Consider the following 1,153,433-nt stretch of genomic DNA (forward strand, 5'->3'; position numbering starts at 1 on the left):
CTCCTCCTCAAAAAACTACACTCCCTCGGCCTCAGAGATTCTGCTCTCTCCTGGCTCTCATCCTACCTGTCACAACGCTCTTTCAGCGTTACCTATAATGCCACCACCTCCCTCTCACTCCCCCTCTCTGTTGGGGTCCCTCAAGGCTCTGTCCTCGGGCCCCTTCTCTTCTCCATCTACACCTCCTCCCTTGGCCGACTCATACACTCTCACGGCTTCAACTACCACCTCTATGCCGACGACACACAAATCTATCTCTCAACCCCCCACCTCACCCCCTCGGTCTCCGCCCGAATCACACACCTGTTGAGCGACATATCAGACTGGATGTCGCTCCACTTCCTTAAACTGAACCTCTCCAAAACCGAGTTTCTTGTCTTCCCTCCAGCCCGGACACCACCCCCCATTGACTTCTCCATCATGTCCAACAACGCCACCATCAAACCCGCCCCGCAGGCCAGAGTACTTGGTGTCATTTTGGACTCCAACTTATCCTTCCAGCCCCAAGTCCACTCTTTAACAAACTCGTGCAGACTCCACCTCCGCAACATCGCCAAAATCCGCACGTTCCTAACTCCAGAAACCACTAAACAGCTCATCCACTCCCTTATCATATCGCGACTCGACTACTGCAACTCCCTCCTCACTGGCCTGCCTCGCCGCTGGCTATCCCCGCTTCAGTCCATCCTGAATACGGCTGCCAGACTCATTCACCTTTCCAACCGCTCCGTTTCCGCCACCCCCCTCTGCCAATCCCTCCACTGGCTTCCGATTGCGCAACGGATCAAATTCAAAATCCTAACGCTGACGTACAAAGCTGTCCACCATACTGCCCCGAACTACATCACTGACCTAATATCCAAGTACCGCCCAGCACGCACACTCCGCTCCTCACAAGACCTCCTTCTCTCTAGTTCCCTGGTCTCCTCCTCCCATGCCCGCCTCCAGGACTTCTCCAGGGTGTCACCCATCCTCTGGAACTCCCTGCCCCAACCCATCAGATTATCACCTACTCTCCTCTCCTTTAGGCGCACCCTGAAAACCCATCTCTTCAGGGAAGCCTACCCCGCCCCCTGCTAACTTGCCGACCTCCTCCACTCTTCCTACCACTCCATCCCCCACAGCTATCTCCTCCTGTGCCACCATCCCCTCCCTCCTAGATTGTAAGCTTGAAAGAGCAGGGCCCTCGATCCCCTCATGTTTTGCATTGTATTGGTATTGTTCTGTCACATGTTCTGTCCCCCTTTGTAATGTACAGCGCTGAGCGAACTATTGGCGCTTTATAAATACTGTATAATAATAATAATATAATAATGAGTACACCCAGCCAGCATACATCCCACTCCTGACACTGTTGTAGGCTTCCTACCATTCTCATCTAAAAATGGGGCAATTGTTGCTGTTCTTTGCAAAATCAACTTTAATGTGGTAACCCGTTTTTTTTTCCAACTGATTCACAGCTGAAAATGCTGTGAATTTTGTTTAAAAGGATCTATGCTTTGAGCACAACTAATATCCAGAACTTCAGTTGCACATACATTTTGTGCTCTGCATGAATTTAAAAAATTTGGGCCTATAAAATGTGCTTTGAAATATGAGCAGACAATTCCACAAAACATGTTTCTCATTTGTAGTGATGGGATGAACGGCCCCCTGTTTGATTGGCAGTCGAACATTCAAACCTAACATAAGTTCAACTGCAAACTTCGAACCTAATGGGACTTGAACTTGTAAATGCCCATTTTGAAGACATATATGCAAGTTATTGGCCATAAAAGGGGTATGAGGACTTGGGTACTGTCCTTAGGGACATGAATCAGTGAAAGTAAAAATTTTCAAAAAAGTACCATTTTTAAAGGGCCAGTAATTTTTCATTGCTTAAAGTAAAAAAACAATACTTTAAATATCATGTCTGGGGGGGTCCCCTTACACTACTTGCAAAGTCACACATTTGTATAATGTATAGAACCTGCTGCAGCAGGACTGACATTTTTTTAAATTACATTTTAAATAAAAACACAAAAAGCTTAAAAAGTGCATGGGGTTCCACCTAAAGCCATACCCTTTAGACCTGGTCCTTTAAGGGGAACCCCACCTCCCAAAAATGGGGAGAAAAGTGCGTGGGGTTCCCCCTAAAAGCCATACCAGGCCCTTTAGGCCTCTGGCTGGCGATAGCGAGTAGCCGAGTCTCCTCCTCTTCGTCCTTGTACTCAGCCACCTTCCTTCGCTTGACGCTGCTTCCACTTCCGCCGATCCTCGCTGCTCCTCCTCTTGACCTGGGAATGTTCCTTCTCTCTCCGGTGGCAGATGATGCTGAAGCCACTGTTTCTGTGGGATCTGGTCAAGATTTATTCCTCTTTGCCGGCTTCTTTTAGGTGAGTCTCCCGGTTTGATCCCATCATCTTCTACGTCTTGACCTCAGCGATCTTCTTCCTCAGCCATATCCAAGCAGCTCTGAAGCTGTTATGTACCGCCTAGTGGTATCTCTAGTGAACCACAGAACAGGATTCCCAAGGGCGCAGAGTCTAAGCCCCAGTCTGCTTATTCACCAGAGCCCCTGATGATGGGGATGGACTTGGAGCAGAACTGAGACCAGGTCGCGGCCCCTGGGTACGCCCAACTGAGGTAGAGAGGACCATCGGAGGTATGTACAGGAGAAGAGCCTGATGTGAAGAGCCTGGAAGACCCTCGACAGTGGCGACTGGATCCAAGCGGGATGGATGGATGGATGCCAGTATAGAGTATAGCGGAGTCAGACAGGCCAGGTCGATAACAGCAAAGGCAGAACCGTACAAGGCAGTAGGCAGAGAGTAACCCGGTCACGAGCAAAAGGTTCAGCAGCAGGAGGTCAAATAATTCAGGAGCAGGCAAAAGAGTAGTTAGGGACGAGCCAGGGATCAGAGCAGGAGACGGTCAATGGATCAGGGTCAGGCAGGGTTGGCAACCAGTAATCACTCAGGAACTCAGGACACAGGAACAACAGGAAAGACCATACGGCAACTTGAGTATTGCCAAAGCCTGTTTAAATTGTGCGCCCTGTGCACTCATTGCTGCCACTTGATGCATCAACTGCGAGGCTCTTTATGTCCATACATCATACATCAGCATCAGAGGTTGGTCATCAGCTCTGAGGAAGGGGATTCATCCCCGAAACGTGTCAGCCATTTAACCGCACTGACAGTGAGAACACCTTGCCCGCCGTTGTGGCCATTGTCATTTTTCTATGCTTTTTAGATACATGCTTCGTCTGTGAGTATGTTTTTATTATTTCATTCCTACAATAAACCTTGGATAATGCACTAGATGTGTGCGCCACCTGTTTTCTCTCTATCCAGTGGCTGATTACCCCGTCTGAGGAGGGCTACACCCCTGGAACATTTCCTTTGGTTGTCGCTGTCCTGGTACTCTTGGCTTCCCTTTTGGCTGTGCATATCCTGAGGCGCTGGAGAGTACATACGATATCCAGTTCACTCATTGGTGCCAGGCGCGCGTCCGTGAGAGCGAGTGTGCATGTGCATGACGCTGTCATCCAGGTCCTAGCGCCCACACGCTAGTGCACCTAGATGGACCGCACATGCACTGAGCCGCTCACCGCGGAAACTCTAGGAGTCCATGACAGAAGCCATTCGTCCCTTCCGCTGCTTCCCGCCCACTCCAGGACTCAGCGCATCATCGTCTTCATGGTTAGTGAGCTCAGCGAAGTATTATAGCTCAGTAGAGCTCGCTGAGCAGCACTGACCAACTGGCGCAATTCCTCCTCAGGCAGTTCCTTATATAATAAGCCCCTAATTCTAGAACTTTCCGTGGGTTTCGTGGGGTACTTTTCTTCCCGCTCAAACTCCTGCAGTTTCTTAAAGGGACACTAACCTAAAATTTACGTTTCCATGAGGTGATTAATTAAACCTATTAACAACCCTGTAACCAAATAGAAGGAGAGGCGGCCACATGTCCATGTAAGTGGGCACATATTTTGGGCCCCCTTTTAACATTCTATGTAGTTATCTACCTGTGGTACAAACAGACAGTCTAGCTGTGGTGCAAACCTGTATGCTTTTTCCTGCAACAGTGTTCGAATAAAGATAAATAAAGACAATTTTGTTTTGCCTCCTGTGTGCACTCAAATTAATCCACCTCTAGTGTATAAACCAATGGAAAAAAAATAAAACTGTGTGTCTTCATATATATGATAATCTTCCTTCCACTGATTATATGGTGAACCACTTCCACCTTTGGTGTCTTCACAAAGGACCACATAACATATAGTGACTCCCACCACCTTTTCACCTTTATTTAGTGACCTGTAAAATACTAGGTCAAAATTAAATTTCCCATTCTGGGGGTTAATCCTAGGCTCTGTGATGTTTAGGGTTATTCGGTAAAACATCTCCTAGATGTTTAACAGATTTCAGGATAGGCTAATGTTTTTTTAAAACAATTTACAACATTTTTTTTTATAATCCAATACTACAGCTATGTCATATTTATTTTCTTTCTTTATGTTTTTTTCTTTAATTAATTCATTTCCTTGCATGTTTTTTACTTCTTGTACTTGTTCTTGTATGAATCCTTCTTTATATCCTTTGTGTAAACATGTGTTTAGCTCTTTCTCTTGTTCCAAAAAATCTTCTTTGGTACAGTTCCTTTTCAGCCTCATAAATTGTCCTTTCAGAATATTTAGTAGGCATGTGAAGACAGCTGTGTTGTGTAATATAACTGTTTCGGTCTGGTTTTTTTAAAGGAAATTTTGGTTGTTATGACAGATTTCATCTTCATTCAATATCCAAGTTACATTGGTGCTCTTGTTGTTCTAGTTCAGATGTAAGATGGACTCTGCCAAACCTTTTCTCTTTCCCATATCAGTATAATGTCATATATGCATCTCCTGTACAGCCTAATTGTCTTGGTTACCTACAATATATCTTCTCTTCTTCCCATTGGGCCATAAAAAGGTTTGTAACACTAGGTGCAAACTTGGCCCCCATAGCTGTCTGTAATTTGCTTGTAGTAAGTCTGATTGTACCAGAAATAATTGTGTTCTAGTGCATATTCTAGACATTCTATGAGGAACGTTCTCTGGCCTCTATTTAAATTTCCATATCTTTTCACTGCCCATTCAGTTGCTTTCTTCGCATCCTCATGTTTGAGAATTGTATGCAGCTAACCTACATCTGCTGTAGTAAATATAGACTATTTCATGTCCTTACCATTTCTATTCTGTAGAAACTGTAAAAGATGCTTGTGATCCTTCAAATAAGTTTCAGTTTTACTAATGACTGGTTGGAGGAATGTCAATATAATGGCCCATCCTGCTTCCCATTACGTAGGATAAATTCTTGAGGTCTTATTTTGTTTTTATAGTCAAAAATATTAAGTTTTATTCAGTTTTTATATGATGCATTTGGTTTCAACATTACAAGGATCGGGAGGTTACCATGATGATTGTAAACAACTATGTAATATAAACCTCTGTTAGAGTGCCTGGTTCCCTGCCCCTGAGGGAGTCACATGACTGTGATGACACACATAGGGTGGAGCTGGGTGACATAACTTGAGATGTAAGATGCAACCGGAAATGACATGGGAACTGCAGCCCCGCTATTTGTATATGTGTAAAGCTATCTTCTTTTAAACTATTGTAAGTGTAAATCTTTTTAATAAATTAATTTATTATACTTACTACACCATGAGGAGTCTCTTTGTTATATGAGCTGATCCGGAGAACCAGGACACCTGATCTCTTAAAGACCTAAAAGTGGCACTGTAAGGAGGAGAAGGAAAGGAGCAACAACAGCACAGAGCCTGAGATTAACCCCCAGAATGGGGAAATAATTTTGACCTAGTATTTTACAGGTCACTAAATAAAGGTGAACACATTTTTGGAAAGGTGGTGGGAGTCATTTTGTTATGTGATGCTTTGTGAAGACACCAAAGGTGGAACTGGTTCACCATATAATCATGTGGAAGGAAGATTATCATGTATAGAGCCTATTTGATTGATTTTATTTATACAATTAAATTGCTGTAAAAGTTGAAAGAGGGTGACATAACACTATTATTGGTATATTTATCCACAGATTTGGTTTATATTAGATGCACTATAGAGATTATTATTAATATTTATGTGCATTTATTTATATGAAGATACATTGTTTTATTTATTTTCCTTTAGTTTATACACTAGAGGTGGATTAATTTGAGTGCACACAGGAGGCGTACCAAAATTCTCTTTATCTTTATAGGTTTTGTGGGAACACAAATATTTGTATGCGGCCTTCATTTAAGGTTTTTTATTTTCAGAACATTAATTTGAGTAGAGCAGGATAGCCTTTCCATTTATTTGTAGTGTTCAATAAAGACAATGTTTATTCATTTTTTTAGTGATGCTAAATGCCTGCTCAAGCTCTAAGAAAATGTGGCCAGTTCAAAAATGCTTTCTAGCTGTGGGGCATCTTTAGTATAATATTTACTACACTGGTATCCTAAAAAAGACCTTCATTTAATTTTTTTCAGATGATAAGTGTCTGCTCAATCTCTCAGAAACTGAGTCCTGTCCTTACAGGCATTTTACCTGTTGTGAAAACCTGTACTGTCTTTCCCCCAGCCTGGTCCTCCCCACGCTCCTTTAGACACTGGTCCTCAGCCAATCTCCTCCGCACCCACCACTTTTTCACTAGTGCGGCTTCAAATCTTTTCCCTCACTTCACATGCTAAATGCTATCTCAACCTCACAGAAATTCCAGTATGTTCAAAGAGACTTTCTATCTGTGGTGCAAACCTGTATGCTATTTTCATCATTAGTGTTTAAAAATACACTTTTCTATAAATGCTAAATGCCTGTTCAATTGATCATAAATTGCAGCCTGTCCATACAAGCTTAATAACTGTGCTGCAAAAGTGTCACATTTTTTCCATCTTTAGTCCTCCAAAGAAGAGACAAACTTTAGATTTCAATCAGTCAGATGTGCAATTTGATTTCTCTCTCCCATTCCTAAAATTGCAGCCTACATGATCAAGATTTAATAAGTGTCCTTCAAAAATTTTTTTACATGTAATCTGCCTGCTTACTCTCTCTGGAGTGGAATAGCAAAAAGGCTTTTAAGAAGTCTTCTTTAATATTTACAATTATTTAGGTATATGGTCTTAAAAAATGTTCTGATTTGTTTTTCCTAATCCTGGATGGTCTTTCTCTGACATAGAATCTTAGTAAAAAAGAAGGGTATACTATCCAACTGCTCATAAGTTCATTTTGTTGGCTTATTGCTTTAAAAAACACTTTCGAAATTATAATTTAGGAAGAATAAACCTGCTTAGTGTCTCCATCTTGATTTTTGGCCTTAAACACTTACATGGTGTGTTGGGTGTCCAATGAAATTTCTGGCATTGGACTGTGACATAATACATTGATTTATTTTTCATCTAAGTAAAAGATGCCGCATGTCTGTACAATATTTAGGGCTACCGTCTGTAATATCATACCCTAATTGTTTTTCTTGAAAAAAAAAAAGATTCATCTTTATCTCTTATATTGCTGCTCTGGGCCCTAATAAACTGCCTGCATGCTCTCCAGCTACTGTGAGAAAATGTTTCCTTTAGTCTGTGTAACATGATTATTTGTTTGGCATAACAACTGCCTCACCTCTGCAATGTGGGTTTATGGAATGTGATTTATGGAATGTGATTGTTACATAATACATTGTGTTACTGAATAGAAGATTGTAGCATGGTATGCTTTTGTGACTAGCTTTGTTCCTTTTTGGCAATTTATATGACATTAATAGCTTTAGTTTTTTGTTGTTTTTTTTTTTCAAGTGTATACTTTGAACATGTTTGGCTGTATTGCATCTTCTGCTTCCAATACTATATTATTTTTACACAGAATTTATTTTTTGGCAAAAACTACCTACCCAATATATTTGGGGTGGAAAGTAATCATATTGGGTTGCTGCTATATTTAAGCCAAGCAATTAGTAAAGTAAAATTAGTGAAAGTAAAGTCAATTAATACATTTATGTAATGCCAGAATATGATGTTGCTGTTACTGTCTCCAAGACTCAGAATGTTCTGTAATACCACATACAGTTTTTAAGATATCTCCAAGCATGTTATTTGAAAAAAAAATTATAATTTTTATGTTTCACTTTATGCTGCTGAAAAATTGCCTCTCCTATTAAACAATGCTTCTTATTGTTTTTTTTTCCCTTTAGTACATACTATCCAGGTCCGGACCTTGACAGCAGGAGGGAAATGCTGCTTTATACTCTAACCACCTCCCACCCGGACTATTGTAATAATACGGCTGGGTGGGTGCACTGCTATCCTAGGTGGATGTCATATGGGGGTTTATTTACTAAAGCTGGAGAGTCCAAAATCAGACTCCCTTCTGCATAGAAACCAATCAGCTTCTAACCTCAGCTTGTTCAATGAAGCTTTGGCAATGAAACCTGGAAGCTGATTGGTTTCTATGCAGAAGGGAGTCTGATTTTGGACTCTCCAGCTTTAGTAAATAAACCCCATGATGTCCTCACAAGCCTTGTGTGCACTCTAGGGGCTGTGCAGAAATATGATCTGTGGTTTCAAGAAATGAGATAGGCCGTCAGTACATCAGGATTGATCAATTTTAAAATATATATATCATCACTGAACATTACAGCTCTTCAGTCTGCGGTCATAGCGCTCAATCAAGAACTGATTCGATCTATCCCAACTGAGCTCTTGGAATCCGAGTGTATTCATAGGACACTTGTGTAAAAACTCACATCTGGACCCCAAGAAAAACTTTATAGTCAAATTTCTCTACTTTTGCATTAAATAATCTATTTTACAAGTAGCAAGGTACAAACCTACTTTATCTTTTCAAGGATTTGAATAGCAAGTGTTTTCCTTGCTTCCTTGGCTTCCTTCAGCATAGCTAAATGATATATGATGTAACCTGTCCTGCAGATATTACAGCTACATGAAATTGCCTATAGGTGAGGTTTCCCTTTCTGACTTGTCTTCACTTACCAGAGTTGTCCCTATGTGGGCTCTATACTTCCAGAGGTACAGCAGTATATTGATAAATTATACTTGTTGCAGTTTTCCACCAGATCATCACCATGAGGAACTAGCAATAGACATGGCTCCCCAAGGGCACCAGAGTATCTGGCTACTTTGCAAGCCTCTCATATGGCTGCAACTCCATCAGAGGTTTTTCCTGATCAAAAGCTTGGCTCATAACTTAGCACGATTGGCTGACAGCTAACAAGGGATGTTCCACCACTCTCCAGTTTGGAGCCGAAAAGTTCCTTATCTGGCTTTGAGCACTTGAGACCCCTCACTGCCCACTGCTGAAACGCAGACGACTTTTTTGTTTATTTTCAATCATTTTGTTTTGAATAATTTCCTCGGGTTCTGGTCCTCCCTGTTTTACTGACACAATTCTTGCAGGTGGAAAGCCACACGCATTTACAACACACTGGAACACTCCTGAAGTTTCTCAGGAGTCCCTGGGTGTGCTCCTTTCATGGATTTAAGCTTTATTAAATTCTAGTTCTGTTATACATTCTTACTACTGGACACTGCTGTTGCCAGTTGGGCCTATGCTCTCATTCCCAGCTGATGGCACACCTAGACAATGTCCCTGACCTAGGGCAATACAGTTTGTCATCTTAAGTTCTAGTTTAGATGTTTTTTTCTGTTGTCATGTTGTATTGCTCTTGCACCTCGCTATAGTGCTGGAGCACTTGCACAGTCTGTCTAGTACCGCTAGTCTTCCCCTCTATCTTTTTTTGCAGTCTGACCTCTATTCTATTGTTGCCAGTTTTCAAAGAGTATGATCTAGTCTTGGATCTTCATGCAAGATTAGTTGTAGTTTTCTTTCCTGACAGTGTAGATCATCCATAAGAAATGTTTTCCCTATAAATCAACAACTAAATAGCGTGTTGTTTTAACTTTTTGCTGTCAATTCCTGTATATCCTTATTCTTGACCTTTGTTTTACTATGACCAGGACTGTTTTGATTGATGACATAGACCACTGCTCCTTGAGCCCTGGTCTATTACTGTCCCTGAAGGTCCACTTGTACACCGTCGCCAACATTTTTCATTGTAAACAGTCACCTTAAAAGTTTATAACTGTTGACTTATATGCTGGGTATACGGAGCTGTATGTGCCTTTTGTCCCTGCTACAAGATACCTGCACCACCCACCTCCCATTGCCAACCCTCCTTGCTCTATTCATGGTGTATTGTCATGTCTATGTGTTTCTTTGGTCACTGGGCATCTGAGGAGGGCACCTATTGTTGGTGCAGATGCATCATAAGGTTTTGCGTCTCCTGTTTTTCAAACATTATTTCTAGTCTATTTCTAGTGAGGTAGTTCCTTGCTGATCTAATATTGTTTTTCATAAACCTCATCTCACAAATACCCTAGTACCTGGTATCCCCAAATATTCCAAGCCAAAGCCCAAACAAAAAAGAGGGGCAGTTTAATTGGTTTTTATAAGTTCTCTCAATTTACCTGCTTAAAAGCAATCAAAGATCCAGCAGGTCGCTATGTCCTTCTAATGGGGCAACTCTATGACAAGGAGATAACTAGTGTGACAAATTGTGCTCCAAATGCCTGTAAATTTTTAGACACTTGCTGCTGTTATCCTCTGCAGAGACTCAAACTTGGCCCCCTTCCCCCTCTTAGATGAGTTGGACTTTCCCTTAACACTCCCTAGGCAGTCAATTCCATTACACACTGTTCTCATTCAATATGCTCTAATTGACTTTTTGAGAAAATTCCACCCAACTACTAGAGCTTACACCTTTTACTCACACCCACACAACTAATTTTCTCACATTGATCATCTTCCTGTTACATGCCATGCTTGGCTCAGTGGTGGAGGCACGTATACAACCCATCCCATTGTTTGACGCTTCTGCGGCTCTCTTTATTACTAGCAGCCTATGCAGACCCGGCATTCAGGGAATTAATCCCTTTTCTCTGATACTCCTTGACAAACCTTCATTTGCTCCCATATTCTAGAATACATTCCATGTCTAATACGGCAAAAATAAAAAATGCTCAACTTTAAGAGAGTTAATATTCCAAAGTTTGAGAACTGCTCCCCAAAACTTAGACTGGGAGGGAATATTGGCATTCATGAACACAACACAGATATGGGAGTTTTCAAAAATACTGTATGTGAACACACTGCAAAATATATTCCTATGGGCAACAAGTTTAAAAGGCTAAAAATCAAACCTATGTGGCTTATGGCCAAAATTAAAAAAGCTATAAATAATAAGAAAAGAGCTTTTATTAAATATAAAAATGAAGGAACGCTATCATAGTTTACATATTACAAAGAATATAACAGAATATGCAATAATGAAATAAAGGCCACATCAATGCCAGCATATGGGGAAATTTGATCTGAAATGGTCTGGTTTGACAGGAAGGTTTATGCTCCACAATATGATTATATGATTATACAGTATTGCATATCATATTGTTTCCTTGGCTGAATCTGTGCTCTAGTCTCATCTCTTTCTATCCATTTCTTCCTTTATTCCTTTGCTTTTCCCTCCTTGCTTCTTTTGTTTTATCCATATCTATAATAAGCACTATATATGCACTATATGCCTTAAGGGTCACTTAGTCTGCTGGTAACTTGTATGGCAAACATTGACCTATTCTAATATATATGCATTTGTAGGCCAATGGGCCATTATATAATTGTTTTTCCAGATCTAAGAGCGCATTAGCGCCATGGTGCTAAGAAAAATTTAAGCATATTTTCTACCCTGAACTATCTATGCTATTGTAATCGTTTTAGGAAAAATTCAATAAAAAATATTTGAAAAGAAATAAAGGCCACAAAAATTGAAAACGAATGACAGATTGCAAACGATAAAAAAATTCTTAAAATATATTAATAGTTAAAAGATCAGGTCCGAGCATGTAGGCCTTTTACAAAATAATCTAAAGTGGGTTACTGGGGACAAAGAGAAGACAAATTTATTAAATACCTTCTTCAACTCTGTGTATACAAAGGAGCATGGGGGAGCTCTTGTACATAATGGGCATATTATTGGCACAGCTCCAGATGATCCACATTGGCTCACAATTGATATGATCCAGAAATATTTAGACTAGATTTTAAAGATGCTGGACTGGATGGCATACACCCATGGGTCCTTAAAGAATTGAGCTCTGTCATTTCAAAGCCATTGTTTCTCATTTTTAGGGACTCTTTAACGACTGGCATAGTACTAGTGGATTGGTATAAGGCGAATGTGGTGCCTATATTTAATAAGGGTTCAAAATCTTTACCAAGTAATTATAGGCCTGTTAGTTTAACATCTATAGTTGGGAGAGTTTAATAAAAGACCACATAGATGAGTTCTTGCTGTAAAAAAATATTTTAAGCAACAGACTGGATTCATGAAAGACAGCAGTTGTCAAACAAATCTGATTTCTTTTCATGAGGAGGTGAGGAAAACCTTAGACCAGGGGTGGCTAACCTGTGGCTCTCCAGCTGTTGTGGAACTACATTTCCCATGAGGCATTGCAAAGATGGGAAGTTACTGACTTGCAGAGGCATGATGGAACTTGTAGTCCTGCAGCAGCTGGAGAGCCGCAGGTTGGCCACCCCTGCCTTAGACAGAGGGGTGGCTGTGGATGTAGCTTACTTGGATTTTGCTAAAGCTTTGACACAGTTCCCCACACACAGCTAATGTGTAAGGTATATTCTAAAGGCTTGGAAAAAACAGTGTGTAAATGGATAGAAAACTGGCTAAAAGATCGTATTCAGAGTGTAGTGGTTCATGATTCATATTCTGAATGGTCTAGGGTGGTTAGTGGTCTACCCCAAGGTTCAGTGTTGGGACCCTTACTTTTTAATGTATTTATAAATGATATAAGGTCTAGGATTAAAAATACCATTTCAGTCTTTGAAGATGACACCAAGCTGTGCAGTGGAATAACGTCCTTTCAGGATGTTTACAACTTACAAGCCGACCTCAATGCACTGTTTCATTGTTCAACTATGTGGCAAATGAGGTTTAATGTTGATAAATGTAAAGTTATGCACTTGGGGGTTAAGAATATGCATGCATCATACATACTAGGGGGAGTACAACTAGGGGAATCAATGGCAAAGGATCTGGGAGATCTGGTAGATCATAAGCTTAATAATGGCATGCAATGCCAAGCTGTGGTTTCTAAAGTGAGTAAAATCTTCTCTTGTATTAAAAGAGGTATAGACTTCAGAGAGAGAAATAAAATTTTACCCCTGTACAAATCATTAGTAAGACCTCACCTGAAATATGCAGTTCAGTTTTGGGCACCAATTCACAAAAATAACATTGGAGTACTGGAGAAAGTACAGAGAAGGGCAACCAAACTGTTAAGAGACATGGATGAGTGCAGCTATTAGGAAAGATTAGAGGAACTGAATGTATTCTCTCTTGATAAGAGGAGGTTAAGAGGGGATATGATCAACCTATATAAATACATCAGTGGTTCATATAGTGAACTCGGTATAGAGTTATTCACCTTGAGGTCATCACAGAGGACAAGGGGGGCACTCTTTACATCTGGCGGACAAGAAATTTAATCTCCAAATACGGAAAGATTTCTTCACAGTAAGAGCTGTGAAAATGTGGAATAGACTCCCTCAAGAGTTGGTTTTGGCCAGCTCAGTGGATTGCTTCAAAAAAGGCCTGGATTCTTTCTTGGATACACAGAATATAACTGGTTACTAACATTTATAGGTAAAGTTGATCCAGGGAATATCCAATTGCCTCTCGGGGGATCAGGAAGGACTTTTTTCCCCTGCAGGAGAAAATTGGATCATGCTTTGCTGTTTTTTTTTTTTGCCTTCCTCTGGATGAACTGTGGGTATAGGATTATAATTATTTTTTTCCTATGGTTGAACTGGATGGACTTTTGTCTTTTTTCAGCCAGACTAACTATGTCTCAGCCCTCAATTTGTGGAAGGCTTACAAAGCTGTCATAAGGGGTCACTGTAAACAGTTGGCTTCCTCCTTCAAAAAATAATGTGAAGCTCTACTTTTCCTCTTGGAGCTTGATTACCTTGATAAAGACTGTCTTTCAAACTGACCCTTCTAGAAAAAGGAGTTGAGGTGAAATGCAACCTGAACCTACTTCTTGTAGACCAGGTGGAAAAAAATGATTTGGCGCACAAAACACACCTCTTATCTCAAAGCTAATAAACAGGATTCCTTGCTGGCATCATTGACGTGTAAGCCCTACCACCTCGTCTCAGGAAACATAGGTACAAGAACAGCCAACCCAAAATTAAGTGGATCTCTATCTATAAATACTGTTACTGCAACATCAGCAAATGACTACTTCTCTAATATAACACTTCCTTGCACGCCAGCAGCTCTGAAAAGGACTTTCCTATTTCAGATGAAGAGGTTACACTTGCTGTCAAATCACTGAAATTTCACAGAAGACCAGGAGCATATTGCTTTTTAGCCTCCTATTACACGTTTCTCAGACATTTTGGTGCCTCTCTTGTGACACACCTTTAACAATATTCACAACTAACATTCTTTCCATAGAGAATCTTTCCTGGCTGCCATCTCCATGGTACACAAACCTAACTCAGCTGATACAAATTAGTCTAATTTCTGACCAATCTCTCTCCTGAATGTCAAAATTAAACTTCTCATCAAAATCCTAACCACCAGGTTGAATCAGGGCATGTGAGGCCTGATCCATCATATCCATCAAAATCAAGTTGGCTTTATGCCTACCTAAAAAGCTAGCGATAATATACGCAAATTTGGTCTCCTAGTTGAGGTCTCCAAGAGACAAAAAATAGCAATCATGCTTTTCTAACTTGACATATGGAAAGCCTTTGATACTGTACCTTGGCCCTACCTATTTTATATTCTGGAGAAGTGGGGCTTCAGCCCTGAATTTCTTCTTTGGATTTTGTCACCTATACAACTTCCTTTGGCATATGTGAAGTATGCAGGCTTTAAATCTTTATATAGTGCAATCTCAACCACAGAATTTCCAAACATGTAATATTTCAGATTAGACCAAAGGGGTAGCTGGGTGTCCCAGATTTCTTGGGATATTACCATGCTGCACAGATCGCTCAACCTACTAAATACCATGCTAGTCAGGAAACTCTGCTTTGGGTTGAGTTGGAAGCTACTGATTACACTCCCCTATCCATCCACAACCTGCTGTAGCTGTAACCTTGAGATAGGAAAGTACTCCTGAACCCTGTCACACAGCATTTCTTGGGATAGTCTCAAGTACTCAGGAGGCTTCCTCCCCCACATATACCTCAACTATCCATAATTCACAACCCTTCTTTCCCTCCAAGTTCTGAGTTTTCTGAGACCTTTAAATATTGAATTGGTTTCAAGGGAACCTAATTCCGCTCCCTGTTGATTCCAAGGTGACTCAAATTCTTTTGCCGACCTCCAAAAATCATGCTATTCGCCTCCCTCCAAGCTATTTTAATATTTAAGTCAAGCATTATGTTCTGTCAACCCTGTACCTCAAAGGGGGCACTCTAACACTCAAACCTTTTAAATCTAAATGCAAAAATGACTCACACTCAGGGAGACTGGTTTCCCTACTATACAACACTTTAACCTCCAAACAAACACCAACACCTTTAAATTATGTCCACAAATGGGAACAGGATATACAGATATCTATGAACCATGAACATTGGGACCAGATCTGGGCTACCAAAAAATGTTGCTCTCCTAATGCATCTAAAAAAGTTTGGTGCATATTAACCCTCATTCTCCTGCACGCTATTTCTATGGTTGCCTGAATAGTGGCTCCTTTGTTCATAACTGGTGGACCTGGCCAGTGGCTCCAAGTTTTTGGCATCAAGTGTATTGCATTTTGCACACCCCTTTCCGGACAGCACTCACACAGAATCCATATGAAGCTCTCCTCAAATGAAAACCCAAGGGGTTGTTGAAATTAAAATTTATTCTTATAACTCATGTCCTTACCACCATGAAGCAAGCAATAACGAAGGCCTGGCTATCTAAACATAGCTCTGTAACTGAGGTTAATCCACTGGACTATGTTTAATGAGAAACTGACAGCTCGGCGCTGCCTCTTAGAACAGTAATGACTTCTTTCCTAGCCATAGCTTCTTCCTTAGAATATTTTAAGCCCCTCCAACCAACTCTCTCCTAGTCCCTCATCCCTACCTTTTCCCCTCCCCCTCATCTCTTTTCTCTTCTTGCATGCTCCTACCCACTACTCTTTCATTTTATGAATTTAAAGTCTTATGTCCAATTTGACTGGAGAATTACTACTTTTGTTGACAGTCCTAATACGACATACACCAGCTGAATTTGTATTGGAATATACATTGTTTTATTTGTTCACACATGACTTTTCATGTGTGTAAACATCAGATCTACAGCTGGCTTTATGGCGAAACATTTCATGTACTCCATTGTGCGTATCAACTTTTCTCATCTTCAATTTAAAAATATTGAACAAGAAAAAATAAAAAAATTGTTACCACATTGTTCTTTTCCATTTTAAAATTTTTTTGACTTTTATATAGATTATATCACATTGTTTGTATCAGTCTTTTGACCCTACTTGAGTACACTGCCATGATTCAGAGTTATTTTGCATACATGCTGTTAAACAAGTATGGCCTAAAAGTCATTTTGTAAATAGAAACCACACGGTGTCTTTTCCTAACTCCTAAATTTGTTGCCAAAAATTCTTTGCATTTTAGCAGTTAATTTATAATTTTTTTTCTCATTTTGCCACAGAAGGAAAAACATGTTTTATTTTTTAAATAAAGATGGAGCCTGCTGCTCTCACTTCCTTTGCGATTGCCTCATATGGAGGCTATATCTAGCAATACAGATCATTGTAATTTGCCAGCAGGGCTGATGGGAGTGCAGGAGTCATTCTCCCATCCACCTTGAGTGTGTAGGTGGGGGAATCAGCACTTTTTTTCATTCAACTCGCTGGTTGAACAATTATAAAATTTATAATATATGGCCTGCCATACAGTATAGCAGCCTGTGGTGCTAATCTGTTAACATGTGCCTCCTTTATTCATTCTTGGAAAATAAAAGAAAATAGTTTTTTTTCTAGGTGCAATCTACTTGCATTTCTACTAGGAGAAAGCAGCCTGCCTTAAAAGGATTACGAGTTTAGCAGCAAATCTGTCAATTTGTTTTAATTCAGTCTGTGAAAAAACCAAGCCAATGTTTTGCTTGTGAACTACCTACTCTTTCCCTCAGAAATTGTGGCATAGTCCAATGAAAGCTTGGAAAGTGTGGTGCAATCCTGTTAAATGTAATGTTTATGTTTTCAATTATATGAGGGTCAGTCAAGTCAAACCAGAACCTTTTGAGTTTACATAATAAAAGAACAAATTTATTTTTCAACATACTCTCCTGCTACATTTATGCACTTATCCCAGCAGTTAACTAATGCCTGGAAAGTTTCGGCATAGAAAGATTTGTCAGTATGCCTGAACCATCCTAGGACAGCCTGCTTAACCTTGCCATCAGTGCTGAAAAGCTGACCACAGAAAGATTCATCTCATTTTCACAACAGGTGATTGATTATCCAGAAGCAGCTATTCCATACACTGAATGTTCATAGCAATGTCTGCTGTGGGCTGGGAACCACCATCATCACTGAGACATGTATGGCCATCTTTGAAATGTTTACACCATTCAAATGTCTTACCGCAGCTGAGCATCTCATCACCCTACTGTGCTTGAAGTCTTCTGTAGATATCCACGGGTTTTACACCTTTGTTCACAAGAAACCTCATCACCACACACTGTTCCATGCATGCAACTCTGTTGTCTGTCATCTTGATTAACGGTCTCTGTACTGACCCGCAACATGTGCACTGCCTGTCGGTAATAGGAAACACTTACCACTTACTACTGCGTGTAGTATCCCCACGTTAGCATCCCTTTTCATATCTGTAAAATTAAAAGTCCCAGTTTGACTTGATTGCCCCTTGTACATATAGACAACATATTTTTGTTCCAAATGCAGTATTCACATTAAATCACTCAGAAATTGCATCTGTCATGAAAATATGGTATAGAAAAATATGGAAAAACATTGGTATCTGTGACAAAAATATGTAATCTTTTTCAGTCTTCAGAACAAGACACTATTTTTTTTATTCCACATGCAATGTCCTTGCTCTCCCTTAGGCTTCAAAGGTTTTAAATTTGAAACAAATAGACAGTATTATTTTTGTTCCTGATGCAGAATGCCTTCTTAACACTTAAGAAATTGCAGCTTATCCAGAAGTTAATTGAGACACTAGTATTTTTTTTTGCAGATGCAATATGAAATATGTCAGCTCAGTCATTCTGAAATTGCAATCTGTCCATATATATAAAAATAGTTTCCAGATGCAATTTGCTTGCTCTCACCCTCAGAAATTGCAACCTATCTGAGATAGGAGTAAAAGAGTGCTGCAAATATATGATTTTTTAACTGAAACAAATAGTAATATATTTTTTCCAAGTGCAATATGCCTCCTTAATACCTAAGCTATTGCAGCCTGTACAAAAAGACTTCATAGCTGTGGTGTTAAACTGCAAAGTGTTTCTCTCTTCAGTCTCCTAATCAAGACACCCATTTATTTCCAGATGCCATATGCCCACTGAGAAATATTATCACCCTCTAAATCAAGACATGTTTTTTTATTTTCAGATGTAATATGATTGATCAAATGCTCTGAAATTGATGCCTCTGCATATAGGCCTAATATCTGTGATAAAAATCTGTAATATTTTTTACATGCTCAGTCTGCTAAATTATGCATTTGTTTTTTATTTTTAGAAGCAATGTGCCCTCAAAAACTGCAGCCTGTCCAAGAAAGGCTTACAGGCATGCTGTAAATCTGTAAATTTTTTGGTCTTCAATCCCATGAAATAAATGTTATTTTTTTTATTTTTTGGACATGAAATCTGTCTGCTCTCTCTGAGAAAGCAGACCAACAAACAAGGCTTCAAAACTGTGCTGTGAATATATACTAATACTATTTACCAAAATGTGCCACGTTTCACTTAAAAGTTTTCACTTTTTAATTGTAAATATATACTAGTTTTCAGTATTCAGTCTAAAGAATATACACTGACATATCTCCCTCTGACATATCATATTGGCTAACAAAAAGTACATACTAAACAGTTCTGTTTTCCTTACTTGTGGCTCTGGAAAATGAATTACATACAACATCTGCTTTCTCTTTTAGTGTGGTCTAATAAAAACACTCGCATGGTGTGTAGCATGTCCGAGAAATATTTCTGGCTCTTGACTGTGACATAATAAAAAGAGGTTTTTTTCCAGAATGCCTCATCTCTTCTTTTAACATAATGGCCATGTTTTATGAAATTACATACACATTTAAGGCTTTCACTAGGCATGTAATTTGACTAAGTAAATAATTTTCAATGTTGCCCTTTTAAGCCTCTTGGGTCATCTCACTACTGAATTTTATATATTTTTTTTCATTGGTACTTCTCCCAGATCACTGCCCAACTTCATGCCCTTTGTTTGGCAATCCCTTTCTAATTATCCCAGAAAATGGTCTTTACTGATATCTGAGATTTGGCTCATGTTGACTTCAATAGCTCATCACTATAGGTGGTGGATAGTTCCATCTTCTTGAAGTGCCATCTGCCCAAATACCCTATACTGCAAGCCTTGAAGGCTTCTAACCTCACATCACTGTCTGAACTATTCCCTATAAACTCTTGTCATCCTGGCAGGTGGCTATTTGCAGCATATCATCTGTACCCTGTATAATATGTTATTAACCAATGCCTTCATGATATGGTATGGTACACCATGGATAGGCACAGGAATTGGGACATCCTATTCAGATACAGGCTGGAAGAAAATCTTCCTCCTGAGTTTTCAAATAAGCTTAGCTAGCCATGTGCAAAAGAATAATAAGAATTATATTGACTAGGTGGTACTGATGTCTCACTACACTCTATTACATTTTCCCTTTCATACCTAACCCGTCATGGAAATGTGGGGAAGAGGAGGGTACCATGTTTTCACATCTAGTCAATGCTGCCATATTAAATCCTTCTAGAAAGCTATTTTTTATCTTAATGCATGTATCACAAATTTGTAATTCACAGAAAACCCAGAAGTATCCCTTCTCTCTACTCATAGAATCCATCATTCTGCAAGTAGAGCACTGATCCCTAGTCACTGAAGGTCCACATCTGTGCCCAGTATAGGAGAATGACCTGCTGAAATAAACCCTAATGAACCTTAATACGAGAATGGAAAAATTAATTGCTAATCTTTAGGACCAGTAGATGAGTTTCACTGAAACAAGGAGCACCTGGATTGAATCTCCAATATTACTGTCTGAACACCAGTGTAAATTAACATTGGGTACACATTTTCAGACTTGCACAGGCTGAACCCCTCTTCCCACCCACTATCTGTACATCACACCCTCTGTCCACGTGTAGTGTGAGAGTACTGATCCCTCTGTGGACACTATACATCACAACAGTTTAGTTCACATTGAATTCATGATACATATCAATAAACTTTATATTTACATGTATTTTATATGCAATATGAGTCTCATAGAATGAGCTGTAAACCCTTAAAGGACAGACTCCCACCCATGTATATTTTCTTTTTATCTGTATTGAACACTATATACTTTGTATTGAGTCACTTTATACTTCAAGGGCTATGTTAGTATTGTACATTTTAAGAAGTTTTTTTTGTAAAACAAGTTATGAATTGTGCATGCAAGTATATACACTATTCTGAATTGATTCCTTTTTTGTTTTACTTCTTACTTTTCTTGCCATTATCCACTTTTTGAATGTACAGTGCATTGCATTGTGTGCATTGTTTGTTATTGAGTTATAAAGAAATGGGAATGCGCTTGGTAATTTCTGTAGGCCAGGAACAACTTTACTAAAGCTATAATTTTCAAGCCAAACCATGATTAAAATGTGGGTAGACAGATTAGCAGCTAAATGCACAGTTGAAATACATGTTTAATATACAGACAACCCTTGGTTTACCCACATCTACCATACAGCAAAGCCAGAAAGATGACACATGTAATTCTTGATTATGCAATTAATCTTCCGGGTTCAGTAATTCACCTTCCTCTGCTCTCTTTAAGCCCCCAGCCCATTCATTGGATGATGAATTAGTATCATTTCTGTCCAAATGACACAGAAAACAGTAATGCTAAAGCAGAAAATGGTAGTGTGATCATAATGAGTAGCTTACATGTCTGTATCGCAAAAATGACTGAGCAAAAGTTACAAATACTTTGGTATGAAATATAGTAGACATACAAGGCCAGATAAACTAAGATTGGAGGTTGTTGAAGAATGCAAATTGTCACATTTGACATGTTTTATTGGGGCATCATATGTGTTAACAGTCTTGCGCCATCATCCTCTTAGAGCATTACTGCACACCTCTATTGCACTAAATATTGACCTCTATTGTGCAAAAAGTCACATTTGTGATTTTTTTTACAATTACTGCACTAGTTGTTTCTTTCATTTTAAACTCTTCACATTGAACTATCAAAATGTAGTAGGTTTCCATGAACCAAATATTTCAAGCAACTGGCAATGTTTTTTTCTAGTCCACAGTATCTGCATGTCAGCAATTTATTTAGCTGTTTATCTGGAGTTCTGTTTTAACCACCTCACTAGCAGCATATTTCTTCATTTCCAAAATATTGTGGCAAACAATTAGATCACTTTGAGGTGTCTACTTGCCAGAAAGAGGTAATTTTGGGGGTGTTTGCATTGCCCTGGCATTTTTATTTTAACAGAAAACAAGGGAAACTTGTAAAACATAAAAACCAATGGTTAGTAAATACCTCCAAAAGAAGGCCCTATCTGTCTCAAAAAGTATACACAATTAATTTGGGTACAATTTTGCATGTCTAAATAATTGTCAGTCACATTATCATTGACCTGGTAATAAAGAGCTAATACTTGAGCTAGTACTCAAGTGGTTAAACATGGGAACAAAAAGAGCTTAATTTTGAATACACTGGCTTAGTTGGAAACCCTGACCTGTATTCTTTTATAGCAAGGGGAGAAACCAGAGGACAAATATTTCACTTCAGGTATTTTCCACATAGGTAGAAAACATTTTTTTTAGTATTGCAGGTTCCCTTTAAAATGTTCTAAAGCCATTTAATTGTAATTTTAAATTCAATAGTCAACTTTATTAAACTGTCAAATAATTAAATATGTTCTTTATTATTCTGTACATCCCTTATTTTTTTGTATCTCTGGTCAGAAGTTTCATAGATGGTAACAAACTGTACTGTGTAGACTTAAATGTATTTTTACGCTTTTACTTTTCCAGATACGACACTGCATGAAAGAGTAAAATGTTACCTGTGTACTGTAGGATTGTGTTAAAAGAAAAAAAAAGCTGCAAAAGTTCACTGGTTAATACATTTTCTGAAAACAACTTTGAATTACAGGGCTCCGAAATTAAATATATATACTTTGTCTAATCAATGGTTGTGTGATGTGTGCTGGCGTTTCTAGCAAAAATGTATTTGGCTATTTCTACACGGCTACAAGTCTAGTTAAGATGACAAAAGTGCCCTGAAATGTCATTAAGGGAAAACATAAGTCTTATAGATTAAAGTGGAAGTAAAGTCTATGTTTTTATGTTTTACCTATGTTTTACCTGTTGGTACTGTAAATATCTCCCAAATGTGCACCGTTTAGGAGATATTTACTTTAGCAGCGCCGGAGATGTCACCAGCGTATGTGCACTGCACTTGAAAGGACGGTGTGCCGTCCATTGCGGGAGCCCTGCCACAGTCGAGATTCCTGAGATGTGCACGGGAGTGATGTCACAGCGGCTTGGCTAGTCAAACAGTCGCAGCCAGTGAACTCGGAAGGAAGACTAGGTGAAGATGAAAGCCTCAAGGAGCTATGACAGTGCTTTGCTGGAGGGCTTTGTTTTCAGGTAAGTCTTTCATAACGTGCCAGTTTGCATTGCATACTAGCACATTATGTTCTTCACTTGCAGGTTTGCTACCACTTTACGTGAAATCACAAACGACGAGTCTTGTAAAGATTGTAGGAATATACAGTAAACCGTGAACTTTTCTCATTTGCTCCCTTTTGTTTTGTTAAATATACAATTGAAAATGTTTTGTTTGATTCCAAAAGTGCAAAAAAATACCTGCTGACAATGTCAGAAACTTAGTGAGTTTGAAACTTCCCGAGATTTGTATCAGCTAAAAAAAGTTCCAAAGCATTTTGTCTCCTTGATAATTACTGATACTAAACAGGAATATGCATACACATTACAGAATCAAATGCTATGTGTTTTCTGAATTCTAATAAAGATCACTGTTACTAGGTATTAAAGAAAAAAACACTTGAATTTGACATTATTTTCCCCAAGTATTGACTTGGCCAATGTAGAAAAGCAATATAAATCATTTTAATATGCATATATATATTACATTGTATAACTCTCAAAATATTTGTTGTTGTTTTATAGAAATAGCAATCACTGCTAGACAATTTGTATACAAATACAATGAGGTTATTCATACTGTATTTGCAGTACTGGCTCACATGTGATCTTGAATAATGTTTTTCCATCCTTATCACACTGATTGTCATAAATAGTCATTGTGCTTTCGCATAATGCCCACTCTTGATCTAACAGCAGTTCAAATACAAACCCTGGACAGTAAAGTTAAGCATGCTGGAGGACACAGGCAACTATACAACCATGCAAGAAATATAGGTTGAAAAATATACAGTAACATCAACATGCTCTATGTATATAACACTTTTCCTGGGAAGCCAGGATATAATTGTACAGTTCTTGTGATTTCTTTTGAAAAAATTTTCTTCAGGTTTGAAAAAGAGCCAAGTGCAAAAATAGAGAAAGGCACATTGTGCCCCATTTTGCTGTTTTCAATAAATTTTACAGCATGCATTCTGGTCTTTCTCAAGAAGCAGGACTCTAGATTTTCATATGCTTTAAAGAACAGTCCACAGTTTATTGTTTCAATGTTCTTCGTAACCACTGAAAGAGTTCTTCCCTGTACAGTCGCTGCCATCGTACATTAGCATCTACAGTTTCCAACGCCCTAGACAAAGGAGCTACAGCTGATCCTACTTTATGGAGTTGTATAAAGTTTTTTAGCTGAAAAACAAGATAAAAATAATGACTATTAATTACAACTGCATTCATTGTAGATAGCATACAAAACCATTCCAACAATCTGACATTTTTATGTTAAAATGTACATAAAGCCAACATATTTTTAATGGTCACCAGAGATACAAACAGGAATACAAAACTGACAATGGGTTCTAATCCCTCACCACAAAAAAGAAGTGGTTTTTCATTGATATATGTTAATTTATAATTATTTTTATTTATTTTTTCATTCACTTTACTTAAATACATATTTTGGGATGCACAAACGGAATTTAAATGCAAGTGTGTATGGTTTTATACTTTGGTCCTATTGCCCTTTTGGTATTGATTTTTAGATATGTGCAGTAATCCAGCCTGAAATCGTTTCTGCATTCTTTCCTCAGTGCAGCAGTTTCCTGTAATAAGGACTGGTTAAAGTTAATATCTCTCCTTGAGGAGAGTAATTGGTCTTCCAGCTGCCTCCTGTAGTTTCCACAAAGCTAAATGCGGTGGTTTGACTCTGCAGGCATGTATGGAAAGCATGGAATCACTGGTCAGTCATGTCCATATACAGTATGCCCAACATTTTTTTTTTCCTCTTCTAAAAATATTTTATTTACAATTTTTGGTAATACAATAAGAACTCATATTCATTTGTAATGCACTTGAATGAAATAAACATTGAACAGAACAACAATACAATTCAGAACAGTTATGTCAAAGGAAAAATACAATAAGGAATAGATAAAAAAGGAGGTTGAATAAAGGAGGGAGGATACAGTAACAAAATAGGGGCAACCAGAGCATGCAGGAGCTCCACATTCATCATCACAGTAAGCTATAAGGGTAGAATCCTGAGACACCAAGTTATGAATGTCTGTATAACAAACAAAATAATGTTGCGCTGTACCTTTAAAACATAATTTTCAAGATTTTCAACTTGTGCAAAAAAGTGAATCCATTGAATCATATACAATCACCAAAGTGCATATAAACAATCATAAATTACACAAGTCCTTTTATTCCACCCAAAATGTGATCAGGTAACAGTCAAATTCTTTCATGTAGTTTTCCTCCACTGAAGCAAATGCCAAGAGCTTACCAGAAGGATAGTCCCCCCCCCCCACCCTATAAGAGATCTAGTGCGCTTAACAGAAAAACAGGAAGCCGTAGGATTGATAATATATAATTACCCGGAAACCACCAGGGTAGCCTTCAGGATATGAGTGTGACTGTCCGCTCTGCAAAGCATCGCACAACCGTCAGGCATAAAATAAACACAGAAGCTCCATAGTGTAAAGCTGCTAAGTCACTTAATGAACATAAAAGAAAAACACACACATTTCAAATGTAAAAATAGAAACAAATCAGCCAGAATCTGGGCACCACTACTCCTAGTTAGCACGATGATGTAAGCACAAGGCTCTGATCTGACGTGCTTCATCATAGAAGATTGTCCCAACGGGGCCAGTTGACAGTGCTGTCTTTAGTACAGTTGCCGCTCCAATGCCAAATTAAAAAACATTGAAAATTATCCAGTTTCCAGTAATTACTGCCTATATTAAAAAAATAGCTAAAAAGGATAGTTAATAAAAAAAATTAAATTACTGATTATGGTCAAACCCAATCCATCTTTAATAGCCAGTACCATACTAGCAATATCTAGTAGAAAAAATTGAAATTCACATCTCAATGCCCATCCAAAAACAATCATCAAGGGAGTGGAATTTTTCTAAATACTAAAGACACTAAAATCCATAAAAACCTTAGACAAAAATTAACTTGTTAAAGCCAAAGTTCATATTTTAACTATAGTTAAAAAACAATTCAATTTGAGAGGGGTATATGAATTAAGTGCAAAAATTAATTGAGTTTGTGAAATGTCCCTTATCATACTGCTTCCATACAAATGTGATACAAACCTATATATACCAATTATATTTAAGCTTAAGGAGTCCTTGGCATGATGAGTGGAATGAGACTGTTTCCGCAAAGGCACCTCCTAACATTAGTCACATGCTCTTTAGACCTCACCTGTAGAGCCTCAATGTTCCTGGCAACATATTACAGGCCATACGGGCACTGCAGGAGGTAACCCACATGAGTGGTAGAGCAGATACTAAATTGTGTAATGTTATATACAATTTTTGTTATTCGAGAAGAGAAGAGCTTGGTCCTCACTATATTACAGCCCCCCCAATACATACTAAATATTTTTTACACAGGAAAAAATAATTTAAACCTGCAAACATACTAACCAATTGAGGCTGCTCAACTACATTAGTAGCAATTAGATTTCTGAGGCTAGGAGCTTTCCTAAAATCAATAGAAATATTATCAGGTAATTCATATGCCAGAGTTCTGTCATTCATTAAAATATTCCAATGCATGTTCAGTAATTTTCTAATGACACATTGGGGTTGATTTACTAACACTGTAGAGTATAAACTATGGTGCAGCTGTGCATAGTAGTCATTCAACTTCTAACTTCAGCTTGTTCAATAAAGAAAAAAAAATTGGAAGTTCAGTGGTGTCTATGCAGAGCTGCACCGAATTTTGCACTCTTCAGTGTTACAAAATCAACTATAATTTTGACTAGAGAATGTGGTGAAGAATGACCGCTCAAATTTATTGTCACTTTGTTTATCTTGCCTACCTTGCAACAAAGCCTCATGATCACACACAAACAAGTTCTCATTCATCATAAACTTTGGCTAAGAACCTACTTTTCAACATTTTTGCTTGGGTGGTAAACTCAGTCATATTAGAGCAGTTTTGCCCAATATTTAATTGCCCCCGCAAACCACTGAAATGGAAAATTAGTCCTACATTGCATGGCTACCTCATCTGTAAGTGAAATATTAAGGACACATGGTTTAGAGAAGTTGATTTTGAAATTAGACATGTCCTGGAAGAGTTTGAGGTCCTGCAAAAGGTTGGAAATTGTTGCCAGACAATAACAAAAAATGTCATCTGCAAAAGCCGCAAGTTTACATTCTCTTCCTCACACTAGAATGTCCCTGATATCACTATTGGTGCACTGGTGGCCATTAACTTTGACTCTGGCTTGTAGTATGGAGTCAGAATTCTCACCAAAATCATTTTTCAGAGATCAATGGATCTCAAAACTGCCTTCAAGTAGTCCCAGGCCACTCTGTTGAACACCTTTTCTGTATCCATAGACAAAAAGAACCCCCTAATTTGTAAGACTTCATTTAATGATGAAGGTTAAGAGCCTTGATTGCATTATCCCTCACTTCATTTTCAAGCACAAACCCCACTTGGTCCAGTGAGACTAACTCAAGAATAAAGGGAAGCAAGCGATTTGCCAAAATCTTAGCATACATCTAAGTATAGATACTGGGAGGTAGTTCCTCTTTTTGGGCAGGACAGTGATGTGAGCCTCCAACATATGGGGCACATGAGATATATGCTCAACCAGCACAATGAAGGTCTTATTAAATCTTAAAGCTAAGAAGTCCTTGAAAACTCTTATAATACTGCACCAAGAGACCATCCAGACTAGAACTCTTCTTTGGCTAATTTGTCTCAGGGTCCAAGTGAACTCTTTCTTGGTTATGGGGCCTTCCAAGGCATGGGTGTCTGCTGAGGATATCTTTTTAACCATGTACTGGTCCAAGAATTTGTAATCAATTGAGAATGGGCTAAAGTGGTCTGGGACCTAATGGAAGAGGGTGCTAGGTTGTAGAGTTGAGCATAATAATCACAGATCTGTTGAGCATAGTTCAGGGCATTCCTATATTTACACCTGCTTTGTCATGAATAGCATGTACTGTCATATTAGAAAGTGACTGCTACAGGGAATGAGTTAAGAGTTTCCCAGATTTGCTGCCCTGTTCATAAAACAGTTTGTGTTTTAGCAAAAAATTCCTTCTGCTCTTCAAGCCCAAGCCTTCATAACATGGGCTCATGTGAGTTAAGCCAAAGTGTTTGAAGTCAAAGACTGCTTGTGAGAGCAGATCCAGTCCATCAATTTGCACATGTACTGTGCTTTTGATGCACTCATTTCAGTTTAGCTGAAAACACTACAAATTCCCTGCCAATCACTCATTTAAGGGTTTAACACTGCAGATGTGTCAGCCATGTCATTTTCACAAAAAAAATTTGTGTAAGGGATTCTAGAAAGTTTGGAGGTTCACTGGATCACTAAGTAGAGTGGGGTTCAAATGCCACATTTTGGGTTCATATTCCTTTTCTGAGAAGATCATTGTGAGGGTAATTGGCTGGGGGTCCAACAAGAACATTGGATAGATGGATACAACCTTTATATATGACAGATCCACTTGGGAAAGAAATAGATGTTTCTATAGTTGATCCTCCAGTGCTTACCATGAAGAGCAGAAAAAAATGGTAAAATCTTTGACGCTGGGTTAGAGAGTACACCAAGAATCAGGAACATACAATGATGTCAACTGTAGTTTAATCTGGCAGAGGATTTGATTGGTAAGAAAGGAGGTACCAGAGGAAGAATCCAACAAAGGATTAAGGGGGAGATTCAGGTCACCTCCAAAGATGAGAAGCCCTGAATAAATTCCAAGAATGAAGAGAAAACATGTCTGAAGAAATATTTGTCAAAGTGATCAGTCTATTGCCTAGATTGCTGTTCAGGGAAAAAATATTGGCTTTCCTTGTCTGCACACCAGTTCAGCAGTGTGAATAAAACTTGTTTGGATAAAAGAGTAAAGACCATCTTAGTTTTAGAGGAGGCATTTGCTTCATGATGCACCTCAGAAAATCTGTGGTCTGAGTTTCTGGAATGTTTGTGTAGCTCAGAAAGCAATTGTGAAAGTTTATAGGGAGTATTAAGCCCTTTTGCATTCAGGGTCAGGACATTTAGGGTCATGCTGTCGAGTAAAGCATAACATAATATATACAGAACAGAAGACAATATGGATAGAGGTTTCTAAGTGAATTTTCCTCTAATCTTTCTCTCTTTATTCTCTCACTTAAACATAGACTCAGGTCATAAATCAGGTCTATAAAATACATTTTGGAATATTGAGAAATTTTTTACGTCATCTTCTTATTATTTTGGTTATTGCTTGGCATACAGTGCAGTCACAATGCCTCATTTTAAATGTATGAAGAAATTAAAGAATGTTAGCAATGGTACAAAAGAGGCCAGCATGTCCCTAATGCAGTAGAAGTGGTACCCAGTATTGAAGGACCTATGGACTGGCATTATAATATCTGAAAGCTGCATATACTGTTCACCCAGCCAAGTGGATTCCAGATTATATGCCTGGTATGTCCTTTTGGTTTGGTACCAATGCCTTTATTCATTTTGTAAAAATTAGTAAAATAAAACAACGATCTTGTAGCATGATCTGTTTGTTACTGATATTTTACATGCCTTTAAAGTAGCAAACATCTAAAGTGATGGCAACTTATCGCTACTTAAAGTAGCATTAACCCCTCAGTTTTTTTAACGAAACACATCAAGCACAATAAAATAAACATTCCCCAATAAATGATTTGTTAACATTCTTACTCCAGCACTTTACAAGTTTAAAACTTTCAATGCTGCTGGTTCCTGTACTTTCAGTTTTGCTTCCCTGAACTTCCAGTCTTCACAAGAAAGAGTTAATGGGACAGTGCATTCATAAACCAGTCTGTCAATCTGGGAGAGGGGAGAAGTTGGTGCTTACAGTGTAGTGAGACACAGCTGTATTCCCTGCACACAAGGGTGACTACATAAGATGCTGCAAGAGAAAGGAGCCACCCTGAAAGGAATCCTGGGGAAGTGGCCATGGAACCAGCTTAAACAGGACCATAGACAAGGATTCAAAGATGAAGAAGCTGCATACTTAGTGATTAAATTATCTGTTGAAAGTGCTTAAAAATGGAGTATTTAAACCCTTTCCTCCAACCATATGTATATATGCAGCCTTACGGAAGTGGGCATTTATCTGTGGGGCTGCCTATATGTGTACCTCTCTTTGTGCTGGGACACACAGGGCACTCCCTTACTAAAATGAATTTTCAACATGCCCCCTTTTAGTACTGTTTTAAATGTTTTTTTAACTGATTTTTCATCTTATGGTTACTCTTGTTATGTACACTTTGCAGGTGTTGTGTCATAAAAACTACCAAATTATAAAATTCTGTATACTTCTTTCTTTACATAATCTTTTTAACCAAACTGTTTAACATATGAGACATCAGATTGTACTTCATGAAAGTAAAACTTTCACCCAATCTTCTTTGCTTTCACCCACCTTGCTGCTTAGGCACCAGTGAGGAAGTCAGTGCCTACCTACAGCCTTATAGAAAAGCTACATCACCAGAGTCTGGAAATCTAATACTAAATTCCAGATAGATCTCACAAGATTGTACATGCAAATACTGTGTAAACATATGTAAGCATCATATGCATGAATAATTATTTCAAATAAATATAAAAAAAAATACATTCTGCAGTTTTAGTTTTGATTACCTTTACATGGCTTTCACGAAAAAGATTAACGGTGAAACACAAAGAAAATTCTAATGGATACAGCCCAGTGTAACTGGAGCAGTTATTGCTACTTAGGAATGACTGGAGCATAAGTGAAACCCTTCCATGAATTAACATGCAATAAGTGCTTTCGCTATTATTTTCTGCTCTAATCTGAATGTATGTCTTGCAATCAACTGTTCGGGCCTAATTAATAGTATATGCTTAACCATACACAGATGTTCTACACAAAAATACGATAAAGGAAGAAAATAACTTGACTAGCAATTTAGAAGAAATATAAAACATTCATATTCATTTTAAACTATTTGTCAGTTTGACAGTATGAATTGAGAGAGTCTATTTGGAGACAGTGTTTCATGGAAAACATAAAGCATAAGCAAAATGAAAAAACTGGTAGCTTGGTAAAGAAAAAAAGCAGCAACATAGTGGTTATACAAAAAGTTATTCTGTGTAATAAGATTTGATGCATATTATATTATTACATTTTAATTTTATATATATATATATAATATATATATATATAGAGAGAGAGAGAGAGAGAGAGAGAGAGAGAGAGAGAGAGAGAGCGCGCAAATGTATGTTAGAAAAAGTGATCCTGTTCTGTTCAAGGGTAATTGGTGATATTAAATTACCTAGTGATTTAAATTAAGCCCAAGAGTTCTGCCTACACATTGAACAATTATGTCATCAAGGATTAGGAAACACTGATGTAGGTAAAGTTTGCTTCTACACAATAGAATCAGACTTACAGGGGTTTATTTACTAAACCTGGTTGACTCAGAATCTTGTCCACTTCTGCATAAAAACCAATCAGCTTCCAGGTTTTATTGCTGAAGCTTAACTGAACATGCTGAGGTTAGAAGCTGATTGGCTACCATGCACAGGTGCCCAAGATTCTGAGTCAACCAGGTTTAGTAAATCAACCCCACAATGTCTTCTAGATTTATTAGCAACTATCTAGGTTCACATATCTAATAGTGTTGAACAAATCAAGCAGTTTGCTGAACAGATGAAAAAAAAATCACAAAGCCTGAACATATGGCATAGGGTATGTGTCCTGGTATGGTTCAGAAGAAGGGGTGCAGGATTACTGCCTCTCCCATTCTGGTCTGACCAGGCTGCATATTTGGATATTTTTAGGGGGACAGCACACCTTTTTTTGCTTTGTATGGGATTTGCCTTAAAAGCTACACAAGACCTTTTCCGTGACAATTGCCTGCTTTGGATTTTCAGGATGACTCCACATTTTTTTCTGTTTTTTATTTTTTCCTTTAGGAAATGGCCTGGTATAGTTCAGGAGTTGGGAGGGTGCACGCACATCCCCTTTCCTGGCCACCCAGTCAGCATGCCTGGTATGGATTTTAAGGAGGACTCCATGCAAAAAAAAAGGGTAGCCCCTAATTACATGCCAGACCATTATCCTTGTTGTTGGTCTGGTATAGATTTTAAGGGTAGATCCAATCCAAAACAATAAAAGTGTAACACCACATGCCAAAATCCATAACATGTCTTTATCTGAGCATGCATCCTGGCTGGCTAGGAAAGGACAGGGTAAAATGCATGCAACCCTCCCTCCTAAGCCATAGCAGGCCACATGCCCTCAAATAAAGCCCTGATGAACGGGGCAATCTTGGGCACAATGGCTACATTTTTGGTTCCATCCCTAACTTTCATCGGAATAAAGTTGTATATTGACCGCTTAGCAATGGTGTGAAGCCTTAATATCAGCGTTTTTTACACAACACTACAAGCTAAGGAAACTGTGGAGACTCTCTGGGGTGTTGAAGCATCCTGACCAGGAACCAGATCAGTTACATCAACATCAACATCAATACTTTAAAATAACAGCACAGGTGTGATAACCCTATGCGTCCAGCGCTATCTTTCCACGTTCCTCATCAATAGATGGGGAGTTCTATGGGGTCTGGGATCTGGAAACCCATTACAAAATACGGGGCCCCAGATACTTGCTCTCTTATGTGAACAAGTAAGGGGTACTTAGTACTGTGTTCTCATTCAACAACAATGTACATGGTACATAAACACACACACACAAACACTGCACATAAAGTCCTTTATTGAAAATAAGGAATTCCCATGCTGTACAACCATCAACAAACACGTTATACAGCAATGTAGATCCATTTTCAACCACAATGAACAAAGAACTGATGTCCCACCAAAACAAGACAACCCACACAAAATGATCCTACACTTATGATGGGCTCTCACTGCAACTGACAAGCTGGCCTGTGATTCTGTCTGACATAATTGACTAAATATTGTCATGACGATATTTGGTCAATGATGTGACTCAGGATATCCACTGGCTTGTTTATTATATGAAAAAAGCAAGCAGGTGGTCCGGATAGTCATTCCTTTTTTAGCAGTAATAATGACAATAAATGAATAACTTCTGGTTGCAGTAGCAGCCCTAAATGTGCTGTAAGCAAATAGACCAAATATAGTCATTTAGTTCACCTGTTTGGTGAACCTCAAACTTTTAGAGTTTGAGTCTATCCTTCCATCATACTAAATCAAAAGTTCACCTCTACTGACTAAAAATGAAGGGTCCATCTGCAGCCCCTGAGGAGAATTCAGATGCTGGAATGAGCAACTGACCATCTCATTTTTTATTTGAAAATATATTGCAAGGCTTAAGAGGATGGGGATGGATTGAGTTACACTGGGACACTTAGGCTAGAGAGTGCTTGAGGCAATACCAACCCTGGTTAAATGGAAAAAGTGCTATTTGACCTAAACTTTTGTAGGTCAAATATTGGAGGTGAGAGTATATATGTATGTTGGTGGAGGAAATACGCTGTTGTGATGCTTAGAGCACTGGTTGAATTCAAGAATTATATAATTTATTGATTAATGGAAGGATAATCATGTATAAATAAGGACACTTCTATGCAGCCATTCACAAATATATTGTGTTTATTTAAAGGAGTCACTATTATTTAATGTATTTTTGATATTTTTTTCCGATTTTTTTTCGTTTAATCTATATATGTACTGCACATATCATTAGCACAAATAATTATTTATGACACATGCAGTATGCTATTGGTGGGGATATATGATATGGTGATATGTGGGAACACCTGTGGGAGAGTACAACATGGTGATGCATAATTGAGCTGAAGTATATTTAGTCTATATTAAAAGGAGTGTTTAGGTAAGCTTTCACACTATACAGTTGCTGGCAAATAAGACTGTAATATATACGTATGTGGCCAGTATAATAATAAACACACCTTACTACATTGTTTGACTTTGGAATCACAACAGCTTGCAGTATGAGATAGCTGTAGGCCACTAGACCCTGATGAGGATAGGATTAAACCTGAGACTGTGTTTCTTTAACTCATCATCTGGTAATAAACAATATTGCTTTTAATTATTCTTCATTGTGTGTCACTATTTACTAGTTCCCTATGGCACCTAAAGGCTTAAATTAAACTTGTGTGGGATACTTGCATTCATTATTACTATCCATGCAGTGTATCTATATGTATAAACTCCTTTGACAGATCTTTATATATAGCAAATATGCCCTCCCATTATAGGCTTCAAAAATACTTTTACCTCATTTAATTCTTCCTCTGTATTTAGAAATTCTGTAACTCCACTGATAAGTTTGGAATTCATAAATAAGGCTTCTCCATACCTTAGGAGAAAGTAGATAGCATTACTTGGGTTATTACACATATAACAACAACATTATCCATGTACTTTATTGAGTCAAAGCAAAGAAGATGGTCATTTAAATTTCTTTATGAAATTTGTATTACTAGTTAGCTACTGAGGTTAATAATGAAAAACATTGTTTTAACCCCTTCCTGCCACCACCTCCTGGCCCTTTAACAGGATTTAAATGGCGGGAGGTGGAAGCGGACATTCCCATCATGTGACCACTATGATTGGCATATTTATATGTCAATATTACCATCGCACATGTTCCTGGAACAGGCTCAAATGTAGCAGGTGCTACAACAACATCCAGCTGGAAACTGGAACAATTATAGATCAACGTTGATATTTGCCAGCACACCACAGATCACCAATGTCATCCAGAAAGCTATTTTTATTGAAGAATGATCACATCACAAAAGGAAAGGTGCAACGTTTTGAAGCCGAAAAAGGACCTCTTTGTCAGGCACGTGATAACGTGCATATAGTGACAAAGATATATATAATGCTATCCACAGATCAAACACAAGAAAAAGGGTGATACACCCTCTGACATCACTACCCCACCAGAAACAGCATAACAACCATAGTCAGCAAACAATGTCTACATTCTTCATGCCTATTAACATTAGTGGCAGGGCTAATCCCCCTGTAAAAACTGCCAGCATGAGTGGCACATCAAGAGAAACAATCGGGCACTGTTACCAGATGTGTCCAATCTCAGTCTGCAGCTAGCGGGGTCCAGCATCACCATTGCTAGGCGACTAAACCTCCCACCAATCACATACAGTCCTGCCAGCTGCACATGCCCAGCACGGTCGGCTCCTGCTAGGCAACAAGAGGATGCTGGTCAATGGGAGCCGCCAACACCATGGCAACCAATGATGTCAGGAGCCCCCGTTGCACCAGCTGTAAACAGATAATATAGCGTATGTTCTGATACTGATGACAGAAACAGACAACTTCAGAAAATGTACCAAAAAATCTTAGAACAAGGATAACCGGCCAAGGTGCTAGATAGAGCCATAAAGTGGAACTGCACTGCATCTGAGCACCACAAATCAAAAATGATATTTATTTATTTGTTAATATTCAAAGCAAACTCTCCCAACCATCCATGTCCCCATGCTTTATTTTGCTGAGAATTCATTTTGAAAACCACCTCCGGTATTTCTACTAGTGGTCATCTTGAGTAAGGGCAGATGATTTATGTAGCATTTACTTCCTGGAGTCAAGCTGCCCTTATCTCAGGCATTGGCTGAGCTTAGACCCCTCCCTCGCCTTAGGAAAACTCCTGGGATGTATGACATCATTTGCCTAAGCATGGAAACCAGGAAAAAACTGAAGAAATGTAACAAATGATTAAACAAGTAAATATGATATATGATCCTATCTATTTACTAATGCTAACAGCATAAGGATTAAAAATAGTTAATGTTGGTTGAGAATGTGACATTCCGCTTTAACCAGAACCCTAACTGTTTGTCCCTTAGCTATTGGCTTGATCGATCACCCGGTATGTTACACTTTTAATTGTGAGTATGAGATGATTAAATTGGCCATAAAGCACAACCTCAATATTTTACAGGTGAATTTCTCCCTAGCAACTGGCCTCAGCGTGATGCCCTTGGTCGCACACAAACGCAACAAGATTTTACGAGACCATCTTGTACAGGCTGATCTTAGAAACAAATACTCTAAGGTCCAGTCCAGAATCTCTTCTAAGATGGGATGTTACAAGTGTTATAACTGCAATGTATGTCATTTACTAAAACTAAAACAATAAATAACCCTCGCTTGTGTGACAAATCATAAACTCAAATAATTAATGCTGCTGCTCATAAGGTAAAAACACCATAACACATGAATACAATCAATAACACAGCGCAAAAATAAAAAATATACAAAATATTTTTTATATAGTGATAAAGTCCACTGTCCCCAAAAAACGGTGATTAAGTGCTCCAATCAAAAAAATCTGTGCCAAAACGAAATCTGTTCCTTAAATGATATCACCACACAGTGCTCCGTGATCACCTTCCAGTACAATCCACACTCACCAGATTTGATGGACTCTTAGCTTGTAAGGCTTAAGAGTCAACAAGGCTTTTACTGGTGAAGTGTGTTCTCAGAAATAACCAGGATTCAGAATGGGAATACTTGCTCAATACTGTCCAACAATGCTCAAGCAGGCAGAAGAGATGCAAAAACAAGAGGGACACTAATAGTGTAATACTGTAACACTTCTTTATTAAATGAAACCAAAGTACATATTGCACTCACATGTTATAAAAAATATATAGGCCTTAAAATGGCATATGCTCTGTGACTTCCCACATCAATGCAGTGCTTAATAGTCAACAATAGCTTCGGAGCACCATTCGTAGCGTGCTCTCCACTCACTGGAAGTGCCGTCACAAAGCCCTAGCCGGAACCGGAAATTACATCAATGCATTTCACCCCTCCTCCAGAGCGTTCTCACAGAAAACAATCTCCAGTTCCTGCATGTAAGATATACCCGGCAACCACTCCTCCCACCTTCATGACTCACTTCCTATTAGGTGTACCGGCTTCAAATCAATAACCCAAAGCACCACTTCCTGGCGTTCTCGGTACAGCTAATACAAGGAAAACATCATACTCATAATATATATTATATTAAACTAATATAAAATCAAAAAATTCTTATAATACCCAATGAATAATAAAAATTAAACTAAAATTGAAAATAAATAAATAATCTTAATAACATAAAATCATATATATATTACCGAGGAATGAACAATCAAATGAAACCAAATCCTAAACAATCTTAACATATTGCTATTGTATTGCTAAAAATTTAGTATACATCACCGAGAAATCAATGACATAAAATAATAATATAATAATATCAAATGGGACCAAATTCTGAACAATATGGACACTTTGCTATTACTTCTCCCCAGTCCCAAGATGCATAATATTTTAAATTACCAATTTGAAAGAAAACAGTTCAAATCTATATCTACATTTAACCCCTTGGGCTAAAGTATCCAAACTAAGGATCCACCTAGTTTCATTCTGTGAGATTGCTTTCCTTAAATCTCCTCCTCGCCAATGAGATACAATCTTATCTATCCCACAGAATCTCAAAAGAGATGGATCCCTATTATGGAAATTCCTGAAATGATGAGAAAGGCTATGGTGTTTAAAACCTTTTTTGATAGTTCTAATATTTTCACTAAGATGTACAGCAAGCTTCCTAGTGGTTCTCCCTACATACTGTAATTTGCAAGGACATTCTAAAAGATAGGTGACATGAGTACTTGCACATGAAATACATTTATTTAATTTTGAAGGCTTCTCCCTTAACATGAGATTAAAAATGTACTGTTTTTTTTGTTTTTGCTCCTTATTGTCTTACACACTAGACATCTGCCACAACTTAAAAAAAGCTACTTGATCTAAAAAAATATTTTTTTTTATGGGGAGGATCAGGAACATTTCTAAAAAGCTTATTTCTAAGAGTGGGTGGTTTTGTATAAATGATTAGTATGTCATCCTGCAAAAGAATCGGCCAATATTTCCTAATATGTTTTAACTAACTTATGTTGTTTGGAAACTCCTGTGATGAATGCTACCCCATATTCATCTCCTTTCTTCTTTTTCACCTATTCATTCCCATTTCCTTCCTTTCCATTCCTTCAAAAGATTCCTGAGTTCCCTCCCAATTAATACAGATATCATCAATAAATCTTTTATAGAGCCTCAACTCTGGTCTCTTATTCACATATAAATCAATTAATGTTCCTATTTACTCACAAAAAGATTAGCTACTGAGGGAGCATACGTTGCTCCCATTGCAACTCCTGTCTTTTGTCTGTAGAATTTACCATTAGGCCAGGAAAAATTAGGACCCGTAGCTAGATCTAAACTGTGTATCAAAAAATCTTTTTGTCTATCCCTCAATTGGGTGTTTTTCTGCAAGGACCACGCCACTGCTTCCAAAGCATCATCATGTCTAATATTCGTATATAAAGAGTTTACATCTACACTTGCCATGACACATTTATGCTCAGTATTCACCGCCCTCAGTATACTTAGAAGATCTTTACTATCCTTAAGATAAGCCTAAAGTTCCTGGACAAGGGGTTGGATAAATTTGTCCAAGTATTCACGCATCCTTGCAAACAAAGAGTCAACACCACTCATTTTAGGTCCTCCTGGTGGTTTTCTTTGGTTCTTATGAATGTTTGGTAATTGATAAATCACTGGAACAAAGGTTTTAAACACCATAGCCTTTCTCATCATTTCAGGAATTTCCATAATAGGGATCCATCTCTTTTGAGATTCTGTGGGATAGATAAGATTGCATCTCATTGGCGAGGAGGGGATTTAAGGAAAGCAATCTCACAGAATGAAACTAGGTGGATCCTTAGATTGGATACTTTAGCCCCTAAGGGGTTAAATGTAGAAATAGATTTGAACTGTTTTTTTTTCAAATTGGTAATTTAAAATATTATGCATCTTGGGACTGGGGAGAAGTAATAGCAAAGTGTCCATATTGTTCAGAATTTGGTCCCATTTGATATTATTATATTATTATTTTATGTTATTGATTTCTCAGTGATGTATACTAAATTTTTAGCAATACAATAGCAATATGTTAAGATTGTTTAGGATTTGGTTTCATTTGATTGTTCATTCTTCGGTAATATATATATATGATTCTATGTTAAGATAATTTTTTTTTTCAATTTTAGTTTAATTTTTACTATTCATTGGGTATTATAAGAATTTTTTGATTTTATATTAGTTTAATATAATAATATATTTCTTATGAGTATGATGTTTCCCTTGTATTAGCTGTACAGGGAACGCCAGGAAGTGGTGATTTGGGTTATTGATTTGAAGCCGGTACACCTAATAGGAAGTGAGTCAATATGTACTTTGGTTTCATTTAATAAAGAAGTGTTACAGTATTACACTTTTAGTGTCCCTCTTGTTTTTGCATCTCTTCTGCCTGCTTGGGGATTGTTGGACAGTATTGAGCAAGTATTCCCATTCTGAATCCTGGTTATTTCTGAGAACACACTTCACCAGTAAAAGCCTTGTTGACTCTTAAGCCCTACAAGCTAAAAGTCCATCAAATCTGGTGAGTGTGGATTATTATTATTATTATTATTAATATACAGTATTTATAAAGCGCCGATAGTTCGCTCAGCACTGTACTTACAAAGGGGGACAGAACATGTGACAGAACAATAACAATACAATGCAAAACATGAGGGGAATGAGGGCCCTGCTCTTTCGAGCTTACAATCTAGGAGGGAGGGGATGGTGGCACAGGAGGAGATAGCTGTGGGGGATGGAGTAGTAGGAAGAGTGGAGGAGGTCGGCAGGTTAGCAGGGGGTGGGGTAGGCTTCCCTGAAGAGATGGGTTTTAAGGGTGCGCCTAAAGGAGAGGAGAGTAGGTGATAATCTGATGGGTTGGGGCAGTGAGTTCCAAAGGATGGGTGACACCCTGGAGAAGTCCTGGAGGCGGGCATGGGAGGAGGAGACCAGGGAACTAGAGAGAAGGAGGTCTTGTGAGGAGCGGAGTGTGCGTGCTGGGTGGTACTTGGATATTAGGTCAGTGATGTAGTTTGGGGCAGTGTGGTGGACGGCTTTGTACGTCAGTGTTAGGATTTTGAATTTGATCTGTTGCGCAATCGGAAGCCAGTGGAGGGATTGGCAGAGGGGGGTGGCGGAGATGGAGCGGCTGGAAAGGTGAATGAGTCTGGCTGACGTATTCAGGATCAACTGAAGCTGGGATAGCCAGCGGCGAGGCAGGCCAGTAAGGAGGGAGTTGCAGTAATCGAGTCATGATATGATGAGGGAGTGGATGAGCAGTTTAGTGGTTTCTGGGGTTAGGAACGTGCGAATTTTGGCGATGTTGCGGAGGTGGAGTCTGCACGAGCTTGTTAAAGATTGGACTTGGGGCTGGAAGGATAGGCTGGAGTCCAGAATGACACCAAGTACTCTGGCCTGCGGGGCGGGTTTGATGGTGGCGTTGTTTGACATGATGGAGAAGTCAATGGGGGGTGGTGTTCGGGCTGGGGAAGACAAGAAACTCGGTCTTGGAGAGGTTCAGTTTAAGGAAGTGGAGCGACATCCAGTCAGATATGTCGCTCAGTAGGTGTGTGATTCGGGCGGAGACTGAGGGGGTGAGGTGGGGGGTTGAGAGATAGATTTGTGTGTCATCGGCATATAGGTGGTAGTTGAAGCCGTGAGAGTGTATGAGTTGGCCAAGGGAGGAGGTGTAGATGGAGAAGAGAAGGGGCCCGAGGACGGAGCCTTGAGGGACCCCAACAGAGAGGGGGAGTGAGGGGGAGGTGGTAGCATTATAGGTAATGCTGAAAGAGCATTGTGACAGGTAGGAAGAGAGCCAGGAGAGAGCAGAATCTTTGAGGCCGAGGGAGTGTAGTTTTTTGAGGAGGAGGGGGTGGTCGACTGTGTCGAAGGCCGCAGAGAGGTCAAGGAGTAAGAGCACTGAATAGTGGCCATTAGCTTTGGCGGTTAGCAGGTCGTTGGAGAGTTTGAGTAAGGCAGTTTCGGTGGAGTGTAGGGGGCGGAAGCCGGACTGTAGGGGGTCGAGGAGGTTGTTGTCATTGAGGTGAGAGCATAGGTGGGTGTAGACTAGGCGCTCGAGGAGTTTGGATGTAAATGGGAGCAGAGAGATGGGTCTGAGGTTGTTTGGGTCATTGGGGTCCAGGGAGGGCTTTTTAAGTATGGGGGTGATGTGTGCATGTTTCAGAGGGGAGGGGAAAGTGCTGGAGGAGAGGGAGAGATTAAAGATGTGGGTGAGGGAGCATAGGATGGAGGGGGAGGGAGGCTGTAGGAGTTGTGAGGGGATAGGGTCGAGGGGGAAGGTGGTGAGGTGGGCATCAGAGAGGATCTTGGAGACTTCCTCGATGGTAGTAAGGTCAAAGGTGTGAAGTGTTGGGGGGGCTTCAGTATGAGGAATGAAGGGTGGGGTGGAAGTGGAGGTCAGAGCAGTGGTGGGGCCGTAGGAGAGGGGTGATGAGGGGGTAGCTGAGGGAGGGGGAACGGGGTTGGAGGGAGTTTGAGCAGCGACAAAGTTCCTGCGGGTTATGTAGAGGGAGAGGGGGGATGAAGGGGTAGCTGTGTGAGAGGGGACAGGTTGAGAGGGCGTGTGAGTTGCGATGATGTCCTTGCGAATTGTGTCAATCTTGTTTTTGAAGTGATTGGCAATCTCAAGGGCAGTGAGTGAGGTGCTGGGTGGAGGTGGGGGTGGTGAGAGTAGAGAGTTGAAGGTGGAAAAGAGTCAGCGAGGATTGGAGGAGAGGGCCTTGATGAGGGTCAGGAAGTAGGCTTGTTTAGCTGAGTGGAGGGAGGAGGTGTAAGTGTGGAAGGCAGATTTGTAGCGGGTGAAGGCTTGTTGGGATTTGGTTTTGCGCCATAGTCGCTCCAGGGCACGACTGTGTCATTTGAGGGTTTTGGTGTGATCAGTCTGCCAGGGCTGGAGCGGTCGGGGTCTGATGTTGCGTGTGGTTAAAGACGCTAGTGAGTCAAGGGCTGTTGACAGCGCGTTGTTGTAGGCAGTCATAGCCAAGTCGGGGCAGGACAGGGGGAGGATGCTGTCGTGGGGTTGATCAGCTGCAGAGAGGAGGTAGGCAGGGTTAAGGTTGCGGAGGTTAAGGCTGGTAGTAGTGTGACATTTGGAGGGGTAGGCGTTGGAGGACAAGGAGATAGAGAAGGTAATCAGTTTATGGTCAGAGAGAGGGAGGGGGTGTTAGTGAGGTTGTGGGGAGCGCAGCGGTTGGAGAAGACGAGATCAAGGATATTACCGTCAGACTGGGTGGTGGATTGTATGCACTGTGCAAGTGCAAAGAAGGAGGTTAAGTGGAGGAGATGGGATGTGGCCGGGTTGTCGGGGTTGACAGGGATGTTGAAATCCCCAAGGATGATGGTGGGTAGCTTAGAGGAGAGGAAGAAGGGTAGCCAGGAGGAAAAGTCATCCAAGAAGCGGGATATGGATCCAGGAGGCCGGTATATCACAGCAATCTTCAGGGGGGTTGGGGAGAATAGTCGGACGCAGTGGGCCTCGAAGGAGGAGAAGGATAGAGAGGGGGGGTTTGGGAGGACTCGGAAGGTGCTCTGCGGTGACAGGAGAAGACCAACCCCACCACCTTTACGACCGTTGGGCCTGGGTGAGTGGGTCCAGGTGAGACCTGTGTAGGAGAGTGCAGCAGGGGAGGTAGAGTCAGTGAGCTGGATCTAGGTTTCCGTAATCGCTAGGAGGTTGAGGGAGCGGGAAATAAAGAGGTCGTGGATGGCAGTAAGCTTGTTGCACACCGATCGGGCGTTCAGGAGTGCACATGAAAATGGGGGGGGAGATTTTAGGGAGCAGGGGGACAGATACTAAGCTGCGGGGGTTGCGTCAGGACAAGGAGGTGGGAGGGTATTGTGTGGGTGAGGGAGGTGGTGGAGGGCCAGGATTCGGGGAGATGTCCCCTGTGGTTAGGAGGAGGAGAAGGGTGAGAAAGGTGGCATGGGAGCGGGATGTGCAGGAGCGTGAGAAACTACTAGTGGAGGTGTTCGGGTCAGTGGGAGAGTGGAGTAATAGGAGGAGGTGGTGGGTGCCGTGGAGGGGTGAAGGAAGCAGTGAGGACACAATATACAATTGTTTGGGAGGAGCAGAGGGATATAGTGAATGGATTTTGGGAACGGAGGAGAGGAAAATGAGAAGGAGGAGTGGAAGAGGCATTTTAGGGAGGTGCCCAGGATTGTACTGGAAGGTAATCACGGAGCACTGTGTGGTGATATCATTTAAGGAACACATTTCATTTTGATTGGAGCACTTAATCACTGTTTTTTTGTGGACAGTGGACTTTATCACTATATAAAAAATCTTTTGTATATTTTTTATTTTTGCGCTGTCTTATTGATTATATTCATATGTAATTTACTATCTGAAACTGACACTGACTTTTGTGTTTATGTCTTAAAATGTTCATGTGCACTGAGCAAGAAAATAGGACCATTTAAAAGATGATTCCAGAAACATCAGAAGTGATATTAGGATGGCCCTAATAAAAACAGAGAGGGGTGAACAAATAGATTTCAGTAAGCCAGTAGCAGTGTACTTTGTTGCATGAAGACATCAAGTCCATGAAATAAGAGGTATGGTAATTGAACACATCAAATAACCTGCGAGGGCCAGAGACCATGATTGCCTTCTTTTGTGTCATGAGGCCTACTGGATTTACAATTTGGTGACAATACAACCAGGTGGTCTTAATACCAATTTATTATTAACATTTTTTCTTGGAGACAGATGATGTGTTGTTCTTGGGTCATAAACTATTGGCTTGGAGCATGTTGGGATAATTGGTTCTCATCGCTCTCTGCTGCACTATTGACCATTGTCTTTTTTGGGCAGCTCTGTGGAGCTCTGTTGTAACTTTGGGTCAATTGTCTCACTGGGAACCCCAGATATTAAGGTCTCGGGCCCCAACCCTTTATCCATGTATTTTTTATTTTGGCATGGTCATGGCTGCAGTTACAAGGATTCCTTTGGGACTGTTCTGCCCCCCTTTTGTACATCATATTGTATATCGCTTCCTTTCACTTCTCTCTCCATTTTCTATCTTCTTTTATTCTATATATATTTTCTATTACTTATGTCTTCATTTTCTTTCCCTCCTTTTCATTATTTTCATATATAAATATATATATATTTATATATATATTTTGCTTTTTTGTTTTTGTTATTTCCTTTCTAGGCCCCTTTAAGTCTCTGTCCCCATCTGTATCTTCTTTTCCCCACACTGCACATCTCCTCCCTCTCCCATCTGCCCATCTGTTTACAGCTGGTGTGTTGGGGGGCTAGGTCCTGATGTCATTGGTTGAAATGGTATCAGTAGCTCTCACTGACCAGCATCCTCTTGTTGCCTAGCAAGAACTGACCATTCTGGGCATGCACGGCCGGCAGGACTGTAGCTGATTGGTGGAGATCTAGTCCCCTAGCAATGATGACGCTGGACCCCACTAGCTGCAGACTGAAATTAGGCACATCTGGTAACAGTTCCTGATTGGTTCTCTTGATGTGCCACCTTTGCTGGCAGTTTTTACAGGGGATTAGCCTCGCCACTAATGTTGACAGTCATGAAGGATGTAGATCTTGTGAGGGGCACTTCTTGTTATATGTTTTGACATAGTTTTCTGACTATGGTTATACTGTTTTTGGTGAGATTGTAACTTCATATGACATCAGAAGGTGGGGAGTGTCACCCTTTTTCTTGTGTTTGATAGGTGGATAGTACTATATATATATATCTTTGTGTAACTATATACACATGCCTGATGAAGGGATGCTGTGTGGCTCTGAAACATTGCAGCTTTCCTTTTGTGATGTGATCATTCTTTAATAAAAATAGCTTTCAGACAACATTGGTGATCCATGGTGTGCTGGCAAACATGAACGCCGTTTACTACGACTGGCAGTCACAGCGGTCACATGATGGGAGAACACCTGATCACAAGTATGCATTGGGAGCTTTCCGATACCCACTGGTTACTGTGCTGAGAGCACACAAGGAGCACGCTCTCAGCACAGTAAAGTGTTAACCTAGGGAGGCTTATACACGCTAAAGCTCACCTGTAGAGAGGCCACATAAATGCGTACGGCTGCCGAGAAGTGGTTATATAAGTCTTACTGGTGTGTTAAAGTATTTGTCCAGCCAAAACCATTTTTTTGTTTCAAATAGAGTCAGCATGAATTAGAACCACTGTAAGGTTTTGCTGCTATCTTGAGCTCTTGAGATTACATTCCCTGTGACAACAGGTTTACCAAAAAGAAAAGTCTCCAAATGCATCACAAACAGAAATAAAAATACATTTTTACTAGAGTAGGGGACAGTTACAACCCCAGTAATCTATTATTGTTGTCTGTGTCCCTGTCACAGAATTCCTAACTGGTAAAACTGGAGCAGTAGATTCAGGAAGATCTATGTAATGCAGTTTCAAATAGCAGTAAAATCTGGCAAAGGTTTTAATCATTACCCACTCTATTCAAAACAAATAAAAAAAACAGTGCTGTTGCACTTTAAATGGCAATTGCACGATTATGCAACACTGTACACATATTAATTTTTATAATTTGTTTTCACACAAATAGAGATCTCTTTGTGGGTATTTAATCACCACTGTGTTTTTTTATGTTTTGTGCTATAAACAAAAAAAGAACAAACATTTTGAAAACAAATTGCGTTTTTCTTTGTTTCTGTTATAACATCTTACAAATAAATAATCTTTCTACACAAATTTAGGCCAATATGTATTCTGCTACATGTCTTTGGTGAAAATAACCCACATCAGTGTTTATTATTTAGTTGGTAGGAAAGTTATAGAGTGCACAAACTATGGTATATATCTAAAAATTGGTAAATCTTGATGTCCTGACTGCTGATCTCATTTCTTGAGCCCCAAAAACACCAGAACAGTACAAATACCTCCAAAATGACAGATTTTCAGAAAGTAGACAGTCAGAGGTACTTAGTAATAGGCATGGCGAGTTTTTTGAAGTTGTCAGTTTTTGTCATAATTTTGTGGAATATGAAGATATTGAAAACATTTTTTTTACTTTTTTCCATACTGTCACCAAGGCAGTACGTCATCATCATATAACTGGAGTGGAGGTGATCAGGGACACTGACTAGCGACAATATGTAATTAAAAAATAAATAATTTTGATTTTTTTTTTAATTTTTATTAATTTTTATTTCTATTCCTGTGACCAGAGCAATACAATGTTACCATAATAATGTTGTACTACTCTGGGCAAGTGATAAGGATTTTTGTTTTTTTTACAGATTATAATTGCTTATACCAACAAATTACATTATTATTATTATTATACAGGATTTATATAGCGCCAACAGTTTGCTCAGCACTTTACCATATAAAGGGAGACAATACAGCAACGATACAGTTCAGTACAAAAGTGTTAGGAGGGTCCTGCTCCTTGGAGCTTACAATCTAAGAGGAAAGGGCTAGCGGTGAAAAAGGTAAAAACTGATAGGAGAAATAGAAGATTCAGTTATTAGCTGAATGCAGGATAGGCTTCCCTGAACAGATAGAGTTTCAGAGATCGCCTAAAAGTGGGCAAAGTAGGCAATAGTCTGACAGACTGGGGTAGAGAGTTCCAGAAGATGGGGGAAGCTCTGTAGAAGTCCTGGAGACAAGCAAGGAAGGAGGAGACAAGGGAGCTAGAGAGCAGGAGGTTGCGAGAGGAGCTGGTGATGTAATTGGGGGCAGTTGTAAATAGCTTTATATGTTATTGTTAATATGTTGAATTTAATTGGTTAGGCAATGGAAAGCCAGTGGAGGAATTAGCAGAGAGGGATGGCAGACATGGAATGGTTGGTAAGGTGGACGACTTTGGTGGAACCATTCACGATAGATGGAAAAGGGGATAGCCTGTGATTAGGTAGGCCATTGAGGAGGGAGTTACAATAGTCAAGGCGAGAGATAACAAGGGAGTGAATAAGTTGCTTAGTGGTGTCGGTGGTTAAAAACAAGCGTATCTTGGAGCTGTTACGGAGGTGAAGTCTACAAGATTTGGACAGTGATTGGATTTGGGGCTGAAAGGCCAGATGGGAGTCCAGGATTACACATAGTACCCTGGCATGAGGGGAGGGGCTGATGGTTGTATTATTGATCTTGATGGAGAAGTCAGGGGAGGGGGCATGGGCTGGAGGGAATATTATGAGCTCAGTTTTAGAAAGAGCTGAGTTTGAGGAAGTGGTGTGACATCCATGCTGATATGTCAGTTAGTAGGTTAGTAATGTGGGAGGAGACTGAAGAGGTGAGATGAGGAGTAGAAAGATAGATTTTTATGTCATCAGCACAGAGATGGTACTTGAATCCATGGGAGTTTTTTAAATGACCAAGGGAGGAGGTGTAGATAAAGAAGAGAAGGGGTCCAAAGACAAAACCTTGAGGGACCCCTAGAGAAAGAAGAAGTGGAGAGGAGGAGACAGAGTTATAGATAACACTGAAGGAGCACTGTGATAGGTAGGAGGAGAACCAGGGTAGAGAAGAGTCTTGGAGGCCAAGAGAGTGGAGTTTTTTGAGGAGGAGGGGGTGGTCGACAGTATCAAAAGCTGCAGAGAGGTCAAGTAGTAAGAGTATGGAATAGTGGCCATTGCTTTTAATTGTTAGTGAGTTTTAGTAGGGCAATTTCAGTGGAGTGTAGAGAGCAAAAGCCAGTCTGTAAAGGGTCAATAAGATTGTTGTCAGTGAGGTAGAAGCTGAAACAATTGTAGACTAGACATTCTAAGAGTTTAAAGGTAAATGGAAGCGGGGAGATGGGTCTCAAGTTGTTCAGGTTGGTGGGGTCCAATGAGGGCTTTTTAAGTATGGGAGTGATCTGTGTGTACTTTAGAGGGGGGGGTGCCAGTAGAGAGCAAGGTCAAAAGAGGAAAGTGTTGAGGGAGGTTTAGTATAAGATATGCTAAGTGGGATAGATTTCTCTGCAGTGGAGATGCCCTCACGAATTGCATCAATCTTGTTTTTGAAATGATTGGCAATCTCATAAGCAGTAAGTGAGTTACTGGTTGGAGGTGGCGGTTGGAGTTAAAAGTAGAGAAGAGATGATGGCAAGGTATTAATAAGAGTGACAAAGTAGGCTTGTTTGGCAACATGGAGGGAGGAATTGTATTTTAAGAAAGCAGATTTATACAGGTTGAATGATTTGGTTTTACACTGCAGTCACTCCAGTGCACGGCTATGTCTCTTAATGTTTCTTGTGTCGTCGGTCGGGTCCTAATACTTTGTGTAGTTAGAGGAGCAAGTGACTCTAGTGTGGATGAAAGTGAACTGTTTTAGACAGAAATGGCCAGCTCATGGCAGGACAGGGGAGAGATTCTGTCATAGAGGTGGTCAGTTGCAGAGTAGAAACTAGAAGAGTTAAAAATGTGAAGGTTTCTGCGGGTAATTGTTTGCTGCTTGGAAGGATAGGTGTTTGAAGACGAGGACACTTTGAAGGTGATGAGAATGTGATCAGAGAGAGGAAAGGGGGTATTGGTGAGGTTGCAGGGAATGCAAAGTTTGCAGAAAATGGGTATTCCCATCAGTGATTGGAGGACTGTGTCCATTGTGTTAGGTCAAAAGATGAGGTTAGGTTGAAGAGTTAGGATGTAGCTAGGTTATTAACATTAATGGGGATGTTAAAATCATCAAGAATGATAGTGGGTATTTCAGAGAAGAGAAAGTAGGGTAGCCAGGCAGAGAAGTCATCAAGAAAGTGCGACACCGGTCCAAGAGGCTGATAGATCACTGCAATCCTCAGAGAAATGGGAAAAAACAGCTGAATACAGTGAGTCTCAAAGGAAGAGAAGGATAGAGAAGGAGGGGTAGGGAAGAGTTGAAAGGTGCTCAGTGGTGAAAGAAGAAAATCAACTCCACCTCCTTTCTGACCACTGGGTCTGGGCGAGTAAGTTCAATAGAGGCCTCCATGGGAAAGTACTGCGGGAGAAGCAAAATCTGCTGCTTGAAGCCAGGTTTCTGTAATTGCTAGTAGGTTAATGGAGTGGGAGACAAGCATTTTTGCTGAATGAAACTGATCCATTCAGTAGTTTTTGTTGTGATCATCTATGATTGGCCATAGCTGATCACATGCCACAGATGGGCTGTGAATGGCCCAGTCTGTACATGTGATCATCGTGACCAATCACAAATCACAGCACAGTTGTAAGCAGTGAATGGCATGTAAGGAAGCCATTCATTGTGTACAACTGTCATGTGATCTGCTGTGATTGGTCACAGTGCTCACATAACACTGGCAGTGGACTGGTGTAGTGATCTTTCATCGACCACGGCCCGTGACAGATTGTGCCGAAACACAGCCAATGGGGCACGTGCAAGGGGTGATCCTTAGAGGATGTCATATGATGTCCTCCCAGAATAATAGGGTACCCGCTCGGCTGTCATTGTACAACAGGCCGGGCGGGAAGGGGTTAAAATTAACTCCTGAATGCAAACTATAGAAAATCTAAATGACAGAGTAAAAAAATAATAGTAATATAATAATTGTAATGAAGCACACAACAAACCTTGCATTCAGAATTTTCCATTTATCCCTGAAGAATTTCCATGCTGAATCTCTTCCATGTGGATTTCTTGCTACATGAATTATAACATCAATAGCATCTTGATCCAATACCACTTCTGAATTCAGTGACAAGTTGAGAAGCCTTAAAAGCAATTATATTATAAAGAATATTTATTGTACTGGCGACATAAATGCTTATGCAATAGTTTTTCTATATTTTTCTATATCAATATAGACAAAAAAAGTTTGTTTTCTTTCTTCAGGGCATACAAATGTTTAAACTGCTCTGGAGAGTTGTTATTATCTCTGGTACACTTTAAAATGATCTTTCAAAAGAATTTCTGACTTACAGTTTGCTTTGATAAAATAAAACAATACTAACCACTGTCAAATGGAAGAATTGGACTTTAATATGTTTAACCCTTTTGCTGTTGGTGACTAAACTTTTACTGTGGCATGTGAGTAAACCCCCAGCTGCTATAGTTTTGTATACATTTTCAATCCTGCTGTCAGTTAGAAGTGGTTCAAGCAGCTGTCAAGCCACCTTATCACTTCTACATGTAAAATAAGGTACCAACCTTCGCCTGATCAACCCCCCATCATGTGTACCAGACTCAATGATTAAACAAAGTTCACTTTAAAAAATTACATTTTTTTAAAGCCCCCTCTCCCATGACCATGCATATACAATCCTAACCACAGCATGTACCAATGCACATGCAATAGAAACAATATTTTCAGGGCCATCTTTACCTCTAAACTGATGTTATGTAAAGGCTTCAAAGCATCACCTATGGAGAATGTGGGGTGCCATAGTTTTTTTGCCATATCAGGGGCACACAATTTTCAGGCTTGACACATTTATTATATAATTTATTCTCATCTTATATATTATATTTAGAGATGAGCGAATCGAACTTGGCGAAGTGGAATTCGTTTCGAAGATTAGGAAAAATTCGCCGAATCCGAAAATTAGCAGACTTCGGATGCGCGAATCGAAATTTTCCAAAAATGGCGGCGACATGTGTGGCGACGGAGCGGGGATCTCTGGGAAGGCGCGCAGACAAGGCGCGCTGACCCATAATGCATTCATTCATGACATGTGATCGCATTAGCCAATCAGCAGCCAGCCAGCCAGCACTGTGTAATGGTCGAGCTATAAATTGCGGCCATCTTTGAATTCTCCATTAGCCTCCGGTCATTCAAGAGTATTAGGGACAGAGTTAGGGCCAAAGAGACTTTAGGGCCACAGAATCGTTACTCAGGGACACAGAATTCTTACTCAGGGACACAGAATTCTTACTCAGGGACACAGAATTGTTACTCAGGGACAGACACAGAATTGTTACTGAGGGACACAGAATTGTTACTGAGGGACACAGAATTGTTACTGAGGGACACAGAATTGTTACTCAGGGACACAGAACTGTTACTCAGGGACACAGAATTGTTACTCAAGGACACAGAACTGTTACTCAGGGACACAGAATTGTTACTCAAAGACAGACACAGAATTGTTACTGAGGGACACAGAATTGTTACTGAGGGACACAGAATTGTTACTCAGGGACAGACACAGAATTGTTACTGAGGGACACAGAATTGTTACTCAGGGACACAGAATTGTTACTCAGGGAAACAGAATTGTTACTCAGGGACACAGAATTGTTACTCAGGGACACAGAACTGTTACTCAGGGACACAGAACTGTTACTCAGGGACACAGAATTGTTACTCAGGGACAGACACAGAATTGTTACTGAGGGACACAGAATTGTTACTGAGGGACACAGAATTGTTACTGAGGGACACAGAATTGTTACTCAGGGACAGACACAGAATTGTTACTGAGGGACACAGAATTGTTACTCAGGGACACAGAATTGTTACTGAGGGACACAGAATTGTTACTCAGGGACACAGAATTGTTACTCAGGGACACAGAACTGTTACTCAGGGACACAGAATTGTTACTCAGGGACACAGAACTGTTACTCAGGGACACAGAATTGTTACTCAGGGACAGACACAGAATTGTTACTGAGGGACACAGAATTGTTACTGAGGGACACAGAATTGTTACTGAGGGACACAGAATTGTTACTCAGGGACAGACACAGAATTTTTACTGAGGGACACAGAATTGTTACTGAGGGACACAGAATTGTTACTCAGGGACAGACACAGAATTGTTACTCAGGGACAGACACAGAATTGTTACTGAGGGACACAGAATTGTTACTGAGGGACACAGAATTGTTACTCAGGGACACAGAACTGTTACTCAGGGACACAGAATTGTTACTCAGGGACACAGAACTGTTACTCAGGGACACAGAATTGTTACTGAGGGACAGACAGAATTGTTACTGAGGGACACAGAATTGTTACTGAGGGACACCGAATTGTTACTCAGGGACACAGAATTGTTACTCAGGGACACAGATCTGTTACTCAGGGACACAGAATTGTTACTGAGGGACACAGAATTGTTACTGAGGGACACAGAATTGTTACTGAGGGACACAGAATTGTTACTCAGGGACACACACAGAATTGTTACTGAGGGACACAGAATTGTTACTCGGGGACACAGAATTGTTACTCAGGGACACAGAACTGTTACTCAGGGACACAGAATTGTTACTCAGGGACAGACACAGAATTGTTACTGAGGGACACAGAAATGTTACTGAGGGACACAGAATTGTTACTCAGGGACACAGAATTGTTACTGAGGGACACAGAATTGTTACTCAGGGACACAGAATTGTTACTCAGGGACACAGAATTGTTACTCAGGGACACCGAACTGTTACTCAGGGACACAGAATTGTTACTCAGGGACAGACACATAATTGTTACTGAGGGACACAGAATTGTTACTGAGGGACACAGAATTGTTACTCAGGGCCACAGAATTGTTACTCAGGGACACAGAACTGTTACTCAGGGACACAGAATTGTTACTCAGGGACACAGAACTGTTACTCAGGGACACAGAATTGTTACTGAGGGACAGACAGAATTGTTACTGAGGGACACAGAATTGTTACTGAGGGACACCGAATTGTTACTCAGGGACACAGAATTGTTACTCAGGGACACAGATCTGTTACTCAGGGACACAGAATTGTTACTGAGGGACACAGAATTGTTACTGAGGGACACAGAATTGTTACTGAGGGACACAGAATTGTTACTGAGGGACACACACAGAATTGTTACTGAGGGACACAGAATTGTTACTCAGGGACACAGAATTGTTACTCAGGGACACAGAACTGTTACTCAGGGACACAGAATTGTTACTCAGGGACAGACACAGAATTGTTACTGAGGGACACAGAATTGTTACTGAGGGACACAGAATTGTTACTGAGGGACACACACAGAATTGTTACTGAGGGACACACACAGAATTGTTACTGAGGGACACAGAATTGTTACTCAGGGACACAGAATTGTTACTCAGGGACACAGAACTGTTACTCAGGGACACAGAATTGTTACTCAGGGACAGACACAGAATTGTTACTGAGGGACACAGAATTGTTACTGAGGGACACAGAATTGTTACTGAGGGACACAGAATTGTTACTCAGGGACACAGAATTGTTACTGAGGGACACAGAATTGTTACTCAGGGACACAGAATTGTTACTCAGGGACACCGAACTGTTACTCAGGGACACAGAATTGTTACTCAGGGACAGACACATAATTGTTACTGAGGGACACAGAATTGTTACTCAGGGACACAGAATTGTTACTCAGGGACACAGAACTGTTACTCAGGGACACAGAATTGTTACTCAGGGACACAGAACTGTTACTCAGGGACACAGAATTGTTAATCAGGGACAGACACAGAATTGTTACTGAGGGACACAGAATTGTTACTGAGGGACACAGAATTGTTACTCAGGGAAACAGAATTGTTACTCAGGGACACAGAATTGTTACTCAGGGAAACAGAATTGTTACTCAGGGACACAGAACTGTTACTCAGGGACACAGAATTGTTACTCAGGGACACAGAACTGTTACTCAGGGACACAGAATTGTTACTGAGGGACAGACACAGAATTGTTACTGAGGGACACAGAATTTTTACTGAGGGACACAGAATTGTTACTGAGGGACACAGAATTGTTACTCAGGGACACAGAATTGTTACTCAGGGACACAGAACTGTTACTCAGGGACACAGAATTGTTACTCAGGGACACAGAACTGTTACTCAGGGACACAGAATTGTTACTCAGGGACAGACACAGAATTGTTACTGAGGGACACAGAATTGTTACTGAGGGACACAGAATTGTTACTGAGGGACACAGAATTGTTACTCAGGGACAGACACAGAATTGTTACTGAGGGACACAGAATTGTTACTCAGGGACAGACACAGAATTGTTACTCAGGGACACAGAATCGTTACTCAGGGACACAGAATCGTTGAATTAAAGAGTATGTCAGACAACACGCAGAGGAGTGGCAGAGGAGGCAATGTTTCAGGAGCGAGCAGACGTGGCAGCAGAGGAAGGGGTCGAGGCAGCACTAGTCGCAGCCAGAGGCCAGTGCTCCCGGTGTCATCCAGCGGTTGTGTCTCCACCGACAACCCTGCCGCCATCGATTGGTTGGCTCGGTCGTCTTCCTCTTCCCAGGTCACCTCTGACACCTACAGCCAACGGTCGGTGGGTACGTCAGACACAACCGTTAGTTGGCATGGCCCGGGAGCAAGCCCACTGAAATCACGTGTCCTCTACCTGCCCCTGTCCTTTGGTGTTCCCTCACCAAGCGAAGTATCGCATGCTGTGGGCTCAGCTCCACTGTACAGTGAGGAAGAGCTAACAGAGGGCGGTCAGGAAAGGGGGGAGACATCCGCCTCTTCAGCAGCCAGGCGAAGAAGTACTGGCGAGGAGAGTGGCTCGGTAGCCGGTCTAGAGACAGGTCTGTCTCCTGACCCACACGCAGCCGAGGGGGCTAGTAGTGAGGCGGAGACCCTAATTGATGATGATGAGGCTGATCGCACTTGGCAGCCTCGTCGTCATCAGGCTATTGCTTCCGCATCATCAGGAGAAGAGGGTGCCAGCTTGGCAGCGAGCAAAACAGTCGGTGGGTTGCCCAGGAGGCAGCAGGGTCGCAGCAGTGTCAGTGGAGGCAAACGGCCACGGAGTAGAGCACCAGCTCCACTGCAGCCTACCACCATGGCCAGTAGTGGTGCCGGTGTGCATGGAGGAAGTAGCAGTCAGCCAGTGAGGGGTAGCGGGGGCAAAGTTTCCTACTCGGCGGTGTGGCAATTTTTCGTCAAGCCGCCCGAGGAAGTAAACGTAGCCGTATGTCGACTATGTGGCCAGAAAGTCAAGCGTGGCCAGGGGGCCCATGTTGGGACTACAGCGTTGCGTCAGCATATGCAGCGTCGCCATTCGGTGGCCTGGGAAAACCGTGATAAAGATACGGCGGTTCTGCCTGCCCCAGCCCCCGCTCCATCACCCGCTCCGTTACTTGCTCCGTCACCCGACGTCAATCGCCCTCTATCAGCCAGTCAAGGCTCCAACACCTCTGCTGAGGGGAGTTGTCGCTCGTTGGCATCTTCCGCTCGTTCAGATGCTCCTTCTCCTGCTACTCCTCTTCACGGATTCCGTCAGCAGTCTTTCTTGGAATCCGTTTTCAAGAGACAACAGTTTGCGAGCACGCACCCGACGGTGCAAAAGCTGAACGTCCTCCTGTCCAAGTTGCTGGTGCTGCAGTCCCTCCCTTTCCAAGTGGTGGACTCAGCACCTTTCCGAGAAATGATGGCTTGTGCCGCGCCGCGTTGGAGAGTGCCAAGCCGGCATTTCTTCGCCAAAAAGGCAGTGCCAGCCCTGCATTCACATGTAGAAGAGATGGTGGGCCAGTCTTTGAGCATGTCGGTCTCTGCCAAAGTGCACGGCAGCGCCGACGTGTGGAGCTGTAACTACGGTCAGGGACAGTACATGTCATTTACGGCCCATTGGGTGAACATGGTGCCGGCACAGCCGCACCAGCAACTTGGACAGGTCACGCCGCTTTTGCCTCCACGTTTGCACGTCCTTGGTCCAGAAAAGATGTCCGCCTCTACCACCTCTTCTTCCGCCGTGTCCTCAGCCGCCACCCCCGTGCCAAGTCCCATTACCCGACCGGCATATCACATGTGCAGGGCGCAACGGTGTCACGCTGTGCTGCACCTGGTATGCCTTGGCGAACGTAGTCACACAGGGGAGGAACTTCTGAGTGTAATGAACAGAGAAATAGACAGATGGCTGTCTCCGCGCAAACTGAAAATCGGAACCATGTTGACCGACAACGGAAAGAACATGGTGTCTGCTCTGCGTCAAGGAAGGTTGTGCCATGCGCCATGCATGGCTCACGTGTTCAATCTGGTTGTCAAGCGGTTCCTAAAATCCACCATCCCACTGCAAGACATCCTTAAAATGTCACGTAAACTTTGCATGCATTTCAGCCATTCCTACACCGCAAAGCACACCCTCCTTGAGCTGCAGCGGCAGAACGGAATTCCACAGCATCGCCTGATCTGCGACATTGCAACAAGGTGGAATTCAACCCTACATATGTTAGACCGCCTTTACGAACAGCGAAAGGCCATCACCGATTTCCTGATGTTACAAGCGGATAAAGGTACTCCCCTGTGTAACTTAGATGTCAGCCATTGGCAGCTCATGCGTGACACCTGCCGCTTGCTCAGGCCCTTTGAGGAGGCCACGCTATTCGTGAGTCGGCAGGACTATGGGATGAACGACGTCATTCCTCTGTTGCATGTCCTGGAACAAATGCTGTTAACAATGGCTGGTCAGGTTGCGGTAGATGTGGCGCACAGATCTCAACGCCACATGACCCCTGTGGGGGCAGGACAGGAAGAAGAGGAGGAGGTAGAGGAGGACATTGGTGCTCAGGAATTATTGAGTGAAATGGGTGGTTTTTCCACTCAGCGGACAGGAGTGGAGGAGCAGGAGCATCTGGTAGAGGAGGAGGAGACAGAGGACCCAGACGCCCCGTGGCAGTATGCTGTGGAGATGGAGGCAGGGAGTCCCTCGCATTCCTTGGCACAAATGGCCCATAGCATGCTCGGTTGCTTGCGTAGCGACAACCGAATAATAACCATCAGACAGAGGGATGACTTTTGGCTGTCCACCTTGTTGGACCCTCGCTACCGTTCAAAAATGGTGGCCTTTTTCACACCTGCTGAGAGGGAGGCCAAAATAAAGTACTATAAAAACCACCTATGTAGTCAGTTGGTCTCTGCCTTTCTGCGCCAACGTCCATCCTCAGACACTGTGGGCCCTGTGCGCTCGCGTTCCGCTGCCATGGCAGCAGGGGAGGGGTGGGGTGGTAGGAGCAGTGGCAGCTCCACCAGCAGCGGCTGCCTCAGTCTGCAGTCGATGATGAGTAGCTTTCTTCACCAGCGCAGTGAGGAAACTACTAACCAGCCGCAGCAGCAGCAGCATCAGGTGGACCTGGAGCAGGACCTCAAACAACAGGCTTGGGCCTACTTGGACAGCACCCTGCCAACCGAGGTAGACAATCCCCTTGACTACTGGGCAACGAAACTTGACCTTTGGCCCCAACTAGCTGAATTTGCCCTTGAAAGGCTGTCATGCCCGGCCAGTAGCGTGGCATCGGAGTGCGTGTTTAGTGCGGCAGGAGGTATTGTAACTCCGCGGAGGACACGACTGTCCACCCAAAGTGTGGAGAGACTCACGTTTGTGAAAATGAATCAGGTGTGGATTAGTCTGGATTTCAAACCACCAGTTCCTGACACAACTGACTAAATCCGCCATGAATCATGCCCCAAACATCTTATTATTTTTAACATAGGCCTCTGTATGGCCTTCAATTTAAGCTGCTTACGCTTCACCACTCTGCCATGGGCCCCTGTACCACCTCCTCTTGCTGCTGCCAGGTCCAGAGTGTCTCATGAGTCCCTGTACAGCCTCCCATTGCTGCTGTCTCCATCGCCACACTCTGCCATGTGCCACTTTCAGGTCTCCTCACACTGCTGGTGGGTTCCATTTTGTCATAGGGTGCTGGCAGATTACGGGCCTCCCATTGCTGCTGCCAGGCCCGTAATCTGCCATGGGCCCCCGTACCGCCTCCTCATGCTGCTGCCAGGTCCAGAGTGTCTCATGGGTCCCTGTACGGCCTCCCATTGCTGCTGTCTCCATCGCCACACTCTGCCATGTGCCACTTTCAGGTCTCCTCACACTGCTGGTGGGTTCCATTTTGTCATAGGGTGCTGGCAGATTACGGGCCTCCCATTGCTGCTGCCAGGCCCTTAATCTGCCATGGGCCCCCGTACCGCCTCCTCATGCTGCTGCCAGGTCCAGAGTGTCTCATGGGTCCCTGTACGGCCTCCCATTGCTGCTGTCTCCATCGCCACACTCTGCCATGTGCCACTTTCAGGTCTCCTCACACTGCTGGTGGGTTCCATTTTGTCATAGAGTGCTGGCAGATTACGGGCCTCCCATTGCTGCTGCCAGGCCCATAATCTGTCATGGGCCCCTGTACCGCCTCCTCATGCTGCTGCCAGGCCCGTAATCTGTCATGGGTCCCTGTACGGCCTCCCATTGCTGCTGTCTCCATCGCCACACTCTGCCATGTGCCACTTTCAGGTCTCCTCACACTGCTGGTGGGTTCCATTTTATCATAGGGTGCTGGCAGATTACGGGCCTCCCATTGCTGCTGCCAGGCCCGTAATCTGCCATGGGCCCCTGTACCGCCTCCTCATGCTGCTGCCAGGTCCAGAGTGTGTCATGGGTACCTGTACGGCCCCCCATTGCTGCTGTCTCCATCGCCACACTCTGCCATGTGCCACTTTCAGGTCTCCTCACACTGCTGGTGGGTTCCATTTTGTCATAGGGTGCTGGCAGATTACAGGCCTCCCATTGCTGCTGCCAGGCCCGTAATCTGTCATGGGCCCCTGTACCGCCTCCTCATGCTGCTGCCAGGCCCGTAATCTGTCATGGGTCCCTGTACGGCCTCCCATTGCTGCTGTCTCCATCGCCACACTCTGCCATGTGCCACTTTCAGGTCTCCTCACACTGCTGGTGGGTTCCATTTTGTCATAGGGTGCTGGCAGATTACGGGCCTCCCATTGCTGCTGCCAGGCCCGTAATTGCCATGGGCCCCCGTACCGACTCCTCATGCTGCTGCCAGGCCCGTAATCTGTCATGGGCCCCTGTACCGCCTCCTCATGCTGCTGCCAGGTCCAGAGTCTCTCATGGGTCCCTGTACGGCCTCCCATTGCTGCTGTCTCCATCGCCACACTCTGCCATGTGCCACTTTCAGGTCTCCTCACACTGCTGGTGGGTTCCATTTTGTCATAGGGTGCTGGCAGATTAGGGGCCTCCCATTGCTGCTGCCAGGCCCGTAATCTGCCATGGGCCCCCGTACCGACTCCTCATGCTGCTGCCAGGCCTGTAATCTGTCATGGGCCCCTGTACCGCCTCCTCATGCTGCTGCCAGGTCCAGAGTGTCTCATGGGTCTCTGTACGGCCTCCCATTGCTGCTGTCTCCATCGCCACACTCTGCCATGTGCCACTTTCAGGTCTCCTCACACTGCTGGTGGGTTCCATTTTGTCATAGGGTGCTGGCAGATTACGGGCCTCCCATTGCTGCTGCCAGGCCCGTAATCTGCCACGGGCCCCCGTACCGACTCCTCATGCTGCTGCCAGGCCCGTAATCTGTCATGGGCCCCTGTACCGCCTCCTCATGCTGCTGCCAGGTCCAGAGTCTCTCATGGGTCCCTGTACGGCCTCCCATTGCTGCTGTCTCCATCGCCACACTCTGCCATGTGCCACTTTCAGGTCTCCCCACACTGCTGGTGGGTTCCATTTTGTCATAGGGTGCTGGCAGATTAGGGGCCTCCCATTGCTGCTGCCAGGCCCGTAATCTGCCATGGGCCCCTGTACCGACTCCTCATGCTGCTGCCAGGCCCGTAATCTGTCATGGGCCCCTGTACCGCCTCCTCATGCTGCTGCCAGGTCCAGAGTGTCTCATGTGTCCCTGTACGGCCTCCCATTGCTGCTGTCTCCATCACCACACTCTGCCATGTGCCACTTTCAGGTCTCCTCACACTGCTGGTGGGTTCCATTTTGTCATAGGGTGCTGGCAGATTACGGGCCTCCCATTGCTGCTGCCAGGCCCGTAATCTGCCATGGGCCCCCGTACCGCCTCCTCGTGCTGCTGCCAGGTCCAGAGTGTCTCATGGGTCCCTGTACGGCCTCCCATTGCTGCTGTCTCCATCGCCACACTCTGCCATGTGCCACTTTCAGGTCTCCTCACACTGCTGGTGGGTTCCATTTTGTCATAGGGTGCTGGCAGATTACGGGCCTCCCATTGCTGCTGCCAGGCCCGTAATCTGTCATCGGCCCCTGTACCGCCTCCTCATGCTGCTGCCAGGCCCGTAATCTGTCATGGGTCCCTGTACGGCCTCCCATTGCTGCTGTCTCCATCGCCACACTCTGCCATGTGCCACTTTCAGGTCTCCTCACACTGCTGGTGGGTTCCATTTTGTCATAGGGTGCTGGCAGATTACGGGCCTCCCATTGCTGCTGCCAGGCCCGTAATCTGCCATGGGCCCCCGTACCGACTCCTCATGCTGTGACGTTCCAACAAGGTGGAATTCATCCCTACATATGTTAACCGCCTTTACGAACAGCGAAAGGCCATCACCGATTTCCTGATGTTACAAGCGGATAAAGGTACTCCCCTGTGTAACTTAGATGTCAGCCATTGGCAGCTCATGCGTTACACCTGCCGCTTGCTCAGGCCCTTTGAGGAGGCCACGCTATTCGTGAGTCGGCAGGACTATGGGATGAACGACGTCATTCCTCTGTTGCACGTCCTGGAACAAATGCTGTTAACAATGGCTGGTCAGGGTGCGGTAGACGTGGCGCACAGATCTCAACGCCACATGACCCCTGTGGGGGCAGGACAGGAAGAAGAGGAGGAGGTAGAGGAGGACATTGGTGCTCAGGAATTATTGAGTGAAATGGGTGGTTTTTCCACTCAGCGGACAGGAGTGGAGGAGCAGGAGCATCTGGTAGAGGAGGAGGAGGAGACAGAGGACCCAGACGCACCGTGGCAGTATGCTGTGGAGATGGAGGCAGGGAGTCCCTCGCATTCCTTGGCACAAATGGCCCATAGCATGCTCGGTTGCTTGCGTAGCGACAACCGAATAATAACCATCAGACAGAGGGATGACTTTTGGCTGTCCACCTTGTTGGACCCTCGCTACCGTTCAAAAATGGTGGCCTTTTTCACACCTGCTGAGAGGGAGGCCAAAATAAAGTACTATAAAAACCACCTATGTAGTCAGTTGGTCTCTGCCTGTCTGCGCCAACGTCCATCCTCAGACACTGTGGGCCCTGTGCGCTCGCGTTCCGCTGCCATGGCAGCAGGGGAGGGGTGGGGTGGTAGGAGCAGTGGCAGCTCCACCAGCAGCGGCTGCCTCAGTCTGCAGTCGATGATGAGTAGCTTTCTTCACCAGCGCAGTGAGGAAACTACTAACCAGCCGCAGCAGCAGCAGCATCAGGTGGACCTGGAGCAGGACCTCAAACAACAGGCTTGGGCCTACTTGGACAGCACCCTGCCAACCGAGGTAGACAATCCCCTTGACTACTGGGCAACGAAACTTGACCTTTGGCCCCAACTAGTTGAATTTGCCCTTGAAAGGCTGTCATGCCCGGCCAGTAGCGTGGCATCGGAGCGCGTGTTTAGTGCGGCAGGAGGTATTGTAACTCCGCGGAGGACACGACTGTCCACCCAAAGTGTGGAGAGACTCACGTTTGTGAAAATGAATCAGGCGTGGATTAGTCTGGATTTCAAACCACCAGTTCCTGACACAACTGACTAAATCCGCCATGAATCATGCCCCAAACATCTTATTATTTTTAACATAGGCCTCTGTATGGCCTTCAATTTAAGCTGCTTACGCTTCGCCACTCTGCCATGGGCCCCTGTACCGCCTCCTCTTGCTGCTGCCAGGTCCGGAGTGTGTCATGGGTCCCTGTACGGCCTCCCATTGCTGCTGTCTCCATCGCCACACTCTGCCATGTGCCACTTTCAGGTCTCCACACACTGCTGGTGGGTTCCATTTTGTCATACGGTGCTGGCAGATTACGGGCCTCCCATTGCTGCTGCCAGGCCCGTAATCTGCCATGGGCCCCCGTACCGACTCCTCATGCTGCTGCCAGGCCCGTAATCTGTCATGGGCCCCTGTACCGCCTCCTCATGCTGCTGCCAGGTCCAGAGTGTGTCATGGGTCCCTGTACGGCCTCCCATTGCTGCTGTCTCCATCGCCACACTCTGCCATGTGCCACTTTCAGGTCTCCTCACACTGCTGGTGGGTTCCATTTTGTCATAGGGTGCTGGCAGATTAGGGGCCTCCCATTGCTGCTGCCAGGCCCGTAATCTGCCATGGGCCCCTGTACCGCCTCCTCATGCTGCTGCCAGGTCCAGAGTGTCTCATGGGTCCCTGTACGGCCTCCCATTGCTGCTGTCTCCATCGCCACACTCTGCCATGTGCCACTTTCAGGTCTCCTCACACTGCTGGTGGGTTCCATTTTGTCATAGGGTGCTGTATGGCCTCCCATTGCTGCTGCCTCCACCGCCACACTGTGGCTCCACACTCTGGTTTTGGCCCCGTGCCTGCTCAAATGAGTGAAGTGTGCGGTGATTCTAAGATCGACGGCACTCATCTGCATGTCATACTGACTGACAGTATTATTTCTCTTCCCCAGCAGACTCCAAGGGCATTTAAATTAAAGGTACAGTGTTCTGCACTAATATAAAGGCTCTCTGAAGCCTAGAAACACCCTTTTTATAAGTTAAATTCGCAGCGAATATATTCGACTCGAATCGAATTTATTCCTCGAATTCGCCGAATCAGCCGAATCGAATTTTTGAATACTTCGTCATCTGTAATTATATTATATATCTTATATATTATATTTCATTATATAAAATGAAATATGTCCTTTGCTGTGCAGGCACCTGTTTCCTAGAGAAATCTCCACTGAAGCAATGCCTGTCCTCTTCCTATCTCTGAATGGTGCTGCAACGGTTAACAGTTTCATGTCTTTAGGCAGAAAAGCAATACAGAGGGTTTGATGGGGACCTGCCCCTCCTTCCTCCTCCTCCTCCATTGATAAAAATTATTTAATTGATTACACTGCTTGTAACACCATCTGTGAATGAGGGTCACTGATCAGACTCTTCCCCATTTACAGATGGTGTTACAAGCATTGTAATCAGTGAAATAACTTTTCTCAATGGAGTAGGAGGAGGAAGGAGGGGACCATCTGTACTGATGTTCTGCCTAAAAACCCCAAACTGTTAACCATTGCAGGCAGTTTAGAGACAGAAAGAGGACAAGGTATCCCTACAATGAAGATTTTCACAGGAAGAAGAACATGGAACATACTTAATTACAGGTAAGTGACTAAAGCTAACTAAACTTCAGCTTAGAACATTTAAAGCAACTAGAGGGAGAAGTTACATGATCTTCCTTAAATTGTATCTGTACCCAAAAACAAAAATGTAATATATTGCAGCTTATCAGTATTTGATAGATGTAATGGCTGCATTCGTTTTTTGGTCTTTTCCCCCTTTATTTTCATCTGTTAGTCCTACAAATATAGGATACAATCAGATTTGAAATCTGGAAACACAGAAAGGAAAAAAAATGTTTTAATGAATAAAGTTAAAAACAACAAATCACACATACAGTAGATGTGTAAAACATTGGGGCCCCAGTAATTTCAAAAATGGAGCCTAAATTCACAATAATATTATATCAAACTATAGGCATATTTTTCTTATACCCCTAGCATTAAAGGTGCCATATGTAAGTATTTAAAGTGAAACGTCAATACTTTCCATAACTAGTGTTACATTGGTGATATATGATATGAACTTTTATTCTAGACTATTTTTTTTTTCAACTTAGAATGAAACTTTATATTCTATACAGCATATGCAATATCAGTTGATACAATATTGCATTAGTAATCCAATATTATTGTGAATTTAGGCTACTTTTTTTAATTGCTTATTTTTTTTCACATTATTTTATAATTAGCTGTTTTAACTTTGATTTTTTTCCAGAATCTCAAATCTGTAACCTTAAATCTGAAGTTTCCAATTTGGCTAGGTGGTATATGCTTAGACCTTTTAGTAATCCTAAAAATAACAGGTTTCCTTTCCTGTACCTATATAGGAAGCAATGGCTGTGACACAGGCTGGACTTCAAACATGCCTGCCTTTATTCATGTCCATTTCAAGGCAGTAAAAGGCATTAGTAGCTTTTACAAGTGTGATTACATTGTTTTTTTGCTGTCTTTTTTAGGTCACAAGATGAGACAATGACATTGCATTTCTGGCAAGATCAACTGGGTTATTGTGTACTTGCTGAAAATTTTTTTAGCCTGAAAAAAAAAATAATGCAGCTACCACATTTAACAAATGGTAAGCTGTAATATATAACATTTGTGTTTTTGGGTTTACATAAACTTTAATCATTGATTAAATAAACACCACAAAGGAAGTACATTGTGAAATGAAGAATTAAAGCATGAACACTGTGCAGGGCTGCAACACAGGATACAGAGCCAGAATATATAATGAACACTGGGGAAAGTCAAAGATTACTTTCAGAAACAACAAAAGAAAACAAGATATTTAAACTGTAAACAGATGTATGGGGTCTAAACCCTGATACAATTTTGCAAAGTTAATTATGAATGCTAAATTAGTGAAAGAGTAGTTGATATCATGGGTGTTTTTGTTGTATGATCTTCCCCACTATTCTACACAACCAAAAACTGAGCAACATAGTTGCTTGAAAAAGCACCCATGTATCTAAAAAAACTGTAATTTTGCTCTCACCTATTCAGTAGGTTCCTATTATCACTGCAGGTCAGTGCTTCCAGCAATATTTTCTTTTCTGAAACAGCTGTTGTAGAATGAAATTTCATCCAGATAAACTCCCATACATCTTCATCCATTAAGGAAACTCCTGTGCAATAAACAATGTCCCGGACATTGGGTGGAATTCTAAAGAATCAATTATATACAGAACGTTATCTGTTTCTGAAACATTTGCTATTAGGTACACACATAAACCTTCATAGGAAATTTTAAAACAAGAAAAAAAAAGTTGGTATCTTTGCCTGAATAGGGACAAAATGCACATCAACACATTTAAATCCAACACAGTCCATACAGGGATTTAGAGATGTTGGGTTTGTGATGAATGTGATAACATGCAAATAATAAGTAATGCAAGGAAGTACATAAACCGGTGCACGTTATCTGTTTTGTTTCCATTTCCTCTACAAATAATGACATTTAAAGGCAATGGCAATTTCCATAAAAAGAAAATTCCTATGCATGTTCGAGCAATATCCTCAGTGATACACCGATGTAGACAAGTTTGTATGTTATTGAACATAAAACAAGGTATCACTTCAATCACAAATCAATCCATGTTTTTTTTTAACAATAAGCATTAGAGTTGTTTTTTTTTTTTCTTTAATATGTCCAAATGGGTAAGGAATCCAACAGACTCTTACCAGTTTACCAATAAAATATAGCTGCTTTATCCCACGGGGTTTAGGAAAGCATTAAGCATTAAATCACTATATATTCTTGGATTTTTCTCTGCTGCAGAAGAGCCTGCTGGCCATCCACACTTTGCTGAAATTTTGAGATTACATTTAGGTGTAACACTTGAGCACCTGCCAAAAGTCCAAAGGCACATAGACTGGTAACAGCATAGTACAAGTTCATTATGCTTCCGGCATATCGACATAGCAATGGGAATGCTAGAATGCATCTCTGCTGTGCTGGATGAAGATTTAATCATATTAGATTGATGGGACTTAAATTTTGAATTTTATTTGTTGAGCAAGCAGAAGCCAGTCTAGAAATGGACAGAGAGAGGTGAGTGTTTCAAAAGAAGGATGGGTATTTTGCAACAGCATTCATAATAGATTGACAAGGGATAGTCAGTGTAGACGTAAGCTAAAGCTCATAGAAGGCATGAGCTTTATATGAGCACACATGCACCAGAGTCCTAGAGTTTATGTCAGAATGTGGGTTCATTATTAGATAAGAGAAGGCAAGCGTGATAGTGAGATATATGAACTGTAGGGTGGAGGTGTAATGTAATGGCAATTTGAAGAAAGGGGGCAGTATTGTGAGAAGCAAAGGTAAAGGGAGCATATTACAAAGTGGAGAGTACAGCAATCAGAATATGAAACCAACTGGATAGAAAAATGTAGGTTCCCAGTCTGTCAGGGTTGGAGCACAGTTGTCTGCTGCTTCTTTTTAATGTCTGCTTTGTTGAACTTCCATGGAAAATTGCATGCCACTTTTTTAGAATGGCACAATGTCAGATGGAAACTGTCTATGCCACCCCTCATGTAGTGCTCTAAATTTATAGGGAGAAGGGGTGAATGATTGATTATCAATTATCTATTAGGAGTTGGTGAGAGATACTTCAAGGAAAGAGGAAACTCTCACAGCAAGACTTTACATGCACAGGCTTCAATCATAAAGATGATAGGCTATCTGATCAAGCCAGACAGTAGGAGGTTTTCTATAAAAAAATATAGACAAGTTGGTTGAGAGCAGTAACCAAAAAGCATTTGTCAGTGAGATGTCAGTTCATTCATACACAGAGTACAGATGGTTTATCAGCTGCTGTTACCAGGAAGCATTTGCTAGTGAGATGTCAGTTCATTCATACACAGCATGGATCTGGTTAATATGGATGTTTAAATCAGCTGCAGTTAGTTGAAGTATATAAAGATTTTTAGCCATGCATTTATTTTAATAACTGTCTCAAGTTTTTATATATTTATTGTCATAACAAGGTACATTTTTATATTGTATATTAAAAGGCCATTGTATGATCTCTTTTATGTACAGCTAATATGACTCAATGAAAAAAAAAACTAATGTAACTAGAGCCTGAATAGCTACATCTCATTATTTTCATACATTTTAATCAATCTAATATAGCAAGAGGTAAAAATCAGTGAAATAAAAAATATTTAAACTATAAAGTTATAAGATTCAAATAGTTGGCCGTCAATCAACTACTGATTCTTCTTTCAAAACAAGATAATTTGCATAATTTATTTTACAGAAACGATGGCAGTGAAGAAACGGACAAACAATAAGATGCAAATGCAGTGATCTGTTTATTCAAAGCTCTTCAAATGATCATCCTTGGCCTGCTATCATCAACACTGATGATATGTTTTCATTAAGCATTATCTTCTTTATTAGCTTCCTGGCATTTTGTCTTAGCTGTGCATTTTAGGGCAATTATCTTTATTTATTTTAAAATATTTGTTGACAGAATTACCATGTATAATTATGGGAAGTAGTAGACAATTATTTTATCTCTAACAACATGCAATCAAGTTATGGAATTACGCATGATAGCTCATAAGAGATAAGGACTGTTTAAGCTTTGAAAGAATACACTAACGCTAAAGTCATTTTTGTCTGGGTTATATTGTCTCACTACTTCCAAACGGGCAGCTCCAGACATTTTTTTGGTGGGTGCTGTGCTTGTTCTCAAAGCATATGTGGGGAGCAAAATACCCACCCCTGAATCCCATGTTATAATAAAAGCAGACATAAAAATGAAAGTCGTTTAGTCAGAAAATGAAGGACCCAATGTTATAAGTAGGCCATTTACAGTGTAATAAAACACAGTCTGCAGCACATTAACCACTTGCCATCCTGAGGATTTACCCCCTTAATGACCAGGCCTCTTTTTAAAGGGTGATCACAAGGGTGATTTTTTTCAGTTATTATGATTTTGTTAATCATTTTTACACTGTCTATTTAATTTTTTTAATCACTTTTAATGCTATCGCAGGGAATGGAAATATCACCTATAACTCCAATTGGCATTGTCATATATTCTTTTTTGAGAAATCTGGGGTCTATCAGACTCCAGATATCTCCTCTGCCCTTACATTATCTAATATCACCAAGATTGGTGTGATCAGATGCTTTCCCAATTTACAAATGGTACTGTTTATATCCTGCGAAACTGAAGCGATGAAATGCTCGTAGCTTTCAATTTCTTAGACTATAGAAATCCTTGCCACCATTCTGGTCACCAATCAGCTCTATGGTCAGCTGGCAGAAACACCGGCTAAATTCTCAGGTGTCCCGAAAGCACAGGACTGCCCGAGAAGGCCGTGGAAGGCAGTGGAGGATGGGGGCATCATCTCTTGTAAAAGCAATCTTGCAGCTAATTAGCCACTAGAATTGCTTTTACATGAAAGTCGATCGCCGGCTGAAAAAAAAATACCAGTATGATGCCTGCAGCTGTAGGCATCATCCTGGTATAACCATTCAAAGTCCAGTGATGTACCAGTACGCCGCTGGTCCTTGTTGAGTATATACGCTATGTTCTTTTTTTTTTCGTATGCAGCCTGTGGGCTGAATGAAAAAAAGAGAGGAAATCTCTGCCATAAAAAGTGTGTGGTATGCCCACCATTAGAATATACTGCCTTGCATCCACCCACTTCTAATGGTGGGCACACATTAGGTCGCACAGTGCCACGTGCATCAATTCCAAGATTGTACAAATGTCTAAATAGTGGCAAACTTGAATAAAAATTGTCCACGTATAAGTGGTACCCCATATGGAAAAAGGATGACACCAAGTCTCAAAATATCTTGCCACTACTCCCCATGTAGTTTGGGCATCCGGGGCCGGGGGGCTCCACATGACTATCTTTTCCCTCATAAATCCGAAACTTATATGTATTGCCTGTTGCCCTCTCATACGTCTTAAACACCTTGACCCCATATCTGGCACACTTGCTGGGGAGAAATTGTTTGAATGCAAGGCGGCCAGAAATATGAATGAGGAACTCATCAACATAGATTTTTTGCTGAGGAGTATAGGCATCTGCAAATTTTTGGTTAAGGTGATTTTGAGGGGCCAAATATTTTGGAGCCGGTCAAATTCCTCCCGAGGACAACAGAGTGTGTTGTCGTTGAAATGCATAACACACATTATACTCTCATATCTATGCCTGGCCATGGCAGCAGAGAACATGGGCATATGATGAATCAGGTCTGTGGACCAACACAACCGCAATTCATTTTTTTAGTAATTCCCATGTTGAGGGCTAGGTCCCAAAAAATTTTAAATTTAAATTTTAATTTAAGGTTTGAATTTGGGTTGGCAGTGATAAATTGTTGTTCATATAAATTGCTTTGATCCACAATCAATGCATACAGATCTTCCATGAAAAACAGCTTAAAAAATCAAGGGGAGTAGATAAATTTGCTGTTTCCACCTGAATTCCGGGTTGGGCAGTGAATGGGGGAATTGCAGGTGCTGCAGAATTTGTAGGCTGCCAATCGGAATTTGCAAGCACATCCAGAAGGATACTAGGGGCTCTACAGGCCTGTGTGCGAATTCTTGGTGGTTGCGGGACAATACTTACCACCACACCAGCTTGTACTGCACTTATGGGACTCGCCACATCACCAAGTGATACTGCAGTGCTGGTATGTGAAAGACCAGTATGTACTAGGCCGCTGGTGCTCTCCAGTTCACCAAAGGGTAGAACGGCACTAGTACTGGCACTCTGCTGCATATGAGAGCCATCAAAATTTACCGGCAAGTGCTAGAAGAGATCAGGTTTTGTGTGCAATGTATCAAGTGACAGTGACCTACTGACACTGCACTTGCTGGGGGAGAAGGGGGGTAAATGTAGGGGCTAAACGCAGGTGCTGGCAGGTGCGGGTGCTGATCACGCTAATGCTGTGTTTTTGGGGACCCTATACTAATGTGAATGCTGGTATAGTGCTGATCTGATCAAAGATATTGATCCGTTCAGACACTATACTAGCAATGGAGGTTTATTGTATATGAGCGTGTTCCTGGCAATCAAGGGGTTAAATGTGATTATTGGTGTACTGATATGCAATCTGACACTATCTGGGAGGGGCATGAAAACCACCGGAACGCAAATCACGTATATAAATCACCTCTTCAGGGAAGCCTACCCCGCCCCCTGCTAACTGCCGATCTCCTCCTCTCTTCCCACCACTCCATCCCCCACAGCTTTTCCTCCCGTACCACTATCCCCTCCCTCCTAGATTGTAAGCTCCAAGGAGCAAGGCCCTCGAACCCCTCGTGTATCACACTGTATTGTCATTGTACTGTCTCATGTATTGTCTCCCATTGTAATGTACAGCGCTGAACGAACTATTGGCGCTAAATAAATACCGTATTTGCCGGCGTATAAGACGACTGGGCGTATAAGACGACCCCCCTACTTTTCCTGCTAAAATGTAGTGTTTGGGCTATACTCGCCGTATAAGACTACCCCTCTTCCAATGCACACCAGTGGGAGGAATAGTGCCCCATCATTGATGTCACTGGGAGGAATAGTGCCCCATCATTGATGTCAGTGGGAGGAATAGTGCCCCATCATTGGTATCAGTGGCAGGAATGGTGCCCCATCATTGGCATCAGTGGGAGGAATAGTGCCCCATCATTGGTATCAGTGGGGGGAATAGGTGCCCCATCATTGGTATCAGTGGGGGGAATAGGTGCCCCATCATTGGTATCAGTGGCAGGAATAGTGCCCCATCATTGGTATCAGTGGCAGGAATAGTGCCCCATCATTGGTGTCAGTGGGAGGAATGGTGTCCCATCATTGGTGTCAGTGAGGGGTGGAATAGTGCCCCATCATTGGTGTCAGTGGGGGAGGAATAGTGCCCCATCGTTGGTGTCAGTGGGGGGGGGGGAATAGTGCCCCATCGTTGGTGTCAGTGGAAGGGGAGGAATAGTGCCCCATCGTTGGTGTCAGTGGGAGGAATAGTGCCCCATCATTGGTATCAGTGACACCAATGATGGGGCACTATTCCTCCCACTGAGACTTGCTGACCCTGTTCTCATATGGTGCTGCTGCAGCCAGCATATGTGGTTGCAGCAGCACCTCTACACAGAGCACTTACCTGCTGCTCCGGCACTCAATTTTCGCGGGGCCGCTCGGCTCCGCCCCCTCGCCGGTGATTGGCCGCCTGTGTGCCTTTCCTGAGCTACAGTTCTGGCGGCCAATCACCGGTGAGGAGGCGGAGCCGCGCAGCCGCACAAACATCCAGTGGCCGAACTGAAGGAGACGCCGCGCTTACTGGACCGGATCGTCGTGGGACTGGATCCAGGTAAGAGACGTCAGCCCCTGCACTTAATGCCGCAGCCCCCCCTAACATGTGTACCGGCGTATAAGACGACCCCCGACTTTTGAGAAGATTTTCAAGGGTCAAAAAGTCGTCTTATACGCCGGCAAATACGGTACTGTATAATAATAATATACGTGATTTTGCACACCCATGCCGCCCTGTAGCAGTATTTCTGCTACAGGGCGGTCAGGAAGCAGTTAAAGAAGCGGTTTGCAGTACGGCGCTGCAATACTTTAACTGACAATTGCGCGGTCATGCAGCGCTGCACCCAAATTAAATTTACGTCCTTTTTTCCCACAAATTGAGCTTTCTTTTGGTGGTATTTGATCACCTTTGCATTTTTTATTTTTTGCGCTATAAAAAAAATGTGAGAAATTTTGAGAAAAAAACAATATTTTGGACTTTTTGCTATTAAACATGTCCAGTAAAAAAAATAAAAAATCAAATTTCATCATAAATTTAGGCCAAAATGTATTCTGTGACATGTCTTTGCTAAAAAAAAATCCCAATACGTTTAAATTAATTGGTTTACGTGAAAGTTATAGCATTTACAAATGGCAGTGCAAATACTGGATTTTTTTTAATACTAATAATGGAAGCAATCAGTGACTTATGGCGACGATTAGCAACTTATGGTGGCAATCAGCGACTTATTGACTGCGGGGGGTATTCTGAGACTGGGGGAACTGACTTGGTGTCACTGACATCCCCAGTGACACCAATACAGTGAAAAAAAGCACTGACACTGTACTAATGACACTGGGCAGGAAGGGATTAACATTTGGGGGCGATCAAAAGGTTAACTGTGTGATAGGAGTGTTTTACTAGGGGGCCGGGGTGTGCTCTTTACTGTAAAACACACCGAACGGGATGGCTGTGCTCAACCATCCCGAGTGTGCCCAAACTGAGAGGGAGGAGGGCTGTTGGTAAATAATGCAGCCCTCCTCCCTGTCGGTGATCACCGGTAATCACCAGGTGCCGGCGAGTAATCACCGTCCGGGACCGGGTGATTGATATCTGGGGCCGCAATCGGCTGTGCGGGTAGGGCGGTCGCACGCCTGGCACGAACCCCCTACCTGGAAATGCGAAATCACGTATATATACATGTGATTTTGTGCACAGGGCCCACCCTGCAGCAGTAAATATACTGTGGGCAGGCCTTAAGCGGTTAAAGCATACAGAGTGAGGTAGCCAGAAGTATGTAAAAAATGTGGTCAGCAATTACAAAGATCAGTTATATAATTGGTGTTAAGGGCATAACAATAAGCCATAGTTGGCAACAGTTGAAAAGGATTAGGTGTAACAGGAAGGAATTGAGAAGAAAAATGTGGTGCTTTATGTGGGCTGCTTTATGCCCACTTTAAATGGATCAAGAAGAAAAATATGTCACACATTGTGCACTGCCTGCCACGCACTTTTGCATGTGCCCAGAAAAGTGGGCATGGCCAATAAACACTGAAGAGATTGTATGAGTAAAATAGCCCCAATTGTAGGTGTGACCGATAGCAATGACAACCCCCAGCATTTGTCAGGGCCAGCAATAACCTCCATCAAATGTCAAGGCCAGCAATGATAACCCCCGAGCAATAACGCTCAACATGTATCAGGCCAGCAAGGATAACCAACAGCAACAATCCCAGCAAATGTTAGGATAAGCAATCCCCTCAACACAATAATAACTCTCAGCAACTGCATAGGTGAGCAATAACACCCTGCATAGTAATAGCCCCCAACACAATAAAAGGCACAAGTGTCTGGGCAAGCAATACCCCCCAGCACAATATGAACGACAAGCAAGTGCAAGGGTAAGCAATAACCCCCAGCACAATAAGAGAGAAGATATGGAGAAAGAGAAAGAGAAGGAGAGCAAGTGGAAGGTAAAAGAGAAAGAACAGAGAGAGGAGAGAAAGCATAGAGAGGTGGAAGAGATAAGAGGAGTCAAGTTCAGTTCCCATGTGGATGTTCAGTGGATGTTTTTCATATTTTGACATAATATATATGTTCGTTATATATATACTGTATATATATATATATATATATATATATATATATATATATATACACACACACACAAACTATATTGCCAAAAGTATTGGGACGCCAGCCTTAATTTATTTATGGGCATGGACAGGCTGTGACAGCCTCAGCAAGTCTAAGTCTGCTTCAGAGGTGCAAAGTTATATTTAGAGATTTGTTAAAAAGGAACTTCACAACTTCACCACCCCATTTATTTTCTTTAATTTCCTCAGCTAATGATGTGTTATGCTCAGTATGTGTTATCCTGGAATATGTGATATTTATACCATGAGGCATCAAGAACACAACAAGTAATTCTTGACTGGGTGAGAATGAAATATGGGGTGTGGGTCAGAATGTGAATAATTAAAAAAAAATTATTAAACAACCAAAAGAAATTATGGTCATTTTCATGTTGTGGAGGTAGGAGGGTTTGAGAGGATTAAAGTTACTTCTGTGATGAAGGTGTAGGATGTACAAGCAAGCAGATATTCTGACAGGAAGCTTCAATAAACTACCACGGCGCTCTGCAGCACCATGGTAGTTCATTGAAAACTACAAGCAGGCAGCCGGTAAAGCTGCCAGGACTTGTAGGCAGTCATTCACAGAACTCTGTGAATGAGTGACGTGGCCGCATCTGACAGAAAGCACAGGGAAACTTCTCCCCATACTATTTGTCAGAGGGAGGGGTGGTGGCGGGCAAGGCTGCAGCTATGGGAACATGTCACATATTCCACTCTAAAAATGGGTGGAACATGTAACATGTTCCCAAAGGTGAACTTATCCTTTAAAACTTTTTTCTTGTGAATGAGAAAGGGTGCTATATAAAGGATAGATCTCATGAAGCTGCACATCTATGCAGACTGGCTGGTATCCTCATGATTAGGCTCTGAGGGGAAGAGTGAAACGCATTGGGGGCATGGCCTGGCAGGAGCCCAGGCTGAGACTGCCATTCATTTCATAATACCAGCAGGTCTGTATAGATATGTGGCTTCATGGGATCCATCCTTTGGTTAACAGTTGTTTGGAGCTGAGACAAGCTCTTTCCCTGGTCTGCACTCACAGTGGTGGATATGGGATTGCTTTCTCTTGTAGCCTTAGTGGCACACATTTTCCATTATCGGTTCACAAGGGGTACTATGTACCCATACTCATTCACATGGGGAAAGCAGTATCTGGGGCCCCCAAAGGACATGTTCACATAGGCGTACTTAGGAAAAAACCTGAGGGCCATGTTTGCCTGCATGGGATGCACAGGAGTCCAGTGCATTTGCATGTGGCAGTCCCAGTCATATCTATTGGGAGCAGAAGCTGCATGGATACAGCTGCTGCTTCCAATTTGACATCCATGTGAGTTTGGGTGTGTGCTTGCAACCATATACTGTAGATGTCAAATTGGGAGCAACGGGTATGTCAATGCAGATGCTGTGTTTCAAAAGACAAAAATGGGACTGTCTGCACATAGATGCAGAGAACACCTGTGCATCCCCTTTGGGCAAACAGGGCCCACCCATGGGTGTACACTTACGTACACCTGTGTGAAGGAGGCCTTATAATTAAAGGGGGCTTTTAAAATTCAATAAGCTCTGTACTCACAGACCCCTATAACCACTCGATAAGGGTTATGGGGATATGGCTTTTGTCCTCATCAACACTGTGCCAAAATGCTTTGCTGCTCTCCCCCCAGAAAGTCATCCCCCCTCATGTTGAGGGCATGTGGCCTGGTATGTTTGAGAGAGGGGTGCACATTTGTCCCCCCCTTTCCTAGGAAGCCAGGCTGCATGCTTGAATTAAGGGTCTGAAATAGATTTTTAGGGGACCTCATGCATTTGTTTTGTGTTGGGTCCCCTTAACATCCGTACCACACCCTAAGCATCTGTTATGGATTTCCTGGGAGACCCCATGATTTTTTTCTGAGTGAAGTACCGCCCTTAAAATCCATACCACACTCAAAGGGTCTGGTATGAATTCTGGAGGAAATATGTGCAATTTTTTTCATATTTTAGAAACAGATACAGTTTAAATTGCTGGCAAATGTTATTCATTGCCAGCTTTAACAATCCCTCCAAAGGTCCAAAATACAGTGCAGCTCTTTCTCTACATTTTTATTTAATGTTTTACTTTAAGCAAAAACCACTGCTCCTGGCCAAACTTAATTTTTCCCCCCATTATTACATGTTCCTTAGTCCAGTGTCTACCCCCATCCTGATTCTATTTTTAGACACCCTCTTGACTATTAGCGAAATCTGTCTTCATTTGACAGATCCAGCTCCCACTGATTTCATTGAAGTTCGCCAAACTCAGTCGAACCAAATCCAGGTCAGTTCGTCTCAACTCTAATAGTTGTCTGTCTTGCCACAAGGCCTAAACAGTTTTCCATTTAAATGTACAGAATATATGTATGTATACATGCATTCAATTGTATCTGACTCTTGATTCTATGGGCCGGCATTCTGTCAGAAGTGAGTTTGCTTTATTACCTAAGGAGTAAAATTGTGATTTAGTTTTTTGAAGATTGAGGTCATATTTGTGTAGTAAGAGGGTTCAGAGCTGGTTTCTGTCTGAGGTGAGGGATGCAGATGTGGAGGCGTTGGGGTTTTGTTTGTTAAGTTCTTCGTTTAGTTTTATGGAAGTTAGAAGTTGGTCGATTTGTTTAGATCTCTGTTTGTTAATTCATAAATTGAGTTGTATGAGAATACCTCGCATATAAGCTTTGTAAGCAGGTCATAGTGTGGTTATAGAGATATCAGGTGTATTATTTAGGTCAAAAAATAAGTTATGAGCTTCTAATAAATGTTTTTGATTCTCTGGATTCTTCAATATGGTAGAATTCAGTCTCCATATGGGGGGAAGTGCTGAGTGTTGAGAGTCGCCCAGGAGTATATTGATTGGAGCGTGGTCTGACCACGTAATGGTGCCAGTGTTGGATGGCGTTACGTGTTGTAAAGTCCATTTATCTGTAACGAAAAAATCGATTCTGGACTAGGACATGTGGGAAGGGGAGTAGTAGGTGTAGTCTTTTTCAGTGCTGTGTTGACATCTCCAGATGTCATAGAGGTCGTGGTCGTGTAGGAAACGATTGAAGTTCTGTTTTGGGGATCTGTTCTTGGAGGACGAGTCTAGGAGTGGGTTGCCGATGACATTGAAGTCTCCGCCAATGATGAGTCTGCCTTGTTTTTTGGAAGAAATAATGGTGTAGAGTTTACGATGAAATTGGGTCTGATTGTTATTTGGACCGTAAACATTCACTAGAGTGTAGAGAGTGTCATTAAGTTTACAGATCAGGATGTGATAGCGACCTTGAGGGTCAGCTATTTCTGAAACATGACTGAATTGTATAGTGTCCTTTATAGCTGTAAGAACGCCATTACGTTTCTTGGGATTGGTGGCCATATAAATGTGGGAGAATCGATGTAGTTGTAGTTTGGGGGTCTTGGATGCTGCGAAATGTGTTTCTTGTATGAAAAGAATGTCCGCATGGGATGTCCGAATTTCCTTTTGGAGCATCGATCTTTTGAATGGGGAGTTTAGGCCACATACATTTAGAGATGTTATGTTAATCATAATGTGGATCTTCTGTACGGTGTATGGGGTGGTTGAGTTGGCATTTAAAGCATTGATCGTGTTGATCCAGGTTGGATGGACACATTTGTGAGGAGGGGAATTTTATGGTCTGGGTAGTGCGGAAATGGCTCGTGCGGGGATTCAGAAGCCTTGTTCCGAGTTCATTTGGAAGAGTTAGTGGAACTGGTGAGTTGTCCGGTTGACTGGTGATGCAGGAAGGGAGGGATGCGGAAAGGGGTAAAAAAGGCTTGCAAAAAATGCAAGAAACATGGGTAGCTTGGTATGCTACTTCAAAACTGGGGGGTGTGAACAAGCATTGACCATATAGAAGGTCATGCCAAACAGTGTTCTGTAACAAGAGAATTTTTCTGATCGGGCCGATCGCCAGGATCTGATCGGTGGAGGTTGAATGTTGGGGGTCCGCGGGTATTATGTTCCATGTCTTCAGCAGTTCTATGCCCGCTTCTAGGTTCCTGATTGTGTAGATTCTTCCCTGGTGTCTGACCGTTATTTTTGTGGGGAATCCCCATTGGTAAGCCATGCCATTATTCCGTAAGGCTTTGGTGATGGTAACCAATTTTTTTACGGTTAAGGAGCGTAGCTTTTGAGAGGTCTGCGTATAATGTGATAGCTGAGTGTGATGGTGGGAGTGGAGGAGTATTTCTGGCTGCTGTCATTATCTTCTCCTTTATGTAGTAGAAGTGGATCCACGCCAGAACATCTCTAGGGATTGATGCTGACAGGAAAGACGGTTTGGGTATTCTATGAGCGCGGTCAATGGCGAGCTCTACATCTGAGAGAGACGGATCATATATTGTTGGATGTAGGGTAATAGTGCCTCATTGGTGATGTTTTCAGGAATACCCCTAAATTTGATGTTGTTGCGTCTGGAACGATCCTCCAGGTCCGCTAGTTTCAAATTAATTTGTTCGATGTCAGAAGTGTGGTCAGCATGTGCGTCAATCAAATCATTGTGGGCTGTAATTATTTCCCCCATCTTTGTCTCAATATGGCATAGTCTGTGATCCTGTTTTTGAATCACGGTAGTGATTTGGGCAAGTGATGATGTCAAGTCGCTGAGTAGCGTCTGCCTGAGCGAAAGGAGCATGTTTTTCATGCAGATTTCCGAGATAGGTTGGTCAGACACCGGGAACGACTCTATCACCGGGAGATCATTGGCATGCTGAGGGGATGGATGGATGAGGGTTTGGCAGGTGGCTGTAGTGTCTGCGTCCAGACATGGCCTGGACTTAGCTGGGCTGCTTGTTGTGGGGGATCGTGGAGGAGAAGACTCACCAGGGTCCCCTGGGTAAAGCAAGTACTGCAGCCTGGGATCTGTGTGGTGGGTCCTGTCATCCTCCTCTTGTCTGTCTGCTCCATTCTGACAGCCGGCGCCATCTTGGATTCCTGCTTGAACAGCAGGGAAGAAGAGTGTGAGTTTTCCGAGCTGTACCAGGGTTTTTTCGACGGCGGGGCATTGCTAGGGAGGGTTGCGCACCTCTGCCCTTGCTTAATGCGGGGTTGGAATCCCTCGGGGCCGGTGTGTGCCGCGTCGGGTCTGGCTTATGGACGGAGCGTTCTCACTCCATGTCCATACTGGAGCCGGCCGCGCATGCGCCCCCCTGGGCCGGCATTCTGGACACCATTTCTAATATGCTTGAAAGCATTTTTCCAGAGAATTTTCTTGGTGAATTGTTTTACTTTTGGTGACTTTTAGGTAAGCCACCAGGTCTTTTCTCAACTGTTCCAATTGCTCACCTTGAGGCAGAATTTGTTAACACATGTGCAAAGCCAATTTTTACACACATACTCAATTTATAGAGCAGCCACCAGCATGTCTTTGGAGCATGGGAGGAAACCAAAGTACTTGGGTGAAACCCAGTTAACAAAGAGAAACTATTCAAACTCCATGCAGTGTCCTGACAAAGATTAAAACCAAGGATTCAAGTGCTGCAATGTATAAACGCTAACAACTATGTCACTGTTCAACCTGCCATTAAAAATACATCACCGCAGTTGACAGCAGATGCTGCAGCTATGTTTAGGTATTGAGGGTTGTAAATTGTATAACATAATTAAACATATTTAAGTATTAATTTATCAAACATAGGTAAGTACTAGGAGATTTAAATATTTCAATAAGATTGACATGAAGCTAAAAATCTTAGTACCATCTTCAAAACTTTATTCTATGTTAGCAGCTAACACTGGCAGTCTGCTTACAGCAACATGGACAGTCACGATTGATTTTCCACCTATTTACAATCTCACTGACCAAAGGGCTTACCCACATGAGCTAGGAAACGTTATAAACCAGGGTGCATATATATTGCTTATTTCACAAATGTATTGCACTGTAAGCAAACTATGTGCGCCAACTTGCAACATTTCCTAAAATGTATTTCATACACTCAGATGGCCAAAGCTTATATTTATTAACCACTTGCTCTCCAGAGGATTTACCCCCCTTTCTGACCATTTTTTGCGATACGGCGCAGCATTACTTTAACTAACAATAGCACGGTAATGCAATGCTGTACATAAATTAAATGTATGTCCATTTTTACCACAAATAGAGCTTTCTTTTGGTGGTATTTGATCACCTCTGCGTTTCTTATTTTTTGCGCTATAAACAAAAAAGACAATTTTGTAAAAAAAAAAAAATATTTTTTGCTATAAAACCTATCCAATAAAAAAATGTTAAAAATCAAATGTCATCATAAATTTAGGCCAAACTGTATTCTGCTACATGTGTTTGCAAAAAACAAATCCCAACATGTGTAAATTAATTGGTTTACGTGAAAGTTATAGCGTTTACAAATGGCATTATAGATACTGGATTTTTTTTATACTAAAAACGATGGCGATGATCAGCGACTTATAGTGGGGCTGTTGTGGGCATTCTGACACTGGGGGGGGAGACTGACTAACTGCCACTGATATCCCCAGTGACACTAATACAGTGATCAGTGCTAATAAAAAGCACTGATACTGTACTAATGACACTGGGCAGGAAGGGGTCAACTTTTGGACGATCAAAGGATTAACTGTGCTTTGTGTGTTTATTACTGTGTGTGCTGTTTTACTACAGAGACATGCTGCTATGCATTTATCTGCTGTGCAGAGAAATAGAAAGCAGCATGTCCTTGCTAGCAGGAGAGAGACCTTCACAGTCAGTTCTACATGGCGAAAGCTGGGTGCCAATGGCAGCACGGGTAGGGCGACGTGTGCACGTTTCCTAGCCGGAAGTGCAAATCACATAAATATACGTGATTAACGCAGCCCTGCCGCCCTGTAGCAGTAGTTCTACTATAGGGCGGCGGGCAAGCGGTTAAGGTGGAAGTGCCACAGCATCAATTTTACTCTGATTTTCATGTTTTTTTGTTACTAAGACTCCTTAAATTGTATCTGCAAATTACAACAGGATCAGAAATAATTAAGTTTACCAAGCAAACAATTCATGTTTTGCAGAAACTGAAAGTCTTTACTATTAGGAATTTGTGATAATCTTGGCAGATGTGTTTTTCTGCCCTTGAACTTACAAATATGCCATACAGATAAAGAGTGGACATTGTAAATATATCTGTTGTTACATGTCAATTATGAGTATACGTAAAATTTATTTTATTGTCTTACTGTATACATCAAACTCGGTATACCGTTTTTTATTTTACTAGCTGTTCAATTTATATTTCCAGTAACAGCCTGACTGAACAGATGTGGGAACAACCCTGTAGCAAACCTGACTTCACTGGCTTTCTTGCCAATCTTCTTATCTACCCCAGATTATATAATCTCCTTCCTGTATGTCATATATTTTAAATGTTCAAAGAAGTCCTATTAAGAATTCTGGGGTTTGCAATGTGTTACATAACATATACACTGCAACCCAAACTAAACTGATGCTCAAGGCTCCACTGGGTCCCCTTATGTAGCAACTGCTTGGAGTGTAGGCAAGGGCAGAGCTCATCCCAGCTCTAGACATCTAATGGAAAAGAGAGAAGTCCTGGAAGTCGCACATCTCTGCAAAACCACATAAGAAGATGTATGACAGTCTCAGCTCAGGCACCAACCAGGCCATGCCCTCAATGCATTTCACACCAGCCATGGGGCTCAGTCATGGGCAGGGGCGGCCTGACCATTCGAGGTACTCGGGCACTGCCCGAAGGCTCGGGGTCAGTAGGGGGCCCCATGAAATGCCCCTGGTATCTTTTTTATAGGCTTTTTTGGGTGATTTGAGTGTGGGCAAGGACACAGGGGCCCCATGATCCCCTATTGCCCGGGGGCCCCATGAGTTGTCAGTCCACCCCTGGTCAGATGTGCGACTTCCAGGACTTCTCCCTGTTCCACTACATAATGTATACAGTGCAGCATGTAGAAAGGATTTCTTGAAATCTGTGGTAATGACACTCAAATTTGTCATCCTCCTAAACTGTGCTTTGTATGTAAAATTACATTCAAATCTTCAGTATCGTTTTGGGACTTTCTATGGCTACATTGTGCTATATGTTTTAATTACCACACTATCTGTAGTTCATTCATTAGTATGCTTGCACAGTACGTGTCCTTTATTAACCTCCCTTGCGGTCTGATTATGTCCATATTTCTGTGCTCAAAGCAGTAAATTTTTTTGCATGGAAATATGTATTTTTTTTATTGTAGGCCTGTAATTTTTAGGAATAACTCACTGAAATCTGTCCGAACAAGAGTCTAGTAAACATCCTGGGTATGTTAAAATTTGAAACACGAAATCATAAATTATAATTTAATAAATAATCATAAAAAATAATAATAATTTTAATTCAATAATATAATCAAACCAAAAACACTGAAATTTGAAATATAGCGCCAAGTTCGCACATCACTGAGCAAAGTTGCAAAATCGTTTTCAGTGTCTGATGACGAATTTCCCCACGAATCATTACCACTCAATTCTGCAAGTAGTTCTAATTTACTATCGCTGTTCTCTAGCTGGTCTAAAACAGATTTTGACCTAAAGGGACGCTTTTTGGACGCCATGGATGTTTCTCAGTTTCCAGGCAGAAAGAACAGTAAAAATGCAGGCAGGGCACAGGACAAAGCAGTAGGGACAAAATGTGAAATGGTTTGATACAGTAATGTTTTACTATGTTATTTTAGTGAATTTAGTGAATGTCACTTTTTGTCATTTTCAAATTTCCCGCCGTTCCGTCCCCGTACGTCCCGACGTCGCAGGGGACGGAACCCAGAAGACAGATGCCGGCATCCGCCGGAGGACATTACAGGGGAAACTGCAGGAGGGACATCGCGGGAGCACAGGACAAGGTAAGAGAAGAACAGATCCCAGAGCAGTGCCGCATGGTAAGCCCGAGTGTAGCTCGGGGTTACCGCTTGTGGTACTGAAACTTTACCCCGAGCTACACTCGGGAATACCACCAGGGAGGCTACAGATGTTACTTATTGGATGGCACCAGCACCCCTTCTGCATCCAATTTACATGGTTCACAGGGGAGATTCTGTCTTTCTGGACATGGATGACCCATCCTGGCCACATCTGCCACAGGAGGCACCCCCTTTTGCAGCTAAAAACTTTGCAGTGCAGGGTCAGGATGATTCTCACAATCACACAGCAGCAGAGCCTGAAACTCCCATAGAACCTACCCAAGCAATCAGGGACAGGAAAGCATCTTTCACTGCACAGATCGAGAGAGTTTATTACCTTTCATTTCTGAAACATGATGTACAGAACCTGAGAAAAAGAATTATTGCCACAGAAATGCATTTTAGCTACTTAAAGGATAAGTTCACCTTTGTAACATGTTACACGTTACACCCATATTTAGGGTGTAGCATGTAACATGATCCGACCCCCACTCCTCGCTTTGACAGCTAGCGGGGGATCTTCTCCCCCTCTGCTAGATGTCAAATTAAAAAAAGGCTCTACCTGCCTGGCCATGTTACTCATTCATGTGAATGAGAGTCTACAAGCCCGACAGCCTTAGTGGCTGTCAGGTTGTAGTCCTCAATAAACTACCAATTCTTTACATGAATTAGATGAACTGATTTTTAGGACTTATGTCTGGGAATAGAGTATTGTTGTATACTAAGCGCTTAATTGACAAAAATCTAGTTATTGAGTAGCAGACATTCATATGTAAACAGATTCATTTCAAAATGTTATAACATAATAATAATAATAATAAAAAACATATTTTTTAATGTAATATTGTTTGATTAATTTTGAAGAAGTGTTACCATATAACACTTCTGATGAAAACTTGATATAGATAACTTTAGATAACTGTAGGCAGCAGTCTTGCTACCTTCACCCTGATACAAAAGCCATTTCTCTTAAAGCATATTCAAATATCTATAATTAACTGTTAATATTCAATTATATTTCCATTATGTATTCCATTATACAGTTAATACAACAGAAGATTAGGCCTGGTCAGAAACTAACTTCAAGTGTCAGCCAAATTTTTATAAAAAACCTCAAAGTCTCCTGGCTAAACAAAGATCTCCATCAGAAGTTCTCTCATGTAGCTTCTCTTAATCAGGCCAATAAGGAAAATGCATGTAATTAAAGAAGCCAGCAGGACAGTATGGCCTTAAACTGAAAAATTATGAACTGAAAGCTTAAAATGATTTTCACTGCAATTAGTCACTAAAAGTTTATATTCTCATCTTGACCTGCAAACCTCTAGTCTTCATCCTCTCACACAGCTTAGATGGTAGCAACTTCAACATGACTTTCAGATCAATTCACAGAGATTTTTACACAGGTTATGACTCCTCACATATTACCTGCTGCCAGCTGGCACTAATGGTGAATTTGTATAAGGTATCTATTAGAGCAGGAAAAAAGGCCCATATGAAGTGTAGATAACATACTAATATTTGAGAAATAAAGCCTTTCAATAGCTAATTGTCTATTCCATACAAAAATAAAATAATAGGATTCCACACCAATGTGATATTTGTTTGCTGAATAAACATTTTTATGGGAATATTGCTGATAGGACAGATGGCAAATGTAGTTAAAATATCTCCTTTCCAATACAAGCACAATCTATTGGTTTTAGGTATCCAAAATATAAAAATAAACTAAAAATTAAAAAGAAGCATTGCATTTTTATTTCTGTGGCTACTGAATTACTTGATTATGTTTTTGAGGTATACTGAATTACTTGGTTGTGTTTTTTAGATATTTTGGAAACTATCATAAATGTGTATAAGAATGCAATATATTTCTTCATGTACGTCTTTTTATAATATTCTGTTTTATATAATTTGTATTATAGAAAAGTTTTGCAATACTCCAGTTATCTCCAGTAGAAACAAATGTCCCTACCTAAAGAACATACAAATTTTGAATAATTAGCATATTTTTAATTTCAGCAAAGTTACAATAAAATGATATACATTCGTAAAATAGAAGATATAATTACTTATCTTCTGGGCAAATTGTGTTCTAATTTCATAAAATGTAATTGAATGCATTTTATACTATTCTTTAATTAAGTGGAAAATTGAAATTCCACTTAGAACTGCAACTTTTTAAAACAAAAATCTAATCTTTGAACCATTCTTTAACTAGTCAGTTCTAAGAATTATGAATACCAACTCATTAATATGTGCAAAATTCTGAACAGAAAGTAGTGCAATAAAAATGAATAGAAATGCAGTCTGCTTATTAAAGATGGACTATTTATCATGTTTTTACTTAAAAAAAATGAATCTCCATCTCAACACTGTTTTAAACAGCATGTAATTGTTATGTGCCAACAGCTTCTTAATTATTTAACTGATGGTAGTAGTTGTATTTATTTTTAATGAAAAATAATTTTTTGCTTTGAAGTGAAGAGCTCACCCATCACAAAAGAGGGTCAAAAAAGTCAGCAATGTAAATTAAGTCTGTTACAGAGAATCTTCAAGCAGAGAATGAAAAATATTATATATATATATATATATATATATATACACACACACACACACTATATTTACACTATATTGCCAAAGTATTGCCTGCGTTTACACGCACATGAACTTTAATTGCATTCCAGTCTTATTTCACAGGCTTCAATATTGAGTTGGCTCACCCTTAGCAGCTATAACAACTTCAACTATTCTGGGAAGGCTGTCCACAAGTTTAAGGAGTGTGTTTATGGGAAAGTTTGACCATTCTTCCAGAAGTGCATTTGTGATGTCAGGCACTGATGTTGGACGAGAAGGCCTGGCTCACAGTCTCCATTCTAATTAATCCCAAAGGTGTTCTAATAGGTTGAGGTGCAGGCCAGTCAAGTTCCTCACACTCGCTCATTCGTGTCTTTATGGACCTTGCTTTGAGAACTGGTGTGTGGTCATGTTGGAAAAGGAAGGGGCCATGCCTAAACTGTTCCCACAAAGTTGGGAGCATGGAATTGTCCAAAATGTTTTGGTATGCTGACGCCTTAAGAAGTCCCTTCACTGGACACAATGCAGTTAGGCAAGTACTGTTCTCCTGGCAACCATCAAAACCAAACAAGTCAGACAGAGAAGCATGATTCATCACTCCAGAGAACACATCTCTACTGCTCTAGTCCAGTAGCAGCGTGCTTTACACCACTGCATCCAACGCTTTGCATTGTTCTTGATGATGTAGAGCTTGGATGCAGCTGCTCGGCCATAGAATCCCATTCCATGAAGCTCACTATGCACTGTTGTGCTAATCTGAAAGCCACATGAAGTTTGGAGGTCTTTAGCTATTGACTCTGCAGACAGTTTGCGACTTCTGCACACTGTGCGCTTCAGCATGAGCTGACCCTGCTCTGTCATTTTGTTGTTTTCAGTTGCACTTCCACTTTGTTATAATACCAATAACTAGTTGACCGTGGAATATTTAGTAGCAAGGAAATTTCATGGATGGACTTATTGCACAGGTGATAACCTATCACGGTACCACGCTTGAATTCACTGAGCTCCCGGAGGGGTGTCCCAATATAGTGTATATATATATATATATATATTACACACTGCTTAATCAGAGTATAGCATCACGTTAATTAAACTCCTGGGATATTGATCTGGTCAGTTAAGTAGCAGAGAAGGTTGTTAATCAGTTTCAGCTGATTTGGTGTTAATGAAATTAACAAAAGGTGCACTAGATGGGCAACAATGAGACAAACCCCAAAACAGGAATGGTTTTGCGCGTGGAAGCCACTGATAATTTTTTCCCTACTCATCATTTCTGACTGTTTTTTCGCTAGTTTTGCATTTGGCTAGGGTCAATGTCACTACTGGTAGCATGAGACAATACCCTGGACCCGACAGAGGATGCAGTCCAACTTCTTCAGGATGGCACATCAATATGTGCCATTGCCAGAAGGTTTGCTGTGTCTCTCAGCACAGTCTCAAGAGCATCCAGGAGGCAGGTAGTTAATCTAGGAGAGATGGACAGGGCTGTAGAAGATTCTTAACCCATCAGCAGGACCGGCATTGTGCAAGGAAGAACAGGATGAGCACTGCCAGAGCCCTACAAAATGACCTCCAGCAGACCACTGGTGTGAATGTCTCTGACCAAACAATCAGAAAACAGACTTCATGAGGGTGGCCTGAGGACCTGACGTCCTCTAGTGGGTCCTGTGCTCACTTCCCGGAACTATAGAGCTCGATTGGCATGTTCCATTGAACACCAGAATTGGCAGGTCCACCACTGGCGCCCTGTGCTTTTTACAGATAGGAACAGGTGCACCCTGAGCGTATGTGACAGATGTGAAACGGTCTGGAGAAGCTGAGGGCAACGTTATGCTGCCTGTAACATCGTTCAGCATGACCGTTTTGGTACTGGGTCAGTGATGGTCTGGGGAGGCATATCCATGGAGGGACGCACAGACCTCTACAGGCTAGACAAAGGCACCCTGACTGTCATTAGGAATCGGGATGAAATCTTTGGACCCATTGTCAGATCCTACGCTGGTGCAGTGGTTCCTGGGGTCCTCCTGGTGCACGACAATGCCCAGCCTCATGTGGCGAGAGTATGCAGGCAGTTCCTGGAGGATGAAGGAATTGATACCATTGAATGGCCCCCACGCTCGCCAGACCTAAATCCAATAGAACACCTCTGGGATATCATGTTATCATGTTTTGGTCCATCCAATGCCGCCAGGCAGCACCTCAGACTGTCAAGGAGCTCAGTGATGCCCTAGTTCAGATCTGGGAGGAAATACCCGAGGACACCATCTGTCCTCTCATTAGGAGCATGCCCCAACCTTGTCAGGTATGCATACAAGCACGTGGGGGCCATACAATATACTGAGTACCATTTTGAGTTGCTTCAATGAAATTTCAGCAAAATCGACTAGCCTGCTGCATCAATTTTTCACTTTGATCTTCATTGTCTTTGAATTCAGTCCTCTGTAGGTTGATAATTTTAATTTCCATCAAACGATGGGGCATCCTTATGTTCCTAACACATTACCCAGTCCATATCAGTGTAGATATCCAGCATGATATTTTTCCCTATTGAGATCTGATGTGTTTTCAAAGTGTTCCTTACATTTTTTTGAGCAGTATATATATATATATATATATATATATATATATATACACACACACACACTGCTAAAAAAATTATATATATATATATATATATATATATATATATATATATATATATATATATATATATAAAGCTCCATCACTGCTGCTCGTCTCATTCCAACATGGATTTGGTTGGGATACATTCTCCCTGTATGTCTGTCCACCTGCAAGATGATTGATGTGGCCAGTCTCTAAGTTGAGACTAAACCTGATTTAAGCCAGCCAAGCCTGCAGTCTCATGCTTGTGGATAACATTTGTAACACATGCTCAAGCTCCTGTTTGTCTGCCCTGCTGCTTAGATATCCCTTGGCTATGACCTCGGATTGAATATCAACTATTCTCTGAACTATGCCTGCCTTTTGACTATGGATTTGGCCCTGACTATTTTGTACTTTGCCTGCTGTGTACCTGGACTGTTATTGAACCCCTTTGCCTGTCTCCCAACTGTGAGTACCTGTTTACTCAGTTTGAGTCTGCCCTGTCGTGGTAGTCAGGCACTATAGCATTGTGTATAAGTCCTGGGGGCAACTGAGTACCGGTAGGTCTGTTTGCCTTATGGGAAAGGGGGCTGCAATAGGTGAAGAACACAGAAGCTAGCTATAATGTCTGACCATCTGCATTAGGGGTAAGAGTGCCATGTCCTCAGCAAAACCTTAACCCATAGTGAACATAGAAAGGATTGTCAAATCATTTTGCTGGTGGATGATCAGCTTTTTGCAAACCACATCCACATCCAGAAGCTTAAAGAATATTTACTGTGTTTTTTTTTTTGTTTTATTTGACAAAACTTGACAATAATAATAGTAACTAACCTTAACAATATTTCCCTTTGTTTTGTTGATCAGGTAATTATGAAGCATTGCATATGCACATATCCAATCAGGAGGTGAAGCTTTAGGCTCCTTTCCCATGTTTATCTAATTACCACTTGATAAAAAGCCAGTTGTTTACATTATTCAAATTCTCCTCAAATTATGCTCTTTGGATAACCTATATCTCTTCTGGAGATACAGTATAGGTTATAGGTTGGGTACCATGTGTAACTTCCGCTCAGGTTATGGATTTTTTTTTTGCTGGACAGGGATTTGTAACAGAAACCTGGCTTTTTTTGGGCTCTGGAGCCTGTCAAGAAGACTGTGGGTAAGTTCCCTGGCCACCATTTCTTTACAATTTTTCCATCTGGTTCTGGAATAAAACAAGGTGGGTTGTCATAGAGACTGATGGTATTTAAGCATTGAAGCAAAGGTAGAAAGCTATCCAGGAGGGTAAAAAGTTTCCAGGAAGTCAATAAGAGATAAAAATGACAGTCCTGGAACATGCAAGATGACAGTCCTGGAACAAGTGGTAGAACCCATATTTATATTTTGATAGATTTAAAGATAGCAAAGCCACAGGTTCTGCCCACACTGTACTTGTTTTTCCTTTTTCTGGTCACTGCCAGAGCTCCTTGAGATGTCTGTGTATATTCTGACTTTCCCCTCTCTGACCCCATATTCTTGGCTGAAGGACAGGCCACTAGTGCACTGTTGCATTATGGGGAAACAAGAGGAGTATCACTTATGCTACCATACTTGGACGTATTTGGTTTGCTCTAGCAGCTGATCAAAACAGGAGGATTATGCATGAATGAAAATATAGCTAAATGTATGCAAATGCATGTAAAATGTACCTAAAACATGTTTAAAATATGTCGTGCTGAAACTGCACTTTGTGAGAGAGCCAAAGGTGTATATTTAACTTAAGGAGCAACTATATTTCCATTTATTTTTATTGTGCTACATTCAGTTTGTATCATTGTACATATTAATGAGTTCTTCTAAGTCACAGCAGGATGTAAGAATTTGTGACACCTGCAACCTATTCATATGTCAAAGAATCCTGCAGTTAACATACAACAGATAATTTGTTACCTTTCAAAACAGAGAGGAAAGGGCAAACATTTAATATGCAGCCACAATAAATGCAAGAAAATGCTCTGCACTATAATTTTCTTGAGTATTATCAATATTATATCTTAGCTATTACTATTTATTCTGCAATGGTTTGTCTTCCGTAGAATATGTAGCCTTGTAATTAATCATATATACAGTTATAACTTCAAGGGTAACTCCATTTTCAAGGGAAAAATGAGCAAATTAAAAAAAATAATATAGAGATGGAGGTTAGCTTAAAAAAGTTTTGAGAATTATGGAGAAGGGGCTGGGGAGATTTATTTCCAAACTGTAACTGTCCTTAAAGAAGTACAGCCAAAGCTCGTTTGGCTGTATTTATTCCTGAGGATTACAGGAGTGAAGTTCGTTTAGCACTCCTGGGACCCATTTTCAGCTGAGGGCTAAAGTCACTCAGCCAGTCCAGGCTGGGTAAAGATCCTGACTTAAAATTTGGGATCCACCCAGATATCTGGACCAGAACGTGGCTCAGCCTTTTAGTGATCTGCTGAGAGTCTGAGCCAGGCACTCCCATTGCCTCCACAGCACAGCACTCCAGCGCTGCCAGTCACCAGCTCTTTTCTCATGGAGCTCTGAGAACTGAGTAATCAGTGGTGCTTGATGACTCAGTTTTCAGTCTTAGAGCTAGCGGGGGACAGATGCAGCATCGGTCCAATGCTACATCCACCTAGGTAAGTATTATTTCTGAACAAAAAAAAACAAACTTAATCTTCTCTTTTAAGTGCCTAAAGCAAAAATTAGATCTTCATACTCCAAATGCTTATTTCCTTTGCCTTTATGCATTTTTATATGGAATCAGTTTTAGGTTGCATTAGAATGTAGTAATGTAAAAAGAAACCCATGCAGGGTTATGGGGTTCAGAAAAGAAAATTGATTATAATCGATTATAGTAATGTAAAAAGAAACCCATGCATGGTTATGGGGTTCAGAAAAGAAAATCAGTTATTGGCATTTTCTTCACCTTAAGCCCTGGTTCACACTGGTGTGACTTGTCATGTAACAGCTGACAGTTTCAAACTGCATGACAATTCACACCCTATTGTCCGCAATGGAACTGTTCAAATCCGTGTCGCACTAATTTTGAGAGTAGTTCCTGCACTACTTTTTTTTATTTCAAGTGTGACTTGCATAGGCATCTGTGCATGAAGTCGCACTGATATCTTCCAAGTCGCACCTGAAGTTGCACTGTCGTGCAATTTCAAGTGAAGTCACACAATTTCAAAGTTGGATCCAGTGTGAACCAGGACTTAGACTGAAAAGATCATTATTCTTGGTTGCAGTATATTACATCTGCACTAATTAACTGTGTATATGTAAGCTCAATACCACCATAACTTTTTGTTGTGCATTAAGGGGAGTTGGAAGCTTTCACTTGCAAACTGAAAATGCCTATGTAAAGTGAGCAGCCCATTAGCTTTTTAGTAAATCAATCCTTTAGTCACCTCTTCACTTTGTCCAAAACTGTTTTGGCTGAAGCGAATTTCAAAAAATAAACTTAATTATACATCAATTCTTGCTAATTACCATAACATGAATCATGTTTACATTTTGTCTCACTGTTATTAATTTACTTGTCTCATTTGAATTTATTGTGTATTACCAAAGGAGAATTGTATTATTTTGATTTATTTTAAAAGTATAGGTTTCAAATAAATGGTAATTATTATATGTTCAAGAGAGACTGTAGTTATTAGTATTATTATTAATAGTAATAATAATATCTATATTAATATGTTAATAGTCGTACTGAAATGGATACATGAAGAACACAAGAGGTCTGAAATACTTTGCTTTCTTTGGAAAAAGCATAGAGTTTGTATCCCATGATCTCTGTTGAAGGAGAGGAGCAACAGTATAAATTACATAACCAGATGCCTGGGCTTTTGGTTATGTGATGAGCACTGGAGAGATCTCCATCCATTTTAACAAGACTTTCAACATGGGTTTAACATTCGAATCAGCATTAATGTGTTGAAAAACTATACATTTTAAAAGATATTTTCAAACTTTTTTTTAGTATTTTGGTCTTTGAAAGTATATATAATTCCAGAATTATACTAATTATAGAAGCTGAAAATTCTAACAAGATTATAGATTTGTTGTAATAAACTGATTGGTACACATTGATTTAACTGCTTTGTGGCCACACATGTAATTTGTTACTAGCATAGGCCATGACCTCTATTTGATACAACATGCCTTGGGGGTTATGTAATAAATTACACTACATCTAAAATTCCCAAATGACCATGATAGATTACTGTGACTCTGTACTCTGGAAAGCGCTGTCACAAATAGTTTTGGGTTTCCGTTTAAGAATCATCAGTTGGAATAGAAGTTACTTGAATTGTGCACAATAAAAAGAATTAAAACAGCTATAGAAGCTTATATTCTTACTCTCAAATACATAAACAAAATAAAAAGGTAAGTTTTCCAGTCATCTCTAATCAGCACTAAGGCTGTATCATAAAAATGAACCTTAAATACCTTAACTGTCTAATTACATTTTATATACCCTTTGCATGCCTTACCTCTACATTTATATATATCCCATACTCTTGAGAAAAAAGCGTGTTTTGGCTTTTTCCTTTTGCAATCAATTTCTAAATGAGTGATGTTACTCATATTGTATTGGTGTGTCCTATTTCTGCACGTGTTGCAGTTGAAGAGCAAATGGAAAACACATATACAACACATTATAAAATACTGAGTTACATAAACAGTAACAAAAAAAAAATAAAACAAGTAACTATAAACTAACAAAAATTGACTATTCTAAAAGAAACTTTTTTTACATTGTGAAAACATTAATTCAATAAAGTGCACTCCAATCCACTTTTTGCCAAGAGCTTCAGACATAGATCTGACAGCCTAATGGCATTAATTAGGCAAACAATTCTCCAATGTAGCAAAAGTTGTCCATAGAGAGGGCTTATGTACCTAAAAGGTACAAGGGTTAGGCAAAAAAATGGAAACACTACATTATTTGCAGGTGTGAAAATGACCACATGTGGAAATGATGTAACATTCTTTTGCTTCCACTGTGTGATGAGACAAGTAGCTAACAGGTGGGAAGCCTGACTTTATCATTCACTGCGTGTGCTGCTACTAATACGGGGTCATGTTCTGAGCTTTAAAGAGGGCAAGTTGTTGGTGCCATTTAGCTCCTGCCTCTGTGACTGAAGTTGCCAATTTATCTGCCCTGTCAGGTACAGTATCAAAGGTTATGGTAGCATATACAGTTTCCGGGAGAACACCGTCTGAAAGGACATTGCGCAGGATTGTGACTGAGAATAAGAAACAACTGCTGCAAAAGTGACTGCAGAGCTGAATCTCAGTTCCGTGAAGACCAGTTATAGGTTGGGGTGGTTGCCAATTTTTAATACAGTTTGATGAATAATTGGGTGCAGGGACACACTGGGTGCCTTCACTGCCATTATGCTGACAGGGGAGAGATCTGTGTTGTTTATACACAGGTCTCTCCCCCATCGGTAATACTCAGCCATCGCCAGGTGCCGGCGGGGAATCACTGGCCGGGACACGGTGATTGACAGCCGAGGCAGAGAATGGTGACATAGGTAGGGTGCGCATGTGCCCCCTACCTGGTACTGTAAAATCATGTATATAAACATGATTTTGCACAGCCGTGGTGCCCTGTAGCAGTATTTCTGCTATAGGGCAGCACACACGTGGTTAGTCTATCCATTCTTTTATGTGCTCCTACTATGGAGGCTCTGGAAATTTAGAGTTAGGATCACAGTATATACAGAGGTCCATTGATGTGGGCACTGCGGCATATGCATATATTTGCAAATGTGTGCAAACAAAACCCTCTGCTTTTGTAGGCTGGTTGGTAAGTGAGCTGGGAAATTCTTTGTTTGTTAATGATGAAAGTGAGGCTTCCCACCTGTGAATTGTCTGAGCGGATTACACAGCAGAAGCAAAGAAATTCAACATCACTTCTGCTTTCAATGTAAAACATGTTGTCACTAACACCTGCAAATCACATACTGCTTTAATGTTTTTGATAACCCCTCTATGTCCATGTAACTATTTATTAAATGAAAAGCAGGCAGCAACAAGTTAAAGTGCATAACCTTTCAAAAAAACATTATATTTTTATGCATTTTTGTATGAAGGATTGTGCACTTTAACTTGTTGATGCCTTTGCAATTTAATAGTTATTGGGACAGAATATTCTGGCATATAAATCCTCACTGGGGACCCAATCATTTCTAAAGTATTTTTTAAAGTATTAATGTATTTTTAAAAGTCTAATACAAGTATCAATATGCATATAAAAAAATCAAGAAAGCAATAATGTACTGGATTTTTAAAGGAATGTTGAAAAATTACAGAAGAAATGTAGACTGGGCATTGTGAGAAAAGCAATACACATACATTTTGTATCAATGTTCTAACCCCTCATATTTTGTTAAAAAATACATCTAGAAGAAAATCTTAAAAAAAATAATTTTCTGTGACTTAAAGCTGAACTCTTGGTAATTCAGGCTATGTGAACCCTGACCAGACTGCAGACAACCTAAGCAGGAAATAAACTTTTTTTCCTTTCCAGTGACTTTGTTTAAATGATTACATTGTGCCAGATATTGTTCTATACATTACACTCTAAATGCCCTCATTCTAATTAATGTTTAGTACAGTAAAGCTTACTAGAATAGATGGCATTCACATGTCTCATTCTATCACTTTTCCCAAAAATAAAAAGATTACTCTTTATTTCAGGACAGTAGGTAGAACAATAAAAATCACTGCTTCATGCCCCATAGACCAGATGCACATCCAGAACCACTGTGTGTAGTGCATGTATTCCAAACTGTATAGAGCTATTTCAGGTGTGAGGAATTATTCTCTAATTTTTAGTATATATCATGGAATGAAACATGTGAATACCCACTGCTAAGAGGGCTTTACTGAGCTATGCGTTTAGATTTTTTAAGTCTCTTCTGACCATAGCTTTTATAGTTTTACTGTCTCTTTGGGTCAAAACCCTTAGTCAACAGAAGTCATGATATCCATACACTGTGCATATGATAGCCAAATAGCCTGAAAAAACTCTATGAAGTTTGGGATAAATTTCTATATAATATTAGGCTATATTTGCACTACACACCAGCAATTCTGGATGTGTAACTGGCCAACGGCGTGTAAAACAATTATACTAATTGCTACTCCCATTGTCCTCAAATGAGGAATAATTCTTCTATTTTGGGGTATGTAATGAGATGAGATATGTAATTAAGAACAAGTAGAAATTAGAGCTAAATTCAAATTATCCATGTAATAAGGCACAGTGGGGGTTATTTACTAAAATTGGAGAGTGCAAAATCTGGTGCAACACTGTATAGAAACCAATCAGCTTCCAGGTTGTATTGCCAAAACTTAACTGAACAAGCTGCATTTAGAAACTGATTGGTTTCCATGCAAAACTGCGCCAGATTCTGAGTGCCCCAGTGGTTCAGGTGATGCAGCCCTTAGCACAAATGAAGTGTCCCTTAAACATGGGGACTAACTTTGAAGATTCACAAATTCAATGAGAGCACCAAACAATATGACACACACATTTTGGGGGCTGCATCATGGTTCATTTAAAACTGGTGTGTATCAAATTCTATATGATAGATATATTTCTAAATACAAATGTAATAACAAGGTTGATATGAACGTATTTACAGATATAAGACTCATAAAGTACGCCTTTAAACAGAAATGAATGTTCAGTTGTAACCTATAATACTTTTGATCATAATAAAATGTTTTTCACATATATCCATGATAATATCATAAAATGCATCATGAATAGATTAAGAACAAAATGAATTACAAATACAAGCAAACTACACTATACAGTCACTATAGCAGTCACTATGTAAGCTCCACAGGACAACAATGGGCAGCTGAGAAATAACAAAGTATCCTAGACTGTAGCTTGTGAAGTAAAAACAGCAACCAACAGTAAAACACAAATACCCACTTACAAACCTATGCATCAATGTGTATTATAGGTGGATAGCTAAAATCAATGAAACTGCTGCCATTCTAAATTCAGAAAGTTTAAGTGACTAAAAGGGCACAAGAACAATAGTAGAGGAGAATCAAAATTTGAAAGGAGAGTTTGGGAGGGGTTAATGACTCAAATTAAATTTGTAAAAGTTTACACACATAGTGGTCTATTGATAAAACGTTTGCTGTGTGAAAGTCTCAGCATTTGTGCAAAAGGCACAAATAAAACCCATGTGAAATGTAAGTTGTCTTTGCAGGGTGATTGTAACATATCCTAACTTTCAATCCTAAGAAAAGAGCGCATTCAGCCAAAAAAGTTCAAGAACACTTGACCAATAGAGATAATAGCCTAACACTAAAGGATAAAAACATCTGGCCAGAAGAGGAAATAATATAAGGGAGACCTTGGCACAGCATTCAAAGTGTATGGAGATTCCTACTATAAAGCAACAGATAACCTAAGGTAAACTATTTTCTAATGCATTTTATTTATTTTAACTATATTCTTCCAAAAGGATTAGAAAAGGCACTCACAGCAGTAGCAGATCATTAATGAACCACAGACAAAACAGCTGCAAAGGGGCTGGGACTTTTAAGGTGTCAATAATGTACTACAATATAAAATAAAACAATCATAATTTTTATTGATCCATATCAATTATAAAAATACTCAGTATATCCATAAAAATAATAAAAACACTTTCCATATACAGACATTCTGTTTGGAATATTCACAGCATATTTTTACTGTAGATTCTGATGGTGTAGTGATTCCAACATGCTTCGCCCATTAAGGACTCTTCAGGAGATATAGAATACCACACCAATCAAAGGAAACATAGTTGAAAACAGAGTCACAACCATCCCAAGATGCTAGCAAAATCCAAAAGCGCCACAGGAGGAGCAATCAGTACCCCACAACTCACATGGAGAGTTGGAGACCATAAAGCTCCACCAAACTTGGGGCTGAAGACGACACCCAAAGCAATCTCTTACCCAGGCTAACAGCTCACAGTGATCAACAATTGCAAATCAGCACATGGCACTATGCACAGCACAGCTATCCAAAGCAGTGAGCTTACAGTGAGGCACACAGACACCACCCCATAGTAAAACACAGCCAGCACACAGTTAACCCTTTGATCACCCCTCATGTTAACCCCTTCCTGCCCAGTGCCATTAGTACAGCGTCAGTGCTTTTTTTTTAGCACTGATTATTGTACTGATGTCCCTGGGGATGTCAGTGACACCAAGTCAGTTCCCCCCAGTGTCAGAATGTCCACCGCAGTCCTGCAGTCCCGCTATAAGTTGCTGATTGCCACCATTACTAGAGAAAAATTAAAATAAAATATATATATACCGCCATTTGTAATAGCAAAAAAAGTAAAAAATATTGTTTTTCCTAAAAAAATGCACTGAAGTCAAATGCCACTGAAAGAAAGTTCAATTCGTGGGAAAAAAAGAACGTAAATTTAATTTGGGTGCAGCGTTGTATAACCGCACAATTGTCAGTTAAAGTAACGCAGCGAGGTAACATAAAAAAATGGCCTGGTCAGGAAAGGGGGTAAATCCTCAGGAGGGCCAGTGGTTAACATGTATAAATTGCAGCCCTTGAAAATCAAAATCATTTAAAATGTTTTCAAATTGTATATATCTGTGTATAGATGCTATTAAATATAGTAACCCAGCCACAACAATTTACTGAAATGTAAAAACTAGAAGAAAAATGCAAGAATCCTTTTTACTGTAACATTGTATTTAGTATGCATAGTAATGACTTAGATTAATCAAAACATGACAAGACATGCTTTTCTGATTTGGTAATGAATTTAAGAGTTGCTGTTAAACTGTAGAATCCTATTAAAATTAATTTGATGTTTTAACCTTGACTCTCCATTCTATTTTAAATAAATGTTATAAAGTTGTAAATGTTTAAGTTTATAATGAAAAAAAAAATTTTGCAATCCTAGTAGAACAAAAAACAAATAGTAATACTATAGGAAAGCAAAGATCAACATAATGATATATTTAATAAATCACATAATAATAAAAAAAAGCAATTTCATTTAACCACTTTGCAGCTGGAACAATGTTTAATTTTTTTGCACATGTTAAATCTTATTAAAAATATGTTAAAATCTGCATTTTTTGCTAGAAAAATACTGAAAAACCCCAAGGGCACAATATTTGTGCAATTATTAATGAAATCTATATTTTCAGGAAAAAGTATTTACCAAAATTTAAAAGATGAAGATGCATTAAGTAAATAGATAATATATGTCAAACCTTAAAATTTCACATGCCCATGAAATGGCTAAAACCCTAGTACCCAAATTTAGCCATAGGTGACACTTTAAAAGGGTGTACATATTACAGGTTTTTAAGTTAAGAGCAAATCATGGCCCTGAAATTATTTCTCCCACTATGACATTTGCAGCAAAAATTTATACAGTATATGTGGTACAATTGCTGTATACATATACGTACACACTATCTATGCATGTACTTGCATTTGTAAGTGTGCATGGGGTGACAGGGTTGTTTTAATTTGTTTTTATATGTTAATTTACATTTTGAAAGTTTGTTTTTGTTTTTTTTAACATTTAGCTTTCCTTCTATCATAAGGGGACAAACACCCCCTATGTGAAAGCATCAGTAGGCCAAATGTTTTCTTTATGGAGACATTAGGAATCTTTTGGACTCCTAATATCTCCCCTGCCCTCCACTCAAGCTGACCAAGCACAGTTCTACTGGCCTTTTCTCCAGCATTTCCGCTGGGATTCTTACACCTCCAAACCTGTAAATGCTCAGAGCTAAGCACTTCCAAAAGTGATCTGCCCGTAAAGCCACATGGATCACTTTTACTTGATAGCTAGAAGCCAGGTAAACAAAGTGCTACCAGCTACTGGTGCAGCTGTGAGCTTGTTTTAACCTCTTTCGTACCAGGAGGTTCATAAACATGTACGTTCAAAAAATATTGTCTTCCCATAGAGAAGAAACAACATGAGGGTCCTAAACATGTTACATACTAATGTGTAATTTCTCAAAGAATAATCTGCTCTGCCAGAGATTTACCAGCTTTGTTTCTACAACTCAATTAGCTGGGTTCGGGATGGAAAATATAGGAGGCATTTGTCCACATTTCTGTTCTTAAACCCTCTCTTTAGATGGAATGGCTGCTTTAGTTTTTTCAGGCTTTTTTACCTTTATGTTTGCCAGGTGATCCTACCAATAGCTTACATCATGTTTAAGCTAACAAAGCTTACACACTGTGCTGTATCTACAGTATATTAAGCACCATTGTTACCTTAGGCTACTCACATCTGGTTTAGACTACAAGACACCTCCCATTCTCTACACCTTTATTATATGAGAGGGTGTTCTGTTGTTCACAAAAGGAACCTGGGAGGGCTGATGAGGCTCTGTAGGATGTCAGAGCACTGAAGGCAGGATCAAGAGGTATATTTTTGCACTCATTGAACAGATATGACTAAACACATTCAGAAGTAAAGCAAATAAGAGACGTTTATGGTTAGAGTTTACATATACTCAAGTTTTAGAGAAATTTTCTCAGACATACTAAATATCCCTGTCTCTCTAAGTATCCCTAGCACTTAGAGCAATACCAGCCCTTACCAGTTTATCAATGGGGATTAAATATAGAAAAAAAAACAGACACTAGCTTGATGGCTTTAAAAAAAGATTTACCTATATATATATATATATATATATACACATAAGTCTACTGATAGTACATGCCTATATATTTATAATTATGGTGGGAGGTTCAGCTTAATGGTAGCACTTTACATAAACTTCAGTCTAGCCACTGGAATTTTTTTTGCAGGCTTGCTAGTCCCACTTTTATCACTTTTATTTAAATGTAACTATTCCTTACTGCAGGATTCACACACCGGCATTCAGCCTCACATGAAAAATTCAAAAACACAGCCTCCTGGCTATATAACCCAATATTTCAGTTCATAACCCGACAATGTTCACACACTGCTCTTGCAGAAACTATAACTACAAGTGTTGACTTGGTCCTTTTAATGTTGATTTGAGGATGACAATAGAAAAATGCCAATCCTTGAAATTACTTGCTTGGGAAATGATTATTATTATTATTATACAGTATTTATATAGCGCCAGAAAGGTTTGCTCAGCGCTGTACATTATAGTGGGGGACAGAGCATGAGACAATACAGTAACAAAACAATACACAAGGGGTTCGAGGGCGCTGCTCTTTCGCATTTAAACTGTATGTGGTGTAATGGCATAGCACATATGCATTACATATCCTGGACATGTAATTGTTTTTTTTTTTTTAAGTATTGCTTGACTTAAATATGGCAAGAGTACCCTAAGCTGGTTCATTACAACTTTACAAAAAAGCTTTTTTTAATAGGTTTGGCTGTGATACCTGACTTTTATCCAGCAGTAATAGGTCTGAACTGAATAGTGGAAGTAGAAGCCACAACATATTTATTGCTATAGGAAAGTTTACTCTTCAAAAAGTGGGCTAAAGCCCTTAACGTCATACAAATTGGCCATGACACAACAGTGTAAACATATAGTTTGTGAGCTTTCTATGCAGTGTTTTAATAAAAGTTGATTAAAATGTCAAAACAGAGTGCACTAAAATACATCAAAACTACAACCTTGCATTCTCCTAACCCCCTCCCCTCTTCATATCCCCATTAGTCATCAAAAAACTCTAAATATTGACTTCAGTATGTGTTTGGTAGAAATTGGCGAGCACCAGGACAGTACGGGACAGTACAGGACATACTTGAATAGGCAGCAAACAGAAAGAGCTCTGCAATGTGGGCATTTTTTAATGTATCTACTGTGTCTGTTGTTGTCCACATGCATGAGGGAACACATGCTCTGAACCACATCATTGGGAGCAGCACCTCATGGAGACAGGTCAGTAGCAAATGGCTCTTTCTCAAGGGCACATGCCAGCCACTTTCTTTTATAATGCGGCTATTGTACCATTTTCCTCCCCAAGACCATGTAGCAGCTATATTTATGTTTAGGACTACTAGCATGCTCTTTTCCTCTTCCATTTCAAGTTTACATAACAGCCAGTTTATTTTGAGGATTGCTAATTCACCCATTTCCTCCTCCTCTCTCTCAGAGGCACATAGCAGGGCACATAACAGCAATTTTTTTTTTACTGCTTCCTGATACACCATTTTTGGAAGTGAGCGGGTTATTTTCTTCCGCTCTCTGTCACAATTTAAGGTAAAAACAGCCATAAAGGGCTCTGCTTGCCTGGCCGTGTCATTCATTCACAGAGTTATGTGACTGTGAAAACTAAAAATACCAACAGCCTTTTCAGCTGCTGGCTTGTAGTTAATTTTTTACCAGCAAAAACATGCACATTTTTTTTTTTACAAAGGTGAACATATCCTTTAATTTATTCTCTATGGTGTCTGTTTAAAAAAAATATATAATGTTCGGGGGGTTTATGTAATCTTCAATTCCAAAATATTTTTTTAAACATGCGTGCAACAAATAAAAAAGCAAAAACATCTTTGGCAACAAAAGGGTTAAAGGAAGGCATAATTGCTAGTTGGTGTGGCAGCAAAAGGCTGCATTAATTAGCCTTTTCCCTGTGAATGGGTTGGATTCACCTTGAATCCATGCGTGACCTGGACCCAAACATTATACGTATCCATGCATATATAGAGCACGTTCATTTACACATATAAAGTCTATATATAACTTCAAATAAACATTCAGCAGAAACATCTGAAACAAATAAAAGTGGCAAAATGCTCAAATGTATGAAGGTTATGTGTTTACTGACCACTGAGCATATATCACATTTTTTAGCATTTCAAGAGTTCAAAGGATTCGCCAAACAGAATGCCACAAGATGGTTATTTCATATGTCTTTAAGGACATTAGTTCCTCTCAGTGGATATAATAATGCTCAACTGACCTCATGCAACTGTAAGTCAGTTTTCAATTGGTAAGAGTTGTCTTTATTTCTTGCAGTATATTTCAGAACTCAATAAAATTACAGTTACAGACTTACACTTTTACAGACTTACAATCCTGAAATCACCAATACACTTGGGCATCAAACTTTTACTTTTTCCAAGCTGAAGAATTAGTATTTTTTATGAAAGTAATTGAATATGCTATAGTATTTTAAAGAAATAAACTGTCATATAACACATTTTAGGTGCATACCGATCAAAGTTTTTTGTGTATACAAAGGAGTTGATTTACTAAACCAGAGAGTACAAATTCTGATGCAGCTGTGCATGGTAGGCAATAACTTTCCAACTTCAGCTTGTTTGGTTAATGGTTAAAAAAAAAAAAAACCTGCAAAGTAATTGGTTTCTATGCAGAACTTCATCAGATTTTACACTTCCCAGTTTTAGTAAACCAAGCCCAAAGTGTCCCCTTATAATAAATACACATATTTATGCACAAGTTTATTCAAGCTGAGAGTTGCGATTAAAATAGCAAGTTTCAAGTGATGTGTATGGGTGCTTAAATCTGGCAAGGTTCAATTTGCCAATGGTTCAGCAAACACATATAAAAATTTGTGAACTGCAAATTCTGCTCTGAACCTACATTGAAGTCAATGGAAAACAAATTCTGAGGACGAATTCTGCCTTCCCCTGAGTTTGATTGGAAATGTATCGCCAAACAAATGGCATGGAAACTTAGGCACAAAAAAAAGGTACAGCAGAGGGAGGGTTTTTTTTATGTTGCTTTGAGTCACATGAAAAATGCACAAATCATTTAATTTACAGTTTTATGTGATGCAATGCAAAGATGTACGTGGTCATATCAGTTAAAAGGTTTTTTAGTAGTTTATGCAGTAACAAATTTATTTTCATCAAGCAGCACTAAGTTTACTTTGATCCGTGGATGTACAGGAGATTGGTAAAAATTTTCCACAGTATGTTTTACAAACATATACTTGTTTTATTTACTTGATCACATGATTATAATATTGTTATGACACCTTGATATGCTATATTGTATGTTGGAGAGATGCCCTGGGCAGTATTTTTCAAAGTATCAATATATAACAAGTATGATACTAGTTAGAACATTTCCAAATAAGTATCAGAAATAGTGACTGAGTAAAAGCAAGGGGGGTGGGATGCTGTAAGGAAAAACATCAAGAAAAGGAGCCAATAGTTTTAGAATATGGGCTTTGGACTACATAAGGCATTAGATCACTCCTAGACTGGAAGTTTTGCTTTAGGCTAATTAAGCCACATGCTCCACTAGCAGTGCAATCCAATCTGAGTGTTCTATCTATACATTATCATTCTTTCATACTGGCTTTCGAATACCAGTATTACTTCAGAGATTGTAGGGGGCATTGGTTGATTTCTATATGCTGGCAATTGTTATTCCAGATGCAAAAACACACAAAAAGTATGTCATTATAGTTATATAGATAAGTAGGTAGACATCAGTTCCATCATAGCTACATTAGTTGCAATGTAGGGGTAACACTTTTTTACAATATTTCTGTTAGAAGTAAAAAAATTGAGTATCAAAAGTTTCTGACACTCTTGCACTTCCAATATGTACAGTATATGTAAGATTAAAAATTGTTTAAGTAGCTCTCACACTTTTTATAAAGGTACAGCGGTACTCTCACAAATTGGAGTACCTGCCTTATAGCATAAAACACAGTGTGATTGACTATCATCACATAACGGCACTTACATGGAAATATATTATTTTGCCACAATAGACCACGCTTTGCTATAATAAAAGCACATAAGGTACCTGCCTTTCAGCATGACAATTTGTCCCCAGGTGGGAGCATTGTGTATACAGTGAGTATTTGATCAGAATGTGCCACACTTTACAACCGCAGTCCAGCCAGCATAAATAGTTTAAACAGACTTACATCATCTGCCTCTGAACTATATAAACAAACACTCAGCAGTAGTAACAAGACCTCAGCATAATCTAATTTATAGTGGTTACATTCTTTTTTAAGGTGTACATTAGATGAGATTTTTAAATGATTACCAAAAATCTTGAACAGAAAACAGAAAAGGTTGGTCTGCACATTAGATCAGGCAAAAGCAAAGCTTTGAAGATAAACCAATAGATACACTTGTAATTGATAATTGAACACCAGATCATTAAATACATTGAAGACTTAAGCTACCTTAGAAGTGTTTAATTGCAATGCAATGGAGGTTTGGAGAAAGATGTGCAGTGCATGACTAGCAAGGCAGCAGGCATATTACAGGGTTTATGTCAAATCTGGTCTACACATTCTCTTACTGTGACCATGAAGGTGTGCCTATATGCTATGATCATTATTCCAACTGCCCTATACACCAGCGAAAAAAAGCTGACAAATGGATACTATAACTGGTCGGAAATACCCTGCCACTAACAGGCCGCCACCTAAAACAAAGCAATAACAAGGAAAACTGCCAATAATCTAACATTCCACCTTTAAAACAAACCTGAAAGCCATTGATGTTCCATGGGATGACACTAAATTATCTGCAGCTGACAGAACTTGATAGAGAGCACTTACTGCCCAATGCACCAAATTGCCCAGGAGGAACTAAATCTGAGTAAGTACAGTGATAAACTGTTGCTGCCTCCATTTCTAATCCCTTTCACTGACATGAATTAATTTGAGACATCCAAATTAAAGTCTCAGACAGAATGAAAGTCTTAGAATATTACTGGATGCCCTTTTTGGATATTTTTGTTTTCACTGTTTTTTTTAGGAAAGTAATTTGCATCAGGTTAGTAGTGTAAATAATTTCAAATGTGTAGATAACATTATTAATCTCACAGATTAAAATGACGTACCTTCCGCCAAGGTCAGTGGTAACAGTTTGAAGAGTTAAAGACAATAGGGATGGTTTACTAAAACTGGAGAGTGTAAAATCTGGTTCAGCTCTGCATAAAAACCAATTAGCTTCCATTTTTTTCCATTGGGTTTCTCCAATCTTTGTTATCTGCATCTGTATTTTCTTTTAGTGTTGTGTAATGCTTCAGTGAGGGGCAACATCTCTTTCCTGGCCTGAAGCTTTGTCTTTGATAGGTCAGCATAGAGGGAAATTTCTGAGCATGGGTCGGGCAATGGAGATATGTTTCTCAAAATTTCCATGAGTTTCTCCTTAAAGTGGAGTTCTGTTATGGGATATTGTTTTTTATTTATTGATCTCTAAATACCTTTTTTTGCTGTCAGTATCCTGCACTTCCGGTCCGGCCACCTAGGCGATTTCGAAATTAGGCAATTCCCTAGGACTCTGGGAAATCACCATTGGTTTTCCCAGGTGTCTTTGGTAAGCCTAATAGTGAAGTCTCCCAGTATTTCTTGACCGGAAGTGACGTTATCGGGAGGAATGATTGACAGGTTGCCATAACAATGTGGCGGGATCTTCCGTCGCCGCTTCCATTGTTATTGCAACCTAGAAACAACAGTGTGCCGTCCTGTGTCCTTACAGCTCAAGTGCAAGGAGGTTCATGCTGAGTAGCCAGCCGCACCAAATCCAGAAAAAAGTAGGAGCTGGCTTCAGATGCCCACATTAGCAACGGACGCTGCCTGCCTGCCGGGATCCTGCTGAGGAATGTCACATTAACAAGTAAACAAAGGACATACACTTAGAACACTGTCCTAATTATATACTGCAACTGAAGAGAATCACGGAGGTGCTTTTTGTAGAAAAGTGCCGAGGAGACTGGAGCTCCACTTTACTATGGAAGACATGTACATTATGAATACAATATTCACATGGGAGTACATCTGGTAAATGCAATAATTTTGATAACCAATGAGCTCTGTCTATGATCATCTCATATGGTAAGATTTAGGATAGTAATCTGAGCTAATTTGTTGATGGTATTGTCAGAGCTCACCAGGAAGGATTTGCTGATACCTCCGAATTTAACATTATTTTGATGAGATCTATCCTCGAGATCCACCAGTTTAGAGTTTACCTTGTGTGGGTTCTCTGGGAGATCTGTAAGTGAATTTACCAGGTCATTATGAGCTTCAGCATACTCCCCCACCTTGTTTCTATGTGACTTACTTTTTCACCTATGTCTTGTTCCTTCATGTCCTTAAGAAGAAAGCTAAGCAGTAAAACCAACAAGTCCTGTAAGGTGATGTTAAAAAGACGCTGATCAGAGGTGGGGTAGTTCTCTATTGAATCAGCTATTTTTCTAGTGTCCTCTACAGATAAATCATTTCCCCTTACATCTGTTGTTGCAATTTTCCTCCTTAGATCTGGGATTTAAATTTGCTGGGCTCCCTGTAGCAGGCACTGGTTTACTAAAACTGGTGCACACAGAATCTGGTGCAGCTGTGCATAGTAACCAATCAGCTTCTAACTTCAGCTTGTTCAATTAAGCTTTGACAATAAAACCTAGAAGCTGATTGGTTACTCTGCACAGCTGCATCAGATTCTGTGTGGATCAGTTTTTTAAAATCTCCACCAGAGTTTTGACGAGTAGGATCGCCATACTGTATAGGAGACTCAGGGCAGGATGAATCAGTAGAGTGTTGTGAGGTGCTGAGGTGAGAAGAGACTGCAGGAGTTGCTCCTAATGTGTGTAAAATATAAATGAGTTTCTGTGGCCCCTCTAAAAACAGCCCCTCTCTTTTTCTCTTTTTACCTATCAGTATAGTTAGTCTCCAAGTTGCCAGCTTAACCACTTCAAGTCCGGACACTTTTACCCCCTTCCTGTCCAGGCCAATTTTCAGCTTTCAGTGCTATCAAACTTTGAATGACAATTGCGAGGTCATGCAACACTGTACCCATATGAATGTTTTAGCATTTTTATGAGACAGATAAAGCTTTATTTTGGTGGTATTTATTCACCACTGGAATTTTTTTTTTTTGCTATGTAAATGAAAATGTCCAAAAATTTTGAAAAAAGGTGTTTCTCTTATAAAATTTTGCAAATAAGTAACCTTTCTTCATAAATCTTGGCCCAAATTTATTCCGTTATCTTTTTAGTGAAAAAAAATAGTTGTGAATAGCCTTGTACCATGTGACCTCTGTGATCATTCACAGATTTCACACGTAGTAAGCAATGATGTCAGAAGTGACATCTTGCTTACTACTCTGCATGTGATCACTGATTGGCCAATCAGTGATCACATGATCGGGACCTCGCACAGAGGACACAGCGGGCACCGAATCGTGGTGCTGCGCGCTCCCAGGGAGCGAGCTCAAGCAGGGGGCAGGGAGGCTGTTTATAAACGGCCACCTGACCCTGCACTGCCACTGTCCGGCCGTTTATATACAACGGACGGATGGGAGGTGGTTAAGTGATGTAGTGCTGCAGGTGTGTCTGTTTCTACTGAAGTAAAGACGTAGACTTGTTCAAGAACAAGAGGTCACCTAACATATGGCAATCAGCTTCAGCCACACACCAGTAACAGAATAGTTTTAAATGAAGGAAAACAGGCTCAAATGCAGAACTGCCCCCTCTGCTTGCTGTGGTTGGATTGGTCAGCCACTTTTAATATGTTCTTACCACTGCTTTGTCTGCCAGGACCTGTTCACTCCCTGCAGCCTCAATGCTCACACCTTTGTTTCCCATTTTAGGTGTGTCTGTCATTGTTGTTTAGTTGTGGGTGACTGCCTAGGTTTCATGTGAACTTGATTCTAATACAGTAAAAGGTTATACTAATAAATCAGTGAACACAGGGTGAAACACAAGACAATGTAGCCTACCCCTCCAATCCAATGCATAGAATAGCACAGTTTGGTATAATATGACTAGTCTGAGCCTCTGTCTTTTAAAGTGAGGGGCTGGGGATGACTTATCCAAATCCCCCCATTATTGACCCTTCTAAGCCTGCTGATCATATCCAAAGGCCATGAAGTGCATTATGATTTAAAAAAAAAAAAATTTATCCCAGTTAAATTGCACATAAAATCACAAATGCATGTGGATCAGAACCAGCCAGATTTGCAGCAAAACCATGACTGCCGTGAATCTGCACCTCATTCAGTGTGATGTGCATGTGTTATTTTAGAATCCCTGATTAATACTAGCTGAATTACAAGACATATTTTGTTTGTTGTCTCTAAATACCTTAAAAAAAAGACTTGCAAAGTTCTGATCACATGACCAGAAGGTCTTCCCTCCATGTATACCAATGTTCACATAAATAAATGAAAGAAGATAGGTGCATACAAAAAAGTGGATTGTAGGCAACCACCAAAGAATACCAAATCAAATGCAACTAAGGAGATGATGCTGAAGTTTTGGTTTAAACAGGATGGATTTTTAATAAACAGAATTGTGCATTTACACAAACATACCCAATTCCCCTTTATTTATTTATGTTAATGAATTGATGTGATTTTTTTAGTTCTAATGTTTTATCTATTCCTGATGTCCTTATTTAATTATATAATTAAATCACATCTACAAACACATTTTTTGACCCCCAACAGTACCAAAAAAACAAATGCAGCACAGTCTGTAATACTCACCTTCAGTCTGGAGTTGAGGACATACTGTGTATTTAGGAAATCATGGGCCCTGCATTCATTGTATTTTAGCAGAGAGCAACAAAGACTCTTTGCAATGCCAGTGACCACCCACTTGTATGACCAGGAGAAGAAGGTGATTCAGCATATCATGAGACTGACCAATATACATTACAAAAAGGTAAGTACCTTATATTAAAAGAAAAGCATAACATATCATTGGAAGAGGAGGGCAAAGACCAGAACTGAGCTTCAACCCCTTGCCACCAGCTCACTGGACATCTGCTGTGGTTGGGAAGCACAGCCAGGCGAGGAGATGTACCTGTACATCGCCAAGCACATGCGCCCACCACTGTGATTGACTGCAGTATCATGTGATCGCCAAGATCAATCACAGCGATCACATGATATTATGTAAGCGAACTGTCAAGAATAGCTTCCATTCATTATCAATTTTCTTACTGTTGTGATGCATATGATTCACAGCATCACATTAATAAGCAAGCTGTAACGAATGTAAAAAAAAAAAAGAAATACGTTTTTAAAAATTTTATAAAAATGTATATATTTATTTATTGTTACATACTGTCACCAGTCAGTATCTCTGATCACTGCCACCACAGTTATATGATGATGCTGTACTGCACTGATCACAGCATGTAAAACAAATTGATAAAAAAAAAATTGTATTTATTTATTTATTCTACAAAAAATTGTGGCAAAAAAATTACAACTTCAAAAAACTTGCCATGATTCTTACTAAATAATTTGGACTGTCTACTTTCCAAAAAGGGCACACCTGGGGGGTACTTGTACTGTCTTGCCATTTTAGGGCCTCATGAAATGAGAGGTCATCAGTACATCAAGATTGATCAGTTTTCGTAGATTCTTTAAGTTTCACACCGACACTATACACTGATTTGGGTTATTTTAACCAAACAAATGCAGCAGACTGCATTTTGGCCTAAATATAAAGAAATATTATTTGTTTGGAACATTTTATAACAGAAACAAATTTTTGGTATTTTATTCCATTTATTTAGCAAACAATAAAAAACCTTCTGGAGATCAAGTGGTTAAATATCATTAAATAATAAAATGTTAAATAGTGAATTTGATATGCTCTCATCTAGTTTTCGTAGATTCTTTAAGTTTCACACAGACACTATACACTGATTTGGGTTATTTTAACCAAACAAATGCAGCAGACTGCATTTTGGCCTAAATATAAAGAAATATTATTTGTTTGGAACATTTTATAACAGAAACAAATTTTTGGTATTTTATTCCATTTATTTAGCAAACAATAAAAAACCTTCTGGAGATCAAGTGGTTAAATATCATTAAATAATAAAATGTTAAATAGTGAATTTGATATGCTCTCATCTAGTTTTTGCATTCACAATGTATTTCAGCTGTCAGCATCATTGGCTATGTATTTTGTCTTACTGTAATCTTTTCTTATTCTTTCTAGTATTTATAATCTAGAACTACATTACCATCAATTAATGAATTAAATAATTAATTAATGTGAATATTTCTGCTGTGTATTTCATGAATACTGTACAACATATCTAAAAATGATACAGGAATAAGACTTCCCACCTACATATTGTAAAGGTAATAGTGCAAGGGCTGAGTGCAGAGCCTGGTGTATAGAGAATTATTCAAGTTATTTTGGGAGTAGTATATAAACCCAAAGCAAAGAAAAGCTTAAAATATATTTGTTATTACTTTACCTTTTATTTTAACTAGATAGGCAAGTGAACATGCATCCAAATCTATGGCTCACCAGTAAATATAATGCATAGTTAATGTATAGACATTAATAGTGTTAAAGGTTTTCATAACTATTTACTATCAAATTATATTTAAAACCAACTTAAAGAATGACAGATTCTACCTACAGGAACATTTTGTCGTCAAGCTGAGGGTATCAGAGTCGGAGCCAGGCTGTTAATTAAAGTCCCCTGAAAAAGAATTACGGGGATTAAAAAATTAACATGTGATCACATGACCACCAAATGCTTGGTTCTAGGTCTTCGATGAGCAGAGAACTCTAACTTTTATCTCAGTCACCAGCTTTCTGCCATGTCCCACCAGTGCTCACTAGAGCACCACACTGCAGAGGGGGCAGGAGTGGCTGGCTTGGTCACTCAGCGGCACGCTGAGAGACTTAGCCAGCTGCCAGCCAGGATCCTGACATAAGAGTCAGGATCTTTTCAGAGTATGGACAAACTTAGTGATGTCAGCAGACAGCAGGCTTTACCTTGCTGTCTTTGAATACGGGTCACAGGCACTGCTATTTATGCACATACTGCATATGAAACAGAATGATTAGGTAATACAAGTCTATTTACCGGTTTCTGTTGCTTGAAATCCAGTCAGAGATCATTGTTGCTGCTTCCTGATGACACTGCTTATTCCCAAAACTGCAAGCCAGCATAATAACTTCTCTACGTAGCTCTCTAGAATAGAATGGTATGTATGAAAACCAAGGGTACATATATTCCTATCAAAAAACTTGTGCCAAGGCTATTACACATTTAATGCAAAATTACAAAAAAATAAAATTACTATTTAGGTAAGGACTGTTTGCCATGTGTCTGACTTCCAGTTTAATTTGCCAAAGAAATCACATTTATTTCTTCTGTCTGTCATTGCTAAAAACATGCGGTTGTGGTTTTATTTCTCATCTCGGACTTTTTCTCAATTAACAGCTAAGCAATGAACTGTTACAATTTTCATTAATATATTTATCTCCTGATATTACTTTGTTTTTATGAACCTTACAGGTAAAATGTTCAAATTACAGTTTACTGCTTTATAAGGCTGTTATTCTAATTTTAATTACCCTCTTTTATTGTTTAAATCTGCAGTTTGCCAGACAACAGCTTAGAAAACAAAGCATTTACAGATTATGACTATTCCATGAGGATGTAAATAAAGCCTTAAAAATTTCCATTTTAACCTACTGTAAAGTGTTAAAAGCAATAATACTTTTAAAAGCATTAGCAGTCAAAGATGGCAGCTCTTCAACAATGAACTTTACATACACAAATCACGACTCATAAAAGCCTGAAATAAATTCTGACATTTTAAGGCGACTGATTCACTTATATCAAAAGACTTTCACTTAAAGGCATGTTTAGAACTTTTGTCACTGCACAAACCTGACATTAATTTTACAAGCAATAGGGGAGCAATCAGAAAACAAGAAAAATGTGCTAGTTCAATTTATTTTAGATCAACACGTTTCTAAGTGAAATCTCACATTCAGTGAGGAAACTCAAGTGCAAAAAACTGGAACCAAACAGAAGCAGATCAGCTAGTGACTTTAAAGTCTTGTCATGAAAGAAATATGAAGGCTGCCATTGTTGTATTTTATACATATGATAGTTCGCACCAATGCTTTGTGTTTCACAAACATGATACGCGCATGCAGATCAATAGTTAAACTTCACCATGACTTCACTTGCTGCATGACTTTTACAGAACAACAAGGAAGGGCAACCATACTATTAGCATTTTGAGAAGGTCAGTAGTGGCAACCCCCCACATTCCTAGCATAATTTGCTTCCTATATCCATTAGTCATAATTGTTCAAGAGAATAATGCTGATTCTGATCTGGATGTTATTAGTGAACTCTTTTCCCAAAGGGAAGCTAGAGATTCAAAGGATTTTATTTACCGCACATTGACATACAGCAGGAGAAAGACACAGTTCACACTACAAAAACAGTGTATATAAAGAATAAGTGTATCTGAAGTAATGATGTTAAGGAAAGTGACATTTGGTGCATGTGCAAACATTCTGGTACCCAGAGATAAGCATAAGTTCAAATCTCAACATCACTTTGAGGTTGTAACTCAAGAGATAAGCAGAACATTGTTTGCTTTAAAAATGTCATGCAGGAGAATATAAATCTCAAAGATGCTGGGCCTCAGAGAAATGAAATATCAAACGAGAAAGACAGGAAAAAGGTGCATCATGCTGCTACAGTCACACTGTGCAACACTAATGGAGCTTTCTTCTTTTGAAGCGGCATTGTATGACTTAGTATAAAAGATAAACTCCCTTAGGATTCATAGGAGTAACTACAGCAGAAAATGCGTGAAAGGAAGAAAAACACAGGAAGAGACAAATAACAGAAAGCTGTGGACTAATCCTTGTCAAAATATTTTCTGAACCTGTGCATTTAAATCATACATAACTAGAGAAGAATAATTCCACTGTCTTGCAATTTAACAGAAAAACTCGTCATTGAAAACACATGAAGCTGAAAAGGTGTAGTTTCTCATTTAGAATTTTACAAGCAATATGGTGTGATATTTACAAATTTTTTTTTTCCTGAATGATTGTGATGCTGTGGTATGGATTAAAAAGAATGCTGTCATACTCAGTCTGATAGGATGTCTGGATTATTGATCCATTGTGTCCATTAGCTGGCCATCCAAGGCGGAAATACATGGTTGCCACTTGCTTTAGTACATATTCCTGAAAGGAATTAAAGAGGATGTATTAATTATTTAGATATGTTTATATGCTCGTCTCAGATCAAACACTGAAAAAATAAAACAATGACAATCTATAAATTGTTAAATATCACATGCCAAATAAATATTATGTATGTATTGAAGGAAAGCATACTGACAATTTGTAAGCAGACATTTGCTGAAGTTTATAAAATAAATGAAGCTTCTGAGCATTTGAATATTAGTTTAAAATTCAGAATACTAATATATTCAGAAAGCCGTGGCCTTTTTCTGAATAATGGATACGTGTGTAATTTGGAAAAAACAGAGAATGGTAGCCATTCAAATCAATTTCTAACTTGCAGAAAAAGATAACTGGCAAAGGTTTTAATGCATGCATACTGTTAGATTTTAACTTCAGTAATTTCATATATATATATATTGTATTTAAAGTAAAGTTGTTAAACTTGTAATGCAAGCAAAAAAAGAGAGTGTCATTGTTGTCCTTGTTTAGAAAATGCTATTTGTCTGGTTGCCATGCTGATGCTTAGACTTCAGTCACTAACATGGAACAAATATGTAAGCCAGGGTTATGACATCACACTTCTATTTTATTCAGATGTTTGTTTCAGGCCAGTGACTCAGAAACTAATAAAACCAGCGACAGCCAAAACAGTAACATTTTGAAAAAAAGGGGTCAACAATTGCAGCCTCCAAATATCTCTCAGTCAGGGGCGGACTGACAACTCATGGGGCCCCTGGGCAATAGGGGATCATGGTGCCCCTGTGTCCTTGCCCAAACTCAAAAAAGCCTATGAAAAAGGTACCAGGGGCATCTCATGGGGGCCCCCTACTGACCCCGGGCCCTCCGGCAGTGCCCAAGTTTCCAAATGGTCAGTCCGCCCCTGCTCTCAGTGCGTATTTTTTTAAAGTAAAAGCAATACTAAATAGTATTGTTTTAAAACCATGTGTTTTGATTACTTTTAATATTTTAACTAGAGTTTTCAAATAGGTGCTAAAAGGCAATAAATGCACAAAACATCCCCATATCAGGTCTTGTTATTGCTCCTGCATAAAATTACTTTGTCATATAAACACAATGACTGTAGACATGTATGACCCAAATGGAATCACTACGTTGCTGTCCTCTGTCTCCTTAGTTGCATTATGGAAAATAACATTTCAACAATGTGCTTAGTAAAGCAGTTATAGCAACAAAAAAGACATCCCCATAACACTGTTTTGAACACATACATCCCTACACCATAATATTTCATATAATAATAGAATCACACATGAATCATGTATCACACTACCAACATGCCAGCCGGATGTAAATAGTAAATGGCGAGATGTCTGACTCATATGTCTGGCTATCTAACTGAATATTTCCGCTGGTGATATTAAATGTGTCTATTCATCTGGTTTAAAACAATGACAGATTTAAAATTCCCCAAGCATTATATCAAATTGACAGTATTTAACACTTTTTGTCAACCAGGAATAAGGCTGATTTACTAAATGTAAATGTTTACACAATATATTCTTGGAAGATTCACTTAATTTATTCAATTATGTGAAAAGAAAATCCCTGTTTATTTATTTTGCCTGCACATTACTGGATAATTAAAATTAATCTTTACACAGTTTTTTTGTGTGATCATTTACAAATCCATTAGTAAATCAGCCTCCTTATGGGATTTTTTTTATACTATGTAATGTAAAAAAAACATAAGAGAACTGCTGCCTATTAAAAAAAAACAAAACAAAATATAGCTGATTATTGACTATAACATATTAATTACTGTAGATGTTTCCATTAAACAAAAGAAAAAAACGGTCATTGCAACTGCAAAAAAGTTAGTTTACAACCCATTGTTTCTCCAATGACAACAAGATCTGGGTGCCTGGCTACCTGTATATGAAAAAGGTGAACGAGATTTATGGGTCCTCCTATTAGACACAGTTTAATCCAGCTAATGTTATTATCCTCTTATTTGGTTATTAGTGATAATGTTTACACTTCTTCCAGCAATGCAGCCATGGATCACATGCTGAAATAATTTCAGTACACATGATAAATCAGCACGTCAACAACCTGATTTACAGTGTCCTGGCATTGCATTTGTATTTCTAAATACCTAGCTGCCTGGTTGGTGCAAGCACAGAATCTCTTGGGTGCAGTAAGTCGCTTATGTTGCTATTTTCAAAATTAGGAACAACAAAAACCTGTGTTTTTTAATAATAGATTAAATCTATGTAAATAGGTTGTTTTTTTAAGGTTAGTAGCACTGAGTATTGGGCGATACTGTACCCCTGTCGTTGAAAACAGGGGTACAGTATGAAAGAAGCACCACTTGCAGCAAACATACAGGTGGTGGTTGCAACAAAGTGCTACAGTTCCCAAATGTGTTGTAACAAATTTATAGCAGAGCAAATAATCCCTGTCAAGTGGCAGACATGTTCAGCTGAAAGGCTTCTTAATATTAGCAATCTTAAAATGTTGTGAAATCAGAGATCTTGAGGGAGGATGCCCACTTAATCTTCATACTTCTTCTCATCTAGTGGAAGCATTCAGGCTCCTCTTCTGAGCGCAAGTTTTTCTTCCTTTAGTCTTTTCTATCTTCTTTTTAGTCTCAAAAAGTGTATTTCAAAACTATGTGTTCATGTTTCTTCAAAATCTAGGTCTTTAGGTGTAAAAGATGTGGCAGCCAAAAGTACTTTGCATTCACGTCATAATGGCAAGGAGAAGACATCAGAGAATGTTGATGATGTCTGGTAATAAACCCCTGCAGTATACCAATTTTTACTAATTAAGAGTGAATGCTACTTCCATAGTGACTGTGAAACATTTTGTGAGCTGAGATGTAAGCCCACAAATAAGAAGTTATAACTCAATAAACACATGTGCAGTCGACATATGCAAAGAATTGTTTGAGTACTTGCACATTGTTGATAATTCAGGTAGATGATAGATGAGCACGCAGTGGTGTCCGAAGGCGACATAGTGATCATATTAGGTTACCGCATCATTATGTTCAGTCCTGAATTCAGTAACCAATGATTGAGTAAACCAACAGAACAGCATGAAGCAGTCTTTTCACATTTTCACCATCTTCATCATTTCTCACAGAAATTTTACAGGTATGGGCCAATTGTGTCTATTCCTCTCCATCTTCACCCCCTACTTGGGCTTGCTGGTGAGCATTAACCACAATTTGAAGCAATCCTGTTATATTCTCAACTCTTCATCTTTGAATCCGAACATGTTTTCAGTGATGAAACAATCTTTTATCCACTGGGTGCATGAACAGTCTATCAACAAGAATGTTCAGACATTTTGAAACACTTTTAGTTTGCATTGAGAATATTTAAAAAAATTGTAACCAAATACTACCTGAAATTTTCCTTTTCTGATTAACTCCATGGCATCATACAACTGGTAGACTCTACCCTTGCTCCTACCTCTTAGGACCCCCTCCCATGAAGTTTTAGGCTAATCGAGTCCACAAGTTCTGTAACTAGATTACTCAACTGCTGAGAGGGAGCCTATGCTGCCATGGAGTTAACCAGAAAAGGAAAATTGTGGTAAGTATTTAATAACAATGCTCTGCTTTCCCTGACTAACTCAATGGCAGCATACAATGGAAAATAACTATATACAAAGAAGGGTGGAATGTTTTAGCCAAACCTTTAACACCAACAAAATTAGGATAAGGATGCTAGCTGGCCTCCAAAGTGAGCCATAAAGATATTAGGACAAAGATATGGCTTATATCTCTAATAAAGCCAAAGCATGTGAGTAAGCCTGGAGTAGCCTGATGTCCTGTGAATGGAAATGGTCATTCTAAGTAGCTCTACTTGCAGGGAGAACAATACCCGAACCAGACAGAACACCAAAAAGGGTCCCTTGTAGTTTAAGTTCTTCATCTGTGCAAGTCTCATGGCAAGAGGTGATAAGGAATAAGGAGGCTGTCTTCATGGATCATTGTTTCTTTAACTGGACCGAATATGAACTCATCTGGCAGTAGCAAGAAGCCTACAGCAAGTGGCAGAACCCTCTATGAGAGTCTTGGAGTCAAAGATGCAGCATAACATTAAGGTATAGAATGAGCAGGGGGTAATTTGCTCAAGAGACACTGGAGAAGACCTAACTCTGGAATCTTGTGCAGAGACAGAAACCACTTGAACTAGATACCACTTGTTATCCAATAGGTACATGGAACATGGAGTCCTCCTGGAAGTTCTGAATCCTTATTGTAGATTGCTAAAATGTGGTAGGGATTTCTCTCAGTCTGGGTCAACTCTACCTCTCCGAAGAATAAAGCTACAGTTTCTGGCCTGCGTCTTGATGCAGTACAGCACAGTCATGTTTTTCAGCCTCACTAAGACTGAAGAGCCTACTGCCAGGTGACAAAAGGCAAACATAAAGCTGGCTGGAAATCTGGAATATTTACAATGACTCCATGAATAGAGAAAGTGCTATTGACTTTTGGAACACTGTCTGGCATCTAAGATTTTCTACCAGGTCCACCACCAAGGCTTCTTATCACTGTCTGTAAGATATGAAATGTTTGGTGCATATCCACTGGTGGAGGAAAAAAATCTCTTTTAGAGGCACTTAAAATACTGCCACTGTTTTGCTTCAATCTTAAGGCATATCACCAGTCTTACAAAGGGAGGGATCAAAAACCTTGACAAAGGCCATCCTTATCTACATCTTCTTCTTTGGAAGAGTGTGAAGAGAGTTGGTTTGCCAGAAAAGACTTTTAGACCAATTTACTGGTTTTAGCAAGAAAACTGGACACTGCCAGAATAGATGGCCCTTGCACAAGGAGAGTTCAAACAACACCTTTAGAATGTGTTGACCGCATGCTTAATGAATTGTGACAACTAGATCAACATCACCTTAATCACAGATTGCTTAACTGCTTTGTGACTGCCTCCTTTAGCAGTACAGAGGCAGAGCTGCTCTCCTCTGTCGAACCACATATCTAGTAAACGATCTGGCTCTACCAGGTAGGACACACTCCACCGGTATGCCGGATGTGTTGTGATTAGCCACAGAGCAAACTGATCAGCGAGTGCTGGCCAATGATTGACCACCAGCACCCTCTGAACGGTGAGGAGGAAGACAGGACAGGGCTCTGTCAATGTAAACAATACAGAGCTCTGTCCTGTCAGTGGGGATGTAAAAGTTTTTGTTTCCCTGCACAGCACCTCACAGTACACATATAAACACTGGTTAGGCACACATTTAACCCATTGATCACCTTAGATGGTTAACCCCTTCCCAGCCAGTGTCATTAGTACAGTGACAACGTATATTTTTATCACTGATCACTGTATTAATGTTGCTGGTTCCCACAAAGTGTCATAAGTGTCAGTTAGTGTCAAATTGCTCACCATGCTATGGAAGTCCAATTATAAGTCGCTGATTGCTGCCATTATTAGTATAAAAAAATAAATACATAAAACTTCTAGTATATGTCACAAATTTTGAAGATGTTATAACTTTTGCACAAACCAATCAATATACAGTTATTGGGATTTTTACCAAAAATATGTAGCAGAATACATTTCAGTCAACATTTATGAAGAAATTTGATTTTTAAAATTTTTTTATTGGATATGTTTTATAGCAGAAAGTAAAAATTTTTTTTTAATTTTCGGTATTTTTTAATTTAGAGGGCAAAGAAAAAAAACCCAGTGGTGATCAAAAACCACCAAAAGGAAGCTCTATTTGTGTGAAAAAATAATATAAATTTAATTTGTGTACAGCATTGCATGATTGCTCAATTGTCAGGTAAAGTAAGACTTTGCCAAAAAGCAAAAAATGGCCTTGTCATGAAGCCTGGTAAATCTTCCGGAGGTCAAGTGGTTAAATTATGCAGGATCCATGCAGTCATACTCATCTGCATATTCTCTGACGAGGGTTGATCTGCCTTGCCTTGATCACAGTCTGATGAGGGTTGATCTGCCTTGGAAGGCTCTGATACTGGTTTTGTAAGGAAAACTGGATGCTGCCAGAATAGATAACCCCTGCACAGGTTGGGTGGAGACAACTCCTCGTCATCTTAATCAGTAGCTGATTAAACAAAGCAGGATTCATATGCAGTCATGTTCCTCCACATCTTCCTCCTTGGAAAGGTTTAAAGACAGTAGTGTTGACTGAGAAGGCTATTAAATCGCTCATTACAAGAATATATAACCCCTTCACACGGTGAGAGGAATCCACTTTTTTTACAGTGTATTGACCATGTGTTTACTGAATGTGACAAGCTGTTAGGTGTTGTCATCTTAATCTCTGGCTGCTTGGACAAAGCAGGATTTATATAGTCTTGTTCATTAGCATCTTCCTTTTGGAAGAGACTGAAGAGAATTGTTTTGCCTGGGATGGCTGTGAGACTGCCAACCCCTTCACAGAGTGGAACTAAATTCCCTTAGAATGTATTGCCCACATGAATGTGACAGTCTGTTAGTTGCTGTCATCTTTATCTCTGGCTGTTTTAATATAGAAGAATTCAGAATTCCCATACAGCTGAAAGAAAGCTCTTACCTTCTTTTCAGCAACTGGCTACCAGGATGACGTGACAACCCTTGACTTAGGATAGTAAGAAAATGACTTTGCAGCAACTTGGCAGCAAGAAATGCAATGAGGTAAACAGCACACAGCAGGCTCCCAAAAGGTCTGACAACCTGCCCTCCCACCCAAAAAAAAATGGAAGCGGAAGAAGAAGAAAGGAATGCACTGGCATCTGCCAGCTACTGACCTGCATAGACCAGTCACAGCATAGAGGGATCAGATTGCAGGCTGCAAAAGCCTGTTTTAGTAAAAATCAGATCCCTGACAAACAGGGATACTGAGCAAGTCTAAAGAAGAACTCCACATTTTTAAGATTAATATAACATGTACAATTGCTACTCAGGCATTCTGGTAATTTAAAGATATTAAAAAAATACCCGTCTACATCAAACTGTTCAATAAAGCAGTTCAAAAACAAATTCAATGTAATAAGAATTAGCTTCTTTGGTAATAAACCCCTAATGGGTTAATTACTACCAAAGGGTGGCTGATACTGCAGCTTCCCTCACCAGGGCCCTGAGAATTAACCAGGTGGTTAATGAACCAAACCTTGCCATGCAGACAGCAGGGCATGATGAAAATGTTCAAACAGAAACAAAAAGGTAGGAATCTGCAACAGATTTGCAATAATATTCTGTAATGTACTGTACACAGATCAAACAAGTAAATTGTCAACATCAAAATAATTTTTTTTCTTTAACAATGTGGAGTTACATTTCAAAAAGCCCACATGTGTCCAGGAAGGTGCCTTCATGCCAACCCAAGCCTCTGTGGAATTCAGAAAGTGTTCCAGCTGCCATAAGGGGAAACATTAGATCTAGAGACACATCACTCAGGGAAAAACTACATACCAGACAGTTGCACAGCCATGGTATCATCCTTAGGAACAGACCTGCATCTAGCAAGGCAACAAGCCAGCCCCAACATCCAACGCAAAAAGCATCCAAAGAGAAAAGTCTGGGACTGTTGCACTCCTCATATGCTTTTATTGATGAAAATGCACTCTGCACATCACCTCATTTGGTAGAAAATCAAGATGATTAAGTGTTAGCTAGAGCATAAAACATGTTATCTCTTGCTTCTCTCTCCCCTGTGATGTGATGTGTCCATGGCATTTTCTTCATTAAGAGCATATGAAGAGTGTGTTGTCCTGGATATTTCTGTTTGGATGATTAACAGCTAACCAGCTGAGCAGGCACTCTCAGATTGAATTAACAGAGCAGTGGATAGAGTATATGTGAAATCCACCTGGAGAGGTATGTGTTTTGTTTGTCTACCTATGCAAAGAGGCTATTTTATGGTCCATAAAGTGGGGTCTATAGCTGGGGAGTTTATTGCATCCAGGTAAGGGGAGCTGCTTGCACAACTTCTTTTGTCCTATAAGGTGAAGAAGACAAAAAAGGAACACGTGGACTGGATCAGCCTCAAAATTCATGAGAGAGGGGTCCTATGAGGTAGGAGCAAGGGTGGAGTCTTCCAATTGTATTCTGCCATGGAGTTAGTCAGGGAAATACAAGATACAGCCAATATGTGTCTTGCAAAGCTAACATATTTTTATCATACTGTACCTTTTGATAACTAAAATGGTGTTGTAGATTTCAAGTCAGATTAGCAAAGTAAGTGCAAATCTTATATTTTTGTCATTTTGGTCTAAGAGCCAATTCATTTATATCTGTTTACTTTGGTTCTTCCATAGCAACTATTCTGCCTTCAGCAGACAAATCCGTATTCCTAGTCATTAAAAATCAATTATATTTGGTTTTAAATGACTTCACTGATTTCTGAAAGACTGGTGCGCTGTGAATACAAGATATAGATGCCCACACAAACAATCATAGGTTTATTAATTTGAACACATCAATTATGTTTGAATTCATAGTAATAACAATCACATTTGAATAAAATATAGAGATTCTAAATACTATTTTAAAATGTAGATAAATCTACATAATATTTACATGTATATTGATATGCTGTGCTCACATTTGCAGATTTTAATCAGTGTACATTTTAGTGAACTAAGCAATTGTTATAGCAAAAGCATGCATTTAAAATCAGTGAGTGGTATGAATATACAGTATGGTGATACATGGTTCATATAAATAATAAGCACATGCTTTTAAATCCAAATTCTATGATATTTAAACAAAAGGTAAATATATACGAAAATAAAAAAATGTAACAACACAAACATTTTCCTGAATGCAATATATATTGGATAAACAACTAAGCAGACATTTTGCCTGAGGCTTACATTTTTAGTACTGCCACTATGATGCTCCCTCTGCTAAAACAAAATAGCTGTTCATCTCGCACAGAGAATGCAGAACACACAGCAGTACTCCATGAGTTGCAGGTCATTGGCTAAGTTGTATTCAGGGTTGACACTATCCCTGGCTTGTACAAAGTTGTGGAGGTTGCAAGCTGCTTCAATATCAAGGGTGGAATTCTCCAAAATCATTTTCATTTTATAATGCAGAACACACCAAAATTCACTGAAAATGCAAAAGACATACTCAGTCGTTCGTACTGCATGGCACTGTAGATGATCAAAGATCCTTTTGCTTGCTATTTGGCTTCATTAAAAAAGTGGATGCTTAAGAAAGGTGCTTTTCAACTGCAAATGCCAACTTACAGGAAAATAAGTTAGGATATTTATCCGTGAGTTTTAGGCCACATTGATGAAGCCATAAAAACATGATGAAGTATGATGAAGTATTTCTTGACTCAAAAAATATGTTTCAGCTTCTTTGTTATTCACTAAGTTATGTATGCTTTCCACTGACAGCACAAATGCAGGAGGTTTGGCCCAGAGCAGAGAAGCAATGTTCATCTACTATTTCTTTGTAGGGACTTGCATCACTTCATTTTTCAGCCTCCTACAAAGTGCCCAATAGGTGTCTTTGACAATGAGGCTAATAATTATTTGGTTACTCAAAATTCATAGTAATAAAGATTATGATTTCCATTTTCCAAGAAACCTGGAATGAAAAACACATTTCTTTTTTAGTATTTAGCAAAATATACACGCATACATATACAGTCATGTATTGGAAGGCCATGAAGGATAATTTGCATTGCAAATGACATTAAATTACATGAATTAGTGGTTGATTCCTCAGACCATGTAGTTTACTGCCATTTACAAGAACTAATATTCTTGGAGTGATAGATGGAATAATGGTGTAAGTCTCCATTTAAAATCTTGAAAGTGGATCAACACTGTATTTTCTAAATACATTTTGATACTTTCCTAGTAATGACAGTAACTTTAGTGAGGAGGAGGAAGAGGAGGATAAGGTGAAAAAAACTTTCCTTCCCCACAAGATTTCTAATAAGATTTTCTTTGTCTAGCATTCTTACATTCTGATTAACTCTGAAACTGTTGTTACAAAGATTGTATAAAATTTTATGCATTTTATCCTGGGAAAAAATAGTGGAAATCCCTAAAAAAGACACACGATTATATAAAGCACAGCACTTAAAATTTTCAAAAATGTAACATAGTTTATTCAATCAAGTAAAAAAACAAAACAAAGACGAAAAATAAATAGAGTAATGCAAGGGAATTTTCACTTAGTTTAGTGAATAAGGTAAAGCTGTGCTGACTTCAACCAAATATGTGCAAGTAAAAATCACATTTTTACATTTTCTTTGCAAGCGATAGGTATTTTTTGCAAAGTTGATGTTTGCTCTACTCCATTAATAATTCAGCCACAATAATCCAGAACAACTATGCAACATGTGAAATTGGAGAGACTGCAAAAGTATAAAGAGCATCAGAATGAATCAGAATGATAGCCAAGCATTTTGAGATGAGGTCTGCAGTGACCACCCATGTATTTACCTGGTTTATTAAGATTTGATTGTACAACTTTTTTGTATTTACAAAAATTATGTACAGCACAGTCCTACCTAAACTAACAGTAAATATAAATTACATAGAATGAGCTCATCAAATCTATAAAAAATAAATATATAGAGAATCAATAGTAAAATGTTTAACTTACTTATTGGTATTCTGGTATACTCTTGATCCTTGAGTGAAGCCACAAATCCTCATTTAACGGCCAAAATTATGCAGGAATTGAATGCTCCAATACTTCCTTCTCTCATAGTTACACTTTTTAGGGATGATGTACATAGGTTTATGAGGTCAGATAAAGTAAGTTTGAGATTAATTTGTGGTTTGTTTTTTTCTGTCATACAGTGTAATGTGAATGTGTGAGAAATGCATGTCAAGTGCATGGCATAGGCATGACAAATGAATGCAAGTGCATATCAAAAGCTACCCAAATACCCATGTTCACTAGCTCTTAAAAATACATTTTAAATGAGCAAAAGAACAGACACCAAAATATCCTATACAAGCCACTAGTCATGGATCAAAAATATGGAAGGCAACAAATTGCACAAAAAACAAACAAAAATAAAACAACTAAAAGGTCAGTTCTTCTCCCACAAACATTTTTAGTTCAATGTTCAATGATGGCTTTAATATTTTTATAGGAGCTTTCATAAAAAATATGAACAACACATGGTATTTACTTGACAACAACAATGCAGTAATTCTTCTGCTATTCATGCACAAATGAGTGTTATTGATTGTGTCTTTTTTAAATTGATACATGGAAAATAATATGTTTTATTGTGGTCTAATGCTTGTAAAAAAAAACATTTCAATAAACTAGAGTTGATATTTGTTCAAAACAGCAGTATTGGGTTTTCAAAGAATCAATTTTAAAGTGTAAAGGAAAACCCACTTCAACGTGAGGGATTCCCAGGGTGTTACCAGGGTCATCAGAACTAGTGTTCCCATTGCAAGATGTCTCCTCTATTATTGGTCTGATGTCAACCTAATATTGGAATTTTTCTTTTACTTTCGTTGATAACAGAAAATAGGACGAATAGAGAGGGTGAATCATCCTAACAAGAGTACAGACAGCACTAAAAACCTGGCAGGTTTTCTATTCACCCTGTACTCTATCCAAAACAAAAAATAGTTTTGCCTTTAGTTACACTTTAAGGAAACATGGCTTCTAGGCACATTTGAAGCACCTAAACCATGACCAGGTAAATATTAATGATCCATCTTCTTGATCTTTGTTCGTATTACCTATAATTTCCCTTTTACCTAATATTTTGGTAGACGTGGGCCACTGGAAGTGAGGAGACTTGAAACAAATAAGTAATGTCAACCAGTGTGAAATAATAAAGCCAGTGTGTACTGCATTGCAATAATGAGTGAAAAAAGGACAACAACCATTAGTGGTGGTTGCTGTACAATTATACAATGGCATTGTACCTAGGATAATTTAGTTACATATAGTTACGTAGTTGGTAAGATTGAAAAAAAGACACCAGTCCATCCAGGATAATGATAACTAAGCTAAAGAAACAATGTTACTAGTGGTGGTGAAGGATCTAAGCAATTTAGCTTTAGTACATTGTTAATGTACAGAGAGTAATGTTGAATAAAAAATAAAACACCATGCAACTAGTTCAGCTTATGTACTGATTTGTGATGATTATGATACGCAAGACTAAAAATTAATGTTACTACAGCTGAGTATCAAGAAGCACTACAAATGTTTTAAGGTCCATGTTCACAGAGAAATGAATTAACATGCAGTGCTTTTATATGGGGAAGCTTGCTAAATATCACCATAGTACAGTTTTGGCACAAATGACTGATAAACTGCAAATACCCATCTCAAATGTACAGGCACAAAGCAGTTGAACCCTTAAGCCAAGCAAATCAATGTATTCATTCATAGTAATAAGCAAATAAAGCTTCCCCATGTGTATTACATATGTACCTACTATACAAAGAGGCAAGATGTTCAATAACACACATTGGTAAGGCTATTAACACCACCAGCAGACTATCACCTCCATATGTAACTTTTCAAAATGTTAAAACCTAGTTCCGCTTTAACCCGCGCTCTCTGAGCATATGCACATATGTGGCCTCACTGAAGTAGACCTTCTAGAGAGGCACTATTTACAAACCTGTGTTTGTGCTGGGAGTTCAACACACAGCCCTCTCCCAGCCCTCTCCCAGCATAGAAGCTGAGCTGTCGCTGACAGCTCCAGGTCTTGTACTATTGATCAGAAGGTGGGAAGACCAGCTCTCACTGCGATAGCCTGTGACTGACTATTACTGTGATTAGAGATGAGCAAATTATTCAAAAATTTGATTCGGCTGATTCGCCGAATTTGCGGGAGAAATTTGATTCGATGCGAATTTATTCGCCGCGAATTTAACTTATTTAAAGGGTTTCTAGGCTTCAGAGAGCCTTTATATTAGTGCAGAACACTGTACCTTTAATTTAAATGCCCTTGGAGTCTGCTGGGGAAGAGAAATAATACTGTCAGTCAGTATGACATGCAGATGAGTGCCGTCGATCTTAGAATCACCGCACACTTCACTCATTTGGGCAGTCACGGGGCACGACGAAGAAGAAGAAGAAGAATGAAAAGAAGAATGAAAAGAAGAAGAAGAATGAAAAGAAGAAGAAGAAGAATGAAAAGAAGAAGAAGAATGAAAAGAAGAAGAAGAATGAAAAGAAGAATGAAAAGAAGAAGAAGAAGAATGAAAAGAAGAAGAAGAAGAATGAAAAGAAGAATGAAAAGAAGAAGAATGAAAAGAAGAAGAAGAAGAATGAAAAGAAGAATGAAAAGAAGAAGAAGAAGAATGAAAAGAAGAAGAAGAAGAATGAAAAGAAGAATGAAAAGAAGAAGAAGAATAATGAAAAGAAGAACAAGAAGAATGAAAAGAAGAATGAAAAGAAGAAGAAGAAGAATGAAAAGAAGAATGAAAAGAAGAAGAAGAAGAATGAAAAGAAGAAGAAGTAGAATGAAAAGAAGAAGAATGAAAAGAAGAAGAATGAAAAGAAGAATGAAAAGAAGAAGAAGAAGAATGAAAAGAAGAATGAAAAGAAGAAGAAGAAGAATGAAAAGAAGAAGAAGAAGAATGAAAAGAAGAATGAAAAGAAGAAGAAGAAGAATGAAAAGAAGAAGAAGAATGAAAAGAAGAATGAAAAGAAGAAGAAGAAGAATGAAAAGAAGAAGAATGAAAAGAAGAATGAAAAGAAGAAGAAGAAGAATGAAAAGACGAAGAAGAATGAGAAGAAGAAGAATGAAAAGAAGAAGAAGAATGAAAAGAAGAATGAAAAGAAGAAGAAGAATGAAAAGAAGAAGAAGAAGAATGAAAAGAAGAATGAAAAGAAGAAGAAGAAGAATGAAAAGAAGAAGAAGAAGAATGAAAAGAAGAAGAAGAAGAAGAATGAAAAGAAGAAGAAGAATGAAAAGAAGAAGTATTCCAGTACAGCAAAAAGTGTATCTGCAGAGAGCTCCGCTATTTCTGACAGTTCTCTGACAGTTCCTTCACATTTACAGCGGTTGAAACATTGTATCTATTTATTTCCGAATAAAAACATCTGTATCCTAAATGGAAACAAATAGATACAATGTTTCAACCGCTGTAAATGAACTGTCAGAACTGTCAGAAATAGCGGAGCTCTCTGCAGTGACACTTTTGCCGGCTGATCGGGAAAAATTCGATTCGTGCACCCGAAGTTGGCTAAAATTCGGATTCGATGCGAATCGAATTTTTCCCGATATTCGAAACGAATTCCACTTCGCCTGGTTCGATTCGCTCATCTCTAACTGTGATCAGTCACTTTACAGTCAACCTTTGTACACTGTACATTTTTCTCCTTACTAGAGGAGAAGATTGTAAAAAAAACGTTTAAAAAAATAAATAGATGAGATAAAAATGCGATAGATAACACTGTTTCAATGGTCATGGTCTGTGTGGGATAAACAAAGCAAAATGGACACTATTGTTTCTGGGCCCTACTATGGGAATAAATAGCAAATAACATACACATATATATGTGCCATCACTGTAATCAGCAGAAGAACTTGTTTTGGGCTGTTCTTTGGTTGTAGATCATGATAATGGGAAAAAATATACAGCTGATTTTTTTTTTTTTAAGTTTTTTTTTTACTATTTTTGACTAGTTTTCCTTTGGTAATATAAAATAATTGTGAGATATTAATTACCATATACCACCAAATGAAGTCCCAATTTCCCTAAAAAACAAGGTATAATTCACCTGGATAAGTAGTTGTGATGATATATGCAGTTTTACAAACGTTATTAATACATTTCTGAAATTCAAACTTGGACAAAGTACCGTGAAGATAGCCCCAGTGTACCCTATCAAATGCCTTTTCAGCGCCTAAGGCCAAGAATACTGTGGGGGATTTACGGAGTTCTGCTATTTTCAAAAGGTTAAACATTCGTCTACTCCCATCTGGTGCTTGTGTACCTTTAACAAATCCCACTTGTTCAGCTCTGATTAATTCAGGAGATAATCTGTTGGCAATCACCTTAGCATAAATTTTTAAGTTGGTATTAAGCAATGATATTGGGTAAAAATTTTGAAGGGAATCTAGAGATTTACCTGGCTTAGGAAGAGTGATTATTACAGCCCTGAGCATTTCTTGGGGGAGAGAAGCAGAGGTCATTGCAAAGTTAAGGATTTTATTTAAGTGTAGAAGTAAAATGTCAGAAAGTTCAACTGTAAATGATAATATTTAACTGAAAAGCCATCAGCTCCTGGAGATTTGCCTTTCGGCACTGCTTTAATTGCTGAGATAATTTCTGTGTCTGTAATAAGGTTTAATGTTCGGAGCTGATGAGGTGTTAAAATGGGAAAGTTGAAGCCTTCGATAAAAGTGTTTGATAGATTATTCAGTAGGTTGGGGTGTCTATGGGGCATTTTTTTGGTTGTATAACTGTGAGTAGTAATCCTTAAACGCGTTAAAACGTACTTAAAAGCTATTTCAATGGGGTTGTAAACCTTAGATCTGGATATAGGGTTTTGAATAGAGGATAGTTTTGTTTTAGCTTGCCTAGTGTTGAGGTAGTTATCTAGTAGACAACCAGCTTTATTGCCTTGAACATAGTATGTAGCTTTAAACCTTTTCAAAGATTTTTCATGCTGTAATAGAAAATGTTGTCTTAATTCATATCTACGTTTGTGCAATTCGTTCAGTATTCTAGATGAAAGGGTTTGTTTGTGATGAGTTTTAGGAGTTGAAATTTTATGGATGAGGGCAATTAAAGCATGCTACCTTCGCTTTTTCTCCCTTGCTGCTAATTGAATCATTAATCCTCTACAAAATGCCTTATGAGAGCACCATACAGTAAACGTGTCACTGTCAGAAAGAGCGTTCAGCTGAAAGAACTCCCTGAGCTGATGTTGAAGTCGCTGTCTATGTTTGGTGCAAGTATACAATGAGGTATCATTATGCCAAAGAAACACTAGGGAGAATGATGATTTCTCTTCTTTGGATAAAGATATCGGAGCATGATCCGACCACGTAATGGAAGACATGTCTGCCCTAGTGGCTCGTTGAATAAGAGACAGATCTGTGATAAATAATTCCATCCTTGAGTGAGACTTATGAGGCACTAAGAAGTAGGTGAAGTCTATTTCTGATGCAAGGAGACATCTGTAGGGATCATATAAATTGAACATTTTTGTAAATAATGATAAGGTACATCTATGGAGAGAAGGTTGACTAGAAGAATCCAAGTGAGGGTCCATAATATTATTAAAGTCTCCGCATAGAACTAGGAAACGCTTGTTCACTTTGTCGACTTTTTTCATCAAGGAATTTAGGAAGGAAATTTGGCCCATATTGGGCGCATAAACATTCACCAAGGTGCAATCCACATTATTATGTTGCATATTAGAATCAGGTATCTTCCATTATGATCCAAAACTTGAATATGAAGAAGAAAAGATATAGAATTTTTGATAGCAGTTAGGACACCTTGTTTTTTAACTGTGTTCGCTGTATAAATATGAAAAAAGCTGAGAAAAGAGCTTATGGGAGCACTTTGGAGCTTTCTACTGATGAAAATGAGTCTCTTGGACACAGATCACATCTCCTTGCAAACTCTTTGCTTCTCTCTCAGGTGCACCTGGTAACAGGGTGGCTATCATTTGGTGCACATATCTGCAAAGATCAGAGGCTGGGATCGTTTCTGCTACTCTGCGAAATTTAATGTTATTTCTACGAGACGATCTTCAAGGTCAGCCAATTTTAATTTAAATATTTGTAATTCATCATCAGCATAATTATGGACATCTACTAGCTCATTGTGAGTGCTTGCAAATTCCCCCGTTTTAGTTTCAAGATGCTCAATTCTTTCTCCAATGGCTTCAATGTCTGCTTTTACTTGTGACATAAAGTCCTCTAGGTGTTCTATTAATTCTCTAGTAGACTCGTGAGAGAGAGGATTGTTGTCATGCTCACCAGAATACCTGCTATCTTCAGAGAAGTGCTGCCTGGACTTCTGTGGACTACAGAAGGGTGAGTACTTGGGGGATGAGCTGTTGTCCTTGAAGTGAGAGCGTCTCTGCTTCTGCAGTGCAGACTGCTGCCCGCCATGCGGATCTCTGGTATGTGTGGGAGATGAGCCAACTGACTCTATGCCATCTTGGGGGGAGGAGGAGGCACCCACCAAAGTAAAGAACTCCATAAGCTTGCAGGGCCCCTCTTTGATCTTCTACTTCCCCATTAGGATCCAGGGGTTCCCCACAGTTAGGGCAAGGTACTGGGGATGGTGTTTGCTGTCCCTTATCACTTTGGTGTAGCAGAGATCTCTCATGGAGCTCCTGTTTCATGCAGCCATCTTCCCAGTCGTCAGCCAAGCTTTAGCGCAGCTTTACTAACAATGGCAATTTGCAAAACTGGTTTCAGACATTAAGATATGTTTTACTTTTATCATGAAGGGTTTAATACAATTTTGAAATCCTTTATATGGCAAAGTGTTTATGTGAAAAATACTTTACTATATATTTAAAAAGTCTGAATTAATGTTTCAATTTTATGATCATAAACATGTGCTATAAACCAGTTTCACTTCAAACAATTATATATTTTTTGAGAAACTAATATGCCTCAAAGTTATGAATTTATTTAAGCATTTCACAGTAAGATATTTCATTCTTGCACTTTGTAACTTAGAAATAATATATGTGATGAGTTAATAATTGCTTTGTTCACACACATTCAAACATTTTGACTGTGTGCAAAAGCAATTTATCCTTGTTTTTTTGCCATACTCTGCATTCACTACTAAAAGATTGTATACACACAAAAAAAATAATAAATTATGTATGTTTCCATGAGAGCAAAACCAAGGTCTTAACTTTACAGTAGAAAATAGTTTATCTTTTACACTGAATATACTGTAGTCCTCTGTTCGGTCCAGCAATTTATCTAGAGGATAAAGAGCTCGGCTTGCAGCATGCCAGGGAAGAAAATCCTTTTCTTCAGAAAGGTATCGGATAATCTCCAGGGGAATATTTTGTGTCAAATATCCAGCTCTGAAAAATTAGAGAAAAGAATGTTAAATTTGATTTACAATAGTTTGAAGTTATTTCTCAAACAGGGTAACAGACACATTCTTTGATTATGAATTAAACGTGGGAACCAGTAAATACATGTATTAATCATTTTGTGTTAAAAGGATAGTATTAGTTCACTCATATATACATTTCTCTTTTAAACAATAAGAAATATGTCCCTTATTCTTTCTTGTATGGTAATTTTCTGCATTTACATTTGTTCTCTTCTGGTTTTTAGACTTGTACTGAATGTTTGATCTTCATCAAAAGGAACATCAAATAAAATGTCCATATAATACCACCCAACAGAGATTTGGCTCTGTACTTTCCTAAGAAGTCGGTATACATGGTTAGTATCAGGTGTGTCCTTAGCACTTTGTAAATGAAATATTGTCCTTCATGTGTCATCTCAAGCCTTACACCTTAAATAATTATTAGAGCAGCCATAGACATTGCATTTCCACATCTGTTTAAAGGAAAATTGTCTTTGTAGTACTGGAAGGTTTAATGGAGAGCACATTTGTAATGCAGGAAGTAGCTAGAAAAAAAAGACACAGCATGGGTATATCTTTCTTTTATGCCCAGTCATTGCAGGAGCTACTGTGGGTCCTTTAATATTACCTATTATAGATTTTAAATCAGAATTTTTTAGTCTGCAAACTAAATTTACCTTCAATTCCTTTTTTCACATATATTGCATAGATGTACTTATTCCCCTGTTACCTATGCTACTGATCCTCATTTACTCATGTTATATACAGCCAGCTATTTAAGGCATATTTTATTTTCAATGCAAATAGTGCTTTCATGTGTTACAAACTGAAACATAATTACACCATACTTGTAAAATTTACAATTATCCATGACAGAAGTAAAATGCATTTGTTTCTTTAAAGCCCGGAGGCCACATCTTAATTCTTTCCCAGTGGTAGCTGCTGTAATGCCTGTCTGACCAGTGGTTAATGGAAAAAGCAAAACCAGCTTGAGACAGGATAAATGCAGGTCAACCACAGCTCAAATATACCTGTAATTAATTCTTAATCATCTCAACAATGTTTCCAATTTATATTAAGAGCATGCTGTATCTTCCTATTTAAGCTCATGAAGTCAAGCCCTCATTGTATCTGTCACCTTTCTAAAATGGGTTAGAAAAGCAGGAAGATTTACACTGGGATCTTAGGGTTATCCTATTAGTATAGGTGGTATACTTGGTATTAAGGTGGTATCTGGACAAGATTTTGCACTCTTGACTGGCAGTGATTCCATGGCAATGGATTTACATAGTTCCCCTGGCTTGTGCCTGAATGGATCTGACCAAATCAGGATTTAATTGTCAAGGTATATATTTATTCTAATATACTGTCAATTGGAAAAAAGAACAGAGCCAACACATTTTGGGATCCTCAAAGATGTTCCCTTCATCAGGACTTAAAGATGCAAAATTATTTTCCCTGAACAAATCAGCAGAAGTAACTTGGACAGGATGGGTGAATTGTCTGTCAACAGCTGGCTTAGCTTTTTCATTTAACTTAGCTTAAATACATCAGCAGCACCCAAATCTGATTTAATTTAACATGAAACAAATACTTTTTTTATCCTGATAGGACTTCTGAAGTTTTTTTATTTCTACCCTAATGTTTTTTAGAGGTAGAGATAAGAGCACAGTCAGCCCAGACTGCTCTGATTCCAGAGAGCAACTTATCTTTGAAATGAATTAGCTGATAAATAAATCTTTTGAAAACTGAAATAGGAAGAAGTACTCATAGATGTAAGAAACGTATCATTGCAACTGTTTATTTAGTCCCTTTCTCCAAAACAGGGACATTGCTATGCAGGCTTTTTTCCAGCGGAGTGATCTCCTTCTGAATGATACCTGTATAGTTCAAGCAACAACAGTTGGCCAAGAGCTTGACATGAATCTTTTTGGCTAAGTAAGCACTGATGACAATGCTCAGCCATTCCTCATCACAATGAAATTATTGCTGGAAAATTGGTACGCCATATAACCATAAGGGGAATTCTTCCTGCCACGTTCATTTATATAAGTGGCAGACTTTCTCCCACTTACTACCAAGGTAAGCAAGTCATTTTCCTCACACTGCACACCAATTTTAAGAGAGAGTACAGTGCATACCCCTAAACCAGCCTCTTGCATCTTTTCCCTTGCTCTTCAAGAGGAGCCAGATCATGAGGTATTAGATTGTAATTTGGTTGAACTATATAAGCTCATCATGCTTTTAATGGGTTACCTGAGCTCAAGTTCAACTCATAAAAAGCATCAGGTTGTTTGTACCCTTGTACATTTCTATAAAAGCCCCTGCTCCATAATATTTTATAGTATATGTAAATGTTTTTCTCAAATATGCAACAGCCTAATGGCTGTCTAGGTAGCTGTTTAAGAAGCTTATATAACATCTGAGGTTATTAACCATCAAATTTTTCTATGTAGATGAAAAAGCAAAAGGCTTGTTTATTACATCTACAGTATATGCTGTTAGAAGAACTTGATATTTACAAAATGTTGAGCGTTTGATGTGTTAATAAGTTATTTGTTAGGATTTGTGGATATCAGTTAGTCATCTATTAGGCTGTTTGTCTAGTCATCTCTAGGGAAGGGTAAATCTGCTTAAAAATGACAATCTATTGTTGAAAAGATCATACAAGAAATTAAACCAGTGCACTTACTGCCATATAAAATATTATCTCTAAAATATTCATATATTAAATATTAATGTTGTTAAATAGGATATTAATTTACATTAGCTTGATGTCTCCTTTATGATTGGGTATGACACTGCTTCATAATAGATATTATAAAATGTTCAAAGTGTTGTTTTGCATAAGTCATATCTAACACTTGACTCATATAAAAGAGAAGCGTTACATCGTGAATTTTACTTTCAATTCAGGAAAAGTTCCTAAACATTACAACCATCATTGCAATGACACACAATAGCTAAAATACAATTCAGAATTATTTTAACAATAAAGATATGCATTATGGAGTATTTTAGGTGGCTACAGTTTGCTACCCTTAGGGGAATGCATTTTAATGCCATAGCTATATGTCTTGCTATTATATATTTCTTTGTTTTTTTTCTATGCTCCATGCCAAGGGTATGAAAAAAAAAAAAAAAATTCAGTACCTCTTTCTTCTTCAAGTGAAATGTTTATTAACATAGTTAGTGTGGCTGAAAAAAGACAAAAGTCCATCCAGTTCAACCATAAAAAAAAAGTTAGAATCCTATACCCACAGTTGATCCAGAGGAAGGCAAAAAAACCCCCAGCAAAGCCTGATCCAATTTGCTCCTGCAGGGGAAAAAATTCCTTCCTGATCCCCCAAGAGGCAATCGGAGATACCCTGTATCAACTTTACCTATAAATGTTAGTATCCAGTTATATTCTGTGTATCTAAGAAAGAATCCAGGCCTTTTTTGAAGCAATCCACTGAGTTGGCCAAAACCAACTCTTGAGGGAGTCTATTCCACATTTTCACGGCTCTCACTGTGAAGAAACATTTCCATGTTTGGAGATTAAATGTCTTTTCCTCCAGATGTAAAGAGTGCCCCCTTGTCCTCTGTGATGACCTCAGGGTGAATAGCTCTACACTATATGAACCACTGATGTATTTATACATGTTGATCATATCCCCCCTTAATCTCCTCTTCTCAAGAGAGAATAAATTCAGTTCCTCTAATCTTTCCTCATAGCTGATCTCCTCCATGCCTCGTATCAGTCTGGTGGCCCTTCTCTGTACTTTCTCCAGTTCCCCAATGTTCTTTTTGTGAATTGGTGCCCAAAACTGAACTGAATATTCCAGATGAGGTCTTACTAATGATTTGTATAGGGGTAATATGATATCTATCTCACTGGAGTCTATACCTCTTTTAATACAAGAGAGGATTTTGCTCACTTTAGAAACTGCAGCTTGGCATTGCATGCCATTATTAAGCTTGTGATCTACCAGAACTCCCAGATCCTTCTCCACCATTGATTACTCCAGTTGTATCCCCCCCTAGTATGTATGATGCATGCATATTCTTAGCCCCCAAGTGCATAACCTTACATTTATCAACATTAAACCTCATTTGCCACATAGTTGCCCAATTAAACAGTGTATTGAGGTCGGCTTGTAAGTTGAAGACATCCTGTAAGGACATTATCCCACTGCACAGCTTGGTGTCATCTGCAAAGACTGACATAGGATTTTCAATCCCATACCCTATATTGTTTACAAATATATTAAAAAGTAAGGGTCCCAACACTGAACCTTGGGGTACACCACTGACGACCCTAGACCAGTGGTCGGCAAGCCGCGGCTCACGAGCCACATGCGGCTCTTTCCACACTTTAATGCGGCTCTTCTGTGTGCCGGGCGCCCGCTCCCCTCCCTCCTCTCGGGCGGCCGCCCCAAAAGTCAGTGGCAAACATTGGCTGTCAGGATGTAGGCGGGGCAGCGTGACGAACTCCTCTCCTCTCACAGTCCGCCCTGAAGACCGGAACGGCGCGGGAACACGGCGAGAGGAACGCGCGGAGCAAAGGTAAGTGAATTGACACAATATGGGGAATGAATTACTATAGGGGGGATGAATTACTATAGGGGGGATGAATTACTATAGGGGGGATGAATTACTGTATGGGGGATGAATTACTATATGGGGGATTAATTACTGTATGGGGGATTAAATACTATATGGGGGATGAATTACTATATGGGGATGAATTACTATGGGGGGGATGAATTACTATATGGGGGATGAATTACTATGGGGGGGATGAATTACTATATGGGGGATGAATTACTATAGGGGGGATGAATTACTATATGGGGGATGAATTACTATAGGGGGGATGAATTACTATAGGGGGGATGAATTACTATATGGGGGATGAATTACTATGGGGGGGATGAATTACTATGGGGGATGAATTACTATAGGGGGGATGAATTACTATGAGGGATGAATTACTATATGGGGGATGAATTACTATGGGGGATGAATTACTATATGGGGGATGAATTACTATGGAGGATGAATTACTATGGGGGATGAATTACTATATGGGGGTTGTATTTTCAGTTTTAAAAATGTGGCTCTCAAAATAAATTTTAATCGTGGTTTTGGCGAGATTTGGCTCAGTTGAAAAAAAAGGTTGCCCACCACTGCCCTAGACCATTCAGAGTATGAATCATTAACCACTACTCTTTGAATACGATCTTTTAGCCAGTTTTCTATCCATTTACATACTGATTTTTCCAAGCCTATAGACTTTACCTTACACATTAGCCATGTGTGGGGAACTGTATCAAACGCTTTTGCAAAAGCCAAGTATACTACGTCCACCACCACCCCTCTGTCCAAGGTTTTGCTCACCTCCTCATAAAAAGAAATCAGATTTGTTTGACAACTTCTGTTGCTTAAAATATTTTCTTCCAGCAAGAACTCATCTATGTGGTCTTTTATTAAACTCTCCAGTATCTTCCCAACCATAGAAATTAAACTAACAGGTCTAAAATTACTTGGTAAAGATTTTGACCCCTTTTTAACCACTTGCCTACCGGGCACCTCTACCCCCTTCCTTACCAGGATAATTTTCAGCTTTCAGCGCTGTCGCACTTTGAATGACAATTGCGCGGTCATGCAACATTATACCCATATGAAATGTTTATCATTTTTTTCTCACAAATAGAGCTTTCTTTTTGGTGGTATTTACTTGCTGCTGGGTGTTTTATTTTTTGCACTACAAACAAAAAAAGAGCAAACATTTTTTTAAAAAAAGTTTCTTTATTTCTATTATAAAATTTTGCAAACAGGTAATTTTTCTCCTTCACTGATGTGCGTTGATGAGGCTGCACTGATAGGCAGCACTGATGGGCAGTGATAGGCAGCGCTGATGGGCACTGATAGGCAGCACTGATAGGCGGCACTGATTGGCAGCACTAATGAGGTGGCAAGGATAGGTAGCACTGATAGGCGGCACTGATGAGCTGGCACTGATGATGGGTACTGATAGTCTGCACTGATAGGCGGCACTGACTGGTGGCACTGCTGGGCAATGACTGGCGCAACTGCTGGGCTGCACTGCTGGGCACAGGTGGGTGGCACTGCTGGGCAGAGGTGGATGTCACTGCTGGCCACAGGTGGGTAGAACTGGTGCGTAGCACTGCTGGGCACCAATCATCAGGGCACTGATCATCAGTGCCCTGATGATCGGTGACGATCCCTGCTCTGACAACTGCCGGTTCTATGCAGTACTTTCCTCATGCTCTGACAGGATGAGGAAAGTGCAACAGAGAACTGGCAACTGCATTTCCCAGTGATCAGCGCATCATTGGACATGGCTGATCATGTGGATTGGCCTTTTACCACATCACATGATCAGCTGTGTCCGTAGGACACAGCTTTCACGGAGATCGCTGGATGCACATCCCCGGGGGCGCGCAGGAGAGCACGTTCTGGGATGACTTCATATGACACCCTCCCTGCACTGGCCAGCAGCACTGCAGCCATCATTTGGCTCTCTGCGGTCGGCAACTAGTTAAATATCGGCACCACATTGGCCTTATGCCTGTCAGGGATTGCGGCGGCAAGTGACTCCGCGCATGCGCGGAGCACCGATCCATACGATCTGATGGACTCTGAGACCTGTACGGCGGCAGCCGCGCATGCGCACTCACGATCGCGGCTGCACCAATAGCAGGGCAGGGCGCACTATTTAAACCTGCCCTGCACTGACACCCATTGCTGTATGGTCTTTTCACCTGTGTTCCTGTGATCCTAGATTTGCTGCTGACCCTGCCTGAACCTGACCTCTGCTGACTTCTCCTGCTCTGATCCCCTGGTTAGTCTGACCTCTCTTCTGCACATTCCCATACCTGATCTGAACTCCTGTTGCCGACCCCTGCGAGTGACCTGACTATTCTTCTGCCTGCCGCCTTGTACTACGCTGATCCCACTGTTACTGACCCAGCTCGTTGACCACGCTTACTACTCTGCCATCCATCCATCCTGCTCGGATCCAGTCTGCCACCTCTTCACGTCAGGCTCTCTACCTGCATATACCTATGGCGGGTCCCTCTACCACGGACAGGGGTACTCAGGGGTTGCGACCTGGTCCTTGTCTGCTCCAAGCCCATCCCCACCATCAGGGGCCCTGGTGAACAAGCAGACTGGGGCTTAGACTCCGCGCTCTGGGGAATCCTGTCCTGTGGACTGCTAGAGGCCCCGCTAGGTGGTTCATAACAACGCCAATCCAGTGGTACTATGCCAGTCATTAAAGAGTCCCTAAAAATTTGAAACAATGGCTTTGAAATGACAGAGCTCAATTTTTTAAGGACCCACGGGTGTATGCCATCCAGTCCAGGTGCTTTATTCACCTTTATACTGTCTAAATATTTCTGTATCATATACATTGTGAGCCAATGTGGATCATCTGGAGCTGTGTCAATACCATGTCCATTATGGACAAGAGCTCCCGTATGCTCCTTTGTATACACAGAGCTGAAGACGGTATTAAATAAATTTGCCGTCTCTTTGTCCCCAGTCACCCACTCTAGATTATTTTGTAAAGTGCCTACATGCTCGAACCGGACATTTTTACTATTAATGTATTTGAAGAATTTTTTGGGGTTGGTCTTGCTATCTTTTGCAATCTGTCATTCATTTTCAATGTTTGCGGCCTTCATTTCCTTTTTGAATATTCTGTTATATTCTTTGTAATGTTTAAACGATGATTGTTTATTTAATAAAAGCTCTTTTCTTATTATCTATAGCTTTTTTAACTTTGGCCTTAAGCTACATAAGTTTGATTTTTAGCCTTTTAAACTTGTTGCCCATGGGAATATATTTTGCAGTGTGTTCACATACAGTCTTTTTGAAGAACTCCCATTTCTGTGTTGTGCTCATCGATGCCAATATTCCCTCCCAGTCTAAGTCTGAGCAGCTCTCAGCCTTGGAAAATTAGCTCTCTTGAAATTGAGCGTTTTTATTTTTCCCATATGTGCTTGCTGTTTACAGCTAACAATAAATGAAATCATGTTATGGTCACTGTTACCCAGATGTTCTTTTATATGGACATTCGTAATAAGCTCTGCATAGTTTGAGATTACCAGGTCCAGCAGAGCATCATTCCTAGCAGGGGCTTCTATAAACTGTACCATAAAACTGTCCTGTAGTAGGTTTCAAAATGTTTGCCCTTTAACAGTTCACGCAGTACCATTACTCCAGTCAATTTCCGGGTAGTTAAAATGCCCCATTATTATCACTGTTCCAGTCCTTGCAGCCCTTTCAATCTGTGCAAGCAGCTGAGTTCCCACCTCCTCTTTAACACTGGGAGGCCTATAACAAACTCCAATGATTACCTTTGTAGTACGCACCCCCATGTGCAGCTCCACCCATAATACTTCAGCCTCATCACTCTCTCCATCAACTAGGTCCTCTTTCACACTCGCTCTGAGATCACTTCTCACATAGAGACAGACACCACCACCTTTCCTATTTACTCTCTCTCCGAAAGAGAACATAGCCAGGAATATTAATGGCCCAGTCATGTGAAGAATGAAGCCAAGATTCAGCAATACCAATGAAATCATAGTTTTCTTAATGTACCAAAGCTTCCAACTGACCTATTTTGCTTGGCAGACTTCTGGCATTGGTGAACAAACACTTTAATCCATTGATACCTTGTTCACACGCATTTTGAATATTTTTTATTTTCATATGAATGGTACCAATTCCACTGGTTGTTTGTAACATGGAAAACATCTTATCATCTGCCATAGTCTTCCCCCCATCTTTCCCCATTCCACCCACCAATAAGTACTGACCCCTGTCTGATCTGTCTACCCCGTTATAATCTAATTCTCCCTTCCCCCACAATCCTAGTTTAAATACTCCTCCAGCTTTCCCATAAACCTCTCCCCTAGCACAGCAGACCCCCTTTCATTTAGGTGCAGACCATCTCTAGCATATAGCTTGCACCCCAATTAAAAGTCAGCCCAGTGCTCTAGAAACCCAAATTCTTCCCTCTTACACCAGATCTTCAGCCATGCATTGAGTTCTCTAATCTTCCACTGTCTTTCCTGAGTTGCACATGGCACAGGTAATATTTCAGAGAATATCACCTTGGAGATCCTTCCCTTCAACTTGCAGCCTAGCTCTTTAAATTGATTCTTAAGGAGCCTCCACCTTCCATGTACTCTCTCATTGGTTCCAACAAGAACCAAGACAGCTGGGTCATGCCCAGCCCCTCCCAGTAATTTATCAACTCGGTCCACACATGCTGAACCCTGTCACCAGGGAGACAGCAAACTATTTGGTTGAAGTGATCCTGGCGAAAAATTATTCTATCAGTCCTTCTGATTATAGAATCCCCTACTACAACCAGCTGACTAGGCCTTCCTGCACTACCCTCACCACCCCTCCCAGATGGTCTGCCCTCTCGGCTGTTAGGGATAGCAGTGACATCCAGGGCTGCCACTCCTGAGCTTGCCACCCCCACATCTACACTCAACTTGGCAAATCTGTTTGGGTGCTCAAACTCAGGGCCGGTCTTCCTTTTGTGTGAGCCCCTACCACTTCCTCTCATTACAGTAATCTTCCTACTTGATAATCCTGATTAGTCCCTCCGCCCTCCACATCAATCACATTAGCTACCTGCTCAGAGAGCAGAAGACCCCTTTCAAGGTTGTTGGTTCTGCCCAGTGTTGCAACCTGCTCCTCCAGATCTCTAACGTGAGTTTCCAGAAGGGCAGGCCGCTCACCTCTGTCGCAGCGGTATCAATCCTGGAGCTGTTGCTCCATTGCTGCATACATGCGGCACACTGTGCATTGCACAAAACCTTCAACCCTGCTAGCACACATATTCCAGTTACAATATTAACAGGAAATATCAGTTGTCACTTACAGGTTAGTAGACTCCTGTTATAATCTCCTGTTTTCAGCTCCGATTTTTTAACTACACTTATCAAATGTCCACTTAATCAAAGGTTCGGCAAGCAAAATACAGGCAAGTTCAAAAGGAGCAAGCTCAGAGTGAGCTCTACAGCAAGTTATATAGGACCTGTATCACCTGTGACCAATTAACCCCTTCCCTTAATTAGCAGACTGAAGGAAGACAAGGAAAGGAAGAAAAAAAAATGCTATTTAAAAACTGACAGAAAAAGGGATTTAAAAAAATAAAAGCTTTTTAGCAAGACCCAAAGAAGAAAATAAAACAACTACAAGCACCAACAATCACCAGCAGTCAAAAGTAAAAATTTTTCAAATTTCCCACTCTTTAGCTATCAGCCAGAAAAAAAAATGCCACATGATTATAATGTTGTCATTGTCTTTTCTTTGCTTTTTCTATAATGCACTTCAATATCTGAGAAAAGCCACTGACTTCTCTACAGTAAGAAAAATAGGTAATTCCACTAAGAATAATGGAATATTTAAATTTTTTCTGTATTTTTAATTAAAAGAGGGAAATTGTGCATTAACCACTTTATATACTATGGCCAGATGGATGCAGCGCCAATGTAGGTAGATGTACTCGTATGTCCTCCCCACATCCTCCAGTTGGTCACATGGACATTAGTAAACAATATTTCCTAAAAAATATAATATAAGTGAGTCAGTTATCCTGGATTGGGAAAGGTTAATAAAAATGTGAGAAGTAGTAAATGTTCCACCATTCATGGCAAAGTAACAGTTGAAGAATTCAGGCTGCACTTGTTACATGTTAGATAATGAGTTTATGTGAAATCTCCATTAAACACTGTAAATAATGTTGTAATTATGAATATATTTCAGTTAGAGCTGAATCAGTGTGGGTGTGCAATATGTCTTCCCATAAATTCCTGTTCTATATATACTATAGTTGCCAAAGGGAATATTCTATTAATTACACCTTCTTTACTGTATAACAGAAGTCTTTGCTGAGAATCCTCTTTCATACAGTTCAATGCCAGAGTTAGTTTATCTAACAATGGGACAAAACCTGTTGGCTTCACAAATATGCACTTCAAAGGCTATCTCATTTAGATATGCAATGAAGGTGGCCGTTCATGAATACTTAGTTTCCCTGGAAGAGGTCATGACCTGGCATACTTAAATTCCATAAAGGGTGTGGCAAGATTTGCCTTAAAGGGGGTCATTGTATGTTAAATACAGAGGATTTGAAGTTAGCCAATTATGAAAGGGAATAGATTGGCGAACGAATCAGAGATACTCCATAAAAATTAGAGGAGAAGAGGCCTATAACTATGGACACTAAAGAGAGAGAGGCTCTTTTTTGGAACACCAGGGAACTTGTACATCCAGTTTTATGGTAATTATGGAATATATCCCTTGCTCTTATATCCAAATGTTTGTCTTATGTCTTTTCTGTCTCACTGTTTGTATTCTGTAATATGTTTGAGCTTTCTTAATAATGTTTCTTTTATGTAACTAGATAGATTTTTGGTTTAGACCTCCATCCTATTCACCAATAAATTTTGGTTGTTGTGTTAAATCTTTCACTTCTGGGTAAGAATTCTTCATTTACCAAATCATATCAGAGAAATATTATATTTCATAATCTATAGATTTGGTCAACACACAGTACAATAAAGGCTCTGTGGTGTGAGCTCTCCTTCATCCAGGGAAACATATTGGCGGCCAGAAGCTTGAATGCTGAGGATATAGTCTGGGATATGCAACATCAGCTATAATACATGCAACTGTATTGTAGCCCTCTGGTGAGTGCATATGGGTGAAGGATTGCACATTGTTGTGACAAAGTGGAGAGCTCTTTTTCTACACTTGGGGACTTTTTGTACTTCTGATCTGATGTACCTTTCATTTGGATATTTACAATATCGTTTGGACACTTATATGTGCACATCACTTTTTGATTGATTTGTTTAGGTGGTTACTGCATGGTATAGTATATTAACCCTGTATACTCCGATTTATGCTTAATTGGGGTATTTACTTTCATGATACTGACTGGATATACTGTAATTTTAATATACTGGCACAGTTTATGTTTGTTACAGTAACCAGTAATTGGATGCTCTGCACTATGTTTTGTTTATTAATCAATATTTCCATGTGCACTACTGTGCGATCTCTGTGATTGGTCACAGATATCACATGGCACAGGTGGCTAATCACAGATATCACAGTATTTCTCAATGGTTGCAGGAATGCAGCTGGACAGATTGAGAAATTATTGCTTTTACGGCAGTGTAAAAAAATAAATAAAAAAATGTAAAAATAAAAAAAAAAAATTGTATTTTTTTTATTTTAACTCGCTGTCACCAGTAAGTGTCCCTAATCTCTGCCACCCATTCAAAGTGTCCGTAATCACTGCCACACCGGTTACAGTGTCCCTAATCACAGCCACCGCAGTCACAGTGTCCCTGATCACCACCACACCAGTTACAGTGCCCTTGATCACCACCACACCAGTCTCGGTACTGTACACTGCTCCTTATTATAAAAAAAATATACAAATAAAAAGAAGTCTACAATAAAATGGTGCTTATAGTCACACGATCAGTAACAAAATGCATAGGAGTTGGACCTAATAAATGATGCTGGGAGAAAAATCAGAGGTGAGATTTATACAGATTTTGATCAGGGGCGGACTGACCATTTAGGCACTCGGGCACTGCCCGAGGGCCCAGGGTCAATAGGGGGCTCCATGAGATGCTTTTGGTAAATTTCATAGGCTTTTTTGGGTGTGGTTTGAGTGTGGGCGAGGACACAGGGGCCCCATGATTTCCTATTGCCCAGGGGCCCCATGAGTTGTCACTCCGCCCCTGATTGTGATAGATAAGTAAAAACAGCATTGTTCAACAGCATTTTTGGAATGTTTTGGGAGGGACATGTCTAACAACACATGTTTAAAGATGCATATGTGAGTTTTAAATTAGTACTAGATTAATAAAGTGTTTTTAAAGGATAAAGCACTATTGTGCTTTTTCGGATCTTTTCATGGGGCTGAGAGAGAATGGGAGAGAGGACTGGAAGCTTTCCAGAGGAAAGGATATCTGATTGTACACTGGCTGTGTATCTTAATGCTAAGGTGAGGGGACACCTGAAGGAGAGGAAATAATTTCAAGCAGAAACACCTTACTATGCAATAACATTGCATACTTTTCTTTATGTTTGTGAGTAGTGATTTGCATATGTATAAGAATTGATTGAAACCAAGGATATAGCACTATGTGTATAATTTTTTCCCTGCATGTGGAATGAGCAAATGGAATAGAGAGAGAGAAAGATTTAAAGGGAAAAAAACATTTTTTTCCAGCTAAGGGAAGAAGCATCGAAACTGAAAGAAGATCCATCTTAGCTGACCTATAAACCTGATATATTAAAAAGATCAGGTAGGAGCACATTTGGTGAAGGTGGCACATTGGTTGTACACAATCCATGCACGGTGCATTTTCACCTATACGAGTAGCACTTATCTGAAGTATTATGTTTCTATAAGGATAAGGCACTAGATAGTTTTATTTTTTCACTTGTAACACTGAATATAAAGGAGAATGTAGGGAATTGGTGGAAGCACACAGGACACTTGAGCCTACACACCATTTATGCTGGCTATTTGAGGATGTACATGATTTAAGGAAAAATTGACAATACTTGAATGCAAGGTCAAAAATACCAAGTGAGAGCACAACCTAACTGCTGATTAACATGGGAGGAAGAAAAGTACAGATCACAGAACATAGACTTTATTGTATGAACCGTTACATTAGAAGGATAGCAGATTTGGTTTATACAGTATTATACAAGTGGGAGTAGCGCTGCACCGATATTAGAACCACAGAAATATGCCAACTCACTAAGTCAGTCAAAGGAAGCTGCTTTCCCAGGACACGTGGTGTAACAAAAACAACGATGTTGAATTAAGTAAATACAAAATATCTTTATAAATGTTAAATATTGAATGAAAATAGTATAAAAAAACCCCACACATATATATCCTTTTTCCCTTAATAAAAAATATTTCTTTTTTTATTGGTGGAAGAAGTGTATTTATATATGTGTGTGATTTTGTTTATACTATTTTCATTCAGTATTTGACATTTCTAAAGTTATTTTGCATTTAAAGTATAATTAAGGGAAAACTTTTTTTAGTATTGGATGGAGTGCAGAGGCATTAGACTACCTATTAGATTTTTATTGCTGTCTGTGTGCCCGTTAGGGAGAGCCACCCTCTCCATTCTGTCCTGTTTACCATTATCATTGAAAGAAGAAAATCCTAAATTTTGGTTTGTCCCCAGAAAAGTAATAGTGGGGAAATCTTCCAATGGGGATATTAGTTTTGGTGACCTGGGGGACCCCAAGGGATTCCCTTAGTTTGCAAGGATTTTCTTTTATTTCCCATTTTGGCAATGGGACAGGAAGTGAAGGGAAATATTCCCAATGGGACACAGATGGCAAAAAAATCTGATAATGGATCTAACCCCCAGTACTCTATCCAAAATGAAGCAGAAAGCTTTGCCTTTAGTTACACTTTAAAGCAGCATTTCTTAACCTTTTCTACACAGAGGAACCCCTGAAATAAGTTTCTAGTCTCAGGAAACCCCTACAAAAAATTACTAGTGTGATGGTCAGTGGGAGGAATGCTCCTTACACGTGTGGTCATTGGGAAGAATTACCCCCCTATAGACAGCTAAAAGGATCAACGGCGTTAGTGGGTACTTATTTTGGAGGTAGAATTGCTCATTGCTCGAGGAACCCTAAAGTTTCATGGAGCCCTGGTTGAGAAACCTGTCATTTTTGCTGTGATATTTTGGCAAAGTAATTTCTATATCTTTGGACAGGTCTGTTTTTATCTTGTTAGAAAACAGCCATTGTTTTAAAAGTGTTACTTTGGTATCCATCTGTCAAACCTTCAAATTCATGACACCCCTCTCCTAACAGCTCAAGTTCCACACCTATGTAAGAATATTTGCCCATTCCTAATCCAATTCTATCTTGTGCATATTTGAGCCAAAGATATCTCTAAAAATAATTGTGAAAAGCAAGTATCCCCGGTACATATGACATATGTTCTTACAAGGGATTAGACTAATGTGATATGCATGTACATTGTATTATGTTTGGAATGGTTGCAAGGTTTTTGTAGCAAATTATGTATATGCTTGTATATACACAAAAAAGTCTCTAAAAATCTGTCAAAATGACAGGTGAAATAGATATATTTTACTACATTTAATGGGGTGGATTTAATAAAGGCACATAGATTGAGCACTCTGCAATTGCAGTTGCTCCAGAGTTTAGTAAATGAGTGGAAGGTCTGCTGACTTCCATCATTCAATCATGTGCAAGCAAAAATGCATTTTTCAAAAATGTCCTTGCATGTGACAAAGTATCATTTGTAAAGTGAAGTTTTACCTCATTTACCAAGCTCTGGAGCAACTTGCAAAGTGCACAATCCATTTGCTTTAAAGTAAAACTATAGGCACAACTTTTTTCATTTTGGATAGTGTAAGGGAGGGTTATAACTGTCAGTTTTTTTGCCATTTGTGATCCATTGGGGAGATTTACCTTCACTTCCTGTCCCGTAGCCAAAAGAGGAAGTGAGAGGAAATCCCTAAAAATTAAAGGAATACCTTGAGACCCCCATGTCAGCAGAACCAGTATCATTGGATGATATCCCCTCTATTACTTTTCTAGGAACAACCCAAAATTTGGGATTTTCTTTTACTTTTAATCTCGCTGGTAATGATAAACAGGGCAAATAGAGAGGGTGAATCTCCCTAATGGGGACACAGACAGCAACAAAAACCTGACAGGTGTTCTAATCCATTTCCATGCTCTCCAAAACTAAAAACAAAAAACTTTTGCCTTTAGTTATACTTTAAGTAAATCAAACCCAATGATTCTGTGTTTTTCCATATTTAGGTTTCTATACATTAATGTTAACAGAAGTAAACTAGTGGTTGAGGGATTAAAGCGGATGGAAAACATGGGGTGGTCACAGATATAAATAGGAGTGAAAGGATATAGTGCACTTGGAAAGTTGAATAATAAACAAGTAAATGGAATCTTTGGGAAAATTGGGAGAATCTCTCAAATAAAGGGTGTATTTAAATAATAGGAAAATCACTTAATATTTATTTGTTGCATATAATTTAGTTCAAGACACTTGCATATATTGCAAAGTTTTGCAGTCTCTGTACTATGTCCACAGTCTCTAGTCATCTCCTTTACTATGTCCGCAGTCTCTGGTCATCTCCTATCCTGTACCATGTCCGCAGTCTCTGGTTATCTCCTCTCCTGTACTATGTCCGCAGTCTCTGGTCATCTCCTGTACTATGTCCGCAGTCTTTGGCCATCTTCTGTAGTACGTCCACAGTCTCTTGGTTATCTCCTGTACTATGTCTGCAGTCTCTGGTTATCTCATGTACTATGTCTGCAGTCTCTGGTCATCTCATGTACTATGTCCGAAGTCTCTGGTCATCTCCTGTACTTTGTCCGCAGTCTCTGGTCATCTCCTGTACTATGTCCGCAGTCTCTGGTCATCTCCAGTAGTATGTCCACAGTCTCTGGTCATCTCCTGTAGTATGTCCGCAGTCTCTGGTCATCTCCTGTACTATGTCCGCAGTCTCTGGTCAACTCCTGGTCTATGTTTGCAGTCTCTGGTCATCTCCTGTACTATGTCTGCAGTCTCTGGTCATCTGTAGTATGTCCGCAGTCTCTGGTCATCTCCTGTACTATGTCTGCAGTATCTGGTCATCCCCTGTACTGTGTCCACAGTCTCTGGTAATTTCCTGTAATATGTCTGCAGTCCATTGGTTCAGAATAATTTTTTCTTGTTTTCCTCCTCTAAAATCTAGGTGCGTCTTATGGAGCAAAAAATATGGTAATTGTTCTTCATAAATTTAGGGCAAGATGTATTCTGCTACATTTCTTTGGTGTAAATAACCAAAATCAGTGTTTATTATTTAGTCTGTAGGAAAGTTATAGAGTTCACAAACTATGGTATCTATCTGAAAATTGATCAATCCTGAAGTAATAAAGGCCAATCTAATTTCTTGAGGCCCAAAAATGTCAGAACAGATATTCCCCAAATGACCCCTTTTTGCAAAATACAGTCCAACGTATTTCATAAGAGGCATTTGTCATTTTTTTTAGAAAATGAAGAAATTATTTTCACAATTTTTTTTTTTTACATCCTGTCACCAGTGCAGTACAGCATCATCATATAACTGGTGTGGTGGTGATCATGGACACTGACTGGTGACAGTACGAAAAAGAAAAATTATAATTTTTTTTTCTTTTTTTATAATTTTTTATTTTTTCTCTTTTTTTAAGCGCTTTTTTTCATATTACACTATGACCAAAGTAGTATAATGTTACTACAGTAACATTGTACTACTTTGGAGAAGTGATCAGCATTTTTTTTTTTTTACACAATTTGATTGCTTATAGCAAAGAATTTCTTTGCTATAAGCAAGCATTTAACTGAATGAAATCACTACAGCCACGGCTAATCACATGACACAGATGGGCTGTGATTGGCCCGGCCTGTGCATGTGATCAGTGTGACCATTCACACCTAGACACACTTGTATACAATGGATGGCATGAAAGAAAGCCATCCATTGTATACAACAGTCATGTGACCTGCTGCGATTGGTCACAGCAGGTCACATGGTATACTGTAACTCCAAAGGAATCCATTAGGCTCACAGATTTTCCTACCCAGATACAGTCATGGCAAAAAATATTGCCACTCCTGCTTTTCTGTCAGAAAATTGTTGCATTTAAAAATGTTTAGGCATTCTCATGTTTATTTGTTTTGTTTGTATTGGTATGACACAAACAAGTGGAGAAACAAAAAGCCACATTTGACACAGTCCACACAAAACCCCAAAACTGGACAAAATTACTGGCACCTTCTCAAAATTGTAAGAAATAATTGCATTCCAAGTGTGTGATGCTCCTGTAATTTGTAATTAAAATCACCTGTATCAGTTAACAGATCTTAACATTCCTGCGTCCACTGTGCGCAACATTGCCAAGAAGTTTACAGCCCATGGCACTGTAGCTAATCTCTCTGGATGTGGACAAAATAGAAAAACTTGATCAAAGATTGCAACAAAGGATTGACTGAATGGTCGATAAAGAACCTCAATCAACTTCTAGACAAATTCAAGCTGACCTTCAGGCACAGGGTACAACTGTGTCAGCTTGCAATATACGTTGCAATCTGAATGAAAAGGGACGCTATGGTAGGAGACCCAGGAGGACCCCACTGCTGACACAGAAACATAAAAAAGGCATATTGGAGTTTGCCAAAACATACCTGAGGAACCCAAATTCCTTTTGGGAAAATGTGCTGTGGACAGACAGTACAAAATGACTGCTTTTTAATAAAGCTTATCATTCTACTGTTTTCAGAAAAAGAAATGAGGCCTCTAAAGAAAAGAATACAGTCCCTACAGTCAAACATGATGGAAGTTCACTGATGTTTTGGGGTTGCTTTGCTGCTTCAGGCACTGGATGTCTTGACCGTGTGCATGAAATTATGAAATCTGATGACTACCAAAGAATTATGGTGTGCAATTTGTCAGAAAGTTGGGTTTCCGTCAAAGGTCTTGGGCATTACAGCAGGAGAATGACTCAAAGCACACATCAAAAAGCACCCAGAAAAGGTTTAAGATTAAGCACTGGAGAGTACTGAAATGGCCAGCAAGGAGTGCAGATCTCAATCCCATAGAGCACCTGTGGAGAAATCTCAAAACAGTAGTTGGGTAAAGGAACCCTTCCAATCTGAGAGACCTGGAGCAGTTGGCGAAAGTCCAAAATTCCAGTACAGAGGTGTAAAAAAGTAATTGATGGTTACATGAAGCAATTGATTGCAGTTACTTTTTCCAAGGAGTGTGCTACCAAATATTAAATTGAGGGTGCCAATAATTTTCTCCAGGACATTTTTGTGGTTTTGCATGGAATGTGTCAATAAAAACAAAAGAAATAAACATGAGAATACCTAAACATTTGTAATTGCAACAATTTTCTGGACGAAGAGGTGACAATATTTTTGGCCATTACTGTATGTTAAAGCCCGCTTACTAGCGTAGATATTTTCTCTTCCCAAAACTACAGAACACCACACATTTGTGTGTAAACTGAAAACAGGTCCTTCGTGAGTCCATAAGAGGAAAGCCCAAATAGAACTGTCCATTTTCTTAAGATTGTCAGACTGGATGAAGCTCAGACTTCTCTTACATGATCCTTATTATTGCAGACTGCAAAAGACAGCAAAAGTTCTTGTGCATTCTCTAAGTTAGGTGTATACCTGCAGTCTGCTTAGCCAATGAAGGTTCTATTGTTTTTCCATTGTCTCAGGTTTATTCCATTGTCCCAAGACTTTCACTCCAAAGACTATTCCAAAATGTTACTTATCTTATTTACATTTCCTGACCCAATCTATTATGTGCATAGCTAACCCCCTGAAAGACTTTTTATTCGATTTTATTTAATTGGATATGTTAGCAAACAATACAGAGAGTACAAAAATATCCATAGTTGAACTGTCAGTCTGAATGTATCTTATTAGTTCAATCAACACTAGTCATCTCAAGGATAGTACAGTGGGCCATGAACCAAAACAAATACAAACAAACCCCAAAAATGAACTAAGTCTGAAAATACAGACATAACAAAGTGCCTTACCCTCACTGTTCACTGAGATGTTGAAAACTGAGTAATGAACATAACTATTTATTATTATGGTTACTTCCTGTATATAGTGCCAGCAATTTACATAGAGCTTTACCTATACTGTAAATTCCTATCAGTCCCTAACCCTCAAGGAGCAAACAGACTAAAGTCCCTAACTCACATGCATACATACACATACTAGGACCAATTTAGACAGGAGTCAATTAACCTACCAGCATGTCTTTGGAGTGCGGGAAGAAACCGAAGTACACGGAGGAACCCGTGCAGGCACAGGGAGAACATAGAACCTCCACACTGGTAGTGCCATAGTTGGGATTCAAACAAATGGCCAGAATGCTGCTAGGTGGATGTGCTAACCACTTAGCCATGGTGCTACTTGAAAACTTATCTAGGCATCAAAGTGTATCTAATTATTAGATGTTCCTAGGCTCAAATGTAATCAGCCAGGATTCCCACTTTGTTCTTAAACTTGAACCTCTATAGCTAGAAAGGGCGAACAAAAAAAATATTAAAATGAGCATTTTAGGTGGATTCTGTATATGTCTTCCGGTAAATTAGGTATGAAGTCTTCTTTCCATTTGTTCATGACTGTAAGTCGAGCTGCGATCAAAATATCCATAAGTACTTTTCAGAATTGTTTATGGAATTGTTCTATTGACATTCTCAGCAGGGCTAAGTAGGGAGTTGGAGGCATGAGAATACCAGTAATAGATGATATCAGTACCAATACAGACATTCAAAAACTCACAATGGAGTTACAATGCCACAGTATATGGAATATATTGCCCTTATGGTCACAATTCTGGCAGCATTAGCTGAAAGATGAGGATACATTTTCAATAACCTGCAAGGGTTAAGGTACCATCTGAGAAACACAATGAGTCACCACTTATGAATGTTTAAAGGCCTGACACCATGCCCACTCTGAAAATGACTGACTTATTTCATCTTCCCACTTTATCAGAGAAGGAGATTTTACAGACTGTGCATGAAGTTGTAGGTGAGAGTAAAACCAGGAAATCCCACCCTTCATAACAGATATGATAGTAATTCAAAACTATGTAATCTATATGGACACATTTGTTTGAGAGTGTCTGTTGAAGATGTTTGATTTGCATTTCTGGGATGCTCCCTGTCTTGCATTTCCGCAGGGACTTCAGCAGAGACTTCAGCTAAGGTAGAATGACCTCTGTTCAACCAAGTTTTAACAGAGACGGATGGGATTCTGAATTTGTAGACCTGTAGAGGTAATTCAACCAAAAGTATGGAAAGGGAGATGCTTTGTTTTTGTAATAAATATGACCATACTGCTAAAGTGGCCAAAATAGAAGGATGATCTGGAACATGTAATGGTTACTGGGTAGCGATAGCTAGTAGTAGTGACTTTAGATCCCTGTTGGAAAATATTGCTTGTTCAAAAAGTACCCACTGCTTCTTCAGGGAAGGATCAGACCATGCCTTTAAGTGGTCCAACAGTGTTGCCCTATATTAATCCTGAAGCACTTGTTGCCCCATTCCCCCCAGAGATTTGTTTGGTAAGGACTGAGAACGAAACCCTCGTTCTTTGACCTTTCCAGACATATTGCCAAATAGCAGCATTAAGGGCAATAAAGAAATGAGCTGTAAGCAGTATTTGAGCTGTTCTAAAAAAAAAATTATTTAGGCAACAGCAGCATTTTAAAATCAGCAATACACTCTAGAGGATGCAGTTTCATTAAATACATCAAATAATGAGGGAGTAAAGTGTCTGTAACACTGTAGGGAATCCATCAGTTCCAGGAGATTTATTCAATACTAGGGGCAAAATTACTTTCCCAATTTCTTCTTCAGTAAAAGAAGGGTTAATGCGGTCTAGAACTAAAGGGTCTATATCAGAAAGATTGAAGGATTCCAAAAAATTAGCTATGACCTCTGTAGTGGGTTGTGGGGTGCTGAATCAGAGTTCAAATTATAAAAGGTCTTATAATATTCCATAAAGCCTCCCTTTGGCCTGCTTGAAAATGGAGAGCCAGTAACTTCCCCGATTTATTGCCATGTGAGTAAAATGTGGCTTCTAATTGCCTTTTTTATGGTCCTATATTAGGAGTTGTTTAAGGTAATTCCTACATTTCCACAGTTCTGCAACTAACGCAGGTGTGGCATTGTGTTTATTTGTAAATTTAGCTGTTTAATTCGAGTAACAAATGCTTGGGTAGCTTGTATCCTCTGTTTCTTTTCCCTTGATGCCATCTGTAATAAGAGGTCTCTGAGGTCTTAGGTCTTGTGGGTGCACCAAATTGTGGAGGGTTTATATTCTGAAGTAGCATTGAGATGGTAAAACTCCTTAAGTTGGGACTGTAATCTCTCTGTGGTGTCTGTGCGCATAAAGGAGCGTACTGTTGTGCCATAAGAAGGAAGGACAAACATTATATTTTTCTCGGATCTTTAACCTGACTGGGGCTGGTCTGGCCATGTTATAGTATGAATTGGCACCTGAGTGACTTTATAGGGTAACTGGAAGTCCAAAAGTATAAGGTCAATCCTGGAATATGTGTTCTGTGGATATGAGAAAAAAGTGTAATCTTTCTCTAATGGGTGATGGCAATGCAAAACATCATAAAGAAACTCATTGTGCAAAGAGGTTTTCAAGGTACAGGCATACCTCGGTTTACAAATTTAATTTGTTCTGCAGGACTTTTCGTATAGCGAAAAATTTGTAAACCGAAATGCTGTTTCCCATAGGAATGCACTGAAAACCAATTAATCAATTCTGGAGGTCATACAAAAGTAAATGCTACTAAAATACTGCATGAGTTATTTTATCAAGTCATGCAGTATTTTAGTAGTGACAACCATGTGTTAATGTTTCATCTGTCAGCGGTGTTCCCCACTGACAGCTGAATGTAAAAGAAAGAATTGCCGGCAATGAAAAAAATAATTTAAAAGATGGCCCGTCCATACCAAGCCCTTGGATTTTGAGGGGAACTCCCACGCCAAAATGTAAAAAAAAATGGCGTGGGGGTCCCCCCAAAATCCATACCAGATCTTTATCCAAGCATGCAGCCCGGCAGGTCAGGATGGGGGGGTGTGGAGACGAGTGCCCCCCCTCCTGCACCATACCAGGCCACATGCCCTCAACATAGGGGGGTGCTTTGGGGCAAGGAGGGCTTCCCCCAAAGCACCTTGTCCCCATTTTGATGGGGACAAGGGCTTCTTCCCAAAAACCCTATTAGGTGGTTGTGGGGGTCTGCGGGCAGGGGGCTTATCAGAATCTGGAAGCCACCTTTAACAAGTGGGCCCCCAGATCCCAGCCCCCTCCCTATGTGAATGAGTATGGGGTACATGGTCCCTACTCATTCACAAAAAATAAAAGTGTAGTATGAAAAAAGACAGGACACTGTCTTTAACAAGTCCTTTATTAAAAGAAAAAACTAAAAGAATGTCCCCCACAGTAGATCAATCGCAAATCATGATGTCCGCTTCCGCTGACCCGAAAAAAGAATTTAAAAAAGCCTCCACTCCCGATGATGGCTCCTAGCCGTCTGGCTTGACAGTTCCTAAATATGTAAGGGGCGGGACCACCCAGTGACATCACGTGTGTGGCCCCACCTCCTTGTGACATCATTGATCCAGCATGCCCTGGTTGATGATGCCACAAGGAGGTGGTGCAGTGACGTCACTGCCCCTCCCCACACATCATCCCCCAGATGAAGCTACGCAGTCCCTGTGGCGCAACGCGTTGAGGAGGGGCAGTGACGTCACCGCACATCTGATACGGTGAGTACTGACGGCGTGGGGTACACACCCTCTGGCCAGACCTTCACCACAGGCAGCGGTTGTTTGCTATACAAAAAGCGCTATTGATGTTTTTAACATGTTAGTGTAATGTGAAAGTGAATTAAAATCTGAATTTGTCTCTGGGATAAGGCACCATATATTCTTTTCTCTTTGCATGCATTTGGCTGTTACAACAAGGAGTGGATCAAAGGAGGGATCATCCCTCACAGGCATACAAGCTACTTGCAAGGCTGCAGGATTGAAGCACATATTAGAAGGCGAGAGTGGATCAAAGGAGGGATCATCCCTCACAGACACACAGGCTAATTATAAAGCTGCAGGATTGAAGCAAACCATATGTTGGAAGGAGAGTATGATTTGATTTGATTTGACTTGAACACTATAGCACTTTCTTTTTGCACTTGGGACTTTTTATTTATACCTTTTGGATTTTTTGGACTTTATATTATTTTTATCATGAATTATTATTTGATTTATTAATTGGCACATATATAGGAGTATTTACAATTTTTTAAAGGTATCATCAATTGTTGATTTATTTATATTATTTTTCAAGCACTGAGCACTTTTTTAATTAGTATTAGAGCACGGTAATTATTGAATTAATTGGGGCAGAACTAGTTTCGGAACTCTGCAAAATTAATGTTATTATATATGGCCCTGTCTTCACGTCTTCCAATCTTGGTATAGCTTTTTGCAGATCGGACTGTTGATCTGTACAAGCATCAACAAGGCTGTTAAGGGGCAATGAAGATATTACCCATTTAATGCTCAATATGCAATACCCTTTGCTAAAGGTCTTGCACAGAAGCTAACTTTAGCCAGCATGTTCATCATGTCAAGATGCACAGAATCGCTAGGGGAGATCAGCCTATCTTTGAGACACTGGCTAGGTAGACACAGGATATTGTTATAAAGGAGTCTTCAGCATATCTGACAGTCCACACAAACAGCAACACCGCCTCAAGTAAGGACACATAACCCCATATGCGATCCACAGACAGAGGTGACCACCTGGCTCACCTCCAAGATCCAGACAATAGAAATGGGATGGCTGCACACTCCCCTGGAATCGCAAATACTTTATTGAAGTGTCAAGTAAAGATGAAAACATCACAGAACTGGAGCACTGACAGATCAGAAGCGAGGCGCATTTCACACACAGCAGCGCTTATTCAATACCAATAATCACTGCTGTGCATGAAATGCATCTACCTTCCTACCTGTCAGTGCTCCAATGCTGTGATGTTTTGATCTGTATTTGGTACTTCAATAAAGTATTCCCTCTTCCAGGAGAGTGTGCAGCCATTACATTTCTTAGTCTTCAGTAAATGGAGGGGATTGGAATCAGCAAGCAGGTCTCCTTGCTTTGCCTTAGCAGGACTGTGGGTGGAGGGGGCTGTCAGGGGGAGAGAACTGACCATGCTAAGCAGAAGGAAGGCAGATCACTGTGCATATGGAGGAGGCAGAGGTGCTGGTGTTAGTGGGAAAGTCCTTATGAATGGAGATGCACATGGCTAGGTCTACGCCATCTTATGTATCCCGCTCCAAGGCAGGAGAGAAAAAATCCTGCAGAGCTGATCACTGATTACCGCACTTCAGCATTCCTGTATGTGTGGGCAGGTGGAGCGGGCACAGGAGAGCTAAAGGGAGGCACTATATTCGCTGGGGACTGTATAGGCTGTGGGACTGGAGCTCCCTTAGAAAGCAGCTGTCTCAGAAGCTGGCAAGACATGCCCCTCCCTGAAAGACTTTTGACACAGTTCACTGGATAGCTCAACAAAAACTACAAAATGAAGCAAAAGAAGAAGTAGCTTTCCAGTACAGCAAACAAATGCCATATTAATTGAGGGAACCACACCTCTACATACAGTATGTATTGCCCAGTTTTTGTTCAATGTACTATTATATACAGTATATTACCATTTAATACTCATATTACTTACTCATATCAACCTTTACAATTTAAGTTTCTTGAAGTTACTCTGACTCAATAATGTTACTGCTGCATGTGTTTTTATAAGTCCTTCAACTTAAGTCTTTCAAATTTAAGCATCTGTTTTTCCTACATAACTATACTGTAATTATTTATTATTTAGTATTGTATTTGTGGGCACTCTCCTTCCAAACCTACCCTGTCATTTTAATGACCTGGTTTGTTTCACATTTTCTGAATTTATGGTGGATACAGTTCTCATCTCAGTGATAATTTTCCCTTGGCAATTATACTACCATTTGGCACTATGTCCCTAGAGGGAAAATGAATGCACTAGGATATATCCTTGAGTTCAGCAGCTTGTTTTAAAGAACAAAGCAAGGTCAAAATGCTGTAGAATATATTGAGGCTTAATTCTGTCTCTGTCTGTCTCATTAGCAGCTCGTGCGGTTTCAAAATAGAATGTTAAGAGGTCAAGTATTTCTAGAGAAAGCAACTCAGAAGGGATTGTATTTATAACATTCTTTATACATAAGGAGTGCTATGTCTTTTATACCTTTTGGTCTCTAGGGGAATATATTACTAGAATATATTGCTCCTGTGTGTTCATGCGAATGATAAAATGAGCATGCTGGTGTAGAAGAAGGATATGTAATCATGGAATACCACCATTTCACTATATCTGTTGGTCTTTTCCAGGTCCTATTGTGTGCAGTGAATAATGGCTATATTATCTTCCATAATTATGGCTAGCTATGTGCAATATTTGCAATATTTGACAAATATTTTGTTTGGTGTGTTGCACAGTTCATATACCTTTTCCATTTCTCTAGGCAAGTTCCTTTGTGTCCATGTTAAAATATAGGCAAGTGCCTTTGTGTCCACGTTAAATATAGATGCAGAATATTAGATGGAGATGGCTATATAAAATACTCTATCCCTCCAAGTCATTAGATTTAGGTGTTCCAATCACCTCCATGGCCACAGGCGTATAAAATCAAGCACCAAGGCATGCAGACTGCTTCTACAAACATTTGTGAAAGAATGAGTTGCTCTCAGGAGCTCAGTGAATTCAAGTGTGGTACCATGATAGGTTGCCATCTGTGCAATAAGTCTATCTGTGAAATTTCCGTGCTACTAAATATTCCACGGTCAACAATTAGTGGTATAATACCAAAGTGGAAGCAACTGTGAACAACAGCAACTCAGAAACTAAGTGGTAGGCCACGTTAAATGACAGAGCGCAGTCAGCTTAATTGCACAGTGTGCAGAAGTCGCAAACTGCGGAGTCAATAGCTAAAGACCTCCAAATTTCGTGTGGCCTTCAGATTAGCACAACAACAGTGCATAGAGCAGGGCTAACAATTTCAACTCCTGAGCTATTAGCCAGGACTTATTACTCACCACCAGTTGCCCTACCCAACCCCTACCCTGCCTCGCCCTTAATTCCACCCCTAAACACACACTCATAAATTATCTCATGAAATGGCATTATTAAATGTTTTATGCAGAAGGAAGGAAGAAAGAAAATGGAAGGGAGGGAGGGGTAGAAGGAAGGGAGAAAGGGGTAGAAGGAATTTAGGGAGGGGTGGAAGGGAGGGGTGGAAGGAAGGGAGGGAAGGTGGAAGGAAAGGTGGGAGGGGTGGAAGGGAGGGGGAAAGAAAGGGAGGGGCACAAAGGGAGGGAGGGGTGGAAGGAAGGGAGGGAGGGGTGGAGGGAAGGGAAGGAGGGGTGGAGGGAAGGGAAGGAGGGGTGGAGGGAAGGGAAGGAGGGGTGGAAAGAAGGAAGGGAGGTCGGACTCACATGACTCTGAAGCTGCACGTACTGGAGTGTGGGCGGGCACAGGGCGAGACAGAGCAGATCCAGCCTCTCTCCCCTCTTCTCCTATTGGTGTGGAGGATAGGGGGAGGGACTGGGCACACATCGAGGTGGGCCCAGAAAGAAGACAGAACGTTTGGGGATGATTGGTGCAGTGGAGGGACAGTGACAAGTAGTGATCTCCTGTATGACTTTCAATGAAGCAGCTGGAAGCTGCTTCTCCTCTTCTCCCTCCTGTGGCTTTCAGCTGCTTCATTGAAAGCCTTACAGGGGATCACTGCTTGTCACTACCCCCACCACCACCACTCCCACACACCCCTAGTCCCAGAGATGCTCGCCCCTACCTTATTCCCACTCACCCAATGCGAGCGTGTGAGTGGAAATTTTGAGGGCTGGTATAGGGAGCTTCATAGAATTAATTTCCATGGCCAAGCAGCTGCATCCAAGCCTTACATGATCAAGTGCAATGAAAAGCATAGGATGCAGTGGTGTAAAGCACACTGCAACTGGACTCTAGAGCAGCAGAGACATGCTCTTTGGAGTCACGTTTCTCTGTCTGGCAATCCAATGGATGTGTCTCGGTTTGGTGGTTGCCAGGAGAATGGTACTTGCCTGACTGTATTGTGCCAAGTGTAAAGTTTGGTGTAGGGGGATTATGGTGTGGGATTGTTTTTCAGCTGTTGGGCTTGGACCCTAGTTCCAGTGAAGGGAACTCTTAAGGTGTCAGCATGCCAACACATTTTAGACAATTTCATGCTCCCAACTATGTGTGAACAGTCCTGACCTCAACTCGATAGAACACCTTTGGGATGAATTACAGCGGAGATTGTGAGCCAGGCCTTCTCGTCCAACATCAGTGCCTGAACTCACAAATACGCTTCTGGAAGAATGGTCAAAAATTCCCATAGACACACTCCTAAACCTTGTGGACAGCCTTCCCAGAAGACTTGAAGCTGTTATAGCTGCAAAGGGTAGGTCAACTAATTATTGAACCCTACGGACTAAGACTGGGATGCCATTAAAGTTCATGTGCATGTAAAGGCAGGCGTCCCAATACTTTTGCCAATATAGTGTACATTTCACTTGACCACAATACATCCAAATAATTATAGTTTGTTTATAAACTGTGAAAGTTGATGTATCTCCTCCCAGTTGTGCTATTATATTTTAAGAAATAAGTCTGTGGTATAAATAACTAAAACAAAACCCATACTTGTTTATTATGAAGCCCGATGTTTGCTTATTCTATTCATAAGCAGACCATTTGAATTACATTTGAATTACATTTCCATTTGAACTTTAGACATTGTGAACAGTACATGAAATTAAGATGTGTATCCCACTTATCTCCAAGTTAAGAAAAACCCTTGAACCCTTGAACAAATCGTATGTAATATAAATAAATATAGAATGTTCTTGTGAATGTGCTAAACACATCAGGGAGTGCTTATGCCACCCATAAGAAAGTTACCGGTAATTCAGGTTAAGGGTTATGAGACCTATAATATTTTCACTTACTTTCACAAGTCCGTTTTCCTGTCAGACACTTGAAAAGTGCACAAGTACTTTGGTGTAATTTTACCTATCAACTTTCTACAATAGTTGGTTTTGCTTTTCTTTAAGTACAATCAGTGTTTCAAAAACTAGGCGATATGGATAAACAATAAATATCAGGTTGTACGGCTTGTAGGAGAAATTATGCATCAACATGATTCTCAGCATTTACATAAAAGTGCCTGCTGGAGTGCTTGAGATCCCAAAAGCTTTAGGAGCAACAGACAGCAATTCATTGCCCTATGAATTCAGGATGACTTTCATAAAGTACCTCAGAAAGTGCCAAAAGCAGAAAAATTAGATTTTGCACTGCATGGGTAGAACAGTTTACCAGATGACCATATTATTCTTTCTGGATCTGCTTAAAATTTTAATGCATTTTTTTAGAGGATTCAAAATATTGTGCACAATGCCACAGCTTTTAATTGGTTGCCTTTTGTATTATTCAAATATGCTTTGTTTACAGACAGTTTTATTTATAAATGCTTAAATACCAATTTACAAAAACATCCATATCTGAAAAGTGTGCGATACTGAACCTATCTATAAAGGGGACATTTCTATTTGCTGCTAGGATTAATTCATTAGCATAATTTTGTCTTTGTTTGGTCTAGTAGTAAAAGTTAGCAATAATTCTCAGCATCAATTTATTCGGTCGGCCAGGAAAAAAGGTGAGGAAATAAGCATAAGACCTGCTTCACTAGGGGAGTCTGTGACCTAAAGGCATAACAGCTAGCAAGGTTTGGTGTAACAAAGGTCTGAGAATGACCATTGGCTCCCGCTGCTGTCAATCAAAGCCTGTGAGGAGGGAGCAGGGGCAGTCCAAGGCCAGCACTGCTGAGTCTTATGGTAACAGAGAGTGGGGCTCAGGAATGAGCATGTACCAGTGCCCTCATGGCAAGTGGCTTGCTATAGGGGCACTGCTCAGAGGGGAGGAGCCAGAATCATCAGCGGGGGACCCAAGAAGGATTATAATTATAATGCAGAAATGCTTCCCTCATAGAGACTGCTGTTCTACTATGAGGGAAGGGCTACAAACTTTCCAAGATAAAAAAGCCTGCACCAAAACTGAAAGGAGAACTCTACCATAGAACAACATTAAAACTACACTACGAGAGAGATGGTTAAAATCAAGAATCCATTTTTCAGTGACTGCCTAACACCTGAAGTCCTGATTGCTATCGAAATTGTGGACCGGTTTATAGAGACAGTAAGTTATGTTAGTGTATCCCAACTGCATTCTGATTGCTGTCACTCTTTATATCTTGTATTGTTTTTCTGTTTAGTAAAATGCATTATTATAATACTGGGTTGGTTTCCTTGGGTTTACTGCAAGAATTAGAGAAACATAAAAAAAAAAAAAAGCTACATGCCAGCAAAGTGCAGGCAGTGGCATGCAATAAAGACACTGGCAGTAAGGCTGCTGGATGGACCTCCTATTAAACAAACAGAGGGCTGGCAGTGGCATGACATACGGTTATTGAAGTGATAGCGAGGCTCCTGCTAGGAACTCCTGTAAATCAAGGAGGTCCAGGCTGGGAAGGCGGTGGCAGCCACACTGAACACTGAACTACAGACATGACAAGCATGATGTCCTGTAGCACAGATTAAAAGCTGAATAATGCAAATTGACCATGTAAGCATGGATCAATTTCTGTGCTTGACATGGTCAATTTGAAACAGTTTCCAGGGGTAACAGGGGAACTATCAAGATCACCAGGTATTTACTGTAGCAGTGATGTACAAAATAAAAATATTAAGGCCTACATTTGCTAAGAACTATATGAATAGCCGAATGTGTATATGAAATTTTTTTTTGGCATAACATACACTTTAATTTTGCTTTTTATTTAATCTCATTTTATTGACATACTGTGTTTGACATAAGAATAATGTTTTTTATGAGTTGCTAAACTAGACCTACTATTAAGGTTTGCTTTGCTTTCTAAAGATTGGTAAATCAGCCAGTATTGGCTGGTTCAACCGAAACCAGGTGACATCCGTGGCCGAGTGTACAGCAGGCTGTCTGACAGAAGAAGGTCTAATGACTGGGTTTTATCGAACGGGCGTACTGAAAAAACAGCATCCGATCAGCGCTTGCAGCCAATGGCTGTAAGTGCTGATCAGTGTTTTCTGGCAGGGGGGACGGTCCGCTGTCAGAGCACAAACCTCAGCAGGGGATATGGCTGCACTAACATCACATAGTACGGCAACCTCTCAGTTGTTTTTTGTTCAGCTTGCTGAGATGAACAAAAAAAACTCCTTATTTGTACCTTGCATAAGATACACTCTTTATTAACTGCCTGGCTTGCCATTATCTTCCTTTCTTTGTAAAATCACTTATTTTATGACACTACTGTGTGCTTTAATATAGAACTGCTTTGTATTTAGCAAAATAGCACTTAACAGTTATTAACAATACTGGACTTAAGGCTAGTACACAGGGGCTGAATTTCGGCTGGCATCGGCTGGTTCAACAGAAACCAGACAACATTTGGTGAGTGTGTACAGCAGTCTGTCTGACAGAAGCAGGTCTAATGACTGGCTTTTATCGAATGGGCATGCTGGAAAACTAGCAACCGATCAGCACTTGCAGCCAATGGTTGAGAGGGCTGATCAGTGTGTTCTGGTGGGGGAGAAGTCCCCCTGTCAGAATACAAAAGCACAGCGGGGGAGATGCCCGCCCTAATTTCACTTAGTTAAAATGGCGACCTCTGAGTTTTTGGGGTTTTTTTTCTTCCTGCTAGGTTGAACCGAAAAATACTCCCCATGTGTACCTAGCAAACAAAAGAAACCCCACTTTTTTCTACCCTGGGCTTCATTTTGTCTAAAACCAGTCCTATTTAGAAGCTCATGTAGTGAGCTTCAAGCTGAGCTGCAAGATTTCTTTTGAGCAGTTCTTCTAGCTCTGGAATTCTTTATTCTTACTAAATAGAGCCTCCTTTAAAATATTTAGGATAACATCATTTTGTACAGATTACCTCCAACCAACACCATTAGCATAACCTAATTTATCAAAACAGGCCCCTTTTTACTCCTCTGTTCTAGTATTTTATATATTATGTTTGTATTCTTTATGGTCCCTGCACTTATTTGATTGTACGCCTTAAATTATATGTTGACATGTTATAAATAAAAGCTGATACTATAAATGGAAAGCCATAACTGGACTCGTAACTGGAAAGCCCATAACAGATACCTGGACTCGTAACTGGAAGGCCAATGTTTACCCATTAAAGGACAGTTTTGCATTCCTGTAAACTAAAATTTGACAAAAGATTGATGTATTTTAGTTGGCCTGCATTAAAGGGACTTTTTTCTTTAATAAATCTACGTCATCAGTGCAAACATAACTGTTTTTACAGAACCTATTTTATTTTGTCATTTTAAACATAAAAACTAAGTAGCACTTAGATATTCAAAGTGTAAGTAGATTTGCCTGTCAATCAAATCTTCTGCTGACAGTAAGCTAATGAGGATAAGAAGATTGAGAGCAGAAGTGAAAATGGAATTCTCCAACCATATATTAAGCAATGACGACATCTGAGAAACACATTTACAAATATATGCTAAGCTACAGAAATTTTTACCTTTCATCATCCAATTCATACTTTCTAGTTGCAGCATTAAACAAATTACTAGACTGTTTTACTTAACCCCTTCACGCCGACCATACGCAAATATGCAGCCCCACTGGACTGGTCTTTTTCCTGTGGGGCCACAATCTGCGTACCTGTCTTTGTGCTGGGAGCATGGTAATGATCAGGACCCAGAACTCCAGATTTAGGGTCGCCTGATCACTGTGTTAGCCTTTGATTGGCTACCGCAACGATCAGCCACCGTGAAGCCCGCCCCCCCATGTTTTCTCTCTCTGAATGGAGGAGAAAGATAAATTGTATCTCTCTCTGTCCTTTCAGAGAGAAAAAAAAAGTGTGTGTAAAAAAAATAAAAAAAAAAAATAATGAAAAATAATAATTAAAAAAACATATCTGAAACAAAGTTTGATTTAGGTCAGTGCCAGGGTTAGTGTTTGGGTCAAGGTCAGGGTCAGTATTTTATTGTATTGGCCAGGATTTTTTTCTTTTGTTTTTAATTTTTAAATTAGTATCTGTGTCAGTGTATTTTAGGAAGGATAAAAAAAACCAAAATGTTCACTATTGTTTCTGGGCCATACTATTGGTACAAAGAACAACTAACATACACATATGTGGTATTGCTGCGATCATCAGGAGCAGCAGAATTTATTTTAGGTTGTTCTTTGGTGTAAGGTTTTGGTAGTAGCAAGAAATATACAGCTAAATTAAAAAAAGAATTTTTATTTTTACTATTTTGGGCTATTTTCCCTTTGATAATAAAAAAAATCAGGAGATATCCATTACCATTTATCATGAAATTAAAGCCCAATTTGTCCTGAAAAAAAAAACCAAGGTATAATCTACCAGGATGCACAAAGTAGTTGTGATGATATGTATGGATTTATTAACACATGTCAAAGTTGCAATATTGTGTTTAGGAGTTAAGATTTGTTTTACCCTTAGGCATGAAGGGGTTCATATAGATATATTGCATGCATATACAGATTACTACAATAAGAATTTGTTTTTGAAATTGCAATTATTTTTAGATACTTTGTTGCTTATGTACTCAATGAAACCCTTTTTTAGTGAACTTTACGTCTGCTGAACGCCAGATGCAATGTTTTATAAATAAACCCCCGAGTGACGAGCAAAGGTGGGGACACCTAAAACTGTTGTTCAGTACTGAATATACACCGTCATTCATCAAGGTAATAGGTGTGTGGTGACTCACTAACTCCAGCCTTCGGATGTAAGGGAGACATGCTGACCTTGGTGGTGGTAAACCATGCAAGCACTTTTATTCAGTAAGGCAGATAAGAAACATTTTAATACAGGAAGGATGTGTAGTGCCATTATATAAATATATATATACTGTATATATATATATATATATATATATATATATATATATATATATATAGTACATTGTTCGGGATACAAAAAATATATTAGAAATTGTTTCGGATACAAAGAAAACCCCATGGGTAACCTCAGGAGAAATATAGGCTACTTTGGAGAAAGACAGTGTGTTTTTTATTAAGGAGCACAATACGACAATACTTGAACAAAAATTAGCTGCATAGTCGAGTTTCAAAAAAGAAGACTTTACTGAGCCATTGGCACAAAAAAGCCCGGTTGCAATATGCCCAACAACACCTTGACATGCCTCACCAGGCTTTTCTGTGGCAAACTTTTGATCAGGGATATTTGATTTCTGTTATCATTATGATTTAAAAAGGATACAAACAACTATGTGATAATAAATGACTTCATATGATCACTATCCTTATGAAGCATGATTATTCATATTTTCAATATAAATGCCAACATTTCATGATTTCTGCCTGGGGATCCATTCCACGAAGCTCTCTGCACTGTTGTTGTGCTAATCTGAAGGCCACATGAAGTTTAGAGGTCTTTAGCTATTGACTCTGCAGACAGTTGGGGACTTCTGCATACTGTGCGCTTCAGTATGTGCTGACCCCATGGCCTACCACTTCATGGCTGAGTTGCTGTTGTTCCCAGTTGCTTCCACTATGTTATAATACCACTAACAGTTGACCATGGAATATTTAGTAACAAGGAAATTTCACTGATGGACTTGTTGCACAGATGGCAACCTATCATTGTACCACAATCGAATTCACTGAGAGCAACCTATTCTTTCACAAATGTTTGTAGAAGCAGTCTGCATCCCTAGGTGCTTGATTTTATACACCCGTGGCCATGGAGGTGATTGGAATACTTGAATCCAATGATTTGGAGGGGTGTTTCAATACTTTTGGAAGTATAGTGTATATCTGTCTTTAGATGTTATACTAAAAAGCACTGGTCATGTACGGAGCTGACAAAGTAAAAATGTAAGTATCAGCAGTGTTTATGTAAATTAGCATGAAATATAAGGTTGAAGGAAATATATATTTTTTGAGGGGTTGGCTAGTGTACCTTCACTAATATTTAGTGTGAGTATAGAAGGAGATTCAATTTTATGTGATTGATTTACTAAAGACAAATAGACTGAGCACTTTGCAAAGTGCAGTCGCACTCTACAAAAGCAGCTGCTCCAGAGCTTTGTAAATGAACAGAAGCTCTGCTGACTTCCATTATCCAAATATGTACATGCAAAAATGTTTTTATTTTATTTTATTTTACTTGCACATGACTGGGTATGCTTTGCAAAGTAAACTTTACCCCATTTACTAAGCTGTGGAGCAACTGCACTTGCAGAGTACAACTGCACTTTGCAAACTGCACAGTCTATTTGTCTTTAATATATCAAACCTTATATTTTCTGTATTTATTTAGTGAAACAAACAGAAACAGCATAAGCAGCAAATGAGACTAGAAGTTGCCCAGAATAAAGAGATATATATTAAAGTGAAACTTTAGTCAGAAACTTAAGTCCTGCTTGATCGCTTCAGGCTGCCCCCCTTTTGCAGGAATAGCTACTGTATATACAAAATTAAAAATAAGTGTCTATACTGTTTAAAATCCAGTACTGCTTTCTGCTCTGCACATGCTCAGTTGCTCTCAATTTTTCAAAAAAGAGATTACCCTTTTTCAAAATGATTCAGTTCTGGATATATGACAATTTAGCTAAGAACATACATTCCACATTAATAACTATGCTACCAAAATTAGTGTATGCTGTAAATTGCTTCTGGCATTGTTCCTGTTTCTTCTTGCTGAAGGCTGCCATTTTGCTGAAGCCCGGAGTCCCTGAGCAGCAGTAAATCTTTAGGCTGTCAGATCGGCCTCTAGATTTTGAGGAGTGCCCAAAAATAGAGACCAACTGAGCATGTTCAGAGCAGGGTGATACAGTGTATTACTAAATTTAAAACAGCATAGGCACTTATTGTTTAATGTTTTACACAGCTATACCTGCAAAAGGGGCCAGCCTGAAGTGATCTAGAAGGACTTTAAAAGTCTTATGAGTATGGCAACATTCAATCCAAGCAAAACAATTCTGTACATATATTCCCAAAGTACATTGCCCAAACAGGGAATGGTCCATGCCTCTGTACAGACTGCCTTGGCTCTCCATGACTATTCTTCAAACTTATACAAAATAAGTATATGGAAGAATATGGAATTCCCTGCCACTACGGTTGCCACTCAGCTCCAGATTACATTAAATGTACAGTGCTCTCTTGGTTAGATGCATAAAAAGCATAAAGTCTCTTAGATCCCTTCTCTACTGAAAAGAAAGTCCTGTCAGGTAAGAGCCCTGGGCTGATGGCTTCTTGGGTGCTTTTTACAAACAATTTAGAGATCCCTTAGCTTATTAAATAGAACCTTTAATGCAATTTCAAACATGTGTCCCTTTGCTAGACAATCTTAGGAGACTCACAAAAGGCCTTGGCCAGTTCTCAAGTTGACTGCTCAACTACAATCCTTTATTCTAGGCCCTAATAGATTTGGACCAAGTCAACTTTGCAATGCATTGTGAAGCCCGAGATCACATGATTAAAACCATCTCCCTCATGCACCTTAAATATAAGCTCCCATTATGTCTACTTTCTTTGGACAAGGAAAAGGCTTTTGACCACATCTACTGGTGGTTCCTTGGATCTATTCTTGAGCAAATAGGTCTACCTATGGTTTTCATATAAAAAGAAATTACGCCCTTACGCACCATACCCACAGCTAGAATTAGGATCAATAGACTCTTGTCTGATCCGGAGACCATATACAGTACAACAGGATGCGACAATGCTGTGCACTTTCACCCTGTCTGTACATATTAGTGATGAAGCACCTGACTACTCCTTTGCACTAAAGATGCTTTCATACAGAGCATACTAGTTGGAGAAACCTCTCACAAATTGAGTCTCTTTGCGAACAACTTTCTTTTATATGTGACTAATCTGAGGGATTGCTTTTCCTTCTATATTACTTGAACTGGACCTGTTTGTTCACTATAGTAATTTCAAAGTAAATGCTGCAAGATCAGCCTCTCAATATAACTTTACCTCAGAGTGAATAGATTGCTTTTTACTACTTACTACTAGTGGAAAGCTACACTTCTAGCAAAGCTTCAGGAGTGGTGTGCTACTTATCCACACAAACAAGGGATACATCTGGGACAAGATTAAACACCCTTCCCCCTGTGGGGTCTTCCCTGAATTTTAGACAAAATGCCTGCAGAGATCAGGCATCATATGTTGATAAGCTCTACATGCTTGGTTCTACATAAACTCTTTCAATCTCCTACATGCTCTTCAAATCCATTGCCTATATTTCCCATCATGGAATCCACAGCCTTTGAACTGAACTATGATACCCAATTTCTGAATCTAGCTAGACTGAGCTCCTTTAGTGTCCTACACTCAGGGCTAAATTTTGTATGTTAGTTGATGACTGGGGGTTACCCCAGTTCTTGCATCATCTTCACTCCATACTGAAACATAAACTTCTTTTTTGTCCAATCATCTCTTTCAAGAAACTGTGCGTGGAATCTTTTACGTATACTCACATGTTCTCTTTTGCACATGCTCTTCTGCTACAAATGGATAACAAATCTTCCCCACCGTCTCTCATAGAAAGGATCATAAACTGGATGCTATCACAGAACGAAGCTAGCAGAATCCTCTTCTTAGCCCATAAATCATCTGTGGTTGTACAGTGGTAGGGTGGTACATGACCCCAGACCACTTACACAAGGTAAACTTTCAGTATTTTTAAGTTTGTTGGAGATGTAGGACACACAGAGACACACTCCCACACTTATTTTGGGACTGTCTTCTTCTTTTCAGGACTTGGTAATGCACATTTGTCACAAAAAGATAGATGTACAGCTGAGAAAAGATTCCCTTTGCACTATTGTTAAACGATTTTAAAAACGCTGGTAGCATTAGCTGTATAAAGTCACATTAAAAATGTGAGTTTTTCCACATTTTTAGCATTTTTGCAATAGCATTTAGCCGAGTTTTTCTGCATTGGCGTTTTTAGCATTTTTTACATACAAAAAAATAAATAAAACATTTTGCTGAAAAAAAAATGCACAAAAACGCTGGTTTGCCGCATTTTACCAATGTCAGAGCATTTTTACAACTAAAAAAACTCCTCTGGAAACCCACTAGTTCTAGGGTTTTTTCCAGCCAAAAAACTCCCCTGCCAAAATATAGCTGATTAAAGCCTATAACACTGACCTACAGCCTACTGGTTGTAGAAAAAAATGCCAAAAGCCAAAAACAGTAGCTGTAAATCTCCGAGTGCCAACCATGAATCACTTGCCAGGACCTGGTGGCTGAAATCTACAGTAGCCAGTGACGGCAAGGGTAGGATGGTGCATGTGTCCTACATGGAAATGCAGAATCACATATATACAGTATATATGATTCTACGCAGAGCATAATTATTAACAAAGTAACTAGTTATGGGTCTGTAGCCTGATAAGCTTTAATGTTGCTTACACTGAATGACTGCATGCTGTACTCTAGTTTTCAAGCAGTACGCTTCTCTGTGCATTCATATTAGTGCTTAACAATACCTACTATTGCATTGCTCTTGTATACCTTGTACTTATTGTAAATGTTAGCTCACCTCTGTATTTGTACTGACAGTAACAATTTACAATAAAACCTCATCTCTGCGAACCTCTTTTTATAACAATAATTTAAAAATATATAGTTTACTTAGGCCTCTGAACTGTGGAACTCTTGATATAATCAGTAAAAAAAGTACAGAAATGAAATATTTAAATTGTGATGTGTTTGGCCAAATTAAATGTAAATTCATCAAATATATACAAAGACAGTAATAAATAAAGAAAGAGCTGTTTGGTACTGTGCATGTAAATTTTGCAATTGTTTTAGACATTCACAGTAGTTCTCTTATTTTTATTTGAAGATGCACACACATATCAGATTAGCATAAAACAAACTAATTATTGCCTAGGGAAAGAGAAATGTTATTCAGTCCATTTTGTATATGCATAGACACCACAATATGTGATTGTTATTAGCTTTTGCTAGCTTTTGTGAGGAACTGTCCATTTTGTTATACATGCTACAAAGATTGTAACACTTATTTACAATATTACTGATTAATAAAATATACCACTTTGAAAATATTTCATGACGCTTTCAGAAACTTGTAATACACAGAGGGTTGGTTGTCATACAAGAGTCCACAGCACAAATTGTCAAGAAAAAAATGTAACTGTATGTTCTTTTTTAGACCTAAAAAGTAGGAATAGTTGTACTCTTAGTCCTCATGCACACTGGGCATTTTAAAAACACAGGTAGCATTAGCTGTATAAAGTCACATTAAAAACGTGAGTTTTTCCACATTTTTAGCATTTTTGCCATAGCATTTAGACGTGTTTTTCTGCATTGGTGTTTTTAGCATTTTTTACACACAAAAAAATACATAAAAAATTTGCTGAAAAAAAAATGCACAAAAACGCTGGTTTGCCGCATTTTGCCAATGTCAGAGCATTTTTGCAACTAAAAAAAACTCCTCTAGAAACCCACTAGTTCTGGGGGTTTTTTCCAGCCAAAAAACGCCCCTGCCAAAAAATAGCTGATTAAAGCCTATAACACTGATTTACAGCCTACTGGTTGTAGAAAAAAATGCCAAAAGCCAAAAACAGCAGCTGTAAAAAAAGTCCAGTGTGCATGAGAACTTATGAACGCTGATTTATCTATGGGCTATTTTGTGAAAAATAATCAATTAAGCCACATGTATGCTGGGCATAACAAATGCTGCTTATACAGGCTTTTGTCATTTTTTTTTTCTTCAGCTTGTATAAGCAACTCTATGTTAGCCTATTTGTTCATGCACATTTGGGAGTTTACATGCATATTTTGCAGAAGAGCATTTTCAGGCTGAAAAAGAAATCACAAGTGCATTTTTGAAAAGTGCTTTCAGGTAGAAAAAAACACTTGCGAAGCATCGACATGCCTAAACACTCATAAACGCGCTGTTTAGGAGTGTTCACGTTTTCAAATGTACATTGATTATATTGAAAAATGAGCAGAGGGAAATATTTTGGAAAAAATAGCTTATAAAAGCAAATGCCCATAAACTTGTATAAACTGTTGAGCAATACAAGCCACTAGGAGCATTTTTATGCTGCTTTTTCTGCCAGAGGTTCTTGAATTTTTTCAGCCATCTAATGTTCATGGACCCTTAGAAGAATAACAAATCTTGCTTCTAAAAGCAGTGAGGCAAAAACTAGATAAAATGCCATAGCTGTCAATGTCCCTATTAAGGCCCCATGGACACTGGGCATTTAGCATGGGGCTTTGGCATTTAGGTGTGGTCAGAATGCACAAGTGCACCATCAAGGCCCATTGCTGGCAGCTTCTAAATCTTCATGATAAGCAAAACATTGCTGTGGATGTATGGGGCTGGATGGTGTTGGAAAGTGCAACCACTGGTACTAAAGTTTAGGGCAGTATGCACCAAGGTATGAAGGCTTGGAAGAAGCCTGCATTTTGAGCATTTGTGCCTGGACACATACTGCTCTAAACATTAGCAGCACTCCAGGCCCCATCCAGCTAGAGCAGCTTTCATAGAGTTTCACAGGTGCATCTGGGCCTTCTGCTGGCACCTAAATGCCAGGACCTCATGTACCAGGGCTGATTGCCCAGTGTTCATGGGCCTGATGCATATCCAAAGCCAAAATGTTTACTTTTTTGTCATTTTTTTATAAAGTAGGGAAGGGTAAAAACTAGGAGTGAGCTCCAGGTTTGGTCCGAACCCATGATCAGATCAAAGTTTTCTTGTTCAGTGGTAGGGCAAAAGGTCAAACTAAATAGGTGTTTGGCCAAATCAAACCTCTGGCTGCACTGGGAAGTGACAGTATTATTACTTTATGTTGCTACATGTAACAACTTCCAGTTCAGGCTGGTTGTTAGGGAGCCAGTGGCTGGTGGCATCCTAACAACCTCTGGTGTATCCCCACCCTGCCCAATTCAGCTGTCAACTGAATTTGTGCATGTCCTAAACAATGGGGGGTACCTTGCAAGGAAGGTCCCATGTTGTTGAGGATAAGGGCCTCCTCCCCACAACCCTGATCGAGTGGTTGTGGGGGTCTCTAACTGGTGGAATTTTCAGAATCTGGAAACTCATTTAAAAAGATAAAAAAATGTATCTGGTAATCTCTGAAGGAGTAAGGGCTATGCATTAAAAAAAGTAATTAGAAAACAAACACACAGACACAATTTTCAAGTCTTTTATTGAAAAAAAAGTCCCATGATGTAAAATCATTGTTAATCATTTCATTCAGTAAAGCAGATCTGTGTCAATCACAATAAAAGATGCCTTCCGACCTGCTGAAAGAAATAACATGCCAATCCTAATGGCTGCTTGCTGTGATTGACAGCTCCTAGTCTCCACAGTGAAATGTAAAAAAAGGTCATATCCATAATATATCTATAATTGTCTATAAATGCCATATCCATATACAGTATATTTAGTCAATGACACCACTGGGTAAAATCCACAACTTTATTTACATCTGGCTATCAGCTAGGGAGCTGTCATTCCTGGGGACAGTTGTTGAGAATGGATCATGTTGGCAGTTGCCATGTTTTTTTCCTTCAACGTGTCAGCATTCATCGTTACTGACCTAGATCTATATCACTGGATGATGTGACTGATTATGGATTTACATTATGGGACCTCCTCTTTTTAAAGTACTTGTAAAAAGAATATGTTAACTTACTTTACATTTTTATGCAAGCATGTAGCCTAATCATGGCAGCCATGAAAACAAGTCCTGTACCTACTAAATTAAACTGGGCTAACCGGGTAGGGACTAAATACCAGCAGTACAATATTTTATTGGTTATCAATGCTAAGACATGTTACAAACAAAACTTAGCAGCCTTCCAATCTTGGAACCATTGTTCCTGTTCAATAGTGATATTGAGGTCTTTTGCCCTCATAAGGGTAATGAGTACAAAGCAATATTCATTATTTTAACAACAGATGGTCATTTAAATATGACATCATTGCCATCATCTAGATGTGTATAAAGAAGCATGTACGTGCCTATGGCACTGAGGAAAGTATTGTAGTCCCCACCTATAGTTAAAATGATAATAAGGGCAGTACAAAAGCAACAGCAACTACAAAAAAGTATGTTTAAAAACTTGATTCATCCCAGATTGTCATAAAAGACAAGCTAGTTTTCAATATAGCCCAATTTTAAGGTATGCTGGCTGGTATTAATGCAATTCTACAAACTCAAAGCCCTCCTGCATTGGCATATCGGTGGATATTGTCATTTATCTGCAACCTACAAATAACTGGCCAATTCTAGGTCAAAGCTTAAACCAAGAAGATTGGTTCACTCAGTTCTAGCTAGACCAAGTTTAAGGTGGACATTACAAGAGCTGATAAAAAATATTATATTTTTTTTTGCTCGGTTTTTCCTTTACTAACACATAAATGTAAAAAAAGCACATTCAAATATTATACCAAAAAAGCCTTATTTGGGCCGAAATCATGTAAAAATGTACATGGACAGTATACACGGTATGAAAGATATTAACATTAATTTTTGCAGCATGCATACAAACCATAGACATTGCAGTCAGTATTAAAGGAAACCTGTAACACTATTGTTCTACAAATCTTCCCTGCTTCAGCTGAGATATCACTTTTTATCAGCTTACAACTCTTTATCTGATAGCTCACAGTTTTTGGGTAGACTCCTTAGGAGCTCATATTACTGTACGAAACCAAGAGGGTAAAGACCCTCCAGCTACTGCCCCATCTCCCTCCTTAACAAAGCTTAATTGGTTATGAAAATCCTAGCCAACCAGTTCCTTCCCCATACACCTAGTTATCTAGCTTAGTCCACGTAGGCTTTGTCCCTACCTGGGAAGCTAGAAATAACATCATGAAAGTCTTGAACCTGGGTCACTCTGCTAATGCTACTTTAATCCCATGCCACATACTAGGATGCAGAAAAAGCATTCAGCTGTGTCAGATCTCTCTTGCAATATGTTCACCTGGAGAACTATATGTTTAATTGGTTCAGGTGCATATATAAAGCATACCACACAGGTGAAGGTTAATGGCATGTTCTCAGAGCCCTTTGATATTTCCAATGGCATGTGTCAGGATTGCCAACTCTATCTGATCCCCTCACTCACATTTTTTGTGGTATCCATGTCATATTACTGAGTACAAGATCTCTGTATATGCAAATGATATGCTTTTCTCTTTCTCCAGCCTTGATGTAGCCCTTCCCATATTTCTAATTGAATTTCAAATCTATGGGGACTCATCCTACCTGAAAATTAAAGTGATTTCAAAGGTCTGGCTTGAAAATAAAATAACAAACATGTCATACTTACCTACTCTGTGCAGTGATTTTGCACAGGGAAGCCCCAATCCTCTTCTTCTTGGATCGTCCAGTGCTCCATGGCTCCTCTCCTTTGACCAGTGCCCCCAACATCAAGCCCCTTGCTATGGGGGCACTGGTATGTGCTCGGTCCCGAGCCTGGCTTTAGGACACATAGAGCTGCGGTTTGGCCCCACCCTCCACTCTCTTCGGCTCAGGCACAGTAAGATTAGGCTCAGGTACAGTACGTATTAGGAGCAGCAGCACACAAAGTTTTTACCATCATGCATAGAATGCATGAAGGTAAAAACCTTCAGCCTTTACAACCACTTTAACTTTCAGAAATGTAAAGTTTTAAATATTGGTATTCCGTCTGCCCCATTACAAAGGTTATGCTCTAACTTCAAGTTTAAATGGGCACGTATATCGCTTACATATCTGAATACTTTAACCACTTGCCATGCAGGCCAATTGTAACATTTCCTCTATATATGTAAAAATCAGCATTTTTTTTTATAGAAAATTACTGAGAGTTACACAGGAGGCTGGATGTTTAGAGTACAGCAAGGGAGCTGGAATTCTACATAAAAGATTTCTGACAACAGAAATATCTTTGGTAAATATAACCTATCATAATGGTGTTTTAGAGGCTTCAGGGACAAGCAAAAATTCTAAATATTAGAATTATAAGTAAAATTGCAGTTATACGGCAATCCTATATATTAATTGAAAGTGCGGTTATAGGGCAAATAAAACAGCTAAATATATTTGTGATTGAGTAGTATCACTTACAGAAGATGGTTTTAGTTAGATTTTAACATGGTTTAGTTATTGGCAACATTTAAATCAATATTTCCAAATTATTCCTATAACTTTCATACAACATTAGCAGATTACTTAATGTAAATACAAGATAGTAACTGATTTCAGATCACTGACATTCTAGCATTTTTAATCGGGCATATAAAAGAAATATGGTTAACATGTAACAGAACTGGAGACTAATACACAAAATGGTAGATTATATTTTCTTCTCTGTATTTTTATCTTTTTTTTAGGGCAGGTTTTCTGTTTTTACCTATAACAAATACAGGATGATATGCCATATACTGTATGTTTATTCCTAATCTAACAAGCATTTTAAAATGCACATGAGTACAGATTACCTGCACAGCCAATTTATTACATATCTTCAAAATATTTTTGTTCACACTGTCCCTAATATATATTGTAAGTTGTTAAGAGGGCTACAAGGATTACTCCATTTTTATTTTGCATTTAGCATAAGATGTATTTTTCATGTTATGTGCAAACATACTAAGTTATGTGTAATTTTCCTTTTTCCTTGATAGCCTGTCGTCATCTTTGTTCAGGCGCTATTCAGGGGCATCATCTACTTTTTTGGACTAAAGGATGAGTTCACCTTTGTTCACTTTTTTTTCTAAATTCCAGCTCCCCTATGTACCAATATAGTATTAGTGTACTACTTTTGTAGAAATTCAAAAGCTTTCCATTTTTTCTACCTACCTTTATGTCAGTGTCCGGTTGGTTGTCCAAAAAAGCTTCACAATTACTTCTGCCTTACTTCCTGCAGAGATTTTAGGTCATGACACAGGAAGGAGTTGACCAGCTGACCTCCTTAGGACACATCCTGCATCATCTACCCTCCTACCTCCCACCCACTTCCAGGTGCACATATATTAAAGGAAAGCAATCAATCAGTGGTCACTGTTCTCACTAAATACACAGACATTTTTTTTTTCTATCTTAACTTTCCTTTGCATAGATCATTTAATTGGCATAGTGTGCTTAATCAACAGATAACAGCCTATGTGGATAGAGCTGTAATATTGAAAACAGAATTGTGTTCTGGGTTTTGTAAAGTTCACATACACTATACAATCTGATTGTACAATCTCCTTTAGATCTACCATCAACTATGTAGTGCAAGGGCCTGCCTGATTGGATACAGTGTAATTGGGTAGATAGGTGGGTCCTCCTATTCCATGGAATAGAAGTATGGAGTATGGCCACTTTAATACACCTAAAATTAACTAGTTGCCCTTTTGGTGCCATTAATTGTTAAGAGCACACCAAACACAGAAGCAAACACAATTTTTTTCATTTGAAAAATGAGTGGCAATCGCAGCAAAATGCATAGTAAAAATCTCGCAACCCACATCACGTGGATGACACAGCTGAGTGTCACCATCCACTCTCTCCTATGTACTTGTATAAATATGGCCATACACTATACAATTTGATTGTACAATCTCTGTACAATCAGGCAGAAGTAATGGAGAAGCTTTTTTTTACAGACATCTGGGCACTTACATAAAGGTGGGTAGAAAAAATGGAAAGCTTTTGAATGTCTGCACAATACGTACATTAATGCTATATTGGTACATAGGGGAGCTGGAATTTAGAAGAAAAAAAAAAAGGTAAAAAAAGGTGAACTTATCCTTTAACCCCTTCCCGTCCACCCTATAGCAGAAATACTGAGGGTGATGTGATTTTGCATGTCTGGGTAGGAGGTGCACGTGAGCCACATGCGTGCCCTACCCGTGCCGCCTTTCGCAATTGTCAATCACCGGGTCCCGGCCAGTAATTACTCGCCAACGCCTGGTAATTTCCGACGATCACCAACAAATGGCTGTGCATAGCACAGTCATCTAGAGCAGTGTGCTTACAGTGAAGAACCAACACACCGCCCCTAGTAAAACACACCCTGCACATAGTTAACCCTTTGCTCATCCAGTGCCATTAGTACAGTGTCAGTGCTTATTTTTCAGCAGTGCTCACTGTATTGGTGTTACTTGGGATGTCAGTGACACCAAGTCAGTTCCCCCCAGTGTCAGAATGTCCCCCCGCAGTCCCGCTATAAGTCACTGATCGCTGCCAATTACTAGTAGAAAAAAAAATTCCAGTATCTATACTGCCATTTGTAAACGCTATAACTTTCATGTAAACCAATTCATTTACACGTGTTGGGATTTTTTTTTTAAGCAAAGACATGTAGCAGAATACATTTTGGCCTAAATTTATGCCGAAATTTGATTTTTAAAATTTTTTTACTGGACATGTTTAATAGCAAAAAGTCAAAAAATATAGTGTTTTTTCTCAAAATTGTCAGTCTTCTTTTTATAGCGCAAAAAAACTGCACAGGCGATCAAATGCCACCAAAAGAAAGCTCAATTCATGGGAAAAAAGGAAGTAAATTTAATTTGGGTGCAGCAGCGCATGACTGCACAATTGTCAGTTAAAGTAGCGCAGCCCCGTAACGCAAAAAATTGCCAGGTCAGGAAGGGGAGAAAATCCTCAGAAGGGCAAATGGTTAAACACACAATCATGTAATATACAGGGGAAAATATTGCATTTTGCCACAAGATGGTGCTAAATATCATAGATATCAATAAATATCAATTTTTTTTATGATACTTAGGGGTTGCTTTACTAAAGGCAAAAAGGCAAGTGGAGTTGCTTCAGAACCTAGTAAATGAGCAGGTGCTCTTCTGCCTTCCATCATCCAATCATGTGCAAGCAAAAAAGCTGTTTTTTTTTTTATTTTCCTTACATGTGATTGGATATTTGTTGCAAAGCGAAGCTTTACCTCATTTATTAAGCTCTGGAGCAACTGCACTTGCAGAGAGCAACTGTACTTTGCCAAGTGTACAGTCTATTTGCCTTTAGTAAATAAACCCCTTAGTGTCATCTAGTGCCCAAACGTATTTTCAATCAATGAAAAACATTATCATCATCATTAAGCACATGAAATAACAAAATAAAACCCAAAAATCTCACAACTCAGCATTAAATAAAATATAAATGGCAAGCTGCCAACATAAATACCCACATACAGATTTTATTAATAATCTAAAACCATACATGTAAAGCTCTATCCTCAGGGTTCACAAACACAGGTACAGTAATGTCTCTTTAAATCTACAATACACCATATGCAATTGATTTTTGAAATAAAGTCCCCAAAAAAAGTCATTTTTATATTCAGAATAATAAAGTGGTAAAAAAATCTACAAAATTGCTTCTGTGGTGTATTGCAGACTTAAAGGGACATTACCTACAGTAGGTTTGATGTTTGTGAACACTGAGGATAACGCTTTACATGTATGGTTTTGGAGGCACGGGAAATAACATAACATTTGATTTGTGTCCTATTTGTAGAGAATAAATGCAAGTGCCCTTTCACTGGGCAAATTAATGTGCACCATTTTTGTAAATACATACCTTAGTGTTAAAGTAGAAAACATGCTGATGTATGATGTGACCTGTCCCTTTTATAAACTACAAATACTGTATGTTTCCTGGTGCCTCCATGGCAGCATACCAGTGACTTAGCTGCACCTATGACTCCTCTCTCAGGGCTGGTGAACAGCATACAAAGCCTCAAGCGTTCTCCTTTTTTTTCCTCATACCTCATGGTTGGCAAACAGAAGCATTATGTCTGTTCCTCTGCCTTGTGCAACATCTATCCGAGTTCAGCTTCTCCCAGGTGCAGGCCCAGTCTTTGGACTGCTAAAGGTTCTAACAAAGCTGGGAGCCCCTTCTGAGGGTCTTTTAGGGCAGTGGAGTGTCTTTACTTGGAATGTATCATGCAGAATGATCATAAGGTGTTTGTTTGGCAAAGTAGAGAGTGAGGAGAGCACCAAAGTAAACCTTTCACTTTTTTGCTGTCGTTCCACTTAGTTTGTTTTTTTTGTCTAATTTTTTTCCACAGGTTGTATGTTGGGCTTCTTACCTCAGTCTTTCCATATTTTTTCTCTCTTGCTCTCCCATTTCTTCATTTTGGTACTAGAACTGTGCTCTCTTATCTCGCTATTTTACAGGCTTGATGGTGGACTGGGGCAGCTGGCATGCAATGCATGTGTAGCCAGCTCAAAAGAGAAATTACCGCCATCTTAGTTGTGAGATTTAAGCTCTCAACATTGCTATGCATGGCGTGTGCTTTCTGGAGGTGAGAGGACATCTTGGAAGGGGATGGTTTTCCCTATTGAGGCGGAAGATGCAAGGGGTGGATCAGGCAATCTCATTTCCACCCCAGTTGTATTTGAAGAGTTTGGTGCCATGAAAATTCTCCTTCTCTCTCTCTTCCCCTTAAGGCCTCTGAGGAGATTCTATACATGGTCTGCTGCAATACCTTGGTAAGTCTTCCGGGACTGGTTACTGGGGTTATTTGCACATTATCTCTATATCCCTCTCAGCTACCCTCCTCACTGCTCCTCTGCCATGAGTCACTCTCCACCAATGCAAGACCCTCACATGTCCTCTAGGTAAGGGGTTAACTGTATGTTAAGTCTCTAGCTTAAAAAAAAGAGCACACCTAACTCTGGATACCTCTCTAGTTCCAGCCATGTACTTCCCAAGACGTCCATGATGATGATTCCTGGGTGAAAAGTCCAGAGATCCTCATCTCCTGATTGGTCCACAAGAAAAGCATGTTGGGCCTGAGGAGCCCCCTATGGCAGGCAAATTAGTCTGCAAAAACTACCTAGCAGAGATTGCTATGTACAGAGATCAGGAAAACCAACCAATGGCTTACTACCTCAAACAAGTTTTAAAGATCTCTTTCTCAGAGTTAGCTGTTGCCCTTACAACACAAATATTTGCTCATATTCCCCAGATAAACACTAGCCTTCCTATCTAGTTAAATTTGTCTACTAGTAGGTCTCCTCACACGTCACGATATTTAAAACTTGTTTGAGGTAGTAAGTCATTGGTTGCTTTTCCTGATCTCTGTACATAGCAATCTCTGCTCGGTAGTTTTTGCAGACTAATTTGCCCGCACCATCACCTGCACAACACCTGGAGGAGTTCAGAGTCTTCAGGCTTCAGCTTTTTGCTGGTTTAGTTATATATCCAAGTGGTAAAACAAGCCAGTCGTAAGATAACATAGAAATGTTTCCCATTTCTAAAGAATTTTCAATCCCTTTTTCCTAAATGGGTGAAATCAAAGAACTCATAGAAGATGAACGGTAGCATACAGAGTAAAGATTTTCCCTGAACCGTCTTAATAAATGATATCCTCTGACAGAGACTGATGCTACCTCGCTTGATATACCACTAATGGATGCAGTGGTTGTGTGTCTGGTGAAGATCATAACATTGCTGATGAAGTATTCAGCATCCTTTAAAGACCCACTTGACAGGAGTATCGACTAAGAAATCAGGAGAGGCATGCAAGCCTACTATAGCCCTCACTATGGTTTAGAATGCAATCATGGTATGGACACAAAATAATGAGATGGTAATCAGTGTGATGGATCGCCTGGCACCCTGCCTGGGTGCTTCTGTGAGAGAGTTGCTTCCTCACCACTTGAACACAGGAACAAGGTATTATAGCTGGGCATTCCACCCAATTTGTTTTTAAAGTCCCACGGTGTAGTGAACACACTCACAAAACTAGCACCCAGTGCTTCTTTCTCAGCCTGACCCTCGGCCAGACCAGTGCAGCCCCATCCCTATCAGAAAGGCATGAGAACTTAGAAAGCTTAGGAAGAGCTTTGCCTACAAACGGGGACAAGCCTGATGCACCAGACCAGAATCAACCTGGGAGGAAAAAAGTTCCCCCACCACTCTCACCATTCCCACCTAATTACATCTGGGATTACTAACTGACTCCCCAATTGGCGAAGGGAGTCGGAGTTCTATCCTAGACAACTGATAAGAATAGATGCTACACTTGATCTTAGCCAAAAGGCTGAGAAGCAAGGGAGTTTGAAACTCTAGGCTCCTTGGCTGGAGTCATTTCAACACTGCTAAAGGCAACAAAATCATCCACAAACTATGTGTATAAGGGATACATTTGTCTCATTCACTGCTGGAAAAGATTTTGACCCCACCTCACCTTCAGTCTTTCACCTTCTAGAATTCCTTCAAACTGGTCTGAAACTAGGCTTGAGTCTCTGCTCTCTTAAAGTTCAAATATCTGAAATCTCAGCAGTAACAAATACATAATGGTGGAATAACCCACTGGTGGTACAGTTCCTCAGCGGTGTACTAAAGATTTGGTCCTCCAAGAAGTGCCCTGATGGTGGTAATGGAGGTCCTAGCAAAACATCCTGTTGTTCTAGTAGAACAATTTTCACTGTGAGATATAACATTCAAAACAACCTTCTGTTAGCCATAATATCAGGCAGAAGAATGTCAGAGCTGTAGGTCCTTGGTTCAGGAAAAGAATAGTGTGGAATTGCGCCCCATGAGGGCCTTGTTCCAAAAGTGACATTGTATTTCTGCTTAACAAACACATGGGCTTTACCAACCTTTTTGGATCCTCAAACTGTCTCTCAGCCTGAGTTCAATAAATCTAAAGTTCTCAAGGCCTACCTGGCAGGCACAGCATCCTTCACAGCATCAGATTGTTTGTCATTCCCTGGGGCAAGAACAAGGTAAAGGAAGCCTCCTCCAGGACCCTAGCTTCCTGGATTGTGAAAACCATGCATAAAGCTTATGGGCTGGAGGGTATGGAGCCTCCTTCAATGGTGAGGGTTCATTTCACCACAGCAGTGATGCCATCTTGAGCAGCCTAGTCCATGGTCTCCATTGAAACCATTTGTAGAGCAGCTACCAGATCACTTTCCTGAAACACTACATTGTTCATCCAGGCACCTTGACAACAGCAAATTTTGAAAGACAGGCTGTTTAGTCAGCATTGTATTTTCCTAATTAAAGCTTTTCTATTGAGCATCAACCCACCCATGTCAGTCTTGGTGCCTATTCGTGGCAGCATATGCTCCTACCCTTGGTATTATACAGTATATTTACAGAGAATTCTGGGGGTGTCGTCATCTTTTCTTTTTATGTTATTCACTTGAGGGAGGATTCACAGGTAGAGATATGTCATAGGCATACTACCATACATAGGCACCAAGAAAGGAAAATTACTGTAAATATTTAGCATGATTTTCCATTTTCAGGTACAAAGCATAGTGAAGCTATGTGCAAAAAAAAAGTTTTTTAAGTTGTGTATTTTGTAAATACAATTCAAACAAATCAAACTGCCAAATAAAAAAAGAAAAGACAAGAATAACGATAATATATTAGGCAAATACCTAGCTATGGAGAAAAGAGGGCTAAATTAGGTTTATATAATAGGGAAAAAAACGTTTTTTGGTGGTATGCTGAAGAAGTTTCAAATGTAGTTTTTTTTTTTTTGTGCTCAACTAACGGGTTGATTGAAAAAAAAAACTGACAGATCCCTGCATCAACACAAGCAATGTTGGTGCAGGGATTTCTCCTGCTGTTCTCTGTTTTCTGACAGGGAGGACTCCAGCAGCTGATCAAATGCTGGCTTTTTGACATGACTGTTTGCTGGTCATTAAACAGAGAGAGGTACTTACTGAAAATGTTTTCAATAAGTGTGTACCAGGCTTTACAGCTATGTCTGCATACGTTTATTTACAGTATGCAACTTTGCATAATCAAACTCCTATAACCTGTTATCTCCTACCTTTGGAGCTGCCATCACACACCCAGCTCATTGTGGATATAGCTTTGCTTAAATTCAACTTGTCTACAGTCTGCACTCTTAACTGCAGACCAATACTGAGAACAAGAAAGGCAAATACTAGTCAAGCCTGTCTGGTTCCATGTCTTCAGAGACAATTTTCTGCAAAAAGCCAGTACCTTTGTAAGCTTATTTAATCACTGTCCACCCCTTTATTACATCTGATTGTAGAGAACCAATTGTGCATATCAAGTTGCTTAGTGTTCATGGTTATGTTAAAAAGGAATAAAATATGGTTATCCTTTAAATGATTACAATACTCTAATAACATCTTGTCAGATACTATATGCTTGTATGAACATTTTGAAACCATGTGCCACAGGAAACCTCATCATATAACTATCTGTTTTGGTGACTGAAACAATAACTCTTGAGAACTTCTGTTATATATGAAAACAACACAAGAACTGATGCACGAAGGTGCTTCCTTTGAAAAATGTAATATAGCATCCTGGTCATTTCTAAATCTGTTCATTAGCAAAAGAAAAAGATGATATTCATTAATCTCAAGCATAAACCTGCTGAAAAATTGATCAAGCCTTTGCAACTACGGAAATGCCCTGAAGCTGCTATTGATCAGTAATGTGGTGAGCACTACAGATGGCAGAAGGATAGTGACGTGAGAAACAAAAGAAGCGTTATGCATGATAAGCTGAATGAAAAACCATGCCTCTTCAAGTGTGAAACCTATCCACATAAATTGAACGCTAAAGAGGTGCAGCCCCATTCTCCACTGAAGCTTTCAAACAATAGTTGACAGGATTGCTCATTAAGTTGGACATCTGTAAGAAAACATACCTTGCCAGATTGAAAGCATCATCGATCAGTCCTGCTCGATTACTGACAGAAATGACCTATGAGAAAAATGGAACCATTTAGGATGATAATGCCAGTAGGGAGTTTTAGATCAAAACAAATCCCTGCAAAACAAACTTAACGAGAACTTACAGTACCTCACAGTCCCTCATTAGCTGGTCGATCAGTAATCTCCAGTTCTTGACATCGTAGTTAACCCTAAAGTAGCCAATTTGATCAATGTTGCCCAGCACCCAGTTGTTTTCATCCAACGTGGCAATTCGGTGGTATTCTAAAGAAAAAGAAAGCTGCAAATTATTTAATGTACTTAAAACTGTGCTATTTTCTAAACAATTAGCAAAAACATGTTACATTAAAAACAAAAAAGGGATAATAAACTGTATTTTATGCTTATTAAGTTTACTAATTGTCTGAAGTAATTAGTTAGTCATTACAGATGAAATTTTCTCAGTCTAAATAACAGTGTTTTTGAAATTATTTACACAGCAGCTGTTCCCATGATCAGCACAAACTACAACTACAACACTATAGGGCAAAAAACCTAATTCTCAGCATATGCATGCCCTAACCTTTATCTAAAAAAATACTTTATGTCTTTGTTTATTAATAAAATTGTTTTTTAAACTATTCATACAAATATGTGTATAAATTCAATCAGTAATAATGTTATCCTATCAAACATGCATCTTTTATTTGAGTGGATGTTCGTTCACTAGATACACTCGACATGTTTGCATTCCTTCTTCATCCCCATTTTTTATTCTCTTATTTTCAGCCCAGTCCCCCTCCTTGTTGCCATTTTCTCCTAGGTGTCTCCCCCACTCTGAAAATATGCATATGACATATACCAGTATGGTTCAGGTTCTATACAGTGGCCAGAGGAGGGCAGACCCGGTGTATCATTATTAGGCAGCTGTCTGCCAGAACAGGAGGGAACAACTGGCTACCGATGATGTCAAAAATGAAGATGGCAGCCTGGGATCTGGTGTGTGGCAACAGCAAGGTAGATCATAACAGATCAATGCTGGATTCACTGGAAGGGTGAGTATGTGAATTTTTCATAACACCAGTGAATAGAATAAAAGGGGGAAAAACACATGGAGGTTAAAGTTCTTCTTTTACGTATGTAGATGGACATCAAACTAAGTAGTAAGGTAGTGTAGGGATCTACCGCCCTCTGTATTTGTAAATAGCTGTGCTGCTTATCACACAATTAATTATGTATAGCATTTCCTGTCTCTGGGTGGCTGTCTCCCCACTGGAAGGAAGTAGAGAGAGAGAGAGAGAGAGAGTGAGAGAGTCTAAGGCCAGATGTCCTGTTCATGGAAGAAATGCTGCTGAATCTAGACTAGAATCCAGGATTATTTAAGGATACGTTCAACATTTTAAACAAATGTATTTTATTAGTTGCCTATAAATCATTGCACCCATGATCAGCAGATTGAGGGTGCAATATTAGGCTCATCAGCCCCCTGGTAGCTCATTGAGAAGTACAAGGCATCAGCTGCAATGGATGAGAGTAGTTGTAGTTCTTTCATTCACAGCGCTCTGTGAATGAATGATGCAGAGCTCTGTGAACGAATGATGCAGCCGGGTGGGCGGAACCCCGCATGGCCACTTTTTTAAAATCATACCAGTGGGTGCAAGAGAAAATCCCCAGCTTACTAAAACAACAGGGACTCCGGATGGGGGAGGAAGGGAAGTGGGGGCTGCTCAGTTAGTAATATGTTGCATGTTACACCACCTTAAATATGGGCCTAACATGTTAATAAAGGTGAACTTCTCATTTAAGCAGGTGCTCTATGTTTAATAGTTTATTATTGTTGCCTATAGCTTTTAGGTATACATAATATCTAGTCATAATAGAACTATATCTGTCCCCTTGTTGTTATCGCATATGCACTTAATCAAGTCTGTGATGCAGTGTGCATGTGTAGCGGTCACCTTGTTCCATGTCAGAAGGTGAACCTGTCCATTGCAATACAGCTCCTGTTGTTTTCTGGTTTGGGATTCTATAGCTAGTTTTAGCTCAAGGCTCAATAACCAGCATAGACTAGAGCCAAGGTAAGCATTGTCCCAAAGGTAGTTAGATGTCCAGCTGAATGGTGAATTAGAAGATACTAGGGACCAAGATGCAAAGGCTGACTTTTGAGTTCCAGTGCCACACCACAGTTTCTGCTGGTGAGAAGCTGCAATCCAGGCAGGTTGTACAATGGTTCAGGGGGTCTCCCCATTGTCACTGACTTTGTCTTCAGGTCTCTGACACGAATCACAATCATCCTCAGAGACCCCTGCAAGTGAACTTTGCTGCAAAAGTCATCTGGAGGTATCTTTATTAATAACTAAATATACCTGGATATATGTGCACCATTCCACCAGGACTCTTGCTGGGCACTTAGCTGATAACACCTGTTTGTACATTGGATGTATGTACTATTATTAATCGCTATATACCTATGGCTAATGTTATATGCTGGCTGCAGTAGTTAATCTGAGTACTTTTCTGAGAAAGGCAATTCCCTCTGCTCATAGAGGCCCTTTCCTCGGTAGAGGCACTGCAAACTATATGATCAAATCCATGCTTCCACTTAGCCAAAGTCTTGGTTCTCTTATTTACCTACAGGTTAGTGCAATATCCTGTTTTTTAAGGGCCATTTGTCATAGCCTTCCAAAAAAGGGCTACACTAGTTATAAACAAGAATGACTATATATATTATCAGCAGCACGTATTGTTCTCCGCTATTACATTATGTAATGTTACATACCTTCCATGTGTAATTTTGATGCAACATCAAAAATAACATTTTGTTTTGGTGATCATTGTCACTGAAACATGGAATGAAGGAAATTCTTTTCAATGGAAACATCAACAAAAATCCTGAAAGAAGTTCTAACATCAGTTTACCAAAACAAATGTATGAGGTTTCACAATGTTTGCCCCTCGCAATAATTCAAACTGTGAGTAATACATTTTTGTAGCTACAGGAAGCTTATTTCCTTACCTAAGAGCATACTCCCATGCAAATTGGATAACCATCATGATAATAGATTTCGAATGAGCTATCAGACTTGTCTGAAAATAGTTTTGGCCTGAGCTTTGCTTGTTTGGGATTTTGTCTGAACACCAGATGTTTAGCCAGTACAGCCAGAGCCAAACTTCATATATAATGGCAGGTTTTTCCCCTACTCCTATATAAGACCCTGCTCCCGCTGTCAATTGTTATTATTATACAGGATTTTTATATCACCAATAGTTTGCACAGCACTTTATAAATCAGAGGAAGACAGTAGTTACAAAACAATTCAATGCAAGAGGAATCACAGGGCTCGTTAGAGCTTACAATATTAAATATTATATTAAGGAAGCAGTGTGCATGCTGGTACTTGCTGCATCCTTAGCAACCAGCTACATTACTGTCCTCAGTCATTTACTGGCTGGGAATCCCCCCATAATTCATACAAGGCCTTTCAGGTCTGGTATGAACTTTAAAAAGTACCCCCCAAAAAAAAATTATATACTAGACTCTCCAGGCCACATGCCCTTAACATGGGGGGGGGATAGTACACCATGTTGTTGAGAATAAAGGCCTCTACCCCCTCAACAATGGCCCAGTGTTTTTTGGAGTTAGTAGGAAGCTTATCAAAATTTGGAAGCCCCACTTAACAATATGGGGGCATCCAGATACAAACATTGGCCTGCCAATGTGAATGAGTAAGGTGTACATAGTACCCCTATTCATTCACAAAAAAGTAAACAGTAAAGAAAAACACACACAGTTTTGAAAAAATAAGTCCACCAATGTACATCCATCATCAATCATGTCATCCAGTAATGCAGATCCATATCATAAAAATTAATGCCCACCTAAAGCAAAACTCCACCAACACGTCTGATCCCAATAATGAATGACAGATGCGATGGATGACAGCTGATATAAACAAAGGGACAAGACCTACTGAGTGATGTCATTGACCAAATATGGACATAAACATATTTGGTCAATGATGTCATAGAGATTATTGCTAAATTCTCTTAAACATTTTAAATGGTAAAAGTGATCAAAGTAATAATGCAAATGATTTTTCATTTTATAGTATGCCGCTTGGACTAACAAGTAACTAATGTTACAGAAAGACCCATATACAATATTTCTAATCTAATGGAAGGAAAAAAAATCCTTAAAGCCTCACTCTCGGCTAAAACTACTTTTTTACCACTCCTCCCTCCCAACTACCTCTAATCCATCCTACTAAGCTTTTTCCTCCTCACCTTGTCAAGTCAGATATATTTAGCTAAGTACTCCCTCCAGGTCCCTTGCCGAAGCTGTTTTCTGGGTGTGGGGGACCATGAATCCAGCACTGCAACAGTGCACAGAGAATGGCAGTCCCCTTTACTCTCCTCTGCCAATGTTGGTTCTCTTGTCTCTATTGAGAGGACCCTGGTCGCTGGACATCCAAAAAGAAATGTCCATGACATGCAGGCAGTGACCTGAACACCCAAAGAAGGACCCAAGCAGGAAGTAAAGAGAAAAGGTGAGGTGAAGTACTGAGGCTGGCTTAACATAAGTGAAAAGGGACATTTAGAAAGGATTTTTTTGTATTCAGTATTCAGTTAAAAGGGGGCAGGAGGGAGAGGTGTATGGTGGTGACATTTATCCTGGAGAGAAGCTTTAAAGCCTAACTCTATAAAATGTCTTTGTTATGTTTGGTTTAATTGGTGAAGGGTATTTATTTCTGTTTGTGACCTCACTGGGGATCATTTTCCCACTTCCTTCCCCTGTGATGTCCTTTAAAGACCAAGGCAGGGTGGCACAGACCCAACTTTAATAAAATGTGGTTTTATCCTTCTATATTTCCTTGATGGAGAGATCTCCCATGACTTCCTGTCCTGACAGACAGCAATAGCAATCCCCCACAGGGGAACATTGGCAATAAAAACCTGACAGAGCAACTAACCCTTCCCTGCTGTATCCAAAACAATTTTAAAAAATCTACTAAAGTTGCACTCTTGTTTTAGACTAATAATGAACCACAATCAAAATCACAAGTATAGTTGGGGTCAGCGTTTTAATCTGCTTAGGTCTAATACAAATTTCAACTTAACCAATCCATGTATTATAATATAACATTGTTCAAATTTAATGAATACATTGAATCCTATGTGAGCCCATGAATTTAGTAGTTGCACATAGGTGACATCATGAGAATAATGTACTTGCTGGCAGGCAGATTAATGACTACAATCATTTCATGTTTTTACTAATATATTATATTGATTTGTTTAGTAGATGTGAGACTAATCTAAATTTACAACCTCAGGCAGCAAAATGTAATAGAACACAAAAGCAGAAAAAGGAAACTTAAAACAGTAGGTACACATAAATGCATAGGTATTTTTTATAATCCTAAAATTACACCTTTCATAGAGCATCTTTATTCCCAGTTAAAATGTTTATTTCTGCAATGCATCTTTTTAATATTATTATTTTTTTGCTTACTATTTGCTACATCTAGGGTAAAATACCTTGTGATTGTAGCACACAACACAGGAGAGCTGGATCACTGTTTAACACTGAGCACTGTATTTGGAATCTTCAACAGTCCAACAAGTTCTTTGAAGAGTACTCCAATCAACTGGTAAAGGATCATAAGAGCTGTTGACTGAAGCACTGTTCAGGGTGCACGTCTTAAGAACCTTCTCTACACTCTTTTTTTGTATTAAATTATTTTTATTGAAAAAGATTTTAATTTACACCTACATACAGTACATATATTCTGTACATACAAATAACATAACATAACATACATTGGTCTATTACTCTCTTACCCATATTTTTAAGCTAAACATAATATTCATCTATTTCTTTTTTCCACGTTTTAAAATTATTCTAACACTTTATTCACCACTCACTCTTTAGAGGTCAGTTCCATAGTACCCATCCACGGTCCCCATATTTGCTCAGATTTCTTAAGACATCTCCTTTTCATGTAGACAAGCTTTTCACTTCTTACAATACTTTTACCCATTCTATACTTGTAGGGTGCGATGCCAGCCATCTCTGTGCAATAAGCTTCTGAGCCTGAAATAAACACCTAAGCAATGCAATTTGTGTATTATTTGACAAGGTCCCCTCATCCATATAGCCTGATATACATAACGTAGGATCCAGTCCCAGGGACTTATAATTTATGCTATTAAGAATATCTAACCAATGCCTATTCAGTTTGGGGCACCTCCAGACCATATGGATGAGGCCACCAGTCAGATCTCCACATCCTGGGCATGCAGCATATGCAGTTATATGTAATAAAAATAAATGTGAAATCCTCTGTAAGGGGGACAATGGTACAGCTTCCAATAAATATACAGTATATTCCAATATATATTTCCACTCCTCTTCTGCAATACTGTCTATATCCTCCACCCATCAACTTCTACATGGAAGATCGACATTTCCCTCTAATGCAACAATACTGAATGTATCACAGCATAAATATCAGATATCATTCCCTTAGAAGATGATGTAAATATTATCTTACATAACAGTGGTATCCCACTCCACTCTAATATCTTTCCTTTAAACTGCTCCTTCAGAGCATACCTAACCTGCAGATATCTGAAGAAATATTGATGCTGGATAACAAACTCCTCTTTTAATTCTTGAAATAATTTCAATGAATCAGACATATACAACTGGGCCAGATGTACTATCCCAGTTTTCCCATTCCTTTATTCTTCCTATACTAAACAGCTCCTGCGGGTTTTTATTATCCCAAATTGGGGAGAATTCTATGAATCCCCAATACTTCATTAGTACCATAACTACCTCCCTCAATTTTACTAACAATGACAGCAGCATAGGACACTAAACAAAAGACTCCACCTCTAAAACATCTACCACTGTATTGTGCCCTTTGCAGGTCATCCCCATATCTCTACAAGCATCCTGCCTTTTGTTAATCCACTCTTCCTTAACTGCTGTAACTGTGAAGCCAAAAAATAACTCCAGGGGTGAAGCAAAGCTAATACCCCCATATCTTTTGGCAATTCTAACGTAAGCAAGCGTGTCCTCGACAGCCCCTTTTTCTAAATTAGTTTTCTAAAGATAGTATCCAATCTTTGAAACCATTATTTAGGAATCCATATCAGGGAGTTATGTAACACATACAAAAGTTGTGGTAACCAGATCTTAATTAGGTTGCAGCGTCCCGCCACAGATAATGGAAGTGTGCTCCACAACCCACTTTTTCTCTTAAAACTAACTATTAATGGGGCTAGATTATAAATAATATAGTGCTTAGGATCTCCTGTTATATATTCCCCTAGATACCTAATTTTATTAGTTATCTCCATCTGAGGAAGGCTGGCTGGTAAAGATTCCTCTAATGGATCCACAGGTGAAAATACTGATTTATCCCAATTAATGGTCAGGCCAGAGAAATGCCCGAAGTCACCAATTATACCCCTTACATTAATCAATGAGGACTGAGTGTCCCCCAGGAGCAAGAGATCATCACCCTCATATAAAGCTATTTTCTCCTCCCCAGATGTCCCCTTGAACCCTCCAACATTCGGCAATGATCTAATGGCTATTGCCAATGGTTCCATTGCTAGGGCGAAGAGGAGGGGCGACAAAGGGCACCCCTGCCTCGTCCCCAGAGCTAAGGGAAATGTCTTAGAACATTCATTATTAACTCGTACTTTCACTATAGGAACCTTTTAAAGCAACCTAGACCAATTAATGAAGGAGGAACCAAACTGAAAAGCCTCCAACACATGCCAAAGATAATATCACTTCAGCCTATCAAAAGCCTTGGCTGCGTGAAGAGCCAGTAGAGCTCTCGATCCCATCGGGATCTGTAAGGAAAACTCATCTTATATTCACAGTAATTGATCTATTAGGTATAAACCCAGACTGGTTCTGGTGTATAAGTACCTAAATGACCTTACTGAGCCAATTGGCTAAAACCCTCGCCAAAAGTTTCACATCTGTGTCCAACAGGGATATTGGCCTATATGAAGGTGGTGGTTTAAGCAGATTTTTTCATTCTTTTGGGCAAAACAATAATAGTAGCCTCCATCATAGACTTTGGTAGCAATACATCCCCATAATATTTATATAGTATATTTCTGCCGGCAGGCCATCTGGCCCTGGACATTTCTGATTTCTGATTCACTATTACCGCAGCCTGCTACTCTTCTAAAGTGATAAGAGCATCAAGCATCTCTCTGTTTTCCCTAGAAAGGCTTGGAATCCTCAAATCTTTAAAAAAATATCCAAAATCTCTCCTTCCAAATCTACACAGTGGGAACTATATAAGTTTTCATAACAGCTTATATTCTACCTGTTTATTCGATCAATCAAGAAGCGCACCATAAGCCATATCACCCACATATTGTCTTTCCGCCAATGTCACCTTTTCCATAAAAGATCATTCTCATTCTTTAGTGAGTCTCTTGAGCCCCGAAATTTGCATTAATACTTCACAAAGAAAGGCCTTGAGAGCATTCCACATTAAACCTGGGGTCACAAACCCCACAAACACCCTTAACATCAACACTAATTCTGGCTTCCCTATTAACTCAAACCAAAAGGGATTTTTTTTCCATTCTGCTGAAGGATGACTTCAACAGGATTAGGGGAGAGTGATCAGAAAGGCCTCTGGGCATGTAATTTGCAGTAGATATAAAACCCAGGGCATTATCAATTCCCAGGGCAATGTCAATCCCTGAGAGTGTAAAATGAGTACAGGAAAAGCAGAAATATTTAAAACTAGCTGGATTTCGCAACCTCCACACATCATATAATCCTGCTTGTTTAATAAGTTGAGCAAATATATTGTTAACACTACCATCTGCCGATACCCCGGGGCGGGAGCCTATCCATCTAGAGTATGCTGTATAAATGCAATGATACTGCATACTAAAAAGTGTACGCTTTAACTGATCAATAGTATCCTTGACCAGGTGTGTCTCCTATAAGCAAAGTACTGAAGCATTTTATGCTTTCGCTGCAGAAAAAAACTGACATTCTCTTTACAGGATCCCTCAACCCCTGGACATTCCAGGAGCATATAATTATGGTTTTACCTAACATAAATATTTTTATATTTCAATATATTTATTAAGGATTCTTAGAAACATTATACAGAAAGACAGGAAACGTAACCCACCAACATGACGAGTTGTAGAACATCAAGCAATGAAATTCAAGTACAATGTGTAACAACACAACAACAAAATCGACCAATAAAGCGTAATGAGGAATACACTGGTAGCACATGCAGAATTTGATCGATTATGAGCAAATTGTGCCATAAACAAAGTGGTACAAATAATATCATTAAAGTAGTAGACAAAAGTAGCGAGAACGAAAAATGAGGAAAGAACTGAAGAAGAAAAATAAAGAATAAAACCCTGCAAAGAAATAAGAGAGAGGGCCAGCCAAGAGTCAGTTAAATAGCAGAAATATACCGAATCCATGGATCCCAAGTGATCTCAAATTTAGAAGTATTGTTATTAAGTATATTAGTAAGTTTATCATTAATCATAATCTAATTAAGTTTCTGTTTGACTAAGTCCAGCGAGAGTGCTGACTGTTTCCAGTGTTTGGCTATCGTAATTTTCGCAGCCAACAGGATATAAAGAATCAATTTAACCAATTTCTTAGGAATATCAGTGGGCAATAAATGAAATAGAGCTATTTCAGGGGATCTATGAATATTAACCCCTGTTACAGAGTAAAGGAAATTAAATAAACCGATCCAAAACCTAGTCACCCCAGGGCATTTACACCATATCTGGAGCATAGTACCCTCCTGTCCACAATGTCGAAAACAGCTGGGTGACACAGAAGGGTACATTTTAGCAAGACGTGTAGGGACCAAATACCACTGAAGAAGCGTTTTGTAGTTAGATTCAATGATTGTAGTGTTAATCGAGATTTTAGATAAAGCATTAGCTGTATTCCGCCAAGTGTCCAACTCCAGAGAAATATTTAAATCCCTTTCCCAGTACACCATATAAGAGAGCTTAATGTTTGGATCAACAAGGGAAGCATATATATTAGATAGCTGACCTTTCACTGTCCCCATAGCCCCACAGGAGACCTCCAGAGGGGTTTGCGTACAGGGTTCTGTTAGTAATTTAAGCTTGCTAGTGATAAAAGACATGATTTGATGATAGCGAAACAGTTCGCTAGAAGGCAGGTGACACTTTGTCTGAAAATATTGGAAAGAATATGGACAAAGTCCTTCCAAACAAATCCCAGATACCTAACATACATACTTTAAAAAAATGCAGATATTTGATAATCTACACTTTAGGTACCTGGTCAAGAGAAAGAACATCTTAGAAAATTCCCTCCTTCCCAAATGCAGTCTTCCCATGGAAATCAAGTTACTAGGCAAGTCTGTTTCGGTAGAGAATATGGAAGAAAACACTTAATGGGGTATGCTGCATGGACTAAAAATGTGGAGGATGCATTTGGAAACTGTTGTGTGGACTGCTTAGTATAGCTAACAACGGTGGTTGTAGCTGATTTATATAAACATTGATTTTTGGCTCTGGAAACTTGCTGCTTTTTTATAATTTCTGCCATACCCTTCACAATAATTGCAACTACATAATTAACACAAGCAAAACTGATAATTACAATATATGTACTCTAAATTTCACTACTTATGTACTGTATGTAAAGAGTGCATGGAGTGCTATATAAAGTTTACATACTGTATGCTGCACATGCCTCAGTTGATTAAAGTTCTAAGCAATATAATACTGTTCAAAGAAATCAACAGAAAATAATGGATTTATATGCTCATTACTTTTATAATATATAGTTGCTGTCTTTGTCATACTCTGTGTGTTCCTGAGCATGACATAAACAGCCTCCCACATAATCTTGCTATGGAAACTATTTTCCATGTAAAGTAGCTGTCAATGAGAGAGAAACTCATCTAAAAATAAAAAAAATCAAGGTAAGCTAAAGTAAAGAAGTTTATATCAGTAAAAGTGCCTATTTATAAGGCAAAAGAAAACAATATACAGTATTTTACTAACAGTGTGTGCAGCTTTTTATACTCTGCATATTACATTTATATTAGTTCATTTTTATAATTGTATTTTTTAATTACTATAATTTATTCAATTAATTAATAGTAATTCTAATATGACCTTCATTCTAGTATGACCTTAATTTTTTTAGGTTAAAAATTATAATAGATAGGTATATAGAAGGTACTAAATATGTACATGCAGTATTTTATTAAGACTTTCATTGGCATGTGAAATATTTCTGCCTATACCCAAAAGTAAGCCATAGATGATAGCCATAGATGAATCGTTTGATTCCCCCATCAACACAGTCAGTGTTAATGGGAGAATCCCTCTGGCAGCACTAATGTGTTCTGCTGGTAAGGAACCTTCCAAGACAGCAATTAATGCTAGCGACTATAGCCACTGGCAGTAATCGTATGTAAAAAAATTGACAGGCTGGTTGTACCCAAATCAATTGATGGATCAACTTGGGTACAACCAGTTTTCCCACAGATGAACCGAATCTCTGCCAGTCCCTGTTGAACTGGCTGAGATTCGATCCTTCTATGGTTGTCTTTAGGATATCACATAGCCAAGCTCAGATAATACATACCAATGCTGGCTCTTCCTGCGAAGTATTTTTTTTGAGGTCTATTGACACACACACAAGTCAAAAGTATTGCTCTGTTGCAGTACACAAGGTAAATTTAATAAGAGATGCTGTAAATGGGGGCCAGCAAGAAAATGGTGGCCCCAACCCAAAATTTGCCATGTTGCTCCAATTTATTTTGTTTGCTACTGCCATGCTGTATGGGTATGTCTACAATTATTAGATGTTTCTTTGATATGTGTTATCTATCAAGACCAGTGAAGATGGTGTTGTGGAGAATGTAGAAACAGAAAGTGGCATCTTGCATTTTCTTAAATCTTAAAGACTGGTTACAGCTCATAATGCTGCAGTGTCCTCTTTACTTTAAAAAAATATAGTATCAATTTGCACACTTTGACTGGCTTAAACAGAATATCTATTTTCTTTACTAAGGTGTATGTGATTACAAGTATGCTGCTGGCATACAATGTTTGATATACCAAAAAACTAAAATCAATACAATTATACAACACCCAAAAATCCAGTGATTGCAAAATAGTGCATCATAAATATATAAATAAAAGTGCTTTATAAAATGTGCCACAATTAAAGTATATTATAAAATAGGAGTCCCAAAGACATTCAAGTGACGAGATCTTCCATCAATCCAATAGATCCTCTCCATATATAAAAGTCGCCAGGTGCCACCACCTTTACCAAAATGAACATTCACCAGACCATAAGCTGATTTTTAATTATTGTCTTGCACTGTGCAATATTACATTTAAGTAAAATACAGCAGTCACATCATGTATCATAAGCATAGGTTCTCTCAGGGTAAATGTACACCAATCACTGAATGGCTTCCCTTTAACATCACCATAGTCAAGTTACTGCTATGTTAAATGAAACTCACCAGGGAGCCAATAGGGGCTGATAATATTGTAGTATTTTTGTGACTTCTATATATGGAGAGGATCTGTTGGATTGGTGGAAGATCTCTTCATGTTAATGTCTTTGGGACTCTTATTTTATAGACTTTATTTGTGGCACATTTCATAAAGCTATTTGTTTTATATGTTTATGAAGCAATTTTTTGAGATCGCTGGATTATTTTGATACTACATAACTTTATTTTATTTAACTTCAAGCATTCTCCATTTTCAATATGTTTAGTTGCCAGATTTGAGATGAATGTTCAATGAAAAAAAGGAATCTGGGCAGCTTCCACACCCACCAGTTGTTCCTGTTTGGATTTTTTTTTTCATGTTGTGTTGTAAATGTTATTAAATCCATACAAATTATTTTTGAGTGACCTTAAAGAATATCTTCACCCTAGAAAGGAAAAAAAAATCAGCAGCTACAAATACTGTAGCTTCTAACTTTTAATAAAAGGACACTTACCAGTACAGGGATCTAGCTCTGTCATCACCCAGGTGGATTCTTCAAGTCCCCAGTGCCAGAATATTTACTCTGGGAACCTGGCTGTTACTCTAGGTGGCTTCACAGCCAGCTTCGACTGTGCTTGCGTGAGGAACACTGCAGTTTGTGATAGGTCACAGAAAGCTGACGTGTCACAGGGGGCTACAAGCAAAGAGAGGGGGGCTGAACTTCTGCTTAAATCAACTTGGTGGTCCGAGCAGACGTGGGAGTGGGTGCCTATCAAAACTATGTACCCACCGCAAGAAATAATACATTAAATCTAAAATGTTTAATTTACCCTAACATTCCATTTCACTGACAGTGAGCACCTTGGCAAATAAAAGGACAATCTCCACAGTGGTAAGCAATTTAAATTTGCCTTTGCATATACTTCAACTGGTTAAATACAATATATCAACCTCAATCAAGTGTATGAGAATATGTAAGTAACATTTTCAGGAGGACTTATAGGAACCAATTTTAAATGAGTGTCTTAATCTAATTAATTGTAGTTCTTTTGCTTTGCTGTGTTCATTTATGAAATAGTAAAAGGTCAATATAAACTGTTATTGGTGAAGTACACTATAATTACATTGATATTAATGCAAAGAGAAATAATTGGAAGTGTATTCATGGTCAAGGACATAGACAGTAAATTAATATGCAGATTGCATTCATTATGTTCAAAAGGTACTGTATATTCTCACCCAACCTTAACAATTTATGTACCCCTAAACCTTTTTTCAGCTACTATAAAAGTGTTGACAATTAATATATATTTTAATGTTGAAATTTTCCTCTCCTTGAAAGAATATTACTGATAGGATGTGAAGGTTGTCAAGCATTCATGGATATATATTTTCATTCAAAATGACTATCTATAAATTACGTCTCTGTCATTCTCACAGTGTTATCAATGTGATAAAAATCTGCAACTATTCTTTTGATAGCTGCAGCCATAAATCTTTAAAAGATAACATCCACAAGAAAGTAAATGAAAATATAACACAATATTTTATCAAAAATGTTTTTAATGAAGCTAATATTGTGGTATGGGTGAAGCTGAGAATGTCTATGAAAATGTTTTATTTTGTAGAACTTAAATTCTCATTAAATTTAAAATGTAGTTTTCAGTTTTGCTAGTTATTCAGCAGGGTGGGTAATAATCTGAAGTTGGCCATACATGGCTTGGTTTTTCTTCAGCCAATTTCCCCATCCACATATTCAAGGTGGATGGAAGGGGGAATCCTCCTCCCTGTCTCATTGAACTCTGATAGAGGGACTCCCTGGCTGTTAGGATACACCAATCACCACAGAAGTTTATTGGCTGCACTGAACAAGTGAAAATATACCAACAGGCACGTTCATAAAAAACAAAAAAAACAATGAATAGATAGACTTCTCATGAACAGGAACAGCCATGCATAGATCAAATTTTGTCCAGTTCCTCCTGAACAGAATGAATATTGATCCATGTATCATCAGCTTTAATATTGTTTTTTGGTATAGATGAAATCTGTGTTCAGGATCCCATATCACTTAGCTGACACAGTAGAAAAAAAAACATTGAAGAGTTCATATTTGTTCCAGGACTTTTACTCTATTTTACACTAATCATAAAACAGCAAAAAGACAGAGACTTTGTGACCAAAGAGACAAATAAATTTTGTTAAAACCATCTGCAATATATGGATCATATACTGTATATACAGAATGATATATATATAAATCATTATTATTTATTTATTTTTAAGTGCAACAGTTGACAATTGTAGTTTCTTTGCAATCATTGTAATGTTCAGCAAGCAGAAGACTAGTTAGCATTTTACCACATACTGTATTATAAGTCATAAATATACATCATGAAAATACAATAGTCTGCAGTCACCAGACAAGAAAACTCACAGACATTATCTCAGAAGAGCAAATGCCGGATGCTTTTTTGTGCCACAAAGAAGTGAAAAGGAAGCTACCTGTCAACTGCAACCTTGAACTAGTCTCATGTAATTTCTATTGATTGATTTCTCTTCATACGGTAACTTAACTGCAAAGCATTTTACACGATAGCCATCTTCAGCAAAATAATTGCTAGGATCAGAAGGTTAAAGGGTAATCCCATTATCAAAGCCATAAAAACGATACTCTTTCAAGTTAAGGAATTCTACAGAATAAAAATTCAGTTTCATGAGCTTATGATGCTATGTTTTTGTTTTTTTAAACATACATCCAGTTAATGTCATTTGTTGAAACTTTTATGTATACAAAAATAATTGTTTTTTCAGTCATAATTTTCTAAACTCAGTGGCAGTGCGGCAGCAAAGTAAAGCCTTTGTTAAGTGCAGACACCAACAGAAACATTCAGCTCCAAATGTACTTATACCAGGCAGTACCAAAATTTAATGATAAAATCCAAGCAAACAGCTAAATACAACCAGTCCTGGGATTTACATACAGTAGCTTTGCTACTCTGCACTACCCTCTCTGGCTGGACAGAAGGCTACAGTCAAAGTGTATGTAAACCAAACAGGAAGTAGTTATGCAAGGTTTTTTATTAGATGTGAGTAAACATGCCATTGTATTCTCTCTCTCCCTCAGACCTTTTTCTACAGCCTTTAAAAACGTTTTTTGAAAGAATGGGTCGCTCTCAGGAGCTCAGTGAATTCAAGTGTGGTACCATGATAGGTTGCCACCTGTGCAATAAGTCTATCCATGAAATTTCCTTGCTACTAAATATTCCACGGTCAACTGTTAGTGGTATAACAACAAAGTGGAAGCAACCTGGAAAAACAGCAACTCAGCCACCAAGTGGTAGGCCACATAAAATGATAGGGGCGGGTCAGCCAATGCTGAACCACACAGTGCACAGAAGTCACCAACTGTCTGCAGAGTCACTAGCTGAAGACCTCCAAACTTCATTTGGCCTTCAGATTAGCAAAACAGTGCGTAGAGATCTTCATGGAAAGGGTTTCTATGGCCGAGCAGCTGAATCCAAGCCTTACATCACCATGTGCAATGCAAAGCGTCGGACGTGTCTGGGTTTGGCAGTTGCCAGGAGCATGGTACTTACCTGACTGCATTTTGCCAAGTGTAAAGTTTGGTGGAGGGGGGATTATGGTGTGTGGTTGTTTTTCAGGCTTTGGGCTTGACCCCTTAGATTAAGTGAAGAGAACTCCTAAGGCATCAGCATACCAAGACATTTTGGACAATTTCATGCTCCCAACTTTGTGGAAACAGTTTGGGGATGGCCCCTTTCTGTTCCAACATGACTGCACACCAGTGCACCAAACAAGGTCCATAAAGACATGGATGATCAAGTTTGGGGTGGAGGAACTTGACTGGCCTGCACAGAGTCCTGACATCAACCCAATAGAATATCTTTGGGATAAATTAGAGTGGAAACTGAGAGCCAAGCCTCCTCTGACATCATTGCCTGACCTCACAAATGTGCTTCTGAAAGAATGGTCAAACATTCCCATAGACAGACTCCTATACCTTGTGGACAGCCTTCCCAGAAGAGTTGAAGCTTTTATAACTGCAAAGGGTGGGCCAACTCAATATTGAACCCTACAGACTAAGACTAGGATGCCATTAAAGTTCATGTGCGTGTAACAGCAGACATGCCAATACTTTTGGCAATATGGTGTATGTCCAGATATTATAAATAGTAAAGTGCTGCACAAAACTGCTGGCGCTATATAAATCCTATATAAATAATGATTATAGTTGTAGTAGTGCTATCTAGCTCAAAAAGTCAAGAAAAGTCAAGAAAGGAGTCTTTGACCCCTTTGAATTTTTTGCTGAATTTTCAAAACTGCCTCTTTCCAGTATTGCGAAAAACAAAAGTTCAGTAAAAATGTATCCAAGGACAAAACTTTTTTTAAGTAAAAATAAAGTTTCCAAGAAATTAAGAAATCCATTCTTAGATAGTTACCATCTGGAATGTGGACGTGTTCACAATACAAGACTTCCCTTTCCCTGTTGTTTATTTGACAACTAAAAGGCTAGGTTCCCACTAGTGTGGGTGGACCTGCACTTCGCTGCAACCACCCACACACAAAACACAGGATGCGTGGATAGATACCATTAATCCTAATGGCACACCGCCTACACTGGAATTTGCACCTGCACTGGGAACTACACTGTAGTGCGGTTCCCAGTGCAGGCTACAATTTCTGGAAAGGTGTAGGGACCTTTTCCCTGCATTTTGTGAGGCAATGCTGCTTTGCCATAGCCCGCAAAACCACACAAATGTGAACCAAGGCTAAAAATTTGGTTTCCCCATCATTCCCTGTCTTGGTGACAATGAACACCTGAACATACGGTATACGAGAATGAAATCTTCTCAGCAAGAACACAGACAACAATAAAAACCTGATAGCTATTCTAATTCTATCCTGTTTTAAAAAAGAATGTATATTTATAATTTAAATATCATAAAAAAAGTATTAAAACCAGGGCTGCACAGCAAAGTGTGATATTTTACAACACATAGTTGATTTTGTATCCAATAATCAAACACAATGTAATTTTTTCTAGCTAGCAAAGAGTGAAAGGCTGTACAGAAAATTTTCATTAATATCAACTACATTAAACCATGTATAGGTGCAGGTAATTCTACATACACATTACAAAATTAATAGCTGCTCATTTTAGTGGCAGGTAGATTGGTCATTTAACTGCTTTTTGTAACTTTGCTAAACTGACAATTTTTAATTAGCTTAATGGCGCACTTTAAAGAAACACAAGTTCTAAATAATTATACTTCTCTTATGATGGGCAACATAATATTAATATCCCTGAAAACAAAAAGGAAGCATTGATTCAGGTTTTTCTTCTATCAGCATTTGCCATGTTCTCACCTGATTTGTTTGTTACCCATATAATTGTCTGTGGAGAGATGTGGCTTGTATTTCCTACTGCAATAGTTAATGGAATCTGCCAAAGATAGCTGCAAAACAAAGACAAACAGAAAAGGTTATTCATGCAAAGCAATAAAACAAGCCAAACAAATAAAAAAATAAAATAAAAACAAAGTTGTACTCCAAATTGTTTAAATTTGTGAGTTTTAAATTAAGCACAGAACAGTTTTGAGACACCAAATAATCTCACAAGAAATGCTAATGAAATAAAAATGCCATTCTAAAACTCAGACTCCCAGTGAAGTGCTCTGAATAACTTAGCAACAGAAAAATAAAGAGGCCTATCAAGACATACTACTGGAATTAATATAAGAAAAAGAAAATTAAACATTAGTAGAATGCCTGAGGCAGTACTTGATGACAGTGTATGTCACTAAAGAAATCAGAACTTTACACATGCCCTAAAAGCAAGACTTTTTTTCTGTTTTCCTTTGACTGATATTCAGTATTGGGATTTATGTGAAATTTTCTCTTGTAATGTAGCTCTCAATATTCAAGCTACCATTTGCATAGAAAGCAGCAAATTAGTCTACTGAAATGGCCACATTTAGCTTATCGAACAAAGACTTTTTCTAAGAATGTACTGTATACAATTCTCTTCAATGTGCACAGCCCTGTTGAATGTCAGACAGATGAATATTTCAGAAATGTTCCATACGTGGTCTGATTTTATCTAGCAATTTAACAGCCATGAACATCCTGGTGACATTTAGGTCATGTAGGGCTAGGCCGTAGTTGCTCATACAGTTTCTATTCAGAAAACGACTAAAAGGATGTCATTGGCGGACTGTGTCAGCACCTTCCTGTCCCACTTTTTAATAAGATGCCAATGAAGTGATCAGACTTCTACTGTGACAATGATTTCAATGCTTTGAGCTTTTTCAGCAATTCATATTAATTGTATCAGACTCAAAAAGAGGTACAATTGAAAAACATCAACTTTTGGCTGATGTTTCTAACATTTACGACACTTTAAAACTGTCACCTCTGGGGGTTATTACTAAGACAGGAAGATTTCCCGTTGATATAATTTGTCAACTTTCATAAGCAGCATGAGTGTCAGTCAATGATGGCTATGATAAATATGCTGGTCTTGCCATGTCTACTGAATAATGTCCTGTAAATTGTATCTTGGCCGTCAAAATGTGTGACAGAAGGAGCATCTTGAATTAAACCGATAATATACTGAATGATGGATAAAGGGAAAATAACAGAATTCCAATCTAAAATAAAACTTTTACTTGTTCATTAACAGAGTATCGTTTATTATGTACACATTCTGGGCCTGCAGCAAATGGTAATATTTTTTGATCAAATATTCTTTTGTTTGGACAGATAAGTCATTGTATTTGTCTTCATGCACCTTACTTTGAGCGATCGACAGTCGAGTCCCCTATGTCCACCCCCTAGACAGGATTTTACTGATTGCTGCCACTTTAGTAGGTAAGCCCATTCATTTTCTTAATATTATATGTATATGTTCATATTATTATGTTATACGTAATTGATTATATTGATTATATATATAAATATATTTTGTTTTTTATACATAGTAGTACTATCTCCCTTTACAAAGACGTTTCGGTCCTGAAGAAGCCATATGCATAGGTGAAACGCTTTGACCGTTCTTAATTGTACAGTAATATTTTGACAGTAGTATTTCATTATATGGCGATGTGTACTACATATTATGTAAAGGGTGAAACCAGGAATTATCTCCCTTTTTGATAGGGTATCCTGGATATTATCCTATTTTTTATCTTGTTTGTTATAGTCTTTGTACAAATAAAGTTGTAATTGTTAATATGGTAGTTTGGTCTCTCCATGTAATTGTAAAGAAGGGTTGGTGCATGATGCCTCACTCCTTGCTCTGTTACAAACCTCACATGAAGTTACACACATGAGTAGCTGTCAGCAATATCCGTAAACCAAATCACAGAAAAGTTAATATAAATTATAATGGGACCTGTGTTTCACACTACATCACTATATACATGGTTTGCTGTCTCATTTGATCCACTGCCCCCTTTAGCTGTTTCTGCTTAAAATGTGTGCTGAAAGCAAAGGAACACTATTTACCAGCATCACATAACATCCCTCAGGGGCAGTAGTAGCCTTTACAAGTCTGCAAGGTGACATTTCTGTCATCTCACAGTATACAGTAATGCTATCATCTCTTACAAAATATCTACCTTTAATCATCAAATGAGGACTTTCAACCTTCTGAGCCCCCCCCCCATCACTCCAATTAAAAATGTGTGTACATACACAGTGTGCATATATATATATATATATAGAGAGAGAGAGAGGGAGGGAGGGAGAGAGAGAGAGAGAGAGAGAGAGAGATATACACAGACATCTTGCATTGACATCGACTGGTCCTTCATCTTCCCCATTGGACGGGAGAGGTCCTTAATCCTGCAGTGAACAGTGCTCAGGTAATGATGTGTAAGTGATGTTCAGTGCAGTAGTATTCGGAGCCCAGGTTGGGCAATGACCCATCACCAGGAGCTGGGCCATGACAGCCTGGGCTCCAGTCCAGCATGTTTCCCTAAGCTAAGATAATGTTATCAGTCTGCTGCAGGTAAGAGGAAGAAATTCCGCAGTCTCCTATTCCCCATTGATCAAACTGTAACACTGTACGTTTATAGCAAGTTAGAAGGTGAGAAGCTGCAGGGTGGGGCTGATCTGTGTCAGATATTTGTGAACACAGTCAGCAACATCGCAGACACCAAGACATACATGACAGTTTATTTAAAGAGCCAGCATTTCAGTCCAGAAAGCAGCTGCTGATCTAACATCTGCGTCTCCCTATAGCAAAAATACTGCTACAGGGCAACACGGGTACGCAAAATCACGCATATATACATGGTTTTTCAGTTCCGGGTAGGGGGGCGTGTGCTCCCTACCCGCACCGCCATTCGCGGCCTCGACTGTCAATCACTGGGTCCCGGCCAGTGATTTCTCGCCGTCACTCAGTGATCGCCGAGTATCTCCGACGGGGGAGAGACCTGTGTATAAACAACACAGATATCTCCCTTGTCAACTCCTGCTCACTGCTTTGTATGGCTCTGCATAGCGGAGGCATACAAAGCAGTGCACTTACAGTGAAACACAACACACAGCCTCATAGTAAAACAGCACACAGTTAACCCTTTAATCGCCCAGTGCCATTAGTACAGTGTCAGTGCTCTTTATTAGCACTGATCACTGTATTGATGTCACTGGGTATGTGAGTGACACCAAGTCAGTTCCCCCCAGTGTCAGAATGCTTGCCGCAGTCCCGCTATAAGTCGCCGATCGCCACCATTACTAGTAAAATAAAAAAAATCCCAGTATATATACCACCATTTGACGTATTGGAATTTTTTTTTAGCAGAATACATATTGGCCTAAATTTATGACGAAATTTTATTTTTTTAAATTTTTTTACTGGACCTGTTTAACCACTTGCCTACTGGGCACTTATATTCCTTTCCTGCCCAGGCCAATTTTCAGCTTTCAGCACCGCTGCACTTTGAATGACACTTGCACAGTCATGCAACACTGTACCCATATGAAATTTTTAGAATTTTTTTCACACAAATAGAGCTTTCTTTTGGTGGCATTTAATTGCCACTGGGTGTTTTATTTTTGTGTGCTATAAACAAAAAAAGAGCAAAAAATCTGAAAAAAAAAGTTTTCCTTTGTTTCTATTATAACATTTTAAAAACAGGTAATTTTTCTCCTTCACTGATGTGCATTGATGAGGCTACACTGATAGGCAGCACTGATGCGCACTGATAGGCAGCACTGATGGGCACTGATAGGTAGCACTGATAGGCGGCACTAATGAGCTGACACTGATGATGCTGCACTGATATGAAGCAATGATGGGCACTGATAGGTGGCACTGATGGGTGTCACTGACTGGTGGGCACTGCTGGGGATTGATTGGTGGCACTGCTGGGCACTGATGGGTTGCACTGATGGGTACTGCTTGGCACAGGTTGGGGACACTGCTTGGCACATGTGGGTGGCACTGCTGGGCAAAGGTGGGTGGCACTGCTGGGCACTGATCATCAGTGCCCTGATCATCAGTGCTGATCTGTTTTCTGACAATTGCCAGTTATCGGCAGTACTTTCCTTACGCTGTGAAAGCGTGAGCAAAGTGCAGCCAGCAACTGGCAACTGCATTTACTCAGCGATCTGCTGTGTCATTGGACACGGCTGATCACGTGGTAAAAGGCCGCTGTGATTGTCCTTTTACCACATCACGTGATCAGCTGTGTCCATAGAACACAGCGATCAGGGAGAGTGCTGGGTGCACGCTGCTGGGGGTGCTTGGTAGGTCGCGTTATGGGAGGACATCATATGACACCCTCTCAGAACTGGACAACCACACTGTAGCCGTCATTTGGCTATAGCCCGGTTGTCAAGTGGTTATTAGCAAAATGTCAAAAATATAGTTTTTTTTCTCAAAATTGTTTTTTTTGTTTATAGTGCAAAAAATAAAAATGTACAGGCGATCAAATACCACCAAAAGAAAGCTCTATTTGTGGGAAAAAAAGGACATAAATATCATTTGGGTGCAGCATTGCATAACCGCACAATTGTTAAAGTAACGCGGTGACATATTGCAAAAAATGGACTGGTCACTAAGGAGGGCAAATCCTCTGGAGGGCAAGTAGTTAAATGAACAAAGATTTCATAATGCTATAGGAAAGAAAGAAGATAACAGTATTGTCAGGGAAGTTCTGTGATCAGAGAGAGAGAGGTAATAAATACCTGTATGCATTGTATGTGTTACAATTAAACATTACATATCATGGATGCATTTAACATTTACCATTTCTGATGCTGGGCCCACTTTAAGGCTTTATTCACACTATAACATGATAAAAAGACTGAATGTTACTGTGCATTTTTTACAGTATGTTTTGCTGCTCTTTTCTGCAATTTACTGCATGCTTCAAGAACATTATAGCTCATTTTACTTGGACTAAAAGGCAATAAAACTCTACATTTAAAGTTGTGGGAAACCCGTACATATACCCACTGAAGTGACAGGCCTCAGGTGATGCATAGAGATTAAACAAATCCTCCTACATAAGTTTTACATGTTTATCTGCTGCCCTCCCCTCTCTACAGCCTTCTAAAACATGCAGATCAAAGCTATTTCTCAGCTCTAGAAAGCAGGGTGTGGGGATCTGATCTGTCTGAGAGGAGAGCTGAGTGTAAGTTGAGAACTGAGTGAAGGGAAAAAATACATACCCCCTCTATGCAGTCTTATAAGTAAACATGAACTTTTGTGTGCAGGATAGAGCGCTGGACTGTATGATGTCCGGTTAACTTGTCAGAAATAAAGAGAGAGAAGAAAGAATTGACACTCCCCGCTTTGGACTGAAGCTAGTACGTCCTATTAAGGGGTATGCTCTATTAATTTTTCATTTTAGAGGTTTACAACCACTTTAAAACACACACTAGAATTCAGCTTTTTATAATACAATAGCATGAATCCAGTCACATTCATCAAGTGCACATATACTGTATCAAAGAAAATCACAACCAAAACAAAGGTTAAGCAAAAATGGAGTAGAATATTGGGGAAAATATACAATTCAACATGCATAGTATAAAAACACTAGAATTATTTTCAGTAAGGCAGAAAATGTGAAAAGGCAAAAGGTACACACAAATTAGAAGCAAAGCTTTATTCGTAAACCTAAAAGGTAATATACTGTACCTATTATTCCGTAGCTCGAGGTCTCTTGTATTAGCATCTATATTGTATAGGAAGTGCTCCTGAGTGATTGTTATTCCATCCTCTACTGTTTCATTTCTTAGTATCGTTATTACAGGATATCCCATTTGAAGTGTCCACTGATCCATCACTTCTTGAATGTTCACAGCTTTGCCTTCATTTTTCAAAACCTTAGAAAAAAAAGTTATAGCACTTATTGCAGACTTCCATAAATACCATTTGCTAGTACAGCCTTGTTATCATGAATAGGAAGCCTGCAACCATTAGCACATTTTAGCCTGCAATATAGAGCAAGAAAAACCTTTTTTTCTCAGTTCAAACAAATTAGCATATATTGCACTGCACTGGGCTGATTGAACTAAGCTACCAATGCATGTTGTAATATAACAATAACCCATTAATGGGCATCTTGCTTTTCTTAGAATTATATACAGCCTCTTAGACGCATCTTAAGTACAGCACTTAGTTGAAGGAAGACTACAAATAGGCTTTTTGGTTTTTTTTTACCTGTATAAGGGAAATATTTAAATGTACCTTTGAAAGTGTATTCCACAGATCCTTTCTTGCAGCATTACCAAACTTATGGGTTGTTAGGAAGTCCTAGGAACAAACATATGCAAACAGAATATTATAAGAGGTATAGAACAATATATTTTTTACTATTAAAAATAATAATGTTCATTACTGAACCACATAAAAGGTAAGCTCAGCAAAAATGATTATATGATTATTTAACTATATTAATCCTTTTATCCATTTAAATTGTTTTCAATGAGTTCATTCATGGGGCCATATTTTTAAAGTCAGTGCAAGTTTAAAGCAGGGCTATTTCATTATCGTGCATGTATTTTTTCAAAGACTAATTTTAATTTGTAACAAACAGTTTTGCTGATTTAAGCAAAAAACATAAAATTGTTATATTTGCACTGCCTACTGTTTAGCCTTTTAACCTTTAAAAAGGAGGATTACTTCCAAAACATCTGATTAAAGGACCCTTCATTTTTACAGTAAAAAAAAAATCTTGAAGTGCAATGTTATCCCTGGCATTCCTTCCTCAAATCTGAAGTTAATAAAGTAGCACTGGCTTAAAGAATGTATAGTTACACAAACATCTTGTGTTCAACCTGGTATTTGGATGCATTGACACGACATTTTATCAACATATTTTTAGTTAATCATGCCCACTGTGTAGCCATGCTAAAAGATAGAATCCAAACCTGACATTACTCGTACGAAAATGTCATTTTAGGTATTGACATGGCAACATAAAGCTTTCATAAATTCATTACTAATTTTGCTACTGCATTAAGCTTCCAAAAATGTAAGTAGATGTAAACCAGGTATGCTCAACCAATGGCCCGCGACCTCAAACCTATGGCAACCCACACAGCTTTCTTTGGGTGCACGCTGCTTTACTGAAAGATTGCTGGTCCTACATAATCCCGGCAACTGTCATACACAAGTAACTTTTGCGGCCTTCTCCACGATCTTCTCTTTCCTTCCTTACACACAGACATGGGGAGAGGAGCCTTTAGCTGAGTGGATTACATCTAGTGTTATCATTACAGGGGTTCTGAAGGTGGATTGTTGCAGTTGTGTTATGAGTGTCAATCCAGGAGCATGTGAGTGCATTATATGTAATTTTATCTTTGCTTAAAGAAGTTTATTTTTCTACTAGGGCATGTGCTTCCTTGGTCTGTTGGGGTTTTTGTTTAGATTGCCCACTGTCCCTGTTTTGGCAAGTGTTGGCTGCAAAGACCATGATATAGTGAAGGCTGCAACACTGTTTTGGAAATTTTTTTTTTAGAACTCACCTGAGCGTGAGAGTGGGATTAATAGTGGTCTGGTTAGTAAAAAATATGGTTTTTGTGATTGTTATTAAACAGTGGGTAAACAGCCAATGGGGATTGGTCCCACCAAACATTATGATCCTGATTGTTGTTTAAAATCTTCATTATGCTGTTCAAAATTAAAAATTCTATATTCTGAATCATTTTATTTCATTGTGGCCTGCAACCAGGTACCAAATCCCTTAAAGTGGACCTTTAGTCAGAAACTTATGGCTTGTTACATCGCTTCAGGCTGGCCCTTGTGCAGGTATAGCTATGTAAAACATTAAAAATAAGTGTATATACTGTTTAAAATTCAGTAAATACATTGTCTCACTCTGCTCTGCACAAGTTCAGTTCATGTTATATTTTTAGACAATGACGAATTTCTAGACGCCAATCTGCTGACCAACTTAAAGCAGAATTAAACCCTCCTATTCTTTACAGTCAAGCAAGCTGCTTCTGTTTCATCTGAAACTGCCATGGTGCTGCACATGTGATCAGTTATAACACCAGCTATTTGGTGGTTTGACAGTTTAGTTGAGGACACAAGCAAATGTGACACAAAGCAATCCCAGCATTCCAGTAATGTAACTGTTTTTGTGAAACTGTTAAATCGTGGGTTTAGTTCCGCTTTATGATTTACTGCTGCTCAGGTGCTCTGGGCTTCAGCAAAATGGCAGCCTCCAGCAAGAAGAGAGAGGTACAATGCTGAAGACAATTTACATAACACACTAAGTTTGGTGGCATAATTATTAATGTGGAATGTATGTTCCTTGCTGGAGAACATTATGTTTTATCAAGTTGTTATGGGTAAAGTTCTGCTTCAAGTGGCCCTCACCATTCAAAAGGTTCAACACCCCTGGTTTTAACTCTAAAAATGCAGCTACTCTGATCAGTTTGAAACTAGCTAAATACGAGAAAGATAAATATGGGAAGGGCTGTAAAAAAATCAAATCTGACTTCCCATCTATGGGGCGTATTTAGCAATGCAAAAATCAAGACCCAGCACTATTTTCTTTTTTTGTGAATTCCAGACATTGCACAAGGCAACTGAAGTGTCCTGTGTGTGCCTGAACCAATCCTCACCTGTCCTCAAATGACTCTAACGCAGTGCAGATTGCACTGCATTAGATTCTTCCCAGCCGTATAGGCTGGGGTAAGTGAAAAGGGGACTTGGAAGTGGCATTTTACACATTGCTTCTGGGTCAGCATGAAGGAGGGAGGTAGAGCGGATACATGTCTACTCGGCTCCCTCTCATCTACCTGGTGGCACCAGCCATTCTGGATTTGGATGCCTACAGCCTGGGATACATGGTGGGCCATGCGCTGGAGAACGATCATTACTGGGAGGTGTTTGGAAGAAATCATGTGGCTGCCCTGTCCCAAATTTAGGTAGGTTGGCCCAACATTTATTCTACAGCATTACAATGACCCCAAACATACAGCCAATGTCTATAAGAATCTACAGCATAAAAAAAAACAAGCCCTCGAAGTGATGATTTAGCCCCCACAGAGCCCTGATCTCGACATCAGCGAGTCTGTCTGTTTCGGATTACATAAAAAGACAAGTATATGAGGCAGCCTACTTCCACAGAAGATCTGTGGTTAGTTCTCCAAGATGTTTGGAAAAACCTCCCAGCTGAGTTCTTTCAAAAACTGCATGCATGTGTACCTAGAAGAATTGATGTTGTTTTGAAGGTAAAGAGACTTGATTTGATTCTCGCTTCTGTTCATTTATTTTTACACATTTGTTTACTGACAAAAATAAACTAATAACACTTCTATTTCTGAAAGCTTTCTAAATTTACAGCATTTTTGCACACCTGCCTAAAACCTTTGTACAGTACTGTATTTTCCAATGTTTGTGCTGAAAGCACATTTTCAGCACTTAGACCAGGCTATTGGTGACAGCCCTGGGTCTGCTACTAATGGAGGAGGAATTGGATTCTGATCCATGATCGCTGTGATAGTCTCTGTAGCCCATCCCTGTGTTGTTTCTACTTTGCGAAGATATGAAACAACAGACTTTACCTCTAGCTAGTGTCAGTGTTGGGTAGTGTCAGTTAGTGGCAATGTAAATGTCAGTTAGTGTTAGTGTCAGTTAATGTCAATGGCAGTGATTGTGTCAGTTAGTGTTAGGGTCAGTGTGTTTTAGGTAAGAAAAACCTAAGCTTCAGTGCTTCAGTGCAAGTGTTAGTGTCAGTGTGTTTACACCGTGTTCCAAATTATTATGCAAATTCTATTTAAGTGTCATAAAGATTAAATATTTTGTTTTTCAGTTTAACACATGGATGGCATTGTGTGTCAGGGCTCTTTTGATCACTGAAAACAATCTCGGACACCTGTGATAATTAGATTGGCCAGTCAGCCCAATTTAAGGAAAAACTACTAAAGGAGGGTGTTCCACATTATTAAGCAGAGCACCATTTTCAAGCAATATGGGGAAGAAAAAGGATCTCTCTGCTGCCGAAAAGAGTGAAATAGTTCAATGCCTTGGACGAGGTATGAAAACATTAGATATTTCACAAAAACTTAAGCATGATCATCGCACTATTAAGAGATATGTGGCTGATTCAGAGCACAGAGGGGTTCGTGCAGATAAAGGCACATTGTTGAAGATTTCTGCCAGATCCATGCATCGGATCAATTTAGGTAAATGAGAAAAATATAATTTGCATAATAATTTGGAACAGGGTGTAGGTAAGACAAACATAAAAACAAGAAAAATATATGCACACCACTGTTTCTTTGGTCTACTACCACTACATAGGACAAAAATACAAACATATAGTATGTGGTATTGCCGTGATCTTCAGGAGTAGGAGCATTTATTTTGCAGGGTTTTTTGGTGTTACGTGGTAATGGCATAACTACATATATCAAAAGTTCAAAAAACTATTTTTTTAGTATTTTTGGTCAGTTTTCTTTACATAATCAAACAAAATCAGGAAATATCCATTATCCACTTCTGCAATGTACTGCAGAAGGGTGGCCTGTGCAGGCAAAGCAAAGTACTGCATGTTTCCAGGTTTCAGCACATGCCCCCCTATGCTTGCTGTAATTATACACAGTGGAAATCTGTCAGCAGGTCCTGGCCAATGATTCATGGGCGGCACCTGCAGATCGTATAACACATATAACCCCTTGATCGCCCTAGATGTTAACCCCTTCCCAGTCAGTGTCATTAGTACAGTGACAGTGTATATTACTATCACTGATCATTGTATTAGTGTCACTGGAGATGTCAGTGACAGTTAGTCAATTCCTCTCAGCATCAGTTCATGCCAGATCTCCTGCTACACTATCGCAGTCCCTTTATAAGTCACTGATCACTGCATTATTAGCGTAAATAAATAGATAAATAAATAATAATTCCAATACTGTATATCCCATAGTTTGTACATACTATAACTTTCACACAAACCAATCAATATACCCTTTTGGGGTTTTTTTTTATTAAAAACACGTAGCAGAACACATTTTGGTCACAATTTATGAAGAAATTAATTTTCTTAATTTCTTATTGAATATGTTTTATAGCAAAAAGTAAATTTATATAAATATATATATAATTTCTTTTTTTCCTTGTAATTTTCAGCCTTTCTTCATTTATCTCACAAGAAATAAAAACCCAGTGGTGAATAAAAGCCACCAAAAGAAATCTATACTTTTTTAAAAAAATTATATAAATTTCATTTAGGTACAACATTGCATGACTGTTAAATTACCAGTTAAATAGTACAGCGCTAAATAGGGAAAAATGGCATGGCCATGAAGAGGGCAAAATCGTCCAGAGCTCTAGTGGTTACCATTTAATACCAAATGAAAGCCCAACCTCTCCAACAAAAAAAAAGTTATAGTCCACCTGTGAAGATATGTAGAGTTATATTTCCACATGTAAAAGTTGCAAAACTTATATACTGTGTACACATGATATGTTATTGATTGTTTTATATATACCGTATAGTATGTGTGGTCTGCACAATTTTATTTAAACAAATCACAGAATCGTCACCACAAATTAAATATATTTAGTGTTAATGTGCTCTTGAAACTTGTGCATCAATGTAATTTAAATTGTTTTTATTTATTTTTTTGTTGAGGCTTGAATTTTAAGTTAGTGACTTAACACAAAGTTGAAATACATATTTCATCACTGTGCAATTAGCAGTGAGGTGATCCAGAAAGAAGTAAAATTGAACAATCAAAGCTTCCTCGCTGTGCAGTGTGGCAGCTGTAAATCAGAAGACTGACTGTACAAAATGAAAAATCCTTTGGATTGTAAAATAGCAAACATGTATTTTGGACATGTTCAACTTAAACTTACTCTGCCAGCTAACTATACAATGGCACAACACAATAAATTATATCATCTTTATATTTTTGTCCCCAAACCCCCCCCCCCCTTCCCCATATGACAGATGTGCAATGCAAAAAAAAAATCCTTAACTTGCTCATACTCTTAGCCATTTCTGTTTATGTTCTGATATGCATTGGATTTGGGGAACATAATATGACATTTTAGATATATACAGTATTTAGCTGCTAAAAAAAATGTAGAATGTGCAAAAGTTTTAGTAAAAACGTTAGTACAGAACATAATTTATTTTATATGTGACATATTATCAGTAAGCTGAACCTTTACATTAGGCTTTGAAATGACAGGTTTTCCTTTCTCTGGTATTGTAAAAGTGCATACAAAGCAGATATTAGCAATCATGAGTTTAATAAATGTTTAGCATTAAAGCAGACCTATTGTGCAGCATTGAAAAACCTTCCATAAATGCTAAAACTAAAACACCCTTACCAACTTAAATATATAGTTAGCATGTTATATACTTTTCAAGAGTTGTAAACTTAAGTATATATAAAAACCCAATCACTAAAAAATAAGCTCTATCATATTGATGTAGTTTCAAGACATTTTCAGTTTTTTCAGGACAGCAGTTTTCAGTAAAATAATTCCTAGTAAACCTATCATTCAAGTCCATTTTTAGACACTTCCTGCTATCTGGTGACAACAATTGGCTATTTTAATGGTATCTTTAGGGGTAACTGCACTATGGATAGTGTATATGCACCCAAAGCATAGAGTGGTGTAGCATAGAGTCTTGAGGAAGTGACTTATGATCTTGCACACAGGCCCATTATATTTAGTAAACACCCTTAGCCTGTACATATAGCCTATAAACAGAGAAAAGTCAGATGCTTCTCTCACTATCAGTTAGTGTCCTATGAAGCTCAGTGTAAGGACAATTTAGAATTCTTATACAAGGGACAAGGAACTCTACAGTGACAGCCATCACAAAACAAACAATGAACTAGAGTATGGATATCGAATGTTAGCGCACCAAAGTGTGAATGTCACAATCCCTTAGCAGCTGAAAACCTCCACCACCCCAGTGAGGTGTAAGATATATGCTAAAAACAGCGCTTAAAAGGTTCAAAAAATCCTCCAAGTGTTACCTTCTTGTCCACATAAAGCACATTTCTTCAATCACCGATTTCATTAAACTCACAATAAAAGTCTCTCTTCCAAATATTCAGTCTCAAAAATAAACTATATAGTGTAATACAATTTTATTTCATAAAAATTTGTGCAAACATAAAAACATATGTGTAGACTTTTAAAATACCACTCCAAGCTCTTCATCTGCAATGCAATATCCTTTCCGGGGGGATTCCTCACACCTTATTCCAGGTGGGTATCCGGAACCCCAAAAAGCAAATCAGAGGCAATAATGCAACCCAATAATGCATAATAAAATAAATAAATAATATACTCTACTATTCACATCAAGTAAGCTTTCAACATGCCTGTCCCTTTAAGACCCTTATGGTATTCCACCACATGAAATATGCTGAAAGCAATCACTCCACACACCTTACCGAATCCTCCAATCACATGGGCTCATCTAATGACTCCTCTGAACATCAATTTCCATTTTACTTCCAATATATACTGTATATAAACACACACACATATATATATATATATATATATATATATATATATATATATATACACACACACAGTTAGTTCCATGTATATTTGGACACAGGCACAATTTTAGATTTTGTTCAGGTAATTACCAAAACATATTCAAGCTATAGTTATATAATGGATATGGGCTGAAAGTGCACACTCCCAGGTATAATTTGAGAGTATGTAGCATTTCACTTGCTGAAGGCAAAACTAAAGGCAGAAAGACCCACAAAGAACAACTGAAGACAGCTGCAGTTAGAGCCTGGAAAAGCATCAGAAATGAGGAAACCCAGTCTTTAGTAATGTCTATGGCTTCCAGACTTCAGGCAGCCATTGCCAGTAAAGGATTCTCTACAAAATATTAAAACTTAACATTTTATTTATAATTATTTTAATTTGTCCAATTACAGTCAGGTCCATAAATATTGGGACATCGACACAATTCTAACATTTTTGGCTCTATACACCACCACAATGGATTTGAAATGAAACAAACAAGATGTGCTTTAACTGCAGACTGTCAGCTTTAATTTGAGGGTATTTACATCCAAATCAGGTGAACAGTGTAGAAATTACAACAGTTTGCATATGTGCCTCCCACTTGTTAGGGGACCAAAAGTAATGGGACAATTGGCTTCTCAGCTGTTCCATGGCCAGGTGTGTTATTCCCTCATTATCCCAATTACAATGAGCAGATAAAAAGTCCAAAGTTCATTTCAAGTGTGCTATTTGCATTTGGAATCTGTTGCTGTCAACTCTCAAGATGAGATCCAAAGAGCTGTCACTATCAGTGAAGCAAGCCATCATTAGGCTGAAAAAAACCACACCCATCAGAGAGATAGCAAAAACATTAGGCGTGGCCAAAACAACTGTTTGGAACATTCTTAAAAAGAAGGAAAGCACCGGTGAGCTCAGCAACACCAAAAGACCCAGAAGACCATGGAAAACAACTGTGGTGGATGACCGAAGAACACCCTTCACAACAGTCGGCCAAATCAAGAACACTCTCCAGGAGGTAGGTGTATGTGTGTCAAAGTCAACAATCAAGAGAAGACTTCACCAGAGTGAATACAGAGGGTTCACCACAAGATGTAAACCATTGGTGAGCCTCAAAAACAGGAAGACCAGATTAGAGTTTGCCAAACGACATCTAAAAAAGCCTTCACAGTTCTGGAACAACATCCTATGGACAGATGAGACCAAGATCAACTTGTACCAGAGTGATGGGAAGAGAAGAGTATGGAGAAGGAAAGGAACTGCTCATGATCCTAAGCATACCATCTCATCAGTGAAGCATGGTGGTGGTAGTGTCATGGCGTGGGCGTGTATGGCTGCCAATGGAACTGGTTCTCTTGTATTTATTGATGATGTGACTGCTGACAAAAGCAGCAGGATGAATTCTGAAGTGTTTCGGGCAATATTATCTGCTCATATTCAGCCAAATGCTTCAGAACTCATTGGACGCCGCTTCACAGTGCAGATGGACAATGACCCAAAGCATACTGCAAAAGCAACCAAAGAGTATTTTAAGGGAAAGAAATGGAATGTTATGCAATGGCCAAGTCAATCACCTGACCTGAATCCGATTGAGCATGTATTTCACTTGCTGAAGACAAAACTGAAGGGAAAATGCCCCAAGAACAAGCAGGAACTGAAGACAGTTGCAGTAGAGGCCTGGCAGAGCATCACCAGGGATGAAACCCAGCGTCTGCTAATGTCTATGCGTTCCAGACTTCAGGCTGTAATTGACTGCAAAGGATTTGCAACCAAGTATTAAAAAGTGAAAGTTTGATTTATGATTATTATTCTGTCCCATTACTTTTGGTCCCTTAACAAGTGGGAGGCATATATGCAAACTGTTGTAATTCCTACACCGTTCACCTGATTTGGATGTAAATACCCTCAAATTAAAGCTGACAGTCTGCAGTTAAAGCACATCTTGTTCATTTTATTTCAAATCCATTGTGGTGGTGTATAGAGCCAAAAATGTTAGAATTGTGTCGATGTCCCAATATTTATGGACCTGACTGTACATTTGAGCCCCTGAAAATGGAGGGACTGTGTATAAAACTGGTTGCAGTTCCTAAAATTTGTACTTCATATTTATGTTCAATGCCTTGAATTAAAGCTTAAAGTCTGCACTTCAAATTCATTTGGATTGTTTCAGTTTAATTTATTCTGGTGGCATATAGAGCCAAAAGTATGAAAATTGTGCCCAAATATATATGGACCTAACTGTATATACACTATATTGCCAAAAGTATTAGTGGGGGCATTGATGCTTAATATTTCATAGAACAGTCTTCCAGGGGTGGATTTCATGCCTCCCAAAATCCAGGAGTAGTACTTCGCTATGGGGTGGCAGCTCAGACAATGTACACCCCAGAAATAGTACTTTTCTGTGTGGTGGCAGCTCAGGACAATGTTGTCCTTGGTGACACGGAGAACTTAGACGTCTCCTCTTCCAGTAATTTGTAGTGCATGGGCTACCTTATGCTCCAAAGCCTGCAAAGGGACCCCAGCATTTGTGGCATCAAGGAGAGGGACCATTACTGGTTGGCAACTCTTGATTCCTTCTGTTCTGCAGAAGGAGCAGAGGTTGAAACATCTGGAGGATGCGCAACAGAGGAACCTGTGTAACTAATTTCCAGACCGCTGTCAGGATACCGTCCCATGAACTAGGTATTTCTGAGCATCCCATCGGTGAAAGGAGGAGCAGTAGTGGTGCACCTATTGGCAGTGACTGATCACATGGTGGCTGATTATCTAGGAGCAAAATCATACTGAGGAGAAGGGGGGGGGGGAGACTATGCTATCCTGGTCACCAAGGTACAGGATACAAAGTAGCATCCTTGTAGTCTTGAGATGCCAGCATATATTGTATCTGAGCTGTCTGTCGCAACTGTACATAGTTACATAGTTGGTAAGGTTGAATAAAGACAATAGTCCATCCAGTTCAACCTATGTGGCTGTGTATGTGTACAGTTTTGTAACAACACACATCACCAAAGATTGGTGTTCTCCCAATGTTACCTTCAACATTGCATATCAAGAGGACCATTTTCCTGAAGAACACTACTTTTTAATACTTCTTTTGCACTGTCCACTCAGCAGTGCCCAGGTACCCATGCCCTTTGTTTGACAATTCTTTGCCTATTAGCCTTGAAAATGGTCTACATTTTTACTTTAACAGGGTATGAAAAGAAGTTTGCAATTTCCAATGAGTTCAGTCAACAGCTCACAAATTGAATCCAAGCACACTCACTCATCACTAGTATAAATATTCCCTGTAGATTCTGGGGGCTCTATTCTAAAATCGCCTTTCAGATGCATATATGTTTCCCCCCACATGCTCTTGAGACTGGAAATGTGGATGAGGGTCTCGTTCTCTAAATATGGGGAAAAAGTGGCATAAGATGGTTGTCTTGCAGGGAGCTCATTTCTGCTAGTAAATCTTGAGAGAGAATGTGGAACAAATACGGTTAGGAGAAGGCTTTGTCACACATGGTTTGTTTGATGGTTAGCTCTAATTTCTGAGGTATGTTCATATACCTTCTAAGTTTGATTCTACATGGTGTGCCTGGTGATATGGGAGGTTGTAAAGAGTTGCATAGTAATTCTTGAAGGTATCCGCAATGTCATTAAGGAGTACTTTCCTATCCCCCATTTTGGAGGTATATTATAAAGGTTCATAGCATTTTGGTCTTAAAGGCTAAGTTCACCTTTTGTTTAGTTTTTTTTTCTAAAATCCAGCTCCCCTATGTGCCGATATACCATTAATGTACCTTGGTTGCAGAAAAATAAAAGATTTCTTTGATTTTAAAACAAGGCCTTACCTTAGCCATTGCCATATTTCTTAAAAAGCTATGTGTGTCATTGAAAAAATGAGCCAAAGAACATGCGATCCCACTACTCTAGATGTGAATGGGGCTTGAAAGTGAAATTGGTTTGTTTACACCCCAACAATGAAGTTCCATTCACATCTGTGTGTTTCTTAATGCATGGCAAACTGCACAGAAAATGCATGCTTTGCCAGGTGTCTCAGAAACACGCTGCAAATGTGCATCATATTTTTTTTTCATTACATGTTAAAGGCACCCCAAGTGTGGCAAATGCACCAAAAACTGTGGTAACACACCATGTTCTGCAAAAAAAGTACTGGAGCTTTTGTTGCGTGTAGGGCAGCCCATTCAAGTGAATGGGCAGCCCTATGCGTGACAGGTGAAAACGCTCCAAAACACCCAAAACAGATGCATGTGGGAATGTGAGATTCCGCTACATGGAGATGTGAATGGTGCCTGAGGAGTGCCTGCATCCTCCTATGTACTTGTATAAAGATGGCCATACACTATGCAATCTGATTGTACAATCACTGTACAATCTCGTTCAGATTTACCAGAACTATGGAATAGGAGAACACACCTGAACAATCTATTCAATTTGTATCAAGTTAGACAGGCCCTTGTACTACATAGCTGATAGGAGATCTAAAGGAGATTGTACAATCAGATTGTATAGAAAATGGGTGGAAGGTAGTATTGTAATGAAGGAGGTGTGGTCCAGAGTGGTGAACATACCCCATCACACCCTCTTCTGTGGTGTAACAAGGAAGTGAAGGCTTCTGGGGAATGGTCTACAGGAAGTGAATGCTGAGAGATTATCTATAGGAAGTAATGGAATCTGAAAATCATTTCAAAAATTCAAATAAACAGACAGTGCATAAGGTAAGTGAGAGGAAAGCACAATGGGATGGCTGGGACAAAAATGCCATTGGAAAACGCTTCTATTTATTATGAAAAGTGAAATTCTGCCCGAAAAGATTTATCCTTTAACCCCTTCGTGCCTAAGGGTAAAACAAATCTTAAAGACTAAGCACAATTTTGCAACTTTGACATGTGTTAGCAAAACTGTACATATCATCACAACTGTTTTGTGCATCCAGATACCTTGTTTTTTCAGGACAAATTGGGCTTTCATTTGGTGGTAAATAGTCATGGATATCTTCTGATTCTTTTTTTTACTATCAAAGGAAAACTGACCCGAAATAGTAAAAAAAATATATATATATTTTTAAATTTAGTTGTATATTTCTTGCTACTACCATAACCAACCACCAAAGAACAACCCAAAATAATTTCTCCTGCTCCTGATGATTGCAGCGATACAACATACTGTATGTGTATGTTAGTTGTTGTTTGTACCTGTAGTATGGCCCAGAAACAATAGAGCAAGAGCACATTTAGCTTTTTTTATCCTGCCACTAACTGACACTGATACTAATTTACAAATTAAAAAAAAAAAAAAAATCCTGACCCTTACCTTGACCCAAACACTAACCCTGGCACTGACCTAGATCAAAACTTGATCTAGGTATTTTTATTTATTTATTTATATTATTATTATATGTGTTTATTTATTATTTTGTTTATTAGAGTATCTCTCTCCTCCATTCAGAGAGGGAAAAGAAGAGGGGCGGGCTTCACAGTGACTGATCACTGTGATATCCAGTCAGAAGCTTTCACAGTGATCATGTGACCTGGAATCATGAGTTCCGGGTCCCGATAGTAAGAACGGGACTTGGGGCTTTCACTGAAACTCTGAATTTTGAGCTTGAAGCACGCTGTGCGGCACGTTCCCAGCACAATGACAGGTATGCAAATTAGTGGCCTCACAGAAAAAAGCCCAGTCCAGTGAGGCCGCTAATTTGCAGCATACACTTGGCGTAAGGGGTTAAGGCACTAGCAAGAGATCTACTGCATTGGGTGCCATAAAAATAGAAGTGACTTTTATTTTGAGTAAGGTTGACTTTTGCTTTGGTAAGGCAGAGTTCAACCAGGTGGGACAATTTAGTTGCCAGGTCTCTAGTCTTTCTTATTCAGAGAGTTTTAGTGCTTCGATTTGAGACAGGAAATCTGTAATTTATTTAAGTCTAGGCCATTGGAATTTGTTAAGCTGCTTAATGAAATTTTCTCTGATTAAAATTTAATGGACACCCCAGATCATAAATGGTGAGAGTCCAGGGAAATAACTGATGTCAAAACAGGCTTTACGTTGCTTTCTAGTCCTGTAGCAACGCCAACATCCCGTAAGTGATTCATTAGGCTGCCAATGCCTCGGTCTTGGTACAGGGTTGAAAAGGGTAAACAAGATGTATATGGGAGCATAATCTGTAAGAGAAATGCTGCCTATCTCCATATGAGTACAGAAGAAAGATAACTGTGGTGTAATAATAATTAATCAATAGAGGTATACATTTAATGAATAGGGGAGAAATATGAATAATCCTATGTAATGGGTTGGTGAATCTGTTCGAGCTTGATCAATTGTCTCACATTTCTTGAGCCTTTTAAGGGCCATGAATGAAAGATGTAAAGTGGACTTGAATGCGTTCAATCAAAGATCTGAGAGTAAGCCCAGGATTCCAAGGACCTCTTGGAAGTCATCCAAAATGTTGAAGATAAATTCCAGAAATTGTATTTTGTTGTGGTTTGGGGAGTATTCATTGAATAATGTTATCATTTGGGTGCCGATTGTTCCTTTTATGAACAAGGCATCTATTGGCAACAGTCTATTGCATGCAATGGGTATGGGTAGAAACACCAACTATCTCATGAAGAGGCCAATACAGGCAGAAAGGCCATAGTATCCTCCCTGTTGCAATGCTTCATAGGGCTAGAGACAAACTTAGGTTTTATGCCAATCATTTCTATGAATATGGAAACAAGTGTGCCCACCTATTGGCTATGATGCTGAAAAAACAACAAGCCTTGCGTCATGCTCATGGCCTTGTGGTTAATGGTAGATCCAATTGATACCTTATCCATCTCGTCGGCATTCCAGAAGTTTTACTCTTCCTTTTACAACATTCCATCTCCCTTTTCCTCTCCTGGAGCACCATTTCATGCTGAAAGGGTGCAGGACTATTTAAAATCCTCCGTTTTCCCTAGCCTAGGATAATTAAGGAGTTGGAGTGTTCTACAACAGTAGCAGAATTAGGCAATGTGGTGTCCCTTTAAGTAAAAGCTCTGGGTCAGACAACTTTACTAATTTATATTATAAAAAACTATTCTCTATTTTAGCTGATCGGCTTTGCCGTTATTTTAATATTATCACTAATCATTCAACACCAGAGGGGCCCTTGGCCCCATGTTACAGTGCTTCCCAAAACTGGGAAGGGCCCTCAACACTGTGTTAATTAGAGGATGATTTCTTTGTTAAATTCAGACAGCAAAATCTTGGATAAATTACTGGCTGTTCGTCTTCAGGACCATGTAGTGGCCCTTGTTCAACAAGCCCAAACTGGCTTCATGATGGGCCATGAGGCTAGAGATAATACAATATGAGCCCAGCATATTGTACACTGGGCCGAGCATGGTCCTGTAGTGCTGTTGATGGATGCTGAAAAGATCTTAACCAGGGTCAACTGGACGTACATGATGGAACTGCTCCGGGGGATGGGACTGGGAGAGCGAATGTTTGACTGGATTTTAGCTTTCTATTGCAAACTCCAAGCCCGAGTGAAAGTGAATAGGATATTGTCTGAATCTTTCCATATACGGAATGGGACACAACAGGGTTGCCCGCTATCCTCTTTATTGCTCGCTTTGGTGCTGGAACCCTTTCTCAGAACAATTTGAAACAATAATGACATCACCAAGATTCGTATAGGTCCAATGGAACATAAATTAACAGCATATGGTGACGAACTCCTCTTTTACTTAACACAACCAGAAATTTCTTTGCCAGTGCTTATGGAGGAGATGCATCAGTTCAGCCTATTATCAAATTTTAAAACTAAAAACGTTTGCCTATTCATGTTCTGTTGGCCATGTCAGTGTCCTTGAGACAGTCATTCCACCTCATTTGGAGAGAGGGATAACTTCCATACTTGGGAACCCATATCTCACCAAACCCCAAACTATTGTACAATCTTAATTATGGCACCCTACTAGGTGGCATTTTGTGTGACTTGAAGCAATGGCAGGGCTTCCCTTTAACATGGTTTGGGAGGATTAATGTGCTCCAAATGACCATTTTACCACGCATTGTTTATCTGCTGTCTACTGTTCTCATTGCCCTACCATGTTCCTTTATTAAACAATTTAGATGGGTGTTTTTGACTTTTGTATGGCAGGGGAAAAGATCACGTCTGTCCTTCGACATTTTAGGTAGATGTAAATTGGACAGAGGAATGGGCTTTCCTGCTATAGTGCTTTATTACAAGGCCATGGCCCTGGTGCGGATTTTGAACTGGTGACACAATGTCATGACTAAACATTGGGTCCCACTGGAAAAAATTATAGCTGGTAGAAACTTTTCGGGGGCACTATGTATCCCATCAGCCAGCAAAGGACTTCTAGACTGGATAGCTCCTTTGACTTGTAATAAGCTTGCTGTGCTGGACTGATTGAATGGGGAGGCCCAATTTGCAACCTCACCACCCCCCTTTGGGAATATGTGGGAGGATTTCCCTGGTTTCTGTCTGGTGAAGATGTCCATTTTTCCACTCTTGGGGACTTTACGGTGATACCATCTGTGCTAAATTTGCCCCTAATGGTAAATTATTACCTCTTGATGTCCTACAGTCCCTTTATGGAAGATTCCCACTAGCAAAATTGAGATACCACCAGCTGGGGGGTTTTATTACTAAACAAGGGTGGGCTCTGAGAGTGCAAGACTCTCTTTCTCCTTCTGAATCACTGTGAGTGAAGCTCCCAGATTCTGGAAATCTCCTTTCCCACATGTACAAGCTTGTATTGAGTGTCCACTTCCTATTATATTAGAGAGTGGGAGAGGGAACTGGGCTTGGAGTTTACTCCTCCACAAAATTCAGAAAATGATTCAACTGACACAAACTGCCTCCATTAATACTCACATTCAACAATCCTCTTACAAATGTATTACTAGATGGTATAGAACCCCTTCCCATCTGGCACTGATGTTTCCTGAAGTTGACCATCAATGTTGGTGCGGTTGCAACCAGAAGGGCACGTTCTTATATTTTTGGTGGTCATGGTCCAAGATTAAGACCTTTTGGGAAGAAATGACTCCATAGATTCAAAAACTGACCCTTAGACCTATAGCAAGTACTCTCTTGCAATTTCTATTGCACGACACACCCTCATCTATTAAATTCTACAATAAAAGTGTTATTCCCCACTTGCTTAATGCAGCAAAATATCTTAGTCTACACTTTCGGAAATTAGCCACCTGTCCCTCTTTACTAGATTGGAAGAGAGAAAAAAATAAGATCATGGAAGCAGAACGCTGGGTGCACTCGGTCAAAAATCAGCAGGATAAATTTAAGGGTATTTGAGCAGGTTGGATGTACTACTCCACTGAGATACTCGTATATAAATGTTTATTTGATAGGGCACAACCCCACACTTAGTAGCCCCCAGGACCATTATTGCAGATTACTTGAAAGACCCACCCCCCAGATTTCTTATTAGTGTAGGTTTTAAGTTAAGTCCCTTTTGTTGTTTTTCTTTTCATCTGGGTGTCACAATACCTTTGAAAAACCTTTCTACTGTCATTACATTGGCTGTCTTGATGATTGTGTTCCACTGAATTATTTGGTTTTTCTATTGCAACGTAATTTACCTGGCGTAGTCTATACTGTATGACCTTTCCTTTTAGGTCATGTACTTTCTACTTCTCATGGATGTGACTTCTATGGTGTTTTTTTTCCTGTCTTTTCTCTTTTTTGTATTGTAAAACCTTAATAACACTTGACGATAGAAAAAAAAGGAAGACCATAGTATAGTGATGGTTGTGTGTAGAAAACTTTGTGGACCTGGAACAAGGATAAGAAAATCTCAAGAGCTATGCTGAGTAAATGATATAGGGAGATGGTGTTACCAAATCTACAATTCTCACCAGACATTTTTGTAACAAATATATCTGTTGCACGAATAGACTAATGTGTGCAAAACTAAGACACATAAATATTATACATATATCAATAAATGTTTTTATCAACATAAACGAAAAAGAAAAAATATCAAATGTCAAACAAAATGTGAGTCAAAATGTGAGCCCACCTTATATAGCAAAGTCCATGTAAACCAAATAAATCTCCATGTATGAAAGATGCTAAATGATCCCACACCAATATCTCCAAGGAGACTCCAAGGTTATCCCACCACCAAAGATAAGTATGCGCTTACATATACTGTGCCAAAATGCTTAAGAAGAAGCTAAATGCAGACATTACAACGCACTAGGAAGCTTTTGATTCTGTATGCCGACCCTGATTATTTTTATATGCTATCTATGTATGTACAGTATATGTAAGTGCAATAAAGTGGCTTTTAATTAAGATTTACACCATGTGGAGCATATTTTTTTCCTTTGAGCATTCCTGGCAGGGAAGAGGTAGATCATATTAACGCACTGTGGGATCCTTTCCCATCTGGTGAGTTCACCTATGAGGTTTAAAGGAGGCTTTTGTGGAGTCCATGGTGCACATATGCTTTTTTGGTTTCTTTGGTTAGAGGGTCAAAATGATTTGGTAAGCACATACTTATCCTTGGTGGTGGGATCACCTCAGTGTCTCCTTGGAGTTATTGATGTTGGATCATTTAGTGTCTTTCATCCACTGAGATTTATTTGGTTTACATGGACTTTGCTATATAAAGTGGACTCATATTTTGACTCACATTTTGTTGGACATTTGCTTCATTTTCTTTTTCATTTTTGTTTATAAAAACATTTATGGATATATGTATAATTTTTTATGTGTATTTGATTCATGGTTTTGTACACATTAGTTTATTACAGAAACAGATATGTTTATGTTATTTTTTAACTGTGATGCATATCTCATGGTACTGTTGCTGCTCATAAACACTTTCACTTTTTATTTTTATCTTTCTTACACACTTAAATGCAGTATTAAGGTTTTGTATTTTGGGTAAGTTTAAAAATAGAGCAAGTTTGTCCAATGGAAAGTCCATGCTGTGAGTACTGGATCGCAGGAGCTGGTGACAGCCATGGAGAGGAAAGGCAGGTAACTGTATTGAGCTGGATATGGTCCTTAGGGTTCTGTGTATGCAAGGTTCAGTGCTGCTGGAGTTTGAAGAGTGCCATTGTCCCAAGGGACATCCTGGTCTTTGATGTTGTGGGTCTCCCTTTGAGACACAACAGAACCAATTTTCAAGCATTACACAAACCCAGTACATCAGTAAGGTGGTGGACAAACTATGAGACAGATTACTTGTGCTCAATGAGTTGGAGGGTATATCCCTACTCGTAAATGGTCTGAACAGCCAGATTTTGTCCAGTAAAGAGTGTATGAGTAAGTGCCCACATTTAGAATGTGTGTGTATACCAGTTCATTATGATTTGCAGGGTGGCTCTGTCAAATTTATTCTGTAATTTCTGCCAAGCTTTCTGGGGGCTTTTTTCTTTTAAAATTACATTTTCACAGACGCTTCCTCTAGCAATGAGAAAACATAGGCAATAGAGTTCTAAAACAAAGGAAAGTTCTAAAACTAGTGATCACTGTGATTGGCCCTCACAATAATCATATGATTGGTCCTGCTGACTCCTAATCACTACTCTAAGACTGGGAGCTGTGGGTGACAGTGGGGTCATAGAATTGGGAGAGCATCATTGAGTGCACTCCCACAACAAAAAAAGCTGCATATATGCAGCTCTTTAGAAGAAAGCCCAAGTCTGTCTCACCACATATATGTTTGACTGAATTTCTTAATGAAATAATAATTAGGTCAGCATCAAACATTTAATAATATAGAATGTTGATTTTTAGTATGTTGATTTTTAATATCAGGCAGAAATATGTAGCTTTCACCGAGGCTATATCCTTATTTAACAGTAGAAAATAAAAATATATTTATAACCACACTTTGTATACATACTTTTTTAATTTATTTCCTTTTCTTTCCACCTTCATTTACTATTCAAAATTTTCCAAGGTACTGGAATCAGTTACATAATAGGACTTGAACATTTATTATTCTTTCATCCAAAACAGTGAAAACATAATCAATCAGTTCTGCTTATTATCACCTGAGATATCCCCCATACACTACTCTTAGCTTTCATATGTTATAGTTTGTTTCACAGTAGACTTTAAAAATATTATATATGATAAACTGTTGCAGGTTTGTAAAGCTCAGAACGTGGCAATATTTTAAAGCTAATTCTTTTTGCTTCTTTTTATGGGACACAGATGTAGGTATGAGCAATCTTACAAGGAAAAAAACAAACAAACATAAAGCTCACGTACATAATACAAATAAAAGCAAGTAGGACAAAAATAACTGTCTTATTCTATGATCTACCTTAATAACTAAGGACATGTGGAATAACACGAGCATTGATTTGTCTTGCTGCAATTGTAATAGTGTCTGAACCTTTCATCATCCTGGGGCTGATTTGCAGAGGCTGGTGTCTCCAGAGAGATGGAACACTGAAAAACAATTCAGTCTCAACAGCAGTAGTTTAGCACCTCTGTAAATGGCAAACTAGTTGACCATCACAGAAAACAACACAGATTGTAACTATGTGGGAGGTGTTACATGTGGACTACCAAAGCACTAAATAAAATCCAATATTATTAATACACTATTCTCTGGGCCAATTTAAGTCCCCATGGCACAGAGAACAGAATTTATTTAATTAAGATAACTATCCCCAGGAGGCTACAAGCTTGTATATCTGCTGAAGAAGGCACAAATTACATTTGGATTCTAATACCACGCTAAATCTTTCACAACAACAGTTTTCCGAATAAAAACAAACAAAACTCTGAAAATGTAAAACACAATAGGGTTGATTTACTAAAAGTGGAGAGTGCAAAATCTGGTGCATTTGAGTATTGTAGCCAATCAGCTTCTTACTTCAGCTTGTTCAATTAAGCTTTGACAAAAAATACTGGAAGAGGATTGGTTTCTATGTAGAGCTGCACCAGATTACGCACTCTCCAGTTTTACTAAATGAACCCCAATACTTGCATATGTAGCACTACCCCATTATGGATTGCTGATGAATTTGGGTCCCCCTATATTCCCACATAGCCAGTCAGTTAGCATTTTCCACACAGCTTTCATCCATTGGCAGAAATCAGGCCTTGAGCGTTGGTTTTGTTATTTTATTGAAGGGATTAAACTTGGATGGGGTAAGGGGTGTATAGAATGCCAAAGGGAACCAAAATCTGAGGACAACTACCTAGGACAACTATTCACAGCTTCTTTTCTCTTACACAGTCTCTATTGGAGTGCTAGCCATCAGCTCCAGTTGTACTACCCCAGACCCTAGATGAGCTCCTCTTCCCCCAGCAATCTGGGGACTGTCTTCCTGAACATTGGATCTGGCTCCTATTCCTTTAAGTAAGGTATACAGTCACTAGCAGACGTTTAATCTGGTTTGCCACCAGAGTGCTTCTTCCCCTATCCAGGGGTGCAGGTGTACTCACTTAGATCCTCTCCTGTACCACTTTTGGAATGGCTGCTGCTACCAGGCCTATCAGCTGGGCTGCTCCTTTCCTGCCATACAGGTGGTCCTCTCTCAGGGGAGCAGCGAGTCCTAAGTATTCCTTTCCAGCTCCAGGCTCACAGGCAGGCCCCATCCCAGCCCAGGCCTCCTGGCAGCTTTCCTCCTCCACCTCACATCTTCCTATCTCCTTCTTCCACCCCACTCTCCTGCTACTGAGCAGGCTCCAACACTTTTAAGGGAGTCCAGCCACTTGCCAAGCCTTCTGTTCTGGGGATTGGCTACGCTCCCTCAAAAAAGCAGCCAGACACTCCTCAGATCCACCCACTGCCTCCAAGGCCCTTCTCCAGAAGCCTCAGAGCAGGGAGAAATTCCAGAGGGGCTTGCCTGCAGAGTCTCTCAGTCCTAACCAGAACTTGACCCCTCTGACTAGCTCACCTGAGCTGCTAATTAGCTCCTCTCTAGATATAAAGGTCTAGCTCATCATAGCAAAACTAGGAGGGTGCTACACATATATTAAATCTAAAAGCTAAATGCTTATTTAAAAATACATATACATTTACTATTTTACCAACTAAAGGATTTATATTTTTGGTAAGCCAGGCTTGTGATTAAGTACCATTGTTATCACAATAAACAGCTATGCAGAAGGTACAGTATACTTATTTACTTGTTCAGCAATACAAACTCCTGTATCACCTCTCCTTTTCCAACCTACATACTGGGCAATGAATCGGTATTATCCCCTTCCGGTCAAAGAGCATGGAGCTGAGGAAGAAAGCAGTAAACTGAAACCAAGAAATAGCAAAGTAATGCTGATGCTAGAGATATGTATGTGTATATACATCAAATAGCTTGCCAAAATTACAAATCATTTAGCAGTAAAAACAGTAACCATATTTGAATTGTGTATTTAGCTGTTTTTCTGGAGTTCCACTTTAAAGAATAAGTTCACCTTTATGAAAAAATTAATGAATGCACATTTTTTGCAGGTAAAAAAAAGCATTTTTTTTTGTTAGGAACCTATAAAACATTGCACCCACGATCAGCAGACTGTCTGTGTTGCTTTCTGCCTGTACCTTTGATATGGGCAGGCAGTTACACAATGACAGGAAGCTCAATGAACTGCTTATAGAGCTCAACAATGCTCTGGTAGTTCATTGAGAACTACAAGCCAACAGCCGCAAAGGTTGTCAGCAGCCCCTAGATGCAGCAAGCCGGAGGACACTAACCTAACTACTAATGTAGTACCAAGCAGGAAACTTGTGACATTTTTAATTTTTTTTGGAAGATATTGCATTGGATGGGGAATTGAATTAAAGGAGCTTGCATCTGCATCAGAGCACAGTGAGTAAATGGTAACATTGCTACATACAGTAATACTTCGGTTTCCGTACGCCTTGGTTAACGGAACGTTCGGTTTACAAATCAAAACCCATTGATAATAATGCCTCGGTTTTAGAATTTTTACCGCAATACGAAGCAAGTTTCCCCAGGATGCATTGCACCTGGAAGGTTTATATCCCCGTGCATGCTGGAGTATGTGTTGCGCCTGGGAGGTTTACACAGTAGCACTCTGCATGCTGGAGTCAGTGTTGCGCCTGGGAGGTTTAGCACCATGCATGCTGGAGTCTGTGGAAAGGTAGGGAGGTGAGCTTTGTCGTTTGCATGTCTTTTACTGTGTGTTCTGCATTGTGGGGTGGTTTTCATGCCAGCTCATGTGTTGTGCATGCCTGCTACTGTGTGTTTGGCATTGTGGGGTGGTTTCCATGCCAGCTCATGTGCTGTGCATGCCTGCTACTTTGTGTTTTGCATTGTGTGGTGGTTTCCATGCCAGCCCATGTGCTGTGCATGCCTACTACTGTGTGTTTTGCATTGTGGGGTGGTTTCTGTGACGGGCACGGCATCAGACCCCAGCCCTTCTCACCAAACTCGTGACCGAAGGACTAGACAATCTAAAACCGCAATGTCACGGGCGTAACAATGCCACACCCAGCTGCACCCTGCACAACGATTTTCCAGCTAATTGGACTACAATCGATGTACCGGCAGCCTGACTGATTGTTACTGGGTCAGGTTAAATACGCAATTAACCCTTCACACTGCCACCACCTCCTTTTTTTACAGAGAAAGAGGAAACTCGGCAATATCAGCTAAAACACTATAATGGTTGAGATAATCGTCTGCATAATATGGTCACCGCAGGCCGATTATGCAGAGAGTTAAACAAACACAGTAGCGTTCTCTTTAGAGGCAGGAATTCGTAAATTGCAATAAAGCACTATAGAAAAAGTTCAACACTTTCAGAAGGAAAGACTTATTACTAAAAGGTCAAACGGTGCAATAAAAATATTTACAGAAAAAGATGTAACTAAGATATATATATATAAATATACGGAGCATAACAGCACAGCAAACAGATAACAAAAAGGAGTTTAAAGGGTTAAAGTACTTGCCAGTCAGCCTTGGTTTTAAGCAGCTTCAAGTCTCATGACCAAAAGGATGCTTTGATCTCCCACTGTTAGTTTTGACATTAAGGCAGGGAGATCTTTTCTCTTTCTCTGCGAGATGTTGCACGCAGAAAGTCCTCACTTCTCTGATTACACCCAAAACATATCAGCTTCTTTTTCTACACAAAAGCAACTGGTATCTTCCTACCACGGACAAGCCAATACCTTATTTGGCAAGAGCATTGTTTAAAGGCAGGGACTAGCAAGGTACGCTGAACGCATTCCTGAGGGAGGGGGGAAATCGGAGGAGGGAGACTGATTTGGGAGTTTAAGAGAAATACCAAAATGTAGTTGTTTGGAGCAGAATGGATGACCGCGCCCATCTGTGTGTGCATGATTGTGACAGTTTCCATGTCAGCTCATGTGCTGTGCATGCCTGCTACTGTTTTGCATTTTGGGGTGGTTTCCATGCCAGCTCATGTGCTATGCATGACTGCTACTGTGTGTTTTGCATTGTGGGGTGGTTTCCATGTCAGGCCATGTGCTGTGCATGCCTGCTACTGTGTTTTGCATTGTGGGGTGGTCTCCATGCCAGCTTATGTGCTATGCCTGCTACTGATAGACTTGGGGCTCTTGGACTGGGTGTGGGTGTACAGTAAAGCATTTTTTTTATTTTCTGCTCACTTAGTGACTGTGGTGTCATGGCACCCAAGAAAGCAGTGGAAGCTGGGAAGAGGAAGAAGGAAATGATTCTGCTTGAGGTCAAGAAAGAAATCGTCAGGAAGCATGAAGGAGGACTGCAATTGACTGACCTCGCCAAAGAGTATGGAAAGAGTGCATCCACAATCGGTACCATCCTAAAGATGAAAGAGAAGATAACTGGGAGAGATGCAGCCAAGGGAGTCACCAGGGTCTCCAAGCAACGGCCTCCTGTTCTGGAGGAGGTCGAAAAGTTGCTCCTGCTCTGGATTGAAGAGAAGCAGCGTGCAGGGGACACAGTGACTGAGGCGATCATCTGTGAAAAAGCCAAGGCCTTGCACACTGACCTCCTCGACCAACAGCTAGGAATGTCAGCCGATGCAGAAGGCTTCAAGGCGAGCAGGGGGTGGTTTGAAAGGTTCAAGACCAGATCTGTTATCCACAGCGTAGTCAGGCATGGAGAGGCCGCAAGTTCTGATGTTGCTGCAGCTGAAGAATTTGCTACAGAGTTCCTGGAGGTCATGATTTCAGAGGGCTACCTTCCTCAGCAGGTCTTCAACTGCGATGAGACTGGGCTCTTCTGGAAGAGGATGCCAAAGCGTACCTTCATCACGGAAGAGGAGACCTCATTGCCTGGCCAAAAGCCAATGAAGGACCGTCTCACCCTTTTGTTCTGCGCCAATGCCAGTGGGCACCTTAAGATCAAGCCCCTGCTCATCTACTACTCAGAGAACCCACGGGCCTTCAAGAAACACAAGGTGAAGAATGAGCAGTTGGGCATTTTGTGGCGGTCCAACCCAAAGGCTTGGGTCACACACCTCTTGTTTGTGCAGTGGGTCAATCTTGTTTTTGGTCCTGCTGTCAAGCAGCACCTTGTCGACAATAACCTGCTGCTCAAGGCCGTGCTGCTCATGGACAATGCTCCTCCTCATCCTCCAGGCCTCGAGGAAGACTTGCTGGAGGACTTTAACTTCATCATAGTCATGTTCCTTCCGCCTAACACCAACCCACTACTCCAGCCAATGGACCAGCAGGTCATCTCCAATTTTAAACAACTCTACACAAGGGAGCTTTTCCAGCGATGCTTTGAGATGACAGATCAATCAAGCCTCACCCTCCATTAATTTTGGAGAGACCATTTTGTCATCGTGAGCTGTCTGCAGATTATCACCATTTCCTGGGCCGGGGTCAGCCATAGAATCCTAAATTCAGCTTGTGGCCAGACTGTGTTGTGACACCTGATTCCAGCGCTTCTGCACCTGCACCAGAGTCAACAGTGTTGAAGGAGATTGTTTCCTTGGGGAGGACCATGGGGCTGGAGGTGACTGAGGAAGATGTCTGCGAGCTGGTGGAGGAGGGACACAACCGTGAGCTAACCACTGAGGATCTGGTGGAACTGCAGAAGGAGGCGATGGAGGAGCGGGTCTCATTTGAGGAGGAAACAAGTGAGGAACAGCTCTCTTCCAGGGAACTCAAGGAAGCATGCCAACTGTGGGTAAACCTACAGGCTTTTGTACAGCAGCACCACCCAGATAAGGCTCTAGCCCAGAGACTTGTGAACAGTTTTGACACCGACGTCATGTCCCCTTTCCGAGGGATGCTGAAAAGGCGCCGGAGGCAGCAGACAATGGAAAGGTTCCTACTAAAACAGCCTAGACATGAAGAAGAACCTGCTTGTGTTAGTGCTGTCCAGTTGCTCTGCTCCTCCTCCAGAGAGTGTTGAAATTGTTTGAAAAGTTTGCCATGTTTTAAAAGATGATGTGTGCTTTAAAATTTGAAGTTGGATGTTTAACATGATACAGCTTGAGTAATCCTGTCACTCTACAGTATTAATGCCTTTAAAAAGTGCACTTTATAAAGAGTTTTGAACAGATAAAAGACTTGTTTTTGACTTTTTTCTGACCTCAGGAATGGATTAATTGGCTTTCAATGCATTCCTATGGGAAACGGTGTTTCGGTTTACGAATTTTCCGCTATACGAAAATTCCCTCAGATTGAATGTTTTTCATATTTTAATATGTTTTTCATATTTTAATATAGTTCTATAGTACAACATAACAATATTGTTTTTTCAGTATAGTGATTTCATGTAAGCTAGTAACAGACTATACTGCAACTTCATTTATGATAATGTTCATGATTACCTTAATTAATTAAACATTTTCTGGTCAGATAAACACATTGGTAAAACCCTTCATACAAACTACAGAAAGCAGATCTTGATGATGTGGCATATCCAGAGCAATTAAACTATAAGTGCAGTAGCTCACTTACATAACTAATTAAGTAGTAAGTTCATAAATAATTTGAACCACAGTCCTTAGTAAAGTAAGAGAATCAATAGTGCAGTCTAAAGCAGTATTTGTTTTGTGTTGATGATAATGATAATATTAATAATAGTAATAATGATGATGTTTATCTGAATATTTTCAGATTGTAACACGTAATGTGCCATATTTTCTATATTTCATATATATATTTGTAGGTGCACTCCCTTAAAGATATCTACACTTTACCGCTACTCTCTCAGACAGCCAAATTAGTTCAGGACATGCCAAGCTCTAGCCATTAAAAGTTTGCAATTTTAATTCAGCATAGATAGAAGGTCTGTGGCTCTGAAGTAGGCATTGGCTCACCAATAAGACAACGTAACTATATTTTGCAATGAGGAAGTAACTAGTTTTGGCAAAAAGCATGCTTATCAAGTGTATTTTATCACACAGTAGATGTCATATAATCAAACCTCCTTATTAGTTTTTCCATTTTCATAATACTTTCTAAGGTCACACAATTAATCTTAGTTTTAACTGGTTAAGAATGTACTGTGCTTTCCCCTTTTGGTATATAAATAGAATCACCATAATTTTTTCAGCCTCACTATGAGATTGCTGTACCTACTATATGAGCCTGTGGTCATTAGACTAACTGAAGCATGATTTCTTCTGCAGCCAATATACAGTTGTGTTCAAAATAATAGCAGTCAGACATCACTAACCTGATCAATCACTGTTTTTGGTAGAAATGATATTTCTACATGGCAAATAATTTACTAGCAGGTGTAGTAGAATAATAGAAATCCAACAGACCCAACAGTCATGACATGCATGCTGCTGATTCTGTGTAATTGAATCACTAATTGAAAGGGGCATGTTCAAAATAATAGCAGTGTGGAGTTCTATTAGTGAGGTCATTCATTCTTTGAAAAACAGGTGGCAATTATTGCCCTGATTTAAGGAAGGAAGGCAGCAAATGTTGTACATGCTGGTTACAGTGCATTTCTCTCTGAAATTCTGAGGAAAATGGGTTGTTCCAGACATTGTTCAGAAGAACAGCGTACCTTTATTAAAAAGTTGGAGAGGGGAAAACATATAAAGAAGTGCACAAAATGATAGGCTGCTCAGCTAAAATGATCACAAATATTTTAAAATGGCAACCAAAACCTGAAAGACGTGGAAGAAAGCGAAAAACTACCATTCGAATGGATAGAAGAATAGCCAAAATGGCAAGGACTCAGCCAACAATCAGCTCCAGGAAGATTAAAGAAGGTCTAAAGTTACCTGTGAGTACTGATACAATTAGAAGACACCTATGTGAAGCCAAGCTATCTGCAAGAAGCCTCCGCAAAGTCCCACTGTTGAAAAAAAGATGTGTTGAAGAGGTTACAATTTGCCAAAGAGCACATTGACTGGCCTAAAGAGAAATGGCGCAACATTTGTGGACTGATGAAAGTAAGATTGTTGTTTTTGGGTCTAGTGGCCGGAGACAGTTTGTCAGATGACCCCCAAACACTGAATTCAAGCCACAGTACACTGTGAAGACAGTGAAGCATGGTTGCGCAAGCATCATGATATGGGGATGTTTCTCATAATACGGTGTTGGGCCTATTTATCGCATACCAGGGATCATTGATCAGTTTGAATACATCAGAATACTTGAAGAGGTCATGCTGCCCTATGTTGAAGAGGAAATGCCCTTGAAATGGGTGTTCCAACAAGACAACGACCCCAAAAACACCAGTAAACGTGCAACATCTTGGTTCCAGACCAACAAGATTGACGTTATGGAGTGGCCAGCCCAATCCCCGGATCTTAATCCAATAGAAAACTTGTGGGGTGACATCAAAAATGCAGTTTCTGAGCCAAAACCAAGAAATAGAGAAGAACTGTGGAATGTAGTCCAATCATCCTGGGCTGGAATACCTGTTCACAGGTGCCAGAAGTTGGTTGACTGCATGCAACACAGATTTACAGCAGTTCTCAGAAACAGTGGTTATACAACTAAATATTAATTAAGTGATTCAAGGGAAAGCAAAATCTTCAAACATTTTTCAGTTTATATAGTGAATGTTTGAGTTTGTAAAGAAGAATACAAACACTGCTATTTTTTTGAACAGTCTAATATTTACTTTTCTTCAATTTTTTTAGAGGAACAACACAAATTTGATATATTTTTCTTCATGTTTTGATTTGGAATAGAATGTGTAGTGTTCCCAATGCATTTGTGTGTATGGAAATAAAAGCTATCAGAAGGATTTTGAGCTTTCTTCACTTTTTTCAACGCACTGCTATTATTTTGAACACAACTGTATATATATATATATACCTATACCATTGTGATAATAATGAGTGTAAGTCTTTTGACTACTCAGAGATAGTTGCTCCTACTTATAACAGTAGTGTGCAGAAGGATATTTTTAAACATACAGTACAAAAAGACTTGAAATGATGCCCTACAGCAGCAACAGGCCACATCAGGTTCCACTTCTATCAGCCAACAAGTAAAAGAGGCTACAGTGGACATGGCATTACCAAAACAAGATCAGTGAAGACTGGAAAAAAATGCCTGATCTGATAAACCTTGTTTTGTGCTATGTGTATAAAGGTAGGGCCAATAAGTATATAGCACGATTCCATGGATCTGCAATCTCTTGAAACATAATAGACACCCTGATACCATACTTTAGAAACCACAATGTACCTGACTTAAGTTAATAAAGATGCAGGCTTTTAGCAGCTGTTAGGTCCCTTCTTTAGGCTTTATACAATTTGAAAAATTGTTCTGAAGCCCACATATATACATAAAGGGTTACAAGAAGGAGCAATGGAATACAATTATTAAGAAAATAAAACTTTTGTTTCTTGACACACTTAAATATTAATGGCTATTGCAAAGGTTAGGTTACATGAGACTCAGCTACTAATATATATAACCAGAAGTTACAAAACATATTGCATATTTTAGTCAAAGGCACTACCATACAGCATATTTTATTATGACTGATATAAATGTATATCTTTATGCATGTATTTATTCGTAAAAAAAATAGATTTTAGTGCTGCTATTTTTTCTTTGTGCTTTGTTAAAAAGTCATTTAGATAAGCTATTTTCCGGCAAGCAAAAACTTTAAATAATTTTCTGTGAATGCATTTTATGAATAGTATGCAGCACGTTCCACCTAATCACAGTTTACCAAAGAACAGATACTCGGTAGCTGTCAGAGGTTGTTTTGAATGATAATTATAAAAGCTTTTATTTGGTTGTTTCTATTGTAATATATGTTATCGGATAAAGTCTCTATTATAATAGGAGTGGATAGCTAAAGGCTATTTTAAAACAACTGATATGCTTAAAGAATCGTAACTAGAAAGAAGATTCTATTTAGACTAGTTTGCTAAAAAAGAATATATTTCTTCAGGTAATACTACACAAAAAAAAGCAAAAATGGAATTAAAGGAGAACAACAACAAACTGCGAGCATGCAGGCTATTTATTGCAGAAGAGACACGATATGCCTCTTCTGCAACAAAACAAACTCACCCACCTGTTCACAGTCTTCTATAAAATGCACACTAAGCAGTCCCTGAGTGCAGGGATGAATGAACTCCTGTGCATGTGAAGGCATTATATCCTCCCATGCTGGCCAATAAAGATAGCTCAAGATCTGGAACTGCTAAGAAGCTGGGGAGAAGATGCTGCCACAAGCGAGGGATCTTACAAATAATAAATATAAAGTGTTTGTAAAATATGGTTGACAATAGTGTTCTATGTCACTAATTATATTGTTAAATTATAAACCTTAAAGTGATACTAAAGATTCATTTGGAAAAAAAAAAATCATACTTACCTGCTCTGTGCAATGGTTTTGCACAGAGCAGCCCCAATCCTCTTCTTGATTCTTCTGCCAGTGCTTCTAGCCCTACCCCTTTCTGCCTCCTCACTGGCTGTGATTGACACCAGCAGGAGCCAATGGCTCCCACTGCTGGGTCTCAGCCAATGAGGAAGGAGAGACCCAGTAGAGCTGCTGCTCTTGTGCACATTCCTGGATCGAGATCAGGCTCAGGTAAGTATTAGGGAGTGCTGAGGGGGGAACTGCAAACTGAAGATTTTTTACCTTCATTTATAGAAAGCATGAAGCCACTTGCCTACCAGGCCAATTCTGACATTCTTTTCCTACATGTGAAAATCTGCTTTTTTGTTTTTCTTGAAAATTACTTACGGGTGAAACTCGAAAAATTAGAATATCGTGTAAAACTTCATTTATTTCAGTAATGCAACTTAAAAGGTGAAACTAATAGATGAGATAGACTCATTACATCCAAAGCAAGAAAGTTCAAGCTGTGATTTGTCATACTTGTGATGATTATGGCTTACAGCTCATGAAAACCCCAAATCCACAATCTCAGAAAATTAGAATATTGTGAAAAGGTGCAATATTCTAGGCTCAAAGTGTCCTACTCTAATCAGCTAATTAAGCAATAACACCTGCAAAGGGTTCCTGAGCCTTTAAATGGTCTCTCAGTCTGGTTCAGTAGGAATCACAATCATGGGAAAGACTGCTGACCTGTCAGTTGTGCAGAAAACAATCATTGACACCCTCCATAAGGAGTGAAAACCTCAAAAGGTAAATTCAAAAGAAGCTGGATGTTCCCAAAGTGCTGTATCAAAGCACATTAATAGAAAGTTATGTGGAAGGGAAAAGTGTAGAAGAAAAAGGTGCACAAGCAACAGGGATGACCGCAGCCTGGAGAGGATTGTCAGGAAAAGGCCATTCAAAAGTGTTGGGGACTGGGAAGGCAGGGACACTTTAATTTTTTGATCACTTTTATTGCTATCACAAGGGATGTATTAGCATGGGCAGTAACAGGTACTCTTTACTGAAATGTCTGGGTCTGTTAGACCCCAGATCTCTACTCTGACTTTGACAGCAATCCACTGAGAGCCTGAGAAAGCCACTCCCTCCCCCTCCACAGCCCAGCACTCCAGTGAACTCGGGAAGGTGGGGGGCAGAGCAGAGTGGCTGTGAGAACTCAGTGGTCAGCAATCATGTGGTTGCTCAGTTCTCACACTAAAGCCAGTGGGGAAAAGATGCAGCATTGGACCGATGCTGCATCCTCCTAGGTAAGTATAACTGAGAAAAAAAAGAAACCCCTACTTCTTTTTAAACAATGTAAGAGAGACTCAACAGTAAACACATCACATCCTAATAAACAGATTTCAGCATCAGGTTGTTTTGAGCTGCTTAAATTAACAGTGACTTATAGTCTCTGAGTCTAGGAGGGTTGAAGCAGTCAATGCTGGTTTGGGCACAGAGATCCAAACTTTGTATCCTGGTCCCCCAGTTCTCAGAGTCTGTGTGTTTTGGGGAGACATGGCCTTCAAAGTAAATCTGAAGTAAAACTGCTCCAAAAGGTCCCCCAGGCACATAACTCCCGAAGAAGAGAGGCGCCTCCAAAATCAGGGCCCATAGTCAGTAGGAAAGAGGCTAGCCTGCAGTCTCCTCCAAAAGACCCTGTCCTGGTTGAGCCTGTCACATTTCTCCCCCTCAAAAGTAGACTAACCAGGTCCCAGATCTCCACCTGGTCTGGACATGTGTTAGTCGAGCAGAGTGAACCCACATAGTCAGTCTGCACAATCTCCATTCTTGGTAGCAGGGAAGAGTTGTCATTGGTAAGTTGTCATTAGTAGTTCTGGAGGAGAGGTTGTAAACCCTCTGTCCAGCTGCCAGCATTCAACGGGGTGGTCTTCACCATTCTGGGCTCGGTCTGTTGCTGGGGAGAGAAGAGAGCGACCCCACATCCTCCACTCTGGCTGACTGTTAAGGGGGAGGAGGGCCACGTCCTCTCTTGGACTGTGGACTTGCAACTAGGAAGGGAGGATGACCACCTCTTTCAGACTGTGGATCTGCCATTGGGGTGGGAGGACAACTAACTCCTCCCCCAGACTGTGGAACTTCCACTGGGGAGATGAAAGGCTGACTACTTCTCCCTGTGGTTCCCGTGTCAATGTAGGTGTTGGGCAGAGGTACTAGATACTCTGTCTTGCTGTCTTTGCTTCAGCAGGGGTTAGGAGTTCCACTGTATCAGCCTGCTGCTGAGCAGAAGGGTTGCCCATCCTGGCTCCCTGGAGCTCCAGAAGTGCTGTGGGTGCTCGGAAAAGGTCAGTGGTGCTCTTCCCTGATGCCAGCTCTTTTGCTGGGAAGCAAAATGAAAATTTGGTGGCCTCACACAAATCCTCCAGTGCCACTGATTATTGTAGGCAGAGGTCAGCAGTGCTCTACCTTTCCGCCTTGATGCCAGCTCTTCTTCTGGAGGCTTACTGGGTTGTTCCTACTCAGCAGAAAAGTCTATTACATCTCCAGTCTCTGAAGCTGGTGGCTGAAGATTGTCTCACTATCTCCTTTCCCTGGAACCCAGGAGATGTTACCAGTTGGCTTGCAGAGCTCTGCCCTGTTGCCAGCACTTCTGTTGGAAGTTCAGTAAATGTTACATCCTCTAATGAAAAGTCAATTAAATCAATACTTTCTGGGATCTGTGGCTGGGGAGTGAGGACAGATTCCTTCTCTCCTTGAACTGCCACTGGGGAGGTGAGCTGGTTGCTTCGTCTCCCATACCCTCATCTGGCTGCTGGAAAGATGCATTCCTCCATCAAAGCTCATCTTGTCCAGAAACAGGTTTGTCAAGGTGAGTCAACATGTGCTGCATCCGCCATAAAAGCTCCACTTCCATAGCTGTGGATGGAGGTGAGCAAATCACACTGTTACTCTACCCCACTGCCGACACTTCAGCCTGGATTTCAGAGCTGTTGTTTGGTACTTTCTGATAGTCCCAGGCAAAAGGAGCCTAAGTAGTGTCTAGCAGCCATCTGTAGGTGATCACCAGCTCTGATTCCTGAATGGCTAGAAACTCCAAATCTTCCTGTGCCCAGAGCTCTTCTGAAATGTTCAGTATCTGGTCTTTGTAATCCATGATTTCTTCCAAATGCCACTCCAGATCACACCTAAAGTCAGGGTCCTGTGACAGCCTCCTGTATAACAGCCCCAAGCCACCGTAGCCAAAGCCTTTTGTTAGACTGTCCACCGCTGTCCAAGGGCACACTTGGGCTACATACCAGCGAAGCTCTGTAGCTCTCATCCAGCCGCACCTCTGCCCGGATCAGCCTGCATAACTCAGCTGTCCCCTCCTTGCGCAGTTGTTCCCAAACTAACAGCACTTCATACTGTGACCAGTACCTTTCCTGGATGGAGGAGAGAATTTTTCTCTGGCGTTGCTTATGGCTAGCACTTCATTCCAGAGTTGACAGCAGACAGAATCACACCATCCCAGCAGGACTTGCTCTAGCACTGGTCCCCTGTGCTGCATCTGCATCTCTTGAAGCCTCCTGCCAAATTCTTCTTTCATGGCAGCTTATATCTGTACCTCTCCTCTTCTGATACAAGAATCTCAAATCCTGATTGCAGTCTGGATGTCCCAGACTGCAGAAAGCATCCCATAATTGTAACAGACTGCCTGGAACCCCACCTGGTTACTTCCGTCAGAGAACTGCTTCCTTGCCACTGTGACACAGGTCCAAGGTATTATAGCTGGGCATTGTACCCAAGGACTAGATGACATTAGCTTAGGTGCAACTGGAGCTCTTTATTGAACAGAAATACAGGTGTTTATACACTTCAGAAACAGGGGAAGTCCCCACATGAACAATAAAAGCAGATATTACGATAAACATCCCACACTGATTATGTTAACGAGGTGAAGTTGATATCAGACTAATCCCATCATGTAGGAACCTCCAGGAGGACTAACCAACAGACAGAAACAATAGGTGACACAATTAAATAAACAGAGACTTCAGTGTCAGGTTGTTTTGATCTGATTATATTAACATCTGCTTAGAGTCTCTGAGTCTAGGATGGGGTTTGAAGCAGTCAATGCTAGGTCTGTCAAAGCAGCTATTTAGCCGCTTGGATTGCTTTTACTTTATTCAGAGTTGCCAGATGGAAAAAGGATACTGGGCTCATGAATGCAGCTGCAGCTATGGCCCCTGTACAACTACTGAAATTCAAGGACGTACGCATACATCCTATGGGCGGGAAGTGGTTAAATCTATCGGGGCAAAAAAAACTGTTAATAAAATAATGATATCTCAGTTTATATTGAGACCATGGGGAGCAACAAATATAGTTCAAATATTCACTTGATCTCCAGCCCTGAAATCTCTTTTATTGTTAGAATATCTCCAATTTGGTATATTGGTATATATTGATTGTCCATGCCCATAAATTTAGTACCACATGGATTCTTTTTGTTGCATAATGCATAATGTATTGGCACACTATGGGGTTGATTTACTCAAGGCATATAGGCTGTTCACTTTGCAAGGGAATTTTCCCCAGAGGGAAGTGAATGTGGTGAAGTTTCACTTTGCAAAGTATACCCAATCACATGCAAGGAAACCTACAAAAAATGGGTTTTGCTTGCACATGATTGGATGATGGAAGTCAGCAAAGCTTTACTTCATTCACTAAGCTCTGGTGCAAATTCTTTTGCAAAGTGCAACTTCCATAGAAAGAATGGGTTGGAATTTAAGCATTTTCATCCACAGCTTAAGGGAAGGCTGTAGGAATTCACACAATTAAAATTTCTATTACTCCTTTGTAGCCCCCCTTTGTAGACCAACTTGTTTATTTCACTGTCATGGACAATAGCAGTATATAAATATCACATATATTGTGTTTTTCTTTTCTGTGTATAAAGCAAGTACAATGTTGTCTGATTTTAGGAAGAATTTAACATAACTGTATGGCATATATTCATGTATGTTTTATAATATATATGATCTTATGGTATGGTATATTGTAAAGTCATTTAAAATGGACAATAAAGAGACATTTTCCAAAAATATTTGCTGAATTATTTTTTACATTGAAATCCCAAAGTAAGCATATATTTGTATGACATTTTCCAAAGACCCTGACAGTTTTAGGGGTACAAAATACTTTGTTATTATCTAGACTATAAATAAGACATGCAATCAAGAATGGCCTGCAGTGCCTTGAAAAAGCTGTCATAGTGAAACACATGATGGGTACAAGAATTGGTCTGTACTGTAGAGAATCAATCAAACAACCCAGTGCACAGCAGCATTCATCAAGCTAACTGACACAATCTGAAGTTAAAAACAAATACTTGGAACAGCTCCCACTGATAAATACACAGAAATCTGTGAAATCTCCTCAGAGATGCATGGGAAGATTCCTACTATCATTATTATAAAATAGTTCTTTGTTTTCACAGAATGCTAAGCTGCTATCTTCAGAGCATACTTTTTTAAAATATACTGTACATAGTTAATTTTAACTGTTCAGCTTGTAAATCACATTTAAGTCATATGAGCCTTTGCTAGCAGAAAAGGGTAGAGTGATGTGATTTGAAGATCAAAGCTGAAAGAAACCGTGGTGTTAACTAAAGATGTAAAAGGGACAAATTTCCATAGCTACAGGACCTCTGAATTAATATTTTTCTTCATTTTCAGAGCTGACCAAAGATATACACCAGAATTTAACCACTTGCCTACTGGGCACTTTGACTCCCCTTCGTGCCCAGGCCAATTTTAAGCTTTCAGTGCTGTTGCACTCTGACTAACAATTGCGCAGTCATGCAACACTGTACTTATATGAAATTTGTATAATTTATTTCACACACATAGAGCTTTTTTATGGTTGTATTTAATCGCCACTGGGGTTTTTATTTTTTGCACTATAAACAAAAGAAAAAGCAAAAAATTTGAAAAAAATGTTTCTTTGTTTCTATTATAAAATTTAGCAAACAGGTAATTGTTCGCCTGCACTGATGTGCATTGATGAGGCTGCAATGATAGGTGGCACTGATTGGAACTGATAGGCTGCACTGATGAGGTGGCACTCATGGGGCGGCACTGGTGGGCATTGATGAGAAGGCACTAATGATGCTGCACTGATGTGCAGCAATGATGGGCACTGATAGACGGCACTGATAGGCATCACTGATGGGCAGCACTGACTGGTGGCACTGCTGGGCACAACTGCTGAGCAGCACTGCTGGGAAGCGCTGATGGGTAACACTGCTGGGCACTGGTGGGTGGCACTGATAGGTGGCACTGCTGGACACTGGTGGGTGGCACTGATTGGCACTGATGATAAGGGCACTGATCATCCGTGCCCTGATAATCAGTGCAGATTTGCTCCGTGACATTTGCTGGATAACTGTATTTACTTTGTGATCTGCTGTGTCATTGGACACAGCTGATCATGTAGTAAAAAGCCACTGTGATTGGCCTTTTACCTAGTCATGTGATCAGCTGTGTCCGTAGGACACAGCGATCACTAACAGCACTAGGTACGCGACGGTGGGGGCATGCGGGAGCGCATTCTGGGAGGATGTCATATGACGCCTTCCCAGAACTGGACAACCTTGCTGTAGCCGTCATTCAGCTGTAACATGGTCGTAAAGTGGTTATACTGAATTGTATGCTGCCTTCAGTAACAGCCATGATGTATGACTGCTGAGGAGCAAAGGCTTGAATCCCAACTGATAATCCTTAACCTTGCCCATATAAGAAAACACACGTTGAATAATTTAGTTGGAAAAGGCTTTATTTAAGTTCAAACACAGACCATTTTCAAAGAAAATCAGTCACAGTTATACTGTGAGCACATTTTAACATTAGGTTAAACAAGTCTAAAGAGGCCTGTTCTTACCATAGGTGCTGGACAGACATTAGAAAATTCCAACTTCCAATCAAGGGCATAGCCCATTTTACCTCAGAACATCCTTATAAGTGAGTTCAGGCCCCACCCCCCTCACCCCATACCATCTGACCAATATTCTTTGGCCAATTTACATATCTTGTGTAACCACGCCCAACTCCCAGCCATGCCCCCATAAGTCAAGGCTCCCTTTCCCTATAAGGTCACGGAGCCCTCATTTAGAGCTCTTCTCATTCAGTCCCATAATATTATGATCATTGCTGCAGTGCATTTAGTAACTGCCAGTACAGAAACACCTATGCAAGGAATCCTAAACCTTTGCCAGTGTTAAAGATCAGGTATTGGTGTTTCACAGATCTCTAGGGTATACCTACATTGTAATCACCTTTTTATATAAAACTAAATTAAACAGGCCTCTTATGTATAACTTTTGATTTCAAGTTTGCTGTTGTGGTTGCAGTCTTGTTGCAGTGACATTCTTCTCCAATCAGGCCATGCATGGGCACAAATAAAAAAAAAAACAAAACAAAAACTGTCTAAACACAATACAATTTTTTCGACAACAACTTTAGACAGAAATCGGCAGCCAATTATATTTCTTTTTATAGTTACTAGTATATCATATACTGGAGTTGATCATTTGGGAGTAGATCACTTTGTAAAATTAATTTTCACTTAGTGAATTAGGTGAAGCCATGCTTACTTTAATTGCCTCCCACCCGCCATATAAGGTGATGATGGGCACAAGGCGGTTCTCTCGTTCTGGGAGGACGTCACATGACGTCCTCCCATTCTAACCGCGCATGCGGACACAGCGGATCACCGATCAACGGAAAGAGCCAAAGATGTCGGCTCAGTCGCGATCAGCTGTGTCCAATTGTATCACCCATGTACCCACACAAAAAATATCTGTCCCAACTTTCCACCAAAAAGAGTCATGGAAAATGTTGAAGACTATAGATTTCTTTTTATATTACTTTCAAAATTGTCGGTTTTGGCTGTGAGTTTCACTTTAGCTTACCTGTTTTGACAGTAAAATTATAATATATAGATAATAAAGGATTAAGGTATTGTGTTTAACAATACAGTTTGTAATGACGCCATTAGTATGACATAAGTTACACTGAAACTTAATGGACCAGATCTATAGTCTTTAACATGGCTGTGGGGTAATTGTCTAATTCTGTAAAAAAGAGTGAGAGAGTCAAGAACTACCACCACAAAAAAAACAAAAAAACTGAGTTACTACAGTCTGTACAGTATATCTATTCACAGGGGTTAATCCAACAATGTTTTTGAGCATAGCAGATTTCAGACGTTCTCTAATTTTTAGTTATGAACAGCCTGCATTTCACTTTAGAGCCAATTGATAAAAGGTTAAAATTCATACGTAGAAAAGATAAAAGCATGCATATTCCAGTGCATTGTGGTTTGCTGTTTTCCACGTTATATGCTTACTAGGGATGAGCCTGTTTGCAGTTTGGTGAACTGGCAAATTGTAGAATTTTGCAAATTTACCAGCATGAATCCCCAGCTCTTGTTTATAAACAACCTGGTCAGGATCTCTCATTTATCAGTGGTAGCAGATCATTGGATGACAAGGTCATCATGGCTGCAAGTCACAGTTACTGATGCTGTATCTACATCTCTGGATGATGTGATTGACATTGGATATGTACCATGGGCTATTGTTTGATATTTAATTAGTAGTGTGGGTGTCTTTAATTTTTAACGTTTTTAAATAATTAATAAGACATGCTAATTTTCATAGATGGGAGAAACAAATCTACCCCCCAATATAAAGAGGGCTTATAGATTTTGATTGGCCCCCACAGAAATCCTGCATTCTTTTGGGAACCTGATTTGGGATATGGCCCTTGTCCCCTCAATATAAGGACATGGTGATTTTCAAGAGGGGGAGGTTTTGCAACTGGAGAAAAAATGGTGTGTGGTTCTTCTTATAAATTATACTGGATCGTATGCTGGTATGCAGCCTTAGAGGCCAGTAAAGCAAATTCAACAAGAATGTGGCCCCATGCATTCCTGCGCCATACCAAGGCACATGCCTTTCAACATTGGGAGGACACCTTACAAAGGGGAGAGATGGCTAAGCCTCCCAAATTGAAAAACATTCTGCCCCCATGTTGAAAGGGAAAGAGCTTTATTTCTATACCCTGTCCCCCCCCCCCCCAAGTAGCATGTTGAGATTTACGGGGGGCTTACCAGAATTTGGAAGCTCCATTTATAATCAGGGGTCCCCAGATATCTGTCCCCCCTTTCCTAGAGCAATGAATATGGGTAACACAGATGCCCCTTTTTTTTACTTATTCCTCCCAAAAATTAGGAATGTAAAAAAACATGCACACTGTAAAAAAAGCCTTTGTTAATACTTGCATTGAAAAAGTTAACAATGTTCCTTAATATAAATCTATGGTAAATCATATCGTCCAGTGCAGTAGACACAAAGCTGTTTAAAGGTTTATTTCTATTATTAGAGACTAAATTATTCAACGTATTTAAGAGCAGAATCTGCAAATAGTTAAACAATGGATGTAATTAAATACTTAATTCACATCTAATACAAATTCGTCATGTTAGCACAAATTTACTCACAGCTGCATGTTGACTGTTAAATTCAACACTAAATGCAATGCTAATGTAACAAACATTCACAGCCATTTTAAACCTTTCAAACTTTAAAATTTCAACCCATCATGCCCACCCCTGCCTAATTATTTGAACAAATCAATTTCTGAAGAACACAGCAAAGCACATCTTTAATAATATAGAAGGGTATAAATCCCAAAACAAATATTTTGTATAACGCAGTTTATCATTTCTTCGTTGTGATGACTGCATCAATCACACTGGCAGTGTCCAACCTGTGTTTATGTGCATTTAGAGGACATTTCTAAATGCATAAATGCATGTAATTATTTTTGAATTGTGCCATTCACAATGTTCATTTAGCTGCATTTACAGTAAGTGTGGTCAGTTTAGCTGTGTTTAATTAATATAGAATTGTTTTCAATCAGGATCTAATTAGACCCTCTAAACCTCTCAACACATCTTAATGCGGCTAAACCTGCTTTAAAGCAGGAACATCTGCATGCAGGTAAAAGTGATTTGGGAGGAAAAAAATTTATTTATATTTCCCAGATGACTGGTGCTCCAGTATAAATGAGGTCTGTTATTTTTTTCAACTTCCTTGAACAGATCAAGTTGTCTAGCAAAATAAGTAGGTAGTGTTGAGATAAAGAATTAACTACTGACAGAGATGCTGAGAATGGTCAACTTTTATTCATTTATGCAAAACCCTTACCCCCAAAGGGAGAAAAAACTGTTGCTTTAGAACCTTAAAAAGTTTTAGCTGATCACACCCTCATGTGGCCTCCACATATGTTGACCACCTCCTATACTTGAAGGAGCCCTTTCCACCCCCATTCACCTGATTGTTGTTCTACTCAGTGGTCTCCATTCTAACCAAAGGTAGCATGCCTCATGAGGATTCTGCTGGTGGTAGCATGGTTAATTGCTAAGTCTCTTTGACACTACCTCACCACAACAATAATCTAGCATTCTGCCATGTATAGAAGGTACTGGTATACAATGTCCTACTGTTACCTCTATTGCTCTCGACTGTAAGTTTGTACACTTTGTTGTTTTCATACTCTGTATTTAATAAAATACTTGAAAAGCAAAGAAAAAAAAAAGTTTTAGCTGGAGTTTGGCTTTAATGTGTTAATCAAATCCATCTAAATTTGCTAGTGCATCTAACACTAACCTCTCCCCAGATTGCCAAAGCTCCTATAATAAGGTGTCTCCACTGCTTTTCCAGTGCAGTGAAGGGCCAGTTCACACTAAATGCATTTCAGTAGCTTTTTTTCTGCATCTAAAATGCACAGAAAGTAGGTTATATGGTTGTCAATGTCATAGTTCACATCAGTGCTTGCAGTTCCAGTGCATTCCAGTTGCAGAAAAAAAAGTAGAACAGGCTACCTTTTTTCTGCACAAAAGTGTACTAGAACGTGGTAAAACGCATCAAAACCGCACCAGAACACACCAAAAACGCACTGGAATGCACATGTCCCTATTTCAATTGAAGAAAAAGAGAGGAGAAAAAATTAACTGGAATGCATAAAAACCGCACTGGAACACGTCAAAAAAGCATCAAAAATGAACCAGAACGCGCCACAACGCGGCAAAAACACGCATGCAGAAATGCATCCGGAACACATCTGGACTACATTTCTATAATGTGAACTGGCCCTTAAGGATTGTTAAGCTGCAATATATTACATTTTTTGTTTTAATGTTTAATACAGTTAGCTAATAAAGAATATAATTTTAAGTCTAAACTTTCTGCAATATTCACTGGCTAACATGTTACACTACTCCTACTACTAGGAACAAATCTAGTAATCCATCACTTGCACACTCTCCTCCAATCAGGTCTACAAAATAAAAAATGCTTGCAAGTTAGAAACAAAACTAGCAGCCCTGTGAAAGTTTCAGAAAACTATGAAAAACTGTTATACCTCTTAATATATATATATATATATATATATATATCATAAGAGGCCCTTGTATTTGTGCTCACCAAAATCATAGGAATCTGATATATATATATACAGTATATCACATGCCTTTGATTTTGGTGAACACAAGGGCAAAATGTTCTTACAGTCTTCAATATACTGAAAGCATATGCCAAAAAGCAGTGTAACAAGCATATTAGTACATATGGTTTGGGTCAAAATAGGAATCTTTTTCAACTACTGTTTGTGGGAATTTTGCACTAGATCTGAAGTTTTCCATAGGTGAAGAGAGGGGTAAATCATCACATAAGGTTGCTTTTGCTTTTTGATTGTGGTAGGGAGATTGGATTTGTAAGCTTCCTTGGGGTAAGACTAATAAGAATAAAGCCCTCTGTAAAGCTCTAAACAATAAAAGTAAGCTCAGTGAGCAAATGATTAAAAATATAACATTCCAATGCAGGATAAACTTTCTTTCAATGGCAATTTCAACAAACTGTTCTGACTGCAAAAGAATAACAACTCACGGTAGTTCATCCACCAGAACAGGAGCATTCTCCTGGGACTTTACAAAAGTGATTATTATGGAAGGATGATCTTGTTGCAGCACTTCCAAACAGGTTTTTATATATCTGAAAATACTTAGTCTGTAAAATAGATAGTTTACCAACTTCCATTACTCTTACTCACAAGCAATTAATGTCAGTGATTAATTTTAGAAGTTAATTGGCTAATTAGAACCAATTATGCAATGTTATTGATTGGATCGAATCAGGCTGTGCACCATATAATTTAAATTGGGCAAAGTTTGCTTTAATAATTTAAGATGTTTTCTCATTGATTAGAAGAGTTAACAGTGACCTTAGGCAGCTTGACACAACAGGATTTATACACGTTTGTCTTTTCAGAAGCACATTTACTTTAACTAAACCACAGTGAGTAATTTTTAGGTGTCCTTTATTCCTCCTGATACAAGGTGGTGTTTTGATGAGAACTTCTTGTGTCCAAAATTGTCACTTGTACTTAATTTAATAAAATGCTTAAAACTGATTCATTTGTACCACTGTTAATTCTTATGTAATTATACTAGTTAATGTGGGTTGAGACTTGCCTTTACTTATGGAAATTGCTTCATCATTACAAATTGGCAATTAAATCATTTAGAAGAGTTTAAAATATGGCTACCAAACAGCCATGAGTGTATTAGATATATTGCGTCTGGGCCTTGATGCAGAGCGGCCGCACATTTGCTTGCAATTAAGAAAAACATATGTGCTGACAGCATGCGCCCTGACATCAACAAGGCATTTTCAGTCACACAACTGCCACTCACTGGATACTTTCTCTTTTTTGGGTCACTCTCTGTAAACACTAGAGATGATTGTGCATGAAAATCCCAGTAGATCAGCAGTTTTTTAAAATACTCAGACCAGCCCATCTGACACCAACAACCATGCCACGTTCAAAATCAATTAAATCTCCTTTCTTCTTCATTCTGATGCTCGGTTTGAACTTCAACAAGTCATCTTCACCATGTCTACATGCCTAAATGAAATGAGTTGCTGACATGTGATTGGCTGATTAGCAATTTGTGTAACCAAGCAATTAAACAGGTGTACCTAATAAAGCGGCTGGTGACTGTATATAATCCCCCTCCTTACCTGTGTCACCTATAGGCAATTACCTACAATGCCTAATATTACATCTGGCCCTACTTGCATATCCTTTTTCACACTATATATGTTATTACCATACTAATTCCATAACTTGAAAAGGGGCTTTCCCTTCAAAAAAGGTTGCACTTTACTTTCTGAGGTACTGGAAGGCAAAAAAACCCCAAAACTGTTTTTACAATTTTACATCTTTGTTCGACTTCTTGCAGCACCCATGGTAATGATTGTTTCTGGCAAGGTTGCTTTCATTCTGTACCTTCAAACCCAAAGCAATAACCATTTTTGATGTTTTATTTGTCAGTGATATGAACAAATTATAACAATCATGATTTAGTTAATCAGTGTTTGTAATTAAACTGCTCAATTTTCTTCTGTATGCAAATCAAATCTCTGGTGTTACACAAAATTACCTACTGCATATCATTAGACAGTGATGTCAAAACCTAAATTGTAAACTGCTGGTGCCCTAGAATACACTACAATGGGCAGTGCTGCTAAAGAAAATGCTAGTAGTAACATGGAAAGAATATCTTGGAAACCAGACAATATATAAAATGTATATATAATACACTACACTCTCTATAAAGCACATCCTCTCCAGAATAGTTACATGATTAGTGACAAAGAAAAAACCTTTCTTAGACATTTTCCTGAAAACTGAGATTTTTCTCCAGATCTAATAGTCTAATCTAGTTATCACATTTATGACCCTAGACATTGTGCAATCACACTTTTAGATGAATTTTAAATCAATTCCTTGAATCCAAAGAAAGCCATTTCACAGAACAGGAAGGAGATGGTGCTTCGCTATGCTTGCTGCTAACAATGCTTTGTATATGCTGATCATCCTTCCTACTTTGAAAATATCCTTAGCAACTGGCACCAGAGAGGGCAATGTATTTATGATACATAAACCAGTTTACACTAGCCAATATCATATATCTTGATTGATTTCTTCCAAGGTTTTGTGAACTAATTTAATTTTCTATCTATTTAATTAATGTAATAACCAACTACATTTCCCATCTTTCATCCAATAGCAATCTAACATCTATGCTTGTAATATATCATGTTACAGCTTGCTTTAGTGTCTCAATTACTGCTTGCTGTGAAGTTTGTAGCAAATCTCTTTTAAATGCTTGAGCCTTTGTCTCCCTAAATCCAATGGAGTCTCAAAGCTGTTTTTTTTGTTTGTTTGTTAGTTTGGCAATGTCTCGGTTCCACACATTATACCTTTAAACGTTTGTAGTCTACACTTTTTTTTTTTTTCAAAACAGATAGGGCTATGATATGGCAGCAAATTTAGATACATAATGTATAGTTTTATTTGCTTTGTTTTTCTTGGGCATGAAAAAAAAATGCATTTTCCTGTAACTTTTTCCAATGTGATATTTACATACGGTATATTGAGCATCCCACATAGTTCCTGAAAAATATTAGCAACAAAGTCTCCAAATTAAAACAATATAATGGTAGTGTGACTTTTAAGTAACAGAGGGGAATGGTAAAGCAAAAACTTTATATATTATATTGCCTAAAGTATTGGGACACCCCATCAAATCATTGGATACAGGTGTTCCAATCACCTCCATGGCTACAGGTGTATAAAATCAAGCACCTAGGCATGCAGACTGCTTCTACAAACATTTGTCAAAGAATGGGTCGCTCTCATGAGCTCAGTGAATTCAAGCATGGTACCATGATAGGTTGCCTCCTGTGCATCCGTGAAATTTCCTTGCTACTAAATATTCCATGGTCAACTGTTAGTGGTATTCTGACAAAGTTTAAGCACCTGGGAACAACAGCAACTGAGACACAAAGTGGTAGGCCACGTAAAATGACAAAACGGGGTCAGCGCATGCTGAAGCGCAGAATGGGCAGAAGTCACCAACTGTCTGCAGAGTCAATAAATAAAGACCTCCAAACTTCATGTGGCCTTCAGTTTACCACAACAGTGCATATAGAGCTTCATGGAATGGGTTTCCATGGCTAAGCAGCTACATCCAAACCTTACATCAGTGCAATGCAATGCAGTGGAGTAAAGCACACGCCACTGGACTCTAGAGCTGTGGAAACATGTTCTCTGGAGTCATGAATCATGCTTCTGTCTGGCAATCCGATGGATGTGTCTGGGTTTGGTGGTTGCCAGGAGAATAGCACTTGCCCAGATGCATTGTGCCAAGTGTAAAGTTTGGTGGAGGGGGGATTAGGGTGTGGGGTTGTTCTTCTGGGGTTTGGCTTGGCCCTTTAGTTCCAGTGAAGGGAACTCTTAAGGCGACAGAATACCAAGACATTTAGAACAATTTCATTCTCCCAACTTTGTGGGAACAGTTTGGGGATGCCCCCTTCCTGTTTCAACATGACTGTGCACCAGTGCACAAAGCAAGGCCCATAAAGAAATGGATGAGCGAGTTTGGGGTGGAGGAACTTGACTGGCCTGCACAGCTTCCTGACCTCAACCCGATAGAACACCTTTGGAATGAATTAGAGCAGAGACTGTGAGCCTTCTCGTCCGACATCAGTGCCTGACCTCACAAATGCTCTTCTGTAAGAATGGTCAAATATTTCCATAGACACACTCCTAAACCTTGTGGACAGCCCTCCCAGAGGAGTTGACACTGTTATAGCAGCAAAGGGTGGGTCAACTCAATATTGAGCCCTATAGACTAACACTAGGATGCCATTAAAGTTCATGTGCTTGTAAAGGCAGGCGTCCCAATACTTTTGGCAATATACTGTATCTGTGTTTTACTTTCAACACTATATTGTTTGTATAAATTGATAGCAAAACATTAGGGTTGACAAGGGCACAGATTATCATGATGGTGACATTTTTACATGTTTGCATTCACTAAAAATTCAAATGACATATTGTTCACGTTATTGAGAATTTAATGATTGTGCAGTAAATATAGATGTCATCCAGAGCTTTTGGCATAGCTCTGCCCAAGCCATTGTACTAGATGGAAGTTCTGTGATGTCACTCATGACACCCCATCCCTTCCAGTGTAAACACAATTCAGAAGCATTATGTTTACGGTGATCTGTTACAGGCTTTCCTATGAAGTGCTGTGTAGCATAACTGCAAGCCAAGGCACTAATCATTTTAACTCTTTGGCTTAGCACTGGGCCCTGGCTGTCACTGAGAGGCAGTGGTTCCAGTGCTAGTGGTGAAAGGGGGCCCACAGGAGTGGTTGAGTCTGGGTGCTGTTTTATAACACTGGGACAAACAGCTGCTGTCCCTGTGTCATTTTAAAATGGTGTCTGAAACTCAAGTGGTTAAGGAATCATTACAATTCCTTCTGAAAAACAAAATAAAACAGGTAATAAACATAACCATGGATTTTCACTGAACAATGAAAATATTTAGCAATTTAAATATTTGCTTTAGAGTGCATTCACACCTGCAAATGCACCTGCAATCTGATTAGATGTGGGAGGTAGCCCCATTGAAAGCAATGGGAGGCTGTCGGTTCCTGCTGCTAAACACATGCATATAATGTCTCATGCATCTACAAACATTTACATGAAAAATTAAACCTCTTACAAACAAAGATAACAAAGGTAATGACTGCACTGTTTACTGAAATAATGGAAAATTTGGAAAGCAGCACTGCATGACGAAAATTCTCAACTGCAGTTTTTATAGTCACATGAGAGTTGGCAGCAAAGAGTGTTAAGTTGAATTTCAGATATGTGTCAACATTGATTGAGAACACTTTAGTTAAACAGCATGGAGTACATAGATAAAATAAAGGAATGGCTGTCCAGAAAAGGATAAGTAGTGATGGGTATTCTTATAACTGTGTTTTAACTGCTGTTTTTCTGATATTTAACTGCTTGGGATTATTAAAGCTGAACTCCAGGGAAAAAAAAAAATTTGCCCCTGCAGTGGGCACCTCTTCCCATTGCAGGGGTTACCTGCTCATTCTACCTAAAGGATGATAAACAATGTGATTTACTTACCTTATTTCTCACTCTCACAGGTTTCTTTTTGTATCCATCCAGCAGCAGCACTCTGATGCCATCCAGTACAATGCAGAACCATCAGTCCTGCATTGTACATGAGAACACTGAGGGCCTGCCCACAGCCCAGGAGCATCAGACAGATGATAAGAGCACTGGATGCTGGGAAATGATGAATAAGTTAAGTATATCACTTTATTTATCATACATTATGCAAAACTCACAGTGGGACCCACTGTGAGGGTAAAGGGAAATCTTCCCTGGAGTTCAGCTTTAACTTAGTTCATGGGCTACACTTATTGACAATTATTGACTAAAATACCAAGTATATAAGGGGTTAGCTAAAAAACACTACATGATTTGCAGATGTGAAAGTGAAAACATGTTTTGCTTTGAAATCAGAAGTGATCTAACATTCTTTTGCTTTTGCTGTGAGATGAGACACCTAGCTAACAGACGGGAAGCCTCACTTTCATCATTCACTGCTCCTAGTAATATGGAGTCATGTCAGAGCCTACTGAGCTTCAAAGAGGGCAAATTGTTGGTGCCAGCTTAGCTGGTGCCTCTGCGACTGAAGTGACTGAGACTGAGCTCTACAATTACTTTTGCAGCAGTTGTTTTCTTAGTCTGGGTCACAATCCTGCACAATGTCCTTTTACCCCTTTTGATCAGTTGACCATGTCAATCGTGCTTATGCTTATAAAAGTTTTCCTGGAGACTGTATATGCTGTCATAACCTTTAATACTGTACCTCGCAATACGGCAAATAAATTGGCAACTTCAGTCACAGAGGCACCAGCTAAGCTGCCACCAACGATTTGCCCTCTTTGAAACTCAGTAAGCTCTGACACGACTCTGTATTACTAGCAGCGCACACAGTGAATGATGAAAGTGAGGCTTCCCACCTGTTAGCTACAGTAGGTGTCTCATCACACAGGGGAAGCAAAAGAGTGTTACCTTACTTTTGCTTTCAACACTTTCGTTACTTTCATACCTGCAAATTATGTGGTGTTTCCATTTTTTTTAAATCTAACCCCTGTACCCTGGTGCTTGTATTTTACTTAGAAATTTAAACAAATTATAAGAAAATATAATCAAATTTCTGACATGCTATAAGAACCATGCAATAGGAATAAAGGCTGAACATAAATATATTTTAGAATTATGACACTTATGGACTTACGAAAATTAAAGTACCTTACATTTCATAAACGTCTGATCTTACTTGTAATAATATTGTAAAACTGATGGAAATTTGACAGTGCCTGACATAAAAATTCATAAAGAGGTAAAGCGCTTACTTTTTGACTTTGCGATGAAATGATGATAGCTATATTTTACTATAAGATATATGAATTCTTATAAAAAAAACTCTGAATACCTTAGGTTCTTATTACATTTAAATAAAAAAGAAGGTTATCTTATATTCTAAGCCTATATTTTTTTAGTTTTGTAGAGATTGGTGTTAGAACCTCTCTCTTGCTTTCTGAGCTCCTACTGGAAGCACTTGATCTCTTTATTTGTCCTGGTGAACACTGACATCAGACAGAAACTGAGGAAAAAATCCCAAATTTTGTATTGTACCCACAACAGCAGTAGAGAGGACAGTATACATCCTTCCTTGTGGGGGAGAAGAGGATCAAACAGGGAAGGATGTATACTGGTTTAATATTTGCATGCTAGGTGATCTGATATGGCTTAGGGCTCGTTCACACTTGACTGTTTTTCCAACTCTTGCCAAACGCCCCTATAGAGTTGGTTTTTAACGCTTCGCAAATGCCACATGCGCGGTTTAGCGGTGGTTGCTAGGCATTTGCCAAGTGTTAAAAACGCCCCACAAATGCCTATAATGAAGTTTGAATGGTGTTAAAGCTCCGCAAATGCCCCGCAACTGAGTCACAACTGCACCGCAAACGCCGGCCGGGCGTTTGTGGAGCGGCATCATAGACTTGAATAGGAGGCTTCAACTCCTCCTGACTCGACCAGAGGCGTCCGTTTTGCGTCCATCCGCAATGCAACGCTAACGCTCACATTTGAACAGCACCATGTGCTGCAATGTGCAGAATGTTCCCAGACGCCTGTCGCCGCTTGCTAACAAGACTAGTGTGAACGTAACCTAAGTGTTGCATCTCAAGCGTAGATCCTGCAGAAGCAAATGCATTGAAACACGTTGATCCTATATGCTTATTGTTTGTTCATCACAACTTACAATACTTTATGATGGTGCTAGACAGCGATATTCATTGTTTTTATGTAAAAGGTCTATTTTAATTGCATGGATTAATAAATATTACATATTTTTATAATTTGTGTTGTATATTTATCCAATTGTGAGGTACAAAGTAGGTATAAAGTTCTTTTTTCAGTGCAAGATAGTTCCACATTTATGCTTAGGTGTGGTTACTTATGCTTGCTCTTTGTTTCTGCTTTGATTGAAAGTTTGGGATGGTGCCACAATATGGATTCTTCAAACTTGGCTCCTAAACACACATTGCCTCATTCTTGCTAATGTGTAACAGGTAACATAGTTGCACAGTGGTTGTTACCACTGTATTCCTACATTGTGCTTTTGTTGGGTGTATTCCACATGCTCCAGATTTCTCCATGATTAAAAAATATTTTGGACAAATTGATTTCACAGCATGTTGGTAGCTTGATTGACATTTGCATATAATTGTTTCTAATTTAAGACCTGTCATAAAGTAAGACATATTGGCAGGTTAAAAGCGGGCGGCAATTTCAGGCGTGTACCACTGTCTGGGGCAAGGAATGGTACTTTTTCTTTTTGTTAACTGCTGCAAGATATGTAGGCATTATTTGAAAAAAAGTTAATAATAAGAATGTTTTATCACTTTATAGTGGCATAGACAATGACATCAGAATATATTGATTTATATTGGGTATGGAAAGGTCATTATTCATATTTGTGAAAACTAAACTCTACCATTTTTTTGTTTTGTTTTTACCGAGAACTCCCTATATTTCAAGTTTTAAATCTATAATAAAAGAAGAAAAACAATACATGTTTTGGAAGAAAGTATACTTATATATATATATATATATATATATATATATATATATATATATAGTAAAATAAATGGTAGCAGTTTTTTTCAAAACCCATTCTGTCCACATATATTTTCCAAATAATTACAAAATAATGAAACGTTTCAGTTCCTGATGCACGTAAGGGACTCTTGACTAGTGCCAGTTGCAGACAGCTGATTTATTGGAAATGCAGAGTCTCCCTCTGGTCAATACCATACTTAGTCTCAGAGAAGCATTGCTGGTCTCATTTATTTAAATCAATAGTAGATGTTAATGCAAAATGAGGGAAGTGAGAAGAGGAACAGGTACAAGGAAATTCATCATGTGGAAGCTGTCTATAGTAAACACCCTCAAAATGTTGTCCTCTCTAACTTCAATTAGGTTTTCATTTCCATGCTAAAGACTTGGTGTTGTTCCTTTAAATTCCCCTATTATGGCAAATTCACTTGGGTTATTTTCAGAGCCAAATTAGCACATGAAATCCCAGCAGATTCAGGATGAACAAATGAAGTACACAAAAAAAAATCACAAGGACAAGAATAAACACATATGGAACAGATCAGCTTTAAGGTCATTGCCACTTAAAGGGATGCAGCATTTTAGGCTTGTTGTTTTTCCTGTGTGGTTTTCTGTAAAAATAAAAGGAAAATATAACTTTCCACTTTCATCCCCCACAGCTATCGTTATGCTTGTATCACATGGGCATCAGCTTGTATAAGCTTTTATGAAACTTTCAGCAAGCTTTGGCAAAGCATTTAACAAGCTTCAAGCAGGTTTCTATAAGTCTTTAAAGCACCCTTCAGCTCTTGTTTGGAAATATTATACACAGATCTTAATGTGAATGCTGATTGTCTCTTTAAACAAGCTGCTACCAGGCTTCAGAAGGTGGTGAAGCAGCAGTTTGTTTAAAGTGACAATAAGCACTTCCATTAACCACTTCACTCCGATGCCTCCCGCTTTAACAAAGCTTGCTCAAAGCTCTGCAAATGCTTTGTAAAAGCTTGTTGTTAACACTGCTCTTATACAAGCTGAAGCCTGTGTGAAACTTAGTCATTATTTATACTTGTGATTGAAGGACTGTAAAACACTACTGTCCCTCAATTGCTCTACCTGTTGCTGCTGAGGCAGCAGCCAGGGGTGTAAACATGCAGTGGTCATGGCAGGAATTATACTCTCTGTTGTGTTTTGTGGACAGTACCACCCGCCAAGCATGACCCATTCAAATGAATAGTGCCATGCTGCAACCAACACACAACTGTGCACTATGCACAATGTCGTCTGGCAGGGGCTTAACCTCTTGGTGCCGGCCGCACAAAAATGTGCGGCCTCCCAGTGTCTGGGCCTTGACGCTGAGCGGCCGCACATTTGCGCGCAATTAAGAAAAACATACTTGCTGAGAGCGCGCACCCTGTGCACTCCCAGCACACATGTTCCAGTACTCACGGAAAGGTCCCGATCTCCTCTTGTGATTGGGACCTTTCCCGATCATGTGACCACTGTGACAGCAAATCACATAACCCTAAAACCCCGCCCCCCTCCCACCTTCTGAAACCCTTAAAGGGCTGAGAGGAGCTGGCGCCAAGGAGTTAAAACAGATAGTGAGGAAATGATACAATGCCTCCCCACCTCCTCTCTATTGCTCTCTGAAACATGTTTTGAATGTAGATCTCGCTTCAGCAAAGCAAAGCAAGTCTAAGCAAGACCTCAAAGAATAACTCATGCTGATATGTGCAGATATTAGGGAGGTACAGGGGCGGACTGACCATTTGGAAACTCGGGCACTGCCCGGGGTCAGTAGGGGGCCCCATGAGATGCCCCTGGTACCTTTTTCATAGGCTTTTTTGAGTTTGGGCAAGGACACAGGGGCCCCATGATCCCCTATTACCCGGGGGCCCCATGAGTTGTCAGTCGACCCCTGGGGAGGTAAGATAAATTGTACTTACCTCTGTGACATCCTTTACTAGATTTGTTAAGCTGAACTCTAGGCACATACTGTATAAAGGGTACCAATGAAAGCAGCTTTGTAATCATTAACATTTAATTAACTGCTAGTTATATAAGTACCAGAATTTGACTTGACATCAGCCTCTTGCAATCTACAGCACTGTCTGTACATTGTACAGTGTAGTTTTGGGGAGGGTGAGTAGAAGCAGCACAAGGAGCCAATCGGGTGTGTTTTCAGTGCAAGGAGCATGCTGATAGGAGGAGAAAAAGCAGAGGGCAAGAGAAATAAGCTCATCTGTTTGCTGCTTTTCTCTTTATTGTCCTGTCATAGGGTTGGAGTAGGTAGAGAACATATAATTGAAATTTAAGACTGATATACAAGCTCCCCCTACCCCTCTTCTCCACTCCCCCTTCCCTCACTACTTCTAACTTATCTAACTAAAACTGTGGTCAAATGACACTCTAACTTTAGCTGTCTGTCTGATGCTTAGCTTTAATTGTAAATGTGTGCCCTGCTTTTTTTGTGTTTCTGGTTTATGCACACTACTCTGAGTAGTTCCTATGGAAGTAAGTACCTATAGCATTTGCATACCTACCAACTGTCACAGATTTTGTAGGACAGTCCCACTTTTTATTCAGTTGTCTTGCAATGCCCGTGTTCCAGGATCACAGCATAATTACAGCATATCTGTCAATACTTTTGCCAAGCAACTCTTCCCTGTTATTTTGTGGCCTCAGCTCATTCATATGCACATCCTGTAATTCATATGTATGCAAATCATATAGGTCCTATAGGTCATATGTAAATAGCACATGTGTGGCAGGGGGCAAGACAGCATCTCCTTAAGTGAAAACAGATCCTGGACTAGAGCTGGAGCAGAACTAAGAAGAGGAAGCAGTGAAAGAGCTGAAGAGAAGAAGAGAGCAGAAGTGCTTCTTAGCCACACTATAAATATATAAAGAAACCGTGGCTATATTACGAACATATCAATATATAGGAGTGAAACAATATAATGCACTTGCATTAGTGATAAACGTAAGTCCAAATTTAATCCAAATGCAGTCCATGTCACAGTCCACAAATTCTTCCACATCTGTGCTCTGTGACCTTAAATAATAAAACCAGATTTTCATGACCCTCTTTTCCTAAGTGATTCATGAAATGCTTTATGCAGTTAATATGGCCACATCCAGGTCCCACCAAGGCTTTCACTTCATGCACAGTCCTCTCACATGTAAGTGATTAAAGCCCTTTCAACATCTCTCCTCTCTCTTCCGGTCATAACAATCATCAATCCTTGGTTCCTCCACTAACCACCATAAGAACAGAGCCTCAAAACAAAAACACTTCCCTAGTGTAGTACTGTAACTATAAGCATTTTTATTTAAAGTAATATACTCACATTTAGATAGTAAAACAATAGCCCCAATCCTGCAGTTAAAAAAAATCCCGGGTGACTCCTGCATCTGATGTCACTTTCACTCTACGCATTTTATCATCAAAGGTTTCCTCAGGCAAAGAAGAACTAAATTAACCCCTAAACTGTGCTACCAAAATGATGGAAGTAAAAATTGTAAATAAGAAAATGAACATGTAGTCTATACATAATGTAATTCTATAATGCCATGGTACTGTACCAATCCTCAATAAATTCACAGTGCTTTGCAAACAGTTTATTGAATTGTAATTTGAGGATAAAACATTTTTGCATCTTCAGATTTGTAAAGGTGCTTCAAAAGGGAATATATGTGGTATTGCATATTTCCCTTGTTTATCCTGTTCAGAAAAAAATATGTTTTTGAGAAATATTTTCTTTCAAATAAATATGAAATGTATTATTTCATATTTTCATCTATAGCCAGCAGTTGAAGCCCCTGGATTCTTTGTATATGTTTTCCATGCATTTCCAACTTTACCAAGAAATCTTTTTGAGTTCAACCTCAATGAGTAAAATGAGTGACTCATCCCATCCTGACTCTGTTGCTGTGTCCTGACAGTAGATACAGACTTTCTATCACAGAGAATAAGTCAGAAAGTGAACAGTTCCCAATGTGCTCACTCTTTAGGAAACCTATAATGCACTATAAATCATGGATGCATCCTACACTACATGTGAATTTGTGAAAAACATACTGTGTACAAAAATAGAAAAAGTGTATTTAAAACTATAAAGTTTCTTTTCAAGATGCCTAACATACTTAATGAACCACCATCAAAGAGAAAATGTTAAATACCAACAAAATGTTATTTTAGAACACTAAACCTATTACTGCACTGTACATAAAAAAAATGCTTGAAAATTTAGCTAGTTATATAGCAGTGGATAGCTTGGGGTAGCTTAGGTTTGTTCACCAGACATACAGTACACTTACTAGCACAAACTGTGTCCTTGAATGGAAAAAAAAAAATCTTTACTTTATCTTTACTAAGTTTATTTATCTGGTACCCCTACTAAAACAAGCTACCAGCCAAATGAAATAGACACATTCATTTATCCAGCCATTGTTTGTTCTAATACCAAAACAGTTACTACCTAAAGTCTTCTGCACCATGTTTAACATTTCAAACCTTATTGCATTTCCAAAGAAACTTTGCATTTCCAAAGAAACTTTTCACGTGACATATGAATATCAAGTATGTCAAATGTAATCATGTTTTATGTCATTGATCCTTTACCTAACAATGTCAAAATTAAATGAGTTCAGCACACTTTATGATTAACTCAAACAATTCTGAAATTATCCTCCTGAACCTGGGCACACTCTCTTAAATATCACTTCCCATTTAAGTGGCAACTTCATTTCCTGAAATATTTGAGCATCTAATTTACTGACTCCTATAGAATGCTCTTTTCTAAAAATAAAGTGGAGTGGAGACTTGCCCAATTACTTATTTCTTCCCAACAATTAAACCTAGTAAAAGACCTATGGAGTTTCTTACTACCTTTGAAACCCTCTGTGTATGGGAGTCATGCACTGGGGACCTCCTCTTACTCTTACAAACCTATTTTACACGATGAACTAAGTGAAGTATTCTTTGCTGAATGGGAATGGGAATTGGGCATGTGTTCACCAAAACCAAAGGGAAAAGATCATCATACTTAAGCTGGACATATATTAATCATTTTATTGTTCTACCAGTAGGTTTCAGGAAAACAATTACCCAATTCCCCCATTCCCATATTTGAGGTGGATGGGGGAATCACTCCTGTTGAGCTATTGAGTTCTGACAGCAATGGGCCTTCATCACTGTCAGAACACACTGATTAGTGTTCACGACTACAGCCAGCACCACTGATCATTCAGGAAAAGCCCAACATGCTGTTTTTACAGATGTTTATTGGCATATTTCTTCTGAACAACCAGCCTGCCCATACATAGATTGCAATGCAGCTAGTCCCAGCTGAACTGGCCAAATTTTGATCTGTGTATGGCCAGCTTTATACATGCCTCCTCAATCAACTTTAAGACATGAGTATTGCCATAATCTACTCATTAGGTTGTACCACAATCCAATGAAATTGACCCATATTTCTAATGATGCCATCTACCTGCTGTAGGGGATGTAGGAAACTAGGCTAGGTCTATCATATATGATAGGATTTCCCTAAGGGCCTGTTCCTTATGTCCGCTTTTCATCTGTCCATTTACGGGTGAAAAATGGACACCCGTGTATTTCTATGGACTAGCGGATGTAGACGGATGATCATCTGTTTACATCCATTAATGTCCGCATCCGTTAACATCTGTTTTTACGAATGGAAGAAAACCCTATTTTTCTTCCGTAAAAAAAAACCGAACGGATGAAAAACGTATGTAAATGGCCAAAAAATGAATGTAAACGGATGAAAACAGATGTACACAGATGAAAAACAGATGTAAACGGACAAAAATGAATGTAAACTGATGAAAAACAGATGAAAAACTGATGTAAACTGATGAAAAACTTGGAAAAAACGTGACTGAACTGATGGAAAAAACGGAACACCTGTGTGAAAGGGGCCTAACTTGCTCTTTAATTAGGAACATCACTGGTGATATCTTATCAGATATCAGATCCCCTACCTTTTTTTCATCACTCCACCCACTCTTCATCAAAGTCTGCAAAATCAGTGTATTCCATCACCTGCTTAATGGCACTAGGAAACCGATCCCCACATTATTGGAAACAAGAATAAACACCATTGCTCTCAGACTGAATTATTAAACTGAATGATATTATGAAAGCAGTGAAGGATGGCCATTTGTGTAAGGATACATATGATACATGTATAATATATGGACTATGTGGCTACATTTTGCCTCTAGCAGAAGTTCTGTACCCTCAACTTATAGGCTTTACATTCATAATTAACCCCCTTTTTTTTTTTTTACAAAAAGCTCTTCCTCAATTTGCCAACAAACAACCACTATAAACATGTCAATTTATCTTCTTGTCTACCTTTTTCTGCTTGTACTTCGATCTGAAAATGAATACCACCTACTTCCACCACTCTACTTTTACAGGTCCCTTGGCCTCTCCCTATCTCCCTCTCCCTTGTATACTGTTCATTATACTTTATTTTTATTTTAAATGTTTTGGAAGGATGCTTTTACCACTGTAATTTGTTATTATTGTATTTCAGAGAAACAAATAATACCACAGGCAAGATTGTTATGATAGAACTATTTATTTCACATGCTGATCCAAGACTTTCTGATATTGTACTGTACTGTTTGATTCATGTCCTGTCTATAAAATTGAAATAAAAAAATTGTGCATAAAGATGCAGACGTATAAAAAATTACTACCTAATGTCCAATAATAGATATCATTGTACACTATTAATTTGGCCTTATTGACTTAACTGTCCTGGTTTTAACTTTGATGGGGATACAGGTTTTAGAGCTGATGTTAACTACATTAAGATTAGGAATAGAAACCAAAATTGCTAAGTTCAGTTATAACCCAGAGCAGCCTATCCAAATATAATGAAATATATAACACACTGCAGCCTGTCTCACTGGTTATATGGCCATACATTAATAGATTTCTTTCATTCAGCCTGAACAAAAAAAGTCTAACAGATATCTCCATCCACACAAATAGCATGGATGGAAGAATCCCCCCTGCCAGCTATTGTATACTGACAGCCACTAGCCCTACCTGAACAGCGCCTGCAACAAATTGGTTGCAGATGCTGTTCAGATGACAATTTTAAACCTTGACTCCTTCAACAAAAGTCAGTTTAGCAATTGACCTTTGTTGAGCAGGCAGGTTACCCACTGTTAAAAGTTTGGGCAACTCTTATTAATAACAATGTATGGCCAACTTTAAGCCTGAGGCAGATAACAATTAGAAATGATTACTAACAAATTTCCAAAACACAAGGTCAAGTTTAAATTGATTTTAAAGGTTAGGGATAGCAAAGACCAGATGTCAATACTCTTCAACCATATAATCATGTTTACACTGGTAATAACAGAATGCTGATTGCAATAAGTTAAACTTTATGTTTTATATAGCATGGCATCAAAAGAGTGTATTTTTTTATTATGCATTTGTGTTTCTAATCCTCTTATAAGGAACTTGCTTGGCAAACAATAGACCTTCTCTTGTTATTTTCCTTACTAAAATAAGCTTGTGCATAAAATTGGATTTCCATATTGCTTAAAACTGGCTTTATGATCAAACAAGAAACAAACAACTGCAGTCAGCACTTAGATGTGGTACTTGAACCAGAGAGGAGACACAATTAAAGTAGTCATAAGTTTTCTTTGCCATTCTATAAATAATAAAATGAGCTGAAGGAATCATCCTAACACACATTCACATACTGTGATTGGTAAAAGTAACATTTATAAACAGCAGCCAATAATGACAAAACAGTATATACTCTTTGAGCTGTACAGCTAGTAATTAATTCTGAAGGAATGTAGTCATTTTATAAAGTTTTTTTTTTTTAATCAGTTAGTGAGCATTAACCAGCTTAGTGGCATGCTGACTGGTTGTCTCTAAGCATAGAGTGAATTGTCTCAGTCACATACTATGTTGAGCTTGCTCAAGTAGCATGTGCTAGAGGTTACATTTTATGTCAAAGATATTTCATACCTGGCCATTCAGTAGGCTTGGGGGGCTGCTGTGCATTCTGAGAAAGATATTACATTTATGCTGCACTTTCTGGCACAGGACCTTCCATCCAGGGTTTCACTCTAAGGATGCTGCTGTAATATCAGTCTTGCTGTTAGGCTTTGGGTACTAAGGGCAGGGGTGCTGCATGAATGTCACTTCCTTTCTGTGGCATGAACGTCACTTCTCTGAAAATATTGACTGCAATGATGCGCTATAAGGGCCTACAGGAAGCAAGCTGCAGAGGTTCCCCATAAGGAGCTGGTGAGATACTTTAAAAATGCAGTCAACATACAGTAGCTCAGTAACAGTGAGACCCACAAAGCTAAAAAGACAAGCAAGAAGATCAAAAGCTGCATTTTGAGAGCAAATAGTAGTGTATTCTGTGTTCCCTTCACCCTCATCCCCAGGCAGGGGCGGACTGACAACTCATGGGGCACCTGGGCAATAGGGGATCATGGGGCCCTTGTGTCCTTGCCCAAACTCAAAAAAGCCTATGAAAAAGGTACCAGGGGCATCTCATGGGGCCCCCTACTGACCCCGGCCCTCGGCAGTGCCCGTGTTTCCAAATGGTCAGTCCGCCCCTGTCCCCAGGTCTTCATGCACATGTGCAATAAACCTTCAAAATCCTAAGCAAGGAAATTGGAACCCATCATTCTAACCAACCTGAGGACAAGAACTTCACCCTGAAAGGAATGTGCCTGGGAAATTTATCACAAAGTAAGTGGATCTGTGGCATTTGTAATGTGGCTATTGGTTTTATGAGGAGTCCAATTACTTTACAATATGTCTGCCTACGTCATTGTAGGTGTACAATTCTTTATATTGTAAAGCATATATGAAGCTGAGCAATGAACTTCTCTTTTCTGCTCCCTCAGTTTAAAAATCCTAAAATAATAAAAATGAATACAGCCACCACATCTAAGGATACAAATACTGCAATACATTCTATTTTTTCTTCTTCAGTTTGAATATACTTTATTGTTTTCTTATGATACAATGGAATACATATGTTACAAAAACACTGCATCTGTCTTTGTGAAATGCTTAACTCTAGTCAGGGGTGGACAGCTTGAAACATTAGCAAGCTTCCCAACAGCCCCCTGGTTTAATTTTATTTCCTAAAATTATCAACTACTATATACGTTTCATTGGAACAGCACCACACAAAAGTTCCAGCATCATCCACCTGTCCAATGCAGATTGTTGATTCATCACTGAATATCACTTTTATCAAGTCATCCACAGTCCATGATTGCTTTTCTTTAGCCCACTGTAACCTTGTTTTTTTTCTGTTTAGGTGTTAATGATGATTTTCGTTTGGCTTTTCTGTATGTAAATCACATTTCCTTTAGGCGGTGTCTTACAGTTCGGTCACAGACATTGACTCCAGTTACTGCCCATTTGTTCCTCGTTTGTTTTGTTCTGCATTTCTGTTTTCAAGGCATATTGCTTTAAGTTTTCTATCTTGACGTTTTGATGTCTTCCTTGGCTTATCAGTATGCTTCCCTTTTACAACCTTCCCATTTGATTTGTATTTGGTCCAGATTTTAGACACAACTGACTGGGAACAACCAACATCTTTTGCAACATTCCATGATGATTTACCTCCTTGAAGTTTTATAATCCTCCCCTTTGTTTCAGCTGACATCTCCCATGTTGGAGCCATGATTCATGTCAATCAGCTTTGTGCAACAGCTCACCAAGGGGTGCAAGCACTCTTTTTTTACCTTCAGACTAATTAGCAAATGTAATCTGATGCAGATGTTTGTTTTAGAACTGCAAAGTACATGGTGATTCCATAATATTTTCCTCAGAACTAAGTGATTCCTTCCCCCCCTCCGTTTGTTCTGCAAAAACTATTGCAATTGATTACAGTTTAATTTCTTTTTTATTTTTGTAAGTGTTTCTTAAAGCCAGAGGGTTGGAATGTTAAGTGCAAATAGTTTTGATGCATGTCTGTGATTTTTTTTTCTACACAATATACAATTTCATGAACATTTTCCAAAAGTGGTGATTCCATACTTTTTGCCAGGGGTTGTATTTATTCCTAAGAATGTAATCCTATTATCAGAATTGTTACTTTCCTCAAATCTGACCTTTAGAAGAGTAAGGATGCCCATAGAGAAGTCTTTTTTTTTGGGGGGGGGTTGAATGAAAAAAACTGACTTGATTCCCCCATCCATGCATTCAATGTGGATAAGGGAATCCTCCACACCTTCAGAACACAAAGGCACATTGGGTGGCTTCACAGGAGCTGAATGGTTTTTCCAGAAGATGTGTTTGCCTTTGGCACAATGGAACTGTGGAGTTGTGTCCAAAGAGCAGAGCAGACAGCCATCCATGTGCAGAAAATGTATATTGTACATATGTGTTATGTATATAGTATATGTATAAACTGTAATTAGAAAACATTCTAGCCTTACGTAAATTAGTCAAATGGACAATTGTTTACTGTCCTAGGAAACAAGAGTTGTAAACACTGCAGTTGGCTTTACTTGGTATTTTCAGTAACTGCCAGTAGGGTCTTTTCATCTTGGCTAACAAGAAAGATCAAAAATGTTTGATCAACCAATCAGCTTCCTAAACATTTTAGGAAAAAAATATATATCAAGGGAAGATTTGATTGTTTGGAAAGTATGAAGGAAGGGATGGCCTAGGACAGAGGGCACATGAATGTATGTACATGCATAAAACACACTTACATGCATAGTCATGGCCAAAAATATTGGCACCCTGACATGTCTGTCAGATAATGCACCAATTTGATCAGAAAATTCTTGCAATTACAAATGTTTCAGCATTCTCATGTTTATTTATTTTGTTTGTGTTGGTTTGACGCAAAAAAGGCTAATCACAGTGGCCTTTTACCATGTGATCAGCTGTGTCCAATCACAGCTGACCACAATGTAAATACACTTGCCGCTTAGCAGCAGTACTTTCCTCACAATGACACAGCATGAGAAAAGTACTGCCGATAACCGGCAACTGTCAAAGGAGACATCTGCACTGATAATCAGTGCACTTATTATCAGTGTCCTGATTATCAATGCATCCCCAAATGTGCCCATCAGTGCTCAGAAATGCTGCCCATCAGTGTCCAACAGTGCTGCCCAGCAGTACCCAACAGTGATACCCAGGGGTGCTGCCAATCTGTGCCCGTCTGTGCCACTTATCAGTGGCACCAGTCAGTGCTGTCAGTCAGTGCCTTTCAGTGCTACCTATTACTGCCCATCAGTGCTGCCTACCAGTGCCCATCATTGTCATCTACCAGTGCCACACATCAGTACAGCATCATCATTGCCTCCTCATCAATGCCCACCAGTGCCGCCTCATCAGTGCCATCTCATCAGTGCAGTCTGTGCCCATCAGTGCTGCCTCATAAGTGCCCATCAGTGCTGCTTATTAGTGCCCATCAGTGCTGCCTATTAGTGCATTCTCATCAATGGACATCAGTGAAGGAGAAAAATTACCTGTTTGCAAAAGTTCATAATTAAAACAAACAACTTTTTTTCAAAATTTTTGCTCTTTTTTTGTTTATAGTGCAAAAAATAAAAACCCCAGTGGTGATTAAATACCACCAAAACAAAGCTGTATTTCTGTTTAAAAAATTAATAAAAACATATAGTGTTGCATGACTGCGCAATTGTCATTCAAAATGTAACAGTACTGAAAGCTGAATATTGGCCTGGGCAGGAAGGCGGTAAAAGTGCCCAGTAGGCAAGTGGTTAAAAATAAGTGGTTACTGAACATAAATAGTACAGCTTTTATTCTGTAATTTGTCCTATTTTTAAATGACACTAAAATTATGGTTCCAGTACAAAGCATTGCAGCTATTTACAAATGAAATAAAGTTTATTTTTTTTCCAATTTTGCGCTTTTTTTTAAATGTAGAATTTGTAAATACATACTGTATATGTTAAAGGTGTAAAACTATTTTGTAAAATATTTTTTTAAAGTTTAAATATTATTAGTTAATAAGAAACTAGAAACTAACAACATAAATCAGCAGGAAAATAATAATGGAAAAAGAGAATAAGGAGTTAATTAGGGCAGATTAGAGTAAACTGGGGTCAATAAGGGGTAAACAGAGGAATGTTTAATTAAAAAAACAAAAGCAACATATTTTTTTTACTTGTCAGGTTGCTTTAACTTACTTCATCTGCAGATCGAAGTTCATCCCTTTGATCTGTAGATGAATAAACATATACAAAATTAAACATTGTTTCTTTTGAGCAATGTTGTTGATAAACATTGCCAGACTGCTTTTCTTTGACAGCTCCTGCTGTCAGACCTTTCTTCTCTGTGTACTTAGCAATACCGATTTGATACACTTGCCCTCCAGAGGATTTACCCCCTTCCTGACCAGGCCATTTTTTGCAATAGGACGCTGCGTTACTTTAGCTGACAATTGCACGGTCATGCAACGCTGTACATAAATGAAATTGATGTCCTTTTTTCCCCACAAATAGAGTTTTCTTTTGGTATTTGATCACCTCTGCAGTTTTTATTTTTTGTGCTATAAACAATTTTGAAAAAAAAACAATAGTTTCGACTTTTTGCTATAAAGCATATCTAGTACAAAATGTTTTTTTAAAAAAAATTCATCATAAATTTAAGCCAAAATGTATTCTGCTACATGTCTTTGCTAAAAAAAAAATCCCAATACATGTAAATTAATTGGTTTATGTGAAAGTTATAGCCTTTACAAATGGCGGAATATACACTGGAATTTTTTTTTGTTTGTTTTATACTAGTAATGGTAGTGATCAGCGACTTATAGCGGGACTGGCAGGCATTCTCACACTGGGTGGGAACCAGGGGCGGACTGACAACTCATGGGGCCCCCGGGCAATAGGGAATCATGGGGCCCCTGTGTCCTTGCCCAAACTCAAAAAAGCCTATGAAAAAGGTACCAGGGGCATCTCATGGGGCCCCCTACTAACCTCGGGCCCTCGGGCAGTGCCTGAGAATCCAAATGGTCAATCCACCCCTGGTGGGAACTGACTAACTGCCACTGACATCTCAATGACACTAATACAGTTGATCAGTGCTAATAAAACATTGTACATTGACATTGTACTAATGAAACTGGGCAGGAAGGGGTTAACATCTGGGGCGATCAAAGGGTTAACTGTGTGCTGTTTTATTAGGGAAACATACTGCTGTGTATTTATTTGAAATACACAGCAGCATGTTCTTGCTGGCGCACAGGCTTTTCTCCTGTCAGTGTTACCTGGAGATCGCCGGGTGGCGGAATGACATCCGTAGCCCCCAATGGCAGTGCAAGTAGCGCTGCACGCCCCTTACCCGGAAATGCAAATCACATATATATACACATGATTTTGCGTAGCCCTAGAAATAGTTCTACTATAGGGTGGTGGGCAAGCAGTTAATCAGAGATGAATTGCTAAGTACTGTGATTACACATGCCCTGTGTACAATGATAATTTTTTTTGGGGAGTGTCTAAAATATCCATAGTCTTCAACTGGTTAATAATTATGCTACCAAAATTAGTGTGTGCTGCAAATTGCCATCCTGTTCCTGCACCAATATCCCTGCTTCTTCTTGCCGGAGGCTGCCAGTTTGCTGAAGCCCAGAGCGCATAAGCAGCAGTAAATCTTCAGGCTGTCAACAGATTGGCCTATACATTTTCAGCACAGTGCCAAAATATAGAGAGTAACTGAGCATGTGCAGAGCAGGGTGAAACAGTGTATTACTGAATTTTATAGGCACTTATTTTCAATGTTTTACAAAGCCATACCTGCAAAAGGGGCCAGCATAAAGTGATCTAGCTGTATTTAATTTTCTGACAAAAGTTTCACTTGAAACAACTTGCTTGGGGGATGCCCTAAGCCTGCCAGTGAAGTGGCACACCTGTTCAGTGTATAAAATGTACTGCAACAAAAGTGACATTTACAGACAAATCCCAGTTTAACCACATCCTTACCGTGCTGTAGCCTAATAACGACTACAGCATGGTTGTCCAGTTCTGGGAGGGCGTCATATGATGTCCTCCCAGAAAGCATCCTCCTGCGTGCCCCCAGCGCACCTAGTGGTCTCCGTGATCTCTGTGTCCTATGGACACAGCTGATCACATGATGAGGTAAAAGGCCAATCACAGCAGCCTTTTACCACATGATCAGCTGTATCCAATGACACTGAAGATCACCAAGTAAATACAGTTGCCAATTATCAGCAGCACTTTCCTCACATTGTCACAGCATGAGGAAAGTACTTTCAATAACTGGCAGCTGTCACAGAACAGATTGGCACTGATGATCAGTGCCCTGCAGTGCTGCCCAGCAGTGCCATCCGTCAGTACCCCCCATCAGTGCCCAGCAGTTGTGCCCATCAGTGTCACCCATCAGTGCCCATCAGTTCCCCCCAGCAGTGCCGTCAATCAGTGCCGTCAGTCAATGTCATCACTCAGTGCCACCCATCAGTGCTGCCTATCACTGCCCATCAGTGCCACCTATCAGTGCCCATGATTGCTGTATATCAGTGCAGCATCATCAGTGCCTCCTCATCAATGCCCACCAGTGCTGCTTCATCAGTGCCACCTCATCAGTGCAGCCTATCAGTGCCCATCAGTGCTGCCTATCCATGCCACCTCATCAGTGCTCATAGGTGTCCATCAGTGCTGACTATCAGTGCCCATCACTGCAGCCCCATCAACGCACATCAGTGCAGGAAAAAAATTACCTGTTTGCAAAATTTTATAATAGAAACAAATAAAAACTTTTTTTTCAAATTGGCGATTAAATTGCACAAAAAAACCTCTATTTGTGTGAAAAAATGAAACAAATTTCATATGGGTACAGTGTTGCATGACCGCGCAGTTGTTATTCAAAATTTTCCCACAGCTGAAAATTGCCATTGGCATGAACAGGGTAGAAGTGCCCGGTAAGCAAGTGGTTAAATTTTAGTTAAAAACATTTCCTTGCCAGCTTGGTTTCTTTGTAAAAATGGCATGGGGACTCCCCCCAGATTACACACCAGACCCTTAAGGGTTTAGTATGTATTTTGTGGGACCTTTGGGGCCACCATGACATATTTACAAAAAAGAAAAAAGCAGGAAAGTGTAAATTACTGGCACTATTTTATTTTCTTAACAAGAAGCTTGGCAAGAATGACAAAAAATTGTTGGGGGTCCCCCCAGATTTTATGCCAGAACCCTTATCCGTAATGATAATGCATAATGGATTTTAAGATAGCACTCAAGGCAAAAAAAAAGGAATTCATGTGGGGTTCACCTAAAGGGTGTGGTATAGATTTTAGAGACATAGCCCATGCAAAAGCAAAAAAAAAAGAAAAAAGAATGCAGTCTAACTAGCCAGGAAAGGGATAGAAGGGATGCCCTCCTGCAAACCATACCAGGCCAGATACCCTCTACATGGGGATGGAATCCCCTGGCAAAGTACATTGTCAACATGTTAGCGAGCCTCTACCCCAACTCTGGCATGGCAGCTGTGGGGCTGTATAGAGGGAGCTTATTGCAATATGGAAGCCCCATTTAAAAATAAGGGGTCCCTCAGATATCACCCTGCCTACCCTGCAAAATCAAAATTAAGCCTGCAAGACCATACCCCCCTGGCCCAATTTTGAGCCATCCTGATCAAGCTTTTTCTGTCTCACCTGCAAAACATGTACGCAAGCCTTTTTGAGCCAACACACTGGCCAATATGAAGGTTGAGAGATACAAAAAAGGTCATATGTTCTGCTTTTTCTTTCTGAATAAAAGCCAATTGTTTAAGAAAAAAAAAAGAAATAGGTAGCCACATTTTGAGAATAGCGGAGGTATAGAAGATTTGCTAGTTAGAATAGCTCAGGATTAAGCAGTAGTGGCAAGGATTTGGAGGTTGCAGAGGGTGTATGCAGACACCCCTAGGTACAATATTAGCATATATTAGCTTTATTATTTTCTTTAAAAAAAGCACATCTGATTAATTGGTTTCATCATCAGCTGTCATAACTTTTCCGCCAGTGTTTATATGCATTTTCCCGAATACTGAAACAGATAGCCCCCTAGCAGGTATGGCAAAAGGAAAATTATTTAGAGGAAATCTGGGACACAGGTCCATACAGTAAAAAAAAAAATGCTGCACCACCGTAATTTAAATAATACAAAATCACTTTTTACCAACTTCCCCCCACCCCCCAGAAAATAGAAAATAAAGCACATATAGTCTTTACCCATAAAACACTTAAAATGTACCACTTACAGCTAAGGACACCCTCATTTCAAAAGGGGATAATTGCTACATGGCAGATAAGAAATACTGTTTCTAATCAAGCACATGATCAATATAGATCCTACTGCTCATTAAAGATGAAATTTCAGTCGAAAAATGAAGTTCTGCTAGATCACTTCAGGCTGGTCCCTTTTCTTTTGCAGGTATAGCTATGTAAAACATTTAAAAATAAGTGCCTATACTGTTTAAAATCCATAATAAACTGCACATGCTCAGTTGCTCTCTAATTTTAGGCACTGTGCCAAATTTGTAGAGACCAATCTGCTGACAGCCTAAAGATTTAATGATGTTCTTGGGCTCTGAACTTCAGCAAAATGGAAGCCTCCAGCAAGAAGAAGCTGGAGCAATGCTGGAGGCAATTTACAGCACACACTAATTTTGGTAGCATAATGTGGAATGTATGTTTCTTGCTAAAGAACATTAATTTTACCACGTTGTTATAGGTAAAGTTCAACTTTAAGCAGTGTTTATTTCTGATTAATAAATTATTTAGTACTACTTACATGATAATGCTTTAGCTTTTTCTGTAGGGACTAGACTTTTTTAATTAATAATGTTCACATTTGGGTTCCAGTGAATGTGGGGTACACCTTTTCTGTTTTATATAAATTATGTACCTTTTGACAGTAAGAAAGAAGACTAAAAAATCAAAGAAAACTACACAGGATTAGTAGCAGCAATGACTAATAAAATGCATACATATTAAAGAAATGCAACTACTTTAAAAGTGATTATTTAAAATATACTTATAACAAGTTATTCATGTTTCTTGCCATATATTTGTACAACTGTCTCACTTTTTTCAAATTTCAAATTGTATTTATCACTCAGTTTTAGATAAATGTAACTTCTGTGGGTAACAGTGAAGATTTTGTTTCATAACATTAACCCCTTTATGATGAAGGTAAAACAAATCTTAATGCAGTTTTGCAACTTTCACATATGTTAGTATAACTACATTGTGCCCCGAGGCTAATTATGCTTTGTTTTTATTCAGGACAAATTCTAAATAAATGGTAAATAGTAGTGGATATCTCCTTATTTTTTTATTATTAAAAGACAATTTGCACAAATCAGTAAAACAATCAAACATTTTAATTTTTTTCTGGCCCCTTTTTACTCAACCTTTGACCCTGATATTTGACCATGACCTTTAGCACAACTCTAACCCTGTCACTGGCCTAGATCAAACCCTGATCTAGCCATGTTATCATTGTTTATTTCTTGGGGTTTTTTGGCTTACATTTTTCTCCTCTAGCAAGGAGAAAAAAGATACAATGTATCTTTTCCTCTATTCAAGAGGAGAAAACAACAGGCAGTGACTGATTGCTGTGACAGCCAACCAGAGGCTCCCAGCTCCCATTCATTAGTACAAGCTCTCAGTGAAAGCTCAGTCTCTGTGCTGGGAGAGCACTGTACAGTGCTCTATCAGCACAAACACAGCAGCACATATATATAGCCCAGGGGTGGGCTGACCATTTGGAAACTCGGGCACTGCCCGAGGGCCCGGGGTCAGTAGCGGGCCCAATGAGATGACCCTGGTACCTTTTTCATAGGCTTTTTTGAGTTTGGGCAAGGACACAGGGGCCCCATGATCCCCTATTGCCCGGGGGCCCCATGAGTTGTCAGTCCGCCCCTGATATAGCCCCACGGATAAGGACTCATAAGGACTCTTTGTACGCTCAGAGGAAAGGGGTTAACTATGTTTTTTTACTACATTTATTGTAAATGACCAAAAAAAAAATTTGTTATAACATTAATCATAGGTTGATACGTTTGCTTTTTTTGACACTTGAATTATGAAAATATTTATACTTTAATTGTGGCCATACATTTTACGATTTTATGCACAATTGTATTTAAAATATAATGTAAATTAAATGTAAATCAAATTGGAAGATTGAAAAGATCATTTGATGTGCCATACACTTAATGATCATATCAAATTATCTACTATCTGATTTTTTTTCATCAAGACTGATCAGAATAATTTTGAATAAATTGATCAGTTTTGTATGATATCAGCTTTCCAACCACCCACCCGCAATGTACAGGTACGTTGCTCTAACTGTACTAACACAGGGGGGCGCCCCCCACCCACGACCGCTGTGTCTACAAGACACATCATAATGAAGAAATTGGTGAATGGGACCTGGTGATCATGTGATCACTATGCGATCACATGATCACAATGTTAGAACAGTTGTTATGAATCAATCTGATTCATAACAGTTCCGTTTATCTTTCAGATGAGCTGTGATTGGCCCACAGCTCTCACATGATACATGGGTTCAATCACAGCACCCTGTACCATGTAACCAGCTCTAGCCAATCACAGATCACTATTATTTTGGACTGTCATGAACTTAACCAATTCATGACAGTTAAAACAAATAAAAAAGTTAAAAAAATTAAATAAAAAAATATTGTATTGTGATTCAAAAAAAAATGTAAAGAGTTCTTCCTTAACTACTTGCTGACTGCCTGCCTGTGCAGGCAAGTGGCAGCTCTGGCCAAAGCAACATACCTTTACGTCACTTTCTATTTCAGGGTGAGAACGTGCTCGCCCCCACTGACCCCCCCGTCGGTCCAGGGAGAGAAGAGAGAACACAGCACTGTGAGTAAAAGCACTACATTTTACACACACACACACACGTTAGATTAGCACATTTAACCATACGATTGCCCCTATTAACCCTTTGATCACATCGTCACCCAGCCAGTGCCATTTGTACAGTGTCAGTATATAGAATTTTTCACTGATCAATGTATTCCTGCCACTAGTGACATCCAATAGCAATTTGCATGGAAACCTATCATGGTTTCTAAATGTAAAACTTTTTTGGGCCTGACGCTCAATATGGGCATTTCAAAAAAGAATGAATTGTGGTCATATTGGTCCACAGGCCCAATTCATCATATGTCCATATTCTCTGCTGTTACATATACAGTATCTCACAGAAGTGAGTACACCCTCACATTTTTGTACATATTTTATGATATCTTTTCATGTGACAACACTGAAGAAATGACACTTTGCTACATTGTAAAGTAGTGAGTGTACAGCTTGTACAACAGTGTAAATTTACTGTCCCCTCAAAAAAAATCAACACAGAGCCATTAATGCCTAAACTGCTGGCAACAAAAGTGAGTACACCCCTAAGTAAAAATTACCAAATTGGGCCCAATTAGCCATTTTCCCTCCCCGGTGTCATGTGACTCGTTAGTGTTACAAGGTCTCAGGTGTGAATGAAGAGCAGGTGTGTTAAATTTGGTGTTATCGCTCTCACTCTCTCATACTGATCACTGGAAGTTCAACATGGCACCTCACTCTCTGAGGATCTGAAAAAAAGAATTCTTGCTCTACATAAAGATGGCCTAGGCTATAGGAAGATTGCCAAGACCCTGAAAATGAACTGCAGCACGGTGGCCAAGACCATTCTGCGGTTTAACAGGACAGGTTCCACTCACAACAGACCTCACCATGGTCAACCAAATAAGTTGAGTGCACATGCTCAGCATCATATCCAGAGGTTGTCTTTGGGAAATAGACATATGAGTGCTGCCAGCATTGCTGCAGAGGTTGAAGTGGTGGGGGTCAGCTTGTCAGTGCTCAGACCATACGCCGCACACTGCAACAAATTGGTCTGCATGGCTGTCATCCCAGAAGGAAGCTGTTCTAAAGATGATGCACAGGAAAGCATGCAAACAGTATGCTGAAGACAAGTAGACTAAGGACATGGACTGATGAGACCAAGATAAACTTATTGGTTCAGATGGTGTCAAGCATGTATGGTGGCAACCAGGTGAGGAGTACAAAGACAAGTATGTCTTGCCTACAGTCAAGCATGGTGGTGGGAGTGTCATGGTCTAGGGCTGCATGAGTTCTGCCGGCACTGGGGAGCTACAGTTCATTGAGGGAACCATGAATGCCAACATGTCCTGTGAGATACTGAAGCAGAGCAGAGCATGATCCCCTCCCTTCGGAGACTGGGCTGCAGGGCAGTATTCCAACATAATAACGACCCCAAACACACCTTCAAGATGACCACTGCCTTGCTAAAGAAGCTGAGGGTAAAGGTGATGGACTGGCCAAACATGTCTCCAGACCTAAACCCTATTGAGTATCTGTGGGGCATCCTCAAACAGAAGGTGGAGGAGCACAAGGTCTCTAACATCCACCATCCTTGATGTCATCATGGAGGAGTGGAAGAGGACTTTTGTGGCAATCTGTGAAGCTCTGGTGAACTCCATGGCCAAGAGCGTTAAGGCAGTGCTTGAAAATAATTGTGGCCACACAAAATATTGACACTTTGGGCCCAATTTGGACATTTTCACTTAGGGGTGTACTCACTTTTGTTGCCAGTGGTTTAGACATTAATGGCTGTGTGTTGAGTTATTTTGAGGGGACAGCAAATTTACACAAGCTGTACACTCACTACTTTACATTGTAGCAAAGTGTCTTTTCTTCAGTGTTGTCACATGAAAAGATATAATAAAATATTTACAAAAATGTGAGGTGTACTCACTTCTATGAGATACTGTATGTCCAACAAGGACCAGCAAAATACTGGTACATCGCTGGACTTTTAGTGGTTATACCAGGATGTTTTATACAGTTACAGGCATCATCCTGGTATTGTTATTTTTTAGCTGGTGGTTGGCTTTCATGTAAAAGCAATCCTAGTGGCTTATTAGCTGCAGGATCATTTTTACAAGCAGAGGAAAGGGGCGCCCACCCTTCCCCCTGCCTTCCACAGTTTTCTTGGGCTCTACCGTTCCACAGGGGAACCCAAAATGCAGCCAGCAGTTCCACTGACTGACAATAGAGCTGACCAGAATAACTCCAATCATCTCTATGGTCTAAGAAACCGGAAGCTACAAGGATTTAATCATTTCCATTTTGGAATATTAACAGTGCCATTTTTAAATTTGGAAAGCATCTGATCACACCGATCTTAGTGTGATCAGATGCTTTAAGGGTAGAGGAAAGATCTAGAGTCTAGTAGACCATAGATTTCTCAGAAAAGAGTACCTGTCATTGCCTATTGCTATCACAGGGGATATTTACATTCCCTGTGATAACAATAAAAGTAAACAAATCAAAATAAGAATTAGAAAAAAAATATCAGGGCCCCCCCCTCAACTGTCCATGCTTGTGCACAAAGGCAAATGCAAGTGTTGGGCGCGTGTCAGTATGTAAACAGAGATTGCACCATGCATGTTATCACCACAAACATCAGATTGCGGGCAGTAATTCTAGCACAAGATCTCCTGTAAAAATATAAAGTGGTGACCTGTAAAGGCTTTTAAAATATCACTTATCAATATAAAAAATGTATGTAGTTTGTCGCAGTTGCACGGGCATGCACAATTTTAAAGAATGTCATGCTTGGTATCTCTTCACTCGGCGTAACATCATCTTTATATTTTATCAATTTGGTAATATATTGTGTTCTTGTACATTAAGATTTTTTTCCCATAAAATTAGTGTGTTTTAAAAATTGCTGTGCAAATACTGTGTGAAAAAAACAATTTCAAAACCCACCATTTTATTCTCTAGAGCTATTGCTTTAACCACCTCCCACTCGCCATATAGTAATATGACGGATTCAAGGTGGTTCTCTCGTTCTGGGAGGACGTCATATGACGTCCTCCCATTCTTACCGCGCATGCGCTGCTCGGGAATCACCGATCACGGAAAGAGCCGAAGATGTCCAATCACAGCTGATCACATGTAAACAGGGAAATGCCGGTTATCAGAGGAGAGCCGGTAATCAGCTTTCCGCGGAGGGGGCATGTACACTGATCATCAGGGCACTGATGATCAGTGTAGCCCCAGCAGTGCCACCTGTCAGTGTCCATCACTGCCTTGTGTCAGTGCTCATCAGTGCCTTGTGCCAGTGCCCATCAGTGCCACATCAATGCCACATATCAGTGCCTACCAGTGCACATCAATGCCACATATCAGTGCCCATCTGAGCTGCCTTTCAGTGTCACCCATCAGTGCCAGTCAGTGCCGCCTATCAATGCCAATCAGTGCCACCCATCAGTGCTGCCAATCATTGCCACCTATCAGTGCCAGTCAGTGACGCCTAACAGTGCCATATATCAGTGTTGCCTTTCAGTGCCCAACAGTGATGTCTATCAATGCCCATCAGTGCCACCTCTCAGGGCCTCCTCATCAGTGCCCATCAGTGACACCTATCAGTGTCCCTCAGTGCAGCCTATCAGTGTCCATCACTGCAGCCTCATTAGCACACATCAGTGAAGGAGAAAAATCACTTATTTACAAAATTTTATAACAAAAACTAAGAAAAATTTTTTTTTTCAAAATTTTAAGTGGTTTTTAGATTGTTTAAGAAAAAATAAGAAAACCAGAGGTGATTAAATACCAACAAAATAAAGCTCTATCTGTCACACAAAAAATTATAAAAATGTCATATGGGTACAGTGTTGCATGACCGTGCAATTGTCACTCAAAGTGCGACAGCGCTGAAAGCTGGAAATTGGCCTGGGCAGGAAGGGGGTATGAGTGCCCTGTAGGCTTGTGGTTAATAAAAAAATAATGTTTGGGGGTTCAAAAAGTAATTTTCTAGCAAAAAAATGTTTTTCATGTAAACAAAAAATATCAGAAAAGGCTTGGTTTCGAAGTGGTTAGAAGAGATGTGTGGCATAAGCTTTTAATGTTGGCCTTGAAATACCAGGATAGTAGAAGCACCCCCTAAATGACCCCTTTTTGGAATGCAGGCACTCCAAGGTATTTGATAAGGGGCATGATGAGTATTTTTCAGGTCTCATTTCTTTCCACAAGGTTTTGTAAAATGAAGAAAGAAAACGAAAATGTATTTTTTCTTTTCGTTATTGAATTTTCAAAACCCCATGACAAAAATGATATCTGCAAAATACTCAGCATGCCTCTTATCAAATTCCTTGGGGTGTCTACTTTCCAAAAAGGGGTCATTTGGGGGGGGGGGTTGTACTATCCCTGCATTTTTGGGCCTCTGCAACTGTGATAGGTAGTGAGGAAGTGATATGAGGAAATATGCCCTTTGAAAGCCAGAAGTTGGTCATTGGATTTTGGGGGCCTGTATGGGACTAGGCTGACAAGAATTCTATTGTGGTATCCCCATACTCAGAAGACGTATAAGAATGTGTTTTGGGGTGTTATTCCACATATAGCCATGGCATATGTAAGCAATATATCATTTAAGTGATAAAAAAGTGTAATTTTCCAAAACATTTGTGTAAAAAAAATTTTTTCCCATGAACTACACTTGCCTCTCAGCAAAGTCATTGGGGTATATACTTTACAAAGAGGGGTCATCTGGGGGGTTGTACTGCCCTGGCATTTTAGCACCTCAAGAAATGTGATAGGCAGTCAGAAAGTAAAAGCTGTGTGAAAGCTACTATAGCTTTCACACAAACCAAATACACTTATTGGAATTTTTTTTACCAAAGATATATAGCAGAATACATTTTGGCCAAAATTTATGACTAACTTCGAATTTATCGGATATTTTTTATAACAGAAAGTAGGAAATACCACTTTTTTTCCAAATTTTTGGTCTTTTTTCATTTATATCAATAAAATAAAAAACCCAGTGGTGATAAAATATCACCAAAAGAAAACTCTATTTGTGTGAAAAAAAGGACATACATTTTGATTGGGTACAGCATTGCATGACCGCGCAGTTACTGGTTGTAAAAGCACAGTGCTGAATAGCAAAAAATGTCCTGGTCAGGAAGGGGGGTAAATCTTCCTGAGGGCAAGTGGATATTGATCGATGAAACAGTATGTGTCTTTTGGAGAATTCATAGATCTGATCATATTATCTGATTCTGTGTAGAACACACAAAAGGTGGAGTTAGCCTGTAAGGTGAACCGTTGAGGATGCTCTAATGAGCTCCATTTATCCCCATTGTGACTATATATTTGCCAGTCATATATCAAGATCATAAAGGATAGTGAATAGAGGCCAAGTAAGTGACTGATGGCTAAAATAACTACACAGTTTTATCCTCCTCTGTAATCAGTAGAGATGATATTTATTACAGAGTGCTTTTATTCAGTATTACAAAGCAGTCCAAAGGAACAGCAAATCTTAACAAATATTCCTTATACAGCAACTATTTTTCTGTTGCCCAACTGTTCTCCTATTTCATTGCAACAAAAGATATAGGAGCCCATGGAAAGCCCTGAACAATACTTCTTTTGTGAGACTCCCTTTTAAGTGCAGTAGAATGCTTAACCCTTCCCAACCTCATCCACATGTGCATTCTTACTTTCTAACGTAAAAATATTTCTGTAAAAAAAAAACACATTAAAAACAGTTTTGTAGCATTTAGTGTTAACTTTGTATTCAGTTGCACTCATAAGTAATAACTTGGTGTATTACTGAAATTACCGTTCAGTCCAATGTCACGGTGCTAACTTGAAAAAAAAGCCACCACTTGTTTACCACTTGGTCTTGGGTTTTTAGGTTCTATGTGGTTGCTTTACTAAAGGCAGATAGGCTACAAAGGAAGTTGCACTATGTAAGGGATTAGTGAATGTGTTTAATTTCGCTTTGCCAAGAATACCCAATAGAGGGCAAGGTCAATATAATAAAACAGCACTTTTGTTTGCACATGATTGGGTGATGGAAGTCGGCACAGCTTCACTGTATTCACTAAGTTCTGGGGAAAATTCCCATGCAAAGTGAACAGTCTATTTGCCTTTAATAAATCAAACCCTAGGCCAACAAGGTCTTAAATTTAGGTTACAAATTAAGGACACTGTGCCTTTAGAGGATCACTTTTTGAAACCCTGCTCCACAAATTTAACCCACTTTAAAACCAAAACATATAAACATCTTGTGTGTATTGGCAGCTATAGTTTCTATATATAGATAATTTAACAAGGAATGTATTTAGTTTTTTCTTCTACACTTCCCTATGACAACACTTTCCAATTCTATGCTGCTTATGGCCAATGTTCAGAGAATATTTAGTAAATTGTGAAAGCATCAGAATGAGTTGGTAAATATGTTTGATATTATAATAACTGTTCAACACATGGTTGGTTATTCCTGGTACTCCAAATACAGTATATCTGGATTAAATCTTTTGCCTGGCATGACATAGAAGGGTTGATTTACTAAAACTGGACAGTGCAAAATCTGGTGCAGCTCTGCATAGAAACCACTAATCCCCCCATTTGTTTAGTCAAAGCTTAATTGAACAGCTGAAGTAAAAAACTGATTGGCTACCATGCACCAGGTTTTTCACTCTCTAGTTTTAGTAAATCAACCCCACAATATAAATCTTTGGTTGGTTAGTGTTTGGCATCAAAACCCTTTTATCAGTATGGAAAAATTACATTTAAAATGGCAGACCTTACATATATTTAGAAGTATATTTTAAATGCTTAAATCAATGTATGTGAAGTATGTTGCAAAGTGCTAATTGCTCTTTACCAATAAACTGGTAATATAACATAACCCCAATGCAAATTTGAAAAGATGTTCAAGCCCTTCTGGGAGGGAAATCCTGTCTGTGGAGTCCCCATATACATGTGGAAGAACTTAAACAAATAAGAGTTGTATATGGTAACTTGACATCCTCTGTATGTACTGCTGCTGCAAAAGGTGTGGAGGGTAGGCACAACATAGCTCTTGATGTCTTCCAACAACCTTAACCAATTCAATACCGGGCAATTTTACACCTTCCTGCCCAGGCCAGTTTTCAGGTTTCAGCGCTCTCACACTTTGAATGACAATTGCGCGGTCATACAACATTGTACCCAAACTAAAATTTTATCATTTTCTTCACACAACTAGAGCTTTCTTTTGGTGGTATTTAATCACCACCGGGGTTTTTATTTTTTGCTAAATTAACAAAAAAAGACCGAAAATTTTGAAAAAAAAACACGTTTTCTTTGTTTCTGTTATAAACGTTTACAAATAAATAATTGTTCTTCATAAATTTAGGCCAAGATGTATTCTACTACATGTCTTTGGTGAAAATAACCCAAATTAGGATGTATTATTTAGTTTGTAGGAAAGTTATAGAGTTCATAAACTATGGTGTAGATCTGAATATTGATCAATCCTGAAGTACTGACCACCAATCTAATTTCTTGAGGTCCAAGAATGTCAGAACAGTACAGATATCCCCCAAATGACCCCTTTTTGTAAAGTAGACAGTCCGACGTACTTCATAAGAGGCATGGCGAGTTTTTTGAAGTTGTATTTTTTTTGTCATAATTTTTCGGAAAATCAAAAAAATTATTTTCACTATTTTTTTTTTTTTACATACTGTCACCAGTGCAGTACAGCGTCATCATATAACTGGCATGGCGGTGAACAGGGACACTGACTGGTGACAGTATGAAAAAAAAAAATATTTTTTTTTATTATTTTTTATTACATTTTTTTAAATTTTTTTTAAGATCTTTTTTTCATATTTTACTATGACCAAAGTAGTACAATGTTACCATAGTAACATTGTACTACTTTGGGGAAGTGATCAGTATTTTTTTTTTTTTACACAATTTGCTTGTAGCAAAGAATTACTTTGCTATAAGCAAGCATTTACCTGAATGAAATCGATTCATTCAGGTTTTTTTTTTTTTTTTTTTGTGCTTAGCTGTGATTTGGCCACAGCTAATCACATGACATGTGCATGTGATTAGCTGTGACCATTCACAGCTAGAAATTAGTATACAATGGATGGCATGAATGAAACCATCCATTGTATACAACTGTCATGTGACCTGCTGTGATTGGTCACAGCAGGTCATATGGTACCAGCAACAGGGTCGGTACTCAGATCTGTCATCGGCCGTGTCCGAGGTATACGGCCGGAGACAGATCGCGCCGCTGCGCAGCTCTGCAACCGCGCGAACTGCGCATGTGCGGTAGGACGCCAAATGGCATACACCCCGGAAAGGTAATGCATTTTTGCGGCCGCCAAACGGCTATAGGCCGGGCGGCAAATGGTTAAAGCACAGAAGTCAATTGGTTCAGTGTTTGCTTTAGGCTGAATTCACACTGACTTGTGATAAAATGTAGAACAAATGGATGTACATTTCCATCCATTTTATGCACTTTTTAAAATTGATCTGAGTTTTAGTGAACTTATAAAATGCAGGTCAACACATAAAAAACAAGCCAGTTGTTTTTTATTAGTCCTGTTCACACTACAACACTATGCTGCCCTGTGTTGTGTTAAAATGCAGCAAGTATGCATTTTAATGCAATGCAATGCAATACAGGTCAACACAGCATTGTAGTGTGAACAGGACACATAAAAAAATAATTGGTTTTAATGTGTCTATGCATTGACCTTCATTTTACAAGTGAGCTAAAGTGCAGATCAAAGCAAGTCAACGTGCGTTAAAATGTGCATAAAATGGATGGAAATGTACTTCCATTTTCCCTGCATTTTATCACAAATCAATGTGAATTCAGCCTTGCGATGTCAACGCATTTTAATATTTGCAGTGAACCTCCAGTTTAAAAATATAACTGGTAAAACATGTCAGGAGATCTTAATAGATCTACAAATAACATCTATAGAAAATCTAGCTTAAATGTTAAGTTCACCTTTTAGTAAAAAATATTAAGTGCACATGTTTTTGCAGGAAAGAAAAATGTGCATTTATTACTTTTTCCATAAGTATTGCACCCATGATCAGCTAATCAGGAATACAATGTTAGGCTCCTGCAGACAAGATCTGCAGCTTTCAGCCCGTAACTCTATACAGGCTGACTGTTTACAAGCTGCAGGGCTTGTGAATGACATTGCCATGTGAGCTGAGCCCAACATGACCACACTGTTTTTGAATTGTGACAGAGGGTGCTGTCACAATGAAAGTGGGATCAGAGTGAGTGGCGGCAGGAGTAGGAGCATGTTACATGTTCCATCCTAAATACGGGTGGAACATGTAACATGTTCCAAAAGATGTACTAGAGCCCATTGATGACAATCAAGCTCAAACCGCAGTCAATGTTACTGAATTATGTCAGTATTTCTATGGAAATTGAAAGTCTATATAGCCAGTCACAGAGCTACTGAGCTTGTCAGGAGTCATGAACCAAGTGGAGACAGAAAGTGCAGTTAAAATTACACCTTAAATGAAATAGCAAATATAACATAGATCAGGAACATAGTCAAAACAGAAACCTGGGTTTGAATGCCAGAGCAGGTTATCAGACAAGCCAGAGTCAGGAAACAAGAAGTAAGCATAGTCAGCCAGACCGAGCTGTACACAGGAACACAGGCAGGAACACACTGGATAACATAGACCATGCAAGGGCAAGGAGGAAACAACCTAAGCTGCTAAAATAGCAAAGAGGACTGGCTGTAGGCTGGAATAATGAGGCAGGTAATGGTATCCAGGTGAGTCATTGCAGAGACAATGAGTAATTAACCAACAGCTGATCAGCTTCTGAAAACTGAAAGAAAAGAGCTGCTCGTTAAGTAGCAGGAGACAAGCCCTGACAGTACCCCCCCCTTACATCCCCTCCCCCTTTGGGGGGCACGAGGCTTGAGAGGAAAATGTAAATGGAAAGCACAGAGGAGGGAAGGAGCATGTACATTTGAGGATGAGATCCAAAAGCATTCCTCCAGACCGTAACCCTTCCAGTGAACTAGATATTGTACGTGTCCATGAAACCTACGGGAGTCAATGATAGATTGTATCTCATATTCCTTGTGGTTGTCAACCCGAACCAGGAAAGGGTGTGGTACTGAGGTGGTATAGCTGTTACACACCAAAGGTTTTAATAAGGAAACATGGAATACTTTGGAAATACATATGTTGGAAGGAAGCTCTAATGAGTATGCCACTGGGTTAACCCTACATAGTATGCGGAAAGGCCCAATAAACCAGTTTTAGTGAGGGAACATAGAGTCCCAGGTTAAGGGAAGACAGCCAGACCCTCTCCACAACTTGATAGGAGGGTGCAAATAGGACTCAGAAGTCAGCATGGAGTTTTTACCTCTCTCTGGAGCGTAGCAAGAATTCTTGGATCTGCACCCAAGTGGAATGAAGTATTCAAGGGTGGTCCTTGAACACAGGAATTCTCTGCAGAATGAATGTATTAAGCAACATGGATGGCTGGAAACCATAGTTTGTAATAAACAGAGATAATAGGGAGGTGGCATTGATGGCGTTATTAAAGAGCATCTTTTCCAACTTGCAATACAGGTTGTTCTCTCTCAACCTCTGTAGCACATGGCAGATGTCTGTGTGGTGGTTCTCTAGGGATTTTGAATATATGAGAATATCACCACGGGAAACCACCACACATTGCTGCAGTATATCTTGGAGGACATCATTAATAAATTCCTGGAAAACTGCAGGAGGGTTGCAGAGACCAAAGGGCATTACGAGGTATTTGTAGTGTCTTCTCCTAGTATTAAATGCAGTTTACCATTTGTCGCCCTCTTTAATCCTCACAAGATTGTATGCCCCTCTCAAAATGATTGTATGCCCCTCACAGCAATGAAGACCGCTGCTCCCTTGAGGTGATCAAATAATTCCATTATCAATGGGATTGGATAAGCATTTTTAATAGTAATGCAATTTAAACCCCTATAATCAATACAGGGTCTCAGTTCACCACTCTTCTTTTTCACATTCAAACCCCAGTATTGACAGGATAAGTGGACTGACGGATGAACTCTTGAGATAGTGAATCCGCAACATACTCCTCCATAGCCTTATCCTGAATAGAATTCACAGAAAAGAAAATTCACAGAAAATTGCAAGATTTTGATCAAGCTCCCTCCTCATCCCATTCTGGGCAATCACTCACGCTGTCCCATTGCAAAATCAGCCCAGTGCATTGTAGGCCAAATTAATGTACTGGATGATAAAGCTGTTCTGGGCAATTGGCACAGGGGCAATATCACTTGAGGGGTTGATCCCATGATATGATGTCACAAGACCAACCAAAAATGATATATGAAGAAACATTTCCATAGTGGCCTTGTAGTTTCTATGTTCAGTTCTGCCACAGAGAATCATGTGCATCCATTATTTCTGCATTATGGTATGTACAAAGAAGAACATGGCATAAGAACAGACTCAGAGAGGGGTCTCATTGCAGCAGCAACCACAGTTCCTATTCCACTTCATATAGCAGTAAACAAACTTTGAAATAAGTTTTTCCCAAAGTAAAAATGATATATCGTTTCTTTTTTTCTGTCATTCTATCAGTTGATTGTTTTATTCAGCTTTTAGACATTAGCCCTTATGCAGTATCATTTCTATCATCACATTTTTCTGTTTCAAACAAGAAGTGACAGATCACATTAAATACATTATTCACTGGTAAAAAGGATACTCAATACATGAATAACTGACAGTCTGCTAAACGTTATTGTTCTTGCAGCTTTAGATCATTTAAAAATACAAATCATCATGTACAGTGTACAAGCTGTTATTCAATCAGAAGCTGAAGCTGTTAAACTTAACCCAACTCAAGTTTTCATTTACTCATGCAGTACATCCATGGTTTATACCTGCACAACCCATTTAATGACAGTCTAGAAAAGGTACCATTTTCACAGCTTTTCCCCGTCTAGCAAATGCAACACAAATTGTGCACCACAATCAAATTAATCATTGTAAGAAAAGCTTTTCAATTGTAGTTTTAACCTTTCATAGCATGGGAGACAAATATACTCCATGGGACTTAGTGTAACATTACAATAGAAGTTAGCTACTTGGTGTCTATAAAAGCTTTAATTAGGCTTAGCTTATCAGAGATTCTTATTGCTACTGCCCCCTTTGGGATATATCTAATAAGCAGATTTATACAGCAATCACTACAATGTATTCTAGGGGATTACCACTAGCAGTTCAAAAACAGCTATGGCAAATCATATTAAAATTATATTATCAAGCCAGTCAGCTTTGATTCTGAGCTGGCCTTATCCATGATTAATATAACTATGACTTTCTTTTGTTTATTTTTACATTTCAGTGCATTTAAGGGCTAAAGCAGGGGTGCTAAAATGTGACCTGATCTCGAATGTAGTTTATTTAAAATTCAAAATGAAAAGCTAACGGAGAACAGATAAGATTGATTGCTCTCTCTATCTTAGCATAATTGTATTTCAGGTGAACATCAATTTACTTTAAGGGACATTTCTAAGTAGCGTGCCGCATTATAAATAATTCATCATCCATGGCTGCCTCTAAAATGATTTCCCCAAAACAGATTTCAAGAGAATAAATGACTTTCATTGTTTTTGTTTATTTTAATGTTCTCTCTGTTTGTCTTTAAATTGGTTAAGGTGGATTTGTTAGGTATGAAAAATTGTCACATAACCATCACAAGAAACGTATTTTACTTCTGTTGTTCACTGAATGAATTACAGAGCAACATTGCCCTTGTATATGATATTAGCAGGAATAATATTAATATAACCACAAACAAGTGTAATATTTTCTATGCTGGGATTATGTTTAAAAAATATTTTAACTGCAAAATACACTGGCGTGTAAAGGGCAAATATTACACTTAAAGAAAAATCATGTCGTATTTTTATTACCCTAATTCGATTTTTGACATGACTTTTAGATTCTTACTTGCTGTTGAACAGTTTCATTATAGTATTACATATGCCAGTTTTAAAATGTTTCCTTTAGTAGTCAACTCTGTATCAGTGAATTTGGCTACCATCCCCGTTTAAGGGTTACTGAGATAAGCTCAGTTACACTATTAGAGAGGCTATTGATTTAATTCAAGTAAACTTGAATTGACAAAAAGGGAGCAGTGAAGCACAGTGATTTACAAATTACATACAGAAATAAACACTCATCAATACGCTTTTTCCATTATGCTAATCACACTAACATTTATATCTAAAACCTATACAATGAATATAATTTCTTTTGAAATAAACTATAAAGCAGAGAACATTAATATCAATACATAGTGCAATAAGCGGTGAGATACAGTGACCCAGAGCAACAAGATCTCAGCTGGAGTTGCATTTTAAGGCTTATAGATGCAGAAGCTGCTGTAACTCAAGTTAAGCATATGGCTGCTTTTTAAAGAATATCCAAAACTTTGCACGCCCTTTGTTTTAGAATGTATTTAGCTGATTTAACATATAATTAGGCATTTAGGACCTGAACAAACATATCTTCATATCTTAAATTCTACTATATTATGCAAAGGGCAGAGATTTTTGACGTTGCTCGATTATTCTATAATAGGAGAAAGTAGTTATGCACTCTGTGCTGTAACCCACTTTAATTTTGTGCATGTTGTTTATTTTGGTGTTTAGGGGGTCATACATGGCTACATGCACAGGCTACGATCTTCACCTGCTTGTGCTGTCCACCCTTTCCAGTTTTCTGTTGTCTCCCATCCCATGAATGCCCATAACTGGAATTTGTGCTGTAGCTCACTCCAGCCCACTATGGGGCTGATTTACTAAAACTGAAGAGTGCAAAATCTGGTGACCTGTGCATGATAGCCAATCAGTATCTAACTTCAGCTTGTTCAAATAAGCTTTGACAAAATAAAATGGAAGCTGATTGCCTTCTATGTGGAGCTGTATCATATTTTGCACTCTCCAGTTTTAGTAAATTCAACTCTATTTGCCCACACTCTTAAAAGGATGCTATTTAGCAAGTAAGAATTTGGGAATCTGCAAAGAAGATTAGAGGGTGGCCAGAAAGGGATCACTTTGATGTAGTTGGGCAGCTAGAGCATGTTTTGCAATATATTTTATTTAAATTTATTTTGGTGTTGTTGGTACAACTTCTGGCTATGTGTATAGATTACTATCTTATTGGTGCTGTCCATCCTCTCAAAGTTTATAAATACAGTATATCTATATAAAATATTTTATTGCAGTCATATTTTTGTAAGGTTTGCAAATATTGTAATACGAAAGAGTGTATGTTCTTTTAATAAAGTTCGTCTTCTATAAGTAATTACAAAACATTTTGATTAAAACTTTTTAAATATGTTAAGTCTCTGGAATTCACATTAAAAAGTTCTGTTAATTTTTTTAGGTTTTTGAAGTGCATAAATCAGCATTATTATAATTCATATTGTAGGTCATTTTAATTTTGAAAGTTTTCAAATACTGTACCTTGAAGTCTGCATTTTAAGTTAACCAAAATCCAAAAATTTATTATAACCACTGCTGTTATGCAGACCAATGGCACACAATACATTTAGGTAAGTTACTTACTTGCAAGCCTCGCTGAAATACTTTATGGCCCATAAAGTTTGCCAACATCCGAATTAAGGCCGCCCCCTGTAGGGAAAATATATTCATTAGTATTTGAACAAAATAATTGTCTTATGAAAATGGGAACATAGATCCTTTGAATTAAAATGCTGTTTTCAGTAAATTGGTATGAATGCTCTACACCACAATTAAAATAAAATCTTTACAGAGTAATACTTTGGATTACATGCATATGGCTTTTATTTTAAATTGTTCTTAGTTTTTATATTGTTTAAACAAATTTAACATTAAGGCAAGTTTACTGTTAGTTACATATAGAAGCATATTTAAAAAGCAGCGAAAGTGACATTCTTCAGACATTCACTGCAGGTGTCATTTAAAACATATGCAGAAGGAAGACATGGCACACCCCTTTTGACAACATACGTTGATATGAAACGCTTTAAGAAGGAGCCTGCATGCCGTGACGTCATGCCGCCGGGTCACGGAGGTCCGGCGGCCATCTTGATACACCAGCTGGTCAGTCATCAAGTAGCTTTAAGCTGCATGCATTACCTATATTACCTGTTTCACATTGGAATACTTTATGGCATTTTAACCTTATCATAATAAAACCTGGCATTTAAATTACTACTCTATAGGCAATATCCCTTTCTGCTCTGCACCGAGTATTTAATTCCCCAGAAACCTTGGTGACCACCCCAGTATCCAGAAGAGGGCAATCCACCACGCTACAGTTTATCCATAAAGGTGACCTCTGGCAGACTACCTATCATCCTAACTCCAGAGGAGGGCTATCCATCCGGGGCTGCATTCCATCCAACCATAGAAGGATCTCTGGCTGATTACCACTTATTTACATATTGCGCTTTTAAAATGCGCATCTGGTGAGTGTGCATTTTATCTATACCCCGCACTTCACCGGAATATCTGATTATACATGGCTGGGATTACAAGAGTCACCATTATTTAAACCATTGATGCTTATTTGACCTTTGATACTTTTTACTTGGACGTTTATAACTATTTATTTATTTATTATCTTGATGATTCACCAACATATTTTATTCCATTCCGGATTATGAATATTAATTGGCACTTTATTTATTTATCTTGAGAGAATATAGTCATTAGCGCTGCACATTTTCGTATTTATCAGAAGGAAAACACACAGTAAATGTTTTGTAAGTGTCCAATTCACTCCTTTATAATTATAACCCTATATGGACACCTAGTTAAAAAATGTATATAGGGGTTGATTTACTAAAGGAATAAAGACTAGGAAAGTGAATGCTCACTTTAGAAAGGGAATTTACTTTACAAAGTAAATGTTAGTGAATAAAATAAAGCCGTGCACACTTTGAATAACCAAAAGTGCCAGTAAAAAATCCTGTGTTTCTTCACACATAATTAGGTATGCAAAGTCAACACAGCTTTGCCTTATTACCTAACATTTACTTTGCAAGTGAAAATACACTTTCTAACATTACATTAACTATACTAAGTGAACAGTCTTCATTTTTTAGTAAATCACACTACCCTGTTTTTAATGAAACAATGCTGCTAAAAATCCTCACAAGAGGAAAAGTCCTATACTCACCCTTACTGGTGACCCATTTCTTTGACCTTTCCTGCCTTCCAGGGCTGCAATCTTAATCAGTCTCTTCAGCATTCAACATTTCAGTCTCTCTGCCTGTCCTCCACTATGCATTATAAAATAATGCTCATTTCCCTAAATGAGATTATTATGACTTTAGAGCCAAATATTTAATACTGAACTTACAAATGCTCTAGTATCCTATTGCTGACTGACATTTTTGCAAGGAAATAAAGAGCACATGTATCTTACAATGGAACCTGGTAATGGATACTAGGCTGGACCATATCAACCCTTTCATCAGCTTTTCTTCCCTACTATGAGTCCTTTCCATGCAGGGCACATACTTCCTTGGCACCACAACCTATATATAAGTCTTGAGTCAAGCAAGTCTATAGTTATGGAGATAATCATACTTCCAGCAAGAGGAAATGCAGTGATTGAATCACACAGAGTTCGTATGGTAATGGAAATGGTGGACAGAAACTGAAGATCTACTTGGGAACTGTATAAATGCTGTTCAGATACTTCCATATAAGTAGTGAGAAATTTAATTCTTAATCTGCTGGATGTATTCCTTTGAATCCTCTCTTATTTTAGAAAGCATATTTCTTTAAAGTAAATGTAAACCGAATAACTAATATTATCATCATCCTAAGGATCCTGCCATTAAGGTCCTTGTTCAGGCCCTTCATGTTATGGAGTCATAACTGTTTTCCAAAGCTGGCCATAGATTGATCAATATTTGACCAGTTCATCAGGGACTGACTGAATTTCAATCCATGTGCGGCTGACCTGCTTGACAGAGACAGAAGTTGATCATTAGATTGACGTCTGTCAAATGGGAATGTTGGAAAACTTTTCTCAATCAGTAACTGCAGTCTGATCAGTGTATTCTGACAGCAGAGGGTCTTGCTTTCAGAATACAATATTCCAACAAGAGGGTTCCTCCATCAATCTTGTTAGTGTGGATAAAGGAAGCCATTCATTTATTTTCAGCTGTGTTGTCACTTTTTCATACCTCAATCTGTACGGAAACTCCAAAATTCATGGGTCATCATTGTTGGGCAGCAGGTTGTCATGTTTACTTTAACTGGCATCTTAGGAATGTAACCAAAAATAAGTTTGTAAAGTGAGCATAGAAAAATGCATTTTATTTTATGTTTAAAAGGTGTTTATTTGAGACCTCATATAAAAATCGGTTTGGGATGTTTTTAATATGCCTAAGAAAGATTTGTATAACACAAATGCACATTTGTCATTTAAATATTAAATATTTTAGGACTTAAATTTTCTTCACCATGGAGAACTATATAGTAGACTCTTATCACTCCATTTTTTTCAGCTGACTGACAAACAAGTGTAGCACATCCTTAACAAGCTTTAATCCCCAGAGAGAAATCTATTTGCTAGAGATAAGTTTAGTATTACCAAGATTCTCCCTTTGCCAGCATGTTTGCAGGCAGAGCTGTGAACCGCAGTTAATCATAACAAGTAATGAAGCTACAGACTTACCTACAAGACTGTGCATTATAGAGTGTAGATCATTTTATTTTTCCTGTGCTATTGATTTGGGACATTGTTTCAGATGGGTAGTGAAAGTTTTCCTCAATAAAATAATTGTTGCTATTTTTCATTTATGTTTCCTCAAATATTGATCATGTTTTATGCCCTATTGATATATGTGGTGCATTGTACAATTTAGACAGAATATTTTTTCCAAACAATTCAGTGAAACATGGTAAGTTTTATTTGAAATGACTTATCAGAAGGGTAAAATATATCCATTATTTCACAAACAGGAGATAATTCCTGAGCAAAGGCTAGATTCTGCAAATGAAAATCCCTTAAAAGAGAGAGAATTTTGACATGTTTGATTCCACCAATGCATTTTTGTACATGTGAAACCAGGCATGTGTTATATAAATATACTGTATGTACAGATTTGCTTTTAAGCTTCATAAATAAAGCTACCATTTTGGTGTTTTTTTAATTGTTTAAAATGTCAACATATGTATTGGGATGAGATAATTAAATGTGGAGGTTCCACTTTCAACATTTGCTTAGGGAACTGCAGCATTTTGTCACAGTGTGCCAGTTGATAAGGGAGGTACTTGGAAAACAACTTTGTATACAGTTGTTTGGTCTGAATACAAAATTACAGAAACATTTAATCACAAACACTGCCCACTAGTGAAAAGAGCTTACCTTAGAACTACTGTAAGTGAATAGCAATGTGACATCTTTTGAACTACTACCCAACGAAACCCCTCTATACAGCCAGCAATCATATTTAAAAAAATGCAACATACACTATATTGCTGAAAGTATTGGGACACCTCTCCAAATCATTGGATTCAGGTGTTCAAATCACATCCATGGCCACAGGTGTATAAAATCAAGCATCAAGGCATGCAGACTGCTCCTACAAATATTTGTGAAAGAATGGGCCGCTCTGAGGAGCTCAGTGAATTCAAGCATGGTACCATGATAGGTTGCCACTTGTGCAATAAGTCCATCCATGAAAATTCCTTGCTATTAAATATTCCACAGTCAACTGTTAGTGGTATTATAACAAAGTGGAAGCCACTGGGAACAACAGCAGGTCAGCCATGAAGTGGTAGGCCACGTAAAATGTCAGAGCGGGGGCATCGCATGCTGAAGCACCTAATGTGGCCTTCAAATTAGCACAACAAGAGTGCGTAGAGAACTTCATGGAATGGGTTTCCATGGCCAAACAGCTACATCCAAGCCTTACACCAAGTGCAATGCAAAGCGTCGGATTGCAGTGGCGTAAAGCACACCACTACTGGGCTCTAGAGCAGTGGAGATGTGTTCTCTGGAGTGAATTATCACGCTCCTCTGTCTGGCAATCTGATGGATGTGTCTGGGTTTGGCAGTTGCCAGGAAAACGGTAATTGCCTGACTGCATTGTGCCATGTGTAAAGTTTGGTAGCGGGGGGCGATTATGGTGTGGGGTCGTTTTTCAAGGGTTGGGCTTGGCCCCTTAGTTCCAGTGAAGGGAACTCTTAAGGCATCAACATACCAATACATTTTGGACAATTTCATACTCCCAACTTTTTGGGAAGTTTTGGGATGGCCCCTTCCTGTTCCAACATGACTGAAAAAGCAAAGTCTATAAAGAGTCCTGACCAGGGGTGGACTGACAACTCATGGGGCCCCCGGGCAATAGGGGATCGTGGGGCCCCTGTGTCCTTTCCCTAACTCAAAAAAGCCTATGAAAAAGGTACCAGGGGCATCTCATGGGGCCCCCTACTGACCCCGGGCCCTCAGGCAGTGCCCGAGTTTCCAAATGGTCAGTCCACCCCTGGTCCTGACCTCAACCCAATAGAACACATTTGGGATGAATTAGAGCGGAGACTGCGAGCCAAGCCTTCTCATCTGACATCAGTACCTGACCCCATAAATGTGCTTCCGGAAAAATGGTCAAACATTCCCATAGACATAATCCTAAACCTTGTGGGTAGCCTTCCCAGAAGAGCTGAACTGCAAAGGGTGGGCCAACTCAATATTGAACCCTACGGATTAACACTGGGATGCCATTAAAGTTCATGTGCATGTAAAGGCAGGCGTCCCCATTCTTTTGGCAATAAAGTGTATATTTTAAGAAAAGATATGCACCTTACTCTTATCTAGTGCAACACCAGCTCCAAAAACGACATACAGTATATACATCTATGTCATGTATCCATAATTACATGTCACTATAAAACCAGTACATAGAGCTTAATCCTCATCTCAGAGCTATCAGTGTAACAGCAAAAATAAAGTGTCTGCAAGACTCAAAGTCTAAAACAAAGATAAAAGTAGCCATAAATGCCAGTGTCCACTTTGCGTTCACAATGCAAGTAAAGATCACGTTAGAAGAATCAATACTTTGGAGTTTGGTCACTGTGTGGACACTTATTATGATCACTGGATTACGGATACTATATGGATTGTGAACACAGAGTGGACACTAATGTTTATGTCTCTAATTATCGTTATTTTAGGCTTTGAGTCTTGTGGACACTGTTTTTTATTTTGTGCTGTTACACTGATAGGTCTGAGACAAGGTTTATTCTCTGGGCACTGTATTAGATAGATAGATAGATAGATAGATAGATAGATAGATAGATAGATAGATAGATAGATAGATTATAGTTTTTGGGTTTGGCGCTGCTGCCCTCCAGTCCTATCTTGGGCTCAGTACAAATAGTTTCTACAAGTGACAACAGCCGCTAAACAGACTATAGCAAAGGCTTGGAAGTCTAACTTTTTTAACATAATGAAGGCTAAGAACAGGGTCATCCAGGCTATGATTCATGCCAAGCTATTCTTCAAGACAGGGTCACAAAGTTAACAAAATTGTAGCACTATTTTTTACCCCCACGCTTTGATGACTCTCTGTTACCCCTAAAAACCCACCCATGACCTCTCTTGACCATCCCCAGTTCTCTCTGGGTGGTTATAATCCTTGTATGTTAGCACTTTTCTTTAATCCAACTACTGCATATCAGCATGCTGATGTCCTTTTTTACAGCCCGGACAGAGTTAATGGTCTAACGTTTTGTTCCTATTGCGATGCTTATTAATTTGATTGATCAATACTAGATAGTCACAAATATTGCTATCTTAATCTATTGCCCTTGAGCAGGTTCTTTCAAAGTAGTTCCACATGACTTTCTGTACTCTGAATGCCTTAACCTTCTTTAAAACCAATAAAGATATTGAACAAGAATTGGAAACAATCAGATTTTACCATTTTGTTTACAGTATTTCTCATCCAGCTGTCTACTTTATTATTTTTTTAATTTAAAAGAGTAGAGTTTTTTTAAGTATTCGAATAGGCATAAAGTAACAATATCAATACTGATAAAGACAAGTGCCTACATTGTGCATGTTCAGTAAAGGAATAGATAAGGCAAGGTCTCTATAATTGAGTATGCACAGAAGGAATATGTTACAACTGGCAAGTTATCAAGTTGCTGAAGACAAATTAAATGAGAGACCTAATCATAGAATGTTGTCAGGAATAAGTGCAAAATAATATAGCAAAGCCCATATAAATATGGTATATTTGGTTAGGAAACTATGAAAACCTAAGCCAGACCTAAACATATAAATTGTTAAAAAAAAGGAGGAGCTGTCAGACAGCAAGTAGAATATCCTGTCTGCCTCATACAGTAAATTTTCTGATATTTTTTTCAAGTAACCTCTGTTGTCTTAGATATGTTTCTTCTGAGCCTGTTATTAATTTTTTTCTTTCCATTGCTTTTGGGTGGGCACCCCAGCTTGGCTCCACACCTTAGCTATCAGCTCCTTGGCAGTAAACAATGCCACATGAAAAATGGCGTGCAGATAAATGTTTAATACCAAAGACTCAGGAGGACAAAGCAGGCATAGCTAAAGATCTAGTTGTACTCGAGAACTCATGCCATAGTGTAAAATGTTTATTTGCTTCAAGTAAGCCTACGTCTGTGGGCAAGATAAAACAGATGTATGGTGCAATGAAAAGTGTGGGTTCAGTGGCAGTATAGTGAGATAGTCCATAAAGTCCAATTGGAACATCCTGGGTAACATCTTGCTGGCCTCAAGACACTTGATGTGGCACCTTTAGGAGACCAAAGTATCTCTGAGTGAACAGGTAAGGAGAAAAGAAGGGTGTGATATGAGTGTAGTAAGTTACATATTTATTGTGGTGAAAGACAATTGGCAGCTCACATGTGACAGTTGAAAACCATTGTTCATCAACTAGTGGAGCCTCTGGTGGAGAAATGAAACACAACAGTGGACCACAGTCCAGGCAGAAGCACACTGGGTTTGTCAGCTGGATATACCTGTAGGACTGAGGAGACACAAGAGGGTACCAAACTAAGTGCAGCAGTAGACTGTGATAGTAAGTGCATGTAAATTGGCAACTCACCTAGACAAGAAGAAAGGGCACTTTTAATAATGTTCTAATTTGTGATTACCTTGTGCTTAGGAAATTTGGAATCCCATCCAAAAACATGCAGCCTTGGCAATCCAAAATCTATTCAAAAACTTCAGGGGCATGTATCAATGCAGAAAATTAAAATATCTCACATGCAAGCATGTAAAATATGGCCAAAAAAAACTTTGTAGCCAATGGAAAAACCTATCCCATCAATACTTTCCACAGCTTCTGGTCCCAGTTCGAAGTGTATTGCCTTACATGTCCATGTGGTCTTATTTATGTAGCAAGAACCATTTGAACATCACGTACCAGATTTGGGGAACACAGAAGGATTGCGGAGGAGAGAAACCCAAAACACAGTGTATCTTGCCATTTTGCTACACACCATAACATATCATCTGCAGGTTTACAAGCCTGGTTTTGTGAGATGGAAACCTACTGGATATCACACTTATTATATTTTGTGTATGTTCCAGGGTTCTCCCTCACACATCTGTCATCTTATCTACTACTTTATACAGATCTCCCACCATATACGCACCATCCTGTTGTGCTCCCTCTGTCCATCCTCCCAGATTTGGCATCATGACATTCTCCCCCCTGATATAGCATCATGAGCACCTAAAGCATGTATTTGCTAATAGCCAGTGTATATACTGCATGATTACCCATCATCTTATTAAATCCACTGTGCCTTTTGGTTCCTCAAATGGGTTACACTACATTATTGCGTCCAGTAGCTTTCCATCCCATCCACATATCAAATGAAATGTCCTTTATTGTATTATCAAACTTGACCCATGGTTTAACATTTTGCAACCAGTTACTTTTAAGTCCTGCAGTGCCTTGTTGTTCCCCCACTGTATAAATACATTGGCATTAGGCAAAGGGGCTTGGCCTGAAAAAGAGGCTGGGAGGCCACAAAATGTGTCGGCCCACATCCACTCTGCACTCCATGGAATCCTCCACCATTTTCCTGCTTTCATTATTCGGCCAGTCCCTGTACCAACATCTGGATCACCAAGGCTATAAGTTTTTGGATGAGACTTCAAATCACCTTTGCGTAAGTTAACTGCAAACTGGAACTTTATTCAAAGTGCCATTTCTTCTTGTCTAGCTGAGTTGTCAATTTACATGCATTTACTATCACTGTCTACTGCTACACTTATTTTGGTGCCCTCTGGTGTCCCCTTGGTCCTACAGGTTTATCTAGCTGACAAGCCCCATGTGCTTCTATCTGAACTGTGGTACCATGCTCTGCTGCATTTCTCCACCAGAGGCCCCAATATGTTGATGAGCAAGTGTTTTTAACTGTCACATGTGAGTTGCCAATTGTCTTACCACAATAAATATGTAATTTACTACTTTCATACTTTTCTCCTTACCTGCATCTGTGGGCAGGACCAGAGCAGGTGAAAAAAGAAGCCAGGTTGAATAATGTAAATCTCTGTGGAATTTCATCATCCAATCATTTGCAGGACGTTTTTTCATTTTTTTTTATACTCCTTGCCTCTAATTGGGTATTCTTTGCAAAGTAAATTTCATCACATTTACTAAGCTCTGGGGAAAATTCCCTTGCTTACTGCAACCTACATTGCAAAGTAAGGTAGGTTGAACTCTGGCAGTGCCAGGCTTCCCAAATCCTTAGGGTGTTTCAGAGTCGACCAGCTCAGTTTATGTCTGCTGGAAAAGGCAAACAAATCAGAGACTGCCAAATATTATAAAGGATTTTGATTTTAGAATCACTTTAACAAGGTTAATAAGCCCTATTTCACCAATCAGGAGCTTAGCCCATATGCAATTTTAGTTTTACCAGTATAAGCAAATATTAATCATATCTAATTATTCTATGCATAATGGAGATGAGGCCTGATTGCTAGTAACAGGAAAATAATTGATAGGCAAAATTTTTAATTTTTACTAATTATTGGTCAGACCAATTGCCAATATTATTACAAATCATGAGGCCAGTATTAAGTGAAAGTTCTGAGTCCTCTAAATTTAAAATCATATACTGTAGCTGCTATGCAATCCATGTTTTTAATGTTAATATCAGCATATGCATACAGCTTGCAACACGTGTCCAAAAAGAGTCAAGCTGTGACCCAAATGTCCCTCAGGGTGAGAGTTGGTCCTACCTAAACTAGGGTTTAATACCACATTAAAATCTTCCAGCCAAGTCACTTCACCTCTGGGTTAAGAGAACATAAGGGCCACGCACTGCTGCACAAATGATGTATTAAAATGGGGATAGCCATAGAAAGCCAATATCAACAGTGGGAGCCCCAAAAATATACCATACAGGAAAACATATAATCCCTGACACTATAACCCAACATTATGTAACAAACTGAACAAATTTAACTATAAGGATGGAAACCCCCAGGAGGAGGATGTATTGGTTTCATAATAATCCAAGCCCATCCATGATCACCTTAGAGAGTATTGGGTCATATCAGTCAAGTGGGTTTCCAATAAGGCATCCCTTTTTAAGGAAAGCAAGAACTGAGAAGTGTTTAACTTTGTGACCCATACCATAATATTCCACCCAATCAATTTAAGGGATCCCATGTCAAATTAGAATGTAAACTAATAGGACAGGCGGGTAAACACAATTTAAATTAGCATAATGAGTAATATGGCTCAACAGTATGGAGCATTTGTATAAGGGTACACCTAAGTTTTATAAGTTGTATAAGCATACACCTAAGTACTACTAATATAGTCAAGTTTGAAACTTTAGAAACGAAGCACCACCATATAACCCATTCCTACTCTACGACTCATGTCGACCAATTTCCTTAAGCATAATTCCCAGAGCTGTGAAGGAAAAAGAACACTGACAAGGAGAAGAGGGTATTGCACTTAACATGGAATAGAACAAGGTGAAAAATATTGCATGTGTACACCGTAGAAAAATATTGCCATACAAAGATGAACAACTAAGGAGGTGAAAATCGCTGTAAGACAGCAGGGAGTGAAGCAGCTGTCTCACCTCGACAGAAAGTGCATGCATTAGTACCAACAAACAGTCTCTCTATGCAATTCCTGCACCTTAACATGCGGCATTTAAAACAAAAGTAGGAACAAAGGATCAAAAATCTGTACAATAGCACGTAACACTGCATATTCCAGATCAAGAAGTGTGAGGGGAAGATCAGCATTTCCAACCCGACCACACCAATTATGGGTCTACAAAAGTTTATAGGTCCAATGATACTGGGCAATGAGAAGAAATGTTAACCAATTGGGAGAGAAAATCCTTAGGAATACATTTATGCAAGTCATGAGTTCAGGATTAGCAAATAACAACCATTAAATGGCAGCCCATGCACAAGTATAAATGAGGTACAGGTTAAAAGGAGAGAAGAGCTCATATTTACGCTTGTGTCATCTTCCTGTAGTATAAGCATAACTCACTCAGGAGCCCTCCTACTGAAATCCCATTGCTTGAGCCAGTTAAACACTTCCTCAGGGTGGTTAAAATAAAGTGTCTGGTCACCAACAATGACCTGCAGCTGAGTAATGTACAGCTGTGCATATCTCCAAGGGTCCTATAAAACAGAGGTTAATTCTGCATAATCTATTTTCAATATACTCATGTTTTTGCTGCAAAGCCTGTAGCTGGAGTCGATGTCGGAGGGGATAAATGCTGTAGAGGATCTAACTAAACTGAGTTTCTGTAAGTCTTCTTGAATCAAAGAAATATACGTATATCCTAACTTTTTTATATTAGTGGTCAACTTATTCTGGAAAGTAGAAATAACCTGAAGTGCTTTTAATGTTTCAGATAGATATGGATTGCATCTCTGAGTCTCAGGAATCTTCTCTTCTAGAATGATTTCAGCACCATCTTTGACAGTACTGGTCCAGCTAGCCAGAGACAACAGAGGCAAGCTTTGGAGGGAACATGATGGCTCATAAAGGAGGAGGATCACTCAGATAATACTGCATTTTGAGCAGGATGAAAACAACTGTATTTTGCAGATATTTGTAGCTAGACATGCCATGCTGTGACAAGCCACGCCTCCTTGTAAATCTAGTGGTAACATCATCACTGTGCTGCACATAGCCTGTGAAAACAGAACTTTGCCTTTCACCAATTTGAAACCTAAAATTATAATGTTTATATAATTCTGGTGAAGTTTAGTGTAAAACTAGGATTAAAGGACCAGATCTGGATTGGCGACATGTACCCCTCCCCTCCACCCCACCCTTCCTTTCCCTGCCTTTTTCAAATTACCCCATTTTCCCTTACCTCCCCTAAACTTCAGTTTTTTGCCTTTTTCTCTTTCTTTTTTTCTTTGATTGCCCTTGGAATTAAGGGCTTTTCCTTTCTACGAGTGCTAAAAACCTGAAGCATTCTCTTTAAATATTCCACAAATAATGTCCATTTATTGGTGTCATGACTGTATTAACATAGCCTCTCATCTAGATCTTTGGTATGTATACATTCCAAATGTATTTCTTTTTGCAATGTGATCTCCATATTATTGAATGATACATTCACAAAAAACAGGATGAATTACAGTTAAAAAAAATAGGCAACAATTTTGCTGATCTTTATAGACAGGTCATTTCTGTGAGCGCTCTAAAATGTTTAATGCAATTTATAAGTAGGCCAAAGAAGGATCAAAGAGAAGAACTAGAACACACTAGAATATTTTACACTCAATTCTCTAATTAAATTACATCATAAGACAGAAGCATGTAGAGCTCAGAATACTTTGGTTGTAACTCTTTACTTATACCCAGTGAAGATGAAAAGATGAAACAAACCCTCCTACATAAGTTTTACCTGTTTATTTGCAGCCATTTGTCCTGTACATCTCTGCAAAACTCAGAGATAAAAATGATTTTTCACAGACTCACAAAGTGGGGGAGGGGCAGGGAGTTGCAGTTACACACTGTAAAAGAGCTCTGAGAGGTGATTGGAGTGAAGGAACACCCCCCCCCCCTTCACACAGCACATAGGAACATAGCTGAGGCTTTAAATCATAATCTGTGTGCTGGAGATCCCTCACTTGTCACCTTTTTAGCTCTTGGTGTTAGGAAAACTTGTCAGAAATTACCTATAGCAGAGGAACTAGAAAGCAAACTGAAAAGACACTTAGTGCTTTGGAGAGAGGCAAGCAAACACTACAGAAATATGTGCTTTGTTCAGATTTCATGCTTGGTTTATAACCACTTTCATGCATTTCACATCTACATTATAGTAATACAGGAATACCAATGAGTAATCAATGTATGCATCACAAGTGACAGGGAAGGTGGCTAGTTCTTTCCAAGGTGGAATTTGGTGGGAAGTAGTGGTTTGCTTCACAAGTGAACAATGTATCTTTAAATAAACTTGCGAGCCAGAAGAAAGGACAGCCTCCATTCCTTTAAAGGGCAGGGAACCAATTTGGGGCCTGCTGCCATTCTGATTTATAGCGAACTGCCATGCAGTCAATTTATTTAATTGTTTATCTCTAAACACCAACCATTTATTGTTTTGCAGAACATATAACATAATAACTAGCTTAGTACCAATATACAGTCCATGTTGCTTTACATTGCTCTAGTACTGTATACGGTTACCTCATTCCAGAGAAATCATTAAATGAAGCAAACTGCATAAAATACTCTAGAATTCGCTGCACTGTGACTAGATGAATCAATAAAGAAATGAGGAGTGACATGATTTCTGTGTGTGGTAATTCTTCTTAACTCCCAGATAGTGAGCTAAGCGGTTAAATCTATCTTTGAATTGGGTCAAAAACTTTGCATCCTAGCAGCTTGGTAACATTCCTGAAGAAGTCACGTGATTTAGCGTGACATAACGCATAGGTACGTAGGGGGTGAACTTCCGGTACGCGGTGACATCACTTCCGGCGTGGGCGCCATCTTGGTGCACCCTATACCCATGCAGTACACCCATAGTGTGGTGTAAAGGCAAATACTGATCTACCTAAATGTGAGTGGGCAATTTTTACTTCTGTGTGTTTGGCTTCATTAAAAGAGGTATTATACTATGGAGGATGTTTTTTGTTTCATCACTGGGAGGATGCTTGGAAGATACTAAGTGTTGCTGAAATCAGTGGCTGGAGGAGAGTTTTAAGGAGAGGAGTGAGTGCCACCATTGATGACCACAAGTGAGGTATTGACCCACGAAGAGTAAAGCGAGCTGGCCCTGTGGGGTCTTTGTAAGAAGGTGAGGGGGCATTTTGGCCATCTCAGGATTTGCACTTATGACCACAATCACACAAGTATCACCTGCATGTGTTTGGCGACCATTTGGAGCAGGATTTGATTTGTTTGTGGACTTTATTTATCATAGTATTCATATGTGGGGGATTTTGATGTGTATTTGCGGTTATTGTTGACTTTTTAGTGTGGTTCACAGTTCACATTTCTAGTCATTTCATCCCTGAGTAGGGATGCACACATTTGCACTTTTTATACAATGATCCCACAGATGACAAATAGAGGGGGATCTTAATATATTATATATATAAATATTGTTTGGCATTTATGCCTGGGCTAATGTTATACACATGTTCATCACTGTAGCATGTTTATATTGTTTTTCACTGTGTGAGGGAATGTATGTATAGCGCTGCACAACTTTATATTTCATTTTGCAACATATTACACCTTGGGGTGAGGTATTTCAGTGCCAGCAGCTTAGAGTTAGGGATTACCCATATAAGCGCAGGAGGATATTCTAGTATTAATGTACATTTGTTCTAGTCAAGCTCAATTTTTGTGATTGCTCAACATCTGACAGTAGCTGTGCATTGCCACAGGATAGGTTGGCTATTATGAGTGGCCAACTATAAACACTGCTGTAATATGAAGACACAATAAAATATATGCCGTATGCACAATACTTTTTCACAAAACAGCAATATTTTTTCCCTGCTCTGTGAACCCACCTCCTGACTGTTACCAATGTTGAAATCTCGCCTTTGGAACCACCATATATCCATAGTTTCTTTAAACTTCAATTTTGCTTGGTGTTGTTTATTTCAATGTTGGATAATACCTTTACTTGCACAATGTATTCATTATTTTACCACTGTGTTGTGTATGAGTGTTTCGGCACGTCTTTGTCTTTGATTACTTCAAGATCTTTACATAAGCAATAACTTGTGACTCAATGTCTATTGTAAAAATATGAGTGCAATATACTAAAAATGTGTATAATATAAATATATTGTATTACTCTGGTGGTGAATAAATGCTAAAGCAGTAAATTAAAATTAAAAAATAAGAAAGCTACCTCCCTTAAAGTGTAAAAATACACTTAATACAATGGGTAAACAAAGCAATATGGGGGCGCTAAACTCTAAATAGCACAAATACCACTGATAACAAACATATCCATATATAAATCATTTCATAAATCCCCAGCAGATGTCTCTATAAATAAATCATAGAATTAGTCCACTGTGTCCATAATCAAATTAATCAAACATAAGTTTGTTTCTTCAGTGCTCTTCTCTAATTCACCTCCACCGTAAAGCAAAAAAAGCAAATTTACTGATACAAAAGGTCACTAAGCACTTTTACTTCCTCCACAGCTTCCATAACGCTGTACTTCTGTGAGTTTTTTATCCTCCACTCAACCATAGAAACCAAAAGGAAAACTAATATAGTGTAGTAAATGTATTTAACATTCGTTTTACAACCATAAAAACTGCTCACTTGGTCCTCTGTCCATAAAACAGTCTGTCAGATCACGGCATTGCCTATGGATTTTATCCCGTCTTAATATCGATTACATCACTCCACTCTCCCCAGAAAAGAATATTTCAAATCCCTTGCTATGCACATGGTGAATGCGGCTAGAATGTGCATACCAACTCACTGGCGCTCACAGACTATCCCAACGATTAGAGAATAGTTTTCAAGAATTAACAAAACTGCAGAAATGGAAGAGCTTATTCATGTTTCACATGAAAGTATACAGAAATTTCATGCTACTTGGTCTAACTGGATTCACTTTAAGTCCACTGATGATTACCTGAGATCTACCTAAGCGATTTAACTGGAAAGGGTTTTTCCAGATTTCTGATTTTCAGACAGACCCTTCAGGAGTATTTGTCCTAGATATCCCCCCTGGATATCAGTAGGAGAAGATCTAGCTTCTTAAATTTAGGAGGCTCTCACAAATGGAAGAGGAGGACTAAAACATGCTTTTTTTCTTCCCCTTTATCCCTTTTTTTCTCTCTCTATTTCTCTCTCTCTCTCTCTCTCTAAGCCCTATTATGTGTGCATGTTCTGCAAAACAACTAAATATTGAAGGAGTGGGAGATGGGGAGAAAGTGACTCTCCCTGACTTTGTAACCTCGGTTTTTGCTGATTTCAGTACCTGCAGTGAGATGAAAGAGAGGTATGGGAGTGCAGGCAAGGTGAGTATAAGTAGAGCAGGGGCTTCTTTTCAGCTTTGCAGGGACCTTGTTACTTTTGCTTGCATAAAAAAAAAAATCTCAGTGAACTAGAACCACTGAGAGTGCACATTTACAGACTTTATAATTGCATACAAACACAAAAGCAACACAACTCTACAAACACGTAATCTGTACCATTACAGGAAGTAAGACGAAAGTAAAAATACCTTACAGTATTACAATACCAATATAAAAAAATGCATCACATGACTAATATACCAACAAAGTCATAAAGATGACAACCCACATTCCAGCTCTCTTGTACAAAACATAATACAATACAAATTCAATAAAAAAATTCAAAAATCTCCCCAATAATCACAAAATAGTGCTAACTTCCAGTTCTCAATAACCCTGTGCAGGGTCAGGTAACAGAGATACTCAAGTGGAGCCATGCACTTGTATGACCCAAACTGAATACTATGCCAGAATGTAATATGAACATATAACCTACCTCTCTAGATATGCACTGTGAGCTATGCTATAGTCAATAATAGTGGAAGATAGATGGAGGTTGATACATCAATAAATCTGTCCAAGAAAGATGGTGCAACCCACAGGCCAGTCGGTGTAGTGCAAAAATAGAGGCAGGACTGGTGCAACAACACTTTATGTTTTTCGTATCCACTGCCGCTTCTTCAGGAGATGACAGTGACAGTGTCTCTTTAAGCAATATTTTTGGGCATTAAAAGATAACTACATATTTCTGCCTCTACTGAGGCAGACATCATAACATCATTTAGTATTTTCCTGTACTTTGTTTGCTATAGACTATGACGATGTTAAACAGTCTTGATCTATTGAATGTCTTTCTAACCTTCTGGCTCTTCTTTCACAAGGCTACACTGGCTGGACTCTTAAAATGAATTATTAGTTTTACATCTGAGGTTCAAATAGAATTTTAGTTGAAAGTTCAAAGCAGGAAAGCAATGGAAAGATTACTGTGTAGTTTATTAACCACATCCACGTGGGGGCAACTACAGACTGCTTCCTCTGGACCCAACAGAAACACTTCAGCCAGCACATTCACAAGAGGGAATATCCTTGCAGCTTCCCTCATCTGGTATAGAGAAATGGCTTTCTCTGTGCCAGAAGGGTATGGCAGTATAGTAGGGGTCATGGAACTCTGGCATCCTTCCAGCGGATGATGGACCATGCTCCTAAGCCCCATTAGAACCTTACAACAACGTATTTAGACTGAGGGAGTCACTTGCCTAAAGTATAGGCTGTTGTTAATGCCCTCTGGGATGCTGGATTGATGGTCAATCCAAAATAAATTGCAATTGAAAAAGAGAAAAAGGTACATCATTGTGCGGGGGCAGTGTTAAGTTGGTATTATTGGAGGTCTTGCATCTATGGCAGCTCTACTCACAGGTCTTATTAGAGGAATCTCACAGTGCTGTTTCAAGTTTTAGTAGGAACACCTTATAGTCTTCCTCAGTAAAAAAAACTGACCCCTAGGGAACACAAATATGCTATTGTGGAGTGTCTGGCCATCAAGTGGGCCCTGATATTATTTGATAAAATGGAAGTCCATGGTTATTATAGAACATGCCTCTCTCATGGATGGCCCAGAATAAAAAAGGAAATACAAGAGTTACCTGATGGTTCTTGGCATTGCAAACTTTCAGGTTTGTAGTAGAGTGTAGACCAAGCAACCCACAAAGTAATGCTGATTGTTCAGTCTCCAGCAGGGAAATTCAGCCTGCAATATTACATTCGGCCACTAGATGGAGCCCATAATAAATATACCAGTTTACAGAAACTAGAGAGCTAAGAGTTAAAAAAAATTCCAATCATTCTGAGAAAAACAGACAGATGCATTCTGGGAGCTCAGACTCCATCTTAGAAACTGAGAGGAAGGAACCAGCCATTTGAGCACATGTTGACTAAACCTACATCCCCTACAGGCAGCATTGCAGGTGAGCATGGACTTATTGCCATCTACATCTTAATTATTTCATTGTGGTTTATATATTTAATATATGTACTTCATGTCTGTTTTTCCTAATAGTTTCACCCACCCTATTTTGTTAATAAAGCATCAAGATTACAATCAGTCTGGTGTGTTGCAGAATAGGAGGGTTTAGCTGCCAATAGAGTTACACGCAGGGAAATGTGTAGCAAGGACAGAACACTGATGCTCTGTCCACAGTTAACAGTGTGTGTGAGGAGGTAGATTTGAGTTGGGGGGGGGGGGAGGTATGTAAAATTGTGTCTTTAAATCTTTCTAGGTTGGCAAGAGAAGTGTGTGATGGAAGATAGATCCTTCAATAGTTTCTTAAATACCTGCTTCAGAGCAAAATCAGGAAAGACTTGAGGTAAATGAATATACAGGTAGTTCTTTACCTTGTCTTATTTTACAAAACGTATATTAGGGCTGGTTTTACTGGGTCAGATAGAGTTTCTGGAGAGGCAGACTCCAATTCTGTGGACCACATTTTAGCTGTTGCTAGACTGGCCCTAAATAAAGACAGCCAGATTGTTGGATCTAATGCTGACTACACTCCATCAATTCTTTTTTGCTCAACCCAGCAGCTGAATGAAAAAAAAAACTGAAGAGCTCGAGAGGAGCTTGCTTTACTAATGAGCCCTGTGGAGCTATTGCGTTCCTACAGGGGGACCGCCCCTACCCCCTGCCAAAACACAGAGATCAGTGCCCGCAGCCATTGCCTGCCAGCTATGATCAGATGCAGATTGGATGCTGGTTTTCCAGCATGCCCGATCGACAGAAGTCGGACGTTTGGCCGGCTTCTGTCGGACAGGCGGGTGCACACATGGGCCGAATGTCCCGCGGTTTCTATTGAACCGGCTGATACCAGATGATATTTGACCTGTGTGTATGGGGCTTTAATCGGTCAGGGTAACAGGAATCCATGAACTGATTGCTGCTGTTCTCAGAGAGGAACACTATTGTAGACAAGAATTAATGTACTGCATGGACTAAGTAAGGCAAATTTGAGCAGCCCTTTTTGTTTGATGAACTTTGTTTATGACTGGATGCTTTTGCCATTTAGGTTATCTTTAGATGGAATAAACAGCTTTTTTTTTTTTTAGAAATTGGACATCTCCCCTCTGCCTAGAATCTAATGCTCCTCATTATAAACAAAAAGCTCTCAGTCAGTTCAGTTTTTATGATTATTGAAATGCAAAGTTATTGTAATAATATTATGTAAAACAATTACAAGAAAGAGACGAAAATAGGAGCTACAGAGAGTGCAACATTCTCACAGAATATACAAGACCTCTTATGCATAGTACTGATGTTTGAGCATCAGCATTTCTGGATGTAATTTCAGGCATTTGTTTTGCGCATATTTGCACATATTTATGTGTGTATGCGCATTCAGCCATTCCTAGGCCAAATCCATTAATATGTATTCTCATATGTACGTATTTGCATGCATATGTGTAATGGCACAAAATACTGACCAGAAATGTTAATTTTTCTATTTTTTTAATTCAAGAATATGCAGGGATTGTTTATGGCTGCATTTTAGATAATTAAAAACAAAAAAATGCTGTACTGAGCTTTTCCAAGCTACAGTGTGCAAGAGACATAACATTCAGTAGTTTGTAGCAGAATAGAAGTTCCCTGGTTTACAATATTGTAAGCTCTACTGATTGTATGGAGTGGTAAAATAAAGATAATGATCAAAACAAAACAAATATAAAGTTTAAAGTGGAATTACACTCTTATTGTTATATAAGCTCCTAGGAGATGTAACACCCCGGTCACACCAAACCCAACTTTGAAATCGTGCAACTTACAGTGCAATCGCACAATTTCAAAGTCTGATGACATGCCGATTTCAAGTGCGATTTACAAGGCATTTGACACAGATGTCTATGCAAATCATACCAAAAGTAGTGCATCTACTACTTTAAAAATTTGTGCTGCTCTGACCAAGTCGGAACTGCACTGATATGACCGCTGTAATTGCGTACAATAGGGTGCAACTTGGCATGCAATTTGTATGTCGCATGGAATGGAAATCACATGCCAATTTGCATCCAGTGTGACCGGGGACTAGTATGCACCACATAACAGATTTGCCTGTCAAATGACCCTCTTCAGCGCTGCATTCTCAGCACTCCCACTGGGAACAGACACGTCCATCTTTTTCTGGTCTTCCTAAAGTTCAGACTGTTCAGCCACTTGATTGGCTGGGCTGCAAAGATGCCACTCCCATGCATGCACATGGGGGTTAACTCATCATGGCACAGAGCCCTGCCATAAATGTACTGCACATGCATAGCTCAGTGCACATTATTGTTAACAGACAGGGAGAAGCACTATGGTCTTTTCTGTCATAAACAAACTACCTGTCAGCGTTCTTTTTTTAGGTTTAATTTCACTTTAACCACTTGGCAACCGTGCTATAGCTGAATGATGGCTACAGCACGGTTGTCCAGTCCTGGGAGGGCGTCATATGACATCCTCCCAGAACACGACCTCCCACACGCCCCCAGCAATCTCCATGATTGATGTGTCCTACGGACAGAGCTGATCATGTGATGTGGTAAAAGGTCAATCACAGCGGCCTTTTACCACATGATCAGCTGTGTCCAATGACACAACAGATCACCAGGTAAATACAGTTGCTGGTTATCAGTTGCACTTTCCTTACGCTGTCAGTCTCATCAATGCATATCAGTAAAGGAGAAAAATTACATATTTGCAAAATTTTATAATAGAAACAAACAAAAAAATTTTTTTCACAGTTTTTGCTCTTTTTTTGTTTATAGTGCAAAAAATAAACCACCCAGCAGCGAATAAATACCACCAAAAGAAAGCTGTATTTGTGAGAAAAAAAATTATATAAATTTCATATGGGTACAGTGTTGCATGACCACGCAATTGTCATTCAAAGTGCGACAGTGCTGAAAGCTGAAAATTGGCCTGGGCACGAAGGGGGTATAAGTGCCCTGTAGGAAAGTGGTTAAGCAAAGCTGGAGGTGAAGCAAAAAAAAATAAAAAAATAAACAGCATTTGATGTGCTAAAACAGTTCCACAAAAGGTAGAACATAACCTAGCCTTGACTGATCATTTCCTAGCCAGCAACAATAGAAAATCATCTGTCATTGTAAAAAAAAACTAGATATACAGTATATACCACACATGGAACATGCAGCAAACTAGTCCTGAATCAAATTACCATTTCTACAATTTCCATTTTTGCCTGCTAAAATTAGGCTAAAACAGCTAAAACAGCTATTTTTCAGGTTAGCTGATCCCTGTGCTGGATTAAGTCTTCAGGCTAAACAAAGTCTATCAGAATTAAAGAGTGGAGGAAAAGGAAGTTGTAGACCCCTGGAGGAGAGCAGGGAGAAATCCATCCATCCTAATCCAGCACAGGTATCAGCTAACCTGAGAGACCCCAGGTGGAAAAACAGAAATATTACAATTTACAACTCAGTAAACCTGGAAGGATATCCACCACTGGAAAAGATCTCATCTGTCCATTCAAGGACAAAAAGCTGTTTTAGCCTAATTTTCAGTTAGGCTTAAAGTGAGGTGAGCGCATAAGAAAATCATATCAAGTCCATTTGATTTTGTTGATGTTTTTCAGAGTGTTTTCATGAAGCAGACACAGTTTTGGATTTATTATTTCACTTTAATATTTTTTCTGAATTTTGGATATTTTTGGTTGACTATATTATATATATATATTAATATTTAATTATCACATTTTCACAAGCTGATATATATTTCACTTTATAATATATATATATATATATATATTTATTAGTTTGGTTTTTGGATCACATGTTTTTATTTAACAACTGGCATATTATCATATTGATTGATTTAGTGGAGTGCTGCACATATTCATTATTTTATGATTTGTGTAACTCATACATGCCCAGGCATGCACTAAGGGCAAATTGCACAACATTTGTGAAACTATGTTTCTATGTATTTTTATGCAATTGTTGCAGAGCATAGCATTGTCTATGCACATGTAATTTGCAAAACAAGTTAGTTATAGGAAAAATTAATAATAGCGCCTATGGTCAAAATTATATAACTTACTAATAGTGTACCAGCTGCAAAAAATCACCATATATAAAGTGTACCAATAAATAAATAATTTGCGCTAGTAAATGTGTATAAAAAGAAATCATCAAATCATAAGTCCAGAAAAAAATATATCCAGAAAAAAATATATATATGCCAATACCACAAAAAATACGTTTGAAGGTGGTCCTTTATCTATTGGAGAAGTGGATTTTCGATTAACTACAAAGTTTTTCATCCTGTTATTTCGATCGATGAGGATCGGTGTGTTGCAGAGTTTCCGTTTCTGAAGATATATTTATGGATGATCTGCCATTATATTATCAAGGTTTTTTGGTGAAAATTTTTTTCATATTTAGACACTTTTTTTGCACAAAAGTTTTTTGCACTTAAAAGTTAGTTATAGACTTGCTATGGGATGATTGATGACAGCAGAAATGTCTCTCCTATGTCGGAACATCATTATATGTTCTGTTTAATTTGTTACAAATACACGCTTAAGCTTCAAAGGCTCACTATGACTAGACTTGTTAACTGTAGGTATGAACTGTTTTTAGATGTAAAATTGGTGATCAAGACAAAACTTGGGCTCATCACATTTGTTGCGAAAGATGTGCTGTCAGTCTTACAGCTTGTTTCAGAGGAACTCGGAAGTCAATGCACTTTGCTGACCTGATGGTATGGAGAGAAGAAAACGATCATGTGCCAGACTGTTACTTCTGTCGGAATAATATTGCTGGTTTCTCTTAAAAATAGGAAACAGGCGAACTGACCATTTGGAAACTTGGGCACATCCCGAGGGCCCGGGGTCAGAAGGGGGCCCCATGAGATGCCCCTGGTACCTTTTTCATAGGCTTTTTTGAGCTTGGGCAAGGATACAGGGTCCTCATGATCCCCTATTGCCCAGCGGCCCCATGAGTTGTCAGTCCGCCCCTGATAGGAAATCAATTGAAGACTCTAATCTGCCTTCAGCCATGACACTAATGTCACATGATGACAATCTAGCAGTACTGAAGCCACCAGAGATAGGAGCTAAGACAAACCAGACAAAGATGTTGCAATGCAACAGCCAGGCATGAACAGTGAAAATAATCAGAATTTTGATCTGTGTATGTCTGGTGAGCCTCCTCTCATAGCACAATCAAAATTAAACAACCTGGCAAGGGACTTAGTCAACATCAAAAGCAGAATTGCTGGGTTCAAGACAGCAAGGATCGAGTTTTTTATCCCCAGGTACAAAAATGACCATCTTTCAAAACTGCCAAGATGATTTAACAAATTTCTTTGTACATGCTGACACACTTGTTATTGATGGTTTGTTCATAGCTCTGTTGATTGGAATGCAGCTCAGATATACCAAGTACTGTTTTTAAATAAGTAAATGGGACAGCCATGTAAGATAGTCACATTACTTTAAAAAGAAATGGCAATTCCAAAAGAATTTGGTCCAAGGACAGAAAAATATTACACATGACCCACTTGCTCATCCAACAAAGATATTTTAGCCTCTGGTTCACATATAACTCGGGCTGATGAAACATTTCATGGAAGCGATGAACAAGGAAAGAAAACTTGATGCCAAGATTAGGGAAGGGTTTTTTGTTGGTCCTCGGATCAGATACATCATCAATGACAAGCTGTTCAAAGATTTGTACGTAGGGCCAGGGAAATTAACCTGGTAAGCATGCAAGGATGTGAACCTTAAATGCTTTCCAGTGCATCAAACTTCATTCAACTGAATGAAAAACCTCTTTCAGCATACAAAAACCCTTTAAATGATAGCATACCAAGACCATTCAGACCATAAAGTGCTACATGCCACTGAAGATTCATTTTCTGCATTCATACTCGGACTTCTTTCCTGAAAACCTAGGTGTAGTCAGTGATGAATATGGTAAAAAGGTTTCACCAATACATTGCCACAATAAAAAAAATGGTATCATGGCAAATGGACTCCATTAATACTGGCTGACTGTTGTTGTGCACTGTAACAGGATGCAATGGAAACTAGTATGAATGAAAATAGCCAGAAACCACTTTTAGCTACACTGAACTCATGCAATGTGTCAGAAACATTATGCAATTAAATACATTATAGTCATTAAAAGTTAATTTTATATTTCTCAAGATTCTTTTGTAATACAGTCATTATGAAATTATATTTGTGTTCAGATTAAAGGGGTATCATAAATGCTATAACTCAGGAAGCAAAAAGTTTGAAACATTTTTCCCAGTGTAATGACAGCATTATGGCAATAAAAAAAAATAAAACTTTGCTTTGGCAATAAAACCTGGAATCTGATTTTGCACTCTCCAGCTTTAGCAAATAAACCCCACTGTGTTTGTTCAGGAAAGGAAGGGGCTGGTAAATGTGACATATTTACCGGACCCTTCTTTCACGCTTCATCCTGAAGGATCCTATTATGTGCTTGTAGCTGGAAGTGGGAAGAAGAGGAGGGAAGCCGGCAACACTGTGGGGGTTGGGACATGCAGGGTGGCTTGGGCAGCAGGGGGAAACATATGGTGCACAAGGTGGGAGATGGGTGCAGCGGAGGGGCAATTACTAGAACCGATCCTTTGTATGGCTCTCTCTACAGCAGCTGAAAGCCAGTGGGAGGGAGAGGAGATGGAGCCAGCATTAAGCTGCTGCAGAAAGACCATAAAAGGGATTGGTTCCAGTAATTGCCCCCCCCCCCATGCTGTGCTGATCACCCTTCCTGCCCACAACTGATTCACCTAGTTGCCTGGGCCCCCCTGCTGGTCTGGGACCCATACAAGAGGACTGGTGTGACCTCCTTATATACGTCCCTTCTGGCAGCTAGCAAACACATTGGGATTGACCTGCTATAGGCTCTGAAAATGCACCTGTTCCAGAGCTTAGTAAATGAGGGAAAGCTCTGATGACTTCCATCATCCAGTCATGTGCAAAAAAAAAATTTTTTTTCCTTGCATGTGATTAGGTATTCTTTGTAATGTAAAGCTCTTTTTTTGTTTTTGTGTTTGTTTTGTTAACTTTTTGTTTGTCTGAGTATAGATCTATGTTTGTCCCAAGCATGTTTGAAGCTACTTACGGTTGACTGACTCACTACCTCTGCTGGAGGTCTATTCCAAGCATCAATTACCCTTCAGTAAAATAATGTTTTGTAAGATTAGTTTTAAACTTTCCTCCTGTTAGTTACAGGTTATGCCCCCATGTTCTTGATCTTGGTTTCATATTGAAAATCCTGCCCCCTTGAACATTATTCACCCCCTTTATGTATTTAAAGGTTTCAGTCATGTCTTCCTTTCTTTCCTCTAGATTGTACATATTAAGTTCCTGATGTTGCTCCTGATATGTTTTATCCCCCATACCTTTCAACGATTTTGTTACCCATCTCTGGGCTCATCTTATCAATATGTTTTGTAAGTGAGGTCTCCAGAACTGGACACAGTATTCTAAATGAGGTCTAACTAAAGCACTATAGAGGGAATCAGGACCTTCTTCCTCCTGTTGGTGACCCCTCTAGTGATGCATTCTAGAATTCTATTCACTTGTCCCATTGTCTGGTTACACTGTTTGCTAATTTTGAAATCATCTGAGATAAGTGCTCCCAAATTTGTTTCCTTTGTAGCAAGACTGTACTCCCAAGGCTGTACTCTGCCCAGGGATTCTTTTACCTAATGTGCATTAGTTTACATTTAAAAGCATTGAACTGCACTTTCAAAGTGCACAGTCTATTTGCCTTTATTAAATACACCCCATTGAATATTACTGTGATGATCAATCCTTAATCCCTAACAGACCCCCATACTGACCTTCTCTAAAAAATGCTTCCCTGTGTGAATCACTGTGAAAATAACCTTATGCTGCCTATGTGAAATTTTAATAATCAGGGTAATAAAGACAATAGAGCTACTGAAAACTAGCAATAAACACTGCAATATAGCAACTGTTGTATATGAAAATGTGGACTTTACCACTCTCTTCATTGTTCCTCTGCCTGATGACAGGACTAAGCAAGCATAAGTGCATTTATAAAAAATAACCATTATGGTCCTCTAATACTTCCATTACGGGGGGTACATCAGACGTGCTGTCTGATGTAACCCCCATAATGGAGGTATTAGAGGACCTCCATGGTTACTGTATATGATAGGCTATGCAAGCTATTGTATATGATTGACTATGCAAGATTGTAGGGAAGTTCAGTTAAGGATGGGCAGGTATGCATGGCAGCCTAAGGGATCCTGGTGAAAGTAACTGTAACTGAAACATTTTTTGGATCCATCCAGATTTTAAAGATAATATAATAGAGTATATTATCACCATCTACATCAAATCATGGTTCAGGTGTATCAATTTGTTCACTTCTAGCAATATACACAGTTGGCAATTCCAGACTCCTAAACATAAAGAAATAGGAAATGCATAAACATGCATTTAGATATGCTGCGGGATATACATACAGGACATTGTAGACTATAATGCTGTTTTCAAGAGATCTCTCTTTAATTCCAGAGCACAGCAATTCTGCACACCAAATTTGCCAGTTTATAAAAGAACGCTATTAATATTTGTAAAAGTTTGTTAGGAGTTTACAGAAAAGTCTGAGTGACCTTACCAAACTGAGCAAAGCCTATTTAATAACAGAGACCAATTTAGCCATACAAGTCCAAGTGTTATATCATAAAAGTAGCATCTTTTAAAGAAAGAAAACAATTCCCTGAATTGGTTTGATATCTTACTGTAGCTGCCAACATACAATAGTATCTTCAACAAACACAAAAGAATCAAAGGTTTTACTTCAACCTTAAGTTGATTGCCACCTTATTTTTTATAACAATATATTTTTTTCTACAATGAATGATGGTTATTGTATTCTTTAAAAAGCAAAATGGAAAAGTTCATCTAAAGAAATAGTTTAAAGATGTTTTTTTTTGTGTGTGTGTCTTCAAAATACTTCAGACATTTCAGATGTATTGTATTTGCATTTGAAAAGATGCATTTCATAAGCTGAACTCTAATCAGGTTTGTCACTGCTACGTATTGCTGTTACTGACCATTTTAATCTGTACAGAGGGATATGGCAAGCTGTTTTTAGACAGCAACAGAAGGAGATATTTAAAATTAATGATGATGCAGAGTGAGCCTGATGTGGTTTCTGGCCAGTTGGCGAAAACACCAAACTCACTGTAACAGTCACCTTGACACCTTTTGAACCAAATCTATTTGTTATGTTGCATATAAAAACATAGGGGACATATTTGTATAAATGCCAGTTATAATAGAGACACTTGTCACAAATTATGCCACAAACATTATTCTTTCACTTTTAACAAAGCATGTAAAATTTCTCTAAAACTACTATGCTCTGCCAAAATAGCATAATTTCACACACAAATACAACAAGGAATATATTTTATAGCCATATGAACTAAACCAAAGATTTTAAGTAGACCCTTATATAATAAAAATGTGCATAAAAGTATACATTATAATATGCATATAAAGATGAGCATCTGAAATTATATAAAAGGGATAAAACAGCTCTAAATCATTTTCCTGAAGAAGACAATTAACTTCTACTCTCTGTGAATACCTTTCCTTTTTCCATGGTATGTGTCCTTTAGATGCTTGTCTAAACTAGTTTTTGGCCTAAACAGAAAATACAATACAGATTCTTTTCTGCAAATAGGACGTTTTTACTAGTTTTTAGAACCTGTGTCATAATTAGAGATGAGCGAATTATTCAAAAATTCGATTCGGCTGATTTGCCGAATTTGCGGGAGAAATTCGATTCGATGCGAATTTATTTGCTGCGAATTTAACTAATTAAAAGGGTTTCTAGGCTTCAGAGAGCCTTTATATTAGTGCAGAACACTGTACCTTTAATTTAAATGCCCTTGGAGTCTGCTGGGGAAGAGAAATAATACTGTCAGTCAGTATGACATGCAAATGAGTGCCGTCGATCTTAGAATCACCGCACACTTCACTCATTTGGGCAGTCACGGGGCACGACGAAGAAGAAGAAGAAGAATGAAAAGAAGAAGAAGAAGAATGAAAAGAAGAAGAAGAATGAAAAGAAGAAGAAGAATGAAAAGAAGAATGAAAAAAAGAAGAAGAATGAAAAGAAGAAGAAGAAGAATGAAAAGAAGAATGAAAAGAAGAAGAAGAAGAATGAAAAGAAGAAGAATGAAAAGAAGAATGAAAAGAAGAATGAGAAGAATGAAAAGAAGAAGAAGAAGAATGAAAAGAAGAATGAAAAGAAGAAGAATGAAAAGAAGAAGAAGAAGAATGAAAAGAAGAATGAGAAGAATGAAAAGAAGAATGAAAAGAAGAAGAAGAATGAAAAGAAGAATGAGAAGAAGAATGAAAAGAAGAATGAGAAGAAGAATGAGAAGAATGAAAAGAAGAATGAGAAGAATGAAAAGAAGAATGAAAAGAAGAAGAAGAATGAAAAGAAGAAGAAGAATGAAAAGAAGAAGAATGAAAAGAAGAAGAAGAAGAAGAATGACAAGAAGAATGAAAAGAAGAAGAAGAATGACAAGAAGAATGAAAAGAAGAAGAAGAATGAAAAGAAGAATGAAAAGAAGAAGAAGAATGAAAAGAAGAATGAGAAGAATGAAAAGAAGAAGAAGAATGAAAAGAAGAATGAAAAGAAGAAGAATGAAAAGAAGAAGAAGAAGAATGAAAAGAAGAATGAGAAGAATGAAAAGAAGAAGAAGAAGAATGAAAAGAAGAATGAAAAGAAGAAGAAGAATTAAAAGAAGAAGAAGAAGAATGAAAAGAAGAATGAAAAGAAGAATGAAAAGAAGAAGAAGAATGAAAAGAAGAATGAGAAGAAGAATGAAAAGAAGAATGAGAAGAAGAATGAGAAGAATGAAAAGAAGAATGAGAAGAATGAAAAGAAGAATGAAAAGAAGAAGAAGAAGAAGAATGAAAAGAAGAAGAAGAAGAATGAAAAGAAGAATGAAAAGAAGAAGAAGAATGAAAAGAAGAAGAAGAATGAAAAGAAGAATGAAAAGAAGAAGAAGAAGAATGAAAAGAAGAATGAAAAGAAGAAGAAGAATGAAAAGAAGAATGAAAAGAAGAATGAAAAGAAGAAGAAGAATGAAAAGAAGAATGAGAAGAAGAATGAAAAGAAGAATGAGAAGAAGAATGAGAAGAATGAAAAGAAGAATGAGAAGAATGAAAAGAAGAATGAAAAGAAGAAGAAGAATGAAAAGAAGAAGAATGAAAAGAATGAAAAGAAGAAGAGGAAGAATGAAAAGAAGAAGAAGAAGAATGAAAAGAAGAATGAAAAGAAGAAGAAGAATGAAAAGAAGAATGAAAAGAAGAAGAAGAATGAAAAGAAGAATGAGAAGAATGAAAAGAAGAAGAAGAAGAATGAAAAGAAGAATGAAAAGAAGAAGAATGAAAAGAAGAAGAAGAAGAATGAAAAGAAGAATGAAAAGCACCTGGGGTCAGTAGGGGGCCCCATGAGATGCCCCTGGTACCTTTTCATAGGCTTTTTTGAGTTTGGGCAAGGACACAGGGGCCCCATGATCCCCTATTGCCCGGGGACCCCATGAGTTGTCAGTCCGCCCCTAACCCAGAGTGTATTCTCACTGAATCCCAGTCTATGCCCGTGCATGCTCATTGCACTGTGTGTTGTTCTCACCTCGTCTCTGAGACAAATGTGTGCATTACGCTCCAAAATTCTGGAGAAACGTAACAACTCAGAAGTCCAAAAAGCAGAAACCAGCGCCAAGTATGTGAACAAATCTTCAAGTTCAGACCCAGACGAGATAAGCTGCTGGAACTTCTGATATTGCAATAATATAGACAGTCCTGTACTCAGAACTCCAGTCCCTGAAAGGATCAGTCCACCCAAAACTACTATATCAGTCTCTAATGGATGCTGGAGAGTTAAACCCCCTAACACCTGCTGTGCCCATTATGAGGGGTTCCCACCATCCCTGTGCTGAGGTTCCAGGTCTGCACACCTGCTGCGCCCATTATGAGAAGTTCCCACCATCCCTGTGCTGAGTTCCTGGGTCTGTACACCTGCTCTGCCCATTAGGAGGAGTTCCCACCATCCCTGTGCTAAATTCCTGGGTCTGTACACCTGCTGTTCCCATTATGAGGGGTTTCTACCATCCCTGTGCTGAGGTCCCAGGTCTGCACACCTGCTGCGCCCATTACTAGGGGTTCCCACCATCCCTGTGCTGAGGTTCTGGGTATGCACACCTGCTGTGCCCATTATGAGGGGTTCCTACCATCCATGTGCTGAGATTCCGGGTCTGCCCACCTGCTTTACCCATTATTAGGGGTTCCCACTGTCCCTGTGTTGAATTCCTGGGTCTGTATGTACACCTGCTGTGTCCATTGTGAGGGATTCCCACCATTCCTGCACTGAGTACCTGAGTCTGTACACCTGCCAAAAGAAAGTTTCAGGATTTTGAAGGAGCAAAATACAGTAATACTGGAACAAAAATGAGCTGCGTGGTGGAGTCGCCAGAAGAAGAAGAAGAAGAAGAAAAGAAGAAGAAGAAGAATGAAAAGAAGAAGAAGAAGAAGGAAAAGAAGAAGAAGAAGAATGAAAAGAAGAATAAGAAGAATGAAAAGAAGAAGAAGAAGAAGAAGAATGAAAAGAAGAATGAAAAGAAGAAGAAGAATGAAAAGAAGAAGAAGAATGAAAAGAAGAATGAAAAGAAGAATGAGAAGAATGAAAAGAAGAATGAAAAGAAGAAGAATGAAAAGAAGAATGAGAAGAAGAATGAAAAGAAGAATGAGAAGAATGAAAAGAAGAATGAAAAGAAGAATGAAAAGAAGAAGAAGAAGAATGAAAAGAAGAAGAAGAATGAAAAGAAGAATGAAAAGAAGAAGAAGAAGAATGAAAAGAAGAAGAAGAAGAATGAAAAGAAGAAGAAGAAGAATGAAAAGAAGAATGAAAAGAAGAAGAAGAATGAAAAGAAGAAGAAGAAGAATGAAAAGAAGAATGAAAAGAAGAAGAAGAAGAATGAAAAGAAGAAGAATGAAAAGAAGAAGAAGAATGAAAAGAAGAAGAATGAAAAGAAGAAGAAGAAGAATGAAAAGAAGAATGAGAAGAATGAAAAGAAGAAGAAGAAGAATGAAAAGAAGAAGAAGAAGAAGAATGAAAAGAAGAATGAGAAGAATGAAAAGAAGAAGAAGAAGAATGAAAAGAAGAATGAAAAGAAGAAGAAGAATGAAAAGAAGAAGAAGAAGAATGAAAAGAAGAATGAAAAGAGGAAGAAGAAGAATGAAAAGAAGAAGAATGAAAAGAAGAATGAAAAGAAGAATGAGAAGAATGAAAAGAAGAATGAAAAGAAGAAGAAGAAGAATGAAAAGAAGAATGAGAAGAAGAATGAAAAGAAGAATGAGAAGAATGAAAAGAAGAATGAAAAGAAGAAGTATTCCACTACAGCAAAAAGTGTATCTGCAGAGAGCTCCGCTATTTCTGACAGTTCTCTGACAGTTCCTTCACATTTACAGCGGTTGAAACATTGTATCTGTTTCCAAATAAAAACATCTGTATCCTAAATGGAAACAAATAGATACAATGTTTCAACCGCTGTAAATGTGAAGGAACTGTCAGAGAACTGTCAGAAATAGCGGAGCTCTCTGCAGGGACACTTTTTGCCGGCTGATCGGGAAAAATCCGATTCGTGCACCCGAAGTTGGCTAATATTCGGATTCGGCACGAATTGAATTTTTCCTGAAATTCGAAACGAATTCCACTTCGCCTGGTTCGATTCGCTCATCTCTAGTCATAATCCTAAGCACAACCACTCAAGTGTGTGTACACTGTTCCCAATAAAGAAAAAAAATGACATACATAAACCCTTACCCATAACAATGTATGACTTAAAACAATACAAAAATCTGTAAAAAATATATGTGAAACACATATATATATATCTGGTGAAGCACCTACAACCCTTGGCAAAAAGTATGGAATCACCACTCTTGGAAAATGTTCATTCATTTGTTTAATTGTGTAGAAGAAAAACTAATCATAGACCTGCCTCGAAACAATTTTCATTTAACATTCCAACCTTCTAGCTTTAAGAAATACTTAAATATAGATAAAAAAGAAAGAAAACAGTAGTCAGTTGTAACTGTTTTTACAGATCAAGTAGAGGAAAAAAATCTGGATTCACTCAATTCTGAGGAAAATATTATGGAATCACCATGTACTTTGCAGTTCTAAAACAAACATCTGCATCAGATTACATCTGCTAATTAGTCTGCAGTGAAAAAAGAGTGCTTGCACACCTTGGTGAGCTGTTGCATATATATATATATATATATTTTTTTTTTTTTTTATTATTATTATACAGGATTTTTATAGCGCCAACAGTTTGCGGGGCGCTTTACAATATAAGAGAGACAGTACAATTACAATACATTTCAGTACAGAAGGAATAGGAGGGCCCTGCTCATGGAGCTTACATTTTAAAGGAAGGGGGAGGTGGTACAAAAGGTGATAGCTGTAGGCGATGTTCTGATGGAGTTTTTAAATATTGCCTAAAGGCCAACAGGCTAGGGGTTGACCAGACATACTGTGGTAGGGAGTTCCAGAGGATGGGAGAGGCTCTAGAAAAGTCCTGGAGGTGAGTGTGGGAGGAGGTGATGAGGGAGCTACAGAGAAAGATGTCTTGGGAGGAGCGGAGTGGACGATTTGGACAATATCTGCGGATAAGTTTGGTGATGTAGCTAGGGGCAGTGTTGTGGGTGGCTTTTTATGCTGTGGTTAGTATTTTGAATTTTATACGTTGGTAGAGTGCAAGCCAATGAAGGGATTGGCAGAGAGGGGCAGCAGTGGCTTATTGGTTGCTAAGGTGTATGAGTCTAGCAGCAGAATTCATAATAGATTGAAGAACCTGTGTAACGGTAGACCAGTGAGGAGGGAGTTGCAAAAATCAAGGCAGGATAAAACCAAGGCATGGATAAGTTGTTTTGTGGTGTCATTTGGTCAGAATGGGGCGGATTTTGGAAATGTTCTGGAAGTTGAGGCGGCAGGATTTAGCCAGTGATTGGATCTGGGGCCCAAAGGAGAGGTCAGAGTCTAGGATTACACCTAGCACTCTGGCATGAGAAGGACCAATAGTTGTGCTGTTGATCTTAATGGTAAAGTCATGAGTGGGGGATCGGGGAGGATGGAATATTACAAGTTTGGTTTTAGAAAGATTGAGTTTAAGGTAATGGTGTGATATCCATGCTGATATGTTGCTGATAGTAGGTTTGTGATATGTGAGGAGATTGAGGGGGTGAGCTGGGGAGTGGAGAGATGGATCTGGGTGTCATCAGCATATAGGTGGTATTGGAAGCCATGGGAGGTTATCAATTGGCCCAGGGAGGAGGTGTAGAGAGAGAAAAGGAGGGGCCCAAGGACAGAGCCTTGGGGTACCCCAACGGAAAGAGGAAGAGGAGTGGAGGAGGAGTTGTTGTATGTGACACTGAAAGTGCGCTGAGAAAGGTAAGAGGAGAACCAGGAAAGAGCAGAGTCATGGAGACCAATGGAGTAGAGTTTACTGAGGAGGAGTGGGTGGTCGACTGTGTCAAAGGCAGAGGAAAGGTCTAGGAGTATGAGTATGGAGCAAAGAAAATTGTTTTAGTAGTTAGTAGGTTGTTAGTGAGTTTAGTAGGACAGTTTCAGTAGGCGGAAGCCAGACTGTAGGGGATCAAGAAGGTTGTTGTCGGTGAGATAGCATATGGTTGTGAACAAGGCACTCGAGAAGCTTGGAGGCAAACGGGAGCAGGGAGATGGGTCTTAAGTTATTCAAACATGTGGGGTCCAGCAAAGGTTTTTTTAAGTATGGGGGTAACCAGTGCATGTTTGAGCGGGGAGGGAAAGGTGCCTGTGAAAAGTGAGAAGTTGAAGATGTGGGTTAGAGAGTTTAGAATAGAGCAGGAAGGAGGCTGCAATAATCGTGAGGGGACAGGTTCCAGGGGACAGGTGGTGAAGTGAGCTTTGGAAAGGAGTTCAGTAACTTCCTCGGTGGTAACAGGGTCAAAGGAGGAGAGTGTAGGGCATGGTGTTGGGCCTGGTATGTTGGTTGGAGGAGGAAGCTTGGCACTGGAGATCTCATCGTTAATTGTGTTGATCTTGTTCTTGAAATGACTGGCAATCTCCTGTGCAGCAAGTTGGTGGATGGAGGCAGTGGGGGGAGGAGTAAGGAATTAAGGGTAGAAAAGAGTTGATGAGGATTGGATGAGAGGGTTTTGATGAGAGTGTTGTAGTAGGTTTGTTTACCAGCATGGAGGCCAGAGTTGTATTTGAGAAGGGCAGATTTGGAAAGGGCAAAGTCATTCAGGGATTTAGTTTTACGCCATGCTCACTCAAGAGCACGGCTGTGTCTCTTGAGACTTCTGGTGTCATCTGTTTGTCAGGGTTGTGACAGGTGAGGCCTGGTTCTGCATGTGGAGAGTGGAGCAAGTACGTCCAGAGAGGATTATAGATGGTTGTTGTAGGCAGATGCACCCAGATCTGGGCAGAACAGGGGTGCAATTTTATCATAAAGGCACTCAGTAGCAGAGTGAAGAAGGTCAGGGCTGAGGTGGTGGAGGTTTCTAAAGGTAACGGTTTGCTGGTTGGAGGCATAGGAGGTAGGAGACAGGGAGAGTGTAAAGCTGATAAAGTTGTGACCAGAGAGAGGAAAAGCGGTGTTAGAGAGGTTACAGGGAGTGCATAGATTGTAGAATACAAGGTCGAGGGTGTTGCCGTTAGAGCGGGTGGTGGAGTGTGTCCATTAGGCTAGGTTAAAAAAGAAAGTTAGGTTAGGTTAAGTGTGAAACTGGGCCAGGAGGCCGGAAGATGACTGCAATCCTCAGACAAACAGGAGAAAAGTGACAAATACAATGCACTTAAAAAAGAGCAGAGGGACAGAGAGGGTGGTGTAAGAAGAACCTGGAACATTGCTTTGTGGGGAAAGAAGAAGTCCAACTCCACCCCCTTTCTGTCCACTGGATCTGGGCGAGTGCGTCCAGAGGAGGCCACAATGGGAGAGTGCAGCTGAGTCGGAATCCTGGAGCCAGGTGTCAGTAATAGCAAGTGGGTTGAGAAAGTGGAAGAGGTCAGTGATAGTAGAAAGTTTGTTAGAGACTGAGTGGGCATTCCAGAGGGTACATAAGAGGGAAGGGGCCGGCATGTGGAAGCAGGGGAATTGAGATAAGAGAGTGAGGGTTGCGGCTGAAGCCAGAGAATGGAGGCTGCTGCTTCAGTGGGTTGGAGTTTGATGAAGGAGGGACAGGGATTGGGGCGATGTCACTAATGTTTGAACTTGCCTTAGTCAAAGTGCCGTGTTCAAAGTGCCATGCACTTAGCGCCAGAATGGCATTTTGTGCAAGAAATGGCCAGCCTGTCCTCTTTCAAGCCATCTCAAGGACTGTACTGAATTTATACTTGCATGAACTGGGTGAGGTTAGGCAATTGTTCAATTAATAGCTAATAAATGACACATGGTGGAGGTGTTCTGCCCTTACAAATTGCAAGCAGAAAGGAAACAAGATAAGGCAAGGTGTTTGATCTCAGCGAAGGCACTATGAGTTAACTTAATAAAGGCAAGTATAGACAGCAGTTCCAAAAAAAACTAGCAAAGCAGAGAATTACAGTCATGCAAAATTGCTTAGCGATTGAGAGAGCAGTGGAATCAGTGGTTACCGAGGGCAACAGAAGGCAGATGTCAATTGCAGGCAGAGTAGGAGGTTTGGGAGAGTAGTGGAATCAGTGGTTACCGAGGGCAACAGAAGGCAGATGTCAATTGCAGGCAGGCAGGCAGAGTAGGAGGTTTGGGAGAGCAGTGGAATCAGTGGTTACCTGGAAGAGCAGAGGAGAAATTATGAGAGGATGATGAGATGTTCCCTTGCTGCCGTGTTCAAAGTGCCATGCACTTAGCACCAGAATGGCACTTTTTGCAAGGAATGGCCAGCCTCTCCCCTCAAGCACTATTTGTACTATCCTTTTTTGAGATTATTGTACACTTTTATTGGGAGATTCAGGAGGATGGGGACGTTTTGAGAGTGGCTGTGGGAAGTGAAGGAGAGCATTATTCCTGGCACAGTGAACCTGGCTTAAAGGAAAAAGCACATTGGAGCTAATGAATATTGGGTCTACCTATAAGGTAAGAGTTTTGGCATAGTGGTGATGGAGATAGCACATTAATAAGTGGAGATATGCACATATATATTTAAAAGAAGATTGCAACATTTTTTAAGCACAAATGAATGGGAAATAATAATGGACATGCATTGTTATTATTGAGAGACTTTATTTTTGGGATACACATGATTGTGGACTATTATCACTGCTTTACATTTTTTCACACATATTTTGGAAATAAGAAATTTATGTTTAATAATTGCATACTGGATTTGGAGAGATTATTGGTTTATATTTTAATATTATATTGCGGGGCACTGTGGAACATTACATTATTTATTGACACCACAGGTTCTGACACTGATCTGCTTTCTAGAGTCCATCATTTGTGTTCTACCTGTCCCAAACATTGCTGGCACTCAAATCTGATTTTTATTGCTATTAGATTCAAGCTTTACCTCTGCTATGATTTTGTCCCAACCATTGCTTGTTTTAAAGATTTCACCTCAAGCTTTAGTTAAATACTTTGCTCTGGTTTCCTGTGGACAGTAAGGATGAGCTGAACCTACCTGGGTTCAGTTTGTGGGAGGTTTGATGAACCGTGCTGAAGAGAATAAGTTTAATGTTTATTGTCATTCCCATAATGGAGGTCCACTATCCCCGTTATTCGCTTTGTTGCCCTTCTCTGGACTCTCTCCAGTTAAAGAACATCCTGCCTGAGGATTGGGGACCACAACTGGACTGCATACTCAAGATATGCTTTGGACTAGTCTGTCATCTATTTGGACCCCCAGATCCTTATCCACCCTAGATTCTTCTAGAGGTTCTCCCCCCAGCGTGTAATTTGCATGCATATTTTCAGCTTCCAAGTGCATACATTTTTCTACTTTAAACCTCATCCACCATATAGCTGCCCACCCCTGTATTTTAACTAGCTCTTCTTGTAAAGTTCAGAGGGAGAGAGGAAACACAGTGGTACCACTCTAAGGCTCAGTTCACGCTACCTTTGAAAGGAAGCATTTGAAAGGTGTTTTTAATGCTCCTTGAACGCCTATGGAAATGATACTATGTGCAGCACATTAGCAAAACATGAAGTGTTAGCGTCGCATCAAACTTGAAGCCTCATGTCGAGTAAGGAGGAGTTGAAGCCTTTCAATGCATCCCAAGTCTATGGAGATGCTCCTCAAATGCCTCGCTGGCATTTGCGGGGCATTAATACCATTAGAGTTTATTATAGATGTTTGTATTGCAGTTTTAACGCTTGTAAAATGCCTATAAAATGTCACAAAACCATGCATATGGCATTTGGGGAGCATTTTTAAGGCTTGTAGAACGCCCATACTAAAGATCATTAAACGCCTGTCTAACGCTATAGGGGCATTTTGGGAGTGTTAGAATTTTAGCCAAGTGTGAAAAAGCCCTTAATGTAGATGTTTCATAAAACCAAAAGTTTATTAAGTAAATAAATCACAAACATATGGTGTAAGATTGCATGTCATAATAGGATATGTCCTGGCGGCACAGAGGCTGAGTCCTGTGTGGTCCTCCTCGTCCCAGCCACACTGGTGGTGTCCAGGGCTCTAGGAGTAGCAGAGAAGTGCAAGAAGGCTTGCAGCTGGTGACATCACCTTCTGGTTTCAGGTGACGTCACCAGCTGCCAGCCTCCGCACCGCAGGGACATTGTCATGAATGGACTTGCCAATAGTGGTGGGACTCACCTGCCTTGTGGGCTGCAGTACCAGGGCTGGCCAGCGGGTGCTCTCAACAACCAGAGGTTCACTTCAGCAATTAGCCATCACCTGGGGCTGATTGCAGGTGGTATATTTAAGGGATGGCCAGACCTGCAGTCTGTGCCTTGGTGTGTGTTTTTCCATGGGCCCCTGTATCTTGTAACCTGCATTCCTGTTCCTGTTGCTGTTCCTGTTTCTGCCTGACTTGTTGCCGACCCTGCCTGATCCTGACCTCTGCTGACTTCTCCTGTTTGATCCCTGGCTTGTGACCCTGACCATTCTCTCCACCTGCTCCTCCTGTACCTACCTGCCCGATAGTTATCGACCCGGCCTGCCTGACTACGTTGTGCTCTATATGTGTATGTACCTGTGTATCTATATCAGTTTAGGTTTGGGTTTGTTTCACCTTGTTGTATGTATTTGTGTTAGCTTGGGGTTTGGTGCACTGCGTTTATATTTGTATTGTTAGTCTCAATAAATTATATTATTTACTATATCTGAAGCCTGCGTTTCCCTGTGTCAGTCTACACACTTCTGGTCACACCCGCATCCCTGACAGACATATCCTACTATGACATGCGATCTTACACCATATGTTTGTGAGTTATTTTCCTATTAAACTTTTGGTTTTATGAATCATCTACACTTAGAGTGGTGTGGCTGTGTATGATCTCTCCCTTTGTGCATTGGAGTTGCTTCTTGCTGTGATTGCTGGTCGCCTTCTGCTCCAAGATCTACATTCATTAGGAGATATTACTCACTTTTTGACTCATACCTACTAGTACATTATTGGATTACACACATCCGCTAGTTTTTACCTACATGTATTTATTCCAATTTATATATATATATATATATATATATATATATATATATATGATCATTTTTGGATTATTCATCTGGAATTGTCTCCTAGCACTCCCCACCTTTTTCCTCTTTATCTTCTTGTAAAGTTGACATATCTTATTCTGAAGCTATTGCCTTGCTTAGTTTTGTATCACCAGCCAGCAAACACTGAGGTTGATCTATTTATTCCAACCTCTATATCATTCATGAACAAGTTAAACAGCTCAAGATATATGTGGCAGGGAGGGGGGAGGTGGTATCTTCTGGTGCCTGTGGAAGTGATCAGATTGCTTTACAGTCTTACGCACAGAATTCCTATTACACCTTAAAATCTGATTTTTTTTTGGTAACAGAATCTCTCCCGAATTTTGAAAATTGGTCTGTGGTGTGGAACACTTTTGGTTATTAATGGTTAATAAATCTGGAAATATGGCTGCATTTAAAATTTGTCTCTTGGAAAGAGAATTTGTGTTTTATGCTATCAATTGTCAGCAGCATTGATGTTACCAGGATTGACTTAGGAGGCTTAAGATGCCTAAAGGAGAAGTGGGGATAAAAAAATGGTCTCCCTACACACAATGACAGTAGGTTTAGATCTTAGCCAGGATACAGGCTGAGGTTTCCTAATGCCTATATGTAGTGTATGTTGCATACATGCAAGCAAACTACTGAACTACATAAAGTGAAAATAACTGAACTACATAAAGTGAGTTAGTTTAGGTTCATCAACATGGTAACAGACCAGTGGTCCTGGGTATATATGAAACAACTGGTAAATCTGTTTCTATATAGTGATGTCTGGTTTCATATATGAAGTCTTCAGAGGATTAGTATCATGAAAGCAGGACACTTTGCTTAGAATTAAGGCAAAGCTCCTAGACATCTCATCAGGGATTGCAGTTAGTTAAGAAAAATGGTATTGGCATTACAACTATTCTGAATAACCTTTGGCCCATAACCAGCCATGAACACAAGCCAAATTAACAAGAGCCATGTTCATTACATGAATGCTATGGCTAAGCTGCCACATAAATGTGTTTCTATACAGTTGTATAGCACTGTAGGTAGATGTAGCGTTGAGTGCACATGTTTTAAGCAGAAACAAAGTTATCTAAGTAGCAGGGTCCAATGCCCAGCTGAAGACATAAGTCTTTGTTACCAAGTTTAATTACTAAGGGATTAGAACAAAGACTACAAAGGTATGGATGAATAAAAAGTTTGTCAGGCAGTGAGGACCTCAGTTGCATATCATGAATATAATGTGTGAAGTCATAATGCTCTGAAAACATACCAAATAATAAAGCATTGTGTCAAACATAGTTAGGTGGGATAATCAAATACCGCCTGGCTAAGTTTGGGTTCATTGGCATTCTATGAATGTATTCTATATAGTTGCTTCTGCAACCCATCTGTCCAATAGACATGAAATTAAGGTTTGTACACAATGCCTTAAAAGACTGTAATAAAGCTGTCAAATAAGCATTAAAGCATAGCCAGGAACCATAATGTGAGTTTTCAGATCACGCATGAGAGATTCCCTACTTCTTGGAAGTCACAATGCTTGTGTCCTTTTGAGCTCTAACTCAGGTCCACACAGCAACTTGTATGCTATAACCTGAAACACTATTAAGCAAGGTATAGCCCATGAGAGTTGTGGGAGTGGAAGACAGACTCCCAGAAACTGAGCCTGTACAATATTTTTCAATTCAAGGTAATGCTACAAAACAACCAGTATTGCTTTAAATGAGTATAAAGTACAAAAAATAATAAAAAAAGGCATTCCTGTCAGCAGGTTGGAGATCCAGTCATCTTACTCATTTGAAAGCAGGTTTATGATAGATGTACTTGGCATTGGGATATTTGCTGTTGGTTTTAAATTCACTGTATCAGTCAGGCAATGCAATCCTTTCCAATTGGAGGTTAGTACAAAATTAAAAAAAAAGATTTGCCAGTGGGTGAAAGCTGTAGATTTTTCTTATAAATGTGGCACATAACCAGAAGAAAAACCACCTTTTTTTGAGATGCTCTTCCCTCTTAGCTGTGTTGGGGGGTAATATGATAGGAATCTTAAAAAATCAAAATTGCAGTGCCATTACCATGACCAGCTCATTCTACCTTGCCTTGCTAAGGATCTCCTCTTTTAGCAGGAAACCCAAGAGGCAACATATCACATCTCTAGGTGCACCATCCAGAAAGGCTCTGGGATTAAGGGCTATATGGATTCTATATCCACTGATGATTCTGTCGGTGGTCCAATAGTTAGTTAAATATAATTCAGATGACTGGTTTAAATTGATCCTATGTAAGATATTTTGGAGGGCCTTGTAGCCTGATATCTCTCCTGCTTTAGTTGCTTAGATCTGAGGGTAATCAATATCAAGTGGGAGCAGTGAATATCTTTGAATTTTTGGAGGTTTTGGATATGGTCTCTCTTTTGCTGCTTTGACCACATTGCCTTGTCAGGTTAATTTCATATGGATATCCCTTTGAAGCTCTGTGATGACCACTGAGACCATAGATATAATATCAGATGCTATAAGCATCATGGTGAGATTTTCCTCTGAAATGGGAGTGTTGCAAAAAAGACTGTCCCTATCATTCGTGTCTGATGCAGGCTGCAGTCCAATCTTACAGGGTTCATGGTAGGCAGTCTCGTATCTGCAAGAACTTAAGATTACAGGGATTTTCTGGTTAGCAGGTCCCTAGGGGTCTTCAGTTTGGAAGTTTGCTTTGCATTCTTTCCCATATGTCAGGAACATGCTGGTGAGAAGGGACAAAATCTCCCTTTTGTTGCAAAGCTTGGCATTAAACATACACCATGCTCGCTGACCTAGCCATGCCCCCAGAAGGCATGGTTTTATGAGGGCATGTTTAGGGAAGTTCAGTTGATTCCAATTAGTACTCTGATTGTGTTCTTTTTTTTTTTTACTGTTACTTTCCTTTTAATTTTTTTACCCTTCAATGGCGGTATTTTTCTTAGTAATGACACTAAAAAAAAGCCATTTTTTGGGGCAAAAGAACAAGTCCTAGAAAGGAGCTTTCCTAACCCACAGGAGCCATTTAAAGACCATGACACCAATGCAAACTACTAAAAACCTCTATAATTTTACCTTCGCAATTGCCTTTTTTTTTTTTTTTTGCGGAGAATGCAAAATTCCTCCAAACTCTCAATTTCCCTCATTCCCAGCTCTAATGCTTCACTATTCAATACAAAAAAATGGTTTGAAATACACTTTAGGGATATGTAAACTTAACTCCCACATATAATATTTAATTAAATGTTTTTTGACTGCTTATACAGTATTTTATATGATTTTTTTGTGTGTTTTAGCTAAGACTCCACTGTAAATACTATACTTTGCATATTAAAACAAAAAATATGTGTTTATAAAATCCAGATAGAGATGGTATATCAGTCTTTTACAGTCCTATAGAGCTCCAGATTTTATTGCATAGTAGTCTTCCCTTTTTAAGTCAATCTGTAAGATTTTTTTTTTTTTAATGTTCTACTCCTCTCTTTATTTTGCCTCTTGTAAACCAACGGCCGTTGGTATACATCAGTCCCAAATCAATCCATCTGTTATATTTTCCCTAATTCATTATGCTATATTACACAAATCGCCTCACCATCTGCAAGATGTAGGTCACCATGATAATTTGCAAAGCTCTACTGGTTAGATTTATAAAATATTTTTCAATTTAATAGATTTGTATAGCCTTTTATTTATGCATAACCTTGTTGTTATATTTTACTCAATTACTGCAGGTAAATGCTAGATGTTAAGCATATTAAGAGTGCTATTTTTCTTTGACCTTGACTGTCTGCTACAAGAATGCTGCCAGGATAATTAGAGACAAAATGAAATAATGCACTATAAAAGTTAAAAGATGTTACCCAGTTTTGGTAAAACTGACAGAAACAGCAAATCTTAATTGCAATTTAAAACAAAATATTTTAGTAAGAAATAAACAGCAAGACATTAACTGTTATTTTCTGAGCTCATATCAACATAAATCAAGTAAACAGAAAATGCAACTTTCGATTAATGATAGATACATTGTAACTGCCTTATTTAGTTATGTTCTTAGGCTGTCAATCAATGTGACCAGAACCAATTAAATGTTCCAATTGTTCATTAAGAAAGAAGTAAAACCTTTAAAGGTCACTAGCATTAAAGTAGACCTCTTCTCAATTCCAGTGTAACATTATCTAAGGAACTGTGCCTCTGACTGCTAGTTACATGAAACCTGAAGTGAGTTTGGCAATGCCACTGCTGTTCTCACAGTTCTTAGGAGATCCACTGAAGAGGAAGTTGTACCTGAAAACCTGTAACACATGCATTTCCCTACTCCTACTTTATTGATTCTTAAGATCTGTGATTCCTGCTTCTTTATCATTACCCAGCTATTAATCAGATCACTAGTCATCAGAGGGTCAGCTCTGACATGAGAAATCAAAGCATTGGTTCTCTATTTAGATATCCATTTCCACTCAGAGAAATATTGTGCAACAAGACATGATGGGTCAGCTGTGAGGAAAATATCAGCTGAAGATAGTCTACAGGCAATATTGGTGACCAGCCTTTTGCCTTCCACTTCCTTTTTTACCAGCTTTAAAAGTACAAGTCCTCTTACATTCCTTAGAATGGTCACCTCATGTTCTTAGTTCTTTTATTGTCAACAACCACTGAATACCAGCTCTTCCCTACTAATGTCTATGGGCTCAACTGTGGTACTGTGGCATTGAAGATAAATTATTTAGCAAACCATTGTTTTATTGCACGGCATCTTGATAATTACCATTCACCTTCTTTCCAACAGAACTGAGAAACCTTGTGCAAACAAATGCAATGCACCTTTACCTTCAATTGTGTCCTGTGCTGCTCTCTGGCAGCCAGCGGCACCTTAGATCTCTTCCTCCTTTGTGGATTTTTCCCAGTTGATTTGCACCTGTAAATGTAGAAGTGACAGAGTAGAGGAGGTAGGCACCCTATAAAAGAGGAGCACCATTCCTGCCTGTAGGTTTTACAGCAGGCAATGGGACTGAAGTTAAGGCTGTTGCAGCTGTAAATCAATTTGCACATGTAAGGGGTGATGGATCCAAAACAACAGGCGCATTCCATGATCACTTGTGGCAGTGTTTCTTCCACAGAGGCAGGAGTCTGTGCAAGTGTGTTAGAAATGTCTGGTGGGTTATGTGCTTGTAAAGATGGTATGCACTATTATAGGTGATTGATTGCATGTTAAACATTTAATTTTCAGTGCTATGGAAGATTGCTGTCAATTCTTATTTACGCAAAGTGACTTTTAACGTCAACATGTTGTAAATCAGCTTAATTTCAATCATACATTCACCTTTTAGCTTCTTACACTGTATGATTTTGTTCTGAAAATTATATATATATATACACACAGTATATGAAACAATGGATTACATGAAACAACAATGAATACAAAGTGCAGTGCCGCAAACAACTATAACATCTTACAAAAATGCATGCAATTTAATAGTGTTAAATATTACGTTTTAAATACTATATAATGCATGTGGTAGTGGCATCAGTTATAGTATATATTAGAAGACAGACACATGTTAACTGTAAATAGCTTGATAGCTAGAAGTTGAATACCAGAAATTGCTTTGTTTTGGCTAAAGTGGGACAGGGCACAGCTCCCACAAAAGATAATCACCCAACCCATCAAGTAATAGACAGGGTATAAGCTGTTGACCAAGCTGGTTATATAGTCACCTGAGTGCATGGCATAATGGTGCTAAAAAGGACAGCTGTAAAGACCAAAATATAAACAAACATGTTGATTTTATCCTGACTAGTTTAAAACAGGGGCCACTCCTCACAGTTCCACTTGCCACCTCTAAAGTTAAGCTCAGATTTAGTAAAACACATCAAAGAGGGCAGTTTAGCAGGAAGTGAGCAGCCATTGTGGAAAATAAACATATTTGTGTATGTGTGGCATACAGAATCCCAGTTTTTTGCTCATGATGTAATTTTATGTGGACTTACAAGCTATTCCTGATATATATTACAAATAAATAAAGGGTCTATAATTGTTTGATCATAGGTGTACTTTAAATGATAGTGACAGAATATCACACAAAAATCCAGAGAAAATAGTATGATACAAATGTTATAAACTGAGTTGCAGTTGAGTGAGTAAAATAAGTATTTGATCCCCAAGCAAAACATGACGTAGTACTTGGTGGAGAAACTCTTGTTGGCAAGCACAGAGGTAAGACGTTTGGTCCACTCTACAGATCTTTTCTAAATCCTTAAGGTTTCTTGACTGTCACTTGGCAACTCGAAGTTTCAGCTTCCTCCATAATTTTCTATAGTATTAAGGTCTGGAGACCGGCTCGGCCACTCCATGACCTTAATGTGCTTCTTCTTCAGCCACTCTTTTGTTGCTTTGACAGTATGTTTTGAGTCATTGTCATGCTGGAAGACCCATCCATGGCCCATTTTCAGTGTTCTGGCTGAGGGAAGAAGGTTCTAATCTAAGAATTTACAATACATGGCCCCATTCATTGGCCCTTCAATGCGAAAAAGTTGGCCTGTACCTTTAGCAGAGAAACAGCCCCAAATCATAATGTTTCCACAGCAGTGCTTGACTGCAGGGGTGGTGTTCTTAGGGTCATAGTCAGCATTTTTCTTCCTCCAAACACGACAAGTCGAGTTAATGTCAAAGAGCTTAATTTTGGTCTCATCTGACCACAGCACTTTCTCCCAATCCTTCTCTGAATCATTTAGATGTTCATTAGCAAACTTCAGATGGGCCTTCTTGAGGAGGTGGTCCTTGGGGGAGCTGCAGGATTTCAATCCAAGGTGGTGTATTGTGTTACCAATGGTTTGTTTGGTGACTGTGGTCCCAACTGCCTTAAGATCATTCACAAGCTCCCCCAATGTAGTTCTGGGCTTATCCCTCACTTTTCTCATGATCATCCTTACCCCATGAGGAAAATTGTTACATGGAGCTCCAGACCGAGGGCGATTGATGGTTATTTTGTAATTCTTCCATTTGCGAATAATTGCTCCAATTGTTGTCTCCTTCTCATCAAGCTTCTTGCTGATGGTATTGTAGCCCATTCCAGCCTTGTGCAGGTCTACAATCTTGTCCCTGATGTCGTATGACAGCTCTTTGGTCTTGTCCATGATGGTGAGAAAGAAGGAGATTCTGTGGATAGGTGTCTTTTATACACATTACGAGTTGTCGTTAGGAGCACCTTCTTAAATTGACAGGACTAATCTGTGTACCACATGAGCACATTAGCACAGCCAGTCTGTGGGAGCCAGAATTATTGTTGGTTGGTAGGGGATCAAATACTTATTTTACTCACTGAAGTGCAACTTAATTTATAACATTTGTATCGTAGTTTTTCTGGTTGATATTCTGTCTCTATCATTTAAAATACACCTATGATAAAAATTATAGACCCTTAATTTCTTCGTAAGTCGGCAAACGTATAAAATCTGCAGGGGATCAAATAATTATTTTACCAACAATACATAGACCTTTCCAAGAAAAAACAGTTGTGGCTAAAGTTTTGGATCTCTGTCTGTCCAATTAATTCAAATGATTTCATATATGAATATGTACATATCTATATGCTGAAAGTGCAAGTTCAGCCAGTTTTCTAATCTTGAAACATACTGAGGATGTTAAAAAAAATGAGTCCCCTAGCAGAATGAAAGATATTTTCATGCATATCAACTGTATCCTACAAGCATTCACAGCTAGGACTAAAAATGACAAGGCTGGAAGTGAAATTACTATAACCCTTCAGCACCAACTCAAGCAGTTTGCCATTTATTTTATCAGTAATGTTAGTGATTGCTGTTTGCACAAGGAGAATTGTCTGAAATATGAAATAACATACTGGACAGTCCTTTATTACCAAGCTAATACAAAAGGGCCAAGTGATGTTAAATCAGCATTTTTTAAACGCTATTCAAGCATTCGTGATATGCATTAACCCTTAATATTACAGCCACAGGCTACCAAGCCAAACATCAGCAGAGCTTGCAAAGAAACATAGGACAATCTGACTTCCATGCAATTATGTTTCCATAATGTATTGTTGTATTTTGTTACTGCATTGTATTTAATATGTTTTACCTTTAAAATGTAAGTTAAACAGTCTATTTTTAAAATCCATGCAACCAACAGTTTGTCCACTTACTTTCATGGTCTACTTTGGGAGTTAACACTCCCTCAAAAGACTAACAGTCAACATTCTCTCAAATAAAACCAAACCTGAACATCAGGCAAATGGGCTGTTATAAAGGGTTAACTACCCCTGAAAGAAGGCTGTGACCTGTGACCTTGTAGACACTGGCCATTCTGAGAGGGTTCAGCATTGTCAGCACTCATAGTCAGATAGTCAGTACTTTTAGAGGACCCCAAAACATCAGTATAGTAGTGGTACAGTCTTCTAAAACCAGTTCAGGAACAGGGAGGCGTTAACATGCAATGCACCAACTTTGAGCAATCATTCCTGCAGTGACAATATTCATTGACTGAATATATAGGTTGTATAAAATATAGAAGTTGATTGGGCTGCAAAGATTCCAGAATAGTGGGAGCAGAGCATTCAGATGTTATATTTGCTAGGAAGTGGGGGGCTCTGCACCTAATGCTAGGGCTGTTCAGCAGTGCTTCCCAACTTTCAGAAAAACATCTTTCTGCATATTTTGCCCTATTTCAGTATTGTAAAATATAGTTATAATTTTGCATTTGATAAACTAGGTAAAAATGATCACACTTCTGTTTTGCACATTTAATTAGGCATTTTAAACGTGGAAAAAAAACATACAACAATAAGACGTAAACCCAAAATCTATCTTTCAGTATATCATTAGTCACCATATACACTTTTGTTCAGAAAATTGTTATTTATTTTTTTGACCAGATGTTGCAAAGTCTCTTACCTGGGAAATTTTGCCACTAACAGCATTGTTAAAGAGTGGCAATGTTAGGCCAATGTCTAACAGAAGCAAGGCTAGTCTGTTGTGAGTGCATCTTAAGTTGGATGTAGGGATGTATATCAAGTCCATGTTTGTCTCCCACAGGCTCGACAGCCAGCCGAACTGTCAATGAAAGCTGTCAATGCTGTTAATTGTGAGGAAGAGGCTTAGCCAGGGGCGGACTGACCATTTGGAAACTCGGGCACTGCCTGAGGGCCCGGGGTCAGTAGGGGGCCCCATGAGATGCCCCTGGTACCTTTTTCATAGGCTTTTTTGAGTTTGGGCAAGGACACAGGGGCCCCATGATCCCCTATTGCCCGGGGGCCCCATGAGTTGCCAGTTCGCCCCTGGGCTTAGCGTGATCATTCTGCATCAGAGAGTGTGGTTACTGGCAGAATCCTAAGGTAAGAAACTTTGCTTTTGCTTTGCCTTTTTCTTTTTGTTTACAGACGTAAAGATTATGGCAAAAACTCCAGCAAATAGGCTTAATAAAGTAATCTCAACAATTATTTATTCAGATCAAACTGGATCCATGCTCAACCTCCCTACAGCCACCAATATACTATGGACCTTTTTAGACATCCAAGCTCTGACTGATAATTCATATTACTAGGCCCTGTCTGCTTTAGATGTGATTAAGGCCTTCAACAGTGTGAAATGGAGTTACCTGTGTGCTGTTCTGGACAAATTTCAAATTGGGGAAAACTTGGGGGAAAAAGATAAAACAAAGATGTCCGCTTTCCCCACTTTTTTTTTGTGATGGCAACAGAACCTCTTGCATGTCTGCTACAATGCTCTCCCAGCATGTCTGGGTTTCACAGACGTGCACACAGATAAAGAATTGTGCCATATGCTAATTATATACTCCCATTCCTCTCTGATACTCACATGTTGATTTCCTCCTTAAAGTGGCTGTAAAGGCTCAAGGTTTATTACCTTTATGCATTCTATGAATAAATGTAAACCTTCTGTGTGCAGCAGCCCCATCCCCCCAGCTCCCCCAATACCTACACAAGCCCTATCTCTATCCAGTGATGTGCGTGAGAGCCTTGGCTGTCACAGGTCTCTCCCTCCTCATTGGCTAAGACAGCAGCGGGAGTTATTGGCTCCCGCTACTGTTGATCACGGTCAATGAGGAGAGAGCAGGGCTGCTCAGAGCACACAGAGAAGTGGCTTAGGAGTGAGCCTATTCAGGTGCCCCATAGCAAACTACTTGCTGTTGGGGCATTTGACAGGAGGGAGGGGCAGGGAACACCGATGGGGGTGAGGAGTATGGGGGCTGCTCTGTGCAAAACCATTGCACAGAGCAGGTAATCATGGCATGTTTGTTATACAAAAAATCTGCCTTTACATCACTTTAATTCCAATTAATAAAGAGTTATTTTTCTGGTCTCTATTAATGGGAAGAAGTCTATGATGTTGCCTCCTTGACCCATTCCCTTCCCGGTTACCACTAACTTTGGCACATTTGAAAGTAGTTACCTCTTTGAAATATCTTGGAATTACTATAACTTGTTCTGCATTGGTTTATTTTTCATTAAATATCTTTCCTTTTTGACCAGGTTCCAAGTTCAAAGTAAATCTTGGTGTAAATTGCCTTTATCTGTAGTGGATCAAATCAGCTTGTTAAAAATGATATGAATGCAGCAGCTTGATTTGTGGATGGCACCCACTACTTATATTGAAGACATCCCTATATACTAAATTGAATCCTTTTTTGTTACTCCTCTTTTGTTGGGTAAATCCTTGGCCACTGCTAAAAGACTATTAGGTATTAATAGTCTTACTAGATGTACCCCTATCTGGAATAATAAATCTTTTCCAGAACGCTTTACATTGCAAGGTTTCAGAACATGGAAAATGTGAGTATCCTGACTTCCTCACACATTTTTTAGGATGGCTATATCAAGTCACACTCTCAACTTTCTTCTGAAGATATTTTAAACTCAAAATGGTTTAATAAATATCTTCAACTAAGACATGCCATATACTCATAGTCAGGCCTAGCCTCCAACTCCTTCCCATCCATCCTGCTTTTCAATACTTTGGTGCAGGCTACCAAGGCCAAGACAGATTTCAATTGAAGCTTCCTATAAAAAGCAGGATGAAATGGGTGGTGGCTTTTACAGACAAAGCTTGGGAAAAATATTTTTAAATCTGCAAAGATTGTCTCTTTATCCCCCTCGCATAAGATTACTCAAATGGGTATTATTCACACAGTTTATCATACTTCTTTATTTTTACATAAGATTGGAATAAGGGCTGTCTCTTTCTGTCAAAGATGTGGGCATCTGCATGGATCATTTATACATCTTTTATGGCACTCCCCTAAATCAAAGAGATACTGGGGCAGGGGAGTTTGCAGTTTAAATGGTCTCTTTGCTACCAATCTGTCCAAATAACCACTTACTTGTCATTTAGGTTTTTTGATACATCTTCTATGGACACACATTTAAAAAAATACTCTTTCTAAAGCACTATTTGTTGCTCACAGGATGATTGTTTGAAGTGGACCTCATTTCATCCACCGTCTCTTTCAGAATGGATTACTGAGCTTATTAAATATATTTCTTTTGAAAAGCATACCTGCTATTTGCACAATTCCATGTCTAACTTTGAAGCTATTTGGTCTCACTATACAGATTGTATGACTTCAGTTATTACTTGATTAAGGAACCACTGGTATTTATTTCATGTCAAATAACCTAATAATGTTAACTATTGTTAGTATTTCTTACTAATATGTATTTCAACCTGAAAAATTGAATGGGAAAGTTTTTAAGCCATTTCTGTCCACTCATCCTAGCCCTTTAACTGGATCAAATTGCTGGGAGGCAGAGGCAGGAATTCTGATCATGTGACCGCTGTTATTGGCTGTCACAGTGGTCACATGATTGGAAAGCTCCCAATCGCAAGCATGCATTGGGAGCTTTATGTTAAATGTTAGTTAATGTGCTAGGAGCATGCAGTGAGAACACTTTCAGCACAATAAATTGTTTACAAATTAATGCATATATGTGGCTGCTCGGCATTAAAGCCCACCCGCTGAAAGGCCACATATATGCGTGATATCAGTGAGAACAAGTTAATGTACTATTCTTTAGGGTTTTTGTTATTTGTTTTTTTTTTTTGTGGTTATGCCATAGTTTCTGACAACTATCTCTTTCATTGTTGTGAAAATATGTAAAAACCTTTTCTAAACAATATCTGATATAAAAGAAACGCTGCTTCAGATTTATCAGAATGCATTTGCTTAACAAAACCACAGCTTGACATGATAGCAAACATGGTGAAAAACAGATTTTGGGCTTACATACACTTTAAAACACCTTGCTGTTTTGAATTAAAAAAAACACATTTTAATATGTAAGATGTATTAAAGTAAAAATGAATATTAAAGTGACATGAGATAACAGAAAAACATATTCCATGAACAACTGTAGATTTTTATATTTGTGAGCCATGTTTCCACATGAACTGTAAGTATAAATAGAGAATATGAAAGGGAATGATAATGAGATTTAGTGAAATTGCAATTTTTCTACATGAACAGTTAAGAATGAAGTAGATGCTCTGAATGCTGCTTATTACATAAACCATTTTTCTCTTAGAAGGCTGATTAAGTTTAATAGGGATGATATTTTGGTTCTATTTTGACTGATGATTGATACATTTATATAAATCAAGACAAAAAAGTAATATTATACATGCTAAGTACATAAAAGAAAGGGACAGGTCATGAAGATGATATGAATAGGACACTGTTCAAATGCTTATTTCAAAATGTATCCTACTGTACTTAAAAGGAAAGTATAGTTTATTTTCATGTACTGGTTATTACCAGTGTTTACCTGATTTTTATTTTTTGTGACCATCATATTTTTATATACTTGTTCTTTCATACAATTGCAGATTGGACATGAGAGAGAGATCTGTATTTCGGTGCAATCACTGCCCTCTAAACAGTTTTTAATTTACATTAGACTTGTGGCAAAGAACATTAAGGACCCATGTACACGGGACACTTCTGAATGATGGAAACTGACTGCTGGAAAACGTAGGTTAAAAAACGTCTGTTTAGCCACGTTTGCATAAGGTATTTATAAGCGTTTTTTAAAGATAAGCACAGGATAACCTCCCAAATGCCCAGAATGCACTGAAAAGTGGTAAATTATTAACTATTTCAGACTGTTTCAGAGAAATACAGAGAGTAGAAGCAGAGACAGCAGTATGTGTATAGATTAGCTTAGGTGTGAGTTTCTCATTAACATTTCTTTTGTTTCCAAAGGTGGGAAAGGTGTCTGGTGGAGTGAGTCATTAAGGCCACCTGGCAGGGGGTCTTCATGAGGAATTTGAGGTGTGAATGACCATTAACATATCTTTTGTTTCCAAGGGTGGGAGAGGTCTAAGGTGTGAATTGGTCATTCCAATGTGTGACAAGCTTGGTAGGAACATCCTGTATTCAGTGTTTTGTCCACCTGAGTACCTTGAAAACGCTTTGCATGCATTTTTCATGATGAAAAAAGGCTCTGGACAGCATCGGGAACTGGAAGAGTTAAAAGATATTTTCGAACGCAAACTCTTATAAAAGTGATTTGCTGCGTTTAGCCATGTTTATAAGCGGTGTGCGTTTGAAATGCTGATAAAATCAACTGCTGAACGCAATTTTTCTGCGTTAAAAAAAATGACTGTAAACTCAAATGCCTGTAAACGACTGTAAACGAAGATGTGTACATGTACACATAGGAAAATATTAGGGTGAGTTCAGGGGCTGCTGAAAAAAACGCTGAACAGCTCCTAAGTTTATCAGCTGCAATGTACATGAGCCCTAAAGCAGAGCTAAAATGTAACAATGAGAAGCAGGAAGCAAAGCCAACATCCTAAATGCACTAGAAAACAACCATATAACCTGCACTTAGGTATACCATTATTTTGTGACTGTGTGCACCAAACAGTATTAAAATAGCTCAATAAGTGACTAAAAATAAACCAAGCAAACATCAATAAAATAAAATACACAAATAAATAAAAAAAAGGCTGCTGCTACTACATAGGGTGTTGACCCTCCTAAAGTTAGACAATAAGGCTCCATGCACACTGGGAGTTTTAATAACGCTGGTAGCGTTAGCTGTGTAAAGTCACATTAAAAATGAGAGTTTTTCAGCATTGTTTAGTGTTTTTGCATTAGCGTTTAGCCGTGTTTTTCCACGTTTGCGTTTTTTTTCTCAAAAAAATCCAAAAATGCTGGTTTGCCACGTTTTACCACCTTTTGCCATGTTTTCCAGCATTAGAGCATTTTTACAGCAAAAAAACTATTCTAGAAATCCACTAGTTCTGGGGGGGGGGGTTTAGCTAAAAAATGCCCCTGCCAAAAAACATTGATTACAGCCTATGTGTGCATGGACACATAGGATAACATTCTGGGGAGTTTACTGGGTGTAGAAAAAAATGCCTAAAGCCAAAAACAGCAGCTTTAAAAACGTCCCGTGTGCATGAGGACTTAAAGAGGACTTATAGTGGTTAAGCGCTGCTTAATCATAATTTCACAAACATATACATAGTGTCTTATTATACAATAACTCTTCTCAAAGTCCATACACGGTGCATAACCATGCAATCTATAAAACGTGTCTGTGCTGTATTCTTCTTAAAACTGCTACTAAACACACTGTGCTCCCCATCAGTGATCCCCCTCACTCACCGACTTATGTGGTTTAGATAAGAGTTTAATGCGCTTAGTGGGAAGATCCAGAACCAAACCAATTGTTAATGTAATTTATTTTTAACCTATGTTTAGTTTTATTTTGGTATTTAGCACTTGAGGTAAGTTTTGTATAAAAAGTAGGAATAACCCTAATGTACAGTAATACCTCGGTTTACAAACACCTCGGTAAACGTAATGTTCGGTTTACGAATGAAAATCCATTGAAAATAATGCCTCGGTTTACACCTGCTCCGGTGGTTTGACAGTTCTTAGATATGTAAGGGGTGGGGCCACCCGGGGACATCACCCGAGTGACCCTTCCCCATGTGACATCACTTGCAGAATTGAGTGATAATGATTCGTGGGTAAATTCATCATCAGACACTGAAAACGATTTAGCGACTTTGCTCAGTGATGTGCGAAGTTGGTGCTCTATTTCAAATTTCAGTGTTTTTGGTTTGATTACATTATTGAACTAAATTTATTATTATTATATTATTTTTTTATGATTATTTATTATATTATAATTTATGATTTTGTTTTTCAAATTTTATCATACCCGGGATGTTTATTAGACTCTTGTTCGGACAGATTTCAGTGAGTTATTCCTAAGAATTACAGGCCTACAATAAAAAAAATACATATTTCCATGCAAAAAAATGTACCGCTTTGAGCACAGAAATACTGACATAATTAGACCACTAGGGAGGTTAATTATGAAAGTTTTTTCTAAATATTAAAACCTGATCGTTCCCTCCCCCCCACCCAACACACAAACAAACACACCAAGCTCTTCAAAAATGTCTTGTTCATTTTTAAAACAAATGTTATACTCTTGAGTTCACCACACAGATTATGATCTGATGGTGCAATCTCATCTGGATCTACCAACAAGGGCGTGCCTGACTGGGTAAATATCAATTGGTTAGATTAGGTAGGTCCTATTTTTCATCATTTTGATAAGTATAAAATGAATTGCTTGAAGATTTACAGTCGTATTGTAACAGGTATGGTGACCCTCATACGATTCTTGATCCACAGTCCTGCAACAGTCTTTTGCCCTTTAGTGCTTTAATTTGGATGGGTACGCCTATCAGAGACCATACACCATGCTAATGTCATGGGCCCACTTTTGGTTACAATGTAGGTGTGGTGATATTACAAATAGTAGACCAGTCGGAAACCAGCATGCACAGCAACTTCAATTGCATGGTTTTCCGTGAGTCATATCAACTATTAGGTGCTTTAATGTTCAAAATTATAAAGGCATTACTTAGAAGTTAGAGTTGTTATTAATATGGGTTAATCATTTATTTTAAGCCCTTGACACCGACGTCACACAAATATGCGACCTCACGGAACTGGGCTTTTTTTCGTCGGGCCGCATATTAGCATACCTGTCTTTTTGCCGCACTGTGCGCTCCCAACACAAAGACCGCGGTGTCACTGAGAGCCACGGGTCCTGTTCTAATGATCGGAACCCAGGACTCCCGATTTCGGGTCACATGATCGCTGTGATAGCCTCTGATTGGCTATCACAGTGATCAGTCACTGTGCAGCCCAGCCCCCTTGTTTTTTTCTCTCTCTATGAATGGAGAAGAGAGATACATTGTATCTCTCTAACTCCTGGCATGGAGAGAGAAAAAAAAATGTTTGTAAAAAAAAAAAAAATAAATAAATATTAAAAAATAAAATAAAAAATAAAGAAAATATGCCTAGATCAAGGTTTGATCTAGTTCAGTGCCAAGGTTATTGTTTGGGTCAAGGTCAGGGTCAAAGGTCAAGTTCAAAAGGTCAGGGTCAGAGGTCAGGATTTTAAAAAAAAATTTGATGTCAGTTAGGCCCTGATTCACTAAGATGTGAGTGTAATAGCAGAGACTGACCATTCAGGCAGACTCCGGTCAATCAATCAGTCGTCTGACCAGCGTCTAGCAAGCTCATTGACGAGCGTCTATTGACTACTTTGCTATCACTGGCACATTTTTAGGTGCAATACCGGATATGTTCGCTAGATGGCGCACAAGCGCGGGCTTTATTTACATTGGCGTTTTCATGATGGCAAAAGAATTCTTAGAATGTTATAAATACACCTGTACACCTGTATTAGAATTTTCTATTTTCTTCTATTTATTTTCTTGCTGTGTCTCCAAAATGATCAGGAAACTAATGCATTTACTAATGAATGTCATACATTCTGTACTCAAATGTTAAACATTTACACACTTATATCTCAAATAATTTATATACTTCTAATTTCCCAATATAATTATATATCTTCATTCTCTTTAATCACATAACTATTCTATGGTAAAGACAAGTGCAGCGCTATAAATGCATGTGATCAATAATGAACGCATGTAAAAACCAAAAAGTGCAAAGAATTGCAACAATGATGTAATATTGTAAATGGTGCTAAAATAAGTTCATAGAATCATTCCTGAATAATGGAATGTCCTTCGTGTGAGAGTACCAACTCAGAGAGTGCCTATGAATGGCACGTGTGGTCTCTCCGTGACGGACAGTAGTGCATGAACTCGTGAAAGGTAAACCACCCTTGGGACTGGTCTACACTCACCAGAACAAAAGTATTAATGTGTATGGGTTATACACTCCACACATCTGGGGGTGCAGCGGTATGCTGGCAGTTATGGGTTAGTCATCCAGCTCCATCCATCCATCAGGGTGGGTGCCCAAATGGTCCTGGGGAGGAATTAGCTCAGCCACAGGAGCCAGAAAGGTGCTCAATAGTGTAGTACACTGTCACAGGGGTGGATGACCTTTCACGAGTTCATGCACTACTGTTCGTGGTTATATTTATCTTGTGTAATACCATTTTAGTAGTCTATATAATTTGACCAGCGCTCGCTTTATCATTTTCAAACAATGGAACTATTCTACATTATAGTTCAAACTGTGTCTCCCACAGTGGTTTAGTGGTTAGAGCTCAGAACTTACAGCACTTGGGTCATGGGTTCTAATCCCGGTCATGGCTACATCCTAAAAAATGGAGATCAATTTTCTGGGTTGTGTCAGTGCCAGGAATATTGATCAAACAATTATGATTTTGCCTAATGACTAGAAAGTGGATGAATGTACTCTTCTGCCAATTAGGAAATGTGCCATTTTCATGCCGTGTATATTTCATTGTAACATTTTTCTCTTTTAAATCTGTCTCCTTATACAACTTGACCCCCTCCCCCACCCCGCCATCACCTGTCCCATATGCAAATCTATGGATCACCGCCCCACTCTTTAACTATCTATTTACTGATCAAGTGAATGTGTCTCATTTTCTATCAGCTACAGCTCAGATCTCACATTATTATACAATTGCTGATTGTATCTCACCACTAGTCTGATTGAATTCACAATTCCTGGTCAGTCCCGTTCCCTGACCTCTAATAAACTTTAGGGCCAGTTCACACTACATGTGTTTCAGTTGCTTTTTCGGCATCACAAACGCACAGAAAGAAGGTTATATGGTTGTCAATGTCATAGTTCACATCAGCGCTTGCATTTTCAGTGCATTGCAGGTGCTGTAAACAAAGTTGACCACGCTGCATTGTTTCTGCACAGAACTGTACTGGAACACATTGAAACGTCCTTGAATGTACTAAAACGCACATGTCCCTAACTACATTGAATACAAAGAAAATAGAAAAAAATAAGTGGAAGGGATATAAAAATGCAATGTAAACATGTCCAAAACGCATTCAAAATGTACTGGAACACACTAAACATGCATGCCAAAAGGGCATGAAAAAAACCCATCAGGAACACATCTAGACTGTTTCTATAGTGTGAACCAGCCCTTAGGACTTGTTCACACCATTGGTGGTGCAGAAACGCATGCAAGAACACACATTTTCCAGCACAGCAAAGAAATGCAATGCCCTATGTAGATGTGCGCAGGTACCATGATGAAAACGTTGTTGCACCTACACACGTCTATTAAAAACAGCCCCATTCACAGCCACAAATACGCATGGCACCACACTACTGTGCGGTTAGGTGCGACACACTTGGAAAATAACATAAAAATAAGCCAACATGGCTAAAACATATCTTGAAAATATGGGGACTCTGATATCCGGCGACAGTCCGTTCACGAACGAGAAGCAATTCTGCACCCTAAAACCAACATAGAGGAAAGGGATGGTCAAATTGCTGTGCTGCTTCCAAACCACCTCTGGCATGCCAGGGTCATTATGCAGGTCCTCGATGCCAGTTCTTGCCTGCAGCCACAAAATATCCACTGGCCACGAGTGAAGGTGAGTGGAGGACGTGAAGGTGGATTTCTACCAGCTTCAACCGCAAGCAGTACCACTCCTGAAAAATGAGAGCAAATAATCATTGACACGTCATCATGACAGTCAATTCTCAGTGCAGGCTATCTAGAGTGTCTTTCCTTTTTAACCATTTCAAGAGTTCAAGGAAACATTCTTGGAGCATCTACTGTGTTTGGAAAGGCCAAAGGTCCCCCCCCTCCCCCAGGCACACTAATGCTTATGCAGACCATAGACGGGGAGAAAAACGGCCGATTTTTCTTTTAAAAAATGAAAAATTGGTTGTTCAAGCGGCCGACGTTGCCAGCAATGGTAAAAAAAAAATCGGCCGATTTTCATCCCGTCTACAGCCGGCAAAAAGTGTCTCTGCAGAGAGCTCCGCTATTTCTTTGACAGTTCCTTGACATTTACAGCGGTTGCAACAATGTATCTATTTGTATCCATTTAGGATACAGATGTTTTTATTCGGAAACAAATAGATACAATGTTGCAACTGCTGTAAATGTCAAGGAACTGTCAAAGAAATAGCGGAGCTCTCTGCAGGGACACTTTTTGCCATACTGGAATTCCTCTCATTTTTCATCCTTCTTCTTCATCATCATCCTCTTCTTCTTTTTCATCATCATCCTCTTCTTCTTTTTCATCATCATCCTCTTCTTCTTCATCCTCTTCTTCTTCATCCTCTTCTTCTTCATCATCTTGATCATCATCATCCTCTTCTTCTTCTTCTTCTTCTTCATCATCATCCTCTTATTCTTCTTCATCATCATCCTCCTCTTCATCATCATCTTCTTCTTCTTCTTCTTCATCATCATCCTCTTCTTCTTCATCATCATCCTCTTCATCATCATCATCATCATCCTCTTCTTCTTCTTCTTCATCATCCTCTTCTTCTTCTTCTTCTTCTTCTTCTTCATCATCATCATCCTCTTCTTCTTCATCATCATCATCATCCTCTTCTTCTTCATCTTCTTCATCATCATCATCCTCTTCATCATCATCCTCTTCTTCATCTTCTTCTTCATCATCATCATCATCATCCTCTTCTTCTTCTTCTTCTTCATCATCATCATCCTCTTCTTCTTCATCATCATCATCATCATCCTCTTCTTCTTCTTCTTCATCATCATCCTCTTCTTCTTCTTCTTCATCCTCTTCTTCTTCTTCATCATCATCATCCTCTTCTTCATCATCATCCTCTTCTTCATCCTCTTCTTCTTTTTCTTCTTTTTGTCTTCCTCTTGCAGGTCACTGCTCATGTGCAGATTTTTTATCAGTAAAAAATCGGCCAATTTGCCCATCATTGCCGCGAAAATCGGCCGATCGGCAAATTCGGCCGTTTTTTTTTCCAACTTTACCGAAAAAAAAAATCTGCCAAAATACCGAAAAACGGCCGAACAAATAGCCCACTAACGATCCGAAAATCGGCCGATTTTATTTTCGGACGAAAAATCGGCCAATTTTTGACCCATCTATGGCCTGCATAAGATATGGTGTGGCCCTAGGGTCAATGTGTGTTTAGAATACTTCCAAAATGCACATACAAAAACACTCCATCCAAATGCATGTTGCATTTCTATAGCATGTTAAACAGAAAAAAAATGCACTTACATAATGTTAACATGCGCAAGTAAAAGTAGACAAAATCCACATCCTTTTATTCTGGCTTCACATACATGCATTGTGGTCTAACACCGCACTCCTGGGCAAATCACATGCAATTTGTGTGCGTTGCAATTAGAGACAAACATTTTGCACACCTCAAATTGCACCGCATCCGGGCCAAAAATGTGCAGGACCCTTTTTCAGGGTATGCACATGTATTGTACTGTCCAAGGCATTGCACACTAACGCATTGCACACTAAAAATGTCAAATACGTTAGTGTGTACAGTGCATGAGTGTAAAATGCGTTAGTGTGTACAGTGCATGAGTGTAAAATGCTTTAGTGTGTACAGTGCATGAGTGTAAAATGCTTTAGTGCACACTGCAGTGTACAACGCATTGCACACTGTAATACACTGTAATACCGTGTACACCCACACATTGTAGACTGTAATGCACTGTACACTATCATGCAGGATGGAGCAACGCATTGCACACTGTGATACCGTGTACACCCACACATTGTAGACTGTAATGCACTGTACACTGTCATGCAGGATGGAGCTACGCATTGCACACTGTGATACGCTGTCCACTGTCATGCAGAATCCAGCAACGCATTGCACACTGTAATACCATGTACACCAACACATTGTAGAATGTAATGCATTATACGCAGTATACATGTCCAGATATTCAAAGATTAGCCATGAAGGCCTAGCTGGTTACCTATTGGGCGACCGCAGATAGCCGAATAACGCTACACTGCATCCAGGCAGCTCTGGGAGGGTGTCATATGACATCCTGGCAGAACGCGCTCTCCGTGATTGCTGTGTCCTAAGGACACAGCTGATCACGTGATGTGGTAAAGGCCAATCACAGCGGCTTTTTACCATGTGATCAGCCATGTCCAATGACACGCTGATCACCGGGAAATGCATTTGCCGGGTCTTGGCTGCACTTTCATCACGCTATCAGAATGTGTGGAAAGTACTGCCAAGAACCAGCAGTTATCAAAGCAGGGGTCGGCCCCGATGATCAGTGCCCACCAGTGCCACCCAACAGTTACGCCCACCTGTGGCCAGCAGTGCCACCCACCAGTGCTGCCTCATCAACGCACATCAGTGTTGCTAAATTACCAGTTTACCAAATGTTATAATATAAACAGACTTTTATTCATTATGAGCTATTTTGTGGTTTATCGAGCAAAAAGTAAAACACACAGCAGCAAGTCAATACCACCCAAAGAAAGCTCTATTTGTCTGAAAAAACTGATATAAATTTAAGATGGGTACAATGTGGCATGACCGCACAATTGTCATTCAAAGGGTAACAGTGCAGAAAGATGAAAATTGGCCAGGACAGGAAGGGGGTAGGAGTACCCAGTAGGCAAGTGGTTAATATCATTGACCCATCAATACCCAGGAGCTAATGTACAGATAAGTAGCATGTGCACCAAGTGAGATTCTGCTAGGCCCCACCCACAAAATTGCAATTACCTGTCCCTCACATGTTATAAACATGTTTGCAATGGCCACACTTACTGTACATATAAGGATCATCTCCTCAGTTGATAACTGTGCTCTCGCCATGTCCAAATGCCAATAAGGTTATCAAAATTTTCAACCAACACAAAACCTCCAACCACTTCTCATCCACTTACACTCCCCACAACCACTTCCGGGTGCGCGCGCACGTGATGACGGACTTCCAGGATAGCCGTTCATGCGCCATGCGGACACCTGTTTGGTGCTTATTTGTTTGCAATCGCGCATTTTTATGTGCGGCTATGATAGCTTTCGCAAATGTGTGTTTCTTATTGATTTGTTTTTTTTAACCTTGGCTAATATTTGTTGCCAAAGGCCAAAAATCAACAAAGTGTGGACTATTTTATTACTGTAAATCGAATTGTAGAAAACCTGTAGCTGGCTGCACAGTAAATGTGACATTCATTAGTAAATATTGTGGTGCAAGTGGGTTTTTTTTTTTGGTTTTGAAAAAGCCAGTTTGCACACACTTGCATATTCACGCTCTTACAAGCTACATTGGAGCAGATTATATAAGTATACAAAGTAACTATTAAGGTTGTTCATATATTGAACATAAAATAAACACAAAAACATCGGTCAAATATTTATTGATCAAATATATCGTCATTTATTTGGTCAGCAGGAACAAGTAGGTACAGTCAATATCTTGGTGAGTCACAAAAATAGGATTGATGTGGCAAAAATAAGACACTCCTGCTCATAAGAGCTTACAATCTAAAGATACTTCTAGTGAACTGTGTGTGCACAGGTTATAGCAGGAAACAAAGGGGAAGATGAATCAAGTAACATTTTCATGCACATAGGATTTACTTACACAATCACGTAGTATAAAGATCCATTCAAAAAAAAAAGTCTTCAGATCAAAATATCAAGAAAACAAAGCATGTGAAAAAAAACCCTCCCACCTCTACAAATCCCCTCCCACCTCTACAAATCCCCTACACATACATTTGTCAGCAGGTTTGTCAGAAAAATGCATTGGAGTCTAAATAAGCAAGCAAAATTAAAACAAGAGCAGATTTTAAACAAAACGATTGACATGTGTGAGGCTTTCAATGCAAAGAGAAAAAACACAATCATTGTGCAATAACACACAAACACTTTACAAGGCCAAAAATATGCAAACATTTCCAGCCCACTTCCAAACACAGCCTGAGTGGTGTCTGGGGCAATTCAGCACAAAATCTCTTCCTCCCCCAAACCACTACAAGCAAGGACTTAGTCACAAACCACCCGGCCTAGTAACAGGCCAAATCACTCCCTACTGCACATCTTTATATAAGCTAGGTTGTATTTGGAGTGTGCCAAACAAGGCCCCACACCCAATGAAGCCACACCCACCACTGACCTTAGTTTGGTCAGTGAAAGTGTTTTCACCTGATGAATCCGCTTCCTACCTGCATTAACCCTTGGTATACAGGCCCCACAAATCAGAAAGAAATATACAGTGAAATGTACGTGTGCAGCATACAACAGAACATTGAGCAGGGATGTGAAAGGGAACCCCAATTGGAACCGTTATTGCTACTATGGTCACAATTCCCTCCAGATTCTCGCATGAGTTAAGACAGTCACATGACCACATCTTGTATGCAATACTGAAAATGACAAATCGATTTGACTAGTATGGTGAATTTCCCATCAATTGGCAAAACACTCCAGAAATCAAACATCACCAAACATTACACTCTGGGCAAAGCTGATTTACAAATCCTGCGACTTACAGTAAAGTTGACCATTTTAATGCAATTTTCAAGACATCTGACACAGATCTCTATGCAAATTGCCACTAAAGTAGTACATGTACTACTATAGAAATCAGTGTTTGAAACGCACCCATGTGGTCACTCTAATAGCAGACAATAGGGTGCGACTTTGCAGACGATTTACAACTTGCATGTTGTGCAAATCACATGCCAAGTCCCACTCAATGTGCACGCTATTGGAGCGTTCATATTGTTGTGGTTCAAACTTGGTTGGAGCCGCAAGTAATAATAGAGTAATGAATACACTACTTTTCATGCAATTTGCTGAGAGATCGGTGTCGATTGTCTTGCAAATTGCACTTGAAATCACCATGTACCCTAACTTTGAAATCATGCAACTTCTATGCAAGTCACATGATGTGACTGTGGTGTCAATAACACCACTTAGAAATCTGCTTTAATGTGACCGGGTAGCCCCCAGTAACATTGTTTGCGATTGCCATGCAATTGGCATTACAGGCGACTTGCAAATCGTAGACCAAGTCGCACCCTATTGGCCACTGTAGGCTCTGTTCACATCCAATTGGATTGTGAACTCGTGCAACTTCACTGTAAGTTGGGCAATTGCCGCATCGGATTAGATGTGACAGTGGTGTTAGCCCCCAGTAACATTGTGTGCAATTTGCCATGCAAAGGGCAAGTTGCTGGCCATGCCAATCGCATGACAAGTCGCATCCAGGGTGTGCAATTTCAGGTGCGATTTGTGAATTGACATGGTACCTGATATTGGATATAATGAATGTGAATGTGAGTGTATTAACGTACGCCATTTGTTGCAGTGAGAGTTCAAAGGTATTTGAAGATTTTGGCCATTTATTAGCAATTTAACATCTAGACTCAAATAGAAATCGCAATGCTACACACAATTGAAAACACAACTAGTTAGTAATTCTCTAGAAAACACAGTAAAATTGGCAACTTAAACAGTAATTTTCATTTGCATATAGTGTGAACGAAGCAGGAGAATTAACAAAGGAAATAAATCTTTGAAGGCGTGCGGTCTGCTTTGCATTTGGTGGAAAAATCCATAGCAGTATTTGTGACAAGTTTGATGTGTGGATTCACCAACCAAGTCTTTTCTCTCTCGCTCACTCTTCTTTGTCTCACTGGCTCGCTCTTCTCTCTCGCTCACTCTTCTGTATGTCTCTCTTTATCACTCTTCAGTATGTTTTTCTCGCTCACTCTTCTTCATCTCACTGGCTCGCTCTTCTCTCTCTCTGTCAGCTCTTTGCTTGCCAAATCCTTCACAAAAGTGGGTTGAGTGTAAACCATCATTATCAAATCTATTAGTGCTCCAGGCTCTTATCTTACCCCATTGTATGACATTCACATAAGGTGCAGCTTTGAAGGTGTTTCAACAGACAAGGCCTCATTCTAATTCACATTTTAGGGATCACTTAGACAGAAAGCAAAGATGTTGCCAGAACATCTATTTGAAGACAGCCACACACGGAGATCATACTACTTCCTTGCCGTGGTTGGGATTCAAACCGACAACCCTAGAGTTGTGAGGCAGTAGTGCTAACCACTAATCCACGGAGCTACATTGCTAATCCAGCCTGTATTTCTGTGCTGTGAATCAATCTTAGGTCCCTGGGCAAGTTCAGTGTAACTACCAGATATCTCCAATGTGACACAAATGTTGTGCTATGTTGCCAATTCACATGTATGATGGTTCTATGTATCCCAATACAAAGGATTGCAATACTAATACAGGCGTACCTCGGTTTACCAATGCCTCAGGGAACGTCATATTTGGGGTACAAATGCCAAACCATTTCAGTTAATTGGTCTGTTTACAAATGTTTGAATAATTTGGTATGGGCATGTGGCCTGGTATGGTTCAGGAGGGGGGGAGGCGCTCGCTTGTCCCCCCCCCCCCTTTCCTGACCTGCTGGGCTGCATGCTCAGATAAGTATCTGTTATGGGTTTTGGGGGGTACCCCATGCTGTTTTTTATTTAATTTCAGCGTGGAGTTACCCCTTAACATCCATACGAGACCCGAAGGGCTTAGTATGGATGGGAGGGGGGACCCCACGCCGGGTTTTTTACAAATTGTTTATAATTCCCTGCAATACTTTTACATCAACTGTCAGTGGGGAACTCCGCCGACAGCTGAAACATGAGCGCTGCATTGGTTTTCGCTACTAAAATGCTGCATGAGTTGATAACATAACTCATGCGGGATTGTAGGAGCGACAGCCATGTGTTAATGTTTCAACTGTCAGCGGGGTTCCCCACTGACAGCTGAATGTAAAAAAAAAAAAAAAAAGCGTGGGGTCCCCCCTCCCATCCATACCAAGCCCTTCGGATCTGGTATGGATATTAAGGGGGAACTCCACGCTGAAATAAAAAAAAACAGCTTGGGGATCCCCCCAAAATCCATACCAGACCCTTATCCGAGCATGCAGCCCGGCAGGTCAGGAAAGGGGGGGGGACGAGCGAGCGCCCCCCCTCCTGAACTATACCAGGCCACCTGCCCTCAACATGGGGGGGTGCTTTGGGGAAGGGGGGCTCCCCCCCAAAGCACCTTGTCCCCATGTTAATGGGGACAAGGGCCTCTTCCGTTATTGGGATAATTGGTCAGCCATTTTTTGGGATTTTAGCATATTTTGTTTACCAGTAAAGTTGAAAATTTTTTGTTCCAAATTTACTGATAAAAAAAATGTGCCAAAATCCCGAAAAACAGCTGACCAATTAACCCACTAACGGCCCGAAAATCGTTCGATTTTCTTTTCGGCAGAAAAATCGGCCAATTTTAGACCCATCTATGGCCTGCTTTACATGGGTCTAAAATCGTCCACAAAAAAAATCGGCTGATTTTCAGCCCGTTAGTGGGTTAATTGGTCAGCCATTTTTGGGGATTTTGCAACTTTTTTTAATTGGTAAATTTGGATAAAAATTGGCCGATTTTGCAGATCGGCCGATTTTAGCTGCAATGATCGGCAAATTGACTGATCTTTTAACAGATAAATAATCTGCACATGAGCCATGACCTGCAAGAAAAAGAATAAAAAAAAAGAATAAGAAAAAGAAAAATGCAGGCCTTAGATGGGGCGAAAACTGACCGTTTTAAAAAAAAAAAATCGGTTGTTCAATGGGCCGACGTTACCACCAATGGCAAAAAAATTGTTCGATTTTCGCCCCATCTACGGCCTGCAAATATAATAGCGAAGTAATTACTTCTGTCCCTGCAGAGAGCTGCGCTATTATATTTGACATTAAAAAGTATAAAGGTTGCAACATTGTATCTATTTGTATCCGAATAAAAACATCTATATCCGGAATGGATACAAATGGATACAATGTTGCAGTCTCTATACTTTTTAATGTCAAATATAATAGCGGAGCTCTCTGCAGGGACAGAAGGAATGTTTCAGCTGTCATCGGGGTTTCCCACTGACAGCTGAATTTTAAATTATTTCCGTGAATTAAATAAATAATAAAAAAAACAGCGTGGGTCCCCCCTCTCATCCATACCAAGCCCTTCAGGTCTGGTATGGGTATTAAGGGGGAACTCCACGCTGAAATTTAAAAAAAAAACAGCGTGGGTCCCCCTCAATATCCATACCAGACCCTTATCCGAGCATGCAGCCCGGCAGGTCAGGAAAGGGGGGGGACGAGCGAGCGCCCCCCCCCCTCCTGAACCATACCAGGCCACATGCCCTCAACATGGGGGGGTGCTTTGAGGCAGGGGGGGCTCCCCCCCCAAAGCACCTTGTCCCCATGTTGATGAGGACAAGGGCCTCTTCCCCACAACCCTGGCCGGTGGTTGTGGGGGTCTGCGGGCGGGGGGCTTATCAGAATCTGGAAGCCCCCTTTAACAAGGGGGCCCCCAGATCCCGCCCCCCCCCCTACGTGAACGAGTCTGCGGTACATGGTCCCGCAGACTCCTTCACAAAAAAACTAAGTGTGGTGTAAAAAAAACACAGTACAGGGTCTTTGACAAGTCCTTTATTAAAACAATGTCCCCCGAAGTAGATCCAACGTCAATCACGGCGGCGGCGGCAGGGACCCGAAAAAAGAAAAAAAAAAAAGGTTCCGCTCCCGTCGGAGGCTTCCAGCCTTGTGAAGAAGAGGCTAGCTGACAGTTCTTATATAGGTATGGGGCGGGGCCAGCCGGGCACATCATCCCCGCCCCTTACCTATTTGAGAAATGTCACCCTGTCTCTCCGCTGAGGCTAACTAGCTGAATGCAGGAGACAGTCTGACATTTCTTATATAGCTATGGGGCGGGGCCAGCCGGGAACAGCAAGCATGTGACATGGGGCGGGTCACTCGGATGATGTCCCCGGCTGGCCCCGCCCCATAGCTATATAAGAAATGTCAGACTGTCTCCTGCATTCAGCTAGTTAGCCTCAGCGGAGAGACAGGGTGACATTTCTCAAATAGGTAAGGGGCGGGGATGATGTGCCCGGCTGGCCCCGCCCCATACCTATATAAGAACTGTCAGCTAGCCTCTTCTTCACATGGCTGGAAGCCTCCGACGGGAGCGGAACCTTTTTTTTTTTTTCTTTTTTCGGGTCCCTGCCGCCGCCGCCGTGATTGACGTTGGATCTACTTCGGGGGACATTGTTTTAATAAAGGACTTGTCAAAGACCCTGTACTGTGTTTTTTTTACACCACACTTTTTTTTTTTGTGAAGGAGTCTGCGGGAGCATCTACCGCAGACTCGTTCACGTAGGGGGGGGGCCGGGATCTGGGGGCCCCCTTGTTAAAGGGGGCTTCCAGATTCTGATAAGCCCCCCGCCCGCAGACCCCCACAACCACCGGCCAGGGTTGTGGGGAAGAGGCCCTTGTCCTCATCAACATGGGGACAAGGTGCTTTGGGGGGGGGAGCCCCCCTGCCTCAAAGCACCCCCCCATGTTGAGGGCATGTGGCCTGGTATGGTTCAGGAGGGGGGGGGGGCGCTCGCTCGTCCCCCCCCTTTCCTGACCTGCCGGGCTGCATGCTCGGATAAGGGTCTGGTATGGATATTGAGGGGGACCCACGCTGTTTTTTTTTTTAAATTTCAGCGTGGAGTTCCCCCTTAATATCCATACCAGACCTGAAGGGCTTGGTATGGATGAGAGGGGGGACCCACGCTGTTTTGTTTTTTTTTTTTTTTATTGTGGACCTTTATTTTTACATTCAGCTGTCAAAATAAATATTATCTAGACCTTTGAAATAAGTAAAATCATTACAGAAATAATTATAAAGGATAAGAAACAAAAATAGAATCACTAGAACTAAGGAAATCTAGTTAGATTACATGAAGATATGCCGAGTGCTGTTTATTAAACACAATAGTCGCGAGCGAGTGCTGGCTCTCAGAGGAATCCACAATCAGATTCACTATTAGTCAGTGGCTAAAAAGCAAACGCCCATGGCAGAAGTCTAAAATGTGTTCTGCACATGCTCAGTTGTATCTGCCAAAGACACTGCACGGGCTTCTAGATTTTTACTGTGTCGATTTCCTTGAAAAAAACGATTTTTAACACATTTTTAATTTTTTTGGAAATAGCAGATATTGTTTAAAGTGAAGTCCTGATATTTGGCAAAGCAAATTTCTAAGTGAACATGTCTCTGCAGTGATTTTTCATGGTTTTAGACTTGCTTCTTAGCAAGTCTGTTTTGTGAGTCTGATTTCGGGCGTGTGTCTTTTTGTGAATTAGATTGGGCATCTGCTTATGGGCTCTGCTCAATAGTGAATTAGGTTGCAGGGTAAAAAATGAGAGACGCCCATGAAAATTGGGCTTAAGCCCATAAATATGCGCCCACGCCCAATAGTGAATCAGGGCCTTAGTGTCAATGTCAGTGTCAGTGTATTTTAGGTTAAAAAAAAAAAGACAAAAACAAAATGTGCACTATTGTTTCTGGGCTGTACTACAGGTACAAACAACAAATAACATACACATATACGGTATTGCTGCAATCGTCAAGAGCTGGGGAATTGATTTTGGGTTGTTCTTTGGTGGTAGGTTATGGTAATAACAAGAAACACACAGCTAAATAAAAAAACAATGATTTTTTTTTTACTATTTTAGGCTAGTTTTCCTTTGATAATAAAAAAAAATCAGGAGATATCCATTACCATTTACCACCAAATGAAAGCCCAATTTGTCCTGAAAAAACAGGGTATAATTCACCTGGATGTACAAAGTAGTTGTGATGATATGTACGGTTTTACTAACACATGTCAATGTTGCAAAATTGTGCTTAGGCATTTGGATTTGCTTTACCCTTAGGCATGAAGGGGTTAAGCGCTGATAAAAGTATATACCATAAATCGTTTGCTGTTCAAATACTGCACAGGGCTTTTAAATAAATATTTTCGGCATACAGAATAAACCAGGTAAGCTGCTTCTAACCCAGATGTTATGAATATAGACAAAACTGTCTTTATTTCACCTCTTCACTACTCTCCGTTTGACTTCAGAGTTTGCTTTCAACAGGAAAAAGTTGTGATAAAGTATAGTGATGGGCTGAACACCCACCTGTTTGGTTCTCGACTGAACATTCGAACCTACCAAAAGTTTGACCACAAACTTCCAACAGGGACAATTTACTGAGCGATATCTTACTGCATCTGAGTATGCGGTAGGATACCGCTCAGTTACTAAAATACCACGAGTTATATTATGAAGTCATGCGGTATTTTAGTAGGGAAGCATTCATTCATGATTGAGCTGTCAGCGGGGTTCCCCGCTGATAGCTGAATGTCAAAAGAATTGTTGACATTGCCCATTAAATTAAAAATAATTTTCTAAAAACAGCGTGGGGTCCCTTCTCCCATCCATACCAAGCCCTTAGAGTCTGGTATGGATTTTGAGAGGAACCCCCCACACCAAAATTAAAAAAAAACGGTGTGGGGGTCCCCCCCAGAATACATACCAGATCCTTATCCAATCATGCAGCCTGGCAAGTCAGGAAAGGGGGGGGGGTGAGCAAGCGTCCCCCTCCTGAACCCTATCAGGCCACATGCCCTCAACATGGGGGGGGCTTTGCCATGTTGATGGGCCTCTTCCCCACAATCCTGGCCACTGGTTGTGGGGGCCTGCGGGCGGAGGGCTTAACCAAATACATGAATGGCCCATGTTTAAGTCGAACTTATGTTTGACTTGAATATGCAAGCCATCATTATATATAAAGTACAATTCACTGGTTAGAATAGATTGCCTATGGCAAGCATTGCTGAGTTTACAGTTTTGCTCTCCTGCAGGACTGTTCTGCCTATTATTTGTATGCAGAAATTTAATTTCAAAATGGTGTTGGGGGCATGGGGGCAGGAGGTGAATTTGCCTTTTGGATGGTTGGAAATGACCATGGAATGCGCCAGTTTGTTGCCAATGGAAACCAGTTCAACTCTGCATATAAATGTGGAATGCTACCCAAAAATCAGGTAAGATGTGCTCCATTGAGGATTAAAGAAAATGTAAATCCAACATTTCATATTCCTGATATGTGCCTGCTGTACCATGTACTTGTATGAAAAAGTATGCTATTTTCTTTGTATTGTTTGTTGTGTGAAATATCTGGTGTCCCTGCCAGTCCCTCAGTTTCCTATTAAAAACTGAATACACTAGGCATGAGAGCACACTGTGGTCAGTTCTCTAGCTGTGCTGGAATCTCAGTCTGCTCTCCTCCAATGATCAGACTTCTGCTGACACACCCCCACTGCACAGCCTTCCACTGGGAAGATCAGTGTGCTGCTGTTTCTCCTCACAAAGCTCTTGTGAAGCTGAGAACAGAGGGTATGCAATCACTTCTAAAAAAAGGGGAAAAAATAATAGGGGATAAAAAAATGTGTATATAATGTTTGTGTATCTATACACAAATGTGTTGCCTTTCATTTGTATTTTACATTGAATGGGTTGTTTTACAAGGTGAGGGTTTACAATCGCTTTAACTATTAATCCTGAACTCCAGGCAGATACAAAAGGCCAATGCAATTCTGTAATCATTAATATACAGTATCAGTAAATGCATTTTTATGCAAGAAGTGTATCTGAATTGACTTGTTATGAGCCCTTATGCAGTCCACTGTACAATCTGTAAAGCAAAGATTAGATATAGGGAGGTGAAGCAGCACAAGGAGTCAGTCAACTATGATGATGTTCAAGAACCCATGATGAGAGAAAAAAGAGTGACAGAGAGATGAGCTCATCTGTGTGCTATTTCTGCTTTCACTGTCCAGTCTCAGGATTGGGTAAGTAAGGGGACCTATAAGTGAAAGTGAAACTGAACCAGGGAAAGATCTGACCCACTGCCTTGCTAGACAACAATGTGCTGTGTGGCACAGTTGTGTAAATATCAGGAATAGATAAACAGAAATGCAATTCCTTTGCCAGGTAAAATAGCTCTTATACAGTATATGTATTTCACCTATGTATTTAACTGTTTGACTGGAGTTCAGCTTTAAAGCTTTACTGGACCCAAATGCAAAAATTAAAGGTATTGCAGCTTACTAATTCTTTAGTGTGGTGGCTGCATTTGTTTAACTGTTAGATTTTTTTCCCTGTATTTTCACCTGTTGGTCCAGCCAATAAATTATTTTTCAACGTACTGTAACAGACTAAGCTGTCTGGCAAAAGTGGCAGTTAGAGAGTGGAGACAAACCATTTACCATTAACAGGAATGTTTGCAATGGTTATCTTTTATTCATTTATTAAAATCCTTTATCCCAAAAGAAAAAACATTGCTATTACTGCCTAAATACTGCCAACTGGTGTTCAGTTTTAACCGCTTCCCAACCACCCTACAGCAGAAATACTGCTACAGGGCAACAGGGCTGTGCAAAATCATGTATGTATATGTGATTTTGCATTTCCGGGTAGGGGGTGCGCACGTGCCGCCCTACCTGCCCCACCATTGGTGGCTGCAGCTGACGATCAACAGGTCCCAGATGGAGATTCCCTGCTGGCACCTGGCGATCAGCGAAGAACATTGACAGGGGAGAGGTCTGTATGTATACAACACAGATCTCTCCCCTGTCAACACCAGCATGCTACTTTGTATTGCTCTGCATAGCAGAGCAATACAAAGCAGCAAGCTTACACAGTACAACACACACAGCACAGTTAGTAAAACACCCCTTCCTGCCCAGTGTCATTAGTATAGTGTCAGTGCTTTTTATTAGCACTGATCACTGTATTAGTGTCACTGAGGATGTCACAGGCAGTTAGTCAGTCCCCCCCCCAGTGTCAGAATATCCGCCAAAGTCCCGTAGTTCCACTATAAATCACTGATCGCTGCCATTACTAGTATTGAAAAAAAAATTCTATATATTTACCACCATTGTAGACTCTTTAACTTTCTCGTAAGCCAATTGATTTACATGTATTAGGATTTTTTTTAGCAAAGACATGTAGCAAAATACATTTTGGCCTAAATTTATGACGAAATTTGATTTTTTAAATTTTTTTCTCCTCATTGTTGGGTATATAGACAACATTAATAACTAGATAGTAGTTATAACCCTTATGCACTCTTTCCATTTGTAATAAATAAATAAACAAATAAATAAATAATTAAATACATTTGTCTCTAGTAGGTTAAGATGCAGAGAGATTCCACAGGTGAATTCTGAAAAGCTATCAGCATCAGTATAATATCCTAATAGCCATAATGTTTGATATGGAACTTTAACCCTTTACACATAAAATAAGGTACTCATTTTATGTACTAGATGCAGTATTAGTAATTACTGTAGTAGAGGTCAGGATAGGGCCATGTTTGTGATTTCTACTCTTGACATTAAGCCTCAGATCTCATATAAAGTCTATAGACCTTTACATATGAGCAAAGAAGTTAATCTGTACAAATCATTAGTAAAGCCTCATCTGGAATATGCAGTTCTGTTTTGGGCACCAATTCACAAAAAGAACATTGGGGAACTGGAGAAAGTACAGAGAAGGGAAACCAAACTGATAAGAGGCATGGAGGAGCTCAGCTATGAGGAAAGATTTGAGGAAGTGAATGTATTCTCTCTTGAAAAGAGGAGTTTAAGGGGGGATATGATCAACATGTATAAATACATCAGCGGTTCATATAGTGACATCGGTGTAGAGCTATTCACCCTGAGGTCATCACAGAGGACAAGGGGGCACTCTTTACGTCTGGAGGAAAATAAATTTAATCTCCAAACACGGAAAGGTTTCTTCACAGTGAGATTGTTTTTAAAAAAGGTCTGGATTCTTTCTTAGATACAAAGAATATAACTGGATACTAACATTTATAGGTAAAGTTTATCCAGGGAATATCCAATTGCCTTTTGCGGGATCCAGAAGGAGTTTTTTTCCCTGCAGGAGCAAATGGGATCATGCTTTGCTGGGTTTTTTTGCCTTCCTCTGGATCAACTGTGGGTATAGGATTATAACTTTTTTTTTTTTAATGGTTGAACTGGATGGACTTTTGTCTTTTTTCAGCCAGACTAACTATGTAAATATCTGAAAGCCAAGCACTGTAGCCCAACTACTAGCACCTGCATACTATATGCATGTATCATTGTAATAAACTTGGGCATTAATGCACAGGAAGCATGAGTAAGCATCTACAGTAAAGCTGTAGTGAAGCATAGTGGAGCTGCATGTCTAATCATCAACAGCAAAGCAAACCCTTTTATATTTTAAGTTCAGTTAGTTTTTGCTCCCCAACACAACAGTGATACCAGAGCAGTCTGCTGAGTATACTGAGTTGCATGAGTAAAATATTTTATTTATTTATTCAAAATCTATGCCAGGAAAAAGAAACATTATGAAATATATAGAATTGATTCATGTACTCAATTAATTGACGAGTCAACCCATAATAGTTCACACTTTGATTTTTTTTTTTTACAAACAAAACATGTTTCAATTAGTAGTTGTTGAAATTAGATCTCATTATAAAGCAATAATTACAATGTTAATTTTATACTTTAATGAAGGACTAAGAAAAGAAAAAATGCAAAATATGTAGAAGAAATGATCTTATTACCATTTCATGGAATTCATAGGATATATTGGACAATCAGTCACTATTGCATCTGTGGCCAAAAAACTAAACATACATTTCAGTATGGTTGTAATGATCCACCTACACCTGCACATCACTTTCACCTCTCCCACGTTACATCAGCATCCTTTCATTAAATTTGTTGTAAAAAATAAAACTGTTGTATCTAGACATGCACCACCATCTGCAGGAAGAAAATTAGTACTGTGGCATAATCACGCTGTAGCCACATACCTGGACAACTGTCTACATCTAGTTCATACATGAGTACCTGCTACTACCTAACATTAGTTATATGCTAGAGATTTTTCACATTCTGCCTGTCACCTGCTCTGACATTGTTCCTAGATTAGGCTTACCTGTTGCCAGCCCCCAGTCTGTATCGACTTCATCTATATTTTATTATTTATTACTGTGTTGTTATTTTGTCTGATCTGTCAGCTGTCACTATTTAGGTAATCCTGAAAGCCACACTCTAGTCCTGTCTACAAGACAAAATCTACACTCAGCAGCCCTGGAAAAGACCAGACATGGAAAAAGCCTACATCTTGGTGAGAACCTTCTGCCATCCGCTGGTTGTACAGAGGATCTACTTCAATATATGAAACAAGGTTAGTACTCTCTAGCAGCATGCCATTCAGCACATCATGGATTATTGTACTTGGAACAGAAGTAAACTGCATGATGCTGACCCTGTTGAAACTGAGGATTTACCATTATGGGAAGATTTTTAGAACTATAGGGATGAAAATTAAATTTCTGTCCAATTTCTCTCCAGGCCACAATTGTGTTTCTGAACAGGGAGTTAGTTTAAGCTGGAGAGGAAGTTTGGATATCCTGATGTGGAAAAGAGCTGTCAGTGACCATGATTCTGCACACCACCTCCTCAAGAGTAGTGTTGGCATAGTGTGATTCCACATTTAACTAATTAATAGTGTAGCGCATGAGGCAGGCTGTTTTATTGCCTGATGTTGTTGATATTGAGGACCCCTTCAACGTTTGGTGCCATCAACTTTAGATAGATAGATAGATAGATAGATAGATAGATAGATAGATAGATAGATAGTATTTAATATTTTTTTTATATGGCTACAACCATCTCATGCACATTTAATGCTATCAACAACATATGGACTGGTGTGTGAATAGCATCAATTTGAAAAAAAAAATGCCCATGTCAGCTAGGCGAATTCCATTTTTGCTGTTCAGGATTGAAAATGAAACAAAGATTCTTGTCAGTTGTATAAATTTTATGTTAGAAATCTTTTTAAATATCAGCCCATCAGTGTATATCTAAAAATAATGTTTATGACTGTCTCTTTTTGATTTTCCCATCACTTTTTGTGTCACCAACGACGGTCACCAGAACAAAGAGAGGGTAAATCTCCCTAGCAAATACAGTACACAAACAACAATGAAAATAAGTTTTACACGCGATACAAAACAAACACATATATACTTATGAATTATATTTATAAAAATATTTGTGTGCACGTTTGTACAGATAAATTACATGGAAAGACAGATTGTAGGAAAGGACAGCTCATTATACATATACATATTTGCAGCCAGTGCAGTGCATTTCTCCATTTTACAACTAACATAACATAACATAAAATAAACAGCACTAATCAAGATGAATCTTCTTTAAAATTCAGTCGTTACTAAATCTATATATGGAGATACTAAACACACCTATGATTTTAAGACTTATATGTCCCTATCAGAGATTAACTGAACGTACTTGGGTTCAGTTTAAAGCAGATTCACAAAACTTGAGTAAAGTTCATGTGCCAAATTTGTGCCCTATTGAAGTCAATGGGAGCTGAATGCTGGACATTTTCTAGGCTAATAGGCATAGGATTGCCAAACAAATGGCATAAGGGGTTCCGCACTACCCTGATGGACATATTCCAAAGAACAAATGTGTTTTAAAAATTCTGTTTGGCTGGAGCAGCAATTATAATAATGCTTTAAGGGTAGCTTTAAAAATTATGCAAAAATTACCTTAACCATTAACCGCCCGGCCAATGGCCGTTTGGCAGCTTCAGAAGTGTCTCTGCACTCCGGGTGCACGCCATTTGGCGTGCTCCCGCACATGCGCAGTTTGCGCTAATGCAGAGCGGCGCAGCAGTGCAATCTGTCACCGGCCGTGCACCTCGGACACGGCCGATGACAGATCCGAGTACCGCCTCCCGTTGCTGGTACCATGTGACCTGCTGTGACCAATCACAGCAGGTCACATGACAGTTGTATACAATGGATGGCTTCATTCATGATGCCATCCATTGTATACTAGTGCCTAGCTGTGAATGGTCACAGCTAATCACATGCACATGTCATGTAATTACCTGTGACCAAATCACAGCTAAGCACAAAAAAAAAAAAAACTGAATGAATCGATTTCATTCAGGTAAATGCTTGCTTATAGCAAAGTAATTCTTTGCTATAAGCAAATTGTGTAAAAAAAAAAAAAAAAAAATACTGATCACTTCCCCAAATTAGTACAATGTTACTATGGTAACATTGTACTACTTTGGTCATAGTAAAATATGAAAAAAAATCTTAAAAATAAAAAAAATGTAATAAAAAATTAAATATAATAATAAAAAAAAAAAAAATACATATTTTTTTTTCATACTGTCACCAGTCAGTGTCCCTGTTCACAGCCATGCCAGTTATATGATGACGCTGTACTGCACTGGTGATGGTATGTAAAAAAAAAAATAGTGAACATTTTTTAAATTTTTTCATTTTCCGAAAAATTATGACAAAAAAATACAACTTCAAAAAACTCGCCATGCCTCTTATGAAATACGTCGGACTGTCTACTCTGCAAAAAGGGGTCATTTGGGGATATCTGTACTATTCTGACATTCTTGGACCTCAAGAAATTAGATTGGCTGTCAATTTTTTTTTCAAAATTTTTGGTCTTTTTTTGTTAATTTAGCAAAAAATAAAAACCCCAGCGGTGATTAAATACCACCAAAAGAAAGCTCTAGTTGTGTGAAGAAAATGATAAAATTTTAGTTTGGGTACAGTGTTGTATGACCACGCAATTGTCATTCAAAGTGTGAGAGCACTGAAACCTGAAAAATGGCCTGGGCAGGAAGGGGTAAAAGTGCACGGTATTGAAATGGTTAAATAACATGACTGCAAGATGCTCTTAACCTGCCTTTGATATGGTGCATTTGCATGATGTACACAACTTATTACAGCAAAACTGCCATTTACAAACATAAAAAAAAATGCTGTAAATTGCCGGCAAATGAAAGCTTTAGCCTCTTTACTTCTGTCTATAAACAAACAGACAGGGATTCCCTTCATCTATACCAGACCCCTATATATGAGAAAACACAGTGTGGAGTTTCCCCTAAAAATCCATACCACACCCTTATCCTTGATAAGGGTGTGGTATGGATGTCAAGGGGAACCCCATGAAAAAAAAAGTGGCACCCCAGATGCTCTCCCTCCCATGTGAATGAGTAATGCACTGCTTCTTTAACAACCATTGACAGCAAGGAAGCTGTCATGTGTTGTAGCAATATGACTACTGCTACTATATATGACATTCAACTCCTACCAAATGAGAGAAAGGCCTGTTGTTCAGAAAAATGCCTGTACAGCCAAGGTTCTCTCTGAACTTGTTTATGAACCAAACTTTTGAGCTCATTCCTAGTACTTAATCACAGCATGCTTAAGCAAAAAGTTACACACTCCCTAACATACCCTGTACTTCAAGATAACCAAATATACACAAACTTGTTTAGATGTGTAACTCAAGTAGTGATATAAGGATATGAATATCATCCCTGATGCTTGCACTTTTAAAAACAAGTTGGAATTTAAGCTCCTATGTTATCCTGACATTTAAAGCATCATCGACTATTGGAAAAGACACGGAAAAAAAGATCGAAAGTAGCTACAAATATTCTAATTCTAGATACAATTTAGAGATGCAGACATTGCAAACAAATTAACACAATATGAAAAAATAAATAAATAAATATATATATATATGTATATATATATATATATATATTGTATATATTAATATAATGTTAAAATTATTACAATTGTAATGTCATTAGATATATTTTCGACAATAACTCTAAGGCAATTTTAATTTGTAAACAATATAATTTGCCATTGGAACACCTTCTATATAAAACTGCTTTATTTTTTATTCATTAAGGTTGCTCATTTTATAAAGAGTAACATTTAATATATATATATATATATTGTAGATAGATATAATTTTGCAATTATTTTCCTCATATCAAAAATAGTGTACAGCTGTAACTTTTGTGATCTAATCCTGTTTAGCCTACCCATTTTATAGATAGGACTGAAACCCATTTTGATGACATTCTTTTTCTGTAACTGTATAAAGTCAATCTCTAATCATCTTAGGTAGTCTACATTGATTGCCGAAGTTCAGAAATCTACAGTTCTGATTACTGAACAATAGGCATTCACTCCGAGTATAATTTGTTATAGTCTTTGCATGTACAATCTCTGGATTTCAGTTCTATTTTAACTTTACATACAAAGTCCACTGAATACTATGCTCTATTTAAAAATAAATCTTACATGATTTTCTATGTATTTATTAAAAAAATCTAATAATTTAGGTCATATTATTTGTTTACAATAAAGTACAAAGCCATAAAGGAAAAAAGACAAACAGGCTATAAATGTTTACCCTATTACTATTTTCTGAAATGTAGTTGCTGCAATTAACATTTCATTTGTTCCTCCCAGTTCAAGCCTTACCAATGATCTTCTGTATTTAATAGGTTAAATCAGTGTTTCACAACCTTATTGCTATCACAGCATTCAGTATGTCGCTGAATTATGAGTGGTTATACGAGGATGATGCCTGCTGCAGGCATCATCTTGCTATCATGTTTTTTGAGCTGGTGGTTGATTTTCTTGTAAAAGCAATCCTAGGGGCTAATTAGCCATTAGATTGCTTTTACAAGCGGCAGGAGGGGGCGTCTCCCCCCCCCCAACAACGCCACCTTCCTGAGTTCTCTGTCCCACCAGGAGCCTAAGTGTGCAGCCAGAAGTTCCACTGGCTGACCATAGAGCTGATCGGGGACCAGAATGGCCCAGATCAGCTGTATGGTCTAAGAAAAGGGGAGCAATAAGCATTTCATTGGTTGTAAACAAACCATTAGTGGTTTGAAAAAAGCATCAGATCATACTAATCTTGGTATGATTCAAAGCTTTTAAGCTCTCAGTAAAGAGGACCTGTCACTGCATATTGCTATCACAGGGGATATTTACATTCTCTGTGAGAACAATGAAAGTAATACAAAAATAAACTACTAAAGATACTGTGCAAAAAATCCATAATAAAAAAAATAAAGTGTCCCCGTCCCTCTATGATCACAAACAAAGGTGATCGCACACGTTGGTCCCACAAACAGCATTGGTCACGTAAACAGCAATCCCACCACACATGTGAGATATCACCACGAACGTCATATTGAGAGCAATAAATCTAGCACCAGACTGCCTTTGTAAATCTAAAGTGGTAATCTGTACAGGCTTTTAAAGCATCGCCTATGGATAATAAAATGTACACAGTTTGTTGCAGTTGCACAGGTGTGAAATCATATTTTATATTTTACCAAACAATTGGGTATTATATTGTGGTTTTGTGCATTAAAATTCATTAAAGCATATTTTTTCCCCAAAAAATTGCATTTTAAAAACTGCTTCACAAATACAGTGTGACATAAAAAAATTGAAACACAGACCATGGTATTTTCTAGGGCCTCTGCTTTAAAGAATATATGTAATATGTGGGGTTCTAAGTAATTTTCTAGCAAAAAATACTGATTTTCCAATGTAAAAGTGTCAGAAAAGGCCCCTGATGTAAATGCCCCTGATGTAAATGCCCCTGATGTAAATGTTACTACCATCGATGCAAAACTTGAGTCTGGGATGATGCACACAACTGCTTTCATGAAATTAACATCAAAAGAAATCACTAACATCAGTGCTCTCCCCATCATATCAGAATCCCTCCTCCAACATGTTAGAGTCATTCATCATATTAGAGTCTCCCTATCATATCAGAAGCCCCACCATTCCCATCCCATACATCAGAGTACCCACTATACACCCCCATCACAGTGTCCCCTCTTCCCATCAAAGCCCTACCTTACTATAGCAGCAAGGCAGAGGGTAGGATATATAACATATGTGGGCAGAGGTGCACACCATCCTCTCATGAACGGTAGGAGTTACTCTGTCTGCTGTGAATCAGTGTCCCACATTTCAATGGTGTGGGTGGGACACTGTGCGTTCTGGCTCTAGAGCTGCAATGGTTGTTAAGGTGCTGGTGGCTGACCCAGCTTTTCACCATGGCCATGTCTGATGTTGATCCAGAGCACACTGTGTCCCATGTTTGCTGTACCCCAGGAGTACACAAATGGCAACCCAGGTTACCACAGCAACCCATTTGAGAAATTCTGATCTAAATTGACAAGTCATGTCTCCACTGTATGCTGGAGAATGAGATTAGGGACTCAAAGATCATTTCTACTGAATGCCGCTGTGCATCTGCACGAAAATCCATGCAGCCACACCACCCGCACAGAGAAATGTGAACCCGTTCTAATGTTCTAATGGCTTGCCGCCTGCACTGGAAAATGCAACTCCAAATTGGGAACTGAGGTTCAAATGCGGGCTGCATTTTCAGAAGAAGACTTCTTCCCTGTGTGTCACGGGGCACGGGAGTCCATTCAAATGAATGGGTTCTCTTGCCCTCTCAAAACGTGGCCTGCACCGCCGCATATATGTGAACCGGGCTTAAATGTAAAACAAGCTTGTAGTTCCTGTTTCAGCTGTGAACTTGTTTTAATCCCTTGATTGATGTGATGTATTCCATATGTCATTGGCTGCCCAGAAAAGATGCATACACGATTTATGAAACACATCATTGGCAGTCAATGGGTATAAGCTAAATTTTAGGCAAATTTAGAATCTAAGTTATGTATTCTTCCTGTGTAGCCCCCTTCACAGTTGAACATACACAGGGAGATGGAGAGTTAGCATTCAATTAGAGATCCATTGCTTCAGAGACTGACATGATTAAACAGTTGAAGCATGCTTACATGAGAAGTGAACAAACTGATAATCTCACTATGTACTGCTTTATCTTTATTTTAATATCACCTACTGTGCAGACTGGTGAAAAAGTTGTAGATAAAAGTGAGGTCATCCTTTACGATCTCCTTACAAATATACAGACCATATAGGGTTGAATGAATATAACACACATATGGATACTGCTGTATTTGATATGCAATAGATTTTGTAACAGTTGATAGGATAAATATTTATTTTATGTTCACTGTATTTACATTATTTATATTGTAAAGCGCTGAGCAAACTGTTGGCGCTATATAAATCCTGTATAATAATAATAATATAATAATTTACACCTCTTTTACTACTAGTACAAAATATACATGTTTATACATATATATATATATATATATATATATATATATATATGTATATATATATATGAGACATATCTGAATATATACAATACAAATATTCTTTTGTACTGTGCAATAACAATAAATTCCTACCTTAAAAGTGAGGTCATCACCCTGGCTAACCTGTCTGGCAGGGGTGGGTTCTTGGATCACAGGATGGCTTAACATACTCAAAAAACTAGGCAGCAATGCATATGTATTGTATTTCAACTGTGCACGTAATTGTTTCTTACAATTATATTACATTAATTTGCTAATTAGGTATATATAAATCTCATTATGTTATTATTATATTAAAATCTCAAAGAAGCTTTACCATGTTATTGTAGATTCAAAATGTTTATATCTCCAACTTTCATTAAAATAATACCTGCGATCCTATAATCTTCCTACAATGTTACAAAGTTCTAGTGTACTTGCAATTTGTGCACTTTGAGTGTTTTAATGAGGAAAGTTGCTATTTCTGCATCCTTTTAGAAGTGAGGGACTATCTTACTCCTTATTTTACCAAAAATTTAATTCTTATTGCAGGGGGAGAGCTTAAATTTTACTTGTATCTTAGTGCAAATGTTTGAGAAAATCAGTGAGCCAATCACACAAACAGGAAATTACAATTCTGAGTTCGTCCCAGACACCAGAGGTGCACAAGTTGACATACTGAATTGAACGGTTTAGAATAGTGCAGTGACTTGAAATAGAAAGGTAACTTTTAATAATATTAAATTACAAAACAGCTTGTGTATTCATTTTATATGCTATATTAATTTGTTTTACAGAAGTTGGGTTCTCCTTTAAACAACCTGAATATACTTCAACTATTCACTTAACTTTAAAGATTTCCAAGTTTCTGTATTTTCTGAATTAACTTTTTTTCTTACTATGTATATACATTTTTGTATAAACATATTTAATACTACCATGACACAGTTGTCAGAAAACTATGACCTGTATTGCCTATGGAATTCTTCCTAAAGACAAGACTGTGCTTTCTAGACTTCCAGACATTTCAGAGGTCATGTAGTTTTATATAAGGCAGGCCATAGACGGGGCGAAAACTGGCGGACATTACCACCATTGGTAGAAAAAAATTTCGCTGATTTTCGGCCCGTCTACGGCCGGCCAATATAATAGCGGTGTCCCTGCAGAGAGCTCCGCTATTATATTTGACATTTAAAAGTATAGCAAAGATGCAACATTGTATCTATTTGTATCCAATTCGGATACAAATAGATACAATGTTGCAACCGCAATACTTCTAAATGTCACATATAATAGCAGAGTTCTCTGCAGGGACACTCTGTTATTATTTTTGACATTTAAAAGTATTGCGGTTAAAACATTGTATCTATTTGTATTCGAATAGAAACATCTGTATCTGAAATGGATACAAATAGATACAGATGTTCTTCTTTTTCTTTCTCTTCATCTTCCTCTTCTTTTTCTTCTTTTCCTTCTTCCTGCAGGTCATGGCTCATGCACATTTTTTTTAATCGGTAAAAAGATCGGCCGATTTGCCAATCATTGCTGTAAAAATCGGCCAATCGACAAAATCGGACATTTTTTTTCCAACATGATTGATTAAAAAAATGTGCCAAAATCACGATAAATGGCCGACAAATTCACCTACTAATGATCCGAAAATCAGCCGATTATTCTTTTGGACAAATTTTCGGCCAATTTTCGACCCATCTATGGCTTGCCTAAGTTTGTTTTTCTAATGACTTCTTTATCTACAACTACCATATACACCCGTTACACCAACTTGTAAGCACTAAAACTAACACACTCACAACAAAATTGCTTTTGCTTTGTAAAACTAGAAAAAACACAAAGAAATATGCTGGAAGTAACTTCCAATGTATCTCATTGCTAAAACCATTGTGTTTATTTGTATTTTTAAAATCAGTTAGAGCCTAATAGCAAGTGTTTGCTGTTTATAATGAATTTAGGTACTTTATTTAAATACTTTTGTACAAATGATGAATTTTATTATGACTTGGACCAATATAGGAGTTCATATGTTCACAACTATTTTTAAATCTGTTTTATAGCCATAACAAAGGGGGGGATCTCTCTAGGCCCCTATAAATCCTTGGCATGTTATGTTTTCTTGTTATGGAATACAGCCAATAATAAAATATCTTGGACGCAGACTTTTGGTATGTAAAGCTCTGGGTCCTTTTTTAGAGGAGTACCTTGTTTTTATTGAGCTCAGCCTCTCTGTATGAATCTGACTTACCTTCTTCAATCATGAACTGCAGATTGGTGGAAACCAGTGCCTCATTTATACTTTTTATGAACCTAGCAGTAACTGCTTTCTATGCTAGCCCTGTTGCTATAACACTGAGACTAAATATTACATAATACAATATATCCTTTATTAAAGAAAAAACATGTTTACTTGGAGAATGTAATTTAATTAAATATTAACTTGATCTTCTGCTGCTGAGCTGTCAACTCCCTGTTATAGCCTACCAAGCCCCTGGTATCCCCACCGTACTCCTTCTCCTTCCTAGAACCCCTCCTCCTTGCTATCCTTCCCTTTCCTCTTTTCCTTTTCCATGTTTCTTTCTACTGTTATTACTTGTTTGATACAATGGGGTAGATTTACTAAAACTGGTGCCCTCAGAATCTGGTACAGCTGTCCATTGTAGCCAATCAGCTTCTAACTGCAGCTTGCTCATTTAAGCTTTGGCAATAAAACTCGGAAGCTGATTGGTTTTTATGCAGAGATGCATCCGATATTTTACTCTCCAGTTTTAGTAAATAACCCCCCTGTTGATCATCTCTGACCGACGTCAATGCATGCTCTGGCTTATCATACTTGACCTTTTCAAGTTATAGAATCCGCTCTTCGTTGCTTAGGTCAGTTGCAAATGCCACTATGCTTAGGCTTGCTTTTGATAATTCCCATAATGGTTTGTATACATTAGCACTGTAATGAGAACTTTTTTGGGGTGTGCTGTGTGTACCTTGCTAAGCTCCATGAACCTATAATTATTGTGTTAGAGTTTTGGCTCTTGTAAAATGCTTGAAACCCAATAAAAACATTGAACAAAAAATAAATACTGTAAATAAATACCTTGAAGGTGTTGATTTACTTATGGCAAAGAGGCTGTTAACTTTGCAAGAGAATTTTTATTTTGCAAGAGAGTTTTCTCTTAGCTTAGTGAATGAAATAAAGCTCTGCTGAATCTAAATTCTGTAATAACTGGTAAGCAATATTTATAGAGAAACAGGTTTCCTGCATACTTCAAAAGACTGTGTAGGGTTAGAAATTTAAACTTTCATGAATTTTTCTCTTCCTACCTTTTTGTACGCAATCCAGTCAAACACTCGATCTATATCTGTAGCCTTTAGCACCTCTTGAGAAACTGGGTGTGAACTGGCCAAGCCATCCAGCAGCATCACCTCATGTAAGACGTCTGTAAGAAACCGTTGCTTTTCCTGAAAAAGTTAAACATTACATTCACTTTAGCACTGAAAATACACAATTCTATTTTTTCTCTGTAAGAAGCTCCAGGTAGCATTCCTTCTGGACACATTTACTACTCAAAGTGTATTTTATGCCTACTTTTTGTCATTTTTTAATTTTTCAGTAGAGTAGGGAATGTTTAAAATACCAGTTTTTCCTTCATTATTTCTGTTCCACTGGGAATATCTTCCTTTGTTTCATGCCACAGGGGCAAAACAGGAAACGAGAGGGATTTTCCCCAAAGTTAACTTGAACATGTGCGCCTCATTTTGCGTCAGCTTTAAAATGTTGAATTTTGCCACAATGACAATGGTCTCCAAGACAAATAGAGAGAGTGAATCTCTCCAGTGGAGATACAATAAATGAATACTAACAAAGGTTCTCCCCATTCCTGATAGATAGATAGATAGATAGATAGATAGATAGATAGATAGATAGATAGATAGATAGATAATCATTTTCATTTGCATTGCACATTCACATTATGTTGAAAATATTTATGAACATATTTTGTGTAGGGAACTGTTATTTTATACACTAGTTGTGGCTTGTTTACATCCATATACAGCCACTAACATAGAGGTCCCATTACAGACAAGTCCCTAGGTGTGCTTCCTGCCCCTACAAGGAGGTCAAGAAACCCCAGGATGTTATATAGTTTTGTTTTCCAGGAAGTATCAGGCAGAGGGTGCCAACCTGCCATGTGCTGTGTATCTGGGGGGAACTGTATGGTGATTCTGTGAGTAATGATCCAGATTAACAAGGCTGCTATCTATGTAGTTGTTACCGAAGCACACCTAGGGACTTGTCTGTAATGGGACCTCTATGGTAGTGGCTGTATATGGATGTAAACAAACCACAACTAGTGTATAAAATAACAGTTCCCTAGATTCATATACAAATCATAAACAAAAAAATCAGGTTAACCGGGAAAATTGGGGATGGTGTAGCTGTTTATCAAAGTTGTTTGGTAAATTTGAAGTTTAAAAATGAAGCAGCAATGCCCATATATCGTCCTATAACATACTCTTCTGTTTTTCTTATTTTACAACCCTCACATCCAGTGGTTTATTTTGGTTTTGTGCTGCCCTAGGCAAGACTAAAATCTATATTTGTACCACTCCTTCCTGTTTAAGATCCTCCCATCCATCTTTTAACTCCGCCCTTCCTCTTTAGGCTCTACCTCTTCCTATTAGAGCTCCACCTCTTATTTTATTCCATTATTGGTGTCATTTGGAGGAATAGTGCCCCATCATTGGTGTCCGTGGGAGAAATAGTGCCCCATCATTGGTGTCAGTGGGAGGAATAGTGCCCTATCAATGGGGTCAGTGGGAGGAATAGTTTTCCATCATTAGGGTCAGTGGGAGGAATAGTGCCCCATCATTGGTGTCAGTGGGAGGAATAGTGCCCCATCACTGGTGTCAGTGGGAGGAATAGTGCCCCATCATTGGTGTCTGTGGGAGGAATAATGTGCCATCATTGGTGTCAGTGTGGGAGGAATAGTGCCCCATCATTGGTGTCAGTAGGAGCAATAGTTCCCCTTCATTGGTGTCAGTGGGAGGAAGAGTGCCCCATCATTGGACTCAGTGGGAGGAAGAGTGCCCCATCATTGGACTCAGTGGGAGGAAAAGTGCCCCATCATTATTGTCCGTGTGGGAGGAATAGTGCCCCATCATTGGTGTCAGTGGGAGGAATAGTGCCCCATCATTGGTGTCAGTGGGAGGAATAGTGCCCCATCATTGGTGTCAGTGGGAGGAATAGTGCCCCATCATTGGTGTCTGTGAGAGGAACAGTGCACCATCATTGGTGTCAGTGGGAGGAATAGTGCCCCATCATTGGTGTCAGTGGGAGGAAAAGTGCCCCATCATTGGTGTCAGTGGGAGGAACAGTGTCCCATCATTGGAGCCAGTGGGAGGAACAATGTCCCATCATTGGTGTCATTGGGAGAAATAGTGCCCCATCATTGGTGTCAGTGGGAGGAATAGTGCCCCATCATTGATGTCAGTGGGAGGAAAAGTGCCCCATCATTGGTGTCAGTAAGAGGAACAGTGTCCCATCATTGGAGTCAGTGGGAGGAATAATGTCCCATCATTGGTGTCAGTGGTAGAAACAGTGCCCCATCATTGGTGTCAGTCACCGGACTGGGCAACCTCTCGACCCCTCCTCCAGCAGTGCCTCGTGGACTGGATCGAAGTGGGTCATGGAGTCACGGACACAGGTAAGACACAGCAGCCCCTACCCTAAGTGTCCCTTCCATTGGAAAGGGGGAGGGCAGTGCCGCTGCCGCCCCCCTGAAAAGTGCCTCGCGGCAAAAACAGAAGGTGGGAGTCACAGCTCTACTTCAACTATACTCAGATAAAACCTTAAAATCCAACTTCATTTAGAATTTTACTTAGATCAAAAATGGTTCTATTAATTTTTGCAACTGCACCACATACTCCCCTGGGGAGGAATGTCAGTGCTGACGTCATGCCGCTGTAAGATCACGGGTAGTCAGCAGCTTTCTCATTGAGTTTCTACTGTGTTTTTTTTTGCTTTCACTTTGTTTTAAAGGGATGCCTGACTCTGTTCTACAATAAGCCTTTATTTAACCACTTGTTGACCAGGTTATAGCTGAATGATGGCTACCTCATGGTCGTCCAGTTATAGGAGTTTACAGTTTACATACAGGTCTCTCGGTAATACTCGGAGATTGCCGGGTGCCGGCAGGGAATCACCAGCCAGGACCTGATGATTGACAGATGAGGCCCCCTACCTGTAAATGCAAATTCATGTATATATACGTGATTTTTCACACCCGTGCCATCCTGTAGCAGTATTTCTGCTATAGGGTGGCGCGGAAGTGGGTACATTCTCAGGGCAAGCAAGAACAACTGTATAGCAAATTTAAAACATATCAGTGCATCAATACAATGCAAATAGAAAGTTCCAAAACTATAGACACAATATATCAAAATTCTTCCACCACAGTGAGAACTTCATTCATTAATTTTTCCTTCTGGTAAACGGTTTTCTTTTTTTTCACCCAACACACATGTACACCTCAAAACCATAAAACAATCAGTGTTGTGAGCTGCTACGTGAACAACAATAACAACTGCCCCTGTAAAAAATTCAAAAAGCTGCCAAGCACTAAATGCAAATCTCACATACCTCTGCAATGACAAAAAATGTTTACATCAATGTGCAGAGCTATAAAGTGTAATCATTAATACTGTATGTCCAAACCAAAAATAAAGAAATAATTAAATATTGTTATCTTAATGCATAAAATAAATTAAATACCCATATATTTTAAATATTGTGAACTGAAAGTAGAAAAAACTTTCTATGCAGAAGGATCGAGCACAAAAGGTGGCATGGTTCACTAGAAGGATTGAATTGGTGTTTATCAATGACTGTATTTTCATAATCACAGCACTTTCATATGAGGAATTTAGATTTTATTATATGAAATCAGTACATGATTTTATTTTACTGTGTGTTTTTATTTCATTATGATTTAGCAATTTTTTTTAGTTCAGAATATATGAAATATATGGGTATTTATTTGTTTTATGCATTAATATAACACTATTTAATTGTTTATTTTTGGTTTGGACATATTATTAATTACACTTTATAGCGCTGCACATTGATTTAAACACATGTACACTTCCACCCACTCACTCACCCTTCTCCTTTGGCTCTCACTTTCAAGATAGGCAATTGCACTTTTCATTGTCAAATCTAGTTGTTTCCTAGTTTGATAGGTTAATTTCCAGCAACATGTGATCACCTAAGACAGGTTCCTCCAATATCACATAGCCACCATATATCAAGAAAGCAGAAAAGGATTGCACATAGTCTAAAACTGTTTATCAAATTTGAAATGCGCTCATATAACATTAATACACGTTAGCATTATAAGTGCAGAGTATTGAGCTGATCCTCAGCATGGAGTAGGGGATCAAGCAAACACAGAGGCAAGCTGAAAGGCACTGATGGTAAGGGGAATTTGACCTCCTTGATGGGAATGCTGTTTCTTATAGTTTCTATGTGTACTTTGTAAGTGCTTTTTTATCTTTCCTATTCAATTTGTTTAACTGTTGCTGGAATTTAACCTACCAAACTAAAAAAAAACTACAGGTTTGCAGGAACATGCTAAACAAACTAGGAAGATCCTGTTCTTATTTAAGTAGGTGGATTATCCAGAAAGAAGATGAAAATAGGACAGGTTAAAAAGGTGGTAGTAGACATAATACAAAATGGAGAGGAGTGCGGTTAAAATGTATAGATTACAGTAGTCTCACATTGCACAGAGGGTGTATTGACCAAGGGTGCCATGCAATGCCATCCAAACTTTAAGTCTATTTAGGATTTTAATATGAAAAGGTCATATTTATCTCCTTTAAAAAAGAATAGACTTGTGAACACTAAATAATGATTTATGGATACATACTTCTGAGCAGTAGACTTTAAATCATATACAGAATGAAAATCATATAATTTATAATTAATACAGGCTTGTGTGGAAAAAAAAAAAACAAGAATCTAACCTAATTTGTCCTTGTTGAACTTAAGTCCTCAAGCACACTGGACGTTTTTACAGCTGATGTTTTTGGCTTTTGACGTTTTATTCTACAGCCAGTAAACTCCCCAGCACTTTTTCCTATGTGTTCATGCACACATAGACTGTAATCAACATTTTTGGGCAGGGGCGTTTTTTGGCTGGAAAAAACCTCCAGAACTAGTCGGTTTCTAGAGGAGCTTTTTAGCTGTAAAAACGCTCTAATGCTGAAAAATGCACGAAAATGATGTAAATCACAGTAAATCGTGGCAAACCAGTGTTTTTGGATGTTTTTTTGACAAACCAATTTTTGGGGGGATAAAAAAAAAACACTAAAAAAACAAACACGATCAAATTCCGCTAAACGGTAATACAAAAACACTAAAAAATGCCAAAAACCGTAACGTGACTTTACACAGCTAGTGTTACAAGCATTATTAACACTAGAGATGAGCGAAGTATTCAAAAATTCGATTCGGCTGATTCGGCGAATTCGTGGAATAAATTCGATTCGAGTCGAAAATATTCGCTGCGAATTTAACTTATAAAAAGGGTGTTTCTAGGCTTCAGAGAGCCTTTATATTAGTGCAGAACACTGTACCTTTAATTTAAATGCCCTTGGAGTCTGCTGGGGAAGAGAAATAATACTGTCAGTCAGTATGACATGCAGATGAGTGCCGTCGATCTTAGAATCACCGCACACTTCACTCATTTGGGCAGTCACGGGGCCAAAACCAGAGTGTGGAGCCACAGTGTGGCGGTGGAGGCAGCAGCAATGGGAGGCCATACAGCACCCTATGACAAAATGGAACCCACCAGCAGTGTGAGGAGACCTGAAAGTGGCACATGGCAGAGTGTGGCGATGGAGACAGCAGCAATGGGAGGCCGTACAGGGACCCATGAGACACTCTGGACCTGGCAGCAGCATGAGGAGGCGGTACGGGGGCCCATGGCAGATTACGGGCCTGGCAGCAGCAATGGGAGGCCCGTAATCTGCCAGCACCCTATGACAAAATGGAACCCACCAGCAGTGTGAGGAGACCTGAAAGTGGCACATGGCAGAGTGTGGCGATGGAGACAGCAGCAATGGGAGGCCGTACAGGGACCCATGACACACTCTGGACCTGGCAGCAGCATGAGGAGGCGGTACGGGGGCCCATGGCAGATTACGGGCCTGGCAGCAGCAATGGGAGGCCCGTAATCTGCCAGCACCCTATGACAAAATGGAACCCACCAGCAGTGTGAGGAGACCTGAAAGTGGCACATGGCAGAGTGTGGCGATGGAGACAGCAGCAATGGGAGGCCGTACAGGGACCCATGAGACACTCTGGACCTGGCAGCAGCATGAGGAGGCGGTACGGGGGCCCATGGCAGATTATGGGCCTGGCAGCAGCAATGGGAGGCCCGTAATCTGCCAGCACCCTATGACAAAATGGAACCCACCAGCAGTGTGAGGAGACCTGAAAGTGGCACATGGCAGAGTGTGGCGATGGAGACAGCAGCAATGGGAGGCCGTACAGGGACCCATGAGACACTCTGGACCTGGCAGCAGCATGAGGAGGCGGTACCGGGGCCCATGGCAGATTACGGGCCTGGCAGCAGCAATGGGAGGCCCGTAATCTGCCAGCACCCTATGACAAAATGGAACCCACCAGCAGTGTGAGGAGACCTGAAAGTGGCACATGGCAGAGTGTGGCGATGGAGACAGCAGCAATGGGAGGCCGTACAGGGACCCATGAGACACTCTGGACCTGGCAGCAGCATGAGGAGGCGGTACGGGGGCCCATGGCAGATTACGGGCCTGGCAGCAGCAATGGGAGGCCCGTAATCTGCCAGCACCCTATGACAAAATGGAACCCACCAGCAGTGTGAGGAGACCTGAAAGTGGCACATGGCACAGTGTGGCGATGGAGACAGCAGCATTGGGAGGCCGTACAGGGACCCATGAGACACTCTGGACCTGGCAGCAGCAAGAGGAGGCGGTACAGGGGCCCATGGCAGAGTGGCGAAGCGTAAGCAGCTTAAATTGAAGGCCATAAGGAGGCCTATGTTAAAAATAATAACATGTTTGGGACATGATTCATGGCGGATTTAGTCAGTTGTGTCAGGAACTGGTGGTTTGAAATCCAGACTAATCCACGCCTGATTCATTTTCACAAACGTGAGTCTCTCCACACTTTGGGTGGACAGTCGTGTCCTCCGCGGAGTTACAATACCTCCTGCCGCACTAAACACGCGCTCCGATGCCACGCTACTGGCCGGGCATGACAGCCTTTCAAGGGCAAATTCAGCAAGTTGGGGCCAAAGGTCAAGTTTCGTTGCCCAGTAGTCAAGGGGATTGTCTACCTCGGTTGGCAGGGTGCTGTCCAAGTAGGCCCAAGCCTGTTGTTTGAGGTCCTGCTCCAGGTCCACCTGATGCTGCTGCTGCTGTGGCTGGTTAGTAATTTCCTCACTGCGCTGGTGAAGAAAGCTACTCATCATCGACTGCAGACTGAGGCAGCCGCTGCTGGTGGAGCTGCCACTGCTCCTACCACCCCACCCCTCCCCTGCTGCCATGGCAGCGGAACGCGAGCGCACAGGGCCCACAGTGTCTGAGGATGGACGTTGGCGCACAAAGGCAGAGACCAACTGACTACATAGGTGGTTTTTATAGTACGTTATTTTGGCCTCCCTCTCAGCAGGTGTGAAAAAGGCCACCATTTTTGAACGGTAGCGAGGGTCCAACAAGGTGGACAGCCAAAAGTCATCCCTCTGTCTGATGGTTATTATTCGGCTGTCGCTACGCAAGCAACCGAGCATGCTATGGGCCATTTGTGCCAAGGAATGCGAGGGACTCCCTGCCTCCATCTCCACAGCATACTGCCACGGTGCGTCTGGGTCCTCTGTCTCCTCCTCCTCCTCCTCTACCAGATGCTCCTGCTCCTCCACTCCTGTCCGCTGAGTGGAAAAACCACCCATTTCACTCAATAATTCCTGAGCACCAATGTCCTCCTCTACCTCCTCCTCTTCTTCCTGTCCTGCCCCCACAGGGGTCATGTGGCGTTGAGATCTGTGCGCCACGTCTACCGCACCCTGACCAGCCATTGTTAACAGCATTTGTTCCAGGACGTGCAACAGAGGAATGACGTCGTTCATCCCATAGTCCTGCCGACTCACGAATAGCGTGGCCTCCTCAAAGGGCTTGAGCAAGCGGCAGGTGTCACGCATGAGCTGCCAATGGCTGACATCTAAGTTACACAGGGGAGTACCTTTATCCGCATGTAACATCAGGAAATCGGTGATGGCCTTTCGCTGTTCGTAAAGGCGGTCTAACATATGTAGGGTTGAATTCCACCTTGTTGCAACGTCACAGCATGAGGAGTCGGTACGGGGGCCCATGGCAGATTACGGGCCTGGCAGCAGCAATGGGAGGCCCGTAATCTGCCAGCACACTATGACAAAATGGAACCCACCAGCAGTGTGAGGAGACCTGAAAGTGGCACATGGCAGAGTGTGGCGATGGAGACAGCAGCAATGGGAGGCCGTACAGGAACCCATGACAGATTACGGGCCTGGCAGCAGCATGAGGAGGCGGTACAGGGGCCCATGACAGATTACGGGCCTGGCAGCAGCATGAGGAGGCGGTACAGGGGCCCATGGCAGATTACGGGCCTGGCAGCAGCAATAGGAGGCCCGTAATCTGCCAGCACCCTATGACAAAATGGAACCCACCAGCAGTGTGAGGAGACCTGAAAGTGGCACATGGCAGAGTGTGGCGATGGAGACAGCAGCAATGGGAGGCCGTACAGGAACCCATGACAGATTACGGGCCTGTCAGCAGCATGAGGAGGCGGTACAGGGGCCCATGGCAGATTACGGGCCTGGCAGCAGCAATGGGAGGCCCGTAATCTGCCAGCACCCTATGACAAAATGGAACCCACCAGCAGTGTGAGGAGACCTGAAAGTGGCACATGGCAGAGTGTGGCGATGGAGACAGCAGCAATGGGAGGCCGTACAGGGACCCATGACACACTCTGGACCTGGCAGCAGCATGAGGAGGCGGTACGGGGGCCCATGGCAGATTACGGGCCTGGCAGCAGCAATGGGAGGCCCGTAATCTGCCAGCACCCTATGACAAAATGGAACCCACCAGCAGTGTGAGGAGACCGGAAAGTGGCACATGGCAGAGTGTGGCGATGGAGACAGCAGCAATGGGAGGCCGTACAGGGGCCCATGACAGATTACGGGCCTGGCAGCAGCATGAAGAGTCAGTACGGGGGCCCATGGCAGATTACGGGCCTGGCAGCAGCAATGGGAGGCCCATAATCTGCCAGCACCCTATGACTAAATGGAACCCACCAGCAGTGTGAGGAGACCTGAAAGTGGCACATGGCAGAGTGTGGCGATGGAGACAGCAGCAATGGGAGGCCGTACAGGGACCCATGAGACACTCTGGACCTGGCAGCAGCATGAGGAGGCAGTACGGGGGCCCATGGCAGATTACGGGCCTGGCAGCAGCAATGGGAGGCCCGTAATCTGCCAGCACCCTATGACAAAATGGAACCCACCAGCAGTGTGAGGAGACCTGAAAGTGGCACATGGCAGAGTGTGGCGATGGAGACAGCAGCAATGGGAGGCCGTACAGGGACCCATGACAGATTACGGGCCTGGCAGCAGCATGAGGAGGCGGTACAGGGGCCCATGACAGATTACGGGCCTGGCACCAGCAATGGGAGGCCCGTAATCTGCCAGCACCCTATGACAAAATGGAACCCACCAGCAGTGTGAGGAGACCAGAAAGTGGCACATGGCAGAGTGTGGAGATGGAGACAGCAGCAATGGGAGGCCGTACAGGGACCCATGACACTCTGGACCTGGCAGCAGCATGAGGAGGCGGTACGGGGGCCCATGGCAGATTACGGGCCTGGCAGCAGCAATGGGAGGCCCGTAATCTGCCAGCACCCTATGACAAAATGGAACCCACCAGCAGTGTGAGGAGACCGGAAAGTGGCACATGGCAGAGTGTGGCGATGGAGACAGCAGCAATGGGAGGCCGTACAGGGGCCCATGACAGATTACGGGCCTGGCAGCAGCATGAGGAGTCGGTACGGGGGCCCATGGCAGATTACGGGCCTGGCAGCAGCAATGGGAGGCCCATAATCTGCCAGCACCCTATGACAAAATGGAACCCACCAGCAGTGTGAGGAGACCTGAAAGTGGCACATGGCAGAGTGTGGCGATGGAGACAGCAGCAATGGGAGGCCGTACAGGGACCCATGAGACACTCTGGACCTGGCAGCAGCATGAGGAGGCAGTACGGGGGCCCATGGCAGATTACGGGCCTGGCAGCAGCAATGGGAGGCCCGTAATCTGCCAGCACCCTATGACAAAATGGAACCCACCAGCAGTGTGAGGAGACCTGAAAGTGGCACATGGCAGAGTGTGGCGATGGAGACAGCAGCAATGGAAGGCCGTACAGGGACCCATGACACACTCTGGACCTGGCAGCAGCATGAGGAGGCGGTACGGGGGCCCATGGCAGATTACGGGCCTGGCAGCAGCAATGGGAGGCCCGTAATCTGCCAGCACCCTATGACAAAATGGAACCCACCAGCAGTGTGAGGAGACCTGAAAGTGGCACATGGCAGAGTGTGGCGATGGAGACAGCAGCAATGGGAGGCCGTACAGGGACCCATGAGACACTCTGGACCTGGCAGCAGCATGAGGAGGCGGTACAGGGGCCCATGACAGATTACGGGCCTGGCAGCAGCATGAGGAGGCGGTACGGGGGCCCATTACAGATTACGGGCCTGGCAGCAGCAATGGGAGGCCCGTAATCTGCCAGCACCCTATGACAAAATGGAACCCACCAGCAGTGTGAGGAGACCTGAAAGTGGCACATGGCAGAGTGTGGCGATGGAGACAGCAGCAATGGGAGGCCGTACAGGGACCCATGAGACACTCTGGACCTGGCAGCAGCATGAGGAGGCGGTACAGGGGCCCATGACAGATTACGGACCTGGCAGCAGCATGAGGAGGCGGTACGGGGGCCCATGGCAGATTACAGGCCTGGCAGATGACGACGAGGCTGCCAAGTGCGATCAGCCTCATCATCATCAATTAGGGTCTCCGCCTCACTACTAGCCCCCTCGGCTGCGTGTGGGTCAGGAGACAGACCTGTCTCTAGACCGGCTACCGAGCCACTCTCCTCACCACTACTTCTTCGCCTGGCTGCTGAAGAGGCGGATGTCTCCCCCCGTTCCTGACCGCCCTCTGTTAGCTCTTCCTCAATGTACAGTGGGGCTGAGCCCACAGCATGCGATACTTCGCTTGGTGAGGGAACACCAAAGGACAGGGGCAGGTAGAGGACATGTGATTTCAGTGGGCTTGCTCCCGGGCCATGCCAACTAACGGTTGTGTCTGACGTACCCACCGACCGTTGGCTGTAGGTGTCAGAGGTGACCTGGGAAGAGGAAGACGACCAAGCCAACCAATCGATGACGGCAGGGTTGTCGGTGGAGACACGACCGCTGGATGACACCGGGAGCACTGGCCTCTGGCTGCGACTAGTGCTGCCTCGACCCCTTCCTCTGCTGCCACGTCTGCTCGCTCCTGAAACATTGCCTCCTCTGCCACTCCTCTGCGTGTTGTCTGACATACTCTTTAATTCAACGATTCTGTGTCCCTGAGTAACAATTCTGTGTCCCTGAGTAACAATTCTGTGTCCCTCAGTAACGATTCTGTGTCCCTCAGTAACAATTCTGTGTCCCTCAGTAACAATTCTGTGTCCCTGAGTAACAATTCTGTGTCCCTGAGTAACGATTCTGTGTCCCTCAGTAACGATTCTGTGTCCCTGAGTAACAATTCTGTGTCCCTGAGTAACAATTCTGTGTCTGTCCCTGAGTAACAATTCTGTGTCCCTGAGTAACAATTCTGTGTCCCTCAGTAACAATTCTGTGTCCCCGAGTAACAATTCTGTGTCCCTGAGTAACAATTCTGTGTCCCTGAGTAACAATTCTGTGTCCCTGAGTAACAATTCTGTGTCCCTGAGTAACAATTCTGTGTCTGTCCCTGAGTAACAATTCTGTGTCTGTCCCTGAGTAACAATTCTGTGTCCCTCAGTAACAATTCTGTGTCTGTCCCTGAGTAACAATTCTGTGTCCCTGAGTAACAATTCTGTGTCCCTGAGTAACAATTCTGTGTCCCTCAGTAACGATTCTGTGTCCCTCAGTAACGATTCTGTGTCCCTGAGTAACGATTCTGTGTCCCTGAGTAACAATTCTGTGTCTGTCCCTGAGTAACAATTCTGTGTCCCTGAGTAACAATTCTGTGTCCCTGAGTAATAATTATGTGTCAGTAACAATTCTGTGTCCCTGAGTAACAATTCTGTGTCCCTGAGTAACAATTCTGTGTCTGTCCCTGAGCAACAATTCTGTGTCTGTCCCTGAGTAACAATTCTGTGTCCCTCAGTAACAATTCTGTGTCCCTGAGTAACAATTCTGTGTCCCTGAGTAACAATTCTGTGTCTGTCCCTGAGTAACAATTCTGTGTCCCTGAGTAACAATTCTGTGTCCCTGAGTAACAATTCTGTGTCCCTCAGTAACAATCCTGTGTCCCTCAGTAACAATTCTGTGTCTGTCCCTGAGTAACAATTCTGTGTCCCTGAGTAACAATTCTGTGTCCCTCAGTAACAATTCTGTGTCCCTCAGTAACAATTCTGTGTCTGTCCCTGAGTAACAATTCTGTGTCCCTCAGTAACAATTCTGTGTCCCTCAGTAACAATTCTGTGTCCCTCAGTAACAATTCTGTGTCCCTCAGTAACAATTCTGTGTCTGTCCCTGAGTAACAATTCTGTGTCCCTGAGTAACAATTCTGTGTCCCTCAGTAACAATTCTGTGTCCCTCAGTAACAATTATGTGTCCCTCAGTAACAATTCTGTGTCTGTCCCTGAGTAACAATTCTGTGTCCCTGAGTAACAATTCTGTGTCCCTCAGTAACAATTCTGTATCCCTCAGTAACAATTCTGTGTCCCTCAGTAACAATTCTGTGTCTGTCCCCGAGTAACAATTCTGTGTCCCTGAGTAACAATTCTGTGTCCCTGAGTAACAATTCTGTGTCCCTGAGTAACAATTCTGTGTCCCTCAGTAACAATTCTGTGTCTGTCCCTGAGTAACAATTCTGTGTCCCTGATTAACAATTCTGTGCCCCTGAGTAACGATTCTGTGTCCCTAAGTAACGATTCTGTGTCCCTAAGTAACGATTCTGTGGCCCTAAAGTCTCTCTGGTCCTAACTCTGTCCCTAATACAGACAGGTCTGTCTCTCTTGAATGACCGCAGGCTAATGGAGAATTGTAAGATGGCCGCAATTTATAGCTCCACCATTACGCAGTGCTGGCTGGCTGGCTGCTGATTGGCTAATGCGATCACATGACATGAATGAATGCATTATGGGTCAGCGCGCCTTGTCTGCGCGCCTTCCCAGAGATCCCCGCTCCGTCGCCACACATGTCGCCGCCATTTTTGGGAAAATTCGATTCTTGCATCCGAAGTTGGCTAATTTTCGGATTCGGCGCGAATCGAATATTTCCCAATATTCGAAACGAATTCCACTTCGCCATGTTCGATTCGCTCATCTCTAATTAACACGTCCAGTGTGCATGGAGCCTAATGATTAAGAGTGTTGGGAAAACATGAAATTAAAATAAAAAAGCTGCCTTCTACTCGACAGAATATAAAAGCCATAAAAATGGCAATTATATAATGGAGAATTATGTTTTCCTGTGTCTCCAAATGAGTGGGTACATATACTGTACTAATAACTGTTCGGTGTCAAGGGCCATGTAGAAAGACTTATATTTTACAAATCATCCACTTAAAGTGGATCTTTAGTTAGAAAATTCAGTCCTGCTAGATCACTTCAGGTTGGCCCCTTTGCATGTATAGCTATGTAAAACATTAAAAATAAGTGCCTATACTGTTTAAAATTCAGTAATACACTATCTCACTCAGCTCTGCACATGCTCAGTTGCTCTCCATTTTTAGGCACTGTGCCGAACTTGCAGAAGCCAGTCTGCTGACAACCTAAACATTAAAACCTGCTAAGGGTTTTAGCAACATGGCAGCCTCCAGCAAAACAGGAACAATGCTGGAACAATTTACAGCACACACTAATTTTGGTAGCATAATTATCAATGTAGAATGTATGTTTTTTTGCTAAATAACATTATTATTTATCAACTTGCTATGGGTAAAGTTCCACTTTAATCTGAAATATCCAAGATTTACTTTTCTTCCTCAACAGTTGTGCAATATGCTTATGGATGTTGAACTTCTTAAAGAAGCAAAGATAATTTATATTGAAGGAAGAAATTATTTATCTATCATCTGGATGGAGAATTTCCCAAGATAGAAAAAAAATATATGGTGATTTAAATGTTTCTTGTTGGGATGAAGTAGTTAAAATGTTTACAGATAAATCTACTTCCTTTAACAGTGAATATTATCTGACACACTGAATTTTGTGCTTGCTTATATTAATGCATTTTGTGATCAGTGTTATTTTTTAACTTTATTGGAAAATCAAAAGAATGGTCAGAGACATTTCTTATTTAGATAATAAATTACAATTAGAGAAATGTGTTAGATAAATGAACTTTTCCATATTGTGCATTGAGGGAGAATTGTAAGTGGATATATATATATTATTTTATATTAAATAATTCAAGTCTGAGACACTGTATATAACTTTGAATGAAATTTCTACAGAAGCAATTTTGTGGCTTGTATCTTGTCCTTGCATATGTATGTCTGAAAGTCATGGCTTGTGTAACTATCTTGTGTACATGCAGTTTTTAAAGGTCAGCTTCTCATATTTAGCCTATATCGATGACTTATACATCCAGATCCAGTTTTTATGACATTATTATGGAGGAGTGCTGCAACAGCAATGCATCATTCTTTAACTATAGAATGTATACCATAATGAGGGGAACGGGGAGGTTCTTTTATAATTTAGATCTCGCACTGTTGACCATGATAAGAACTGTATGATCACATGATTTTTCATACATGTATTAGAATTGTACATTGTGCTTTCCGGAGAAATGCTGTGCTCTGGAAGTGGATCCTTTTGCCATTTCATCTCTCTCCTTCTAAATTCATGATGTACTTTGTATCCTGCTATGCTGAATAACTATATCTTCTGAAACTGCCAACCTCAAGTTTCTATTTTAGAGTATTGTGATTGATGTTAATAGGTGTGTAGTTGAGCATGCTCTTGAGTCACTCTAGGAAGTGAGGTATGCATGCAGGGACACATTTTAAGATACAACTGAATGACAGTAGCTGGAAAATTGCTTAGACCCCCTCAAACATTGTACACATTTTTAAGCAGAGGCCCTAGAGAACAAAATGGTGGTTGTTGCAAATTTTTATGTCACACAGTATTTGCGCAGCTGTTTTTCAAACGGAATTTTTTTAGGGTTAAAAAATGTACAAAAACACAATATAATACCCAATTGTTTGGTAACATAATTAGAGATGAGCGAATTATTCAAAAATTCGATTCGACTGATTCGGCGAATTCGTGAAAAAATTTCGATTCGAGTTGAATATATTCGCTGCGAATTTAACTTATAAAAGGGTGTTTCTAGGCTTCAGAGAGCCTTTATATTAGTGCAGAACACTGTACCTTTTATTTAAATGCCCTTGGAGTCTGCTGGGGAAGAGAAATAATACTGTCAGTCAGTATGACATGCAGATGAGTGCCGTCGATCTTAGAATCACCGCACACTTCACTCATTTGGGCAGTCACGGGGCCAAAACCAGAGTGTGGAGCCACAGTGTGGCGGTGGAGGCAGCAGCAATGGGAGGCGATACAGCACCCTATGACAAAATGGAACCCACTAGCAGTGTGAGGAGACCTGAAAGTGGCACATGGCAGAGTGTGGCGATGGAGACAGCAGCAATGGGAGGCCGTACAGGGACCCATGACACACTCTGGACCTGGCAGCAGCATGAGGAGGCGGTACAGGGGCCCATGACAGATTACGGGCCTGGCAGCAGCATGAGGAGTCGGTACGGGGGCCCATGACACACTCTGGACCTGGCAGCAGCATGAGGAGGCGGTACAGGGGCGCATGACAGATTACGAGCCTGGCAGGAGCAACTTGGACAGGAGGACGTTCAGCTTCTGCACCGTCGGGTGCGTGCTCGCAAACTGTTGTCTCTTGGAAACGGATTCCAAGAAAGACTGCTGACGGAATCCGTGAAGAGGAGTAGCAGGAGAAGGAGCATCTGAACGAGCGGAATATGCCAACAAGCGACAACAGGGGCCCATGACAGATTAAGGGCCTGGCAGCAGCATGAGGAGTCGGTACGGGGGCCCATGGCAGATTACGGGCCTGGCAGCAGCAATGGGAGGCCCGTAATCTGCCAGCACCCTATGACAAAAAATGGAACCCACCAGCAGTGTGAGGAAACCTGAAAGTGGCACATGGCAGAGTGTGGCGATGGAGAAAGCAGCAATGGGAGGCCGTACAGGGACCCATGAGACACTGTGGACCTGGCAGCAGCATGAGGAGGCGGTACAGGGGCCCATGGCAGATTAGGGGCCTGGCAGCAGCTATGGGAGGCCCGTAATCTGCCAGCACCCTATGACAAAAAATGGAACAAACCAGCAGTGTGAGGAGACCTGAAAGTGGCACATGGCATGAGACACTGTGGACCTGGCAGCAGCATGAGGAGGCAGTACAGGGGCCCATGGCAGATTAGGGGCCTGGCAGCAGCAATGGGAGGCCCGTAATCTGCCAGCACCCTATGACAAAAAATGGAACACACCAGCAGTGTGTGAGGAGACCTGAAAGTGGCACATGGCAGAGTGTGGCGATGGAGACAGCAGCAATGGGAGGCCGTACAGGGACCCATTGGACACTGTGGACCTGGCAGCAGCATGAGGAGGCGGTACAGGGGCCCATGGCAGATTAGGGGCCTGGCAGCAGCTATGGGAGGCCCGTAATCTGCCAGCACCCTATGACAAAAAATGGAACACACCAGCAGTGTGAGGAGACCTGAAAGTGGCACATGGCAGAGTGTGGCGATGGAGACAGCAGCAATGGGAGGCCGTACAGGGACCCATGAGACACTGTGGACCTGGCAGCAGCATGAGGAGGCGGTACAGGGGCCCATGGCAGATTAGGGGCCTGGCAGCAGCATGAGGAGTCGGTACGGGGGCCCATGACACACTCTGGACCTGGCAGCAGCATGAGGAGGCGGTACAGGGGCGCATGACAGATTACGAGCCTGGCAGGAGCAACTTGGACAGGAGGACGTTCAGCTTCTGCACCGTCGGGTGCGTGCTCGCAAACTGTTGTCTCTTGGAAACGGATTCCCTATGACAAAAAATGGAACACACCAGCAGTGTGAGGAGACCTGAAAGTGGCACATGGCATGGGACACTGTGGACCTGGCAGCAGCATGAGGAGGCGGTACAGGGGCCCATGGCAGATTAGGGGCCTGGCAGCAGCAATGGGAGGCCTGTAATCTGCCAGCACCCTATGACAAAAAATGGAACACACCAGCAGTGTGAGGAGACCTGAAAGTGGCACATGGCATGAGACACTGTGGACCTGGCAGCAGCATGAGGAGGCGGTACAGGGGACCATGGCAGATTAGGGGCCTGGCAGCAGCAATGAGAGGCCCGTAATCTGCCAGCACCCTATGACAAAAAATGGAACACACCAGCAGTGTGTGAGGAGACCTGAAAGTGGCACATGGCAGAGTGTGGCGATGGAGACAGCAGCAATGGGAGGCCGTACAGGGACCCATGAGACACTGTGGACCTGGCAGCAGCATGAGGAGGCGGTACAGGGGCCCATGGAAGATTAGGGGCCTGGCAGCAGCTATGGGAGGCCCGTAATCTGCCAGCACCCTATGACAAAAAATGGAACACACCAGCAGTGTGAGGAGACCTGAAAGTGGCACATGGCATGAGACACTGTGGACCTGGCAGCAGCATGAGGAGGCGGTACAGGGGCCCATGGCAGATTAGGGGCCTGGCAGCAGCAATGGGAGGCCCATAATCTGCCAGCACCCTATGACAAAAAATGGAACACACCAGCAGTGTGTGAGGAGACCTGAAAGTGGCACATGGCAGAGTGTGGCGATGGAGACAGCAGCAATGGGAGGCTGTACAGGGACCCATGAGACACTGTGGACCTGGCAGCAGCATGAGGAGGCGGTAGAGGGGCCCATGGCAGATTAGGGGCCTGGCAGCAGCTATGGGAGGCCCATAATCTGCCAGCACCCTATGACAAAAAATGGAACACACCAGCAGTGTGAGGAGACCTGAAAGTGGCACATGGCATGATACACTGTGGACCTGGCAGCAGCATGAGGAGGCGGTACAGGGGCCCATGGCAGATTAGGGGCCTGGCAGCAGCTATGGGAGGCCCGTAATCTGCCAGCACCCTATGACAAAAAATGGAACACACCAGCAGTGTGAGGAGACCTGAAAGTGGCACATGTTTGGGGCATGATTCATGGCGGATTTAGTCAGTTGTGTCAGGAACTGGTGGTTTGAAATCCAGACTAATCCACACCTGATTCATTTTCACAAACGTGAGTCTCTCCACACTTTGGGTGGACAGTCGTGTCCTCCGTGGAGTTACAATACCTCCTGCCGCACTAAACATGCGCTCCGATGCCACACTACTGGCCGGGCATGACAGCCTTTCAAGGGCAAATTCAGCTAGTTGGGGCCAAAGGTCAAGTTTCGTTGCCCAGTAGTCAAGGGGATTGTCTACCTCGGTTGGCAGGGTGCTGTCCAAGTAGGCCCAAGCCTGTTGTTTGAGGTCCTGCTCCAGGTCCACCTGATGCTGCTGCTGCTGCGGCTGGTTAGTAGTTTCCTCACTGCGCTGGTGAAGAAAGCTACTCATCATCGACTGCAGACTGAGGCAGCCGCTGCTGGTGGAGCTGCCACTGCTCCTACCACCCCACCCCTCCCCTGCTGCCATGGCAGCGGAACGCGAGCGCACAGGGCCCACAGTGTCTGAGGATGGACGTTGGCGCACAAAGGCAGAGACCAACTGACTACATAGGTGGTTTTTATAGTACGTTATTTTGGCCTCCCTCTCAGCAGGTGTGAAAAAGGCCACCATTTTTGAACGGTAGCGAGGGTCCAACAAGGTGGACAGCCAAAAGTCATCCCTCTGTCTGATGGTTATTATTTGGCTGTCGCTACGCAAGCAACCGAGCATGCTATGGGCCATTTGTGCCAAGGAATGCGAGGGACTCCCTGCCTCCATCTCCACAGCATACTGCCACGGTGCGTCTGGGTCCTCTGTCTCCTCCTCCTCCTCCTCTACCAGATGCTCCTGCTCCTCCACTCCTGTCCGCTGAGTGGAAAAACCACCCATTTCACTCAATAATTCCTGAGCACAAATGTCCTCCTCTACCTCCTCCTCTTCTTCCTGTCCTGCCCCCACAGGGGTCATGTGGCGTTGAGATCTGTGCGCCACGTCTACCGCACCCTGACCAGCCATTGTTAACAGCATTTGTTCCAGGACGTGCAACAGAGGAATGACGTCGTTCATCCCATAGTCCTGCCGACTCACGAATAGCGTGGCCTCCTCAAAGGGCCTGAGCAAGCGGCAGGTGTCACGCATGAGCTGCCAATGGCTGACATCTAAGTTACACAGGGGAGTACCTTTATCCGCTTGTAACATCAGGAAATCGGTGATGGCCTTTCGCTGTTCGTAAAGGCGGTCTAACATATGTAGGGTTGAATTCCACCTTGTTGCAACGTCGCAGATCAGGCGATGCTGTGGAATTCCGTTCTGCCGCTGCAGCTCAAGGAGGGTGTGCTTTGCGGTGTAGGAATGGCTGAAATGCATGCAAAGTTTACGTGACATTTTAAGGATGTCTTGCAGTGGGATGGTGGATTTTAGGAACCGCTTGACAACCAGATTGAACACGTGAGCCATGCATGGCGCATGGCACAACCTTCCTTGACGCAGAGCAGACACCATGTTCTTTCCGTTGTCGGTCAACATGGTTCCGATTTTCAGTTTGCGCGGAGACAGCCATCTGTCGATTTCTCTGTTCATTACACTGAGAAGTTCCTCCCCTGTGTCACTACGTTCGCCAAGGCATACCAGGTGCAGCACAGCGTGACACCGTTGCGCCCTGCACATGTGATATGCCGGTCGGGTAATGGGACTTGGCACGGGGGTGGCGGCTGAGGACACGAAAGGAAGAAGAGGTGGTAGAGGCGGACATCTTTTGTGGACCAAGGACGTGCAAACGTGGAGGCAAAAGCGGCGTGACCTGTCCAAGTTGCTGGTGCGGCTGTGACGGCACCACGTTCACCCAGTGGGCCGTAAATGACATGTACTGTCCCTGACCGTAGTTACAGCTCCACACGTCGGCGCTGCCGTGCACTTTGGCAGAGACCGACATGCTCAAAGACTGGCCCACCATCTCTTCTACATGTGAATGCAGGGCTGGCACTGCCTTTTTGGCGAAGAAATGACGGCTTGGCACTCTCCACCGCGGCGCGGCACAAGCCTTCATTTCTCGGAAAGGTGCTGAGTCCACCACTTGGAAAGGGAGGGACTGCAGCACCAGCAACTTGGACAGGAGGACGTTCAGCTTTTGCACCGTCGGGTGCGTGCTCGCAAACTGTTGTCTCTTGGAAACGGATTCCAAGAAAGACTGCTGACGGAATCCGTGAAGAGGAGTAGCAGGAGAAGGAGCATCTGAACGAGCGGAAGATGCCAACGAGCGACAACTCCCCTCAGCAGAGGTGTTGGAGCTTTGACTGGCTGATAGAGGGCGATTGACGTCGGGTGACGGAGCAAGTAACGGAGCGGGTGATGGAGCGGGGGCTGGGGCAGGCAGAACCGCCGTATCTTTATCACGGTTTTCCCAGGCCACCAAATGGCGACGCTGCATATGCTGCCGCAACGCTGTAGTCCCAACATGGGCCCCCTGGCCACGCTTGACTTTCTGGCCACATAGTCGACATACGGCTACGTTTACTTCCTCGGGCGGCTTGACGAAAAATTGCCACACCGCCGAGTAGGAAACTTTGCCCCCGATACTCCTCACTGGCTGACTGCTACTTCCTCCGTGCACACCGGCACCACTACTGGCCGTGGTGGTAGGCTGCAGTGGAGCTGGTGCTCTACTCCATGGCCGTTTGCCTCCACTGACACTGCTGCGACCCTGCTGCCTCCTGGGCAACCCACCGACTGTTTTGCTCGCTGCCAAGCTGCCACCCTCTTCTCCTGATGATGCGCAAGCAATAGCCTGATGACGACGAGGCTGCCAAGTGCGATCAGCCTCATCATCAATTAGGGTCTCCGCCTCACTACTAGCCCCCTCGGCTGCGTGTGGGTCAGGAGACAGACCTGTCTCTAGACCGGCTACCGAGCCACTCTCCTCGCCACTACTTCTTCGCCTGGCTGCTGAAGAGGCGGATGTCTCCCCCCGTTCCTGACCGCCCTCTGTTAGCTCTTCCTCACTGTACAGTGGGGCTGAGCCCACAGCATGCGATACTTCGCTTGGTGAGGGAACACCAAAGGACAGGGGCAGGTCGAGGACACGTGATTTCAGTGGGCTTGCTCCCGGGCCATGCCAACTAACGGTTGTGTCTGACGTACCCACCGACCGTTGGCTGTAGGTGTCAGAGGTGACCTGGGAAGAGGAAGACGACCGAGCCAACCAATCGATGACGGCAGGGTTGTCGGTGGAGACACGACCGCTGGATGACACCGGGAGCAATGGCCTCTGGCTGCGACTAGTGCTGCCTCGACCCCTTCCTCTGCTGCCACGTCTGCTCGCTCCTAAAACATTGCCTCCTCTGCCACTCCTCTGCATGTTGTCTGACATACTCTTTAATTAAACGATTCTGTGTCCCCGAGTAACAATTCTGTGTCCCCGAGTAACAATTCTGTGTCCCTGAGTAACAATTCTGTGTCTGTCCCTGAGTAACAATTCTGTGTCCCTCAGTAACAATTCTGTGTCCCTCAGTAACAATTCTGTGTCTGTCCCTGAGTAACAATTCTGTGTCCCTCAGTAACAATTCTGTGTCTGTCCCCGAGTAACAATTCTGTGTCCCTGAGTAACAATTCTGTGTCCCTCAGTAACAATTCTGTGTCTGTCCCTGAGTAACAATTCTGTGTCTGTCCCTGAGTAACAATTCTGTGTCCCTCAGTAACAATTCTGTGTCCCTCAGTAACAATTCTGTGTCTGTCCCTGAGTAACAATTCTGTGTCTGTCCCTGAGTAACAATTCTGTGTCCCTCAGTAACAATTCTGTGTCCCTCAGTAACAATTCTGTGTCCCTGAGTAACAATTCTGTGTCCCTCAGTAACAATTCTGTGTCCCTGAGTAACAATTCTGTGTCCCTCAGTAACAATTCTGTGTCTGTCCCTGAGTAACAATTCTGTGTCTGTCCCTGAGTAACAATTCTGTGTCCCTCAGTAACAATTCTGTGTCCCTGAGTAACAATTCTGTGTCCCTGAGTAACAATTCTGTGTCCCTCAGTAACAATTCTGTGTCCCTCAGTAACAATTCTGTGTCTGTCCCTGAGTAACAATTCTGTGTCTGTCCCTGAGTAACAATTCTGTGTCCCTCAGTAACAATTCTGTGTCCCTCAGTAACAATTCTGTGTCCCTCAGTAACAATTCTGTGTCTGTCCCTGAGTAACAATTCTGTGTCTGTCCCTGAGTAACAATTCTGTGTCCCTCAGTAACAATTCTGTGTCCCTCAGTAACAATTCTGTGTCCCTGAGTAACAATTCTGTGTCCCTCAGTAACAATTCTGTGTCCCTGAGTAACAATTCTGTGTCCCTGAGTAACAATTCTGTGTCCCTCAGTAACAATTCTGTGTCTGTCCCTGAGTAACAATTCTGTGTCCCTAAGTAACGTTTCTGTGGCCCTAAGTAACGGTTCTGTGTCCCTGAGTAACAATTCTGTGTCTGTCCCTGAGTAACAATTCTGTGTCTGTCCCTGAGTAACAATTCTGTGTCTGTCCCTGAGTAACAATTCTGTGTCCCTCAGTAACAATTCTGTGTCTGTCCCTGAGTAACAATTCTGTGTCCCTAAGTAACGTTTCTGTGGCCCTAAGTAACGGTTCTGTGTCCCTCAGTAACAATTCTGTGTCCCTCAGTAACAATTCTGTGTCTGTCCCTGAGTAACAATTCTGTGTCCCTAAGTAACGTTTCTGTGGCCCTAAGTAACGGTTCTGTGGCCCTAAGTAACGTTTCTGTGGCCCTAAGTAACGTTTCTGTGGCCCTAAGTAACGGTTCTGTGTCCCTCAGTAACAATTCTGTGTCCCTCAGTAACAATTCTGTGTCTGTCCCTAAGTAACAATTCTGTGGCCCTAAGTAACGTTTCTGTGGCCCTAAGTAACGTTTCTGTGGCCCTAAATAACGATTCTGTGGCCCTAAGTAACGTTTCTGTAGCCCTAAGTAACGTTTCTGTGGCCCTAAGTAACGTTTCTGTGGCCCTAAGTAACGGTTCTGTGTCCCTCAGTAACAATTCTGTGTCTGTCCCTGAGTAACAATTCTGTGTCCCTAAGTAACGTTTCTGTGGCCCTAAGTAACGGTTCTGTGTCCCTCAGTAACAATTCTGTGTCCCTCAGTAACAATTCTGTGTCTGTCCCTGAGTAACAATTCTGTGTCCCTAAGTAACGTTTCTGTGGCCCTAAGTAACGGTTCTGTGTCCCTCAGTAACAATTCTGTGTCCCTCAGTAACAATTCTGTGTCTGTCCCTAAGTAACGTTTCTGTGGCCCTAAGTAACGGTTCTGTGGCCCTAAGTAACGGTTCTGTGGCCCTAAGTAACGGTTCTGTGGCCCTCAGTAACAATTCTGTGTCCCTCAGTAACAATTCTGTGTCTGTCCCTAAGTAACAATTCTGTGACCCTAAGTAACGTTTCTGTGGCCCTAAGTAACGTTTCTGTGGCCCTAAGTAACGATTCTGTGGCCCTAAGTAACGTTTCTGTGGCCCTAAGTAACGTTTCTGTGGCCCTAAGTAACGATTCTGTGGCCCTAAGTAACGTTTCTGTGGCCCTAAGTAACGTTTCTGTGGCCCTAAGTAACGATTCTGTGGCCCTAAGTAACGATTCTGTGGCCCTAAGTAACGTTTCTGTGGCCCTAAGTAACGTTTCTTTGTCCCTAAGTAACATTTCTGTGTCCCTAAGTAACGTTTCTGTGGCCCTAAGTAACGTTTCTGTGGCCCTAAGTAACGTTTCTGTGTCCCTAACTAACGTTTCTGTGTCCCTAAATAACGTTTCTGTGTCCCTAACTCTCTCCCTCAATACAGCCAGGTCTGCCTCTGTTGAATGACTGGAGGCAAATGGAGAATTCTAAAATGGCCGCCATTTATAGCTCGACCATTACACAGTGCTGGCTGGCTGGCTGCTGATTGGCTAATGCGATCACATGTCATGAATGAATGCATTATGGGTCAGCGCGCCTTGTCTGCGCGCCTTCCCAGACATCCCCGCTCCGTCGCCGCACATGTCGCCGCCATTTTAGGAAAAATTTTGATTCGCGCATCCGAAGTATGCTAATTTTCGGATTCGTCGCGAATCGAAATTTTCCTAATATTCGAAACGAATTCCACTTCGCCTAGTTCGATTCGCTCATCTCTAAACATAATATATGATATTACACTGAGTAAATAGATACCTAACATTTCATGCTTGAAAATTGCACAAGCTCGTGGAATGGCAACAAGCTATGGTACTTAAAAATCTTCATAGGCAACACTTTAAAAGCTTTTACAGGTTACCAGTTTAGAGTTACACAGGAGGTCTACTGCTAGAATTACTGCTCTTGGTATAATATTTGAAGTGATACCTTATGCTTGATGCAAACACTGTTTACATAGTTACATAGTTAGTCTGGCAAAAGTCCATCCAGTTCAACCATAGAAAAAAAAAAGGTATAATCCTACACCCACAGTTGACCCAGAGGAAGGCAAAAAAAAACTCAGCAAAGCATGATCCAATTTGCTCCTGCTGGGAAAAAAATTCCTTCCTGATCCCCTGAGAGGCAATTGGATATTCCCTGGATCAACTTTACCTATAAATGTTAGTATCCAGTTATATTCTGTGTATCTAAGAAAGAATCCAGGCCTTTTTGAAGCAATCCACTGAGCTGGCCAGAACCAACTCTTGAGGGAGTCTATTCCACATTTTCACAGCTCTCACTGTTTAATTAGGCGTGCGCGACCTATGTATGCATTTGCCTTTGAGCGCAAGCACGGAGGGAAGAAGCACGTTAATTTTTTTCCATTTTATTTTATTTATATGTTTTTACACTGTCTTTTTAATTTGTTTATTGCTATCACAAGGTCTGAACACTTGTGATAGCATGGGCTGTGACAGGTCCTCTGCCCTCTAAAGCAGCGGATCAGACACAGATCGCTCTGATCGGCTGCTTCACTGGCTGGTAAGTAGTCAGTAAACACAAAGCTGAAACCAAAAGTGACAAAATACTTGTTGCTTCTGGTCTCTTAGACCATAGAGATGATCAGGGATTTCCAGTCCTCCATCATCTCCATGATCATCCAGCAGAACTGCTGGCTGCTGTCTCGGGCTCCCCACTGGGATGGAAGAGCACAGGAATGCAGTGGGAGGGGGAGAACCCCCTTCCACCACCTGTAAAAGCAATCCATTGGCTATTTAGCTACTTGGATTGCTTTTACAATATTTAACATTGCCAGCTGTAAACACTGATTCAGTGGCTGCAGGTGCACAAGTACATTGTATAGCAGGAGTGCTCAGATGTATGATCTGATTTATATTTACACTGGGCTACTGGAATTTGCTGTGAATTCTTCCTCTCGATGTAGTCTTAAGCCTCCCCTTAAGAGATGCTGAGGTCACTTCTGGGCATGTTTTTTTCCTTTATATTCTTTTAACACTCCCCATGAGCACAGTTTGGAGTCCTGTACTATAACTACTGGCAGTGTGGTTGAATTTTCCCCTCTGGTTTTGTTTTGTTACCAGTTTGATTTCCCTTACTCATTTTACATGAATGTCTATAGCGTTTAGAATAATCCTTTACCTCTTGGCTTTATGCATACAATGTGTATGACTATTCTCTCATGGCACTCTGTGACTCGATGTTTCATTTGATACTCTAATGTTGAACACTGAGTCACTAAGTTCTTGTGCTGTATGTTATGAAAATTTGATAAAAATTTACCTACGAAAAAAAAGTTGTAGTCTAATAAATTATATTACTACTACATACTGTATGTATGCATACTCATTTGAAAAAAAACACAAACCGTTAAAGAGTATTTACCAATCTCAGCACATGGTAAAATTCATAAATGTTAACATCTATTGTAAGCTAGCAATAATGCAGCTTGCCATATTTGCCAAGTTATTTGACTATTGGATAATTAATTACATATTCATTCCTAAATTCTAATTCTTCCACATCTTTTCTTAATCCCATATCACTACCTTCTATTTGGTATATATGTAGTAATTGATTCTGTTCTCATTCATTATATGTTCATATCATAAAATATATCAGACATAAAGATAATTAGTGCACACACACACTCACACTATATAATTATGCCACAATTAGAGCTGTCAAATTCAATTTTTTGTTTTCACCAGAATGAATTAGCAAGGATTACTACAATAAATTAGCAAAATTTATTTGTTTTGATTTTGAGGCCTGAGAATCAAAACAAATACGTTTTGCTAATTCATTGCAGTAACTTACTTCTATTGGAGACTGGGAATTGACAGCTATAATGTAGGTATTGATTCACTATTTTAATACGCATATGGTTTCATTTTGTATGATATTTTGTCATTGCTGTCAGAATACTTTGGTTGCTTGTCCTTTTTAAAGTTTGTTGTTAAAAACTGTATTTTTTTAGGCAATTATTTATTTAGAAGATAGAGAATTCAAAGCTAGCCTATTAAGTGTTCACACAATATCTCAGTGTATATTTTGTTAGAACTACAAGTTTATGAAGATCATCCAAATGACATATCAACAGATGAGAAAATGCAACACATAAAAGTACCCCTGTGAAATCAGTTCCTTTTCATTCATATTCCAAATCTTTCATGACTTTTGTGGAAGTTACCACTTTTGTTTTTTGCATTTTGTGCTCTTTTTACTTATGAGCATTTCTTTAGGGAAAAGCTGGATTTACTGGACATACAAATAAGACAGCCATACAACTTTGGCCACAAAGTAATCTGTGAAGTGTACACAGCCTTAAAAAAAATGTAATATTTTACTGAAGAAACACTTTTCTCAGTGTGGATTTTAGAAATAAATTACATTTTTATATCTACTTTCCAAATTCCCCCAAATTTCTTTTTGGTGTGTAATTTACGGAAGTGTTTTAAATGGTAATGTTTAAGGAAATGTGTATTTTTAAATATTTTCACTTGTACTTCTTCTAGAAAAAACCTACGTATTAAAAATGAGGTTGATTTATTTCAGGATTTATAGGTCTGTTCTGTCAAGTTGATGCACCCAGGGAGGTTAAAGGTAATTTAAAAAACAAATCTTATAACCTGAGGTGGATGTTTATAGCAATAAAGGTTTACTGGGCTGACAAATGTTCAGTACATCACTTATATATCACATGGCTTAAAAAAGTAAAAAAAGAAAGTAGGTCTCATTAAAGTAAATCTTTCAAGAAAACAAAAATGTTTTTTTTAAGTGACTTTTACTTTAACTCTTTTTATTGCAAAAAAGATACATTGACAGCAACATCGGAATGTCAGATCAAAATGAGCAAAATAATGCACAACCATCACATGTATTCAAAAGATGACGTACAATTGTGTAACACGATCGGATAACAATAAAAGCAGCATGATATGCAGAAAACAACAATGCCTTCTGAAATCATTTAATTCACCATAATACTGTACATATGGGAAGGGAGCACCTTAAATGCTAGAGAGCATAGTAAGAGTGGAGGAACACCAAACATTACAGACTTTATTATATTTCTGAGGACAGCCTCTGTGTTTATAGATGATTTTTTTTTCATAAGGCAAACACTGATTAACAGCGTGTATCATGTGACATATAGAAGGCGGAGTGGGCTGAATCTATATAAGTGTGATTAATTTACGGGCCAAAAATAGCATCTCCTGTAACAAAATTCTAGTATATCTCAGCCACTGCTCTGCATTTAAAATACCCAGTAAACATATCTCAGGTGTAAAAGGAACAGGAACAGACAATATTGATGACAGGAGATCTAAAATTTGCTTTCAACATCTGGAGCTCAATGGACATAACCATATGACATGAACAAAGTCTGCCCCAGGGCTATCACATCTACAATAGTAGAGTTGGAGGTAGGAAGTCTAACTGGAGTCAGATAAGACTGATTTAGCATGTAAAGTTATATCAACTTGTTATTTACAGCAGGAGACACTGGCAGGTGGGAGAAGCAAGCATCTTCCCAATTCTCGTCAAGAGAAGCCTAATAAGAATCTGACATTGAGAATGAACCTCTAATGGAATTTTGTTGAGAGTAGTGTATAATACGTAAGAATAAACTTCAGAGATCTAGCCCATGGGTTTCTGGGACCCCAAAATACCTATAATTGGGAAGTTAGAAAAATGTAGTGCTTGGGTACCAAATTTAATGTGCAAAGCATGTCTTAACTGTAGGTATCTATAAAAGGTTGCATTAGGCAAGTCATATTTTTTTTTAAGGTCTGCATGAAAATGCAATGTGTTATTTCATTGATATCAGCTAATGTGAGGAGGCCTTTACGTTTCCAAAAACAGGAGTCTGCGAACTGAAATAAATGAGCAAACATAGGGTTATGCCAGAATGGTAACTCCAAATTTATATCAGCAAAAAAATCCAGCCATTTTGGCTCCGCCACACTGTAAAGACCAACATGAGAATGGGCAACAAACACACCGCACAATAAAGATCTAGAGGCCTCTAATGACCTCTTAAAATGTGGTCAAGTTTCAGCACATAAAATGTGACTCCACCATTTCAGTTGTCGTGGGTATCACCCAATCCATTAGGTGTTGTAGTTATTTACTGTAAAATACAGTAAATACAAATGTTTTTAGCCACTGCAGTACAGAAATTTTCCATTTCAAATAAAGGTAGTAAATAGTAAATTAGAAGATATTAAATAATGCAGTGAATAAAAAAAAAACAGTTGCTCATAGTGTGCACAATTCTCACATAGTAGAAGCTGCAGGGGCACCTCAACCCGTAAATTACAAATTGTTTGCTGCAACAGATGTATTGCCTAACGTGGAATACCCAACCATACTTCCTAACAAATGTTTTTTGCTATGTATTAGGAACTGGCAAGCCTTACATTTTTTCAACTTGCACTTGTATGATCCTTGTACGTTTAAGAAGGTGGGTATATTTTTCACCCTACTAGGTCCATTATGGAGGCGACTAAGAGCAATAATACTCTTGACACTGGTAGCTTTCCTAAAGACAACTTTGGGAGCACCCAGAAGCACTTTCCCTAAAGCCAGATTATGGGTTTATCTAGTGGGCAAGCCAGGTATTTGTGCACCTTTGGTATATGGTAGAAATAGTGGCTTCACCAGGAGTGATTGAAGACCGAGGCTGCTCTGCAGCACCCACGGGCATCTCATCCACAGACTGCAAACATGATCAGCCAGGAAATGCAGTGAGGAACATTTTGATGTGCCTTTTTCACTCTACAAAATGGAACTGCATTGGATGAAGTTTTAATTGTCTATATAATAAAATGGTTTTACACTATGGCGATTGTGCACTCTACTTTGTTTTTTCTTTGTTCCTGAAAATGTTCCTGTCACCTGGAGGAATCATTGAGATCTGCAGTGGTCAAGTGTGTTGTTGAACTGTAAAGCACGTTTGGACTGTGTATACCAGTTATGATGACAAAGGAAGATCAGCGCACCTGATAGCGTTTTTCAAGTGTTTATTGTTCATCATAAGTTGTTGCGGATCCAACTACAGGAGCAGTAAAAGAAAAGAGAAAAGTCTCTGTGGGATGACTGATGCGTGACATCCAGCAAAAACACATAAATTGGGCTTAAGTAAAGTTCAAAGTATCACAAGTGAAAAGCAAATAACTTTCAGTGGGGTTGTGGAAACTGGAGTGAAAAGACAGAGAGATATTACGGTGGGCGCCCTTTGGTGCCCAGCCAATCTTGCGCTGCCTCAGATGTATAGAAATTTACAACCATCTGCCACCCACAGAAGGGCTGGATAGGCCATAGAGTAGATGACTCCATGCTCAAAATGGATGAAGCCTTTCTGGTATGCCTTTGCTTAGAATCAAGTCTCTTTCCTTGCAATTTAGAAGCCAGGCAAGTAGAAGCCTAGGAGGAGCTACAGGGCTCGCTCCACAGCAAAGGCAGCCAATAAGGTAGCATGAGGGAGCCTAGCTTTCAGCTTTGATTCCACAAAATCCCCAGGGTTCTGCCTCTTTGCTTTCTCTGGCAAGCCCATGATTCTGATATTGTTTTGAGCACGTGGTTTTCTAGATCATCTGCCTTTTGATACCAGAAATAAATCTGCTTTTTGGCTGCTGCTATCCAACTAGGAAAGAGCAAAAAATCATTCTCCAAGGTAGAAAGTCTATTTTCCATTTCAGCCTCCCTGATGTTCTGCATATCCTGCCTTGATAGCCTGATGTCTACCTTAATCTCATCCATCTTACTGGTCAGAAATATGTTATAGGTTGTAATGGCAGAAAGGAGTTGTGAATTCTCCAGCTCCAGCATCAGCTTGGTCAGTCTGTCTGCAGGGGTGCTGGTTCTCTAAGCCTTTAGAAGCAGAGGAGAGCTTATGTGTGGAGGGCTGCAGGCACCATTTTGCTTGTTGGAGTGGGCAAATTCTTTCAGGTGCTGTGGAAGGTAATTATCTGCTCATATTGGGAGCATTGTGGCAGTCATGAGAGCCGGGAAGGAGAGAGGGAGCCATGGATTAGTTGCAGGATTATGTCTGATGCTAAAGGTGGCGAGCGCTCTTCAGACACATCCAGCCATCTTGGCTGAAGCAAAGACCCTTTAGTGGAAACGGTGTAAACATATGCTGGTAAATTATTGTGCTGCCCAACTTAACCTCCCTGGCAGTATTCCCAAGTGTAGCTCGGGGTAAAGTTTCAGTACCTAAAGCAGTAACCCCGAGCTACACTCGGGCTTACCATGCGGCGTTGCTCCGGGATCCCTGCAGAGCTTACCTTGTCCTTCGCTCCCGCAATGCATCCCCTGCCGCGTCCCCGGCCATCTCCTCTGGCTGATGCCGGCATCCAGCTTCCGTGTTCCAGTCCCTGCGAGCGTCGGGACGTACGGGGGCCGGAACGGTGGCAAATTTAAAAATTTTTTGAAACTGTCATTTTCTTAGAAATGAATTTGACATAGTAAAACATTACTGTATCAAACCATTTCACTTACATTTTGTCCCGAGTGCTTTGTCCTGTGCCCTGGCTGAATTTTGACTGTTCTTTCTGCCTGGAAACTGAGAAATGTCCATGGCATTCAAAAAGCGTCCCTTTTGGTCAAAAGTGGTTTTAGACCAGCTAGAGAACAGCGATAGTAAATCAGAACCACTTGCAGAATTGAGTGATAATGATTTGTGGGGAAATTCATCATCAGACACTGAAAACAATTTTGCGACTTTGCTCAGCGATGTGCTAACTTGGCGCTATATTTCAAATTTCAGTGTTTTTGGTTTGATTATATTATTACATTAAATTTATTATTATTATATTATTATTTTTATGATTATTTATTCAATTATAATTTATGATTTTGTGTTTCAAATTTTATCCTACCCGAAATGTTTACTAGACTCTTGTTTGGACAGATTTCAGTGAGTTATTCCTAAAAATTACAGGCCAACAATAAAAAATATACATATTTCCATGAAAAAAAAGTACCGCTTTCAGAACAGAAATATGGACATAATCATAGCGCTAGGGAGGTTAATCAGCTGCTGTATGTTTCTGATTATAAGGAAACAGACATGGAGGAACTCCCATTAAATATACTTGTCAGGTGTCTGCCAATGTATTTTTTTTTATAAGGAAAATAACAAAAATTTAATGAAACAGCTTTGTGTTTAGATGTTTGGCAATGCAGTTTACACAGAGCAAGTTTCAAGAGCAAAATCAGGCACAGAAGACAGCAAAAACAAATTCACAGAAGTGGGAGTGCTTGGAGGTATTTAGTCAGACAAAGGAAGACTCAAAAGAGCAACTTCTGCTTTTGCTATCTCTTTAGTCAACACACAGTGCTTTGAGAATCATTGTCACATATTAAACGTTCTTTTGTAAAACTATAATTGTATACATACACTAAAGAAACAGGCACAAACATTCAGTCTAAAAATGTATATTCCTACAACAAATTAAAACAAAATTGTCCTAAAAAGCCTAAAGGTTTTCCTTTAACTCTTAGGTTGGACATAATCATCTCAAGAAAAGCCAGTGAGGTGCCCAACTTTGAGCTTTGCAAAGAATACCCAATTACAGCAGTTTGCTTGCACATAATTGGATGATGGAAGTCAGTAGAACTTCACCTCATTTACTAAGCTTTGGGGAAAATTACCTTGCAAAGTGAACAGTCTATTTCCTTTTAGTAAATTAACCCCAGTATGTGTATGCATACATGTGAAGTTAGGACCTTAGATTGTAAGCTCCTTGAGTATAGGGACTGTTGTAAATGTTCACTATAGTGTATGTTTATTAAATGGAGATAAGCCGCAATAATGATTATCACAACTTATCTCCTATGGAGAGGTTTCTGAAGTTTTGATAAGAAGTGTAGTGAGAAGTGGGCATGCAAGTAAATACTAATGACAAGTTTAAAAAGGTGAAATAAAATTACCTGACTGGCTAGTGGTTTAAAATTTCTTCTCCCCTACACTTCACTACTTCACTAGGTAATAGTAGGGAGAGATGAAAGAATAGAGAAACAACCTTAGGGGAGAAAAGAGAGAAACAGTAGTGATGTGAAGAGGAAGTAAAGCAATGCTTCCTCTGTTACTGCTTTCAGACCCAGTACTATATATATATATATATATATATATATATATATATATATATATATATAAAATGGCCTTGGTGTAGCAGGGTAGACTTGCATAGCACAATTGTCCCATGCAAATTCACTGTGTGCATTAATCTGTCTTTACACTGAAAGATTTATCTTATTCAGCCTTGTGGACTGAATTAGGGAAATCCATAGATTCTCCCATCCACTCTAAACAGGGTGGATGAAGGAAACTCCCCTGCCAGCTTTTGCATCCACAGGTGCTGCCAGAATACTAGAACACTGACTGCATCTGCTTGGATGCAGTCTCTGTTCCACCATCTTCATTCCAACTTGGATTTGTTAATTGAAGCAGATAGAGACAGGTGATGTTGGCAGGGTCACCCGAGCCTTCAAATTTAGCCTAGTTGGCCATATTTTATATATATATATATATATATATATATATATATATATATATATATATATTGTGCATGTTGCTGTTTATAGTAGGTTTCGTTTTTCCCATTTTTTTTCATGGGGAACTGGATGAAAAAGAGTTGTGATCTTACTAGGTTACATTCCTTCTCCTTACTTCTCTGCACATCATAACCATTCACCACATATATTATTCATTGGAGAAGTACAGTTGTGAATAAACATGCTATCCTCTGAGAAGTTTATATGTGGTGAATACCCTCAATATGATAAGACACATTAGATTGTGCCTTAATAAATGTACACCTATATGTAAAGTGCTGTGTAAATTGTCAGTGCTATATAATTATCTATAATAAATAACTAAAATGTCCACAAATATACTAAAATCTAGGACAATGTTTGTAACAAAACATATACTACTTAGTATGCACTACCAAAAGTAGGATATACTTAGGATATGCCAGTGGGGAAATAAGCATTTTTTTATAATTATAATAGTAAATAGGTACTAACTGTAATGTTATATTTAAAAATTAAACTTCTTGAGCACACATTACTAAATGACATTCAAAAGCTTTCCACAATTATACAGTTATATTTTATTCATAAGTGGAAGAATTACATTGTAATTCAAAATTTGTTCTCAAGAAAGATGAACAAGAGTAATATTTAAACTTTGGTAAATTAGGAAGGTTAACCTGGGATATGTGCTGAAGCCATCTAATATTGAATTGTTCTACCCTTTCTTCTTAATTCTAATTATAAATCATTGATAAATTGAAAAAGAAAAAAAAGTCATAAACCAGGTAAAAAAATCAATCTTCATAGAAAACTGCTATGACACAGAGGTTCAGATGTTCATTTACTCAAGGTTGTATAACATAATTTATACTCATCTTTGTCTATTACATTTGTTCTATTTTGCACTGTAATTTTAATCTGATTTTTACTTGACACGGTAAAGTTAAATTAGCTGTGAAACATTGAAATATATGTTATTACTATTGTTAATAAAACTGGAGAAAACCACAAATGTAAATATTATAGATAATGTTGCATTTATATTTTGTCAGTGCAAGTGACTTTATATGTACTGTGGCAGGGCAACTTCTACAGGCACCGCAATGTACCTGTACATTGCTGCCTGTCTCCGGGTTTCGGGTGTGATTGCCTCTGCCCACCTGTTCTCCTGTGATTTGATACAGTTTGGCAGGAGGTCCCGACCAATGATTCATAGCCTGGACCTGCTGATCGGCTGTGTCCAATCACAGCCCGGAGCCTTTTGTTGACAAACACAAGGCTCTATTTAGAGGGAATGGTCACTTTGTTTCTTCTCCCTACAAATTGAACTCTAGTAAAAAGAAGCATACATTACACACTCTTAGGCACAGAGGTAACCCCTTGATTGTTCTTGGATGTTAACCCCTTCCCAGCCAGTGTCATTAGTACAGTGACAGTGTATGTTATTAGCACTGATCACTGTATTAGTGTCACTGGAGATGTTAGTGGAATTTAGTCAGTTCCCACAAAGTGTCAATTAGTGTCAGGTTGTCTGCCTATACACTTATTGGGATTTTTTTTTACTAAAGACAAGTAGTAGAATACATTTTAGCCTAAATTTATAAAGATTTTTTTTTATTGAATATATTTTATAGCAGAAAGTAAAAAATATGTTTTTTTCCCAAAATGTTCGGTCTTTTTTCATTGATATAATAAAAAAAAACAAAACAGTTTTAATCAAATACCACCAAAAGAAAATTCTATTTGTGTGAAAAAATGATGTAAATTCCATTTGCTTACAGTGTTGCATGACCACGCAAATGGCAGTTGAAGTAGCCCAGTGTTATGGTCTGGTCTGGGCAAATGGTCTGGTCATGAACGGGGTTAAATCTTCCAAAGCTTAAGTGGATAAACTACATACAGTTGTATGGAGTCTGTCTGCTCTAGTGGAACTGGTTGGAACCTGAACATTCAAAAGGTGGATGTCTACCACGCTTCACTGATGTGAATAGCCATTAAGCAAATTTAAAAATATTAAGCAAAATAAATATTTCCTAACAGCTTCTGTGATATATACGACAGCTTACATGTTATACTGTATATAAGGAATGTCTGTAAGCAGATGTGGGACATGGTATGTACTCGCAGGCCCACTGCTTCATTTGACCTGGATTTAGTAACATGTTTGCATGTTGTTAATCTATTTGAATTTAGAGATTTCTATGAGAGACATGTCATCTTTATCTGCTGTCTGATTAGAGCATGTAAGACGTCAGTGTGGCTATATGACCAAATCTTTTGAGTACTATAGTAAATACCCCTATTAGTTGTTAAGTGTATTGTCTTGATAACTACGGTATTATGAATTATTATTTTAGTCAAAGCTCTTGATATTTTGTTAACACTATCAAAAAATGAGCAACTCAAAAACAGTTTATGCATTTGGACAGATGCATGCATTTTAATGCATGTCCTTTCTAGCAATCATGTATAAAAGTTTAAAGAAATTATCATTTTTGTCTTTAAGAAGTTTTTGGTTTTCTTTGGGGCAGATATTTTTTAAATAAGGAGTAAAGATTTGTATGTGTTTACTTATGAGGCTACAACCACAACACAAATCAACAAATTTTGGAATCCTGTATGGATTTCTACATGAATGGATCCTAAAAGTGAATGGTCATTCAGATAAGTGCGTTGCTCAGCCATTCAGAGGAAGCTTTGTATTTTATTAATGAATACATAGCTTCCTCTGAATGGCTAAGGTGGAGATTGTAAAATCATCCATCTGCGTCTTCACCTACCCAATCAGAGGAAGCTTTGTATCCGAGCATAGAAAATAGTTCAGTTTGGTTCAGCTTGGCCTATACAAACTATTTAAAGTCATGGTAAACCTAGAGTTAAGTTTTAATAATAAGAATCTGGTTTATTGCCGCAGGCTAAAATTCACAGTAGGGTAATTTCTTCACGGGATGATGCAGGTAACATATGGGGTGAGGTGTTGGGAATCTTTTCTTCTTCTTTCGCAATCACTTATCCACCTCATTAACCATTCTGTATCCACCTCCCCTCTCTGCCAATCCCTCCCTGGCTCCCAGTTGCCCAACGGATAAAATTCAAAACTAGAACAATCACAGGTAAAGCCATCCACAACACTGCCCCAATTTACATAACCGATCTTATCTCTAAATATGACCCAAACCGCACACTCCGCTCCTCACAAGACCTATTACTCTCTAGCTCATTTATCACCTCCTCCCATGCTCATCTCCAAGATTTCTCCAGGGCGTCACCCAGCCTCTGGAACTCCCTACCCCAATCTATCAGACTATCACCTACTTTACTTGCCTCTAGACAATCACTGAAAACCTTTCTCTTCAGGGAAGTCTATCCCGCCCTCTGCTAATTCTGGAATCCTCTACTCATCCAACCACTTCATCCCCCGCAGTGACTACCTACTCTACCACTCACCCCTCCCTCCTAGACTATAAGCTCCAAGGAGCAGGGTCCTCAAATCTCTCTTGTATTGAACTGTATTGTCTCCCACTATAATGTAAAGCGCTGAGCAAACCGTTGGCGCTATATAAATCCTGTATAATAATAATAATCACAATAGGCTTTTCTACAGTGATGCACAACCAGTTTGCAGGTAAAGATAGAGGGACAAACACTAAAATCAAACACAGAATTATTTTAGCTAACATTCAAGCAGACACACAAACACTGTCAGCACCCAAAATGAAAATGAACATAGAGACATACCTCAAAGACCAATGCGAATAGAACCAAATTACAGTTCTTTTCAGGTTTTTGTAGGTTTTTTCCATTCATAGAGATGTACATGATAAGGCCAAGTATGGAGAAGTTGAATTAACCATAATGAACTTATCCACACACAAAATAACTGAGGATGAGACATCACTTTTACTGCATAGCCTCAATTGTTGCCCAGAACGTAATGTGGATAAATTTGAGGCAATTAAAGATATACCTCTTTTTATTGAAAGTTATTATTGAAGAAGAAACTCTGTGCAAAAACACAGAATAGGGATCAGTTGTGTCAGAATGATGGGGAGTCCAATGTCCTGCAAGACCTTATATTATTGTGGTAGGAGAATTAATTAGTGAAACTAATTGTCCAAGTTGATCTGGAAAAAGCATTAGAGAGGGTTGATAAAACCTTTTGTTTGCATTTCTGATGCAATCTGATGCATTTCCATCCCTCAGTCTTCAGTCCCAACTTAAAGGTATTTTGAAACTCACCAGGAACACTTGCCATTTAACCCTAAGATAAAGGAGGGAATATTGTGGTGATGAACAACAAAAAATACAAGAATATGTGTTACTGCATCCTCAATTTGAAATGATATAGTTCCATCCCCTAAAGCTTTGTGTGTAAATTCAGTGCAGAATTCTACCTCATGGTTGATAAGGCATTCCATAAAGGTATAATACCCGATTCCCTGTTGAAATTTATCAGGACACATTTTCTGAAAACATCTACCTTTTATGTCCTCCCTAAGGCGCATAAAGATGTTAATAACCCACCTGGCGGACCAAATATAAAAGGTTCACTAACTGAAAATCACAGTCATGTTTTTGACAGACATCTGAGACCACACATTCTCAGTCTTCCTATACACATCAAAGACACCATACATTTCCTGCAAATACTCAGTAGCCTCCATGTTTCCAAAGACGTTCTTTTGGTGACGGTTGATGTGGAGGCATTTCCTAGCTTGATCCTGCATGCCAAAGGGATATTGGTAATTAAACGTACTTTAACACTCTTAAAGTACACATTCTTACCCATAACATTTTCACATTTGGTATTTCCCACTTCTTCCAGGTGCAGGACGCAGATATGGGGGCTTGGTGTACCCCATCATATGCCAATCTGTACCTGGGGGAGTGGGAGCACCAATTTCTGGTTCATGATGAAACATCAGTGTACACGGACCACATCGCTACGTGGTACTGGTACACCGATGATATCTTCATTATTTGGAACAGCCCCAGTGACCGACTTCATCATTGCTTATCACGCAAGAATTCTAACAAATTCAATATCAGATTTACTATGACATATGATAAGGCACACAGATGAGGCACACATTACGTTTTTGGATGTACAAGTACACAAACAAGCAGATGGCAGTTTATCTAATGGACTTTACTGTAAATCAACAGCTAGAGACCTATTTCAATAAGGAGACATTCAGGAGGGAGGCTTTCAATTTGAGACTGAGACTAAAGGCAAAAAGATATACAAACTCCTGTCTTAAAGGCTTTTAACAAAGCTAGCATTAAATATAGACCAGATTTACTATATACACCCCAAAAAATGCAAAGTAGATGACCAAATTAGGATTGTCACCAGGTTTTCAAAACATGTCCAAGTGAGATATCCCAAAAAGATATTGGCATCTACACTCACCAGCCACTTTATTAGGTAGACCTTGCTTGTACTGGGTTGGACCCCCTTCTGCCTTTAGAACTGCCTTAATTTTTCATGGCATGAATTCCAAAAGGTGTTGGAAACATTCCTCAGAGATTTTGGTCCATACTGACATGATAGCACCACGCAGTTGCTGCAGATTTGTCAGCTGCACATCCATGATGCAATCTCCTGTTCCACCACATCCCAAAGGTGCTCTATTGGATTGAGATCTGGTGACTGGGGAGGTCATTAGAGTACAGTGAACTCATTGTCATGTTCAAGAAACCAGTTTGAGATGATCTGAGCTTTGTGCATTATCCTGCTGGAAGTACCCATCAGAATATGGGCACACTATAGTCATAAAGGGATGGATATGGTCAGCAACAATGCTCAGGTAGGCCATGGCATTTAAACAATGCTCAATTTGTACTAAATGGCCCAAAGCGTGCCAAGAAAATAATATCCTCCACACCATTACACCACCATCACCAGCCTGAGCCGTTAATACAAGGCAGGATAGATCCATGCTTTCATGTTGTTTACTCCAAATTCTGACCCTACCATCTGAATGTCGAGCTGAAATAGAGACTCATCAGACCAGGCAACAATTCTCATCTGTTGTCCAATTTTGATGAGCCTGTGCAAATTGTAGCCTCCCTTTCCTGTTCTTAGCTGACAGGAGTGGCACCTGGTGTGGTCTTCTGCTGCTGTAACCCATCTGCTTCAAGGTTCAATGTGTTGTGCATTCAGAGATAGTATTGTGCATACCTTGGTTGTAATGAGTGGTTATCAAAGTCTGCTCATTTTCCTCTGACATAATTTTTTGGCAGGCATTTTTGGCCACACAACTGGAGTTTCTGGAGGATGAAGGAATTGATACCATTGAATGGCCCCCATGCTCGCCTGACCTAAATCCAATAGAACACCTCTGGGATATCTTGCTTTGGTCATCCAATAACATCAGGTTGCACCTCAGACTGTCCAGGAGCTCAGTGATTCCCTGGTCCAGATCTGGGAGGAAATACCTCAGGACACCATCCGTCGTCTCATTAGGAGCATGTCCTGATGTTGTCAGGCATGCATACAAGCACATGGGGGCCATACAAACTACTGAGGACCATTGTAAGTTGCTGCAATGACATTTCAGCATAATGGACTAGCCTGCTGCATCATTTTTGCACTTTGACTTTGGGGGTGTCTTTGAATTCAGTCCTCTGTAGGTTGATAATTTTTATGTCCAACAAAGGATGGGGCATTCTTACATTCCAAACACATTACCCAGTCCATATCAGTATAGATATCTAGCATATTTTTCTCCATTGATATCTGATGTGTTTTGAAAGTGTTCCTTTAATTTTTTTAAGTGTAGATTGTAGTGCAAGCTTTCCTAGCAAGCTGGCCTCTTCTTCAGGCAAATAACCTGAAGAAGAGGCCAGCATACTTGGAGGACAGCTATTAGTGCTGGGCCAATAATCCGTGGGCAGGGAATTCCCCACTCCACAGCTACACGTACACAAGGTGCAAGGGATGCTCATGACATCATTGACCTAATATCGCAATATGCAGAAAACATCTTCATCTTCTAACCTCAGCTTGGTTAGATTAAGCTTTGGCAATAAAACCTGGAAGCTGATTGGTTTCTATGCAGCAGTGAGCCTGACTCTGCAGTACAGGACTTGGTGTTAATAATTTCGCTGTGAAAAGAACATCAAGGCTATCACTTCACCTATCACTCAGGGGGTTTGGGAGGAGTAAAATGTCCCTATGTTAGCTTGCCTTATTTCCTTCTACTAATTGCCAGCACCCATCCCCTCCTTCCCATACTTCTCCTTTGCTTCCTGCTGCCTCTGCCTCCTGTCCTGCTTATCCTTCTCTTGCTGTGCCTCCATTGCCCTATCTATCACACCACATAGCTTGCACTAGAGAGATTGTGTTGCTAATCCCTGCCTCGTTGCAGCTCACGATTCTGATCTTCTTTTCAAATGGTGACAAGATGCATGCATCCATAACCAGAAGCCACTGATGTGGTGAAAAAAAAAAAACATATTCCCAAAGCCTATCCCAATCCCATACTTGCACACATACTTGTTGATGGCCTGTTGCTGCTGGGTGTATTTCATGTCAGGTTGTGGACAGGAAGCTTATGTTGCTGCTGCATTTTGATCGGTTGAACACTTAACACAGGTTATGACCTTATAAACAAGCCATACATTCTTTTGGCCTGCCACATGATATCTTGGAAGCCAACGTACCTAAACAGAAACCACTACACCACCAAGTTTAGAACATGTAACAGGCAAAGTATGTGTGAGGATTTTTCTTACTGAAGGGTGGCCAGCAGATTTCTTCCATTGTGAAACATGACCTTGTCTGGCACAAGATGGTGTGAGGCATCCACCTTGTAGCCTGCTCCTGAACAGCTACCAGAATTTCTGGCTCAATGTGTCTTCTGTCCCTCAGGCATACCAGCTGCAAAACAGTATGGCAGCCTTTCACCTAGGCTGTTGCATAGGCTCTGAGGCACTTAGGGAGACTAGAGGAATCAGAAGAGATGGCCAGTGAGAGGGAGGAAATAGAAATGAATGTTCTGTCATCTAAACCAATGTGAAATAAAGAGAAGCCACGAGCTCCATAAATTTTACCTGGTGTGTTGTGAGATGTAACATCCCTGCTAATGCTTGCAGGACTATGTGTCTGTTGTCATGTTTACAATGCCACTGTCAGCATGGTCCAGAAACAGAAATATTACTATGCCCATGCTTATACACAGGGGGCATTCTGGGTAAAAACATGATGGCTGGGTAACTACCACTGTGGTGTCGCACAGGCCATAAACTTGCAGAAGGGGGCCAACTTCATCAGCTGTGATGAGAACAGCTGTAAAGCCAGCAGTTTTGCCAGACTGGGCATAGGGTAAATTAAAGGATTTTTTTTCTTCCACTTCAGCAACTGTTGAAGAGACACTTTTCTGGTCAAGGGTAGGCTGGAGACTAAAGGCAAGGTTCAAGCCTATGCTTGACCCTACACAGTTTGGCCCCATGCTGACACTCTTCCATGTTAGATCTTTCCTTTAAGACTACCCTCCCTATAAATTGAAGTTGCTAATGTTGCAGTTGATGTAGAAATGGGAGAGGTGGAAAATTTGGAATTAGGAAGAGTGTGGGCTTTCCCCTGCTAATGATTGAGATGATGCTGGCACTGAGCTTTGTGTTGTAAAGTCATGTGTTTCCTCAGGCATGTACTACCCAAATGATTGGTAAGTAGACCAAAGCTGATAAATTGGTGCTGTTGGCAGCAAATGTTTGATAAAAGGCCCAATCTCCAGAGGTCTGTGGATTAGTCTTGGGGATTGCAGTGGCCTGTATCTGTGAGACAGTGCCATCCAATGTTTTGCAAGCTGCCTCTGCCCCTGAATGAAATCCTTCCTTGCTGCTATTCTGCCTCTCCTTGATTTTCCTCCTCTCTACACTCCACTGATCTGCCATCTTGTTGCTTTCATGCTCCTCATCAACAAAGTCCATTTGAAAGTAAACTGTAACTGCAGAACATCACTTCCTCTTGATGCCCCCTTCCCAATGTCCCCTCCTTCTATGATCCTAGTATGTTCTTCCTCATTCTCAAAATCTAATGTGATGAATTATTGTGCACCCTCCTGCAGCAAGTGACTGGTGTTGTGCTGAAATAACTCCATGACTCCTCCATGCAAGTTTGTGGGGCTGTGGCAGGAATAGCAGAGGCGGTGAAGGAAGATTAAATATTTGCAGTCATGGCAGACAACTGACTGCTTCACACCTAGGCAATAAAAAAGATGCTATGGACATTCCGAGCACTGTTATAAGTATTATACAAGATAGGCATTATCCTTTATTATATTTCAGTCTAACTCTTGGTTTCTTCTTTCCTTATTTAGTAATATGTAGTCTTGCTTAAGTTACATCATGTTGATAAGAACCTTTTTGAGCCAAGAATACATAGTTTTGAGTGGTCGACACCCAAAAAAAGCTAATAAGCATTATTAATGATCATGGAAATAAATATTGGCTGCTTTTCATAATGAATTCAGAAACTGCAATACATGCTCTCTTATGTCCATGTCAGTTTCTCTAGCATGTTGCTATATTTAGGTGTACATTAATCAGTATCAAGTTCAAACTTATGTACAACAAAGATTAGGAAGGCTTTGTCAGCCACTCAACTACCTTCTTCTGTGTGCTCTAGCTGCATAGTAAAGCCACACCTTTAAAGAAAAGGCATATGTGTCCTGCCTTTTAACGTCTTGCCGACCAGCCACTGTAGAAATACGGTAGCAGGGCGGCACGGCTGCGCAAAACCACGTTTTAAAACATGCTTTTGCAAAACCACGTTTTAAAACGTGCTTTTGCAAAACAGGTAGGGGGACAAAACTTTTTTTTTTTTTTTTTTTTTACACAAAGTTGTCATTTAAATGATTTATTTCTCACACATGCCATGGGTATATGTGGAATTACTCCCCAAATTACATTCTGCTACTTCTCCCGAGTATGGGGGTACCACATGTGAGAGACGTTTTGGCAGTCTAGCCAAGCACAGGACCCCAAAATCCAATAAGCATCTTCAGGCTTTTAAAGGGCTTTATTTCCTCATTACACTTCCAGACTACCTATCACAGTTTCGGAGGCCCTGAAATGCCAGGATAGCACCTAACTCCCCCAAATGACCCCTTTTTGGAAAGTAGACACCCCAAGGAATTTGATAAAAAGCATGGTAAGTATTTTTCACATCTCATTTGTTGCCACAAGTTTTTGGAAAATGAAGAAAAAAAAATAAAAACATATTTTTTCTATTCTTTTTTTATATTTCAAAACCTTGTGGGAAAAAATTAGATCTGCAAAATACTCACCATTCCTCTTTTTAAATTCCTTGGGGTGTCTACTTTCTGGAAAGGGGTCATTTGGGGGGGTTTGGTACTATCCTGGCATAAATCATTTAAATGACAACTTTGTGTAAAAAAAAAAAATGTTTTGTCATTTTCCAGAAACTTGTGGAAAACAAATAAATCTTCCATGGACTCAATATGCCTCTCAGCAGATAACTTAGGGTGTCTACTTTCCGAAAAGGGGTCATTTGAGGGTGTTTGTACTATCCTGGTATTTTAGCACCTCAAGAAATGTGATAAGCAGTCAGAAAGTAAAAGCTGTGTAAATTCCATTATCTATACCATATTTTGTAGATGCTATAACTTTCACACAAAGCAATCAATATACACTTATTGAGAATTTTTTTAACCAAAAACATGTAGCAGAATACATTTTGGCCTAAATTTATGACAAAATTTTAGTTTTTTGGGATATTTTTTATGACCAAAATTAGAAAATATTGTTTTTTTCAATAATTTTTTTTTTCTTCAAAACTTTTTCTCGTTATAGCGCCCAAAATAAAAAGTGCACAAGTGATCAAATACCACCAAAAGAAAGCTCTATTTTTGTGATTAGCATGACCGCTCAATTGTCCGTTAAACTAGCGCACCGCTGTATAGCAAAAAAAATGGCGTAAATCTGCAGTATCTATACCATAGTTTGTAGACGCTATAACTTTCACACAAAGCAATCAATATACACTTATTGGGATTTTTTCTACCAAAAACATGTAGCAGAATACATTTTGGCCTAAATTTATAACTATCTTTGAGTTTACTATATATTTTTTATAGCTGAAAAAATATATAATTTTTCTTCAAAATTTTTGGTCTTTTTTTGTTTATAGCGTGAAAAATAAAAAGCACACAGGTGATCAAATACCACCGAAAGAAAGTTCTATTGGTGTGAAAAAAGGACGTAAATTTTGTTTGGGTGCAGCATTGCATGACCGCGCAATTATCAGTTGAATTAGTGCAGCGCCGAGGAGCAAAAAGAGTTCTGGTCAGGAAGGGGGGTAAATCCTCAGGAGGGCAAGTGGTTAATATTGCATTCCATCAAACATTTTTTCCCACAGGCCCTGCTCACTCCTACTACTCCCACCTGCAGAACCTCTGCCATTCCCTTTAGACCTGTCTACTTTTTTAATACAGAAGAGTGCCTAAATTCAATGCCAGCTATGGCAATAGGATAAATAATGGTGTGGTGCTTTGGTGCACTGAAGATGTGGTGATTAGATACACAAAATTTTACCACATAAACATGCAGTGAAATAAGAAAAAGAGCCTTAGCAAAATAAAAATAAAATATAGCTCATCCAAAATGAAGACCTAAAATAATGACTTCTTCAGACTGAAGACTTCTGAAGAAGTGACATGATTAGTGATGCAATGTATCAGGTGGAGCCGTGTAACGCCACTTCCGCGTGACTCTTTTAAATTATGTGTGATCATTATTAATAAATAAAAGCTGTGTGGTAAATTTAATACACTATTGGCGATCTTCCTGTGTTTGTTGGAATTACCCTCAGCTGCTGCAAGCTTTGCTCAATTCCTTAAAAGGACCTGAAGACCTACTCCATGGGCTCAGAAAGTTTCCCCTGTGCAGGATACACCTTAGTTTATGGATAAACCGCTTGAGACCTGTATCCTATATTGGCCATGATTTAAGGTGAGAATCCAATTTTTATGGTAAAGAGATAACACATGAATATGATCAGACACTGGCTGGATGCTTTAAGGACTTATTATTTGCTGGTGTGACAAAATGATATTACATTGCTCAGAAAAATGAAAGGAACACTTTGAAAACACATCAGATCTCAATGGAGAAATATATCATGCTGGATATACTGATATGAACTGGGTAATGTGTTAGAAATGTAAGGATGCCCCATCTTTTGATGGAAATGAAAATTATCAACCTACAGAGAACTGAATTCAAAGACACCCTGTGAATCAAAGTGAAAACAATGATGCAGCAGTCTAGTCCATTTTACTGAAATTTATTTGCAGAAACTCACAATGGTACTCAGTAGTTTGTATGGCCCCCACATGCTTGTATGCATGCCTGACAACTTCGCGGCATGCTCATAATGAGACAACGAATGGTGTCCTGGGGTATTTCCTCCCAGATCTGGACCAGGGTATCACTGAGCTTCTGGACAGTCTGAGGTGCAAGCTGGACCGAAACATGATATCCCAGAGGTGTTCTATTGGATTTAGGTCAGGCGAGCGTGGAGGCCATTCAATGGTATCAATTCCTTCATTCTCCAGGAACTGCATGCATACTCTTATCACATGAGGCTGGGCATTGTCGTGCACTAGGAGGAACCCAGGACCCACTGCACCAGTGTAGGGTCTGACAATGGGTCCAAGGATTTCATCCCGATACCTAATGGCAGTCAGTGTGCCATTGTCTAGCCTATAGAGGTCTGTGCACCCTCCATGGATATGCCTCCCCAGACCATCACTGACCCACCACCAAAATAGTCATGCTGAACGATGTTACAGGCAGCATAACGTTATTCACGGCTTCTCCAAACCCTTTCATGTCTGTCACGTGCTCAGGGTGAACCTGCTCTCATCTGTGAAAAGCACAGAGCACCACAATATTCTTATTTATTTACCAGTAGCTATATTGTGTTTTACATCACTGTTTGGAGTTAATATTTATTGCAGTGATATTTCACTAATGGCTATATACTTATATATTCCTGAGCAGAGACTGATATATTTATTTAGAGCAGCACAACACTTTTCTTTTATTTTAATGGTATCAGATAATAACATCAATTTGATTACCCATTTGATCATCATATCATGTCTTTTCATTTATACCAAATTAAAAAAATCAAATATTATGAGGTTTCCATTCTTCCATTGTGGAGATATATATAAAATGAGGAAGCATGTAGCATCACATACAGATGGCTGGCTGCCAAAATTTAAATAATATTACTTAAGGGAAACCTCTAAAATATAAATTGCATATTTTCTTAATTACTGAACCCAAACAGGCATGCAGCCGCTGAAGTCAGGACTCCTTATCACTATACTTTTTCTAGGTCAGTGACTCAGAAAGCATTGAAGCCACTGGATCAGCATGAAAATCAGTCAACTATTGATTTCAAAAGGAAAGGTCAGCCATGGCAACCTACATATTTCTCTAGGAACAGATCTCCTTTATAAAATGCAATCTGTACATTTCCATGGATTTGCTTTCTTCATGCTAGACTTTAACTATGCTACCTTTTCAAATATATAACACTCCTTCTTTGAAAAACATTTGCATTCAAGGTAAAAGGAGAAGTGCATTAAAACTGGGTCAATATAGCAGTTAGACCAGCTATAAACTTGGCGATTAGTGAAGTTGTTGTAGTAAGCTTCATATTTAGCAAATTTAAGTGCACTTTGTCTGTGAGTATTACAGAATTGTTAACTTTGATCAAAATAAATGTGTATTATCTCTTCCAGATTATGTTATTCATGATGTTTCCTCAGGAGAGGAAGAGAAACGTGCAAACAGCTGGTGTTTGTCATTTTAGACTAATGATGTTGAAGACCTGGAAACGTTCATGTGCCATTAATGCAAACAGATCTTATGTACAAAATTCATTCTGCTTTAATTTTCTCCCATCAATGTCAGGGGCTTATTCCAGAATGAACTGAAGCTTCTCACACAGGTAAAACCAATTTTTACTAAGTGGATATAAAGGAAAGTATTTGCATATGGTGTGATGAAATCAGAATATAACATTTTAGATAACCTATTTTATGATGAATACATTCATAAAAACCTCAATAATTTTGCATTTCTCCAAAGAAACAGATTTATAAATATAAACAGATATATCAGAGAGATGCTGAAGTACTGTATATTCTATATAACCTGTGAGATCAAGAATGACAAGGGGAATCACAAAGGCTTTTAAAGCTTGTTGTTAAATTAACCATAAAATGTATCAGATGTATGGTATTTTACTAATTCTTATCTCCTATTGAAACCAAAATACATTCAATTAGCTATTTTCTATAACTTTTAAAGCTTGTTGTTAAATTAACCATAAAATGTATCAGATGTATGGTATTTTACTAATTCTTATCTCCTATTGAAACCAAAATACATTCAATTAGCTATTTTCTATAACAATGATACTAAGACTACAGTAGGTGGTCTTCTATGACAATCCACGCTATCACATTACAATGTCCATAAATTTGGTTTCCAGACACTGTATATTTTACTAGGAAGACTAGAAAGAAGCATAGCCATCTACAGCAACAAATAGTAGCAAATAACCTCCTTTCCTGATTTTCAAACACATGCACTAGCGATGTCCTTGTCATGTCTAATGTGTAATCTTAGTATCAAACTTCAGATTTGGATAAATCCACCTATTTCTACATGCAAATAATCTAATTTAATTGTGTCAGGACCTAAAATATATAGTTTCAGCAATCTGCTTTATACTTTATATTTTATTTTTAAAAATAAAACTGCTCCACAGCACCGTGGTAGTTCATTGAAAACTACAATCTGTCGGGACTTGCAGTTCATTCATTCACGGAAGTCCCATAAAGCAATCTGCTTTATACTTTATATTTTATTTTTAAAAATAAAACTGCTCCACAGCACCGTGGTAGTTCATTGAAAACTACAATCTGTCGGGACTTGCAGTTCATTCATTCACGGAAGTCCCATATTATCTCTTGGGGGGGGGGGGGGGGGTTGCAGCAGGCAGCTATGGGAACATGTTACATGTTCCATCCTAAAAACTGCTGGAACATGCAACATGTTCCCAAAGGTGAACTTATCCTTTAAAACTGACATGGTGCTTACAATGATGAGCCTTTATTTATGAAAAACCTTTATCCCAAAAGAAGAAACGGTTTGCTGTAACTGCTTATAGTGTGTTAGCTGGAATTTGGCTCCAATTTGTCAGTGTATATAATATAAATGAGGTAATTGCAAGCGCAGGTAAACGTACAAGCAGCTAGCATATAAAGGCAAACCTCCACACCTCAAGTAGACAATAAAAAATAAAAATATTCATTATTTTTATTGTCAGTGTTTATAAATCTGCTAGTGCATCTAACACTCTCCTCTCCTCAGATTAACAATGCTGCTGTCCAAAGATGTCCCCGTGCTCCTTCATCCAGAATGGAGGCACTCTAATACAGGAGGTGTGTTACTGGCCAGATCACCAGGTGAAAACAGAGGGAAAAAGGCATGGAAAACAAAACTAAGGCAGTCACCACATCTATTATCGGGTGTGACGGGCGCGGCGTCTGACCCCCAGCCCCTCTCACCAAACTCGTGACCAAAGGACTAGCCAATCTAAAACCGCGATGTCACTTGCGTACCAATGCCACACCCAGCTGCACCATGCACACCAATTTTCTGGCTAATTGGACCACAATCGGCAGCCTGAATGCAATTGTTACTGGGTCAGGTTAATTACACAATTAACCCTTCACACTGCCACCACCTCCTTTTTATACAGAGAAAGAAGAAACTCAGAAATACACTAGGATGATTGGTTAACTGTCAGTATCCCGCTATCTCTACAGACCGGTTATACAGAGGGTTAAACACTCATAGTAGCGCTCTTCAGCGGCAGAGATTCGTAAGTCACATTAAAGAACTATAGAAACAGTTCAATGCTTTCAGAAAGTAAGATTTATTACTAAAAGGTCAAAAGGGTGCAGTAGAAATATTTACAGAAAGAAGATGTAACCAATATATATATTGTCCTGCATGCTATTAACTAGAGATGAGCGAATCGAAGTATCCGAAGTGGAATTCGAGTCGAATATCGGAAAAATTTCGATTCGTGCCGAATCCGAAAAACAGCCTAATTCGGACGCGCGAATCGAAATTTTTCCGAAAATGGCGGCTGACATGTGCGGCGACGGAGCGGGGATGTCGGGGAAGGCGCGCAGACAAGGCGCGCTGCCCCATAATGCATTCCTCAACGACATGTGATCGCATCAGCCAATCAGCAGCCAGCCAGCCAGCACTGTGTAATGGTCGAGGTATATATAGCGGCCATTTTGGAAATCTTCATTTGCCTGCAGTCATTGAACAGAGGCAGACCGCTCTGTACTAGGGACAGGGACAGAGTTAGGGCCACAGAAACGAGAATTGGGGACAGAGAGAAGTTACTTAGGGACAGAGAACCATTACTCAGGGACACAGACTTGTTAATGAGGGCCACAGAATCGTTATTTAGGGACAAAGAAACGCTAGTTAGGGCCACAGAATTCATACTCAGGGACAGACAGAATTGTTACTCAGTGCCAGAGAATTGTTACTTAGGGCCACAGAAACGTTATTAGGGCCACAGAATTTTTACTCAGGGACAGACAGAATTGTTACTGAGTGCCAGAGAATTGTTACTCAGGGACAGACAGAATTGTTACTGAGTGCCAGAGAATTCTTACTCAGGGCCACAGAATTCATTCTCAGGGACAGACAGAATTGTTACTCAGGGACAGACAGAATTGTTACTGAGTGCCAGAGAATTGTTACTCAGGGACAGACAGAATTGTTACTGAGTGCCAGAGAATTGTTACTCAGGGACAGACAGAATTGTTACTGAGTGCCAGAGAATTGTTACTCAGGGACAGACAGAATTGTTACTGAGTGCCAGAGAATTGTTACTCAGGGACAGACAGAATTGTTACTGAGTGCCAGAGAATTGTTACTCAGGGACAGACAGAATTGTTACTGAGTGCCAGAGAATTGTTACTCAGGGACAGACAGAATTGTTACTGAGTGCCAGAGAATTGTTACTCAGGGACAGACAGAATTGTTACTGAGTGCCAGAGAATTGTTACTCGCACAGACACAAAATTGTTACTTGCACAGACACAGAATTGTTACTCGCGCAGACACAGAATTGTTACTCAGGGCCACAGAATTCATACTCAGGGACAGACAGAATTGTTACTGAGTGCCAGAGAATTGTTACTCAGGGACAGACAGAATTGTTACTGAGTGCCAGAGAATTGTTACTCAGGGACAGACAGAATTGTTACTGAGTGCCAGAGAATTGTTACTCGCACAGACACAAAATTGTTACTTGCACAGACACAGAATTGTTACTCGCACAGACACAGAATTGTTACTCAGGGCCACAGAATTCATACTCAGGGACAGACAGAATTGTTACTGAGCGCCAGAGAATTGTTACTCAGGGACAGACAGAATTGTTACTGAGTGCCAGAGAATTGTTACTCAGGGACAGACAGAATTGTTACTGAGTGCCAGAGAATTGTTACTCAGGGACAGACAGAATTGTTACTGAGTGCCAGAGAATTGTTACTCAGGGACAGACAGAATTGTTACTGAGTGCCAGAGAATTGTTACTCGCACAGACACAAAATTGTTACTTGCACAGACACAGAATTGTTACTCGCACAGACACAGAATTGTTACTCAGGGCCACAGAATTCATACTCAGGGACAGACAGAATTGTTACTGAGTGCCAGAGAATTGTTACTCAGGGACAGACAGAATTGTTACTGAGTGCCAGAGAATTGTTACTCAGGGACAGACAGAATTGTTACTGAGTGCCAGAGAATTGTTACTCGCACAGACACAAAATTGTTACTTGCACAGACACAGAATTGTTACTCGCACAGACACAGAATTGTTACTCAGGGCCACAGAATTCATACTCAGGGACAGACAGAATTGTTACTGAGTGCCAGAGAATTGTTACTCAGGGACAGACAGAATTGTTACTGAGTGCCAGAGAATTGTTACTCAGGGACAGACAGAATTGTTACTGAGTGCCAGAGAATTGTTACTCGCACAGACACAAAATTGTTACTTGCACAGACACAGAATTGTTACTCGCACAGACACAGAATTGTTACTCAGGGCCACAGAATTCATACTCAGGGACAGACAGAATTGTTACTGAGTGCCAGAGAATTGTTACTCAGGGACAGACAGAATTGTTACTGAGTGCCAGAGAATTGTTACTCAGGGACAGACAGAATTGTTACTGAGTGCCAGAGAATTGTTACTCGCACAGACACAAAATTGTTACTTGCACAGACACAGAATTGTTACTCGCACAGACACAGAATTGTTACTCAGGGCCACAGAATTCATACTCAGGGATAGACAGAATTGTTACTGAGTGCCAGAGAATTGTTACTCAGGGACAGACAGAATTGTTACTGAGTGCCAGAGAATTGTTACTCAGGGACAGACAGAATTGTTACTGAGTGCCAGAGAATTGTTACTCAGGGACAGACAGAATTGTTACTGAGTGCCAGAGAATTGTTACTCAGGGACAGACAGAATTGTTACTGAGTGCCAGAGAATTGTTACTCAGGGACAGACAGAATTGTTACTGAGTGCCAGAGAATTGTTACTCAGGGACAGACAGAATTGTTACTGAGTGCCAGAGAATTGTTACTCGCACAGACACAAAATTGTTACTTGCACAGACACAGAATTGTTACTCGCGCAGACACAGAATTGTTACTCAGGGCCACAGAATTCATACTCAGGGACAGACAGAATTGTTACTGAGTGCCAGAGAATTGTTACTCAGGGACAGACAGAATTGTTACTGAGTGCCAGAGAATTGTTACTCAGGGACAGACAGAATTGTTACTGAGTGCCAGAGAATTGTTACTCGCACAGACACAAAATTGTTACTTGCACAGACACAGAATTGTTACTCGCGCAGACACAGAATTGTTACTCAGGGCCACAGAATTCATACTCAGGGACAGACAGAATTGTTACTGAGTGCCAGAGAATTGTTACTCAGGGACAGACAGAATTGTTACTGAGTGCCAGAGAATTGTTACTCAGGGACAGACAGAATTGTTACTGAGTGCCAGAGAATTGTTACTCAGGGACAGACAGAATTGTTACTGAGTGCCAGAGAATTGTTACTCGCACAGACACAAAATTGTTACTTGCACAGACACAGAATTGTTACTCGCACAGACACAGAATTGTTACTCAGGGCCACAGAATTCATACTCAGGGACAGACAGAATTGTTACTGAGCGCCAGAGAATTGTTACTCAGGGACAGACAGAATTGTTACTGAGTGCCAGAGAATTGTTACTCAGGGACAGACAGAATTGTTACTGAGTGCCAGAGAATTGTTACTCAGGGACAGACAGAATTGTTACTGAGTGCCAGAGAATTGTTACTCAGGGACAGACAGAATTGTTACTGAGTGCCAGAGAATTGTTACTCGCACAGACACAAAATTGTTACTTGCACAGACACAGAATTGTTACTCGCGCAGACACAGAATTGTTACTCAGGGCCACAGAATTCATACTCAGGGACAGACAGAATTGTTACTGAGTGCCAGAGAATTGTTACTCAGGGACAGACAGAATTGTTACTGAGTGCCAGAGAATTGTTACTCAGGGACAGACAGAATTGTTACTGAGTGCCAGAGAATTGTTACTCAGGGACAGACAGAATTGTTTCTGAGTGCCAGAGAATTGTTACTCGCACAGACACAAAATTGTTACTTGCACAGACACAGAATTGTTACTCGCACAGACACAGAATTGTTACTCAGGGCCACAGAATTCATACTCAGGGACAGACAGAATTGTTACTGAGCGCCAGAGAATTGTTACTCAGGGACAGACAGAATTGTTACTGAGTGCCAGAGAATTGTTACTCAGGGACAGACAGAATTGTTACTGAGTGCCAGAGAATTGTTACTCAGGGACAGACAGAATTGTTACTGAGTGCCAGAGAATTGTTACTCAGGGACAGACAGAATTGTTACTGAGTGCCAGAGAATTGTTACTCGCACAGACACAAAATTGTTACTTGCACAGACACAGAATTGTTACTCGCGCAGACACAGAATTGTTACTCAGGGCCACAGAATTCATACTCAGGGACAGACAGAATTGTTACTGAGTGCCAGAGAATTGTTACTCAGGGACAGACAGAATTGTTACTGAGTGCCAGAGAATTGTTACTCAGGGACAGACAGAATTGTTACTGAGTGCCAGATAATTGTTACTTAGGGCCACAGAAACGTTATTAGGGCCACAGAATTGTTACTCAGGGACAGACAGAATTGTTACTGAGTGCCAGAGAATTGTTACTTAGGGCCACAGAAACTTTAGTTAGGGCCACAGAATTGTTACTCAGGGACAGACACAGAATTGTTACTGAGGGCCACAGAACTGTTACTTAGGGCCACAGAATTGTTACTCGCACAGACACAGAATTGTTACTCAGGGACACAGAATTGTTACTCAGGGACACATAATCGTTGAATTAAATAGTATGTCAGACAACATGCAGAGGAGTGGCAGAGGAGGCAATGTTTTAGGAGCGAGCAGACGTGGCAGCAGAGGAAGGGGTCGAGGCAGCACTATTCGCAGCCAGAGGCCAGTGCTCCCGGTGTCATCCAGCGGTCGTGTCTCCACCGACAACCCTGCCGTTATCGATTGGTTGGCTCGGTCGTCTTCCTCTTTCCAGGTCACCTCTGACACCTACAGCCAACGGTCGGTGGGTACGTCAGACACAAACGTTAGTTGGCATGGCCCGGGACCTAGCCCACTGAAATCACGTGTCCTCTACCTGCCCCTGTCCTTTGGTGTTCCCTCACCAAGCGAAGTATCGCATGCTGTGGGCTCAGCCCCACTGTACAGTGAGGAAGAGCTAACAGAGGGCGGTCAGGAACGGGGGGAGACATCCGCCTTTTCAGCAGCTAGGCGAAGAAGTAGTGGCGAGGAGAGTGGCCCGGTAGCCGGTCTGGAGACAGGTCTGTCTCCTGACCCAGACGCAGCCGAGGGGGCTAGTAGTGAGGCGGAGACCCTACTTGATGATGAGGAGGTTGATCGCACTTGGCAGCCTCGTCGTCATCAGGCAATTTCTTCCGCATCATCAGGAGAAGAGGGTGGCAGCTTGGCAGTGAGCGAAACAGTCGGTGGGTTGCCCAGGAGACAGCAGCAGGGTCGCAGCAGTGTCAGTGGAAGCAGTGTCAGTGGAGCCAAACGGCCACGGAGTAGAGCACCAGCTCCACTGCAGCCTACCACCACGGCCAGTAGTGGTGCCGGTGTGCACGGAGGAAGCAGCAGTCAGCCAGTGAGGAGTATCGGGGGCAAAGTTTCCTACTCGGCGGTGTGGCAATATTTCGTCAAGCCGCCCGAGGAAGTAAACGTAGCCGTATGTCGACTATGTGGCCAGAAAGTCAAGCGTGGCCAGGGGGCCCATGTTGGGACTATTTGGGCCATGTTGGGACAATGGGAGACCTCCCATTGCTGCTGTCTCCATCGCCACACTCTGCCATGTGCCACTTTCAGGTCTCCTCACACACTGCTGGTGTGTTCAGTTTTTTGACATAGGGTGCTGGCAGATTACGGGCCTCCCATAGCTGCTGCCAGGCCCCTAATCTGCCATGGGCCCCTATATACCGCCTCCTCATGCTGCTGCCAGGTCCACAGTGTCTCATGCCATGTGCCACTTTCAGGTCTCCTCACACTGCTGGTGTGTTGAATTTTTTGACATAGGGTGCTGGCAGATTATGGGCCTCCTATAGCTGCTGCCAGGCCCCTAATCTGCCATAGGCCCCTATATACCGCCTCCTCATGCTGCTGCCAGGTCCAGAGTCTCTCATGGGTCCCTGTACGGCCTCCCATTGCTGCTGTCTCCATCGCCACACTCTGCCATGTGCCACTTTCAGGTCTCCTCACACACTGCTGGTGTGTTCAGTTTTTTGACATAGGGTGCTGGCAGATTACGGGCCTCCCATAGCTGCTGCCAGGCCCCTAATCTGCCATAGGCCCCTATATACCGCCTCCTCATGCTGCTGCCAGGTCCAGAGTCTCTCATGGGTCCCTGTACGGCCTCCCATTGCTGCTGTCTCCATCGCCACACTCTGCCATGTGCCACTTTCAGGTCTCCTCACACACTACTGGTGTGTTCAGTTTTTTGACATAGGGTGCTGGCAGATTACGGGCCCCTAATCTGCCATAGGCCCCTATATACCGCCTCCTCATGCTGCTGCCAGGTCCAGAGTCTGTCATGGGTCCCTGTACGGCCTCCCATTGCTGCTGTCTCCATCGCCACACTCTGCCATGTGCCACTTTCAGGTCTCCTCACACTGCTGGTGTGTTGAATTTTTTGACATAGGGTGCTGGCAGATTACGGGCCTCCCATAGCTGCTGCCAGGCCCCTAATCTGCCATAGGCCCCTATATACCGCCTCCTCATGCTGCTGCCAGTGCCAGAGTCTCTCATGGGTCCCTGTACGGCCTCCCATTGCTGCTGTCTCCATCGCCACACTCTGCCATGTGCCACTTTCAGGTCTCCTCACACACTGCTGGTGTGTTCAGTTTTTTGACATAGGGTGCTGGCAGATTACGGGCCTCCCATAGCTGCTGCCAGGCCCCTAATCTGCCATAGGCCCCTATATACCGCCTCCTCATGCTGCTGCCAGGTCCAGAGTCTCTCATGGGTCCCTGTACGGCCTCCCATTGCTGCTGTCTCCATCGCCACACTCTGCCATGTGCCACTTTCAGGTCTCCTCACACACTACTGGTGTGTTCAGTTTTTTGACATAGGGTGCTGGCAGATTACGGGCCCCTAATCTGCCATAGGCCCCTATATACCGCCTCCTCATGCTGCTGCCAGGTCCAGAGTCTGTCATGGGTCCCTGTACGGCCTCCCATTGCTGCTGTCTCCATCGCCACACTCTGCCATGTGCCACTTTCAGGTCTCCTCACACTGCTGGTGTGTTCAGTTTTTTGACATAGGGTGCTGGCAGATTACGGGCCTCCCATAGCTGCTGCCAGGCCCCTAATCTGCCATAGGCCCCTATATACCGCCTCCTCATGCTGCTGCCAGTGCCAGAGTCTCTCATGGGTCCCTGTACGGCCTCCCATTGCTGCTGTCTCCATCGCCACACTCTGCCATGTGCCACTTTCAGGTCTCCTCACACACTGCTGGTGTGTTAAATTTTTTGACATAGGGTGCAGGCAGATTACGGGCCTCACATAGCTGCTGCCAGGCCCCTAATCTGCCATGGGCCCCTATATACCGCCTCCTCATGCTGCTGCCAAGTCTAGAGTCTCTCATGGGTCCCTGTAAGGCCTCCCATTGCTGCTGTCTCCATCGCCACACTCTGCTGCCATGTGCCACTTTCAGGTCTCTTCACACTGCTGGTGTGTTAAATTTTTTGACATAGGGTGCAGGCAGATTACGGGCCTCACATAGCTGCTGCCAGGCCCCTAATCTGCCATGGGCCCCTATATACCGCCTCCTCATGCTGCTGCCAAGTCTAGAGTCTCTCATGGGTCCCTGTACGGCCTCCCATTGCTGCTGTCTCCATCGCCACACTCTGCTGCCATGTGCCACTTTCAGGTCTCTTCACACTGCTGGTGTGTTAAATTTTTTGACATAGGGTGCAGGCAGATTACGGGCCTCACATAGCTGCTGCCAGGCCCCTAATCTGCCATGGGCCCCTATATACCGCCTCCTCATGCTGCTGCCAAGTCCAGAGTCTGTCATGGTCCCTGTACGGCCTCCCATTGCTGCTGTCTCCATCGCCACACTCTGCTGCCATGTGCCACTTTCAGGTCTCTTCACACTGCTGGTGTGTTTAATTTTTTGACATAGGGTGCAGGCAGATTACGGGCCTCACATAGCTGCTGCCAGGCCCCTAATCTGCCATGGGCCCCTATATACCGCCTCCTCATGCTGCTGCCAAGTCCAGAGTCTGTCATGGTCCCTGTACGGCCTCCCATTGCTGCTGTCTCCATCGCCACACTCTGCTGCCATGTGCCACTTTCAGGTCTCTTCACACTGCTGGTGTGTTAAATTTTTTGACATAGGGTGCAGGCAGATTACGGGCCTCACATAGCTGCTGCCAGGCCCCTAATCTGCCATGGGCCCCTATATACCGCCTCCTCATGCTGCTGCCAAGTCCAGAGTCTGTCATGGTCCCTGTACGGCCTCCCATTGCTGCTGTCTCCATCGCCACACTCTGCTGCCATGTGCCACTTTCAGGTCTCTTCACACTGCTGGTGTGTTTAATTTTTTGACATAGGGTGCAGGCAGATTACGGGCCTCACATAGCTGCTGCCAGGCCCCTAATCTGCCATGGGCCCCTATATACCGCCTCCTCATGCTGCTGCCAAGTCTAGAGTCTCTCATGGGTCCCTGTACGGCCTCCCATTGCTGCTGTCTCCATCGCCACACTCTGCTGCCATGTGCCACTTTCAGGTCTCTTCACACTGCTGGTGTGTTAAATTTTTTGACATAGGGTGCAGGCAGATTACGGGCCTCACATAGCTGCTGCCAGGCCCCTAATCTGCCATGGGCCCCTATATACCGCCTCCTCATGCTGCTGCCAAGTCCAGAGTCTGTCATGGTCCCTGTACGGCCTCCCATTGCTGCTGTCTCCATCGCCACACTCTGCTGCCATGTGCCACTTTCAGGTCTCTTCACACTGCTGGTGTGTTTAATTTTTTGACATAGGGTGCAGGCAGATTACGGGCCTCACATAGCTGCTGCCAGGCCCCTAATCTGCCATGGGCCCCTATATACCGCCTCCTCATGCTGCTGCCAAGTCCAGAGTCTGTCATGGTCCCTGTACGGCCTCCCATTGCTGCTGTCTCCATCGCCACACTCTGCTGCCATGTGCCACTTTCAGGTCTCTTCACACTGCTGGTGTGTTAAATTTTTTGACATAGGGTGCAGGCAGATTACGGGCCTCACATAGCTGCTGCCAGGCCCCTAATCTGCCATGGGCCCCTATATACCGCCTCCTCATGCTGCTGCCAAGTCCAGAGTCTGTCATGGTCCCTGTACGGCCTCCCATTGCTGCTGTCTCCATCGCCACACTCTGCTGCCATGTGCCACTTTCAGGTCTCTTCACACTGCTGGTGTGTTTAATTTTTTGACATAGGGTGCAGGCAGATTACGGGCCTCACATAGCTGCTGCCAGGCCCCTAATCTGCCATGGGCCCCTATATACCGCCTCCTCATGCTGCTGCCAAGTCCAGAGTCTGTCATGGTCCCTGTACGGCCTCCCATTGCTGCTGTCTCCATCGCCACACTCTGCTGCCATGTGCCACTTTCAGGTCTCTTCACACTGCTGGTGTGTTAAATTTTTTGACATAGGGTGCAGGCAGATTACGGGCCTCACATAGCTGCTGCCAGGCCCCTAATCTGCCATGGGCCCCTATATACCGCCTCCTCATGCTGCTGCCAAGTCCAGAGTCTGTCATGGTCCCTGTACGGCCTCCCATTGCTGCTGTCTCCATCGCCACACTCTGCTGCCATGTGCCACTTTCAGGTCTCTTCACACTGCTGGTGTGTTTAATTTTTTGACATAGGGTGCAGGCAGATTACGGGCCTCACATAGCTGCTGCCAGGCCCCTAATCTGCCATGGGCCCCTATATACCGCCTCCTCATGCTGCTGCCAAGTCTAGAGTCTCTCATGGGTCCCTGTACGGCCTCCCATTGCTGCTGTCTCCATCGCCACACTCTGCTGCCATGTGCCACTTTCAGGTCTCTTCACACTGCTGGTGTGTTTAATTTTTTGACATAGGGTGCAGGCAGATTACGGGCCTCACATAGCTGCTGCCAGGCCCCTAATCTGCCATGGGCCCCTATATACCGCCTCCTCATGCTGCTGCCAAGTCTAGAGTCTCTCATGGGTCCCTGTACGGCCTCCCATTGCTGCTGTCTCCATCGCCACACTCTGCTGCCATGTGCCACTTTCAGGTCTCTTCACACTGCTGGTGTGTTAAATTTTTTGACATAGGGTGCAGGCAGATTACGGGCCTCACATAGCTGCTGCCAGGCCCCTAATCTGCCATGGGCCCCTATATACCGCCTCCTCATGCTGCTGCCAAGTCCAGAGTCTGTCATGGTCCCTGTACGGCCTCCCATTGCTGCTGTCTCCATCGCCACAGTCTGCTGCCATGTGCCACTTTCAGGTCTCTTCACACTGCTGGTGTGTTAAATTTTTTGACATAGGGTGCAGGCAGATTACGGGCCTCACATAGCTGCTGCCAGGCCCCTAATCTGCCATGGGCCCCTATATACCGCCTCCTCATGCTGCTGCCAAGTTCAGAGTCTGTCATGGGTCCCTGTACGGCCTCCCATTGCTGCTGTCTCCATCGCCACACTCTGCCATGTGCCACTTTCAGGTCTCCTCACACTGCTGGTGTGTTGAATTTTTTGACATAGGGTGCTGGCAGATTACGGGCCTCCTATAGCTGCTGCCAGGCCCCTAATCTGCCATGGGCCCCTATATACCGCCTCCTCATGCTGCTGCCAAGTCCAGAGTCTGTCATGGGTCCCTGTACGGCCTCCCATTGCTGCTGTCTCCATCGCCACACTCTGCTGCCATGTGCCACTTTCAGGTCTCTTCACACTGCTGGTGTGTTAAATTTTTTGACATAGGGTGCAGGCAGATTACGGGCCTCACATAGCTGCTGGCAGGCCCCTAATCTGCCATGGGCCCCTATATACCGCCTCCTCATGCTGCTGCCAAGTCCAGAGTCTGTCATGGTCCCTGTACGGCCTCCCATTGCTGCTGTCTCCATCGCCACAGTCTGCTGCCATGTGCCACTTTCAGGTCTCTTCACACTGCTGGTGTGTTAAATTTTTTGACATAGGGTGCAGGCAGATTACGGGCCTCACATAGCTGCTGCCAGGCCCCTAATCTGCCATGGGCCCCTATATACCGCCTCCTCATGCTGCTGCCAAGTCCAGAGTCTGTCATGGTCCCTGTACGGCCTCCCATTGCTGCTGTCTCCATCGCCACACTCTGCTGCCATGTGCCACTTTCAGGTCTCTTCACACTGCTGGTGTGTTAAATTTTTTGACATAGGGTGCAGGCAGATTACGGGCCTCACATAGCTGCTGCCAGGCCCCTAATCTGCCATGGGCCCCTATATACCGCCTCCTCATGCTGCTGCCAAGTCCAGAGTCTGTCATGGTCCCTGTACGGCCTCCCATTGCTGCTGTCTCCATCGCCACAGTCTGCTGCCATGTGCCACTTTCAGGTCTCTTCACACTGCTGGTGTGTTAAATTTTTTGACATAGGGTGCAGGCAGATTACGGGCCTCACATAGCTGCTGCCAGGCCCCTAATCTGCCATGGGCCCCTATATACCGCCTCCTCATGCTGCTGCCAAGTCCAGAGTCTCTCATGGGTCCCTGTACGGCCTCCCATTGCTGCTGTCTCCATCGCCACACTCTGCTGCCATGTGCCACTTTCAGGTCTCTTCACACTGCTGGTGTGTTAAATTTTTTGACATAGGGTGCAGGCAGATTACGGGCCTCACATAGCTGCTGCCAGGCCCCTAATCTGCCATGGGCCCCTATATACCGCCTCCTCATGCTGCTGCCAAGTCCAGAGTCTGTCATGGTCCCTGTACGGCCTCCCATTGCTGCTGTCTCCATCGCCACACTCTGCCATGTGCCACTTTCAGGTCTCTTCACACTGCTGGTGTGTTAAATTTTTTGACATAGGGTGCAGGCAGATTACGGGCCTCCCATAGCTGCTGCCAGGCCCCTAATCTGCCATGGGCCCCTATATACCGCCTCCTCATGCTGCTGCCAAGTCCAGAGTCTGTCATGGGTCCCTGTACGGCCTCCCATTGCTGCTGTCTCCATCGCCACACTCTGCCATGTGCCACTTTCAGGTCTCCTCACACACTGCTGGTGTGTAGAATTTTTTGACATAGGGTGCTGGCAGATTACGGGCCTCCCATAGCTGCTGCCAGGCCCCTAATCTGCCATGGGCCCCTATATACCGCCTCCTCATGCTGCTGCCAAGTTCAGAGTCTGTCATGGGTCCCTGTACGGCCTCCCATTGCTGCTGTCTCCATCGCCACACTCTGCCATGTGCCACTTTCAGGTCTCCTCACACTGCTGGTGTGTTGAATTTTTTGACATAGGGTGCTGGCAGATTACGGGCCTCCTATAGCTGCTGCCAGGCCCCTAATCTGCCATGGGCCCCTATATACCGCCTCCTCATGCTGCTGCCAAGTCCAGAGTCTGTCATGGGTCCCTGTACGGCCTCCCATTGCTGCTGTCTCCATCGCCACACTCTGCCATGTGCCACTTTCATTTCTCCTCACACACTGCTGGTGTGTTGAATTTTTTGACATAGGGTGCTGGCAGATTACGGGCCTCCTATAGCTGCTGCCAGGCCCCTAATCTGCCATGGGCCCCTATATACCGCCTCCTCATGCTGCTGCCAAGTCCAGAGTCTGTCATGGGTCCCTGTACGGCCTCCCATTGCTGCTGTCTCCATCGCCACACTCTGCTGCCATGTGCCACTTTCAGGTCTCTTCACACTGCTGGTGTGTTAAATTTTTTGACATAGGGTGCAGGCAGATTACGGGCCTCACATAGCTGCTGGCAGGCCCCTAATCTGCCATGGGCCCCTATATACCGCCTCCTCATGCTGCTGCCAAGTCCAGAGTCTGTCATGGTCCCTGTACGGCCTCCCATTGCTGCTGTCTCCATCGCCACAGTCTGCTGCCATGTGCCACTTTCAGGTCTCTTCACACTGCTGGTGTGTTAAATTTTTTGACATAGGGTGCAGGCAGATTACGGGCCTCACATAGCTGCTGCCAGGCCCCTAATCTGCCATGGGCCCCTATATACCGCCTCCTCATGCTGCTGCCAAGTTCAGAGTCTGTCATGGGTCCCTGTACGGCCTCCCATTGCTGCTGTCTCCATCGCCACACTCTGCCATGTGCCACTTTCAGGTCTCCTCACACTGCTGGTGTGTTGAATTTTTTGACATAGGGTGCTGGCAGATTACGGGCCTCCTATAGCTGCTGCCAGGCCCCTAATCTGCCATGGGCCCCTATATACCGCCTCCTCATGCTGCTGCCAAGTCCAGAGTCTGTCATGGGTCCCTGTACGGCCTCCCATTGCTGCTGTCTCCATCGCCACACTCTGCTGCCATGTGCCACTTTCAGGTCTCTTCACACTGCTGGTGTGTTAAATTTTTTGACATAGGGTGCAGGCAGATTACGGGCCTCACATAGCTGCTGCCAGGCCCCTAATCTGCCATGGGCCCCTATATACCGCCTCCTCATGCTGCTGCCAAGTCCAGAGTCTGTCATGGTCCCTGTACGGCCTCCCATTGCTGCTGTCTCCATCGCCACACTCTGCTGCCATGTGCCACTTTCAGGTCTCTTCACACTGCTGGTGTGTTAAATTTTTTGACATAGGGTGCAGGCAGATTACGGGCCTCACATAGCTGCTGCCAGGCCCCTAATCTGCCATGGGCCCCTATATACCGCCTCCTCATGCTGCTGCCAAGTCCAGAGTCTGTCATGGTCCCTGTACGGCCTCCCATTGCTGCTGTCTCCATCGCCACAGTCTGCTGCCATGTGCCACTTTCAGGTCTCTTCACACTGCTGGTGTGTTAAATTTTTTGACATAGGGTGCAGGCAGATTACGGGCCTCACATAGCTGCTGGCAGGCCCCTAATCTGCCATGGGCCCCTATATACCGCCTCCTCATGCTGCTGCCAAGTCCAGAGTCTGTCATGGTCCCTGTACGGCCTCCCATTGCTGCTGTCTCCATCGCCACAGTCTGCTGCCATGTGCCACTTTCAGGTCTCTTCACACTGCTGGTGTGTTAAATTTTTTGACATAGGGTGCAGGCAGATTACGGGCCTCACATAGCTGCTGCCAGGCCCCTAATCTGCCATGGGCCCCTATATACCGCCTCCTCATGCTGCTGCCAAGTCCAGAGTCTGTCATGGTCCCTGTACGGCCTCCCATTGCTGCTGTCTCCATCGCCACACTCTGCTGCCATGTGCCACTTTCAGGTCTCTTCACACTGCTGGTGTGTTAAATTTTTTGACATAGGGTGCTGGCAGATTACGGGCCTCCTATCGCTGCTGCCAGGCCCCTAATCTGCCATGGGCCCCTATATACCGCCTCCTCATGCTGCTGCCAAGTTCAGAGTCTGTCATGGGTCCCTGTACGGCCTCCCATTGCTGCTGTCTCCATCGCCACACTCTGCTGCCATGTGCCACTTTCATTTCTCCTCACACACTGCTGGTGTGTTGAATTTTTTGACATAGGGTGCTGGCAGATTACGGGCCTCCTATAGCTGCTGCCAGGCCCCTAATCTGCCATGGGCCCCTATATACCGCCTCCTCATGCTGCTGCCAAGTTCAGAGTCTGTCATGGGTCCCTGTACGGCCTCCCATTGCTGCTGTCTCCATCGCCACACTCTGCTGCCATGTGCCACTTTCAGGTCTCCTCACACTGCTGGTGTGTTGAATTTTTTGACATAGGGTGCTGGCAGATTACGGGCCTCCTATAGCTGCTGCCAGGCCCCTAATCTGCCATAAGCCCCTATATACCGCCTCCTCATGCTGCTGCCAAGTCCAGAGTCTGTCATGGGTCCCTGTACGGCCTCCCATTGCTGCTGTCTCCATCGCCACACTCTGCCATGTGCCACTTTCAGGTCTCCTCACACACTGCTGGTGTGTTGAATTTTTTGACATAGGGTGCTGGCAGATTACGGGCCTCCTATAGCTGCTGCCAGGCCCCTAATCTGCCGTAGGCCCCTATATACCGCCTCCTCATGCTGCTGCCAGGTCCAGAGTCTCTCATGGGTCCCTGTACGGCCTCCCATTGCTGCTGTCTCCATCGCCACACTCTGCCATGTGCCACTTTCAGGTCTCCTCACACTGCTGGTGTGTTCCATTTTTTGTCATAGGGTGCTGGCAGATTATGGGCCTCCCATAACTGCTGCCAGGCCCCTAATCTGCCATGGGCCCCTATACCGACTCCTCATGCTGTGACGTTGCAACAACGTGGAATTCAACCCTACATATGTTAGACCGCCTTTACGAACAGCAAAAGGCCATCACAGATTTCCTGATGTTAAAAGCAGATAAAGGTACTCCCTGTGTAACTTAGATGTCAGCCATTGGCAGCTCATGCGTGACACCTGCGCTTGCTCAGGCCCTTTGAGGAGGCCACGCTATTCGTGAGTCGGCAGGACTATGGGATGAACGACGTCATTCCTCTGTTGCACGTCCTGGAACAAATGCTGTTAACAATGGCTGGTCAGGGTGCGGTAGACGTGGCGCACAGATCTCAACGCCACATGGCCCCTGTGGGGGCAGGACTGGAAGAAGAGGAGGAGGTAGAGGAGGACATTGGTGCTCAGGAATTATTGAGTGAAATGGGTGGTTTTTCCACTCAGCGGACAGGAGTGGAGGAGCAGGAGCATCTGGTAGAGGAGGAGGAAGAGGAGACAGAGGACCTAGACGCACCGTGGCAGTATGCTGTGGAGATGGAGGCAGGGAGTCCCTCGCATTCCTTGGCACAAATGGCCCATAGCATGCTCGGTTGCTTGCGTAGCGACAGCCGAATAATAACCATCAGACAGAGGGATGACTTTTGGCTGTCCACCTTGTTGGACCCTCGCTACCGTTCAAAAATGGTGGCCTTTTTCACACCTGCTGAGAGGGAGGCCAAAATAACGTACTATAAAAAACACCTATGTAGTCAGCTGGTCTCTGCCTGTCTGCGCCAACGTCCATCCTCAGACACTGTGGGCCCTGTGCGCTCGTGTTCCGCTGCCATGGCAGCAGGGGAGGGGTGGGGTGGTAGGAGCAGTGGCAGCTCCACCAGCAGCGGCTGCCTCAGTCTGCAGTCGATGATGAGTAGCTTTCTTCACCAGCGCAGTGAGGAAACTACTAACCAGCCGCAGCAGCAGCAGCAGCATCAGGTGGACCTGGAGCAGGACCTCAAACAACAGGCTTAGGCCTACTTGGACAGCACCCTGCCAACCGAGGTAGACAATCCCCTTGACTACTGGGCAACGAAACTTGACCTTTGGCCCCAACTAGCTGAATTTGCCCTTGAAAGGCTGTCATGCCCGGCCAGTAGCGTGGCATCGGAGCGCGTGTTTAGTGCGGCAGGAGGTATTGCAACTCCGCGGAGGACACGACTGTCCACCCAAAGTGTGGAGAGACTCACGTTTGTGAAAATGAATCAGGCGTGGATTAGTCTGGATTTCAAACCACCAGTTCCTGACACAACTGACTAAATCCGCCATGAATCATGCCCCAAACATGTGCCACTTTCAGGTCTCCTCACACTGCTGGTGTGTTCCATTTTTTGTCATAGGGTGCTGGCAGATTACGGGCCTCCCATAGCTGCTGCCAGGCCCCTAATCTGCCATGGGCCCCTATACCGCCTCCTCATGCTGCTGCCAAGTCCAGAGTCTCTCATGGGTCCCTGTACGGCCTCCCATTGCTGCTGCCTCCATCGCCACACTCTGCCATGTGCCACTTTCAGGTCTCCTCACACTGCTGGTGTGTTCCATTTTTTGTCATAGGGTGCTGGCAGATTACGGGCCTCCCATAGCTGCTGCCAGGCCCCTAATCTGCCATGGGCCCCTATACCGCCTCCTCATGCTGCTGCCAGGTCCAGAGTCTCTCATGGGTCCCTGTACGGCCTCCCATTGCTGCTGTCTCCATCGCCACACTCTGCTGCCATGTGCCACTTTCAGGTCTCCTCACACTGCTGGTGGGTTCCATTTTTTGTCATAGGGTGCTGGCAGATTACGGGCCTCCCATAGCTGCTGCCAGGCCCGTAATCTGCCATGGGCCCCCGTACCGACTCCTCATGCTGCTGCCAGGCCCGTAATCTGTCATGGGCCCCTGTTGTCGCTTGTTGGCATATTCCGCTCGTTCAGATGCTCCTTCTCCTGCTACTCATCTTCACGGATTCCGTCAGCAGTCTTTCTTGGAATCCGTTTCCAAGAGACAACAGTTTGCGAGCACGCACCCGACGGTGCAGAAGCTGAACGTCCTCCTGTCCAAGTTGCTGCTGCCAGGCTCGTAATCTGTCATGCGCCCCTGTACCGCCTCCTCATGCTGCTGCCAGGTCCAGAGTGTGTCATGGGCCCCCGTACCGACTCCTCATGCTGCTGCCAGGCCCGTAATCTGTCATGGGCCCCTGTACCGCCTCCCCATGCTGCTGCCAGGTCCAGAGTGTGTCATGGGTCCCTGTACGGCCTCCCATTGCTGCTGCCAGGCCCGTAATCTGCCATGGGCCCCTGTACCGACTCCTCATGCTGCTGCCAGGCCCGTAATCTGTCATGGGCCCCTGTACCGCCTCCTCATGCTGCTGCCAGGTCCAGAGTGTGTCATGGGTCCCTGTACGGCCTCCCATTGCTGCTGTCTCTATCGCCACACTCTGCCATGTGCCACTTTCAGGTCTCCTCACACTGCTGGTGGTTTCCATTTTTGTCATAGGGTGCTGTATGGCCTCCCATTGCTGCTGCCTCCACCGCCACACTGTGGCTCCACACTCTGGTTTTGGCCCCGTGACTGCCCAAATGAGTGAAGTGTGCGGTGATTCTAAGATCGACGGCACTCATCTGCATGTCATACTGACTGACAGTATTATTTCTCTTCCCCAGCAGACTCCAAGGGCATTTAAATTAAAGGTACAGTGTTCTGCACTAATATTAAGTCTCTCTGAAGCCTAGAAACACCCTTTTTTAAGTTAAATTCACAGCGAATTTATTCGACTCGAATCGAATATTGTCCACGAATTCGCCGAATCAGTCGAATCGAATTTTTCATTTCTTCGCTCATCTCTACTATTAACCATTGTGCACTGGTCTACATTCTACTGATCCCTGTATACTGCCCTGCATACTAATGGCCTCTGTACACTCTCCTTCATACTACTGACTCCTGTACACTGCCCTATAAACTACTGATCACTGTGCACTGCTCCATATACTAATGAACCCTGTATAGTGCCCCACATACTACTGATTTCTGTACCCTGCCCTACATACTATTGACCTTTGTACACTGCTCTACATACTGATGACCTCTGTACACTGCCCTCATACTAATGACCAGCGCACACTACCTTACATACTAATGACCTCTGTTCACTCCTCTATATATTAAAGTCCCCTGTACACTGACCTAAATACTACTGTCCTGTATACACTACCTTATTAACTACTGACCCTTGTACACAGCCCTATATACTTATAACCCTTGTACACTGCCTTACATACTACTGTCCCCTTTACACTGCCTTAAAAACTACTGACCACTGTACACAGTCTTACCAACTACTGTACCCTGTACACTGCCTGCCATACTAATAAAGCCTGTCCTAAACTACTGACCACTGTACATTGTTCAACATACTAATGAGCCATGTACACTGCCCTACAGACTAATGACCCTTATATATTGGCCTAAATAATAATGGCCCTTGTACATTGCCCTACATACTAATGGCCCCTGTATACTGTCCAAAATCCTAGTGACCTTTGTACACAGCCCTACATACTACTGACCTTTGTACACTGCCCTACTTACCCCATACACCACAGTTGAGTTTGAGAAAGTAATGGAAGTTAGTGTGAGGCAAAGATTTATTTAAGAGAATAGCTATTTTAATATCTAAACAAGGACCACAGCCATCAACCCAGTGATAAGAATATTTTGTTTGATTAGTAGAGTCTGCGGTTCCTAGATTAAAAAAAGTGATTTTGTAATATTAAATTTATAATAACAGACCTTGATGGATTCCAATAATGCATTCTGGGTTTCCTAAAGGGAAACTAGTGAACTGGAGAGCTATAGTATGTGCCTCCTCTCTTATCTTTTCCCCATGAATATTTGGATGAGTGTTAATGTTTTCAGACAATTGCTCCATCATGAGTACAAATATGGTGTGATGAGAGAGAGCACTTTTGCCTCATTCCATTGAAAATTGGAAATGAATGGGAGAGATACCCCAAAGTATACACCTTCATGCTTGGTACAGAATAAATAGTACACATTGCACCTTCTCCACATCTAAAGCCACAAACAGAGAAGGCAGTAAGGTTATTTCTACATTCTGCACCAAGCTCAGAAAATTACAGCTGCTGTTTGGGGCCTGTCTATTACATACAGATTCCACCTGTTCCTCTTCAATCAATGTCAAGTCAGCAATAAAGTGTAAAGTGTAAATATGCAATGGTTGAAGGTGCAGCTACACCACATCACAAAGGTGGTAGATATGTGGACACTTCCTGATTTCCAATGACAGGGATTATACATATTACTCATTAGTCCACGCAACATACTTTTGGATTGATTTCTATTTTTTACTTTTTTGTCTTCCAAACATCTATCCAGGGTGTGATCCTTCTTTCAGATCATGCTCCCATACACATGATGATGGTCTTTTCCATTACCATGCATAAGATGTCATCTAGGAGACTGAATGAGGCTTTGTTTCAAGACCAATCTACCATGATTGAAGTATCCCAATCTTCGCAGTCCTACTTGTGGCTCAATTACTTACCTAAGATGAAGTCACTCATTCTATGGGAGGCACATAAATGCTCTATTCGGGCATTTTTATGAAACATGGGGCCAGGTTGAATCAGAAATGTGTTGCCCAGTGTAGTTCCCTATATGCACAGATTATACAATTGGAAGGCATACATAAAAAGACCCTGGTCATCTCTACACAAAAATAATTATGCTCTTTAAGGGAAAGATTAGATCAGCTGATGTTCCATGCAGTTTAAAGCAAACTGCTGAAAGGTAGATGCACCTTTTATGAATCTATCGTATTCAAACATTGCCCATAAAGATGCCCTAGTTTTTTTCTGGAAACCTGCAGTGTATGTTGATATCTTTTACATGGAATATAAAACCAGCTAGGATGCAACTATGCCTTTCCTAAACTTCCTAAATGGTGCAGGGGTATAGGTCTACCTAATATAATGCAGTATTACAAAATCCTGCATTTGTTTTTGGTTGTAACACAGTGCTCAAAACCAAGTACTAAAATGTGGGCACAGGTTGAACAACAATCCTCCCCATTAGCACTGTCTGCTCTTCCCTGGTTACATCAAGCATATGACTATCCAACACATCTGACTATTGGTTCTACCACTGGGGTTATTCATCAAACCTTTTCATGGACATGGGTGTCACCCCACCCCTCGCCTCTTACACTGGTGCTATACAATACTGAGTTCCCTCCTGGAATTGATAACAACCAACTTCTACACCTTGCTCAATCTAGCACATCTCGGTGTGTACATTTTGTAACCCAGGATGGTTGGCTGAGAAAACAAATTTATGCAACCTGTTGCAGCCACCCCTTGATCCTTGGGCAACTTACCAACTGTAAAATTACTTGTAGTGGATTCTGGATTACACTCTGTATACCAGATCTTTGACCCCATTTGAAAAATTGTTTGATGATTGTCCACCAAATGTTGTCAACATTTACAAGCTTCTTAATGCCCCTATGGAGCGTGATGTACCTCTGTATATAGGAAAGTGGGAAACTGATTTACAGGTGACCCTATCAAGGACACAGATTGACATTGCCTTCAATTGCCAATCTATTCCAGGAACAGGGCAAAACAATTACTTTTGTGGTGGTATCTGGTGCCAGTGTTGCTCAACAAAATCTATTCACAGGTTTCGAAAATGTAACTACAAAGCAAAAAAAGAACCTGGCACTTTCTTACATTTTTTTGGGAATGCCCCTGCTTCTGGTCATTCTGGACAGGTGTTAAACACTTGATACATCAATTAACATCTGTGAACCTTGGTACAGATCCTATTGGCTAATCAGATTACAATGAAACATTATGAGACATCGTTGACAGTACACATGCTGAATTGCTGAATGCAGCACAAGCTAGTATCCAGCCAGGATAAGTAGAAACAAACTTCCTTCCCTTCATTGAGACATTGGCTTGCCAAACTAAACAAAATCAGAACCATGGAGGTAGCATTGTTTGCTACTTTATACTTTAGATAGGACAAATTTAGAGACAACTGGCTTCTGTGGAAGGCCTTTACTTGTATGGCACAATACACTGACATGCTAAACCCACCAAAAACAGGTGTGCACTGGTACCTGATACCTACAACAAAATTTGGTCCATCTATGGACAGGCTGGTTGTACTGAAGTTGATCCAGCAATTGACTTCAGTACAATTAGCCTGTTGTATTTTGTGCAGGCAATCACTGCCAGCAGATCACAATAGCCCTGCAGGAGGGAGGAAGCAAATAAAATTGCTTGATTCCCCCATCAACACAATCAGTGTTGATGGGGGAATCAAGCTATTTTATTTCCTTCCACCCATGGTGGAAAGAAAGAAAATTGTATAATCCATGGCTTGCCTTAGTTTAAGTTTCCTCAGTAATTCATCAAATCGATAAGACAATACTTGAGCAAATTAATGCTGTAAAATTCTTATTTGTGTAGCAGCTTTTGTAGTAGTTTGTGACTTATTCGTGTGTTCTAATGCTCTAACTTGCTGTGCAATGTCTTGGATTGCTCTAAGACATTGATTCTTTTCAAAAGAAGCAAATGTTATTAAAGTCCCCCTCATGCAGGCTTCATGCATGTTCTAAATCACAAAATCAATTACCTCAGGAGTCTCATTATTTTGAAAAAACTTCCCTAGTTCCATTTTAATTTGAGAGGTAAGGGAGGGATCATATAATATAGATTTGTTCAGTCTTCAAAACCCAGGAGATATGAACATATTTGAGGCCTGTATCTCTAAAGTCACAGGGGCATGATCTGACCGTGTAATTATGCTGATAGAAGATCATATCACATGCAGCTTTCTGTATAGGGGGGTGCCCTTCATGGTCACCAGGTCCATAACTGTTCCATTTATTTCTCAGGGGATAGCATTAAGTGAGAATAGCTTTTGTAAATAATTTAGCAGTAAATTCCCATCTGTAAGGATGTGATGCTCTTCTAGAAATTTGGTGACCGCACTAAAGTTTTCCCTCATTTCTGCACTGGCAGCTGAGATGTAATCAAGGACAGACACTGAGGCATAGGGATCAGGGAGCAATCCTGCTTTACTATCTGTGGCTATAAGCCTTTTCTTGATGTGGTAAAAGTGTATTCTTGTCAAAATGAAATAGTGAAATATTGGATTAACTTTGCTTGTGTGACTGACTCAGGAACCCCATATATTTTTATTTCTGTGAGATCTGCTCTCCAAATCCACAAGCTTTTTTTTCTGTTCTTTAGGGGTCTTCACCAATTTGTCACTGGCTGTTGCAAATTATCCCATTTTCTTTCTCATGGTCTGCACATTTCTCCAGCTAATCAGTTTGCTCTTGGATATGTGATTAGTGATAACTGGTTGTAGTGAGGAATTTAAAGAAAGCAACATGTTGTTCAAAACACTCCCTGTGGCTGGTATGTCAGAAGCAGAATAATTAAACAGATGTCAGATTGTGCAGCCTGCTACAAGTTTAGCCTGACTTTCATTTTATGTGCATGGCATTTAACCACTTCCTGTCCGGACACTTTTACCCCCTTTCTGTCCAGGGCAATTTTCAGCTTTCAGCGCTATCACACTTTGAATGACAACTGCGCGGTCATGCAACACTGTACCCTTATAAATTTTTTACCATTTTTTTGAGACAGATAAAGCTTTATTTTGGTGGTATTTATTCACCACTGGGATTTTAATTTTTTTTGCTATATAAATGAAAAAGTCCAAACATTTTGAAAAAAGTGTTTTTCTTATAAAATTTTGCAAATAAATAATATTTAATCAAAAATCTTGGCCAAAATTTATTCCGTTATCTTTTTAGTAAAAGAAAAAAATACGCCAAAATAGTTATAACCAAAAATTATAATTTTTAAACATTTTTTTTTACATTTTATTTTATTTTATTTTTTTTATATTATTATTAATGTTTTTTTTGTTTTTTTTTACATACCGTTACCCTAGCAGTACAGTGTCACCTTGGTGACACTGTACTACTTGTGGGGGGTGATGAAGATTTTTTTTTTTTTTACAGTGATTGCTTTTACACCCATATAGGATGTAAAAGCAATCATTTCTCTTTCTCTCTGTCTGCATTCTTGCAGCCATTGAGAAATACTGTGTGAGCTGTGATTGGTCACAGCTTGTCACATGGTACAAGGCTGTTGTGAATAGCCTTGTACCATGTGACCTCTGTGATCATTCACAGATTTCACACATAGTAGTAAGCAATGATGTCACAAGTGACATCTTGCTTACTACTTTGCATGTGATCACTGATTGGACATTCAGTGATCACATGATCGGGACCTCGTACAGAGGTCCCGTCCGACGATCGGTGTTTCACTGTGTCCGGAGGACACAGCGGGCACCAGATCGCGGTGCTGCGTGCTCCCAGGGAGCACGCACAACTAGAAATAGCGGTGCCGTTTATGAACGGCAACCCGCCCCTGGAGTGCCACCGCCCTGCCGTTTAAAAACAGCAGGCGGACGGCAAGTGGTTAAAAGCTAAAGATGCCAAGGGGAATGTTAATCCTGGTCTGAATCCTGGACAGTTAGGAACTATCCCGAAATTTTGATCAGTGATTTGCCCCTATGTTAGGGAACTGTTCCTTGGAGCGAGGAGAAACTGGGCAGCTGCAGCTGCTGAATGGACTACAGCCATTTTGGGAACGCTGCTGCAAATAAGACAATCAGCTTGTGGGGCTTCACCTTGTGGGATATTCACCAGTACATCCTCTGGATCTTGCAAGGTGTAGAGAGCTAATGCAGGGTATAAAATACTGCTGCTGAAAGTCACTATGGGAGTTTAGGTGAGCTGGAACTAAAAGATCAAGTGAGCCCCTGTAAGAGCTTCCAAGACACACCCCTTGAAATGCTATACTTTATCTTATGCTTGTTAAGTAGGTGTCAGGGATCTCCTCGATCCCTGCCGCGATGGTCCTGGCGCAGGTGCAGTGCACCGCCCTGTGCAGGGACACGGGCACTAGGTCCGGGCCGGCCGCGGCGTTCGAGTTCGCGCATGCGCAGTAGAAGCCGCGGCCGCCCGCTGGGCACCAATGGCAGCGCAGGGCGGGATATTTAAATGGCCCTGAGCTGTCATTCAGTGCCTTCTGGTCTTCCCTGCATCCTGTGAACCTGTGAACCTGTACCTTGTAAGTTTTGACCCGGATTGTACCTGACCTTGCTGCTTTCTCCTATTCTGACCCTTGCTTTGCCTGACCTCTCTCTTGAATGCCCCTGATTGGATTTGACCTGCTGTTGCTGACCTGGCGTGTGACCCGACCATTCTATGCCCGCTGCCTTGTACCTTGCCGTCCTCTCTGTTACCGACCCGGCCCGTCTGACCTTGCTCATCCATCCATCCATCCCTTGCAGTGGGGTCTTCTGACCTCCTCACATCAGACTCTTCCCCGTGGGAGCCCTTGGCGCATACCACTACCACTGACGGACGCACCCAGTAGCCACGACCTGGTCTCGGGGGGCTCCAAGTCCATCCCCACCATCAGGAGCCCTGGTGAACAAGCACCCTGGGACTTAGATTCCGTGCGCTGGGGATGCCTATTCAGTGGAGTGCTAGTGGTACCGCCAGGCGGTCCCTTACAGTACCAGCAGGCCATGACTGAGTCTAGAGGAGGGCCCTCGCCGCTTGAGGAGATCTGCAGGCACCTGTCTAATTTGACACAGGCCGTATCGGCCCTGCAGGATAGATGTCAGCAGATTGAAACCCAATTCCAGACCTGCACTATATCCGTTCTTGCCCCACAGGCCGCGGTCCCCGCACCCCCAGCCGTTGCAGTCCCTGTGCTGGTGTCTGGGGCATCCGCACCACTCCCGGCGGCCGAACCCCGAGTACCCTTACCGGAACGTTTCCACGGGGACCGCACACGCTTCAGATCATTCCGCGAGTCCTGTCTTCTCTATTTTGAATTACAACCCCAGACCTTCGTGACTGAATCCATGAAGGTGGGGTTCGTCATCTTCCTCCTGCAGGGTGAACCCCAAGACTGGGCCCACCGATTACGGGGAAAAAATGACCCTCACCTTAGTTCGGTCAACAATTTTTTTGATGCAATGGCCATCCTTTATGATGACCCACAGCGGGCAGCTTCTGCTGAAGCTACTTTGTACACGCTCCGGCAAGGCCGCCGAGCGGCGGAGGAGTACGCGTCTGAGTTTAGGCGCTGGATGGGGGACACACGCATCAGTTCCGTATAGGCCTATCAGAAGACCTGAAAGATGAGCTCGCCCGGGTGGAGGTACCTGAGACTTTAGAGGACTTAATAGCACTGACCATTAAAATTGACCGTAGACTGCGGGAACGCAGGTTTGAGAGGTCCGGCCAGGGTCATGGAAATCCCTGGGGGTCATTTCAAGGTCCCAGTCAAGCACCTAGGCCAAACATCCAGAACTGGCCACCTGGAGATATCCCTGAACCCGTGCAACTCAGCCTGGCACGGCCTAAACTATCTCCAGAGGAACATCAGCGCAGACGATCCCAGAACCTGTGCCTCTACTGTGGTGAAGCTGGTCATATGGTACGATCCTGCCCGCAGAAACTGAGTAAGTGCACCTCTTCTTCCTTATCCATTGGCAATGTTGGTCCACCCCAATACTTAGTGGTACCCCTTTCCTTTCAGCTTCCAGAAAGGACCGTGGAAGTATCGGCCATAATTGATTCGGGGGCATGCAGCTGCTTCTTGGACATTAATTTTGCTCACCAGCAGGGTATTCCTCTCCAATTTAAACAGAAGGGGTTCAATATTTATTTGGCCGACGGTTCCCAAATAAAATCGGGGGTAGTGAACCAGGAAACCCCCTCCATCACCACTGTCATTGCCGGCCAGCACCAGGAACTCCTCCGCCTGGATGCTATAGCTTCACCCCTCTTCCCAGTCATTCTGGGGCTCCCATGGTTACGGGCCCATAACCCCCAAATTGACTGGGAGACCGGAGTAATCTCATTCCCTTCCCCATACTGTCGGGTATACTGCCGCACTTCGGGCCCGGGGGTCCCCCAAATCCTCCTGTGCTCTGAGGGGGAAGCTGAATTAAAACAAGTAATCCCTGCAGTCTACCATGAGTTTCTAGATGTGTTCAGCAAATGGGGAGCCGATACTCTACCCCCCCACCGCCCTTATGACTGTCCCGTTGACCTGTTACCCGGCTCAGAAATTCCTTTTGGGCGAATCTTCCCCCTTTCAGAGCTCGAATTGGGGGCCCTAAAGGAATATATTGAGGACAGCCTCCAGAAGGGGTTCATCCGCCCCTCCACTTCACCGGCGGGGGCGGGAATTTTCTTTGTTGAAAAGAAAGACAAAACCTTAAGGCCGTGTATCGATTACAGGGAATTGAACAGGGTCACGATAAAGAACCGTTACCCACTGCCGTTAGTACCAGAGTTGTTCCAAAGTTTAAAGACAGCAGTGGTTTTTACAAAGCTGGATCTGAGGGGGGCGTACAACTTGATTCGCATAAGGGAGGGGGACGAGTGGAAGACGGCCTTCCGCACCCGCTTCGGCCATTTTGAATATCTGGGCATGCCGTTCGGGCTGTGTAATGCTCCGGCCACGTTTCAACACTTTGTGAATGATATTTTTAGGGACTTTCTGGATGTCTTTGTTATCGTTTATTTAGACGACATTCTGATTTTTCTCCCTGTCTTTGGGGGAACACAGAATACATGTAGCAAAGGTATTGGGGCGATTGCGGCAGCATGGGTTGTACGCCAAGGCAGAGAAATGTTGTTTTGAACAATCCAGCATTGCCTTCTTGGGCCTGATTATCTCCACCGCGGGGGTCGCGATGGATCCCCAGAAAGTCGCTGTAATACTGGATTGGCCTGAACCCACAGACAGGAAAGGCGTCCAACGATTCATCGGTTTTGCAAATTTTTACCGGAAGTTCATCAAGAACTTCTCGGGTCTGGACTCCCCCATTACTCAGCTAACCAAGCTGGGAACCCGGTTCAGATGGACACCAGAGGCGCAGGAAGCTTTTGAAGCCTTGAAGAAGCTGTTCACCTCGGCACCCATTTTGGGTCACCCAGACGCCGCCCTGCCCTATATCTTGGAAGTAGATGCATCGGAGAATGCGGTAGGTTCCATCCTCTCCCAGCGGAAAGGCACCAAGGAACTGCTCCATCCTGTAGCATTCTTCTCACGGAAGCTTACCCCAGCGGAGAAGAATTATGATATCGGTGATCGAGAGCTACTGGCGATCAAAACGGCGTTAGAGGAATGGAGGTACCTGCTGGAAGGTGCGGTGCACCCCATCTTAATATTTACTGACCACAAGAACTTAGAATATCTGAGAACCGCCAAGCGTCTACGCCCGCGACAGGCGAGATGGGCACTATTCTTTTCAAGATTCAACTTCCACATTACGTACCAGCCTGGATCAAAGAACACTAAGCCGGATGTGTTATCACGTATGTACGAGGACGCCAAGGAGATCCCAGTACCCGACAACATCCTGTCCTCGGGTAACTTCTTGGCCCTTCAGTCGGACCTTCGTTCCAAGCTAATGGAGGCATCCACAACCTTCTCTACCCCAGGCGGAGGGCTGCTCCAGAACAAGGGGGGACTCCTATGGAGGGAAGATCAAATTGTGGTGCCGGAGGAAGCCCGAACCCTGGTCTTGGGGCATTGCCATGACCACCCGATGGCGGGGCACTTTGGCCCAGAAAAGACCCTGGAACTTCTCCGACGCTCATTCTGGTGGCCAGACATGGCTAAAGATTGTAAGGGCTATGTAACCTCCTGTATCACCTGCCAGAAGAACAAGCCAGCAAGAAACAAAGTTTGGGGTCTGCTGCGACCCTTACCTATTCCTGAACGGCCTTGGCAAAAGATCTCATTAGATTTTATAGTCGAGCTTCCGCCATCCCTAGACCACACGGCAATCCTGGTGGTCGTGGACCGCTTGTCCAAGATGGCCCACTTCATCCCGTTGAAGAAAACCCCCTCGGCGGCCGAGACCGCGCGAGTCTTCATTCGTGAGGTAGTAAGGCTGCATGGGGTCCCCGAAGACATTGTCTCGGACCGGGGGGTCCAGTTCATGTCAAGATTTTGGAGAGCACTGTGCAAAGCCCTGGACATCAATTTGTCTCTCTCCTCTGCGTTCCACCCTCAAACTAACGGTCAAACCGTAAGGACCAATCAGACCCTAGAGCAATACTTAAGATGCTATACTTCGTTTACTCAAGATGACTGGATGCCACTTCTACCTCTAGCGGAATTTGCGTACAACAACGCCCGCCACTCAGCGACGGGACAGTCCCCGTTCTTTGCCAACTATGGCTTTCACCCAGTCTTCCTCCCGGATTTGGTCTCGGAATGCCCAGTACCAGCAACGCAAGATGTGGTAACGTTTTTCTCCGCGAACAATAAGAAGCTTCAAGAGGCCATCAGTCGGGCCCAGGAAGACTACAGGAAGGCATTCAACAGGAAACGGAGAGGAGATCTGGTGTTGCGGCCTGGGGAGAAGGTTTGGCTAGCGACATCCAATTTAAAGATGCTTTGCCCGTCAAAGAAATTGGGACCCAAATTTATAGGCCCCTTCTGCATTAAACGGATGGTTAACGAAGTGGCCTACGAACTCGTCCTCCCTGACACGCTCAAGATCCACCCAGTCTTCCATGTGTCCCTGCTGAAGCCAGTGGTCCCAGATGCCTTCCCTGACCGGGAATCTAGACCCCCGGAAGCCATAACGGTCGAGGGAGAAGAAGAATTTGAGGTTGGAACAATCCTGAAGTGTTGAAGGAGGGGAGGCCAGACCCAATTCCTTATCAAATGGAAGGGCTATGGCCCTGAGGACAATTCTTGGGAACCAGCCCATAATGTCCATGCACCCAGACTTGTCCGGAGGTTTTTTCGCGATCACCCGTGGTGGAGAGATCGGGTGGACATCCGGAGGCTGCCCGTAGGGGGGGGCAATGTCAGGGATCTCCTCGATCCCTGCCGCGATGGTCCCGGTGCAGGAGCAGTACACCGCCCTGTGCAGGGACACGGGCACTAGGTCCGGGCCGGCCGCGGCATTCGAGTTCGCGCATGCGCAGTAGAAGCCGCGGCCGCCCGCTGGGCACCAATGGCAACGCTGGGCGGGATATTTAAATGGCCCTGAGCTGTCATTCAGTGCCTTCTGGTCTTCCCTGCATCCTGTGAACCTGTGAACCTGTACCTTGTAAGTTTTGACCCGGATTGTACCTGACCTTGCTGCTTTCTCCTATTCTGACCCTTGCTTTGCCTGACCTCTCTCTTGAATGCCCCTGATTGGATTTGACCTGCTGTTGCTGACCTGGCGTGTGACCCGACCATTCTATGCCCGCTGCCTTGTACCTTGCCGTCCTCTCTGTTACCGACCCGGCCCGTCTGACCTTGCTCATCCATCCATCCCTTGCAGTGGGGTCTTCTGACCTCCTCACATCAGACTCTTCCCCGTGGGAGCCCTTGGCGCATACCACTACCACTGACGGACGCACCCAGTAGCCACGACCTGGTCTCGGGGGGCTCCAAGTCCATCCCCACCATCAGGGGCCCTGGTGAACAAGCACCCTGGGACTTAGATTCCGTGCACTGGGGACGCCTATTCAGTGGAGTGCTAGTGGTACCGCCAGGCGGTCCCTTACAGTAGGTATAAAATTATCCATGATGGATATGTAAAGGATTTTAAAGCAGAGGCCTCTACTGAATACAATTTCTGCAGAATGAGCTGGTTCAAAATGTCTTTCAACTTCAGTTGTTTACGATTTGAAGTATTAAATCATTAGATATAAAATCAAACTTACCATATTCCACCCTGGATAGAGGTAGTCTGTTCCAACAAATTCAAAATAATGAGCAAGCCCTTCCTTCAACCACACATCTTCCCACCATACCGGTGTTACCAGATCTCCAAACCACTGCAAAGAAAGTGTGATAAGTGACATTAGTACTTACTGTTAGAATAATATTACAATGGTATTTGAGCAACAATTGGTACTTTGCAGTTTTGTTTATTTAAGATGTGACTTGTAAAGTAGATTTTCAAAAGGAAAAACATATAGCCAAAGACAAAAAGATGGAATGTTTAAAAAAATATGAATCTATTTTCAAGCAATGTTACAAGTACACTTGGATAGAATAAGAATAATTACATACTTAGATGCATTTTAAAATCAGCTTTGATGTAAATTTTACACCACGTTTTAACTAAGTTAATAAGCATTTGAAATATTTGTTTATGGATGTCCATACATGAACAGTAGTATTCTAACAAACATTTTGCTATATTAATCTAAATTCAAAGTAGCAAAAACACTATTTTGTGATACAAAATGAAATACGTAATTAACCAAAACCTTAACAGAAAGTGTAAAATAATAATATTTATATTTAACCATTTCAAATCATTTATTACAGAAGTATTAGATTACACCAATATTAATAACTATGTTTTCACTTTTAGTTGTATGTTTATACACCCCAGTTTGAGTGAAGCTTGGAAATATAGAGGTACTTTTTAAAAAATACCAATCTAATTTCAACTGAATTAAAACATTCAAGGATTTTAATAGGAGGATAGAAATGAGTGCAAATGTGTTAACTTACAGCAATTAATTAACAGTAATACACAGTGGAGAATAAGAATAAAGTGGTTAATAAAGAAAGATGTGATATCAAAGGGTAAATACAACAATTTTCTGCTGTGTACACTGTACTGTCTGGTATTTATTGTTAGGGAGAGCGGAAAATAAAAATATTTTTTTACTCAACTATTTTTGGCCAGATAATATCCTGTGTTTTGCATGACTTTTGCATTGTACGATTAGGTTATCACAACACTAACACCCCAGAGTTTCTCCACAACTTTTTCCCAGTTGCAAAGAATTTTGGGTCAAGTAGCATCCTGTGCTTTTCAGAAATATTTTGCCAGCTTAAGGTGTTTTAGCACCATTACCTACCAGACACAATTTTGTTTCTGATTTCTGTTTCACGGTTGCAGAAAATTAGAGTTTTCTTGGCCAGGTAACATCCTGTGCTCTGCGTGAATATTCCTTTAGGAGTATGTTGTTTTAGCATCTCTAATAGCCCAAACCAAATTTTTCCACAGCTTTTTCACAGTTGCAAATGTTAGATAATGAGTTTACATGAAATCTCCATTAACCACTGTATCAGTTAGAGCTACATCAGTGTGGGTGTGTAATATGTCTTCTCAAAAATCCCTCTTCTACAGATAGTTGGGGATGGTTTAATTTGCCAGAAGAAATATTCTATTTATTACAAACTGTTTACTGTGTACCAGAAGTCTCAACACTTTTCTGATGAGAATCCTCTTTCAGATGGTTCGGTGCCAGAGTTAGCTTGTCTAACAATGGGACCCAAACCTGTTAGCTTCACAAATATCCACTTTAAAGGATCCCTCATTTAGATATGCAATGAAGGTAGCCAGCCTTTCATGAATACTTAATTTCCTAGGAAAAGGTCATGAACTGGCATACTTAATTTCCAAAAAGGGTGTGCTAAGATTCAACTTAAAGGGGTATGGTGTATACTAAATGTGTATACTAAACACAAGGGATTTGGAATTAGCCAAGTATGAAAGAATATAGATTTGCCCACAAATAAGAGCTACTCCATGAAAACTAATGGAGGCGAGGCCTATAACAATACACACTAGATGGAGAAGGAGGGATGTCTTTTCTGTCTCACTGTTTGTATTTTGTAATATGATAGAGCTCATCAAGATCTCGTGCTCTGCAAGACTATTTCTATAGAATAACAATAATTAAGCACCAAGCCCATTTTGCCTGCAGCGGTTTCACCACTGCAAAGAACTTACATTTTTGGTTAGGTAATATCCTGTAACATATGTGCTTTATGGTGTGCTGGCACCAATAAAACTCAAAACCTAATGTTTTGGCAGCTGTTTCCAAAGATAAAATGTTTACATATTAGCTGTGGACCCCAAGTGACTTCTTAGAGCCCTTTGGCTAGGCTATCACTCACCAAGCTCTTTCTTAGCCACTGTCAATGCTACATCTCAACTTGGAAATCCCTCTATCAATCCACCAGAGGTCAACATTTCTAGACGTTCCAACAACTTCCCCTGATGTTGCTCCAATTACTATCAGTTGACCTCCCACTTCATCAATGGTCAACAGCTGGCATTCACAACCTTCTCCCAAGGACTCCTCACCTTTCAACAAATCTCATCAAAATATCCCCTGCTCAATAAAAACTTTTATCCCTACCTGCACATCAGGGACATCCTATCTAAAATACCTACTACTCTTGCCATTATGACCAGAGATTTGTTAGTACTCTACAACTCAATGAAACCTAAAGCTCACAGAATTTCTTTCATATATAACCTACTTGCATGACCGGATCCCAATCTTAAGTCTTCCTCTATGATCTTCTGGGAAAACTCCCTAAAAATCAATGTGCACTCTCTTCTTTGGAATCAAGCATTACGTACACCCTCTACATTCTCTAGAAATATAACCCACTTAGAGTCCAGTGATGAAAATATACCACCGGTAGTATTACACCTTGCAAATATACAGTACATCCCAATCACTCACCAAATTGTTGGAGGAACTATAGACTTGAAGGAAAGCTTCTCCACATCTGGTGATACTGCCCACATATGCACCTATTTTGGAATAAAGTTTCTACCCTTATACATGGGATATATAATGTTACTGTTGATCTGACTTTGCAGATGGCTCTCTTTGGGCTTGGTCTTGAGAACGCCCGATGGGAGGGGCGAAACGCGTTGACGCATTTCCGGTCCATACTCCATACGTCTGACATCAGTTCCGGTGAGTGGAACGCATGCCGAGCGGTGCGTTCCAGCGGCCATCTTGTGGGATTTATGCTGGTTCTCTGCTGTTCCCCTGTTCCATCTGGCTACATTGGTTGTGAGAATCCTGGAATATGTGGCTGTGAGCTGGTTCTTATCATCAGGCTGGTATTGGCTTAATAAATGTGCCCTTTACAAGCTGATAAAATGTGAGTGGCCTGGATTTTGTCTTTTGTCTCAATATTAATCTGGCAATATTACACTATATAAGTATTTTTCTTTGGTGATACGGTGGAGCAAATTAGAAAGCTGCGGTGAGAACCTGAAAGAAGATCTGAACATGGTGGTGTAGGCTACCATAGAGCTGATGAAAAGAGGGTTTAGGATTCCCCAATGTCCTTAAAGGCTTCTCATTCACCAATATCTGGTGAGTGCATTTGATGTTGGTGTGCACGGGTGATAGGTGAAAGTTTTCTTTGATCCTAAGATTATTTGGAATCCCCAGTCCTCATCACAAGTGGTCCTGTGGTGTTTTTCTTGAAGATTTTTGATATAAGATATTCACTAATGAACATGGGACATTTATGTTTTGTGATTTACTAATATTTGTATGTAGGTCTATTTTGCGCTGTTTAATTTATAAATATCACTCTTTGGGCTGGGGCTACACCATTGGCCGAGTCTTTATCACCATCTTGTGTCACACATCTTAATAGCAGCACGTCTATCCCTAGCCCGTGCCTGGAAAAGCCCCAATACCCCCACATTACAAGCTGTCATTTCAATTCTCAACGATCACTGCCTAATATCTTTTTGCTAAGGCTCATGTAACCATAACTAAATTTCTCAAGCATTGGCACTATTGGTTAATATATTCTAGAACCCCTAACTTCAGTAATTCCACACCAATCCTAGAGATATCTTTATCCCACCACCATTTATGTTCCTTAATTCCCTGACCCCTGGCCTTTACGATAGCCATCTGCAGAGTTTATACTGCCTCTTACTTACTGCATAGAGCCTTCTTACCTCTTTTACTAATCCTCTTCCCTTTTCTCATCTTTCAAACCATCAATCTATCAGATTCACTAAAAGCTCTAAATCTCCATTACTACAAAATGGACCTGATCACCGTAGGCCCCGTTATACTTCCCTATTATATTATTCTCTTCTGTTATTTACACTGCTTTATAATAATTTGGTTAATTGTACACATTAGTGCAAATTTGGTTCATTATCAATGTCAAACCAACATTGCAACCTCCTAGTGATATATATTCTTCTTTGACATTCTTTTTTTGCCTTTTTCAAAGATGGCTGTATTAAAAAAAAAACTACTGTGTTGGTTATTAATGTTTGCATTTTTTATTATGGTGCATATTCATTAAAATGGACAACACTTTGTTTTTATATAAATTTTCTTCAGTTTTGTTTGTGGCTTTCATGCAGGCTATATCATGCTGTTTCTATCTATCTTTGGACCCTGCATCCGTACACTGTTACAATTTGTGGTCAAAAAATATAATCTACATTTTGGCAGCTAATTTCTTCTTTTGCCACAGGGGGAATATAATTTTTAATATATAAAACAGTGTCGTGCTCCCATATATTAATAAAAATGATGCTGTATATCACATATATCACTCTATACAAATATATTACTGTGCTAATTATCCCTTGTGAAAACAAAAAACCATATCGATATATCCAAGTCCATATTTAAAATTAATATAAATATAAATAAGATAATAAGTGTGCACAAAGTCCTCTTCCAATTAGTTCAGCATAAAAAGTGCCACTCCCAAAATCCACGTGCGGTGTGTACTTAGTATGCGCTCACCTTGTGTTTTGCCTAAGATGATAGGCAAAAAACGCTTGTTGTCCTCATAGGACTGATGTAACCATATTCCTCCTTTTGTAAAAATTCCTCCAGATATAAAATGGACCGTTGTAATAATATATTATTCCACCTGGGGTCTCTCCACTCTATCAGTATACTGTTGTCAGGGCTCCGGGGTGTGACCAGAGGTATGTGACTGACGCAGGGAAACGCAGGCTTCAGATAAGTTATAAACAATATAATTTATCAAAGACTAACAATACAAACATAAACGCAGTGCAATACTAAAACATAACACAGTGCAAACAAACCAAACCACCCACAGATAACAGTACATATAATGCAAGCGTCGTCAGGCAGGCCGGGTCAATAACAATCGGGCAGGTAGGTACAGGGGGTCAGGCAAAGAATGGTCGGGGTCACAAGCCAGGGACAAAACAGGAGAAGTCAGCAGAGGTCCGGATCAGGCAGGGTCAGCAACGAATCAGACAGAGACAGGAACAGGGATGCAGGAACAAGATACAGGGCCCAGGAAAAACACACACCAAGGCAGAGACTGCAGGTCTGGCCATCCCTTAAATACACCTGCATGATCAACTTCAGGTGTTTGGCTGGCTGCAGGGTTGAGTCTCTGATTGCCGGGAGCACCCGCTGGCCAGCCCTGGTACTGCAGCCCACAAGGCAGGTGGGTCCCACCATTACTGGCAAGTCCATTCCTGACAACTGTATAGAGGAAATGGATGGATGGATCTCTCCCTTTTCCCTCCAGGGGTCTCCCTCCACCTTTAAATAGCCTCTGTTCGACGTATCTCAGATGGGTATCATAGGAGAAAAACAGAAACCATGGTGCCTTATCCTTTTTAAATGGTAATTTATTAGTGATCAGATTTGCCACTCACATGATTACACTTTTCCATGAGCTAGTGAGAGCATTGCTTGTGGTATCTGCTATACTTGCCGTACTGATCCGAGACAACGTCGTGACGTCATGGCCCCTCCCCTACGCGTTACGTCACCAATCATATCCCCCTGAGGAAGTCACGTGACCTTGTGATGTAACGCATAGGGGAGGGGCTCTGACGTCACGACCATTTAAAAAGGATAAGGCACCATAGTTTCTGTTTTTCTCCTATGATACCCATCTGAGATACATCGAACAGAGGCTATTTAAAGGTGGAGGGAGACCCCTGGAGGGAAAAGGGAGAGATCCATCCATCCATTTCCTCTATACAGTATACTGATAGAGTGGAGAGACCCCAGGTGGAATAATATATTATTACAACGGTCCATTTTATATCTGGAGGAATTTTTACAAAAGGAGGAATATGGTTACATCAGTCCTATGAGGACAACAAGCGTTTTTTGCCTATCATCTTAGGCAAAACACAAGGTGAGCGCATACTAAGTACACACCGCACGTGGATTTTGGGAGTGGCACTTTTTATGCTGAACTAATTGGAAGAGGACTTTGTGCACACTTATTATCTTATTTATATTAATTTTAAATATGGACTTGGATATATCAATATGGTTTTTTGTTTTCACAAAGGATAATTCGCACAGTAATATATTTGTATAGAGTGATATGTGTGATATACAGCATTATTTTTATTAATATATGGGAGCGTTACACTGTTTTATATATTAATTTTAGTTACATAGCACTATTTGATGAGTTAGTGTGAGTGTCAGCGAACCACAGGTGGGTTTATTTATTCATTAAATTGATTAATTTAATCACGATTTACCATAGTAGCTCACAAGTAATCACATTTTTCAATTTTAGAATACCGTTTTTACTTTTTTAAAACAAAGACGAGTCGGCCTATTCTCTCCCTCTTTCATTTCCTCCTATGGAAAATATTTTGATCTTGTGCAGCTGATCTGTATAATTTATAAACGATATATCCAAAAAAATATACAATTTAATATATTCAGCTGAAAAATGACATCCCTCTACTTTCAAAATGTGATCCTATTTTAAAGAATGATATTCTGTGCATGAAATCTTTAAAATTTTTAACTTGTATCTAAAAACATATTACTGTGCAATTTTATTGTTATGGGTGAATTAGAAATACTCTCTCCCCTTAAAAAAGAAGATATTCGGTGCACATCAGTGCCATTGTATTATAGCAGGGTTGAAAAATTACAGTCTCATTGCTCAAAGTATTTCTGCCTGAAATATTACTTTCCCCTGCATCTGAAGTATTTTAAATTAAATACGATGTGCTTACATGCCTTAAATATGTTCAATTTTAAGCTTGATAAATGCCTACTCACTTTCCTCCTATTAAAAAGGATGAAATCATGTGTCTCAAATGTGTGGAAAAAAATGCTGCTAATTTTATATTTATTAATTAAATCTGCCTGCTCTCCATCACAAGGGTATCCATATCCAAAAGGATATAACAGTTGTTCTATAATTAACATTGTTTCTTTCTTCTGTCTGGGAAAAAATAACCCCATTTTGGAAGGTTGTATGGCCAACATATAGCAACCTGTTCAAATTGGCTTCAAGGCTGTGGTCCAAATCTGTTAACATGAACCACTGTGATTCATTCTTGCAGAGAAAAATAAATGAATTGCTTATTTCTAGGTGAAACCTACTTGCTCTCTCCCATAATATAGGTGGACTGCCTGAAAAGGGATCAAAGCTTAGAAGCAATCTTTAAATTTTTTCTTTGTTCAGTTTGTGAAAAAGGAAGCCAATTTTCTGCTTGTGGATGCAAATTGCTTACTTATGGCTTATTCCAATGAAGACTTGAAGAGTATACTCGCAATTCAGTTAAATGTTTACATTTCAATTGTACACAAAATGAACCTTCTTTTTTGATCAAGATACAATATGCCTGCTCAATAGCTCATAAATTGCATACAGACTTGATATCTGTGAAGCAAATCTCTAACCTTTTCCCAACTTCAGTCTCTGAAACAAGACACTATTTTTTTACTTCCATATGCAATGTACTTGTGCTCTTCCTCAGAAAGTGTAGCCTATCCAATAAAGGCTTGAAAGATGTGATGCAAACTGGTTTATGTTTATACTGTATTTTTAATTTAACACAAAAATACGCATTTGTTTTTAATTTTCAGATGTAATATGCCTGCTCATTTGCTCAGCAATTACAGCCTGACCATACAGGCTTAATATCTGCAGTGCAAAACTGTATCTTTTTCCATTATTAGTCCCTGAAACAAGACACTATTTTTTAATTCTACATGCAATGTGCTTGCACTCTCCCTAAGAATGTGTAGCCTATCCAAAAAAAGGCTTAAAGTGAATGTAAACTCTCTTTTTTTAATTTAAAAAAAAACAAAACAGATTTATGGAGTTGCATAGAACGGCAAGCTTGGGAAACTTCTCTTATCAGATCCCCTGCACATGCTCCTAGTTCCTTCTCTTCTTGGTGTGCCATTATAGCAGCGGTTCTCAACCTGGGGGTCGCGACCCCTTTGGGGGTCGAACGACCATTTCCCAGGGGTCGCCTAAGACCATCGGAAAACACATATTTCCGATGGTCTTAGGAACCGAGACACCGCTGCTCTGTCTCGCGATCTGTGGGCGGGATGATATGCTGCCCCTGTAACCTGGCCACACCTCCGGGATCACTCAACAGCTCCGCCTCCTCGCCACTGATTGGCCACCGGAACTGTAGCTCAGGAGAGGCACACAGGCGGCCAATCACCGGCGAGGAGGTGGAGCTTGCAGAGGAGGAGCCGAGCGGCAGAGCGCGCAGATCGAAGAAGATCGAGGGAGCTGCAGGGCCGAGTGAAGAGGAGAGAGGCCAGAGAAGGAAGACAGCTGACAGGTAAGTGCAAATTTTGCTTCTGCAGGCTGTAGATGGGAGAGGGAGAGAGCGAGCCCAGGCTGGAGCAGGGGTCAGCAAGGTAAGTATCATTGGTGTCAGTGGGAGGAATAGTGCCCCATCATTTGTGTCACTAATACCAACGATGGGGCACTATTCCTCCCCCCACTGACACCAACGATGGGGCACTATTCCTCCCCCCACTGACACCAATGATAGGCACTATTCCTCCCCCCACTGACACCAACGATGGGGCACTATTCCTCCCACTGACACCAACGATGGGGCACTATTCCTCCCACTGACACCAACGATGGGGCACTATTCCTCCCACTGACACCAACAATGGGGCACTATTCCTCCCACTGACACCAACGATGGGGCACTATTGCTCCCCCCACTGACACCAACGATGGGGCACTATTCCTCCCCCCACTGACACCAACGATGGGGCACTATTCCTCCCCCCACTGACACCAACGATGGGGCACTATTCCTCCCCCCACTGACACCAACGATGGGGCACTATTCCTCCCCCCACTGACACCAACGATGGGGCACTATTGCTCCCCCCACTGACACCAACGATGGGGCACTATTCCTCCCCCCACTGACACCAACGATGGGGCACTATTCCTCCCCCCACTGACACCAACGATGGGGCACTATTCCTCCCCCCACTGACACCAACGATGGGGCACTATTCCTCCCCCCACTGACACCAACGATGGGGCACTATTCCTCCCACTGGCACCAATGATAGGCACTATTCCTCCCCTACTGACACCAATGATAGGCACTATTCCTCCCCCCACTGACACCAACGATAGGCACTATTCCTCCCCCCACTGACACCAACGATAGGCACTATTCCTCCACCTACTGACACCAACGATGGGGCACTATTCCTCCACCTACTGACACCAACGATGGGGCACTATTCCTCCCCCCACTGACACCAACGATGGGGCACTATTCCTCCCCCCACTGACACCAACGATGGGGCACTATTCCTCCCCCCACTGACACCAACGATGGGGCACTATTCCTCCCCCCACTGACACCAACGATGGGGCACTATTCCTCCCCCCACTGACACCAATGATAGGCACTATTCCTCCCCCCACTGACACCAATGATAGGCACTATTCCTCCCCCCACTGACACCAACGATGGGGCACTATTCCTCCCCCCACTGACACCAATGATGGGGCACTATTCCTCCCACTGATACCAATGATGGGGCACTATTCCTCCCACTGACACCAATGATGGGGCACTATTCCTCCCACTGACACCAATGATGGGGCACTATTCCTCCCACTGATACCAATGATGGGGCACTATTCCTCCCACTGACACCAATGATGGGGCACTATTCCTCCCACTGACACCAATGATGGGGCACTATTCCTCCCACTGACACCAATGATGGGGCACTATTCCTCCCACTGACACCAATGATGGGGCACTATTCCTCCCACTGACACCAATGATGGGGCACTATTCCTCCCACTGACACCAATGATGGGGCACTATTCCTCCCACTGACACCAATGATGGGACACTATTCCTCCCACTGATACCAATGATGGGGCACTATTCCTCCCACTGACACCAATGATGGGACACTATTCCTCCCACTGACACCAATGATGGAGCACTATTCCCCCCACTGACACCAATGATGGGGCACTATTCCTCCCACTGACACCAATGATGGGGCACTATTCCTCCCACTGATACCAATGATGGGGCACTATTCCTCCCACTGACACCAACGATGGGGCGCTATTCCTCCCACTGATACCAACGATGGGACGCTATTCCTCCCACTGACATCAGTGATGGGGCGCTAGTCCTCCCACTGATACCAATGATGGGGCACTATTCCTCCCACTGATACCAATGATGGGGCACTATTCCTCCCACTGACACCAATGGCGGGACACTATTCCTCCCACTGATACCAACGATGGGACACTATTCCTCCCACTGACATCAGTGATGGGGCACTATTCCTCCCACTGATACCAACGATGGAACACTATTCCTCCCACTGATACCAATGATGGGGCGCTAGTCCTCCCACTGATACCAATGATGGGGCACTATTCCTCCCACTGCAAAATTACAGTTCTGAAGTAGCAACGAAAATAATTTTATGGTTGGGGGTCACCACAACATGAGGAACTGTATTAAGGGGTCGCGGCGTTAGAAAGGTTGAGAACCACTACATTATAGGAAGCCACATCCTGCCATGGCAAACCTGCAGGCTAAACCACAAACCACGCTTCCCGTGTCTAAAACAAACAACATGCTTGGCCAAGCTCCTGCTCACGCATCACAGAATTTGACTGATAGCAGTGGGAGTCAACAGCTCCCACTGTTGTCAGCCAAGCCTGTGAGATAAGGGAGAAGGAAGAGAGCCTCTACAGACGGCTACAGCACTGGACTGAGTGAGGTCTCAGGGGGTAATAAAAAATACACTTTAAATAATTTTTATGTACAAAAACAATTTAACATCCAATTGTTTGGTAAGATATAAAAGATGATGTTACGTCAAGTAAATAGATACCTAACAAGTCACGCTTTAAAATGGTGCGCACTCGTGGATTGGCGTCAAACTACGATACCTAAAAATCTCCATAGACGAGGCTTTAAAAGCCTTACAGGTTACCAGTTTAGAGTGACAGAGTTTGAACAACATCCCTTGTTATATCATTGGCCATGACAGGTCATTATTGGGAGATCTGGGGTCTATTAGACCCAAGATGTCTCCTCTGGCCTCCAAAGCAGCTGAACAGACACAGATTGGTGTGATCAGATGCTTCACTGGCTGGTAACTGGACAGTAAGCACAAAGTGAAAACTAGAAGTGACAAAATACTTGTCACCTTCGGGTTTCTTAAGCGATAGAGATGATTGAGGACATTATGGTCCTCAACATCTCTATGGTCAGCCAATGGAATTGCTGGCTGCAGTCTCAGGCTTCCCAGTGGGACAGGAGTGCCTGGGAAGGTGGCAGAAGGTTAATAAGCATCTAGGATTGCTTTTGCAAAAAAGAGCATCTCCAGCAAAAAAACAAACAAACAAAAAAAGATACTGGGATGATGCCTGTAGCTGCAGGCATCATCCCGGTATAACCACTTGAACTCAAGGGCATACAGGGACGTCCTTAGGTGGCAAGTGGTTAAAGTATAATAAAGGCAAAACTTTTATGTTTTATCTTGGGTGGATGAGGAGGGGTTGCAATCCCTGTCAGGTTTTTTTTTGCCACCTGTGTTCCACAGAGAACATTTCCCTTCATGTCCTATCCCATAGCAACAATGGGTAATGAGAGGAAATCCCTCCAAAATTAAGGCATTCTGGGTCCTTATCTGGGTCACCAGGATTAGTATCCCCATCAGAAGTTTTTGGTTTTTTTTCATACTTTCACTTTTGATAATAATGGTAAACAGGCCCTATATTGTCCATGCTACGCCCAACAATCAGCTTTGGTCTAATATTGCAACACCAAAAAATCAATGTGTTAAAAAAAAAAACACGAAATAAAATCACTTTTATTTGGAAATCAATCATATTGGGAGGATGTTTGCTCATTAAGCCACATGAAAAGACCCCCTTCCTGCTAAATAATAAATGTAGTTTGGAAATCCCTTGTCTATTAGCCCAGAAAATGGCCATTACCGATTTCTAAGATTCATCTCCCATTGACTTAAATGGGGTTGGGATTTGAGATTCGAACTTCATTCATATTTGTTGAACCTGTGTCAAACTGAAGTTATTCAGCTCATTCCTACTCAGGGGTGGACTGACCATTTGGAAACTCGGGCACTGCCCGAGGGCCCAGGGTCAGTAGGGGGCCCCATGAGATGCCCCTGGTACCTTTTTCATAGGCTTTTTTGAGTTTTGGCAAGGACACAGGGGCCCCATGATCCACTATTGCGCGGGGGCCCCATGAGTTGTCAGTCCGCCCCTGTTCCTACTCCTAATTTATCATGTATCTGGCCTCATTTACACAGGTGCTGACACCCCGTAATTCATGAACGAACACTTTGTTTATGAAGCTTTGTCCACCTGATGCTGCATGCTGGCAGTCCATTAATTGTTATAGGGATGCAGCACCTGCAAGGACACAGCTGCTGATTGCAATTTGATAGTTGTGTAGGTGCAGGTGAGTGGTCCTGAATACAACCATGTGGCTGTATCCATGCAGTCACTGCATCCCGATAGAAATGTAAGGGCTGAATGCATGCAGTATCAGGTGGCTGAAGACACATAAACAAGGAGTTCATTCACAGGCTTCTAGTGTCAGTGCCTGTCTGAATGAGGCATTACTGTGATTGTGAATACTTCACCCTTTAGTGATTGTGCAAGCTATTAGAGTAAACTGAAGTCACTAACATATTGGTGGAGTCTGACATTATGGCAAATGAGTGAAATTGCATTATCCTGCTAAAATTAGCTGGAAAACAGGCAGACTATGGCTGCATAGAGGTACACACAACTATCACTTGGTAGTATGAGTCTTATATGTGCCTTGTCTACTGCTTGGGTGTCTTATAGGCCCAAAGGTAACATCAATATGTAGATTTTCAGGTTTAACATTTTAGTAGTTTCTGATATTATCTTACCTTTGCATTTAAAATTAACCTCTAAAATAAACCACAGAGAAAAATAGACATCTCAAGGTATTCAGTGAGTGTACTGTAAAACTGGTATTTTTCTGCTTTTTATGAAAGAAGATCAATAAAAAAAAGAACAAAATAATACAATTAATAATTGACCTTTAAAATAACAAGACAAGGTATGGTACTCCAACTAAACAAATTAACAGATCAAGCAATATATAAGATCAAACTACACATCTCCCTTTATAAGAGATAATAAGAAGCAGTGCTTTATATTATATAATTAGAAGCTAATCAATATAATCTTTAAGCCTAAAATTGCCTTATTCATTTAGAAGCCTAATGCAGGCCATAGATGGGGAGAAAACCGGCCGATTTTTCTTTAAAAAAACGAAAAATCGGTCGTTCAAGCGGCCGACGTTACCAGGAAAGGTAAAAAAAAAACGGCTGAAGAAGATGAAGAAGAGGATGAAGAAGAAGAAGAGGAAGAAGAAGAAGAGGATGAAGAAGAAGAGGAATTCCAGTCCGGCTAAAAGTGTCCCTGCAGGGAGCTCCGCTATTTCTTTGACAGTTCTTTGACATTTATAGCGGTTGCAACAATGTATCTATTTGTATCCATTTAGGATACAGATGTTTTTTATTCTGAAACAAATAGATACATTGTTGCAACCGCTATAAATGTCAAGGAACTGTCAAAGAAATAGCGGAGCTCTCTGCAGGGACACTTTTTGCCGGACTGGAATTCCTCTTCTTCTTCATCCTCTTCTTCTTCTTCCTCTTCTTCTTCCTCTTCTTCTTCTTCATCCTCTTCTTCATCTTCTTCATCCTCTTCTTCATCCTCTTCTTCATCCTCTTCTTCTTCATCCTCTTCTTCTTCTTCTTCATTCTCTTCTTCTTCTTCTTCTTCTTCCTCTTCTTCATCCTCTTCTTCTTCCTCTTCTTCTTCCTCTTCCTCTTCCTCTTCATCCTCTTCTTCTTCCTCTTCCTCTTCTTCTTCCTCTTCCTCTTCTTCATCCTCCTTTTTTCTTCTTTTTGTCTTCCTCTTGCAGGTCACTGCTCATGTGCAGATTTTTTTTATCGGTAAAAAGTTCGGCCGATTTGGCCATAATTGCCACGAAAATCGGCCAAACTGCAAAATCGGCCGGTTTTTTTCCAACTTTACCGATGAAAAAAAATCTGCCAAAATACTGAAAAACGGCCGAACAATTAGCCCACTAACGATCCGAAAATCGGCCGATTTTATTTTCGGCCGAAAAATCGGCCGCTTTTCGACCCATCTATGGCCTGCATAAGTCATTGATTATGATTATCTGGTAATGACTGGGTCATATGTGTAATTAGGACTTCTGACTGACAGATGTTTATTTTATCACAGCTAGAGATTTCACACCTTGACAAGGAATCTCTGGTCATATGCCTAATACAGTGTGCATATGCTGCATTTACCTGTTTGCCTAATAAGAAGGAAAACCAAAATGGGCTTTAAATTGCAAAAGTTAAGAATGGGTCGATGTCTACCTGTTCTTTTAAATTAAACATTTAGCAAGCTATGACTGCCCTAATGGGGACCAGGGAGTAGACACATATTTTTGTCACACTGTCGGTGCACATGTTACATTATGTTTCTTTTTTTTTTTTAACAATTGCATTTATTGAATCGAACAAAAGTAGAAACACACCAAGGTACATGAGAACAATCAAGCATGTGGTATACAGTAGAAATATCATACACATAAACTTCCAATGCTGTAAACCATACAAGTTCAACCCGTCATCCTGAGCAAAGTGAGTAAAAAACGTATGTTACAATGCAGGTAGCCATAACCTACCAGTGAGGAGTGGAGAAAAGGATCTCAGGGTGTGAACTGGAGCGTAAAAAGAAAAGAACAGAGAGAGCCAGATAGTGAATGGGGGGAGGGGGGGGAGGGAGAAAGAAGGGGGGGAAGAAAGGGGGGGGGGTAATGCAAATTACAAAACATTCGGCAGGCAGACAGTGCAAACTTAACACACCTGCAAGTAAGTTCACCAATTATTATACTGTAAGGCCCTGAACCTCCACCCACCCAACCCATATTCTATCAAATTTAGCTGGACAGTTACAGCTCATATAAGTTAAGTTTATACAGAGGAAGTGCACCATTAATTGCTGACTTTCAACCCAAGATCGTTGGCGGGGTAGACAGTTTCCATTTCTTACAAAATTTCTCTTCTAGCATAATAGAGAGAATAGAAGACAAACAATTTAGTATGCTTAGATGCCTCCACGAAGTCCAGGAGACCCAACAACACAATCAGCGGGTCCATGGGAATAGACAGTTTACCAACAACATTAATAGTAGCCATTACTCCAGCCCAAAAGGGATGTAGCTTTGTGCATTTCCAAAACATGTGGTGAAATGTGCCCACCTCCATATCCAAGAGGACACACTGCCGGTCTATCAGGATATATCATCAGCCAGTCACTGCAGGGTGTAATATACCCTATGGATACATTTAAGTTGTATGAATTGGTCCCTGGCTGAGATCATGGTCAGGAGGCATTGTAACAGACAATCCTCCCAGTCATTCTCCGACAGGGGTGGGTGGGACGGGTGCCATTTATCGTAAAGCAACTGCATTCTAGGAGAGGATAGAGGTAGTAACAGGGAATGAAGAGAGGATAGTGGTTTAGGCAAGTTCTCTGGTAACAAGTTTTCCAAAGGGTCAGTCTGGATGGTAGGGAGGAAGGAAACTGAGTGGCCATTGCATGTTGCAATTGTAAAAACCAGAAGAACATCCAGTTAGGTAGGCCATGATTGCCTTTGAGTTCATCAAAGGAGAGCAGGGCGCCATCAGGCATAATATGATGCAGGGTTTTAATGCCATACTGAGCCCGCACTACAGGATCCGGTATCATGTGCAGACGGTGAAGGGTCGGATTGCCCCAAAGCGGTGTATGAGGGGAGTAGGAGTTATTTACACAAAATTGAACTCTAGACTGTCTCCACACCCTCAGCATGGGCAGAGCAGTGGCCGAGTTGTATTTCAGACCTCTATGAACTAAGTTATGTAGTGCTGTGTACGTGCCCAATATTGCTGCCTCCAGGATCACTGCTGCGTTATCCCAAGGCTGGGAGAGCCATCAGTGTACCATGACTAAGACAGCAACCCAATAATATAGAAGCAGGTTAGGAAGTACCAAGCCGCTGTGATTAATGGATAAGTGCAGAGTAGAGCAGGAAAGTCTAGGGGGTCCTTCCCGCCCAAAAAAACCCAGAGACAACCCCATCCATTCTACGAAGAAAGGACTGCAGGATTTGTACCGGCGCTTGTCAAAAAAAATAGATGAACTTGGGTAGAAATACCATTTTAAAAAGATTAACCCGGCCTATGGTGCTTATAGGAAGGGAAGACCGAAGTCTGTAACTGTTGTAGGAGGGGATAAAGGTTGTCCACTAGGTATTTTGACAAGTCCCACTGCTCCCAAGTATTTAAATTGAGAGACCAATCTAATAGGGGCAAAGGAAATGTTAGGCAAGGGTCCCAGCGCAAGAGAAAACAAGATGGACTTCTCCCAATTTATGCGTATCCCAGAGTATCTACAAAAGTTATCAATAAGGCTCAGCGCCATTCTAAGAGTCAAATTACAGTCTTTCAAATATAAAAGAGTGTTGTCCACATACAGGGAAACTCTATCCTCCCAATCACCCACCGGTAGCCCATGCAAGGATTTGGAGGAATGGATCAAGCAAGCCAAAGGCTCGATCACCCTGCTGAGTACCCCTATGGAGAGCAAAAGGGGGGGAAAGAATATGATTACCACGTACTCTCGCAAGTGGCAGACTGTACAGGCATTTAATCCATGAGATCAAATTGGGGCCAAATCCGAAGTGTTGTAGAGTCTCCCATAGATATTCCCACTGGACTGAGTGAACAGTCTCCGCATGTTAATGTCAGTGCCCTTACCTGGCAAAAAACCAGTCTGGTCATGGTGTACTACTATAGAGATGACCGAGCATAGTCTCTTAGCAAGCACTTTAGTGAGTATTTTCACATCGGTATTCAACAGGGAGATCGGCCGATAGTAGGGGCAGTTGGTCATGTCCTTCCCTGGCTTCAAGATCACCACTATCACTGCCTGGAGCATATCAGATGGCAAGGTGCCTGTCTCAAGTAGTGCATAGAAGAGTGTTTGAAAGTGGGAAGCCAATTGTTCAATGTATATATTATAGAATTCAATTGAAAAGCCACCCTGACCTGGCGTTTTGCCAGATTTGAGAGCGCCAATTGCCTGCTGGATCTCCTCCAAGGAAATCGCCGCTTCCAACTGCCCCTTCTGGTCCAGGGAGAGAGACAGCAGGTCAACGCTATCCAAGTAACAGGACAAATCATGTGGCGTGTAGGCAGCCTTGGAGGAATATAAACACGCAAAATAGTCAGCAATGGTTAATTGAGATTAGGTCAAGGATCCCAAAACTGTCCTCAGCCTGTACAAGGACAATATTGGACATTGCAGATTGTTTCCTAGCCAACCAAGCGAACAGGCAGCCTGCTTTGTCTGGAGATTATCTCGGAACTGGATTACTGATCCTGATGTTGAACCCACTATAGGGAAGGCATTGGAGCAATATTGGGAATTTAATGAGGATACTGCAGTGCCTCATACTACTTGGGAGGCTTGTAAGGCTACCCTTAGGGGACATTATCGGACCCTGATTGGGGGGTTGCAGGTCACCCAGCGGGCGGATGTGGATTTGGTTGACCAGAGGGTGCAGGAAACTGAGTCTATTTATGTGCTCAACCTGGATTCTATTACACACCACAACTTGCAGCTAGCTACTAGGGAGGCTTTGTTACATGTGGAAACCTCAAGGAAGGCAATGCTCCATCAAAAGCAGTGTATTTTTGAGCAGGGAGACAAAGTATTATAATTTTGGAAAGTGCTGCTTCCTTGCAGTCTGCTCAGCTGCTGTCTCATCCGCAGCCTTAGCATTGGTTGCCAGGCAACTGGCCCTGCCCAGGTGGCAACACCTCCTCTAATCCTATTGGCTTGTAGTGTCACTCCCCTTGAACTGATTTCCTTGTTGCTAGGCAGCTGGTAGGCTCTGTCTGCTTAGCCTCCTCTACTTAAATTTGGTCCATAGTGCTGTATTGAATGTCACAAGCCCATGTTTCTGAGCATGTGATAGTCCTCTTGGCTCTGTACTCTATTACTTTGAATTGCAATTCTTAGTCCTAGCTTTGCCTGCCCTGACTTCAGCCTGTCCATGGATTAATCTCTAGTCTGCAACCTGCCCTGACCTCTGGCTGCCCCTGTGTGAAAGATACCAGCAGCATGAATGGCCAGACCTAAGTCTAGGAACCTGAAACCAGACTATATATATTAAACAAAGTTTACTAATAGTAAAACAAAAGACATTCAAACACCAACAAATGGGAAACACCGCAAATGTGAAGATACAAGTGAACTATCAATTAAGAGACAAAAATACTTAACAAGTAGCCTAACTAAAATATAATACATACAGAATATGAAAGACAGATACACAAGGTAATACCAGAGGTGCAAGGTAAGGGGGGACCAAGACTAGGGGCAGCAGATACAAGGCAGCAGGGTATGGGATGCAGGGTAAGAGCAAGAGCAAGATCAAGAGCAGGGTCAATAAAAATTAGCAAGCAGTATCTGGTTAGCAGGGCAAAAAACTGAATTACCAGGGAAGAGTAGTGGAGGGACCAAAATCAGGTGAAGTTTGATTACTGGTATCTGCTGCCTGCTGGGAGACACCCCCTGGCAGTCACCTGAACTACAGCCTTTTGCTTTGAAAACCACAGTGCCATCAGCAGGTGATCTAGGTCCTGACACCCTGAACTACACTTAAAGCTTCACAGCGGGCAGGGTGATGCAACAAGGCTGACCCCTTTACCCTGTTCTATTTGCACTTGATTTTGACGTTTCAGGTTATTTAACTACCTATTGCCAATCTATTTCTTTACCAAATTTATTGAAGGTGCTAACCAAATTTGCCACTTTATTGTGTCTTTCAGTGAATCTCTCCAAGTCTATGGTCATGCCTGTTAACCGCTTCCCACCTGGCCACTGCACATAAACGGCCAGGTGGGAGCTTCGCCGTTCTGAGTGGACGTTCAGGAACGTCCTTCAGAACATGCGCACAAGCGTGGCCACGCAGCTGCGCACTTTTGGTGTGCCTGTGTCCCTTGGACACAGCGCAACACTGCTCAGCAGAAGAGCCTTCTGATTGGCCCTTCTGATCACATGATGGCTGTGTCCAATCACAATCATCATGTGATGTCAACAAAGCTGCCATTCAGTTGAATGGCTCTGCCTCTCCTCACACAGAGCCCATGAGTGAGAAGAAGCAGAGACGATCAGCGAGTACACACAAGCACATCGCCCACACATCCCTCTGTCACAGTACCAGTGATCCACATCTGTCACAGTGCCAGTAATCCAAATCTATCACAGTGCCAGTGATCCACATCTGTCACAGTGCCAGTGATTCACATCTGTCACAGTGCCCATGATCCACATCTGTTACAGTGCCAGTGATCCACATCTGTCATAGTACCAGTGATCCACATCTGTCACCATACCCGTGATCCACATCTGTCACCATACCCGTGATCCACATCTGTCACAGTGCCAATGATCTACATCTGTGACAGTAAACATGATCCACATTTGTCACAGTACCCATGATCCCCATCTGTCACCGTACCTGTGATCCACATCTGTCACAGTACCTGTGATCCCCATCTGTCACCGTACCCGTGATCCACATGTGATCCACATCTGTCACAGTGCCAGTGATCCACAGCTGTCATAGTACCAGTGATCCACATCTGTCACAGTGCCAGTGATCAACATCTGTCACACAGTATCAGTGATCCACATCCATCACGGTGTACCAGTGCTCATCCACATATATACCAGTGGTCATCCACATCTGTACCAGTGATCCACATCTGTACCAGTGTACCAGTGTAAAATTCACATCTGTACCCGTGATCCATATCTGTCACAGTGTATCAGTGCTCATCCACTGCTGTACCAGTGATCAACATCTGTCATGGCCAACCAGGGTCAAATCCACATCTGTCACAATTTACCAATGCTCAATATCTGTCACAGTGTACCAGTGTCAAATCAACATCTGCACCAGTGATAAACATATGTACCAGTTAACATCATGAAACAAATGTCTAAAAAATTATACACCAGTGAGGAGGCTTGCCAGATACTGAGTATGACGGACGAGAGTAGCATGGGAACTCTCTTTGTCAGACTCAGATTCTGAGTATGAGCCAACTGAAATCAGTCGGTCAGCAACAGATTCTGAGGAGGAGAGAGTTCAGACAAAGAGGTTAAGGAGATCTGAGGAGGAGCAGGCATCCACTAGTAGCGCAGTGGCGAGTACAAGCAACGCTGCACTCCCAGAAGATAGGCAGGCATCCAAGGGTAATTCCATTGCCCTGTTGCTCCAGGGCCTTCAAAATTGTGATATACAGCTGAGATTGTTGTTCTGCTGGTAATTTAATTGCTGATGACCTTCTAGAACAGTGTTTCTCAACCTTTTTTCAGTCAAGACACGCTTTATGGACAGTCTCGAGACACCCCATTCTAAAATGTAAAAAACTATTCTAATAGTTTTTTTACGTTAAAAAAATATATATAAAACGTATAATTCAATTTGCTCCACAAAGGGAAGCAATTCCTTTGTGGTCCTCTAATTCTCAAAGGCGATTGGATATTCGTTGGCTAAACAATCTTTGTTTTTGGGGGTTTTTAAATTCATGGAATAAGATTGCATATAGCACATTCAAAGTAGAAAAAGAACCCTTTTATAAGAAATAAGTGTAATCACGTATTCCCAGCACATCCAAACAGCAACTTACAACTTTAAAATTCAGCCAGTTGTTCCATACTTTTTTCATTTAGGGAGGGCAACCCTTATGTTGGTAGATAACACACTCAAGGATTAAGGTATTATCCCTATGGTTATATACAGCACTTTTACTCACATTAGCCCTAAATCTCACCTTAGCTGCTGTGGTAAATCACCAATCCTGTGACCTTCAACAGCATTTATGTATATATAAAATGCCAAAATCAAATTCATACATTTGTATAAAGTGCATAAGTGAAACAAGTGCACAATGTCAAATGTCCCCCAATAAAGTACTTCTAATGTAAGTCTTGGGTTTCACATTAAATTTCCTCCACACCTTTTCAACTGAACTCCACATGAATGACCTTCACCTTCACATGGTTACATAATTAGTTTGGCTGAAAAAAAAAAAACACTAAAGTCCATCCAGTTCAACCATAAAAAAAAGTTATAATCCTATACCCACAGTTGATCTAGGCAAAAACCCCAGCAAAGCATGATCCAATTTGTTCCTGCAGGGGAAGAAATTCCTTCCTGATCCCCTGAGAAACAATTGGATATTCCATGGATCAACTTTACCTATGAATGTTAGTAACCAGTTATATTCTGTGTATCCAAGAAAGAATCCAGGCCTTTTTTAAAGCAATCCACTGAGCTGGCCAGAACCAACTCTTAAGGGAGTCTATTCCACATTTTCACAGCTCTTACTGTGAAGAAACCTTTCCATATTTGTAGATTAAATCTCTTTTCCTCAAGACCTAAAGAGTGCCCCCTTGTCCTCTGTGATGACCTCAGGGTGAATAATGCTACACCGAGTTCACTATATGAACCACTGATGCATTTATACATGTTGATCATATCCCCCTTTAATCTCCTCTTCTCAAGAGAAAATAAATTTAGTTTCTCTAATCTTTCCTCATAGCTGAGCTCCTCCATGCTTCTTATCAGTTTGGTTGCCCTTCTCTGTACTTTTTCCAGTTCCCCAATGTTCTTTTTGTGAATTGGTGCCCAAAACAGAACTGCATATTCCAGATGAGGTCTTACTAATGATTTCTACAGAGGTAAAATGATATCTCTCCCTGGAGTCTATGCCTCTCTCTCTGGAGTCTATACCAGAGAGGATTTTGCTTGCTTTAGAAACTGCAGTTTGGCATTGCATGCCATTATTACGTTTATGATCTACCAGAACTCATAGATCCTTCTCCACCATTGATTCCCCCAGTTGTACCCCCCCTAGTATACATGATGCATGCATATTCTTAGCCCCCAGGTGTATAATCTTACATTTATCAACATTAAACCTCATAGTTGCCCAATTAAACATTGCATCGAGGTCCACTTGTAAGTTGGAGACATCCTGTAAGGATGTTATTCAACTGCAAAGCTTGGTGTCATCTGCAAAGACTGAAATGGTATTTTTAAATCCAGACCCTATATCGTTTATAAATATATTAAAAAGTAAGGGTCCCAACACTGAACTTCGGGATACACCACTAACAACCCTAGACCATTCAGAGTATGAATCATTAACCACTACTCTCTGAATACGATCTTTTAGCCAGTTTTCTATCTATTTACATACTGATTTACTTATACATTAGCCATGTGTGGGGAACTGTGTCAAACACTTCTGAAAAATCCAGGTAAACCACATCCACAGCCACCCCTCTGTCCATCTCACTCACCAGATCAAATGGGTACTACTTACACTCAAAAACAGGGGGTTTCCACCACTTCTCCCTTCAATGTCCACCAGGGGTCTCCACCACTCCTACCAGTGTACAAAATACCTCAAGGTTTCCATATTGCATTACTTTTTACATAAAATTACAGCATAGCAGATTGATAAAAGAAAGGTGTAACCTGACATAAGACTTGTCCTAAGACGGATATATTTAACGAGTGAATTAGTGGTGGAATCCCCCGGTGGAAACTGAGAGGTGAAGGAGTGGTGGAAACCTCACATCTCATTCATTGCTTCCCCCAGTTGTACTTTACCTACAATGTATGATTCATGTATGTTTTAGCCCACATGTATAACTTTATATTTGTCAAAATTAAACTTAATTTATTACATAGTTGACAAATAAAACAGTGCATTTAGGTCTGACAGTAATTTGAAGCGATCCTGTAAGGACTTTATTGTACATTTAAAGATTCTTGTATAAATAAGAAGTAGGTATGTTTATATCTTTATTGTTGCAGCCTTTTCTCACTATTCTTCTACTTGTGCTTATATGTATAGATACTTTTTAGAATTTGGGTTTACATTAATTTGTACTTTTGTTTGTCTGACTGTTGTTTTGTTTGTTTTGTTGTTTGATGTTACTACTAACATTTGATGTTAACTTCATGTGAAAGAGGGAAGAGAGATAGCATATTAACACATTACAAGGAAAGATGGCACCTGCCACTGTGCCTGTTGATGAAATATAACAGATTTTTACAACAGTCTGTATATTTTCCATTTAGTCCCTTACATAATTTTTTCATGCTTTTAAAAGATACTAATGCAGTTTTATGGGAGATGACAGGTCTGCTTTAGGATGCCTAAATTAAAATGCTTTTAAAACACACTAATGCAGTTTTATGGGATATGACAGGTCTACTTTAAGATGCCTAAATGAAAATGATTATGGATCCAAAAGAAAAAAAAAACACTTATTGCCATACTTTGTCAGTGGACATACTGTAACATCTTCACTGAGGAATGTTGTCTGCACACAATAAGCCAAGCTATGTTTTATTGCTCATTTAATGGAAAATAAACCCTGCTTATAAATTGGGCCTCCTTTTTTTACTATAACTGTCTTGCCTCTAAAGTGGTTTTCAATACACTGCTCTGCATAGTTCTACAAAGCCTGAGAATAATATATGACTGCACTCTGTTTAAAAAGAACTATACTGCCTGACATCTATTTTATCAGGTTAAACAACAACTACTATTTAATAGAGCACCGATTTTTTTAGGATATATTTATATGGGCACAAATATATAAACTATCAAAAAGGAATCACTGTTAAAAGGTTCCAACTTCTACTTGCCACCTACTATTAGGGCTATCTTTAAATGTTATTTTTATATATAAAATGTTATAATAACTTGTAGTTGTACTTTTCAAATTGTTCTGTGTACAGGAAATGATGGAAAACATGCTGACTGCACAGTGGGGTTCAATTCTTTTTTAGGTCTTGAAACTTATGTTTATAGTTGTCACCCACTAAGAAAAGAATGCCTTCTGTACCTCTAGCAACCTTCCATTGTAACACCATGTTTAACTAGAAACTGCTAAATGAAATAAAGAAAGAGAACAAGACTTAAGTATGTCATAAAACTACCTAAACAAAGTTTAGAGAATTCCTGCATACTGTCAAAAGTAGAACATACTGTGTACTGTGGTGTCCATCAATTATTGATAGAGGGTAGAGAGAAAATGTAATGCAGTGACATAAATCTGTTCTTTGAGTTGTCGAGGGCGGGTTAATGTCAAGCTAATTTCAGCCAAAACAAAGTTTGACATGTACATGAAACTTGGCCGGCACACTCTGATGTTGTAATAAATCATTTTTCAAGTCTGATGTATCTCAAACGCAAACAAAGTAATTGGAAAAAGTTAGAGAAGCATTGATTAAAGTCCAAAGGGACTTGCACATGCTAATTCAATTTCATTCTCATCTTAACATAGACAATTTATGTCTCTTTGGAGCTATTTGTCAGTATAATTATTGAAATGAATTGCAACTTAGGTTCTCACGTTCTTGCTTGATTTCTAAAAAGTAATTCTATATTTATGTTAATAATTACATACATTTTTTTCAAATAAGTTTTTTTCAAATACTACTTAATAGAGCACCAGTTTTTTGGAGATATATTTATCTGGACACAAATATATAAACTATCAAAAAGGGATCACTGTTAAAAGGTTCTACCTTCTACATGCCACCTACTATTAGGGCTATCTTTAAATGTTCTTTTTATAAGTGTTTTTTACTATTATTATTGTTATTATGCACTAGGACCAAACCCTTTTTATAATAATAAAAGATACTACATCCTCATGAGGATGTTCTTTGCCCCCAGGTGCATAACCTTACATTAATCAACATTAAACCTCATATGTCCACCAATTGCCCAATTAAACAGTGCATTGAGGTTGGCTTGTAAGTTGGAGACATCCTGTAAGGACGTTATTCCACTGCAGGTTTCCACCACTCTTTCGTTTCTCACTTTCCACCCGGTGTAGAGAGTTTATAATATACAATATGTGGATAGGTGTGGCTTATAACGTATAAAACCAACAGGAGGATGAAGATGAGGATGTTCTTAGCCCCCAGGTGCATGAGGGCCAAGTTTATTATTTTTTACTTACTTGTAACATACTTAACTTGGAGTACATTACAGGACAAATGATGTTAGTCTTAGATGACTGAGTTATGTGGCTACCTTCAGATTGGAAACTGGGAAAAAATGCTGTAAGAACAGCATAGTCCTTCCCTCTCACAGCAAGCCGTAGTTTATTAACAAGCAATAATTAGTGGATCAAAATAACAGATATCCTGCATCCTGTAATGTCCTCCAAGAAAAGGATTTGACAGTAATTTAAAAATCCTAGTTTCTTAATCATACATTAAAAGACACAGAATCTTAGTTTTAGATGATTGGTGCGTCCAAAAGCAATGTGGCTGATGGGGGATGGGCAAAACAGCAGCATAAGCTAACAGGCCCTTAAAAAAATTGGGCAAATAGAGGGCTTGAAAACTAAGCCTGAGTAGCCTGCAACACCTTGTGCGAACAGAAAAGGGCATGAACATCTACCTGGAAAAATGTGTGAACATAACAGATAATTAAATCTGTGAAACAGATGTCTGATGTTAAAAAGTCTTTGAAACACAAATCATTCTGGTAGAGTGTACCTTGACATGAAATGGAGGAACTGTATCCTACACACTGTAGGCTCAGATTGTGACCTTTCTAATACACCTGGCAATGGTGGAATGAGAGGCAGGATGTCCCCTTTGGGGACCCTCAGGAATGATTAAAAAAAAAAATCTGATTCTTTAAAAGAAGCCATCATTATTTTTAAACAAGCCCAGAATAAACAACATCCAGACAGTGGAGACAAATCTGCATGGAAAATTTCAGAGCAGGACATAAGAAAAGAAGCACAATTTCCTGGGAGAAGAAGAAAACATTTGGGAGGAGAAGAAAACCTAGGTCGCAAGATAACTTTATCCTCGTGTAACAGTGGAAAGAGTTCCTTCCAGGCTGTTAACTCTGAGAAGCTTCTCACAAAGGTGACTGTCACAAGAAAAGCAACCTTGTAAGTTGTCAGAAGACAGTGGGATATCCCTGATAGGTCCAAAGAAAAGAAGACTTGATAAAACCAAGCTGAGGTCCTACAGAGTCACTGATTAGCATGCAAGGGGAACACTGTGAGTGATACCATGCACAATGGCTTTCCCAATCAGTGAACAGTAAGCAGTCTTTGAAAAATAATGGATTTGATATTTGTACTTAAGGTCTATTGCTGATCCAGGCCAGGCTAGAGGAAAGGCAAGGTTTGTCCCACAGAGCACTTTCTGGAGAGGAACTTTTTAAGCTTCACACCACACAAAGTAGGCCTTCCAAGTGTGATGGAAGACTTCATAGCCTTTAGTAGCAAAGGGAGCTCTGCTGCATTCCCTGCAATCTGAGGCCTGTAACAAGTAAACTTCCCATAAAATCAAAGGGCGGGGGTGTATCAATGGGAGCTAAAGAGATCTCTGAGGAGGGTAGCAACTCAAACTGGGGGAAGTGGTCATGACTATCAGAATCATGACCATTGGGGAGATGTTGCAGATCACCTCCCCGAGCTATGATCCATTGTAGTGAGTGAAAAACCCAAAGAGTTACTAATGTACTAATGACCAGTAAGAGAGCATACCTTTTCTGACCAGTCAAAATGGTGGGTGCCTGCATAATGAGCCCTATGGGACCAAGGCTGCACAGGCGCAGAGGCATCCCCTGACCAACAAAGGAGCATGGGAGTAGGCTGCAGCTTAACACAGGGCAGGCCACTGCGAAATGTAGGTGGCATTAACTTTCACAGTGCCAAGTAAACTTGGGCAGTGGCTGTGACTTCTGCCACAGGCTTCATCTGGAAGGAAGGCTCAGCCCCAGCGCCCCATAGTAAACCCCCAAGGGACTGCGGCAGCAGCACCCTGGGTTCCCTAGATAGGGACATAGGCCTGCCATACTATGTTTCTCTTTACCAGGCTAACTTGACCCATAACACATTTTGGAAACATTGACATATTTTATCTGAAAATGATTAAGTAAAACATTGGTGAAGAGGACATTAAAATGCAATATATCTTTATGCAATTACTTAGTGTCATTTCTTCTACATATTTAATAATTCCCATCATCTGTTGCCTCATGGTACTTTAAAAGTGGCCATACACACTAAAATCTAAATGCACAATTCCTGTACAATGTCATTTAAATTTACCTAAACTATGTAAATAGTTTTAGGACAAACATACATAATCCAGTTTCTATCCAATCAAGCAGACCCTTACATTATATAGTTGCTGGTAGATATAAAGGATGATTAGCTTTTATAGTGTATGACCACCTTTAGATGTGGCTCCTGTTCTTATTGTCAATTTAAATTTACTCACAAACAAGGTATTTGGGAAAAAAAACAATAAGAAACATGGTATGCAACATTTTGTAAATGGAGTAAAGTATCCCCAAGATGCAACTGGGGATCTTTTACATTAGCAAAACCTATCGACCACGATGGAAACATATCTATGAACCTGTCTATGCTATACTGAATGGGACTCTAAGAACTCTTGTAGGGTAGGCATTTTGCCAAAAAACCATAAGTAATAAACAGATGTTTTTTCTTTTATTGCACTTTGTAGAATTCATCCACATTCGCATTCATGAGGAAGTGATGTTGAACTAAGTATACTGCAAACCGAATTGCAAAGTGGATTTATTATTTGAAAATTACAATTAAAACAATAAAAAGTAAATGGTGCACAAGGGGTAAGGCACCACTCAGTCATCAACTATATCAGTATTACTGGAACAATATACAGAAAGCAAGTACAGAGTCTAAACATAATGAAGACAATGTCTAAATAGAATTTGCTGTAGTATACAGCAAACAATTTCCATTACACTTCAGGCAGCTCATCCTAGAGATAGAAGCAGTCTGTTAGGGCATAACAAAATGAGAAGGAGGCTTCAGCTAAGTGTAGCATAAAAAGACTTCTGTTTATTAACCGCTTCCCGTCCGCCCTAGAGCAGAAATACTGCTACAGGGCAGCATGGGCGCGCAAAATCACGTATATATACGTGATTTTGTATTCCCAGATAGAGGGCGCGCGTGCCCTACCCACGCTTCCATTCGCATCCGCGGCTGTCAATCACCAGGTCCTAGCAGGTGATTGCCAAGGATCTCCGACGGGAAGAACTGTTTGTAAACAAAACAGTTCTCCCTGTCAGCTCGTGCACACTGCTTTGCATGGTGGTGCACAGCACAGTCATACAAAGCAGTGTGCTAACAGTGAAGCACAAACACACGACCCCATAGTAAAACACACTCAGCACACAGTTAACCCTTTGATTGCCCTCATGTTAACCCCTTCCTGCCCAGTGCCATTACTACAGTGTCAGTGGGGTTTTTGTTTGCACTGATCACTGTATTGGTGTCACTGGGGATGTCAGTGACACCAAGTCAGTTCCCCCCATTGTCAGAATGCCCGCTGCAGTCCCGCTATAACTGGGTTTTTTTTCTTTCTTTTCTGTGTGGTTTCATATTTTTGTATTAAGAGTTTTCTTGTAAGAATACTGTCAGAGCAATATTCTTTTTAGAAATCCTGTATTTAACATTACAATGGAAATGTGTATGTAATAAAGTTGATAATCTTTTTTAACCAAATGTCTTTTTCAATATATGTATGATCCTATTGCTGCATTAAAGTCCCACTGGGGGTTCTTTGGGTACATACTGATATAAACTTATAACTAATATGAATTTTTAATGAGATGTGCAAAATAACCTTCTGCCGAGGTTATAATAACCTTCTCCACAGGTGTGCAGGTTTGAAGAGTAAAGAAACAATGGGTTATAGCCGTACTCAAACAAACCTGGATAAGAGTAACACACTTTAAAGTGGTTGCAAAGGATCAAGGTTTTTTACCTCCATGCATTCTATGCATGAAGGTAAAAAACCTCCTGTGTGCAGTGGCCCCCCCATCCCCCCCAATTCTTACCTGAGCCCCCTACATTGCAGTAACGTTCTCAACAGTCTCTGCTGTCTGGGGACTCTGCCTTCTCATTAGCTTAGACAGCAGCGGGAGCCCACTGGCTCCCACTCCAGTCAATCACAGCCAATGAATCAATGAGGAAAGAGAAGGGGGTGGGGCTAATGGAAAGCAGCAGCTTTCCCTGGGGGCAATGATTGAGAAGGAGCCAGGAGAGCTGACGGGGACCAAAAAAAAAAGAGGATCAGGGCTGCTCTGTGAAAAATCACTGCACAGAGCAGGTAAGTATAGATATGTTTGTTATTAAAAAAAAACAAACACACAAAAAAATGAAGCTTTAGTGTCACTTTAAACATGAATTTCAGGAAGCCAGCAAGTTTTTAAAAAGTCAAGGCACTCTATGAGTTAAACCCAACAAGGCTCCTGCCACCTCCTGGGCTTATTTCTATTATTTATATGTGACAGGTTTATTGTGCTCCAGCAGCATAGCTTCTTCAGCTCTAATGCTGGTCTCAGCCCCTTCAAGTATAGAGTCAGTGCAGCTACTATGTCTCTCTTCCCCTTCCTCCTGCCCAATCACAAAAGCCTTTGTATTGTGTGAACTCATTCACAAAATATAAAAGCTTCTGTGAATGGGCAGCAGAGAGGAGGGGTGGGCATAGCTGTGCTTCTCTGTTAGAGACTCGAGTGTGGAGTGTATTCTCCGCCAGTGCCACAGACCTGTTGGATATAAATAATAGAGATAATCCCACAATGTGGCTGGCAGCTGTTGGGACTTAACTTATGATGTGGCTATACTTTTTACAAAGTTGTTGAATTCTTGGAATTCAGCTATGAATTAAAATTACTTTTCTTTGTTTACAATGCCTTCAGAAACCAACAAGTGTTACTACTTTGAAGAGGCAGATGGCTCCATTCACTAAAGCAGATCGCATGTGGTATTTAGGTCTTCAGACACATTTTCCCTAAATATCATGTGATCCAGAAATTGTCAATTCACTAGGCCATTTTCAAGTATTTACTGCAAAACGCTCAAAATGCGTGGTAAATACCACATAAAAGGGGATAAAGTCAATTCACAAAAGGAAATAACTAATTAAATGTAAAAATATAATAGCTAATTTGGAGTAGCCTTTTTGGATCGGTTCTCTATACAGTCATACATAAAAACCTAAATATGAAAATATAGAAATCATTGGGGTTGATTTACTTAAAGTTTAACTACAGGACATTTTTTTTTAGTTTTGGATACAGTGGCGGTAGATTAGAACACCTTTCATCTATTTATTGTTTGTTTGTGCCCCCCATTATGGAGTTTCACCCTCTCTATTTGTCCTGTTTACCATTATTATTGAAAGAGAAAGTAAAAGAAAATTATTATTATTATACAGGAGTTATATAGCGCCAACAGTTTGTGCAGCGCTTTACAATATAAGGGAGAAAGTACAATTACAATACATTACAGTACAGAAGGAATGTGAGGGCCTTGCTCGTGTAGCTTACAATCTAAATCCCAAATTCTGTCCCCAGAACAGTAATAGAGGGGAAATTTTCCAAAGGGTACCCATCTGCAGTATACATCTGAAAAAATCTGGCAGAATGTTGACTATGGATCCCTCTCTGGCCATGCTACCATTTTCACGGGATTTGCACAGACTGGCTGCATTAGTTTATGAAGGGTTATGTGTACTCTGCCCAACTCTATAGCAATTATAACTGGCTGATGTGGATAGGTATTCCATATCTCGGTGACTCTACAACAATTCCTCTGGCAAGTTCAGATTCCAGAAAATTCTTGATGTAGTATGTAAAGCTTCTGAATTAACAACTTTCATATTTCTCCTAAGAACTTTCTCCAAGGGTTCTAGACTGCCATCAATGTTCTGTTTAGTTGGTCAGAATTACAAGATTGCCCTGAGCTCTCTCCCATTTAGCATGTCAGAAAATGTCCCTGTGTTCAGTGTGATTGCCAAAGGGGTTTCCGAGTGTACCTGTGTGTTGTTGAAGTATTGGACATGCAGATCCTCATCAGAAGAGTAGCTGGCGAGGCTCTTGTCTTCCACATTGGTTGTTGTCAGCTGCAGGTCCTGTATGAGAGGATGGGCTTTCATTGTGCCATTATAAAACAAGAGTGATGCACCAACTGGGATCTGTGCTGGCTAGTGATAAATTGAATGTCCTGGATTCAGATTGGGAGTAGGTTCCCTGTACATAGTTGAAGTTTGGATGCTGAATTCAAACCTTATAGAAGGCAATGACAGCTGGATCAATTTGGTACATTTTCAAGGCTATTAGGCAATACATTTTCAAAAAGGGCATATGTTACTGGGAACTACCCTGGGGGACATGTACTAATGCAAAAAAAAGTAAAAAAAAAATACCATTCATCATGGATCAACATTTATACAAATCCTTAAAGTAGTTATAAACCCTTACATATACCCAGTGAAGGGACTGGCCTCAGGTGATACACAGAGGTGAAGCAAATCCTCCACCTGGAGTAAAACCTCTACAAGTTGTACCAGTCTTTCTGCAGTCTTCCCCTCTCTACGTCCATTCAAAGTGCTGACTTTTAAAGCTTGTCTGGGAGTTAAAAAAAAAAAATAGGGTGGAGAGGTGAAGTTGCACTCTGCACAGCTCAGTGAGGAGAGCTCTGAGAACTGATTGGAGGGAAGAGACACACCCCCTTCCACACAGCACACAGGAACAGAGCTATGGCTGTCAATCAGCTGGAGATCCCTCCCATTCACCATTTTTCTCTTGATGTCAGGAAAACTTGTTAGAAGTGATACATGCTGATAGCAGAGGAACAAGGCAACAGACAGACACTTTGTGCTCTTAATTGATTCAAGTACACACTGTAGAGGGATATGCTTTGTTCATATTGCATGTTTGAGGTTTACAACCGCTTTAACGTGGAACATTAAAACTGTAAAATTCTTTTAAATAACATGTCTGAGGGCGGGCAGGGATGCTATAATCCTGTCTGTGCAGGGGCAGAGCTGTATGACATGTAGAAGATACTGAAGCAAAAATGAAATTTAGAAAGAAAAAAGTAATCAGAGAAGCCTATCCCACTTTCACCTAAGAACTGTACTTGAGTCACCTCCATCAGATCATCCCCTGCAGCTCTTTTTTTTATCACCTCCCCCTCCCTTTAGATTATAAGCATCATGGGCAGGGCACTTCTATTCCTGTTGTATTGAACTGTATTGTAATTGTACTGTCCCCCTTTATATTATAAAGCGCAGCATAAACTGTTGGTGCAATATAAATCCTGTTTTTTATTAATACTAAAAATAATGATAAATAATTTGACATTTTGCTGCTGTCTTCATTTTTGCTTGGTGTGTGTTTCAGGGAGTTCCCATGCCATTTTTTACAAAAGAAAAAAGGTCAGCACAGATGGGCACTGATAGGCAGCACTGATGTGCACTGATAGACGGCACTGACTGGCACTGATAGGCAGCACTGATATGCAGCACTGACTGGCACTGATAGGCAGCACTGACTGGCGGCACTGACTGGCACTGATAGGTGACACTGAAAGGAAGCTCAGATGGGCACTGATATGTGCCATTGATGTGCACTGGCAGGTGGCATGGATGAGCACTGACAGCTGGCACTGATGGACATTGACAGGTGGCACTGCTGGGGCTACACTGATCATCAGGGCACACTGATCATCAGTGCCCTGATGATCAGTGCACATGTACCCTCTGAAGGATGCCAATTACCAGCTCTCCTCTCAAGCAGTCAGCATGACAGCCCAGGAGGAGAGAAATGCCGATAACCAGCATTTCCCTATTTACATGCAATCAGATGTGATTGGACACAGCTGATCACATGACCGAGCTTACATCTTCGGCTCTTTCCACTGATTGGTGAACTGCTGTGTCCGAGGGACACAGTGCACCACTGATCGCCATGCTGCGCGCTCCCGGATCCGGGCATGTGCGGTTAGAATGGGAGGACGTCATATGACGTCCTCCCAGAACGAATGAACCGCCATGTGCCTGTTATTACCTTATATGGCAGGCGGGAGGCGGTTAAAGGACTTTTTCTTTCTAAATACCACTACTGCTGCAAAACAATAAAAAAGAGACAAAAAGAAAATGATGTGGGCTTGCCTCAAAGTCCATAACCAGACCCTCCAGTTCAGGGGACACATGCCCCCACCAAAAATAAAGCATGTGGTCCCCCCAAAATGCATAACCAGACTGTTAATCTGAGAATGCAGCCTGGAGGGCAAGGAAAATGAGGGGCAATGGAATGCTCTCCTTCCTTAACCATACCAAGCCACATGCCCTCAACATTGGGAGCATACCTTTAGCTGGCCCTGGACAAACTCATCCTAGCACTGGTGAAAATTGGAACAGATACCAAAAGGCTTTGTGAGTGCGAACCACTCCACTTTACAGGCATGAGATAGGAGTTGGTGTTGGGCACTGGACCAGATCTAAAACGCAGTGTAGGCAATGGTGATAAGCCCCAAAAGAACGTATCCTTATTCCACAATTGTAAAGCCAAGCCCCAGACTTACAGTTGTGTCCAAAATTATTCAACCCCCAATGCTGTAAAGGGGTTTAGGGACTATAGTGTACATTTGGAATTGTATTCAGAATCAAATCCTACAAGGACGTTGTAACTACCCAAATGCAACTAAAATGACATCAATTGTTTATGTAATACAGTAGTAAATGGTTCTTATGTGGTTTCTTCATTGCCACAATTATTCAACCCCTTAAAGACTACCACTCTGAAGAACAGAGGTTCATACAGGTGCTTTCCATCAGGTATTGAAAACACCTGTGGATGTCACCGAGCAGCAATCAAGCATAATAAGCACCAATTAGGCAGCTTTAAAATGACTGTGATACTCAGCTCCTTCTAGACATTTACTGGTGTGGTTACAAACATGGTGAAGGCAAGAGAATGGTCCAGGAAGACAAGAGAAGAGGTGATTTCTCTTCACAGGAAGGGCAATGGCTATAAGAAGATTGCAAAGATGTTAAACATACCAAGAGACACCTTAGGAAGCATCATTCGCAAATTCAAGGCAAAGGGCACTGTTGAAACGCTACCTGGTCGTGGCAGAAAGAAGATGCTGACTTCAACTGCTGTGCGCTACCTGAAGCGTAGAGTGGAGAGAAGTCCCCGTGTGACTGCTGAGGAACTGAGAAAAGATTTGTCAGATGTGGGTACAGAAGTTTCAGCCCAGACAATAAGACGCACACTGCGTAATGAAGGCCTCCGTGCCAGAACTCCCAGGCGTACCCCCTTGCTGTCTCCAAAGAATAAGAAGAGTCGACTGCAGTATGCCAAAAGCCATGTGGACAAACCACAAAAGTTGTGGGATAGTGTTCTGTGGACTGATGAAACAAAATTAGAACTGTTTGGGCCCATGGATCAACGCTATGTTTGGAGGAGGAAGAACAAGGCCTATGATGAAAAGAACACCTTGCCTACTGTGAAGCATGGTGGAGGGTCAATCATGCTTTGGGGCTGTTTTGCTTCTGCAGGTACAGGGAAGCTTCAGCGTGTGCAAGGTACCATGAATTCTCTTCAGTACCAGGAGATATTGGATGGAAACGTGATGCAGTCCGTCACACACCTGAGGCTTGGGAGACGTTGGACCTTTCAACAGGACAATGATCCCAAGCATACCTCCAAGTCCACTAGAGCATGGTTGCAGAGGAAAGGCTGGAACATTTTGGAGTGGCCATCGCAGTCACCAGACTTAAATCCGATTGAGAACCTCTGGTGGGACTTAAAGAAAGCAGTTGCAGTGCGCAAGCCTAAGAATGTGACTGAACTGGAGGCCTTTGCCCATGAAGAATGGGCGAAGATACCCGTAGATCGCTGCAAGACACTTGTGTCAAGCTATGCTTCACGTTTAAAAGCTGTTATAACTGTAAAAGGATGCTGTACTAAGTACTAAGATTGAATGTCACTTGGGGGTTGAATAAAACTGATAATGCTGTGAGCACAGAAAAGACATTTGTGGTTATTTCATTATAACTGTTATGTTATATTTGTCTGACCTACAAGTGCCTCTTTAATGTAAATGTAAGCAAGATGACTGAATGATCAAAAGCAATGTCAAACTAGCCAAAACACTCAATTTCAGTGGGGGTTGAATAATTTTGGACACAACTGTATATTCTCGATTCTTTATCACTCAAAGGTTTAAATACTATTATATTATAGTGAAGCAGTAGTTGAGTTTTTATGGACCTGGAAATGTGTAGTGTAGGTTTCAATAGGAAGCATGAAAGGGTCATGTATCATAGCCAGGTATTTATTTAGGTTAAATATGGGTAGTAGCATTGTTGCAAATTTAATGTACCTCTGTAAGAGGATAACTAGTGGCAGTAATCATATCCCTGGACAAAGGCCTTTGGGTATGAAATACATCGGGTGTAAGGGTTTAAACATGCAGAAGAAAATCCCCATCACCTGAGAAGAACACTAAAGGCAAATGCAGAGCCCTTAAGAAAGTGTCTGAGATGCCTAGCAGCAGTATTATACTAGTGTAAAGAATCTCTCCTTTTAATGTGCTGATTTCACAACGTTTTGTGCATAGTGCCATTGAAGGTGAGTTCATTGTTTTATCTGTGGTTAAGTAAAAGGTTTTAAAATAATAGGTCCACTATTGAGAGATTCTTATTTGTTTTTATTGCCAAAGGGAGAACTGTAGAGACATGAGTACTGCCAGAAATGGATAATAAAAATTTAAGTGCTATAGACCTTAATTTCTAATACATCGATAACCTCTGGTGAGTTTTGTGAGCATGGGATGTAGCACAGCACTGAGTTTACAGTGTTCTCTGCAATGCAGTGGTTTGAATATTTGAGTATACAGAATACACACCATTTATTCACTGAGAGACCGTAAGACCTTTTGGTTACAATTTGCTTTCTGCACTATAGGAGTTTGAAGATGTAGGTATATAGAAGACACAACGCTTTACTAAGATACTTTATTTGGACTTTTTGCATACCTTTTTAATGAATTTTCCATAAATTGTATACAGCTGATATTTTGAGGAGATTTGAGTGTATAGTATAGTATTGTATAGACAACAGATGAGCTTGACTTTGGTTTATGATTACTGATATAGGTGTTTATACCCATATATAAAGAAAGCTGCATCTATTGTTTTGTTATGGAAGTCACTGATGTACAGACAGCACAAAATATTCACAATATATTAATGTGTGGAACAACGTTGAGGAGGAGATGAAAGATTTAATTATCTTTTTATGATCCATGAAAAATTATTTTGTAATAGTTATTTCACTATATGTAATTGATTTTGTCTACTGAAAAATACTTTAAAGTTCAAATGTTTACTGTACATCATAATTTCACATTACCTACCTGATGGCAAATTTCATGCACAATGACCATGGTGACATCAAGTAAATAGGAAATTGAAGAGATACTTTGATCAAGCAGAATTCGTTGCTCCACAAATACACTCAATCCCCAGTTTTCCATAGCAGCATAAGGATGTTTAGGCACAGCTAATAAATCTAGAACAGTCAAACAGAAATAAACATTGTAAGGTTCCAGGACATTATTTTATTCAAATACTGTACTTCTAGATTACTGCAACAATGAAGAACTGCAACAAATGTCAATCTAAAAAAACTGGGGCACTATATAAAATAATTGCCATTCAAATGCATTTAAGAAAACTATAATAAAGTTGATTTAGCATTTCAAAAGTTTACGTACCCATGTTGCAATTGCAAATAAAAAGAAAAACAAAATACAGTAAATCCTAAATAATTTAACAACGTAGTTATTGCAGCACTCTATAATCTTTTAACAATGTCTGGCAATAAGATTTGAGAGTAGTTACAAATTATTAAAAAAGAAAAATCAATGTCAAACTGATTTTTCACTGCTGATATGGTGTTTTGTTTTTGTTTAGTTTTTTTTTTTTTGGGGGGGGTGACAATTTAATTTATCAAAGTCAATACAAAATGTAGCACTAAATGGTACCACTAGTACAAGTTAAAACATAAGTTGTGAGCATCAACCAGAAACTGTATAGTACCAAATATAAAATAATAAGGTGGGGAAGAATAAGATCTACAGTCATGAAAGATATGTAGGGACTGTCTTAAAACAAGAGTGAGAAAGAGCAAATAGAAAGACAGGAAAAGCTAGGGGAAAAAGTGGGGATGACAAGGAAGTAAAGATTGTATTGAAATGAAATAGGATTCAGAGGGGTATGGAGGGCTCATAGTTAATCAAATTATAAAATTATGAAAGCCAAAAATGTAATTCAAAGCTAAGGCACTAAGGGATTGGGAGGACCAATACATACATTATATATTTTAAGTAAAAGAATAAATGTCAAAATTCAACAGTGTTACAATTATCAGTATGCCAACATGCCCGGTTTTTTTTTTAATTTGAGTCCCACACCTTGTATCTAAGCGAACATTTTTTCAAAGGTAGTATGAGTATTCAGAAGCTCTATAATGGAAGACAACACTGAAGAATCTTTTTTTTTTTCAAAGATCTCATATCAAGACACATCTGGCAGCAATCAAAACATGTGTAATAAGGGAGAGCAACTGTCCAGGTCAATTACAAAGAGAGCTAAGGCTGGATTCGGAGACTGATCTGTTTGTGTGGTTGATGAAATAAAGTGGAATATGCCTCTCCAGAATGATAATAGTTGTGGGCATTGCCACCAGATATAGATAAGAGATCCTACATGGCAATCATTTTTCCATCACATCAGAGATTGATGAAGAGGAAAACAGTAAGCAAGTACTTGGGGTGTAAAGTACCATCTATGTAATAGTTTTTGAATGATTTTTTAATGAGAAAGGCATTGATAAGCTCTCTTGGGCCATTGAAGGACAAAATACAATTGATGGGTTGGTATTCCCATTTCATGTTCCCATTTAAGCTTCACGGACATTTTCTCAGGTAATGCTTTTTTGAAGAGGGAAGTATAAATAAATTAAACTCCCCTTTGCAGAAGTATAGAAGGAGTAAAGGGAGCATAGAAATGAATCATTTCTTAAAGGCATAGAGGATAATAAGTATCATATCTGCAGCATAAAGAAATCTTTAATAGTGATGGCATTGGCGGAAGATATTTTTCAACAGAACGTAAAGATTGTGAGTAGAGCTGAGATATTAGGTGAATCCTTGATTTCTTCCAAGAGGAAATAACTAAATATGGAATGAGTGATAAAGACAACAAAGGAATAGTTATGACAATCATGGGGCGTCCACCTGAAGATTATTTGTGAAGAGATAGCCAGGTGTGTAGTGTAGCATTGATTGTGTCCAAGCAGAATCTACTGATTTTATAAGTCAGTGTCATACCACGCAATAAGGATTGCAGGTCCACTGAAACAGCTTGTTTTTCTATTTGGAGCCATACTTTGTCTGATGAGGGGGGCCACCAATATTTAATTTGCTCTAAAATTGAGGCTTTAATGGATTACACTGTTCAATAAATTTTTATTTTTTGCCAGTTTTGGAAACAAAAGGATCCATTTCTTAATGAATTTCACATTCTGAGTTCAAATATAACAATGAAATTTGTCAATTGGCTCTAGTTTTTCTGTAAACGGAAAGTTTTCTGCTATAGGCGTAATGACTACATAATGCACAATAATTATATAGATAGATGTCTTTCCACAAATATAAAGCAAGTGATATTGACTACATAACAAAGCCTAAATGGCATAATATATTGCATAGGATTACCAAGAAAAATTATAGCCATAAGCTAAGTTGAATCATTTTAATACTTAGGATTCTCACTAGTTTTGTCTTCAGTTTGTGTCGGTTTTGCTTCTCTTGGCTTTTCTCTTGTATTCGAGGAAAGGGCTATCTCTTACAACTGCACGTGACTACACGCTTCAGGTTCTTCCTCACTTGACTCAACCACAAAGGATTCTGGTGCTTTAGGAATTGGTAGCCCCTCTCCATGAGGAACTGGACGTATTGCCGGTGGAATATTTGGATAGTGCACAGATAACTTTTTCTTCTTATTTAGCCCTTTTACAATTGGAGGCACCATACAAAAGTAACAATTACTAACATGATCTGTTGGCTCTCTCCAAATCATTGGCACAGCGAAAGGCATAGATGCCTTTTTTCCATTCAACCATTGCTCCGGTGCCGTCCCACAAGAATTGCAGCATATATGTGGTGCCCAGCTCTTGTCCTGGTCTCCTATCTTGCAGCCAAAATACAAGTTGTAGGCTTTCTTAATCATTCCTGTTATCCTCCTTTTTTGTGAGATAAAAGTTATTTCACCGCAGATATAGCAGAAATTATCTGCTTTATTCACACAAGTTCGAGGCATTACTGAGTAGCCTATATAAGCATAAAACGAAATGTAAAGACGCTGTCGAACTACAATCAGCTACAGATACTGCAGCTTTTATGCAGTGAAGTGATGCAATTAAAGGCTAATATTGCATCATCTCAGTATACATGCAATTTTCTATTGGTCACCAGTATCAATTGCGCAATATGCATCTGAAGTTGCATCATAATTTTGAATGGCTTACGTCATTAGATGGGTGAATATATCATGGAAACTAGAGCCAATCAACATTTTTTAGGGTCATTTTCGTTTTCAGCACCCCAAAATTATGTAAGATTAGCTAATTTTATGCCCAAAACTTTTTACCTGTTGAACAGTGCACTGTTCAACAAATTTTTATTTTTTGCCAGTTTTGGAAACAAAAGGATCCATTTCTTAATGAATTTCACATTCTGAGTTCAAATATAACAATGAAATTTGTCAATTGGCTCTAGTTTTTCTGTAAACGGAAAGTTTTCTGCTATAGGCGTAATGACTACATAATGCACAATAATTATATAGATAGATGTCTTTCCACAAATATAAAGCAAGTGATATTGACTACATAACAAAGCCTAAATGGCATAATATATTGCATAGGATTACCAAGAAGAATTATAGCCATAAGCTAAGTCACCTCACCAAACTGCAATGAATACTGAACTCTTTCATTTGGGAACACAAACAACCGTGGCTGCACCACTCAATCATATATCTGGCGACTAAATCAGGAGGAATGGGAGCACCAGACCTCAAAGCATACTATAAAGCTGCTATACTCAATCAAGCAAACTTCTGGTGGAATCTCCTTGTTTTTACTGACTGCAAACAAATTGAATGTACTGCATTATCAATAGACTCACACCTACTTCTAAGCGCCTTATGGCTTCACTATCATCCTCCTCATTTTCTACTAGACACAGTTAAAGCAACGATAAGAGTGTGGTGTTCCATTCCACAAATAACTAAGGGCATTTCCCCTCAAACTCTGGAATATCTCCCACTTGCCTCGCTGGAACTTTTATATCCTAATCTACCCTTACATCAACGGACTACAGCAGGTGTCCAAAACCTCAACCAGCTATACAAACCTCAGGGACTCACCACCTTTTCATCGTCTATCCAACTCCTTTAATATACCAAATCGGGACTTCTACCTATCACCAATCGAGTGGTCCTCCAACCAAATGACCAGCGCCCTTCTCAAATTCTACACTTCTCAGAAGCCCCGCATGAAAGGGCTCTCCCTAATATAAGCATTTCTTACCACCCCACATACAGTGGCCAAATCTATAGCTATGCATTACTGGGAGCATACACTACATTTCACCACATCAACAGCATTATCATGGCACCAGGCCCTTAACACTCCAAGCTCTTTCTCCAGAAACATCTCTCATTGGGAATGAGTTATGAAGATCTTTCACCGATGGTATTACACCCCCACCAAACTAGCAGCGATTTACTTCTCTATCTCTCCTAAATGCTGGAGGAACTTTGCTTTATATACATCTATAACTCACATATGGTGGTCTTGCCCAGCACTTCGACAGCTGTGGAATGATGTGTGTCATCTCATCTGTTCAATTTTGGGTAGTAGTGTTACTTTACCACAGATGACTCTTTTGGGGATAGGGTTAACTGAATGGCCTCCCTCAACACACTCCCTGGTCACACACATCCTCATAGCTGCTAGACAGTCCACAGCTCACAACTGGAAGAGACCTGCATCATCTACTAATCAAACAGTGGTCTCCCTCCTCAATAACCAATATTTATGGTTATTTATGGAATTTATGTTTCCCAAAGCACACTTGATGACCCCAAAATTTTACAAATACTTGTAAAAGTTTTATAAAATTGTGGCTTAAGGACACAAGAAGTCCCCCAATACCTTAAGCACACCACAGTTTTACCTATACTGCTAGCCCTTTGGTATATCACCACTGCCCACTACTCATCCTGCCCACAATTGAGCCATCTAGTGCTTTTTCTATGGAGAGAATCAGATTTACTTTTATGTTCCTCTCATGTTCTTTCTCATTTTCTTAGTTGCACTCTTCTAGTATGATCACTGGGTCCAGCAAGGGTGACATACTATCTGTCTTCTTATCCTTCGCTTATATATATGGCTATGGGCATTAGTCACATTGTAGCCCCATACTGACCTACTTCTGAAGTGCAACCCTACAATTCCAATGTCTCACATCACAAACAATCCAGATAGTCTTAATCAACATTATTGGTGTTATTTGTTTGTTTTTTTCCTTCAATCTGTATGGTACATTGTCAGTCTTTTTTCTTCTTAGTTATGCTGTACTTCTTATATTTGAGAATCCTGTGCAATTCACATTGTAAAGGATCTAATCCTTACCCCATATGTTATATTGATTCTAAATTTGGAAAATGTTAATAAATTCAAGTGAAAAATAATGCAAGATTTCTTTAAATAACATGTTTGTGACGTTGGACATCTGTATGATGTATGCAACCTGCTACAATAAATCAAACTAGTCTGAAATGGGCACACCACAGATCTTCAGATAGAGTCCACTTTTATACTGAAGAGAGATCACACAAAATCCATACCGGACCCTTATCTGAGCATGCAGCCTGGAAAGTCAGGAAAAAGGTGGAAGACAAGTTATGTGTGTGCCCCCACCTTCTGAAGCATTCCTGGCTACATGCCCTTAACTTGTCCTTAAGCCAGTGTTGTGGAGTCCAGAGGAGGGCTTATCAGAATCTGGAAATCCCCTTTAAAAAGGGGGACCTTGATACAGATTTCCACTATGTGAGTAAGGTATACATAGTACCCCTACTAATTAACAAAAAAACAGACATGAGATGGGGAGAGGGGCTCTCTTTGGAACACCAGTTAAGAGAATAGAACCCATATGTGCAGTTCCATGGTAAATATGAAATATATCCCTTGCACGTATATCTAAATGTTTGTCTTATGTCTTTTCTGTCTCACTGTTTGTATTTTGTAACATGTTAGAGCTTTTTTAATAATGTTTCTTTTATGAAACTAGATATATTGTTTGTGTTAGTTTAGACCTCAAGACTTATTCACCAATACATTTTGGTTGTTGTGTTAAACCTTTCACTTCTGGGTAAGAACTCTTAATTTACCAAATCATATCAGAGAAATATTATATTTCATAATCCATAGATTTGGTCAACACTACCCCTGCCAGATGGGACCATTATCAGCTCCTGCACCATCTGCTGAACTGCCAGCATTACCAGCTTCTGCCACTTCTGCTGGACTTCCAGCGTTACCAACTTCTTTCACTTCTGTTGGACTGTCAGCATTACCAGCTTCTGCCACCTTTGGTAGATTAACACTATTACCAGCAACTGCAACTTATTCTGGCCAGCTCCTGCCACCTCCTCTGGTCTGCCATTACTACTAGCACCTACATTTTCTGCTGGACTACCAACATTTACAGCTTTTGCCACCTCACCTGACCTGTTGATATCTCCATGACTAGTTCCTGCCACTTATGCTGAACTGTCACTATTACCAGCTTTTCCACCTTTGCTGAACTGCCACTGCCACTATTACCAGTTTCTTCCACTCCTGGCCTGTCACCATTATCAACTCCTTCCACCACTAGACTGCTGGACAGCTACTATTACCATCTTCAGCCACCTCTGCTAGACTGCTACCAATACCAGCTCCTGTGAAACTAATGTAAAACTAAAACAATTTAATACACATACAAAATATACAATATTAGAAGCTCCCAAGTATGTAATTGAAATGATGTTAATGTTGCCCTAGAAACTGTATTAAAAGGAGGACCATCAACAAAGTGTATGATATTTTGTTTCGCATTGGTACATGTTCCCAATGCCAAGGCACATTGGCTGTCCACTCTGCAAGGGAATTTGCACTTTGCAAGTGAACACAACTTGGTAAATGTGGTTAAGTTTCACTTTGCAAAGAATACGCAATCATGTGCAAGAAGAATAGAAAAACTGCATTTTTGCTTACACATGTTTGGATAATTGAATTAAGCAGAGCTTCATCTCATTCACTGAGCTCTGGGGAAAATTACCCTGCAAAGTGAAACTTCCTTTTCACAAAGTGAACACCCTTTTTTCTTTTAAGAAATCAACCCATTTACTAATTTTAATATCCTGCATTCCAGCAGATACCCTCACTCTCAGCAGTAACAGTTTAATTTGCTTCTGTATGCTCAGTCGTCACCCTCCTTCCTGCCTCAGCACTCCACTCTGGTACAGAATAATGTCCCTCCTGTGTTTTCAAACTAATCAACATATTAACAATTTATAGTCAATGCATCAATTTTATTTAGACGCTGATACTTTTTTACTTTATAGGGAACTAAATACAGACTTGAGTATGGCACTACGGAACCATTTTCACTTAAAAACATTTCAGTTACAGGCTTATGACCTTTTGCAGCAACCGTTGCTTCATTTTAGTGGTATTATATTGCAAGAGTTTTATTATTTTCTCTATTTTAAAGGTAAAAAAATTTAAAGATTTAGGAAAATTGCATTTCTTCTAGGGTGGCAAGTGATAATTTCAACAAAAAGTTGAATGTTTATTTCAGTTGTAAAACAAGTGTTAAAACTACTTTAATGTAGTTATTTCATTATGTGATTTGCTCTATTTATTTATATAGTATACACAGTTTATCGAATTCTTCTGGAGTAAGAGGTACTTCCAATTTTTGCACCATCATTGGGGAAAGCGGTTTCGGACCGTACTGCCAGCGAAAATCATTGATAAGGGAATCATGTGAGACCTCAGCTTGAGACAAGGTGGTGGATGGCAAAAGGTTGTACAAATCCTTACAGAACTGTTCAAACTGCTCAATGTGGCAATCAACTCATTAGACAAATGCAGCACACCTTTGGGGTCCACAGGTGGTGGATCAACCAGGAGGACTTCTTTGCTTGCACTGCTCTAGCTAAGAGTCTCCCACATGTGTTGCCATATTCATAGAACAATTTACTACATAGGAGAAACTGTTGTTTAGTTTTTTTTCCCCAGTTCCTTGAGAAGCTGAGCTCTCACTTGTAATAGGTCCTGATGTGTGGCGATGCTCTAGTCTGCTTATGGAGGGTTTCCAGAGAGCAAATTCAGGACATCAAGGAGGATATTCTTTTTCCTTTTGTGGACAAGGTGGATTCCCCCAGATTACGCACTTATGTGCTTCCCATTGTGTAAGAGAGGAAGTATCTGGGGTGTCATTTTGTGTAAAGAAGACTTGGATGCAAGAGGTGAAGAGTTTTGCATCTGTAGAGTCTTTAAGGAGAGCGGCGTGAAGTCTCTACAGCTTAGATCTAGTATATGTCTCAAGAAATATTAGAGTAAGAGTGATCGGGCTGTGGCCAGATAAAACCATGGGTTCAATCGTAGCCTCCTTTAGGAAAGAGCCTCCTGCTCGAGAGAGAAAAAAGTAGTAAATTCTAGAATACGTTTGGTGAAGTGCGAAAAAATAAGTGTAGTCTTTCTCTTGTGGGTGCAAGGTGCACCATGTATCAAGCAATTGTAGGCCGATAAGCTGTAGCTTAATTTGCTGGAGAGCTCAAGATAAGAAGTCTGAAGGTGAAAGCCAAAAGGAGGTCTCCGATGTGGCAGAAAAATGGCACTTATTTCATATTCGGGGCATGAACATTTGTCATCGTGACTGGTCATGTTTCAAGTAGGCCCTTGAGAAACAAGTAACGGCATCAGGATCTCCTAGTTTGTCTAGTAGTCAAAAGGGTGTCTGTTATACAGAATAGAGACATCCTTCGTTTTTGAAATTGCATTAGAAGCACGGCAGGCTAGGGTAAAAAAGTTGTCCAACAGCTTAGGAATGGAACCAGTCTTAAAATGTTTCTCTTGCAGTAGGACAATATGTGCTTTTGAGCAGCGGAACTCTCGTAGAATTCAAATTCTCTTTTCTGGAATATTTAAACCTTTGGCATTTAAAGATAGCAATTTAACAATGAGGAGGAATGTGATCCATGAGAAGGCATGTTTAGAGAAGACAGATGGGATCCTGAGATAGTGAATATAATATACCCCAAAGGGGTTATGGACCCGTGCAGGGGGTAGGAGAAGGGGGGGCCAAGAAAAGGGAGGAAAGGAACAAGAAGAGGGGTAGAAGAGGTAGGTGTGAGAAGAGGGTAAGGGAAAGTAGAAGGGGGATCAGTACCAGTGAGAGAAAGAGTAAAAAAGAAGCAAGAAAATCTGGAGGTGGTGCTGGATAACCAGGCCACCTAGTACAACAGGAAGAAAGCCGGAAAGGTCAGCGGGCTCAGGAAGCATCTGCTGTGTGGGTGCAAGGAGGAAGATGACCAAGGGAGAGGGGGCCTGCCAACCAGAGGTAGTAGCGCATGGGAGAAGAAGAGATTACGGAGGAGGGGAGAAGAAAGAAAAAAAAAAGGGGGAGAACAGAAAGGGAAAGGGCGAGGGAGAAGGGGACATGGGGAGGTTTGTATGATGGCCAGGAGACAGAAGGTGCTGTGGGCGATAGGAGAAGGAAGAGCTAATGGAATAGAGGCCCACCCATATGTTGTTGACAGGAAATCCTTGGGTGAGAACTGAGGAAACCAGGACAAGTACATCGATAGGAGGACAAGGATATGGTTTTAGGCCCTATAGTTTATGGACAATAAAACAGATCTTACTCAAGCAAAGTCCCAAGGACATATACAGGAGGAAATAAGAAAAGTCACAACAATATCATATATACATACAGGCAATAAACACGAGCATCGGGTGTAGAACACCATGAGAAATAGCATGGCAAACCACACGCACACTCGCTGCAATATTAAACTCTTACGGCAAATAAGTACAACAAGCAGGGAGAATTGAGCCTTCCGGGCAAGGAGGGGTAAGTCCCAGTGGGAGCTGTATTACGTGGACCAAAATGTGTCAGGCATAAAGAGGGCGGAGCTTGGCCAACAGTGAGAGTGAGTTCAGGGGACAGGGAGAGTGTGAAGTAGAGACATCTACTCAGTGGGTCAGCCAGGTCAAAGGGGAGAAAACTGAGGTGAGAATTGGGTAGCATCATATTCTCAAGTGGGTATCTGGCCCAGCAAAGCTCAATAACTCCAGCCCCAGGGGTACTACTGCCAACCTGGAGGAATTATGCATGCATATACCAATTAAATATAGGCTATTGAGGAGAGGGAATAGATGACGTAAGGGATAGCAGGAAGGGAAGGGGGGAGGGAGGGGAAAGGTAACAGGGATGGGGGAACGGGTTCATGGGATGAGGACACATAGCACTACAGAGGGGGTGAGTCAGCATACAACCGGGAGTATACAGCAAGCCCAGGATCTAATGCTAGCAGGATGAGGAACAGCTCAGAAAAGCTAGGCAGCTGTAAGTCCCCAGTTTATGATAGAACATTTGTAGTGCTGATATGGTTAGTAAGTAGATAATAATATAGAAAACAAGATGAGCAAAAATATAAATCAGGAAGGCAACAAAATCATATTGTTGGGGGGAGTTTAGTTGCATTGAATGAAGTTTCAGGACACAGACATCTGGGATGGGAGGGTGTGTTTATGAGACCCTGGGGAGTCTTGCAAGGGAGAAATATAAAAAAGAGGAGTTAGCAGGAGCCAGAGTTAAGAGGGACAATGACAGGGTCCGCCATCCCCAAGGTTGTATGTGGTGAGGAATAGGAGAACAAAAGGAAAGAGGATGAAAGAAAAGGAAAGACACTGGAAGAAGCCCAGATGTCTGTCTGCTTAAATAAGGAACTTGACAATCCAAACTCAGAGCCACATTGCTGAGTCAGCATAATCATTTCAAAGCAGGTGGTAACTTACATCCCCCGGCATTGGTGTCTCAGAAGAAACAAACAGGTACAAGAGAATCAGATAGTAGGCAACCAAAGATTCAGTCACAGAGGTTCCGAGTGGAATCAAGCCAATGAGGACCCTGGTCATCATGGTAATCGGGGGGGGGGGGGGGCGATGCCATCTCCCAGAGCAGATCCTAGAACAACTTCTAAAAGTTCCTGGTTGAATGCAAGAGGGGTATCAAGAAGGGGAAGTGTAGAGGGAACATCACAAGGCAATCAGCAGGCTGTAGATATGTATGGTAAGTAGGTCCAGTGTTGAGCTGGTCAGAAAAAAGTTCAGGCAAAAGAGTGAGATATCAGTTTGAGGCCTATACGGCATCCGAAAGGTCATAGAAAGGTCAGTGGTGTGTTCAATCACTGTGGTGGGCTCTCCAGGGCGCGGGAGACGTTGCTGGACTGGTTCCATTTGGATTCCTACGGGAGTCCGCTGACAGAAAGCCAAAGGGGAGAGAGCAAGACATATGCAGTTCATTTCATTCCGAATTAAAACTCAGACAAATTTTCTGTTATTCAGAGATTCAGATGTATCCGAATTCCAAATTACAATAGTAACAAATTTAAACGAATCTGAAATAACTAAATTAAATTTGGCCGAAATTTTAATCGATTCGAAATTTGAAAACACATTTGAAAACAAATTCAAATGTGAAAACAAGAATAGAATACAATAGAACAGAAAATAAAGAAAGAAAATAATAGAATAGACAATAAAACAATATAATAGAAAAGAATAGAGGAAAAAAGATTAGAATAGAAAATAAAAGAATAAAACAGAATACAGTAAAAAAATAATAGAGTAAAACGGAACAAAATTGAATAGAAAAAAAAGGAATAGAAAATAATAGAATGCATTAGCATAGAATAGAAAATATTAGATTAGAAAATCAAAGAATAGAATAGAAAATAATATAAAAGATCAGAACAGAAAATCAAAGAATAGAATAGAAAAGAATAGAATAGAATCAATAAAAAAAAAAAAGATTAGACTAGAAAGTCAAAGAATAGAACAGAAAATAATAGAGTAAAACAAAGCAAAATAGAACAGAATATAAAGGATTAGAATAGAATCAATTAGAATAGAACAGAACAGAATACAAAAGATCAGAATAGAAAATCAAAGAATAGTATAGAAAAGATAGAAAAGATTAGAATGGAGAATCAAAGAATATAATAGTATAGAAAAACAACCGAATAGAATAAAATAGAAAGAATATAACTGCCTTCCAAAATTCGAATTTTTAATAAAATGTATTTGATTAATAAAACGGAATACATTTGAATAGAATATAAAAGAAAAGAAAATAATAGAATAGATTAGAAAAGACTAAAATACAAAAAGTTGTGAGCTTTTGATTTTGTTAAAATTATTTTTGAATCCATTCAAAATTTCTAATTCAGTCAAATTCGAATAAACAAAACTAATTTCCAAAAATGAATTAAATGAACTTAACTAATCGAGCAAAACAAAATTACTCAAATTAAATTGCTCAAATAACGAAACAAAACAAATGTTTTCATTTTGCACATGTCTAGAGAGAACGCTGATTGTGGGCTTGCAGGTTAGGGTTGGGAGATCCCATTTGCGGCGTATAGTCAAAGGCAGGTAGCCAGAAAGTGTGGTACCAATTAGGTAGTTCAGGCATCGGTATGTCTAGACTTTCACAAAATTGTGGTAGGTGTTCAGGGACACGCAGCAGTGCAGTGCGGCCCATGGCGGTAGCCAACAATCAGAAGAGAAATTTCCAGCGGTAGATTGTCCGCCAGGCTCGCAGAAGATCAAGTAGTGGCCATAGATCTCACCTGTGTTGTAATGTAAATTTGGAGAGGTCTTGAAAGTGTTGTAGCTCAACCCTGTTGTACACAATGTAACGTCTTTCCCTGGCTTTGCACAGAATTTCTTCCTTCAGGGAAAAGTTTACTAAACAACATAAAATGTCTCTCAGGGAATCAGTGTCTGAGGGCCATAGCATGGATATCCTGGCGTAGTTTTTTAATCGCCAGTTATAGGGTGTTTTTTATGTCAGTGGCGATTTTATGCAGGTCAGATAGGCTAGGAGATTGGTTGGCTGTAGAAGCGCTGGACTGATGCTGGCCATGGTGGCTACGACTCAGACTAGCTGGTGGCGCAGGAAGCATGTAAGGAGGCCTGGGAGCCAGGTGCAGCCTGTTGCTGGGTACGGAATATCTCCAGCTAAACTGCGTCCCCCGGATCCCTGCAAGAGTGGGACTGCAAGGAGGACCCGCTACAGTTGTATTTCCCAATGCTAGAAGTGGGAATTCTCAAGTGTAGCTGATATTAGTCCTCCGGTGGCGGGAGCTCGTGGATTAAGTGACCATTGCGGTCAAGGTCACACTACCTCCCCCACTCAAGAGTTTTTTGTCCTCTTTATAACATCTTTAATTTCTTGAAAAGGTAAAACCAGCAATTTAAAAAAAAAAGCAGACATTAAACTGCCTCATCATTTGCACTACTGTAATAAATCCAGAAGCCATACAGAACAGTAGCTAAAATGTTTCTAGATGCATCATTACCCAAAACACTTAGGCTTAACCTATAAAAGAAATGTTATTGTATATATGGGTAACATTTCAGAAAGTAGCATATATATTTTCTTGGACATTTTCCATATTTCACTTGGCTCAGTTTAGCCTTGTAGTCTGCAACCATAATGATACGTGCAACAGAACAGTATAAAGAACATCACTTGGGTGGCATAAATATGCAGTATGAAACTGTTTAGCATGTAGGGTCATTTTATCAACATTGTTAATGTACAGCATCCTTTCATTTGGTATGTAACATTCTTAATTTAATACATCCATTGTGATGTACTAGAGCACATAATATTGTCAACCAAGTTTTATCTATGTAAAACACCAACCAAGCCCAGTACTCTATTATTTCAAGTGAAATTTTGTGTTGCACATCGAGAAGACATATTAGTGACACAAAGGAGGTTATCAATGCATTTTATTGTTCCTTATTACAGAAGAAACGAATTACATAACATTAAAAGACATAAACAATGGATTGATTTCCCAGAGCTTTTGATATAAACAGCAGCGCTGTATGCATTGTAAATTTTAAAGGTCCCATGAGAAATGCAGAAAGTGGGGAAAAGCCATTAGGATAGAAAATAACAGTGAATAGTCTAGAAATGAGCATCAAAGTACATTTGTAATTTTTTCCTTACAATGAGTATTTGGCAAATACACATATCCATGGGACAATACATGCCGGACGAGCTCCACATAGGCCATCATGCATGGCACCAGCTTATCTCAGCTAAAGCACAAGAATAAGCTACAAAGGTTTTTAAATATTACAGAGTATCTGAATGTAGATGATTTTCTATTTTTTTTTTTATCTACACGGTTGGTCAAACTGTATCATGACTGCATCTCAATTATTCATGCTTTTGCCATGTCGTGGCTACCTGTTCTGAGACTCATTGTAAAGCATAGCATATTCTGCACTCCTTTTAATATTTGACCCTTGTAGCAAGTAGGCACTTGAAATAACAGCAACAGATGTTGCTGTGCAAAGCCAATATAGAAAGACAAGGGGTCACCAGAACTCCAGCAATGTTCTTGCACATTTAGTAATGACACATCCCATTTGTCAGATACAGATGACATTTTATGGCCTCACGTGGTTCCATCTTTGAGGCAACATAATGACCATCAAAACCTGAAAAAAATCAGCTGTATCTGACAAATGTGATGTGTTATTAATTTGCAAGAACATTGCTTGAGTGTTAAATGAATCAGAGTAACTTGCGAGCCACAGGTGTGATAATTACTAGAGGATCGCAAACACGAAACACATAACTACAACTGTGTTGGAAATATCTACAAATATATTTTGCGCTCCTAAATACCTCTCAATAAATAACAATCAAATTATTACCATTAAATCAATTCAAACCATGATACAAACAACCAATAAAAGTGCATAAACACCAAAAAATATTTAAATAGATTGTTTCAACTAAATCAATCTCCTCCAAATAAATATCAAAATAGTTCCACATGAAATACTCCTCTAAAAAAATTAATCAAGTGCTCATAAATCATCTATTAGTGACATGATGTACTTACTAATACCCTCAATTTCATTTAAATTCATAATACCCTCATTTAATATAATAAAAATTGTAAACCAACTAATAACCCTCAACTAAAACGCATTTAGATGATTCCCCATAAATAAAAATAACCAAATGCTCAGAAATAGCTATCACAACCCCCTGATGAAGCCACGTGACTGGTGGCGTAACGCGTAGGGGAGGGGCTACGTCATCACTCAGAGAGGAGCCGCACAACACGATAGACAGGCAGGTGTATGACTCAGAGGCCAGCAGAGGATTTCCAATGGGATATTGTGTTATTTAAACCTGTGCAATGTGAGTTTAATACTTGGATGGTGGGAATAAAAAGTTTTAAAAGGTAAAGCACTATGTCTTCAATTTCTTCTTGCATGCGGAGTAACACAAGGAGAGGATAATTAGGAGGTCTGGGATAACAAAAGGAGTGTGTAATCCCTGAGGGGATAATCAGTCACCAGAGGATACATCCATCACTCCTAAAGGAAGGATCTCCCTATTTTACCAGCAAAAGTATATGTCTAGCAGGTTCCAGGGAAAGTGAACCGAAAGCGTGTATAGCCTAATTGCAGGCATCAAAGGAGGTGAGCGCACATCTTCACTATTTGAAGGATTCGCGAAAGTCACAAATTGAAGAACAACAAGCACCAAGTCACTATATATAAAAAAATTGTTTATTCAATGGGACTATTATTTTGATGATATTTGGATTCATATTAATCACTAAATAATTATTTTTGAGCATTTGGTTATTTTTATTTATGGGGAATCATCTAAATGCGTTTTAGTTGAGGGTTATTAGTTGGTTTACAATTTTTATTATATTAAATGAGGGTATTATGAATTTAAATGAAATTGAGGGTATTAGTAAGTACATCATGTCACTAATAGATGATTTATGAGCACTTGATTAATTTTTTTAGAGGAGTATTTCATGTGGAATTATTTTGATATTTATTTGGAGGAGATTGATTAGTTGAAACAATCTATTTAAATATTTTTTGGTGTTTATGCACTTTTATTGGTTGTTTGTATCATGGTTTGAATTGATTTAATGGTAATAATTTGATTGTTATTTATTGAGAGGTATTTAGGAGCGCAACATATATTTGTAGATTGCTTGAGTGTTAACGACATCTTTAGGTTGAGTTACTAAAGCTAAATAGGCTCACTTTGCAAGGGAAGTTGTAATTTTCCCCAGAGTGTTGTGAATGTGGTGAATTTTCACTGCAAAAAATCCCATCAGAAATTCCAAAAGAGGGGAATTATGTGCAAGGATAATACAAAATGCATTTTTTCTTGCATATTTTTGGATACTTTACCTCATTCACCAAGCTGTGGGGAAATTTTCCTTGTAAGATGTATCTTCCCTTGCAAAATGATCAGTCTGAAGATTTCAATGACACCTGTTACCATGAACCTATATTCACAGGACGTGTTAGAAATTCTTGAGAGTAGATGTCCATTTAAACTTCCATTTGTTCCATGTGCAGCTTCAGACCCTGGTGAAGAGGACACCAGTTATGGTTAGGAGAAACCATTTCCAGACTCACAATATATTTGTCTTTAGTAAATCAACCCCATGGTGTCCATCTTCCAGTATGCATTATAGATCTCTGTCATGGAAGCTTTGTAGCCAGTATTACAGTAGTCACGTAGGCCCAGGCTTGAGCCAAACTGCTTCAACTAGCCATCATCCTAGCCTACTTAACAGCAGTCTATACTCTAACCTTTTCACTGAATGGGTTAGTGCCTCCAGACCAACAAAGGACATGAACAGTGATGTTCCTGGTCCTTCTAATTTCAAAAAGCTTTGAAGACTGAGGGAATTCAACTGCTGATCTGTTTATTCTTATTACAACACATAGATTGGTTAGATTTTTTGTTATTACATAGGCAGCCTTTTTTTTCAACAAGCCCATTTGTGAGAAGTTGATCATTAGATCAACTTTTCACACACAGCAAAATCTGTAGATGGTTCAAAATGTGGCCAGCCCCTGCTGAACCAGCTGAATTTAAATCCATCTATGGCTATAGAAATAGGCGTTATGAGCCAGGGCATGCAGCATGTCCGGAAACAGGTTGGGGAGACAAATAGATGGATGTCTACTTTGGAAGATGATTACTCCTCTTTCCTAGCCGGGTTTGTTCAGCTGAAAAACAAATATAAATCTGGTATCAAAAAGCAGATGACCTTGAAAACTGCTTCTTTAGGAGCGCAACATATATTTGTAGATTGCTTGAGTGTTAACGACATCTTTAGGTTGAGTTACTAAAGCTAAATAGGCTCACTTTGCAAGGGAAGTTGTAATTTTCCCCAGAGTGTTGTGAATGTGGTGAATATTCACTGCAAAAAATCCCATCAGAAATTCCAAAAGAGGGGAATTATGTGCAAGGATAATACAAAATGCATTTTTTCTTGCATATTTTTGGATACTTTACCTCATTCACCAAGCTGTGGGGAAATTTTCCTTGTAAGATGTATCTTCCCTTGCAAAATGATCAGTCTGAAGATTTCAATGACACCTGTTACCATGAACCTATATTCACAGGACGTGTTAGAAATTCTTGAGAGTAGATGTCCATTTAGACTTCCATTTGTTCCATGTGCAGCTTCAGACCCTGGTGAAGAGGACACCAGTTATGGTTAGGAGAAACCATTTGGATTCATACGAATCTATGAAGATGAATAACCTTTAGTCTTGATTATGAATGTCATATTAGATTATGCCTGTAGACTTTTGCATGTCTGTGAACCGAAATGTTTGTTCAACTTTCTGCACAACTGTTTGTTGTTCAGGAGCAGCTTGACAAGAGGAATACGACATTTGAAGCCCATGTCCAGAATCCGTCTGTGTGTGGTGGCTCTTGATGCACTGACTCCAGCCTCAGTCCACTCCTTGTGAAAGTCCCTAACACTTTTGAATGTCCTTTTCCTGACAATCTTCTCCAGGCTGCGGTCATCCCTGCTGCTTGTGCACCTTTTTCTTCCACACTTTTCCCTTCCACATAACTTTCTATTAATGTGCTTTGATACAGCACTTTGGGAACATCCAACTTCTTTTGCAATTACCTTTTGAGGCTTTCCCTCCTTATGGAGGGTGTCAATGATGGTTTTCTGCACAACTGTCAGGTCAGCAATCTTTCCCATGATTGTGATTCCTACTGAACCAGACGGAAAGACCATTTAAAGGCTCAGGAACCCTTTGCAGGTGTTATGGCCTAATTAGCTGATTAGAGTGGGACACTTTGAGCCTAGAATATTGCACCTTTTCACAATATTCTAATTTTCTGAGATTGTGGATTTGGGGTTTTCATGAGCTGTAAGCCATAATCATCACAATTTTGACAAACCACGGCTTGAACTATCTTGCTTTGCATGTAATGAGTCTATCTCATATATTAGTTTCACCTTTTAAGTTGCATTACTGAAATAAATGAACTTTTGCACGATATTCTAATTTTTCGAGTTTCACCTGTAGATGAGTCCAGAGAGATTGCCTTGGAAATTCCACTGTGGTGAAATCCAATATTTCCACATTTGAAACACCTTACTGAAAGCTTCTTTAGGGTTTTCATGGGTATTACTGTATTAGAAGATACAGTATATTGTATAAACAAATAATGTTTTGGATTCCTTTGAGGAATTACAATGAAAATATGACCTTCAACATACTGACTTCTATAAGTATTTACAGTTTAGACATGCTCTACATACACAGTTTGGCGCTACTACGAGATTTGCTACCTACCCATTGAAAAGAATATTACAATCTCAAGGGCCTAAAGGTCTGATCTCTGAAGTGTATTCCCATTTGCAGTATGCTGTGCTGAATAAAACCCCATTGGTTATACATTTAAAATATGAAACAACTTATCCTTGATCTCTCAGATGAGGACTGGGAAGAAGCATGCTCTTCTCACACACATGTCCCCAGCTATTAATAATATGTTAATACAGCTAAATATTTTACATCAAGCCTACTTAACACTGATCAGACATAATGCTATGCACCAAATACCTGCTCTGAAGTGCACTACATGTGATTGTCCATGGGCAGATTTCTCCCATGTTATATGGTCATACCCTGTTATATATGCAAATTATGTGGGAAACATTATTTCTGGCCCGCAAGGCTATGGCACTCAAATGGATTTAGTCTACTCCCCACTCTATGCACAAATGGATGAAATTGGTGAATCAGATACTGCCATATGAATAGCTTATTTCTGAACACAGGGGTTGCCCCAAGAAATAGAACAAAGTGTGGAATGTTTGGTGCTTATCCACCCTCACTGTAACCAATTATATAAGATATAATATTTATATGGTTGGGTCTTGAACCTGGGAAAACGCAGTCTTAATTAGCATGTTAAACTTATTTATTTGGATTCATATGAATCTATGAAGATGAATAACCTTTAGTCTTGATTATGAATGTCATATTAAATTATGCCTATAGACTTTTGCACTTGCTTTCATGTCTGTGAACCGAAATGTTTGTTCAACTCGCTTATGTTGAGTGTTAAGTTTACTGTATTAATGTCTGACATCTATGTCAATAAAAAGAGTTTTAAAGTACTTATATAGTATACAAATCCTATGGCCTGGCTGCATTTCTTTTCCCAGAGGTTTTGTTAAGAGGTAATTATCTATGATAAGATATGCCATAAGACATGAGAAGAACCTCATACAGCATGTAACCATGTCATAATAGCTAACTGGTCTGAAACTACACTTCAAATACTCAAAAACTCAAAGGTTCTACTCGAATGTCAGGCTAATGGAGAATAACCAAACATTGCTTTATATAAATACCATGTTCTTTGCTTCAAGAAAAGAATCTGTATTGCTAGAATCTTGACCTATCATGTCCATCCAGAGCACTGTTCTAAATGTGGAAGAGGAGTTTTAGCTGTATTTTTGTGAAGAATGACAAATTCCATAACCTATCAATCCATTGCAAATGGGAATGGGCGTTAGTGGCTAATCTTTATGTCTAATTTAGTGTATTTGTCCTTTATTTTTGCACCTTTTAGTGTCAGGGGTTTACAAAAATAATGCAAAATCTCCTGAATTCTAAACAGCATTTTTGTTGAGTTACCATCTAAATTATCCACTGCTTCTAAAATTCTTCCACTTCAATATATGCCTTTCCATTTGCCAGGCTTTTACAAATATTGCTTCACAAGCTATACTGTGTAGTATATCTTCAGCCATTCTATTTATTTGCCTATTCTACCACAGCTGTGCTATCTCTAATATGCCTTACACATTTGTGTTTTGCTGAATGGTCTGGCGTTGATGTTGTTCTGTCTAATCAATTGTTCTTTTTGTTCTACTTCCCTGATACTTTCAAAGATTAGATTCTGATTTGGTGCTTTCCATAGGAACAAGCAACAATTCCCATAATTCACACATGGAAGAATACATGGGGACAAATAAAAAATTGATCTGTATAGTGTAATATAGCCTTGAAATAGCAACTATTTCCTCTTTATAATTTGTCTATGCTGCTATCCTGGAAATCACCAGTACATGAAACTCACTTTCTCTAGCAATTCTCCCTAAAAGAACATCAAATACATTTGTTTATTTCTAGAAAGCTCACTTTAGGTTCTGAAGCTCCTCATATAGTGAGGGTTTTTTTTTAAAGATTTTGGGGGGTTGATTTACTAAAGGCAAATAGTCTGGTCACTGAAAGGGAATTTTCAATATGCAAGGGTATGTTCCTTAGCTTAGTAAATGTGGTAAGAATACCCAAACACTTGCAAGGGAAAACAGTATTTTTTCTTGTACATGATCGAATGATGTAAGTAACCAAAGCTTTATCTCCTTTATCACTAAGAGAAATTTCCCTTGCAAAGTGAAAAATCTCTTGCAAAGTGAATAGCCTACTTGTCCTTAGTAAATACACTACTTTGTGTACTGAGTGTTAAGTGGCTCAAATGCCTTTTCTAGGTCTAAGAAACAAACTTTCTTTTACCAGGATTTATCAAGGTGAAGATGAGTCTCTGAGCACCTCACCCTAACAATGAATGATGGTACTCTCTTAGGTTTTGTTCTTTCTTTCCCTGAAGTCTGTTTTCCTGAAACACTAAGAAGTGAAATGCAACAAGGTTTTTACATTTTATAATCTCCCAGACTGGGTAACTTAATATTCGGGGTTGTTCCATGTAAGTCTCAAAACCTAACAGTCATTTTCTGATGTTTTTTTTCTCCAATGATCACAAAATTCAATACCTCATTTATATAACAATCAATTATTGAAAAGCAGCCTGTTTATGCTTGATGCATTCTTAATGCTTTCATTAGCTTATAAAACGTGTTCTTTCTTTTTATTGTTGTGTAAAACATTTTCACCCAAATTTCTTGTTACTTTTACTGTTATATCAAAAGATAATGCTTACTAAATGTAATATATACCATAGTTTACTATACTTTTTTGGCTTATCAAGTCAATTATTAAATAAACATAAAAAGACACATAAAAATATTTTTCATAAAGAGATTTCCGCATGCACCTGGAAATACCAACATTCATTCATGTTGTTTCCTTATTCTTTGTTGTATTTTTTATGTTAATATATAATTTTATGTGTGTTTTAAGTGTTACTTTTCTTTTTTTTTTTAAGTTAAAATTAAAAAAAAAATGTAAAATAACAATGCTAGTTAACTCATATGCACAAAATGTACATGTAAATCATTAGAAAAGGCAGTCTCTTAATAACCAGCCAGCACTAACATATTCAAACCATGCCAGCTTTCTCTGAGTTTTTATTAGAGGTAGAACATTCATTTTACACACTTCCTGCACTTCTACATCTGTACGCATTGACTTAAGTAATTATTTAAAGAAATAATAATACAGATAGAGATTTCTTGAATAAGTAATACCATGGTTTGGCTTTGACTACCAATAAATGAGCTTTTAAGAACTGCGAGGCTGAGGTAGTTGAACACAGGTGTCTTCATTTGTATTAAATTTTAAAATCTGACTTTATAATTTCTCTTTGTTACTAAATGTCATCCTATGTTTTATTTATCTCTCTAATTTGTAAAACATTGGTCACTATTGACTCTGATACAGCACATTGAAGAAAAGCTGTTTAATGTTCAAAGGTCCATTACGTAAACAACAGGTTACAGCAAGGGCTCAATAATTAATTTGGACAACAAGACAGAGTTCTGTGACCTTTCAGCCAATCTCCCAAGAGTCTTGGCTTCCCCAAACAGTCATGATTTTTGCTATTTAAATTATTAAGTATTGCACAATCCTAATTTCCAATATGTTGGACTCTTGCACACCTATATTTATAGTGGTAATAAAGCAAAGATGCTATAATTGCTTTGTGTTTTTTTTTTACATCTGGAAGTAAAAGTGGTTTTGTTATGTCTAAAGAAAGAAAAATATGCCAGTAAGGCATTCTGCATTCTAGGTTTTCATACAAGACAATGATAAATGCTGTTCAATGCCAAATTAAATTTTTATAAACACTTTGTAAAGTGTAGATATGAGCAAACTGACATGCCAAATTTAACAAGAATGAAACTGATCTGCTTTACTTTAAAATTGTAAGCTATGGGCAAAGCTTGCAGTGTTTTATGCCAGCCAATACTTTTTGAAATTCTGAATTATGCATTATAAAGCACTCCTTTACATTTAGGTATAATTAAAATTCAATCTCTCAAGCCAGACTTCTCATTCTGCTTCCTTTCTTTTAAATGTCCGATGCCATTGAAAGCCTACCATCCCACTACATGTGCTTCTGTACCACAGGGGTGGACTGACAACTCATGGGGCCCCTTGGCAATAGGGGATCATGGGGCCCCTGTGTCCTCACCCACACCCAAAAAAGATCATGAAAAAGCCAATGAAAAGGTACCAGGGGCATCTCATGGGGCCCTCTACTGACCTCGGGCAGTGCCCGAGTGCTCGAATGTTCAGTCCGCCCCTGCTGTACCATTAAAATTTTTAAAGGCACATACACTGTACCTACTAAACTTTAAAACAATCTAAAAAAAAAAAAAACTATTTGGCGTTGTTTACTAGAAAATACCACCAAGGCTGCTGTTCCCAATTTTTGTTACTACATGAAGTAAAACGTTTTTTTCTATTCCACACCTATTGAGCTATCAGACAGGATGTCTTGTTTGTATTTGTCAAAGAGATGATACATCTGAAATTGTGACTTTAGGGTTGATTTCCTAGAGGAGTAGTTTTATATTTAAAATGTAGAAGAGGTAAGAGCGAGATTGTAGCTTACCAATGGTAGCCAGACCTGAGTGCTAGAACTAGAGCAAGGGACAAGCGCATACTCATTAAACACTCAACAACTAACTTCAATCCAAATCAAAATAACATTTTGCAACATAATGATGTTGAGAGTGAAACAATTTACTTGAAATTATTCAGCAGGTTCTCCATGTCCTTAATATGCCATTGCTGGTGGCAACTAGCATCTTGAAATGCAAGGTTTGGTCAGGTACACATGAGCTAACTAATTTTATGGCACACAACTTGAAAGTGGTGCAAATGTCCCTTACAAACAAGGTTGTTACTTCACTGGCATGCATGGATACAACCTGCAGCTGGGAAGCTGATGCAAGTGTGCCAGAGAGAAATCTGTAGTGTGGAAGGAAGTGAAGCCCAGAAAATGCATCAGAGGAAACCTGAGCTTATGAAACCAAGTAAGCTGCTGAGCTTATGAAACCAAGAAACCAAGTGACTGCCAAAGTGGATATGCAGACAGCAAGTTATTTCCTAACATGTAGTTTAGAGGAAACTTATCATCAAATAAAATACTTGTGTGAGAATCCACATATAAAATTTGCCATCATCTGATTCCAGGGCTGAGTATGACTTCAGGAGCTCCGACATCCCAGACAGTAAAGCTGTAAAGTATGTTCAGTTTTACTGTCTTGGATCTATACCATATCATAAGTCACCATGAAGGGAATAGAGCTATCTTTAAAAAGGGCAGACATGTTGGAACTATTTACAACACAAGAAAAGTGTTTAGAATCTGTGTTTGCTATACAATCTTACATTGCAACATACATTTATACATATTTAACTATATTATACATTGCACATTTACTATATATTCTCAATTTTGCCATGATTTCTCAGATAGTAGGATTATTAGCTGTCCTCAGTTGTTTTCTTAATATATACATTTGGAAGAATATTATTTATGGTTTTTTTTTTTAACATTTTTAATCTATGTAGCAGATACCCTGTGCACGGTACTTAAACCAGCAGAAATAAACATAGTAAATTGATGTTATAAATAATTTAACTGCTAACAGTGAAAATGTATCCTTCAGGTTAATTGATTTTTTGTCTCCTACAAATTTAGCAAAATGGGTTAATTATGTTTTGATTGAATGTCACTTCAAGGATTTTGGGTTTGGTGTTCAATTATTTAATGAATTTCAGTATTTGTCACAGATACCAATGACTATAGTATTATACTATGTCCTTTAAAAGAAGTATCAGGTTAAAGGAAGGGGGGAAATCTTTTTTTTGATATTTGATAAATAGCATTCACTTAAAAGGAACCAATCGGAAAATAGTATTAAAATCTGGGGGGTTTATTTTAGATTAACTTAAATTAAGCTAAATTTAAATTAAAGATAAGTTCCAGCCCCCCTCCCAAAAATTAAAAGTCAGCAGCTACAAATACTGTAGCTGCTGACTGGTTTTATTAGGGCACTTACCTGGCCAGTGATCCAGCAGTATCCTAACCTTGAGCCGATACTTCAATCGGCTGTTGGGTGCTGGTGCCGCTGTCTTGACTAAGGCAAACCAGCAGTGAAGCCTTGCAGCTCTACAGCTGGTTTCCTACTGCGCATGTGTGAATCGAGCTGCACTTTGTGAATGGGCCGTAGTCCTCTGGGGACTGTGAAATGTCCCAGAGGGCTGCGGGGGAAAGGAAGGGGCCAAACTTCCAGCTCAGTTTGCCGTAGTGAACTGAACCAGAAACAGGAGCGGGAACCTGTCAAAACCAGGTACCCACTCCCCTCCAAAAGGTGCTAAATGTGACAACAGAGGGGGGGGGGAGGCTGATAAGAAGAGCTTCCACGTTTGGGTGGAACTCCACTTTAAGTTTACATTCCCCAGTAAACTATACAATTAATAACACTTTTATCCCAGCACTTGCCGTTTACAACTTTCAATTGCTAGCACGCTGCATTTACAAACTGAATCCTTCAACACAGGCCCTTAGACAAATTAAGATATAATATTCAGACAAATATGGTAACAACATAGTATAAATTCAGCTATAAACAATAGCATATAATATCCCTAAATGATGTTTGTCTATACTGCTAAAAAATAAGACAGATCTTTAAGTTGTATTAAATTACTTCAAGGAACTGGTTTGGGATTCTTTCCAAGTATTGATTGGATGTCACAAAAAGTAATTTCTGATTGCAAATGGTTTTAATCTGCCATGTTATTAAGCACTTAAAACTGCCAAGTTTTAAGAAATAGATGCTGGGATATACAGTATGTAGTTTAGGCCTGCTATAACATTAAAGTAGATATAAACCTTCAGACTGCACTTTTTAGATTAGGAAAAGTAGTTTTTAAAGCAGTATAGCTGCTATGCTTACCAACAGGAAAGTGCTGCCTTTTTATATTATAAAAACTGAAACCAAAATGCTGCAGTGATTTTCAGTTGGCTTCTGGCATTTGCATTTTGGCATATGCTTTTCAGCTTGTGTGTACATGCCACTTTTCTGTGATGGCATGGCAGCTGCTTGAATAATTGGTGTATAACATCAGCAAGTATGCCTTAGCTTAGATATTGACACAACAATTTTACTTATTTTGCTTTCAAGATGCATTGACAATGAAACACAGGGAGAGCAATAAATAGCAATTAGACTATAATGTGCCAATAATGCTTCTGACTGCATGTCCCCTGCAGCCCAGCAAAGGTTTGCATCTGGGAGGAGGACATCAATGGTAGAAATGTAAGTTGTGATGTTTGAGTGTTGATTGCTGAAAAAGAAAGTGCATTTGTGGCAGGATCAATAAGTATGTTAGGGGAGAAGTCTGGCCTTAGATGGAAATGATAATGCCTCCAGATCTTCTACTCTGCTTCAACTGGTACCATAGTTTAACACTTTGTAAATATTACCAAGCACTAACTGTACCAGAACTGTACTTATTAAATGTCCTAATTGAGAATGTTCAAACCAGGTAAAGTTCAATTTGCTGCACGTTCAACAATCCAGTAGGTAGTTTGTGAACCCCAATGAAGTCTATGAGAGATTTGGGAGAATCTAATTTTTTCTGGCCTTTCTCATTTACAACTGTTTACAACCTATGTGAGATGTGATAAGGAAAGACAATGGAAGTAGAAAACTATTTACAGTATTGGGGAATCTAGGACTCATTTGATGCTGAAACACACTCAATGTTTTAAATATATTTACATCTAACTAAAATATATTTTTAATTACAATATTAGGTACCTCTGTGGATGGAGATTTCACATAAACTCATTATGTAACAATTTTTTCACAAGAGTAAAAATATGAATAATTGAGCATTTTTGTAGGTTCGTGGCTAAGTAAAAAATGAAGCTTCTTTTGCTAATGTTTAACCAGCTCTCACACATTTCTGCTACGGACCTGTTTATTGGTAGCAATTTTGCAATTACTTATAATAACAAAATAATACATAATGTATACCGTGTGTGTGTGTATATATATATATATATATATATATATATATATATATATATATATACACACACACACACACAGAGGGGTTAGACAAATAATGGAAACACTACATGATTTGCAGGTGTGAAAGTGCTGGCATGTTTTGTGTTGGGAGTGGAATTGATATAACATCCTTTTACTTCTGCTGTGTGATGAGACACCTAGTTAACAGGTGGGAAGGCTCACTTTCGTCATCCACTGCATGCGTTGCCAGCAATATGGAGTTATGTCAGAGCTTACTGAGCTTCTAAGAGGGCAAATTGTTGGTGCCTGCGAACACTTTTGCATTAGTTGTTTTCTTATTCCAGGTCACAATTCTGCACAATATTCTTTTGTTTCTTTTGGTCAGTTGACCATGTGGACCGCACTTATACATATCAGACGTTTTCCTGGAAACTGTATATGCCATCATAACCTTGGATACTGTACCTCGCGACACAGCAAATAAATTGGCAACTTCAGTCACAAAGGGACCAGCAATTTGCCCTTTTTGAAGCTCGGTGAGCTCTGACATGACTCCGTTTTACAAGCAGCACATGCAAAAATGACAAAAGTGAGGCTTCCCACCTGTTAGCTAGGTGTCTCATCACACAGTGGAAGTATGTTACATCACTTCTGCTTTCAACGTGTAAATGTCTTTTCACATCTGCAAATCATATATATATATATATATATATATATATATATTTTTTTTTTTTTATTTTTTTTTTTGAGGAGGGCAAATAAGGTTTTTTTCATGTGATCTTGTGATCATTCTTCTCCCCTGCAGCAGCTGTTACTTTGAAATGCATGGCTCCGCTCATTCACAGAGATCTGCCACTGTGGCACATGGGCTTGTAGTTCCCAACAGAATGTAAGTGCGGTAATCAGCACACTTGTATTTCATTGACATATCCTCTAGCTCTCCAACTGAAAGTCCAGAGTCTGCAGGAGCCTGACAGTGGACCCTTAGATCCCGATTGTGAGTGTGATGCTATGCAGGCTCCTGTGAAAAAAATAATAGATGCACATTTTTTATCCCTGAAAAACATGCATTTATTATTTATGTTAAATGTGAACTTAGCTTTTAAAGTATATCTTCTGTATGCTTATAATAAAGTGAAAAAAATAATCCAAAATTTAAATTTAAAACAACTTAGTTTTGTGTGCTTGGCCCAAATGTTCAGATAGCAAAAATAACAAACAGAAATGATAACTCTTAATACAGTGGAAATATTTAACTGTTCTCAGTAGTTTCTGGTAGGAAAGACTGGATGAAGAGGGACTCTAATGAAATAAAAACAAAAACTTAAGCAAGTGAACTTCTCCAACACACTGTGAATTATCCAACGGGGTTGTTGGTTATGGATCTTAAAACATCTGTGTAAACATCCAAAAAAGCAAAGCCAATTGTGAAGCCATGGAGGGGATTTGTATCTGTATGCAGAAAATCAGACAAAACATCAAGGAACCGCATGAGGTTTTTGCGTATTCATTAAATGCAGCTGTGTAGCTGCATATGTAAAAGAATCAAAATTAAGATCAAATAATATGTTGCTTGTGAGCTTTCTGGCCTTATGTAGGTCATATGGAAATTACACTTGAGGGCTCGCAAGTAAATTATTTTTTCATAGGAAACATCACAATTCAGATTTAATTTACCTGAAATTTTGGGCAGCTCAAGTGAACAGAATTCTTATTTGTAAACAGCAGGATAGTGATTATTATACTATCAACTGATCTTATGTTGGAATAACAAGTGAGTAAGCAATCTCAGGAGACAGATGTAACTCTGCATGATTGAAACAAACCAAATAGTAAAATTTTACTAAAGTTGTAAGCATTTGTTAAATAGTCTCTTACCATTTATAGTTGTAAAAAAGGTTTTCTTGAAGAGTTTGATGCTAATTTGCAAAGTATTTTTCTACTAAGCATTACAAAAAATATTATATACTGGTGATGGTAAATATAAAAATTTTATTCAACCCTTTATATGAGGGAAAATATTAGGGCTGCAAATAAAGTGCTATTGATTCATTCAAATAATAAATACAATTGACATTACATGGTGTATAATTTTGAGACAATACGGTTTGCACTTATAATACATATGACATTTGAGATGTCATATTCTAGAAGTTTTAGATCATTTGTCTATAAATAAACATCAATATACAAGCAAGGTCCCATCTGTGCTCTCTGTTTACGAAAATGTCTGCCAAATCCTCTACTTCATTCCTGCCACTGTCTGAAGCATCTTTGAAAGACAGCATTAAAATATGTAATAGAGCCTTATTTCATTCCGCTATTCTAATTTCTGAAATGTAGGGATTAAAAAATATCTACACAAAACAAAAAAGTAACATTTTACAGTTTACCAGACATTAGGTGATGTAAACTGCATTAGTTTCCTTTTGCATGCTTTTTCCTTTATTTTCACATTGATCCTGCAAATAACACCGCCCCTTGTTGGCTACACTCACTCACTCCACTGTCTTTATGGAGGAAGCTACAGTTATCACCTGGACAGGTTTTCAAAGTTGCAGGCTGAAAAAAAAGTCCATCTAGTTCAACCAGCAAAAACAGAATAAATAGAAAACATCCATATACAAGTCCTATACCCAATGATAATCCAAAGGAAGGCACAAAAAAAAACTATAAAGCAAAGTCCAATTTGCTCCAGCAAGGAAATACTTTCATTCCTGACCCCAGAATGCAATCAGATATTCCCTGGATCAGAAATAGCTGGTGTTATTACCTATAATTGTTAATATCCAGGTATATATTGTGTTTTTAGGAATGCATTTAAGAATGCATCCAGCATTTTGCTTTCTTTTAAAACAACCTGCTGAGCTGCACAAAAGTTCTTGAGGGAGTCTATTTTACATTTTTACAGCTCTTAGGCTCGGTTCACACTACTGCGACCTGAAAGTTCCGTGACTTACGGTGTGACTTTTTCAATAAACTTCCTGGTGATTTACTGGTGACTTGAGTATGACATTGATGCGACTTGATGCATGACTTTCATGCCATGTGACTTTGCCTGGGTAATCTTCCTGTAATGTCAGATCCAAATCACATCAATATAGATGAAGATCCGACTTAGAGTCGACATCCATTAAAGTCTATGGGCACAAGTTGGATAGAAGTCGCCTTGAAGTAGTACAGGAACCTTTTCTAAAGTTGGAGCGACTTCAGTAGTGGTAAGTAAGACATATTCGCGGCCGCAGTTGTCAATCACCAGGTCCCAGCTGGTTATTACTCGCCGGTGCCCAGTGGTTGCTGAGGATCTCCGACGGGGAGGAGAATTGTTTGTAAACAAAACAGTTCTCCTCCTTGCCAGCTCATGCACACTGCTTTGTGTGGCTGTGCAGAGCACAGCCATACAATGCAATGTGCTTACAGCGAAGCACAAACACATGGCCCCATAGTAGAACACACCCAGCACACAGTTAACCCTTTTGATCGCCCCTCTTGTTAACCCCTCCCTGCCCAACGCCATTAGTACAGTGTCAGTGTTTCATTGTAGCACTGATCACTCTATTGGTGTCACTGGGGATGTCAGTGACAGCAAGTCAGTTCCCCTCAATGTCAGAATGCCCGCCGCAATCCCACTATAAGTCGCTGATCGCCACCATTACTAGTAAAAAAAAAAATTCCAGTATATATAGAGCCATTTGTAAACACTATAACTTTCACGTAAACCAACTAATTTATACGTATTAGGATTTTTTTTTAGCAAAGATGTGTAGCAGAATATATTTTGGCATAACTTTGTGACAAAATTAGATTTTTACATTTTTTTTACTGGACATGTTTAATAGCAAAATAAGTCAATTTGTGGGGAAAAAAAGGATGTAAATTTCATTTGGGGGCAGCGCTGCATGACCGCGCAATTGTCAGTTAAAGTACCGCACCATAACGCAAAAAATGGTCTGGTCAGGAAGGGTGGTAAATCCTCAGGAGGGCAAGTGATTAAAGACAGTCCACAGAAAGATAGATTTCAGGTAACTATAGTAGCAATTATTAAAAATAAATTGAATGAATCTGAATTTTACCTAATTGAATTAAATTAGTTTAATTTTGGTTAAACACAACAACATAGTAAATTCAGTTTATTTTATCAGAGTTACCGCTTTAATACTGTTGAGGTTGGCAAAACACAAACTCCCCATCTATAGCAATCAGATTAATTTTCTTGATCTTCATTACACTGATGAATACTACTGATTATAGATTAAAATAATAAAGGAAGGACTCTAATCAGCATTTATAATCACTCATATTGTTGGCCACCACTATCTATTTTGGAAAAAAATCCAAAGAGTTAAGATTGGCTTGTTTTTATTTCTAGCTTGTTTTTCCCCTATAACATATACGGACAAATTGTAAACTACAGGAGTCCATTGGTTTAATCTTATAGCCATTCTGTACATTTTCAGAATAAAGAAACATGGGACTCCCCAACAGTCTTCTTAAAAAGTACCAGTTTAATTTTTTGTTGAAGATTGTCCACCCAAAATCTACCCCCCAATCATACGGGTTTATATATGTATATATATATATTGTGACAGGATGAACGGCGAGGTGATAGAGGGACGCTATGTGTCACCTCGCATATGCTCATACCTGACCGTTTAGGTGGAGTCCACTCCGGGTTTTCGGGGCCACAGTTAAGCAGGTGGGTCCGGACCAGAGTTTGGGCTCCACTGATGACCACCAACAGGTGGTATAAATAAGGCAGGGCTGGAGCAAGGAGTTGCTCGTGGCCTGGGACTCAGAGAGGTGTTCTGAGAGAGCTGTGTGTATGGACTATACCTGCAAGAAAAGGTTTGCTGTTACTTTGTTTTGGTGACAGGGAGAAGCCCTTCACCTCTGAGAGAGGAATCATCTGCCGTTTAGTTAGTGCCTGGATGGCAAGGGTTTATTTTGATGTTTTGTTTATTTTGATATTTCTTGCAAACCTTTTTAATAAAACTGACATCCAGTCAGATTTTGACGAAAGCCTGCTGTGCGGTCTACCTTTGTCCCAGGGAAGGAGATCCCCCACCTGAGCTAACCCCACAATATGTATATATATATATATATATATATATATATATATATATATATACATACACACAGGGCTCGACAAATCTCAGGCACCAGGTTGCCATGGTGACTAGAAATTGCATCCTGTCATCTGGGCTCACACACTGCCTCCTTTTGACTTCAATGGGAAAACGCGCCCCATAAACTTCAACAGGAAATCGTGTCCTATAGACTTCAATGGCAAATCACACCCCATGGACTTCAATAGGAAACTGTGCCCCATAGACTTCAATGGAACATTGTACCCCATAGACTTTTATGGGGAAAAGCCCCATAGACATCAATTGGAAATCACAGCCCACAGACTTCATTAGGAAACTGTGCCCCATAGACTTCAATGGAACATTGTACCCCATAGACTTCAATGGAAAATCATGCCCCAAAGACTTTAATGGGAAATCGTGCCCTATAGACCTCAATGGGAAATTGTGCCCTATCGACTTCAATGGGAAATTGCACCCCATAGACTTCAATGGGAAATTGCGCCCCATAGACTTCGATGTGAAATTGAGCTCCATTGACTTGAATGGGAAATCGCACTCCATAGACTTCAATGAGAAATCAAGCCCCATAGACTTCAATGGGAAAATGCCTCCCATAGACTTCAATAGGAAACCGCCTACCATCGACTTCAATTGGAAAACGCCTTCCATAGACTTCAATGCAAAAACCCCTGTTGATAGAAATCCTATGTGAACACTTATCTCCACATGCCACTCTATCACTTGCCAGTTTATAATGCACCGCTACAAACTCACACAGTACCCTTATCATAATGGCAATAAATAATGGCCATTACAGTACCTTCGCTTTTTCCTGACACAACCACTGGAGGGTCAACTTGACCTTATGTTTTGTATCATTGTCATTTTGGATAGTCCAAGTGCAACCCTTACGGTGCTTCCGGGCTGACGAATTAAAATATTCCTCCAATATTTTCTTATAATATTCTGCATTTACAATGCCTTGTCATAAATTTTAACTAAATTTCCTGAGACCCAAATAACACAGATCAATCTCCATGCTTCACAGTAGAGATAGTATGCCTTGCCAATGCATTGCCTTTCTAAATATGAAAATAATATTTGTTACCATAAAGTTTCATTTTGGGTGCATCACTCCAAAATATTTGCTCCAGAAGGGCTTCTCTTGATGCTGTTTCACTTATTGTATACTTAACCCTATACCTGCTTCTTTTAAATGTACCAGTGCAGTGGAGCCTCCCTTGCACAAAAGCTTGTGGGAACAAAGCATAAAACAAGTATTTGTACGTATTATTTTTTCCCTTCACTGCGTAGGTACATTTAAAAGTCTGGAGTCTGGAGTTGGGATTAAATGTGTAACTCCATTTTTGTTGGGGAAAAAAATTGGATGATCTATGTACATTGCAAAGGATTTAACAAACTTTGTTGCAGATTCCTACCTTTTCCTGTTCTAATTAAATAGTTTTTGGTTTCAGCTACTAATTAAAAGTGCTTTACGTTTTGAAGCAAACAACTTGTTGACTTCTGAAAGGGTTGGTCAGCTTTATTATAATCCTCTTAGAATATCTCAGTCTTTCAATGAGAAAAGCTGTATTGTCCTTTTAGTAAACAAGTCTTAGGGAATATCTCATCACAAATGAACTTCCTATTATAGGGGATGCTAATAATGTTGCATCTTAAAGTGTTACTAAAACCACAACAATAAAATCAGTCTGTATATGCAGTAAAGCATGATTGTTATACTCACTGTGAAACCTAAGGGGTTAATTGTCCACATGTGTAAAAAGGCTGTTTGACCCTGTCTTCTCTGATCCTCCCCTTCTTCTACTGTCCCCAATCCACCCGCTTATAGTACAGAGCTCAGGATAATGTGTATGGCTATATTTGTTTTTCTTTGGGAGAGTGCATGCGATCAGCACTGTCCAGATAGAGGGTTAGGGGTTATGCTGCCTCATTGAACAGTCAGAGCAGAATGAAAACTCTTCCTACAAGCTTTAACCAGGACTGCTATATACTGCTGATGAGAAAAGGTATTTAGCAGTTTATATTTACTAAAATAATTGCATTTCCATGTTGTATGTACTGTGGGAGACCAGATATAGTGAATGCATGGATTTAGTAATACATTAATGGTCGGAAAAGAGGTGAGCCAATCACATAAGCAGGAAATTGTATTTCTGAAAACATTCTACGCATTAAGTGTGTACAGAATGCCTCCAGGTTGCCATATTGCTTCTGTAGCAATTTTATATCTTATATTCGTTATTATTTTTTTTCTTTTCAAAAGTGGAGTTTTCCTTTAATTAAAAGCTTAATTTTCGGTTCTAATTGGACCATTCAACTCTAACATCACCAACTAAGATATAAACATCTTTACTTTATAAATATTCAAACTAAAATTACCAACTACTCCACTATGTTCTAATAATGTAATTCTCTATGTTTCAGATCTGGCTAAGAATGGCCAACATCCTAGTTCTGTTTTTCTTTAGAGCAATTGTTTTTTTCACAGAGCTACTTATGTTCTACTTGCCTATACATAAGAGAGAGTTATTATTTCAGAACTGTAAAAAAACAAACATAAGATAAACCAAATGGACAGTCCAAAAAAGCAGCCTATAGTAAAGTCTTTTTTTTTTTTACCCAGTAGGTTGAACAAAAAGAAAACTGACCCAATTCCCTCATCCATACATTCGAGTTGGTTGGGGAAATCCTCCCTGCTGAGTCATTGTAAGTGTCCTCTCTATCAGAATACACTTAAAAGCACTGCTGGCTACAGCCTGTGGAGATGATAGAGCGTAAAAATACCAACATGCTGGTTGTACAGAGGTCAATCAGTAGATCGATTTCTGTACAACCTGCCTGCCCATACATGGTTAGAAATTAGGCTGGTCCCTGCTGAACCAGCTGAATTTTCAATCCATGGCCGAATTAAGTGATCAAACCACGAAGCAAGGTGAAACCAAGGGGAACCAATGAAGGTAGTAAATGCGATTCAGTAGCACCACAATTAGTAAGGTTTTATTCAGCTTGCAATGTAAATCCCAATATACCTCTAGGTAAACATAATCAATCAAAATTTGGAAACCGTGTCTGCCTGCCTAGGTACATTTTGTAGATCCATTTATACCAAGATGCAAAGGATATGAGTCACAAGCCAGACCTCAATGTGTTTCATCCATAACCACACATAATTTTACAAGTTGCTGCAGTTTATGCATCTCTCTATTTGCAAAAACTGTTGCTAATTGCTATTTTCTTCTGTTGTCTTATAGGCGAGACTGTGTAAACTGTCATACTTTATATTGTTGTTTCACCAAGCCTGCTCTACTTTGTTTTTATGTACCGGATGCATTTGAAAAGGATGACCACTCAGTGGATTATAGGACACCAATCACATTTAGCACTGTGACTTTTCTCAAATTCAGCATTTGATGTCCTCCAGCCTATGTAGTACAAAGCCAGTAAACTGACTGTAGATGGAACGCACTAGCTATTCTTGTTTTTGTGGGTGTTGTGATGCAAATCCATTTCAGTAATACTTTAGTCTGATACAATCATCTCAGGGTGAGATCAATGTATGCATAAGAGTGTGACTAAGAGTGTAGGAGAAAACATTTTTTGCAGGGTTGTGCATGTTTATTTTTGTATAAGTTATACTAAAGTACATTTGTATATAAGCTTTCCATTTGACCTTTTCAGTCTGTTTATGTGGGAGGGGGGAATCCCTCACTTAAAGACCACTAATGCAAAAGGGCAATGTCCCATTGACCATCAACTGATCATGTCAGCAATGACCACAAAATGTCTGCAGACACCACAATTTTATTGACTGTGTTTCTTTTCTGTTATAAGTATTCAATTAAAGAAGAACTCCGGGCAAAATTTTTATTTTGCCATGCAGTGTGGATGTGCCCACACTGCATGGATTAACTGCTCATTTTTGTCTAGGGGTGAGGAGAGTGAAGACATAGTTACCTAATCGCTCCTGCCCCCCGCACATGCTAGTGGTCTTGTAAATGAACTGTTCCTGACGTCATCATGCCCATAGACCGGCTCTGGCTATGAGGATGGTAGGAACAGTCGACCGATGGATGCGAGGGAGCACTGTTTTCTGGTGGATTGAAGTATCGGGTAAGTATAGCCTTTCCTTGCATCCCTGGACAATATGAGCAGTTAACCCATGCAGTGCAGCCCCACTGCAAGGGAAAAAAATTTTTTTGCCTGGAGTTCTTAATTCTTTAATTTCATTACTAACAATAATGTAGTTGTATAGAACATGGTCTGCCTTGGATGATAAATACTATAGGTATAACTTTTTTTTAAGTTTCTCTGTAGGTATGATCATTTTTATCAGTGCTTCTATATAGCCTGAAAATTATTTCAAGTGTTATTCTAGAAGAAAAAAAGTTGAGAAAGGTTGCCCTATGACAATTGGATACTCCCTGAATGAACACCCTACAGTGCCATTAATTATTAATAGACAGTTGTACTTTATTTAGAAACGCATCCAGACTTATTTTGAAACAATCTTGACTAGACCTAGCTCCTGTGGAAAGGTTGTAGCAAAGTGTCTATTTTCTTAACACTACAGATGAAGGCAACAGACATTCTGCACTGGATTATTTAGTGTATGCCTATTGCATGTGCTCCTCTGAATGTTTGGGTGGAGATGGTGTTTCAAAAGAAAACAGAGCTCGTTGTTGAAAGCTGTAAACCAATGATCAAACCAGCCTCTTCTTTGATAGCTGGCAATCCACTCTTACAGGCAACTGCTTGGCAGAACTTAAAGGTTCTGGAACTAGATAGCACACGCATAACACCTTCACAGCATCAAGGGAGAACACTAAACAAAATTTGCTTTTGAGGAATTTGTAGAGGCTCATTAATCCACCGAGTTTCAATGGCCACCTGTAAAATTCAGCACAGTTCCTTTCAGTAGATCATTTGCACTGCTATAGCAAAATAAGTGAAGCCAGCCAGCCTGGGGTTTTCTGCAACTTGTGCTGCCTGAACGTAGGCAAGACTAGTTTTAAAACCTTTCAGATTTACTTCAAGTCTGAATCAGATACTATGCAGCAACATTATTATTATTATACAGGACTTATATAGCACCGACAGTTTGCTCAGCGCTTTACATTATGGAGGGAGACTGTACAGTAACAATACAGATCAATACAAGAGGGATTAGAGGGCCCTTCTCCTTGGAGCTTACAATCTAGGAGGGAGGGGATTTTGGTACAAGAGGTAATTAGCTGTGGGGGATGGAGTGGTTGGGGGAGTAGGGGATTCCAGTAGTCAGCCGGGGTCGGGGTGGGCTTCCCTGAAGAGATGAGTTTTCAGAGTGCACCTAAAAGTGAGCAGAGTAGGCGATAGCCTGATATCTTGGGGTAGGGAGTTCCAGAGGATGGGTGAAGCCCATGAGAAATCCTGGAGACGAGCATGGAAGGAGGAGACAAGGGAGCTAGAGAGTAGGAGGTCTTGCGAGGAGCAGAGAGTACGGTTTGGGTGGTATTTAGAGACAAGGTCGGTGATGTAGTTAGGGGCAGTCTTATGAACGGCTTTATACGTCAGTGTTAATGTTTTGAATGTTATCCGCTGGGCAATTAAAAGCCAGTGGAGGGATTGGCAGAGAGGGGTGGCAGATAGAGAGCGGTTAGTAAGGTGAATGAGTCTGGCAGCCTGTGATGAGGTAGGACAGTGAGGAGGGAGTTACAGTAGTCAAGGTGTGATATAATAAGGGAGTGAATGAGTTGCTTAGTGGTTTCCGAGGTTAGGAACGGTCATATCTTGGAGATGTTGCGGAGGTGAAGTCTACATGAGTTTGTCAGTGATTGGACCTGGGGCTGAAAAGACAGATTGGAGTCTAGGATTACACCTAGTACCCTGGTGTGAGGGGTGGGACTGATGGTGGTGTTGTTGATCTTGATGGAGAAGTCGGGGGGGGGGGGGGGGGCACGGGCTGGGGGGAATACTAGAAGCTCAGTTTTGGAAAGGTTGAGTTTGAGGAAGTGGAGTGACATCCACTCCGATATGTCACTTAGTAGGCTGGTGATGTGATTGGAGACTGAGGGGGTAAGGTGAGGGGTAGAGAGATAGATTTGTGTGTTGTTGGCATAGAGATGGTAGTTGAAGCCGTGGGAGTTTATCAATTGGCCAAGGGAGGAGGTGTAGATGGAGAAGAGGAGGGGTCCGAGGACAGAGCCTTGGGGGACCCCGACAGAGAGAGGGAGTGAAGGGGAGGAAGCAGCGTTATAGGTAACACTGAAGGAGTGCTGCGATAAATAGGAGGAGAACCAGGAGAGAGTGAAGTCTCTGAGGCCAAGAGAGTGCAGTGTTTTGAGGAAGAGTGGGTGGTCAACCGTGTCAAAAGCCGCAGAGAGGTCAAGTAGTAGGAGTATAGTATAGTGGCCGTTGGTTTTGGTGGTTAGTAGGTCATTGGTGAGTTTGAGTAGGGCAGTTTCAGTGGAGTGTAGGGGGCGGAAGCCGGACTGTAAAGAGTTGAGAAGGTTGTTGTCGGTGAGATGGTAGCTCAGGCGATTGTAGACTAAGCATTCTAGGAGTTTAGAGGTAAATGGCAGTAGGGAGATGGGTCTTAGGTTGTTCAGGTCGGAGGGGTCCAGGGAGGGTTTCTTAAGTATGGGAGTGATGTGCGCGTGCTTTAGAGGGGAGGGGAAGGTACCGGTGGAGAGGGAACGATTGAAGATGTGAGTGAGGGAGCATAGGATGGAAGAGGAGGGGGACCGCAGGAGTTGTGTGTGTATATACAGTTGCAAGAAAAAGTATGTGAACCCCTTGGGATTACGTGGAGTTTTGCATGAATTGGGCATAAAATGTGCTCTGAACGTCATCTAAGTCACAACAATAGAAGAACACAGTCTGCTGAACATAATACTACACAAACATTAGATGTTGCCATGGTTTAATTGCACATAACATGTAAACATTCACAGTGCAGGGAGGAAAAAGTATGTGAGGCCCTAGCTTAATGACTTCTCCCAGAGCTAATTGGAGCCAGGAGTGAGCCAACCTTGACTCCAATCAGTGTGATGATATTGGATGTGTTGCTGACAGCTGTCCTGCCCTTAAAAAACACACACCTGTTTTCGGTTTACTGGTTTCAAGAAGCACTGTCTGATGTGAACCATGCCTCGCAGAAAAGAGCTCTCAGAAGACCTACGATCAAGAATTGTTGACTTGCATGAAGCTGGAAAGGGTTACAAAAGTATCTCCAAAAGCCTTGATGTTCATGTGTCCACGGTAAGACAGACTGTCTACAAATGGAGAAAGTTTAGCACTGTTGCTACTCTCCCTAGGCGCGGTCGTCCTGTAAAAATGACTGCAAGAGCACAGCGCAGAATGCTGCATGAGGTAAAGAAGAATCCCAGAGTGTCAGCTAAAGACCTACAGAAATCTCTGGCACATGCTAACATTTTTGTTGACACATCTACAATAAGGAAAACATGAAACAAGAATGGAGTACATGGGAGGACACCACGGAGGAAGCCATTGCTGTCCAAAAAGAAGATTGCAGCATGCTTGAAGTTTGCAAAAGAGCACCTGGATGTTCCACAGCACTACTGGCAAAATATACTGTGGACAGATGAAACCAAGATTGAGTTGTTTGGGAAGAACACACAACACTATGTGTGGAGAAAAAAAGGCACAGCACACCAACATCAAAACCTCATCCCCACTGTAAAACATGGCGGAGGGAGCATCATGGTTTGGGGCTGCTTTGCTGCCTCAGGGCCTGGATGGATTGTTGTCATTGATGGGAAAATGAATTCCAGAGTTTATCAAGACATTTTGCAGGAAAACGTACGACCATCTGTCCGCCAACTGAAGCTCCGCAGAGGATGGGTGTTGCAACAGGACAATGACCCAAAGCATACAAGTCATTCAACAAAACAATGGCTGCAACAGCACAGAATACGCCTTCTGGAGTGGCCCAGTCAGAGTCCTGACCTCAACCCGACTGAAATGCTGTGGCATGACTTTGAGAGCGATTCACACCAGACATCCCAAGAATATTGCTACACTGAAACAGTTTTGTGAAGAGGAGTGGTCCAAAATGACCCCAGATCGTTGTGCAGGTCTGATCTGCAACTACAGGAAACGTTTGGTTGAGGTTATTGCTGCCAAAGGAGGGTCAACCAGTTATTAAGTCCAAAGGTTCACATACTTTTTCCTCCCTGCACTGTGAATGTTTACATGTTATGTGCAATTAAACCATGGCAACATCTAACTTTGTGTATTATTATGTTCAGCAGACTGTGTTCTTCTATTGTTGTGACTTAGATGACGTTCAGAGCACATTTTATGCCCAATTCATGCAAAACTCCACGTAATCCCAAGGGGTTCACATACTTTTTCTTGCAACTGTATATATATATATATACACACATATATATATATAAGATGAGAGAGGCCTGTAATTGGCATCATAGGTAGACCTCAACTATGAGAGACAAAATGAGAAAAAAAATCCAGACAATCACATTGGTTGATTTGGAAAGAATTTATTTGCAAATTATGGTGGAAAATAAGTATTTGGTCACCTACAAACAAGCAAGATTTCTGGTTCTCACAGACCTGTACCTTCTTCTTTAAGAGGCTCCTCTGTCCTGCACTCATTACCTGTATCAATGGCACCTGTTTGAACTTGTTATCAGTATAAAAGACACCTGTCCACAACCTCAAACAGTCACACTCCAAACTCCACTATGGTGAAGACCAAAGAGCTGTCGAAGGACACCAAAAACAAAATTGTAGACCTGCACCAGGCTGGGAAGACTGAATTTGCAATAGGCAAGCAGCTTGGTGTGAACTGTGGGAGCAATAATTAGAAAATGGAAGACATACAAGACCACTGATAATCTCCCTCGATCTGGGGCTCCACGCAAGATCTCACCCCGTGGGGTCAAAATGATCACAAGAACGGTGAGCAAAAATCCCAGGACCACATGGGGGGACCTAGTGAATGACCTGCAGAGAGCTGGGACCAACGTAACAAAGGCTACCATCAATAACACACTATGCCACCAGGGACTCAGATCCTGCAGTGCCAGATGTGTCCCCCTGCTTAAGCCAGTACATGCCCGGGCCCGTCTGAAGTTTGCTAGAGAGCGTTTGGATGATCCAGAAGAGGATTGGGAGAATGTCATATGGTCAGATGAAACCAAAATAGAACTGTTTGGTAGAAACACAACTCGTCGTGTTTGGAGGAGAGAGAATGCTGAGTTGCATCCAAAGAACACCATACTTACTGTGAAGCATGGGGGTGGCAACATCATGCTTTGGGACTGTTTCTCTTCAAAGGGACCAGGACGACTGATCCATGTACAGGACAGAATGAATGGGGCCATGTATCATGAGATTTTGAGTGCAAACCTCGTTCCATCAGCAAGGGCATTGAAGATCAAACGTGGCTGGGTCTTCCAACATGACAATGATCCCAAACATACCGCCCGGGCAACGAAGGAGTGGCTTCGTAAGAAGCATTTCAAGGTCCTGGAGTGGCCTAGCCAGTCTCCAGATCTCAACCCCATAGAAAACCTTTGGAGGGAGTTGAAAGTCAGTGTTGCCCAGCGACAGCCCCAAAACATCACTGCTCTACAGGAGATCTGCATTGAGGAATGGGCCAACATACCAGCAACAGTGTGTGCCAACCTTGTGAAGACTTACAGGAAACGTTTGACCTCTGTCATTGCCAACAAAGGATATATAACAAAGTATTGAGATGAACTTTTGATATTGACCAAATACTTATTTTCCACCATAATTTGTAAATAAATTCTTTCCAAATCAGCCAATGTGATTCTCTGGATTTTTTTTCTCATTTTGTCTCTCATAGTTGAGGTCAACCTATGATGCCAATTACAGGCCTCTCTCATCTTTTTAAGTGGGAGAACTTGCACAATTGGTGGCTGACTAAATACTTTTTTGCCCCACTGTGTATATATATATATATATATATATATATATATATATATACACACACATGTATACAGTTGCAAGAAAAAGTATGTGAACCCCTTGGGATTACGTGGAGTTTTGCATGAATTGGGCATAAAATGTGCTCTGAACGTCATCTAAGTCACAACAATAGAAGAACACAGTCTGCTGAACATAATACTATACAAACATTAGATGTTGCCATGGTTTAATTGCACATAACATGTAAACATTCACAGTGCAGGGAGGAAAAAGTATGTGAACCTTTGGACTTAATAACTGGTTGACCCTCCTTTTGGCAGCAATAACCTCAACCAAACATTTCCTGTAGTTGCAAATCAGACCTGCACAACGATCTGGAGTAATTTTGGACCACTCCTCTTCACAAAACTGTTTCAGTGTAGCAATATTCTTGGGATGTCTGGTGTGAATCACTCTCTTAAGGTCATGCCACAGCATTTCAATCGGGTTGAGGTCAGGACTCTGACTGGGCTACTCCAGAAGGCGTATTCTGTGCTGTTGCAGTCATTGTTTTGTTGAATTACTTGTATGCTTTGGGTCATTGTCCTGTTGCATCACCCATCCTCTGCGGAGCTTCAGTTGGCGGACAGATGGTCGTACGTTTTCCTGCAAAATGTCTTGATAAACTCTGGAATTCATTTTCCCATCAATGACAACAATCCGTCCAGGCCCTGAGGCAGCAAAGCAGCCCCAAACCATGATGCTCCCTCCGCCATGTTTTACAGTGGGGATGAGGTTTTGATGTTGGTGTGCTGTGCCTTTTTTTCTCCACACATAGTGTTGTGTGTTCTTCCCAAACAACTCAATCTTGGTTTCATCTGTCCACAGTATAGTTTGCCAGTAGTGCTGTGGAACATCCAGGTGCTCTTTTGCAAACTTCAAACGTACTGCAATATTCTTTTTGGACAGCAATGGCTTCCTCCGTGGTGTCCTCCCATGTACTCCATTCTTGTTTAATGTTTTCCTTATTGTAGATGTGTCAACAAAAATGTTAGCATGTGCCAGAGATTTCTGTAGGTCTTTAGCTGACACTCTGGGATTCTTCTTTACCTCATGCAGCATTCTGCGCTGTGCTCTTGCAGTCATTTTTACAGGATGACCACGCCTAGGGAGAGTAACAACGGTGCTAAACTTTCTCCATTTGTAGACAGTCTGTCTTACCGTGGACACATGAACATCAAGGCTTTTGGAGATACTTTTGTAACCCTTTCCAGCTTCATGCAAGTCAACAATTCTTGATTGTAGATCATCTGAGAGCTTTTTTCTGCGAGGCATGGTTCACATCAGACAGTGCTTCTTGAAACCAGTAAACCCAAAACAGGTGTGTGTTTTTTAAGGGCAGGACAGCTGTCAGCAACACATCCAATATCATCACACTGATTGGAGTCAAGGTTGGCACACTCCTGGCTCCAATTAGTTCTGGGAGAAGTCATTAAGCTAGGGCCTCACATACTTTTTCCTCCCTGCACTGTGAATGTTTACATGTTATGTGCAATTAAACCATGGCAACATCTAATGTTTGTGTAGTATTATGTTCAGCAGACTGTGTTCTTCTATTGTTGTGATTTAGATGACGTTCAGAGCACATTTTATGCCCAATTCATGCAAAACTCCACGTAATCCCAAGGGGTTCACATACTTTTTCTTGCAACTGTATATATATTAAAAAAAAAATTATATATATATATATATATATATACGCACGTATATATATATATCACCATAAACTTACTGATTTACAATGTTTGTACGTGGTCCCTGGCGTATTCGAGATCCTGATAACCAAAAATAAAAGCAGTCTTCATAAGGAAAACCATTAGACTACATTAGACTAGGCTGGTGGAAGCTGTAGCAGCAGGAATTTTCGGATTCCTGCTGTGGCTCTGAGCGGCTAGGTGCAGGCTAAAGGAAAACCATTAAACTATATTCACCCCAGCGAATTAGGTTGGTGCAAATTGTAGCAGCAGGAATCTTCTAATTGAGTGGCTAGGTGCAGCTGCCAGCCTCGTTCACTATAAGGATAGATCTTTGTGTGCGCCAGCAGCGATCGCAACAAGTAAACGCTGGCTGTGCAGAGAATTGGAGATATCGCGGCAGCTGGGGGCCTATATTTATAGTGCCAGTGACTGTACTTAGAAGCTCAGAACCGCAAGAAGAATCAAAAGAGTCATACCGCTACAAATTGCACCAGTCTAAATTGATTGTGTGACTGTAGCCTAAAATTGTTGACAAATAAGTATTTCTAAAAAGTAACAATTTGCTGAACAATTTTGAAACACAACTGGTAAATATCTGTGCATATGTTATTTCATGTTGTTTTCATTTAACCGCCCTAGGCGTTTGATCATGTCAGTATTTCTGTGCTCAAAGCGGTACATTGTGTTCAATGGAAATATGTTGTTTTTTTATTGTAGGCCTGTAATTCTTAGGAATAACTCACTGAAATCTGTCCGAACAAGAGTCTAGTAAACATCCTGGGTATGATAAAATTTGAAACACAAAATCATAAATTATAATATAATAAATAATCATAAAAAATAATATAATAATAATACATTTAATTCAATAATTTAAACACTGAAATTTGAAATACAGTGCCATGTTCGCACATCATTGAGCTTAGTCGCAATCGTTTTCAGTGTGTGATGATGAATTTCCCCACAAATCATTATCACTCAATTCTGCAAGTGGTTCTGATTTACTATCGCTGTTCTCTAGCTGGTCTAAAACCTCTTTTGACCTAAAAGGGACACTTTTTGGATGCCATGGACGTTTCTTAGTTTCTAGGCAGAAAGAACAGTAAAAATGCAGGCAGGGCACAGGACAAAGCACTAGGGACAAAATGTATGTGAAATGGTTTGATACAGTAATGTAATACTATCAGATTTTAGTGTATTGAGTGAATGTCACATTTTTACATTTTTGAATTTCCCACTGGTTCTGTCCCCGTACATCCCGTACATCCTGAGAACATGGCTGGGGACTCTGCAGGAGGGACATCGCGGGACCGCAGGACAAGGTAAGTGCTGAAGGGATCCCAGAGCAACGCTGCAGTGTATTCCCGAGAGTAGCTTGGGGTTACCGCTTCTAGTACTGAAAGTTACCCCCAAGCTACACTCGGCAATACCGCCGGGGGGGGGGGGGTTAATATGGTTCCCTATTTTATACATGCCAGCATGCCACTTAAAAAAAGAACTGTGCAAAGGACAATAAGTGTGTTTTGTGTATTTCTCCTACATTTTTGCAGTAATCCAGTGTAAAGCCTTGCCTCTGTGCAGGAGGTTCCTGTAATAAAGCACAGTCACTGCTGGTCTTTCTCCTTGTGCAGGGTGACTGGTCTTATATCTGTCCCCTTCTGTAGTTTTCTGCAGGCAGCCAGTGGTGGGTGGACCTGCTCTCTGCACATGCTAAGTGCAGCACAGTGATGATGTCACCACTGCGTTTAAAATGTAATAACGTAGTTTGCAAGGGCATTTGGTGCACGGAAAGTAGATTTACTACTTTGTGGCGCTTGAGGAATGTTTTGATTGAAAGTTTCTGTGCTCAGAGTTCAGCTTTAAATTAATAAGCCTTTATATAACTAGGTGCATCATGATTTAAAATATTAAAATGAGTGTAAGCATGGATAAAAATTGAACCTTGTGAATTGAAAAGGTCCTCCTCTGACATAATGAAGCTATTCCACTCTCAACTAGTTATATTACATTTTCTCAAAAGTCTGATTACTTTATTAATATATATGACTTTGCTCAAGTAAAGTGCTGTTGAAAAAAAAAACCCAAGTAGTTTAAAAATGCAGCAATCATAAAAATGAATAACTTTTAACGGAATGAAATCATCAAAAAGGTATACATGAATAGTACAAATATGTGTAGCATATAATTTGCTATTTCCAAGTGAACAAGTAATAAGATGTCAAAATGTTAAAGTTGTAAGGAAATACTGAAATTCTCAGACAAGCACTGAAAAAGCTATAACTTTTTTTTCACTATCCTTAATAAGTGGTAAATATGCAATCAGGGCATTAAGGCACAGGTGTCAAACACAAGGCCCAGGGGCCAAATTTGGCCCTCCAGGCCATTTCATGTGGCCCTTGCACCTCTCCTGCAGTTACGGTACCCCCTTGTCTCTGCCCCCACCTTTGTCTCAGCAATCAGCAGCAAAGTCAGTGCAGTTGAAGCCCCCCTCATCTTTGCCTCCCCTGGTTTCAGCATTCAGCAGGGCTCTGGTAACTGACTCCACTCCTCTTCTGGTCCTCCTCCAGACCCTGCACTTTCTGCTTTCCAGCTCTGCCCCCAAAGGGGGTGCACGGTAATGTGGGTGTGGGATTCTTGACATCTGATGTAATGTGGGGCGGGGTGCTCTGGACATCTAGTCTTACAGATACAACTGACCCTTTGAGGGCAACCATAATGCTGATACGGCCCGTGATGAAATGGAGTTTGACACCCCTGCATTAAGGGGTATACTCATAAAGCAGTGAATGTGATTATTAAGAAAACATTCATTGCAGATGTACTGTATCTCCCTAGTGTATGATTTTTACATTACAGTGAGTGATTCACCCGCAGTGAATATTTTTTGAATGTCACATTCATTATAAATATGTCTAATATACAGTAAATAGGTCATACAGTAGATTGTTTTTTTCAAAGGGGACAAGGAATTATAAAAGGGATATAATCTGTACAACACAAGTAAACTATATATATAGTATGAAGTTGTTATGTTGTTGTCATAAGCAGATCAGCAGGATGACAAAGGATGACAATAGAGCAGAAAAAAGCTGATTGGTTTCTATGCAGAGCTGCACCTGTTTCTGCGCTCTCCAGTTTTAGTAAATCAACCGCAATTAATCAATGTATTTCATATTTACCATTTCATTCATCTGTAGATCAAAATGTGTGACCCCATTTAACCACTTATTAACTATTAGTTAATCCTGATAGGCCCTATTTAACTCATCCTTCCCGTTCTCACTTTACATATTTTTGCTGCCTTTTTTATTTCTACCTTCTTCCGTATTACATAACAAGAACAAAAAAACACCCTTTTTTATTTTCATATGCTATGCTTTGTACTAAAAACATAATTTTAGTGCCTTCTTAAATTGACAAGTTGTAGAATAAAAAGGTATGCTTTTTATTTTCAGCAAAACTTATATTTAACATTAATACTGGTCAAAACAGAAAAAAAACACATATTTCATGTTTACATATTTTTGTCTATAGATTCTACAAAAAAATAAAAAAAAAGTTTTGCAAGATAATATTGTCAAAACCTTCCTAAGAAACGATATACTGTATGTAGGGCTTTGTCATCTTAAATAATGATACATTTATCACCAAATAAAAAGGCCCATAGTGGAAATGTAAAAATTGCTCTGGTCTATAAGGGGTATGAGAGCTGAAGTGATTAATATATATTCTTCCCATTTGACATTACAATCTAAGTTCATCTTTAGAACATGTTACATGATCCACCCATATTTCAACATCAAGCAAGACAAAGAGGAAACCAGTCTAAAAAGAAACTGTGACTTACATGTAGACCCTTACAGCCCTGATTATATTCAAGGTAGAACAATTTCCTTGTTATGTTTTGGGGCAGGACAGAGGGAAGAAAGAACAATGTCATCATTGAGGTGGAAAGAAGAGATAAGCTTTTGATGTCAAATCTACTCTATCCTTGTGTAAAATAAGAAAGGACTTTTTACAGGAAAAAGCTGCCAACAGATACAAGGCAACATTACAAGTATGTCTTCCAACTGAATATCTCTAATTGGTTTAAAAGGAGATCTCAGGAGTTTACAAGAAGACACGGGAGACTGAATTGGGGGATTTATATAAGTAACTCCCTAAAGAAAAGTCTTGATGAAGGATTGTGAGGCAAGAGGTTTCTGGAATAAAATTGATAAGGCAAAAACCTGTCTCTTGAGGGTATTCAGGATCAGACAAAGGTAAAGACCAGATTAAAGAAAAGTCAAAACATGATTGGCAGACTATTTCCTGGAATTTTGCTTCCTGTCCTCAGACCAGGCAAAGTAAGTCTTCCACATGTGATGGCAAATCTTATGGGAATTGGATTTTTTTGCACTGAGTGGGAATATAACAGTCGGAAATACGCGGATCCTTTGGGAATAGAGTTTCAACAGCCATGTTGTTAAAGCCAGTGATTGAGAAGCAGAATGGAAAAGGGAACCTTGGGACAGCAATCTTTTTTGATTGGAAAAGGCTAAGGCTCATCTGACAGAAAAATGAACATGTCTGTGTACCGCATACTTCTGGGTCAATTTGGTGATGAGAATCAGTGAAAACTTTCCTCCTCTTCTTCAGCAGTTGATAAGGATCTTCATCACAAGGAAGGCATACTGTAAATCAGCTTGAATTGAGCCCAAGAAATCATCAGAGCATGAACTGTGAAGGCTACATATTTATTAAGCTTTTTGTTGAATCTGGAGGCAAGGATACCTGCATCTGGGTTTAACCACCTCTGTCAGAGACTTTTAAAGATCTCTTTGTGCAGAGACCACTGTCTAAGAATTGGTGGCTAAGAAAGTCTTTCTGCCAACTGTACACTCCAGGGATGTGGACAGCTACTGAAAGGATCTAGATAACTTCCATTTTGTATTATGTACGCCATTTTAAGTATTAAGTTAGCTTTTTGCAGATATATTAGAAGTTTAATGAAACTGTTTTTGGTTGTTCAAGGATGTATCAACAGAAGCTAACATGACCCTGACAATGTCTTTGTCTGGCTGTTTTTCAGAAAGTTAGCCAAAATAATTTGTACCAAGAAATGTATATGTCATGTTTCATGTAGTCAGCTCATGATGGAAATTTACAAGTTACAGTTTTGAAACTCGCTCCCCCCTCCCTTATTTTATCTGTAGTCTATATAATCTTATTAATGCCTAATAAACTTTGAACATCTCTGAACATAAGCTGTTATTCCCGTGTTCAAGGGGTGTTCCCAGAATTCTGCTGATAAACCAGGGATCTCTCCACAGACCCTGGGTCTCTGAGGGGAAAAGAAAATCATTCCTTTCAGCTACGAATGTGAAAGCTGAAATGGGAGTTTCCATCCAGGAGAGTTTTAGCTTTTTTTCTCTTAGAACAGCCTGACGTCTGGTGTCCTCTGATGGCTTACATAGGCCACTGCTGTGTCATTGACTGACTGTACCTGGACTGGGTGACCTTGAAAAAGGAAACAGTAAACTCTGCCCCAGCCTATATGGCTAGCATCTGTTGGCACCACCTTCCAAGGCATGTGGAAGAATGATTTTCCTAATTTTAGGGCAGGATTGGAGATCCACCATGTGAGGGAGAACTTTGGCTGGATTGAAGCATTAATCAATCCAAGGATTGGATTGGCTTGTTTAATATTGTGAGTATGTTGGATTAAAGAGGTCTGAAGTGAAAATTGGCAAAGAAACTGCCTCACAAAAGGTGTCTATTAAGCCCAGAAAACTCACACAGAAGCAGCCAGAGGGGAACTTTGGATAGGTTTGAATAGAAACCTTGATCTTGTTCTTCTATAGGAACTGGTGTGACCACCCCTTGTGCCTGAAGTTGGTGCTATGTAATCATTAAATTTACCTTCCTTTGGTTTGTGACAAGGTGGGATAGATAAAAATTTTACTTTGGACCCCTTCAAAATGATAGACTCGACCCAGAGGTAAAGCCATCTATATCCAGAATGGTGCAAACAACAGATGCCCCCCCACTCCTAAGAGTGGGATCACCTCTTCATTGTGAGGTTTGCATAGGTATGGTGGACCTAGGAGTGTAGGGCTTGTGACAAAATGAGGTGTTAAGCCTTGGTTTAGAAGTAGACACCTGGGGAGAGTGTAAATAACTATTTTACTGAAAGAAATTAGTAGCCATAGGAGAATTAGGCTTATGCTTCGAAATTTGAGGTAAAAGTACCTTTCCCCCCATTGACGTCCTTGATTAATTTATTATGGGATTCCCCAAATGAGTGTTTGCCATTAAAAGTCATGCAAAGAAGATGCTTTTTAAAAGTAAGTTCAGCAAGCTTTTAACAAAAAATCCTGTGCATATGAACAGAGATAGGGGACATTCTAGAGTCAATAGCAGGCTACAGGGCAGGACCTAAAAGGGCATTTTTTTTAAAGAAGGTTTACAGACGCCTATCAGCAGAAACCTTAAAATAGGGAACATCCTAAATAGGAAACGTAAGGTTGTTATTGAGAACTGAAATGGTAGAATCCACCACCAGAATAGTCCATTTGTTTTAAAATCATTTTCCATAGGATAACTCACAGCAAAAAAATTGGGAGCTAATGTCCTTTCAGGATTGGCCCAGTCCTCAGAAAGTGCACAATCTATCTGTATGTACATGTATTGGAAAAGTCTTTTGAACATTATGGTTTGAATATTATCTACCTGATGAGCCTGAAAATTTCTTAAGCTTAAGTTACCTGCAAAATCCCACATTTTGCATGTTTCATAATTTGGGAGGATATTGACAATTCATTTTCTTTTGTGACTCTTCAAGATTAAATTTAAAAGTAAAATGCAAGGATTTTGAAGTTGTTCAGAGTAAACCTGATTGATCCTCATCCCTTAAAATAATGACAGCATTTATGTTCAATATTTCCTATTCAATTCAAAAAGAAATGACAGGTCCAACAAAGAGTACAGTTGTAATACAAAAATTCACCACTGTTAACAATCATGATTCAAACGGTACATACACTTCTTTACCTTGAAAAACATGAGATCCTACATACGTAGTATCAATTGGTATTGGGGATATCAAACAAAGTATATCAAATACAGTAAGATCCAAAAGAGAACATACAACATATTATTCCTATGTCACATTCCTCGTAGGTTCACCAATAAGATTTCATTGTCATTATACCTATAGGGAACATAATTAAGTGTCTACATTTCCAAAGAACAAAAAAAGAATAAAAAACACCAAACACATCTCTGAGCAAACTCATGCTGAAACAATGGGTAAGCAAGGCCACAGTATTAAAATGCCATGTCAAGAAGGCATTACCTGTAAAACGTCACTTGACTCTTTGTTGTAAAGAGTAGTTCAAGTCTATAGAGAACATGAGGAATAGACAGACAAAATAAAAAAAGACAACCCCCCCAAAAAAAAAAAAACAGGAAACAGATAAGGAAAGATCCAAGAAAACAAAAATCCCGTAAGCATCCTGGAGCTATTTTGCTATCCACCTACAGTGAAATAAATAAGTATTTGATCCCCTGCTGATTTTGAATGTTTGCCCACTCACAAAGAAATGGTCAGTCTAAAAATGGTAGGTGTATTGTAACACAGAGAGACAGAATAGCAACAAAAAATAAAAAAGAAATACATGTCTAACAAATTATGCATTGATTTGCATGTTCATGAGGGAATTAAGTATCTGATCCCCTTCACAAAACAAGACTTAGTACTTGGTGACAAATCCCTTGTTGGCAATCACAGAGGTCAGACATTTCCTGTAGTTGGCCACCAGGTTTGCACTCATCTCAGGAGGAATTTTGGCCCACTCCTCCTGACAGATCCTCTCCAAGTCATTAAGGTTTGGTGGCTGACATTTGGCAACTCGAACTTTCAGCTCTCTCCACAGATTTTCAATTGGATTAAGGTCTGGAGACTGGCTAGGACACTCCAGGACCTTAATGTGTTTCTTCTTGAGCCACTCCTTTGTTGCCTTGGCCGTGTGTTTTGGGTCATGGTCATGCTGGAACACCCATCCACGACCCATTTTCAATGTCCTGGCTGAGGGAAGAAGGTTCTCACCCAAGATTTGACGGTACATTGCCCCGTCCATCGTCCCTTTGATGCGGTGCAGTTGTCCTGTCCCCTTAGCAGAAAAACACCCCCAAAGCAGAATGTTTCCACCACCATGTTTGACAGTTGGGATGGTGTTCTTGGTATCATAGGCAGCATTCCTCCTCTTCCAAACACGGTGAGTTGAGTTGATGCCAAAGAGCTCGATTTTGGTCTCATCTGACCACAACACTTTCAACCAATCCTCCTCTGCATCATTCAGATGTTCAGTGGGAAATTTCAGACGGGCCTGGAAATGTGTTTTCTTGAGTAGAGGGACCTTGCGGGCACTGCATGATTTCAATCCTTGTCAGCGTAGTATGTTACCAATTGTTTTCTTGATGACTGTGGTCCCAGCTGCCTGGAGATCATTGACAAGATCCTCATGTGTAGTTCTGGGATGATTCCTCACTGTTCTCATGATCATTGACACTCCACGAGGTGAGATCTTGCATGGTGCACCAGACCTAGGGAGACTGACAGTTGTTTTGTGTTTCTTCCATTTGTGAATGATTGCACCAACTGTTTTCACCTTCTCACCAAGCTGCTTGGCAATAGTTTTGGTAGCACAGTCCAGCTTTGTGTAGGTCTACAATCTTGTCCCTGACATCCTTTGACAGCTCTTTGGGCTTTGCCATGGTGGAGAGTTTGGAATCTGATTGTTTGATTTCTCCTGTAGACAGGTGTCTTTTATACAGGTAACAAAATGACACCCTGTAGCCAGAAATCCTGCATAATGATAGGGGATCAAATACTAATTTCCCTCATGAACATGCAAATCAGTACATAATTTGTTAGACATGCATTTATTTAGAATTTTTTGTTGCTATTCTGTTTCTCAGTGTTACAATACACCTACCATTCAATTTTTAGAATGATTTCTTTGTGAGTGGGCAAACATTAAAAATCAGCAGCGGATCAAATACCTATTTCCTTAACTGTAGATATCCAGTCACATTGGTGTATATAATAGATTTAAATTTACCAAAGGTCTTCATATAAATCACTGAAGCCCTAGGGTGCTATATACTAACAACTTTTCATATTGGAGTGTTAAAGCAGCTAATGACAATGGAAAGGTTTGGTGACAATTACAGCATTTACAAAAAACACCTACACCCACCTCATTGTTGTTCCCAAAGAAAGCAGTGGGCAGTACACAATAACATTTACTGCTCCTATTGCTGCCATCAATTCAACTATAATCATTCAATTAATATTTGGTATATACACAAAAGATCTGTTCATTTAATTCTATAGTGTGAATTTAGAAAATTCATATTGCACAAATGTAGAATTGAACATAAATTGTACAAAAATGTTTTTGGCCTTTTTATTTTTGTGTCAGTTCTTCTTGGCATTTATTTTTGCTTTTGGGGCGTTTTACTTAACTTATTTTTTTAGACAATAGGGAACAAGGGAAAGTCCAAATAGAAACTTGACATTTTTAAAGAGACAGTAACACAATAATTCACCTAACAAAATAACTGCAAACTACTGTCTGGAATTTCACTGACATTTCAGCAAAGTGAAAATAAACGATTTTGCTCATGCCTAATATCTAAAGACATAAAAGACCATTTGGCTGTCTGGCTACACACTGATTCATACAAGTAACAATAGAAGTTGGAAAATATATTTTGGTAAAATAAATATTCATGTAGGTCGAGAAACTTTACATGATTATTATAAAGGAATTAGTTATTTGTATCACTAATTAAATTGTTTTTCATTAAGAAATAGAGGGACATAGGGGCCACTTTTTTATGCTTTGAGTTTGCATCACACATTGTAACGGTACTGGAGGCTACTCACCATAATAAAGAACTAGCAAAGTGACTTAAGGGCTTTTGAGCTGGCCCTAAGCATGACTTTTGCATAATAGGTAAAATTATGAAAATAAATACAGCAGTCTATAAGTTTTTACTGAAAAATGTCTGTCCTGTCGTTGCTACGTTTCTCCGTGTCTATAATGCCATTCACTACATGAATCTAAACCCTCCTGTGATGAATGCGGATGTCAGACCCCTGCCCTTCTCACCAACTTTTTATAAAGGACTGGCCAATCTCACACTGTGCTGTCACTTACAACAACAATGCCACTGTAAGCTGTACCCTGCACAAAGTGTTTCCAGCTCCTGGGACCACAATCTAGGTGCCAGCAGCCTGAGAGTGACTGTCACTGGGTTAAGTTAACTAAGCAAGTAACTCTTTAAGCTACCACCACCACCTTTTTTACTCAGAAGGAGGAAACTCATAATCTTAGCAATAACAACTATGATTTTAGGACAAATGTCTGTAACAGACACTGTCACCACATACAGGTATATTCAAAGGATTACACTACAGTAGCACTCTTCAATAGACAGGGATTCTTTTAGGTTGCATTAGCGCATTTAGAGACAATTTCAACACTTTTTTTTCAAAATAGGGTTTATTAATGAAAAGGTTAAAATGGTGCAAATAAAATATTTACAAAAAACAAAGATATTGCAAAGTACCAAAAAAACAAGCCAGAGCAAAACAAGGAGGTGAAAAAAGGTAAATACTTGCAAAGTGAACAAGAGAAAAAACAGAAGGTGCAGCCATCTAAGTGTATCAGTTTAATAAACCATGAGATAAAACAAAGGGTTAAAATACACTTGCAAAGGAAGGTGAATGACATGCACATCAGAAAGTCCCTTGGTCGCTTGCGAGGCTTGATGGAGAGGACCGCCAGGAGGCTGGTGGACTGGCACTTCTATGTGGCTATGCAGGATACAGATGAGGAAAGGTGCAGAGCCTGGTATACAGGGGTAGAATCCACAGGTCCAGTTCCGTAACCATGCTGGATTGCAAGCCTGCACTGGAACTGAAAGTGACATTGGATGTCGTGACGTCAACGGCAAGTGGGTGGTAACATGTTTTGGAGCTATAGACTACTCCTTTGTCAAACCAGATGGTTTGATTCTAAATATACTACATTTAATTATGGATCAGAAAGTTATTGGACTCTTTTCAGATGTATGATTGCAGTTAGAGATGAGCGAATCGAAGTAGGTGAAGTGGAATTCGTTTCGAATATTGGAAAATTTTCGATTCGCGCCGAATCCGAAAAAAAGCCTACTTCGGACGCGCGAATCGAAATTTTTCCTAAAATGGCGGCGGACATGTGCGGCGACGGAGCGGGGATGTCTGGGAAGGCGCGCAGACAAGGCGCGCTGACCCATAATGCATTCCTTAATGACATGTGATCGCATTAGCCAATCAGCAGCCAGCCAGCCAGCACTGTGTAATGGTCGAGCTATAAATGGCGGCCATTTTATAATTCTTCATTTGCCTCCAGTCATTCAAGAGAGGCAGACCGCTCTGTATTAGGGACAGAGTTAGGGCCACAGAAACGTTACTTGGGGACAGAGAAACGTTACTTAGGGATAGAGAAACGTTACTCAGGGACACAGAATTGTTAGTGAGGGCCACAGAATCGTTACTTAGGGCCACAGAAACGCTAGTTAGGGCCACAGAATTGTTACTCAGGGACAGACAGAATTGTTACTGAGGGCCACAGAATTGTTACTTAGGGCCACAGAAACGTTACTCAGGGCCACAGAATTGTTACTGAGGGCCACAGAACTGTTACTTAGGGCCACAGAATTGTTACTCAGGGACACAGAATTGTTACTGAGGGCCACAGAACCGTTACTTAGGGCCACAGAATTGTTACTCAGGGACAGACACAGAATTGTTACTGAGGGACACAGAATTGTTACTGAGGGACACAGAACCGTTACTTAGGGCCACAGAATTGTTACTCAGGGACAGACACAGAATTGTTACTCAGGGACACAGAATTGTTACTGAGGGACACAGAATTGTTACTGAGGGACACAGAATTGTTACTGAGGGCCACAGAACTGTTACTTAGGGCCACAGAATTGTTACTCAGGGACACAGAATTGTTACTGAGGGCCACAGAACCGTTACTTAGGGCCACAGAATTGTTACTCAGGGACAGACACAGAATTGTTACTGAGGGACACAGAATTGTTACTGAGGGACACAGAACCGTTACTTAGGGCCACAGAATTGTTACTCAGGGACAGACACAGAATTGTTACTCAGGGACACAGAATTGTTACTGAGGGACACAGAATTGTTACTGAGGGACACAGAATTGTTACTGAGGGCCACAGAACTGTTACTTAGGGCCACAGAACTGTTACTTAGGGCCACAGAAACGTTACTCAGGGACACAGAATTGTTACTGAGGGCCACAGAACCGTTACTTAGGGCCACAGAATTGTTACTCAGGGACAGACACAGAATTGTTACTGAGGGACACAGAATTGTTACTGAGGGCCACAGAACCGTTACTGAGGGCCACAGAATTGTTACTCAGGGACAGACACAGAATTGTTACTGAGGGCCACAGAATTGTTACTTAGGCCCACAGAAATGTTACTCAGGGACACAGAATTGTTACTGAGGGCCACAGAACCGTTACTCAGGGCCACAGAATTGTTACTCAGGGACAGACACAGAATTGTTACTGAGGGCCACAGAATTGTTACTTAGGGCCACAGAACAGTTACTCAGGGAAACAGAATTGTTACTGAGGGCCACAGAACCGTTACTTAGAGCCACAGAATTGTTACTCAGGGACAGACACAGAATTGTTACTGAGGGACACAGAATTGTTACTGAGGGACACAGAACCGTTACTTAGGGCCACAGAATTGTTACTCAGGGACAGACACAGAATTGTTACTCAGGGACACAGAATTGTTACTGAGGGACACAGAATTGTTACTGAGGGACACAGAATTGTTACTGAGGGCCACAGAACTGTTACTTAGGGACACAGAACTGTTACTTAGGGCCACAGAAACGTTACTCAGGGACACAGAATTGTTACTGAGGGCCACAGAACCGTTACTTAGGGCCACAGAATTGTTACTCAGGGACAGACACAGAATTGTTACTGAGGGACACAGAATTGTTACTGAGGGCCACAGAACCGTTACTGAGGGCCACAGAATTGTTACTCAGGGACAGACACAGAATTGTTACTGAGGGCCACAGAATTGTTACTTAGGCCCACAGAAATGTTACTCAGGGACACAGAATTGTTACTGAGGGCCACAGAACCGTTACATAGGGCCACAGAATTGTTACTCAGGGACAGACACAGAATTGTTACTGAGGGCCACAGAATTGTTACTTAGGGCCACAGAAAAGTTACTCAGGGCCACAGAATTGTTACTCAGGGACAGACACAGAATTGTTACTCAGGGACACAGAATTGTTACTGAGGGCCACAGAACCGTTACTTAGGGCCACAGAAACGTTACTCAGGGACACAGAATTGTTACTGAGGGCCACAGAACCGTTACTTAGGGCCACAGAATTGTTACTCAGGGACAGACACAGAATTGTTACTCAGGGACACAGAATTGTTACTGAGGGCCACAGAACCGTTACTTAGGGCCACAGAAACGTTACTCAGGGACAGACACAGAATTGTTACTCAGGGACAGACAGAATTGTTACTGAGGGCCACAGAAATGTTACTTAGGGCCACAGAAACATTACTCAGGGACACAGAATTGTTACTCAGGGACACAGAATTGTTACTCAGGGACAGACACAGAATTGTTACTGAGGGACACAGAATTGTTACTGAGGGACACAGAATTATTACTGAGGGACACAGAATTGTTACTGAGGGCCACAGAACTGTTACTTAGGGCCACAGAACTGTTACTTAGGGCCACAGAACTGTTACTCAGGGACACAGAATTGTTACTGAGGGCCACAGAACCGTTACTTAGGGCCACAGAATTGTTACTCAGGGACAGACACAGAATTGTTACTGAGGGCCACAGAATTGTTACTTAGGGCCACAGAAACGTTACTCAGGGACACAGAATTGTTACTGAGGGCCACAGAACCGTTACTTAGGGCCACAGAATTGTTACTCAGGGACAGACACAGAATTGTTACTGAGGGACACAGAATTGTTACTGAGGGCCACAGAACCGTTACTTAGGGCCACAGAATTGTTACTCAGGGACAGACACAGAATTGTTACTCAGGGACACAGAATTGTTACTGAGGGCCACAGAACCGTTACTTAGGGCCACAGAAACGTTACTCAGGGACACAGAATTGTTACTGAGGGCCACAGAACCGTTACTTAGGGCCACAGAAACGTTACTCAGGGACACAGAATTGTTACTGAGGGCCACAGAACCGTTACTTAGGGCCACAGAATTGTTACTCAGGGAAAGACACAGAATTGTTACTGAGGGACACAGAATTGTTACTTAGGGCCACAGAAACGTTACTCAGGGACACAGAATTGTTACTGAGGGCCACAGAACCGATACTTAGGGCCACAGAATTGTTACTCAGGGACAGACACAGAATTGTTACTGAGGGCCACAGAATTGTTACTTAGGGCCACAGAAACGTTACTCAGGGACACAGAATTGTTACTGAGGGCCACAGAACCGTTAGTTAGGGCCACAGAATTGTTACTCAGGGACAGACACAGAATTGTTACTGAGGGACACAGAATTGTTACTGAGGGCCACAGAACCGTTACTTAGGGCCACAGAATTGTTACTCAGGGACAGACACAGAATTGTTACTAAGGGACACAGAATTGTTACTGAGGGCCACAGAACCGTTACTTAGGGCCACAGAAACGTTACTCAGGGACACAGAATTGTTACTGAGGGCTACAGAACCGTTACTTAGGGCCACAGAATTGTTACTCAGGGACAGACACAGAATTGTTACTCAGGGACAGACACAGAATTGTTACTCAGGGACATAGAATTGTTACTGAGGGACACAGAATTGTTACTCAGGGACACAGAATTGTTACTGAGGGACACAGAATTGTTACTGAGGGACACAGAATTTTTACTGAGGGACACAGAATTGTTACTGAGGGACACAGAATTGTTACTGAGGGCCACAGAATTGTTACTCAGGGACAGACACAGAATTGTTACTCAGGGACAGACACAGAATTGTTACTGAGGGCCACAGAAATGTTACTTAGGGCCACAGAAACGTTACTCAGGGACACAGAATTGTTACTCAGGGACAGACACAGAATTGTTACTCAGGGACAGACACAGAATTGTTACTGAGGGACACAGAATTGTTACTGAGGGACACAGAATTGTTACTGAGGGACACAGAATTGTTACTGAGGGACACAGAATTGTTACTGAGGGCCACAGAACTGTTACTTAGGGCCACAGAACTGTTACTTAGGGACACAGAATTGTTACTCAGGGACACAGAATCGTTTAATTAAAGAGTATGTCAGACAACATGCAGAGGAGTGGCAGAGGAGGCAATGTTTTAGGAGCGAGCAGACGTGGCAGCAGAGGAAGGGGTCAAGGCAGCACTATTCGCAGCCAGAGGCTAGTGCTCCCGGTGTCATCCAGTACAGTGAGGAAGAGCTAACAGAGGGCGGTCAGGAACGGGGGGAGACATCCGCCTCTTCAGCAGCCAGGCGAAGAAGTAGTGGCGAGGAGAGTGGCTCGGTAGCCGGTCTAGAGACAGGTCTGTCTCCTGACCCACACGCAGCCGAGGGGGCTAGTAGTGAGACGGAGACCCTAATTGATGATGATGAGGCTGATCGCACTTGGCAGCCTCGTCGTCATCAGGCTATTGCTTCCGCATCATCAGGAGAAGAGGGTGGCAGCTTGGCAGTGAGCAAAACAGTCGGTGGGTTGTCTCCATCGCCACACTCTGCCATGTGCCACTTTCAGGTCTCCTCACACACTGCTGGTGTGTTGAATTTTTTGACATAGGGTGCTGGCAGATTACGGGCCTCCCATAGCTGCTGCCAGGCCCCTAATCTGCCATGGGCCCCTGTACCGCCTCCTCATGCTGCTGCCAGGTCCACAGTCAATCATGCCATGTGCCACTTTCAGGTCTCCTCACACTGCTGGTGTGTTGAATTTTTTGACATAGGGTGCTGGCAGATTACGGGCCTCCCATAGCTGCTGCCAGGCCCCTAATCTGCCATGGGCCCCTATATACCGCCTCCTCATGCTGCTGCCAAGTCCAGAGTCTGTCATGGGTCCCTGTACGGCCTCCCATTGCTGCTGTCTCCATCGCCACACTCTGCCATGTGCCACTTTCAGGTCTCCTCACACACTGCTGGTGTGTTGAATTTTTTGACATAGGGTGCTGGCAGATTACGGGCCTCCCATAGCTGCTGCCTGGCCCCTAATCTGCCATGGGCCCCTATATACCGCCTCCTCATGCTGCTACCAGGTCCAGAGTCTGTCATGGGTCCCTGTACGGCCTCCCATTGCTGCTGTCTCCATCGCCACACTCTGCCATGTGCCACTTTCAGGTCTCCTCACACACTGCTGGTGTGTTGAATTTTTTGACATAGGGTGCTGGCAGATTACGGGCCTCCCATAGCTGCTGCCAGGCCCCTAATCTGCCATGGGCCCCTATATACCGCCTCCACATGCTGCTGCCAGGTCCAGAGTCTGTCATGGGTCCCTGTACGGCCTCCCATTGCTGCTGTCTCCATCGCCACACTCTGCCATGTGCCACTTTCAGGTCTCCTCACACACTGCTGGTGTGTTGAATTTTTTGACATAGGGTGCTGGCAGATTACGGGCCTCCCATAGCTGCTGCCAGGCCCCTACTCTGCCATGGGCCCCTATATACCGCCTCCTCATGCTGCTGCCAGGTCCAGAGTCTGTCATGGGTCCCTGTACGGCCTCCCATTGCTGCTGTCTCCATCGCCACACTCTGCCATGTGCCACTTTCAGGTCTCCTCACACACTGCTGGTGTGTTGAATTTTTTGACATAGGGTGCTGGCAGATTACGGGCCTCCCATAGCTGCTGCCAGGCCCCTAATCTGCCATGGGCCCCTATATACCGCCTCCTCATGCTGCTGCCAGGTCCAGAGTCTCTCATGGGTCCCTGTGCGGCCTCCCATTGCTGCTGTCTCCATCGCCACACTCTGCCATGTGCCACTTTCAGGTCTCCTCACACACTGCTGGTGTGTTGAATTTTTTGTCATAGGGTGCTGGCAGATTACGGGCCTCCTATAGCTGCTGCCAGGCCCCTAATCTGCCATGAGCCCCTATACCGCCTCCTCATGCTGCTGCCAGGTCCACAGTCTCTCATGGGTCCCTGTACGGCCTCCCATTGCTGCTGTCTCCATCGCCACACTCTGCCATGTGCCACTTTCAGGTCTCCTCACACACTGCTGGTGTGTTCCATTTTTTGTCATAGGGTGCTGGCAGATTACGGGCCTCCCATTGCTGCTGCCAGGCCTGTAATCTGCCATGGGCCCCCGTACCGCCTGGTCACGCTGCTGCTGGGTCCACAGTGTGACATGGGTCCCTGTACCGCCTCCCATTGCTCCCACTCTGCCATGTGCCACTTTCAGGTCTCCTCACACTCCTGCTGGTTTCCATTTTGTCATAGGTTGCTGGCAGATTACAGGCCTCCCATAGGTGCTGCCAGGCCCCAAATCTGCCATGGGCCCCCGTACCGCCTCGTCACGCTGCTGCTGGGTCCACAGTGTGACATGGTTCCCTGTACCGCCTCCCATTGCTCCCACTCTGCCATGTGCCACTTTGAGGTCTCCTCACACTCCTGCTGGTTTCCATTTTGTCATAGGTTGCTGTATGGCCTCACATTGCTGCTGCCTCCACCGCCACACTGTGGCTCCAAACACTGGTTTTGGCCCCGTGACTGGCCAAATGAGTGAAGTGTGCGGTGATTCTAAGATCGACGGCACTCATCTGCATGTCATACTGACTGACAGTATTATTTCTCTTCCCCAGCAGACTCCAAGGGCATTTAAATTAAAGGTACAGTGTTCTGCACTAATATTAAGTCTCTCTGAAGCCTAGAAACACCCTTTTTTAAGTTAAATTCACAGCGAATATATTCGACTCGAATCGAATATTGTCCACGAATTCGCCGAATCAGTCGAATCGAATTTTTGAATACTTCGCTCATCTCTAATTGCAGTAGTGTCCAAGCAATTAATTGTAAATTCCAATAGTTTGTTAATTTTAAATTCAACTAAATGCATTTTGGAATTATCCACATCAACAATTCTAGGGATTATTCATCTTCCTAGGGTATCAGAAGCAGCAATATCAACTAGTGTTGAACATTTATTGTCATATAAAGGTTAACTCAAGCAAGGTTTGAATAGAGTGTGGAGAAATTAAAGTTTCTGTCAAATCTTTATTTCTGTCTATAATGCCATTGGTGAGATTTACCCTTACTCTCTGCCCCTTTAAGGGCACTGACAAGGAATGTGGGGAGAAGTTGTCCTGGGCACAGAAAGCAACACAAACATATATTACTAATGCGAATAAGGTGTTCAAAGGGCATAGTGTGTCCGGGCAATATTTTTCAGTTCAAAAGAAAAACCCCACTGGTTTAAAAGTAATTGGGATTGACAGGTACATTCCCCATTGGTGGGGCTGTAACAGTAGGAGAGAGATATCTAGGTTGAAAATGAAATGGATATGGAACCTATTGTCTGTATGATGCTGTGTCCATCTGAGAAGCAGACTCCTGCCTGTCAGCTGGTAGCACTCTGGTGACTGCACTGCCACCCAATTGCTTCCACACACCCCCAGTAATGTGCACCCCCGCTATTTATCCCGGGCTCCACTTGCCCATCTACTGGTGCCACTGGGTAGATGGGAGAAAGCAGAGCAGACACAGGTCCTTTCTCCTCCCCTTCTTCTTTCTGACCCAAAAGTGACATGTGCAACATCACTACTGGGTCCCCATATCAGTGTCCCCAGCCAGTATGGCCAAGAGAGAATCTAATGCAGTGTTATCTGCACTGCATTAGATTCAATGGAACACAAGGGAGACATCCAGGGTCTTTTAGAAAAAAAAATTAAGTAAACATTTTTTTTAATTGTAAAAAAAGTTACACCCAAGCACATAAAATCCCCCAAATTTTTAAAGCCCCTCCACCATATATACACATATGAACGTAAACACGTTTCAGGGAAATCTACACGTGATTGGGATACACGTGTTACATATCACCGCGCAGACGTCAGAGTGAAAGAAATATTTTTTGCACCTGACCTCTTCTGTAACGCCAAATGGATCACCTATAAGGGGCTTTTAAAGAGTCTCCTATGGAGATATACTGAAGTTTGTCATCATTTCATGTGCACATGCAAACTTAAGGTTTGAGTATCTATTTACTCAGTACAACCTCATCTTTTATACTTTTATATATTACCTAAACATTGGGTAATTTATTGCTTTTGTGTGCCCTAAAATTAACGTGTGTTTTCTTTACTGAAATGTTGCTTTTCCCAGACTTTTGCGGTAATATTGTGTGACATTAAAAATTCCAACTACAATTATTTTATTCTCTAGGGTGTCTGGTTTTAGGAAATAAACGTTTGGTGGTTTATGCAACCTACAGGCCTAAAATGATTTTTTTAAGCATCGGTGAAAAAAATTCTAAATCAGCTCTGGCAGCAAAAAGGTTAAATCTCAGTTGAGAGCTGACATGAGCACATTGGCAAATGTAACAGACAACACCAGAGGCTCACATTAAAAATAGCTTGCACTGCACAAGCAACTAGTAGGCATAATTTAAATGAATACAGCATTGGTATGTTTGAATAAAGATATAAGAACATTTATTAAACATTTCTAACTTGAGCTTTTTTGGAAACTGTTAAGACAGTGGGTTTAGATCTGCTTTCCCTCCTTTCCCTCTTGTATTGAACTGTATTGTTGCTGTATTGTCTCCCGTTATATTGTAAAGCGCTGAGCAAACTGTTGGCGCCATATAAATCCTGTATAATAATAATAATAAGTACACTTTGGCTAACATTAAAAACAGACTAAAAATAGTTTTTATGCTAAACTTGCCCTAGTATGTGTATGTATGAATGTGAGTTAAGAACCTTATATTGGAGGCTGCTTTAGGGCTAGGGACTGATCTGAATGTATATATATGTAAAGCACTGCGTAAATTGGCAGCGCTATATAAATACCTGTAATAAATAACTTAAAAATAAATATAATTAATAGACATGCTATCCACATTTGTATTCCAAAATCTAAGTCATGCTTTAATGAATTGTTACTCTTCATGCTGTATTTTCATTATCTTTTCAAGGCTGTAAATGGTTTTCTGTTCGGAAATTCACAAGATGCTTATTTATAAGTTTTGCTGGATGGCTTGTAGTTATTCAATTGAGTCTATTTAACTCCTGAATTTAGCTGTTGAAATATGTATTCTTCTGAAACAAAGCAAAATCAATGTGTTGCAGCAATGCATTTTTGCGCAAATATATGCCTTACAAAAACTAAGTAGATACATAAATCCTGGCTATCAGCACTGACCAGTTTGTTCCCTAAGAAGGCAGCTTCATTTCATGTTGGCAGCAGGCAGCTTAGAACAAAAAATGAAACTTTGAAGCTTAATATAGATGACATTGATAGGGAAGGGGCAAGGAAGGGTAGGAACTGTGATATTCTTCTACTCTTGCTTGCACCAAACAAACTTTGCACTGAAATACAAAGGTACCATATATGGAACACTCAGTCTAAGCTAGTAATATTTTGGTAAGGTCAAAAATGCTTACATTAGCAATGACAACAGATTTAAACCTGGTTAACAGGTTGTATATACTACTGTCTGCTACAAAAAAGCATATAATAAAGTATAGAACAGAGTAATAATAGCACAGGTAATAATATAATCTAATCCATCAAAGAGAATATTCTCATGCACTATTAACTCCTGAAATGTACTTTAAAATCTAGTATTATACTGTATGGCATTGCTAAAAATCCTCTACCCCTCTTCATATAATAAGCTCACATCTCATACATACCTGCAAACGGCCCCATGGCTGGTGGCCTTTCAAGCTTGTCATGTTTTTTACCATACAGATAACAGCCTGCATTCCTTTAGAAATAAGTGTTACATACCAAATATAGTGTTAAACGGGAACTACATGTGTTTACAAAATTGCCAACAGGTAGAAGAGATTTTTTTTAGGTCTGCTAGTAAATGTTTGGTATCTATACACTAACTGGGGGTACATGTACACTGCAATGTGCAGTCTCTGTCGCTTCCTGACATCTCTAAGAAGCTGAAAATGGAGCTGAGTGCTGGGATAATGTTACTGTAGTGTACACATTACACCTGATGGCTAAAACAAGAAGGCAGATTGGGAAGAAGATGACAATGGCAGCAATCGAGTGGACATGGGGACTTTGGAACACCATTAGAGGAAGACACACTCAAAGGTAAGTGTGGCATAATATGCAAGAATACTGTGCACTTTATGGCAAATTCTTCCTGGCCAGCTACCTCACTCTTTACGTTTAACACCCCAGTCGCACTGGGTGCGACGCCATGCGACTTGCAAATTGTATGCCAAGTCGCACCCTATTGTCCGCAATTACAGCGGTCAAATCGGTGCGGTTCCGACTTGGTCAGAGCTGCACCGATTTCTATGTGCGATTTGTATAGACATCTGTGGCAGATGTCTAGTAAATCGCACCTGAAATCGGCATATCCCCAGACTTTGAAATTGTGCGACTTCACTATAATTGAAAAAATGCACTTTATTTTACGTCAACTGTTAAGTGAGGAAAACATAGTTGCTCTTTAATACCACAGCACAAATAAGAAAAAGAGATAGCTTGCATAAATGTGAAAGTCATATACAAAAAAAAAAAACTACAAGAGTGCTCTCCAGCGTCCTCAGTTTATTGAGAAATACAAGCCATCATCCTCAATGGCTGACAGTACTTGTAGCCTAATTCATTCACAGAAAACTGCCCTGCATGGCTGCGCTGTTTTCAAAATGTGACAGCAGGCACAGAGAGAAGATCTGCTGCCTGCTGTCACAAAGCTGGATGTGCTGGCAGCGGGAGGTGGCTGCATAGGAGCATGTTACATGTTACACCCTAAATATGGGTGTATCATGTAACATGCTTCTAAAAGTGAATTTAGCATTTAAAATCAATAGTAAGAAACTGTATCCTATTCCCTATGCTCAATGTGGATACTGTGTATTAGTGGTACATTTAGCAGTCGAAAGGGAAGTACAATGTATATTTATTACTTGCATATTTTGTGTTATTTTTGAAGTGCTTACCTTAAAGTTTAGTTTTTTTTGTACATGACTTTCACATTTATGCAAGCTATCTCTTTTTCTTATTTGTGCTATAGTATTAAAGAGCAACTATGTTTTACTCACTTAGCAGTGGACGTAAAATAAAGTGCATTTTTTAAATTCAAACATATTTATAAAATAAATTTGATAATATTTATATAATGCCAATCTCTTGCACATGTTTATCTTAAAAAGTTCTTCCTGCCATTTAGTAACTGCCTGCCTGTATCGGAGGTACAGGCAGATAGCTTACTCAGTGTCTGCAGGATCCATTCGACCTGCGATCTGCTTATTGCTTTAATATTGCACTGCTTTAAAGGCTGCAATGTCAAAAAGTAATAGATGCATATTTTTTTCACCTATACTGATATCACCTATATCTAGCGGTACTCAGTTCCGGGACAAAGGTCATCTAGAGCCCAGGGTGAACATGTCAAAGTGCGCTCTCCCAAGATGGGTATTATGTGTCAGCAAAAATCCCCCCCCTAAAAAAAAATGGAGCACTAATCTGCATGCTTGCTAAGCATAAATTACCCTTCCTCCAAGTACAAATCCACCCCCTACTGAAATCCCCCCTTCCCAGAACAAATCTTTGTTCCCCATCCCCCCAGCTCAAATCCCCCCTTTCCCCATATGCCCCCAGCACAAATCCCCCCCACGAAAAATTTTGCCCTCCTAGTACAAATCCTCTACCCCTAAAATTCTCTCCTTCCGAACACAAATCCTCTCCCCCCACTTCAAGCCAACCCCTCTCAGGACAAATTCCCCTCACCTAATCCCCCATCCTTGTACAAATCCCCCCCACGTCCCACTCTTTGTACAAATACCCCCCAATCATCCCTACTAGCACAAATCTCACCCCCAAAGAAAGTTCCCGTACTAGCACAAATCCCTTCCCATCTGTACCATATCACTTTTTGTAGCACAAACCTCCCCAAATTCCTACTCCTAGCACAAATCCTCTTCTCCTCTCCCAAAACAAATCCCTCAAATCACCACTCCTAGCACACCTCCCCAAATTGCTTCTCATAGAACCATTCTTACCCTTTGCCGCCCCTCAAAATTCATCCTCCGAACAAAAATCTCCTCCCCCAATTTTGTGGTGCCCCCCCACCTCACATGATACCACAGTGACCAGGGCAGCCACCCCTCCTGCCCACCCATTGTCCCAGCCCTGGCAGTACTGTCTTAAAATAGGAGATAATTGTAGTGTGGCTTTAGCAAGGAAGATCTGCAAATGATTGGCCAGCCATACATTTACTAAAAAGCAACCCAATGTACAGAATATCCAACTTAACAAACTGTAGTGTATTAGGCCTTGTGACAGACTCTCATTGGAACTATTTCACGCTGAAAACTCCAAATAAACCTGGTAATAAACACTGGTGCTATGTCAAATCAAGGTTATTTCTCGGCTTTTGGTATAATTTACTCCAGGATGTATTTGGCCACTGATTACCCTCTGTATACTGTGTTACAGATTGTCCAGTCCCCCAATTGATGTTGCACCTAGTGGCCCTATGTAATCCCCTATCCCAAGATGTGGTCACTAGGCTTATGCTTTATAAGCCTTTAAGTTTCCGGACACACTGAGTACTTGATTATGCATTTAAAGCATTCCAGATAATTGACTGCTTAAGATGAAGAGCAATGAAATAGCAGCTATTAAGCCACAGCTTACAGCCCGCAGATATGAAATATAGATACACACACACCTTTTTAAATCATTGGATTCAGGTGTTCCAATTACCTCTATGGCCACAGGTGTAGAACATGCAGACTGCTTCTACAAACATTTGTGATAGAATGGTCACTCTCAGGAGCTCAGTGAATTCAAGCGTGGTACTGTGATCGGTTGCTGCCTGTGCAATAAGTCCATTCGTGAAATTTCTTTGATACTAAATATTCCATGGTCAACTATTAGTAGCATTAAAACAAAGTGGAAGCAACTGGGAACAACAGCAACTCAGCCACGAAGTGGTAGGCCATGTAAAATGACAGAGTGGGGTCAGCGCATGCTGAAGCGCACAGTGCGCAGAAGTTGCCAACTGTCTGCAGAGTCTATGACGAATCACGCTTCTCTGTCTGTCAATCCAATGGACGTGTCTGGGTTTGGTGGTTGCTAGGAGAACGGTACTTGCCTGACTGCATTGTGCCAAGTGTAAAGTTTGGAGGAGGGGGAATTATGGTGTTGGGTTGTTTTTCAGTGGTTGGGCTTGGCCCCTTAGTTCCAGTGAAGGGAGCTCTTAAGGCGTCAGCATATCAAGACATTTTGGACAATTTCATGCTCCCAACTTTGGAACAGGAAGGGGCCATCCCCAAACTGTTCCCACAATGTGACTGCGCACCAGTGCACAAAGCAAGGTCCATAAAGACATGGATGAGTGAGTTTGGGGAGGAGGAACTTGACTGGCCTGCACAGAGTCCTGACCTCAACCAGACAGAACACATTTGGGATGAATTAGAGTAGAGATTGAGCCAGGCCTTCTCATCCGACATCAGTGCCTGACCTCACAATGCTCTTCTGGAAGAATGGTCAAACATTCCCATAGACACACTCCTAAATCTTGCGGACAGCCTTCCCAGAATAGTTGAAGCTGTTGTAGCTGCAAAGGGTGGGCCAACTCAATATTGTATTGAACCCTATAGACTAAGACTGGGATGCCATTAAAGTTCATGTGCGTGTAAAGGCAGGCGTCCCAAAACTTTTGGCAATATAGTATATATATATATATATATATATATATATATATATATATATATATAAATTGATACCCCTGCCATCACATGCAATATCAATGTACTTTTTCACACTCTTTCATGGACATCTGTAGATTAGTGAAGAAAAAAAACAAAATAAACAGGAGACTGGAACCTTACTTACAGAAAACACAGGGGGATCACATACATTACTCCTAGTTAAATAATACTTTCAAACACCAAACTGTACTGTATTTAATTTCTTATTAGTATTTATGTTAAATAATCCTACATGCCAAAGTATGCTTTCATTTTGTCCACCAAAGAATCAAGCTTACAAACACAATATTTATTAGCTGCTCATTTTATTACCATAAATATAGCTTTGTATTGATTATTCTTATTATATACAACAGTTAATGAAAATCTCTAGTTTTATGTGGAGTGAGAAAATACTGTTCCTTTCTGGTGCATATTCCAACTATAATCTTCTTCTGAACAAATGCAATCAATAACTTTGTACATAAATAGGCTTGGTGAGATAAAGAGGTAATAAACACCTTAACGGCATAATAGAACAGATAGCTTTTCCCCTGGAGTTAATAAAGAGGTTGCATCTGATTTATATGAAAATGAGATGGACATATACACTAAAGCAGAAAAGTATTTAAATAACAACACTAAAAACACACTTTTGCATTAAATACTTTTGCAAATAAAAATACATAAGCAAAAGAACATAATCAAAATAGAACATTTGGAAAAAGCATAAATATGCTATATAAAAAGGTGAACTCTTTATGCAATTATAATTTATCATGTTATAATGGTTTAGGTAACAAAATAAATAAATAAATAGTATATGTTAAACAGAAGCTACGTTAAGAGTAAAAGAACCTTTGTTAGGCTAGAGTAGTCAGATTAAAGTTCATATTGAAGCTAGCAAAAAGAAGGTATTTCACAAAAGAATAAACCTGCTTCACCAAACTGTCATTGGTGTTTAAATGCATTTGCAGTCAGGTCCATAAATATTGGGACATCGACACAATTCTAACATTTTTGGCTCTATACGCCACCACAATGGATTTGAAATGAAATGAACATATTGTGCTTTAACTGCAGACTGTCAGCTTTAATTTGAGTGTATTTACAACCAAATCAGGTGAACGGTATAGGAATTACAACAGTTGGATATGTGCCTCCCACTTGTTAAGAGACCAAAAGTAATGGGACAATTGGCTTCTCAACTGTTCCATGGCCAGGTGTGTGTTATTCCCTCATTATCCCAATCACAATGAGCAGATAAAAGGTCCAGAGTTCATTTCAAGTGTGCTATTTGCATTTGGAATCTGTTGCTGTCAACTCTCAAGATAAGATCCAAAGAGCTGTCACTATCAGTGAAGCAAGCCATCATTAGGCTGAAAAAACAAAACAAACCCATCAGAGAGATAGCAAAAACATTAGGTGTGGCCAAAACAACTGTTTGGAACATTCTTAAAAAGAAGGAACGCTTTGGTGAGCTCAGCAACACCAAAAGACCCGAAAGACCACGGAAAACAACTGTGGTGGATGACTGAAGAATTCTTTCCCTGGTGAAGAAAACACCCTTCACAACAGTTGGCCGGATCAAGAACACTCTCCAGGAGGTAGGTGTATGTGTGTCAAAGTCAACAATCAAGAGAAGACTTCACCAGAGTGAATACAGAGGGTTCACCACAAGATGTAAACCATTGGTGAGCCTCAAAAACAGGAAGGCCAGATCAGAGTTTGCCAAACGACATCTAAAAAAGCCTTCACAGTTCTGGAACAACATCCTATGGACAGATGAGACCAAGATCAACTTGTACCAGAGTCATGAGAAGAGAAGAGTATGGAGAAGGAAAGGAACTGCTCATGATCCTAAGCATACCACCTCATCAGTGAAGCATGGTGGTGGTAGTGTCATGGCGTGGGCATGTATGGCTGCCAATGGAACTGGTTCTCTTGTATTTATTGATGATGTGACTGCTGACAAAAGCAGCAGGATGAATTCTGAAGTGTTTCAGGCAATATTATCTGCTCATATTCAACCAAATGCTTCAGAACTCATTGGACGCCGCTTCACAGTGCAGATGGACAATGACCCAAAGCATACTGCAAAAGCAACCAAAGAGTTTTTTAAGGGAAATAAGTGGAATGTTATGCAATGGCCAAGTCAATCACCTGACCTAAATCCGATTGAGCATGCATTTCACTTGCTGAAGACAAAACTGAAGGGAAAATTACCCAAGAACAAGCAGGAACTGAAGAGAGTTGCAGTAAAGGCCTGGCAGAGCATCATCAGGAATGAAACCCAGCGTCTGGTGATGTCTATGCGTTCCAGACTTCAGGCTGTAAATGACTGCAAAAGATTTGCAACCAAGTATTAAAAAGTGAAAGTTTGATTTATAATTATTCTGTCCCATTACTTTTGGTCCCTGAACAAGTGGGAGGCACATATGCAAATTCCTACACCGTTCACCTGATTTGGATGTAAATACCCTCAAATTAAAGCTGACAGTCTGCAGTTAAAGCACATCTTGTTTGTTTCATTTCAAATCCATTGTGGTGGTGTATAGAGCCAAAAATGTTAGAATTGTGTCGATGTCCCAATATTTATGGACCTGACTGTACATTGTGTGTCATCACTATTCAGTAGTTTATTTACTTTTTAAGATAAAGGAATTGAATTTCACTACTTTCATGCTTTTTGGATGTCATCCAAAGTTACCACCTCCCTCTCCAAGTGTCCACTAATGCTGCTCAAATCTCCCAACATCCTGACCAAGTCAGAGTTTCTCAAAAAGGGTTTCATGGAACCTCAGGGTTTCTCCAGAGGTTGCTAGGGGTTCTGTTGACAATGATCAATTTCTGCTTCTCATATAAGTTACCACTGACATCATGGATATTTTTAGGTATCTGTAAGGGGTTGGTTCTTCCCAATGTTCACAAGTGTAAGGAGCATTCCTCCCACTGTCCATCATACTAACGTATCATGAGTTGTAGATATGGTCATTTTTAACAGGGGTTCCCTGAGAACAGAAAGTTATTTCAAGGATTCTTCTGTGTTGAAAAGTTTCAGAAAGGCTGATCAAAGTCTTTAGAGCAAGCTATTAATCTATGCTGCAAAAGAAAAACTAAACTGACACAACCAGCTTCTGCACTTATTACACAATAACCATGCAGTTGGCTGAAAGGACAATTGCAAGCCATTAGGAAGATCTTTTCTGGGCCCTTCAGTACTTTTCCTCTTCTCTCCCTAATCCTAACAGCTGTTACCCTGAGATGGAAGGTGAGCCCATATAATGATCCTTGGTTGTTGCTTCTGGACCACAGGTTGGGAAACATTTGATATTAATTCACAACAACAGTTGCATCATGCTGTAGGGGTGTTTAACAGCAGCAGGGACTGGGAGACTGGTCAGGGTTAAAATAAAGCTAAATAGAGTAAAGCACATAGATATCCTCAATAATAACCTGTTCCACAGTGCTCAGGATCTCAGACTGGGCTGAAGGTTCACCTTCCAACATGACAACGATCCTAAGCACACAGCCAAGACAACACAGGAGTGGCTTAGCTATGACTCTGTGAATGTCCTACAGTGGTCCAGCCAGAGCCCTGAATTGAACATCATAGGATGTGAGGAAGTCGACTGGTGATGAAATGCGTCAGAATGATGTCAGACACAAACCAGTGGCAGCTATTTTGGTCTTTGTGTCTGTTTTTTATGTAAGCACAATTTTAAGGTAAATAAAGCACTTTTATGTACTGCTGCGCAATGGTCCCTATGTTTTAACTGTATATACCTGGAGTTTGCGGTGAGGAGGAAAACAAAGGCGTTTGGAAACACAAAGTAACAAAGAGCCTTTTGTAGCCATTTCAGATGTGTGGTTATAACCAGAGTCTGGTAAGGTGCATAGTCTGAAGGGTGAGGTGCAGAGCACAGGTGGTGAATGGAATATACACGTGTGGTGATATAGTCACTCATTTCTTGTGAGTTTCACTCTATTGTGGATGATTTATGGCATACTACACTAGTTTTTTTTCTTTTTTTGGAGTAAATCTTTAATGAAAAGGGTATCTAGGAGAAGAGCTTTGGAGGACACACATATATACTATATATTGATGAATAACATAGTTTCTTTATTGAGGGTAAGAGTAAATATTAAGGAAGGTGGATGGTTATCGTTATCACGTGATAAAGAGATTTTGGCACTTTTTTCACTTGCGAAGTGAGCACAATAATTTATTATACATTTATATATTTTGGGACATAGTACACTATATGCAATTTTTTTTTATTTTTCATGTCACTTGGGAGTATGTGCAGCATAGGGAACAGAGATAAAGAGGAGGAGAAGAAAATGTGTTAATATACAAGGTTTTATTTCATCATTTGTCTGGTGAGAGCACAAGGAGAATATTATTATTTGCATATGGACTCTTAAAGGACTGGGGAGAATTTCTTGAGCCCTGGTTTACTGCATAAATAGTTTACCTGCCCGGGGGGGCAGGATTATATTCAGATGCTGGATATTTTATACTTTTTGGTGCTGTTGAGTACTCTATACTGAATATTTGAGTACTTGTGATATTTCAGTTTTTTCATTTTTAATAAATTCAGACATTGAGAAAAAAAATGAATTTAAACAATTGTAGTATAAGGCAACAACATAACAGAATTGAAAAAGTAAAGGGGGTCTGAATACTGTATGAATGCACTGTATTTTTGTTTAAAAACCTAAAGCATGTAAAGGTTTCCTGCTAAAAAAAAATTCATGGCATTTCTACAAGCCTATTCACATCATTATAGTTTTTATTTTACAGTTTTGTCCCATATGGAATGGCAAGAGGAATACAGAGGTTGACACATTCCCATTCCACAAGCTTCAGTGTGTCAACCATCTCATTCAACCCTTTTATCAATCACCTCCTTCAAAACTGTTGTCAGAATGTTGCCTGGAGAAGGGAGTGAGGGCACGATGGTACTCATAACTAGGTTTAGAAAGCACCTAGAAACATAAGACAAAGTACTACATGTACTTCACCTTAAAAAGGTATGCTAACATGCAATAGTGTGTTCCAAATAATAAAGATCCACAATTCAATGCTCATTTGTAGTAAATGGCACTGGTTGGTATCGTCCCAGAGTTAGTATATTCAATCAAAATATAAACAGGAAAAACTGGACTTTTGAGATGCCTAATCAGTGATCAGATGACAGCCTCAAAACATCACAATGCATGAAAACAAACAAGTTTATTTATACGTTATTTACGTTATTAGTTGCTCACATTGCATGGTCAGATTGCGTTAATAGAGGGAGAAGCTTAAAAGGGCATAGCTAAATTGCACCCACCACCCCCTACTTAACAGACATACAGTATGTTACAGTCCTTTACCCACAAAATATGCTTTATTGACTGTGCCAAAAGTGAGAGAGTAACAGACATGTACAAACCTCAGCAGTGTCATTTTAATAACATAAAACAGTTCCATTACAGTTTTGACCAATTCCCCATATAGTGCAGGAGTCAGGAATGCATAACACACAGGACACTTTACAACCAAAATTACCCCATCTTCTCAGTACAAATCATCCCCAACCCATAACTCCCACAATATAGACCTTCCCTTACATCCTTAAATAACCCTTCCCAACCTACCCCCTCTGTACAGACCGGCATAAACCTCAGTACAGACTCCCTTTCTAACACAGGCTGATCCCCCAGTACAGACCCCTCAGTACAGATCGATATAGGATATTCTGTATATATAAAGGTTGTATATACTGTATATCCTACCACTGACTCCCCAGCAAGCACCCCTCAGCACACACTAACCCCCCAGCAGAATCCTTAGTACAGACTGACCCCCTCAACACAGACTCCTCAGCCCAGACTGATCCCCCCCAGCACAGACCTCGCAGTACAGTTTCTGCCCTAGTACAGACACCTCAGTACAGACACGCCCCATTCCCTGCCCTCCAGTGCAGACCGCTCAGTAGATGAAACCCACTTTCCCCCAGTACAGACCCCTCAGTACAGACAACCCCCTCTCCAATACAGACCTCTCAGTACAGACACCTTCCAGGCTCCAGTACAGACCCCTCAGTAGTAGAAACTCCCCTTCACCCCAGTACCGACTCAGTACAGTACAGTGAAGATAAAAAGTATGTTGTTGCTAAAAGGCATACTGAGAAAACTTTTTTACATGGTATACATGTAACACACTGCTAATATAGATTTTGCCCAGAGTGGGCATTTGATTCTGAAAATTGCTTTGTAGTTAGTCACATTCAACTGGAGTTGTGCTGTAATGTAGAAATAGTTTTGTATATTTTCCAAACCACTTTGTCAATTCCAATAAGTGTCAGGATTCAACATTACATAACAACTCCAATTGAATGTGACTAACTACAACCAGCTAGTATATTAAGTAATTTATATCTATTTAAACACAAAGTGAGGCAGGGAATTCCAATTTGTCTTTAAGAAAGGCAAATGATAATTTGCTTTCAGAACATCTAACATCGGTGACATTATCAAAATAAATGGAAAAGGGAGCTTTTACTTTTTTTATAACCCCTACATTATTTTGCACTGTTAGCTGACATCGTGGAGAATGAAAATCTTACCAACCTATGGGAATATAGAGCAAACAGACTGATATAGAATGAAAAGTTGTTTTTCAGAGAAATCTACTTTCTAAACAACAAACTGCAATCAAGACAAGGGGGATTTGGTATATGAATGTAGACAGTTGAAAAAGTTATATGAAACAAAGCAAAAAAACCTATAGGTAGTAGCAACTGTTGAGAATTTTTTGTGGAACAGTGTTGCCCCTTGGCAGTTTGACAGTGACTAAGGTATTTAGCTTTGGATTTAGCTTCCACAGACTCTATGATTAAATGTGATCTTTCACTGCTTTTCTGTGGGGAAAAATTAAATTCCTTTCTGAAAGGTGATATCAGTCATGGACCATAGAGGGAGGGCACTGTAATTTAAACAAGTAAGCGCTCTTACCATGGAGAAAATAATAGGAAATGCCATGCACAAGGTGTAGACACAACATATAATATAGTAGCAGCATATTATCCAGAAAAAGCTTATTGCATCACAAAAGGACAGCTTATTATTACTCAGTAAATGCATAGTATGAGATCAAGCAGCAGCATGTTTAGCATATGAAAGCAGAATATTATCATTCAACTTTCAACAGCATATTATAACAGCCAATAATATATACCTAAGCTTCTGTGCTGAACATTTAATTGATTAATATATCATAGCAGCTACAAATTATTACAAAACTGCATACAAATAAAAATAAAGTGAGCACTGACTAATTATAACTCCCTATACATATACAGTATAATGTCACGGTAGTCATGGACCCATGGTAGCCATGTGTCACCAAGTAATAATAGAGCCGAAGCACAAAGTCTAAGGAGTGGTCTGGTATTCATCAGCACACCCTCAAGGAATGAAGGACTTTTCTGTGAAAAGGCTCCTGGCTTGCAGCGATCAGATACATCTGGGCTAGCAAGAGTGGACAGATGGCAGGAATGAGATGAAGTACAGAATGGAAAGGCAAAATTATGGTCAAAGACAAGCAAAAGGTCAAGGCAAGTGACAGACAGGAATCATAATAAAGAAAGCACTCTGCTGGCATCAGCAATCAGAACCTGGAGAGCAGAAACAAGGACTTGGGAACTAGAGTCTGGGAACAGAGGCACAGAGTGAGGAGTTTGCTCAGGAAATTACAAATTACACTGAACAACTTTAAATAGGTTTCTGAGACATGTGAGCAGAAAAAGTGCACAGCGTAATTTCTTACTACAAACCAGAAGACAGAGCATGTAAACACATGAGCAGAATATGATCAGGCAGATACTGTATATTCAAGTACTGTATATTCATCTGAAATACAAGTATCAGTATCAAAGATTGCAAATATCATAACAATAGAGGTACAAAAGTATTGTAATCATAGTATATAATTTATCAATCAGTCAACACACTGACCACAGGTTTAATAACACCTTAATTAAATTGCATACATTAGGAGGGGGTGCGGCCAGTGAGCTCCGAGTAAGGCAGCACTGATCTGAAGCTCTGCAGAGGGGACACCTGCCAGAGCACTCTACAGCATTCCTGGGCACCCAGAAGCTGTGGTTTTGGCCTCAGCACCTCTGGGCAACTACCCAGAACATGTCCAGAAAGCGAAAGGACCACGGGAAACAAGGTCGGATGACCGACTTCTTCTACCCACCACTTAGACACAGCAGCCAAGATGGTGTTGGCTGCTCCTCAGCGTCTCCACACAGCCATGTACAGGGGAGAACAGGGGTAAATCCAGGCAATAAAGGATCACCTTCCAAACATGCCCCTTGCCATAACCCAGCCTCTCATGCCTCATCCAGCTCCACAGCAGGTCACATGACAGTTATATACAATGGATGGCTTCCTTTCATGCCATCCATTGTATACAAGTGTGTCTAGCTGTGAATGGTCACAGCAATCACATGCACAAGCTGGGCCAATCACAGCCCAGCTGTGTCATGTGATTAGCCATGGCCAAATCACAGCTAAGCACAAAAAAAACCCCTTAATGAATCGATGTCATTCAGGTAAATGCTTGCTTATAGCAATGGTAACATTATAGTACCTTGGTCATAGTGAAATATGAAAAAAAAAAATCTTAAAAAAAAAAGAGAGAAAAAAGTAATAAAAAATTAAAACTAATAAAACAATTTAAAAAAATGTATCAATTTTTTTTTTTTCGTACTGTCACCAGTCAGTGTCCCTGATCACCGCCATGCCAGTTATATGATGACGTTGTACTGCACTGGTGATAGTATGTAAAAAAAAAATAGTGAAAATCATTTTTTTTATTTTTTCATTTTCCGAAAAATTATGGCAAATAAATTACTTCAAAAAACTCACCATGCCTCTTATGAAATATGTCAGACTGCATTCTTTTCAAAAAGGGGTCATTTGGGGGATATCTGTACTGTTCTGACATTCTTGGACCTCAAGAAATTAGATTGGCTGTCAGTACTTCAGGATTGATCAATTTTTAGATATATACCATAGTTTGTGAACTCTATAACTTTCCTACAAACTAAATAATACATCCTAATTTGGGTTATTTTCACCAAAGAAATGTAGTAGAATACATCTTGGCCTAAATTTATGATGAACAATTATTCATTTGCAAACTTTTATAACAGAAACAAAGAAAAATGTGGGGTTTTTTTTTCAACATTGTTGATTAAATACCACCAAAAGGAAACTCTAGTAGTTTGGGTACAGTGTTGTATGACCGCGCAATTGTCATTCAAAGTGTGAGAGCGCTGAAACCTGAAAAATGCCCTGGGCAGGAAGGGGGTAAAAGTGCCCTGTATGGAAGCGGTTAAAATAAGTACAATCTACCTATCTACTGATTACTTTCTGTATTTTTAAAGGTGCTGGAGTCCAGATTTAGCATTTGTCATTTTTACAGGTACCATATCGCAACGCCCAAGGAAACCATTGCTGCTCATCTCACCACAACTGTGGAATCATCAATAATCAAGGCTCAGTAAAAGAACTGTTTTCTTATTTTTCTCCCTTCATCTCCACATCATAGATCTGTGCTTCACTATCCCTAACAAACATGCAATTCAAAATTGCATCAATGAATGTCAGAGGCCTCAATAGTCCAGCAAAAAGGAATGCAACTTGGACTAAGACCAGGAGATTAAAATGTGATATCCTAAGCTTACAAGAAACTCATTTTAGCTCTCAGAAGCCTCCATCTTTTACAAATAGACATTTTTCTTTCATATATTGTTCCAACGCTCCTTCAAATAAAAGAGGTGTACTTGGACACAATCTTATCTCTCCAAACTCCAATATGATCAGGGCTGATACCTCTTGCTGATATGTGAGAGAACTGCTGTAGTGTAAACTATCATCAATCTCTATCTTCCCAACGAATGCTCACTAACATACTTTAGAAAAATGTGGAAAAAGCTAAATCTAAATCATGCCAAGGCCATACTATTGTATGTGGTGACTTCAATTCCAGACTGAAACCTGGATATTTCTACTTCAAACAAGACTTGCTCCGATAGAGCAACTTTATCAAATTTAATCTCCTCCCAACTTTTTGATGTATGGAGATGCTGGCACTCAAATGAGAAAGATTATACATTTTTTTTCTAATGCTCACTTATCTTACTCACACATTGATCTTTTATTGGTGGACAAGTTCCTGTTGCAAAAAATAACTAGATCTGATGGTCAGAATATGCCCCTGTATCTATCACAGTGGGAGGGGGTCGTATGGAGACTAGAGCCAACAGATGGAGAAATGGAACAGATGGAGAAACGGTGTGTTCCTGATGTCTCACCCTGACAATAAATGTACCATAGCTCAACGTATCAAAGAATTCATAAGCTTAAATCAAAAGTCTGCCTCTTCCTTCTGTTGAATGCACATAAGACATGTATCCAGGGTGTTCTTTTGAAGATGAGCATTGTGGCCAAAAAGCAGAGAACATGGCTGCTGGATAAACTCCTCCTTAAAATACAAAAACATGAACAAACCAACAAACATCAACCCTCTAATTACAATAGCTGATTACTATCTCAAGCCAGACATGACCTTTGCCAATTATTAATCACCCAACATGACGGGCATTTGAGCGCTTGAAAAACAAATCACTATTACCATGGCAATAGAGCTGGGAATTTTTAGTGAATTAAATCAAAGAAAAAGTAGCTAAACAAAAAACATCCTTTTTGAAACATCCTACTACAGGAGCAAAGGTTCAGAATCCACAAGAAATTGTAGACACATTCAGCAATTATGGCAGCTTATATAATCTGTCTGACGATAATTTTACTTCTCAATCTACCCCTGAAGGCATTGCTGCAATCTTAGCATCTATTTCTCTGCCTCAATTGCCATCTGAAGACTTACATAACTATACCTAAACTAAATCAACCATTTACAATACCTGAAACATCAAAGTAATCATATCATACCCAATAAATCTCCAGGGCCTGATGGTTATCCCTCTGAATACTATCAACTTTTCTCTGACCTACAAACTCTGCATTTAGTGGACGTATACAATGCAGCCATTTCCTCTGCTTCCTTCCCTTCTGAAATGCTGACAGCAACAATAGTGACGATCCCCAAACCAGGGGAAGAACCAGTAATGCGACAAAACTTTAGGCTAATATCGCTACTAAATGACCTTAAAATATATGCCAAACTTATAGCAAATATAATAATACATTTGTTATCATCCCTAATTAAACAAGACCAAGTCGGCTTCATTTCTGGCCATCAGGCACCTGACGTTACCAGGCAAATATTGAACCTTCTCTATCACATGGAAGTTACTGGCGGACCTTCTCTGCTCCTTACTTTAGATGCAGAGAAGGCTTTCGACAGGATCCATTGGGGCTATTTGTCACAGGTCCTCCACAATTTGGTTTTATTGGAGATATTCATAGGGCGATCTCCACACTATACACTACGCCATCGGCCTTTGTATTCTCAGATAGCTTATTCTCTAAAAGCTTCAACATTACAAATGGAACTAGGCAGGGATGTCCACTGTCTTCTTTAATTTTTGTGCTACTAATGGAGCCCTTGGCAAAGAAACTCTGTACACACCCATTAATTTAAAGTATAAAAGTAGGAGATGAGCAACATACTATAATCCTATCTCTTATATCAAATCCATCTCTTTCATTGCCCAAGGCCTGTGAAATCCTACAGAAATTTAATAAAATATAATTTTATAAAATGAATGATAATATATCTAATCTCCTTGGCATCCATGTTTCACCGGACGTAAAGTCTACTATGCAAACACAATGTCCCTTCCCGTGGACACATGGATCATTGCAATATCTGGGAATCACTATAATATTTCTCTTCTCAAATGTATTTAAAGCTAACTTTGTTCCTTTAATGACCTTGGTGAACCGAGAAACGGAACGCCTGAAAAACTTTTACCTGTCTTGGTCAGGTTGACTGGCGGCATTTAAAATGTTCATCCCAAAGACCTTATACTACTTTAGGACACTTGTAAACAGGAGAGAAGGTGCTGCTACCTATCCAATGCTCATCTCAAGAGCTAGGCAAGTGTGTGATCCACAGTTGCTCATCTGTTTGAGCATGGAATGAATGAAATTGATCCACACTACCGCCACTGCTCTAAAAATCTTCATTTTTATTCAATCGACCACTGTAAAAACATCACAGGTACAGAAGGTTGATGTGTTTTGGCTTAATAAGCCTTCGTCATAACTTTAGGTTAGGTTATGACTAAGGCTTGTTAAACTGAAATGCATCAACCTTCTGTACCTGATGTTTTTACTGTGGTCGATTGAATAAAAATGATGATTTTAGGGCAGAGGCGGCAGTGCGCATCAGTTTCATTCATTCACTTTAGGACACTGCCTATAATCATCCCTAGCTCCTTTTACCAATCTTTACAATCTATGGTTTCTAAATTTCTTTGGCAACACAAATGAGAAAGATGTCCCCTTGCTATTTCAGCTAAACACAGAAGTGCAGGAGGCATGAGTATCCCAATCTTTAAAGATTACCATATGGCCACCATTCTAGAACAAATGAAACACTGGGTTAACCCAACATACTTCACATTATGGAGTCAAATAGAATAGGTAAAATCCTCATTGGGAAGCCTAAAATCTTTTATGTTGATCTCCTCATTTTGCAATACATCCTTAGTAACCTCTCATTCACTCCTTGAAGCTTCTTTGAAAGCTTGGGAGTACTACCTTAAGATAGGATATAAAACACCCCAGAGGGTTCATGTACCTATTCCACTACAAGCCCTGCAATTCTTATTAAAAGACTATCTAATATCTTAGTGGACTGAAAAAGGGATCTATAATGTGTCAGACCTGAAAGAAAAGGAAAAGTTTATTTTGTTCCCTGAACTTATCTCCAGACACTCTATTTCACAAAATGATTTTTTGGTATATGTCAAATCAATAGCGTGCATACGCAAATACTCTATCATTGATTTGACTGTCCCAAAACTCACCTGGAAATTTTGGACTGCCCTTCCCCTTACGAAAAAGGATATTTCCCTCTTTTATAATTCCAAACAACCCAAGACAACTTTTCTTAAAACTGCCCCTTTACTTAAATGAGAAGATGATCTTAATCTCTCCTTTACCGATGAAAAATGGCAAAAAACTATTCAATATAATTACCTATATTCTAAATGCATAAACCACTGAGAGACAGCCCAAAAGATTCAGCTACGTTGGTACCTCACCCCTTATACTAAAACTAAGTTCACCAAAATGGGTGATAGTCTATGGGCTGTGGAAATGTTGGAACCTTGAAACACATGCTGTGGTCCTGTCCAAGTTTCAAAAGCTACTGGAATTCTGTTTTCAAGCTTATTTCCTCAGTAACTGGTGTTATAACTAAACTCAGTGGCCCATATCCTTTTAGCCAAAAAGTGGAGCTTCAAAAGGTCAAACAACATATGGATACTACTCTCTGCTATGAGCAAATAATGGCCTATAAAAATGGCTCATTTGCTAAATTTCATTATAACTTGTCTCCTTGGCAAAAATCTAGACTGAAATTCATGTGAATCCTGATTTATTTAATTTTTACCTATAATGGTCTCATCCCTTATGGTGCATCTTGTTTTTTCTTTCAAGATCTCTTTTTCAATTATGTTACAACGTGACAGTATTACTTTCTATGACGACTGCATACAAAAAATCTAACTGACCCTATTGGTACTATAGGTAAACTACTTCTCTTTTGATACCAGAAGTGTTTACTATATGTATCCAAAATACAGGCTATATAGTTTTACAACCTTCCCCGGCTAGGGCAGTCATTTTTTTTCATATTTTGTAAAGTGATTCAATATGCTATTTGTTACTTTATATTTGCTTTTCTAAACCCAATAAAATCTTAATTTAATAAACTGCATACATTATGCCTGAGGTAATTTATCTGTAGCATTTATTTTCAGTGCAGACTGACCAATTGTTTGGGCATTGCGAAGGTATTGGAAAAAGAAGGCCTCAACTTACATATAAACAGGCTTATCCTGTTTAGTGAAACCAGGGGTCTGCCTTATGCCTAGTACACAAGATGAGAAAACTGGATTTCAGAGCTATCGTCCGATAATCTGACCATTAGTACACAGCTTTTGAGAGTCAATCATGACAGTTCATGTAAAATTATCCAAAAGGGACAACCACAAAAATGTTTATCGTGCAATACCAGAATGAAAGATTTTCGTTTACTCAATACAGTATTCATCCGAAAAAAAATTGAGCGACCAAGACAGTGCAACCTATTTTTGATATTTGAGACAATATGCAAAAAAAATGGACATCCAATATTCTTAGCATGTGTACGAAGCTAAGGATAATAAGGGAAGGGAAGAAAAGATAGGAAAGAGAGAAGAAATGTGAATAGGAGTAGCAGTAGTTAAGAGAAAAGAAGAATAAGTGAAAGAAAAGGGATCACTCCTCTTTGGCCTCATTACTGATGTGAGGAGCAATGGATCAATGGGTCCCACATTTTGTCCAATTTTTTGGGGGAATTATGTAGCAAACTTGCCAGTTTCTCATAGATGATTATGATTCAGTTGAGTTTCTGTTAATCAAATTCACACTGACACTAAGGGGTTTATTTACTAAAGCTGGAGAGTTCAAAATCAGACTCCCTTCTGCATAGAAACCAATCAGTTTCCAGGTTTCATTGCCAAAGCTTCATTGAACAAGCTGAGGTTAGAAGCTGATTGGTTTCTATGCAGAAGGGAGTCTGATTTTGGACTCTCCAGCTTTAGTAAATAAACCCCTAAGGGTTTTTTCACTAAAACTGCATGGTGCAAAATTGGGTACAGATATACATTGAAACCAATTAGCTTCCAGATTTTATTGTAAAAGCCTAATTGGACAAGTTGACGTTAGAAAACTGATTAGCTACTATGCACAACTGAATCATATTCTGAGTCCACCAGTTTTAGTAAATCTCCTCCTAGGTGTTGCATTGGCAGATACCAATGTTAAAAAACCTGCTATTCCTGCCATTCTTGGAGTTCTATATTCTTTCCAAAGCCCTTCTCCCACTGAAAAATATAGGATAGTTTGTGAATAGGTTTTTTAAGCATAGTGTATATAGTGGAAATTGCCCTTTTCAGTGCAGCTTTAACCACACAAGTCAGAGTCCAAGTGAAAAACAGACTGTTGCTGCAGAAAACAAGCTATAAAAAATAGCAGCCACCCCAATTATTAACTAATTATTAAAGGCCTAACAATTTGCATTAAAGCAGAGGTTTATATAGAGTCTCTACATTGTAATATATATATATACAGTATAGCAATTGATAAATTATGGGCAGATATGTCTGGAGGCAGCCTGTTCTTCCTTAAAGATGCAGGGACACATTAGAAGCCCAGGAAGGGCACAATGGCACCTGAAGGTCTCCAGTGTGGCTTAATGCCAATTACAGTAATGGCAACCACCCCAATATTTAACAAATTTTTAAAGTAAGGTGTACATGAAAAGGTTTTGCACAGCACAATTGAATGACTTTGTGTTGAACAGTTCATGAGAAAAATATGTTTAAGTAAATATTATATATGGAGTATAAACCCCTAACAGATATTTTTCAATGCACTAGCTTTAAAGCTAAATCTAAATTTCCATCTTCATTATATATTGAAGGTGAGTACAGATTTCTAACAAAGTATAAAGTATATACATATCGTATGAGGATTAGGAAACCTAGCGGTTCTAAATTAAATACTTTATAGATGAAAGCTATTAAGAATCTACAGAATGCTCCAAATACTGATCTTTGGGTTGCTGACACCAAAGAGAGATTGTTGAATCCTAATCACTACTTGGTGACTGTGCCACATATAAACAATTTCCCAAGGATTCCTCCAGTATTGGTAAGCTAAGGTGTTTATTGACAAAATGCTATTTGAAAGGTATCCTCACTAAACTCTGGTTTGATTTTCTGTTGAGCTCCCTAAGTTACAATTTTTTATAATTTACCGAAGATCTATAAGAGTCTCACCTTCCCTCTGGCTCATCCTATTACTGCATATCAGGAATCAAACCCCTTACATTCAATTTATCACAATCTTCTGACTTTTTTCTTGCAACAATGCAGGGTGTACAATCCTGCTTACCAAATATTCTATAGGATATTAAAAATTTATTACATTTGTTGACCGTAACTGGTTAGCAACAATGATGGAATACTGTGTATAGGTGAATGCATTTGCCTATACACAATTATTGATATTTTGGCTAGGTTTACAGCAGTATTATATAAAAAACTTTTTTAAAACTATTGGCCTTTTGACACCTACACAGGTTCAATTTATTCTGGACACATTTAATGTTTTGTTTTATTTCAGAATTACTTCTTCCACTTTTTTCTCAATGTGTTGAATATCTGCTCCCCTGCTTTGCTCTGTTTTCTGGTTTCTTAAAGGGTTAATTCACTTTTACCAAAAAACTGCCTAAGCAGATAAGGAGCATCTATAGATAAAAAACTGTACAGCTCTGACTAAAGTTGAATAATGCCCCTGCTATAGGTGTTCCCAAAGCCTGACTGGAATACTTGCAGGATGTTGCTAGGATGTTGCTAAGTGAGGCCTAGTCATTACTGCTCACCTCCTCCATCACAGGGGTGAACTCGCAAATGCTGAGGTTATAGCTACTGAATCAGGGGAGAGAAAGAGCATGTGGAGGGGTTTGAGTCAGGTAAAAAGCTTGCTCCTGTGGTAGAGGTGAGCAGTAATGATTAGACCTCACTTAGTAATGTTCCTGCACAATGGCTGCCACATAAGCGGTTACACAGCTACGGATTTTATTGGATTTATGGACTTTCTGTACATTTATTCTATATACCAACTTAATACGAGCTACTAGTGCGCTGAGAGTTTTTCCCAGTAATGTCCCAGCAGCATCCTGGGAGTAATCCAGTACAGCTTTGAGAGGTATGTAATTGGCTACAAAGGCATTTTTCAACTTTAGTCAGAGATGAACAGTTTGTTTTTATCCACAAACACCCCTTACCTGTGAAGGCAATTTTTTTTTGTAAAGGTGAAATAACCCTTTAAAGTGCCTACTGTGTTCCCGGGAAGTCAGTTCTATTCTGGGCATGCCAACAAATAGCCTTATAAACAAATAAGATAATAACAAATAAGATTTACATGTACGTGTTCTGTATAGTGTACATAGGAAAATTAAAATTGTGAGTTTTTTTTCTGCTAAAGAACTGTAACTCAATTTTTGTTGCAATACTTTATTTCCCCTTAACTGTACTGTAGAAAAGTGGAACATTTAATCTTGTTTAAACCCCTGACATTTCAATTAAGAATTGGTACACCAGTGGGTGTAATGTAATTGATAATTAACAACAAAAGATGAAGTAGAGGATAAGAATGTTTGCTTAGATATTTTATACTTAAAGCCATGTGTTCTCAAATGTATAAAATGAATCAAGAAGAAAACAGTACTGTAATCATTAAACCTAGGATAATCAACAGCTAGTCATGCAAAAACACTCTGCAAGACTTCTTACCCTTAATAACTTAACCAACCAGAATACTGAGCCAATCCCTTTTTTAGACAAAGCTTCAGACTGAGCTTGTGTATCAGGTACAACTGGGGTAGAACAAATTCAATTTGATTAATAACAACCTAGTAAGATATAGTTTTCAATTAAACGCAGAGCTTCAGATTGCGCTCAAGTAGTAGGTACAACAGAGGCAAAGCACTGCAATTTGTTTAACGACAACTTGGTAGGATATAGCGTTCGATCAACGCGATGTGCTGTGACACAAAATTAATAAATCAACTGTTCATGTTCATTAATTTCTAACAGCTATAATTAAGCAAACTTTACAAATCTCCTGATAAAAATTGAAAAACAATCATCAGGAGTGACAATACCGGCACAATAAAATAAAAGATTAACACTGTCAAAAGTGCATTAAATAATTAGAATATTCCCAGCTCTGTCACTGACAGGGTCATTAGTGATGTAGTTTTTAATAAGAATTAGAAAGGCTTCCCGGGTATATCACAACAGGTAGATAATACTTGTATAGACGCAAACATATAGTCCATCCAAATAAGATATTAATTTTTCCTGGGAAAGTCAGCGTTCAGGTGAAAGTGTCAGGGAGTTGCCCCAAGGTTTTTAGAATGATCACCCATAGACAAGTCCATGCCAGAAATTTTTGTTTCGTTTTGGATGCATTCATTCATTGAAGAATTTTGTTTCGTCATATTCATTTTGTTGAACTGATTCATTTTTGGGATTTGTTTCATATCTTTGGCATCTTTTTGTTATATATTCATTGATCTGGGTGGATTTAAAAAAATGTTGCATTTTTTGGGGGAATTTGGAAGATTGTTATATATTAGTTTTTGGTTTTGATATTTTGAGTGGATTTGTTTTTCACATATCTAAGCTATTTGATATTTTTATACTCAATGGAATAAATAATGCAAAATTTGGTGGCCTCGAATTGTTCAAACCCAAGAATTGCTTTAGATTGTTAAAATTAACTGACTGACTGTGACAATTACAAATTGAATTTATATCGCACATTTACTTGAATCCAAATTATTGAACAAATTTGAAAATTTAATTCAAAGCCCCATGAGTGCGAACTACTATCTCTTCATGTGAAGTTGTCCAAATGAAACAAATGCGTTTGTCGCTTTTGTTTTACCTTTTTTTTTCATTGACATTTGTTCCTATCTCCATTCGGAAGTCCATCCGAAAATCATTTCATTACAAAATGAAATGCATTTGTCTTATCACCTATTGAATTCTTGCTGCTGACAACTTAGACTATAGTGAATCCACAACCAGCACCTTGATCTTGAAGTCAACACATTGGATATTCAAGACAAACCAGGTGATTTGAAAGAGTATTACACTGTACTCTGTACTTATTGCCGGTGTACCATGAGATGGCACTTGAGAGGCCACAAGGTTGGGAATGGAAATGGGATGTTGATAATTCATGCACGCTGGAGAATAGTACAGCACTGTAAGCCACATGAGATCCTGTTTATCCTGATCTGCAGAAGCTACAGTACATAGGTGTGGTCTCACTAGTAACTATCATCAGTAGACTATTGCAAAACATCAGAGAGAACAGTGTGGAGTTTTTGAATATCTCTTGAATATTTACATTTTAGCAATGGCAAATTCTGCTTGGATAGTTTGCAGGAAATGGTTACTTAACATGCAAGAGAAGTATTATACTCATTCTGTATTGACTTACTGCACTGTTGTTCGTGAAGCAATTGTTCTTCATAGTAATATATGCTGATAACGGCATATACTTTCCAATGTCTTTCAGCAGTTCAGTTCAGGTGTGCTTCATTTACCATTTTTATTCTTAGAGCACATTGCTCACAGCCAGCCTTTCACTCTGGCAGGATAACTGATTTGCACATGGATTACACATGGATTACTAATATATTGGATTTCATGCATCACAACTGATATACAGGAACAGGATGGGGTTCCACAGTGACTCTGAGTGTTTTTGAATAGATCATCCATATTTATATCATTATCCAGATCGACAGTTGTGCAGTCATGTGTGCACACTCATAACCATTATATAACTATTTATAAATGCATACTGTTACAATTTATGATTTATATTTTGTTTATACATGGTACTTTTTAAGTGATTATATATGGTATGAGAAGAAAAATATTCAACAACAGACATATACCATTGTAGGTTCTATGTGATCAGTGGTTTTATTTTATTTTAGTAACTTTAGATTGCAAAATAACTTCTTTGCTTTTATGTTCACAAGCTGAAGGTCACTTTTTACATTTGTTACTGATACTACTATATTGTGTGTATGGCTACAGGACATAGTCTGTTTTTTTTTTTTTTTGTGTTTGAAGTTAAGTCAATCTTATGTACTCTCCTATAATTGCATGCTGAGCACCTTAAAATATAATTTTCAGAATATGTGAACAGAGCACCAGGAGGCAACCTTGCAAATGTGGAAAACAGTTGCTAGGTGCTAAAAATCTGTTGAGAAGCACTCAATCTGTTAGAGGTCACCTTGACAGAAACGGGCCAAATAAAGGTACAATGAGAAGCTGGTACAACCTTACACAGACCATTCAGAAAAACAAAAAGGGAATCAATCTTTCTGAGAGACGTAGTGGCTGAGAGATAGACCATCACATCCAAACTATGGAGGGAAATTTGTTTTGTCAACTGGTGCCTGAGAGACAGAAAAATTATGGCTAAGGTGAGAGGGAGATACTTCCTTAGGCAAGAAGGAGGTCCTATGCCTTAGCACCACCTTGTCCCTAAGCAAAACCAAGAAGGGTTTCTATACAAACTATATCCAACAGTTCAGACAGTAGCCTTGTAGACCTGATAGCTACAAGAAACACCATCTTATTGGTGACAGTAGAAAGCCCAAGGAAGTCTGCCTGCCAATTGTTTGAACCTGGGATGTAAATGGCAAACAAGTCTGAAACATGACGTTCTGTCCAAGTACCACATGATGGTATTCTGTGAAACGGGCTATACCAGATATGTATGGACCTTCACAGAGACCACCAGGCTCAAACACTGCATAAAAGTAACATGGTTTTATTAAAAATACAACACAAATGACAAAAACAACCATAAATACAAACATTCAGTATACCAAAGATTACAAAACTCAGTGAATCTAAACAAAATGAATCTAATAAGTAAAAGAACAATAACGTAAAGCTACCTAAACTAACTAAACTGAAACATGTACAAATGGCAGAGTAAAGAGGACAAAGCAGGATTAGACTGGGAAGCAAGAAATAGGCCAAAATGGGGAGAAGGTACACAGGAGCAGGCACAACCAGGCAGGGTCAAAATCATGATCAAGATCAGGTCCAAAGTCACCGCTGACAGGGAGAAAAGTACATGGGGCACACAGGCAGAACTCTGAGGCATTATATAAAAGTAGATGGGGGACTAAATACCCTCCCAGCAGCAGGGAGCAGGAGAAGACTAATTGCTGGAATCTGTGGGGAGACACTGGTTCATAGATACAGGGACTACACTCTTCAGGTCTGGGAACCACAGTGCCACCAGCAGGCAATCCATTCCTGACACCAAGAATGTGTCATGTACCTTTGTTTACATAGTAGTATTTCTGGTTCCCCCGATGATTGATGTATGCCACTGCAGTGGCACTGTCCAACTGAATCCAGATTGAATGACTCTCCAAGAGGCTGGTCCAACATGGCAGACATAGCCAAATCACCTGAATCTGCAGGATGTCCCCTGCACAAATAGGGTGCTCATGACTCTTCCCAAGACATCCAAGATGTGTTGTCTGGACAGTCATATCATGTGCTGGAAATATGGGGACATGCAGGTACATGCACTTGGTGTCCACAGAAGCCAGCAAGTTTTCCCAGTGAAGGGAGACAATGATAGGCCTGTTAGATTTCATGAAAAATTTCGGAGCACCAATAAAGACAATGAGAGCCTTGAGCCTTGAGATCAAAAATGGGGTGGCTGCCCCCTTTGGGTTAAGGAACTGTGAACAGATTGGAGTAAAAACACCTAAAATTGTTCTGCCACAGGAATGTGGGCAGTGACACTTTGGTCCAGATGACCTGAAAGTGCTAGATGGAGGTCGTCTAATCTGTATGGTAACACGGGAAAATTTGGAAGCCAAGGAGGGGGATATGAGTGAAACTCTAGTTTTCAGTATCTCATAACAACATCCTACACCCAAGAATCTGAGAATCTGCACCTTCATGCAGTGGAAGGTTTGATATCAAGTTTGGCAGACTTTGAGCCCAAGACCTTGCAGGTAAACAGTGAGCCAGGTTTCAATGGTTTTGATGTAGATGTGTGAGTGGTGAAATGAAAATTACTTCTCCTAAAAAGCAGCAAGAGATGAGCTGTCTCATCTCATTATACATGTGGCTTAAGTTTCTTCTGTTAAGGAAAATGGATGTTTGCCAAAAGAAGCACCCTTAATAAAAGTATCCAGAGCAGATCCAAAGAGACATTGTTTCTTGAAGAGCATGCAGACCAGATTTTTTTTTCAGATGCAGTTTCTGCTGTCTATTACTTTAATTAAAATAGCATGTGAAGTTTGGTTAGCCAGAGGTGACCATGGTCACTGTATGCAGGCAGCAAGAATGAACCAAATATCTGAGTTCCAAGTGGTTCTTTGCAATTAGGAGCAGCCATGGGTAGATGCTTCCTTGAAGCTGAATTTGTGGGAAAGAGAGCATGTATTGCATACAACACTCTACCTAGTGGATTATGTAAGTGCTCAGTCCCTATTGTTAACACCTTCCATGATGGAAGTTGTGGAAATCAGGAATTTTAAAGGCACTCAGAGACCAAAGTAAATTAGTAGTTCCCATTGCTCAGCCCAATTAGTTTACTCACAGAGTCCTTAGAAGCACAAACACTGTGGCAATGCCAATGGCTCAGGGACTGGAAAGCACTCCATGGCTAACTTGTTACCAGAACGGAGTCTTGCCCTGCAATATCCAGTACAGTGGGGTCCTGGTGTAGCACTCTAAAAGCCAGGCTGAGAATGGCAACACTGGATAGCAGCAAATTGAAGAGATAAGCTCTAGCAGAGATGTAGCGAGGAATCTTAATTGAAGAAAAAATGGTGCTAGCAAAAATAGGTTTGTTTTTTACACAACAGAGATAAAGAAAAGTTCCTATCCTTCTAGGACATAAGTAAAAAACGTAGGCATGTTAGGAGTAGCAGGGGTTTTTCTGGCTTTGCCTACTGATTTTTAGTTTGACAGTGTCCAATTCTCCTGTGATTGGCAATACAACTCGAGGTTGAATGACTTTATGAGTACCTCAATATTTGAGAATGAAATAGTTTCATCATGCAGGGTTGATTACCATTAAGAGAATAGTTTCTTGATCTTTCATTTTAACTGACCGAACACTTGTCTATATGCAAACACCTTACTGTAGCTACAGACGAAATGGCACCTATACTACAGAACATGATATTCACATCCTGCAAAAGTCTAAATTGAACACCATGTTAACCTTTATTCTTTTTTTTCAGTTACTTGAAATATCCCAACATTTTATAGCTACACTAATCGTACATCTGTCACACGCACAGATTCCTCACCCAGTACTTAGCCATGATGCATTCACTGTAATGAACCCTCTATCCTGCTGGCACAGTTAATAACTATAAAGGAAATAGCATTTGATATCTGCTTGCTTTGTGAGGAAAGAGAATGAAGCATTTCATTTAATGGTAATGTCCATAGACCATCTGCATAAAGATAAAAAATATATCAACAAGTTGTGTCAAAATAAAACAAAATAAGGAAGACTTTAAAGGTTTTAACAAAGACATTAAACAATGCCCTATGCAGGTTAACAGATGGAAACAATACCTGCCCAGCATAATCTGCCATGATGTTCAGGTCTGTGCTGAACGTTGCCTGCTGAGAGTACAGACCACAACTTGATGCAGGCTTTATCAAAACAATGGGGTAGTTTTACTAAAGGAGTAGATCATGTTCACTTTACAAAGGAATGTATTCTTAGGTTTGTGAATGTGGTGAATATTTACTTTGCAAATAATACCAGTAACAAGAAAAATAAAACAACAAGATTTTTGCTTGAGAACCACTGAGGAGCTTCTGGTACCGCACGAGGCTGTATGTAAATGATAATCACCCTGTTGGCAGAGAAAAAGAGAGGAAGCAATGTCTCCAGAGACTTGGTGTCGTAAGTAGGGGTGAACGCTGCTCAAACCGATCCCCAGGAGTCATAAAACAACACTGTGTATGATGGATAGCCTCAGCTGTTGCTCCGGCCACACCCTCTGATGTGTCTCGCCCTGCCCATAGGGGCTTGGTCAGGGAGGATATTTGCTTGCACATGATTGCATGATTGAAATCAGCACAGTTTTACCCCATTTGCTAAGCTAAGGAAAATCCCCTACATTTCTGTCAAGATCAACCCATATTTACTGTATTTCTGTATTTGCTGAATATTTTTTTTAGCCTGAAAAAAGAAAAATAATGCAGTAAATCACATCTCATGAGTGGTAAGCTACAATAAATAACATTTTTGTTTTTGTGTTTAGATACACGTTCATTAGCAGATTATGGTGTCAGGCAGATAGCAGCAATCAGGCTCCTGGACACAACCTGAGTATTACTTTGTCTAGTGAGTGACCTAACTCAAGGTAATAAACCTAATTATGCAAAAGTGTGATGCCTAAATATAGATTTTAAAATAAATATGGTTGTTTAGATCACTGAACCCAGTATTATATTGGTATAATTGAGCTGTAACAATATTTATTTGCACCGTACAGAAATTTTATTTCCAAAACTTCCAACAATTGCATTCAGTTAAGTTCATTAAAATGAATATGTTTGCTTACTTTGACAGTAATGAACACAATGATGCATGGCTTGTATAGGATTAAAGCTGCTCATGTTTGCTTGACAATTTGCAAATGTGAACACAAATTGCATTTATTTCCAATAAAAATTATGAAAATGCATTAAAAATATGTACTGAACATAATTTAAGATTTGACTATTTACTGAGAATATTATGTAATTTTTCTTGGTACAAAAATTATAGTTATTGTTGCTGAGGGAAACAGCAAATAAAACATGGCATTTTGTAGTGTTTATTACATCAAGGGTAAATCCTTGGTAACATGGTTGAATTGAATAGTGTGTTTTCATTCTAATGCCAAGTGCACATTTGAAAAGGCTTAAGTTCTCTTTCACACCGCAACGCATATAAAAAAAAAAGCACAGAAAATGAATGTGTGTTGATGTACAATGGCATGAACTTTAAATGCATAGGGCTTGTGTTTTACTGAATGTTGAACTGAGTTTTTTAATACTGTTTTCTGTATAGTACACATCAAAGGTCAAAATACTAACTTTTTTCGTATTTTGATAGATACATTGTGCTGCTGCATTTTTTTTTGTAATGCACACCAGCACATTTGTTTGGTGCGAACACGGCATATAGAAAACAACTGTTTTTTCAGTGTCCTTGCACTAGCCTGCACAGATCAATGCAGATTAATGCAGCTCAATGCATCTAATGTGAACGAGCCCTTAAAAGTAAATATAGAACATATAAAAAACACACGCATAAAAACTCACACTTTCCTTTTTTTTCTCAATCAGTCTTTTTCTTCTGTCAGTTTCTCTTTCACAGTGTGAATCCCTAGTGTAACATTTATGCATGTTTTATTTTTTAAATCAAGTATACTCACAGATCTAAAAAAAGAAAAACATGATTTTCTTTGTGGTTACTTGGTAGATTGAGCAGATTATATTTCAGATGCAATGTCAATTTGTATTATTTATTATGCCTGCGTCTAACAGATGTATGAGAGTGCATATATGTCAGTCAATCCCATTGCTGCAGTATTTGAATAATGAAGCCAAGCAGACAGGAAACATTCAGAGAATCTATGAATCATAGAAATGGCTCTGTATTAACCAATGTCTCATATTCAAGTTTACTGTCATTGCATTGGATGATGCTAATATAAGGTGGCATGTAGGTCCCACAACAAGGAACGAATGCATGACAAATAAGGAAAACTATTGTAAAAATAAACACAACATAAAATGCTTGGATAATTATTCTATTTCTTAAAGCATCCTCATTTTAAAGCATTCTTGTTTCTTCTTAACCACATAAGTTACATTGTATACCCTATTAAGGTGTTATCTTAATTCATTGTGTTACTGCTGCTTATGCATCTTGTACAGAATTTGTAAGTGTGGCCATTTATTAGATAAGCACATAAAATCTGAGCATGTGTCTAGCTAAGAAGAGTAGTGTACAGACACCATTGTCATGTAGATAACACAAACATTCACTCATTTGAATTAGTACATCCTTCTGCTACACAAAAAAACAGTGCTGGGGAAAAAAAAACACTCCAGAACTTAAAATATAAAACTGGATTAAAACATTACTTTCACAAATTCTAACTGCAATATAAGAGTCCATCTGTAAAAGAAAATGTCTCCATTGATAACTCAAACCATCACAAGGGTGCTGAACGGGAGATCGCTGTAAGATCTCCCAAACCCAGGCTCCTCCAGCATCTTGCTAAACAAGCTTTTATGGAAGAAGGGGGAAGGAGGAGGGTGACTTTCCTGCTGCCGTGTCCCGCGGGTGAGCTCTGGCGTCCGGCCTGACGCCCGCAGATCCTCGTTGAGCTGGGAGGTATGTATGTTGAGGATAGCCCAATCCGAGGGACGAGGAGATCCGGGGAATCTAAGGAGAGAGACGCAGGCTGGCATACGGCACAAAGAGGACATGTAGCACTGGGCTCCCCTTTCTGCCTTATCTCCCTCTCTCCCCTGTCTCCTGCACCTCCTTAGCTTGATCTCTTTCTGGGAGCTGGAGTGCAGGGAAAATTTTAAATATTGGGAATTCAGGCCAGCAATGCTCCAATACTGATACATAGGCTCAGCTCCCAGTGCTAGCAATGAAAAGCAGTTTCCTATGTGGCATGGACTGACTGTACAAAAGTATAGATGTAGAAGTGATATACCCTGGAAAGCCTGCTGAATTGGAGGGACCCTCTTTTGCAACCCCTCTGCCGACAAGACTGACCGACGCCCCCCCCTTCCCCCAGAAGCGAAGAAGTGAGAGCTAAAAGGGTGAGTGAGAGTGGCAGAAGAGAATGGACGTTGCTATATGTTAAGTGTTAAATTGAAGATTGAAGTAAATATGGATGGTTAAAGGAGCAGGGGCTGCACTAAAGGGACATTACGGAGAGGGTCTTGTATTTAAAATATATCTAAATTGTGGACAGGAAGGAAGGACAGAAGAGAAAAAAGGAAGAAGTAAAGGAGAGAAAGCTAGCTCCTGTTGGGGGTTAATGAGGGAGATAGGAGGAAAGAAGAAAGGGAATACTTAAAAGGAGGAGTGGATTATTGATCTCGTCAGATATTGGACACTGGAAGTATATTAAAATGAACAACAAAGCAACAAAAGGAGGTGGGTCAAAGGCCCCCATATCAAGCTCAATTAAGAAATATATCCCCTGGCAGGATAAACAGACCCCTGAGAGGCAGAGTGGGATGGAGAACAACAGTGGTGAGAGCCGCAGAATATCCCTGGGAATGTCTAATATTAGCCAAAACCTGGAAGAAGCAGATATTGAGAAAATGAATATTCCGTAGAATTTGGAAGATCAAGATGTACAGTTGCCGACTAAATCAGAAATAGCAGAAATGTTTAAAGGTCTGGAAACAACTATAAAAAAAGAGATGATAAAGTTACATAAAGAACTGGGGCAGGTTCTTTCTAGAGTGGAAGAAATGGAAGAAAAAACAAACACGCACACTCAAGAGATACAGACCTTAGAAAACAAAATGGTGGAAATGAAAAAAGAACAAAGAAATCTGTTATATAAATTGGAAGACCAAGAAAATAGGAACAGAAGATGCAATTAATGGATTTCAAAAAAGGTAGTTTGATTGTGGCAGGAGATTTCAATCTTTGTATGGATCCACAGATGGATGCGACCTCTCTGGTGCATAGAGAGGGTAGTAGGTTTTTGAAAAATCTGAAAAAAATGTTATATCAATGTCAACTAATAGATATATGGAGAATCAAGCATGTGAAGGAAACTATACCTTTTATTCTCATGCACACGAGATGTACTCAAGACTGGATTACATACTGTTGGACCATCGACTCATTGGGGTTTATTTACTAAAGCTGGAGAGTCCAAAATCAGACTCCCTTCTGCATAGAAACCAATCAGCTTCTAACCTCAGCTTGTTCAATGAAGCTTTGGCAATGAAACCTGGAAGCTGATTGGTTTCTATGCAGAAGTGAGTCTGATTTTGGACTCTCCAGCTTTAGTAAATAAACCCCATTGAGTCTTTGGTTAAAGTAAACATAGAAACCATGTTGATTTCTGACCATGCTCCTGTCACAATGCAATTACTATGGGGAAATGAGCAGAGTGGAGGAAAATCATGGAGGTTAAATGAGACCCTTCTTCAGGATCAAGAGACGGATCAGAAAGTTAAGAAATAGAGCAAATTTTCAAGGAAAATGATTCTGAGGAAGTGTTCATAGCCACGGTGTGGGAAGCTCATAAGGCCTATATCAGAGGAATTGTAATATCGATAGGAGCAAAGAAGAAGAGGGAAAGAAGGGAAAAAATAAATATACTTTTTAGTAAATTCTGTAATTTTGAGCAGATACATAAAAATAAAGTAACAAAAAAGGGGTTGCAAAAGATAATAAATAAAAGAGAAGAATTAAATAATTTCCTGGAAGAGGATAAGAGGAGAGTTTTTAATAAAATGCTAAGTGAAAGATATAGATGGGGAGATAGACCAGGAAAATATTTTATGAGGGCCCAGAGAAAAAAAAATCTAGGAATTATATAGAGAAAATAAGTGATGATAAAGGAGAATTAGTGTACTCAACTAAAGATATGGAAAAAGTGTTTAAAGAATATTATAATAAGTTATACAATATTAAGCCCCATGGTATCATAGGGGAAGACGAAGTAAGAAAAACAGAAAGAGGACAGACCTACAGTTGCAAGAAAAAGTATGTGAACCCCTTGGGATTACGTGGAGTTTTGCATGAATTGGGCATAAAATGTGCTCTGAACGTCATCTAAGTCACAACAATAGAAGAACACAGTCTGCTGAACATAATACTACACAAACATTAGATGTTGCCATGGTTTAATTGCACATAACATGTAAACATTCACAGTGCAGGGAGGAAAAAGTATGTGAGGCCCTAGCTTAATGACTTCTCCCAGAGCTAATTGGAGCCAGGAGTGAGCCAACCTTAACTCCAGTCAGTGTGATGATATTGGATGTGCTGCTGACAGCTGTCCTGCCCTTAAAAAACACACACCTGTTTTGGGTTTACTGGTTTCAAGAAGCACTGTCTGATGTGAACCATGCCTCGCAGAAAAGAGCTCTCAGAAGACCTACGATCAAGAATTGTTGACTTGCATGAAGCTGGAAAGGGTTACAAAAGTATCTCCAAAAGCCTTGATGCTCATGTGTCCACGGTAAGACAGACTGTCTACAAATGGAGAAAGTTTAGCACTGTTGCTACTCTCCCTAGGCGTGGTCGTCCTGTAAAAATGACTGCAAGAGCACAGCGCAGAATGCTGCATGAGGTAAAGAAGAATCCCAGAGTGTCAGCTAAAGACCTACAGAAATCTCTGGCACATGCTAACATTTTTGTTGACACATCTACAATAAGGAAAACATTAAACAAGAATGGAGTACATGGGAGGACACCACGGTGGAAGCCATTGCTGTCCAAAAAGAATATTGCAGCACGTTTGAAGTTTGCAAAAGAGCACCTGGATGTTCCACAGCACTACTGGCAAAATATACTGTGGACAGATGAAACCAAGATTGAGTTGTTTGGGAAGAACACACAACACTATGTGTGGAGAAAAAAAGGCACAGCACACCAACATCAAAACCTCATCCCCATTGTGAAACATGGCGGAGGGAGCATCATGGTTTGGGGCTGCTTTGCTGCCTCAGGGCCTGGACAGATTGTTGTCATTGATAGGAAAATGAATTCCAGAGTTTATCAAGACATTTTGCAGGAAAACGTACGACCATCTGTCCGCCAACTGAAGCTCCACAGAGGATGGGTGATGCGACAGGACAATGACCCAAAGCATACTAGTAATTCAACAAAACAATGGCTGCAACAGCACAGAATACGCCTTCTGGAGTGGCCCAGTCAGAGTCCTGACCTCAACCCGATTGAAATGCTGTGGCATGACCTTAAGAGAGCGATTCACACCAGACATCCCAAGAATATTGCTACACTGAAATGGTTTTGTGAAGAGGAGTGGTCCAAAATTACTCCAGATCATTGTGCAGGTCTGATCTGCAACTACACGAAACATTTGGTTGAGGTTATTGCTGCCAAAGGAGGGTCAACCAGTTATTAAGTCCAAAGGTTCACATACTTCTTCCTCTCTGCACTGTGCATGTTTACATGTTATGTGCAATTAAACCATGGCAACATCTAATGTTTGTGTAGTATTATGTTCAGCAGACTGTGTTCTTCTATTGTTGTGACTTAGATGACGTTCAGAGCACATTTTATGTCCAATTCATGCAAAACTTCACGTAATCCCAAGGGGTTCACATACTTTTTCTTGCAACTGTATATAAAAAAAAGGCGGGATTACCAAAATTAAACGAAGAACAATTAAAACCCTTGGAAATAGCAATAACACAGGAAGAAATACATATAGCATTAAAAAATAAGGTAGCTGGGAAAAGTCCAGGTCCCGATGGGTATACAGCGAGATACTATAAAAAATATGACAAAATATTACTACCAAAACTGAGGATATATATGAACGCTTTAGGAGGAGAAATGGAAATGAGGAGGGAATCCCTGTAAGCTCATGTTGTTCTCATAAGTAAGGAAGGCAAAGATGACACCTTGTTCAAGTTATAGATTGATTTCTCTATTAAATACAGATATTAAATTATATGCAAAAGTACTCGCAAACAGGCTGAAAGATTTAATGCCGAAATGGATACATATAGACCAAGTAGGGTTCATCCCAGGGAGAGAGGGTAGAGACAACGGATTAGGATCCCAGTTTCTCATACAAAAAAGTAGGAAGGAGAAAACTCCTGCGTTGGCACTCTCGAAAGATACTGAGAAGGCATTTGACTGAGTAAACTGTGGATATATATTAGACACTTTGGATGTTTTGGGAATTGGACCTAGAATGAGAGAATGGATAAGGAAATTATATAGTCAACCTTTGGCTGCAATCATGGTTAATGGGGAATTGTCAGAATATATTGAGATGCAGAATGGAACTAGACAGGGATGCCCTCTTTCTCCATTGTTATATGTTTTATCTCTGGAATATCTCTTGGCTACCATCAGGAATATAGATATAAAAAAATGTGGGTAGGAGACATAGAGCATAAGGTGGCAGCTTATGCAGATGACATGCTATTCTATGTAGGAAATCCAAGGATAACACTGCCAAATGTAATGACATCTTTACAAGAATATGGTGAGATGTCAAATTTAAAAATGAATCCAACTAAAACAGAGATTTTAAATATAAACCTTTTAAACAGAGAGAAAAAAATCTTACAGGAGGAATTCCCCTTCGTCTGAAGAGAAAGAGAATTAAAATATCTTGGTATAAAATTGACTATATCTATAAAAAAAACTTATATGGAATAAATTATATTCCACTATTGAATGAGATTAAAGATAAAATAAAGAAACTAGGATGGGGATCTCAGTCATGGATTGGACAGATAAACTTGATAAAAATGGTGATTGTTCCAAAAATCTTATATAAATTCCAAATTGTACCAATTAAACTACCTGAGGCATACTTTAGAATAATTCAAAAAATCCTGACAGATTTATCTGGAGGAATAAGAAGCCTAGAATTAGCTATGATATCCTAAGTAGAGACAAAGAGAAATGCGGTTTGGGAGTACCAGACATAAAAAGATACTATAACTCAGTAATATTGGTGAGAATTTTTGACTGGACATATAATGCACAGGGGAAAAGCTGGGTAAAAATAGAAAATACACTAAGTCATACGAATTTAAGTAGAAATATTTGGTTACCTCCTCAATACCGTGAATTAGCAGATAACACAAGTTTGTTTACACATAATTTTTTTTAGAGTTTGGGATGCCTTACACAATTAAATGGATTGAGAATTTAATTCACTGTTAATGCCTCTAGGGTACACAGTTTTTCCCTCCAGGTAAAGAAAGCATCACAGGGAAGTGGATAAGGAAGAAAAATGTACAATTAAGAGATATAATGAAGGGAGATGAAATATGCTCACTTAATGAATTGGAAAGTAAGAGGGAAATATTCACGAGAATGGATGAATGGCATTATTTTCATTTGAAACATTTTATAGGGAACCTCCCAAAGCCACTAAGAAAAAAAGAGGATTGGAATCCCTTTGAGCGCTTATTAGAAACACGAGGGGATAGGAAGCATGGGACTTCTAAAATATATAAGATTCTCACAGGTTTAATTAATCTTATAAGGCCACCATTTATAGAGAAATGGGAAAGGGAATTAGGAGTAATAATTGATGAGAAAAAAACAAAAGAAAATGTATAGTTTAATTCTCAGGAATGTAAATATGAAGGAGGTAGAAATGAATTACAAATGTTTGGCAAGATGGTATCTCACATCAAGTATAGTACACAGTATAACTGGAGATAACTCACCTTTATGTTGGCGTGGATGTGGAGATAGAGGCACAATGTTTCACTTGTGGTGGGAGTGTTATAAAATACAAGAGTATTGGGGAGGTATAGTACACTTAATACAGGAAATAACAGAGGTTAATATCCCAAAGGATCCAGAGATTTGTCTTTTCTATGACTCTGAGTGTAGCAATCTTGCACTCAGATATGGACGCCGTGCCACCATTTTGTCAAGGCACATCCAATTTGATAAGAGCATACATTTCTCCCTCAATCCTTCATTCCCTACCCCCTCCCTTCCTGAGAGGGACGGGACAGATGTGTGTTAAAAGTTGCTGGCAGGCTAGAACAGCAAGGGGCCCAGCGCTACAAAAGCCCCCCATGAAGCCAGAGCCTGGTTGTCCCCAGGCCTGTGAAAACTCACCCCTCCTAATCAAGATAAGATAGTTTTTCCCCTGGACTTGTAAAGAAGTTGGAACCTCATAAAACCGACCAGCCAGGTGACAGGAGTTAGTTGAACATTCCTCAGGTCAGCTGTCACCTATGTTTCATATCATGGATTATGAAGCTGTTAGTTTTAATTGAGAGTCCGGTGACAGCCCGCCCAAAACAGGGTATGGGTAAACTCAGAGCCACCCCCCTTTTGCAGAGGGATTTTTAAAAAGACAGGCTGACAAGCCTAAGGAAAAGTAAAACACATCTCCTAATTATAACATCCTAACAGAGGAGATCAAAGACCCTTTCTGCTCTGCAACTTGGATCTGCTTACAAACCAAGGCTTATTGGCAAGTAACTTAATCCTTTAACTTCCTTCCTATTATCTCTTTGCTGTGTTGTGGGTCTTTATATGCATATATATATATATATATATATATATATATATATCTTAGTTACATCTTTTTGTAAATATTTTATTGCACCTGTTTGACTCTTTTAGTAATAAATCTTTCTTTCTGAAAGTGTTAAACTGTTTCTAAGCGCTTACTTGCAATTCACAAATTCCTGCCTTTGAAGAGACACTACTGTTTGTTATAATCTCTGTAGAACAGGCCTGCGGACCGTGTTATATAGATCATTATTTCAATCATTATAGTGTATATTTGATAACGGGAGTTTCCCAGTCTCCGACAAAAGTGGTGGTGGCAGTAGAGGGTTATCTGCGTAATTAACCCGACCCAGTAACAAGAGTATTCAGGGTGCAGGCACCGATTGTAGCCCATTAGCTGGACAATCGCTGTGCAGGGTGCAGCTGGGTGTGGCCTTGTTACGCGCGTCACACCACGGTTTTAGATCGGCCGGTCCTTCGGTCACGAGTTTGGGTCTGGGGTCTGACGCCGCAGGCGTGACGTATTATTGTTGGTCGCGGTCGTGCGATTGTTGCATGTTGGTGGCGGCGATCGTGCGATTGGGACACTGAGCTCTCAGTAAAAAAATATTAAAAAATCGGATTAGTGTACTACTTGAATGCAGCGAAGGGCCTGATACCCAAATTTTGGAGGCAACAACAGGCACCGAGAGTAAAGGATTGGATAGATAGGGTGGAGAGGATTTATAGATTGGAGGAACCTTACCATATGGATGAAGATAGAATGGAGATTTTCCGTATAAGATGGAAAAAGTGGGAGGAATTTAAAAAGTCAAACTCATACCTAGAACATATGTAACAGAGAAAATAAGTCATGGAGGATAATTGTAATATTAAACTAAAATGGTATTATTCTTTGAATAGGATCAATAGAACAAGTAGGAAAGAGCATAACCAAAGGCCTTGTAGGAAGGGTTGGGGGGTTGGGTAGGTATGGGGTAGGTGGGGAGGGAGGGGCATGGGTGGGGGAAAAAAAGATACCAAGAGCAATGTTAACATTTTGATATAATGTCAGATAAATATGAGTATCCTACTCTGTTTGTTTTATTAGTTTTTGTATATGTAAAATGGTAATTTGAAAATCTATAATAAAATATTTAAATAATAAAAAACACATCACAATACCAAGTTTTTCATATCAATATTGGCAGATAAAAGAGAAAAACACTTTTTAAAATTAAGTTTAAAGTGGTTCTAAAGTCTTGAGGTGTTTTTATACCTTAATGCAGGGTGAAACACATCAATGGGGTGTGGCCTAGGGTGGGGACTGTGATGGAGGCCAGCTATATTTTTTAAACTCTACAGTTTGACTATTATGGAGTGCAGCTTTTTTCTTCTATTTTCCAATGTATGCAATCCTAACCAGTTGTAGACACTGGGCATGCTACACACACTATAAAATACCTAAAAACCTAATGAAAGTAGAGAGGGCATATGTACTAAGCCCTGTCCTTCTGCCTCTCTGCTGTCCCTCCCATCCCCAACGTACACACACTTGTTGGCAGTTTCCAGCTTTCAAAATAACAGCTGCTATAATAAACCGTGTATATAATCACTGCTCAGACATGAGATAGAGAGATACAAAGTAACATTCTTACATTCATATTTACAGTGTGCAGATTAAAGGGATGAGCTTCAATCTCTATATGATGTAATTTAAAACAACCAAACAAGTAAAACAACATTTTTTATTTAACACCATATTACCCTTTAGTTTAGCCTTTTCATTGCTAATTCTAATGCGCGATCATCGCCATTAGTAGTATAGTGTCATAGCTGAATAAATTCCAGTATATATATCATAGTTTGTAGAGGTTATATGTTTCGCAAAAAACAATTGATGTAGACTTATTAGGATTTTTCTTTTACTAAAAATATATATCAGAATACATTTTGGCTTAAATGTATGAAGATTTTTTTTTGTTTATTGGATATGTTTTATAACAGAAAGCAGAAAAAGTTTTTTTCAGAATGTTTGGTCTTTTTTCAGTTATATTGCAAGAAAAAAAAAATACAGTGGTGATCGAATAAGACCAAAGAGTGTGGAAAAAAATTATTAAAGAATGTAATTTGCGTACAGTGTTGTATGACCGCACAATTGCCACTTAAAGTAGCACGATGCTGAAAAGCAAAAATGCTATGGTCATGAAGGAGGTAAAACGTTCCAGAGCTCAAGTAGATAATGAATGATTGAGAAAAGGCTTGTATAGTCATCTACCTTTATTCTTTAAAACATCATATAGCTTTATTAATTATTAAAATAACCACTTTCTGAGAAAAGTCTCATAAATAAAACTGAAAGTATAATATATATATATATATATATATATATATATATGTATATATATAACTACTTTACAATCAGCTTGCTGGGATTTGTGCCTCAGTTGTTTTTCTACACTGTCTTTTGCAAAATTAACTTGCTAGAATGCAGGGCACAGCAATGGGCATGACTTGTGCCCCAAACATATGTGAATCATATGTGAATCTGTATCTGTGGGAGGTGTAAATGTGATTTGTTTACCCAGGAGCATCTCCTGGGTAATGTTTTATCATGGCACAGGTACATCAAAACCATCCTGTTTTTTTGGACAGGCTCTGTAAAAGAATTTAAACTTTATTGTAGATCAATTCAATGACAACCAGTTGAATTTAAATTTCATTTGGCCTGGAATATGGACTCACTTTTTTTTCTTGATATTAACATTAATAAGAAGTAGATGTAAAATTAAGTACATGCCTATTCTGCAAAGCAAAAGCAGGAAACACAATCCTGCATGCAAGAAGTAGCCATCTGAAATCCCTCCTTCAAAATATACCATCGGTACTTGCACAATTGTATATTGGATGTGGATTTCAAAAAGGGAGTAAACAGAATCTGTATAAGACTGAATTCAGTAGGCTATAAATATAGAATTGTTATATGAAAGACATACTTAAGAGTTCTACAAAATAGAGCAGATAGTTTGAATCCACCAAATAGAAGCAGTCAGATAAGAATTCTCCATGTTTTATTTACATAGTTTTTTTCTCACCCTATAACATGACAACAAAGGTTCTATCTTGAAAATATACTGAAAAACTCCCAAAATTGCACCATTTTGAACAGAAAAGAGAAAAATGTAAAATGGAATTATGGGATTAAAGTACGTTATACTACTGCTTCTATACATGAGAACTCCACATAAGTCTTAATCCCTCGGTGGAAACATGACAGGGACCAGAATCAAGGGAGCGCACTCTGGATATCAATGCCTGGAAACTTACATGTCCGTTTTTTGACACTGTATTGCATTTACAATGGCTCAGGAGTGACAGGACACCAGAAACTAGCCAAAAATTACTCTACTTAGAAAAGTAGACCAATAGCAAAAAATATAACTAGGACTTTGAATTCCAATTTTTTAGAATGACTACAAAATTAGGAAAAAAATGAACTACAAAATTTTAAAAAGAAGAGTAAATTCAGTGATGGGTTTCACAAACCCAATGATGGCATAGCAAAATCTGCATCCAACAATATGTTCAGCTATCTCTCCCCTGCATAAGGTTGCCATATATGTCTGCTTAAAGTCAGCCAGAGATGGATCGAATTTCAGCCAGTTCAGCATGAAGCATCAAAGATTTGATCCATCTGTTCGCAGGCTGGTTTTACTGAATTCAATCCATTGATCAACTTCAGTACAATCAGCCTGTCAGAGTTTTTGCATGCGATTACTGCCAGTGTTAATAGAGACCAGCAGTAATCATTGTGTTCTGCTGGCAGACTCCAATGGTACTATGGGAGGGATTCCCCCATCAACACTAACTGTGGTGGGGGAATTGAGAGATGATTGCAGGAAAGAAAATTATATAATCTATGGCTTGCTTTAGTCACTTGGCAAGAACAAGGCAGAGCCCAGAAGGTAGAGCGCATTCTGCCTGTCAATGCCTGAAAACCGCAATGTCATTTTTTTGGTACCACATTGCTTTTAGAGTGTTGGCCCTCTATTTTTGATTTTTCAGTACCAAAAATTATATCTTTTAGGTTTTTTAGTCTACTCTTAATTATTATTCATTTTTTTCAGAACAGATAGGGTTTTAATTTGGTGGCAAATTTGGATTTATTTATTTTTATTTTCCTGGCTTTATTGAGAACAAATACTAAAAAAAAAGTAGAAAAAAATTGCATTTTTATATAATGTTTAAATATAATTTCCCATTGCAATATTTTTTAGGTACCCTCATAAATTTGCCCCAAATATAATAAAAAAAGAGTGCTGATTAAAATATCACATTAGTGCAACGTTTATGTATTATAGTTGAATGGAATGAACCTCCAATGGTAGGTTGCCAGGTGTGCACCAGAGTAAGACAGGAAGCTGGGATGGGAGACAGGAACAATGTCATAGGAATAACCTGGGTCATCAATGGGTGGACAGCAAGGTACCAAATCATAAGCAAGCAAAAGTCAGGAGCAGAGCCGAGGTCAGGAACAACTATCCAGCAGGAGAGTAATCAGAGTCAGGTCGGGAACAAGCCGGGTCAGCAACAAGGAAGTCAAACAGGAACGAGCAGGAAACGGGGAACAGCTGAAGACCAGTCAGCACTCAGCACAGGCAGAAGCACCTTTTAAATCGTCCCTCTGGCGCCAATTTTTGCCGTGCATGTGCACGTGCACGATTGCTCATTTCTGTGCGCATGCGCACGTCTATTCGCCAGCCGTCTCACAGGAATTCCCTTACAGTATTGCACTTGGTGATGTAAGGCTTGGATGCAGTTGCTCGGCCATGGAAACCCATTTCATAAAGCTCTCTATGCACTGTTGTTGTGCTAATCTGAAGGCCCAATGAAGTTTGGAAGTCTTTAGCTATTGACTTTGCAGACATTTGGCGACTTCTGTGAACTGTGTGCTTCTGCATGTGCTGATCCTGCTCTGTCATTTTGTGTGGCCTACCACTTTGTGGCTGAGTTGCTGTTGCTCCCAGTTGCTTCCACTTAGTTATAATACCACTAAGAGTTGACCGTGGAATATTTGGTAGCAAGAAAATGTCACGAATTGACGGTACCACGCTTAAATTCACTGAGCTTCTGAGAGCAGCCCATTCTTTCACAGATGTTTGTAGAAGCAGTCTGAATGCCTAGGGTTTTTTTATACACTTGTGGCCAGGAAGGTAATTGGAACACCTCAATCCAATGATTTGGAGGAGTGTCCCAATACTTTTAATACTAATAATAAAAAAAAAACTAATATTAGATTTTAAGACGTAACTTGTATTCTTGCTGATCATTCGACAAATAGAATGTGAAATGTTCCTGTCTGCCTTTGTTCAGTCTATATTTTGTTTTCAATGTTCTATCACAAATGTCAGCAGTCAGAGCTGTGTTAAGTTGATGTATTGTCATTGTTTTAGAGATATCAGCCTAACAACAACCTAAATCTGATTTCCCATTTTTCAACCTAGAAATATTCTATCACATTTGCAAATCAGATTAACTTGTTGACTCGCTGTATGATTTCTCATATTATTATCTAAAGTGCCTCCTTCATTTCAGCTGTGAAAAAAAAATTTTTTTTCATAATACAGGTCTATCAGGAATGTTAGTTTATGTTCAATACATCACTTTGCTTTCCTGGGAGTAAATAAGCAGTGACGATTACTAATGAGTGTTCAGACATACATTTTGTGTTGATTAAGTATGCTGGAAGGGATATAGAATTTCATTGTTCAGCCATAACAATTATGATCTAAGGACATAAAAAATATACTTGTGTCATACACAGTACATCTCTTTTGACTAGGTTTGAATTTTTGAAGTTTTATTTTACACATTTTATCTTCAAGTGAAATATCAATGTTTAGTCTTGTAATAAATACTTCCAATGGTCATCTATCAGAGCAAAATTCATGGATGAAAGACTGGCTAACAGTTAATTAAATACAGCTATTTCTATGCAGAGAGTTGTGTGTCCAAGCTGTTTGTTGTTTAAATGAGATCATAAAGTTGCAACTAATTGTTTTAATACAAATAATTTAGAAACTGTTAATGAACCAGGAATATTGTTCTCCTATTGAACAGCTTATCCTCTAGTGTACTTTTTAGTGAACCAATACAATTCCTCAACAAATGGAAGGGAAATATTGTTTTCGTTTTGCAATTACAGGGATTTTTGTTTAGATAATTTTCCACTGCATTGCTTTTTGCATGTTCAGGGTCTTCTATTCCACTTTGATAGCTGTTGTAATTTAAGTGTAATTAACTTAAATTCATTTATTCTTACAATACCCTCTCTTCAGGAGTGGAGCTCGATGCATTTCTATTGTATTAGCTTAACGGTGACTATTAGCTTCATGATTGGATTACATAATTGTTTGGCCACAAATGAAGGAATTCTACTGATCTAAGCAATATTTATAATTGTAAATCAAGCATGGCGGATTATGGATTGACTGCAAATATTATCCATAAACATATTATTGGAAATATCAGGTCAGAAAGAATTTAATATTAAAGTATATATGCATACTCTTTCAAATTGATTCAAGAGTATATAATTACCCCTTTAAGACTGTGCTATTTGAGATGACGTGTATTTTAATGACTTCAGTCCCCATCTTAAAGTGGCACTGGGACAGAGGCAGTTTGTACCAGTGCCTTTTTTAAAACAGCAGTGGAGTTTGCCAGCTCCCACAGGTCCCAGTGGGGGTAGGCGCCGGAACCGCTGGATGCCTGTGACAGTCGATATCCAACACTAATCCCAGGATCTGAAAGGTTCAGGTCCAGGGTTTCTGATGCTTTTAGAGAATGTTACATAAGAGCATTTTGTTAAAGACAGCACTTGTTTGTCATGGGTTATGTCACTGCACAGCTATTCACTACTGTGGGTCAGGCAGAGCTATCAAAGCTCTGCCCAGCCTTCCATACAGCAGCCAATCAGTGCTATAGTGAGTAATTGAAGCCAGAAATAGATGACTGATACCAGTAATTTGCTGCTGCAAATCTTCTATATATCTATCTCTATATCTATCTATATACACACACACACACACACAAAACATGAAATTTGTGTGTGCAAATGTGCGTGGGTGTACTTCAGTACTCACAAAGGCAAGCATATAGCATATGGGCATATGTCCATACACTATAGCCTCTCATTTCTAAGGGTATACACCCATATGCTATACGTTGGTTTACTTGAGTATAAGTATATACTGTATACTATACACAGCTATTCACTTACATAGGCAGCTGTATGCAACACCTGTACTTTTTAGGTTTGGAAAAACTCCCAGGTTTTAGTTTGTATAGACAAAATCTACCATGTGCATAAAGCCAAATAACAATTTCCCCTCCACAGAATAAATCTAAGTTCCAACAATAGCGGATGATCTGGATGACGTTTGTGTTCATTGTGCAAGCATCAAATGCTCACGTAAGTGAGCACAAGGTCATTCTTATCTTCAGTGATTGCATACTTTTGGACAAGTCACCAACATGCTAATTTGTGCACTCATCAACCCATCTTAACTAAAACGTAATGTTACACTAACAATTTATGCTTATCATTTTTTTTCCCTTTTGTATGTTGCAATGTAGCAAAGCTCTTCTAAGGAAAAATGCATACTTTCACTTTGAGCTTCACCATTCATCAGTCTTCCAAAGTCTCCAACTGCAAGAACTGCAAACAACATCTGCTGGCGCTCTTGTTCCCCTGGTCCCTGAACACCCTCTGTTCCACTTCCAGTGGGGTCAGGGCTAGTGACACAAGTGAAGCAGACCTCGTCATTTCAGTCTCCAATCAGGTACGTGACTAATACAAAGCATCATATGCAGTGGTATAAAGCACACCACCACTGGATTCTAGAGCAGTGGAGACGTGTTCTTTGGAGTGATGAATCTTGCTTCTATGGCAATCCGATTGACGTGTCTGGGTTTGGCGGTTGCCAGGAGAACGTCTAACTTCATTGTGCCAAGTGTAAATTTTGGTGGAGGGGGGATTATGGTGTTGGGTTGTTTTTCAGGGGTTGGGCTTGGCCCCTTAGTTCCAGTAAAGGGAACTCCTAAGGCATCAGCATTCTAAGACATTTTAGACAATTTCATGCTCCCAACTTTGTGGGAACAGTTTTGGGATGGCCCCTTCCTGTTCCAACATGACTGAGCACCAGTGCACAAAGCAAGGTCCATAAAGACATGGATGAGTGAGTTTGGGGTGGAGGAACTTGACTGGCCTGCCCATACCTTATCCCAACAGAACACCTTTGGGGTGAATTAGAGAAGAGACTGTGAGCCAGGCTTTCTCATCTGATATCAATGCCTGACCTCACAAATGCGGTTTTGGAAGATTGGTCAAACATTCCCATAGACACACTCCTAAACCTTGTGGACAGCCTTCCCAAAAGAGTTGAAGCTTTTATTGCTGCAAAGGGTGGGCCAACTCATTATTGAACCCTACAGACTAAGACTGGGATGCCATTAAAGTTCATGTGCGTGTAAAGGCAGGCGTCCCAATACTTTTGGCAATATAGTGTATATCATTATGATGTGGCACGTCTATAAGACTTGTCATGTGGTTCTATTGGCCTCCTCACTCTCCAACCACAAAGAATGGACATGTACTTGTTTTCCAAAGAGGAACACAAGTGAAAGGGAGAGACACTGTGCACTTTGAACACAGAAGGAAACTGGTAAGGGGTCTTTAAACCCATGGATTGCATCTCCGAACTGTCCATGGTTGGCATCTCCGACCATCAGCAGCTTCTCTTCAGCTTCTTCCGGCTGCCTGTTAACATAATTTCTGGCACATCACTGGTGCGGGCGATACCGACCCAGAAAATTACACTCTTGCCAGTTAGGCTATTGATACAGCTCCAGCTCCATACTAGTTGGCACAAGAGTTTTTCCTGCATTGCCGCTACATGGGTAAACTGTTTGCTTGTCTGAGTTACATGCAATTTTATTGACTATACTTAATTTCAGCACGTGAACTTATGGAACATCTGTTATTGATCTTATGACTTTTAATAAATGCTGTTTTGAGAATTTTTAAAATGACTATTTCACAACATATTATTTTGCCCTGGAGTGATCACTTGGTCATTCAAAACTGGACAAATGGCAGTTAGTCCTAAGCACTGTTTTGTTTCAGTATTAGACTGTGCAGAGTGTGAAAATTCAGACTCCATCAGTGGAAAGGAAAAAAACTAAAATGCCCAGCGCTCTCTATCTTTCTCTGCCTTCAGAAACTGAAAGTTCTCAATGGCTTCTTGGTTGATTTTGAAGCTATCATCTCCTTCTTCTCATCATGAGTTGGATCCCATGTCCTGTTCCCACTAAATCATTGCTAGCACCACCTGAATCAAAGTCATCCTAAAATTATAAGTAAAATGGCATTACTAGTAGATGAGAATAAGATTTCTTGCCCATTCTCATCTATTCCACCTTAAGAATTGTACAATCACCATAACAACCATTAACTCCACTGCCACCAATGAACTATTTAAATCTAAAAGCTCTGAGTAATATTACAGAGGGTAAGAGTTTTCATGTTTTTTTTTTTTGGATTAATAGAAGCATCTCAAAAAGGAGCTCATTGCAAATGAGACCTGAGTAGCATGAATTAGCCTGCTGATACTTTTTTTTACATTGGGGCACAGCAGCAGCATTTTCTTGCTACTGATGTGCTTCTATGTCTGTTGCTTTTTTTCACTACTGTCATCAACTTCTTAATCGTGGCCAATTGGCACTAAAAGGTTGATTTTCTGTGCTACCACTTCCACTGTAAATCTGATTTTTAAAAGAAAAGAAATGGTTGCCCAACCCCCCCCCCCCCCTTCCCCTATGACCACCAGTTTCAGACACTTTGAAACCTGTAAAATCCATTTAGAAAAACATTCCATGCCAGCTAAATGTTGCTTTGTTCTCTTACTTTTATTATACTACTGTGCTATAGCAATTTTGAAATAAGTAGTAATACAAAGGATAGAATAAAAGGTTTCATTTTCCCAGGAAAAAAACAGTGATGCATACATAGCACATTTGGTCTTTTTATTAGTACTGGTTGCTAACTTGTGTTTAAATATGTTGGGACACTGTATGAAAAATAATTTCTACTGTGCACCCTAAACACCACTCATGAAATAAAAAGCTTTATTTGTGCACAAACTTAGGTGAGTCTTCAAAAACAAAGTAATATAGTTTAATCATTGGCTTTCACTAGTAGTTGAGAAATGTACTTTGCTTTCATATTGCACTTAGAAAAAGTACCTTAGTTTGTTCAGGCTAAAGATTTGAAAAACACAAAGCCCTTTTCCCTGCCCAGCTACAACTAATATAGAAAAACTTTCCAGCAGATTTTGAGAATGTGGGTTTTGACCAGGGGTGGACTGACAACTCATGGGGCCCCCGGGCAATAGGAGATAATGGGGCCCCCTGTGTCCCCGCACCACACTCAAGCCACATCCACACAATGCTCTGCTGCATAGGGGGTATTTAAATATCTATCGCAGCATAGCCTGCGAGTACAGTAAAGATGTCTGATGACTGACAGGTTAATTGCCTTGTGTGGCTGTCCAGCTCCCACTCAGCCTCTTTCCTGACAGGGGAGCCAACCCCCATAATCCTTTTTTTCCCTGACAGACCATGGAAAATCTGACAGTGCATTTTTTACTGAAATATGACAGAAATTCCTGTTAGAACCTAAGAGGGGAAGAGGGGGTAGTGAGATAGAGACAGAAGAGGGGAGGGAGAGAGAGATGGAAAAGTAGGAGAGAGATGTAGGAAGGGGGGAGATTGGGGGGGTGAGGAAGGTGAGAGACAGGGGGTGAGATAGAGAGGCAGTGAGAGAGTAAGAGAGAGGGAGAGAGGGGGGGTGAAAGAGAGAGAGAGAGAGAGGGGGGGGGTGAGGGTGAAATGGAGAGGATGAGGGAGAGGGTGAGAGAGAGGGAGAGGGTGAGAGAGAGGGAGTGAAAGAGAGAGGGAGGTTGTGAGAGAGAGGGAGTGAAATAGAGAGGGAGGTTGTGAGAGAGAGGGAGTGAAGGAGAGAGGGAGGTTGTGAGAGAGAGGGTGTGAAAAAGAGAGGGAGAGGGTGAGAGAGAAGGAGGGAGAGAGAGAAATGGCGAGAGAGAGAGAGGGAGAGAGAGAGGGTGAGAGAGGGGTAGAGAAGGAGATAGAGGGAGAGAGGGGATCAGAGGGTGAGAGAGAGGGGTGGCAGAGAGAGTGAGGGAGAGAGAGAAGGTGAGAGGGGGGTTTGAGAGAGAGGGAGAGGGTGAGAGAGGGAGGGGGTGGGAGAGGGAGGGGATAGAGAGACATGGTGAGAAAGGGATAGAGAAAGGGTGAGAGGGAGGGAGAGAGGGTGAGAGAGATAGAGAGAGGGCGAGAAAGAGAGAGGGGGCAGAGAGGGAGAGAGGCTATGAGAGAGGGTGAGAGAGGGAGAGAGAGGAAGGGAGAGAGGGTGAGAGAGAGGGGGGGAGAGAGGGGGGAGAGAGGGGGGAGAGAGGGTGAGAGAGAGGGAGAGGATGAGAGAGAGGGAGTGAAAGAGAGAGGGGGGTTGTGAGAGAGAGGGAGTGAAGGAGAGAGGGAGGTTGTGAGAGGGAGTGAAAGGGAGAGGGTGAGAGAGAAGGAGGGAGAGAGAGAAAGGGTGAGAGAGAGAGGGACGGAGAGAGGGTGAGAGAGGGGTAGAGAAGGAGATAGAGGGAGAGAGGGGGTCAGAGGGGGAGAGAGAGGGGTGGCAGAGAGAGTGAGGGAGAGAGAGAAGGTGAGAGAGAGAGGGGGTTTGAGAGAGAGAGGGAGAGGGTGAAAGAGGGAGGGGGTGGGAGAGGGAGGGGATAGAGAGACATGGTGAGAAAGGGATAGAGAAAGGGTGAGAGAGGGAGAGAGAGAGGGTGAGAGAGAGAAAGAGAGAGGGGGACAGAGAGGGAGAGAGGGTATGAGAGAGGATGAGAGAGGGAGAGAGAGGAAGGGAGAGAGGGTGAGAGAGAGAGGGGGGAGAGGGGGAGAGAGAGGGGGAGAGAGGGAGAGACTCAGTGGAGGAGTCAGTGTGTATTCGCCTAATATGAACTACTTCCTGGATCGTGGGCTTCAGCTGCTGCCATCTCCTCCATGGCTCTTCTCACCATCACTGACAGTCCCGGCTCTTTATCTGCTCCCATCTCTGACTTCCCGCGATGAGCCACATTCCTGTATGAATAACATGTCCTGGTTCAGGCGGACACATTATTCAGACAGACATAAAGATACTGCCACTGTGTGAAATGTGTGGAGCCTTTCATGGGGCCCCTACTGACCGAATGGCCAGTCTGCCCCTGGTTTTGACCCTTAATAACTAATAGACACTAAATATGATAGTAAACTATCACACAAAACATGTCAAAACAATGAGCACTACCAGTTTATTACTAAAGGGAAGTGCTGCTGTCAGTTTCTATACAAAAAAGAAGGGAAAGGAGACGGAAAGGCTTGCTTTCAATTAACTCCATTCAATCAGTTACACCATACCAGTATATCAATATGAGTAAAATGGAAAAAAAGATGTTCTTATAGAATAATAAGAGGCACTCTTACTCCTTCCCCCTTGCAAGCCAAAGCTAGGCCAGGAGGATAGGAGGAGCTGAAGCACATTCCTGTTGGAACATATGGCATCACAGATGATGCTGGACTGGGCGGAAGAAGGCAGAGCCAGACAGGAGGGGGGGCAAAGACAGGCAGGACAGGGATGGAGCTGGGTGAGATGGGGTGGAACAGGGCAGGGGTGAGGCTGTGCTGCTTACACAACCACTGAGACCAATTTCAGGACGTGCCTGTCAGCAGCCACATTCAGCTGCACAGGCACACTGTAGTCGGTAAAGCTCAGGAGGATTGCGGATTTTCAAGATCAGAATATTGTTCCTAATCAGACAATCAGCAATTGCAATAATACATAATATAAAACTTTTTGTATTTTTACATACTAACCAAGGGAAGATTTTCATTTTTAGCTGGAATTCCACTTTAAGGAAATACTATGTGCTAGGTTCTAAAGGGGATGGTGCAAGGTTCCAATCTGGGCTTCGTCCCCACCTGTGATGACACAAGTACATCTCTCTGCATTAAATATTTAGTGAATCAGGTCACCTACCTTTACTGTTCCCCAAGATTCTACCTGTTAATGTGGTATTGTGAGTCCTTATCTGTGTTACTGAAATTGGCTGGTCTACTGACTTTAGTTAAATATAACATTTCTTCAGTATTTGATTTTCTTCATAGCCAAACGTATTTAAATTGTAAACCCATTACCCAAATATAAATTTTATCTTAAAGGGGAATTTTAGTCTATTCTATCTGCTTTCTTTATAGATATACATGTAAAATATTTAAATTTTATGTAACCAAACTTATACAGTTTGTTGTATCCCATTACAGGTACACATGTGGATTCCAAATATACAGTATTTAATAATACATCATATAACAAAAGAACATGCAGTACTATATAGTGTAAAAGTTCGTCAATTGTATACAAAAGTCCGTGCTCAAATAAACTTCTTAAGTGAGTGAAACCAAACCACTAAAAGGGATGGAGAATCCCACATTCAATGAATTAAAAAAGGAGGGAGATGACACCTCTCAGATCATGGCAAAAACGACAGACATACAGTTGTGTTCAAAATAATAGCAGTGTGTTGAAAAAAGTGAATAAAGCTGAAAATCCTTCTAATAGCTTTTATTTCCATACACACAAATGCATTGGGAACACTACACATTCTATTCCAAAACATGAAGAAAAATACCGTATTTTCCGGCGTATAAGATGACTTTCAACCCATGAAAATCTTCTGAAAAGTCGGGGGTCGTCTTATACGCCAGTATACGGCGAGCCGGTGTCAGGGCGGCACTTTTTCGAGGGGCGGCGCCACCTCCCCTCCTCCTCCAACGGACACTGAGTACAGGGGTGGGCAGAGGGGCTGCTGTACCTTACCTGGCTCCGGTCCCATGACGATCCAGTCCAGGAAGCGCGGCTGCTCCTTCTTTCAGTTCGGCCGCTCGATGGTCGCTCGGCTCCGCGTCCTCACCGGTAATTGGGAGCCAGCACTGGAAAGGCACACAGGCGACCAATCACCGGCGAGGAGGTGGAGCCGAGCGGCCCGGCGAAAATCGAGCGGCCGAACTAAAAGAAGGAGCAGCCGCTCCTCTCCCCCACTGACACTAACGATGGGGCACTATTCCTCCTCCACACTGACACCAACGATGAGGCACTGTTCCTCCCCCACTGACACCAACAATGGGGCACTATTCCTCCTCCACACTGACACCAACGATGAGGCACTGTTCCTCCCCCACTGACACCAACAATGGGGCACTATTCCTCCTCCCCACTGACACCAATGATGGGGCACTATTCTCCCCACTGATACCAATGATGGGGCACTATTCCTCCCACTGACACCAATGATGGGGCGCAATTCCTGCCACTGATAACAATGATGGGGCGCTATTCCTCCCACTGACACCAATGATGGGGCGCAATACCTGCCACTGATACCAATGATGGGGCGCTATTCCTTCCACTGACACCAATGATGGGGCGCAATTCCTGCCACTGATACCAATGATGGGGCGCTATTCCTCACACACTGACACTAATGATGGGGCACCATCATTGGTGTCAGTGGGAGGAATAGTGTCCCATCATTGGTATCAGTGGGAGGAATAGTGCCCCATCATTGGTGTCAGTGGATGAAATAGTGCCCCATCATTGGTGTCAGTGGGAGGAATAGTGTCCCATCATTGGTGTCAGTGGGAGGAATAGTGCCCCATCATTGGTGTCAGTGGGAGGAATAGTGTCCCATCATTGGTGTTAGTGGGAGGAATAGTGTCCCATCATTGGAATACCATACTGAAATAGCATACCATATTGAAATCAAATCTGATGTTTTTTTATTTGGTGTGCGTTGGAAGAGAGGTAGTCTTATACGGCGAGTATAGCTCAAACCCTATATTTTAACAGGAAAAGTAGGGGGTCGTCTTATACGCCCAGTTGTCTTATACGCCGGAAAATACGGTATATCAAATTTGTGGTGTTCCTCTAAAAAAAATTGAAGAAAAGTGAATATTAGACTGTTCAAAAAAATAGCAGTGTTTGTATTCTTCTTTACAAACTCAAACATTCACTATATAAACTGAAAAATGTTTGAAGATTTTGCTTTCCTTTGAATCACTTAATGAATATTTAGTTGTATAACCACTGTTTCTGAGAACTGTTGTACATCAGGGAGTCAATCAACTTCTGGCACCTGTGAACAGGTATTCCAGCCCAGAATGATTGGACTACATTCCACAGTTCTTCTCTATTTCTTGGCTTTGCCTCAGAAACTGCATTTCTGATGTCACCCCACAAGTTTTCTATTGGATTAAGATCCGGGGATTGGGCTGGCCACTCCATAACGTCAATCTTGTTGGTCTGGAACCAAGATGTTGCATGTTTACTGGTGTATTTGGGGTTGTTGTCTTGTTGGAACACCCATTTCAAGGGTATTTCCTCTTCAGTATGACCTCTTCAAGTATTCTGATGTATTCAAACTGATCCATGATCCCTGGTATGCGATAAATAGGCCCAACACCGTAGTATGAGAAACATCCCCATATCATGATGCTTGCGCAACCATGCTTCACTGTCTTCACAGTGTACTGTGGCTTGAATTCAGTGTTTGGGGGTCGTCTGAAAAACTGTCTCCGGCCACTAGACCCAAAAAGAACAATCTTACTTTCATCAGTCCACAAAATGTTGCGCCATTTCTCTTTAGGCCAGTCAATGTGCTCTTTGGCAAATTGTAACCTCTTCAGCACGTCTTTTTTTCAACAGTGGGACTTTGCGGGGGCTTCTTGCAGATAGCTTGGCTTCACATAGGCGTCTTCTAATTGTAACAGTACTCACAGGTAACTTTAGACCTTCTTTGATCTTCCTGGAGCTGATTGTTGGCTGAGTCCTTGCCATTTTGGCTATTCTTCTATCCATTCGAATGGTAGTTTTTCGCTTTCTTCCACATCTTTCAGGTTTTGGTTGCCATTTTAAAGCATTTGCGATCATTTTAGCTGAGCAGCATATCATTTTCTGCACCTCTTTATATGTTTTCCCCTCTCCAATCAACTTTTTAATCAAGGTACGCTGTTCTTCTGAACAATGTCTGGAATGACCCATTTTCCTCAGAATTTCAGAGAGAAATGCACTGTAATCAGCATGTACAACATTTGCTGCCTTCTTTCCTTAAATAAGGGCAATAATTGCCACCTGTTTTTCAAAGAATGAATGACCTCACTAATAGAACTCCACACTGCTATTATTTTGAACATGCCCCTTTCAATTAGTGATTCAATTACACAGAATCAGCAGCATGCATGTCATGACTGTTGGGTCTGTTGGATTTCTATTACTCTACTACACCTGCTAGTAAATTATTTGCCATGTAGAAATATCATTTCTACCAAAAACAGTGATTGATCAGGTTAGTGATGTCTTACTGCTATTATTTTGAACACAACTGTATATAAGAGCTCTTACCAGAGCTATTGGGCTTTTGTATTAAAAAGCCAACAGCGCTTTAGGGGTTAAACGCAAACAATTCCCCAGTGTGTAGTGCAGAGAAGGTTCTGCCTGTGGCTCTGCTCCAATTCTGTATTTCCACCGGTAAATCATGCAAGGAATAAACACTGATAATGGAGTATGCCCGAAACGTTAAAATTTATTAGGAATAAATGAATGCACTTACAGTATCCATATACTCCAAGGAAGAGATAGAGTGAACTATACAGATAGAGAGGGAGAGCATGCCTTCAATGAGAGAGAGAGAAAGAGTAGCAAAAGGAGCAGGACTGTAAAGGCTTGGAATATTAACGAAGAGAACAGAAATCAAAACAAATTGGTGAGAGAATTAATGCCTCAAAAAACATGTCTTCAAGTATGGTCTGTGCTAATCTAGATGATCTATACCAGTGGGGGAATATTTAGCAAATTTTAAGTAATTTCACCTTGTGTTTTCCTCATATCTCTTAAAAGATACAACACATAAGAATTTCAGGTTTGAAAGGGCATCTCAAGATCTCCCATAAATGCATCTAGCACAGTAAAAAGACCAATGGCTATCCATTGAATTTATCTATAATGAGTTAGGGAGCTGCACAACTGGAGGCACAATTAACATTTTTCAATCTCTGAGATATGCTAGCAAGCAAATAAGACCTATTAGACAAGTGTTTTGAAAATTTTAAACAAAAACAAGAGTTTTAAAGGCATGTACTGTATTATGAAATTCTAAATTCAAATAAATCTTTACGCTCAGACTGAATAATACATAAATAGCAACTGACACAGGAATAGATACAATCCCTCAAACAATATATAACAAAAAATGTACTAAATAGTGTTAAAGTCTGTGCTCAAATAAACTTAAGTGAGTGAAACCAAACCATCAAAAGGGATGGAGAAACCCACCTTCAGTGAACTAAAAAAGGAGGGAGATGACACCTCTAAGATCCTGGTCAAAACGACAGACATACAGTGGGGCAAAAAGGTATTTAGTCAGCCACCAATTGTGCAAGTTCTCCCACTTAAAAAGATGAGAGAGGCCTGTAATTGGCATCATAGGTAGACCTCAACTATGAGAGACAAAATGAGAAAACAAATCCAGACAATCACATTGGTTGATTTGGAAAGAATTTATTTGCAAATTATGGTGGATAATAAGTATTTGGTCACATACAAACAAGCAATATTTCTGGCTCTCACAGACCTGTACCTTCTTCTTTAAGAGGCTCCTCTGTCCTGTACTCATTACCTGTATCAATGGCACTTGTTTGAACTTGTTATCAGTATAAAAGACACCTGTCCTCAATCTCAAACAGTCACACTCCAAACTCCACTATGGTGAAGACCAAAGAGCTGTCGAAGGACACCAGAAACAAAATTGTAGACCTGCACCAGGCTGGGAAGACTGAATCTGCAATAGGCAAGCAGCTTGGTGTGAACAAATCAACAGTGGGAGCAATAATTAGAAAATGGAAGACATACAAGACCACTGATAATCTCCCTCGATCTGGGGCTCCACGCAAGATCTCACCCCGTGGGGTCAAAATGATCACAAGAACGGTGAACAAAAATCCCAGGACCACACGGGGAGGACCTAGTGAATGACCTGCAGAGAGCTGGGACCAACGTAACAAAGGCTACCATCAGTAACACACTACGCCGCCAGGGACTCAGATCCTGCAGTGCCAGATGTGTCCCCCTGCTTAAGCCAGTACATGTCCGGGCCCGTCTGAAGTTTGCTAGACAGCATTTGGATAATCCAGAAGAGGATTGGGAGAATGTCATTTGGTCAGATAAAACCAAAATAGAACTGTTTGGTAGAAACACAACTCGTCGTGTTTGGAGGAGAGAGAATGCTGAGTTGCATCCAAAGAACACCATACCTACTGTGAAGCATGGGGGTGGCAACATCATGCTTTGGGGCTGTTTCTCCGCAAAGGGACCAGGACAACTGATCCATGTACAGGACAGAATGAATGGGGCCATGTATCTTGAGATTTTGAGTGCAAACCTCCTTCCATCAGCAAGGGCATCGAAGTTGAGACATGGCTGGGTCTTCCAACATGACAATTATCCCAAACATACCGCCTGGGCAATGAAGGAGTGGCTTCGTAAGAAGCATTTCAAGGTCCTGGAGTGGCCTAGCCAGTCTCCAGATCTCAACCCCATAGAAAACCTTTGGAGGGAGTTGAAATTTCATCTTGCCCAGCGACAGCCCCAAAACATCACTGCTCTAGAGGAGATCTGCATGGAGGAATGGGTCAACATACCAGCAATAGTGTGTGCCAACCTTGTGAAGACTTACAGCAAACGTTTGACCTCTGTCATTGCCAACAAAGGATATATAACAAAGTATTGAGATGAACTTTTGATATTGACCAAACACTTATTTTCCACCATAATTTGCAAATAAATTCTTTCCAAATCAGCCAATGTGATTGTCTGGATTTTTTTTCTCATTTTGTCTCTCATAGTTGAGGTCTACCTATGATGCCAATTACAGGCCTCTCTCATCTTTTTAAGTGGGAGAACTTGCACAATTGGTGGCTGACTAAATACTTTTTTGCCCAACTGTATAAGAGCTCTTAGCAGAGCTATTGGGCTTTTGTATTAAAAAACCAACAGCGCTTTAGGGGTTAACCCCCAAAAATTCCCCCCGGTGTGTAGCGCAGAAATGATTCTGCATGTGACTCCGCTCCAACTCCGTATTTCCACCATTAAATCATACAAGGAATAAACACTGATAGTGTAGTATACCCAAAACTTTAAAATGCATTACAAAAAAAATTAATACACTCACAGTGGTTAAAAGATACATAGCCATCAAAAAACGATCCTGCAGCTGCAGCACTCCCAATGTGTAAATATTCCGGCCGGTAGCCGTGTAGCATGGTGACGTCACATGAAGCTCCGCCTAACGCATTCCATCAGCATTTGACGTCCTCAGGGGCGTGGCTAAATGTCAGTCAAAACGCACTTATATACAATGTTACGAGGGAAAACTTTCCTCTTTTTGTATAGACAAAGGAAAATACCTTCAATCTTATATATTAAAAAAGGGGGGGGAAATGGTCTGTAATTATACATGTACCATGTCCAATTACCCCCAACAAGGGGACAACACAGATCCCCCCCCCCCCCTACATTATCCTATATGTAAAAAATGTATTTAATTTAAAAAACAAAAAATAATCAATAAAAAATATTTTAAAAAGAGGAAAATCAACCCTCACATAAAGATTAGATATTACAATCAAAATAAAAGAAACCCTAGCTGTTACTGATGAAAGAGTTAATGCCCCATTCAACATTAAGTCAGAACGGGACATAAGTCTTAAGGTGGTAAATCCATAGGGTTTCCATCTGTGAAATTTCCCATCTGGTATGACTCCCCCTCCAGTGTGGGGTCAATTTATCAATAGCCAAAAAGAGTGTATCCTTCAGGTCCCTATTGTGACATCTATCCAAATGTTTCAACACACTGTGCCCTGGAAAGCCTTGACTAATATTCCATACATGTTCCTCCAATCTCACCTGTAAAGCCCTAGTAGTGCGGCCCACATGCTGTTTTCTGCATTTACACTGAAGCATAGAAACCACGTTCTTGGTAGAACAGGTGATGAACGAATTGATGTTATATTCACTTTATATTAATGCTAGCTATGACGAGGGTATTCTAAATAAAAAAGAAAAAGTTTATTTAATTCCTGTGGCCCCCGTGTACCTGTAATTTATTATCTTCCTAAAGTACCCAAAAACCCATTGAAACCTCCAGATCATCCCATTATACCACTCACTAAAATCGACGATTGGGAAATTCGTTGATGAATTTTGCAACCCTTAGTTCCTCAAAAGCTTTCCTTTCTGAAGGATACTACTCATGTTTTGAACATACTTAAGGAGGTTAAGTGGAAAGAGGGGTACATTTTAGCTACAGCTGACGTTGGGCAGAGCTTCACATGATGTCACCACGCTACACGGCTGCCGGCCAGAATGTTTACACATTGGGAGTGCTGCAGCTGCAGGATAGTTTTTTGATGGCTATGTATCTTTTAACCACTGTGAGTGCATTCATTTATTCCTAATAAATGTTAAAATTTTGGGTATACTACACTATCAGTGTTTATTCCTTGCATGATTTACCAGTGGAAATATGGAGTTAGAGCAGAGTCATGGGCAAAATCATTTCTGCGCTACACACCAGGGAATTTTTCGGGGTTAACCCCTAAAGCGCTGTTGGATTTTTAATACAAAAGCCCAATAGCTCTGGTAAGAGCTCTTATATGTCGATCGTTTTGACCAGGTGTCATCTTCCTCCTTTTTTAATTCACTGAAGGTAGGTTTCTCTGTCCCTTTTGATGGATGGTTTCACTCACTTAAGAAGCTTATTTAAGCACGGACGTTTTAATACAACTGATAGACTTTAATACTATTTAGTTCTGCACATTTTTTGTTATATATTGTTTGAGGGATTGTATCTATTCCTGTGTCACTTGCTATTTATGTATTATTCAGTCTGAGTGTAAAGATTTATTTGAATTTAGAATTTAATAATACTGTACATGCCTTTAAAACATTTGTTTTTGTTTAAAATTTTCAAAACACTTGTCTAATAGGTCTTATTTACTTGCTAGCAGATCTCAGAGAATGAAAAATGTTAATTGTGCCTCCAGTTGTGCAGCTCCCTAACTCATTATAGATAAATTCAATGGATAGCCATTTGTCTTTTTACTGTGCTACATACATTTATGGGAGATCTCGAGATGCCCTTTCAAACCTGAAATTCTTATGTGTTGTACTTTTTAAAAGATATGAGGAAAGCACAAGGTGAAATGACTTAAAATTTGCTACATATTCTCCCACTGGTAGAGATCACATAAGATTAGCACAGACCATACTTGACAATGTTTTTTGGTGTCATTAATTCTCTCACCAATTTGTTTTGATTTCTGTTCTCTTCTTTAATAATACAAGCCTTTAAAGCCCTGCTCCTTTTGCTACTCTTTGTCTCTCTCTCATTGAAGGCATGCTCTCCCTCTCTATCTTTTCCATGGAGTATATGGATACTGAATATTATTTGTAGGTGTAGTATCTGTCTTTTTTATCAGCCTACAGTATTTCTTGTTGTAAAGTAGTAATCTTTTTTTTTCTTATTTTCTTTAATTCTGATTTTTTTTCTAAGTGTGGTGGTGGTCCTTTTTAGTTACTGCTAGCTTCTGCCAAAGAAGAACCCAATATTCAGAGTCTGGCATAGACAGCTCCCCAATAGAATTTGATGTATTCACTTTAAATAGGGTATCAATCCATTCTATTTCATGGTTGTACTATAAGTTTAAAAGAGAAAATTGTGCACTCAAATGGACGCATTTCAGAATCAGTACTTTCCAAACTTTGAAAAGTCAGAAGTTGTTCAAAAGGCTGTAAAGCAAGCAGCTCATAAGCCCCTGTCACAATTTGCCAGAAAAAGAATGACATTCTCACCATGACCATTCTACACACTTTACAATAATGAAAAAAAATATTCAATCCTTTGACTCAATTTGCTCCTTATGACCTTACATGACATCCCCATGCATCCAGATTATGATCTCTTCTATTTAATATATGGTAACTGTCACAATTATAGTGAATAAATATGCAGTGATATCACACCACCACCACCCCCCCCCCCCCTCCCCACTCAACACATTCCTAATGAATGTCAGTCAGTTCTTAGAATTCGCATATTGCAAAAGCTAAATTTGAAATGCTAATAGTTAAAATGATTTGGCATTTGCAATTAACCAACTATATTACCATTTTCAGACATGCACATATTTAGGTGACCAACCTCTCAGCTGAATGCTATTCTTCTTTTTTCTAAAGCCATGGGTTGCCTTGCATCACATTTGCCTGTTGTTCCAGAACAGAACACAAACTGAAATGCACTAGCATATAATAAGCACAAGGTGTTGGATTCCTAAAGCTTTCCTTTCACAATAGATAAAAGGTGCATGGCAGTGTTAGAATGCATACAGTATATAATGTGTTATTATTAAAATGAAAAACAAGATCATTTTCAAAATAAAAATACAATTTTAGATACATTTTCATACTAGAATAATGAAGCATGTCAAACTATGATCCCCTTGATCACTTACAAAGATCATATTATTCCATATTTGTTATTATAATATGAAGTGTGAATATTTTTATGAAAAGTAATTGTATGTCTTTCAAAGGAAGCAACAATAGCAACTAAAAAAAAAACAGAAAGATTTAAAAGTGATTCTGAGGTCACTTTTAAACTACTAAGTATGAGTATAAATAAGTGGTATATGATATGTAAAGCTGCATGAATTGTCACATAACTTGTAGATTGCTCTTCAAGCTCTGAAAACCCTCAAAGCTCTATTATGCAAATCTTATGATGGGACTTGTAGTTCTGCAACAGCTGGAGGGCCACAGGTTGAGCACCCATGACATAACCTGATTGCAGCTACACCAGTGCAGCATCAAGATCTGTGTCTCCAGTGCACCATCAACATCTGTTGGTGTCCCCAGTGTACCATCAACATCTGTCGGTGTCCCCTGTGCACCATCAACATCTATTTGTGTCTCCAGATGGACCATCAATATCTGTTGGTGCCCCCAGAGCACCATCAACATCTGTTGATATCCCAGTGCGCCATCAACATTTTTCAGTGTCCCAGTGCACAATCAACGTCTGTTGGTGTCCCCAGTGTACCGTCAACATCTGTTGGTGTCTCAGTGCACCATCAACATTTTTCAGTGTCCCCAGTGCACCATCAACATTTGTCAGTGTCCCAGTGAGCCTTCAGCATTTTTCAGTGTCCCAGCCTGTCATAGTGTCACCAGTGCAGCATCAACGTCTGAACACCATGTCCATAAAATTGTACACAAGAGAGGAGGCCTTCCAAATTATGAGCACAACTATTGGAGGGGAACTCTCCCTGTCAGATTCAAACTCTGAGTATGAACCTGTGGAGAATAGTGGTTCAGGAACTAATTCAGATGAGGAAAGGGTCCCAACAAAGAGAACTGGGTAATCTGAACAGCAACAGGTGACCATCAGCAACACTGTACATCCTGGAGAAGTGGTGAGAACCAGCAGTGCAGCACACCCGAATGAAAAAGCAAGTGCAAGCAGACAAGTTGTTGTGAATGCAAGAGTTTAAAGTGGTTCCAAAACCTAAACATTTTTTACCTTGTTGACTGAGGTGTCATATCAGCTACAAAGGAGTAGGGCTCATACTAGTGTCCCAGAGGTGCTTTCAAATCTTGTATGTCTTGCTTCTAATTCAGTAGCATCTCTAATTTCCCCATTGCTAGTGCAGCCAGGCACTCCGATAGTGAAAATTTTACACCAATTCAGTTTTTAATTTGTTTTTTACTGATAATTTATTGACTTTATTGAGTTTGGACCAGTGCAATCTATATGCCCAAAAAAATGTTGTCAATAGTTCCAAATTAATTTGATGCCCATCCATTTCAGTGGAAACCTGTCATGGTAGAAGAATTAAAATATTTTTCTTGGATTTACACCAAATATGGAACTTTTCATTTGTTTTTCCAATATACAGCAAAAAAAATGTATAAAAAACCCTGTGATGATACCACCAAAAGAAAGTGCTATCTAAAAAAGTTAAAAATGTCATTTGGGTACAGTGTTGCATTAATAAGTATTGGTCAGGGAACGTATGACAGTGCTGAAACTGAAAAATGGTCTGTGCAGGAAGGGGATAAAATAGTTGGGTCTTGAAGTGGTTAAGAAAGCAGTTCAGTACTTCACATCATATGGATGGTTGTTTTTTGTTTCCTTTTGGCCTGGTAGGTTATTTTTAAAAACAGAATTGTTAATAAGAAACCAGTGCATTGTAATACAATGTAGGATCAGTATCAGCATTTGCTATGAAGAAAGAAGAAGTGGAGCTGCTTAGGTAATGATCATGCATTTGTATTGATCAGTGGTTTGGATGATTTGAAAAATAAATAGCCTTAAAGGATAAGTTCCCCTTTTGTAACATGTTACACCCATGTTCAGGGTGTAACAAGTAAAATGTTATGTACGGACCACCCCCGCCCACTTTCCCGCTCTCCGTTGTGACAGCTAGCAGGGAATCTTCTCCTCCCTGCTAGCTGTCACAATTTACGTTTAAAAAATTGTGGCGTGCCATGGTAGTATATTAGCTGTACATCCCGTACAGGCAAGCAGATATACTGACAGGTCTGCAGGAGACCTGCATGGCACCAGTGATCTGCTGATCTCTGGTGCAAAGCTTTAGAGGTTCCAGAAACAAAAAATAATAAATGCACATTTTTTTTTACCTGCAAAAAAAAGTGCACTTATTTTTTGTAAAAAGGTAAACTTGTCTTTTCAGTCTGTAATAACTGGCTTATTATAATGTTTAGGTCCCATGTACTTTGGTAAAAAGTGGTACTACATCCTGCTGGCTGCTTCTTATTTGTACAAATTTTTCCTTCACTGATGTCAGATCCTACTCACAGCTGTGAACTCCTGGCACCACATAGGCTAAGAGCAGCAGCTGTGGCTATAAAAGTTTCTTGTTATATTGTTTTCACATAATACAACACATTCTGTAAATGGGGGAGGTGGGGGCAGATGAATGACAGGATCCACTTGTCCACTCACAGAATGTGTTTCATCCTGTGAAAACAAGAAAGGGGTTTTCTTAATCTGGGGGGGAGAGGAGAGCAGGCATCGGCAGACAGCCACTGCCAGGGCTCTTAATCCGTGCAGTACCAGAAGTTCACAAGTGCAAGCAGGAATCAACATCAATTGTAACTAGACTTCAGCTTTAAGTGATATTAAGCTTTCGGGTAATTTTTGATCTGTCTGAAATGCTTCACAATTATACTACAGAGTTTGCTGCAAGAAAATATCTTCCAAATATAACCTCAATAAACAACAACAAAAATCAAATAAGTAATCAAAAACAGCTTTTTTTGTCAAAAAGAAAAAAATACTATGTCCTGAAAAACAAAACAAACACCTTAATAGTAAAAGCCTTGCTTGGCAAATCAGTTGTTGGTATTTTTGACTCTGGTATGTGTTATTATGCATACTAAGTGAGACTGCTACCTTCAAATTGTAAATGAGAACAAGGAAAACATTTTAGTCAATTGCTCCGAGAACCATTAGGGATTCTTCATTAGTGGGTTTTGTTGATGTCTGTTCACCACACTAATGAGAAATGTTGATATAAAGAAGAAAACATCAAACGTGACAATACAATGGTTTAATCAAGCCAGTGCTCCACATTATTCTTTTATCTTAGATTTGCTATTCATTATTATTACATTCATTAACTCATTTTCTGCCAGAAAAAAATGTGTCATTGAGATCAGCAATATGTTTAATTACTATCTGGCTGGAAAAAGGATACTTAACAAGGTAAAATGTCTTTGCATGCCCTCTGGGAAATACTTAAAAGCTATTTTTAAATGCATTTTCAGGTTGAGATTAGGTTAATAAAGAACCAAAAAGAAATGAACTAAGCACCTGAGAAAGTGGAAAAACTTTCTGATTTAAGGAACACACTGTTATTTAAATTTTCAAAAGCCTTAACTTTGGTAACCTTGGTTGTTCTGTAATGCATAATTAAACAAAAAAAAGCCTTCAGTAATGTTAGAGAAAAACTCCAAGCTATCAAATACATGAGCCAAAAATTCCTTTTTATGAGGTTTTTTTATTATTATTTTTAAGATGAATTGTAGACATTTATAATAAAAATTGCTTGCAGGAGGTACAGTGTAGGCACAATATGCAGTAAGTCCTCTTTCCAGGGCGCCCCTGGGCACCTATATTTAAAAGTGAAATTTGTATCTTAAAGTTGCAGCCAAATTCAAAAACATCAGTCAACACAAGGGACATAACTTGCAATGAACAGGATGTGTCTCTTGTACTGAGTTGAAATCCTTCTCTCTCCATACCACTCCCACACCCCTGCTGCCATAATCCTCCAGTCTAGTGGGGGTTAATAGAATTAGGCATTGTCACAGGCTCTCATAAAGTTAGCCTGACTATACCCATCCTTTTCCACCCAGCTGTTCTATTCATAGAAGCAGTACTACAGCTTTTATGAATGAAAGGTGGGACCTATTAATCATCTACCCATCCTCAATTCATAGATCCTGTATCACTGTTTCAAGATGAGAGTCTGACAGCTCCCACAGTTCTATGAAACCCTGCCACACCAGTAGATTACAGCAGCAGGGGTGGGGTGGGAGGAGGACTGCAACTAACAAAAGAAGCATCAGCACAAGAGACACCTACTGACTGTAAGTTATATTTTCAGTTTTTTGGGGGTTTTTTGGCAGCAGTATATTTCTGGGGTTTGTTGGCTGCACTTAGGCTTTAAAGTAATGAAAAGTAAATGAGGCTGTTTCTTGTCCCTTATATCTTATCTCTCCCTTCTCTTTTCTCTTTGCTATGACATGTAGTTTTGAAGGCCCCCACCCACGTTTAGGGAATTTTTCAAATTTGTCTTTTTTCACACTTCCTGCAAAACCATTAGTTACAAGGCAGATAGGTTCATATGGAACAAAAAATGACTAAAGTCACAATTTTGCAAAATGAAGAGGTTATAACTTAAAATATGAGATATGGGATTATGATTGGATAAGGTTCACCAAAGATCTGTAAGCCTGAACAACCTAAGGCAAAAATGAAGACATTATAACTTAAAATATGAGATACGGGATTATGATTGGATAAGGTTCACAAAAGATCTCTAAGCCTGAAAAACCTAAGGCAAAAATGAAGACATTATAATTTAAAATATGAGATACGGGATTATGATTGGATAAGGTTCACCAAAGATCTGTAAACCTGAACAACCTAATGCATAATTAGGGTTTTATAATGTTCCATTTTATTTGGCAGATGACCCTGTTGAAAAATGAGAAAGAGGAGGGAAAACCAACATTTTGGGGATGTAGGAACCCTCTTTTTCAAGAACATCCTACCTAATTTACCATTCGGGCACATGTCCTTTATATACAGGTGAAACTCGAAAATCGTGCAAAAGTTCATTTATTTCAGTAATGCAACCTAATGCAATATAATATTCTAATTTTGTGAGATTGTGGATTTGGGGTTTTCATGAGCTGTAAGCCATAATCATCACAATTATGACAAATCACGGCTTGAACTATCTTGCTTTGCATGTAATGAGTCTATCTCATATATTAGTTTCACCTTTTAAGTTGCAGTACTGAAAAAAAATGAACTTTTGCACAATATTTCAATTTTTCGAGTTCACCTGTACACTGGATACTACTAACGATAGCTGTTGGTAGCAGCCAGTGTATATAAGGGACATGTGGAAGCGATGTCACATACAGCTAGCCAGGGGAAATAGCTTTTAGTAGCAGCCAGTGCATTTAAGGGATATGTGTTTGATGGTAAATTAGGTCGGAGGTTCTTGAGAAAGGGGTTTCTTATATCCCCAAAAACATTGCTTTTTCTTCCTTCTCTCTCTTTTCACTAGGGTCTGGCTCAGCTATACTTTGCATTACTCTATTCTGGGTACTGAGCTTCTGTATGTATTTCTGAACATCAGCTGCTATATGTTCTAAGCGTTGCTCACGGTACCTATAAATATGCATGCATTTTTGTTGGTGTGATTCAACCGTGGAATGAAAACCTATGCTGTATTATGCTTGATGTGATATGACCTACTTGGATATTTGTATCTACTGTATAATTGCATGTATATATCTAATACAACTTTATTCTTAAAGCATTTTTGTTATGTGCTGTGCTTACTCTAGAGTGATACACCGTGGAGAGGTTTAACCACTTCAAGCCCGGACACTTTTACCCCTTTCCTGTCCAGGCCAATTTTCAGCTTTCAGTGCTATCACACTTTGAATGACAATTGCGAGATCATGCAACACTGTACTTATATGAATTGTTTAGCATTTTTTTGAGACAGATAAAACTTTATTTTGGTGGTATTTATTCACCACTGGGATTTTTTTTTTTTTTTGCTTTATAAATGAAAAAGTCCAAAAATTTTGAAAAAATTTGTTTTTCTTATAAAATTTTGCAAATAAATAATCTTTCTTCATAAATCTTGGCCAAAATCTATTCAGTTATCTTTTTAGTAAAAACAAACCAAAATTAGTTTATAACCAAAAATTATAATTTTTCTAAATTTTTTTTTACATTTTATTTTATTTTTTTATATTATTATTTGTGTGGTTTTTTTTTTTGCATACTGTCACCCTAGCAGTACAGTGTTTTGTTTTTTTTTGTACACTGATTGCTTTTACACCCATAAAGGCTGTAAAAGCAATAATTTCTCCTTCTTTATGGCTGCATTCTTGCAGCCATTGAGAAATTCTGTGTGAGCTGTGAATGGTTACAGCTTGTCACATGGTACAAGGCTGTTGTGAATAGCCTTGTACCATGTGACCTCTGTGATCATTCACAGATTTCACAGGTAGTAAGCAATGATGTCAGAAGTGACATCTTGCTTACTACTCTGCATGTGATCACTGATTGGCCAATCAGTGATCACATGATCGGAACCTCCTACAGAGGTCCCATACAACGATCCGTGTTCCACTGTGTCCGGTGCTACGTGCTCCCAGGGAGCGCGCACAAGCAGGGAGCAGGGAGGCCGTTTATAAACGGCCACCCGCCCCTGCACTGCTCCCATCCGGCCATTTATATACATGGGCAGGAAGGGAAGTGGTTAAAGTATAAGAAAATTGTCACCTTTTAAAACAACCTATTCAGTTTAAAAAAGAAATGATAGGAAAACATTTGTGTTTTCCATACATAATTTTTCATATTACATATATAATAATAAAAAAAAATTATAAACATTTTTCCCCCTTTTTTATAAGTGATCACATTCCCTATGTTTTCGGCTGCTTATCAGCTGTGGGAAGAGAAACAGCAGCAAACTGATCATCCTAGTGAAAGGCTGTGCAGCGAGGGTGTGTCAGGACATGTTTGATTATATTGGAGGAGAGCACACTGAGTTCCCAGCATAGCTAGAGAACTGGCCATGCAGTGCTCTCCTGCTTAGCGTGGTCAGTTTTTTTTTAAATGAAAGCAGAAGGACCGACAGGAAAACCAGGGATTTCACACAAAGGAAGTAATACAAAGAGAACAGGATATGTTTTCATACATGTAAATGGGACAGCAGGTTCATATCAGGAATATGAAATATTGGCTTTACATATTCTTTAATCACCCTAAAAATAATCTACTGTTGGCTGCTACATGGCAGATAATAGTGGTGTGCAGATCTTTATTGCTAATTATATGAGATTTTCATTCAGTTCTTGTCCCATAGCCAATTCAAGAAGAGAAAATCCCTCTCAGGTTGTCACCAGGGTCACAGGAACTAGTGTCCCTGTCGGAATATTTCCCACTTATTACTGTTCTAGGGACAACACAAAATGTGGGAACTAACAAGAATGGTGTGAACCTCCTGCGCTACTGAATATGAAAAATAATATAAACTAACAGGGATGGTGTGAACCTCCCACACTACTAAACACCAAAAAAATTGTATTCAATCAACTAAAGAGAGAAGCCGCCAACACTACATCAAATACCCATGATCTAAAGAAATAAAAATCAAAAAATGTGGCGCTACTCATAGAACTTAAAAAATACTAATCAAAAAAATACTTCCGGCGTGGTGGACATCTTGGTGCACCTTTTTTGATTCCTGTACACCCATGCAGATTACACCCAAAAGCATAGGGTTGTAAAGCTGTCATCTTTGAGGACGGATGTGAGTTGTCTCCATATGTTTATGGTTTCATTAATTTACCTGCTACACTATGGGAGATTGTGTTTATTTTTTGGCACATACCAATACCCCATAAGAGGAGCCACTGCTTGATTATCGACCCCTAGAGAAGGATATCTATGGATGGGGAAAGTGGATCTGTGGATATCAGTAGATGCTGAGAGGATTTGAGGGTTTGATCCCACTATACGCTTTGACCTTCACGGGTCGAAGCCTGGAGGTGAGAGGCTAATCTAGCCGTGTGTTGGACTTTCTGCACCTGGAGTCACTTTATGATCATGTGTGCTTGCAATTGCAGTAGTGGTGTCACCCACCCATTGGACATTTGTCTACACATTTTTATTTTTGTTTGTGTTTTAGTGTGACATTTTTTGCACCTTATTTGCATGATTGATCACAGTTTAATTATTACAATCATTTATTGCTTTCATGTGTTAGAATTTTTCACAAAGATTGTCAATACACAGTATTTATACACTATGTTTTTTATGATATTAGTTTTAATATATATTTTTTGATCACTATGACCACTTGATTATTATATGTATATTCATCTCACGAGGTGTATTGTATGTGTTATATATATTTAAAAAAAACATTTTTGATTGGTATTTTTTAAGTTCTATGAGTAGCGCCACATTTTTTGATTTTTACAAAATGTGGGATTTTCTTTTGCTTTCAGTTTTGATGATAATGGTGAAAATAGAGAGGGTGAATGTCCCTAATGGGAGCAATGGAATCCCAACAGATGTTTTAATCCATCTCCATTCCAAAGCTAAAAAAAAAAGTTTTGTAGTTATACTTTAAAAATATGATTTAACATATGTTCACATGTTTTATTGTGCGCAGCATCTGCATTAGCAGTTATTTTTTTCCTCACTATTTTAAAGGCTGTATATTATTAGTATCTAAGTCTGGATAACATGATTATTTTTAACTATTAGGACTTGTTATTGAAATTTGTAATAGAAGAATTCTGCAAAATGAAAATGTTACTCCTAATGCTGCAACATACAGTATGTTGTACATTCCTTAAAGTGGTATTTAACTTATAAACAAAAAAAAAAAACAAAATTGCAGCTCACAAATTTTTAGATGAGATGACTGCATTAGTTTTCTTTTTTAAGTTTTTTTCTTTATTGTCACCTGGTGATTCAGCCAGTAAGTCTGTTATTTTCTCCCCCTCCAGCCCCAACAGACCAAGCTGTCCAGAAAAAGTTGCAGTTAGAAGGTTGATACAAATAATTTAAAACTGTCAGGGGTGCGTACAATGGTCAGCTTTTGTTCATTTATGTAAAACATTTATTCCAAAAGTTAAAAAAAAATGTTGCTGTAACTACTTATAAAGTGTTAGCTCAAGCTTAGCTTCAATGTTATTAGTCAAGTCCATCTATCATTACCCTCTCCCCAGACTGACAATGATGCAGTCTGCCCAGAATGCAGACACTCTAAGGCAGAAAGTGTGTTACTGGCTGGATCACCAAGTGAAATAAAGGGAAAAAAACTAATGCAGTCACCACATCTAAGGATTGGGAAACTGCTGGGTTTAATAATACTTTACCCTAGATTCACACCGAACCATTTTCTGCAGCGTTTTGCAGAAACACAGTACAGGCCATTTAACATGATTTCCTATGGGACATGTTCTCACCTATTTTCACCGGATGCATTTTTTGGAAAGGGTCAGGGACTTTTTTAGCGCAAAAAGTTGTATTTTTGTTTCTATAGACTTCAATAAAAATGGTGCAGAAAAGCATGTATTGCGTTTTTGTGGCATTTTGCGTTTTAAATCTGCCTAGCAAGAAGAAAAAAAAAAAAAAAAAAAAAAAGCAAAATGCATACAAATGCATCAAAAACACAAGTGCAAAAATGAAAAACGCACCGCAAACCGCAATGCAGAAATGGCTCAAACGCAACCTGCATAGGTGTGAACCTAGACTTAAAGCATACCTAAACCCAAAAACTAAAATGTAATATTTATTTAGTTATTATTTATTTCAGGTACTTGTCAATTTACGCAGCGCTTTACATATATATATTGTACATTCACATCAGTCCCTAACCCTCAAGGGGCGTACAATCTAAGGTCCCTAACTCACATTCATACATACACATACTAGGGACAATTTAGAAAGGAGCCAATAAACCTATCAGCTTGTCTTTGGAGTGTGGGAGGAAACCGGAGTACCCGGAGGAAACCCACGCAGGCACAGGGAGAACATGCAAACTCCAGGCAGGTGGTGCCGTGATTGGGATACGAACCAACGACCCTAGTACTGCCAGGCGGAAGTGCTAACCACTTAGCCACTGTGCTGTTGCAAATATATTTCAGATGATCAATCTTTAGATACAGTTGCTGCAATATATTATAGTTTTTTTATGCTTTTTAAAATTGCATTTAACCTGGTGCTCCTGCCAGTAACACACTACCTATCGTAGAGTGGCTACACGTACTCCTCCACTGGATCTATCGAGGAGCATCATAGCCAACTTTGAATAGCATTGTCACACTGTGAAGAGGGTATATTGTTGGATGAAATAGGATATTTAGATGGACTTTACAAATGAAAACAACTCCAGCTAATTCTTTTTCTTGTTCAAACATTTTATAGGTTTTGAAACAAAGGGGTAAAGACATTGACAGTTGGCATTAGACATTGTATTGGCTGTGAAATATAGGGGAAAATATACACAGTAGAAATGTCTTTAAACAGTGGGGGAGAGAAAGCGTCAAACAAACAATGCAACAAAGCTTATGGCTCTAGGTATACAGAAGATATTTTAGCAAGAGGTAATAATATGCCAAAAATAATTTGTTCTATGGGGATAAAGACTCTCCAGAGCTACGTGAGGAGTTAGGGAGAGACCGAGGGAGACCAAGGAAGAGGGGGGGGGGAGGTAAGGGGGAGGCAGGGATGACTAGTGAGAAGGAATATAAGTAATTTGTGAGACTGGTTAGAAGTGGTACCAGTACTGTGCAAAAAATATTTAATTTGAATATCAGGGAAGAAGGAGGGATTCGTCAAAATTTTGCGGAAGGAAACTCTCAACCCAGGGAGTCCAGACATTCAAGAACTTAGGGATTGTATCAAGAATTGTGGCTTCAACCTTTGCGTGTATCATAGCTTGCGTTACTCTAGTTTTAACAGCAGCAATGCTTAAGGCGGGGGTTTTCCAAGATTTTGCTATGACCTGCTTGGCTGCTGTGGTAACTTGCATGATGAGTTTGAATTGTGACAAAGTTACATTGGGAGGGCGCAGATTGAGAAGAGCTGTTGTCGAGGTGGGTTGGAGCGCATTTGCACTAAGTTTGGATATCATAGTGAAGACATCCGTCCAAAAAGTTTTGGCTACCGGACAATCCCACCAGATGTGATAGTATGTTCCCGGGTCTACACAGCCTCTGAAGCAGTTGAGGGAGTAGATAGGGGTATATTTTGCGATTCTTGCTGGAACCATGTACCAACGGGTCAGAACTTTATAGTTGGTTTCCAAGGCTACAACATTCTGTGAAGATGATTTTGTATTGGCCCATATGTGGCCCCAGTCAGATGGATCTAATTGCTTATTCAGGTCTGTTTCCCATTTGTGGGTATATGAAGGGGAGGATGCGGAGGCCGAAGTTGCAATGAGGGAGTATAGGCATGAAATGAGGCCGCGCCTATGAGGATCTTTATAGCAAGTTCATTCGAAGGGAGACATGGTGTTAGTTTGGTTGGGTATTTTAGTGTAGGGGCCGTAAAAGTGTTGTAGTTGTAAATATCTGAATATTTTGGAGGCTGGGAGGCTATACGCCTCCTGTAGTGAAGCAAAGGATTTGAATTTGTTCCTCTGTAGGAAGTGATGAGTGCGGAGTAGGTTAGCAGAGGTCCATAATTTGAATGAGAGTGGCGACGACCAAGCCGGGGGAAAAGCTGGATTCTTGAGATGTGAGAGTAAGGGGTTATGTAATGATTGGAGAAGGTAGCGAGTCTTAAATTAGTCCCATAATGATAAAAAGTGAGATGTGATGGGGTTTGTTATCGAGTGGCGGTCACTTGGTCTAAGCCAAAGTAAGTTAGCCATGGAAAGAGAGTCACAATCTATAGATTCAAGAACAACCCACTGAGGTATTTCATGGGTCGCATGCTATTTTGGCAACTGAGCCAAGTGCGTCACCTGATAATATTTACCGATATTGGGAAGACCAAGACCTCCGTTGAATTTGGAGCGGAAGAGGGTGGAGCGGGGTACGCGGGGGTGGATAGTGTCCCATACATAAGATGAAATGCGATGCTGTAAAACGCAAAGATAGTGGGGAGGTACAGGGATTGGGAGAACTCTGAATATATATAAAATTTTTGGAAGTATTGACATCTTTATGACTAGAGATGAGCGAATCGAATCAGGCGAAGTGGAATTCGTTTCGAATTTCAGGAAAAATTCGATTCGCATCGAATCCGAATTTTTGCCAACTTCGGATGGTCGAATCGAATTTTTCCTGATCGGCCGTTTTCATCCCTTCTACAGCCGGCAAAAATGTCCCTGCAGAGAGCTCCGCTATTTCTGACAGCTGTCTGACAGTTCTTTCACATTTACAGCGGTTGAAACATTGTATGTATTTGTTTCCATTTAGGATACAGATGTTTTTATTAGGAAACAAATAGATACAATGTTTCAACCGCTGTAAATGTGAAAGAACTGTCAGAGAACTGTCAGAAATAGAGGAACTCTGCAGAAACACTTTTTGCTTTACTGGAATTATTCTTATTTTCATTCTTCTTCTTCTTATTTTCATTCTTCTTTTCATTCTTTTCATTCTTCTTTTCATTCTTCTTCTTATTTTCATTCTTCTTTTCATTCTTTTCATTCTTCTTTTCATTGTTCTTGTCATTCTTTTCATTCTTCTTTTCATTCTTTTCATTCTTCTTTTCATTCTTTTCATTCTTCTTTTCATTCTTCTTCTTTTCATTCTTCTTCTTCTTTTCATTCTTCTTTTCATTCTTCTTCTTATTTTCATTCTTCTTTTCATTCTTCTTCTTATTTTCATTCTTCTTTTCATTCTTCTTCTTATTTTCATTCTTCTTTTCATTCTTTTCATTCTTCTTTTCATTCTTTTCATTCTTATTTTCATTCTTCTTCTTATTTTCATTCTTCTTTTCATTCTTTTCATTCTTCTTTTCATTCTTCTTTTCATTCTTTTCATTCTTCTTTTCATTCTTCTTCTTATTTTCATTCTTCTTTTCATTCTTTTCATTCTTCTTATTTTCATTCTTCTTTTCATTCTTTTCATTCTTCTTTTCATTCTTCTTCTTTTCATTCTTTTCATTCTTCTTTTCATTCTTCTTCTTCTTTTCATTCTTCTTCTTCTTTTCATTCTTCTTCTTATTTTCATTCTTCTTTTCATTCTTTTCATTCTTCTTTTCATTCTTCTTCTTCTTTTCATTCTTCTTTTCATTCTTTTCATTCTTCTTCTTATTTTCATTCTTCTTTTCATTCTTTTCATTCTTATTTTCATTCTTCTTCTTATTTTCATTCTTCTTTTCATTCTTTTCATTCTTCCTCTTATTTTCATTCTTCTTTTCATTCTTTTCATTCTTATTTTCATTCTTTTCATTCTTCTTCTTCTTCTTTTCATTCTTCTTCTTCTTCTTTTCATTCTTTTCATTCTTTTCATTCTTCTTCTTCTTCTTCTTTTCATTCTTTTCATTCTTCTTCTTTTCATTCTTTTCATTCTTCTTCTTTTCATTCTTTTCATTCTTCTTCTCCTCCTTCTTCTTTTTTGGCCCCGTGACTGCCCAAATGAGTGAAGTGTGCGGTGATTCTAAGATCGACGGCACTCATCTGCATGTCATACTGACTGACAGTATTATTTCTCTTCCCCAGCAGACTCCAAGGACATTTAAATTAAAGGTACAGTGTTCTGCACTAATATAAAGGCTCTCTGAAGCCTAGAAACCCTTTTTATAAGTAAAATTCGCAGCGAATAAATTCGAATCGAATAAAATTTTTTCGGAAAATTCGGCGAATCAGGCGAATCGAATTTTTGAAAAATTCGCTCATCTCTATTTATGACTGCTATTCTGCCAAGCCATGCGAGTGGTAAGGAGGACCACTTAGTCATAAGAGTGGTGAGATGTGTTAGCATAGGAGTATAGTTAGATGCATAAAGATCTGATATATTGGGGGTCAGTTTGATTCCCAGGAAAGGAATATGATTCCAAGACCAAAGAAATGGAAGTATCTGCTTCAAGTGTGCCAGCTCTATAGGGGGGAGGGAAATATTAAGTGCCGTGGATTTGTGAGGGTTGATTATAACCTCTGATCCAAACCTCTCGAGAAGCCGAAGGAGGGGAGGGGAGGAAGTCAAGGGAGAAGTGAGAAAAAGCAGAACGTCATCCACAAAGAGGCATAATTTATGGTGAGAGCCACCTATTTCAAGCCCTCGGACATCCGGATTAGCTCTGATTAGGAGGGCAAGTGGTTCTACGGCCAAAGCAAAGAGTAAGGGGGAAAGAGGGCAACCTTGCCTTGTGCCCCGGGAGATTGGAAAGTGAGCAGACCTATGTCCTAGGTATCTGATTCTGGCCGATGGCTCTCGATAGAATGAGAAAACCCAGGTTAAAAAATGTGGGCCAAAGCCCCAGTGGCTCAGAATGTAGCGTAGATATAGCCATGAAACTGTATCAAATGCCTTCCTGATGTCCAGGGACAGGAAACAGGTAGGAATGTTACAGGATTTAGCAATATGCGCCAGAAGAGTTGCGTGTCTAACGTTATCTTCGGCCTGTCGAGTTGGAATGAATCCCACCTGATCATTATGGATTAAGGAACCTATACACATATTAAGACGCGTGGAAAGAATTTTGGCAAGTAGTTTAATATCAATATTGAGGAGGGAGATCGGGCTGTAATTGGACTATTGCGTATCATCTGAATTAGGCTTTGGGATCATTGAGATGGTAGCTTGTACTGATTCTGAGTTAAAGGTATGGCCTGATAGTATGGCATTAAAAGCATTGGTAAGGATGGGCGTTAGAAGATGGGCAAATTTTTTGCAATACGTGTCGGAAAAACCATCTGGTCCTAGGCGTTTACGAAGCTTTAGATTTTTAATTGCGCTTAAGGATTCGGTTGGGGTGATGGATTGTTCTAAAGCTGCTAATTGGTGCTCAGAGAGTGCCAGGAAGGAGATGGGGGCCAGGAGAGCATCGGCCTGGGTGGGGTCGAAGGGTGTGGAGGGAGAGTCGAGTCGTGAAAGGTGCTTGTGAAAGGTTTGTAGGATGCGTTCTGGATTACTAATGAGGTTGCCAGAAGAGGTGCATATTCGAATGGGTCTAGTTGTCTGATCAAGCCTACGAAGCGAAAGAGCTAGAAAGGTACTGGGTTTATTTGCTTTTGTATAGTATTTGTGTCGGGATCTACGAAGTGAGAGCTCTGCCTGGTTCGTGAGAAATAGATCAAGAGCTAATTGAGCTCGCTCAAGAGCTTCACGGTTGGCTGGTGTAGGTGTTGCTTGGAAGGCTTGATGGGATTGGTTGTATGTTTGCTTGAGGGAGAGACATCTTTGTCGTTTTGCTTTATTTAAATAGGACGCTTTACTAATGCAGAATCCCCGTAGGACCAGTTTATGTGCTTCCCAGAGGAGGAGAGGAGCAATATCGGGTGTTTGGTTTAGAGATAAATAATCTTTGAGAGCAGCCTCAATTTCTAGGCAGTGAGTTGGATTCGCTAGTAAATTGTCATTAATGATCCAGGAGGGGTCTGAAGGGAATGGGGCTAGGGAGGCCATGGAAGTGAATACGGTGCTATGGTCTAACCAGGGAATTGGAAGTATTTCGGAAACCAGGAGGAGGAGCCGGTGGTTATGAAAATGTGATCTATCCAGGAGAAGGACTTATGAGGGTGTGAATAAAAAGTGTATTGACACTTAGTTGGATTAAGTTCCCTCTAGGTATCTATTATGGAGTGAAGTTGTAACACGGCTTGGAAGGTTTGCTTGGGGGTAGGGAGGGGGGAAGGTTGGGGAGATTTGTCAAGAAAGGGATATAAAGTGCAGTTAGAGTCTCCGCAGACAAACAAAGTACCTCGCGCACGGTGGTCTATAACCGATAGTAGGTGGGAAAGGAATGGTAAGGGACCTTTATTCGGGGCGTAATATGTAGCTATGGTAACGTCCACGTCTAGGAGTTGCCCTGTTAACAGGAGGGAACGACCCTCAGGATCCTTGACTTCATTACATAATGTAAAGGGTGTTGTGCGGTGGAAGGCAATGAGTACTCCTCTGCACTTTGCTGCGGCTGAGGCTGTGTAGACCTGCGGGTAACGGAGGCCAAAAAACTTGGGGGTGGAGTTAGGGGTGTAGTGCGTTTCTTGTAGGCAGATTACATGGGCTTTAAGTAACGCAAAAGAGCAGAAGGCTTTGTTGCGCTTCTGTGGTGTGTTGAGGCCCTGAACGTTCAGGGAGAGAATATTTAATGGGCCCATAAGGAAGGTGTATGATGCGTCAGATGATAAAGTGTTGCTAGCCATGAGTGAGGCTGGTAGCCACTATGTAAGATAGTCTGAATGTATAAGAAACTGGGTGAGGTCATGGAGCCATATGAAGGGAAGAGTAAGGGGATATGAATAGGGAAAGATACCAGGGAGAGGTGGTGTGGGGCCATGCTAGGCCCAAGAAGCGGTCCCCGGGGCCACCTAAAGTCAGGGTGGTTCGGGGAGCTGTGGTAGCCCAAGCGCTATTAAGTGAGCAATAGTGCAGGGGCTAAAGGAGAGTGCACAGGTATGCGGACCATGGGGATGACAAGAGGTTTTTTAAAAAAAAATGTATGGTAAGGAGATCCCGGAAAGGAATAGGCAGATCAGTACTCAAAAAACTTAAGAGGCCCTGAGCTCAGACGGCTTCTGGCATGAAAACTGACCAACAGGAATGAGGAGAAGTAGCATCCTTTGCCGCCAGAGCTGAGGCCCCCACAAACAATCTAAGACACGACTGAGAAGTAGTGATGTCAACAATAGCATACAATGAGCAACAGGCTCTAAGGGATACATGGGAGACAAAGAGACATATCGACCATCAACATACGAGGAAAAGCCCAAATAAGGTTTTTTTCCAAAAACAAAAGCAAACATCAAAATGGAGGAACTAGGGGGCCAAACAAGCCCCGGAGACCAGCATGAGGTTACACAACGCCTGCGTCAAAGCGTGTAGCAGGGAAAGTTGGTACCATAGGTGGTAACCTCGCCGCTGATCAAGTGATGGCTAGTCCATAGTGTGTGGTATGAAAAGAGGTGAAGGACGCGGTTCAGTCCATGGTGTCTTGTGGAGGTGGGCCCGGTGATGAGAAGCGCCCACGTTTGTGGACACTGAGTTGACCATCGGCTGAGCGTGGAGGAAAGGATTTCCATGGTGAGCAGGATGTAGATCTGCGTTTGGTACCCTCTGACTGGCTCAAAGGGGAGTGTAGCTGAAAGTTCCGCAGGGTGTCCAGTAGATCTTCGGGGGTTTTGCAAGAGTAGTCCCGGGTTTGATATCGGAAGCGTACTGCGAAGGGGAAGCTCCATTTATATGGTATCGCATGATGCTGAAGTGCTTGTAGATGGGGCTTCATAGCTCTACATTTAGCGATGGTTGTTGGGCAAAGATCTTGGAACAATTGGTAGGTGTGGCCTTGGAATTGTAAGGATTCCGTGTTGCGGGCTGCCTGCAGGAGTTGTTCCTTAGTACGAAAAAAGTGGAGCCTGGCTATGATATCACGTGGTGGGCCATCAGGGCACCGTGGGGCTAATGCCTTATAGACCCTGTCCATTTCTAATCGGTCAATTGAAATGGCTGGGGCGAGCTCCTGAAACAACTCTGTTACAGTAGACTGGACATCGACGATCGACTCTGGAAGGCCGCGGATACGCAAGTTTGAGCACCTTCCCCGATTTTCGAAGTCCTCAAGGCGCGCTAGCAATGTTGCATTTTCGTCACGCAAGAGATCAAGATCGTCAGCATGTGTCTGAAGTGAGGCGTCAAGATCGTCTACTTTTTGTTCTAGGTCCGGCATGCGTTGTCCCAGTTCGCGGATTTCTCTGGACAGCGTACTGGTGATACGGTCAGAGGTTTGTTTCAGGGCTTTATGCAGCATCTTCTCAAATCATGCTAGGAGATCAGGGGGTGTAAGGTCAGGTGTCAGGGCGTGTGTGGGGGTGTGTCTGGATCAACATCAGACTCACCCTCAGATGCGCTGGGATGGCTGGGCAGTGCGTCCCTCAAAACTGCATAGGATCCTGTAGCCTGCTTGCTGCTTTGTGGTGTAGCTGTGGCCATTTTGGATGAGGCCTTTGCTAGTGCCTCCTTTATGGGCTTCTGTTGTGGCGGAGCCTGGTGGTGGGGTGCCCCTTTCACCATGTTGCTGTCAGGTGGGGTTGCCCCTCAGAGTGGAGCCCCCCGATCGTTTATGGCAGTATTCAAGCTTAGATGCAGACCTGTGAGAGGTGGGCGGGCCCCTGTGCGGCCTACAGGGGAGACGGAGCTGCAGCTCCTTATGCCTGTCCCATCGACCGCCGGCTGTTTACCGAGCTGGATCGGATCTGGGGGGTGTCTGTGGAGGTATGTACCTCTCCAGGTGCCGTGCCGGCCGGGATCCGTGGGCGGACTTCCTTGTCACCAGACAGGGAGATGGAGCTCTAGCTCTCCATGTCCGTTCCGCCGGCCGCGCATGCGCACTCCCCCCAGCTAATGCTTTTTAAGTGTTTGTTTTCTTAAATGAGTAAAAGCTGACCATCGTAAGCTCCTCTGTCAGTGTTAAAAGGGCTGATATCACACCGCACAGAACTACACGTGAATTGTGATTCCTGGTGTGAATTGGCCCCTAAAAAGTTACAAAACCCATGACCCTGCATTCACCATATCTGGTCTCCCACCATACACAGAACATGCAATTATTTTAGTAAATATAAACTGCTAAATACCTTTTCTCATTAGCAGTTTATAGCAGTCTTTTGACTTCTATCAGTGTCCAGCAGAGCACTGGTTAAAGCTTGTAGGAGGAGTTTTTGTTCTCCCCTGACTGTCCTTTGAGGCTTCATGACCCCTGCCCTCTGTCTGAACAGTGCTAATTGGTCCTATGCTGATCACATGCACTTCCCCCCCAAAAAAAATTCTCTAGCAATACACAAAATGAGCATGTGCAGAGTGACTCCTAGAGCTCTGTACTATCAGCAGATGGATTGGAGACTGTGAAAGAAGAAGAGGATCAGAGAAGACAGCCTTTTTACACAATGCAGAAGATTAACCCCTTAGGTTCCACAGTGAGTATAACAAGCATGCTTTACTGCATACACAGACTGATTTTACGGTTTTAGGTTTAGTAACACTTCAAAGTAAATCTAGTTCTAAATGAACAACATTAAGGCCTCAGGAACACTAAGCACTTGCCCAGCTCCTTTGAAACCCTTTTCTCCTGGCAAGAAAAAAGTGCCAAAAAATATGCCTAAAGCCACATTTTGCAAATCAATTTAGGTGCATTTAGATATGTTTAGGTGTGTCAGGTGTTTGAGCCTTCACTCATTTCATTGACCAGAATATTCATTTATTCTGGCCATTATAATGAATGAATGCTGAAGCACTAAACACATCTAGCCAACTCTTCCCTACAGAACATGCAAGTTTTTTTTTTTGTTTGTTTTTTTAAGCCTCTAAATGCTCTTCTTCTAATGTGCCTGAAAATGCCTATGTGGCCATGCAGGTGTGTAGAGGCCAAATCCCCCCCCAAAAAAATCAAATGCCATTAAAAGCAGCATTTTTTAGGCCCAGTGTGCATGAAAAACATCTCCTCCAGCCTCTTTCAGCCAGTTCCTGTCTACGTGCACTCATTATAGCATCAGCTGTGCATCATTGTTCAAGACCAGCTTCTTGATAATGACAATGGAATACCATGCTTTTACAATATGTTTTGGCACAGCTGCCTATCATTTCAATGGGAGATTGTGTGAAAGGGTGAAAACGTGAGCTTTTAGGGATTGGGTTTAGATATACTTGTACTTTCCATGCAAGGCAAAGAAAAAGGTTTAATGCCTCTTTCCCAGCATCACATACCTTACCTTTACTTTCCCATATGTCCCATTCATGCTACAGTTACTTGAAAAGGACTTATTGTCTGGTTAATGGAGCAGTGAAGGGATAAAGAAAATAGGAATATGTGACTAGGATTGTTTTGAAACCCAACTACAGTTTTCTTATTTCACCCCAACATTAGCCCAATTCAAAACTTCCAATTTTCTGCACAGAAAGCAGCTGCACCAAATTCCAACTCTTATGGCTGTAAGTGTAAATGTTCAGTGGCTAAAATGAATAATGGATTTAGGGCTCATTCAGAAGAGCAATGAACTGCACCATGGGGTTGTAGTATACAATATATGAAGAGAGGGACGAGCGCTGGATATGATAGGATTCAAGCTGCTAGCATATAGGTAAACCTCGTATACCCCATTCATCAAATTCAAATACAAAAAATGCAGCGCTTGAGTGTATAATACAGGGAATTAGCATGAATAACAGATTTAAATGTTCATATTTCAACATGCACCAGATTCCACATTCTTAAATTGTTAAAACAATAATCAGATGAGTAATGAAGATCTATCCGTCTAATCAAGGTGCATATAGTGATGGTGATGCTAAAATCATAAGTTCTGTGATGTATCCAAAGAAATCCGTGACTTCCGTGATAGGGGAATGACTGTATAATGCACTAACCAGATAGCGCAAGTACATGCGCATTGGAGTATAATGACCTACTCCTGGTCACAGCCAGATGGTCCTCAGCGTGAAGCCCTCAAGGACACCAGTGCACCACTCTTGCCGTCTCCTACCACCAGGGGGGGTGCGCCTCTTTACAGTAACACGAAATCACTTTGTATCCTCTATCGCCAGGATTGGTGTACTTTCTTATCAGGAGATCATCTCAGGGGCTCAGCAATAAGACCCAAAAGAAAGAAATCTTGATAGTGTAGTATTTTATTCAAAGGTAAAAAAGTAAGTAATACACTTACATGGTAATGTCCAAAAAGCTGATGCATAGAATCCAAAAAGATGGCCGACAGTCAGATGCATGAAACCAGTGGATAATAAATGGTGTGAGAGGTGTCCTTATCCCTAACGCGTTTCGTGGCAATGGCACATTATCAAAGGGAATGTGCCTCTCAACCATGGTCCCTTATATATAGAGGACCTCTTAATTGTGAAAAGACGCATTTCCGCATCATTTTAGCGCTACTGCGCATGCGCGAGGCTAAGACGCCCGTGCATGCGCAATGCAAGCCTCCCGCGTCATCGCGGATAACCCGCGCATGCGCAGATCGTATCCGGCGGCCATTTTATAGAAGACCAAGACTGCAGAGCCAGAGAAAGGGATCCACAGCCCAGATAAAAGAAGGGGTTGTGATGGGAGAGAACACACCTAGCACAAATGACAATGCCAGGAGATCTCAGCATAATAACAATCAATTGGGGATAGTGAGGAGGAGATAACTATATCAAGCAAAGGGAAAAACCATGCCAAGTGCTGGTTGCAAATACTGAATCTTGGTGTGGTAGAACTACAAGTACCAGCCCCCTATATTCATGCAAAGATGCCAGGGGCCATCATTATAGATTATTAAAAGTTACACACAACACCAGAAATTCCATAAAAGGAAAGTTAAAATCGACAATAATTAAAAACACGATTACACACAGCCACTGCAATGCGCAAAATATAAAAAATATATAATAAGCGAACAGTCATATAGATAATGATAATCATATGATCTAATTATTACTGATGATCATAGACATAATATAAATGGTCATGAAACATAATGAAAATTAAAAATGAAATAAAACCACAATATCAAAATAGCCCCTAGGATATTCCCTAGGAAACTATGATTAAAACAAAAGCAACCCCATATGGATCACTGGGGGCGTTAATCCCTAACCTTGTGGGACATATCCACGTCAAAATTCGTGTACCAGTGGTAAAATGGATAATTAGGATAATTTGGATGACAACCAGTGCAAATAGTGCGTATTGAACAGAAAAGGAAGAATAAGCCCATCATCCAGCTGATTGGTGGAAGAGGGGGGGGGGGGAGAAGCCCCTCGAGGTAAGATAATGATGTTATAAAACCATAGTTTCCCCCGGAAACCCTAAAGATACATCAATGTTGATAATATATACATACTGGATATTTGTTGAGATGAAGCAAGGACAACCCAAAAGGAATTACCTGGTATCCAAGAAACAATTTATGTCCACATCAATATTTAACCCATGTGGGGCAAGTGTTCTTAATAAAAAAATCCATTTAGTTTCAAGTTTTGAAACTGCTCTTAACTTGTGTACTCCTCTCCAGTGTTTATGTATTGTGTCAATTCCTATAAATCTCAAGCCATATGGGTTCTTATTATGCGCTTGGCGGAAATGTAAGGAAAGTGAATGTTCCTTGAACCCCTTGTTAATATTCTTAAGGTGCTCCCTCAATCTGTCACGAAGTCTCCTAATAGTCCGTCCCACGTATTGCTTACCGCATGTACACTCCAATAGGTATACAACATGGGTACTATTGCACGTGATGGTAGATTGAATTTCATATGTTTTACCAGTTGTGTTGGAGTTAAATGTGGTTACTGGATATTTATGAATTCCATTATTAGTGCATAGCATGCATTTATTACAGGGGAAGAACCCTTTCCGGTTGAAGAAAAAGGAAAGTTGTTTTGGTGGGTTAACAATGTTGGGGGCCAAGGTGTTTCTCAGAGGTGGTGCCCTACGGTAAGTGATTTCGGGGGCTTCCGGTAAATGACTCCCCAGCACCGGATCATCTTTAAGAATTCTCCAGTTCTTTCTGATAATACTAGCTACATCCCTAAATTGAGTAGAAAAGTCAGTGATAAAAGGGCAGTATCTCTCAGTGTTAGTCTTTTGCTTAGTAATGATAAGACTATCTCTATTCATGCCCCCCACCTTGTCCCTCTCAACCTCGAGCATATTGGCGTTATAGCCTTTTTCAACGAATCTCTGTTTAAGGATCTCAGATTGGAGGACATAGTCCTCTTTTTTGTCACAATTTCTGTAGATCCGAAGAAACTGTCCCCTTGGTATGTTGCTCAACCATCTCGGATGATGACAACTATCTTTAGGGATAAAGCTATTCCTGTCTGATGATTTAAAATAACTCCTGGACAAAATTTTCGGGCCCTCAATGTATAATGTCAGGTCAAGAAAATTGATTTCCTGATTACTATATTGAAAGGTAAGTTTAATATTCATATCATTGAGATTCAATGTAGTAAAGAAGTTGTTCAAGGTAAATTCATCCCCTTCCCATAGGGGTAAAATATCGTCGATGTACCGACGGTAAAACAGTAATTGTGGCCACTCTCTGGAATAAATGAGATCCTCCTCCCATCTTGCCATAAATAAATTGGCAAGACTCGGGGCAAACTTCGCGCCCATGGCAACTCCAGTGATTTGTAAGTAAAATTTGTTACTAAACCAAAAGTAGTTGTGGTTCATGGTGTAGTCAAGAAGTTCTAGCAGAAATGCCTTTTGTAAGGTTGGTATATCGTTAGCTGTATTAAGATAATATTCAGCAGCGGCTAGTCCATCATCATGGTTAATGTTGCTGTACAAAGCCGCGACATCAGCGGTAACAAGGAAGGTGGGTTGCTTCAAAGTGACCTCTCTGATGTCTGCCAACACCTGTTTTGTGTCTTTGAGGAAAGCAGGGGTAGTGCAGACCAAGGGTTGGAGAAAAAAGTCAATAAATTCACCCACGCGGTTGTAGTATAGCTGGTATCGGATTAGGGAAAAAGATCCTTCTTAATTTTATCATCGGTATTTACAGTAGGTTAAAGAATATGTAAACCCAACGTTTCATATTCCTGATATGTGCCTGTTGTACCACATACTTGTATGAAAAAGTATCCTGTTCTCTTTTTATTGCTTCCTTTGTGTGAAATCCCTGGTATTACTACCAGTCCCTCTGTTGTTCTATTAAAAAACTGACCACACTAGACAGGCAAGCACAGTCTGGTCAGCTTTCTGGCTGTGTTGAAACTCAGCCTTGTCTCTTCTAATGATGAGACTTCTACTGACATGCACCCCCACACAGCCATTCACTGGGTAGATCAGTATACTGCCGTTTCCCCTCCCTGAGCTCCTTGTACAGCTGAGAACAGATGGTATGTGATCACTTAAAAAAAAGGGAAAAATGATATTTATACTGTTTTTATATGTATACATAAATGTTTTGACTTTCACTTCCGTTTTAAACTGAATGGGCTATTTTACAAGGTTAGGGTTTACATATACTGTCATTCTTAAGAAAGCGACCAAAGATACTAATGCCTTTTCTATCAGGAAATGCTTCCCATCTTCATTTGAATTTGCTTCAACCCTTGTCTATCAGATTTCTTGGCAGTAAAAATTGCCATCCTTACACTGTAGAAACCCTTGACATGCCATTAATGAAGTTGCTTGACTTCACTCTAGAGCAGTGATGGCGAACCTTTTTGAGCCCGAGTGCCCAAACTGCAACCCAAAACCAACTTATTTCTTTCAAAGTGCCAACACTGCAATGAAACCTGAATATCGAGCTATTGGTTTAGAAAAAACAACTCGTACAGTAGTGCAAACTAATTAACAGTACAGGGATGACCAGAGACTGCGGACACAGTACAGGGATGACCAGAGACTGCGGACACAGTACAGGGATGACCAGAGACTGCGGACAGTACAGGGATGACCAGAGACTGCGGACAGTACAGGGATGACCAGAGACTGCGGACACAGTACAGGGATGACCAGAGACTGCGGACACAGTACAGGGATGACCAGAGACTGCGGACACAGTACAGGAGATGACCAGAGACTGCGGACAGTACAGGGATGACCAGAGACTGCGGACAGTACAGGGATGACCAGAGACTGCGGACAGTACAGGGATGACCAGAGACTGCGGACACAGTACAGGGATGACCAGAGACTGCGGACACAGTACAGGGATGACCAGAGACTGCGGACAGTACAGGGATGACCAGAGACTGCGGACACAGTACAGGGATGACCAGAGACTGCGGACACAGTACAGGAGATGACCAGAGACTGCGGACAGTACAGGGATGACCAGAGACTGCGGACACAGTACAGGAGATGACCAGAGACTGCGGACACAGTACAGGAGATGACCAGAGACTGCGGACAGTACAGGGATGACCAGAGACTGCGGACACAGTACAGGAGATGACCAGAGACTGCGGACACAGTACAGGAGATGACCAGAGACTGCGGACACAGTACAGGAGATGACCAGAGACTGCGGACACAGTACAGGAGATGACCAGAGACTGCGAACAGTACAGGAGATGACCAGAGACTGCGGACAGTACAGGAGATTACCAGAGACTGCGGACAGTACAGGGGTGACCAGAGACTGCGGACACAGTACAGGGATGACCAGAGACTGTGGACAGTACAGGGATGACCAGAGACTGCGGACACAGTACAGGAGATGACCAGAGACTGCGAACAGTACAGGAGATGACCAGAGACTGCGGACAGTACAGGAGATTACCAGAGACTGCGGACAGTACAGGGATGACCAGAGACTGCGGACACAGTACAGGGATGACCAGAGACTGTGGACAGTACAGGGATGACCAGAGACTGCGGACACAGTACAGGAGATGACCAGAGACTGCGGACACAGTACAGGGATGACCAGTGACTGCGGACAGTACAGGGATGACCAGAGACTGCGGAAAGTACAGGAGATGACCAGAGACTGCGGACACAGTACAGGGATGACCAGTGACTGCGGACAGTACAGGGATGACCAGAGACTGCGGACAGTACAGGGATGACCAGAGACTGCGGACACAGTACAGGGATGACCAGAGACTGCAGACACAGTACAGGAGATGACCAGAGACTGCGGACACAGTACAGGGATGACCAGAGACTGCGGACACAGTACAGGGATGACCAGAGACTGCGGACATAGTACAGGGATGACCAGAGACTGCGGACAGCACAGGGATGACCAGAGACTGCGGACAGTACAGGGATGACCAGAGACTGCGGACAGTACAGATGACTGCTGACCTTTGGGGAGGGAGGGGGAGCGGGTACCTGAATTTGACAGGTACCCGCTCTTACTTCCGCAGAGTTTTTTTTTATCTTACCTGTTCCTTTATCCAGCCGCGCGCTGTCTTCCCGGCTTCTGTAGTGTGGGCGCTCGTCGGACAGCCGGATGCCCAGTGCGCATGCGTGAGAAGCGCTGCGCTTTGTGATTGGTCCGGCGGCTTCTGGGATCTGTCATGTGTCCCAGGTACCGCCTTACCATTCACAAAGAGCACTGCTTCTTGTGCATGCGCACTTGGGACCCGGCTGTCATGCACACTACAGCCGGGAAGACAGCGCGCCGCTGGATTCTCCTGGCGTGCCCAGAGATAAGGCTCGGCGTGCCGGATGTGGCACGCGTGCCACGGGTTTGCCATCACTGCTCTAGAGCCTCTCATAGCCAACTCAGTCAAATTGTGACCATACAATCCAAACATAGAGTGATCTTAGCCTGAGCAAATGTTTCTACTTTATACTTCAAAGATATCAGTATCTTTGGTATATATTAGTTACTGACCAATCACACATGTGTACTTTCACCTATGACATCTATTTCAGACATAATGACTGATATACACACCCAACAAAATCCATTGGCCTGTTGGTAGAGGCAGGACTTTGCTTACTTATGTGAGAGTTGCCCTTTGATGACTGTATAGAAAAATATAAAAAGAATTGTATGAGAGGTGAATGAAGCAAAGATCCAGAGAAGGAATGAAGCAGAAGCAAGGAGATCCATACATTGCAGGATACTACGTACATCTTCCCTTCCAGCAAGCAGCACAGTAGTGACATTGCCAAATCTCACTCTAAATCTAGTGAGAATAGGAATCATAGACAAGGGCAGTCAGAGGTATGATACCTTAGATTATGATATACACCGCATATAGACAGCTATAAGGCTCATGGCACAGGAAATGCATTGCTACTTTTGAGGAGGATTTCAAGGCAAACTAAAATTTTCAAGGCACTGCTTAGAAACAACTAATATTTCTAGATATTCCCTATCAGATAGAAAATCTATATTTTTTAATTCAGGCCCACTTTAAAATATATTTTAAGTTGAATAGAACTTAAGCTTGGAAAGATCTGAAAACAGTCCGCTACAGAAAGATTGACAAGTTACAGTGCATACATCTATGGTGAATTTATATTACATTTCTGTCCTCCAAAACCTTGCATATTTAGCATAGTAAAAATAGATCAAATCTACATGAATACAGAACAAGGATAGGAGCCTGACTTTGCAGAACCTTTACTTTCACATGTTTTTCTTCTTGCAGTTTTACTTCTAAAACTATAGATGTCAACATTTATAAATAATAAAATCCAAAAATACTCTGTTGGTGAAGCATCATACTGTACCTCTACTTGTTACTAAGCTTTGGTATCTGGCCTTACCTTTAAATGCCCCTGCACTTCCTAAAAGAGTATTTAGCAGTTCAGTCTGGCACAACTCATTGCTGAACACATACCTGATGTACAGTATGTACAACCACTATTTATGCTTTGATGTATCTATCTTCTACATATTATGTTTCTCATGACATTTCTGTATCAATACTATAGCCTCATGGCTAAGGAGGATTTTCTCTCTGAGAAACGTCATCACCATTCCACCACATTCTCAGCACTACAATATGTCATAGATAACATTCTACAACACAGATGTGTCTGTACTAGATTTAGTCTTATTAGTACAGTGCTGTGAAAAAATAATTGCCCCCTTCCTGATTTTCTTTTTTCATATTTGTCACACTCAAATTATTCAGATCATCAAAAAATTACTACTACATAAAGATAATCTAAGTAAATACAAAATGCAGCTTATAAATGGTGATTTCATTTATTAAGGGAAAACAGCCCAAACCTGCCTGGCCCTATATGAAAAAGTAATTGTCCCCTAAACCTAATAACTGGTTGTGCCACCCATGGCGGCAACAACTGCAGTCAAGCGTTTGCAATATCTGGCAACGAGTCTTTCACATCACTGTGGAGGAATGTTGGCCCTGTCTTCTTTGCAGAATTATTTTAATTCAGCCATATTGGATGGTTTTCGAGCATGTACAGCACATTTTAGGTCATTCCAGAGCATCTCAATTGGATTTAAGCAGGACTTTGACTAGGCCAGTCCAAAACCTAAATTTATTTTTTTGGAGTGTTTTTGAGGCATTTGGAGGTGGACTTGCTGGTGTGTGTTGGATGATTGTCCTGCTGCATAACCAAAGTGCTCTTGAGCTTGAGGCCATGAACTGATGGCCAGACATTCTCCTTCAGGATTTCTTGGTAAAGTGTATAGTTCATGGTTCCATCAATTATGGCAAGACGTCCAGGTCCTGAAGCTGCAAAGCAGCCCCAGACCACCACACTGCCACCACCATGTTTGACTGTTGGTATGTTTTTTTAATGAAAAATATATATATGGGTTAATCTATGGGTTAGTATATAAATGGAGCTTCAGTTAGTATATGTAAGAAAACATCTCATTACAAGCTTCTTTTTTTTTTGTAATATGTTCTATGTTCTTATGAAAACACATATCTACTCACATACTAGGAGTAACTTTTGTCAACATTAACTGGTAACCTAGTAAATTACAGGATTTAACCTTCACTGATAAACTTTAAACTTAACACTCTCTGTGTACAAGAAAGTATGCATGGGTTTCTAATTGAAGAGTGAGCTTCTGATATATCAGATGTCTTAAGTATTTCAAAAGGTAAGGTGTTTCAGAGGTTTATTACCTACTTCGGTAGTTGGCTTATGGCAACTACTACTTTTTTGTTTCAGAGGTTGTCTCTGGTTCAAACATTTTTAAATCAAAGATGACAACATTTGCGTTCATATAATTTGTTCTTGCCATGTGCTTAATTATAATTATAATTTGTGCTTGCCATGTGAGAGATTGGATCTCTCCCTCTCTCTCTTTAGTTGAAGATTAGATGCTCTCATTTATTTTTACTGTTACTGTTCACTTATTGTTTGCTACCTGGCATTTATCTGCCATGTCCACTAAAGTGTATAAACTAAGGCTGCCATACACATGTAGATTTCTCCCCTTTAGTCCTGCAGACTAAACAGCATGAATGGAAGACTCTCCCCTGCCAGCTATTGTTTTCACAGGACCTGCAGCTCCCTGAATACTTCTAGGGCAGGTGATACCACTAGGCAAACTAGGCAGCCACAGGCAGGGCTGCTGGTAGGGCAGTACAACCAGTCCTGCTGTAACATTAATTATATTTTCCCTGAGCCCCATCAGTTCACCATAGGGGCCCAGGAGGCAAGGAGCAGAGAGGGACTTTTTTTTAAATGTAGGCACAGGCAGCTATAGCCATGCTGAGTTTTGCAATCCTGAGCAGTTGTAACCAAAGAGTGAATCTGTACCAAGGAATAAGTTCATATAAACAAGCAGCCAATATAACTGTGATACAAGTTAGATAAAACTTACAAAACAAAAAATGCCAATCAATGTGCCACCAATGAGAAAAGGTTCATCACCTCCACCACTGTATAAAAGGACCTCTTACTAGACCAGTTGCACCATTATATCAAAAATGGTAATACTGCGCTTCACGCGTGCGCAGTGGCCGTCAGATTTGCGCGAAGTTTGCTCGTGTGATTGCGCCGACGGACCTGTCCTTTGCATACTGCGCATGCGCATCCTACTATATTACAAGTATACATATGCTTTCTCCATGGTGGTATGGTGATAATCAGTGACTTCCTAGGACCATTCACTTATTCTGAGCCCACGCTTCATCGGTTTTTATGTGTGTATAGATATGAATTAGATATGAATCCCATCATATCATTATTTTTTATATATATATCATTTTATATTATTATATTTATTATATACATTTTTTATACATGTCCGATATATATCTAGTATCATTCATTGTCTACTATAACAAAAAATAATATATTTTTTATCATTTTTTTATCATTTTTATTTTTTTATTATTTTTTTTCTTTATTTTTCACATTTTTACATTCCCTTAATATTAATATTAATACTACAGATTGCTTCTCTTTGGGGTGAAAGTGGTGTCCTCTGTGCTTGGTTATAGCATTTTAATATTGATATTTTCATTATCAGTATTATTATCATATTTATTATTATTTTAATACTTTTTTATCATCACAATTGCAGTTAACGTCTTTATTATTGAGGATTTTTATTTTTACTTCTATATCAAATGTGTAGTTATGTGTATAGAGTTTTATATATATGATGCATAAATGATGTTTGTGTGGATATATGTATGTATATTTCATGTCCACCGGCAACACTACTGTCGTTTCCATCCATGGTGATATATACTGTATATATATATATATATATATGTTTATTTCTTCCACTCTATTACATCTCTTTATTGTGGAAGTCAGTGCCCTTTTGACTACCCCATAAGACTGGACATTACGGAGGCTCAACAGCAGGTTTATCAGAGGGGAATCCCCAGATAGTTCCCCTAACCAGAGCCACGTCAGTGGGTGGGGGCTGGTGGTAGGTCTGGAATCTTGCCCAATTGAGCGGTGCCGCTTCACGCGTGCGCAGTGGCCATCAGTTGTGCGCGATGTGCGCTCGCGTGATCGCGACGACGGACCTGTCCTTTGCATACTGCGCATGCTGGACCACGCATGCGCAGTCATGACCACGCTACACTGGCGTGCGTTACACACACAGGATCAGCCTGCAGCCATAGAAGGAGGCACAAGATCTCCCTCTGCTGCTGATCACTAAATATCACTGATCCAATATTATCCACCTGAGACATGGATTCTCCATCATTCGATTAAGAAACATATGCAGTTGCCTGGTAATATACATTGCACTATTTACTATCCATATTTTATGTTTACATGATTATATATGTATATATGTCATTATATGGTCACCAATCCATTAAGAAATCTATTGATTAATAATTTACTAATACATTATATACTATGTATCATCCAGCATCATGACAAGCACTTTGGATGAATTGCCCATTTTATATATCATTCATTAATGAATCATTTAATAATCAGGGTTTTATAATGATTTTTAATATTCAACATCTATCATCATCATTATCATTGTTGTTATCCTCTAGTTGATGTATTGTATCCATATTGAGTGGTTTATGCATTATGTGGTTTTATGTATTATTTCTTTCTGATGGCATTACAAATAGCTATTGTATGTTGACGACACCTTGGCCCCTCCTACTAGCCTGAGACTGCCCAACCCAGAGGGGAGGGCCTAATTTCAGTCCTTGGGTACATATAGGAGTGAGCACTCTCAGTTCAGCTAGCTCTGATGAAGAAGGGGCACCCTTCGAAACACGTCAGCTGTACTGAATATCCATCCCCTCGATGGGATTCGCGCTATCCTCAAGTCCCTTTGAGGACTTACGTGCCTGAGTTTATTTGCTGTTTGTGAGTATATTTTTATAATTAATAAATTTTGGTTACAGCCTTGTTTGGAGCCGCACAACCCTATATGCATTGGTGGACGATTTTTTCCAGGTCTGGTTCCATCTATTCGCCACCCGTCTGGGTCCTAGAGCGCAGGAGAATTCGTCTTTGATTTACTGTCTTGGTTTTTTGGGGCTCTTGCAGCCTTGACTCAGTCTCTGAATACCTCTGACTTAGTAGACTTCTGCTTCAGCATTTTAACAGTTATAAGACTCACTAGACTGTACTATTTTAAGACTCACTAAGACTGAACTATCATGGTCTTATCTATTGAAGAAAGGGAAGTCAGAAGAACTTCTCTAGCGAAAGGTTTCACATGCAGTATCAATGCATTTGAACATCTGTCAAAAGGACCTAACAATGAAGAATCTAGTGCGAGTACTACTTCGGACATTGTTATGAGGGAAGACAAAATGGTGTCACTCTTTTACAAACTCAAACATGCCTTAGAGAGAGAAATTGTCCAATGGTGGGATATACTATTATTGCAGAAATATCTAGAAACCCACAGGACTCCTAGTGGTCTTAGAATCACTAAATTGTGTAGCTTTTTAGATGAGGATCTAGATAGCAGTTGGAAGGAGGAACTCCGCAAATGTAACAGAATTTGGATGAATCTTATAATCCAACAAAGGGAAAGGAATCTAATAAACATTAAATCAGATATCGCCAGTTTACAAGAAGAACTGGCTTCATACACTGATATTCCTACTTTCAATGAATGGGACACCAAGGTCAATGATCAGATTATGCATTTCGAAACCAACACTATTAGCAATAAATCAGATACATTTGAAAGGGACAGACTAGATTACTCAAATGGGTGCGAGTTCAATTGGAAGCAGAAGTCTTCCAGTGCACCTACTCCACTGTCCAACACCCCATGGAACAATACACACCTACCCAGACATCATACTTCAAAGAATATTTCAGGTCACAATTCCCAAGGGTTCTCTAAATTGAATTTTCATAAGGGCTCTAAACCTACCTATAACCATCCTAAGACCTACCATCATAATTCCTATACACATAATAGAAATCAACATCTTACAAACAAGGGACATCATTCCACCAAGCAGTCCTATAAACCCACCTATTACAAAACTCATTTGTTACACACTAATCACCCCAATGGCTCTGCACCGTCATCTACTAGGAACCATATGGGCCCCCATTCTAAAGGGTCATTATCTCACAAAAATATACCATTGGAACCACCATCTCCTTACAATTATAGAACTGCTCATAACTACCCCAGTTTTCACCAAGATTCCAACATTGTGACCAGTCATACAAACTATATCGGCCCAAAGCGACCATTAGATACTGATGGTCGTGGTCATATACATTCAGACCAAAATCAACTTAATTTTTTAAAGGAAGCGGCTGCGAACCATTCACTGTCCGCAGCCCCATTGGATCAAACAATACCATCAATCCCCCTAAGGAAAAAGAGAGAAAGCGTACGAGATGAGGAAAGAGAGGGGGAAAGGGACACCAAAAGAGGAAGGAGATAAATATTAGAGCTCCCCTTTCTACTATTAAAATCTACAACTTATCAAAATCGATCTTCTCTGATTCAGAACTCGAACTCCTGAAAAAAGGTCTCAATTTTGCCCCTCCCATCCCAGCTAACCTGTTTGAACTTTTTGTGGACTTAAATAAGTTCATTCGGAATCTGACAGTTAAGAGATTTTTTCTTCTCAAAAACGACACTACCACTGATAGTGATAACTGTGTAAATCTTTCCCCGAATTCTCCCTTGATAGACGTTTCACTTGAAATGTCTATTATAAACATTTTTCCTCTATATGGAAGGTGTATCTATGGACAGTGAATCAGAATATCTTACCCTCACAGAGATGGTGACTGCCTTACAGGGAGAAATCATACATACGGGTTTCAAACCCAAATCCACGTTTTATCCCCATTGGGTCAAAGGTCATTATCTACCTACCTTTTATGAGACAGTACTAACGGAATTTAAAAAAATCTGTAACACTAATGCATTTACACGGAGACACTATCTACAACAGGACCAACTTAAAGCCTCACTTAAGATTCTCAAAGAGAATAAAGATGTAATAATTAGGCAAGCTGACAAAGGAGGAGGTCTGGTCATTCAAGACCGGGATACTTACATTACTGAAGCCCTGAGACTCCTTAATGACCGTCAAACCTATGAAGTCCTACCTAATGATCCCACAGTTCAATATCAATCCAAATACAAATCACTTTTAGAAACAGCACTATCTGATGAAATACTAACCAAAGAAGAATTTCTTTTTCTATTTATTAAACATCCTACCACTCCATTTTTTTATCATATTCCTAAAATACACAAGAAGAAAGACGATCCCCCTGGTAGACCCATCATCTCTGGCATAGGCAGCCTGACAAGCAATCTAGGCAGCTATATCGATCATTTTCTAAAAGATATAGTGTTAAATCTTTCATCCTATGTCAAAGATTCCAGTCACATACTGGATATACTAGCAGGTTATAAGTGGGAACAGGGGTATAGATGGCTTTCCTTGGATGTGGTATCACTGTACACGTCCATTAAACATGATCATGGCCTCCGAGCCATCCAGCATTTTCTAGCAAAGATTCACCACTCCATCATACACAAATCCAATTTCTATACAATTGCATTGAATTCGCCCTAGAACACAATCATTTTTCTTTTCTGGACAAACACTATCACCAGGTCCACGGCACCGCCATGGGCGCAAGATTTGCCCCCAGCTACGCAAATATCTTTATGGGATACTGGGAAAACAATTATATCTGGACCAATAATCCCTACAGTGCAAACCTTACCCTATACGGAAGGTATATAGATGATATTATCATCTGGAATGGTACAGATTCTCAGCTGGATGGGTTCCTGAAACACTGTGGAAACAACCCTTATGACATCTCATTCACTCATGTGATTGACGATGACAAATTAGTGTTTCTAGACCTAGAACTAAGGCATGACAGCAATGGCCAGATATGCTCAAAAACACATTTCAAACCAACAGCGGGTAATTCCTACTTACACGCTAGGAGCAACCATCATCCCCAGTGGATCCGCAATGTTCCCTTCGGACAGTTTTGTAGGTTAAAACGTACATGTACTTTAAAAGAAGACTACATAGAACAGAGTCTGATCCTTAAAAAGAAATTTGAGGAAAAAGGGTACGATGTACATCATATTGAAACAGCTTTCAATAAATATCTAGCTCTTTATGATCGCAATCCCACAGACTCTATTGACACGGCAACTAGCCCTAACCCTAAGAACTCTACTGTCACTTACAACAAGAATGAAGTACGGTTTTGTACTAGATTTAGCAACAAAGCCTGGGACATCAAACACATTCTGTCCAAAAATTGGAATATCTTAAAAAACGATCCAACTCTAGGAAACGCACTCCCTGATAAACCTACATTAATCTTCAGGAACCCTAGAGACCTTAAGAGCCTAATAGCACCAAGTAGAGTACGCAAAACTAATTACCAGTCGACATCCAACCCGAGTCCGTGGTCAGCGCTATTTGATCAAAAGGGTAGTTATAGATGTGGTGTTCATAACTGTGGTACATGTGGAGTCATATGGCATCGAAAACGAGACTTCTTGAGCACTGATGGCAAAAAAATATCCCATTAAACAGTTCATAAACTGTGGGACGTCTTTTGTTATTTATGGCCTAATCTGTCCATGCGGCCTATTATATGTAGGCCGTACCTCGCGTTGCCTAACGACACGCATCAGAGAGCATAAAAGCAACATAAAATTGGAAAAAGATAAATACTCAGTCCCCCGCCATTTTAAAGAAAAACATCAGAGTAATCACTATGGAATGAAAGTTTTTGGAATTGAGGCCATTACAAAGGATTTGGATAGTGGGAGGAGATACCAAGAGCTTTGCAGAACAGAAAGTTTTTGGATTTTTACATTGGGCACCCTGTCTCCTAGAGGTTTAAACGATGACCTTGAAATTCACACTCTCATTTAGCCACCAGGTAGTGCAGATATAACTAGTTGATCCCAATTTCTTTCATTTATTCATTTTAGTAATCCCCTCTCCTTTTTTTTTTTTCTTACTACTAGCTTTGACAATAACAGTCTCTCATCCTACTATATTACAAGTATACATATGCTTCCTCTGGTGGTATGGTGATAATCAGTGACTTCCTAGGACTATTCACTTATTCTGAGCCCACGCTTCATCGGTTTTTATGTGTGTATAGATATGAATTAGATATGAATCCCATCATATCATTATTTTTTATATATATATCATTTTATATTATTATATTTATTATATACATTTTTTTATACATGTCCGATATTTATCTAGTATCATTCATTGTCTACTATAACAACAAAAAATAATATATTTTTTATCATTTTTTTATCATTTTTATTTTTTTTATAATTGTTTTCTTTATTTTTCACATTTTTACATTCCCTTAATATTAATACTACAGATTGCTTCTCTTTGGGGTGAAAGTGGTGTCCTCTGTGCTTGGTTATAGCATTTTAATATTGGTATTTTCATTAATAGTATTATTATTATATTTATTATTATTTTAATACTTTTTTATCATCACAATTGCAGTTAACGTCTTTATTATCGAGGATTTTTATTTTTACTTCTATATCAAATGTGTAGTTATGTGTATAGATTTTTATATATATGATGCATAAATGATGTTTGTGTGGATATATGTATGTATATTTCATGTCCACCGGCAACACTACTGTCATTTCCATCCATGGTGATATATACTGTATATATATATATATATATATATATATATATATATATATATTTATTTTTATTTATTTATTTATCGAGTTTATATAGCGCCAAAGGGTTTGCTCAGCGCTGTACAATAGAGGGGGGGACAATACATGAAACAGAACAGTAACATCAAACAGCACACGAGGGGTTAGAGGGCCCTACTCTTTCGAGCTTACAATCTAGGAGGGAGGGGGTAGAGGCACAGGAGGAAACGGCTGTGGGGGATGGAGTGGTAGGAGGAGGGAAGGGCAGCGGCTGTTAGGTGAGGGTGGGGTAGGCTTCCCTGAAGAGGTGGGTTTTCAGGGAGCACCTGAAGGTGAGGAGGGAAGGTGACAGTCTGATGGATTGGGGTAGTGAGTTCCAGAGGATGGGGGAGGACCTGGAGAAGTCTTGCAGTCGTGCGTGGGAGGAGGAGACCAGGGAGCAAGATAGAAGGAGGTCCTGTGAAGAGCGAAGGGTACGGGTAGGGTGGTACCTGGGAATCAGGTCGGTGAGGTAGTTAGGGGCAGTGTTGTGAATGGCCTTATAGGTCAGGGTGAGCAATTTGAATTTAATGCGTTGGGCAATGGGGAGCCAGTGGAGGGAGAGGCAGAGGGGGGTGGCAGAGGTGGAGCTGCTGGTGAGGTGGATGAGTCTGGCTGCTGAGTTCAGGATGGTCTGGAGCGGGGAGAGTTTGCACTGGGGTAGGCCGGTGAGGAGGGAGTTGCAGTAGTCAAGGCGTGAGATAATCAGGGAGTGTACGAGTAGTTTAGTGGTGTCTGGGGTAAGGAAGGAGCGTATCTTGGCAATGTTCCGGAGGTGGAGCCTGCATGTGTTTGTAAGTGATTTGATATGAGGTTGAAAGGAAAGGTTTGAGTCCAGAATGACGCCAAGGACCTTGGCTTGCTGGGCGGGATTGATGGTGGTGTTGTTGGTAGTGATGGAAAGGATGGGGGGGGGGGGCACGGGCTGGGGGGAAGACGAGAAGCTCGGTTTTGGAGAGGTTGAGCTTGAGGAAATGGAGCGACATCCAGTCAGAGATGTCGTTTAGGAGGTGAGTGATGCGGGCGGAGAATGTGGGGGTGAGGTGAGGGCTGGATAGGTAGATTTGAGTATATATAATATACTATACGTTTACTTCTTCCACTCTATTACATCTCTTTATTGTGGAAGTCAGTGCCCTTTTGACTACCCCATAAGACTGGACATTACGGAGGCTCAACAGCAGGTTTATCAGAGGGGAATCCCCAGATAGTTCCCCTAACCAGAGCCACGTCAGTGGGTGGGGGCTGGTGGTAGGTCTGGAATCTTGCCCAATTGAGCGGTGCCGCTTCACGCGTGCGCAGTGGCCGTCAGTTGTGCGCGATGTGCGCTCCGTGATCGGAGGCTCAATAGCAGGTTTGTCTGAGGGGAATCCCCAGATAATTCCCCCAACCAGAGCCACGTTAGTGGGTGGGGGCTGGTGATAGGTCTGGAATCTTGCCCAATTGAGCGGTGCCGCTTCACGCGTGCGCAGTGGCCGTCAGATGTGCGCAAAGTGTGCTCGTGTGATCGCGCCGACGGACCTGTCCTTTGCATACTGCGCATGCTGGACCACGCATGCGCAGTCATGACCACGCTACACTGGCGTGCGTTCCACACACAGGATCAGCCTGCAGCCATAGAAGGAGGCACAAGATCTCCCTCTGCTGCTGATCACTAAACATCACTGATCCAATATTATCCACCTGAGACATGGATTCTCCATCATTCGATTAAGAAACATATGCAGTTGCCTGGTAATATACATTGCACTATTTACTATCCATATTTTATGTTTACATGATTATATATGTATATATGTCATTATATGGTCACCTATCCATTAAGAAATCTATTGATTAATAATTTACTAATACATTATATACTATGTATCATCCAGCATCATGACAAGCACTTTGGATGAATTGCCCATTTTATATATCATTCATTAATGAATCATTTAATAATCAGGGTTTTATAATGATTTTTAATATTCAACATCTATCATCATCATTATCATTGTTGTTATCCTCTAGTTGATGTATTGTATCCATATTGAGTGGTTTATGCATTATGTGGTTTTATGTATTATTTCTTTCTGATGGCATTACAAATAGCTATTGTATGTTGACGACACCTTGGCCCCTCCTACTAGCCTGAGACTGCCCAACCCAGAGGGGAGGGCCTAATTTCAGTCCTTAGGTACATATAGGAGTGAGCACTCTCAGTTCAGCTAGCTCTGATGAAGAAGGGGCACCCTTCGAAACGCGTCAGCTGTACTGAATATCCATCCCCTCGATGGGATTCGCGCTATCTTCAAGTCCCCTTGAGGACTTACATGCCTGATTTTATTCGCTGTTTGTGAGTATATTTTTATAATTCATACATTTTGGTTACTGAGGTAATGCGCAAGGTTGGTGCGCTTCTCGTTTTCATTTCGTTCTAGCACCAGCTCTCAATACTCCAACAGATGTATGATTAGCTTAATATGCCTGCAAGTACCAAGTGTTTTAGTTCATATGATACATGAATCACTCCTTTATTAGGAGAAGGCCTTCTTTTGACAAAAACTCTGCAGATTAATTCTGAATTGAAATTTTCTTTTGCTTTGGCAACACAAATGTTGCTGGTATAATTCTAGAAGCTATTTCTGAATATACTTAAAGATAAAAGGATATATAAATCCAAGAATAGAAAATTAATACAGCTTTAGCGGTGATTGAATTTTTCTCTTCTGAATTCCTTTTTTTCAGGCTAAATACCTTTCCTGGAATTTCAGATCCATCCATTGTCCCTGTACCTTCCTGTGCATTAAACTGACATGTTGTCAGCTTTCTCAGCTATATTCTATTGACTACAGAATTTCTCCCTATACAATGCAGAGAGGTTTAAGGGGAATGGTTCTGTATTACAAACACACTTCCTGTTCAAGTAGACAGTGCTGCTTCTCCATCATTGCTGTGCAGTGAGTGAGCATTGTCACTCTAGGAAGTGTTACTGGCATATTTACCAAGTGAAAATTAAAGGAAAATGCCTGAAAATGGAACTAATGCAGCTATCACTTCTAAGGACTGGTAAGCTGCAATGTAATAATTTTTCTTTTGAGTTTAGCTACACTTTGTGATATTTTCCCTTATTACTGTCACATTACCTGCGTAATGTATTAATTTTTGTTGTCTTCTCTTGAACAAATTTGGTTACTTTGTAATGTATTAAGTCATCAAGGGTTACACTATAACTAATAAAGCATATGTTCCAAGTTTTCCAAGGAGTACAGGGGCTTGAACACAAGGAAAGCCTCCTTCAGGCCCTTTCAATATCAAGCAATAAATTCAAAACAATACCAACATAAAAAGAAAACCTAAATTAAGTTGCCACTAACACCAAGCAATTATGCCAAAATGTGTATACAGATCCTTTAATAAATATCATAACATTAAAACCACTTTAAAATTAAAGTACTATTAAAACCACATTAAATGAAAATACAAAATTGTGTATAGCATTACATGCAGGACAAGTAAAAGTCAAGTTAAGTATTTATTTAAGCCTTACCCAATTTTGGCAATGAGTATGGAACCTTGAAGTAATCTTCATAAAATTCCAAAAGTCTTTTTGTGATATTGAGCGAATAGTCACCAGATCCCCTTCTCACTGCATCAGGTCGTGCATAAAGTCTTACCTGGAAAGGAAAGTAAATGCCCAGTTTAAAGACTAGCAATAATTGGTACTATAACAAAACGTAGAAACTGCAGCACCACAAATAAAATAATCTATACGACAATAAAATAAAATAAACATTAGCCAAAATATTGTTCACTAGTGCAAAGAAGAAGTTAAAAAAGTTCATAATGTAAACAATATTTTTCAGTATATTGATTGTCTTCCCATTAATTGCCAATCAGTGAAAATCCTTGTGATCAACCAATTAGAGAATACTCCGACCTTGGTTATATCCTTTCTATTACAAAAATAGATATTCTATTACAAAAAAAGATATACAGCGCTTAACCGATTCCCAACCACCCTATAGCAGAAGTACTGCTACAGGGCGGTAGGGATGTGCAAAATCATGTATATATATGTGATTGTGCATTTCTGGGTATTGGCTCCTTGGCATGTCAATCACAGGCTCCTGGCTGCCGATTCTTGGCCGGGACTCAGTGATCGTTGGGAGAGCTGACAAGAGAGAGGTCTGTATATAAACATCACAGATCATTCCCTGCCAGCACGAACAGGCTGCTTTGAATTGCTCTGCACAGCAAAGCAATACAAAGCTGCATATCTCCCTAGTAAAACACATACAGCACATTATGTAAAGCACAGCACACTGTTAACCCTTTGATCACCCAAAATGTTAATCACTTCCTGCCCAATATCATTAGTACAGTGTCGGTGCTTTTCATTAGCACTGATCACTGTATTAGTATCACTGGGGATGTCAGTGGCGGTTAGTCAGCCCCCCCCCCCCCCGTGCTAGAATTTCCTCAGAAGTCACGCAATAAGTCGCTGGTTGTCGGCATTACTAGTAGAAAAAAAAAATTCCAGTTTATATACCGCCATTTGTAGATGCTATAACATTCACATAAACCAATTAATTTACACATACTGGGTTTTTTTTTAGCAAAGACATGTAGCAGAATACATTTTGGCCTAAATCTATGAAGACATTTTATTTTAACCTCTTAACACCGGCCGAACGCAGGTGTGCGGCCTCCTGGCGTCTGAGCCTTGATGCCGAGTGGCCACACATTTGCGTGCAATTAAGGAAAACATATGCGCTGAGAGCTCCCAGCACACATGTCCGGTACTCACAGAAAGGTCCCAATCTCCTGTTTCGATCGGGACCTTTCCTGATCATGTGACCGCTGTGACGGAGTCTCACATGACCCTAAACCCCGCCCTGCCTCCCAGCTTCTGAAACCCTTAAAGGGCCGGGAGGCACCGGTGCCAAGGGGTTACATTTTTTTTACTGGATATTTTTTATAGCAAAAAGTCAAAAATATAGTTTTTTTTCAATATTGTTGGTCTTTTTTTGTTTATAGCACAAAAAATTTAAAACGCCCAGGTGATCAAATACCACCAAAAGAAAGCTCTATTTGTTGGAAAAAAGGACATAAATTTAATTTATGCACAATGCTGCATGACCGTGCAATTGTCAGTTAAAGTAACGCAGCGTCGTAATGCAAAAAATGGCCTGGTCAGGAAGGGTGGTAAATCCTCTGGAGGGCAAGTGGTTAATTAGGCAGTGTAGCACTGATCCTCCTCAGCTATATTTGATTGAAGAATGGACAATAAACCTTTCAGCATGGGTCAGCTCAAACAACTGAAGAACTATCACCTTTGCATAGAACACCTTTATTCAACAAACACATGAATGAATCCATTTACACAGTGTGTGTGCTTCACAGCATTGGCAATATGAGTTTTCTCAGACAGCGTTAATCACTTGCCTACCTTGCTTTACAAAAGCAGTCCTCTCACCCTCCTGGATCATCACTTAGTTGACAGAGTAGCTCGGCCAGACATGCTTCATCAATTAGGACATTGTCAAAGACACAGAGCACTGCGTGTAAAGCTCTTACTTATTGTGCGAGCATCACCATAATATCAGTCACAAGAGTGACAGCTGAACAGAATGTTGCATGAAATTTGCTAGCAGGAAACAATAACGGAGCTTTGTGGTGCAAGGAGTAATAGCACAGCATCCCCAAGATAAGCATGTACTTTGCTAAGTATAACTAAAGGCAAAATGTTTTTTTGTTTAGTTTTGGATAGAGTGCAGAGGGATTAAGAACACCTGTTAGGTTTTATTGCTGTCTGTTCACAAATTATATTTCACAGACATAGCTTGCTTCTCAACTACCAATTATTACATAAGGCAGAGCCTGTACACTGCACCAGTGTATCATTTCAGTGCAGGGGCGTCCCTAGGGCTGGTGTCACCCGGTGCGGTAACACTTAGTGACACCCCATCCGACGATCCCTGCAGGATGAATCGGATCTGTGGATTGAGCATTATGGATCGGAGTCCAATCCATTATCCTCCCCAATCCGCAGATCCATCCTGCGGGGATTGTCGGCTTGCTTCAAAACTTACCTTTTCGGGGAGCTCGTATAGGTTGCAAGCCGACCATCCCCGCAGGATGGATTGGATCTGTGGATTGGGGAGGATAATGGATCGGACTCCAAGCCATTATGCTCAATCCGCAGATCCGATCCATCCTGCGGGGATCGTCGGCTTGCTTTAAAACTTACCTTTTCGGGGAGCTCGTATAGGTTGCAAGCTGACCATCCCCGCAGGATGGATCGGATCTGTGGATTGGGGAGGATAATGGATCGGACTCCAAGCCATTATGCTCAATCCGCAGATCCGATCCATCCTGCGGGGATCGTCGGCTTGCTTTAAAACTTACCTTTTCGCAAAGCGGATCTGTGTTACCCCGTGCAAAAGGTGTCACCCGGTGCGGAGAGCACCCCTCGCACCTACCTATTGACGCCCCTGTTTCAGTGCAACAACTGTATACAGTATATCCTAGAAGTCCACTTCTTTTATAATATGCAAAAGTGGTGGCTATGTTCTCAAAGCATGTCCCCCCCACCCCCTTCCCCGTGTGGGGCCACTGGGAGGAGAAAGTGAGTGCAAAAATAGTGGCTTCAGAGTCACCAAAGTATTTATAAATACTGTATGTATATTGAACAAATGCGTAAGAAACAAATTATCATCCAACATATCACCATAGGTATTTTGCAGGTATTAATAGTGAACTACACCTACCTACTAAATCTATAAAGAACAATCTTATGTTTTTGCTTCTGACCAGATTAATTAATCCCCAAATGTAGTGTTGGCTCCTATACGTAGACTAATAAATATAAAGTGAAAATATATTCAGATAAAAAAATCCAAACAAAAACTTTCAGTGTTAGCCATTCAGAGTTGCAATACCACATATCTCCAGTAGGTGTTTCCATGATTAAAGTGTTACTAAACCCCGGACCCTGAATCCACTATATCTGGTCTCCCACAGTACACAGAACATAGAAATGCAACTATGTTAGTAAATATAAACTGCTAAATACCTTTTCTCATCAGAAGTTAGAACAGAATTGTGGCTTCTATCAGTGTTCAACCAAGCACTAGCTAAAGCTTGTAGTAGGAGTTTTATTTCTGCTCTAGGAGGATGCAAAACACCTGACCTTTGTCTGACCAGTGCTGATTGGCCCTGTGCTGAGCACATGCACTCTCCCAAGAAAAAAAAAAACAAACCTCTCTAGCAATACGTACCAAACTGAGCATGTGCAAAATGCCTACAGTCTTATCAGGAGATAAGAGGTGGCTGTTTGAACAAGGGTAGGAACAAAGCAGTAGGGATCAAATGGCCTATTTACACAATGCAGAGAATTAACCCCTTAGGTTCCACAGTGAGTATAACAAGCATGCTTTACTACATATCCAGGCTGATTTTACTGTTGTGTTAGTAACACTTTAACCTCTTGCCCTCCTGAGGATTTACCCCCCTTCCTAACCAGGCCATTTTTTGTGATGCGCTGCGTTACTTTAACTGACAATTGCGCGGTCGTGCAACGCTTTTTTCCCCACACATAGAGCTTTCTTTAAGTGGTATTTGATCGCCTGTGCGTTTTTTTGTGTGCTATAAACAAAAAAAGACTGACATATTTGAGGAAAAAAACAATATTTTTGACATTTTTCTATTAAATGTTTCAAAAACAAATTTCGTCATAAATTTAGGCCAAAATGTATTCTGCTACATGTCTTTGCTAAAAAAAAATCCCAATATGTGTAAATTAATTGGTTTACAAGAAAGTTATAGCATTTACAAATGGCAGTATATATACTGGAATTTTTTTCTATTTTTTTTTACTAGTAATGGCAGCAATCAGACGCTGGGGGTCACTGACATCCCCAGTGACACCAATATAGTGATCAGTGCTAATAAAAAGCACTGACACTGTACTAATGGCACTGGGCAGGCAGGGGTTAACATTTGGGGCAATCAAAGGGTTACCTGAGTGCTGTGTGCTGTGTGAGTGCTTTACACTGTAAGCACACTGATTTGTATGGCTGTGCTATGCACAGCCATACAAAGCAATGTGCAGCAGCTGACAGGGGAGAGATCTGTATTGTTTATACACAGGTCTCTGCCTCGTCGGAGATACTTGGCGATCACCAGGTGCGGACAAAAAATCACCGGGAAGGACCCAGTGATTGACAGCTGAGGCCACAAATGGTGGCGTGTGTGCGCCCCCTACCCGGCACTGCAAAACCACACATATATATATGATTTTGCGGACCCGTGCTGCCCTGTAGCAGTATTTTTGCTATAGGGCGGTGCAGAAGTGGTTAAGGAAAACACTAACTGGGTATCATAAATAAACCAACCCTTATCCTACAATCAAAATGAACCAATTCAGTAGGATCAATGAGTCAACGTATCTTGATGTATTATTACTTATCCATATTTGCTGAACCTTTAGCGTTAATCCACTCCTTGGACACCTGACAACCAAATGGATGCAATTACCCCTATATATACACTCTATTATCCTACCCAACCCCACCCACAGGGGATGCCCTTCACCCAACACAGTGCCACCACTATGTAGTTCTTTATCCCTCACACCTTACTAGCATAATGGAGAGAAACAAATATCCATCTCTTTTCCAGATATGGCGACACATAAAACATGTCCCGCATGCATGTTCAAACAGCCCCATAGAAAACAAACAGGGATATATATTAATATATTTTATATATACACACAGTTGTGTTCAAAATAATAGCAGTGTGTTGAAAAAAGTGAATAAAGCTCAAAATCCTTCTAATAGCTTTTATTTCCATACACACAAATGCATTGGGAACACTACACATTCTATTCCAAATCAAAACATGAAGAAAAATATATCAAATTTGTGTTGTTCTTCTAAAGAAATTGAAGAAAAGTGAATATTAGACTGATCAAAAAAATAGCAGTGTTTGTATTCTTCTTTACAAACTCAAACATTCACTATATAAACTGAAAAATGTTTGAAGATTTTGCTTTCCTTTGAATCACTTAATTAATATTTAGTTGTATAAGCACTGTTTCTGAGAACTGCTGTACATCTGTGTTGCATGGAGTCAACCAACTTCTGGCACCTGTGAACAGGTATTCCAGCCCAGGATGATTGGACTACATTCCACAGTTCTTCTCTATTTCTTGGTTTTGCCTCAGAAACTGCATTTTTGATGTCACCCCACAAGTTTTCTATTGGATTAAGATCCGGGGATTGGGCTGGCCACTCCATAACGTCAATCTTGTTGGTCTGGAACCAAGATGTTGCACGTTTACTGGTGTGTTTGGGGTCGTTGTCTTGTTTTAACACCCATTTCAAGGGCATTTCCTCTTCAGCATAAGGCAGCATGACCTCTTCAAGTATTCTGATGTATTCAAACTGATTCATGATCCCTGGTATGCGATAAATAGGCCCAACACCGTAGTATGAGAAACATCCCCATATCATGATGCTTGTGCAACCATGTTTCACTGTCTTCACAGTGTACTGTGGCTTGAATTCAGTGTTTGGGGGTCATCTGACAAACTGTCTCCGGCCACTAGACCCAAAAAGAACAATCTTACTTTCATCAGTCCACAAAATGTTGCGCCATTTCTCTTTAGGCCAGTCAATGTGCTCTTTGGCAAATTGTAACCTCTTCAGGACATGTCTTTTTTTCAACAGTGGGACTTTGCGGGGGCTTCTTGCAGATAGCTTGGCTTCACATAGGCATCTTCTAATTGTAACAGTACTCACAGGTAACTTTAGACCTTCTTTGATCTTCCTGGAGCTGATTGTTGGCTGAGTCCTTGCCATTTTGGCTATTCTTCTATCCATTCGAATGGTAGTTTTTCGCTTTCTTCCACATCTTTCAGGTTTTGGTTGCCATTTTAAAGCATTTGCGATCATTTTAGCTGAGCAGCCTATCATTTTCTGCACTTCTTTATATGTTTTCCCCTCTCCAATCAACTTTTTAATCAAGGTACGCTGTTCTTCTGAACAATGTCTGGAACGACCCATTTTCCTCAGAATTTCAGAGAGAAATACACTGTAACCAGCATGTACAACATTTGCTGCCTTCTTTCCTTAAATAAGGGCAATAATTGCCACCTGTTTTTCAAAGAATGAATGACCTCACTAATAGAACTCCACACTGCTATTATTTTGAACATGCCCCTTTCAATTAGTGATTCAATTACACAGAATCAGCAGCATGCATGTCATGACTGTTGGGTCTGTTGGATTTCTATTACTCTACTACACCTGCTAGTAAATTATTTGCCATGTAGAAATATAATTTCTACCAAAACAGTGATTGATCAGCTTAGTGATGTCTGACTGCTATTATTTTGAACACAACTGTATATATATACACACACACACACACACACACACATTACTGTGCAAAAAGGAGGGAACTTTTTTTTTTTTTAATCACCAGAGCTCTGGGAGGTTTTACCTCTTTCATGACTATAGCATTTTTTGCTATTCAGCACTGTGAGATTTTAACTAGCGCAGTCAGTTATTAGTTTAACTAATTGCGCAGTCATGCAACACAGAGCTCTCTTTTGGTGGTATTTGATCACCACTGGGTTTTTTTATTGCAATATAAATGAAAAAAGACCAAACATTTTGAAAAAAAACCCAATATTTTCTACTTTCTGTTATAAAGCATATTCAATAAAAACATTTAAAAAAAATCAAATTTCTTTGTAAATTTAGGCTAAAATGTATTCTGCTACATGTCTTCAGTAAAAAAAAAATCCCTATCAGTGTATATTAATTGGTTTGAGTAAAAGTTATAGCGTCTGCAAACTATGGTATATATACTGGAATTTACGCAGCAATGACACTATACTAGTAATGACGCTGATCAGTGACTTATAATGCGACTGTGATAGTGTGACAGGCAAACTGATGCTAGCTGACACTGGCTGTGAGGTACACTAACTGACTGACATCAATAAGGACACTAATGTAGTGATCAGTGTTAATACTGCACACTGTCACTGTACTAATGACACTGGCTGGGAAGAGATTAACATCTAAAGGCAACCAAAGAATTAACTGTGTGCCAAAAAATGTGTAATGTGTGTTATATGTGCTACTTTTACTTTACTGTACGGCTATTTATTCTCCCTGCTTTTCAGGAAAAATAAATAGTCAGATTGCTGTTCCTTGTACTCTGTACGCAGTATGTGATTGGACACCACTGATCAGCTGACTTCAGCCAAAATCATCTGCTGAAATCAACTGCCAAAGTCGTGCTGTGTCCAATCACAGTACGGGTCAGCAGGGGACATGCACCCCCTGAACTCAGAAGAGATTGCGGCATACAGGTACATCCACCGGCTTTGAGCTACCATCCGCTCGCAGTACAACTACTGTGGGTGGTCCACAAGTGGTTAAGGATGGTTTTTTTGGGGTTTTTTTTTTCTATATCATCTCCTGGGAGGCATAACTAATGTCCCTCATACTCTTGTTTTTATTTTTATTAGTCAATTATTCCCCTCATAAGCTACACACAAAATACAGCTCTGTGTTCCAGGAGCAGGATGGAGGCTTTCCTTCCCATTCCCACAACAAAATCAAGTCAGACTGAATGCTGCTCAGTCAATCAGAAAAAAACTTTGTATTTTCTGAATGAGCTCAAGGCTTCCTTTGATTAGCTGAGGTGGAGAGCATGACATTATCCAACTGCCCCTACACTATTACTATACACCAGTGGAGTATGTGGGCACTCCCTTATGCAGTTATTAGTGGTCAAAGAAGCAAGACAAACTACCAAAACCTGCATTTTAGGATGTTTGTGAAATGTAAATTGTGATATGTCAATTTAAATGAAATTGTCTTCTTTTTTGTAAAATAATTTTTTGACATCTGTAATAAAGTACAATTGTATTATTTTACCATATAGTCTAATTTTTTTCTTGGCACCTCAAAAATCTCACTCCAGTTAAAGGATTTAGAAGAGTATGTAGTGGTAAACAATATTAAATAAAATAGATGTACTGTATGAACAACATAAAAAGATATAAAATATCAGCAGGCATCAAGTTTCTCAACAATAAATCCATGAATTATTGCCTATCCCTTACAAAATATGACTTTATCCACACCTTATCGCAAATATAAAAATGTAACATAGAATGATAATTAGAGATGAGCGAATCGAACTTGGCGAAGTGGAATTCGTTTCGAATATTAGGAAAAATTTGATTCGCATCGAATCTGAATTTTAGCAAACTTCGGATGCACAAATCGAATTTTCCCCGATCAGCCGGCAAAAGTGTCACTGCAGAGAGCTCCGCTATTTCTGACAGTTCTCTGACAGTTCTGACAGTTCATTTACAGCGGTTGAAACATTGTATCTATTTGTTTCCATTTAGGATACATATGTTTTTATTCGGAAATAAATAGATACAATGTTTCAACCGCTGTAAATGAACTGTCAGAACTGTCAGAGAACTGTCAGAAATAGCGGAGCTCTCTGCAGATACACTTTTTGCTGTACTGGAATTCTTCTTCTTTTCATTCTTCTTCTTCTTTTCATTCTTCTTCTTCTTCTTTTCATTCTTCTTTTCATTCTTCTTCTTCTTCTTTTCATTCTTCTTCTTCTTCTTTTCATTCTTCTTCTTCTTTTCATTCTTCTTTTCATTCTTCTTCTTCTTTTCATTCTTCTTCTTCTCATTCTTCTTTTCATTCTTCTTCTTCTTCTTTTCATTCTTCTTCTTCTTCTTTTCATTCTTCTTCTTCTTTTAATTCTTCTTCTCATTCTTCTTTTAATTCTTCTTCTTCTTCTTCTTTTCATTCTTCTTCTTCTTCTTTTCATTCTTCTTCTTCTTCTTTTCATTCTTCTTCTTCTTCTTTTCATTCTTCTTCTTCTTCTTTTCATTCTTCTTCTTCTTCTTTTCATTCTTCTTTTCATTCTTCTTCTTCTTCTTTTCATTCTTCTTCTTCTTCTTTTCATTCTTCTTTTCATTCTTCTTCTTCTTCTTTTCATTATTCTTCTTCTTCTTTTCATTATTCTTCTTCTTCTTTTCATTCTTCTTCTTTTCATTCTTCTTTTCATTCTTCTTCTTCTTTTCATTCTTCTTCTTTTCATTCTTCTTCCTCTTCTTTTCATTCTTCTTCTTTTCATTCTTCTTCTTCTTTTCATTCTTCTTTTCATTCTTCTTTTCATTCTTCTCATTCTTCTTTTCATTCTTCTTCTCATTCTTATTTTCATTCTTCTTCTTCTTCTTTTCATTCTTCTTCTTTTCATTCTTCTTTTCATTCTTCTCATTCTTCTTTTCATTCTTCTTCTCATTCTTATTTTCATTCTTCTTCTTCTTCTTCTTTTCATTCTTCTTTTCATTCTTCTTCTTCTTCTTTTCATTCTTCTTTTCATTCTTCTTCTTCTTTTCATTCTTCTTCTTCTTCTTTTCATTCTTCTTCTTTTCATTCTTCTTCTTCTTTTCATTCTTCTTTTCATTCTTCTTCTTTTCATTCTTCTTTTCATACTTCTTCTTCTTTTCATTCTTCTTTTCATTCTTCTTCTTCTTTTCATTCTTCTTCTTCTTTTCATTCTTCTTTTCATTCTTCTCATTCTTCTTTTCATTCTTCTTTTCATTCTTCTTCTTCTTCTTTTCATTCTTCTTTTCATTCTTCTGCTTCTTCTTTTCATTCTTCTCATTCTTCTTTTCATTCTTCTTTTCATTCTTCTCATTCTTCTTTTCATTCTTCTTTTCATTCTTCTCATTCTTCTTTTCATTCTTCTTTTCATTCTTCTTCTTCTTTTCATTCTTCTTCTTCTTCTTTTCATTCTTCTTTTCATTCTTCTTCTTCTTCTTCTTCTTAGTCGTCGTGCCCCGTGACTGCCCAAATGAGTGAAGTGTGCGGTGATTCTAAGATCGACGGCACTCATCTGCATGTCATACTGACTGACAGTATTATTTCTCTTCCCCAGCAGACTCCAAGGGCATTTAAATTAAAGGTACAGTGTTCTGCACTAATATAAAGGCTCTCTGAAGCCTAGAAACCCTTTTAATAAGTTAAATTCGCGGCGAATAAATTCGCATCGAATCGAATTTCTCCCGCAAATTCGGCGAATCAGCCGAATCGAATTTTTGAATAATTCGCTCATCTCTAATGATAATAACTACAAAATTAAGTGTACATACAACATAACTGTTTAGATCTTGGGTGCAAATGGTAAAATGAACCTTAAAAAAAAACATGAGTGAATAAACCCTATCTGTCATCTATACCACTCCATCCTAAACAAAACATCCTTTTATGTTCTAATAAAAAACCAATCCCTATACTACGCTAACCATACATAGATATGTATGGTTAGCACATCTGCCCTGAATGCACCACCATTGATATAAATTAAACCCATTTTCTTTTGTCATTGGTACCAACATCCCATTTTCATAATAAAACCAATCATTTTAAAATTTGTCGCTTTAAAATATATGCTATTTTATTATCCAAGCATTTCTTTATCTATGTCCGCTATTATGTAAGCACATTTAATCATAAAACTAATTTTTACATATTCTTGTCCTCTTGCAGCTTTCCAAATTCACATTAAGGAACTAAAGCTGGCCATAGCTGAGTCTTTTTTTGTTGTTCAACCAGTGATTTAAATATAAAAAAAACTGACTTGATTCCTCCATTCACACACTTGATATGCATAGGGGAATCCTCCCCTCTGAGCTATTGCATATAAAGCAGGGAGACTTCCTTGTCATTGGAATACACTGATCAGTGCTGCCACCTATAGCCAGCAGTGCTGATCAAGCAGGGAAAATCCATCAGGAAGGTTGTACAGTCAATTGGTAGATCAACTTCTGTACAACCTCACTGCCCATATATGGATCAAAACTTTGGCTGGTTCCTGCTGAACTAGCTGAATTTCGATCCATGTGTGGCTACAGCTTTAGTAAGAAGTCTTTCTTTCATCACACTTCACAGTTCATAAGTCTGTTTCATCAGAAAATTAATAGTAGGAGTATTTTATTGGAAATATTTCCTATGAGATGTCCAGATGTCTGTTGCAGACAACCAGTCACCATAATGCCTAACAGAAGACACAGGGAACAGAAAGTTACACACAACATAAAACATGACCTGTACTTGGTAAATATATAGGCACACAGATGCTAAATTAGCCAGCTGGCAACCTCGTAACTCATTTCTACTCTTGCTGATATAAGAGGAGTGCTGTGAAAGTTCTTACCAAATAATTCTGTCATTCTAAAATAATGCTGCCTATTATTAATGCAAAAAAGATACGTTGCTTCTGTGCAATAAACCTATTTCAAAGGAAAAGTTCACATCATTTTGTAAAACAGATAATGTTATAATGTATGGTAAAATGGAAAAAGACTAAGGTGCTTTTTATTCTTGCAGAGCTTAAAAATGTAAAAATCACTCTTGTCATAATAGAATACTACAGCACATGTAATATTTCCCTGCATATTTTATTCACAAAGAGCAACACTATTATCACTGAGTAAACCATTTTTAAGCTTTTTTAAGTTATTATATCCCCATACAATTACTTTTGCTGATATGTTGCTGTTGGACATTTTCCTAAATATCTAGCTTTCAGCTTATTTTTTATACACTTTGCTTCTAACAGAAAACTTTGGTATGAAAATTCTTCTAAAAGTGTTGTTATTTAAATTATTTTCAATTATTCACAGAGCTGCGATAAATAACAGAGCTGTCACTCTAGAAAATAATTACTGTGAGCAAATTCTATTCACAAGGCAATATGAGAGCTCTATTCTACAAGGAAAAATCCACGTTTACATAGCAGTGGGTGCTTGAAAGGGGAGATGTTATCAGAAAACACAGCAATACTACTATAACTAGAGATGTGACATCTAATAATAATTTCTAATATCTGCATGAACCTTGTAGATGTACACTAGTGTTGGAATAAATATCAACTTATTCTAATATAGTACTAGGCTTTTCAATAAAAATGGTCAAATATTTTTGCAGTGCAAGTCAACAAGAACAACCAAGAAATTACTCAGAGCTTTCCAATACCTTTAATGGAAGTTAGTAATACTGGAAAAAAAGACTACACTCAGTGCTAATGTTAAAAATAAATCCAGCCAAAGCTGGCATTTCCATTTTGGGTAACCCTTCTTAGTTTGAGTGGAATTAACCTTAACCACTTGAATCGTGTCCATCGTTTTAAATAGGGATAGTAACTATTTGTCAAAGCTATCCCAGCGCCATTTTAAGACATTGGCTGATCACATTGGCTCCTGCGATCCATGCTGGAATGAGCATTGGAACCACCAGCTTTCTTTGACAGCTGGAACCTAGTGCTAAGACATAGAAATTAAAATATCACCTTCAAGGCTTCCGATTGTGCTACACAATGCTCTTGAGGAGTTCCTGTAGCAGTTTGTTCTAAACGCAATGCTTCCGCACTGTGTTGACATCAGAAGTTTGACATTATAATTAAAGTCACACCACTTCCTCTGAGTTTGGTGGCTGGAACTGAGCTTAAACAGATCTATCCAGTGTCTCTCTACAATGATACCTCGGTTCACGAACTTAATTCGTTCCATGACTTTGGTCGCAAACTGAATTGGTCACGAACCAAGAAAATCTTCCCATAGGGTTCAATGTAAATCAGGTTAATCCATTCTGACTCCTACGAATGTGGTCGAGAACCGAATTCGGTTGTCAACTGAATCAAGTTTTCCCAGAAGGTTCAATGTAAATAAGGTTATTCCATTCTGAACTTTTTTGTTTTGAGAACACTAACCTTGCTTGAGATGACTTCTGGCATGGAGGACAGGAAGGTGGGTGGGAGACAGTTATTGTTCAGAGGGAGAGTCCCTCTCCATAAGGACATTGGGGAGATCTCCTTCATGGATCCCATCAGTGCCTTTTCCTCCTGCGTGATATAGGCTCTGTTCGGCATCTTTTTCCAAATAAGCTGTTTCATCACAGTTGAACACTTGAGCGACGTATCCTTCTGCCTTCATGAACTCCGCAAATTCTTTCTTGTTGGCTTCTGCCTTGTCAGAACTGAAAGCCTCACCATGTCTTGTCACACTGTGGATGCCACTTCTCTTGCGGATTTTTCTTTTACAAAGAATTTTATTATAGAATAGATAGGAGCAGAGAATCAGACAAAAACAGATACATTGACCAACAGGAATAAAACATACAAGGTATTCGTTGAATATTACAGAATACGTACTGAAGAAGAGACATAGAAATAAACAAATAAACATCATACTTAAGTGCCGAGTACAGAAAGAAAGAAAAAAAAAAAAGGAGAAAACAATAAGTTGCAAAAATGGGAAATGTTTATAGACCAATGAGAATATAAACTCTAAGGAAAAATTGTCACTATATCAGCATATAGAAAGCGGAGATGATATGAGATGGAACCTCTCAGAATAAAAACGGGCATTCCACACGCAGGGCTCCCAATGGAGTCCAGCATAAGGATATAGTATTGCTGGTGCGGCACTCAAAGCAATAATCACAATCAGTACACATAGCATGAGAACAGACTAGACAAAAGGAAAGAGGAACGAAGAGGAAGGAGTCGAAAACAAAAACAAAAAGGGCTCCAGGGAGATCGCAGCAGAAAAAAAAAGAAAAATAAACTTATATGTAAATTTTATATCGACAAAAGGGACTGGTCGAATCTCGATGGTTGGGCTATATCAAGCCAGGGAAGCCATGTCTGCAGGAATTTTGTGTGGGTGTCTAACAGTATAGCCGTCAGTTTTTCATTGACCATTATGAAGTTCATCCGGTTATTGACAGCCTCGAAGCTGGACATTCTTGTCACCTTCATTGCCGCTCTGCACGTTCTTGTCACCTTCATTACCGCTCTGCACGTTCTTGTCACCTTCATTACTGTTCTGCACATTCTTGTCACCTTCATTACTGCTCTGCATGTTCTTGTCACTTTCATTACCGCTGTGCACATTCTTGTCAACTTCATTACTAATCTGCAGGTTCTTGTCACCTTCATTAGCGCTCTGCATGTTCTTGTCACCATCATTACCACTCTGCAGGTTCTTGTCACCTTCATTACCACTGTGCACACTCTTGTCACCTTCATTACTGCTCTGCATGTTCTTGTCACCTTCATTACCACTCTGCACGTTCTTGTCACCTTCATTACCACTCTGCATGTTCTTGTCACCTTTATTACCGCTCTGCACATTCTTGTCACCTTCATTACCACTCTGCACGTTCTTGTCACCTTCATTACCACTCTGCATGTTCTTGTCACCTTTATTACCGCTCTGCACGTTCTTGTCACCTTCATTACCACTCTGCATGTTCTTGTCACCTTCATTACCACTCTGCATGTTCTTGTCACCTTCATTACTGGTGTGCACATTCTTGTCACCTTCTTTACTGCTCTGCAGGTTCTTGTCACCTTCATTAGCGCTCTGCATGTTCTTGTCACCATCATTACCACTCTGCAGGTTCTTGTCACCTTCATTACCGCTGTGCACACTCTTGTCACCTTCATTACTGCTCTGCATGTTCTTGTCACCTTCATTACTGCTCTGCAAGTTCTCGTCACCTTCATTATCGCTCTGCAAGTTCTTTTCACCTTCATTGCCACTCTTCACTTTCTTTTTACCACCATGCTTGCTCTGCACATTCTTGTCACCTTCATTACCACTGCACGTTCTGGTCACCTTCATTACCACTCTGCATTTTCTTTTCAACATGCTTGCTCTGCACATTTTTGTCACCTTCATTACCACTCCACACTTTCTTCTTACCACCATGCTTGCTCCGAATTCTCTTTGGAGCCATACTGGATGTTAGGTACAGTATGTGCTAAAAAGCACACCAAAAAGCTTCTCAGTACTGTCTTCACAGTACACTTTCGTGTCTGTCTGTGACCACGATCTCACCTACAGGAAGTCATGACCACGTGTCAGAGCAGGGAAGATGGCCAAGGCTCGTGTTCGCCAACCGAAGCGGAGTTCCCGAACAGAAGCAAATTTTTGTGAACTCTTCTGTTCGCAAACCAAGTTGTTCATGAACAGAAGCATTTCTGAACCAAGGTATCACTGTATATTGCTATAGAGATCTCTTGCTGTCTACCTGCAGAAAGCAGTAGATCACTCTCCACTGACCAGAGCCAGACCCCCTTCTGCATTTATAAAGTGTAAAAATAATTTTTAAAAACATGCAAAATTGCAAATTAAAGAAACATAAAAGGATAAATTTTTTTAAAATGCAAACTTATTCATCCTATAAATCTGCATATACATACTTTCTGTACAAATGGGGGAGAAACAAATGTTTGTGGGCAATTTTCCCCAGGTCAAATTTTTTTTCATTCATAAGGATAGAGTTTATCAGGAGAATACTGCATTATGGTTGACAATTAAAGGATCTAACTATCTATCTATATCTATCTCTATATATCTCTATATCTCTCTCTCTCTCTCTCTCTCTCTCTCTCTCTCTCTCTCTCTCTCTCTCTCTCTCTCTCTCTCTCTCTCTCTCTCTCTCTCTCTCTCTCTCTCTCTCTCTCTCTCTCTCTCTCTCTCTCTCTCTCTCTCTCTCTCTCTCTCTATATATATATATATATATATATATATATATATATATATATATATATATATATAGACAGCACAGTGGCTAAATGGCTAGCACTTCCGCCTAGCAGTACTTAGGTCGTTGGTTCGAATCCCAACCATGGCACCACCTGCCTGGAGTTTGCATGTTCTCCCTGTGCTTGCGTGGGTTTCCTCCGAGTACTCCGGTTTCCTCCCACACTCCAAAGACATGCTGGTAGGTTAATTGGCTGCTGTCTAAATTGGCCCTAGTATGTGTATGTATGAATGTGAGTTAGGGACCTTAGATTGTACGCCCCTTGAGGGTTAGGGACTGATGTAAATGTACAATATATATGTAAAGCGCTGCATAAATTGACGGCGCTATATAAGTACCTGTAATAAATAAATATATATATATATATATATAATGTATATCACCATATCACCTGAAAAAGAAATAATAATATTCCCTCCCAAAATCTGGATGACATTTGTATTCATTTCATGATATTTTTTAGATAATCATATGGGGGTGTGCAAATTATGTAAATGTTGCACTGGGAAAAACTACAGAAAAGTGCATTTGTTTCAAGTTTTTTAATATTTATTCCCAATAAAAGGATAATCAATACAAGGGAATCAAAATTTGCTACTATAATAAAGCCAAATTTGTACTGAAAAAAAAACCTCTGGGATTCAAAGAGATTTATGAAGAAAATGGCATGGGCACTCATGTGGTTAGAGCAGTGGTCTCCAAATTGCGGCCCACGGGCAGGATGTGGGCCTTTGCTTGCCTTTATCCGGCCCTTGGGTCACTATTTCTCCCACTGATAGGAAGCACTATTCCTTCCACTGTCAACAAGGTTGAGGAACCATTCTTTCTACTGACACCAGTAGGGGGGCACAATTCCTTCCACTGACACCAATAATGGTGCACTCTTTCTTCCACTAAAACCAACAATGGGGCACTATTCTTCCCAATGACAATGCATTATTTCTTCCATTGACACCAATAATAGGGTACTATTCCTTCCACCAATATCAATGATGGGGCACTATTTCCCCACCAGCACTAATGATAGGGTACTATTCCTCCCACAAACACAAATGATGGGGCATTATGCCTCCTCCTACTAACCACATGCTCCTACTGACCACCAATCCTAAAGAATTGTTTACTCCCACTGATGCTGGGACATTTTCTACTCCCACTGGCCACAGTTCAGCCCCCCCTAAAGTCTGAAGGACAGTAGACTGGCCCTTTGCTTAGAAAGTTTGGAGACCCCTGGGTTAGAGTATAGTCAAAGCCAAAATGTTTTTTAACATTTTGGCTAGAGAGCAGAAATCCAAAAATAATTTTTCTAATAATGGGCATCTGCTTCTTTAAATTCAGTGCAAATATCCTTAAAGCTCAAACCTCTTAGTTAATTACTTATGATGAGCTGTATAAATAATGAGTAGCTGCCCCTTTATGTATAACACCACTTTTCACTATTATAAAATTCAGAAAACAGGTCAGGCTTTTACACTCTAAAAGCCATTAAATCAAATACTAAAATGCAAATATATGATATAGCATACTAGTCCAAAGTCTCATTATCAATAAAAAGTCCCACACCACAATGTGAAAAGAAAGTGTGCTCTATAATAAATGCATACTTCTCCTCTTCTTCTTGCTAATCATACCAGTGCTCCACCACGTGTTACTCTCCAATGCACTCACCACAGGTTTATAAGCTTTATAGGTCATAAGTGCTTTAACTAAGGACTCAGAAGCAATTTTCAAATGGTTTAACAACTTGTAATACTCCTCTCTGTGGACTTCTGCCCCAGCTCCCCCTCAGAAGATGAATAAGGTGCACCAGAAAACATATACTATCACAGTGCATTATTTATTAAAAAAAAAAGTGCTAAATCATTTTAAAAAATGCACATTCACATTAGCTGGTACCCAAGATCTCAGCACCAATACACACAGCCCATTTCAACCGCCGCTGCTCCCCTCACTGAAGCCATGCATTCCAGTTACCGGAACCGGAAATGACATCACAATATAAACCTGTTATGACAAACTTGTAACCGCCTGTACACGTATGGCAGTATGGCATACTTAGGAACTTCCATGTCACCATGTTGTTGGATCCTTATATAATATCCTCCTGCTCCTCATTGGGGGATCAATTTTTAGGATACAGGAAAATGGCAGTTCGGTAGTTGTTTACCTATTACTGTTATTCTGTTTAGACTACTGAAAAATGGATGAAGGCTGTGTGGATACATACTGGGATTTTACAATAAAAATATAGTACAAAACCAATTTAAAATATGTCACAATATGAAAATATGTATAAACCATGTATATAAAGAAACTCCAACATATAAACATTATTAAGGTTGGAATTACTATTGTTTATTTCATATAAATCAATACATTTTATATTATAACATTTTAATATCATATATATATATATATATATATATTCATATCATGTTTTACATTTAGCCAAATACATTATGCACAAAAATTTTCCGTATAAAACTAATATTTATAATCCTTATTTGTTATTATTAGCATCTCCATCTAGTGGCCAAAATCCATAATTATCTTTCACTACTAAATTGCCTAATGTTGCCCAGTTTCAGCATTTTAGGAGTAGTTAAAAATCCTATAGCAAACACTTTAGGTCAATATCTATCTCAAGGGTTAATATAGATACTGTCTGAAAATGTTTTCTAACGGATTATGTTTTTTCCAATGGATTTGTGGATTATTAAATCTATATATTTATGTAAATTATTACATCTATCTACTATTTTTGTTTCTCTTTCTTTTCCCTTCTTTCTCATCACAAAATACATCTGTTTATTCCGGACAATTTTGCTCTTAAAGTCATTTTACAAAATCTACCAATGTCATCCAATTATGACTAATTGATTTCTGTGGGGACCTCGTATGCATGTGGTGCCCTGGGTGGGACTTTGTCCCCTGATATTGCTCCCCTGTTTGGGTCTCTAGTTGATTCTCCTCCTGTTTGGTGCATATTCAGGTAAACTGTAAACACCATTTGACATGCAAAGAAGTACTGGCATATACTATGCATTCCATGAATATGTTGTAATTTTATGTACTTTTATACCTAGAGATGTTTATCTATCTCAGTTATAGCTCCAGATGAAGTGGGCAAATTCCAAGAAACGCGTCAAGCTTTTGAAAAACAAAATCTGAAAATGCTAGCGTGCACATATACAGTAAAATGCTTAGGTAAAATGAATCTAATGCAATGTGGGAATATATAATAAGAAAATTATCTATTCTATTAAGATTTTATTTAAATATGTAATTGGAGATTGATTTTTAAAGAATTTTGTTGTATAAATACTTTATCTATTTTTAACTGCAATTTTTGTTGTGCTTTGAAAGTCCCACCATGTCAAATGGGGTTTTGAATCTTTCTAGTATAAACAGGGATGTGGCATATAAAGGCCATAGTTAACTATTCTGAGGATTACCAGTTATTAAACCATTTGGAAATTGCTTGGTCCTTGGTTAAAGCGCTTATGACCTCTCTTTTCATTACGGGGTCATAAACCTGTGGTGAGTGCATTGGAGAGTGACACGTGGTGGAGCACTGGTATAATTAGCAAGAAAAAGAGAAGTATGCATTTATTATAGAGCACCTGTTCTTTTCACATTGTGGTGTGGGAAATTTTATTGATAATGAGATTTTGGACTAGTATGCTATATCATACGCTTGCAAATTTGGATTCATGAATTTAGAGTGTAAATGTCTGACCTTTTTCCTAATTTTATAGAGTTTGGAAATGTTGAAAAAACTGTTAGGTTGTTATTGCTGTATTTGTACGTATGGGGAGATTCACCTACTCTGTTTGTCTCAGTGACTATTACAAACTGGAATAAAAAGGTACAGGAAATCTGAAGTCTTACAATTGTCACCAGAACAGGAATAGAGTATAAAACTTCCAAAGGGCACACAATAAAATCTTCCCATATTTGCACAGGCTTAAAGAAAATCCAACATGAGCTTTAATAAATTGCTTTCCTAAAAAAAAATAAAAATTGGCTTTACATAATACATCTTTGCAACTGACATCATTTTACATGTGATACCAATGTAATCTCATTAGTCCCTTCCCTTAAGTGATTTACAATCTACATTTCATGTACAAAATATTTCATGAATTACTTTCTGTATCTATACTATTATGTACTGTTGGCAGCCAAAGGTTAATTTACCTAACAGTTGATGGCACACATATACATACAAAAACCTATGTATCTATAATGCATTTTTCAACCTTGCATTTCTAGCTGAGAAATGTTTCATAAGATAACAGGGCTTTGCATAGTACAATACAAAACACAGCACATCTGTGTGACTTGAATTATTCCTGGCTGATCTACCAAAGTAAAGTGTTGATATACCCTTAAGTTATGCAAAGCAACGTTCTAGACTATCGGTTTATTATGATATACAGTACATTGACCCTACTTAAAAAAGAAAAATGCTGGCCTAGGTATACACAATTCATAAACCAACTTACATGGCAAGGTTGCATATTCTTTAGTGAACACTTTTTTTTTTTTCAAGACATCACATGAGCCCTACCCAATAACAATATTCTTGGGGACATTTCCAGCCAGTTTGATTTGTTTTTATCAAACATTGCACCTGCTTCTTGTATTAATATCATTATTCAAAAGTTACCATTATTTGTACACCATGTATTGGTAAAAAAAAAATACAAGTCGTATATATGGAGAAACAGAAAAAGCTCACACCGACCTAGTGCATTATCGTTTAAAATAATTTAATTGAAGAAAAAAAAATAGGTATCATACTCACAATGGACATAATAACACAAGCATGTCAAACTGAACAAGATGTATGATCCAAACAACATCTGAGTCCATACGATGGAACCCTGGATGACCAACTGGCTAACGTGTTTCGAGGACACAAGGACACAACCTCTTCCTCAGAGCCAACCAATGTTTGGATCATACATCTTGTTCAGTTTGACATGCCTGTGTTATTATGTCCATTGTGAGTATGATACCTATTTTGTTTCTTCAATTAAATTATTTTAAACGATAATGCACTAGGTCAGTGTGCCCCTTTTCTGTTTCTCCATTTGTATCCAGTGTATTTGGACCACCCCGGTCTGTTGAGGGCAGCAAGCAGTGCATATTCCAGAAAATTCCAGAACATTCCTATTGGGTCTACTGAGTCTTTTCCTAGCACAGGAGTAAAGTGTTTGTTGTGTTGGACAAGTCGTATATATACAGTATATATATATATATATTATTTATCTATTTTAATCAAATATATATATATATATATATATATATGAAATGAGGACTACTCTAACTACCTGCAAGAGATCAGAGCTGATTACTTCTGGATTTGCTCATCAAAGGGGAAATCAGCTAAATCCTGGAAGCACAGAAGGAATAGGTGAGCCTAGGATAAACGGTACTGATAAAATAATCTGCACGTAGCAGCAGTGAAAGTGTTAGGAGGAAAATAAATATCCTATTTTTAACATGTCAAGTACATTTTGCATACTGTAGTTAATCTGTTTGAAAAAAACACTAGTCCGTCCAGTTCATAAAAAAAAATAAAATAAAATAAAAATGTACTGCACTGTAGTAACCTGTTGCATCTTTCAGCACATACAAACTTTATTGTGGACTCACTAACAAAAAGGTTTATGCCACTGTATTACTGAGAATTTAACACCACTTCCTATTTCTATTGATGGACTTTTTCTTTTATTAAGAACTTAGTTTAATTTGTCTGTATCTACTATTAGTCCTCATTTATAAAAGCGATAAGGCCTATATACCATGAATGGGTAATTTTTCCTTGCGGCTCTAGGTTCCAGGTATTGCATGCAGGCAGCTCATTAAAGTCTATTAAGATGTTGTGCCTGCAAGGACACGGCTGCTCATCCTAATATAAGAGTGATGTGGGTGAGAGGAAACAAGTGCAGACAGTGTGCATCTGGGGATGCTCACCAGCACACCTATTACATAAAGAAAAGTAACTACATCCTAATAAACTGCCTGCATGCAGCACCTGGAAACTAGAGATGCAGGCAAAAAGGCACAGCATGTCAGCCACAGCTCCCATGTGAATGAGGCCTCATATTGAAGTCAACAAAATAAGACAAAATGTCATATCCCACTGTTTAAATCCATTATCAATCATGTCATCCAGCTATGTAGATCTATGTAAATCATGATGATGATCAGGTTGCCCACTGAAACAAAAAAGGATGACCTTCCAACATGTCCTCTGATGACAGACTCCTCAACGCAAATTACATTTCTCCAGCTGAATGCAAAAAAAAGGCCAGGTTATCCCAGCCTGGGGCACAGGGTGCTGTCATTCATGGTGTGGGTTCCATCTGGAGTGGATGTGTGGATCAGCGTTTTGTTTTGGTTAGTGTAGAAGTGTCTCCAATATAATGTCCCCTGATGCTAGGAGGTAAGTAGCCACTTGCACCCTAATTAGTTTTCCCATTTGCCAAACTTCAAATACCCAAAGTCTATGTGAACCCTGGGAAAAAATGAACACAAAGCTCATGTCTACTAGTGATAATGATAAGTAGGTCTGAGGTGTGTGTAAGTTGGGGATGATAAACAGTTTGTGGCAATATATAAAATCTGCTGGTAAGCTAGATCTTTTATCTTTATGAAGTGAATTTGTAGCAGGGGGCATGCTGTATTTATTGAGTGCTTCCCAATGCATTCTGAAGTGTCAATAACCCCAAAACCAAAAATGTAATATATTGCAGCTTACCAATCATTAGATGTTGCGGCTGCATTAGTTTCCTTTTCTTTAGTCTTTTTTTTCCTCTGATTTCACCTGGTGATCTGGCCAGTAACACACCTCCTGTATTAGAGTGCCTCCACATTGGATAAAGGAGCACAAAGGCACTTTTGAACAGCAGCATTGTTAATTATTGGGAGGAGGAGAGTGTTAGATGTACTAGCAGATTTTTTTTCTTTTTGAGATAAAGGTTTTACATGAATAAATAAAAACGGACCATTGTAAGCACCCCTGTTAGTTGTAAATGTCTCAACACTCAACTGCTACATTTGGAGGAGAACTTGTTCTGTTAAAAAACAACAGATTTACAGGCTGGATCACCATTTGAAAATAAAAGAAAGCCTACAAAAAAAAATGAATGTAGCCATCACATCTAAGAATTGGTAAGCTGCAAAATAATTATTTTGGGGGGTGTAATACCGTTTTAAATATTTTGGAGTGTTTAAAATTTTGAGTTCACTGCAATGCAGGGTTTGCAGAAAAAAATGATTTGTTTGCACTTGTCTAAATGGGAAAACCACATTTGCAGATTTGGCCTGTTTACCCACAAAAACCTCTGGCTGCTGCAGCAGCAGCAGGAAGTCATTTATTTAGTGGTGGTATTAAATCTAAATTAGAGGTTCTCACTGTGCATGCTGCCAGCATCTTTGGTTGATAAGATTCAAGCAGCCATAAAGCATCATTGGTTGCTAGGATGCAGGCGGCCATTAGCATCCTAGCAATCAACACTCCTGCTATCTACTGACTTATTTCAAATTGTAAACAAGCCAGGTGCCATCCAGGGTGATGTCATTGAAAAATGAGGTCATCAGTGGCTGGCTTTTTGACATTCAACAGCTGGCTGAGAGCAGTCTGTTGTGAAGATGGTGTAATGGAGTTGTCTGTCGTGCAGGTCATCATTGTTGTGTCAGTTGGTTGTTGTTCATTGTGACAGGGTTTACATCAGTGTTCTCTAATCTGTGGCCCGTGGGACAAATGTGACCCTTTGTTTGCTCTTATCTGGTCTTTGGGGCACTATTCCTCCAATGGATACAAAGTATTATTCCTTCAACTAACACCAGTGATTGGGCACTATTGCTTCCACTGACACCAATGAAGGGTCACTATTCCTCCCATCGATAAAAAAATGGGGCACTTTTCCCCCACTGACTACACCGATGGGGCACTATTCTTCCTTCTGCTGACCACAGGTGTGATATAATTTTTTATACTCCCACTGACCAGCAAACTGGAGACTTTTTCTACTCCAACCTGCCACAGTCCATCCACCCTGTCCCCCCCCCCCAACATAGTCTGAAGAACAGTAAACTTTGTTTTGAAAGTTTGGAGACCCATTGTTTACACCCTAAGCCTGTTTTAATTTAACCACTTTCCCTCCTGAGGATTTACCCCCCTTCCTGACCAGGCCATTTTTTCCTTTACTGCGCTGTGTTACTTAAACTGACAATTGTGCGGTCATGCACAAATTTAGCTTTCTCTCAGTGGTATTTGATTGCCTGTGCGTTTTTTATTTTTTGTGCTATGAAAAAAAAAAGACCGACAATTTTGAGAAAAAAAACTATTTTTGACTTTTTGCTATTAAACATAAATATGGAAACCTCCTTCGCTCTTAACCAAAACCCTACAAACCTACTACAGCTGCCAACATCCGATCATATATCTGATGATAAATACAAGTAAAAAGAGAGTAAATAATAGTAAACCTCCTGCGCTTATATAGACGTCCCTAATTCCAAGCCGCTCTCACCCAACCCGACCCAATTGGTGTGTGCAAATCAATAAAAATGGCGAAACACTATGAAATAAATACATTAAAAATTAATACCATAAACATACTATAATCCACAAACAGTGCTCTGATCCTAACTGAAACCAATCTGTGAATACGCAGGTGCACACTAGTGAAAAAACACAAACGACCTATTTATATATACACTTATAGTGACTCAAATAAATCAATACATATATCAAAATATAAACACAGATAAATATGGATACACCCCCCCTGTCCCAATAATGGGACTATTCAAAACCAAATATAAGGTGTACCAAGTGAATCCCCTCCCGGAGAAAAACAATAATAGTGATGAGTGCCACTTATAATAAATGTAAAATAAATCCTCTAATCAATTAACCTCATAAAAATTATAAATAATGTCCAATGTACAATAAACATATAACTGTGGTCTTCACACAATTCATACAGGTGATGAGGTGAAAAATACATGATCTTCACTCTTGTGAACAAATCTTCAAAAAGCCAAAATGGCCCCTCACCTCCAAACCATGACCGCAAGGGCCAGCTTGCTTTTTAGGATCACCCTACGATCCTTACGGATGTTATCTCATCACAGGAGAAAGATGTCACATATGCTCCCTTCAGCAATCCCACTTACTCCTGTCAGGTCCCTCCAGGATCAGGTGCAGCAATACCGCTCACTCCCCACGCAGCATCATAATAATAGGACAGAAAACAGATCTTTTTGAGGGTCCCCACACATTTACTTCTTTGAATTCTATATGCACTATGTCCTGTGAATAGACTGAGATGAGGAGTTTCAGGAGGCAGAGTCAGTACAGGAATCAATGATTGAAGCCAGCAAGGTACCATGGGATATGTAGTCCTTAGAAATTAAATGTACTGTAAACAGCAGAAGAGAAGTTACAAAGCATGTACGATATCCAGGAAGTTGTGGAAAGAGATGGCCAGCAGACAGGCAGTATTCACACATCACATTGCCTCTCATTTACATGGCATGGTATTTTGCGCTCAATATAAATCCATGGGAAGTACTGACACCATTCCAGAGGTTAGGAGAAGAACACAACAAAGAAAAGTGCCTACATCACACTTGCGACATCAATCACATAGGATGAAGTTTTTTCCACCTCCTTCATGCTGCCTGGACCTCTCCGCTGCTCTGATTCCTCACTTCAGGTTTTGGGTTTGACTTCACTTTCCGGTTGCCATGTAGCTACGCCCAACGCATTTCGTCCTTCCAACTTTGTCGGTTATGTTATATCACTGCAAAGCAGGAAGCAGAGTCTGTCAGAGTGTGTAGTGCCACAGGGCTTCTGAGGAAGTTACGTGACCACTTCCGGTTTGGGAACCATCTTTGTACACCCATGCAACTACACCCAGAACATGAGGTTTTTCCTATCTATGCCTTATACAAGATGTAGGAAAATGTGAGTTTGCATTTTGGAGGTTCTGTTTGCTATACTGCTTTTTATTAAATATTATACTATGGGAGCTTCTGCTTGTATTTTATAACGACTATATATTGGCCAAATCTCACGGTACGAGGAAAGGAAATGGTCTGCCACCATTTATACCTGTCAGAGAGAGGGAGACCACCAAGGAGAAAGTGACGCGGCACTGGAGAAGTTTCATAAATTAAGGATCCAGAAGTAGTGATCCTAAAAGCGTTTTGACCCTGTGTGGGTCGAGGAAAGGAGGTGAGCGTGCATTTTTGTCACCTGTGGATACCCTCCTGTCACCTTGTACATTCATCACCCAGCTTCATGGGTGTTTATCTTTATTGAATATATGGTGGTTCACACCTATTTGGACACTTGTGTGTTCACACGTTTTTTTCAATATTCAGTGACATGCGTGGTTTACAGTGATTATTGTTTTTGCACGGCATGTGATTTGTTAAATACACTTTATGCATGTGGTTATATATATTGATTTATTTAGGATTATTTGTTATAGGGGAGCATATCTTGATGCACGATCATTCATGCGTTTTTTCAATATTTGTTTGACACTTCATGTGTTTTTAACCATTTGTTTTGTTTGGAACACAGTAGATATTGTAGTCCCATTTGGACTAGTTGGATAATTCACCATCACTTATATACTGTATCCTATAAGGATATATTGGGCACATCTGTCCTGTTAAGGACATTTCTGGTTCTTTTATCACTTCAGTTATATTGCATTTATGTGCACACACTATTTAGTGTGAATTATTTTGATCACTTTGTATATTTATTTATTTTATTTTATTTTTCCACTGGTTTTTGATCGTTATAGATCACATTCACATTGTAGAAGGCACTTGGGGGGTTTATAGTATCATATGGTACATAATATTATATGTTGCATCACTATTTATGTATTTATTTATTTATTATATGCGGTTTATATCTTCCACATTTATGATATATTGCACTTAATAGTTTTAGTAGCGCCACATCATTTTCTCTCTTTTTACTTGCTATTAAACATGTTCAGTAAAAAAAAATTTTAAATCTAATTTCAACATAAATTCACACCAAAATGTATTCTGCTACATGTCTTTGCTAAAAACAAACTATGTACCCCTTATTCATTCACATAGTGGCGCTGGATGTCTGGGGCCCGACTTACCATAAAGGGGGCTTCAAGATGATGAAAACTTTGGTGTATTTTTACTGAAAATATGGGTGTAAAACATGTGAGCTAATAGCATGTGAAACAAATGCAAGTAACACCTTTTTATTCTAGAGGATTTCTTATTTCAGAAAAAATTATGTTTAGGGAGTTTTAAGTAATTGTCAGGTCTAAATATGCATTTTAACATGTGCAAAAAAAAAGGGTCACAAGAGTGGATGAACATTACAAATCCTTTGACAGGTCAAATAGTTCACAGATGTGTATTTCAACTGTGTATTTTACTGCTTGCTTGGAATTCAGCTTTAATCTAAACATATACAGTATGTACACCAATGTAATAGTGCAGATATTGTTTACATTTTAAACACAAATCATGGTGCAAGTATAAAGCAATTTTCTTCTGCATAGTACATCTGTTTCTGTTGTATTTGCCCATGTCTAATATAACTTTACAATATTCCCATCAAGAATTAGTGTCAACTATTCAAAAGATAAAATAACAATTTTCCACTGCTTGCCAAAGGCTCATATTGATCCAAACGTATTGGACTATTTTATAAAAGCATTTCAACATTTCTTTCCAGTACTCCATATGTTCCGGAGCTGATACTGAGTGATAAATTATACTTGGGGTTCAGTTATATTGATGTACGAATGCTGTGCAAATAAATCAAATGTTCTCTTCTTGCTTACGTATGAAAACAGCAATTGAATTAGACATATTAGGTATCACCATGCACATAGAAATGAGAATAATAATTCTAGGGCCCATCAATCATGGCCAGCTCTAAAATGATAACTTGTAAAGGCTTTTATAGTGTCACCTATGGATACTTTTGTGTATTGAAGTTGATAATGTTTCATGGGTGAGCACAGTTTTAAGACTTGACATGTTTGGTATCTGTTTACTTGATGCAATCTCATTTTTAATGTTAGGGTCTCTTCTTTCAGAAAATACACAATGTTTTGGGGTTTTAACTAATCTTGAGGTGCCAAAAGTTTAAAAATGGCTCTGTTAACAAGTGGCTAAAGCTGTTTCATATCTTCTGTATGATATACATAATTGAATAGCAAGAATTAAAAAAAAAGTCCTTCAAGTTCAACCTCCTGTTACTTCTAATATTATATTTGCAAAAATGAACAATAAATAATTCATTTGTTTCAATCTAAAGAATAAACTTGGGTATCAGTAATAGATGTATTTGAAATACAAAAACCATCATTTTAATAGATTAGGTGGAAAGATCTTCAGTAAATAACTCTACTATGTTTCAATCCTCCTGTCCCATTCTCAAAGCACTGATTGTCTTTGCTCATCTGGCTTTATTTCTTAATGAATCACTAATACTATATATATAGGGTTGGTGTCACCCGGCACAGTAATACTTGGCGACACCCCCTCCGACGATCCCCGCAGAATGGATTGGATCTGAGGATTGAGCATAATGGATCGAACTCCGATCCATTATGCTCAATCTACAGATCTGATCCATCCTGCGGGGATCATCGGCTTTCTTTACTACTTACCTTTTCTTGGAACGGGTCCGGTGTCACCCCGTATAGGTTGCATGCTGCCGATCCCCACAGGATGGTTCCGATCTGAGGATTGAGCATAATGGATCGGAGTCCAATCCATTATGCTCCCCAATCCGCAGATCCGATCCATCCTGCGGGGATCGTCGGCATGCAATCTATATGGGGTGACATCGGACCCGCTCCAAGAAAAGGTAAGTTGTAAAGAAAGCCGTCGATCCCTGCAGGATGGATCAGATCCATCCTGCGGGGATCGTCGGCTTGCTTTACAACTTACCTTTTCATGGAGCGAGTCCGGTGTCACCCAGTGCGGTCGGTGTCACCCAGTGCGGTCGGTGTCACCCGGTGCGGGCCGCACCCCTCGGCACCTGCCTCTGGACGCCACTGCACACACACACATATACAGTACTTATTGTATTCATTTTCATAAGGTAGCCTGTAACCTCATAGATGAAAAATAAAGAAGCGCTGTGTCTCTAGCCCATGGTTAGGAAATGATTTCCTGCTGTCTTTTGTCCTTTGTACATTGTTCATTTATACATATTAATCTTGATCCTTTTTGATGTTCTTCAAAAATACTAAACTATGCAGTATGAACAATATTTTTGAACCTGCTCAATGCATCATATGAAAAGGAAAAATAACAAAGCACAAGTTTTTTTTTCCCTGGAATAATTGTGTTTTCTTCTTATTTTCTAATTTAAAAATAATTTCTAATAAATAAGGCATAATGCAAAGTCTAACACAAAATGACATCAATAACTGTCTGGCAGCTTTGGAATAGAAAAATAATCAGTACCTGAATTTCAGAACTAAACTAAGCGAACATGTTTGGCTTAACTTATTTCATCCACTGTCTATTCTTTATTTCAATTTTATAGCAAAACTTAATTGGAAAAAAGTACAGATTTTTACCTCTTGTCTCTGACCAAAGGCTCAGTTATTAACACCCAAACATTCATCACTATAGTCCAGAGATGACCTCAACCTATTTCAAGAGTATCTGACATTTCTGTTGGTTATGACTGACTCCTTTAAAATTTTTAAATCCTCTCCCATCCTACTGACACACCTGCCATTGTGACAGGAGGGGGGTATCTGCTGCCCCCCCCCATCCTGCTACCTCCCACCTGTCACACTTCCCCCTCCTGTCCTGCTGCCTCCATCCTATCCCACTGCCCCCTACCTGTCACATTGCCCCCCTCTATTCGCACTGCCACCAACCTGTCACACTGCCATCAACCTGTCACACTGCAGCAGCTCCTCCAGATGGTATCAGTGTAGAGGCACCCCTCCTGTTCCACTAGCGTAATAGTAAAATGCTACAGTGAGTGCTCTAAAATAAGCAGCTGAACTTTCAAGGAAACCATATAAAACCTTGCAAAATAGCATAAAATGTAAAATGCAGCGCTGACAAATAGAAGGTGCCAATGATACAAATGCACAAACAATATAGTATAATGAAAATAAAATGAAATAAAGTTCTGTGAAGGTGCTCTCTGCGTTCCCAGTGCATATGGTAGAAATGCGCACTAACCAGAAGTGTATTCAAAATACGCGGTGTGTAATTATCCTGAAGATCCCCCCTCTCTCTGGTCAGAATATGGACTGGAACTAGAGATAATGAGGAAGAAGTGCCCTCGTATGGTGAAGATGGGATCCAGAAAGCCAGAGATCCCCTTCCAGGGATGTGTAGATAAGAAATCCTTGATGGTAAAAAACGTTCCCCTCTCTGGAGCTGATGGATCACATCAGGGCTCATCCAATATCTAAGATGGCCACCGGGCCTCCACGTGGCACCGGCGGCGTGACGTCACGACCTCCTGGGCTCCATCTGACGCGTTTTGTGCGCAAGCACTTCTTCACAGGTACAGTCTCTACCTCTGAAGAAGTGCGTGCGCACAAAACGCGTCAGGTGGAGCCCAGGACGTCGTGACGTCACACCGCCGGTGCCACGTGGAGGCCCGGCGGCCATCTTAGATATTGGATGAGCCCTGATGTGATCCATCAGCTCCAGAGAGGGGAACGTTTTTTACCATCAAGGATTTCTTATCTACACATCCCTGGAAGGGGATCTCTGGCTTTCTGGATCCCATCTTCACCACATGAGGGCGCTTCTTCCTCATTATCTCCAGTTCCAGTTCATATTCTGATCAGAGAGAGGGGGGATCTTCAGGATAATTACACACCGCGTGGGAATGACCAATCCTCCCAGATCTCACCTATCCTGCAGCAGCTCCTCCAGATGGTGTCAGTGTAGAGGATCTGGTGCCAGGAAGGTAGCTGTTTCCCAGGCAGGCAGGAAAAGATTTCCAGCGGCAGCTACAGCAAAGAGCAGTGGGGAGGCTCCTCCACCCTGACCTCGTCCACTGCTTCCTTCTTCTCCATGGGACCCTCTGCTAGCACCCTCTGGCTTCATTCACCCCACACATGTGCTGGGTGCACACCACCATTCCTGACAGCACAGGAGCCTGCCTGACAGCGGGTCCTGACCACTCCCTGCCCACCACTCTGTCCTCCTTTGTACTGTGGCAGATCCGGTCTGACAGCGGGACATGCAGACTGCCCTGCCTGCCTACTGCTCTCTTCTCCTACTGGGAGAAGAGTGGAAGTTTTAGTTTGCCTGCTGGGGGAATGAAGGAGTGGTATTATAGAAATTTGAATTCCCAGCAAGTAGCTAGGGACACAAGTTTTACACCCCCCCCCCCCCACAGCACCACCACAGACACACACACCCTGGCGCCCTAAGGCAGCTGCCTTATGCAAGCACTGGCCCTGTTTACACTTGTACAGAAAAGAAGTGCAGTGCCATTATAATAAATTATATGGCGTGAGCATATAAATATCAAGGGCCCCCAATGTGAAAAAATATTTCAGCCCAAAATGAATGTGGAGAGATTTAATATATAGGGTGATTGAAAAGTAACTCCCTATTTTAAACTATTTATAAATTTTTTATATGAAGTTACTTTTTTTTCAATTGTTTAATGTATGTTCCTTAATCTATGACAATTAAATCTGCGATACCATGAATACCGAAAGGTATCTCACTATGCTGCAAGATGAAATCTGGCCAGTTGTCAATACCTGGGAGAATATTGAAGACTTGATTTTTATGCAAGATGGTGCTCCTCCACATTTTGCTATTATTGTTCATGAATGGCTGAATGAACATTTTCCTGGGAGATGGTTGGGTTGACGTGGTCCGCAAGAGGGGCCGGCCAGAAGCCCTGATTTAACACCCTGCAAATTATTTTCTTTGAGGTTGGTTGAAGGAACAAGTTTACTCTACGAAACCAAAGACTTTAGAAGAACTTGAAGGGTGACTACGAGAAGTTATTTCTGCCATCCCACAAGAGTTCCTGCGAAGATTCAGTTGATGCGATTCCCGAGCGGCTTCAGAAGCTGCAGGCGAATGCTGGTGCACATATCGAATTTTAAATAAAATTCTATGTTATGTGTGTTCTTCTCATATTAATTTTTTGTAAAAATAATGATTATAATAATGTATGTTCATTTTTTGTAAAAATTATGATTAAAAAATAAATTATAAGATTTTTAAAATAAGGAGTTACTTTTCAATCACCCTGTATATGTGAAAGTCCTGTATTTGGACCAACAAGTGTAAATCAAAAATCCATAGAACCAAAATCAACCAACTATGAGATATTAATATGATATTTGATATTCATTCTTTGTTGATTTGGGTTCTATGGATTCATACTCATTGATCCCAATACAGGACTTTCACGTATATATTAAATCTCTTCACAATAATTTTCAGCTGAAATATTTTTCACATTTTGGAACCTTGATGTTTATATGCTTATTCTATATTATTATATATCACTTGAAGACAAAGCTGCATTTTTTTTTTTAGTTGGGGCCAGGGGATTGGTCGAGGGTGGGGTCAAAGGGGTGAGGTCAGGTAGGTTGTACAGGGCCCCATGATGTCTAATTGTGGCCATGACTGCATGGACTAAACAGATAATTACATGACTGCAACATAAATCAACAGACATACAAAGGGGATACTAGGGTGGCAAAAAAAAGCTTAAATTCACACAATAAAAGTATGGGAAAACATATTTTGCATTCTCATACATTTTCTGTTGTGCTATGGGTTCTCCACTGTGGATCAGTGTCCTCCAGCTTACAAATTACAGTTCAGCATGGTGTGTGTTGCATGATATCATTAGCTCCCACCTCCTACTCTGCTTTCTGCTCCACCTTCTGTCTCTTCCCATATCGAAGAAAAATATATTTGAAATATTATTTTTAAAATATTCTTCCCAAATATATTTAAAAATATATATTTTTTAAATATATATTCTTCAGATTTTTTTAACATATAAAAAAGTCATTTTCAGATATATTTTTTCATATATTTGTAACTGCATTCCAAAAATGTAGATTTGTATTTTTAAAGACATACAGTATATTTGAAATGTATTTTTAAAAATATTTTTCATATATTTTGTAATAAAAACACATTTCAACATGCAGTATATGTATATATATATTTATTGAAATATATTTTGAAATATATTGAATATGGCCAAAATTTTAGCATTTCAAATATATGGCAATATATTTCGGAAGAATATTTTTAAAATATATTTCAAATATATTTTTCTTTCATGTGGGTTACTTTGACAGAAAAAAGATGGCAACCGTACTTGCACAGGACAGTTTTTTCCCCTCACAGGAAAGAGCTGTTGTTTCTTTTCAATCTGTGATTATTTCATATAGTGCGTGGATGGCTAGCTCTAAAAGCTAAAATCTTATTATTTACATTAAATTCTGCATCATGTTATTATTATATTATTATTATCATTATACAGGATTTATATAGCGCCAACAGTTTGCTCAGCGCTTTACAATATAAAGGAAGACAATACAGAAACGATTCAGTTCAATACAAGAGAGTTAGGAAGGCCCTGCTCCTTGGAGCTTACAATCTAAGTTATGTGTCATATTTTTAGTATCATTGTGAAAATCTTGAAATGTATCCTTTATGTTTTAGACCGGGAAAAATCAACATAAAGCAGCACAGTGGCTAAATGGTTAGCACTTCCGCCTGGCAGTACTAGGGTTGTTGGTTCAAATCCCAGCCACGACACCACCTGCCTGGAGTTTGCATGTTCTCCCTGTGCCTGCGTGGGTTTCCTCCAGGTACTCCGATTTCCTCCCACACTCCAAAGACATGCTGGTAGGTTAATTGGATCCTGTCTAAATTGGCCCTAGTATGTATGTGTATGTATGGTTGTAAGTTAGGGACCTTAGATCTTATGCCCCTTGAGGGTTAGGGACTGATGTGAATGTACAATATATATGTGTAAAGCGCTGCTTAAAATTGATAAGTACCTGAAATAATAAGAAGAAGAAGAAGCAGCACTGTTAAAAAAAAACTACTATAAACTCTCTCTTTTAAATATGAACAGGTTAGAGGTTTGTCAGGATTCAGTAATTAAGCAGTCTGTTGGCTATTCCTGCAGTGCACCTAATGATGTTGCAAAGTAAAGCCTTTCTGTATGGGTATAAAATACTTTAATTAGAGTCAATCAATAAACTAAAAGATAACAAAGGTCATTATTCATTGCAAAGTCTGCCAAGAATGAAGCATTAACCTTACTTGGTTATATCTCTTTTTTTTTTTTCCAGCAAATGCTCCTATTGCGCCGGTACCTATATAGAACAAAGAGTTGTTGGGTCAATCTTTTTGATGATCTGCATGCATTGTTTCAAACTGAAGCATAATTACATGAATACATGAGTCAGATTGAAGCGTGCTTTGTTGGGAAGCATTGGTCAGATACTTCATTAAAATGAATTTGCAAAAAAAAAGAAAATTGTTCATACAAAAACCAAGACTTGACATCAGCTTTGTCTTAGGTTGGCTTCACATCTGTGCTTAGTGGTAAAATGTGTATTTTATCGTGCATTACTGCAACGCATGATAACGTGTGATCGGCTGTGCCATTCATTTTGAATTTTCTTTGAAGACAGCAAGGGCACATGAGTTGAGCACTTATGATTTACTCTTTTTAACATTAAAAAAAGGCAAGCATTTGGAATAGCGGCCATTACATATGTGAAGGAGAGCTGAAGGTTAGTGTTTTTTCTTCAACAGCACACCTGTAAGCCTGTAAGATTTAGGAGAACAGATGAGTAAGCCAAGGTTCACACTTGTGTGGTGCAGCATACCGCATGTAATTCACACAGGAACCACACCGCATTCCTGTGCAAATCCCATGCAAATTCTGTGTGGTGCAATTTGAGCCATACATTTTGTATGGCTCAAATCGCACTACATTTGCACCAAAAAGGTGCAGGACCCTTTTTTTGGTCCGCACTAGAATCAGATCTCACCGCGGTTTGCGGACTGATTTCAGGGTGTCGTTAGCTTAAAATACACACCCGCAATGGTTCATGTGAACGGGGTGCGATTATGATACGGTGCGGAAATCGCACAGAAACCGGTGCAAATTTTGCACCGCATCAGTGTGAACCCAGGCTAAATCAACTTGCCAAGTTTAGTGCCAAGGCAAGTCAGACTGGGTCATATTGCTTGAAGACAAATTAGAAACGGGGTTTGCAATGTGCATATTATGTACCCCAAAAAGCAATTTTAATGTCAGGGTGTTGGTGAGTTTGCCCACAGTATCTTGCAGCTCACCAGCATCCCCGTACCTTTATGATGCTTTTTAAAGACCAAGCATAAGAACATGTGTCATGAAATGTCTCCCAGATCAATTAGCTGTACAAGCATGACTGCTAGAATCTACTTGCACACAGAGCTAGATAAACATCTACAGTAAGTTGCACGCAACATTCTTATTTACATGAATTGCTTGCATTGGATCCTGCTATGGAGAGTTGGTATACTTTTTTTCTGCTCTAGGAGGATGCAGGACCCCTGACCTCTGTCTGGACAGTGCTGATTGGCCCTGTGCTGATCACATGCACTCTCTCAAGAAAAAAAAAACTCTCTAGCAATACACACCATGTTTATAAGCGTTTGCGTTCAGAAGTGTTTTTTAACTGTTCCATATCCAGAAACTGTCCAGAACCTTTTTTCATCATCAGAAATGCAAGCAATGTGTTTTCCATGTATTCAAATGAACCTAGTACACCAGCACAGTGAGTTCCAGGTTTTGCGTGAAGGAAAAAATGGTAGAACGTGCTGCATTATGCTCATGATGGGATCCATAGTGAATACAACCAGAAAAGACAGGTAATCTCAACACATACTGATCTCTCTGCTTCTGCTCTATTTCACTTAAAATCTCTGAGATAGTTTATTTTTTACTATTTTTCAGTGCATTCTAGGCATTTGGGAAGGTCTCCTTTGGTTATCTTCTAAACGCAAACGCACATAAACGCGGTATGCAAACGCGGCTAAACAGATGTTTTTTAACTTACGTTTTCCAGCAGTCAGTTTCTTTCCAAACGACCCGTGTACATGAGTCGTAAAGCGGAAAAATGTCAAGCCTTTAGAACCATTTTAGCAATAATAAATAAAAATACACACACCTGTGACATGAAGAAGAGGAAACAAGTATGGTCCTTTTTTTCTTTCCAAGATCTCTAATGTGGAGCAAAAGTATTCCCATCCACACTGCTGATCCAACCTGAACAAGGATAAGTGTGAATCTGCAGTAGGATTAACATGTATTCTTAAGAGGAGGATCCATATAGATAAAGTTATTTTAGACTTTTGTTAATCTTAAGATTTCTGGGAAACACGGGAAGTCATGTATCGACCACAACATGCATTACATTATGCAATGCAACTTGTGACTGACTTATTACAAAACCCTGAACAGTAGAAGATGTGCCCGTAAAATAGGCATGCAGAGAGCAAGTGGACAAGTGTGCATTTCACTAAATCCATGATAGTTCACAGTAAAGAGTAAGGATTCACATAGTAAATTGTGGTGCTGCGCTTATAAACTATATGTGAACCCCAATACTTAATATACAATAAATAGGTGAACAATATCCCCTTAAAATCAATAATAAATAACTAAGTAAAAAAAAACAAACCCCACAACCTCTCCACCCCCTCTCCTAAGTAAGATAATCTACAAATATACACAACTTATACAAGCGTTTACACATATATTAAATGCTGTGAAACTGAGAAAACTCCTGAGCGACAACACCAGTGAAAAAATATAGTGACATAAACGCATGTAAACTTTACATGCCCTGGATAAACTGATGCGAAAAAAATAATAGCGATCACACTGGGGGATAAAGACAAAGTGAATCAGTGAAACCACTCCTTTTGGTAAACTTACGAAAAAAAGATAGAGGAATCAAATGAATAAACGCATGTATAAGTTCAAAATAACTTGTGAAAGAAAACAATACCAGTGATCCCAATATAGGATAAATAAAGTGAATCTGTGAAACCACAAATGTGGTGATTAAGAAAGAAAAAATCAGGCTCAACACCTGCAAATCACTAAAAATCACTATATACACAATAGTGACCCCCTTCTGGGGATGGGTGAACACCACAAAAAAAAAAAAAGGCTAAATGCCTATAGACATGATACGTAACCCCAAATGGGGGTTCTAAATAAGCGACTTCAAACAATGCTTCACACTTTCCGTATATATTCACAAACATATATAACGACAGTGGATAATCCACCCACTAACATACACAAAAAAACCAAACCCCAAAAATATTAATTATCGTGTCCTAAAAAGTAAAACAATTTAAGTGTCCAATCTATAGAAAGTGTCCAGAGCCATCCAAATGGTGGAGGTGTTCTGTAGTCCTGTAATCACCAAAATGTGCAACAGGATACTATGAATCCCACTCTAGGTGCAATGGCCTCTCACCTCCATGCGGTGACCCTGCAGGGTCAAAACGCTTTAAACAATCAAACACCACCGGTCTGGAACCCGGACTCCCTCCAATGGATGTCAGGTCCACCGCCGTGTCAGTTCCCTCTCCGGTAACCAAGATCCCAAGGTCTCGTCCTATGGTCCTAGAAGTGTTGGCTCCTTCAGTCATGCACAGGTTTACAGGTTCCTCTCTTGAACTGGAATGCTTACTCTGATTTCACTGCACACTGTGCTTCTCCTAGCATGCAAGAGCTGTACCCATAGTCTGTCTGCCATAGACCCAGACTGTATTAAAGTGGAACTTCACTCTCCCAATCAACATCGACTATTTTGAATCCTTTTGCTGCTAGAATTAGTAAATATATAGGAAAGCATATTACATTTACTTGTTTTAAACTGTTTGTTTTTACATTTCTTTAGTTACTTCCCAGTTTCCATGCCTAAGCAAATGATGTTATACATCCCAGGAGTTTTTAGGTGAAGAGGAAGGGCTTTCTCAAATAAGAACACCCTGCTGTCAGTTAAGAGCACATGGATTCCAGGAAGTAATTAGAACCACCAAACATGTTATTTATATATATATATATATATATATATATATATATATACATACATATATACATATAAAGTGCAGCACTTAACAAAGTGACAAATAATAGTTGAAAAAAAACTGTGAAAAATATATCATATAAAAATCGTCCATCAAAAATAAACTGTGAAAAATATATCATATAAAAATCGTCCATCAAAAATAATCAGATAAAGGAAAGTTCCCAGAGGCCGTGATGAAACCAAGGAAATCCAAGGACAGCTGTTGTGTTACCAACCACTCATATGAAAGGGTTACCAGAAACGCATGACACCCTGTTAAGAGTGGTCAATCACACTTTTTTGTAAACAACCTAGAAAGCTGGATAACCAGATCCTCCTCCAGTCCATCTAGAGAGAAAACAAAGATCCTCCAAGCAATAGATCCTAATTAGGGTAACTATACCATTCCAGATGGAATTCAGGCTCAAGGTAAGAAACATGCAAAAAAAGAGTGCTCCACAGTATAAAACCATTAAACAACATTTATTTGAAGTATGGTTGCACTCACATAAAAGCAGACATCACTGAGCATAAATAGGCTAAATTAAACTTCCAAAATGGCCACGGCCGATCGCGCATGCGTGGTAGTGTGTGTGCGTGGCTCCTCCCTACGCATTTTGTCATAATTAGCGTCATCAGCTGTCCAATTTTTTTGTCACACGTTATTAGCGCAAATGTTAATTTTAGGGAACACAAAGACAATATATTACCCAATTGTAGGTAAAATATAAAAGATGAGGTGGCACAGAGTAAACAGATACCTATCATGCCCAGCTTTAAAATTGCGTACGCCAATGACATGGCAGCAAACTTTGGTTCCCTATATTTTGCATAGGCAAAGCTTTGAAAAAACTCTACAGGTCATCAGTTTTGAGTTAACCATGAATATTGGGCCTAGAAATATTGCTCTAACTCCAGTGTGCACAGCGATATGTAATGTGTATAGCACGATTAATGATTGATTGTGTAGTCACCCCCAATGCATGCTTTACGTTTATGTATGTGGATGTTTGGGTGGGGGAGCTAAAACATTTTTAGGGGGGATTTTAAGTGCTTGGGTGTAGCTTTAATTTTTTACACTTTTTTTCATTTTTTAAGAAAACTTTCTTTTTATCACTTGCTTTTATTGTTAACCGTGTCCCCCTCCATAAGGAGGGAAAGCCTCAAAAGGTAATTGCAAAAGAAGTTGGAGGTTCCCAAAGTGCTGTATCAAAGCACATTAATAGAAAGTTATGTGGACGGGGAAAAGTGTAGAAGAAAAAGGTGCACAAGCAGAAGGGATGACCGCAGCCTGGAGAGGATTATCAAGAAAAGGCCATTCAAAAGTGTTGGGGACTTTCACAAGGAGTGGACTGAGGCTGGAGTCAGTGCATCAAGAGCCACCACACACAGACGGATCCTGGACATGGGCTTCAAATGTTGTATTCCTCTTGTCAAGCAGCTCCTGAACAACAAACAACGGCAGAAGCGTCTTACCTGGGCTAAAGAAAAACAGACCTGGTCTGTTGCTCAGTGGTCCAAAGTCCTCTTTTCTGATGAGAGCAACTTTTGCATCTCATTTGGAAACCAAGGACCCAGAGTATGGAGGAAGAATGGAGAGGCACACACTGCAAGATGCTTGAAGTCCAGTGTGAAGTTTCCACAGTCTGTGTTGATTTGGGGAGCCATGTCATCTGCTGAAGTTGGTCCACTGTGCTTCATTACATCCAGGGTCAGCGCAGCCGTCTACCAAGAGATTTTGGAGCACTTCATGCTTCCTTCCGCAGACGAGCTTTATGGGGATGCTGACTTCATTTTCCAGCAGGACTTGGCACCTGCCTACACTGCCAAAAGCCCCAAAACCTGGTTCAATGACCGTGGGATTACTGTGCTTGATTGGCCAGCAAACTCGCCTGACCTGAACCCCATAGAGAATCTATGGGGCATTGCCAAGAGAAAGATGAGAGACATGAGACCGAACAATGCAGAAGGGCTGAAGGACGCTATTGAAGCATCCTGGTCTTCCGTAACACCTCAGCAGTGCCACAGGCTGATAGCTTCCATGCCACGCCGCATTGAGGCAGTAATTGCTGCAAAAGGGGCCCAAACCAAGTACTGAGTACATATGCATGCTTATAGTTTTCAGAGGTCCGATATTGTTCTATGTACAATTCTTGTTTTATTGATTGCATGTAATATTCTCATTTTCTGAGATTGTGGATTTGGGGTTTTCATGAGCTGTAAGCCATAATCATCACAATTATGACAAATCACAGCTTGAACTATCTTGCTTTGCATGTAATGAGTCTATCACATATATTAATTTCACCTTTTAAGTTGCATTACTGAAATAAATGAACTTTTGCACAATATTCTAATTTTTCAAGTTTCACCTGTAAGTCAAGAAAGGTGCTGACAGCCAAATGAAAATAACAAGAGAAATGCCATCAGTCTACATTGTAGCAAAGTATCAGGTGGGTAATGAACAGAAAAAACAAGTAAGGATTGGCAGAACCATATACATTCTATAGATCAATTATATTTTATACATAGGGTGTTATTTACTAAATCTAGGGAGTGCAAAATCTGGTGCAACTCTGCATAGAGTTTAGAAGTTGATTGGCTACCATGCACAGCTGCACCAGATTGAGTGCTCCAGTTTTAGTAAATCTCCCCCACTGTGTTTGTACGCACCTAAATTATTTAGAATGAACTTATAACTGCAAATTTGTGTGTGCTAAACATTTGTGCCAATATTGCATGTATTTTACGGTTTTCTGGTGTTCAGCTCTAATGTGACCATATATGTACAAAAATGTAACAGTGCTGTTATTGTTTACACTATGAACAGAAATCAGAGTGCAAATACATAGCAATTTCCTTCTGCATAGTACAGCTTTTTCTCGTGTATTTGCCCATGTCTAATATAACCTTACAATATTCCCATCAAGAATTAGTGTCAACTATTCAAAAGATGAAATAACATGTTTCCACTGCTTGCCACAGGCTCATATTGATCCAAATGTATGAAACTATTTTATAAAACCATTTCAGCATTTCTTTCCAGTACTCCATATGTTCCGGAGCTGATACTGAGTGATAAATTATACTTGGGGTTCAGCTATATTGATGTACGAATGCTGTGCAAATAAATCAAACGCTCTCTTCTTGCTTATTTCTGCACTTTTTAAGGTATGCTGCCCACTAGCCTTACTGATTGGTTAAATACCTGAGGCCATGCATCATTGTCAACGCTCACATACACACATAAAAGTATGCATACATACATACACACTTATGTACCCACAGTGTATAAGACTGTTAAAGGAAATAATAAAGGGTTAATAAGAACAAAATGGTGTTGATAAAAAAAAGAGTCAAAATAAGCTGCATTGTTGATTATACAATTGTTTCCACTACAGAAACTCGCCCAGGATCAACAACCGACAAATTGCTTCAGCAAAACAAAGAATAAATAAAATAAAGCCCACCTGTGTTCAGAATTCTAAGCTGTTGTAATACTTCTGCATGAAAAATCAAGCTGCGTCTATAAAACGACGTGGATTTAAATGCAAGCAGAACAAAAAAATATGATCTTTCAGGTTGCAGACAGGGGTATTTATTATCAATTTAAAAACAGTTAGCTAGCAGTAAGATTAATTTATTGTATAAATCTACACCAAATCAATGCATACGGGGCATGTTTCTATAGCTTTTAAGTATCCATTAGTGATGAGGGTTTGTTGGGTGAATGAACATCAATACAGTTAGATTGCAATCATACCTTCATTTTTCATAGTGTTGGAACTAACTGGGTGCTGAAAGAATGTACATGAGTAGATGATGCTAAGTGCCATTAAAAGAGTAGGGATGCTTGGTTTTAACTAGAAGAGTTGCACTGTATTTACTCTTTTTCACAGTCAGTCTAGGGGTGTTACTTCAGTGTAGCTAAACCTTCGGGCCTATATATACTACATAGAGAAATATGGGGTTTTTCATAAAAAGAAACTTTACACTCACCTAGGTGGATGCAAAATTGACCAAACACTGCTGATCGCACAGTTCTCCCCCTCCTCTTTGAGCAGAGAACTGGACTGTCACTCTCTGGCTCTCTGCTCTGCTTTCCCCCCAGTGCTCAGTCTAGCACCGGGCTGTGCAGGGATCAGGAGGGGTTGGTTTTGGCTCTCGGTGGAATGCTGAGAAGCTGAACCACAGTTCTGGGTGGATCCCGATCATATGGTTGGGATCTTTCCAGAGTCTGGACCAGCTCTGTGATGTCAGCCAACAGCTGTTGGCTGAAAACTGGTCACAGGAGTGCAGAACTAACTGTATTCCTGTGATCCATAGGAGAAGTACAACCAAAAGAGCATTGGCTATACATCTTCTTTAACCACTTCAACACCGGGCACTTATACCCCCTTCCTGCCCAGGCCGATTTTCAGGTTTCAGCGCTCTCACACTTTGAATGACAATTGCGCAGTCATACAACATTGTACCCAAACTAACATTTTATAATTTTCTTCACACAACTAGAGCTTTCTTTTGGTGGTATTTAATTACCACTGGGTTTTTTATTTTTTGCTAAATTAACAAAAAAAAACAAAAATTAAAAAAAAACACGTTTTTCTTTGTTTCTGTTATAAACATTTGCAAATAAATAATTGTTCTTCCTAAATTTAGGCCAAGGTGTATTCTGCTACATGTCTTTGGTGAAAATAACCCAAATTAGGATGTATTATTTAATCTGTAGGAAAGTTATAGAGTTCACAAACTATGGGATATATCTGAATATTGATCAATCCTGAAGTACTGACAGCCAATCTAATTTCTTGAGGTCCAAGAATGTCAGAACAGTACAGATATCCCCCAAATGACCCCTTTTTGTAGAGTAGACAGTCCGACGTACTTCATAAGAGGCATAGCAAGTTTTTTGAAGTTGTATTTTTTTTTGTCATAATTTTTCGGAAAATGAAAAAATAAAAAAAAATATTTTCATTATTTTTTTGTTTACATACTGTCACCAGTGCAGTACAGCGTCATCATATAACTGGCATGGCGGTGATCAGGGACACTGACTGGTGACAGTATGAAAAAAAATTATAATTTTAAAAAAAATTTTCTTTAATTTTCTTTTATTATTTTAATAATTATTTAATTTTTTATTACTTTTTTTTTTAGATTTTTTTTCATATTTCACTATGACCAAAGTAGTACAGTGTTACCATAGTAATATTGTACTACTTTGGGGAAGTGATCAGTATTTTTATTTTTACACAATTTGCTTATAGCAAAGAATTACTTTGCTATAAGCAAGCATTTACCTGAATGACATTGATTCATTCAGGGTTTTTTTTTTGTTTTTTTTTGTGCTGTGTCATGTGATTGGCCACGGCTAATCACATGACACAGCTGGGCTGTGATTGGCCCAGCTTGTGCATGTGATCGCTGTGACCATTCACAGCTAGACACACTAGTATACAATGGATGGCATGAATGAACTGTCATGTGACCTGCTGTGATTGGTCACAGCAGGTTACATGGTACCAGCAACGGGGTCGGTACTCGGACCAAGGTACACGGACGGTGACAGATCGCGCTGCTGCACAGCTCTGCAGGCATGCAAACTGCGCATGCCCGAAAGGACGCCATATGGCGTCCACCCGGAAAGGTAGGGCTTTTGCCGGCCGCCATTCGGCCATAGGCTGGGCAGGAAGAGGTTAACCACTTCAACACTGGGCACTTATACCCCCTTCCTGCCCAGACCAATTTTCAGCTTTCAGCTCTGTCACACTTTGAATGACAATTGCGCGGTCATGCAACACTGTACCCATATGACATTTTTATATTTGTTTTCACACAAATATTTAATCACCACTGAGTTTTTTATTTTTTGCTAAATAAAACAAAAAACATCTGAAACTTTTGAAAAAAACGCACTTTTCTTTGTTTCTGTTATAAACTTTTGCAAATAAATAACATTCCTTCATAAATTTAGGTCAAAATGTATTCTCCTACATTTCTTTGGTAAAAATAATAATAATAATTGAATTACTATTTTTTTTCAAAGGTTTCTATTATTTTTTTGTTTATTTTTTATTACATTTTTTCTTTTTTTTACTATTTTTTTTTCAGCACACTGTGACCAAAGCAATACAAAGTTACCATAGTAACATTGAACTACTCTGGGCAAGTGATCAGGATTTTTTTTTTTATACACATTTTGATTGCTAATAGCAATGTATTTAATTGATATTTGCAATCATTGTTACTGAATGAAACAGATTCATTCAGTCTTTTGTTGTGATTAGCTGTGATTGGGCATAGCTCATCACAGGATACAGATGGGCTGTGATTGGCCCTGACTGTGCCATGTGACTGCTTTGACCAATCACAGCTAATAACACAATTGTATACAATGGATGGCATGACAAGAAACCATCCATTGTAAACAATCGACATGTGATCTGCTGTAATTGGTCACAGCAGTCACATGACACTGGCAACAGTCCGGTGTAGTGATATGTCATCAGCTGTGTCCCGTGGACACAGTCGTGACAGATCGTGCCGCTGCGCGGCCCTGCAACTACATGAGCAACTAATTTTAACAGGATGTCATATGACGCCCAGTCACAACAGCGAGTGTCCTGCCCGGCCATCAATCTGCTATAGGCCGGGCAGGAAGGTGTTAAAGTATCTGTTTTAGCCGATTGTTTTACTGCATTAGGGTACCATTCACAATGTACTAACACATGTAAAGTGTGTTGCAGTAACGCTTTACCTTTGAGATGCATTGCAGTGGTGGCGCATGTTAACATGCCCCTTACTGCAATGCAACTCAAAAATAAAAGTGAAATGGGCCCTTAAGCTCTATACAGGAATCAGAACTTTTTTTATAACTGTTTGATAGGTGCAAACTACACCCTTTTTGATCCTGCCAGAAATCTTGTGAGCTAATAAAATCCCATGATCTATGCTTCTGCTACATTCTAATCAGTTAGCATTGCCCCCAGTACTTTCTGTGAACCAATGTTCTGGAACCCCATGTTATGGAGAAGAGAGGATAGGAAGGTGTCCCGTAGTTCAAAATCACTTCCTATCCTGGGGCAATGCTTTTCCTCTACACAAGTGTGCTACTGGACAGATAAACAGGTGAAAATAAAAGGGAAAAAAATCTGATAAAGAAAGTTAATGCAGCCACCACATCTAATAACTGGTAAGCTATAATATATAGCGTTTCTGTTCTTGAGTTTCAATTTATCACATAATCTCCATTGACAGATGCATGCTGCAAGCAGCTGAAAAGGTATAAAATGAGGAAGGGGCAAGTCCCTGAAACATGTTATGATGACCAGCTTCTCTCCTTTGGTCTGGCATGGTTTTAGTGCTCCCCTAGGCTTCCAGTTTGCATTCACCAGCCCCTGTTCAGGTGGTCTTTCGCCAGGTGTATGACATAACAACCAGATCTGGGACACTTAATATTATTATTAATATTATTATACAGGATTTATATAGCGCCAGCAGTTTGCTCAGCGCTTTACAATATAACAGGAGACAATACAGCAACAATACAGTTCAATACAAGAGGGATAGGAGGGCCCTGCTCCTTGGAGCTTACAATCTAGGAGGGAGGGGCTAGTGGTACAAAAGGTAGTAACTGTGGGGGATGTACTGGTAAGAGAAGTAGAAGATTCCATTATTAGTTGAGGGCAGGACAGGCTTCCCTGAAGAGATAGGTTTTCAGAGATCACCTAAAAGTGAGCAGAGTAGGCGATAGTCTGATAAATTGGGGTAGAGAGTTCCAGAGGATGGGGGAAGCTCTGGAGCAGTCCTGGAGACGAGCATGGGAGAAGGAGACACGGGAGCTAGAGAGCAGGAGGTCGTGCAAGGAGTGGAGAGGACGGTTTGGGTGATATTTGGAGACAAGATTGGTAATGTAATTTGGGGCAGAGTTATAAATGGCTTTATATGTTATTGTTAATGTTTTGAATTTTAGCCATTGGGCAATGGGAAGCCAGTGGAGGGATTGGCAGAGAGGGCTGGCAGATACAGAACTTACAGATACAGAATCCACTTCCAGTGGATGCGCCATCTTAGTGATCCCAGCAGCTGCCACACCCTTCCCATTGTCCTGAGGCTCCAGGGCTGAGCAACCTACTGTTTTGTCCAGGATCATTTGTAACCCTCCAGCTTCTTGGAATATGTGTTTCTCCTCTCCATTGGCTTGGTGATATATCAATCTGGGCACACCAACATGTCATGCTTTTTAACCCAACATTAAAGTGGATTTCAATTTTAACTGTTCCTGGGCTTGTGACTCTATTGCCTTCCACAGAGTTGGGAGTGCTCCTTTTTTTGTTGTTTTAAGCAGCTGAAAAGGCAACTGCTTTACTGGCACGAAAGGGTTAGCATGCCACCTAGGACTGGCATTTATGAGTAAAAGTAGGACCCTAAGGGCTCGTTCACGTCTGTGTTGATTATGAAGAACAAAGCAGCGCTCATTATCACGCCTACAGAATTTACAATGTGATTTTGTTCTGTGTTTGAAGTAATAAAAAAGCATCAATAATGCTTGTTAACCCCTTTACCACCACATAGCATATATATTCGGCATCCAGGAGGTGAACTTTATACCTGGGAGAGGCATATATGTGTTCTTGAAAACTATAAAGCGCAATTTCACAGTGTCAAATATAATTTTCCCACTAAACAAAAAGTGAATCAAATATTCTTTATACAAAAAAATATGCTACTGTCCTTTTAAAAACTCAGCAAATTACATAAATGAGGTTGTTTACTAAAACTGGCGACTGCAAAATCTGGTGCAGCTCTGCACAGAAACCAATCAGCTTCCAGGTTTTATTGCCAAAGCTTAATTGAACAAGCTGAAGTAAGAAGCTGATTGGCTACCATGCAAAGCTGCACCAGATTCTAAACACTCCAGTTTCGGTAAATCTCCTCCAGAGTGTCTGCAAAAGCAAAATATATACAAGCATTAGGTGGCGCTACACATCATATCCTCTTACAAAATATTGGCAGAGTCAAAAAGTGACCAACTATCAAAAACAATACAAATTAACATACAGTAAATAGTTTAACAAAAACTACATAAGTGTGTGCTAAAAATCATCAATAGTGTCCATATATCTACAACAATAAATATCAATCTTCATGCAGTGCTTGTGACAACCACTCCCACAGTGTAGATTGAATGAACTCAACAAAAATCAATGCCTCTAATCAGAGATGATTGGCATATAACGCTTTAGATGATGAAAATCAGCTGCCAGCTTTCCCAGCTTTGGGCATTCACATCTCCTTACAGACTCTCCATCCAACATAAAAGGGAAAGGATCACAATAGTGCAGTAACGTAACAGCAACTAATGTATTTAACAAAAAAAAAAAAAACAACACTCACAAATGTTATATAAAACATTGCCTTCCATCAAACACTCAACTCAACTTTCTATCAAACACTCAACCATCAGTATGCCCCTTGCAATATTTCTGCTGGGTTCCCGGAGTTCCACCACCTTGTGACTGTACTAACCAAGACCCTCATCACTTCTGAGTTAGCAGGCTTGCGTCACATTCAATCCAGCATGCAGTAGCACTCTGACATGTTTTGTCCATGTGGACTAGCTCATAGGTCCTAAAACAAAAAACCTATGAGGAAGGCAGCATGGAGGAAACATTTTACAGTGCTGCCACCGGCTGGATCAGATGTGACACATTAGCATCAGTGTGTTTAAGTAGCACAAAAAAACAAAATATGTATATTGTTTCTTAGTCCAACCATGGACACAAAGAACAAAGCAATTGATCGCTGTGATTATCAGGAGTAGGAAAATATATTTTGCAGGATTTTTTGGTAGTGGTACATGGTAATGGCATAACAATATACAGCTAAATATAATCCTTTTTACTACTATTTTGGGCCAGTTTTCCTTTGATAATGGTGATATCCATTAGCATTTCTCACCAAACAAAAGCCCAATCTTTCCTGAAAAAAAACAAGGTATAATCCACCTGGACACACTAATTAGTTGTGATGATATGTACAGTCATGGCATGATCTAATCAGTTTGATGTGGAGGCGCAGCAAACAATGTCAGGGGGGCAGAGGATGGGAGGTCAACAGGGGAGCGTAGAGGGGTCAGCAGGGCAGTGTAGAGGGGGTCAGCAGGGTAGAGGACATATATGTTCTGAAAGGAAAACTTAGTCTTTAAACAGTAGAAACAATATGTACATGTTGACAATAATAACCCTTCCTGCTGCTGCCTCACAGCACTGAATGATGGGAGGTCAGGGTGGGAGGTGAAGGCAGATATGCGGGTCATGTGACCGCTGTAATTGACTTTCACAGCAGTCACATGATCAGAAAGATCCCAATTGCAAGTACGCATTGGGAGCTCTCAGGGCCCGTCGGTAACTGTGCTGGGAGTGCGCTGGCTCCGCTCTCAGAACAGAAAAGTGTTTACATAGGGCCGCATATATGCATCTTCTCTATGTAAAGCCCACTCACAAAGAGCTCGCATATATGCATACCATCGATGGGAAGAGGTTAACAGTACTCATAACAAGTAATCTGCCTGGCTTTACAAATAAAAAGTCAAGACAGCATGACAAAATGTGAGTAAGACTACGATTATGAAAGACATGGGGCAAACTGGGAAGGAACAGAAAAGTACTGCGGCTGGCCAGTAAAGAGTCTTAAAGGGGACTGAACAGAAGCTGCACCTGCTGTATACAATTCACACATATACCGCAGTCCTTGTACCCACAAAATGCTCATTACTATGCCACAACTGACTCACAGACACAAATAAGCCTCAGGACATAGGATCATATAAATATACATTTTTTAATTAAATATTTCCATTGCATATATGTTTATGTATGCAAAAAGGATATTTTTGTCATAGGCACCAATTGACAGGAAAATTTCCACTTGATAAGCACCGCCGGCTTAGTGTATTCTGTTGGCAGGGAAGTCAGATCAAAATACCTCAGCAGGACTGATTCCCCCATTCACCTTGACTGTGTAGATGGGGAATCAACTAATTTTTTTTCGTTCAGTGTGTTGGCTGAATGACTAATGTATGGCCTGTCTTACTGAGCTTACCTTAAAGAAGAACTTCACTAAAACCAGCAAACGTTGAGACAATGAACACCTTGGTCATGTTTATATAGAGCATGATGTATAGAGTACAAGGGTCAGCAAGGATAAGTGCCAAGGCTCAGTCAGGATGAGTGCCACGTTCACATCAGAGTCTCTCCTTACATCCATATCACCAAAATCCCACTTTACATCAGTGTCCCAGAGTTTTACCACTTTACATCTGAGTCTGCAGAGTTCCCCCTACAGCACATTCCCCCTTTAACACCAGAATCCAGCACAGTACCCCTTTACATCAGAATCCATCAGAATGCCCCCTTACTTCAGAGCCTAGCAGAGTGCCCCCTTAGATCAGAATCCAGTGAAGTACCTCCTTACATCAGAGCCTGGCAGAGTGCCCCTTACATCAGAATCCAGTGTTGTCCCCTCTACATCAGAATTCAGATGATTGCCTACTTATATCAAAATCCAGCAGATTTCCCCCTTACATCAGAATCCAGCTGAGTGCCCCCTTACATCAGAATCCAGAGGAGTGCCCCTTACATTAGAATCCAGCTCATTGCCCCCTTACATCAGAATCCAGGCATTGAGCCCCCTTACATCAGAATCCAGAAGAGTGCCCTCTTACATCAGAATCCAGCAAAGTGCCCCCATACTGCGGAATACAGCAGAGTGCAATTCTCTGCAATATAGATTTGTATACTTTGATCTCATTGACACTTGGCGTGGTCCAGCTCAGTTTTGCTGAAACAAAAAGCGTTGCCACTGATAATTATGCTCAATGTCTATGCCCCTACCTGGAACTGTCAGTATTGCTGACTGGTTGATGCTTTTTCCTGCACACAGAAGCAAATGGTGCATTGAAAAATCATGGCAGGCATTGAAGGGCAATTATGAGGCTTTAAAAAAGCTACTTAAACCACTTAAGCACAGGGTATTGATAAACATGTGAATGAGTCTTTAGGGATCATTTACACCATAATGTGTGTATATTACCATGCTAATTCACTTTTTTTGGTGCACTGACATGTGTTGCATTAAAGCAATCCACAATGTACCTCAACGTATGAGAACAGCTCCTGCATTATTGAGCACACCACAGGACAGAGCATTCACATCTGTGAGATGTGATGCCCTATAGTGCATTGTTTTTCAACTATGTACAGTATGTGCACTGGGGCACCATTAGAAATTAATGACAACGCAATACACACGCATTACTGTACATTGCATTATCACATCTACCTTAGTGCAAATGAGCCCTTGAAGGAAAACTCCACAGAAGAATTGATGTGGATAGTGCTTGTAATACAATGCTGAGATTGCACAGAGACTAATAAGGAAAGCAGACCATTTTAGACATCAAGTCAACTAAAGAAGAGACACAGTCAAGCAAACATAAGTTTGTACAAAGAATGACACAAATTTGCAATAGGGTTGCAAAAAATGCATAATTTGAAAGAGCTTGTCCGCTTAGATATAATGAAGCAATTATAATCCAAAAAGAAATACTTTTACGCTGTATTGAGACAAATTATTTACATAAATAGCATGTTGTCATTAGTTAATTATTCAATCTTGTAGTTCAAAGTTTTAGTAAAAAAATGCCCCAGGGGGAATAATGGTATTTAGTAATGAGACAAATATATTTTTAGTCTAAGGCTTTATTGATCTGTGTATACAAATATCTTTAAATTGAGCTATCACACGGGTTGGACCAATGTAAAAAAAAAAAAATCTCACATCTAGAGAGCAAAGATTGGCAGTGCTGGTGGTGGGACAGGTAAGTCTTCAGTTAAGAGCAGGTTGTATTTACAATTTTTAACCAAGGTCATAGAATCTTTAGACATCAACTAAATCAAGTATGGAAACGTGAATACGTTACATCTCAAATATTTTCTTCAAAAAAGTATATTACCTTATTTCATTATGTGTGGGCAGCTGGTTAGGATGGGTAGTCCACACATCAAGACATCTTGGATTCCAGATGCCAACTTCTTGCTAGCTAATGTCATGATATTCCCATACCACAGAGGACGTTTTATTCCGTCGTCATGTTCTACTTTTGATTAAAGTTCTCATTCTATATGTTTTTTTCCTGAAAAGGTGTGTGTGTGTGTGTGTGTGTGTGTGTGTGTGTGTGTGTGTGTGTGTGTGTGTGTGTAGGGGGGGGCATTCATATAGGAAGACTAACCATCTAAACTGACTATATTGGAACAATTAAAATTTCTACTTAGTGTTTGCTCTGAACTGTTTATTAAGCCCATTCTGGATAGTAGGCCTAGGGTCCTGTAAATAACTCATAATCCTGCTGTTTGTACTTTACATTTGTTTTCTTTGTTTTTTTTTTTTTTTGCTTGTTTGTATTTTTCAAATCTTCATTTTATTATTTTTTTATAAAAGCCAAAAGATAAACCACTCAAGAAGCCACAAAATACATCCGAAAACTAATGTTGCTTCCCAACATTTCCTAGGACTAAATACAAAACAGAATCAGGGCAATAACCATTACCAATAAACAAATACAGAACATAGATGAGAAACCTAGACCCTATAGTAACAGTGCAAATACCTAGGTCTCATATAGAGTAGAAGTAAAAAGGGGAAAGAGGAAGGTGGGGGGAGAAACTTTAAGCAAAAAAAAGTCAAATCAACCCTAGGGCTAAGCGTCATAAATGCTCACTTCAAGAAAGGAGGATAGTTAGCAGCTCTTGTGAGTTGCAAAACATGGTCCCAGCAGCCCATGTCATGATAGGTTTATCTAGCCTACCATGCTCCACTGCTGATATATATTCCAGGTCCATGAGTGAATCTGTATAGTTCTTTTACTACTACTACTACTATACTATTTTTAATAACAAAATCATTGCTTCTTAACCACTTGAGTGCCAGACTGTAATACTCCTCTACTATTCTCCATCAAGATCAATAACACAATCATCAGTCCCTCCCCTCATGACGGGGTACTAGGTGTAATCCTAGACTCCCATCTGTCCTTTCAGCCCCAAATCCAATCGCTGTCTAAATCTTGTAGACTTCACCTCCGCAACATCTCCAAGATATTCTTAACCTCTGAAACTACTAAGCACCTTGTTCATTCCCTTATTATCTCTTGCCTTGACTATTGTAACTCCCTACCTCAACGCAGGCTATCACCTCTTCAGTCTATCATGAATGCTGCTGCCAGACTCATCCACCTTACTAACCATTCTGTATCAGCCACCCCTCTCTGCCAATCCCTCCACAGGCTTCCCATTGCCCAACGGATAAAATTCAAAACATTAACAATAACATATAAAGCCATATATAATTCTGCCCCAAATTACATCACCAATCTTGTCTCCAAATATCACCTAAACCGTACTCTCCGCTCCTCGCACGACCTCCTGCTCTCTAGCTCCCTCGTCTCCTCCTCCTATGCTCCTCTCCAGGACTTCTCCAGAGCTTCCCCCATCCTCTGAAACTCTCTACCCCAATTTATCAGACTATCACCTACTCTGCTCACTTTTAGGCGATCTCTGAAAACCTCTCTCTTCAGGGAAGCCTATCCTGCCCTCAGCTAACAATGGAATCTTCTACTCTTCCTACCAGTCCATCACCCACAGTTACTACCTTTTGTACCACTAGCCCCTCCCTCCTAGATTGTAAACTCCGAGCAGCAGGGCCCTCCTATCCCTCTTGTATTGAACTGTATTGTTGCTGTATTGTCTCCCATTATATTGTAAAGCCCTGGGAAAACTCTCGGCGCTATATAAATTGTGTATTATAATAATAATTATCCTCTTTCAGTTTCCAGCATTGAGGTACTTTGACTGACAATTACTCAGACATGCAACACTGTACCCAAATTAGTTTCATATCATTTATTTTGACAGATAACGCTTTCATTTGGTGATATTTAACAACCACTAGTTTTTTTTCTGCTATATTAAAGTTAAAGACCAAAACACATGTTTCCATTTATTGAAAAGTAGACACCCCAAGATGTTTTTTTTTTTTTAATGAAAAAACATGCTGGCACTGACGGGGTAAAAATGTGGAGTTTGGTAATGGTGCACTAAATACATTATATGTATAGGTCATATGCAGAAGAAGGAGGATGTAAACACAGAGGGAGGAGAGGGTCATATACAGTGAGATAACTGAAATGTGGAAATGTACAGATATGCAAGATAAGAGAGATGATGGGGTTAATATATGTCACAAAAAGAGGCATGCTAGAGTTTAGACATGTAGGAGAGATGGAGTAGTAGAAGGGTTAAAAAGGTCCTTATCTTCTGCTGCCATGTCAGTGCTAGGATCAAAGGAAATATTGAATAGCGCATGTATTCATTAGTTCCTGTTTCCTTTCTTCTTCTCTTTTAAGAGGAAAGGAAGGTTTCACAGATGAAAAAACAAGTCTGTTTACATCTGAGATCACTGTGATTGGTTTCTTCCATGATCAGTCACTGAGATCAGAAGGTGAAGTGCTATTTGGAATGGCTTTGCACACCATGCCTTTGAACAGAGCTAAACAAGGATGGCTCAGTTAACAGGTGGAATGGCTACCCAAGGGCTGTTCCTGGGGCAAAGTTTAGGGAAAGAAAATCACTCCAGAAATAGATGTCCCCATCACCACCATTTTTTACAATATAGCTGTAAAGCACAATGAAACAGCATTGAAAACCAAATCTGTGTTTTGTGTTTTTGAAGTGGAACTTTACTCTCTTAATCAACATTGACTATTTTAAACCCTTATGCTAGCATTAGTAAACAGATAGAAAAGTACTGTATATCATATTTATTTGTGTTAAACTATTTTCTTCAGTTACTTCCTAGTTTCTTGCCTAGGCAAATTGTGTCATGCATCCCAGGTGTCTTCAGGAGGGAAGGAGGGGTTTTCTCAGCTAAGCACACCCTCCTGCTTGGGTGTCTAAGCTAAGGGCGCATGGATTCCAGGAAGCAAATATTACATGAATTATCTGTCCTTACACAAGATGGCCATAGCCAGAAATGCCACGGGGGTGTTTTTCAATGTTATTTCTCAGTAAAATAAAGCAAGGAGACATGGATGGATGGGAGAGTTTGCTTTGAATTTTAAAAATGAATGAAATAGCATTTTTGCTTTGTGGTGCTTAGATGCAATGTAGTCTGGCTTTACACCTATGCTGCTATTTCCAAGTAAGTGCCACATTAAATCAATAGTTTCAATAACATATGAAAAAGTTATACATAACTCAGACAATAAAAAAAAACAGTTAGAACACTTGGTACTGCTGTGTGCCTAAATGTAGCAGATAAATATTAAACATGGCCACACCCATAAAAAATGACTATTTTTACCATTAAGCTGTCCTTTAACGACTTGATGACCGGGCTGATTCTTGGAGGGCATCATATGATGTCCTCCAGAAATGTGCCTCCCACGCGCCCCCTGGGGTACGCACTCTGTGAGCTCTGTGATTGCTGTGCCTGTCGGACACAGATGATAACATGACATGGTAAAGGACCAATCGCAACACCCTTTTATCATGTGACCAGCTGTGTCCAATGACACAGCTGATCACAATGTAAATACAGTTGTCAGGTTTTTGTCTGCACTTTCCTTACGCTGTCACAGTACTTAAAAATTAGAGGCAGTCCAGTGAAGCCCCCAGCCTCCAACAGTGTCCATCAGTGCAGTCCCAACAGTGTCCATCCGTGCTGCAAGTCAGTGTCCATCAGTGCTGCCAATCAGTGACCTTCTATCAGTGCCGCCTATCGGTGCCCATCAGTGCAGCCTATCAGTGCCCATCATTGCTGCCAATCAGTGCAGCCTTATCTGTGCCACCTCATCATTACAGACTATCAGTGCCCATCATTGCTGTATATCAGTACCCATCAGTGCTGCATAAAAGTGCCCATCAGTGCAGCCTCGTCAGCACACATCAGTGAAGGAGAAAAACATTTTTTTGTTTGTGTAGCAAAAAATAAAAAAAAAACTGTGGTGATTAAATACCAACAGAAGAAAGCTCTATATGTCTTAAAAAAAAGTATACAAATTTCATATGTGTACAGTGTTGCATAACTGCGCAAAAGTCATTCAAAGTGAGACATCACTGAAAGCTGAAAATTGGCCTGGGCAGGAAGGGGCTGAAAGTGCCTGGTAGGCAAATGGTTAAAGAAACAGCAGAACAATCTTAGCCAATCAGTCAAATGATGCCTGTCCAATGTTATTTTACAAGGAACACACTGCCTTTAAAATACAATTTTGTTTAAAGCACATATTTCCCTCATCACTACTTTTACTGATTTGCTAAACTTTTGCTAAGTTTCATCATCTGCAGAATCGGTTTGTTCATCTAGGTTTGGAACAAACACAGGTAAGCAAACGAATAATAAAAATATTTTCATATTTTGCACACATCCTAGAGCCTTCTGTAATATATTAGTCAGTATGCTTCCATTCTGTGTACTTGGAAAAGAGCAGTATGCAATTATTTCAAATACAGCACCATCATAAAATGTGTCACTGTTATTATTATTATGAACCTAAAAACATTATTTTTATTCTGTTTATCTTCAAGACCTTGTGTAGGTAGATTTATAGCCTCTACCTCTACTTCTTACAAATCCTATCCATTTTGTTTATGTGACAGTTCTATCAGAGTGTAATACTTAGTGCATCTACATTTCTACTTAGGGGTACATATCTATGATGTCAGCCCTGACTGTGAACATATTTCTTAAATAATAGAAGAAAATCTTCTACTGTGTAGTGAAAATTATTCAACGTAACTCTGTTACTGTGAGATTTGTTGAGGTACCACAATAGTTAGCTTGTTATGCTGTGCTTTGTACTTAGATCGAGGGATGAAAAAAGGAGAACAATTCTTTTCTTAGGCCTACATGGTGGCTTGTTAGTTAGCATTTTGTCATTGCACAGTTTAAGGAGAGCTGAACAACGGAAGCTGTGCCCATAAAGAAGCAGAGGCAAACGGCTAGACACCAGTATTATATGAAGTCTCTTTTTAGCTGATATTTCCCCATAAGTGACTTACCATGTCTTGTTTTGCATTGTGTCGCTAAGTGGAGGATGCCATCTTGGTAGGGGCATGGCTTTCCTTTCTCAGGACTTCCAGCAAACAAAACCGTGAACAGTATAGCAGTGACGTCAACAAATCTCACTGTCATGTATCTGGAGACTAGCAGTCATAGGCAACACGGCTTTAGATCCCACATGGCAGATATAAGGTTGTAGACACTGGAGTCTGTAGGTACCCTCACATACAAATAACTGCACTGCTATATTTCAAGATGTATTCCGGAGAAAGGATAAATTTTAAGGGTATTGCTAAGGCACAATTAACATTTCTTGATGTTCCCTAAATAAGACCAAATCTTCACATTTTGACACCAGGTCATCTTTAATGGTCTGAGCTCAACTACCACCCTCTAGTGCAGAGGTTAGGTCCTAAAGCAAGATTATATCTCCTTTGGCAGCCTTCACACAAGGAACTCTATCCCAAGCACAGAAATATTGAACAGAATTTCCCATTTTATCACCATTATGTGAGTTGGCTGTCCCATTCAGCAGGCAACAATACTTTAGATCTCACATGGCAGATATAAGGTTGTAGACACTGGAGTGTGTAGGTACCCTCACATACAGAGAAGTGCACTGCTATATTTAAAGAGGTATTCCAGAGAAAGGGTACATTTTAAGTGTATTGCTAAGGCACAATTAACATTTCTTGATGTTCCCTAAATAAGACCAAATCTTCACATTTTGACATCAGGTCATCTTTAATGGTCTGAGCTCAACTACTACAATCTAGTGCAGAGGTTAGGTCCTAAAGCAAGACGATATCTTCTTTGGCAGCCTTCACATAATGAACTCTACCCCAAGCACAGAAATATTGAACAGAATTTTCCATTTTATCACCATTATGTGAGTTGACTGTCCCAGTCAGTAGGTAACAATACTTTAGGTTCCACACAGCAGATATAAGGTTGTAGACACTGGAGTGTGTAGGTACCCTCACATACAGAGAAGCGCACTGCTATATTTCAAGAGGTATTCCAGAAAAAAGGGTACATTTTAAGGGTACTGCTAAGGCACAATTAACATTTCTTGATGTTCCCTAAATAAGACCAAATCTTCACATTTTGACACCAGGTCATCTTTAATGGTCTGAGCTCAACTACCACCCTCTAGTGCAGAGGTTAGGTCCTAAAGCAACATTATATCACCTTTGGCAGCCTTCACACAATGAACTTGACCCCAAGCACAGAAATATTAAACAGAATTTACCATTTTATCACCATTATGTGCATTGACTGTCCCAGCTAGTTGCTGCCCTTCTGTCTGAAAACATGTAGAACAGCCCTTGACAGATCTATCATGTTAATAGGTATTTATATAAAATATTTAATATTTTTTGGTCTTACTCACACTAGAGCCGCACTACACAGTTGCTGGTGTGCGTTATGTGTGATGAGCTGTGATCAGTGCATAGCACCATTTTTTTTTGCCTTAACTTTATTGAAAGGTCAAAATTTAATTTTAATCATTTCTACTCACCACAGCATGTTGCGATGTGGTGTACTGTGTCATATTGTGCTGATAATAATACTGCATACACCATGGCAATATGGTGGTGTGAACTGACACATAAGGAAACAAGGCAGTTGCAACAGTCAATGAACTGGAGTGAACTGGGAATAGCTGCCCAGTGCAGTCCCAGATCGTCTATGTGAATAAGTCCTTACAGGAGGCATACTGTACTTGAAGGTTGATTTACAAAAGGGGTTGAGAATTTTTACATAATGTGTTGATATTCACTACAATTATCCAATAGTGTGAAAAGCAAATTCCTGTTCATTTATTTTATCTACGCCTGATTAGATGCTTGAAGTGAATATTCATACAATTTACTCTTTTAATAAATCAGCCCAATAAACTGGCGTTATGCTTGTATATGACTTAGAGCAAGGGTCTCCAAACTATGGCCCTCCAGCTAGGGAAGTACTACAAGTCCCATCGTGCCTCTGCCTCTGAGAGTCTTGACTGTGGCTGTCAGAGTCTTACTAGGCCTCATGGGACTTGCAGTTCTTCAACACCTGGAGGGCCATACTTTGGAGAATCCTGCCTTAGAGTGATAGAAAACTATTCTTTATTACTTTTACCTATGGGTAAGCTTATAATAAAGCTTACCTGTAGGTAAAATGAATACCTCCTAAAAGTGCACCATTTAGGAGATATTAGCTCTTTTTGATAGCCAGTGCATACGTTCTGAAGGAATGGCATACGCGTGCCATTCCTTCAGAGCACTGTGCCATGCCCTGGGACTCCCGCGTGCATGTGCAGGAGTGACATCATCATGGCTTAGCCAGTCAGACGGCCAAAGCTTGCGAACCCGGAAGGAAGACCAGGTGAAGATGGAGGCCCTGTCAGCGGTGACAGCGCGCCACTGGAGGGCTCCGTTTTAAGGTAAGTCCATCATAATGTGCTAGTATGCGATGCAAACTAGCAATTATAACATTACCTTGTTTAAACAAACAAAATATATATATATATATATATATATAAAAATATATATACAGTGCAAAAATTAAAACAAATAATAATACCATCAGTGAAAAAAATATAATATAATAATAAAGTCCACTGTTCCAAATAAAAAATGGTGAAGAAAGTGTTCCAATAAAAAAAAACAGTGCCAAAGGAAATTCAATGTGCCCATACCATCCGTGATCAGTAAAGTCAACACTCACCAAATTTGATGGACTCCTAGCGTATATGGCTTAAGAGTCAAACAAGCTTTTAAGGTAAGATGTGTTCTCCAGAGTAAATCCAAATCAAGGAAAAATTGCTTGCTTGACAATCTCCAACAACCACCAATAGGGTAGATGTAATGCAAAGAAACAATAGGGACACTAATGGTTTTAATACATTAAAGAGTTTTGCAATATTACACTAAGGCATTTAATGCACTCACATTTGACAAGATAAAAATAAGCCTTATAAGTGTAAATTTTCCCCCAACAGAATGCGTTTGGACCAACTCAATATTGGCTCCCACATAAAAGGAAAGTAAACTGGCAACAGAGCAGTATCCACATCACAAATCGCTATGACCGGTAGATATGTATTCCCTCCTGAGCAAAGATGGCTCCGGAGCACCGCAGATAGCGTGCACTCCACTCACTGGACGTGACGTCATAAAGCTTCTGTCGGAATCTGGAAATTATGTTGATGCATTCCGCCCCTCCTCCAGGGCGTTATCACAGATAGTCTGTGATAACGCCCTGGAGGAGGGGTGAAACACGTGACTGTAATTTCCGGTTCCAATGGAAGCTTTATGACGTCACGTCCAGTGAGTGGAGCGCACACTATCTGCGGTGTTCCAGAGCCATCTTTGCTGGTGAGTGTGGACTTTACCGGTTGGTGATCACAGACGGTGTGGGCACATTGAATTTCCTTTGACGCTGTTTTTTTTTTATTGGAACACTTTCTTCACCATTGTTTACTTGGGGCAGTAGACTTTATTATTATTTTATATTTTTTTCACTGATGGTATTATTATTTGATTTAATTTTTGCACTGCATTATTTTTATGTTTTGATTGTTTTTACCTATGAACAGCAGTGTTAATTAATTAATTAGTTCTAGGCGCAGGTTTATTTTACACAAATACAAAAATAGCTAAGATACAGTGCAATTGTCCTTGTGTATCAACAGATTAGCACTAAGAAGTGTCATCAATTTCAAATGACCACCAACAAGAATTTACCCCTTTTTGGAGAATGGCAGCTGGAAACTACAAGGTTAAATTTGCATAATAGCTGTGAAGAGATCAGAACAAACACAGATAGGTCAATGGCAGTGCAAGGGTGGAGCTTGCCTGAGCCACCACACCCTTCCAGGCACTAACACACTGAAACACCTCTCTTCACCTTAGTGATAAAAGCAATGTCATTGGACACAAGAGTGCCCCTGTTCTCCCTTAACCGTTTCAATACCGTGTGATTTTACACCTTCCTGCCCAGGCCATTTTTCAGGTTTCAGCGCTCTCACACTTTGAATGACAATTGCGCGGTCATACAACATTGTACCCAAACTAAAATTTTATCATTTTCTTCACACAACTAGAGCTTTCTTTTGGTGGTATTTAATCACCGCTGGGGTTTTTATTTTTTGCTAAATTAACAAAAAAAGACCAAAAATTTTGAAAAAAAAACACATTTTTCTTTGTTTCTGTTATAAAAGTTTACAAATAAATAATTGTTCTTCATAAATTTAGGCCGAGATGTATTCTGCTACATGTCTTTGGTGAAAATAACCCAAATTAGGATGTATTTTTTAGTTTGTAGGAAAGTTATAGAGTTCACAAACTATGGTATAGATCTGAATATTGATCAATCCTGAAGTACTGACAGCCAATCTAATTTCTTGAGGTCCAAGAATGTCAGAATAGTACAGATATCCCCAAATGACCCCTTTTTGCAGAGTAGACAGTCCGACGTACTTCATAAGAGGCATGGCGAGTTTTTTGAAGTTGTATTTTTTTGTCATAATTTTTCGGAAAATGAACAAATTAAAAAAATTATTTTCACAATTTTTTTTTTTTACATACTGTCACCAGTGCAGTACAGCGTCTTCATATAACTGGCATGGCTGTGAACATGGACACTGACTGGTGACAGTATGAAAAAAAAAAATATTTATATATTTTTTTATTATATTTAATCTTTTATTACATTTTTTTAAAGATTTTTTTTTCATATTTTACTATGACCAAAGTAGTACAATGTTACCATAGTAACATTGTACTACTTTGGGGGAGTGATCAGTATTTTTTTTTTTTTTTTTTTTTTTTTATACACAGTTTGCTTATAGCAAAGAATTACTTTGCTATAAGCAAGCATTTAGCTGAATGAAATCGATTCATTCAGCTTTTCTTTTTTTTTTTGTGCTTAGCTGTGATTTGGTCACAGCTAATCACATGACATGTGCATGTGACCTGCTGTGACCATTCACAGCTAGGCACTAGTATACAATGAATGAAGCCATCCATTGTATACAACTATCATGTGACCTGCTGTGATTGGTCACAGCAGGTCACATGGTACCAGCTACGGGAGCCAGTACTCGGATCTGTCATTGGCCATGTCCGAGGTGCACGGCCCGTGACAGATCCCGCTGCTGCGCCGCTCTGCTGTGCCGCAAACTGCGCATGTGCGGGAGCACGCCAAATGGCGTGCACCCGGAATTTAGGAGCGCATTTCAAGCCGCCAAACGGCCATTGGCCGGGCGGCTAATGGTTAAGTAACAAAAAGGGGGATTTAATATAGGGCCCCCATTTTTCTTATGGGACTGTCGCAGGAGAATTTTTTTTTAAGTCTCCCCGCTGTATATATACAGTGGAGAAACTTCCACAAGGTCAGCAGGTTATTAGTCCCCCCTTTGGTATGAGGTTGAAAAAAAAAACGTGAAAAGTTTCAAGCACCCCTGATAGCTAATAATATAATGGGGAAGTTTCTAGAAAATGGGAGTTTTAAGCCCTCCACTGCACCTGGGGCACACCTGGAAGGCAAATTGGCCAGTCAAAAGAGGATTATGAGAGGGCTATAAAAGGGGGGGGGGTTCCGATCATAGGGGAGCAGACACCTGGGAGGCATCTCTGTGGTGCTCCCCTCGCACCCGCCCCCTTTTTTGTTGTTGTGGCCAATTATTATTGGTGAGGTCACCTTTATTCAAAGGAGCACAAGTGAGTATATTAAATTAAAGTGAGATTGGATCAATAGATACGTATGGTTAATAAGTTGTTGTTTTTAATATGTACAGCTTGAATCTTAGTGACTAAGCTGGGGTTGTGTAGTGATACTTTAAGAAAAAAATATTTAAAATATTAATATTGTTTTACTATGTACAAATAAAGAGTTACTATAAAAAAAAAGTTATATTTATACTAATAATAAAACGGCCGCAGCCAAGTTATTACCAAAAAATAAAAGTTGTCTTTTATTTGGTTAACGAGTAAAGCATACTGCCTCTCTTGTTCCAGAGCACAGAATACTCGGGAAAAATTGTGCGTTTCCGATGCTCACTGTCCACCTTGTCCAATCATTCAACAGCCACACCCCTCCTAGAAAGACCTACATTCTGGACAGAAAGACACCTGGAAGAAAGCCATCTGCATCAAAAGGTGCTCTTAGCAGTGGGAGGCTTTGAGAAAGATCCTTCAGAACAGTTAAGACGAAGGGAGGCATAGATATGTATTCATTAATCCTAAATACAAGGTTTTACTTATCTTGAAGATATTTCACATTTATTAGCCTAATGTTGTTGTTGGGGGTGCTATACTGGTGAAAGAAGCATTGCTTCAGGGACTCAAAGCATATTTCCACTTTTGCCATCACATTTTAGAAAGCCCCACTTAATGTTTGTTATAGGTTCCCACTCACACAGCATGCCCCATTTTTTTTTCTGAATATTTCTTACCTTTTAGATGTTTCTCAGAAGGAGGGGTAATGGCTGACTGCAACATTTCTGGAACAAGAGTAAGCCTGTCCCAAGTCTGTCCTCATTAACATAAAATGCAAGAAATCCGGTTACACCTTTAACCCTTTGCTAGGACAGGAAGTTCAAATCTAGTTACAAGTGATAATGAAGATCTGCTTGCACAGTCCAGACAGAGTTAATTATGGCATACACAGCTGTCCAGCCCCTTCATAAATAAAGAAAACTACCCAGAAATATTCTTTACCAAGGGGCCAAAATAGAGCATCTATAAAAGGTACACTGCAATTTTTAAAAATATTTTTATGCTATGTCAATGGGGACATGTCACAAATGTAACATACAGTAGGTATTATCCCAATTTGACTGCAAAAGTGGAAATACACTATGGGGTTGATTTACTAAAACTGGAGAGTGCAAAATCTGGTGCAGCTCTGCACAGCAACATATCAGCTTCTATTTTGTTTTTGTCAAAGCTTAATTAAACAAGCTGAAGGAAGAAGCTGATTGACTACCTTGCACAGCGGCATCAGATTTTGCACTCTCCTGTTTTTGTATATCAACCCTTTTAGGTACCAGCAAAGGCCCTGTGGCATATGGTCAATGAATGTTGAGGCTAACACCTATAGGGAAATTTATTAAAACTGATGCATTCAGAATCTGGTGCAGCTGTGCATGGTAGCCAATTAGCTTCTAACTTCAGCTTGTTCAATTAAAGTGTTACTAAACCCAGGACCCCCCTGCATTCACTATATCTGGTCTCCCACAGTGCACAGAGCATGGAAATGCAATTATTATTTCTCATCAGCAGTTAGGGCAGTCTTGTGACTTCTATACTCCTTCTATATGGCTAAAGCTTGTAGGCAGAGTTTTCATTTTGCTCTAGGAGGATGCAGAACCCCTGATCTCTCTCTGGACAGTACTGATTGGCCCTGTGTTGATCACATGAACTCTCCCAAGAACAAAAACTCTCTAGCAATACACACCAAACTGAGCATGAGCAGAGTGACTCCACATAATATGTCTTATCAAGAGATAAGAGGGGGACACTGGAAGAAGGGGAGGATCAGAGAAGTCAGGATCAAACAGTGTATTTACACAATGCAGAGGATTGACCCCTTAGGTTCCAAAGTGAGTATAACAAACATGCTTTACTGCATATACAGACTGATGTTACTGTTGTGGGTTTAGTAATACTAAGTTTTAGCAATAAAACCTAGAAGCTAATTGGTTTCTATGCAGAGCTGAACCAGATGTTGCACTCTCCAGTTTTAGTAAATAAGCCCCCTCCCCCCAATCTGAAACTTCACAGGCTCAGAGCAACGGATTACTAGCAATCATATAATTTTAAATTGTGTGGTAGCCTGATGCATTACAGTGATATTAAAGTTTCAGGGTTTTTTTTTCAATAACAAACATGTCATATTTACCTGCTCTGTGCAAATGGTTTTGCACAGAGCAGCCCTGATCCTCTTCTTCTCTGGTCCCCTGCTGGAGCTCCTGGCTCCTCCCCCTTGTTCAGTGCCCCCAGTAGCAAGCTGCTTGCTATGAGGGCACTGATGTGTGCTCGCTCCCGAGCCCTGCTTTATGCATCCATAAGACACATAGAGCCGAGGCTCAGCACCATCCCCTGCTCTCTCCTCATTGGCTCACTGGCTGTGATTGACAGCAGTAAGTGCCAATGCCTCCCACTGCTGTTTCAGCCAATGGAGAGAGAGAGATGGACCCGGGACAGCCAAGGCTCATGTGCACATCGCTGGATTGAGAGAGGGCTCAGGTGAGTATTAAGGGGGCTGTGGTGGGAGAAGCACATAGAAGGTTTTGTACCTTCATACATAGATTGCACGAAGGTATAAAACCTTCAGACTTTACAACCACTTTAAAGCTAAACTAGATTATAAACAAAAGAGATACAGTATGTTGGTAATCATGACAAACAGGCAACTTGCATTTTCAGAAAGACGCAGGGGCGGACTGACCATTTGGAAACTCGGGCACTGCCCGAGGGCCCGGGGTTAGTAGGGGGCCCCATGAGATGCCCCTGGTACCTTTTTCATAGGCTTTTTTGAGTTTGGGCAAGGACACAGGGCCCCATGATTCCCTATTGCCTGGGGGCTCCATGAGTTGTCAGTCCGCCCCTGGAAGGAGGTCAACATACAGCTCAAAAATTTCACAGGTTCCCTTAAAGTTTTATCTGGAACATGATTTTAACATATATTTTATACTACTAATTAAACATTTTATTTAAAAAAAAAATACAGTGCTAAATTTGACTATTATCGGTTATTCTTTATTAGGGCAATCTGAATTTGTTTAAAGTTTTAGGTGACTTTCAAATGTGAGGTATGTTTTACCTTTTCACAGCTTTATTTCATATTTTCTGACCCCTTGAAAATGTATAGAGAGGGCTTTATTGGATAAGAACTTGTGATCATTAACCTTGTGCTAAGATTAATTACAGAGCTTAATCAAATGATCTGGCTGTGACATTCGCACTTACTTGATCCAATTTGATAGCTAAAGCAGAAGAATCTCACAATTCAAAGCAAATGGTAGAGTGATCTTCATCTCTGTCTTATTGTGACAGCTATATCACTGAAGTAATCACGTCGCCCCCTTGGTAAAGCAGTGGTTATACGTCTTATCTAAATGTGTTGTCAAATGTCTGATAATGTATGGCATTAAATAGAAAGCACTTGAATTTGTAGAACAAGAGGCAAACAGCAGTTGCTAACAGCACATTTTCTAAATAATGGTATATTGGTTTGCAGCCCCAAGTAGTTTATGCCACTGTGATTTTGCCAAAGAAAAGCCTACAAACAAAGAGACCCCCCCCCCCCCCCAATACCTAACCTTAAAGAGACACTACAATTTTGCCCATTTAGAGCAAGTTGACAGTGTCTGTGAATAGCCCTCCACCTCCCAACATGCTCACTGATATATTTCCAGCACTTCCTAGCTGCTACTTTCTGTTGCTCAAAATAGCCAACGCTTTCAGGTACAGGAGAACTAAAACCTCCATCAAGGAAACACGGTTATTTACAATCTTAAAATAAGGAAAGTGGGGTGGTGGATTACTGGAAATGTCAGTAACAGTAGTTCAGTAGGAGGGGGTCGGGTGGGGAGAGCCCTTTCACAAAGTCACATTGCCTTGAATGATAAAATTACATTATGGTTGATATACTAAATGCAAATAGATTGTTCACTTTGCAAGGGAATTTTTCCCAGAGCTTAGTGAAAGAGGTGAAGCTCTGATGACTTCCATCATCCAATCATGTGCAAGAAAAAATGCATTTTTTCCTTGCACATGATTGAGTACTCTTTGCAAAGGGAAATTTTAGAATATTCTATAAGCTTTTGTCAAAATTCCCATGCAAAGCGCAACTTCACATTAAAAGTGAACAGCCTATTTTCCTTTGAAAAAATAAACTACTATGTTTCTTAGCCTCCATACTAGGAGGAAGTGCCATGATGTTACTCATGACATCACTACTCCTTATGTACGTCACTACACTCCCGACGCATGTCACTACAAATTTCTCCTAGATTGTAAGCTCTAATGAGCAGGGCCCTCTGTTTCCTCTTGTAACAAATTGTATTGTAACTGTAATGTCTACCTTCATTTTGTAAAGCACTGAGCAAACTGTTGCTGCTATATAAATCCTGTATAATATAATAATGGGACAGACTAAAACATTTAATGTGAAAATGGCTTAATGTAGCTTAACGTGTAATAAACTGCATAAATCTCAATCAATTGACTTAAAACTTTGCACAGCCCAAGCTCTCAACATCCCAAACATGTCCTAGACGTTTCATAGATTTCAGCCTTCCACAAAGAAAATGGGGGACATTAAGCTTGTTTTTTGGGGAGCTTAATGTAGCTTAGCGTACAAAAAAGAGCTTAGATGTTGACCAATCTCCCCCACACTTCACACATTAGAAGACTCTATCAATGGCAACATATACTGAAAATTTTGGGTCATTTGGTAAATCACTCCAAAAGTTATTCACATTAAGCTATATTTTACAGTGCTAAAACATTTAATGTGAACAGCTTAATGTAAAAAGAGCTTAACGTACCATAATGTGCCTGAACCTCAATCAATTGACTTGAAACTTTGCACAGCCCAAGTTCCCAACTTACCAAACATGTCCTAGAAGTTTCATAGATTTCAGCCTTCCACAAAGAAAATGGGGGACATTAAGCTTGTTTTTTAGGGGGCTTAATGTGGCTTAATGTACAAAAAAGAGCTTAGATTTTGACCAATCTCCCCCAAACTTCACACATTAGAAGACTTTATTTGTGACAACATATTCTGAACATTTTAGATCATTTGGTAAATCACACCAAAAGTTATTCACATTAAGCTATGTTTTACAGTGCTAAAACATTTAATGTGAACAGCTTAATGTAAAAAGAGCTTAATGTACCATAATGTGCCTAAACCTCAATCAATTGACTTGAAACTTTGCACAGCCCAAGCTCTCAACATCCCAAACATGTCCTAGAAGTTTCATGGGTTTTGGCATTCCACAAAGAAAATGGGAGACATTAAGCTTGTTTTTTGGGGAGCTTAATGTACAAAAAAAGCTTAGATGTTTACCAATTTCCCCCAAACTTCATACAATAGAAGACTCTATCTATGGAAACATATTCTGAACATTTTAGATCATTTACTATATATCAACAAAAGTTATTCACATTAAGCTATATTTCACAGTGCTAAAACATTTAATGTGAAGAGCTTAATGTAAAAAGAGCTTAACGTACCATAATGTGCCTAAATCTCAATCAATTGACTTGAAACTTTGCACAGCCCAAGTTCTCAACATCCTAAACATGTCCTAGAAGTTTCATAGATTTCAGCCTTCCAGAAAGAAAATGGGGGACATTAAGCTTGTTTTTTTAGGGGGCTTAATGTGGCTTAACGTACAAAAAAAGAGGTTAGATTTTGACCAATCTCCCCCAAACTTCATACAATAGAAGACTCTATCTATGGTAACATACTAAATGATCTAAAATGTTCAGAATATATCACACCAAAAGTTATTCACATTAAGCTATATTTTATAGTGCTAAAACATTTAATGTGAACAGCTGAATGTAAAAAGAGCTTAATGTACCATAATGTGCCTAAATCTCAATCAATTTACTTAAAACTTTGCACAGCCCAAGTTCCCAATTTACCAAACATGTCCTAGAAGGTTCATAGATTTCAGCCTTCCACAAAGAAAATGGGGACATTAAGCTTGTTTTTTGGGGAGCTTAATGTGGCTTAACGTACAAAAAAGAACTTAGATGTTGACCAATCTCCCCCAAACGTCACACAATAGAATACCCCATCTATGGCAGCATATTCTGAAAATTTTGGGTCATTTGGTAAATCACGCCAAAAGTTATTCACATTAAGCTATATTTTATATCTGTAAGGACATTGTCAACTCACAATCCACCTCTCCACCCAGCCTCCCGCCCTCCTTCAACCCCTCAACTGTCCCCTCCCCCGACCTCATAGCCGCACTACCCCCCACTATACCTAATGCCCCGCACATCATCACCTCCCCAACACTCCGCTCCTTCAGCCCAACTACCCCGAGAAGGTCTCTAAGGTTTTCACTGAAGCCCGCCTCACCACCTGCCCCCTGGACCCTATCCCCTCACAGCTCCTCCAGTCAACCCCCCCTCCATCATTCGCTCCCTCACCCACATCTTCAATCTCTCCCTCTCCACCAGCACCTTCCCCTCCCCTCTAAAGCACGCACACATCACCCCCATACTCAAAAAACCCTCCCTTGACCCCACTAACCTTAACAACCTTAGACCCATCTCCTTGTTGCCCTTCACCTCCAAGCTCCTTGAGCGCCTGGCCTACAATCGCCTAAGCGCCCACCTCACTAATAACAACCTCCTTGACCCCCTACAGTCTGGCTTCCGTCCCCTGCACTCCACCGAAACCGCCCCTACTTAAAATCACCAACAACCTGCTAACCGCCAAAGCCAATGGCCTCTATTCTTTCCTCCTGCTCCTCGACTTCTCCGCGGCCTTCGACACTGTTGACCACCCTCTCCTCCTTGCCAAACTGCACTCCCTTGGCATCAAGGATGCTGCTCTTTCCTCGTTCTCCTCCTACCTTTCCCAACGCTCCTTCAGCGTCACCTACAACACTGCGACCTCCCCCTCCCTCCCCCTCTCTGTCGGGGTCCCCCAAGGCTCTGTCCTCGGGCCCCTCCTCTTCTCCATCTATGCCTCCTCCCTTGGCAAACTTATTCACTCCCACGGCTTCAATTACCACCTCTATGCCGACGACACCCAAATTTACCTCTCCACCCCCCACCTCAACCCCTCACTCTCTGCCCGCATCGCCCACCTCCTAAACGACATATCAGACTGGATGTCGCTCCATTTCCTCAAACTTAACCTATCCAAAACCGAGCTCCTGGTCTTCCCCCCACCCCGTGCCCCCCCCATCCTCTCCATCACTACTAACAATGCCACCATCTCTCCCACCCCACACGCCAAAGTCCTGGGTGTCACCCTGGACTTCCACCTCTCCTTCCTACCCCACATCCAACTGCTATCTAGATCTTGCAGGCTCCACCTCTGCAACATCTCCAAGATACGCACATTCCTCACCCCAGACACCACCAAACAACTCGTACACTCCCTCATCATCTCACGCCTGGACTATTGCAATTCCCTTCTCACTGGCCTACCCAACCGAATGGTATCCCCACTCCAGTCGATCCTAAACTCAGCGGCTAGACTCATCCACCTCACCAACCGCTCCACTTCTGCCTCCCCCCTCTGCCAATCCCTTCATTGGCTCCCGATTTCCCAAAGCATCAAATTCAAACTGCTAACTCTGACCTACAAAGCCATTCACAATGCAGCCCCAAACTACATAACTGACCTGATATCCAAATACTACCCTACCCGTGCCCTCCGCTCCTCACAGGACCTCCTACTCTCTACCTTCCTGGTCTCCTCCACCCACACCCGATTGCAGGACTTCTCCAGGACTTCCCCCATCCTCTGGAACTCCCTACCCCAATCCATCAGACTGTCACCTACCCTCCTCACCTTCAGGCGCACCCTGAAAACCCTCCTCTTCAGGGAAGCCTACCCCAACCTCACTTAGCACCTGACCTCACCTAACAACTAACCTCCTCCACTCCTCCCACCACTCCATCCCCCACAGCCATCTCCTCCTCTACCACTTCCCCTCCCTCCTAGATTGTAAGCTCAAAAGAGCAGGTCCCTCGAACCCCTCGTGTATTGTATTGTTACTGTCTTGTCTCATGTTCTGTCCCCCTTGCTACTGTACAGCGCTGAGCATACCCTTTGGCGCTATATAAATACTGTATAATAATAATAATTTTACAGTACTAAAACATTTAATGTGAACAGCTTAATGTAAAAAGAGCTTAACGTACCATAATGTGCCTAAACCTCAATCAATTGACTTAAAACTTTGCACAGCCCAAGTTCTCAACTTACCAAATATGTCCTAGAACTTTCATAGATTTCAGCCTTCCACAAAGAAAATGGGGGACATTAAGCTTGTTTTTTGGGGAGCTTAATGTGTCTTAACGTATAAAAAAAAGCTTAGATGTTGACCAATTTCCCCCAAACTTCACACATTAGAAGACTCTATCAATGGCAACATATTCTGAAAATAACCAGGCGGTCCTAGCAACCTGTGATTTCACTGGGGGACATTGGGCAGCCGCTACCAGAACCGGAAAGCTGGTCTTCCGAAAGCTGGTCTTCGGATGGTACAGCAAACAGAGGATTCTGAGCCAGCTGTGATGCTACCCCAATGTGCAGGCAGCATGGGTTACAGACTCCCTTGGATGTAGCCTTTCAGAGCAGCCCAGGGGAGCTGTCATTCCTAGGACACCACCTCCATGGACGGTACAGACCGGCAGTCTGTGTATCCTGGTCCACCCACTGCAACAAGCAGGGATGGAAATACATTCCAGCTTGCTGGAGAACAGAACTACAGATGGGACGTACCAAGACTGGTGTCTGTGGGAATAGGAGGCATAGCAGTGATTGGTCTTACTAGAAGGAAACCACTGGGGATTAAGGGTTTGATTTAAATATACCCAGGCTATTTCAGAACAACTACTCAGATAACAAGAATATGGATTACATATTCAGGGAAGGCAGGAGATAAGCAACAAGAACATGTAAAAATGTTTTTGCCCAGAGTTCTCCTTTAAATGTTAATAATCTTTAGTCTGTTTTACCAAACAACCTGAGATTTTTATAATATGTTGGCTTAGATAGAGTCTTCTATTGTATACATTTTGAGGAAATTGGATAACATCCAAGCTCTCTTTTGTACTTTAAGCCACAATTAGTTCCCCTAAAAATAAGTACAGCACCCCCCTGACCCCCAGAGGCATAGCGTGGACCCTCAAAGGCAGGGAAGGCTGACATTTTGTTTTCGTGCAGATCCTAGGCCAGTGAAGAGATGTGCGATCAAAGAAAAGTTGGGCGCCAGTCAGTTTAAGTACATCTTTGAACTCTTTATTGGGGAACTTAACATAACTGGGAGATAGGACATAGGGTTTAGAACATTCATGTCAAAACTATATTAGAAAAGAACTCCAGACTCACCAGACCCTTTCAGTATTTCACAGTGCAGAATCAATAGGAGCACAAGCCGCCACTGGTTATTAGAGGAACAGCTAAATATGGATAGTCATGTGATCTTCAATAGGTCAGACAGACTTGCCCCTTAGGTACATTCTAGTACCAGGTACCTCCAGTAGCCATCCAGTTTCTCTCATTCTCCTCCTCAATCAACATGTGAGTCCCCTTCTAGGCTTGAGGCCTAGTCAAACCTTTCCTGCACTTAAGCATTACCTCCCCAGGCCAAGCCTAGAGGTAGACTGTACTAAGATTGAGCACATAGCAATTCTCATGAATATATACAGTGGATATAAAAAGTCGACATACCACTATTAAAAAAGTCAGGATTCTGTGATGTAAGAAAATGAGACAAAGAAAAACAATTTCAGAAAAATTTCCACCTTTAATGTGACCTATAAACTGTACAACTCAGTTGAAAAACATACTGAAATATTTTCGGTGGAGGGAAGTAAAAATAAAAAACTAAAATAATATGGTTGCATAAGTGTGCACACCCTTAAACTAATACTTTGTTGAAGCACTTTTCATGTTATTCCAGCACTCAGTCGTTTTGGGTATGAGTCTATCAGCATGGCACATCTTGACTTGGCAATATTTGCCCGCTCTTCCTTGCAACAACACTCCAAACCTGTCAGATTGTGAATTCATCTCATGTGCACAGCCCTCTTCAGATCACCCCACAGATTTTAAATCGGATTCAGGTCTGGGCTCTGGCTGGGACGTTCTAAAACTTTAATCATCTTCTGGTGAAGGCATTTCTTTGTTGATTTGAATGTATGCGTGGGTCGTTGTCATGCCGAAAGATGAAGTTCCTCTTCATGTTCAGCTTTCTAGCAGAAGCCAGAAGGTTTTGTGCCAATTTTGACAGGTATTTGGAACTTGGAAGAATGCACTTCCCAAGCATGCACCACAAGCCAAGAATTCCCCAGTGATTGGATGGTGAGCTACAAACACACACTCATAATATTCCCTGGCTGTCCCACGCTACGGCCACTACACAATGTGGTAGGGTCTACACAAGTTTAATGTCATTCACTTGCTTTGTGTGAGATCAAAACCCATGAAACTTCTAGGACATGTTTGGAATGTTGAGAGCTTGGGCTGTGCAAAGTTTCAAGTCAATTGATTGAGGTTTAGGTACATTATGGTACGTTAAGCTCTTTTTACATTAAGCTGTTCACATTAAATGTTTTAGCACTGTAAAATATAGCTTAATGTGAATAACTTTTGGAATGATTTACCAAATGACCCAAAATTTTCAGTATATGTTGCCATTGATAGAGTGTTCTAATGTGTGAAGTTTGGGGGAGATTGGTCAACATCTAAGCTCTTTTTTGTACGTTAAGCTACATTAAGCTCCCCAAAAAACAAACTTAATGTCTCCCATTTTCTTTGTGGAAAGCTGAAATCTATGAAACTTCTAGGACATGTTTGGGATGTTGAGAGCTTGAGCTGTGCAAAGTTTTAAGTCAATTGATTGAGATTTAGGCAGTTTATTACACGTTAAGCTACATTAAGCCATTTTCACATTAAATGTTTTAGTCTGTCCCTATAATAATCTCTATGTATGTCACTCCCATTGCAAACACAATTAGGAAGCACTGTATTTACTGTATATCAGGAATGTTGCATAGTTAGTTTAGAAGCCCAGTGGCTTTTAGCCCCTGGTCTTTGTGCTAGGTCTATGTAGCGGAAATATATATCAGTCCCCTGAGCTCAAGAGTGGTGTATGAAGATGTAACTGTGACACATCCTCAGTGTAACAAAAATCAGCACTGGCCTTGTTGCCCTCTAAGGGCTGGGAGAAACCCACAGGAACCAACTGTAAAAACAAAGAAAAACAGGGGGCGCACCAGCCTTGTGCATTATCCATGGTGATAAATTTAATGCTCTGAGCCTCTGAGGAAGAGGAGATCGCTCCTCAAAGTGCGTCAGCCTTAAGAGGGTCCTCATGATTCTAGAAGCTGATCCTGTATACTGGCTGCTTTGTATCTGACACACTTTTGTTTCTACAACATTTGTGAGTATATTTTATTTTGGATCATTAAAGTTATCACCCTGAATAGAGCACAAGGATGTCACTGACAGATGGAAGGTCCAGTCGATATTCCAGGTGGGACCTAACAGATCTGCTGAGTTTGGGTTCTATTTAAAAATGGCACTGGGGCACAGTTCCACTGTCCCAGTGCCATTTTAAACAGCACCTGGGACTCCAGTGGTTAACCTAAACAAACTCTATTCTGTTGCTATTTATTAATATCGAAGATATTTCTCTAACATAACTCCAGAGATGTTTATTCTTAATGCTGTATTGTTTTGTTCCTTAGAAATATATGATTTAGCTACATAATCTGAGCCTAATAATGTCATACTCAGCTGGTCCTTTTCATCTTGTGAACAGTTTCTACTCTGGAACAGACCACCTGTTCTCTGTACTTCTCAGCATCATTTTATTTTGAAGTGCAGAGAAGCCAAGCCTGCAATCTGCAATTTGACAAAGTCGTTACAAGCTCTATTTGGTTGCTGGGCGAGGTAGTTAGCGAGAGCTCAGAGGGGTTTTATCACAATGGCGATTTTGTGTCTCTGCACTTAAAAATAAACTGCTGCCCAGAGGTTAGGCAGAAGTAAATTATAGCAACAACAGGTATAGAAATTGCTATTAAAGTATATATAAATTCAAGAACAAAAATGTAATATATTGCAGCTTACCAGTCCTTAGATGTGACGGCCGTGTTAGTTTCCTTCCAATCTCCTGTAAACTAAAGAAATTCCCCTGTCTCCATGCATTAGGATTGAAGAGTGGAAGACACATTTGCACTTTTTTTCTAGAGTGACAATAATGATGTCCACCTTTCTGACCCCGTTTCACCCGTTTTCATTTATCATGAAACATGGCAATATTCTGTAGCACTGCACCCTCTTACTGACCCCTCATACCTGAAACATGGGGTGCTTCTCCTTGCAGGCTTTGGTTGATTTTTTAATATGGTTTGGCTGTGTGTGTGGCTCCACCTGCACAACTACATCATTCATTGACACTGATCTGTTAATGGAAGACTACGGGGTTGATTTACTAAAACTTGAGAGTGCAAAATCTGGTGCATCTGTGAATGGTAACCAATCAGTTTGTTCAATTAAGCTTTGACAAAAAAAACCCTGGAAACTTACTAGTTTTTAAACAGAACTGCACCAGGTTTTGCGCTCTCCCGCTATACTAAAAAATCAACCCCTACAAGTCCAATCTGTCACCATGGCAAAGGGACATATAGTATATGTAACACACGTGCAGTGATATCAACAAATTTGTAGTCCATTGATACTTCCTCCACCTCCATAACTGAATTTTTGTACCTTGGTACAGACCTGGGACTGAAAGGATAGTCTGCAGGAGTCTGTGCTGTGTGTCAGTGATCCACTGACCACAACTGCAAACTTTACAGGTTCTAACAATAACCGATAAAAAAGTAATAGCACAGTGCAATGTTCCTGGTCTAGCTGAGCTCAGCAGTAGACACTATGGGCCATTAAAACTGTGCAAATGCATAGTGCACCATCTCCTTCTATAGCTGAGCTCAGCTACTGAAGGAGAGGGCACACTGCGTACGTGCAGAGTTTCAACAGCCTTAAGTATTTTCTAGGGGGTGCATTATTGTAATGTTCAACCCTTCCTGCAAATGGCAGGATGGAGGAAGATGAGGGGACCGCTGTTTTTGTGATGACCGCGCCCCCCCCCAGCTGCATCTGTAATAGGAGGATGTGCACCATTTAAAACAGGGGAAACTCTAGTATGTTCTATTCAGGGGATACAGAATTGCATAGGGGGATTTTTGGGGGGTGAACTTACACTTTAATTATGCCTCTCAATAAATGGTTTTATAGGCAGATGCCTAACCCTCATATGGTTAGATGGACTGAGTTTTTGAGGTAATAGATTTTCAAGTATGTAGCTACCAGTTTTGTGCACTAGGTTAGTGGAAATGTTGTACCACATAACCAACACTGCAACAATGTTAGAAAATATTAAGCAGAAAGTTTAGAATTTAAGTGACAACCTTTATTGGTTAACAAACACCAAAGACACTTAAATCTACTAGCGGCTCTTACGGTGGTAGCACTATAGAAAGGTAAGCACATGCTGCATGAAATACCTCTGAATAAGTGAACCTATTATGAACAAAATTAATCACTTGCCCTCCAGTGGATTTACCCCCCTTCCTGACCAGGCCATTTTTTGCAAAACGGAGCTGCGTTACATTAACTGACAATTGTGCAGTCATACAACACTGCACCCAAATGAAATGTATGTCCTTTTTTTCCCACAAATAGAGCTTTCTTTTGGTGGTTTTTGATCGCTTCTGCATTTTTTATTTTTTGTGCTAAAAAAAAGGCAGTGAATTTTGAAATGAAAACTATCTTTTTGACTTTTTGCTATAAAACATATCCAGTAAAAAATTTAAAAAAACAAATTTAATTATGAATTTAGGCAAAAACGTATTCTGCTACATGTCACTGCTGAAAAAAACCCCAATCATGTAAGTTAATTGGTTTACTTGAAAGTTATAGCATCTACAAATGGCGGTATATATACTGGAATTATTATTTTTTTAATAATAGTAATGGTGACAATCAGCGGCTTATAGCGGGACTGCGGCAGGCATTCTGACACTGGGGGGGAACTGACTATCACTGACATCCCCAGTGACACTAGTACAGTGATCAGTGCTAACAAAAAGCACTGACACTGCACTAATGACACTGGGCAGGAAGGGGTGAACATCTGGGGCGATCAAAGGGTTAACTGTGTGCTGTTATACTGTGTTTTCTGTGTGTGCTTTACTATGTAAGCATGCTGCTTTGTATTGCTCTGCTATTCCCAGAAATACAAAATCACGTATATATACGTGATTTTGTGCAGCCCTGCCGTCCTGTAGCAGTAATTCTATTGTAGGGCAGTCGGGAAGAGGTTAAAGTGTGCCTGTGCCAAAGATATAGACATTAAACTATTTATACATTCTTAATAAGCAGTAAAACAAGTCATTCCTGGCCTCTCTAACTGATCATAATATGTATTACAGTATTTATTACAGGTACTTATATAGTGACATCAAATTTGCGCAGCGCTTTTACATATATATTATACATTCACATTAGTCCCTAACCCTCAAGGGACGTACAATCTAAAGTCCCTAACTCACATTCATACATACACATACTAGGGCCAATTTAGACAGGATCCAATTAATCTACCAGCATGTCTTTGGAGTTTTTTTTATTGCAGGCCTGTAATTTTTAGGAATAACTCACTGAAATCTGTCCGAACAAGAGTCTAGTAAACATCCCGGGTATGTTACAATTTGAAACACGAAATCATAAATTATAATTTAATAAATAATCATTAAAAATAATAATATAATAATAATACATTTAATTCAATAATATAATCAAACCAAAAACAATGAAATTTGAAATATAGCGTCAAGTTCGCACATCACTGAGCAAAGTCGCAAAATCGTTTTCAGTGTCTGATGACAAATTTCCCCACAAATCATTATCACTCAATTCTGCAAGTAGTTCTAAATTACTATCGCTGTTTTCTAGCTGGTCTAAAACCGGTTTTGACCTAAAGGGACGCTTTTTGGACGCCATGGACATTACTCAGTTTCCAGGCAGAAAGAACGGTAAAAATGTAGGCAGGGTACAGGACAAAGCACTAGGGACAAAATGTATGTGAAATGGTTTGATACAGTAATGTTTTACTATGTGATTTTAGTGAATTTAGCGAATGTCACTTTTTGTCATTTTCAAATTTCCCGCCATTCCGTCCCCGTACGTCCCAACACTCGCAGGGAACGGAACCCAGATGACAGATGCTGGCATCCGCCAGAGGACATTGCTGGGGACACTGCAGCGGGGACATCGCGGGAGCGCAGAACAAGGTAAGTGAAGAAGAGATCCCGGAGCAGCGCCGCATGGTATTCCCGAGTGTAGCTCAGGGTTACCGCTTGTGGTACGGAAACTTCACCCCGAGCTACACTTGGGAATACCGCCAGGGAGGTTAAACTTTGAAAAATTATTTCTCCACAATGTTTATAGAAACATGGGTGAATGAGGGCTTACCTAAAATTCCTTTTTGATGCTGGTTCAGAATATGTAAATACTTTAGTAAGCATGTTCTAGACATAGGTTTTTTAAGGGTCACTAAATAAAATAAAGTGTATGCTTTTTCTCAATCATGTGTTTTTTTAAGGTTTTTGATTCTTCGTATCACTAGATCCTGCACACACAGCAAGGTATTTAAAAGTGAATTATGCAAATAATACAGCTTACAAGGTCCTTTAAGATTCAAATCTAGCAAGAACAACACATTGGACAAATATATAATAAGAATAAATAGCCGTATAAATACTACATTTATTTTTTTAATTAAAAAAAACATAATAACCTCCAAGTTCTACATTTTTGCTATGTTCCAATAAGTTTTGTAAAAACTGAGAATGCTATTTTTACATGATAACACTTGCTAAATACCTTAGGGTATCTACTTTTTTGCAGAAAGCATTTTTTTTTATATTTGTAATCCTCAGTGAGCTAGAGCCATTGAACTTAGAAAATGCTATGAGAAAAGCATAATCCTTTGAAACCAAAAATGTACGCACAACAAGTGTCAGGTGTATAAAATCTATAAATACCTAGGGTCCTTGTAATCAGGATAAATAGGAGCAAATATTTTAGTGAAAAAATAGTAATAATAAAAATGTATTTTTAAAAACAGCCTGCAATACAAAAAACTTGCGCAGTTTGTGAAAGTCATTTTAAAATGCACATGCTTAAAATAATTGAAAAATGGAAAAATCTGTGTGGACATAAAGGTTTCAATTACTCCTGTCATGAAGCAATTATGACTGCCCAAATTATGACTTCATACATTAAAATTATAAACTTGTAAACCTAAGTACACAGTATGAAAGAATAAGATTTATTAAAATATAACTACAGGCAAAACCTTTTTTTTAGTTCTGGACAGAGGGGAGCAGGATTAAAACACCAATTAGGTTTTTATTGCTGTCTTCACCCTATTTGTCCTGTTTACCATTATCATTGAAAGTGAAAATAAAAATAAAATCCCAAATTTTGGGCTGTCCCCAGAAAAGTAATAAAGGGTAAATCTTCCAATGAGGACACTAGTTCTTTTGACCTGGGGATCCCCAAGGAATTTCCCTAATTTGCAGGGATTTCCTCTCACTTCCTGTTTTGATATCAGACAGGAAGTGAAGGGAAATCTCCGCAATGGGACATGGAAGTCAAAAAAAGGTTATAATCTTCCCTTACTCTATCCAAAATGAAAAAAAAAATAAGTGTTGTCTATAGTTCTACTTTAACAAAAGTGTAACTCCAGGCAAACTATTTTGTTTTGGATATGTAGAGGAAGGATCAGTTTTTATTGATAATATACTCAGAAGATTTCCTCATTTATTATTTAGATAACTATTACCAAACCTAGGAACCTTAACACCTTGACGCTGATGTCACACAAATATGCAGCCTCACAGAACTGGGCTTTTTTCCGTGGGTCCGCATATGTACCTGTCTTTGTGCTGGGAGCGCGCTGCATTGCGTGCTCCTACGTACCTGTCTTTGTGCTGGAAGCGCACTGCATTGTACTCTCCCAGCACAAAGACTGCAGTGTCACGGAGAGCCCCGGGTCATGTTCTAACGATCGGGACCCAGCACTCCCGATTCCAGGTCACATGATCACTGTGATAGCCTCTGATTGGCTATCACAGTGATCAGTCACTGTGCAGCCCGGCCCCCTTGTTTTTTTCTCTCTCTATAAATGGAGAGGAGAGATACATTGTGTCTCTCTAACTCCTGGCATAGAGAGAAAAATAAAATGTTTGTAAAAATAAATAAATATTAAAAAATAAAATAAAGAAACAATACCTAGATCAAGATTTGATCTAGTTCAGTGCCAGGATAAGTGTTTGGGTCAAGGTCAGGGTCAAAGTTGAGGATTAAAAAAAAAATTGGTATCAGTGTCAGTTAGTGTCAATGTCAGTGTCAGTGTGTTTTAGGTAAAAAAAAAAAAAGACAAAAACAAAATACACACTATTGTTTCTGGGCTGTACTACGGGTACAAACAACAAATAACATACACATATATGGTATCGCTGCGATTGTCAAGAGCTAGACAATTTATTTTTGATTGTTCTTTGGTGGTAGGTTATGGTAGTAACAAGAAACACACAGCTAAATAAAAAAAATGTTTTTTTTTTACTATTTTGGGCCAGTTTTCCTTTGAAAATAGAAAAAAAAAATCAGGAGATATCCATTACCATTTATCACCAAATGAAAGTCCAATTTGTCCTGAAAAAACCAAGGTATATTCCACCTGGATGTACAAAGTAGTTGTGATGATATGTACGGTTTTACTAACACATGTCAACATTGCAAAATTGTGCTTAGGCATTTAGATTTGTTTTACCCTTAAGCGTGAAGGGGTTAAAGTGTTAATAAACCCAGGACCCTGCATTCAATATATCTGGTCTCCCACAGTACACACAACATGGAAATGCAATTCTTTTACTAAATATAAACTGCTGAAAAAGACTTTTTTGACTGGATTCTAGTAGTCAAATGGTTTGGTTTATTTTTTCCCACTCTTACTTCTTTTGGTACTGCCTATTGCTCTTCTATTTTTCTTATGATTTCTTACAATAATTTAAGGGGGTTGTGGGAGCACAAATAAGGAAGAATTTATTGGTAAAGAAGTAGTAATAGCAGTGATCTCTACCATTCTCACATAATGTGAGATTGTCTTCTGAAAATGTCCCCAATCTCCAACAACTCCTATAGAATGTTTGCATTTTCTTTCCATTTCATGTAGCACATTTGCAGTCTCTGACCATTCGCTAAACATTATGGGGTTGATTTACTAAAGGTAAATAGACTGTTTCATTTGCAAGGGAAGTTACGTACTGGGTGTGGCTTAAGTGTGGTCATCATGTACTCTGGAGTGTTCCAATCTGCGTTTGATGCCGGCTGAGAGATTTTTAAAGGCGCTGAGACCCTGTATATATGTATGTACAATTAATCATTGTAATCTTGTATGGTTTTACACTATTGCGGGCATGTTTTTCTTCTACATACACGCATTTTTATAACATTGTGGCGTGGCATTGCTTAATACCAGAGATACAGCTGAGGAGTGGGGCCATTAGGGGTGCTTACACATGCTGCTCATGACCACTCAAATTTAGAGGGTTATGGCATTTTGGTGTCTATTCTATGTGAGCACAGTGGCATGGTGGAAGAATGAGCACAGATTGCAACTGGGAGATTGACACGACTATTGCTCAAGATCTTTCTGAGAAGTTTTTTGCACTGCAAAAGCACAAGCACTTGTATTTATGGTGACTGTTGTAAGAAAGTTTTTTTCACTTTTAGCACATGGACCTTTTCTGGGATAAGAAAGTCTTGTGGACTAATTAATTTAAAAAAAAATCATTTTATTTGATCTATTTATTTAAATGCTTTTTATTTACTTATTTGATCATTTCATATGACTGATGATATAACGATCAGTGGATGAATTTAAAAGCACATATACTTTATTTTCTATGCGGGTTCACACCTCTATTGCAGCGAATATCTTGGTTGATACCAAATGTTTTATGTTGTTTGATTTATTGGTTTACAAGCATAAGCACTTTATTTTCTTTTTTTAGCATTTGGCACTTAAATATCTAACTTTTTGGGGGGATTAAGTGCTGCCTTAGCAAGTTCAAGAAAATTCTGCAAGTGAATTTTCCCCAGAGCTTACCAAATGACGTGAAACTCCGCTGACTTTCATCATCCAATCATGTGCAAGCAAAAAAGGTTGTTTTTTAAATTTTCCTTGCATGTGATTAGGTATTCGTTGCAAAGTGAAACTTCACATTCAAGCGCTGAGCAAAACTCCATTGCACAATGCAAATTCCATAACACAGTGAACAGCCTATGTGTTTCCCAGCACTGCAGTCAACACGTATAGTTGCCAGTTACATTGTTAGCATTTTAAGTCTTGCTTTACACATCCAGTACTTTGTGAATATGTATCATTTTGAGGGCATTTAACAGGCATTTGATATGTGGCTTACAGATACAGGGAGGAAATATAAATTCCATGCAATTCACTGTAATCTATAGGAACATTTTCAGACTTCTGAATTTTGCCATCCTCTAGCTAGAATTTACATTTTCAATACCTTTTTTTTTAGGTGACACTAAAGCAAATCCTAGGGTACTACCATCTCAAAATGGTACATAATCATTCAATCCTCATAATAAAAAACCTTTAAGTCCTCATACACACATGATGTTTTTACAGCCAGTAAACCTCCCAGCATGTTATCCTATGTGTCCATGCACACATAGACTGTAATCAACGTTTTTTGGCTGGGGCGTTTTTCGGCTGGAAAAAAACCCCAGGACCAGTGGGTTTCTAGAGGAGTGTTTTTGCTCTAAAATGCTCTAACGCTGAAAAACACTGTAAAATGCGGTAAAACACCACAAACTGGCATTTGTGGACGTCTTTTTGACCCCCAAAAAATATTTTTTGGTTAAAAAAAAGCTAAATAACGCAAATGAGCCGTTGCGGCAAAACGCTGCTAAACGCTAATGCAAAAAAAGCTAAAAAAACTCAAGTTTTTAACGTGACTTTACACAGCTAACGTTCCCAGCGTTATCAAAACGTCCCGTGTGCATGGGGCCTAAAAGTTAAAAACAGCAATGGTTCTCAGTTACATACTATGGATATTGTTATTGCATCATTGTTTTTGATTTTTTTTATGTCAATGTATATTTATACATACGCTGTTATTATTAAAGTGGAACTTCACTCTCTCAATCAACATTGGCTATTTTAATCCTTATGCTGCTATCATTAGTAGATAGATAGGAACGTATATAATATTTACTTGTGTTAAACTATTTATTATGTTACTTCAACTACTTCATGGTTTCATGCCTAGGCAAATGATGTCATACATCCCAGGAGTTTTTTGAAGGAGAGGAGGAGTTTTCTCAGCTATGCACATCCTCCTGCTTGAACCAAGGGTAGATGGATTCCAGGAAGTCAATGCTACAGGAATCATCTGCCCTTACTCTAGATGGCCATTGCCAAAACTGCTAGGAGGTATTTTTCATAGAGATTTCCCAGAAGAAAAAAAAGCATGGAGACATGGATGGATTGGGAGTTTGCTATCATCATTAAACATGAATTAAATAGCATTTTTGCTTTGTGATGCTCAGATGTAGTGTAGCTCTGCTTTAAATTAGAATTTTTTTACTATATGTGCATGCTATGTATTGTTTCCTGAGTGCTAACTGTGTCTGCAGGGTAGGTGTGCTAGCCATTTAGATACTATAGTGTACAATATTTGAATTCTTTCATTTGGCCACAGAAAACTGAAATCTGGTTGCTAAGGGTACTTCACACAAAATCACTGAACTTTGCATTACCTTGTTAACTAGGTCCATGTATGTTCACAGAACATCCTAAATGTATTCATATAAACAATCTAAAAGTAATAAAAACAGTCACAGAGCAAAGCTGCCTTAATAGACCAAGAGAATCAAATTAACCTCAGGCAATATGTCACTAAAGAATACTTGGCTGAGTTTGTAAATTAAATTTAGAAATAGAATATAAAGCTTGGCATACGTGCATCTAAATCTTAATTAATACTGTAAGACTTGTTTTACTGGATAAGCATCTTGTAGATCACAAGGGTGTCAAGGAAACCACTTTAATCTTTTTTTTTTTTGTATGACTGCCACAGTTTTAGATTTTTTTTTCTTAAAAATTCAGGCCAACGGCAACAATCATTCTTTGAAATCATACCATGCAAGAAAAGTCCTAATAATCTGCAATGACAGTCACAGTATTTGGAATAATTGTCAACTAGAAATTCCTCTGTTGTTTCCTGATAACTGATCAATGGGGATACTATTGGTTATGTCCCTGGTAGCACAGCACTTTTTTAATGCAAAATTCTCTTTCCCATATATATTTGTGATAATTATTATTTGGCATGCTGAGGTTCACATTCTATTAAAATGACATTATTATTTTTTGTCAAATCAATTTGATTAACAGTCCAACTGGGACATTTGTAAAAAAAAAAAAAAAAGTATGTGAGTCATGTTTAGTTGACTATATGGAAAACATCAAATATTTTTAAAATCTGGGAGCAGAATTAATTTCATAGGACTATATCAAAACATGTTTATGAATACTGAAAACATACTCAAGCTCTGGAATTCCATACTATACAATATACAGTGAATATAAAAAGTCTACACAACCATGTTAAAATGTCAGGTTTCTGTGATGTAAAAAAATGAGACAAAGATAAATAATTTCAGAACTTTTTCCACCTTTAATGTAACCCATAAACTGTACAACTCAGTTTAAACTATAACTTTCAAGTAAAAAACTATCAGTTTTAAAGTATAACTGTATTTTCAATAAACATTTTGCTTTTGTACTTAAAGCCTATGCAGTGCAGCCTATGCATGAAAAAAATATCAGTATGATGAATCTAAATAAATCTTGTTTCCAGCAGCAGAACATGATTGGTTTGCATCCATCTTTGCTCTAAACAAACTGTTCTTGGCCACCATTTGGAATAATGTTTGAGGTAGTGGCTACCGTGGGTTCATGGAGGTTAATTCTGCAGTTTTGAGATTCACAGTCCCAGCTAATTTATGCACTGAAATGCCTGGGAAAGTGTTTTTAAACCATAATGTACTGCATGGCCAACATAGAGGCTTACGGCCTAACCAGGCCTCTTATTTAAAAAGGGGGAAGCTGTTGCAGGGGAAACAAACTGCATAGGGAGGTATTAGGGTCAGTTACAAACTGTATTTTAATTTTGATTGATAGCTTTTTGGGCAATAAAATCCCTTGCTGTCTTTTGCTCTTATTATTGTTTTTTTTATATTTAAAGTGTTACTAAACCCATAACAGTAAAATCAGTCTGTATATGCAATAAAGCATGCTTGTTATACTTACTGTGGAACCTAAGGGGTTAATATTCTGCATTGTGTAAAAAGGATGTTTGATCCTAACTTCTCTGATCCTCCCCTTCTTCCAGCATCCCTCTCTTATCTCCTGCTAAGACATACTGTGTGGAGTCATTCTGCACATATTCAGCTTGGTGTATATTGCTAGAGAAGTTTTTTTTTTCTTGGGAGAGTGCATGTGATCAGTACAGGGCCAATCAGCACTGTCCAGACAGAGGTCAGGGGTTCTGCATCCTCCTAGAGCAGAAAGAAAACTCCTCCTACAAGCTTTAATCAGTGCTCTGCTAGACACTGATAGAAGTCACAAGACTGCTCTAACTGCTGATGAGAAAAGGTATTTAGCAGTTTATATTTACTAAAATTATTGCACTTCCATGTTCTGTGTACTGTGGGAGACCAAATATAGTAAATTCAGGGTCCTTGGTATAGTAGCACTTTAAGATAAATAAGGAATCTTTCAGATTTTTCAGAGCACAGAATGAATACTTAGAGCAAGGCACCTGCAGGTTATATTGTTGTGAAAAAATACTTCTTTCCAAAAAAGGATACATATTGCACTGGTATTTTTTGGAAGATGCTGGGACACATTCAGGTGTGTTAATAATTAAGTGCAGTTATGCTTTAATTGGTAATAAACTGTCAGTTCTCAGATATAGAGAACAGGTAATGAACCATACAAGCCTACCATGTTACATCACAACCTCCAAATTCCTGCAGTATAAAAGGATATGTTGGTATGTTCATTCATGTGTGTATCTCGAAATTTGAGGCCCTCACTGATGATATCAAACACTGCAGTCACAGTAAGCATAGAGGGCAGCACTGACTGATAACTAGCTCATTATTGCCTAATCCCAGCAAGAATGGCTCTTACTTTCATATCACAGATGCTTTTAGCACTGTCCCATTCTCAGGCTAGTAAGGTCAATTAGAATTACTTCTGTGGTCTAATAGCGACTGAAGGTCAGAATTAGGAGGAACTTCATGTACTGAAGAATCCATTATCTAAGGCTTTTTCTAAAACCTTAATAATTATAAATCGGATGTATTCAGTGTCCCAGTCAATCAGGCATCTAATCTGTTGCATACTGGCTAATATGGTAAAAGCATGCCAAAAGGTCTAATACAAATGAGCAAGAACAATACAAATATATATATATATATATATATATATATATATACACACACACACACACACACACTATATTGGCAAAAGTATTGGGACGCCTGCTTTTACACACATGAACTTTAATGGAATCCCAGTCTTAGCCCGTAGGGTTTAATATTCGGTTAGCTGACCCTTAACAGCTTCAACTCTTCTGGGAAGGCTGTCCGCAAGATTTAGGAGTGTGTCTATGTAAAAGTTTGACCATTCTTCCAGAAGCACATTTGTGAGGTCAGGCACTGATGTCGGATGAGAAGGCCTGGCTCACAATCACATGAACTTTAATGGCATCCCAGTGTTAATCCATAGGGTTCAATATTGAGTTGGCCCATCCTTTGCAGTTATAACAGCTTCAACTCTTCTGGGAAGGCTGTCCACAAGGTTTAGGAGTGTATATGGGAATTTTTTACCATTCTTCCAAGAAGTGCATTTGTGAGGTCAGGCACTGATGTCGGATGAGAAGGCCTGCCTCGCCTCTCCGCTCTAATTCATCCCAAAAGGTGTTCTATCAGGTTGAGGTCAAGACTCTGTACAGGCCAGTCAAGTTCCTCCACCCCAAACTCGCTCATCCATGTCTTTATGGGCCTTGCTTTGTGCACTAGTGCATACACAGTATATTGCCAAAAGTATTGGGACACCCCTCCAAGTCATTGTTTTCAGGCGTTCCAATCACCTTTATGGTCACAGGTGTATAAAATCAAACCCCTAGGCATTCAAACTGCTTATACAAACATTTGTGGAAGAATGGGTTGCTCTCAGGAGTTCAGTGAATTCAAGCATGGTACCGTGATAGATTACCACCTGTGCAATAAGTCCATCCATGAAATTTCCTTGCTACTAAATATTCCACAGTCAACTGTAAGTTGTAATATAACAAAGTGGAAGCAACTGGGAACAACATCAACTCGGCCACAAAGTGGCAGGCCACGTAAAATGATAGAGTGGGGTCAGGGCATGCTAAAGCACAGTGCGCAGAAGTCTCCAGCTGTCTGCAGTCAATAGGTAAAGACCTTCAAACTTTATGTGGCCTTCAGATTAACACAACAGTGCGTACAGAGCTTCATAGAATGGGTTTCCATAGCCAAGCAGCTGCATCCAAGCCTTAGATCACCAAGTGCAATGCATAGCGTCGGATGCAGTGGTGTAAAGCACGCTGCCACTGGACGCTAGAGCAGTGGAGACATGTTCTCTGAAATTATGAATCACACTTCTCTGCCTGGCAATCTGATGGACGTGTCTGGGTTTGGTGGTTGCCAGGAGAACAGTACTTACCTGACTGCACTGTGCCAAATTTAAAGTTTGGTGGAGGGGGGATTATGGTGTGGGGTTGTTTTTCAGTGGTTGGGCTTGGCCCCTTAGTTCCAGTGAAGGGAATTCATAAGACATCAGCATACCAAGACATTTTGGACAATTTCATGCTCCCAACTTTGTGGGAACAGTTTGGGGATGGTCCCTTCCTGTTCCAACATGACTGCGTACCAGTGCACAAAGCAAGATCCATTAAGACATGGATGAAGGAGTTTGATGTGGAGGAGGAACTTAAAATGGCCTGTACAGAGTCCTGACCTCAACCTGATAGAACAACTTTGATATGAATTAGAGCGGAGACCTGCAAGCCAGGCCTCCTCGCCTAACATCAGTGCCTGACCTCACAAATGCACTTCTTGGAAGAATGGTAAAAAATTCCCATATACACTCCTAAACCTTGTGGACAGCCTTCCCAGAAGAGTTGAAGCTGTTATAACTGCAAAGGGTGGGCCAACTCAATATTGAACCCTATGTATTAACACTGGGATGCCATTAAAGTTCATGTGACTGTAAAGGCAAGCGTCTCAATACTTTTGCCAATATAGTGTGTATGTATATATATATATATATATATATATATACTGTACATATATAAAATGTTTTTTTTTCTTGGTACAGTGACAAAAATGACAGCTTTAGTTATACAGTGAGAAGCTTCAGTGTCTCTGACACCAGACATTGAATCTCCCACACACTGTCAAGTCAAATAAAAAAAGTGTTTTATACAACATAGGTGTAATTTTTTTAAACAGCTGACCTTTAGAAAGAATTACAGAAGCAGAAGAAACACAAAAAAACAACATTCTATTGCCACCAACAAAAATGTTAAAGTGATAGGAAAGATGGCTGCAAGAATATGTAGCTGATCTAAAAAAAAAATGTTACAAAGGAGGAAAGCAATTCATGACTGCCAAATGCAGCAAGAAAATTAAGATGATTCTATGACATCGAGTATGGATAATAGTTCATGTATGTGTTTTTCTGCTAAGTAATGGTTTCTTTTCATCTCCACTTTCACTGTTCTCTACTTTCAGTGCTTCTGTGGTAAATGGCACTGGTGATGGTGGTTCCTGTGGTAAATGTATTTCTGCCATAGGTGAGGGTACACAAGGCTAAGTGCCACAAATTGTGTTTTTCTCCAGTAATATTAGTTATGTTTCATCTGACTCTAGGTTAGAAGATAAAGACATGTAATGATAGCTAGAACATGAGAATCAGCTCAGATCGACAAGGAATTATAACTACGACTTAATGAATCTCTCGGGGTCCAATGACATGTAACACTTGGTTCCACTCTGATCTGTGTGTAGTTGGGAAATAAAATAACATTTTTTGTTTACACTAGCTGTAACTCCACCGGAGGCTGCGGACTAATTTATGGGCATTGCTATGGGAGAGTTACAGCCAGCACTGAGCCCGTGCCCCCTCTGCTGTGTGTTTCCTATTCAGAGTAATGTGCCTGTTATCAAGTAATCTAGTACAGAAGGATTTTTCTAATCACAAGAACTTGAACCTTTGCCTGTCATCAAGTAATCCAGAACAAGAAGCACAGTATACAAAAAGTACGGGGCAGAGTTGCGGCCTGCAGTGAATTTTTTGTCACAGGCAGGCAGAATTAAGCAGACCATACATGGGTCGAATTCCGAAAACATCGTTTGTTCTGTAATCCGATGGTACCACCAATGATTTTGAAAATCGGTCATTTTTCACAAATTTTCTAGCATGCCTGATAAACGAAATGGGGAGGAACCACGAAAATCAGCCGATGCCATTGCCCCACTAACAGAGTCCAATTTTTTAACACAAAATCGTTCAAAAATTGACCCATGTATGGCCGGCCCTACACTCCAACCTGGTTATCTTTACAATGTGTGGCCCCACCCTCAACCCTCTTGTCAACCCAACCCCCCATTTCCTGTTTCCTCTAGCAGCCTCAGGTAAATAAGCAGCACTGTGAGGAACTAAGGAACTACAAGTCCCCACTGTTCATTCATTTTCTCATCACAGTCAGGCAGAATTGATCAAACAGATCAAACGCAGGATCCCTTTCCCTGAAAGACTTCCCTCTCCTTGCTGTGGTGAATGACAGTTCTCATCTCCAGTGTGCCCCTGCTGCTAGGCACAATTGCGGTCACCCACATTTAGTCTCCCTGTTAGATGTGTGCTCAGACATCAGTGTGAGACAAGCTATCAGAAACTCTGATCATAACATTTTTCCATATCAAGTGACAATATATCCATAGCCATCAATGTGCAACTGTGTAACCAAATGAAAAATAAATGGCATATTCAGCCAGACCCATGTCTAAGATCCTCAGCTATCATGTATGGATATATACTTGTAACACTTTACTGTGTTAGAAATACAGCAAACAATCCTGGTCTTCATTATCAGTAAGGTTCCCAATCAAACCCAAAATTGCATCATAATCTGCTGCTGCTGCTGCACACTCCCATCCCAGCATCTGCTCAGATTATTAAAGGTGAGTGATGATGGTACAAACCAACTATTTGGAACACACCATCTTTTCTCCTACTCATTGTCAACTGTACCCCTTCAACTGCAAATATACAGTTATCACCACCTGCAATCAGCATTCATCCATACTAAAGTATCCAGAATGGAACAGTGACCAAAACTCCCACTGTCCATTACTTAAAATTTTACTTGCCCAAGTTATTGTTGGCATAGACATCATCATCATACTATTTGGTCAATTGAAATTCTTTGAATTTATGGATTGTGCTTACCTAAATTGTTGATACTTTTCATATTGCGAAAAATTCGTAAACTGAAATGCGGTTTCCCATTGGAATAAATTGAAAAACAATTAATCCGTTCTGGAGGTCAGAAAAAAGTAAAAAAAAGTTTTTCATCTGTTCAAAACTATTTATAAAGTGCACTTTAAAGGCATAAATACTGTATAGGGACATGATTAAGAATATATTCGTAAATGCTTTGAAAACCAATGAATACGTTCCGGAGGCCAGAAAAAAGTAAAAAAAAGTTTTATCTGTTCAAAACTCTTTATAAAGTGCACTTTAAAGGCATTAAAGGGACATGAGTAAAAAAAAACAAAATCGTAAATGCATTGAAAACCAATTGTAATCCATTCCGGAGGTCAGAAAAAAGTCAAAGAAAGTTTTATCTGTTCAAAAGTCTTTATAATGTGCACTTTAAAGGCATAGTACTGTATAGGGACATGATTAAAAAAAATTTGTAAATGCATTGAAAACCAATTAATCTGTTCGTATTGCGCAAAAAATTTGTAAACCGAGCCATTATTTTCAATGGATTAAACCAAAATTATGTTAACCAAGGCGTTCGTAAACCGAGGTACGCCTGTACTATGTTTCTACTACTGGCTCCCATCTGCAGTAAGAAGGCATTCTACCTGGTTTGTAGTCAGATGCATACCATATCTAACACCTAATGATGTAGTTATGGCCTGCAACAATATGTGGTTGATTTACTAAAACTGGAGAGTGCAAAATCTGGTGCAACTGTACATGGTAGCCAATCAGCTGCTAACTTCAGCTCATTTAATTAAGCTTTGACAATAAAACCTGGAAGCCGATATGTTTCTATGAGGAGCTGCACCAGATTTTTCACTCTCCAGTTTTAGTAAATCAACCACTAGCAATCTTTCACAGCCCTCTAGGTCAATTCTGCAACTGGATGTGATGATGCCTCTAAATGGTGGGCAGTGTAGGTGGGAGCACAGAAGTGAATAGCAGTTTCAAGCTTCAAGACTTTCCACCTTTCTCTCTGCACTTCATTGGATTTCTGCAAGTCACCCTGAGCAACACTATCATATGAAACATGTCCTTCTCCCTGCACTATATGTTAGTAGAGGTTTTGCCATGCCATTTATGCCTGAAATACAGACATCATACAGCAGACGTGTTGGATCATGTCCAGCAACAAATTGCCCGCTGCCACTGTACACTTGACAGGTACTGCTTATTTTACTTAATAAAAAAGTTCATACATTTTTAAAATCTCTCTCTCTCTCCTATGCCTAGTAAGCCTTGTAAAAAATTGCATATCAAAAGTACCTGCTATGCTGGAGCAGATGACTATCCTCACAACCTTTTCAGCGTTAATCTACCATCCATAACCTTGACACTTTGTCTTGCAGTGTATTCCATTTCTTGTTCTAGACTGTTGGGGAATAGCCAGTAATCTTTCTTTCCAAAGAAAGAGAATCCAGTCAGGATGCATGCTTCATAATAGCCCCCACAACTCACAGAATTGGCAACTACAGCCATGTGCTCACTAGTTCCTGGCAGCAGCCAGTACAGAGATATACACCACAACATTGTTGTTCTAGTGTCAGCTTCTAGTCACTAAAGTAAGCCAAAAACTGGAGGTGTCTATGAGATCTTATGTTGAAATACACTCACCAGACACTTAATTAGGTACACCTTGCTAGTGCCCAATAAATATCCCCCACACCATTACACCACCACCACCAGCCTGAACCATTGATACAAGAGATGGTATTCTGCATACCTTGGTTGTAACGAGTGGTTATTTGAGTTACTGTTGCCTTTCTATCATCTTGAACCAGCCTGTCCATTCTCCTCTGATATCAAGAAGGCATATTAGTCCATACAACTGCCGCTCACTGGATATTTTCTCTTTTTTGGACCATTCACTGTAAACCCTAGAGATAGTTGTGCATGAAAATCCAAGTAGATTAGCAGTTTTTGAAATACTCAGACCAGCCCATTTGGCACCAACAACCATGCCACATTCAGAGTCACTTAAATCCCCTTTCTTCCTCATTGTGATGCTCGGTTTAAACTTCAGCAAGTCGCCTTCACTACGTCTAGATGTCTAAATGCATTGAGTTGCTGGCATGTGATGGGCTGATTAGCAATTTGTGTTACAAAACAATTGAGCAGGTGTACCTAATAAAGTTGCTGCTTCGTATAATATGTAATAAACACATCCCACATTTTGTGAAATCTATTTAACCCAATGGTGACCTCTTTACAGTAATGTCAATTGGAAGCTTTTCCATGCTACCTAGTACAGCTACCTAGTACAAATTTCCATGTTGAGCTGATAATTAGTGTATTATCTCACTTTAGAACCACTATAAAATATATGTTCACACATACACAGAGTTAGTTGTTAAAAGATCTGAGAGAATTACAAGAAAACTTTTGTTGCATCAACAGCTGACCAATCAAGCAATTACTTATAAATAATTTTATCATGTGCTTTTATAGTTTCTTTTCTATTAGGACCCTGTTTATTTCAGTATTAGTCTTGTGTCACTAACACAATTTAATTGTTGCCACAGATACAAATTATATTGGTTTATATCTGTCTAGTCTGTTGCTATAGAAGTAGCCTCTTTGCTCTGTTCATTAAGGAACATCATTGATTTATGCTTGGTCTTTTTCAGTTGAACTTAAAGTCACCTAGTGACACTATAAGTGCTAAGTAAAATCAGATTAAAGAGACCTCTAATGACTAAAACGGCTAACAAAAGACATTTGAAGATTATTACCCTCCGCTTCTTCTAGTTATTCAAATGTACAGATTTTATTTTTCCCAAATCATCCGTATCAGTAGCATTTATTTTGTTCTCTGCCCACAAAATTCGAAAGCAGCATTTTACAACCACTGACATACTAAAGCTCATTATACTGCTTAGTCTCTGTTTTGAATCGCACCATCTGTAGCTTAGGAAAACAAAGGATATAAAACACTTTTGGGTATGTGTTAAAGCAGCGCAGGAGCTTTCCTTTCCAGTGACACAAAAAAAAACCTACCATCAAAGAGGCTTTTTTTACTGCTGCTGTTTAACTGATCTATTACCATTTTGACATTTTTCAAATTTGCCATTAAAAACCTTTCAGTCTTGTTTCCTAAAAGGTTTAGAGTGTTCATCCTACTTACCTTTAACGGCTTTGTCATTATAATGAACTGTTTTTCTAATGGTAGCAGACTTACAAATAAAGCCATTCTGACTGCAAGTAAATCGGGCTCAAATCAAAAACAATGGACTTGCTTTAAAAAAATGCCAAGAATCTTGACTAGTTGTAATAAATAGAAATTTAAAAAAATAACAGGCCCGCTTTGTCTAAACAAGTAAGGATATGTATTGTATCATTTTTTTTATACTAGTTTTACAATGTATTTAAACACAAGAACAAAAATGTAATCTTGCTAGTCTTTGGATATATATATTTTTTTTATTCTTTCCTAATTATTTTCACCTGGGGATCCTGCCAGCAGCACACTTCTTGTCCTAGGACAGGGGTGCTCAACCTGTGGCCCTCAGAGCTCTCTGATGTGGCCCTCGACCTCAAAGTGAATGCAGGAGTTCTGATGCGCTTTCAGAAAGTGCACCACACCTGAAAGATATACATGAAATCTTTGGCAAAGCTCAGCTAACCCACAGAAAAGCTGCAGGTGCACTACGCTGCACTCACAATGTGGGTAAACCACAGCGCATTAGTGTAAAAGTAGCTTTATAGGGGGCTCAGGACAGTAAGGGCTCATTAATATTTGCAGTTTGGGTTGAAACATGTTTTTACCACTCCCCCAACTACTAATGTAGTGTCAGAGATCGCAATGGTGACCCCCACCCCATGTTCCAGGTGGTCCGTGTGGCCTCTGTCACATTCTGTTTTACACTTAGGAGAAGCGTCAAGGGTGGCATACCTAGGAACCGATCCTCTTCACTTTCCTCCTGGAACTGATGAAAACTGGCGTCTCCCCTCTCCCTCCTGCCTGCATTCAGCGGCTACAGGAGCAAAATTGTGCTATTCAAAATAAAAAAAATTCTGAATCATTTCATTGTGACCCACGACAGGTTACCAAATCACTTAAAGCGGAGTTCCACTCACGCTGTCAAAAATAAAAGTGAGCAGCTACAAAAACTGTAGCTGATGACTTAAAAAACAGCCACTTACCTGTCCCTCGGTCCCGCGGTGTGTCCCCTGCAGCCCATTTCACCAGCCGTTCTGTATTCCAGGAGGCCGGCATCTTCAGTGTGGGCACTCGGCTGTGATAGCTTGCGGCTTCACAGCTGGGTACCCACTGCGCATGCACGAGTAGCGCTGTGCTTCATCAATGGTCCTGTAGTCTTCTGGGACCTGTCACGTGCCCCAAAAGACTGCAGGGAGGGAGGGAGGACACCTTCCGCTTGCCAAGGCGATTGGACCAGAAGTGGGTACTTGTCAAATTCGGGTACCCGCCCTCCAAAGGTGCCACTTCCCAATGGGGAGCGGGGGAGAAGTCCTTAAAGTGGAACTTCATCTTTTGGGTGGAACTCCGCTTTACGTGTCCCTCTTCAAAAGGTTGAGCACCCTGTCCTAGGATAACAACACTCACTCACTTACTGTAGTTTATATGCAGCCTGTCACCCTAGGACATACAATGTTTAGGGCCACAGAACACGTCCTATTCTAACAGAGATGTTCTGCCAACTCAACCTCTCATAGCAAACGGTAATGAAAATTAATGCAAAACTGATTTACATTAATTTTGGAATAACTCCTGGTGATATGGCTCTAGAAGTAATTTACTTTAGCCGTCCACTTATTTGATTCAGCAGTTACAAAAAGGAACAAAAAAGTAAACAGATAAAGGGTTTCTATGGTCAAAAATCATTTTCACAATGAATTTCAATTATTTAAAGCATACTCTGATTTTTCTTCATGATCTTAAAGTTTGAAAACTTACTTTTTATAGAATCACACACATTTACTTCACATATTCACTGTGCCCTGTGACCATTTACTGCTGTGTAACACATTTCACAGAGCCTGCCTTCTGAACATCAAGTAAGGTACCATGGAACAAAACAACAGAATGAAAAACGAGGGCTCTAACATGAGCACTGAGAGCATGGGCATGCAGACGCCATTCCTTAATTTAAAATAAATAAATAAATAATAAAAAAAAAATTCTCCTCAGGAATAGGTAGGAATTAGGTTAGGGCCCTTTTTGAGAAATCTGACAGGGAAAAAAGCCAGAAGAGAATAACCACATGACCTTGGAAAAAGCAGGAAAAATCACGTGACATGGAACATTCTGCGATTTTTTTGGGGGCTCATTATATAAAGGGCATTCCGTGACAGATTTCTCACAGTTGGTCAGAGTTGGCCATCGGGCTCCCCACTCTCCCTCCCTTGTCGCAAGGCACTGTTTTTGTGGTTTGTGTCACCTTTTCTATAGAAAAGGGGGACTTATTGACAGAATTATTTCATATAGCTGGAGTCCTAAAAGACTGAGCAAGTTTCTTCATGGTTGATAATTAACCAATTCAATACCAGGCATTTTACCCCCTTCCTGCCCAGGCCATTTTTCAGGTTTCAGCGCTCTCACACTTTGAATGACAAGTGCGCGGTCATACAACATTGTACTCAAACTAAAATTTTATCATTTTCTTCACACAACTAGAGCTTTCTTTTCGTGGTATTTGATCACCACCGGGGTTTTTATATTTTGCTAAATTAACAAAAAAAGACCGAAATATTTAAAAAAAAAACATTTTTCTTTGTTTCTGTTATAAAAGTTTGCAAATAAATAATTGTTCTTCATACATTTAGGCCGAGATGTATTCTGCTACATGTCTTTGGTGAAAATAACCCAAATTAGGATGTATTTTTTAGTTTGTAGGAAAGTTATAGAGTTCACAAACTATGGTATAGATCTGAATATTGATCAGTCCTGAAGTACTGACAGCCAATCTAATTTCTTGAGGTCCAAGAATGTCAGAACAGTACAGATATCTCCCAAATGACCCCTTTTTGCAGAGTAGACAGTCCGACGTACTTCATAAGAGGCATGGCGAGTTTTTTGAAGTTGTTTTTTTTTGTCATCATTTTTCGGAAAATTAAAAAATAAAAAAAAATATTTTCACAATTTTTTTTTTACATACCGTCACCAGTGCAGTACAGCGTCATCATATAACTGGCATGGCGGTGATCAGGGACACTGACTGGTGACAGTGTGAAAAAAAAAATATTTTTTTTATTTTTTTATTATTTTAAAATTTTTATTACATTTTTTTCTTTTTTTTTTTAAGATTTCTTTTTCATATTTCACTATGTCCAAAGTAGAACAATGTTACCATAGTAACATTGTACTGCTTTGGGGAAGTAATCAGTATTTTTTTTTTCTTTACACAATTTGCTTATAGCAAAGAATTACTTTGCTATAAGCAAGCATTTACCTGAATGACATCGATTCATTCGGATTTTTTTTTGTGTGCTTAGCTGTGATTTGGCCACAGCTAATCATATGACATGTGCATGTGATTAGCTGTGACCATACACAGCTAGACTCTAGTATACAATGGATGGCATGAATGAAGCCATCCATTGTATACAACTGTCATGTGACCTGCTGTGATTGGTCACAGCACGTCACATGGTACCGGCAACGGGGCCGATGCTCAGATTTGTCATTGGCCGTGTCCGAGGTACACGGCCGGTGACAGATCGCGCCGCTGCGCAGCTCTGCAAGCGCACGAACTGCGCATGTGCGGGAGTACGCCATATGGCGGCCTCCCGGAAAGCTAGTGCATTTTTCCGGACGCCATATGGCTATTGGCCGGGCATCAAATGGTTAAAGTGTAAGAGTTTTGAATAAATTATATTGTAAATTTTATTTATGTTATGTGTATTTACCAATAAAAGTGCCGCGGCCAAAATTTTTTGCCAAAAGAAGAAATATTGTGTGTCATTATTTAAATTTAAATAAGTGTAATTATTTCAGGGATGCGGTATAACGTGTGGCCTGCATTCCCATGAAAAACGAGGGCTCTAACATATGAGCCTGAAAGCATGGGCATGTGGACACCATCCCTTAATTTAAAATAAAAAAAAAGAAAAGAAAATTCTCCTCAGGAATAGATAGGAATTAGGTTAGGGCCCCTTTAAGAAATCTGCCAGGGAAAAAAGCGGGAAGAGAATAACCACGTGACCCTGGAAAAAACAGGAAAAATCATGTGACATGGAACATTCTGGAATTTTTGGGGGGCTCATTATATAAAGGGCACTCTGTGACAGAATTCTTACAATTTGTCAGAGTTGGCCATCCGGCTCCCCACTCCCCCTCCCTTGTCGCAAGGCACTGTTTTTGTGGTTTGTGTCACCTTTTCTATAGAAAAGGGGGACTTATTGACAGAATTATTTCAGATCGCTGGAGTCCTAAAAGACTGAGCAAGTTTATTCATGGTTGATAATTAAAGTGTAATAGTTTTGAATAAATTATATTGCATATTTAATTTTTGTTACGTGTAATTACCAATAAAAATGCCGCGGCCAAAATGTTATGCCAAAAAAAGAAATATTGTGTGTGTGTCATTATTTAAATTTAAATAAGTGTAGTTATTTCGGGGATGAGGGATAACATGCGGTCTGCATTCCCATGAGAAAAACATTCATGGCTAACTGCTAACTGTATTATAAAATAAATATGAAAACAAAAAGGAGTAAATACACAAATAAGAGAGGATAGGAGTAAACAATGCCAACAATATTAAAAAAAATAGGATATTCTCTCTGGATATGGCCAGAAAAGTAAGTAAACAAAGTATACTCACTTGCAGAGTCATATTGTTGTAAGAATCATTAAATCACCATAAAGACAAGCTCTCTTAAATGTCTTTATTGCTATATGATATTTCCTCTTTACTGATGGCAGGGCTGTTCTTTTTACAGCCATCACACTTATAGTCTCTTTATAACTGCAACAAGGGAGCTTGCTCTTAACAAGAGCACAGTCTCTAGAGACTCTTCTAGTTATATGATTAACAATGGTAACGGGAACATGCTCATTTGCACTCTTGCCATAATATTAACACCAGCAGTTAGAGGAACAGCCTTTAAAAACGAGGTGTTCAATACTAGTTCAATACACAGTTAAACTGTGTTAATCTGTGGCTAGTAAGAGACTCTGCACATTACAAGCCTTTTCAAGCATTTTGCAACACTTTAAAATGCTGATAAAATGCTTAACCATGAGCAACTTCATTTTTTCCACTGGGACTATTCATGCTTAAGGGTGTTTTGAAAGCCTTCTGCATGTATCATGTTTTTTTTATGTTGTTTTAATTTCTCATATTTATATAATGACAACATAATGTGCAATACTGCACAGTGGCAAGGGGTTGTTTAGCAATAGCAAAGAGTAAGAAGGGGATTTTTTTTTTTAAATCATGTTCTCACTCTTTGCTTTTGCTAAACAACACCTTGCCACTGTACAGTATTGCACAAGGGGAGCTCTTGGACAAAGGAGGTGGGGCAGCAAACAGTTACAGCAGAACTTCACCCAAAAGGGGAAATTAAATTTTTCCTCCTCCTCACCCCTCCTATATTTGGAATATTTTTTTTTTTGAGGTGGGGGGGAGCAAGTACCTGATTTTGATAGGTACCTGCTCCCACTTCTGCTCCAATCACCTATGATCGGAGAGGAAGACACCCCCCTCCTTCCCCCTCAGCCTCTTGGGACATGCCACAGGTCCTAGGAGATTGTGGGACCCTTTACAGGGTGGCACGGGTGCGCCAAATCATTTGTATATACATGATTTTGCAGTTCCAGGTAGGGGGCATGCATGTGGCATGAGTGTGACCTACCTGCGCCACCATTCGCGGCCACGGCTGTCAATCACCGGGTCCCGGCCGGTGATTATTCGCCAGCGTCCAGTGATTGCCGAGCATCTCCGTTGGAGAGGAGAACTGAATGTAAACAATACAGTTCTCCTCCCTGTCAGCTCGTGCACACTGCTTTGGAAAGCAGTGTCATTACAGTGATGCATACACAGACACAAGTAAAACAGCACACAGTTAACCCTTTGATTGCCCCTCATATTAACCCCTTCCTGCCCAGTGCCATTAGTACAGTGTCAGTGTTTTTTTTTTAGCACTGATCACTGTATTGGTGTCACTGGGGATATCAGTGACACCAAGTCAGTTCCCCCCAGTGTCAGAATGCCCACCGCAGTCCCATTATAAATCGCTGATTGCCACCATTGCTAGTAAAAATAAAAGAAAAAAATCCATTATCTATACCGCCATTTGTAAATGCTAAAACATTCACGTAAACCATTTAATTTACAAGTATTGGGATTTTTGTTAAGCAAAGACATGTAGCAGAATACATTTTGGCCTAGATTTATGATGAATTTTGATTTTTAAAATTTTTTTACTGGATATGTTTAATAGCAAAAAAGTCAAAAATATAGATTTTTTTCTCAAAGTTGTTGATATTTTTTATTATAGAGCAAAACATTAAAAAATGCACAATCAAATACCACCAAAAGAAAGCTCAATTCGTGGGGAAAAAAGGACGTACATTTCATTTGGGTGTAGCGTTGCATGACCATGCAATTGTCAGTTAAAGTAATGCAGTGCCGTAGCGCAAAAAATAGCCTAGTCAGGAAGGGGGGTAAATCCTAAGGAGAGCAAATGGTTCATGCGTAATAATCAGCACTTTTAAGGATTTAAATGCCTGTTATGTACCTGATTCTGCCCCATCTGTCTCTGGTGCTTGGGGAAGCTTTGCTGCTGCTCTTTAATCCCCCCAATCAGGGGCGGACTGACCATTTGGAAACTCGGGCACTGCCCGAGGGCCCAGGGTCAGTAGGGAGCCCCATGAGATGTCCCTGGTACCTTTTTCATAGGCTTTTTTGAGTTTAAACAAGGGCCCCATGATCCCCTATTGCCCAGGGGCCCCATGAGTTGTCAGTCTGCCCCTGCCCCCAACGCATACACACGCACACACAATTACTGCATGCCTTCGAATTTCCATTGAAGAGCATTGCAGTGAACACAATTCCTGTCTGCAAACACTCCCTGTCTCACAGAACCCAATAACTGTCTTGGAAATGTCCCACAGGCTTTAGGAGAGTCAGCCATGTGCTGGCTTCTGTGTCCTATCTGGTGCACACAACTTGCATTGAGTCAGTTTCAATTGGATGACATAGAGTTACTGCAAAGCCTGTTCCCTGTGCACATTGAACCCTACCAGGACTAAACTCAAATAACAGCACACTGTAAGTTGCCGTGTTGCTATCTTTGTGTGAATGCAGTTTTATTTCCTTGTGAATAGAACTGACATGCCATGTTCCTTATTTTATTAGGTAGTAATATGTGTTGTATTATCCACTGATCCAGAAGAAAAAAAATTATGGAAAGGGATCTCCGACAAGTGTTTTGTGCCATGCAGTATGATCTGGATTGCAAATACCTGTAACACACAAAATCTGGTTTACTGTCCTTTACATTTAGGCAAATCTGTATTAGGTTAGACTGGCATGCTATGTGCTAACAATCATTCACTGTTGAGTGGGTGTACTGCAATGATGTGCTGGCTCCACCTGACTCCTACCATAGGTGAGTACTCCGCAAGATGAAAAGACCGAGGATAGTAACATGATCTTTTGACTAGACTATTTTATGCCCTAGGCAAGACCAGCAACTTGCCCCCCTGCCCCCCCCCAAAAAAAAAGCCCAATCCCACCTCCTGGCACAGCCCCCTCCAAATTACCCTTCCCAGCACAAATCCTTCCTTCCCAAATCCTCTATCCAAGCACAAATCCCCCTCTGATAGCACATCCACTCTCAATCCTGCTCCCAGCACAAATCTCTCCCTCCACAATCCCCCTCTCCTAGCACAAATTTCCACTCAATCACCTCTCCTAGCACACATTCCCCCCAAATCCCCCCTCCTGCACACACCCCCAATCCCCCCTCCTAGCACAAATCTCCCCTAACACAAATCACTCCCAATCCTCTCTCCTAACATAAAGCCCCCCCCCCAATCCTCTTTCCTAACACAAATCCTCCAAATCCCCTCTCCTAGCACAACCCCCCCCCATCCCTTTCCTAGCACAAATCCCCCCACTACCCCCTCCGAGCATCACTCCTCTTACTTTAACCCCCCACCTAGGACAAAGGCCCCCAAATCCCTCCTCTAATTAAATCCCCTCTAAATTACCCTTTCCAGCATAAAATCCTCCCACCTTACTCAACCCCCCCCCCCAAAGACCATCCCAGAACCCCTATGGGATGAGCTTTGGCCATGGCATAAAGAAGGGAAACCAGTGACCATGAATGCACCGACGGCAGTGCTCCCTAGGAGGCTGCCTAGTTTGCCTAGTAGTAGCAACAACACTGGGTATAAATAAACAAAAGAGGGTAAAACGAGCACTGGATGATATTAGAACAGGATATAAAGTGATAAAGTGGCTGGCATGAAAGGCAAACCTCAAAACGCCTCATAAGATAACAGTCACAAAGAGAAAAAGCATGCAGCGCTAGAATATTGAGATTACCTCGCAATGCAATATGACAAACTCAATGGAGATAAACGCAGCTAGCATATAAGTACTGGTATTTACAACCCGTACTGGAACACACTCTTAATCAAAATAAGGTGTACATGGTGACATAGGTGTCAAAGTCAATATATCAATGGAGTAACATAAGGAAATCTGTGACTTTTGTGGTAAGTAGTGTGGCTGTGGAATGCACTAACCAGATAGCGCATGTAATAGCGCATTGGAGTAAAATGACCTACTCCTGGTCACTGGATAGGGAACTCTGCCGGAGTGTTGGTCGTCTCTGCCACAGTCACCAGAATCATCTGTATCGATAAACGCTCATCCGATATGTTGTGGAATCCTTTCTGACAGCAACCTCCAGGGGGTGCAGTGCACGCTCATAAGACAGGAGTCACCTTGAAGGCTCGGAAATAAACCCAAAAGAGAGGCCTCCGATAGTGTAGTAACTTTTATTAAGGGGTGTAGAAACAAACGAAGCACTTACATGATATATTCACAATTCCAGGTAGGTACAAGAATGGCCGCCCGTATCAAGGTGTGGACCATGTGGACAGTGGTGGTAAGTCAAATAGCATCTCCCTAACGCGTTTCGTGGCAATGGCATGTTGTCAAAGAAAAGCGCTGCATGCTTTTTCTCTTTGTTAACACTGGGAATAAACTCTCTGATACATGTAAAATAAGGGAAAAAGCTGCAAAGCATGCAAGTGGGAAGTATAAAAACAGACTACTACAGACCAGTATGCTGCATTAATGGAAGAGACTGAATGTTATGGTTAGTAAGCAGGTTTGCTCAGATTTAAAATGTATTTGCTGGATTAGTAGGCAATTAGAGCCAGTTCCCTGAAGTGCAGTTCCAATTCTAATTTCATACATTTAATTGCAGCACTTAGAAAACATACACATGGACCATCATGCATCCCTGACCATCTAACCAAAACACACATCGGTTAGTCTAGCCTTTGCCTTTATAGTTGCCTCTGAAAAGGGACATTTCAAACCCAAAACTTAATTTCATTGATGCCTTGACTCTCCTAGGAGCAGATGCCAGTGTCCTTTGATCTGACATCTGCTAAAAATAATGTAGCTCAGCGTTGGAAAGATGTTGCAGCACTGAATATATTGTCAGAAACACATTAGAAATGTTCTCCCCAGAGGCTACAGCTAAGCACATCAGAAACAGTAAGTAGCAACATAAAAAGGGATGCTAGACACTACCCAAGCAAGGAAGTTGCAAAAACATTAAATATATTTAAAATGACCCTAATGGAGATAAATGTCTAATGGTTGTACTATCACTGTAAAGGACTCATTTACACTTGCTTCGACTAACACATTAAAGCACCTACCATTTCAACATTTATGGGGGGCTTCCTTACACTTACTGCAACTATTACACACATTACAGCACCTATCACTTCAGCCTGTTTTTTCCATGTGTTTTTAATGCTTCTGTGATGTTTTTTGAAGCTTTAGTGAAAAGATCCCTGACTCACTAGTACCCCCAGCTTTTCTGATGCCCCACTCTCTAGTAACCTCCAGCTCTTCTGATGCCCCACTCTGTAGTTACCTCCAGCTCTTCTGATCACCTGCTCATTAGTAACCCCCAAATCTGCTGATCCACCACTCATTAGCAACCCCAAGCTCTGTCGATCCCCCACACAGTAGAAACCCCCAGCTCTGCTGATCCCCACTCAGTAGTAACCCCCAGCTCTGCTGATCCCCCACTCAGTGGCAACCCCCAGCTTTGCTAATCCCCCACTCAGTAGTAACCCCAAGTTCTGCTGATTCTCTGGTTTGTTGATCCTCATTGCTCTCAAGTCCCAGGTCACCTCCCGCTATATTGCTCCCATACTGCATATCATGTGTGACGCCTGCTAGTTTTTCATGCTCTAGTCCCCCAGCTCTGCTGATTCTACCCCACTTAGTACTTTCTCGCTCCAGTCACTGCTCACCTCATTGCTCCCATGCTGCTCACCACATGTGTGTTAGGGATCCGGGTATGACCAGAAATGTGTGGGAACATAGGCGTAGTCAGGGCTGGAGAGGTGGAATGGTGAGGCAGGCAGTTAGGTACTGTACAGGGCGCGGGGTCTAAGTTCCAATCTGCTTATTCACCAGGGCCCCTGATGGTGGGGATGGACTTGGAGCAGACTGAGACCAGGTCGCGACCCCTGAGTACGTCCGGCAATGGTAAAGAGCGTCGTCAGAGGTGTGCGGGGAAAGGAGCCTGACGTGAAGAGGCTGGCAGACCTGGTAACAGGGACAGATTCGTGCGGGATGGATGGATCGTCTGGATAGCGTCAGGCGTAGTCAGACAGGCCAGGTCAGCAACATGTGGGCAGCGAGGTACCGGAGGAGCAGGCAGAGAATAGTCGGGGTCACAAGCCGGGTTCAGTAACTCACGGGCAGCGTGGTACAGAGGATCAGGCAGAAGGATGGTTAGGCAAGCCAGGGTTTAAACAGGAGATGGTCAGCAGAGGTCAGGATCAAAGCAGGGTCAGCAACTAGGCAGATAGGCAGGAACACAGGATACCAAGTACAGGGGCTCATGGGAAACAATACACCAAGGTCCTGACTGCAGGTCTGGGCATTCCTTAAATACACCTCCTGAAATCAGCCTCAGGTGATGGCTGACTGCAGGAGTGTGCTTCTGGTTGCTGAGAGCACCCACTAGCCAGCCCTGGTACTGCAGCCCACACAGCAGGTGAGTCCCACCACCAGTGGTGAACCCATTCCTGACAGTGTGACATCTGCTAGTTTCTCCTACTCTGGTTTCCCAGCTCTTCTGATCCTTCACCACTCAGTTATATGTCTCTGGTTCTCACTCACCTTCTGCTATAGCATTCCCATGTTGCACACCATGTGTGCCATCTGGTAGTTGCTCTGCACTGGTCCGGAACCCAATTAGCTTCCTGCTATTCAGTGCTGCACACCAGACATCTGCATCAGACACTCCCACAATATCTACACATGAAATGGAACTGACTACTGATGATGTCTTTCTGGTTTGCTTGCTGGTTTCCCAGGACATCTTGGGATATCTACACATGAAATTGAACTGGCTACTGATGATGTTTTTCTGGTTTGCTTGCTGGTTTCCCAGGACATCTTAGGATATTATTATTATTATTATTATTATTATTATACAGGATTTATATAACGCCAACAGTTTGCTCAGTGCTTTACAATATGATGGGAGACAATACAGCAACAATACAGTTTAATACAAGAGGGAAAGGAGGGCCCTGCTCCTTGGAGCTTCCAATCTAAGAGGGAGGGGCTAGTGGTACAAAAGGTAACTGTGGGAGATGGACTTGTAGGAGGAGTAGAAGAGTCCATTATATGCTGAGGGCAGGATAGGCTTCTCTGAAGAGATAGGTTTTCAGAGATCGCCTAAAAGTGAGCAGAGTAGGCGATAGTCTGATAGATTGGGGTAGAGAGTTCCAGAGGATGGGGGAAGAGCGGAGAGTATGGTTTGGGTGATATTTGGAGCCAAGATCGGTGATGTAATTTGGGGCAGAGTTATAAATGGCTTTATATGTTATTGTTAATGTTTTGAATTTTATCTGTTGGGCAATGGGAAGCCAGTGGAGGGATTGGCAGAGAGGGATGGCAGATACGGAACGGTTAGTAAGGTGGATGAGTCTGGCAGTAGCATTCATGATAGACTGAAGAGGGGATAGCCTGTGATGAGGTAGGCCAATGAAGAGGGCGTTACAATAGTCAAGGCGAGAGATAACAAGGGAGTAAATAAGTTGCTTAGTAGTTTTCGAAGTTAAAAACAGCCGTATCTTGGAGATGTTGCGGAGGTGAAGTCTACATGATTCGGACAGCGATTGGATTTGGGGCTGAAAGGACAGATGGGAGTCTAGGATTATACCTAGTACCCTGGCATGAGGGGAGTGACTGATGGTTGTGTTATTGATCTTGATGGAGAAGTATGGGGAGGGGGCACGGGCTGGGGGGAATACTAAGAGCTCAGTTTTAGAAAGACTGCGTTTGAGGAAGTGGAGTGACATCCATGCCGATATGTCACTTAGTAGGTTAGTAATGTGAGAGAAGACCGAAGGGGTGAGGTGAGGAGTAGAAAGATAGATTTGTGTGTCATCAGCATAGAGATCGTGCTTAAAGCCATGGGAATTTATCAAGTGACCCACCCACCCAGCTCATAGTAAAATAATGGCCGGGCGAGCCTCTCATCCCTCCAGGAGGATATTATGTGACGTTCTTCCCGGATCGCGCATTGCGTGTGCCCGTAGGGCTGCATTGTGGCAACATCTGTTACCAGCTGTGTACCTTGGACACGGCCGATGACAGATCTGTGTACCGCCCCGTTGTCAGTACCATGTGAGCTGCTGTGACCAATCACAGCTGGCCACAAGACAGTTGTATACAATGGATGGCTTCCTTTCATGCCATCCATTGTATACAAGTGTGTCTAGCTGTGAATGGTCACAGCGATCACATGCACAGGATGGGCAATCACAGCCCATCTGTATCATGTGATTAGCCGTGGTTAATCACAGCTATTCACAACAAAAAAACCTGAATTAATCGATTTAATTCAGTTAAATGATTGCTTATAGCAAATTATTTGCTATAAGCAATCAAATTGTGTACAAAAAAAAACAAAAACTGATCAATTCCCCAAAGTAGTACAATTTTACTATGGTAACATTGTACTACTTTGGGCACAGTGTAATATGAAAAAAAAATTCTTAAAAACAGAAAAACAAAATGTAATAAAAAATTAAAAATTTAGAAATTTTAAAAATGTAAAATAAATTATCAATTTTTTTTTAAATTCATACTGTCACCAGTCAGTGTCCCTGATCACCACCACACCAGTTATATGATGATGTGTACTGCACTGGTGACAGTATGCAAACAAAAATTTGTGAAAATAATTTTTTGAATTTCCTCATTTTCCAAAAAATTATGACAAAAAAATTACAACTTGAAAAAACTCACCATGCCTCTTATGAAATACGTTGGACTGTCTACTTTGCAAAAAGGGGTCATTTGGGAGGTATCTGTACTGTTCTGACATTTTTGGGCCTCAAGAAATTAGATTGGCTGTCAGTACTTCAAGACTGATCAATTTTCAGATATATCCCATAGTTTGTGAGCTCTATAACTTTCCTACAGACTAAATAAATCCTGATTTGGGTATTTTCACCAAACTAAATTTATGAAGAACTATTATTTATTTGCAAACTTTTATAACAAAAAAGAAAAATGTGTTTTATTTTTTCAAAATTTTTGCTCTTTTTTGTTAATTTAGCAAACAATAAAAATGCCAGTGGTGATTAAATACCACCAGAAGAAAGCTCTAGTTGTGTGAACAAAATGATAAAAATTTAGTTTGGGTACAGTGTTGTATGACCGTGCAATTGTCATTCAAAATGTGAGAGCGCTAAAACCTGAAAATTGGCCTGGGCAGGAAGGGGGTAAAAGGTATTGAAGTGGTTAAAAAAGAATGTCAAATGTCACATTTTGAAGCAAGTGTAAACGACCCCTAATAGTTGGGTGATAGATGATAAATATCCTTTCTTTTCTAGTGTTGCAATTAAGAAATACTGTATGTAGTCATCATAACAGCACAATATTTAAACTTGTGTTAGTAAAAATCATTATACTAAAATATATTGCTAGGCAGTCTTTATTTCATTTGATCATCCACAATCCTCAAATTACCTGTGGGAGATGATGAAAATCAATTGAACTTTGTTGTAATGAATGCACTGTATTTATCAGATGTATTTTTATTCCGTTATTTTTTTTTCTTAGTTCACATTCAACTTTATTTACAATCTTATGAGTGTATATTATCTATGATTTACATGATGAGAGCCAAGTTAAAGTCAATAAAGCATGCCAAAGACTGGAATAATCAGTAAGTACAATTGTTATGGGATGGAGTTCATCCCACCTGCTTGGTATGCAGGTGATTCAACAAATCTATGGTTGTATAATCTTAGACAAATCTTGTTAGACAAATAGCTCATGTATGGCTAATCAGAAAAATGTACAACAATCACTAAATTTTCATTATGTATATATGTCTTTGATTTTGCAGAAAAAAAAGCATCTTTACATCAAATGTGTTATGTATTTACAAAAGAAAATTATTTTTATAGATTTACTGACATTTCATAAGTTGTCTAACAATTAAAACACACATTCACAGTAGGCAATAAAACATGCCATTGGTTAAATCTGAACTTCAGGCAAATAGCCAAATACACAATTGTATTTTCCTGCCAAAGGATTTGTCATTTACTTCAATCAGTCCTGTGCCAGTGCTGAGATATACACAGTCCTGCCGGACAGCTTGGTGTCCTTACCTTTCTTTACTGCAGTCAAATTCAATTTTAGTAACCAAGTTCTTTTAAATAATCCCCCCCCCCTCCCCCAAATGCAGCATGCATTTTAAATATATTACTTCACATTCCATTGATCTTCACTGTATGCACCTACTCAGTGTCACAAAGCAAATGGCAAATATGTCCTCGCTGGCTCCTATCCTTATAATGCACATGCGCCATTGGCCTGATTGTTCCTATTGAGTCATACTCTGCTGGTTGCATGGAATAAGCCTCACCTATAGATATAGTTAGGAAGAACTGGGGCCATGATGTGCTTCTTTTTAGTGTTCATGCTAAGAAGAAGAACCAGCAGGGACATTTGTACTGAAAAGGCTGTGTGGCCTTATATACTTAGAGATTTGGGGAAATAAAGTAAAGGATTAATTAATTAAAGGTGAACTTGTCTACAACTTAAAATATGTCTTCTTAACCTCCCTGGCGGTCTAACTAATCCATATTTTTGAATGTCAAAGCGATTTTTTTTCATGGAAATGTGTTGTTTTATATTGTAGGCCTGTAATTCTTAGGAATAACTCACTTAAATTTGTCCAAACAAGAGTCTAGTAAACATCCCAGGTATGATAAAGTTTGAAACACAATATCATAAAATCATAAATTATAATATAATAAATAATTATAAAAAACAATAATATAATAATAATACATTTAATTCAATAATGTAATCAAACTAAAAACACTAAAATTTAGAGCGCCAAGTTCGCACATCACTGAGCTCAGTCACAGAATTGTTTTCAGTGTCTGATGACGAATTTCCCCACAAATCACTATCGCTCAATTCTGCAAGTGATTCTAATTTACTATCGCTGTTTTCAAGCTGGTCTAAAACCGCTTTTGACCTAAAGGGATGCTTTTTGGGTGCCATGGACGTTTTTCAGTTTCCAGGCAGAAAGAACGGTAAAAGTGCAGGCAGGGCGCCGGACAAAGCACTAGAGACAAAATTTAGGTGAAATGGTTTGATACAGTCATGTAATACTAACAGATTACAGTGTACTATGTGTATGTCAAATTTTTACTTTTTTGAATCTCCCGCCAGTTCCACCCCCCTTACATCCAGATGCTCGCAGGGAATGGAACCCTTAAGACGGATGCCAGCATTGGCCGGCAGACATGGCCGGGGGACACAGCGGGAGGACCTTGCGGGATCTCAGGACAAGGTAAGGATCGGGGGATCGCTGCAGTGTAATCCTGAGTCTTGCTCAGGCTTACCGCTTTTGGTACTGAAATTAACCCTGAGTCACACTCAGGATTACCGCCAGGAAGGTTAACAAGCTTGATGAGTCTATTGTATCCACTGAGCTGGTACCTCCTGTCACCAGGTTGTTTTATATAGCACGCAAAAATGGATGTCACCCAGCCCTCCCTCAGTAACAGAGTGGAAAAATCAAGTTAATAATCAAGTCTCTAGAGAAAAACTGATATTTCAACATAGAAACTGTGTTAGAAAAAATGTGAAGCTATTTGAAACCCCTGATTGGCAACATCTGGTTTGGCTCCATTCCATATGATTGCAGGTAGTCTGCTCTCTCTATAAATGTGAGGGGTGCTCTATGTTATCACGGCTGAAATTTACACATGAGCAGATACACGCATGCAGCTTGACGTTATTGGAAGAGGTAACAGACTCAGGCCAACTTGTGCTGGTTTAGCAGTTTTATTGTCCTAGGATATATGTTCATATGGTGTTCATTTTTGATTGGAAAGCTACCTTATATTTTATATGCAAGGCCAACTGAAAGGCGATGGCAGGAATACTGATGATTGTTCCTGGAAATGATATTGCGCACTGCCTGTATGCTTATAGGCTGGGACGTATGTCTTATTTACTGACTGTTGCTTTGTCACTGTATAACCAATGTCATTTGATTTGTTTGTAGTGTGTCACACACAAATTGTGCGTTTGTTTAAAAACAAAAAGCAAAGAAAAAAAAATCTAATAAAGATCTGATTAAAAAAAAATAAAGATGAACTTGTTCTTTAAAAAAACAGTACTTGCTCACCTGGATGCCCTGAGACTGTGAAAGGGCATTAAAGGAGCTACAGCACACCAATGAGGTAATCTCTTTCCACTCACCAGCATGATTTTTGTCACTGTACTATACTCCTTGTGCTGCCTCTCCCTTATCAGTTCTGCTGTGCAGAGAATTAATCACTTGCCCTCCTGTGGATTTACCCCCTTCCGGACCAGGCAATATTTTTCGTTACGCCGTTGCGTTACTTTAACTGACAATTGCACAGTCATGCAACGCTGCACCCAAATTAAATTTACGTCCTTTTTTTCCCACGAATTGATCTTTCTTTCAGTGGTATTTGATCGCCTGTGCATTTTTAATTTTTTTGCACTATAAAAAAAAGCCAACAATTTTGGGGGGAAAAAAACAATATTTTGGACTTTTTGCTATTAAACGTTTCCAGTATAAATAAAATCACATTTCGGCATAAATTTAGGCCAAAATGTATTCTGCTACATGTCTTTGCTAAACAAAAATCCCAATAAAATTGGAAATTATTTAGTTTACACAAAAGTTATAGCATTTACAAATGGCGGTATATATACTGGGATTTTTAAAAAAATATTTTTACTAGTATTGGTGGCAATCAGCGACTTATAGCAGGACTGTGGGACTGCAGCGGACATTCTGACACTGGGGGGAACTGAATTGGCGTCACTGACATCCCCAGTGACACCAATGCAGTGATCAGTGCTAAAAAAGCACTGACAATGTAGTAATGGCACCGGGCAGGAAGGGGTTAACATGAGAGGCGATCAAAGGGTTAACTGTGTGCTGGGAGTGTTTTACTATGGGGCAGTGTCTATGTGCTTCACAGAGCTTCGAGATAACAGGGAGAACTGTTAGTAAACAAAACTGTTTTTTTCCCCATCGGAGATCCTCGGTAATCACTGGGCGCCAGCGAGTAATCACCAGCTGGGACCCGGAGATTGACAAGTGCAGCAGCGAATGACAGCGCAGATAGGGCACACATGTGCCTCCTACCCGGAAATGCAAAATCACAAATACATATATATATATATATATATATATATATATGATTTTGTGCAGCCATTCCGCCATGTAGCAGTATTTCTGCTATAGGGCGGTTGGGAAACGGTTAAAGAAGGATAATTGCCTACATTAGTTGATATAAAATATTTTTTTTATTAATATATAACTGCATTAAATGCTGTAGATTTGCCCAGAGTTCTGCTTTAAAACACTTCTAAGTGTTGAAGGAAGTACTGTGGCACATTTCACGTGGGGGTTGTAATATGAGCATGTTAATTAAGTCATGTCAATTAATGCAGAGATAACGAGGTAATAATATAAATAGCCTTAGTCTTACTTGCCTACTATGGTTAACAAACATTAATATATTTCATATCAAATGCATAAATGGTTACCCACACTGTCACTGATTAGAAATTGCAGTATTAACAGATACATTTACACAATCTTACTTCCCTTCCGTCATTTTGAAATGTTTACATTAGTATTACTGAGAATGATACTTGACCCACTGGCATTTCATGCTTTGGGTGCCTTTGATATTGAAATAAAATAACATGAGGACCTTAACTAGTGCTATCAACTTCTAAATAATAAAAAGACAAATCGTACAACCAATACAAAATGTAAAAAAAAATCAGCATATTGGTATGAAGCCTCTGCAAGGAACAAAAGTACATATCAATAAGCTATTTTATTTGAACAATTTACCAAAGAGATGCATATATTCCATGCAAGATAAACTTTGACCAGAATATTCCCTTAGCATAATGGGATGCTCAGAATATACCAAATAAAGTAAACTACATTGAGGGTACATTTAAAAGGAGGACCTATTCTAAGAATATTGCTCTTTTTCTCAGTAAAGGAAAAATACCAAATTTAACCCATTGCCCTCCGCCCTATAGCAGAAGTAGTGCTACAGGGTGGCAGGGCTACACAAAATCAGATATACTGTATATACATGATTTGTATTTCTGGATAGAGAGCATGTGCACCCTATCCGTGCTGCTATTGGCTGATGGGGATGTCAATCAGCGGGTCCCGGGCGGCGACTCCCAACCGGGACTCGGTGATCATCAGAATGGCTGAGAGGAGAGAAATCTGTGTGTAAAACACAGATCTCTCTCCAGTCAGCATGGATATGCTGCTTTGTTTCCCTCTGCACAGCAGAGAGATACAAAGCAGCATGTCTCCCTAGTAAAACACAACACAGCACACAATGTGAAACACAGTTCACAGTTAACCAGCAAACACAAATGCTCCTGCGCTTGGGGATGGACTTGATGCAGGCTACAACCACATTAGGAATGTCCTGGAACATGCACACCTTGCTGCCCTCAAATGGACCGGGGAAATCCAAATATACTGAATGAGGAAAGAATAAAGAGAGGGCGCACAGGCCTAGTGCATTACCATAAAAAATGTTTAATAAGAAATAAAATAGGTGTTGTACTCACAAACGACAATATAGTCAAGGCACATCATAAAAGAACAGCTGGGTCAACACCGTACTGAGTAACAGTCCGCAATGGGAAGTGTATACATCCAATAGGCTGACGCGTTTCAAGGACTTGCCTCTTCCCCAGTTCACAGTTAACCCTTTGATCGCCCCAGATGTTAAAGTGTTACTAAACCCAGGACCCTGCATTAACTATATCTGGTCTCCTACAGTACACAGAAAATTTTAATATAAACTGCTAAATACCTTTTCTCATCAGCAGTTAGAGCAGTCTTGTAATTTCTATCCGTATTCAGCAGACCACTGGTTAAAGCTTGTAGGAGGAGTTTTTTTCTGCTCTAGGAGGATGCAAAACCCCTGACCTCTGTTTGGACAGTGCTGATTGGCCCTGTGCTGATCACATGCACTCACCCAAGAAAAAAAAAACTCTCTAGCAATACACACTAAACTGAGCATGTGCAAATGGCTACAGTTCAGTCTTCCTTATCAGGAGATAAAATGCGGACATTTGAACAAGAGGAGGAGCAGAGAACTCAGGATCAAACAACTTTTTTACACAATGCAGAGAATTAACCCCTTAGGATCACTGGGGATGTCAGTGGCCATTAGTCAGTCCCCACTCAGTGTCAGAATGCCTGCCGCAGTCCTGCAGTTCCACTATAAATCCTGTAGTTCCACTATATTTGGTGCCATTGCTAGTACCAAAAAAAAAAAAAAAATTTCCAGTATATATACCACCATTTGTAGACACTATAACTTTCACGTAAACCAATTAATATATACTTATTGGGATTTTTTTTAAGCAAAGATTTTTTTTGCAATACATTACTTTAACGGACAAATGAGGGGCCATGCAACGCTGTACATAAATTAAATTTATGTAATTGTTTTCCCCACAAATATAGCTTTCTTTTGGTGTTATTTGATCACCTCTGCGGTTTTTTATTTTTTGCGCTGTAAACAGATTTGGAAAAAAACTATATTTTTGACTTTTTGTTATAAAACATATCCAATAGAAAAATTTTAAACATCTAATTTCTTCATAAATTTAGGACAAAAGATATTCTGCTACATGTAGAACGTACATTCTGTGTGTGTTTCCCACACCACACTGAAAATATACTGCATTTAAGACCTGCTGTATATGCCAATGCATTGTTAATAGCATCCCAAATGCAAACCAAAGGCATTCCTGGACAGTAGATCACATGGTAGAGCAGTACCATGTGATTTGGGGCAGCATATTTTTTAAAAGTAGTGTATACGCTAATTTATCTGTGTTCCAGTGCAATTTTTGCACACAGGAACGTGCTGGAATCACACAGGAACTTGTGTTCCTGTGTGAACCTGGTGTGAACAGGCCCTTAAAGCTCATTTTAGTAAGGCTCTTTATACGTTTGCTATTTCCCCTAGCATCTTCACACTCAGAAAAGTGCTGCCAATTTACACGTAATCCGCTCTGGATAGACTAGCTCTATAAAATATATCTAAAATATATCTCTAAAGGCAACATTTAAACTGCAGATGATGGCAAAGCAAAATCTGAAATCAGAGTACTGTAATATGTTGTATATGTTGTATAACTACACAAAGTGTTAAGAAATAGAATTGACTTTACCCTTTATTATTATTATTATACAGTATTTATAAAGCGCCAATAGTTCGCTCAGCGCTGTACATTACAAAGGGGGACAGAACAATACCAATACAATGCAAAACATGAGGGGATCGAGGGCCCTGCTCTTTCGAGCTTACAATCTAGGAGGGAGGGAATAGGGGCACAGGAGGAGATAGCTGTGGGGGATGGAGTGGTAGGAAGAGTGGAAGAGGTCGGCAAGTTAGCAGGAGGTGGGGTAGGCTTCCCTGAAGAGGTGGGTTTTCAGGGTGCGCCTAGAGGAGAGTAGGTGATAATCTAATGGGTTGAGGCAGGGAGTTCCAGAGGATGGGTGACATCCTGGAGAAGTCCTGGAGGCGGGCATGGGAGGAGGAGGCCAGGGAACTAGAGAGAAGGAGGTCTTGTGAGGAGCGGAGTGTGCGTGCTGGGCGGTACTTGGATATTAGGTCGGTGATGTAGTTCGGGGCAGTATGGTGGACGGCTTTGTACGTCAGTGTTAGGATTTTGAATTTGATCAGTTGTGCAATCGGAAGCCAGTGGAGGGATTGGCAGAGGGGGGTGGCGGAAACGGAGCAGTTGGAAAGGTGAATGAGTCTGGCAGCCGTATTCAGGATCGACTGAAGTGGGGATAGCCAGCGGCGAGGCAGGCCAGTAAGGAGGGAGTTGCAGTAGTCGAGTCGTGATATGATGAGGGAGTTGATGAGCTGTTTAGTGGTTTCTGGAGTTAGGAACGCGTGTATTTTGGCGATGTAGCGGAGGTGGAGTCTGCACGAGTTTGTTAAAGATTGGACTTGGGGCTGGAAGGATAGGTTGGAGTCCAGAATGACACCAAGTACTCTGGTCTGCGGGGCGGGTTTGATATTGGCGTTGTTGGATGTGATGGAAAAGTCAATGGGGGGTGGTTTCCGGGCTGGGGGGAAGACAAGAAACTCGGTTTTGGAGAGGTTCAGTTTAAGGAAGTAAATAACTTTAACAAGGGAGATGACAGTAATCACGTTATTATAAAAATGTATAAATTGCAGGTACTGTCACAATCAATAAATATACAATCTCTTATTTGTAATTGTAACATGAAGGAAGACTATCATGCTAAGCAATACTATTATCATGCAAGCTTTACACCTCGGTCACATCAAAGCCGATTTTGAAATCGTGCGACTTACAGTGAAACTTTACCAGAAAACTGGGTTACATATTGTGTTTATTTGCATTCAAATTGAAGAAAGTGTATTGTTTTTTAAAACATTGCATTTGAAAACCGCTGCGCAAATACTGTGTGACATAAAACATTGCAACACCCACTAATTTATTCTCTAGGGCCTCTGCTTTAAAAATATATATATAATGTTTGGGGGTTCTAAGACATTTTCTAGCAAAGAATAAAACACATTACAGTAAAAGTTTAAGTTGCCATAAAGCTCCTTTCATTTTTAAAAGCACCTCTGCCTAATAAATAAAAAATTTTATCAGGACAAATAGATTGTCATGAGGGAAAAATAGATTGGGACCCCAATTTAGTCCTTGGACAAGTAGTCTTTTAAAAAAAATTTCCACACCCCTGAAATGCATATAAGGGAAATATTTTACCTACCAAAAGATTTGTATATTGGTCTATCACGCTCTGAAATGTACAGAGTTTTGCAACACAGAATAACCCTGCTTGGCAGAGAAGAAGACCTTATTTTTCTCTTCTTCAGTTTAGTAATACTTACAGGCAGGGCCAGGACAAGGGGGGCAGTAGGGACATGTGCCCTGGATGCAATGTAGATAAGGGGGGGGGGTCACTGGGAGTTTGGGGCTATTTTGGTCTCAAATTGCTTCACTCACAAGAGTGAAAGCAGTGCCACTTCTGTCAGAAGGAGCAGGGGCTGCAGGGGAAAATGTTGCTTCCTTGTTTCTCCAATAGCAGGTGAAAGAGAGAGAGGTGCCTTATGCGAACACGTCCTTTTCAGTACAGCTGCCTCTCTCACTACTACAACTACTCAACCTCCAAAACGCCTACCCAACCATGATGCACTGTAACACCCCTGGCCTGCCCCATTTAATAGCCCAACCTCTTCCACTGGCACAGCATTTGAACCTGGCTAGGAGAGAAGACTGTTGTCCCTCCTGTTCAGAGCAATAGACAGACAGCCAGGTTCACACTCTCTCCATCTGGTGGCCTGCATGTGGTTAATGCTGCAGGGAAGATGTTTACACTTTGAGTTGAACCAGCAGACAAGATTAATGGAAGCAAACTCTAGAAATGGGCTTGTTCAGTTTTTCCTTTTAGAGAAAACAGCAAGGCAGGGACATTTTTTGCTTCCAGCTTCATCACCTACGCAGGACATTTTTTTCCTTATAGGCGATGCCAAATATGTAGGGATAGCACAGACACGGTAATGTTTTTTCTTCCAGTGACCCCACTAACACAGGGACATTTTTCCTATAGACCAATGCTGGGCATTTCTTTATTTTTCACCACTGTTAACCCCATATTGTTTTCAATGTGCACTGCTACCAAACTCTTCAGTTTGCTGTAGTGCGTCACAATCCACAATCAGTGGCACTACTTTAATTTATGCTGCAACCATTAAATATCTTATGGCTTGACCCTGCATGTACCCCTTTTAACCCCACCCACTAATAGACATGTAATAGACATGTAATAGACAGGCAATTCATTTAGTTTCATTTCCAGAGATTCAGATGTATCTGAATCTCAAAATGGATACAGAAACGAATGACGAGTGAAAAAAAAAGTTATAACAAAATTAGTGAATGCATTTGTTTTGTTCGGATTATTTCACATGATGCGATAGTAGGCCCATGAGGAAATTCAATATGCAAATTTGTTCGATAATTCGGAAAACGAATGGATCCCAATTTTTTTCCGTTTGTTAATTCAGATGCACATGATGCCAGTGAATATTGCCCAATAAGCCCATGCCATTTATCTTAGTAGGTAGTTTCACGACCCATAAATATTTTTCTTGATATTTTATGATATGAATACCTTTAAAGTCCCACTATGGGATACATAGTTTGTTGTATTCAAGGATGGGGCATTGGTGGAGTGTACCCGCAATGGAGTATAAATTTATCTTAATGGGTAGGACTAGTGTCTGGAAATACTGAATTTGCCTGATCGATTATATATATATATATATATATATATACAGTATATATCAATCTTCTGGAAAAAACTGCAAGTCTTTAGAATCCACCTGGACCAACAAACATATGAAACGGATAGAGAAGATACAAAACAAAGTACGAAAATGAATCGGATCAATAAAACTAGTATTACCATATGAAATTCTTCAATTAACGAATGCATGCAAAACTAAAATTTAATAAATTGATATGCTTATAACCAAACCAAAACAGTGAAAAATACCCAATACAAAATATCCAAGTCCTGATATTTGAAAATGTACTTCAAAGTAAATAAAGTCACTCAAAAATAAAAATCATACGTGAGTTCAAAGAAAGCGTCCATGTTGAAAAACAGCCTCCAATACAACTTCTGGGACAAAAACCTCAAAAAAAAAGAAAAGAAACTCACATAGTGCGTTATCCTTAACAGCTGGAATAAACCACGTATGATTCAAATACAAAATCACTCCTGATCACTAATAGTGTCAAAAAGTGGACAATCGCGTAAACGTGTCAGTGAAGCAATGTCGTGAAAACAATATACTAACAAAATGTTGAAAAACTAGTGAAAAATAAAAAAGATATATATATATTTGTGAAAATAGTGTCCACTTCTAAAGTGTATAATTAAATACCCTTACCAAATACAAAAAACCACAGGGCTTGTAATCATCAAGGCAGGATGATGTCATATATGTTCCACCACAGAGATCCTCACAGCCCCTTAGATATACTCCTCTCTAAACACCAGTCTCCATACTCCAAAAGGATGCCCACCAGATACTGTATATGGAATAAGCAATAGTGTAAATCTGCATATAACCATTGAATAATACTTTATTTATATGCTTACATGATAATCATCTTTAAAATTGCCATTCAAAACAAATCCCCAGCAGCCAGACCTCTGGAGATCCTCTGAAGCACACCTCCTATGTGTTAGATCGGATTTTCCAGGATCCAAAATGGCCACTCAGTCACTTCCGGTTCCGCTGTGCGTCCGACGCCACTTCCCTCCTTGCTGCTCTTGATTCCTTCACATGTTTGTCTGTGCTCACCTGGAAAACTAAAATTTCCATTGTTTGAATGTCTACCCACTACTCCACCTGGTAATGGTGGAAGTGGTGGGGGGTATGCAATTTGGCATTTTCATTGTGGGCAGTAGATGATATTGTTCCAGCACCACGTACTGGTCTTGTCCCTTACCCTGTATGTGACAGAACAGTGTCAGGTTAAACAGCAGATGGGTGAACTCATCTCTCTGTCACTCTTTTTTCTTCTATCAGCATGGGTTATGGACTGCAGCTAAAATAATTGGTGTCTTGTGTTACTTCTCCCTTCCTCTCTATGGGCTCTACTGTACAGGAACTGTAAGGGGCTGTTACTAGGTCAAATTCAGGTACTCTCACTGCTTGCAAAAACATATTTATTGATGTATTAGTAAGTACAGAGCTTTACTAATATATCTGCTTATAGTTCAGCTTGAAAAAATTAATCATCTATTTTGTAATAACTGTACTAACAGCAAAAGAGACAAACAATATAGGTTATGTTTTTACCCAGTTGTACATAACACAAAGATTGCCATTTATCAGCTTAGTGTTGTGGGATTATGGATGAACATCGTAGTACATAGCAAGTCATAACAGCTGTCAGATTTGTCATTATGAGCTTTAGATACTTGCAAACTATTTCCCCTTGGGTCGTTATGCCTACAGACAACATACATTTGTTGTACTTTAACACCAAGAAGGTATAAAGTTCACTCGTGGATGGTCTTTAAGACATATATAAAAATATTGCAAGTTTGGCTATGAAAGGTTAAAATGGCAAACATTTTATTTTTTTTAAGTTAATATTTACACAATCAAAATGCGGTAAATTGTCAAAATTGTGTCTAAAACAGTTTACAAATACCAGTCATAATGATTTCTCCATATTACTGAAGAACAGATGACAAAGTGAAACACATTTCTTCAGCCTATATATAATTCGATCTGTCACCCTGTCAACATGTGTCTCCAGGCTATCGAAGTGTGTGCATAAATATATGAAATATATAGGACACCCCTAAAGTCACAATGCAATTACAGTTAATAAATACAAATATACACTGTAATTAAGCCAGACCAGACACATTTTAATGCATTAAAACAGAAGTGCCTGTCAAGTTTTGCTTACAGGTGCAATGTAACTGTCAAACAGAAATAAAAACTTGTTTTATTTGGATTCTGAGACCTATAAAATGCCTTAGGAAGATAATGAAAAGTTGCATTCGGTATATATGCATGCTGTACTGAAAAATGTACACACAATAAACAAACATACGTCTTTTTGTATAAGTCTTTATGCTACGTTTGCTAGAAGAGTGTAGAGCAGTGTGCAGAGGATTCACTAAGAATCGTGTTAACTTGTGGTTATGCCCCTCTAGCACCTCAGATGTTGTGTAGATGATTGCTCCTTACATTTGAGAGAAAGACTCACTAATTGACTGGCTGTGAATGAATGAAAATCTTACAGTCAGGGGCACTTTATGTTAATTTTTACAGAATTAAACATAAATACGAAAAACCTCTTTCAAACTGAGATTTTTCATGTGACTTACAATTTTCTACAATGTGCACTGTTTCGGGTGGCTTGATTAATGAAGGACACATGGATCTTAAAATGAGGGTTTGGTTAAAATATAAATAAGCATAAACTCTGATTACAATAGAGAGGAAAGGGGAAAGGGAAAACAAAGGTGATGGGTGTTATGGACAGGGAAAGAAGTCTACTCTCTTGGCTGGAATCACCTCACACACATTGGGGGTTATTTACTAAAGATGGAGAGTACAAAATCTGGTGCAGCTCTGCATAGAAACCAATCAGCTTCCAGTTTTTTTGTCAAAGCTTAATTGAACAAGTTAGAAGCTGATTGGCTACCATGCAGAGCTGCATCAGATTTTGCACTCTCCAGTTTTAGTAAATCAACTCCATACACTTTTATCTATTCTTGGAACACTCCAATCAGGCAGGTCTGAGTGAGTCACATCGATGTTTGCAGGATTAAGGAAGAGTTGTCCAACAGGTCTTAAAAGTTCATCTATTCCATACATGTGACCTCTGAAGATGTTAAAACAGGCTGAGATAGGGAAAGTTGTGTTTTTTATGTAAACGTGCCCCACTGACAGAAGTGTCCTCATAAATACCCGATAGGTTCATAGTGGATAATTCAAAATGGCTCTGTCCCGAACTCGAATGACACTTCTTAGCCAACATTTCATAGCTGGTTCATTACCTCTATATGCAGCAACCCCAAAAGTATGTATACATTTTACATTAGAGTTCTATAGAGCTCAATTACCAGCTCCAATATATTGGGGAAAATGTAAAGTGATACTAAAGTCTTGTTTTTTTTAAAAAATAACAAACATGTTATACTTACCTGCTCCATTTAGTGGTTTTTCACAGAGCAGTCCTGATCCCCCTCTTCTTGGATCCCTCGCAGGTGCTCCTGGTCCCTCCCATCTGTCAAGTCCCCCCACAGCATGCAACTTGCTATGGAGGCATCCGAGCAGGTGCACTCCTGTGCCTTGGCTTTGCGTGTCTATTCACACACAGCGTCATGACTCGGCCCCGCCCTTTCCCTCTCCTGATTGGATCAATGGCTGTGATTGACAGCATCGGGAGCCAATGGCTCCCACTGCTACCTCAGCCAATCAGGAGTGAGAGTGCCAAGAGAACCGAGGCTCTCGTGGACATCGCAGGATCTAGAAGGGGCTCAGGTAAGTGTTAGGGGGGGCCTGCTACACACAGAAGGGTTTTTACCTTCATGCATAGAATGCCTGAAGGTAAAAAACCTTGAGCCTTTATAACCACTTAAAAAAAAAGTGCCTGAGAGAAGTTCTGTCTTAACTGGTGCCATTGCCCATATCAACCAATCAGCTTATATTTTTTTTCCACGCAGATTAGAATATTAAAATTTAAATGCTAACTGGCTGCACCCCAGTTGAGAGAACGTTTGTCTCAGACACATTTTATCAATTCCCATCTTTCTTTCTTGTGTAGTGGCCTGCAACCAGACAGACAATTTCTATGCCAACTAGTTACTTTTTTTTTCAACTTCAGTTTCTCAAAATTGTCTGTTTTAATTACATGTACTGTAGGAACTGCTGAGAAGCATAATTTTAAAATATTTATTTTCTCCATCGTGCTATAGCCCAGAAAGGACCCTTTCCTTCTGCACAATGTGTGCCTGTTCTTCCTTATAAAGTCCTTCTACAGTCTTGGGTTTCAAAGCATTTTAAATTTGTAACTATATATATTATATAGATCTTTTTCTTGGCCTTTCAATTCCTCTTTTGCTTTCTGGTTTCCCACTATAAATTTTCTTAACTCTTCTCACCTCTTCCATTCTCTCTGTATGCCCTGTTCATCTCTATCTATTAATCTTTATGTATTTTACAGTGTCTCTCCAAGTAAGTTTGCTATTTCTTCATTTGCTGATACTCTTCATCGTCTATTCTCAAATATTGCTCCATAGATTTTACTCAATATCTTCTATTCCAATCCTTGAAGCATTTTCTCATCCAGTTGTGTTAAACACTGTGTTTCAGATCCATATGTTAGAGTAATTCCTATTTTTAGCTTTATAAAGTTTTATTTGCAAAATTTTGAACAATGAGCATTTGATTTACTACAGAGCACACTGCAGAGTAACATTTTTTCTGCTCTTAATCTTGCTTTATTGGCACTGATTGCATGTTTTCCTCTGTAATAGTATATCCAAAATACTTAAGGCTACTAACTTCCTGAAATTCATCATTTCATTTTATATTATTCTAAATAATTGGATGCATTCCTAAGCTACCAATGATTTTTACTCATCTAATTCAATGAACCATCTGTTAAAAGAGTACTAGTGATCTATCAAGGTCTGGTTCATGAACGTATCCTGGACATTGTAGGTTTCCATTACATATTTTACATCAAATATTAAAGGAGTTCACCTTTAACAAAAATCTACCTTGGCACCTATGTCCACTGTAACAGTGAAATTTATTCTTTTAAGGCTGTGCATTTTATGTAAAAGAGGTGTTTGCGTGAAACAGCAAAGAGAGACGATTTTAAAATTTACCGCTATGTTTACAGGCTTGGGAAATGGTAATGGAAATGGTAAACAGAAAAGTATTAAACTCTTTCATTTGAGGAATGTAATGTATATACAGTATAATGTTTCTTGCTAAAACAATTTTTAAGCTTCCTGTTACCACCAGTTCTCAACTATCAAATAAAATTAGGTCAGGAAAAAGCTTGTCTTAAGAGCCAAGTTTGCTATTTTTATACAAGCCTAGCTTCAGCTGTACAAGCAAGTGATTGTTGGTTAAAAGAAGAGCTACTCACCTGACATCCTCCATAAGAAGTGATAAAGTCTCTAACAGCTGTGTTAATTAATTCAACATGGTGCTGCTTAGTGCTAGGGCTGTTAAATTCTTGATAATGCATTAATTTTACCTTTGGTTACAAATGTCACACTATACTGTATATAGAAGTTAGAGCAGAAAAATAAAAAAGGGGTCCTGGGAGCTTTTAGGCATAACATGATAGTATGCACAGAAAATGAGCACATTATGGCGAACTTTGGAAGCAATCCCCTCTAGCTCTGTACTGTCAGTGCTCCGGTCGGACATGGGCACCACCATCTTCTCCTGGTCTTCTTTATGTATTTGGATTATTTGCCACTTAATTGTCTGGGTGAGGATGACATCCCTCCCCTGCATGTCTCAGCACAGAACCAGGGGCGGACTGACAACTCATGGGGCCCCCCGGGCAATAGGGGATCATGAGGCCCGTGTCCTTGCCCAAACTCAAAAAAGCCTATGAAAAAGGTACCAGGGGCATCTCATGGGGCCCCCTACTGACCCCGGGCCCTCGGGCAGTGCCCGAGTTTCCAAATGGTCAGTCCGTCCCTGCACAGAACTATCCTGTAAATGCATACTGAGTTGTGCATGTGCAGCACAGTGTACATTCATTAAAACAAATGCTGACATGAAGAAGGATTTATCACAGGAGAGATAAATGGGACTTCTGCCATAAAATCCTATATGTTTAATTTTTATATTTAATTCCTCTTTAAAGGCATAATCCACCTTTTGCAAAAAAATTAATAAATGCACCCACATGAATACAATAAAAAATGTGCATTTAATACATTTTTGCATTTAGGCATGCAGAGTATTGCAACTGTAATTGTTTGTCATGCATCCAATGCACTGGTTCCATCATTGTTTACCCTCAGCTTCAGGTCCGTCTGGACTACAAGAGCAGAGAAATCACCGCCCTGCTGCTGATGTGATCTATCAATCCTTCCGCCATGGTGGCAGATAAGACTTCTTGTCTTCTAATTCACAAATCCCCCCTGAATAGATGACATAGCTGTGTGGAAAAAGCCATGCACAGCAGCACTAAATTGAAAAAATAAAACACAGAATGCTGCAGGGAGAAGCACAGTGTGATTCAGGTAAATAAAGGGTTAACAATTTGGTTAGCATGAAACATGGAAACATGAAACATGGTATGAAAGTTGGATTATGCCTTTAATAAATGAATTTTTTTAATCCATACTTTATTGATAAAGTTTTGTTTTTTGTTTTTTTCCAAAAATGCATGTACTATAGAAATACATCACATAACAGAATAAACCACATGCACAAAACAAAAAAAATATATTAAAACTCAACTTACATATTTCAAACATGACATATTCTAATTTATCCCATCACTCTGGTAAAAAAAAAAAATATTTTTTTACTCTACCATTTCTAAATTTAAATCTAAATTAACTGCCAGCATCTATACCACAATTGTTGGTGGATATGCAAAATCCACTTTTGTGCAATCAATTTTCTAACAAGAAACAAAGTCCTACTAGGTTCCAATCTCAGAATAGCTTGGTTTTTCGGAACCTCTAGCTGCTCCAATATACAGATACAGTATGTTACATGCAACAATTAATATGTTCAGCAACTTTCCAATATGATACCAATTGAGAACATCAACAACTAAACCTGCTTTCACACTGCCATGGTGATATTTTCTCGCACCATGGATACAGCACAACTTACCTGCATGTTTGTAGTGGATTAGCTGCACTTTCCCATGGTGTTATATTGAATCCCATGTGTTTCGTGCACTGAAAGCTCACCAAAGCTCCTGCATGCTGCATCTTTGGTGCACTTTCAGAAAGTACACCAAAAGTGTGGAACACAATATAATTCTATGGGATAGTGCAGCTAACCCATTCCTGCAGTGTGGGAAAAAACGCAACGTGGCAGTGTGAAAGCAGAGTAAAATTTATAAAATTTCCTGTAGTCTTTTGTTATCCAGTATAATTAGGACTATTCTGAAGACTCTCTAAATAGAGTTTTATACATCCCATGGACAAAAATATCTGACATTCTGACATACTTTGAGAGGTTGATATTGAGACACAAGAAATGCCTTAATATCTCTGTTCATTCATTCTCTTTGTTATCATTGTTCTCTACATTTCAGAGGATATATTATTAGAAACGGATAGCTTATTATGTTGCATATAGAGAAAATAATACCCTTCGTACATTCAGACAACACCACATACCTCATACTAATTGCATATCATATCTCATAAACGTTATCTTCTCCTGGAAACCTATTGCATGACACAATTGTATATACTGATGCAAAGTTTTTTAGGTATAGAAAACTCTTACTGAAGTTATTGAAATTATTTTAGGTAATCGTAATACAGCTACTCAAATCTCACAGCAATCCATTGTTTCCAAATATGTACAACCTTGCTACTTTATACATGTACTTATCTGAAATGTGTAAAAGATGTAAATCCTGTTATCACTAGTAATTCCTTAATCTATCCCCAAATTTTGTTCAACATTTTTTAAATAGGGCCCCTCACAGATAAAAAAAAAATCTCCTTCTCTAGTGCCTCTAACAGATCTACCACTCCCTCACATGCATTTATCAATATAAATAGTGGATTCCCTTATATGTTGAACATAATATATCCATGGATTAGGGGTAGCTATAACAACCTATTCAGTTAGATGTTCTAATGTGTTATACGTCATCTGGGGTTTTTTTTTACCTTCATATAAGATCTAAAGATAATTCTAAACGTTTTCTTTGCAATTAACTGTCCCCAAAATGTAATAAGTGAATCTACATTAATGCCTTGTACATTTTAAAATGTATATAAATTATCACTCCTGAATATTTAAAAGAGGTAGCCATCTAAATGGATGTGACAGAGCTGGGTACAGGGGATATCAGTTCATCAATGGGTGACAATACAGACTAATTCCAATAATTAATAACCCTGAAAAATGACCAAAAGGTAGAAAGAATAATAAAAGCATTTTCTAAAGTGTGGTTTGTATTACCTAAAAATAAAAGAATTTAATCTGCATAGAATGCTCTTTCCTTCAATAGGACCTTTCTTAAATCCATTGATAACCGTGTCTCATCATTGCTAGTAATGTTCACTCTAGGTCGATACACCAGGCAAAAACTAAAGTTACTAAATATTCCATGGTCAACTGTTAGTGGTATTATAATAAAGTGGAAACAACTGGGAACAACGGCAACTCAGCCACTAAGTGGTAGGCCACGTTAAATGACAGAGCAGGCTCAGCGCATGCTGAAGCACATAGTACGCAGAAATCGCCAACTGTCTGCAGAGTCAATAGCTAAAGACCTCCAAACTTCATGTGGCCTTCAGATTAGCACAACAACAGTGCATATAGAGCTTCATGGAATGGATTTCCATGGCCGAACAGCTGCATCCAAGCTTTACATCACCAAGTGCAATGCAAAGTTTCAGATGCAGTGGTGTAAAGTACACCACCACTGGACACTACAGGAGTAGAGACATGTTCTCTGGGGTTAAGAATCGCACTTCTCTGGCTGGCAATCCAATGGATGTGTCTGGGTTTGGCGGTTGCTAGGAGAAGAGTACTTGCCTGACTGCATTATGCCAAGTGTAAAGTTTAGTGGAAGGAGGATTATGATGTGGGGTTGTCTTTCAGGGGTTGGGCTTGGCCCATTAGTTCCAGTGAAGGGAGCTCTTAAAGCATCAGCATACTAAGACATTTTGGACAATTTCATGCTCCCAATTTTGAAGAATAGTTTGGGGATGGCCCTTTCCTGTTCCAACATGACTGCACACCAGTGCACAAAGCAAAGTCCATAAAGAAATTAATGAGCGAATTTGGGGTGGAGGAACTTGACTAGGCTGCACAAACTCCTGACTTCAACCCACTAGAACACCTATGGGATGAATTAGAACGGAGACTGTGAGCCATCCGACATCAGTGCCTGACCTCACAAATGCGCTTCTAGAAGAATGGTCAAACATTCCAATAGACACACTCCTAAACCTTGTGGACAGCCTTCCCAGAAGAAGTGAAGCTGTTAAAGCTGCAAAGGGTGGGCCAGCTCGATACAGAACCCTACAGACTAAGACTGGAATGCCATTAAAGTTCATGTGCATGTAAATGCAGGCATCCCAATACTTTTGGCAATATAGTGTATATTCCTTTGTGAGAACAGTTTTGTCATACTATTTGTTGGGTTAGTGGTGTGGCGGCACTAAGCACAGAGAGGCCCGGAGTGCAGGAATGGATGTATTGAAGAACTTGTAAACAGTACAACATTCCAGCAGAAAAGCTCGCCCAACTGGAAACTTTCTGCCAATGCAGCGGAGAGTCAGTGGTAGTAGGCCAGAACTGAAGACAGACCCTGCCGGGGGGGGGGTTGTAATACAGCCTGGTTTGTCCAACCCAAAAGGGAGCTTTATTAACTGCAGATGTAGACCTTGAGCTATCTCTACTCCTTCAGAACCTGTCCCTACCACTAGTACTGTCCCTGACAGAGGATCTCCCTACACTAGCCCATTTGTAAATGCATGCCAAAACCTGGTGGCAGGGTCTTGAAAATACTCTACCTGACCCAAGATGGCTGCCGGGGTCCCCTGGAAGCAGTGAATCCAGTTCCAGGGAAAACTTCTAGGGAACCAAGGAAATCATTGAGAAACCAAGTTTCTCTTGACTATCACCTCCTATTGTACTGCCGCCCCTGATGGGTGGCACCTACTGTAGGAAAAAGTAGACTGCATCTGCCTAATCTTCCTACATTCCCATTTAAAAATTATTTTGAGTGCATTGGAAAACTAATTAAATGTTCAGCCTTTACAAATGAAAAATATAGTTCTTTTTGCTTTTGATCTTTTTTTTTATTATTCTGGTTGTGGCAGCACAGTTCTTGATAAGGTAACGCAATATAATTTTTTTAGTATTATGACATACAGAATATACATAGTTGAAACACTTTTTTCTTGGCTCACAAATTTGGGCCAAATGCCTATATTTTTAGAAATATTCTCGGGTTTTTAATGCAGAAAGCACAAAAGTGATATTTACATAATTCATAAGTGAAAATTATGTATGGATAGCCAGTCAGAAAACAACATGAACACAAAAATGACCAAACCTGTATGTACAGTGGGGCAAAAGAGTATGAGAGAGGCCTGTAATTGGCATCATAGGTAGACTTCAACTATGAGAGACAAAATGAGAAACAAAATCCAGACAAACACATTGGCTGATTTGGAAAGAATTTATTTGCAAATTATGGTGGAAAATAAGTATTTGGTCAATATCAAAAGTTCATCTCAATACTTTGTTATATATCCTTTGTTGGCAATGACAGAGGTCAAACGTTTCCTGTAAGTCTTCACAAGGTTGGCACACACTGTTGCTGGTATGTTGGCCCATTCCTCCATGCAGATCTCCTCTAGAGCAGTGATGTTTTGGGGCTGTCGCTTGGCAACACAGACTTTCAACTCCCTCCAAAGGTTTTCTATGGGGTTGAGATCTGGAGACTGGCTAGGCCACTCCAGGACATTAAAAAGCTTCTTACGAAGCCACTCCTTCATTGCCCGGGCGGTATGTTTGGGATCATTGTCATGTTGGAAGACCCAGCCACGTTTCATCTTCAATGCCCTTGCTGATGAAAGGAGGTTTGCACTCAAAATCTCACGATACATGGCCCCATTCATTCTGTCTTGTACATGGATCAGTCATCCTAGTCCCTTTGCGGAGAAGCAGCCCCAAAGCATGATGTTGCCACCCCCATGCTTCACAGTAGGTATGGTGTTCTTTGGATGCAACTCAGCATTCTCTCTCCTCCAAACATGACGAGTTGTGTTTCTACCAAACAGTTCTATTTTGGTTTCATCTGACCATATGACATTCTCCCAACCCTCTGTTGGATCATCCAAATGCTCTCTAGCAAAGTTCAGACGGGCCCGGACATTTACTAGCTTAAGCAGGGGGACACGTCTGGCACTGCAGGATCTGAGTCCCTGGCGGAGTAGTGTGTTAATGATGGTAGCCTTTGTTACGTTGGTCCCAGCTCTCTGCAGGTCATTCACTAGGTCCCCCCGTGTGGTCCTGGGATTTTTGCTCACCGTTCTTGTGACCATTTTAACCCCATGGGGTGAGATCTTGCGTGGAGCCCCAGATTGAGGGAGATTATCAGTGGTCTTGTATGTCTTCCATTTTCTAATTATTGCTCCAACAGTTGATTTGTTCACACCAAGCTGCTTGCCTATTGCAGATTCAGTCTTCCCAGCCTGGTGCAGGTCTACAATTTTGTTTCTGGTGTCCTTCGACAGCTCTTTGGTCTTCACTATAGTGGAGTTTGGAGTGTGACTGTTTGAGGTTGTGGACAGGTGTCTTTTATACTGATAACAAGTTCAAACAGGTGGCATTGATACAGGTAATGAGTGCAGGACAGAGGAGCCTCTTAAAGAAGAAGGTACAGGTCTGTGAGAGCCAGAAATCTTGCTTGTTTGTAGATGACCAAATACTTATTTCCCACCATAATTTGCAAATAATTTCTTTCCAAATCAGCCAATGTGATTGCCTGGATTTTTTTTCTCATTTTGTCTCTCATAGTTGAGGTCTACCTATGATGCCAATTACAGGCCTCTCTCATCTTTTTAAGTGGGAGAACTTGCACAATTGGTGGCTGATTAAATATTTTTTGCCCCACTGTACATAAAGATGTTGAATACTACATATATTCTCATAGCCATTACCAGGACAAGTCCCCTTTGTGTCTACTGAACAGGACAGGTGGCAGCGGTCCCGGGCTTCCCAACTGCACCAGAACACTGGTAGGATGTGTTAGTGGTGGGGCCCTTTCTTGCCATGTAAAAGTGATTGGGTGACTGAAGAGCCACACAGATCACTTCTACATTATATCTCATCACTGGATTAAAATTCTGGCAGCTGCAGCCATGATCCCGGTATAGCCACTTCACCCTCAGGAAATACAGGTACATCCTAAGGGCATGAATTGGTTAATCCTTTCACTGCCACTGCTATATGCCATACATTGGCAGCAGCGGGGGTTTCACGCACACTCCAAACATCACATTCCAACTATCAGCTTTCAGATGGATGCAATTCAGTGGTTCTACAGCTTCCAAAGACCCCTAGAACATACACCCAACCAATTTATCCCTCCCCCCATTCATCCCTAGTTCTACTATCTCACCTGCCGGCCCAGGACCTGCATGGCAGGTGTCACCAATTAGAGGGGAGGCAGATCAGTGGACAACCATTCTCTGATTCTTCCTTTATTATGTCAGTTCCAGTTTCTACTGTCACTTTTTTTGGCTGTTGCGGCCAGGGAAGAAGCTAATGGAGCAAGATCTACAGTATGTTCCATTAGCTTTAGTGGAGTGCAGGGAAGACATAAGGAGTCTCATAGATCCCTTATGTCTTAATAAAGAGAAACTGTATTTATACATTTGCTATCATTGGCTAGCAATAAAATTAAGAGAAAAAAAAAAAGAGTAAAATAGAAAAATTAAAAATATACCCAAGTTCCTATAATGATACTGGAAGAGCTGCCTTCCTAATGTAAGGCAAGAGACAACCAACCAGGCTTTGCCACAGCTGTGCCCTCCACAATGATTTTGAAGATGAGGACCTTTTCTACCTGTGTGTCGGCCTGAATGCCCTATCATTTCTTATTTTATGGAACAGCACCCCTTCTGAACCCTTACTTCCTACCTAATAATTCCTGTTTTGGTAAAAGTAAAAAAAAACATGATATGAGTAGAAGGATGTTGTTTTGGCAACATAAGCTCTAGACCTAACAGCTTAAAAGGATAATGTCACCTTTTAACAAAATGTAATCAATGTACAATTCTTTGCAGGTAAAAATAAGTGCATTTATTATTTTTTTTGTTTCTGTAGCCTCTAAAGCATGCAGGTCTCCCTCTGACCTGTCACTGTATCTGCTTGCTCATACATCTCATACGGCTCCACAGCGCCATGGTAGTTCATTAAAACCGACAGCTGCCAGAACTTGTAGTGTTCTCATTCACAGAACACTGTAAATGAATGCTGTGGCCAGGCGGGTGGAGCCCCGCACAACCATGTTTTTTAAAATTATGACAGCTATCAGGAGGGAGAAGATCCCCCAGAGCTGTCAAAATAGGGATTAGGGAGGTGCGGGGGCCAGTCCGTTCGTAATATGTTATGAAAGGTGGACTTATCCTTTAAGTAAAAGCAGATAACCAGCACCCGACACCTTGTCATACTTTGTGTCCTTTCCCATCTATCCCACTGCTAATACCTTAAAACAATATTTCAAACTTTTGTACATGGCTTCTAGCAGAGAACGGCAGAAGTCATGGGAAGCTAAATAGTATTTTTGATACAGTATTATTGTGTGTAACATATCAATATTGATACAGCATAGCGTAAATCACACTTTTCAGAGAACCTAATATCAAATGTGGAATTCATGTTTTATGAAGGGTCATGCAGTGCAAAATAACACTTGCTCAGTCCAGAAAGAAATGTCAGTATAATAAAAACATAATGCGTCTCTTTGTATTTTCTTCTAAAATGATATACAATCAAACTCTGGGTATTCATCTGACCCTAAGGCGAGAACCGCTAAATACAATAATGTGACTGAGTAACGTAAACCTAAATAGAAAGGAATGATTAAGGATTTTTTCTCCCTTAGACAGCATTAAAAAGAAATCAAATTTGTGTTTTATTTTATTCATCCATTCATAATTTTACAAATGTAATAAAGCCCATTATAAGAACAAATAGAATGTAGTGTTTTTAGAGTTTGTTTTGTTAAAATAGTTGCATGCATTCTTGTTTCATAAGCAGTTGTATTTACAGCGTAAGATTGAAAACCTTATTTGCAAAATGCGTAGAAAGAATGCAAACACTACTATTACCATATGGTAGCTTTTGTCAATGTCACACTTATTTTGAGGTTCATAATACCTACAGTGCATACAGACTCATTATCAGACATAGGAAGACAAGAATGTTTATAGAATTGCGATAGCTAATGTGACTTTAGCTGTGTACCGTATTTTTCGCTCCATAAGACGCACCTGACCATAAGACGTGCCTAGGTTTTAGAGGAGAAAAACAAGAATAAAAATACTCTGAACCAATGGACTGCGGACACAGTACAGGAGATGACCAGAGACTGCGGACACAGCACAGGGGATGACCAGAGACTGCAGACACAGTACAGGAGATGACCAGAGACTGCAGACACAGTACAGGGGATGACCAGAGACTGCAGACACAGTACAGGGGATGACCAGAGACTGCAGACACAGTACAGGGCATGACCAGAGACTGCAGACACAGTACAGGGGATGACCAGAGACTGCGTACACAGTACAGGGAATGACCAGAGACTGTGGACACAGTACAGGGAATGACCAGAGACTGCGAACACAGTACAGGGAATGACCAGAGACTGTGGACATAGTACAGGGAATGACCAGAGACTGCAGACAGTACAGGAGATGACCAGAGACTGTGTACACAGTACAGGGGATGACCAGAGACTGCGGACACAGTACAGGGAACGACCAGAGACTGCGGACACCGTACAGGAGATGACCAGAGACTGCGAACACAGTACAGGGGATGACCAGAGACTGCGGACACAGTACAGGAGATGACCAGAGACTGCGGACACAGTACAGGGGATGACCAGAGACTGCGGACACAGTACAGGAGATGACCAGAGACTGCGGACATAGTACAAGGGATGACCAGAGACTGTGGACACAGTACAGGAGATGACCAGAGACTGCGGACACAGTACAGGGAATGACCAGAGACTGCGGACACAGTACAGGGAATGACCAGAGACTGCGAACACAGTACAGGGAATGACCAGAGACTGTGGACATAGTACAGGGAATGACCAGAGACTGCAGACAGTACAGGAGATGACCAGAGACTGTGGACACAGTACAGGGGATGACCAGAGACTGCGGACACAGTACAGGGAACGACCAGAGACTGCGGACACAGTACAGGAGATGACCAGAGACTGCGGACACAGTACAGGGGATGACCAGAGACTGCGGACACAGTACAGGAGATGACCAGAGACTGCGGACACAGTACAGGGGATGACCAGAGACTGCGGACACAGTACAGGAGATGACCAGAGACTGCGGACACAGTACAAGGGATGACCAGAGACTGTGGACACAGTACAGGAGATGAAAAGAGACTGCAGACATAGTACAGGGAATGACCAGAGACTGTGGACATAGTACAGATGACCAGAGACTGCAGACAGTGCAGGGGATGACCAGAGACTGCAGACAGTGCAGGGGATGACCAGAGACTGCAAACAGTAAAGGAGATTAACAGAGACTGCGGACCTTTGGGGAGGGAGGGGGAACGGGTACCTGAATTTGATAGGTAACCGCTCCCACTTTCGCGGAGTTGTCCTTCCTTCTTCCCGCGGCGGCTTCTGTGACAGTCGGGTGCCCACTGCGCATGCGCGAGAAGCGCTGCGCTTTGTGAATGGCCCGGAGCCTTCTGGGACCTGTCATGTGTCCCAGAAGATGCTGGACCATTCACAAAGTGCAGCGCTTCTACTGCATGCGCAGTGGGCACCCGGCTGTCACAGAAGCTGCCGCGGGAAGACTGCAGCGCTGGAGCGAGGAACAGGTAAGGTCCTGCAGGAGACAAGAGCTGAGCAGCTGGCCCGATATTATGACATGGTGGCAGCAGAAATACCGGACCGGCTGCTTTACATTCGCTCCAAAAGACGCACTGATATTTTCCCTGTTTTTGGGGGAAAAAAGTGCGTCTTATGGAGCGAAAAATACGGTAATTCTGACCCTATTTAAACAGGTCACTGATCAGCAGCAGTAACAATAACCAAACCAGAAGATTTACAATTTTACAAAGGGACACAAATAGACTCAAGCAGCAGATAACTATGCATAAATCATAGATCTCTGATACTCTCTGGTAAATACATTAAAAGGGTTATTTATTGCAATATTACATTGCTCAAAGACTTAGTTTCCCCTTAAATGTATCCCCTTAAATACTCCAAGTAAAAAGCAGGGTTTTGTAATATTTTTTATTGTATGAATAACTATTAAAAGATAATTGAAATACTGTGGGCTACCACTGCTGTCTGTCTTCTAAAAATGCTATTGCTTTAACTTGTCTGGCTTTGATACTTTCACTGACCAGGAACAAGCATGCAGCCAATGACAATGGTATGCTTGGTCTGAGTTCTTGAACTGAGTGAGTGAGTTTACATGTTTACAGTCAAGCAACTGTCATCTGCCAAATGAAAACCACAATAGCAGCAAAGGCAGCCTCTACGATTCTATCATACTAGGCTTCCTTTAATTGGAACCACGTTTTGCTTTTAAATGCAGGGATTTTGCATGCATCATGCATACATAAAAGCCCTGTCAATAACGTTTTAGATTTGTAAATTAAGGTACATTAGAGGATAGAAATCTGTGATTTGAGTGAACTCCAGTAGAAGTATCAGTTTAAAAAATAATTATAGATTATTAAGGGCATTGCTTTCTAAGAGCTAAACATGATGAAGGACAATATGAAACAAGCCATTCTGGTTGATAATGCATAAACAAGACTCAAACATTAAATGACACTACTAACAGCTGAGTAAAGAAAGAACTAAACTGCAAATAAGAAACTTGTGATGTGGCCTGTCCATGACTGTTCTAACTTTTCAATGCCATGGGTCAGCCAAAATTCTCTAAAATGTTGGTTTATTTGCTAAAGGCAATAGTTTGGCACTCTTAGAACACCAATTCTTACTCAATCAGCTGGGGCTTTTTGGCACAAATCTTAGTGGTGCTTTCCCATAATGCCTGCGGGTCTTCAATTATATCCATTTGATTGTAAACTACTAGTGATGAGCAAGTTAAAGGAAACATGCGTACCTCAACCCACCACTTCCTCAGTTCAGGGTAAAAACCTACATATTTTACTTAGAACAATGTTGTCATCAAGTCAAGGAGGATCTATCCAACAATGGGAACTTCTCCCACTGGCCACCAATGTGAGGGTGTACCTCTCCCAGTGACCTAAAATGTAAGGGGGACCTTCTCTGCTATCAATAAATCAGTCAAGGAGGGACTGTATTAAAAGCCATGAATAATACTGCTTCATTTTAAAATGAGTATAGAAAATAATCTTCTAATACACTGGGGGTTCCTCAAAAATAATCTGTGGATATCAAATACACTAAGTACCCTATACTTCTTTTTCTTTCTTTTTTTAATATAATATTTACGAGTTACTGATCATTTTAATTTACTGTGAGCAAAAGACCAGAACATTATTTCAAGTGTTCTTCCTGGGTAAAAAGGTCGAGAAAGGTTCAATTAAAGTAACTGATCCATGATCCATAGGATCATGGGAAAATCCTAATGTTTGGTTCCCACACTCCCGTTAGTTATTTTTTTTTGATCAATGGAAACTTTTGGGTTTATAACAAAAATAACTAAACAAAATGTATATAGAAAGTTTAAATGTTGCAGTTATCTTTTTTGAAGTACCTTATAAACATAAAATTAGGTATTCTAATTAACATAAGCCATGTCTTAATGTGCTTTGGTCTCTTTATTTTAGAAGGTAATTACTGTAGATCACAACCAGAGAATTTGGAACAAAAAAAAAAGCTTACCATTAATGACACTAAAGCTATTTAAATGTATATCAAGGGATGTTTCACTTTTAGTGAATATAATTAGTAATGATAATTACTGTACTATGGTTAAGGAAGTGAAAGGTCATGTTAAAGTACTCTCATTAAGTTATCAAGGGAATGTATCAAGAAAGTAGACTGTTAATAGAAGGATCTGGGAAAGAAACATTTCACAAAATATGTTTATGCAGTGTGAGTGAAAATGTAGTTCTAAGATGTTCATTTACCTAGTATTTTATTTATTCTCACATTATTTACCAAATGGAAAATAAAAGATAATTAGAAAACGATCACTGTGTGGAGTTTTTAAACTTTAAAACAGAATTCCAACATCAGCCAATAATCCCAATTTGAGGGGTATAGCCCAGAACTTCTCATGATTTCAAAGCCTTTGAAATCCCATCTGGTAGATTATCTCTATTTCCAGAGTTGGCATAAGACTTAGGAAGTCCCAAGTAGCACTGCTTTTTGGATTATAGCCACAGAGGGAATGTGTTGGTTGCATCCAGGGTAAGCACAGATGTAAGAAATCCATTGGCATTAAGCTACAAGCAACAAGATTCTAGCACCTATGTATAAAAATAGCAGTTCATGCATAGTGTCTAAATGTATAAAAAAAATGAAGGTGCAGGATTTGCAATAGCTAGAGCAAATTTCCTTTCTACACCCTTGGGATGATTTACTAAAGGAGTAGAGACTGGTTTGTTCAAATAGCAAAGTGAAAGTTTACTTTGGAAAGTGGGTGATCATTTTGGAGTGGAGGTTTATGTTTAGCCTAGTGAATAAGGTAAAGCTGTGTCAACTTAATTAATCAAATCACATGCAAGCAGATAATACATTAATAATAAAGGTCACCATGCAAAGAAATATACTATAGAGCATGCCAGCACACTCTGTGAATCACACACAGTTAAAAGATCAAACAAATGTATAGATTTGTTCAACACTATACATTACTATTTCTAATAAATGAATATATTAAACATAATAACTTGTGTAAACAAATAAATATAAATAACGCTTTGTTGCTTTAAAGGAATAAAGTGTATGTGTCTACCAAAGAATGTGAAGAAAATAGGTTCTGTGATCATCAAAAGATCATGTGCACTCTTTTTTGTTGTCATTTTCTTGTAAACCAGTGAATGCCTCCTTCATTAACACCTCCACACTTTGTGTGTTTGTGAATCTGCTCAACTCGATACTGACCACCAGATAATAAGAGGTATGAACAAGCAGAACAGTAAATTTGTTGGATTGATGGTATACACCTGCAGCCCTGTGGGTAATCAAAACACAAATCCACTCCCATCCAAGATGATCACTTTGCATCATGTGTCCTGAGCATATAAATTCACCACCACTGGAATCTCACTTTCAATAACCCGTTTCTGAGTGTCATCTTTATTTTGAACACTGAACATTACTCTGCATGAGGAAAAAGTAGAAATCTGATGAGCAGTGGTAAATTCAGTAGACTGAAAAAATAGGCAAAGGTGTAAAATGTGGAACATGGGTTTGAATACATTTTACAGATAACACTGTTCAACAGGTAAAAAGTTTTGGGCATAAAATTAGCTAATCTTACATAATTTTGGGGTGCTGAAAACGAAAATGACCCTAAAAAATGTTGATTGGCTCTATTTTCCATGATATATTCACCCATCTAATGACGTAAGCCATTCAAAATTATGATGCAACTTCAACTGCATATTGCGCAATTGATACTGGTGACCAATAGAAAATTGCATGTATACTGAGATGATGCAATATTAGCCTTTAATTGCATCACTTCACTGCATAAAAGCTGCAGTATCTGTAGCTGATTGTAGTTCGACAGCGTCTTTACATTTCGTTTTATGCTTATATAGGCTACTCAGTAATGCCTCGAACTTGTGTGAATAAAGCAGATAATTTCTGCTATATCTGCGGTGAAATAACTTTTATCTCACAAAAAAGGAGGATAACAGGAATGATTAAGAAAGCCTACAACTTGTATTTTGGCTGCAAGATAGGAGACCAGGACAAGAGCTGGGCACCACATATATGCTGCAATTCTTGTGGGACGGCACTGGAGCAATGGTTGAATGGAAAAAAGGCATCTATGCCTTTCGCTGTGCCAATGATTTGGAGAGAGCCAACAGATCATGTTAGTAATTGTTACTTTTGTATGGTGCCTCCAATTGTAAAAGGGCTAAATAAGAAGAAAAAGTTATCTGTGCACTATCCAAATATTCCATCGGCAATACGTCCAGTTCCTCATGGAGAGAGGCTACCAATTCCTAAAGCACCAGAATCCTTCGTGGTTGAGTCAAGTGAGGAAGAACCTGAAGCGTGTAGTCATGTGCAGTTGTAAGAGATAGCCCTTTCCTCGAATACAAGAGAAAAGCCAAGAGAAGCAAAACCGACACAAACTGAAGACAAAACTAGTGAGAATCCTAAGTATTAAAATGATTCAACTTAGCTTATGGCTATAATTTTTCTTGGTAATCCTATGCAATATATTATGCCATTTAGGCTTTGTTATGTAGTCAATATCACTTGCTTTATATTTGTGGAAAGACATCTATCTATATAATTATTGTGCATTATGTAGTCATTACGCCTATAGTAGACAACTTTCCGTTTACAGAAAAACTAGAGCCAATTGACAAATTTCATTGTTATATTTGAACTCAGAATGTGAAATTCATTAAGAAATGGATCCTTTTGTTTCCAAAACTGGCAAAAAATAAAAATTTGTTGAACAGTGTAATCTGTAACATCTTACTTCTCTCCTTGTAGATGCCATGTAAGTTGCTTAGGGCACCTATGGACCAGTGTAAAGGCATAAAGCATCCTTGTAAGGTGGCTTCTAAAGTATAGAGCAGTACTGCAGTTGTTATAAAGCCTGAACTAATGCCAATACCTTAGAGGCTATACAAATTTACAGGTATGCATTATGAGAAGCTAGAAGATTTAAATAACGGACTCCTTCCACAAGCTTAGTGCAGGAATATCATGCAATGGAGAAAGGAATGAATTCCTTGGTCAACCTGCTGTGGAGAAAACGGGTATTTCATGTCTTTTGACATGGAAGGATGTGTTCCCCATGTCAGGAAGGTCTCTAAAAATTACAGTCCCCAGACATTTGGTGGTGCTTTTGTCTATTTAGATAGAAAGTGCTATTTAAGATGTTCAGCTAAGCTGTCTAATAAATCATTCAGGTCCTCCAATTATTGTAATAATTTTAAAGTTATCACCTTAGTTCCAAATGTTAGGGATGGAAATGCTTGGATTGTTTTTTTAAAGAGCAAATAATTAATTGACAACTTTGTGCTCATAACTCCCAACCTTGAGACCATGCTAGTTGCATTCTAATTGTGCGCAGAATAGTAAGTGCTCAAGAATTATTAAAGGGGTGTCATTGTGCATACTGTTAGTGATTTGAAAAAAGTCTTCATTGGCTCTCCAAGAGTTACATGCGGTTTCAGATCTTCCAAAAATGGCAAACTTACAAATTGAAAATGTGATTCTGAGTATATCTGCTGAGGTCACAATTTTAGAAAGTATGATAAGCTGTGAACAAAAAGTCATACTTTAACATACACTATATTGCCAAAAGTATTGGAACACCCCTCCAAATCATTGGATGCAGGTGTTACAATCACTTCCATGGCCACAGGTGTATAAAATCAAGCACCTAGGCATGCAGACTGCTTCTACAAACATTTTTGAAAGAATGGGTCGCTCTCAGGAGCTCAGTTAATATAAGTGTGGTATTGTGATAGGTTGCTACCTGTGCAATAAGCCCATCTGTGAAATTTCCTTGATATTAAATATTCCATGGTCAACTGTTACTGGTATTATAACAAAGTGGAAGCAACTGGGAACAACAGCAACTCAGCCACGAAGTGGTAAGCCATGTAAAATGACAGAGCAGGGACAGTGCATGCTGAAGCGCACAGTGTGCAGAAGTCGCCAACTGTCTGCAGAGTCGTTAGCTAAATACCTTCAAACTTCATGTGGCCTTCAGATTAGCACAAAAACAGTGCATAGAGAGCTTCAAGGAATGGGTTTCCATGGCCGAGCAGCTGCATCCAAGCCTTACATCACCAAGGGCAATGCAAGCATTGGATGTAGTGGTGTAAAGCACACCGGACTTCACCAGTGGAGCAGTGGAGACATGTTCTCTGGAGTGGTGAATCATGCTTCATTTGTCTAGCAATCTGATGGACGTGTTTGGGTTTGGCGGTTCCAGGAGAACATTGCTTGCCTGGCTGCATTGTGCCAAGTGTAAAGTTTGGTGGAGGGGGAATTATGGTGTGGGGTTGTTTTTCAGGAGTTGGGCTTGGTTCCTTAGTTCTAATGAAGGGAACTCTTAAGGCATCAGCATACCAAGACATTCCAAACACTTTCATGCTCTCATTTTTGTGGGAACAGTTTGGGGATGGCCCCTTCCTGTTCAAACATGACTGCACACCAGTTCACAAAGCAAGGTCCATAAAGACATGGATGAGCGAATTTGGAGTGGAGAACCTTAACTGGCCTGCACAGAGTCCTGACTTCAACCCGCTAGAACACCTATGGGATTAATTAGAATGGAGACTGTGAGCCAAGCCTTCTCGTCTGACATCAGTGCCTGACCTCACAAATGCGCTTCAGGAAGAATGGTCAAACATTCCCATAGACACACTCCTAAACCTTGTGGACAGTCTTCTTGGAAGAGTTGCAGCTGTTATACATGCAAAAGGTGGGCCAACTCAATATTGAACCCTACGGACTAAGACTGGGATGCCATTAAATTTCATGTGCGTGTAAAAGCAGGCATCCCAATACTTTTGGCAATGTAGTGTATGCATCAATTTAGCCAGTAGATGAAAAAAAATCTATATTTAGAACATTAATGAGAGACAACTGCAAAGCTGGCAGTCTTAGATCCCACCACTGCTGTCCAGATGTGACAACTGTGCTACCAGCCTCACCTACCCTATATTTTCCTTGCAAAACAAGTGCCAGCAGAATAAGGGTGATCAATCTTGGAGGAGCTAAACTTCACATGTAACTTTTTACACACTAAATGCTAGCTACTGCATATTTTAATGGAAATACACTTTTCACAGTATCTGCTATAGCAATTCTGACCATTACAAAAAGTCCACGGCACTCACTGGCAAACCAAACAGGAACATAACAATGGTAAAATATGATAGCTTTTTTCAAAGAGGCGTGGATTCTTTATTTTCTTATTAGAGCATTCAGAGATTCTGCTTATTGGTTTTTAAAAATCATTTTAATGAAAAATGCATCAGCAAAATACACTAAATGGGATTATGAATGAAATGTATTTAGCAAAGTTTGCCTGGTCTTTCTTTCCAATGCAAAATCTAATTCAAAGTCTGATTCTAACAGAGTCACTGGCCCTCAGAAATAACTCTTAGCATTCTGGTATGGTTCCAGTTGAAATTGAGAGCTACAGCTGCCAATTGCAGCTTTTTGATGACTCTCCAGTGGGCATCACTGAGTAAACCCCCACCAAAAGAACTGAGGAGTGTGGTGTAGAAATGTTGAAGTGTTTTATGATACTTGAGCTGCACTTATAGTGTTGGGGAGGGGTCTGATGAGTCACATGATTTTCTCTCCCACTAACAAATTGTGTTAAATGCAGTGTAATCAATGAAATGACTTTTCTTAATGGAATAGGAAGAATGAGGGAGTGTGTCCTTTACTGGACCATCTGGACCACTGTTTTGCCTGAAGACCCAACACTGTTAACCATTGCAGCATTGAACGTTCAGAGACAGGAAGAGGACAAGGCATTCCTACATTGAATTTCTCCAGGATCTAGGTGCTTGCACAACTTATTACAGACTTCATTACAGGTAAGTGATGTGCGATTTTTTTTTAAACTTCAACTTACTTTTGTTCATATCACATGGCGGACCAATAGCCTTCTATGTGATAGCATATTTATAGTGACAGTTTCTCTTTAATGACAAATCAGGGATCCATTATACCCCGATGCCTGCCCTGCACTCCACATTCTATGCTCCATTTACTTCTTGTGACAGTCAAAACAAGAAGTGACATAATACATGTCACTTCTGGGTTCTTGCTAGCTAGAGGGGATCAGTGAATGGACATTCTCTAGTCTGCCTCCCTTCTATCTGGTAGAGCCCAGGAATTATGTTGGGGGGGATGCCACATTCTCATGGTTCATAGAAGCGATCTGGTGGCTGTACAACCACCGAATCCCTTTCATCTGAAAGCCAACAGTCACCTTGTGAATTTTACCTGTGCTTATTGTAGCATACAGGAGTATGTATAAAACAAGGTTAAGAGTCTCTTCTAAGTACTGGTTTACAATAGCCATTTAGCCTTTTATTTATGATGGCCTGCTTCACGTCTCAAACTGAGCTGTGGTGTGCTAAAATCGAAATCTAAATGTTTTATCGGGGACTTGTTGATTTTGCAGAAATATGGATAGCACTATGTGCATGATGTATACAATGCCATCCTCATTTTTTTTACATAAATTAATACAAGAATATTGGAATCACTGAAAAAAATTAAACAAAATATTTTCTCTGGAATCATCATTCCATACTAGATAGAAAGAAAGAAAGGTTACCTACATGTTGATTGGGGACTTTTAATGTGCTTCCAGAAAAGAGCTTCTCATAAATTACCCGTATGTTAAAATAGAAAACAGATATAAGACACTGACATTGTTAATGTTTATTGTTACACACTTTCATTTTGGTGTTCATTCATATTTATGATCTTTTTAGAATCTGATGCATCTTCATGGGGGTTTGTAATCTTTCTGAAGACTTTTTGGATATATGCGGTTATCAGTCAATGTAGAACTATTTCCTTAATGTTATATATTGTACCTGCTTGGTGAACTTAATTTAGGTAAATATTTCATTCATATGGACTTTATATAGTTTATTAGTGTATGTACAGTTGTGCTCAAAAGTTTGCATACCCTGGCAGAAATTGTGAAATGTTGGCATTGATATTGAAAATATGACTGATCATGCCAAAAAATGCTCTTTTATTGAAGGATGATGATCATATGAAGCCATCTATTATCAAATAGTTATTTGGCTCCTCTTTAAATCATAATGATAACAGAAATCACCCAAATGGCCATGATCAAAAGTTTACATACCCTGTAATGTTTGGCCTTGGTACAGACACACAAGGTGACACACACGGGTTAAAATGCCAATTAGAGGTTAATGTCCCACATCTGTTGCTTTTTAAATTGCAATTAGTGTCAGTGTATAAATTGTCAATGAGTTTGTTAGCTCTTACCTGGAAGCACTGACTGGGCTAGATACTGAGCCATGGGGATCAGAAAAGAACTGTCAAAAGTCCTGCGTAACAAGGTAATGGAACTTTATAAAGATGGAAAATGACATAAAAAGATGTCCAAAGCCTTGAATATGCCAATCAGTACTGTTAATCACCTATTAAGAAGTGGAAAGTTCGGGGATCTGTTGATACCAAGCCAAGTACAGGTAGACCAAGAAAGATTGCAGCCACAACTGCCTGAATAATTGTTTATGATACAAAGGGAAACCCATAGGTAACCACAAGAAAAATACAGGCTGCTCTTGAAAAAGACAGTGTGGTTGTTTTGAAGGAGCACAATATGATGACAGTTGAACAAAAATGAGCTGCATGGACAAGGTGCCAGAAAGAAGCCTTTATTGCATCAATGACACAAAAAGGCCCAGTTAGGCATGTCAAGTTGTTGTCAGGCATATAGTAACTGGGCTTTTTTGTGGCATTGGTGCAGTAAAAGCTTCTTTCTGGAACCTTGACCAAACAGCTCATTTTTGTTCAAGTATCACCATATTGTACTCCTTAAAAACAACCACACCATCTTTTTCCAGAGCAGCCTGTATTTCTTTTGAGGTTACCTGTGGGTTTTTGTTTGAATCCCAGACAATTCTTCTGTCAGTTTTGGCTGCAATCTTTCTTGGTCTACCTGACTTTGGCTTGGTAGTTGAGCACAACTGTATATACCTATGGTTGTCTTCTGCTCATTTTCCGTACTTTAGGGTCCCCTCACAAGCCAGATAGGCTCTTTATCTAGCAATACCAAAGTATTGCTCAAAACTAATGCTAAAACATATTGAGATAGTTAAAGTGCTATACCACTCAGAATACTAGAGTGTATTAGCTGAACAAACCAACAATCAAGAAAATATGGTTGTGGGATGAAAGTCAGCTGTGGGGGATACCACTGGACCTGTATTGTATTTTGTGACAAATCTCAATAAAGGATATTCAAAATCCTCCATTTTTTGTTGGGAATCTATAATGGAAATTGTGTTTTTTATGCATTTAGTTTAATTTTTAATTTGTATATAAATATTGATCTTTTAATGAAAATATGTGTTAGTAGGATGCCTTCAAAATCCCATGAGTACAATTGTTTGTGTGTGCACAAATGTATGGATGTATTAGTTTTATGCTACACTTTTATTATACAAGAAATCGTTTTGTATAATAAAAGTATACTTCTATTTTAACAAATGAGTGATATATGAGAAGCTCTCTGTTTTTCTGAAAGCACATTGAAAGTCCCCAGTCAACACGTAGGCACCTTTTCTTTCTTCTTTTCCTCACTCAGTCTGGGGCTCTCTCATTATTGTCAAAGTATATTTGCAAAGAAATCAGAGGATGCCAGTGAAAACATAAAGATCTTTGTATCCTCCTCCTCCTTTTAATTACCCATTAAGAGAACTTGATCTGTGATATTTTTGCATTTACAACAAATATCAAACATTTCCTGCAATACACCAAGGAACCTACCTAAGGAAACTAGTAAGTAAGAAAAATGATGGTTACATTGTGAATGTTCAGGGTTATGACACTCCAATAACCAATGCTTGAAAAGCAAAGTTAGAAGCTTGCTTCTTTAATACAGCAATTCTCTCTTTCTGATTTGTTGGAAACTGTTTCAATTATTAGATTCACATTGCTTGTATATTACTTCCACAGACATTGATGAAGATTTGTTTCAGGAAAGTAGAGCTGTCTTTCGAAAAAGTAAACAGCTCTGTATATACCGTATGCGAGAACAGAAAATATATTTTTGCTTTGTAAACCCAGATAAAAATGTGAGAGTTAATCAACCCATTTAAAATCCTGTAGATTTACACTTCCAAAGGTTAATTATATTCGGTGGTAGAAATAAGCGTCTCACAGAGGTTTGGTTTAATATATAAACTTCATATTTCTTTCAGAGTTACTAAATATGCTGGCAGTCTTTATATGTAACCTTATAAAAAATGTTCAAGACCAAATAACTGCCATGAACCTAATATACTGCATACTAGCATCCAAACTGCTAAATTGTTGAATGAAACAATATATTATGCAATATTATTCAGGCTCTTTGTTTTTGGGCTGTGTAATAATGTTCTGAAAAGAGTTGAGACCATTTTGAAACAGGTTTGCTACCCTCTAAATGCCTTGGTATTTTGATCCAGTGGTTGATACAGGGTTTTTTATTTGGTTTGGGTGTCAGAAACTGTATTGTCATATATATAAAGTCAGAGATGTCCTGTGTCTAAGTGCAAAAGTGGTCATGCAAGGCTAAACTGTGTAAATGTCTTCTAAAAACACAAATAGTTGACCACCAGCAGTAATACAGCTCCTAGAAGTTGAGTATGCATCTGAATCTGAATGAATAATGGAGCTTAGTTTATGTTTAGATTTGTTTACAGTTAGATTCACTTTAGGACAAGGATTAAAGGATAAGGTTACCTTTTAACAAAAAATAATAAATGCACATTTTTTTTGCAGGAAAAAAATGTGCATTTGCTATTTCTGTTTTAGGAGCCAGGAAAGCATTGAACCAGCGATAGTAACATTCAGGTCTCCTGCAGACTGTCAATTTAATCTGTCTGCTCATATCTCATACAAGCAGGCAGTTTTACATGGACAGGAAGAATCAATGAACAACTACAGTGCTCAACAGAACCGTGGTAGTTCATTGAGAACTACAATCCAACAGCCGCAAGGGCTGTCGAGACTTGTTGTTTCCCATTCACAAAACTCTTTTCTTTTAAATTGTGACAGCTAGCAGGAGAGAAGATCCCATTAGCTGTCACAACAGAGGATCAGGGGTGCGGGGGCTGGTCCCACAGTAATATGTTACCTGTTACACCCTGAATATGGGTGTAACATGTTACAAAAGTTGAAATCCTCTAAGAGCTTGAGTTAGGTGTTATGTGTTAGCGGGTGAGTTTTAGGTGTAGGTAAACTGCAAACATCTAGCTATTGAGGAACTATATGTCCTATGAGGTATTGCAAGACTGACAACCACAAGAGTGACTCCCAGAGACAGAGGCATGATGGGACTTTTAGTTCTGCAACAGCTGGAGGGTCACAGTTTGCCCACCCTGGTGTAAAGGATTACTTCATGGCTTACACTTCAGGGCGGGGTAAATATTAAGGATTTGTTTTAGATGCTGTGCTAAGTGTTAAAGATTTTGATTGCAGGAAAAATTAAAGCTTACCAAACAAAAATGTAATATACTGCAGCTTGTCAGTTCTTTAACCTCCTTGGCGGTATGATTCTTTCCGATTTTTTGTGCTGAAAGCGGTACCATTTCTTTGCATGGAAATATGTAGTTTTTTATTGTAGGCTGTAATTTTTAGGAATAACTCACTGAAATCTGTTTAAACATTCCGGATATGATAAAATGTGAAACACAAAATCATCAATTATAATTTAATAAATAATCATAAAAAATAATAATATAATAATAATAAATTTAATTCAATAATATAATCAAACCAAAAACACTGAAATTTGAAATACAGAGGCAAATTCGCACATCGCTGAGCAAAGTCGCAAAATCGTTTTCAGTGTCTGATGACGAATTTCCCCACGAATCATTATCACTCAATTCTGCAAGTGGTTCTGATTTACTATCGATGTTCTAAAACCGCTTTTGACGTAAAGGGACGCTTTTTGGACGCCATGGACTTTTCTAAGTTTTCAGGCAGAAAGAACATTCAAAATGCATGCAGGGCACAGGACAAAGCAGTAGGGACAAAATATATGTGAAATGCATTGAAACAGCAATGACATTTTTTAAAAATTTCAAATTTCCCGCCGGTTCCGGTGCCCGTACGTCCCGACGTCACAGGGACCGGAACACAGAAGCCGGATGCCGGCATCGGCCGGAGGAGATGGCCGGGGACGCTGCAGGGGACACATCGCGGGAGCGAAGGACAAGGTAAGTGCTGCAGGGACCCCCAGAGCAGCGCCACATGGTAAGCCCGAGTGTAGCTCAGGGGTTACCGCACTTGGTATAGAAATTTTACCCCGAGCTACACTCGGGAATACCGCTAAGGAGGTTAAGGTGGAAGCTGCGGGTTTTTTTTGCACTTTTGTCACTTTTTACACTTTACTGTCATCCCGGCAAACCTTAAATAATTTACTTTCTGTTCCTGGGTTGTTACTTTTATTCCTCCACTGTAGAAGGGCTAGCTTTAGGGGTTTAGATCAAGTGTTAAGTGTTCACTTATAGGGTTAAGAGTTAAGTGCTTGTTTTAGAGGAGTTAGGCTTAAGTGTTAAGGTCTTAGCTGAGGAGTTAAGTGATGGCAGGAGGTTATATGCTCATAATAAAGGTTAAGTGTTCAGGGTTTACATTAGGTGATAAGTAGGTGGGGTATTAAATATTATCTGATTTTGAGGTCAGGTATTTGGGGGGGATGGTTAACATTAAGGGCTCATTTTAAGGCATCATTACATTCTTTAATGTATGGGAAAAACTGCTGAACAGACCACACTTTTCAGGCTGGTTTTCAGTGCTGTAAGGCTTGCAATGAAAAACACCAGCACATCTCCTGGTGTATAAGCACAGCTTCAGCACCACGGAGAGCTCCTGTCGGCAAACATGTCTGTAGGCTTAAAAACTGTTTTAAAACTACTACACAAGTGACAGTTGATGCCTGTTTACTGGATGCTTCATTCACCTGGTGCATATCCGTCCTATTGTAAAAAAAAAAGGTGAATCTGATGGTGACATGGCAGGTAGAAGTTGCTTGGGGGAGTAACAGTAAAGGATTTCATCAGACAGATTTTCCAGTGAATTCTTCCTAAATATACTCCTTATGTTACCTATATGCATTCAATTAGGAGATACTTTGTTTAGGTATATTTAGGTGTATATTTTCCTCACTCATGTTTATGATTTCTCAACAAAGGTGAAAAATTCAGTAGCATTCATTTTCTAGATAGATTTTCTACAGAAATTGCCACTGATAATATACACTTAACCTGGAATAATTCATTATTTACAAATAAAAATAGGCATGATATAATTTTAAATCAAATAAATCATTGAAAATAACCACAGAGGTTGATTTACTAAAGGCAAATAGCACTGAAAGTGCAGTTGCTCTAGGTCTGAGAGGAAGCTCTGAAATGAGGGGAAGCTTTGCAGATTTCTATCATCCAATCATGTGCAAGTAAGCAAAAAATGCAATGCTGTTTTTTTTATTTACCTTGCACGTGATTGAGTATTCTTTGCAAAATAAAGCTTTACCTCATTTACTAAGCTCTGGAGCAAGTGCACTTGCAGTGCACAGTATATTTGCCTTTAGTAAATCAACCCCAAATAAACTGTGCAAATAAACAATCAGAGAATGTCTGCACATAAAGAGTCTACAAATACAAAGTGGGAGTCTCAACTGAAGAGCAAATCTTGCAAACAGATCACATGAAGTACTCTTGTGAAAGGAGTATACTGTCACAGCAAACCAGATTGTACTCCACAGGTGTCCTATCAGTTTTCAGAAGCTCCTTACCAGATAATTTGATCTCAGAGAACCAAGATCAATTGTGTCTGGCTGTCACACAGCTATAATGTCTTCCCATTCCCTGGTTCTGCAGTGCTCCACCTCAAACTTGCACAAAGTGTAAAAGGAACAAAAGGGCAAACCTCATAGTGCAGTATTTTCAAAACAAGATGAGATTTGTGAAAAGAAACCGCACTGCTGCAGAGAAACCGCACTGCTTCAAATGCCAGTGGCATATGTGATCACAAACCAAGGCCCAACCAACATGTTTCTTCTACACAGACATTGTGACTACAAGCCCCATCTTTCACGCCAGAACTCTCGCCTGCAGTACTTTTCTACCACTTGATGTTCTCAGTCTGATGGCCAAAGTCAGTCAGCACACTTCCTCTGAGCCCAGATTGTCCTGGTTCTACCCCAATTTGTTTCTGCCTCTTCCCCCCGAGTAACATTGTAACTTTGTATGCAGTACAATGAAAATGGCTCTTTTTATCAGGCATGCTGATAGGACTCAGAGCGGTGCTGTTTCTTTGTACATTCCTGGTATTTCATATCTCTATATATGAAAAAGAACAAAAAAGTGAGCGCTTTAGAATGGACAAGCAGCTGAAACACACAGGACAACCAAAAATCCCCACATGAATATAAAATATAAAGTGCAGCGCTATAATTGTGACATAAATTATGAGAAAGGGATATGGATAAAAATAAAGTAAAAAAAATGAATCAAAATATAAAAGAAAATAGGTCCCAATGTAGAAAAGTCCCAGTAAAGGTGACTTCAGGCGGCCGTACACACTGACCACAGGTGCATGCAATATGGCAGAGATGGAGTTCAGGACGTAGTCATCATGGAAACAAGGGGGGTAGATGCAATCCCTGGATCAGTGAAGATCCTCAGACCAAAGCAGCACAGTCCTGTTTTTGGCCATATTCAATATATTTCAAAATATATTTCAATATATATATATACATATACACACACACACACATATATATATATATATATATATATATATACACACACACACATATATATATATATATATGTATGTATATATACACACATACATACTGCATATTGAAGTGCGTTATTTCAAAATATATGAAAGATATTTTTAAAAATACATTTCAAATATACTGTATGTCTTCAAAATTACAAATCTACATTTTTTAATGCATTTACAAATATGTCTTAAAATTACTTTTTTATACATTAAAAAAATCAGAAAAATATATTTTAAAAAAATATATTTTTAAAAATATATATTTTCTAAATATAGTCTTCAGTTTTTTTTAACATATAAAAAAGTAATTTTAACACATATTTTCTATATATATTTGTAAATGCATTCCAAAAATGTAGATTTGTGTTTTTAAAGACATACAGTATATTTTAAATGTATTTTTAAAAATAAGCTTCATATATTTTGTAAAAAAAAGCACATTTCAACATACAGTATATATTTATTGAAATATATTTTGAAATATATTGAATATGGCCAAAATTGTTGCATTTCAAATATATATCAATATATTTGGGAAGAATATTTTTTAAATATATTTCAAATATATTTTTCTTCCATATAGGACACTTTGTGCAAGTTTGATGTGGAGTGCTGCAGAACCAGGTAACGGGAAGACATTATAGCTATGTGATGGCCAGCCTCTGTGCACTCCAGGTTGGTTACCAGCACTTCCAGTCTCAGCTCATAGTGCCTAGCCTACCACACAGAGCCAGAGCCATCAGCTGCAACAGAGAGACAAGGCAAGAATGAGAAAGGCAGCAGTTTCAGTTAATCTATGTCTCTGATATAGTTTACTGAGTGACTTGCCAATTGTATTTTAATAAAATGGATGTTATTTAATGCTACACTTAGTTGGCACCTCCTTCTCTCCTTTTCCTAGGTGCAACTGATCTCAGTTCTCTGAGATGAAAATATCTGGTATGGAGCTCCTGAGCACTGGTGGGACACCTGTGAAGTACAATTTGTTTTGCTGTAACACTACACTCCTTTCACAAGAGTATTTCACATGTTCTGATTGCAAGATTTGCTCTTCACTTGGGACTCACACTTTTAATTTGTATATTTTTCTATTTTTTCTGAGTTTTATTTGCAGACATTGTGTTCACTCATGAATGTGACTTTCTGTTATGAGATATTTTCATGATATCCTCTGTCGCTTTCGGTGTTTGCAATGATTTATTTGATTTAAAGTGATAGTGCACTAGTGCATCTATTTTTATTTCCATGTTTATAGTCCAATATTAGGATGATTAGTGTGCTGCTCTATTGATCTTGCCTTGGTATACCAAGTGCAGGGTTTTTTTTCAGTTTTCATCATTCATTATTTGCAAAGCAGAGCAGCTAGAGAAAAAAAGTCTTTATGAAAGTGCCATCTTTTTTAATTCAATTACACAACGTTTCATATTTATATCACGTTTCTATTTAATTTTCAACTTTTTCTGCTTTTACACTGCAATTCAAAATCATGATTTTTAGTCTTAGGCTTTTGAAACCAAAGGAAAACATGACATTTTCAGCAAACTAGCAGGAAATGCAAAACACCAAAAATCATACATCTCTGTATATTCTAAAAAATAGCCATGATGCAAAACCACAAAAATAGTGTCGACTGTGTTTGTTATGTTTTATAACAGTTTATTCTTACAGGATTAGAATGCTAAAGCACAATGTGCTGCTTGCACAGTGGTCTGCAAAACTAATTTGTTCTCGAATCTACAAGTTTGTAAGAAAGCCTACTGCATTGTCTATTTTAACAAAATAAAGTCACTTCGGAAATGTTTGACAAAATCTATGACTACTAAGACTTTCTGAAAGACGTGTAATTTTGCTTTTACCGTTTTCCTACACAAAAATCCAAAAATCAATACATTTTCAATTGATGCTAAACTAGGACTCAATGCAAACTGCTGAACTAATGCAGAACTCTATATTATGCAGTGGATAACCAATCTATAATGGCGCAAATTTCATTCCTTCTTAATTCATTTGTATGATACATTTCATAAAAAAGGGTTATACAAGAGTTTTGGTGTACTGCCGAATCCTATAAGATAGAACTGTCTGAGACAAACAGGTTCTTTTGTATCAAGGAAATAAAACAAATTTAGACATCCATCTGCTAAGTGGAAATAAAAACAAACGGTGAGTGCACAGTGTTATATATTTGCAATGTAGGAATTCAGAGCAAATTGATCACTTTCAGTGGGAGGAATAATGATTGCAATATTGTAAATGAGAAGGTTTTGCAATTTCAGCAAATCAGGAGCAAAAACTGATCTTTTTAATGGTTTGTGTACATCCTGCTATTCTACCTGTTGTTAATAATAATGATAACAGCAATCTGATTCCTCAGTTTCAGCAGCAATCTATTAAAATTTGGTGTGCTTACCGATATAGTGTTGCAGCAGAGATTCGTGATAACGTCAGATATGTTTAATGAAAAGAAAATATGAGACCCAGAAAACAAACAGACCATGTAAGTGATTTGCTTTAAAAACAGAGTCAAGTTAATCCCAGTACCATCATTAGTAGTACACATATAAAACCACAAAATACCAAAGGACAGAATAAAAGTTAAAACGGTATCAAACTGAAAACCAAAAGTGTATTAAATTGCAGATCAAAATATACCAAAAGGACAGAATAAAAGTTAAAATGGTATCAAACCCAAAACCAAAACCAAAAGTGTATTAAATTGCAGTTTGCCAATCATTAGATATGGTGGATCAGTTTTCTTTTTTTTTGGCTTTTCCCTCTGTTTTCACCAGGTGATCTGGTCAGTAACACACCACCTGTAATAGTAAGGCACCACTGTGAATGAATGAGCACAAGAGGTACAGCAGGCTACAGTAATGTAAGTCTGGGGGGAGGTTAGTGTTAAATGTACCGTGCTCAAAAAAATTAAAGGAACACTTTGAAAACACATCAGATCTCAATGGGGAAAAATATCATGCTGGATATCTATACTGATATGGACTGGGTCAGTCAGAAAAGATGAGTAGGGAAAATGTCAGTGGCCTCCACCTGTAAAACCATTCCTGTTGTGGGAGTCGTCTTACTGTTGCCCATCTAGCGCAACTGTTGTTAATTTCATTAACACCAAAGCAGCTGAAACTGATTAACAACCCCCTCTGCCACTTAACTGACCAGATCAATATCCCAGGAGTTTAATTGCCTTGATGCTATACACTGATTAAAGGTGTTCCTTTAATTTTTTTGAGCAGTGTATTAGCAGATTTAACCAAGAACACAAATAAATGGGACTTTAATGGTGTTAATCCTTTACCCTCAGAAAAAAATGACACATATATGTCTAAATGCAAATTTCTTTTCCAAAAAACAATGATTGAAAGAAGGGACACTCAGTCCTTTAAACATGTTGGATGAATATGATATAATTATAATACCAAATAGTTACCCCATACACCTCCCCATACTTAACGTACAATATCAGTTACAATCAATATATGTCCAGCAAAGAATGGGATGATGACAGTGAAGACAGTAAAGTAAGGTGTAATATCACAATGCATTTCACAAGTTGAGCTTCTTCAAGGTTCATGGGGTGCAACTATTAGGAAGAAATCGCAACAGATGTAAACTACAAATTTGGAAAAAAAAAGCCATAACAAATAATTAGGTCATAATTACAGTCAAATGCAATAAGCTACTCACAACCAAATAACAACCAAATAAGTAATCCAAAAAATTCCTTCAATGTGAGCAAAATCCCTCAGGGAACAGATGTCAAGGTAAGTGCATGTTGTAAACAAGACGAGGAAAGAAAATCCCCCCAAAAGACCCAACCAGGAAGCCTAGAGATGACAAATCTGGAGGTATACACCATCGAGCCCATAATGCGTTAATGCCTATAACAAATCAGAAAATAGATATGTACACAATGTACAGCCACTATATTGAAGGCGATATGAGGGAAAGTATGTAGATTTACTGAATATGAAGAGTAACACACTAATACCTATGCTTTAGAGTCCAAACAGATAGGGTAATAAGGCAGCCTAATGGGGCATGTTCTATTAGCTTCAAAATACCTACAAATAATTTACATATAGAAGACATTAATATTCAAAATTCATAGTTGGCCAATTCTTGATTGCATAGCATAGCAAGCAGCCTGTATATGTCTCCCATAGCCTCTCACCCATAAACAAATAATAACAGCACAGCCTAATAACCCACACATATATATCTTCAATCACCTAGCCCATGAGCAGGAGATGACAAATTAAGTGGAGGTTACCAGCAGCCTTCACAGCAGCTAAACAAAAAATACCACAGCCAGCCAATACTGCTGGACTATAAATAGATGAAAGATGGCTACTCCTCCTCCACTTCAAGTCACTATGCCCCCCCTCCCCCCGAGCATATTATTAGCAGATTTAAATACACTAACTAATTGAAGCCAAACTCTAGCTCACACTTTATAATCAGTTACAATAAACTTTTTTATTCCTTTTGGGATAAAGATTTTACATGAATGAATAAAAGCTGACCATTTTAACTACCCTGCCATTGCTGAATGGTTTGTCTAATCCTTGTAAACTGATACAATCTTCTGGAGAGCTTAAGCTTTTGAAAAACAACAGACTTGCTAGCTGGACCACCAGATGAAAATAGAAGAAAGAAAGCCTAAAAAGAAAATGAATGCAGCCATCACTAAGAATTGGTAGGCTGCAATATAATAAAATGTTTTTTTGGGGGTTTAATACTGCTTTAAGATAAGATACAAAGACAATCATAATTCCACAACTTGTAGTTACAACAGAAATGTAATACATCATACAAACATATATATATATACTGTATATATATATATATATATATATATATATATACACACACACACATACACATATATATATATATATACACACACACACACACAGCCACGCATACACGGCCTGGCTGGATTGATGTGAACTGAGTTTGTTTCTAAGAAGCTTATCAAGAGCCCCTTCTGTGGAATATATGTGCCTTGACTACTTTGACTACCATGCTGCCTTTATTGTGATTCAATTACATTGTGTCTGGATGGTTCTCCATTGGGAAGTTGGTCCTTTTTTTTTTCAACCTATGTGTACAAGACCCTTGGCTGTTTATTGAATGTACCTGAATTTCCCACCAGAGAGGCAGTGGCTTCACCTTGGCTTACTCATTTGCCCATCTATGGGCAACATGCACATGCTATGAATTCCAGTCTACCATGTTGGCTGATATTACTCTATTAAAGATTAGGAGTGGGTTCAAGTGTACTGATTATGTCACGACTCCTGAAGAAGGATTCCCAAAACACATCAAGTCCACATGAGAATTGGAATTGGAATTTTTGCATGTTGTGAACCCCTATGTGGAGAGCATGTTTTAATGTTGTGTAATAAATTTGTATTAGTACAAAATAAACTTGTTTTTACGGTACTAAGTTTCTCTTCTATATGTCCACACAAAGTCCATGACTACATATTCTGTTCATAGAAATTTCTTGCGTTTCAGTTACTCTGTTGATATACTCTTGTTTTTGTTTGCATGAACAGCTTTTTTGAGTTTAGATCAGAAACCATTGATTGCAAGCCAAGGTGACACCAGGTGACAAAGCAGCTCTTTACTGTTTAACCCCCTTTACTATGTTTCATACTTTGAATGAGGTTTCAGCATATTACAATACCCAAAAGATAACACTTATTACATGTGCCAAAAATGTTCCATCTATCACAAAAAATGTTATAGAAGTACTGTGGGGGAACAAATTGTTTTTAGAAAACTTAAGTTCGGCAGCATATTTCTTTCAGAGAACGGGCAATTCCTCCTTGATAACCCCCTAGATAAACCCCCCCTCCCCCCGCCTTAGTAAGACTCTTTTTGACTTATGATAGCAGATGTTATCAAGTGCAAGAGATGTCGACAAACCCTTAGATTTCACCCTAGGGTTCCCTATCATCTTTCTATTAGGGAGGTTCAAATTTTTTAAAATTCTTTTGTGATTCATTACACTGGTAAGAGCTTCAAAAATGATTTTTTTAAAGTCCTCTAGGTGACTTAGATTTTTTTTAACCATTTGTTCATGGTAATGTAAATTGTTTTGTTTGTTATGGTTTGACAATGATATTTATAAAGAGCCAAATATATTTCAGCAATAATTTATGTAAAAATCCAGTAAACCCCCAAGGATGCACAAACCCTTTCTCACAGCTGAATTTTCTATGGCATGCATTTTATTCTAGGCAAGGGGAGCTCTTTATTCTTCAAATGACAAATATTCACCTAAATTGTTGGACAGATAACTTTGTTTATTGAGCAATACCTTAGTATACACATTGCAAACTGATTAGAAGCTTAATAAAACTGCATGGGTGTCAAGCCTTCAAAGATGAAATTCTTCAGCTTTGCCCCTTGGCATGTATCTATATAAAGTTACTTTTAATAAAGAGACCTATCAGCATTGCTGTCTGCTTTGAGTGCTGTTTAGAACACTTGTCATGAAAGCTAAGATAAATTTTATGCACCCCTGAAAGATATAGGGCTTCAGTAACACTGTATCTTTCCTTATGGTGGATTGGTAATAAATCATGCACAGCATTCTGCAAAAATGTAGGTGTTTTATATTAGTAAAGATTTTTCACATTAACTGTCAACAAGATTTGTCTCCAGCAGAGATAATCACTGAAGTGTACAGGTTCTGAGAGCATAGACTGACACTTTTTGTATGAGATGAATAGGTCTATATTGATTTGTAGGTGTGTTTATTCAGGCAAGGTGCTTTGAAAATTTACTGTGTACAGTCAGTGGTAGTATTCTGAGAAGTGGGTAATGTTTAGGAAAGTCTTAAAAAAGCCAACCAGAGGACACATCAAAAGGACTAATCAAGCAATAATACTACTTTCCATATCATAATTTTAACTATTTTATGAACAGTGATATGCCAACCAAATTATTCAGATGTTACTCAAGTTCGGAGCATTTTCTGGCACGATTATTTTATTTTTTAATGTGGTATAATCTTCTATTGTTTTCTAAGTTTTTTAATTAAGCTTTATTTTCTATTGATTAAAACTAGTTCTAAAAGAACATGACCACTGATGTTTTGCATAAAGGACCACAATCATCACGGCAGCATGCATATTAACTAATAAATAAACTGTGTCACAAGAGGGGGAGGTCATGACCCATTACGTTAAATACCATTTAGTTAATAATGTAGTTATTAAAAGTCATCTCCACTCAATGCTTCAATTTAAGTTACTTTCTGTGGTTCCTTGCAAATTTATTTACATAATGGCAATCTCTCAGAGACTCCGGTGGCAAGATATTCCCTCGAGAATGTCCATCTTCACCATTACAGGACATTATGATGCCACATGATGCTATGACACTTCCCCAGTAAAGTCAACATAATATATAAAAAAAAATAATTAGAAAGACCAACCATCCTGAACTCTGTGGGACGATTTCGGGATTTTGGCAAGATTCTGATGTCCAACAGATCTGGGCCATGTCTCAGAGTCAACTGCAGGAGAACTCGTTAGAGTACCCAGCTCCAACTCTTTGCACAAACTGTCTAGGAGAGTGAACTGCTGCCAATGGTAAGTGCACAGTCCTGTCAGCAGTAGGAGGTGAAGCAAGAATAACAACGAAGAGCAATCACTACAGTGGAAGGTATGTCAACAGTGTTTTACCCCCTTTATCTGTGTGTTGTACTTAATTTAAATTTTTACCCACTGGCTAGGTAAATGTGTCCATAAGCTAAAGCGGAACTTTGGTCTCTCGATCCATGTTGGCTATTTTTAATCTTTATGTTGCTAGCATTAGTAAATAGATGATTAAGTATATTATATTTACTTGTTTTAAACTTAGTTTTGCATTTATTCAGTTACTCCCTGGCTTCCAGGCCTTGGCAAAAGAGGTCATACATCTACACCCCAGGAGTCTTCAGGAGGGGAGGAGGTGTTTTCTCAGCTAAGTAGACCTTCCTGCCTGCATGCCTGAGCTAAGGGTAGTTGGATTCCAGGAAGCAAATGCTACATGAATCATCTGCCCTCGAGATGGTCACTACCAAAAATCCTCCTAGTGGGTGTTTTTCAAAAGCACGGAGACATGGATGGATGGGTGAGTCTGTTTTGAATATTAAAAATTAATTAAATAGCATTTTTGGTTTGTGGTGCTCAGATGCAGTGTAGTTATGCTTTAAGAGAGCAGACAATCTGATCTGCTTTGGTTGACAATCTGATCTGTGCACGGTTTTTACAGAGCACTGAAATTAAACACAGAAGCAGATTGTGGCCTGTCCAAACTGCTCAATGTTTACTGCAAACATACTTTTATCTTTTTAACATTTCTAGGTAAAGTTGATCCAGGGAATACCCGATTGCCTCTCGGGGGATCAGGAAGGATTTTGTTTCCCCTGTAGGATCAAATTGGATCATGCTTTGCTGGGTTTTTTACCTTCCTCTGGATCAACTGTGGGTGTAGGATTATGACTTTTTTTTTTATGGTTGAACTGGACTTTCAGCCAGACTATGTAACTAAGTAACCTCCCCCTGTGGCATTAAGGTAAGTTGTTTCCATTGTGCAAATACTGTGTGACCTAATCATTATACATGCTAATATTTCAGTGTGTGTGTGTGTGTGTAGGCGATTCCTAGATTCCCTCGCTTTACTGGTAAACATTCCAAGCAGTATCCCTATCTATGTACCTATGTGTATTGCTTGAGATTTTTACTGGTTATAACGTGGATTTTACTTCATCTTAGAAGGGTAGGTCATCTTGTTGAGTATGGAGTCATTTGATCAAGCAAAATATGGGTGAGATGGCTATACTCTTTCAAGTATTCCAGGGTGTCCTTCCTGATCAGGAGGAATTAAGGAATCCAGCAATTTTAATAATGGTAGAGAGTATGTGAAAAAGAAGGAGGCTGAAAAAATTCTTCTGTACCCCAATGTTTATGACTGAGCTCCCACTGACACTAATAAAATGGAATACTGGCACCATGACTAAGGGGTTGATTACAGCAATGCTGACAGGTGATCACTTTGGGGTAATGCTTCCAATGACAGTAAAGATTAGACAATTTTCCTTCCACTGATCAACAACACCAGGGCATTCTCCCTCCCATTGACCAGTTATATATATTATATTGTCCTGACCACAGTGCCCTGTAAGCTTTGTTGTATGTCATATAGTCCTGACTCCCACAATCTCTGCATTACGTTCTATGGGGGCACAGGCAATTCAATCCAGTAAGGCCAACTAAAACAACTTTGAGTGGCAGTGGCCTTTAACTATACTCAGTAGGCATTAATTCAATAAACTGTCAGTATAAAACAGTATGTGACATATATTCTCTTTTCTACAACAAGAGAAAAAAATAGTATACATTCGTGAACGTGTATCCATAGAAAACAGTTTTCTAACTGTGAATGGAGAGAGAATTTTGTGCTTGAAATAGTAGCTATGGAAAAGCAACATACCAGTGCTTTAACAATTGGTGCCTCGTGGATAAGATGCCATGGTTAGTTCTATTAATGTAAATACTTCCCACTGAATTCATAATCTCCATTATAATGAATAGCACAAAATGCTTCTTACAAAAATCTGCAACCAGGTCATTATAGCAACATTAGTGTATTGTTATTACTCCATGTCTGACACAGCTAATACAACATCTTGCTCACATCTATCAGTTATCAGTAACACGCAGGCTTTAGGTATTTGTGGTGCACAATAGGGTGTGAATTACAATTCTGTTGCTGTTGGGCTTAGCAGCAGGAGTCTGAAAGTTGTAGCAATTTACAGATTCCTTGTTGCCCTGGTAACTTGGTATGCTTTAAGAGAGATTAGAGAATCCCCATACATCCTGGATCCCTCTTGGGTGATTATTAACACAACTAACCAATACTTAATCTGAACAAATCATGTAGTTTGCCTAAAAACCCATTTCCAAACATGGTCACTTGAACAATTCTTTTGGCAAGCGTTAACGTACAAATAGACATGAAATACGTGAAATAATGTATATTGTTCCCAAATCATTTTAAGAAAATCACTGCTAGCAGACAAATATCCCTTTGGTGTTTGCCATATGTATTGCATTATAGGATATGCTACAAAATAATAAACAAGCTTTCAAAATTTAGCATTTCTGAAATATAAGTTTATGTCATATAATGTATTTTTTCTCTTAATATAAATAATGGAAATTGCTATTACCCCATTCTACAAATTTAATTTTGACCCTAGTTACCCCCTGTTGTGGACAGTGATAAGATCTTCCTTACCCTAGCTGGTCTAAACTGCAAGTAAGATTTCAGCAAATCTATAGAGTATCAATTCTCAGGAGACAGAATGCAATACCGTATGTGCATAGGAGACAACATCATCATGCTTGATGCAACATTCTCCAGATCTGCAACATTTTTAGTATCCCCAGTATCTCTCACTTGTGTTGTGCAACTTACAATGAATAGACATTTTAAATATGTTATTACTGCAAATTTCAGAGAGATCAATACAGATGAGTCATTACATGCACACGATAGCCTGTGCCCTACCAACATGCTGACAGGGGTCATGCTTTTTTACTCAGGCTGTGGCTGCTTTCTAAAGAAAACAAGTTATAAGACTTTGCAAGCCTTTTGTTTTTGATGCACTTTGACTTCATTTAAGTGATTTATGCCAAACTGCAGTTTGACTTTTAAAAGGGTTATCTATCAGAATAAAAATAAGGATGCTGCCAATGTAGGCTTGTGTTTAAAGGTGCTTTCTCCGTGCCTGACATTCTAATTATTGTGCCAATGACCCAGAACAAGCATGTGCCTATTGAATGTCTTGACCCCTGTTAAACACATGGTTGTTCCAGATCAGCAGCAGGTCATCATGGGAGAAGAATAAAGATAACAACTCTAGTTCTTACTCCTTCAAAAAACAGCCAGTATTAGCATTCATATTTATGTCCTTGCAGATTCCTTTTACAGTTATGTAAAATGAGAGACATCTGTGCAATTTTAAAATTAAAACTAGAATTACAATCTGTAGTTTCCTATCAGTTTAATTGAAAGAAAACCAATACTGAGGGAACACATAGGCTGCTATTGCTGACCTCTAGAAATGCTAATTTCCTTGATTACATACTAATCTTAATAGTCTTAACAAGACTTGCTTTACTGAGCTGGTGCATATATGCATAGATGGAGATCTCAGTTAACTCTTACGTCATCTACTCCAAGCTTGATATGGATCAGTGACCCAAGGAAATTAACCACTTCCCGTCTGGCCCATGTATATAAATGGCCGGAAGGGAGCAGTGCAGGGGCGGGTTGCTGTTCATAAATGGTGCCTGCCATTTTAGCCTGTGCGTGCTCCTTGGGAGCACACGGAACACCGATCACTGTATGGGACCTCTGTGTGAGGTCCCGATCATGTGATCACTGATTGGCCAATCAGTGATCACATGAATAGTAGTAAGCAAGATGTCACTTCCTGACATCATTGCTTGCTACTAGTGAAATCTGTGAATGATCACAGAGGTCACATGGTACAAGGCTATTCACAACAGCCTTGTACCATGTGACAAACTGTGATCAATCACAGCTCTCACAGTATGTCTCAATGGCTGCAAGAATTCAGCCAGAGAGAAAGAGAAAGGATTGCTTTAACAGCCTTTATGGGTGTAAAAGCAATCAGTGTGAAAAAAAAATCTTCATCACCCCCCACAAGTAGTACAGTGTCACTATGGTATGTTGAAAAAAAACAAATATAAAAAAATAAAATTTAAATTAAAATTTTTTTTTAACAAAATTATAATTTTTGGTTCTAAACTAATTTGGTTTATTTTTTTTACTAAAAAGATAACTGAATACATTTTGGACAATATTTATAAAGAAAGATTATTTATTTACAAACGTTTATAAGAAAAACACTTTTTTAAAAAATTTTTGGACTTTTTCATTTTTATAGCAAAAAAAAATAAAAATCCAAGTGGTGAATAAATACCACCAAAATAAAGTTTTATCTGTCTCAAAAAAATGCTAAAAAATTCATATGGGTACAGTGTTGCATGACCGCGCAATTGTCATTCAAAGTGTGACAATGCTGAAAGCTGAAAATTGGCCTGGACAGGAAGGGGGTAAAAGTGTCTGGACTTAAAGTGGTTAAACAAAAAAACAGAGAGGTAACTAACACTTTCAAAAGGTGGTCACAATGGCAGTGTACATGTTATTCTCAGTGCAGGTATACTATTTTAAATGCCATTTGCAGCATGATGAAAACCTCTGTAAGTTACCCTTTATAAGCACATATATGTAGATATTATCTTCAGTGAACCCACATGCCAAAATCATCAACAGATCTGGAGATATAATCAGCTAAAGTCATTTAAAATCCTAACATTTTATGTAAAAATTGAATGTGCCCTCCCCTGCTTTCAAACCCTCCCCATTTTTATTTTGGCTTTCCATAACATAAAAGCTGCAATGGTAGGGTTAGAAGGTGAGGGACAGGGCTAAATCCAGCTTTTACAGTAAAAGTTAAGATTTGCATATAACTCTAGATGCTTATGACTTTGGGTGCATCAATTGTTTTGACATGTGGGTTACTAAACCCAGGACCCTCTAATCACTATATCTGGTCTCCCACAGTACACAGAACATGGAAGTGCAATTATTCTAGTAAATATAAACTGCTTAATACCTTTTCTCATCAGCAGTTAGAGCAGTCTTGTGACGTCTATCAGTGACCAGCTGAGTACTGGTTAAAGCTTGTAGGAGGAGTTTTCTTTATCCAGTAGGAGGATGCAGAACCCCTGTCTTCTGTCTGGACAGTGCTGATTGGCCCTGTGCTGATCACATGCACTCTTCCAAGAAAAAAAACACCTCTCTAGCAATACACACCAAACTGAGCATGTGCAGAGTGTCTCCACGTGATATGTCTTATCAGGAGATAAGAGGGGGGCACTAGAATAAGGGGAGGATCAGGGAAGTCAGGATCAAACAGCATTTTTACACAATGCAGAGGATTACCCCTTAGGTTCCACAGTGAGTATATCACACATGCTTTACTGCTAATATGGACTGATTTTACTGTTGTGGGTTTAGTAACACTTTAAAGCAGAATTAACGGCTTAATACTTACTTCTGTTCCAATGATCTGATGCCCGTGATGTCCCTCGCTGGCATCTTCTCCCCAGGTACTTCCTGGTGCTAGTATTTGGCCGTCTTGATCGGCTGGTGCTGGATGACATCACTCTGGTGCATGTGGAGGAGTGCAGTTATCCTAGCACACAATTAGCTGTGGATGCAAAGTTCAGTGTACATTCTACAAGGTGATACAAACAGGCAGGTAAGTGTATTTACTGCACAAGAGGCATTTCATGTGTCTTCTACAATAAAGATTCTGTCTGTTCACAATTTTTATTTTTCCAACTTTAGTTCCACTTTAAAGTGGTATTAAACCCAACAATAAAAACAACGTACTATGTTACAGATTATCAATCCTTATATGTGGTGGTTGCATTAGTTTTTGTTTTATTAGGTTTTTTTCCCTTTACTTAACCTGGTGATCCGGTCAGTAACACACATCATGTCTTAGGGTGTCTGCACTCTGGATAAAGCAGTAAATCAGGCACCTTTGGACAGCAGCAATGTCAGTCTAGGGAAAGGATAGTGATAGACTAGCAGATTTAGATAGATTTGCCTAAAACATTGAAGCTGAACTCTAGCTAACACATTATATGCAGTTACAGCACACATTTTTGGGGGAGGGATAAAGGTTTTGCCTAAATGAATAAAAGCTGACCATTGTATGCACCTCTGTCAGCATTAGGTTGTCTCAACCCTCGAACTGCTTCTTTGTATAAACAGCTTGGTCTGTTAAAAGAAGTTAAAAAATAACAGACTCACCGGCTGGATCAACAGGTGAAAATGAAGAACAAAGCCTTCACAACTAAGAACTGGTAAACTGCAATTAAAATCTGCATTTCATAAATTCAGCAACTTTGTAAAAGTACAGGCACACTATGAGTTAACTCTTTCTAGCTGCCTGCCACATCATGGGCTTTTCTCTGTTATTTATATATATCTGACAGGTTTGTGGCTCTTTCAGAGGATACACTCCACACTCAAGTCTGTGAGAGAGGAGAGAAGCACAGACAGCAGCTATGCCTGCTCCTCTCCTCTGCTGCCCATTCAAAGAAACCTTTGTATTTTGTGAATAAGTTCACACAAGACAAAGGCTTCTGTGATTGAGCATGAGGAGAGGAGGGGCAAGCAGGGCCAGGACAAGGGGTGGACAGGAGGGGCGGCTGTCATGGGTACAGTGGAGCAAGGGAGGAGAGAATGAACACAGAACAGTAAACCCATTCTATGGCATGCATTAACAGTGGGGAAGGGGTGCAGTACCGCATCCTTTCCCTGGGCACTAGATGAACCTGTCCCAGTACTGGAGACAGGCATAGTAGTTGCAATGACTCTACATTTGAAGGGGGGGCTGTGACCAGCTCAGTCCAGCATCGAAGCTCTGGAAGCTATGCTGCTGGAGCATAATAAGGCTCCATTCACACTGGGTGTTTTAATAATGCTGGTAACGTTAGTTGGGGTACTGACCCCAAGTCAGTACCCCCCAATGTCAGAATGTCCGCCGCAGTCCCGCCATAAGTCGCTGGTCGCTGCCATAAGTCCCTGATCACCGCCATAATTCGCTGATCGCCGCCATTATTAGTATTAAAAAAAACTAATAATTTTACTGGACATGTTTTATAGCAAAAAGTCCAAAATATTGTTTTTTTTTCGTCAAAATTGTCAGCCTTTTTTTTTATAGCGCAAGAAATAAAAACCGCACAGGTGATCAAATACCACCAAAAGAAAGCTCAATTTGTGGGGAAAAAAAGAATGTAAATTTCATTTATGTACCATATTGCATGATTGCGCAATTGTCCGTTAAACTAGCGCAGCACTGTATAGCAGAAAAATGGCGTAAATTGCAGTATTTATACCATAGTTTGTAGACGCTATAACTTCCACACAAAGCAATCAATATACACTTATTGGGATTTTTTTTACCAAAAACATGTAGCAGAATACATTTTGGCCTAAATTTATAACCAACTTTGAGTTTACTATATATTTTTTATAGCTGAAAGTAAAAAATATTGTTTTTCTTCAAAATTTTTGGAATTTTTTTGTTTATAGCGTGAAAAATAAAAAGCGCACAGGTGATCAAATTACACTGAAAGAAAGCTCTATTTGTGTGAAAAAAAGGACGTAAATTTCGTTTGGGTGCAGCATTGCATGACCGCGCAATTATCAGTTGAATTAGTGCAGCACCGAGTAGCAAAAAGAGGCCTGGTCATTAAGGGGGGTAAATCCTCTGGAGCTCAAGTGGTTAAAAATATTTTTCATATATTTTGTAATAAAAATGCATTTCAACATACAGTATATATTTATTGAAATATATTGAATTCGGCCAAAATGGTAGCATTTCAAATATATGTCAATATATTTGGGAATAATATTTTTAAAATATATTTCACATATATTTTTCTTCCATGTGAGATAGCAGTGAAAGCTGAAAATTGGCCTGAACTGGAAGGTGGTGGAAGTGTCCAGACTTGAAGTGGTTAAATAAATTTTGCTTGTAGGTTTAATATCACTTTAGCTTTTTATGTTTTTTTTTCACTATGCTCAGTTTGGATTGTCCAGGTTTGTGACAGGTTTATGTGAAGAATCCTTAGGGTCTAGAAAGAGTGGTACATGTCAAGCATGCTGGTGTCTATAATAACATACAGATCTGAGAAATCTGGGTTTCCCTGTTGTGCTTCAGAGAAGTTTCAAATATATCTCAGCACACCATTCAGTTAATGGCTACTGATATCTTAAAGTGAACCTACAGGAAAAAATGTTTAGAGCTGCAAAGCAATAAAATAGCTCTGGGTACAGGTGAGAACAGTTGGACACTTTGTTATCCCCTACAGCTATTGATGATTCTTGCGAAAATTAGAAAATGTAATAGGGAAAGAAGAAAAGCTTGGCCTCTTTCAGGAACCAAATCTTTAAAAAGGTCCAGTTATTCACTGAAAATTTTCAAAAGGAATATGAGATGTGAAAGAAAACCTGTTATAACAGAAATATGGAGGCTGAACTGAAAATATCAGTTGCCTCGCTGTCAATATTTGAGTCACTGGGTAGAAGTATGCAGATTAAAACCTCAAGCTTTACCCCAGCTTTAAGGTCCCCATACTAGTTTCAAGTCAGTGACATAGAAATATTTTTTTCCAGTAAATTAAAATAGCAGCCAGGCAACTGCAATTTTCTGGATGCGATCAACAATGACAGACCTGTATTTCTCTTTAAAAGTTGGCTGTATAATGGTGTTTCCAAGAAAAGAGACCGACTACATAAATCACATGTTGTGCATATTATACAAAGACTCAACCTACATCTTCCCGGTAGTAAAGATGTAAAATATGAACACTCCTTTTTAAGAGAGAGCTACAATATTTATAGTGTATAGTAGGAACAATAATTATGTTCTGGTATAGTATGGTGGTGATTTGAAGTATTATGAATTGTCACATCTCATCTTCCTTTTGTAGTTTCCTTTTTCCTAAGCTAATGTTTTAGTGAAAGACAGAGAGCTGATGTAGGTTAGTTATTGCTCAGCTCTACCCAGAGGGTTAATGTTGTGTGTGAAATCACTACAGGCCTTTTATCCAGCAGTTAAGGTTTTCACCAAAGGTTATAAATCCTGTAATTTTCCCTGGCTAAGTGTAAGTCGCTAGGCCAACATTGTTTGCCTACCTGTGAAGCGACAAGTGTTGGGTAATTAAACATACGCGACAGCCAACACTACAGCATGCAGATGCCACTCTGCATTTTATAAAACAAGTCACACCATAACAGCTCAAAAGCATAATAAGATATAAAGCATATGTCATGAATCAAGCCAGGTACCTATATATATAATCCCATGCATCATGACAATATCACACATAATTGCTTATTGATTAGGAAGAGAAAGACAGAATTTCATTGCTTTTACAAAGCAATTCTTTTTATTGAGTTTATTTTATTAAAGTCAGAATAAGACTTCAGACTTCAATTGTGAAAAGGCCACAAACTGGGCAAGAAATAATTTCTAATCACATCATGCTATAGCAAAAAATATATGAAGACACAACGTTTCAATATTGATTTTTTTTTTCAGATCCCAAAAGTTTACGAATGTGTTAGTACCAGCAATCCAGAGAGCACAACATCAGGGTTAGGTAAATTTTAGAGTTATTTCTATTAAATAGTTTAAAGTGAAACAGAAGATCCACTGCAAGAAACAGCAAGCATGGAGGCTGTTATTGCAAAAGACACATGTCCTTTTTCTGCTGCAATAAAATGCCTCTACCTGCTTGCCCACTGCCTTCTCCGATGCTCTAGGGCAGGGGTCTCCAAACTTTCTAAACAAAAGGCCAGTTTACTGTCCTTCAGACTTTATTGGTGCCGAACTGTGGCTATTGGGAGTAGAAAAAGTCCAGGACAGAGGGAAAAAGCAATGCCCCATCGTTGGTGTGGAAGAAATAATGCCTCATCATTGGTGTCAGTGGGAAGGATAGTGTCCAAGCTTTGGTATCAATGAGAGGAATAGTGCCCCATCACTGGTGTCAGTGGGTAGAATAGTGCCTCATCATTGATGTCATTGGGAGGAATAGTGCCCTATCACTGTTGTCAGTGTAAGGAATAGTCCCTCATCATTGGTGTCTGTGAGGGGAAAATTATGCCCCATTGTTGATATCATCTGACCCAAAGGTCAGATGAAAGATAGCAAAGGGCCAAATCTGGCCCCGGGCTGCAGTTTGGAGACCACTGCACTAGAGTAAGAAAACAGTTAAATACTGGATTTAGAATTTATATCAGGGATGTGGCTGTTTCATTCAAAAATGTGGCTGTTTCACCTTGGTTAGCCAATCTTTTTTTTCCAAATAAACATTTGATACATGACAAATGACTCCCAGAGTACCGTCAGGTAGCTAAAGAGATAGCACATAAGACACCTAAAGACTTGCTTTAAAGTACTGTTTTTTTCTAATTTAAAGGAGAAGAACAGCCAAAGCTCTTTTGGCTATACTTCTCATGTGGATCACAGGAGTGCAGTTCATTCTGCACTCCTGTGACCCGTTTTCAACTGACAGTGTTGGCTGACGTCACTCAGGTAGTCCAGGCTGGGGAAGATCCCAAGATCCACCCCAAAGTATGGAGCAGCACCTGGCTTAGCCTCTCTGTGAGCAGTTGAGAGCCTGAGCCAGCCGTTCCTTACTGACAGCCACCGCTCTCTGCTAACAGAGGCAGTGAGAACTCATTGATCAGTGGTCATGTGATCACGAAGTTCTCATTCTTAGAGATGGCGGGGGACAGATGCATCATCGGATCAATGATGCATCCCCCTAGGTAAGTATCATTTGGGAAAAAAACTTTGTACTGAGCTAGTGATGGACTGAACACCCCCGTGTTCGGTTCGATGTCGAATGCTTGAATAGTTAGTCTGGCTGAAAAAAAGACAAAAGTCCATCCAGTTCAACCATTAAAAAAAAAAGTTATAATCCTATACCCACAATTGATCCAGAGGAAGGCAAAAAAAACCAGCAAAGCATGATCCAATTTGCTCCTGCAGGGAAAAACATTCCTTCCTTATCCCCCGAGAGGCAATCGGATATTCCCTGGATGAACTTTACCTATAAATGTTAGTATCCAGTTATATTCCATGTACCCAAAAAAGAATCCAGGCCTTTTTTAAAGCAATCCACTGAGCTGGCTAGAACCAACTCTTGATGGAGTCTATTCCACATTTTCACAGCTCTTACTGTGAAGAAACCTTTCCGTGTTTGGAGATTGAATTTCTTTTCCTCCAGATGTAAAGAGAGCTCCCTTGTACTCTGTGATGACCTCAGGGAATAACTCTACACCGAGTTCACTATATGAACCACTGATGTATTTATAAATATATGTATGATATCTCCCTCTGGAGTCTATACCTGTAATACAAAAGAGGATTTTGCTCGCTTTAAAAGTGCCCATTTTGAAGGCTTATATGCAAGTTATTGGCCATAAAAGGGCTAGGGGGATTGAGATACTGCCCTGACAGACGTGAATCAGTGAAAACAAAATTTAAAAAAATCACAATTTTTAAAGAGGCAGTAATTTTTCATTGCTTAAAGTAAAAAAAAATGAAAAATTCCTTTAAATATCATGCCTGGGGATGTCCCCTTAAACGACCAGCAAAGTTGCACATTTGTACAATGTATAGAACCTGCTGCAACAGGACTGACTTTTTTATGACATTTTTATTAAAAAAAAAATAAACTGCGTTCATGCCAGACTCTGTAGGTCTGGCAGGACGGTTAGGAGGGACCCCACAGTATTTTTTTTTTTTAAAGTGCGTGGGGTTCCCTCTAAAAGCCTTTAGGCCTGGTACGACTTTTAAGGGGAACCCCCCACCCCAAAAATGGGAGGAAAAAAGCATTGGTACCCCTAAATTCCTACCGGACCCTTGATCCAAGCACAAGCCTGGCAGGGCAGGAAAGGGTGGGACGATCGAGTGCTTACCGGGTCATGTGCCCTCAGAACGCTGACATCACTGCTAGCTCCGCCCAATTGTTTACATCTTACCGGCAACTATCAGACCTGTCATATTGCGGCGAGTGCTCAGTGGGAGAGGACGGGTCAGCGGGCGTCGGGTTTTTTTTTGCCATGCTGAAGGCACGAGGCCTGGTAAGCCACAGGGGATCAAGCGCCCCCGCTTTTCCTGCCCTGCATAAATGCATCAGCCAGCCACTTTCTCCACCGCTCTTCCTTTGACTGAATGAAGCCCCAGAAACATGTTGTCCATGAAATGGTAACCTCCCAGTGTCTGTAAAGGTGTTACACAAATTTTTTTTAAGATGTTTCATTCTCTGCTCCCTCTGCAAAGGCAGGATGAGCTCTGCAACCTTACCCTTGTAATGTGGACCAAGAAGGGTTGCCAGCCAGTAATGATCCCTCTCCTTCATATAACAAATCCCCGGGCCCTTTCGTAGGCTTTACAGAATCAGGGAGCCCATGCAGCATAAGTTTGAGGAGGCATGAGATTCTGAGTCCTCTGGGTCCCTGAGGATGACATTGTCAGGAACTCCTCCTCCCAGCCATGTACTACTCCTGGCTGGGTTTCTGGGGACTGAAAACCATCCCTTGAAGACTGCCATATGTTATCCTCTCCTTTCATGCTGCGACAATCCTCCTCCTCTTCCTTCTGCTGTGTGTTCTGTGGCCCCACAGGAATGGTATCTGCATAAATGGGGCTTTGAGAAGAAAGGAAGTCTGTTCTGTCTCAAGTGCCCTGTCCATGGTTCTACTCAGCATGGGCTCCAGCATGAAGTCTAGAGGGATAGCGTCACTTATGCATGTATTGTTGTGGCTCACGATCCTTGTGGTGCTTAGGAAGCACAGCTGGTTCAGAGGACAATTAAGCAGAAGAGGCCATAGAGCAAGTGGAAGAGGAGGGGTGGAGCAGATCAATGTGGCAGAATAACCACCAGCTTTTTGGAGGCGTGGTGGTGGAGCAAGCTCTGGCACTGAAACCTGCCCTGCATGCATTCCAGCTGCCAGCAGAGTTACCCAGTGCACCGTGAAGGAAATGTAACGTCCCTGACCATGCCTGCTGTACCACGTGTTAGCAGAAATGTGGACCTTGCTGCTGACTGCCCTGTCCAACAAGGCCAAAACATTGCCTTCCACATGATGGTACAGAGCTGGAATGGCCCTACCTGCAAAGAAATTTATTTTCGGAACCTGCCACTGTGGTACAGCACATTCCACAAATTCATGGAAGGGGCAGAGTCCACCAGAAGGAAAGGCAGCAGTCGTAACACTAGCAATTTGGCTAAGCTGGCATTTACACTCTAAGCATGTGGATGGGGGACAGAATTGTTTTTTTTTTTTTTTTACAGTACAGCAACTGAGGTAGCGAAATTTGGCTAGTGAAATCAACAGATGAAGTAGTGCTAGAAGATTGAGTGCAAAAACCTGTGGCAGACATTGCTATACCATAATCCCTCTCAGTGGAGGCTGTTGAGAAGAATTGAGGTATAGTAAGGGTAGAGAGCCCAGATGAAGAGCAAGGAGAAGTCTGCACTTTTTTATAATGTGGGTTTTTCAGGTGCTGTTGCCAACAGACTGCATGGCAGGTCATCATATGTCTTGTCAAGCATGTGGTGCCCAAGCAGCTAGTGTTTTGGCCACGCTTGATCCACTTCAAACAGACTGCAAACAGCAATGCTACATGTGTTGAAAAAAACCCACACCAATGAACTTTTGGAAGTCAGCAGAGAGTCAGCAACGCCTTGATGCAATAGGGTGGCTGCCCTTACGCCTGCCCCCGGAGGACATCCTCCCTTGTTGGAGTTGTGCCTCCTCCTCACTTTTCTCCTTTGTTCTCTCAGGCACCCAAGTACTGTCAGTGATTTCATCATCCCCTCCCTCCCCATCACTGGAGCTAATTTGGCAGTATGCTGTGGCTGGGGGAACATAACTGACAATTTCTTGTCTGTCATGGGCACCCCCTCTCTCTAGGCTCATGTCATTCCCTTCCTCAACCTGGGAACCAACATCAGAGCAATGAAATTGCTGCGCATTCTCCAGCAGCATGGGACTAACCCTATGTTTGAATAATTCAGCTGACTCCTCCATGCATTATGGTGGAGCTACGGAAGGAATACAGTGCTCAGCATAAATGAGTACACCCCAACATATTTTTCAGAAAACCTTTACTTTCCTTTCAGAATCAACATTTTCTATGGGGCACTTTACTAAAAAAATACTCCCAAAAATGCAGGCCATTGATTGCAAACAAGATTTGTTAATTTGCACACAAAAAAAAGGATTTTTCCTAACAAATTCATTCAAGACCATGTTGCAAAAATGAATACACCCCAATGAAAGACTTGGGAGCAAAGTTAAAGTTTAGACAATAAAATCCCAATTAACAAGAATTCAACTACAGGTGAGTCTAAATATTCATTAAACAGGTGTCCAGCAGAGAGTTGATTATAAAAATAACAAAGAAAACCCCTTCCCATTTCATGCTGTCAGCAATGGCACCACATGGAAGAGAAATGTCGCAAGGGGAAAGAAAATCATTTCTTTATACAAGAAAGGTGAAGGCTACAAGAAGATCAGCAAAGTTTTATTAATCAGTCAGAATACTGTAGCAAAAGTGATACAAAAATTTAACAAAGATGGAACTGCAACCATCCTACAGAGACATCCAGGCCATCCGAGGAAGTTAACACCTCGACAAGAGCGTCTTCTGATGAGAAGGGTTGAAGAAAATTGCCATGCAAGTTCACTGCAGTTACCTAAAAAAAGTAGAAAGCCAAACTGGGGTGATTGTCTCCCGTGACACAGTACGGAGTACACTGCAGAAGAATGGCATGCATGAGTGTCATCCACGAAGGAATCCTCTCCTAAAGCCCATGCACAAAAAAGCCTGCCTAGAATTTGCCAGGGCTCATGCAGAAAAAAGAAGACCACTGGGACTCTACTCTGGAGTGATGAGACCAAGGTAAATATTTTTGGGACTGATGGCTTCAAAACTGTATGACATTGCAAAGGTGAAGAGTACAATGAAAAATGCATGGTGCCTACAGGGAAACATGGTGGTGGCAGTGTCTTTCTGTGGGGCTTCATGAGTGCTCCTGGTGTCAGGGAACTGCGATATCATGAATTCACAGAGTACTGCTCTGTATTGAAAGAGAAGATGCTGCCATCACTCCATGGCCTTGGTCATTGTGCACCTTTCCAACATGACAATGATCCAAAACACACATCTAAGGCCACTGTTGCATTTCTAAAGAAGAACAGGGTTAAAGTGATTCAGTGGCCAAGTATGATCTGAACCCAGTCGAACACCTAAGGGGAACTCTAAAGAGACAGGTTGAGAGTCACTCTCCATGCAGAATCCAGGCTCTAAAAGAGGTTGTTCTTGAAGCATGGAAAAAGATAGATGTTGCAATATGTAGCCAATTTGTTTGTTCCATGCCAAGAAGACTTTGTGCTGTCCTTACATATCATGGGGGTCATACAAAATACTAGATGTAGTAGTTTTTTTGTAGGGTGTATTCATTTTTGCATCAACTAATTTGAGTAAAACTGAAAATTTTGTAATTTAAGTTGTAATATTAACCTTACTTTCATGTAATGAGCTAAACAAATGTTCTATAAAACAAAATTTTGTCAAAATTTTGGAAACTGTTCTTGTGTTCATTGAGATATTGATTAAAATCTTACTTTTCAAAAGGGGTGTACTCATTTATTCTGAACACTGTAGCTGTTTAAAAGGAGCCTGTGGAAAAGGCCGCTTTGGCAGCTGTGGTGGAAGGTGAACTAGAATGAGCCTGGGTGACAGAGGATGAGGAGGATGAGGATGGCTTAGTTATCTACTCCACACCTTCTGCATGTTGTGGCTCAATAACACTGACAGCACTGGAAAAAAGAACAAGTGTGCCCTGCCTGTAGAGGATGCACCATGTCCATTACCACCACTTTTCACTGTGGACACAGAGGCTGATTGCCTTCTTTTAGCTTCCTGTGAGCGTATGCTTTCCTTGTTGGCCTTTCAGACATGAGGGGATTTGCATAACTTTTAAGTTCAGAGTGTGGGATGGGAATTTGGTACTTGGGTGCAATACTTTTGTGCTTGGTGCACTATAAACTGTTTTATTATTGTTTGTTTTTTATAAAAGAAAATAGGTTTACAGCAATTATGGAGTTTTTTTACTGCTGCTGCAGCAAACAAAATTTAATAAAATTAATGTAAAATAATTAAGAAAGCCAAAAAAAAAAACCACTGGTGGTGCAGAAGTAAGAACACCTAAAACTCATAAAGAGGAACAGCTATTATGGAGAAAAAATTTTTCCTGACAGACTCCATGGCAGCATACGTATGGTTAGTCCCGCCCTCTCTTCTCCTATAAGACCCCACTCCCATAAATCTTTGCTCCTCAGGTCGTGTTTCTTTTTTATCCTCCTCCTATGGACCTATTGTAAGTCTTACCTGGTTCCCGCATACAAGATGGTCAGAGACCAAGGCCCGGCAAGCATCTCTGAGAGATGCGACGTAACACGCTACTTGTCAGTTCCACGGCTCCCCAGCTAAAGACAGGGTATTGGATGCGGAGGATGAATGTGGTGCCAGGAGTTGGGGAGCAGGAGTCCCCTCATCAATTCCAGCGTTCCCCAGCTAATAGTGGAGTAGAAATAGGCGAGCAGGAGTCGGTGGCTGGAAGAGCTCAGGTTTGCCAATGGCAGGCGAGTGGCAACTTGGGCCAGATAGCCTGCTAACAACGGGTGGCCATGTAGCACTCCGAATGGACGAGGCAGTCTCCAAGGCAGGCAGTCACTCAGTCCCTGGTGCTAGTGGGTGCCTGGAGTGCAATGCTGCGCTCCAGGCCACCGCTTCCTTGTCTGGAGCAGTCTACATTGTACTGCACATGCGCGAGTCAGCCTTGGAACGAGGCTTGGCTTTGCACGTGCACAGTATGGCAAGATGGCGCCGCATGCACGTGGGCGTCCCGGGGTCCGACGCATGCACAGTACAGCAGCAGTGACGTCACAGCTGTGACGGCAGATTTAAACAGCTGTCAAAGCTGTTTTCTTTGGGAAATCCTGCGGGCTGAATGCGGCAGCTTACCTAAGCGCTGTGGTCCACTGTGAAAGTCAGTACCTTCTTTCCCCCCTGGTGGTCTGCTGGGATTCTGCAAGTCATGTTTTTATTTTACAGCTTGGTTGCCTTCCAGCTGACCTGGCATGGATGTGTCATCGCCTCCTTGTGGCCAGCTCCTAGATGGACGGTTTTAGCCCCATGTTCCCCCACTGGCATTTTTCTGTGGCTTTTAATCATCCCCCATTCTGTGTCTTTTTTTTTTTTTTCCTCTCTCAGCCCTTCTAGGTCTGATTGCCACTATACAGTACACAATGACGGAAATGCGTCCAACTCTCAGTGCCATCACTCGTCCTCTAAATCCAAATGCCACAGGTCTCTTTCCAGCTCCAGGCATCATAGGTGAAGCTCTCGTTCCTCCTCTAGGCATTGCGTTAAGGGGCACTCCGGCCACTCCAATAGGAAAACTTGCAGGGGGTGCAATTCTCAGGTTCCTAATGACAGGTCATTATGTAACTCCTGCTTTGCACGAACGACCGGTGAGAGAGAACCTGCCAACCAACAGGTAGAGGCTTTGGTCAGACTTCAAGAGTCCATGAAAGAAATTGGGACTAGTCGCGCCCGCAGCCCATCGGTCGGGGTGTGCTCCTCTCCCAAAGATCCCCAAGAGGGATTGGAACCTTCACAACCTAGCCGCCTGTCAGCTGGAGCCTCAGATAGTGCGGCGGAGAGTGAGAATCCATGTGTGGGCTTTGATTTTGCTTTGGTCTTGCTTGGCAGGCCAGGTCGGGGCACGCCTTCCTAACTTTTGGCATGTCTGGGCGGCTTCAATCCGGGACACCTGGGCCGTCAACATGGTATCTTTAGGGTATGCTTGGACGTTCAAAAGCCCTCCTCATCTCAGGTTCACCCCTACGGTCCATTCACATTCCGAAGAAAGGAGGGAAATTCTGCTGTCCTACATGGACTCTCTGCTGGCGCAGGTTGTGGTTATAGATCTCACCCATCTAAACTCCTTTGTCAGGAAGTCAAAATTCAAGATGAAGACGCTATTCACAATTCAACAAGCAATTCAACCAGGCGACTGGCTCCTGTCTATAGATTTGAAGGATGCCTACTTTCATGTGCCCATTACAAGAGCTTTTCAGAGATTTTTCCGGTGGTCCAGAAGGGTTTTCTTCAACAGTGGAATCCATGCAGGATGGGCCAGGTCATTTACATATCTTTCTCCATGAAGGAGAGCCTCCCTTGGTGGTTGCAGAGGAAGAATCTGCTCAATTGCCATTGGATTGCCCCCATCTCCTGGGTCACAATAACAACAGATGCCAGCAACTCCGGATAGGGTGCTATCTATCAGTCAGAGGCAGCCCACGGCAGATGGAACTTTCCCTCCCAAAGGTTGGGTTGAACGTCCTGGAATTACAAGTGGCGCTCTGTGCCCTACGGGCCTTCCAGCACCTAACACAGGGGAAATCAGTCCTCCTGAGGTCTGACAAATGACAATATGATGGCAGTGTCCTACATAAGGAGACAACGTGGGACCCACAGCCTATCCCTGGAGTCCAGAACTCGCAAGCAGACTTCCTATACAGGGTTCAATTGGACAACGAGTGGTATCTCAACACAAAGATTTTCAAGTGCATACTGACCCTCGAGATCAGTCTGGAAGTTGACCTGTTTGCCTCCCCATGCAAGAACAAACTGGGGATGTTGTACCCCAGGCCTTCGGGGTAGATACTCTAACGGATCAGTGGAGGTTTCACACGGCCTATGTGTTTCCCCCAGTCCCTGTTATCTTCAGGTTTCTTCAGAGGCTCAAAGAAGAAGCAGTGGAGGTAGTGGCTGTAATATCATCCTGGCCAAACAGACCATGGTTTCCCTTACTGGCACAACTCACAACTTTCGAGATTCGGTTCCTCTCCCTCTCAAGTCAAATCTGCTGTTGCAGGGGGCCATTCTCCACCCTTGCCCAGCCCAGTTTCATCTAATAGTATGGTTTTTGAGAGGGAGGGGGAGGTTAGAGGCCTTAGGCTGTACTGCTGAAGTCATCCTTACCCTGATGAATGCCAGAAGACCAAGTACCAACAGGGTCTATGGAAGAGTCTGGTCTAAATTTGTGGACTATATCTCGACCGTGGGTGGATCTCTTAGTAATCCGAGGGTCCAGGATGTCCTGGGATTCCTGAAGTCAGGCCTGGACCTGCCCCTGTTGTTCAGCACCTTCAGAGTTCAAGTGTCAGCCATCTCAGCCTTCCCTGGAGTATCATGGGCCGACAACTTTCTGGTTCAGCAATTCTTCAAAGGGGCAGTAAGGTTGAGGCCCCAGAGGAAACCGCGGTTCCCAAAATGGGACCTGCCGCCTCTCCTCGACTTCTTCTCTGAAGGCGTGCCAGAATCAGCTGGGTCACCCATAGTGAGGGAGCTCTCCATCAAGGTGGCCTTTCTGGTGGCGGTTACATCGGAAAAAAAGAGTCTCCGAAATTGGGAACCTTGGCTTTAAAGGGCTGTTTTTTACATTCTTCCCGGATCGAGTTGTGCACATCCCTATGCTAGGTTCTAATCCTAAAGTGACCTCGGTCTTCCACGAAAACCAACAGATTTTCCTGCCAACATTTAGAGCCTCTGGAGTTGATGACGCTCACCCACAGCATGTAGGTAAGACCTTAAGGCTCACAGCATCCTTCCGTAGGTCAGACCATCTATTCATCCTTTTCCATGGGAACAGTAAAGGAACCCGGGCGTCTGCTGCTGCAACAAAAATAAATAAATAAATAACATTAAACAAAAAATTAAGAAAGAAAAAAAAAGGGAACCACAGCTGACACAGAAGGAGGAACACCTGTGACGCAAACAAATAAATACAATTTTAAAAAAAGTTAAGAAAGCAAAAAAAAAAATTAAACTGCTGCTGACGCAGAAAGAGGAACACCTGCGACACTTACGTTTGACTCGTTGTACATCGAGCCCAACACTATACTGAGCCATTCAATAAGGGGTGAGTCAGTGGAATGACTCACTACTGTTAAGTCATTGGGGTTAATTTACAAAACAAACAATCAGATGCCACTAGATGGCACTTGCTAGAAATGGGATTTCCTAATTAACTTTAAGTACTTCAGCTGCCAGTAGAGGCCTCCTAGAAGAAACAGGAGCTCCCCAATCACTAAACCTTTCCAAAACAATAAATCTGTACTGCAGACTAACAAACTCTTGTGTACACATATCAACGTATGCAAAAATAATCAATATATTGTAAAAAAAAAAAAAAAGAAGATGTGTTCCTAAGAAAGATTATTTGTACAAAACTGCATATGGGTCAGTACTGTGTGAGAGTACATATGGGTCAGCACTGTAAGACCATGTGAAGTAATGTGTGTGTGCGCTTAGGAGTCAGTACTGTGAGTAAATGATAATATGGATGGACGGATAGTATTGTCTGTGTAAAAAAACATTTATATACTGATATATATACCCAGATACTTCACTTTTTGTGAATTTGTGTAATTATGTCAGTAAAGTACATTTGGAAAGCTCTAATTACCATGACGACCAATTAATTTATTGGCTCCTAAAATTTTTCAGCTAGCTAATAGATCTCGGAAAGATTTGTCCAGGCCTACGCTAAACTAAGGGAAAATTCCCTTGCAAATGGAAAATTTGTTTTGCTAAGTGAACAGACTATACTCCCTGAATAAGTTACCACATTAAATGGTCTAGAATGAAAATAAAGATACAAATGGAACTTTTAAAGGTGCCAGCACAACACAATCAATTAAAAAAATAGAATTATAATTTGATATATTAAAAAAAGAATGTACTTCACCATGTGCAATGTATTAATCACAAAGACATCCAATGTTCCAACATTGTGACAAACCCATTGATAGCACTTCAATTATTTGCCACTACCCCTATACATACTTAAAAACATAATCTGAAGGTTTATTTGTATCTTCATTATTTTGAAATTAAACAGGGGTGACTCTTGTTCACCCATGTAATTTTTGTCTTAACCCATTAAACTGTCTAGGCTTTTTAATAAAAATAAACTTTAAAGTATGTTAGTAAATCTCACGTTGTGCGTTCTTACTCAAAATTTTTTTTGTGGATCCTTTTCTCTTAAAATACATGGGGGTTCTGATTACATGAAATTGTACTAGAAACTGATATTTCCAGTGAATAGAGATGTTATTTGATTGAGAATTCAGTCATGTTTATAAGATGATGACTTTCTGAATTATTCAGGCACTTTGCTACAATTATTATGAGCTGCTGACATGATTTTTACAGTGTATATGATTAATTGGGCAGAGGATCTCATGTAGGTGATTTGCAGCTTGTATGAACTTGTGAGGGGTTTTAATATATTTATAATAGAACTTTTTATCTGTATATAAAAATGGGTGCCTGTTTTTGTTATTTTTTAATTATTTTTTTAATTAAGGTTTTGGATTCAATTACCACCCAAAAATTATGAAGAGAAAATTCCAGAATAAAAAAAACGAGTTAGACAATCCGTTTTGAGGTTTAGTAGGGTTAAAATATATATTGTGTGCTTAGAATAAAGCTGGTAAGAAAGCCATATACTTAAAAAAATGCCAAACACTTTTTAAATAGCATCTAAAAAATAACTTTGTGAACACAAATTTACAATTAAGCAATGTTGTAAATGAGCTTTAAAACAAGTCCTCACTTACCTCTGTAGATGCAGACAATGTGGAAGGATTAACCCTCAAACTGCATAGCAGAAGCGCTAAAGTTGTTATCAAAGGTCAATGTCCCTCTTGCAATCCTGCCTTTGGTGAGGTTGTGCTGCAGAGGACCCTGAGGAGTTGCAATGCCTCAGGATAATGTTACACTTACAATCCAGGAAGTCAGCAGCAGCAGGATCACTGGAATATGCAAAAAGAAAATTCACTTGCTTGCATATGTCACTCCCTCGCTGGCTGGATTAGTGAGGAGTTGCTCTCTCACTGGTGACTTACATTCTAAAGCATGTTTAGCAGCAAGGTAGTGATGCCTCACTGTCTAAACCTGAGGGAGCAACACAAACAAGTGGGTGAGTGTTCTTTCTGCATGTTTTCGCAATCCTGTTGGTGACTTCTTGGAATGTAAGTGTGACATTAGTCTAAGATAGGGGGTCTCCAAACTTTCTAAAAAAAGGGCCAATTTACTGTCCTTCAGACTTTAGGGGGGCTGGACTGTGGTCATTTGGAGTAAAAATTGCAATGGCATCAAAGTAAATAAACAGTGTTTCTTTGGCATTGGGGCAAGAACAGTGCAGCATCATTGGTGTCAGTGGGAGGAATAATGCCCTATCGTTGGTGTCAGTGTGAGGAATTGTGCTCCATCTTTGGTGTCATTGGGAAGGCTACTGCCCCATCATTGGTGTTGGTTGGAGGCATAGTGCACCATTGTTGTTGTCAATGGGAGGAATAGTGCACCATCGTCTGTGTCAGTAGAAAGAACAGCACCCCATCATTGGTGCCTATGGGTGAAACAATGTCCCATCATTGGTGTCAGTGAGGGGAATAGTGCCTTATCTTTGGTGTCAGTGGAAGAATAGTGCCTTATCATTGGTGATAGTGGGAAAAATCGAGCCCCACTGTTGATGTCAATAATACCCTGATGACTATGTCAATAACAGGAATTATGCCCCACTGCTGGTGTCAGTGGGAGGAATAGTGTATTGGATCAGTGGTATGAAAAGTCGCCCAAGGGCCAGATAAAGGCAAGCAAAGGGCCACATCTGACCCTCAGGCCGCAGCTTTGAGACCACTGGTCTAAATCATTGCAACTCAACCTGCTCCCCATCCCAGCTGTGAATATGCATCATTCCAGGCTTCCAATCTCTAATATGAACACAAAATACAAACAGTCAGCACACAGGTGGGAAAAAGGAATCAGCCTTGGTTCAAAGAAACACTTAAATATGTCTATTCTTTGTAAAATGTTCTCTTTTTGTAGTGATCACAATATACAAAACCCACAGCTGTGTTACTTTCTATTACACAGTATCCACAATTTTGCTGCTTCTTCCAAACTGGGAATCTTTATATAACACTACAGAACAAACCAAAAGCTCACTAGTATTATGTGACATCTTCATAAAAGTATGAAAGTGTCACACAGCATTACACAAAACTAAACATAATAAAAATTGATACTCTGAAACATTCTTTACAAACTTGCTATGTCATATAAAATAATCTCCAGGAAAAGGCCTGCTCAATGCTCACAGAAGAAATCCCTTTAGTATATCCTGTTTTGCCCACATGCTTATATAGCCAATTACCTACTGCCAATCATTCATCCAATCATTCATTCATAAATTACCAGCGGGCATATCTGCAGCTGAACCTGCATGGTTTGTAATAAACAACACAAAATCCCTGACTGCTTATTCACAGTGGAGCATCCAGAGCTAAAAATGTATACACCTATCAATAAACTCCACATGAAAGATTAATTAAATCCTTAATGTGGAACTTATAACCTATAGCTATAATGTAAAACATTAAAAATAAGTGCCCATACTCTTTAATATCCATCAATACACTTTCTCACCCTGCTCTGCACATTCTCAGTTGCACTCTATTTTTCTGGACTGCCTAAAGATTTAATGCTGCTTAGGATACTGGGCTTCAGCAAAATGGCAGCCTTCAGCAAGAAGAAACAGGAACAATACTGGAGGCAATTTACAGCTCACACTAATATCAGTAGCATAATTATTAATGTGGAATGTATGTTCCTTGCTAAAGAACATTATTTTTTTTATCAAGCTGTTGATAAAGATCAAGATGATCAAGAGGTAAAGTTCCACTTTAATGTGGTGATATCGTGTGTGAAACACACGCAGCATACAGTTAACCCTTTGGTTGCCCCAGATGTTAAAGTGTTACTAAACCCAGGACCCTGCATTCACTATATCTGGTCTCCCACAGTACACAGAATATGGAAGTGCAATTATTTTAGTAAATATAAACTGCTAAATACCATTTCTCATCAGCAGTTAGAGCAGTCTTATGACTTCTATCAGTGTTCAGCAGAGCACTGGTTAAAGCTTGTAGAAGGAATTTTCTTTCTGCTCTAGGAGGATGCAAAACCCCTGACTTCTGTCTGGACAGTGCTGATTGGCCCTGTGCTGATCGCATACACTCTCCCAAGAAGAAAAAACTTTCTAGCAATAATTATTAGCATAATTAATAATGTGGAATGTATGTTCCTTTCTAAAGAACATTATTTTTTTTTATCAAGATGTTATGGGTAAAGTTCTACTTTAATGTGGTGATATCTGTTTAGGCATAGCTAACTTTTAGCAATCCTGTGGGAAAGCTTCCTTTCCTTGAATAGCATTTTCCTGGCAATTTTTTTTACAAGGAAGATCACCAAGTCTCCCTTCAACCCTCCCATTTTTATAGGCCTGGACTGGCATGCAGAATGAGCTAACACATATGCATAGCCAATTTAAACATACATATTAGGTCAAATTGAGACAAAAACCAACCAGCATATCTTATGCATATAGTATTGCGGCCAAGACTCAAACCAAGGTCCCCAGAACGGCAGAAGTACTAACCACTAAGCCACTGTGCTGCACAAAAACTCTATAAATGTACTGTAAATCTTAAATAGACATACAGTGTCAAGCAAATTTACTGTATATCTGTTAATATTATATAGACCAATAATTATCTAGTGAACACTAACAATAACACTAACTATAAATGTACAAGTAATTGGGAATACCAACCTAACCTAAAACCATATTGTTGTTCCACCATTGACAACCAGGCTATTCATAACATAATACCATAATATAATATAACATAATATAATACATAATGACATAAATATAAAAGTGGGCTTTACAGTGTTACTAAACCCACAACAGTAAAATCAGTCTGTATATGCAGTAAAGCATGCTTGTTATACTCACTGTGGAACCGAAGAGGTTTGATACTGACTTCTTTGATCCTCTTCTTCCAGTGTCCCCCTCCTATCTACTGATAACACATACTGTGTTGAGTCACTCTGCACATGCTCAGTTTGGGGTGTATTGCTAGAGTTTTTTCTTCTTGGGAGTGTGCATGTGATCAGCACAGGCCCAATAAGCACTGTCCAGACAGAGGTCAGAGGTTTTGCATCCTCCTAGAGCAGAAAAAAATCTTCTCCTACAAAGCTTTAACTAATGCTCTGCTGAACACTGATAGAATCATAAGACTAACTGCTGGTGAGGAAAAAAAATAACTAAAATAATTGCACTTATATGTTCTGTGTACTGCGGGAGACCAGATATAGTGAATGCAGTCTCCTGGGTTTAGTAACACTTTAACATCTGCGGCGATCAAAGGGTAACTGTATGCTGTGTGTGTTTCACATTGTGTTCTGTGTTGTGTTTTACTAGGGAGATATGCTGTGCAGAGATATACAAAGCAGCATATCCATGCTGACAAGAGAGAGATTTGTGTTTACACACAGATTTCTCCCCTCTAAACAGTCATCAAGTCCTAGCCGGGACATCCCCATCAGCCAATAGCAGCGTGGATAGGGCGCGCACGCCCCCTACCTGGAATTGCTAATCATATATATATATATATATATATATATATATATATATATATATATGTGTGTGATTTTGTGCAGCCCTGCCGCCCTATAGCAGTACGTCTGCTACAGGGCAGAGGGCAAGTGAATAAATTTGGGATTTTTCCTTTACTGAGAAAAAGAGCAATATTTTTAGAATAGGTCCTCCTTTTAAATGTACCCTCAATGTAGTTTACTTTATTTGGTATATTCTGAGCATCCCATTATGCTAAGGGAATATTCTGGTCAAAGTTTATCTTGCATGGAATATATGCATCTCTTTGGAAAATTGTTCAAATAAAATCACTTATTGCTATGTATTTTATTTCCTTGCGAAGGCTTCATACCAATATGCTGATTTTTTTTTATTTTATATTGGTTGTACTATTTGTCTTTTTATTATTTAGAAGTTGATAGCACTAGTTAAGGTCCTCATGTTTTTTTTTCTATATCAAAGGCAGCCAAAGCATGAAATGCCAATGGGTCAAGTATCATTCTCAGTAATACTTATGTAAACATTCCCAAATCAGGGAAGGGAAGAAAGATAATGTAAATGTTTCTTTTAATACTGTAATTTATAATCAGACAGAGGTCAGGGGGTCTGCATCCTCCTAGAGCAAAATGAAAACTTATCCTACAAGCTTTAACCTGTGCTCTGCTGGACACTGAGAGAAGTCACAAGACTGCTCTAACTGCTAATGAGAAAAGGTATTTAGCAGTTTATATTTACTAAAATAATTGCACATCCATGTTCTGTGTACTGTGGGAGACCAGATATAGTAAATGCAGGGTCCTGGGTTTAGTAACACTTTAACTTTTAGACTCCACACATATCCATCCATGTGGCCATAGATTGTGTGCTGAGTGTGTGCTCTTTATCACAACTTGTGATCAGGAGTTAGCAGGATGGGTTCACAATCATGTGATTGCAGTGAGAGCTAACACAGCAGTCACATGACAGAGTGTTAAGGGATAATGTTAAAATAGATATTTAACTGCTAATACTTAAATTTCTCAATCACTGCATGTTTACGCATGACAAATGTGGAACATTTAATCTATTTTAAATATTTGAAGATAACTTATTCCAGAATTCCTGCAGTTACAGAGGCTAATGATGGCTTATTTGAAAGATCATTTACAGCTTGTTAAAAACAAGTAAATGCTTGATAGTGCATAGCCTGGTCACGGTAACAATTTAAAACATGTTTATGATCTTTTTCAGCAACTAGAATTCTTGTGTTTGATCCAGACATTGAGCAGCTCAATCCAAATTATTATTAGCCAATACTGAAGAACAAAAATGTTTAGCAACAAAAAAACAACTTTTGAATGCATTTTTTCTCAATAGCTGATTCGAAACAAGGCAGACCGCTTTACCCCCACTATATAGTTGCTTTGTGCTTCTTTGATACAGCCATTTATTTCCAGTTCAGATTCAATGCCATAGCTACTAGAATTCCCATTGCCTGTTAGTAAACTGAAGTCATCATGCATAGAAAATGAACATTTTGTATGGAAGATTTTAGAACTGAAGTCAACAGGATAATCACAATTCTCAATAAAAAACATTCTTGCAACCATTCAGCAAGTAGATGAAAATTTGGAAATAAATCTAAAATGCATAAAGTGCACTACATTAATTGAATGTTAATAATGACCTAAGGCCAGGCTACATTGGTTACTACATTAATTGAATGTTAATAAGGACCTAAGGCCAAGCTACATTGGTTACTATGTTTGTGCAGGTAAAGTAAACCAACCAACAATAGACAGTACCAAGCTGATGTATCAGTAAAGCCAGCCATACTTGGTTTTAAATTTGTCCCATTCAGCAGGGACCAGCTGAATGTCAATACATATATGGGTAGGGTGGTTGTACAGATGTTGATCTACTGATCAACATTTATGCAACCAACCTATTGGGTTTTTCCCAATCGATCAGTGTCACCAGCTATAGCCGGCAGTACTGATCAGTGTATTCTGATAGTGGGGAAGTCTCCCCACTGTCAAAATACAATAACTCAGTGGGAAGGATGCCACCATCCACATTGATTGTGTGACTTGATGTATGGCCTGCCTTAGACTCACTCAGGATAGACAGAGAGGCACATTTTCCCACTTTTGTGCTGTGCACCAGAAGCATGTAATTCTGCTGTTTCATACTGCCAAATATGTTCCACAAAAAATAGCATAAAACACAAACAGATTGGAAAAGTCAAATTGTTGTTTAAACAATAATTAACAAATAACTGAAAGTATTAGCAACCATGTCAAACAATAAACATTATGAGAAAAAAAATTAAAATGATCACGTAAGGAGTACTTACTACAACACCACTCCTAGTAATAGCTTCACGATAGGTGAAATTGCATACAGCCCATGCAAGATAGTATGTAGACATTAGAGGTGTTTGTGAAAAATGATCCGTAACCCAGCCACCTTCTTCATAAACAGAGGTCTCCACTGGCATATTCGACAAAGACATATAGGAAGTTTGATGTTTGATGCTTATTTTGAATGTTGCCTTATAAATAGGCTCATCGAAGCAGGGAAAAGCCTTTCTTGCATGAATTGGAGAAAACTGCGTCACTCCAAGCAGCCTAAAGAGGAGAAAAAAATATATATGATTAATGCATTAGCTTATTGCAGATTTGTCACATAACTGGACAATCCCAGAAATTCATGTCTTGCGGGATCATTCATTACCCCTAACTTGCACATAAATGTAACTGCTATAAACTTACAGCATTTAAAACCTAACTTCAGCCCTCCTACCTCCTCTGGCCCCTTTATTTGATGTACATGCTTTTTTTTCCAGGTATCCTCAGTCTAGTAATGTGACCTAATGGATTCTCTTTTGCATCCAGGTTGGCCTGATGATATGCTCTCAGGGCTCTGGACTCATGCCACTATGTCTGCGAAACTGTATTTGTTCACACAAAGCCCATTTTCTTTCAGGTTACAAGAATTTGAGATATCCCATGGAACTAAAGATAGACAGAAGATGTAAAATCTGGTTTTACACTTTCAAGTTAGTCAGGTATGTTACAATTATACTCTTAGACTGGCGCATCTTTGCTGCAATAGAAACATTATGTCAAGAAAAACTCTATAAGGCAGTGCCTAATTTCCCTACCATCTTTCTTTGAAGCACACTGTAATTTTACTACACTGTAATTTTGCAGACCACCTGGATTTTACTTTTTCTATAAAATACACACTGTCATGTTTGTGGAAAAATGCCATTCAAAATGCTAGTATACTGTGTGTAAACCCAACCAGTAAAATCTCATAAGATTTAACATGTTGATGTACTTTCAAAAAGTAATTTTCAATAATTTTAAATCTGAAGCTTTAGCTATAAAAACATGGTGTTACTGTCATGAAGGTCCTTGTTCTGGCACTTCCTGTTATAGGGTGATAATGTTCTGTTCCTGTCTTCCCATTGTGTTTCTGCATTGTCACCCTATTGCACAGTGTTCTGATGGAGATTTTAAGTGGTTTCTCCAACATACATTACACATTCATGGTCTACTGTTATCATCAAGAAGCCTATCCTGAAAACCACCATGCAACCATAGCTGGGGGGACATCTTCAATGCAACACGCGACCAGTGGGAAGCAGGACCTAAGCTACTATTGAGGGACAGTATCTTCTTTATCCAATGTAAAGCCCTGCCACTAGCCATGGATTTTTGGGCTATAAGACTGTACCTGAGAGCCATGATCAACACCACTTTCAAGTCCTTTTTTGTGTTTTGTTAATAAACGTGAAACTTTTAATTGCACTAGATCCATGCACTTTCTCCTTTACGTAACTTTTTCCCCCGTTTTCATTGAAATGAATAGGGCTATGCTTGCTCCAGAGTCAGCACATTTGTAAAGTGCATCACTCTGCTTTATAAAATGTGCTAATTTTTAATTTTAAAGTAGATGTATGATTGTGGTAAGGCCATACTGCTGCTTTATACCTGGACCCCTAAATATCATTGAGTTAGGGTTTACATCTGCTTTGAAGACTTGGTTCACTTTTATGTTGTGGGCAGAAATAGCTAAAGTATTGCCTCTTTATCTGTAGACACATTGCAGGATGGTAAAAGCAGCCTCCGTGCTTGCTGGCCACATAGACCATCGTAGCTTGTTTACAGGCTAGAATTGCTGATAACATTAGTTAGCCAGTCCCAGTACTTAGGATGAGCAGAGGGAACTGGATCTCCGTCAAGACAGACAATGAAAGTGCCTGACACCAAGTTCACCTCTTCATTCTCCGCTCTTCTCAAAATGTAATGTGGCTCAGTTTATGTGCATATTATTATCCAAAAATTCATGTACTGGAAATTGGCTTTAGAAAGACAGTCAAAACTGCTTTTTCCATGATATTCAGACTATGAATAAGACTGCATTCATTTCTGCCTTGCAAGCACAAACAGTACAGCATTGTATCTCTATGAGATTTCTTTTCTTTCCTTACTTGTAAACAGTGTGTTTCCTTGACCTGTCTCAGGTAACAATATAATGTGACTTTGAGTGAGCGATGAAGATGTCCTCATTTCACAAGTTTATTTTTATGCAAATCATGTTTTTCTATTCATATGATATTAAATGAGAAAGACACCATAGCTGCCACACTGCTATATATAGCTTTAAATGATGTAAAAACATGGAGATCTGACTTTTTGAAGAAAAGTAACAAAATGTAGCAAGGCAAAAATATCAAGGTCGGTTATCTGTATTCAGAGTTACTCATGGTATGTCACACCAATTAATCTGAAGCCATGTTCAGCTATCCTAGAAATGTCATGCCATATGTTCACTGAAAATGCCCTAATTTATTTCCTCTGTATAACACAATTAAAAATCTATTGACAGTAGCACTGCATACTATTACTAAACACTGTATAGTTTATTCAGATTTGAGGTTAAGAAAGGCCACCATTTTACAAGTTAATGAGAAAATATATTGGTTATTGTAGTATGGGATAATGATTGTGACTGCAATTTTTCTTCACGGTATATAAAGGGGAACTCCAGAAAAACACACTGTTTACATATGCCAATTGATTCACCTTCCAAAATATTAGTAGTAATTCTTGTTCTTCACACATCTGTGTCACACTACATAGCCAGGGACATGACACCACTACCTCTGCTGCAGCTTCCTTTGCCACTTGCTTGCTTGTTAGCCTGTGATACAGCATCATCACAATCCTGAGGTGCTCCCTCTGATCCTATTCCATGTAATTGCCATACAATAGTGCCTAGTTTGCTTACAGTACATATCCTCCCGCTCTTACATTTTAAAAATACATAGAGGGTTAATTCTTTATTCTACATTTTTGTTATATATAAACTGAGATGTAGATTTAATGAGCCAGAACTTACCAACGAATTCCAAAAACATTTATGGGAGTGGAGAATCTTTATAGTCATTTCTAGACATTTTTAAGGCTAACAAACCAGCTATTGTAAAAAAAAAAAAAAAATACATGGGGGGCTCTGCTATGGCATTGGGATCATGTACTGATGCCCCCAAAAAAATTACTGTACAGAGGGAGAGGCTTCTTTTTATATGACTTTGAGGATGACACAGAAAAAAAAACAATGGCTTTAAGTTACAGGTTTGAGGGATGCTGTAAGTGGTGTTATAAAACAGTGCACTTTTCACAGACAGCCTCAGAGACAGCATACTTTTTTCATGAAAAAATCAACATAAAATAAGTACCAATATACCCACAAAGGACATGAAAACTCAGTTTGCTATGGACAGGACAGCAGCTAAAAGTGACTGCTGCACTCAACCATAAACTAAAATTAAGGACAAAAAGAGTGATTGCTGAAGGAGTTGGCAATCATAAGTAAAGCACAGAGCCCGCTATCTCTCCCCATGCAGTTTATCACACTACACTATCCTCTCCCTGCAAAAACTTTTTAATACACTGCTACATGACTTCTTGGAGTCCCCAATGTATAGTTAAGGGATTTCTTAATTTAAAACTATGCTTATTGGCTCTTCTAAGCCTACTGACGATGGTTCAAATGCCATGCAGTGTATTCTGGTTAAACAAAATTCAGTCAAGCAAATCTGCAGAAAAATGTTTCCGCTCGGCCAATAACAAAATGATGGCAGTGTGAGACTTTTGTCGATCTGGGTGGACATCATACCAGATCTCCACCTCGCACAAGCCCGCGGGGCTGCACTGCAGTGAGATCAGCCACTGACTGTGTCCATTGGATGACTGATCTGTGTACCAGCCCATTGCCGGTACCATGTGACCATGGTAACCAATCACAGCAGGTCACATGACAATTGCAAACAACGGATGAGTTCCTTCCATGCCATCCATTGTATACAGCTGTGTTGCTAAGGTGTGATTGCTGACAGCAATCACCTGGTACAAACTGGGCCAATCATGTGATTAGCTGTGGCCAATCACAACAAAAAACACCGAATTAATCTATTTCATTCCGTTAAATGCTTGCCTATAGTGGTTAAATTCACTGCTATAGGCAATCAGATTATGTAAAAAAAAAAAAAAAAAGAAAATGCTGATCACTCATTGTACTGATCACCCAGATTAGCACAATGTTACTATGGTCACAGTGTTATATAAACAAATCTTAAAAAAAAGAAAGAAAAAGTAAAAAAAAAAATTTTTTTTTTAAGAAATCATTTTTTTTCCCACACGGTCACCAGTCAGTGTCGCTGATCACCGCCACACCAGTTGTATGATGACGCTGCACTGCACTGCTCTGCTCTGCTGACAGTATGCAAAAAAAATGGTGACTTTTTAAAAAAAATTATTTTCCAGAAAATTGTGACAAAAATTACGTCAAAACACTCGCCATGCCTCAGACGGTCTACTTTCCAAAAAGTAGTGTCCTGTACTGTCCTGACATTTTTGAGCCTCAAGAAATGAGACAGGCCGTCTCAGGATTGATTGATTTTCAGATATATACCATAGTTTGTGGACTCTATAATTTTCCTACAGACTAAATAATATACACTCTTTAGGGTTATTTTCACCAAAGAAATGTAGCAGTATACATTTTGGCCTAAATTTATATAGAACAATTATTTATTTAAAAAAGTTTATAACAGAAATTAAGAAAAAATTTTATTTAACAAAAAATAAAAAAACCAAGGGGGTTATTTACCCTAACTGCATGGTGCACAATTTGGTGCAGCTCTGCATAGAAACCAGCCAGCTTCCACGTTTTATTGTCAAAGCGTAACTGAACAAGCTAAAGTTAGAAGCTGATTGGTTACTATGCACAGCTGCAACAGATTCTGTATGGACGAGTTTTAGTAAATCTCCCCCAAGTTTTTATTAAATACCACCAAAAGAAAGCAGTTCTAGTGGTAAAAATGTTTAGTTTGGGTAATTGTTATTCAAACTGTGAGAGCAGTGAAAGCTGAACATTTTACCTGGGCAGGAAGGGGGTAAAAGTGCCCGGCATTGAAGTGGTGTAATAGAGATGCTGGGTGCAATAACTAAAATCAAGGTACTTTTAATCAGCATTTAAACCATTATATGTTCTAAGCATGTAAAAGACCATCTACAAAATGAACACGTGCCCTGCCACATCATAGCATTCACTTGACACTCCAAGAAATAACAGAATCCAACTGCAATATTCTTGCACTGTCAAAACCTTCACCTTTTATTACCACTTGACACACAGGAGGATATATCTTATAGTCATCACAATCTGCATAATAACACACACCAATAGGAGTGTGAGCATTACAGCATGAAACAGACACATCATTTGGCAGCATCACAACATAGAATTAATACATTACCAAAGCTATGTTAGAAGCTGGGAGGAACAAATCCCATCAGAACCAAACTACCCAGGGGGTCATGGGGAAGCCTTAGGTGCGACCACTCGATGAGCTCATATAGCCTTGGCAAAAATCCCAGCATCAGAGCATCCTATGGCCATTAGTGGGTCTTCTACTGGTCTTGAACGGAGTTCGGCCTTATGAACCCTTTTTCTGGAAGCTGTCCAATGGTGGGCGGCGCCACACTCACCACAGGAGGAGCTAGTAGAAGGGTTCCACGAGGATAACAGAGTCATGTTCAACCACAATATTCATTATCTGAAAAGTCACACTTTTGCTTCTTATCTAACCCAAAACCTCTTTTCATCTCCCCCAGACGTAAGGATTTCTAACTTAGAAATCCTTAAACAGGTTTTTATCTCCTAATGTGAGGTTACTAGATGTCATAAACACGTTTCATTCCATAAACAAGTCTTAATCTTGCTCTCAGCAGAATATCTTGTGAATTTGTTCCTTTAACCTAGAGAAAGTGACACATCAGTCACCTCTCATGCCCCTGGCATTTGGGCAACAATGCTTTATTGTAAAAGTTACCCAAGAAACAAAGGGTCCAAGGCCAACACATTTCATAGGCATTACAAGTGGTTAAACCAATAGGATTTTAGGAAACCACAGATTTGTGTCAATTCTGAACCTCTGCCTTGCTCCCGAGCTAATCTTAAAGCGCAGTTTACAATCTTGTCAGGACAAAGTAACTACCTTGTGTGTGAGTGACTGGTCAATGGGAAAGTCTAAAGACTCTGGATATGAAAAAAAGACTGGGAGGCATCAACAGAGTATTGATAGGAAGAGCAACCCTGCATTGCTGGTGGAAGACACTGTGTGATATAAGTCTGCCCTAATGTACAAATATACTGTGCATACAAACATATTATGACAAGAGCCCCAGAATCCCTTATCTTTAGTTTTGCTCTAACAGATTTTACAGAAATGAAACCTGTTAGATAATGACTTTATGTTAAATCTTCATTAAACACTGTAAATAATATTGTATTAAGAATATATTTCAGTTAGAGATTTATCAGAGCAGATGTGCAATATGTCTCCCCATAAATTCCTCTTCTATAGATACTATAGTTGCCAAAGGGAATATTCTATTAATTACACCTTCTTTACTGTATAACAGACATCTTTGCTGAGAGTACTCTTTCAGACAGTTTGGTGCCAGAGTTAGTTTATCTAACAATTGGACAAAACATGTTGGCTTCACAAATATGCACTTCAAAGGATACCTCATTTAGATATGCAATGAACTTGGCCAGTCCATTCATGAATACTTAATTTCCCAGCAAAAGGTCATAAAGTGGCTTGCTTAAATTCCATAAAGGGTGTGCCAAGATTTAAAGTGACTGGGCGTGTCCTCCCAGATAACTCTGTACTCAATATCCTCCAGAAACGACTCCCAGGATTAGATGACAATGGAAAACAAAACAAAAAACAACAAAATAGTGCAATACTGTAAAAAAGCTTTAATTTAAAAAAAAAAGGCTGCCTTCTATGCACTCACATATTTAAAATAGTATTCAGGCTTTCATAATAGGCACAAAGGCTCATATTATAAGGCTTATATCATTTGTAGAAGTGGACTGGCTAAGATAAACCAAAATCTCTTTCCAAATAGCAGGAAATCACTCTGGAAACCAGCGTGCATTCCACTCACTGGAAGTGAAGTCACCACGCCCCCACCGAAACCGGAAATACGTTGATGCATTTCGCCCTCCTCCAGGGCGTTATCCAAGGTCTTGGTCCACTCCATCTGGTGAGTGGGGATAGAGCATTAATCACGGATGGTGTGAGCACATTTGTTTGAAGAATTTTTGGAGCACGTTTCTTTTTGGGATTGAGCACAATGTATATATATTTTTTGTGTGGACTTTAGATTTTTTTTTTGACTTTTATTTATAGTATTTTTAATTTTCACATATAATTTATTTGCGCTGTGGGGTGTTTATAATTTTATAGTATTGTTTTTTAGAACAGCAGCATTTAAATTTCTTAAAGTTTATATTTTTCTGTGGTGCAAGTTTATATATATTTATTTTGTGCCAAGATTTGCCTTAAAGGGGGTTGGTGTATGCTAAATACAGGGGATTTGAAGTTAGCCAATTATAAAAGGGACTAGACTGGCTAAGTAATCAAGTACTCTATTAAAATTAATGGAAGAGAGGCCTATAACTATAGACACAAGAGAGAGAGAGAGGTTCTCTTTGGAACACCAGAGGAAGGGAATGTAACTTTTACATCCAGTTCCATGGTAATTATTGAATATATCCCTTGCACTTGTAATTAAAAGTTCATCTAATGTCTTTTCTGTCTCACTGTTTATATTTCGTAATACGTTCAAGCTTTCTTAATACTGTTTCTTTTATGTAACTAGATAGATTGTTTGTGTTAGTTTAGACCTCCATCCTATTTACCAATAAATTTTGGTTGTTGTGTTAAACCTTTTACTTCTGGGTAAGAACTCTTCATTTACCAAATCATATCAGAGAAATATTATATTTCATAATCTATAGATTTGGTCAACAAACCTTCTAAAACAAAAAACAGGCAAACCAATCAGGTCCGCCTGGCAGTTTTTCAAGCAGACCTGATTGGACCCTCCATCCTCCTCTACTAATCGGCGGGTGTAAATGGACATCCAATCTGATCCTCACAGATGGAAAAACAGATGGATGGTGATCCGTCTAGTGGATTGGATGGCAGTTGGGTGTAAATGGACAGGCAGTCTGTTTACATCCGACCACCCATAGAGGAGAATGGGTTGTGTCTAGACACAGACCAGCCATCCCCCTGCTCAGTGGGGATCAGCAGACAGATGCTCTGCTCACAAGTGGATTCCTGGCAGAGTCCCCCCATCTAGAAGGGGCTTTTGCGATGCTAACATTAGATTAGGAAAGACAAAGATAGAGTAAATATAAACTTTAAAAGGGATAGCATAAATAAAACAGTCTATGCTATGAACTGTACATATGGTTGTGCAATCATTAGCACTTTCTAATTCGCAGACATTTTTTTTTGTCTGTATGTTGCTGCGTAAATTTGTTTTTTCCAGTTTAGAGAAAGAAAGATGCTGGAATGTGAGGGTCAGTCACTGATCACTGTCCCAAACATATCTGCACCAATAAAAACATAATAAAACAAAAAAAAATAGGACTTAAAGTTATTCTGTCACAAAAATTAGATCAGGGAGTGTCAGTATCCCATAGGACACTGTAGATAGAAGCAGGGGCGTATTTACCACAAGAGAAACAAGGCACTTGCCTAGGGTGGCATTTTTCAGTACCTCCCCCCAGAAGAAGGGATGGAAGAAGGGGCACGCACACCATGGGAACCAGGTGGGATCCAAGAGAGGCTGCAGGCTGCTTGATGGTGTATTTAGAGCCTGACTGTCATTCCCGGGGATGTCCAGAGCTGTGAAGATGGGTGTCTTTCTTTCTCTCACCGGGGGTCAATGTCAGGCTCTCTCTTCAGAAGGAAGAAAGGGGGTGGTGGTGTTGGTTGGTGTCTGTTGGAGCAGACGATTTTTGTGTTGCTTAGGGCAGCACAAACCTGTGTAGAAGTGAAGCATCCATTTTCTTCATAGACTTGTGGGCGGGCCAGCAGTTTATCATCATTTAAGCAGTGTTTGGTGACATAGGAAGCAGAATACTTTGTTTATTGTTTTTTTTTTTACAAAGTTACTTTAAAATACAGAGTAAAGAAAATGCAAAAAACAGGCAGCATATACTGTAAATACAAGCAACAAAAAAGTAAATTATAACTGTTGCCAGGCTATAGACATTCAAATATTTACATGTTTTTAAAAATCAGTAGATGAGCTTTAAAACAAATCCTCGCTGACCTTTATAGCTGCAGGCACTGAAAAGCAATTCATGTTCAAAGTTCATGAAAGGTAGTACATTGCTTCTACTTTGGTCTCAGAATTCTGCTTAATCCCCTCTTCTTGTGCACCTGGCTGTCATTCTTTCAACTCACTGATGGGAGTGGAGAACATGGTGAGCTGAAAAACTGAAACTGAAATTACTTGCTGCTATGAAATGTGATGAATTGATCCATAGTGCATGCAGCTCCATAGGAGGACTTGTTTTAATCTTTTTGCTGCCACAGATGTAGGTCTTACCCTGGCAGCAGCAGAGGGTTTTACATACAATCTCAGCTGCTACAGCTGGGAATGTATGTACACTTCACAAGCATGATGGTTGTCGCCAGGTAGATGGGAGAGAGACCAATGAACATCTAATTCACTGATCCTTCCTAGCTAGTAAGATTCTGGAAGCAATAAAGATCATGCCACCTTTGGATTTAGGTGTTGCTTTCACAGGCTGCTGTGGCCAGGGAAGAAGTGTTTAGAGCTCGATCTGTGCTCCATTACTTTCAGGGGAGGGCAACAGAGAAATCAGGGTATAATAGCCCCTAATGTCTCAGTAAAGAAAACCTGTGTTAGCAATGATGTTAGGTGAAAAAAAGTTTAAAATAAAAGTAACATTCAAGCACTTAAACCCCAGAAAAAACTTAAAGCACCCATCTCCACATTACGAATTTACAACTGTAAATGCACATGTCGGGGGCAACTATGGCTGAAAACGTCAATTGCGCTACACATGTCATAGATCGCTGCATCAGCTGGAGTGAGAACCATAATTCTAGGGCAATTATTCATAGTTACCTCTAAACCGATTATGTGTAATATACTTTACAAAACCTCTATTTATATTTTACAAACAAAAATGAGCAATATATGGTGTTTGTGTGCACTAAAATTAATTTTATTTATTTTTTTTATCAAAAATATGTGTTTGATAAACATATGCACTAATATCATGTAATAAAAAAAATGCAGCTGTCACCATTTCATTCTCCAGGGTCTCTGCTTTCAGAAAATGTAATTTTAATTAATTTTTAGTCCTAAATTGTGCCATTTAACGTGTTCAAGAGTGCAAAAACTGCTCTGGCAACAAAATTGTTAAAGTATGTGTACTTTGTTTAACATATGTTAAAAATATGCATATATCTGAATGTCCTCATTCTGGCCACAGATGTAGTTTTTAATGGGATGTATAGTTTTTTATATATATATTTCTATATGTTTATTTTGCCTAGAATTGTTATAAATGTATTTTTTCTTTCTTATGTTTTTACTCAGTAACTATGAATTGCTGTATATGACTCTAGGTTCAATTTAGCATATATACTAATTTTAACAGTTTTTCTGACAAATGCCTTTTGTTTACAGGGTTCAGTAGTTCAAGCTTTACACATTTCGATAAATATTTATTATGGTCAAACTAAGAAAAGGTAAACATGAATTATGAATGAGTCAGAGTAGTGACTCCTCTCCCTCACTCTGCATAGCTCCATCTGAAGTTTCAGTGAGATATAGCAGTGCCTGAAAGAGAAAACTACTTCTGTGCTATCTCTGTAGAAAACAAATAGTGCTTCTCAGAATCCTTGACTGATTTGTTTAAAGGAAAAATTCACTGTTGGGAATATGTTACACGTTTCACCTATTTTTAGGGTGCAACAGGTTCCCATAGCCGCAGCTGCCACCAGCTGCCCCCCTCCCTCTGAAAGATAGTACGGGGAGAAGTCTCCCCGTACTATCTGTCAAATTTGAAAACAGCGCGGCCGTGTGGGGTTCCGCCAAAATGGCCACATCATTCATTCACGCACATCCGTGAATTAATGAACTGCAAGCCCTGAGAGACTTAGCGGCTGTCGGTTTGTAGTTTTCAACGAACTACCATGGTGCTGTGGAACGTCGTGGAAGTTCATTGAAGCTTCCTGTCAGAATATCTGCTTGCTCGTACATCCTGTACAGCAACCAGATATTCTGACAGGTCTGCAGGAGACTTGCATGGCATCAGCGATCTACTGATTGCTGATGCAATGCTTTCCAGGCTCCTGTAGACAAAAATAGTAATTTTTTTTTAATCAGAGTATAGCATCAAGTCAATTAAACTCCTGGGATATTGATCTGGTCAGTGTAAGTAGCAGAGGGGGTTGTAATCAGTTTCAGCTGCTTTGGTGTTAATGAAATGAACAACAGGTGCACTAGATGGGCAACAATGTGATGACCCCCAAAACAGGAATGGTTTTACAGGTGGAGGCCACTGACATTTTTTTCCCTTCTCATCTTTTCTGACTGTTTTGTTCTAGTTTTGCATTTGGCATTTGGTGCAGCCTTACGTTCCTAACACATTACCCAGTTCATATCAGTATAGATATCCAGCATGATATTTTTCCCCATTGAGATCTGATGTGTTTTCAAAGTGTTCCTTAAATTTATTTGATACACTACATATATATATATATGGATTCAGGTATTCTAATCACCTCCATGGCCACAGGTGTATAACATCAAGCACCTAGGCATGCAGACTACTTCTAAAAACATTTGTGAATGAATGGGTCGCTCTCTGGAGCTCAGTGAATTCAAGCTTGGTAGGTTGCCACCTGTGCATTTGTGAAATTTCTTTGCTGCTAAATATTCCATGGTCAACTGTTAATGGTATTATAACAAAGTGGAAGCAACTGGGAATAACAGCAACTCAGCCATGAAGTGGTAGACTATGTAAAAGGACAGAGCAAGGTCAGCGCTTGTTGAAGCGCACAGTGGGCTGAAGTCACCAATTGGTTGCAGAGTCAATAGCTAAAGACCTCCAAACTTTCTGTGGCCTTCAGATTAGCACACCAACAGAGCATAGAGAGCTTCATGGAATGGGTTTCCATGTCTGAGCAGCTGCATCCAAGCCTTACATCACCAAGTGCAATGCAAAGCGTTGGATGCAGTGGTGTAAAGCACACCGCCAGTGGATTCTAGAGCAGTGGAGATATGTTCTCTGAAGTGATGAATCACCCTTCTCTATCTGGCAATCTGATGGACATGTCTGGGTTTGGTGGTTGCCAGGAGAACGGTACTTGCCTGACTGCATTGCGCCAAGTGTAAAGTTTGGTGGCGGGGGATTATGGTGTGGGATTGTTTTTCAGGGGTTGGGCTTGGCCCTTTAGTTCTAGTGAAGGGAACTGTTAAGTCGTCAGCATATCAAGACATTTTGGACAATTTCAAGCTCCCAACCTTGTGGAAACAATTTGGGGATTGCCCCTTCCTGTTCCAAAATGGCTGCGCACCAGTGCACAAAGCAAGGTCCATAAAGACATGGATGAATGAGTTTGAGGTGGATGATCTTGACTAGCCTGCACAGAGTCCTGACCTCAAACAAATAAAACACATTTGGGATGAATTAGAGCGGAGACTGAGAGCCAGGCCTTCTTGTCCAACATCAGTGTCTGACCTCACAAATGCGCTTCTGGAAGAATGGTCAAACATATCCCATATACAAACTCCTAAACCTTGTGGACAGCCTTCCCAGAAGAGCTGAAGCTGTTATAGGTGCAAAGGGTGGGCCAACTCAATATTGGACACTATGGAATATGACTGGGGTGCCATTAAAGCTCACGTGCGTGTAAAGGCAGGAGTCCCTATACGTTTGGCAATATAGTGTATAAATAAAACTACTGCAATTTTTATAACTTGTCGCTATGGCTGCAAAAGTTTGTTAAAGGATTACTGCTAGTAGATTTGGAAACAGATAGTAAGAAAAGCTTGAGCTGGCACAAACAGAGATATTGGTGCTCAGAGTAGGGCATGTTTTTGCTGGGAACCTGTCTTCAATGTGACAGCTTTCCACACAGGTCTTGATCCCCAGCCCCATTTAGCTGTCAGCCAGGACTTTCCCCAGCTGAAAACTAAACACAATAAGTATCAAAGGGGCCAGGGATACTGGTGATATCATTACCTAAATATGTCAATGAAGGAATTTATTTGGGAAATAACATGAAACAACTCACATGGGAGGTGAACCTGATAGAAAACTATTCTACACAGCTGCAGTGCCTGTTGATAGGCAGAGACTGAAAGGAACATGAGAGACAAGTTCCCCATCAAGTCTGCCTTCCTTTTGATTTACAGCACATGGCACTGAGTGGATTTCATAGCCACCCACTGCCATAACATTGCAGGGATAAGTTGATTTAGAAAGTAAAAGTTCATTTTTTTTAGTTAGAGGCTTGACAGACCTCAGGGATCTTTTCAGGGTGGAGACAGTAGCAGATAACTGAAGAGATTGGGGTATAGAGTTCCAGAGTATGGAATAGACAGTAGAGAAGTCTTAGAGGCAAGTATGGAAGAAGATGACAAGAGATCTGGAGAGCAGGAGAGAATGGGGAGTGTGAAGAGGATGGTTTGGGTATTATTTTGAGATGGGGATTGTGGTATAGCCTAGGGTAGAGTTGTGGATGGCAGTGTAAATTGTTAGTTTTATTAACTTTATTCATTGGGAGACCGCAAGCAAGTGCAGTGAGTGGCAGAGAGAGGCATCAAGGGTAGGGTAGATCAGTCTAGCAGCAGCATTTATGATCTGAGGAGTGGCCTGTGTAAAGGTATGCCAATGAGGAGGGAGTTGTGACAGTCATGTTGAGAGAAAAACAGTGCTTGAAAACATAATTTGGTGACACATTGGTTAAGAAGAGTCATATTTTGTATATATTATAAAGTTTAGGGTGTTAAAATTTGGACAGTGATTGGATATGGGGTCTGAAGGAGAGGTCAGAGCCCAAGGCGATGCCTAGCACCCTGAAATGAAGGGAAATACTGATAGTTGTGCTATTGATCTTGATGGAAATGGGATATTAGAATATAATGAGCTTAGTTTTGGAAATATTGAACTTTAGAAAGTGGTGTAAAATCAAGACTAGCATGTCAGTTAGTAATTTGGTAATGCAAGTAGACTGAAGGAGTGAGCTGAGGAGTAGTTTTCAGCAAAAAGATGATACAGGAAGCCATGGGAGGGAATCAACCGACTAAGGGAGGAGGTGTCGATAGTGAATAGAAGGGGCATGAGGACAGAACTTTAGGGGCCCCCTACGAAAAGAAGAAAAGGATGTGGAGTTGTGGGGTGACACTGAAGAAGTGCTTAGATAGATAGGAGGAGAGCCAGGTAAGAGCAGAGCTTTGGAGACCAAGGGAGTGAAGTTTTAAGGGAAGGAGTTTAGCAACCTTTTGTTTACTTTCAATTCATGCAGAAAAAAAACAGTGAAACGTTCCTTTCCTTTCACTTAAATCTGCCATTACCAGGGATTCTCAAATGTTTTTCCTTTTTCTTTACAAAAACCTAAATGGAAAGTTGGATATATTTATCTATAGGCTTTTTTGGTCCATTCTGCAAAGATATGATAAATCACATTTATAGTCATAAATACCTGATTGTTAGTGTAATGTTAGATTTTTATTAAAATAGAAAAAAATAATACCAGTAAATTCTTTGAAACACTATTGCAAAAACTTCAACATAACAAAAAAGACAACATTTGGAAATTATATTTAGAATGCAGAAATAAAATGAGAAATGTTGTCTATCATACAGAGCCATAATAAGCCTGGATTTAATTTGATTAGTAGCATCAAATCCAAAAGAAACTGCATTTTGACCTTAAGCTACTCTATTAGTACAAAAATCCATATTTAGCCTGCAACCAGTTGAAGATTCATTGCTTATTCCTGAATCAGCATGTTAGCTCAGAAATAAAAAAAGAAATCACTTCAGTACATAAAAAGTCAGGCTCTTGCCACAGTTCCATTTCCTGGTTTTATATATCCTTCTGAAAAGCAAGATACTAGATTTATACAAAATAAGGAGTGCTTTGTGCTTTATACTTTACTTCTGAAATGCTAAAAAATATATATAAACTTTAAATTTGAAATAAAATAGGCTTACAAAAGTATGAATCATTAGAATCTACTGGGTATAAAAATATCAGCTTCATATTTTAACCACTTGAGCTCCTGGGGATTTACCCCCCTTAATGACCAGGCCTCTTTTTGCTACTCAGCGCTGCACTAATTCAACTGATAATTGCGCGGTCATGCAATGCTGCACTCAAACAAAATTTACGTCCTTATTTTCACACAAATAGAGCTTTCTTTTGGTGGTATTTGATCACCTGTGCACTTTTTATTTTTCACGCTATAAACAAGAAAAGACCAAAAATTTTGTACAAAAACGATATTTTTTACTTTCAGCTATAAAAAATATATAGTAAACTCAAAGTTAGTTATAAATATAGGCTAAAATGTATTCTGCTACATGTTTTTGGTAAAAAAAATCCCAATAAGTGTATATTGATTGCTTTGTGTGAAAGTTATAGCATCTACAAACTATGGTATAGATACTGCAATTTACGCCATTTTTTTGCTATACAGCGCTGCGCTAGTTTAACTGACAATTGCGCGGTCATGCAATATGGTATATAAATAAAATCTATTTGTGTTAAAAAAATCTTTTTTTAACACAAATAGAGCTTTCTTTTGGTGGTATTTGATCACCTGTGCACATTTTATTTTTGGTGCTATAACCAGAAAAATTTTGAAGAAAAAAAAAATCTTTTGAAAAAAACAATATTTTCTCATTTTGGTCATAAACAATATCCAAAAAAACTAAAATTTCGTCATAAATTTAGGCCAAAATGTATTCTGCTACATGTTTTTGATTGAAAAATTCCCAATAAGTGTATATTGATTGCTTTGTGTGAAAGTTATAGCGTCTACAAAACATGGTATAGATAATGGAATTTACACAGCTTTTACTTTCTGACTGCTCATCACATTTCTTGAGGTGCAAAAATACCAGGATAGTACAAACACCCTCAAATGACCCCTTTTCGGAAAGTAGACACCCTAAGCTATCTGCCGAGAGGCATATTGAGTCCATGGAAGATTTATTTGTTTTCCACAAGTTTCTGGAAAATGACAAAACTTTTTTTTTTTTTTTTTACACAAAGTTGTCATTTAAATGATTTATTTCTTGCACAAGCCATGGGTATATGTTGAATTACACCACAAAATACATTCTGCTACTTCTACCGAGTATGCTGATACCACATGTGTGAGACTTTTTGGGAGCCTAGCCACATACAGGAGCCTGAAATCCAATGACCACTTTGAAAGCCTGAAGGTGCGTAACTTCCTCAATACACTTCCTCACTACCTATCACAGTTTCAAAGGCCCATACATGCCAGGATAGCACCAAACCCCCCCAAATGACCCCTTTCTGGAAAGTATACACCCCAAGGAGTTTAAAAAGAGGCACAGTGAGTATTTTGCTGATCTCATTTTTTCTCACAAGGTTTTGAAATATAAAAAAAGAATAGAAAAAATGTTTTTGTTTTTTTTCTTCATTTTCCAAAAACTTGTGGCAACAAATGAGATCTGCAAAATACTTACCGTGCTTTTTATCAAATTCCGTGGGGTGTCTACTTTCCAAAAAGGGGTCATTTGGGGGGGGGGTTAGGTGCTATCCTGGCATTTCAGGGACTCCAAAACTGTGATAGGTAGTCAGGAAGTGTAATGAGGAAATAAAGCCCTTTAAAAGCCTGAAGTTGCTTATTAGATTTTGGGGTCCTGTGCTTGGCTAGATTGCCAAAATGTCTCTCACATGTGGTACCCCATACTCGGGAAAAGTAGAAGAATTTATTTTGGGGAGTAATTCCACATATACCCATGGCATGTGTGAGCAGTAAATCATTTAAGTGACTATTTTGTGTAAAAAAAAATATATATATTTTTGTCATTTTCCAGAAACTTGTGGTAAAAAAATAAATTATTCTATTGATTCAACATGCCTCTCAGCAAATAGTTTGGGGTGTCTACTTTCCAAAAAGGGGTTGTTTTGGGGGGGGGGGATGTTTTATGCCCAGCATTAGAAGTTTATGCCACACATCACTCACTCTTCTAACCACCTGAAGATCAAGCCTTTTCTGACTCTTTTTGTTCACATGAAACAAATCAGTATTTTTTGCTAGGAAATTAATTTAAACCCCCAAACATTATATATTTTTTTTAAAGCAGACAGCCTAGTGAATAAAATGGTGGGTAGTACAATTTTTTATGGCACATAGTACTCGTGCAGCGATTTTTCAAATGCAAATTTAAAAAAAAAAAGTACACTTTTTTTACTTTTAATGCACAAAAACACAATATATTGGTCAATTATTTCATAAAATATAAAAGATAATGGTATGCCAAGTAAATAGATACCAAACATGACATGCTTTAAAACTGCGCATGCCCCGTGGAATGGCGACAATCTGCAAACATTTTTAATATCCATAGGCAACGCTTTAAAAGCCTTTAAAAGCTAACATTTTAGATTAACAGAGAAGGTCTAGTGTTAGAATTACTGCCCTTGATCTGACGTTCATGGCAATAACTCTCACATGCATGGTGCAACCGCTGTTTACATACCGGCACAGGGTCAAGGCTTGTGCACACAGGTGTGCGCGCATGGGATGGGCGATTTTTATTTTTTTAGTTATTTTGATTCTTTTTTATTATTTTTACATTTGTACCTTTCATTTTTTTTTTGCTTTGATCACTTCTAATGCTATAACAGGGAATGCAAATATCCCCTATAACTTCAATGGGTATTGTCATATATTCTTTTTTGAGAAATCTGGGGTCTATCAGACTCTAGATATCTCCTCTGCCCTTACATTATCTAATCAAACCAAAATCGGTGTGATCAGATGCTTTCCCAAATTACAAATGGCGCGGTTTATATCCTGCGAAACTGAAGTGATGAAATGCTTGTAGCTTCCAAATTCTTAGGCTATAGAGATGATTGGCACTATTCTGGTCTCCAATCAGCTCTATGGTCAGCTAGCAGAAACACTGGCTGCATTCTCAGGTTCCCCCGATGGCACAAGACTGCCCGAGAAGGCCGTGGAAGGCAGCGGGGGAGGGGGGGCATCACCTCCCACTGCTTGTAAAAGCAATCCTGCAGCTAATTAGCCAATAGGATTGCACTTACATGAAAGCTGATCGCCGGCTGAAAAAAACGATACCAGGATGATGCCTGCAGCTGTAGGCATCATCCTGGTATAACCATTCAAATCCAGTGATGTACCAGTACATCGCTGGTACTTGTTGGGTATATATACTATGTTCTTTTTTTTTTGTATGCAGCCTGTGGACTTAATGACAAAAATGAGAATAAATCTCTGCCAGAAAAAGTGTGTGGTATGCCCACCATTAGAATATACCGCCCTGCATCCACCCACTTCAAATGGTGGACACACCTTAGGTCACAATTTGCCACAAGCGCCAGTTCCAAGATTGAACAAATGTCTAAATAGTGGCACGCTTGAATAAAAATTGTCCACGTATAAGTGGTACCCCATATGGAAAAAGGATGACACCAAGTCCCAAACTATCTTGTCACTGCTCCCCATGTAGTCCGGGCATCCGGAAGGGCTCCACGTGACTATCTTTTCCCTCGTAAATCCGAAACTTATACATATAGCCTGTTGTCCTCTCACAGATCTTCTACATCTTGACCCCATATCTGGCACGCTTGCAGAGGAGAAATTGTTTGAATGCAAGGCGGCCAGAAAAATTAATAAGGGACCCCTCAACGCAGATGTTTTGCTGGGGAGTATAGACATCTGCAAATTTTTGGTTAAGGTGATTTGCGAGGGGCTGAATTTTGTGGAGCCGGTCAAATTCAGGGTTACCCCGAGGATGACAGAGTGTATTGTCATTGAAATGCATAAAACACATTATACTCTCATATCTATGCCTGGCCATGGCAATAGAGAACACGGGCATATGATGAATTGGGTCTGCGGACCAATACAACCGCAATTCATTTCATGTAAATTTGAAAACCGTAATGAGTTTCCATGCAAATGGTCTGGCAAGGTTTGAATTTGGGTTGGCGGCGATAAATTGTGCATATAAATTGCTTTGATCCACAATCATAGCATACAGATATTCAGTGAAAAACAGCTCCAAAAATCAAGGAGGTATGTGAAAGACCAGGATGTACTAGACCGCTGGTACTCGCCAATTCACCAAAAGGTAGAGCGGCACTAGTACTGGCACTCTGCTGCATATGAGAGTCATCAAAATTTACCGGCAAGTGCTAACAGAGATCAGGCCTGATTCTGCGAACACTGTGGTTTTGTGTGCAATGTATCAAGTGACAGTGACCTACTGACACTGCACTTGCTGGGGGAGAAGGGGGGGTAAGCGTAGGGGCTAAACACAGGTGCTGGCAGGTGCCGGGGCTGATACCGCTAACGCTGCATTTTTTGGGGATGCTATAGTAATGTGACCGCTGGTATAGTGCTGATCTGATCAAAGATATTGACCCGTTCAGACACTATACTAGCAATGGAGGTTTATTGTACATGAACGTGCTCCTGGCAATCAAGGGGTTAAATGTGATGACTGGTGTACTGACGGGTAATCTGACGCTATCTGGGAGGGGTGTGAAAACCATGGGAGCGCAAATCATGTATGTATATATATATATATATATATATATATATATATATATATATATATATATATGTGATTTTGCGCACCCATGCCGCCCTGTAGCAGTATTTCTGCTGTAGGGTGGTCAGGAGGCGGTTACAGAAGAGGTTTGTGTTACGGCGCTGCGTTACTTTAACTGACAATTGCGCAGTCATGCAACACTGCACCCAAATTAAATTTACATCCTTTTTTTCCCACAAATTGAGCTTTCTTTTGGTGGTATTTGATTGCCTGTGTGTTTTTTATTTTTTGTGCTATAAAAAAAAGGGCTGAAAATTTTGAGAAAAAAAAACAATATTTTGGACTTTGTGCTATAAAACATGTCCAGTAAAAAAATGTAAAAATAAAATTTCGTCATAAATTTCGGCCAAAATGCATTCTGCGACATGTCTTTGCTAAAAAAAAAACAAAAAACAATACGTGTAAATTAATTGGTTTACATGAAAGTTATAGCGTTTACAAATGGGGTGAAAGATACTGGGATTTTTAATTTTTATTTATACTAATAATGGCGGCGATCAACGACTTATGGCGGCGATCAGTGACTTATAGCAGCGATCAGTGACTTATAGCAGCGATCAGCGACTTATGGCAGGACTGTGGGACTGCGACAGACATTCTGACACTGGGGGGGAACTGACTTGGGGTCACTGACATCCCCAGTGACACCAATACCGTGATCAGTGCAAAAAAAATACTGACACTGTACTAATGGCACTGGGGAGGAAGGGGTTAACATTTTTATTCAATGACAGGGTTAACTGTGTGAGGGGAGTGTTCTACTAGGGGGCGGGGGTGTGTACTGCAGGGAGACACGCTGATCCGGACAGATAAACTCTTCTGTCCCGATCAGCTTGTCAGGAGCTGACAGGGAACTGACAAAGAGCAGAGCTGTGTGTAAACAACGCAGCACTGCTCTCTGTCAGTGTTTTCCGCTAATCGCCGGGAAATGGCTGGTAATGACTGACCAAGACCTGGCGATTGACATCCGCGGCCGCGATTGGTGACACAGGTAGGGCGGGCGCGCGCCCCCTACCTGTTTTGCAATAACATGTTTTAAAACGTGCTTTTGCGCAGCCGTGCCACCCTGCAAACGTTTTAATGCAGTGGCTGGTCTTAAAGTGGTTAATGTGTAGCGCCACCCCCAAAAGAACCACTGATGATTGTGGGTTCTCTGTTCTGTGCCTCAACTCTTAAGAACAATCTCAGACCCCCCACAATATGCCTGGTTGAATAGGAATACTGCAAACATGAGTGCAAAAGACTTTTAAAATAACAGCTTTACAAGATAATGCTTTATTAAAGATTATTAAGCCAACACGAAACAAAAAAACAGGTTAGTGTGGGTGTTCCCCAACTTGCAAAATATAGCATCAAACAAAGTCACAAAAACATTCAGTAGACATGGCCGTGTCTATAAGTGCAAGACCAACAAATCCTAAATAAACCTGTGATTCCAGGAGCAACAAGGAGAAGAGGAGACCTTTAGTTAGCCAGCTCCCTCTACTTCCTGCTGCCACAGGCAAAATGAGCAATAAGGCACAATTTATGAAACCTGAGTAGGAGTCCCCCCTTAGAATAAACAAGTGCTATATCAACAATAATAAAAATAGAAAGACAGTCAGTCACAAACTCTGTAGACTTAATACTTTGAATGGAGAAATCCTGGAGGTAAATGATCCTTCAGCTAGCTTATGGCGGGGCCCAAAGCTACCACTGTGCAATGACAACTAGCAGAATGAATAGGATAGCAAAAGTTATTCCCCAACAGAAACCCGTAAATAGGTAAAGAGGGTGGATAATGGTGTCTGCATGGAATGTCTATACTGTATGAAGGAGAATGTTGGGCTTGCACCAGCTCCCCAGACCCCTGGGAGATAACACAACCAAAATCCACTGTGGAGGGTCAGGTTCCTGGCAGAGTAAAGTGGCTCCGGAATGCCTCCTGACAACTGATCAAGACAGTGGGTTGTGACCACTGTAGGGTGCTCAGCGGCTCACAATCCGATTTCTGGAGATTACTGTGGTCTCTGGAATGTTGAGAGTCGCCCTGTAGTGCTGGATGATGATGGACTGCCGAACAGGTTTACAGAGGAGCCACGGCATGGTCTTGAAAGGGAAGATGACATGCTCCCCTCCGTCAGCCTCCAAGTCCCTGCACCAAGAAAAAGACAGCGTGGCTGCTGCAGGAGAATATAGCTGCCTCCCCAGGATACCCTTTGGATTTTTTTCCCTATGGTAAATGTAGTCCCGACAATGCTGAAAAATACAGAGTCTCTAGGTGATGAAACTACAGGTCCCAAGATCCCCTGCTTCTCAGACACACTTCCCACTCTGTCAGCAGGAAATGATCTGTTTACTCTGTGCTGAACAGTAGATGGGAAGAAAGGGAATCTTAGTTTGTGCAGTCTGTGCAGCAGATGTCCCTGAATTTCAGAAGGACCCAGCCTGAACCTGGCTACAAAGGCAAACATATATTATGTGAAGGAATTTTAACAACCAATAATTAGCAAAAGCAAACCAATTAAAAAATGCTATGCCTTAGATTTCTGTGAATCAGACCAAAACTTTACACCTTGAGTTTTGTGTGGAAGGGATGATTCTGGTTATAGTAGAGCGCATATGAAAGCAAATTTGGCCAATTTCAGTGGAGGCATTGGTTATGAATGAAACAGTGACAATATACCAAGACCATCCTTTTCTTCAACTATAAATCTAAACTTTCCCACCGTAATTCACAAAGTGGACAATACCAACAGAGAACAGCAAGTCAAGTAGGGACTCTAATTAACAAAGTAAGATCAAATTTTCAGTAAATTTAACAAAGAGCAGCAAACTGGGATTCCAGTTCACAAAGAAAGAATGACACCTTTACAAAGAATTACACCAAGTGGGCCACATTGACAAAAAAGAGCAAACCATGTCATGGCTCCAGTTTATAAAGAAAAGAACTGACATTTTTTGGCACAGTTTGAAGAGCAGGCGTACACTGAAAAAGGATCAAGTCCAGTATACCAAGAAAAGAAATGACACCTTTTCAGAGATAGTTGCAAAGTTGATTATTACAACAAAGAGCAGCAAGTCAGGGCAGAGCTCCATTTCACAAAGAACAAATCTGACAACTTTTGGAGAAGGAATTTGTACTTTGTGCTTCTGATAATGAATCTATATATTACTATATATGCATATACAGGGGATAGTATCCATATATCCATGTATTACCAGTCAGTTGTGAAACAGAAAACTGCATTTGGTTTGAGTGAAAACAAATGAGCACCTATTTGCCAAACAAGACATTGTATAATTTACTGTTATTAAAAATGACCTTTACATTTTGATCTGCATCCTCTGATTTTCTGAAATTGCCAACACCATGTTGTTACACAGATACTGATTTTCTTCATTGGCTCACTGCTTTTCCCAAATGTCTGCACAAAGTGGAAATACAATTAGAGCCATCCCTGCAATAACAGTTTAATTTTTGCAGAGATATTTTGTAATACTCCATAGCTAAATGGTTGCAGATGATGCTTCTTATAAATTACAAAACTGAGATTGCTCAAATAGTGATACACGGTTAAAGTGGAATTCCAGTAAAAAATCTAAATCTACACTTGTTTAGTATGTGTAATGAGTAAATTTTTTTATGTTATGCATTATCCTAATTGCTGATTGTCTAGATTTGAACCAACAGTCTAATGTAGACAGTCAGCAATCTCCTTAAACCTTACCAACAACAGTGTGCCTCTGCAGCTCAATGTGGTTGACCACAGGCACTTCCCTGAACCGTTGTCATTGTCTGTGTATAGTTTTTCAAGCACAGTCAGTATATCCCCACCCCATCTTGTTTGGCTCCACCCCTCCCCTGTTCCGTCAGACACCACCTCTGTCCCACCCGCCCCAGTACCATATGTGATGTCATTAGGAAACATTAACCGCTTGCCCGCCATCCTATAGTAGAACTACTGGTACAGGCGGGAGGGCTGTACAAAATCACGTATATATACATGATTTGCATATCCAGGTAGGGGGTGCATGCACAGCACTACCCGCGCCATCACAAGTTGCTAGGCATGTCAATCACCGGGTCCTGCTCAGAGATCCCCGTGATTGCTGTGTGGAACGGATAGGGGAGAGACCTGTGTGTAAATAACACAGGTCTCTTTCCTGCCAGCAAAGGACATGCTGCTGTGTATTTCTCTGCACTGCACAACAGAGAAATACACAGCTGCGTGTCTCCCTAGTAAAACACACACAGAACATAATGTAAAACAGCATACAGTTAACCCTTTAATCACCCCAGATGTTAACGTCTTCCTGCCTAGTGTCATTAGTACAGTGTCACTGCTGTATAATATTAGCACTGATCACTGTATTAGTGTCATTGGGATGTCAGTGGTCATTATTCAGTTCCCACCCAGTGTCAGAATGCCCACTGCAGTCCAGCAGTCCCACAGTCCTGCTACAAGTCACTGCTCACTGCTATTACTAGTATAAAAAAAAATAAAAAATAAAAATTCCAGTATATATACCACCATTTGTAGACACTATAACTTTCACGTAAACCAATTAATTTACATGTATTGGAATTTTTTTTAGCAAAGAAATGTAGCAGAATACATTTTGGCCTAAATTTTTTAAGAAATTAGATTTTTTTTATTTTTTTACTGGATATGTTTTAGAACAAAAAGTAAAAAATATTGTGGGTTTTTTTTTTTTAAATTGTCGCAAAAAATAAAAACCGCAGATGTGATCAAATATCACACAAAGAAAGCTCTCTTTGTGGGAAAAAAGGACATATATTTCATTTATGTACAGTGTTGCATGACCACGCAATTGTCAGTTAAAGTAATGCAGCACCGTAAATCCTCTGGAGGGCAAGTGGTTAATTTGAGGACCAAGGGACGTATTTGTCCCATGTTTTTAATTGCCTGTATCATCTGATTAGGAACTTAAAATACTTTTTTTTTTTTTGGTCTGAGTCAAAATATTCTTAACAAATGGATCTAGCTTTTTGCCAATTATTTCATGAAATGGCTTAGTTACAGCAACTGAAGTGTACGAACTTTAAAAACAAAAAATTGATTCTTTTGGCGTTCCGTAATCTTATGGTCCTCAAAGGGTTAAACACGCCCAGCAGCTGCCTGGCTTGAATAGAGCTGGAATCTTTGCAGTCACCTGACAGGAACAGTTCCAAAGCAAATAGGGTAGAAAAAAAAAAGACTTTTTCCTACTTTTAAACAGAACACTGTATTATTATTGGGGTTCATGATAGAAGAAAGATCTCTAAAGGCAAGCCATTCCTTCCACTTTAAGACTCAGGGCAATTTGAAAAAGTACAAGGCAAGACAAACATCAGTTTGTTTAGAACAAAGGAAGAGTAAAATCAATAATGTTAATTAAAATTCTCACAAATTATAACGTTTATTTATAGCAGCAATTATTTGAGCTGCAATTTCCAAACTGAGTTCTCCAAAAACTCTATTTCTTTGATATGTGACGCTCTTAAATTGAAGTAACAGTACAGGCTCCATTTTCAGCACCAGAGTTGTTGTGTTTCTTTTCTAAACTCAAAGGTGGCTTCTAGATAAAGGGATAGTTCACCTTAATAAAAAAAAAATGCTGAAGTCCGGAAACACCATTCCAGAATTCTAAACTAACTAAATTTTTAAAATATGCATTTACGCTCTTCCCATACCGGTAGGTCATTTGTGCACTCGGGGAAGCCTGTCCCAAACACTTCTGATCTCCACCCTATCCTCTTCTCTACAACAGATAAGGTTTCATGTACACAGGGCATTTGGAAAACTCTTCTGAACAATGGAAACTGAACGCTGGAAAACGTGGGTTAAAAAACATCAGTGTAGCAGCATTTGCACACGGCGCATTTGCGTTCAGAAGCGTTTTTAAAAGATAACCTCAGGAGACCCTTCCAAATGCCCAGAATGCACTGAAAAATACTACATAATTACCTATTTCAAACCTTTTGAGAGAAATAGAGAGAGTAGAAGCAGATAGATCAGTATGTGTTGAGATTACCTGTCTTTTCTGGTTGTATTCACTATGGATCCCATCATGAGCATAATGCGGCACATTCTACCATTTTTTCCTACACGCGAAACCTGCAACTGACTGCGCTGGTGTACCGGGTCTATTTGAATACATGGAAAACGCTTTGCATGCATTTCCGATGATGCAAAAAGGTTCTGGACAGCATCTGGATATGGAACAGTTAAAAATCGCTTGTAAATGCAAACGCTTCTAAACGCGGTTAACTGCATTAAAAAAAAATGACTGTAAACTCAACTGCCTGTAAACAACTGTAAAGGATGATGTGTACATGGACACATAGGAAAACATTAGGGAGAGTTCAGGGGCTGCTGAAAAAAAATGGTGAACAGCTCCTGAACGTGAGTTTAGTAGCTGCAGTGTACATGAGCCCTAAGACATTAGGATGAGAGCCTCCTAGAAGTACAGGAGTGAGCGCTGTCCTCCTTCCAAGTCCTGAACATGCATACTGTCTTTTCTGTTGAGCAGAGGAGCTCAGCGACTTTAACAGGAGACAGCATTGCAGCTGCTGAAGACATGTGTGGTGTGCCTGCGCAGGGCTCAGAAGGATGGCACTCACTCTTGTACCCACAGGGGGCACTCCTTCTAACGGTTCGTCCATCCATGAGAAGAGGACAGGATTGAGGTGAGAAAAGTATTTGGGGCAGTCTTTAATCAATTCGCAAATGGCCTACATGTATGAGAAGAACATAAATACATATTTTTAAAATGAAATTAGTTTAGTTTTATGAAGTAGTGTTTGTGAACTGCATACATTATTTTTAAAGATAAATGAACCCTTTAAACTGTGAGCTTGTAATAAAAAAATAGAATGATAAATGGTACATTTAAATGACAGCAGCAACAGTATACTGTATAACTAGACCCAAGCGATATTGTTAGCCACTAATGAAAAAGCAGAGAACTAAACAGTAGGGCTAAACTAGACTGGAGTAATTATTGCAGAAAATAGTTCTCTCACTTATGTTACTCAGGAAAAACAAAAAATGCAGTCTAAAATACATTGATAGTTTTCAAGCATCAACTGGGTCAGCTGAAGCCTGTTATTTGATGCCTGACAACTGCCTGACCAGAAAATGGAACATGATGTGTGAGGTCAGGCAGCTGACATCTAATTTTTGATCTGACTGTTTTTCCCCCAACAATTTCCTCATTAGCTGGCACTATAGTTCATTGTTTATGTTGGGGGGAAGGGGCACACCTCAAGTGCAGGGATCACAAAAATGTTCTTGACCATGCATGAAATGGTATGCTGTGCTCATTGTCTTCATGAGAAACAGACTTTGATTTTCTCTATTCTTGCAGAGCACCCACAAAAGATGTACCTGTCTCAATCCATATCACCTAGCGTGGATCCTGATTGCTCTCTCCTTCCTCTGCTGTCTGGCAGTTTTCTCTGATATAAGGCAATCCATAGTAACAGAATCCCCCCCCCCCATAGTATACACAAAGTGATTAACAACCTTAGTGTTTCCCAGTGAGGCTGTGGAGAGGGGGATGTGCCCATTCCCTGCACTCAGGTGTCAGATTACACTCAGATCTGTGCTGTGAGGTGTGTGATGTCAAGTCCCCACCCCCTGCTTCCTGGAAGCTAAGAAGCACTGCGCTCTCAATAGATGGCATGCCATCCATCAAAACAGTTGTGCCATAGGAATGATGTCATCAAAGCTACGCCATTTAAATGGCCAGTGCCTGCAAACTCGGAAGCAGCACCGGGTGAAGATGGATTCTCTGTCAGCGGTGAAAGAACATCACTGCAGGCATTTTTTTTTAATATGTGGCGCCTACTAGCACATTGTGACATGAGCCTGTGGGGGGACCAACTTACTACCCCTTTAACAGAGAACTATAATAACTTTGAAAGCACACAGATGGCGGAATTAATAAAGGGTGTCATAGATATTCCATTGGGGCATAATCTGAAAGTGCTGGTGCTTGTGCCCAATTCATGTGCCTGCCACAGACAGGTGCATGAATCTCTGTATGCAGTGAGGAAAGGGTGTCAATACTCCTTCCTCAGTGCAATCCGCCCCTCTGTTCCTGGCAACTTTGCCCTTCACACTGATAAGGTTTTACAGAAATAAAAAAAGCTGATCATTGTAAGCACCTCTGCTAGTGTTAAATGGTTTGTCTTCTCCCTGTAGCTGATACATTTGTTAGCAAGCTTGTTCTTTTGAAAAACCACAGACTTACTTGCTGGATCACCAGATGAAAACAGAAGAAAGAAAGCCTCAAGAAGAAACCTAAAGCAGCCATCATGTCTAGGACTTGGTAAGCTGCAATATAATAAATGTTTGTTTTTGGGCTGAGTACAGCTTTAAAAAATAAATCACTGTGAATGATACAATGTAAGAAAACAACTAAACCTAACCTAAAGTAAAGTATGTTAGCATTACAAGAGGAAAACCCAATATTGCTTAAAATAAGAGTTGCAGATGCATGATAATTTTGGCTGGACCAAGCTGCTAACAGAAGGGATAAACAGGGGTTGGGGGTCAAGGGCACTAGATGATATTCTACACTCAATGCCTACATGAGCCCTTGGTCAGACATTTTTTGAAGAAAAAATTCCACAGAAACATCATCCATTTTCAACTTCAGTTATCATGCTACTCTATGAAATACAAAAGCTTAATGAGGTTAGAAATGAATATGAGATACTATGTTGTAGTCAAGGGTACTTTTTCCCCTTTTTAGAAAATTTGGTACACTTTGCAGTCCCTTCTATCCCCATTGCGTGGAAAGAGCAGTGACATAAAAAAACCTGAAATACTGCAAATATGTAATTAAAAAATAATTTAAAATATATTTGTATACTAGCAGATGCAGTGAAATAAACAAAAATGTTATACTCAAATTAAAGAATATGTTAACCCAACATTTCATATCCCTGATATGTGCCTGCTGTAGCATATATTTGTATGAAAAAATATTCTTTTCTTTTTGCATTGCTTCCTTTGTGTGAAATCCCCAGAGTTCCTGTCAGTACCTCAGTTTTCCTATTAAAAACTGACTACACTAGATAGGAGAGCACAGCGTGGTCAGTTCTCTAGTTGTGCTCTTCTCCAATATAATCAGACATCTGCTGACACACCCCTTCTGCACAGCCATTCACTGAGAAGACCACTGTGTTGCTGTTTCTTCGCCCTGAGCTCCTTATGCAGCTGAGAACAGAGGGTATGTGATCATTTATTAAAAAAAAAAAAAAAAAAAAAAGGGAGGGGGGGGGGGGGAAGGTATTTATAATGTATTTTATAACTATACGCTTGTTTTACAAGGTGAGGGTTTAGCATACATCCTTAAAATTACCTAGCAAACACAAAAAACGTGCTATCAATATCTGTGCCTACTCATATATATATATATATATATATATATATATATATATATATATATATACACACATATACATACACATATATATACACACACACATACATATATACACACACACACATACACACACACACCTGCCCTCACCTCAGCAAAAAAAGACAAAAGTAATCATTAAAACATTGCATGGCAGCAAGATGCAAACTGTTCAAAAAAGTCAAAATGCAGAAGAGAAGAAAAATTAATTTAGTCTTTTAATGCAATTATATCTCAGTACTTACCTAAATTAAAAAGCAAAAGAGGTGTATTGTAAACCATATGTATGTGAACCGGGTTTTATTAGACAAAGATTGTAAGGGAGATTTTAAGCAAGTTTACTGGCTCTGGTAAGGAAGCTCCCAAATTAACAGAACTTTATAGGTAACCAGACTCAAAATACAGGTATACAGAAAAGGGTGCCAAACCACAATGTAAAAGAATTTAAGATGCTTTTATTGTCCTTAATTTTGCCAAAAAACATCTAGCCTTGTTCAAGGACTACAACACTCCCTAACTAGGTCTATGGAACAAGCATAAAAAAATGCTAAGAATATGAGCCATGCTTGTGTAGATGTAATAAAGAATATTAAAAGTATTCTATTTTATCACCAACTGTAATAAAAGTATAAACACATAAAATAGGTTAATATGTGTAAAGAGATCCATTTCAGAAAAACTGATAAAATGCAAAAAAAAAATAATAAATTGCAGAAAAGAGCATCAAAAGAAACACAATACTGCTAAAATACTATTAGTATTATTAAACTCGTATATTATAATAGCTGATGACTGCCGTGAAACAGACTGTGTTTATGTTATAATCTCATAAAAGAACAAAATGCATAAATAGAACCATAAAACCAGAAGCAAATTGTATCCTGCAAAAGGCTGCTATGAAATGAACACCAACACAAGATTTAATATATGTAACAGAACATAATTAAAGCGTTTTGTCAATTTTTTTTCCTTTTAAAATAACCAACATGATATACTTATCTGCTCTGTGCAATGGTAAATGGCATCAAGCCTTCTCATCTGAGGTCTCCTGGGGCTTCTTGCTCCTCATTTTCTCAATCTGCCACCATAGGATACCACTACCACTTGTGGCACACCTGCAGGCTTGATCTATAGATACAGACCAGAGGCCTCACACCCCGCTCCCTTGTCACAGGATTTGACTGACAGCAGTAGGATGCTCTCAATAATACCTGTGAGAGTGGGGACAAGAGAAGCTACAGACAAGCACAGCGCTGATCGAGATCAAGCTCAGATAAGTATAAGGTGGGTGAGAGGGCGATACATACTGAAACATTTTTCACCCTAATGCAGGGAATTAAGGTAAGGTAAAACATATTTAGTTTTAACAACCAGTTTAAGTGATGGCTCTATTTGTCAAACTATCACCATTTGGAAAAGACCATAGGGGAACAAGCAGCACATGTATAAAGTGATTGCAACACTTACTGTATATCAGTCACACTTCTATCAAACTTTATTGCATTTTCTTACAATGTAACCTTTTTTTCTGCATTGTATCCATTTCTGTATTTTATTCTATTCTTTTACCTATCGACTTGCTTTATGTATTAATGTACTGTACTTTGAATTTTTTTACAGTTGGTTATAAAATTCTAAATGTTAAATTATTTGTATTACAATTATAGAAACATGGACTTTTTTATGTTTGTTTTATAGCCCTGATGAAGGAGGGGTGTTATCATCCTCAAAACACATTGGCTGTTTTTGTGTGAATAAATTACAGGCAATAAAAGTATCTTGAATTCTTCTAACATTGTGGTTTGCCACCCTATTTCTGTATACCTATACTTTGAGGTATGCAGAAAAGGCACCCCTCTCAAATGCATTGGGAAAGGGGAGACAAAAATTGTTATTGGAAACGCTGAATCAACTGAAAAGGGAATGCTTGAATTTTAAATAAAATTGCACGTGTGCATTTTGTGGAGCTAGCCAAATAAAATTGGACAGCTAAAATTATGATTATTATTATTATACAGGATTTATATAGCGCCAACAGTTTGCTCAGCACTTAACAATATAAAGGGAGATAATACAGCAATAATACAGTTCAATACAAGAGGGGTAGGAGGGCCCTGCTCCTTGGAGCTCACAATCTAGGAGGGAGGGGAAAATGGATCAAAACAGATAAAATGCAAAATCCAACATGCTTGTGAGGGCCTGTACCCTGATTTGGTCCCGCAGCCTGACTTTACTGATTCTCCACCGTCTGTCCAGCCTGACTCTGCTGAACCTCTGCTTGCTGCCCAGCCTGACTCCATTAATACTTCACCTGCTGTCCAGCCTGATTCCAGTATTAGGGTTAAAGTCCCATCAGTTGATGTGTCTGCTACTACTAGATTTTTGCTCCTATCACGTCTAACATGGGTTTCCCATATTACTCAAGACCTTTCAGTAGCCAAACTGCCTAAGTTCATTTCAAGGCCTGTCATTCTTGCAGCACCAAAACCTTGTGGTGTAGACACTCCCTTCAAAACCTGTAGTTATAGTAAAGGCATAAGGAAAGTCTTAGTAATAGTGATTCTCTGGGGAAAAGAGGAGTACCATTTAAACTTCCTTTGGAGCTAGATGGATTCACTGGGACTCCATGTGCAATAGGGAACCAGTGCCCTAAGTGTCAACATGCGATGAGCAAGTGACCAAGCAAGCATCCCAGAAGGAAGCTGTCCCCAGTTGCCAGTACACCCTGGTGCCAGGAAGCCTATGTTGTCAAAGAATCCCAGTGTCAAATTCTTCAATGAGTCATCGTATCCCAGCTGAGATATCAGCATGTTTGAAGGATTTGGAAGGTTCAGTCAGTTAAGCAGTCAGCCAGTTGCCACGCCCCAGGAACAGGGCATTGAGTTTTGGGAGCTCAGTCAGTTGCCACACCTCTGTGGAGGGGTACTCAATTTGATGGTGAACTCTGGCAGCCTGGCACCTCGCCTATCACCCAGGGCAATGGGCCCTTTCGTTAGACATGCTCAAGAATCAGGACTCCCAAGCAACTCTCATTATTATGAAAATATGGACTTTTCACATAGACATGGATTATTATCTTGTGTAATGTGAAGTACTGTTTGGATAACACAACATCGGAGTTTCAGGGAGCAATACACACTTTGTTTGCTAAGGCCTTTTGAAGCTGTGCCCCGAAGTTGCTTCTTAACTAGGGAATACTATAAGGAACTGGATCACCTGCTGGTGGCATTGTGGCCCATGGAACTGAAGTTCCTGTGTCCTCCAGTAGGTGTGTCTTAGCACTTGATTTAGTTAGTTTAACTTTCCCTAGTTATGTTCTGCTTTTTAAAGGTTCATTCAGTTTTTCATACATTACTGTATTTGGTGTTTCTATTGATTGCCGTGTTTATGTTGCATGCCACTTCTGCTGTTTTCTTAACCACTTCCGCTCAGGAAGATTTACCCCCCCCCCCCCCCTTCCTGACCAGGCCATTTTTTTTGTAATACGGCGCTGTGTTACTTTAACTTTAATTGTGTTTAACTTTAATACATGCAACACTGTGCCCAAGTAAAGTTTGTTTCCTTTTTTCCCCACAAATAGAGTTTTCTTTTGGTGGCATTTGATCATCTCTGCGGTCTTTACTTTTTGCATTAAACACAAAAAAAGACCGACAATTTTGAAAAAAAAATATTTTTTTTATTTTCTACTAAAAAACATATCCAATAAAAAAAAATTTAATTTCTTCATAAATTTAGACCAAAATATATTCTGCTACATATTTTTGGTAAAAAAAATCCTGATTAGCATATATTGATTAGTTTGCACAAAAGTTATATAATCTACAAACTATGGGAAAGATATTGGAGTTTTTACATTTTTTTATTCATACTAGTAATCAGCGACTTATAGTGGGACTGCAATATTGCAGCAGACATTTTTACACTAACTGATTCTTTGTAGGAACCAGTGACACTAATACAGTGATGAGTGCTAAAAATATACACTGTACTAATGACACTGGTTGGGAAGGGTTTAATATCTAGGATGTTCAAAGGGTTAAGTGTGTGCCTAGCTATGTGCTTGGTGTACACTAGGTGGTGCTGGTAGAAGGTGAAGTGAGGGATCCTGTTCCAAGCTCTGCTCTGACAAACGATCTACCACTTACCAATCTCAGAACAGGCAGAGCTCTATTGTTCCTCCCTGCCCTACGATCTGCAGGTGTAGACGAACATCCATTTGCTGGGACTTGGAGATTGGCTTCTGCAGTGACAGTTCACAGCAGAAGCGATCCGCCGGCGGGTGCACCCCCATGAGGCAGAAGTGCAAAATTATATATATATGTGATTTTGCACAGGAGGCTCGCCCTGTAGCAGTAAAACTGCTATAGGGTGGTCTTCAAGTGGTTAATAAATTGTATTGTTTTCACTTATTTTGATTTCGGTGTTCTCTGTGAAGATCCACGTATCTGGTCATGCCTGCTTGGCAGGATGCTAGTACATGGTGTCTTAACAGTTCTGAACCATAAATAGTTCTCACTTGCACTGAACAAAAGCTCTCCTGCTCCTTCATGCACTCATTAATTTGGAAAATTCACAACGACTCAGCTCAGACTACCAGCAAAGATCTGGTAGCTGTTTGTATGGCTTTGCAGACTGATGCAAAGAACAGGCAATACAGTCAGAGAGACAGCACAAACTGTGTTTAGGCAGAATGACTGTTAGGCCTGGTTCTCATTAGTGTGATTTCAGATGTGATTTGAATCGCATGTCAATGAAAATCACATTGTTTTCATTGTTGCCTTTTCACATCAATACAGCACAACACTGCGCAATTTTGGAAGAGCTTCCTTTAATACTTTGGTGCAATTCCAGCGCATTTTAGTCCCACAGAATATACAAACCACATCCAAAACGCATCCAAGTTTCAAGTTGCACAATATAATCACGCTGAAAATTGACTAAAAATGGGATTGCAGCAGTATTAGTTTATTGGCAGCATTTTTGAAAATATGGAGGAGCAGATGGTGTCCAAACTGTGGCCCTGGGGCCAGATGTGGTCCTTTGCTTGCCTTAAGGCATTATTCCTGCCACTGATACCAACAATAGGGCATAGCTCCTTCCACTTACACCAACAAAGGGGCACTTTTCTTTCCAATACCACCAACAATAAGGCACTATTCCTCCTATTGACACCAACTATTTCTCCCCCTAATACCAAAGATTGGGCATTGTTTACTCCCACTGGGCACAGTCCACCCTCCTAAAGCCTGAAGAACAGTAAACTGACCCTTTCTTTAGAAATCTTGGAGACCCCTGGTGTAAGGCATGGTGCTGTAAGAAATATCCTTTAAATAAGCCCCTTTCTGCCAAACATCACCCCACTTTTACTGCAGTTACTTGTCCTTGCACAGCATAGAGCTTCACTGTGCAGCTCACAACCTCCACACAAAAAGTCTCCTGATTGGCTGCTCATACACAGTAGAATCCCCATTAATTTCTATCCCACCACTGAAAAGATACCTGGACAAAAACAGGATATCATTACAGTATGTGTTTTTTCAATTTATTCACCTCTGTGTTTCCTTATCTTTCCCAACCAAAAGTGTTAAACTAAGCTGTTGTGCTTATTATCAGTGATGATAATGAATAAAAGCTGTGAATGCTAACAATGTGTAAAAATATTTAAATATCAAGCAGCAATTATCACAAGCAATAAAAAGAAACCACATTCCCATGTGCTATACAGCACCATTTGACAAACATCTTACTGAGCACTATTTAATAAATGCCTTATTGAGCACCATTACCATTGGTTTAAACTCAACACGTTTTATCAATAGTAAACATCTTCAGGAAGTTGTGCTTTGATAAAACCTAATGAGTGGGTAAGAGTAACACACACAACCAACATTCCAAACACACTCAGGGTCACAATACTACCAACAACAGAGATGTACACCTAAGAACTAAGGAACATGATTCCAATCCATCATCTTCCACCTGAGGCAGCTTCTCCCCCTCTATTAATAATTGCACTGAAGGTTCTTCTATCCCTAGCTCTATAACCCATGATGCGATTACTACATCTTCCCAAATTAAGAATCATAGGATCCCCTCCCATTTGCACACCACTATACCACCTCCTAGTGTCACATCTCATTCCCCCAGTGGCCGTCTGTTGTTCCATTTTCTCAGTCAGCATCTTCAAAGACATCATCATCTATTTATAACAAACCTCCTTTTTTACCCTTGAGCCCCCCGACCCAGTCCAACAAAAAGAAAATTTGCAGGAGAGGTAGGAGAGGGGGCAAACATTGACACTCCCCCTCCACTAAAACTGTGGAAACAATAAAAATCTTTAATTTGTCCTCATATACTCTTTCACCTGAAGAAACCACTTTATTAAAACAAGGCCTTAACTTTGCACCTACCATCCTACCAAATTATTTTACCCTATTCAAAGACTTAAATAAATGAATTCGCAATTTAACCCTCAAAAGGTATTATAACATCCAGGCTGCCAAAGATTCTGTTTTGGAGTCTAATAACTACAGCTCTCCTGCAAAATCAGATATACCCCTTGAGTAATCCGTCATTAGGGAATTATGTGAGCTGTGGAACACCAGTGAAGAAGATGATGTCATCTTCTGGTCACAATATCCAGCCACATCACCCCAATAAAACATACCCATTTTAGACCTAAATCGGTTTTCCATCCAACTCAATCTAAAGGACCCTATTTCTATCAGGTGGTCTTCAGTAAACTCACTGATATGTGCAAAAAGGAAGCTTCCAAATCTCGATACCCTACCTCTAATCTTTCCAGTCCAGAGAAACTAGCTCTAAAAACTCTCAGTGACAACACCAACATTATTACCAAATCTGCCGACAAAGGAGGAGGAATAGTTTTACAAAATAGAACAGATTACCTCACTGAAGCCCACAGACTTTTGTCTGACTGACACCTACACTCGATTAAAATCAGACCCATTGCCATGTTTCATTGAAGAGTTTCTTTTTAAACGAGTTTTTCAAGGTCCCCTACTTTTATCATTTGCCAAAGATACATAAAGATCTGATTAATCCATCAGGGCGACCTATTGTCGCCGCTATGGAGAGTATTACCACCAGTTACTACCTTTACATTGACAACTTCCTTCAGCCACTAGCCCAAACATTACCGTCTTACATTTGAGATGGCACTCACCTGTTGGAACTTCTCAAATCCTACTCCTGGGAATCTTCTTACATATGGGTATCATTAGATGTCAGTTCCCTGTACACATCCATTCCTCATGAGGTAGGTTTGCAAGCTGTTTCACGCTACCTAATGAATGATCCCCACCTCAACACTTAACAAATCAACTTCATTCTTACGGCCACCAAGTTTTGTTTGGAACATAACTATTTTCTTTTTGATGGAGATTATTATCTACAAACACAAGACACAGCTATGGGAACAAATTTTTCCCCTAGCTATGCCAATTTGACATTGGGCCACTGGGAAAACCAATATATTTGGAATGATAATCCCTACAAAAAACATCTAGTCTTTTATGGCTGATATATTGATAATATCATCATCATCTGGAGTGGCCCTCAAACCTTAATACAATAATTTGTTTGTTTCTGCAAATCCAACACCTTTGGTTTAGCGTTCACCTCTGTGGTAGATTCAGTCTCTTTGTGTTTCCTTGATTTGGAACTTACCCATTTGGATTCCACCACTATTGCCTAATATTACAATAAACCAACGGTGGGCAATTCCTTTCTCCATTTTTCCAGCTGTCACCACCCTAAGTGGGTTCGTAATGCACCAAAAAGCCAATTTCATCACTTAAAACTTTGCAAGATTGGATGACTAGAAACTACAAAGCATTGCCCTCAAGAATACATTTCTTGATAAAGGATATCCCCCAAATCTAATCGATGAGGCCTACTCCTTTTATCTAACAGATGAACCAGTCGTTTCCAAGGGTACTCGGGAATCCACTATCAGATTTGTGACCCAGCATCATTCCACATACAAAAAACATGGAATATGTCTTCAAAACACATTGGTCCATTGTATTTCAGGATCCACATCTCACATCCTCCATCCCATCCCAACCAAAATTTGCCTATAGAAGGGCACCAAGTATCAAGAACAAAATCGCACCCAGCAAAATCAAAACAATCTTGAGACAACTTATCCTAATTCCATTGCTAGGTATGTTTCAATCTAAACAGTTATATTTAAGATTTAAAACTTTTCATTCCAATGGGAAAACTTTCTCCATTAATTCTTTTTACAATTGTTCCTCGACCTACGTGGTATATTGTCTCTCTTGTCCCTGTGGTTTGATATACGTCGGACGAACCACAAGAACACTCAGAAAAAGGTTTGGAGAGCACCAACGTCTTGTGCAGGATGGTAACCCCAAGCACCGTGTTCCACGTCATTTTTCCATGTACCACTAGAAATCGAGTCATGGTCTTCAGGTATGGATAATTGATTCCATACCTGATAAATACTCAAGATCTGAATGATTTCAACTATTATGTAGGCAAGACATTTTTGGAATTTATACTTTAGACACGCTAGTCCCAAAAGGGTTAAATGAAGAGATTGAGGTCCATACTATCCTATAATTTCATTTTCTAATTATTGCTGTTTTTTACATGCATCAATCCATATACGACTGTACCATATAAACCTAGTTCCATTTCCATACACATACACAATATTAATATTTTTTAACTGGCCAGTTCTCTATTAAAATTATTTTATTCTTCTTTTTATATATATATATATATATATATATATATAATATATTTGCATCATTCACCTAATGATATGGGTATCAATCTCATATCCATATATTCCTTTTATGGTTTTTAAGATTGTCATTAGTAATAATTTTATTACAATCACTATGATCTTTTATGCTCTGTGTTACTATTTAACTTGTTGTATCATGTATATTGCCAAATCGGTTCTCCTAGATCAATCTGAATTATGATTACTATTGGTATATCCCCCTATAGATCTATATGTTTATATGCTTCTTGTTATAATCAATGTATTATCCCATGTATGCTACTGTAATTGGCCTTGCCTTATCTGCCCCGCCTACACAATCTCCCATAAAAGACTGACTGTTCAGCCATCCAATCAGGTCTGAGGAAAAGCAGAAGTTTTGAAATGCGTCACTAGACCATTGGTTGCCCTCTAGTTCCAGACTTCTGTGTGTTCCACGCTGGTTACGGAGTCCACCGCTGACAGCTCACTTCATATCCCACTCCTGGGACCCGAGCATGACCGGACACCATCGGCCCCTGTACTGGCCCCCTCAACGACATGTTTCAAACACCTTATATCATATCCTCCTTGTGAGTAGCTATTTGGCCATATTACCAACAAACTTTTTACATAGTACAGACTACAGAGTCTGCTTCACTGTATGGGGAGCTGCTACCGTTAGTGCCTACATCTTGGACTTTATGGACTTGTTTTTAAATGTTTCCTAATCATGGTTTTAATCATTTATACTTGTTGCGGTGTTACTGAGCCATTATCTTCTCTCAGCTCTAAATTCTTACATTATTTAAAATCATCTAGTGAGTGCTTAATATAATTGGTGGAAGATACTGAAGAATTACTAAAACTATTTAAAGAGACACTAAACTAAACTGGTTTACAAAACGTTGTATACAAGAGTACCTCCTATTGCTCTCGGGGTCCTCTAAATCTCCAACTTTGTATTTATTTATTTTTGTTCCTGTTAGAGGCTGCATGCGTTCTCAATGGTCCCACTGTATGTAGGAATGTAGTCACACTCTCTCGCTCTTGTGATGCATTATAGGCTACAGAATGTGGAATTTGTAGTGTTCATAGAGCGGTGCACATGACTGCCGCTAACATGCACTGCTCATTCCAAACAAACAGAAGTGAGGGGAAAATGGAGTTACAAGAAAGCAGAATAAAAAACCCAGAATACAAATAGAATAAGAAATGGTTTAAATAGATTGCAGGGTGATTATGTAGTGGATGTTTATGGATTATATGTGGAGAATAAGGATACCCTTTATGGTCACTTTAAGCATATATGGAACTGGGTGCTCTATTTTCAAGGACACTGTTTGAAAGATGACTTCATTCAGAATGGACTCTTTTGTATAGCATGCACAGTTCTATTTGTGCTTGTGTGTGTGTATATATATATATATATATATATATATATATATATATATATATTTATTTATTTACAGCAGACTATGATTAATGCATTTTCAGTGCATCATTTGTGATAACTGCTGCTTGATGATTTAGGTACTGTTAAAACATAGTTAGCACTTGTTTGAGAAGAATAGGGTCCCCAGGCTATAAACGTACAGCATTACAGTATGAAGGCAACAAACGGGTAGTCTTAATAATATATGGGCAACTAACAGGCAACTAATGGGCAACAGTTACAACATGTGGGAAACAAATGGGCAACTGTGACACTATGCAGCCAAAAAAATGGCTATACTAAAAAATAGTAAACATATACTCTGTTTTGATAAGATATCTCATGTTGTTCATGATTTTTAATTTGAATTCAAAGGAAACCGCTAAATACACAAACAAAAAACATATAGGGGAGCTGTTTACCTGCCAAAGAATTTTCATTTCTGTCAATCCAGTCCTTAGATTTACACAGTTCTTCAATTACTTGTATTTAAAAATGCATTTAAGAATTGAATAATAAATTAGGATTTGCTATAACTTTGGTATTTGTGATCTTGCCTGTACTGTGAAATGCTTTATTTTTTTACACAGTTATGTCATATTGACCTGCTTCCTTGACTATAATAATGTGCCAAGATGTGTATTTCTCTACTACCATAATTTTCTCCGCTATACATATTGTAGTTTGTTTTTCATTTGTGTTTGATTCACTTCAAAAAAAAAACATGCACCTAAAAACCAATATAAAAATAGTTTTTATTTATTAAACGTGTACTCTTGTAAGAATGTGAAGATTGTCATGAATAGAATACTCTGCTTTTATGTTCAGCTTGAAGCTATATACATTATATTAAAATTTAATGTATTCATTCTATGTAAAAAAATTTACAAGACTGTGGTGAGAAAGCTTTGTTGAAGATCAAGTATTACATATATAAGAGAAATAATGGAGCACATACCAATGTAACTTGGAATGCCATATTGATTGTTAAATTAGAACAGGCTTTACCTTTGAAAATGCTCAATAACAAATGTGTGATTGCTGACACAGTTGCTCTAGATATCCTTTCCCTCATTTTCAGACCCGTAATAGAAAGATTAAAGCTGGCCATATATTGATCAGAATTTGATGGTTGTTCCAGTTCATGAGGGGTCGATTTATCTATCAACGTCTTGAGAACGGTCCTGCTGGATCAGATTCGATCCATCTATAGCCACTCCTGTGCATGAGGAGTCAATTTATCAATTGACTTCTCATGAACAGTTCTGCTGGAAAATTTTGAATGGGCTGCAGTGCTGATCAATGTATTTTGAAGGCAGGGGAGTCTTGCTGTCAGAATACAATGAAACAGCAGGGGTAATCAGGTCCACAAAACAAAATTGCAAGCTTTAATTTTGAAACTAGGCCAGCCATAGACAGAGCGATTTTCTTTCCTGCGACTATGGGTTGCAGTATAGAAAATCAATCGATTTCCCCATCAACACAATGTTGATAGGAGAAACCATCCCTCTGAGCTATTGTGTTCTTTCAGCAACTAGCAATAATCGCATGTAAAATCTGGCAGGCTAGTTGTACCCAAGTTGATCCATCAGTCAACTTGGGTATATTAAGCCTGATCATACATGGTTCAAATCTTTGCCAATTCCTGCTGAAGCAGCCAAGATTCAAACCGTCTATGGCCAGCTTTACAGTGTCTCACACAACCAATCAACTTCTCTTTTTCTATATTGCAAAACAGAAAGTAATTAGTTAATATGGGTAACAATATTATCTTCATTGAGAACATTGTTGGTACATGCAAATACAAAGCAAACATTTTATGGTTGTTGACCTTCCTTCCCTATAATAGGCACTATTAAGTGCTGATGAGTACTCTTCATTAGGCCATTGCTAATATTTCTAAACAGCAAAATCTGCATGAGCCAGGTGCCGCCGGTTTGGAGGGTTCTGAACAACACCTAGCGGTGTCTATATTTTAACACATTTTTACTTTAGTAATTCTGTAAATGTGATTTCTAGCTTTTCCAAACATTTCCTAACAAACCTAATCCTCCAAAAGTATCAAAACAAGGGTACAGTATTAGACATAGCATCCTAGCTTCCTACTCTTGCACCCCACCTACCACAAAAAACTAGAATTATTTACAAAAGCAAAATAATTGGCAGTTGGGAGGGCATGTCTACATTTCCATGAAACATGCAATCCTTTGGAAGATTCTTTGTTTTTTCACCTACAATGCATGAACAAACAACATTGGTGATCACAAATGAAACCTGCTTCTAAGGCTATTTGAACTGAAGAAAAAAATGTCATACTGTATATTGAAGCTTTAAGTCCCTAGATGTTTTGACTGCTTTAGTTTTTAGACTATTAACATTTTTAGCATGTGCAAACATTACCTATTGATCTTGCCAAAAAAAAAATTGCTCCTGTAACTTCCTGCAAATTAAGCAGGAGTCAGTGGGGCAACACAGTGGCTAAGTGGTTAGCACTTCCACCTGGCAGTACTTGGATCGTTGGCTCAAATCTTAACCAAGGCACCACGTGCCTGGAGTTTTCATGTTCTTCCTGTGCCTGCGTGGGTTTCCTCTGGTTACTCCGGTTTCCTCCCACACTTCAAAGACATGCAGGTAGGTTAATTGGCTCCTGTCTAAATTGGCCCTAGTATGTGTATGTATGAATGTAATTTAGGGACCTTAGATTATAAGCCCCTTGAGGGTTAATGACTGATGTGAATGTACAATATATATATATATATATATAATATATATATATATTCCTCTACCTCTCATGTAAAAAATATGAAGAAAGAAATGTTTTAGTTTAAAATCAGAAGAGCAGTCAAGGGTGACTACCATGGCTTCCGCTCCACTATATATATATATATGTGTGTATGTAGAGTAAATACAGCCACCCTAGGGAAGGAAGTGTGCTATTCGTGGGATTACCAAGTGTACTTAAAGGAAAAAAAAAACTGAAAAAGACTGGTAGGCTGAAAAAAATTACGTTTGCTTTTGAGTTAAAATATGCTTTAATTTAATCAGCCTCCACAGGTTGAACAGAAGATTGTTAACAGACCACATCTAGTCTGTACATTTTCCTTAAAGTCAAGACACCCACATAGAAATTTCACCTCTGTAATCATAATGACTCAAACCCTTTACACAGAATACAATTTGTGGATATTGTAGTGGATTGGAAGGATTTGTTAGCATCTGGAAACTAATCATGATTAGAACATGCAGCAGATATAATGAAATGCTAGTTCCCAGACTGTAAGGATGATTACAGTTACTCATCAATATCTTTTCAGAAATTACTGAAGCCAAAGAATCACCACTAAAATCCATGATATTAACGTTTTTGGAAGAACACCAATTGTAGCTATATATTTAGAAGAGAGGTTTGGGAATAAAAAAACAAAGATTCATAACTAAGCGGATACAACATTAACCACTTGCCTACCTGGCACTCTTACCCCCTTCCTGCCCAGACCAATTTTCAGCTTTCAGTGCTTTTATACTTTGAATGACTATTGCTCGGTCATGCAATACTGTACCCAAACTAACTTTTTAGCATTTTTTTTTAGACAAATAGAGCTTTCTTTTGGTGGTATTTGATCACCACTGGGGTTTTTATTTTTTGCTAAAAAACAAAACTAAAAATGACCAAAAATTTTGAAAACAAAAAGTTTTTTTCATTTCTGTTATAAAGGTTTGTAAATGAGTAATTTTTCTCCGTCACTGATGGGCACTGATAGGCTGCACTGATGGGCGCTGATGAGGAGTCACTGACTGGCACTGTTAGGCGGCACTGACAGGCACAGTTAGGTGGCACTGGTGAGCACTGTTAGGCAGCACTGATGGGCATTGTTAAGCATACTGATGGGATTGATAGGCGGCACTGATGGGCACTGTTAGGTGACACTGATGGGCGGCACTGATTAACAGATGGGCACTATTGGCAGCACTGATGGGGCTACACTGATCACCAGGACATTGATGATCAGTGCCCTGATGATCAGTGTAGATGTCCCCCTGTGAAATGCCGCTTACTGGCTCTCCTCTCCTCACATGCTGTCAGCATAAGGAGAGGACTGCCGATAACCAGCATTTCCTATTTACCCGGTGATCAGCTGTGAATGGACACTACTGGTCACATGGTAAAAGCGGCTGTGCTTGGCCTGTTCCGTAGCCATGTGATCAGTGGTCACAGATCGCGCGTGGGGGGGGGGTGTTTCTGGGAGGACATCCATGGACGCCCTCCCAGAACTAGCAGACCACGCTGTAGCCATAATTTGTAGCCGGGAACTGGTTAGTTTGATGCTGCATCTATCCCCAGCTGCCTCTACACTAAGAACTGAGCAATTAAAGACTGCTGATTGCTCAGTTCTCGGTCTTCAATGAGCAGAGAGTGACCTGCTCTCTGCTCTGCCCCTCCAGCCCAACGAGCTGTGGAGGGGTGGGAGCAGCTGGTGTAGGTTCTCAATGGTGGGCTGGGAGCAGCTGCCAGTCTAGTCATTGGGGTGGATCCCAACAATAATGTTGGGATCTTTCCAGAGCCTGGGCTGGTTGAGTGGCACAAGACCAACTGCGGACATTAGCCTGCTGTTGGCTGAATATGGGTCATAGGACTGCAGAACAAAGTGCACTCCTGGGATCCCGAGGAGAAGTAGGGCCAAAAGAGCTTTGGTCCTATTTCTCTTTTAAAGCAGAAATGTAGTTTTGCTGCTTTTGTTATTATGTGCTAGTGTGCACAGTACATTTGCCCTCCTCCAGTGCTGATATAACAGAGCTGTCCCTTCTTGCAGTCTTGGGTTCCCGATACTCATTTTCAGCCATTGCACATCCACTAATATTGTAACTTCTTTTCATATGAGTAGAAATTACATTGTCCTGGTATCTCCACATCATTTTCAGAGAGCAAAAACTGCACTATGCATGTGCCGCATGTACACTGAAACAAAAATTTCTAGGGGAATGGGTTTTTGACAAAGGAGATAAGTATGTTCCACATTAAATAACAGGACTCCTTTACTACAAATTTATTAACACCTAAAGCTGAATAAAAAAAGATTTTAAAAAAATAGGATAAAGAGTATACTATTTTAGTATTTAACCTCCATGATTTCAGCAGACAGAAATTAACAAATTTCCTGATTTTGATGCAAAGGTTAAACCTGTTACATTTGGAATTGCTCTAGCATTGCTAAGGTTAAATGAAACAACAAGAGAGAGGCCAGGGAGGCATGTGGTAATGTACATAGTGTTTTACTTTTAGTTGACTAAGTAATACACTTACAGCAAAAATAATGAAACATGCTTATTTCAAAGCCCTGTGGTCATGAAATGTCAATAAATGGCTTGCAGAGTCAGGAAATGTTTAGGTCAGTTCAGAAAAAGAAAGATGTCAATGCTATGCATGCTTTCTGCTTGCACTTCATTGACTATGAATATTACCATTCCGTACTTTATATTCTTAGCAACATTTAATAAAATGTAAATGAAAAAAAAAATACTTATACTCTTATATCCATAACTGATATCTAAGTACATTTCAACCTCAAATCTATTTAAAGTTGAACTCCGATTAGCTGTAAGAATTATGAAGGCAATGTTATGGTCTCATTTTGTCTGGGAGTAAGGTATAGAATTAAACATTTACATTATTCCTCAATCCCGCAGGATTCCTCATTATACAATGATCCCATAAAGGCACTCTTTCCTCTTCATTACTGAATTGGTTGCAGTATCAATTGGTAGCTATCACCTATAACATAGAACCGGTGGCCCTGCATTGTAGGTGGGGACGAAGAGGGCCAAGGAAAAAGGCGATTTTTTTTCTGCTTATTCCTAACGCCGTAGACTAATCAAACCATTAACCCTTGCAGTGATGCTGGAGAGGGGGGAACCCCTTGTTAATTTTTACACCTGACTGGAGTTCAGCTTAATAAAGAGCCTATTCCAAGCATTTCAAATATTAACCACTTGCCTACAGGGCATTAATACCCCCTTCCTCCCCAGGCCAATTTTCAGCTTTCAGCGCTGTCACACTTTGAATGACAATTGCACGGTCATGCAACACTGTATCCAAAGGAAATTTTTATCATTTTTTTTCACACAAATAGAGCTTTCTTTTGGTGGTATTTACTCACTGCTGAGTGTTTTATTTTTTGCGCTATAAACAAAAAAAGAGAAAACAATTTGAATAGAAAAAAGTTTCTTATGTTTCTATTATAAAATTTTGCAAACAGGTAATTTTTCTCCTTCACTGATGTGTGTTGATGAGGCTGCACTGATAGGCAGCACTGATGTGCACTGACAGGAGGCACTGATGGGCACTGATAGGCAGCACTGATAGGTTGCACTGATATGTAACAATAATGGGCACTGATAGGTGGCACTGATTGACGGCTCTGACTGGTGGCACTGCTGGGCACTGATGGGTGGCACTGCTGGGCACTGATCAGCACAGGTGGGTGGCACTGCTGGGTACAGGTGGGCGGCACTGCTGGGCACAGGTGGGTTGCACTGCTGGGCACTAATCATCAGTGCCCTGATGATCGGTGTCGATCCGCCCTCTGACAATTGCCGATTATCGACAGTACTTTCCTCACAGTGTGACAGCATGAGGAAAGTGCAGCCGATAACCGGCAACTGCATTCACTGGTGATCTACTGTGTCATTGGACATGACTGATCACGTGGTAAAAGGTCGATGTGATTGGCCTTTTACCACATCACGTGATCAGCTGTGTCCGTAGGACACAGCAATCACTGAGATCGCCAGGTGCGTGCCCACGGGGCGTGCGCGGGAGGGCGCATTCTGGGAGGACATCATATGACACCCTCCCAGGTCAACCTCGCTGTAGCCGTCATTCGGCTATAGCGCAGTTGGCAAGTGGTTAAAGAGATATTAAAGGCTTGGCTTTTTTTAATAAGAAAAATGTCATATTTACCTGCTCTGTGCAATGGTTCTGCACAGAGCAGCCCTGATCCTTTTCTTCTTGGTTCCTCTGTCAGTGCTCCTAACCACTCCCCCTTGCTGAGTGCCTTCATGGCAAGCCACTTGCTATGGGAGCACTTTTGCGTGCTCACTCCGGAGCCCCATTCTGTATGTCTATAAGAAACCTGGGAGAGCCACTGTTCCAGTGCACATTGCTGGATTGAGATCAGGTTCAGGTAAGTATTGGGGGGACTGTGGGGGGAGCAATACACAGAAGGTTTTTACCTTCATGAATAGACTGCATAACGGTAAAAAAAACCTTCAGCCTCTACAACCACTTTAATCAATCAATACATCAAAAGAAATCTGTGCTAAATGAAATATGAAGGATGCCTCTGCTGGCCTAGAAATGCTAGCTGCCTGTCCAATGATTTCTGTGAGAATGCCTGAAAAGAGTATGTAGCAGATGAAGTCAGCACAAAGTCAGAACACCTGGGCTGAATGCTTGTTCTGGGAAAGTAACCCAGAAAATACTGGAACAAGCAGATTAACATGACATTCAGACAATTAGCATTTTCATAGAGAGGCCAGCAATAGCAGCTTCCTTATTTTTATGAACATTGGTTTAAAATTAAAAGAGCACCTGCACACTATCAAGTGAAACCTACCTGAAATAAATAAATAAATCACTGAGCTGACCAAGCTATGTAGCTAACACAGAAACCATTCTTGATAAGTCCACTCAGCTGAAACTGAACTCCAGTTTAGTACTGGAATTATTTTCCATCAATCTTTCTATATACAGTATGGGATGCAACAAGGAGGAGACATGAGCCTTCTCAGCAAGCATGTTAGAATGATCCAGTTTAGGCTAAAGGAAGTAGGATTGATAGGTACAGTACGGTAATGTCCGGAAGAACTACTGAGCATGTAGGCTGTGCTTCATTTATGCATCTCCAGGATTCTTTTCAAATTTTAGCTGTAATGTATCCTTTAAAGTGTTTCTAAAGGTTTTTTTATTTTCAAAAATAACAAACATATCATACTTACCTGCTCTGTGCAATGGCTCCTCTCCTTTATCCAGTGCCCCCAAAGGAAGCCACTTCTTATGGGGGCACTCCTCCGTACTTGCTCCTGTGCATAGACACAGACAGCAAGGCACAACCCTGCCAACCACTCCTTCCTTACAGAGTTTGATTGACAACAGCAGGAGCCAATGTTTCCTGCTGCTATGTATGTGAGGAGGGACAGAGCAGAGAGCTGCTGCTCTCATGTAGTTTAATGGATCGTGATGAGGCTCAGGTAAGTATAAGGGGGGGGGCTTGGGGAGGGGGGGGCTGGATACAGAAAGATTTTTTACCATCATGTATAGAATGCATAAAGGTAAACAAATTTCAGCCTTTAGAACCACTTTAATCTTAAAGTGTTTGTAAAGGCTCAAGGTTTTTTTACCTTCATGCATTCTATGTATGAAGGTAAAAAAAAAACCTTCTGCTTGCAGCAGCCTCCCCAACCCCCCTAATACTTTGCTGAGCGATCCAACGAGATGCATGAGAATCTCAGCTGTCCCTGGGTCTGTGCCTCTTCATTGTCAATCACAGCCAGTAAGCCAATGAGGAGATAGAGTGGGCCAGGCCAAGCTGCGGGAGCACACCTGCTCATGTGTCCCCATAGCAAGCTGCTTGCTATGAAGGGCACCCGACAGGAAAGAGGAGCCAGGAGTGCCAGCTGGGGACCCAAAAAGAGAAGAGGAGAATCCAGGCTGCTTTGTGCAAAACAACTGCACAGAACAGGTAAGTATACATGTTTGTTATTTTTTTTTTAAATTAAACCTTTAGTATTGCTTTAATGCTAGGCAGATCTAAAATACACAAACTAATGTAGCTTTATAATCAGCTCTATTAATATATAACATATATATTTTAAAATACAAGCAAAATGATACCTTGTAACAACATCTTAGATTCATATCCTTTGTCATATGACAAAAGGCGTCAGAAAGTGACATAAAACGTAAACCAGAAGTCCAACAGTGGCCATCTTTGTAGAGGTCTGATGAAGGTGTTGTATGCTGGCGATTTATACACATTGTAAGCACTTTTTAAAAAAAAAATAAACCAGTTTGTTTTATTTGGTACATTATGGTCTGCCTATGTTTGATTTGATTACATAGGGGCAACATGGAGTGGAACATCAGCATTAGGGAGATTTTTTAGGTGGAGTAGTTCATTATGAGATTCCATGCTTCAGACCTAGGAGGATCTGGTAAGGTATATGAACTGCGAGGTGGTGGATCACCTTAGGTGGATTGAGCACTGGTTGGTGATCACAGAGATTGCAGGAATGCGGGTACAGTGGCACTATTATTTTCTATTGAATTGAAAATAGTACACTACATGATATTATCTCTTTTTGGGGAGTATTTGATTATGAAAGAAGAAGAATGAAAATGAAGTGATTTTCAAGATTCCTTCTCCCTTTAATAAAGCGAAGATTTGTGATTGGAGGGTAAGAGTAGGAATTACAGATATTGATTGATATCACATGGTGGAGAATTGGCACAATATTAGCACTTTTTTGTGAGTTTAATATATATTTTATTTATTAGATTTAAAAAGATAATGCACTATATGAGTTTTATATATTTTTTTGCATGAGGAGCTGACACTTTTATGAAGGGAGGAAGAGGAGCACACATAAAATGTTTGCACATGAATCGAACACTTAAAAATCAACGGTGAGAATTGAAGAATTTATAGTATGAATTTCTTACGAGACTGTGAAAAGGGACCTTTTTGATGTATGATGGATCGTGATGCTGGGTTCTAGTTTATAATCATAGCTTCCCGGGGGGGGGGGAGGAGTAATATCCTGGAAATTGAAGATTTTACTTATTTTTATATAATTTGTATCTTGATTTTGTGTATTCTATAGATATTTGGGGGGCGGTGATCATCGGTTTACCCTGGGTGTGGATTTTATTGTACAGTGAACATTTTAGAATCACTGTACAGAACAGCTGGAGTGTGAGAGAAAGAAAAAGTAAAAGGAGCCAGTCAGCTTCTTGCTAACAAAATGCATGCTGGCAGCATAAGAGAGCAGAGTAACAGAGAGCCAAGCTCATCACTGCGCTGCTTCTCCTTTCACTGTCCAGTCACAGGCTGGTGATAGTCAAACAACCTAAGGTCTTAGTAAGTGGGTTGAATGATTCTGCCCATTAAACTAAGGACATCTAGCAGCCGGCAAAAAGGAAAAACCTATTGCAGTAAAAGTGGGTGTTTATATTTTATCATTGCTGTTTGTTTTTATTTTATTTGTGGCTGAAATTCTGCTTTAAAAATGTAGAGGTGACCATCAACTGTTCTTACAGTTATTTGTAATAATCTTATCTAGAACATGCTCTGAAATGAAAATATTCACATACAAAACTAACTATATCAAAAATATATCAGGAAATAAAGTTTTATTAAAAAGGGTGCCATTCAAGTACACTGTTATGCTGTACTCCATCTGTGACCATATGTATGCCCCCAGGAGCAAATTACTGTCTGCAAGGGTGCATCTGCCCACCATGTGCTCAGTTATGCCTATTACAGTTATGTGTGGAATAGGCAGAAATTCACATGCACATGTTGCATAAAGGCAGAGACAGAATAAATGTACATTTGAGGTGTATTTAATGATTAAACAGCTATATCTTTCATTTAAAACATAATCAAGTCCAAAAACAGTCAATGATGCTGTTTATTTGGATATGTTATTGTGAGTTTACAGATAATAACATGCATCATTAAATAACTACTTCTAAATAGGTAATCATTAGGCAAATGAACTGACATATTGTACAGGCAGATTAAGCAGACCTCCTGTCCAGCAATCACATAGAAAGATAAGCAAGGTTGCCCTAAAGCATAACTCTAGTCTATGTTCTTGAGTTTTTGAGAGAGAAGTTAAACGTTGAGAATCTTATCAGGACTTCATTGTTGTAGACAGGTTTTGGTAATGCTCTTTACTTTTCACTGAGTTCTTATAATACAGGAAAAGTCCCAAGGTGACCAAGCAGCAGTGCAGTTAGTTGAACTGAAAAGACTTTGCTGTGTCTTTCCATAAACAGAACAAGAAGTGAGTTGCGAAGTATACAAGTGGCTGAAATAGGAATTAGCCTCAGGACACATGAGGTTTAAAAATGCCAGGACAGTGTGAAAATCTCCAAAATAATCCATATTTGGAAAGCAGAATATCCGAAGTGATCTCATATTGTGCCACAATTTTTTGGGAAATGAAAAAATGTGCTGGTATTGAGGGGGTTAAACAGGGAGCTTGGGAGTGGAGCACTAGATACTTTAAAGGGGATGTAATCCATTCAAAGTCTAGATTTTAAAAAGCTTGTCTGAACTTTCAGAAAACAGGGTGAGGAAATTACACATTGCAGATAGCAGTGAGCAAAGCTCTGAGAGCTGATTGGAGGGAAAGGATACATATTCCTTCACACAGCACACAGAAACAGAGCTGATGCTTTCAATCACAGGCTGTGTACTGGAGGTTCCTCCTGTCACCTTTTATTCTCTTGGTGTCAGGAAAACGTGTATTCAAGTTTAATTGGAGTTTCAGTGAAAATAAAAAAAATAAAAGTTAGCAGCTGACTTTTAAAAAAATGGAAACTTACCTGTCTCCGTGATGTCCCCACCGCAGCCAGTTTCACTGGCCGCTCTGTGTTCCCGGCACCAGCATCTTCAGTGTGGGCACCCAACTGTGAGAGCTTGCGGCTTTACAGCCAGGTGCTCACTACGCATGCGCAAGTAGCGCCACGCTTTGTGAATGGTTCCAGTCACGTGTCCCAGTAGACTACAGGGAGGGAGGGGGTGGGAGAACAACGTACGCTTCTATTTGCCTAGGCAATTGCAGTGGAAGTGGGAACGAGAACCTGTCAATTTCGGGTACCCGCTCCCCAAAGGTGCCAATCTTTAACAGGGAAAGTGTGACCAGTCCTTAAAGCGAAACTTTCCCTTTTGGGTGGAGCTCAGCTTTATTACAAATCACTCCTGAAAAGAAGGATCACTGATCACTTAAAAATCCACTTTTCTGGATCCAAAAGCAGCATCATGTAAGACGAATCTGACTGATATTTTTTACTATATTGCCAATGTTTTGGACCAGGGTGGTGCTGTGGACATAGCATATCTTGATTTCAGCAAGGCTTTTGATACAGTTCCACATAATGATCTGGACAAGGTAGATAGATAGATAGATAGATAGATAGATAGATAGATAGATAGATAGATAGATAGATAGGACAGATAGATAGATAGGACAGATAGATAGATAGGACAGATAGATAGGACAGATAGATAGGACAGATAGATAGATAGGACAGATAGATAGATAGATAGATAGGATAGATAGATAGGATAGATAGGATAGAATGTGGTTGTAAATGGAGTTTACTTGGAACAGAGAGCAGTCACTAGTGGTGAACCACAAGGCTCTGTACTAGGTTGTGTTCTATTTAATTCATATGTAAGTGATGTACCAAAAGGTTTTTTGAGCAAGGTATGTCTTTTTTTGTCTCTGTGTCAGCACTTAGAATGGACAGAATGGCTATCTGACAGCTATTTATCCAGTGCCATTTCTAAACATAAATAGCAGACTGCTGGACCACAATTTAACCACTTCAGCCCTGGATAGTTTTACCGTCTTCATGCCCAAGAGCCATTTTTTGCTATACTGCACTGTGCTACATTAACTGGTAATTGCGCTGTTAAGCAACTCTGTACCCAAACAAAATGTATATGATTTTTTTTCCACACAAAAAAGAGCTTCTTTTTGATAGTATTTGATCACCACTGGGTTTTTTATTTTTTGCAATATAAATGAAATAAGACCAAACATTTTGAAAAAAAAAACAATATTTTTAAACTTCTACTATAAAACATATCCAATCCAATATTCTGCTACATGTCTTTGATTAAAAAAAAATCTCAATAAGTGTATATTAATAAGCTTTTGTGAAAGCTATAGCGCCTACAAACTAAGGTATATATACTGGAATTTTAATTTTTATTATACTACTAAAAATGGCTAAATATACTACTATGGCGGTGATCAGTGAGCTATAATGGGACTGCAGGAATGCGGTAGACAATCTGACACTGACTGCCCAACTGTGTAATGTGTGTAAAATGTGCTGCTTTTTCTAAATGATCTCTAATTTTCTCATCCCTGCAACTTATAGATTGGTCCTTCTGTACAGAGCTCTGTGTTGTTTACCAACACAGAGCTCTGGGCTGTGATTGTATACAGCTAATGATCAGGTGCCAGCCATGAATCATTGGCCAGGACTTGTTGACAGGCTCCTGCTGTGTACAATCTCCTGAAACCCAGAGGTAGGCAGCAACATACATTGCTTTGCCTACAGAGGCCACCCATCCACAATACATTGAGGGATGATGGGCTTAAAGTGATTAAATAGGTACTCCAGTGGAAACATGGTTAAGCTGACCATCATAAAACCTAACTAAACTGTTACAGTCTCTCAGTCTAGCGGCAGTGCAGGTGCAGTAATTAGATCAGACACAGTCCCAGGCAGAGCATTCACAGACACAGCTCACTGATGAAGCTGCAAGATTATTTTTTTTACTTCCTTTAAAGAGGTACTAAGCTCATCAGCTTAACAGCTTTCCAAAGTAGTTAATTTCAGGGAATGCCTTGAGTGATAACTGTAACATTTGCCTGTGCTCTTAACCAAACTGTTAACCATCAAATGACTGGTTTCATAACTGATTACACATGCAGCACCATGGAAAATGTAGACCAAAAACAGTCTAAGATAGCAGCTTTCTTTGTTGTAAATTACAGGATGGTTTAGCCCCCTTTATACACTCCCACTTTTGTGATGCAACACAAAGCAGATGGGCATGCATGTATTGGATGCTGCGAGACCCGTATTGGGAAGTTGTCCTGGCCCTTTTTGTGAACAGGGACTAGCTAGGTCAATGATTATATAAACAAAGGGGGATTGGTAAGCCACGACAACACAAACTGCAGCCACAACATGTGAGCCCACACTAATACCCAGTTTAAACAACAAAAAAAGTGTACAATGCCTTTAACTCAAAATTTTCAGAATTTCCAACTATGATGCCTATAAATGTTTAAATACAATGCAGTTTTACCTGGAGGCAGCACTTTCCTCTGTAAAAACACAGCTGCCTCCAGATAAGTTTGCTCTTGGTTTGTGCATTGCTATGTAAATGGATGCAACCAAAATTTCTTCAACAGGGACAGGAACAGAAATAAAAAAAAACTGATACCCTATCCAAAAAAAAAAGTAAAAAAAAAGGTCATACTACTATATAATAATAAACAACAGCAAATGAAAGATGAAACACAACCCTGCATTTTTCTACTAGAATTACCAGTATTCATTCTAAATGAATCCAATGTACAGACCCTAGCCACCACTGAAATTTCCACATGTAAAACACACGTTCTTTGGGTAGTAAATAGGAAATGAGGAGTGTGTCCCACTATACAAAGAAAAGTGTCTTTAACACATGAAATGGTCATTGGTGTCCCAGGTAACTTTATGTCTTTCTGTAACAAATTTAAAAATGCATATATCCTGCACTATTCGGTATCCTGTTGCAATACATATATATCACACTATAATTACAGTTGAAATATTGTAACTGGAATGCTGCATATACTACAATCAGGTTTTGAGCATTGAAAGTGAAATAACAAGGAATAGTGATGACAGGCTTGAGTTCAGTTCACTGGGTGAACCCAGTCTGAATTCTGAAAATCATGAGCATAACATCCAAACCCCATTGAAATTGAGCCGAATTTGTTTTATTTTTTGAAACCCAATTCCTAAACTGATAATTAAACTGCATGGGTAGCTGGGCACTGCGATAACGAACATGTACCAATGCAAGTATAAAACAAAAATACTATTTATCAGAGAGCAGGTATTTAAAAAACATTTCAAGAGCAACATTAAAAAACTCAGTTGCATTAAATATCATCTTTTGAGGTGCCTTATGCACTTCACTGCATGTGAAGTGGCACACCTGTATGAAGTACTCCCGGAAAAAAATTTAGGAGAAAAACAGTTACTAAATGACAGTTCCCCACCATAATTGTTCTCTTTGTAAACAAAGTTGCCGAGAAACCCATTTGACATCCATACAGGACCCATACTAAGATCCACACCAGACCCCTGCCAGATCCTTATTCTTTTGAGGAGGGCCCCTCAAAAAAACTGCAAGGGGTCTCCATAAATATCCATACCAGATTCTAACCCTATTTGCCTTTAGCAAATCAACTCCAATGGTTCTATGTCTGCAATGCACCCTGCAATTATTCTTCTTTCAATTCTAAAAGCAAAAGGTAAACAACATAATTAAATATCTACTACTGGTCTTGCTTCATTAGGCAATCATTTATGGAGAACTTGGCATTTTGCAGAGAAAAAAAGTCTAGTATATATGGCATCTGGTAATCTGCAGAAAGCAGGCAAATAGAGTTATAAATCTGGGTCTGTCTGATATGCAGACAACTTCTGCATTCTGCTCAGATCAGTAAATCTTATCTGAAAGGTTCTTGAAAAGTGAAACTTGTAACCAACCAATCCATTGATTTTTTTCTTTACATAGAGAAACCTGTATGTATTTAGAAGATTTTCTTTATTAATCATGGATTTATTCAATCTCCCTTCCAGTGCTTAACAGTAAATAAAGGTTCTAAACCTTGAATATTTCTGGGTTTTATGTTATCACTCGCTCCCACTGAGGACTCTTTAGTCAGTTTTTTCTGCCAATGCTGGGCTCCCAGCTTGACCCTGGCAAAGATCTGACTTCCCTGCTTGCAGGCATTTATAGACTTGCTAAATAACAAGAAACACTTTATTCTGCTATTTCCTAGTCTGTAGACCCTCTCATTACAAGAAACCATGGCAGCAATCAATTGCACCTTGACTTACTGTATATACCACCAAATTCTGCCACAAAGTAGTGACATCATAAAAGCAGTGATGTGCAGCCATGGATGGTTTTTACATAGCCTTATTGTTTCTTGTATTACAAACTTTACAGTTTAGCATTTTCATTTTTTGTATTGTTTTAAAGCAACATGATATTTAGTTCTAAAGACACCAAAGTATGTTACTATGGATATATGAGAGTAGAGATAAAAATTTCAATTCAAGTATTGTATGGCAACATGTCACATACACGTTTTTGGTCCTTTTGATTATATCTTGTTGGTGCTTCTTCATTAAAACCAACCAGTTAGAACAAAAGCTACATTTCCCTTGGTTATTATGGATGTGCCTACATAGCAGTTAATGCAAACCATGCACGCTTCACCAATTTGTGAAAATCTTTTTGTATTAGAAATTCTGCATAATACCTGAATTTTTTTCAGTTTTGAGCTTCTGAATATTCTATTCTAATATTCTATTGTATAAAATATGGAACACACTAGGTCTTTCAGGTTGGTTTGACAGGATATTCTTACTGATACCTCCACATGTTTCTACCACCTGGCATCTCCTCTCTCCTTCTCCCTCCCACCTTTCCCCATTTCTTTCCAATCCCTCCCTTCCCCTCCTCCCCCCCCCCCTTTTTTTCTTTTCCCCTTCATCCTCTACTTCTCTTTTTTCAATTTACACAAAGAAAAAAATAAAAGCAACACACTGTTGGGTAGAACATGCAAACTAACACTGACATGCATCATGGTCTAGGTGAGGCAAATAAGGGATCTAAGTTGCCTTAGTTTGTTTACTGGTATGCTCCACTGGATCAGATCTTGTTAACATGTTGCTTCAGCGTTCCATACATTTGATTTTTGCTGGTCAATTCCATGTCTAGAATTCTCTTTGATTTTCATTGATGTGATCCACTTTTAAAATCTCATGTTTGACATCCCCTGTTATGTCTGTACCAGAACAACTGCCTATTGTTTGTATGCTGTACATTTTGTTTTCTATAAAACATTTATGAAACGAAAAAAAAAATATGGAACACACACATTGTATCCCATATAATTGACTTATTTTTATCTCTGTAGTAGTAAGGTACTGTAAACAAAATATTTGTGCCAAGCTGAACTAATCAGTGCGAGGGAACGCTGTGCAGTCTCGCAGGATACCAACAACAAATGACTCCGTATAATTCTAGACCATTAGTAACAGATTACCAGTTTTTTGCTTTAAGTTTACTTAAACTTATTAAAAAAGGCTTTGGAGTTACAACTAAGAATCAAATCATACTGTGTTTCACACTTCAGGCATCAAAAAATAATTGAAAAATGTTCTGCCTTACTGGTTTGTTTAAAGAAAATCTACTTTTTTCATATGACAGCTCGCAAATGTAGAGAACAGATGCTGAAAAATACATAATGGGTTCTGTACTCATCTTCTGTAAGAATGTTATAGGTAAGTGGGACTTGAAGAGGATTTAAATAATATCATTCAACAACATGCCAACATTATGGGAAAGAGAATTTTCAACCATGAGACAAAAGCTGTCAAGGTTTTGAAAATGAAGTAAAGCAAAAATGATCCTAAGGTTGGTGGAAATAAATAAGTATTAGCCTTAACGCTTATCTCTTTTTCGAAGAGCCTGGTGAGCCACAAATGTTGATTCTAATATATGAAAAATTATTGTTTCTTTGCCTTGTGGGTAGGACAATCTACGTTCAGAAAGAATGGGACACATTTATGCACACAATTGTGCTATATTGCCAAATGTCGCTTCTTATGAATGAGTTTAAATCATTTGCAGTTCATATTTTACCTTTTTCTGGTTAAACTTTTGCGAGCGCTGCACTATTTCCTGTTTTGCAATTGTCTACAAGCATTTTTCAGATGTCTGCCTGAACTAGAATTCAGGTGAATTCACACGGATCTGTCGGACAATTAAGAAGTGATATGGATAGGTACAAATATATACAAATTATTTCTTGAATTTTTTTATTTTATTTTTTGAGGCAAATTACTTAGAAATCTTTGACAAGTCTACCACACAATAATGTAAAAAAAAGCATGCAAAGCAACTTGACACATCCGACATTATGATAAATGCATTATGAAAAATAAGTCACAAACTGCGGCACATTATCAGACACAACTGATGTGACTTAATTGAAAAATGTTCCCAAATGTTTTCTACATCAAGGGAAATTTTCATGCTTCCACTCTATCAAATTTGGAGAAACTGTTTTCAGCATCACCAAACCTAATCAAAGCATTTTCCATGGATGTGTCCTGGACAAGAATGTCATCCATAAATGTATGAGGGAGGTTTTCCTGGTTTATGTCCTCCTCTGGATGGTGCCCCAATATCAGGCACCAGAGGGAGGTGAAGCCATCATCTTTATATAGTTGCCATAACAGATATCCTCCTCTGGAGTACATATGTATGTTAATGCAGTGTCTGGGGTTTCCTATCTTCATCTCCAATATGATGTGTCTAACTGACAGTTCAGTGTAAGAGGGAGGCTCACGCAGTTTGTAGTATCCTCCCCTGGATTACACAACCTTACCCACTTACGGAACTTTAACAGTTATATCTTTCATCCATGGTGATTTTGATTGGCAGACATATACACATATGATATGGAGTATGTTCCCTTTAAAGAAGACTGCGAATGATCACGTTCTGTAAATTTATACATGGGGCATATGCATCCTTTGTGGAGAGAGATATTAATATTGATATTGTTACCAACTGATTTGTCCACTGTTTTAATGGGTACTCCCCTTTTGGGGGGTGTTACTCAGGACCTGTAGAGTGTGGTAGATATTTTTTTTCTGTTTTTAGAAATGTTTATGTTTAATAAAGAAACCATTGTGTGCCAATTTGCCACTAGACCCTTAATTATTGCTCTTCAATATGAATACATACAAACCCAATATACTGGTTGAGTCCATAACTAGTTTTGTTTTTATGCAGTTTCTTATTATGTTGGTAAGTAGGGACTCCCGGTTTACTTATCATTGATATCTAGGACCTTGAGGAGTTTGTTTGGAGGTTTTGCACAACCATTGTCACAAGCAATCTTGAATTGATGACATCCCAAGCAAATACCACACAGTGCTTCTTAAGGAAATAATTGTCTCTGAAAGGCTACATTGTCCCATAGTATCCAATCAAATTATGTCATAACTTGGTCCTTATAACATGTTTGAGAAGGAAAGCACATTTCTGGAAGAACTGCGTATGCCAACTGTGCACAGAACCCTTTCAGTTTGAGGAAGTCATGTCCTAATAAAAGAAGCATAATAGGTACATTGGACTGGCAGGAACTCTGGGTAAAATTTTGAAAAATTACCATCCCAAATTAAGAGCATCATAATAAATAAAGACATGTAAGTTTGTAGGATATACTGTACCATATTTTGCTGTCTGGGTTTACAAACATGTTAAAGATTTGTGAGAGAACACCACAAATGCACACTTTTATACTATAAAATGTTTCTTAATTTGTTACATAAGGGTCAATTTAGTAAAGCACTTTGTATGCAGTGATTAAGTTAGGCTACATTCACACTAGCGTTGTGTGCAAGCGGCAGAAAGGCGTTTGGGAAGCGTTTTTACCGCTTCCCAAACTCCTCGGACAATTCTGCACATTGCAGCACATGGTGCTGTTCTAACGGGAGTGTTAGCGTCGTGGCAAAACGGACGCCTCTTGTAGAGTCAGGAGGCGTTGAAGCCTCCTATTCTAGTCTATGGTGCTGCTCCGCAAATGCCCGGCCGGCGTTTGCGGTGTGGTTACGGGGCGTTTGCGAAGCGATAACACCATTCAAACTTCATGATAGGCATTTGTGGGGCGTTTTTAATGCTTGGCAAATGCCTAGCAACCAGCACTAAACCGTGCATGCGGCGTTTGCGGAGCATTTGCCGAGCGTTAAAAAACGCTCTGCAAACGCTGGACCAACGCTTGCCAAACACTATAGGGGCGTTTGGCAAGCGTTGGTAAAACAGTCAAGTGTGAACAAGCCCTTTCTGTATTATTTTATCATCATTACTATTACAGTCACAGTTTTGTTTGTATTAAGGCTCTGTTCACGTGTGGGCATTTTGTATTGCGGGAAGAATCGCCATGATGCTGCCCCCAATCCCAAAACACTATGCAAAAATGACGAATTGTCCCATGAAAGAAATCCAAAATGGCACCCTATACATGAGCAATGAGCAGTGTACCACCCCAGACATGTCTATGCAGTATTGAAGGTGGATGGGTCATGTCTGTGTAGTACAACAGCCAGGCCACACAGATGGTGGCACTGCCTGTCAGCCATTTTTGCATGAATGCCCTGGCACACATGATGTGCAGACTAGCAGGAAAGGCTCCAAGAGCCTAGGAGAACAATAGATCAACAGTCAGACTGCCCCATAGGTTCTTCAGGACTGGGCTCTGCCATGGCCCTGGACTCCACCAGCTAACTCATGCAACAGAGCCTGAGTACAGCCCTTCTAAGAATAGCAATCTGTAGTGACCTATCAGGATAACCCCTACTGCTCTAAAATACCTAGAATGAGGGCCCAATCACACCAGGGGTCATGCCCTATGGTGTGCATAACAAATGCACTGTTATGTGTTCTCCACATGCACTGCAGTGGTTGTTACAATGGAATGCATTACTTAAAATAGATTGTTGAAATTACAATCAATCATTCAAATTCATACGTGACTTGTGACTCTATGAGGTCTGGGCACTACCACAACACATAGGTGTAAAGATTTTTAGCGCCAGTTGCTTATTTTTAAATTTACAAATCTTTGTTATTTAATAACTCAGTACAGTATCATATTTTAGGTTTTGTGGGAAGTTTGTAAGTTGGGTTGTGTTGTTAAGATTTTAGTGTATTCCTGTAGATTTTATTGTCTTTATAAACATTTGTGCAACTACAAAAATAATAAATCAGAAGTACCCTCTTTTTGTTCTACTGGTCCTATGCTGTCAGAAAATGTTTGGTTTGGGGGTTATTTTACAAAGCTCCTTGAGGGCAGGGACAGTTTTGAATGTATAATATGTGTAAAGGGCTGTGTACCTATAATAAATAAACTTTCAAAACTGTTAGGAAAAATATTAAACATGATAGAAAAAAAAATAGCAAGAATGGTCTGGCTACCTGAGGTAATAGTGGAGAGCAGAACCAGACAGAAAAAAGTTCAATGTTTATTTGTAACATATTCTTATTATACAACAAACTGAAACTTGATTTAAAAGATTAAATGTATAAATCTGTAAACGTGCAAGTACAATAAATTTAACCAAAAAAATATAGCTGCCTTTAAATAAATGTCTTTGCGAAATCCAACCTCCCTTGCCAGAACAAACAATATCCCATGATGAAAACACGCTGTAAAGTAAAGTGATCTGCATAATTTTTATTAGAAGCAATGGAAATCTTTCCATCTATTAGCAAAGGTGCACCAATTTCTTTGTTCAAAGGCTTTTCAAAGCCAAAATGTAAACGTGTACTGTCAATTAAATTCTAGATCTAGAATGAGAATTCTTTGAATATGCACGTGCTACAAATCACAGCAATGAATTTTAAAGGACCTAGAGTGCTTGTTACTTGTGTCACTCAATATTAATTCAATAAGAAGTGCATGGAGAACAAAAAGCACTATATAAATTAAATAAACCCTCTGGAAAAATTCTCAAACATTATTTGGTTTAAAATCTTTGTAACCATGACAACATGAACAGATTTTTAAACTAAACAGTGTTGATTGAGTTCCATATTGATGTTTCTATACAGTTTACTAACTAAGGTCCAGATTTGCCATGGGGTTCAATATCTCCACTTTTTCCTATGTACGCGGAAACATTGCAATAATCTCAGGACAACGTTCTTGGTGTTTATTGGGCACAGAGCTCCAGCATCAGTGTGGCGTGAGCTAAAGTTGGGGGTCCTGATAAGGGGGGTCATTTTCCCAGTAGTGGGTGCAGGAATTTCAGATAAAGTTGTTAAAATGACACTGCTAAGCATCAGGTCGGAGGAAAGGGGAAAGATGGAGAGACAGCTGGGGGCAAGAAAAGGCTGGCATGTGATTGGAAGGGGCTAGCAAGGGGAAGGAAGGGACATGTAAAAGTAAGGACAGCAGGGACAACCTTCAATTCATTCATCATCCAGGAGGAAGACACTTTGCTCGATAGATGGCTATACAAGAGGATGCAGAAGAAACATTGCTGCTGGATCAATTGCTAAATGAGCTAAATATGTGGTGCAAAGCATAAGAAGATTATAAATATCAGCCTAAGAGTTTGGGTCATGGAGAAGGAATAATTTTACATATGCAGTGTGTGTGGTCTCAATATTTTCTAACTGAGAGACATTGTAAATTGTTATCTACTACACCTCAATGTTCTGAGTCAAATAGAGTCTGTAGTGTACAGAGGAGAGATGTAGCCAGCTTGTGGAGCAAAGCTAGGGGTGGCAGCAAATGTTCCATGGACAGATGAACCTTCAGCCTAGAGACTTTCAGCTGCAGCAAATAAGAAGAAACAGACTGCAAGGAAAGATATGCGTGTCCAGCTCACTCCCCATTGCATTCTAAAGGTCTCAATTAAACTGCAGGCGCATAGCTTTCACTGGCACATAGGGTTAACCATCTCACTTAATCAGGTGCCAGATGCATTTCACATGCAGGGAACATACATTCAAGGGTGGGCATGTAGAGGTGCATACTTCCCCCAGACTGGAGGGAAGCTAAGGGGACATACAACATGAGAGTCTTTTAAGACTCAGGGGTGATTGGCCCAAAAGACAGGCAGGTTGAGTGGGTAGGATACCCTTCATTTCTTTCTCAACCTCAACAGGAGATGTTTAGTGTGGGTAGTCAAAATGGTGGAGGAATGATGACGGCAGTCTGGGTTGGTGAAATAGTTATAATGGCGGGGTTAATGAACAAAAAAACAAAAACCAGGGGTAAAGGACCCCTAGGTAAAGAGGGTCCAAATTAGGACAAACTGCGGCTTCTGATTAGAAAATTATCAAAACATTTATTGCAGTACAAAAGTGTGGATAAAGATTGACACTTAGCCAGATAGGCTAAGGTAGACAAGAAAACCTCACCACCACTAAGAGAGATAATGAAGGAAGGAATGACATGATCATTAGGGGTGATGCCGTTCATGCAATAGCCCCAACACTATATGGAGAGATGATAGGCCTGTAGTTAATGCATGTAGTCCATAGAGAAGAACAGATACCAAGAGGAGCTGTGAGACAATAGGATAGAGAGAAAATGCATGAGTCATGTAGATGAACATAACAGCTATATCCTATATATCACATAATGACAAGAATCCATAAGGAGATGTAGAGTAAATTGGAGGTAGCTGTATCAAGTCCATCAATGGATATAATGACAAGTTTCTCTAAAATCAACTAGAGTGTATGTGTCCACCTTTCTAGAGTATAGACTGCTGCCTATACAATCAGAGAACTGGAAACTCGTGGGTTCCACACTAGAGGTACACATTTACATAGATTTATGTCTGCCCATGGGTTGCTATATCCTGCTCCCTGATTAAGACAAATTGGGAGGGTGTCCAGTCACTGTTTGGAGTGTAGCACAAATGGGATCACAAGGGCACTTCACAAATAAGGTTGATTAGGAAAATTAATAAGGACTGGGAGGGAGTAGGGAGGCAAGCTTGAAGTTCAAACCTTTCACAGATGCAGTGGTGAGTGTTGGCTTTAGGGCCTTCTTCCAAGCAAACTGGTGCACATTGGCATGTCCCAATACATGAGAGGAATGATGAGGAATTTAATTGTGCTGGAATTTTTCCCAGTTTTAGTAGTGGTGGAGCTATGGAGGTAGGCAATTAGGGGTAGGGAAGCTGAAATCTTAACAGATAACATGAGTGTCATGCATGTGATAAACAATGTGTCAACCAAGTAGGGGGTGGTTTTGAGACTGCTTGGACATCTGGAGGTTGAATTTGGTGAAGGTTCACTTTGAAATGGTTATGCAATCACGTGCAAAGAAAAAAAAAGTATTTTTTGTCTGCACATAATTTGATGATGGAAGTCAACAGAGCTTTAACTAATTTACTAAGCTCCAGGACAAATTCACTTAAATAGCTTATTTGCCTTTGGTAAACAATCCCAATCTAGAGCAGCATTTCTCAACGAGGGTGCCCAGGCACCCTGGGGTGTCTTGAGGTTTCTTCAGGGGTGCCTTAGAAATATGTCCAAAAACTGCCCAAAACTTGTATACCAGCGAGTGCGTGGAACAAGCCTGCCTTTTAGTTATGCAAAGCCACAGGTTTTCATTATGGGCACACAGGCACCATTACGACCTTCTAGCCGCAGGCATCCTGACAACCAATAACATCATCAGTCGATAAGGAGGTTGTCAGCTGCCTGCACAGCATCCTAGTTTGATCATCCCCTGCCTCTGTCTGTCGATGATGGGGTCACATTAGCTCAGTGATGGAGAAAAACTGAGGGAGAAGAGAAACATTGGAATACTAGTCAGTACCAGTGTGCAGAAGTGTATTTGCTTTGAAAGAATAAATCACCTCTAATGTTGGGTGTCTTACATGTGTGGATGTTGCTGCGTTATACAAAACTATTAGAATAGTTTTTCACATGTTAGAATGAGGTACCTCAAGACTCTCCATAATTTTAAAGGGTGCCTTGGGACTGTCCATAATTTTAAAGGGTGCCTCGGGACTATCCATAGTTTTAAAGGGTGCCTTGACTGAAAAAAGGTTGAGAAACACTAAGCTAGAGAGTGGCAAATGCCAAATGCAGGCCATACATGGGTCAAATTCCTAACAAATTTTCTTTCAAATTTCTCACAATTAGTGGGCAGTAGCATTGACTAATTTTTGTGCGACCATCGAATTTGAGTAATTGGGCATGTAGGAAATTTTTTGAAAAACTAACAAATACCTAATCAATGACGGGAGAATCTTGCAAGAAATACAATAATAAAAAGAAAGAAATGAGCAGGAGATGTGACCTGGAAAGAAAAGAAGATTCCCAGCCACAAAAATTATTTTCTGAAGCAACATGAGGTGAAAATGAAGGCTTGGTTGGTTGAATTTTGAAATCGATGGTGACACCATCAGATTACAAACCACACAAAAATTCTGATTTTCAAAAGAAAATTTGTCCAGAATTCGACCCATATATGGCTTGCCTAAGAGCAGTGATTCACTAGACTACTCATTTAGGTGACACAGCTGAGGCTGATTTTACTGCTGCTCTTGTGAGTGCAATTCCACTTGTGTGTATTTTATAAGGTTTACTTAATAAATACTTTTATATACTACATTATGACAGCTCTCCTGCTCCATTGTTCTGCTAACCTGTCTATTAGATTGTTTCAAGTTAAAGTGTTGGAAGTCAGATGAGGAGGGGGAGGCTGCAGCATTCAATAGGGGTGAGCAGAGGGGTGACATATTGTTTCAATATATTCAATAAACACTTGCTTGGAACAAAAAAATACATTGTTGGATGGGGAAGGTGAACAACAAAGAATTTCAGCATGATATAATAGGGTGGAGCACAACTGGGAATGTGGTAAGTGGTGTGATGAACTCAGCAGCTTATGAGAAGCAAATCTGAAAGGAAAGTGAAGTGGAGAGAAAGTGACAGCCAGCAGACAGACCCTGAATGCTCCTCCATACAGCACAGGAGAGAAAACAAGTCTTCAGCAGCAGCCAAGCTGTTCCTGCTGAGGACTTCAACTCCAGCCAGCTGCTAATTTCTCCCCCATGATGAACAGAGGTGGAGCATTCTAAATATGCCAGTTGCAGGGGGGATGCGAAGTGTGTTTTGCCAGCGGGGGACTGCAATGTGTGCCACAGTTTCTACCCCCCCCATGTGTTACGTGGGCCCTCTTTCTGTATGGCAAAATGAAAGTAAGACTTTTTTTATATAACTACAGAACTGAAAATATTGAAAGCATCTGTTAACATTGAATTAACACGTTAAAGCTTTTCTGAGACTTTAGTGATTGGGTTAAAACGATTGTAAACCCTCACCTTGTAAAAGAAAAACTCATTCAGTTTCAAATATATGTGAAAGGCAAATAATTTGTGTATAGGTTAGGGCTGCAACTAACAATTATTTTCATATTCAGTTTCATTTAGTCAATTAATCGGATAAAACCCTAAAAAAAAGTTTGGTACATCATTTAGTTGTTATGTAAAAGTTAAAAAAAAGACAAATTATTCTTGAATATCTCTATGCATTGTTAAACATAGATAACCAGCTATGAGGTTAGGGAACAAAATATCTAATCCACTCTGAGAACAACAGACTGAAGAGATTGAATCTGGTACATATCATCAGACTCAGAGATCAACATTTTTATGTAAAGAGAAAAAAAATTAAAAAGACTGAAACACTGTTTTGCAGATTTCCAGACAGGACTGTAATATATTACACATGACAGACTCCCTTGTCATAAGCAGATAACTTGATCCAAGATACCTGCACCTACTGTCACTTATGCTGGCCATAGTAAAACAAATTATTCATTTTAAGAACGTTTGTTTACTTTTCTAATTGTTAGTTGAGTCAAATCAGCATTTGTTTTCGACCACAGTAATGGAAAAATAGAAGGAGCAGAATAGAGAACTTTTCTGGATCTAACAAATTTTTGAACAGTATATATGGTTTTTGTTCATAAATTAAATTCATTTTAAAATTGAACGTATGTCCGAACGACATTCATCCATTCATCGAAAGTACAAAGAGTTTTTGTACAAATATTCTCCAAAAATCGATAACTGTACGGCCAGCATAAGACGTTTCGTAACGGCAGCATGCTTTTTTGATCTGTCAAAACAATCAGCACATTATAGTGCAAAAACAGCAGATAATCACTACTATAAGGGGTTAATTTACACTGTGAAACAGTGAAAGTAATACTATATAACATATCATATATATAGAAACGTATTTGTGAGGTCAGGCACTGATGTCGGATAAGAAGGCCTAACTCGCAGTCTCCGCTGTAATTCATCTCAAAGGTGTTCTATCAGGTTGAGGTCAGGACTCCATGCAGGCCAGTCAAGTTCCTCCACGCCAAACTCGCTCATCCATGTCTTTATGGACCTTGCTTTGTGCACTGGTGTGCAGTCATGTTGGAACAGGAAGGGGCAATCCCCAAACTGTTCCCACAAAGATGGGAGCATGAAATTGTCCAAAATGTCTTGTTCTGCTGACGCCTTAAGAGTTCTCTTCACTGGCTCTAAGGGGCCAAGCCCAACTCTTGAAAAACAACCCAACACCATAATCCCCCTCCACCAAATTTTACACTTGGCACAATGCAGTCAGGCAAGAACCGTTCTGGCAACTGCCAAACCCAGACACATCCATCTGATTGCCACGTGATTCCTCACTCCAGAGAACAAGTCTCCACTGCTCTAGAGTCCAGTGGTGGCATGCTTTACACCACTGCATCTGAAGCTTTGCATTGCACTTGGTGATGTAAGGCTTAGAAACAGCTGCTCGGCCATGGAAACCCATTCCATGAAGCTCTCTACACACTGTTGTTGTGCTAATCTGTTAGTTAGGGTCAATGTCACTACTGGTAGCATGAGGCAATACCTGGACCCTACAAAGGTTGCACAGACAGTCCAACTCCTCAAGGATGGCACATCAATACTTGCCATTGCCAGAATGTTTGCTGTGTCTCCCAGCACAGTCTCAAGAGCATGGAGGAGATTCCAGGAGACAAGCAGTTACTCTAGGAGAACTGGACAGGGCTGTAGAAGGTCCTTAACCCATCAGCAGGACTGGTATCTGCTGCTTTGTGCAAGGAGGAACAGAATGAGCACTGCCAGAGCCTTAAAAAATTACCTCCAGCAGGCCACTGGTGTGAAAGTCTCTGACCAAACAATCAGAAACAGACTTCATGAGGGTGGCCTGAGGGCCCAACATCACTAGTGGGTCCTGTGCTCACTGCCTGGCACCACAGAGCTTGATTGGCATTTGCCATTGAACACCAGAATTGGCAGGTCCACCTCTGGCTCCCTGTGCTTTTCACAAATTAGAGCAGGTTCACCCTGACCACATGTGAAAGACTTGAAAGGGTCTGGAAAAGCCGTGGAGAACTTTATGCTACCTGTAATATTGTTCAGCATGACCATTGTGGTGGTGGGTCAGTGATGGTCTGGGGAGGCATATCCATGGAGGGATGCACAGACCTCTACAAGCTAGACAATGGCACTCTGACTGCCATTAGGTATTGGTATGAAATCCTTGGATCCATTGTCAGACCCTACGCTGGTGCAGTCGTTTCTCAGTTCCTCCTGGTGCACAACAATGCCCAGCCTCGTGGCAGTTCTTGGAGGATGAAGGAATTGATACCATTGAATGGCTCCCATGCTCACCTGACCTGAATTAATTTATTTCAGGTACTTACAGTCATGGCCGAAATTGTTGGCACCCTTGATATTTTTCCTGAAAATCAAGTATTTCACACAAAAAAGGTATTGCATTAACACATGTTTTGCTATACACATGTTTATTCCCTTTGTATGTATTGGAACAAATATAAAACAGAGGCAGAAAAGCAAATATGACATAATGTCACACAAAACCCCAAAAATGGGCTGGACAAAAGTATTGGCACCCTTAACTTAATATTTGGTTGCACACCCTTTGGAAAACATAACTGAAATCAGTCGCTTCCTATAACCATCAATAAGCTTCTGACACCTCTCACCCGGAATTTTGGACCACTCTTCCTTTGCAAACAGCTCCAGGTCTCTCTTATTGGAAGGACACCTTTTCCCAACAGCAATTTTAAGATCTCTCCACAGGTGTTCAATGGGATTTAGATCTGGGCTCATTGCTGGCCACTTCAGAACTCTCCAGCGCTTCTTTGCCATCCATTTCTGAGTGCTTTTTGACGTATGTTTGGGGTCATTGTCCTGCTGGAAGACCCAGGATCTTGGACGCAAACCCAGCTTTCTGACACTGGGCCCTACAGTGCGACCCAAAATCCTTTGGTAATCCTCAGATTTCATGATGCCTTGCACACAGTCAAGGCACCCAGTGCCAGAGGCAGCAAAACAACCCCAAAACATCATTGAACCTCCACCATATTTTACCGTAGGTACTGTGTTTTGTTCTTTGTAGGCCTCATTCCGTTTTCGGTAAACAGTAGAATGATGTGCTTTACCGAAAAGCTCTATCTTGGTCTCATCTGTCCACAAGACGTTTTCCCAGAAGGCTTTTGGCTTACTCAAGTACATTTTGGCAAACTGTAGTCTTGCTTTTTTATGTCTCTGTGTCAGCAGTGGGGTCCTCCTGGGTCTCCTGCCATAGCGTTTCATTTCATTTAAATGTCGACGGATAGTTCGCGCTGACACTGATGCTCCCTGAGCCTGCAGGACAGCTTGAATGTCTTTGGAACATGTTTGGGGCTGCTTATCCACCATCCGGACTATTCTGCGTTGCAATCTTTCATCAATTTTCCTCATCCGTCCACGACCAGGGAGATTAGCTACAGTGCCATGGGTTGCAAACTTCTTGATAATGTTGCGCACTGTGGACAAAGGCAAATCTAGTTCTCTGGAGATGGACTTGTAACCTTGAGATTGTTGATATTTTGCCACAATTTTGGTTCTCAGGTCCTCAGACAGTTCTCGTCTCCTCTTTCTGTTGTCCATGCTTAGTGTGGCACAGACAGACACACAATGCAAAGGTTAAGTGAACGTCTCTCCTTTTTATCTGCTTTCAGGTGTGATTTCTATATTGCCCACACCTGTTACTTGCCCCAGGTGAGTTTACAGGAGCATCACATGCTTGTAACATTCTTATTTATCCGCAGTTGTGAAAGGGTGCCAATACTTTTGTCCAGCCCATTTTTGGAGGTTTGTGTGACATTATGTCGAATTTGCTTTCTTTCCTCCCTTTTTTTGTTTTGTCCCAATACACACAAAGGGAATAAACATGTGTATAGCAAAACATGTGTTAATGCAATACGTTTCGTGAGAAATACATGATTTCCTGGAGAAATATCAAGGGTGCCAACAATTTCGGCCATGACTGTATATAGCGCCATAAATTTACGCAGCACTTTACATATATATATTTTTGTACATTCACATCAGTCCCTAACCCTCAAGGGGTGTACAATCTAAGGTCCCCAACTCACATTCATACATACTATGGACAATTTATACAGGATCCAATTAACCTACCTGCATGTCTTTGGAGGGTGGGAGTAAACTGGAGTACCTGGAGGAAACCCACGCAGGCACAGGAAGAACATGCAAACTCCAGGCAGGTGGTGCCGTGGTTGGGATTCAAACCAACAACCCTAGTACTGCCAGGCAGAAGTGCTAACCACTAAGCCACTGTGCCGCCCAATAGAACACCTCTGGGACATCATGTTTTAGTCCATCCAACAATGCTAGGTTGTAGCTCAGACTTTCCAGGAGCTCAGTGATGCCCTGGTCCAGATCTGGGAGGAAATACCCCAGGACACCATCCATTTGAGGTCTTCCTTGGTCTACCAGTCTGTTTCCCTTTTACAACCTTCCCATTAATTTGTACTTGGTTAAGATTTTAGACACAGCTGACTGGGAACAACCAACATTTTTTGCAACATTCTGTGATGATTTGCCTTCTTGAAGAAGTTTTATAATCCTCTCTTTTGTTTCAACTGACATCTCTCATGTTAGAGAAATGATTCATGTCAATCAGGGTGGTGCAACAGCTCACCAAGGTGTGCAAACACTCTTTTTTCACTGCAGACTAATTAGCAGATGTAATCTGATGCAGATGTTTGTTTTAGAACTGCAAAGTACATGGTGATTACATAATATTTTCCTCAGAATTGAGTGATTCCATGTTTTTTTCTTCAGCTTGCTCTGCAAAAAACAGTTGCAATTGACTACAGTTTTAGTTTTTTAAGTGTTTCTTAAAGCCAGAAGGTTGGAATGTTAAATGAAAATAGTTTTGAGGCATGTCTGTGATTGTTATTTTTTCTACACAAGTAAACAATTGAATGAACATTTTCCAAGAGTGGCGATTACATACTTTTTGGCAGAGGTTGTATATTTTTTTTTTATTTCAGGTACTTATATAGCGCTGTCAATTTTACACAGCGCTTCACATATAAATTGTACATTCACATCAGTCCCTAACCCTCAAGGAGCATACAATCTAAGGTCCCTAACTTACATTCATACATACACATACTAGGGCCAATTTAGACAGGATCCAATTAACCTACCAGCATGTCTTTGGAGTGTGAGAAGAAACCGGAGTACCTGGAGGAAACCCATGCAGGCACAGGGAGAACATGCAAACTCCAGGCAGGAGGTGCCGTGGCTGGGATTTGAACCAATGACTCTAGTATTGCCAGGTGAAAGTGCAAACCACTTAGCCACTGTGCTTATATATGAAGTTATATGAAGGGTGGAGGGGGAGATATAAATCTTTTATATTAAAGTAGTATTGAAGGCTGAAACATTTTTGCATAGGTATAATGATTTTAGATATAATGCACAATACTGGTAAGCTTTTACTTTGTAATTTTAATGCCTTTAATGTGTGCTGCACTGTATTTTCTGATATGTAAACTAATAATGTATTCTATATGCAGGCCAATTAATCAGCTGACCAACTAATTGATTATGAAAATAGTTGACAATTTTTTTTTTTTATCAAATATAATCGATTATGTCAATTAGTTGTTTCAGCCCTGATATAAACATACAAAAAAATTATAAATACCTTTTTCCTCCCCTTTTTGATAAGTGATCACACTTTCACCATTCTCAGCTGTGTAAGAGCTGGGGGAGGAGGAGCAGAAGCAAACTGATCATCCCAGTGAATGGCTGTGCAGAGGGAGCATGTCAGCAAAAATCTGATCATTGGAGGAGAGCACACTGAGTTCCCAGCATAGCTAGAGAACTGACCACAGTGTGTTCTCCTGCTTAGTTTGGTCAGTTTTTAATAGGACTGGCGGGAACAACAGGGATTTCACACAAAAGAAGCAATACAACAGGATAATTTTCCATACAAGTACATGGTACAGCAAGCACATATCAGGAATATGAAATGTTGGGTTTATATATTCTTTAATACATACTGTACATCACTATTACCTAAATGACTATATAAAATACCTCTTTAACTAAACAGGTTTCTTCTAATGACTAGTCTGTGCCCAAAGCGTCAGTCTTGAGACACATGGCTAGCACAATTTAGTAGCTCATCTATATTTTGCTCTATGAACCATAACAGAGTAGTCTGAGGGTAATAGGACTAAAGCCAATGTAAAATGAGCAATTTATGCCATTTGGTGCATAAAACTGGACTCTAAAAACAACAGTAAAGTAGGCCCATGTAACACATAACAGAAACTTGACCATGACAATTACATAGAAATAATAGCACTGGAGCTGTCCCTATGCTAGCGTTGGTAGATAAGGCACTGCACAGTGCTACTGGTAGGAAATGTGTGGCAGAACCCATAACATGGAATATAGTTTACTTTAATCAAATTGGTTAAAAGATGATTTTGGTTGCCCTGAGATACTTTTCTTGCCACAAAGTCAGTACATTAAGCACTGGCTTATTAACTATGCCTAAAACATATTTTTTTTCATTTTCACTCTGCATTTGATCTTTAGTTATCCACAGGCAAATTTTATCCTTGCATACCAGCTGGTCCATCATCTATGCCACTTTTTATATTATGTTTCCTGTTGCTTTGAATAATTGCTATCACCTGACCTTCCCTAAAAGGCAGAATATATTTGCACACAAGGAAGCACAGTATATGTAAAACCATCTATTAATCTTAAATAATATAACAACTAAATACGTCCAGAGGCTAACTTTCTTGTTTCCCTGGTTATGCTCAAAGGTCCTGCTTAATAATTTTGCTTTTAAAATCAAACAATAAATAATAAACAGTGTGCCAAGCGCACCGGGAAATGGAAAAACATTTTTTTTTTCATTATGCAATTTAGAATATATACATTTACACATCAAATGTGAATTAAGTCAAACACAGGAGTTGCAAGACACCTTCGAGCTGCAATGACCGAATACCCCGACTGTAATGCAAACGTATTAAAAATATATGCATAACGCATGCATATCTGAGTAAAGTAAGGATTTAACATTTACACGCTGAAAGATCCTCTCTTTATAAGAAGGTATTGTAAAGCAAATGCACCAGTAAATCACAGTATAGGTGTCACCACCTTCACATGATAAATATACATGTGGATTTCTAAGTGTGCATCAGCTGCATTTTGTCAGCAATATTTAGACAGGACCATCAACTATTAGAAAGTAAATAATTTACAATTTTCAAGCACAATCTATCAAATAATGACCATAACAAAAATCTTTTCTTGTATTCAATCCAGTAGTTCTTGCAAACATGAAACACAAACTCCTCTCAGAGTCAGAAGGCTTTTCCAACCAACTGAAAAAAAAAATAGTAGAATAATATTTTCCCTAACAAGCACACCAACTATAACCTAATTCATTATAAAAAAAGGACACCTTATTAGCTAAGCAATAGGCATGTTAACCCCTTGGTGCTGACTTCACACAAATTGCAGCGCACAGAACATAGACCGCACTCCCAGCACAAAGACCGGGGTGTCACTGAGAGCCCCGGGTCCCGTTCTAACAATCGGGAACCCTAAATATTGACTTTGGGTTACCTGATCGCTGTGATAGACTCCAATTGGATATCACAGTGATCAATCACTGTGAAGCCCGCCCCCATGTTTTCTTTTTCTCTGAATGGAGGAGAGAGAGACATTGTATGTCTCTCTCATTGCAGAGAGAAAAAAAGAACAACAGTGTGTAAAAAGAAAGAAAAAGAAATATAAAAAAAAATAAAATAAAGAAAAAATACCTAGGTTAAAGCTTGATCTAGATCAGTGCCATTACTGTTTAGGTAAAAAAAAAATTTTTTGTTTTGTTTTCTTTTAAATTAGTATCAGTTGTTTCGGTAAGACAAAAAAAGCAAAATGTGCACTATTGTTTCTGGGTTGTACTATGGGTACAAACAACAAATATGTGGTATTGATGCGATCATTCAGAGCTGGAGAATTTATTTTGGGTTGTTCTTTGGTAGTAGGTTATGGCAGTAATAAGAAACACACAGCTAAATTTAAAAAGGAAAGGAAAAAAAACTGACCCAATTTCCCCATCGACATAGTCAAAGTGAATTGGGTTATACTCCTGTGACGGGAGTCACTTTGGGGGGGGCATGGAACACAGCCCCCTTTGGAGGGGTGGGGAGACCCCTGTCTCAGATCCCCATATCCCTATTATGTGTAAGTCACCCTGTGCTTGTTAGGGGTACAGGGTGAAATGTTCTAATATTGGTGTGGGGGTTGTTCATTGTTTACTGCCATGTGGTCCCATTGTTCTATTGCGTGTCTTGCTTGGGAGCAAACTATTATGGGATGTATGTGTTTGTGTATTGGGTTGGTGGGGAGTGTTTTCAGCAGCCCTCCTGACGGGACTGTCTGTTGGTGTGTGTCTCTTGTTGCCAAGTATAGATTGCCCCGCCCTGTGTCATTATGCAGGGAGGGGGAATTTGTCCCGAGTGTATAAAAAGCCAGTTCAAGTTTCAAATAAAGAGTTTCCATGTTTATACAGACCAGTGTCTTCTAGTCCTGTTTGGTCAGCGGTGGTGTCCGTGGATCTGTGTTTCGGACAGTGAAGTGGGAGTCTAACGGAAATACCCTCTGAGCTATTGTATTCTGACAGCAGGGGGAATTCCCACCAGTTAGAATATGCTGATCAGTGTGGCAGGCTATTGCGGGAACAATCCAACAGGGCAGTTGTACGGAAGTAGGGCAGTTGTACAGACGTCAATCGGTAGATTGACTGCTTTACAACCACAGTGCCCATTAATGGATCGCAATTCAGCTGGTCAATGATGGGCCAGACGAATTTTGATCCATTTATGGCTGGCTTAACATTGAATTACATTGAAAAAGTCCCCATGGCTGCCCACCCCTTCCTGTCCTCTATTTACAACACTCATTGCATTGTTTTCACAGAATGTAATACGTGTGGTAAGTGAGGAATGGGATACTGTAATTTTCTGCCTCTCCCCCACTCACAGATGTGATACATTTTGTGAAAACAATTAAATGAATGTTGTGAATGGAGGAGAAGACAGAAAGGGGTGGCAAGCCTTTGGCACTTTTTCAACATATTTAAAGGCTAGATTTGAGGCAGTTAACCCATGCAGCATTGAAAGTTTAGCATTGTGAAGCAAAACTAATTTCACTAAATTGAAAAGTTCTATAGTAGATTACAGGTAAGTTACGTAAATTAAACTGAACCCAAAAAAAAGCAAACTAAAAAACATCATTTTTAAGGGATCTGCTTTTCTAAATAACTTTTAAATATTTCAAAAATGGACTGCACTAAGGTCATAAATTGACTAAATAAACTGTGCAATCTTTGAAGTGATAACACTGAGCAAAATACAAATAAAATATTAATATTCAGTCCCAACATAGTGAAACGGTGCTGTATCTTTAATACTGAAATGACAAGTGCATCACTGTGTTCACACTGGTGCCCCACATAAATGTAAACTCACCGTCATTTCATGACCACCTATCTCTAGGTAAGTCACACTCGCTTTTTGGGACTATCCCAGTTTGCAATCTGGTCCTGATGGCCGATATTCCTTCGTCCTTATAACCGTGGTTGCTGGTAGTAGCCAATAACTTTCCACTAGATCTGCATCAATGTTAGGCAATTCCTCTCCTCTACAGGCAGTATTTTATATTAACAGCATAAATCAAAACAAAACCAGACATCCCATAGTGTAAAACTGTATAAAAACTTTAATATTGGGTCAAATAATAGAAATGCCACTCACAAAAAAAGTGCCTTTCCTGGCACTAGGTGTATTCAGCTTTGTGTATTATGAATGGGAATTAAGATGGCCGCCGCATTCCAGCATGCGTTCCAAATACTGGACGTGACGTCAGCGGATGTTGCGTCATAAGCCCTTGAGGAAGTACAAAATCCACCATACTGAAGAGGGCTTATGATGAAACTTCCGCTGACATCACTTCCAGTATTTGGAACGCACGCTGGAACGCAGCGGATATCTTAATTCCCATTCATAATACACAAAGCTGAATACACCTAGTGCCAGGAAAGCATCATGAACACTCCATCACCATCTTGACCAACACAGAGAGACACAGTTCTGGGGTTTGACAGCACAGCAGCATGAGCAATATCACCATATTAGATGAGGCAAACAGGCATAACATTTAGAAGTTTGACATTATAGCATCATGAGCAACACCATCAACATTATGGACTAGGCAGAGAAGCAGATTCCACTGTTGACAGCACAGCATGTTGAGTAGAACAGCAGTCAATGCAGGGTTTGATATCACATCACCATGAACAACACAGTCGCCATCTACGATCAGGCTTGCTTTCAGAAAGTCAACAATGAAGAATAAAGACAAAGAATTCTGCACAGATTTTTTTCTTTTCTAAGGTATGACGAAACCACAGCATAAGCACTACAAGATTCATGCGCTGATCAGAAAGTCTAAATTACATATTTTGTTTCGGTTTGCACCCCTGGCTGCATAACCTCTGGGACCTGGAAGAAAGGTACATCAAGGGTTTGATAGAACAGCAACATGGCTGGCATCATAACGTTACTGGACTAGGCAAAGAGGCAAAGATCAGGACCAAAGTCAACTTCATCCTAATGAATGTCAAGCCTAGTTGACAGAGGCTTATCCTTATATACATTTGTCTGAAGATAAATTTGTACAAATTTGAGCACAATAAATTTAAATTGCTTTCAAAAAACATCAAGTAGCTTTCGTAAAACCCTCAATGTGTATCCCTAGGTTCTATATATACGCAAGTTACTGTTATCAATTGAGGAAGAAAATGATTCCCCAGGGATTTCTAATAGAAAGAAATTCCTCAGAAAAAGAGATGAAATCTTCAAAAAGGGACACCTGTTGAAAGGACAGCTATCTAAGATGGGAATTCCCCTCACTTCATGAGATTTCCTCTAACTCCTTGTTGAGTCTCTGTGACAGGAAATAATGGAAAATACACCCAATGGTAAAGAGACAGCAAAAATTGGCGTTTTAACTCTTCTATACTCTATCCAAAGTGAAAACAAAGTTTTGGCTATACATACACTTTAAAGCTAAATTGAAGCCACAGACCCCCATTTGCATAATCTTACTTCCTCTTTCATCTGTGTCTAAATATGACGGCACAGTCCAACAGGCACCAGAGTATGACTGCACTGTCCAGTGTCTCATTTGACCTCTCTCTGTACTACAAGTGTGTGGGAGATTTCTTTTATTGTGGGTTTTGGCCGATACCCATCTGTGCTAGCATAAAGCACTGACGGAGGACAGCAAGCACCTTTCTTGAGAGAAAAGGGAATTATATGGCATTTCCAAGTGAACATGTGTTAAATTATAATATATGTCAGTACTGTATAGGACTATAAGGAGAAAATATGGTGGGAGACTTCTATTGGACTTAACACACCTTTTAGCTGTATTCTCAAAGTGTTTAACACAGTTATTACCAGGAGTACTGGCATAGGTTGTAAACAAGCTGTCAGCTAGTTTCAGTAAGCTTCATGAAGTGCTAAAGCTTAGTAAAGGCCACTAACAGTTTTTTGAAGTGGGAGCCAGCAATCCCATTATGATCTGTAGCCAACATTTGTAAATAGGAACTAAAGGGTACTTTAAGGCTTCAAGAAATCTTCTGAAAGCTAGCTGAAATCTTTGTACAGTATCTGCTTTGTGAATGCCCCTGTTTTTTTTTCACTTTTTATACTCTGTGAAATAGTTTTGCTCTAGATATTTTAACAGATATATGGACAGCTTCAATTGCTATAAAACCTTTGGAGAAAAAAAAAATGTACATATTTGGTATTTGTTGCTCAGCTAGAATAGGAAAACAAAATATGTTTTCAGGCCAGTCACATTTTTTGGATCTACAGTATAAATGGTTTTTGTAGCACCCACAAACAGCATCAACCTTGCAATGAATCTGTGAACTCGAAGGACCCATTCATGCCATAGTGCAGTGTGCTGCGATGCATGCATTTTTCTATACCAAGGCATATCGTTTTAGATAGCCTATTCAAAATGAATGGTATGTCAGCACACACCTAAATGCATTAAAAAATAGATCCAGCACAATCTTTTTAGCAAAAAGCAATGCAAGGCACAGAACACATTTCTGCACATTGAGATGCGCTTTAACACCCCATTCACACTTGTGCCATTTGTTTTCGAATGATAACCATTCATACATGAGCAATTTAAAGTGGAGGTCCACCTAAAACTGGAAGCTCCGCTTATCTACCTCCTCCCTCCATCCACTGCTGCATATGGCACCTTTTGGGAGGAGCTGGTACCTGGTTTTGACAGGTACCAGCTCCCACCTCCGGCTCAGTTTGCCAGGGAGAACTGAGCTGGAAGCTTGCCCCCCCTCAACTCAACAGGTCCCAGAGGACTGCAGCCCATTCACAAAGAGCAGTGCACTTTGTGCATGCGCAGTAGGAAGCCAGCTGTGAAACTGCAAGGCTTCACTGCAGGTTTCCCTTAGTCAAGATGGCAGCGGCAGCATCCGACAGCACACTGAATAATCGGCTTGGGGTGAGGACATCGCTGGATGCCTAGACAGGTAAGTGCCCTACTATTAATAGTCAGCAGCTACAGTATTTGTAGCTGCTGAATTTTATTTTATTTTTTTTTGGGGGGGGGGCAGCAACTTTAAAGTAGTTCTACTACTTTGGTCCGCCTTTCGTGCAACTTGAGGGCCTTAGAATTCAATGCTAACTCCCTAAAGCAGAACTTCATTCCCTCAATCAACACTGATGATTTTTAATCCTTATGCTGCTAGCATTAGTAAAATATATAGGAAAGTATATCATAAGGTAATAGGTTGAGATTAAACCATTTAACACTGACAGGGGTGCTTACAATAGTCAAAAAAGGAAAACAAAACTGTTGTTGTAACTGCTTAATACGTGTTAGTTGGAGTTTGGCTTTAAATTGTTATGTAACATTTAAACACTTCCCTCTCCACTAATTGACAATGCTGCTCTCCAACGGTGGCTATGTTGCTCCTCCATAGAGTGAATTTAGCCAACCTAAGACAGGAGGTGTGTTACTGGTCAATCACCAAATGAAAATAAAGGAATAAAAGGTATAAAAAAAAATTCATGCAGACACCACATCCAATGATTAGTAAGCTACAATATATTACATTTTTGTTTATTAATGTACATGCTTTGCCATGCTTTGTGGTAGCATGCAGTGCTACAATGGATAGATGTGAATAGGCCTTTACAATAACCTTTTTATATCCTTCTGTTTTTCTGTGTCTGTGTGTGTAAAATTATCCCTATCTATACAAGAGCCCTGCAGGTATCAGGCTTGTTATCGAATATGAATGATAAATATCGAACAAACCACTCCAAGAGGATCTCAGTTCTCAATCCTATCCACTATGGCCAGGTGCTGGTCCAGTTGCCAAAAGATAAATACCAGAAATGGAATCACCACTGGAAAGTAGAAAACCTTTTTCTTAGTTTTAAAATCCGCAGAATAAAGGTCCTACACAACTAACAGTGAAGGACTGCATTCCAAAACAATGCATTGTCTGGGTGACAAGTGATAATGAAAAATCAGATTTTAGCGATACCTAATAAAGGGACCAATGCACAATATCAAAATGCATACAGCAATTTTACTCCCCTGCATTATTTTAAAACTATGGCATATTCTGTATGTAAAATTTAAAACCATAAATGTACTGCCAGGGCTTTCTTTCCAAAGCCACTTTTTTGTAGGTTTTTTTGAGTTTTGCAAAAAGCAGGGAATGATTGAAGTGTAACTATGGGCAAAACAAAAAATTACATATACAATATATTGCCAAAAGTATTGGGACGCCCCTCCAAATCATTTGATGTTGATTGAGGGATTGTGCTTTAGAGGGTTAACATTGAAGTCTATGGCCCTCAAGTTGTACGAAAGTTGGACCAAAGTAGTAGAACTACTTTGTTCGATATTCCACGGTCAAATGTTAATAGCATTATAACAAAGCGGAAGCAACTGGGAACAACAGCAACTCAGGCACGAAGTGGTAGACCATGTAAAATGACAGAGCGGTGTCAGCGCACGCTGAAGCGCACAATACGCAGAAGTCACCAACTGTCTGCAGAGTCAATAGCTAAAGACCTCCAAACTTTGTGTGGCCTTCATATTAGCACAACAACAGTGTGTAGAGTGCTTCATAGAATGGGTTTCCATGGCTGAGTAGCTGCATTCAAGCCTTTCATCACCAAGTACAATGCAAAGCGTCATATGTAGTGGTGTAAAGTGTGCCGCCACTTGACTCTAGTGCAGTGGAGACGTGTACTCTGGAGTGAGGAATCACATTTCTCTGTCTGGCAATCCAACGGACGTGTCTGGGTTTGGTGGTTGCCAGGAGAACGGTACTTGCCCGAGTGCATTGTGCCAAGTGTAAAGTTTGGTGGAGGGGGATTATGGTGTGGGGTTGTTTTTCAAGAGTAGGGCTTGGCCCCTTAGTTCCAGTGAAGGCAACTCTTAAGGTGTCAGCATACCAAGACATTTTGGACAATTTCATGCTCCCAACCTTTTGGGAACAGTTTGGGGATGGCCCTTTCCTGTTCCAACATGACTGCACACCATTGCCCAAAGCAAGGTCCATAAAAACATGGATGAGTGAGTTTGAGGTGGAGGATCCTGACTGGCATGCACAGAGTCCTGACTTCAACCCGATAGAACAGCTTTGGGATGAATTAGAGCGGAGACTGTGAGCCAGACCTTCTCATCTGACATCAGTGCCTGACCTCACAAATGTGCTTCTGGAAGAATGGTCAAACATTCCCATAGACACACTCCTAAACCTTGTGGACAGCCTTCCCAGAAGAGTTGAAGCTGTTATAGCTGCCAAGGGAAGGCCAACTGAATATTGAACCCTACAGACTAAGACTGGGATCCCATTAAAGTTCATGTGCATGAAAAGGCAGGCATCCTAATATTTTTGGCAATATAGTGTATGTTATCATTTGTTATAAGCATTTTTAAATCAAGCTATCCAGCAAAGTGGCAGTTACAGGGGTTGGGACATGTTACACTTATGTGGTTGCTTACAATGGTTAGCTTTTATTCATTTATTGGAAACCAATTTAAGGAAATCAAACTGCTGAAAAAAAAATATTAGCTGGAGTTGGGCTTTAATTTGTGTAAAGTTTGTTCAAGAGTCCATGCACATTGGCTTAAAAAAACACCAGTGCTCTTGGCAGAAAAAATGCTAATCTTAAGCGTTTTTGTGCTAGCGGTTAGGAGCGTTTAGCAGTGCTTTAGAGCATTTAGAGATTTTTTTTCTGCCAGAAAACTGCTCTCAAAAAAACAAAACAGAAGTGTTTTTTTCTGCCTCTAAACACTGAGCTTAAAATATAAAGAACCTAATGTGCATGGACACATAGGATAACATTAGTTGCTTCAACTAATGGACCCTAAGATTCATGTCCACCTGAGACTACCCTGTACACAGGGTTAAAATGCTGTTGCTGAATTTGACTGCCAAATGAACATATTTGTAACCTATTACATGAAGAGACAAAATAAATGATCCCCTAGCCAGATCAATGGATAATAAAACTGTTACAGGGGATGGGAGGCTCAGAAAAACAAAAATTGCTGTATTAGGGGCTCATTCACAGATGTGCTCAGCTCTATAGAAGGCTAAAGCATATCAGGAAAAACTTTAGGAACTTATTATGTATAGTTTGGAGAAAACAAGAGAAAGGTGATACATGACTGAAACATTTAAATACATTAAGGGCGTGAATAAGGTTTAAGGAGGGCAGTATTTTCAATATAAAGCCAAGATCAAGAACACAGAGACATGACCTCAAAGCAGGAGGAAAGTTCAAAACTAACCTTGCTTGGAATAGGCTTCCAGCAGGTAGTGAGTCAGTCAACAGCAAGTGGATTCAAACACACTTGGGCCAAGCATCTATACTCAGAAAAAAAAAAAGTAAAAAAAAAATATATATACACATAAAAATGGAAACAATTTTGATAGACTCAATGGACCACTTGGTGTTGTTTCTGCCATTGCTTTTCTATGCATAGTGTGAAGAGTTAGGGATGGGGCACAGAGCTGGACACAGAGCCTTTGCATCCAGATCCATGCACCGATCCCAGCATGCCTGTCAAACTTTGCTGTGTGGGTGAGTCCGTAGAAACTTTGTGTTCCCATTCAATTGTATTGGCTGCCTGCATGAAGGTCAGTGGTAGCAAAGAGAAGTAAACAAATAGCTCTTCAATTTCTACAGGACTGAGGGCCTGTGTGAATGAGCCCTAATGTTACTGACAGACAACACCATGTATGTCATATTTTTTTTTTGTCAACAGCTACACCTGTTTTTTGGTGCCTGCATCCAACTGTGGAGATTTCCCTGTGTTTTCTCTCAAATTGAAACAACAGGAAAAGAGAGGAAAGTATTTGAAAGTGAGGGGAAATGCCTTCTTATAAAGCAGGGAAACGTGATTTGTCACCAAAACAGGTGTCTCCGTATCCCCAGTGGAAGATTTCCCCTCACCTCCTGTTCCTTTTGTAAAATGCCATACATTTTGGATTTGCCTTCTCTTTCTCTATACTGGAGTCAGTGGTCAACAAGACAAATAGGTTAAATCTTCTCAGTGGGGATGTAGACAACATAAAAAAAACAAAAAAAAACTGATAGAGGCTTTCTTTCTCACTTTATCCAAAACGAAAAAAAACATGATTTCACATACACTTTTAACTGATGTTCTGTGATTTGCCTTTCAAGGAGAGCAGAAAACGGAAGTATTTAAAGTAGAGATAAAATACAATTTCTGAGATAAAATTATGATGCATGAGTATTAGGGACTTTTAATAGTTAAACTACCAATTCATGGAATAAAATATGATTTCCCATCCATGTTAATGTATTTATGTGATCCGAACATTTTTCATGTAAATTATCATGTGATAAAATAAGAAACACTATTAACTGCTGTGATTTAATGAATTGACCCCAATAGCCCTGCAGCTAAAAACTGAGTGTCGAAAATATTTTATCTAATACATTATATATCACACACTGGTGTGACCTTGTAAATTAAACAGCAGTGTGTTTTGAAATCAGAAGTAAGGGTATTTGTATACTCACCAATAACTACTCAAATTTTGAATATACAGTATGTCTAGTAATAAATGTGTAATTAAACATGCTACTAAAGGAGTTTTAAACGGACATTGAAAGTATTGAGAGTTTTTTCATATAGATGTCAGCAATGGCAGGCAGCCCATACTTTTACGATGTTTCCATTAGGGCCCATTCACACTTAGACGTTTATGTTCTGTGTGCTAATAATGTGTGTTGTGTCATGCATTAAAATGCAATGTGTAAAGGCAGCCCATTCATTGTAAAAGACACAGAAGAACACAGACATGCAGTATTTTTTTCAGATGCAGTGCACCATAAATCATGGTAGTCTGTTATTACTGAGCTTTGTGGGGCTCTGCATGTCATATGCATCAATGCGATCATCTTAAAAGCATGTTTTGGTACATTTATCACATCACCATGGTCTGATTAGACAAATGGCTTTAGAGTCCAAATCTGGAAGATAGACTGGAAAAAATAGAATCTCCCCTGACACTGCGGTGCTAGAAGGAATAGTTTGTCAGGTAAATTTGCCAATGGGCTAATATGCTGTGCTTACTAGCACATTACGACATAAAGCTCCTGGGAGCGATTTTAAAAAATGTTTAAAATGGGTTAATCCTGCTTTAAAATTAACATGACCTACCCTAAAACATCTATAAGGTAATGGTAATGAAGTACAGGTAAGCACCTTTTTTACCTTTCACATTGCTCTTTGTGTGGCACTCTTGGGTACTAGGCCTAGCGTGTACAAAGGGTATCAGCTTCTCTCCAATTCTGCATTGGACTATGGCCCTCAACAACATTCAACTGTTAAATGCCATGGTGACTACTTCCCATTGAAGTTCTGGCATCAGGGGTATCAGTGCCTGGCTTGCCGACCTCCACCCCAAAAAAAATGTGCCCTCCCACTAGGTCACCCTTTATTGCATGCCCCTTAGTATGCTCTCTCTCCTCTGTCTTTATCGGCCAGTGGTTAAACCAGCCTTTATCAACCATTCTCCCCCTGAGGAACACAAATAGTTTTCAGGTTCTCGGGGAACCCCTGCCAAAAAAGAATTATGCCTACAACTAATGATACATTAGCATAATTAATGCGTCAAAGAAAGTTTTAAATATAAGATTAGGTAATATGGAGTACTTAGTGCCCACTCTAATATTAGCAGTCAGTTTAGAAGTAGTACAAAATTACCCCCTTGCATTGGTGATCAGTAAAGGTGGGAGATCAATCCACCATTGCTCAAAGCTCAAGGAACCCCTATCAATCTCAGGAGGAACCCTAGCGGAGAAACACTGGGTTAAATGATTATTCTCCCAACTGTGCAGAGCATATCCTTAGGGATGAAAGACATGCTGTCTGAAGATGATGCATAGAATAGGAAATATTTCTTATGCATCCTATGCATTTGATCATATGGTCTGTAATGTCCTATAACCAAGAGAAACTCAACATTTAGAAGGGGCAGGGCCACACATGATTCCACAAGCAAAGCTTTGTCAGTTCCTAAGCTAGAACCTCCCCTCTGATGTGTGTCACCCAATAGGGGTTGGTCAACTATGAAACACAGATAACAAGAATAAAAAAACTATATATGTTGTGCTTAATATTGCTAAGCTTGATGTGTATGTGTGCTGTGGGGTGTGGGTGGAATTTACAAAAGTGGTGCAGGCTTTATGCCTGCACCACTCTTTGTTATCTGAAAAAACTGAGTAGGTTATGCTTCTGCTTAACAAAAGACGTGTAAGCCCCTTTGTTTATTAGGAGTATTCTGCTCCAGTGTATGTGCCACATCTGTATCAGACATAATCAAAAAAAATCAGGAGAGCTACATATGCTTGCTCTGGCCAATAGCTAGAGCAGGGCTCAAAATTTCACGTCCTGAGCTGCTAGCCAGGCCTTAAGAGTTACTCTCCACTAGATGCCCCACCCAACCCCTACCCTGCCCCACCCCTTATTCCGCCCCTAAATACGCCCTTGTAAATTATCCCATGAAATGACACAGTGAAATGTTTTATCCAGATACACCCCCAGGTCAGTCTGTCCGCAGTAAGATTCACCCCCAGGTCAATCTGTCCCCAGCAAGATCCACTCCCAGGTCAGTCTCTCCCTAGTAAAATCCCCCCCAGGTCGGCCTGTCCCTAGTAAAATACCCCCACAGGAGGGGGCAGCGGGATAGGTGGGGGACAGCATCACAGGAGGGGGGCAGCACTTCAGGAGGAGGGGTAGCGGGATAGGTGGGGAAATGTTATAGGTGGAGGGCAGCAGGATAGGTGGGGGCAGTGTCACAGGAGGGGGACAGAGGGAGAGGTGGGGGACAGTGACACAGGAGGGGAGCAGCGTCACAAGAGGAGGGCAGCAGGAAAGATGGGGGGCAGCATCACAGGAGTGGGGCAGGGGGCTAGATGGGGGCAGTGGGATAGGTGGGGGGCAGTGCCACAGGAGGAGAGACAATGCCACAGGAGGTGGGGGGCAGCAGGATAGGTGGGGGCAGCAGAACAGGTGGGGGGCAGTGTCTCAGGAGTAAAGACAGTGGGATAGGTGGAGGGCAGCGGGAAATGTGGGGGCAATGTCACAGGAGGGGAGCAGTGGGACAGGAGGGGGACAGCAGGAACGGTGGGGGGCAGCATCACAGGAATGGGGCAGTAGGTCAGATGGGGGGCAGTATTCCAAGAGGTGGGGCAACATCACAGGAGGTTGGGGGCAGCAGGATAGGTGGGGGGCAGTGGAACAGGTGGGAGGCAATGTCACAGGAGTGGGGGCAGTGGGATAGGTAGGGGGCACATAGAGAGATAGAGGGCAATGTCACAGGAGGGGGCAGCAGGTAGGTGGGGAGCAGCATCACAGGAGGGGGGCAGTTGGATAGATAGGGTCAGCATCACAGGAGCGGGCCAGTGGGATAGATGGGGGGCTGTGTCACAGGAGGGGGCAGTGGGATAGATGGGGGACAGCGTCATAGGAGGGGGTCAGTGGGATACATGGGGGGCAGCATTAAAGGAGGGGGTCAGTGGAATAGATGGGGGGCAGCATCACAGGAGGGGGCAGGAGGACAGCTCTCACCTGTCCAGCAGCGTCAGTGGAGAGGATCTGGTGGTAGGAGGTATAGCTGAGCCTTGGGTTTACCTGGCTGTTGTGGTCAGTGGGGGGGGGGGGTCTGCGCCATGCTGCAAGTTGGGCTATCCACTCACACTCGGTGGCCCCAGTGACTCCTGTCCTCTGGTAGGGAATGCCGCCGTAGTTGAAGGCAGCATTGATGGGTCCCAGCAGTGGCTGGCTGCCCTGTGAGCCCTCCGGCAATCGGTGCGGGAGTCTGCGCCCTCTGCTCCATTGCTCCATGGGCTCTCTTGGGGGGGCTGTGTGGTTCGGGGCGTGCCTGCAGTGTCCTTGGGGCTATGCAGGTCTCTGCTCTGCTGCTCAGCCTGGACTGTGCAGGGGAAGGGATGAGGGAGACTCTGGAGGTCCTGGAACACTGGGTTGGGCTGCACACTCGCCCCCACGTTATTTCCACTCACAAAATGCGAGCAGGTGAGTGGAAATTTTGAGGCCTGAGCTAGAGTATACAATATAGGCAGTGAAGGGAACTTTCCCTGTTTAGATGCAGGCTCTGTACATTTAGTGTGTATAATGCATGGACAGAAAGAGTCATGTGAGCTGTCTGCCAGACTACTGGCCACCAGTTCATATCCCATAAGTCAGGTCCAATCTGGAAAGGATATGTGGCAGTCTTCTATATTGAAAGCTGCCACAGTCCCTTTTGCTAATTAGGCACAGAAACCACATCAGTTTCTTTTTCACTCTGAATAGAATCTTGAGCAATGGTGCAGAGAGACTTGAAACAGGTCTATCTGCTTTGTTATTGTGACACATGCCACACATACCAGTTTCCCTGCTCCATTAGAATAGTTCAGGAAGCGTTGTTAATTCTCCTCTAGGTGTAAGTATTATTTTTTGCCAGAAGCCCATTACATTTATTGAAATCCTCCACTTACAAATTTATAGGTAATATTGCAGTTCTAAGTGACCTGCATGACATTGTCATCCCTTTGAATGCTTACATACATTATTTAAAGTGGTAACTTCCATTAAAAAGAATAGTCACAGCCAGATTTTTTGAGCACAAAATAACAAGCAGGTATTATTAGAAATTACAGTAATCATGGAAATGCGGACCTTGTTCCTTTATGGTGAAATAACTTATCAATTTCCTTTCTGTTGAAAATTATCACATAAAATGCGTTTCAACCCTTTGAATAAAACATTGGACAAGCCATAAAACAAGAACAGAAATTATAAATCTATCTAAATATGAAGCCTTGTTGAAAATACTGCTTTGCTCAGAATCATTTATTGTGAAAGTACATGCAAGTTATGCATGCAATAGAAATAACTAAAGATTAATTGACATATTTCCTATACAATGCAATAAATAAAGCAGTAATCATTGTAATTATCCAGTAAATAAAATATTGTTACATAATATGTTTTTGAAAGAATATTATGGATCGTGCATAAAAATGTGCATGTAGACGGACATGATATAATATTTATGAAGATGCTAACAAAACATATTTAAAGCTGTAGTCTGGTTAGCTTAGAAAAATAAATAAAATATATATATATATGTGTGTGTTACTGCTATTCCTGCAATGTACATGACACTAAGGGCCTGCACACAAATCTCAGGCAGAGCTATGAAGACTAGTGTGTTGGCTACTGCAAGACTGAGAAAGAAGCAAGGTATTCTTCTCTATAAAATCCACCTACACAAAGCAAGCAGAATACCCTGAATAAAGGGAAGGGCAGCCACATGTAGTTTTCTTTTAAGCTGATCAGAGTTTCTATTTAAAGTATAACACTGTCAAAAACGTGTTATTATATTTTTGGGTAGAGCAGAATATGGTTTTATTGCTCTCTTTGCTGGGGACATTTCCTTTTTCTCTCTAGCAAGCAAAGGCAGATAAACCTGACAACAGATTTAATTCCTATCCCCTTGAAGTGTTACTAAACCCACAACAGTAAAATCAGTCTGTATATGCAGTAAAGCATGCTTGATAAACTCACTGTGAAACCTAAGGGGTTAATCCTCTGCATCGTGTAAAACACTGTTTGATTCTGACTTCTCTGATCCTCCCCTTCTTCCAGTGTCACAGGATAAGACATATCATGTGAATACACTCTGCACATGCTCAGTTTGGTGTGTATTGCTAGAGAGGGTTTTTTTTTTCTTGGGAGAGTGCATGTGATCAGCACAGGGCCAATCAGCACTGTCCAGACAGATGGTCAGGGGTCCTGCATATTCCTAGAGCAAAATGAAAACTCCTCCTAAAAGCTTTACCATGTGTTCTGCTGAACACTGATTGGAGTCACAAGACTGCTCTAACTGTTGATGAGAAAAGATATTTAGCAGTTTATATTTACTAAAATAATTGCATTTCCATGTTCTGTGTACTGTGGGAGACCAGATATAGTGAATGCAGGGTCCTGGGTTTAGTAACACTTTAAACAAAATGAAAATAAAAAATATACCTTTGGGCTGGAATGCCACTTTCAGTTATTGCAGGTGTTGGGGCTCTATGGGCAATTCAAATATGGAACAAAACTATCAATGATGGTTTTCTTTGTGGTCTAAGAAGATAACTGGGTCAAAAAGAAGAGAAGCTGAAGGCACATACATATTATCATCACAATCACTTCCCTACTATGATAGATTCAGGATGTGGCATGAAACCTTTGTAATGATCTCAAATGCAATGCCTATAAATAAAATTAACATCTATCAACCATTAATACTAGGCTACTATACACGGATATCAGTGCATTTGCTTGTAATGTGGGTAAACCCTCACAATAAACTTCTCTTTTTTCCCTCCCTTAAGATTGTTCTGTTATTTCTGTTGGATAAGCGCAAAAAAATACCTCTGGATCTTGCCACAAATGCAATGCTGTCCTGTGCACTCTGCTCTCTCATCTCAAGCATTGGCATGAACCATGCTTAACCTCACAGAGGATGACTACAAAACATCTTCCTCCTTTGTTATGGAGATGGTGGAGGTGTTCTGTAGTCCTAGCACACATCCTGTCCTAGACTGCCAATATTGTTCCTCCTTAGATTCAGTACAGTGAGTGAGGAAGTGTATTACTAGCAGGATTACCAGGTGAGAACAAGCAAAAATGCCAGAAAAAAAAAGTAAAAAAAAAGTAAAACAATTACAGCCACAAAATCTGAGGATCGGTAAGCTGCAATATATTTAATTTTTGCTCTTGGGTACAGATGCTGTATTTGAATATAAGTTGTTGGATTTTGGATCTATGGGCAGCACAGTTGCTAAATGGTTAGCACTTCTGCCTGGTAGCACTAGGGTTGTTGGTTCGAATCCCAACCACGGCACCACCTGCCTGGAGTTTGCATGTTCTCTCTATGCCTGCATGGCTTTCCTCCAGGTACTCTGGTTTCCTCCCACACTCCAGAGACATGCTGGTTAATTGGATCCTGTGTAAATATGCCCCAGTATGTGTATGTATGAATGTAAGTTAGGGACCTTAGATTGTATGCACTTGAGGGTTAGGGACTGATGTGAATGTACAATACATATGTAAAGCACTGTGTAAATTGACGGCGTTATATAAGTACCTGTAATAAATAAATGATAATAAATCTTATATTCTTGACGTGTGGAATAAGATATCAAAACCAAAAGTAGCCAACCAGCATAAACTATCAAGCCCAATGGTAACCCAGTACTGTTCAGGAGTTTCTTCTTTTGTGGCCACCAAATGTAATGTATTGTACAAGCAAAGGTAATTCCACTGTCATGGAAATATCATAGAGTACTAAGTTTCCTTACCTAGAGCATACAAGATAAATGTGACTTACATTTCCCAAAAAATACATTATATAGTAGGAGATATCCGCAAAAACAAGTGTTTCCAATTATAACAAAATGTACCTTTTATACAATGACAAAATAAATGTATAATATACATCTTGTAAAAAATATCAGAACACATAATATAAAAGTAACATAAACAGCACAGAATCAAGCTGAAAGGTCAGTATAAAAGTTAGTTTTATCAGAGGCAAGGTATGTGCAGAATGATTATTGATTAAACAACTGTTTCCAGTGGATTATTGGACACAATCCTATCTACGGATTACCTGAATAATAGCCAGACAGGAAAATGACCTATGAAAGTGCTGTGCTATGTACAATGCACAGTTGTATCTTTCAGTCCAGCTACATAATGATTGATTTTAGAACACTCTGTTTCTGAAAGTAGATATTATGCAGTTTACAGAAACAATTCAACATTGTCTTAGAAAAAGAACCCTCACTTTGTTAATGGTTTTAAAATATACAGATTACATTTTAATGTGAGTAGTCTAATCCATGTGGGTTAATTTATTAAAAATCTTGTTTCTATGTATAGATTGCAGTTATGCATGTACATGAAAGCAGCTGTTTGTGCTCATTACATATGCATGTGCTGCTTCTTGCTTAGTGCTGCTCAGTGCTTCTGCCCTGTTGATGCTCTAATTTCACTACAAGCCTACTAAAAAGGATCCAGTTGTAAATGGAAGACTTTTAGGTCTGGTTTATACTAGTGCAATTTCAGATGTAACTTGAGTTGCACAGAATCGTATGACAATTAAAACCACACTGTTTTCAATGGTGCCCGTTGACATCAATGCAATTTAGCATGGCGCACTTTTGGAAAATGTTCCTGTACTACATTGGTGTGATTCCAGCATGTTTTTGGCCCCAAAGAATATGCAAACCACTTCAAAGCAGCATCAGTGTTGCATCCAGGTTACACCACATAAGCATATTGAAAGTTGGTTCAAAATTGGATTGCTGCCCCTAATAGGAGCAACATTGTGATGTTTTTGGTAGTCAAGTTCATGTGATTTTCACCTCCACTTTAGGCCATTTAAGGTAGCTCAGGACAACCTTTTTTTAACCACTTGCCCTCCAGAGGATTTACCCCCCCCTTTCTGACCAGACTATTTTTCATGATACAGCGCTGCGTTACATTAGCTGACAATTGCATGGTCATGCAACACTGCACCCAAATGAAATGTATGTCATTTTTTCCCAGAAATGGATCTTTCTTTCGGTGGTATTTGATCACCTCTGCATTTTTAATTTTTTTGCGCTATAAAACAAAAAAAGACTGACAATTTTGAGAAAAAAAACAACATTTTTGACTTTTTGCTTTTAAACATGTCCAGTAAAAAAATTTTAAAAAATCTAATTTCAGAATACATTTAGGCCAAAATATATTCTGCTTGATGTCTTTGCTAAAAAAAAAAAAAAATATGTGTAAATTAATTGGTTTACATGAAAGCTATAGCATTTACAAATGGCGGTATATATACTGGAAATTTATTTTTTATACTAGTAATGGCGGTGATCTGCAACTTATACCAGGACTGCGGCGGCATTCTGACACTGGGGGGGAACTGACTAACTAAAACGGACATCACCAGTGACACTAATACAGTGATCAGTGCCAATAAAAAGCACTGACACTGTACTAATGACATTGGGCAGGAAGGGGTTAACATCTGGGGCGATCAAAGGGTTAACTGTGTGCTGTTTTACAGTATGCTGTGTGTGTGCTTTACTGTGTCAGCACACTGCTTTGAATTGCTCTGCTATGCATTAGTGAACCATGTTAATTTTATTGATAGGTTCAGCTTAAACGATGATGCTTTATTCTGTCTCTCCAATTTAACTGAACATACTGTAACATGCTTGTTTTCATTTAACCATAATTTAGGTTAATGTCTTTTACTTGCAGCTTCCAACATTCTCATTTTGTATTGGGATGCGGAAAAACATAGTTAACTCAATAAAAATTCAAAAAGATGTACTTTAAAAAGGTAAAGAAAGAAAGGTATATTTAAGGGAGCATATATTTTATATTTTACTTTTCCAGTGTTTACATTTACAGCAAGTACATTTTCAGGTGTCTTTCACATTTTTGTAGCCTTGCTTATGTATATTTTATAAATGTATAAAATGTAAAGATGTGTAGATTATCCACTAGGGACTGGGTGTATTGGCTTCTACAATTGCTGTGCCTAATGTCCAAACAGCTTTTGAGATAAGATATCAGGCGCAACAGAAGTGAATTGCCTTCATTGAATCAAGCTTGGTATACATGGAGAAACACGCACACAGCAAAGCTGCTCCAGGTGAGTAGTATGGATTATCCACTGACCACGCACAGCTCGTCTGTGAAACTGCAAGGTAAAGAAAATATGGAATCTGCTGCACTCTTCAATCTTTATTCGCTATAATTAAAATCCATATCACAGACAGTGTTAGGGACAAGAAGGTTAACGTTTTTCACGCTGAAAACCACGCCTGTAGTTATGAATAAGCGTTAGTTTTTAGCGTGAAACTCATTAACCTTTTTTGCACCTGACAAGGTCTGCGATATGGATTAACCACTTTGCGCCGGTGCCTCCCGGCCCTTTAAGAGTTTCAGAAGTCGGGAGGTAGGCGGGGTTTTAGGGTCATGTGACCGCCGTGATTCACCTTCGCGGCGGTCACATGATCGGAAAATGTCCCGATCGAAAGGGGGGATCAGGACCTTTCCGTGAGTTACGGACATATATGCTGGGAGCGTGCAGGGCACGCGCTCTCAGCACATATGTATTTTCTAATTGCATGCAAATATGCTGCCACTCTGCGTCAAGGCCCAGATGCCGAGAGTCCGCATATTTGAGTGCACTTGGCGTCAAGGGGTTAAACTTATAAAGATTACATATATACTGTATCTCAATAAAGATTGAAGAGTGCAGCGGATTCTGGATTTTCCTTACCTTGGTACACATCGGCTGCATATAAGCCGGTATTGGCCAGTTCAACAGAAATTGGTCAACAATCGGCCCGTGTGTACAGCAGCTTTTCCGACAGGAGGCTACCAAACATCCAGGTTCTGTCGAACGGATATGTTAGAAAAACAGCTGCTAACTGGCATTTGATCAGCGCTCGCAGCCAATGGCTGTGAGCATTGGCCTGTGTGTTCTGCCGGGGGGGGGGTGGGGGCTCGTTACACTGTAAGAGCACTACAGCTCAACGGGAGATCGCTGTACTAACATTGCATAGTTAGTACAACGAGCTCCTTGCAAGATCCTCGGTTTTCTGAGCAAAAGTGAAACAGCCTGTGTGTACCAGGCTTCAGATTACAGATAGGCTTGCATTTTGGAAAGGAGGAGTAAAACCCAAACATTGCACATTACAATACAAGACAGATGGCCTGCATATTGCTGACTGGGAGAAGCAGACAAAATCTCTGGTCTCCTCCATGGCCATAATCAGCAGGTAGAAGACTAGTCCCTAGCCCCCTCGAAAAGCCCCTGTCCCAGTTGGGTCCATCACAAGTCCCTAATTGACATAACATATACTGTATTTATACAATGTTATTATAACCTTACCTCAGCTTCACTGCTGCCAGTATTAACGATTATAGTTGCCCAAACCCAGTGATGGAATGCACGGTCCCACATTCAACATATCCTTCCCCACCTCCAGCCCCCACTGTCCTCTGATGTCACAGCTAGAACTATCAGGCAGTTGTCAGGAGAAGATCACTCCATGTCTCTGAATCCTGCACTTGCCTCACACTGACATGAAGGAAGGATAAGAGGAACAGAGGCACAACACTAGCAGCTGTGCAACTAATGGAATGGTGGATGACAGGCAGACACATGAGAGACATAACTTACCTTTTTCTGGTCTTGAACAGGTCTCCCTCTGCCATTGGTTCCAAAGTGACCTGGTGGATGGCCATGGTGGAAGTTCTGCCACTGGCATGAGCACACATTTATAAGCATGTTTACTTCATCATCATCATACACTACCTTTAAATTTACTCATGTAAAAGTGACTCGATTAAAAAGGTAAAAAAAAATGCCTCCCTGTATAACGGGTAAGGATAAGGTTTGAATTTGTTGCTACCATAGGCTGGAGGCAAATCCTGTGTGTCTGAGGTTTAAGGTCCTGGCCCTGCAAACATAAATTGCAGTACACATGTGAGGTATCGCCACAAATGTCAGCGTGGGAGCCATCATTTATGGTTAACGATAAATTGATAACCTGTAAAGAGTTTTTAAAGTGTCCCCTATAAACAATGCTTGACAAATCCCAGGTGCCAGGTGACCATGGCAACTAGAATTTGTGTTCCGACACCCGCCCACCCGGCTGCAGTCTTACTGGCTCCCTTACATGCCAATCACCCTTCCCGGCCAATTATTCATGGCCGGAACCCACCGATCATTGGGTGACAGGAGAGATCTTTGTTGTAAACAACACAGGTCTCTCTACTGATAGCGGGGATGTGCCTATTTTAACTCTCTGCAAAGCATGGAGATTAAAACCGGCACATCTCTTAGTAAAAACAGTACACAGTACAGTTATACTACACTTCCCAGGCACACAGTTAACCCTTTGATTGCCCTCAATGTTGACCCCTTCCTACCTTGTGTCATTAGTACAGTGACAATGCATTTAATTTAGTGTATTAGTATCACTGGTGAGGTTAGTGTCAGTTAGCCAGTGCCAGAATACTCGCCGTACTATCACAAAAAAACTCCAGTACATATACTGTCATTTGTAAATGCTATATTTTTCACGCAAACCAATAAATATACACTTATTTTGATTTTATTTTTACCAAAGACATTTAGCAGAATACATTTTGGCCAAAATTTATGAAGAAATTTTATTTTTTTAGGGGATGTAATTTATAGCAAAAAGTAAGAAAAAGTTTTTTTTCCAAAATTTAAATTTTCGTTTATAGCACGAAAAATAAAAAAAACAAATATCACCAAAAGAAAGATCTATTTGTGTGAAAAAATGATATAAATTTAATTTGTGTTCAGTGTTGCATGACACTTGTCAGTTAAAGTAGCACAGCACCATATAGCAAAAAATGGCCTCGTCATGAATGGGGTAAATCTTTTGGAGGTCAAGTGGTTAACATCTAAAAACTAAAGTTTTTTTTTTTCTTCTGCACATACTGGCACCTCTGTGTATTCTCCACCCCTTCCCCCAGTAGATCGGCTGGTACTGTGTGGAAAGATTCTCCCACACTCCCCTTTCCTTCAGCATCAGCCAATCAATGCGTATTGTGGTTATAAAGCTTTGCTAATTAAAAAAACTGACTCCTAGATTCAAAGCTAATTGTCAAGCCCCGATTTTGGGTACCATAAATTTTTTTGCAATTTCATAGGCAATTTGAAGACTTGACATGTTTGGTATCCATTTACTCACACAGCCCTATTGTCTATATTTTATTTAAAAATAAGTATAATATTGTGTTTTTTAGCACTAAATTTCACTTTGGTGTATTTTTACCTAAAAATATGTGTTTGATAAATAGCTGTGCAAATTTTTTGCAGCATAAGAAATTACCACTACCATTTTATTTATGTCTCGGTTTTCAGAAAAGTAATTTCTAGCAAAAAAATTAGATTTTACCATGTGTGCAAAAAAATGAATTCCCTCGGTGAAAGTGGGTAAAGTTTCCTTCAACAAGAGACACCTTAATTATTCTTACAGACCATTTATTTCAATTCTCGAATTTCTATATTTTCTGTCGGGAACCACGTCTGTTCCTGACCTCTTGATGGGTTAAAGTCTGACCAACGGACCTCTGATGTTCAACTGTTACAGCACATTGCTTCTATATAGTTCATGGTGAACTTTAAGAATGTAAGTGACTAATTTGAATGCCTAGAATATAAGAAACTTTCACAGTCTAAATACTTAATTGACTAACTCTTTGTAGTATTATTGAGAATACATCTCCAAATTGTGGAGGGACAATTAAATTAGTTCAAATATCTATTTACCATATATTTGTTCATGTGATATATATGATGAACATTTAATTATTTTCTGTCCATATTACACAAAATAAACAGAAAAGTACTTTCTTAGATATGTTTTGATGCTTGGTGTTATATATTCTTAGGACATCAATATACTGTATATGACATCATATTATTTGATACGCTTTGTTACTACAGTATTAATAACGTGACACCTGTGGTTCTTGCATGTCAAGAGATGACCTCATCCTATGTGGGTGGGGGGGGGGGGGGGGACTCAGTCTCCAAAACACAGCAAAGCATTTTCGTTTTGACCAATTTTGGTGATATGTAAGTTATACAATTTGTAAAGTTGGTTTCTCAATCTTTAGACCACAAACAATATGTATAAAGGTTACTGACTACTGACAATTATTGTTTTAAAGTGGATTGGATTTAGGCTGAATGCACTTGCAGTTCCCTCAACTGAGGATGCAAGATGGAAATCAGCTTCAAAGGATACCACTAACCACTCAGTGCAATAATTATAAATATTGTCAAGCAAATATGTTGTCAAGAATTGTTATATTCTATTGGGGAAATATGTGTTGATATGTCAAAAAAAAAGTCAAATCTTTTTTAACAATTGTTTGATTTGTATATACTTTAAGGGTGCCTTAAAAATCCCACCAAATGAAAGGTATAATTCTCTCAATTTCTATAGTTTGTTTCATGTTTGATTCCCACTTTCCTATATAGGATAGTTTAGAAATTATTTGTTTATGAAGAATATATTTTATGTCCTGGTGAGGAGAAGCATAGTAGAAATGATCTTTTTTCAAGAATGCTGTGAATAAACTGCATAGTTTGGTTAAATCTAAATGTCTTACATGAACGTATCTTACAAGTGTTAACAAAGTAGTCCTTTGTGAGAATACCTTTATGATCAATAAAGTGAGCCATTTTGTACAGACCTTTATCTATCCATCATTTAATGCATTCCTGTCCATTGCAGATGGGAATAATGGATTGTTAAAGAGAGGAGCTAATGGTGTATGTGGAGATTGTAATAAAAACAGTAAAGTTCCAGACATGTAATGAGTGAGATACATCACCGGTCTTTGTTTAGGCGTTAGCCACATTAGAAGCTCCATAGGAATTGATCCGCCTAGTAAGGATTCAATAGGAATCCTATCTGGTGTATAATTAATAGCATAAAGTAATGACAATTGCCCTAGTATTTTGCTCTGCAGCAGTTCAGCTGATACGGAACTCTCAATCTGCCGTGTTTCTTAGATGCAAATACATTTTTTGGGAAAAAACCTACATCTCTTAGGACCCCAAATAAAGTTAATGACCTTAGATTGATTCTTTTTGTAATGGAATATTAATAGGTTTCTAAAATTACATAATAATTTAGGTAAAAGGGTCATTTTCAAATCGTTTATGGATAGGTCACCCTTAAATCTATTTCTTCAAGTAATTGTCTGAAAAGAGATGTTTAATTAGGCGTACAAAATATTGCCATAGAAGGAGTGAGTTTTATACCTAAATATAGTAGAAAATATTTTCTCCACAAGAAATGTTTTCAGGTGTATAGTATAGTGGATTATACTATAATTAAATAACTATAATTTAATATTAATTGCTTTAATTTTAGAGAGTTTACAAGTAAACCTCGGATATTCCCAATTTCTTGGGGAATATGCAGTGGGTTGGGTTTTTTTGCAAACAGGGAAGTGACAAACATCAATATGTCATTAGCAAACAGAGCACATTTGTGTTCTCTACCTGCACAAGGATTACCTTTGATATTTGGACTGTGGCAAAATTATATAGCTAAATTTTCGATAGCAATGACAAATATGATAAAAGACAAAGCATATTCTTGTATGGTCCTGTTTGCATTTTGATCTCTGAAGTCATTAATCCTTTTATAGAACTCTTAGTTATTGATTGAGTGTATAAAGATTTAAGGGTGGTAATAAAGTGTAGGCCAATCCCCAATTGTGGTAGGATATTGAATAGGTATTCCAATGAGTTCAAAATAAAGGCCTTATATAGTTTGAAGGAAAGCAGCATATCATTTTTTATTTTTAAAGCCACCTCCTAGATTGCCTAATAGAAATATTATGTCTAATCTAGTCTGGGGTTTGGGGACCAGGTATAAATCCTTCCTGGTTTTAATGTATATTATTATTATTATTACATCGAGTTTATATAGCGCCAAAGGGTTTGCTCAGCGCTGTACAATATAGGGGGGACAATACATGGCACAGTACAACAATAACAAACAACGTACGAGGGGTAAGAGGGCCCTACTCTTTCGAGCTTACACTCTAGGAGGGAGGGGGTAGTGGTACAGTAGAAAGTGGCTGAGGGGAATGAAGTGGTGGGAGGAATGAGGGAGAATGGCCATTAGGTGAGGGTGGGGTAGGCTTCCCTGAAGAGATGGGTTTTGAGGGAGTGCCTGAATGTGAGGAGGGAAGGCGACAGTCTGATAGATTGGGGCAGTGAGTTCCAGAGGATGGGGGAGGACCTGGAGAAGTCTTGCAGTCATGCATGGGAGGAGGAGACCAGGGAGCAGGATAGAAGGAGGTCCTGTGAGGAGCGAAGGGTACGGGTAGGGCGGTACTTGGGGATCAGGTTGGTGAGGTAGTCAGGGGCAGTGTTGTGAACGGCTTTGTAGGTCAGGGTTAGAAGTTTAAATTTGATGCATTGGGCAATCGGGAGCCAGTGGAGGGAGAGGCAGAGGGAGGTGGCAGAGGTGGAGCGGTTGGTGAGGTGGATGAGTCTAGCCGCTGAGTTCAGGATGGTCTGAAGCGGGGAGAGCTTACACTGGGGTAGGCTGGTGAGGAGGGAGTTAAAGTAGCCTTGTATAAAGGAAGCTGTGAATCCCAATAGCCTAAACTTTTTTTTGGCATGTTGATATCACTGTTTAACAAGCATATAGATCTATATTTAGACACTTCACAGATAAAGTTATTAGGTTTAGGTATCATACTGATAAAAGAACCTGATATTCAGGGTTAAGGCAACACCTTTACTTAGACAATGAAAGGAAAGTACAATGTCGACAATTCAATAGGACCCAGGGCTTTAGCTGATTTAGATTGTTTTATCACCATTAGGACTTCAGCCAGGGTGATATCCATCTCCATAATGTCTTTAATGTGATTATTTTAATGTTGTAATAGGAAGATTTGCTAAGCCATTTGTTAGTTTGGTATAATCTATAGACTAAGGGCTCTCATATAATTTATTATAATGGGATTGGAATTCCTTTAAAACTAAAAATTTTAGGTAACAGTGTCATTTTAGGGCAGTTTTAATGAGGAAATTTAGGATGTAAATTTTTAGCCAATATCGAGCTTAGTTGACCAGATTAGGAATAAAATCAGTGGTTAATCCATTTGATACTCTTCTTAGTCTTAGTTAGAAGGAGTAAGATACATTTTAGACAAAAGGTGTCAATTTTATACCTTAGATCAGGGGTAGGCAACCTCAGAGCCACAGGACTACAAGTTCCATCATGCCTCTACAAGTCATAGCTGTAACTGTCAGTTTTGTAATCTTTGCAATGCCTCATGGGAAATGTAGTTCCACAACAGCTAGAGAGCCGCAGGTTGCCTACCCCTGCCTTAGATCCCTGTTTGGTTTGCATTTGTGTACTTTGAGTAATCCGATTAAATTTAGTTCTTTTTGGTTAATGGAGGAATCAATATTTCTTTTAAAAGCTGAGATAATCTGTATAAAAACCTTGATTGTAGTTATGTGAGCTGCCCAGTTAATTATTGGGGATGTTAATGCTGGGTCATTTTCACTGAAGTAAAGTTCAAGGTGTTTGAAGAATTCTTGACATACAATTGGGTTTCTTAATAAGGACTCAATTTGTTTCCAATGAGTTATTGGTTTTCAATTTTGTATGCCTGTTCATACTACAGAGACCGGGGGGATGGTAAGAAAGACCACAATACTGTATAAATTTTAGAGAAGAATACAGTTGCAAGTGTTCGCAGAGAAATAAAAATGTGATCTATTCTTAAATATGTTGCTGTTCACAGAAAAAATGTATACAGTATAACCTCTGCTCTTAGGATTCATTTTACACCAGATATCTATGAAATTGTGATGGTACAGCAGTTAGGTTTGTGTTGGTTTGTTTGTGACCAATTTTAGGAAAGGAGAAAAGGAGGAGTGATAATTTAAGTTTGTTATTAAATCTTTTTAGTGCCAAGTCTAGAGCAATATTAGAATATCCTCTGGAGAAAATGTGACCTTCAATTAAAGCAAAGTATTAAAGACTAAGTTCACACTAACATAATAAATGCACGCTTTTTTTAGAAAAAAAAGTGCATTTATTATTTATCCTGCAGGAGACTGGAAAGCATTGCACATGTGATCAGTGGATCAGGGGTGTCCTGTAGTGCTTCTGAAGACAAGCGCTGCAGCTTTCAACCTGTACCTTCATAGGGGATTACTGCTTGAAGGCTGCAGGGCTTGTGAATGAACTAACAGAGCACACATCAGTGCCCTTGCAGTTCATTCAGAACTAAAAGCCATCAGCCGCAGTGGCTAACAGTAGTGTTAGTACGTTCAATCACAGAAAACTGTGAATGAATAATGCGGCTGTGTGGGTGGAGCCCCGCACATTCATGCGGTTTTTTTAAACTTTGACAGTGGGTGCAGGGAGAAGATCCCCCGCCAGGTGTCACACCAAGGGGAAGATCTGGGGAACTGGTGGCAGGAGCTGGAACCACCAAAAGGTGAACTTATCCTTTAAACAAATTATGAAAGAACAGTATTTAAGCCTTTTGCTGTCAGAGATATAAGGGATATGGTAGAACAGGACCTCTTCAACTCAGTTATTCAGCTCAGTTATCCCTTATGTCATTTGCATTTCTCACGATGCCATAAATTCGTGATTACTTCAGTGACCATAAACCAGCCTTTCTCAACCAGGGTGCCCAGGCACCCTGGAGTGCCTTGAGGTTTCTTCAGGGGTGCCTTGGCAAAATGTCTAAAAATTGCCCAAAACTTGTATACAAGGCAGCGAGTGGAACAAGCCTGCCTTTTAGTTACACAAAGCCACAGGTTTTCATTGTGCTCCATTACGACCTTCTAGCCGCCAGAGTCCTGACAACTAATGACATCATCAGTTGATAAGGAGGATTTTGGCTGCCTGCACAGAATCCTAATTTGACCCTCCCCTGCCCCTCTCCATCAGTGCTGGGGTCACCATAGCTCAGTGATAGAGAAAAACTGAGGGAGAAGAGAAACACTGGAATACTAGTCAGTACTAGTGTGCAAAAGTGCATTTGCTTTGGAAGAATAAATCCCCTCTAATGCTGGGTGTCTTACATGTGTGGATGTTGCTGCGTTATATAAAACTATTAGAATAGTTTTTCACATTTTAGAATGGGGTGCCTGAAGACTGTCCATAATTTTAAAGGTGCCTTGAACGAAAAAAGGTTGAGAAACATCGCCATAAACATATATCAGACGTGTACCCGACTGTGCTAATTAAAAGAATAACTAGACACATTAGCTGACAAGCCGCTGATTGCAGCACCATTAATTTAAAATGAAACACCGCTTTCCTCTCTGACTGACACAGATTCTCCCTGAAGTTCTCCTCCTGGCACCAGTAAACTTCTCCATTCTGAGTCCATTGCACAACCCACTGTCTCCTATGTGCCCTAGGATCTCCCCACTTCTGTAGCAGCAGAGTCAGTGGGCTGTGCAGGACAGAAGGAGTTGGCACCCAGTGCGGAGGATCAAGTGATGGGAGGTGCAATGATGTACAGTCGAGAGGATTGAGTGGCAGGAGGGGCAGTGGAGGACAGCGAGGAGGATTGAGTGACAGGAGGGACAATGGTGGATAGCGAGGAGGATTGCGTAAGAGGGACAGAAGTGGACAGAGAGGAGGATTGAGTAAGAGGAAGGACAGAGGTGGACAGAGAGGAGGATTGAGTGACAGGAGGGACAGAGGTGGACAGCGAGGAGGATAGAGTAACAGACAGAGAGGATCAGTAAATATATGTCATATTTAGAGATCCTTTGCCTGTCTTGAATGAATACTGGCATGTTCAATACCAATCACCCCGTGTTAATTCATTTATGCATGAATAACATGTTTACGATCTCATCTGTTTGTGAATGAACAGAAAGAACTCAATATAGAGCATTTCCTGCTGCCTGTTTAGTGTTAGTGAATGCAGCTGCAGATGCGAAGGGGAAGGAGATGGAGAACTAAAATCCCTTTCTCGTTTTCAAAAGTTAAATATCAGGGGTCTTAGAGGCTCCTGATATTTCAACAAAACCCACTGTAGTTGTTGGGTGTGCTGTGATGCCAACATATGGTAACTTATTAAAATGCACTGTGGTGCACTATGTTTAACCACTTGCCATTCAGAGGACTTACCCTATTTCATGACCAGGCCATTTTTTGCAATACGGCACAGCATTATTTAACTGGCAATTGTGCAGTCATGCAATGCTGTACATAAATGAAATTTATGTCATTTTTTCCCCCAAAAAAATAGAGCTTTCTCTGAGTGGCATTTTATCACCTCTGCGGTTCTTATTTTTTGTGCTATAAACAATTTTGAAAAAACAAACAATATTTTTTACTTTCTGCTATAAAACATATCCAGTAAAAAAAAATGAAAAAAAAAATCAAAGTTTCTTCATAAATTTATGCCAAAATGTATTCTGCTAAATGTCTTTGCTAAAAAAAAAATCCCAATACATGTGAAAGTTATAGCATCTGCAAATGGCAGTATATATACACTAGAATTTTTATTTTTTTTATACTAGTAATGGTGGCAATCAGTGACTTATAGCGGGACTGCAGTGGACATTCTGACACTGGGTGGGAACTGTCTAACTGCTACTGACATCCCACTAATACAGTGATCAGTGCTAATAAAAATCACTGACACTGTATTAATGACACTGGGCAGGAAGGGGTATATATATATGTGATTGTTAGCAGCCCTGCAGTAGTTCTACTATAGGGCGGCGGGCAAGTGGTTAAAAAAAAAAAAATAGTATATGCTCCTTAAGGGCCCATTCACATCAGCAGGCACACATTATATTACTATAACAGGCACTGCAGTGCATTATTACAAAGCATTGTAGTGGGGTTCTTTTAATTGCACTGAGTTGCGATAACATGTATGCTTGTATCCTTTTAAAATCATAATTATTAAAATATCTCAGTCATGCATTTCCAATTAATACAAAACCCCTGCTGCTAATTCTACTGACTAAACTTTTAATATCATCCACTCCCCTTTAACCTAGTTGCCTAGCCAATGAAAATATTTGTGGCTTTTGTCTCTGAGACAATACAAATACAATGTAAAGTAAATTTCAAGATAAAACCTGCTTCATCTCTCCCTCTTGAATAATGGTCTAACCAAGCTACTTCATTACATACCCAGAATTTGATAACAAGATATGCCCCACTATAGACTATAGTCTAAGTTCTGATTTTGCAGATTTCAATCAGGATTTGACAACCCTCCCCACATTCTAACCCAGGCAGATTCGCTTATACCTAATAGTGAGTTAATGCTCTGCTATCCTGCTACCTGTGCTACTGATCCTTGCTGTCTTGAAGAGATATGGTAGAGGAAGAATCTATAAGATCTGACAGATTTGACACATTTCTTGGACAGGTCAAGGTAATGACCTAGGAGCCATCAGGCAGAAACATAGAGAACCAAACAACTGATGCAGCATCCAGAGTACACTGGATGCTTTCAGCTGCCATAGCTTATCAAGAAAGCAAAGAATGGTAGCACAGGTGGTGGAACGGGTAAGTATTTCTGTACACGGATACCTTTTTTCAGGTTTAAATGCAACAAAGAAATCCAAATAACAAATTTTACTATCCATTGACAAGTGGATTCTAAAAGCTGTTTGCTGAATTAATTATATAGATCTATATATTTAAAAAAATGATCGCATAAAAGAACAACCAATTGAACCTTAATAATAAAAAATGATGGCATTTATTTACATGGTCCACAAAGCAAACCTACAACTATAGATTAAAAAAAATAAAATGGAAAAAAAAAAACAAAAAAACAGTGCATTTTGCCATTTTTTTTCTTAGAAACAAGTCTGTTTTATGCAAATATAATGAGCAATTAATATGAGTGTACATATTTTGTGAAAGAAATAATTACCATACTTTGAGTCTTAAAGACTTACTAGCAGTGCACAGTTTGCAGGGGATCTTACATACGCCCAGGTGAAGTCATTAGTGTCTTAATGTGTGTCCAGTTATTATTTAGTGTACATCACTGTAATATTTAGAAGTTTTCTAAGTATAATTACAGTAATAATTATAATAGTGTCTTAGCAACATGAGTTCATTATCTGTGTTATCCGGAGCTTTTTATTTATTGAATCTAGCTAATAGGTCAAGCCTTCCAGGCGATCCTGCAGGTGTTATAATTAGTTGTAGTGTAAAGCATCTGTGGCTCTAGGAAAAGTTTATTATACTCAAAAACAGATAACGTAAGTCATGCATATGTGAACCTCATTGGTAATACTGGGGTAGATTTTTTTTAAAAGTAAAGCACCCCAACTGTCAATAACAACTAAAATCAAACTTCAACTCTAACAAATCAGATCAGTAAATGAAAGAGGATGGTATGGTTGGAACCGGCATAATGGTTGGTATCAGCAAGGGCATAACACTGTAATAAATTAAGCCCCTTTGTGTTTTGTAATCAATATAATAATTACTTATCACTAACTCATGATTATTGTACTTTTTTAAAAAACCCAAACAGAAAATAAGCTGATCATATTGTAAATGAATGTAGTATGCTATTTTCCAGTCTTCACTGCTGTTAAAGTGCAACTTCTTAAAAAAAAAAAAAAAAAAAAAAAAAAAAAACACCCCCTACACCCAAATAAAAACAACACACACACCAACCAAAAAAAGGGGCAAATTCAGTGGACCACACAGGTTTTTTTTTACCATCACTCTTCTATGTTTCAACTATTTAAGGGAATTGGATAAAGAGTTTAATCCTGTCAGAAAAAAAAAAAATTGTGTATATATATATATATATATATATATATATATATATATATATTTGCTACAACAAAAATAAAAACACATTTACTTGCCAACGCTGGGTTAAGAATTAACTTTTGTCTTTCAGGAAACTATGCCACTTGCTTCTATTAGTCAAGCTTAGCACACTAAAATATGTTTGTCACAGACGAGCCGTATTTGAAGTACAAATCTACAAGACCACATACAGTCAATATCTCACCAAGGAAGCACTCTACTTCTACAGTGACAAGTGTATCGTAGCTCACATTTAGAATTTTAAAGCCTGCGACTAATAATTGCTCTGCTAGATAAATAAACATGAAAGCTATCACCTGAACACATGCTAAGAGCAATGCTTCCATTTATATAGAAAACCCAGTTGGAATATTGGCTTTTTGCAGTCAGTTGAACTTTACAAATAACCAGCCCACATACAAATAGCTGATTTTTCAACAAAGTTGTTACTAAAATGTAGATTGGAGAAACTGCTGTCACTATAGTTCATATCAAACTGCCATTCTTTCTATCAAGTACAAGTGCTGCATGTCAAAATGAATGGGGATTGTTCTCCCTGTGTCAAACCAGTGATAGGCTGGCAAAAGTGCTGCCTGCTGCGTTTTTGAAAGTTGAGCTTTCCCTTTCATGATCAAGTGGTGGGGGAGTGCCAGCCTCATTCTTTTCTGGGTTGATGCAGTTCAACCGAGCCAAGTCATGCAAGGTTGATCTGTTACAGCAGAACTAAACTCATCGATTCAACTGTTTCTCAAAACAGTTACATTCAAGGCATGCTGTGAACGATAACTGTCACAGTTGCTTGTGCTCTCCACCACACTGTAAAGTCATCAAACGGAGGGTGTCATAACTGATCACATGTGCAGCACCATGACAAATGCAGATCAGAGGCTAAGATGGCAGCTTTATTGGCTGCAAAGGATAGAAAGGATCAGTTCCGCTGCATGCAAGGTCATTCATCTAACATCGTCATGTACTGGCCAGGCAGACTCTAGGCAATTTTTAACCAGCTGTTGATTGAAAAACATTATTAACCACTTCCCGTCCGGCCCATGTACATAAATGACCAGACGGGAGCAGTGCAGGGGCGGGTGGCTGTTTATAAACGTCCACCCGCATTACCTGCCTGTGCGTGCTCCATGGGAACATGCGGCACTGATCACTGTACGGTTGGCCAATCAGTGATCACATGAATAGTAGTAAACAAGATTTCACTTACTGGCATCATTGCTTACTACATGTGAAATCTGTGAATGATCACAGAGGTCACATGGTACAAGGCTATTCACAACACCCTTGTACCATGTGACAAGCTGTGACCAATCAGCTCTCACAGTATTTCTTAATGGCTGCAAGAATGCAGGCAGAGAGAAGGATAAATGATTGCTTTTACATGTGTAAAAGCCTTTATGGGTGTAAAAGCAATCAGTGTAAGAAAAAAAATTCTTCATTGCCCCCCACTAGTACAGTGTCACTATGGTGACACTGTACTACTGGGGTGACAGTGTGTTAAAAAAAAACAAATATAAAAAAAAATAAAAATGTAAAAATATTTTTGGTTATAAACTAATTTGGTTTTTTTTTTTTGGCTAAAAAGATAGCCGACTACATTTTGGCCAAGATTTATGAAGAAAGATTATCTATTGGCAAAATTTTATAAGAAAAACACTTTTTTTTTCAAAATGTTTGAACTTTTTCATTTATATAGCAAAAAATAAAAATCCCAGTGGTGAATAAATACCACCAAAATAAAGTTTTATCTGTCTCAAAAAAATGCTAAAAAATTCATATGTGTACAGTGTTGCAATTGTCATTCAAAGTGTGATAGCTGTGAAAGCTGAAAACTGGCCTGGACAGGAAGGGGGTGAAAGTGTTCGGACTTGAAGTGCTTAAATGAACAAAGGCAACCTACCCTCAAATGTCTTCTGGTTGCTTGGGTCAGTTTGGTCATTTTGGCATCAAAACCTGTTTTAAAGTAGTCAAACTTTCCAAGCCACGTAAGCTCGAAAGAGTAGGGCCCTCAAACCCCTTGTGTATCGCATTGTATTGTTACTGTTCTGTCGCATGTTCTGTCCCCCTTTGTAATGTACAGCGCTGAGTGAACTGTTGGCGCTTTATAAATACTGTATAATAATAATAATAATAATGTATTGTCGGCATTAGTTTGATGTTGGATGTTTTGCTGTGCGTGTTATTTCTATATTTTAAAAATCAGCTCATAGCAATTCAATTCTGAGATATGATGATAATGTACCTAATCGAATGCAGCAGTCAGCAGGAAACTCTTTTTATTTGGGATCTTCAACAGGTCATCTTTTCTAGCCAACTTCATAAAATCACAAGCATCCAAATCAGAGGAATCATTCGACTAAACGCTAGTAATTAACACACCTGCACACGTCTGGAAACCACCTGCAAGTAATACTGGAGGAGTGTAAGTAGGAAACGCTGCTATAGAATGCAATTAAAACAAATTGACCCCATGTCTACCCTTCACCAACCCAAGGTGTCTAATACACATGTAATTGCGACAACATGCCTGTTGCGTTTGGAAGAAAACACCTGATTCTATTTCCGTTTCTCTCCAAACAAGTTCACGGAGTTAATAATGTGACAAAACGGCTATTAGTTGCAAAACTAGGGCAAGGTGGTGTAAATTGTACCTATGTTTGTCACATGCAATTTACAGTGGTTGTCATTTTAACACACTGTGCCATGCACTGTGTGACACCATGCTGGAGGCTTTTCAATTATATGCAAATTATCCAAATTAAGAATAGTTTATGCAGATTTGGAGAGTCTACCCCAGTGCAGTAATTAAAAGAAAGACATAGCAAATAAAATGCATGCTAATGAGATTCTGCAGGAAGAAGTATGCCTGTATTTCACTGTCAGTTGGGAGCTGGCAGTTAAAGTAAAAAGAAAACAGACACTTCTCTTTCATCCCCTTGAACATATGACAATCTAAATGTTAGGAAAATAACCCAATATATGTGTTTTTTTTTTTCTGAAGCCATGATAAACAAGATAATTAACTGCCAGTATGTGTCTCAGCTGCTGCTCACCACGTGATCTTTCACACTTTCATTTCAGTGGGAAACTGGGAATAAAGCTAGCCTGGAACCGCTGGCAGACCACGAGGTCTCGCTAAGTAATCTGCTCTCTTCATTTTCATGCTCAAGTCCAGGAAACTTATCGAGCCTCTCGCAGAGAGTATATCAATTTCAAAGCGGCTTGGCATTTGAAAGTATATTATGCAATGCTGCTGCACCAGTTACATTTACAAGTTACGCTAAAATTGCCGAACACAGTTTTGCTTTTGAATAATGTATAAAACGTACCTCCCAATTTATTGAGATGGGAAAAAAGAGATACTTTTTAACACAAGGTATGTCAGCGAAGGACAACCAGCAATCGCACCCTCCAATTAAGGGGAACATGAAACATTTAGAAGCGATAAGTGATTGACAAAACCCTCTTTAACCCCCGGTTCACATATATGAGGCCATGTGGGTCGCGTTTTGCACGGGCATGAGAGCCCATTCATTTGAATGGACTCCCGTACCCGTGACATGCAGAGAAGAAGTTCCTGTAGTACTTTTGAAAACGCAGCCCACACGGGAACCTCGGTTCCCAGTACGGTTGCGTTTTCCAGTGCGGTCGGCATGCTATTAGAACTAATGGCACTCACCCACGGGTCTGCATTTCTCTGTGCGGGTGTTGCGGCTGTACGGATTTTTGTGCGGATCCAAAAAGGCACCACCCACACAGATGTGAACCTAGGGTGAGGCTAGGTTCACATCTGTGTGGATGGTGCCACTGTGGATCCGCATGAAAATCCGTGCAGCACCCGCACAGAGAAATGCAGACCCGTGGGCGGGTGCCATTAGTTCTAATGGCACGCTGCCCGAACTGCAGAACGCAACCGTACTGGGAACAGAGGTTCCCGTGCAGGCTGCGTTTTCAGAAGTGCAGGGACTTCTCTGCGTGTCATGGGCACGGGAGTCCATTCAAATGAATAGGCTCTTGTGCCTATGCAAACCGCAACCCGCATGGCCTCATATATGTGAACCGGGGGGTTAAAGAGGGTTTTGTCAATCACTTATCGCTTCTAAATTTTTCATGTTCCCCTTAATTGGGGTTTTGTCTCGTGTCCGTGCAAAGCACGGCCGCATATATGTGAACCAGGGCTTACTCTAGGTTCACACCTATGCGTTTTCTGCTGCATTTTAACATGATGAGACAAGTTCACATCTCCATGTTTTCACCTGGTGCGTTTTTTGGAAAGGGTTAGGGACTTTTTTAAATGTAGTATGTTGTGTTTTTGGTTCTATAAACGTCAATGGCTGCAGAAAAGCATGTAGTGCATTTTTGATGCGTTTTGATTTGCCCAGCAACAAGTTAAAAAAACCTTCAAAATGCATCAAAAATGCATGTGCAAAAGCACAAAACACACTGCAAAATGCACTGCAGAAATGGGTCAAGCACAAACTGCCTAGGTGTAAACCTAGCCTTACAGTACTTTTGCTTTATATTAGAATTTAAAAAAAGAACACGTGTAATCATATAAAAGGTAGGATGAAAAGTTGACAGTTAAAAGAGTTTATTGATTTATTGAGGTCTATAAGCCAGAGTAGAAAACGTGACAGAGGAATCTGGTTAGTATAAGAGGGTCTGTCTATTCAAGGAAGGGGCTATTGGGAGCTATAAAATGCGATAACTAGAATAAGAACTATAATGACAGATTTAAAGGAACAGTATATCTAAAATACATGTTTCTGCCTTTAAATGAATTAAAGTCATGAATCTACTTACAGCAACTGATCATGGACAAAAACCAATGCTTTGGACAATATTATTGGCTTATTTTTTGTTGTTGGACAATACTTAACAGTTATTTATTTAGATTGTAAGCTCCAAGGAGCAGGGCCCTCCTAACCCTCTTGTATTGAACTGTATTGTTACTATATTGTCTCATGTTATATTGTAAAGTGCTGAGCAAACTGTTGGTGCTATATAAATCCTGTATAATAATAATAATAATAATAATAATAAAAAAAGCTCTTAGGATTGTAAACTCCAAGGAGCAGGGCCCTCCTTTCCCTCTTGTATTGAACTGTACTGTTGCTGTATTGTCTCCCTTTATATTGTAAAGAACTGAGCAAACTGTTGGTGCTATAGAAATACTGTATAATAATAGTAATAATAATAATAATAATAGCTCTTAGATTGTAAGCTCCAAGGAGCAGGGCCCTCCTAACCCTCTTGTATTGAACTGTATTGTTGCTGTATTGTCTCCCTATATATTGTAAAGAACTGAGCAAACTGTTGGTGCTATATAAATCCTGTATAATAATAATAAAAGCTCTTAGATTGTAAGCTCCAAGGAGCAGGGCCCTCTTAACCCTCTTGTATTGAACTGTATTGTTGCTGTATTGTCTCCCGTTATATTGTAAAGCACTGAGCAAACTGTTGGCGCTATATAAATCCTGTATAATAATAATAATCATAAAAGCTCTTAGATTGTAAACTCCAAGGATCAGGCCCTCCTATCCCTCTTGTATTGAACTGTATTGTTGCTGTATTGTCTCCCGTTATATTGTAAAGCGCTGAGTAAACTGTTGGCGCTATATAAATCCTGTACAATAATTTCTGTTTATTCAATAACTGCAGTGAAGATGTGCTAATTACACTAACCCAGGAAACAGTTTAATATAGTCAAATCAGTTAGGAAAAGATTGCTGATTGGATCTGGGGGTTACGGAACAACTTGCATATTCTCTTAACTTATAAGCCATCTACCTTGATAACCTTAAGCCCTGGGTTCACACTGACGCGGTGCAGAATTTGCAGCGTTTTCTGTGCAAATTCCGCATCAGAATCGCACCCCATTCATGCGAACCACTGCGGGTGTGTATGTTAACAACACCCCGAAATCAGTCCGCAAAACGCAGTGCGATGTGCAGAATCAGATCGCATACGTGTGAATAGCCATGTAATCCGATTCTAGAGCGGACCAAAAAAAGGGTCCTGCACGTTTTTGGTGCAGGTGTGGTGCGATTAGAGCCATACAAAATGTATGACTCCAATTGCACCGCACAAAAATGGCATGTGATTTGCACAGGAATGCGGTTCCTGTGTGAATCACATGAGATGTACTGCACCGCATATATGTGAACCCATGCTAAATCTAGGTTCACACCTAAGCTATTTCTGCAGCGTTTTGCAGTTTGCGGAAACGCACAGCAGTCCATTTAACATGATTTCCTATGAGACACGTTTACATGTTCGCATTTTCACCTTGTGCATTTTTTGAAAAGGGTCAGGGACTTTTTTTTAAATGGTTGGTTCTATAGACTTCAATTGACGTTTTTGACGCATTTGTGATGCGTTTTGCATTTTAATCTGCCTAGCAACAAAGAAAAAAAAATTAAAAACCCCCCCACAAAACGCAGCAAAAACACAGCAAAAACAGGTCAAAAACACGTGCAAAAACACAAAACACACTGTAGAAATGGATCATAGGCAAATTGCATAGGTTTAAACCTAGCCTAACCCTAGGTTCACACCTATGTTTTCTGCAGTATTTTGCAGAAATGCAGTACAGTTCATTTAACATGATTTCTATGGGACAGGTTCACATCGCCGCGTTTTCACCCGGTGCATTTTTTGGAAAGGGTCAGGGACTTTTTTTTAATGCAAAACGTTGCGTTTTTGGTTCTATAGACTTCAATATGAATGCTGCAGAAAAGCATGTAATGCGTTGTTGCTGCGTTTTGCGATTAAAATCAGCCTAGCAACAAAAAAAAAATTTTTTTTTTAAATTAAAAAAAAAAAAATTCAAAACACATTAAAAATGCGGCAAAAGCACAAGTGTAAAGACGCAAAACGCAATGCAGAAACACCTCAAATGCAACCTTCATGGGTGTGAATCTATCCTAAATGTAGATATTTGCTATCTCTACATAATATCCTCCCAGCAGCTAAGCCAACTTTATTTTGCATAGTTTCAGTTCAGATGATCCATGACACTTGAATATATTCACACATAAGCATTACTGAACCTAATTAAAGCAACCAGTGTGTATAACGATATTAGAAGTCCTTTAAACTGGTATTAAACCCAAATGCAAAAATGTATTATATTGCAGCTTATCAATTTTTAGATATGATGGCTGCATTTGTTTTCTTTTTTAGGGTTTCTTTCTTTTATTTTAACCTTGTGATCCAGACAAAAAGTGTTTTTTTCAACAGAAAAAGCTGTCCTGCAGATGCGGAGGATTGAGACAAACCACTGAACACTGACAGGGGTGCTTACAAGAGTCAGTTTTTACTCATGTATGTAAAATCTTTATCCCAAAAGGAGCAAAACTGTTGCTGCAACTGCCTATAAAATGTTAGCTGGTGTTTAGCTTCAAATTGTTAGTATATTTAAATCTGCTAGAGCATCTAACACCACCCTCCCCTCCCAGACTGCTGTCCAAAGGTGTCTCTGTTACCTCTTTAGTCCTCATGCACACTGGACATTTTTACAGCTGCTGTTTTTGGCATTTTTTTTCTACAGCCAGTAAACCCCCCAGCATGTTATCCTATGTGTCCATGCACACATAGACTGGAATCAACGTTTTTTGGCTGCAAAAAAAACCCAGAACTAGTGGGGTTCTAGAGGAGTTTTTTAGCTGTAAAAACGCTCTACCGCTGAAAAGCACAGGAAAACACGGTAAAGTGCCACAAACCGGCATTTTTGGACTTTTTTGACCAAAAAAACACTAACAAATGCTAAAAAAAAACACAAACGCAGAAAAACGTGGCAAAACGCCGCTAGACGTGAATGCAAAAACGCTAAAAAAAAGCTGAAAAACATGTTTTTACATGACTTTACACAGCTAACGTTACCAGCATTATCAAAACACCCCGTGTGCATGGAGACTTATCCAGAGTGTAGGTACCCCAATACAGGGAGTGTGTTACTGGCCAGATCACCAGGTGAAAATAGAGGGGATTAAATCCTAAGCAAACAAAACTAATGCAGCCTCCACACCTGCTGATTGGTAGGCTGCAATTTCTTACATTTATTGTGTGAGGTTTAAGACCACTTTAAGGAAAACAAGGGGCTTGTACCTGAATTTCTGCAACAGCTTGTGTAACAATATACGGGGCTAAGGATGAGTAAAATGGAGTTTTCATTTTCCCAGAACGTTGATCAAAATCAGATTTTGGTGAACTGCACTGATGTCAATGAAAAGGTGTAATTAAGGTGGACTTATGGGCGCTATAAACCTCCCAAGGTTTAAGCAAACAGCTGTATACCTTGGTCACATTGGGTGCGATTTGGCATGCAATTTGCATGCCATGCGACTTGCAAATCATATGCCAAGTCGCACCCTACTGTCCGCTATTGCTCTAATAGCATATTGGTCAAATTGGTGTGTTTCCGACTTGATCGGAGCCGCACCAATTTCTAAAGTAGTACATGCACTACGTTTTGTGCGATTTGCATAGATATCTGTGTCAGATGTTTTGCAAATCGCAACTTAAATCAGCAGGTCACCCGATTTTGAAATTGTCCGACTTCACTGTAAGTCGCACTATTTCAAAACCGGCTTTGATGTGACCTGGGGCTTAGGGCCAGTTCTCACTATGCCCTGATATGAATCGCACAAGAGTATGCTGTGCGTTCCTGTGCGATTCATATGCGGCTCTATGCGATGCGATTTCATGCCCGTTCATCTGAATGGGATGAAATGGCACCGCGTCACACTAAAAGTAGTGCATGCAGACACGTTGCATGATACTTGGTACCATGCGGTTTGGTGCTCATTCATTTGAATGGGATGAAAATCGCACTGCATCACGCTAAAAGTAGTACATGCACTACATTTTATTAAATACATGGTAAACACATTGCATGATACTTTATACCATGCGGTTTGATGCAGGCAAACATAATGCATTTGTGACCTGAGTTCAAGGTGTTGTTAACTTTAACTGACCCCCGCAGCAGATCACATGGGCATTGCGATCAGAATGCGGTGCGGGAAGCCACATGGGAACGCGGCTCTCCTCTGTTAAAAAACAGCCTCTGGTTAGCTTTATTATTTTATGTTTTGTTTATTTTTTATCATAAGACAGTGGAACATTTAAAACAAAATAAATATTTTCAGCAATTTACACAAATAAAAAGAAATAAAAAGGTAATACAACAAAAACATAAAGAGAACTAAGAAGTCCATTTATAAATGCAAGACCCAGCCTTTTTTCTAATTGGATTCAAATGGAAAAATGTTTGAATCCTAGGGGAAAGTTTATAGATAGAAATCAAAACTAAATCAAAGAAAAACAAAACAAAAACAAAATCTCAAAAAGGAATGCAACTTTGCAACTTTCAACTAACCATCCCAACCGGGAAACTATCTGCTTGGAGTTTGAAAGATGTCCCTGTGCTTGGGTGGGATTGCTCCAGGTACTCTGGTTCCCTTCCCCCACCCCCAATGCTCAAAACCATGCTGGTAGATGAAGTGGCCCCTGTCTATCTGCCCTAGTATATGTCTGTCAGATAGGGACCTTAGATTGTCAGCTCCTTTAGGGCAGAGATGGATGTGAATGTGCAATACATAGAGTGCTGGGTACACTATCAGTGCTATATAAACTACCTGTATATATAAAAATAAATAAATAGCTCAATGAGCAAAACTGAACGTTTTCTATAAAATGTTGCCAAAGTTGAAGCCATTCATCTTGTGGCAAAATACATGTAAAGGAAATCCCTGGCTCAACCCTAGTAATCACCAGCCCTTTAAAGCAGTATTAAATCCAAAATCAAACATGTAATATATTACAGCTCATTACTTTAATGCGGTGGCTGCATTCGTTTTTGTGTTTAGGCTTGTTTCCCTTTACATGGTGATCCAACCAGTAAGTCTGTAAATTTTTTTCAACAGCACAAGCTGTCCCGTAGATGGAGGATTACAGGGTTGAGACAAACCATTTACCACTCGCACAGGTGCTTACAATTATCAGCTTTTTCTACCTGGTTACATCGGGTGTGACATGGCATGCGATTTGCATGCCATGCGACTTGCCAATCACATGCCAAGTTTCACCCAATTGTCCGCTATTAGAGCGGTCATATCGATGAGGTTCCGACTTGATCGTAGCCGCACCGATATCTAAAGTAGTACATGCACTGCTTTTGGTGGGATTTGCATAGACATCTGTGTCAGATATCTTGCATATCGCAAGTGAAATTGGCAGGTCACCGGATTTTGAAATCATGCAACTTTACTGTAAGTCGCACAATTTCAAAATCGGCTTTAATGTGACCGGGGGGTTATTCATTAATGTTAAACCTTTATCCCAAAAGGGAAAAAACTGTTGCCGTAAATGTGTTCCTCAAGCCATCTTACCGTAGGTACACACCTAAGCGTTTTCCGCAGCGTTTTGCAGAAACGTACTACAGTCCATTTAACATGCTTTCCTATGGGACACGATCACATCCCCACGTTTTCACACGGTGCGTTTTTTGGAAAGGGTCAGGGACTTTTTTGAATGCAAAAAGTTGCGTTTTTGGTTCTATCAACTTCAATGGAACCACTACAGAAAAGCATGCAGTGTGTTTTTTATGCGTTTATGCCACGATTATGATGCCTTTTGCATTTTAAATATGCCTAGCAACAAGAATTTTTAAAAAATGAAAAAAAAAAAAAAAAAAACACAAAACGCATCAAAAATGCGGCAAAAACACAGGTGCAAAAATGCAACACGCAATGCAGAAACAGCTCAAACGCAAACTGCATAGGTGTGAACCTAGCCTTAAAGTCACCATACATATTACAAACACATTGTACAATCTCCTTCAGATCTACCAACAACCATGTAGTATGATGGTACAGACATTGTATGATCAGGTCATAACATGTATAGTCACACTGAAGCTCATTAAACGTGTTACAATCTTCTTTAGATCTACAAACAACTATGTAGTATGAGGTCCTGCCTGATCATATACACGTTGATTGAATAGTTAGGTCCTGCCTGATCACATACACGTTGATTGAATAGTTAGGTCCTTCCTGATCGCATACACGTTGACGGAATAGTTTGGGTAGGTCCTCATATTATGTAGTATAGCTAAATTTAAAGACGATGGTACAGACATTGTATGATCAGGTCATAACATGTATAGTCACACTTAAGCTCATTAAATGTGCTACAATCTTCTTTAGATCTACCAACAACTATGTAGTACAAGGTCCTGCCTGATTGGATACACATTGATTGAATAGTTTGAGTAGATCCTCATATTACAGTTTTGCTGAAGTTAAAGTTGATTGTACAGAGATTGTATGGTCAGATCGTAACCTGTATAGTGACCCTTAAGCTCATCATACATGCTGCAATCTTCCTAAGGTAGACCAACTAGTATGGAATGCAAGGTCCTACCCGAATGGATCCAGACTGATTGGATGGTTTAGGAAAGTTCTTATATTACATAGTTTTGGTAGATATAAAGTTGATTTTATATCAGATAATGTGTAAATTGGCCCCTAATGTGTACAATGTGTAAATTGTCCTCTAATGTGTACAGTAGATCTAAGAATACCCTCTCCCCAGATTGACAACTGCTGTCCAAAGGTGTCTCCATTGCTCTTCCAGTGGAGCAGAGACACCCTATAATGCTGGTGCATTTAAAAACACTACGGGATTGATTTACTAAAAGTGGAGAGTGCAAAATCTGATGCAGCTCTGCACAGAAACCAATCAGCTGCCAGGTTTTATTGTCAAAGCTTCAATGAACAAGCTGACGTTAGAAGCTGATTGGCTACCATGCACAGCTGCACCAGATTTTGCACTCTCAGTTTTAGTAAATCAACCCCAGTACTAGTTTTTTTAAAAATGCATATTTCATTTTAATGCGCTTTTAACACACTTTTAATGTGTTTTTGGAGTGCTGTCTGATTTATTGACTCCCAGCAAGCACCTGTGAGGTATGTGAAAAACGCACCAAATACGCAGATGCTCTTTTGAAAAACTGCACCAAAGAGGCAGCATGAAGAACTTTTCAAAACGCAGCGCATCTACAGTGCAATGATATGAACAGTTAGATGGGATTTAAGGGGGAATAGTTTTCATGCTCTTTTGGTGCACTGGAAAGGTGCATTTTAGCATGGCAAAAACACACCAGTGTGACAGGGGTCTTAGGAAGAGTGTTACTGGCAGGATCAACAGGTGAACATAAAAGGAAATAAACATAAGAAGACAAATCCTAATTATCTCTCATAGTGCTGGAAGCATTAACCAGCCAGCGTTCTATTGGTATTGCTATTGAATTGTTGGCACTCTGTTAACTGTCATCCAGGTTGAGAGCTGGGAGCTGGTTTACGCTGATTTATTGGTTCTAAACATAAAACAATACTGGTTTACACTAATAAAAGATAAAAAAAAACCAACGCAGCCACTACATTTAACAAAATTGGTAAGCTTCAATATACATCTTTAGTGGGCAGCACAGCGGCTAAATGGTTAGCACTTCAGCCTTGCAGTACTAGGGTCGTTAGTTTGAATCCCAAAAGCTAAAAAAAAAAAGAACACTAATGCAGCCACTACATTAAAAAAAATTGAAAAGCTTCAATATACATCTTTAGTGGGCAGCACAGTGGTTAAATGATTAGCACTTCCGCCTTGCAGTACTAGGGTCGTTAGTTTGAATCCCAAAAGATAAAAAAAAAGAAAACTAACGCAGCCACTACATTAAAAGAAATTGGAAAGCTTCAATATACATCTTTAGTGGGCAGCACAGCGGCTAAATGGTTAGCACTTCCGCCTGGCAGTACTAGGGTCGATAGTTTGAATCCCAACCACGGCACCACCTGCCTGGAGCTTGCATGTTCTCCCTGTGCCTGCGTGGGTTTCCTCTGAGTCCTCTGGTTTCCTCCTACACTTCAAAAGACGTGCTGGTAGGTTAACTGGATCCTTTCTATATTGGCCCTAATATGTGTATGTATGAATGTAAATTAAAGGACCTTAGATTGTACACCTCTGGAGGGTTAGGGACTGATGTGAATGTACAATAAATATGTAAAGCGTAAATTGACAGCGCTATGTAAGTACCTGAAATAAATAAATAAAAAATAAATCTTACATTCTTGACGTGTGGAATAAGTTATCAAAACTGATGTGAATGTACAAAACATATGTAAAGCACTGTGTAAATTGACAGCGCTATATAAGTACCTGAAATAAACAAATAATAATAAATCTTATATTCTTGATGTGTGGAATAAGTTATCAAACTGATGTGAATGTACAATATATATATATATATATATATAGCACTGCGTACACTGACAGCACTATATAAGTACCTGTAATAAATAAATCTAGTTTAGGGTTTAATCTCACTTAATTTCAATAGAGCCTTTGATTAATCTATAGGGCAGACAAGTTGTTAGGTGGAACCTGGTCCAGTAGCTGTGGCACACAAGGTGCCAGCACAGTATCAAAGTGAGGAAAGCATTACCTTCTCTCTCCATGGATGACATAGGAACTTCGGAAGAAGCCCAGCAGTTCATTTTCTATGATGGCATTATAAATGATTTTGAGGTTGTAACTTTTCTGCACCTCCAGGCTCCGGTTTAGGATGACTACCAGAACTTGGTTGGGCGGATAAGTGAAGAAGCTGGAAACTTTGACGTCCCCGGCCGCTCGGTCTTCTGCCACTTGGACTCTCTCCACCGCCAACCTGTGGGCATGGACCACTATGTACCTACTGGAGTTCAGACACTCGATCTCCACGTTGACTTCTCCTGAGAAAGTCAAGTTGTCCATGAAGGCGGTGATCATGAGGTTGTAGTGGAGGGGTCTGAGGTGTGTTGGGAGTCGCAGGTAGGTCCAAGGCTTCCAGTCTTCTTCTTCCTCCTGTTTGGTCGCTCCATCTCCTGGCTCCTTCCCTACCTCCAGGTTCTGGTTGAACCTAGCCGCCTCCACCAGGCTGCCGTTAATTGTCCTCCCGGAGGCATCAGGACATTCCTCGAATCGAACACTGAGCAGGACGGCGATGATGGTCACCACGATCAGAGCCAGGATGGAGATGGCAAAGCCCACCATCAGTTTCCTGTGCACGGTGATGTGCCGCTCGGTGCTCCGGGGTCTCACGGTGTCAGCCCACTGCTCCTGGACTCCCCTGCCGTTCCTCATCCCGGAGTCTGCGATCGCCTCGGAGCTGAGAAGTAAGCTGCCCTTCTGCCGTTTACTGTCCAGAGCCATAGCAGGGCATGGTGGAACTCCAGAGGGAGGAGAGGTCACACTGCTCTACCAACGTCCCCTTCTAGGACTTGGACCTTCACCGCACACTTCATTCCGCCTGCCACTGCCTGAGCATGATCCCATTAAATCCTCTACTGCCGCCTGTCATCGGCGGGCTCTGCGCGGAACCCGCACCCTCCGCATCCCTTTAGTCCGACTCGCTCCTCCCTTCCAGGCGCGGGGTGGTGCGGAGTGCTGCCCGTCACTTGTACCCAGTGTGCAGTGCCAGCTCCCCCCCACCTACCTACAACTTACAGTACTAGGAATGCCATTTCTCACATATCCCCCAAATGATCACTTACAGGGCTTCCCCCACTAGGAAACCCCCTCTAGACTCTCAATGGCCAGAATAAATTATTATTAGGCACTTATTATAATACCACTTCCAAAATTAATCAAATATCAGATCCCCTTGTAGCATAATCTCCACCTTCACCCCTGAAGATGCAAACGATAATAATAATGATGAATATGCCAAAAAAGAATTAATCCCACCCAACCAAAACACAGGTGAAAAATAAAGTCACCTGTGTTTTGGCTGGGTGCAGGGGCGGACTGACATCTCATGGGGCCCCCGGGCAATAGGGGATCATGGGGCCCCTGTGTCCTTGCCCAAACTCAAAAAAGCCTATGAAAAAGGTACCAGGGGCATCACATGGGGCCCCCTACTGACCCCGGGCCCTCGGGCAGTGCCCGAGTTTCCAAATGGTCAGTCCGCCACTGGTTGGGTGGGATTTACTAATGAATTAATTATTTTTTGGAATATTCAACGTTATTATTAAGCACTTGCCCTGCCTGGACCCCCTATATGTGTATGGGCTGCCCCCCCAGATGGCAGCCCTGCCTCTATATAATATTTTCATGGCATTATCCCACAGTGGGTTGTACTGATGTTAAATAATGCATGTTGCCATTCCTGATCTGAAAAGGATCTACCAAAATCCTTCTCCCAACTAATCATAGGGGCTGATCTAGTAAATGGCACTCAAATGTTTTCAAGAATGGGGCTGACTTATCCAGAGGCGTTACCCCTCTTCCTGACCAGGCCATTTTTTTGCGATATGGCGCTGCGTTACTTTAACTGACAATTGCACAGTCATGCAACGCTGCACCCAAATTAAATTTGTGTCTTTTTTTCCCAATATAGTTTTCTTTTGGTTGTATGTGATCACCTCTGCATTTTTTATTTTCTGTGCTATAAACAAAAAAAGGCAGACAATTTTGAAAAAAATATATATTTTTGACTTTTTGCTATAAAACATATCCATTAACAAAATTTAAAAAATAAAATGTCTACATAAATTTCCTTTTTTTTCCACAAATGGAGCTTTCTTTTGGTGGTATTTTATCACCTGTGCAGTTTTTATAAACAAAAAAATACTGACAATTTTGGGAAAAAACTATATTTTTGACTTTTTGCTATAAAACATATCCAATAAAACATTTTTTTTAAATAAAATTTCTTCATAAATTTAGGCCAAAATGTATTCTGCTACATGTCTTTGCTAAAAAAAAAAAAATCCCAATAAATGTATATTAGTTTACGTGACAGTTATAGCGTCTACAAATTACGGAATATATACTTTTTTTTTTTTTTTTAATACTAGTAATGGCGATCGGCGACTTATAGCAGGACTGCGGCAGGCATTCTAACACTGGGTGAGAACTAACAGCCACTGACATCCCAATGACACTAATACAGTGATGAGTGCTAATAAAAAGCACTGACACTGTACTAATGACACTGGGCAGAAAGGGATAAACATCTGGGATGATCAAAGGGTTAACTGTGTGCTGTGTACTGTTTTACATTATGTGCTGTGTGTGTTTTACTAGGGAGACATGCTGTTTTGTATTTCTCTGCTGTTTACACACAGGTCTCTCCCATCAGCTTGGCGCAAGGATCGCCGGGTGCCGGCAGGGAATCTCTGGGTGGGACCTGGTGATTGACATCCCTAGCCACTAACGGCAGTATGGGTAGGACGGTGGGCGTGTGCATGCCCCCTACCCGGAAATGCAAATCACATATATACGCGATTTTGCGCAGCCCTGCTGCCCTGTAGCAGTACTTCTACTATAGGGCAGCAGGCAAGCAGTTAAAGAGGAGCTCCGAGCTCCCCCCAAAATAATAAGTCCCCATGCACACAGGACGCTTAAAAAAACTCTCCTAAAAGCCTTCCTCCTGGCAGCAGCGTTTTTGCAGAAAAAACGGCTGACATTTCTAAAAGTATCTAACGCTAAGAGCTGCCCCATAGCAGATATACTGCTACAGGGCAGCTGTGCTGCACATAATCACGTATATATACACGTGATTTTGCATTCCTGTGTAGGGGGCGCTTGTGTGTGTGTGCCGACCCTACCCGTGTGGCTATTGGCTGCTGAATATGTCAATCACAGGGCCCCGGCCGGTGATTCCTGGCCAGGACTCGGTGATCATTGGTAGGTCTTAGAGGGAAGAGATCTGTGTGTAAACAACACAGATCTCTCTCCTGTCAGCATGGACATGCTGCTTTGTATCTCTCTGCACAGCATAGAGATACAAAGCAGCATGTCTCCCAAGTAAAACACACACAGCACACAGTTAACCCTTTGATCGCCCCAGATGTTAACCCCTTCCTGCCCAGCGTCATTAGTACAGTGTCAGTGCTTTTTATTAGCACTGGTCACTGTATTAGTGTCACTGGGGATGTCAGTGGCAGTTAGTCAGTTCCCACCCAGTGTCAGAATGCCCATTATAAGTCGCTGATCGTCGCCATTATTAGTATAATAAAAATTCCAGTATATATTCCGCCATTTGTAGACACTATAACTTTCACGTAAACTAATTAATATACACTTATTGGGATTTTTTTTTAGCGAAGACATGTAGCAGAATGCATTTTGACCTTAATTTATGAAGAAATTTGATTTTTTAAAAATTTTTATTAGATATGTTTTATAGAAAAAAGTCATAAATATAGTTTTTTTTCCCCAACATTGTCAGTATTTTTTTGTTTATAAAAACTGCACAGGTGATAAAATACCACCGAAAGAAAGCTCCATTTGTGAAAAAAGGACATACATTTCATTTATGTATAGCATTGAATGACCGCGCAATTGTCAGTTAAAGTAATGCAGTGCCTTATTGCAAAAAATGGCCTGGTCAGGAAGGGGGGTAAATCTTCTGGAGGGCAAGTGGTTAATAATAATTTATTCTGGCCATTGAAATGAATCAGTACTCAAGCACTAAACACACATAGTGGTGTATTTAGGTTTTGTGCTGCCCTAGGCAACACAAAAAATCTGATGCCCCCCCCCCCAGGAGAGTAGGCGAGAGACTTACCATCACGGCTCCCTTCCCGGTGTTTCACAGCTGCTCCCCCAGCTCCCCTCATTCCACTCCCCCACCTGCCACCCAGCCCTGGTGCCCCCCAGAGGTTCCTCATACACAGTGCCTCCCGGTAACTGAGAAATATCATCACGGAGGAACTGGCACAGGACAACCAGCGTCCCTTCTTCTGGCGTCCCTTCTTCTGCCCCCCCCCCCCCTGAAAAATGCCAGCCAAGGCAAACACCCATGAATTTAGGCATGTTTAGACATGTTTACATGCGTCAAGAATTTTTTATGCCAAAATGCCGCTGCTCCTGGACACAGTGGCCCTGGGGATTTTTTTCCTTCCTGTAAATGTTCCTGCCACTAAAAGCTCCTAAAGGTCTATCTGTGCATGGACACATAGGGTAACATGGAGGGCTGTTTACAAGCAGTAAAGAAAGAAAAAGAGCCTGATGTGTGTGCTCCATGCACACTAGCCTTTTTTTTAGCTCCTAAATTAGAAGCTGTTATCAGCATTTTTTTTCTGCTCCTAAATAATGTTATCCTCTTGGGATTGATTTACTAAAGCTGCGTGGTGCAAAATCTGGTGCAGCTCTGCATAGAAACCAATCAGCTTCCAGATTTTACTGCCAAAGCTTAACAAGTTTCCGCTCAGCCTATAGCCAGATGCTGGCCGGGCAAGAAGCTCGTCCCTCTGGGTGGACGCCATATGGCGTGCTTTCAGGCATGCGCAGTTTGCCTGCCCGCAGAGCTGCGAAGCGGTGCGATCTGTCACCAGCCGTGTACCTCAGACACAGCCGATGACAGATCTGTGTACCAACCCCGTTGCCAGTACCATGTGACCTGCTGTGACCAATCACAGCAGGTCACATGACAGTTGTATACAATGGATGGCTTCCTATCATGCCATTCTTTGTATACAATTGTTTCTAGCTGTGAATGGTCACAGCGATCACGTGCACAAGCTGGGCCAATCACAGCCCAGCTGTGTCATGTGATTAGCCGTGGCCAAATCACAGCTAAGCACAAAAAAAAAACCCTGAATGAATCGATTTCATTCAGGAAAATGCTTGCTTATAGCAAAGAAATTCTTTGCTATAAGAAAATTGTGTAAAAAAAAAAAAATACTGATCACTTCCCCAAAGAAGTACAATATTACTATTATAACATTATACTACTTTGGTCATAGTGAAATATGAAAAAAAATCTTAAAGAAAGAGAAAAAAAATGTAATAAAAATTAATTTTTTTTTTCGTACTGTCACCAGTTAGTGTCCCTGATCACCGCCATGCCAGTTATATGATGACGCTGTACTGCACTGGTGACAGTATGTAAAAAAAAAAAAAGTGAAAATTATTAATTTTTTCATTTTCGGAAAAATTATGACAAAAAAATTACAGCTTTAAAAAACTCACCATGCCTCTTATGAAGTACCTCAGACTGTCTACTTTGCAAAAAGGGGTCATTTGGGGGATATCTGTACTGTTCTGACATTCTTGGACCTCAAGAAATTAGATTGGCTGTCAGTACTTCAGGATTGATCAATATTCAGATATATCCCATAGTTTGTGAACTCTATAACTTTCCTACAAACTAAATAACACATCCTAATTTGGGTTATTTTCACCAAAGACATGTAGCAGAATACATCTTGGCCCAAATTTATGAAGAACAATTATTTATTTGCAAAATTTTATAACAAAAACAAAGAAAACATGTTTTTTTTTCAAAATGTTTGGTCTTTTTTTGTTAATTTAGCAAAAAGTAAAAACCCCAGCGGTGATTAAATACCACCAAAAGAAAGCTCTTGTTGTGTGAAGAAAATTCTAAAATTTTAGTTTGGGTACAATGTTGTATGACCGCGCAATTGTCATTCAAAGTGCGACAGTGCTGAAACCTGAAAATTGGCCTGGGCCGGAAGGGGGTAAAAGTGCCCTGTATGGAAGCGGTTAAACGAACAAGCTGAAGTTAGAAGCCAATTGGCTACCATGCACAGCTGCACCAGATTGTGAGTGCACCAATTTTAGTAAATCAACCCCTATGTCCATGCACATATTTTAATCTAGCAGCATTTTTTAAGTGTCAGTGTTTAGGGGCAGAAAAAAAATGTTTTTGTAGAGTTTTTGAGAGCGTTTTTCTGGCAGAAAAAAACGCTGAATGCTCCTAAACACTACCAAAATGCTCCTAAAAGCTTTTTTTGCATTTTTTTTTCTATATGTACTGTAAAAACGCTAATAAAATGCTAACGTTCCTAAGCAGTACTAAAATGCTACTACAAGCCTGCACAAAAATGCTATCATCAGCGTTTTTCATCCAGCTTCTTTTCTAGTTTTGAGCTTATCAAAACCGCTTGTGTGCATGGAGCCTTAATATAAGGACACTTACCTGTCCAGGGATCCAACAATGTCCTCACACAAACAGATTCTTGAGTGCCGATGCACGTGCAGTGCGGCTTGACAGCTTCAGTTTCAGTGCGAACTGAAAATAAGTCATTCAGTGTTCCAGGTCCGGTTCAGGCCAGAATTTAAAGAGGGATAACTGTTGAAATCCTGTTCAAAAACTCTTGACATGTGCAATACAGAAGTGGCTCCCATAGAAGTCAATGAGCCTGTAATCTAGACTGCACTGCTCAGAAATTGTACATGACTCTTTTTCAATCTGCAATGCCAGTGCACCGGACTTATAGTATGTGAACAGGCACCATAGGAAGCAATGCTATTTCAAATGTCATGTGGAATGGATGCTGATCAAACCGCATCAAATCCGCATATATGTGTCCTGGTATTGGCTTCGGGTCCAGGCGCCAGTACCTGAAGTAAGGGAAACCAGCAATGAAGCCTTCCGACTTCCTACTGCACATGCAGGAGCCATTGTGAATGGTCCAGCAGTCTTCTGAGACCTGTGTCCCAGAAGGCTGTGGGGGGAAGGAGGAGGGGGCTGAACTTCTGTACAGATCGCCACAGCCATCTGAAACAGAAGTGAGAGTGGATACCTGTCAAAATGAAAAAAGTTTCAAGTGTGGCAGTGGAGATCGGGGGAGGATCCAAACAAGCAGAACTTCCCCTTTTGGACAAAGTTTTGCTTTAAATTGGTAATAAACTCAAAACCAAAATGTAATTAATAGATTGCTGATTACCAGTTCTTAGGGCCTTTTCACATCTGTTATGATCTGTTCTTGATGCATTTTTGGGGTTAAAAAAAAAAACAAAACAGAAGACAAATGCATGGAAAATGTATCCCTTTAAATCCTATGGAACTCTTCAAACCAGTGCATTACGGGTGTGGTGCATTTTTAATCCTCATGCACACTGGACGTTTTTAGAGCTGCTGTTTTTGGCTTTTGACAATTTTTTTCTACAGCTAGTAAACCCCCCAGCATGTTATCCTATGTGTCCGTGCACAAATAGACTGCAATCAATGTTTTTTAGCAGGGACGTTTTTTTCTACAGCTAGTAAACCCCCCAGCATGTTATCCTATGTGTCCGTGCACACATAGACTGTAATCAATGTTTTTTAGCTGGGACATTTTTTCTACAGCTAGTAGACCCCCCAGCATGTTATCCTATGTGTCCGTGCACACATAGACTGTAATCAATGTTTTTTAGCAGGGACGTTTTTTTCTACAGCTAGTAAACCCCCCAGCATGTTATCCTATGTGTCCGTGCACACATAGACTGTAATCAATGTTTTTTAGCAGGGACGTTTTTTCTACAGCTAGTAGACCCCCCAGCATGTTATCCTATGTGTCCATGCACAGACTGTAATCAATGTTTTTTAGCTGGGACATTTTTTCTAAAGCTAGTAGACCCCCCAGCATGTTATCCTATGTGTCCGTGCACACATAGACTGTAATCAATGTTTTTTAGCAGGGACGTTTTTTTCTACAGCTAGTAAACCCCCCAGCATGTTATCCTATGTGTCCGTGCACACATAGACTGTAATCAATGTTTTTTAGCAGGGACGTTTTTTCTACAGCTAGTAGACCCCCCAGCATGTTATCCTATGTGTCCATGCACAGACTGTAATCAATGTTTTTTAGCTGGGACGTTTTTTCTAAAGCTAGTAGACCCCCCAGCATGTTATCCTATGTGTCCATGCACACATAGACTATAATCAATGTTTTTTGGCTGAAAAAAAAACAAAATTAGTGGGTTTCTAGAGGAGTTTTAATGCTCTAATGCTGAAAAACGCGGTAAAACACAGCAAACCGGTGTTTTTAGACTTTCTTTGACCGGAATTTTTTTTTTTAAAACACAGGAAAACGTGGCAGAACACCGCTAAACACTAATGCAAAAATGCTAAAAAAAAAGCTGAAAAATTACCAGCATTAACAAAACGTCCAGTGTGCGTGAAGGGTCAAAGTCCAGCATGCTGCAATTTTTGTGCGAGTTTAAAAACCACACTGAAAACACACCTCCCCACTGAAATGAATGGAAAATGCATCAAAGATGCACCTGCAATGTGTTTTTTTTATGTCCAAGGTGCACAAGTGCATTATTGGATTCAGGAGTCCAGAAAACACAGCAAAAATGCATATTCCTTTCTACTGCATTTTTTCAATGGAGCAGTGTGAAAGAGCCATAAAAGTGGAAGTTCAGTCAAACGCTTACTAAACTGAAATCTACTCCAGCCCCACTTCTATGCCTGTTCTATATATCCTGTAACTGGAAAGATCTGTATACTTCCATGTTCCATGATCTGTATACTTCCATGCTGAGGGTGCTCCAGACCGGTCACATGGGGGTTTATTTACTAAAGCTGGAGAGTCCAAAATCAGACTCCCTTCTGCATAGAAACCAATCAGCTTCTAACCTCAGCTTGTTCAATGAAGCTTTGGCAATGAAACCTGGAAGCTAATTTATTTGAAATAAATTTTAAAAATATTCTTCCCAAATATATTGCCATATATTTGAAATGCTACAATTCAATATATTTCAAAATACATTTCAATAAATATATATATGTATATACCTCATGTTGAAATGTGTTTTTATTACAGAAATATATGAAAAATATTTTTAAAAATACATTTCAAATATACTGTATGTCTTTAAAAATACAAATCTACATTTTTGAAATGCATTTACAAATATATGTAAAAATATATGTTAAAATGACTTTTTTATATGTTAAAAAAAATCTGAAGAATATATTTAAAAATATATATATTTTAAATATATTCTTCAGATTTTTTTAACATATAAAAAAGTCAATATATGAAATGAAATATATTTTTTAAAATGGTATTTTAATATATTTTGTAAAAATATATTCTTCAGAAAAAAAAGTCATTTTAACATACATTTTTACATATATTTGTAAATGCATTCCAAAAATGTAAATTTGTATTTTTAAAGACATACAGTATATTTGAAATGTTTAAATATTTTTCATATATTTTGTAATAAAAACGCATTTCAACATGCCGTATATATATATTTATTGAAATATATTTTGAAATATATTGAATATGGCCAAAATTGTAGCATTTCAAATATATGTCAATATATTTGGGAAGAATATTTTTAAAATATATTTCAAATATATTTTTCTTCCATGTAGGATCAAAGATCACTGATCACATGACCATTGCTTGCTCAGTTCTCAGGCTTCAGTCAGCAGAGAGTGGTGACTGTTAGTCACCGCTCTCTGCTCTGCCCTTCCTGTACTCACTGGAGCACTGGGCTGTGGAGGGGGCGAAAACAGCTGGCTCAGGCCCACAGTGGTGCACTAAGAGTCTGAGAAAGTTGCCAGTAGGGAATCTGAGTGAATCCCGACATTAAAGCCAGGATCCCTGCAGAGGCTGGATCGGCCTGTCACATGAGCCAACAGTGGGCTAAAGAAGAATAGAAGCAGAACAAAAACAAGTGTTTTCTTTGTGCCCTTTAAGAAACAGGTGCAGAACAAACTGCTGTCTCTGCACATGGCATGGACCAGGCAGAGCCTATTTGTTCAGAAAGACTCTATCACATATTTATATCAGTTCACTGAAACATTGTATACAATTTTGCAGGTTGCTAATATTTGGGTTGAGCAGAGCTTGTTTATGCAATAGTATACGTTTTTATAGTTTACTCACACATTTGTATCCATTTGCTCCATACAATAATTATTTGAAACTGGACAGTGTTTAGAGTTACTGCTGCACAGGTTGCACCTAATGTATTAGATATACATATTTATGAGTGCTTTTAAGCCTGGTTTACACTAGTGCAACTGTCATTTCATCTGATTTCCAATGCCGTTATGTAGAACAACTGCAGTACGACTAGGTGCGCTTTTGATGCATTCTTTTACACAATTTTCATACTACTGCAATTCCTGGAACAGGAGGAGAAGAGTTGGGGAAATGCACCAGAATCTCATCAAAAACACGTTTAGATGTGTTTTTGATGTGTTTCCATCAGGGGCCGACTGACAACTCATGGGGCCCCCGGACAATAGGGGATCATGGGCCCCCTGTGTCCTTGCCCAAACTCAAAAAAGCCTATGAAAAAGGTACCAGGGGCATCTCATGGGGCCCCCTACTGACCCCGGGCCCTCGGGCAGTGCCCGAGTTTCCAAATGGTCAGTCCGCCCCTGGTTTCCATTGAAGTCTATAGGGCACAAAAGTGCACTGCATCGCACCAAAGTAGCACAGATCCTTTCCCACAGTCACAGGACAGTCGCATTGCATTGATGTGAACAGGCACTATGGAAACGAATGTGAATTCCATTGACATCCAATTTTGTGCTACCTAAGTCACACCTGAAATCGCTCCTTAGGGCCCATTCACACTGAACTGGCAGCTTCTGGAAAGTAAACCACAGTGCTTTACCTGTCTGGTAGTTCTGCATTGTGACTGCGATGTTGTGTGTGATTCAGCGCATCACAGAGCTCCCTTTTTTCATTTCGACTGAACTTTATTTGAAGTATACAAAGTGATACTTGATTCATATCACTGCATGAATAAATAGTGCACTGCACTGCTGCACAGTAAAATGTGATTTGGTACAGCGAGCTGCAATAAAATGCAGTACTTTGACATTTTATCACAGCTCACTGCAGCACAGCTGCAGGCTGTGTTGCAGTGTTACTAGGACACATAGAAAACAATTGTTATTGTATTAGCAGTGACCGGTTACACTGCAGTAAAACACCAGTCATCGCACATAGTGTGAATTGCCCTTACACACTTTCTTTGAGCAGCATATAGTTTTTTGGGCAGTGCAAATATTCATTATAGCAAGAAATCATATGTAAACACAATTACTAAAATCTCATAGAACTTAAGAATATTAAAGAATATGTAAAGCCAATATTTCATATTCCTGATACACTATAATGCCAAAAGTATTGGGACACCCCTCCAAATCATTGGATTCAGGTGTTCCAATCACTTCCATGGCCACAGGTGTATAAAATCAAGCATCTAGGCATGCAGACTGCTTCTACAAACATTTGTGAAAGAATGGGGCGCTGTCAGGAGCTCAGTGACTTCAAGTGTGGTACCATGGTAGGTTGCAACCTGTGCAATAAGTCCATCTGTGAAATTTCCTTGTTTTTAAATATTCCATGGTCAACTGTTAGTGGTATTATAACAAAGTGGAAGCAACTGGGAACAACAGCAACTCAGCCACGAAGTGGTAGGCCACGTAAAACGACAGAGTGGGATCAGTGCATGCTGAGGTTGCCAACTGACTGCAGAGTCAATAGCTAAAGACATCCAAACTTCGTGGCCTTCAGATTAACAGAACAACATTGTGTAGAGAGCTTCGTGGAATGGGTTCCATGGCCGAGCAGCTGCATCCAAACCTTACATCACCAAGTGCAATGCAAAGTGTTGGATGCAGTGGTGTAAAGCACGCCGCCACTGGACTCTAGAGCAGTGGAGACGTGTTCTCTGGAGTGATGAATCACACTTCTCTGTCTGGCAATCTGATGGATGTATCTGGGTTTGGCGGTTGCCAGGAGAACAGTACTTGCCTGACTGCATTGTGCCAAGTGTAAAGTTTGGTGGAGGGGGGATTATGGTGTGGGGTTGTTTTTCAGGGGTTGGGCATGGGCCCTTAGTTCCAGTGAAGGGAACTCTTAAGGTGTCAGCATACCAAGACATTTTGGACAATTTCATGCTCCCAACTTTGTGGGAACAGTTTGGGGATGGCCCTTTCCTGTTCCTACATGACTGCACACCAGTGCACAAAGCAAGGCCAATAAAGACAAGGGTGAGCGAGTTTGAGGTGGAGGAACTTGACTGGCCTGCATGGAGTCCTGACCTCCACCCGATAGAACACCTCTGGGGTGAATTAGAGCAGAGACTATGAACCAGGCCTTCTCATCAGACATCGGTGCCTGACCTCACAAATGTGCTTCTGGAAGAATGGTCAAACATTCCCATAGACACACTCCTAAACCTTGTGGACAGCCTTCTTAGAAGAGTTGAAGCCGTTATATCTGCAAAGGGTGGGCCAACTCAATATTGAACCCTACGGACTAGGACTGGGTTCCATTAATGTTCATGTGTGTGTAAAGGCAGGCATCCCAATACTTTTGGCAATATAGTGTATATTGTGACATGGCAGAAATATATTCATTCATACTTGTAAACTAAGAAGTCCCTTTTAATCAAATCTAGAGTATTTTAAAATGTGGGCCATGTATAATAGGATCCTAAATACGAATTAAAAAGACTGAGGACGATTTAGCTAGGGACACTGGGTACATGTGAAAACTGTGAAGCTTGTTATAGCTGCAAAGAGTGGGCCAACTCAATATTGAACCCTACAGACTAAGACTGGGATGCCATCAAAGTTCATGTGTGTGTAAAGGCAGGCATCCCAATTCTTTTGACAATATAGTGTATGTGTCTTATGTACCATGTACTTGAAGAAGTATCCTATTCTCTTTTTTTACTTCCTTTGTGTGAAATCCCTGGTGTTCTTGCCAGTCCATCTGCTTTCCTATGAAAAACTGACCACACTAAGGAGGAGAGCACTGCGTGGTCAGTTCTCTATATATACTGGGAACTCAGTTGGGGGAATTCAGTAAAGTTGCTGCACCACTTTTCCCTCTTGTTAATGTATTGTACCAAATTCATGAAGCATTTGTGCCATTTTTGGTTCTGACAGCAACTCATGCAGCAAATTCAGATAGTTCTAAAATGCATCGCTTTTTCATTGTGTCACATTGAATGAGTCAAATGTAAAAGTGGATCTAGTTAAGAGCAACTCTCTTGCGTACAGATTTTGTGAAAGTGTCTCGTGTTCATTCTAAGGCCTCATGCACATTGAGCTTTTTTACAGCTGATGATTTTGGCTTCCGGTGTTTTTTTCTACAGCCAGTGAACTGGCTGTCCATGTTCACAAATGCTTTAATCGGCATTTTTGGCAGAGGCGTTTTCTGGCTGGACAAAAAACCCAGAACTAGTGGGTTTCAAGAGGAGTTATTTAGTTGTAAAAACGCACTAACGCTGGTAAACGCAGTAAAACATGGTAAAATGTGGCAAACCTGCATTTTGAGTTTTTGTTTGAGGCAACATTTTTTCTTTTGTGCTAAAAAACGGCAACACAGAAAAATGGGTCTAAATGTTAATGCAAGAAAGAATGTCACCTGCACACCGAGGATCACCAATATGGGTCCAAAAGTTTGAATGAACGATCACATATTTACAGCAAGGCAACATTCTCGAGTCTCTCAGGAACCCTTCATCAGGCATGAGAGACACTTTTGCAAAATCTGCCTGCATTAGTCTTTATGAATTCCAGGGAGTGTGCTCTCTTTCAATGAGAAGACTTATGCTCACATGCCCCCCCTCCCCACACACACATAGCCTTTCACTGGGAAGTTCAGTGTTCTGCTGTTTCCCTTCCCCCAGTTCTCTGTTTTCAGCTGCATAAGGAACTTGGGGGGTATGTGATCACTTAACCTCCCTGGCGGTATTCCCGAGTGTAGCTCGGGGTAAAATTTGAGTACCAAGAGCGGTAACCCTGAGCTACACTCGGGCTTTCCATGCGGCGTTGCTCAGGGAGTCCCGGCAGCTCTTACCTTGTCCTTCGCTCCCGCAATGTGTCCCCTGCAGCGTCCCCGGCCATCTCCTCCAGCTGATGCCGGCATCCGGCTTCCGTGTTCCGGTCCCTGTGACGTCGGGATGTACGGGCGCCGGAACCGGCGGCAAATTTGAAATTTTTAAAAAATGTAATTTTTTTAAAAATGATAATTATATAGTAAAACATTGCTGTTTCAATGCATTTCACATATATTTTGTCCCTACTGCTTTGTCCTGTGCCCTGCTTACATTTTGACTGTTCTTTCTGCCTGGAAACTTAGAAAAGTCCATGGCGTCCAAAAAGCGTCCCTTTATGTCAAAATCGGTTTTAGACCAGCTAGAGAACAGCGATAGTAAATTAGAATCACTTGCAGAATTGAGTGATAATGATTCGTGGGGAAATTTGTCATCAGACACTGAAAACAATTTTGCGACTTTGCTCAGCGATGTGCGAATTTGCCTCTGTATTTCAAATTTCAGTGTTTTTGGTTTGATTATATTATTGAATTAAATTTATTATTATTATATTATTATTTTTTATGATTATTAATTAAATTCTAATTTATGAGTTCGTGTTTCAAGTTTTATCATATCCGGAATGTTTACTAGACTCCTGTTCGGACAGATTTCAGTGAGTTATTCCTAAAAATTACAGGCCTGCAATAAAAAAAGTACATATTTCCATGCAAAAAAATGGTACCGCTTTCAGCACAAAAAATCGGAAATAATCATACCGCCAGGGAGGTTAAAAAACAGGGAAAATAATGGGAGGGTTTTATATCTATACACAAATGCTTTGCCCTTCATTTCCATTTTAAAGTGAATGGGTTGTTTTACAAGGGGAGGGTCTACATATACTTTATTGTCATGTCAAATTTAAAATGAAAGGCAAGTCAAAGTTATATCTATAGTTAGTGTTTTAACTTAACTTCCATTTTATTTTTTAAAGTTCCTAAATTGTCAGCTTTTATTAAAATGATACCTGGTGATCCTGCCACAAAGGTCCTTTTTCAGGCACCTCTGGATATAGGGTGACAATGATCTATATCTCCAAACTGTGCTTTTGTGTTATAATTTTTTTAAACACGGGCTTCCATTGGAGACCACAAGTGTCCATTTCAACAGACGTTGCACAGGCATGACCCACAGTTGTCACTATTGGGAAACCTGCTCTGAGAAATGCTATGCAGCCATCAAAGGATGAAAAAAAAGGTGAAAACAATGTATTATTTAAAAAAAGGCAGGTAATTGTTCTTCAGTTGGGGCTAAGGCTAGGTTCACACCTATGCAGTTTGATCCGTTTCTGCAGTGCATTTTGCATTTATGAACATGTGTTTTTGATGTGTTTTCACCATGTTTTTGATGTGTTTTTAGTTTTTTTTTGTTTTTTATTTCTGTTATTTTTTCTTGCTGCTAGGCAGATTAAAACGCAAAATGTAGCATCTGCATTGAAGTCTATAGAACCAAAAATGCAACTTTTTGTGTTTAAAAAAGTCCCTGACCCTTTCCAAAAGCACCGGGTGAAAACGCAGAGATGTGAACATGTCCCATAGGAAATCACGTTAAATGGACTGTAGTGCATTTCTGCAAAATTCTTGCGGAAAACACTTAGGTGTGAACCTAGACCAGGGGCGGACTGACCATTTGGAAACTCAGGCACTGCCCGAGGGGCTGGAGTCAGTAGGGGGCCCCATGAGATGCCCCTGTTACCTTTTTCATAGGCTTTTTTGAGTTTGGGCAAGGACACAGGGGCCCCATGATCCCCTATTGCCCGGGGGCCCCATGAGTTGTCAGTCCGCCCCTGACCAATATCTACTGAACCTGGATAATAATAAAAGTATTCACACAAATGCGGTTAAACTAACAATAATCACTGTAAATAATCCTAGATCTCCATAGACACAAAAATTCCACCTTCTCCCCCAAAAGTTCACAAAGTCGGCGAAGAAGTCGGAAGTGACAAAACGCGTCAAGGAAGTGACGTTGAACGCAGAAGTAAAAAACGGAAGTTGCAGAGTGGCCACCTTGACTGAGGTTTTTCATTCATTAATTTGAGATTTTACAGATGATGAAATATTTCACTATAAAGGAGGAGCATAAAGATTTTTCTATATATTTTTATTAGTGAACCAAGTAGGGATGGTCAGATGAGGAGAGCTTTTCATGCTTTAGAGAGTGTTTTAATCTGGTAAGGTGCATGGTGTGTAAGGTGACGGGGAGTGTATTTCACATTTACACCTGTACCGTGAATATTAGGGAAGCACTTTTTGTATCCAAAGGATATTGCACTATTATTGGTTTTCTTTGAGGAAATATTGAAGAAAGAAAAAGATGGATTGTAGCATGGTTTTGGAGTATATGATACTGAGAGCTAGAGACAAGTTTTGAGAGGGTAAGGTGTTTAATACAGCCATTTAGATGTGGACACTAAGTGGGGTGACATGTCAGTAACCACAGGGTGAAACTCAAACACTATATAAACTGAAAAATGTTTGAAGATTTTGCTTTCCTTTGAATCAATTAATATTTAGTTGTATAAGCACTGTTTCTGAGAACTGCTGTACATCTGTGTTGCATGGAGTCAACCAACTTCTGGCACCTGTGAACAGGTATTCCAGCCCAGGATGATTGGACTACATTCCATTCTCTATTTCCTGGTTTTGCCTCAAAAACTGCATTTTTGATGTCACCCCACAAGTTTTCTATTGGATTAAGATCCGGGGATTGGGCTGGCCACTCCATAACATCAATCTTGTTGGTCTGGAACCAAGATGTTGCACGTTTACTGGTGTGTTTGGGGTCGTTATCTTGCTGGAACACCCATTTCAAGGGCATTTCCTCTTCAGCATAAGGCAGCATGACCTCTTCAAGTATTCTGATGTATTCATACTGATCCATGATCCCTGGTATGCGATAAATAGGCCCAACATCGTAGTATGAGAAACATCCCCATATCATGATGCTTGCGCAACCATGCCTCACTGTCTTCACAGTGTACTGTGGCTTGAATTCAGTGTTTGAGGGTCGTCTGACAAACTGTCTCCGACCACTAGACCCAAAAAGAACAATCTTACTTTCATCAGTCCACAAAATGTTGCGCCATTTCTCTTTAGGCCAGTCAATGTGCTCTTTGGCAAATTGTAACCTCTTCAGCACATGTCTTTTTTTCAACAGTGGGACTTTGTGGGGGCTTCTTGCAGATAGCTTGGCTTCACATAGGCGTCTTCTAATTGTAACAGTACTCACAGGTAACTTTAGATCTTCTTTGATCTTCTTGGAGCTGATTGTTGGCCGAGTCCTTGCCATTTTGGCTATTCTTCAAATGGTAGTTTTTCGCTTTCTTCCACGTCTTTCAGGTTTTGGTTGCCATTTTAAAGCATTTGCGATCATTTTAGCTGAGCAGCCTATCATTTTCTGCACTTCTTTATATGTTTTCCCCTCTCCAATCAACCTTTTATTCAAGGTACGCTGTTCTTCTGAACAATGTCTGGAACGACCCATTTTCCTCAGAATTTCAGAGAGAAATGCACTGTAACCAGCATGTACAACATTTGCTGCCTTCCTTCCCTAAATAAGGGCAATAATTGCCACCTGTTTTTCAAAGAATGAATGACCTCACTAATAGAACTCCACACTGCTATTATTTTGAACATGCCCCTTTCAATTAGTGATTCAATTACACAGAATCAGCAGCATGCATGTCATGATTGTTGGGTCTCTTGGATTTCTATTACTCTACTACACCTGCTAGTAAATTATTTGCCATGTAAAAATATAATTTCTACCAAAAACAGTGATTGATCAGGTTAGTGATGTCTGACTGCTATTATTTTGAACACAACTGTATATAAAACATTTTTGAGGATATCACAGATGCTGAAAGATAATAATACTGAATAATAAAAGTACTATTGCCCAATGGTCTGCATGATAGCCAGGCAACAGGCATCTTCAGAAGGAGAGCTTAGCAGTGGCTATGGTACTTCTTTCAGGTCAGGTTTTCATTAAACTTTTCAGTATGAAGCAGTAAAAAATGTCAATCTACTCAGTGTAAAATAAATGAAATGTCATTTTAGAGTGGATGAAAACATTCCAGTCTATCAGGAAAATGTCACTGAAGAACATTTGGCGAAGACAAGCAGGAATCGACTATATTCAAGTATTTGTGGAAGGGGATCTTAGACAGTGTCCTAGAAATTCTATAAAAATGTGCGCATCGGAGGTAGAAGGCTCAGGTGTGCAACAGCCACATTTTAGGAATTTATTTTTTGGGGTCAGTAAAGATTTCTAGACTAATGTTGGTACAAACTGATGCATTTTGTAAGTTCTAACTGAGAGAATATTACCTAGTGAATCCTGCTAACCATAATAGGTGCAGATAGCATAGATGGAGGAAACTGGCACAGCGTGAATGGTCTGTTAAGAGCTTTTCAGGCTTTCATTATATCCCTCCCTAGGTGTTGTTGCATGCTGTGTTTCTCCATATTATCAAATCCAGTTCCCATTGCAGATAGGAGTCCAAAAAAAAAAGAATCGGGTTTGTTGCTATCGGGTAACAGAATAAGGCAATTGATCTGTTTTTGTGAGGGATATATTTCCCTTCAAGAAAAAAAAATCCACATCAAGGATGCCATCTATCTCTTGGGATAGTGCAGGGTATATATATATATATATATATATATATATATATATATATATATATATATATAGCACAAGGGGCTGTTGCCTATGATGGTAAATGACATAATTCACAAAACCGGACAGACATCAACAGGAGTGCTGCTTGATGTCAGACATTATAATTGCATGCCTGACAGGGATGTAGTGTTATTAGTGTTACATGGGAAGGTCATATATTGTGGAGGAAATGACAGAAATCACAGGTCATGTCATATATTATGGATGCCAGCTGTCATAGAAGCATGTAATATATTTAGGGATCTAAGAAGAGTGTCTTTGTTTAATAGCAGATTTTAAGAGATGTCATAGAGGAATTTCCCAAATCTTTCCTCAATTCAAGGAGGTATTCACACACAAATCTATATTACATTGCTGAGACACAGATTACTCCAGTATGTAGGATTGTCTGTAAAATGCTCTTGGTAGGAAAGATTTGGGATATACAGGTGGTAGTTGGGTGTCACACATATATCACCATGGAAGTGCATCACATAACAAAGGCAGGAGCGGACTGACCATTTGGAATCTCGGGCACTGCCCGAGGGCCCGGGGTCAGTAGGGGGCCCCATGAGATGTGAGATGAGAATTGACCCCTCTGCTTTATGTTGCATCTCCTTACATCCCCCGTGATATAAAGCATTTTACTACTTTGCATATCCCTACTACATAGAGTCTCCAGTGATACCTGGAATGCACTGCTCTGCACCATTGCTCTGTGCTAAATGCTATTCCCCAACTTTCTATTACATAGTCCCCCAGTATCCATAACTCTGCTATATATTGCATCCTCTTACATGGAGGCTCTCCACAATTAAGCCCCATGGATGTTGTGAAACGCGTTGGGGTCATGACTTTGGAAGAAGCTGGCTGAGGCTAATTTCACCTGTTCTCCAATATTTTGCTAGTTGTGCAGTGTTTTGGACCTTTTGATCTGAAGCATCTTTTACTTGGCATTTATTGCTCACAATATTTATCAGCATCAAGGTTACCTAAAATGTACAACCATGATAGTTGTCCATTGTTCGACTATATATATATATATATATATATATATATATATATATATATATAAAAAAGGACTCCTTATGATACCTGTCATGCACCCTTAAGTACATCCCTTTGTGCAATGCTGTATGCTATTGCCCTACATCCACTGTGATATAGGGAATCTCATATGTAGCATACTCTCTATTACATATTGCCCCCAATATATATATGAACCTATGAATCTCATGCACACTGGGACTCTTCTAAATGCTTTTCACCTGGCACGAGAAAAACAGCTGCAAAAGCGCTCTGAAGCGGCATTTTTTCAAGCATGTGTAGGAGCATTTAGGCCAAAATAAATTGAATAACTGAAGCGCTAAACAAAATAAAAACAAAAATGACAATTAAATGCTGTAGCCGCTAGTGCACACAACCCATGTCTCAGTGGGGCAAATTATATGATCACAATATGAAGTGAAAAAATGCTGGGCTATATGAAATAATGGCACAAACCATCATATAACCAAAAAAGAAAGTGACAAAATACATATATATTAGAAGAAAAAAATAGTAGAAAAAATATTAAAGTTAAAATAACAATATAAATATATATATATATATATATATATATATATATATATATAACAAAAACCACACAAAAAAAACAATATATATAGCATAAACCACACAAAAAAATAAATATTAAAGAATATTAAGTGTGAATCATTCAAAAAATCAAGTTCAGTCAACAAAGTGTTCATTCAGTAAACCCTCCTTTGGATAACGAAAAATATGTGCATCTGTCATTTATTCCCATGCAAAGACATCCTCCACCATATATCTGCTCACCTCACGTAGTGTGACCTCACATTATACAATGTTACTGTCTAAACCCCTTGATAAAGTTACATGACTAGTGACGAAACATGTTGGGGAGGAGTGTGCGGATGACGGCACGACGTTGCCATTCATCGGGACAGCTGCTTGCAGTAGTCTACAAACGACTCTTAAAACGACATTACAGCAGGCAATAGCATTCATTAAGAGGGCCCATGCTTTGCCTTGCATTACTTTATGGATGGTGTCTGTTTTGAGCTTGTACAGGACTCTGCTGCTGAGCTGATACTGCCATCTTGTGTCTAATCAGTACATCACTGGATCTTCATCATACCTGGTGCAAAATACACCTCTGGAACGTGAGTGTATTTCTTATGTTTTAATTGATGAATAAAAGTTTAAAAGGTTAAAGCACTATGTTGAGTTCTTTTTAATGAGGAATACGGCTGATACAAAGATGCTTATCAGGAGGGAGCTTACTTTGGAGTCTTCCTTCAGCAAGCTGATCTTCTGAGTCCAATTGGTGCAGTTAGACTGTAACATTGTACAATGTGAGGTCACACTGCGTGAGGTTAGCAGATATATGGTGGATGATGACAGATGCACATATTTTTCATTATCCAAAGGAAAGTTCACTGAATGAACACTTTATTGATTGAACTTGATTTTTTCAATGATTTTTGTTTGATTCACACTTAAAAATATTCTTTACTTGTTAGCACGCGTTTTGATGTGCTTAGGTGTGGCAGGACTTTTTGAGGCTCAAAAGCTTCTCTCCTGAACGCACAGGTGATGTTTTCTTTTCTACCTCTAAACTCCTGTAAACACCTTTAGGGGTTGCTTTACTAAAACTGGAGCTTGCAAAATATGGTGTAGCCCTGCATAGAAACCAATCAGCTTCCAGGTTTTATTGTCAAAGCTTAATTGAACACACTGAAGTTAGAAGCTGATTGGCTACCATGCTATGTATTACATCCTCTGTGATATAAAGCATCTTATACTTTGTATATCCTCTATTACATAGTGATTCCTGGCATGCACTTCTATGTACTATCCCTCTGTGCTATATGCCAGTCCCTTACATCCCCTGTGATATAGGACATTTCTTGAGGAATGTCATGTACTATTGAGAACATCTTATAAAAGAGGCCAGCCAGTGGATTTTCATGTGAAAATGCCAGCTGCCATTTACTTGTATAATCTTGCCTAGAGTGTCTTTGTTTCATTCTGTCTGGAAGGTTTAGTTCACTGGAGTTTAGAGGAATAAAAAAAAAAAAAGCTCAAATATCTGTAAAAGTAGCTTTTTCAAGCTCGTATCTGTCCATCAATTTGCTGTGTATTACATCCTCTGTGATATAAAACATCTTGTACTTGGCATATCCTCTAATACATAGTGATTCCTGGCATGCACCTCTATGTACCATCCCTCTGTGCTATATGCCAGTGCCTTATGTCCCCTGTGATATAGGACATTTCTTGAGGAATATCAGGTACTATTGAGCACATCTTATAAAAGAGGCCAGCCCGTGGATTTTCATGCAAAAATGCCAGCTGCCATTTACTTGTATTATTTTCCTAGAGTGTCTTTGTTTTATTCTTTCTGGAAGGTTTAGTTTACTGGAGTTTAGAGGCAGTAAAAAAAAATAAAAGCTCAAATATCTGTAAAAGTAGTGGTTTTGAGCCTAAGTGTGCATGGGGCCATAAATCATATCTGTCCATCATTTTGCTATGTATTACATCCTCTGTAATATAAAGCATCTTATATTTTGTATATCCTCAATTACATAGTGATTCCTGGCATGCACCTCTATGTACCATCTCTTTGTGCTATATGCCAATTCCTTACGTCCCCTGTGATATAGGACATTTCTTGAGGAATATCATTGTGTACTATTGAGAACATCTTATAAAAGAGGCCAACCAGTGGATTTTCATGCGAAAATGCCAGCTGCCATTTACTTGTATAATCTTGCCTAGAGTGTCTTTGTTTTATTCTGTCTGGAAGGTTTAGTTCACTGGAGTTTAGAGGAATAAAAAAAAGCTCAAATGTCTGTAAAAGTAGCTTTATCAAGCTCATATCTGTCTATCAATTTGCTGTGTATTACATCCTCTGTGATATAAAGCATCTTGTACTTGGTATATCCTCTATTACATAGTGATTCCTGGCATGCACCTCTATGTACTATCCCTCTGTGCTATATGCCAGTCCCTTACGTTCCCTGTGATATAAAGCATCTTGTACTTGGTATATCCTCTATTACATAGTGATTCCTGCCATGCACCTCTATGTACTATCCCTCTGTTCTATATGCCAGTCCCTTACGTCCCCTGTGATATAAAGCATCTTGTACTTGGTATATCCTCTATTACATAGTGATTCCTGCCATGCACCTCTATGTACTATCCCTCTGTTCTATATGCCAGTCCCTTACATCCCCTGTGATATAGGACATTTCTTGAGGAATATCACGTACTATTGAGCACATCTTATAAAAGAGGCCAGCACGTGGATTTTCATGTGAAAATGCCAGCTGCCATTTACTTGTATTATCTTGCCTAGAGTGTCTTTGTTTCATTGTGTCTGGAAGGTTTAGTTCACTGCGCTAGATCAGTAAGTAGAATAAAGGGAATCAACAAATGGTTTCTGATGAGTGTAAATGGCTTTGTAGTGAGCCAAGTTTGGGTGCTGATGCTGAAAGAAGTGAGTGCTCTGGGAGCTGGGCTGATGCAGCGAGACAGGGGGATGAGCAGGCAGCAGGCACATCCACAGGGATGCCAGGATGCCTTCCTTCACAATAAAAGCTGTCACAGGACAGAAGCAGCAAGCAACTTGAAAAGGAATGGCTCTTGTTCTGGGCAAGCCACCTTGTACTAGAAGATTCAAGGCAACTCTTGGCGGATGAGGGGGAGGACAAGTGCAAGGCTGCATGTCATTTTCCAGAACTCCAATCGTATGCTAGGAAGCCAAAGCGACGTCTGATTGGGTGTGTGCCCACTTTTGGGAAAAAAAAAGAAGCAGACATTGAAGACTCAGACAGCAATAGATCCTGGGGAAGTTGCTGTGCTTCCAGCAGGCTGATGTCCTAGAGCATCCCCATCTGCCTAGCACAGCTTTCCTGATCATACACTTTACATGGTGTATGCAGATTCCTTTGGCAGCAGCTGCTCTACATGTAAAGCAGTGCCAGGTTCTGGGCTGGAGAGAGTGGATCAGAGCTCACTGACTTCCAGGTAATGTATAGCCAGAGCTATGTATCTGTGGATGGCAACCTTCATTAGCCAGAACTGCATTGGCAGTGCTTGAGAGCCAAGCAAGATGTTAGGAGAGGACAGATCAGAAGGCAGGTACTATTGCCAAGGGTATTTGCAAGGATTAATGGAGTGGGATTCTAATTAGACCTCCAAATCCACCATCTCTATTGAAATCCAAAGAGAGGTCCCCTTGTGCCCCTCCACTTATCCTCCTCTTCCCTATTTATTTTTCTTAATCAATGTGTTTCTCATCCTCTCCCTCCCCCATATCCAGCTCGTCTACATACGTCTGCCAATAACAGGATATGCAGCTGGGGAAACCGTAGGCTCCTTGCTGATGCATCTCTCACAGCAACAGGGCTTGATGATTTTCTGATGGGATATGATGTGTCAAATCACAAAACATGTTCGGCGTCTTGTACTCCTTGATCTCCCACTTCCCTGAGCTGGATGCATCAAGTGCACAGGGAGTTTCAACATTATTAACAGTGACATCCACTCTATACCTGCTAAACATTTCTATCAAACTTCAGCCATCAAACAATAACACGTTTATCCTGTGAAGCCAGCTGTCCAGCTGCTAAATTATGCAATCCAACCTGCACCGGTAAGGGTTATTAATAGCTCTTTGCCACATTCAGCATTGTTATGAAACATGCATCTATTATGTATGGAACAGCGTTCGAGAAAATTAAGTGCGACCGCCTGATACTCCATCTGCTATCCAAAGGTTAGAGACGTAGATTTGCTCATCACCGGTGCTCTTAGAACACAGGCGTGACAAACAGATCATTATGTGAGCCTGGAAACATGACTTTCTCCAAAGAGAATCTGCAGAAATGGATGGATGGACGGGTAGATGGATGGATGGATTGAATTTACAGGGATGACAATTGTCTGATCGATGAAATGTGAATCCTAATGGTACATGACAAAATGCTTTAATAAACAATAAAAAGCTTAGTGGAGGATTATTATTATTATACAAGATTTCTATAGCGCCAACAGTTTTCTCAGCGCTTTACAATATAACGGGAGACGATACAGCAACAATACAGTTCAATACAAGAGGGATAGGAGGGCCCTGATCCTTGGAGCTTACAATCTAAGAGCTTTTATTATTATTATATAGGATTTCTATAGCGCCAACAGTTTTCTCAGCGCTTTACAATATAACGGGAGATGATACAGCAACAATACAGTTCAATACAAAAAGGTTAGGAGGGCCCTGCTCCTTGGAGCTTACAATCTAAGAGGGAGGGGCTAGTGGTACAAAAGGTAACAACTGTGGAGGATGGACTGTTAGGAGGAATAGAAGATTCCATTATTAGCTGAGGGCAGGATAGGCTTCCCTGAAGAGATAGGTTTTCAGAGATCACCTAAAAGTGAGCAGAGTAGGCGATAGTCTGATAAATTGGGGTAGAGAGTTCCAGAGGATGGGGGAAGCTCTGGAGAATTCCTGGAGATGAGCATGGGAGGAGACAAGGGAACTAGAGAGCAGTAGGTCGTGTGAGGAGCGGAGAGTATGGTTTGGGTGATATTTGGAGACAAGATTGGTGAGTTATAAATGGCTTTATATGTTATTGTTAATGTTTTTAATTTTATCCATTGGGCATTGGGAAGCCAGTGGAGGGATTGGCAGAGAGGGATGGCAGATATGGAACGGTTAATAAAGTGGATGAGTCTGGCAGCAGCATTCATGATAGACTGAAGAGGGGATAGCCTGCGATGAGGTAGGCCAATGAGGAGGGAGTTTCAATAGTCAAGATATTTCATCCATTGTCGACAATATGCTGTATATGAAGCCTATATGCCTTTGCTATATGTTAGACCATACCAATATTTAATGAGACATGTTCAGCTCACATTTATTTATTTTTTAATAGGTATTGATATACAATCAACAATTTACACAGTGCTTTACATGCTGTACATTCACTTCAGTCCCTGACTTAAAGGAGCTTACAATCCAAAGTCCCTGCCTTACATGCATTCATACACTGGAACCTACAATGTACCTACCAGAATGTCTTTGGAGCGTGGGAGCAAAACCAGAGCACCTGGAGGAAACCTACATAAGGACTAGGAGGACTCCATGAAGTGGTGTCCTGAGCAGATCTGAACTGAGGACCCCAGTGCTGCAAGGCAGAAGTGCTAAATTATCAGTGCTATATAATTACGTATAATAATGTTTTCTCATCATGACCGGGTCCCTTTACATTTGTACCTTCTGTTATAGTGTGTTACCATGTTGTACTGTACTTTGCATTTAAGCAACCCACACATTTAAAATAGGCTGCCAATGCATGGCAACATATGAAAAAATGTCCATGCAGAATTTAACACAGTGCAGCACAATATATAGGATGTGCCATGCAGTGCGCAACAGTGCAGGTGTATTCCAGGTTACTATAACTGTGCATTGGAACACCATTCCAAATGAATGGCACCACAAGGCATGTCACAAAATGCTGTGCATTAACATGCATCATGGTGACAGGCAGTGACCAAACCCCAGTGGACAGGGTGAAACGCGTTAGAGGGCATGGCCAGTATGGTGGCTGAGGCCATTCCCTAACATTGGACTTCTGGGGTCAGTTGAGCAACGTCAATCCCTTCACTTATAAGAGGCAGTAAAATATCAATCACCACAAATTACTGTAACACAGGTAGGAAGCCAGTTTAACAGAACCTGACCTGAGTGAAATATGCCATTGTTGACATCTCCTTTTAAAGTCCCTGGTCACACTGGATGTGAATTAGCATGTGATTTGCAAATCACATGCCAAGTTGAACTCTATTGCCTGCCATTAGAATGGTCATATCGATATGGTTCTGACTTGGTTGGGGCCGCATCAATTTTTAAAGGAGTACATTATTTATTTATTTCAGGTACTTATACAGCTCTGTCAATTTACACAGCACTTTACATATATATATATATATATATATATATATATATATATATATATTGTACATTCACATCAGTCCCTCAAGGAGTGTACAATCTAAGGCCCCTAACTTACATTCATACATACATACATATATTAGGGCCAATTTAGACAGGATCCAATTAACCTACCAGCAAGTCTTTGGAGTGTAGGAGGAAACCCACACAAGAACAGGGAGAACATGCAAACTCCAGGCAGGTGGTGCCATGGTTGGGATTTGAACTAACCACCCTAGTACTGCCAAAAGTGCTAACCATTTAACCACTGTGTATATGCACTAATTTTGGTGCGATTTGCATAGACATCTGTGTTTGCATAGACATCTGTGTCAGATGTCTTGCAAATTGCACCTGAAATTGGCATGTCACCTGACTTTGACAGCGCGCAACTTCACTGTAAGTCACACGATTTCAAAGACTGATTTGATGTGACCGGGGTGTAAACGCTAGTTTTCCAAGCTGTCATGCTGATCTTCTGGTTTCAATATGTTTTGAACCACTGACACAAAACAGATATGCAGATCTAGTATCCATGTATGCTTGTTCCTGGTCAGTTACTCAGAAACCTTTGAAGCCACAGATAGCCAAGATGTCATTTTTGTCAGAGGGTGGTCAAAAATGGCAGCTTACATTTTTCTCTTACTGCAGGATTACATTAAAGTGAACCTGTAGCAATGCTATGGACATGCAAGTATGTACAAATGCTTAACAAATGGTAAAAGAGCATTAAAATATGCCTTCACTGACCTCTGTGTCTGCAGGCAATGTAGATTATGTCATCCTCTAAGTCAGCCTTTCTCAACCAGGGTGCCTTGAGGTTCCTTCAGGGGTGCCTTGGCAAAAAGTCTAAAAATTGCCCAAAACTTGTATACAAGCCAGCGGATAGGACAAGCCTGCCTTCTTGTTACACAAAGCCACAGGTTTTCATTGTGCACCATTATGACCTTCTAGCCGCCGGCATCCTGACAACCAATAACATAGTTGATAAGGAGGATGTCAGCTGCCTGCACACATCCTAGTTTGGCCCTCCCCTGCCCCTCTCCATCAGTGCTGGGGTCACATTAGCTCAGTGATGGAGAAAAACTGAGGGAGAAGAGAAACATTGGAATACTAGTCAGTACCAGTGTGCAAAAGTGTATTTGCATTGGAAGAATGAATCACCTCTAATGTTGGGTGTCCTAAATGTGTGGATGTTGCTGCGTTATATACAACTATTAGAATAGTTTTTCACATTTTAGAATGGGGTGCCATTTTAAAATTATGGACAGTCTAGAGACACCCCATTTTAGAATGGGGTGCCTCAAGATTGTCCACAATTTTAAAGGGTGCCTCAGGATTGTCCATAATTTTAAAGGGTGCCTCAGGACTGTCCATAATTTTAAAGGGTGCCTTGACTGAAAAAAAGGTTGAGAAACACTGCTCTGGGTTCACGCTCCCCCCCCCCATGCCCCCCTCCATTCACTCCTGGGTGATTTTAAGTACGTTTCCTAAACGTCAATATTTTCATACACCTAAGTGTTTAGGCACTTAAAGCTTGTCATTTGTCACTCGAAGCTCAAAAAACTACATGACTGTTTTTGGGACAATGTTGTAGACTTTAATGAGTGTCTGTAAACCCCCTGAAATCACTTTTTCTGCTTCTCTTCCTTGTAGTAACTAGGTTTCCCTTGTCTAAAACAAAAAGCTGAAGCCTGAAAAAGTCCAAAAATGATGTAAAAATGCACAAAAAAGTTACAAATTGCCTGAAAATGCTTATGCCCAAGTATGAAAGGTATTTTAGAGATTAGAAGGCTGTTGATTCACTGGTGAGAGTACTGGTGAAGAGCAGGGTGAGCTAACCTGATTTGGAGAAATACTTCAGTATTTCTAATGTTAACTTTGAGGATGAATTGCTCTTCAGCATCTGTAGCTGTAGAAGTTAATGATAGCTTACTCTAATCCTCATTTACTTTTTTAAATTTTTTTAGAGTCATTACACATACGAGAGTGGACTATTTTTGTTTTTTATTTATATTACTGAAAATTGTAAGTACTTTAATGTCCATTACCTGTCCACACATTTACATTTTGAAGGAACAATTATTATTATTATTATTATACAGGATTTATATAGCGCCAACAGTTTGCTCAGCACTTTACAATATAATGGGAGACAATACAGCAATAATACAGTTCAATACAAGAGGGATAGGAGGGCCTGATCCTTGGAGCTTACAATCTAGGAGCAATGAACCGTTACCATGGTGCACCCAATGTGACTGATTAACTAAAGGAGTAACATATGCTCATTTTGCAAACGAATGTTCACTTAGCTTACTGAATGAGACAAAAGTGTGCTAACATCTCTCATCTGTCATCTAATCATGTGCAAGAATAATTATGTTTTAATTTTCGTTGCACTCAATTGGGTATTCTTTGCAAAGAGAACTTTCACTACATTCATAAAGTGAAAGTCTCCTTGAAAAGTAAAAATTCACTTAGCAGACAAAACATGCTGTACTTCTTTGGTAAATCAGCCACAATGAAAGCTTCACTTGCAAGGCAATAGGGAACATGCATCTTGTGCTTTGTGCAGCCACAAGGATTTTGTAGATAAAGCATTTGTAGAATATTGGTTTATTATGGACATAGTATGAAATGTGTTCAGCTAGTTGTTAAAGCCATCTTATGCTTTTTCAACGCATAAGAAGAGAAGGAAAAATGAGAACATTTTCTTGTTTATGTGCTGTGGATATATCAAGAGTTTTATAAAACTAAAGGGAGTTTAAGAACAGACAGTCTCTGTCATTTGTAAAAAAAAAATATACAATATTACTTATTATTTATACTATTATTTAAAAGTTTGGAATTGCCTCGAAATGTTCATGTTTTGATAATAGTTGATACTTTGATTTACCAAGGTACCATAAAAATGGATCAGATGATATAATCAATATACTGAGAATGTTATAACATTCTTTTTATTGAAGAAGACCTCTCTATTCATCAAATGTTGCATTAATCAAAGAATCTTTTATTAGTAACAGCTACAGCTTTGCAGACCTTTGGCATTCTAGCTGTCAGTATTTGAAGATATTCAGGGAAATTTCATCCCACGCCTTCTTCAGCTCTTCCCAGAGGTGTGACTGTCTTGTTGAGCATTTTAATCTGAATTTACAGTGAAGCACTTCCCACAATAGCTCAATAGGGTTGAGATCTGTTTTTCTGATTTTTAATTCAAATAGGTTTTGCATAGATTGGAAAAATTCCTTGGATTATTGTCCTGCTACAGGATAAAATTTGCACAAACTAAACACCGACCGCAGGGGATGGAATGGGATTATAAAATAGAGTGGTGACCAAAGTAACCCTACACAATTATATTTTCTCCACTATGCACCTCATAAGGCATCAATCTCACTGCATGCTTTCATTAGCTCTGTGTTTCACATCTGTTTTTTTACTTGATCCAGACCCCTTAAAGTGTTACTAAACCCACAACAGCAAAATCAGTCTGTATATGCAGTAAAGCATGCTTGTTATACTCACTGTGGAACCTAAGGGGTTAATCCTCTGCATTGTGTAAAAACGTTGTTTGATCCTGTCTTCTCTGATCCTTCCCTTTTTCCAGTGCCCCCCTCTTATCTCCTGATAAGACATATCATGTGGAGTCACTCTGCACATGCTCAGTTTGATGTGTAGTGCTAAAGAGGTTTTTTGTTTTCCTGGGAGAGTGCATGTGATCAGCACAGGGTCAATAAGCACTGTCCAGACAGAGGTCAGGGGTCCCGCATCTTCCTAGAGCAGAATGAAAACTCAGTCTACAAGCTTTAACCTGGAGACTGCTAGAAGTCACAAGACTGCTCTAACTGCTGATGAGAAAAGGTATTTAGCAGTTTATATTTACTAAAATAAATATATTTCCATGTTATGTGTACTGTGGGAGACCAGATATAGTGAATGCAGGGTCCTGGGTTTAGTAACACTTTAAACATTGTTAATAATACTCTTTTTTTAGATCCTGCACCATCCAATGTCTATGCTTTTTGTCATCTTTATTTTTTCTTTTACAGTGCATTTAGCTTCCCCACAATGGGATTTTTTTTTTAAAGTCTACCTCCAAGGCTAGCATTCCAGAGTCAACTTTTTAAATGTTGTAAATGACACTGGTATTTGGAGTGTACTATACAAGAAAGCAACCATTTGAAGGCCTTAAGGCTAGGTTCACACCTATGCAGGTTACATTTGACCCGTTTCTGTATTGTGTTTTGTGTTGTGGTTTTGATGCATTTTTGCTGCGTTTTGCGTTTCTTTTTTAATTTTTTTTATTTTCTTGTTGCTACGCAGATTTAAAATGCAAAACACAAAATGCATCAAAAATGCTGCAAAAACACAATACATGCTTTTCTGCAGCGTTTCCATTGAAGTCTATAGAACCAAAAACGGAACTTTTTGCGCTAAAAAAATTCCCTGACCCTTTAAAAAAAACGCACCGGGTGAAAACGCGGAGATGTGAACCTGTCCCATAGGAAATCATGCTAAATGGACTGTAATGCGTTTCTGCAAAACGCTGAAGACAATGCTTAGGTGTAAACCCAAAGTTAAGGCATTTTCTTCCCAAACTGACTATTCTGATGTATCTATCCTCTTGTGCAATTTAGCATTAAGTCAATGTATATATAAAGTGCAGCGCTCGATAATAAAATCAATGAAAAGAAAATAGATCCTTAATGAATCAGTAATAAATATATGCATAAAAATTCAAAAAACAAAGGAAAGTCCAGCAAATCTATATAAGGATATAAGTGCTCAAGGTGACTTGGATGTCCGGTATCCGTGTGATAGTAATAAAGCAATGCGCACTCACCAGACGCGCATAATAAATGCACTTTGTATATAAATCATCCAGATGTCGTCTGATAGTGGTTGGTCCTTCCTCTGCTTAGTCTGAGGTAGATGATCCTCTTCCACTAGGGGTCCCCCTATGTATTCCTGATGGGTATTATCCCTCTGGTTGGCCTGGGTAGTAGTAATCTGTCCTTGGAGTGGGCGACCCCCCTCTGAGGACGTGCTGGAGCACGATACGCGTCAGGAAGAGCCACACCACGCCGTGACGTCACGCCGCCGGAGCAATGTGGAGCTTCGGCGGCCAGCTTTTTACACCAGTCGGGGGAGCACTCTAGCCCACAGACCCACTCCAAGGATGGATTACTACTACCCAGGCCAACCAGAGGGATAATTCATTAAGGATCTATTTTCTTTTCATTGATTTTATTATCGAGCGCTGCACTTTATATATACATTGTCTTCTCCTAGGGTCATTGGTACCTTTTCTGTGCATAGCAGCTTGTTGCTTTTTTACTTAGGCGCTTGTACTACTCTCTGTATAAATTTAGCATTAAGGTCTTCAGTTTTTAGTGTGTGGAATAACCTTGATTTGAAAAAAAAAACAAAACAATAAAGAGTTTCTTACAATTTTTAAACAAACAAACAAACAAAAAAAAATAAGTTTTGAATACTAGAATCTTGCAACCCACGGAAAGACGATTTAATTGTTTTTTTATACAGAACAAAGGGCTTCAGCTGTGCCAGCAGAATTGCAAAGGTCTTTTTGTTAACCAGTTATCATCAAACATAAGCACAGGCAAACGTAAAGCCAAATTCAACGTTTAATTTAATTTCAAATTGTTTGTTTGGGCTAAATAAATAATTCCCATTACTAGCACATGTGGCTTCGCTCAGTGCTGTATAAACTGTATGTAGCATCAGCACAGTGTTCCGGCAGTGGTACAGGGACTTCCTGGCAGGTTTCCAGAGTCAGACTGAGCACTTTTCAGCCATTCACATGTAGCTTTGTATTTTTTCATTGAATACAAGGATTCCTCTGATTTTCTGAGGAGGAGAGGTGGGTGGATGACATCACAATCTCCACCTTCTTGTATTCAGTCATAAAAAAAAATCAAGTTTTCTGTGAATGGCTGAACAGCATTAGCAAGATTTGGTTTTGTTCTGTGAAGGGGGCGAAAAGTCCCAGTACTACTGACAAAACACCCAAAGCACCGTATACTGTAAGTAGCTGATGTTTCATACAGTTTATAAAGTGCTGACAGGGGGTACATTTCTTAGTAATAGAAATCATTCATTTGGGCCAGCTTGGTCCAAACGAATCATTTAAAGTGAAATGAAACCTGAAGTTAGGCTTTAAAGTGTTTGTAAACCTTTACATATACCCAATGAAGCGACTGGCCTCAGGTGATACACAGAGATTAATCAAATTTGCCTAAATACGTTGTACCTGTTTATCTGCAACGCCTTTTTCCTACATCCATTCAAAGTGCAGAATTTACCCAAGATCTCTCAATTCTGAAAAACAGAGGGTGTGGAGCTGAAGTTAAACTCAGTGAGTGGAGCTCTGATAGCTGATTGGAGAGAAGCCCCCCCCCCCCCCCTTCACAAAGCATGCAGGAACAGAGTTGAGGATGTCAGTCACAGGCTGTGCCCTCTCCGTAACCATTTTAGTTCTTGGTGGGAGGAAAATTTGTCAGAAAGGACCCATGATGGTAGCAGAGGAAGGGGCAGCAGAGAGAAATTACACTTAGTGCTATGGATTGAGACACGCACACACTATAAATGGATATGCTTTGTTTATATTTCATGTCTGAGATTTTCAACCACTTTGAGCATGAGTTAAAAGAGTTTATCATTGGGCATTGGCTGCTGCAAATGGGGCTCTGCAGTCATTAATGAATAATAAATTCATCGTTTTATGTATTTATGTATTTATTTATTTATTTATTTCAGGTACTTATATATTGCCATCAATTTATGCAGTGCTTTACATATATATTGTACATACACATCAGTCCCTAACCCTCAAGGGGCATACAATCTAAGGTCCCTAACTTACATTCATACATACATATACTAGGGATAATTTAGACAGGAGCCAATTCACCTACCAGCAAGTCTTTGGAATGTGGGAGGAAACCGGAGTACCCGAAGGAAACCCACGCAGGCACAGGGAGAACGTGCAAACTCCAGGCAGGTGGTGCCGTGGCACTGGGATTCGAACCAATGAGCCTAGTACTGCCAGACAGAAGTGCTTACCATTTATCACCATTTATCAACCATTTCATCATTTCAATTATCAATAGCAATTTGGAACAATAGCTATGTCTGGGATATTTCAATATCAATTTAATAGTGCCTCAATGCTAGTGTAAAATATAAAGGAAGGATAAAAATACTCATTTAATACACAGGTATAGGGGCAATGTGCTAAGTAGCTAGATATAAACCAATGAGATCGTACTTTATTGAAGCCAGGCTGAAAGAAAATAATAGGTTCTGATTGCTTGCTTATGGCATTGCACTTTGCAAAGAGCAAATTTTATTGAAAAAGCCCACTTGTGCGATGTTGACCCGTATTCATCCTGCTTTAATCTTCTTAATTCGTCTCACTGTGTTATTTGGAACACATGTAATTTGGTAATATGTATTGAAGATAAGCACACAATACTGCAGATCTACAATATGTAATTTTGTGCAAGCTGGAGGTAAATGTTTATAGCTGGTGACAGTGACATGTGCTCATAAATGTGCAATTATTTACAAGAAACTGTCTCTTTTGGTCATACATTTAATGCGTTTTAAAGTATCTGTAAACCTTATTTTATTGACATCTAGTGTGTACTGCCCACCATTAACAACTGCATTTTATTAAACAAGATAATTGTTTTACACCTTTTTTTAATCCTTTGTTGCTAATTTTCTGAAGCTTTCTTGGGGTCACTTCATGTCTACATGCATGCATTCAAGAGATCACTGCATGGCATTCCTGATAGTGACAACAGTAGACCATGACAGTGTAGCGTTTTGAATCAGGCCTTTTGACAGGGTGAAAATGCAGGAGAATAATTTGAAGGTAGGGACGGAGTATCATCATATCTTACCTATGAGGATGTGTATGAACAAGGACATTTATTGAAAAATCCCCAAGTATTATCTTAAAGAAAGCTATGGAGCCCTGGATGGCAGTACAAGCTGACAGGGGTTCTAACCCTTCCTTGCTCTATCCAAAACTAAGAAAAGAAGTTTAGGGAGTTTATAGGTATGGATCTTTTATTCATGGTTACATTGGTCCAGCCTGAACCAATGGAACTATGTATATACCTTATCTGGCCAATGCCCCTGGAAGATTGAAATAAATGTAGTAGGCACTACTACTCCATTTATCTCCACTAGCTCCTATTGTATTCTGAACACTTGGCTGCTCAGCGTGGATGCTGTGCAAAGCATTCTCTGCCTGGACAAGGTGGAGGGCATGACATCACCACCCTGCCTCTGCAACTAGCCCAATCAGAATGCTTTGCATTACTTAAGAAAATGCAAAGCATTCTCTGAATGGCACCTGTGTACCGGCCAACCTCCTGTGTTCAGAATGAGGCAGAGTAGCTGCTCAGCACAGAACCTGGACGCAAGCGGAGAAAACTGAAGTAGCAGTGTCTACTTCAGTGATTTTCAACTTCCAGGGATATCAGCAGGTATGGTATATACATACTTACATTGGTCAAAGCTCAACCAATGTACAGTGGGGAAATAATTATTTGATCCCCTGCAGACTGTGTAAGTTTGCCCACTTACAAAGAAATGAAGGGTCTATAATTGTTTATCATAGGTGTGTTTTAAATGATAGAGACAGAATATCAACCAAAAATCCAGGATTAAACACACTATGTAAATGTTATAAATTGAGTTGCAGTTCAGTGAGTAAAATAAGTATTTGATCCCCAAGCATAACATGACTTAGTAATTGGTGGCAAAACCTTTGTTGGCAAGCACAGAGGTAAGACATTTCTTGTAGTTGGTTACCAGTGTTGTCTGACAGAACAGATGACAAGTGTATATTTGTAAATGTACTTTTCCAGCAGCAACTAGTTCAACAGTTCTTTTCCAGAGAGATGCATTTAATCAGTTCAGCGACAGTTCATAAAACAGAGGTACAGATAAGACAGATGACAGGGTATTTAGAATATTCATGCCACCATCAGAAACCCTCAGGACTCACTTTCTCCTGTCACAACTTAACTAGAAGAAACTTCCCTAATATACACATTCTCCTAATTCAGTATAATGACAAGCACTCTGATTGGCCATTTTTAGGAGCCCCTTTGATCGTCTGGGTGACAGGTAATGCCTTTTGGGATTGGACAGCTGCAGTCATAATTCTAATCAAAGTTGTCTAGATATTTCCTAAACTACATTCTTTTACTATTAATTAGATAAACAATCTACCCTTTGAAGAATGCTATTTACCATACTTAATACCCCTTTTTATGTTATTAGATAGTAGATGTTGACCAAGTCTTTCAAGTCGCACTGAGCTATCTGTCTTTTATCACCCTTGCAAGTTTGCAAATTACCTCCTTTGAAATGTAACAAGTTGGCCCCCAATTGCCAAGGTGATATTGCATAAACTTAACATAGAAAAGAGTGCTTGGCTATGCTTTTGTTGTGTATAATACATCTAGCTCAGTCATATACTGGCCTGCTCAATAACGTGAGAATACACCACATACAGTATTTATACATTACAATATCCCTACATCCAGGTTTGCACACATTTCAGGAGAGATATTGGTCCACTCTTCTTTACAGATCTTCTCTAAATCCTTAAGGTTTCTTGGCTGTCACATGGCCACTCGAAGTTTCAGCTCCCTCCATAAATTTTCTATAGGATTAAGGTCTGGAAACAGGCTATACAACTCCATGACCTTAATATGCTTCTTCTTGAGCCACTCATTTGTTTCCTTGGCCATATATTTTGGGTCATTTTCATGCTGGAAGACCCATCTATGACCCATCTTCATTGTTCTGGCTGAGGGAAGAAGGTTCTCATCCAAGATTTTACAATACATGGCCCCGTCCATTGGCTTCTCAATGCAGCAAAGTATTTTTAGCAAAGAAATAGTCCTAAAGCATAATGCTTCCACCTCCGTGCTTGACTGTAGGGATGGTGTTCTTAGGGTCATAGTCAGCATTTATTTTCCTCCAAACACAGTGAGTCGAGTTAATGCCAAAAAGTTAAATTTTGGTCTCATCTGACCACTGCACTTTCTCCCAATTCTTCTCTGAATCATTTAGATGTTCATTGGTAAACTTCAAACGGGCCTGTACATGTGCCTTCTTGAGGAGGGGGACCTTGCGAGCGCTGCATGATTTCAATCCATGGCAGGGTGTTCTGTTACCAATGGTTTGTTTGGTGACTGTGGTCCAAACTGCCTTGAGATCATTCACAGGCTTCTCCTGTGTAGTTCTAGGCTAATCCCTCACTTTTCTCATGATCATCCTTACCCCATGAGGTGAAATTTTGCATGAAGCTCCAGACCGAGGCGAATAATCCCTCCAACAGTTGTCTCCTCACTAAGTTTCTTGCTGATGGTCTTGTAGCCCATTCCAGCCTTGTGCAGGTCTACAATCTTTTCCCTGACACTCTTTGACAGCTCTTTGGTCTTGCGCATGATGGTGAATGGAAGAAAGAGAATCTGTGGACAGGTGTCTTTTATAGACATAACGAGTTGTCATTAGGAGCACCTTCTTATATTGACAGGACTAATCTGTGTACCACATGAGCTCATAGCCAGTCTGTGGGAGCCAGAATTATATTTGGTTGGAAGGGGATCAAATACTTCTTTTACTCACTGAACTGTAACGCAATTTATAACATTTGTATTCCAGGGAAAAATATATAGGCAGCATAGTTCTGCAATAAATGCACAGGGGCGGACTAGCCATTTGGAAATTCGGGCACTGCTCGAATTCTTCTTTAATGCTTTCTACATAACTGTCTTTTCACTAAAATATTTCATCAGTGGTAGCCTATATATTTCTCTCAAAGTAGGTTTCCTTTAAATGAAAACAAGCAGACAAATCCAGTATTTACAGTGGGTAACATATATTGCTTATAAAAAGGTATATAAGTAAAATGAATATATATTGTGTGTCTATGCCCTAAATTACATGCACGTTTAAGTTTATACCTTCTTTTTTTAATAAAGAAAAAAATAGGTCAGAAAGTCCTGTTCTCCAAACATATTTCCTCTAGACTATTAATCCCGATGTGCTCCAGCAGTCAATAAATGCTAATAAATGCTAATGACTCTCACAAGGAATGATGTCATTACTCGGAGAAGCTACATCATTTAATTTTTTAAAATGCATATAAGATATGTTGCTTTGTATTTCTTTTTTTTTTTCTTGCATATATTACAGCATTTTATGCATCCTCTGTGATAATAATGGATAGCAAAATGTTTCATTGCAGAGCCGGTTTCCGATATACATTGTAATTAAGGAAGCAGATCATTTGTATAAAGATCAATACCATGCAATTTATTCAGGACCTTGGGAAACAAGGGGTCATTAATTTTTGTTCTTTCCTGTAAAATGGATAATTCAGACTGGAGCGAAACAAAATGTTTTCATCACAGGAACTGCTAATGTCTAACTCTGCAGCATTTAAAAGCTAAATATTACTTTACTTTATTAGATTGTAATCTATGTATGTAATAACTATGTAGTGTAGAGCATGGATATACACAATGTTCTGTTATATTCTAACTGGATTAAGTGAAAACTAAAGGTTTGCTTGTCTTTTTTTTTAGATAGTCGTATGTGCTTCATATTTATGTGTTTTAATTAGTAATAACTGATTTATAATTATCCATTTAACAAAAAAAAATGAATCAGTCTACTTTGTAGCACCATCTAGTGGGATACCGGGTAGTGCATGTTGCAAGTACCTATCCAGCTGTGTTGGAATGAGGCCAGCTACCGAGAGTCAGTAGGGTTCCTTGATGTACATGCTTCAGAGAAAAATGAGAAGTGTGAGTGACAGCTTGTGAGCTCTTGAAAGGAACACTGATGAACAGAGCAACTTATTTGTGAGCAGAAGTGGAGCTTTGCAAGATTTATATAAATAGTGCAGAGGTAATTCTGCACTTGCAAGTGAACTGCATAAGGAGCTATATAAGTTTATGTTTATGCAGCTCTGAAGTCCAAAAAAAAACATAATAAACAAAGGATAAACAAGGTATCATAAAAAATATAACCATTTTTTAAAGCTTGCCAGAAATGCAACAGTATATTTCTGGAAAGAATAGATATATGAGCGTATAGGTTTGGAATGTGATAAGTATATTGAGTGATAACATGATGAGTACTTTATCGGCGAATGATTGACTTTTATGATAGTGTTCGCTTGTCAGTGTTGCCTCCTAAGGTCCTTGCTTTTGAACTGTCAGTCTCATAGGGCATGCATTTGTGCTGCTTTAAACTTTATTCATGAAAATTACATCAAAAGAAAACCTATATGTGTCCTATGTTCACAATGTGCTACTTCTACTGAATGTTTCCAAATAGTTATAAGAAGTAAAAGGTCATAAAAGAATGTCCAGTTCCCCTTTTCTGTGTAGGAGCAACGCTTTTTTTTAAAATTGGGATTAAAGTGTATATATAGCCAAACGTGTTTCTATATAAATGTTTGGATAAGTAAAGGAGAGTTAAACTCGTGTCACTTGATCTTTTTTTTTTTTGTCTACGTACTATTGGGTAGAATCCCTCTTGCTTCCTGATTCATCTTCAGGACAGGAAGTGAGAGAGAATCTCTACAAAGTAAGGGCAATCTGTCTCCTAAACCATCCATTCTGGACCAGGGTTTCATTCAACCCTAGGGTTCCCCTAGACGTGGCTAGGTATTCCTTAATCTGTGGCTGATTGATCTCCCATTTGTTGGTGCCTGCACAGTTCCAGGGTCAATACCATTTGGCAGAATCAGCAGCATGACATCATTGTAAGGGGGCATTCTTCCTACTGCTGATCAACAGAAAAGACATAATTTCCCACTGACCACCAATGAATTGGTTTTAGCAGGGTTCCCGAAAACCTGAAAATTATTTCAAGGGTTCCTCAGGGGTAAAAATATTGAGAAGGTCTGTCTAAGAAAGTTGTTACTGGAACACGTATTCACATTGGAAAATCACCCCTCTTGTTCTGGTGACAAATGTGAATTTTGAATTTCCTATTGATTTTGTTCTTGAAGACAGTGGTGACAAGGACAATGCAAATGTGTGAATCTACCTAGTGTGAGCCAAAGCGGCAATAAAAACCTAATAAGCATTCTAACCCTTTCCTACTCTCTGCAAGGTATTGACTGTATAATGCATATGCTTTAAGGTTTGCATATTGTCAATACTGGTTTTCCTGCTTAGCAACATATTATTTATAGTCCTTTTGTCAAAATAAAAAAATAAATTACCAGAAACAACCAGTTAGCAGGTGTCTTTGATTGTTTAGATTGCTCTAAATAAATGAAAGATAAAATGTGGTTGCTTGTTAAGATTTCTACCACATAACTGAAATAATGTAAAATCTGCTGCATATATTTTTGAGGGATGTCTGGAATTGTCAGGTCCATGTTCTACATCACATGTGGTGAGATTTTTGTTCTTGGTTCTGAAATACCTAGTACTTTCAGGTATGGGGCTCATGTGAATTTATCACACAGAAGCAGGTCCTTAGTTCTTTGTAAGTTTTAACCTGAATGACTTGGAATATACACAGGGCTTGTTTGTTACCCCCTCTAGGCTAGTAGGGCAATGGAGGAACAAAGGGCAAGGTATGTATCAGTAGCTGGAGTGAGCTATTAACAACTTTGTGGCCATAATCCTTTTACATACCTTGTGCCATGAGAACAAAATTTAACACTCTAGCATAGAACAAGGAATGTGTACCTGTGTTTGTTCATAGATCTTAAATTCTACTATTAGACTGACACATTAGACATAGGGGTAAATTTACTAAAACTGGTGCACTCAGAATCTGGTGCAGCTGTCAATGGTAGCCAATCATTACTTTATTAAAAGGTATTCCAGGGAAAAAACATAGGTAGCATAGTTCTGCAATAAATGCACAGAGGTGGACTAACCATTTGGAAACTCGAGCACTGCTCGAGGGCCCGGGGTCAGTAGGGGGCCCCATGAGATGCCCCTGGTACCTTTTTTCATAGGCTTTTTTGAGTTTGGGCAAAGACACAGGGGCCCCATGATCCCCTATTGCCAGGGGGCCCCATGAGTTGTCAGTCCACCCCTGATGCACATTTTGCCATGTTTTATCTACTTAAAAGTTCTGCAAGTACAGAAAAATGCCTGTTAGTTTGTCAGAAACCCTGTGTTCTCCTATCAGCTTACAACAGTGCCTTCACTGCACTGAAATCCCAACCAGTGTTATCAGGCCAGCCTGGTTCTCCACTTGGACAACAGAACACCTTGTCCGTATGTTATTGCGATGATGAGAGTGGGAGGTATTCTGTAGTTCAGGAGAAGAAACTGGGCATGCATTTTGTTTTTCAAACGAAAAATTAATTTTCGGAGATTTGGATTTATACGAATCTCTGAATGGACATAATAACAAATGTCAACGAATCTGAAAAAAGTTATAACAAAATTAGTAAATGCATTTGTTTCATTTAGATGATGGTATATGATGCAATAGTAGTTCAGGCTCATGGGAAAATGTATAAAATTTTTGAATTTGTTTGATATTTTGGAAAACTAATGGATCTCAATTTCATAGCATCCATTAGTTTGGATGCACATGATGCCAGTCAATTTTGTTCAATCAGCCCATGCCATTTTTCTTGGTGGGCTGGACTAGTGTCCTTAAATATTGAATTTGTCTCTGAATCAAAAATGTATTGAATATATAGCAAGGTCCCAGAAAAACTGCAACATTTTTTCAAATCCACACGGAGCAACAAATATATGCAACAATGCTGAAGATATGAAACAAATTCCAAAAACAAATCAGGTCAATATAATGTGATTAAATTCTTCAATGAACAAATGCATCAGAAACTAAATTAAAATTTCCAGCGTGCACATGTCTAAAAGAAACTAGACAACTCTGCTGGAGATTTCAGCGTAGAAAAGTTTAAAAAAAAAAATACTGAAATTTGCATCTATTGCAGAGATGTACTGTATATTTTCTTTCCCCCTGACATACTTCTTATGGAAGAAATAATTGGAAGAGGTGGTAAAATTGTTGAAGGTGCTGCTATACAACGAGGTCCTAGGTACAGTTTGTATGTCTTTGTATATATGCGTTTAAATTACTTTTGTGAAGACCTTAGGCTGTGACAGAGACTGGCGTTAACATCCTAATGTTCTATATATCATACTTTGAAATAAAGATATAAATGAGAACACCTAGGGATCTCATTAATTATATTAGAGAAGTCATTCCAGTCATTCCATGCATTTTGAAGAAGATCTGTGAATTAAACCAGAAAATGTGGTCTGTCTACAAAACCCCACTGTGCTAATATGTATTCTGATAATACTGTTCTGTTCAAATCGTTCCCTCTGCCTGGTTACTCTAAATCTGCAGAGACACTTTTCTGTTCTCAGCTTTCAGACTGGATAAGGACACATGATGCTCTGATTGGAATACATCATGAAAAACACACATGCAAATCCCAGGAAGTTGAAAGCACACAATCCAAATAAAACAGCATTTATACAACCTTCGCCATATGGCTTATTTAAACCGACATTTATGTCGCTGACTCTCCATCTTGGTTCCTCCATCCTGCATTTGCAAACTGATGAATTTAAGGGACCTTGTCAACAGCCAGCTGTGACCAACTCATACCTGCTTTAAAGCTTTAAAATGAGGCCAGGAGGGTGATAAAATATTTTAAATGCTATATCAAAAACACATCAGTCACAAAATAAGTATTTCGCTCCAGATTTACTGATTTGATGCTTCATATGATACTACAGATTCTTTTGGTCATTCGAATAACACAATGTGCTATGCAATGCAGTCTGCTCTAAATGTCCACATTTTACCCATGAAATTATCGCTGAGTGGTTAAAAAGTGTGTGCATTTTTTTTTTAATTTTACACATTATTATATGTGAATATAACAGCTATGAGGTATGTTATCATAGGTGTCTTCATGTCAGCATGTGATTAGTCAGATCCAGCAACAGAAACATCAAGTACTAAATGCAAATAGTTAAGGATAACTGAATATTTGTGTCAAACTATACAAAATAAAATAAAATTGGAATCAAATGTAAAACAAAATGTTTCCATTCTTAATCACAAGTGTTTCAACAAATTGTAGACTCTATCAATTGCATTTTCAAAGTTCAGGATGTCTGTCACTCATATTTATCTATAAATTAAGACAAGGTAGGGCCCACATAAAAATCATTTCTCAAGGTCTTGAAACCATCAAGATGTGAGAATATAATTACTCTATTGGCAAATGAGAATCATGGGAATATAGTGAATTAGTCAAATTATGGATCAGAAATGTTCTATAGACTCTGTGGGTTCTAGTGTCCATTTGGACAGAAAGGGGTTGATTTACTAAAACTGGAGCAGTCAGAATCCGGTGCAGGTATGCATTGTAACCAATCAGCTTCTAACTTCATTTTTTTTAATTAAACTTCATCATGCATTCTATGTATGATGGTAAAAAAACCTTCTTTATGCTGCACCCCCCTCAGTTCCCCCTAATCCTTACCTGAGCTCCATCTTGATCCAGCGAAGTGCACAAGAGCCTCGGCTGTCCCGGGACTCCCTCTCCTCATTGGTTGAGACAGCATCAGAAGCCATTGGCTCTCACTGATGTCAATAACAGCCAGTTAACCAATGAGGAAAGACAGGGGGTGGTGCAGAGCCATGAATCTATGTGCCTTATGGATGCATAGAGCAGCACTCGGGAGCGAGTATATACCAGTGACCTCATAGCAAGTGTCTTGCTATTGGGGGCACTGGTCTAGGGGGAGGAGCCAGGAGCACCCACGGGGGACCCAAGAAGAAAAGGATCGGGGGTGCTCTGTGCAAAACCATGACACAGAGCAGGTAAGTATAACATGTTTGTTTGATTGTTTTTTTAAACCTTTAATATCACTTTAAGTTCTGACAATAAAATCTAGAAGCTCGTTGGTTACTATGCATAGCTGCATTGTATTCTGTATGCATGGGTTTTAGTCAGGGGCGGACTGACAACTCATGGGGCCCCTGGGCAATAGGGGATCATGGGCCCCTGTGTCCTTGCCCAAACTCAAAAAAGCCTATGAAAAAGGTACCAGGGGCATCTCATGGGGCCCCCTACTAACCCCGGGCCCTTGGGCAGTGCCCGAGTTTCCAAATGGTCAGTCCACCTCTGGTTTTAGTAAATTCCCCTTGAAATGTCCTATTAGACATTTTGATTTCCAGTGTTGCAGTTTTGGCTTTACAAGGGGCTGCTAGTAAAAGTGCTAAAAAAAATGTCTGACTGTAGACATAACCAAGACTGGGCTGACTGCTATTAAGTGGATGCGCATCGCAGAACTCAGCCAGGCTAGTCAATCTGGTCAAGTTTTTGAACTGACCATTCAGTCCTTCTGACTCCTGATCAATACACTTCTGGTGGTAAAGAGGCCACACTTCACACTATTCTCATTTTCTGGGAAGATCAGAAGAGAACAAGGTCTCTCTCTCAAACTAAACACTAAACACTAATCATGTCATCACCATAGGTGCCCCCAAAAATGTGGCAGTATGGGCATCTATGGGTTATTTGCAGCTTGTTTTGCCCCACCTGCCTAATAAGCAGCAGAGCTGCTCTTTATTTAAAAACCCCTTTGGTTCCTCATTGGCAAGCAAAGCTGTTGCGGTGTTTCCAAATGAATGTAGAAAATAGTTAACTCCGGTATGTTGAAAATAGAAACCAGGACTCTCCCAAAATGCCAGGCTTCATTTGGTAAAATATATTTCTTTTGTTTGGAAGCCTGGAATTTCCTATGTAAAAACATGGCGATTTTTGATCTTCCAAATATAGATAAGCAAGCTACTATAGTTTGTGCAAGTCAGAACTCACGTTTGATTGGGACAATTCACTGGTCACATACTAAAAGTCCAAGTGATTTGTGCAGGCTGCCTCACACAGTCATTTCATAAAGCGGTGTAAGAAAGTGAAATGTACCCCAAATATCACACCAGCTAATACTTAAAAAATTTATTTGGACAATGTTATAAGTACAGATGTAGAATAACAGTGTAGATACACACAGCTTTAAAAAAATGTACATACCATTATTGCTTTTGTTTCTTTATCAGCTCCGTATACGGGCTTTGCATTCGTTGGCAGCATTTGTTTTCTGTTTCTAACAAGCATGCTCCACTGATCTATTGAGTGAATGCTAATAATAAACAGTTAAAAGTAAGAGTAAGATTTATTTTATGTGGTGTTCAAATAAAGATATACCTACCTAAAATAAGGCTAATAAGGACCAATTTATGCTGCAGGGCTGCACTACTGGCATGCTAAGATGCCTACAGGCCTCAAGCTTCATTAAGCAGTGAATTGTAGTTGTACAACTCTCAGGCATGTATTTTTTAAGATAATTTATGTGTTTAATTAGTCTATTGATTTTTTTACAGCCTAAAACAGTGTTGCAAACTAATTCAGATTTTTAGCTATTTGCTACCAGTAACTTTTTTGCTGTTTTGGTCTTAAAATGAGTTAGAAGTCAACATGGGGATTGATCCATCAATATTTTAATGTTCAGGTCAGCTTATGTGTTTCCTCCATTCCTTTTTAGTGTGGGCGAAGTTGGATCTGTTCCTTTATCTTGCAGGCAGGGGATTCATTTGAAATCCATTCTAAACTGATACTTCAGGGTTGAATGTTTGCTGGCTGCCTCCAGCATTTACAAAGCCAGGTACCACACATTCCTGATAGATTCTTCATATCATATCATATCATATCATGTTCTTCAAATAATTCGGTGCAGAGTTGAAAAGCAGTTCAAAGCAGAATCTCAGATATCACAACTGATCACTTCAACCACCATTTAAATTGAAATATCAATTTCAAAGACTTGGACTTTACGTTCATCATTAAAACAACATGTAGAACCTGAAAAGAATGTTAGAAAATGCAGCCAACATTTCAGGGATCAACTAAAATACACAAATAGGAATTAGAAATGGCTGTTTTGTTTTCTTGTTTAAATATTTTATTGATAAGCAAAATTAACAGATAGTAAACCAAATAATCATGCAGTGGATAAATAAAAGAAGTAGGAGACACAGGGATTGCAAAAGAATTAGGTTCCATGCACACTGGGCTTACAAAAAAACAAAAAGTAAAAAAAGCCAGTTCCCTTGGCAGAAAAAAACGCTGATATAGAACATTTTTGTATACAGTTTAGGCAACTTTTGGAGAGTTTAGCATTTTTTTCTGCCAGAAAGTTCCAATCAAAAACGCAAACCAGAAGAGTTTTTGTTCCTGCCTCTAAACATTGAGCTTAAAATATGCCTCTAATCGTTCTAATGTGCATGGACACATAGAAAAACACTGAGCTGCTTCTACAGGCAAAACACAAAATTCCTGTAAAAGCAATGATTTTTAAGCCAGTGTGCATGGAGCCTTAGATTTCTGAAATGGCTGTTTTATTTAATTCACTGGTTGGTTATTATTAGTTCTCTGTTATCACTTCTATCACAGCTTACTTGTAGGGTATATAGCTTATGAGATAAATTTCAGTGTTAAGCCCTTGTGATGCAATGGTCAGTAATTCTTAAGTGTTTCCAGAGGTGTATTTACCACAAGGCAAACAAGGCATTTGCCTAGGGTGGCATTTTTCAGGGGGGCAGCAGCATTTATCAGGGGGGCAGTGCTGCCCCCCGAAAGAAGAGATGGAAGAAGGGACACACGTTGCATGGGGAGAATGTGGGATCTGAGAGAGGCTGCGGGCTGCTTGATGGTGTATGCAGAGCCTGACTCTTGTTTCTGGCGATGTCTGGAGCTCTAACGGTGTCTTCTCTCTCGCTGAGGTGCTGGGGAGTTGTCAGTGTATGGGGGCTGGTGGTAGTGGAGGTCTCTCTTGGGTGTGGGGGGGTGGTGCTGGGGCGTTGTTGGTCAATGTCAGCCTTTCTTCATGGGGGAGGGGGGTGTTGGGATCGATGTCAGGGTCTCTCTCCGTGGGGGGGAGCTGATTTTTGTATTGCCTAGGGCAGCATGAAACCTAAATACACCACTGAGTGTTTCCCTAGCCAAAACATTTTTGGTTAAAGATAGCCTTTGTGATTCTACTCAGTGCCACATCACTAACCCTGTTGCTTATTGTGGACAGGAGGGAACACTATTTCTTGTACATCCTCTTAAGCACTATGATAAGAACCACTAACCAAGGTTCTGCAGAGAGAACTCTGTAACACACCACAGGATCTGCACCACAGCCTGAATTTTACAAATAGATCATAACATGCAGGCTGCAGTTTGTGGTGTTAGTACCTTTGTGTTGTATAGTGGAAAGCAGAGCAAGGATAGAAATATTTAATCCAGGCTTTTTCAACCTTTTCAACACAGAGGAACCCTTGAAATAACATTCTAGTCTTACCCGAACCCCTGCTAAAAACTAAAATATCTACAACTCATGAACCATTAGTGTGGTGGTCAGTTGGAAGAATGCACCTTAAACTTGTGGTCATTGGGAAGAATAACCCCCTTACAGAGAGCTAAAAAGATCAATGGTGTCAGTTGGAACTTATCTGAGAAGCCATTATTGCTCATTGCTCAAGGAACCTCTAGTAACCTCTGGAGAAACTCAAGGGTTCCACAGAATCCTGGATGAGAAACCCTGATTTAGTCTTTGCAAAACATCCCCCTAAGTTATAGGTAGGTAGGTTTACAGTATCATCTTCCATGTTAACAAACATTCATGAAATCAGCCAAGCTCCCACTTTGTAAATGCTAGGTAAAGAAGAGGGTTTATCTGAAAACCATGACACAAAACGTCCAGTTCCTCTTTTTTTTTAATATACTGTATTTAAATCTTCACATACTTTTTGGTCACACTTCTACAGCCATGCATGACATTAATTTCCTTCATTCTACTTCCAAGTAGTTCACTGATTTGCATGCGACTAAAACCTTCATACAAATAAGACATACGTCTGTAAAGTTATTAAATATTACTGTGTATGATCCAGCATTTAAGGCCCTTGATTCTTACATTTAGCCTTGTTGTATGACATCTGTAGCAAATAATCAGTCATAGCTTCCAGGACTAGCCTAATGTTCAGTGACTAATGTTTAGTGTAGTTAACAACCAGTTGAGAGAGTGAAAAAAAACAGTCTCTTAGCTGGTTCATACTGTTATATTTTTTGTTATAATTTTAACCTATGGTAAAAAAAAAAAGAATGAATATATGAAAAGGTAGTAAAAGGTTCCATATTTCAATGTTAAAAAATATCAACTTTTTTTTTTACTCCTTGTGATGAATACTACAGTATATAGGAATCTAGCAGAATAGTGAACTTTCTAATACACAGCCATTTAATTAAAAGGTGGCCTTGGCTTGGCACTGTACTTTATTTACATCTCAAATGCTCAAGTAGCTGAATAGATCTGTTCTCCTTTCCTCTGTAGTGTTTTTATCTCTGCATGCTGGTAAACCTTTTGAAGATTTTGTTAATGTGTCTAAATTTTGTGTTTATCTTGCCCAAAGGACACAGCAATACAATTAAGCCTACGCTTTCAATTTTTGTAACCATGTTATAGTCACCCATACTGGGCCTCAAACTTTAATCCGTACATTTATGAAACTAATTATTAGTCTGTTTTGTTTAGTTTAGCTATAACATTGTAGAAAAAAAATAACCTAATGTTGCCAAGAGGACTAAGCTAAAGGATTGCTACATTTTCTGGCTTTGCATCACTGGGGGATTTTGATCTGTTGTTTTAAAAGCGAACAAGAATGTTGTAATTTGCACAGATCTGCTGGAGCACTAAGATTTCCCACTGTGCTTTAGCTATTTATTATGAATTTACTGAGGTCAAGTGAAGAAATTGCAAAATTGGCATGGATCACCACAGATTTGTTAAGTAGAATAGGTGTGCTTCAGCTTATAATGTGTTTTTTAAGGAATAAATACCAGGAGTTGTGCTACATTTCTAGAAAAACAATGATAATGAAAGAATTGACTATTTCATGACTGCTTCTTCCATGCTGGGTTTCAGAATAATGGCTGTGCTTTCCATGCATACTTAAAGGATTGATCAAACATCAGAAAGTAAAATGCACATGGAGACATGAGATATTTATGTATTCATTAAATTTTTTAACTTGTTATGGTAATAACTATATTAGAATTTGCTGTAAATGTATTCTATGCATGGTGTACAAAACAAGACTCGAAAAGTTTAAAAAGACATGTATTATGCATTTATGATAATACACCTTTTTACTCTGTTTTAACTTTTTACTCTGTTTTTAAATTGTTCATTATAAACACTCCTTAATGAGAGAACTCTGCTTATTACACATCCTCCCTAATGACAGCAAAATCAATCATTCACAAAGGGTCTCAATCATTTGCATGTCCCCTGTTGTGGAAGTAATATAAAGCATTATTTTGCCCATGTTTCCAATAATGAATTTACATACAAATAGTATGTTGACCCGCTGTTTATTTATATTTTAATATCTAATGGTGACTTCATCTCATTTGTATATATGATATTCATATTGTGGTTGACCTATGTGATCTCACGTTACTAGAGAATTTTAATAGGACACATTGATAGCAACATTTCAACATATCTGCTAAAGTAACAGCCATCATTATGGCTTGTGCCTAAAGGGGATAATGTTGTGAATTTTTATGAAGATACTGTATGCTATTTTAAAATAAAAATAATTCTTAAAAAAAAACATAGTTACACTGTATTTATATATATTAATGAATTTTGCAGTCTTACATGGTAGTCTTATGTTATTGAGACAAACCTATACAAAGTTTAGTAACTTATAAAAAAAATTATGGAACCAGAAGCCAAGAAATGTTTAATAGTTGGGAGTCCTCATTAAAATTATCATTATTGATAGGGCAGGTGGCACATACATATACTATAAGAAATAAAAAGAGAAGAAAATGAAATCACTAAAAAATAATAACCCCCCCCCATCCCCCCACATAAAAAAAAAGTTTATTGAATATATTGCTACAGAATTCACGATACAAAGCTCACCTTCTCACCTAATAAAACAGGAAAATTTTCACACTAAAAATCTATTAGGCCAGCTGCTGAAAAATGTATAAAAGAGCTGGAATATTGCAGGAAAGAATTGCAGGTGCTTGTCAGTGTGACATCTATTGCATGCTTATGGAAAAATCCTTACTGAGATGACAAATAAATCCCGTGACTAAGCCGCTGCTAGAAATCCTATTATGTATGTTATTCCACAGTTTTTCTCATGGAATTATCAGTGTGTTTTAGAGGATCCATGCACTGTTCTGCTTTATATGGAAGTCAGCATCCCCATGTAAACGTATGCAGCCAACTTCAATATACTTTGGGGTTGACTTACTAGAGGCAAATAGATTGGTCACTTTGCAAGGAAATTTTCTCTTAGCTTAGTGAATATGGTAAAAAAATCACTTTCCAAGTAATAACCAACTATGGGCAACATAAAAAAAAGAATGCATACTTTCACAAATTTGAATGATGAACATCAGCAAAGCTTCACCTTATTCATTAGACTAAGGGAAAATGCCCTTGCAAAAAGTGAACAGTCTGTTTACCTTTAGTACATTAAATAATAATTTCAGGCATCAGCATGTTATACATAGTTACATTGGTCCTGTTTGGACCAATGCTCATAACTATGTTTATAACATACCTCGCTCTTGGTGCTAGATGCTGGAAATCACAGAAGTAGATGCTGCTACAGCAGTGATCTCCACTTGCTTCTAGTTCCCATGCTGAGCAGCTGCTCTCCTGCATTGTGATATTTATATATTTTTTAAATATATTCTTCAGATTTTCTTTAACATATAAAAAAGTAATTTTAACATATATTTTTACATAAATTTGTAAATGCATTCCAAAAATGTAGATTTGTATTTTTAAAGACATACAGTATATTTGAAACGTATTTTTAAAAATATTTTTACATATGTTTTGTAATAAAAACACTTTTCTACATGCAGTATATATATATATATATATATATATATATATATATATATATATATATATTTATTGAAATATATTTTCAAATATATATTGAATATGGCCAAAATGGTAGTATTTCAAGTATATGGCAATATATTTGGGAAGAATATTTTTAAAATATATTTCAAATATATTTTTCTTCATATGGGTACAGAGGCAAGGTTGAATGCTACATTCCCTTATGTAGATTGGAAGTGACTTTAAAGAGACTGCATGCAGGGGATTAGCAGAACTGTAATGCAACATTGGATGACAAAAGGTAAAAACTAGCATGTTATGTTTTTAAAATGGCAACATTTTATGATACTTTGTGCTTTAGCAAAGAAAATGGCAACCATCTAGATCCCTGGTGCCCAACCTGTGTCTCAAGGGCCACATGTGGCCCTTTGGTACACAATGTGTGGCCTTTGGACTTTAACTGTCTTTAGTGGGAACATTAAATAAAATAATAGCACTGATCTCTGCTTGCATCACGTAAAATGTTCCTAGTTTCGTATTGTATTCTCCAGCATATCCCCAGACAAAAATGTAGCTTGTCCGCAATCTCTAAGCCTCATTACCTCTATTAGGTCTGCAGGTTCTGTCAGTCCTCTCAAGCATTACATATATTGAACATTATGTGCGCCCCTTTGGTGACGTCAGAGGCCACATTTGAGGCCTCCTTTAGCTCATAAGTTGGCAACCACTATTCTAGACAAACATATTACTTTAACATATACTTTAAATAAGAATGGTCATAGATAAAAAAAGTTTGCTGTTATGTAGACAACGATTTTCCCAGGGAGGCTCAGTCTGTGGTACTTCCGAAAAGCTTAACTTTACAGGGAATTCACCCAGGTATATCATATATCATGCTGATTAATAAAGGCAAACAGTATGTGTCCATCTATCTTATAAAGCAGGGGTGGGCAAACTTTTTGACTTGAGGGCCGTAATGGGTTCATATATTGGACCCGGGGGCCGGACCAAGAGTAGATGAATGATGTGTATGTGTCATCCATAGTAAGTACAGTAATATTCCCCCATAGTAAGCATAGTAATTAATCCCCCATATAGTAATTAATCCCCCATATAGTAATTCATCCCCCATAGTAATTAATCCCCCATATAGTAATTCATCCCCCATAGTAATTCATCCTCCATAGTAATTCATCCCCCATAGTAATTCATCCCCCATATAGTAATTCGTCCCCCATATAGTAATTCATCCCCCATAGTAATTCATCCCCCATAGTAATTCACCCCCCATATAGTAATTCATCCCCCATAGTAATTAATCCCCCATAGTAATTAATCCCCCATATAGTAATTCATCCCCCATATAGTAATTCATCCCCCGTAGTAATTCATCCCCCATATAGTAATTCATCCCCCGTAGTAATTCATCCCCCATGGTAATTCATCCCCCATATAGTAATTCATCCCCCATAGTAATTCATCCCCCATATAGTAATTCATCCCCCATATAGTAATTCATCCCCCATAGTAATTCATCCCCCATAGTAATTAATCCCCCATATAGTAATTCATCCCCCATATAGTAATTAATCCCCCATAGTAATTCATCCCCCATAGTAATTCATCCCCCATATAGTAATTCATCCCCCATAGTAATTCATCCCCCATATAGTAATTCATCCCCCCTATAGTAATTCATCCCCCATATTAATTCATCCCCCATATTAAGTCCCCAAGTCCCCCCTGTGTCAATTCACTTACCTTTGCTCCGCGCGTTCCTCTCACCATGTTCCCGCGCCGTTCCGGTGTAGCATGAAAATCTGTCTCCTATGAGGATCTGTCCCCCTCGACGTATCTGCGCATGTGCCAGTTTCAGGCATTAGCAGCCGATCGGCGATCACCGGCACATGCGCAGATACGTCGAGGGGGACAGATCCTCATAGGAGACAGATTTTCATGCTACACCGATCTTCAGGGCGGACTGTGAGAGGAGCCTGGCTCCCCTCACGTTCTCCGCGGGCCGGATTAAAAGGTCCGCCAGGCCATATACGGCCCGCGGGCCGTAGTTTGCCCATTGCTGTTATAAAGTGTAGATCCAGTCATTGCAGTCTCTGGCCTCAATGTATTTCCACCAATGCTTGTTTTTACCCTATTATAAAGTAAGAAATGCTAGTACATGATTAAGGATTTTAAAGTGAACCCTTACATTCCCCAACACTGTAAACCTTCATAATATGCTTTGTCGGCTCCTTCAAATGCATTTATTCTTTTCCCCAAATTATTATAAATTGATATGTAAACTTTGACTTTTTGTCAAAAGTCAGCATGTAAGCCCTTGTCCCTATCTGCAACCACTGGCCTCTGACATATACAGGACGCAGCAACACACCAATATCATGGAAAGGGTAGAGGTGTCTGTGACATACAGAACTGGCTTTAATTGACAGCCTAGCTTTTTGTTCTCTGTGTTATGTGAGAGGAATAATAGCAGTTCCCATTGGGAAAATAACTGGGTCTCTGTGGACAGACTGGAACAGTTTGTGTTCACTTATTTTTCATCAGTGAATTGTTTATAAGCTGCATAGGCAGCAGTTTCATTAAATATTGGTAAAGGAGATTTGCTATAACCCTTCCACTCATATCAACATGTCCCACATGCCATGGCATTGAAAGAATATATTATTATATACAGTCATGGCCGAAATTGTTGGCACCCTTGATATTTCTCCAGGAAATCATGTATTTCTCACGAAACGTATTGCATTAACACATGTTTTGCTATACACATGTTTATTCCCTTTGTGTGTATTGGGACAAAACAAAAAAAGGGAGGAAAGAAAGCAAATTCGACATAATGTCACACAAACCTCCAAAAATGGGCTGGACAAAAGTATTGGCACCCTTTCACAACTGCGGATAAATAAGAATGTTACAAGCATGTGATGCTCCTGTAAACTCACCTGGGGCAAGTAACAGGTGTGGGCAATATAGAAATCACACCTGAAAGCAGATAAAAAGGAGAGACGTTCACTTAACCTTTGCATTGTGTGTCTGTCTGTGCCACACTAAGCATGGACAACAGAAAGAGGAGACGAGAACTGTCTGAGGACCTGAGAACCAAAATTGTGGCAAAATATCAACAATCTCAAGGTTACAAGTCCATCTCCAGAGAACTAGATTTGCCTTTGTCCACAGTGCGCAACATTATCAAGAAGTTTGCAACCCATGGCACTGTAGCTAATCTCCCTGGTCGTGGACGGATGAGGAAAATTGATGAAAGATTGCAACGCAGAATAGTCCGGATGGTGGATAAGCAGCCCCAAACATGTTCCAAAGACATTCAAGCTGTCCTGCAGGCTCAGGGAGCATCAGTGTCAGCGCGAACTATCCGTCGACATTTAAATGAAATGAAACGCTATGGCAGGAGACCCAGGAGGACCCCACTGCTGACACAGAGACATAAAAAAGCAAGACTACAGTTTGCCAAAATGTACTTGAGTAAGCCAAAAGCCTTCTGGGAAAACGTCTTGTGGACAGATGAGACCAAGATAGAGCTTTTCGGTAAAGCACATCATTCTACTGTTTACCGAAAACGGAATGAGGCCTACAAAGAACAAAACACAGTACCTACGGTAAAATATGGTGGAGGTTCAATGATGTTTTGGGGTTGTTTTGCTGCCTCTGGCACTGGGTGCCTTGACTGTGTGCAAGGCATCATGAAATCTGAGGATTACCAAAGGATTTTGGGTCGCACTGTAGGGCCCAGTGTCAGAAAGCTGGGTTTGCGTCCAAGATCCTGGGTCTTCCAGCAGGACAATGACCCCAAACATACGTCAAAAAGCACTCAGAAATGGATGGCAAAGAAGCGCTGGAGAGTTCTGAAGTGGCCAGCAATGAGCCCAGATCTAAATCCCATTGAACACCTGTGGAGAGATCTTAAAATTGCTGTTGGGAAAAGGTGTCCTTCCAATAAGAGAGACCTGGAGCTGTTTGCAAAGGAAGAGTGGTCCAAAATTCCGGGTGAGAGGTGTCAGAAGCTTATTGATGGTTATAGGAAGCGACTGATTTCAGTTATGTTTTCCAAAGGGTGTGCAACCAAATATTAAGTTAAGGGTGCCAATACTTTTGTCCAGCCCATTTTTGGGGTTTTGTGTGACATTATGTCATATTTGCTTTTCTGCCTCTGTTTTATATTTGTTCCAATACATACAAAGGGAATAAACATGTGTATAGCAAAACATGTGTTAATGCAATACCTTTTTTGTGTGAAATACTTGATTTTCAGGAAAAATATCAAGGGTGCCAACAATTTCGGCCATGACTGTACTAATATATAATATATATATTAGTAAAGTTTAATTATTATCCCCCTTCTGAAAAAAAAAATAATGTTAAAGGGTAACTCCACTTTCGTAAAAAAATATAGCAAATTAAAAAGAAGAATAAAGTAAACACAATTGCTGCTCAAGCCAGACTGTAATGTATTGTGAATAAATTACCTTTTCTTTTCAATCTGAAGTGTTGTAACTTTCTGTAAAATTCAATGTAATATGGCAACCTTGAGCCTTCTGTGCACTTCTAGTATACAGTGCTTCCCCAGGAATGTAATGTACTGCTTGCATAATTGCCTTACTGATTTTCAGAAAAAATCCACACTATGATACAAGTACAATAAAGCTAAAATTGTTAAGCATCCCTTTCATTACGAATCTTATTTTTGGTGAGATACTCCATAACTGTTAACCGCTTCCCGCTCGCCCTATAGCAGTAATAATGCTACAGGGTGGCATGGGTGCACAAAATCATGTATATATATATATATATATATATATATATATACACGTGATTTTGCATTTCTGGATAGGGGGCACACGCATGCTGTACGCGCGCCCTACCCACCCCCAAAGTGATTGTAAACCTTTAATATTTTTTTAATTAAAATAATAACCATGCTATACCTATCTGCTCTGTGCAATGGTATTGCACAGAGTGGTCTACTACCTCCTCCTCTGGGTTCTCTGCCTCTTGGCTCTTCCTCTCATTCATGTGCCCCCATAGCACACTGTGTGCTATGAGGGCACATAGGGGGGAGTGTTTGGAAGTCAGGCTGTGTGTGTACATAGACACACACAGCATGGCTCAGACCCACCCCCCTGCTCCCTCCTTACAGGATTCAACTGACAGCAATGGCTCCCACTGCTTTCAGTAAAGCCTGTGAATGTAGGAAGAAAAGAGTGGGTACAGTGCTGAATGGAGAGAGGTGACAAGTAAGTGTTTGGGGGGTGGGGCTCAGAACAGGGGTTACTGAATTAAAATTAATGGGTGTCCGATCAAAAAAATTTTCTTCCAACAGTGGTACGAATCAGAGAACCCCTCCTTTATTTCATAATCCCATTCTTACATCAGTTTTCCAAGTTCCCATGCATCACACTCCCCCTTCACATCACAGTTTTTTCCCTTCACAGTAGTGTACTGAACCCCTCCTTCATGCCACCGCAGTGGTGTGCTCTGCCCCCCTTTCACATCACAACCCTCCATAACTCTTCCCCCCTAACATCACAGCCCCCTGCATTTCTGGCCCCCTTCATGTCTGCAACTTTGGTCCCCTTCACATTGCACCCCCCCGCACCTCTGGCACCCTTTCACATCACAGCCCCCATACACCTCTGGCATCACATCACATGCAGCACAGCCCTGCGGCTATTCCCTTCCTACATTACTCAGGCACACAAAGCGGTAGACATAGCAGTGCAGGATAGTGGGTGAGAGCAGGAGCATCTGACATTAACTTTTCATATTAACAAGTTGATGATTGGCTGCCAAGACCTCCCCATGTCCTAGCAACCAATCACCTGCTGGTTAACTTGGAAAGTTAACTCTGGCAGCCCCTGCTTCGGCCAATCTATCTAGCACTGCTGTGTCTCCCACACTTCTGTGCAGAACTGTTCAGCCTCCCACTCTGCTATAATAGTGACATTGGTGGAGGTAGAGAGAAAAAACCATCTCCTAAATGGCAGCACTGCAACAGTCTGGATGGGACAGTGACAGGGTCCGGATCTGGATCACGGTCCACCATTTAGTGATGCTTGCATTAGAAGGTTTTTAATGCAGAGAATGCATTAAGGTAAAAAAAAACCCAAACCTTTTGCCTTTAGAACCATTTTAACTTTTACCCCAGAGCTGCATGCAACCTCATGCATTTACACTGATATGCTTGATGTTTGTATATGATAAAAACATATTTATTTAAACATTTTGAATATATCACAGTTGTTTTATTTTCTGTACCCATGATATACCAGTAGAAAAAGCTATAAAACACACAAAGCTGGCAAATTCAAGAGATCACAAGCAGCGTTTGTAATTTTATACTTTGCTATCAGCTCATAAATCCACTATATCCACAACGTGTGCTACAGGAGACATTTGTCATATATCCCTTCAAATCTTCCCTTATAAGAATAAGTAATGCAAGCAAAAGTGTGTTATTATAAAATAATTGTCTTTGTCCTCAGTGTACATAGGATAACATTGTCACTTATAAAGAGAAAAATATGACATGATTGTAACTCCAGTCAAAAAGTTTAGGCAACATAGGAAGAGTTAGAACCTCTTTTAGGTGGGGAGATTTAGGGCTCCATTTACTGTATAACAGATATGTCACTACATGCTCTTCACTGTATACCACAATGCTTGTCCACACCACATCTAGCATTGTGCTGGCCATTTATAAAACATAAAAAATAAAAAAAAATTTGTGCTATGGTATAAAGAAGATAAAGTTGACAGGAACCACATAAGCAGCCACCACAATATTGCAGGTAACAATATACAGTAGGTATAGTATATAAGGTGTGGCGCTAAAATAATTTATACATAAAATGTAAGAAACATATAAAAAAGTCCAATCCACAAGTCTTGAGGTATATAGGGAATGTGTCCCTCTCCCAAGGATCCACAGCACTGGTATAAATGTCACAAAAAATGCCAAGAGGAGAAAGAGGAAGAATCCTTCACCAACACCAAACACACTGCCTCTTATCGGATGGTAATGACCCCCAATTAAGGATGGGTCAAAATGCGCTGTATGATCCCCAGGGACAAGCCATAGACCTAGGCCCTCATTAAACCCAGATCTCCGCACTAAATGGACTCAAGAATGAACCTAATAAAGTATTATCCTCATAGGGGACAGTCCAATTCAAAAGATAAAAAGGATCCTCAGTGTAGTAATTAAAATAAATTTTAATGCCTCAAATGCAGGGGCACATTTCCTATGTACCTCAAGCCTTGTAGATTGAACTTTTGTATACATTTCTTACAGTTTATAAATAAATTATTTTAGCGCCACACCTTGCATACTATACATTCATAAAACATAGACCACAATGGGCTCCATTCACAAAAGCATATTGCATGCATTATTTTGGTGTCCGAACACATTTTCCCTAAAAATCGCATGCGATCCTGAAACTGTCAATTTACTATACCATTTTGCAGTATTTACCTCAAAACACTTAGTAAATACCATATGAAAAGGCATTAAACTCAGTTCACAGAAGGAAATTATTAATTAAATGTACGCTGTACTTCAGATAGTGGTCCAGGCATGCGGTATTTAAGGAATGTAAAAATATAATAGCCACTTTTGAGTAGTCTCTGCCTTTTTGGATCTGTTCTCTCAACAGTAATGCATAGAAACCTAAATATAGAAATCATTGGGGGGTGATTTACCCAAGGAAAAACTGTTTTTAAATTTTGGATAGAGTGGAGGTAGATTAGAACACCTGTCAGGTTTTTATTGTTCTCAGTGCCCCCATTAGATTCACCCTCTCTATTTGTCCTGTTTACCATTATCAATGAAAGTGGAAGTAAAAGAAAATACCAAATTCTGGTTTGTCCCCATAAAAGTAATCAGGGGGCATCTTCCAATGGGGACACAGATGGCAAAAAAAAAAAAAAACTGTCGAGTGTTAAAACCCTCCCTTAGTCTATCCAAAATGAAAAAAAAAAGGTTTTCCTATCGTTCTACTTTAAGGCAAATAGACTGTGCAATTTGCAAGTTGCTTCAAAGCTTAGTATATGAGGTAAAGCTTCACTTTACAAATAATATCCAATCAAATGCAAGGGAAAAAAAACAGCATTTTGCTTGCGCATAATTGGATGAAGTCAGCAGAGCTCCCTCTCATTTTCTAAGCTCTGGAGTAACTTCACTTGCAAAGTACTCACTTTGCCTTCAGTAAATCAACCCCATTACATTTAGTAAATCCATCTCATTACATGCATATACATCATTTGCTGCACAATTATTTGTAGAGATATCTTCCCAATGACAGATTCCCACTGACATCATTGATCATTTTAGCTATCTGTATTGGGGTAATTCTTTCCAGTGACCACAAGTGTAAGAAGCATTCTTCCCACTGACCATCACACTAATGTATCATGAATTGTAGATATAGGTGTCCGTTTATGACACAGAGAATAGCTGCGATTCAGAGGATCGCAGCTACTCTCTGGTCATTCACAGTTTATGACACTCAGGAGATCAGCGGAGAACATGTTCAGCCCTTCACTGACGATTTGTGTTCTCCCTCCTGATTCTCCAGCCCAGAGCTGGAGAATCGGAGGAACCTCAAACTAAGCAGAGATAATTTACCTCTGCTTAGTAAACCAATCTTTTACTGTAATCTCGCGAGATTATATTAAAAGCAGTCGTTTTCCAGCATTTGTAGATCATTCTTTCTTCGTTTGGAGAACTGATCTACACCGCTTCATAAAAGGCATTCGCAGGAGAACTGTGTTTTCTGAGAATTCCGGAGAACTGAGCAGCGATCATTTACCGCTGGTTCATAAACGGACACCATAGTCATTTCTAGCAGAGGTTTCCTGAGACTGGAAAGTTACTTCAAGGGTTCCTCTGTGTTGAAAAGGTTGAAAAAGGCTGCTTGAAACTGTAACTAATGGCAAAACTTTCTTTTTCATTTTGGATAGAGCAATGGAGGGTTAATCTGTCAGTTTTTTAAAAAATAATTTTGCCTTTGGAAGATTTTTCCTCTATTACTGTTCTGGGGACAATCAAAGTTTGGTATTTTCTTTTCATTTCACCATTTCACTTTCAATGATGTTGGTAAACAGGACAAATAGAGAGGATGAATTTCCATAATGGGTACAGAAAGCAGTACAAACCTAATAATCCATCTCCACACTATCCAAAACTAAAAAAAGTTTTTCCTTTAGTTATACTTTAGGTAAACACAACATATCTTTCTAAATGTCAAATATTGAATGAACATAGAATCAAAAATCACACACATATATAAATACCCTTCTTCCACCAATAAAAAAGACAACATTGTATTTTTTACTGGTGGAAGAAGAGTATTTATATATGTCTGTGATTTTTTTCATACTATTTTCATTCAATATTTGACATTTATAAAGATAATTTGTATTTACTTAATTTAACTATTTTTTTCCTTTGGTACACCACCTCTGTCCTGTGAAAGCAGCTTTCCTTTGATGGGTATTCTAGTCACCTTTTTTTCATTTGTATTAATACATATGTTGCAGGGACTGCACTGACTTAGTGAGTTGGCATTTTTCTACGGTTTAAACAATTTTACCTCTTTATTAGCAATACAAACTGACAGGGGTCTAATTCTTCGCCACTGTATCCATCTCACTGGATATCTCATGATATAAAATACCACATGGTTTCATGAGATAAAGACTGCATATTTCGGAAAAATACTGCATGCTGTATTTTAAAAGTGTTTTTTAGTGAATACCAAAAAACATTTTGAAAAACACTGAGTGGTATTTTACCACCTTTCTTAAAGTAGTAGATACAGCTATGTGAATGGAACCCAATGTGAAGCTTGCAGTGTCATGTGGTGATCTCTTTGCTTCTCACAGCAGAGAGAATTAATGTGATTGGAGGAGAGATAGCCATATGACTCTGACAGGTCATGGGAAATCACCCCATATTTTTTTCTCATCATTCCTTTTAATAGCACTGTACACTAAGCTTTTTATTTATTGTCCCCCTGAGTCTTACTTTCTGTCCTGTTCATGCTTGTCCCTGAGACTTGTTCATATAACTGTCAGAGGTGGAATATTTCCACTTTTGGGGAGATTTCTGCTAGCTATTTGTTATTTTTCTAGAACAGAGGGGCTGAACAGAAACCTTCCCAGTGAATACACAGATAGCAATAAAAACTCTGATTCATGTCCATGCCACACTATCTCCAACCACCAAAGTAATAATAAGCTTGGCCTATGGTGTCCCCATTAAAAATCCATTGTCAAAAAAAGTCAGCACATGCAATTAATTTTGACAGAGGTTCTAGCCCTTCAACAGTCTATCCCCAACTATAAAAAAAGGTTTTGGAAGAAAATATGCTTAGAGGGCCTGCCATGCTGAATGGTTTGTCTTAAAGGGAGCTTGTTGGAGTATATTATTAATAATACTGACCAGTAGCAATTCCCTTGCAGACCATCTTCTCTCTCTTGCAGATGAACACCCAGAAATGGAATCTTCAGCATCCAACACTTCTCGGTGTATCGGCATCGTTTATTACATGATTTGGTTTTCCCCCCTCTGGTCACTACACCACTGGTGTTGTCTTCTTTAACCTCCCTAGCAGTCTGATTATGTCCATATTTCTGTGCTCAAAGCGGTACATTTTTTTGCATGGAAATATGTATTTTTTTTATTGCAGGCCTGTAAGTTTTAGGAATAACTCACTGAAATCTGTCCAAACAAGAGTCTAGTAAACATCCCGGGTAGGATAAAACTTGAAACACGAAATCATAAATTATAATTTAATAAATAATCATAAAAAATAATAATATAATAATAATACATTTAATTCAATAATATAATCAAACCAAAAACACTGAAATTTGAAATATAGCGCCAAGTTCGCACATCACTGAGCAAAGTCGCAAAATCGTTTTCAGTGTCTGATGACAAATTTCCCCACGAATCATTATCACTCAATTCTGCAAGTGGTTCTAATTTACTATCGCTGTTCTCTAGCTGGTCTAAAACCGATTTTGACCTAAAGGGACGCTTTTTGGACGCCATGGACATTTCTCAGTTTCCAGGCAGAAAGAACAGTAAAAATGCAGGCAGGGCACAGGACAAAGCACTAGGGACAAAATGTATGTGAAATGGTTTGATACAGTAATGTTATACTATGTGATTTTAGTGATTTTAGTGAATGTCACTTTTTGTCATTTTCCAATTTCCCGCCATTCCGTCCCCCGTGCACCCCGATGCTCGCAGGGGACGGAACCCAGATGACAGATGCCGGCATCCGCCGGATTACATTGCCGGGGACACTGCAGGAGGGACATCACGGGAGCGCAGGACAAGGTAAGTGACCGAGGGATCGCGGGGCAGCGCCGCATGGTAAGCCCAATTGTAGCTCGGGATTACCGCTTGTGGTACTGAAACTTTACCCTGAGCTACACTCGGGAATACCACCAGGGAGGCTACGAGGAACAGATTTTAGTAGCATTTAACCTTTAAGGCTTTAAATAGAAAGATGTTTTGGTTTCTAATTGATAGCTCCATAGATACTCCAAATGTTCTACATCCTTTATATGTATTCTCAACAGAAAATTAACCAATAAATTGAACTTTTTACATACAACTGCTTTTTGAAATATTAAAATTCAATTATTTTTTTCAGTACAATTGTTTTGCAAGGCTTCTCTTCCACTTGATCTCTTCCACTATCGCTTGTTCATCTTTCTTCTTTTAGCACTACAGTCATACTTCTTTCCACATCATGTTATTTTTTTTATTTTTTTCTCTCCTCAAATGACTTCTCACGCCATCTGTTTTATATGTGGGATACAGTATAAAAGATCTGAACATTGGTGGAATGCACCAGGCTTGTCAAAACAGAGTGCTTGAGTGCAATAAGTGCCAGCGACTAATTAAAGAAAGGCCACAGGCAAAACACAGCATTGAACAATAAATAATCCATAAGGATAACTGCTGACCTGTGTCTGTGTTTTGCTTTTGGATGCAGTGCTTGGCAGAAAAACTAACCATCAGATTTTAATTTACTACAATTCTGAAGCATGTTTGCAATATAGAGATTTCTGTGTAAGTTTAGGACAAGGATACTAGCAAAGCAGATCAAATGACAATTATGGTAATTGGAGTTTAGAAATATTTGGTACTCACATTCACAGCAAACAGAAGCTCAAATTCACATTACCTGATATGATAAAACTTGATAAAGTATTGTTGTCTAGAATGAAGTTTTTCTATACACAAAAGTTAATACACACAGATATCACACTGGAGAGTCAAACTTATTGTAGTTAATTCAGTGAAACAGTTAGCAGCATCGATCGAAGCCATATTCCACAGTCCATGGTAATAATATTGTGAAATTCAGTATAGAGCTAGCTCTTCTCTAGTCTCTTCCTCTGCTAAGAAATGATAAATGAAAGAGAAATTGTGCGCCAACAGATATTTGTCTCATCCATTCCCATTCTATTGGACAATCTGTTTCTATATTTAAAAACACCCTATTCCCCCAATTTTAGCAGTTTAGCAGGTCAACAATATGGGTTAGTATTCTGATAGATACTGGGTTGGTAAGTGTTCAGCCCCTTTGTTGCCCAACTAAAAAAAATATATTTTTTAATTCAGTGAACTATGATACCAGTCCGAGTATAAAAAAAACACCCAGCTTCACACAATTTCATACTCTAATAATTAATCTTTTAAAGATTTTGTCACTCTCTGGGATTAGGCTCAGAGTCTGGTTGCTGAAACAGCAGAGAAGCTCAAGACCAAGAGCAGGCTGGGCTTAGTACACAGATAGGAGTTCAAGTGATGGGAGTAAGGCATATGTGTAGTCTGTAGTTTTCTTTCACTTCCGTTTCCTGAGATGCAACTGGAAGTAAAAAGTAAGGGGTATTCCCTTTTTATTTGTCCCTGCAACATGTGCCCAGATTGGAAGATTTTCCCCTACTCCTTGTTCTCGGCACAATTCTAATATTTTTGATTTCCCCCACTTTTTTTTATTTGTGACAATAGTCACCACTTCAAATCAAGGTCTAAAAGACACCAGTATAGCCTTGACAGAGGGTCTAACTCTTTCTCATTCTCTCCAAAAGTACAAAAATGGTTTTGTCTAAAGATATGCTTTAACCACTTGAGGAATATAACTGTAAAGGTATGTTCTAAAAAACGTTATCATTTTTGGGACTCATCTCTTACTTTCACCTCCTCTCCCCATGGTGTGAAAATTACCAGTTATCAAAATGTTGTATGGTAATTGATTTGTATTGTACAGCAGGATTCCCATTTAACAACTTCTTAACCCATAGTTAAACTCCAATCATCCATATTGAACTCCTTCCTCCCCTTTTCCTCTTTCTTTTTTCTTATTTTTTGACTGATTTTTTTTTTATTTAATTTTATTACCATTCATTTCATTCCATTTTTTTCATTTTATTTGTTCATTTTTTATTATTTCATATTGCTTGTTACTTTTTTAGTGTTGCATAACAAGAAAATGCACAAATTTGAAAAAAAAAAACCACCTTTTTGCATTTGCAAATATCTTTGTGCCAGAAACATAATTTTGTTAATAACTTTGTACCATAGACATAATTGTATTTTAATTTAAACACAATAAATTATAGAGTAAAATGTATACTTTTTTATTTTCAGTAAACCTACTTAATTTTTCAACAGAAAAAATTTAGTTTTTCAATTTTTTTGTCTATAGATTTCATAGAAAATGAAAAGAAAGAAATTGTATTGGGGATGCCCAGTTTTCTATGTGAGCATTTAAGTAAAAAAAAAAAAACTGGAAAAAGAGACTGATCTGCATGTTCATTGGTTTAGATTTAAGTTCCTCTGCTTTAATTTGCTTTCTTCAGTTGAACCAGTTCACCGTGAAGATTGAACCATTATGCATTAATGACTCTCTATATCATAAATGCATGGGATCAGGGGCGGACTGACCATTTGAGCACTCGGGCACTGCCCGAGGGCCCGGGGTCAGTAGGGGGCCCCATGAAATGCCCCTGGTACCTTTTTATAGGCTTTTTTGAGTGTGGGCAAGGACACAAGGGCCCCATGATCCCCTATTGCCCGGGGGCCCCATGAGTTGTCCGTCTGCCTCTGCATCGGATGCATAAGGTCAGGGCCACTGAAAGGGAGATTCGGGCAGTACTATTGTACTTTGCCCATGCCCCAGCAGGCGGCCCAATAGGGGTTGCCTTTGAAAGGTGCACGGGTAGTGTCATTCTAGCAGAGTGCAATGAAACAGTGCAGTGTCAGGATTAAACGTCTCCCCTGCTTACTCCCCCTCCCCTTCTTCTGAACAAACTTTTACCTCCCTTCATCATCTGGGTAAGGGCCCTCGGAAAGGACTGTTGGGCTGTGTGCACAGTTGCAGCTAGAGTAGCACCCATCCTCAGTTCTTGCATAATTCCTGTGCAGGATATGAGAAGACAACAGGTCACTGGGGGATGGTTAAAGTGTATAGGGAGACACTGAGTGAGTGTGGCCCTGTTGGGTGGGCTGAACAGGGTCCCATGATTGATAATGGTGGCCCTGTATAGGTGGCCCTGTATAGGTACACATGCCCACAGGCCAAGGAGGTCAAAGAACAGAAGTATTTTTCTATTCTGTATTATATACTAGTTATGTGCTCATAGTGCTAAACATTGTATATTGAATAAAGTAAAATCTCTTGGCCTCTATTTTACTTGAGCCTTTAGTAGGCTTTTCAGGTTTTTAAACTGTACACCTTTTTGTGTGTACAGTCCATGCAATAAGCAGAACTGACACAAGTATTTTGCATTAGATATCATGATACCATTCAGATCACTTTACTATTAAGCTTTAGCTTTAAATTTATTCAGTATAAAAATAATTTCCAGTTTTTTTGCCATGGCACCCTATTGAATTATAATGAAAATATTTATTGTTTCCATTTGTCTGCCCATTATTAGTGTTCATTTAATTTAATGGTTACCACTGAAAATGATTGTGATGTATAGAGGAATATGAAGGCCACTGCCTATGTGCCATCCATATTCAACTTATGATGATGTTCACATTATCTACTCTTTCCTAACATAAAATTATTTGTAGCCCAAGCAGTGTCAGCAAGAAAAAAGATGGCTGCTAAAATTTCATTGTCTTTAGATCTGAGTGGATAGACATGGAAGTGGAGGTCATAAAGAGTTGGTGGACTAGTACTTAATAACATACGAAGATACCTTATCCAGTGGAAACAGGTTGCATGAAGACTAGAGGTGGCATAGACTTGGAAGTTGTAGTTCCTAAATTAGCATTGACAACACAAGCCAATTATGAGTGCTTTGTCCGTAAATGGCTTCCAGGTAATCCTAAGGGAGATTTCTCAGAGTGAATCCAAACCCTCACTGGTGCCCTGATTGATTTAAATTTATAAGCACCCTATACTACAAGTAAATTTAAAAACATCTTTGCAGTGGTTAGAGGTCTTCCACCAAGGAAGTAGGTAATCTTATGCTTGAAGTTCTGATTTAAGTATAATTGCATTTGTGATTTATTGCCATCTAATGTGTAGGATGTCAACATAAATGAAGATTTATTTTTCACAATAATTTTTTTTAATTGTTACTTTGCTACAATATATGTCTTGTATCATGCTGAATAGGATAACTTCATATCTGTGCACATATTAGATTTTACACAAGGTTGTCATAGTATAAACAACAAGATGTTGTTCAAAGCAGTTTGGTCCATTTGTATACCATCTGTTGCTTGGCAAAATATGGGGCATTAAAATTGGCTGGTGAATATATGTACATGAGCTCGCTAAATAGACAAGTCAAGAAATAGATTTGCAAAATTATTTTGTTTTGCACATTTAAACCCTGTATTGGTTTTATTAGATCTTAGTAGAACAATATAAAGAAAATTAAAAGGAAAAATAATGTTTTTATTATATTTTGCAATACTGTTAAAGGGAATGTCTCCTTGCACCTCTCTTATGAAGACATGTTTATACATATACATGACATATTTTTTACAATGGCATCAGAGTTTAATTGCTTATGTATCCACATCTCACTTTGGCAACTGCCAATATTTTCAAGGGCGTGGAAATAATTTTTGTTAAGCTTTTATGGCAGAGAGTGATAACATTATGCTTCAACTGTAATTCATTGCAGTGCAAGAGCCTGATCATAAAGTATTGAATGTATGTTATTAGATCTTATAATCAATAGCATTATAGACAAAAATCAATTGTGCCATCAGTCGTCTGCTAGTTTTCCAATACATCTGTGCTCTATTAATTTGATATATTGCATTCTTTTCTTGATACATAGCAAGTGCTATCATCACTTCAACATCCATAACTAGACGGCCAGCGAAACAACCAATTCTCCTCCCACTGCAGCTGGTATGAACAATTATAGCCGTATTGTTTTATGCTTATTAGTTTTGCATTGTCAGAGTGAGAGAGAGTTCAGCATTTTTGGAGCTTTATCTATTGTGTTGTGTGGAAATCATTAGGGGAATATAAAACAAATGTGGAGTATATACACATAGGTTAAGACTTCTGCTCTAGGAACAAAATAAGAGGATTAAATGATCTTGCAAACCAACAGCAACTGTGTGTGAAGCCAACTGGCTCATGATTCCTCTCTGAAGATAAGTGCCTCTGCATATGAACCAAACCAACAGGCTGTAATTGTGAGAATCCAAATAAGCTCCTGAAAACAAGATAATTCTAGCTAAATGGTTTCTTCTGTAAATTATACTAGGCTTGTAGCAACATTGGGAGAAAATAATCTTTTAAGATACTTAAACTGCATATTATAAATTATTTGTGGATTATCAGTTGGCTATTGGTAGGAGAGATGAGCTGAATGTGCTCTGAAAAGAGACTGAGAATGTATGATCTCATTTAGTGTAGGCTTTGATAAAGATGTTTGAAGAAACTCTAAGGTATCAATAAACACGTTAATAAATGGGAGATAGTGATAAGCAACAAAATAGTAGTTCTAATATTATGAGCACTAAAAGTAAGACTATAAAAAACACAATCCATTCCAACACATGAATGTTCGAGACTAAGCATATATTTATATTCACTGTGCGTTCACCTAAGTAAGTGAAACTCTCTTTTGGAATATATATATATATATATATATATATACCATGCACATACACATGTATCTATTAAGATTTCAAAGGCTAATCATGTGCATCTTGTGTAAGTGAAAATATGCATTCATTTGTGCCAATATACAACACAGTCAAAGTGTCACGCAAGAATGTGTAAGTAAGCATTCCATTTCTTATAATCCTGGAATTAGTATTGTATTCTAAAAAAATGTAGGCATGAAAAACATTTTTTTCCTAGTTTTATTTAATCTTTATAGTCTGTGGCCTCTTAGAAAGATTTACCTTCACATCCTGTTCCAAAAGGTGGAACAGTAAGAAAGGAGAGCTGAAATGTCATGTACAATATCATAGTGGTATTATTACCGCTATTATACATGACAGCTTCTCACTGACATATATTGTTAAGGACACCATTGCAGGCACTGCAGAGCCCTTAACAATCAGTAACATCACCATCCTGATTCCATTTGGGGATAGTTAAAAAAAATTACTTGAGGGTTTCTCCATACAACTCATACCAAACCCTTCAGGTCTGGTATTTCATACTCTATCCAAAGCTAGAAAAAAAAGTTTAAATATGAGTTAATTAGTGCTAAAATAAGCAAACGGTAAATGTGATTTGCTGTTTTCAGAATGGCAGTGGGATGGCATCTGTTTGCCCCAGTGTCATTTAAAAATGGCAGTCAGACTCAGCAGTTCTCTTGGACCTGCCAGCATCTAGCTCTGGAGCCTCCGACAATCAGAGTCAATGGGGGTCTAGATATAAAAACCCCTGCTCCTGGGTTCTGATGATTCTACATAGTGCTCCAAAAAAAACACACTGTAGAAACTAATGTAAACAAAATGCTTCCACAAGTAGTGACTTTACCTGGATTCCTGTCAGATGCTTGGGCAGCTCTGCCCATTCTCTCCCTGCAGCAGTAGATCACTCACAGCTGATTGCAAACAGGTCTTACCACTGGCCATGTATGTTCACAGAGCCACAATCTTGGTGCGGCATGGCAAAAATGTAACCACACATTAAAGTGAAAGGGGTTGAACCGCAACTGCCCTGCAACTCTGTGTAATGCACAGGGTTATGGTGGAGGAGGGCAACACATCATCTTAAAGCTGCTCTGTCAAATGCCTATGAAATGCATTCCCCCAGAGATAACTTTTCAGAGATTGCAAGTGTATATGAGCCCTTAGATGTGACCTATTGCTGTACAGCTACATGGAAGGAGTCTGAATCCGATATCCACCTTCCAGATTCAGACTACTCATGAAAATAAATCAATAAATAAGGGAAAACAAATAAAAAAAAAATATATATATATATTTACAATTGTAAGTGTACATTTAAAAATGTAAAGCTTGAGCCACTGAGCTCTGTATGCTCAAAAAACTTGTGAAACTAGCCAGGAGCCCCACTATTTGGTTTCACAGAAAAACGCTTCATATTTACCAACTAAAAAATGATAAATATTTTTAATTTAGTTTTTTTTTTTAGTCTGGACCATATTACAATAATTAAAGAAAATATATACAAAACCATTTGAAATTCCTTTTAGGTCATCCTGAAATGCCTATTTATTGCACATGGAATTAAAGTAATATTCCACAATTTTACAAAAGGTTGTGGCTAATTGCTGACTTACACATATTGAGTTTTCTGCTAATGAGATCAAAGGGTCAAGCAATAACAGGTATGCAAGTTTCTTGTCCGAGGTTTGATTGGGTGGATTAACTTTTCTTGTTGTGTTCTGTGCAGCACACCCTGTGAATTCTCTCAGCTGCAACCCTCTACCTACTTTGCATAGCATCCTTTTCAATTCTCTTTGTAGCTCAGTGATCCCCTAATCAATATTCACAGAAAAGTTAACGCTGAATATTATTATGTTATGGTAAAAGCTTTGGAAGTTTATTGGTGCGCATTACAAAGATGACTGCTGTGCCATTGATGGCAGAGAGAACCATGGGGTAAGGAAGTAAAATGAAATCATACAAAATGATATCTAAGAACAGAGACCAACTAATGAGTGAGCAGTGATGGCAGGGTAGAGACTTTTCTGATGAGTACTTAGAAGATGCATTAAAACATTTCTTGTAAAAATGATTATTGTCTTTGTTGAATTCTTCCATACATATTAACTATTTCTGGTACTTGTATAGTGGTACAAAAGGAGTTATCTGCTAGGTCATTGTTGCTATCTGGACTAAAAAACAGATCTAGCTGTTGATACTGACCATCAGGTAGCTGATGTAGTCATTTAGTATCTGAACCATGGATTAGAGTATACAGGAGACAATGAAAGACTGACTATAATGACAGCAAACACTGACAGATGAGACCATCACTTTATCAAACTTTCCATCTCAGTGGTTCATTACCTGATTGCTACCAATTAGATACCGATAAACCAATGAAAGATGTTTTGGTCAGGTCAACAGCAGATTGCAGTAGTCCTAACGTGGCTTAGTGTGCCATCGTTTGGGCATCTCTAGTATACTAAATACAAACATGATTCTTTTTCTCTTTTTTTCTCCTTCTTTTTCTTGAAATAAATGAACAGAATTAAGTACAATATATTTTAAATATAAAATAGGTGAACCTAAAAACATACAATGACAAGTGGAATACAAGGTAAAGCATTCGAGAGGTTGTGCATATAGTTTACAGTAACAAGTACAGTAATCATACTGCATAGGCAATGTCACATAAAGAAAATGTATAGTGCAATGTGACGTCTGTGCTACCCAATATATCTAAGGTGTAAATGTGCTAGAAAACTGGTGAAAACTCTCATGATCAGGTGCAGCTCTCATCAATTGTGTTCCCACACTTAATACAAATTAAAAAGATAAATGCGGCGCTCCCTTCACATCTAAACTAAATCATAAGAAATGCATGTAACATAAACGCATGTGCTAATATATTAAATAGATATACAGCCCCAATTGTTCTCTAATACAATAAATAGTAATCAATAAGTGACAATAAAGCAAATAGTTCAATTCAATCAATCTGTGGCAGTCCAAACAAATCCTCCTTGGTGCAGCACATGCACTTTCTTCCCATACGTGATTAATTGAATCTATATTAGCTGCCTTCATGAAAACATGACTTCCATCACCTGAATGATACTGTGCTCACCTCCGTAATTAGACCCAAGAACAAACGTTATTAGGTCTAGATGCACTTTTCCCTTAAGGGATAAATATAAGGTAAATGGTTTCTGCTTCTTGGGAATGTGGACAATCTTTTACTACCAGGACCTATAGACACTCACTCTTCCTTTTTCCTCCGTTGTGCAAATGCTCAGATAAACACAGAACAGCCTCTCATAATGTGGTACTTAGAATCAAACAGTTTATTAAAAGAATTGCACTTACATAAAATCTGAGGTCAAAGCTCATTTAACCACTTATCCTCTTGAAGATTTACCCCCCTTCTTGACCAGGCCATTTTTTTGCGTCATGGAGCTGCGTTTCTTTAACTGACAATTGCATGGTCATGCAATGCTTCACCCAAATTAAATGTCATTTTTTTTCCCACGAATTGAGCTTTCTTTTGGTGATATTTGACCGCCTGTGTGTTTTTTGAGAAAAAAACAATATTTTGGACTTTTTCCTATTAACCTCCCTAGTGGTCTGAAATATATGTCAGTATTTCTGTGCTGAAAGCGGTACTTTTTTTGCATAGAAATATGTTGTTTTTTTATTTTAGGCTTGTAAATTTTAGGAATAACTCACTGAAATCTGTCTGAACAAGAGTCTAGTAAACATCCCGGGTATGATAAAATTTGAAACACGAAATCATAAATTATAATATAATAAATACTCATAAAAATAATAATATAATAATAAATTTAATTCAGTAATATAATCAAACCAAAAACACTGAAATTTGAAATAGAGCTCCAAGTTCGCACATCATTGAGCTTAGTCGCAGAATCGTTTTCAGTGTCTGATGATGAATTTCCCCACAAATCATTATCACTCAATTCTGCAAGTGGTTCTAATTTACGATCACTGTTCTCTAGCTGGTCTAAAACCGCTTTTGACCTAAAGGGATTCTTTTTGGACGCCATGGACATTTCTAAGTTTCCAGGCAGAAAGAACAGTAAAAATGCAGGCAGGGCACAGGACAAAGCACTCGGGACAAAATGTATGTGAAATGGTTTGAAAAAGTAATGTAATACTATCAGATTTTAGTGTATTGAGAGAATCTCACATTTTTACATTTCCCTCCAGTTCCGTCCCCCGTAGATCCCATACTACATGCAGTGAACGAAACCCAGAAGACAGATGTCGGCATCTGCCGGAGGACATGGCCGGGGACGCTACAGGGGGGACATCGCAGGACAAGGTAAGTGCTGGAGGGAATCCCTGAGCAACTCTGCAGTGTAATCCCGAGTGTAGCTGGGGGTTACCGCTTCTGGTACTGAAAGTTAACCCTGAGCTACACACAAGAATACCGCCAGGGGGGTTGAACATATCCAGTAAAAAAATAAAAAAATCAAATTTCATCATTTATTTAGGTCTAAATGTATTCTGTGACATGTCTTTGCTGAAAAAAAAATCCCAATATGTGTAAATCAAGTGGTTTATGTGAAAGTTATAGCGTTTACAAATGGTGGTATACAGGTAAAACTCGAAAAATTATAATATCGTGCAAAAGTTCATTTATTTCAGTAATGCAACTTAAAAGGTGAAACTAATATATGAGATAGACTCATTACATGCAAAGCAAGATAGTTCAAGCCGTGATTTGTCATAATTGTGATGATTGTGGTTTACAGCTCATGAAAACCTCGTGCACGCCCCTACCCGGAAATGAAAAAACACGTATATATATGTAATTTTGTGCACCCGTACCACCATGTAGCAGTATTTCTGCTATAGGGCGGTCAGGAAAACAAAACTGTGTGTACAAGCACGATTCAGTACTCTGACACCCAGCTCCTCCCAACTCATTACATCATGCCCCTTGTGACTTCATCAGGGAAATTAGCTGGGTGTAAAGTATGTATATTTATATCTGAACTGAAGATTTTATGTAAGGAAGAGTGAGTGTCTATATAGTGAGTGCAGTATCCTTCAGGTGGTGGGAGTCACGTTTGCATAAAGGTGGCCAATATAGATTCAATTGATCACGTATGTGCTGCACCAAGGAGGATTTGTTTGGATTGTCACAGATTGATTGAATTGAACTATTTGTTTTATTGTCACTTATTGATTACTATTTATTGTATTATATAACACTTGGGATGTATTTCCATTTAATATATTAGCACATGCGTTTCTTTTACATGTATTTCGTATGATTTAGTTTAGATGTGAAGGGAGTGCCAAATTTATTTTTTTAATTTTAACATATAGAAAATGGGCATATAACATGGAATTTGACAACAACCTGTAAAGTAGCAAGTGTAGAGGTTACCTTGTGGCTACTGTAAGTAGCTTGGTTGGAGCTAGAAAGAATGGTGGCATTTCATGAAGTGAGGTGGTATAATATGTTAGAGGTGTGGTAGGGTAGACTTCACAGCCAAGTAGTCACTGCTAAAGTTGTTACAACCTGAACCGGAAGAAAAAGAAGTTTGGAAGAAGAAGAATAGGAAAAGGAGGGGGGAGGGGTGTGGGGAGGAAGGTAAGGGAAAGGGATGCATCAGCAGAGATGGTTTGATAATTGATACCTGTGGCATCACGTAAACACCAAATGATAGGAGTAGGCCTTCATGGAAACAGTACTGATCCGCCAAAATTAGAAGGTAAGATATGGGTTACCCAAGGTTGCCATAGTTTCTCATATTTGTGTACTTTATCCAAATAGATGCAAGATTCTTTTTTTAACCACTTGCATTCAGAATGGTCTTAAAGAACATTCCCAATCTAATTACCTTGTTAATTCGGTGAACTTTTATTGTTCTATTGGAAACATTCCTAATACGCTAAAGTCGAAAAGTCCAGTACATTTCAATTCCAATTCAATCTCATTTCAATTGCAATTCAATTTATTAAAGCGACATTAAATGCAAAACCAAAAATGTAATATATATATTTTAAACTTACAGATTTAGATGGACTTGGCTAAAAAATTGAAACTGAATTCTAGGCAAGGCTTTAAAATCAGTTACAGCAAACATTTTTTTCTTCTGGGATAAAGGATTTACATAATGATAAAAAGCTGACTATTCAAACCACCCCTGTCTTTGTTAAATGGTTTGTCTCAACCCTCTAACTGCTACTTTGGGGTTGATTTACTAAAGGCAAATAGACTGTGCACTTTGCCAGTGCAGTTGCACACATTTCCCCCGGGCTTAGTGAATGTGGCAAAGGTCTGCTATTTTCCAGCATCCAATTGTGCAAGTATAAATGCTGTTTTCTTTAATTTCCTTGCACCTGATTGGGTATTCTTTACAAAGTGAAGCTTCATCACATTCACTAATCTCTGGAGAAAATTAGCGCAACTGCACTGGCAAGGTGCACAGTCTATTTGCCTTTAGTAAATCCACCTCTTTGCACAGGTTGGTCCCGACCACCCAATATTGCTACAGGGCAGCACGGGTGCGCAAAATCACACATATATATATATATATATATATATATACAGTACATACACATATGTGTGATTTTGCATTTCTGGGTAGGGGACACGCGCGAGCAACTCACGCACCCTACCCGCACCACCATTCGCAGCCGCGGCTGTCAATCACTGGGTCCCGAATGGTGATTACTCGCCGGAGCCCGGTGATTTCCGAGAATCTCTGACAGGGAGTAGAACTGTTTGTTTACTAACAGTTCTCCTTCCTGTCAGCTTGGGCACACTGCTCTGCTCTGCACAGCACAGCCATCCAAAGCAGTATGATTACAGCAAAGCACACTGACACGGCCCCAGAGTAAAACACTCCTAGCACACAGTTAACCCTTTGATCGCCCCTCATGTTAACCCCTTCCTGCCCAGTGCCATTAGTACAGTGTCAGTACTTTTTTTTTTAGCACTGATCACTGTATTGGTGTCACTGGAGATGTCAGTGACAAGTCAGTTCCCCCCAGTGTCAGAATGTCCACCGCAGTCCTGCAGTCCTGCTATAAGTCACTGATTGCCGCCATTACTAGTAAAAATAAAAAATATAAAAAAATTCCAGTATATATACTGCCATTTGTAAACGCTATAACTTTCACGTAAACTAATTAATTTACACATATTGGGATTTTTTTTAGCAAAGACATGTAGCAGAATACATTTTGCCCTAAATTTATGACGAAATTTGATTTTTTAAATTTTTTTACTGGATATGTTTAATAGCAAAAAGTCCAAAATATTTTTATTTTCTCAAAATTGTCGGTCTTTTTTTATATAGTGCAAAAAATAAAAAATGCACAGGCAATCAAATACCACCAAAAGAAAGCTCAGTTTGTGGGGAAAAAAAGGACATACATTTCATTTGGTTGCAGCGTTGCATGACCGTGCAATCACCAGTTAAAGTAATGCAGCGCTGTAACACAAAAAATGGCCTGGTCAGGAATAGGGGCAAATCCCCAGGAGGGCAAGTGGTTAAAGTAAAGTGAAAAATAACAGACTTACTGGCCAAATCACCAAGAGAAAATAAGGAAAAATGCCAAAGAAGAAAACTAATGCAGCCACAACATCTAAGAATTGGTAAGCTCAATTTAATAAATTTTTTTTGGGGGGGGGGGTTAATACTGCTTTAATTACTGCAGAGAGCCTTTGATGAGAAGAGTTTTGAACGTCTATATTGCAGAATTGAAGGCTCTGGATTGTGCCTTCTCAGGACACCAGGCTACCAGCAGGACAATTATTTTTTAACGATAGGTATAGTCATTCATTGCTAGAAAATAAAAAAAGATGCTAACAGGTAGGCTGTGCACTAAGTGTATATTCCTATAGTTTAAGTACTGTATATCTTTAATGTGAACCTATAGTGAAAACTACAACCTGTTAAGCAAATTCACATGTCGGTGGGGTGCTCCTGGATCGCTGTAGAGGGCTTTGTGGCCTCCCAATATACATGAGCTCTGCAAGGCAAATATTACCTGAGTTCCATAATTGCCGACTCTGTCTGGCCTACCTCCTCCTGCTTCATGCATCTTACTGTACCAGAATGCCAATTTACTCACTATGGGGCAACACAGTGGCTAAATGGTTAGCACTTCCATCTGGCAGCACTAAAGTTGTTGGTTCATATCCCAACCAAGGCACCAGCTGCGTGGAGTTTGCATGTTCTCACTGTGCTTGTGTGGGCTTCCCCCAGCTCGGGGCAGACCGACAGCCTATGGGGCCCCCAGGCAATAGGGGATCATGGGGCCCCTGTGTCCTTGCTCACACTCAAAGCACACCCAAAAAAGGTACCAGGGGCATTTCATGGGGCCCCCTACTGACCCCAGGCCCTTGGGCAGTGCCCAAATGGTCAGTCTGCCCCTGCTCTGGGTACTGCAGTTTCCTCCCACACTGAGGTTAATTAGCTCCTGTCTAAATTGGCCATAGTATGTGTATGAATGCAAGTTAAGGACCTTAGATTGTCCCTAGCTTACATTCATTTTCATGTGCCCATTTGCTCACTATGGGGCAACACAGTGGCTAAATGGTTAGCACTTCCGCCTGACAGCACTAACGTTATTGGTTCAAATCCCAACCATTTCACCAGCGCCTAGAGTTTGCATGTTCTCGCTGTGCTTGTGTGGGTTTCCTCCGGGTACTACAGTTTCCTCCCACACTGAGGTTAATTGACTCCTGTCTAAATTGGCCCTAGTATATGTATGTATGAATGCGAGTTAGGGACCTTAGAGTGTATACTCCTTAAGGACTAGACACTGATGTGAATGTACAATATATATATGTAAAGCACTGTATAAGTACTTGTAATAATTAAAAATGATCAGGCACAGGCTCCATTTCCTACAACATCCTCAGGCAAGATAACTTTCTCTGTTTCCCTCCCTCAGCACCTCAGCTAGGCCACACCTGATACAGTAGAAGTATCTGGGTAACTGACCTTCAGCCAGATAAGAGGACCTCCCCTGTCAGAACTGGAATGTGAGCAGCTGAGCCAGAGCCTAATAGCACAAGTCTTCTCCAAAAAGAACGGCTACCATGGGAAACCGCCCCCAAAGTACTCCAAGAGTTCATGTTTGTGAAGTTTTCATTAATCTGCAGTGTATGCATGTTTTCTGCTATTCGGATCCTATTATGCATTATTGCTTCTAACTTTGCACCTGTTTAGTTAGCTGCAAGTTGTCATCAGGCTGGGTTCACATTTGTGAACCTGGATGCACCCTCACCAAAAATGTGCTGCTTAAGGAAAACACACAAGAGTGCCATTAACTCTTAATGGCACCACCATGCACTAAAATACACAGTGTGGTTCTGCCCACATGGAAACACCCGGTGCTGAAGCACCCTGTGGTTTCCTGCTGGCCACATTTTAAAAAAGGTGCAGGGACCTCTTTCCTGCATGCAGTGTAGGCAACCAGAACCTCACTGAACCTAGCCTTACTGTCTGACTATTTAGAAAATTACCCAACTGTTACAAGTTTCATTGTCTTCCTAGCATACTTACCTGGATAGTCAAACCACCTATGACAATAATAGGCTAACAATAGAGATCATAAGGTCAAAAGCCAGCACATATTGAACCCAGTTGACTTTTGGATTAAAGAGCTCATTGGGGTTTGAAGTGCTGCTGTTAGAAACCATGGGGCCCTATACAGCCAACCTGACAGTTCCCCCTTAAAAAAAACAGAGTTTATTATGCTGCAGTTATGAATGAACACCATGAGTGATCGGTACCAATCACTTATCGTGGTCATTCAGAAAAGGAAGGGGCTGGTAAATGTGACATATTTAGAGGACCCTTCCCCAACTCTCCATCCTGAAGAATCTTATTGTGCGTTTGCAGCTGCTGGTGGGAAGGATGGGAGGGGAGCCGGCAGCATTGCGGGGGTGGGGGCACACTGGGGGTCTGGGCAGCAGGGGGAAATGTATGATGCACAGGGAGGGTGATAGGTGCACCGGGGGAGGGCAATTACTGGAACCGGTCCCCTGCATGGCTCTGGCTGCAGCAGCTGAAAGCCAGTAGGAAGGAGATAAGAAGAAGCCAGCTTTCAGCTGCTGCACAGGGAGCCATATAGGGGATCAGTTCCAGTGATTGCCTGCCCCCCATCATGCTGATCACCCTCCCTGCCCACATCCAATTCACCCAGCTGCCTGGGCCCCCCTGCTGGCCTGGGCCCCGTACAGGAGGACTGGTGGTAACCCCTTATCCACAGCCCTGGCCACATACATGTACCTGGAGTTACCTGCAATTCACAGAAAGTGGCAGTTTAGATTTTTTGCCACACAAGCTTGATTTAATAATACAATTGTCACCCCAAGCAAATAGTATGTGGTGTAGCTTAGTGCTTTTTAAGGTCTCTAAAAAATATTGTATCCTCTTTTAGAAACAGTAATGAGGTAAATATGTAGAAAGGCATTGCTCAACTCCTTCTGGAAATGTTATTTGTTTGACTGCCTATGGCTACAGTAGTCCTGATATGCATAGATGTTCCAGATCAATGACAAAAAACTGCTGAAGTCAGATAATCAGCATGACAGTCAGGTAACTAAAATTAAAACAAAACTCTATGGGGGAGATTTACAAAAACTGGAGAGTGCAAAATCTTGTGCAGCTCTGTACAGAAATCAATCAGCTTCCAGGTTTTATTGTCAAAGCTTAACTCCACAAGCTGAAGTTAGAAGCTGATTGGATACCATGCAGAGGTGCACCAGATTCTGAGTGCTCCAGCCAGGGGCAGACTGACCATTTGGAAACTCGGGCACTGCCCAAGGGCCCGGGGTCAGTAGGGGGCCCCATGAGATGCCCCTGGAACCTTTTTCATAGGCTTTTCTGAGTTTGGGCAAGGACACAGGAGCCCCATGATCCCCTATTGCCTGGGGGCCCCATGAGTTGTCAGTCCGTCCCTGGCTCCAGCTTTAGTAAATCTCCCCATAAACATATTTAGATTTCTGTTTCTCTCACTTCAGGTTTTCTTGGAACATTTTACATTTTTTAGCATATCACAGAAATAGTTTTTTATATTTTTATGTATAATAATTTACATATTTCATGTTTAGATTTTAACTATTTTTTATATAAACATTTTTGCATCTTACCTTTTTTCAAATTCCTGCAAATTAAAAACAAACTATATTTTTGTCAAGTACACATTCTGAAATATTCTTCTTATACCTGAAAGTGCCTTTTGACTTGGATTTCAATTTGAGGTACTTGCTCTTTCATGTTTTCATGATTATATCTCGTATATGGATTAGTAGAATTGCCTTGCCTATTGTGAAATGTGTACAACATCCCTGTTGAATCATTGAAATAAATCATGACTGCTGTGAAGCATATGCACATAATATCCCAAAACAAAGGTAGCCTTTCTGCAATAAAGACACAGGAGCAATTTAAACTTGGAAGGGGCAAGGCTACAGCTTTATTCAGGTACTGTAGTTTAACATGAAATAAAACACTATTACCTGTGGCCTTTCACAAGTATACTGTATCACGCTGAACAATAGCCTGAATCATTCTCCTTACCATGAGTGCCAGACATACATTTCACCACCCATAAACAATAAATAGCTACATAAAAGCTTACAAGGTAACAACCGCCAATAAAGCTGTGCCAACCACTAAAACCTGAGGAGGGCTGGCTTAAAACTCAGATAGATGGAGTATTCAAGGTCGGTATCTGTGTTAGCCAACACTATAATAAGTAGAAAACAAAAGAATTACACTCTTAAACTTCTCGGCCCATTCAGGCCACAATAATATGTCAACAGGATTAAAATGCATAAAACTATACATCTCTTTAAAATAAATGTATCCCATCATTCAAGGCTTCCTTTTACAAAGGCTTTAGGGGATGTCATTAACCATTCTTTTTGTTTTCATTTAGCTAGGGTAGACTACTAGTCATTTAATTTGTGGATGGTAACTAATGGGTTAAAATTAATTCTGAACACTTAGAATCATTTCCAGGCTTTGAATAATAGGACACAACCTGGAAACATGGCGTCCTGGTGACGGAAACCACTTGATGCAGTACACTTTGATATATGAGTGAGTCAGAAGAAAGCTTTGTGATAATTCTGAAAAGCTAATGTAGAATGGAAAAAAGTAGGGATGTAACAATACTTGTTTCTTTTAACCACTTGCCTACTAGGCACTTTTACCCCCTTCATGCCCAGGCCAATTTTCAGCTTTGAATGACAATTGCACGGTCATGCAACATTGTACCATATGAAATTGTTATCATTTTTTTCACACAAATTGAGCTTTCTTTTGGTGGTTTTCAATCATCACTGGGTGTTTTATTTTTTGCACTATAAACAAAAAAATAGTAAAAAATTTGAAAAAAAGTTTTTTGTCTCTATTATTTATATATAAATTTTCTCCTTCACAGATGTGCGTTGATGAGGCTGCACTGATAGGTAGCACTGATGGGCACTAATAGGCAGAACTGATGGGCAGTGATGAGGTGGCATGGATAGGCAGCACTGATGCGCAATGATAGACTGCACTGATGGGCAACACTGATGGGCAACACTGATGGGCAACACTGATGGGAGGCGCTGACTGGCAGCACTGACTGTCAGCACTGGTGGGCATTGATGAGGAGGCACTGATACTGCTGCACTGATATGCAGCACTAATGGGCACTGATAGGCAGCACTGATGGGCACTGATAGGCGGCACTGATGGGAACTGATGGGCGACACTGATGGGCAGTGCTGACTGGCAGCACTGACTGACAGCACTGGCTGGCAGCACTACTGGGCATTGATAGGCAGCACTGCTGGGCACTGATGGGTGCAACTGCTGGGCAGCACTGATAAGTGGCACTGTTGAGCACTGCTGGGTGGTACTGCTGGGCACTTACGACTTTCTAGCCACCGGCGTCCTGACAGGCAATGACATCAGTTGATAAGGAGGATGTCAGCTGCCTGCCCAGCATCCTAGTTTGACCCTCTCCTGCCCTTCTCCATCAGTGCTGGGGTCACATCAGCTCAGTGATATAGAAAAACTGCAAAAGAAGAGGAACAATGGAATACTTCTTAGTACCAATGTGCAAAAGTGTATTTGCTTTGGAATAATAAATCGCCTCTAATGTTGGGTGCCCTTCATGTGTGGATGTTGCTGTGTTATATAAAGCTAGTAGAATAGTTTTGCACATTTTAGAATGGGGTGCCCTTTTAAAATTGTGGACAGTCTTGAGGCACCCCATTTTAGAATGAGGTGCCTCAAGACTGTCCATAATCATAAGGGTGCCTCGGGACTGTCCATGATTTTAAAGGGTGCCTTGATTGAAAAAAGGTTGAGAAACACTGGATTAGATAATAAAATTTAGAATAACATACACGTCAAGTGACATTATACTATATCATCTTCGTATGGTCTACTTGAAAGTTTGCCTTCTGATCCATAAAATTTCCTGTGAGCACTCATGAAACATTGATATTACAAAATATCAGTGATAAGAAGCTCCAGACAGCCTCCAGTTATACTCAAAACTGCTTTGAAATCTTGAATATGATTGGCAAGTAGGAAGTGAGTAAGGAAATTGCCAAGCACAGGTTTCAAGGAGTAGACCCGCCCAACCCAAATGTGAAAAGCATGTGTGGCATAAGGCTACAGCAGATTACAGAGTTTAACCACTTGCCCTCCTGAGGATTTACCCCCCTTCATGACCAGGCCATTTCTTGCGTTACGGCGCTGCATTACTTTAACTGACAAATGCGTGGTCATGCAATGCTGCACCCAAATTAAATTTACGTCCTTTTTTTCCCACAAATTGAGCTTTTTTTTGGTGGTATTTGATTGCCTGTGTGGTTTTTATTTTTTGCACTATAAGACTGACAATTTTGAGAAAAAAACAATATTTTGGACTTTTAGCTATTAAACATGTCCAGTAAAAAAATGTAAAAAAATCTAATTTTGGCATAAATTTAGGGCAAAATGTATTCTCTGACATGTCTTTGCTAATAAAAATCCCAATACGCATAATTAATTGGTTTACGTGAAAGTTATAGTGCTTATAAATGGCAGTATAGAAAATGGTATTTTTTTTTCTAGTAGTAATGTCGGCGATTAGCAACTTCTAACGGGACTGCGGCAGACATTCTGACACTAGGGGAGAACTAACTTGACATCCCAGTGACACCAATACAGTGATCAGTGTTAAAAAAAAAACACTGACACTGTACTAATGGCACTGGGCAGGAAGGGGTTAATGTGAGGGGCGATCAAAGGGTTAACTGTGTGCGGGGAGTGTTTTACTATGGGGGAGGGGGGTGTTCTTCACTGTAAGCACACTGATCGGGATGGCTGTACTGTGCACAGCCATCCCGAGAAGTGTGCTCGAGCTGACAGGGAGGAAGATTGTTTGTAAACAAAATAGTCTTCCTCCCGATTGGAGATGCTCAGTAACCACCAGGCGCCAGCAGGTAATTACTGGCCGGGACCCAATGATTGACATTCGTGGCCGCGAATGGCAACGCAGGTAGGGCGCGCACCCCCTACCCAGAGATGCAAAATCATATATATATATATATATTTTTTTTTTTATATATATATGTGATTCTGTGCACAGGTGCCGCCCGGTAGCAGTATATCTTCTATAGTGCATTCATTAAGTGGTTAAAATCAATCAGTTTAATCACTTCAGCTCCGGAAGAATTTACTCCCTTCATGACCAGGCCTTTTTTTGCTATTTTGCACTACACTAATTTAACTGACAACTTCGTGGTCAGACAACACTGTACCCACATGAAATTTCTATAATTTCTATCACACAAATAAAGCTCTCTTTTTGGTGGTATTTGATCACCACTGGGTTTTTAATTATATAAATGAAAAAAAAGACTGACAATTATTTTTTCTTTCTGCTACAAAATATATCCAACAAAAAAAAAATTCTTTACAAATTTAGGCGTACATGTCTTTGACAAAACAAAATTCCAATAAATGTATATTCATTGGTTTGTGTGAAAGCTATAGTGTTTACAAACTATGCCATATTTACTATAATTTGTATCTATGTATTTATTTTTATACTATTAATGATGGCATTCAGCAACATAGGGTGGGACTGTAATAGTGTAGTAGGCAATCTGACACTACTGGATGCATTGTGGGAACTGAGTAACTGACACTAACATTACCAGTGACACTAACACAGTGATCAGTGCTAAACACTGTCACGGTACTAAGGATGCTGATTGGGAAGGGGATAACATCTAGGGGCAATCAAAGGGTTAACTATGTGCCTAACAAGTGTAATTTATGTAAAGTGTGCTGATTTTACTAAGCAATGTGACTGTTTTATACTTTGCAGGGAGAAAAAAAATCTGTAACATCGCTGCTGTCTGTAGAGAGCCCTGTGTCATTCACTCAGCCGACTAGCGGGTTCTGTCCATAAATCACTAGATTGTACTGTAGCAAATTATAGCATAGCCGGGATGTGTGCTCCCTACCTAGAAGTGCTGGATCATGTACATGTATGTAATCTGGCGCAGCGGGGCCACTCTGCCGCAACATATCTGCAGTAGACGTCACCAAGCTATTAAACGCAGTTGAAGTGTATGTTGGACAGGGGACAGACTAAAACATTTATTGTGAAAATGGCTTAAAGTAGCTTAACATGTAATAAACAGCCTAAATCTCAATCAATTGACTTGAAACTTTGCACACCCAAGTTCTCAACTTCCCAAATATGTCCTAGAAGTTTTATCGATTTTGGCCTGCCACAAAGAAAATGGGGGACATTAAGCTTGTTTTTTGGGGAGCTTAATGTGGCTTAATGTACAAAAAAGATCTTAGATGTTAACCAATTTCCCCCAAACTTCACACAATAGAAGACTCTATCTATGGCAACATATTCTGAAAATTTCAGATCATTTGGTAAATCACACCAAAAGTTATTCACATTAAGCTATATTTTACAGTGCTAAAACATTTAATGTAAAGAGCTTAATGTAAAAAGAGCTTAACGTACCATAATGTGCCTAAACCTCAATCAATTGACTTGAAACTTTGCACAGCCCAAGCTCTCAATGTCCCAAACATGTCCTAGAAGTTTCATAGATTTTGGCCTGGAGGTAGACTTTACTAAGATTGAGCACCTAGCAATTCTCATGAATATATACAGTGGATATAAAAAGTCGACATACCACTGTTAAAAAAGTCAGGTTTCTGTGATGTAAGAAAATGAGATAAAAAAAAATAATTTCAGAAAAATTTCCACCTTTAATGTGACCTATAAACTGTAAAACTCAGTTGAAAAACATACTGAAATCTTTTTGGTTGAGGGAAGTAAAAATAAAAACTAAAATAATATGGTTGCATAAGTGTGCACACCCTCAAACTAATACTTTGTTGAATCACCTTTTCATGTTATTACAGCACTCAGTCTTTTTGGATATGAGTCTATCAGCATGGCACATCTTGACTTTACAATATTTGCACACTCTTCTTTGCAAAAACTCTTCAAATATGTCAGATTGCAAAGGTATCTCCTGTGCACAGCCCTCTTCAGATCACCCCACAGATTTTCAATCTGATTCAGGTCTGGGCTCTGGCTGGGCCATTCCACAACTTTCATCTTCTGCTGGTGAAGCCATTCTTTTGTTGATTTGGATGTATTCTTTGGGTTGTTGTCATGCTGAAAAATGAAGTTTATCTTCATGTTCAACTTTCTAGCAGAAGCCTGAAGGTTTTGTGCCAATATTGACTGGCATTTGGAACTTGGAAGTATGCACTTCCCAAGCATGCACCATAAGCCAAGAAACCACCAGTGATTGGCTGATGAGCCACAAACACACACTCATAATATTCCCTCATTGGCTGCCCCACGCTTCGGCCACTACACAAGGTGGTAGTGACTACACAAGCTTAATGTCACTCACTTGCTTTGTGGCAGGCCAAAATCTATGAAACTTCGAGGACATGTTTGGGAAGTTGAGAACTTGGGCTGTGCAACGTTTCAAGTCAGTTGAGATTTAGGCACATTATGGTACGTTAAGCTCTTTTTACATAAAGCTGTTTACATTAAATGTTTTAGCAATTATTTGTCATGCAACACTGTACACAAACAAAATTTTTATCATTGTTTTTGAGAGATAGAGCTTTCTTTTGGTGGTATTTAATCACCACTGGGATTTTTATTTTTTGCTAAACAAACTAAAAAAGGCTGCAAAATTTTGAAAAAGAGGTTTTTCTTTGTTTCTGTTATAAAATTTTTTAAATAAGTAATTTTTCTCCTTCACAGATGTGCGCTAACGAGGCTGCACTGATGGGCACTGATAGGCTGCATTGATGAGGATGCACTGATGAGCATTGACAGGCATCACTGCTGGGCATTGACAGGCATCACTGATGGTCACTGAAAGGCAGCACTCATATGGAACTGTTAGGCAGCACTGATGGGCAATGATAGGCAGTGCTGATGAACACTGATATGCAGCACTGACTGGCAAAGATAGGTGGCACTGATGGGCACTGATAGGTGGCACTGATATGCAGCACTGACTGGCACTGATAGACAGCAATGACTGGCACTGATAGTTGGCATTGAAAGGCAGCTCTGATGGGCACTGACATGTGGCATTGATGTGCACTGATATGTGGTATTGATGTGCACTGATATGTGGCATTGATTGACACTGACAGGTGGCAATTATAGGCGCTGCCAGGTGGCACTGATGGGGCTACACTGATCATCAGGGCAATGATGATCAGTGTACATGTCCCCTCTGGGGAATGCTGCTTACCAGATCTCCTCTCCGCGTCATCGGCTCTTTACTGTGATAGGTGATCCGCTGTGTCCCAGGGACACAGCGCACCACCAATCGCCACACACCCCCAGGGGTGCTTATGCGCAGCTAGAGTGGGGGGACATCATATGACATCCTCCCAGAACGAGAGAACTGCCGCCCTCCCATCATTCCCTTATATGGCAGGCGGGAGGCGGTTAAACTAATTTATTGATTAAAAAAACTTTGGAAAGACTATAAATTCAATTTCTTTTGTTTTCATTTAATTTACAATTATTTTTAACCCTGTTTGCAAAGTTTTACTTTGATATATACATGAAGACTAGGATAGCATTACAGAAAATGTTTACGTGTGTGTTCTGTATGCATGTGAAATAGAGATCTTAGACTGTGAGCTCTGTGACATAGCTCTGTACAATATGTAAATCGTTGTGTAAATTTTTGTGCTATATACATACCTGTAAAATATAATACATTTTGTGTTAAAATGAGGCCCTCATTAAAATTAACAGTATAAAACAAAGTTAAGACAACAAGAAAACAGAACAGACATATTTAAGAATGTTAATGGTGCAGTTACATTCTTTACTGGATGAGAAGTGAACATGTTTAATAGAGATGTACTACATTTCTACTACTACTACACCTGCCTTTACATACGTGAACTTTAACGGCATTCCAGTCTTAGTCCATTGGGTTCAATATTAAGTTGGCCCACCTTTTGCAGCTATAACAGCTTCAACTCTTCAGGGAAGGCTGTTCACAAGGCTTAGAAGTGTGTCTATGGGAATGTTTGACCATTCTTCCAGAAGCACATTTGTGAGGTTAGGCAATAATGTCGGATGAGAAGGCCTAGCTTGCACTCTCTGCTCCAATTCATCCCAAAGGTGTTCTATCGGGTTGAGGTCTGGACTCTGTGCAGGCCAGTCAAGTTCCTCGACCCAAAACTCACTCATCCATGTCTTTATGGACCTTAGAACAGGAAGGGGCCATCCCTTCCCTTCACTGGAAATAAGGGGCCAAGCTCAACCCCTGAAAAACAACCCACACCATAATCCTCCCTCCACCAAACTTTACACTTGGCACAATGTAGTCAGGCAAGTACCGTTCTTCTGGTAACCACCAAACCCAGACATGTCCATCGAATTGCCAGACAGAGAAGCATGAATCATCACTCCAGAGAACACGTTTGCACTGCTCTAGAGTCCAATTGTGGTGTGCTTTACACCACTGCATCCAACACTATGCATTACACTTGGGGATGTAAGGCTTGGGTGCAGCTGCTCGGCCATGTAAACTCATTCCATGAAGCTTTCTGCGCACTGTTGTTGTGCTAAACTGAAGGCCACATAAGGTTTGGAGGTCCTTAGCTATTGACTCTGCAGACAGTTGGCGACTTCTGCTCACTCTGGGCTTCAGCATGTGCTGATCCAGCTCTGTCATTTTAAGTGGCCTACCACTTGATGTTGCTTAAGTTCCCAGTTGCTTCCACTGTGTTATAATACTACTAACATTTGACTGTGGAATATTTAGTAGCAAGGAAATTTCACGGATGGACTCGCACAGCGGCAACCTATCACGGTACCTCACTTGAATTCATTGATCTCCTGAGAGAGACCCATTCTTTCACAAATGTTTATAGACACAGTCTGCATGTCTAGGTGTTTGATTTTATACACCTGTGGCCATGGAGGTGATTGGGACACCTGAATCAAATGATTTGGAGAAGTGTCTCAATACTTTTGGAAATATAATGTATCTGTACAAGTACAACATGTTAAAAATACCCAAAAGTCCTTCTTGGGGGATATCATATTGTCATGTGTCGCTTGTATACTTCTCACTAATCCCCAGTGGGACATACACCCAACACACTTTAAGATAATGCCTTTATTCTCTTTTTCAAGGGTGTGTAGATAATAATGGGTATCCAAAATTTGAAAGATAGAGTTAGCCACCCAAAAATACAGTTAATAGCAGTTCATGGTATGAGGGCATCTCACTATTCCCCACCATCCACCAGACAAAACCGGACCAGCCCCAAGGAAAACATACAAACTCAAAGGCAAATGTTACTGCTGCAGCCCAAATTGCATTCCTCTTTTACCACAACATGTATGTCTTCTATGGCAGTCACAACATATTTTTGTTGGGCTGATAGTAGGGAATGGTGAGATTGTCAGCCCTGCCCAGTTGTATTATGGTAAACAACAGAATCCCTTCCACGTTCCTCATTTCCACAAAATGGGGAATAATTGTCTTGTAGTTCAAGATAACAACTGGAAGGGCTATTTATGCTCCTTGAGATAGCACAGACAGAGTGATCAGAACACAGAACAGCTCTGGATTTATGACAGAATCATACATTCTGCATTTCTTACACACATAAAACAAAACGCTTTCCATTGCATATTTAACAGGCCAAATGTGAGCAAATAAGAGAAGTCAATTGTTAGAATGTACATACCTGTTGACAGAAGAGTCAAAAGTCTTGATACCTGATATTTTAGTCTTGAAGGGATAGGGCACCCATTTAAGTCAGAAGCAGGGCAATGTATTCACCTAATGCCAGCTTTTTACCTACCACTGGCTCTTCTTTTGCTTCAATAAAGCAAGGGAAAGTAAATTAGGTTCTATAGTATAAAATATATGATCAACAAACATTCAAAGCCATCATAGCATTTTCCTAACACTGTGTCTAACCTGAAATACTGTATATCTCTTGGTAATTTTTTGCAAGGAAATGCATATGATCCTATTGTCTCACACAATTTGCAACGTGATTCTAAATGTTAATTTTGTTTCTTTAAATAACAAACATGTTATACTTACCTGCTCTGTGCAATGGTTTTGCATAGAGTAGCCCTGATCCTCTTCTGTTTGGGTCCCCCATCGAAAGTCCTGGCTCCTCCCCCCTGCCGAGTGCCCTAATAGTCAGCCTCTTGCTATGGGGGCACTTGAGTGCGCTTGTTCCTGAGCTGTGCTTTTGTGAATGGACATTGTCCATTCACACACAGAGTTCGCCTCAGCCCCCCCCACTCTCCATTGGCTCACCTTCTGTGACTGACACTGCCAATGGGTCCTGCTGCTGTGTGAGCCAATGAGGAGAGAGAGTCCCGGATCAGCTGAGGCTCCTGTGCACATTGCTTGATCGAGATAGTGCTCAGGTAAGTATAGGGGGAAGCTGAGGGGGAAGCTGCACCCAGAAGGTTCTTTATCTTCATGCATCGAATGCATGAAGGTAAAAAACCTTCTGCCTTAAGACCCACTTGAAATGATGTATCTCTCTAGCGCTTTCTTTTTGCTTATGTTTTCATATTGAAAACATTTTTACAGCGCAGTTTATGACATCATAATTAACCCCAAGTGAAATCAGAAATGTGACATTTATGTTTGCCAGAAGAAATAGTTCTTGGCAGGACCATTCTGGGAAGTAAGCAACTTTCGCTGCCCCTGGCCCCCTCATCACCCCGTGAGCAGTAAAGATAGCTACCTTGGATGGTAGTAGTGCCTGCATATGTAAAGTGGTCTTATACTAAATTACTGAATCCCTCCCACTGCTCTTATGTCCACAACATATGGTCTATTGCTGTCAATACTTGCATACAAGTCTATACTTGCACTTGTTACACTTTACATACTGTAGAAGCTAAAGCAGACCTTCACTTAGATATGAAACTTGGCATCATTCTAATCCTCCCCCCTTCAAGTTACATATTTTCATACATTTGGTATTTTATGGGATGGGGTGGAGCAAGTACCTTTTTTTCCTGGTGCTCCAGTCCACTTCCATATTCCTCATCCAGGTGACGTGGACTGCCCACCCACAGCTTTGTGAAATACACATGCTGGGAGATTTCAGGATGCTTTCTCCACAATCCACCACCCCTCTGCATGATTTCAAAGCTGACTGCCACTCTCTGATCACTCAGATGGCTCCCAAATCCAAGATGGCAGTCTACCAGCTGGTGCATGGCAGTGGCGCTTTAGTAGCCATCTTTGATCTGGAAGCTGTCTGTCATTTGCTGATCACTCAGCTGGCTTTCAAGAAGATAAAGCCAGTGGGAGAAGCAAAACCTGAGAAGATTTTGTGTTGTAGGAAAATAGTGCTGTAATCCATTGGCTGGTAATTTGAGTTTTTTAAAAGTCAGCGGCTACAGTATTTGTAGCTGCAGACTTTTAGTTAGCCAGACCCAGGTGAAGTTTCCCATTAAGTAGTAACTATGTTGGCTTACTTCCTTCCAGAAAGCTGATTAAAATTGCTTGAAAATTGCTCTGTGTGGCCATCATTAAAGCTCTATCTAAAAAAACAAAAAAAACAAAAATGAGTTTGCTTTTAGCCATAGCTCTAACTTCCATAGAGCTTTACACTTTAGATAATGCATATAAAATGCATCTTCTCCATTTTACAAAGTGTTTTACTACAGACTACCTATCTTTTTAGCTTGTGCCAGCTACTAAACCCCTCACCTTTTAACTCTGTTTTAGAATTCCACCCTGCAGGAAAATGATGATTATACAAATAAAATATAGTGTTCTGACATTTAAACTTCAAATCTCAGATTCATCTATCATTCAGAAGGGCTCAGAGGCACTCTTCCAAATAATGTTTCATTTACAAACAGCTTACTCAGCAAAAAACTACAGTAGCATAACAGACTTAGTGTTTTGATAGAATATATAAACAGTTGGACACAATCCTGCATTCTAAGTCTTGGGATTGTCAAGGGAGATGAGAAGTGAGTTATTAAATAACAAAAACAAGTAATTAAACTAAGTGTACCCCCTCCTTATAGCATTGATTTAATTATGCTCTAACTTATTGATAGATGAAAATTTCTCACAACACATTCTATTAAGCAGCTCTTTTTGGATCTGTATAAATGTCAAATTAAATAGAAAACAAACAGTATAATATCACTGTCACAAATTACAGTTCATATGCACAGATAATTGTTTGCTATGGAGAATTTTTTTTCTTTTTAGATGAGTTTCTGACCTTGTATGTGTATACTAAATTGGATTTGAAATTTTCATTTATTCATTATCAGACTGCTTTAGTTAATATATATACAGTGTCTCCCATTGCACAAAACAAGATGAAGGAAAGTGATTAGAAAAGATTGTTAACTTCAGTGCCAGATTACCAGATAGGCAGAGTAAGCAGTGGCCTATGGGTCCCATGCCGTTTAAGGTCCCTGCGACAATGAATCAAAATAATATTGATTTGATCTTGAAAGAAAATTACAATGAAGTGTTCTTAAATTGTTTACAAAAGATAGAAAAAATTAATCGACTCAAAGAAATGATAAATTTTCATTAAAGACTCTATAGAGAAAATATTGTATTAATGTAATGTACCCAATAACAACTTAAAGTACATAAAACATAGAAGTCAGGTTCACATTGCAGCTTGTCTCTTAAAAGCTCACCTTCTTTCAGCTGTCAGATTGTAAAAAGTTTTGATGCAACCTAATAATTGTACAGTAGTGATGGTGATCTCCATCTAGCAGCCGACATGCACACTACTTAGTTCAATGTTATTTCACTACAGTGTGTGCATGAGAAGCCTTAAGGAAACTGCAAGGGGGGCTTTCTTTGCTTTTCATTGCCTACAGGCCTCCACAGAGTTTAATCTGTCACTGGTTAATATCTCACTGTTTATGTGAAAAAGAGATTTGGCTCTCAATTTTTTTTTACATATATTGGTATTAAAGATAAGCAAATTAATGTTCCCAAACTTAGTTTCGTTCTGATTGGGCTAATTCATTTAGATTGAAATACTCAAGCCAAATAGAGTGTTAACCATACAAGTTGCATTATGCAAGGGAATTTCCCCAGAGCTTAGTGAATGAAGATCTGTTGATTTCCACTCTACAATCAAGTGCAAGCTAATGTTGTTTTTTTATTTTCCTTGCACATGATTGGGTAAACAGTGAATTTGTCAAATTGTTAGTCGATTTAAAAAAGATGCATGTCCATGGAGTCCATAACTGATGTGAATGTACAATATATATGTAAAGCGCTGTGTAAATTGATAGCGCTATATAAGTACCTGAAATAAATAATAAAAAAATAAATAAAAATGCAGTTTGGCCATACCACAAAAGAAATACAATTAAAGCCGAAAAAACTGAAATTTAAAAAAATTCCCCCTTAAAATGTGACCCCCCTCCACCCTGCACTGCAGGTGTTAAATGCTTGTTATGTCTAGCTGTTGGGGGACCGGTGACAGTGTTGGGGGGACCCTGATGGAGCTATAAGTAAGTTAAGTATTTTTTCCAATTTAGTGTACAATAGGATATTCTTTGGATCAACAAGCTACAATGTTAAACAGTTATAAATGTAATTAGCCAGTTCTTTTTTGTGCAAGGAGAAAAACGTTGTCCCTTGTCATTTGAAATAATCGTAAGCAACTTGACACCAATTTTACTATATAAACCAGTTATGAGGAAGAACCTTGCAAACATTTATTGCATCACCTGTTTGTCATGTGGCAGGCTTCTCCTTTGTCCTAAGTCATTCCTCTCATCCCACCCCCCTTTGTAGCAGCCAATAAGTATTGCTTGTGTCATTAGACATAAACATTCATATAAAAGGATGGCAAAGCATAATACAGCAAGTACCTGAAATTTTGGACTTGCTTATGATCTACTTACATTTCAACAAATGCTCAGAGAGATGAAATGCCTCATATACAGCCTAATGTACAGGTGTTCCAAATTGGATGTCCAATACAATAGGCTTCTGCAGACACAGATGTCTTACAACATTTCTTTTTGTCAGTAACAGTGCACAATTACTCTTTGGCTGATAGTGGGTGATGCCATAATGGGTCTAGGCTTTCTAGAGCAAATAAAATGTTGCCTGGATTTTAATACATGTGTCAGATTCCCATTAAGTTTGTAGAGGGTGACTATCAATCCTTCACTGTTATAGACTTCTTTAAAGAAGAAAAAGCAATTTAACGCATCTATCTAGTAAAGCGGGGAACTCACAATGCAAGAGCAAACATTGCAACTCTATGACAATCAGAAAATTAACTAAATTTACCTTAATCTGAGAAACTTCTTAACTATGGAATTTTATGTTTGTGTTTACATTTCATATGCTTTCTGTTTGTCAGAGCCAGTAAGGAGACTGCTCCTACACCACAGGAAGCCATGTTTCAAAATGATATGATTACAGATAAAAATTGAATGAAGCTGAACCGGTGCACAATAATGCTTGGAGCTTAATTTTTGATTATGGCCATCTTATAGTCAAAAGAGAACTGTTTTTGTAGACTTCCCCTCTTTTGACTGAAATAGACTCCTATTAAAAGTGTCATTTTCATGTTTATTGGTACATTTGTTACATAGTTAGTCTGGCTGAAAAAAGACAAAAGTCCATCCAGTTCAACCAAAGAAAAAAAAAAAGAAGTTATAATCCTATACCCACAGTTGATCCAGAAGAAGGCAAAAAAAAACCCCCAGCAAAACACGATCCAAGTTGCTCCTGCTGGGAAAAAAATTCCTTCCTGATCCCCCAAGAGGCAATCGGATATTCCCTGGATCAACTTTACCTATAAATGTTAGTAACCAGTTATATTCTGTGTATCTAAGAAACAATCCAGGCCTTTTTTGAAGCAATCCACTGAGCAGGGTAGAACCAACTCTTGAGGGAGTCAATTCCACATTTTAACACCTCTCACTGTGAAGAAACCTTTCCATGTTTGGAGATTAAATTTCTTTTCCTCCAGAAGTAAAGAGTGCCCCCTTGTCCTCTGTGATGACCTCAAGGTGAATAACTCTACACCAAGTTCACTATATGAACCACTGATGTATTTACACATGTTGATCATATCCCCCCTTAATCTCCTCTTCTTAAGAGAGAATAAATTCAGTTCCTCTAATCTTTCCTCATAGCTTGGACCTTTGTATCTGCAGCAAAAAAAATCCATCACATTCTTAGTCACTGATAGATTGAGATTTGCTCTAACTGCATTCAATTTCATCTTGGAAGAAAGGACAACCAATTCAAACATCCTTCTTGAGGTAGCCAGTTGTGTAAGCACAAAGTTCTGACCTGTCATACTTTATATGTGGTTCATAGCCTTACTTGCCTTTATGGCTGACCTCATATGGTCAAGGCCAAGAATCATAATGCCCTACTATGAAAAACTATTAGACAGACACATGACATTGCCTGTTTCCTGGTAATAGGTGGTACCAACACACTCAGACTCTGATGGCTAATGATACTGGGAATTTTCCTAAACCCAGGTGGATGTAAGGGGATATTTGTATCTCACCTTTTGAAAAGAGAGGTGTTTTGAATTAACAAACTGAGATCTTTATAAGACCTCAGTCACCATTATGTATTTTCTGCAGTTTTGAAGTAAAGACATCCCCATGTATGGAAATGCATGGCCTAAAACTGTTTTCAAGGGTATGTTGTATTATGTCTTTTTTGTGCTTTTCCTCCTTAGAAGCTCCTAACAAGTTCCATTCTGTGACAAGTAAATTGTTTTCTGAAAAAAAAATGTTAAATTTTAATTATGGTATACTTGTAGACTGCATTCTGTTACAGTGATTTCACATTCATGTATGTACTGTGACAATTGTCACAGCATTTAACCTACTACATACAGTACTTGCATTTTTGAGTAGAAGCATTCCATGTGTTCTGCATTTTAGACTTAAGAGAAATTGGATTTTTCAATACTATATATTTCAGAAAGCTTAACATTCTACTTGCTGCTGCTTTTCTGAATGTCTACTAACAAGAAAAAAATTGTGAATCATTGCTTTCCATGCTTTCTAGCTGTTGCTGTTACTACCTGTGAACTGTAGCCTCTCAAACCAACATGTATACAGTATATTCTGTCCATACATAAAAAAATTAATCCCAAGTTTTATTTTCTTCGTTTTAGAAGTTTCCCTCATATTGCTGTCCCAAACATGCCTCTGTTTTTCCTTCCTATTGCACTCTCAAATCTTTCATTATAACACCTTGACAGTATTTAAACTGGCAAACCAAGTGACTTACTTTTGTGCTCTCTAGAAAAACATACCCTTGCTCTGTAATGTTTTAAACTAGACACATTTCTAGATATTAGTTCAGAATGGAGAGTGGCAGTATAAGGATAGATTTTCATGTCATCAGCATAGAAATGGTATAGGAAGCCATGGGAGGCAATCAACTGATCAAAGGAGGAGACAAAGGATAAAGGGTTTTGAGGACAGAGCCTTAGGGACCAAGGAGATGAAGTTGTAGGTGGCACTCAAGAATTGCTTAGATTTTTAAGAGGGAAACCAGGAAAGAGGAGAATCTTAGAGGCCAAGGAAGTAAACATTTCTGAAAAAGAGCATGTGGTCAACTGAGTCAGGGACAACAGAAAGGTATAATAGTACATGGTAGTGGTCATTGGTTTTAGCAGTTAGTAAGTTGTTAATGAGTTTAAACAGGGCACTTTCTGGAGAAAGATGTTGTGAGTGAAACCCAGATTTAAATGGTTGAAAAGGTTGTCAGTGGAGCAGCAGTTTCAAATGTTGCAGTCAGGTGTCCGAGGTAAACATGAGCTAGGAGATGGTCCTAAAGTTGTTCAGAGTGGTGGGGTCCAGTGAGGGCTTTTTAAGTTTGTGGATGAAAGGAGAAAGGAAACATGCCAGTTGATTGGGAGAAATTGAAGGTGTGGGGTAGAGAACAAAGAATAAAGAAAGAGTGTGACTGGAGAAGTTGTAAGGTGACAGGGTCCAAAGGTCAAGGGGACAGGTAGTTAGATGGGCATCAGAGAAAAGCTTACCAACTTCTTCTATAGTGATAGGGCCAAAATAGGAAAGAATCAAATGTGATACTAGATATATTATGTTGAGTGGGGGGGTGTTTGGATAGTGGTGATCATTTCACAAATTTCATCTATAATGTTCTTGAAATTATGTCCTGGGCAGTGAATGCATTAGTCAGTGGGGGTGGTGTGGGATGAAGTAGACTAAGTTAGACAAAGGTTAATGAGGACTGGATAAGTGGGTGGTAACGAGAAGGGTGAAATAGGTCAGTTTGGCAGCAAAAGAAGAATTATATTTTTGGAGAGCAGATATATTTACATGGGGTGAAGACTTAAAGACTTGAATACTCATCTACACAGTCTCTCAAGAACATGGCTATGCCTTTTTTAGACCTCTGGTGTTGTCTGCTTGTCTGGGATGTAGCAGTAGAGGCCTACATCTGTGTGTAGTGAGGGGAACAAGGGTGGCCAGGGAGGATGAGAGGAAGCTGTTGCGGACAGTGGCCATGTCACTGAAGGACAGGAAAAAGATTTTGTTATACAGGAAGTTTGTAGCAGAAGAAAGAATAGAAGGATTAAAGTGGCACATTTTTCTAAAGGCAACTGTTTGCTGCTTGGAGGGATAAGGGTTTATGAGAAAGAACATGTGAAAATAATAAAGTTGTGATCAGAGAGAGAAAACATAGTGATGGAGAGGTTGCAAGGTGTGCAGAGTTGGAGATGGATGTTGGCATCAGAATGCGTAGGAGTGTGTTGCAATTGTGTTAGATCAAAAAATTAAGTTGGTTGAGAAGTTAAAGGTATCAAGGGTTCTAGCTTTAACTAGAACTTTAACTTAAACAGAAAAGTCATCAAGGAAGTGTAACACTGTTTCAAAGGGGTAGAGGGATTGAGAGGGAGGCAAAGAGTGCTTTGTGAGATAAAATGATTCCAACTCTACCTTGCTTTTTTCCATTGAGTCTGGGTGAACAAGTCCAGTGGAGGCCACCATGCAAGAACATAGCTGGAGTCAGATTCATGAATCCCGGTTTCAGAAGCTGCAAGTAGGATAAGGGATAAATTCACCTTTGGGAACATGTTACATGTTCCACCCATTTTTAGGGTGGAACATGTAACATGTTCCCAATGTTGCAGCTGCCGCCTGAAACCCCCTCCCTATGACAGCAGTACCAGAGAAGTTCCCCATACAAGCTGTCACTTATTGAATAGAGCACGGCTTCATCATTCATTCACAGAGTTCTGTGAATGAATGCACTACAAGTTCTGACAACCTTCGTGGCTGTCAGCTTGTAGCTCTCGATGAACTTCTGCGGTGTTGTGGAGCACTATGGTAGTTCATTGATTCTTCCTGTCAGTATATCTGTACGGGCAAACAGATATACTCACATATTTGCAGGAGACCTGCATGGCACCAGCGATCTGTTGATCGCTGGTGCAATGCTTTACAGCTGCTGCAACTAAAAATAATAAATGCACATTTTTTTACCTACACAAAAATGCATTTAATATTTTTGGTCAGAAGGTGAACTTATTCTTTACCAGAGTTTGAGATAAAGAGGTGATGAACAAAGGTGAGTTTTGAACAGACAAAGTGAACATTCCTAGGGGCACATGCAGTAACTGGAACTTTCAGGGCCCTAGTGCAAGAAACCATGAAGGGCACCCTGGCCAGTGCCCTTCCCTCTGAAATCAGTGGCAGAACACCAAGGCCTGGTCACAAGTGAGACCTGGTAATTCTGCCACTGTTGTCTGTAGTTTTTTTTTATCTTTTTTTTACTATTTTTTTTAGAAGCCCTATTGGGGGCTTAAGCCAGATATCAGCAGTCTAAAAAGGAAGGAAGGAAAGAAAAGGAAAAAAAGGAAAGAAAAAAGAAGATAAAAGAGTAAAGAACAGAAATAAAAGAAAGGAAAGAAAAGAAAAAAGAAATGAAAGAAAGAAAGAGGAAGGAATGATGAAAGAAAGGAAAGAAAAAAAAAGTAAAGAAAGGAAGGAAGGGAAGAAAAGGAAAGAAAAAAAGAAAGGAAGGAAAGAGGAAAGGAAGGAAGGAAGGGAAGAAGAAAGGAAGAAAGGAGGAAAGTATGGAAAGAAAGAAAAAAAAGAAAAGAAAGAGGGAAGGAAAGAAAAGAAAAGAAAGAAGGAAGGAAAGAAAAGAAAAGAAAGAAGGAAGGAAAGAAAAGAAAGAGGGAAGAAAAGCAAGGAAGGAGGAAAGGAAGAAAGGAGGAAAGGAAGCAAGGGGGAAAGGATGGAAAGAAACAAAAGAAAAGAAAAGAAAAGAAGGAAGGAATGAAAAAAGGAAGGAAGGGAGGAAAAGAAAGAAAAGAGAAAGAAAGGAAAGGAAAGGGGAAAGAGAAAGGGAAAGGAAAAGAACCCCCCTTACATTACAGTACTCACTGGGAGGCAAGAGAGAAAAAAGAGGGAGGAGACATCACTCACAGTGAATCAGCAGGCTGCACCTTTCCTCTTTTCCCTGGGCTTCAAACTTTGTGTGGGCAGGGCAGAAACATGAACAGAGTGAAGGGTGGGAGGAGGAGGCGCAAAATCACCTCTCTCTTCTCACATCCATGTGGGAGGGGAAGGGGGAACTGTCAGCATGGAGCAGAAGCAGCTCTCTCTCCTCTCCTGCCCGTGTTTGGAGGGGTGGGGGAACTGTCAGTGCCAACTCACTCTGCTCAGATGCAGCTGAATAAAGCTTGATATGAGTGGCAGGGCAGCTGCATATAGAGGGATCCATCTCTTCATGTTCCTCCTGCAGCCGCTGAATACCTGCAGGAGGATCATGAAGAGATCGATTCCACTATATACAGTCTCCCCCACCACTCCTCCCATCCAGGCGTACAGGGGGCCACATGGGCCCCTTTCAGCATGGGGTTGGGTCACAATTGCGACCCTTGTAGCTACACCCCTGGGTACAGGAGAATAGGGGTCTAGTTCTTGAAAGCAGGGCAATAGATGTAGATTGTGGCTGCTACCTGTGGAAGTGAAACCAAAAAAAGAGAGGGAGGGAAGTAAGATGAGAGTGAGATTTAAATGTGCACACTAGCACTACTGCCCTGGATAGTGAAGGTGAAGGTGATTTTATATATATATATATATATATATATATATATATGGTAATGGTATAAGTGAAGGGCACAACTTTTAATGTTGAAAAATCACCATACTAAAGAGTGATCAAAAATTAACAAAGCTATGCATAATAATGTTCAACAAACAGTTTTGGGCTAATATGTTAACGTAAAAAAGTTATTTTATGTGCAGCAATCCATTTTTCTTATATATATATATATATATATATATATATATATATATATATATATACTTTTTTTTTTGTGAAAAGGAAAGTAGAAAGAGCATACAGTATAACAGGGTGGAGAGAGTAGCATTTACACTTGAAAACGTATGTATAATGTAGATTCTTTCTTGTTTATGCCTTAATTGAACTGCCAGTAGCACTCTTATGTAGAAATTATAATGGTAGTGTCTCCCCCCCATGAGATGATCTTAACATACACGACAATGAGGTGGGGGAGTTTTTTTTTCACTTAATCTATTAGAAATGGATAAAAAAACACATGGATGAAAAAGGACACTTTTACATTTAGTTTAGGCCCAAGCCATGAAAATAATATCAGCTTTCTGATTAAGACAAATAGGATGGTAAATATATGCTATAGAGATATGTTTTACATTTGTAGGTTAGAAGTACTGTACCATATACATTGTTGAGTGCAAATGTTGGTTTTCAAACACACAGCACAGCAAAACAGAATGAGCGTTAATGGTTACCATGGACATTGATGAATGCAAAAATGACAGTTGTCAAACTCATAGCGTAGCAGAGCAGGGCAGTGAGTTAAATGGTTACCTGTGAAAAAACGATTGTCCTTGTTGAACTGTCAGTAGTACACTTATGGGAAAAATACACTTTGATGGAGTTTATAAAAGGCACAAGCAACCAATTTTCCTCTGCAGATACCTTTGTGATGTCACACTATCCACACTGCCATTCTTCCCTCTTTACTACATCATTGGCTCCAGGTCATCTGCTACCCACTTCAGTGCTCTTTTTAAAGATACCAAAACATGGGGATAAATTGTCATTCCTGTAATACCGATCAAATATTTGTACATGATGTACACCAATACTACATAAATATACTAGTATGATGAACTCACCGTAAATCTTTGGGTATTCTCATCAGTGCGATCTTTCAGAACAGGATCTTTACAACATTATTCTATAATTGGAAAAACATTCAAATGTAACTTTTTTTAAATGTGGCAATATGGGGAATTATATATACCATTTTTGCACCCCCTAGGACAGGGGTGTCAAACTGGCGGCCCTCCAGCTGTTGCGAAACTACAAGTCCCATCATGCTTCTGCCTTTGGGAGTCATGTTTGTAACTGTCAGCCTTGCAATGCAACGTGGCACTTGTAGTTTGGCAACAGCTGGAGGGCCGCCAGTTTGACACCCCTGTCCTAGGAAATCTAATTTAACTTTTATGACTCATTGCTTTTTTCAGGCATTTTCATTGAATAAAGTCAAACATCAGGTATCCACTGCAACAAAAGTTCAATTTTTAGTGAAATATGCTCTAAGTGCACATTCACACCAGTGCAGTGCAGTAATGCAAGGTATAATATAAATTGTTACAACAAATCACTGTAACCCATCAAACATAGAGTGATGTGTTTCAGTGTATCTACACAATGGACAGCAACACACTTGTGTTGTTGCATAGCACAATACAGAGATGTGAATGAACTTTGCGTTGTGGTGTGCTGTGTTAAAGCAAATGTTCCAGGTCTGATTTAATTGTGTTTCAGACCTTTTGCAGCCTATTCAGAATGAATGGCTGCTTAATGCAACACACGTGAAATGCATATGGGTTAGCACAAAGTACTACCGTGAACCAGATTTAAAGGCATGCAGACATTGTAGCTTTAATTATTATAACACTGGCCATCAAAGTCAGAAAGAAGTTTTCAAAAAGGACATGACAAAGCCAACAGCAATTCCTTTAAAACAGTATAAGGTGTAAATCTGCAACAAAGTTTGCTAAACCTTATAAATGTACTGCATATAGTTTACCTAGAGGAGGGAGTTTCTCAATAAAACAAAGAGTCACATTTCATTTCAAATAAAAGAGATTGGAGACTATCCCTGTATGTCCATTTTAAAGGCAAAATAAGATTTATAATTTATTGATCATGGTTATGGAGGTGTGTTTAATATCTGATCTTTGAGTATTCTCCCTGGTATACTGTTTGAGGGTCAATGCTTTAAGTGCAAGTTGTGACATGTATATTGCTGCTGTTTCTGCTCATCCACAGCGTGATGTGACATCTCTAAGTGCACAGCAGTCTATGTAAGTGTATGCAGCTATCTCAGATTATCTGACAGTTAACTCCAATATGTAATCCTAGTCGTCTGTATATTCCAGGAAGTGGGCCACTGGAAACCTTTGCAAAACCATAGGGAGAAGTGCAAAGGTGAGTGGTACAATGGAGAACTGAATAGCAGTTGAAGCTTCGATCCAGTTATTAGCTTGTACCCCCTGCATGCCTCAGAGCTCTGCCGCGGAGTATTAAAACAGCGGTGGAGACAAGTAAACCAATCCACATATATCCAGATTTGCTGCATATTCATTATAGATCAATGATTGGACAGATGTTTAAAAATTCTCTTATATCTGCCTAAGTATTTAATGGATAATGATAATGAGCCAATTCACACAAATTCAAGATCATCTTGGATAAGTCACAAATCACTGGTCTAGGTACAGAACACATTCACATTTCTACAGAAAGCGCTGATAATTCACTCTTATGATTAATATAAACATAATCACATGGTAAACACTATTTTAGGAGACGCAAATATGAAAGTTAACTAAAGATGTCTGAAGGTTTAGCTGTAAGTTATGATTTCATAGGGACATACAGCTTTAAAGAGAAATGCCCTAAGGCCAAATGATGAATAAGAACATGTTATGAAGTAAGAAAAAAAGACAAACATTAATCTATCAGATTTTGCGGGCATTATATTAAAGGGAATGTTTAGTCTTATTAGTGTCTTTTTACCTGTAACATATAAAAGAAATTAGCTTGATCTGGATAATAATTATGTATGAAGCAGCCATAGTTTCTTATTAGAGACGGGGTTTGTGTTTGCTGCTACCATGGGTTAATGGAGAATCCCTGAGATTCGCAAGGTTTGCGAATCATGAATTTTTTAAATGAAAATTTCACAGGTTCCCACCAGACTTAAAGTGTTAGCTCACCTTTACCAAAAATATGACTATTCAGGTAAGGGGCATCAGTCAATAAAAGCAAACTGTGCAGCTTTGACCAAAGTTAGATAATGGTCTTGCTATAGGTGTAGGCCATCTGTTTATCTTCTGAAGCATATCCGAACATTTCCCAGATATGGCATAATCCCATCCTGCCTTGCTGCTGTCAAGGTCCTACCTTTCTTCAGAGCTTGTGCATCTCCATGAGCTGGCATCCATCTTGGTTTTCTGCAAAGCATGGTGGGAACCTTTATGCCTTCAGGCTTCTGCGGCTCCTCCTCAGAAGGGTGTGGTTGAGCACATTTAAACCTGCTGTCTGCAAGTGTGCTCTGCACTTGTGTCCTGTATGTTGCCCTGTTGCAAGCTCTTGTGTTGTTCCCATTGCTCTCCTGGTAACCGACTCGGCTTTGACAAGACTATTCTCTGTGTTAACCCTTTACCTGACCTCCCGTTGCTGAACCCGGCCCGTGACCTGAGTATTCTTTGCCTACCGTCTAGTACTGTCTGCTCCGTTGTTATTGACCCGGCTTGTCTGACTACTCTACTCGTGTTCCCATCTAGCTCCCACCAGCTGTACGCCATTGGAGGCAGTCGTTATCGCAGCTGGGGTCACTCGGGGGCCGCGACCTGGTCTCAGGCTGCGTCAAGTCCATCCCCACCATCAGGGGCCCTGGTGAAGGGTAGCCTGGGGCTTAGACTCCGCGCCCTGAGGGACTCCGGTCTGTGGGTAGTGGCTATCGTCAGTCGCAGCGTGACCGTACCATAGGCCTGCCTGCCCGTTCCAGCGTCCCTGCCCTGACAGTTGCTAGGACATTACTAAGACACTGTCAGCCATTACTGCTCACCCACATCATCACAGCAGCAAGCTCTCAAACCTCTGCACATGTGTGGTCCACTAAGCTCAGAGCTACTGAGTCAAGGAAGAGAGAGGACAAGTAAGGTGGTTAGAATAGACTGGCTGTGCCCTAGCAACATCATAGCAACAAGGCAGGATGAGATGATGCCATCTCTGGGAGCTTTTTGGCCAGGCTTCAGTAAGTCTATAAACGGCCTACACCTATAGCAAGGGCATTTTTTTATCTTTAGTGAAAACTGCACAGGGTCTTTTTATCTACAGGTGCCCTACCTGAATAGGCAGTTTTTTTTGGCAAAGGCAAACTAACCCTTTAAGGAACATCTCTTGCAGTTCATAGCCTTTGTCCTAAGTTACAAGAGCCAATAATTTGATGCAATGGTAACCCAACCCTCTTTCTAAAAAGGGTGGACTCCCAGCATCCATATTGTCAGTGTGAATTTTAGCTGGTAAAATAAAATTGAAGCTGTAAAAATAAACAAGTATCTCTTTCTACTCAGAATTGTTTTTTTATCTTCATTGGTACATGCTCCCAAGTATGATTTTATTGGACATTTGTTAGCTTATTAGCCCTACAAATTGCCAAAACAGAATAGCAAGATTTGTCTCCAATAGATTTTAGTAGGGTTCACCTCAAAGTTCCCAAACTGAGTAAAATTTGCAAAACTGTTAACCCAACCCCAACAAGTTTTATTTTGAGAATAAGTGAAATAACAAAGGACAAAGGATACCGAGCCGCCAGCATCACCAGTTGCCGTGCCTACCACCTTGCCCTGACCTGTATCCCTTCACCTCCCTTGACACAACCGTCACTCCACCCACCCCAACATGCCACCTGCACTTCTCCTCCTCGTTTTCCTCTCCACCATCCCAAAAATCACCTCCCTCTACCCGCCTACCCCCCCAAAACAGCTCTACATTGCCCCTTCACTTCTCCCCTCTCCCCACTACGGCACTCACCACCTCCTCCTGCTACTCCACTCCCCCGTCGACCCACGTGCCACCACTATCAGACCCACACGCTCCTGCACTTCCCATCCCCATGCCACCTTCCTCACCCTTCTCCTATCCGCTGGGGACATCTCCCCGAACCCTGGCCCCTCGCCACCTCACCCCTCCTCTAGGGACCCCCCTGCTCCCGCCAGCTGCCGTAACCCCCTCAACCTCATACCTGTGCCCCTTCTCCCCGCATCCATCCCCCCTCTCTCGGTTGCACTCCTGAACGCCCGCTCGGTCTGCAACAAACTTACTGCCATCCATGACCTCTTTATCTCCCACTCCCTTAACCTCCTAGCCATCACCGAAACCTGGGTACAGGCCACTGACTCCACCTCCCCTGCGGCACTCTCCTATGGAGGTCTCGTCTGGTCCCATTCACCAAGACTGAGCGGTCACAAAGGTGGTGGGGTCGGCCTGCTCCTATCACCGCTGAGCACCTTCCAGGTCCTCCCTAACCCTCCCTCCCTAACCTTCTCCTCCTTCGAGGCTCACTGTATCCGGCTCTTCACCCCCACCCCCCTAAGGATCGCAGTGATCTACAGGCCTCCCGGATCCATACCCCGCTTCCTGGATGACTTCGCCGCCTGGCTTCCCTTCTTCCTCTCCTCTGAGCTACGACCATCATCCTTGGGGACTTCAATATCCCGATCAACGACAACAGCCCGGCTACTTCCCAACTCCTCCACCTAACCTCCTCCTTCGCGCTCACACAGCACACTCAATCCTCCACCCACATCATTGGGAACACCCTGGACCTCGTCTTCTCCCACCTCTGTACCCTCAACCAGTTCTCTAACACCCCCTTCCCTCTCTCCGACCACCACCTCCTCACGTTCTCCATCTCCCCTTCCCCTAACTCCCCCCCACCAGAGCGCCAAACCATCACCAGCCGCAACCTCCGCAACCTGAACCCGGCCCCCCTCCACTCAGCTGCCGACCGCCTACACGACAGCATCCTTCCACTGTCATGTCCTGACCTAGCCACCACCACGTACAACGACTCACTATCAGCTACCCTAGACTCTCTGGCACCCCTAACCACACGCTACATCAAACCTAGACTGCTCCAACCATGGCAGAACGACCACACTAAATGCCTCAAATGCCGCAGTCGCGCGCTAGAGAGACTATTGCGCAAAACCAGGTCCCCCCGTTCATTCTCCCTCTACAAATCCACCTTCCTCACTTACACCTCCTCCCTCCACACCGCCAAGCAGGCTTACTTCGTAAACCTGATCAACACCCTCTCCTCCTGCCCTCGCCGACTCTTCTCCACCTTCAACTCCCTACTCTCTCCCCCCCTCCTCCACTCAGTACCTCACTCACCGCCCATGAAATTGCCACTCATTTCCACAACAAGATTGATGCAATCCGTCAGGACATAGTCAACTCGCAATCTACCTCCCCACCTAGCCTCCCCCCCCTATCTCCCCCTCATCTCTTCCCTCCTCTGACCTCGCAACCACACTGCCCGCCTCCACACCCAAGACCCCGCTTACCGTAACCCCCCAAGCTCTGCACTCCTTCAGCCCCGCTACCACTGAGGAAGTCACCAGGGTCTTCTCAGAAGACTGCCTCACTACCTGCCCCCTGGACCCTATCCCCTCTCGACTCCTCCGGTCACCCCCCTCTTCCCTCATCTGCTCCCTCACCCACATCTTCAATCTCTCCCTCTCTACTGGCGTATTCCCCTCCCCCCTAAAGCATGTGCACATCACCCCCATACTCAAAAAGCCCTCCCTGGACCCCTCTGACCCAAACAACCTCAGACCCATCTCCCTGCTGCCACTCACTTCCAAACTCCTTGAGCGCTTAGTCTACGACCGCCTAAGCGCCCACCTAACTGACAACAACCTCCTTGATCCACTACAGTCCGGCTTCCGTCCCCTACACTCCACCGAAACCGCCCTCCTCAAAATCACCAACGACCTACTAATCGCCAAAGCCAAAGGCGACTACTCTGTCCTCCTCCTCCTGGACCTCTCCACGGCCTTCGACACAGTTGACCACCCTCTCCTCCTTAATAAACTACTCTCCCTTGGCATCAGAGACACCGCTCTCTCCTGGTTCTCCTCTTACCTATCCCGACGCTCCTTCAGCGTTTCCTACAATGGTGCCACCTCCCCTTCCCTCTCCCTCTCTGTTGGGGTCCCCCAGGGCTCTGTCCTTGGACCCCTTCTCTTCTCCATCTACACCTCCTCCCTTGGCAAACTCATACACTCCCACGGCTTCAACTACCACCTCTACGCTGATGATACTCAAATTTACCTCTCCACCCCCCACCTCACCTCCACTTTCTCCGCCCGCATCACTCACCTCCTAAACGACATCTCTGACTGGATGTCGCTCCATTTCCTCAAGCTTAACCTCTCCAAAACCAAGCTTCTCGTCTTCCCCCCTTCCCGCGCCTAACCCCCATCCTATCCATCACTACTAACATCACCACCATCAATCCCACCCCGCAAGCCAAAGTCCTTGGAGTCATTCTGGACTCTAACCTCTCCTTCCAACCTCATGTCAAATCACTTACAAACACATGCAGGCTCCACCTCCGCAATATCGCCAAAATACGCACCTTCCTTACCCCAGACACCACTAAACTACTCGTACACTCCCTGATTATCTCACGCCTTGACTACTGCAACTCCCTCCTCACCGGCCTACCCCAGTGCAGGCTCTCCCCGCTTCAGACCATCCTGAACTCAGCGGCTAGACTCATCCACCTCACCAACCGCTCCACATCTGCCACCCCCCTCTGCCTCTCCCTCCACTGGCTCCCTATCGCCCAACGCATCAAATTCAAACTACTCACTCTGACCTACAAAGCCGTTCACAACACTGCCCCTAACTACCTAACCAACCTGATTCCCAAGTACCACCCTACCCGTACCCTTCGCTCTTCACAGGACCTCCTTCTATCTTGCTCCCTGGTCTCCTCCTCACATGCACGTCTGCAAGACTTCTCCAGGTCCTCCCCCATCCTCTGGAACTCACTACCCCAATCCATCAGACTGTCACCTTCCCTCCTCACCTTCAGGCGCTCCCTGAAAACCCACCTCTTCAGGGAAGCCTACCCCACCCTCACCTAACTGCTGCTCTCCTTCATTCCTCCTACCACTCCATCCCCCACAGCCACTTCCTCCTGTACCACTACCCCCTCCCTCCTAGATTGTAAGCTCGAAAGAGTAGGGCCCTATAACCCTTCATGTGCTGTTTGTAGTTGCTGTAATGTTTCATGTATTGTCCCCCCCTCTATTGTACAGCGCTGAGCAAACCCTTTGGCGCTATATAAACTCGATGTAATGTAATGTAATGATAAAGTAACAGCTGAATATCATCTTACAGTATCTGTTTTTTAAATAAAGTTTTAAAATAAATCAAACATGTCTACACAATATTGCTGTACTCCAGCTTGGCTTTTATAGGGCAACAAGCATAATCTTCAGGATGGGAGAATATTCTAGATTGAAAGGAAGGAAAGAGACTGGAGAGATGAGTTAGTGAGGCCCCGGTCTGCAGGCCTGCTTCCAAGAAGGAGAAACTCTAAGGTTAAACAGGGAAAGAAAACACTGAAATCATGTGGCTCATATAAAATATCCATTTAAGGACCAGGCCTATTCTTTCAAATTTTTCTTAAAATCAGCATTTCATTGCTAGAAAATTACTTAGAACCCCTAAACATTTTATATATTTGTTTACCAGAGGTCCTAGAAAATAAAATGGTGGTCCTTGCAAATTTTGTCACACGGTATTTGCAGAGCGGTTTTTCAAGTGCAATTTTTTGAGAAAAAATACACTTTAATTAATTTTAATGCAATGCAAGAAAACACAACATGTAGCCCAATTTTTTGTAAAATATAAAAGATGATATTGCGGCAAGTAAATAGATACCAAACATGTCACACTTTACAATTGCTCATACTCGTGAAATGGCGCCAAACTACATTACTTAAAAATATCCATAGGGGACGCTTTAAACATTTTTACAGGTTACCAGTTTAGAGTTAACAGATAAGGTCTACCACTAGAATTATTGCTCTCTTTCACTGCTTATTTGATGATCCTAAATGCTTTATACTCGGATTTAAGACATGTACTTTGTGTTTCTTAACTTTGTCATTGACGGTTGGGTCAATATCACTTCATACAATTCTGTGGCTTTGTCTTCATATTTTCTTGTCCTAGCACTTTGTTACTTTGTCTTTTTTCATTTTTATACTCAATAAAATGATTATGGAAAAAAAAAAAAGTATTGCTCTCGCTATAAGGTTCGCTGTGATAACTCACATGTGTGGTGCAAACATCGTTTACATATGCGGTCGTGACCTACGTGTGCGTTTACCAATGCTCGCGAGCTTGGAGGGATGGAGGCTCTTTAAAAAACATTTTTTATGATTATATATTTATTTTATTAAATTTGTTTATTCTTACACTGTCCCTTTAATTTTTTTTAATCACTTTTATTGCTATCACAAGAAATGTAAATTTCCCTTGTGATAACAATAAAGCATGACAGGTCTTTATGAAGAGATTTCTCCTCTACCCTGGAAAGCAGTAAATAAATAAAAAATACAACTTGGATCGGATGCTCCCCCCCCCAAAAAAAAAATTTGCAGTGTTTACATCTGCCCTAAACTGAAAGTGATTTCACAGCATCACTTCTGGTCTCCTAGATCACAGAGATCATCAGAGACGATCTGATCTCTGGTAAACTCTAAGGCCAGCCGCTAGATCGGATCCCTGATGAGAACTCCCTCCTGCTGCTTCTAAAAGTGATTAAGCAGCTAATCAGGTGCTTGGATCGCTTTTAGCTGAAAGTGCATCAGCTACTGAAATTATTAAACACGGGGTTAATAGCATACACCTGCAGCCATAGCACTTGTAAATCGCTTCAAATCCTCAATGTATACTGTATACAGTGAGGAAAAGAAGTATTTGAACACCCTGCGATTGTGCAAGTTCTCCCACTTAGAAATCATGGAGGGGTCTGAAATTCACATTGTATGCACATTCCCACTCTGAGAGACAGAATTAAAAAAAAAATTCAGGAAATCACATTGTATGATTTTTAAAGAATGTATTTGTCTTGCACTGCTGAACATAAGTATTTGAACACCTTAGAAAATCAGTGTTAATATTTGGTACAGAAGCCTTTGTTTGCAATTACAGAGGTCAAACGTTTCCTGTAGTTCTTGACCAGGTTTTCACACACTGCAACAGGGATTTTGGCCCACTCCTCCACACATATCTCCTCTAGATCTGTCAGGTTTTGGGGCTGTCGATGAGCAACACGGAGTTTCAGCTCCCTCCAAAGATGTTCTATTGGATTTAGGTCTAGAGACTGGCTAGGCCACTCCAGAACCTTGATATGCTTCTTACGGAGCCACTCCTTGGTTATCCTGGCTGTGTGCTTTGCGTCGTTGTAATGTTGGAAGACCCAGCCACGACCCATCTTCAATGCTCTGACTGAGGGAAGGAGGTTGTTGCTCAAAATCTCACAATAAATGGCCCCATTCATCCTCTCCTTAATACAGTGCAGTCGTCTGGTCCCCTTCGCAGAAAAGCACCCCCAAAGCATGATGTCACCACCCCCATGCTTCACAGTAGGAATGGTGTTCTTGGGATGCAACTCATCCTTCTTTTTCCTCCAAACACGACGAGTGAAGTTTACACAAAAAAGTTCTACTTTGGTCTCATCTTACCACTTGACTTTCTCCCATGCCTCCTCTGGATCATCCAGATGGTCATTGGCAAACTTCAGACGGGCCTGGACATGTGATGACTTGAGCAGGGAAACCATGACGGCGTAGTGTTCTACCGACAGTGACCTTTGAAACTGTGGTTCCAGCTCTCTTCATGTCATTGACCAGCTCCTCCCTTGTAGTTCTGGGCTGATTCCTCACCTTTCTTATCATCAGTGATACCCTACGAGGTGAGATCTTGCATGGAGCCCCAGTCCGAGGGAGACTGACAGTCGTCTTTAGCCTCTTCCATTTTCTAACAATTGCTCCAACAGTTGATCTATTTTCACCAAGCTGCTTGGCAATTGCCCCGTAGCCCTTTCCAGCCTTGTGGAGGTCCACAATTTTGTCTCTGGTGTCTTTTGACAGCTCTTTGGTCTTGTCCATGGCAGTAGTTGGTGTCTGACTGACTGTGGGGTGGACAGGTGTCTTTAAAGAGCTCAGACAGGTGCTACTAAATTAGATTATTGAGTGGAGTAGAGGTGGACTTTTTAAAGGCACAGGCTCTTTGAGAGCCAGAATTCTTGCTGTTTTTTAGGTGTTCAAATACTATGATCAGCAGTGCAAGACAAATAAATTCTTTAAAAATCATAGAATGTGATTTCCTGAAATTTTTGTTTTAATTCTGTCTCTCAGAGTGGGAATGCACCTACAATGTGAATTTCAGACCCCTCCATGATTTCTAAGTGGGAGAACTTGCAAAATCGCAGGGTGTTCAAATATTTCTGTTCCTCACTGTATATATATATATATATATATATATATATATATATATATATATATATGTACACATACTGAGATCTTGAAGTGGATATAGATCATTGGCAAGCATCATACAGAAAGTACATGGCTCAGCAGGCTAACCACTCTACCAGCAGTAGCTCTAAAATGCAAGCATGTTGTCCAAATGTTATAGAAGTTATCACGCTGGTCTTTCATCATGCTAACATCTCCTTGAATAAAATTAACCTTGATTTGTTTGCTTTCTTGTTCTGTGTTAAAATAGGATTCTATTCATTATTCCAGATTTAACTACAGTTATTAAATTATTATCAACAGGGCAAAATGACAATATACACATATACTTTATATTATATTGTTATAGTGTGCTATACTATTATACTATCAGTGACTGAAAATAAAGCAAACCCTAGATTTATTTATCTTTCCAACCATCCATATTTGCAAAGCACGTTCCACTCAGTATTAGAAATGCATTAGAAAGGTAAACCAGTTTGTCTTGGGAGCATAATCCTTTTTTTCATACTATTTTATCCAAGATTCCAGTTTATACCTGCAAGGCAGATTCTGCAAGAATATCTTGTACGTCTTACATCTGATACAGTTGTAACATAAATATTTACATAATCTGAATTTTTTTATCAATAGAATTTTTACTGAAACAATTTTTTTTCTTTTGTAAGTGTAAGACAGCATACAAAAAAGTTCATTGAACTGCTGGGAAATACATTTTCTTGGATTTACCCCATCTGTCTTAGCTGCATGCAGTGACCTGAGTACCTATGAATACATCACTCTGTTTTACTAAACTTTTGACTCCAAGCAATCCTATTTCATCAGCTGGGATATGAATACATGTCCGCTGAATAATAGCTACAGAGCTGAACTATAGCAAGCAATGTTAGGCTGATACTGATCTGTCTGGAAGTGTAGTAAATCTCCATGTGTTTTACAGAATTGTTGGCATCATCTAGCCAGCAAGTTGCCTAGGCTAGCCTGTGTCTGTCTGAAATTCACTTGCTAGGTTTATGAACAGCTGCCTAAAGTGCTGTATATTACTGATCAGCTGGAACATAAATAAATCTCCCTGCATTTTGCCTTAATGTACAGTTTGTATAGATAGTAGTGCTGTGTTGATCTGTTTGCAAATAAAACTCCAAAATCTCCCTATCTGTCTTAACTACAACCATTTGGTTCAGTACAGATACTACAGTGACTGGGTATAAATCTTTTTAAATTTGTGCAGGGAGACATAACCACCATTTGCCGGAAGATAAAATTATTCGTAGGCATTTTAAAAATCTGTTTTAGAATGACAAGGACCATGCACCACGCTACTGTGCTCTAGACATAAAATAAAGGAAACAGAAGTGTGTCTCATGTTAACTGTGCTAAGGAAAAGTGACACTGATACCAAGCATCCATGCAATAGCATTTAGAAAATGAACACAAAGGTCATCATAGCCTGGCAGCCAGTGCCAGTTAGTGGGATGATAGATGATGAGAAAGAGCAACAGACAAATGTAGCACACTGTTGTATGAGTAACATACTGATGCTCGGTTTATGGAATACTGCTAAATGATAAAATGTGATGGACTGAGGTTAACATATGCAAACATAACTCAGTTTTTAACCCATATTTTTTATGCATGTACTGTGTTTTTTTTTTTTTTATAAAGTTGCAAAATGGAATTCCCTCCAAATGCCTTGCCTAATAAAAGATCAAGACATATTGGTAATTATTGCAATCAATTAATTTAAGCTTATATTATGGCGCACATCTGTACCCAAGCCAAGTTTAACTACTGACAGACATAATTAGATTCCTGCTACATAAAATCTTATGGGTGGCATTTATCCTTTTAAGGGGAGTCAGCAGACAAGCATGTGTCCCATTAGAAAACCACTAGCATAAAATGAATGATGCTATTGCAGACTAATAAATGGAATGAAGATGAAATATACTATCCAGGTGTTTAATTAGGAAATGGAAGCAAGTTCTGTATTTATGCTTCAAACCCTACAATTTTTGAGAAACTCTGGGGAAACTGTGAAATAGTTTTTTATTCTGGGAACATGCCAACTGCTTAATAAAGAAGTTGTTTGAGCTTTTATCAAGTGTGCAAACATTTTTATGTGAATCTTACATTGGCTGGCAGGTGTATATACACATGTAATATTCTCTGAGGCTGTATGTATGGAAGGACCCAGTGCATTGATTGTTTTGCTCTATGTATCTTCAGTTTAAAATCATTGTAAACCTTCCTACCTGCACCTTGTGTTTTTCACCTGCATAAGTGTGGAAGGACCCAGTGCATTGATAGTTTTGCTCTATGTACCTCATTTTGCCCTGCATAACTTCAGTTTAAAATCATTGAAGGCCTTCCTACCTGCACCTTGTGTTTTTCACCTGCATAAGATGTACATTGATCATGTAGTTCAATTGTGTCATTTGTTGCTCTGTTCACATAACCTGTAGAGTAAATCTTCACATTCCTGTGTCAGACGTTTCTGTTCATGTAAAAAAAGGGCAAAAAAAAAAGCATGTAGCTTTGCACTGCACAGGTTAATGCATGACTTATCTGTAGAGTGAGAAATAACATTTCCTGTGAAGAAACTAAATATCTGTGGTGGTTTATGTAAGGATTTATTCTACTTATGAAGGGCGGTGTCCCTTTCCCTTAAATAAAATATTACAGTGCCTCCAGCCGTTAAAATACGGCAAATATTTAATGAACCAATAATTTGGACACCTTAATAATTTGATCACCACTTATTAATATACCTTGAGTCCTTTTAGCCAGTATGATTTCGTACCATACACACAAATATTGCCTTATAATAAATAAATATATAAATTTATTTATGTACAAAAATTATATATATATTAACACAAAACGCAAAAGACTGGTGATGAATGGATACTGGTACACACGATCAAAGATATATTATACCAGTATTATACACCAAACAATGTTTCTAGATAATGATAATAAAGGTTACAATAAAATTTAGCGATAAATGTTAATTTAGAGTATCTCAGAGGTCATTTTCTCCCAAAACGTGGCCATAGGAATGGGAGAAAATATTCCCTGATAAATTATACACTAACCAATAAAATTTAATGATTTATGCAATATGTAAATCTTTAATATGACACCAAACTATTTTAGCAGTAATAATCTGGATCTTCATATCTATATAAACACCCAATGCAGTTATTGTCACTCTAATGTAATTCTTATCACTCTAAGCAACAGAGGAAATATGCAATACAATATTTGATCTAAACAGTCTCACCACACCCAGAATCTGGATTATGACACCTCCCCAGTGGATTCAGCTGGCAATTGAAACGCCTTCAGAATAATGGCCGCAGGGAGCAAGTGAGAGATAGTGCAATAGGTAGTGATGTTGGAACAATGTAGGAAGTTAGAGGTACAGAGATTTAGAAGTTTAGTAAAAGTTTTTTTAAAGGTTTGAAAGGATTAAGTAGTGGTTCTTCAGATGGATTTCAGCCTCGTCAGATTTCTTCAGCTTGTTGTTGTTCTCCTTTGGTAGCTTGTTTCTTTTTTGTGTGTGTTTTTTTTGCAGCTTGCTTGTTTTTAAATGAGGTGCATGGCTTTTTTATACCATCTAAACCATTGTTCTAAAAGACCCTCCCAACAGGCTTTTTGATTGGCCGGTCGAGAAGTGTATGTACCTAAGCTATCTCTCACCTGTCCACTAGGGGGCAGTCAGGGATCACAAAACAATTTGAGTATTTATGATGACTCATACCTCGGGTGGAACCCAAGGTGATTTTAGGTATTAAATAGACGTCTCATCCAAATATATATTTGATTATACCTATAATGTCCTGGATAGGAACCATAGAAGATATATGTGTATTCAGTTATTCATTTCCCTGAGGTTTAAACTTGGGTGAAAACATTTGCTTACTGATAGAAATATACAACTGATACCAATTCACAATGTATCTTACTTTTCACCATTTCATACTCAATTTAGTGGTATACAATCCCCAACTCTGCTGAATATATTTTTGTTTGAGAAAGAGTGTGAATAATGTGTCTCTTTTTTAAGAGATTTTGTGGGTAGAAATATAAGTTCTGAGTTTCAACTTTTGGTCTTAAGAATGACACAGGAAACTGCTGTTTACGTGTCCATTGTAAAGATAATAGGGTAAACAACCAGTTCTCCTTGTAACCTTCCTTTGAGATGTCTGTTGGCTTATCACTCTCTCCAAGGTTTTGTTTAATCTTCTCAGACTTACAAGTATGGTCTTACGTATTGTTAATTCGATCAGGTGTGGTGACTCACTGTTTGGAAGTCCAACGTTGTATTTGACTGTCTAATTAACTTTTTGTAGGTGCAATCTCCTCAACTCCAATAGACAAATAGCACTTGATGAGAATATACACTTTAACTAGTCTTATAGTCACCAACCTAAGCTCTCAGGATTGTCTGTCTTGGGACCACCTGTAGATATTCAAATAGTCTATTGTCTCTGGAAAGAGCCCCTTCTACTCATTGTGTTTGTAATTTCACTAGAAGGTCATTTGAATTCTAACCAGGAAAAGTTAACCCTTAACAGACGGCTGGGCTGGTTTGCTGTTGGAATGAAATTATGTTTTTGATAGATAGTCCCCAAAAGTCACTACATATCATACAATCCCTGGGTCTCTCTATCTAGTGCTGGTGCAGGTGATAGATAAATAGTAATTAAATCTGACACAGACACAAGCAGGCGGAGCATTCACAAACACACAGAGCGCTCATTGATGCAGCTGAAAGATGTTTTTATTACATTAGTACTCCCACATTTGTGATGCAACATAGAGCAGATAGCAACTTATGCACTGGATTCAGTGTGACCTGAAACATGAAGTTGTTTTGTCCTTTTTCCAAACAGGGTCAGGCTGGGTGAATAACTACTGTATAACCATTATGCCAAAGATATTTTGATTTTTCACCTAGTTGTTGAAATAAGAATACAGAAAAAAAATGGATGGCAAGCAGGAGTAGTCATAGGGTCATTCCCGAAGGAGGATGTCTCAGGAAAAATAGATTTACAGGCTGATATGCTAGGAGTGTTCCAGCCAGGGGTTCAGGCTCAAAGAACACTAGCTATATTAGTAGAGACGTTCCAACCAACCAGCAGGATAAGTATATGAGCAGGTCACTCTAATGGATGATGAGGCCTCACCCAAGCACAAACTGGTCTGAGCACAAACCAGTCTGAGCTAGGGCTCCTGATAATGGAGATGGGTTTTGCTGCATGCTAGTGCCAGGTTGTGATCATCAGCATCTCACCACCAGAAGGTGAGCCAGCCAAGGTTCGGTACCAGATGTAGCAGCTAGGGATCAAGCAGAAGCATAGTCAGTAAACAAGCCAAAGGTCTGCAATGAGTGGTTGCAGGTTGAGATCAAGCAGAAGCGTAGTCAATGAATAATCCAAAGGCTGGTGAAATGCGTTTGCAGGTTGGTATCAAGCAGAAGTGTAATCAAGGAATAAGCCAAAGGTCGGTTACAAGTGGTAGTGAAGGTAAGGACAGCTGCAGGTACTCAAAGAAGCAAGATATCAGCTAAAGAGAGCACAATAATCTGGCAAAGAGGAAGTGCAGAAACATGGCTTAAATCAGCAACTTCATGGGAGGAACAAAGAGTTCATGGTTCACCAGAAACAGGAAACAAGACAAAGTTGTAAAAGGGATCAAGCAGGGAGCTGTCCAGCATCTTAGGCAGCACAGTGAGAAGAGCTACAAGCAGATACTGCAGGGGTTCCAGGTTCAAATCCAGATCCTGGCAGGAAGTGAATGTCCAACAGTTTTCATATACTAGCAACAAGGCAGCACATGGGGATTTCTAACTGGAGGTTTTTAGGTCAGGCTTTCAGGTGGGTTCAAGTGAGCCCAAAACAGTCTGGCAAAAAATGTATTAAGCATTTTTCAAAGCTGCATAGTTTTTTATACTGTCTACTAGGGTCTGTACACTGCGTAGAATATTTTCTGGAAAAGGTGAACTTAGTCTTTAAGAAAAGATACAACTACGTCTACCAGGGAGGAAGATGTATATGTACTTTATGTTCAATTCAAACCATACATAAGTCTGGTCAAAATTCTTCTAGTTCCTGAATCAGCTTCACTGAGCCTCAGCCTCACATTGTGTTGCAGATATATTAAAACATCAAATTTTCACAAACAGCTCAGTGTACCTTGTCAGGAGGTAAGAATCCTTTATTGCAGGAGAGAGTAATTTACTATGGCTATCATGACTTTACCAGTGATGCTCAAAATCGCAAATGCTTAAATCGACGTGCCCTGGCATTTATGAAGCTGTGGAAGACTGTAGCTAATCTGACGGAACACTTCAGCTTTGTAATGCCTAGTTCATAACGCTGGTAAAAAGTGTGCCTGGGGCTTCCAAAGATAAGCCAGCTATGTAGTAGCGAGCCATGTTTTGAAATTGATTTAGCATGCAAACTCATTACTTTTCAAGCACAAGATTGATAGCTGTGCAATGTGCAAGGTGGCATATATTTGTAAATTGTACACTACAGTAGTTTACGTTAAATTATGATTAACATACCCAACTTAAACAAAGTGCTGGCTGAAAAGCATATGGGATGGTAGCCACATGAATGTGTACTAGCTAGTCAGCACGTTGCCTTACCTGCAGGGCTAGTACTAGACCATTTTGCTCTCTAGGCTAGACTAGCTACTCAAAAAAAAATACAATTAAAAAAACAGTAAGAAATATAAAATAAAACATGAAACTGCTAAATTTCTTTTAATTTGCAAAAATAAGTGCCATAAGATGTCACCAGCACCAATATTAAAGACAAAATCAGTGTCACGGACAGACTGTAGCTGTGGCTGGCAGTGGCAGGGTGACAGTTGCAGTGAGTGGAGGATGCTGGATCCACACTCTGACAGATCCAAGGCTGGAATTCCTCAGGCAATGGGGGGAGATAAAATGCTGTGACAGACTGTAGCTGTGGCTGGCAGTGGCAGGGTGACAGTTGCAGTGAGTGGAGGATGCTGGATCCACACTCTGACAGATCCAAGGCTGGAATTCCTCAGGCAATGGGGGGAGATAAAATGCTGTGACAGCAGGCATCCCAGCCCCCACACACACACAGAGAGAACACCTGAACTGAGAGATCCCACACAACATACCACCACCAACACTGACACAGATCAGAAGGCCTAGCAGGCACTAGAAGAGCAAGCTTTGGGATCATGATGATTTCATTACTCACTGACACATTGCACATGGATGGCCAGCCGGATCACACTCACAAATACACGAGACATCAGAATCAGCCATTACCTTCCTCCCCAGGTGCAGCTCCACCTTCACTGATGAATGGGAAGAGAAGGGCTGGAACTCCATAGTGATCAGCAACCACCAGCCGACTTGCAGTAAGGGACTGAATCTGAGAGGAACACTGGAAGGAGCAGCAGCTCAGCTACTACACTGGTCCCAGACACACATAATTTTCCTCTGTTCTTTCTTCCTCCTCTCTGCTGCCCCTCCCCTCAGATGGAGGATCATTCATGATGTGGAGGTGTCCCACACAAGAGAGTGCCAGTCTTTGCTACGCCCAGGTGCCCCTAGGAGGCAGTGCGCCTTAGGCAATTGCCTAGTTTGCCTAGTGGAAGCATCGGCCATGCTTGCCTGTGCTGCACTAGTTTGATCACATGTTAAATATCTCTGTGACTGTAAGAAAGCCCTACATGACAGGTAAGAGGGGATGAAAAAAAGTGTGCGTATGTGTGTGTATGTGTGTGGGTGTGTATGTGTGTGGGGGGTGAACCTTTTGCTAACCATGTGACGCATATGTGCAGAGGTAGGAAAGGTGGGCTTTAATGTCCACATTCTGCACATATGCAACCATGCTGGATAAAGTTTTGGTGTTAAGAACGTGCTCACTGTGACTGTGACAACTCACAGACAACTCCAGGTCTCTGCTCGTGATCAGGAGCCAACCACATGACCCCTGTCACAACCTATCAAAGTGATCACATAACTGGCCAAGTTCACCCTGCCTTCTGGCATTTGGACCCAGGTTAAGGGTCACCAGGAATATCTTAGAATGGGTTAAGGTTAGATTCTACCATGTAGGTATTATTTCACTGCTCTCTATTACTTCATTACATTTGACAAACATATTAATCACTAGTTCAATTTTACAATGGTCATCAAATATATGATGCCAAAAAGTATTTTTTAGTATGTGAAGTGTATGGCAAAATGCTTTGAGTAAATTGACATGGAGGTCTGGTTATTAAGCTAAAAGTGTTCCCATTCAAGGCTGTGTAGTTTGTACAATGACAGAACCAGACTTACAAACAAAGACCAGTTTGAAAGATATTGATCACATTTGCTTTGCAGAAACTATAAAGGTTTATGTAGCAGAAGAGGCCACAAGAAGAGTTAATAAATCAACAAAGCTGCTGGAGCCCGGAACAGGTGCAGGGCAGTGCTGGAGCTGATTAAGAGCACACAGTGGTGTATAAACCAGAAAGAAGAACACAGGGTCTCTCCATATTGGTAACAAGCTGTCTTGTTTATTTGTACAAAAGTTGTATGTGTTTAGCAATTTCCTCTTTACATTTGGGGGTCTGAAAAGAAAACACAAAAGCAGAAACAAAGTAGAAAAATAATGTCATGCTGATAATTCTGCAGACTTCTAGTGCCTTGGGATGACAATCAGTCCGTGTTTTCTTTTCATATAAATAACTTACAAATTTCTCAACAGAAGATGAAGAATGATCCTTAAATACATAAAAACTGAAAAAGAAAATAACTGCATATTCAGAAGCCAATAGACTAAATTTTCATGCAGTTCCCAGAATGTTTTCAGTGAAAATTAATTATCGTTAAATTACACGATATGACAAGCTGAAGACTGAATGTGCATTTCTGCTAAATGTTATATATTTTTAGGCAAAGCCACAAATTTAATTCCTTTTTTGATTGTTTTAGTTTATCTTATTTGTTGCCAAATATACAGGTATTTTTAAGGATTTTTTATTCTCAGTGGTGCCCAGTGGGAAACGCTAAAATGGTGACTTCACTTTTGTGAAAAAAAATATAATACTTGATAATGGTAATGCAATTTCTAGACAAACCATGTTGTAATTTAATGACATTAGAAATTACGTTCCCTTTTTGATCTTCTGCCACTTTAAAAGATGATTTCTTCTTTCATAACATGTTACGTTTATTTATTTATTATTTATTTCAGGTACTTATATAGCTCCGTCAATTTACGCAGCGCTTTACATATACATATCTAGCAGCTGCTAGATTGTAGTTCTCAATGAACTACCATGGTGCTGTGAGCACTGTGGTAGTTCATTGACTCTTCCTGTCAGTAAGTATCAACTTACCCGTATGAGGTAAGAAGATACACTGACAGGTCTGCAGGAGAAGTGCATGGCATCAGCGATCTGCTGATTGCTAGTGCAATGCTTTACAGGTTCCTACAACAAAAAATAATAAATGCACATTTTTTTACCTGCAAAAAATGTGCATTTATTATTTTTTTATTGCATTTTTTATAAAATGCAATGTAATATGGAACCCTGGAGGCCTTTTGTACACAGTTGATGTACAGAACTTCCCCAGAAATGTAATTCCTGCTTTTGTGATTGGTTCATTGATTTTCTAAGAAGTCTAAGATACAGGCATTAAGATACAGGCATCCTCTGCAATTTCAGTTTTGATTAGATGCTCCCCAAGGAAACTACTAAAGAGATGCAGATACTGCAGCGTTTCTCATCTACACACTGACTGCACACCAGATTATTATAATAAACTACATCTTCCCATTCTAAAGCAAATGGTGAAACAAGCAGCTATTTCTTCAGAGCAGAAAAGGTAGGAATCCACAGCAAAGTTGGTTAACATTCCTGCAATGCACATGGATCACCCAGAAGGGAGTTAATCTTTGAATGGTGGACTTACTCTTTAAATGAAGCTGACTCTTAAAGCCAATCTTCAAGTATTTATTTAGTTTTGAATAGCACATTAGAAAGGAATGGTCTTCACAGATCCAGACAGGCTTGGGTATTTTGACTTTTGTATATTTGTGCTATGCTCTGCGATTTTCAAGGGTTAGGTTCCTATCCTGTGGCCAAGTTCGAAATCCCAGAGCCCTATCTATGCCCATTGAACAAAGTCCTCTCAACTTGTTTGGATGGCCTTTTGACACTTCTGTACATTTATTCTTGCTGTCTCTGTACATTATACTGTACCCCTCTGTGGATATTTTTGGAAATGTAACTTGAAGTGATTTGGAACATACGTTAGACTCATGTATGGATCAATATTTTTCTTATTACCTGCTGCATTCCTCTAAATAAAAAAGAAAACAAAAGAAAGGTCCAGCTTTGATAAGTTGAATGTGATCCAATACCATTAGTGTGTGACTCCCTGCTTTCCTGATGGGTTCGTGGAGCATGAGTGGGCTCCCTTTGGTCAACACCTGGAGCTCTAAAGGTGAGAGTTTTTTATGCAGACTGGAGTGGTGACATATCTTGCACAAGCATCCCAGAGAGAGGAAGTTAGGTAAAATCCCTCAATGGATTAACATACAGAAATAAAAACCTAGCTTGATTTGGGCATTGTATACCAAGGTACGTTTATAAACATTATGGCAGCCAGTGGTTAAATCAAGCTGCTGAAACTGTGGGCTTGATACCTTTTTAAGTGCTGGCAAAGGGCTTTCTGAAAGCTACTCTAGAACCACATGTTCACTTTTACTATGCACTCAAGGGGACATACTCTCGGAGGCTACTTCCACTGTAGTTCCCGGGCTCTCCCATTCCACTAGGGAGTTCCAGAACATGGGAGACTGCTTCCCTGGTGAAAGCGGGAGGAACTTGGGGAATATCCATTCCCCAATCCCTCCTGTGACTAATGACCCTGGAAGAGATGTTTATTATATCACTTCCAGGGTCACAACTGTTATTCCTCGCTAGTGTAGCCAAAGAAGTAGCTATTCAAACATGATTTGTGTTTAGATAGCTGCAATGGAGGTCAGAGGAGACATTAGGGGGTCTAATAGACCTCCAATGTTTCCATAAAGAGAACTTGTCACCTGCCCATGCTATCACATAAGGGGCTTGCTAGCTCCCTTGTAATAGCAACAAAGTAAAAAAAAAGTTTAAAAAAGTATAAAAATAAGAAACTTATAAAATAAATTTAAATATTTAAAAAAAATTAAGGCATCCCTGTCACCACTGGACACACCTCATAGAAAAAGCACAGCATAGGGAGCAAACATATATGTAACATCAGTTGTGCCACACATGCGAGGAATGGCCATGAATGTCAGAGGGAGAGCGATAATTCTAGGGCCAAAGTTCATTGTTAACTTTAAACTGATGACCTGGAAAGCTCTTTTACAGCACTGCCTATTGACAACTTTGGGTTTTATAATTTCTTGCAATTCCACAGGCATGCACAATTTTAACATTTGACAAGTTTGGTATCTTTTTATTCGACACAACCCCATCTTTAATATTTTACATTGCGTTTTATATTGAAACTACCACCATCTTGTTCTCCAGGATCTCTACTTTCAGAAGATCTACACTTTTTTTGGACAGGTTCTAGAAAAAAGAGTGATTTTAACACGTGCAAAAAATGAAAATATTGTATGATTCTGATCCATTGCTGTGGGATTTTGGCAGAGACTTTAGGGGCAAGATGAGGTCAGTCTCATTGGAAGGGGATAATTGGCATCCTGGTGCTATGTGTTAAAGTGCAATTTTGCATGCCTTAACTTGCATTGAATTAAGGCAGTCCATTTACATACATAGACTGTCAAAACACAATATGCAAAAATTGGACATCATAATTTTCTGCAATGCAGCAGACCAAAACTCATGATAGCACCTTACCATGCATTGCTTTGTGCTGCAGCGCATGCTTGTTTCTTTAGTGCCTTCAGGTGCCATTGAAAATGATTGGGAGTGTAAGGCGCTGACACATGTAACACCTGCTACATGTGTATGTACAACATTGAGAGAACAGGTACTAAAGAAGAAAATAGGTAAAACCATAAATGTTTGTCTTCTTTCATTGCTTGTTCAAAACTCTCATTTGTACAACAAATGAAAGAGAAATGTTTGAATTCCTCTTTTCCTGAGTTAGAATTGAAGTCAAAACATTAGGATAGCATTAGGATATGTTTGAAAGAAGAGTTCATCAATATCAGTCTACATATTTTTCTTATAACAGGGTGCCCTGTTCTTTTCTCTCTCCTTTGATATTCTTTTGGAGTTCTTCAACTAATAATACACGTTACATATAAGGGCCCATTTATACCATGTGTATTGGGATGTATTGCCCAACATATTCCCAGCACTTAGAATAACAACTCGTCAGCTTTTAATAAATGAGTTAATAAATGAGTTCATCAGTTTCCAAATATCACATGAACCGACACCGTAACTACAATTCCATGGTGAATGTGAATTTTAATGCTCCCTGCTCACAGAACTCTCACCTCCATCGCATGTAAAAACTGTGTGTTAATAATATGACATTTCCACACATCCAGACCTCGCAATATCTCCTTTATCCATTCCTCCTCCCATATAATGTATACTTTTAAGATGGTAATAAAATTCTTCGTCTCAGGGTGGATTATCACTTTCATAATTCTTTTATTTTACACATAGGCACATTCACTGAATATGGGGTCCCTAAATTCAGCAAGCAGCTGCTGCAGGGGAGGGGAGGGATTGCCAACAATGGGGGGATGGGGAAATGGAAGCTGACGAGTGACATCATGGCTCCATAAATTCAGCATCGTTGTCAAGCGCTCCCAAACATAGGGAAGCCATAGCTATTTGATCATGTTACTGCATCAATGCTGATTTAAAAAGGTATTTACAATTATATCTTTTACAAACGGTATGTAGCATAGGTATGCAGAGGGGGTCTGGAATGTTTTTAGGAAGACTTATATTAGCTTTTATTTCTATGTTAACTTCCTTATTTTATATGCCATGTTTCAATGCATTGTTCATAAATAAATGTAAACTGACTGACACAATGTATTTTCTGTGTGGTTACTTTTTTATTCTAAGCAGTTGTTCAACAAGAAAACTGGCTGATTGCATGAAATACAGAGAGCTGCTAGACACAGAATCTGCAAATCTACACAAAATACTAAAATGAAAATATGGTAAAGAAAGCTATAAAATGTGAAAGTTCCATCAAAAATCATTTTAAGGTAAATGTTAAAAATTCTAAATGCATGTGCTTACTGAAAATGCAGTATAGTTTCCCTATGAAAATGAAAATATTCTTTTTAAAGTTTCCAATTCAAAGGACATGTTACATTTATTATAATCATGCACCACGGCAAATAAGTGCGTTTAAAGTTGTTATTGAATCAGAGTCTCAGTGGGTGTGCCTCTCAGGCTTTAAATGCCTGGTAGAAAAAGACAAGATCTGAATTTTTTAATACCTTCTTTCCTCATCAGAAAGAAACAATTTCTATATATATGAGTTTAACCAATTGAGCACCGGAAGGTTTTACCCGCTTCACGACCAGGACATTTTTTGCTGCTTAGCACTGCCCTATTTTAAATGGTAATTGAGTGGTCATACAATGCTGTACCCAAATTAAATTTATATCATGTTTTTCACACAAATAGAGCTTTCTTTTGGTGGTATTTGATCACCACTAGCTTTTTAATTTTTTAATATATAAACAAAAAAAAGACCAACAATATACAAAAAAATACCCAATATTTTCTACGTACTGCTATAAAACATATCCAAACAAAATTCTTCATAAATTGTCTTTGGTAAAAAAAAAATACCAATAAATGTATATGATTGGTTTGTTTGAAAGTTATAACATCTACAAACTATGGTATATATACTGGAGGTTTATTTTTATACTAGTAATGGTGGTGATCAACAACTTATAGTGGGATTATCGTAGTGCAGAAGGCAATCTGACACTAACTGATGCTGGGTGGAAACTGACTAAATGACATTGACATCTCCATTGACACTAATACAGTGATAATACAATGTCACTTTACTAATGGCACTGGCTGGGAAGGGGTTAACAACTGTTAATGTGTGCAATGTGTGCTGCTTTTCTACTAAAAATCTTGAGCCCTAAACTCAGAAACAGGCAGCGATATTCAGGTACGTTGCTGTACCTGTAGGAGAACCCCGTGCTCAGTACAATGCAGGCGGTTGGTCCTAAACTGGTTAAAGAAACTAAACCTTAAGCTGTTTAGATAACTGGAGCCTTAGTGTTTTAGAAATATTTCTTGAACCAAAACCACAAAAACTATCCTTGCAGTACCCCACACCATTGCAAGGTTTAAAGGTTAAGTTCAGCTTTTAGACAAAAATAATAAATGCCCTTTTTTTTGCAGGTAAAAAAATGTGGATTTATTATTTTTGTCCAAAGGAGCCTGGAAAGCATTGGACCAGTGATCAGTAGATCGCTAGTGCCATGCAGGTGTCCTGCAGACCAGTCAGAATATCTACTTGCAGTACAGGATGTATGGACAAGCAGATATTCTGACAGGAAGCTTCAATGAACTACCATGGTGCTCCACAGCGCCGTGGTAGTTCATGGAAAACCTCAAGCCGACAGCTGCTAAGGCTGCCGATACTTGCAGGCACTCATTCACAGAACACTGTTTTCAAATCTGACAGATGGTACGGGGAGCAGTTTTCCCATACTATCCGACAGGGAAGGGAGGGGGCGGCTGGTGCTGATGTGGCTATGGGAACATGTTACATGTTCCACCCTAAAAATGGGTGGAACATGTAACATGTTGTAAAGGTGAACTTATCCTTAATGCCCATTTTTGCCTAGGGGTAATGGAACGTGCTGTAATACTTACCTTATTCCTCACTCCAACAGGCCTCCTTCAGAGGTGGATTGGTCCAGAGAAGCCTCCTCTCTAAAGCACTCCTGACTGTGGTTGCACATCTGCCTCCTCCACATACACATACATATAATATGCAGCGCTGTGATAATAACTATATAAATATAATATGATAATAAGAATAACCATAAAATAGCAATGACAAAAAATACGCTGTGGAGCGCTCAGCTATATATATATGTGCGTAAGACATCTATGAATGATGTTTAAAGTGCAAAAGTGACATATTAAATAAACCACCAATAAACAGTAATTCAAAGTCCAAATATAAAATAATAGTCAAATTCCGTGGCTCCAGTGATAGTGAATGAGTATGTGTTGCACTAACCAGATAGCGCAAAATAATGCGCATTTGAGTTATCAGACCACTCCTGGTCGCCTGAATCTGGAAAGGTGAGGATCATCTGGCAAACCATCGCAAGGCAGGCAATCTCAGTGTCATCACTCTCCAGGTGTCAGGGATACTCATCTATCCAGCAGGGGGGAAGATCATATTCCAAGCCATGGAAATATATTTCCTTCCAGCAGGGGGCCTCTCCCAATTATATGGAGCTCAAAGGAATCCACCTTGAGGGGCGCTCACAATAAACGAGCCCAAGCAAAAAGTTCTGATAGTGTAGTATTTATTAGTGTAAATGTATATCCACAAACAAAATATATGCACTCACATCTGCAATAATATCTGCAATAATATGGAATCAAAGATGGCTGCAGGTCTCCCACGTGACCTGTGCGGTGTGACATCACTGGCTAGGCTCCACTCTGACGCGGTTCGTGCCCGTGCGTGTTGTCATCCACATAAATGCCGCTCACTGAATATTTTCTCTTTTTGTACCATTCTCTGTAAATCTTAGAGATGGTTGTGCGTGAAAATTCCAGATCAAATTCTAGATCAGCAGTTTTTTAAATACTCAGACCAGCCCGTCTGGCACGAACAACAATGCCACGTTCAAAGCCACTTAAATCTTCTTTCTTCCCAATTCTGATGCTCGGTTTTAACTTCGGCAAGCCATCTTGACCTAAATAAAACTAGTTGCTGCCATGTGATTGGCTGATTAGCAATTTGTGTTACAAATCAGTTCCAACATCATACCTCAAATCAGTTCCAATTCCTGCACCTCTGAATTAGTAGTTCCCAACAGTGGTTAATTGCCAGTCCAAAATGAGAGCAGGCATTGGAGCATCAGACTCAACAGCAGGACCAGACCTAGCCTGTCTGATGTGGGGGTGTGGAAAAAATGTCAGAAGGGTTAGAGGATGGGAGGTCAGCAGTTTGTAAGGCAGTGTACAGAGTCCAGCAGGGCAGAGCATAAGAGATCAGCAGGGGGTGTACAGATGACAGCAAAGCAGAGAACAGGGGTCAGTAGGGTTGAGAACAGTGTTCACCAAGGTAGTCAACATGGGTTAGCAGAGCAGAGGACAGGGGGTCAGTAGGGCATGGGACAGGGGTCAACAGAGCAAGGGACAGGGGTTAACAGGGAACAGGATGGGGTCAACACGGCAGAGGATGTGGTCCAGAAGGCAGAGGACAGCATCAGCAAGGCATAGGACAGGGGTTAGCTGGGCAAAGGATAGGGTCAGTGGGCATAGGACAGGGAGAGCAGGCAACAGGATGGGGTCTGCAGGGCAGAGGATGTGGTCCAGAAGGCAGAGGACAGCATCAGCAAGGCATAGGACAGGGGTTAGCTGGGCAAAGGATAGGGTCAGTGGGCATAGGACAGGGAAAGCAGGGAATAGGATGGGGTCTGCAGGGCATAGGTCAGTAGGGTTGAGAACAGTGTTCACCAGGGTAGTCAACAGGGGTTAGCAGAGCAGAGGACAGGGGGTCAGTAGGGAATGGGACAGGGGTCAAAAGAGCAAGGTACAGGGGTTAACAGGAAACAGGATGGGGTCAGCAGGCCAGAGGATGTGGTCCAGAAGGCAGACAACAGCATCAGCAAGGCATAGGACAGGGGTTAGCTGGGCACAGGATAGAGTCAGTGGGCATAGGACAGGGAAAGCAGGGAACAGGATGGGGTCAGCAGGGCATAGGACAGAGATCAGCAGGTCATAGCACAGGGGTCAGTGGGGCAAAGAACAAGGGTGAACAGGGAAAAGGACAGGGGTAAGCAGGGCAAAGGATGGGGGGTAGCAAGGCATAGGATGGTGGAGGTAGCAAGGCAGCATAGGACAGTTGTCAGCAGGAAATAGGACAGGAGTCAGTAGGGCAGAAAATGGGGTCAGCAAGGCATAGGATGGGTCAGCAGGGTAAAGGACAGGGTCAGGAAGGTAGAGCATGGGGAAAGCAAGGTAGAGGATACGGTCACTACTGTCAGGGAACTCAGCAGCGCTGCTCCTTCCTACACTATACACAGCTGAGATTTAATTATTTTGGAGACACAACCTTGATCTGCGTAGTAAGTAGCTGGCTGTTGCAGCTGTGCTGTCTTCCAATCTGAAAATTTCACAGGTCTGAATTTCAACAGCCAACACACTGTGCAGAGGGAGGTTGTGTCTGGAAAAGAATCAGATCTCAGCTATGTGCAGTATTGGTAGTATTATGTTGAGCCTGAGTGCAGTCCGTGGATGGGAGGAGGAGCTTACTGGCTGGAATACAGAATCCATGATGGGGGAGGATGGTCCAACACCCCCTAGATCTGGCTGTATTCAGCACAGCACAGTTAGCTGCAGGCAAGCTGAGTGAGGTGGAAGGGAACAGAGATGGGCAGGAAGTAAAAAAGAATAAGCCGTGCTCCTTCTTGTGTAGTTAGGCACAACCGTCGGCTGACTTTCCTAATACAGTATGTGGGATGTGGGTGATCCAGGCCTCCCCTGTGTGCCATCATCGGTGCACCTTGTCTGGCACGTGTCCTGGGGGTTGCAGACCCCTATTTTAGAGTCTTATAAAGACTATGCTATGCTGCCGCATGTTATCCTGTTTGAGCAACAGAGATGTCAGGGTAGCTTTCATAACCTGTTTTGTATTGTTCCGCAGTGTACGCACGCACTTTGCCATCCTAAACCTGTTTTGCATTATTGCTTCTAACTTTGCACTTATTTAGTTAACTGCAATTTACAGTTACTCCCTGTCTGGTCATTCCACCGATTAACTATTCTGTTAAAACACTAAGAAGAAGTGAGAAACTAGATTTCAGTTCTGCTGATTCCAAGGCCATGTGCATCATCTCTCAGTCTCCAGGTGACTGTATTTCAGTAATATATCAACTATGTTTGCCTGTTTATATGCCGGTTAGTAGTGCTGGCTGAGATTCTATTGATTTTCAATGTTTTGCAATGAAATAACATGTCACACCTTTTTTTTTCAGTACTGTAAATTCTATTGCAAACATATTGTGATTTGTAGTGAGCATAATGCATTTTATATGCAGTAAAATATGGTTTGTAGTATACAGACCCCCTGGTATACAATGTTAATAAGTTTTTTCTTTACTCTAGTGGGGTTAACACATATGATGCTAATGAATAATGTATAGCAGTCATCGATATTTTCTATATGAAAAAATAACTTGTTTGGTAAAGATTAAGGTAAACAAATTGTATTTTTCATTATCAATTGTTTGAGTTAATATTATGATCTACATTTATGTTTTCCTCAATTTGTAAAGTAAGGCTCACATTTTTACATGCTTGATGCACCACATTTCCATCATTGTGATTTATATATTTTTCCTCCATTGAATGTGTTTTTACTGCAATCACTGCCTCCTGGTTCACCAACTACTGACATAAAATTAGCTATGTATTGGGCTCAATTCATAAAGTATCTACTGCTTTAAGAACTGTGGTAAAATACCGCTTAACACTTTTCAAACATTTTTCTGCAATTCACAAAAAACGCTTCTAAAATAAGGCATGCAGTATTTCATTGAAATATGAGGTATTTATCTTATGAGACCATTTGATATTTTATATCATGTGATGTCCAGAGGGATGGATATAGTGAAGAAGGATTCCAACCCCTGGCAGTTTTTATTACTAATAAAGAGGCAAAATTATTTAAACTGTAGAAATATGCCAACTCACTAAGTCAGTGCGGTCCCTGCAGCATATGTGTAACACTCCCTCCTTAGAAGTTGCTGGTGAATTGGGTCCTCCTATAGTTCTGCACAGCCAGGCATTAAGCATTTTTCACACAAGCTTGCATTCAGAGTCATACAATCAGTCCTTGAGCTTTTATTTTGTTGTTTATTGAGGTGATTAGAACTTGGATAGGGTAAAGGAGGTATAAGATGCCCAAGGGAACCAATAACTGAGCACAAACGTCCTGGAACTATTCACAAACTCATCTTCTGTAACACAGTCTCTGCTGGAGTGTTAGCCAGCATCTCCAGCATCTCCTAATCTCCTAATCCATCACCCCAGAGCCTAGATGAACTCCTCTTCATCCAACAATCTGGAGACTTTTCTTAAGAAGGAGATCTGGCACCTGTCCCTTTAAATGAGGTGAACAGTCGCTAGTAGGGACCTGATCTTGTTTCCCACCAAATTGCTTCTTCCCCATCCGACCAGGGGGTACAGGTGTACTCAGATCCTCTCCTGTACCGCTTCCAGGTTTGCTGCTGCTACCAGTTCTATCAGCTGGGCTGCTCCATTCCTGCCATACAGGTGGTCCTCGCTCAGGGGGCCAGTGAGCTTCATGTTTTCCTCCTCTCCAACTCCAGGCTCATAGGCAGGCCCCATGCCACTAGGCACCCTTCCTCCTCCAGCCTCACATCTTCCTCCAACTCTCTACACCTTTCCCACCACCACACTCCTACTATTGAGCAGGCTCCAACATGTTTAAGGGAGTCCCAGCCCCCTGCCAAGCCTTCTGTTGGGGATTGGCTGAGGTCCCTCAAGTGTGCAGCCAGCCACTCCTCAGATCCACCCACTGCCTCCAAGGCCCGCCTTCAAAAGCCTCAGAGCAGAGAAGAATTTCAGAGGTGCTGGCCTGCAGAGTCTCTCAGCCCTGACCACAATTTGACCCCTCTGGCTATTACACCTAAGCTGATAACCAGCTTTTGTCTAACCATTAGGATCTAGCTCCCCCTAGCTAAACTAGGAGGGTGCTACATATGTATTAATACAAAATAAAAAAGGTGCGTAGAATACCAATCAAAGGGAAGCTGCTTTCACAGGATACACATGGTACATCAAAAACAACTAAGTTAATTTAAGTAAATATAAATTATCTTTATAAATGTCTAATTTTGAATTAAAATATTATCAAAAAATTGCACATATATATAAATACCCTTCTTCCACCAATAAAACAGACAGCGTTGCTTTGATACTATTTTCATTCAATATTTGACATTTATAAAGACATTTTGTATTTACTTAACCACTTGCCTACCGGGCATTTATACCCCCTTCTTTACCAGGCCAATTTTCAGCTTTCAGTACTGTTGCAATTTGAATGACAATTGCGTGGTCATGCAACATTGTACCCATATGAATTTTTAATCATTTTTTTCTCCCAAATAGAGCTTTCTTTTGGTGTTATTGAATCACTGCTGGGTGTTTTACTTTTTGCGCTATAAAAAAAAAGAGCAAAAAATTGAAAAAAAAGTTTCTTTGTTTCTATTATAAAATTTGGCCAACAGGTAATTGTTCTCCTTCACTGTTGTGCGTTGATGAGGCTGCACTGATAGGCAGCACTGATGGGCACTGTTAGGTGGCACTGATGGGCACTGATAGGCAGCACTGAAGGGCACTGATAGGCGGCACTGATAGGCAGCACTAATGAGGTGGCACGGATAGGCGGCACTGATAGGTGGAACTGATAGGGGGCACTGATGATGGGTACTGATAGTCAGCACTGATAGTCAGCACTGACTGGCAGCACTGCTGGGCACTGACTGGCTGCACTGCTGGGCATTGACTGGTGCAACTGCTGGGCACTGACTGGCACAACTGCTGGGCTGCACTGATGGTCACAGGTGGGTGGCACTGCTGGGCACAGGTGGGTGACACAGGTGGGTGGCACTGATGGGCACAGGTGGGAGACACAGGTGGGTGGCACTGCTGGGCACAGGTGGGTGACACAGGTGGGTGGCACTGCTGGGCACTGGTGGGTGGCACTGCTGGGCACAGGTGAGCAGCACTGGTGGGTGGCACTGCTGGGCACCGATCATCAGGGCACTGTTCATCAGTGCCCTGATGATCGGTGCCGATCCCTGCTCTGACAACTGCCGGTTCTCGGCAGTACTTTCCCCACGTTCCGACAGCGTGAGGAAAGTGCAGCCGAGAATCGGCAATTGCATTTCCCTGTGATCAGCGTGTTATTGGACACGGCTGATCACGTGGTAAATAGCCGCTGTGATTGGCCTTTTACCACCGTAGGACACAGCGATCATGGAGACCAGCGGGTGTGCACCCCCAGGGGCGCGCAGGAGAGCGCGTTTTGGGAGGACATCATATGATGCCCTCCTAGAACTGGCTGGCCGCAGTGTAGCCGTCATTAGGCTATCTGCGGTTGGCAACTAGTTAAAGTATAACTAAAGGAAAAACGTTTTTTTTTTTAGCTTTGGATAGGGTTGGTGTGTGTGTGTGTGTGTTTGTGTGTGGGGGGGTATTAGAACACCTATTAGGTTTTAATTGCTGTCTGTCCCCATTAGGAAGATTCACCCTCTCTATTTGTCCTGTTTACCATTATCATTGAAAGTTAAAGTAAACAAAAATCCCAAATTTTGGGCTGTCCCATGAAATTTAATAGAGGGAAAATCTTCCAATGGGGACACTAGTTCTGGTGACTTGGGAGGCTCCAAGGGATTCCAAAATGAAAAAGAATGTTTTTTCTTTAGTTACACTTTAAAACAGCCTTTTTCAACCTTTTCAACCCAGAGGAACCCTTGAAATAACCTTCCAGTCTCAGGGAACCGCTGCTAAAAATTACTATATCTACTACTCATGATACATTAATATGATGGTCTGTGGGAAGAATGCTCCTTACACTTTTGGTCAGTGTGAAGAATTACCCCCTTGCAGATAACTAGAGAGATCAGTGGTGCTAGTGGGAACTTATCTGAGTGCCATAAATTGCTTATTGCTCAAGGAACCCCTGATAACCTCTGGAGGAACCCTAGGAGTCCATGGAACCCTGGTTGAGAAAAAGTATTTTTTTGCTGTGACATTTGGTGAAGTAATTGCTATATCTTTGGACAGGTCTGTTTTGTCTTGTTAGAGAATAGCCATTGTTATTCTCTAATGTTCTTGAAAGTGTCACTCTGGTATCCATCTATCAAACCTTCCAATTGGTGACACCTCTCTCCTAACAGTTCAAGTTCCACACCTTTGTAAGAATACTTGTCTATTTCTAATTCAATTCTACCTTGAAAATATTTGAGCCAACGATATCTATAAAAATAATTGTAAGAAAGTAAAGTATCCCCACTACATATGACATATGTCCTAACAAATGATTAGACCATTGTGATATGCATGTACATTGTATTATATTTGTAGTGATTGAGAGGTATTTTGCAGCAAATTATGTATATGCTTGTATATATTTATAGTTCACTAACTTTCTAAAATGTTTACAATACACACAACACACAAGGCATAAACGGGTGGGGCTCATTGGGAAAATATTTACATATGCGTAGCCCTTTTTGGGGGGAGGTTATGAGAAATGGCATCCCCCAAACAAGGATAGTGTGCTAAACCTGTAGGTAAATAAGAGAATCTAGAAGACAACAAGGTAGCAAAGTGCAGGAATTAGTAAAAACAATGTGTCATTTATTAAACAAATTAATAAATGACGACAGATTATTTTTACTAATTTGTGCACTTTGGCTACCTTGTTGTCTTTTGTATGCAATTGAGGATTCCTCCCAGATCTGATGTGCCAAGTAATGGAATTTCATCCATCCATCCCTGGTCTTCATTCCATATGAACTATCAATTGGGCTGCTGAATATTTGTACCCATCATCCAGCCAGGACTTCGTTATAGCGTCAACTCTGGAGATTCCACCAATAAGAATTGAGAATAAATACTTCTTAAATATTTATTTGACTGTTGTTCATGTACTAAGCTGAGAGCGCTGAGAGACATTTTCTGAAATAAGAGAATCTATGCTAAGTGGAAGAGTGGGTTTGATAATAAAGTTGGCAGTGCCTCCACCCAGGACAGGACCTCTTTGTTTCTGGGAAATTAACCAGTAATCTAATCAAAGCATTTGGGAGCAGATGAATAACTGCAACTAGCATTTACTACGTTTTATGTAATAAAAGATTATTAATAGTTCATACATCCAATGTATAAACAGGTATTATCAACAAGGGGCCCAATATGAATCCTTATGGGCACATATACCAGGGTATATATAGTTATAAATACCCACATGGAAGAAAAATATATTTTAAATATATTTTAAAAATACATTCTTAATATGTTCTTTCCAAATATATGAACATATATTTCAAATACTACAATTTTGGCCATATTCAATATATTTAAAAAATATATCTCAATATATTTGTGAATATATTATTAAAAATATATTCAGAACACATGTTGAAATATATTTCAAAGTGTAATTTGGAATGCATTTACAAGTATATTTTAAAATATATGTTTAAATGCATTTTTTTAGATGTTAAAAATTATCTGGAAAATATATTTAAAAATATATATTTTTAAATGTATGCCTTTGGAAAGTATATTTTAATTTACATTTTTGGAATACATGTTAAAATATAAATATATGTCACATGTATAATTTTTTTTCTAAATATATTGGAAATATATTTCTCTTCTATTTGGGTAAAGATACCTCCAGATGAATGTTGCAGCAAATGTTCAGTTGTGAGACCCCTGAGGATAATCATGATGCGGCATCCGTCTGTATGTTGGAGATCTGAAGACAAAATCAGAGGTCATGGGGAGATCCTCCAACTGTTGTACAACCAGCCAGGAAAGCAGTTATTCACTGGAAGAAACTGTGGTATAGCACTGGGGCATAAAGTCAGCCTATCTACTTTGCATCTTAGTCTTTACTAGTTCCTAATCTGTCATGCAACTAGACCTCAGCCACTAGAAGTGTCTGTCACATGCCTAACCTGACTTTATCCTACGCTGGTTATTGAGCCTTAAGCTAAATCTAACTATAGTATCCCAGACCAGAAGAGGCAGGGTTAACTAAAATAACAGGAGCTGCATATAAACTTTATTGCAATAAACAGGTTCACCTATTAATTTACTGGGAGGTGGCCACTACACTCATACAGTAGCACAGACCTAGTTATCTGGCACTGTGCATGTGAGGTAATAACAATAGGACAGAAATAGGTCTGTTACAAGGAGCTCAAGAAGCAATGGGCAGCTGCAATTAAGCTATAAGAATACAGTAATACTTGTGTAATAGTCTCTGCTTTTGGTCTGGGTGAAAATATAGCAGCAGGCCCTGTGTTTATAAAGTGATGTGGTTTAGTTCTCTGTGTCTGCTTCCTGTTTTATATAACATCACAGTCCTCTAGCAGGGTTTATGACCCATTTAGCAGGGATAGGAAGCACATTTCTGTAACCAACTAACTCTGTGGTAATTAATAATTAAAAGCTATTTACAAATACAGATAGTATAGTTCAATAGATCCCTACATATTCTTAACAAACGTTAAATACGATTATTTACATAGTTACAGCCACTGTCATGGTATTTGTCCTCAAAATCCACAACAGTAGCAATAAAGTCCCTGCAGTCCAATATCAGCACTTTTCTCTTTCCCCTCCCACATTTCTTGTGCACCTGCTCTGTGTTTACATTAGAGCTGGTCAAGTTACTACTGGAAAGAGGAAGCTAAACTACCTAAAGAGGTCAGTGAGAGCTTATGTTAAAGTTTATTTACTGCTTAATAAGCATACAAAATCAAGAGTTTAAGCAGTCACTGCCTTCATAAATTGCTGGACATTTAACCAGTATGGCTGGAGCAAAGGGAATTGTCACCATATGCAGAATTTAGGAATGTCCCTTCCTCTGTTGCACAACACCAACAATGTGTCAAAACTGTTGGGTACATTTTGTATAAGAAAGAGGGCACTCTGTACCATCTTGTTTGTAGCCATGTTCTTGGACATTGGTGTACAGAGAGCATTGTTGTAGTATTTATACATTCCCAATCATCATCAGAGAGGCTGACCCCCAATCTATTAACCATGTAAGGTGACACACCCAGTTATAGTGTTTGAAATCCATATGTCCCATACCTCCCTTGTGTTTGGGCAATGTTAGGTGAGAAAGTCCAGTCTGGGCAGGGATGCATTATTCCAGAAAAAAGAGTTAAAAAGTCTGTGCTAATATGTAAAGAAGGCAGGAGGTACTGTATCTTTATTGTGTTTGCCTGTAAGGCAAGATGTAATCTTTAGTACAGCATCCATACTGAACCATGAGAGGTATGGTCTATTCCAGGTTTGAAGCTCCTTTCAAAAGTCTTTAATTAGTGACCACAGATAGCCAAATGATGGCTTCACTGCGGCTGGCCAGTTCTGGGAGGGAGTCTTATGATGTCCTCCCTTGATCACGCTTCCCGCGTGCCCCTGGCTGCGCACATTGGGAACTGTAAGTGATGGCTGTGTCCCTCAGACACAGCACATCACAAAGAGGGGGTGAACGGACAATTACAACGGCTATTTACATTTGTGATTGCTCATCATTGGACAGAACGATCACAAATGTAAACACAGCAGGGTCATGGCTGGGTTTTCTCTCTCCTTTCCTCTTACCAATATCGAGTGTGAGGAAAGGAGAGAGGATCGGTTCCTAGACTGTGAGTGTGCTCATCAGTGCCCTATATGTGCTCATCAGTGCCCTATCTGTGCTCATCAGTGCCACCAGTGAGTGCATGTCAGTGCTCATCGGTGCCTGCCAGTGAGTGCCCATCTGTGCTCATCTGAGCCCATCTCTGTGCTCATCAGTGCCCACCAGTGAATGCATATAAGTGCCTGTCAGTTCTCATCGGTGCCCGTCAGTGTCCATCTGTGCTCATCAGTGCCCACCAGTGAGTGCATATCAGTGCTCATCGGTGCCCGAAAATGTCCAAAAGTGAATGCCCATCTGTGCATATCAGTGCTCTTCGGTGGCTATCTGTGCATTTCAGTGCCCATCTGGGCTTATCAGTGCTCATCAGTGCCCATCTGTGTACATCAGTGCTCATGGGTGCCCATCTGTGTACATCAGTGCTCATCGGTGCCCAGCTGTGCATATCAATGCTCATCAGTGCCCACCTGTGCATATCGGTGCTCATCAGTGCAAATCAGTGCCCATCAGTGAGGGCTCATCAGTGCTCATCAGAGCCCATTAGTGAAGGCTCATCAGTGCTCATCAGTGCCCATTAGTGAGGGATCATCAGTATCCACCAGTGCTGCTTTATTACTGTAGCTTATCAGTGCTCATCAGTGCTGCCTCATCACTGCAACTTATCGGTGCACATCAGTGCTCATCAGTTACCATCAGTGCTACCTAATTACTGCAGCTTTTCAGTGTACACCAGTGCCACTTATTAATACACATCAGTGCCATCCTATCAGTGGATTCTCATTAGCACCGATCAGTGCACATCAGTGGCAGTTTATCAGTGCAGCCTCAGTGCAGTGCATTATTGCACATCAGTGCAACCTCATCAGTGCCCATTAGTGCAGCCTCATCACTTCACATCAGCACCTATCAGTGCACCCTCATCAGCATCCATCAGTGCACCCCCATCAGCGTACCCTCGTCAGCACCCAGCAATGCACCCCCATCAGCACCCATAAGTGCAGCCTCATCAGCACCCATCGGTACACCCTCATCAGCACCCATAAGTGCACCCTCATCAGCACCCATCAGTGCATTTTGTGTAAAAAAATATGTTTTCATTTTCTTTCCACATATTTTCGTTCCAAAACTTGTAGAAAAAAACGATATTTTCAAAAGACTCATTATGCCTCATAAAATATATGTTGGGGTGTTTGCTTCTCAAAAAGGGGTCATTTTGTGGGTAATTCCATTGTCCTGGTGCTTCAGGGCCTTCAGAAGTGTAATAGGTAGTCAAGATATTAGATGTCATTTATGTCTCTAGAACACCTGATAGTGCTCCTTGCATGTTAGGCCTCTCTAGGTGGTCAGGCTGTGGAAAAGTCTCACACATGTGGTATTGCCATACTTAGGAGGAGTAGCAGAATGTATTTTGGGGTATATTTTGTGGTATATACATGTTACTGTATGTGTTAGAAATGTCTTAAAAAAACTAGTGTAAAAAAAATTACATTTTAATTTTTTCCCCACATTTTCTGAAATCTTGTGGAAAAAATGACATGTTCAAAAGACTCAGTATGCCTCATAAAAATATGTTGGAGTGTTTGCTTTCCAAAACTGGGTCATTTTGTGAGTGTTTCCTCTGCCCTGGTGCTCCAAGGCCTTCAAAATTGTGATAGGTTGGAAATTAGGTGTGTAATTTTTGCCCCTAGAATGCCTAAAGGTGCTACTTGGATGTTGGGCCTCTGTATATTGCCAGGCTGTGGAAAAGTCTCACAGATTTGGTATTGCTATACTCAGGAGAGGTAGCAGAATGCATTTTGTGGGTTTTTTTGTATTTACGTGCTGTGTGTTAGAAATATCTTATAAATGGACAACTTTGTGTAAAAAACATGTTTTAATGTTCCTCCCGCATATTCCGAAAACTTTTGGAAATAAAAGACATGTTCAAAAGACTCATTATGCCCCACAGAATATATGTTGGGGTGTTTGCTTCTCAAAATGGGGTAATTTTGTGGGTAATTCCATTGTCCTGGTGCTTCAGGGCCTTAGAAAGTGTAATAGGTAGTCAAGATGTTAGATGTGTAATTTATGTCCCTAGAACACCTGATGGTGCTCCTTGCATGTTGGAACTCTCTATGTGGTCAGGCTGTGAAAAATTCTCATACATTTGGTATCATTATATTCAGGAGGAGTAGCAGAAAGTATTTTGGGGTGTAGTTGCAAGTATTCCTGTGCTGTGTGTGAGAAATAACTTGTTAATATGACAATTCTGTGGTGGAAAAAATAAATTAAAAACTTAATTTTTCAAAGAATTGTGGGAAAAAAATTACAACTCAAAATGCCTATTAAATACTTTGGAATGTCTACTTTCTAAAAAGGGGGTCATTTAGGGGATATTTGTACTGTCCTGGCTTGTTAGGGCCTCAAGAAATGAGATCAATTTTCAGTGATTGGTACCATAGCTTGTAGACTCTATAGCTTTCACACAGACCAAATAATATGCACTGATTTGTGTTATTTTTACCAAAGAAATGTAGCAGTATAAATGTTGGTCAAAATTTATGAAGAAAAACGCATTTGTTTTTAAAATTTTTGGTCTTTTTTCATTTAAAGTGCAACAAATAAAAAACCCAGTGCTGATTAAATTCCACCAAAAGAAAGCTATATTTGTGTGAAAAAAGGATGAAAATTTTATATGGGTACAGTGCTGCATGACTGAGTAATTGTCATTCAAAGTGTGAGAGCACTGAAAGCTGAAAATTGGCCTGGGCAGGAAGGGGTATAAGTAGGCAAGTGGTTAAGAAGGGGTGATTAGTTACTTAAGCATAAATCTGAAAGTTTGGCTGGTAGCTGTATTTCAAAGTCTGGGACTGCATCAAATATCCAAGTAAATGGAAAGGAGCATTTGCAAAAGTCCACCACTGTGTTTGGAAGAGAAAAGCTGTATATGATTTGTGTATTTACTTTTTCGGTTGGAAAAATGTTCAAAGGCTTCATGTCCTTCTTTAGGTCCAGGAGAGCAGTGTAGGGCTCGGTGAGAGAAAAGCAGCATGATTTCTGCAAGAACAGTGACTTTGTACTCCTTTCCTTGAATTTTGAGGCCTTTCACATAAGGATTAGGTCATAAGCAGTGGAGAAATGTAAGGACAAATATCAAAGGGAAAGGATATATTCCTGTCTTGTACCATTGCTAATATGAAAGTCACCTGACAGGTGGCTGTTCAATTTCACTCTAGCTTGAGGATTGGAATAGAGATAGAATTTTGGCTTCCATGTTGGCCCAGAGACCAATAGGTTCATTAACTGCCTGCATATAGACCCAGGCCACTCTGTTGAATGCCTTTTCTGGCTTCTTTGCATCCTGGAAGATTAAGAATCCCTGTCTGCACCACACAGTTAGCCAGTCTGGAGGTTTAAAGTCTTCAAGGAATTATCCCAGGCATCTCTCTCTGGGATAAACCCCATTTGGTCTAAAGAGATCAAAGAGGAGAGGAGCAAAATTAGCCAGTTTGTCAGTATTCTGGTGTATACTTCCACATCAATGTTAAGAAACAAAATTCACCTATATTTATTCACTTGCACTAAGTCCTTCCCCTCTTTGGGCAGCATCATTAGAGTTGTAGAGAGGTGGTTGGGTTGTTAGGGAAAGAACTGAAAAAGCTCAGGGTCAAGACTTTCCCAAAGCTCTTGTAGTATTGTGTTGGGAGCAGCCCATTAGGTTCAGGGCTCTTGTCCAACTTTATCTGTTTTAATGCCTGTACAATTTCCTTTGAGGAGATAGGACCTTCTAGTGCTAATGCAGCTCATTCTGATATGTCTGGGGGACTGTGGGTGAGGGATAATAACAAATCTTTTGAAAGCGCGATTGGGGCAGTGTATTTTGTATAGAAGAAGACTGGAGATTTGACAGCTACAGTAATAATGAAACTGTTTCACATTGTTGTCTGGTTTGTGGGCTTTGCTGGTAGCATTGTGGATGGTGTTAACAGTCAGGCTTGTTCTTTTGGCCTGGAGAGACTGTGATAGGAGTCTCCTGCTTTTATTGCCATGATCATAAAAACGCTTCTGGCTAAGTAAAAAGTGCTTCCTAGTAGTTTTACCGAGTTTGTCCAGTAGTTGTGAATAAGTTTGTGTTAGAAGTGTTAACTTGTTTATGTATTTACTCATCTGACTACACTTTTTGAGCTTGGACATCATCACTATCAATGACACACTTATTGGCCTCCCATTGAGCTATTATTAAAGTGTCTGAGGTGTCATTGTGTGTGACAGGTGTTACGATATTTTGTACATGCATTGGGTCAACCTGTAAAGATGAATCCAGTCTTCATATTTTAATTATGCACTCCCTATCTGGGAAAGACAGGGTGATTGTGATGGGATGGTACTCAAAGAGAAACATCGGTTCAATTAGTTTGAGATAGGATAGATCCAACTGAGAGAAGAAAAAGGTAGTTGACATTAGAGTATCTGCAGTGTGGTGAAGAGTAAAAGGTGAAGTCCTTGACAGCAGGACATAATGTTCACCAAGTGTCTTGTCAAGTCAAATTGGTTAAATTATGTTTCATTTGGCACACTGTCCTGTAATGCGCAGATGATGAGTTGAGAAGAGAATGAAGGAGCAAATTCACACCCAGGATAAGAATGTCTGATTTAAATGCTGCAAAGATATCTCAGACCCTAAACAGTTTTTAGGGAAGTGCCTTTAAGACAAAGGTACCAGCCTCCCATGTCTGCTGATTGTTTTGTTAGTTGTAAAGTGGTATTCTTAAAAATAGGATTGCCACATTATGATGTTGGGGGTGTAGCATAGAGTTGAGTATTTAAAGCCCAGAGTCAGATGGCTGAAGCTACTAGAATGGCAAGGAAAAGCCAGGAGGCTAAACTTTTGTTTTGTGCATAATATGAGTACCGATCCCAGGAGGGGGGTGTTTGAGAATGTTTCAAAATTAGGCAAGAAGCCCTCAAATGAACTCTCATGTTGACTAAGCCTTTTTGCAAAACTTTCCATTTGTAATGATTCCACACTATATATATATATTGTGATGAACAGGTGGTCTATCACTGTGTAGAGATGCAGGTAGTGCCTGTTTAAGCAGGGGAAGGGTCCCTCAACAGGTGTGAAACTGACTGGAGACAGGTGGATGTTGCTCATTAAAGAGAGTATTCTCTAGTTTGTCATTACTCCTATGTGCTGTGATAGAAGCTTAAAGCCTGACATGGCAGCATGTATCCAGGCCTCTGTGGCCTACACAGACAGGCTGCAATGCCGAGCTAATGCCTGAGAGTTGGAGACTGTGAAGGGACATAAGTCAGTGTTTCTCAACCTTTTTTCAGTCAAGGCACTCTTTAAAATCATGGACAATCCTGAGGTACCCTTTAAAATCATGGACAGTCCCGAGACACTGTTTAAAATCATGGGCAGTCCCGAGGCACCCTTTAAAATTATGGACAGTCCAGAGGCACCCTTTAAAATCATGGACAGTCCCGAGACACTCGTTAAAATCATGGACAGTTCCGAGGCACCCTTTAAAATTATGGACAGTCCCGAGGCACCATTTAAAATCATGGACCGTTCCGAGACACCCTTTAAAATCATGGACAGTTCCGAGGCACCCTTTAAAATCATGAACAGTCCTGAGACACCCTTTAAAATCATGGGCAGTCTTGAGGCACCCCATTCTAAAATGTGAAAACTATTCTAATAGCTTTATATAACACACCAACATCCACACACGTAGGACACCCAACATTAGAGGTGATTTATTCTTCCAAAGCAAATACATTTTTGCACACCAATACTGACTAGTATTCCAGTGTTTCTCTTCTCCCTCACTGAGCTAATGTGACCCCAGCAATGATGGAGAGGGGCAGAGGAGGGTCAAACTAGGATGCTGTGCAGAATGCTGACATCCTCCTTATCAACTGATGATGTCATTGGTTGTCAGGACAGCTAGAAGGTCGTAATGGTGCACAACAATGGTGAAAACCTGTGGCATTGCATACAAGGCAGCCACTGGCTTTTATATAAGTTTTTGGCAGTTTTTAGACATCTTGTCAAGGCATCCCTGAAGAAACCTCAAGGCACCCTAAGGTGCCTGGGCACCCTGGTTGAGAAAGGCTGACATAAGTAGAAGATGTTCTGAAAGATTGTCTGAACTAAGGAAATAGTAGTCTTTATGCAAGCAGACAACAGGTGCACTCTGTTGGCGTAAGTAACCAGTTAGGTCTCATATGCATTGGGTGTTTATCACCTGTGCATGTGAGCCGTAAAATCCCTCATTTTGTATTAAAGTGCACATTAACCAGCTGGCGACAGCCTACCTCAGATATACTGCAACAGAGTGGCCTCACTGTACTGGATCACATACATGTATGTAATCTGGCTCTTCCAGGTAGGGGGCACACACACATGCCTGCTGCACTGGCTGTGTTGCCATTTGTTCCAGCACATGCTTATTAGCAGGTCCCGGCCAATGATTTATAGCCAGGACCTGCTGATTGGCTGAACACTCTCTACAGACTGCGGCGATATGGTACTTTTTTTTTCTCCCGAAGCAGGGAATAAACACTGGCACATTGTTTAGTGAAGACATCACACAGTAAACATAGTAAACATTGCTAGGCACACAATTAACCCTTTGTTTGCCCCTAAATGTTAACCCCTTCTAACCAGTGTCAGTACAGTGACAGTGTATATTTTTAGCACTAATCGCTGTATTAGTGTCACTGGAGATGTCAGTGTCAGTTAGTCAGTTCCCACCCAGCGTCAGTTACTGTCAGATTGCCCCCACTATCACTATAAATTGCTGATTGCTTCTGTAAAAAAAAAAAAATTCCAGTAAATATACCATCGTTTGTAGATTCTCTGGGGTTGATTTAGTAAAGGCAAATAGGTAGTGCACTGCAAGTGCACTGAAAGGGCAGTTGCTCTAGATCTGAGGGGAACATGCAAGAAAAATAAAAAATCCACATTTTTGCTTGCACGTGATTGGATGAAAGAAAACAGCAGAGCTTCGCCTCATTTCAGAGATTCCCCTCAGATCTAAAGCTACTGCACTTGCAGTGCACTGTATATTTACCTTTAGTAAATCAACCCCTATGCACTTTTGGATATGGATTTTTTTTACCAAAGACATGTAGCAGAATACATTTTGGCCTAAATGATGATGACATTTGATTTTTTTACTGGATACTGTATGTTTTATATCAGAAAGTAAAAAATACTGGGGGGATTTTTTGTCTTTTTTCGTTCGCATAATAAAAAAATAAAATACCCAGTGGTGATCAAATACCACCAAAAGAAAGCCCCATTTGTGTGAAAAAATGATAAAAGTTCATATGGGTACAGCATTGCATGGCCGTGCAATTGCCAGTTAAAGTAGAGCAGTGACGATAAAGGGGGTAAAATCTTCCAGAGCTAAAGTGGTTAAGGAATTAGAAACTTCAGATCAGAAACTTCAGACTTTGGTAAATTCTGTGAGTTTAACCATCTGATAATTTCCTGCTCCAATTCTTTGGTCTACACAACTGCAGTAGCTCAGTTCTTTGGTCTGCATATCTGCTAGGGTCATTATGTGATGGTCTTACACTCCCTGGTGGATATTTAAAATATCCCCCAAAATACTTAGCAGACCCTTGAAGGGGCCTGTGTGCTTTTTTTTTAAACAAAGAATCTGTTTTTCCCTTTGTTAGAGCTGCTGCAGTATTTTCTCTACATCACAGAGATGCACCCCTTCAAAAGCAGGTTTAGGACACCCTCCAGGCATGGTATTTAAAATAATTGGACATTTTCATTGTTTTACTTTAAACATATAAAAAGTCACTGCACCTGGCAGAATGGATTTAACAAAATATTTTTGCATTGGTACATGTTTCCCAGGGCAGGGCTCACCCCCATGCTATTTTTGAAACCCCCTTGCCTATTAGCCAAGAATATAGGCAGTTTTAGTTTGACAGATTTGGCTCGCTTTGATTTCGATGTGGACTTCTTTAAAGTTTGCTGAACCCTGCTTGAACAGAGCCCACAATAGTTCAGCTCATCACTAGAAATGATTAAAAAGTTCAGATCAGGCTAATACTTGTAAATGTGGTTCCTCTAAGAGTAAGGGTCATTACACTGCTTCACAACCTTTGCCAGCAATGACAAAACCAGCATAAGCACAACCCACAGTTAATGAACAGAATTTTTACAGACAAATACTTACAATAAGCCATGTCACCTAACTGATTAACGGCATCATGAAAATGGTCTTGTGATAACTGGATTGTTGTCTACCAGTTAACATAATTATCCATTTTGCTTTTGACTCTGCGAGTTGGATCATTGAAGCATACATTGTCATACATACTGTATTTGCTGTATTAGAAAGATGTAAAGTGCAATGAAACATTTTTCTCAGAATTAATTTTTTTTATAAATCTTGAGTGTACCAGAATTTTCATACCCATTTTCGTATCTCCACCAATCTCTCCCCAATGCTGCCACAAATACATGTCTTCTACATAATCTTACCTATACATCAGGCTTGCATGCTACTTGATGTTGCTAACAGGCTTTCTCTAGTATGTTGCAAATAAATATAAAACATATTCTTCCATGCACAAACCAGTTACCTGTGGAGCCACCCTTATAAACCACAAATACATTTTCTTCCTTTCTGGCTCTTTCTAAGGATTCCTAAACATTAAATGAAAAACATTTAATCATATAACATGCTTCTCCTATAATAATTCCATCTGGACAACTTTTAGATGTTTTTCATGTTTTTTTAAAACAGAAAAAAACAAGGACTTTCTAGGATGGCACCCAAGGATAAAAATTCAGCCAATGAATAAAAAAAATTTTGCAGATTTAGTATTATTATTAGAGATGAGCGAATTATTCAAAAATTAGATTCGGCTGATTCGCCGAATTTGCGGCAGAAATTCGATTCGATGCAAATTTATTCGCCGCAAATTTAACTTATTAAAAGGGTTTCTAGGCTTCAGAGAGCCTTTATATTAGTGCAGAACACTGTACCTTTAATTTAAATGCCCTTGGAGTCTGCTGGGGAAGAGAAATAATACTGTCAGTCAGTATGACATGCAGATGAGTGCCGTCGATCTTAGAATCACCGCACACTTCACTCATTTGGGCAGTCACGGGGCACGACGAAGAAGATGAAGAAGAAGATGAAGCAGAAGAAGAAGAAGAAGAAGAATGAAAAGAAGAAGAAGAAGAATGAAAAGAAGAAGAAGAAGAATGAAAAGAAGAATGAAAAGAAGAAGAATGAAAAGAAGAAGAAGAATGAAAAGAAGAAGAAGAAGAATGAAAAGAAGAATGAAAAGAAGAAGAATGAAAAGAAGAATGAAAAGAAGAAGAAGAAGAATGAAAAGAAGAAGAAGAAGAATGAGAAGAAGAATGAAAAGAAGAAGAAGAAGAATGAAAAGAAGAAGAAGAAGAAGAATGAAAAGAAGGAGAAGAAGAATGAAAAGAAGAAGAAGAAGAATGAAAAGAAGAATGAAAAGAAGAAGAAGAAGAATGAAAAGAAGAATGAAAAGAAGAAGAAGAAGAATGAAAAGAAGTAGAAGAAGAAGAATGAAAAGCAGAAGAAGAAGAATGAAAAGAAGAATGAAAAGAAGAAGAAGAAGAATGAAAAGAAGAAGTAGAAGAAGAATGAAAAGAAGAATGAAAAGAAGAAGAAGAAGAATGAAAAGAAGAAGAAGAAGAATGAAAAGAAGAAGAAGAATGAAAAGAAGAAGAATGAAAAGAAGAATGAAAAGAAGAAGAAGAAGAATGAAAAGAAGAAGAAGAAGAATGAAAAGAAGAAGAAGAAGAAGAATGAAAAGAAGAATGAAAAGAAGAAGAATGAAAAGAAGAAGAAGAAGAATGAAAAGAAGAATGAAAAGAAGAAGAAGAAGAATGAAAAGAAGAAGAAGAAGAATGAAAAGAAGGAATGGGCGTATTTTGGAGATGTTGCAGAGGTGGAGTCTGCATGAGTTTGTTAGTGATTGGACTTGGGGCTGGAAGGATAGATTGGAGTCTAGAATGGCACCAAGTACTCTGGCTTGCGGGGTGGCCTCATGGTGGCATTGTTGGACATGATGGAGATGTCAGTGGGGGGGTGCGTGGGCTGGGGGGAAAACTAGGAGCTTGGTTTTGGAGAGGTTCAGTTTAAGGAAGTGGAGCGACATCCAATCTGATATGTAGTTCAGTAGGCTAGTGATTCGGGCGGAGACTGAAGGGGTGAGGCGAGGGGTTGAGAGATAGATTTGCATGTCATCGGCATAGAGGTGGTAGTTGAAGCCGTGAGAGTGTATCAGTTGGCCAAGGGAGGAGGTGTAGATGGAGATGAGAAGGGGCCCGAGGACAGAGCCTTGAGGGACCCCAACAGAGAGGGGGAGTGAGGGGGAGGTGGTAGCGTTATAGGTGACACTGAAGGAGCATTGTGATAGGTAGGATGAGAGCCTGGAGAGCACGGAGTCTCTGAGGTCAAGGGAGTGTAGTTTTTTGAGGAGGAGGGGGTGGTCGACTGTGTCGAAAGCCACGGAGAGGTCGAGTAGTAGGAGCAATGAGTAGTGGCCATTAGCTTTGGCGGATAGCAGGTCGTTGGTGAGTTTGAGTAAGGCTGTTTCGGTGGAGTGTAGGGGATGGAAGCCAGGCTGTAGGGGGTCGAGGAGGTTGTTGTCGTTGAGGTGAGAGCTTAGGCGATTATAGACTAAGCGCTCAAGCAGTTTGGATGTAAATGGCAACAGGGAGATGGGGCTTTTTAAGTATGGGAGTGATGTGTGCGTGCTTCAGAGGGGAGGAGAATGCGCCAGAAGAGAGGGAGAGATTAAAGATGTGGGTGAGGGAGGGAGCGTAGGATGGAGGAGGAGGGAGATCGTAGGAGTTGTGAGGGGACAGGGTCGAGGGAGCAGGTGGTGAGGCGGGCTTCAGAGAAGACCTTAGTGACCTCCTCAGTGGTAGTAAGGTTGAAGGAGTGGAGTGTTGAGGGGGCTTCAGTGTGAGGGATGTTAGGTGGGGTGGAGGTCTGGACCGTGGCGAGGCCAAGGGAGAGGGGTGTTGAGGGGGTTACCGCATGAGGGGTGATAAGTGGGGTGGGAGTCTGAGTAGCGGCGATGTCCCTGCGAATTTTGTCAATCTTGTTTTTGAAATGATTGGCAATCTCGTGGGCAGTGAGTGAGTACTGGGTGGAGGTGGGGGCGGAGAGAGTAGAGAGTTGAAAGTAGAGAAGAGCCAGCGAGGATTGGAGGAGAGGGTATTGATGAGGGTCAGAAAGTAGGCTTGTTTGGCAGCGTGGAGGGAGGAGGTGTAGGTGTGGAAGGCAGATTTATAATGGGTGTACGCTAGATGGGATCTGGTTTTGCGCCATAGTCGCTCAAGCGCACGACTGCGTCATTTGAGAGTTTTGGTGTGATCATTCTGCCAGGGCTGAAGCAGTCGGGGTCTGATGCTTCGTGTGGTTAAAGGCGCTAGCGAGTAGGGCGGTTGACAGCGAGTTGTTATAGGCAGTCGTGGCCAGGTCAGGGCAGGACAGGGGAAGGATGCTGTCGTAAAGTTGATCAGCTGTAGAGTGGAAGGGGGCAAGGTTCAGGTTGCGGAGGTTTCGGTTGGTAATAGTTTGACATTTGGAGGGGTAGGTGTTTGAGGATGAGGAGACAGAGAAGGTAATAAGGTTGTGGTCAGAGAGGGGGAGGGGGTGTTTGTGAGGTTGTGGGGAGTGCAGAGATGGGAGAAGACAAGGTCCAGGATGTTCCCGTCAGAGTGGGTGGTGGATTGTATGCACTGTGCGAGTGCGAAAGAGGAGGTTAAGTGGAGGAGTTGGGATGTAGCCGGGTTATTGACGTTGACAGGGTTGTTGAAGTCTCCAAGGATGATGGTGGGTGGCTCGGAAGAAAGAAAGAAGGGTAGCCAGGCGGAGATGTAATCAAGGAAGCGGGATACGGGTCCAGGAGGCCGGTAGATTACAGCAATCCTCAGGGGGGTTGGAGAGAATAGTCGGATGCAGTGGGCCTCAAAGGAGGAGAAGGATAGAGAGGGGGGTTTGGAAGGACTCGGAAGGTGCTCAGCGGTGACAGGAGCAAACCAACTACACCACCTTTTCGACCGTTGGGTTTGGGTGAGTGGGTCCAGATGAGACCTCCATAGGAGAGTGCTGCAGGGGAGGTAGAGTCAGTGCCTTGGATCCAGGTTTCCGTGATCGCTAGGAGTTTGAGGGAGCAGGAAACAAAGAGGTGATGAATGGCGGTGAGCTTGTTGCAAACCGATCGGGCGTTCAGGAGTGCAAACAAAAACGGGGGGGGGGGGTGGTTTTGGGGAGCAGAGGGACAGGTACTAGGTTGAGGGGGTTGCGGCAGGACGTGGAAGAGGGAGGGTGCCTTGTGAGTGAGCAAGGTGGTGGAGGGCCAGGGTTCGGGGAGATGTCCCCTGTGGTTAGGAGAAGAAGAAGGGTGAGAAAGGTGGCATGGGAGTGAGATGTGCAAGTGCATGTAAGTCTACCAGTGGAGGTGTTTGGGTCAGCGGGAGAGTGGAGTATTAGGAGGAGGTGGTGAGTGCCGTAGAGGGGAGAAGGAAGCAGTGAGGGAGCAATGTACAGTTGTTTGGGAGGAGCAGAGGGATATAGAGAAGAGTTTTTGGGAACGAAGGAGAGGAGTATGAGGAGGAGGAGTGGAGGAGGCATTTTAGGGAGGTAAACAGAGTGGCGGACAGGTGTGGTGGGAAGGTTGGTTGCAGATAGTCTAGTGTGCAGTGGTGTATCTCGTCGCTGTGTCTTCCGGTAACTAGAGTTCTTGTGCCTAGGAACAGGATGGGTAGAGTTCAGGTTGATAGGTTGTAGCCAAGGGTAGTCAAGCTGCGAGTACCAGTTTGTGAAAATCTCGGTTTAAGGGATGAAGTTTGGATTGCAGAGATGAAGGGTGGTAGTCAGCAGCGGAGGTGTGGAGATGGGGTGTAGAGAAGGTTGTGAGAGGTGGGCATCAGATGTGGGTGATGGGCGTAGTAGGTCTGGGGGATCGCAGAACCAGAAGTCAGGTCTTCTCCTGCACTGTATTCCCAGGGGTCATCATTTAAAATTTTTGAAGAATCCCATATCCAAATCCCACAATACAATCCCACAATACAATACACATATATTTGCATTATACAGCAAGTCCCATTTCACAGATAACTAAAATCTGTTATCTGTGAATTGGATAATGCAAAAATATCTTTTTTCTGTTGCTGGTTTGGTATGATGGTCTAAGTGTCACCCCACTTCTTTCCTCTTTTGTTTTTTATTTATATTTTTTTAACAACAGAACCATTTTTTATGTGATTGATTTATGCCCCAGAGATACTATACTACAAACAGGCAAACAAGATGATTCAGTAGCATATTTTAGGATATTTGTTTATGTTCACATGTAACTGCAAAGTCAAGTTTACTTTGAATTATCTGTAGATCTTCAATAGTGCTGTAGAATCATTGTTTGCCATTTGATCAATCAGAAAATATATATATTTTTTCTAGTATTTTTTTCTAGCAAATTTAAATATGCATTCTACCTTTTTCCAAGAAACAATATGAATAAGAATTATGCTAACTGCAGCTAGGTTTATGTGCTCTGTTGAGCAGCAAACTGCATATTCCTTTTAGTTGGATAAATAGAATTCTGTAGTGATCATTCTTATGCTGGGGTTTCAGTGTAGATCCATATTACATACATCTTAGTCAGTATTTGCTGGTGTCATCAATTTTGTTGATATAATACAAAAGGTCAGGTCAGTCACAAACATATACATCTCTGAAGTCAGAGGTAACATGAAATGGTTTATGTCTCATGCTGTGTGGTTTGCAGCAATCACTAGCAGAAGCACATATCTTTTCATGGTATTCTTCTAGCTCAACTTTAATATGTTACCTTGTATTTGTATTAATAAAATTTTAGCATGGAAAATGGAATAAAAAACAGTTGCAATACTGATCTACATTATTTAAAAGTTATCTGATAGCTCTTGTGATTTTCCATGTGAGAGCTATAGTTCAATCACAGTTGCCATTTGTCTAGTTATACTCTTAAAATGCATTACCATCATTTGATCAATGGAAGCAATACATTCCCATCTGTAGCAGCCAGTTTTATTGACTCCTACATTATATGAATGCGTTTATAATATAATTTACTGTACCTATAACTCTATACTTAATTTACCAATGTCGTGTTAAGAAGCTGATCTTAGGCCAACTCCAACTCCCTACAATAGCTGCATTCATATCAAGCACTGTCCCTGCATTTTAAAAGGGCCCTATCCCATTGGAAAAAAATAATGTGATGTCCTATATGATATTATGGGGTTCTTAGTCCTTCTCAACTCAACTGTACATTTTTTAGTCCTGAGTATAGGGACTGCTTTCACTAGATGCACCATTGACCTTTTACAGCAGCTACTGTTCCTATCACATTATAAAGCTAGTCTCCCTGACATTTTCAGACTTGTAACATTCACATAGCTGAAGGCACATTACATCTTTTGCTAAAATTTAGTAAATGCAGCAACAATGATCTCATGATCAAAATGCATTCACTATTTCATTGTATAAGACTTCAGTGCATTGCGGCCTCAATTCACAGGCTCCCAATTCCAAATATATAGAGAGGTATGTGGCTAGAAGAAGTACCTTGGGACTGCAATTATGATGATATCACCTTTCTGTTGCCAGCACTGTGCTGAGTCCCTCTACTTTGCTGGCACATGCTGCTTGTAGTAGTGTTAGTAAATATTATTCCGGGGTAGGCAACCTTTGAGAAGTGCACAACATGGAAAAGACCAAATATCATCTTAATAAAAAAAAATTAACTAGTGACTACCACGGCATGTATATCCAAAAATCGTAATATCCTACGAAAGCTTTATTCAGGGATCATATCTAAAAATAAATGAAGCGCTTTCAATTACATTGAGTTTACAAAAAAATGAGTGTTTTCACATTTGAAGCAAAGATCTACTCCTTTTACCCAAAGAACCCCCAGTTGGACTTTAATGCAGCAATTGGATCATACATATATTGAAAGAGACATTTTGTTAAAAGAGATTTTTATCAACTTTATTATATACACATTTCCATTGTAATATTAAATACATAGTTTCTATAAAGAATATTGCTCTGACAGTGTTCTTACAAGATAACTCTTAATACAAGAATATGAAACCACACAGAAAAGAAAGAAAATACTCCAACGCATTTCGATCATTCCACATTCTAGATCTTCCTCAGGAGGCATGAGAGACAAATGGCTTTCTAGTAAATATATAAGCAATCATAAATGAGTATACCAAAAAATAAATAAACAGATAATCAAAAAGATTTTATCACATAACCCAAAAAATTTTTTTTACTTACAAAAACATACGTCAGAGCAAAAGAGGGTATGACTTCCAAGATGGGAGGCTGGACACCATGTTTCAGCGGGGTGCATCATCCAAGAGGGCAAGAGTGGTCAGATGTAAGTCACCAGACAACAAGGACTAACAGAGGGGCACCAAAACATTATTATTATTATACAGTATTTATATAGCGCCGAAGGGTATGCTCAGCGCTGTACAGTAGCAAAGGGGACAGAACATGAGACAAGACAGTAATAATACACTACACGAGGGGTTCAAGGGCCCTGCTCTTTCGAGCTTACAATCTAGGAGGGAGGGGAAGGTGGTACAGGAGGAGATGACTGTGGGGGATGGAGTAGTGGGAGGAGTGGAGGAGGTTAGTTGTTAGGTGAGGTCGGTTGTTAGGTGAGGTTGGGGTAGGCTTCCCTGAAGAGGAGGGTTTTCAGGGTGCGCCTGAAGGTGAGGAGGGTAGGTGACAGTCTGATGGATTGGGGTAGGGAGTTCCAGATGATGGGGGATGTCCTGGAGAAGTCCTGCAATCGGGCATGGGAGGAGGAGACCAGGGAGCTAGAGAGTAGGAGGTCCTGTGAAGAGCGGAGGGCATGGGTAGGGTAGTATTTGGGTATCAGGTCAGTTATGTAGTTTGGGGCGGCATTGTGAATGGCTTTGTAGGTCAGAGTTAGCAGTTTGAATTTGATGCGTTGGGCAATCCGGAGCCAATGAAGGGATTGGCAGAGGGGGGGAGGCAAATGTAGAGTGGTTGGTGAGGTGGATGAGTCTAGCCGCTGAGTTTAGGATCGACTGGAGTGGTGATAGCGTTTGTTTGGGTAGGCCAGTGAGAAGGGAATTGCAATAGTCCAGGCGTGAGATGATGAGGGAGTGTACGAGTTGTTTGGTGGTGTCTGGGGTGAGGAATGTGCGTATCTTGGAGATGTTGCGGAGATGGAGCCTGCAAGATCTAGATAGCAGTTGGATGTGGGGTAGGAAGGAGAAGTGTGAGTCCAGTGTGACACCCAGGACTTTGGCGTGTGGGGTGGGAGAGATGGTGGCGTTGTTAGTAGTGATGGAGAGGATGGGGGGGCATGGGGGGGGGAAGACCAGGAACATCCCCCAATGGGACTAAAGGTGGTATGAAAAACAGAATATATTAAATTCCAAATCATCAGACCAAAGGGATATACCTAATAAAAGAATATGCATTCAAAAATGGCCCATAAAGGATATGTCAAGAGATGAAACTGACTATGTCTTGAGCAGGCCAACGTATGGAACAAATAGAATTTCACTCGGTAATGGATGTAGCAACTCAAGGAAATAGATTGGCAAATTTGAGATATTAATTTCTCCAAGGAATGGAAGTATGTCAAATCCCATGGAACAAAGACTAAAATGGCACGTAAGACTGTGAAAGAACCGAATATAATGCAGACAATTAGCGGTAACAGCCAATGGTAATATAAAAAAGAATTATACATTAACAATATCATATGAAGGAAAAAGTAGAAAAATATATCCCAATCACAAATTGAATGGGTATAAATAAATAATTTATTGTACTGCAAAAATAATTATTATCAATGCTGGTCAAAGAAGATAAGAAAAGCCAACTGATTATGAGATATACGATAATATACTCTGCAAGAAACAAACAACAAAAAATTGTTGCTCACCAAGTCTGCAAGGAGACACAAAAAAGGTGCTGTAGGGAACAAATCCACCAAATCCCTAATAGACAAAAGAGATGGTGAGCCACCATTAGTATAAATTACATCCAAGTAATTTGCTATACTGTAGATAAGGCAAGTCAAAGCATGCGGCCATGGAGAGATTTAACCAGTATATCAAAGTAGTAAACTAAGAATGAAATCAGCACAAGCCATATATGCATTAAAGTAGTCAACCAACTACTTGCTTTATATCAGACACATAAAAGCAAATGCAATGCTCACCGAATCATCAGAGTGATGCACAGACAGCGTGTGAATCAGAAGACCAAGAGACAAATGTAAAATGGATGCTCATTAAATAGGGCTGTGTGTAAGTAAATTGGTAATTGGGGAAATAATTAGTGCGCCTGTGTCCCAGGTCTGGAGTGGCGGCTAAAGCAACCATTGACACCAGAGGGCATCACCATATGGCCATCCCGGCGTCTGTGAGGGAAAAATCCCCAGCCTCCGCCGCCAACCCCCGACATGATGGGAATGGCGTCGTGGCGTCATGTCCGCACCTGCGCAATACACTCCAGAAATGGGCATATGTGCGACAGACTGCGGCATGCAAGTGCAGTCATGGGATGCTGCCGGCATGGAAAGCTATCCCAGGAAGAACATGCGGGGGAGAAATTTCCACGCATGGTACGGGGCTAATGGTGGGCTGTGGGAAAAGGAGGGAGATTCCCACAAAACCAGCCATATCCCCTGCTAGATGCCAAAAAGAATGGCCAACCAACAGAACTGGAGCCAACCCATACCGGAAGTCATCTGAAAAATAAAAAAGACAAACATAAAAAGAAAAAAATATTAAAAAATTATTACTAATGAAGACAAAAATGAGAAAATAACCAATATATGTATATATTGGTTATTTTTTCATTGTTGTCTTCATTGTTATTATTTTTTTCTTTTTATGTTTTGTATGTACAGAACACTGTGAATGAGTAATGCGGTTGTGTGGGTGGAGTGCCGCACGGCCGCGCTGTTTTCAAATCTGACAGTTAGTACAAGGAGACTTCTCCCGGTACTGTCAGAGAGAGGAGGGGCCTAAAAATAGGTGGAACATGTAACATGTTCCAAAGGTGATCTTATCCTATGAGGTAAAAAAAAAAGCTTCAGCCTTTACAACATATCCACAAAATCAGTGATGTGCTGACAACATCAGAAATATGTCCATAAAGACACAAGCAGTACCATGTGACACACGCAGAAAAATGTCTACAAAACAACATAATCAGAAATGTTGTCAAACAGACACAATCAGTACTACAGTGACACTACTAGAAACATGTCCACAGAGATACAATAAGTACAGGACTGACACAACCAGGAAAGTATCTGTAGAGATACAATTAGTATCAGAATAAAACAACCTAGTGTTGCACTGATACTGTTATTGTATTGGTGAGTACAAGTACCGATACTTGTGCTCAAGTACTCACCGATACTGATTACCGATACCTTTTTGGTGCGATTTGAGCACATACAAAATGAATGGGCTCATACCATACTGCAAAGAACAGCATGTGATTTGAACATGAATGCGGTGTGATTCCTCTCCAAGTCACATGCAGTTTCCCTGTGGGTGCAGTGCAATTTTAGCCATACAAAATAAATAGCTCAAATCACACTGCACCCGTAGAGAAATTGCACTGTACCCACAGGGAAATTGCATGTGATTCAGACAGGAAGTAGCTGAAGTAGCACGATTTCAGTTTGAATCACATGCGATTCTTTGCACTTCAACTTGAGCCAATTCATTTTGTATGTGCTCAAATGGCACTACAAAGGTATTGGTTTCTGGTATCGGAGCATTTGCATGACTACGAGTACTCGTGCAAATGCTTAGTATCCACCCCGATACTGGTATTGGTGCAACCCTAAAACAACCAAAAAGATGTTTTGATCTGTCACCTTTAGTTTGGTTTTTATTTGAACCTCCTCCAAACAGCAGTATGCCACAGCTAAAACATTCCCAATTAACCATAATTATGTATATTATGTATGTATTATAACTAGAGATGAGCGAATCGAAGTAGGCGAAGTGGAATTTGTTTCGAATATTAGAAAAATTTCGATTCGCGCCGAATCCGAAAATAAGCAGACTTCGGATGCGCGAATCGAAATTTTTCCTAAAATGGCGGCGACATGTGCGGCGACGGAGCGGGGATGTCTGGGAAGGCGCGCAGACAAGGCGCGCTGACCCATAATGCATTCATTCATGACATGTAATCGCATTAGCCAATCAGCAGCCAGCCAGCACTGTGTAATGGTCGAGCTATAAATTCTCCATTTGCCTCCAGTCATTCAACAGAGGCAGACCTGGCTGTATTCAGGGAGAGAGCTAGGGACACAGAAACGTTACTTAGGGACATAGAAACGTTAGTTAGGGACACAGAAACGTTACTTAGGGCCACAGAAACGTTACTTAGGGAAACAGAAACGTTACTTAGGGCCACAGAAACTTTACTTAGGGACACAGAAACGTTACTTAGGGACACAGAAACGTTACTTAGGGCCACAGAATCGTTACTTAGGGCCACAGAAACGTTACTTAGGGCAACAGAAACGTTACTTAGGGCCACAGAATCGATACTTAGGGCCACAGAATCGTTACTTAGGGCCACAGAAACGTTACTTAGGGCCACAGAAACGTTACTTAGGGCCACAGAATTGTTACTTAGGGACAGACACAGAATTGTTACTGAGGGACACAGAATTGTTACTGAGGGCAACAGAACTGTTACTTAGGGCCACAGAAACGTTACTTAGGGCCACAGAATTGTTACTTAGGGACAGACACAGAATTGTTACTGAGGGACACAGAATTGTTACTGAGGGCCACAGAACTGTTACTTAGGGCGACAGAAACGTTACTTAGGGACACAGAATTGTTACTCAGGGACAGACACAGAATTGTTACTTAGGGACATACACAGAATTGTTACTGAGGGACACAGAATCGTTACTTAGGGCCACAGAAACGTTACTTAGGGCCACAGAAATGTTACTTAGGGCCACAGAATTGTTACTTAGGGACAGACACAGAATTGTTACTGAGGGACACAGATTTGTTACTGAGGGCCACAGAACCGTTACTTAGGGCCACAGAAACGTTACTTAGGGACACAGAATTGTTACTCAGGGACAGACAACAGAATTGTTACTGAGGGCCACAGAACTGTTACTTAGGGCCACAGAAACGTTACTTAGGGCTACAGAAACGTTACTTAGGGCCACAGAATCGTTACTTAGGGCCACAGAATCGTTACTTAGGGCCACAGAAACGTTACTTAGGGCCACAGAAACGTAACTTAGGGCCACAGAATTGTTACTTAGGGACAGACACAGAATTGTTACTGAGGGACACAGATTTGTTACTGAGGGCCACAGAACCGTTACTTAGGGCCACAGAAACGTTACTTAGGGACACAGAATTGTTACTCAGGGACAGACACAGAATTGTTACTGAGGGACACAGAATTGTTACTGAGGGCCACAGAACTGTTACTTAGGGCAACAGAAACGTTACTTAGGGCCACAGAATCATTACTTAGGGCCACAGAATCGTTACTTAGGGCCACAGAAACGTTACTTTGGGCCACAGAAACGTTACTTAGGGCCACAGAATTGTTACTTAGGGACAGACACAGAATTGTTACTGAGGGACACAGATTTGTTACTGAGGGCCACAGAACCGTTACTTAGGGCCACAGAAACGTTACTTAGGGCCACAGAAACGTTACTTAGGGCTACAGAAACGTTACTTAGGGCCACAGAAACGTTACTTAGGGCTACAGAAACGTTACTTAGGGCCACAGAAACGTTACTTAGGGCTACAGAAACGTTACTTAGGGCCACAGAATTGTTACTTAGGGCCACAGAATCGTTACTTAGGGCCACAGAACCGTTACTTAGGGCCACAGAAACGTTACTTAGGGACACAGAATTGTTACTCAGGGACAGACACAGAATTGTTACTTAGGGACACAGAATTGTTACTCAGGGACAGACACAGAATTGTTACTGAGGGATACAGAATTGTTACTGAGGGACACAGAACCGTTACTTAGGGCCACAGAAACGTTACTTAGGGCCACAGAAACGTTACTTAGGGCTACAGAAACGTTACTTAGGGCCACAGAAACGTTACTTAGGGCTACAGAAACGTTACTTAGGGCCACAGAATCGTTACTTAGGGCCACAGAATCGTTACTTAGGGCCACAGAAACGTTACTTAGGGCCACAGAATTGTTACTTATGGACAGACACAGAATTGTTACTGAGGGACACAGATTTGTTACTGAGGGCCACAGAACCGTTACTTAGGGCCACAGAAACGTTACTTAGGGACACAGAATTGTTACTCAGGGACAGACACAGAATTGTTACTTAGGGACACAGAATTGTTACTCAGGGACAGACACAGAATTGTTACTGAGGGATACAGAATTGTTACTGAGGGACACAGAACCGTTACTTAGGGCCACAGAAACATTACTTAGGGCTACAGAAACGTTAATTAGGGCCACAGAATCGTTACTTAGGGCCACAGAAACTTTACTTAGGGCCACAGAAACGTTACTTAGTGCCACAGAATTGTTACTTAGGGACAGACACAGAATTGTTACTGAGGGACACAGATTTGTTACTGAGGGCCACAGAACCGTTACTTAGGGCCACAGAAACGTTACTTAGGGACACAGAATTGTTACTCAGGGACAGACACAGAATTGTTACTGAGGGACACAGATTTGTTACTGAGGGCCACAGAACCGTTACTTAGGGCCACAGAAACGTTACTTAGGGACACAGAATTGTTACTCAGGGACAGACACAGAATTGTTACTTAGGGACACAGAATTGTTACTCAGGGACAGACACAGAATTGTTACTGAGGGATACAGAATTGTTACTGAGGGACACAGAACCGTTACTTAGGGCCACAGAAACGTTACTTAGGGCCACAGAAACGTTACTTAGGGCCACAGAAACGTTACTTAGGGCTACAGAAACGTTACTTAGGGCCACAGAATCGTTACTTAGAGCCACAGAAACTTTACTTAGGGCCACAGAAACATTACTTAGTGCCACAGAATTGTTACTTAGGGACAGACACAGAATTGTTACTGAGGGACACAGATTTGTTACTGAGGGCCACAGAACCGTTACTTAGGGCCACAGAAACATTACTTAGGGACACAGAATTGCTACTCAGGGACAGACACAGAATTGTTACTGAGGGACACAGAATTGTTACTGAGGGACACAGAATTGTTACTGAGGGACACAGAATTGTTACTGAGGGACACAGAATTGTTACTCAGGGACAGACACAGAATTGTTACTCAGGGACAGACACAGAATTGTTACTGAGGGACACAGAATTGTTACTGAGGGACACAGAATTGTTACTCAGCGACAGACACAGAATTGTTACTCAGGGACAGACACAGAATTGTTACTGAGGGACACAGAATTGTTACTGAGGGACACAGAATTGTTACTCAGGGACACAGAATTGTTACTCAGGGACAGACACAGAATTGTTACTCAGGGACAGACACAGAATTGTTACTGAGGGACACAGAATTGTTACTGAGGGACACAGAATTGTTACTCAGCGACAGACACAGAATTGTTACTCAGGGACAGACACAGAATTGTTACTGAGGGACACAGAATTGTTACTGAGGGACACAGAATTGTTACTGAGGGACACAGAATTGTTACTCAGGGACAGACACAGAATTGTTACTCAGGGACAGACACAGAATTGTTACTCAGGGACAGACACAGAATTGTTACTGAGGGACACAGAATTGTTACTGAGGGACACAGAATTGTTACTCAGGGACACAGAATTGTTACTGAGGGACACAGAATTGTTACTGAGGGACACAGAATTGTTACTGAGGGACACAGGATTGTTACTCAGCGACAGACACAGAATTGTTACTCAGGGACAGACACAGAATTGTTACTGAGGGACACAGAATTGTTACTGAGGGACACAGAATTGTTACTCAGGGACACAGAATTGTTACTCAGGGACACAGAATTGTTACTGAGGGACACAGAATTGTTACTGAGGGACAGACACAGAATTGTTACTCAGGGACACAGAATCGTTTAATTAAAGAGTATGTCAGACAACATGCATAGGAGTGGCAGAGGAGGCAATGTTTTAGGAGCGAGCAGATGTGGCAGCAGAGGAAGGGGTTGAGGCAGCACTAGTCGCAGCCAGAGGCCAGTGCTCCCGGTGTCATCCAGCGGTCGTGTCTCCACCGAAAACCCTGCCGTCATCGATTGGTTGGCTCGGTCGTCTTCCTCTTCCCAGGTCACCTCTGACACCTACAGCCAACGGTCGGTGGGTATGTCAGACACAACCGTTAGTTGGCATGGCCCGGGAGCAAGCCCACTGAAATCACGTGTCCTCGACCTGCCCCTGTCCTTTGGTGTTCCCTCACCAAGCGAAGTATCGCATGCTGTGGGCTCAGCCCCACTGTACAGTGAGGAAGAGCTAACAGAGGGCGGTCAGGAACGGGGGGAGACATCCGCCTCTTCAGCAGCCAGGCGAAGAAGTAGTGGCGAGGAGAGTGGCTCGGTAGCCGGTCTAGAGACAGGTCTGTCTCCTGACCCACACGCAGCCGAGGGGGCTAGTAGTGAGGCGGAGACCCTAATTGATGATGATGAGGCTGATCGCACTTGGCAGCCTCGTCGTCATCAGGCTATTGCTTCCGCATCATCAGGAGAAGAGGGTGGCAGCTTGGCAGCGAGCAAAAAAGTCGGTGGGTTGCCCAGGAGGCAGCAGGGTCGCAGCAGTGTCAGTGGAGGCAAACGGCCACGGAGTAGAGCACCAGCTCCACTGCAGCCTACCACCACAGCCAGTAGTGGTGCCGGTGTGCACGGAGGAAGCAGCAGTCAGCCAGTGAGGAGTATCGGGGGCAAAGTTTCCTACTCGGCGGTGTGGCAATTTTTTGTCAAGCCGCCCGAGGAAGTAAACGTAGCCGTATGTCGACTATGTGGCCAGAAAGTCAAGCGTGGCCAGGGGGCCCATGTTGGGACTACAGCGTTGCGTCAGCATATGCAGCATCGCCATTTGGTGGCCTGGGAAAACCGTGATAAAGATACGGCGGTTCTGCCTGCCCCAGCCCCTGCTCCATCACCCGCTCCGTTACTTGCTCCGTCACCCGACGTCAATCGCCCTCTATCAGCCAATCAAGGCTCCAACACCTCTGCTGAGGGGAGTTGTCGCTCGTTGGCATCTTCCGCTCGTTGTGATGCTCCTTCTCCTGCTACTCCTCTTCACGGATTCTGTCAGCAGTCTTTCTTGGAATCCGTTTCCAAGAGACAACAGTTTGCGAGCATGCACCCGACGGTGCAAAAGCTGAACGTCCTCCTGTCCAAGTTGCTGGTGCTGCAGTCCCTCCCTTTCCAAGTGGTGGACTCAGCACCTTCCGAGAAATGATGGCTTGTGCCGCGCCGCGGTGGAGAGTGCCAAGCCGTCATTTCTTCGCCAAAAAGGCAGTGCCAGCCCTGCATTCACATGTAGAAGAGATGGTGGGCCAGTCTTTGAGCATGTCGGTCTCTGCCAAAGTGCACGGCAGCGCCGACGTGTGGAGCTGTAACTACGGTCAGGGACAGTACATGTCATTTACGGCCCACTGGGTGAACGTGGTGCCGTCACAGCCGCACCAGCAACTTGGACAGGTCACGCCGCTTTTGCCTCCACGTTTGCACGTCCTTGGTCCGGCAAAGATGTCCGCCTCTACCACCTCTTCTTCCGCCGTGTCCTCAGCCGCCACCCCCGTGCCAAGTCCCATTACCCGAGTAGCATATCACATGTGCAGGGCGCAACGGTGTCACGCTGTGCTGCACCTGGTATGCCTTGGCGAACGTAGTCACACAGGGGAGGAACTTCTCAGTGTAATGAACAGAGAAATCGACAGATGGCTGTCTCCGCGCAAACTGAAAATCGGAACCATGTTGACCGACAACGGAAAGAACATGGTGTCTGATCTGCGTCAAGGAAGGTTGTGCCATGCGCCATGCATGGCTCACGTGTTCAATCTGGTTGTCAAGCGGTTCCTAAAATCCACCATCCCACTGCAAGACATCCTTAAAATGTCACGTAAACTTTGCATGCATTTCAGCCATTCCTACACCGCAAAGCACACCCTCCTTGAGCTGCAGCGGCAGAACGGAATTCCACAGCATCGCCTGATCTGCGACGTTGCAACAAGGTGGAATTCAACCGTACACATGTTAGACCGCCTTTACGAACAGCGAAAGGCCATCACCGATTTCCTGATGTTACAAGCGAATAAAGGTACTCCCCTGTGTAACTTCGATGTCAGCCATTGGCAGCTCATGCGTGACACCTGCCGCTTGCTCAGGCCTTTTGAGGAGGCCACGCTATTCGTGAGTCGGCAGGACTATGGGATGAACGACGTCATTCCTCTGTTGCACGTCCTGGAACAAATGCTGTTAACAATGGCTGGTCATGGTGCGGTAGACGTGGCGCACAGATCTCAACGCCACATGACCCCTGTGGGGGCAGGACAGGAAGAAGAGGAGGAGGTAGAGGAGGACATTTGTGCTCAGGAATTATTGAGTGAAATGGGTGGTTTTTCCACTCAGCGGACAGGAGTGGAGGAGCAGGAGCATCTGGTAGAGGAGGAGGAGGAGGAGACAGAGGACCCAGACGCACCGTGGCAGTATGCTGTGGAGATGGAGGCAGGGAGTCCCTCGCATTCCTTGGCACAAATGGTCCATAGCATGCTCGCTTGCTTGCGTAGCGACAGCCGAATAATAACCATCAGACAGAGGGATGACTTTTGGCTGTCCACCTTGTTGGACCCTCGCTACCGTTCAAAAATGGTGGCCTTTTTCACACCTGCTGAGAGGGAGGCCAAAATAACGTACTATAAAAACCACCTATGTAGTCAGCTGGTCTCTGCCTTTCTGCGCCAACGTCCATCCTCAGACACTGTGGGCCCTGTGCGCTCGCGTTCCGCTGCCATGGCAGCAGGGGAGGGGTGGGGTGGTAGGAGCAGTGGCAGCTCCACCAGCAGCGGCTGCCTCAGTCTGCAGTCGATGATGAGTAGCTTTCTTCACCAGCGCAGTGAGGAAACTACTAACCAGCCGCAGCAGCAGCAGCAGCATCAGGTGGACCTGGAGCAGGACCTCAAACAACAGGCTTGGGCCTACTTGGACAGCACCCTGCCAACCGAGGTAGACAATCCCCTTGACTACTGGGCAACGAAACTTGACCTTTGGCCCCAACTAGCTGAATTTGCCCTTGAAAGGCTGTCATGCCCGGCCAGTAGCGTGGCATCGGAGCGCGTGTTTAGTGCGGCAGGAGGTATTGTAACTCCGCGGAGGACACGACTGTCCACCCAAAGTGTGGAGAGACTCACGTTTGTGAAAATGAATCAGGCGTGGATTAGTCTGGATTTCAAACCACCAGTTCCTGACACAACTGACTAAATCCGCCATGAAAAATGCCCCAAACATGTGCCACTTTCAGGTCTCCTCACACTGCTGGTGTGTTCCATTTTTTGTCATAGGGTGCTGGCAGATTACGGGCCTCCCATAGCTGCTGCCAGGCCCCTAATCTGCCATGGGCCCCTATACCGCCTCCTCATGCTGCTGCCAGGTGCAGAGTCTCTCATGGGTCCCTGTACGGCCTCCCATTGCTGCTGTCTCCATCGCCACACTCTGCCATGTGCCACTTTCAGGTCTACTCACACTGCTGGTGTGTTCCATTTTTTGTCATAGGGTGCTGGCAGATTACGGGCCTCCCATAGCTGCTGCCAGGCCCCTAATCTGCCATGGGCCCCTATACCGCCTCCTCATGCTGCTGACAGGTCCACAGTGTCTCATGCCATGTGCCACTTTCAGGTCTCCTCACACTGCTGGTGTGTTCCATTTTTTGTCATAGGGTGCTGGCAGATTACGGGCCTCCCATAGCTGCTGCCAGGCCCCTAATCTGCCATGGGCCCCTGTACCGCCTCCTCATGCTGCTGCCAGGTCCACAGTGTCTCATGCCATGTGCCACTTTCAGGTCTCCTCACACTGCTGGTGTGTTCCATTTTTTGTCATAGGGTGCTGGCAGATTACGGGCCTCCCATAGCTGCTGACAGGCCCCTAATCTGCCATGGGCCCCTATACCGCCTCCTCATGCTGCTGCCAGGTCCAGAGTCTCTCATGGGTCCCTGTACGGCCTCCCATTGCTGCTGTCTCCATCACCACACTCTGCCATGTGCCACTTTCAGGTCTCCTCACACACTGCTGGTGTGTTCCATTTTTTGTCATAGGGTGCTGGCAGATTACGGGCCTCCCATAGCTGCTGCCAGGCCCCTAATCTGCCATGGGCCCCTGTACCGCCTCCTCATGCTGCTGCCAGGTCCACAGTGTCTCATGCCATGTGCCACTTTCAGGTCTCCTCACACTACTGGTGTGTTCCATTTTTTGTCATAGGGTGCTGGCAGATTACGGGCCTCCCATAGCTGCTGCCAGGCCCCTAATCTGCCATGGGCCCCTATACCGCCTCCTCATGCTGCTGCCAGGTCCAGAGTCTCTCATGGGTCCGTGTACGGCCTCCCATTGCTGCTTTCTCCATCGCCACACTCTGCCATGTGCCACTTTCAGGTCTCCTCACACACTGCTGGTGTGTTCCATTTTTTGTCATAGGGTGCTGGCAGATTACGGGCCTCCCATAGTTGCTGCCAGGCCCCTAATCTGCCATGGGCCCCTGTACCGCCTCCTCATGCTGCTGCCAGGTCCACAGTGTCTCATGCCATGTGCCACTTTCAGGTCTCCTCACACTGCTGGTGTGTTCCATTTTTTGTCATAGGGTGCTGGCAGATTACGGGCCTCCCATAGCTGCTGCCAGGCCCCTAATCTGCCATGGGCCCCTATACCGCCTCCTCATGCTGCTGCCAGGTCCAGAGTCTCTCATGGGTCCCTGTACGGCCTCCCATTGCTGCTGTCTCCATCACCACACTCTGCCATGTGCCACTTTCAGGTCTCCTCACACACTGCTGGTGTGTTCCATTTTTTGTCATAGGGTGCTGGCAGATTACGGGCCTCCCATAGCTGCTGCCAGGCCCCTAATCTGCCATGGGCCCCTGTACCGCCTCCTCATGCTGCTGCCAGGTCCACAGTGTCTCATGCCATGTGCCACTTTCAGGTCTCCTCACACTGCTGGCGTGTTCCATTTTTGTCATAGGGTGCTGGCAGATTACGGGCCTCCCATAGCTGCTGCCAGGCCCCTAATCTGCCATGGGCCCCTATACCACCTCCTCATGCTGCTGCCAGGTCCAGAGTCTCTCATGGGTCCCTGTACGGCCTCCCATTGCTGCTGTCTCCATCGCCACACTCTGCCATGTGCCACTTTCAGGTCTCCTCACACACTGCTGGTGTGTTCCATTTTTTGTCATAGGGTGCTGGCAGATTACGGGCCTCCCATAGCTGCTGCCAGGCCCCTAATCTGCCATGGGCCCCTGTACCGCCTCCTCATGCTGCTGCCAGGTCCACAGTGTCTCATGCCATGTGCCACTTTCAGGTCTCCTCACACTGCTGTTGTGTTCCATTTTTTGTCATAGGGTGCTGGAAGATTACGGGCCTCCCATAGCTGCTGCCAGGCCACTAATCTGCCATGGGCCCCTATACCGCCTCCTCATGCTGCTGCCAGGTCCAGAGTCTCTCATGGGTCCCTGTACGGCCTCCCATTGCTGCTGTCTCCATCGCCACACTCTGCCATGTGCCACTTTCAGGTCTCCTCACACACTGCTGGTGTGTTCCATTTTTTGTCATAGGGTGCTGGCAGATTACGGGCCCCCCATAGCTGCTGCCAGGCCCCTAATCTGCCATGGACCCCTGTACCGCCTCCTCATGCTGCTGCCAGGTCCACAGTGTCTCATGCCATGTGCCACTTTCAGGTCTCCTCACACTGCTGGTGTGTTCCATTTTTTGTCATAGGGTGCTGGCAGATTACGGGCCTCCCATAGCTGCTGCCAGGCCCCTAATCTGCCATGGGCCCCTATACCGCCTCCTCATGCTGCTGCCAGGTCCAGAGTCTCTCATGGGTCCCTGTATGGCCTCCCATTGCTGCTGTCTCCATCGCCACACTCTGCCATGTGCCACTTTCAGGTCTCCTCACACACTGCTGGTGTGTTCCTTTTTTTGTCATAGGGTGCTGGCAGATTACGGGCCTCCCATAGCTGCTGCCAGGCCCCTAATCTGCCATGGGCCCCTGTACCGCCTCCTCATGCTGCTGCCAGGTCCACAGTGTCTCATGCCATGTGCCACTTTCAGGTCTCCTCACACTGCTGGTGTGTTCCATTTTTTGTCATAGGGTGCTGGCAGATTACGGGCCTCCCATAGCTGCTGCCAGGCCCCTAAACTGCCATGGGCCCCTATACCGCCTCCTCATGCTGCTGCCAGGTCCAGAGTCTCTCATGGGTCCCTGTACGGCCTCCCATTGCTGCTGTCTCCATCGCCACACTCTGCCATGTGCCACTTTCAGGTCTCCTCACACTGCTGGTGTGTTCCATTTTTTGTCATAGGGTGCTGGCAGATTACGGGCCTCCCATAGCTGCTGCCAGGCCCCTAATCTGCCATGGGCCCCTATACCGCCTCCTCATGCTGCTGCCAGGTCCAGAGTCTCTCATGGGTCCCTGTACGGCCTCCCATTGCTGCTGTCTCCATCGCCACACTCTGCCATGTGCCACTTTCAGATCTCCTCACTCTGCTGGTGTGTTACATTTTTTGTCATAGGGTGCTGGCAGATTACGGGCCTCCCATTGCTGCTGCCAGGCCCGTAATCTGCCATGGGCCCCCGTACCGACTCCTCATGCTGTGACGTTGCAACAAGGTGGAATTCAACCCTACATATGTTAGACCGCCTTTACGAACAGCGAAAGGCCATCACAGATTTCCTGATGTTACAAGCGGATAAAGGTACTCCCTGTGTAACTTAGATGTCAGCCATTGGCAGCTCATGCGTGACACCTGCGCTTGCTCAGGCCCTTTGAGGAGGCCACGCTATTCGTGAGTAGGCAGGACTATGGGATGAAGGACGTCATTCCTCTGTTGCACGTCCTGGAACAAATGCTGTTAACAATGGCTGGTCATGGTGCGGTAGACGTGGCGCACAGATCTCAACGCCACATGACCCCTGTGGGGGCAGGACAGGAAGAAGAGGAGGAGGTAGAGGAGGACATTGGTGCTCAGGAATTATTGAGTGAAATGGGTGGTTTTTCCACTCAGCGGACAGGAGTGGAGGAGCAGGAGCATCTGGTAGAGGAGGAGGAGGAGGAGACAGAGGACCCAGACGCACCGTGGCAGTATGCTGTGGAGATGGAGGCAGGGAGTCCCTCGCATTCCTTGGCACAAATGGCCCATAGCATGCTCGCTTGCTTGCGTAGCGACAGCCGAATAATAACCATCAGACAGAGGGATGACTTTTGGCTGTCCACCTTGTTGGACCCTCGCTACCGTTCAAAAATGGTGGCCTTTTTCACACCTGCTGAGAGGGAGGCCAAAATAACGTACTATAAAAACCACCTATGTAGTCAGCTGGTCTCTGCCTTTCTGCGCCAACGTCCATCCTCAGACACTGTGGGCCCTGTGCGCTCGCGTTCCGCTGCCATGGCAGCAGGGGAGGGGTGGGGTGGTAGGAGCAGTGGCAGCTCCACCAGCAGCAGCTGCCTCAGTCTGCAGTCGATGATGAGTAGCTTTCTTCACCAGCGCAGTGAGGAAACTACTAACCAGCCGCAGCAGCAGCAGCATCAGGTGGACCTGGAGCAGGACCTCAAACAACAGGCTTAGGCCTACTTGGACAGCACCCTGCCAACCGAGGTAGACAATCCCCTTGACTACTGGGCAACGAAACTTGACCTTTGGCCCCAACTAGCTGAATTTGCCCTTGAAAGGTTGTCATGCCCGGCCAGTAGCGTGGCATCAGAGCGCGTGTTTAGTGCGGCAGGAGGTATTGTAACTCCGCGGAGGACACGACTGTCCACCCAAAGTGTGGAGAGACTCACGTTTGTGAAAATGAATCAGGCGTGGATTAGTCTGGATTTCAAACCACCAGTTCCTGACACAACTGACTAAATCCGCCATGAATCATGCCCCAAACATGTGCCACTTTCAGGTCTCCTCACACTGCTGGTGTGTTCCATTTTTTGTCATAGGGTGCTGGCAGATTACGGGCCTCCCATTGCTGCTGCCAGGCCCGTAATCTGCCATGGGCCCCTGTACCGCCTCCTCATGCTGCTGCCAGGTCCAGAGTCTCTCATGGGTCCCTGTACGGCCTCCCATTGCTGCTGTCTCCATCGCCACACTCTGCCATGTGCCACTTTCAGGTCTCCTCACACACTGCTGGTGTGTTCCATTTTTTGTCATAGGGTGCTGGCAGATTACGGGCCTCCCATAGCTGCTGCCAGGCCCCTAATCTGTCATGCGCCCCTGTACCGCCTCCTCATGCTGCTGCCAGGTCCACAGTGTCTCATGCCATGTGCCACTTTCAGGTCTCCTCACACTGCTGTTGTGTTCCATTTTTTGTCATAGGGTGCTGGCAGATTACGGGCCTCCCATTGCTGCTGCCAGGCCCGTAATCTGCCATGGGCCCCTGTACCGCCTCCTCATGCTGCTGCCAGGTCCAGAGTCTCTCATGGGTCCCTGTACGGCCTCCCATTGCTGCTGTCTCCATCGCCACACTCTGCCATGTGCCACTTTCAGGTCTCCTCACACTGCTGGTGTGTTCCATTTTTTGTCATAGGGTGCTGGCAGATTACGGGCCTCCCATAGCTGCTGCCAGGCCCCTAATCTGCCATGGGCCCCTGTACCGCCTCCTCATGCTGCTGCCAGGTCCACAGTGTCTCATGCCATGTGCCACTTTCAGGTCTCCTCACACTGCTGGTGTGTTCCATTTTTTGTCATAGGGTGCTGGCAGATTACGGGCCTCCCATTGCTGCTGCCAGGCCCGTAATCTGCCATGGGCCCCTGTACTGCCTCCTCATGCTGCTGCCAGGTCCACAGTGTCTCATGGGTCCCTGTACGGCCTCCCATTGCTGCTGTCTCCATCGCGACACTCTGCCATGTGCCACTTTCAGGTCTCCTCACACACTGCTGGTGTGTTCCATTTTTTGTCATAGGGTGCTGGCAGATTACGGGCCTCGCATAGCTGCTGCCAGGCCCCTAATCTGCCATGGGCCCCTGTACCGCCTCCTCATGCTGCTGCCAGGTCCACAGTGTCTCATGCCATGTGCCACTTTCAGGTCTCCTCACACTGCTGGTGTGTTCCATTTTTTGTCATAGGGTGCTGGCAGATTACGGGCCTCCCATAGCTGCTGCCAGGCCCCTAATCTGCCATGGGCCCCTGTACCGCCTCCTCATGCTGCTGCCAGGTCCACAGTGTCTCATGCCATGTGCCACTTTCAGGTCTCCTCACACTGCTGTTGTATTCCATTTTTTGTCATAGGGTGCTGGCAGATTACGGGCCTCCCATTGCTGCTGCCAGGCCCGTAATCTGCAATGGGCCCCTGTACCGCCTCCTCATGCTGCTGCCAGGTCCAGAGTCTCTCATGGGTCCCTGTACGGCCTCCCATTGCTGCTGTCTCCATCGCCACACTCTGCCATGTGCCACTTTCAGGTCTCCTCACACACTGCTGGTGTGTTCCATTTTTTGTCATAGGGTGCTGGCAGATTACGGGCCTCCCATAGCTGCTGCCAGGCCCCTAATCTGCCATGGGCCCCTGTACCGCCTCCTCATGCTGCTGCCAGGTCCACAGTGTCTCATGCCATGTGCCACTTTCAGGTCTCCTCACACTGCTGGTGTGTTCCATTTTTTGTCATAGGGTGCTGGCAGATTACCGGCCTCCCATAGCTGCTGCCAGGCCCCTAATCTGCCATGGGCCCCTGTACCGCCTCCTCATGCTGCTGCCAGGTCCACAGTGTCTCATGCCATGTGCCACTTTCAGGTCTCCTCACACTGCTGGTGTTTTCCATTTTTTGTCATAGGGTGCTGGCAGATTACGGGCCTCCCATAGCTGCTGCCAGGCCCCTAATCTGCCATGGGCCCCTGTACCGCCTCCTCATGCTGCTGCCAGGTCCACAGTGTCTCATGCCATGTGCCACTTTCAGGTCTCCTCACACTGCTGGTGTGTTCCATTTTTTGTCATAGGGTGCTGGCAGATTACGGGCCTCCCATTGCTGCTGCCAGGCCCGTAATCTGCCATGGGCCCCTGTACCGCCTCTTCATGCTGCTGCCAGGTCCAGAGTGTGTCATGGGTCCCTGTACGGCCTCCCATTGCTGCTGCCAGGAGGCAGCAGGGTCGCAGCAGTGTCAGTGGAGGCAAACGGCCACGGAGTAGAGCACCAGCTCCACTGCAGCCTAGCACCACGGCCAGTAGTGGTGCCGGTGTGCACGGAGGAAGTAGCAGTCAGCCAGTGAGGAGTAGCGGGGGCAAAGTTTCCTACTCGGCGGTGTGGCAATTTTTCGTCAAGCTGCCCGAGGAAGTAAACGTAGCCGTATGTCGACTATGTGGCCAGAAAGTCAAGCGTGGCCAGGGGGCCCATATTGGGACTACAGCGTTGCGTCAGCATATGCAGCGTCGCCATTCGGTGGCCTGGGAAAACCGTGATAAAGATACGGCGGTTCTGCCTGCCCCAGCCCAGGGTTCCATTTTGTCATAGGGTGCTGGCAGATTACGGGCCTCCCATTGCTGCTGCCAGGCCTTAATCTGCCATGGGCCCCTGTACCGCCTCCTCATGCTGCTGCCAGGTCCACAGTGTCTCATGGGTCCCTGAACCGCCTCCCATTGCTGCTGTCTCCATCGCCACACTCTGCCATGTGCCACTTTCAGGTCTCCTCACACTGCTGGTGTGTTACATTTTTTGTCATAGGGTGCTGGCAGATTACGGGCCCCCCATTGCTGCTGCCAGGCCCGTAATCTGCCATGGGCCCCAGTACCGCCTCCTCATGCTGCTGCCAGGTCCACAGTCTCTCATGGGTCCCTGTACGGTCTCCCATTGCTGCTGTCTCCATCGCCACACTCTGCTATGTGCCACTTTCAGGTCTCCTCACACTGCTGGTGGGTTCCATTTTTTGTCATAGGGTGCTGGCAGATTACGGGCCTCCCATAGCTGCTGCCAGGCCCCTAATCTGCCATGGGCCCCTATACCGCCTCCTCATGCTGCTGCCAGGTCCAGAGTCTCTCATGGGTCCCTGTACGGCCTCCCATTGCTGCTGTCTCCATCGCCACACTCTGCCATGTGCCACTTTCAGGTCTCCTCACACACTGCTGGTGTGTTCCATTTTTTGTCATAGGGTGCTGGCAGATTACGGGCCTCCCATTGCTGCTGCCAGGCCCGTAATCTGCCATGGGCCCCCGTACCGACTCCTCATGCTGCTGCCAGGCCCGTAATCTGTCATGGGCCCCTGTTGTCGCTTGTTGGCATATTCCGCTCGTTCAGATGCTCCTTCTCCTGCTACTCCTCTTCACGGATTCCGTCAGCAGTCTTTCTTGGAATCCGTTTCCAAGAGACAACAGTTTGCGAGCACGCACCCGACGGTGCAGAAGCTGAACGTCCTCCTGTCCAAGTTGCTGCTGCCAGGCTCGTAATCTGTCATGCGCCCCTGTACCGCCTCCTCATGCTGCTGCCAGGTCCAGAGTGTGTCATGGGCCCCCGTACCAACTCCTCATGCTGCTGCCAGGCCTGTAATCTGTCATGGGCCCCTGTACCGCCTCCTCATGCTGCTGCCAGGTCCAGAGTGTGTCATGGGTCCCTGTACGGCCTCCCATTGCTGCTGCCAGGCCCGTAATCTGCCATGGGCCCCCGTACCAACTCCTCATGCTGCTGCCAGGCCCGTAATCTGTCATGGGCCCCTGTACCGCCTCCTCATGCTGCTGCCAGGTCCAGAGTGTGTCATGGGTCCCTGTACGGCCTCCCATTGCTGCTGTCTCCATCGCCACACTCTGCCATGTGCCACTTTCAGGTCTCCTCACACTGCTGGTGGTTTCCATTTTTGTCATAGGGTGCTGTATGGCCTCCCATTGCTGCTGCCTCCACCGCCACACTGTGGCTCCATACTCTGGTTTTGGCCCCGTGACTGCCCAAATGAGTGAAGTGTGCGGTGATTCTAAGATCGACGGCACTCATCTGCATGTCATACTGACTGTCAGTATTATTTCTCTTCCCCAGCAGACTCCAAGGGCATTGAAATTAAAGGTACAGTGTTCTGCACTAATATAAAGTCTCTCTGAAGCCTAGAAACACCCTTTTATAAGTTAAATTCGCAGTGAATATATTCGACTCGAATCGAAATTTTTTCACGAATTCGCCGAATCAGTCGAATCGAATTTTTGAATAATTCGCTCATCTCTAATTATAACATACATAGAATATACATATACAAAAATACATTTACCATTACCTAACCAAAAATAACTCTAATTAACCCAAAAACATGGCCCAGCTTATAAAACATTTAACCTCCCTGGCGGTATGATTATTTCCGATTTTTGGTGATGAAAACGGTACCATTATTTTGCATGGAAATTTTGCGTTTTATATTGTAGGCCTGTAATTTTTAGGAATAACTCACTGAAATCTGTCCGAACAAGAGTCTAGTAAACATCCCGGGTAGGATAAAACTTGAAACACGAAATCATAAATTATAATTTATTAAATAATCATAAAAAAGAATAATATAATAATAATAAATGTAATTCAATAATATAATCAAACCAAAAACACTGAAATTTGAAATATAGCGCCAAGTTCGCACATCACTGAGCAAAGTCACTAAATCGTTTTCAGTGTCTGATGACGAATTTCCCCACGAATCATTATCACTTAATTCTGCAAGTGGTTCTGATTTACTATCGCTGTTCTTTAGCTGGTCTAAAACCACTTTTGACCTAAAGGGACAGTTTTTGGACAGTCAAAATGCAGGCAGGGCACAGGACAAAGCACTAGGGACAAAATGTATGTGAAATGGTTTGATACAGTAATGTTTTCCTATGTGATTTTAGTGAATGTCACTTTTTGTCATTTTCAAATTTCCCGCCGTTCCGTCCCCCTGTACGCCCCGACGCTCGCAAGGGACGGAACCCAGATGACAGATGCCGGCATCCACCGGATTACATTGCCGGGGACACTGCAGGAGGGACATCACGGGAGTGCAGGACAAGGTAAGTGCAAGAGGGATCCCGGAGCAGCGCCGCATGGTATTCCCGAGTGTAGCTCGGGGTTACCGCTCTTGGTACTGAAACTTTACCCCGAGCTACACTCGCGAACACCGCCAGGGAGGTTAATACATTTTTGAAATGTAACCCATAAGGATTCCTTCCATTTTATTTTATTATTCCATTACCCATAGTAATTAGATGTTTCTATGTAGAATATGAAAACACACACAATAAATATAATGAGGGTGATTTACTAAAGGCAAATAAAGGGTCACTTTGTAAGGGAAGTTGCACTTTAGAAGGTAATTTACCCCAGAGCTTAGTGAATGAAGTAAGGATCTGCTGACTTCCAATAGATTATAGATCAACAATAAATGGTCCAAAGATTGGTAGAACTGATCTATCAGCATCACGTCCCTGATGTATTATACCAAAGAAAAATAGAAAAGTGTGCTGGACTTTAAAGGTGCTTTCATAACCCCAGGAAACCAATATAAGGACACAAATAAATATAAAAATAACAAATTTAATTGGATTATATAAACAATATATATATAGAGAGAGAGAGAGAGCAAAACCTCCCATAAAAACAAATAATTACATAGACCCCTCAGTACAGTGAACCCCAAATACACCTTCCTTCATAGATGTCGATGTAAATGACATGAATTCATTGTATTAATATTGAAAGACAAAATCAGGAAGGTATAATGATGGTATCCCAATGCATTGCGACGAATAGGCTTCTTCAGGGGTTCGAAAGAAGGGAAAAAACTGCAAATACATGAGCCATGAAATACAAAACAAACATACCCATGACACAAACCTTACATACAATACTGAAATTATTATAGATTACCCATACTGACAGTTATTCAGCTATGAGACTGATCCCAAAGAAGAGAATCTGGATGCAAACAGATGAGGCGTAGGTAAGGGGGCCCAGATGGAAATACACAAAGATGCCAAAGGAAAGTTCAACATGGAAGGGAGGCAGTTCCTGGATTACCATCAACAACCTGTAATTCAACAAAAAATGTGTAACTATGACCTTACACTTAATCCCACAGCACAAATAGATGGCACCAAACAAAAACATGACCAGGGGCGGACTGACCATTTGGAAACTCGGGCACTGCCCGAGGGCCCTGGGTCAGTACGGGGCCTCATGAGATGCCCCTGGTACCTTTTTTATAGGCTTTTTTGAGTTTGGGCAAGGACACAGGGGCCCCATGATCCCCTATTGACCGGGGGACCCATGAGTTGTCAGTCCGCCTTTGAACATGACAGAGATATCTAAAACCGACAAAGAAGACAAGCTCATATGCCTCAATAAAAAGTTGTGCTTGAGGGAATGAGTGGCCCTCAGATAAATGGCAAGAGGATGTAAAGGAACAACTGAGCCTCAAATAGACGGCAAGATAATATAGGGCTGATCAGATAATGGATTATGTTGTATAGTATTCTAGGACATAAACACAGTAGCTTTAAATTGACACCAAACCCACTCTATCCAAACTGCCAAGGTTAACATACTGAAGCCATAATGGTACACAAAAATGGGGGAAGAAAAAAAGGGAAAACAGTAAATTAAGGCTGTAAGGATCCCAGGAAATCAGTCTGCATTGTGACATAAGATGGAGACCGTTTGCAGCTAGCCGGACATGTCTAAACAAACAATTAATGCAATGAACTGGTCAGTCTCTGGATCACAGTGAAAACACCCACTTACAGTGGCCCATCATCTTAGATGTCACCAAGTTCACCTCTGTCTGTGATTGCATCTGTTCATTCCAAGGGATCAACAACACTGACACAGAGATCGCCTCAATGTTATACATGAGTGAGAGACCCCCCTCCCCTCTCCATATATTTATATGAAAATGGCCTAACTTTCAAAAGAATATTCAATAACTTGCCCATTTTTTAGACTTACTTTTGAAATTTTTATGTCCGTTTTGTTTATGGTCAAGAATATGTGGCCAAGCACTATGCCTCAAACTTGTTTTCATACTAAGAGCTACTAGCCATGGTGCCAATAACCAACATACCAATAAGAAAGCATCTACCCAGACTAACCTTTTTGTTTTTTTGTTGGTTTTGTTGGAGCTTTCTGAATTAAGACTGACATCCAAGATAAGCTGACACTCAGAAATCACATCCTATCTTATTCACATGCCAAAACATGAATGCTTTGAACATGCTATATCATGATCTCCTATTATAAATATCATGTAGTAACTTTATTATACATGTACAGATACCTGCCATCTAGTCGCTTGGCAGCCCATCTCCAGGAATTAGAAAAAATTCTATCCTTGCAGTGGGGCTCTCCACAAAATTGGTTACCCTAACCCCACTGTCCTCTTCAGCCCAAAGCTCTGATATGTGGGGGGTTCCTTGGCATCATCATGTACCATGCAAAGGTACTAACCCTGTATTCTATGAGGCTTGGAGTTCCCTAGAAAGGAGAATGTCAGGGACCAGTAACACCTCTGGTGAGACTCTACTGGAGTATGGAATAAGGAGTGTTGGGCTGTGGAGGGGGAGGGAACCGCTGGCCCAGGATCTCAACAGCTAGCTGAGAGGCTGAGCCAGGTACTGCTGCAGACTCTGGGGTGGATCCCAACTCTAAAGTCAGCATCTTTCCCCAGCCTGAACTGGCTGGGTGACATCAGCCCACAGAAGGCTTCGGCCTGCTGTCAGCTGAAAATGGGACACAGGAGTGTAGAACAGACTACACTCCTGTTATCCACAGGAATAGTACAGCGAAAAGAGCTTTGACTGTACTTCTCCTTTAAGCAAAGCTTGTGTTCAAAAATGAGGTATTAACAGGCACATTATGACATTAAAAATCTATTTATTGCGTGCTACCTTATTCTATGATATCTTACATGGGCTATGTAGCATATTTCCAAAAGGGAATCATCATCAATGTGCTATACCACATCAATTATTGAGCCAGTGGTATGCCACTCAGCTGGACAGTTTAGAATCACCAGTGTATATTTCCTTGAAATGGCTCCACATAATTCTGCCCATTCCAGTTATATGGAATTCTGCTAGCTATCAGAAGAGAAATGTCAGAAAGTCTTAATGCAGTTCCTTTTACAAACTGTTCATGTCTAATGACATAGATCTTAAGTAGACAGTAATGTACCATAAAAACGTTTATCCACTTCAGTATTAGTCTAAGGCTATCATTTTCAGGGTCTTTCATTCTGCCAATCACATATGGTATAGCCACACACATCTTAAAATAGTGCTTTAAGAAGCATTTACAATTTCCCATAGACAGCATCAGTGTAATATTTAAACCATTTAGATGCAGTACATTTTGCATTGTATATATTATTAACTAAAATTGTATCCAAAAAAAAAAACAAGCCTCTTTGTTATTCCAATTCTGTATACATCATCAAAATAATCCAAGTAATTAAAGCAGTAATCAAACTAAAACATTTTTAACATTTAAAAAGAGTACAGGGTTCTAAAGGCATCTGACCCTTTCCTGCCCTAACTAAAAAAAATAAGGTTTTTGCTGGAGTCTGACTTTAAGCACTAAATATGTTACACATTGATAGAAAGCACGAATAAGACTCATTTCAATGTATTGAACTAATTATTTATCTGGTAAAACTCTCAGGTTCTTACACTGTTTCATTAACCATTTTGGCCTTCACTATTAGTTCTAGAATTGTACAACAGAGGATTGGTCCAAATGCTTGGATCACTGTTTGATGGATATGATATCAGCTGGAGGTAGGTTTATTCAGCTCAAGTTATTACACAGAGTCTACTATACCCCAAAGAGACTGTCTCGCATATACCCCAACACCTCCAGCACATGTCAGAGATGTAATAGGGAAGAGGATACCCTTATGCATATTCTGTGGACTTGTCCCTGCCTTCAGGTTTTCTGGAATGATGTAGTATCTACTCCCTAGGTGGTTTCTCAATTGCTCAAGATCCTTTTATCTTTCTATTGGGAATGAAGGACAATATGGTGTACACCAGGTACGTTAAGTTGTTTATCTTTTACAGTTCATTCTATGCTAGATGAACCATACTAGTCAAGTGGAAGGTTCCTCAGCTCCCCACTGTGGCAGAGTGGAAGGTGGCCATAAATGTTCTCTAGTTATTCAAGTTAACATACACCAGTCATAGAGCGTGGCATGGCACGCAGCGTGGATGGCAGCAAGGCGAGGGAGCTCCTTCACACTCGCAGCTTCTAAGCTGTAACACTGGTCTCCTACAGCACGGACATTGGTAAATCCACCAGCCAGCAACCCAGGAGCCAGCACACAGTCTTTCCGCCGCCTCGGGTGCCTGTACGGACGGGCCGAGAGGAGCCTGCAGCTAAGATGGCGCTGGCCAGTCACAAGGAGGACTACAGCAATGGCTCACAATCCGCTTCGGAGGACATGGTAAGAGGCTATGAATCACCAGATCACCTTCTCTCTTACCCGGACATGTTGGCATTTGTTGTTTACATTAAAAACACTTTTTCCTCCGCCATTACAGAACTTAATGCGGACTTGCTGGCCCTTACTGAGAAGATGGCGGGGACAGGAAGAGCGGGACACAGGAGGGATGGAGCAATAGCACAATTGGAAAGACTTCAGATACACATACTGCACAACTTATTACAGTGAATCGTCAGTTAGAAGACCTAGATAATAGGGGTCAGAGAAATAATATGGATAAGGGGCCTTCCTGAGTCAGTAAATCTGGATCAAATTGATTCAGTCCTGTCATCTATATTCAATAATTTGCTACAGAGAGCAACAGATACACCAATTGAATTTGAGAGGGCACACAGAGCTTTAAGGCCGAAACTGACTGAAGACGCCCCACCAAAAGATGTAATCTGCTGTTTAACAAATTTTAAGCTGAAAGAAGAGATCCTGAAGCAAGCACGACAGAATTAACTTATTACTTTTAATCAACACACGATTTCCCTGAACCATAACATATCACCTATCACTCTAAGTAACCATAGAGCTGTTCTCCCCTTATTAGAGCACTTAAGAGAAAAGGGCCTCATTTATAAATGGAAATTCCCGTTTGCGCTCTCAGCGTTCCTTGATGGAAAACAGCTTCATCTCAAAACTCCCTCCAATAGATCTACCTGATTGGTACCTTGAATTTTGCCTTCCCCCATTGTCTCATGGTCCTACACATACCCCACTCTCATCGCCCACAAAACGTCCGCCTCAAAAGAAAGGAAGATTCCAGAAGCAACATGGCTCTGGGTTAACCAGCCCTGTTTTAAATGATAACCAGGCCAGAGCCCATGAACCTGCCTGACCTTTGACCTTGCTAGTATCCACTTCAGAGCGTGGAATTATATTTGAACTCTACAATATTGTTGCCCTTTGGCTATAGAACTGGAATCCTTCCCAAGGTTCTGCTGAGTGACTACCATGGTTCTAACATGGTCCATGTTAACGGACGTTACCACAGATGTTATTTCGGGGACATGCTGACCACCTATTTTATAATTGCAGATGAAAGAATAGGTCAGGAGATGAGGTCCCACATGGGCGAGGGTATAGGGATGTTGGCTGACCAACACCTACAATTTCTTAACCCGTGTCTGTTTATTAGTATGTGAGGTTCAGGAGCCTGTAGCCCTTCGGCCTAATCTGATCTCCCTATGGTAGCTGTGTATGGGCCCTTGTGATGCCACTTTTGTGTTGGTATCTTGAGGCTCCATGCAGAAGCTTGATATACATTACTGAGTGTGGGCTTCCCTTGCTCTAAAGTTAGGGAGGTCTCATTAATCTTTAGAAATCTTTAGAAATTCAAAGTCACCATTTTACTCTCCCTACTGTTACCATTACCAATGCAACTGTTCCAAACCTTTTCCAGGCACCACGTCCCATTTAGAAATTTATCTTCTAGTTATGACCAGTGTAATTCTATGTTGCAACTTCTATTTGTATGCTATTGACCGATAGCTGCGGGTACAATATGAAGTCTCTTACATATGTTATTTGTTGATCATATTACTACCTGTTTAACCATCACCAGTGTATTATAAGAGCTCTTTGATATTCTTAAAAAGTGCTGAAGCTTTTACACAATTTTGTTGCCCTTCTTCCTATCTGTGGAAGTACGCTTTGATACTAAGTGTAGTAAGTCTTTCCCTTAACTTAGGGACTCTTGACACTTTGCTTTTCTTTTCTTTTCTCTTTCTCTAAGTGTGTTGAGAAGGAGGAGAGGGGGTACTCTTCTTCCCCATTTTTTTTTATATATTTGGAGTGACGAGCTTTAATCTCCCCTGAAATAATGACATATTCGCAGCTGGGCAAATACCCCACTCTGATATCCCACAATGTCAGAGGGCTTAATACACAGAAGAAGAGGACACAATTACTGGGTCAGTTACGGAAGTGAGACCATCTTTTGTTTTTTTGCAGGAGACTCATTTTCAAGCACAGTCTATACCGAACTTACTCGATAAACACTTCCCAAGGGCTTACCATTTCCCAAACCCTGTCCAAAAATCCAAAGGCGTCACATTTCTACTACATAAACATACTGAATTTGAATTGGAACAACAGCTCATAGATCCTTTGGGCAGATTCATCTTTCTAAAGGGCAAATGGCAAAATACTCTACTGACATTGGCGAATGTTTACTTTCTGAACACAGGACACCTTGCCTTCTGCAGACAAATGATTACAGAATTGAAAGGGTTTGCCCAGGGCTGTATCCTATTGGGAGGGGATTTCAACATTCCCTTAGTCCCCACACAGGATACATCCAATAAGTCTAGTATCTCATATAAAGTCTTGAAGTAAATAAAAACCTTATTAAGCTCCTTCACCTTAGTGGACTCTTGGAGAGTGGTGAATCCCACAGGGAGAGATTTTACTTCCTACTCGGTTTTGCATAACAAACATTCCCACATTGACTATATCTTTATTACCCAGCGTGATTTACACAAACTCAGATCTGCAGACATTGGAATACAAACCTTTTCTGACCACTCCCCTGTCTCTGTGTCTTTAAAGTGTAATATTCACAAAATCTTAACCCCACTCTATTGACAGATCCTACTACTCTCTCACAACTTACTTAAACTATTTGGTCTTATTTGCAACTTAATATGCCTGATGACATGTCTCCCATGACTGTTTGGGAGGCCCATAAGTGTGTAGTTTGAGAGGAATGTATACGTTTAGGGTCTCAAAATAAGAAGGCAGCGCTTGAACACATCAGATCTCTTAAGATAAAATTGCAGCTCTTGAAGCACAACACAATTGAGAGCAGAATCGGTGGCTGAGGACTTGGACACTACTCGGCAACAATTGTTGTCCCTGCTTCATCTCAAAGCCAAACACATTCTGTTTCTTATGAAAGGATTTAATTATGAACATAAAGACAGGAGTGGCAAGTTTCTTGCAAGAGCTTTGAAGTCACTGGAAATTATTGCATTTATTTTATTAATTAAATGGGGAAATTGTGTGCACAACTCTGATCAGATAATAGCAATTTTTCATGAATTTTATAGCAAACTATAATTTACCAGACTCACACAAGCTAGCAGATATGACAGGAGACAGAACGCATGTTATTTCGCAATATCTACGTTACAGTGGCCTACCCATTTTGACCGCTGAGGAGGCAGAATCTTTTGAAAGCCCCATAACAGCAGAAGAGCTTTTGATTGCCATTGAAATGTTGAAACCAGGGAAAAGCCCAGGCCCAGTTGATTTTACCACCCAGTACTATAAAACATTTGGGGAACTCCTCAAGATTCCCCTTTTACAAACCCTGAATTTTTTAAAAGATCCCCGCCCAGTACCTGACTCTTTTACTTTGGCCCATATTGCCCTAATACCTAAACCTGCTAAAGACCCGACTGTTTGCGCTAATTATAGACCAATAACGTCATTGAATGTGGACTTGAAACTGTTGGCAAAAATTATGGCTTTACAGCTACAGACTTTCCTACCAAAATTGGTTGGTCTGGAACAAGTGGGCTTCATGCCTGGGAGGGAGACTAGTGACAATGTAACTAAGTCTCTTAATCTGATATATCATGTCCACTCTGGACGAGTGGAGGGCCTTCTGTTGTCTACAGATGCGGAAAAGGCCTTCAATTGGGTTGCATGGGATTACATGATGGCTACATGTAGACACATTGGCCTTTGACCACATATGCTATCTTGGATTTCAGCTCTCTATCACAACCCACAGACTTTAGGTAAATGGCACCCTCTGAGATATAGTCAACATCCTCAACGGCACTAGGCAAGGATGTCCTCTTTCGCCACTTTTGTTTATGTTAACGCTAGAACCTTTCATTCGAACAATTAACAATAACCCTTCCATTAGAGGCTTCTTGGTAGGCTCAAAAACCTATAAAATTGCAGCATATGCTGATGATCTTCTTTTTTTCTAACTCAACCACATATATCAATCCCAAACCTTATTCAGGAGTTTCATTATTTTGGATATATCTCTAACCTTAAAATTAACTATGCCAAATCTGAAGCTTTAAATCTCACCCTTGCACCTACCACCCTTCAATTAGCCCATAACAACTATTCCCTCAAACGGGAACCTAATAGTCTTAAATATCTAGGTATACGTCTCACCCCCAATATATCAAATACATACCAAACCGATTTTAACTCACTACTGGAGGGAGTGAGACAAGATTTGAAAAGGAGGTCGCTTAAACCATTTGCATGGTTTGGGAGAGCTGCCATCATCAAGATGATGATCCTACCAAGAATACTCACCCATAACCATTAGATCAAGTTTTTTAAGACAACTGCACGCCATACTTAGAACTTTCAATTGGATGGGACAGAGACCTCGCATTAATCTTAATCTCTTAAGCAAATCTAAACGAAAAGGAGGGCTAGTCCTACCTATCTTTAAATTCTACCACTACGCAATTCATTTTGATAGAATCCTAGATTGGAATCGTAATGTGAAAAACAAAGACTGGGTCTTCTTAGAAGAGTCTATGACTCCTCTTCCCCTGGCCTATCTGCCTTGGATTCCGAGATGATGCCTTGAAGTTGGAGGTAGATCAAAAAAATCCCCTCTCCTTTTGGACTTATCAACAATTGCATAATTATGTGCATACTTCTGCGTGAAAACATAATTTTTTTGCGATCACTCACCCCCTTGGAATCCTTAATCTTAGGGAAAGAACCCATGCGCAGAACCACATCACTCATTTATACCATGCTTCAAAATTCTTATTTGGTAGTCCCTCGAGGAGATTGGGCACAATGGGAGAAGGCCCTTCAATTAAACTTTTCAGATGAGCAATGGGAGCGAGCCTGTCTTTTCACTCACAAATGTTCGATCAGTACTAGATTACAAGAAACATCCTATAAAGTTCTTACTAACTGGTATGCTACTCCTGTAAAGCTGAAATTATGGTACCCATTGTCGTCTGATCACTGTTTGAGATGTACCCAGGCTCGAGGAACTATGTTGCGCATTTGGTGGGAGTGCCCACATATAACCCTTTTCTGGCAGAAAATATGCGTACTAATAGTTTACATCACAGAAATCCCCATTGCACTCACACCGGCTTGCTGTCTTCTCCATATAGCCAATTGCTCTTTGAAAAGATACAAAAGATATCTTACTAGACATGTCTTTAATTCCTAGATACTGGAAGTCTACATGATCCCCCACATTGGTGGAGTGATTTCAGTTGATAGAAGATATTTTTGCAAGAAGATAAAAATTAAGCGAACGCTGAAGACCACAAAACAGCTGAAACACCAAGGCAACCAAAAAAACCTCTAAATAAATAATAATATAAAAGATGAGTGCAGCACTAAAAGTCAAATATGTAAAATTCTGAATATGGACAATATTATTGCATACAAGGTGGATTAACCCCTTAGGTTCCACAGCTGTGTACAGAGTTCTGCAAATGTATGACTAAGTGCCCTTGCACGAAACGCGTAAGAGGGGAGCTACAGTGCCCTGACGTCACGCCGCCGCTGGCAGCCATCATTTGTATACATGGTCAGTTTGTTTTGTTTCTTCTGTCATTGCACCCTTATTTGGGAATAAACATTCCTCTAGTAAACAGTATTACACTATGTTGCATCCTTTTTTGGGTTCCCTGTGAACCTCACCATTCACAGAAGCCCATCCTAGAGGAGACCTGGCATTGCTGGTACCAGTTGGAGGACCCTGAAGGGAGCTGGAATCTGACTATCTTCTAGAGTGGATGCTATGGCTGACCTGATGAAACAGTTTATCTCAAATGCGTGAATAATTTGGGCATCTGGTGAATGCGCAATTTACTCCATATCGGTCGCCCTATCTACCACTCCGGATAAAGAATTTGATCACTTCTTGGAGATCTTATGATCCTCACGTTCAATAACATTGGACATTCACATCACTTTAACCACTGTCCGTGGTTCTCATTTATGCATTTTATTTATTGTGTTTCCATATGTCCCAACACTATGTCACTTTATCTGTTATGATCAGCATCTTGTATGCAATAATATTGTCCATATTCAGAATTTTACATATTTGACTTTTAGCGCTGCACCCATAGTTTAGAAGATATTTTTGGCATGGAAGAAACCATTGCCATCGCTAAAGAGTCCTCTGAGCAATTTTGCAAAATGTGGTCTCCCTGGCTCATCTTTAGATATTCTTTATATTCAACTAAGGAGGTAACTTCTTCTACAGTTCTTCCGGGTTGGGTGGACTCTGTCTGGAGTCACTATAACGGAGTGGTAGGTGACAGATTTCTAGAAGGCTCCTGCTTTCTCTATTTCATTTCTTTGTTCTTCTTCAACTTATGCTTTTTTGACTGGTTAAGAAAAAGTTGTTTGTCATTGACCGTTTATGGTAGGGTATGGATGATTGTATTTTTCTTGTTTATTACATTCATAGTACCAAGCTCTCCTGATAAGTGAGCTTTCTGTTCTATCCTATGTACAAAACTGCTAAGTTTAATGACTAACTTGCAAGATGTTGGATGGGCACTCATAATTGTTGCCTTTTCCTTCTACTTCTCCTTCCCCGTCCCTCCCCCATTCTGTCACCTGCCCATCTCCCCCCCTCCAAACTCCCAACATTTCTGGCATACTACGTTTGAATTTTGTGGAGGAACAGTAGCTTAAAACATTTGAATCTACCTACTTTTTAATACCATATTGCATTTTTATGCCTGCACAATGCATTCTTTTCGCTTGACCTGTACTATGTCTAACACCTCAACAGTTTTACAGGGAAATCCCATTAGATCTAGAATCTTGTTAAGTGTAGTATTAAATTTAACACTGTTATGGTGAGGTAGCAAGTATTTCCTCTATCACAAACATTAATTTGAATATAACCCCACACAAGGACATGTATAATGAATATGGTTAGTTACCAAAAATAGTGCTCTGAGAATCCTTTGTCATGTATTAATTTTAATATTGTAAAATAAATATTGTATACACAGTATGTAGTAAAAAAAAGGTTTAAAAACATAATTAAAAATTATATTTAAGAGGGGAGTGATTTGACATGCTAGCAATATGGTATCTTGAATAAGAAGCTCTGCTGCCCTCTGGGAATAACTTCAGCTGATTGCTGCTGTTCTTGGCTTAACAGATTGGTCACTTTCAACCAATGAGAACCCTTCACTTGCAGCTGGGGTGTAATTTATCCAAAATCTTCCACACTCAGACATTGGAGACACAAGTCGGATCCTACACAGGGACCTCTCCCGCCATGTCTGGGAGAAGCACACAGCTGTCTCCTGGCAAGAAGAAATCCAGAGGGGATGCAGAAACAATGGTGGAATTAATACAAGTTCCCAAGATGTCTGACCTCCACTCTATTGCTTTGGACAATAAAAATGCCTTGTCACTGGCTTAGTCTGGCCTGAAAGAAGAGATTAAAGGGGTGGCAGACATTCTCGTGGAGGTGGAGCAGACCACTGGATGCTGTGAGACAGACCTAGCTGAGTTGCAGCAAACAACCCTAAAATATGCAAACCACCTGATATACATAAACCCCAAGCTGGAGGATCTGGATAATTGTGGCAGGCTTTGCAATCTTATGATATGAGGGATCCCAGAGGGATACCAGAGACTGTTGAGGCTGAGCATATTTCCTATGCCCTTCAGACCATGTTGAATGAGCAGCTAGAATGCCCATCGGATTCACAGATTGAATTAGAACGGACACTGAGACGACGTGGCAGAGATACAAATCTTCCACAGGACATTATCTGTTGCTTACAGTCAAATTGGTCTCATTGAATGCTAAAGGACTTAACATTCCTGAAAAGAGATCATAGATTCTACATGAACTACATAAAAGTGGCGCACAAATAACTTTCCTGCAGGAGACCCACTTTAAAGGTCCTGTAAAACAGAAATGATCAAATCACAGGTACCCATTCATGTATCATGCCTCCTCGATGGGTTCTAAGACTAAGGAAGCAGCGATCCTCTTTGTTACAGGTCTACCTATTCAGATTGATGAACAGCTGACAGACCCGGATGCTCAGTTTCTCTTAACATTTACATTCATTTACATTAGCAAACATCTACTGCCCTTATGAGAAACAGTATTCTTTACTCGTACATTAGATTTGCTGTTGACTTTCTGGTTGGGCCTGCTGATTTTAGGGGGTGATTTTAATTTACCCATCAACCTGATCCTAGATTCTGCTATGTAGATCTCATTGATACCCTCATCGATCTGGCAACCAGATGCCATCAGGTACTTGGGTACACAATTGCCGGCCGATTGTCAGACACTGTACACGTGGAATTATCTGCCAATTCTCACATTTATCCAACAGGATCTGAAATGTTGGAATAAATTGTGCTTTTCATGGTTTGGCAGGGCAGCGATCATCAAAATGAATGTTTTACCACACCTTCTGTACATTTTCCAGACAGTTACCATAAAACTTCCTGCAGCATTTTTCACATCTTTATGTACGGCTTTTAAGTTTTCTTTCTGAAGTTGAAAACCTCCCCGACTTAACTTGCAAAACCTTACAATTCCTTGCAAACAAGGAGGCATATGCTTGCAGGATATTACGCTGTACTATAGGACTCCTCATCTTGCGAGACTTGTTGACTGGCATCTTCATAGCACCAAGAAAGACTGGATCTCCATCGAACAATCTTGTGTGCCTAGCCTATTAGTTTCACTTCCATGAATGGCCATTGGTGGTAAACAGATGAATAACAAAGGTCATCCTCTGGTAACGGTATCCCTGAGCTACTTTCAAAAGACGTACCAATCTTTTGAAATCTCGTATATCATGGGTCCTCTAGCAACACTGAACTTTAACCCAGACGTTTTGCCTGGTATTAAGGGGGGACTTAGAAACTCTGGCCTGCTCAAAGAGCAATTGGAGGCCAATCAGTTTTTTGAGAAGGGGTATCTAACCATTTGCCTGCTGGGCACTTTTACCCCCTTCCTGCCTAGGCCAATTTTCAGCTTTCAGCGCTGTCACACTTTAAATGACAATTGTGCTGTCATGCAACACTGTACCCATACAACATTTTTATCATTTTTTTCACACAAATAGAGTTTTCTTTTGGTGACATTTAATCTCCACTGGGGTTTTTATTTTTTTCACTCTAAATGAAAAAAAAGAAGTTCTGGAAAAAAAAGGTTTTCTTTATTTCTATTATAACATTTTTCAAACAGGTAATTGTTATCTTGCACTAATGTGCGTTGATGAGGCTACACTGAAAAGCAGCACTGCTGGGCACTGATGAGGTAGCACTGATAGATAGCACTGATGGGCACTGATAGGAGGCACTGGTGGGCATTGATGAGGAGGAGCTGATGAGGCTGTATTGATACGCAGCAATGATGGGCACTGATAGGCAGCAATGATGGTAACTGATGGGCGACACTGGGAGGATGTTATATGATGCCCTCCCAGAACTGGATGACCATGCTGTTGCTGTCATTCAGCTATAGCATGGTAAGGAAGTGGTATAGAGATGAGCTGAAATACCTATTTGACATCCCCTCCTTACCTTGATGGCTCTACCTCCAACTGAATTTGATAGGTCTTTTACACGCTATGAAAAACTATGCTATTCTAATTCCCCACAGCATCACTTGATCTCCATGATCTATTCATTTTTCTATGATGACTTGTCACCCAAGTGTCTTAGACCAGTGATAGCTTGGTAAAAATATCTCAATCTATTATTATCAGAAGAGGACTGGCAAGCGGCATTTGCTGTAATTCATACAGGTTCTGGTAACATGAGCGCGCAAGAACATAATTTTAAAGTGTTATCCCATTGGTATAGAACACCAGCTCTCCTTCATAAAATGTTTCTGAATATGTCAGACAGCTGTTCGCATTGCAGACATGAGGTGGGAGGTATGCTTCATATCTGGTGGTCATGCCCATTGATTGCGTCTTTTAGAACAATGTGCATGATCTGGTCACAAGCATAATGACCTTCGCCTTTGACTTTAGTCTGCCTCAATATTTATTCTGTCACTCATCTGTCATGGCCTGTCATGGGCTCTTTCTATTACAGGTCTTTAGCCATGTTTCTAATTACAGCAGCTCAAATGTGTATTCCAACTGATTGGCATAACAAGCACTGTACCAACTATGATGATTGTGCGCAATAGAGGCATGGATGCTGTACATGAACAGCCATCTTGTTATTCGCAGCCATGTTGTCTCTCCTGTCCTCCCTCCTCTTTTTTGAATGGAATATGAGGCTGTAAGTGAACGGAGGTCAAAATTGCCTCTTATCCTAAATAAACACATTTAGATGAGCTCTATGGCTGTAAACCACTAATTAGTCTAGTTCCAGGGGGTCTGCTTGAAAACCCCTTTCCTCTGCCTGATCTTAAAACAATAACTCAGTCAGTCATGACCTGTTAGTCCATTAGAGCTAGAGTGTGCCATAAAATGTACATTTCACATGAGTCATTTTTCATACAAATTCATAAACTTCAGCAGGAACTGGGCACATTAATATGAAGTATGTATTCGGATAGGTCATTTTACTATGAGTCATAGTACACCTTACATCCCTATGTTAGAGCCTACAAGAAAGTAGAAAGCAATTTCTTTTATCCAGAGTGGCAAGGATATTCTATGTTTGATACCTTTTCATTTGGAATGTAATTCTAAATATTAATCTGCCAGTTGCTAACATCCATCAGGAACCATCTAAGAGACTTGAGAGCCAAAACAGCCTTTTGTTTGGACAATTGGACTCCGCTCAAACCAAGGACTTTTGCAAGTATTCTGCCTTCTGAACTTCTTTCTTTTATTTCTCTGTTGTTTTATTGTTCTCTTTATATCTTTGTTACATCTTTTTCTGTAAATATTTTATTTGCACCTTTTTAGTAATAAATCCTATTTTCTGAAAGGTGCTGAACTGTCTCTAAAGCTTTTAATGCAAACTAAAGAATCCCTGTCTCTGAAGAGCGCTACTGTATGTAATAATCCTCTGAATACATCTGTCTGTGGTGACAGTGTGTATTACAGACTCTTATACTAATACTTTTACTCTTTGGGTTATGTATACTTCATGGAAATCTCATGTCACACTCTGTATTTGTTTTGCTAATTGAATAAATAAATAAACTCTTTATGGAAAAATAATCATATTTACAAAAAGTAAATCTCAGTTCTTCCTCATTCTTTCCCTATGCAGTTGGGTTGATTTACTAAAATTGGAGAATGCAAAATTTGGTTCAGCTCTGCATGGAAACCAAAATCAGCTTCCACATTTTTTGTCAAAGCATACAAATCAATCGGCATACTTTTTTAGAAAACGGGCCCATGATTACACAACAATAACTGTTAAAATAAAGTTTTATTTTATTCTTATCTTAAAAATAGATAAAACACATATCATAAATGAAATGGCAACATGGTATATATACAAGTATCAATTACAAAGGAATGTGTTTTATCTGTACTCAGGAAAATTATCTCCAAAATTAGTATAGCCCCAACATGTTTCAATTCACAGTTTGAATCTTCTTCAGGGAAAAGAAAGAGAAATACTGTACAGCAGAAGCTTCTACAAAATAAAGTAATATACAGTATAATATAGACAAACTGATCTTTATATAATAGACAATAAACAATAGCAATCCTTATCATATATTCAAAGTAACTTACATAACCACTTGTCACTTAAAAACAATCTTTTCACAGGACCTTTTCAATGTCACTGAAGCAAAAGTACCCCTTAATGACCCCTTGCAGGTGGGAACTAATGAGGGAAAAATCATAGATGCTACTAACTATAAGAAACACTTAATCAGTGCCTGAGGAATTAGAATTTTTTTTGCAGCTGCTGAATAATAAATGTGTACTACCCCCCTGGGTAGATAAGATCTATATAATGGAAATATCCAGTGCTTTAAACACTGTCCACAGCTTATTTTGAAAGTTCAACTTCAAAAACACAGGAAACCTTCCATGCTGAAATTGCTATGTTCTCCTCATGCTGTCACCAGATGATGAAGCTGATCATGCTCTTTATTCAGTACAAATGTGTCTTCTTTTATGCTCAGATATCCAAATTGACTTCAACGTGTCTCTCCTACCGTGTAACAGATATATTAATTGCATACAGTGTACAATCTCCTACAGTAAATAAACAATTAAACCAAACAATCATGCTCACATAAAAATAATATTAATGTGTCAAACTTGTCTCCACCATGTGAAAAGACTCTGGTGTCCACCACCTCTACCCTTACCCTCAGTCCAAACAATTCTTGCATTTATGCATATTATCCTTTTGCTGTTCTTCACCTGTTGTCTCCTTTCCAAATGGGCTCCCCAAAAAAGAAAACACTCATATAGTGTAATATTGTTATATCAATAAAATTGGTGCCTCCACATAGATGTACTCACTTTCTATATGCGATTCAATCACCCAAAAATTGTGTATACCATCCACCTGGTGCACAACGCTCCTCACCCTTCAGACCATGCACTTTACCAGATTCACATCAAATACAGCATGTGTAAACTCCAGAGTTCACTTTATTCATATCAATACCATCCTATATCCATAATGTCAGGTCTGTTACAATAACAATCTGGAATTTTACAGGGCTTCAGCTAAATTAGGACTGATCTTAATCTTTACAACCCAGCCCTCGTGGTCCTCTTGCAGTTTGATTGTGGTGTGAACCACAATATTCAATGTTAATATATAAATGACTAATTCTATACAGAAAACCACTATATTTTTGGGGAAGCATAGAACATCAGAATCAGGGAGAGGAAGAAGAAGACAATCCCTTTCTGATCCCTCCCAGGCACTGAAGTCCTTACATCAAACAATACAATAAAATTTCTCTTAATGGTCATTGTTGCTACTGGTATTGAGATGAGGTTTCAGTTACATCTTGCTCTTCCTCAGGTGTACTAATCCCCGTTTACATCTGCATCAATTTCAGGTAGAGTTTCCATGTGTTGATCAATGAATGACATTAGATAACCTATTGCATCTTATGGTAGCTATAAGCATTATTGCTAATATATATAGTTGACCTGAATATGTATATTTTTGGTGGATTTTATTGAACTCTCTTGCTAAATTTTGGCACCCCTTGCTAACTATAGTGAGCATATTGTTTGGTCAACACTGGGAGTTGATCATAGTAATTTTTTGCCCCCGTAGGCAACCATGTTATATTATGGGATGAAGCTCTTTTTTGAGTCCCAGAAGCTCAGCTGACCACGGTCCACCATTTGCTTATAATCTCTCTAATTTGTAGGTATTTATTATATCTGCAAGTATTACATTATGATCTCTATGTGCCTGTTATAATTAGTAGCATGTATGGTTTTTCCCTCACTAGTTCCCACCTGCCAACGGATCATTAGGGGTCCTTTTGCTTCAGCAACATTGGAGAGGCCCTGTGTAAAGGTTGTTTTTAATTGACAAGTGTTTATGTAACTTACTTTGAATATATGATAAGGATTGTCATTGTTTATTGTCTATTGTATAAAGTTCATTTTGTCTATATTATATTCTACTTTATTTTGTAGAAGCTTCTGCTGTATTTCTCTTTCTTTCCCCCTGAAGAAGATTCAAAATGTGAATTGAAACGCACTGGATCAATACTAATTTTGGAGATAATTCTCCTGAGTACAGATGAAGCATGTTCCTTTGTCATTGATACTTATGCATATTCCATGTTGTCATTTCACTTATGATATGTGTTTTATCTATTTTTAAGATAAGAGTATATAACTTTAACAGTTATTGTTATGAAATCATGGTGCTGTGAAAGTCCCGTTTTCTAAAAAAGTATGCCTATAGATTTGTATTCAGTATAGGGATGCGACACCTTATATATTTGAGCTTGAAGGCCAGTATCTATACATTTTGTCAAAGCTTAATTTAGCAAGCTGAAGTTAGAAGCCGATTGGCTACCATGCAGAGTTGCACCAAATTTTGTACTCTTCAGTTTTAGTAAATCAACACCAGTATACTTACTGCTACAGTTTCTGGACCTTACTTTTGACTGACATTCAAAAAATTGGACTAATTTGCACTTGTTGGAGAGAAATAAGTAGCATTAATATTCTTTATTTAATTGTGCAATTTCTAAAAACTTTTTTTAGATTTATTTTTGCTTTTCATAAAAATAGGGATTATCTAGGTTGTTAACAGAGTGTATTTTCTTGAATCCTCTGTGAGTTGATGGGTGTTATAAAAGGATTTGTGCTGCTACTACCATTAATTCACCAGTCTTGTGCTGATGTTATCGTTTTCACATCTGCCTTGCATAATTCTGTTTTTTATTTTATGGTGTCTGTACAATCCCTATGTAATCTAGCACAAAGATAAAATGAATCGATATGCACTATAGAGTGCCCGAGGGAGAAGAGTCCACCTAAGATAAGGATATCCAGAAAATGAACATGAATGTTGTTGTGTTTTATCACATATAAAGATGGTCAATCTATAATTTTTGTAGTTTGCAGGAGCAATGCCCGAGGTTTTTTATTCTTGCAAACAGCAAGAAATCATATGTTTATCCTACAATAATAGACATTGCTTTAAGCCTCCAGAAGCTAAGGCAGACTTAATGTGGATCAATCACAAGCTTAAAACAGAACATAATTACTGAATTGTTCTCTTATAGCTCAACTTTGAAGTTTAAAATATAGTGTCTGGCAAGCATTATTTTTGATTCAGCAATGTGTTCAGGTATGCTATTTTTGCCTGTGACCTCATTTGGAGATTTCCTTCACTTTCTGTTCCTGTGACTCCCATACAAGAAAGGAAGGGGGAGGAGGACATTGTAACAGGTTGGAATTGACATCAGTAAAAACATGGTCAAAATTCTATCCCTTCCTTTTGTTAAACAATTGACATACCATAAATCATTGCTAAAAAGGAATTAAGGAACAGATTACTTTAACACATATATAAACCCATTCACTAAAACATCATATAAGCATTAAAATGTTAATAAATTTTAAACATCTTTTTTGTTTTAAATCCTCAGATTTTATTGAAATAATATCTGGTGACCTAGCCGTTAAAAAGGACCTGAACTTTGGAAGCTGTGCTAAAAAAAAGGAAAGCAAAGGCAAATGACTATTTACCAGTATTGCCTGTACACTTACTGATCTTTTCCCCATTACTGATTTACCATGTCTTGGTCTGCATTGTGTCTCTGTGTAGAGGTGGCCATCTTAGTATAGTAAGAGGATTTTGAATTCTTATTTCAGAGCTTCTCATCTGATGACTGGTGACCTGATGATTAGTTGGGATATTATTTGAAGAGCAGCAAAAATTCACGGACCCGCAGATTGAATAAAGTTAAAGCAGAGAGATGCATGCATTGCAAGTTCTCAGGCACTGATGCCTCTCCAGTAAGTGGCACCTAATCTCATGAGATTAGCAGTCACAGATGGCAATGTCTTTCATACTGTAGATATACAGCTATAAGACTGCTATAAGCTATATACTGCCATACAGCTATAAGACTGTAAGACTGATAGCACACTTACATATCTAGAATTATATTATAATAATCCAAATCCAGATTTTTGAAGGTACTGCTTAGGTTACATTTCCAGATATTCCCTGTCACAGCAAATTTTCCCCTCTGGAAATCAGGCCCACGTTATGATTATTGTGCAGGCATTTCCTGTGAAAATGCTCTGTCCCTGTCTCCCTACTCCCTTGTGGTCAGCTTGTCACAGGGGCTCTCAGTAGAAGATTGAAGTGGCTGTTTAAACACCAATTATTCATATATGGTCCATTGTTATCACCATCAGGAAACCCACCATGAGAAATTCCATGTACCTACATATAGAGTGCATGCATAAGGAGAGAAAATGGCTGCAAATCGGATGCATGAGATCAGTAGAATGGTGATAACATGTATGTCATATAAAATAAGGCAATTGTTTTTGATTTACATAGGATGATTTACTAAAGGCAAATAGGCTGTTCACTGTGCAAGGAAAGCTGCACTTTAAAAACACATTTTCCTTAGATCTTAGTGAATAAGAAAAAGTTCCACTGATTTCTATCATCCAATCATGTGGAAACAAAATTACCTTTTTTAATTTTCCGTGCATGTGATTGGGTACTCTTTGCAAAGTGAAACTTTGCCACATTCATTAAGCTTTGGGGCAAATGTCCTTGGAACAGCTTAGTAAATGAACCCAATAGTCTTGTAGCAACATAATGGTCATTCACTTTGAGTTTACAACATTAATAAAATTTAGCTTTCTATTTTAATCTGCAGCCAGCTACGATTTTCAAAATCTGACAAAAAAATAAGATAACTTCCTTGTAACTAAAGATGAACTAATAATAGAAATTTGCTCCACCAAACCACCACTATTTGCTCTACTAACAAAATATTCACCGGGTTGTCATCAATCTAATAAAGAATTACTATAGGTTTTTTTTAAATAAAACCTAACAAGGATGTTTACTACTTTTTAGAACAGTGACATCAATGGGGAAATGATTCTCATCAAAAAACCTTTCTAGATCTTTCCTGTTTCTACAGAATATTTAGCCTTTATGTTGTGGAGTTGTGAATAGTGAGGGTGGATTAGTAGCAGGGGCAGACTGACCAGTCGAGCACTCAGTAGGGGGCCCCATGAAATGCCCCTGGTACCTTTTATAGGCTTTTTTGTGCTTTGTGTGTGGGCAAGGACACAGGGGCCCCATGAGTTGTCAGTCCGCTCCTGATTAGTAGTTTAAGCATAAAACACTGGGCAGGGCTGACAACATTCAGTCTGCAAAAGCTGTGTGTCAGCCCACAAGGTTTATGAGCTCAATGCATTTCTGGCAGATCAGAACATATTTTTCTGTATTTGCAGGGCCTTTAAAACAAGGGGGAATGTGCATGTACTGCAGATGTAAGCGTCATTTTTTTTACCTTGACATACACTTTAACTGCAAAGAATTAGTTCTTTTACTCTAAAGGTACAGGCAGACCGTGAGTTACAAACATCCCACTTACATATGACTTGTACTTAAGAATGGAGGCAGTGTGATGTCTTGCTGGTCCCGAAAACAACCAGACGGCCATCTTGCTGCTAGCCGCATGCTGCCACCTACTGTCTGACAGACCTGTCAGCAACCCCACATCACTGCATGGCTAGCTAACCCTTCCCTATGCTATCCAAAAATCATTTTTTTGCTGAAATTACACTTAAAAAATGTTCCAATTTACACACAGCTTGTTCGTAACTTGGGGACTGCCTGTAAAGGTACAGTGCCACTTTGAATTTATTTTTAATAATTTTCCTACCATAATATGGAACAAAACATATTTTGTTTTGCTCCATATTATAGTAGGCAAAAATATTGGCTTGTGTCCTAACAAAATGCAGCCTATCACAGAAGGAATGAGTGCCAATAACAAATGAGCTAGCAAGTGTGCAACTTTCTACGATATTTATGCTATTCTATATACTTTTCATCATCAGGCAGGTGCTACTATAGCAAAATCCATAACTAAAATGAGCCTTCATGTTCAAAGCACCAATTAGATACTGATGGGTATCAGTCTCATAGATAGCAATGGTACTGGAATTGGTACAGGTCATGCAAGTTAGTTTATGTGCAACTTAATAGGAGTAGGTAAATTTAAAAGGAAAGTACACAGTAGTTTAGGAAAGGCAAAAAATATATACACAAAAAAACAAACTCTCTATTAAAAATACAAAACTCCTGTCCATTGGGCAAAAATAATAGCATTATTAAAATGTGTGCAATGCATCTTCATTCTTCATAAGTCTTTTGCATTGTCACTTCACTTTCTTCTTTCAGCTCTGCACTGAGAACATCATTGATCTCTCAGTTCTCCCCTCCGCTCTAAGAAGAGAGCTGTGAATGTCAGTCCCTGGCTCTCTGCTCTGCCCCTGCAGTGCTCACTGGAGCTCCATGCTGTGGAAGGGGTGGGAGTGGTTGGCTCAGTCTCCCAGTGGCTCAATGAGAGGCTGAGCCAGTTATTAGTCAGGCTTCTGGGCAGATCCTGAGCATAAAGTTGGGATCTATTCAGAGCCTGTACATGCTCTGTGACATCAGCTGACAGCAATACAGTAGGGCCACAATAGCTTTGGCCATACTTCTCCTTTAACTCATTACTATTGATAGAGTTGTTGGACAAGAACTGGATTCATTAGAGCTAACTGTGGAACCACAAAACATCTTATCCACGCCTTGGTTTTATCCTGCCTTGATTAATGCAACTCCTTCCTCACTGGTCTACCGTTACACAAGTTATCCCCCCTTCAGTCTATTATGAATGCTGCTGCTAGACTCATACACGACCAATCAGTGACTGCTGCTCCTCTCTTCCAATCCCTTCATTGGCTTCCACTAACCCAACGTATAAAATTAAAAATACTAAAAACAGCTTAAAAAGCCATCCACAACACTGCCCCTAGTTACATCACCAACCTCAACCGCAGATATTGCCCAAATCGCCCACTCCACTCCTCCCAAAACATCTTCCTCTCTAGCTCCCTTATCACCTCCTCCCATCCTCGCCTCCAGAACTTCTCCAGAGCCTCTTTCATCCTCTGGAACTCCCTACCATAGTAGGTTCAGTCATCCCAAACCCTGTCTGTCTTTAGGCGATCTTTGAAAACTCACTTATTCAGGGAAGCCTACCCCACCTCTATCTAAGAACTGTACTTGAATCACCTCCACCAGATCATCCCCCACAGCTATCACCTTTTGTATCACCTCCCCCTTCCTTTATATTGTAAGATTCATGAGCAGGGCCCTCCTATTCCTTCTATACTGAAATGTATTGTAATTGTACTGTCTTCCTTATATTGTAAAGTGCTGTGCAAACTGTTGGCGCTATATAAATCCTGTGTAATAATAATAATAATTTGTAGGATGCTGAACAATATTTACACAGCTAGTTCACCTCACACCCTAAAGCCAATGAGAAATTTTTGGGGAAGTAGATGCTATCTTATTAAAACTGTCCACACTAGTCAGGAGAGCACACCATGGTCAGTTCTCTAGCTGCCCTGGTAACTCAGTGTGCTCTTCTCCAATGATCAGACTTGTCCTGACACACTCCCCCTGCACAGCCTTTCACTGGAAAGTTCAGTGTCTGCTGTTTCTCCCCCCCTGGCTCTTATGCTGAGAACAGAGGGAATGTGATCACTAGAGATGAGCGAATCGAACATGACGAAGTGGAATTTGTTCCGAAGATATGGAAAAATTCTATTCGCGACGAATCCGAAGATTAGCAAACTTCGGATGCACGAATCGAATTTTCCCAAAAATGGCGGCGACATGTGTGGCGACAGGAGAAAATGGACAGAGAAGATGGGGCGGGGATCTCTGGGAAGGCGCGCAGACAAGGCGCGCTGACCCATAATGCATTCATGAGTCATGAATCATGACATGTGATCGCATTAGCCAATCAGCAGCCAGCCAGCCAGCACTGTGTAATGGTGGAGCTATAAATCGTGGCCATCTTAGAATTCTCCATTAGCCTCCGGTCATTCAAGAGAGACAGACCTCTGTGTATTGAGGGACAGAGTTAGGGCCACAGAGACTTTAGGGCCACAGAATCGTTACTCAGGGACACAGAATTGTTACTCAGAGACACAGAATTGTTACTCAGGGACACAGAATCGTTACTCAGGGACACAGAATTGTTACTCAGGGACACAGAATCGTTACTCAGAGACACAGAATCGTTACTC

General features: G+C 40.2%; 1 protein-coding gene, 1 long non-coding RNA gene and 1 pseudogene across 2 annotated transcripts; 1 reads left to right on the forward strand and 2 right to left on the reverse strand.

Annotated features, from left to right (window-relative positions):
* Positions 1–23,453: 23,453 nt before the first annotated feature.
* TRHDE (thyrotropin releasing hormone degrading enzyme) lies at positions 23,454–958,000 on the reverse strand. The gene is made up of 19 exons (XM_089674098.1): positions 957,059–958,000; positions 838,908–839,181; positions 654,354–654,480; positions 490,466–490,620; positions 453,652–453,765; positions 374,556–374,693; positions 290,209–290,274; positions 206,558–206,623; positions 206,006–206,193; positions 200,221–200,309; positions 182,450–182,583; positions 182,295–182,350; positions 129,664–129,811; positions 111,736–111,833; positions 109,696–109,803; positions 64,398–64,565; positions 49,468–49,608; positions 34,262–34,343; positions 23,454–24,192 (listed from the first exon to the last, which is right to left on the reverse strand). The coding sequence occupies exons 1-19, from the start codon at positions 957,802–957,804 to the stop codon at positions 24,046–24,048; spliced, it is 3,045 nt and encodes a 1,014-aa protein (XP_089530224.1). The 5' UTR covers positions 957,805–958,000; the 3' UTR covers positions 23,454–24,045.
* On the reverse strand, positions 179,593–179,702 carry LOC149464785 (U2 spliceosomal RNA; annotated as a pseudogene).
* A 22,499-nt stretch (positions 958,001–980,499) lies between the features above and the next one.
* On the forward strand, positions 980,500–986,660 carry LOC149464786 (uncharacterized). The gene is made up of 2 exons (XR_016312294.1): positions 980,500–980,916; positions 982,824–986,660. It is a non-coding gene; the product is annotated as an uncharacterized LOC149464786 (long non-coding RNA).
* Positions 986,661–1,153,433: the final 166,773 nt, after the last annotated feature.

This window comes from Staurois parvus, unplaced genomic scaffold (assembly GCF_062004578.1).
Source record: "Staurois parvus isolate SC_StPar_1 unplaced genomic scaffold, SC_StPar_1.0 ptg000147l, whole genome shotgun sequence".
Classification (NCBI taxonomy): domain Eukaryota; kingdom Metazoa; phylum Chordata; class Amphibia; order Anura; family Ranidae; genus Staurois; species Staurois parvus.

Coding starts and splice junctions, on each gene's coding strand:
- TRHDE (XM_089674098.1), bottom strand. CDS start 957,804: ATGGCTCTGGACAGTAAACGGCAGAAGGGCAGCTTACTTCTCAGCTCC. Junction 490,621..654,353: donor ATACTCATTGCCAAAATTGG/GTAAGGCTTAAA, acceptor TGACTGTTCTAG/ATTTATTAGCTGTGCCTAAA. Junction 34,344..49,467: donor TGGAAAATTCTGAATGCAAG/GTTTGTTGTGTG, acceptor CTTTCTCCTAAG/GTATGGAGAAGCCTTATTTA.